Source organism: Schistocerca nitens, chromosome 4 (genome assembly GCF_023898315.1).
Source record: "Schistocerca nitens isolate TAMUIC-IGC-003100 chromosome 4, iqSchNite1.1, whole genome shotgun sequence".
Classification (NCBI taxonomy): domain Eukaryota; kingdom Metazoa; phylum Arthropoda; class Insecta; order Orthoptera; family Acrididae; genus Schistocerca; species Schistocerca nitens.
This window is the reverse complement of record NC_064617.1, coordinates 555,393,123-556,546,555: the sequence shown is the minus strand read 5'-3', so window position 1 is coordinate 556,546,555 and position 1,153,433 is coordinate 555,393,123. Positions and strand designations below refer to the sequence as shown.

General features: G+C 42.1%; 1 protein-coding gene, 2 non-coding genes and 1 pseudogene across 4 annotated transcripts; 1 reads left to right on the top strand and 3 right to left on the bottom strand.

The window, feature by feature from the left end:
* Nucleotides 1–58,180: 58,180 nt before the first annotated feature.
* Nucleotides 58,181–58,255, top strand: Trnas-cga (transfer RNA serine (anticodon CGA)). Its single transcript has one exon. It is a non-coding gene; the product is annotated as a tRNA-Ser (tRNA).
* Nucleotides 58,256–527,537: 469,282 nt separating this feature from the next.
* LOC126253205 (uncharacterized) lies at nt 527,538–1,127,252 on the bottom strand. 2 transcript variants are annotated; one of them, XM_049954381.1, is made up of 22 exons: nt 1,127,146–1,127,252; nt 1,116,872–1,117,483; nt 1,071,423–1,071,786; nt 1,015,085–1,017,412; nt 998,231–998,329; nt 980,166–980,363; nt 948,669–948,761; nt 915,075–915,272; nt 906,424–906,516; nt 851,332–851,529; nt 825,388–825,480; nt 817,847–818,044; nt 799,275–799,478; nt 757,201–757,398; nt 718,595–718,684; nt 703,602–703,901; nt 674,778–674,870; nt 646,386–646,583; nt 619,966–620,163; nt 584,298–584,396; nt 555,992–556,090; nt 527,538–528,075 (listed from the first exon to the last, which is right to left on the bottom strand). In XM_049954381.1, coding segments are annotated over exons 1-22 (6,276 nt in total). In that variant the 5' UTR covers nt 1,127,148–1,127,252; the 3' UTR covers nt 527,538–527,754. The 2 variants fall into 2 exon arrangements, with proteins under 2 accessions (XP_049810338.1, XP_049810339.1); XM_049954382.1 differs by lacking the exon at nt 646,386–646,583.
* A 3,069-nt stretch (nt 1,127,253–1,130,321) lies between these two features.
* Nucleotides 1,130,322–1,130,476, bottom strand: LOC126254328 (5.8S ribosomal RNA; annotated as a pseudogene).
* Nucleotides 1,130,477–1,133,794: 3,318 nt separating this feature from the next.
* On the bottom strand, nt 1,133,795–1,133,869 carry Trnat-ugu (transfer RNA threonine (anticodon UGU)). Its single transcript has one exon. It is a non-coding gene; the product is annotated as a tRNA-Thr (tRNA).
* Between the last annotated feature and the right edge of the window lie 19,564 nt (nt 1,133,870–1,153,433).

Here is a 1,153,433-nt window from a genome sequence, read left to right as displayed (position 1 = left end):
ACACCTAACACTATCACTGTTCTATTACTCAGTTGCGTGTCGCATTTCACTCCTGATTTCGAATATTTAAGAAACACATTCACCTTTACTCAGTTTCTTTCCAGGCCAATTGGCAACATATGTGGGGCGGCAGGTGGAATAAATGTTAATGTTCCTATTATTTATTTAATGCTGTTGTTTGCCGTTCTCAACACTGGCTCTCTAACTACAATATTGGCAACCAGAAAGTGATTAGCAAAACGTGAAGCCTGTAATTAGAATTCCTAGTGCCCACTTCATCTGAGAAAATACATTTATAGCTACAGCTTATAGCTATGAGGAATTTGGAGATTGTCTGGGATTCATAGTCAAAAACCATTCTCTCTAAAATGTTCACTATATTCTGAAATTCACAGACCAAAAAGATACACACAATCCAACTACCAGAGCAGTTCAGAGTCTAATGCGCTTATGCCACTATAACTGTTCAAATTAAATGTTTAAGTGAATGCTCGCCATAATTTGATGATAATATTCATCAAACACCACGCTAATAATGGTAGAATGTCTGTCCTGCGGCGGCACATGAAAATACGACTTACGCAAACTAAAGAGAGATCATCAACGTCATCCCAAAATCAGCACTTGACTCGAAAGTGATTTCATGGTTACGCGTATCCCGAGTAACTTATTACTGCATCCCAGGCTGTTTATATCAACAATACCGACGCGACGTGACTCCCGGCACAGGTGGTGCGCTAATCAGCGTCTGGAGAGAACTGGGACCTTCTTTTTCTCGCGCAGCGTTCTTACATATAAAGCCGCGGTGCGGACGGCTAAGGGAACGCCTGATCAAATCTGCTCTCCCGACTAGCCGCTGGGCTAGTAATGCACCACTTTAAGTTATTGAATATTTCCTGATGGCTGATGAAGCTTTCAATTTAATTGTGCAATCAGCACAAAAGTAAGTAATCATAATAAAAGTCTGACGTGGCTAAGTCAAATATCTTGGGCGAGAGAATTTATTTAATTACACTACACACAGTAGACGAGCTCTGAACTTGCTCTTTGGAGATACGCTACAGCTATAGTTTTATAGTTATTCTGTTGAAACTCCTCACGTTTTCATGATTATAGCGGATCTCCCTTCTACTTAAATTTTAACATCCTAGCTCTATTTATTCGCCTACTTAATCTATCTTGGTTCCTTAATTTTTAAGACAAAAACCAGAAAATCATGAATTTCAAATAAAATTTTAATTTGTGAGATCCAGAATACTGTTTCTACTAAATTATTATGCAAAAGGAATCTAAATATAAATTTTTAACTTTCTAGCTATTTTCTGTTGCGCCAATGATTTTTACAGAAGAACGTCCAAATTTCGAAATGGTTTAAGTTATTGAACTAATATTCAACACATATTGATTTAGTATTACTCCTGACATGCTAGAAACATTTCAGGTTATTTACTTGATTTTTAAAGTATTGCGCAACATTTATGACGTCAGAGCTAGTTACAGTGGACTGGCTGGCACACAATAGAAAGACTGATTTTAATTTTATAAGGCGTTAGTAGGCTGCTTCCCTACAGTACGACTCTAATGTTACTACATTTTAAACTCATTAGCGACTAGGAGAACGGCTTCTTAGAGTCTGTTAGAAAGGAAAAGAAAATAATAGTAGAATATAACCTCACAGTCGGTTTTATGTAAGGGTCTGCATAATCCACAGATCTATTATGAAGCGTTACTTTCCTATGTTAGCTGTTTGTTTTTTATTAGAAATAAACAGTTTATTACCTTTTCAGCATCTAGCTATTTGGCACCTTGCGTATTATCAACTGATATCACACTAAAATAGGTGCTATGCTTACAGTCTGCTTTCATCCACACAACAGTGTGCAAAAATCGTTGTGTTATGGTGTTTCAAGTAAGATTTCCGCACAACCAATCTGCATACGAAATTCAAATGTCTGACTCCTGTTCCTCCTCTTACTATAAATGAACTGCGGTAGTGTCATACGAAGAGTAGTGGTAAACGGAAGAGGCAGCTTGTTTGCTTCGGTGCTAGTTCTGAAAATGATACGTTCTCTCTACACATCTGCATGCTGTGGCGCGCTCTAGAAAACAGCAATTTTTACAACGTCTCAATAATAATTTTTTGTAGATGATCATTCCTCTTTACCTGAACTGACTACTGCCGTATTCATTATCGCAGTATCTTTAACTTCAGAGTCTTTTAAACGTGTCTTATCATTCAGTATATCACTTCTTAGGACACTTATACTTCGACTAGTTTCTACAACTTCAGCGTGCTATTTGTCACTGCTAAATTGCGATCCTAGTCTGTATCTGCCAACTGTTTTGTCGCAGAGGTACTAAAGGTTACCGTCAGATCACCGAAGTTAAGCGCCGTCGGGTTGGGCTACCACTTGGATGGCTGACCATTCGGTCTGCTGAGCGCTGTTGGCATGCAGGATGCCTCGTGTGACAGACTGAGGAGTTACTTGATTTAGAAGTAGATGCTCCAGTCTCGTAAACTGACATACGGCTGGGAGAGATATGTGCTGACCACATGCCCCTCCATATCCGCATCCAGTAACGCCTGTGGGCTGAGGATAGCACAGCGGCCGGTCGGTACGGATACTAACTGAGCTCAACTACACTTTCTGTCTTCTCGTTCCTACTAGCCCGCCTACTTTCCCCCTTAATGCGTTTAGCTACTCCATTCCTAGTTGCGCATTCTGTTGCCCATGGATGTTAGATGACCATATATTTTTATATGCGAAATTATCTGATCAGTATACTGATAAAATTCGTCTATCTCTTTATCTACTGCTTGTGATTCATCATGTACACCGACTCTGGTGAAAACAAACCCATCACTGAACTGTTCACAGCAACAGTAGGATCATTTTGTAGGTTCTGGCTCACTAACTCAATTTTATAAAAAATAATAAATACTCGTTAACACTCGTATTTTTCATTTTTCACAAAATTGATCTAGTTATCCAGAACATACAAAATGATCCTACTTCCCTTTTACCTAATAATTAATAATTTCAATATAATATAGTATAATAATATATTAATAATTAGAAAAAATTCACTTATTTTTCATACATATCCTAGGTGAACGTAAGAAATTAAGAAGTTATAGACTCATTTCTCTAGGTGAACATAATAAATTAAAAAGTTAATGACTCATTTCCCTAGGTGAATGTAAGAAAATAAATTTTACGATCTTGGTTCACCACTTGCACAAGAAAATGAATAAATCTATTCTTTCTTCTTTAGCAGCCACAAGATTTTTATGAGATAAGACTTATTTACATTTCACAAACTAACTCAATTTTTCTGAAGAAGTCAAAGATTACCTTTTTGATTCTTTTAAACTATCTGTTAAAAATACAAAATATTCCCTACCGAACACCATCCACTCAGCGACATGTATAGGCTAAGCTTCAGGCCTCTGCCTTCTGTACGTCAGCACATCACGGAGACTTGCCTCTGAGTTAACAGAGTGCTTCTTTAGTTTGAGCTGAAACATGCTACCCACTCTTTAGGACAGGCCTCAAGCCCACCCGTGGATAGCGATAAATCATACAGAAGCGAGGACAGAAAATGTTTTGTCAAATGGCTAGCTCTCCCCAACACCACTGATACTTTGTTGACTCCATGAGATTCTGGCCAAAACCCTGTAGTCTACGTACTCAGTCAAGAGGTTTGACATAGTATGAGAGCTTGGAGGTTGTATATATAGTTGGTATTCGATTGACAAAGTACATTCTAAAAAGCAGTATTTTCATCAGTTTATGTTGTGCATAAATAAGTGATTTTATTGAGATTATTATGCTTCATTTGAAGAGACGAATTGTAAACTAAATGTAACGATAATTACCATACTCAAATTAACAACAGAAAACAAGTTAATCTCATTTTTATTCAGGAAGGTTCCCCTATTGATTCAAATAAAACAAACATCAGTGCCATCTAGTGGGAGATACTCGAATCTAGTTAGTTCAGACTAATCCTCATAGATGTCCCTCACAGGTACAGTTTGATACATATAAAATGCATCTACCATGACTGAGCACTTTTGGACTTGTGATTTTCAGAAGCTAGTTCCAACTTTTGTCGCTTAATCTCAAGACTGTGTATATTCGTTTTTACCATAATTTTTTTTATTTTTAGAGATATTTGATTTCTGATAACATTTTTGGTTAGGCCCTTTTCCCCTAAAGGTTCGCTACCCGCAATACACGGAAGTAAGTTAGGTTGCATAACTACCAGGAGTTATTAATCTATTTTAAAAATTCAAAATGCTAACATAATCTACATAAAAAGAGCTATCTAGAAAAAATATAATGACATAAATCAGAAATCATTTAATAAGTAACATAATAAAATTTTCAGTTTTTATTTTTACTATGTTTCTTTAAATGTTTCAGAAATGTGTATTGAAACGTCCACTTAGAAAAATTAATTATAGATGACTGTGCTTGAACTGACACAATATTTTTAGCGCAACGCAATCTGACTTTCAAAAACCCCTACAAAAGAAAGGCCCTGACTAACATTAACCTAGACCTTTCACAAATCACTTACCCCACAAAAATCTTCGTTACTCGAACTACTGCAATACAGCGAGCGCCACTACTGCCAGCTAATTAAAAGATTCAAACTACAGAAGGCACTAACTACTGATAGGCATAGTTAGCAAATGAAAGATTTTGATAGAGAAGAAACAATGCATTTACCTTAATAGTCATCAAAAGTCATAATATATATAGCAGTTCATGACATCCAGTCTTACAAATTTCAAAACTCCGCCATTTCTCTCCCCACATCCACCCTGGCTGGCAGCTCACCTCAAACTGCCCAACACTACAATGGCAGACAACAATGCAAACCAGCTACAGACTGCACACAGCACAGCCAGTGATTTTCATACAGAGCGCTATGAGGCGTTACCAATAAGAAAACCTAAACAGCCTACTTAAATAGCCCCCATCCTCGCCACAAAAAAATTTACAAATTGTTTTGGGCAGTGGCCAATAATGATTTGATAAAATTTTTCATAATTACAATAACAAAGAAACCAAATGCACACACTTATTGATACAATTTTGGTCAAAAGCTAAAATTTTCTCACAGTCCATAAAGACAGTCCTGATCATTCATCACAGTAAAATTGCTGTGTTTTTCTCAAAGTCTGGGCAGTAAAAGAAAATGCACACGGAAGTAATGGATTTTCATGCAGTCTTGAAGAAGTAGTGTTGTCCTTCCAACGGAAAGACAGTGCTGACTCTCGACATGCAGACAGGTAATGGGCCACAGCAGAGCAAACCCACAGCAGAGTCATTCGAAGTTTTTAAGAATATTGGTAGGTAGGTCTTCACAGAGTAGACCCACTGTAGTCCTGGTAGGGATTACGGTATTGGTGGGCCACCAGAGGTGAAGACCCACTGCAGTCCTTGTAGAAATAATGGTAGTGGTGGGCCATCAAAGATGCAGACCCACTGTAGTCCTTGTAGAGATTGTGGTATTGGTGGGCCACCAGAGATGCAGACCCACTGCAGTCCTTGTAGAGATGGCCAGCAGTCATCTGTTGTGACTGTGCAGGTGCACAATCACCATTGAAGAGTCTTGCGGATAATATAGCAACTCCATAACCACCACTTGTGCACTCACAAAATTTTTGGAATTGTCCTTAGAACCAGTAATGCTGTTATCCAGTCCCTTGCTGAATTTTTAACACACGTGCAAAACTAACAGTCCCAACTTCTCACATATTGTCCATATGCTATGACCAACAGAAATGTATGCTGTGAAATGAATGCTTACAAGTTACTTAATTTGATGAACTGGTGTCAATTACAATATTGTAACATGAGAATACAATAACAAAGGTACAAAATACATCAATAAAGAACATAACAATACAGATAACATTTGTAGTAGTACAGGCTTTACAAAAGAATAGAAATAACATATACATCAGTGTTACAGGAATTATGACATGAGTACATACATAAAAGATCAGAATGACTTTGGAAACATCAACATGAGCATTAAAACAAAACAGAATTAATAATGTCTAAACATCTTAACGAAGAAAATAACATAGTATTGAAAAAATTCTACAACGTAAATCTTACTAGCTAAACACATAAAGACAGGAAAAACACAAATATACAAGAGTACACAAACACATTGCAGAGTAACACAGGGTGAGATGACAGGGTTTGTTTTCAGTGTAACATTTGGTACTGCAGTATTTTGCAAACAAAACCTTTTTTTTTCTTGGAGATCTCCCTTCATTCATCATTAGTCCCAAAAAGTCCTATCTATACCTGCTTTCTGTACTTTTTCGTATAACTTCTCAATGCATTTCTTCCAATTCGTCGCAACTCATTCTCTTATATAGCCTACCCCATCTTAAGCTAACTTAAATCTACTGAGCTCAGATGCTAAACTAAGGGACAAGGCAATGCAGCAGCATAAAACAATTAATACTAACAGCAATGAAAAAAAATTTAAATTGTCAAAGCAAGCGGCAGTAAATCTAAATTACCCAGCACAGCAACATTACACCTAATATAAGCCAATGTGCAGCAACAAGAAAAATAAATCAATAGTAAAACTAGCCTAACAGAGTAATACAAAGTGAAATTTAGTAGCACTATGCCTGACAAACAGCAGCAGCAAATGTAATAACTTATATCTAAACATGACAACGCTCAAGCAAAAATAATATTACACTAAAGATGGCCATGTCTAATACCTACGTCACATCTTAACACTAGAGTGATGCATCACTGTAACTTACTCCAGCAGACAAGTTACCAAGTCACTGACAAAAATTATGTATGCAATTCCTGTGAATTGGAAATGTCTTTTTGTGCTCCCTAATTTTTTTGGAGTACATCCATCATAAAGTTATTTTTTTACTCGATCTGTAGGTATAAAATATTTATATTAGTACATCTATAAAATTTTATTTTAACCAATGCTGCAGTGCAGCTAGAAACTAGATATTAAACAAAATGAGTTAATAAATACATAAAGCAAGCCATATGGCATTTATCTGAACTAGGAAGACAATAGCCGTGAAATGTTTCTCATCGTTTCATTAGGCATTTTAGTAAATATCATAAATTAAGAGCTCCACAGTATAATCATATGTTTTCAAGTTTGAGCATGTCATATTTGCGATGCTTTCGACAAAGAAATGTCAATACCGAGGATAATGGCCTCTTTTTTTTTCTACCACCTGTGCCTCTGAAAGGCACACACTAATGGCCTTTTTTCCAGACAGGTGGTACAGCTGGGCGTCCACGACGCATTTCGTACAGGTGGTCACTTAACATTCTTACCGAAATATTTACGACAGCAGTGACAGTCTCATACTGAAATTTCACAGGTCGAGAATTTGCGTTACAAATGTGTAGAAACAAAATCCTATGAATATAACAGTGTTCAAAAAGTTTTCGTCGGCATTGTGATACATTCACGCATATACACACATTTCATACCTCTTAAAGCACGATTCTCGGATTCCAACATCCTTTTTCACAAGTCAGAGTCCCTAACCACTATTCATTACTCCTTACCTTATTACACACACACACACACACACACACACACACACACACACACACACACACATATATATATATATATATATATATATATATATATATATATATATATATATATATTCGTCGACACGTCAATCTTGCGACTACACTTCAAAATTTCCTCATATAGCATCAGCTTATTGATCATAAACATACCTCAACAGCATAATACACATCGTCGTCGTAAAAATAACATCATAACACCTCAGTCAAATCTCAAAATTGTTGTAGCTTTCTGCAATAATTTCAAAACCTAGAAAAAATTCTCTGCTCATTTCAATAGTGTCATCTACCTCAGACGTACTTTAAAAATCATGATCTCATACCAAATACATCATTCAAAGCTCTCATAGTATCATAACAGTTCTGAAAAAATATGAACAGTTCACAAAGTACAGACCAAATACAGTTTCATAAGTAGTTGCATAAACATCTGTCATTGATGAAGTAAAAAAAATGTTTGTTTCTCTGTTAAATAATCAAATAGCTGTGTAATTCTGTGTTAGAGAAATATGGTACCGATGTGTAATGTTGTATAGGCAAATACCATATTACTAGGCCTCCTTGTGCTTGCCAAACACATGGTACACAAAATAATCGTGTACCCCCCTGAGGATTAATGTAATTATACCCTCAGGTGTTACAGATTACAACAATGGAATGAAATGTATCACGGAAAACCTTTGTATCACTGTACTTCAAATATCTTTAAAAATAAATGTTTTAAGTACAAAATTAATCGTCAAACACGTGTACTGCAGCGCTAAACTGTGCGTCTTGTTGTAAGACAATCTCTGTGGAAGTGTCGTAGTTATCGTCATCCGAAAGCTAAGTTCTGCAGAAGTCAATGTACTTACCTCATCATAAACGAAAGTGAAATTCTTTGCGTATAGATATCGTAGTTATTACGTACCTTACCATGATCCAGAAAGTACTATAATGTAACGTATTGTTGTGCTACGGAAAAGGCTGTCTCATTGTAGCTATACCACAAAAGTTACTACTAAAACATGTTTTACTTTCCAGAATAATACATAAAAACTGTGCAGATATAAAACAGAAACACTGAAAAAGCAACATTGTAAATTGTCACTCATTAGTAGCGTCGTGATAAAATCGTGTAGCTGTCACATAAACTAACCACTGTGTCATCTGGTACCTCACAGAAAGTACTTTAAATTCAGAATGTATTTTCAAGTAAACCAAAATGTTGCATTAAACTCTCATTAGCAGTACTGGTAAATGTTCAAGTAAGTGAGCCTTATAGTCGTTACGTAATCGTGCAACTAACAAGCAAGAATGTACACACACAATAACACTGTGTCGTCTGTTCACAACAACAATGCATTCGTAATTTCTGTTTAAATAAGTTCTCTTGGTTCTTGACTGGATATTTAACTTCAATCATTGTTGCACGTTAACAGATTCTAAGTCTGACAAAGCATACTAGTAATGTAAAGTGAAAAATTTTATGGCAAAGACTAAGTCAAAAAGCAGATTATCTCTCAATAAGCGGTTTTATATGTGAAGTGTGGTGAAATCCTTTACCCTTCATAGTACTCAGAGTTTGAACTTGAATGCAATTGTCATGCGGTATATGTTGGTAAAGAATACCTGAATTTTTCTCAAGGTTAGCGTCTATGTTACTTTTCTCTGAGCCAGCCGGCGCACGTGGCTGCCTGCGGTGCAGGTCATTGTCTGTTTCTTTGTTGGCGTACGTCGTTATTGGGATTAGGAGACCTAACTTCTACAAATTCACCTTGATGAGAAGGCCCTGCCCTGTTTGAAGCTCGCCAGTTCTGATGGAATTCAGGTTTGTCGTTTTGTCGGTAGTTTACATAGTTTCTTGTTTGTCGGTCATGTGGTGGAGAATTTCTACCGGAATAGTAACTGCATGGTGGATCGTTGCGTCTCACGTTATTCTGGCTCCCTTGATAATAATTATTTTGGTTCCCATATTGTCTGTTTCTCTGATGGTCTGTGTTATAGTTATTACCGCAGAGAGGTAATCTTTCCCTGTAATTATTACTACTGTGCCAACGGTTGTCATATGGGTGGTGTCTGTTTTGGTCACGATTTACGTTGTAAGAATAGCCTTGTCGTGTATTATGTCTGTCATCGCAGGATTGTGACAGATGTGAGCTGTAATTGTTGTGCTCCTGTTTTCGTGTTCTGCGATTGTCAGTGTCAATTTCTAATTTTTGTAAGAGTCCCTGAAAAGCTTCCATGTCGGCTTTGCAATGTCCTGCCAAAATAATATGTCGTAAATGTTCAGGCAATTTGATTAAGCAAATGCGGATGAATTCTGAGGGGCTGTATGGGTTTGAAAGATACTGATTCTTATGCAGCATGTCTTCAAAATATTTCATAAGACTGGAAAATTCAGATTGTTCGAAACGTTTCATCATTATGATGCTATGTTTTAATCGGTCTTGGGTAGCTTGAGACCAATATGCTGAGAGGAAGGCATGATAAAATTCTCCTTCACTGTGACAATCGTGAATGACTGATCGCATTCTTGCAGCTGGTTCATTCTCCAAGCAGCCACACATAAATTCTAACCTGTGCTCCAATAACCAGTTGGGAGGAAAACAATGAGAGAATTGATGAAGCCATGCTTGTGGATGAATGTCGTTGCCGGAATTCTTAAATGTTTTGAATTTACTTGTAGTAATAAACAGCTTATAGTCAAAATCATCATGTCGGCGAGTCACATGTCGGTAATTGTTACGTCGTTTCGGCAATTCCATTTAAAAATTCGGTGCACCTTGCCATTTTCTGTCATAATTTCCGAAATGTCCTGTATTATTATTTTGTGGTTTTTCTGTATTTCTGTGTCCCTCTTCCTGTACTGGAACGCGAGTGTCCTCTGAAATATGTAATTCTTGTAGTACTTGTGCCATATGATCTTGTACTTCCCGGATTTCGCTTTTGTACTGCGTACTGATTTGATTTTGATTTTGTTTGAATTTTCTAATTTGTTCGTACTCTTCAGTATCCGTGAAGGCTACAGGTCTTGTGTCATTCAGATCATCATCTACCTTTGTAGATAAGTTAGTGAACTGATCTGAAAGTTCACACAGTGAAATTATTTCCTCTGTGTGTTTTTCTGAACCAAGTTTCAGAGTGTCCATTTGTGTTGAAATCGTATCTACTGTGTCCTTTAAGTTTTCCTGAGTTTTTGGAAGTCTCGTAACCGAATCGGTAGATGCAACTGAGTCAGTTTTACCTTTCAAGGTGTCGTGATTTTCATGAATAATAGTTTACAGTTCTTTTATGGCTGCTTCGTGATTCTGTAATGCATTTTCATGACGCGAAAAAATAGGTTGGAAATGCTCAAAAATTTGTGTTTTTACGTCATTACAGACTTTTTGACAATTCGATTCGATTTTAAGTAACTCAGCAGTTAAACCTTCATGTGTTTTTTCAAGTGTGGTATCTACCTTTCGAAGATTTTCTTCCGTCATGTATAGCTTTTGAAGATTATGTTCCATTGTGTCTAACTGTGGCTCTGTGTGTCTCTGATTTTGTTTCATTTGTTGCATTAATTGCAATAATAATGTATTTGTGTCTGGAATCTGTTCCTCTATGCTTTTCGGCAGTGAATTTGCACCGGCAACCTTCACATTTTGACAAGCAAAAAATGTGTCTTGACTCATTTGAGAAAACGGTGAGAACCCAATACCTGAGTCTACAGTATTTGCAATATTGTGTTCTGTCATTCCTGATTCCTGAGGCGAGCTTTTGCCGACCGATCGATCGATAATGCTTCCCTGTTCACTACCTGTTTCACTGTCTACACCATTATTTGACGCCCACTCCATTTCCCTATGCACAGTTACCAAATTAATACTTTGAATATGTGTTAATTCATTACACAGTGGTGCTGGTAAGCTACGCTCGTCATCACTATAATTTCTCAGTTTACTTTGGAGCCTAGTGTTACGTTTTCCACACGCCATTATTGTTAAAATATTTCACACGACAACAAAGAAAAGCACAATTTGAAGAGCATAATAAGAAAACACATTAACACAGCATTGAAAATAATATCTAGTTAATTGCAAGCGCAGCTGCGAAATAATTGGTGCAAATTTACATGCGTGCCACACTTGTTTTACTGTACAACAATGAAAGACTGCAACTACAAAGGAGATCCTCTCTACAATTACGCGCTAGCAATAAACAAAATCTACACTAATCACACAAACTACAAAAAAAATAAGAAGATTCCAGTGAGGTATCCCCAACTAAGGGTCGACATATGAAACGTCCTCTTAGAAAAATTATACAAGTGACTGTGCTTAAACTGACACACAATATTTTGTTAGCGCAACGCAATCTGACTTTCAATAATCCCTACAAAAGAATAGCCCTGGCTAACATTTACCTATATCTTTCACAAATCACTTACCCCACAAAAATCTTCGTTACTCGAACTACTGCAATACAGTGAGCGCCACTACTGCCACCTAAATAAAAGATTCAAACTACGGAAGGCAGTAACTACTGACTGGCATATTTAGCAAATGAAAGATTTTATTAGAGAACAAACAATGTATTTACCTTGATAGTGTTGAAAAATCATAATATACATAGCAGTTCGTGACATCCAGTCTTACAAATTTCACAGCTCCGCCATCTCTCTCCCCACATCCACCACTGCTGGCAGCTCACCTCCAACTGTGCAACGCTACGCACTGTTAACAGCCAACAGACCAACACTGCAATGGCAGACAACAATGCAAACTAGCCACAGACTGCACTCAGCACAGCCAGTGATTTTTCATACAGAGCACTACGTGGCATTACCAATAAGAAAACCTAGTCAGCCTACTTACAGTATATGAATGAAGACAACACTTTTATAGATTTGTTAAGTTTCTCATTCATTTATATAGAAGCACATGTTAAAAATTAAAAATTTTCAGTAATCAATCTATGTTGTGCATCAAATGTAAGATTCTTTTTACCATACAAAACTACATAAGCAAGTGTATCATTTGGAATTTTATCATTAAAAATTCCACAAAGATTCATAGTAGTTTTCTGTGTAGTTACAACATTCTTTCTGCGTGTCATATTGATTACATAAATTGGATAATTATTTATAAAACTAAATGGACTAATATCAATGTCTGATTATAGTAAAGTAATTCATTTAAAATTAAGAAATGCATCATATGCTTTCAGAAAATTATTTGGCGCATTAATATTCCACATTTCTTGAGGAAAAACTTCATTTCTACCATTTTTAAATATATATCAACTAATTGATTATTTTTACGTTTTGTTTGAAATGTAACAAATACGAAGCGAAGTATGGCATATCCAACTCTGTAGAGTTATAGTAATTTGTAATATCTAGTTCAAAACTGTTTTTACCAGATAATCCAGCAACTTCTTGTGTCTAAAGTTCATAAAAAGAAATAGGAATTTTCGGATTTTTAAGAATAATTTCACATTTTTCAAGTTCATAATTTGGTTTATATTTATCAACTGGTACACGTATTTCCAAAGATTCTATAACTATTTTTCCTTCTTTAGGAAGTGAACCTTTTATTTCAATTCCATCATCATTTTTATCAGACCAATGTAAAATTGTGTCTCCAGAAGATAATGTATTTATAATCTTAAAGAAATCCACCAAGTAATAATAGTGGATAAAGAACTTCATTTCTTTTACTGTTTATTTTTCCTGTATTAATTATATGTCCTTCTAAACTTATTTTGTCAGCAACAGATAAAGTTAGGTGAAGTAAAACAGATGAAGAAATAAAGGGATGTTCAATTCTAGATAAAATATTATATCCTTTCTTTATCGTTATAAAATCAAACAGTTTTGCTACATAATTTTCAATTAATTTTTTGTTTGATTTTCCATCATAAGTTGGATAATCTGTACCATCATTTCCTATAATACCAAAATTCCTGTACAATTGTGCATGATTTGGATGAAGCCAACCATCACCAACATTTATTTCAATTTCTGTATCTTTGTTACGAACATTTTAATTATTTTTAGTTTTCTCATTCACAGGGAATGAATATAATTGATAACTTTCAATTTTATTCATGACACAGTCTAAGATTGTTTAAGCACTTATTTATTAAGGAAAATTTTTTTTAGGGTTAGCAAAGCAGACTTCAGTCTGCGAATAAGATACACTCCTGGAAATTGAAATAAGAACACCGTGAATTCATTGTCCCAGGAAGGGGAAACTTTATTGACACATTCCTGGGGTCAGATACATCACATGATCACACTGACAAAACCACAGGCACATAGACACAGGCAACAGAGCATGCACAATGTCGGCACTAGTAAAGTGTATATCCACCTTTCGCAGCAATGCAGGCTGCTATTCTCCCATGGAGACGATCGTAGAGATGCTGGATGTAGTCCTGTGGAATGGCTTGCCATGCCATTTCCACCTGGCGCCTCAGTTGGACCAGCGTTCGTGCTGGACGTGCAGGCCGCGTGAGACGACGCTTCATCCAGTCCCAAACATGCTCAATGGGGGACAGATCCGGAGATCTTGCTGGCCAGGGTAGTTGACTTACCCCTTCTAGAGCACGTTGGGTGGCACGGGATACATGCGGATGTGCATTGTCCTGTTGGAACAGCAAGTTCCCTTGCCGGTATAAGAATGGTAGAACGATGGGTTCGATGACGGTTTGGATGTACCGTGCACTGTTTAGTGTCCCCTCGACGATCACCAGTGGTGTACTGCCAGTGTAGGAGATCGCTCCCCACACCATGATGCCGGGTGCTGGCCCTGTGTGCCTCGGTCGTATGCAGTCCTGATTGTGGCGCTCACCTGCACGGCGCCTAACACGCATACGACCATCATTGGCACCAAGGCAGAAGCGACTCTCATCGCTGAAGACGACACGCCTCCATTCGTCCCTCCATTCACGCCTGTCGCGACACCACTGGAGGCGGGCAGCACGATGTTGGGGCGTGAGCGGAAGACGGCCTAACGGTGTGCGGGACCGTAGCCCAGCTTCATGGAGACGGTTGCGAATGGTCCTCGCCGATACCCCAGGAGCAACAGTGCCCCCAATTTGCTGGGAAGTGGCGGTGCGGTCCCCTACGGCACTGCGTAGGATCCTACGGTCTTGGCGTGCATCCGTGCGTCGCTGCAGTCCGGTCCCAGGTCGACGGGCACGTGCACCTTCCGCCGACCACTGGCGACAACATCGATGTACTGTGGAGACCTCACGCCCCACGTGTTGAGCAATTCGGCGGTACGTCCACCCGGCCTCCCGCATGCCCACTATACGCCCTCGCTCAAAGTCCGTCAACTGCACATACGGTTCACGTCCACGCTGTCGCGGCATGCTACCAGTGTTAAAGACTGCGATGGAGCTCCGTATGCCACGGCAAACTGGCTGACACTGACGGCGGCGGTGCACAAATGCTGCGCAGCTAGCGCCATTCGACGGCCAACACTGCAGTTCCTGGTGTGTCCGCTGTGCTGTGCGTGTGATCATTGCTTGTACAGCCCTCTCGCAGTGTCCGGAGCAAGTATGGTGGGTCTGACACACCGGTGTCAATGTGTTCTTTTTTCCACTTCCAGGAGTGTATTTCTAAAACAATTGTTACAGTAGCACCATTAAAGTCAATTAAATTATCATTTTCATCAGTTATAGTAACTTCTAAATCTTGAATTGTATTCAAATAGGAACATTTATAGGATATTTTGGTTCATAAATTATTGGTCCACCAAATTCTGCATTATGTTTAAATGAAGCAATAATATTAGTTTCTTTATGAAAATGGTCATTATGTTTCACATGCGTTCCATCAGCAAGAATAAAATTTATATTTCTTAATTCAAAAGGAATTATTTTAGGAACATCTTTAGCTACAGATTTGTTATTAGGTAAAACAACTTGATTATTAAACCCAAGGAAACTAACAATACTATCTTCTATATCCATATACAATTTTACATCACTTTCGATAACAATTCTGTTTAAAATTTTATCTGCTTCAAAATGTATATTAGGGTTTTTCGAATGAATTAATTTTTCTAAATTTTTAGAACTATATTGACCTACAGGAATTTCTATCGTTTCTCCATCACAATAAAGTTCATTATTTTTTGTTGTAACATTTGGTGTTAAGAAAGTTGAACAAAAACCAACTAGTGAAACATTAGTATAACTATCACATGTTGGAACAGTTAATCTTTTTCTAAGTATACTAGATTTATCACTAAGTTGAAATAGGCAAGAGCCAAAGCTGTCTTCAGACTGCATCAATCTACTCATTTACTACTGAAAAAAATTAGTAAATAAATGAATAAAACAGATTGGGAACTTAAAGTAAGAATTCCAGAAAATATGTTAAAAAACAAACATGGTAAACTTTTACCAAATTCTAATAGATGTGCGATAATTGGTCCTTGTGGTTGTGGAAAAACAACATTAATAATTGATAATTATATTTTAGCTCTAGGATGGTTTATTGGAATTAAAATTATCATTTATGTGTTTATTCAAAAAGCTTAGACCAGTCAAAGTATCAAAAATTTATAAAACAATGTAAAAAATTTATGAAAATATTGTTAGTTAAGTTTAAAATAACGAAGAAATTATTTCTTTAGATGAATGTGAAGATAATTCAGTTGTGCTATTCAATGATTTCATTTTATAAAATCAAGATATTGTAAGAGCATATTTTACTAGAGGCCGAAACAGAGGTATAGATTGCATTTATTTAGCTCAATAACTAAACAGTTAGTTAGAGACAAACTAATTTTTTAAAATATCTTTAGACAAGATGAAACAAATTTAAATCATATTTCTTATGAATTTGTTGGTGGAGATTTAAAGTTTGATAATTTTAAAGAAATGTGTAGAAAATTTTGGAATTGTGGGTTTTCATTTTTCATCATAGATATAAACATAAACGTAAAACATAAACATTAAACGTAACAAATTTTTGTTCCTCCTTAATAAATGTTTGCAAAGTATGATGAAAAAGTTGTTAAACAACTAAACAAAATAAAAAGAAAACTGAAGATTTAAAAAATCAGTGTAAGCTTTGGACAGAGCAACCAAGAACAGAATATGAAAAATATAAAGAGGAAAAAGCGTTCGACAATATAAAATGTTGCGTACTGTTCGAGATTCTGAAAAAAGTGGGGGTAAGCTATAGGGAGAGATGGGTCATATACAATATGTACAACAACCAAGAGGGAATAACAAGAGTGAACGATCAGGAACAAAGTGCTCGTATTAAGAAGGGTGTAAGACAAGGCTGTAGCCTTTCGCCCCTACTCTTCAGTCTGTACATTGAGGAAGCAGTGATGGAAATAAAAGAAAGGTTCAGGAGTGGAATTAAAATACAAGGTGAAAGGATATCAATGATACAATTCGCTGATGACATCGCTATCGCGAGTGAAAGTGAAGAAGAATCAAGTGATCTGCTGAACGGAATGAACGATCTAATGAGTACACAATACAGTTAGAGAGTATATCGGAGAAAGACGAGGGTAATGAGAAGTAGTAGAAATGAGAACAGCGATTAACTTACCAGGATTGATGGTCACAAAGTCAGTGAAGTTAAGGAATTCTGCTACCTAGGCAGTAAAATAACCAATGACGGACGGAGCAAGGCGGACATCAAAAGCATATTCGCTATGGCCAAAAAGTCATTTCTGGCCAAGAGAAGTCTACTAATATCAAATACCAGCCATAATTTGAGGAAGAAATTTCTGAGGATGTACGTTTGGAGTACAGCATTGTATGGTAGTGAAACATGGACTGTGGGAAAACCGGAACAGAAGAGAATCGAAGCATTTGAGATGTGGTGATACAGACGAATGTTGAAAATTATGTGGACTGCTAAGGTAAGGAATGAGGAGTTTCTATGCAGAATCGGAGAGGAAAGGAATATGTGGTATACACTGATAAGGAGAAGGGACAGGATGATAGGACATCTGCTAAGACATGAGGGAATGACTTCTGTGGTGTCACCGCTAGACACCACACTTGCTAGGTGGTAACTTAAATCGGCCGCGGTCCTGTAGTACATGTCGGACCCGCGTGTCGCCACTGTGTAATCGCAAACCTAGCGCCACCACATGGCAGGTCACAAGACACGGACATGACCTCGCCCCAGTTGTACGGACGACATAGCTTGCGACCAGACCTACCAAGTCTTCCTCTCATTTGCCGAGAGACTGATAGAATAGCCATCAGCTTATTCCATAGCTACTACCTAGCAAGGCGCCATTTGTATCAGTGCTTATAGCTTACTACTATTCAAGAGATGTATTCCAACAAGAGAATAAAGTTAAGTATATTATTCCAGCTACGTACTTTTCTTCTTATTCATTAATAAGTCTCATGTTCCAGTACTTCACGCCCGTCTGCGTTAGTTTAGCGTGCACTTTCAGCCACTTCGATCTACAAGGTGTTGGCCCCGCTGCCGACACATCAACTTCCATGGTACTAGAGGGAGCTCTAGAGGGCCAAAACTGTAGAGGAAGACACAGATTGGAATATGTCAAGCAAATAATGGAGGATGTAGGTTGCAAGTGCTACTCTGAAATGAAGAGGTTAGCACAGGAAAGGAATTCGTGGTGGACCGCATCAAACCAAGTCTACCTGATGACCAAAAAAAGTGTAAGAACCTGTAATTGACGCAATTGAACAAGTTAAACAAGGAATCGAAGGATTCGGAGATAATGTTCTAAAAGCAATTAAAGATAATAGAGAAGTAGAAAAACAAATGATTCCATATTGTTATCATATAGAAGATTTTGGAGATTTATCGCCAATTAAACCATTAACAGATTGGTCTAATGATATTCCTGGAAAATATGATTATACATTCAGTGAATCAGAAATTCAGGTGTACTGAATAAATATGGACCAGAGAGACAAACACAAAGTACTGTTAAAAACAGGATAATGCTAAAAAGATAAATGTTAGTGAAAGAACGATAAAAAATATTAATCATAGTGAAGATAAAGTATTTGGTTTAAAACCTGTTGGTATGTTTAAATATGTAAGTAATTTTCCTGTTGAATTCAGTGGTGATAAATTAAAAATTGCCGAAAAAACATATGAAGGTACAGATTGATTAATGTGACTTTTAACTGAAAAACAAATTACTGTAGATGTAAATGAAATGTTAGATGGTGTAGATTTATCAAATTATGCAGATATATTATATAATGCAGGACCATTGTATTCAGATATTAATCCGAATAAAATAAGATCAAGTAACGGTAATAAATATAATAACTTAATAAAAAATTGTTGATGACTATTATCCAAACACAAGAAGATAATCAACTATAGATTCTTCAGATTTTAGTTCACCTGAAAAAAGGATAAAAGTTTAATAAAAAAAAATATACAGATAAATCAATTGAATATGTTTGGATGAATGATGTTACACAATTAATTGATAGATTAGCAGTAATTCATGGTGAAGAACTAGGTAGAAATAAAAATTATCATAGTGACAAAGTTAGTATTGCACTAATGTTAACAAATAAATTTAGTGATTTTAGAATTGATAATCCAAAAGGGATTCCATATTTAATTAGATTTTTGAATAATCTTCCACATACATTTTGGAAAAGTGATAAGGATGGAAAAGGGTTTGTAAACATTTTGATTAACAAATCCCATTTGAAATGTATCTTCCAGGTTATAATTATTGTGGTCCAGGTAGAAAATTTTGAAGAAAGATTAGCTCAAGGTGATAAAGTTATAAATAATTTAGATGAAGCTAGTAAAAAATATGAATTTGCTTATAGAGATAATAAAAGTTTTGAAATAAGACATATAGCTGATAAAGAACTTCAATTAGCGGCAAAAGAAACAATGTATGCAAATGATGCTTCATTTGGTGAAAAAGAAGCAGCAACAGCAGTTAGAGGAATAATGTATAGAAAGCGAAAATTATGCATGGGAATTTATGTTGCGCCAGCTGAAGGAGGTTTTAAGCCTGTGGCTTGATGAAAATGATTGGGGTTATAAATATGAAAATCTTAATAAAATTTTTAACTATATAAATGAATAACTCTACAATTGATCATACTTTGCTACCTACTGTCAAAACAAAACCAAACACAATTACATTAAAGTTAAATAACGAAACAATTAAATGCAACTGAACCATTGCAACAGATGTTCAAAAAAGAAAGAAAGAAAAGAAAGTAGGTGGATATTTACTTATTACATTAGGTATTCATGTTAAACTAATTATAGAATATCTAACAAAAAAGATAGATGCTCAAGGATTAACACAACATGAACGCAAATTTTTACCATTATTATTAGCTGCATTTCCAAATTTAGCAACAATTGGTTCCTTAGCTGGTGGATCTGGAGGAATTGCAAATGCAGTTATAAACAAAAAGAAAGATGATAAAGAATTAGAAGAACAAAAAAGATGTAACTTAGAAATGGAAAAGAAAGCAGGAACTGAAATAAGGAAAACATACTAAACAATTAAAAATTTTACACTCTCGTGGTGTATATATAATTGATGAATTACCAAATAAGCCATTAAAAATTGAATGTCGTATAGTAAATTTAGATACATGTGATAAGCCTGGCACACACTGGATTTGTCATCGTAAAAATAAAGATAAAGAAGTTTGATTTTGATTCATTTGGCGGTATTATACCAAAACAATTAGTTAACTATTTAGGAAAAAGTGAATAAGATTACAATACAGAGAGAATACAAAATTTTGATGAAGTAATGTGTTGTCATTTATGTCAACTTGTTTCAAAATTGTTATGTGAAAATAATAATTTTAATGATATTCTAGATTTAACAAATGGATCTTTTTGGAAATAATATACATCTAATGAATCAAAATGAACAAGTCATTAATACAACTACATTAAATTTAGAAAATATTGAAAATATCGAAAATAGTTTTAAATAACTACAATCATCAATAGATAAACACAACTAATGCAATTAAACATTTTCATAAATAATTTGGTGTTTTTTTAAAGTAACTAAAGGATATATTGGTTTTTAATGTAGAAGATTTGATAATGTAAATGATCCAATTCATGCAAAAGATTTAGTTAACAAACATAATTTTGTTAATGAACTAGTAAATTTTGTTACAAAACCAGAATAATCAAGTATTTAATAGTAATTTAATAACTACCTTAATAAAGAAGAATATATAAGTTTCCTTTAGACTTAAGGGAAAGAAATGGCTTTATATATGGTATTATGGCACATAATAATAAAGAAATCAACGATATAAAAAGAAATCTTATTAATGCTTTAAATAGGATTGATTTGGTAGAAAGTTATGTTAAATCATTAGAATCCAGGACTAAAAAAGGCTTGGACAGGAAAGTAGGTAATGATCTATAAGTATTGGAAAAAATATATTAATTTAAATTTTAAGAAGTTTTTATCTATATAAATGAACAACCACACTTCACATGACTATCACTTTTATTGGCTGAAGTGTAAAAAACTTACTGATACACATAATCCATACAGGTAACAACAAAAAACGATTTAACAGAACAATTCAAGAAAGGATGAGGAAGAAATTTGCTTTACAAGGAAATTATAAATGGTTCAATCTAGTCAAAAATCTAATTGATGAATATAATAATACAAAACACTCTACAATATAAATGAAACCAATAGAAGTAAATGAAAAAAATTTGAAATAACTAATATTGTCTCAAGTCACAGACTAAAGTCTGCTTCAGCTGATGGTAATGAAGCTGATGCTAAATTTAAAAAAGGTGATAAAGTGAGAATTAGTAAACTGAAAGGCCTTTTTCAACAAGGATATTGAGCTAATTGGTCAACAGATATATTTGAAATTGAAGATGATATTCATTCTAATCCAGTTACATAAAAATTATAAGATATAAAAGGAAATTTTTATGAATTTTTACAGAAAACGAAATATCCAGATGTATAGTTTGTTGAAAAAGTTTTAAGAAAGAAAGGAGATAAACTTTATGTTGAAAGGTTAGGTTTTGATAATTTACACAATAGTTGGGTAAGTAAAGATAAAGTAGTCACAGACTAAAGTCTACTTCAGCTGACGCTAACTTTGTAGTGTTCAGTTTGGTGAAGCTTCATTATATCAATTATCAATTTTTCTTGTGTATAGTTATTCAAAACATGGAAATAGTTCTCATGACTGACAATCCTTAACTGTTCTCTCATTCTTTGATACAGATTTATTGAAGTAGGATTATAATTCAATCTTAACATATCTTCACAATTTGGATGGCTATCTTCGATTTTATATAGTTGTTTCATTAAATGTTTTTTGTGTTCTAATGACATAATCGTCATATTCAAATTCATCATCAAATAATTTTAAAAGAATGCTGGTCATAAACTGTCATCAACTGTTTATGGAACTACATGTCGTAATAGTGTATCTATTTCAATGTTTCTTGTGTCTATTACATCAAAGGCCTTATTAACTGTTTCTCTTCGATTTTCAATTTGTTTTTTATACAATTTACGTATTTCATGTAAAGGTTCTATTTGGTATTTATATGCAACAATCATCTTTTTTCTAATCTTATATTCACCATGTTTTCTAATTGATGGAAAAACATCATGAGTAATCCATCTTTTAAATCGTTTAGCTTCTTCTTTTTTTATTTTAAAATTAATGAATACAGGCCACCTCCATTGATAAAAATAGTTGATTTTTCATTGCATTTTAATACATCTAAATTGGAAGGGTTTAAATGTTCAAACAATTTTGTATCATCTTCATCAATAACATGCTTAAAAGCTTGATGTGTTTAACTGCATTCCAAAAGTATAGCAAGATCTTTGGCTTTAAACCATGGATTATTTTCTTCATCAATAATCATTAAAACATTTTTATTCTTGTATGTAAACTTGTTGTTGATGATGTCTACAATCGATTTCTTTTAAGACAAATATTTTTATTAGTTTTGCAGAAAATAAACCTTAGATGAAATGTGTAGTTTGTATTTATGATTAAATTAAATAGTAAATGAAGTAAATGTTATGTATTATATTATTTGTATTCTATTTAAATGAAGATACATCAGTTATTGCTGTTTGTGAAAGTAATAGCAGCTGCACCAGGCTTAGAACTGCAAGAGAATAAGGTAGCTAAATATTTAATTGATTTTGGTTACTTAGATATTTCACCAAAAACTGAAATAACGCAATATTCTGATGAATTATGAAGAGAATCATTAATGTTATTTCAACTAACATACAATCTTGAAGTTATAGGTGAACTAAATGAAGAAAAGTGACTTTTTATGAACAAACCAAGATGTGGTGTAAAAATTCATTTGATAGTTATAAAACAAGCACGTATAAATGGAATAAAAAGAATAAAAATGGGATTAAAAAGGAGCAAATAAAAGAGCATTGGAATTACCTAATGCAGCTTTTAAATTATGGCAGAAACATAATGGTATTCAATTTATTCATAATACAAATCATTCCAATAGTTTAATTACAGGTAAAAGTCGAACACATTTATATGAGTTGAATGGTCAACGTTGTCCAAAGGAGTTTGATGGAAAAGGAAATGTGTAAGGGCATTCTTTTTTCCAAATAGGAATAATGATCCATTAGAAATACATATCGATAAAGATGAAAAATGGTACTTTGAAAATGATAAAAAAAACATAAACACGTCAAACAAATCTATTTGAAGTATTAATACATGAAATTGGGCATGCATTAGGTTTACAACATTCAGATATATTTGAATCAATAATGTATCAATAATATAGTGGTTCACATTTAGAATTATCTCAAGATGGCATTGATGATATTCAAAGCTTATATGGAACACAAAATAATAAAGCAACAACAACAACTACTATATCACGAACACCAATTGAACCAATAGAGTCATTATGTGAATTTAAGAAGTTTGAGCTACTATTTGCAAATGGATTTTTGTATATTTTTCATAAAAATGGGTTTCCATAAATGAGAATAAACCTAAATTAATAACTAATTGATTAACATTTTTACCACAAGAATTACAAAAAGTAGAGGAAGTATATCAAAGACAAAATGGTGAAGTGTTAAAATTCGTTGACAATATGTTTTATATGGTAGATCTACATACATTACAACTAATATCAGGATATCCAAAGTCAATAACTACTATTGGATTACGTAAAAGTATTTCTTGAATAGTGTAGTAAACACTTATTCAGGAAGCACATTTTTATTCTTCAATGAATATTTCTATGTGGAAATAGATGAATGTACACTTACAAATTAATCATGGGGAACTATAACTAGAAAATTTCCAGGATTACCACCAAGTATGAATTTTGATTTTAAATACACAAATGGATTGTTTTATTTTTTAAAAGATAATATTTTGTATAAATACAGTGAATTTACAAAAGAAGTAGTTCGAGCTGGTACAACTGAATTATCTTTATTTGATATTGATTGTCATAAAACATCTGAATTAATTCCTAAAGTAATAAATATTTTGAAAGATACAGTACAAAAATTAGAGAATATTACTTTTTTGTAAATCTAATAAAAATTCTTTCTTATAAACGGAGAAGAAAACGAAAGGCAAACTAAACTAAAAGAAACTTATGTAGTAATTGATGTATGTGAAAAAGATATTGATTGTCGTATTTGTTTAAGTATGAAAATAATAATCAATTTGTTAAAACAAGCTGTAACCAAATTTTCATAAAGAATGTATTGATGAATCATTAAAGGAAAAACTAAATAGTCCGCTTTGTAGAAATATTATAAAAATAAAGTACCAGAAAGAAATTCATATTTATGCTATATTTGACTCTCAAGATGAAGCAGCTTATAATGAAATTATTATGATGAAGATGACGATTATTGCAGTTGATTAATTTTAAAATAATTGATATGAATAATTTAAAATTAAAAGAAATTTTACAATTCTAATAAAATTTTTTCTATATAAATGCATCACATTAAATTACAACAAGATTTTTCCCCAAAATCTAGGTTTTGTAAATATTGTAATACACAGATATCCATTGACAATTTCACTTTACAAAACTATATGGAAGATGGTTATAGAACTGTATGTAGACCATGTTTAAATATATACGCAGAAAATTATAACAAAAATCTAATTCCTTGCATATGTGGATAATGTGTTGCTAAATATTAATTTAAAGAACATTTAAGACGAAATTGAAGTGAAGAGCATACAAAAATGGAAAATGAATCTACAATGGATAAAGAAGAAGTTATAACTGAAGAAAAAACGAAATGCAAAATTTGTCAAGAAACCAACAATTTAAATTGTTTTTATATATAATACATCACATAAAGATAAACTATAATAAATGTGAGAAATTTACTTTAGAATATATTAAGAATAAGAAAGGTTTAACTTACAAATCTAATAAATTTTTTTTGTAATATATAGAAGTGGAAAATGGTTAGTAACATTGCTGTTCAACTACAACAATTTCTTGTTGTAAGACATCGTAAATGTTGTAAAATAAATAATCCATGAGGATATTCAAGTTTATGTAAAACTGATTTAATTAAATTTATTGTTAACAACATTCAATTATTATCAGTAATTACCCAAATAATGTGAGAAATAACACAAGTGTATGTAATATATATATTGTCCAAATTAATACAAATAATGTTGCTGAAGTTAGTAATAATTACATAACTAATGTAAGTAAAATTATAAAACTATTGTTATTATTTATGTACTGATCAACATAATACAAAAATCTTTGGAAAAAGTTACCATTTTATGATATTTATGATGTTTATCTAACTCAATAAGGTAAACCATGAAAAGGAATATTTTCATTTTCTACAAATATATTTGTAAAACTAATGGGTAGACAAACTATTAAAGATTACTTTGTAGAAAAAGCATTCAAGATGGTTTACAAACTATAAATTTAGAAAATAATATGGATATACTTGATCCTAATCATTTCTTAAATGCAGTAAAAACAAAAATTCTTCGATTGTTAAGGAATATTTGAAAGTACATAATGGTGTAAAGAAAAATTTTAATTTACGTTGTAAATGTAAACTACAAACAGGTGTAACAAATGAAAAACTTCAATAATAGGACAACAAACAACAAACTACATCGTTTTGACAGAAAAAGATTTTAATAAAAAATTCCAATATGGTAAAAGATTTGTTTTAGAAAAGATTTCTAATTTTTAAGCACAATTAACAGGATGGTCATTAAATAGCGTTCTAGGTTTACAGCTAGCAATTAACAAATATGTTCCTCTAAGAGGATAATCATATATTGATTTACAAGTTAATATTAAAAATAAAAAGGCGTGTGTTAATGTAAAAAATTATGGTCAAAAATGTTTTTTAAGGTCCATTACAGCAGCTTCGTTTCCTATAGATATAAATACTGAAAGAATAACAAAATATAAAGATAGTGGTCCTGATCTTCTTAAAAATTGAAAATGTCGAATTTCATATGCTACTTGATCATATTCCACAAATAGAAAAAATAATTGATGCATCTATTAATGTATTTTTCATTTGATATGAAGATGAAAAATATCAAGTGCTTCCATTAAAAATAACAAAATCTAAAAAAGAAAAACATGTAAATCTATTTTATTTCAAGTAAGGTAATAATTCACATTGTTGTTATATAAAAAATTTTATAAGACATGTATCAAGTCAAATTACTAAACAAGGAACAGTAAAATTTGTTTGTGATTTGTTTTTATTATTTTTTAATAGTATAGAAAAGATATATAATCATAAAACAAACTGGTTAACTAATACATCATTAAAAGTTGAAATGCCACGTGAAGGAGAATCTGTATATTTTAAAAATTATCAGTTTACACAAAAAGTTCCATTTGTTATCTATGCTGATTATGAAAGTTTACTTTCAAAAATGAACAATTGGAACCAAATCCAGAAACACCATGTACAATGAAATATCAAAAACATGAACAAAGTGGATTTTGTTATTATATAAAATATATATAGACATTATTAAGATCCTGTTGTTTATAAAGGATCAAAGAAATTGAAGAAATTGGAAGAATTTATTCTGAAATTGAAGAAATGAAACCACTTACACATGGTGAATACCGAAGGTTTCATGAAGTTACTGTTTGTACACTATGTAAATGTCCTTATGAAAAAAAGAGATAAAAAATACGTAATAATGTGTTTTAACTGGAAAATATATTGCTCCATTATGTAATATGTGTAATTTAAAACTAAAACAACCTGATTTTGTACCTATTAATTTACATAATTTATCTGGTTATGATTCACATCTTTTTGTAAAGGAACTTGGTTATGATGATAAAGAAATAGAACTAATACCAAATAATGATAATAAATATATTAGTTTTGGTAAATATAAAAAAAAATAAAAATGAAATTTGTTGATACTTTTAGATTTATGGCTTCTTCACTAGATAAACTTTCATCACATTAAAAAAAATTAATTAAAAAATATTAAAATGCATGTTTCTCCCAAATTATTTAACCTAATAATTAGTAAAAGGTGTGTATCCATAGGATTGCATGGATTCTTGATAAAAATTTGAAGAAATTCAATTACCTACAAAAGATAAATTTTATAGTGAATTAAATGATTGTGAGATAAGTGATGCAGATTTTGAATATCCAAAATTATTTCTGGAAAAATTCAGTATGAAAAATCTTGGTGAATATCACGACTTATATCTTAAAACTAATGTACTGTTGTTAATTGATGTATTTGAAAATTTTAGAAAAACATGTATAAACACATATAATCTAGATTCATCTTTGTATTTTACAGCATCATGTTTATCTTGGGATGTTAAAAATTACTGAACAAAAACTTGAATTATTACATGATTATGATATGCTTCTAATGGTCGAAAAAGGCAAAAGAGGTGGAATTTCAAATGTTGTAAAAGATAGGTAAAAAGAAATAATAAATATTTAAAAGATTATAATAATAAAGAAATATAAAATTATATAATGTATCTAGATGCAAATAATTTATATGGTTATGATATGAATCAATATCTACCATATGGTGGATTTAAAAGTGATGAACCAAATAATTTTAATTCTACAAAAATAAGTTAAATGTCAAACAATAGTTAGGATGGGTATATAATTGAAATAGATCTAGAATATCCAAAAGAATTACATGATTTTCATAAAGATTTACTACTAGCTCCTGAATCAAAACTTTTTCCAGGTGCAAATGAAAGTAAATTAATGACTACTTAGGTATAAAACATAATTATGGAGTACATCATAGAAATCTTAAACAATATTTAACTTAATTTATTTATTTATTTATTTATGCATTTATTTTACCTGGCAAGATTAGGGCCTTCAGGCCCTCTCTCACACCTAACCAGGCATACTCAGATTCAACAAATTTCAGTTTCTACAGAACATTAAGGACATATAACATGTTATACAGTATTTATGTTAAAGAAAAAATGGAGATTATAAACATAGTACAATGATAATTATAACCATCAAAAAATAATTATAACAATCAAGAATTATAATAATAATAATAATAATAGTAGTGACGATGTATATGAAAGTAAACATATTTTTCTTTTATGAATGTCAGTCCTATTGCTAGTTGGGAATTTTCTCATTATATTCTTGCAGCTTGTGAGTTATCCTCATCAAGCAGAGTCGTAAGACGATAGAATGGGGTGAAAGAGGTATAGAAGAGGTAGTTAGAGAAAGAGAAATTGAGTGGTAAAATTCGAAGCTATGATGGAGAGGAGAAAGAAAGAGGTGAGAGGGGCACAACAATGGTGGCTATACCGTCCCTAATATGTAAGTCTTGAGTTCCCTCTTGAATGTTGAGTGGTTCTGGATAAGACGCAGATCACAGGGGAGCGCGTTCAATAGTCGTATGGCTGGGATGGAGAATGACACGGAGAAAAATTTTATGTTATGTAAAGGTACAGCCAAGATGCTAGACCTATCCGATCTGGTATTGTGGTTGTGGAATGATGATAGGTATTTAATGTGAGAAGATAAGTACTGGTGGCACCAGTGGCTAAGAAATCGATGAAGTAAGCACATCGTGGGGAGATCGCGTGCCTTATGTGGGCATATCCAACCTAGCTGGGAGTATGAAGGATTAATATGATCATACAACCGTATATTTCATACGTATCTAACGCAAGCATTCATTACTAGCTCGAGGCATCTCGAATTTTCTCTATTTGTGCTGTGTTGAACTACATCACAGTAGTAAAAATTAGGCAAGACTAGTGTTTGGAGTAATTTTTGTTTAACATGGGTTGGAAATATTTTTCTAAATTTTTGAATTGCATGTAGGGAGGAGAGATATTTCTGGCACGGTGTGACTGTTTGTTCTTCCCAGTTTAGGTGTTCATCCAAGATTATTCCAAGGTCTTTTACTGTTTTTCGGTATCGTATTTGGGTACCATTGAGGAGCATTTGAGGGACTGTTTCGCGAAAGTACCGACTGATGAACTTTGGATGAGATATAAGTATGGCCTGGGATTTCTTGGGGTTTAGTTTCAGACCTAGGTTCTGTGCATATCGAGAAACACAACAAAGATCTGCGTTCATACTCGCTACTGCGTCAGCAATGTTCTTGGGGCTTGCACTTATGTACAGTTGGATGTCGTCAGCATATAGATGGTAGTTGCAGGAGTGAATCACTGAAGAAACATCATTAATGTACAGTGAGAAGAGTAATGGACCAAGGACAAAGCCTTGGGGAACTCCAGAGCGCACGTTTTTCCATGATAACTTTTCCAACCCACAGATGACTTGTTGATTTCTGTTTTTGAGGTAGATGTCGAACCAGTGTATTGCGCTGTTTGAGAAATTCAGCTGCTTCATTTTAATTAGTAATATATCAAAGTCAACTGTATCAAAAGCCTTGCTAAAGTCAAGCAGTGTTAGGATAGTAGCTTCACGTCTGTCCATAGCATGTTTAACGTCATCAGTTACTTTGATTAATGCAGTTGCTGTACTATAGTGTTTTCGAAAGCCTGACTGATATTTGTCGTGGATGTTATAAGTTTTGAGGTAAGCCGTCAGCTGTTCATGGACGATGTATTCTAGGGCTTTAGATATTGCAGGTAGCATGCTGATCGGCCTGTAGTCACCAGGCGACTTAGGGTTGTCAGTCTTGGGTATAGGTTGAATTAAACTTTCCTTCCACTCAGTGGGATATGTACTACTGACAAGAGACAGGTTGAAGATGTCTGTGATAACTGGAGTAATATTGTCTACGACGTTCTTAATCATGCCAATGCTCACTCCATCATTTCCTACTGCCTCGGAAGAGATTCTCATAATTACCTTGTGTACTGTGCCGGTAGTGACATGTTTTAGGGAAATCTTGTCTCTCGAGAGATTGATATCTTGGGGCTGGTAATTTGTCACTGCGTGGCAGTTTGCAGCTGTTGAGATGAAATCGTTTAATTCTTCTGCAGACACTTGATAAACAGTGTCAGCTCTTCACTTCCCTATACCGAAACTGCGCAGCTTTTTCCACAGTGCAGCAGGTTTTGATATGCGGCATATGACAGAGCGGGCATGTCTGATTTGGGCATTCCTCACACTTTGCTTGGTTCTATTCTGGAGTTTCCTATAAGCTTCGTACGCCTCAGGAGCTGGGTTACGTTTGAAGGCCCTATGTGCTGCATCACGTTTATTCATTAATTGGCGTAATGCAGTGGTGAGCCACAGAGCGGGAGCTCTCTTTACCTTGACAGTGCGTTGAGGAGCATGTTTATCATACAGTGCAATAATTTTGCGACATAATTCCCGAATTTTTCCGTCTAAAGTCGGTTCATTGCTTATATCATGCCAAGGGATGTTTGAGGAATCCTTTTGAAGAGCGTCATGGTTAACATTTTTTAGGTTTCTGTAGGTTACCAGGTGAGATTTTTCTCTGGTAGTATGCACTGAGTAATTTAAGAATATCACGTCATGAGCAGAGAGTTCCGGAGCGGATGTCTGATTGGCGCGAATTATTTTATCTGGTTGCTTTGTTGCTATTATATCTATGAGTGTATGGCTGTGTGGCATGTGATGACTTGGGTCCAGCGGTGTTAAACTCATATCACTGGAGTAGAAAAGTCTCCTTAGTTTTTCTGCAGAGGGAGATTTTAACTGTAAGTCGATGTTTGTGTCGCCCATAATGATTATGTGTTCATACAGTGTCATGATCTGCCCTTAGGAGAGAGTAACCAGTGATTCGGATAGCATCGGAAGAAATGTTTGGTTTCAACCAAGTTTCAGAGACGAGAATAATATGGAACAGCGATTGGCAGAATAGGTCACAAAACTCGTCGAAGTGAGCCGTTAGCGACTGAACGTTCACGTGGGCCACAAAGAGCCCGCCGCCGGAACCGGTCCGTCCCATTGTGGACGCCTGTAGGACCGAGCGCGCTCCGTTTACCTGCTGGCCGGAAGAGGGACAAAAGCTGGATTTCGCGGGGGAAGACATATTTACAGGTGTGTCCAAGGTCATGACTAACTGAAGCGTCCGTGGGCTAAAGGTGAAAGACAAGCTGGAGGTATTGGAGCAGGGAGCGAAAAGGAAGATGGAAAGTGGCAGTAGTGGTTACGAAAAAGATAATAGTAGTAGTAGTGGTAGTGACGCGGATGAAAATAACAGATATAGAAAGGTGGTTTTAAGGAGATTCCTGTTAATGGAGAATGTTAATTCCCGTTTTACTGACAATATGAATATACATGAGCACTTATGATAGACAAATAAAGAAGAAATATTTATGTGAAACAATTGACTGATTTTAAATTGACTACTTATGGTACTTATAGAAATAACGAAGCAATATTTACATAAAAAAATGAAAAGAAAGAATAAAAATTAACTTATATTAGACAGAGTACAATATGAGACTTTGCATCTCGCGAGATTTAGCTCAGTCTTTCAGTTCGGACATATTCGTCACCGTTTTCCTCCCTCCTTCTGTCTTGACTACCATCCTGCCATCCTGGGTCCATACATTTTGAAGGCCGAACTGTGTGATCGCAGTGTTCAAAACTTTTAGTGTTATGCGCGTCAGATCTTCCCTCAGGGTAACCCCACTCTTGGCGAGTTTTCTTTTCTGAGCAAACACTTCAGCTCTTTCCCGGTATGACATAAATTTAATTATTATGGGCCTGGGTTTCATGGCAATTGGTATCCTGCGCCCAACACGGTGGCTTCTGTCAATATCGGCCACGTCGATCTGCACGCCAAGTTTTTCACGCACGAGGCTAATGGCCAGGTCGTCGGTGTTTTCACGATCGTTTTCAGCTAACCCGAACTAGCGCAAGCTGTTCCTTCGCTGATACTGCTCAATTTCATTGGTGGCAGCAGACAGTTTAGCTTCTAGGTCGGCGGCTTTTTTCTCTTGTGCGGCCAGGGACTTTTTAAGAGACTGGATTTCGGTGCTGTTGCGCCCGACAGACTCTTGCAGTTTGTCCATTGCCGCGGCCGTCACAGAGTCCGTGATGGATTGCACGATTACGTCTAGCGTGTCTTTGCTGTGCAGCGCCGCACTCACCTGGGACCGGACGAGCTCCCCGATGTCGGGAAGCGAGGCCTCACCTGCCGCCGGAGACCGGGCGCCCGCGCCGCCTGCGCCCCTGTAGCCTCGCCTGCTGCCACTTACTCGTGCTCTTCCCATTTTTCACTCACTTATCACTTATCACTTGTGGTAATTAACGGAGAACAACACACCACGGCAAGTAACGCTTGTTTAGTCGGATGCACACGTTGTGGACTGCCGCACTTCTCTGTAACACCTTCAATGAACGGAAAAACTCGCGAGGCAAAGAAACGCGCGTCACTCAGTGACCGCCATCTTACTACTTCAGGAATGAAACTTACAAAAATATATAAAATTTTAAAATTTAAGCAGTCTGATTGGTTAAAGAAGTACATAGATTTAAACTCAGAGTTAAGAACTAAATCTACAAATGACTTTGAAAAAGTTTACTATAAATTAATGAATAATTATATATTTGGTAAAACAATAGAAAATATAAGAAACAGACCAGATTTAAAATTAGTTTCAAATAGTAAAGTATGTGATAAACTTGTAGATAAACCAAACTTTAAAAATAGAACTATATTCAGTGAAAATCTTTCGGCTATTCATATGAATAAAACTAAAATAATATTTCATATACCCATTTATGTTGGATTAAGTATACTTCATCTATCTAAAGAACTGATGTACAATTTTCACTATAGAGTCAAGAAACCTAAATATGAGGAAAATATTGAATTATGTTATCAAGATACCGGTAGTTATATTTATAATATTAAAACAGAAGATTTCTATGAAGATACGAAATCAATGATTGATTATTTTGATACAAGTGATTATCCAACAGATAATATATATGGTATTCCACAAGTAAACAAGAAAGTTTTTCTGAAAATGAAAGATGAATGTATTCGAAAAATAATGGAAGAATTTTGTGGTTTAAGAGCAAAGATGTATGCTTATAAAGTTGGTGCCAAATAGAAAAGAAATCTAAAGAAGTTAAGAAATGTGTAATTAAAAACAAAATAAGTTTAGAAGATTATAAAGGTTGTTTACTTAACAATACAGAACAATATAGAAAATTTAATTTAATTAAAATTGAAAAACATGAAATAGATGCAATTAAAGTGAACAAAAAAGCACTAATTCCTCATGATAATAAAAGACATGTTTTAGAAAATAGATGGGAATACATATGGTCACTATAAGTTATTAAATATGTAGTAAAATTATATATATATATATATATATATATATATATATATATATATATATATATATATATGTATGTATGTATGTAAAAATGGAGACTAATCAACAAGCTCAACAATTTAAATATCTCGAAAGAGATTAAAAAAATTTGTGAGTTAGAGATTAATGTTTTATATAACTTTAATGGATGTGAACATTTGAAAACTAGATATGGGGAAAAATTGTTATGGAGCTTAATAATGATTTTAGAATTTCTTTACCAGATAGATACTTGAAAATTATAAGTGTTTGGGATTTTGAAATAATTGGAGAAGGACAAATGAAGCTGAAATATAAAGGAATGAAGAAACTGAAAAATGAAAGTGGTGAATTTCATGACTTAGAATTCAATATGTTAAATTAAAAAAATATTTTTCTCATCGATTTTAATTTATTTAAATGGACAACACTGAGCGACAGCTAAAGCAGTCTTTAGGCTGTGCCAAGCCACAATTAAGACAGTGTAGTGAACGTATGATTAAAAAAAGTATTGAAGAATTTTGTAAAGATAAATATCGAACAGGTGGACATAGATATGTGTGAAAAGAATGCTGCAAAGAACATAGTAAAATTAAAGTTACTTGTGAATGTGGTAAAACTGTAAATAAGTATTGTCTCAAAAAACATTTGCAAACAACTATTCATAAAAATCTTATTGCTGCTCAGGAAGAAAAAATTAGGATAGTCTTGGGTAAAGAATAATTTTTCTTATATTCACCTTTTAATTTCTTACATTCACCTAGGGAAATGTATGAAAAATAAGTGATTTTTATTCTAATTATTAAAATATTATTATACTATATTATATTGGAATTATTAACTATTAGGTAATAGGGGTACTGGGATAATTTTGTATGTTCTGGATAACTAGATCATTATTGTGAAAAGTGAAAAATGCGAGTGTTAACGAGTATTTTTTATTTTTTATAAAATTGAGCTAGTGAGCCAGAACCCACTAAATGATCCTAGTAGTAACTCACACTATGCCCCACTTCATAATGAATCCTACACTCTCCATACAGTTTTCATCTGTTGTTGATATTACCCTATATTTGTCTGATCAGAAACTCTCGTCTTCTTTCCATTTCACTTCAAATAACTCCCCTGTATTTAGACTGAGAATTTGCATTTCTTTTTCCAGATTTTCCAACCTTCCTGTCACGTTCAAAGCTCCACATTTCACACTACGTTGTACGTTGCGTTTTAGTTGCTTCTTCAGTCTTCTTTCAGTGGTGACCTCCTCCTTGGTAATCCTCTCCCGTAAATCCGAGTGGGAGACTACCTGGGAATCTTTTGCGAATGGAGACTTCATCGTGATATTGTTTCAAATTACAGGCCACTTGTCCTGTTTCTGTATTTTATGTGACTGTGATGCAGTGGTTTGCATTGTCTTCTGTATCCTCATGCTGCTGATCATTGCTGATTCTTCCACCTTTTAGAGGCATATTCCCAACCCAAGAAGCAGAGCATTCCTTCAGTCTTTGTCCATTCCCCTGCCCTGTTTCACAAGGGCTTTGGCAGTGTCTGAATGACCTGTATATCAGGTGTCTAAAGCTACGATTGCCTGCACAATACTGTATATAGAAACAAATTTATGACGAGACGGGAAATAAAAGCATATAAAACAATAGTGTCTCCTTTATTATATATGCATATACTGTAGTTGATTCAGTACATCCACGCAATGAGGCTCAAAATTACGGGAAACCCTAGTCACCAGAAGGAGAAGCTTTGACATGTTCTGAGTAATGTCTCTCATGCTAGTCAAGAGACTATCAGTCTTCGCTCAAGCTCTTGTAATGCCTCTGCTATATTTCCATGAAGTCCTTCTAAAGGATTTCCGAACCACAGGTTGGCACAAGAGGAATGACTGATGTTGACCAACTGCTGACACTTTCTCATTTACCCCTGTGCAAAGTCACGGCAGAATAACAATCAACACCAGCATCAGACACCTACATCTTCCAAAGAATGAGCAGCATCTGTTACCAGGAGCCTTCCAATACCGCGACGAGTGCAGAGTCTACAGTGCTCATTGAATAGCAACATTCCCTGTTAAGAGCAATTTCCAAATTCCAAACAAGATGTCAATGCCCACGCCGAAGAGCCACACAGCAGTGTGCTGCCTTAACATGACACTGGTGACATCATGCGCGTCCACCCGCCACCGCAGCCAAGGTCTCTAAGTCATGCTTGTGCTGCAACGCTCGACCCGGCAGGTGTTGTTATGTTATCGTATGGCTAGGGCTCCCTGCAGCCAGACCGTTTGCCTAGTGCCGGTCTTTCGATTTGACGCCACGTCGGCGAGCTGCGGTCGATGATGAGGATAGCACAACATCCAGTGCCCAGGCGGAGGAAATTCCCCGACCCAGCTGGGAATCGAACCGGGGCCCAGAGGACTGACAAACCGTCACGCTAACCATTCAGCTACTGGGGGCGCACGACTCGGGAGTAAGCCATTTCAAATTTTGGTGGTGAAAAAAATTTCGTCTGTCAGCATTTAGTCAGCAAGGGGAATGGGTGTAACCTTCGTGATCATCAGAATTCGCGCCAATCTCCTGCTTCTCCTGGTTTCAATACCAAACTTCTCCCCAATGTCTCACGAAGTGAGAGCATGTGAAGATGGTGATCCGTCCGTAGTATGAGGACGTTAATGTCGGAGGCCACCTTCCGCACGAGTAGTAGTCTTTGTGCTGGCAACCCGTTTCACACTCTCGCTTCTCTCATCATCATCACGTTATACACTATATATATATATATATATATATATATATATATATATATATATATATATATGTGTGTGTGTGGGTGTGTGTGTGTGTGTGTGTGTGTGTGTGTGTGTGTGCGTGCGTGTGTATGTGTGTATCGCTTTACCATGCCTCGCCTGGGCCCATTACACCGACATTGGACTGTTGATGAGGGAAATAATGTCGCCTGGTCGGACTAGTCTCGTTTCAAATTGTATCGAGTGGATGAACGTGTATGGCTATGGAGACAACTTCATGAATGCATGGACCCTGCACGTCACCAGGGGACTGTTCAGGCTGGTGGATCTCTCTCTAATGGTATAGGGGATGTGCATTTGGGATGATATGAAACCCTAATACATCTACATACGACACTGACAATTATACGTATATAGGCATCCTGCCTGATTACCTGCATTCATTCATGTCCACTGTTCATTCTGACGGACTTTGGCAATTCCAGCAGGACTGTGCCACGCCGCCCACGTCCTGAATTGCTAGAGAGTGGCTCCACGAACACTCTTCTGTGTTTAAACACTTCCGCTGGCCATTAAACTCCCCGATATGAACATTATTGAGCATATCTGGAATGACTGCTGTTCAGAAGTGATATCCACCCCTTCGCACTTTTGCGGATTTAAGGACATCCCTGCAGGATTCATGGAGTCAGTTCCGCCAAGCGCTACTTCAAACATTAGTGGAGCCCACGCCACTTCGTGTTACGGCACTTCTGCGTGCTCGTGGGGGTCCTACTCGATATTAGGTAGGTGTACCAGTTTCTTCGGCTCTTCAGCGTAGCTCTGCCAATGCACTGCCCTTTCATACCTTACATATGCCTTACCACCACCATCTGTGTACGAGTATACCACTATCCCAAGACTTTCGTCTCTTTACTGTGTATGCAGAGCCAGCCGCAAGCTCCCGGGCCACAGAGCTGACTTCGTCCTTGCATCAGCATCATGCTCTACTTGAGCTTTTTCTAATACTACAATTATGTATATATATATATATATATATATATATATATATATATATATAGCGTATGTAAGGTATAAAAGGGCAGTGCATTGGCGGAGCTACGCTGAGGAGCCAAAGAAACTAGTACATCTGCCTAATATCGAGTAGGGCCCCCGCGAGCACGCAGAAGTGCCGCAACACGAAGTGGCGTGGGCTCGACTAATGTTTGAAGTAGTGCTGGACGGAACTGACTCCATGAGTCCTGCAGGGGTGTCCTTAAATCCGCCAGAGTGCGAAGGGGTGCACATCAGTTCTGAACAGCAGTCATTCCAGATATGCTCAATAGTGTTCATATCGGGGAGTTTGATGGCCAGCTGAGGTGTTTAAACAAAGAGGAGTGTTCGTGGAGCCACACTCTAGCAATTCTGGACGTGGGCGTCTTTGTACTGTCCTGCTGGAATTGCCAAAGTCCGTCGGAATGAACAATGGACATGAATGAATGCAGGTAATCAGGCAGGATGCCTATATACGTATCACTGACAGTGTCGTATCTAGATGTAACAGGGTTTCATATAATCCCAAATGCACACGCCCTATACCATTAGAGAGAGATCCACCAGCTTGAACAGTCCCCTGGTGACATGCAGGGTCCATGGATTCATGAGTTTGTCTCCATAGCCGTACACGTTCATCCGCTCGATACAATTAGAAACGAGACTAGTCCGACCAGGTGACATTTTTTCACTCATCAACAGTCCAATGTCGGTGTAATGGGCCCAGGCGAGGCGTAGTACGGCTCTGTGTCGTGCATCCATCAAGGGTACACGAGTGGGCCTTAGGATCCAAAAGCACATATCGATGATGATTTGTTTAATGGTTCACACGCAGACACTGATGAGTGCCCAGCATTGGAATATCCAGCAATTTTAGGGAGGGCTGCACTTTTGTCACATCGAACGATTCCTGCAGTCGTCGTTGGTCCTGTTGTTGGAGAATCTTTTCCCGACCGCAGCGATGTCGGGAACTTTATGGTTTTTTGGCTTCCTGGTATTCACGGTATACTCGTGAAATGGTCAGTCGGGAAAATTACACTCCATCGCTACCTCTGAGATGCTGTGCCCCATCGCTCGTGCGCCGATTATAACACCACGTTCAAACTCACTTAAATCTTGATAACCTAATACTGTAGCAGCAGTAACCGATCTAACACCGCGCCAGACACTTGTCTTATTTATATAGTCATTGCCGAGCGCAGCGTCGTATTCTGCCTGTTTACATATCTCATACTTGAATACGCTTGCCCATGCCAGTTTCTTTGGCGCTTCAGTGCTTTATTTATACTCAGGTGATTCATGTGAAAATGTTTCCGACGTGATTACCAGGTTCTGACGAGAATGTTGGTTGCAGCTAGACCCAAGGGTACTGCACTTCAGAAATAGTTAGGGAATTCAATATCCTGCGATCCGCAGTGTGAAGAATGTGTCAGGAAAGTGGCCGACGGCCTTCACTTATTGAGTGTGAGTAGTGGCGCTTGCATACAGTTGTCAGTGCTAACATGCAAGCAAAAATTCGTGACATAACGGCAGAAATCAACGTGGGAGGTATGACAAATGTTTCCGCCAAGACAGTGTGGTGAAATTTGGCGTTAATGGGCTATGGCAACAAACGACAGAGATGATTGCAGTATTGGAACAACAATGTTTCTACCCCAAAGTACCGTTACTCAAGATGGCGGCGATGACGTCATCCAAGATGGCGGATTTTGGTCACAAGTTAGAATTTTGGAGGAAAGTGCCACGCCCACCTCGTCCAGAAGAATGACGGGACGTTCAAATTCCAACAGGATAACGCGTCACACCAAGAAAAATGGCGGGAAAAATGGACTTGTCTTTATCATTTAATTAGTTTCAAGCATGTGTGTTCTCCACGAGATCTAGAGCCCAACTGTCTTAGTTGATATCGTTGCCACCAGAGAGCGCCAGCATGACGTCATCCCTGATGGCGCATTTTGGCGGGAAGTTTGAATTTTGGCGGAAAGAAGGTCAGTTGGGCTACCTCCACTAACCCAACCCTCCCCCCCCCCCCCCCCTAGGAAATGGCGGGAAGTTGAAATTCCAACATAGTAATTCGCCACACCTATGAAAATGGCACCAAAAAAGCACTTGTGTTTATTATTTAACCAGTTTCTAGCATGTGTGTTCGTCACTGAGTCTGGACTGCAACTGACTTAGTTCATATCCGGGCCATCAGATGTCGCCACCGTGACGCGGCGCTAGAGAGAAAGCTGACGATGTTGAGTCATCTCCTAATGTCATAGGCCCGCGAGCGACCGAGCGCTCCCTCATACACGTTCTGGATATAGTATTTCGTAAATATTCTAACACTCACTTCTACATCTAACATAATAATTACCCAAGTACATAATTCCATTTCAATATTAATGTACCACCTCGATATTCAATGAGCAACTGACATGTTTCACATTTTACAATTAGGGGCGCTGTGGTCCTTCATGACGTACCACTCTCCCCCTCCCCCCCCCTACCACCACGAGAATACTCCTCTCCTATTCGCTGCTGCACTAGTCACTTGATTCTACGTCATAGAACCTATATAAACCAGACCACAGCCCAACTAGCCCTCATTCTGCTCCTATACTTTGTTTGATACACGTGTGGACGAGATTTTGCATTCATTCATTATGAAGCGATGAGGTAGCGCGAAAGACTGCAGCAGCAGTAACAGCCAACGATCCCGCTTAGAGGAAGTTCCACTACCTGGTAAGTACATGTTTAGTGTTTCGATATCTGTACCATTTAACTCTGTGTATGAGTGCTACATCTATTTTATACCGCTCTCTATAAAGATTGTGCGTCCACGTCTTGCGTGCCTCTATGTTTAGTGTCTCTATGTGCGGTGTTATATCCGTTTTTGACCGCTCTCTTTAAAGACTGCTGTGTATTTTAACGAATTCTATGTTCGTGTGTCTATATGTTCAATATCTGTGTGTTATATCTGTTTTTGACCGCAATATATACAGAATGCTCTGTCATTAAACAGATTCTATGTTTGTAGTAAGTGTTATATTTATTTTCTAGTGCTCTCTATAAATATTTCATTTATTTAGTTTTTTGCCTATGTGTTCTGTTCTGTGCATTTCTGTATCATTTAAGTGACTGCACATTTTCCTCTCCATAATCGATATTATACTCAGTCTTTTCCATCTTTCTAGATTTCATCCCTCAAATGCTTGCTGCTCTAGACCAGTAGCTCGAGATGGAGAGGGCGCAAGTGCAGCCAAAATGTGTGTACATTTCTAATAAAAACGTAGTTCTTAGATCAAAATAATTTCATCTGCTCCAGGGGCACCAAGTTTTTAGACGAGGAGGAAGAGGAGCTCGACCTGCCCGACTGGTTTGAGGGCTTTGCTGAATGTGGCAATGAGTTGCTCAAGCAATGGAGCCATAACGGAGAAGGTGCATACTATTGAACAATAACATTACTGCAAACAATTACCATTATTTACTCGTATTATTATTTATCGCTCTTTTAAATCTAAATCATTAAACTTATTTTTTTTTCTTATTTATGTTACAGGTATATCACACAGTATAGTCCGTGTACCTAGAGTGGCGGCTGTGGGGCCGGGAATCCAGGGTACACAGCCGCAAAAGACACGCGGTGCCTTGTACAGCCCCGATCATGGCAGCGCGAGAAGCGGCAGAAGGCGTGCAAGCTCCGCCCCCAGCACTGCCGCAGCCTCTCTGGCGTCTGTGGCCGACTCAGCAGCTTGGCCGCGACCGAGAAGGAGAACAACAACAACGGCCACCCATGCCGCAGGCAGGTAGCGGCAGCAGCAACTCACACTGGCCGTCGGGTGCACCCCTAGCTGTAGTAGTAGTAGTAATAGTAATTATCCTGGGGCTAGTGGTAGTTCTCTACCCCGTCCTATCGATAATGAATTGTATCAGAATAACGGCGTGATGACCCCTTTACAATACTCAGCAGTAGCTAGGGCTTTCGAGGGGCGAATCTCATTCACCAGAATTGAGAATCCGGGCGGGAGGTATCGTGACCCTGTCGGTTTTTTACAAGCGTGCCTCCCTGTCTTGCAGACCGAGCTCCTAAAAGTCCTACAAGATCCGAGATTTAACGCCATTAAATGCAGTGCAGTGTTATGCTGCGAATTGTCACCCACCTAAACGTCAAGGTGAGACGGAGACAATCACTCTGCGCTATATATGGGGTGATAATGGCGTTATTTCTCGGAGCACATCGATTGCTGAGTGGTGCCGAGAATGCACCTTGAGCGCTATTATGGCCCGATTTTCCGAGATGGAAGTACGTGGGTCTGCTTAAGCGCTCAGCAGTATACCACATCTCGACATCCATATACATTTCTATGATCCAATGAATGGAGGATCACTGAGGATATTAAGAACAAAAACCCTTGTGTTTATGTTGAAAATAAGTACGATAATGCTTGTTTTGCATGGTCAGTCCCGGCTTGCGAGAGAAGGTATCAATATAGAGATCATCCTAAGCGTCCCGGCAGTAGCAAAGTCAAAGATATTAAGAGGTAGTATAGCTTTGATGGAATAGAGTTCCCTGTAAAGATCCAGGACATAAATAGGTTTGAGGCTCAGAATACCGGAATATCGGTTCACTTTTATGGCCTGGAGAAGAAACGCAAGTCAGATCAGGACAAACATACAGTAGTAGGCCCCCTCCATTTCTCAAAATTTGCATGTGAGCTAGAGTTGCATGTAAACATGCTGCTCTTTTCTGACAGTGATAATTACCACCACGTCTGGGTCAAAGACATGTCCCGACTGGTTTCCTCCCAACTAAATAAATATGTCCATAAACAGCATATTTGTTTAAGGTGTTTGAATTATTTTTCTTCTGAAGAGTTATTAGCGACAGCTCTATTAGATTGTGCTTCGAAGGACCCGGTACATGGGATTATGCCCACTGAGGAAAATAGCTTGATTAAATTTCAAAATGCTCACCACCAGCAGCGTTGTCATTTTGTTGTGTACTTGTACGCAGATTTTGAATGCTTGCTGCCTCCTCTTACTCGTTGTCAATGGAACCCCATAGCCTCACACAAAAATTTCACGCAAAAACACTTACATATGCGGCAGAGTTCCAAGTTGTATGTGGATATGATTCTAAACTTAACCGCTATCAGTCTTATGTAGGGAACGACCCAGCGGTTTGGCTTCTCACTGAGCTTGAAAAACTTTCATGGGACGTTGACAAGCTCTACAACACCAACATTCCCATGACCAAATCAAACGAAGATGATGAAATGTGTGAAAAGGCGGTTAATTGTCGTATTTGTGGGCTGACAGATAGAAAAGCGGAAACTCCTCGTAGAGACCACTGTCATCTTATGGGTAAGTTCCGCCGTGCAGCCCACAGAGCATGCAATTTGAAGTACCAGTTACCTAGACACATACCCGTCTCTTTTCATAATTTGAGCGGGTATGACGCTCATTTTGTCGTTGAGCACTTGGCTAAATTTGGTAAGAAGAATGATCAGGTCAGTGTCCTCCCTGAATGTGTTGAGAAGTACATTTCTTTTCCAAAACAAATGACGCCAAAAATTACGCTCCGCTTCCTTAACTCTTTACGCTTTATGCAGACTCCACTATAGAAAATGGTTGAGACTTTACCTCGTAATGATATGCATATCACTCGATTAGCATTTCCCGATGAGGAAAAGTTCCAACTTGTGATTAGGAAAGGAGTTTTCCCATACGAGTATGTTGATAATATGGCAAAAGTAAATGAAACCAGGCTGCCCGACATATCTGCTTTTACCAGGGCTCTCACAGGCGATGCCATAACCACTGCAGATTATGAGCATGCGTGAATGTCTGGCAGGATTTCAACATCCCCAATTTTGGAGAATATGCAAAGTTGTACATGGACACGAACGTGCGTTTGCTTGCAGATGTTTTCGAAATGTTCCAGAGCGTATGTATGATCACGTACTCTCTGGACCCTGCCTTTTATTACACGGCACCTGGGTTGTCCTGGTACGCTATGCTCAATAAAACAGGTCGCAGCATTGAACTATTAACTGATCCGGCAATGCTTCTATTTTTTGAGCGAGGGATCCGTGGGGGACTTTGTCAATGTGTTCACAGGCACGCTAAAGCAAATTACCCGGGGATGGGTGTCGAGTACCACGCATCCCTTTATTCTAGTTACATTTTGTACTTAGGTGTTAACAATTTATACGGGCACGCCATGCAGCAATCAATGCCAATTTGGGGGTTTCGCTGGCTGTCCGAAGAGGAATGCAAGGGATTAGGTGGACAAATAATGGGTCTTGCAGCTGATTGTGATGTAGGGTATGTGCTTGAGGCAAACTTGCATACCCTAATAATTTGCATGGAGAAACAAGCCACTTGCCGTTATGTCCAGAGCAACAAATTCCGCGAGGAAGCACCAACCCTAAACTGCTGGCTATTGCTGGGGATAAGCAGAGGTACATCATTAATTATCGTAACCTCCAGAAGTGCTTCAGATTAGGGATGAAGCTTGTCAGAGTCACCAGGGCAATCTCCTTCTAGCAATCCGCATGGCTGAAGGAGTATATTGAACTAAATACCGAAAAGAGGACAGTCGCGACTAATTATTTTCAAGAAGACTTTTATAAATTAATGAATAATTCCATTTTCAGGAAAACTATGGAGAATGTGGGAAATGAACGCGATATTGTGACTAGAACCGAATGGGATGGGCATTATGGCGTGAGAAAATGTATAGCCAGGCCAAATTTTAAGTCTGCCACCATCTTCAATGAAAACTTTGTTGCTTTGGAGACGTCGAAGACTGCAGTAGAGTTTATGAAGCCTATCTATTTGGGGATGTGCATACTGGATATCTGCAAATTCTGCATGTACCGATTCCACTATGAGTTTGCGAAACCTCATTTCGCAGAACCAAAGTTACTTTATATGGATACAGACAGCTTTTTCTACTGGATCAAGAACTGCGATCCATATGAAGTAGTTAGGTGCAGTGGTCAGTAATTCGACACGTCTTCTTATAAGGCCAATAATCTTTACGGTATTGTTCAACAGAACAAGAAGGTTATCGGTCTCATGAAAGATGAGTCGAATGGTTTACCAATTGCATAGTTTGTGGGCTTGAGGTCCAAAATGTATGCATATCGTGCAACAGACGGCGCAGGCAAAGGGTGTTAAACGCATGGCATCTCGTGTTCTTACGGTCAAGGACTATTTGCAATGCCTGTATGGTCGCAGCGTTGAAGGCGCTCGTCCACACATGGTTCAACAAACTAGCATTCGATTACGAGGTGTATACTGTGCTACAGTCTAAAGTCGTATCGTCTACTCATGACGATAAAAAAAGTCATTTGTGAGGATGCAGTGGAAACCATCTCATACTCACACTATTTACCTGAAACGAAAGTTGGGGTGGGGGACTGGTTGATTGATAGAGAGGGAATGAGCATGTGAATGCGATGAATGGAGGTTATGCGTGGAAATAGTATGGCTCCTTTATCATAGCGTAAATACTGGATGAGAGTGTTGTGTGGTGTGTATTACATTGCGTGCTTCCGTGTATGTCTGAGTCTGCGAATGAGTGTGGGAGCCTGTGTTACTTTTATGTGTCTGTATGTTTAAATATATTATTTTTTGAAAGAAAATGATAAAAATGAAGAAAAATTAAAAAAGTACAAAAAACTCTATTTATATAATATATGAAGAGAAGATAAATTTTCCTGCTTGACTTGTACTTTCTGTATGAAGAAAAGATAAATAAACTTTTCGCACTTCGTATGCGCTTCCTTGTGAGTGGGTATAGAGATTAGATTTTAGTTTGTGAGTTTTACCTTCCGTTAGCCATCCAGTCACAACTAGTTACAAGTATGTGAGTTCCACCATTTAAAATATTTATATATGTTCACTTGCTTGTTGTAGTGGAAAAATGTTTAAAGCCACTTACTTAGATGAAATATATTTTCAGTTGCTTGCCATAGTGGAAAATATTTATAGCCACCCTACTTCAAACAAATACATTCGCCTTTAGTTAAAAGTATTTTCTTTTTTCGGCTGGAACTTCACTAGCGATAGTATTTACCTTGTAAGATAGTGTAATTAGGTTGTAGTACCTCTGCATTAGTCATAAAATTATATATATTTATATCATTTATCAGAGCAGAATACTCATATTTCTGAATAATGTAAAGTCTGACGAAACGTATCTTCAAACAGCATAACACTGACATTTTTCGTCAAAAATAAATCCTATATCTGTAAACTCATATATAAATGTGAAAAGTGAATCATGTTACTGTAAACTGGAATTTGTCAAACACTGTTAAAAAATCTGAATTCAATAATAAATGCACTTATTTTATTGTAAAAATGTGGAATTTTGTTATTATTTCACCCTCAATCATGATCATTCATTTTTATTAAGAAAATATATGATAAATGTACTTTTTGTGTACAAAAACGTGGATACAGCCACATTGCACTGCATAGAGACCTATAAGGTTTTACTACTTTAAAGACACAAGTGAATTCTGAATGATGCGTGCTGGACTTAGTCCAATGGTCACAAACACGCAGCGCGCCTCAGCACTTTCTTTCAGTCTCTGACGCCGTCATCTGCGCGGCTGGTATCTGACACATCGCCACACATGTCAGGTGACAGCGGGTCTATTATTGACTCAGGTAACGTTACTCAGCGTATCAAGGCTGTGGTATGCACCTCAGACAGTTCCATTGGAATTCGTTTCATATACAATATCGGCCAATATACATTCTACAGACATTGGGTATCATAGAAAGAAAGAAAAAGAACAAATTTTATAAATCAGTATTTATTTGTAATGCAAGCTAAAAGGAATTCTGCCTTCTCATATGCAGATACAAAAGCACTTTTTTTCATAATGTTCTTGAGTTGATGGATAGATGAACATCTGTACAATTCCAGGTCTTGAATAGAAGCAAATTTAAATATTCGACGTGGACAGGTAATCTTTGCATCACCCTTGACGTAGATGCTTGTCTCCTTGCGATCAAATACTCGGATCACTCGCACCAAATCTTTATAAGACATGCCACGGTCATCCCAGTGAATTCCATGATTGAAGTGTGTTAACCATATTGCACTTCTGCATGTTTAAATGCACTTCACTTCCTTGAATGGTTACGGCGATGCAACTCTTGATGCAAATGTCCCTATTCTTCCATTACTTTGTGTGAATGCTATTAATGCACCGTCTTTAAATATGAATCGCCAGCTTTTGTCATAGTAAATTCCCTGTCCGTCAGCTACGATCCTCACACCTTGGGGTAACATCGATATCTGCCTTAGAGCTAGCAGAGCACCTACTAATGTATACAACTCGTTGCACTACACCAGTGAGTGGGCAGTAGTTAACAACACGATCATGCAGAACTAGAACATTTGATGCAGTGTGATCTGGGAAGTTTGTTGAAGATAGAGATTCAATCCGTACATCTAAAGGCCCTGTTTCAATTATCTCACTCTGTCTTGAACAATCAATCACGATTTTCAGTATTTTAAACATAGCTGCGCTACAGCAACGGTTCCACGTGATAAGATTAAAAGAAACCGACCAGTTGCAAAGGATAAAGTACTCTTTACCTAGGTTTCGATAGATTTAAATCTATCTTCTTCAGAAGACGGCCTGAGGACAATGAACATCGTAATTTATATTAAAGGTATGAAACATGAGTCAAGAATAAAGTTTAACATATATTAGGAGAATCTTGTATTACAAAATGTGAGAAGGATTCCTGGTACTTACAGTATTACATTAACATGGAGTGATATGTCCTTGTCGTTTTTACAAACATCTGCATAACTCCATTAGGGAAACAAAATATAGCCCTGAGAACAGGGTTTGTCAGACAAATAAAAATAAGAACATGGAAGTTGGAGAGCGCATAGGCGACTGAGTAAAATCGGCCAGCGTAGTAGCACTGCGGCCAGGGCAGGTGGCGCTCAGGTCGCGAACTATGTGCCGATTGGCGTACTGAAGTAACATGTAAAATATCAATATTAAATGCGTCCTTAGATAGAATGACAATAAATAAATGGAAAGCATTTATCACTCCCGTTATGACATTGTGGGAGCTATAGGAACAATAACGTAGATACATACATCAAAAAGGCAGGTGGCGCTTACGCCGTGAGTAACATGTAGTGGCATATACAGCCAGAATGTAAAAGTTATATTACCATAATAGTGAAGCACATAGAACGTATATAAGTCAAAACTTTAAGAAAAATCAATAATGGCTCTTAAGACATAATTACGAAATCTGGTCCACAATCCAGTTAATACACATTTTAGAAAAAGAGAAAATTACATGAGGGCCGATGTGGTGGCAGCCATACATCGTGAGAAAAACACATTATATAACAGGTAGTGAGCTGCAAGATTTGAAAGTGCATTATAGCTTCCTGAGGAAATAGACTACTGAGGTTACTCGCATTAATGTTATATATTAAATAGTACGGGTTTAAAGCCTTCGAAAAATTGTCTACAGGCAAGGTTCAGCTGATCATTCAGTATATTGCCGTCTTTGAGCTCTAGATGTTTAAAAATAAATAACTCTTCCCACAGATCTAGTCTCCGTCCTTTGACTTGTCTGTGTAGGATAACCGTGTCTTCTAACTGTTTAGGCGTATGGCCGGCTATCAAGAGGTGTTCAGCAAAAGTAGAGTTGTGAATATTCGTTCCTTTTTTACCTAATTGATGTTCTTTATATCGTGTTTTCACAGCTCTGCCTGTTTGACCAATATAGTATGAGGGGCAGTTATTACAGGTTAGTTTGTAAATACCTGAATTAGAAAACCAATCGCTGGCAATCTCTACTGACTGTATCAGATTTCTTTTTAAACTGTTATCTGTAGAGAAGGAGACGTTACAGTTATATTTTTTATTTAGAAGACGTTTAATCCTATACGATATGTTACCCAAGAAAGGGATGGTAATAAATTTTTTTTAGTTTCTGTGGTATCTGTGGGGAGGTTATTTCTCAAAGTCGAACAATTTTGGGAAATTTTCTTATTGAGCAGGTAATCGATCATATTCTGGTTGTACCCATTATTAACCGCAATTGCTTTGATGACATTCAATTCCTTTTTTTGATCCGCAGGTGATAAAGGAGTGGTTACCATTCGGTGAATGGCGGAATGAAAAAATGCCAGTTTATGAGCTTTTGGATGAGTGAAGTCAGCCGGAATGACATTATCTGAATATGTTTCCTTGCGGATGATTGAAATGGAAGGTATTATCTTGTATAGAAATTGTTAAATCGAGAAAATTAAGTTCAGTTTTATCATTTTGAAGTTGTTTTGTGAAGGAAATTTTTTCATGTAAACCGTTGAAAGTATTAAAGAGATGCTCTAACTCACGATCAGTGCCATCAAAAGCAATGAAAATGTCGTCAACATAACGTGCATAATAGCGGATTTTGTGGCGTAATTCTGAACTTGAATTAAAGAGCATTGTTTCCAGGGCGTTGATGAAAACCTCTGCTAGAATACCGGCGAGGAAGCTACCCATTGCTAGACCATCTGGCTGTACGTACATTTTCCCGTTAAATGTGAAATAATTGTATTTTAAAACGACCTTAAGCAAACCAATAAGTTCCGCAATTTGAGTCTCACTTAATTTTTTATGCTTAAGAAGATTCTCTTTTACAAGGTCTATGGTTTCATCAACCGGGACATTTGTGTAAAGGCTGACGATGTCAAAGGACACCAGTCTAGTATCAGGTGTACAACTTACAGATCGAATATTGTTAATTAATTCCTTACTGTTTTTTACAGAAAAGTTATTTTCAAATGTGAAAGCATCTTTAATTTTAAAATGGAGGCGCCTAGCAAGTGTGTGATGTGGACTGCCTATACCATTCACTACAGGGCGGATCGGGTGATTGTGTTTATGCAGTTTGAACTGACTTCTGAGCACGGGTGGTTTCGGGTTCATATTTATAAGCCCTTTCTTTTGAAACTTATTGAACAGGCTGACGGAATTAGTTAAATTACGCCGGATTTCATTTTGCAGTTCAGCAGTAGGATTTACAGTAACCCCAGTGATGTCGTTTTCCTCAAAAAACTTTACAGTCTTCTCTATATATTCATCTTTATAAGCCACGACCGCGGTGTTCCCTTTGTCACTCTTAGTGACTAAGGCATCGTGCTCTCTAAGTTTATGATTAATGCTTTTTACTATACTATATTCGCCCGATTGCCCATTAGGGGATAATTTAATTTCTTTTTCTATTACGTTGTTACATTCGTAGGCACATTTGACTTGCTCCGTTTTCTCTAATTTCAGAGATTCTAAACCGATTTTTAGATCTACAATTAGATTATAAATAACTGGATATTTATCGAGTTTAGCAGGCAAGTTATATTTAAGGCCTTTACACAACAAGTCATTTTCAGCCTGCGTAAAAGCAATATTGGTTTTATTTAATACTGTATCGTAAAATAGGTGCTTCACACTATTGTCTGTTGTATTATCACTTTTAATTGTGGTCCTATTACTAAACTTCAAAAGCTTTCTTTCATGTCTAGCCTTGATTACTTCTTTACGATTGAAGAGCCATTCATTAATACTATTCCACAGGTGGTCAATTTGAAAATTACAAAGATCTTTAAAGGCTTTAGTTAAAAATAGGCGAATACAGTAGGCTTCACTATTCAGAAAATCTTTTTTCTTGTACAAATTTACTGTGGTCTCCGAAATGACTAAATGCACTAGCTTCTTTTTAATAGAAGGAACTCTGTTACACTGTTTAAAGTTTACGTACGCCTTCACATAATCAGGGATAATGTCTCTCTCTAGGCACTGGTGATTAAAGTCAATAGCCATACCTTCTTTCACAATTTTTAATTTGATGTCCATATACCTGGATGCAGCTTTTAATACCTCGGCAGGCAAGAATTTCAGTATTTTAAACATAGCTGCGCTACAGCAACGGTTCCACGTGATAAGATTAAAAGCAGCCGACCAGTTGCAAAGGATAAAGTACTCTTTACCTAGGTTTCGATAGATTTAAATCTATCTTCTTCAGAAGACGGCCTGAGGACAATGAACATCGTAATTTATATTAAAGGTATGAAACATGAGTCAAGAATAAAGTTGAACATATATTAGGAGAATCTTGTATTACAAAATGTGAGAAGGATTCCTGGTACTTACAGTATTACATTAACTTGCCTGCTAAACTCGATAAATATCCAGGTATTTGTAATCTAATTGTAGATCTAAAAATCGGTTTAGAATCTCTGAAATTAGAGAAAACGGAGCAAGTCAAATGTGCCTACGAATGTAACAACATAATAGAAAAAGAAATTAAATTATCCCCTAATGGGCAATCGGGCGAATATAGTATAGTAAAAAGCATTAATCATAAACTTAGAGAGCACGATGCCTTAGTCACTAAGAGTGACAAAGGGAACACCGCTGTCGTGGCTTATAAAGATGAATATATAGAGAAGACTGTAAAGTTTTTTGAGGAAAACGACATCACTGGGGTTACTGTAAATCCTACTGCTGAACTGCAAAATGAAATCCGGCGTACTTTAACTAATTCCATCAGCCTGTTCAATAAGTTTCAAAAGAAAGGGCTTATAAATATGAACCCGAAACCACCCGTGCTCAGAAGTCAGTTCAAACTGCATAAACACAATCACCCGATCCGCCCTGTAGTGAATGGTATAGGCAGTCCACATCACACACTTGCTAGGCGCCTCCATTTTAAAATTAAAGATGCTTTCACATTTGAAAATAACTTTCTGTAAAAAACAGTAAGGAATTAATTAACAATATTCAATCTGTAAGTTGTACACCTGATACTAGACTGGTGTCCTTTGACATCGTCAGCCTTTACACAAATGTCCCGGTTGATGAAACCATAGACCTTGTAAAAGAGAATCTTCTTAAGCATAAAAAATTAAGTGAGACTCAAATTGCGGAACTTATTGGTTTGCTTAAGGTCGTTTTAAAATACAATTGTTTCACATTTAACGGGAAAATGTACGTACAGCCAGATGGTCTAGCAATGGGTAGCTTCCTCGCCGGTATTCTAGCAGAGGTTTTCATCAACGCCCTGGAAACAACGTTCTTTAATTCAAGTTCAGAATTACGCCACAAAATCCGCTATGCACGTTATGTTGACGACATTTTCATTGCTTTTGATGGCACTGATCGTGAGTTAGAGCATCTCTTTAATACTTTCAACGGTTTACATGAAAAAATTTCCTTCACAAAACAACTTCAAAATGATAAACGTGAACTTAATTTTCTCGATTTAACAATTTCTATACAAGATAATACCTTCCATTTCAATCATCCGCAAGGAAACATATTCAGATAATGTCATTCCGGCTGACTCAACTCATCCAAAAGCTCATAAACTGGCATTTTTTCATTCCGCCATTCACCGAATGGTAACCACTCCTTTATCACCTGCGGATCAAAAAAAGGAATTGAATGTCGTCAAAGCAATTGCGGTTAATAATGGGTACAACCAGAATATGATCGATTACCTGCACAATAAGAAAATTTCCCAAAATTGTTCGACTTTGAGAAATAACCTCCCCACAGATACCACAGAAACTAAAAAATTTATTACCATCCCTTTCTTGGGTAACATATCGTATAGGATTAAACGTCTTCTAAATAAAAAAAATATAACTGTAACGTCTCCTTCTCTACAGATAACAGTTTAAAAAGAAATCTGATACAGTCAGTAGAGATTGCCAGCGATTGGTTTTCTAATTCAGGTATTTACAAACTAACCTGTAATAACTGCCCCTCATATTATATTGGTCAAACAGGCAGAGCTGTGAAAACACGATATAAAGAACATCAATTAGGTAAAAAAGGAACGAATATTCACAACTCTACTTTTGCTGAACACCTCTTGATAGCCGGCCATACGCCTAAACAGTTAGAAGACACGGTTATCCTACACAGACAAGTCAAAGGACGGAGACTAGATCTGTGGGAAGAGTTATTTATTTTTAAACATCTAGAGCTCAAAGACGGCAATATACTGAATGATCAGCTGAACCTTGCCTGTAGACAATTTTTCGAAGGCTTTAAACCCGTACTATTTAATATATAACATTAATGCGAGTAACCTCAGTAGTCTATTTCCTCAGGAAGCTATAATGCACTTTCAAATCTTGCAGCTCACTACCTGTTATATAATGTGTTTTTCTCACGATGTATGGCTGCCACCACATCGGCCCTCATGTAATTTTCTCTTTTTCTAAAATGTGTATTAACTGGATTGTGGACCAGATTTCGTAATTATGTCTTAAGAGCCATTATTGATTTTTCTTAAAGTTTTGACTTATATACGTTCTATGTGCTTCACTATTATGGTAATATAACTTTTACATTCTGGCTGTATATGCCACTACATGTTACTCACGGCGTAAGCGCCACCTGCCTTTTTGATGTATGTATCTACGTTATTGTTCCTATAGCTCCCACAATGTCATAACGGGAGTGATAAATGCTTTCCATTTATTTATTGTCATTCTATCTAAGGACGCATTTAATATTGATATTTTACATGTTACTTCAGTACGCCAATCGGCACATAGTTCGCGACCTGAGCGCCACCTGCCCTGGCCGCAGTGCTACTACGCTGGCCGATTTTACTCAGTCGCCTATGCGCTCTCCAACTTCCATGTTCTTATTTTTATTTGTCTGACAAACCCTGTTCTCAGGGCTATATTTTATTTCACTAATGGAGTTATGCAGATGTTTGTAAAAACGACAAGGACATATCACTCCATGTTAATGTAATACTGTAAGTACCAGGAATCCTTCTCACATTTTGTAATACAAGATTCTCCTAATATATGTTAAACTTTATTCTTGACTCATGTTTCATACCTTTAATATAAATTACGATGTTCATTGTCCTCAGGCCGTCTTCTGAAGAAGATAGATTTAAATCTATCGAAACCTAGGTGAAGAGTACTTTATCCTTTTCAACTGGTCGGCTGCTTTTAATCTTATCAATCACGATTTTTGGTGCTAGCTTCTTGAAAGTCTGTGGACTAAGTAGGCATTCTTCATTTTCAACGCCTTCGTAATAAGATGCTCGGAATTTCGTATACATGTCAAGACTGTATACATTGCTGTCCCACTGTGGATGTAGATTTTCGTATGGGTAGAATTCGGAATTCAGGTAGACTCTGGCGTTAGTTAACTTGCAGTGGTCAAGTTCAGTTGAATCCTTAGATATATTCCCACGTCTTTCAGTCAGATATGCTATTATGATGAATCAAGGTGCTTCCAACTGCACTGATGTTTGAATAGCCAAAGTATGTGTGGATGCTGTTGGTAAGACTGGGTACTCAAAAAGCTCCCATCATAGGAAGGTTGTAGTAGATAGGTGCTGGCATTCAGAACTTTTAAGAGCTTCAAGCATTCCTCGTCAGCAACAATGATGTGAGGCATTTTCCGTACTATACTATTAATCTTTATTTGAACATTCTCTGCAGCTGTTTGAACAAATGAATTCGCATCACTTGCACTCCACAGCAAAATAAGTTCCTGTTTAACATTCATAGTAATTCGTTGCATGTCCTCAAAATAACCCATGAGCATTTTTAGTGTCACGCAAGCGGTAAATCGACTGTAACCCCCCTCACCATCCGGTGCATCTATGAACAATCCCACATTTTCCAATTAATTTCAATCAGAAGCTGAGGCTGAAACATGCGTCTTAAAGGTTGATTCTATGCCGACATTGTATGTGCGATCTATTTCTATACCGTTAAGTTCATAACGTATCTCTTGAAACAGGAATGCTAGAGCATTTCGCATGAGCTTCGGTAGCGTTACCACAGTGCTGTCAACTTTCTTACATTTACAGTCCAGATACAGGAAGCTCTTGCAAAGCAATGTTACAGCGTCCTGATGCTAGATAACAATCCTAATTTCATCATTTTTGTTAAATGTGCTTGAAGCATAGAGTTTGTGTGTGTGATATTTATGACGTATAATTCGATCATCATACTCTACACAATGCTTTACTGACTGAGTTACGTTGAGCGACATCATTTCGTGGTTTTAAACCTGCTGCAATAAGGAATTCGTAATTAAGGCATGTTATCACCTTGCCCTTCAGCGATACACTGACGGGTTGTGAGCTCGGTGTGCTAGCTTTATACCTTACTCCCATCTCGCCTTAGATGCAAGAGTACAATGATCTCTCCTCCTCTAAAGTTAACAAGCTGATTATTCTGGTCAACAATACGCAGTTCTAGGTAATCCAGTGTCTGAACTGTCACTGGGAGATATATAGCGTTTGTGGGGGCTTGAACTATTTTATACCCAGTACCGATAGTAGGGAAGAATCCGTAAATTGAGTGAATCAACTTATCGTTGACGTATGAGTTTGTGGCAATATCGCACTCAACGTGGATTGTGCTGACTGGTACTATATCTACAGCTTGATCTGATGCGTAAAATTTACTCGCGTCCTTCACCAAAACACGATACGTTGCAAAACCTAGCAGTGGATCTATTGAATCTCACTGTCTAAAGTCGATCGTAGTACTCTCTTCCGTATTTCAGATTTAAGGGTATAAATCTTTCCCCGTAGTTCAATACCTTTTCCTGACTGTTTTAAGACTTCGTTTAAATCATCAATATCGTAGGCACCACGTTCTATTTGTGGAACTTCCTTCCGACCATCAGTTTTCACATGAAGTTTATTGTTGCTCTTTGTGATAATTTGAATGCTGTTATATGTCTCCAGACCAATCAGCACAATACTTCAGTCCCCTGCAGTTAAATCAATCGGCGGAAAGTAATTTGCAAGTAATACTGATCCTCACTCTTTAAAGTCAGAGTGTACGACATTGCATCTTAACCTCAAGTGATGGATGTGCGTTCAATGATGGCTCTTTTATATGTGTGGATGTGAAAACGCGCATTCCAGACTTCTCAGCGCTCGGTCTAAATATAGTGCGAATTCCAGAGATTCGCTGATGCAGGCGAAGGCTAATTTGTCATGGCTGTGATGAGGAACATAACGCAGAGATGCCCGCGCAGGTATGTGTTAAAGTCCTGATATCGGCGGAAATTGTAGAAATCACGTCTTTTGCTGATGAAGTAGGGCTGTAATTTTTCAGGTGGCTGTAAATCCCCAAATGAATCAAAATATTTTAATGTATTTGCACTTTTCTTAATATACGCCACCCAATGGGTCCCTGGACCCCCAGCAACATCTAAATTTACAATTCGACACTCATTAGTGCACCACATGGTCTTCGGTAATGTATCCCGCATAAAGACACTACGAAATCCAGGAATTTGAAGTTTTTCTTCAACAATATGAACGAGATCTTTATTCGTGAGCTCTCGATCAGGTAGGATAACTAACGGACTTTTTTAATTTATGAAGACATATAGTCCTTTCTTGTATGGTTTCAAGTAGAGACCGTTTCCGATAACTGCTGCTTTCATGACGTGACTAGTTGCGCATGTGCATTTTGTGCGTTTTTGACCGTTTTGTCTACGGCCGCAGCCCCACGTGTAAGTGAACCTACCGCCGACAGAGCTGCAAGGGCTGCAACGAGGAACGGAATAATTCCACCTAATGTGTTTGGTAGTGGTACGACCCCAGGTGGTTTAATTGCAGTCTTCTTCTTCTTCTTCTTCTTCCGCCCCCCCCCCCCACCTCCCCTTCAACACACGTTTATCTGCACACATCGATGTGGGAATACAGTTTTTCAAACAACCTAGTTTATTTTTCTTCGCCCCCAAAGCTGTTCGCGCTGCATTCATAATTCGTTTGAAATTCATCAGCCCCAAGCCCAACTTAATTTTTCCACACATGGTTTTATCAATTACAAATGCAGCAACTTGCTGACCTATTACGAGATCTTATTTGCTTAGCTTTATCGGCTAATATTTGGTCGGCAACGTGGCGTTCTGGGAGATTTTTATTTGCAGCATATGCGAGGTCGTGTTCAAGGCGGGCTTCGTCTACTAGGTTAATACCTCTATCACCGCGTTTCTGAAGATTTGTTCCAGGCCCACAGAAATTATATCCCTGAATGTGCAATTCATGGTGTGCCTCCTATCATGCCTGGTACGCTACTGATGAGATAGAGGACTAGGCTCCCTGTTATATAATAACTCGCCAGCCTCAATCCAACTGTTTCCTGATTATGGAAATCCTAACCATTTAACTAGCGCTCTGTTCCCGCGACGTCTTATTACGCGCTCGATGAGAAATACATCTATCTCAGAACTCTTCTGCAGTTCCTCCGTGTAAAAGCATCCTGTAATTTCTTCACCCTTGCCACCATTTAAGATATATGTCCTAGTGTTCGTTCTCTGCTCTTTGGAAACTGTGAATATCTCCGCTGACAAGTTTGGTAAGTACAATTTCTGGAACACTGTCTTGTGTTTTGAAATACGTACTAAGTCGCCTACAATGAACCTCTGTTGGCTCGCGTACAGCATTTTAATGCGGAAATATACTGTGTCCATGAGTGAATAATAGCTACCATCTATCGGTCTCATTTTTATTGTACTATGTATGAAATCATGTTTGTGAGGGTATGTTTTGCGTGCTGGCTTGTGCAATTCTCGAACTACCGTCTCCATACTTATTCGATGATACCTCTCTCTCGAAGCTCTGAGGTTATCGATACAACCTCATTACATTGAGCTGTATTGCCCGCAGCAGCTGAAGCCATCAACAGTCGAAGGCGTCTATTAGTTCATCCGGTGCATCATAATATATATACTGCGGGAGTTGATTGCTCACGCCTTTATGCTGAAAGTCTAACACCCTCACCAATGCTTTTAGATTGCTCATTGAGTAAAGGTTGTATAATGATTGTGTATTTAGAGTTTTGCGGGTTTCTCAGTGTTCCATCAGGATTTTTATACAGTTCAGTCAATTGTAGTATTACACTATACACTTTGCTATCATTGGTAGAGCATTTTAAGATTTTTGAGGGCCTTAGGAAGATTATTTTCACTAAGCCAGGTGTTCTTTTAAACTCTGTATCACCGATGCGTATTGTGCTATCGGATAAACATATAGTTTAGGAACCTCCCAGCTGACACCAAATGTTCTATCTACCTTACCCGCCCCATACTGGTTGGTGGATTCTGCGACTGAATCATTATCACGCGAAGCCATCTTACTGATAGAATCGGTAACAGGTTTAAAAGTTTGCTCGCGATCCAGATGCCCCAACCTCAGCAAACGTAATTTCTCTAGAACTGCTTTGAGCGCCTGAATGACTTTATGCTTTGTCGATATCTCGGAGCATACTAATCAGAGCTCTGCATATCACGTGGTTTTATGTACGCTTTGTTCTTCTCCTTCTTGTTTCCTACACCTCCTTCTTCCATAACAACAACTTCAGCTTCTATCTTCCACTCAATTGTGCTAATTCTATTCTCTAGCCGATTTTGGTTAAGCGCAAGAAGTTTCTGAGTTTCCTTTAATTCCCTTACTAGCCTACCAAGTCTTCCCTCTAGTCCATGGTGTAGTGCCTACTGACGGACTCAGCCATTTTGTACGTTTATGTACGTAGAAACTCCTGGAAGTTCCGGCTATACCTACCGTCATTCAATATCCGACTTTCATCGATAACGAGAAACCCGTATTGTGAGTGGCTCCAACAATCTGAACATATCTTTACAAATTCGCTTTATGACTTGTCTGTTCCTACATGAGCCTGGTAAATGTGTTTTAAATCGAGATTGTCTTGAAACTTCCTGGCAGATTAAACTGTGTGCCGAACCGAGACTCGAACTCGGGACCTTTGCCTTTCGCGGGCAAGTGCTCTACCAACTGAGCTACCCAAGCACGACTCACGCCCCGTGCTCACAGCTTTACTTCTGCCAGTACCTCGTCTCCTACCTTCCAAATAAGTTTGAAGGTCTCCTGCTTCTTTTAAGTTTGGAAGGTAGGAGACGAGGTACTGGCAGAAGTAAAGCTGTGAGCACGGGGTGTGAGGCGTGCTTGGGTAGCTCAGTTGGTAGAGCACTTGCCCGCGAAAGGCAAAGGTCCCGAGTTCGAGTCTCGGCCCGGCACATAGTTTTAATCTGCCAGGAAGCTTCATATCAGCGCACACTCCGCTGCAGAGTGAAAATCTCATTCTGGAGATTGTCTTGTCTGAAGGCTATCCCTCGCCAACTGTTTTGGGATCCTGGAATATGTCTGACTCAGATAAAATACGTCAACACCCATATGACGACAAAAGCAGAAATATCTACGAATTTGAACCTGCTTTTCAACAGGAACATCGTCAAATATGAAGACAGTGTTATTCTTTACCTCTTCAGGTGGGAGGATGTCGTCGCTTTCACTGAATGCTCTGTACGTTACACCATCTACCTCATCTAATATTTTCTGATGTAACTGGTACTTGGATTGAAAGAGTGTTTTGGAGAAGACGGAAAGGTACTCGAAGCGGAATCCATGTATGTGCGTTAACAGAGGCATGAGGACATTTCACTTACCACAGTTGAAAGGGCCTACAATTATCGCTCGTATTCTGTCGGGAAGGAGTGCTCCATTCTTCTTCTTCTTCTTCTTGGTCTTCTGGTTTTAATCTACCAGGAAGCTTCATATCAGCGCACACTCCGCTGCAGAGTGAAAATCTCATTCTGGAGATTGTCTTGTCTGAAGGCTATCCCTCGCCAACTGTTTTGGGATCCTGGAATATGTCTGACTCAGATAAAATACGTCAACACCCATATGACGACAAAAGCAGAAATATCTACGAATTTGAACCTGCTTTTCAACAGGAACATCGTCAAATATGAAGACAGTGTTATTGTTTACCTCTTCAGGTGGGGGGATGTCGTCGCTTTCACTGAATGCTCTGTACGTTACACCATCTACCTCATCTAATATTTTCTGATGTAACTGGTACTTGGATTGAAAGAGTGTTTTGGAGAAGACGGAAAGGTACTCGAAGCGGACTCCATGTATGTGCGTTAACAGAGGCTTGAGGACATTTCACTTACCACAGTTGAAAGGGCCTACAATTATCGCTCGTATTCTGTCGGGAAGGAGTGCTCCATTCTTCTTCTTCTTCTTGGTCTTCTGGTTTTGGTCATCATCACAGGACCAGTCACCTACAACAAAGTCCTAGCGGCGAGGTGTTTCACCCAGCCTGTCATGATACCTACTGTGCTAGGTACTGGCGTGCAATAGGCTTTTGTATGATAAATAATATGTGTGTAGCCACTATAGCGCAGTCACCTTACCAACTAAGCTACAACCGCTACACGATAGAATGAGCTCCAAGTGGTATATTTAAAGGTAGGAGAGTCACATACATTAACGTATATAAACGTATACTAACGTGCATTAAAATATGTGACATTTTTGTCTAGAGACATAAAACAGAGACATAGAAATTTAATATTATAAATATATTTATTCATTCAAGATATACAATTATGATCAGCATGGAAAACAATAAGTTCATTCTTTTTTAAACGGTGCAGCAGAAGTACAGTATTTCGAAAATAGCTGTTCCTTATATCCTTCAAATTCAGCACGTATAGCTCATAATGTTATAGGCGCATTGCAATAGTCTGGTGTTCCATCAGTAAATCTGATTTCAAAATTTTTAATACCTATTCGAGGAATAGCACAAGAATTCGGCACTACAGCTACACAGGTACTAAAACAATGATCTATATCGTCTATGTGAATGCTACATATGTGAAGCCAGTTAATGATGTCACTGTATACAGCTTGAACATATGGGCGGCATCTATTTGCCATGTCTAGATTGAATATGTTATCAATAGTCGAGTGCTGCATGAAAATACTATGACCCTCAGCACTTTTAGTTGTTAGTGTAGCATCGTCATACATTGATAGAATACTCACAGTCAGACTGCCGCAGTACATGGCCTGGTAGGAGTGGGATGGAGCGTGTTCGGTAGTCATATGTTTCTTGATGTATGCTTTTAGACGACAGAGTTCATCCCACTCGTAGTCAGAAAAACTAACTCTAATATTTTTGGGTATATTTTCGAGCACTAACACAGTTGTCAGGCTACCGTCTTGTGAAACCTCACGCCCTACATGAAGACGCTTTGAACCACTAACTGTTAACACATAGCATGAGGCGAACAGTAAAGGCTGTGGTGCACTGGAGGTCGGTATCTTCTCATCCACAACGTCCACACAAGGGCAGTTAGCCTGCTGTTCGTGCACTGATGGTTGTACGCCTCTTCTGCAATGATCAATGGACGGCGCGTACGAAGGAGTCCAGTACTGCGGAGCCGCCTCAAACTCAGTCTCTGGCACTGACATTAGCACCTCGTTATCCTGCTCCAGCATGCTGAAAAGCTGCACTACAGGATCCTGCGTGGAAGAGTCCAAGGTCACCACATGTGCGGGCCCCGAATGGTTGGAACCTGCTGATGCTGATGTCACGCCTGAAGCCAGCGGACAAAGAAGAATATTCATAAGCATAGTATGCTGCTGTTACAGAAATAATAATAATAATAGTAATTTTGCGAAATAGATACATACTTTTCTGCTGCTTCGTTCTCCTATTCTGCCGCTGCTGTGGTGACTGACGCTTCATCTTGACTGACTGTCTGACTGACCTGAACAGAGATCGAGCAGCTGCTGAGTTCTCCTTATATACCATCCACGTACGTCATCATGATGCTGTGTTCATGTTGGCAGAATAGTGTGATCACATGACAAATACAAGCGCCCTCTAGCGGTGAGATCGTGAAATAGATCAGTTCTTTTGTCTGCTGGATCGAAGGCAGCCATCTCTTGTGGCTGGCAGTTTATATGGTGCTTTTAGAAAAGGCAGACAGTTCCAACAATAGCAGATGTTTCCATGAGATGGGTAATGCATCTTTAAAGCATCTCGCTGCAATTCATTTATTTACAGGACCGTATTCTTTCTCTTCATATGTTCTAGCATTAATGCGCGCTTCCATTCTGCATGTAGGAGACAATGCGGCAGTCCTAGACTGTATGCTCACGAACAACAGAGCTGTTAAACTCATCCCGCTCAAACACCAATAACTCATTGGTATAACAAATTCGACATGGCCATGAGGATGGGAGGGGGGGGGGGGGGGGTGAGCAGCTGATATTCACTGGTATATACGGGAGTATATTATATGCTTAGACCGTTAGACCGAACCGAATTGACACCAACTGGACGTCTCTTCCGTTTTGGGAGAGTGAATGTTTCATGATGAAAATCTCATCAGTTTTCAAATGCACATGAGCATGTGCTGGTTACGATATGCATCCTGGATCCATCCCTCTGCATTGCCGAAATCTGCTGAACAGAATTCTTTTACTTATTCCTCGTACACACCTCCTTTATCATACTCTTCCATACGTGATGTAGTGAACTGTGGCTGCAGTCTTCCCTCAAATGTCTACGTGTAATGCAGCTATAGAAAGCTGCTCCATCCTTCACATTCATCTGGGTGATCGAACACATGACGATGGTTTGACAATGACAGCTCAGCAAACACTGAATGTGCACTGCCAATTCCGGTCATCTGAGTGGCGAAAAAGAAAATGTCTCCATCTTGGATAATGGTACTCGCGTCATCAGCTGACGTCAAGACAGCGTCCTCTGTGTACTAAGCCACGTGGTGGATACACTGGGTGCAGCCATCTTGATTGACGTCACGGTCGCCTTCTTGGATGAAGTCACGGTGGCATTCTCTGGTGGCGACAATATGAACTAAGTCAGTTGGAGTCCAGGCCCAGCGGCGAATATATCTGCTGGAAACTGGTTAAATAATAAATACAAGTCCTTTTATCCAGTGATTTTCTTTGCTTAGTACAGATAACTGGGGTGTGATACATTATCCTATTGGAATTTGAACATCGAGCCATCTCTCTGGGCGAGGGGCGTGGCACTTTCACTGAAAAATTCAAACTTCAAACAAAAATCCACCATCTTTGATGGTGTCATCGCCACCATCTTGGATGACGTCATCGCCGCCATCTTGGATAACCGTACTTTTGGGTAGAATGAGTGTTGTTCCAATACTGATTGCATTTACTAACAGTACAACATCGCCTGCAGCGCGTCTCAAGACCTCATGTCCAGTTGGACGCTAGACGACTGGAAAACTATTGTCTGCTCAGATGAGTCCCGATTTCAACTGGTAAGCGCAGCCGGTAAAGTTAGAATATGGTGCGGACGCCAAAGGCCCTGGATCCAAGTTGTGAACAAGGCACTGTGCAAGCTGTTCGTCTCTGTGTTTACATAGAACCTGAACGGATAATTGACGAGGTGGATACGTTCGGCTACTTGGAGACCATTTGCAACCATTCATCAGGATCATGTCCCACAACAACGATCCAGTTTTTATGGCTGACAAAGCGCATTGTGCGCAAATCTTTGAAGGAGGTTCTACTCAATTCGAGCGAATGATTTGGCCATCCATGTCGCGCGATGTCACTCCCATCGAAAGTACGAGGGCTACCCACAAAGTACATTACGTTTTGGAATTAAAAATAAATAAAGTATCGGAAATTTTTTTATTATATACAGATGAAAGCCACACTTCAATACTACTCTTCTAGACAGTTGCCATTTAAATTAAGGCACTTATCGTAGCGATGGACGGGCTTGGAAATTCCTTCGTCGTAAAATTCGGCCGCCTGCGCCTTCAACCACGTGGTTACCTCTTCTTGAAGCTGTGCGTCGTCATCAAATCGCTGCATAGCCAACCACTTCTTCATTACTGTGAATAAGTGGAAGTCGCTCGGTGCCAGGTCGGGACTGTACGGCGGATGAGGAAACAACTCCCACTTAAAAGATTCGAGAACTTCACGAGTGGCATTTGCCGTGTGGGCCCGGGCGTTGTCGTGAATCAGCAAGATCTTTGAGACCAACTTTCCCCTGCGCTTGTTTTGTATTGCTCTTCTGAGGTTGTGCAGAGTTTGGCAATACCTTTGAGAGTTTATTGTAGTGCCTCTTTCCAGGAAATCCACAAAAATCGTATTTCTACCGGGTTACTGATTAACCATGTGGTTGATGGCGCAGGCGGCCGAATTTTACGACGAAGGAATTTCCAAGCTCGTCCATCGCTACGATAAGTGCCTTAATTTAAATGGCAACTATGTAGAAAAGTAGTATTGAAGTGTGGCTTTCATCTGTATATAATAAAAAATATCCAATACTTTATTTATTTTTAATTCCAAAACGTAATTTAGGTTGTGGATAGCCCTCGTATATTGGACGTAACCGAGACGCCAGTTGGTGCACAAAATCCTCCATTGGCAACACTTTCGCGCGCTCAGGTACTCCCTGCAAGGAACTTCCAACGACTTGTTGAATACATGCACGTCAAGATGCTGTACTACGCCAGGCAAATAAAGTCCGACACTGCCTGTACACCTAGAAGGCTGTGGGAGTAGCATCGCTACTACTGAATTAGTATTCTCTGGTTTATTGTGTTTGCTTACCAGTGATTGAAAACGAATGAAGTTTACGAAAGTTGTGAGTAGATCTATTATTAGAGTCTGCGGCGTGCCTTTTTCCAGTAACGTGTAATAAATACATTTCAATGAAACTTCCAAGAACATTAAAACTTGAACTCGACACTTTTGCATTTCACACACAAGTGCTCTACCAACTGAGCTACCCATGCACGACTCCGAGCCGCCCGCACAGCTATACTTCCGCCAGTACCTCGTCTCCTACCTTCCAAACTTCACAGAAGCTCTCCTGCTGCAGAGTGAAAATTTCACTCTGGGAACATTGAAAGGTGGCTACACTGAGCCACAGCGCCAGAGATCGCGCTAGAGAGTATTGTTCCGCCGCCTCCACTGGCAGTGATTATTGAGAACTCGTAGTGGGCAGTGCTTGGGGAGAGCTCGTGGTAGTCAGTGCTTGTTAAGAACTCGTAGCAGAGGGTGTTTGTTGAGATGTGCTAGTAGAGAGTGCTTGCTGAGATGTGATACTGAAAAGTTCTTGTTGAGATGTGGTAATAGCGAGTCGGTGTGGAGATATATTGTAATGATTAGAGTGATTTTGGTCAATATATGAAGGTAACGAAACTTGATTTATTTTTCATTATTTAATGTCGTGAATAATGCTTCATTACAGGTTCAGTCAACAAAGCATCTGGCTTGTGTTCTTGGATTAGAGTGCAATTCTGGTTTTCTTGAGTAATTATGGTATTTCTATTTTCTTTAATTAATTCAGTATAAATGTTATTTAAAATTTCTTGTGTTATTGAAGAAGAACCGTGCCAGATGCGTACGTTGAGTCATACTTCCACACACAGAACAGTTACACTTGTGCTTTGGTTTCGTAGGTTTTATAGTTGCTGGGGACTTAATTAATTAATTGTGTTAATGAAAATTTCCATTTCATTCTTTGTTATTGTTCTATGCAGTCAGATAGCGTAATAATACTAGTCAGGGCCAACCGTTACGAGACTTCGTAATCGGACAAAGAGCTACGAAAGCAAAAAATTAAAAAAGTATTTGCATTTTATTTTAATTAAGCCCCCATGCAACATCCCCCAGGTTGTGGCTAAGCCATGTCTCCGCAATATCCTTTCTTCCAGGGATCCTCGTTCTGCAAGGTTCGAGGGACAGCTTTTGTGAAGTTGGGAAGGTAGGAGACGAGGAACTGCGGAAGTATAGCTTTGAAGGGTGGCTGGGAGTCGTACTTGGGTAACTCAGTTGGTAGAGCACTTGCCCGCGAATGGCCAAGGTCGCGAGTTGGAGTCTCGGTCCAACACAAAGTTTCAATCTGCCAGTAACTTTCATAACAGGCATACTCCGCTGCAGAGTGAAAATTTCATTGCGGAAAGATTTTGATGACTTTGGAAGGCTACTAACTCGACGGAAACTATGATTTGATCAAGGAGTTTCTCCAGCTGACATTATTGCCCCCCAGTTTGGAAACCAAATAAATCAAAGAAGAAAAGCACAGAAAGACTGCTTGAAGATGAAAGGGAGTATGCATACGCTTTGCACTAATTCATCCACAGAAGGTAAGGCCTTGTACGAACACTGTCACATCTTTAATCCAGGTTTTCCGTAACTTACGTGTTGGAAAAGTTATGTGCCTTTTCCTCACAAACCACTGACATTAGGGTGCTTAAATTTGAGATGGAACTAGTCAGTACCATAGTGGCATATCTGTGGAAGGAAATTTTTGCTTGATAAAATAGTAAAAGCTTGGTGCAGTTTTTCACACATTTTTGGAAAACTGTAGAAATGCAGAAAGCGAAGGTAACAAAATGGTACTTCACAGGTATTTGTAATGACGAGACATCAAATACTATACAAAAATAGTTACTTTTCGTTCTGATGGATTTAAAAGAAAGTAACACTTGTATTCTGCTTCATGAAAAAGAGCGAGTGTTTATAATTAAAAATTTATGATAAAAATAACCATGAAAACTTATGAATTTATGCCTACTACAATTCTTAACAATATTGCAAAATTTAGTTACATAGTGTTGAAAATTCAGGAGTTCATAATACTTTTTTTTCGGAGTATTGCAGTTTCGCTTAAGTCCACACTTTAAGTAGTGCGTAAGAAAAAGAGCCCATTTTAAATATAAAATGTTAAATTTCAAGAGTCACAGTATGATTACGAAGTAATTCATAAATACATCAAATCACTAGGAAATCGTTTTAAGGAAGAACACTGCAAAATTGCTGCAGAAACAAATTTTCAGAATGATAATTTGTAGAGGAAACCAATAAACGAAATTTTGAAAGGGAGCAAGAAAATGAAACATCATAGGTTGAACATTTAACAGATTTGTTTGAAGACAAAATACTACCAGAAAACAGAAAGGAATGAGAGATCAATGGAAACGTTGTTAAACTGTTTCACAGGCAGAGGTAGAAGAAGTTGTAAGTCTGCTAAAATATAGTAATTCTCCAGGAAAAGATAGGATTCCCAATTAATGAAATTTGGCGGATGTCCACTAACTGCACAATCACTCAAATTAGTTAAAATTGTTGAATGAAATTCTTTTCGATCTTTGTACAACGTCATTGTATAAATGATTAAATTATAAACTGTGAAGCCTCACTGCTATACTGGAACTGTCAGGGAATATTCGTGTGCAGAAGGAATAAAACACGCTCACCAAATGCCAATAGCTGATTTACAGGCTGTCGCCAGTCAGTTCAAAAATGGTTCAAATGGCTCTGAGCTCTAAGCGACTTAACTTCTGAGGTCATCAGTCGCCTAGAACTTACAACTAATTAAACCTAACTAACCTAAGGACATCACACACATCCACGCCCGACGCAGAATTCGAACCTGCGACCGTAGCGGTCGCTCGGCTCCAGACTGTAGCGCCTAGAACCGCACGGCCACTCCGGCCGGCGCCAATCAGTGACAACCGTATAGTCCACGAATTGCTTCTTTCCTACCCTTCCCGTTTCGTCGTGACTACCGTATTATTTTCTACGGCTGATGAAGTTTCACTTATATGATGGATTGACACTGATCGTCTGTAATAAAAAGACCTACCTCCACTCCTCCAATCTTACTCTAAGGAAAGCCCATGTAATATGGTCGAAATGTCGGTTTTATAGTTTATTATTTAAGTATTTTATGCAGATACGCGTTACAACACGCAGAACAATTTTAAACACGACTCTGGCCGCAGAAGCCTACGTAATTATATTAGTTAACGATGTAATAGCTTCTAATAAAATTCAAAATGAATGAATAACTAGTAATACTATTCATATATACAAAAAGCAGAAGGAAAAGAGCTCGTCGAATTACAGGGAGATAAATCTGCTGAGTTCAGTTTTTTTAACTTATAAGAAAAATTATTAGTAAAATAAGGGAACAATGGAACCCGAGTAAAAGGGCAGTATGCTCATACAGGATGACAATTATTGCACTGTGTGAAAAAGGAAACGCAAATTAGTTACAAATGACAGCGTCCACACACATTATTCAAGATGTAAACGTCACTACAGATATAGTGATTTAGATTATGACACGTTCGATATGCCTGCCATCATTAGCGATGATGTGTCCCAGACGAATAGCGAAATTCTGCATGACCCGCTGAAATGTCGGAATATGGATACTGTCGTTAACCTCCTTGACGGGTATTTCCAGCTCAGCAATGGTTTTGCGGTTATTTCTGTGCACCTCGTCTTTATATAGTCGCTGAAAAAGGAGTCAAAGGTATTCAGATCCGGAGAACATGGCGGCCAATCAGGTCTCATGCTAGTGGCCTCTGGATACGCCAGAGACAGAAAGCGGTCACCAAAGTGCTGCGCCAGGACATCAAACACTCTCCTACTTTGATGTAATCGAGTTCCGTCTTGCATGAACCACATCTTGTCGAAATCAGGATCACTTTGGATAATGGAGATGAAATCATCTTCTAAAACCCTTACGTACCGACCGGTAGTCACCGAGCCATCAAGGAATATTGCACCGATTATTCCGTGACTCGATACTGCACACAACACAGTTACCCATTGAGGGTGAAGAGACTTCTCGATCGCGAAATGCGGATTCTCAGTCCCCCAAATGCGCTGTACCGTGACATTTTCACTTGCAAATGGCCGACAACAACAAGACGTATGCATATGCGCATTCTAATTCCCATTATACTTCGCGGCCAACCGTGCAGTGTCAACATCGTAACACGAACCATTCAGAAGTTATGACGATTTTATTTCATATACTACAATAATTGTCTCCCTGTGGGTCATGCACAGACGCAGTATTCATTATTAGTCAGGCGTAGAGAAGTCCACTGAATGCAAAGTACTATCTTTCTTTTTATTGGCTTACAGAAAGCTTTCTAGGGGATTCAGTTAAAAAATGTGTCAGACTTGCTCTATAGTTGGGGCATTCCTTCCACCTTACCAAAAACATCTAAGACATTTTTTCCAACAATTATATCCAGGCGAACAATGTTTCGAAATTAGATAGCTGTGTTAGAATTCATAGTTGTATTATACTACTTTTTTATATAGTCATGGACGGGGTGATAAAAAAGGTATTGGGTGGTAATGGTTACACAACGGAGGACGAAGAAATAAAAATCACTTGTTACTTGTTATATCGACGATGCAGCTCTGCTGGGAAATAATAAATATAACATGCACAAACGTTTACATATATTCAGTGTAACAGCCACAAACGTAAATACGGTCATATCTACTCCAAAAACCAAGTGTATGACCCTAACTATGGGACGAATTAGATGCAAACAGAAAGTAGGTGTAAAAATTGTTCAACCGGTAATGACTTTTAAAGCATTGTGAAAATCATAAGAAATAAATTACCAGCTCGTGAAAGAAACAGAGGTCGTCCAAGGAAACGTTGTAGTGGCAACCACATGGTAGACTGACCGGCATTAGATCAGAATGGAAGAAGGAGTAGAAGGAGGAGAACGAGACGAAAAAGCGGAAGAAATTTACGCAGCACTCTCCCACACACTGTGTCTGATGAATGGTAGATTCACATTATTCAAACCTTGTTGTCGACCCATTGCGTTGGTAGCAACGGAACTGGGATGTCATTTCAATAAAAAATACAATGAAGTTGAAGAAATGGCCCACACAGTGGACCAGTCAAATATCAGTCCCACATTACCCCTGTTAACTATATCGCATTTAATTTTGTCGATTTCATTTTTCAGCTGTTCCTCTTTCCCACTTTCATAGAGAATTATTATTCATCTTTTTCGACATAAATGATTCTGGTGCTGCACCAACTGAGATGAGTTTTGTAGTCTACTTGATTCAAGAATCTTTGGTCAATGGATCGTACACACGAATTAAGAAGAGCCTTCTTTGCCTTTACTGCTCCGGCCTTACAGATACCGCTACTTTTGATGGTGGTTGATTTTGTAACAAATGATGATAATTTTCAATGGCAGGACCACACAGGGTGCCCTGATCCTCTGCTCATTTCTTTGCATTCTTTTCTGAGTGGCCCTTGACTGAATGATTGGTAACATCAATTACAGCGGACGCTGAATGCGTGTGCATTAATTTGCAGTCAAAGACGCTACTGACATGCATGGCAAGTTTCCACGTCCATAAATAATGCCTACATTCGGTACTACCTTCATTGGGTAGCATGACTCCGATTATGCATCTACTCTTATGTGTCGATGCTCACTAATTCCTTCTTATCACTGATTGGACAGTAGGTAACACCATAATACAATGCGTGGCTTGATCTTTTATTTTTTTTATTTTCTTTCAGGATTATTAACACTTTTTTGACACCGATCCATAGTGGGTAGTCCCTTATCCTGCCATTAGTATTGCTTTATTCTCTTCACCAAATGTCCAACCAGCTAACGTATCGCAGGAGTGATCGAGAACGTGATCTAAGAAAGGAGCAATTGTGTTTGGAGCAATCTGCCAGTGAAACTCGAAGATTTAGTGCTCATGGTTTTCTTTTCACCGTTAGAGTGTTTCTGAAATGGAGATTCGGGAAGCAACTGGACTGGTGGAAACACTTAAAAACTTCATCCATATGGGAATGTTTACCAGATAAACGGGTTTGAAATCGGACAGTAGCTCCCGTGCCTGCAGCAGCATATCAGATAGGCTTTTGTTCCCACATGAACACTCTGTTACAGTTGTAGGGCTCTTTAGTAGGGTGGTAACTGCGGTTTGTGCAGCAGCTGCGCGTTTTTGCCCTCGGTTCCATGCTTTATTGACTGTCTTGTCGATAGTTCCGGTGTCTTTAGTAGGTAGCTGTTACTAATGAATTTTCCATCACTGTGGATGGCCAGAAGTGGTGATGCAATGTACGTCCAGCACGTCCGGCATATTTTCTGATCTGTCGATACCGTGGAAACCCGACCAATTGCCCGCATTAAGGGTAACCCGTAAGCCATAGAAGTGTGGCAGACCGTCTCAAGGTGTGGGCTGCAGCGTAAGACTGCCAGATGGGACCGGCAGAAAGGCCTCTGTGACGCCACGTGTGCCGGTTTTGAACTTCCCGCCGCGGCTGCCAGCTGACCTGACAAGGACGCACCGTCTGGAGACCAGCGGTTGGCGAAAGATGGCTCTGTGGTGGATGATGCGAGGCTGTTGGCTTCTCGGCAAGAAGGATCTGACTGTAATTCCGGTCTTCGTCCAGGATGGAATAAACGATCCCTAGACACTGAAGTGAGCCCAACTGAGGACGTGTGGCTGTGGGGGAAACGGGCTGTGGACATGTGATGGAAAATGGTCGGTACAGAGTATAGGACAGAGTCACGTTGGAGTTAATTGGAGTGAAAAATATCATTTGCTGCAGAATGTGTTCTCGCCCTCTGCCTTGGAAACTAAATATGTAACTGAACGTTTCTTCATAGGCGCTGACGGTTTTGTGAACGACGTGTATATTGACGAAATTGTTCTTACGGTAATTCAAGTGTTCTGAACTTGTAGTCCTTTCTTGCCGTTGGTGATATGTGGTACCTCTGTTTCTACCATGCACACACGGAAACGTTTTCGTCGGAATGACTGGACGATCAATCAACACCAGGATCAAAGCCACATTACAATTTGGGGCAGGTGGAGGAATTGGCCGTGGCAGAGCACGCATTGAGTGAGACCGACCACGTAAAAGTATTCGCCGACATGGAAGTTCTAGCTGTAGAGAACCACTATCTAACCCACATGTTCATAAAAGCTGTAGAAATACAAAAACAGGCTAACAGCTCCAACAAGAAAGAGGTTAGCCTTAAGGTAAACGGAGCCTGGCTTCCTGTACTGCAGCGTACGACCATCGCAGGTAGCAAGAGGAAAACCGCACCGGAAATGACCGCGGAGAAGCCCTCGGACTTTGGCACGCTAGGTCCATATAGTCTGAGGCCGCGAGATCGGCTCCAGTTCACCACCGGCAATGGAGGGTGAAGCTTTGACAATGCCAGCCACTCGCGCTGACGAAATGGCAGTAAAATCATCAGATGAACGTCGGCAGAACAACCCGAGACAGAAGCCAAAAGGCAGTTGGTCAATTCAAGAAATGTCATGATGATCACTCCATTGGCTAAATTTTCCGTAATAGTCCCCATTTGATTCTCTGGGAAGGGACTGCCCAAAGGGAGCTTGCCATGAGAAAAAGATTGAATACTCAAATGGATAGCGTTCTACGAGTCAATTCGTGGAATGTCAGAAGCTTGAACGTGGTAGGGAAACTAGAAAATCTGAAAAGGGAAACGCAAAGGTTCATTCTAGATATAGAAGTGGTCAGTTCATTGAAGTGGAAAGAAGACGGGAATTTCGGGTCAGATGAGTAAAACATTATATCAACAGCATCAGAAAATGGTATAACAGATGTTGGATTCATTATGAATAGGGAGGCAGGGCAGAGAGTGTGTTACTGTGAACAGTTCAGTGACAAGGTTGATCTTATCAGAATCTACAGCAAAGCAGCACTGAAACCAATAGTTCAGGTGTACATGCCGACATCGCAAGCAGAAGATGAAGAGATAGAGAAAGTGTATGAGGATATTGAAAGGGTAATACAGTATTTAAAGAGGGTTGAAAATCTAACAGTCATAGGAGACTGGAGTGCAGTTGTGAGGGAAGAGTAGAAAAAAAGGTTACAGGAGAATATGGGCCTGGGACAAAGAATGAGAGAGGAGAAAGACTAATTGAGTTCTGTAACAAGTTCCAGCTAGTAATAGTGAATTCTCTGTTCAAGAATCACAAGAGGAGGAGGTGTACTTGGAAATGGCCAGATGATATGGAAAGATTTCAGTTAGATTACATCATGGTCAGACAGAGATCCCTTACTGGATTGGAAGAGTATTGTGGCATACCGGTTCTAGACTGTTGCTGTTTGTATGTGAATAAGCACCAAGTCGTCCTTGGGCCGCGCATGTGCCTGTCCACTGCTGCTGACGTCATTCCTCTCTCTACCCCCAGTCCAGTGAAGGCCTATTTGCAGAGCGACTCACCCTTGCAGACGCTATAGAAAAACTGTTCCACCACTAGTGACATATGTGTGTGACGCGCATCCTGATGTCACTGATCATGCAGTAGAATTCCACTACACCACTCGTGATTCTAACGGTACTCATGTGACGTGTGTAGTCCCTACGCACATAGTGACATCACAGCGTCTAGCCTGCATGTGTAAACTGACGACCGCCGCCCCATGTCCACTAGACCACATAGCAGGCTACTGACAGCCCCGCAAAGTGATGCAACTGTCAGCTGTCAAACCACACACAGGTGCCCATTTGGGTCCCACACACTTGAGATAACATCACTTTCATACTTGGTACCTGAGATATTCCCCTCGAAATACGTGTTCACCTAGGGACTGTTGCTGACCCGACACGACAGAAAATAGAGCAAATGCTCTCCAAATGTGTAGGCGACTGGACACAATCGAGTACAGTGTTATACTACACTTCCCAATCAGTGCAACTGGCTAGGTGTTGGCATCTGTGCTACATTTACAAGCAATTTTAGAACACACAACGTGATCTTACGTCATGATCGCATGGATAGATCTGATGTAAAATTGATCGAATTGCGAAAAATGACGAGAAAATAGGTATACATTGACCAAATATAGACCAAAATGTGGGGAAATTGAGGAATCACTTGCGTATCTTCTGGTTGGCGCAAAAAAATTCGTACATGGTAACAAGTATGCAGCAGCAAGAGGAATGGCTCTGAGCACTATGGGACTCAACTGCTGAGGTCATTAGTCCCCTAGAACTTAGAACTAGTTAAACCTAACTAACCTAAGGACATCACAAACATCCATGCCCGAGGCAGGATTCGAGCCTGCGACCGTAGCGGTCTTGCGGTTCCAGACTGCAGCGCCTTTAACCGCACGGCCACTTCGGCCGGCCAGCAAGAGGAAACCGAGCAAACGTCGACATCGATGTGAAGGGTATCAGGGAAACAGTCAATTTTTCTCCATCGGGGCATTATTTTATACTGTCTGTTGAGGTACCAGTGATACAAGCGAGTTGATTACTGTATTCGTTGCTTTTCAGGAAGAGAGAGCTATCCCTGGCTAAACTTACTTACATCTGCATTAAAGGATAACATAGAGTGGATGGGGTGATCAGTTAAGATGGGTAGGTCAGTTTTTTCACTGTTCAGTCAGAATGCATCAGTTGCATGACGCAATGCTCTACTCATATACAGCCACATGTTCTGTATGTGGTTTAAAGCACTATCTACTTGCAGTCACCAATGTAAACCTGTTGTTCATCTGAGGACTTCCATCTCATGTGTGGTGAACCTTGATTTAAGCAATGTACTCCTTCCCCCTGTCGCCTCTTCGTTGTAAAATCAAGACTTCAGCGTCATAACTAAGTTAGCAATAGGTGGTTGTGAGGCAGTGCAATCAATGTGCACACATTTGTCTGACAGCTCTGCTGTTTACAGAGTTGGTGACGGAACTTTTGCGTGTGTTGAAAGCAGGAAGGGCAACACATGATGGACGCGATGATATGTTAGGACCATATTTTCCTTGTGCTTCTATCGATAGTGATGATGATTACAGTACACAATCCCACATTGGTGACGTCTTTCCAAGTATTATGTCTGTGGGTGTGGTATTCGTTATCACACATAGGGCCTGATGACTGTCCTTCAAAACATTTGTTTGAGAGAATCTTGGCAGGATGCAGCACCTTCCTGAAGCGCTGATTGTAAGACTTTGTCAGATAATTTCCTACAACTGAGGAGAATCAAGACATATAGATGGTGTGAGTGGAGGTATAGATAATTTTTTCAGGTGCTGTCAGATATAAAAGATAACTGCACTTTTTGTGTATAATGTGTATATATCACATTGTAAAGTTACTGTGGCTTATATTGTGGCATGACCATAGAAGATGAGTGCGTGTTCTATCGTGAGGGATGCATGGATTCAGCACATCGATAACTGGGAGGGTATGGGAGAGATTTATTACGTGGAAAATTATGTGCACAATAGATACTGAGATTCGTTCCAGATCCACAGCCATCAAGAGAAGACATTGCCTGTACATCGATCAGTGTCAGACTGTAGCAGCAATCGTAATATTTAATTGTAGTTACGTTGGTAAATATGTTCCTGGCTTCCAACATTCTTGTATGTATTTAATGATCCGTAGACAACTTCTGTGGGTTTAACTGTCAGTGCAACTTAGCGATCTGTGCAAAATAATTTTACCACTGAAAGTCTCATCTGCAGAAAACAATTGCGAATGGTACACTGACTGGACCCGCACTGCAGCTATGCGTCATTGCGACAGGAACGGTAAACTTTCACATGCCATCAGCATCAGTGAGAGAGAGATGGCTTACACTGGCTTGCGTCCAGCAGTGGCTCGAGGCTGTGTCTTCCCTACCATCCAGTTGAGTCAGTAATAGTGCCTAGGTGAACATATATTTTGAGAGGAATTTCTCAGGTACCAAGTATGAAAGGGATGTTGCACCTCATGCATGGGGGACCAGAAAAGGCACCTGGGTGTGGTTTGACATCTGACAGCGACGCCACTTCATGGGTCTGTCAGTAGCCTTCTGTGTGGTCTAGTGGACAAGGGGCAGCAGAAGTCTGCATAAGCATGTGGGCTAGACGCTGTGATGTCACTATGCGTGTGCAGGCTACACAAGTTGCTCGAGTACCATTACAATCATGAGCACTGTAGTGGGATTCTATTGCATGATGCATGAAATCAGTATGTGCATCACACAAATATGTCGCGAGTGGTGGAACAGTTTTTCTATAGTGTCTGCAAGGGTGGGTCTCTCTGCAAATAGGTCTTCGCTGAACTTCAGATAGTGGAATGACGTCAGCAGTGGTGAAAACGCATGCACACATCCCAGAGGACGACTTGGCGCTTAGTTAGATAGAGATTTAATGTCAGTATGTGAGGGTGAGCTACACACGTCGAACGAATATCATTAGAATCATGGGAGAGAGAAAGTAGTCGAAAAGATGAAAGGGATGATAGTGGTCTGTGGTGGTGGTAGTGTACAAAGTCAGTTGAAGTCCGAACCTTGTGGAGAACACACTGGATGTGTGTACTCCATCATATTGTTTAAATAAATAGTGCATGCAGAATAATAAAGACTTATCTCCAGAACAGGTTGACTCCTCTCCCCAACCATTCCCCACTAGGAGGAGAGGGTGGTTGGGTGACTTAGGTTAGTGGAACAGCGCTTTCATTCCCGCCATTTTCTTAGGTTAGTAGATGTAGCTCAAGTTACCTGTCTTTACCACCAGACTTCAAACTTCCCACCATTTCTTAGGACAAGATGGCGGCCAAGTGAGTTAGGATAGTGCAGGTAACCCAAGTGCCCTTTCTTTCCCTCCATTTTCTTATGTTAATAGAGATAGCCCAGTTGCTCTATTTCACAGCCAAAATTCAAACTTGGTGCCAGTTTATAGGATGAGGTGACGGTCGTAAGGCTTAGGTTAGTGGGGGTAGCCCAATTTAATTATTTTCCCGCCATTTTCTTAGGTTAGTAGAGGTAACTGTGGTGTGATGCATTGTCCTGATAGAATTTGAACTTCCTGCTTGGATGGGGGGGAGTGCCACTTTTCCGCCATCATGGATAATGGTACTTTGGGTCAGAACCAGCCTTGGGTTTGTGTGACATCATCGCCGCCATGTTGGATAATGGTACTTCTGTCTAGATCAAGCCTTGCCCCAATACTTGTAAGGTGTACCCAGGAGCAGGAATAGACTCAGATCACAATATAGTAGTGATGAAGAGTAGGCTGAAGTTTTAAGACATTAGTTGGGAAGAATCAATGCACAAAGAAGTGGTATACAGAAGTTTTAAGGAATGATGAGATATAGTTGCAGTTCTCTAAGGCTATAGGTATAGCAATAGGTAACAGCTATGTAGGCAGTACAGTTGAAGAGGAATGGACATCTCTAAAAGGGCCATCACAGAATTTGGAAAGGAAAACATAGGTACAAAGAGGGTAACTGCGAAGAAACCATGGGTAACAGACGAATTTGAACGACGAAAAGAGGACGTACAAAAATGCTCCTGGAAACTCAGGTATGCAGAAACACAAGTCACTGAGTAATGAAATGAATAGGAAGTGGAGGGAAGCTAAGACGAGATGACTGCAGGAAATATGTGAAGACACAAGAAGAGAAATGATTGTCGGAAGTACAGACTCAGCATACAGGAAAGTCAAAACAACATTCGGTGACATTAAAAGCAACGGTGATAACAAGAGTGCAACGGGAATTCCACACTTAAATGCAGAGGAGAGAGCGGATAGGTGGAAAGAATACATTGAAAGTCTCTTTGAGGGGGAAAATTTGTCTGATGTGATGGAAGAAGTAACAGAATTCGATTTAGAAGAGGTGGGGGATCCGGTATTTGAATGAGAATTTAAATGAGCTTTGGAGGACGTAAGATCAACCAAGGCTGAAGGGATAGATAACATTCCATCAGAAGTTCTAAAATCATTGAGGGAACTTGGAACTAAGCGACTATTTACGTTGGTGTGTAGAATGTATAGGTCTCGCCACATACCACCTGACTTTCGGAAAAGCATCATCCACGTATTTCCGAAGATGGCACGAGCTTACAAGTGCGAGAATTTTCGCACAGTCAGCTTAACAGCTCATGCATCCAAGTTGCTTACAAGAAGAATATACAGAAGAATGGAAACTAAAGTCTTGTATGCGCTAGGCGACCATTAGTTTGGCTTTAGGAAAGGTAAATGCACTAGAGAGGCAATTCTGACGTTGTGTTTAATTATTGGAGCTAGATTAAAGAAAAATCAAGACACTGTCATAGGACATGTCAACCTGCAAAAAGCCTTCGACAGTGTAAAATGGAGCACGATGTTCAAAATTGTGAAAAAGTAGAGATAGGACACAGGGAGAGATGGGTCATATGCAATATGTACAACAGCCAAGAGAGAATAATGAGAGAGGACGACGAAGCACGAAGTGCTCGTAAAAGGATGTAAGATAAGGATGTAGCCTTTCTCCCGTATTGTTCAGTCTGTACATCGAGGAAGCAATGATGGAAATAAAAGATATGTTCAGGAGTGGAATTAAAGTTCAAGGTGAAAGGATTTCAACTATACCATTCGCTGATGACATTGGTATCTTGAGTGAAGGTACAGAAAAACTAGAGAATCTGATGAACGGAATGAAAAGTCTAATGAGTACAGAGTATGGATTGAGAGTAAATCGAAGAAAGCCGAAGGTAATGAGACGTAGTAGAAATGAAAACAGCGAGAAACTGAGCATCAGGATTGATGCTCACGAAGTAGATGGAAATGGAAGTGCTGTGTGGCTAGGGCTTCCCGTCGGGTAGGCCGCTCGCCTGGTGCAAGTCTTTTGAGCTGACGCCACTGCGGCGACTTGAGTGCCGATGGGGATAAAATGATGGTGATAAGGACAACACCCAGTCCCTGAGCGGACATAATCTCCGACCCAGCCGGGAATCGAAACCGGGCCGTAAGGTATGAAATTCCGTCGCGCTTACTATTCATCTACCAGGGGCGGACACGAAGTAGAAGAAGTTAAGAAATTCTGCTACCTAGGCAGTAAAATAACCAATGACGGACGGAGCAAGGAGGACATCAAAAGCAGACTAGCAATGGCAAAAAGGGCTTTCCTGGCCAAGAGAAGTACACTAACATCAAATATCGGCATTGAGGAAGAAATTTCTGAGAACTTATGTTTGGAGTACAGCATTATATGGTAATGAAAGACGGACTGTGGGGAAACCGGAACAGAATGGAATCGAAGCATTTGAGATGTGGTGCTACAGGCTAACGTTGAAAATTGGGTGGACTGATAATGTGAGGAATGAGGAGGTTCTGCGCAGAATCGGAGAGTAGAGGGGCATGTGGAAAACACTGATAAGGAGAAGGGATAGGATGATAGGGCACTTGTTAAGACATGCGCGAATGCCTTCCATGGAACTAGAGCGAGCTGCAGAGGTCAAAAATGTAGAGGAAGACAGAGATTGGAATACACCCAGCAAATAATTGAGGACGAAGTTTGCAAGTGCTACTCTGAGATGAAGAGGTTAGCACAGGAGAGGAATTCGTGGCGGACTGCATCAAACCAGTAAGAAGACTAATGACAAGAACAAAAATGTTGGGTATTCTATCTGTGTCTCACGCCTTCCTGGGAGGCAAGGTTGTCAAAAGAATATATATGAAAATTGTGTGTGCATGTATTCTCCTCACAACCCTGCACCACCCACACCCACTGCAACCCTGTCCTTGCTAGAGCTTCCACAGTTGTTTAACGAACAGGTTTCGAGCGCTATCTGTGAGTGATAAAGGTCCTGAGCTACGTTCAGCCTCTTTCCTTGTTACAGAAGAAGCCTGTCGACTTCAATGTCTGGTCATTCACAGAGTGTAGGGTTACTGGTAATTGGGACCTTCAGTGTTAGGTGCGTAATGGGGTACCTCAGGGATATGACTGCCGAGGAGTGCAAAAAATCCAGTGTGCACTCTGTGCGCATTCTTTGGGACTCAACCTGGATGTCGAACGGGTGCTCCGTGATTCCGTGAAGAGCACTGGCTGCAGCCAACTAAATGTAGTGGCTTATGTCAGTGCTAAAATTCTATGTCAATATCCATTGGGAATGATTCTTATTTTGGGGCGACTATCTGAAGTGCAAAAAAACTGCCAGTCTTGCTGCTAACATTAATGCAGAACTCATCTGTACCATCGTCGACATGACCCATTGTGGAGAGCCGATTGGAGAGCCTGAATCACAGTCTGAGTTCCGGTGCAGTTCTCGCGGCCTACCGACCTCGTCCGCGCAGTGGGGCTTGCTGTTTCTTTTCAGCCAACTAATGTAGATTGTGACTAATTACTACGGTGTTACAGTTTTACACTTGACATGGCCAGACTTTGGCATGCAGTAGTTTAGTGTCACTTCTGAAGAAGGCCAAATTATTTGGGCTGAAACATGGGTAGGGTTTGATTTCTATTTGCAACTGACGCGGACGTGTTACAGTCTCAAACGGTTCTTCGAACGCCTAGACAGAATATTTCTTGACTTGCTGTATAGGGTGATGATGTTTCGGTTTCCCTTGGTAGACCACTGGTATAGAACTTTTAAGTCTTATAGGGTTTACGTTAGCATCTCACTTTTGTTGATCAGAAATGGTGAAAGTAGGAGTTGCCACATTCATCAGGAACTGTCATAAATTTAAGAACATAGACATTCATAAATTTTGCCTAGAACTGCATATGGAAGTTGTGCAACAGAATTAGAATTTCACAAAAAATCCTTCCTAATATTAAGTGTTATCGAGCACCTGCAGGTAACTTTAATCTCTTTGTAAACCACCTTGAAGCTGTACTGGCCCGTTTAACAACCATAAACAAAGAACTACTGGTTGCTGGTGATTTCAATGTAGATTTCCTTAAAGACTCTCCCAATTAGAACTTATTTGAGATAGTAACACTATCATTCAACTTAATTCCCACTGTAAAGTTCCCTACTAGGATAGCCACTTGCTCACAAACAGCCATTGATAATATCTTTATAGAAAAGTCCAATGAACAAAATTATATTACAAAACCATTAGTCAATGGCCTCTCAGACCATGACATGCAGTTCCTTCTGTTAAATGTTAATACTGAACAGGATATGAAATCTGTTAAATCTGAGCTCAAGAGGGTAATCAGTAAGCCAAAAATTGATTATTTTAGGACACTCCTCAGAGACATTCACTGGACTGATGTTTACAGTGCCCATGGCATGAATGAAAAATATAACATTTTTGCTAATAAAGTGCCTACCTTATTCGAACACTGCTTTCCCCCAAAACTTACCAAGGTTAGATCAAAGTCTACGAAGAAGTCATGAATTACTCGAGGAATAGGGGTATCTTGTAAAACAAAACGAAAACTGTATCTGTCAATCCGAAACATTTCCAATGTTGATGCTATAGCACATTATAAGAAATACTGCAAAATATTAAAGACTGTAATACGGATGTCAAAGCAAATATATTACAAGGAAAAGATAGTCATATCAGGTAACAAAATAAAGACAATATGGGATATAGTGAAGGAGGAGACCGGTAGAACCAGACATGAAGAGGAACAAATAGCATTAAGAGTAAATGATATATTGGTGACAGATGTTTATAGTGTTGCAGAACTTTTTAACAAACATTTTATAACTGTTACTGAAAAGATGGGGTTGTCAGGTTCGGTAGATGCTGCTATGGATTACCTTAGACCAGACATTTCAAGTAACTTCCATAATATGAATTTGACCCTCACTACCCCAACAGAGATAATGTCCATCATAAAATCTTTAAAATGAAAAACACCTAGTGGGTATGATGAAATATCAACAAAGTTAATTAAAGAATGTGATTCTGAGCTAAGTAACATATTAAGCTATCTGTGCAACCAGTCGTTTATCAGTGGAATATTTCCTGAATGGCTGAAATATGCTGAAGTTAAGCCACTGTTTAAGAAGGGAGATAAAGAAATAGCATCAAATTTCCGTCCAATTTCACTGTTGCCAGAATTCTCAAAAATTTTCGAAAAAGTAATGTACAGTCGTCTTTATAACCATCTTAACTCAAATAACATACTGTCACAGTCACAGTTTGGCTTTCTAAATGGTTCCGATATTGAGAAGGCTATCTACACTTACAGTGAAAATGTGCTTAATTCATTAGACAAAAAATTGCAGGCAACTGGTATATTTTGTGATATGTCAAAGGCATTTGACTGTGTAAATCACAATATCCTTTTAAGTAAACTAGAATATTATAGTGTAACAGGAAATGCTGCAAAATGGTTCAAATCTTATATCTCTGGCAGGAAACAAAGGGTGTTATTAGGAAAGAGACATGTATCAAGCTATCAGGCATCATCCAACTGGGAACTAATTACAAGTGGGGTCCCGCAAGGTTCCATTTTGGGGCCCCTACTTTTTCTTGTGTATATCAATGACCTTTCATCAGTAACATTACCAGATGCCAAGTTTGTTTTGTTTGCCGATGATACAAACATTCCTATAAATAGCAAATCAAGTGTAGTTTTAGAAAGATCAGCCAATAAAATATTTGTGGACATTAATCACTGGTTCCTAGCCAATTCTTTGACACTAAACTTAGAAAAAACACACTACATGCAGTTCGGAACTTGTAAGGGGTGTCCCAAGAGTATATGTCTAACATACGATGACGAGAAGATAGAAGAAGTGGACAGTTTAAATTCTTGGGATTACAGCTTGATAATAAATTCAACTGGGAGGAGCACACCACAGAACTGCTGAAGCGTCTTAACAAATCTCTGTTTGCAATGCGAATTTTGTCAGACATAGGGGATATAAAAACGAAAAAGCTGGCATACTATGCTTACTTTCATTCCATAATGTCATATGGGATTATTTTTTGGGGTAATTCATCAAGCCAAGCTAAAGTTACTGTGGCTTATATTGTGGCATGACCATAGAAGATGAGTGCGTGTTCTATCGTGAGGGATGCATGGATTCAGCACATCGATAACTGGGAGGGTATGGGAGAGATTTATTACGTGGAAAATTATGTGCACAATAGATACTGAGATTCGTTCCAGATCCACAACCATCAAGAGAAGACATTGCCTGTACATCGATCAGTGTCAGACTGTAGCAGCAATCGTAATATTTAATTGTAGTTACGTTGGTAAATATGTTCCTGGCTTCCAATATTCTTGTATGTATTTAATGATCCGTAGACAACTTCTGTGGGTTTAACTGTCAGTGCAACTTAGCGATCTGTGCAAAATAATTTTACCACTGAAAGTCTCATCTGCAGAAAACAATTGCGAATGGTACACTGACTGGACCCGCACTGCAGCTATGCGTCATTGCGACAGGAACGGTAAACTTTCACATGCCATCAGCATCAGTGAGAGAGAGATGGCTTACACTGGCTTGCGTCCAGCAGTGGCTCGAGGCTGTGTCTTCCCTACCATCCAGTTGAGTCAGTAATAGTGCCTAGGTGAACATATATTTTGAGAGGAATTTCTCAGGTACCAAGTATGAAAGGGATGTTGCACCTCATGCATGGGGGACCAGAAAAGGCACCTGGGTGTGGTTTGACATCTGACAGCGACGCCACTTCATGGGTCTGTTAGTAGCCTTCTGTGTGGTCTAGTGGACAAGGGGCAGCAGAAGTCAGCATAAGCATGTGGGCTAGACGCTGTGATGTCACTATGCGTGTGCAGGCTACACAAGTTGCACGAGTACCATTACAATCATGAGCACTGTAGTGGGATTCTATTGCATGATGCATGAAATCAGTATGTGCATCACACAAATATGTTGCGAGTGGTGGAACAGTTTTTCTATAGTGTCTGCAAGGGCACAAAAACGTGCAGTAAGAGTTATATGTGGTGTGAACTCAAGAACATCCTGCAGAAGCCTGTTTAGGAAACTAGGGATACTAACTACTGCTTCCCAATATAATTATTCCTTAATGAAATTTGTCATTAAAAATATGTCACTTTTTCAAACCAACAGCTCAATTCATGGAATCAATACTAGAAATAAGAATAATCTTCACAAGGATTTAAAGTCACTTAGTCTTGTACAAAAGGTTGTGCATTCTTCAGGAACACACATTTTCAATAACTTGCCAGCAGCCATAAAAAGCTTAACAACATTCGTATATATGTACAACATAACTTTTGCACAATTTCAGTGCAGTAATGTGTTCATTGAAAATTTGTGTGTGTGTGTGTGTAAGTATAATCTAACTTCTGCACCATTTCAGTGCAGTAATGTGTTCATTGTAAATAAGTATTACAGTAGTTGTATTACATGTTTATTACCTTATAAATAAATAAAAAACTTTTTTATTTTAAATTCAATGCATTATTATTTGTTAAATGACTCTTAGTGTTCATTAAAAAGTGACGATCATTCCACTTTGGACCTATGGAATGGTACATTAGCTTATTTGTTTTAGTTGTAAATATTTGTCATGTATTGTTGTTTTTCTGACATGTTCCACATCCTGGAGGACCTCCTCACTACGGATCAATTGGAATGAAAGTAAATCTAATCTAATCTAATCAGGGGCTCACTAAACTCAGGAAGCGGCTACAGGTGTAGCGGGGGCTCCGTGGTATCGAAAGCACAGAAATGGCTTAAATCTCAAAGGGTGGAAGAAAAAACAGTACGAGAGTGGACATAGCAAGTATTTAGTTGTAAACTGTCGTAGCCCTGGTAGAGAAGAATCGGGGCTCTAGGTGTCAATAGAAGCTCGCTGTAGTCGTAGATAAGATGAGGCAAAACTTTTTACAAATGACATAACGGTGTTTAGAAATAAATACTGTTGATGGTAGCTTGGCTTTGAACCTCGGTCCTTGCCTCCGCCATCGTTGACAAGACTGTTGGCTGATCGACAGTGAATTTTTATGCCGTAGGCCTTCGGCAGCCGTTGATGATAATTTTTAATTTCATTGTTTAATACTTAACTTTTTTTTACAGAGGACAGCTAGCCCTCTGACCGCACACGCTGAGATACACTGCCAGCTCTCCTGTACTACAGGTGCCCTTATAAGTAGTTTACCTTGTAGCGATGCTGAAACAGAAACTTCCTGTGAGCTGATATAGATTCAGACTATACTTACCAACCGGAATAAATAAATAATTGATTCCTCTTACGTACTGACCCCCAGAGACACATGACTCAATTGACGAAGAGTTCAAACAAAACTTGGGTATCATATCAAATATTGCCTCACTCTGTAGCTTATGGTGACTTCAATGTACTCTAGATACGTTGACAAAAATACGAGTTCAGAGCCGGTGGTAGGTACAAAAAATAGTCATAAACTGTACAAAATGCATTCTCCGAATTATTTTGAGGAATTATTTCAGTAGTGACCTAGACTTGGAAACGGTTGCGAAAAAATACTTGACCTCTTAGCAACAAATGATACTGAGCAAATAGGGAGCGTTAAGACGGATACAGCTCGTAGTGCTTGAAAGGTGGTTGTAGCGAAACTGATCGCTACACAACCTAATGCACCGAAGACAAATGCAGAATATATAATTTTAAAGAACCCAAGAAGCAAATAATAACTCGCGTCACGCCTTCCTGAAAGATAGTCTCCACTCCTTCCAAACTTCGTAATTGGCGACTTAAATCCAGAGAAACAGTATCGACAGCAACTGAGGCTTCCATCGAATAAAGTAGTAATAGATGGAACTGATTCCCGGTGGTAAAGAGAACAGGTTAAAACACTCCTACAGAAGCAACGAAATTAGCTTACCAAATTTAAAAGAACACAAAGTCTCGGACTGTAACGCGATATACAACCCTTCAGAAAACAGGTGCTTTTAATAGATTCCACAACGAAGCTCTGTTTCCAAACCGGTCTGAAAATGCATTGAAATTGTGGTAACGTGTAAAGCACAGCAACAGCAAGATACAGTGAATATCTTTACCGCTCGATAACGATGATAATATTGCCCATGACAGCGTCACTAAAGCAGAGTTACTTAACACGGCTTTGCTAAACTCCTTTACCAAAGAAAATGAAGTAAATATTCCAGAGGTAGAATCAAGAGCAGCTTCCACAGTGATTAGCCTAGAAGTTGTAACCTCCGTGGAGTCCAGATAGTATAGCAACTAGGTTCCTTTCAGAGTATACTGACACAATAGCTCGATACTTAGCAATCGTACAGAACTGTCAGTTCGATGAAAGATTCGTACCAAAACACCTGAAAGTTGCACAGGTTACACTTAAGTCCCAGAAACGAAATAGGAGTAATCCGATGAATTACAGACGCATATTACTGACGTCAGTTTTCAGGAGGATTTCGGAACATATGCTGTGTTGGAATACCATAATTACCGCGAGGGTAACGGTCTACGGCACGTAGTCAAAACGGATGAGAAAATGTTGTTTTTGTGAAACACAGCTAGGTTCAAAAATGGTTCAAATGGCTCTGAGCACTATGGGACTTACCTACTGTGGTCATCAGTCCCCTAGAACTTAGAACTACTTAAACCTAACTAACCTAAGGACAGCACACACATCCATGCCCGAGGCAGGATTCGAACCTGCGACCGTAGCACACAGCTAGATCTTCATAAGCATGAGGTAATGATTGTTATCGACAGGGGATCTCAAATTGTTTCCATATTTCTACATTGGCAAAAGACTTTCGAAAGGAGACAAAGGACTTCTAATCAAATTGAGTGCATATGGAAACACAGTTTCAGTTGTGCGTCTCGATTCGAGATTTCCTGTCAGCAAGTTCACGGTACGTGGCAGTCGATGGAAAGTCACCGAGTAAAACAGGATACATACCTGACGTTCCCTAACGAAGTGTTACAGGCCCTCTGCTGCTCCTAATCTTTAAAAAAGTTTTAGGAGCCAATCTGTCCAGCCCTCTTACATTGAGGTGACGCTGTCATTTACCACCTAAAAATGTCACCACAAGATGAAAACCAGTTTCAGAATCACTTAGACACGATATCTGTATAGTGCGCAAAGTGGCCATTGACTCTGAATAAGGAGATGCGCGAGGGCAACCTCATGATTACTAAACGAAATACGTTAAATTTTTGTTATATGATATATCACACAAATGTAAAGGCTGTCAATTGAACAAAATATCAATAACTTATAAATACGAGCAACTTAAAGTAGAATGATAGCATAAATAATGTTGTGGAGAAAGCAAACCAGAAACTGCGTGCTATTGGCAGAACACTTAGAAAATGCAACAGGTCTCCTAAACAGACTGCCTACACTATGTTTGGACCTCTTCTGCTATAGTCTTGCTGTAAGGTGTGTGTTTCTTACCAGACAGGATTGACGGATGATATCGAAAATATCCAGACAAGGACAGCTCGTGTTGTACTATCACGAAATAGAGGTGTGTCACGTATATGGCGAGCACGTTGCAGTGGAATCTTTCATTGCAGCGAGTTCTTCTTACACCATTTCAATCGCCAATTTTCTCCTCTGAGTGCGAAAATATTGTACTGACGCCAACGTACATGGGAAAAAAGAATCATCTTTATCAAATTAGGGAAATCAGACCTCGTAAGGAAAAAATTTACTGGTTCGTTTTTCCTACGCGCTGTTACAGAGTGGAACGGTTGAGAAAGAGTCTGAATGAAGTTCGAAGAACTGTCTGACAGGCACTTTACTGTGAACTGTAGATAAGTCAAGTAGTTGTAGATATATGACAACGGTGTTCGGATGATATATGATTTTCTAACACTGATCACCACAATGCATAACTGATAACATAAAATAATAAACAGACTGGAGCGTAGGCCAGTAATTAAGTGAACAGCAGACAAATCATATTGAGTTTAGTGATCGGCCCTTTCCTGGAAAAAAGCCATCAACATCACTGCGTTGTTCTTTGGTTGAAGTTATTGTTAAATGGGTAATTTTCTCGTCGTCACTCTCAATTTAAACACTACCACAACGTTATTTCTACTAGCTCCTATATAATGCAGCAATCCATCTCTCACGAAATATACCACAGTAGTCTGAGAAACACTTAGCAGACATGGCGTGGGGCTCTAGTTCACCTGTCTTCAATCTTACTGCGATAATTTGGGGCGCTTTGTGAGGTTACCGTTGCTGCGCTCCTTTAGTCATGAGGTCAAATACGAGAATAGTATCAGTGGGCTGCGACCACTTGCGATGAAACCTCTCTTGATACAATATCGGATATGACGTCACTCGTTTGGAGCGCCCAGTGCGACAGTGAACATGGTTGTGGTTCAGAGTTGGTCCAAGTTGTATAAATACCGTACATCATTAGCTGTAGATTTCATACACTACTTTATCACGGTACACACTTGAGGTGTGGTCTGCTAGAGACATAATTATTTTTTTTTTCATGATGTAATTTTTCTCTAAGACAAGAATGAAAATAAGAATAAACACTCTTTCAGTAGAGTTTTATTTACCTTAATATAAAGGCATGTTTCGTGTGGTTAATGTAACAAAATATTTATTTATTTTTCTAAAACACACTGAACGATAAATCTTGGAAAAAAGGTTCCCTACATCTGAAATATTTATTTTATTATTTTGAAAGACTTCATTCCAGAAAAAGTTCTGTTTTTGTATGTTATGTTCACAGGGAGCGATTGTTGCACTTCACTACAGAGGTTAAATGCTCACCACATACGTTTCTTATGCAGTTATCACAAACAATTTGCTTTCTTCCTCCTTCTTTTAGGGTTTATCATGTAATAACGCTTTTCTTTGGGCTAGTGTGCTTTTTTACTAGTGAGGTTCATGCAGAATACTTTTAATACAATTAAGAACAGATTTGTGAAGACATAGTTCTGGCTTTGTTTTGATATTTAGTTCATGAATAATGTCAGGGGCATCTTTTTTTCAGCAGGACTAACTATGCACCATCTGATCTAATAAGGACAGCCTGCCTTTAGTCTCACTGTAGTATTTCACTGCTTCGGTTCCAAAGCATCTATAGTAATTACATTTGATATATAATGCCTTGTAGAAAGTGGCGCTACCCTTTTATCCCTGTTTAGAATGTGTGACGGTAGAGCATGATCGCGAGTGAAGCGAAATTGTATAGTACACGCTTCCTGGATATTTTTTTGGTAAAAGTTCCCTAGGTGCGAATGTTTTAGTTTGTCGACTGGTTCCTAGAAGTGCCAACCCATGTTGTAGAAGAAAATCTACCAGATTCATCAATGGGAAGGAATTATCCAGAATGCAACATCAGTAACAACATTGAAACCAACATTTTCACCTCATTCGTTCTCTTGTTTTCCGAGATATGGCAGTCCTTTCAATGGATTGCAGTGGATTGCAGTTTTCAGAGTCACATATCCATAAAATTTTAATTCGATATAAGGTTTTGAACTTTTATACAGCTTACACGCACACCGCCCACGGAATGGAGCTAACTGTTTATTGTCATATTTTCGTCTGGTCGACAATATTTCCCACGATTGTGGTTAATGTACTCCAAAAATTTTATTCCTCACAAATCAGTTTCTTTTTCGATAAATACGGCACCAATACTTTCAGTGTTATTGGCTTCGTTTTCATATTTTAGGATCGGAACATTCGCAAATGAAGCATATCACATACTTCACTCCCCCCTTCTTTATCTTCATCATTTTGTATGTAGTCCGAAACCCCATCACTGACATCGCGACATCATAAAATTCTTACAAACTTGAACAATTTCTTCATCTATCAATTTCCATGCTGTACGACTAGCAGCTAATATTTTTTATTGCTACCAGGTATTATTCCACAACACAAAAGTACATTACATTAATGTACATTCAGCAATGAAATATATATGAAAGAAATAAAATAAAAGCGGATGAAATAATATTGAGAGTCTCGGCTCAGGTATTAATCTACATATATTTTAGGTATTACAGACAATATAAAATGTTACATTTTATCATGTATATGGACAAAACACGATGCTAGAGTAGCTAATTAACCAAACTGCAGCACAAATAGTTACTGCTAATAAAAAGAAAATGTAAAGAAATCAGTGTCGGAGTCTCGCCTTCGATGTTTCAGAGTTAAAAAGGTACTGTAGCGTGTGGTTAGTACTGTGCGCGAATAATGTTTAACGTTAGCACTAATGTCAGGAACACTGCTCCGCAATGAATCATTTCAGAACCCTAGGTGTTATTAGAATCTCGTGGCCTGAATCCACTGTTCTTATTTCATAGCTGTAATGAACAAAGACGTTAATAAATCTATAGTGGCCTCTTATTCTGTTATTCTTTCTGAACTTCATCCAACTGTAATTAAATATTATTAATTAGTCAGCAACCAATCGTCAACAAAGGAGAGCTGTTATTTTCAAGTAAGTGCGGCGAAAAAGATGGAGGAGTGTCAAAACATGGCGTAGAATTGCTTTATAGGAATGAGGAGTCTCTTAGCCTTCAAGCTGGGTGTGCCCGCGCTTGACCAATCTGAAAGTACTCCCTCAGGTTTTTAGGACTTTGGGTAGGAATTAAACGATCATGAATAACTGTGTCTCCAGTAAGCTTTCGATGTCTCGAGCGCCTCCTTCATCAGGACTGTATGCATTGTGTATGTAGGGCTCTAGATGTTACAGTTAGTGCTGAGGAACAACGAAATTGTGTACTCGTCAGTGTGAAACCAGGAACTACATACTGTGCTAAGCTATTTAATCTGTAGATACATAAATGTGGATATTGTCACTAATGTGTCAATAACTAATAATACAACCTGAGTTTATGTTGATAAGAATATTGAATATAATTCTTTGATGAAGGTTTAGGTAGAAGTATCCTAACTCGTTTTCGAAGCTTCTCATATTTGTGAAACAAGCAATAAACTAATTTTAAATATCACAGTGGTTTCTGGAAACATTTGAAAAAGTTACCATGTAATACTATTGTACTTATAGTAGGATAAAAAATACATTGCCGGTATGTCTTATTAGTTTTCAAAATAAAGATAATTACGCTTATTTAATTCAGAAAGAGAAGAAAGAAGAATCTTCTTCAACACAGTTCAGATATGAATTTTAGGTGTATCCGTTAGAACACCAAATTCCTGTGTCTTTCGTTGTTACTTAAACAATCAAAGCCGTGAAGAATTTTTTCATGTTATGCGACATTCCTTACATACTTCTTCCAGGAACGCTTTTCCTTTCCATCTGATCCTAAAGGGAACTATTTAATTGTGGTGGATGCAGACACACAGATGTCAATTGTGTCAAATAAATATCTATTTTAAAGTAGTAACAAGCTTTCATATCAAACATCTACGTCAGTGACTCTTTCTGTCTTTCTTGTTTCCTCAACTTCCAGAATCTTACTTTTGTAATAAGCCACAGTTCATGAAATAAATTTTCGTTTCAGTACTTTCTCGTGCTTTAAAGTACTATCCTTACTATCCTCCGTCACTTCTTCAGTTTCCAATAATGTTGCACTATATAACGGGTGTTTGGTTTGTATACTTATTTACGGATGATCACTAGTGAACGTCGTACAAAAATTTTTCAGTGATTCATTTCTTTGTTGGCTCACGTTCGGGGGGATTTCAGTTCTGCTTGTTCCAAACACACCATTAATCGTAACAACTGAAAAAAAATGAAATGTAATCTGCACTGTGGCACCAGATATTTGAAGAAAGGAGCCTTTAGTTCACATACTGTTCTGTAACTATTTCATCCGCTTTGAGCATATGTCTAGTTTTCTACTCAGGAAGTCTGTGTATTCAGTACGTTTTGATATAATTTTCTACAGTATAATCCAGATGTGAACTGTTGCTTCTTTCTTCAACATATTTTGAACTATCCTATCTAATTCTTAAAGTTCTCGTTTTACCTTTCACATTCTACGCCACCATGTTTACATTCAGAATAGTTTCAACAGTTATCTACGAACGTCATGAAGGCGACGTCTTTCATAGATTACTACACGACGGAAAACCGCTGGTTTATTATTACTTTCTGTTTCAGTCTGTTGAACTTTTCATTCCGTCTCTGTTTCTCACTTGCAAAAGTCTGGGTTGTTGTCTGGTGATGTCAAACATTGTAGTATTTGGTGTAATGGTTAGCCCTTCAAGTCCTGAAAATCCAAGTTGCATCGTGTGCTACATTCCATCGAAGCGGAGAAGGCCATGACCCCCAACTTCAAGCACTTAAGTGAAACTGAAGAAGACTTACTCTTGACGCGTTCTACGATTTCCTCCAAAGAGCCTGCCATTCGCTTTTAACCTGCGAGATTTCCCCTGGCTTGTTCGTATGACAACAGTTAAGCTGCTCGCTCAAACTTTTGGCTGTCTATTGAAAAATTTCAATTAAATTAATTTCGTTTGCTTAGTCACTTTTCGCAGCACGGATGTATACTGGAAACTTAATTTGAAAATGCGTTTTCCTTCTTCTGGTGACTGATATCGAGCTACGTTATACCAATAACATAATAACGTTTCTAATGTGGAAAAGTTTTCTCTCACATCCTTTCACTTACGTCGTCAGTGCCCCTTTAGAGCATACCTAGTTAAATCAAATATTGAGACTTATGTAAATTCGAGGAATGGTTCCTAATCTAACGCAATTAGTTAAATTTATTACTATTTCTAATAGGCTTTCGTGACACCAACAAAACTTCAGCAATCTTTACTAGATTAGTTCGTATTGTTAAATCACCACGGAGATCAACGTTAATATTTTATTTCAGTCTGTGTACCAAGTACGTAACGTAGAAGGAAATTTTTCCTAAGCCAACACTATGGTGTCCTAATGTCCGACGGAAGAAAGTGGTAGTCGTAAATGACATACGAATTACGAAACGTGCACAACTCTTCATGTGCTGTAATGTCTCTTGAGGGATGATAAAATTCTGGGTGACGTAAGTGGAAAGCCAAAAACTGACCTGCGCTGATTACTAAGAAACTCTCATCTCGCAAAGATGTAAGAGAAATGGTGGAAAGCTTGAACTAGTGGTTCCTATAGACGGACAGTATCCCGTCCAGATATATGTGCAGATCTGCTGACCATAACAAAAAGAATTTAACAGTAAGAAGAAGAAGCGGATAATCTTGCAGAAGAAACTATTTGCAGGGATACACCATACCATAGGACATTTTTCACTTATATTAGTTTGGACAATAGTTACAAAAGTTGTAGTATCCATAACTGTCTTCTTATGCACGATAGTGGTTGTCAGTTTCTAATAGCACAAAGTTAGTTTGACACACATACGTAGTAAAGTTGTTTTGTCTCTTATGAGAGTACATATCTTCATTCAGTCCTTTGTCGTACCGCACAAAAAGACATAAACCATAATAGCGAAAGGTGCTTGAAAGTGAAGTATGTAGATACTTCAGAAATAATCTATTGGTAACAGCAGTAAAAGATATCAATCACTTTGTGTACCTACTTCTACGTCTATAGGAAATTCACGTTTAAGTGCCTGTCAGAGAGTTCACAGAACCACTTTCAGACATTAAACAGCTACACTCGCGAATAGCTCGTGGGCATTAAATATTTCTTATGTCACTTCACTTGGAACATCGTGTATAGAGATAACTCCATGCAGGACCTATTTTCTAACTTTCCCATTTTCTTCTGATAAATCCCCAGAGAATTATTAGTGCTACATCACACATTGGTACGAAAAAAATTGTTAAATCTGACCACTTTTTTTCACATGCTTTTGTTATATCCAAACAATTTTCATGTCTTCAGATTCTTTAGTAGACATGAAGAACCTGTCAGTTTCTCTTAGGTGTTATCTTAAAGACTGATCTTTACTAAAACATTATTTTCTTTTCTTTCCTCTGGTGAATTTCGTTCTTCTTTTATACATTGATAATAAACATTTTCTTGTATGTATTACATACGTTTCAATATTTTATCTGAAATCTTGCTTAGACGTTAGAAATTAAGGCGAATGACACAGTTTGTCTTAGCACTGTTATTCAGTTCGTTAAATTCTATGTCAGTAAGTGTCTCGCATTTCAGTTCACTTCACTACAAAGATACACGAGACAACTTGTAACATCGGCGCGCATTGACAACCTTTTGTAATGATGGAACAGAGTGTGAAAAATACTACAATTACCAAACAACTCCTCCCACTAAGGTACCCGGATATTAAAGTCCATCTATCTTCTTATCTTTACAACTTAAAATTCTTCATAGAATTTCAGTTGCCTCATAGTTAGTCGTTAAAAATATGATTATTTGTGTGTTGTATTATCATTTTAAATATTTATGTAGACACTCATTCACGAAATTAGTGAAATACCAAATCATTGATCACGTAAGACATTTGTAAACAAGGCAAACGCACAAACAAAATAGTTCGAAAAAATCGCTACCATGAATATGTGTAAATGAATCTACAATATTATGTTGCACTTTTGTGTTAAATGCATGACACGATCACTACCTAAATAAACAGTAGACAAAAATACTTCTCTCTTTCTTTCAGTGGTAATATGTTGTTCTGCGATGCATATGCTACAATGGTGAAAGTGACCATACCCTTTTGTCAAACTCACGGCAAAGTGCCATTCAGTGTTATGCTAAGTATCGACTAGCATTTGCGGAAGTATCGCAGTGTCCTCCTTATCGATATTCTGCCTCACTCGTTCGAGTCTGCGAGGGTTCTTCTGATACACCAAACATTCGACATTCAGTATAAAGTGATCTCAGGAAATATGACAATATTTACCGCTTTCATTTCCACTCTAGCACATTGGTTTAACGGTAGCAGTTGTACTTTCCTTCTAAGAATACGCTCGCCCGTAAGAATGGGCCATCCACGTAATTGCTGCGTGAAGTATGCTGTTACACTGTTGGTTAGACGCGTACTGGTCCCTTCTGCGTAATCAATAAACTTTATGAGTAACAAATCGGTAGTGTTACGTTGCCTCAAATGCCTAACACATACTTCGTCACCAGAAAAAAGTATCTAATATAATGCAGTTACTAAAAGACTTGAAACACCACAAAAAAGATATACAAGATTACAAACAAATTTAAAAAAATGTTTTGACTTATCTGTGTGGTGTGAGTTCATTCCTGTTTGTAGAATTTATATAGATCTAAAGGTTGTTTCTTACTGAATGTAAGTAAGTCATCAACATAAGCTGTGATAGAAATTTAGTACAATCTGTGCTTTCGAGTTTGTTAGTAAGATATTTACACCTAAACAGTTGACCAAAAGTTGAACATTTTTATATCTTTCCCAAAAATCAGTTTAACTAAATTACGAAACATTTCGAAAAGAATGTTACTCTACGCATTAATCACATGACTATCGTTGTTAGTCAGTGAACCACCCATACAAGCGCAACTGCGGAAGGAAGTCACACATAGAAAGTAATGAAAGAGTGTATATCTGAATTCGTACTGTCATTTTGTGTTTTTATAAATTAAATATTCTTCGTAACTAAAGTTTACTGGGCACATTCACTAGACTCTTTGCTCACTGTTGCCTACTCCATATTGTAATTCGTCACCCCTGCTTGGCGTTTTCCTTATGCAGTGGGTGTGACAGTTTTAAACACACACACACACACACACACGCATACGCACAGAATGACACACATCGAAATGACACTCATCGAAACGTCGCGGATTTTCGACGCAGCTACCCGGATGGAAGCCTGAGGAGATTTCATCAGAGTGATGAAATATTGTCTGTCCATTGCCTCGCTCTGAACATGGAAATGTTTATGTCTTCGCAGCTGTTGATGCATTCTCCAGATTTACTTGGTTGATGACGCTAGAGCACCTATAGCCCAGGCAGGCGTGGACGCTGTCAGAAGTGTATCTGGAGTGTTTGGTCTTAGCCTGATGCTTGTATCTGATAATGCCATCGCTTTACATCCCAGGAGTTCATAAATTTTGGTTTACATGTGGATATGAAACACCACCTCACTATGCCACACCGTCTGAAAACATATTTTGCAGGAAGAGGCAATAGAAATTTATGGAAGCAGGGGAATAATGTTCATCCAGGTGTAGTCAGCATTGTTACCAAATGTTTTCGACATGGTAACTCTCCTTGGTTGATCCCCCACTTCCTCTCCAAGGGAGTAGATAGATGTGATATATCACTCTGATGATATCACCAACCTCACTCCTACGTCTCCTCCACTTCCCCCCCCCTACCACTTCCCTCTCCCCTCCCTCACTTCCCCTCGTCTCCCCACTTGTGAACTGGCGGAGAAAAGTCTCAGTCTGTGCTGAGGCGCTGGAGAGAAAGGACTTACGGTACTGTCTCATGAGTTGTGTTCATCCACTTACACAGGTATTATCCTGCTGAAGGAATTTCCTAAATTAGGATGGGGAAGGCAAACTGACAAGTACCCTACAGTCGTGCTACTTGAAATTCAATTATACACGACTGGTTAATACTGGCGGGACGATTTTCGTGAAAAAATAATCGTCTACACATAGAAAACCTTCAAAAATCAGTAACTGAAACAAAACTAATATCTAGCCTACACATCAAGAAACGCTTTGCGGTTTACTGAATATCATGAGAGACTTCGAGCTACACATAGAAAAGGTCCGAAAAACTTTAACAAAAAGAACACTATTTCCAATAACACACTGCTTGCTACAGATACGAGAACTTCATGCGTGCAGGTGTAAAAACCCATGCACACACATTGGAGAACATTGACGAAATGGTCACACAGTAAAACCGGATATTTTGAGAGAAATGTCGATTAAAGTTGTTCCAATTAGAGAGTGATAAAGAAATGGTAGTAAAACAAAACCATAAACTGATCTACACATACAAAACAGAATGCCATCAATTGTTTTATCATGAAAAACAGTGTTTTAATAACGTTGGTAAGCTCGCTCTAATGCAATATATGAAACAGCTGCCGCTTGTCAATCCAAGTCAATCACGTGCCACTGATGCTGGTGTCCCTACGCTCCCACCGCCGCCATGGCGTTTGTCATTCAACTGATGGTGCTGCGTCACCAGGCATACTGCCTGTACTGGGCTGAGGCGGCTCGCTCACTGCTAGGAACGACTGCATGATAGCATTTGTATCGCCCCATAATGTGGTACCTGCTTGAGTATTTTACCTTGTTAACTGCTTGTGTCGCAGACGGCCAGCATTGTCTCTACTTGGAAGCGTGTGTGTGTGTGTGTGTGTGTGTGTGTGTGTGTGTGTGTGTGCATGTATGTGTGTGTGTTAGTGTCCCATACCATCCTCGCTGCAGATGACTACCTATTACAAATTATCCCGCAAGTGCCTCATATCTCTTAACTACCTGCCTGGACTGTACCCATACATCTAGTTGGAAACAAACATGTCTAGTTGGAAACAGCCAGAATGGCTGGGGGTTCCTCTATAACGCACAACTCACTAGCAGTTTTCGTGGATACGTTTTCGATTATATCGTGAATTGGCAGTCGTAGTGTTGTCTGAAGCAGAACAAAATATCTCATTGTTACGCATGACAGCGATCCATTTCTAAGAAAGACTATGCAGCCAGGACCACGCTGCAGAAATTGACAGGCTCTTGTCTCCCTTGGGAATTTGAAGCTTTGCCTCAAACAAAGAAGTTTATCTCTTTGGCTGAGGTGATGGTGATCTACCAGCACCGCCTGTAGTGGCCGACCGGTTCTAGAAGCTACAGTCTATTTAGTTGGCTGAGCTTAAAAAGACCTTGAAACACATCATAAATCTTATTGTAATCCAAAATATGAAAGGCATCCACATCCGTGACATTGCTATATGCCTGTCTCCATCATGGCTTGCTGTCTCATTTGATCACTTCCTGTTGTAATTTCTCATAGTTTGACGACAGCTCACTCTTGAAATTAACACAATCAGGTACGCTCTGGTGCACTTCGTGCCTGGTGGTGACATGGAATAGTTACATTTTGTATTTCGTATAGTATGACTGATTAGTGTTTTACTGTTATCCATGGATCCATGGATCTGAGGAACCGAAATAGGTCGTTTTAAAAAAGTAACGTAACCAAGAGGTATAATAAATGTATTTCAAAACCCTTAATTTCACATATTTTCCACCAAGGATATTATGTTAAGTTTCGCATTGTCTCACTTCCCTTATAAGATAATGTACACTATAAGTACAGTGCATTGTTCCATATGTTGAAATTGACAGTTGCTTTCAAGACCACTAACACATAGGTCAATTACTTGAACATAATAATAAAATAACAAGAAATTTGCAATTGCAGGTATAGACTGGCTGACAACAAGTGAAGCACCCTGAAAATATGGTAACTTTGTTACGTACACACCGTCGGTGTGTTGTAATTCCTCTCTGACAGAGTGGCTCACGGAGGGCTTCAGTGTTTTTCTACCACCGTATCGTTATCAGATCTGGTGCAGTCAATGAGGGGTCAGAACAGTGTCATATATGCATTGATAACAGTGACAGACACAGACATGCAGAGTATTCGCTTTAGATGGCGTTATCAGCACCTGGCAAAATTTGAAAGAAATCTCATTGTGTGTCTCCACTTTTGCGGCTGGCCAGAACTTCTTGTATCCTGATCTGTTGTGAATTCTCATGAGACACTGGGCAGATGCTGGACTGCATGAGAAAGTGCGAGTGCACACAATGTCAAGGATCCAGTCGAACATATCGGATCCCCACAGTATGGGGACAAAACCAAAGCTGGCACTGTCTAGACGGTTTTCCAATTTATAAAAGATGGCTGTTCTTCCTGGGGTCCCCCCTACCCTCCCATTTCCTCTCTGCGCTATTAAAGTGGCAACAGTGCATGTTTGATATCACCAAACTCACTCCTCGACCTCCCCCAAATAACCATCCTCCCTCCTCCCACTGTGAAACTTGTACACCTTTCATGGCAAGAAGAGATTGGACAGCAAAATGTCACTGAAATGTAGCAAGAGTTCCCTCTTAATGATCTTCAAGTGTACAGCTGCTGAGGAACTTTTAGTCAGGTATAAGCTATGAAAGGATAGGGCAGAAAAGTGTCACAGAAATGTAGGAAGAGTTCCCTCCTTCCGATCTTCAACTGTGTCGTTGTTGAGGAGCTTGTACACTGATACACGGTAAGAAGGGCATGGAAAACAAAGTATCCATACCGATCTACAAGTGTGAAGCTGCTGAGGAACTTGTGCACTGATACTTGGTAAGAATGGACAAACTGTAAGTTAAGTGTAGAAAAAGTTGTCTTCTACCACTCTACAACTGTATAGCTGCTGAGAAACATGTATATTGATACACGGTAAGAAGGGATATGGCAGCAAACTACCACTGAAATGTAGGAAGGCCATTACGCACCACCACAAGTGACAGAAAATGCTCCACCACTCTAATCTCTCATAGAAATTATCTTGGGAAAACTACAACCCATAAACATCAGAACCAATTGCCACACACACACACACACACACACACACTGGCAGTTGAGAAAAATACCTGTAACAAAATAACTACTGCAAAAACCGGCCCCATAGAATCCCGCGAGGAGGGAGTGGTGGCAGCAGCGTGAGTTTTCACCTCGCTGTGTGGATACGGACTAAACGGCGTAGAACCAGTCTTACCCTTCCCCCAAGCCCCCCCCCCCCCCCGCTGCTTCTCCTCCCTTCACCATGTAGGTAGGGATACCTGTTTTTCAGGCCTGTTCTAACATGTCACCGACGGTTCACGAAGACATTCATCTGCTGGAAGTTATATACTGTTTTTCGTCTCCAGAAAGTCTCAGAATGACAAAGGAATCAAGAAAAGGATGCCATCTGCAAGAAGTTACTTGTTTCTACGAAAGACTGGCCCCCATTGAACACTAGCAAAATAGGCGTCCGTCAGGGATGAATAACTGAAGGGTCAACATATCCATTCTTTCAGATGTACTCGTTGTTCCAGCACTGAAAGTGATCCTCAAGTAAGTAAAATGAGTTTCATGTAGGAAAAGGATTGCTAGGTGTCTCACTGTGCGCTGATCTGCACGTTCTACCCCCTGTAGCTGGACAGCAGTATCTGCACCTAGCAGCCCCCACTGCTGCATGCAGTTAAAACCCATCATTGCTTGTGTCAATTCAACTTTTTCATGTAGACTATTCTAAGGCTGTTGTAGAGGTTTTATAATCTCCACTGTACTGTATAACAACTTTATGTGTGTGTTCTTGTATACTGTAGAAGGATGTGATATTCAGCTAGCCTCACAGAATGTCGTCTTTAACTCTGTTATTTATCTGTGTTATACACAAAAGTAAAATGCTTTCTTGGCTATACTCTATGTACAACGATGTGTGGCTGAAACCTCTTCCAGAAAGAATAGAAACGCACACTTCACCGATGGATGTTGGCGTTGAAATAGAGGCATTCCTGCTGTGCGGATGGTGTAAGAATAGATGGAGGGGGAATTTTACACGGGTCACTTGTTCCACGTTGAGTAACTCGCTGAGTGTCTGAGTGTTGCCGTTATTAACAGCTCAAGCGCCGTACTGTCTGTATAATTTATTTAGAAAAATTGGCTCAATAAACACGAACACTCATTTTCAGCATGAAGAATTACTCTCATGTTTCTTCGGATGTGAGTTTCATCCTTGCTACATCGAATATTGTACCGACAGACCTCATCTTACATAATGTAGTGGGACTAATCTTATGCCTTTAAAACGAATACTCTGACAGTATAGTGTAAAGTCACTCTCCAGATGTGATTCTTATTCTTGCTACATCGAATACTGTACCGACAGACCTCACCTCACATAGTATAAAGGGCGTAATTATACGCTTTTAAAACGAATACTGCGATGGCGACAGCGTCAACAGCCGATATACCATTAAAAGCAATGAAATCCTCATTTAAGTAAGTGTAAAATATCCCTTGTAGTATGAACTTACACTTGCTACAATGAATATTGAAATGAGAACATTGAATCTTGCGTTAAATATACCAGAAAAGAAGCACTTTACAGCATTCAGCAGTACTTCATCACACACTCAGCTAGCAAGTTCCACACACTGCGGCGAGTAGATGATTATGCCAATAACGTAATGCTGGTACTAAAATTGAACGAACATTCCAGGATGTATAGGCGTTTTTTTCTTGTGACGGATACCAGTGTCTCTTCGGAGGATGGAGATGTAATCCTCTTGAGCAACTATTCAAGAAAAAACCAAGATTGCAAAGGCTATGTTATGCTACAAGTGCATCCTGGCCTTGGTTCTAGTGAAACACTATAATAACTCCACGCTACTATGGAAATAAAACCCCTTCACAAGAAGCGAGCTTGTATCCTTACACTTATAGGTCGATACAGAAGTTTCAACTTGTTGGTGCTCTTCTCTGGTTCGTTTCGGATTGACAACGATATACTCATTCTGAACTGCAGCTGAATCTTCCTGTAGGTAGTGATTGTGCTCACCGAGGCCTGTTCTACCCTGTCGTTAATGGTACACAAAGAGCTCCATCATTTCGTGAAGCTCTGCTTTCATTGGTGTTGGGATGACAATTATATACTGTTTCACGTCTGCAGAAATCAGAAATACTTATAGAAAATGCCGACCCTGTAACAACAGCGAAATACTTGGCTATGAGTCTTGTATGGGGCAAAAACAGCACTTCAGGAGAAGGATGACCAGTGGCATGGTATGGCCTTCAGCTATGTCTCACGGTATGAAGAGGTAGGTTGAGGCGCTGCTCTTGCAAAAGCAGCTGGCTCTTTCAGCAGCCTCCTGTAGCCAGCGCGCTCTCCTAGACTCTGAAGACTCAAAAGTAATCTTTGAAAGTCTTGTAAATAAATTGTCATACATGTGAGAAATGCATACAGTTCAGGTGCTGAAACATCAATACAGATTAGCGAGCTTCGCGCTACCTATTCGCGTGTCGAGAAAGGAAAAACGGTCATCTTTACACACAACAGCAAGCTACGATTCGCATCCCGTTTCTCCTAGTTATTTCATACATCTAACTGAGTGAAAGCACAAACTCTGTCTACGATACTGCTTTCAATGACTTATGACCAAACTGCGTAGGACAGAGCTCTATAACAAAACACTTGATATACGTATTAACCTATGACACACCTCTGGCATATGTCGACTACGAATAAAACCGATAACTCAAGTTAAAAGAATGGAAATTTCTACTATTTTGGAAGTGACCTCCAAATCTTTGGACACTGCGTATTTCATTTTTACTCCCCAGGTGTCAGTGAATTGAGGTAGAGAGCGTGTGGGAGGTCCTAGGATGGCGATGCAACACACGAAATAGCGTAATTGCGCTTTGTTGTCTGTGTGTGTCTGTGTGTGTGTGTGTGTGTGTGTGTGTGTGTGTGTGCGTTCGTGTGCGTGTGTCTGTGTTTACAACACTATGCCTCATATCTGTAACCTATTTACGTGCATGTGTATTTTTGCGATAGTTTGTAGACACCGTGACTGAACTGGGGGCTTTGCAGTGGAGCTGGGTGGTACAAACATAAATAGCACGCCTCATCTGGTAAGCAATAAGTGAACATACATATGGATAAATATCTGAAGCATGGAAAAACGTCACAAAATCAGTAAAATTATGTTATGATATGTTACCTGTATTTACACATAGAGTTTGGTGGAAATGCGTAGGTTCACCAAATAACTAATTGGATTTTACTATTGCAGTTGGAGGTTGCACTTTTGGAAAGAGTTTATTGCCGTTTGTATGTATTTTGATATACATTTTGCTATGGTTTGGGATCGTTTGGGTTCAGTGTCAACCTCCCAGACACTGAAGACCGAGAAAAGTTTATAAATTGGGCTATGCCTGCTTTCAGTTTTAATTCTCCACACGTAAATAGCGTGGGGCTTCGTATCATCATCTAGAACAAATACGATGTAAGTATTAGACAGAAGCGCTATATTCATGTTGCTTAAACATACTTCCCCCAGTCCAGGACAGTGTCCTCCATCATACCACCGAATATATGTATTGTCGAACTGGAGCTGGTTCTTCCAAACAATGCGTGTCTCAGAAATATTAAGGAGAGGAGCTAAAATGTATCGAACAGACTGAAACTGTTCCCCATTAACCTATTAAGGAAGTTACTCCTCTAAGTAACGTTCACTATAGAGAAGCAGTGTCAAGACTAAACTGCCATATCCCTCTATATATGAGCAATACTATCTAACATCGGACCATGACTGCTGTCGTAGCGAGAGATTCCTCCTCATGCAGATACGCATTGTGAGAAGTAGAAAAGAAAGCACCCTGAAAGACACAGTGTGTTGTGGTAGTGTTGACGGTGTACAAATTTCTTTAGGTCAGGACACTCATGAGGCTATCATTTTTTGTCGTCCTGGGTGGCAGATCCTTTCAAAAGAGCCACCGAAGTCGTCTCTACATGTTTGCAAGCAAAGGCACGTTTGGGATGAAGTCTGACTTTCTGGTAAACGTGCATCTTTAGGATCACCACACAATGTTTCGGCGTTTAGCAGTTCTAGCACTTTATGTGTTACTTCAGTCGACTTCTTACACACACACCTAGGTGTATGAAAATCATTCCGTTCCCACACCAGTGTCATTGACAGCTTAAGGAACGTACTGTCTGCCCACTATGGGTTTAAGTCAGGCGGAAAACCCCTTGTTCCACATGCAGCTACACACTGTAAGCCATAGAAACTTCAGTAAATGCTTTGAAATTACGGAAAAAGTGGTAAAATTTCGGAAATTGGTGGAAAATAAATAAAATTGAGGAAAATACGACACAAATGAAAGTACTTTTCTGACAGCTTGAGTATCAAAATCATTCCATTCGTGCACCGTTGCGGTTGACAACTGATGGTGCTTACTATGCTTGCTCTGTGGGCTTAAGTTCTGCAGAATACGCCCAGTTTCATATGTGGTTATGCACTGATGCCATTAAAATGAAAGACGTATGTTGACCAACACCTAGCATAAAACTGGGTGCAATTTGAGAAATCAGTTCTCTTGGTGTCTTCGAAAACGAACATCGAGATATCTGCTTCCCTGTCACAGTGGAACATGAGATTAAATGTAGAAGACTGCTGTTTGGAAACGCTCTACAATGCTGCAAACTCTACCGGTTTCCATATTTTGTGATGTTTTCCAAATTTTTGTCCATAAGAAACACCGCCACTGTCTTTTATTACCACACCCATGCATGTTTTGTGGGAGCAGTGCACACTACACCACGTTATGTTCAGCCTGCTGTGAGAGCCAATGGATGAAACATGTTAATGTCGGTTTAGCACCTGGCATAGCCTCAAAGTCGTTGTATGAAAAGAGAATCTACGGCGGTATACAAAACTGTTGTCTTACACCAGTTGGATGTGTTACAGCAAGAAACAATGTATCAAACTGGATTCGGATCTACAACACAGGAACCCTCTATTGTGACTGATAGTAAGTGGTACGATCTTCTTCCACTACAGGACACTAGCATTTACGCAGCTCTGTGGAAGCGGCTTAGATCAACGGCCACCTCCTGCAATGGACCAATACATGTATAATTAATTGGATCGCCACATCTGCTCGCGGACAGTATTCGTCTTCAGTGTGTTGGAAGAGGAAGATGCGGTAAAAATATTATCGAATTCTCTAACAAGTGACATTAGCAGAGATTTTATAGTTCCTAGATTTACTCTTCCGCATGTTACCAGATAACGATGAGCATCAGAAAGAGACAGAGACGGAGACAGAGAGAGAGAGAGAGAGAGCACTGTGAAATGTGGCTTGCTGTTGAGTGTATAAAGCACTGTATTTTTTTCCAACATAGGAAAGGGTAGTGTGAAAGATACTGTTCTGTACAGGTATTTCATGCATCTGAAATCCATGTAATACCGCCGTGTACGACAATTTGTTTACAACACTTACAGACACACTAATACTGAATGTGGTGGACACTATCAACTATGTCAATTCGTCCTTCAGACTGAAGGAAATCACTTGTATTCGTTCTTCTGACCACGATAGCTTTATTATTAATGCAAATGTGATTTTTTAATACTAGCTAGTCGTTTAAAAGAGGCAAGGTGACTTTAGATACGACTGTTCAACTGAAAATTTCGATCTCACAACCGCCTATAACGTAGATGTTTTCGTAGATTGAAGGTTTCTGGATATCAACGTCCTCACTTTCACTCCGATGGACGTTTATAAATAAAAACGACATTCTACGGTGATTGGTAGTTTTCACACCAAAATAGTATATGATTTCTTTTATGGCTGCCCGGGCGTGGCAACCATAATTTGGATATGGAGTAGGACGTGACCAGGTTGTGACTTAAATCTGGTGGCAGGAAAACGATTAGTGACAAATAAGCGCCAGCCAGTATAAAACAGCTACTTAGCTTTATTGACAGCGAAGAGTGTACCGTACATACTGTTCCAATTAGTGTCCAAAGAATATTCCTGATGCGTGGACTAAGTCGTTATACAATACTGAATCACACAGCGAGCTAGCTAACCAGACAACGAACGACGGCACTGACTGTCTGCAAGACTCCCTGACTCGGGGCCAGCGCTCCTGTTATATCGTGTAGCCAGAGGACGCTGTAGGCCCCAGCTCAGCAATGGCGCGACGTCTTCGGTTGTCGGCAACGCCATGCGCCGCCCGACGTCGCGACGGGATACTGTGGCAAGCGACGCGGCGGCAGGGCGTGCGCGCAATTCGGTTGGTTCCGAAGGTACAACAATTTCAATTCACTTACGGTGTGTTGTCGATTTTATACATGGTGGAGATGTGCAAGGGATGTTTGATAGATTAATAACAGTATCAGATGTATTGTTATAGAACTCCGACGTCGGTAGCTTGCTCATAACACATTTTGTTGTTGTTGTTGTTGTTGTTGTTGTGGTCTTCAGTCCTGAGACTGGTTTGATGCAGCTCTCCATGCTACTCTATCCTGTGCAAGCTTCTTCATCTCCTAGTACTTACTGCAACCTACATCCTTCTGAATCTGCTGAGTGTATTCCTCTCTTGGTCTCCCTCTACGATTTTTACCCTCCACGCTGCCCACCAATGCTAAATTTGTGATCCCCTGATGCCGCAGAACATGTCCTACCAACCGGTCCCTTCTTTTTGTCAAGTTGTGCCACAAACTCCTCTTCTCCCTAATTCTGTTCAATACCTCCTTATTAGTTATGTGATCTACCCATCTAATCTTCAGTATTCTTCTGTAGCACCACATTTCGAAAGCTTATATTCTCTTCTTGTCCAAACTATTTATCGTCCATGTTTCACTTCCATACATGGCTACACTCCATACAAATACTTTCAGAAACGACTTCCTGAGACTTAAATCTATACTCGATGTTAACAAATTTCTCTTCTTCAGAAACGCTACCCTTGCCATTGCCAGTCTACATTTTACATCCTCTCTACTTCGACCATCATCAGTTATTTTGCTCCCCAAATAGCTAAACTCCTTTACTACTTTAAGTGTCTCATTTCCTACTCCAATTCTCTCAGCATCGCCGGATTTAATTCGACTGCATTCCATTATCCTCGTTTTGCTTTTGTTGATGTTCATCTTAAATCCTCCTTTCAAGACACTGTCCATTCCGTTCAGCTGCTCTTCCACGTCCTTTGCTGTCTCTGACAGAACTACAATGTCATCGGCGAACCTCAAAGTTTTTATTTCTTCTCCATGGATTTTAATACCTACTCCGATTTTTTTTTTCTTTACTGCGTGCTCAATATACAGATTGAATAACATCAGGGAGAGGCTACAACCCTGTCTCACTCCCTTCCCCACAACTGCTTCCCTTTCATGTCCCTCGACTATTATAACTGCCATCTGGTTTCTGTGCAAATTGTAAATAGCCTTTCACTCCCTGTATTTTACCCCTGCCACCTTCAGAATTTGAAAGAGAGTATTCCAGTCAACAATGTCAAAAGCTTTCTCTGAGTCTACAAATGCTAGAAACGTAGGTTTGCCTTTCCTTAATGTTTCTTTTAAGATAAGTCGTAGGGTAAGTATTGCCTCACGTGTTCCAACATTTCTACGGAATCCAAACTGATCTTCCCCGAGGTCGGCTTCCTCCAGTTTCTCTATTCGTCTGTAAAGAATTCGCGTTAGTATTTTGCAGCTGTGACTTATTAAACTGATAGTTTCACATCTATCAACGCCTGCTTTTTATGGGATTGGAATTATTATATTCTTCTTGCAGTCCGAGGGTATTTCGCCTGTCTCGTACATCTTGCTCACCAGATGGTAGAGTTTTGTTAGGACTGGCTCTCCCAAAGCTGTCAGTAGTTCTAATGGAATGTTGTCTACTCCCGGGTTCTTCTTTCGACTTTGGTCTTTCAGTGCTCTGTCAACTCATCACGCAGTATCCTGTTTCCCATTTCATCTTCATCTCCATCCTCATCCATTTCTATAATATTGATCTAAAGTACATCGCCTTTGTATGGACCCTCTATATAATCCTTCCACCTTTCTTCTTTCCCTTCTTTGCTTAGAATTGGGTTTCCATCTGAGCTCTTGATATTCATACAAGTGGTTCTCTTTTATTTCCAAAGGTCTCTCTCATTTTCCAGTAGGCAGTATGTATCTTACTCCGAGATAAGCCTGTACATCCTTACATTTGTCCTGTAGACATCCCGGTTTAGCCATTTTGCACTTCCTGTCCTCATTTTTGAGACGTTTGTATTCCCTTTTGCCTGCTTCATTTACTGCATTTTTAAATTTTCTCCTTTCATCTATTAAATTCAATATTTCTTCTGTTACCCAAGGATTTCTATTAGCCCTCGTCTTTTTACCTACTTGATCCTTTGCTGCCTTCACTACTTCATCCCTCAGAGCTAGTCATTCTTTTTCTACTGTACTTCTTTCCTCCATTCCTGTCAACTGTTCCCTTATGCTCTCCCTGAAACTCTGTACAACCCCTGGTTTAGTCAGTTTATCCACGTCCCATCTCCTTAAATTCCCACCTTTTTGTAATTTCTTCAGTTTTACTCTACAGTTCATATCAAATAGATTATGGTCAGAGGACACATCTGCCCTTGAAATGTCTTACAACTTAAAACCTGGTTCCTAAATCTCTGTCTTACCATTATATAATCTATCTGATACCTTGTAGTATCTCCAGGCTTCTTCTATGTATACAACCTTCTTTTCTGATTCTTGAACCAAGTGTTAGCTATGATTAAGTTATGCTCTGTTCAAAATTCTACCAGACGGCTTCCTCTTTTATTTCTTACCCCCAATCCATATTCACCTACTATGTTTCCTTCTCTTCCTTTTCCTACTCTCGAATTCCAGTCACCCATGACTATTAAATTTTCGTCTCCCTTCACTATGTGAATAATTTCTTTTATCTCATCATATATTTCATCAATTTCTTCATCACCTGCAGAGCTATTTGGCATATAAACTTGTTCTACTGTAGTAGGCATGGGCTGCGTGTCTATCTTGGCCACAATAATGCGTTCACTATGCTGTTTGTAGTAGCTTACCCGCACTCCTATTTCTTTATTCATTATTAAACCTACTCCTGCAATACCCCTATTTGATTTTGTATTTATAACCCTGTATTCACCTGACCAAAGGTCTTGTTTCTCCTGCCACCGAACTTCACTAATTCCCACTATATCTAACTTTAACCTATCCATTTCCCTTTTTAAATTTTCTAGCCTACCTGCCCGATTAAGGGATCTGACATTCCACGCCCCGATCCGTAGAATGCCAATTTTCTTTCTCCTGATAACGTCGTCTTCTTGAGTAATCCCCGCCCGGAGATCCGAATGGGGGACTATTTTACCTCCGGAATATTTTGCCCAAGAGAACGCCATCATCAGTTAACCATACAGTAAAGCTGCATGCCCTCGGGAAAAATTACGGCTGTAGTTTCCCCTTGCTTTTAGCCGTTCGCAGTACCAGCACAGGAAGGCCGTTTTGGTTTGTGTTACAAGGCCAGATCAGTCAATCATCCAGACTGTTGTCCCTGCCAACTACCCCTCTTCAGGAACCACACATTTGTCTGGCCTCTCAAGAGATAACCCTCCATTGTGGTTGCACCTACGGTATGGTCATCTATATCGCTGAGGTACGCAAGCCTCCCCACCAACGGCAAGGTCCATGGTTCATGGGTGACAGTAGTATGGTAGACTGAGTTTTGTAGTATTTCTCAGCTGAATGTTATGAAAAAACGAGGAGAGTTTGGATGCGAATTGTAGATACCTGTTGGGTATACAAATGACTGCACATTTTTCCCCTGCCAAATGAATAGATAGCGTGAAAGACGTTGTCCTGTATTAATGTTTCTATGTCTGAAAATTATATAATAACCACATGCATGGCAATTTATTTACAAGACTTCCACAGACACTAATTTTGAAAGCTGAAAGACTAGGAGTGTGCGTGAGCAACATTAGGCCCTTGGAAGCGGCTGGAAACAGTGAAGGTGATCAGCACTCGAATACTGATAACTGACATCTGCAGTGACCTCAATGTTTGCTGGTTCCGGCGCCGGGCTCTCTTGCAGGTGCATACCATGGAGGAGCCTCTTCCCACTGCAAGACTTAGTCGAGGGCCAATAACATGCTGTTGGTCATTCTTGTACTGGAATGTTGTCTGTGCTCCAGCTATGACTACTAGACAAGTATTACTGATTGGATGTTCTATGTGTGCAGACCTGAAACAGTATATCGTTCTCAACCTAACACCAATCAAAGCCGACCATCAGCAATGGATGGACTTCTTCGTGTACCAACAGTGACCTGTGGGAACTGACCTGGGAAACCAGTACCTTACAAAGGAAGGGAGGAGGAGATGTAAGACTGGTTCTCATCTGCTTAGTCTGTACCCACACATCAAGTTGACGATACATGCTCGCTTTTGGCGAAAGGCGTCATTCGATAGTTGTGTGAAGTTATTACAGTGTTTCATCTTCCTGTAGAACCAAGGCCTTGATGCACTTGTAGCATAACTTAATCACTGCTATCTTCGCTTTTTTTATAGCTGCTCGCTTATAAGTGGATTACATCTGCATCCTCTTAAGACACACTGGTACCGGTCACAAGGAAAAAACGCCCGTCCATCCTGGAATGTTCGTCCATTTCCTTACTCTGTTGTTGTTTGGTCCCACCAGCATAGCGTGTGAACTTGCTAGCTAAATGTGTGATAAGAACTGCTGGATAGTGTAAAGTGCTTATTTTGTAGTATATTGAAGTCAAGACTCAATGTCCCAATTTCAATATTCATTGTAGTAAAAGTGATTTTGCGTTTGTTTAGCTGAAGAGTTCATTGTGTTAGTAGTACTTCCGCTATTTGCATTGTTGCCATCGCAGTACTCGTTTTAGAGCAAAAAATTACGCCCTTTGTAAAATGTGAGGTGAGGTCTGTGTACAATATTCGTTGTAGCGAACATAAGAATTACACCTGGAGAATACATGATCGTAATACTTCATGCAGCAAATGAGTGTTCGTGTTTATTGAGCCATTTTTTTAAGTAAGTGATACTGACATTACAGCTGTTGAACTGTTAATAATGGCAGAATTTTAGACATACACTCAGTGTTTTCCTCAACTAGGAGGAATTTTACATATTCCTCCATCTATTCCTCCAATCTATTCCTCCAACGTCTCCATTCCAGGAATCCCACTCTTTCAGCAACAACAACCCTAAATGTCGTCTGTGTGTGTGTGTGTGTGTGTGTGTGTGTGTGTGTGTGTGAGTGAGAGACAGAGAGAGAGAGAGAGAGGGAGAGTGTATATTTTCTATAGCAGGTTTCAATCACCCACAGAATAGCCAACAATGCATTTCACCTAGGCGGATAACATAGATAAATAATAGGGATGAAGATGACATTCTGTGAGGCGAGTGGCATATCTCATCCTTCCACAATCTATGAGAAAATGCACACACACACACACACACACACACACACACACACACACACACACCTATTATCCAATATAGCGGAGCATCTGGAAACTTTACAACAGCCTCTAGACAGTTCACGTAAGAAAGTTGAATAGACACAAGCAGTGATGTGTAATAATGACATGCAGTGGCTGAAGCTGGCTGGAGCAGACACTGCTGGCCACCTATCGAGGCAAAGTGGGCAGATCGGCGCACAGTGAGACGACTTGGAATTTTTTCCTACATGACACTGATTTTATTAGCCTAGGACCTCTTTCAATGCTGGCAAATCGAGAGCACTGAAAACATGCTCACATTGACCCTTCATTTCTTCATCCATAGCGGATACTTATTTCACTATTGTTACACCGGTGGCAATCTTGATGAGAAAAATGTGTTTAACTTGTTGCAGGAAACGTCCTGTTCATGAATCCTTTGTCCATCTCTGCCAGTATATCACTACTATCATATGGATCTCATTGCAGACCATCAGTGACAGGTCAGAATAGGCCTGAAAACTTGATTTCCCCACCTACAGGGCGAATCGAGGGGAGGGAGGGAGAAGGGAAGATTCGAGGAAAGGTAAGACTAGTTCTAAGCTGTTTAGTCTGTATCCACACATCGAGGTGAACACAAATGGACATGCCCCTACTCTCTACTAGCGAGATCTTTTTGGATCAGGTTTCACAGTAGTTGTGTTATTATAGCGATGTTTCTCAGTCCTCAATGTGTGTGTTGCACTGTGGTCTGTTGTTTATGCGAGGTATTTTTTCCAAGACAATTTCGACGTGAAATTAAAGCGGCGTAGCATTTTCTGTTCAGTTAAGGAGGCATGTGTTGGTCTTCCTACGTTCCAGAAACAGTTTTCTCCTCTATCCCTCATTACCATGCATCGCTATATAAATTACTCAGCAAGTACACACTTGAAGATTCGAAAGAGGAAACTCTTCCTACATTTCAGTAATATTTTGTTGTCCTGTGCCATCTTACTGTGTATCTGTGTACATGTTCCACAGCACTTCAAGGTATATATGACTTAACTCTTCCTATAATTCAGTGATACTTCTTTGTCCTGTCCCTTAATACCATGCATTAGAGTAGAAGATCCTCACCAGCTATACACTTATCGATCAGTAGGAGGCAACACCTCCATCAGTGAATGTAGGACAGTTTCCTGTCGATATCGAGTGGTATTGTGGAGTAGGGCACAGAGCAAGGTGAAAGGGGATCAAAGCCCGTTTCAAGTGTCCTCTGGCGAACCCCATATATGAATACCAGCATCTCTGCGTGATCCAGTCTAGGGTAGTGGACAATATTGTCTGCTGCACTGTGGACAGACAGGCTAATTATATATATATATATAAAGAAAAACACCAGCATCTCCATCACAGGCATTAATCTCTATAACTGCGAGATGCATCCTCAGTCCATCATGCTGCGTCACTATTATTTGCTGAAAAGTATTCCCCTATTCTCATCTATTTATCACTTTCATTAGTTCCTAATGCAGGTGGCAATTGACAGAGTTGTCAGCTATTTTCTTAGGGGTAATATGGTCAGTAAAGTCGCCTCTCTCCCCAACACCAACATTTTATCAATTGAACAATTTACCACAACACATAAGGACAATACCTTCCACTCCAGCCTTTTCTCTCCAAATTCACACTCAGCAGAGCAGAGACAGCTGTACAACAGTCCAGTAGTAGAATAACACCCTCAAAAATGAATAAAGTAAATAATTAAAGATAGTGTGTTACATCCATCCTTTCCAGATTGATTAGAGGAAGGGAGGGGAGGGGAAGTGTGGAGGGGGGGATGTAGCACGAAGATTGGGACTTGGGGAAGGGGGAGGATTGATGTTGGTGACGGCAACAAGGTGATATTTCCACATTTGCTCTCCAGAAGGGATGTGGGGGTTCCGCAGGGAAAGCTGCCATATTTTACAAATATGGCCACAGCGATGATAGCCCCAGTTTCAGCTTTGTCCCCCTACTATGGTGGTCGAACATGGTCGACCGGATCCTTGACACCGAGTATGCTTTCACGTTTTCTTGCAGTCCAACATCTGGTCTATGTCTCATGAGAATGCATCACAAATCTGGGTACAGCCAGGTGCTGATACCACTGTCTGAAAAGATAATTCGGCGTTTGTGTGTCCCTCACAGTTATCACATTACATCTGATCCTTATTGACCGGACTATGTCCGTTAACAACACGAAAGTCGAACAACACTAAAGCAATCCGTAGGCGTCCTGTCCTTCACAGAGGAATTACAGCTCGCCGATCATAAGTATTTGTATGAAGTTAGTCTCACATACGATCATGTTATTTGTGAGCTATACTTTTTTCGTCACCCAGTGCATACCTGATCTTGCAAACTTGTTGTCATTTTATTGTTACGTACAGGTAATTGAGATAGGTGTTAGTGCTATTGAAAGCAACTGTGAATGTCAGCATTAGGAACAATCCAGTGAGCTTATAATGTACGTTACCTTAAAAGGGAAATTAAACATAGAAAAACTTAACATAATATCCTTGGAGGAGAAACTCTGTAATTACGGATTTAAAATGCATTTATTATCTGTCACTTTTTGAAAACGGCCTATTTCGGTTCGTCGTGAAACATCCTCAGATCTGTAGACATTAATAAAACAGTAATCAGTCGTACTCTACGAAATACAAAATGAATTTATTCTATGTCATCCGTGCGGTTCTAGGCGTTACAGTCTGGAACCACCTTACCGCTACGGTCGCAGGATCAAATCCTGCCTCGGGCATGGATGTGTGTGATGTCCTTAGGTAAGTTAGGTTTAAGTAGTTCTAAGTTCTAGGCGACTGATGACCGCAGAAGTTAAGTCTCATAGTGCTCAGAGCAATATGAACCATTTATTCCATGTCACCTTCAGACACGTAGTGCAGCAGAACGTACTTGATTGTGTTAATTTCAAAAGTCACCTGGCGTCAAACTATCAGCAAGTACATGACGAAACGATCAAATGTGACAGCCAGCCATGACGAAGACACGAATACAGTACGTCACGTATGTGGACGCCTTTCATCTTTTATATTACAATAAAATTGATAATCTGTTTCAAGGTCCTTTACGCTCAGCTAACTACACATTTCATTTTAGTACCCCCCCTCCCCGTGCCAACGAGCAATATTCCCACCAAACATACATAAGTTTTTATTCATTCAAATGTGGCAACGGTTCCAGAGGCCACCTGTTGACAATAGTCTTGTGGGGTATAATAACAGTTCAGATTCTACCAAACCACTATTTTCTTATACAGTATAATGTAGCTTGTAAATTTGATGATGGGATAGGTTACTCTTGCAACCCATATCAGTCAAGTATGTTCTGATGCATTTAATGTTAATCGATGGCTTGGTGTGACAGTATTTTGTACTTCATAGAGTTAAAGGACATTCTGAAGTATTCCACCTCTGCTGCTTAGTACTTGTAGAAAAAACAGCCTTGGTGGAAAACTTTATAAATGTCTTGTGGCAAAAATATGGCTGCCATGCCCCACATGAAGAAACTAGTCAACATGAGGAAACTCATCGACTTCGTATAATAGCTGACTACTTTTTCAGTTTTGTCTACATTTCTGAGTATGGAGCATTCAAACAGAAACCGGTCATTTAAAAAAGATGCAGTGAAGCCCGATAATAAATCTGTTGGGAACAACACAAATTTAAACTTTCTGCAGGATCAAATCTGAAGAACTTGCGATGTAGAACCATATATTTTATCAAGTACTGAGTATTGCAAGCCTTTTTTTAAAGCATTGTGATATGAAGTATTTAGTGCTTCTAGTATTTATCGACAATTTCCGTATTCTGCTTATAATTAGCTTAAAGAATACTTCCTGATGTTGCGCTGAAATTCATGAATTCTGACAGATGTTGAGATCTGTTGTAGTGTTCATATGATAACTGCCTAAAGAATGATTTTGATTGACATTAGTCATACGGCGATCCAAACAGTTACTCTACATATTTTTTTGCTATTCTAAATTAAAGTTAATATTAGGATAAAGTTCCTCCATCTTGAGAGCTAAGTGACCGATCATCCTGGGATGCTGGACGCAGCAACAGAATGTGATCTATAAATCATTTGTCATAAATTATTTTCCGTGAGTCTGGTTCACGTTCTTAAATTACTGTTTTTAACACAGTTAATACATATACGGGCAACAGGGTCAACCACGCGAAGAACCCAGTGTCATTACCTCATTTTTGAAAAATTATTGTTGACAGAAATGTGCCCTGGGTGCTTTTCTTACCTTAGCGTGCATTGTAGGTGACTACTCGTGAACCAGTCGCAGTAATACTTACTGGAAGCCCCAAGAAGACGTCTTTTAAGATCAGTGATAATGTGCGGGAAATTGCGCTACTCAGAGACTAACGAATGATTCAAATGCGTTTTACCGCAATACCAAATTGTGTATTTGATACCGTTACCTTGAATACAAGATTTCTGATTATATATTATATATATATTATATATCATATATATCAGTTCATGACATCCAGTCTTACAAATGTACTGTCTCTGTCCAGTTCATCCGCTCTCACAACTCCGCCATCTCACTCCTCACATTCAGCACTGCTGGCGGCTCACCTCCAACTGCGCAACGCTACGCACTGTTAACAGCCAACTGCCCAACACTACAATAGCCAACAACAATGCAAACCAGCCACAGACTGCACACAGCACAGCCAGTGATTTTCATACAGAGCGCTACGTGGCGTTATCAATATAAAAACCTAAACAGCCTACTTACATAGCCCATATGCACAGGTAATGGCCCACAACAGAGCAAACCCACAGCAGAGTAAGTCGAAGTTTTGAAGAATATTGGTAGGTAGGTCGTCACAGAGCAGACCCACTGTATTACTGGCAGAGGTTACGGTATAGGTGGGCTACCAGAGGTGCAGACCCACTGTAGTCCTTGTAGATATAATGGTATTGATGGGTCATCAAAGGTGCAGACCCACTGCAGTCCTTGTACGGACGGCCAGCAGCCATCTGTTGCGACTGTGCAGGTGCACAATCACCATCAAAGAGTCTTGCGGAGAACATAGCAATTCCATCAACCACCACTTGTGCACGCAGAAAGTTTTTGGAATTGTCCTTAGAACCAGCAGTGCTGTTAACCAGTCCCTTGCTGAATTATCAACACATGTGCAAACACTAACAGTCCCTACTTCTCACATATTGTCCATATACTATGACCAACAGAAACGTGTGCAGTGAAATGTAACTTACAAGTTACTTAATTTGATGAACTGGTGTCAATTACAATTTTCATAACATAAGAATACAATAACAAAGGTACAAAATACATCATTAAAGAACATAGCAATACAGATAACATTTGTAGTAAAACAGGCTTTACAAAAGAATAGAAATAAACATGCACATCAGTGTTACTAGAATTATGACATAAGTACATACATAAAGTTCAGAATAACTTTTGAAACATCAACTTCACATATGAGCAACAAAACAGAACAGATAAATAATGTCTAAATATCTTTACAAAGTAAATAACATAGTATCAGCTAAACACACAATGGCTGGAAAAACACAAGTACACAAGAGTACATAAACGCATATTAGAATAACACAAGAGGAAAGTGCAGGGCTTGTTTTCCCTGTAACATTTGGTACTGCAGTCCAACCCAAAATTTCATTCCATAGATCTTTCGTCTTCTTTCAACATTTGTTTCCACCAAAAAAATCCTATCAAAGCATGTTTTCTGTATTTATATGTTCACATATTTCTTACCTCATTATTTATTTCTTTTGTATTATCTTACCTCATCATTTATTTCCAAGAAAATCCTACCTAAACCTGTTGTCCCTAAACCCTACTTTTTTGTTCGTATCCTCTTTCAAAAATACTTTTTTCCCCAAACCATTTTCTTATAGTTTCTCTATGCATTTCTTCCACTTCATCACAACTCGTGCTCTCATATACCCTACGCCATCTTAAGCTAACTTAAATCTACTGAGCTCAGATGCTAAACTAAGGACGAGGTAACGCAGCAGCGCAAAACAATTATCACAAACAGCAATGATAAAAAATGCAAATTGGTAAAGCAAGCAGCATAAATTAGCCAAGCAAATGCAGTATTACAACTAATATAAGGCAATGCGCAGCAAACAAGAAAAATAGATCCGTAGTAAAACTGGCATAATAGAGTAATTGCCATGGAACTGAAGAAATTCTGTGATGATCATTGCATTGACAAGGGATTCCGGTTTGTTCAGAGTGTTCGTGTCTGTGGGGGCAGGGGAGAGGGGGGCCCAACCAATGACAAGGTGAGCATGAGGAAATGATGGAATAATAAACAACGGAATAATAGTCTGTGAGCCGAAGTATGGAATTTAAGATGATTGATCGTAGTAGGAAAGCTGGAAAATTTAAAAAGGAAATTTGAAGGCTCAATACAGATGAAGTGGGAGACAATGAAATGAAGAGCAAAAACGATAAAGACGAATATAGCGTAATATCAAAAACAGCAAATACGGTACAACGGTACCGGGACTTACTATTGCAGTGTCATCCAGTTCTGGACTACACTGAAAGCTGCCAATGATCCACATCATCGGGAAAATAAATGATGCAGGTGAACGAAGTACCCTCCGCTAGACATGAAAGCGAGTTAATATTTCATTGTCATCTAGTTTTACATTGAATGTTTCATGTCTGTAGCTCACCGGGAAATTGCAAAGTTTGTGCTGTACAGACAAAGAGGGAGACAAGAAAGAGACAAAATAAAACCCGTGGTATTTCATTTTACGTTAAAACACGGCAATAAAAGAAGTTCACAATAATTTACAATGAAGCAACGAAACTTTTTAAGTAATCAGTGGGCTGTCCGTAAATATTTTGAAGCTACACCTATAACTGATGTTACTGATGTACATGAGTGAAAAATAATCAGATTTTCCAATGTTGCCAATTATATGAACAACAGTCACATGTCTCCCAAAAACACCTAGCTTTTGCTGGTCTTATAATTTTCCCCATAACCATCATGTTTGCTGAAATTGTAAAGCAAGCAACATTAACATTCTCCACCATCAGAAATCTTGTATTCAAGGTAACGGTATCAAATACACAATTTGGTATTGCGGTAAAACGCATTTGAATCATTCGTTAGTCTCTGAGTAGCGCAATTTCCCGCACATTATCACTGATCTTAAAAGACGTCTTATTGGGGCTTCCAGTAAGTATTACTGCGACTGGTTCACGAGTAGTCACCTAAAATGCACGCTAAGGTAAGAAAAGCACCCAGGGCACATTTCTGTCAACAATAATTTTTCAAAAATGAGGTAATGACACTGGGTACTTCGCGTGGTTGACCCTGTTGCCCGTATATGTATTAATTGTGTTAAAAACAGTAATTTAAGAACGTGAACCAGACTCACGGAAAATAATTTATGACAAATGATTTATAGATCACATTCTGTTGCTGCGTCCAGCATCCCAGGATGATCGGTCACTTAGCTCTCAAGATGGAGGAACTTTATCCTAATATTAACTTTAATTTAGAATAGCAAAAAAATATGTAGAGTAACTGTTTGGATCGCCGTATGACTAATGTCAATCAAAATCATTCTTTAGGCAGTTATCATATGAACACTACAACAGATCTCAACATCTGTCAGAATTCATGAATTTCAGCGCAACATCAGGAAGTATTCTTTAAGCTAATTATAAGCAGAATACGGAAATTGTCGATAAATACTAGAAGCACTAAATACTTCATATCACAATGCTTTAAAAAAAGGCTTGCAATACTCAGTACTTGATAAAATATATGGTTCTACATCGCAAGTTCTTCAGATTTGATCCTGCAGAAAGTTTAAATTTGTGTTGTTCCCAACAGATTTATTATCGGGCTTCACTGCATCTTTTTTAAATGACCGGTTTCTGTTTGAATGCTCCATACTCAGAAATGTAGACAAAACTGAAAAAGTAGTCAGCTATTATACGAAGTCGATGAGTTTCTTCATGTTGACGAATTTCTTCATGTGGGGCATGGCGGCCATATTTTTGCCAAAAGACATTGTAAAGTTTTCCACCAAGGCTGTTTTTTCTACAAGTACTAAGCAGCAGAGGTGGAATACTTCAGAATGTCCTTTAACTCTATGAAGTACAAAATACTGTCACACCAAGCCATCGATTAACATTAAATGCATCAGAACATACCTGACTGATATGGGTTGCAAGAGTAACCTATCCCATCATCAAATTTACAAGCTACATTATACTGTATAAGAAAATAGTGGTTTGGTAGAATCTGAACTGTTATTATACCCCATAAGACCATTGTCAACAGGTGGCCTCTGGAACAGTTGTCACATTTGAATGAATAAAAACTTATGTATGTTTGGTGGGAATGTTGCTCGTGGGCACGGGGAGGGGGGTACTAAATTGAAATGTGTAGTTAGCTGAGCTTAAAGGACCTTGAAACAGATTATCAATTTTATTGTAATATAAAAGATGACAGGCGTCCACATACGCGACGTACTGTATTCGTGTCTTCCGCATGGCTGGCTGTCACATTTGATCGTTTCGTCATGTACTTGCTGATAGTTTGACGCCAGGTGACTTTTGAAATTAACACAATCAAGTACATTCTACTACACTTCGTGTCTGAAGGTGACATTGATAGCAGACAATGACTCACACCGCAGGCAGCCACGTGCGCTGGCTTGCTCAGAGAAAAATAACATAGACGCTAACCTTGAGAAAAATTCCAATATTTTTTTACCGACGTATACAACATTCTAATTGCTTTCAAGTTGAAACTGTGTGCACTAGAAAGGGTAAAAGATTGTACCACATTTCACATATAAAACCGTTTATTGAGAGATAATCTTTTTTTTTAACTTAGGTAGTCTTTACTGTAAAATTTTTCACTTTACTTTACTAGTATGCTTTGTCAGACTTAGAACCTGTTATCATGCAAGAATGTTTGAAGTTAAATATCCAGTCAAGAACCAAGGGAACTTATTTAAACAGATATTACGAATGCGTATTTATAGTAAACAGACGACACAGTACTGTTATTTGTACATTATTGCTTGTTAGTTGCACGATTACGTAACGAATATGCGGCTTACAGACTTAGAACATATGCTGCTAATGAGATTTTACTGCAACATTTTGGTTTACTTGAAAATACATTATGGATTTAAAGTGCTTTCTGAGAGATACCAGATGGCACAGTGGCTAGTTTATTTGACAGCTACACGATTATATCACGAAGCTACTAATATGTGACACAATTTACATTGTTGCTTTTGCGGTGTATCTGCTTTATAGGTGCACAGTTTTTCTGAATTCTCCTGGAAAGTAAAACATGTTTTAGTAGTAACTTTATGGTATAGCTACAGTGAGACAGCCTTTTCCGCAGCACAACAATACATTACAGTACAGTACTTTCTTCATCATGGCAATAAGCGTAATAACTATGATATCTATACGCAAAGCATTTGTTTATTATGAGGTAAGTACATTGACTTCTGCAGAACTTGGCTTGCAGAGGACGATATCTACGACACTTCGACAGAATTATCTTACAAGACGCAGTAATACAAAGTGAAATTCATTAGCACTATGCCTGGCAAACAACAGCAGCAAATGCTATAACTTATACCTAAATATGATAAAGCTCAACAATGCAGAAAAGGGAAATGTCTATTCACATCTTAATGTCTATGTCATTAAAGTGGTGCACCACAAGAAGTTATTCTACCAAAAAAATTACCAAGTAGTTGAAAAGAAAATTATGTATGCAGTTATTGTTTCTAGTCCCTTCTTATTGTTCTTTCCTTTCCAAGTGCTCCTTTTTTGAAGAATGTTCGTCATAAAATTATTATTTAATAGATCTGTTGACAGAAAGTGTTCACACTAGCAAATGCATTTAATTTTATTTTATGAAACCAATGCTGCAAGACAGCTGGAAACCAGATATCAAATGAAATAAGCAACTATGTACAAAGTAAAGCATAAAAATATCATTCAATAGTCATGTGTTATAAGTTAGTAGAAATTCTCTCAACTCTCGTAGAAAGATGTTTGTCATAATCAGGTGTGCAGATGTAAGTATTTTTCCAAGTAATGAGCATGTCGTATTTACGATGCTTTCTAGAAAGGAATGTCAATAGCGACGATTATGGCCTCCTTTTTTTCTCCACCTGTGCCTCTGAAAGAAACATACTAATGGCTTTTTTCCAGGCGACTGTCGTGCAGCTGGGTGCCCACAACGCATTACGCGAAGGTGGTCACTTAACACTGAAATATTCATGACACCAGTTTGCACTACAGCGACAGTTTCATATAAAATTTCACAGGTCGAGAATTTGCGTTATAAATGTGTAGATACAAAAGCCTATAAATATAACAGTGTCCAAAACATTTTCGTCGGCATTGTGAAACATTCACACATATACACACATTTCATAACTCTTGAAGTACGATTCTTGGTTTCCAACATCCGTTTTAACAAATCTGAGTCCGTAACCACTTCTAATTATTCATTACCTTATTACACATATACATATTCGTCGACACGTCAATCTTGCATCGACACTTCAATATTTCATCATAATACATATGAAGCATAATCAGATTCCTCATATAGCATCAGCTTATTGATCATAAACATACCTCAACAGCATAATACACATCGTAATCCTAACATCATAAAACCTCAGCCAAATCTCAAAATCGTCGTAGCTTCCTCCAATAATTTCAAAACCTAAAAAAAATTCTCTGCTCATGTGAAAAGTGTCATCTACCTCAAACGTACTTTAAAAATCATGATCCAATACCAAATACATCATTCAAACCTCTCATAGTATCACAATGGTTCCGAAAAAATACGAACATTTCACAAAGTACAGACAAAATACAATTTCATAAGTGTGAAGTTATCCAACTGTGTAATTACGTAAACATCTGTCACTGATGTAGTAAAAGAAATATTTGTCTCTCTCAGTTAAATGACCAGATAGCTGTGTAATTCTGTGTTAGAGAAATATGGTACCGATGTGTAAAGTTGTATAAGCAAATACCATATTAGCTAGGGCTCCTAGTGCTTGCTACAAACATGGTACACAAAGTAAGCGTATACCCCCCTGAGGATTAATGTAATTATACCCTCAGGTGTTACAGATTACAGCAATGGAATGAAATGTATCATGGAAAACTTTCTTTGTAATTCAAAAACCTTGAAAAATAAATGGTTTAAGTACAAAATTAATCACTCAAATACGTGTACGTTAACGTTAAACTGTGTGTCTTGTAAGATAATTCTGTCGAAGTGTCGTAGTTATCGTCCTCTGCAAGCCAAGTTCTCCAGAAGTCAATGTACTTATCTCGTAATAAACAAATGCTTTGCGTATAGATATCATAGTTATTACGCTTATTGCCATGATGAAGAAAGTACTGTACTGTAATGTATTGTTGTGCTGTGGAAAAGGCTGTCTCACTGTAGCTATACCACAAAGTTACTACTAAAACACGGTTTACTTTCCAGAAGAATTCAGAAAAACTGTGCACCCATAGAGCAGATACACCGCAAAAGCAACAATATAAATTGTGTCACATACTAGTAGCTTCGTGATATAATCGTGTAGCTGTCAAATAAACTAGCCACTGTGCCATCTGGTATCTCTCAGAAAGCACTTTAAATCCATAATGTATTTTCAAGTAAACCAAAATGTTGCAGTAAAATCTCATTAGTAGCATATGTTCTAAGTCTATAAGCCGTATATTCGTTACGTAATCGTGCAACTAACAAGCAAGAATGAACAAATATCAGTACTGTGTCGTCTGTTCACTATAACAATGCATTCGTAATTTCTGTTTAAATAAGTTCCCTTGGTTCTTGACTGGATATTTAACTTCAAACATTCTTGCATGGTAACAGATTCTAAGTCAGACAAAGCATACTAGTAAAGTAAAGTGAAAAATTTTACAGCAAAGACTAAGTTAAAAAACAGATTATCTCTCAATAATCGGTTTTACATGTGAAATGTGGTACAATCTTTTACCCTTTCTAGTGCACAGAGTTTCAGCTTCAAAGCAATTAGCATGTTGTATATGTCGGTAAAGAATTTTGGAATTTTTCTCAAGGTTAGCGTCTATGTTATTTTTCTCTGAGCCAGCCGGCGCACGTGGCTGCCTGCGGTGTGAGTCATGGTCTGCTATCTCTTTGTTGGCACGCATCGTTACTGGGATTAGGAGACCTAACTCCTACAAATTCACCTTGTCGAGAGTGCCCTGCTCTGTTTGAATCCCGCCAGTTCTGATGAAATTCAGGTCTGTCGTTATGATTATATTGTCTGTCGTCATATTGGTAGTTCCTGTAGTTTCTTTCTTGTTGGTTAAGTGGTGAAGAATTCCTTCCTGAATTATCACTGCGCAGTGGATCGTTCCGTCTGAAGTTATTCTGTCTCCCGTGATAATAATAGCTCTGATTGCCATATTGTCTGTTTCTATGATTGTCTCTGTCATATTCATTACTACGGAAATGCGATATTTCTCTGTAACTACTACTCTGCCAGTGGTTGTCATATGGGTGGTATCTGTTTTGTTCACGATTAGCGTTGTAAGAATAGCCTTGTTGTGTCCAGTTATTATTTCTTTCATCGCGGAATTGTAACGGATGTGACCTGTAATTGTTGTGCTCCTGTTTTCGCGTTCCGCGATTGTCAGTGTCAATTTCTAATTCTTGTAAGAGTCCCTGAAAAGCTTCAATGTCGTCTTTGCAACGTCCTGCCAAAATAATATGTCGTAATGTTCGGGTAATTTGATGAAGCAAATGCGGATGAGTTCTGAGGGGCTGTATGGGTTTGACAGGTACTGATTCTTGTGCAACATGTCTTCAAAATATTTCACAAGACTGGAAAATTGAGTTTGCTCGAAATGTTTCATCATTATGATGCCATGTTTTACTCGGTCTTGTGTAGCTTGACACCAATATGCTGAGAGGAAGGCTTGATAATATTCTCCTTCACCGTGGCAATCGTGAATGACCGATCGCATTCTTACAGCTGGTTCATTCTCTAAATAGCCACACATAAATTCTAATCTGTGCCCTAATGACCAGTTGGGAGGAAAACAATGAGAGAACTGATGAAGCCACGCTTGTGAACGAATGTCATGGCCGGAATTCTTAAATTTTTTGAATTTACGTGTAGTAATAAACAGCTTATAGTCAAATTATCATGTCGGCGAGTCACATGTCGTTCATTGTTACGTCGCTTCGGAGGTTCCGCCTCAAAATTCGGTGTACCTTGCCAATTTCTTGCATAATTTCCGAAGTACCCCGTGTTATTATTTTGTGGCTGTTCCGTATTTCTATGTCCCTCTTCCCGTATTGGAGAGCGAGTGTCTTCTGAAATACGTAATTCTTGTATTACCTGTGTCAGCTGATCTTGTACTTCCCGGATTTCTCTTTGGTGTTGCGTATTAATTTGATTCTGATTTTGTTTGAATTTCCGAATTTGTTCGCACTCTTCTGTGTCATTAATGACTACCGGTTTTGTGTCATTCATATTATCATCTACCTTCGTAGATAAATTATTTAGCCTATCCGAAAGTTCAACTACTTTCTCTGATAATGAACTAATTTCCTCCATGTGTCTTTCTGAACCAATGTTCAGAGAATCTACTGTGTCCTTTAAGTTTTCCTGAGTTTTTGCAAGTTACGTAAGCGATTCGGTAGATGCAACTGATTCATTTTTAACTTGCAAGGTCTCATGACTTTCATGAACAATAGTTTGCAGTTCTTTTATGGCTGCTTAGTGATTCTGTAATGCATTTTCATGCCGCGAAAAGATAGGTTGAAAATGCTCACAAATTTGTGTTTTTACGTCATTACAGACTTTTTGACATTTCGATTCAATGTTATGTAACTCAGTAGTTAAATCTTCACGTGTTTGTTCAAGCGTTGTGTCTAACTTTTGAAGCTTTTGCTGAGTTTGTCTCTGATTTTGTTCTATTATGTCTAACTTTTGAAGCTTTTGCTGTGTTTGTCTCTGATTTTGTTCCATTTGTTGCATTAATTGCAATAATAATATATTAGTGTCTGGAATCGGTTTCTCTATGCTTTTTGGCAGTGCATTATCACCGGCAACATTCACATTTTGACAAGCAGTAAATGTGTCTTGACTCATTTGAGAAAACGGTGAGGACCCAAAACCTGAGTCTACAGTATTTGCAATATTGTGTTCTGTCATTTCGGATTCCTGAGTCGAGCTGTTGCCGACCGATCGATCGATAATGCTTCCCTGTTCACTACTTGTTTCATTGTCTACACCATTATTTGCCGCCCGCTCCATTTCCATATGCACAATTACCAAATTAATACTTTGAATGTCTGTTAATTCATTACACAGTGGTGTTGATAAGCTACGCTCGTCGTCACTATTATTTCTCAGTTTACTTTGGAGCCTAGTGTTACGTTTTTCACACGCCATTATTGTCACAATATTTCACAAGATAACACAGAAAAGCACAATTTGAAGAGCAAAAATAAGAGAACACATTAACATAGCACTGAAAATAATATCTAGCTAATTGCAAGCGCAGCTGTGAAATACTTGGTGCAAATCTACATGCATGCCACAACTGTTTTACTGTACGACAATGAAAGACTGCAACTACAAAGGAGATTCTCTCTACAATTACGCGCTAGCAATAAACAAAAGCTACACTAATTACACAAACTACTAGAAAAAATCAGAAGAGGTATCCTCGGCTAAGGGTCGACATATGAAACGTCCTCTTAGAAAAATTAATGAATTGCTGTGCTGGTAAACCTCTTACATTATTTGCTTTTCAAACAGCTGAGCAAAACAGAACGTACTCAGACCTTACTCTCTTTACTTATTCTGATCAACGCTAAACTGACACACAATATTTTTCGCGCAACGGAATCTGATTTTCAATAATCCCTACAAAAGAGTGGCCCTGACTAACATTAACCTATACCTTTCACAAATCACTTACCTCACAAAAATCTTCGTTACTCGAACTACTGCAATACATCGAGCGCCACTACTGCCAGCTAAATAAAACATTCGAACTACGGAAGGCACTAACTACTGATAGGCATAGTTAGCAAATGAAAGATTTTGTTAGAGAAAAAACAATGTATTTACCTTAATATTGTACAAAAGTCATATTATATATATATATATCAGTTCATGACATCCAGTCTTACAAATGTACTGTTTCTGTCCAGTTCATCCGCTCTCACAACTCCGCCATGTCACTCCCCACATCCACCACTGCTGGCGGCTCACCTCCAACTGCGCAACGCTACGCGTTGTTAACAGCCAACTGCCCAACACTACAATAGCCAACAGCAATGCAAACCAGCCACAGACTGCACACAGCACAGCCAGTGATTTTCATACAGAGCGCTACGTGGCGTTACCAATATAAAAACCTAAACGGCCTACTTACATCTCATATGGCAGATAGGAGTGTTCCCCACCTCGTGGAGGGAGGCAATTCTCATCCCTGTCCTCAAACCAGGAAAGAACCGCACATGTCCCAGTAGTTATCGGAGTATCGCTTTGATGAGCTGTGGCGGTAAGACCCTGGAACGGATGATTAACCGTCGTCTGGTCTGGCTGTTAGAAACCACACAGCTCCTTAGCCGCTCTCAGTGTGGATTCCGAAAATGTCGGTCCACAGTCAACAACCTGACCCTCCTAGAGGCTGCTATTCAGCACGCTTTCCTCCGTCAGCATCACTGTATCGGTATCTTTCTTGATATCGCTTATGATACCTGTTCGAGACACTGTATTCTTGCACAACTGCATCAATGGGGCTTTCGTGGCCACACTCCCATTTTCATTCGCTGTTTCCTGTCTCAGTGGTTTTTTCTGACCCGAGTTAGTGACACAATGTCTGATCGCTTGGAGCAAGAGAACGGTGTCCCCCAGGGCAGTGTTTTAAACGTCACCCCCTTTGCCATAGCCATCAACAGTATAATGTCTACAGTGAGGAGTCCAGTACAGCGCTCCTTATTTGTGGACGACTTTGCTGTTTTCTGTTCCTCCTCCATTATTGCAACCGTGAGCCGTCAGTTGCAGCTATCAGTGCGGCGGTTAGAGGAGTGGGCTGCAAAGACGGGTTTTCGGTTTTCTGCCGATAAGTGTGTTTGTGTTCATTTTAATCGTCCTCGTTGTCATTTTACTTTGCCTGCCTTGCATATAGGGGATACTGCCCTACATTTTAGAGACACAGTGCGGTTTCTGGGCCTAATTTTTGACTCCAGGTTGTCATGGCTACCACACCTACGAGACTTGAAAGCCAGACCCCTGAAGGCACTGAACATCCTCATGTGCCTCAGCACAGGTCTTGGGGAGCGGACAGGGCGCGTCTCCTTCAGTTTTATTTGGCTTTTGTGCGTTCACGGCTGGACTACGAGTGCACAGTGTATGGGTCAGCGAGGCCGTCTTATTTGCATATCCTTGACGTTATCCACCATGCTTGGATTCCACTGGCTATGGGTGCTTATCGGACCAGTCCCATACTCAGCCTCTGTGCTGAGGCTGGGGAGCAGCCACTTACCATCCGGCGGCAGCTCTTGCTGGTGCGCCAGGCTTGTAAGTTTTTTGCAGCTCCAACCTCGCCTGCTCACCATATTGTTGCTCATCCACCTCTGGACCGCTTTTTTTCCCACCGTCCCTGGGCTACGTTGCCGTTTGGGATCCGTGTGCAACGTGTGGTTCAAATGGTTCTAATGGTTCTGAGCACTATGGGACTTAATTTCTGAGGTCATCAGTCCCCTAGAACTTAGAACTACTTAAACCTAACTAACCGAAGGAAATCACACACATCCATGCCCGAGGCAGGATACGAACCTGCGACCATAGCGGTCGCGCGGTTCCAGAATGTTGCGCCTAGAACCGCTCGGCCACTCCGGCCGGCTGCAACGTGTGCTAGAGTCCCTCGGTGTGGAATCTGTGCAACCCCAAATCCTGGGTTTTAACCACCTGCCGCCCTGGTTACTGAAGAGGCCCAGAATGATTTTAGATTTATTGCAGTACAAGAGAGATTACACTCCTGCCACAGTTTTTAATGCAGCATTTTCTGACATTTTGTCTGATCACAACGATTATGTAGCTGTTTTTACGGATGGTTCGAAACAAGGGGATTCCGTTGGTTCCTCTGTTGTTTTTCGTATCGTATGCTCAAGGTGCGACTGCCTCAGAGGGCACTGGAGCAGATCAGACATTCTTCCTGTCCTTTCTTGTCGGTTCCGATTGACTAAGTGCCCCTCACTCATTGCAACGTTTGTATCCAGCAGATCAAATAGTCCAGACCATCCACGATACCCTTCTCCAACTACAGCGACTGGGGAAGGTGGTGGCTTTCTGCTGGGTTCCGGGGCATGTCCTCATTGCTGGGAATGGAAGGGCAGATCTCGCAACGAAGGAGGCGTGTCTCTATCCACAAGTATCTCAGTGTGCTATCCCCCTACACGCACTCACCTCGCTATTGATCTCACGAGTCATGCGTCGGCGGGAGGGTTAGTGGCTGGAGGTAACTGACAATAAGGTCCGTATAGTCAAGCCCGCAACGCTTGTGTGGTGTACTTCCTTTCAGCCCCGTCGGATAGGCCACAGCCCTATGACGCATGGCTTCCTGCTCCGGCGAGAGGACCCTCCAATGTGAGGTGCTTGTGGCCTCCAGGTCACTGTACGCCACGTTTAATTGGATTGCGTTTTATTTTCTGACCAAAGGGCCGCGGTTGACTTGCCAGCGGACCTGCCATCTCTTTTAGGCAACACTCGGACGAATGTGATTAAAGTTTTAAATTCTATGCCATGTCAAATGTTTTAACAAAGATTTTAGGGAGAGGATATCAATTTGCTCACTGTGTGACAAGCTCGCCCATATTTTATGTAAGTGGCCAGCCAATGACAATTTCCTGTGGTATTCTTGTTCCTACGTTTTCCCTTTCCTTACGTTTTAATTTCTTATGTAGCATTTTCCTTTTTTTCCTGCCTTCTTTAGGTGTGTGCTTCAGTTTTATTAGGTCTGTCCCCATTCGTTCCTTTTGATGAGTGTCAGGCGCTGATGACCTCGAAGTTGAGCGCCCATAAGCCCCAAAACACTCACACATACACACACACGCACACACACACACACACACACACATACGTATCAAAGGAAATCTCGTGGACGGGATCAACATTAATATCGCTTATAACATAGTTACAACTGATTCGTGGGAAACAAATTTTGTGTAATTATTTCCTAGTCAGAAGGGTATAGTATTATTATGCGAAGTTCGGTTTCCATGGACTAGGAAAGGGAAAGCAAAAGTCGGCCGTTGTCGCCGAGTGGTTCTAGGCGCTTCAGTCCGGAACCACGCTGTTGCTACGGTCGCAGGTTCGAATCCTGTCTCGGACATAAATGTGTGTGATGTCCTTAGGTTAGTTAGGTTTAAGTAGTTCTACGTTTACGGGACTGATGACCTCAGATGTTAAGTCCCATAATGCTCAGAGCCATTTTAGGAAATGAAAGCTGCTTTTCTTCTAGAATTTCGGAGTAGTCTTGGTGGCCACACTGAACAAAAAAGTAGTGAGGTATGCCGAATTTGTTTCGGTCTTGAGCTAGACCCGAATTACGAAAGTCTGACATGGAAAGCGCATTTCTAGAACCCAGCGTCCAACCTATAGATTTCTACATTCACACAGGGCCGTATGGATATAGCTCTAGGCTGACAAGCATTGTGACTTTGTCTGCTTGATGCATCAGGCTGTAGTTTGAATACACCCTTAATGCAGGTACTGTAGGTGGCCAATTGCTTTTGTTGGAAATCTTTGTAATGGTTTACCATATCGCTGTTGAGTGCTACCGGCCGCTGTGGCCGAGCGGTTCTAGGCGCTTCAGTCCGGAACCGTTCTGCTACTACGGTCGCAGATTCGAATCCTGCCTCGGGCATGTATGTGTGTGATGTCCTTAGGTTAGTTAGGTTTACGTGGGTATAAGTCAAGGGGACTGATGACCTCAGATATTCAGTCCCATAGTGCTCAGAGCCATTGGAACCACTTGTTGAGAGCTGTAATATATCTCAAAACATAATTCTGGTTTCCTAGCTGCGTTTCGAGTCTCTAATGTCACTACTGGACAGTTCAAGGTCCTTCCCATTCGCTGTTTTAACGTTTGCAGACTGTCATGGTTGTCCCTGATCGCTGGAAGTCACTCTTCGATCCATGAAAGAACAGGGTATCAATATATCAAGCGTGAAGATTGTGGGATACCATTGTCGATCACACACTGAAAGTGATCTACCCACTCCAGAATGCACTGACAATTTGGAACTCATCAATTGACTGCAAAGTGTCCAATTTGCGTTGATAAGCGAGTGTTTCGGTTTTATGATCCGTTAGATATATATAACTGGGTCCAAGCAGGAATGGTCAATATGCAGAGATACTTCAGGAACGATAATTATAAGCAAAAATGTCTAGTACACATAGTTTCCAAAATGCATACCTCAAAAGCCATAACCACTTCATCTTTTATTCAGTGAAACCAGTCTCTTCTGCTACAAGCTCCTAGCTTGGGAGACAGTAGTACGGACTAAAACAAGAAAAAATTGTTCAATACTTATGGGATTTACAGTGACCTATGAGAATTTGTTCAGCAGAAGAGAAGTGTTCACAGTAGCTAAAATGAATAAGAGTTCATAGGTCTAGAGGTATTCACTTTAGAACCCATACTTCTTGGACTCCGGAGCACTGCTGAAACGCATTGTGAGGCTCGTTTTTTGTAGACAAAGTGTTGTCAAGACGTGACATTCGCTTCATCTTTACCTCGAGACATTTGCTGAGATGACAAAGGCATGGGGTAGCTATATTAACATATGGAGATGGCGGTATTATCGGGTACACAGGGTATAAAAACGTAGTGCATTGTTGGAGCTGTCATTAATACTCAGCTAATTCAAGTGAGATGGTTTCGGTGTTGATTGCGGCCGAACGACTGGAATTAACAGACCGTGAAGGCAAAGCGGTAGCAGGAGCTAGATGTGTGGAGCACTCCATTTCGGAAATCGTTGGAAAATTCAATATTCCGAGATCCTCATTGGCGAGGCGGTACCAATAATAGTAATATATGGCATTACTTCTCGCCACGGACAATGCACTGGCCGAGAGCCTACACTTAACGCCTGAGAAGAGCAGCGTTTGCTTAGAATTGCGTGTGTTAACAGACAAAAACACTATGAAATAACCGTAGAGGGCAACCTGTGAGATACTACCATCGTATTCATTAGGACAGCGCATCTAAATCTGGCATTAATGGGCTATGACAGCTTACGACCGCCACAAGTGTCTACGCTAACAGTACGACATCACCTGCAGCGCCTCTCCTGGGCTCGAGACCATATCGGCTGGACCGTAGACGACTGGAGACAGTGGCCTGGTCACATGAGTCCTGATTTCAGTTGGTAAGAGCTGGTGCTAGAAGTCGGTTGTAGCACAGAACTCACTAAACCACGGACCAAGCTTGTCAACAAGGCACTGTGGAAGCTGATGATGGCTCCATCTGGCCTGGGATGTGTATTCATGGAATGAATTGGATACTCTGTTCTACATCTACATCTACATTCATACTCCGCAAGCCACCCAACGGTGTGTGGCGGAGGGCACTTTACGTGCCACTGTCATTACCTCCCTTTCCTGTTCCAGTCGCGTATGGTTCGCGGGAAGAACGACTGTCTGAAAGCCTCCGTGCGCGCTCTAATCTCTCTAATTTTACATTCGTGATCTCCTCGGGAGGTATAAGTAGGGGGAAGCAATATACTCGATACCTCATCCAGAAACGCACCCTCTCGAAACCTGGCGAGCAAGCTACACCGCGATGCAGAGCGCCTCTCTTGCAGAGTCTGCCACTTGAGTTTATTAAACATCTCCGTAACGCTATCACGGTTACCAAATAACCCTGTGACGAAACGCGCCGCTCTTCTTTGGATCTTCTCTATCTCCTCCGTCAACCCGATCTGGTACGGATCCCACACTGATGAGCAATACTCAAGTATAGGTCGAACGAGTGTTTTGTAAGCCACCTCCTTTGTTGCTGGACTACATTTTCTAAGCACTCTCCCAATGAATCTCAACCTGGTACCCGCCTTACCAACAATTAATTTTATATGATCATTCCACTTCAAATCGTTCCGCACGCATACTCCCAGATATTTTACAGAAGTAACTGCTACCAGTGTTTGTTCCGCTATCATATAATCATACAATAAAGGATCCTTCTTTCTATGTATTCGCAATACATTACATTTGTCTATGTTAAGGGACAGTTGCCACTCCCTGCACCAAGTGCCTATCCGCTGCAGATCTTCCTGCATTTCGCTACAATTTTCTAACGCTGCAACTTCTCTGTATACTACAGCATCATCCACGAAAAGCCGCATGGAACTTCCGACACTATCTACTAGGTCATTTATATATATTGTGAAAAGCAATGGTCCCATAACACTCCCCTGTGGCACGCCAGAGGTTACCTTAACGTCTGTAGACGTCTCTCCATTGATAACAACATGCTGTGTTCTGTTTGCTAAAAAATCTTCAATCCAGCCACACAGCTGGTCTGATATTCCGTAGGCTCTTACTTTGTTTATCAGGCGACAGTGCGGAACTGTATCGAACGCCTTCCGGAAGTCAAGAAAAATAGCATCTACCTGGGAGCCTGTATCTAATATTTTCTGGGTCTCATGAACAAATAACGCGAGTTGGGTCTCACACGATCGCTGTTTCCGGAATCCATGCTGATTCCTACATAGTAGATTCTGGGTTTCCAAAAACGACATGATACTCGAGCAAAAAACATGTTCTAAAATTCTACAACAGATCGACGTCAGAGATATAGGTCTATAGTTTTGCGCATCTGCTCGACGACCCTTCTTGAAGACTGGGACTACCTGTGCTCTTTTCCAATCATTTGGAACCCTCCGTTCCTCTAGAGACTTGCGGTACACGGCTGTTAGAAGGGGGGCAAGTTCTTTCGCGTACTCTGTGTAGAATCGAATTGGTATCCCGTCAGGTCCAGTGGACTTTCCTCTGTTGAGTGATTCCAGTTGCTTTTCTATTCCTTGGACACTTATTTCGATGTCAGCCATTTTTTCGTTTGTGCGAGGATTTAGAGAAGGAACTGCAGTGCGGTCTTCCTCTGTGAAACAGCTTTGGAAAAAGGTGTTTAGTATTTCAGCTTTACGCGTGTCATCCTCTGTTTCAATGCCATCATCATCCCGGAGTGTCTGGATATGCTGTTTCGAGCCACTTACTGATTTAACGTAAGACCAGATCTTCCTAGGATTGTCTGTCAAGTCTGTACATAGAATTTTACTTTCGAATTCACTGAACGCTTCTCGCATAGCCCTCCTTACGCTAACTTTGACATCGCTTAGCTTCTGTTTGTCTGAGAGGTTTTGGCTGCGTTTAAACTTGGAGTGAAGCTCTCTTTGCTTTCGCAGTAGTTTCCTAACTTTGTTGTTGTACCACGTTGGGTTTTTCCCGTCCCTCACAGTTTTACTCGGCACGTACCTGTCTAAAACGCATTTTACGATTGCCTTGAACTTTTTCCATAAACACTCAACATTGTCAGTGTCGGAACAGAAATTTTCGTTTTGATCTGTTAGGTGGTCTGAAATCTGCCTTCTATTACTCTTGCTAAACAGATAAACCTTCCTCCCTTTTTTTATATTCCTATTAACTTCCATATTCAGGGATGCTACAACGGCCTTATGATCACTGATTCCCTGTTCTGCACTTACAGAGTCGAAAAGTTCGGGTCTGTTTGTTATCAGTAGGTCCAAGATGTTATCTCCATGAGTCGGTTCTCTGTTTAATTGCTCGAGGTAATTTTCGGATAGTGCACTCAGTATAATGTCACTCGATGCTCTGTCCCTACCACCCGTCCTAAACCTCTGAGTGTCCCAGTCTATATCTGGTAAATTGAAATCTCCACCTAAGACTATAACATGCTGAGGAAATTTATGCGAAATGTATTCCAAATTTTCTCTCAGTTGTTCTGCCACTAACACTGCTGAGTCGGGAGGTCGGTAAAAGGAGCCAATTATTAACCCAGCTCGGTTGTTGAGTGTAACCTCCACCCATAATAATTCACAGGAACTATCCACTTCTACTTCACTACAGGATAAACTACTACTAACAGCGACAAACACTCCACCACCGGTTGCATGCAATCTATCCTTCCTAAACACCGTCTGTACCTCTGTAAAAATTTCGGCAGAATTTATCTCTGGCTTAAGCCAGCTCTCTGTACCTATAACGATTTCAGCTTCGGTGCTTTCTATCAGCGCTTGAAGTTCCGGTACTTTACCAACGCAGCTTCGACAGTTTACAATTACAATACCGATTGCTGCTTGTTCCCCGCAACTGAAACGGTCATTCCCTGGAAATGGTTATGTACGTCTACTTGGAGACCATTTTTTTTTTAAATCTTTATTTACCATCAACAATAATATTTATACATCACAACCCACTACCTTATATGATTAGTGGGTCTTACTTGCTACTGTTAGTTACAAATTAGCAGCTAATTACAATATATATTAAGTTTTGAGCTACAGTTATATTCTAATTTCAATGGGCAGCTGTATACAACTATTTGTTTTTAACTCCTAAGATTTTTAACTAACACTACGTTCTACTTCCTGCAGCGTCACACATGTGTCAGCAATGTATAAACCTACTTTATTGCCTTGCCCATCGAGCTAATCCCGATGGGCGTGCCCCTGACACTGGGCAGGCCAGGATGTTAATTGCTGCAGGTTCCTAAATCTAGATTTCTAGTCTAATTCCTACTAACTAGTTCTAACCTAAGTCAACTCCAGTGTATTGTCAAATCCTGATTAGTTTATACCCCACTCCCCCTAATCCCGTACGTGGCGGATTCCAGACTAAGGGTCGGCCTATCCACGCACAGGCGGTATGGGAGTTGGGCACGTAATTGTCGTAATCTATGCTATTCATTGCTATTCATTGTTCCCTCATGTATTCTCTCAGCACTTTTTTTGATACCTCGTTGGCAAGTCTATTCAGTGTTTGGAAGGTGTCTTCTTGTCTGATCAGGTGGTATGTGTCATGGTCGGGTAGTTGGTCACGAAGTGTAGAAGCAACATCATTGAAGAGGGGGCACTCGTAAATCACATGATCGGGAGTGCCCTCCGGTTCACCACATTCACACGCGGGTGTGGCCCTTTTCCCGAACCGACATAAGTATGCTGGGTAAGGCCCATGTCCAGTGAGAAAATGGATTAGTCCTCTGGTGGGTTCAAAGTACTTCATTTTTAGCCGTTCCCTAATGCTTGGTATCAACTCATGTGTCCTGCGCCCTGTTTCATCCGCGTCCCACAGTTTCTGCCAGAGTTGTACTCCCCTTTGCCGAATCTCACCCTTGTCCCCTGCCCCAATGCCTAAGATCTCCTCTATTTTTGTTACATTACCCTTCTTAATCCAGAACCATGCAGCCTGCTCACCGATCTAAGTATCATATTCCTCTGAACCCTTCTCACTGTCATGGCGGGCACTACCCTCGTGAGCCTGTGTGCCCAGACTCCCGAACCGTAACCCACTATTGATGTTAATATACTATTATGATAAAGTCTTATGAGATGAGGTGGAAGATGAAATCTTTTATGTCCTATGGATATGAGGTTGTTCAGTGTTTGAAGGGCTTTCTGGGTTACGGTTTCGATGTGTTTCCCAAAATTCCACTTCTCATCAATGATGATGCCCAAGTATCGTGCGTCACGTCTCCGAAGAACCGGCGAGCGCTCGATTCATACAGTCGGGTTACCGATTAATTGTCCCTTCAGTAGTAAGTAGGTGGACTTACTTGGTGACACCGTCATTTTGGTGTTTTGGCACCATAGTTGTAACTTGTTTAGGGCACTCCCTTTTTTAGGTTCAATGTCTTCGCGGCTAAGGCCGCCGACCAGTTGGAGGAGGTCATCTGCATAGGCTATCTCCTAGCACTTCTTCACTTTGTTGTAGGGTGTCTAGTAAAGGCTCCATCCATGCGGATGTCCCAAAACAGGGGCCCGAGCGCAGAACCCTGAGGACAACCCTTTGTTATAGATTTTCCAATTTTCTTGCTAGAAGATGATAGCCAGACCTCCCGTTCCTCGCAATAGCTCCTCAGACAACCATATAGCGGTCCTGGGCACTCCTTCTCCCGCAAGCAGGAGAAGAGCGAAGGCCACCACAGGTTGTCGAAGGCGCCACTGATGTCAACCATGATGCCCACCACGTACTTATGTGGGGTAGAACCACAGACCTCAGCAGCCAGGGCGATTGCATCAGATGTCGATCGCCCAGGCCTGAAGCCAAACTGCCTGTCGCTCACCCCACGCAGCACTCGATATGCAGCCAGTCTGTCAGCTAGTAGCTTTTGTAGTATTTTCCCTAGTATGTTAATCAAGCAGATTGGTCTGTAGGATTTTATATTAGTTGGAACTTTATATAACCCTTTCCGAATAATGACTACATTTGCGGTCTTCCACACCCTTGGAATCTTTTGCTGTATCAGGCATTCGTTATATAAGTGAGTGAGTGGCGCAGTTAGCTGGGGAGCTAGGAACTTCACCACCTCGGCTACAATGCCGTCTGGCCCGGGAGCTTTACCCCTTTTAAGTGATTTTATGTGGGCAGCCACCTCTTCCTCCGAGAAAGTTAGACTGCCGTATTGTTGGTGTATTCATTGAGGTTGTCTTGCCTTAGTTGTTGTTGCTGATCAGATTCCCCATCCGCGCTATCATCAGGCAGCAGGGACCGGAGGAGGACCTCAGCAGTTTCCTGCCAGGATTCCGTCATCCTGTCCCCGTGCCTGACTGTTGATAATTCCAGTGGTGAGCGGATCTTCTCTCGTACTAATTTATACGGTGTACCCCAGGGGTCCAATGCCAATTGGCTCTGGACGAAATTTTCCCAACTTTGTACTCTAACAGCCTGGAGTTCCTTCTGGAAACGAAGTTAAGCCTCCTGATACTGCATCAGCCATCTTTGCCGTTCCGGCCAGACGACACTGCGCTGGTAATATCTTCTCAACCTTCTAACAGACCGGCGCATATCCTCAAGTTCGGGCGACCATGGTGATGGAGAGGCTGCTGTGGCCTTCCTCCTGGTCGGTACAGGAGCTTTCACCGCACTAGTTATTGCGATGGTCAGTTCCTCTGCTCGGTCGTTTACGTCTATGTCAAAGTCTGCGCCACCTTCTGGCAAGGCAGGAATGACGCACTCCCTCGCTAGTCGTTCCAAATCAGTCCTTCTGTAATTAAACTGCGTTTCCCACCCCTTGGCCCAGTGGGACACTCTTCCACCTACAATGAATGTGATTAGGTTGTGGTTACTTGTGGTGGCGTTTTCTTCTACCTTCCACTCTTGTATTGCGTTAATTGCATTGGGGATGGCTAGAGTTATATCAATGTTCGTGCCTGGTTCTCCTCCCCCAGCATAGGTTGGATGATTACCAGGCTTGTTAGCTATCACTAGTTGTTATGCCATGATGAAATCCTCTACTTTCTCTCCGTTGGTGTCCCTTGTGCCGCTGTGCCACAGGGGGGATTTTGCATTGATATCAGCAGTGATTATCATCCTTCGTCCTCGCAATGCCGTTGTTACTGTAGTTAGATGGTCAAGATGTGTTTCGATGTTATCCCCGTACTGAAAGTACATATTAATAAGTATTATTGTTCCATCGGGAGATAGCAGCTCCACGACATTGCAGTGACTACTAGTGAACTGTGATAGTGTAGTTACTTTCAGCGCTTAGTTCGTGATTATTATTGCCACTTTCGGATTATCTCCTTGGCTGATGACCTGCCACATCGCGGCTGCAAATGCAATTTTTCCAGCTAGGGAGTACGGCTCTTGCAGACAGAGCACATCCAGCCTCCTCTCCTCCACTTCCCTTCGCAGCTCCTGCATTACGACTGTTATGTGTGTGGAGTTGGCCAATGGTAATCTTTGTCATCTATCGAAAATGTGTGTGTATGTGGTCTTCTGGCCATGTCTTGTTCCAGTCATACGTAATACGTCCATTAGCCAGAACTGACTGTTCGTAAATGTCGTTTAGGTCAAATTTTTCTCCTCTTCTCTCGATCACTTTCTTAAGTAAGTCTCGCAGGGCTCCAAAGTCGGTGGGGAGATTCACTGACTTAAGCTGTATTCTGTCTACAGCCTCCATTACCGAGAAGGTGACTCTTCTTCCATATTCGTGTCCTACGCGGACCACATGTCGTAAGGTAGTGGTCAGGGTAGCCGGCTGCTCCAATCTCGCCAGTTGCATGATAAATTCTAAATTTGGATATATCCGAACCGGATCTACTGGCGGTAGTCTTACCACTGGGGTGTCTATAGAGCATGTTATTGTGCTCTCTTGCACAGGCTTTCGTTCTTTCCGGTTGCTTTCATCTATTGGGACCTCAGGCACAGGATGCCTTTGCCGTTGCTGGTGTCTTATCGGCTTCACTTCCCTGCTAAGAGAGGAGGGAGTAGCCATAGGGATAGTTTCCGCCTGGATACATTTATCGATTTTCGGCGGATCTGTTTGGATACTTTTGTCAGCTGTCTCAGTTATCGGATCTCTCGAAAGAGACTTTATAAATTCTTTGAACCTATTTGCCCTGATGGCATCCCTCCTCCTTTTGCTAGGGGATTCTCGCTTTGGCATGTTGTTCTGTTTGACGTACTCAGCCATAGTCCTTTCTGGATATCAGTCTCTGCTACAGCATGCGGTACGTAGGGCAATTTCGTCCTGAGGCTCCACAGCTTTTCATCCCACGTCTCTTGCATGGAATGCATAAACTTGCGGCTTTACATTCCTTCCGTGTGTGACCATCTTCGCGGCACCTGGAGCAAGCCGACCCCCTGGTGCAGTGCCTTAGAATGTGGTCCAAGTCTCCACAATTATGGCAGCGAGGTACCACGAGGTAATCCCTAATATTACATACAGTCTGCCCATTGTTATTATCTGCTTCCACATTTGTGCTGCGACCTCGGCGACGTGATGTACGACATCACGATCCCGAGGTCCTGTTTTAAATCTCAGTTTAAAAGAATCCTTAAACTCATTATCATTCATTTGGTCAAAGTTCTGGTCCTTTATGCTCTGGTACAGTTCTTCGTTTGTCATTGTTGCTGGTACATCGTATAGGATGACCAAAGGGTTCCTTTTTCTCGGCGGTTCACACTTGACCACCGAGTTCAGCTTGGGATTCTTTAACAATTTTTCTTTGTCTTCTTCTGTAGCCACCTCCACACTCACTGAGTTTCTACTAGGTTTAACTTTATTTATCTTGATTTTATCTTTTGCCGGATCAATACTTTTGGTCAGAAATTCTTGTATTTTTTTGACACTCGTGTCTTGGCCTGGTAGGGTTCTGAGGAAGACCGCCGTGTCTGACCGTTTGGTCACCTTGGCGATCGTTTCTTTAGTTGTTTGTGGCTTTGGCGGTGCTTGCGCGACCACTCCAGCCCAAGTCTTTGTTGGTTGCTTTCTTAATCTTTCATTCTCCTTTTCTAATTGCTCTACGCGGCCTTCGAGCTTGGCGTGGGCGATGGCCCATGCAGCCAGCTCGTTCTTAATAATAGACAAAGCCGCATGACATATTTTTCCGATTTTAATGTTCTGCTCCAAGAGCAGCGTGGCACGTGCATGTCTATGAGTGACGGTTTCGTCTTCTGCCAGTCCCATCTCGTCCTGAGGAGAGGGGTCAAGCATCGTAGATGCTCGCTTGAGCGCACTCGATTCATTCGTCTCTGTTGTAGCCATATTGATTGACGAGCGAAAAATGGTGTGGGAGCCCGTCTCTTACCCCGGACCGGCTCTTGTGGCATGGGGGGGGGGGGGGGACTTCTGCAGCTCGCCCACCGACCTCTCCCATAAGTCAAGGGCACTCCAGAGCCGCTGGGTTCAGCGCACCGTTTCCAGCGCACTGGTCCCCCTCGGTGACTCCGTCATCGGCGATTTCACGCGACGCACCCCGGCAACTGCACGCCGCACTCCGGAGAGGCGGATGCACCTCTCGCCCTTCGCCGCCTACTTGTCCGAGTTTCCACCTCTCGTCCAAGGACCCTCTCCTACTCAGGTGGCGGGCCGGTCCCCCAGACGTTCGGCGGTCTGGACCCATCTACCCTGGCCCAGGCGGTGTCACCACCACCTGGGTTTGGCAGAACACGCCCCGGTTACCCAGGGCCGCCGCGGAGCATCCTTGCCGACACGCGCCGCGATCCCACGCCGATAAACAAGATCGCCGGCATGCAGAGCACCTGTTGGTCTGTGCCCTGCGAATGGAAGGGACAGGTGTTCGGTCTCTCGACACAGCTCCCCCTGTGCCACGCACCCTTCGCTTTCGCATCGGGTTGGGTCGCAGACCATTTGCGCAATTTATGTTTTTTATGTTGCCTAACAACGACTGAATTTTTGCGGATGACAACGCACCATGTCACAATGCCAAAGTTGTTCGCGATTGGTTTGAAGAGCATTCTGGACGATTCGAGCTAATGGTTTGGATATCCAGATCGGGCGACATGAATTCCATTGAACATTTATGAGACATAATCAAGAGGTCATTTCGTGCACAAAATCCTTCAGCGGCAGCATTTTCGCAATGATGCTCGGCTTTAGAGGCAGTGCGGCTCAATGTCTTTGCAGGAGATTTCCAATGACTTGCTGAGTCCAACGTCAAGTTGTAATACGCAGGGCAAATGGAGGTTAGATACGATATTAGGAGGTACCAAACTACTTTTTTGCCTTCATTGTACAACACAGACCATGCGTTGAGGTCTCCAAGTTGTGTAACGCACAAAAGGACTTTGATATGGTAATTCAGAAGCTATAACGCAGCAAGCGCTGGTGGTCAAGAAAGTACATCCTCATTTTCCAGAAGTCACAACACTGTTTTGCCTCTTGCACTTCGATAGATTTAACGTATTTACTCATATGTATTACTATAATATCTGCGTGTTTGCAGCAAAAGGTGGCAATTACACAAAAACATACGTTAGAGCTCCAGCTGTCCTCTTTTTCTCCCTAACACTTCTGGAACCCCTAAACTCAGCCACAAAAGAACTACGATCCTGCCAACAAGGCAAGCACGCTGCCTTCAGCAACTTTCTCTCCCTATAGAACTGCCCGTCTATTGCCAGCTAGCTATCCGCTCGCAGCAGATACATTTCAATGGAAAAGTTTGTATGTTAAAGCGCTACTCCAGTTAAAACTTGATCTCTGGACACAGTTGACAGGACAGTAACGCTGAAAACCGATTCTCTACATAAAGGAAGTTGAGAACGTATGTAGGAGAATGAAAAAACCAAAACAATAAAACATACCATTAGTATCACTGAAAAATTTATCAGTTATGGCTCCAGCAATAAGGGACATCAGTGACATAATGAATCAAGCGAAAATACGATGTAGACCGAAATTACGACAGTGGCCTAGTATACGGATCCTCACTTTACTCTGCTTCTGTAGCAGCGAGAGATTTTGAAACGTGACATCACAATATTTAGTATGTTGTCTGATATGTTTGATATTGTGTTATCGTTTCTTGTATACGATGTAAAAAAAAAAAAAAAATGGTGCAAATGGCTCTGAGCACTATGGGACTCAACTGCTGAGGTCATTAGTCCCCTAGAACTTAGAACTAGTTAAACCTAACTAACCTAAGGACATCACAAACATCCATGCCCGAGGCAGGATTCGAACCTGCGACCGTAGCGGTCTTGCGGTTCCAGACTGCAGCGCCTTTAACCGCACGGCCACTTCGCCCGGCACGATGTAAAACCGTTTGGTAAAATAGCTGTTCAAATGATATTGTAATGTCATGAATTTACAATGCTTTTCCCAGGATAATGTTTGTGGTATTACACAGTAAAGGTATTCTCGCTTTGTTAAGCTTTAAAATTGTTAATGTAAATAACTGATTTATCCTGAGAGGCTTTTACACTATTTCTTGATCTGTTCCTATACCACGTAAGTGTGGAATGTACAGTAGCCGTTACTTGGTTTTGTTTTGGAGCAGAAGACACCAGCTGCTATCTACTTTTATTTTTAATTACCTCGACGGGTGTCAACCACCGTGGTCGTTTTCCAGTAGTTTTTTTTATTTACATAACTGAATAACAAAGTACTGTGAAATAAGTTATAGCATAAAGAGAGTAAAACCAAACATAACTGAAAGAAGCAAATTGAGGTAAGTAATGTTGTATAAGGACTCATCTATAAACATCACTGTGCGGCTGGTCCCGGCGGAGGTTCGAGTCGTCCCTCGGGCTTGGGTGTGCGTGTTTGTCCTTAGGATAATTTAGGCTAAGTAGTGTCTAAGCTTAGGGACTGATGACCTTAGCAGTTAAGTCCCATAAGATTTCACACACATTTGAACATTTTTTTTTTATAAACATCACCAGAATCGCATGGTAAAGCATATAATGTTATAAAAAAATTCGTCCACAGTTGAAGACAGTGACCACATGTAAGATGAACTTACTTAGATGTCGTAAAGAGTTATACAAGCATATACTAATGAGACATTTGAAGTGTTGCGCTTTGTATGAGGGGGGGGGGGGGGAAATTACTGGGAATGGCTGTAAAAGGCAGGACAGGTAGACATCAAAGAAACTAATAGTATTAATGATATAAAATCAACGATGTAGAAACTATAGGAAAATACACTCCTGGAAATGGAAAAAAGAACACATTGACTCCGGTGTGTCAGACCCACCATACTTGCTCCGGACACTGCGAGAGGGCTGTACAAGCAATGATCATACGCACGGCACAGCGGACACACCAGGACCCGCGGTGTTGGCCGTCGAATGGCGCTAGCTGCGCAGCATTTGTGCACCGCCGCCGTCAGTGTCAGCCAGTTTGCCGTGGCATACGGAGCTCCATCGCAGTATTTAACACTGGTAGCATGCCGCGACAGCGTGGACGTGAACCGTATGTGCAGTTGACGGACTTTGAGCGAGGGCGTATAGTGGGCATGCGGGAGGCCGGGTGGACGTACCGCCGAATTGCTCAACACGTGGGGCGGGAGGTCTCCACAGTACATCGATGTTGTCGCCAGTGGTCGGCGGAAGGGGCACGTGCCCGTCGACCTGGCACCGGCCCGCAGCGACGCACGGATGCACGCCAAGACCGTAGGATCCTACGCAGTGCCGTAGGGGACCGCACCGCCACTTCCCAGCAAATTAGGGACACTGTTGCTCCTGGGGTATCGGCGAGGACCATTCGCAACCGTCTCCATGAAGCTGGGCTACGGTCCCGCACATCGTTAGGCCGTCTTCCGCTCACGCCCCAACATCGTGCAGCCCGCCTCCAGTGGTGTCGCGACAGGCGTGAATGGAGGGACGAATGGAGACGTGTCGTCTTCAGCGATGAGAGTCGCTTCTGCCTTGGTGCCAATGATGGTCGTATGCGTGTTTGGCGCCGTGCAGGTGAGCGCCACAATCAGGACTGCATACGACCGAGGCACACAGGGCCAACACCCGGCATCATGGTGTGGGGAGCGATCTCCTATACTGGCCGTACACCACTGGTGATCGTCGAGGGGACACTGAATAGTGCACGGTGCATCCAAACCGTCATCGAACCCATCGTTCTACCATTCCTAGACCGGCAAGGGAACTTGCTGTTCCAACAGGACAATGCACGTCCGCATGTATCCCGTGCCACCCAACGTGCTCTAGAAGGTGTAAGTCAACTACCGTGGCCAGCAAGATCTCCGGATCTGTCCCCCATTGAGCATGTTTGGGACTGGATGAAGCGTCGTCTCACGCGGTCTGCACGTCCAGCACGAGCGCTGGTCCAACTGAGGCGCCAGGTGGAAATGGCATGGCAAGCCGTTCCACAGGACTACATCCAGCATCTCTACGATCGTCTCCATGGGAGAATAGCAGCCTGCATTGCTGCGAAAGGTGGATATACACTGTACTAGTGCCGACATTGTGCATGCTCTGTTGCCTGTGTCTATGTGCCTGTGGTTCTGTCAGTGTGATCATGTGATGTATCTGACCCCAGGAATGTGTCAATAAAGTTTCCCCTTCCTGGGACAATGAATTCACGGTGTTCTTATTTCAATTTCCAGGAGTGTATATAAATTCAAGACATTTAAAAAACGTACATATACACATAAGAGAAAGACACATAAAAAGTGGTAATATGAAAAAAGTAAATTCGGAAGTCCACACCGTGAACTACTGAAACGAACGAAGCTTGGAAAGCCAGTGACGATTAGTGGAATCAGCAAATGCATGCCTGCACGCAAGTAAGATGTTTACACGACATAAAGCATGAAGTAATGTGCGTAGTCTATTCATTGCACTGAATGAGACGTAATGTGTACTTCTATGTGGCGGCACTACCTTCAGTTACATTGCAAAGCATTCAATGCGTCTGAAAATCATGAAGAAAAACGGTGTTTTGTTTTAAACTTTTTCCGTGTGTGAAGGAGATTGATACTGCTGTGGCGCACATTGTTATAATTTTTCCAGGAAATCCATATGAGTAAGCGTTTTCCATTTTACGCAAATCGTAAGATTAATTACAATATTCGTACTAGAGTGGTTCTTCTTTGATTAGATGCGACTGTAGGGTTAATTTGTTGTCTGCGTATTTGCTCCTTGTTTCCGTATGTTGTTTCTACCTGGTTTTGAAGTCCCTTCCTGTTTATCACGTGAAACAGCTTCGTAGTGAGTACAGCTTCATGCAACTCCCTGAAGCAAACAGTGAAACACTGAAGCGATTGCAAAAACTAGAGAAATTAACAGGGACTTTTTGGCATGAGCCTATTTATCACTAAAAAGTTATGCCGCATCTGGGCTTGATGCATTCACTGATTCTGGCGGGCAGGGTATCATAAACCCTTTGTGGACACAACTCGTGAAGGCAGTCTCTGTCACAACTGTTGTAACTGATCCTATACGTACTATATATGGGTACTGAGACGAAGCTGAAGTCCGAGCTGGCGCCACACTTCTTTTTTTTTTTTTGGAATAGATATAGAAAGCCTCCCGGCCAAGTGTGGACCTCAACATTACGCAGAATGTCCATACCGATAATATTGTGCAGGATTTTGTACACGAAGCAACCTCCCGATTACGTCCCATAAAAGTTCGATGGGATTCATTCGGGGCGATCTGAGTGCCCAAAACATTTGCTCGAATTGTCCAGAACGCGCTTCAAACCAGTAGTGAGCAACTGTGGCCCGGTGACATGGCGCATTCTCATCCACAAAAATTCCACCGCTGTTACATGAAAGTCTATAAATGGCATATACGGTCTCCCAGTAGGCAAACTTAACCATTCCAAGTCAATGGACGTTTCAGTTGCACCAGACGATCCAGTTCATTCCATGTATACACTGTCCACACCAAATGGAGCCATTATTATATTGACAATGCCTTGTTGACAACTTGGGTGCATGGCTTCGTAGGATCTGTGCTTCAACAACTACCATCAGCTATTACTAACTGAAGTCTGGACTCATTTACATAGCCGTTGTTTTCCAGTTCTCTAGAGTCCAACCGATGTGGTCACGTGCCCAGGAGTGGCGTTTCAGGCGATGTCGTGCTTTTAGTAAAGGCACTCGCGTCGGTCTATGCTGCCACAGGCCATTAACGCAAAATTTTGCAGCACAGGCATAACGTGTACGTACTTACTATGCTCCACGTTGATTTCTACGGTTATTCCACGCAGTTTTGCTTGTCTCTTAGCACTGACAACTATAAACAAACACAGCTACTCTCGGGTGTTAAGTGAACGCCCTCGACCACTTCGTTGTTCGTGGTGAGAAGTAGTGCCAGATATTACTATCTGACACTGTTGTTCTCAGAATATTGAATTTTCGAACGATATCCGAAATGGATGTTCTATGCGTCTAGTTCCAACTACCACTTCGCGTTTAGTGTCTGTTAATTGCAGTCGTCCGGCCGTAATCATCACGGAAACCTCACATGACTCAGCTTTGTACTAATGATAGCTCCTATAAGTGATACACTGCCCTTTTATACCTTGTCTACGCGATAAGACCGCCATCTGCATGTCTGCATATAGCTATCCCACGACTCTGTCACCTCAGGTATGGAGGTAAAGATGTGGCGAATGTCATAACTTAACAGCGCTTTGTCTACAAAAAACCAGCCCCACCACGCATTTCAGCAGTGCTCCGGAGTCCAGCAAATATGTGCTCTTATGTGCATACCTCAAGAGCTATGAACACTTATTCATTTTCGCTACTGTGGAACACTTCCATTCTGCTGAACCAAATCTCATAGCTCATTGTAGATCCCATAATCACTGAACAATTTTATCTTCTTTTGGTCCAACTACCGTCTTCTAAAGTGTGGAAAGCTAAGAGCTTGTAATAGAAAATACTTGTTTAACAGTATAAAAGATGAAGTGGTCCTAGCGTTTAAGGTATGCCTTTTGGAGACCATGTGTGCTAGACATTTTTGCTTACAATTATCGCTTCTGTACCACACTTGAATATTGACCATTCCTGTTTGGGCGTCCTAAGATACATCTAATGGAGAATAAAACCGAAACTGTTGCTCGTCAATGCCAATTGGACACTTTACAGTCAACTGAGGAGTCTCAAATTATCAGAGCGTTCTGGAGTGGGTAGATCACTTTAAGTGTGTAATCAAAAATGCTACGAAGGCGTCTATCCCACATACTTAATATCTCGATTGATATCCCGTTCCCTGATGGATGGAGTACCGACATTCAGTGACCAGGGATAACCATGCACGTCTGCAAAGATTAAAACACCAACCGCAAAGAAACTTGATACTGTGGAGTAGTGACATTAAAGACCCAATACGCAGCTAAGGAAACCAGAATGACGTTGTGCGATATATTCCAGCGCTCGACTGAAATATGGTAAGCCATCTCAAAAATGTTCAACAAAATCAGTTAGCCACCTACAGTATCCGTATTAATGCTCGATTCATACTACAGCCTGAAACGTCAGCCACACAAGGTCAGAGCGATACTAGTACGGCGTTGTAGAAAGGTACAAATTCGACACTGAGTTCTAGAAATACCTTCTCCATGTGGGAACTGGTGTAATCACTGTCAGACATTCGTAATTCTGCTCACACTCAAGACCGAATTCAATTCAGTATGCCTCAGCTACTCTTTTCATCAAGTGTGGCAAACAAGACCACTCCCAAATTGGTGAAGAAAGGGAGCTTTTCTTTCTGTTTCCAATCTATAAACAACCGTACGTAGCCTGCTGATGCTATCTATACCCTTCTGACTAGGGTGTAATAATACAAAATGTGTTTGCCATGAGTCAGATGTGACGATGTTATACGCGATAGTAACGTTAATCTTAGCCATCGGATTTCTGTTACACTAGATTTTTCTGTCACCAACATTTCTTTTCTCTTCCATAGGTAAGTGCCGTTTTTCCTCACCGGTGGCGGTTGATATATAAGAAAGCCCCTGTAATCAATGTGCAACTATGTCATAATTTGACCACATAGTCTGCGCTCAGATTAACGACGGCTATTGAAACCACGAAATTTGACATGTTTCTTGTAGTTCACTACGATTTAATACTCAAATTAATCGTCATGTAGACATTGAAGTACATTATTCCTACAATCCACATCGAATACTGAGTGCCATGCACATCCATAGAAGCGTCCGGAGAGCTACTCAACCTCTTAATGAACGTAAACCCTGTTAACATTACCACCACAAAGTTATACATATTACGCAATATTACGTTAATTAATTCACGTATCTTAGCGTTATTTGTGACATTTCAAGTAACATCCGTGGTCTAGGGGTCTGTCGGTACGGTAGCTCAGCGTGTTCCGTCCGAGAACTGGCAGCTCTCCATAATTAAAAATGTAAAACAGTCAACGATCAACTTAAATAGATATCATGTTACGTCCACCCAGGCCGAATGCTGATAACAATACCGATCGAAATGAAGAGAAAACTGATTCCACACATGTCTTTTGGTGCAAGGGCGGCGCGACTCTACAGTTATAATCGCTTTGCAGACAAGTGGACTGTAGGTTCTTATCTGAAACGAAAAAGAATTAAAAGGTGGTGTCTTTCACAACGTGTGTCCCAGGTTCTAAATATACCACTGCTTAAATTTTGATTAAAAATCCTCAGCAATGTCGGCCGAGGACTTCCGGCATAAAAAGTCACCCTCCTTGTTCCAACGGCCTTATCAAAGAGGTGGGGAGCGAGCAGAGGTTCATGGCAGTCTTTTGCCCTTGAGATGGGAAACTGCACCTAAAAGATGGCAGAATCAGCACTGATCAACGACACTGGGGTGCAGAATGCAATGGATACCTCTGCGTTAAAGACATATACTGCCTACCCACAGGACATGTGGCCTGTAGTTTAAGTGTGATGATGATGTCTGTATTGACAAAAGATTGCAGTTTGGGCAGACAGTACGGATCTACGTGATGGGACTGCCAATGGGAACGCGACCATGAGGAGAAGACGGAATAATACACGATGGAATTACATTCTGCTGGTAGAAGTATCGAATTTAAGATGTTTTACTGTAGTAATAAACCTGGAGAATCTAAAATGGGAAATACAAAGGCTCAGTACAGATGTAGTAGAGGGCAGAGAACTGAAATGGAGAGAAGATGAAGATTAGTCGTCGGATGAATGCAGGGTAATATCAACAGCATCAGATATTGGTATCACGGTATTGGGATGTTTTGAATAGGAAAGTAGGACAGAGAGTGAGCTACTGTGAACAGACCAGTGATAGGCTAGTTCTTATAAGATTCGACAACAACATCCGCGTCTACCACTATTGTTTAGGTATACATGCCAACTTCGCAAGCAGTAGCCGAAGGGAGTAAGCAAGCATCTGAGGAGACAGAGGAAGTATATAAGAATACTGATGTTTAATTCAATGTGTAAATGGAGATGAAAATCTAATAGGCTTGGGGGATTCGAACGTGGTTGTATGATAAGAAATAGAAGAAAGTGTGCCGAATTCTACCAAGTCTATTTCAAGAGGAGTCGAGAAGATACTAGAACACACACACCAATTATTAGAGCATGGCAAATATTTAATTCTGAAACAATAATCGTACTCAGACAATATGTAATTGATACTGTTAGTGACAAATCTAAATTTCAGCATTTCTTTCGATGAAGAATCATAGTTTCGCATTAGAGTACAATTACCTAAAACTTGACATAAGTTTCTGAATAATTCTACCAGCACTCATACGGATCTTTGCTAAGACGATACTGTCATCTGCACGCGGACTTACTTTTCCGGCTGAGGTCGCTTAAGGGAACACATGTCTGCTGTCTACGCTGACATCTCCGGTTCGTTGACGCTCCTGGCAGCGACTGTCCTCATTTGTTGTGCCCTCCTGAGATACCAACTTCTACATGAGACCTCTTTCTGTACACGACACCTCGGCAATGGCTATGGGAGAATATGTGCTTGGCAGTAGATATGAGAGAGGACAAAGACTGAGTTCTCCAATAAATTACAGACGGTAATAGCGAATGCCCTCCTCCAGGAACGACAAGCTAAGGAGGCACACTTGGAAAAGACCCAGAAATGTGAAAGGTTTCAGCTGAATTACATCATGTTCAGACAAAGACCCTGCAATCGGACACTGGACTGTAAGGCGTACAGAGGTGCAGATGTAAACTCAGATCACAATTTGGTAATGATTAAAGGTAGACTGAAGGTTAAAGAATCGTCCGAAAGAGTCAACGTGGGAGACAGTGGGACAATGAACTACGGAGTAATTACGAGACGTGTTTGAAGATCGCAAAGAATGTGGATACTGCGATAAGCAACAGCATAGTAGGCTACTGAGTTGAAGGGGAGTGGACATCTCTAAAAACGACATTCACAGATGTTGGACAAACGAATATAAGGAAGGTAAATGCGAAGAAATCTTGGGTAACAGATGAGATATTTGAAATGATCGACGAAAGTGAGATATATAAAAATCTCGAGGAAAGGTCAGGAATACAGCAATTACGAATTAAATAAATTGCAAGGGCAGGGAAGCCAAGGTGAAGTGGCTGCAGGTAAGACGCGAAGAAACTGAAAAAGAAATGTTGGTCGCGAGGACTGACTCAGCGTACAGTAAAGTGAAAACAACCTTTGGTGCAATTAAAAGCAAGGGGGTAACGTCATGAGCGCAATGAGAATTCGACTGTTAGGCGTAGAGCTGAGACGGTAGGCGTAATGAGTTTATTAGAGGCTTCTACGGTCTCTATCAGGGGAGGACATGTGTGTTAACGTCACAGAAGAAGAAATTGGAGTCTATGCGGATGACGTAGGGGATCCAGTACTGGAACTTAAAAGACTCTGGTAAGTTTGGGATCAAGTAAGGAACAAGGGAGAGGTAACATTCCGTCGGAATTTCTAAAATCAATGAAGGAAATGGCTACCCAACGACTACTCCAGTTAGCGTAGCATGTACGTGAATGGCAACGTACCATCAGATCTTCGGAAAAATATCATCAGTACATTTTCGAAGATAGACAGGGCAGATACGTGCGAAAGCCATCGCACACTTAGTTTAACAGCTGATGCACCCAAACTACTGACAAGGATAATGTTCAGAAGAATGGAAAACAAAACTGAAGATCAGTTACATGACGATCAGTTTGGCATTTTGGTAAGGTAATGGTGCCAGAGGGACATTTCTCATGTGACGGTTGATAACGGAAGTAAGGCTGAACAAGATTCAGGGCACGCTTATAGGGTTGTACAAGAACCTAGAAGGAACAATCACACTGGGAGATGAAGAAAGAAGTGCAGGGATTAAAAATTGTGTCAGAAAGGTACACATTCTGTTCCTTCTGTTCAACCGTACATCGAAGAAGCAATGAGGGAAATAATGGAACGTTTTAAGAGCGGGATTAAAATTCGTCGTGAAAGGACATCAGTGATAAGATTCGCCGATAACATCGCTACCCTCTATGAAAGCGAAGAAGAATAATCTGTTAGAGGAAATGAACATTATAATGCGTGCAGAATGTGCAGCGAGAGTAAACCTGAAAAATACAACGTAATGACATTTATCAGAAAAGAGAACATCGAGAAACTTAACGTCCAAATTAATGATTACGAAGTAGAAGAAATTAAAGATTTCTCATAACTTGGAAGCAAAATTACTCATGACGAACGAAGTAAGGAGAAGGTATAAAGCAGGCTAGCAGTGGCAAAGAAGGCCAAGAGAAGTCTATTGATATCCAATACAGGCCTTAATTTGAGGAAGAAATTTCTTAGAATTTTCGGTTGGGGAACAGCATTGTTTGATGATGAATCACCGGCAGTGGGAAAACAGAAACTGAAGAGCATCGAGGCATTTGAGATGTCCTGCTTGAGCCATGCCACGACCATCGATAATCGTGTCATGACTGAAATGATATCTTTGCTTAAGCGAGGGGAAGATGGCGTGGCAGTCAGCGGATCCGGTGGGTCAGAATTCGTTCTTAGGAGGCTTGGAGGAAAGGGAATTGAGGCACGCTTAGGTACTGCGTGTTTGGTGAGTTGACTGTGTTGCTCCTGCAGTGGCGTCTCAGAAGTCCGTAACTGAGTCGAGACATGCGGACCACGCCTTGGGTATGTGAGGAACGCTACCTCTTTCGTCCTTGAATTTTTCATCTGCCTTCCGCTATGCCTTCCGAGAGCCTGTGTCCGTTACGACCGCTGCACGATCTGCCTTGACTTGTGTGACTGAACATTACAACACCATCTGATTATTTGGTGAGTTGATTTTAATGCACTGATTGGTGGATTGATAGCACATTAACCTTCTCAAAATTTAGGGAAACACGTCATGTGAACCTGCTTCCCAATTCGTTGCCGTTTGCAGTGGTGTTAGTGTCAATATCTTGCTCACTTTTGCCTGTTGTTATCCTGTGTTGTCTCGAAACTGACTGTCGAAGCCTGGTAGTATATTGAGCCTTTTGGTTTACACGTCTACACCTGCTTCTACATCTACACTCTGCAAACCACCGAAAGGTTCATGGCGTGGGGTACTTCCGATTGTACCAGATATTCGGGTTTCTTTCTGTTCCATTCAAGAACGGAGCACGGTAAGAATGATTGTTTGAATGCCTCTGTGCTATAGTAATTATTCTAATCTTATTCTCACGATCCCTGTGTGAGCGATACGTTGGGGGTTGTAGTATATCCCTAAAGTAATTATTTAAAGCCGGCTCTTGAAACTTTGTTAATAGACTTTCTCGGGCTAGTTTACGTCTGTCTTCAAGAGCCTGCCACTGCAGTTCCTTCAGTATCTCTATGACACTGTCCCATGGATTAAACAAACCTTTAACCATTCGTCCCTTCTCTGTATACGTTCAATATCTGGTACTGGCGCCACACACTTGAGCAACTTCTAGAATCGGTCGAAAGAATGATTTGTAAGCAACCTCTTTTATAGACTGATTGCACTTCCACAGTATTCTACCGAAGAACCACAGTCTACCACATGCTCTACCCACGACTGAACCTATGTGATAGTTCCATTTCACATCCCTACAATTTGTTATATCCATGTGTTTGTATGAGTTGGCCGATTCCAGCAGGGACTCACTGATATTACAATCATAGGATACAACGTTTTCAAGCTTTGTAAAGTGCCCAATTGTACATTTCTGAACATTTAGAGCAAGATGCCAGTCTCTGCACCAAGTTGAAATCTCATCAAGATCTGACTGAATATTTATGCAGCTTCTCTCAGTTAGTACTTCATTACAGATAACAGCATCATCTGCAAAAAGCCTGATCTTATTATTAACATTGTCTGCAAGGTCATTGACATACAATATGAACAGCAATAGTCCCAATACATTTCCCTCAGTCCAGCCACAAATTTCGCTTGAAATCCCATATTATAAGGAAATCGTGATCGAGACTGTTTTTAATAGCAAATTAATGGTTCTATCTCTGTCGCCTTTAAGATTATGGTAAGCCAAGCTGAAATGTGGTTGGGGTTGGGTTGTTTGGGGGAGGAGACCAGACACAAGCTGCTTCGAGCTTTCCTTGAAGTTATTTTTTAGTGATTTAACGAAATAAGAGACCACCAATTGTTTCCTTTCAATAATCGTTTATTATTTCTCAGTTTAATGTTTTGGCATTAATAATTGTCATAAAATCTCACCAAGGATTCTACCGCATTATTTCACTGCGTTTATCGCATTCGGGAGTTCAGCGGTTCAATCCCGCGTCCGGCCATCCTGATTTAGATTTTCCGTGATTTCCCTAAATCGCTCCAAGCAAATACCGCGATGGCTCCTTTGAAAAGGCACGGCCGACTTCCTTCCCCGTCCTTCCCTAATCCCATGAGACAGATGACCTCGCTGTTTGGTCTCTTCCCCCAAAAACCTCAACCCCCTCACTGCGTTTAGGACTTCGTAAAAATAAAACGTGCTCAATTATTATCTTATTTAATCAAAATATCCACGGGTGTACTGCCGGTCTGCAGTGTCCAACGGGCACAATATTTCGGCGATCCTACATGTCGCCATCATCAGGTGAACTGACGGACTGAGCTCCTGTGAACGAGCCGGCACTGAGATCTGTACGCTATGGCTGCTCAGAGGGAACTGGGTTCGGTCGCGGCGGCGGCCGATTTAAATACCCTCCACCCGCGGTGCGCTCCCTCCGCTGTCCGCGTCCCTCGTCACGGTCGCGCGGTGGAACATATTGTGACGGCGTCTGAGATGACGTCTGTGTGATGGCTCTGTCCGCCGTGGTAGTCACAACTATACGTTTGCTCGGTTTACTCTTCATTAACCCAATCAAGCGTTGCTAAGATTATAGCCACAGTCACGGTTTATGAGTTCGTCATTGGTGCGAATTTCGATGGCCTCTCTAACAACGTACTCCATAGCGTGATTTTCCGACAAACAATGTTCAGCGACCACCGACTTGCTCGGACACATCAGTCGAGTGTGCCTCTGGTGTTCACGGCATCGATCCTCGACGGTACGCATCGTCTGACCAATATACGACTCGCCACATTGACACGGAATCTGGTACACGCCGGCCTTCCTCAAACCAAGGTCATCTTTGGCGCTCCCCACCAGTGCACGAGTTTTATTCGGAGGACAAAACACAGTTCCAACCCGGTGTTTCTTCAAAATTCGTGCGATTTTCCCCGAGAGTGAGCCTGTATATGGAATAAACGCAGTGCCTACCTTTTCCCTCGTGATTTCATCCATCTCCACAGGTAGTGCTGTAGTGGTTGGGCGGAGAGCACGTTGAATCTGCCACTCCGAGTACCCATTTTTTCGAAATAAAGTTCTCACACGTTCCAGTTCCTGGGGTAGACTCTCTGCGTCAGAGATAATGCGCGCCCTATGTACTAGAGTTTTAAGTACCCCATTCCTCTGTGAAGGGTGGTGGCAGCTGTCTGCGTGCAAATGCAGATCAGTGTACGTTGTCTTCCGATACACCCATTCACAGGAGCTCAGTCCGTCAGTTCACCTGATGATGGCGACATGTATGATCGCCGAAATATTGTGCCCGTTGGACACTGTAGACAGGCAGTACACCCGTGGATATTTTGATTATCAAATACGCCGGGAGAAACTCAGGAATCACATTATCTTATTCAATCGTCATTCCTGTCCTGTGCCGTTTGAAACCCTTCCACAAGTTGTTAAATAGGCTATATCGGTATCTCCATATCACTCGAACGTTATTCGCTGCCCTCGTTGTCATAATCAAACTCTCTGATGCCTGCTCCCCTGCTCCCTTTGTTCCGCCTTGCTGTATTCTCCGTTCCGTTCTGCTGCCAACAGAGCTGCCTGGTTCGTCTGGTATTTCCGCTCCTCGCAGGGTTAGCGTCCGTGGAATGGCACCACATTTCTACTCCCGAAAACTACGCACGACGAGAAATCTTGAACCACAGGATACACTATTATTTTTAGTTATTATCTTTTCTTACAGCTCCTCTTTCTTAGCAAAGTTGTTCGTATGTGCGATTAAGTTTGTACAGTCATTAGGTTCCATAAAGTATTTCGATTATTCAGCAATTCGTAAGATCTGAGGTTACTTGGAGGTATCCAAAAACAACGCAGTCCTAAAATACAGCCTGACAGCTTTGTAACCTCGGGCTTTAGTCGACGTGTTCATCACGTTACAGAGTTCTAGAAACGCAAGGGCTTTGCAAAAAAGCGTAGAGAGTACGTCTTTCTAGTACTTTAGTTATAGTGAGATAGTCTGAAAAGAAACATTTTTGAATACTATCAATCTGCTCTACTGGCTGTATTTGGCTGTTTTAAAATAAAATTTAGTAGCAATGAAACTGCGGGGGAAGTGGTGCTTACAAAATAAAAATTATATTTTAAACGAATCATCGTTAGCTACTTTGCCGTGATTGCTTCATTGAGATTATTTGCTTTGGCTGTGAAACCGATAGCAACCATAATTTTCCACAATATACATGCTTGTTGCTGGAGAGAGAGAGAATCATTCAATGTTTGTTAAATTTGCTTGTGTGCTACAGATATCTGTTCCCCGCATCCCTTCATTCTTTTACTATTGATTCGGTTTTATATTCAGATGCCAGGACAGAGCGCAGCTTAAGTCAAGGGCTGCCTTTATTTAGAACTGATAATAATGAACTATAATTTTTAAGATTCTTTGAATTGCCTGATTAGCTCAAAAACTACGGGGAGGTGATTTTGATGTCCTACTGTGTGTCGTGTTGAATGCCACGGTCGGTTCTGCTTGCCTCCAGAGATTCCTTCCACGAGGACAGACATAGCAGCTCATATAATGAACGCGAGCGCCACCGCTGCAGAGCTTGGTTCAGGGTTGGATGGCAATTAACAGTCAGCTACGTTGATCAGAACTTGCAATACCTCCGTGAAGACAGTGCTGTGTCCACAGTCGGCACTCGTGGCACATCATTAGCAGTCGGTGGAGGAGCACAGACGGCTCTGACGGCGGCAAAGTTTCTTGACTCAGGCTGTGCTTGGAGGAGTGGACGGTTTGTTGTGTGGGCTGTTGCCGGAGTCAAACGAAGCAGGGACTCTTGGGCCGAGCCAAGTCTGACAGACCTCAGGAAATACTGTGCGTGAGACAGATGCAGAACGACGCAACAGGCAGCATTGATGGTGCTGTTGTGTAGACAACAACCTGGTGGAGCAGTTACTTTCTTTACACGGCAGGAAGCTCAACTATTCCAGACAAGTTAAAGAAACAGCTTCTGCTAATCTCAGAGAGCTCTATCTAAGTACCCTTGCGCTACTGGCGGTGGCAGACTAGTCATTTTGTAGTTGAAGCTGTGCATTGTGTTATGTGTGAATGTGCTCTGTGTGTAGCTATTTCTACAACAAAAATTCATGAACAGAAGCATGTGAGTCTATGTAACAGCTTATGTACTTATTGTACACCGGCTGTGCGGTAGCGTTGTAACCTCCCGCTCACTTATCGACCTTAATGACAGTGAAAAATTAACCCCCCCTGTACCTAATGGAAATTTAGGAAAAGCAATCGTCAACGAAGTTAATCTGTCGGTAAAGGGGGAGGAAAGGGTTACATCTAAATGAAAGGAAAAATGCAAATGAAATTGGTGGAAATTAATTTTAAAAAGCGGGAAAGTTAATAAAGGAAGTACATGTGCGGTCGTTACGTAAATAATTAACTGGCCTTAATTAGTTATTTGAGATTTGGGGAAAATTACGGTCGCCAGTCCTAAAGAAAACTACTATAATAACTGAAAAAGAAAGGTTATTGCACATATAATTAGCACTAAAAGCGTGGAAACTGAAGGTTTACAAATGTTGTGTGAAAACTGAATGTTTGTCAGAAGTAATAAATTTCGCAACACTCTGACTTAATTTAGCACAAGAATTAATAAAACCGGAAAATTGAAAGTTAATTTAGTGACTGAAATTAATAGTGAGCTTTGTTTCTGAACCACTACGAAATTCAAAAAGAAATCTACGCAATTTAGAATTAAGAGATTTAACTGTGAACTTGAATTAAATGATTCTGAACAATTAGCAATAGTAAAATTTGGTACGTACCAAGCTGAGCTGCAGTCACAGGTAAGCTAAAATATGGTAACAAAACTCGCACTCTTAATTTGTGCTTGTGTAATCTAAATATTGTAGCCAGCTATGAATACTTTAACTGAACTTTGAAATTAAAACAGTGAAATGGAATGATATTACTTTAATACTGGCGTTTGAATTTCAACGACACTCGGGTTCATTCCGGAAAAGGAGGGGACCCTGCTTGGTAATGCAATTGGGACAATGAGCAACAAAGGTTCATACTGCATTGCTGTAATTTTGTGAGACAAATTGAACAGTTTGAAAAGCTGAGGTCTGTCACACAGTTCTAAAACTTTACTTGCTTCCAGTCTTCCTTGTTGGTTGACTGAAGGTTTGAAGTCGTCGATCGAGGAGGTGGCGACAGTCACTCATTGTCGCCCGTCGCTGTTGCAGAAGCTGGATGTTGGCGCGCCTTCTTCTCGACACGGTCACCAGGCGACACGGGCTCTTGATGTGCGCCAGCTAATGCTTCCCGTCCGCGACACCGTGTCAAAAACTATCACAGCAAGTCGAGAGCAATTACATGCTGCCAAACCCCGAAAGCGCGGCAAATCGCGGGAGCGTCACTCAACACACCTGCTCCACCGCCCTACTCCAGCCAGACTCCCTCTGCCCGCGCTCCAGGCGGCGGAGTTAACACTACCAAAGATCCTGAACACTTTGGCTCTCCACACGACCTATCGATCGTTCGATAGCATAGTTTTCCCTAGACCAGACCCAGCGTAAAAGTACAAATAATATTTACAAAACAAACAAATTATACATCGACATAAATGCATATAAAATAAATACAATATGTAAAGACACAAAAATGTCATATCTTCAGGTAAGAAAATAAGGAAAAAATTTTATAGTACAATAGATGGAAATAGGAGGATATGCATTTCCGGCATTACAGGGCGTGCTGTGACAGAGAGCAAACTTAATTGTTTCAGTACACAGTGTGAGCGTTATTAATCAAATCAAACAGAAGTTGACTGTGTTCGCCATGAGCTTGAATAAATTATGCATTTGAGTTCTAGTGGTTCAAATATTGGTTCATTTCTGTGTATTAAGTTTCTGTTGCGTTACTGGCACTCTTTCTTTGTCTTTTCTTCTTTTTCTTTGTCATCTGCCTTCTGACTGATTCAATGTGGCCCACCACTCTCGTGTGCCAATCTTTTCATATCAGTGTAGCACTTGCACCCTTCCCAAATATTTTCTGGATGTATTACAATCACTGTATCCCTCTAATGCTATGGAAGTTATTCCCTGGTGTCTTAACAGATGTCCTACCATCCTCTTCCTTTTTCTTCTCAGTGTTTTCCATGTAGTCCTTTCCTAACCGTTTCTGTGGAGAACCTCCCGTTTCCTTATCAACCTGGCTTATATGAGAGGACTGTCGTTAATGAATTGTATTGTAACATTAGCTTTGTGCAACACATTATTCAGACAGAAGCAACGTAGTTTTGTTGGTAGCTGATGTCTTAGATGTTGGGTGGTGGTAGTGTAAGTAGGCTGTTTAGGTTTTTTTATTGGTAACGCCACCTCTGTATGAAAATCACTGGCTGTGCTGTGTGCAGTCTGTGGCTGCTTTCCATTGTTGTAAAACTCGCCATTGTAGTGCTAGGCAGCTGGCTGTGAACAGCGCGTAGCGTTGGGCAGTTGGAGGTGAGCCGCCAGCAGTGGTGGATGTGGGGAGAGAGATGGCGGAGTTTTGTAATTTGTCATGAACTGCTATATATATGATGATATCAAGGTAAATACATTCTTTGTTCTCTATTAATATCTTTCATTTGCTAACTATCCCTATCAGTAGTTAGTGCCTTCCATAGTTTGAATCTTTTATTTAGCTGGCAGTAGTGGCGCTCGCTGTATTGCAGTAGCTTGAGCAGCGAAGATTTTTGTGAGGTAAGTGATTTGTGAAAGGTATAGTTTAATGTTAGTCAGGGCCATTCTTTTGTAGGGAATTTTGAAAGTCAGATTGCGTTGCGCTAACAAAATATTGTGTGTCAGTATAAGCACAGTCCTGTAAAATTATTAAAAGGGGACGTTTCATATGTCGACCCTTAGCCTAGGATACATCACTGGAATCTTCTGATTTTTTCTTGTAGTTTGTGTAATTAGTGTAGATTTTGTTTATTGCTAGCGCGTAATTGTAGAGAGAATCTCCTTTGTAGTTGCAGTCTTTCATTGTTGTACAGTAAAACAGGTGTGGCACGCATGTAGATTTGCACCAAGTATTTCGCAGCTGCAATTAACTAGATATTATTTTCAGTGTTATGTTAATGTGTTTTCTTATTTTTGCTCTTCAAATTGTGCTTTTCTGTGTTGTCGTGTGAAATACTGTGGCAATAATGGCGTGTGAAAAACGTAATACAAGGCTCCAAGCTAAATTGAGAAATGACAGTGAAGACGAAAGCAGTGTGTTAGCGCCGCAGAGTAATGAATTAACTAATGTTCAAAGTAGTAATTTGGTAATTGCGCATAGGGAAATGGAGCGGGCGGCAAACAATGGTGTAGACAGTGAAACAATTAGAGAACAGGGAAGCATTATCGATCGATCGGTCGGCAACAGCTCGCCTCAGGAATCTGAAATGACAGGAAACAATCTCGCAAATATTGTAGACTCAGGTTTTGGGTCCTCACCGTTTTCTCAAATGAGTCAAGACACATTTTCTGCTTGTCAAAATGTGAATGTTGCCGGTGCAACTTCACTGCCGAATAGCACTGAGGAACATGTTTCAGACACCAGTGGACTGTTATTACAATTAATGCAACAAATGGGACAAAAGCTTCAAAAGTTAGACATAATGGAACAAAATCTTCAAAAGTTAGACACAGTGGAACAAAATCTTAAAAAGTTAGACACAACACTTGAACAAAATCAGAAACAAATAGGACAAAATCTTCAAAAGTTAGACGCAATGGAACAAAATCTTCAAAAGTTAGACTCATTGGAGCAAACTCTTGAACAAACACGTGAGGATTTAACTACTGAGTTACATCACATTGATTCGAAATGTCAAAAAGTCTGTAGTGACGTAAAAACACAAATTTGTGAGCATTTCCAACCTATTTTTTCGCGTCATGAAAATGCACTACAGAATCACGAAGCAGTCATAAAAGAACTGCAAACTACTGTTCATGAAAATCATGAGACCTTGCATGCTAAATTTGACTCAGTTGCATCTACCGATTCGGTTACGCAACTTGCAAAAACTCAGGAAAACTTGAAGGACACAGTAGATTCGATTTCAACACAAATGGACACTCTGAAACTTGGTTCAGAAAAACACACTGAGGAAATGTGTTCACTATCGGAGAAAGTAGCCGAACTTTCGGATCAGGTCACTAACTTATCTACAAAGGTAGATGATGATCTGAATGACACAAGACCTGTAGCCTTCACTGACACAGAAGAGTATGAACAAATTAGAAAATTCAAACAAAATCAAATCAGTACACAGTACAAAAGAGAAATCCGGGAAGTACAAGATCAGCTGACACAGGTAATACAAGAATTACGTATTTCAGAGGACACTCGCGCTCCAACACGGGAAGAGGGACTTAGAAATACGGAAAAGCCGCAAAATAATAACACAGGGCATTTCGGAAGTTATGAAAGAAATTGGCAATGTGCACCGAATTTTGAGATGGAACCGCCGACACGACGTAACAATGACCGGTATGCGACTCGCCGACATGATGATTTTGACTATAAGCTGTTCATTAAAAAAAAGGGAGACAGAATAACTTCAGACGCAACAGTTCGGCGCACAGTTACGATTCAGGGAGAAATTCTCCACCACATGACCGACAAACAAGAAACTATGTAAACTACCGACATGACGTAGGACGATATATTCGTAACGACAGACCTGAATTGCATCAAAACTGGCGGGATTTAAACAGAGCAGGGTACTTTCGACAACGTGAATTTGTAGAAGCTAGGTCTCCTAATCCCAATAACGACGCGCGCCAACAAGGGAACAGACAATGACTCGCACCGCAGGGAGCCGCGTGCGCCGGCTGGCTCAGAGAAAAATAACACAGACGCTAACCTTGAGAAAAATTTCAGTATTCTTTACCGTCGTATACCGCATGATAATTGCGTTGAAGTTGAAACTCTGCGTATTAGGAAGAGTAAAGGTTTACACCACATTTCACATGTAAAACCGTTTATTGAAAGATAATCTGCTTTTTAACTTTGTCTTTGCCATATAACCTTTCACTTTACATTGCTAGTAAGCTTTGTCAGACTTAGAATCTGTTAACATGCAACAATGTTTGAAGTTAAATATCCAGTCTACAACCTAGGGAACATTTTTAAACAGAAATTACGAATGCATTATTATAGTGAACAGATGACACAGTGTTGTATTTGTACATTCTTGCTTGTTAGTTGCACGATTACGTAACGACTATAAGGCTCACATACTTAGAACATTTACCAGTACTGCTAATGAGATTTTAATGCAACATTTTGGTTTATTTGAAAATACATTCTGAATTTAAAGTGCTTTCTGAGAGATACCAGATGACACAGAGGTTAGTTTATGTGACAGCTACACGATTTTTATCACGACGCTACTAATGAGTGACAATTTACAATGTTGCTTTTGCGGTGTATCTGTTTTATATCTGCACAGTTTTCTGAATTCTTTTGGAAAGAAAAACATGTTTTAGTAGTAACTTTTGTGGTATAGCAACAATGAGACAGCCTTTTTCGTGGCACAACAATACGTTACAGTACAGTACTTTCTTCATCACAACAATAAGCGTAATAACTACGATATCTATACGCAAAGCATTTCACTTTTTTGTATCATGAGGTAAGTACATTGACATCTGCAGAACTTAGCTTTCGGAGGACGATAACTACGAGACTTCCACAGAGATTATGTTGCGACATGACACACAGTTTAGCGCTACAGGACACGTATTTGAATGGTTAATTTTGTACTTAAAACATTTATTTTTAAAGATTTTTAAATTGCAAAGAAAGTTTTCCGTGATACATTTCATTCCATTGCTGTAATCTGTAACACCTGAGGGTATAATTACATTAATCCTCAGGGGGGTACACGCTTACTTTGTGTACCATGTGTGTGGCAACCACAAGGAACCCTAGCTAATATGGTATTTGCTTATACAACTTTACACATCGGTACCATATTTCTCCAACACATAAATTACACAGCTATCTGATTATTTGACAGAGAAATAAACATTCTTTTTACTACGTCAGTGACACATGTTTATGCAATTACACAGTTGGATATTTTCACACTTACGAAATTGTATGTTGTTTGTACTTTGTGAACTGTTCATATTTTTTCAGAACCATTGTGATACTATGAGAGCTTTGAATGATATATTTGGTAAGGGAGCATGATTTTAAAGTACGTTTGAGGTAGATGACACTTTTGACATGAGCAGAGAATTTTTTTTAAGTTTTGATATTATTGGAGGAAGCTACGACGATTTTGAGAGTTGACTGAGGTGTTATGATGTTATTTTTATGACGACTATGTGTATTATGTTGTTGTGGTATGTTTATGATCAATAAGCTGATGCTATATAAGGAATGTGATTACGTGTTTATGTGTATATGAATAATGAATAGAAGTTAGGGACTATGGTTTGTGAAAAAGGTTGTTGGAAACTAAGAATCGTACTTTAAGAGTTATGAAATGTGTGTATATGCGTGAATGTATCACAATGCTGGCGAAAATTTTTTGGACGCTGTTATATTTATAGGATTTTGTTTCTACAGATTTGTAACCCAGATTCTTGACCTGTGAAATATTTTTATATGAGACTGTCACTGTAGCGGAAACTGGTGTCGTAAATATTTCCGTACGAAAGTTAAGTGACCACCTGCACGTAATGCGTTGTGAGCGGCCAGGTGTGCCAGCCGCCTTGAGAAAAAGCCATTAGTGTGTGACGCAGGTGGTAGAAAAAAAAAGGGGAGGCCATTATCCTCACTATTGACATTCGTTTGTAGAAAGCATCGTAAATACGACACGCTAATAATAGCTTGGAAACATTCTTACATCTGCACACCCGATTAGGACAAGTGTCTATCTACGAGAATTGAGAGAAATGCCATATGGCTTGCTTTATGTATTTATTTACTCATTTTGTTTAATATCTAGTTTCTAGCTGCACTGCAGCACTGGTTAAAATAAAATTTTATAGATGTACTAATATAAATATTTTCTGTCTCCAGATCCAGTAAATAATAGTTTTGTGATATATTTCCAAAAAATGAGGGAGCATAAAAAGACATTTCCCTTCACAGGAATTGCATAAACAATTTCTTTACGATTTGGTAACGTATCTGCTAGTGTAAGTTCTCGTGATGCATCACTCTAGTGTTAAGATGTGACATAGGTATTAGACATGGCCATTTTTAGTGTAATATTTTTTCTGCTTGAGCTATGTCATGTTTAGGTATAAGTTGCTGCTGTTTGCCAGGCATAGTGTTATTGAATTTGACTTTGTATTATTCTGTTAAGCCAGTTTTACTAATGATTTATTTTTATTGTTTGCTGCACATTGCCTTAGATTAGTTGTAATATTACAATTGCTTTGCTAATTTCTTAATGCTGCTTGCTTCGCAAATCTGCGTTTTTTTCATTGCTGTTTATATTAATTGTTTTATGTGATGCTGCATTGCCTCGTCCCTTGGTATATATATCTGAGCTCAGTAGATTTAAGTCAGCTTAAGAGGGGGTAGACTATATAAGAAACTAACTATGATGAATTTATAAGAAATGCATTGAGAAGCTATCAGAAAATGGTTTGGCAAAAAAAGGATACTGTACAGTGGAGAAAAACTATTTTTGACAGAGGATGTGAACAGAATACAGAAAACAGGCTTAGATAGGACTTTTGGGAATAATGATGAACGAAGGGAGATCTCCATGCAAAATACTGCAGTAAAACAAACCCTGTCCTTTCCTTTTGTGTTATCCCACTATGTGTTTGTGTACCCTTGTGTATTTGTTTTCTTCCTGTCTCTGTGTAGTTTCATTGAATTTTTTCTTCTTCTAATACTAAGCTACATTCACTATGATGAGGAATACTGTTATCCTCAAATATAAATGACATTAATAATATGTTATTTACCTTGTAAATATGCTTAGACATTATTTATTTTGTTTTATTTTAATGCTCATGTGTGAAGTTGATGTTTCGAAAGTTATTCTGATCTTTTATGTATGTACTCGTGTCATAATTCCTGTAACACTGACGTATATGTCTATTTCTATTCTTTTGTAAAGTCCCTATTACCACAAATGTTATCTGTATTGTTATGTTCTTTACTGATGTGTTTTGTACCTTTGTTATTGTGTTCTTATGTTATAAAATTGTAATTGACACCAGTTCATCAAATTAAGCAACTTGTAAGTTACATTTCACTGCACACGTTTTTGTTGGTCATAGTATATGGACAATATGTGAGAAGTAGGGACTGATAGTGTTTGCACATGTGTTAATAATTCAGCAAGGGACTGGATAACAGCATTGCTGGTTCTAAGGACAATTCCAAAAACTTTGTGAGTGCACAAGTGGTGGTTATGGACTTGCTATATTATCCGCAAGACTCTTCAATGGTGATTGTGCACCTGCACAGTCACAACAGATGGCTGCTGGCCATCTCTACAAGGACTGCAGTGGGTCTGCACCTCTGGTGGCCCACTAGTATCGTAATCTCTACAAGGACTACGGTGGGTCTGCGTCTTTGCTGACTCACCAGTACCATTATTTCTACAAGGACTGCAGTGGGTCTGCGCCTCTGGTGGCCCACCAATGCCGTAGTCTCTACCCGGACTACAGTGGGTCTGCTCTGTGATGACCTACCCACCAATACTCTTCAAAATTTCGACTGACTCCGCTGTGGGTTTACTCTGTTGTGGCCCATTACCTGTCTGCATGTAGAGTCAGCACTGTCTTTTCGTTGGAAGGACAACAATACTTCTTCAAGATTGCATGGAAATCCACTACTTCCGTGTGCATTTTCTTTTACTGCTCAGACTTTGAGAAAAACACTGCAATGTGATGAATGATCAGGACTGTCTTTATGGACTGTGAGAAAATTTTTGCTTTTGACCAACATTGTATCAATAAGTGTGTGCATTTGATTTCTTTGTTATTGTAATTATGAAAATTTTTTTCAAATCTGTATTGGCCACTGCCCAAACCAATTTGTAAATTTTTTTTGTGGGGAGCATGGGGGCTATGTAAGTAGGCTGTTTAGGTTTTTTTATTGGTAACGCCACCTCTGTATGAAAATCACTGGCTGTGCTGTGTGCAGTCTGTGGCTGCTTTGCACTGTTGTAATACTCGCCATTGTAGTGCTAGGCAGCTGGCTGTGATCAGCGCGTAGCGTTGGGCAGTTGGAGGTGAGCCGCCAGCAGTGGTGGATGTGGGGAGAGAGATGGCGGAGTTTTGTAATTTGTCATGAACTGCTATATATATGATGATATTAAGGTAAATACATTCTTTGTTCTCTATTAATATCTTTCATTTGCTAACTATCCCTATCAGTAGTTAGTGCCTTCCATAGTTTGAATCTTTTATTTAGCTGGCAATAGTGGCGCTCGCTGTATTGCAGTAGCTCGAGCAGCGAAGATTTTTGTGAGGTAAGTGATTTGTGAAAGGTATAGTTTAATGTTAGTCAGTGCCATTCTTTTGTAGGGAATTTTGAAAGTCAGATTGCGTTGCGCTAACAAACTATTGTGTGTCAGTATAAGCACAGTCCTGTAAAATTATTAATAGGGGACGTTTCAGTAGTAGTAGTAGAATAAGTTGTAGTTAGTGGCTATATTGCTGATCGCAAGTAAGTTAGGTATTGTTTGGCACTGTAAAATTTATGCAGTCATTTCTGATTATGAGAGAGTACGAGACATTTCAGTATACGTATATGTTTGTGCTTAGTGGCCTGTTGTACGTCCAGACTGACCTTTTTCTATACTTTGCCTTATTCTGTAATTATCAAAACGCTATTTCATGCTTGATTATTTTAGACATGCTTAAGTGCTTTTGGGGTATGGAAATTTTATTCATTTTATTTCATGTGGTTAACTTTCTGTTAGTTTGAAATTTTGATATTAAATAAAATCTGTGTTCAATTTGCCCCCATGTCTTCACAACTCTCCAACCCAAGCCCCACACGACACCCACCCACGAGTGTCTTTGCATTGTCGACACACTAGGTGTTGCTCGGTTGCAATCCTAGTCGGCGTTCCTCAAGGTAGTGTTATAGGTCCTTGTTTTTCTTTATATATACAAACGATTCTGGAGACAGTCTGAGCATCCTTCTTAGGTTGTTTGCAGATGACGCTGTCGTTTATCGACCAATAAAGTCATCAGAAGATCAAAAGATACAGCAAAACGATTTAGAAAAGATATGTGAGTGGTGTTAAAATTGCCAATTGAGCCTAAATAACGAAGAGTGTGAGTTCATCCACGTGAGTCCTAAAAGAAATCCGTTAAACTTCGGTTACACGAAAAATCGGTCAAATAAAAAGATCCTAAATTCAACTTAATACTTAGGAATTACAATTACGAAGAACTTAATTTGGAAGGAACACATAGAAAATGTTGTGGGGAAGGCTAACCAAAGACTGCGTTTAATAAAACTTACACTTAGAAAATGTAACAGATCTACTAAGGAGACTGACTACACTACACTTGTCCTTTCTCTTTTAGAATCTACTGCGCGGTGTGGGATCCTTACCAAATAGGACTGACGGAGAACGGCGAAAGAGTTCAAAGAAGGGCAGCACGTTTTGTATTATCGCGACATATGGGAGAGAATGTCACTAAAATTGTACAGGATTTGGGCTGGACGTCATTAAAAGAAAGACGTTTTTCGTTGCGACGGAAACTTCTCACTAAATTCCAACTTTCTCCTCCGAGTGCGAAAACATTTTGTTGACACCGACCTATGTAGGGAAACTAGAGCTTGTTCGGAATGATATAGGTGTCCGTTATTTCCGCGCTCTATACGGGATTAGGATAATAAGGAATTATTAAGGTGGTTCGATGAACCCTCTGCCAGGCACTTAAATGTGATTTGCAAAGTATCGATGTACATTTAGATGTAGATTAGGGTAAGCATCACTGATTATAGTGACATAATGGATGAAAAAAATGTAAGAATGAGGACGGCGTGGATTAACAGAAAGTGAAAGCGTGGGGTGTATTTTTTCTTCCTTTCCTGTTGTTCTTTATTTTGTAAGATTTGTGGTGGGTCTTATACCAGCAATAGCGGGAAGTTGCGTCCCTGGTCGATATAACAGGGCAATATCTTGATGACCCCAATACACCGCCAGATGAAATTAGTATTACCTCTATCCTTTCTCAGAGTAGTTTTCCTTTTTTTGGTGGTCCGGATCCTTCCGTGCTTCCTCCCTGTCGATCCAACTGCGGTGAAGAGTCCTGGAATGCTTCCGCAAGTTCTCTCTACTGCGCTACTAAATAAATAACCACACTTCTCACAAACAGGGGTATATTTTGCCCAACATTTATTTTTAACAAAACAACTAACAGTTGCTGTGGTCATACCACTCTCTTGTGTACATTCAAAACTTCCATACATGCATACTGTAGAACCTAAGAGAGAAAACCAGAAAATCAACTACCGCTCTTCAATTGTTCATTACGCCCTCATTGGTGCGTCGCTTACTCCATGGCTCTCGGATCCAGGCACTTGCTGCACCATGGCACAAATGACTCCCGGACGACCAGTGGTTTTAATACCATTTTTACTGCTCCCCTTCTCACCGGATTTACCGCTGCTCCATACTTAATGCGTAGAAGAAAGGAAAACACAAAGTTTTCCTTTCCCACTATATTTATCCTTATTGAATTTACTCACGAGCATCTCTTGTCGACGGATTTCCGATGGTGGGTTGGGATGTTTGCAAATATCCGGCAACACTACAAGCAGTAATTGCGAGCGTATATGACACTTAAACACCTAAATCGGAGACGTTCAGTATATGAAGTCAGCTTTCAAAATCTTTCGATGAAGGAGAGGCGGAACGGTGAACTACCATATATTAAGATAATTTTTTCACCGGAAGAAAAGTGTACCGCGTCAGAACCCTTAAGGTTAGGAATACGTTTCTGCAACACAGCGTGTGAAAGACATCGCTGTGAGTAACCAGGGAAATCCAACGAGAGTGAACAGTCGTAGAGCGACGTAAGTGTTTGAGGTGGACAGGGTACGCAAAGTATTTAACGCAGTAGTCGAGATATTTTAATGTATAAAACAGAGCGTTGTGTACTGTGCTTGTAGCACGTATGTAGAGATGAAAGAGTAAGACAGCTTGTAGCAACAGGCGTTCTCAAAGTTACGGGTACCCAGCAGTACTTGTCTAATGTCGAAAGTCATTTGTTGTGAGGAGGGAAAGAATAGCCTCTCGGAATTACATGTAATGTAACTGAAGAATACTTGCAGCTGTGATAGAATTTCTCATGACAACAGATTTACTTACGCTTAGCCTTTAACGTTTATGATTTATAATCACTAATCTAAACGTTTATTTTCCCTGTGCCACCAGTACTTATGTTCGACGGGTACCACTAAGTGACTAATCCGGACTACTTAACCGGCGTAACGGCGATGAACTACACACGCAAACCTTTCTCATGAATTGATCTAGTTTTCTAGTGAGAATCGTATTTAGATCCTTACAACAGTTCCTGAGAATGGTTTTCTCATTTTGGCAGAAAAAAACCAGCGGGGTTTTTCCTAACCTGTACTGTTCCTGTACACGAATCCGGGGTTTGTCGCTAGTCTTACATAAAATGTTTCAACATACCACAAGCCTAAGATATATAAAAAAGCTTACCATTGCTTTATTCCGTTAATCACACGTTAAACGAGATTTCAGACCGCATTATAATATAGACTATTTATGTGAAAACATTCTTTCCATCATAGTCAATGTCAGTGGAGCCAAATTTATTTCGACTTTTGTTTACTATTAATGGAGCTCTGATTTTCTCGAAAACGAATGGATGGTAATACTGTGGCCTACTTTTAATATTTCTCTGAAGCATATTTGATGTTTTCTTCGATTACGCTACTTTTATTTTTGATCTGACCTAATAAGCACCACTTGATATAATTTATATATTCTTTATTTTCTCCTTCTTTCTTTCCATTAATTTTTCATTCTCTCCCTACATTTTTATTTTCTTTCCTCTGTGCATACTGCACCTATCTTTTTCTTTGTTTTCTCCTGAAGGCCCTTGAAACCTTTTTCTTTTGCTCTGAACCTTTCTCGTATTTCTTCTTCCATGATTCTCTAGGGTCTGCTTTAACTACTTTTATCCACGTCACTGATATTCTGGGGCTCCGATCAAAGAAGTTGAAAATTTTTTTGTTGTCCTGTTTTCATCTAGCCTTTTCCTGATTTTTTTCCTTTGCTCCTTTTCTGTTTCTCCTGATTGTTCGGCTGTATTTAGCGAAAGGCATTATGATGCATAAAGGAATTCTGGTTTAATGACAATACTGTAGAGGCTATGTTTTGCATTTTTGGGAATATAGTTCTTATTATGCATGCTTTTTTTAGGTTAAAACAGCCATGTCCTTGCTCTTGCTAGGATAGCTTCTTCGTCTAATACATTTGGTTGTAGCATTGCATCTAGATATTTAAATGTTGTGCCCTTTCTTATTCTGCTAAAATCAGTTTCCATATATTTCACAGCCTCCTTCACATCTGACATGTACTCAGGTTCTTCAAACGATATGTGTGGACCTGATTTTGAAGCTGTCTCTTGTAGGAGATTTATCTGCATTGTTGCATCTACTTTAGATACAGCGAAGATGACAATATTATTTGCAAAATCCAAAAAATCAAAACTCAGATTAACCTATTTCCAGACACTTGTGATTCTTCTAATTCCTTCTTCTTCTGTTCCTTTCCTCCATTCCCTGATTACCTTAACTAGCACACAACCGAACAACAGAGGAGACAGTCCATATTCCTGTCCTACACGAATTTTGATATCAAAAGCTTTGAATGTCTCGCCTAAAAATGTAATCTTGCGTCTTGTATTTGTTAGTGAGTCTTTTGTGATTACCACTGATTTGTTGCCAGCTACTGTCTCTCTTAAGATGTTGAACAATGTATTCTTGTCAACTGAATTACATATTTTTTTGAAATCTACAAATGTCATATAAATGATTTTAGATCTCGTTTCTTCTGTACCTAATTATGAATGTGAGATTTATATTTTTTTCCACACAGGCATCCTATATATATGGAGATGGTATGTGTTCTTGCAGACCGATGAGAATGTGTGCCCCGACCGGGAATTGAACCTGGGATCTCCTGCTTACACGGCAGATGTTCCATCCATTTGAGCCACTGAGGACACAGAACATAGTGTGACAGCAGGGGCTTATCTGTGGCACGCCTCTCGTCAGACCCACATTCCCAACTTATTGTCCCGCACTATATTCACAGTGCCCCTGAACATTACACTCATTACTTGCGGCTTCTTGCCGATTCCCTTAAGAGTTCGGGCACTGTTTGTGCAACCGCACAGAAGAAGATGGTTTGATATACCGGGTGATCAAAAGTCAGTATAAATTTGAAAACTTAATAAACCACGAAATAATGTAGATATAGAGGTAAAAATTGATACACATGCTTGGAATGACATGGGGTTTTATTAGAACCGAAAAAAAAGTTCACAAAATGTCCGACAGACGGCGCTGGACAGCAAAACTGCTACCGTGACGGGTGAGAGGTACGCCGATATGCTACAGAATCGCATCATCCCCAGCCTGGCTGATAAACATCTGCTGGAACGTACAATGTTTATGCAGGATGGTGCTCCACCCCATATTGCTAGATGCGTGAAAGATCTCTTGCGCGCTTCGTTTGTTGATGATCGTCAGCTCAGCCGCCATTTTCGTCATCCTTGGCCTCCAAGGTCCCCAGACCTCAGTCCGTGCAATTATTGGCTTTGGGGTTACATGAAGTCGCAAGTATATCGTGATCGACCGACATCTCTAGGGATGCTGAAAGACAACATCCGACGCCAATGCCTTACCATAACTCCGGACATGCTTTACAGTGCTTTTCACAACATTATTCCTCGGCTACAGCTATTGTTGAGGAATGATGGTGGACATATTGAGCATTTCCTGTAAAGAACATCATCTTTGCTTTGTCTTACTTTGTTATGCTAATTATTGCTTTTCTGATCAGATGAAGCGCCATCTATCGGACATTTTTTGAACTTTTGTATTTTTTTGGTTCTAATAAAACCCCATGTCATACCAAGCATGTGCGACGATTTGTACTTCTCTATCTACATTCTTCCGTGATTTATTCAGATTTTAAATTTATACCGACTTTCTGATCACCCGGTATGTCAACGGGGACAGTTGAAAATGTGTGGCCCGACCGTTACTCGAATCCGGGATCTCCTGCTTACAACCTTCTTCCTCTGTGCGGATGCACAGACAGTGCCCGAAGTCTTACGGCTATCGGCAAAAAGCAGCGAGTAATGAGTATAACGGGTAGAGGCACTATAAATATAGTGTGGGGCAATAAGTTGGGAATGTGGGTCTCATGGGAGATGGGACACAGATAAGTCCCTGCATTCGCACTAGTGTCCTTTGTGGCTCAGATGGCTGCAATAAAAAGTACTGAGTCAACGGCTCAACACAGAACTTGAACGGGTGTCATGGAGCATCCGCACCGAACAAATGTAACAAACAAAATTGAACAAAATGAGAACAACAAAAAAATAAAAAAAGTAGAAAAGATGGACAGAGCATCTGCCATGCAAGCAGGAGATCCCGGGTTCTACCGCGGTCAGAGCACACATTTTCAACTGTCCCCATTGACATATATCAACGCCTGTATGCAGCTGGGGGTATTCATTTCATTGTAATTTCAGGATCATCCTTTTCTAAAGCCTCCTTGATACTCTCCGAATTGCTGATCCATTTGGCTTTCCTACCTGTTTCCTAATGATTTTGGAAGAATTTTGTGAGCCACTGGAAGAATGGATATTCCTCTATAGTTTTTGGTGAGAGTTTCATGTCCTTTTTTGTGCATTTGGTGAAATAATGCTGTTTACCAGTTTTCTGATGTAGTTTCTGTTTCCCATATTTTTTGAAAGCGTAATTGTACCTCCTCGACCGTTCTCGCTTTATTGTAACCGAACAAAGTTCAGGAAATGTTAGCTTACACAGATTCAACTACGCAAAATTCACGAAATTATCATTTCTGAATTTTTTGCATCACTAGCCAGCTGCATCAAACCAGTATCAGGACTGAAGGCCACAACAACAACAACAAACAGCCATAAATAACATTCGGTTTCGGGAGAGGTATATACCCACAACCTGCAAACGAACGTTTGTTTCTATTTAAACTTTCTATAACGTCTTTTATAAAACTATAATTCGGCGTCTTCAATTTCTGCCACCCGTAATAGTGAACAAATAGGTTAACAAAGCAATAATGACCTGACACCGGCACGCTTATTATTTATCTGCACAGCACACACCAACAGTTTGATTGTGGTACTATTCCCTCGAATCGCGAATTTTTTAACAGGTGAACTTAGAGAAGGGCAAAGTGCGCCAGACTTTCTGTTTTATGTGTTGAACGTGTAGAGTGGTATGTTGTCTTATTCTTTCCGTAACGTCACTACAGCCATCTTAGTGACGGAAACAGTACGCATACGCCCAACAGTGAGGGTACTCCGAAGGTTACCTTTGATCTATGGCGTGTAGGTCACAGACCTGACGTAAGACTTGGGACAATGAGTCCTCAATGAAAGCATTCACTAGCAAAGGCTCCCATACTATAGATTGTAGGGTGAGGGGTGGCAGACCCACATTGACTCTTCAAGGAGAGCACCCAGTAACAAAGGCGGCCATACTGCTCTTTGGGGGTGTGGGGGGGGGGGGGTGGGGAGGGTGGGGGGGGCGGCGCTAGAGCTTGGGCTATGAAACATTTTAATATTTTCGAAGACGAGTGGGTACTTGTAAGTAGCCATAAAAAAGTTCCAGTTCTGATCCTCCTAAAATCCTATGTAATACGGACATATGGACTTTTTAATGTTCTGAGAGAGTGGGAGGACGGGGGTAGAGAGGGGAAAGGCGCTTCCCTCCCTTCGCCCCACCCCCCACCGTCGGTATTGCCGCTCTTGTCCAGTAGTCTTGCCTTGTCTCCGTTCAAGCCTATTCGCTTAACGACGAGGCAGTTGCGTGACGGTGAGCCATATATTTCGCTCCTGCCCCTTCGTTGATTGAAATGGATCTTTTCACTCGAAATCCCTTTTCGGTGCAGTGGTTTGACATACCTTTCTAACTGCAAAACCAAAAATTTTACTCAAATGACAGATTCACTTTCTAATTATCACTCACATGGTTGTTATTGTGATGCCGATTGCGATGCATAATGTTTGACTGCAGCTGTTACTTTCAAAGACTCTCAGTACTCTCCGCTAGTGGTACATGAGACTTATACCGATTCCTTAGTTTACCACGATGATCAGTTTCTAACGATTTACATCGTAATATGCAACGAAATCAAATAATTTCGTGTGAAGTAACACATAAAGAGCGATAACTATTGGGTAACGGAAGGGAAATACAAAAAAATTTACAGTACAATCTGAAAATACCCTGTAGGCAGATTACTGCTAGTAGAAACCTCCTTTCTTTGCCAATAATATTTCTTTTTGAAAATAATAATGGAATGTCTGCCAGTAACGACAGAAATTTGAGTGTCAGGCATACATATTTCTTTCAGCTTCACCGAGTGCTAAATGAATGCACATTAATCCAACTGTCCCAACCCGATGCTATTTGAGAATGGGTGCAAGTAGTCCCCAAAGCGCCTAATTTATTTTAGAATTTCATGTGGGCGGTGAACTTTTAATTTTTTTCATCCATATTGCTCAAATTTTGAAACTCTTAATTGCCACATAACTGCGTGAAACACAGCACGAAACTTTATGCTGATCACTTGCTACAAAATCCCGGATCGGTAAATTTAATAGCCGACGTAAAATAGAGATTGTAGATTGCTATAAACGATATCTATTAGAAAACACAGCACAGAAACTTCAGGATATTAGTCATCGCAGGCACGAAGAGCAGACAAGACTGGCACAATAGAGCAAGATGTTGGAGGGGATGGTGGTGTGTCCACTATTGTTATCCGGGGGAAGGGGACAGACATCAGACGGCTTTGGAAATGTCAGAACTGTAAAACAACAATTGAAGCTTTGATTCAACGAAGAATATCCTATAAAGAGTTACAGAAGTTTTTGTAGATCGAACGGTAAGGACCGTTAAACTGAGTATGTAGTGAACGAGGATTATGAAGTTTGTTTTAGAGGACTGAGATTTCATGAGTATGGGTCAATGCTTTCCCGTCGGTTATGCGTGAAAGATGCTTCGGCCGTGTCCCCTTGACCGATGTCCCTCCAGTATGAGGGAGGTCGAGAGAGGCTGCCGACCGCGTGAGTGAGCTGGTAGCGTAACTACAGAAGCGAACTTCTCAAATGTCGGCTTGGTGTTTGCATCTCATCCTTTGAATAGCAGCCCAGCTGTCCTTTGAAGGCTCGCTGAGGGCCGGTTGAATAGGGCTCGAGCAATGAACTGTCTCAACAGCCCGAGTTCCACCCCTTTCGTAGGGATCTGCCGTCCTTTGCCTTGTGAGGGTTGAGTTGGCTTGGCAGCAAAAGCATTCTGTGTGTGACCTCAAAGCTAAAAGTTTGCACTGCTAGTCAGATCAAACGTCTCAAGGTTTTCATCCATTAATGCTAATATTCTTTCGCCACTGCTAGAACGTCTGCTGCACAGTCCCATGATCTATGAAAGCTATTATCAAAAAGAAACAGATGATAGACGTGACGTATTACCAGGAAACAGATGAGAGACGTGACGTATTACCAGTATCGAAACAGTGGAACAACGTAGCTCTGACGCGATTGCAACAACCATTTGGGATATCAGTGGAAATGGGTTGGGAAAAACCCGCAGAAGCCGTACCACGGTGACCAGAAAGACATTAGAATCATGTGTATCCCGAATGTCCAATGTTAATAGCATCTCAGCCTTGCTCAGATGGAAAATGGTCTGTTTTTTCCTGTCATTCAAGTACAAGGAACAAGGACATAACATTACAGCGGACTTTGTTTTCAGAAACTTGCTATCTCTATTGAATTGCTTCGTGAACACTGTTTGCTGCATAAGATACCACAATGGTAGAAGCCTGAATCAAAATTCCAATTTTGTTATTCTTCATTGCTGCCCATAGCGTCCGTACTTGCTGTATAATAAAAGATATTTAAAATCCGTCTCTGCAACTGCTATGTTGTGCCTTCCATTTAATAATTCCAACAGAGTGCTCACAACATATAATTGATGAAAATGCTTTTCCTGGTGTATTTAGCTTTTATTGTCCGCCTAGCAACGTCACATAGATCCACAATTTTTCCTGGCAAGGGAATTTTGTTATGACAGGGAGATCTTACGAAGTCACGTCGATTAACATTCTGACTACAAAGTACCAGAGCCAACAGGAACTACCATGATGGATCATGCGAGGCCCCACGCAGTAAAAGTGATCATTGAAATGAAATTAATGCAAAATACAACAAAACAAATAACATAAATGAGAAATATACTTTATTTGTTAACATAACACATTTAAACAACTAATTAAGGTGGAAGTAAGCTGTTTAGGTTTCTATGTTGGTAACGCCATGTAGCACTCTGTTTAAAAATCACTGACTGTGCTGTGGGCAGTCTGTGGCTGGTTGGACTGATTGTTGGAATATTCGCATGTGTAGAGTTGGGCAGTTCGATGTGAACAGCGCGTAGCGTTGGGCAGTTGGAGGTGAGCAGCCAGCAGTGGTGGATGTGGAGAGAGAGATGCCACAGTTTTGAGAGGTTACTATAAGCAGACGATCTGGGCGTGTGTCCGCCAGAAAAAGGAAATTTGTAAAGATGGTTGTCATGAATTGATAGATATATATATGATGACTTTTGAACATTATTAGGGCAAATACATTGATCTCTATCAAAATCTTTCATTTCCATACTATGCCCATCCTTAGTTAGTGCCTTCAGTAGTTAGAATATTTTATTTACCTGGCAGTATTGGCGCTCGCTGTATTGCAGTTGTTCGAGTAACGAAGATTTTTGTGAGGTAAGTGATTCATGAAAACTATAGGTTACTGTTAGTCAGGGCCATTCTTTTGTAGGGATTTTTGAAAATCAGTTTGCGTTGCGCTAAAAATATTGTGTGTCACTTTAGTGATGATCAGAATAAGTAAAGAGAAAACTGTTTGAGTGCGTTGAGTTTTGCTCAGCTGTTTGAAAACCAAATAACATAAGAGGTTTAACAGCACAGTAATTCATATTTTTCCAAAGGGGACGTTTCATATGTCGACCCTTAGCCGAGGATACCTCACTGGAATTTTCTGATATAGTTTGAGTAATTAGTGTAGTTGTTGTTTATTTCTAGCTCGTAATTGCAGAGAGAATTTCCTTTGTAGTTGCAGTTTTTCATTGTTGTCCTGTAAAACATTTGTGACATGCATGTAGATTTGCACCAAGTATTTCGCAGCCTCGCTTCAAATTAATTGGATATTATTTTCAGTGCTATTTTAATGTGTTTCCTTATTTTGATCTTCTAATTGTGCTTTTCTGTGTTATCGTGTGAAATATTGTGTCAATTATGGCGTAAGAAAAACGTAATACTGGGCTCCAAAATAAACTGAGAAATGACAGTGAAGAAGAGAGTATTGTGTTAGCACCACAGTGTAATGAATTAACAGACATCCAAAGTAGTAATTTGGTAATTGTGCATAGGGAAATGGACCAGCCGGTAAATAATAGTGTAGACAGTGAAACAATTAGAGAACAGGAAGCATTGTCGATAGATCGGCCGGCAACAGTTCGCCTCAGGAATCCGAAGTGACAGGACACAATTTTACAAATACGGTAGATTCAAGTTTTGCGTCATTACCCGTTTCTCAGTCAAGTCAAGACACATTTTCTGGTTTTCAAAATACGAATGTTGCCTGTTATGCAGTGCCGATAAGTACAAAAGAACAAGTTCCAGACACTAATGCATTGTTATTGCAATTCAAGCAACGAATGGAACAAAATCAGGAACGAACACAGCAACAGCTACAAAAGTTAGACACAATGGAACAAAATCTTCAAAAGTGAATCACAATTGAGCCAACGCTTGAACAAACACGTGAAGATTTAACTGCTAAGTTACTTAAAAAGGAATCGAAATGTCAAAAAGTCTTTAATGACGCAAAACACAAATTTGTGAGCCTTTTACAACCAATTTTTTTTGCGCCATGAAAATGCATTACAGAATCACGAAGCAACCATAAAAGAACTGCAAAGTATTGGTCACGAAAATCACGACACCTTGCAAGCTAAAATTGACTCAGAAACTTAAAGGACATAGTAGATACGCTTTCAACACAAATGGACACTCTGAAACTTGCTTCAGAAAAACACACTGAGGAAATCAGTTCATTATCGGAGAAAGCAGCCGAACTTTCGGATCAGTTGACTAACTTATCTACAAAGGTAGATGATGATCTGAATGACACAACAGCAGAAGCTTTTACTGACACAGAAGAGTATGAACAAATTAGAAAATTCAGACAAAATCAGAATCAAATTAATATGCAACACAAAGGGAAATCCGGAAAGTACAAGATCATTGGCATCAGTTACATATTTCAGAGGATATTCGCGCTCCAATGTGGGAAGAGGGACTTGCATATACGGAAAATCCACAAAATAATAATACAGGGCATTTCGGAAATTATGAAAGAAATTGGCAAGGTGCACCGAATTCTGAGATGGAACCGCCGACACGACGTAACAATGACCGATATGTGACTCGCCCACATAATGATTTTGACTATAAGCTTTTTATTACTACACGTAAATTCAAAACATTTAAGAATTCCGGCAACGACATTCATCCACAACCATGGCTTCATCAATTCTCTCATTGTTTTCCTCCCAACTAGTCATCTGAGCACAGATTAGAGTTTATGTGTGGCGACTTAGAGAGTGACCCAGCTGTAAGAATGCGAGTGGTCATTCACGACTGTCACAGTGAAGAAGAATTTTTCGTGCCTTCCTCTCAGCGTATTGGTATCAAGCTACTCAAGATCGCGTAAAACATAGCATCATAATGATTAAACACTTTGAACAATCTGAATCCTCCAGTCTTAGGAAATATTTTGAAGACCTGTTGCACAAGAATCAGTACCTGTCAAACCCATACAGCCCCTCAGAATTCGTCTTCATTTGCTTAATCAAACTGCCTGAACACTTGAGATATATTGTTTTAGCAGGACGTTGCAAAGATGACATCGAAGCTTTTCAGGGACTCTTACAACAATTGGAAATTGACACTGACAATCGCGGGACAGGAAACCAGGAGAACAGCAGTTATAGGTCACGTCCGTCACAATTCCGTGACGACAGAAACAATAACTGGACACGACAAGGCTATTCTTACAACGCAAATCCTGACCAAAACAGACACCACACGTATGACAACCGTTGGCAGAGTAGTAATAATTACAGGGAAAGATCACCTCTCTTTGGTAATGACTATGATAGAGACAATCATAGAAACAGGCAATATGGGAACCAGAACTATTATTTTCAAGGGAGACAGAACAATCTCATGTGCAACAGCCCACCTCGCAGTTACAACTCAGGGAGAATTTCTACACCACGCGACCGACAAGAAAGGAACTACAGAAACTACTGACATGACGACAGACGATGTAATCATGACAACGGACCAGGATTCAACCAAAATTTTCGTGATTCCAACAGGGCAGGGGCCTCTCGAGAGGTGAATTTGTAGAAGTGACATCTCCAAATCCCAATAACAAAGTGCGACAACAAAGAGGTAACAGACCATGACTTGCACCGAGGAGGTCACGTGAATTTGTAGAAGTGACATCTCCAAATCCCAATAACAAAGTGCGACAACAAAGAGGTAACAGACCATGACTTGCACCGAGGAGGTCACGTGCAATAGCTGGGCTTGAGAAAAATAAGCTAAACTTGAGAAATATTCCAGAAATCTTTACCAACGTATGCCGCACGATAATTGCGTTCAAGTTGAAACTCTGTGTACCAGGAAAAGTAAAAGATTACACCACATTTAACATGTAAAACCGTTTATTGAGAAACAGTCTGCTTCTTAACTTAGTGTTTGCCATAAAAGTTTTCACTTCACGTTACTAGTACGCTTTGTCACACTTAGAAACTGTTAACCTGCAACAATGTTTTGAAGTAAAGTATCCAGTCAAGACACAGTAATTACGAATGCATTTTTGTAGTGAACAGACGAGACAGTGCTATTGTGTGTACATTCTTGGTTGCGTGTTGCAGGATTACGTAACGACTATAAGGCTTACATACTTAGAACATATACTGCTAATGAGATTTTAATACAACATTTTGGTTTACATGAAAAGACATTCTGGATTTGAAGCAATTTCTGAGGGGTAACAGATGACACAGTGGTTAGTTTATTTGACAGCTACACAATCATATCATGTCGCTATTAATGAGTAACACAATTTACATTATTGCTTTTGCGCTTTATCTGTTTTATATCTGCACAGTTTTTCTACATCCTTCTGGAAAGTAAAATATGTTTTAGCAGTAACCTTTTTGGCATAGCTACAATAAGTCAGCCTTTACGCAACAGAACAATACATTACAGTACAGTACTTTCTCGGTCACGGTAATGTACATAGTAACTAAGATATATATACACTTGGCATAACACTACCGTTTTTGACAAGGTAAGCACATTGACTTCTATAGAACTTTGCTTATGGACGACGATAACTGCGACACTTGGCACATTTTTACCTTTAAGTAATGTCAGATATTATCTTACAGCAAGACGCACAGCTTAGCGCTACAGGTCATGCATTTTAGTGATTAATTTTTGTACTTAAATATTTTAAAAAAATTTTGAGTTACAAAGATACAAAGAAGGTTTTAGGTTATACATTTCATTCCACTGCTGTAATCTGGAACACCTGAGGGTATAGTTACATTAATCCTCAGGGGGTACACACCTCCTTTGTATACTAAGCGTGTGGCTAGCGCTAGGAGCCCTAGCTAATGTGGTACTTGCTTACAGATCTTTACACATCGATACCATATTACTCTAACACAGAATTACACAGCTATCTTATCATTTAAGCGAGACAAACAATTTTCTTACTACGTCTGTGAATTCACAGTTACGAAATTGTATTTTGTCTGTACTTTGTGAACTGTTTATATTTTATCGGAACCATTGTGATACAATGAGAGCTTTGAATGATGTATTTTGTATGGGATCCTGATTTTTGAAGTACATTTTGAGGTAGATGACTTTATTGAAACGAGCCGAGATATCTTTTTTTAGATTTTGAAATCATTGGAGGAGGCTATGACGATTTTGAAATTTGATTGATGTGCTATGATGATATTATTACGACGACGCTGTGTATTATGTTGATGAGGTATGTTTATGATCAATAAGATGATGCTATATGAGGAATGTGATTACGTTTTTATATGTTTATGAATAACGAGAAAAGGTTAGGAACACTGTTTTGTGAAAACGATGTTGGAAACCAAGAATTGTACTTTAAGAGTTATGAATGTGTGTACATGCGTGAATGTACCACAATGCTGACGGAAATTTTTAGACACTGCTATGTTTATGGGATTTGGTTTCTACACATTTGTAACGCAAGTTTTCAAACTGTGAAATTTTTATATGAGACTGTCACAGTAGCAGAAACTGATGAGAACATTTCGGTAAGGAAGGTAAGTGACGTGATGTAATGCGTTGTGGGCGCCCAGCTACGTGACAGTCGCCTGAAAAAAACCATTAGGTGAACAAAAAAGACGCCATTAACCTCGCTACTGACATTTCTTTGTAGAAAGCATAGTAAATATGACATGCTCATAGTTGAATACATATGATTACACTTAGGAGCTCATACTTTTTAATATTTACTGAAATTTCTAATGAAATGATGAGAGACATTTTACGACTACAGTCTGTCGAATTGAGAGATATTTTTTTACCGTCTTATGAAATGCCATATATCTAGTGAATGACGTTTCATACCTTGGTTTATGCATATATTTGCTTATTTTGTTTTAATATCTATTTTCTAGCTGCACTGCAGCATTGGTTAAAATAAAATTTAATAATAATATTACTAACTACTTTCTTAAAAAAAGGGGGGAGCACAAACAGCCATTTCCCTTCACAGCAATTGCGTGCATAATTTTTTCAATGACATGGTAAAATGTTTCGTAGAGTAAGTTCTTGTAATGCATCACTCTAGGTTTATGATAGGACACTGATATTAAATATTTCCTATGTTTACTGTAATATTTTTTCTGCTTGAGCTTTGCCATGTTTATGTATAAGTTTTTGAATTTGCTGCTGCTGCTTGTCTGGCATTGTCCTACTGAATTTTACGTTGCATTAAGCCAGTTTTACAACTGATTTATTTTTCTTGTTGCCGCACATTGGCTCATATTAGTTGTAATGTTGCTAATTTATATTGATTGCTGCCTGCTTTTCCAATTTGCGTTGTTTGTCATTGCTGTTTGTGTTAATTGTTTTGTCCTGTTGCATTGCCTTGTTCTCTAGTATATGTATCTGTGTTCAGTAGATTTAAGTTAGTTTAAGGGAATGTGCTGTCAAGAATTGGAAGAAATGCATTAAGAAGCTATAAGTAAAAGGGTTGGCCAAACAAGTAGAGTACAGTGAAGAGTAATTATTTTGAAAGAGGGTATGAACAAAATGTAGGGTTTAGGGACAACAGGTTTTGGTAGAATTTCCTTGGAAACATATGATGAGGCATGATAATGGAAAATAAATAATAAGGCAAGAAATATGTAAGCATAAAAATACAGAAAGCATGCTTTGATAGGATTTTTTTGTGGGAACAAATGTTAAAATAAGAGGAAAGATCTATGGAATTAAGTTTTGGGTTGGACTGCAGTACCAAATGTTACACTGAAGCCGGCCGCTGGTGGCCGAGCAGTTCTGGCGCTACAGTCTGGAACCGCGCGACCGCTACGGTCGCAGGTTCGAATCCTGCCTCGGGCATGGATGTGTGTGTTGTCCGTAGGTTAGTTAGGTTTAAGTAGTTCTAAGTTCTAGGGGACTTATGACCTCAGCGGTTGAGTCCCATAGTGCTCAGAGCCATTTTTTTTTGTTACACTGAAAACAAACCCTGTCCTTTTCTTTTGTGTTACACCGCTTTGTGTTTTTGTACCCTTGTGTATCTGTATTCTTCCAGCCTTTATGTGTTTACCTGATAAGAGTTATGTTGTAGATTTTTCTAATACTGAGCTACATTCACTATGATGAGGAATACTGTTAGCCTCAAATATAATTTGGATTAATAATATGTTATTTAGTTTGTAAAGATGTTTAGACGTTATTTATTCAGTTTTAGTGCTCATGTGTGAAGTTAATGTTTCGAAAAACTATTCTCATTATTTTATTTATTTACTTATATCATAATTCCTGTAACACTAATGTATATGTTTATTTATATTCATTTGTAAAGCCTGTATTACTACAAATGTTATCTGTATTGTTATGTTCTGTAATGATGTTTTCTGTACCTTTGTAATTGTATTCTTATGTTCTAAATTTATAACTGTATAGACACCAGTTCTTCAATTTAAGTTTCATTTCACTGCACACGTTTCGGTTGGTCATAGTATATGCACAATATGTGAGAAGTTAAAGAAAGGGGGGTGACTGTTAGTGCTTGCACATGTGTTGATAATTCAGCAAGGGACTGGTTAACAGCACTGCTGGTTCTAAGGACATTCCAAAAAGTTTGTGAGTGCACAAGTGGTGATTTATGGACTTGCTGTATTGTCCGCAAGACTCTTAAATGGTATTTGTGCACCCACAGAGGCGCAAGAGATGGTTGCTGGCCATCTCTACAGTGCACATTTGATGGCCCACCAATGCCATTATTTCTACAAGGACTGCAGTGGGTCTGCTCCTCTGGTGGCCTATCAATACCAAAATCTCTACCAGGACTACATTGGGTCTCGTCTGTGATGATCTACCTACCAATATCCTTCAAAACTTCCAATGACTCTGCGATGGGTTTGCTTTGGTGTAGCACATTACCTGTCTGCACGTCAAGAGTTAGCACTGTCTTGTTGGAAGGACAACACTAATTCTTTAAGACTGCATTGAAATCCACTACTTCTGTGTGCATTTTCTTTTACTGATTAGATTTTGAGCTATGTAATTACTACTGTGATGAATCATCGGGACTGACTTTATAGACTGTTAGAAAATTTTTGCTTTTGAACAACAGTATATCAATAAGTCTGTGCATTTGATATATTTATTAGCGTTAATAATTAGCGAATTTGTCTTGGCCACTGCACAAAACAATTTGTAAAATTTTTTGTGGGGAGCATGTGGGCTATGTAAGTAGGCTGTTTAGGTTTTTATGTTGGTAACACCACTTAGCGTTCTGTATGAAAATCACTGACTGTGCTGTGTGCAGTCTATGGCTGGTTGGGCTCATTGTTGGAATATTCGCTTATGTAGTGGTGGGCAGTTGGATGTGAACAGTGTGTAGTATTGTGCAGTTGGAGGTGAGCAGCCAGCAGTGGTGGATATGGAGAGAGAGATGCCACAGTTTTGAGAGGTTACTATAAGCGGACGATCTGGATGTATGTCCGCCAGAAAAAGGAAATTTGTAAAGATGGTTGTCATGAATTCATATATTATTAAGGTAAATATATTGTTTGTTTATCAAAATCTTTCATTTGCTAACTATGCCTATCAGTAGTTAGTTCCTTCCGTAGTTAGAATCTGTTATTTAGCTGGCAGTATTGGCACTCGTTGTATAGCAGTAGTTCGAGTAACTAAGATTTTTGTGAGGTAAGTGATTCATGAAAGGTATAGGTTATTGTTAGTCAGGGCCATTATATTGTAGGGATTATTGAAAGTTAGATTGCGTTGTGCTAAAAATATTGTGTGTCAGTTTAGAGATGATCAGAATAAGTAAAGAGAAAACTGTTTGAGTGCATTGAGATTTGCTCAGCTGTTTGGAAACCAAATAATGTAAGAGGTTTACCAGCACAGTAATTCATAATTTTTCTAATCAGACGTTTCAAAGGTTACAACGCTGTGCCTGTGAATACAAAGTTTAAGGTAATACTTGTTTTCATTTTTATCCTCTGTCTCATACATACAATAAAAATTTACCATGCTGGTTAAACTTTTCCTAACGACACAAAACAAAATTGAAGAAATGATGACACAAACGAATAAAGATAAGCAGATATCATATTCCTAATCATTTGTCTACTTTATGCTGGCATTACATGGAACACAGAAATTCCAAAATTTTCTTGAAATGAGTTGTGCAACACATGTTTTGAAGATCTCACAGAATACAGTCCACATTCTGTCAAATTTTCACGAACACAGCTGACACTGGCTTCCATTAAATGCTACACTTTTCAGAAGGTTCACCATTTTCTCTTCCCATAGCCCCTGATTCTGGATCAAAGGTTTTTCGTTGGAGTCTTCATAAGATCTATTAGTCATTGAAGTCCTCGTTGGACTTGTAATTAATTCCTTGCTAATATTCAGTGGAAAATTTCTCCTCCAAGTAGACTTTATGTCTTCCATAATAAATAAGCTCTCAGACACCCCCCTGCCAGCAATTTTGAGGGGTAAGACGTAAGGCCATCTCATTGTGGATCTTTTCACAAAATATTCATTTATTATCTTATTCATTGTACCGACATTCTTTTTGTTGGTGTTATAAGGCAAAATGATGTCTGATATGTAACTTTCAGTATCAATTCCTACATTCATGTCGTAATGTTACAACAACGTTTCACCAGACAACGCCGGTCAACTGCTGTTTGTGTATGAGAAATCGGTTGGCAACTTTGCTCATGTCAGCACGTTGTAGGTGTCGCCACCGGCGCCAACTTTGTGTGAATCCTCTGAAAAGCTAATCATTTGCATATCACAGCATCTTTCTTCCTGTCGGTTAAATTTCGCGTCTGTAGCACGTCATCTTCGTGGTCTAGCAATTTTAATGGCCAGTTGTGTAACTTAAGAACTGTATCATAACTGGGGTCACCTCTAATCAATCAAAGCCTCATACTGAGATTTGATATTTTATTCACTAAGTGTTGTAAGTAACTGAAATTGTGATTTCAAAAGACATACCGGTTTCAGAGGTATTTATGTCAACAAGGAAGCAGCCAGAAATGACACAACATAGTACATGTGTCTTAACCTTTCCCCTTACATTCCTTTTTCCACGATTATAGGTTTCAAGTTGTATTAGTGATTGATTACGATGAAGTGACCACTGGGTTGTGGGATCAGTACGCTTCCAAGAAGGGGAACCGACATATTTTGTTGGTTGTTGGCGCGTTTTCCAGATTTGTATGGTTAATCCCTGGTTGTGTTGTCACGGCAGCCATTACCATTGCCCATCTCACCAACATCTTCAGCTGGTCTAGGTCCGCCAAAGCTCTTGTTGCCATTTATGCTCTGGCGTTTCTTTCAGAACAGTTTAAGCAGTTTTATTGATTGGCGACTCCATAGTGTCTTGTGCACTACGACCAGATAATGGGTATACTTGGAAGGAGAGACAGCATTGGTCGTATATTTTTGTTTATTATCGCAAAATCGATTTTCGGTCACTTCGTGACCATCTTCAGTGCTAGAAGTTAAAAATTTTTTCACATTACGTTCAGAGAGTATAAAACAGAAAATCACAATTACATCTGCATATGAACATAACACTTGTTAGGAACATACCTGTAATATATAACTTAAATTAGTAAGCACTGGTGTCAATAAGCATTACGGCGATCACATAGACTGAGGTCGCTGTTTACATGCACTTTTTCAGCAGACCTCGGTGTGACGGGGCTTGACACGCCCTCTGTTTTTTTTTACTCTCTGATCGTAATGTGAAAAATTTTTTAACTTCTAGCACTGAAGATGGTCACGAAGTGACCGAAAATCGATTTTGCGATAATAAACAAAAATATACGACCAATGCTGTCTCGCCTTCCAAATTAAGCAGTTTTGCTTTCGTATTGCTGTTGAGCACCTAACCACCACACAATATTAACAGCAAGCATCCATTGCCAGGAGTAATTCGAAACCTTGATTCAGCTTTGGTAATTTACCGCCATAAGTCTCAGAGTAAGTGCGATACCACCTTGGTCCATAGATTAAATGGGGTAGGGGGGCGGTTGAGCCGTGACGGAGTTGCTGGCGTCCCCTTTCGAATTCCTGGAGCCAGTAGCTTGATCTGTAGTGTGACGTCCCCCTGGTTTGAGGCCACTACGATCTTTGCTCGAAGTTATTGAGCTGTTTTCATGCATGGCAAGTTGGGAAGTGGTAACGGAGTGAGGAAGATGGTTTGAGAGCTCTGTTAAGTTTCTTCAGCATACAGTCCGGCGAGAGGTTGCTGGGCATATCTGTGGGTCGATTTGGTCCATCGCTGACTTAAGGTGCTGTCGTCATGTGTAGGCTGGCCAGCAAGCTCTGGGATGTGTCACACCAATAGAGAGTTGAAGCATTTTGCTGTACTAAATTCTCGGCCCTCTCTGAAACAGGGAAGTTTCCACTTCGATTCATGAATTTCAGTTAAGTTTTAGATTCTGAGATCTTAATTTTTATGTTCTTATTGATACCTATAAGTCCACCGCGATCATTGAAATTTCTTAGCTGATCTGTTCCACCATCAGTTGGTTCCTTGAGTTGTGGCCATTCATTGATTTTATTGAGTCGATACTGCGTGTGTTGTTTGTTACCAGAGCATCTTCAACTGTGTGAGCTAGTGGTGTTTCCTGATCCGGAGTGGTGAAGTGTTTCTTCTATGCTGTGGCTGGACCCTCCCTGCCGTCATGCCGCAGCTAGATGGTTCAATTTTAGGCAACCTCCTTGCCAAACGCTTTTGGACCTGTGTATTGTAATGTGGGAACTTCAACTGCACATGTCATACCTCCTATAATTATATGGCTTAGGAGGAGAGGGGACTAACAATTTGCAATTGCTGAGGGTTCATAGTTGGGTTTGGGTGTTTCGCCGTCATTGTAGATACAGCATCTTGCAGTGAAGTGTGTCTACCGTTTGGCTCGTTGTTCTTGCTTTCGTATAATTGACCTTGCTGTGTTATTTCTTTTGCCAGTCTATACCCAACGAAAAGTGCCTTTTAAGTCTGGTCCTCTTATTGTAACGTTTCTTGACTTTCCTATTTGGTGTATGTGCTCCCCTTATGAGGGGGCAGTTCAGACTCTTGATTACTTAAATGAAACAGTTATTCATGAAGGCCTACATGTTATCTGTTTGGTTCAAATGGTTCAAGTGGCTCTGAGCACTATGGGACTTAACTGCTGAGGTCATCAGTCCCCTTGAACTTAGAACTACTTAAACCTAACTAACCTAAGGACATCACACACATCCATGCCCAAGGCAGGATTCGAACCTGCGACAATAGTGGTCGCGCGGCTCCAGACTGTACCGCCTGGAACCGCACGGCCACTTGTAACGTTCACAATTTATTTGCCGATCTGGGCAAGTTATATATATATATATATATATATCTTAATATTACTGAATGTGGTATGAAATATGTTTGTTATTTTTATTATATTTTTTTGTAACATTTCTCTGTATTAGGATAGGAAATTTCTATATTTATTATGTGAATGTAAAAGTGTCAGTATTTGCGGTATCAGCGATATTTGCTAGAAATCGATTTACAAAGAAATGTTAATAATCGTAATAGTCGTGCCGTTGTTTATCTTTGGCATGTGGAGACTCTCTGTCGTTGTATGGACAGAGCAGCTAGTGTGTGGAAGAGCAGCTAGTGTGTGGACAGAGCAGCTAGTGTGTGGAAGAGTTAGTTGTGTGGACAGAGCCGCTAGAGTGAGGAAGGGTCAGTTGTGGACAGAGCAGATAGGTGTGTGGACAGAGCCGCTAGAGTGAGGAAGGGTCAGTTGTGGACAGAGCAGCTGAAGTGAGGAAGAAGTGAGGAAGTGTTAATCCTTGATCGCTCTAGCAGACGCGATGTGCAGCTACGCTCGCGCCCATTAGACGCGCCTGATTCATTAACCCGCATTGTGGGCACTAAAGGTTGTGTATGCATCGTGGTTATCCAGCAGAGTTAAGATGTACTTCTTTTGTATCTGTCGGGACTTTGCCGCCTTTAATCAAAGCGTACGAATTAATGTGAGTTGACTTGTTGTTTGGGCTAAATATATTAGTATTCATTAAAAGTGTGAATTATTTATGTAAATGAGCATGCCCACGTCATCTATAAATCACATGCGTAATGTAGTAGGTTTGATCAGTGATAAATGTCGGCTTGGCAATAATTAAGACATTTTCTGTTAATTAAAATATTCTTGTGTTCTATGGCTAGTGCCGGGATAAAAGTCAGTAAAAATATTTCACAAAAAGAAAAACCCACTGCATTCTGGAAAGTGTATGCCAAGGCCGAATGATTTAAGAGACTCAGTTCTTATCCAGATAGTACTATCCAATTAATATGAGTGCACGTAATAATTTCCTTTAAATGTACGTAATCCTTAAGAAAGTAAAATTTGTTTTTCTATTACCACACGTAATGAAGAGAGTGGTTCTACAACAAAGTTCGCACTAAGGCAAATTAACTTTTAAGCAAGAAATAAAATTATTATTTCCTTTTTTTATTTTTACGAAATTTCAAATCATTCATTCCAGGAATATCATTAAAATGGCGCCCAACGTGGGGCTCGATTCAAATTTTACGAGAATATCATTAAAATGGCGCCCAGCGTGGGGCTCGAATATGCAGTGGCCACGAAATACCCTTGAGATACCTAGGGAATTAATATAGTCGAACTTTGTTGCAGGACATTTAATAATTTTGTCATGTACTGTATGTATTGCTTAACCAATATTGTGTGGTAATACCTGTGTATGATTTTTTGCATGAGAACACTATGTATCCGGAGCTGAAGCAGAGAGCTCATTATTTTGAAAAATTAATAACCTTCCACAATATCAGGGGGCAGCAGCACCCAAGATAGATCACCAAAAGGTAAAGCTACAGTGTAGTTGTCCTGTAGGTAGTAAAGTAGCCTCCGTGCAGTGTCCTCGGATCATTAGTGGTGTGCTTGTTGTTAGTACTTTGTTTTAAAATAACAGGACATTTAAGTAGTTAGTCATTGTAGTATATAGTACGTATGTATTGGGTAATGTCCATTTCTTGTGTGCTTATGTGAGTGAAACCTGAAGTGTTAGGATACTTAGTTCAGATTTTATTTCTTTTGTTTACTATGGTTAGATTGCGTAGTCAGAAAGATATCAACATGGATAATGAGCAACAGTTAGTTAATAGTGATACCGAGTTAGAAAATGGGACACAAAGTAATGTTAGTGACGTAGCTCAGGAAGTACAATGTGAGAATCTGGGGGCAGATGGGCAAGAAATGTTGCCACTGCCACCCAGTGATTCAGTTGATAGCGTAAATAGTGAGCCATCCGCAAGCACTGGGCACGGACCAGAGAGTGGTGTGATGTCAGAAGTGCAATCATTAAAAGATATGTTTGAGCGCATGATCACTTTCCAAGCTGAATTTGTACAAATGCAAGTAGAACGTGATAAAGAACGTGATGCCGAACAAGCAAAGCGTGACCAGAGATTGGTAGCTGAATTTGCATGTAAACAAGCAGAGCGTGATAAAGAACGTGATGCCGAACAAGCAAAGCGTGACCAGAGATTGGTAGCTGAATTTGCATGTAAACAAGCAGAGCGTGATAAAGAACGTGATGCCAAACAAGCAGAGCGTGACCGACGCATGCATGAGAGGGACTTGCAGTTGATGCAAGCTTTAGAAGTTATGCAAAGTGACATTGTTAACTTGAAACAAAAATATGAAACCATGCCCAAAACGGTGCAAGCATTAAGCGAAGGACTAAATAGTATTCAAATGGCTAATGCCAATATCGTAGAGGAAGTCAGTGTCCTGACTAATAGGGTCGAACAACTAGAACTTAATACAACCCACGTAATTGAGAACAAAGTGATCGAACATGTGCACAAAGTAGAACGTAACTTCATAAAGGAATTAGATGAGAAAGTGCACGCCGCAATTGAGGCCAGAGAGATGGATTCTACTGCGGATGTGCAAGATCTTAAAAAGATAGTGCAAAAGGACATTCCGCTGTGGCAGCGGAGTGTGGACCGCCGTCTTGCCGAAATGGAGCTAAGTTTGCGGCAAGACGATGCGCTGGCGTATGTCACGCCAGCCAAGTCCAACAATGATAGGCATATAAATACAGCAGTACACAATTGTGACTGCAAGACAGGACAGGCAACCGATGTAAGCGGAACAAATAAATGTCATTCCAAAGTAGTGATTGAAGAAAGTCTGATTAGGAACCGACAGTTTCAGATCTTTACAACGGAGAAGAAATCTGTTCACCCTGTAGTGTTTATCAAGGGATTTAGAAACATTTTGCCTAGCGTTTGGAGTCATACCCAGAAAATACAGTTTGTTATGTCTTACATACAGGGAGATGCTGCGTTATGGGCAACCGAAGCAGCTGACAGTTGCAATACATATGAGCAATTCGAAAAGGCATTCTTGGCCAAATATTGGTCAACATGTATTCAGGAGAGATTACGGAAGGAAGTATATAATCCAGAGCCGTATTCTCCACGATTAGGCAATTTGCGAAAATATTTTGAGAAGTACATTAATAAGACCCGTTACTGGGACGAACAGATTTCATCTCGGGATTTGATCAGACTTTTGAAATCACACTTGCCGATAGATGTAAAGGAAAAGCTTATACACGTGCCCGAAAATGATATGGAACATTTCTTGTCTATTCTGGACGCAATTGACCTGATTCAGGAGGACATTAAGGCGGCCTCTGAACAGATTAGAAGTAACGGAAATAGTTATAGAAATGGTAGAAATAACACGCCTCTAACCAGTAATAGAAACGGCGGAGGTAATAATAGGAGACAAGGGTATACACAAAACGGAAATAGAGATAGAGACCGGAACGGAAATAGACCACCGGGGAATAATGATAGGAAAAGGAGGTTCGATGACCGGTATGAAACAGGCCCACCAAGCAGTCATAGATGGAAAAATGCCAGGGGGCCGTACAACACTAATACTTATAATGATGCAAACCGAACTTGGCCACAGAACCAGAGGCCCAGTCCGGACCGGCAAAACAGTGATAGATATGACAATAACCGACCGCCACCACAAAATGCGCCAATTGCGCAGCCGTGGCGGCCGACGCAACACAACGTGCACATAGTGGAGGTCAATGACACAGAGCAGCCACGCCCATCCACTAGCAATAATTCAACAAACTAGATGCGGCCGAGATACGCTCTCCATCGTCGGCTACGGTTTGGAGTGAGAGCAGCCCGACACAAAACAAAACACCGAAAACAATCTGTATCCTTAGGTATAATGACGGGGTACAGATGGGAGATGAATTAATAACCGAACCATCCACGTGCATAAAGGAACACAAGGACAATGTACAAGTGATAATAGAAGTTAAAATTAACAATATTGATGTGCAAGTGGTCATAGATACAGGTGCTACTGTTAGTGTTATGAGTATGGACTTATTCAAGGTACTGGGGAAGGAAAGGCGTATGCTGACTTTTCCCGTGAAAAATTGTAGAGTCACTGGAGCCATAAGTGCACAGCGACAAATAATTAAGCTCCAAGTGCGGGTAGAGATGTATATAGGGGAAGAAGCCATAACGAGCTCATTCCTGGTAGTAAAGGGTTTAAAGGTAGCCTGCATTTTGGGGGTAGATTTTTTGAGAGAGAGGGACGCAATAATAGACCTTTCTCGGGGAAAATTAAGTTTGATGAATGCTGGTAGGAGAATAGAATTTTCCATGCTTAGATCTGAAGAGGTACCTGTACCTAATTGTAACGCCATAAATATAAAATGTAGGAATCAATCGATACTACAATTAGACAATTATTGTCCAGGGCAGAATCTCTATTATCCTGACGTACAAGGTGATCAATCAAAGGCGAATATGGATATATTAGTGAACAAAGTATCACAGTCCGAAAATTTAAATTCAATTCAACAGAAGGAAATAGTACAGTTATTATCTAATTATGCAGATGTATTTTCTGAACGACCAGGAGTTGTTAAGGGATATCAATACAAGATCGAGGTAAAGCCTCACAAAACTTACTGTCGAGCCTCATACTCCATTCCTTGGTCCAAGAAGGAAATAGTAGCTAAGGAAATAAGAAAACTGATCGAGTGGGGAATAATAGAACCGTCTTTGTCCCCTTATAGTAGTCCATTGGTGGCGGTAGCAAAAGCTGACGGACAGGTACGGTTAGTACTGGATGCAAGAGACATAAATGAAATCATTGTACCTGTCAGGACTCATCCGGAAAACCTTGATGAGCAACTTCGAAAATTCCATGGAGTGCAATATTTGACATCTATTGATATGAGAAGTTCTTTCTGGCAAATTCTACTTACACCCGAGTCGAGACAATATACTGCATTTATATTTGGGGGAAGAAGCTACCAATTTAGGGTACTACCTTTCGGCCTAAATGTAAGTGCAGGAGTTTTCATAACAGCCCTTGACGCGGTTTTGGGTCCGGAGTTGCTGCAAAGGGTGACAGTATATGTAGACGATCTAGTGATTGCCACTGCCACCTGGGAGGAGCACGTAGAACTACTGAGTAAAGTCTTAGAAAGGTTTAAGCAAGCAGGGGTAACAGCGAATCTTGATAAATCCAAGTTTGGACGTAATCAGATTCAATTCCTAGGTCACATAATAACACCACAAGGCATCAAACCTGACAACAAAAAACTTGATGCAATTCGTGGGTTTCCTAGTCCTAGAACTAAGAAACAGCTCAAGGCATTTATAGGTCTAGCATCCTTTTTTAGACGATTTGTCCCGAACCAATTAATGAATAACGAGTCGTTATTGAGCCTGTTGCGTAAAAATGCGCACTGGGTGTGGACAGACGAATGTCAACGCGCATTTGACGCTATCAAAAACGCCTTGGTGAATGCAAACATATTGCGACACCCAGACATGACAAAAGATTTTTGTATAGCGACAGATTCGTGTTCATACGGTCTGGGTGCTTGTTTATTTCAGTGGGAAAGGAGCAACGACCCCACAACAGTAAAAATAATCGAGTTTGCCAGCCGCACACTAAGCAGCTGCGAGAGAGCATATTCTGCTACCGAATTAGAGGCTCTTGCAGTGGTCTGGGCGGTAAAGAAATTTAACTACTATATCTATGGTAAGGAAGTCAAAGTATTCAGTGACCACCAGGCTCTGAGCTATTTAATGACTTGCAAATTATACCATACCCGCTTGCTAAGATGGAGGTTAGCATTACAGGAATATAAAATTAAAATCATGTACCTAAAGGGACAAGATAATGTTGTGGCAGACGCTTTGTCGAGGCTTCCACTAGGGCAATCCTCAATGTCAAATATTTTAGAACAATCGGAGGAATATCGAATACTCTTGGTACAAGATAAAGTACATAGGAGGGACTTTTTACACATGTGTAAGAATATGTCTATATTGCAGGAAACTGATCCGATCTGGGGAGATATAATTAGCAAAATTAAAGAAGGAACCAATCTTAAAAGTGTTCAGAATTTCAAAATAGTAGATAATATTCTGTATTATAAAACAAGTGTGTCAAATGACCACGGAGTCGTGTGTATACCACAACAGGCTATCCCAGCTGTAGTGTGGCACACGCATTTAGCATGGGGTCACGCTGGGATAGGCAAAACAATAAGGATTTTATCCAAATTCTGTTATTTTAAAGGGATAAGCCAGCAGACTCGCACCATTATCAGGACTTGTCCTCTGTGCCAAAAGGCTAAGTTTCAAAATAAGTCCACAAGGTTTGAACTGCATCCTATTGTGCCTCATCGACCACTTCAATTAGTATCTATAGACATAGCAGGACCCTACCCACGAGCCAGGGGTGGATTGAAGTACATTTTAGCGGTGTATGACCTCTTTTCAAAATATTTAAAAATATACTGCCTTAAATCAGCCACTGCTCGTGGAATAGTGAAATGGTTAGGCAAAGAATATTTTATACAAGTAGGTAAGCCTGAAGCGATAATATCGGATAATGCTTCATATTTTACAGGCCATACCTGGAAAAACTATTTATATGAACAAGATATAAAGCGTATACTAATTTCCCGCTTTCACCCACAAGCAAGTTTAGTAGAGAGAGTATTTGGAGAGTTAAATAAATTTTGCAGGTTATACATTGCATATAAGCACACAAGGTGGCCAGATATGATACATAAGTTTGTCGAAATTCACAACGCAACCCCGCATGCTTCTACGGGGTATCCACCAAATGAGATATTAATGAATAATAATCGAGCTCTGAACGAGTGGCTGGCACCCTTGCCTAAGGTCCCAGTCATTCCTGAGCCTAAGGAAGAGAAGATAAGAAAAGCGGGATGCAACCTTACCAGGTGCGCCCAGAAAAGGACGGAAAAATATAATCGACATGTAACGAATAACCAAACATTTAATGTTGGGGACTTGGTGCTCTTACGCAATCATCCTAAGTCCTCGGCATCTTTGAAACAGAATAGCAAGTGGCAATTGGTGTATAATGGACCTTTTAGAGTAGTAAGTGTGCCACATGAGTGTAGCTATCTCTTAGCAGATCCCCACTCAGGGAGAGTACGGGGACTGTATCCGCGTAAGGATGTAAAAGCATTCCTACAGTAAAAGACTAATAGTCCTATGCGGACACCGTTCCTTTGTAAACAATGAACATTAATAAGGTGAACTAGTGTAGGAGTGTATAGTTATAAGAATATGATTGACCTTTTTCATGTGTGTGGATATTTGTGTTATGTACTCTTTTAATTTGTGTTTAATTTGAGATATTTCTTGGCACAATCCTTTATATTATGTGTATCTATGTGTAGCTGTCAGATTGACAGATCTGAACCCGGAACAATATTAGTAATATAAGGCCCTGAGAACTTTATTATCTCACTAGTGTTATCACAAAATAATGCACCCAGTAGTGACCCGAGAGCACCACGGGAGGCAACCTTGTTGTAAATTTATGTAGCGTAAAGAAACTCACAAAGAAGCTTCAATTGAAGCATGTGCAGATTCAATCAATAAGAAAGAGCTAGCCAGATACGGTCCAAGTAAATTTTCGCCTACAGAGACTTCACTGTGGTTACGTAGGACGTTGATTGTATGTACGTAAATCTTACACTCTGGTAAAAGGTTACGAATGTGCTGTTGCAAACAAATTCAGCAGCGGACATTGTAAATAGAAATAAATAAACTTTAACAAAAGTGTAGTATTGTGCGGCAGAAACAGACAGTGACAGTCACTGATAAAGAACTAGCACAACACGAACAGTGAACCGATAACGGACGGTGGATAAACCTAGTGTCAAATTTTAACTTTTTGTATGTAAAGGGACGCTAGGAAAGAGCGTGTGACTAATGACAAGTCATGACGGTGGAAAATATTGTGTGCCCATAAAAGTGTACTGTGACAATGAAACCTTGTGCGAACCAGACTAGTGAAGGCCTACTGAGTAATAACTACCACTAATTGTGTGTGTTCTTTCCCACAGCAGGAAATACGGATAGTATACTGTTTGTGAACTTGTTGCATGTTTCCTGGAGCACCGCAAGAAGGGGTCGCACGGGCGAGCTGGTATCCAACGCGTTCGGCTATAGCAGCTATGCAGCGGCCACAGCAGCCCGTAGCAGACCAGACAGCCACGCCCGTACGCGCCGTAGCTGTCAACGATGGGGCGGTGACCTACACGAAGTCAGCGCGCCGCGCCGAGCGCCGCACCCCACCGCTCATCAAATACATTATTGGCTTTTGAAATGTTTACATAAACTGAATAACATATTAATGACTTCATTTTGATAAACATTGAACATGTACTATGTACGTCCGTAATTGATATATCCTAGGACAAGTGACCTTGTAGTGTATCACAAGAAAAATAGTGATATTGTGTAATTGTGTAAACCCGTTTGTGACAAACTGCAAAAATACTTCAAATGAAAAACTGTTAATATGGACTATAAACCAACTGGGATGGCTGGGCTCCGGCACAGTTTTGCCCAGGTTTCCTGATTGCCTACGCCCAAATGGGGGAGCCATGTACTTATATAATCCTGGGGCTAATTACAAGAGCCATTCCATAAAACATACAGAGGTGTAAAGAACGTTACTGGCACCATTGTGTCAAAGTGTAAAACCTCTTTGCCAAATGCTGCCAGGGGGCAATGTAACGTTCCCTGGCATTTTCACAATTTATTTGCCGATCTGGGCAAGTTATATATATATATATATATATATCTTAATATTACTGAATGTGGTATGAAATATGTTTGTTATTTTTATTATATTTTTTTGTAACATTTCTCTGTATTAGGATAGGAAATTTCTATATTTATTATGTGAATGTAAAAGTGTCAGTATTTGCGGTATCAGCGATATTTTGCTGGAAATCGATTTACAAATGTTAATAATCGTAATAGTCGTGCCGTTGTTTATCTTTGGCATGTGGAGACTCTCTGTCGTTGTATGGACAGAGCAGTCAGTTGTGTGTGGAAGAGTTAGTTGTGTGGACAGAGCCGCTAGAGTGAGGAAGGGTCAGTTGTGGACAGAGCAGATAGGTGTGTGGACAGAGCCGCTAGAGTGAGGAAGGGTCAGTTGTGGACAGAGCAGCTGAAGTGAGGAAGAAGTGAGGAAGTGTTAATCCTTGATCGCTCTAGCAGACGCGATGTGCAGCTACGCTCGCGCCCATTAGACGCGCCTGATTCATTAACCCGCATTGTGGGCACTAAAGGTTGTGTATGCATCGTGGTTATCCAGCAGAGTTAAGATGTACTTCTTTTGTATCTGTCGGGACTTTGCCGCCTTTAATCAAAGCGTACGAATTAATGTGAGTTGACTTGTTGTTTGGGCTAAATATATTACTATTCATTAAAAGTGTGAATTATTTATGTAAATGAGCATGCCCACGTCATCTATAAATCACATGCGTAATGTAGTAGGTTTGATCAGTGATAAATGTCGGCTTGGCAATAATTAAGACATTTTCTGTTAATTAAAATATTCTTGTGTTCTATGGCTAGTGCCGGGATAAAAGTCAGTAAAAATATTTCACAAAAAGAAAAACCCACAGCATTCTGGAAAGTGTATGCCAAGGCCGAATGATTTAAGAGACTCAGTTCTTATCCAGATAGTACTATCCAATTAATATGAGTGCACGTAATAATTTCCTTTAAATGTACGTAATCCTTAAGAAAGTAAAATTTGTTTTTTTTTTATTACCACACGTAATGAAGAGAGTGGTTCTACAACAAAGTTCGCACTAAGGCAAATTAACTTTTAAGCAAGAAATAAAATTATTATTTCCTTTTTTATTTCTACGAAATTTCAAATCATTCATTTCAGTAATTTCATTAAAATGGCACCCAGCGTGAAGCTCGATTCAATTTTAAGAGAATATCATTAAAATGGCGTCCCTTGTGGGGAACGATTCAATTTTAAGGAATATCATTAAACACTTCAGCCGGAATCTGTTTGGTACCTTAGTCTTACATAACTGAAGCTGTTATTAAACAAGGTGATCCGTGTTGCGTCTTGCGTTGGTGCCGTTGGTAGGTTGTCATCTTGTAATAGGGATAGTGGCGTCTCGTTTTCTTGTTATGTTTGCTGGTGCCTCTACTTTTGCTAGTGTTGTCTGGCCGCGAATGGCACCAGGAGCAGTTACCGACATCTAGTATGGTGGTAGTATCTTTCGAGGCACGTCAAGTGTTTTCCGGGTCGGAGTATGTGAGCGAGTTTGGTTGGGATGGAGCTGGAGTGAGGGCCGGCAGCAAATGTGCATGCCGGGACTGCTGGTGGCAGGCAGGCACTGCCGGATCGAGGGGCTGTAACTGTGAGGGCCACAACCTCGTTGTCACTGGACCCAGGACGTTTGAGTTGAGTGAACATTAACCCAGTAGTGAAACCTCCACTATTTTGAGATCACGCCATTTGTTCGCGCGTTGCTGCTCTCAGGATCACTGAGAAGAGGAGCAACGAATGGAGAGTTTGGCGTTGTCTAAATTAATTAGCTGCCCTCCATTTCTTATTATTTATCATTGAATTCCTTTGTTAATATTGGTGACGTTCAACCAGCGGCATTTTCCTGCCTAGTGGCTGCTAACGCCCCAGTTACCTGTCCTGGAAGTTAGCGTATTTTCACGGCAGTGTACCTTTCCTCGCCTTGCTAGTGCTGTCCGTTTAGACGTGTAGTTCGACAGCTTCCTTGATTGTCGTTTGAATATTTTGTTTGTTTTGGACTACTTTGGGCATAGTGATTCCTTCTGCTTCTGGATGTTCTAAACACTGGATTCTGTAGGCGCAGTGCTGTCCGCCAGTTCCGCCTTGCCTGAATTGTTCCATCGTTGTATTGCTTATCAGACGTTAGGTAGATTTTGCAAGAGTGTTGGTCTGCATTTAAACTGTCACTAGTTTGAGTTGTCATCCGGTTAAGTGAATACAACTCTTGGCTGCCTGTCTCATCGTTTACGAATTTGAGCGACTTTACCAGGTCGATCCATGGAGCACTGACTCAGGCCCACTTCTCTTTTGATTTGGTCAGATCGTGATTTTTTTAAAATATTTTAATTTCTGTTTGGGCCTTCAGCCGACAAAGGGTTTGCATTTCTTGTTAATAAGGCCTTCAGCCATGATTGTAACTTGTTTTAAGAAATTTTAATTAGACAAAATATCTTAACACCGAAATGTTGATGACTGTTCTTTAAATACCTCTGGAAGAAGTTTAATTGCCTGTCAAAAATTTGCAATCCAGGCCTTCAGCCGTCCAACTGTTTTTTATTGGGGCCTTCAGTGTACGAAAAGATTTGAATTTCTTGTCAATTTGGCCTTCAGCCGTGAATGCAATTGATCTTACGAATTATTAATTAGATATGGTCTCTTAACAGTGAAATTATGATGATTGTATTTTTTAAAGATATTTTATTATCTCTTGGAAAAATTGTTTCTTGAGAATTTTCTATCTAATTATAATATCTGGTCAATAAGGCATTCAGCCATGAGTGCAACTTATTTAAGAATTTTTTTTAAATTAGACATTATGTCTTAACGGTCAAATTTGGCAATTGTTCCTTATTGTTAACTTTATTTGCAATTGTTTCCAAATAAAGTGTACATGATTAAAAAAACTGAGCAACCAACAGTAACTGATTACGGTCCCGTCCACACCGAATCCTCCCTTTCCCTAAGTGCCACGTCTCAGAAAGCCTACTTGCGTTGTGTTTGGTAATTTCACTTAGCTGAAGCTTATAACATTGACAGCCTGCCTGTTCTCCGTTTCGTAATTTTGCTAAACTGAAGTGGCTCTTTTCTATTTGGTAATTTTGCTTAGGTGAAACTGTTCGCAGTGAAGGTGTGTCTGTTTACTATTTGATAAACTTGCTTACCCTAAGCTGTTATTAAACAAGGCCTGCCTGTTTTCTATTTGGTAATTTTACTTAACTGAAGCTGTTAATATTGAAGGACTGTCTGTTCACTTTTAACTAAATTCATAGCTACTTTATAATTTTGTTCACATGAAACTCATAATAATCAAGCCCTCTTTGTTTTTATTGCCCTATTATTGATAACAGATATCTTACTTAGTTAGTGTTGCAAGTAACCCTAATAGTGGTTGCCAAAAGATTATCTGTTTCGGAAGTATTTATGTCAATAAGATAGTAACAGGAAATGACACATGATGGTCCGTGAGCCTGTGACGCTACAATACGATAGCTGGAGGCAGCCAGTGCGAGCCATCGAACGGCAAAAAGGTGAACCTAAGCGGTAGTATTAATATAAAATAATGTCTAGATAGGGCAGCAGGGAATGGAGACAGCCAGCGAGAGGCATCTAGTGCCTTAAAAGAGAAACGGTACAGCTAGCCTTACCCGGGGACAGTACCCCCCTTTGAAAATGTAAATAGTATGTAAGGAAAATAGATAATAAGTAAATGAGTAAAAATAATAATTAAGCCGTACTGATGGAAGAAGAATAGATAAAAGTAAATAGACTATAAGTAAATGAACCAGCAATTTTACAAGAATAACAAGGGGAGTTTCTCCCTCCCTAAGGTTACGTGGATGGAACATCGTAGCCGGGAGGCAAGAAAAAGAACAATGATCAGGAGTCAAGAGGAGGTGGCTCACGGCAGCAGAAGTTTCGCACGTGAGCTGGCGAGAAATAAGTACGCAGTGCACTAACTTTTGTTAATTATCTTAAAAGACAGCGCCGAAATGACGTCGTGGGGAGGAGAGCAGTGGCATATACATTTTAAAAGGGTTTCAGAACGAGGAGAAGTATATTTCACTGAAAAGGAGCCTTATTGTGCAATACGGCAATGACGATAGCAGCCAGATATACCCACGGCTTTCGACTGCGCCATGGGATATACAGAGGCAACGGTAAAGAAGAAAGTTGTCGGGTGCTCTTTTTTGGGCCAAGCTCGTGAATATAAGACGCTCCCAGCACCGTGAGTGATTGTATGAGGCCACGCCGTAGAACAAAGACCAAAAACAAACAGTAAAAAGTATTGGTTTTCCCAGTGTAAAAGAAGTACATGTATATATATCTATTGTGCTACGAGTGAAAGAGTATTAAATCAGTGTTTACCCCAAATAGTGGTCCCAGTGAATGTTATTTGAGAGTTAGCCTGAGTCTGGTATATGGCTTTGGTACAAGTCATGGGGTACACAAGAGGTCGAATGGAGCATCGGCAGTCGCCTTGAGGCAGAGAATTTCGCTGGTGATAGTTACTCAGATTTGACAACTGTGGATGTCAACAAGCTGGAGGGATCAGAAGACGTTACAAGGTACTGTACTTTCAAGTTCCGGATGCTACGCTGTGGGTGAAAATAAGTGAGCAGAGTAATTGCGTGAAAGTTTCAAGTGACCCAAATTGAATGATTAAGGATAATTGCCGTGATTAAATCCAGAAAGATCACCACAGCTTAATAGCCTCATCAGTCGTTATTGTAAAGATATTATTAGATTAGTAGATGTAATATTCTAGTAATAATCCTTATATTGTGTAGGGGAAAGGCGTGTGACGGAATAGAAAAAGCGAGGGCCCTTACTGAAGGATAGGTGTGTCTGGATAAGGGAAGATTAAATTAATTTGAATACCTCAAAGGGAATCAACCCAAGAGTTACTGCATGAAGTGTTGCCAATTATTCACCATTATAAAAATTTTCTATAACATAAACAGAGCGTGAGGAGTGTCAACCACAGGCGCCACGAAGTGGGTCGTGGTGGGCAATCTGTCAGGCAGGTGTGCAGTCGCGCCAAACGAAGTCTGATGTCAGAGAAACAACACAGCTACAAAAGCAATAAGACAGAACCGAACATGAAATCTTTATTAGCACTGTGCAAGAAATGTTACACAAATTCTTGCAAGACACCTAATAGTTAATTCCCTCAAGTGTTTAGAAGTAATAATTACATTTTCCAATAAATTAACGGAAGAACACTTCGATCAACTCCCAACGAGTATGGACGTTACGATTACTTGTGAGCCTACGAACAGCCATTAATGCTCTCATGAAGGGCAGTTTTATCAAATTAGCGAATTATCGTTACTGGATCAACTACTTCTCAGAATATATATCAACTATAATATACGCAGTTTGGTTATAGATTTCTAGAAATAGATTACGCCCACAATTCAAAGCTTTGCAAAGGAGTCTGATCTCCGATGTTCGCAACTGGAGTAATGTGGTAAGTGTATCCAGTGGGATTACAGTTGGGTATAGTTCGTTAAACACAACCCAAACATCATGGTAAGAGATTGAGAAGAGTCAAAGTGATATTGTACCTTCCTGTTGCTGGTCTACTTAAGCAAAATGTTGCTTAACGATACATCTTTATACGAGTATATGTACTAATTCCGTCTCTCATACGCCCATCTATAACCTCACTTTCCATTCCAATAACTACAATGCCTGCATAAGATACACTGTAGTGTCGGCGCTGTGAAACACTGTTCCACAAAGCCTTCTATAGCAAAAGTGCCGGCAGTTTCTTCATGGGGTCTGTAACGTTATTCAGGCTTTCGTCATTCACAGTTGACGTCTTGGATGCTAATTCTGCGACACTGCATATTAGTGGATGATCCTGCGATTATTTATAAACGAATGAACGACAGCTGACTGCCTCTAAAAGAAAAAAATGTAAAAAATGAGAAAGGGAAAACGACGAAGAAGATGGCAAGGTGAGAGCCGTAATGGCAAGAGCAGTGGAAGGGGTAGGGAGAGGTCTATGAACAATCGCGGGACTCTAAATGCTGGTAACAAACATGAAAAGAAACATAGATAATCAAACGAACACATCACTGAATGTCATTATTCATGTCTCGGCATAATTTCAAACAGTTGGCCACCAGTTAACTGTATTATGCTCGTGGCCCTGTTTGCGAATGGATGACTTTAACTGAACCATTGTCAAAGGGGCTTGTGATTTGTGTCATACCTAGCCTATTGATCTCATTTTGATTTCTCTCTCTTGTCATGCTGATGATGTGGAAAGTGTCTAAAGCAGTTTTCTACGAACATACGGCCTGTTCTCCAGTGTAAGCCCAGCTCTAATCGCACAAGACTCAACAAACATATGCGGCACGCAAATAAATTGACAGCTTGACTGTCACGTATCTGGCACATTTGTGAGTTTTTAGGCATCCTGAATCCTCACGACAACGATTAAGTGGCATTAGCATTTATTGTCAGAGACTAAAAGTGTCAACTCAAGGATGACTACAGGAATGGAACTCGGGAGTAAATATCCAGGATGGTTGGAGCCTCAGAATGTCAAGATTGTATTCCTGGACTCGAGCTTTGTACCCAAGGAATGCGTGCCTTTAGGGCAAACCGAAAAAAAGTCTGACCTGTATTACACACATGTCTGAAGTAGATATTTCCTGTACACATGATTCTTTTCCTTTTTGTTAATAAATTCTACGTTGGATAGATTACCTCCTCCCCAGGCATCAGTGTAAGGACGGCAAGCAGAAATCACATTGTGAACACTCAACAGCATTTACTCACAGAGAGCATTCAGTTCGAGACCGAGTGAGTGAAGGAGGCACGTTGTCAGCCAGAGGTGCCAGCAGGAGGTATATTGCACCACTTGCTACTGCAAAGAGATGTTGGAGGGATTATGATAAAAGAGGCACTACCTGGAGACCACGAACTGCTGATAAAGTGAATGAGCATTCACTTTCAGCATTCATTTAGCAGCAGCTGTCCAACATGGGCATCAACAGGATGAACTGTCCGTCACAGGCTGATCGTATGAGTACAATGGAGAACAAAAATGGTTCAAATGGCTCTACGCACTATGGGACTTAACATCTGAGGTCATCAGTCCCCTAGACTTAGAACTACTTAAACCTAACTAACCTAAGGACATCACACACATCCATGCCCGAGGCAGGATTCGAACTTGCGACCGTAGCAGCAGCGCGGTTGCGAACTGAAGCGCCTAGAATCGCTCGGCCACAGGCGGCCGGTACAATGGAGAACTTATAACTGAATCTGAGGGGGGTGCGATGGGGAGGTTCCCATGTCAGATACACTAATTGCAATTTGAATATCATAAATCATCAGGTGTCAGAATTTTAGCAGTTCCTTAAGCGTACTGAAAACTGAAAAGCTCAGTCAACAGACGTGATTCAGTCTTTAGCACTGACTACGGTGCTTGCAGTGTAAGCCTTAAGCGTATGTAACAAATCTTTTGATCTTTATAGATTTAAGAAAGATAGCTCTTGCGAACACTGTCCTTGGCACTAACCCAAAACAGAGGAGCACAGATGAGAAGACAATAGAGCACTGATTGAAAAACGCGAACATCTACAAAGAATTTCCGGAAGCTACAAGTAATATGAGGCCTCAAATCATTCGAGTGAAATGTGCAAAAAACAATGCTCAATTTGCACAATTGTGTATAAAGTACGACGGAAAGGCGTACAGAAATTAAAGTAGTTACTGTAAAAAGGATCTCAGTGCGCTGTCATTCAAACTTTAACATGTCATTCTGAAGTAAAAGTTGCTTATTCGAGACATGCTGTCACGCGGTGGTATGTCCGCAGTTATTCAGCACTGAGGAAATTGGAAAGTCTAGAACTCTAACAGCATGAGCTAAGTATATGTACCACTGTCTACATTGCATATATTCTTTCACGTTTGGATCAGATATAATTTGTTACGTAGTTTTAGTTGTTAATGACATGTAATATCGCGCTTAGGTAGCCACTTATAATTGAAATTGGATTCACATTGGGTGCATAAACAACAAGTGATTTATAATATTACTTGTATGTAGTAGCTAGCGCTACATATGTAAGAGGTTTATCTATTTGAGCGTGGGGCAGGCATTTACAAAGTAACGCCTCTGAGCCAGTGCTGTTTTCCCTTAAATTATTGGCTGATGGTCTGATATTTGCTTCTCTAGGTCATCACAATTTTTATATGATAGTTATCGCTGAGCAATTTCTAGAAGACACTTATGTTATCCAGAACTTTTCGAAATAAGGTACAGGTCATTGTTTGACTTCAGCCAATGAAGCGTTGACAATGTCCCAAAACCCGACAGGTCTGTATGTGTTTAATAACGCCTTGGAGACATTTTCTTGTCTGCAGAAGCAGCTTTCCAGCTCATCAGTTCTACTTTAACTGACAAATATTGTCTAGGCAACTAGGAAAAAGCCAGAACGACCAATAGACATGAAAACTACCAATCATTGGATAATTGTAAACTGGAACAGAAATATACATCGCGTAGACCCTAGTTAGAACGTGCAATCTTATCGGAACTGCCAGCAGAACAGAACATCGTTTCTTTCCTTTTTAACGAGCCTCATAAAGGCCATTAACTCCCTTTGCTACTTATCTGCTTACCGAAGCTGCATTCCCTTAACTATACCATCTTCTACTGTCTTCATACACCGCATTTTGAACAACAAATCTACTAATCATTTGAAGCTCCCACCATTAAGTGCTTCTGCGCTAAATCATGACAGATGTCAGATACAGGTGACGAAACTCAACACCCGCACCCAGAAACCGAACTTACTGTTGTAGTCTTCTCGTACGTGAAATGAGCCAGCCTGATCCTTGTGGATGCTAAACGTCGGTTGTGAGAAACCTGTATACTTCTGAAGAAAATCTGCCTCCATATGGCCGCTAGGATCTTTCTCCAATCTCCGACAACGGACAACAACCGACTCGTCGATTCCATCAGTTTCCTGCGGTCCCTGAATTTTTAAGAGCCATGCATTTTTGCTAGTCGCCTCTGTGACTACTGTTTGTTTGGAATCTTGACGGACTCATGGGCATTTACATTGGCCTAGCCGCCTTTGTGTCTGAAAGTACTATTCCACACCGTGAGTTCTGATCAAAGCTCAAGGAACTATCACCATTAACATCAGAACAGATGTCATGACGTCACGGGATACTGTCGCATCAAGTCCAGGAAAGATCACAAAAGTGGATTCCCATCATTAACGGCTATATACAAATTGAGGCATCCAGCTTCCTTACCAGTCCCAGCCCAGAGCTATTTAATGAGAAAACGAAGTTGGAGGGGAAGTTGAAAGTAAATAAATATCAGAACAAAACTTTTACTTACTTTTGGGAGGATACAGGAAGTAACAATAGAATGCAAGGGAGAGGTGATTTTGAAATAACAAAAAATAACGTTAAAAAATCCTTCATTATTTATTAATTTTTAAGTACACAGGCAAAGAGCAAACGAAATGGAAACATTATATTTAAAGAACATATTAGAAGTAAATTTAGTTCAATTAAAACAGTAACTTAAAAGAAAAATTACTCGTATTTTACTATCTCGTGTCCCTTCTGTGATCTTCCAAAGGCTCTCACTGAAGACAAATAAATCAAAAGAACAAGTAAAGAAAATAAAATGATTTCAGTGCTCTAATATCTTGTCCTGAAGCCTCCGTTATTCCAAACTTTAATCATATGTCTTGGCATAGAATCTGTGAGGAGTCGGACATAGATGCCAGAAGAGGCAACTACCCTAAAGGCTTCAGGAACACAGCTTCAGATGTAGCTCGTTGGTTTCGTGACCAATTGTCTGACAGCTGTAGTGTTACCTCAACTCAAATGGTCGATAGGCCTTTGTAAAACTGAACACAGATCAATCGAGAAAACAGGAAGAAATTGTGTGGAACTATGAAAAAATAAGCAAAATATACAAACTAAGCAGTCCATAGGAAACATAGGCAACATCAAGGACGATGTGAGCACAAGAGCGCCGTGGTCCCGTGGTTAGCGTCAGCAGCTGCGGATCGAGATGTCCTTGGTTCAAGTCTTCCCTCGGGTGAAAATTTTTTATTTTCAGACAATTATCAGAGTTCAGGCACTCACACATAATCAACTTCGCTGTGCAAAAATCCAGGATATGTTCAGATTTGCTTGGACATATGCAGGATTTGACGGTCTACACACGGAAAAATTTTAAAACCTTAAAAACATATGTTTTGACAGAGCACAGAGAAAACTGTGCGACTGTGAAACTGTTGCATTCATTTGTTGAAGTTTATGTGACACACTCTTATGTTTTCATCAATTTTTTGGAAGTGATTACCACATCCACAAGAAAACCTAAATCGGGCAAGGTAGAAGAATCTTTTTACCCATTCGCCAAGTGTGCAAGTTAGGTGGGTCGACAACATATTCCTGTCATGTGACGCACATGCCATCACCAGTGTCGGGTAGAATATATCAGACGTGTTTTCCTGTGGAGGAATCAGTTGACCTATGACCTTGCGATCAAATGTTTTCGGTTCCCATTGGAGAGGCACGTCCTTTCGTCTACTAGTCGCACGGTTTTGCGGTGCGGTCGCAAAACACAGACACTAAACTTATTACAGTGAACAGAGACGTCAATGAACGAACGGACAGATCATAACTTTGCGAAAGTAAAGAAAGTAAGATTTTCAATCGAGGGAAGACTTCAACCAAGGACCTCTCGCTACGCAGCTGTTCACGCTAACCACGGGACCACGGCGCACCTGTGCTCGTATCATCCTTGATGTTGCCTATGTTGCCCATGGACTACTCAGTTACTATATTTTGCTTATTTTTTCATAGTTCCACACAACTTCTTCCTGTTTTCTCGATTGATCTGTGTTCAGTTTTTCAAGGCCTATCCACTGTGCCAAATTATAACTAAATCTGAGAGGGGTGCGATGGGGAAGTTCCCTTGTGAGTGTTATTAGTAACCACGCCCTAGACCGTAAGCGTAGTTACAGAAATGGGAGTGAATGTTATTGTTGTTGATATTTCGGCCCTGGGTCATCTCGACAGTGCATCTTTGAGACACGAGTTACATTCTGTACTTCTACCTCACTCAAGAAAACCATATGCTGTGTAAACTGATTACTCCTGTGGCTAGTAAATTAAGGAACATCGCACAGTAAGTTTGACGACTCTGTAATGGTGAAGTTACTTCATTGAATGGCACAGAATTATCATGCTAAATTCTCTTAATACTCGTATTTTATTGTCAGCTGCTTTAAATAATGTGAGTGATTTGTGTAGAAGATGCAACAATGAACTTAAAATTTATGGTTTTTGAGTCGAGATTCATCGTTCTACGGAGAAAATAATACACTTTACTCCTTCACGTCGCAAATTATCTATGTTGAGTATCATGACATAAAATAGAAAAAAACATTGTATCGCTCGCTTAGTGGTACAGCAATCGCTATATGAAGTAATGGCTGTATAAGCTGTGGCTTCGAAACTCGCTGGTGGACTTACGTGACATCTTCGTGTTTTGCTCTTTTTTGAATTATCAGACCGAAAATCGGCAAGTATATCTCAAGAGAACCTCATACTCTCTATTCAGTACATTTTAGATATGAAAATGAAAAACTTATGAAACTCTTGAATTACATATTTCTTAACACCAGCAATTTTCTACTTCAGTCAACAACATTAAAATTTTTTTATGCATTCAAAATAGGAGTAAATGCTGAGTGCCACTGAAAAATTTGTTAAATCTATAGACAACGAAACTTCGTTCATAGCTGACTGACGCCTTGCTGCAGAGCGTTAACCAGTAGTTTCAGTTGACCAAGTCCAGCATGTGGATCAAACGTAAATTATCTTCCTGGACATAATCTAATGTTGTGATATGTAAATATCGTCCTCTGTTTCAGCTAAACTCTCCGACAGAAAGATGTAGCTGAAATCTTTAACGGTAGATAAATGAAATCGTTTCATTTTCACCTATATAGTGTTCGGCATGTCTTAAACCAGTGAAAATGATTGGAGGCCTTCGAAATAGGTGCGGGGAACTTCGACCTATCTTCTCACATTATTGCTCATCACCTCTTTTTTAAATGAAAAAGGAAAAAAAAGAAAACATGCAGTTCAATTATTTTGGTAGCAATCTGTAGATGTAATCTACATGTACACACAAACAAATGATAGTAACTGAAGGGGTCAGGAGAAGAAAGTGTTAACCCTCAACTTTGTGAAAATTGGTCTGGTCACATCACTTGTGGTTTCAATGCCCTACATGCTGAAAACATATAGTTCCATCTCTACTGCTAGAAAGGCCTGACTGCTATATGCACTGTTTTGTATCATCGTAGTTTTGTTCTTATACTGCTATGAAAACAACGCCATCCCACAGAGTAAACATGGCAGTCTCGTTGAAGTCTGATAATCAAATAAAAATATGGCTGTTTGAAGAGTATATTAAAGATGGCTGTGACCCATTTGTTGATGACACTGACGCAGACTGCGATTACACACACTGAGCGAGGTGGTGCAGTGGTTAGCACACTGGACTCGCATTCGGTAGTACGACGGTCCAAATGTGCGTCCGGTCATCCGGATTTGGGTACTCCGTGCTTCTGCTCACTAACAACACCTATTTTCCACGTGACTGAGAGTTAACATTGTTTTGGTTCTAACATAAAACACTGTAGGTTAGCAGAATTTTAATCCTGCCATAGTTCTCTAAAAACGTTTCTGGGAACTTCTTAGTTAACTTCTGAAGTGTGAAGAGAAACTGTTAAACGTGAACAATGATAATTTCAAATACTATGGCAATATGGCTGGCTTCAAAAAACAAAATTCAGATTTAGTTGTATTTCTTACAAAATCATGTCCTGCAAAAAAAGAAGTATGGTCAAACATCACCAAAATCTTCTCATAATCAAAAGTCCTATCATTTTAACATTAATATAGATGGGAAATTACAGAGTATGTGGAGAAAATCTTTTTTGGTGGTCCATGATTTTCAGAATAACGGAACGTATAAATATAAGTCGGAATGTACATCCAAAAATGATCGAACGGAAAAACTTGAAAATCATCAAAGTCATATTCCCGAAGACCGAATTAAAGCTTTCCACGAGTATGTCAGAAGCATACCTCCACGCCAGACACATTATAGACCACTGCAGAATCTAAATAAAGTGCATTTTAAGAGCGATCTGAAAGTTACAGCATTGTGTCGTAACTATCTTGTAAAGCACTAGGAAGAAAGATACGATAATTCTGTCACTGAAGACAAATATAGGCGGATAAGTTGTCAGTCGTGTTTTATCGGACTTCAGTTACCAAAATCAGGTAACTGTAACACTTATGATGAAATACACTTTATTCTCACCCAGTCTAGTGAGTACTACAGATGAGAAGAAAAAAGCCCTTAACATGAAAGGGCTGACTCTGAGAAGAGCTGAAGCATAGAGGAAAATCTTGCAGGACTTGGGTGCCGAAGGAAAATAAAACCCAGAAATTTAAATTTTTTTCTGATTGTGAATGTTTTAGGGTTCTTACTGTAATAGTTTCATTTTCTTTCTTAGTGTTTAGCAACTTTCATATATACTCTTCTGCCGTATGATAGTAAAAGTTACGTATTTGCTCTCAATAAGTATTATGTATGTTTTGATGAAGACAGTGTTAGCTCACAAAAGTAGGACTTATGTTACAAATATATTTATGAGACTTTCCAACGCTTTCTAATGCATATTAAACATTACACGGCTAAACAAATACTGGAAACATTCGTAGAAAAATTTACAAAATGTGTGTGAATTCCTAAGGGACCACACCGTTGAGGTCATCGGTCCCAAGACTTCACACTACTTAAACTAAGTTACACTAAGAACAACATATTCACCCATACCTGAGGGAGGACTCCAACCTCCGGCGGGAGGGGCCGCGCAAACCATGACATGATGCCTCAAGCCGCGGGGCCACTCTGCACCGCTGAGAAAAATTTACAATCAGGTCTGTTGCGATCTACGATTTACAGATTTCACCAAACATATAACACGCAATAGCTTTAAGCTATACTCCTGTGGGTTAGTACTTTCTTCAACAGACCCCGTCACAAACTGAACAAGTCAGTAACGCGTTGGTCCACCTACGGCCCTGATGCAAGGACTTATTCTTTTTGGCATTGATTGAAAGAGTTGGTGGATGTCCTCCTGAGAGCCATCGTGAGAAATTCTATATAATTGGTGCGTTAGATCGTGAAAAATCCAGAGATGGTTAGAGGGCCTGTCCATAATGAAACGGTCTTAACCGGCGAGAGATCTGGTGACGATACTGGCCAAGGTAGGGTTTGAAAAGTTAGAAGAGAAGTATAGAATCGCTCACCGTGAGCGGCTGGGCATTTTCTTGCTCAAGCATAAGTCCAGCATGGCCTGCTATCACGAAGGGCAAAAAAACATGACGTGAAATATCGTCGATGTACCACTGTACTGTAAGGGTGGTGCGGTCCTGCTACGATAAACAAAATGGCACCTCAGACCATCAGTCCTGGTTGTCGGGCCGTATGGCAGGCGACGGTCAGGTTAGTATCCCACCGCCGCCCAGGGGGCCTCCACACATGTCTTGGGCCTGGAATCTCATTTACTGGGATAGAACTGTATCAGTGATGAGCCCCGTTTCGAAGTGAGCCCCGATGACCGGTGATGTACCAGGGTGTGAAGGAATGCCAACGTGACTCTCACCCCCCTTATTGCCTGATAACAAGGAGTAATTGTCTGGGGTGCCATTTCCTTTCATAGTAGGATCCCTTTGGATGTCATCCGCGTACCCCTACAGTGCAGTGGTACGTCGACGATATTGTACTCAATGCTTTGTTCCCCTTCGTGGTAAGCCATCCACCTTACATTTCAGTAAGATAATTACCGCCCGCAAACGGTGAGAATTTCTGCTACTCGTCTTCGTGCTTGCCAGACCCTACCTCGGCCAGTGAGGTCTCCTGATCTGTCTCAAATTGAGAATATTTGGAGATTTATGGACAGGGCCGTCCGACCACCTCGGCGTATTGACGATCTAACGTTCCAATTAGAATTTGGCACGATATCTCACAGAGGGACATCCAACGACCTTGTCAATCAGTCCCAAGCCAAATAATTGCCACATTAGGGCCAGAGACGGAACAAAGCGCTGTTGATTTGCTTAATTTGGGAAGTTCTTTTCTTGAAAAAAAAATCATCTAGTTTTACAGCAGTTGTAGTCATTTCTTTGTCTGCACATGTACATTACATTCACAGATCTCCGTCTCATTCCGATAATTCCTTCTTGGTGCGTCTTTCTTTTCTAGTATTTAAAAATTATTTATTTATTTATTTTAGAGGGTATAAAAGAAATTAAAAAAACACTTTCGCCCAAAATACAAGGTTCGCACGTACTTTTCTCACTCTCGCTAACCTAAATCACCTTCTTCCCCACATAAAGGGACAACACAAGTCAAAATCGTAATACCGAGACATCAGTGTGCAAGACGAAGACTTTTATTTGATTCATCTTTCTACCACACATTCCTGTCGCCTACTGCACTGCATGAACACCTTTCCTGTGAGATTCGCTATTAATTAAATCCGCATCTGGTACGACTTTGTCATCTACACACATTCTGCACCTTTTAGTTATCGCGACACCTAGACCACCATCATAATCTGACAGTAGTGAACAGGAGAAGGGAACCCCTTGACAATTCCCTTGTTCTCTCTTGCCGGACAGTAGAGGCGCAAGACAATCCAATACGGCTATGAATCTTAGTCAGCATCGTAATGGACCAGTAAAGAAATCGCAAAGTAAATGCTGCGGTTTAGAACTAATGAGGCAGAAAAGCAAAACAGATCCCGGCAATAGAGGACGATAAGAATGAGGGAACACAAACTTACAGTTATGACCTAAACATTACATTCTACTCATTATGAATATTATATACGTTACAAAAACGTATTACTGTTTTATTCGTTTTCCTGTTTTATTTGATTTACCACTGTTTGCACCTTCACTCTGAACTCACTAGCGTCCACTTCCTTTCTAGCATTCTCCAACGTTCGTGTTTATCCCGAGATATTCGTCTCAGAACTCCATCATCTTGGCCTTCCTCTGTAATCTTGTTCACCAAATCGTTACAACCATATCGTCCCGGGTATGGCGAGGTCCACCTGCACTCATTCCTCCTCTCCTCTGATTGCTTCCAATCAGTATAGTCAGTACCCTTGCTCCGTATGCCCCTCCAATCTACTTCCTTGCACTTTATTTAGCATAACGCAGGACTTCCCATAATTCTTCGAGACTCTGATTGCACTGACCTATAAGGCCTCGTTTGTATTCAGCTGAAAATTTCTCACACAATATTCTAAAAGTAACCAATAATACCCATGGAGCAAAAATGTGTACCGAAAATTTTACTATTTAGGAATTTTACTTTAAATGAAACAACAAGTTTACTGTTACCAGTCACCGTTTTATTTATTTCCACGACGCGTTTAAAAGGTTTAAACCTCCATCATCTGGTGGATTTATATTAGTTAGTATGACATTTGTGTGTGTGTTGTGTTACGATTTTTTGGAGGAACTATCTGGCTCCAGCCCGACACGCTTCAACCTCTCCTTCACATATGTCCCGCGAAGTCAGTGATTGTATATAGTGGCTGAACATAAAGATAAAATAGAGTTTGTAGATACTGGCATGGATTTTCACATAATGTTTTTCATTACATTTGAAAGCTTTGATGTAGAATAGTTTGGCTATATACAGCAAAAAGGGAAAAGAGGGCACCACTCAAAGGCAAAAAACGTTGCTAACAAACAGTTCGACGGATAAATTGTGGAACCTGAGCATATGTCGAAGGTGAAATCTGAAGGACACAATGGGTGAGAAGAAAATAGAGAGAGAGACAGGGAGAGAAACCATCTGATGCCTGACTGTTCACCCTCAGCTGGCTGGTTGGTCATGTCTTTGTTTGTGGTCATAAACAAAGACCTTCAAAGGTAATGCTGCTAAGCACATGGTTCATTCCTATACGGCCACTATGAAGTGCCTAATAACCACTTACATAGCCAGCATGAATGCCTTGAACCCACTGACATCATAGCGCCACCGTGCAACAGCTTATAATGAAATGTACTATGCACTAAAACATCTCAGAAAAATATTCCATTCCCAGTGCTCCACTTATCTCAAATTAAAAACTAACACTCCAGGGAGTGACCCTAAGATCTTCATTGTCATATTATTATAATTTGGATCCTAATGAACCACAAAATGCACAAGTACATAATTTTTTGCCAGTGGGCGTGTTTCTTCTGCATGGTTGGGTCCGAGCCAGTATTTCCGCCGTCGTGTGTCTGGAAGTGAGTGGGAGACGCACCAGCCGTGCAGTCGCGACGGAGCAGCAGTCGCGGACGGACCAGTGGGCAGTCGGTCGGTTGGTGCGCACCAGGAAAGACGGGAGATCGGCGCGCCTTCCCGCGTCCGTTGAAGCGGCTGGCAGCGGACAATTCGGGAGAGTGATTTGCGGGTGCTGGCCAGGTCTTCTCCAGAAATCGCAGTTCATTAAAGGTTGATTGGTGATATGCTCTGTAATTTAGTCTCGTTAAATTCTACTTGTTTTCTTGGTCAGTTTCTCGTCCCCAGCTTGCTCGTGTGTCCCTCGTCCGCATTTGTTAGGCAATTAGTGTTTGTCTGTCGTTCGGAGCTGCCTCTGTCATGTTTGTCGGATTCGCTGTGTTAACGAATTTATTGTTTGAAGTGTAACGGCCTAATTCCTGAAATATGTTTTTATCTTGCCTACCATCTTGAGAGGCGGTATATGTGTACTGTAGAGCATGTTTGGCCAACCTTGTATAATTTTGTGCAAGATTGCATTTAATGGGCCTTTTTTTATATAGTCATTTTAGTATATAAAGTTGCCATCCTTCCACCGTAACACTTTTCTTAGAAGTTAAAATCAATTTGCACCTTCGGTGGCAAGTTAACCTTTTATTTTTAGTGTTTTGTGCCATTTCCATTCCTCCTACGGGGTGCATAGTTTGTGTGCTTTACTTTAAGGTAATCTGGTGTGTTGCATATTTGCACCTGTGTAGTCTTTCAGAGGTTGTTCTGAGCCGTCGTGACTACGGCCGAGTCAAAAGAAGCGGCATGGTTCTCAGCCCGAAAGCTCATACACTCAAAATTTTTTTTCTTTCTGCCTCTGAATAAATTGTAACTCGATATTTAGAGGGTGTTTTCTGCATATAATTTTAAATCTGTTTCTTAAAAAAAAGCTTTTAGCAATAAAATTTCCATTTGTTAAAAGCAATTTCATCTTGGTTTCGTTAGTTACTCCCTGGCAACTACTTCCACGCTCACATAGTGTGATTAAATGTGTTAGTGTTCTTGATGAATAGCTAGTAAGTAAAGTAAACTCTTAAGGAAGAGTTTTGGAAGTAAATTCAAGGTCCAAAAATGTTCAAATGTGTGTGAAATCTTGTGGGACTTAACTGCTAAGGCCAACAGTTCCTAAGCTTACACACTACTTAACCTAAACTATCCTAGGACAAACAAACACACCAATGCCCGAGGGAGGACTCGGACCTCCGCCGGGACCAGCCGCACAGTCCATTACTGCAGCGCCTTAAACCGCTCGACTAATCCCGCGCGGCTTCACGGTTCAGTTACCTTATCTCACTCTTGTTTGAATTTCAAAATCGATCGAAATTTCTTACTTGAATAGTACCTTAAATAGTATATCATTTGCTACGTTCTAATAATTCCGTCCTTTTTAGTTCTAGAATGTGTTCTTTCTTACTTAGAAGACCGTCCCACATTCCACTGAGTTCTATATATTTTTAAGTCTACAAAAGTACAAAACTTCTTTTATATAAATTATTTTGATTTCTCAAAATTTGTTTCAGAACTAAAATTTGTTCTAGGAGGTACCTGTTCCTACAAAAACCTCCTACATAATTGCCAATTTTGCAGTCATGTTGTTGTTGTTATAGATGACTGAGATAGAATTTTGAATGTAATAGAAAGAATGCATATCGCTTTATAACTGTTAACGTCAGTTATATCTCTTCTTGTGTAGTCGATATTTCAGTTAAGTTTCCCACTCACCCGGAATTTCCATGGTCAGCAAAATGTTTTGCATGTTCAACGTAATTTGTGCAAAGAGTTTGTTGCAGCTGATTTCAGGTGTTGTGCATCAAATCCGTCTTAACCAGCCGCTTTGTTACTTTATAAGCCTATAAATGTGTCTAGGAATTTGCTCCTCATTTGATGCTTCTGAATCTGCTTTCGTTTTTCGTCTAAATTCTGTTGGAGATATATTTGTTGGCTTGGGGCACCATTAAAATTTTGTAAAATTATTTGCAAAACTCTCTCCAGTTTTCTTCCTCGTTAAGTGTCAATTGTCCATCTTCCTCTTTGAAAGTAAAATTTTTGTGCTGGTGCCAATTTAACTTAATTTTTAATGTCTTACATAAGGTCTTTGTCTTTTCTTTTAAGAATTCTTCATTTTTTGAGATCTTAATGTTCTGATATTGTTTTTTACAATTTTTTCCGTTTTCAGGATCGTGTCATGTGTAACTTTTGGTTTGTACAATTTGAAGTTTTTAATGCGTTACGTCAAGAATTTACCGTATGTTCATATTCTTCGTTCCTCCCAGGGTGGTTTCTCCGCCTTTATGAAGAGATTCGTCTTGGAAAGGTTTGATAAATTTGTCTTTCAGCTATTCTCAATTCTCTGCCTTCGTTTTGGAGAGTCCTTTTGCAATAGTAATCGGTGAATATTACTGGAATGAGATTCAGGGGTTTCTGAACTGTTTTTGCTGAATTTTTATGTTTACTTGCACTTAGACTCCTTAGCGATTTGTCTCAGTAGTTCTTCAATTTACAACTTCGTTTTGATTTCCATATAATACTGCACTATAATCAATCTTAAGTTCACCATGTCCGTGCTGGGTGATCGCCTTGTCTGTTTCCAAGGATTTTAAAAAAAATAATTTTGAAAGAAAATCAGTTATGTAGTTCTTCAATTACATTACAGCAGCTAGTGCATCTCATTACATCTCCACTTGCGGCACATACCTAACTTAAATAATTTTTGTTAATGGATTTCAATGGACTTAGCCATCTCGATAATATAATAAATCCATAAATACAGAAAATTGGCTCCTTACAAGGCATATAACGAACTTCACTACATATTTAAATAACTTCTATGAAGAAATCCTAAATAATGGTATGGAACGGAAAGTTTTCTCTATTATCTAATATTGTCATACATTATGACGTAAAGCTGTGTCACAGTTCCAGTGTTTATGACATGGTGTAAACTATAACGGAGACCACCGAAAACAGAAGAATAATCCAAAGCATCTACTAAATAACAAGGAAAATGTTAATGGATGTACAGCGAAGGAAATACAAACACACGCTAGTTTTAAAATCTATTTGTGGCTCTAAAAGATAGATCATTCATAAAGACGATGAGAATAATCTATGATATCAGAAATTAGATTTTCAAAGAAGAGTCTGACATCCCTTGGATCGCATAACAAACATATGTGAAGGCTTTACAAAATCAGATCATAATGGCTACATTTGCAAACTGAAGTAGAAGAAGAGAATTACTAGCTTAATGACGATGGAGTGACTCATTAATCTGTCAGGTTTGATTCACAGTTTTGAATGGAAAACATTAATATTTTTCAATATACGATTCTAAAACGATTGTTATGGAGAGCGAAATGAACGACAGCTAAAAGCAATTCTGGATAAACGTAATGCGATTCGAAACAAAGTACATTTTGCACTTTCTTGTCCTTTAAAAAAAGTGAAGGACCACGAACACGTTCTACAAATCGCAAGGGTACCTAGAGCTCAAACATATTGCAGAATAAGTTCATTAATGATGAAAGAAATTATGTTGAAAATTTGTGGAAACTGCGTAGGTCTCTGTGTGTTCAAACACCATTGTTATGTCTATTTATATATGCTTATTACAATTACTTCTACTCTTAAACGTCAAAGCAAAAGCACCTTTCAAATAATCATCGTATTCCTATGTATGTTTGTTAAATAATGTGAAAATATTATTTTAAGTTGGTGCTATGTAACACTTTTTACTTTGTAAAATGGTTCCTTCGACAGCAATGTCTCACTCGAGAATATCAGAAAGCTTGAAATTTAAATTTGTAGGACAGCATGACGTTCTACAGTAAATTAAATACTTGTTGACCTAGTAACTATTGGGATAGCCTACCGTTCTTAATCAGTGGATAGGTGTATCATCAAACAACAAGCAGGCGTTCGCACTCCAAGTGAGTCGAGAACATTTCCAGTCGATTGTCTCCGGATGTAGACGAGCGAAGGGGCAGAGACAGTCTGTTCGCTGGACATTCGTTCTTAGTCCCTGTCCTCAACATCGATTCCCTCATTTGAAAGGGTAAGTGCCCCAGGTAATGGAATTTGCAGCACTACTGAGAAGATGAAGTCAATGAACATCCGTGCTGCAACAGAACATCCGATTACTTGTAACGTTTTCTTGCTTTAGAGAATGTTCATTGTACAGGCACTCCTTAACCAATCTCTGTATCTTCCCGTAAGTATTATAACGTTCTGCAGTGCTAGTCTACATCAGCTCATCACTTTCACAACTATGGAGTAGAGTCTCTTTCTAAGAATGCTAAGTGGTGAAGTCATAGATATCTGTAGGTATTTTTGCTGAAAGCTTACATGATAACACTGGAACGCACTAATCATGTGCTTACAAAATCTATATCTTTGTACGACGTAAGTATCGGGCTATTATTCTCTGTCTTAATGAATACTTAATGTAATTGTCAATGAAAGAAGTAAAGTAATGCTTTGAGAGATTCAGTGATAAAATCCCTATATTGCAGAACATTCCTTATGCAGTAAGTCTGCACTGGTAGCTAAGATCTTAAAAACAAAATTTCTGTTACCTCTGATAGTACATTACCAATTTCTCCCTGTGTTTCAATTCCTATTTGTGCATCTACATCTTGATTCCAGATGCCTGGTGTGAGACAGGAGGGACGTGGTGACCAGAAATGTTTCCCCCGTACTTCTCACAGATGTTGTTCTGGTAGAAAATTACCGTTTTCTGTGGGACCACATTTATCTAATTTTGTCTTCATGGTCATTATAAAAGATGTAACATGTTTCGGGACTTTCACTGCAACGTGGGTTCACGGAATCTTGAAACTAACGCTCTAGATGATGGATGGCGCTAGATTTTTAGCTCTCACTATCGTTTTTTGAGTATATCTGTGATGTTCTCGGTTTGTACATATAAACCGTTACTAAAGGTGGTACTCTTCGTTCACTCATAGAAATATATATCGTTAATCCAATTTGGTAAAGCTAAGTCGTGAGACATTGTTGAGTGGCAGACCCAGTGAGGTTATAGCAGCCTACATGTATCTGCCAATTACAGATGATAGTAGTGTGTGTAGAGTTCAGTGACATTCTGTTGTATCTAATGACGCTCAGAAGGAGGGACACCCGATACCAGCACAGAGTGTACTCCTCTTGAATGGCACAAGAGGGCGAGCGAGATTATACCCATTCGGTGGTCAAAATACCATCAAAACTGTCACACGATCTTACTTCATATGAGTTTATGGTCTTAACTTAGGCCGTTGGAACAAAGTAAATTGAACAGAGACGGTGCACTTCCTACTTTCCTTCATTTGGTAGTTAAACAGCTATGCTTTAAATTTCCACACCACCAAGATTCATAATAGCAGCTACCTCAGAGTCGAGAACCTTCTTACCAATGTGCAGCAGCGACTTCGAGTATGAACGCTGGTAGGTGTACATGGCGAGACGGTAATACTGACGTATTTTTTCTAAAAATTGTTCAAACGGGTAATCTTTAAACGGCCTCCGTTGTGAGTGAATTACTTCTATTTAGATAGCTCCTAGTAACATTTAGTACGAAGTCTTCAACCTCAAGTCATCTGTACCAATAACGTACGTCCGTAAGACGTCAGAAAACAGAATAAAAACCGAGACTCTACATATTTGTGGAAACAGTGGAGTAAATTTCCTTTCTGGACATACTGCATTACCAGTAAATTTGCAGTAGTTTTCTCAAACATTGTGAAGTGCAAAGCTTTGTACACTCTTCTCGTCACTGACAATAAGGATAGCGTTGCTGGAAATAGTTACCGCTAAAGCTACATCTTGCAAAAGCTGAAAGAAGATTACGAAGAATGTGGAGTAAATTGAACATGCTGACATCTGAATATTTGGCAGTAGGAAAAGGACGTGTAGGTGATCTAGACATTCATATGACAAAAATTAAATGATAAGGCGCTTTCAGATGCTTGTGAGTGTCGCTCTTACATAGTTGCAGAAGCACTGTTGATGTGAAAAACAAAATAGATCAAAGGAGAGAAAGTCATCGATAACATCGTTGTTAAAACTACTGTTGTGTTGTTGTTGTGGTCTTCAGTCCAGAGAATGGTTTGATGCAGCTCTCCATGCTACTCTATCCTATGCAAGCTTCTTCATCCTTCTGAATCTGCTTAGTGCATTCATCTCGTGGTCGCCCTCTACGATTTTTACCCTCCACGCTGCCCTCCAATACTAAATTGGTGATCCTTAGATGCCTCAGAACGTGTCCTACCAACCGATCACTTCTTCTAGTCATGTTTTACGACTTATTGATATTCTCCCCAATTCTATTCAGTACCTCCTCATTAGTTACATCATCTACCCATCTAATCTTCATCATTACTGTGGTGTATCGCAGCTTAATAAGAGTATGTGAGGGACAGACAGACAGACAGGGCGAGAGAGAGAGATAGAGAGAGAGAGAATCTACTAGCTCTGCCAAATTAGATTTCGGGAAGTTGTGAGATTTAGAAATTTTTCCATGTGAACAATAATAAGGTAATAGGGGTTACGAAAGACAGAAAGTCACCGATTAATGCATTTGAAACAACACCACTACTGAGGCTCCACTGTCCGGTAAGGATGTATGCCGACACCTCGTGAAAACGATTTTTGTAAATGGGCTCATCATGGGATGAGGAACAAGGTATGCCCATCACCTATAACACGGAAGGACCGGCCTTAGTGGCCGAGCGGTTCTAAGCGCTACAGTCTGAAACCGCGCGACCGCTACGGTCCCAGGTTCGAATACTGCCTCGGGCATGGATGTGGGTGATGTCCTTAGGTTAGTTAGGTTTAAGTAGTTCTAAGTTCTAGGGGATTGATGATCTCAGAAGTTAAGTCCCTTAGTGCTCAGAGCCATTTGAACCATTTATAACACGGAAGGAAGGTATCTCCCAGGTAATGGCGACAAGAGCACACAAAATGCAAACGGTCTCAATAAAAGGAAATGGGAAATGGCAGCGCTAATGGTGAAATGAGTACACTGATTTTTCTCCAAACATTGCGACAGAAGTTTTAATGTTTACTCTTTAATTGCTACGTTGCAGGTATCACTTTTTTCAAAATGTTCAAATCTGTGTGACATCTTATGGGACTTAACTGCTAAGGTCGTCAGTCCCTAAGCTTACACACTACTTAACCTAAAGTATCCTAAGGACAAACACACACACCCATGCCCGAGGGAGGACTCGAAGCTCCGCCGGATCCAGCCGCATCACTTTGTACCCATATAATCATTCATTTATTGTTGCCCCCTTTCCATACCTAGGCTGAATGAAAATTGTCTTTAAACCATTCGAAACACAAAATATTACTTTATTTATTAGTATATTTATTTGTTTATCGTATGGCTGACGGAAATATATTTTACAACTGCATACCTTAGGTTTCTGCAAGACTATATAAGATAATATGAATCAGTAGAAACAGGTAGATCTATATATATGTTTGTATTGGAAGCTGGAGAACCGGCTGTATCTAAAGGCAGTTGAAACATCCGTGTTCCATCATAACGGGATGTCGAAACACTCTATCCAGTTGAGTGCTGCAGATGTTGCGTGTACTCAGTCTTTCTGGCTAAACATGAATATTCTTCTTTTGGGAGTCGTTCAACATGTGCATCACTGTCCCGATGTTCTGCAGTCGCATTGGTCATCATTTATAATTCCCCAGATGGGTTATGATAGGGATGAGGGAGCTACTTATTTATCTCGGTTCCTTAATGCCCGGGAGTAGGATGGTCAGATCTATATGACCTAACTTATTACGACCGTGGAAGGACGTCCGCTTGATTTTAATCTGGTGCATCGTAAGTTGCTCAGTGTTCCATGAATTAGTAAATCTCTGAATTTATGAAGTTTCATACATATGTGTGTGTCTGTTTATTGTCTTCGGAGATTTGGAGGGGCAATATTGGTGTGAATTTAGGACTTCCTATCACGACCTTCTTCGAATCATTTAGAAGGATGTCTATAATTTTGAATTGGCTGCTTCTGCTCCAAACAGCAGAATCGTATTCGGTGACAGGATATACAAATGCTGTAGATCCTAAGGTGTTTGCGTAAGATCTCTAACTTCCACCATCCAGTTTTCTTAATACGTTATTACTAGAGTTTAGCTTCAGTCCTGTTATTTGTACGAGTTTTCTAAATGCCAGGCCGGCCGATGTGGCCGTGCGGTTCTAGGTGCTACAGTCTGGAGCCGGGCGACCGCTACAGCCGCAGGTTCGAATCCTGCCTCGGGCATGGATGTGTGTGATGTCCTTAGGTTAGTTAGGTTTCATTAGGTCTAAGTTCTAGGCGACTGATGACCTCAGAAGTTAAGTCGAATAGTGCTCAGAGCCATTTGAACCATTTTCTAGATGCCAGGGATCTGTCGAGGATGACAGCCAAGTATTAGGAGTGTCGTCAGAATTGTATCTCTTTTTTGTTGTGAAAATTGCTTTCAGTTCTCTGTTTGCCTTTTTGCTTAAGTGGAATGAGCTAACTTCTGTTTCATTAGTATACAATGCGTCAGAGCGGCAAACACCTGAAATGGCGGTTGGAAGCTTTAATGGAGCACGTTTATCACTATTTCAGCTGTTTGTAAAAAAAAATTTAGAATAATCGCTTAGTATGTGAAGTCTGTAATGATGCCCACAAAATACCAAAATAAAGCCAAATAACACACGCGAAATCACTTTAAATAGGCTTTGAATATCATGCTAATATTGGTAGGTAGGGTGTGAGATCTCTAGCGACGGTACGGAGACGAAGGGGACATTTTCTTTAAGACTAGTCGTCTTAGCCGGATATTAAAATCTTTTAAGAGGCTCGGATTCCGGGTGCAGTGAAAACCTGGCCGCGCCTGGGCCACTCTAGCTGTCGAGATCACGGCGAAGAAAGGTCGGCACGGCGAGGCCTCCCATTGGTCGGCAGCTCGTAAAAGGGAGGACCTCGCTGTTTTTTACCTTATCGCCACAGCCAGGGCCACAGAGACAAGCAGCGCGCTCCGGAAGCCTGACTATGGTGCACTTTGCCGAGGACACTCACGGGTCTCGCCGCGCTCTGCCCTGCGGGGAGCCCTCTCAGCGCAAACTCTTAATTCAGCCACAGGCGCATTCCAAGAATTACGGCTAGAAACCATAACAACAAAAACGCTCTCATCGGATTTATCATAAATTCATCGCAAAATCTGCTCTCACATCTAACAACCAAGTACAAATATATATGTATATGTAAAAGAGCGAAACAACGACAAATGTTGTCCATACACGTAGATGCCTTTGACTGTCGTAAATTTCTGCAGGAAAGCTCTTGCTCTGTGATTGCTCCATATTTACAATGAACTAAGATATCAGATGTTATTGGAACTCGTGTCATCAGTTTGTCATAGACCGATGTGACGGAAGTCATGAGACAGCAGCATGCACCTATACAAATGACGGTAGTATCGCGTACACAAAGTACAAAATGGCAGTGCATTGGCGGAGCTGTCAGTTGTACTCAAGTGACTCATGTGATAAGGTTTACTACGTGGGTACAGCCGCATGACGGGAAGTAACAGACTCGGCTTGAGACATTCCATTTTCGGAAATCGTTATGTAATTCAATAGTCCGAGATTTACAGTGTCAATAGCATGCCGAGAATACCAAATTTGAGGGATTGTCTCTCACCATGAACAACGCGGCGGTCGACTGTGTTCACTTAACGAGCGAGAGCAGCAGCATTCGCGTAGAGTTGTCAGTGCTAATAGACAAGCGACACTGCGTGATACAGCCGCAGAAATCAATGTGGGACGTACGGCGAACGTATCCGTTAGGACAATTCGACGGAAATCTGGTGTAACTGGCCTATGACAGCAGCCTACCAACGCGAGTGCCTTTGCTAACACCACGACGGCAAGAACTGACAGTAAGGTTTGAGTGTGGTGCAGGCCCCAGAGAGCCATAGACCACAGTTGTCAACAAGGCACTGTGCGAGCTTGTGGCTGCTCCATAACGGTGTGGGCTGTGTTTTCGTGGATGACTGCCTAGAAATGATTATGTTCGGCTACATTGTGACCCTTTGTGGTGAATCATGAACCCCATGTTTCCAGGCGATGGATTACAATTCGCTATTTCACTGGGCTACAACCGTTCGCGACTGGTATGAAGAACGTTCTGAACAATTCGATTGAACGATATGGCCACCCAGGTCACCCGACATGAATCCCATTGAACATTTACGGGACGAAGTCGAGTTGTCAGTTCATACACAAATCCTACAGACGAAGAGCTGACGCAATTATGGGCAGCTGTAGAGGGAGCATGACTCAGAATTTCTGCTGGGTACTTCCAACGACTTGCTGGGTTTATATTACGTCGAGTTGCTACACTTCGCCGGACACAAGGAGAGCCGACACGATATTAGGAGGCATCCCATGACTTTTGTTACCTTTTTGTGGTGTACCTCCATGCATATTAGTTACAGCGGTTTACCGAACTTGACCTGAGGGGTCTCCAACACGTGGAGGTTGATTTAATTAAATGTAAGGTCCGTTTTGTTGTAGACACTAGTAGTTGGTGTGCATACCGCAACGAGTGCGTGAGTCGTGTACCGTCATCCGTCGGGAACAACTGTACTCAGTTTCAGCCCTGTAGTTAACCTGTACGATTCTGTTCTGTGCTTTCAAAACGCTTAAGTCAATCAACTGCCCCCCCCCCCCCCCCCCCGCCTGTGAGGTTCTCTCAGTGATACGGTTTCTGTCGGCAAGGAACCTGTCTGCTCCAGAAATTCATCGACAGATTTGCGTACGGTGATATTGTTATGAGTGAAAGCAAAGTGTGTAAGTGGGTACGAGAATTCAAAGCTGGCCGTGGCAACGACCATGATGAGGACCGCTCCGGTCGCCCTTCTTTGATTACAGACGATTTGGTGGCTTCAGTTGAAACGAGGATTCGTGAGAACAGGCTTCACAATGACGTGTCGAGATCAGTGCTTTACAACACCTAAAGTTTAGGAAACTGTGCTCCCAGTGGGTTCCGAAACTCCTAACAGAGGACCACAGAAACCAAAGGTTTGAGACTGCGATGAAGTTCTTGACTCGTTATCATGAAGAGGGTGACTGCTTCTTGAGTCAGCTCGTAACTGGAGACGAAACATGGGTTCCGCATATCACGCCCGAACCGAAGCAACAGAGCATGGAATAGAGACACACGCACACTCGCCTGTAAAGATGAAGGCAAAACAGACTCTGTCCCAGAGAAAAATCTTGGCTTAGGTGTTTTGGGACAGGCATGGTGTTTTGTTGGTCGACTTCATGCAACGAGGAACCACTATCAGTGCAGAAGCATACTGCCAAACCCTGAGAAATATACCCAGAGCTATTCTAAACAACAGACGCGGCACGCTGACAAAGGAAATTGTCTTTCTCCATGACGATGCAAGACCTCACACTGCTGCTCAGACCCGTGATTTATTGGACAGTTTTGACTGGAATGTTTTAGACCACCTACCCTACAGTCCTGATATGGCGCCGAGCGATTACCATCTGATCCTCCACTTCCAACGACACCTCAGTGGCAACCGTTACAATTTTGACGACGGCGTGAAAACGGCAGTGAACTCATGGTTATCGAAGTAGTCGGCAAGTTTTTATGAAGAGGGTATTTTCAAATGGTTGAGAGGTATGACACGTGTTTGAACAAACCTGGCCACTATGTCGAAAAATAGAGTGAAGTATCTACTTTCTGAAAATAAATTTACTTTTCTGAAATAACCTGTCGTTGTGTACTTTTGTTCAAACACGCCTCATAAAACTGAGTGCAGCTAAGGGAGCATCGTGGCCTTACAGCCTGCAACAAAACAATCAGTTGCTACAGTGATTAATCGTAATCATGGGGACGAGGATGAACTGCCGAGACGAAATACAATCTTAAAACCGGGAGAGGCCAAATTTGATTTATAACTGCAGTTGAAATGCCTGCATTATACGCAATCGTTCTATTTGTTGTCAATTTTTTATCTCTTTTTCGACCCGGAGTCAGGTTGCTTATCTATAGGCGATGATCTAATATGTAGTTGCTGAAAGAATAAAGAATAACATATGCATATTGTTAACTCCAAATATTGAGCCATAGAGAAACAGTGTCAAATCTGCCAGCGTCTAATCCACTTCACTGGGCACTGCAATGTGGTGTAGTCATGGAAAAATGTTGTGCTTATTCATCTACTATTTACTGTGCAGTTCGGTTTTCTCATACTATGTTCCAATATTAGTGTGTCCGCATACGGAGCAGACACTTGAAACAGAATTTTAGTGTGAAAATATTTAAAGGTACTTCCTGGGACATAAACTATAGTGCTTTACTTTTTATCTTACTGAGGCTTAGGATGAACAAACATACAAATAAAATAAAGTTCTCTATTTGGAATAACAGGGTTAATACATCGATTCAGAATATCAGCATTCATATATTAGAACCTCTACCATCCATTTCATTGTGCAGCAGGCACTCGTTTGACAAGCAGCAGCAGCAGCAGTACTTACCCAAGATTAACTGTCATATCCTCTGGCTCATTTGTACGATTGATTATGATGATGTGGAACGAGTTACTTTACGTGTATAACAGACATTCGTATATAAGTATGGCCTTCTGCCGACCATTTTCATTTTTTTGAAATGGAGCTGGTAGTTAGTAGTTGCTACCAACCACCTTTCATACAGTACGAAAATAGAAATTCTCTAAGGAACAGAGTCAGGCATCAAAGAGAACAATTTTCAGTTTATTTTCAAGTTTAATTTAGTCGTCAGATATTTTATGTCGTTGCGTGAGAGATTAAAAATTTTTGTGCCATCATCGTGCACCCCTTTTTGTGCTGAAGTCAATGTTAATACACAGTAGCGAATTTTTGTATATTTATATACAGTAATTATTGTTTCTTTTGAACTGCAATAGGTTATTTATATCAATAGTCTTGATAAATAAATATACCGTGACGCAATAGCCAGAATACAGAACTTCTTTAAAGAGATGATCGTGGACGGGCAGCACATTTTATTGTCACAGCACGTTCTTGAGCAACGATCAGTTACTCCAAATTATTATACCAAATGATATTATTGAACGAAAATACGCAAAATATGTCACCTTACTGATTTTCCTGTCCTCTAGGTTTGCAATAATTCCAAGTGCAAACGTAGCTGAACTAAGTTGTTTCAGGAGATCCAAAATGTGTTCCTTCCAGCTTAAATATGCATCAATATGGTCGCAAAAAATTTTTGAAGTTTCCTCCACGGTTATTACTTCTTCACCGTGTGCTACCCTTATGCTACCCTTGCCCTTATATCTATAAATGTGCAGAACTGAATGTGTTGTATCTATTTTAAACTGAGTGATACTATTCGTAGAAAACCACTGCGTAATGCCTTTGAGAGTATTATTTACCATACCTTCTGTTACTTTAGTACGTTTGAATCTACTTAAAAACTAGTGTCATCGGAAAAGGGAACTAATTCTATTTGTTGTGTATTAGATGGAAGTTCGTTTTATACGAAAAACAATACTGAAGATAGCTTTGTGGAACCCTATATGTGATTCCTCCCCATTCAGAAGAATCTCTCCTTCCGATATTCAATGAATTATTAAGTACAATTTTCTGCTTTCTTTAGATTCTAAATGCATTTCTTGGATTCTGGTGAGCAACACCATCACTTCCATAATATCCAAGACGATATTTTGATTCACACAGTCAAATACCACATACAATAACAACTGATGCTTTATTTTTATACACTATCCACCAAAGGTTTACAAGTAATTAAGGAAACCAATATTTTTTATAGTCGGAGGCAAACAGTTCGTTAATATCGATGATCACAGTTTATGATTAACTAAAAACAACATAAATAAAGACGTTACTTTATTAATAGGAAGGTTCTCAAGATAAACCAATCTGTATTATAAAGGGCAGTCAAGTAAATGAAGCATGTCTAACTTACACACTAATCATTTAAGTGCAACTTGCTAATACTAACAACTCAAGTACAAGACTTCATATAACATCTGACTAAGATTGAATATTTAATGTAACTAAGGTTCAAATGTTTGAGTGCAACGCAAAATAAGTTTATCCCCAAAACCTAAATCAGAAAGTCTCACAAGACCACAAAAGACAAAATCATGGCTCGCAAAGGAACTGCTTTACGATCCTTTATCCAAATACGTGCTACAGTGACTGCATAGTAACAACCAAAACTATCTAATCTACTGGCCTCTACCTGAACCCATCTGAAACATCATCGCAGCACTTTGTGGCAAGAAAACGATTAGCAAGCTACCTGTAATATTTGCTGGCAAACTGTCCGCATCTCGTGGTCGTGTGGTAGCGTTCTCGCTTCCCACGCCCGGGTTCCCGGGTTCGATTCCCGGCGGGGTCAGGAATTTTCTTTGCCTCGACTGGGTGTTGTATGCTATCCTTAGGTTAGTTACGCGTAAGTAGTTCTAAGTTCTAGGGGACTGATGACCATAGATGTTACATCCCATAGTGCTCCGAGCCATTTGAACCATTTTTTTTTGCTGACAGACTGCTATACAACAGAAAAGAAAGCTCAAAGGAAAGTGATGCTCGCCTATGTCCTGCAAAAGTGACCATGCATTAGACTAGCATGGTCGTAAACTTAATGTAAATTTCATATTATTTTCTAATTCTGCTGGTAAATTTTTGACTTAATTTTGAAATAGAACGCTCGTATAATATGACGATTCGAACTGACGACAAATGCATTGTGTTGAACAAGTGCAAGGTAATAGATTTCGATGCAGATATTAAATGATTGTTCCACATTCCAGATTTATCCAGTGGGATCAGAAGCAGCCCCTGCAAAAGAGAGGCTCCACGACAACTTGAAGAATCTCAAAGGGTTCAACTCAGGGAAGTTCTTTAATGCTATAAGTGGTGAAAAGTTAACTGGCTTCTCTCTTGCAAACATACCGAATATACCCTGTTACTGGAGCCTCTTCATGTTTCCTGCGGTCATAGATTTAGCTCATTTCGACCGACTATTCCAGCCGTTAGCAAGACGCGGCATGATGGCCACTTTCGACCCCTGTGCCTTCTCCCAGCAGCTATTTCACAAATTTAATATCATGGCAAAACTAAAATCCCAGTAACAATGACGACTGTACGAAATGCGGCACGGGACGCAAATGTGGCCAGTGACACCCGACTGAGTGGAACGAGTTTTTATGCATCCACGGCACTGTACGAAACTAACAACAACTTTCTTTTGAATTTCGCTAAGTGTGAGAGATTTTTTTTTTTTTATTTGACGCACTTGAGTTCACGAAGTCAAATATATGCATGCAATACAATTATGCTTCTGTTTCAGTGTTTACTTCGTTTTGTTGGCTTAATAACTTTAACTGCTGGTTGTTGTTTTTGAAGGAAGTTAGTGGAAGAGGATAGTGTTCACCGTTGCGTGGACAGATGAATACTGTTTTAGTGATTGTGAAGGAAATACCAAATGTCAAGAAAACTGCCGCTGCTCAAAAAGAATATACTTTCTAAGGCCACTAACCTATCGAGTATAAAGCAAAATTTGAATGTATTGTTGGTGATTTCAATAGCTGGACTGAGTGGCCGTGCGGTTCTAGGCGCTACAGTATGGAACCGAGCGACCGCTACGGTCGCAGGTTCGAATCCTGCCTCGGTCATGGATATGTGTGATGTCCTTAGGTTAGTTAGGTTTGCTTAGTTCTAAGTCCTAGGCGACTGATGACCTCATAAGTTAAGTCACATAGTGCTCACAGCCATTTGAACCATTTGATTTCAATAAAAATAAAATTACGTCATCCAGATTGTGAGTAACGAATCAACATATGTTCTTTAAGGTTCAGGTTCAATGTAACATGTCAAGTGTACGTGCGAGTTCAAGGAGAGCCGAAAATCTTGGCGGGTGTGGCCCACCGTTTACTGACACCGAACTAATAAAACAATGTGATTTAACTAATGGCCGAGAAAATGTGTCAACGCAAAGAATAACTGGCGGCATTTGTCTGTCTGCCAGAACATGCTCCTGAAGTACTAAAGAGCTAAGCAACATCTTATTTAAGTAGGAGGAAGAGGAATGATTACTTGAATGCTTGCAGCGCAGCTACGACATTTTTTCCGCGAATTGATCAGTCTTAATGCTTTTGAGAAGCTATCACAGTTATGCAGTTTGAAATGAATGATAACATGGGAGGATTTATTTCATCACTTGGAACAACCTTTAGTATCAGTTGGTGACCCACGGGCTTGATTCACATGCTTATTTATCATAGCGGGCCAGCTCGTCACGACGCGACAGCAGCCCTCGTAGTTCATTAAGTCAAAACTGTAGCGTCCATGATGGTAATGTTTATGGGGTAACTTATCGACAATAAAGGCTCCCCTTTTTCGACAGGCCACGCACCTATTTTTGAAAGTTAATACTTTTATGTCCATCCGGAATTCATTCCGCAGGCAGGACTGAAACCAATGGTGGGTGCATGGTGCGTACCGTAGGCCGACCGTTGCCCACGTGTACTTCAAGGGTTCTGTTTCACCGACGGAGATACGGAACCCTAAAAGTGTGTCTTCCTGTATTCTGATATAAGTGAAACTTACCATACACCATAAAACATAAGAGTTCGTTACCTCAGTCGAAAAATTACGTTACAAATCAAGTGGAAGGCCAATAGTCAAACGTTCGAGACACAGCAATGGTCAGCTCGATGACAGCTGGAAAAGAGGGAGCAGTCCCATTCTGAAGCAGGGAATCAGGTGTATCCTAACACAGAGAATGCGGAATATATCTCATAGGTATGAATCAGACCGTGACTTTCTTTAATCGGACACCAAACCCTTCTTATTCATACCTAATGTACTGAGGTTGGTCTTGACTACTTGTATTGTTCGTCCAACTGGAGCACAAGCTCACGAACGTAGGTCTTCCTCGTTTAAACTTTAATCCACTGCCGTCTTAACCTTGTAACAGCAGGCGAAGCATCCACCCTGTATCGTTTTCGAGCCATTCATACTGACTCTGCTTTTTTTTTTTTTTTTTTTTTTTGCTGATAAAGTGTTGTTGCATTTCTGGAAAGGATTTCTACATATTAAATTGTTTCTCCTCCGTCTTTTTATTTGTTCTGTTAAAAACTAATATCTTAAAATTCTCTTGAAAGACATCTTACGTTAGTTTGCTTTTCTGATATCAAGTTGGCAGAATTGGTTAACCATCCAGCTGGTATGTTGAGCCTAATATGCTGCAAGAAGCTAATCCCAACAGTGCTTCCATCAGCATGATACAGCTATGAGAATCCTTATTTTCATTTTGTCAGTTTTTATTTAATAAAATGAATTCATCTCTAGAGACAATCAAAACTCTAAACGGTGTATTGATTCAGGCTTGCAACATTGTATCACGCCATCGTAGATACCTGGCTACAAGCGTCTGATGCGCAAGTCAGATAACTGCAAGCAGCTATACTTGAGTGCGTCATTGCACGGGCGCGCTGCCTGGATTCTTTTTAGGCCGTTGCTCAAGGAAGAGTAGCCCATGCGGAAGCGTCCACTAACGAGCAGCATTCTGTGTAATTTTGCCTTCCCAGCTCGAGGACGTCCCTCTTGGAATCATTACGTAGAATTCTGGAGTAGAGTCTCGGATTCACAGCACCCACCCAGACGTATTCTGAAGTGTACATCTACTATGAAATATAACACAGCTTCATAATGTACGGAGGCTGTGAATAACTGATCTCAAGTTACTTATCTCTTGAAATCCCAAAACTCAATGCAGTGTTAGCTTACCGAGGACGCAATAATATGAACGACAGTACTGAGGAACGTACATGCAATAAACCGCGTTTCTTATAAAAGCAGCCACAAACCCTAATAAAAAAGTAAGTGCTGTCGTACAGCGTGTATATAATAACCCACAATATCGCCATCCCTGATGCTGCTACGATTTCCGTGTAAGCAGCATACTAAGAACTACTTTGTGAGAAATATTGTAACGCGACCACAATCAATTCAAAGTCCAAAAGAAAGGTCAACAATAAATTACATCATGGGCCGCTGAAAGCACGTTGATCATGAACGTCATTGTACAGACACAACGGGACTTAATTCCTGGACGCGGAGTACTATAATTTATGCAGGCATCGAATGTTCCAAAATATACATACATCACAAATATAGGATGTAGGGAAGCTTCCACCGCCAATCGGTGCTGCAGTGAAGAGACGTCGTCAAGATAGGGGGTGGCGGGAAATTAGAAAATTGGTGGGAAATTTGAAAAGTGGCACAAAACGTATGTATCAAATACGTCAATTAGTGGTAAGTTTAAGAAACGTAAGCTTAAAAAAATTGCAAGATCTCGAAAAACTTTTACAACTAATGATAGCACAGTATTTCTTGCATTGTACTTACTTATGCTGCGTTTTATCCACAAGCTTCTCCCGGCCCCACGTTTAAAAAAATTGTCAACCATACTACGGTAATTAAAAAATGTAAGCTTCGCGATCTTAATTGTGTAAATTCGTGCTAATGAACACACACACACACACACAGAAACACGTTTATGTGAAGTACTGTAGTATCATCAGAAAGTTTCATGGACTTTATGTTTTACTCATTTTTGTATTTCATATTCATGTTAAATAAATACTATCTTGGCAGTAAATTTCATATCCGTCTTTGTTTCTCTCTCTTTCTTTCTATCTATTCGTACTCCACTACCATTTATAAATAAAAATAATACTGCAATACTTCACCATCAGATTCGTTATCATTATATTTCATATCTCTCGTTATATCAAATGCAGTACTCCTTAATCATCAGTGGATTTTGTGTCATTGTAATATACTATACAGGGAATGAGAAAGGAAAGAAAATCAAACAAAAAATCACTATATATAAAACTTATTGTAAGCTAATGTGCAGTGCTTTTTTCATTTAATATTCTTACAGTTCTTTTTCGCTGAGGGCTTCAACCTATTGACTCATATGTGACGACAAATTTCTAGAATTTACTGGGATATGTTTCTATCAACTTTACAGCTAATATACACAACAGACTTCATCGTTCCATGGAGGCTTTCGTAATAGGAGATAGAGCCACAGTACACTATTTGTGGTAACTGATTATCTTGCTAAAAAACGGCCACAGTTAAAGGCTTGTTCTGGAGGTCATTAGTATTTTGAATAATTTGATGAGGTCTGCCTCAAGTTTCTCCATTCTGTGCCACGTTCTCCAACACTGAGAAATACCTGTATGTAACGTCGTCACCTATTTTGTCTATGAACAGCAGTGTCTGCCTACTGCTACAAATTTAGCGCTCTGTGACTTAATGGATATAATACCCTGGTTTCTTAAAACGTATCATCCTGCCGCACATTTTAGCTAGTTATTATCATAAAATTGTTTATATACCCGATTATACGGGAAACCTGATAATGTCTTAACACCGTATGTATAAATTTTGCAGTAGATTCGAAACTTTAATGATGAAGTAACTTCACACTTTTAATATCCTGATGAATAGCTCCTCCCCACAATATTTCAGTCGTAAGTTATAGTCGGATTAAAATTATTGGATAGTTGATACTTCACGCGTTGGTGCTCGTTTCCTCCAATCAGTACGCTCAACGTCACGCCCGAACCGTCCACCGTTGCCAAACTGTCACAACAGTTGATCAGTTCACATCTAATTCCTTGTGCGGCATTCTTCCTTAATGTGTTTGACCCCGAATCATGGGTCTGGCACCTTTATTTTATATTCCGCCATACTTGACAACCACACTAAACTTTGCTAATGAGATACACATTTTCACACACATAACTAAACGCTCCTACATACTTCTACACAACTCGCGATTCAGGGTCACTTACGAGGTTATCATAGAGATTGGCTTACATTAGATCAGCTTCTAACGACATTACATGGAACAGAGTTCATGGAGGCTGGAATTCATCATAACCCTTGGTTGACTATAGCGTTGTTCTATAGCACTGTGGTTAGAGAATTAACACTCCGTAAAAAATTACATAGGTTCGAGTCGTGTCACGTGACACGTTAACTTTATTCTTCCTAAATCTAATCAAATTAGCTTGATTGTCATTTTTATTCAATTAATTGGTTTATATGTAAGATTTTAAACTCTAATGCCTTGCCATGTCATTTTCATCATCGTATTGACGTTTTATTTGATCTTATTTCCGTTTTTTCTTTCTAGAATCTGGCTGTGTCGCCTATAATCCCAACCAAATGACGACAAGGACTGCTTATCGGTTGATAACGCAGGAGTTTCTACTTCCACTACGAGGGTAGTATCAGGCAACCAACGGCAGCGATAAATTAGAGTTTGATTTTAGCGCTGAAATTGAACACTTTCTGTCTCGAATTTGCTCGTAGACGTTAGCTTTAATAGCAGTGAAGGAAATGATCGTGATTTTAGTTCTGCCGCAGATGGTTCACCACCTCTTTCTCGGATGCATTGCACATCACAAGGTTGGCAGGGCTACAAAACGTCTCCTGCTGGAGATCAGTCACTGGTCTCTTAAAATCAGCTGGCATCTCTGACATATCTCGCGGCGGGCACTTCCAACATTGTTCCGCGATACACATTGACAGTGTTTGTGAAGCGACTTGCATTGCTTCTGTGTTACCTACAGCCGAACGGTAGCTTGTAGCCGACGTGGCAACACTGTAGCGGCAAGTGACAGATGTCAATTATCAAGTAATTTTCAAACTGATTGTAGAAACTATTTCTGGTCAACATTGTCAAAATATATTTACATAAATGAAAATCTGATAGCTGTGAGATAAGTTTAATTGCAGACTCCTATTATGAAAATAAATGTAATGAATTGGGGAATATGGACTAGCAAAAAGCATTAACTATTTGGTACACACTTAAAAATAAACAGACTGCTTGGCAAACCAAATGAAACAACATGGGTTGAGAAGATATGTTATTTTATGTCAATGATTAAAAAATCAAATCAAATTTACAAACAACTTGACGCCACGAGATTATAGGTTTTTTTCTTTTTCTTTCCTTTTCGTACTGTGTATTGCTGTACTTACCTTTTGTAGTATCTGCATCTCTGCTTTTATTTCATTATCAAGTACAACGCTAAAAATTCTTCGACCATTATCACATCATAACAGTTAAAGCTCTCCAAAGGTTTTATCCTCTCAAAAAATATTGAATTACTTTGGCTCAGCCCCATCGAAAATTTTTCACTTATATGTATGACGTTGCAATCCACTCCTCCCACTCCCCCTCCCCTGATCGTGATGCATGCACTGAATCGGTTGGAAACTGTATTACGAAGTTTCTGTACCGCCTACAGAGGTAAACTGGCCCACAGCTGGCCACAGGCGCTTGAAATCCTGGATACTGGCACTCAGAAGGATTTTGGAGTTTACGTCGAAGCTGTTTCCACGACCGTTAGTGGCAGATCAGAGATATGGCTAGTCACAGGAGTACATTAGTTTATAGAGATGCATGCCATTTGGGGCAGAGTATTGTGTTGTTGAAAAATGGCACAATCATACTGTCGTGTGAGTGGATGTATGGTGTCTGTGGCTTATCATTGTGGTCAGGGTTCCCTCAACCACTGCAAGCTGTAACCTGAAGTCATGATTCTAGGGTTAACACAGCTGTAGCTTTCCAAAACTTCCTCAGGCTGCGTGTCTAGTTGCCAGCGGAGGTTAACTGCGCTTGTTCTGAACCATATCTCATCGCTGAAGACAATGTGACGTCATTCATTTCCAGCCTATACTTCCGAGCCACGAAACCAGTTCAAAAGCAGTCATTTGTGTTGTGGTGTTAAAAGCAGCCTAGTCATGCAACGGTGTTTGTTTGCGAGCAATGGTGCTGTGACTGAACAGGACGTGATATGCTTGGTGCACGTAACGGGATCCTCCCTGGTGGTGATCAGACACTTCGACAGGAAGCCTGGCAGAGAGTAGGCGTGCCCTCAGGTTCTCACGAAATTCGTAATTGAGTCACTGTCACAGCTGGATGACCCATAAACCTTGATATTTTGCGATTCGACCAACCGGCAAAACGGAGACGTACAGTGAAGCCCCTTCCAAACTGTCAGGTACTGATAACACTTACACGAGTACATGGCAACTCTGTCTCCTTCACAATAATTAATTAACATCTGAGGCTCTTCACGCTCCTTTAGAAGTGTGTGCTGAAAAGTAATGTCTCCAAATTCTCTATTCTGTTCTCAGTATCGGTAGAGCTATTACATCGTTTGAGCCTCACACTTCTCTCCTTAGTAAGATCCGAATTGTACGTGTAACATGGCGGTATGTAAGGCTACTACGTCAGTGCATGAGAAACTGTATGCTAGTATCAAGTTTCTGTAGGCAGAAAACATGCCTTCTATTGATATCCAATAGAGGAATGTAGGCTTTGTATGTTGATGGTCGTGTCGACGTTCGGCTGTTCGTGCTCTTTGTGAAAGAAACGGTATCCCTAACGTCAACTTGTGTAACAGCATTCGGAGTGGATGACCGCGTACTGCAACCAACGAGGTTCATCGGACTGGAGTTCATGAGGTCGTGACAGAAAATTGTCGAATACTACAGACGCAGATGATGAGTGATAGTGGCATATCACGGGAGCTTGTACAGGCTATCACTGAAAAACTGCCGTACAGAAAACTGTGTGCGTTGCGGGTGCCTCGAATGCTCACTCCTGACATGAAACAGAGGAGACTGGACATGTGTCAATAATTTCTTTTGTGTTTTGAGCGTGAGGATTCCTTAACAACAGTGTGACAAGTGGTAAAAGCTATGTTCACCATTTTGATCCCGAAAACAAGAGGCTTTAGTTGAGTTCAGCCACAATGGGTAACCGACGCCAAAAAATTTCAAGACCACGCCATCAGCAGGTAAAATCACGCTAACAGTGTTCTGGGATCATACAACGTAAACTTTCACGGCCGGTATTGTCTTCACTTAAAACTTCCGGGCTGATAGGCCGTGGTCGAAGTATAAAACTGTCTCCTGACGTTTCGTCTCCGACTGCGGGAGACATCCTCGGAGGTAAAGCGGCTAACTGGGAGTGTTCTGAGATGCTCAAGGTATAGTGCATTTCTGGGATGCTCAAAGTATAGTGCATTTGGGAATCATGCCTAAAGGGACAACCTGAAACTTTGTAACGTACTGTCAGACCACCCGAAAACTGGAACCTGCCTTCGAAGAGTTCGTTCACACGGCATGGCAATGCTGCCACACACAGCACTCCGACATCTACGAAGATCTGACACCATGGGTTCACTGTCATCGATCATCCTCCACACACTCTCGACTGGGCCCCATAAGATTTTCATGTTTCCCAAACCTATAAAACACGTTCGACAGCTTCGTTTGTATAGTGAAGAAGCGACGAGTGATGTTATTGCTCCGTCAACACAGTCAAACATACCACAGTGGCCGTGTAAACAAACTGGTCCCTCGTTGGAAAAAACGTTTTAGTCGCCAGAGTGAATGCGTTTGGAAAGAAGTATGTAGACATTAGAAGCATGGACACAGAATGTTAATAAAGTTTGTTTTATTTAAAAAGCTTTAACAGTTTCCGCATAAATTATTCGGATGCATTACTTTTCAACAAGATCTTGTATACTCTACCAGGTCTCGTAACAACACCAAACACGGACAACACTATACCACTGTAGTGGCAGTCCTATTTGTCACAGAGAATTGCAACTCGTAGATCGTTTACTCAACCGGCGATGATATGCGGGTGTATGAAGTTACATTCTATTCGAACTTTTCTTACGAGTGATTATTTTTTTTTCAAGCAGTGTATTATCTGTCACATGCATTATTTTTTATAAACAGCTTCTGGATACGCAGTCACAGTACATTGTGGTAAGTGCGAACAGAAGTTACCAATTCAACGATATTCCCTTTACGTCGTGCTTCCTATTATGATGAGCTTTATTATTATTATGCAAGCTGACTGGTTTTGCCAGTTTTACATGTTGTCTACCATTTTTTTTTTGTACACTGAAAGCCTTTTACCTTAAATTTCGATTTTATTTAAAAGCTATTGCGTGCGTTTTTATTTAGATCCGAGGATGTTTGAAATCGAATGTTTAACAACAATGTTTTCTGATAATTGACTACAAATATGGAAATAAATTGTCGAATTTAGATACAATTAGGCGAACTAGTAGCTGATTAACATTTAGTAATACAGAGCCACGTCGTTTATAAGTACTTTAAATGATATAATTTTCCAATTTTGACTGTCATTATTTTATTGTGCAGCAGAAAATTAGTAGCTTATAATAAAGAAAAGACACTTGAATGTAGTAGATACAAAGAGTCTAAGGGCAAAGTGGAAAAATCTGCGAATAACTGGTACATTAGTTTAGATGGTGAAAGAAGGTTACGTCTCTCAGAAATCAGTAGGAACTTTATAATAGGGAATCCGGAATACCAGAAACAAAAACGGGAAAATTACGAAAAAATATGTTTCGGAGAGAATCTGTGCTATGAAGTGAAATATTAATTTCATTTACGGATTAGTATGATTCGGCTGTGGAATACTGCACAGTCTGAACTGAAAAAAGACTATTATGATGGTTCCAGTATTAAGTTTTAGGTAACAAAAATGGATTGAAACATTTTTACCTTGTGAGTGGAACAGAGAAAACGTAAGGCAGTTCTTGACACTAATAATTACTATACGTAACTTACCTCGTATTACACACATGAAAGTTCTTGAGCTTTGAGTAAAGCTAAGATAAAACTTGTTCAGTAATTATGTGCTGTGTTGTTATACATTTTTGATAAAAATGGATGATTATGCTGCTGTATTTTGTACAGTAGTTAACATTTCTTTGTGAGGTTATTTAGTAGTTTCCTTCACGAAGGTAAAAGTTGAAACGCCCCTTGGAAAAATTATAAATGACTGTGCTTAAACTGACAGAATATTTTTTAACGCAACGCAATCTGACTTTCAAATATCCTTAGAAAAGAATGGCCCTAACTAACAATAACCTATACCTTTCATGAATCACTTACCTCACAAAAGTCTTCGTTACTCGAACTACTGCAATAGAGCGAGCGCCACTACTGCCAGCTAAATAAAAGATTCTAACTACTGAAGGGACTAACTACTGATAGGCATAGTTAGCAAATGAAAGATTTTGATAAAGAACAAAAAATGTATTTACATTAATAGTGTTCAAAAGTCATAATGTACGAGGGCGGTTCAGAAAGTAACCTCCGATTGGTCACAGTGCGGGTTGTGGGGGGAGTAGCGACGCCATCTGTGCGTTCACGCACTCAACAGGTCAGTCGGCATCAAGCCGTGTTCGAGTGAACGTCGTACCTGCGCTAGTTTAGAATTTTGTGGCAGTTTGAAATGTGTGCTGCAATAGAAAACCCCGCCAAATGTGAAGTGCGTGCTGTCATAAGGTTTTATACAGCGAAAGGATATTCTGCAGCAGCTATTCATCATTGTGCCATGTACGGACCAAGAGTTATGAGTGAAGGAGTTGTCCGTGAATGGGTACGTTTATTTAAAAGTGGACGAGAAAACGTTCATGATGAAGAGAGGAGTGGTAGACCATCATTGGTGACTGACGAACTCGTTCAGACAGTTGATGCAAAAGTTCGTGAAAATCGACGTTTCTCAATGTCGGAGTTGTCTACTGGTTTTCCACAGATTTCTAAGACTCTCTTGTACGAGATAGTGACAGCAAGATTGGGTTACCGTAAGTTCTGTGCACGATGGGTGCCCAAAATTCTTACCGACCACCACAAAACTCAAAGAATGGCCTCTGCATTAGACTTTGTGTCACGTTATGAGGACGAAGGAGAACCATTGTTAAACAGAATCGTGACCGGTGACGAAACCTGGATTAAGTACGTGAACCCTGAGACAAAAGAACAATCAAAGATGTGGGCACATTCAAATTCGCCTACCAAACCAAGAAAAGCCTCGCAAGATTTTTCTGCCAGAAAACTGATGGCAACGGTGTTTTGGGATGCCAAAGGGGTGTTGTTGGTTGAATTCATGGAACGTGGTACGACCATTAATCAAGACGTGTACTGTGAAACAATAAAAAAGTTACGACGGGCTATACAGAACAAACGCCGTGGTATGCTGACTTCCGCTATCGGTTTTTTGCACGATAACGCCCGTCCTAACTCTGCTCGCAGAACAACGGCCCTTCTTGTGTCCTTCAAGTGGGACGTTATCAACCATCCACCTTACAGTCCAGACCGGGCGTCAAGTGATTATCACCTCTTCATGCATTTGAAGAAATGGCTCGGGTCACAGCGGTTTGATGACGACGAAGAGCTCAAAGATGCGGTCACAGGCTGGCTCCAGGCACAAGCGGGTGATTTTTATGCAGAAGGAATTTCAAAGCTTGTGAAGAGATACGATAAGTGCCTCAATCGCTATGGAGACTATGTAGAAAAATAGTGCAAAGATGTAGTTGTAAGATGTATATATTAAAATATTTTTATTTAACTTGGTGTATTTTTTTAAATCAACCGGAGGTTACTTTCTGAACGGCCCTCGTATATAGCAGTTCATGACATCCAGTGTCACAAATTTACTGTGTCTGATGGACACACGTCCAGATCATCCACTCTCAAAACTCCGCCATTTCTCTCCCCACATACACCACTGCTGGCGGCTCACCTCCAACTGCGCAAAGCTACGCGCTGTTAACAGCCAACAGCCCAACACTACAATGGCGAATATTGCAACAATGCCGACCAGCCTCAGACTGCACACAGCACAGCCAGTGATTTTTATACAGAGCGCTACATGGCGGTGGCGTTACCAATAAAAAAACCTAAACAGCCTACTTACAAAGTGCTTACTTGTAAGAACTACGGTGGCATCGAAGTCAATGGTTAATGCTTCCTCAAGGCACACCTATGCAAGTAGTGTATAATTACTCAGCTATATGCGCAATTATGACTTACTATGCGTAAATAACCATTAGTACCGTTCACTCAGATTAATTAGTCACTGATAATAAGTGTAATTAATTAATAGTTGATATCTAATTAACACAATTTCTAAGCTTTGTTTTTAATTTTTTTTAGCTTTTCAACCAAATATAGCTTCTTAAGCATATTTTGTGTCAGAAGTTTTCATTTGGTATGGATATGTAAGCGTAAAGCACCTTTGCTTGTTTTGGTGTAATATAATTGCTGACGCGAAAAGCGCATATTAACAGGTTCGGCGAACAACAACCTTTTCGCGTCTTACTTAGATGAGCCACGGGCGGGCTTGAAAATGGAGGGTTCTTGCGTTTCATTTAGTGGCACACACTGTTAGCAACGAATATATGTTTGGGAAGTGTTTGTACGTGCGAGAGTATAGATCATTTTCCTCTACATTGGATGTTCGTTATGAATCATTCGATACCCTAGCGGGATAATTATGGCTTTTGCGAACAGTAAAGTTCCAAAAAGGGATACACTCACTATAATCACAGCAGGAAAGTCGTTAGACATGTATCCATCACAGAGTGGTGTGCCACCAAAATTTTAAGATAATTGCATGAATTACAGAGAAATCCAAATGCACGTGTGAAACTTTGTTTCATGAACTGGTTAGTAACTACAGTAATTAACGGAAGTTTTGAATTATTACTTTATATGTGTTGTCTAGAAGAAATCAGATAGTAATATACATTACACTAAGAAGTAGTTTAAGTCTATTTTAATTTTCATGTAACTCGTTTCGGTATCAATCGATTAATTTTCACCAAGGTGCCGGGGTATGCTGTTAGGTTTCACTGAATGAAGATGGCATAGAAGTAACGGCAAGCTGTCAGAAGGTAACCGGATGTTTTAGAGGAATGGCCCTAAAGGGTCCCAACAGAAAGTAGTGCCACCCATGACAATTGTTTGCTTTCTGGAACGGAATAAACAAACAAACTCCAGCATCATCACTCAGTCTCACTGTCTTCGTTTTTACGAAGCACCCCTCGTTATCCAGTTATTGCCTAACACAGTGGAGCTCGTGTTACTCGCCATGTTTTTGGCAGACTTGCACGTAGATTGGTTGGTTGGTTTGTGGGAGTAAAGGGACCAGACTGCTACGGTCATCGGTCCCTTGTTCCAAAACTTAAAAACACCCACACAGAGTGAAAACGAATAATGGAGACAACGGATGACACGGGACAAGACAAACTCAGACAAAACGAATTAAAATCAGAGTGTGACAGTGGTTCGCCGACCATAGAGACAAAAAAAGAAAAGCCAACCACCGAGAAAGAAAACACAATAAAAACTCAGACTAAAATCGTTGGCCAAAGGCAAGAATCAATACAAAAGGACAGACACGTAGATTGAGTGATAAAAGCCCCCTGCCAGAATAAAACGCAAAACTTTGCAGAGTCATCAGTTAAAAGGGTAGGGAGCGTGTCAGGCTGCGTGAACGTCTGCCTGAGCATAGCTAAAATGGTGCACCAAGACAAAATGTGGACTCCAGACAAAACGGATCCGCAGCGACAGATAGGGGCGTCCTCACGGCGCAATAAGTGGCCGTGCGTCAGCCGAGTGTGCCCAGTGCGCAACCGGCAGAGGACGACAGACTCCTTGCGAGAGACCCGCATGGATGACCGCCACACAGTCGTCGTCTCCTTCATAGCACGGAGTTTATTGGGTGTGGTCGGATCGCGCCATTCAGCGTCCCATAGCGCGAAAACTTTGCGTCGTAGAACTGCTCGAAAATCAGTCTCTGGGAGGCCAATGTCCAGAGTTGGTTCACTGATGGCCTGTTTGGCCAGGCGGTCAACATTTTCATTGCCGTGTATTCAAACATGGCCTGTGGTCGACATAAAGACCACAGATCGGCAGCAATGGGCAAGAGTGTGCAGGGACTCCTGGATAACCATCACGAGACGAAAACGAGGGAAACACTGGTCGATAGCTCGTAAACCACTCAGGGAGTCGCTACAGATAACGAAGGACTCACCTGAGCAGGAGCGGATATACTATAGGGAACGAAAGATGGTGACCAGCTCAGCAGTGAAAACGCTGCAGCCAGCTGGCAAGGATTGTTGTTCGTAATGGTCCCCTAGAGCATAACTGACCCGACCAGCAACCATCGAACCGCCAGTGTATACAAGGCCAGAGCCCTGATACGTGGCGAGGATGGAATAAAAGCGGCGGCGGAAGGCCTCCGGAGGGACTGAGTCCTTCGGGCCCTCTGCCAATTCGAGCCGAAGGCAAGGGCGAGGCACACACCACGGGAGTGCACGCAAAAGGGCCCGGAAAGGAGGTGGAACAGGGAAAACCCCATGCCCAGAGAGAAGCTCTCTGACGCGGACCGTGATCGTACACCCCGACCGGGGCCGACGTTCTGGCAGATGACGACCGATTGCGGGAGCAGAAGACGATAATTTGAATGCCCGGGCAAGCTAAAAACATGGGCAGCATATGCGGCCAGTAACTGTTGGCGCCGTAACTGCAGTGGAGGGACACCTGCCTCCACAAGTAAGCTGTTCACAGGGCTGGTCCAGAAAGCACCAGTGGCAAGGCGTATCCTGCTGTGAAGGATTGGGTCCTGCACCTGCAACGCCAAAGAGGATCCTGAACCGTAAGCCAGGCTCCCATAATCCAGACGAGACTGGATTAACGCCTGGTAGTGCCATAAGAGGGTTGATCGGTCGGCGCCCCAGCTGGTGTGGCTCAAGTATCGCATTTAGATGCCGCCAACACATCTGTTTAAGCTGCCGAATATGAGGCAGCCAAGTCAACCGGGCATCAGAAACCACACCCAAAAACCTATGTGAAGTTCGCCGTCAAGGTAAAGCCGTGGCTCTGGGTGAACAGTGCGTCGCCGGCAGAAATGCATAACGCAGGTCTTGGCAGCCGAAAATTGGAAGCCATGCGCTACAGCCCAAGACGGCGCCTTGCGGATAGGGCCCTGCAGCTGACGTTCAGCAGCGGCATTGCCGATGGAGCTATAGTAGAGGCAGAAGCCGTCAGCATACAACGAAGCGGAGACAGATGAGGCCGCGACTTGCACGCGGAAGGTACGATGCGACAGAAAATTGCGTATGAAAATCGGCAGCGGATCCCGAAGACCCCAATCATGAAGTGTAGAGAGGATGTGGTGGTGCCACGTCGTATCGTATGCCATCCGCATGTCAAAAAAGACATCGATGAGGTGCTGACGGCGGGCAAAGGCCGTACGGATGGCGGACTCCAGGCTCACGAGATTGTCGACGGCAGAGCGGCCTTTACGGAACCCATCCTGAGACGGAGCCAGGAGGCCCCGAGACTCGAGTACCCAACTCAATAGCCGGCTCACCATCCGTTCGAGCAACTTGCAAAGAACGTTGGTGAGGCTAATGGGGCGGTATCTGTCCACCTCCAAAGGGCTCTTGCCAGGTTTCAGGTCTTCCTTATGGGATCACTTTGTTGTCTTTCCGAGTATGAAGAAATTTTTTCTCGCGAATGGGTACACATATCTAGCTGCAGGTTATCTCACTGTCTAAGGTCTATAGTCCCTTGGCAATGTAGATTTAATCTTCTGAGTCAATACTGTAAAAAGATATGACCATTTATGTCTCATATTTTTGTCTGATATTTTGATATAATTTCAGTATCCGTACCGATAACAGGCAAAAATCGTCGAAGTTCTCCATTCCCGGGATGGATGAAGTGCCTGTATTCATAATTGAATTTGTACGGAACCCTCGGTGGATTAGTAATAATCGCTGTTATGCAATTTTATTTTATATGATCTCGCAAGAAACATGGGCAGCATCATCTCTTAGGTAGGTTTGCACATTGTCTTTATAGAAATATAAGTTCCAATCTGTCTTTACACAATACTGATGGGGCGAGTAACACATTTGCTGGGACTATATCACAGCACATCATGTAATTGCTCGTATTGTTTACACGATGTATGTGATCTGCTCTAGGTACTGAAGTGTGGGTAGTATCCGACAAGTTAACAACAAGATAATCACATTTATTATTCTTTCATAAACTACATGTAAGAAATAGGATGATAAAATTTAGCAGTGTTAGACTAAAATAGGAATTTACAATAATATGTGAAAGAATTTAGGAGTAATGAGTGTGAAAAAAGCTGCAATTTGCATGAATATGCTGTGTTATGAAGCGGCCATTTGAATGCAGTTTAATGTTATCTTTTCTGTCTTGACCATACTTTTATTTTTTCCAAATCACCTTACGCGTTTCGACTTTCGTCGTTTTCAAAGGCAGGTAATGTCAGTCATGTAATATTGTTCCTTGGATACGTTGTATCAGTCAATATTCTTAGTCACGAGACAACGACTAAAACATGAATAGTCTTCACTCCCTAAGTAATGCATATTCATGCAGAATGATTCGTTCACTCTGAACCTGACAGTGCGTTGACAGTTTATAACAACACGGGGAACTGGGATTCAAACATGTATCGCAGAACTAGTTTACTCATTACACCATGGGCATATTTAGTAGTGTGTCATGTCTTCATCAGGTTACTGGTGGTGGCCCTCAAAAATTTAATCATACTTGGTATTCAGAAATAAAAGTTCCGAGACTCTAGCTTGCTGACATGGCGGCAGTTACGAAAGCCGCAAATCTCAGAATATGAAAGCTTTAGGAATTACTGGATGACTTCTTAATCGTATACCCAATCCCTAAATTCCTACCTAGCGTTCGGCATTGCATGAATGTTCTGAAACGACATTCTTTATTTGGAAAGTGAACTTTCAGTCATCGTTTGGCACTTCGCGTGAGATTCTGATATAAATACTATTATTCCTCAATCCCCAAGTAATATACATTCAGGCAGCATCAACCATTCACTCTGAAGCAGACAGTGCCTTATAAGTTTAAAACAATATGCCGAACCGGGACTCAACTTTGGATCCTTGACTTTTGCGAGCAATGCAGCTGAGCTATCTTGGCAAGACACGCTACCTTCCCTCACAGCTTCATCCGTTTCACTGCCTTTGCTCTACGTTGCAATGGTCTCCATAATATTCTTCCTTCCACTGGTGCTAGTCCCACAAGGTACGCAAGGGAACTTCCGTGATGTTCTGAATTCTAAGAGGAGAGAGACTTTCGGTGGAAGGGAGGTAGTGAGTAGTGCCTAAATAATTAAGCTGGTAAGAGCTTTAGGCGCGAAGAGCTAGGTCCCGGGTTCGAGCTGTATTCAGTCTTGTGTGGCGCAGAATACGCTGGCAGTGCTAAGTGGCTGAGAATTGTGAGGGCTTAAATAATTCCCACCTTCGGTATTATATATTAATATCACAATGCAGGTAATCAGAGCACAAGAGCTCAAACAAAGGTAATAACGTTGAATAACTTGTGCATATATTTTACATTAAATTCTATTGCAGGAACATTCCTTATTCTTTAAATAAATGTTGAATTACCGTAAAAGAAGCGGACGAGGTAAATCAAAGACTTTAACAAATTAACTGTGCAAGCTGGGAAAAAACAATAATGAAATTAAGATTCTGGGCAGAAGCTCAGGACTCACTTAGCATATAAAATAGAAATTAGAGCTGAAAAAAGACTCCCAAACTTTCATTCCGCCTACCAACTGAAGGTAGCAAGACACAGACAATTTAAATAACACAAAAAAAGCCTAGATGATACTGCCATATCGCAAAGATGGATTCAAAACGCTAGGTCAGTCGATCAGATATATTAAACATAAAACCAGTTAAAAGTAGCTTAACAACAATGTGGGAGCGCGCGCTAAGGGTCTAAGTAATATCGAACCTTTGACAACTTAACGATTATCAGCCGAGCAGACTTACGCATTATAGTGGATATCCCATTCGAGTTATAATAAACTGGAAAAACCTGAACTCTTACGCTGTAGACACAGTTTAAAGATGAATCAGAAGCAGAAGTATTACACATGTAAGGATAAAGAACGAAAATAGCCCCAAACATACTGGATGTTATTTGTACACGAAAAATAACTTTTTTTCTCTGTGTCAATAAATGTGTAGAATGATATGCAACTTTTTGCAACCGGAAGATGTAATTGAATGGTGACGATTTATCTTTGAAAAACAATAATATGAAATTAAGTTTTGCTCTCTATGGAACACGAGAGCGCACTTCGATCTCTTGTCTTGAGTAAGAAGTGAATGTTACTCTCTCTCTCTCTCCCTCTCTCTCTCTCTCTCTCTCTCTCTCTCTCCCTCTCTCTCTTCCTAGCCATCGTAACAGAAGTATTTCGTAAGTGCCTCTCATATTCTTGTATTTTAATTGAATAGTTATGGTAGATTTATGTTAGTAACCGCCTCATTATTTCGGTAGCTTCTCCTAGTTCATCCTTGTCATATTGGAGTTTTGTTCTATGTTTTTTTTAAATTAACAAACACATCAAAAAACGTTTTCAATCACCACGGTTCCGATTCTGGTACGTGTACTGATTTTTGGAATAGTGTTAAACGTAATCATCATTTCCGACCTTTCTATGCCACATGAGAAACACATATTGCAATTCGTACCACAACACTGCGAGACCTTCAGAGGTCGTGGTCCAGACTGCTGTACACACAGGTACCTCTAATACCCAATAGCACGACCTCTTGCATGGATGCATGCCTTTATTCGTCCTGGCATACTATCCACAAGTAAATCAAGGCACTGTTGGTCCAAATTGTCCCACTCCTCAACGGCGATTCGGCGTAGATATCTCAGAGCGGTTGGAAGGTCACGTCGTCTATAAACAGCCCTTTTCAATCTATCCGAGGCATGTTCGGTAGGGATCACGTCTGGAAAACATGCTGGGCACTCTAGTCGAGCGATGTCGTTATTCTGAAGGAAGTCATTCACAAGATGTGCACGATGGAGGGTGAATTATGCTGCTGATATGGTTGCACTATTGGTCGGAGGATGGTATTCACGTATCGTAGAGCAGTTTCGGCGCCTTCCAGGACCACAAGCGGCGTACGTCGGCCCCACATAATGCCACCCCATCCAACTTTCGCACACGCTGGACAGTGTGTCTAAGGCGTTCAGTCTGACCGGGTAGCCTCCAAACATGTCTCCGACGATTGTCTGGTTGAAGGCATATGCGACACTCATCGTTGAAGAGAACGTGATGCCAATCCTGAGCGGTAAATTCGTCATTTTGTTGGGCCCATTCGTAGCGCGCTGCATGGCGTCGTGGTTGGAAAGATGGACCTCGCCGAGGACGACGGGAGTGAAGTTGCCAATCATGCAACCTATTACGCACCGTTTGAGTCGTAACACGACGTTCTGCGGCTGCACGAAATTCATTATTCAACATGGTGGCGTTGCTGTTAGGTTTGCTCCGAGCCATAAGCGGTAGGTAGCGGTCATCCACTGCAGTAGTAGCCTTTGAGCGGACTGGGCGAGTCGTGTCATCGAGAGTTCCTGTCTCTCTGTATCTCCTCCATGTCCGAACAACATAGCTCTGGTTCACTCCGAGACGCCTGGACATTCCCCTTATTGAGAGCCCTTCCTGGCACAAAGTAACAATGCGGACGCGATCGAAGGTATCGACCGTCTAGGCATGGTTGAAGTACAGACAAGACGAGCCGTGTACTTACTTCCTGGTGGAATGAGCGGAACTGATCGGCTGTCGGACCCTCACCGTCTAATAGGCGCTGCTCATGCATGGTTGTTTACATCTTTGGACGTGTTTAGTGACATCTCTGAACACTCATAAAGAATGTGTGATACTCTATCCATAGTCAACGTCTATCTTCAGGAGTTCTGGGAACCGTGGTGATGCGAATCTTTTATTGATGTGTGTATTTCAGGCCTCATTGAAGAGAAGAGAAGAAACATTGTCTGGCAGCCACGAACCAACACTGATAATGTTCATTCGGCACTTAATCCTTCATTTCTAGTCCATACGATCCTGAGAAACTTTTTCCGATATTTTCTATTTGCTATACGGGCTGTGTTTACACTCGAAATGTGTGAGGTTTCAGGTCGGTCTTACCCGCCTAATAATGTCGCAACAGAACAGTAACAAAAGTCCACAAAACGAACAACAATTTTGTCAAGGACCGCGTCGCAATAACAGCCGGTATCGTCTCGGGTATCAAGGTAACTGTAACGGGAATTCGAACGGGCATTGACAACAGAACAATAAGAACCATTGTCAACAGGGCCACAACAGCCAGTGATCGCAGAACGCGTGGGGTCAGGTACCTCCTGAAAATGACCGCTCCACAAACAATGACGTAACTCCACAGAGCTGGGCACAAAACACTAGCCGTGACGTACGGATAGTCGAGATTGGCGAAGTACAGTCCCCGTTACTTCCGGGTCATCAAACTAAGTGCGGCTAAATCTAGCTCCATGAAGTCAGTCACGGACGGAATGGGGGACAATATTTTTTAATGAGCAACTCTGCATGCTCATATATAACGACAGCATTGATATTAGACAAGAACTGTTTAACGAGGCAGATAACTGTGTACAAACTCCCACAGAGTTTATGCAGGAAGCTGTTAATGCAATAGTGCCACTTTTATACCAGACACAGGTGTGAGTGTGAATGTAATCGTTGCTAACTTTTTAAAAACGTTACTCAATCTGTCAAAATTCCAACGCTACCGCTTCAAAACTGGATGGTATCTGGTGCTATTGGTACCGGAGGCCAGACAGTGACGACACAAGAGTTTGAGAACGCAACCGACGTATGCACGTTTCTGATAGTGAGAAAGTTGACCGCGTTCTCTCTATGAGGCATTGAATTCATGCGTGAGAGGAACATAAAAGCCTACTTCCCGTGTAGAAAATGCTGTTTTAAACTAGAAGGGGAAGAATTAGTTTTCAACCTGAAAGGCGAAATATGGCACATTCTGTAAAAGAATACGGATAAAGATGGTAACGAATAGAGTGCTGAGCATGCACGATCACGCACCGTACGAAGACCTTGCACCTGAACCGCAGAGCAGCTGTTAGAAACAGATTAATTCTTGTATCATTCAAAACAAAACTGATGAAGAGAAGACTTTAACAGAAGTACAAAAAGAGTAATTACGTATATTAATTGTAAAGTATGTCAACCTCTTCTCATAAAAGCCTGAAGTAATAAAAGATAATGCCTACAGGATGGAAAATGTTATCTGCTTGTTTGCATATCCTGACTCGTTAAAAATTGAGGGACTGTATCACGAGATAGAGCTCAAGAAATACTCTCAGTAAGAGTATCTGCGTAAGACGCAAAAGTATTTTTATTCGTCTATGTTCTTATGTGTTGTTGTTATACGCGTAGTTGCACTAATTTTCAGTGTGGTCTGCCATGAAAATTGATTTACACTGTGAGGACTGTGCTCTTATCCACATAAACCTAAAAGGTCATTTAGAATATATATAGGGACTGGTGACCTCTCCGTATGGTCCCATATGCCCCGTCAATTAATCAGTCAATCAGAATATATATAACACAAGATGATGTCTAAGACTAATGATATTTACATCTGATAGCAGTAGCAATAGTGGTAATACTAGTGACTATTTTTACAAGGAAAAAAGACTAGTTTTATAAGTACTTAACGATTTACCGTTTTTTACTGAAATGTATTTATTTTGTGAAGCATGGGACAAAGTATGGTGAGAGAGTGCTTCACTGTGACAGAAGTGCAGGACAAAAATGAAGGCTGATACATTTCTGTGTAGAAGAGATGATTTTTCTAATTATCTAAGCTGAGTTACTGTTACTGGCCAGTAAATTTTTACTTATTCGTTTATTTATGTGTGTCACTTTAATGTAGAGTAAGTTCAGGGTGACAAATATGAATTCACATAAAGGGGAGGTCATGTTTGCGAAATCTAAAATTAATTGCAAGTAGCGACAGATTAACTGTTGCTAGCAGTGAAGTTACAATGTAAAGAAAAGATATTATTATTGTAAATAATTACTTTGTCGTAAATAATCAGAGATAATTTCTTTGCCTGTAAGAATATCTGACCTATTGATTTATATAATCAGTAGCAAACAAGGACACTGGATTGAATTTAGAAGCAACACACATGTGCGTAGGATGTAATGAGCAGTTCCACAAGTTCAATTGAAGAGAGATATACAATTTAAATGCTCATGTAGTCAGTGGAACTCATAGGCCATACAGTACTTGTATATGATTTGTAAATACCTGCATATAAATAATATGTAACAGACCACTCTTAGTTAACAGGTTAATAGGTTTTGCCTGACATTTTACTTTATACATGCACTGTATTTTCATAATGCTCTATTTAGTGCGCGTTTTAATGATATTTCCTGGAAGCAAAGGGTTCTGTCGGAACGTACAGTGACTGAATGAGAAGGAACATGATTCTTTACGTATGTGTAAACGTCAGACCATGAATTCGGCGAGCTACGATGCGATTTTCTACAGGTCAGATCTTTTTGCTCCATGGGATTTTCGTGCAAGTGTTTCTTTTCCGCTAACACGAGTTTTGTTTTGTTTGTTTGCTGCTTTTGATTATCCGATCCGTGTCTAGGGTAGAATATGTTTGTGTTCACGAGAGAAGGTGATGGAATCCCAGGTAGCGGCGATGAATACTATAAAATTTAAAGGAATGTAACTTATATGTAAGTATCAGACTATCTATCAAAACAGTTTGAAAGCGGCGACATACTACATGAGCCATACAATTATTTTTATAACCAACACCATCTTCTGTAAATTAAACCACTTATAAGTAATTTAAATGTAAGCAGCACTTTGTACAGTATAAAGAACCTTTAAAATGATCCAAGTGACACGTGAACTTTCAGTTCGCATAAAAAGCGTATTTAGTTGTGAGTGTTCATATAAATATGAGGAGCCGCATGAACTGGAGGACAGTCATCGCAAATGACACATCAGAACGCTCAAGTGAGTGGTGATGGGAAATTAGTGTCTGCAATCTGACTTAGCATATCTCCTGAAGCGAAAAAGTTGTGCTGGATTCCAAACGAAGCTGTGAAATTGTTCCATGGACGTCTGTTGTCTTCTGTGAGAACTCACACGTTGTAATATGCATATACTCTCACACACATGCATGTTGATGAACACACATGGAAAAACTGTGATGCTAGCGAGGGCACACCAGCTCAATAGCGACTTAGTCAGTAAACGAATATAAGGTGGCACCACGGAGAATTTTCGCCATGTACTGATTTATGTTTAATAAATCTAAACATTGTACGTAGTAGGCAATAATGCGATGTTTATTTAATGGCTCGGTTACCTAATTCCGACTAAACGGCATTGCCAAGCATCTGTAAAACCAACATGGAATAGCACTACATTGCAACTATCGCCATACACACACATCAAAACAAGTTTTGCATCACCTCGGTTCCGAGAGTTCCGGAAACTGTACAAAAAAATAGATTAGAAATCAACATAAACATCATATCCGCCCTTTTTATTGGTCATGAAATTTACAAAATGGTTCAAATGGCTCTGAGCACTATGGAACTTAACAGCTATGGTCATCAGTCCCCTAGAACTTAGAACTACTTAAACCTAACTAACCTAAGGACATCACACAACACCCAGTCATCACGAGGCAGAGAAAATCCCTGACCCCGCCGGGAATCGAACCCGAGAACTCGGGCGTGGGAAGCGAGAACGCTACCGCACGACAACGAGCTGCGGACATGAAATTTACACATAGCATGTTGTATCACCATACAGCGAGACCTTCAGAGGTGGTGGTCCAGACTGCTGTACACACCGGTACCCCTAACAACCACTAGCGTGCCCTCTTGCATTGATGCATGCCTGTATTCGTCGTGGCATACTAACCACAAGTTCATAGTGTCACAGTTGGTCCAAATTGTCTAACTCCCCTTTGGTGATTCGGCGTAGATCCCTCAGAGTGATTGGTGGGTCACGTCGTGCATAAACAGCACTTTTAAATCTATTCCAGGCATGTTCGATATGGTTCATGTCTGGAGAACATGCCGGCCACTCTAGTCGAGCGATAATGTTATCCTGAATGAAGTCATTCACATGATGTGCACGATGGGGACGCGAATTGTCGTCCATGAAGACGACTGCCTCGCCAATATGCTGCCGATATGTGGCACTATCGGTTGGAACATGGAAATCATGTCTCGTACAGCCGTTACTTCGCCTTCCATGACCACCAGCGGCGTACGTCGCCCCACATAATGCCTCCCCAAAACACCTTGCTGCACTCGCTGGACAGAGTGTCCGAGGCGTTCAGCCTGACCACGTAGCTTCCAGACATGTCTCCGACGATTGTCTGGTTGAAGGCGTATGCGACACTCACCGGTTAGGAAAACATGATGCCAGTCCTTAGCGGCCCATTCGGAATGTTGTTGGGCCCATTCGTCCCGCGCCGATGGTGTCGTGGTTGCAAAGATGGACCTCGCAAGGGACATCTGGAGTGAAGTTGCCTATCATGCAGTCTATTGCGCACAGTTTGAGTCGTAACACGACGTCCTGTGGCTGCACGAAAAGCGTTATTCAACATGGTGACGTTGCTGCCAGCGTTCCTCCGAGCCATAATCCGTAGGTAGCGGTCATTCACTGCAGTAGCAGCCCTTGGGCGGACTGAGCGAGGCATGTCATCGACAGTTCCTGTTTCTCTGTATCTCCTACATGTCCGCACAGCTTCGTTTTTGTTCACTTTGTGAGTTAACGAGCATCTCGCTCTCGTTTAAATATATGTCCGAATGAGTCAGCTTGCGTGAACTGTGAAACAAACCATATCGTCGAGTACCGTGTGCCACACAGGGCGTAGATTCACCACAAGATGGGGAAATTCACAGGCGTCTATTGTCTACAGAGGCCAAAGCGCTGCAGTGTGCGAGTAGACAGAAGAGAACCTACGATATAAGAAAACCCTGTAGAAGGCTTTTGTGGCCAAGGAGATGTAGCAGTATTAAATAGGGCGAACCTAAGATCGGCCATAAAGGGAAAGATTTATGAAAACTATTTTATTCTTTAGTAATGCAGGGAATCACGTAACAGTAATTTTAATCTCTCATCCTCCATAAAATGTCATTGCAGTCATGATAAAACTTGAATATTGATCATATTTATAATACTTTAGAATTTACTGGTAAAGTGAAACCAAGAAGTTTTGTAACAAAGTCCTGAATGCTAAAATCTGAACGCTTTGGTCAATCTTAACGATCGACATTTCATATAGCAGGGCATCATTAAAATGACAAATGTTGTAGATATCAACTGTGTAACCTTATTTGTTTGAAAGATATAATACATTCAAATTATCATTGTTTTCAGTTAAGCATCAGATCATCATTTCGTCCACACAACACACATTGAACGATGACAGCATGACGCCTTATTGAGTCATTAGGTAATAGAATATTTGTTGTAAAGTTAAGTGCATAATAGTTGCTTTTGTTCTGTAATTATTTATCAGAAAGCACATTGGTGCAAGGCTACTGGCCGTGACATTCAAAGTTAAGGAGGAACTGGTATTGGTTTTATGTAAAAGAATTTAACGTTTATTATGTAGTGGATATTATTGTTACTTTAATTAGAACGTGAAAGTGGTCAAGCTTTGACTATTTAAATATGTTAAAATGTAAAATAATTTGCAATAAGCTGAAGCCAATCAGATGGTCGGCTACAGGAAAGAGAACTGCCCTAGTCAGTTGAGTGACGATGTTCCGCTCGCCGGAAAACGCGGCCCGAGACGGGCAGAGAGGGTCAGTTCAGGTCGAGACACCAAAGGGGATATTTCAGATGCAGACGCGGAGACGGACGGTCGATCTTTAGGCAGCGAGGAAGTGAAACGACTAAGGAAGTTTCGCTTTGTATGGCACCACGGGACTTAGTCTCTGCTGAGGGGTGAGCAGCCGCACGCCTCGTGTGAACTCTAACTTTTCGCTTAGATGTATTTCGCGATGAGATTGTGAATGATCGAACTGTGTCAAATTGCTATGCGCTGGAGTGTAACAGTAACTCTAATAAATACGACCAGTTTGGTGATTAGTTTGCTTTCTGAATAAACATTATTCTAACCAAATCGCAACTGCGTGGCCAACATGTTTTATGCATGGGTGGTTAATTTAGTTCCCGATATTATTATCATTGTTATTATATGTTGTGTTAACTTTGTATTTCGCAAAACTGCCATCAGCCAGACATTTTAACCAAAGGGTCACAGGTGTCTAATTTAGGGCATGTAATGCGACACGTGCGGTTCAACTCCTAGACAAATTTGATCCAAGACATTTCGACAAAGAGGGACCGCATATGAGCCCGAACATCTATGGAATGTTAGCTCGCAACTCCGAGACACCTGGACACTTCCCTTTTTGAGAGCCCTTCCTGCAGCAATGTAACAATGCGTACACGATCGAACCTCGGTATTGACCGTCTACGCATGGCTGATCTACAGACAACACGAGCCGTGTACCTCCTTCCTGGTGGAATGACTGGAAATGTCGGACCCCCTCCGTCTAATAGGCGCTGCTCATACATGGTTGTTTACATCTTTCGGCAGTTTTAGTGATATCGCTGAACAATCAAGGGGGCTGTGTCTGTGATACATCATCCATAGTCAACGGGGTGATGCAAAACTTTTTTGATGTGTGTATAAATAACATTTTACACAACTCACTGTAGCATAAAACATTACTGTAAAATGGTTCAGATAAGTAGTAATGAGATTAAAAATGGTGAGAAGCTCAGAGATTCTAAATGTAATTTTAAATGATTTGACGGAGTTGTCAACTTGGCTAAAAATGGCTCTGAGCACTATGGGACTTATTTTCTGAGGTCATCTGTCCCCCATAACTTAGATTTACTTAAACCTAAGTAACCTAAAGTCATCACACACATCCATGCCCGAGACAGGATTTGAAACTGCGACCGTAGCGGTCGCGCGGTTCCAGACTGTAGCACCTAGAAAAGTTGTCAGCTTGTCGAATATAAAGTTCTCCATTGAGGAGATAAAGGTTTTATATACGGGGCTGAAGCTCAATTTCAAACGAAAGCTACGCATTAGTGAAATTAAAAATATAATTGGTAGTACCAAAGTGGCACTATATATGACTTAGGTGTCAGCGCCTGAGTAAAAGTGCATCACTTCTAAAGCACAGAAAGTTTCTGAAAGGCGGATGACGTGAAATAAAACTGACAGGTGCTCTAATACATTCGAGGGTAGAATTGTACAGGGAATAAACAAGTTAAAAGAAAATAAGGCCATTGCAGTCAAGGCAGATAAGATGGATATATCAGTTCTTTTGAACCAAGAGGATTATAACCGGAAAGTAGAGGAATTCTTTCCTAATAACAACATCGTGAAACTCACTTATCACACATCCATGCTTTGATTAAAAGGGCAGTTAAACGATGCAACTTCATACTGTCTGATGAAGACAGCAAAGAAGGCGTTGTTATGAATCCCAAGCCTCCAAGATTTAGAGCTCAACCAAAAATACATAAGAATAACATTCCTCTTCGTCCAATTGTAAATTCTATTGAAAGTCCAGCTTATAAGCAAGAAAGTAGATTCCATTATTAGAGAGGCTAACCGTTTGAGACAAAATATATTGTGAAAAATTCTGCTGATGTTGCTGAACATATTAAATATACACAGATACCGTAGGGAGAAAGTTAGTTTCCTTTGATAAAGCTAACTTGTATACCAATATGCCAATGGCAGATGTCATCGAGATAATTAGTAACAGTCGACGGAAGTTCAAGAAAATCATTTCAAAAGAGACAGATGAGATTATTGACGTAGTTTAGGTGATTCTGTCTTATCACTATCTAACATTTGATGGTTGAGTTTACTCGCAGCCTGAAGGCTTAGCAATGGGGAGCTGTCCTGCATGCACCCTAGCAGAAACATCTCTGCCAAGCATATTGAAAATTTGTCTTTTGAAAGGTATAAAGACACAGCAAATAAAATAATTTATTGGAAAAGGTACGTTGACGACATTCTGGTGCTCTTTAATGGTACAGTAAACGAAATTAATCAGATTCTTCTTCAACCGAATAGATTACGTCCCAATATGAATTTCACAAAGGAAGTAATAAACATAAACAATTAGTTTTCTGTATTTGAAAATAGTGAACGTTAGGGACACACATAGGTTTGACATCCACCGCGAACGACAACCGATATTATAATCAGTAACGGCTCTTGTCTTTCTGATTCACATAAACGTGCCTCTTCTCAAGCGATGATGGATAGGATGACAAACGTTCCTCTTGATAGTAAGGAAATGAGTAAAGAATTAGACACGTTGAAGGAAACAGCTTGTAGAAACGGTTATGATAGAATGGTTTCAGCTACGTATATTAAAAAACTTAATACCTCTGTAGGGAAGAATATCAATAGTATTAATTTAACAAGGCTGCTGCCTAAAGAAAAAATGAAATATGTTACGTTGTCATACTACGAGCGTGTTTCTGATGAGTTAGCTAAGGCTTTCCCTAGTAAGAAAGTACAGATAATAAACACAAAATTAAATTGGCAGATTTCTACGCCATAATATGCACAAGGCCTGAAGTAATGAAGCAATCTGAGTTCTATAAACTCAGTTGTGATGACTGTGAAAAATATCACGCGGAAGAGACAGGGAGTAGTTCTGGAACTAGACCGAGGGTACATAGAAGTATTAGTACTAGTAACCAGTCTTCGTTCGGAAATCACTTAGGAGCTGACAAACATACTGCGAGTGGCCCTAATGCAGTAGAGACTCTAAATTTACTAATAAATGTAGATTGATGAATATCCTTGAAAATATGGAAATTTATATCGCTTTCAATAAGCATCAAGAGCTTGTTCTAAATTAACAAACGGAATTGAAAAGCAGGAATATCCTGCAGAATTTTAAAAAGGTGTTATGTTAGGCCTCGTGCATGGTATTTCGATGTTGCTTTTTCATTTTAATGCAACCTCCGACCCTTTACTGTGTGTGTTAGTCATGCGTAACGGGTTTCATTTTTAACGGCTCTTGTCTTTCACAATTTGGATTTATATTGAACGGCTCCGCAAGGGTTTTGACAGTTGTTGTATAAGCTTATAACCAATGTTATAACGAGAGAAAATTATAAGTGTAATGTCTCTCTTGCATTGTGTGCACAGCAATTGCTCCTTCACTTCGTTTTGCAAGTGTTCTTTATTTGCTGACCCTCCCTGTATTCCCTCTATTCACACCGTGTTGATTCCTAATAAATAATTTGTATTAGCTCATACGTTGTTCGATGTGCATAAATAGTTTATGGCTGTTCCATCCTTATTTCTGCTATAAGTTACCATTTATCTCTCCACAAAGTATATGATGCGTTTTCACCTATTTGTTGAATATTAGAGGCATGTACATCATAGCGCGAAAATGTTGAATATGTATCGTCACCAAATGCTCTGCTTTAGGACTATGTTTTATATCTCAATGTTATGCACATTTTTACATGTCCTTGTAACCTTTCTAGTACTGAAAAATTCTTATTTTTGCCGTTACCTTCCCATTTCATTTTGCAGTATGATGTAGGCCTACTTTTGCTGAAATGATCAAAATTTTTTTGTAGGTATTTTAGAATTTCATAATAAAATTTACAGCGTGACAGCAGTATACCTGCTATATTGTGTACCCAATGGTGGTTCCTACACTTCTTGTTATAAATATTATGTGCTCGCTCCCTCTCTCCGCTTTTTGTTGCTGTTGACTCCTTTTTTATTCTTAATATTTTGCAATTGTTTTTAAAAATGTTTACGTTTTATAATTTTTCACACCCTACATTTTACAGTTGTTGACATCTTTTTTATTCATAACATTTTACAGTTGTTTTATGAATGTTAACATTTAACAATTGTTGACACCTTTTTTATTCTTGATAAGTAGTGCGTATTAGCCCATCTCTTTACTTGACATGCACCGCATAATAAATCATACTTGTTACCATCTTAATTCTGATATTGCTTACAATATGTATGTCCTTAAACAATGTGGTGTTTTACCATGTATCTATGCGATAATAGAGGCATATATGTGATTGTGAGAACACTGTTTTTTAATCCTTACATATCCAATATGTAGAAGCTTGCACAAGACAGAGTAGCATGGAGAGCTGCATCAAACCAGTCTCAGGAGTGAAGACCACCACAACAACATAACAAATAATGAATGATGCAGTGTATGTTCAATACATAATGTAACAAACTGCTCTTCCTTTAGGAGTATGATATTGACTTTTACACATTTCATATTTAGGTATTATGCTTACTTTATGCGGCCACATAACACTTCTTGTTTTGTAGCTCTTTCTCCGAATTTTATAGTTATTTCCCACGTTATTTCATTAAACTGATCCGGTAACATGGTTTTCTAAATGTATTTTATGATATTGTCATACACTTTAAGTCATGAAGTACTTGATGTTCCCAATACTGGCTGATACATTTTATAACGTAGGTGACATTTTCTTGCCACAATTTCATGCATTGCATATTGGTTGTTACTTTAAAAAGTTCCATGGGTTATCTTTCTCTGCAAATAGTCAGATCCGTACTCTGTGTATCTAGAAATAGCGTTCAGACAATGATAAGTTACGATATAAGGCAGTCGTTGTACCTGGCACCCCAGTAACTGATGGAGTATTCTATTTAAATTATTTGTGGAATTTTGTACGTATCATATTCATATTTTTGTGAATATGATGTTTAAAATAGAGTAGTTGGTCTGATGATAAGCCGTGTATTGTATACAGTATTTTACGTCAATTTGTGTGCGCTTAATGTGTTCTTTAGTCAAAAAAAAAAATGGTTCAAATGGCTCTGAGCACTATGGGACTTAACATCTATGGTCATCAGTCCCCTAGAACTTAGAACTACTTAAACCTAACTAACCTAAGGACATCACACAACACCCAGCCATCACGAGGCAGAGAAAATCCCTGACCCCGCCGGGAATCGAACCCGGGAACCCGGGCGTGGGAAGCGAGAACGCTACCGCACGACCACGAAATGCAGGCGTTCTTTAGTCAGTGCCTGTTTGTTACACATTACATCAACTAACTCTGGCACGTCAAAAATATATGCAACGTGCCTATCGAGAATATTAAGGTCTTGGGATGAATATGATTCTCTGACTAAAAATTACCACCTGCTGTCAGTTACCATGTTGTACAAAGACCAAAATTCAGGATAAGATTTTAAAAGCTGTCACTGTTGTGTGAATCATTTCGTAAAATGACTGAATATGGCTACTTTTTAGTTGTAATTAAGAGCGATTTGAAAATGACACGAATTATACTTGTTAAAAGTGCGTGTAATTAATTTGTACAGTAATGTTTTATCTTAATGTGAGGTGCGTAAAATGTTATTTACACCTGGAGATGTACGCAGACGATGTAGTGCTTTTCCATGTTGGTTTTACAGATGCTTGACAATGACGCTTACTCGAAATTAGCTAACCGCACGATTAAATACACATAACGTTACAGCCTACTACGGATCACATTCAGGTTTATTGAGAACCTAGAGGCTGTGGATCCCAACACACACAAAATTAAAAATTTTAAGGACTTTATATTTGTGTTCCAAGAGTGTTATTAATATAACCTTAATAAGTAGTGACTCTGCAATGCCATTATTCAAATCACTCTGATGGACAGTAATGTGCTTCACGAGTGTTGTGATGTTGAAGAGGACAGAGTGTAAAATCTCGAATCATGCGATTTGGAACCTGAACTGGTCTACAAACAGCAATGCCAACACAAATCTAGTGAGAAGCTAAAGCCCCAACTTACGTCTACCGCAAAAATATTTAAGCGTAATAAAATTATTGGTATGAAATTATGACTTATTAAACACGTCTTTCCCAAGGACACGTTTGTTTTGGCTAAATATTTTTGTGTTACTGTTACTGCCTTTTTGAATTTTGCATGTTTGCGAGGGAACGTGTACGCCAACATGTCAGACTGCACTAGCAACTGATTGTCACATGTTCACAACGAATGGAGAGAGAGGGCTCAGAAGCCGCCACCGCCACTGAGTCCAGCCACCCCCCCCCCAACTTTCCCCTCCCTTCACCCCTCCCTCCCCTCCACTAGAGCTGTCACCACCTATTCAGCCGTCCGAAGAGATCGCCAACCTGCCGAAAGGGACGGCCAAGCGAAGTCAGCTGCTTTTTATGCGTGATTACCTACAATAGTTCGGATGGATTTACATCATGCTGTGCCAAATGTGCCCTGTCCGTAGCAGATGCGTCTGATTTATTGGACGTACAATCGCCGACCACGTTTGTGAGGGCAATTAACCGTTCATTTATGAACACCAAAAGAACAAAAATACGAAATTTTTCAATCCAAGGAAAGAACTAATTTTTGTACTGATATTTAATATTCATTTTATAACAAGAATGAAACATAACTGCAACTTATGTGAAACTTGTAAAGCTAGTCATTCAGTTCGAAATTAATAAAGGTGAAGTGTAAAACACTTTTTCAACAGTGTCACGAAAGGACACGGACTAACATGAATTTCATTAATTTGTTTATATAAAGAAGTGGTGTCTCATTCCAGGACTCTTAACAAAATACTTCGCTAAATAGTCTACAGCTGAACACTTGTCAGGCATTTATGTGGACTAAATAAAGCCAAGTATTCAAGGGGACAGTCAAGTATTACCCATGTAAGGACAAAGAATGAAAATAGCATGAAACTTCGTGGAAATTTTTTGAGCATGAAAAATAATTTTTTCTCTGTGTCAATAAATGTGTCAAATGACATGAAACTCTTTGTAAACAAAATATTTAATTTGATGTTGACGTCTCATCTTGGAAAAGCATTGGTATGTAATTAATTGTTTCTATCTATGGAACAAGAGACCACACTTCCTTCTCTTGTCTTGAAAAAAAGTTAATGTTTATCTCTCTCTTCCTAGCCTTTGTAGAAGGTGTATTTCAAAGGGTCGCTCATGTTCTTCTATTTTAACTGATTAATTACGGTGGATTAATGTCAAGTACCCGTCTCATTATTCCGAAGCCTCTTGCTAGTCCAATGTTGTCATATTGGATTCTTAATATGTGTTTTTTGCTTTTTTCAAATAATGTTTCAGGCCTCATTGGAGAGAAGTTGCGGGAACATTGTTTTGTGGATACTGATAGTGTTCATTCATCGCTTAATCCATCATTTCAAACCCATACGTTCCTGAGAAAAATTTTTCGACATTTTCAATTTGCGATCCGGGCTATGTTTACACGCAAAAGCGTAACGTTTCGAATTGGTCTCAGCCTCCTAACAGTGTTGTCATGCAACAAAGTCGTTGATCTGATGCAATGATACAGCTTGTCATATTAGTAATTTTCGCCTCACAAACATTAATATACGCTCAATAGTAAACGACTGATGGCCTAAAGCTATCGAACAGTTGTAAAGTAAAAGAAATGAACCATCGCACAGCAGCGACAAATCTATTATTGTTTATCTTTGCTTTTCTTGCGCGGCGCCTGGAAATCTCTATGTACATGTATCGATTAATGATATAAAAAAGAATTCTGTTGTTTCAAGACAGATGAGGCATTGGGCGCCTCACCTTTTACTGTTTGTATTCCATGAAAGGTGGACGCGGACTTGCTGCGTTCCGCATCGGTATTTTATATTTCATGTGAAAATATTCAGTAAATATGATAATTGTTATTTTTCCAATCAGAGAACATGTAGTTTCTTGTAACTGACTACGAACAGACAGCATGAAGAGGACATTGTGACTGTTATGTATAAAGTATTTAACCACAATGGTCATCTATTGTAATTCAATATGAAAAGGTACGTAACATTAAAAAACGCGTGTTAAAGATACGTGTGCTATTTTTTGTAAATTAACCTTGATGTTTTCCATCTCCTCATTTACTTGAATGTTAATTATTTTGTGTTGGTTCATCACCAGAAATTACGATCATGCTGATGGGCCGAACGCAGCATGAGGCAAAAGGAACATTATCGTTTTTCTGTTATTTCTGAATCAGCTATTTTTTTAATTGTGTAGTGTTGCATTTCTTGTAAAGTCTATAAATCTTCTAGTCCCTTACTGTTGTTCCGGGTATGACTACATCGCGACTATAAAAATGCACAGAAACGATAATGTTCCTTACGAACGATCTCAAATAAATCAATCTGCTGGTCTTGTTCAAAATAATCCAACCAGGTATTTAATGCTCAATGTATATATATATATATATATATATATATATATATATATATATATATATATATATATATATATATATACACTTCACGCAACAAGTGAACGGACCTTCTGGAAGTCTGAAGCCTAAACGCCCGCATAATACGCAAATTTATCATGCGCAAGCGAATACGCCAGGTCAACAAGATCCATTTCCACCTGAGTTCGTACCACAAAACCAACACCAGTTCGAGATGGAAGAAACTTTAAGAAATATGAATCAGCAGGAAAGTAAGCGTCGAGTGGGAAATTAAAAGCAGCACCTTTGAGCCTCCTAGAGGATGCTGCAGGTTTGAATGGGGGCACTGTGTCCATTATCCCACACGAAATTAAAGCAACTAGGTATGACAAAGAGACAAACTTACGGGATGATCTAGTAGGAGACACTGAGATGAAAGACAATTATGACGCATGGGACGAACAGGTTCAAGCTTCCATAAGAGTATCAATTGCCAACATAATGTTCCTTACGAACGATCTCAAATAAATCAATCTGCTGGTCTTGTTCAAAATAATCCAACCAGGTATTTAATGCTCAATGTATCGTAGATACAGGAGCTAATATATATGTCTTATCTTTATGTTTATTTAAGCAAATATCCTCTGTACGCTAAGTTTTATCACTTCCAATTCAAGGTTGCACCGTTTCGGGAGCAATTGGTCCACTAATACAACGTGTAAATCTTTAGACTCAGCTTCAAATCCAGATAGAGTCTATTTCAGTAACATGCAATTTTCTTACTGTCAAAAGCCTATCAGTATGGAATTCTTGAGACAGACGAAAGCTAAAACTGACATCGAGTGTGGTATCTGTACTCTAGTAGCAGGTCAGCAACGAGTAACAGTAAACTTGTTAAGAAGTACGCGAAAGTACTTGCCCCCCTTCTAACAGCCGTGTACCGCAAGTCTCTAGAGGAACGGAAGGTTCCAAATGATTGGAAAAGGGCACAGGTAGTCCCAGTCTTCAAGAGGGGTCGTCGATCAGATGCGCAAAACTATAGACCTGACGTCGATCTGTTGTAGAATTTTAGAACACGTTTTTTGCTCGCGTATCATGTCGTTTTTGGAAACCCAGAATCTACTCTGTAGGAGTCAACATGGATTCCGGAAACAGCGATCGTGTGTGACTCAACTAGCTTTATTTGTTTATGAGACCCATAAAATATTAGATACAGGCTCCCGGATAGATGCTATTTTCTTTGACTTCCGGAAGGCGCTCGATACAGTTCCGAACTGTCGCTTGATAAACAAAGTAAGAGCCTACGGAATATCATACCAGCTGTCTGGCTGGATTGAAGAGTTTTTAGCAAACAGAACACAGCATGTTGTTATCAATGGAGAGACGTCTACAGACGTTAAAGTAACCTCTGGCGTGCCACAGGGGAGTGTTATGGGACCATTGCTTTTCACAATATATATAAATTACCTAGTAGATAGTGTCGGAAGTTCCATGCGGATTTTCGCGGATGATGCTGCAGTATACAGAAAAGTTGCAGCATTAGAAAATTGTAGCGAAATGCAGGAAGATCTGCAGCAGTTAGGCACTTGGTGCAGGGAGTGGCAACTGACCCTTAACATAGACAAATGTAGTTTTGCGAATACATAGAAAGAAGGATGCCTTACTGTATGATTATATGATAGCGGAACAAACACTGGTACCATTTACTTCTGTAAAATATCTGGGAGCATCCTTACGGAACGATTTGAAGTGGAATGATCATATAAAATTAATTGTTGGTAAGGCGGGTACCAGGTTGAGGTTCATTGGGAGAGTCCTTAGAAAATGTAGTCCATCAACAGAGGAGGTGGCTTACAAAACACTCGTTCGACCTATACTTGAGTATTGCTCATCAATGTGGGATCCATACCAGATCGGGTTGACGGAAGAGATAGAGAAGATCCAAAGAAAGCGGCGCGTTTCGTCACAGGGTTATTTGGTAACCGTGATTGCGCTACGGAGATGTTTAGCAAACTCAAGTGGCACACTCTGCAAGAGAGGCGCTCTGCATCGCGGTGTAGCTTGCTCGCCAGGTTTCGAGAGGGTGCGTTTCTGGATGAGGTATCGAGTATATTGCTTCCCCCTACTTATACCTCCCGAGGAGATCACGAATGTAAAATTAGAGAGATTCGAGAGCGCACGGAGGCTTTCCGACAGTCGTTCTTCCCGCGAACCATACGCGACTGGAACAGAAAAGGGAGCAGTGGCACGTAAAGTTCCCTCCGCCACACACCGTTGGGTGGCTTGCGGAGTATAAATGTAGATGTAGATGTAGATGAAGTAAGGTGAAGACAAACTTTGGTGTGCTTCAAACAGTAGTACGACCATGGACTTAAAAAGACAACAGTACAGTCAGACAGGAGACATGACAGATCTTGAAAGTGTTAATGACGATGAGTATAAAGACCTAATTCCCGGTCAGAATGAATCATACGTTAAAGCTAGTGAGTCCACTGGATTATCCAAACAACAGAAAAATAAGCTTTACAGATTACGTTCAAGTATTGTCTAAGAAACCTGGACTCATAAAAGGCTTTGAATATCGAATGGATGTCCTGCACTACTCAACCTACTGTAGAACAGGCTATTCCATTCCATATGCGAGACGCGAAGCTGTCAAGTGCGAGATCAGGAAAATGTCACGTTGGAATTTGATAGAAGTATCTGTAATACCATAGCTTAGACACTACATACCTTTTGTTGATTCATTTAGCTTTCTATTTTGTTCCACATCCCATCGTTGAACTTCTGTAATTAGTATACGATTAGTTCAATACTGTAATTAAGTGTAATCTCTGTAATATGCACAATATGAGCAAATGATCTGTTGTCTTTCTCATTTAATCTCTTTGGTTATCTTTAAAATTAAATAAATTTGTTTAAATAATTTTGTTTAGAACTACCTATATGTGCAAATGATATGTTTTGTTTAAAATGATTGTTTGCTGTTATGTAAACTGCTGACCTTCACTTAGGATTCTTCGTTATTCTGTATGTTAAATTAGTGTGGTTCCCCTCGGGAACGGAACTTAGTAGCGCGCGCCAGTAGTGGTTGGCCTAGGTAGAAAAGGTGGAACAAGAGTCAATCGGGGACGAGCTAGCAAACTTTGAACTGCCCATGTAAAAGCTGTATATTGTGCTAGTTCCAAGAGAGGCTTTTACTGACGTTTTACAATGCCTCGGATAGATGGACAAAGAGCTGGAATTATTTTGAAATTGGTATCTATCATCGCCACCAAGAAATGACAGAGTCCAGCAATTCGACCTACCAACATGTAATCGCCACCACATTGCGCAATCACTGTAACGGAACACTAGTGAAGGATTAGCTTCTTGGATGTGTTAGTGTGCTCAAATATAAGGTAATTTATAAATGAATTTATGTACCTACCTTGATTTCTTTTTCTTATGATAACACCTCTCAGGTTCCTCTCCGTTTGAAGTAAAGTGATTACCGAGTGTCCTTACTGAAAAACATTAAGGCCTAGTGTTTTACTAATGAATGCCTCTTGAACATAGTAAAAAGAAAGTTAAAGTTAATGTGGCAAGAGGGTCAGTTAAAGTAAATGATGCTTGCTGAAAATAATTTCCCTATTAAATCTGCTTATTAATATGATGTTGCCCACTTCAAAATTAAAAGGTCTTAAGACAGTGGCTTATAGAGTTTCGCTTAGTAAATGATCACATATCTGCCTGTTCTAAATCGCAGAAGATGAGTCAGTATCTTAAAAATATATTAATTTTGTGTCTCATTGTAGTTAAAGTGGAAAACTGCAGTTGTGGAAAGTTATGTACCCATGCTTGCTAAGCACTGGTTTATTTTGTGTATTAAAAGTGCATATTAATGTTGTACCAGGATCTATAGTTTGTCTATTGTGCTCATGCTAAATAAAAATTAATAGAACGACCACTGTCTATGGAAAGAGTAACTTCTTTTATTCAAAATGCAGTGAGAAATTTTTCTTTAGTTAAACACATTTAACTTTCATTCTAAATAGAGAAGTATTTAGCTGAGAGAGAGACTTAACTTATGGCCAGTTCATAGTTTTGCAATGAACTACATTTACAATTTTATGTCAGCTAGGAAAATTTTTTGAAAAGTAGTACTGAACCTATGTCCAATTTGTGATTCTACAGTGTGTATAAACAGTTATGTCATAAAGACCATGCAGTTTGAATAAGCCCTGAAAGTAATAGTGTACATTATTATCTGTTATATTTTTGCAAATAGTTTTTGCTGCTCTAGCTGACAGTATCAATCTTAACGTTAACATATGCAAGTGTCAGAGTTCATTGCACTCACGTGTGACAAAATATAGTTGTGTTTGTCCGTTAAAGTCACTCATACCTACTTTCGTAAACAAGAATGTTAATCATTCTCATGCCTAATTAGGTTGGCGACGGCTATTTTTCATTCTTTGAAGAGTGCCGCTAAGTAAATTATTGTTTTTTTTTGTTTTTTGTTTTTTTTTTTTTTTGTCGTCAGTCTACTGACTGGTTTGATGCGGCCCGCCACGAATTCCTTTCCTGTGCTAACCTCTTCATCTCAGAGTAGCACTTCCAACCTACATCCTCAATTATTTGCTTGACGTATTCCAATCTCTGTCTTCCTCTACAGTTTTTGCCCTCTACAGCTCCCTCTAGTACCATGGAAGTCATTCCCTCATGTCTTAGCAGATGTCCTGTCATCCTGTCCCTTCTCCTTATCAGTGTTTTCCACATATTCCTTTCCTCTCCGATTCTGCGTAGAGCCTCCTCATTCCTTACCTTATCAGTCCACCAAATTTTCAACATTCGTCTATAGCACCACATCTCAAATGCTTCGATTCTCTTCTGTTCCGGTTTTCCCACAGTCCATGTTTCACTACCATACAGTGCTGTACTCCAGACGTACATCCTCAGAAATTTCTTCCTCAAATTAAGGCCGGTATTTGATATTAGTAGACTTCTCTTGGCCAGAAATGCCTTTTTTGCCATAGCGAGTCTGCTTTTGATGTCCTCCTTACTCCGTCCGTCATTGGTTATTTTACTGCCTAGGTAGCAGAATTCCTTAACTTCATTGACTTCGAGACCATCAATCCTGATGTTAAGTTCTCGCTGTTCTCATTTCTACTACTTCTCATTACCTTCATCTTTCTCCGATTTACTCTCAAACCATACTGTGTACTCATTAGATTGTTCATTCCGTTCAGCAGATCATTTAATTCTTCTTCACTTTCACTCAGGATAGCAATGTCATCAGCGAATCGTATCATTGATATCCTTTCACCTTTCTTTTATTTCCATCATTGCTTCCTCGATGTACAGATTGAAGAGTAGGGGCGAAAGGCTACAGCCTTGTCTTACACCCTTCTTAATACGAGCACTTCGTTCTTGATCGTCCACTCTTATTATTCCCTCTTGGTTGTTGTACATATTGTATATGACCCGTCTCTCCCTATAGCTTACCCCTACATTTTTCAGAATCTCGAACCATTTTATATTGTCGAACGCTTTTTCCAGGTCGACAAATCCTATGAAAGTGTCTTGATTTTTCTTTAGCCTTGCTTCCATTATTAGCCATAACGTCAGAATTGCCTCTCGCGTCCCTTTACTTTTCCTAAAGTAAAACTGATCGTCACCTAGCGCATTCTCAATATTCTTTTCCATTCTTCTGTATATTATTCTTGTAAGCAGCTTCGATGCATGAGCTGTTAAGCTGATTGTGCGATAATTCTCGCACTTGTCAACTCTTGCCGTCTTCGGAATTGTGTGGATGATGCTTTTCCGAAAGTCAAATGGTATGTCGCCAGACTCATATATTCTACACACCAACGTGAATAGTCGTTTTGTTGCCACTTCCCCCAATGATTTTAGAAATTCTGATGGAATGTTATCTATCCCTTCTGCCTTATTTGACCGTAAGTCCTCCAAAGCTCTTTTAAATTCCGATTCTAATACTGGATCCCCTATCTCTTCTAAATGGTCTCCTGTTTCTTCTTCTATCACATCAGACAAATCTTCACCCTCATAGAGGCTTTCAATGTATTCTATCCACCTATCTGCTCTCTCCTCTGCATTTAACAGTGGACTTCCCGTTGCACTCTTAATGTTACCACCGTTGCTTTTAATGTCACCAAAGCTTGTTTGGACTTTCCTGTATGCTGAGTCTGTCCTTCCAACAATCATACCTTTTTCGATGTCTTCACATTTTTCCTGCAGCCATTTCGTCTTAGCTTCCCTGCACTTCCTATTTATTTCATTCCTCACCGACTTGTATTTCTGTATTCCTGATTTTCCCGGAACATATTTGTACCTCCCCCTTTCATCAATCAACTGAAGTATTTCTTCTGTTACCCATGGTTTCTTCGCAGCTACCTTCTTTGTACCTATGTTTTCCTTCCCAACTTCTGTGATGGCCCTTTTTAGAGATGTCCATTCCTCTTCAACTGTACTGCCTGCTGCGCTATTCCTTATTGCTGTATCTATAGCGTTAGAGAACTTCAAACGTATCTCGTCATTCCTTAGTACTTCCGTATCCCACTTCTTTGCGTATTGATTCTTCCTGACTAATGTCTTGAACTTCAGCCTACTCTTCATCACTACTATATTGGGATCTGAGTCTATATCTGCTCCTGGGTACGCCTTACCATCCAGTATCTGATTTCGGAATCTCTGTCTGACCATGATGTAATCTAATTAAAATCTTTCCGTATCTCCCGGCCTTTTCCAAGTATACCTCCTCATCTTGTGATTCATGAACAGGGTATTCGCTATTACTAGCAGAAACTTGTTACAGAATTCAATTAGTCTTTCTCCTCCTTCATTCCTTGTCCCAAGCCAATATTCTCCTGTAACCTTTTCTTCTACTCCTTCCCCTACAACTACATTCCAGTCGCCCATGACTATTAGATTTTCGTCCCCCTTTACATACTGAATTACCCTTTCAATATCCTCATACACTTTCTCTATCTGTTCATCTTCAGCTTGCGATGTCGGCATGTATACCTGAACTATAGTTGTCGGTGTTGGTCTGCTGTCGATTCTGATTAGAACAACCCGGTCACTGAACTGTTCACAGTAACACACCCTCTGCCCTACCTTCCTATTCATAACGAATCCTACACCTGTTATACCATTTTTTGCTGCTGTTGATATTACCCGAAACTCATCTGACCAGAAATCCTTGTCTTCTTTCCACTTCACTTCACTGATCCCTCCTATATCTAGATTGAGCCTTTGCATTTCCCATTTCAGATTTTCTAGTTTCCCTACCACGTTCAAGCTTCTGACATTCCACGCCCCGACTCGTAGAACTTTATCCTTTCGTTGATTATTCAATCTTTTTCTCATGGTAACCTCCCTCTTGGCAGTCCCCTCCCGTAGATCCGAATGGGAGACTATTCCGGAATCTTTTGCCAATGGAGAGATCATCATGACACTTCTTCAGTTACAGGCCACATGTCCTGTGGATACACGTTACGTGTCTTTAATTGTTTGTTGCTGTTAAAATATTTACGTCATTCTGACTTTCACTTCCGATAAGCCACCTCCGTTAGGTACAACATGGTCGACATAACAAAATTCCTCTCAGAGGGTAACACTGCTCTGTTGCTTTATACCATAATTACTTTAACAAGATAGTTTTTATTTCACGACCTGCCTCCAACTTTAAGGTTATGGTAAAGCAGTAGCGGACGGTAGTGTCATATATCTCATTCAACTTATTCGACTCCTTTATTGTCTGTACTAAGATGGTAGCGTAAGGCTAGTCTTCGATACAAGATTAATCAATAAAATTATAGTACCCAGAAGAACGAGATCGGAGGCTCTTGAAGAGCATCTGCAGAAGTTTCATGGAATTGAGTATTTGAGCACCTCCATTTGAAAAGCAGTTACTGGCAAGTGAAACTTGCGCAGGAGTCTAGGAAGTACACTGCGTTTATATTTGCAGGTGGATCTTACCATTTCAAAGTTGTGCCATTTCGACTAAATGTCAGTTCCGGAATTTTTATTTCAGCCCTTGAGTATGTACTAGGTCCTGAACTTTTGGATGAGGTAACAGTCTATGTGGATGACGTTCTTGTAGCATTGAGAAATTGGGAAGAACATGTGCTCCTTCTGCAAAAGGTGTTTCAACGATTCAGAGGGTATGGTGTTACAGCAAATCTTAAGAAATCCAAGTTTGGAAAAAGTGAAATTAAATTTTTAGGACACATCATCACCCATGAAGGAATTAAACCTGACCCGGAAAAATTGTCTGCTACAAAAAACTTTCCAACCCTTGTTACAAAAAGGCAACTGAGAGGATTTATCGGTCTTACGTCATTCTTCAGACGTTTCGTTTCCAATCAAGCATTGAACACTCCCGCTCTTCACAACCTTTTGAAAACGAATTCTCATTGGAATTGGATGCTGGAATGCCAAGACGCATTTCAGAAAATTAAAGACAGTTTGGTTAACATTAACATTCTCCATCATCTTCAGATGGATAAGGAATTTTGCACTACTGCAGACGATTGTCTTTTCCAGATTCAGTTAGATGTACACGAGCAAATCCAAGTGGTTAGCTTTGCGACTCGAGTGTTATCTGTGAAAAGTCTTATTCGGTTATGGAGTTGGAGGCACACGCCGTTGTATGGGATTTTAGGCGATTTAACTATGGAAGAAGGGGCGTGAGTCGTGCTCGGGTAGCTCAGTTGGTAGAGCACTTGCCCGCGAAAGGCAAAGGTCCCGAGTTCGAGTCTCGGTCCAGCACACAGTTTTAATCTGCCCGGAAGTTTCATATCAGCGCACACTCCGCTGTAGAGTGAAAATTTAATTCTAGAAACATCCCCCAGGCTGTGGCTAAGCCATGTCTCCGTAATATCCTTTCCTTCAGGAGTGCTAGTTCTGCAAGATTCGCAGGAGAGCTCCTGCAAAGTTTGGAAAGTAGGAGACGAGGTACTGGCAGAAGTAAAGCTGTGAGAACGGGCGTGAGTCGTGCTTGGGTAGCTCAGTTGAGCCGGCACGGTACCTCAGCGTGTTCGGACAGAGGGTTAGCTGCCCTCTGAAATAAATAAAAACTGAGTTAATGGATCAACGACGAACTGAAACGGGTGTCTTGCTACGTCCGCCCCTAGCAGATACAACGAACGAAAACGAACAAAATGAGATAAAAAATAAAAAGTTGGTAGAGCACTTTCCCGCGAAAGGCAAAGGTCCCGAGTTCGAGTCTCGGTCCGGCACACAGTTTTAATTTGTCCGATAATGCTTCAAATTTCACATTACGCCCGTGGCGTGCATTTCTTGCTCGCCATGGAATGAAACTAATTTTGATATCCCGGTTTCGGCCGCAATCTAACCCGACAGGAAGAATCTTAAAAGAATTTAACAGATTTATAAGAATGTACATTCCGAATAAGCAGTCTAAGTGGGTACACTTCGTAACACCTTTCGACCAGATTGTAAACCACCTTCCTCATCTGTCGACCGGATTCACGCCACATGCGTTAATGTCAAGATCAATAGAAAGGAATTAGCGGATAGACCCCCTTCCAAAGTTACAAGACAACGAATTGGACGTAGACTCAAAAATCAGGCAAGCTGTCATATCATTGACAATTTATGCTAACCTCCGAAAGAAGGCATTTGATGAGAAGGTAAACAGTTATCGATTTCAAAGAAGGAGAAAAGATATTAGTCAGGACTCACTTTAAACCATACATGTTGTTAAAGAAGAATCGTAAGTGGCAACACATTTATGAAAGTCCCTTTGTGATAATGAGGAAACCACACATTGGTAGCAATTTTTATCTGACCCTGCCACGAATAAAATCAAAGGATTGTTCCACCATCATGATTTAAGAAAATTTTATAACGCCAGGAATTAAGTTAATTTAAGCTGTAAGAAAATTCTAAGGTATTGGAGATCAGGATTAATCAAAGATTGACAAGAACTGAACTGAACCGACTACAGATGTTAACCGGTGCTAAAAGGAAATCTTATCTATTAAAACAACGTGTCTGGAAAATAAAATACAGAATAAGTTGTAGACAAGTATTTATATCAATAATTTTTATGTAAACAGGAGGACATGTCCTAAAGGCGATTTCCAATTTTAGTTATAGGTTGGCATGTAAGAAAAATGATGTACCCGAGAGCCATTAATTAGCCCTGAGGTTCTAAAATGAGGAAAGAGGAAGGAGCGAATAATGCACTTCTCTCGCTAAATAGTAATATGAAAATGAGGCGGAAGGAGCGAGTAATGCACTTCTCTCTCTAAATAGTAAATATAAAAATTACACAGCTCTACAAAATAAATTTTTTTTTCGTTGCCAGGGAAGTTTGAACGAAAATGGGATATTGTTATGATACTCATTCCGAGTATATTAGTACTTTTTCCAAATTGGCTCTGGTTTTTGAGATATAGGTTATTTGTGGAAATGAGAGTTTCATGTGGATAATATCGACTGCAGGGTCCATATATGGTGTAATGTATTTGCTACCTGTTTTTTAATTAGTGATATTGTGCTATCTTTATTAAACAATTGTGCTCAGGGAGTGCATCTGTGTGGTTGAGGATTACATCATGCAAACATCACACTGTCAGCATGTGTTCAGTCCTGTTGTGCGGTGCATGTGTTGAAGATATTGAGGGTTGTGCAGATTTGAATTCGGCGGCACTCGACATTCATTTGTTGGCCGAGGTAATCCCCGCAACAGCCGATAGGTAGCGTTCAGTGTAAACAAGAAAAATGGCGATGGTCGAAAGTCACAGACATGTGCAGTGCAGCTTCAAGGAGATAGAACCTTTTCATCGTGACGTAGCAAATAAGAGGTGAGTATTCATGTCACACAAAACAATTAATGATGTTTGTTGGATGTGATTGACATGCAAATACAAGAAAGTTCTGCATAATATGTAGTATTTGTGCAATTTTGTTTTAGGAAAACATGAGTTCTTCACGCCGTCTTTGCGTGAACCATCCAGATGAGTTCTGCTACATTTGTGGTGAATACGTTCTTCAAAAGAACAGGAAGAATATCACTCCTTTTGTGAAGGAAGCGTATCTGGCATATTTCGGAATTAAACTTGGAGATCAAGACAAGGCGTGGGCACCCTATAAAGTTTGTAAATGCTGTGTGGAGTGCTTACAGCAGTGGACAAAACGAAAAAGGAAAAGCTTAAACTTCGGAGTGCCTATGGTATGGCGAGAGCAGAAGAACCATACAGATGATTGCTATTTTTGCATTGTTAATGTGAAAGGTTTTAATAGGTTCAAAAAACGAAAGTGGGAATATCCCGATTTGGAGTCAGCAAGAAGACCGGTGGTACACAGCAACGATGTTCCTGTACCAACCTTCACAACATTACCCACGCTAACATCATCAGATGACGATGTGCACGGCGAGGAATGTACAAGTAGTGGTTCGGAATACGAAGGACGTGAGACACAACCCCAGCAGTTCGACCAGAAGGAGCTCAGTGACTTGATACGAGAACTCAATCTTTCAAAGCAAGCATCAGAACTCTTAGCATCCAGGCTTAAGGAAAAGAACTGTCTTCATCCAAGTGTTAAAATAACAGCTTACCGGACGAGAGAAGAAAACCTTCTTCCATACTTCAACCAAGAAGAGGTTATAGTGTATTGCAGCAATATACCTGGACTTTTACTTGAATTGGGGCTGCCGGAATATAGAGCAGAGGACTGGCGTCTCTTCATAGACACTTCCACTAGAAGTTTAAAATGTGTTCTCCTACACAATGGCAATCGTTACGCATCTATTCCAATTGCCCACTCAACAAAACTTTGTGAAGCATATGCTAACATCAAGATGGTTCTGCAGAAAATTCAGTATATGCAGCACCAGTGGTTGATTTGTGTTGATTTGAAAATGGTGAACTTCTTGCTTGGACAACAAAGTGGATACACAAAGCACCCATGTTTTATCTGCATGTGGGATAGTAGGGCAAAGCACGAACATTGGAAGCAGAAAACATGGCCTCCAAGGGAACATATGGCTGTTGGTGAAGCAAACATCATTAATGAACCTCTGGTTAGTAGGGACAAGATTGTTCTTCCACCATTACATATTAAGTTAGGACTAATGAAGCAATTCACCAAAGCTTTAGACAGAAATGGTAATTGCTTCACATACATCTGCAATACGTTCCCTGGACTCAGTAGTGAAGAACTTAAGGCAGGAATATTTGATGGTCCTCAAATTCGCAGGCTCATCAACGATACCAATTTTACAAGTGTCATGACTGTCACTGAAGCATCGGCCTGGAACAATTTTGTCGCTGTTGTAAAATGTTTTTTGGGCAATCATAAAGCTCCCAATTACGAGGAACTGGTCAAAAACGTGCTCACTAACTTTCAAAACTTAGGAGCTAACATGAGCATAAAATTGCACTTCCTTCACAGCCACTTGGATCGATTTCCTCGTAATCTAGGTGATTTCAGTGAGGAACAAGGAGAGCGGTTCCATCAAGATATGAAAGGAATAGAGGAAAGATATAAAGGAAGATGGGACAGGCATATGATGGCAGATTATTGCTGGAATCTGCAACGTGACTGTTCTGAAGAGACCTATAAAAGGAAAGCGTGCAGGAAGCGGTTCGTCATGGACGGAAAATGATATACTTATAGAGAAACTTTTCAATTATGTTTTACACGTGGACAAATGCCTATCAGGTTTTCATAGAAGCTATTTATAAAGATTTTTTTTTCATTGTAGTTTGTAGCGCTCGAGTTCAGTATTAGCAATTTTTTCTAATTTTTTGAATAAATCATGCATTATCTCAAAAACTAGAGCCAAACTGCATAAATGGTTGCTATATTCGTCCTCAGCACCACTAACCCATCCTAAAGCCACTCAAATATCCTTGGCAAGAAAATGAGTGTTGACCAGTGTTATGATTATATGCTCTTAGTATTAGTAAGTGAAATTTAATCGAAGACAAATTATTTATCTATTTTGAAAGAAAGTACTTAACGTCCAGACAAAGGAGGAAAGTTGTGTGAAAAAATTCGATTCCATGAGGTTATTCCCTAATTTCAAATGTGAAGTAAATAAGGCACCATCTGTTAGCGCAAAGCAGTCGGTAGATTTAACTTGTAAGTTCCAGCACAGCGCTGTGCCAGCGATAAAATAACATCTCTTTGAAGTAAACAGATACCTAGGATTAAGCACGAACAGATTGATAACGCAGCGCAATTGTTCTTATAAGACCTGACGTTAACCTTAAGTAAAAGCGTGACGGAATAAAAAGGAAGTTAATTATATAACGCATATTAAGATGAGTCCAGACTATAAACAAGCTGAGTAAAAGAACATATAAGTAACATGGTTTATTATGCCAACTTCTTGGTACTATAGAGCATTAGCGATACCGCAAACTCACAAGCTATCAGCAAATTGAATAAAAATCTGGCCCAAGCTTCACAGATCGCCACAGCAGCAAACAACAATACTCTAGTAAGATGCATATATATATATATATATATATATATATATATATATATATATATATACAAATGATAATTAATACCCAAATGCGTAATGCATAAACTTGACTTAGTCTAAGAAATGAACGAAGAGCAGTAATCAAGCTGCAGCAAGATACATATTAGATATACATGCTTGAAATGATACATTTTATTTTAAGTGCGCTCTGCAATATTTACTGTTTTCTCTGTAATTATGTGAATATTGAATCCCTTTCCAAAGTGCAAATCCTTTAAGATCCTTGATCCCATCCACACCCCAGGATCAACTTGTAAAGATGCACGTGTGCTTGTGAAGTGAGGCACTACGTATAAAAATAAGTAGGTTCGTGACGCGCAAATTGCTTTTGTATTGCTCAATGTAAATTAAATTTTCGACCTTGTTGAGGAGTAATTTCAATTCTGTCTACGATCCGCGAGTAGGCCCGCTTTGCCCACTATTCTTTTTAGACTGTTTGTATTTCTACACGAAATCCAGAGGCGAAATTGCTATTTTCAAATCTGTCCTAGAATTTTCTTTAAAGACAAGCACATATGAGAGAAACTTTGACATAAATGAAGCACCACTCACAAATCACTAAATACGATGAGTATTAAGAAATGTATTGGGTTCAAATTGAGTCAAATGGCTCTGAGCACTATGGGACTTAACATCGGAGGTCATCAGTCCCCTAGAACTTACAACTACTTAAACCTAACTAACCTAAGGATATCACACACATCCATGCCCGAGGCAGGATTAGAACCTGCGACCGTAGCAGTTGCGCGGTTCCGGACTGAAGCGCCTAGAACCACTGGGCCACCGCAGCCGGCAATTGTATTGGGCCTAAAAAATGAATAAGCAAGTGTGATAAAGATTACCATGAATGAAATTAATTTGTAAAGGAGATTGGAATGAATTTAGTCAAAGAAAAAGGACTTTTAATAGCTTACCTCTGACTGTAGGCATAAATGGTAAAATAAAAGACTAATTGAGAAACAATTTTTCTGATTCAAAGTGATAATTGGATTATTTCTCGATTTAAAAGAACTTTTGTAAATAGTAGTATGTAAATCAACACAGTGGGATGTTATGAAGTGAGAATTTCATCGAATACGACTTTCGCACAGACGCTCACCACAGTGAAAGTGAAGTAAAGTTCGACGATTTTCAGTGGCAGTATTCTACTGCACCCTATATGTGAAAAATTCATTGATGTGTGTGATGTGTCATTATCTGTATCAATCCACACATCCAGTTGCAGTGGTAGCTACCACTTAGCTGTGAATCCGTAACTGGACAGTGGACAGGAAGAGATGTGAGGCAGTTTCAGTGGCAGAAGCTCCCTCCAGCAATCTAAAAAGCACAAAGCCACGATCCGACGAACAAAAGCGACGAACGGCACCTCAAACGCGAAATCAAAGCTCTGCAAGTAAGCTCCGGTCACGTGCGCGCTCAGACTGAATTTCAAGACTACTCGCAACACTGGAGGCGGAGAGCCACCATGTGACGAAATAATGCAGACGCTCAACCGCCAACAGCAGTTGCTGTGCGCTACATCCTGTGGCAAAAACATTGACACCCAGTACTGAAAACATTTTTGTATGTATCATAAACCTTATGAGAGACTCGAAGATAGAGAAGTTAGCGTAATTAGTATAATGACTTATTATACACAGAGAAAAGTCGCAAGGACACCTCAGAACACTGTTGAAATGTAAACTTGAACGAGAGGTCACGATTCGAATGAAAATAGGCACACGAAAGAAAACCTCAAATGATCTGATCCTTCCTATACCCCATCCCATATGTACATGAGATTAGTTTTGTAAGCTACTCAAATATATTTTTTCTGTTTCATATGTGAAATAATTCAGGGAAGCACTCTGAAGCCATGAAGGTGAAAGATCGGGACTTCCTTGTCGAAGCCATCACCAGCGGCCGCTCTACAATCCAAGTCTACCATAAATAGTGTATGTGCGACGAAAATAAATGTATAATTAAGTGAGATAATGGACAAAGCAAGCAACTGACAACACTATGGCAATACAATGAATACGGTCAAAACAGAAAGTTGTGTACCAGTTGTGATAGTTAAATTACTTTTGCAACGATGAAAAATGAAATGTGCCTCTTTTTCCTTATAAATTTTGTAAATATGTGTACTTATAGCCTTAATTTTAAGAATCATCAAGAATGACTGAATCCATACAAAGACTGATAGAAACACAGAACAAATTGACGATGATCTGCCGTCAGTAATTACAAATTGAAACGTTAATTCTCTTATTATGGAATGAATTTGAAACTAAAACTTTAAATAACCTATATGTTACACCCGAAAATTACAAATATTCCAATGGGCATTAGGATGAAAGTAATACTCGGTTTTCCTTCCCTCCTCATGGGAGGCAATGTAACATTAGTAATTTTCGCCTCACAAATATTAATATACGCTCAATAGTAAAAGCCTGATGACCTAAAGTTATGGAACAATTCTAAAATAAAAGAAATGTACTATCGCATACCAGTGACAGATTCTATTTTTATTTATCTTTGCCGTTCTTGCGCGGTGCCTGTAAATCTCTATTTACATGTATCGAATAATGATATAAAAAAGAATTATGTTATTTCAAGACAAATGAGTCATTGGGCGCCTGACTTTTACTGTTTGTATTTCAAGAAAAGCGGACGCCGACTTTCTGCATTCCGCATCGGTATTTTATATTTTATGTGAAAATATTCAGTAAATATGCTAATTGTTATTTTTCCAATCAGAAAACATGTAGTTTCTTGTAATTGACTACGAACAGACAGCATGAAGAGGACATTTTGACTGTTATGTATAAAGTATTTAACCACAATTAACATTAAAAAACGTGTGTTAAAGATAAGTGTGCTTAATTTAGTAAATTAACCTTGGTGATCTCAATCCCCTCATTTACTTGAATGTTAATTATTTTGTGTTAGTTCATCACCAGAAATTACGATCACGCTGATGGGCCGAACGCAGCATGAGGCAGGAGGAACATCATCGTTTTCCTATTATTTCTGAATCAATCTTTTTTTTAAATGTTTAGTGTTGCATTTCATTTAATGTCTATAAATCTTTTGGTCCCTTAGTGTTGTTCCGGGTATGACTACATCGCGACTATAAAAATGCACAAAAATGATGTTTCTTCCGAAAGATGTCAAATAAATCAATCTTCTGCTCTTGTTCAAAATAATCCAACCAGGTATTTAATGCTAAACGTATGTTATTATGCAAGTGTAATCAATCCCTGATTCTGTTGCCAAGTGGCTCACCAAAATATTCACTTTTTCGACATTTTTCAAAAAAAAAATAACAATTCCTTTTCTTTTCGCCCCCCCCCCCTCCCCCCGAGAGCAACGCTATAATCTGGAGGACAGAAATCATGAAAATTACATAACGGAGTAACACAATCACGAAAATGTATCTGTTTCATATTTTATTCTACAGAAGTAAGGCTCCAGCGAAGCATTACATTAAATTGTGGTGTTTCATGTTCAGCCAGTCCTAATTCATACTAATGTTTAAAAAAAATATAAACTCTATTAAATCCGTCAGAAGGAACGATACTGACTGCACACCTACGTCTTCGTCGAGAAACCGGCAGGATTCTTTACTGTCTGTATCGCCGTTCGAAAATAGACGCCATGGTTAGTCTTCACTTCAGTAAAGTCAAGACAACCTTCCCTGGAGGCAAAACACCAGGCACCTTCAGCCCAGTTGCCGCTAGCCGCTAGCTTAGACAAGGAGGTCACGAAGCTGACGCTCTGCTGGCTAAGCGCGTCTGCAGCTCCGTCTGCACTGCTCATATCCGACCCTCTGGCTTCCTTCCCATCTCTCCCCGGAAGATTGCAATTGTGACAAAGTCCATTCACTCAACGACAGTTTCAAAGCAGACAAAACAATGGAAAATCCATCATTGAATAAGAAATTAAAGGGTGTCTAAACCGAAATTCCCTGTTTTAAATGTGTACCATATACAAATCTAAATGAAAGAACTTTATTTTTTCACAAAAATAGGTTGTACGTAAAGACAAGTTTTGAAAAAAAGGAAGTACAATAACCAATGAAATCATCTCCACGTGACATGAGGAATGTCGAATCTGCTTTCAGTGTCCATCCAGGTTCACTGCAACATTTCCGAAGGAATGGTGTCAGTGACTTCCATAGTCCGAGTACGGAGGTCTGTAGTGGCGAACACCTCGTCCTTTACGTAGCCCCATAGAAAAAAAGTCCAACGGTGTGATATCAGGAGAACGTGGAGGCCAATTCATGGGTGCACCTCGTCCAATCCAGCAACAAGAAAATGTTGCATTTAGAGCCTTCCGAACATCCAGCGACCACTGAGGTGGAGCACCATCTTGCTGAAACCATAGGTTTGGTTGCAAATCTTCAACCTGGGGAAGACAAAGATCTCCAGCATGTCTAAGTACGTCGTTCCTGTCACAGTTGTTTCAGCAAAGAAGAACAGCCCATTTATCTTGTCACCCTGAAGGCCACACCAAACGTTCACTTTCGGGCTGTCTCGTATCTTTGCCCTGACGCTATGTGGATTCTGCGACCCCCAGATTCACCTTATGCGTGTTCACAGTTCCAGAGGCTTGGAAAGTGGCCACGTCAGAAAACACTACACTTGACAGTAACGCAGGATGCCGGTCGATTCGGTTAAGCATTTCACATGCAGATTCACATCGTCATTGCTTGTCATCAGGCTTTATTTCCTGCAGTATCGGCACCTTGTATGAATAAAAACGCAAACGCATTCTGAGGACATTACGAACAGTTGCGCGAGGTATCTGGAGTTCTCGTGAAGCTTGAAGGAATGATATTCGTGAACTTCATTGGAACGTTTGGCAGATATTCTTGTTCTTCAGAGACCCGCCGACCTCCTCCATGCTGCACTGCATTATCTAATCCACAATCCGCTGGGTAATAGCAGTTTGATTTAACGTGCCTGAAATATTATTCTCTGGAAGAGGAAAGGAAATTTTTAATATTACTCACCCTTCTGTAGTCAACACCGAACACACCTCTCTGCAACAGGAGCTCATCTCGAGTGTTGCAGCCTGCCATGTCTAATCCTAGCCACCACTGCTGTTTCGGTACGTGCATAGCTCCGAACATCTCTTAGCTCTATTCCCCAAAACGCTCGTTTTACCAACACATTTGCACTTTTCGACATCCACCGTTAGCCTAGCCGCTCTTTCCATAATTCTTGCTGTGCACGCTCATTTCATTTTGCAACAACTGTGATACCTGCTGTTGTAAAGATGTCATTTACAGTGCGATCTCTTGCAGTTGTTTAGCGAAGTCTGATTGCCGAGTTTTCTGTATTCCTGCCACCACTTGTGCTACGTCTGCCTCCTTATTTATTGCCATGGATATTGCAGGTCAACTGGGCAGGTTCGCATGTACTCTTCAGCTGTCTTCAACACATTATGGGTGCTATCGTATCTGTAGACTAGAACCACTGTTTTTACCGTGACTGACAACTGAGCCAGTCAAATGTGACTGTCACACGTGGCAAATCCAATTTGTTGACGATCCGTCGAAGATGTCCCCAGTATTCAGACGGCGTCCTATCCCTTAGGTGTTCCTCCTTGAGCGCTTTCCATATGTTTGACTTAACGGTTTACGCATTCTGCTACTTAAGACGTTATTTAACGTTGCATATGGTGGTTCTGCTGGAGGTCGGAGCATCACATCCTCACCCGCCGGTGCAAATCTGGCATCAAGTGCATTAACAGTCACTGTGAACTTCATGTGCTCGTCGATGATCGCATTCTGTACGAAAGTGAGTTCGATCACCGAGAACTAGGGTTCTGATATTTGCGGTGTGTGCTGTGGTATCCATACGTTCATCTGTTGCTTACTTTTCATCGAGCTCCTGTTTTGTACTCAAGGAGGCGTGCTTGTCAATGGAGTAGTTTGCGTCGCTATCAAATTTAGCTCTTGTAGTTGCTTCTGTATATCGTCCTGAAGGCATGCTAATTGAACCTCCTGGATCTTTTGTAAAGCCTATGGACTTGATAATCTCAATAGCATGTACATACTACTTCTTGTTTACTGTTAGTTTTCGGGGTCACCTCTTTAGCCTATGCGTCACTTATATTAACTCAACTACAGGTAAAACTTCTGGTTGATCTGACTCCTTATTTCGCAAATCAAACTTCAAATTTCAAACACTAGTGAAGCAAATCGTAAAAAAAAAAAAAAAAAAAAAAATCCCTCAAGAAAACAAGGAACTAACATATTCTGGCGTGACATGTGCCATGGAGTAACCACCTATGTCCACTGTATGCTTCCACTATGACGCTGGTAGTTCCGACAAAACAAAGGAGCAGCTCAAACTGTTTTTCTTACAAATGTCAAGGTGAGAACCATTCGTCACAATCCACACGTCGAACCGATAGGCGAGTTCTTCCCAAATCTTGATCAGTCTATTTACTGTGTATCTGATAACTGACTACTGTTTCGTATACTGAAATTTATTCCTGAAGTTGAACGGGACTGTAGTAGCTATAGATGTGCAACGATAGTTTATGACTTGTCGTTGTCTTGATACTGAAACGTGTACTGGATCACGAGGTGTGTGAGTGTAGGTAAATGCATTAATAATCTATGAGACTAAATAGGTAAGCGTGTGACATGGATGTTTAGGTCGGTCTAGGGAGAGTGCTTGAATAGCTTAAGTGATCAGGCGACTGTTCGCAATAAGCGGGAAACCCGGTGTCGAGTCCCGATACGGCACAGTTTTTAGTATGTCGGCCTAAGTAGTGTGTTTATGCTTATTACAGATAAATTGAATATCAAAAATAAATTTATTTGTCAGTTTGTCTGAATTAATTGTTGCAACAACTCCTTCAGTTCAGTTTCGTAAGTCGGGTAGACTAACTGGAAGCGCCTTGTTGGCAACTTGGATCCAGAGCTCCGTTGGGTCAGCACCACAATCGAGCAGTACCATCAGCTCTTACCAACTGAAATTGGGACTCATCTGACCAGACCACTGTTTTCTAGTCGTCTAGGATCCAGCATATATGGTGACGATCCAAGCAGAGCCACTGCAGGCAACGGCGTGCTATTAGCACAGGAATTCGCGTCGATCGTCTGCTGCCACTGCCCATTAATGGCAAATTTCGGCGCACTCTCTTAACTGATACGTTCGTCGTATGCTCCACAATGAATTCTGCTGTTTTTTCATACAGTTTTGTTTTCCTGTTAGCACCGACCATCGGCCACTTCGTTTTCCGTGGTAATTTTGAGGTAATGTCTGAAATTTGGTATTCTCGGCACACTCTTGACGCTGTGGATGTCGGAAAATTGAAGTTCTTAACAATTTCCGAAACTGAATGTCAAATGAGTCGTGCTCCAACTACCACTCCGTGTTCTAAGACTTAATTTCCTTCGCACGGCCATTATCATGTCGGTATCCTTTTCACATGTATGACGTGAGTACAAATGACATCTCCGCTAATGTATTGCCATTTTATACATTGTGTACTCGATTCTACGGCCATCTGAATGTGTGCATATCCCACGACTTTTGTCATCTCAATGTAAGACGACACGGAGGGCCTCATTATTCCGTCATTTAAATGTTGATCGATAATTTTTTAATACTTTCTTCTTTGGTGATAAGATCCTATATGGAGACTGCTGAAGAAGAACTTCATCAGTTTCCAAGATCTTACATTTAATTTTACTTGTCACCAGTGGCGGCTCGTGACGAAAGAAGACGGTGGTGCACTTTGCTCATGAAGGAAAACATCAACAAAAAAGAGAAAATCAGTACACTGCTCATGTTTTTGTAATGCCTGATACAAACAGACCGTTCGCTCGTGTCACTACATCATCTATTCATAATAAAACAAAAAGGTGTACACAGAAAAAGTATTACTTTTTCCGAATAAAAGGAATTAAAATCAGCTTCAGTTCTATGTACTGAAAAAGTGGTAGGCACGCCTTACTAACCTTTTTCAGCAGGACTGATGTTAACGCCGTTCAATTTTATCTGAGAATTTGGATGTGGTGGTGATCGCTTGTACAGGAACTCTATTATTCTTTCCTTCATATTTGCAAATCTTTCAGTCACTCTTTGATTGAAGTCTGCAGTTCCAAAAACGAGGTCTCGTTCAATAGAGAGCATCGCGAGTGCTGATAGTCTTTCTTTGTCCATAGTGTTCCGCAAGAAGGTTTTCATGTGTTTCAGCGAAGAAAATGTTCTGCTTCTGATGTGGTCATTGAAATTGTAATTATCGCTTCCAGGAGCTTCACAGATTCGCTCAGTGTATCACAAAAATTATTGTCTGCTATGTAATCCAGAAAGCTCAAAGCTCCACACATGCTTTTCAACTCCTCTCTTCCATAAATAACAGAGAGATCTGTTGGAAGTTTCTTTGCTTGCAAAAAAGAGTAGCATTCAGTAGCAACTCTGAAAGTAGGTTCTAGAAAACTGGAAGATTAAGTATCGAATTTCTCTGGTAGAAAGAGAGAGGCTGCAACTAGGTGTCCAGTGAACTTGAATCTTTCTTTCGCCTCGTAACTCATGACATCATATATTTCTTTTGCCTCGCGCAGTAGATTACACATCGCTGCGCACATTCAGTTCTCCCTGTTTTATGGTACTCGTGTAAACATGTTGAATTTTCAATCACTCCTTCCCTAATGTTCGCAATTACACGCTCAACATCTGTCCCCTGATTTTGTGCATAAGTTGGGTCAATATTCCTTTTCTGTAGCTGGTTATAAAAATACCCAGATGGATCATGATTTTATGAAAAAATGAAAGCCAAAAATTAACTTTTCGTCCTTCAAAATTGTTACTAAGCCAAAGGTTTGCAGGATCGTGTTCTCATTAAACAATTTTTCCCCCTGGCTCATATTATTCATGCACATGGTAATATCTTCCTTATATTCGAAAACAGTATTGACGCTCCTTGACTGAAAATTCTAACGAGCAGGCACTGAACGTGGCAGTCGTTTTCGTACTGTCTCGTCGAGAACTGCTGTTCTTTGAGGAGATGCTGAAAAGAAGCTGCAAAGTTCATGAAGTTTAGTGAAGAATATTCGCACATTTTTATTAATGGAAGCGGTTTTACGCATAATGAGATTCAACTGGTGGGCATAATAATGAATGTATGAAGCATTGGGAAACTTTTCCTGAACAAGAGCCCCCACGTGGCCAACCATTCATGACTGCTGCACCATCATAAGTTGGCATTATTAGCTTATGTGGAGAATTCCAAAAATGATTATTTATCTGTTCGATGATGGACGTTGTCAAAGACTGGGCATCATGCTTTTCTGGTGCTATGAAGTATCAAAATCTTTCAACTGGTTTTCCGTTAATGATGTACCTATATACTATAACCATCTAGAAAACACAGGCTACGTCACTGCTTTCGTCAGCTATTACAGCCAAAAACGCAGCCCCCTTAATTTCCTTTCTAAATTCCTATTGGCAGACTTGGAGCGTGCACTGCAGTAGTTCATTCTGGTTCCTTTGAAAACTGTAGCGTTCTCGAAATGCGATTTTAATACAGAGTCTAATTCTGCACTAAAATTAATGAAGGAACGAAAAACACCATGACTGGAAGATGATTCAGTCTCATCAAGGGTAAGTGTAAGGGCAAGTTCCAACACATCACAGAAACGAATACAGTTAATAATTAGATTTAATATGCACCTATTATCGGTAATTTTTTTGTTGTGTAATGCCACGGGCATTCTGTACCTACTGTCCAATTGGGTAGCTATCTTTACATTGCCTAGACTTGCCATATTCAAAACGTTATTTACATGGACTGACGAAATGTCGTTCTTTCTAATTTTGTCATGCAGGTGTTGGATGTCACAGACTCCGTGTTTAGACCATGAAACAATAAACAAGGAAAACAAAAGTAAGTCGTTTTTCATGTCACAACCACACAGACATTCATACTTGTTGTACAATTCAGAGTTAAATTTTCTATTGAACTGGCGACTTTTCGTTTTAACGGTCTACGAAATAGTTAAAGCAGGAGTCGGCCTACCTAGCCTCTTGATTTCTAATTTTTCTTGAAACCTCCGTGAACTGAAGGGTTCAGAGTACAATGAAATTACCTGATTCATTATTTCATGTATTCACTTTTCACTTGAGCCTCAAAATTCACTGTAACACACGGTAAAATAACTAACACAACGCACAGGAAATAGTTCACTCGCAGCTACACCTGAACTGTAAGGTGGCAAGAGAATCCCGCTTTGCTCCAAGATCCGGTAGTTCCGTTTCCCTTTTGAAGAGTTCTGGCCCTCTTCCTGCGGTTGACAGGGTGACCCCGGTGAGGAATTTATACACAGAAAGCCTGCATATGAGTATGGTTCAAATGGCTCTGAGCACTATGGGACTCAACTGCTGAGGTCATTATTCCCCTAGAACTTAGAACTAGTTAAACCTAACTAACCTAAGGACATCACAAACATCCATGCCCGAGGCAGGATTCGAACCTGCGACCGTAGCGGTCTTGCGGTTCCAGACTGCAGCGCCTTTAACCGCACGGCCACTTCGGCCGGCTGCATATGAGTACCCTGTTGCCAAGCGTTGGCCCCGCACCCCGCACTCCCTCTGAGGCACCCAAGTCCGCGTTTGCAGCCAGAATGCAACCCGCTGTCGCCGTCGGTACATTTCGTCCAACTCCGGTGCGTTTGGCGTTTGGAGCCCGGGCATTTCAAAAGAGATAAACGGCGCGCTATTGCCCCACTAGTATAGAACGCTCAGAAGGCCAACACAGTTGAACATAATTAATCCTTGGGGGTAGCGCAAACCTGCAAACCTACACAGGAGCCGCCCCTGCTTGTCACCCCAAATTTATTGGTCAACAAATAGTGAAAATCTTGCAATACCTTCAACCAACATTTGTTCTAAATGATAGACCTTACAACCTGTGTCACTGGCACTAACGCTCAGAACTCGTTCCAATCCACCTTTCCTACACGCAAGAAACTTCTTACAGGGCAATAGCTTGAACATAAGACATTTGCTACTGTACTCTAAAACACCTTTAGTCTTTAACAAAAACTCATAACGCTATAAAACCGATGTTATTAAACCCTTCAAAACAACAAATTCAGCAAGCCATAACAATCCCTGAATACTATGATAATTTTCAACTTTCTCGTAACTCCTAATCTTTGTCCTTTGACTGAATGGCGCAAGGTTCGAACCTCCCTCCATCGAGGTAATTTGCTCATATTTATAAATTACTATACAACATGAAATCACATCACATGTTACTAACAGAATTCACTAGAACACATATTGATTTACGGCTGTCACACAGAAAAACGGCAAACAGATACTTGATTCTGTCTTAATATTCCTAAAACTCCTGATCACGCCTTTCAAGCTTCTAATTTAGCCATGTTCCTTCTGCCTTAATCTCGTTTTCCTAACCGGTTGTCACGGATTAAATAACCCTCTTGTTAATACCCGTGAAACCAACAATTTCCGTAAATTGTTTAATTAACTATTTTCTGTGACGAAACTTCTTTCTTCACAGGTGTTTCGAGATCACCCAGCCTAGCTGCATGCTGCCGCCACAAAACAGAATGTTCTCAGTTTTGGCAACAACATTATGTATATCCAAAAAGCTTCTTGGTCTTCCCACGAATAGCAGACGGGTCCGATCCTCGGGTATAATCATTCCAAAATATTGGTGATAATGTTTCCTTTCAATAATTCTATGCAAGGCGCTGACTCTTCTACACGCACACTTTTAATGTAATACACATGTGGCTCTTTCACCCCTGCACCAGATAACATTGCTGAGTAACTAAATACTTAAGCATCCTATTAGACAAATAACCTACTAATGATTTGTAAAATTCTAATAAGCAGTCACTATTAGGAGTTGCTTCACACACATCCCGCCGTAATGTGCCCTGCAGTAGAGAACACATTTCTTGAAAAACCACAGGATCTTCTAGTTACAAATCATTTGCTTGCTCCTCGAGCCCCACAGATAATGAAATGCCCATTGATTGTCATTGACCACAATACATTCGGCGATTTATTAAAACATGATGTAACCCCACGTTACATATCAGGTCTATTTTGAAACTAAAATTTATTCGAACTGGCTTTGAGCAATTTCCATAATTTATATAGAATCACGAATTCTAGTTTCAAATCAGAGGCAATTAAATAAAAGAATAATAAGAGACATTGGAACAGAGTATTATATCCAATGTAGCTAGGGGTTTTATTCAAAAGAGTTTCTAACGAACGTCCCTTTTGTTTCACAACTATTATGTAAGCCCAACGCACGTACTGTTAACTTCTTAAGCGTCGGGGATTTTTTAGCGCCTGAGTGACTTTGGCATCTTGGAGTCTTTTGCGTGTCAGATTTTAGTGCCTGAACTTTCAGCGTTTGAGCCTTGAGTAGTAGCGTGTCTCAAGCTCACGCGCCACTGCCTGAGACAAGTAACTTCGTTGGAAGCCGGGGTAGTTAAAAGTATATTTCAGTTCGTTTAATTTACTGTTAAAAATACGAAAACTGACAGAACTGAGATAACGCTAACATCCAGCGAACATATCAATCGATAAAAGCTTGATATCATTAATTTCAATTTCATAACTGCAGTTGCTGCCAAAATTACTATTCAAATATCGCGTCGCAATTTGACTTTCGATTATAGACTCTGTTTGGTCATTTACTATCGGGCTTAAGAGTAATCATTCATAACAGTGTATCATATCAAAGAAACTGTATCAATAAAACCGAGTTACAAAGAAGTGTAGTGTCCTATGATTTCGGACAGCGTCTATCTCAAGAAGTGAACCGTGTACTGAATTATCTCTGGACAGTAATAATAATTATTATTATTATCTTTATTCCATATTAATATTTAAGGGAATAGTTTTCAGCAGATAAAAAATTGTGCTGCGTTAAATAAACCATGCGATTGTTGAAGGGATTAATTCGGTATACATGTGCTACGCAAATCAAAGATATCAATTCATTTTGAAATGCGAATCGGTCGCTAAGTAACTGTCACTGCTCATCTTCGACAGCAATCGGTAAACAACTCAGCGGGACGATGGTAATAATTTGAACCTAAACTTATTGATCAACAAATATTTACTGCAGTGACTAATGTTAGTGTTTCATCATCTCACTTTCACATGACGAGGTGAAGGGCAGTTGCTGGGCACAGAAAAAAGACACCACACCCTCGCTGATCACGGGAGTGCCAGTAGACAGCAATACGAGGCGTCACGAAATCCACTTTATTCCCGGATTATCTTTCATGTATCCATGACTAGGATGTTCGAGAAGCAAACCCCCATCTGATCTGGGATGTCCTGACCTGACCTTCCTTGCTTTGTACAACAACTTCCAACTGTAATTTTACAGAGTATTCTTTTAATACTTCAGTTCGTGAAAGTTGCTCTGATGCATTACGAATTTTATTTAAATCCTGAGGACTGTTCCCTACACAAGCACCATCTGAGACTAAATCCTCAAAATTGGAGCATGGTTGGGAGCACGCTCTTGGAATAATTCGGTGTTAGTCTCCACACCGGACAAGGAACTGTCGCAAACAGTGCAGGCGTCACGTGTCGCACTGAGCGCTGCAGCGCTCAACACCAGCCGATGTTCCGACGTCCCATGTGTTCGCTGGGGTAAATCTGCCACACTTCCATCGGCTGAGACCTCTCGTACGGCCAACTCATTAACTGTGCCTCTGTTAGATACGAGATCCGCAGTACGCCCCTTTCGTCCGACACCGCTTCCACCGTAATAAAATCTGAAACAATTCAACAACAGAGCAGCAACAGAATCAGTCCTACTGGCCAAACCCACTCATTTAGATACCAAATTGGTCTCTTACTTTAGCAGATATTAGAGTTTAAATTATTCCACACAAAAAAAATTTTGGAAATTTTTCGAAAGGTCTTATGGGACCAAACTACTGAGGTCATTGGTCCCTAATATTACGCACTACTTAATCTAACTTAAACTAACTTACATTAAGGACAACACACACATCCATGCCCGAGGCAGGATTCGAAACTGGGACCGTAGCGGTCGTGCGGTTCCATACGGAAGTGCCTAGAACCGCTCGGCCACACTTCCACTTTAAAGCTTTAAATGTTTTCATCAGTTTCAAAATTAGATTATATAAACACTTCAATAAATTTTAAGAAAACAAATATTCACGATCATTAACTAATTAAACCAGTTGAAACTTGAGCAAGGGAATGGCAACCAGACCAATCTCTTTTCCAGTAAGTGAACATCAAGTGTCTCGATTCCAAAAGAGCTTCGTCTACGAAGCGGAATAACTTTACATTGGGCATTTGGCTGGTGCCACGTCTATGGTTGTTGGTTTGGTCTAACATTAACACAGTTTTTGCACGTAGTAATATTAGCTCCAGCAAGGCAACAACTATCAAGCTCTTACAACAGCCAGGCAACGTGATTAACATATGTTGGGCGTTAATAATATAAAAGCTTGGTGTAGTTAGCTGATTCGGAGAAGAAGCTTTTAACCTGTCAAGAATGCTACTTAACTAGGTAGGGAGCTGAACAAGTCAACTGGCAAACCTATCAAAAAATTTAAGCATTAAAAGAAACATAGGAACTTGGTTACTTAGTGCAATTTAAAGCAAGGAATTTAAACTATCAAAAAACTACTTAACAACAAAAACAGCTACGCAGACACAACTGACAAATTTAAATGTAAATGAACAGTACCATAACTGCTTGGTGTACTACACTCTTTAAATTTAAGGAGGACTTTCCGGGCACTGGAACTCATCTACGTCTGGCAACCAGTATGACGAATTTCGCACAGATTTGCTTCGGTACAGTTGTCTTAGACTGCGTATATAATTTAAACTTTCACTGTGTCCTTCGTAGCTAGTGCTGGAATATCATTCTCATGTACACCAGCCACACTCCGAGACCCATCTAAGAGTGAGCGCGTTGCACACACTAGGAACAATAGCTTGTTCCTCAAGCTATCTCTGAGACGGTGCCCTCAATTGGAAGTAAACAACAAGTGCTTCGCTGAAAGTGCGATCCAGTCGTGGAACTGAGCCAAGCTAACACGTGCCGCTTGCAGACCCTGCCGCGCTACGGACTCCACTCAGCTTGGCAGGACCCAACTGGCCCGCCCACACAGGACACCACACACCGCGGCTATCCGTACAGCTAGTTGCGCTATGGCTCCACCTCTTATTTACGCGAGCGAGCACTCAGTTTGCGGTCACTACTCTCTCTCTCTCTCTCTCTCTCTCTGTCAGTGTTCTCTCTAGCGCCACCGTGCTCGACCTCTTAGCACTACCCCGCGCCAGCGTTTCTTTAATATTCGAGCTGCGACTGAAGACGAGATATCGAACCACGCTCAGAGATGGAACAAAGTCGACCGTGCAACTGCTCAGAAATACTAGAAATAAATTAAGACTTTGAAATACCAATTACACTGACATTATTGTGTTTACCATAATTTCATTCATAGGTCGTTTGGCCTATCTAATTGGTGTTTACCTTTCTAACCCAACAATCGCTGCCAGGTTGAAAATTCGGGGAACATGAATTCTACAGTGTTTAAGATGAAAATAGAGAACTTTATCGTGCTGTATAGTCACGGAGGAAAAGAGTGCACTTGAATAGTTAATAAAAAGGCTGATGGGTAAGTGGGGAACGAAAGTGTAGGTATAGGCGGAAACTAAGTCACAGATAATTATTTTATGGATATTTACTAGTAGACAGATCACAATTCCACACCGTTACGAAGTACGTTTGACTCAGTGAACAAGAAAAATAATTAACAATGAACTTACAGAAGAATTAACTGGGCAGGAATTATTTTAACGCTAAAGAAGACGTCTCCAAGGAATAACATACCTAGTTTAGATGGTCTGGCTCTTTAGCTTATTTGATATTTCAAGTCATCTTTGGGGAAGAGGTCATTGCCACGTGTAGCAAATACACGGAGGCGCAAGCTGCCAGCAGCAGTTATCTGAGGCATAGTTGTCTGTAAGAGTAATCCACCCAAGTATATAACAAGCTATGAGCCAACCACGTTTAAACTTCGGGCTATAAAACACTATTACAGCTGATAAACCACAGAATCGAGTCACTTTTGACCACACTGTGCTTACCAAGAGCGTGGCGTCACAAACAAGAAAGTAAGTTGCCTCCACGACCAGTGCGGGGTTGAATGTTAGCTGAGCACAAACTCGCACATTATGGTCAATGTAAACTGGAGGGCTAAAATCAACCAAATGTGTCATCCAACAAGAGGATAGCAAGAATAGAACCTAAACAAGTTACAAAGAATTCCATCTTTAAGTGCCCATGTTGTGTTAGTGTTCCCCATCTCATCGCTTCTAGCTACTCGAATCCCAAATGGGTCACTGGCATCTAAGGTATGGCACCACTTTCAAGGCTCCTTTATAATGGCTTCCTTCTCAGTTTTGTCAGAAGTTTTTTTTGCTAAGACAGAGCTACATATTGCGCACAGCTATGTACACTGAGAAAACTTACCTCACCGTAAAAAGTTCTCCAACAACCGATATTTTCATCACAGACGTATCACAAAGACAATGTATGCGCCAAATAAGCATTGTACAAATACTTAAAACCTTTATGAAATTTTAATGAGGAGGTGACCAGGAAAGAAAGACACGGGATACTAATGCAGCAGCACGTAGAACATTAACAATTTTGTCTTACAATCGCACCTACAAGCAACTGGTTCAAAGAAGTTTAAAAAGTATCGCTAACAGTGAACAGTTGTTCATAACGCAAATAAGGAATAGATACCACTTGCCATGATTATTAGTTAACGGATTCTATAGAAACTGGATTTTTGAGCCGAGACAAAGCTACGTATCGGTCTGGCTGATAAAGATGTTAGCCCTAATAATGCGGTACATCGAGTCGGAACTCATATTGGTATGCGTGCTAACACCTGGTCTCGGTTCTCACATTTTTTGGTCCACAGTTTCAAGTTGATATTGGACATGACATAAATTACGTATCTTCTGCCTGTTTTGATGCGGCCAGCTACGAACTCCTCTACTGTGATAATCTTTTTGTCTCAAGAGTAGCCCTTGTAACCTGCGTCCTCAATAACTGTCCAACCACCCTGCCCCTCCTCCTTGACAGTGTTTTCCATATACTCCTTTCCTTGCCGATTCTGAAGAGAACTTCGTCATTCCTTACCTTATCAGACCACCTCATTTTCAAAATTATTCTGTAGCACCCCATCTCACATGTTTCGATCCTCTTCTGTTCCGGTTTTACCACAGTCCAAGTCTCTCTGTCATACAATCCTGTGCTCAAAACGTGCGTTCTCAGAAATTTATTTCTCTAGAGCTATGTTTGCTATCGTAGATTTCTCTTGGCCAGAAATGACGATTTTGCTAGTGTCGATGTGTTTTTTTTATGTCCTACTTGCACTCTAGATGCAATGAAACCATTTAATAATAATAGTTAATTCATTAACTACGCATTAGTCATCCATTCCTTCGTTTCTTTTTAAGAACACTGAAGCGTTTTTGGCATTTGCACTTGAAAATCGCTCAAATATTAAAAATCATCACTTTTTCTACTTCCGTAGCTGACGAAAACATATAATTCCAAATTGTTAAATGGACATGACCAAAAACAGACCAAAAGACTTACATAACAATCTACACACTCAACAAACCAGTGCGATAAACATATTAATTATTGATTACCCCACAGGTCACGAAATATGTTATGTACGAGGATTAATTCTTGTGCTCCAAAAAAATAAAACATTTCACAAATATGAATCAGTTTCTGTTTGACGACTAGTCTTAATTATATCATAGTTGTTCGCTCACATGTCTTCCTACGTATATTGTTACCCACCGCCTGAAAAATGATAAAAAATTTAAAATATTATTTCTGTTTTAGTATCTGTTTATGTAACACCGTTTCCATTATATTCATAACGTAATGAAAACAGTTGCAATTATTTGCTATATATGAGCACTGCAAAACCCTTTTAAAAACAGTGTTTTCAGTCTATTTTTCCGCTTCTGTAATTTCCTTTCTAAATGCGATGTTGGAGCGAAAGAGTTTAATTGGGAGCTTTATTTTCTTTATTTGCTCCATTGCGCATTCTACCTACTTTGTGTCTGCTAAATCGGTTTAACACGAGTTTCTCTAAACGGGACAATTGAATGAAGCAGTTTACTGCAGCATCAAATGTTGCACAAGTAGATCTCTATATAAATGAGAACTATTTCAGTACCTTTGTGGTGACGACCGAGTAAGCTGTACGTGAAAGGACAACAGCTAAACAACGTAGAGCTATGTCGATGGAAACTTCGAATTTATTTCTCAGATTCCGCTTGAGAAGAAAGCCTTTTTCGATGATAATGTTGCCACTAACAGTTCTTTATTTGACAGTACTTCGTAGTTATTTAAAAGACACTCAATCTCACGTTACCAGTAGTCATGAATTAAGAAAAAATCGTAAAGTAGACATAATTCGATAAATTATATACAAATAACGGAAAATAACGTTTTTTGCTGCCACAGTGATGTTGCACCAATCAAATTTTGCAAACCTGTACGACCTTCGTCCACTCGTGGCACTAGTACTTTCCAGGTAACTCCTTATTCGATAATACGAAAGCAGCTGGTGTCATGGGAGTTACAGAAGGCGACTGGAACAAATAGTATGTCCAGGACCCTTATTTTTATCCCCAATGGGCCCTAAACAGCACTCTGCGGCACGCCACATATGCTTCCCTCTGTGTGAATATTACAATACGGTGGAGATGGCTTTGATCCACGTTGCTTTCTGCCAAATATATGATGTCAATAAGACAAACATTATGTCAAGTTTTTAATTATATATTAACTTGTGTGTCATTGTATATTTACTGTAGTTCCATTATATTCCGAATGTGCTAAGTTTCAATGTATTGCGGTTTGTCAGTATAGTCTTTCCTCCTAGCACTTGTCAGTGGCCTGAACTATATACATATATATATTTTTTGCAAATTTTGGAAGGTAAGCAATCTACAATTGACTGCAGAAAAAGTGGCGGTGGAAAATCGCACCCACAGTACTGCACTGCACAGTCGCGAGTGAAATGCAGCACTCCTTTTTCTTTCAGATTTCACTGAGAGCACACGGAAGAGGAATTTTAATAGGTCTAATTGAAACATTACGCAAAAATGATCCTATATGTGTCAAACTATTCCTATAAAACACGAAATCCTTGCCGGTATAAGGATATGTTGTAACGAGCTATAGATACACTGCATAGAGTCTTAAGAGGGAAATATTTTGTTAGTAGTCACAGTGCCTGGATGGTAAGACCGACAGCTATCTTTGTTGGTTACTGACGCTAAATATCACGAGCGCGCAAGTAAGTCTATCATCGTCACCATCATCATCATCCTGTTTCATGTTAAGTTTCAGCAAGTGCTTTGCTTTCCTTATCGCAAGAGAAACGTATCATATAGAAAGCATCCCACTGTTCCGATGATGAGCAGCTACTTATCCACAGCAGATATAACAGTTCTTCACCTGACTGTAGCATTTTCTGTTATACGGACGTCAGGGACATCTAAAAAAGTTATTATAATAATAAGATGGTAACAATAAATAACCAATGGCGTCGATGACTTCCGTTATAAGTAGTCACCCTCTTCGGGCCATCTCAAATACGGTAGCCAAAGGTTCAGGCCTCGTAAGGAATAGGGTGCAAACTTCTGTTTAATGGGTTCCATCATCATTCGCATCCTATTTTTCCTGCTCACTCCAAGCTAGAAATTGGTCCAATAACAATGGCGTTACCTTATGCTAATGAGATTTAATTACGTACCACCTGCAAGGACGTACCCAGGATTTTGTCAAAGGAGGGTTCGATTTGTTAGAGAGGACCTAGTTCACTGGTTCTGAAAATTTTCATAACGGATAAACAATTATATTCGAGAACGATTTCGGAGTTTTCACCAAGCAGAGATACACCGAGATGACTAAAGTCATGGTATAGCGATATTCATGTATACAGGTAGCAGTAGTACCGAGTAAAGGTATAAAAGAGCAATGTATTGGCCGAGCGGTCACTTGTACTCAAATGATTCATGTGAAAAAGTTTCCGATGTAATTATGGTCGCACGAAGGGAACTAACTGACTCTGAACACAGAGTGGTAGTTGGAGCTAGACGTACGGGACATTCCAGTTCGTAAAACGTTATGGAAATAAATATTCCGAGATCAACAGTGTTCATACTGTGCCTAGAATACCAAAGGTCAGGCTTTACTTCTCACAACCGACAAGAAGTGGCCGATGGCCTTCACTTAACGACCTAGAGCAGTGGCGTTCGCGAAGAGTTGTCAGTGCTAAGAGACAAGCAACACTTTTAGAAATAACCGCAGTAGTCAATGTGGGACGTACGACGAAAATATCCTTTAGGACAGTGGGGCGAAATTTGCGTTAATGAGCAACGGTAGCAGAAGACTAGCACAGATGTCTTTCCTGATACCACGACATCGTCTGCAGCGCCTTTCCTGGGCTCGTGATCCTATCGGTTCGACCCTACACGACTGGAAAACAGTGGCCTGGTTAAATGAGTCCCGATTTTAAATGTTAAGAGCTAATGGTAGGTTCGAATGTAGCGCGACCTCACGGAGCCGTGTATCAAATTACCAACAACGCGCTTTGCAAGGTGATGGTGACTCCATAATGATGTGGATCGTTTTTGTATGGAACGAGCTGGGTCTTATGGTCCAGCTGAACCTATTACTGATGGATCTTAACCAAGTTCGTCTACTTGGATTCCATTTGCAGCCACTCATGAACTTCATGTTCCCAAACAACGATTAAATTTTTATTGACGACAGTGAGCCAGGTCAATGGGCCACAGTTGTTCTCGATTTGTTTGAAGGACATTCTGGAAAATTCGAGCAAATAATTTGGCCACTCGGATTGCCCGACACGAATCCCAAGGAACAACTTATGGGAAATAATCGATAGTTCAGTTTATACATAATATCCTCAACCGGCAACACTTTCGCATTATGGATGACTATAGAATCAGCATGGCTCAATACTTATGCAGGGAACTTCCTACGACTTGCTCAGTGCATGCCACGTCAGCTTGCTGCATTACGCAGGGCAAGAGCAAGTCCGACAGGATATTAGAAAATATCTCTTGACTTTTGTCACCTCAGTTACTTAAGAGTTCTGTAATTTGGGAAACAATAAGAAACCGCCATGTTCCTATTTTCATTTATCCTGCGAGGTCATTTTACATTCTTGTTCTCTCAGCTTGGATCTGAACTGAGGACGTGACCAGGAATGGACGACCGCTGAGTATTCGGGACGCAGCAGACGAATGCATAAGCGTAACTCACGAAATTTTTTATTATTATTTATTTATGATAAGGCTTTTAGTACCAAGAGTTTTCGATGCGATGCTCTGCTCATTTCCGATTCAGTTCTTTTCATTTAATCTGAGGAGCTGCATCTTTAAGGGAACTGGAATCTCTCAGGAAAGAAATGTATTCGGAAAGAAAGCACAGAAAACAGGATTTCCAATAGATGGATTCAAACCACCTCACCTCCCAAACCTATGGATTCCTACTTCAGCGGTTCAACTCGTAGAGCTACCCGAGGTCGGTGGAGAATTAGGAGAAACTAGTTCTTGTACACTGTTTTAAAATAAAATAACATGCATCAAACAAAAGACTGAAAACTGAAATGTCACGTTTTTCCTTTAATTGTGCATGTTTAGTCATTTGAAAGTGCATGAGCGCTACCAAATTTTAAGATTTAAATGCATATGGAATTGCTGGCTTCAGGCATTATAGAATCACAAGAGCGTAAATGGAATCTGGACGAAAGGGGCAGTCTCCTGGGACGAATTCAAGTAGCCTGATGAAAAACTCTTTTCGAAACTATCGAACTATAAAATGCATCATCAGCACAAACCCCTTCCGCTCTCCACAAATTCCTGCGCATCCTTCCGTTCCGTAGCGGAACTGGTTTTCATAAATAAACATCTCCTTGGATATTAGGCTGGTCGATTTTTGTCATTTAGGCTACTAATGATTGAATATTGGGACGTTTAGGTAAGAAATGCAACCATCGCCATTTGGGCGTTCCTTTTATTGATCAATGCGATTTTTAGGAGACAAAGACGAATACAGATGTGTTTTTTTACGCCGGTTTTAATTTAGTATTATATGTAACGATATTTACAAAAATGGCTTTGAGAACTATGGGACTTAACATCTGAGGTCATCAGTCCCCTAGAACTTAGAACTACTTAAACCTAACTAACCTAAGAAAATCACACACATCCATGGCCGAGGCAGGATTCGAACCTGCTACAGTAGCAGTCACGCGGTTCCGGACTGAAGCGCCTAGAACCGCTCGGCCACCACGGCCGGCCAGATATTTACACCTCCTCTACCATGTAAAATATTGAAATATTGCAAACCCAAATTTCTTTCAGTCTGCAAACAACGATACCAATGCTAACATCAAACTGCTGTAGATAGGTACACTGAAGCGCCAAGGAAACTGGTTTAGGGACGCGTATTCAAATACAGAGGTATGTAAACAGGAAGAATAAGGCGATGCGTTAGGCAACGCCTTTGAAAGACAAGTGTCCGGCGCAGTCGTTAGATCTGTTGCTGTTGCAACAATGGCAGGTTATCAAGAATTACGTGAATTTGAACGTGGTGTTATGGTCGGCGAACGAGCGATGGGCCGCATGATCTCCGAGGTAGCGATGAAAATGGGATTTTCCTGCACGATCGTTTCACGAGTGTGCCGTAAATATCAGGAACCCGGTAAAACATCAAATCTCCGACATCGCTGTGGTCGGAAGAAGATCCTGCACGAACGGGACCAATGACGACTGAAGAGAATCATTCAACGTGACGGAAGTACTGCCCTCCCGCAAATTGCTGCAGATTTCAATGCTGGGACATCAAAAAGTGTCAGCGCGAGAACCATTCAACGAAACATCTTCGATATGGGTTTTCGGAGCCGAAGGCCCATTCGTGTACCCTTGATGACTGCACGAGACACAGCTTTACGTCTCGCCTGAGCCCGTGAACACCGACATTGGACTGTTGATAACTGGAAACATGTTGCCTGGTCGGACGAGTCTCCTTTCAAATAGTATCGAGCGGCTGGACGTGTACGGGTATGGAGACAGCCTCATGAATCCATGGACCCTGCATGTCAACAGGGGACACTTCAAGCTGGTAGAGGCTCTGTAATAGTGTGGGGCGTGTGTAGTTCGAGTGATAAGGGACCACTGATATGTCTAGATACGACTCTTACAGGTGACACGTATGTAAGCATCCTGTCTGATCACCTGCATCCACTCATAGCCATTGTGCATTCCAACTGACTTAGGCAATTGCAACAGGACAATGCGACACCCCACACGTCCAAAATTGCTAGAGTGTGGCTCCAGGAACACTCTTCAGAGTTTAAACTCTTCCGCTGGCCACCAAACTCTCTAGACATGAGCACTATTGAGCATATCTGGGTTGCCATGAAACGTGCTGTTCAGAACAGATCTCCACACCCTCGTAATCTTACGGATTTATGTACGGCCCTGCAGGATTCATGGTGCCAGTTCCCTCCAGCACTACCTCAAACATTAGTCGAATCCATGCCACGTCGTGTTGCGGCACTTCTGCGTGCTCGCGGGGGCCCTACACGATATTAGGCAGATGTACCAGTTTCTTTGGCTCTTCGGTGTAATTAGGTTAATATAGTAATTTGTAAAAATTTTAACTGATCATAACCCTACCGGAAGAATGAAAATTGGTTTTCCTCTTCTTTGCTGTTAGAAACGTATTTGTAATTAGAAACTATCAAAGAGCATACAGCACGTATTGATGGCTAGTGTGTAATTTCGTTTAGTTGATAGGGCGGGGAAGGGGTCCGGACCCCTCTGGATCCTCCCTTTGCTTAATTCCTTGTGTACGGCCAAATAATGGACCCAGGTGGAAATTAATATCAGCCAGATATGAGAAACATTCTTACGAGCGTGCTATGCTGTTACATGTGTTTTTCTTTTAAGTGGCTGTAATCTGTAATGTTTTGTCCCCACATCCAATCCAAGCCAACGGAGGGAGGATTCTTCAAGTTGGGTAAACTGTACTATACACTTTGTAAATATTGCCTAACGATGCCAAGAATACCGCACTTACCCTTATGGCTGTACTCTTTGTTGTCCTTGTTTTCTTGGTGGAAGTAAAATGGCGTATTGTTCTATTCTGGATTGCCAATATTTTCCTATAGTGGACTACTTATTTCGAGTGGGCTAATTTAGGTAAATAAGCTGAGACTAAATTTGGTGTGTTACTAAATATTTTGGAAGTAAATTGTTATAAGAGAATTGAAGTGATAGCTATAGTTCAATAATCAGTGAAGTCTATAGTAATTACAATCTTTCTTGTTTTCAGAGATATTGTCAAAACGTACCCGAGAGGAAAAGATGATGGAAATAGCATTAGCTCCCTACAGAAGTGCCGATGGGGGTTCAGCTGTGCAGTCTGTACGTACAATATTCCTAAAGTCACTTTGAAAAGGCGTCTTGATTGAGTTAGTGTTAACACAGCAGAAAATAAAGAGTGTTTTGGAATACGTGTTGGTGTTCCTGAAGAAATGAAAAAAGACGTTGGAAGTCACCCTACTAACGCTGGTAGTAAGATTTATTTGGACTAAAGAGGTATGACCTTCGGCGCCTAGCGTTTGAAATAGGGGAAGTGAACAATTTGTCCCGCAGATTCAACCGGAAGTTGAAAACAGCTGGCAACAAATCGTAAAAAAAGTTATCTCTCGTCGCTCTGAAATATCACTACGCCAGCCTGAAACAACTTCTATGACTAGAGTTCATGGATTTTGCAACGGGAAATATTTTGAAGCAAACATTTTTTGAGCCGGCCGGTGTGGCCGTGCGGTTCTAGGCGCCTCAGTCTGGAACCGCGTGACCGCTACGGTCGCAGGTTCGAAACCTGCCTCGGGTGTGGATGCGTGTGATGTCCTTAGGTTAGTTAGGTTTAAGTAGTTCTAAGTTCTAGGTGACTGATGACCACAGCAGTTAAGTCTCATAGTGCTCAGAGCCATTTTTGAACCATTTTTGAAGAAAATAATTTAGACACTACACGAATGTTAAATGTAGATGAAACTGCTCTTTCCAACGTTCAGAAACCGCAGAAAATATTAGCACGGAACGAAAACCATCAAGCTGGTGTGATAACAAGTGGCGAAAGAGAAAGCAATGTTAAGGGAGTTTGGTGCATGAGTGCTACCTGGATGTTTGTTGTCACCCGTGGTTTTATTTTAAGAATCTCCGGTTTAAATTTGAGCTCCCAGCCAGAACATGTCCAGAAACTAAATTTTTATGGTAAGGATGTGGCTGGATCACAAGTGAGATTTTTCTGTAGTATCTCGAACCCTTTATACAAACCGACAGAAGATAAGGTTTGGTTTTGTTGGGTGGGCACACTACAAACTCTTAAGACCACTGTCGCAATTAACTTGGAACAAGATAACGGTGTCACTATGCCTTCGCTTCCTGCACATACTACCACCGACTGCAACCTTTGGATGAGGTCTTTTTAAGCCTCTCTCTCTTTGTTCAACGATCAGTCTTGTGACATCTCGATTGATAGAACATCCTACGCAGTCTGTTGCCCAATATTACATAAGTTAAGTACTCGACAGTTCATATAGGTGAGCTGCAACAGCAGCCAATGCTGTACACAGATTAAAAAATTCTGGAGCTTGGACTGTTAACAGAAAGGCTTTCTGATGACAGAGAATTTGATGCAACATATTCATCAACAGTTTCAGTGTAAACTTCAGCAGCTGTTTCAAAGAAAATTCTGTAGGAATTACTGCGGAAGTTGCAGCAATAGCAGTTGTATTGACGCAGAGAGTCTGCTGAAGGTAATGGCATTTCTCATTGATATGAAACAGGTCTGACTTTGTCCCCATATCAGATGAAGTGGAAAACACGGAAACCAAGAACGACTTACGTGTCAAAGTAGTTCGAAGAATGGCGTAGTCACTTGGTTTTGTAAACTGGAAGTCCAGTATAACACTGTGTATCCCAAAATTGGACTAAAATAAATATAAACCAAATATTTTCTGTGGTAGTTTGTAAGTATTCAGTTTAATTAATACGTGTGCGAGTTGTTGTTCATAAGAAATGTGTTTGCATGTACACCTTTTCATAATCTGCCACTCTAAAATATTTGGTTAAAATTCAAAGATTCCCAGGTGTTCAACAACATGCTGTCTTACCCTGTTAGTTCATATCATAATCAACTGTTTCGGAATAAGTGAGTGGAAGGGCTACTTTGAGCCGAGTGTGATTCTTTTGTTCAAAGTAGATTAAAGTTTTATTGGAAAACTCTCTCTGAAACAAAGCAATATTTTAAAAGAGTGAAATGTATATACTTCATCAATCTCCTCAAAAATTGCAAAGTGAATTTACAGTTTTTTTGCGAAAGACACGACAGTAAATGAGTTCAGTAAACAGATTTATAAAGTATTCATGTATGGAAAAGTATTGCCATGACATGAATGGCTTTAAGCCTCAATAAGGTAATAAAAGTAAGCATTTTGTTTTACATAAACAACCATCCCCAACTGGGAACACATCAATAAAATTTATAATAAATTATCCTCAAACTGAGCTCTGATTAATTACATCAACCGGTAAGGTCATGACAGCCAACCTGCCTTTGGCCAGCCAAGCCAAAGGCTTTCTGAATCACGGCCGGAGTCTTTCTGGATAACATGAAGCCACCCAGCACTTCCGCGCATGCAGTGAGGTACACCACTGTAAATAACTCCGAGTAGGCAACAACATTGGCGGAAAAAAGTCGCAACACGAAAAATACTTAATCTAAAGTAATGAGGTTTAGGGAATATATTTGTCTAGAAAACATATTTAAAATTCTTAAACCTTGAAAGATACTGGTTAATGTAAGCATGAGGTAAGCCACTGCAGACGTGAAATGCTGTTACCTTAATAACGAGTGTAACCTCCAGAATGTTGATTGCAACCATGAAAACGTACATGTACTGGGTTGCACAAGTCCTGGATATCAGTTTGGTCAGTCAATAGAGGGACGGTTAATGCTGGTTGTGAATGATGGTTGAGTTGCTTTTCGATGATATCTTATATGTTCTCGACCGTAGACAAATCTGATCACTGGGCAGGCCAAGGCAACAGGTCGACACTGTGTACAGCATGTTGGATTGCAACTATCCTGTGTGGGCGAGCGTTTCCTCTTGGAAAACACCCTCTGGAACCTTGTTCACGAATGGCATCATAAGAGGTCGAATCATTAGATTCACCCACAAATTTGTAGCCAGGCTGCTTCGGACAGTAACGAGAGTGCGTCTGCTGTCATACAAACTCGTACTCGAGATTATAAATCCAGGTGTAGGTCCAGTGTGTCTGGAACGCAGACAGGTTAGTTGCAGGCTCTCAACTGGCCTCGTTGTACCCAAGACACGGCAATAAATGGCACAGAAGCAGAACTAGCATACATCAGGAAACACAACAGACCTCCACCCTGTCTTCCAGTGAGCTCTCGCTTGCCACCACTGAAGTCGGAATTGACTATGGTTTGCGGTCAGTGGAACGCACACTACTGGGCCCCTCACTGGGTGCTGCCCTTGACGTAACTGATTTGTAACAGCTCGTTGTGTCAGTGCGGTGCCAGCTGCCGCTCAGTTTGCCGCTCCAGATCCTGTACGATGCCCTACAACCACATGCCAAACACGATGGTCTTCCCTTTCGGTAGTACCATGTGGCTGTCTGGAGCCCGGTGTTCTTGCGACTGTACTGTCCAACGACCATCGCCGCCAGCGTATGTACAGTAGCTACAACGCTGCCAAGTCTTTACGCAGCATCACAGACGGAACATCCATCTTCTCGTAACCCTATTACATGACCTAGTTCAAATTCAGGGAGGTGTTGATAATTTCGTCTTTGTCGCCATAAAGGCAATCTCGACTTAACATCAACTCACTAAGTCCAATCTCAAAGGTAACTAACAATCACGACCTGCATAGCGTGTATATAAAGCAAACCTGACTTTCATCCTAATAGTGGCGCTACTAGCGCCGCTTTTATGTGATTGGCGCGAAATCTGAACAGTCATCAACTTTCAAATGTAGGAACACACCTACCAAGTTTCGTTTATGTCGTACAACTCGTCCTGCATCTTGCGTTCTGTCTCTTTTATTTTCTATCAGTGTATAAGCACATTCGATAACCCGATGGTAGGTGTCTCCATTGACGATACTGAACGCCCAAAAAGAAACATGTCCAACTAAGGCTCCAGCGGGAAAGTTTCCGCCGATGATCAAGTCTCCAAGTGGTGGCGGAAAAGAATTCTTGTTGTCACTTCGCCGTATATGGCAGCCAGCTTCATCTATGAGACGCTATATTAACAGTGCCCATAGCGCCAAACAAAGCGCCAGCATGTGGGGCCGGTGCGACATTACAGATACATGGCAGGAGTGGAGACTTTCGTGTCGATCCAAAAATGTTCACCTGAAACGATTTATTATTAGCCCCATGTTAGAACATCAATTTAAATATACTTAAATAATAATTTCTACAGGGTTGAAGACTTTTACAAGCAACGAAAGCTTACAGCAGGTAACCTGTCCAGTAAATCAAAAACAAATAATACCAGTTTCCTTGGAACAAGAAGTACATTCATTTCAACTAAGCGAGGCCATAGCTACAAGAACATCAGATTGTAGTAGGTGATACATGCGCTACCTCTCTTGGTACGTGCCAAACACTGATGCTTGCTGTGCTTGTAGTACGGGTGCTTCTCCAATATGCATACCCACACTACTACAGCGAGTAACACATTCCAAACGCCAGGTCTGCACATCGACCGATAGGCCGTCCAGCTTCCTCCACTAGTGAGTACGTCGTCACTTGCGCTCCGCTGTCAGTACTACTTACACGGTCCTCAGCGTACTTTACTCGCTTTTCATAGATTCCAGAGAGTACGTTATTCAAAGATATCTGCTTTGTTCGTTTACCTAGTAACGATCCAATGCAGACCAAAACTAACAAGACTTAGTTATCGTAGTCACTAAAAACTATGGACCTTTAACAGTAGTCGAGGAGAGCCCCCAAAAATTTCGTGCATCGGTTCGATCCTGTTCACAACATTTCAACACAGAAAAGACTCCATCAAATGACGGAACAAGCGAACGACCGCGGCAGAAACGACGTCTAGATCAACATATCTCCCTCTCAGCATGTATCAATAGGGACAGACATGTGGAAGTCTTCTGGTGTCTATAATACTTCAATGTGACATGGCATTTCATAGATGATACGTGGACCTTGACAAAGTCTGTCAGTGAAAATTCCACTTTTTGTAGAAGCTCACACGTCCTCCTAAATCACAGCAAACTCGAGGACACTGTAAATAAATGGCATCTAAAAGCCGAAGTGGCAAATGTAGTAACCGATAGTCCTGGAAACATAGCAGCTGCTATCAGGGTCACCACACGCATTCAAAATTTCTCTTTATCTCCTGTCCCACAAATCTCCTGGCAAAGCTGGTTACATCCGATGTTCATGAAGTACAAAACAATCAGACAAACGCCGTCGAGCTGCAGGCTTTTTTCTAAATCTAATTGCTTGGCAAAGGAGAAACTAAGAGCAGTATAGCTGGAGTCAGAGAAACCACGTCACCAATTCCTTCAAGAAGTGGAAACGCATGGGAGAGCACATTCGCAGAGTTTACCCGCATATATGAGCGAACAGTGTGTGTCTCTGCTACTGCAGCTTGTTTACCGAAAGCCACAGACCCGTTCAGTCCTTCAGCATGTTAATTAGCACCGTGTATGGTTTTCTGTGTTGTTACTGTTTGAATCACTGACAGCAGTAATGTCGTCGGAGACGCATGTTTCCATATCCAAAGTATTCCGAGCGCTTTAAGCACTGCACACTGCCCTTAGTCTTCACGACAGTACTTCGTGTGGCAAGGTTGGAAGGTTGAGGCACAATCACGTTCAACAGGCCCAAGGAAGGTTTGTTGTAACACATAGCGTAAAATATATGGCGCTAGCGACGTTACTAGATTCATTAGAATGGAACAGATTTCCCAAACTGATTTATCATTTTCCTAATGAGAACATGAGCAAAATACTTCAACAATAGTGTCATCGTTATGAACGTCCAACATCATAACAACCAACATACAGCAACTACCTATGCACTCTGTACTATACGTGGCAGATTCTCCTTAGTATTTCAGCGAATACTTAAAGGAATAAATAAAAGTAGATATCCCGGGCTACCTCTGTCAGCAAGCAAACGTCTAACTGTGGCTATTTGTGTACCAGATGGACGAATATTTCCGAAGACCGCAGTCGTATTGAAAAAGTAGAGGAGCACGTTATCCGGAAATATCGTCTAAAAGGTTAGTTTTTTGAATGCTACTAATGTCTAATTGTAAACGTATGGCTCAAATTTAATTTTTTTTTGTTTAATTACGTTTGACATATTTTGCTTCCTTTACATTGTTGGAATACTGTGCACAAAGGCATACATGCTAAATGAGTGTGACAGTTTATATGTTCCTTATTCTCAGAGTATAGCGTAAATGTTTAATAATGTTTCATTAATTATTTTCTTCTAGAGGTTCTAAGGATACTCGAATGTGTCTCATTTGAAGGACAATATTTACACTGTTAACTGTATATTTTCACCATGGTTTCACACGGTAGTATTCTTACTTAGGTACGTGTCAAAAATTGTAATGATTCTTTGACATAAGAAAGAGTGGAATCTACTATTCTTAAATAATTGTGTGTTTTACTTAAAACTGTGTAAACTGAGCCTATCTAACATCATTATAAAATATGATCCAATGCTTAAGAAAACTTCAGCGTCTAGTAATATACCACTGCGTCAACATTTGTAGTGATTCTTGACAAAACTAACAAGGGCGAAAATGCTGTTCCTCAAAATGTATTACTAGACCCTGAACCCAACAGAAAAGAAAATCACGTTTTATTTGGTTTTTAGAAAACATATTTTATCAAAAATGATGTAATTGAGAATTTCTTTCCCTGCACATATATTAGATCAATGGGTATAAAAATTACTAGTTTTAATCGCATTCAAAACAAGATGGAAAAATCAGACGGAATTAGGAAGATTATTAATGACACAGGGTGACTTTTGCCACTGTGCACGAACTGTAGGCATTGATCGATGAGAGGATGCAGAACCAAGAAGGTCAAATGAAATTCTGTCCGGAAATAAATGGTTTCATTGCTAAGAGGTAATTTATTCAATCTACTTTGTTACAAAGACTGCGGTCTAATACTCGCTGTACCACGTAGCCACAGTTACAGTATGCATGTTTCCTAGAGAGTGGTGCTGTTACTCGTAAGTTGAGCCCTAGCGCCCTCTCCTGCCATAGTAACTGGTAATGTTGTGTCCTATTCAGTTCTCTTGCTGACTCATCTTCTGGTGTATGTGATACAGCATTGTACACAATGGTTCCGTATCCCAAACGAGAGCTTGCATATACTGTTTCTACGAACAAAAAGGCAAATGGCAACGGGCGGGGGACAGTAAGATTGTATCAGGAAACCTATCCCTGACGAAAACAATCACAACATTCAATGTTTGCTATAGTGTTCCGCCGATTGTCTGAGGCAGGTCGTTTCAGGAAGCAGGAATTCATGAAGGGTTTCTTCTTCAGGCAACCACGATTCAAGCATTTGTGTCATCCATCCTATTCACAGATGAGGCCACCTAGCGCGGACTGGCATGTTCAGCTTTTATAACAGTCATCCGAGGGATAGTGGTGAACCCACAATGGTGTGATGACAGCGAGTCATCAGCATCGGTGCGGCCGGAATGTATTAGCCGGCATTGTAGGAGAACGCATTTTGGGACCAGTCTTCTTTTCACGTCGCCTAACAGGCCTTAGCTATCGGCATTTCTTGCCGTAGACTTTTTCTCCCCTGCTGGAAGAACTGCTGTTGATGATTCGAAGGGTTATGTGGTTGCTACATGATGGTGCTCCAGCCCATTTCACCGTTAACGTCCGTAAGCAACTCAATTGCGTCTTCTCTGGTCAGTTGAATAAATGGTCTCTGTCATGGAAATCATGCATGTCAGGATATAAGTTTATTAGAACATTTTCGTTCCGTCTGCTCTCATTGATCAGTTCCTAGAGTTTGTTCGTGATGGAAGAAAAATCACCCTGTATACTACATTCCTAAGATATGAAATAGTTTATATAAAAATAAGCTGTAATTCTAATTGCCGGAAGGGAATGACAGGGGCAAGAAATTCGTGTATATGGTACCAAGAGATCGCGGGACTAGAAAACGCTCGAAGCTGAATTGCCATTGAGATCTTTTTAGCTGCTAGATGTTTTTCATTACGACCTGCACCTCAGAAGCTACTACCATCTTCAATTCATCGTTATTAAACCTCCATAGTACAATAATAAATCGTTTCTTTATTTTATAAATAGTTTACCGTACAGTACCGAAACGAACTGTAATGACGAGAGCATATTACAGCCATAATACACACAGTGGAGGTAGCGTCTACAGACGGCACTTGATCGAAAGATCCAGCAGAAACCCAGATTTCCAGAATGTGAAGTAAACTCTTCGAACACTACGAGTCGTGCTTAAGGACAGCCTTATTGACACATTACTCCCCACCACCTTTTGTATAGACGAGTTAGAAAGCCTATATAGGGTGAGAGGCCAATGTTTCTTAGACCTAGACAATATCCACAGACGGCATCCAAAACTTTGCCAGAATTCGTGTGACAAGTACTGTCCACCTTTAGACTACCATAACACTGATATCTGACACTCGCATCATAGTATAGATTCTATCTTGTTGTTTAGTACTCGGCTGCCAAACATTTAATTTGGAGTAAATTCAGATCTCGAGTACCCACTGTATTATCCATTTCTTACACCGTCCGGTACAATAAGGAAATCGATCAGGAAAATGATTCAAAAGGCTCTGAGCATTAACTGCTGAGGTCATCAGTCCCCTAGAACTTAGAACTACTTAAACCTAACTAACCTAAGGACATCACACACATCCATGCCCGATGCAGGATTCGAACCTGCGACCGTAGCGGTCGCGCGGTTCCGGACTGTAGCACCTAGAACCGCTCGGCCACCCCGGCCGGCGATCAGGAAATGATGGGTTTCATTATTACTAGCTAAAATGCGTTACCAGACTTTCTTGCTTGAATATTCGTTGTTCAAATTAGCAGCATTCAAGATTTATAAATTTTTTCCTACCCAACTTAATATACTTTAAATAGATCATTCAGGATTTAGTAACAATGTCTTATATTGTCAATGTTCGGGAAACACACTTCTTTGACGACGATTTGGAAATGGGTGAAGAATAAATGCATGGTACAACAATTTCACAATAGTTGATTTTCGAAAACGAATCCTGTTATTACACATTTACATGCAGTTAGTAACTAAAAATAAAAAAGATTACGATGTAGTATTTGTGAATAGATATTTCACATCCATAAATACAATTCAGATAAACGGAAAAATAAAGGTAATTTGGCTACAGAGAAAGTGGAGCTTCCGACAACACATTTGACAGTCTACAACGTTACTTACTGTGTTACACGTGACATAATGACAAATTTGCAGATATATTGCACGTAAAATAGCTCAAAAAATTTCAAAGTATATTTTTTTCCTTCCGGACAAAAGAAATCTGCAGATATGGTATGCTGTAAACGGAAACAGTTTGCCAAGACGATTTGCTCAATAAGTGGACATTGTTTTCGGCGAATACTGCCGAAGCATTCAAATTAAAATGTGAAAAAAATGTGATAAAAGTTTACATTATATTTGCTGTGTTATGCATTCGAAAAAGTCAAGTTTCAGACTACTCATATCGTCTTGTCTGGGCATTTCAGACTGCAGAAAGGTGGTAGATAAGTCAGATAAGAATGCCTTATCGAGAAATTTCTGTAGGTTTTTAGGAGAAATCATGGGCATACAGGCTCTTTGCCACAGAATATGAAACTTTAAGTACAAAAGCATAAGCATCAATGAAGAACTGCACATCCCAAATGACGTATGCAGTGAATACTTTGTGATGGCCTGAAATTTTTGTAATCTGTCTTCTTCATTACATTTCAACATAGTTTCCTCAATCTGTGATGTACAGGTAATTTCTTTGATTAGTAATCAAATCGTACTGCGTCCAGAGTTGTAGACCTACCACCGATTAAATTTCGAATAAAAGTTATTAGTATTGGTGTCCGAAGACTTCCAACATGAGAAGTCACCCTCATTCTGCTAATGACCTTGTTGAACATGGAGGATGACGGGTGAGGTTCTCTCTTGCCCTTGGAATGGGAAACTGCCGTTAGAAGGCGAGAGGATCAGTAGTGGTCAATGGTATGAGGATGCAGAAGAAGATGAGTTCTGCACTAAATTTCAAGTAGTAATAGTTTGGCCTCTGTTCATGAATCGCAAAAAGCCGAGGTATACTTGAAAAAGACCCAGAGACTCAGGAAAATTGCAAGGCGCTACAGTCTAGATCCGCGCGACCGCTACGGTCGCAGGTTCGAATCCTGCCTTGGGCATGGATGTGTGTGATGTCCTTAGGTTAGTTAGGATCAAATAGTTCTAAGTTCTAGGGGACAGATGACCTCAGAAGTTAAGTCCCATAGTGCTCAGAGGAATTTGAACCATTTTTTGAAAATTGCAAGTTTGATTACATCGTGGTCAGACAGAGACTGACAAAGCAATTAATGGATTTTAAGGTGTAGGGGAGATGTAAATATTGACACAAATCGTAATTTAGTAATGGTGAAGAGCAGACTGATGTTTAAGAGATTCGTTCTGAAGAATCAGTGTGGCAGAAGGTGGGATACTTATGGGGTAACGGATGAATTGTAGCCACTATTCACAAGAGCCTGAAACGTACTTTTGTCGTCAGCCTGAAAGCGATGACGACAGAGTTTGGAAAAGTTAGTTTAACTTTTAAGTTCATTCTTAGATTATGTTGCAATACTTTTCATGCCACATACAGCAGCATTATGATGACATAGAGGTAGTATTAGTGAAATGGGGTAAAGTCCCGGCACACTCGTTCACCTCTATATTTCTCACAATGATACAGTGCTTGTTTTGCCACATACTGACGTACTGAGAAGTGAAAAGTCTCGTTCGAAGGTCGCTAAAGATGTGGATACTGCAACAAGGAATACCATAGTATGTAGTTCAGTTCACGAGGAGTGGACTTGTCTAAACAGTACAATCACAGATGATGGTAACCGCGAAGAAACCTTGGGTAAGAGAAGAAATACTTCAACTGATAGACGAAAGAAGGAAGTACTAAAACTTTTCGTGGAAAGATAGAAATACAACAGCATAAATCCATTGAAAATGAAACAAACAGAACGTGCAGTGCAGTTAAAGCATAATGGCTGCAAGAAAAATGTGAAGAAGTGAAAAACGAAGTTCGTGGGAAGGGCATACTCAGAGTAAAGAAAAGTCGAAACACCATTTGGTGACATTAAATACATGGGTGCTAACATTAAAAGTCATATGGAAATTCCACTGCTGAATGCAGAGGAGTGATCGAATAGATGGAAAATGTAGACTGAGGTTCTCTATGAGTTTGACGAGTCATCTAATGATGTATTAGAACAAATGGTAGTCTGTGTGAAAGACATAGGGGAGCCGGTATTAGAGTCCGAACAAATAATGCACAGGAGGTCCATAAAATACCACTGGTATTTCCAAAACCGTTGGGAGAAAATGCAGCCAAAGAACTACTGAAGTTACTTTTGTATCCCTCCTGGAAGGCGGCGTGTAGATCTGCTCCTGTAAACTGCCAAGGAGGCCGAATGAAAGGAAGCGAGTAGGAGGAGGTGAGGTAAACACGTCGGTACTGCAAGGAAAGTAAAAGAAGTTTTTACTGGTGCTTGAATATATACAAATGAATATTATCTTTGGTACAGGTGAGCATGTAGGTGTGCAGCAGAAGTCCAGATAAGAAGTCTCAAACGCAAGCTAAGCTAAAGCGATGGTTCTCGGCCCTCTGCTCTTCATGAACTGGGCGAAAGTGGAGCAGCGCTCGTAGGCCTGCACAGCGTCGGCTAGAGGGCGCTGTGGTCGGCGAAGGTCTTCCGCTCTCGTAGTGCCAACCTACGCTGTGGCATCAGAACTATCGATACCACAGTTACGATACGAAATTGAATTGCCTGTGTTATTCCGAATTAGGATGCATACGTATCCGAAGGAACATTGCATCGTAATTCACATAAAACAGGCACTGTAATATCGTATTTATCCGGTGACACCGGGCAAGCGACTTTCAAATGAAATATCTACCCTGTACAGCAATATACGAGTGTAGGTTGTAGTAGGCACAGGGCTGACGACGTATGGAAGTTTGGGTCGGGCTGTGAGTCGTGCTTGGATAGCCAAACTGCCGCTCGCGATAAGCGAGAAATCCGGGTTCCACTCCCGGTAAGGCGCAAATTTACATTGTCGTCATTACAGTATACGGCTGATGGTTGTACATATTCGCAACTGCAGAATATTTCATTTATCTATTGTAGTTGGTGTGCTGAATCTTCGAGATTGGCACACTTACCGTCAGTGTTTCGGAAATATGTTATTCATACATTTCGGAAGATAGTAAGTGCTACCAGGTGCGAGAACTACGGCACAATCACCTTAACAGCTCCTGCTTACAAGCTGCTGACACGAATAATACACATAATGGAGATTAAAATTGAGGATCTGTTAGATAGCGATCAGTTTGCCTTTAGGAATGGTAAACTCAGCAGAGATGTATTTACGAGTAGTTCTACGTTCTGCTTGATAATGTAAGCAAGGTATGAAAATTCAAGACACGTCAATAGAATATGTCGACTAGCAAATGCGTTCGACTGTGTATGATGGTGCGAGATGTTCGAAATGCTAAGAAAAATAAGAGTAAGGTGTCAGAAAAAGACGAATAATATACATCGCATACACGAACCAAGGGGGAACAATATGTTTGGATGATACACTAATAAAGAGTTTTAGACAGGAATATAGTCTTTCACCGTTACTGTTCTATCTACACATCGAAGATCCTATGAAGTAAACAAAAGAGAAAGTATTAAGAATGCGATATAAATTTATGGTGTCAGCATTTACATTGATACAAGACATGGGGACAAGAGCCAAGAGGGGACAATGAGACTGCAAGAACAAGAACGAAGTGCCCGGAGTAAAGGAGGTGGAAGACAGAGATGTAGTCTTTCGCCCCTACTGTTCAGTCTCTACATCGAAGACGCAAATAAGGAAAGAAAAGTAAGGTTCAAATGGTTGAAATGGCTCTGAGCACTATGGGACTTAACAGCTATGGTCATCAGTCCCCTAGAACTTAGAACGACTTAAACCTAACTAACCTAAGGACAGCACACAACACCCAGCCATCACGAGGCAGAGAAAATCCCTGACCCCGCCGGGAATCGAACCCGGGAACCCGGGCGAAAAGTAAGGTTTAAAAACGGATTTAAAAGTCCAGGTGACATGAAAGCAGTGATGAGATTTGCTGATTACATTGCTTTCCTCAGCGAATGGGAATAAAACTTACACGATCTGTTGGATGGCATGAAAAGTCTTATGAGTACAGAAAATGGGTTGAAAGTAAACTGGGAGAATACCAGGGTAATTAATTGGAATAGAAAGGAAATTGCGAGAAACTTAATATAAAAATGGTGATCACGAAGTAAACTAATTTAAGTAATTCTGCTGCTTAGGTAGCTAAATTAACTTGTCGGATGAAACACGGTGCAGATAAAGGACTACCACACGCAAAGATCGATTTCTTGTCCAAGAGAAGTCTACTACAATCAAAAATTTTATTATGACTAAGAAGTTTCTGAGAATGTACTTCTGGATCAGAGCGTTGTACAATGGTAACTCTTAGACAGTCAGGGAAACGGTACAGAAGAGAATCGACGCCTTAGGATATAGTACTACAGAACATGTCTTAAGACATCAGCGAATAACCCATATGGTACTAAAGGAATACGTCCAACTAATAACTGAGGATGTATGTTGCGCTACAGTCTAGAATCGCGCGACCGCTACGGTCGCAGGTTCGATTCCTGCCTCGGGCATGGGTGTGTGTGATCTACTTAGGTTAGTTAGGTTTAAGTAGTTCTAAGTTCTAGGGGACTAATGACCTCAGAAGCTAAGTCCCATAGTGCTCAGAGCCATTTGAACCATGTATGTTGCAAATAATATTCTGAGCTGAAGAGATTAGCGCAGGAGACGAATTCGTGGCGAGTCGCATGAAGTCAGAAGACTGATGAAAATAAAAGAAAAAAATTGTTTCGTATCCTCGTGTCCTTTATTAACAGTCTTGATTTAGATTGATCCACAGTAAGGAAAAAGTGCAAAAAAATGGCTGTGAACACTATGGGACTTAACATCTGAGGTCATCAGTCCTCTAGACTTAGAACTACTTAAACCAAACTAACCTAATGACACCACACACATCCATGTCCGAGGCAGGATTCGAACCTGTGACCTTAGCAGCAGCGCGGTTCCGGACTCAAGCACCTACAACTGCTCGGCCACAACGAAAAAGTGCAGGTCACTGCTTTCCATGGAGGGGAAGTACTGAGGGGGAGACAGACTCACAAATGGGACTCTCTGAGAAGTGGTCTGCCTGCTGCCCAGCTCTGCTTTCTCTTAATGCAATTTTGTCATATGATGACATGTTGGAGACCGTGGCTGTTTTTGAAGACAAATGTTCATGTTTTTAGGGCAGCAACCAGCCACAAATTTACTTTGAGTTCCTTTATTCAAAGGAAACCGTTACCGGTTTCGAAACGTTGCGATTCATCATCAGACGGATTTACACGCTTTCTTTCTACATTTGGTGTGTTTTTATAGATAAATTGTCCTAAAATATAAATAAAACATAATTACAAACACGCCACACACAGATGGTTACATTGCAGATTTTCGTTGCATGTGACTTACGTGAAACGTCGGCTTCGAGTGATTGTTTCTATAACGTTCATCCAATCGATGTAAATGCATTTCACCTGCATCTTCGTTGTTGCACACGTAATAGTTCTCACTGTACACTTTACATTTGTCGCTGAGATCATTTCAACCACGCACCACATGTTTTGGTACATACAAAGAGCTTACAAACATATGGGTGTCACAGATGCTATGATATATCGTAACATTTGACGATGATGTCCTATGTTTGGAAAGGATCATATATTCTTTTACGAAACTGTAATGTCTTTTACATTAGTACACAGAGATTGAATTTTTTTTAATCTGTTATTGCTAATTTAATTATAAAGTTTTTTTATATATATTTAGAGATGCATAGGTAAAATAGTACATTATTTTATTACATTTGGCAGCATGAGAATTATAGTAACATATAAATTTTCTACTTGATCTGCAGATAGGTGTATTAATATTATTTGCTTTGGAGGCTGGAAAGTAATTTTTGGAAATTTTTCAGGAAAAGGGTGTTGGCCAACTCTGTTTGTTCGTTAAGGATATAGTCTGGGGTGGTGTTTTTGTGTGTGTGTATTTGCAATTCTTCTAATATATTCATAGTGGCCCCTTTTTCTGTTAGATGTAAAATTTTTAAGTTGTCCTCAATGTTACCTACTGAATGGTTTTCTTCAGCAATATGGGCTGCAAATGCTGATTTGTTCAAGTTACCAAGTCTCAGAGCGTCAATATGTTCTTTATATCTAATTTCAAAGCTTCTGCCTGTCTGTCCAATGTAGAATTTTGGGCATGTATCACATTTGAGTTTGTATATTCCTGATTTACGGTAGGGGCTCTTGGAGGTGTTTACATCATGGATCAATTTTTGTTGTAATTTATTATTTGTGGAAAAGCTGATTCTGATATTTTTCTTCTTTTTAAATAAGTTTGCTATTTGGTATGAAAGTGGGCCTATGTATGGGAGAGTAGCATATTTAGGTTTGGCTTCAGTGGCACACTGATTTGGCTTGAATTGACTGCTGTGAAGTGGATCTGTGGGTTTTGTCTACATTTTTTGTGGAGTTTTTCTATTATTGTGGGTTTATATTCATTATTATGAGAAACTGTTTTAATTATATTGATTTCATTTTGTTGGTCTGTGTCACTCATTGGTACTTTTTTAATTTGGTGTAGCATCGTTCTGAAATATGCAATTTTTTGTTGGCGGGGGTGGCAAGATGAGTTGCTACTACTGACATCTGTGGTGGTAGGTTTTCTGTAAATACTGAATTGATGTTTATTGTTACTATTGCAAACTTTCAGGTCAAGAAAGTTAATGCTTTTATTAGTTTCATGTTCAACTGTGAATTTAATATTTTTGTGCATTTTGCTAAGATCTGCTGCTAATGTATCTATTTCATTGCTTGTACCATCAAAAAGCAGTATTGTATCATCAACATATCTTCTGTAGTATATTATTTTGTTTGAGATGTGCTGGTTGGCAGAAAAGAATTTTTGTTCTATATGGTTGATGTAAATGTCAGCCAATATCCCAGCTAAGCTACTTCCCATTGCCAAACCATCATGTTGTTGGTACAGTTTGTTGTTGAAGCTAAAGTAATTATGCTCTAGAATAAGTGAAAGTATTTCTATGAGTTCACAGATCTCTGCAACACTAATTTTCTTGTATTTAAGCAGATTCTTTCTTATAATGTTAATAGTCTCTTTTACAGGGATGTTTGTGTACAGGTTGACTATGTCTAGTGTTGCTAATTTAGCTGTTGGTGGGATGTGGATGTCTTTAATTAAGCTTATGAGTTCATGTGTGTTATGTATGGTGTAGTTATTTTCAAATGTATAGTATTTGGTAATGAGGTCTTTTAATTTACGGCTTATGAAGTATGCAGGGCTGTTTCTTGAGTTAACAATCGGGCGAATGGGACAATTTTCTTTATGAACCTTTGGCTGTGCACGCAGTTTTGGTGCCGAGGGATTCATTGTTATGCAGTTACGTATTTCATATTTGTTCAGTAAAAAGTTACAGTTTTGTAGTAGCTTTCGGAGTTTAATTTGGAATTTTACTGTAGGATCTGTCTTTATTTCAGTAATATTGTTGCTATGGAAAAATTGCAAGGTTTTCTCTACATATTCTCTTTCATTCATTATGATTAAAGAATTTCCTTTGTCAGCTTTTACTATGAGTGCTTTACTTTCAGACAGTTTGCTGTTAATATTTTTCAAATCTTTAAGTTCAGTGTTTTTGCGGGTATTATTTGTTTGAAGTTGTTTCCTTATCAGTTTATTTGTCTTGTATGCAACTGCATTTTTCTCACATGTGTCTAGTTTTGCTGCGTCACAAGCAAGTTTTGTGCAGGCTATGAGGTTTTTAACACTTTGATTATTGAGATTTGTCCAATATTACGTTTCAGACCTTTATTTAACAAAGTGAGTTCACTGCTGCTAAATTGGATGTCAGTTGTATTAATGACTCTATCAAAAAATTTGTGTTGGCTTAGCTGTTTGTTATTATCAAACTCTGGATTGTTCATAGATTTTAAGGCTTCAATTTTCTTTTTGTGTTTGGATAGGATAATCTTTTGTTCTTTGTCTACTTTATCGTCTGTGTGCTGAAGGATGTGCGAGAATTGTAAAGGTGAGAGGCTATGTCATAGCTGCAGATGCAAGTTGTACATGACATTGTTTAAGTGTTCTTTTTTCTTGTATTGCATTTTAATCTCTGTTTTTAGCCATATATTTTCACATTTTTGCTTAGCAAATCTGGCAGCTTTAGTTTTGCAGTTAATTTTGACTTTGACATATTTTGGGACTATTTTAAGTGACATACACTCTTTGTTGAATTTAATGTTAAGAACCGTTTTCATTAGGTTAATTTTATGTTTCTTGAAAGCATGTATATTTCTCATTACCTGGCGAGATAAGCTTAATGCAATTTTGTCATATGATGACATGTTGGAGACCGTGGCTGTTTTTTTAAGACAAATGTTGATGTTTTTAGGGCAGCAACCAGCCACAAATTTACTTTGAGTTCCTTTATTCAAAGGAAATACACACACACAAAAACACCACCCCAGACTATATCCTTAACGAACAAACAGAGTTGGCTAACACTCCTTTCCTGAAAAATTCCCAAAAATTACTTTCCAGCCTCCAAAGCAAATAATATTAATACACTTATCTGCAGATCAAGTAGAAAATTTATATGTTACTATAATTCTCATGCTGCCAAATGTAATAAAATAATGTACTGTTTTACCTATACATCTCTAAATATATATAAAAAACTTTATAATTAAATTAGCAATAACAGATTTTAAAAAAATTCAATCTCTGTGTACTAATGTAAAAGACATTACAGTTTTGTAAAATAATATATGATCCTTTCCAAACATAGGACATCATCGTCAAATGTTACGATATATTCTAGCATCTGTGACACCCATATGTTTGTAAGCTCTTTGTATGTACCAAAACATGTGGTGCGTGGTTGAAATGATCTCAGCGACAAATCTAAAGTGTACAGTGAGAACTATTACGTGTGCAACAACGAAGATGCAGGTGAAATGCATTTACATCGATTGGATGAACGTTATAGAAACAATCACTCGAAGCCAACGTTTCACGTAAGTCACATGCAACGAAAATCTGCAACGTAACCATCTGTGTGATGCGTGTTTGTAATTATGTTTTATTTATATTTTAGGACAATTTATCTATAAAAACACACCAAATGTAGAAAGAAAGCGTGTAAATCCGTCTGATGATGAATCGTAACGATTCGAAACCGGTAACGGTTTCCTTTGAATAAAGGAACTCAAAGTAAATTTGTGGCTGGTTGCTGCCCTAAAAACATCAATATTTGTCTGCTTTCTCTGCCTGGTGAACAATGACCTGCCCTTTATTTTCATAATAGTGTTTATAATAAGGTGGAGCAGTCATAGTAGCATGCATTTCCTTATTTTATTCCTGTAACAGAATGTAGCATTGTGTATAGGCAGAAACACTTCCTCCAGCCACCTGAAGTTCTGTTTAGTCAATGACAGGAAGACGAGGGAGAAAAGTCCATGATTAGACATTAATGTAAAGATGTGGAAGTACATAACATTATTCAAACAAGAATCACAGGAAGCAACTGAAGACTAGAGATAAAACTGGCTGTTAAGTGCCATAATAAGGAATTTGGAACTTTTGTTTCAAATGGCACCTACATGCCAATCCCAATAGCATATAAAGGATCACAATTGAAAATTCATAACCAAATGCAATCAACTCATGGAACGCGTGTAACAGCCGCTGTTGTTAATTACACTCTAGGCGTTATTTTGTGTACGCTTAGTTGTCTGAGTTACGCAAAATAGCTGAGGCAGGAGATGTTTGTAACAGTTAGAGTGGGAGGAAACGACGAATTAAAGGAGATTGTATTCTGGCTGCATTGAGAAAAAGCTTAAAAATGGAGGGAATGAATACATAAGTTCAAGCGATTAACGTATTCCTGCGACAGCTCGTCCTGCATAGGAGTAAGTCTCCTTACAAGTCGCTAACCTATGTAATTCCAGGACATAAACTTTATTCTCTTTCTTTTTCGATGAAAGCAATAGTTAGGTGTAACTAAATTTTGTTGATTTACACAAAAAGGTCTTGAGATATAGTACACACTGCTCAGGGTTGTCCTTACTTTTAGAGTCGGTGTGCAGCTTCGAACACAAAGCCGGTCTGTTTGAAGATTTATATACCAACAAGATACTGAAATGCAAGGAATTACTTGATGGGGTTGATGTACGTTTCGCATATTAAAAACAGAATGTCATGGTACCTATGATGATTCTTGACAGATCAGGAGACACTGTTCCAGAGGGACAAGTTGACTAGTGGAAGTGTAACCTCACCACTGTATTTTTTTCTGTATAAAAATTTAGCCTAAATTTACCTCACGCTCCTCTACGTATTACCAAAAATATGTCCCCACAACTTGTATGACAGCCTTTGACTAAACAGAACCTAATTTGAACTGAACTGTTACTGACCTGAATACAACTTGTCTTTATATTAAAAATGTGCAACTGATGTAAAAGAATGATTTGGCCCCAATCAAAAGTTCTCTTATCTCTCGTCTGGACGACATTGTTGTAGTTTTCTTGAGAGCACAACAGCAAGCAGCAAGCAGGCAGTGGCAATGCTAGAATTCTATTTCTAAATAAAATTGCATAGCACATGTGGTAATGAGTAATGATAAACAGTGAGGTGGGGAAAGTAATTATTCCTATGAAATTATATTCCAAGACAACTATGTTAGAATGAAATATATATTAAAAAAGACAGAGGAAAACTTCTCGCGGTCTTCACGGATAATATGATTTTGAACAACACTGTGCTTAACGAAGCGAACAATGATTTAAAGAGCGTACAATGTTTACAGAAACTTTTTACAAAAACCAATCATATTAATCAATAAATACATTAAAGCATTACTCAGGGAAGTGGGGTGATCCTTCTCTCAGCTCTACGCAAGTGAACCAAATTAACTAGCTCCCAATAATCATTTCTACAAATTAGCTGCGCATCGCGGGCGTCTTATCTAAAACTTCTTCTCTCTAAAATTTAATAACATAATCCAAAATTTATATTCCTTTCACTTTCCAATATATACATCATATTCATCTTTGCTATCCTTTACAATCACAAGTGAACACAGCACTGCTGCCTCTGTCGGACGTTCTAGTCCTCCATCGGGCTTGGGTGTGTGTGTTGTTCTTAGCGTAAGTTAAAGTTAGGGTAATTACTGTGTAAGCCTAGTGATCGATGACCTTAACAGTTCGGTCCCATAGGAACTTACCACAGATTTCCAAATGTTCCAACACAGCGCTACAGAATCACCTACAACACTTCAAATAAGAATGTGATTGTTCAGAGACAAAGACTAAAGATGGTTTAACAGTAAGGTAACTTGCTCTCTCTATGACGTGCACATTGGTAACATACAAAAATCAAAATGACATGACCACCTTACACAAGTTTGCTGACTGAATGTTTGCTGAAATATTTTTCTTAAAAAGTCCTGGTACTTCCTGAAAAGAAAGGAAGTCTTGCCACGTACAAGGAGGTATAGAGGAGATAACGCTACATAGAAAACTCTGTGTATAAATGCAAAATCAAGCTATACACTATATATAATCGTTTCCACTAGATCGAAATTACTATAGCAGGCGCAAAACTCGAAAGTAATGTCTCAGACCTACTCATAAATGTACGTGGAATGTTCAGTACGCTCAAGAACATCACCGGTCATTCACAATTGAATAGAGTTTTCTTATGATATTTTTAAGAAGCGTTTCCCTAACCTCTCTTCTCAGCATCCTTCTTTAGATACATGTGGCATGTTTGATGAGCTATATGTACAGGTCATCTTCAACTGAGTGCGAACAAGGTATTGATAGCTTTTCTGGAGTTACATCAACGCAAAGCCTAAAGAACTACGACTGTGGTGAAGCAAGACGATAATGCATCCCAGAAACCAGCTACTGTTACCTGTACGGCATCCACTGGTTTGCAATAAGTGCTGTTCGTTTCAACTTTGATACATAATGAAATGTTTTATCTCAGACACCTTACAGTTTACAGCTTCGGTGTGCATGCTGCTGATGACAATGTACATATAAATTATGATTCTGTGGTAACATGGTTTAACATGTCATGGTAATAATGAAACTGCTTCATATTTGTTTAAAATGTTTGCAAATGGCATAGATTTAAAGGAAAAACGTAATCTGAAGAAATAACTGATGTGGCCAAAATCAAAACTAAGTTATTCTTTTTCTCGGCATGTACCCAGCTATAACATGTGTTTCAAGACTTAGCCATAAGTTCCTTTTACCCGGCCATTCCTTCTTAACTTGCGACAGGGAATTTTCCCTTTTTGAAGAAGAAACAGAATTACGAAATGCGTCATTACAGAAGATGTAAGGGACATCACACAGTAGTCAAGATAAATAAAGCCATTTGTCGTCAGTAACATGAATGCATCTGACTAGTTAGATTTTAACATAGCAGCTGCTTCTAATATAAACACAACATAACTAAAAAAATCCGAAGTACACTCGGTGCAGCTGGACAGACATAAGCCTCATATAGTTAAGACCAGGAGAAACGTAAGTGGAATTGAGACCTTGGAATGTATCTCTAGTTTGGAGAAGGTGTATTAGTACAGGACAGCAAGAAAATGCAACTACCTGCCTTGGATGTTACAAGCCACAACTCTAAAGAAAAGAAGAAAGATTTGACTGAAATGATGCAGCATCTCACAAATAATGAGCACATACACCTATAGAAAAGTAGCACAGAATTAACTTTTAGTGAATGAACAATTAACATTATTGCTTCATTCCTTTGTCCGCTTTCCCGTCTTTTTGCTTAGTAGTAAACAATGGCACTCGGAGATTTTCATTGCATTTAAACTCTAAATAAGCGTTTCATATTATTACAATATAAAGGTTTGTAATTCCCTGTGACAAATAGATTCATACTATGCTTAATATTCATATATAACACACCGATACTGCTGTTATGACAGTTAATTACCACGTACATAAAAAATTATTTTCCTTGAATTAATGGTTTTGTCCCTTTGAGCCATTATTTTAAGTCTTCAAGGAAATAACTGGATGAAAATGAGTGAGGTAACCACAGCAATTGAAAATCCTCACAACATTCCAAGTAGCTTACGCCCTTAAGAACATCCTGAATTACCCAAATTTCCTACTTTATTTTCAGATTAACAAACAGATGTATAGTGAAATGCATATCAGTACGAATGCAGCCAATAAAAGCAAGTAACTAAAAGAGAATGCAGCATATCTAGTTGCTGCTAGTTAACAATACACATTATCATCGTTTAAATTAAACAGCACAAATAAACTCCAACAAACAACTGCACGAACCGTATACACATACACACTTGCTGGATAAAATAACTGAAATAGTATTCCATTGTGCACGTGTGTCATTTAACAGCATGGAATAATTTACGGCAGAAAGCTCTTAACGAGAAAGTAAGGATAGCTGAACACAAAAATCCGAAAGAAATATAATGTGCTACTTAATCTTAAAAACTTGGCATATTTTGTAAACAAATGAGTTAACGATTGGGAAATTATGTGGTGCAGAATGTATGTTACGTAATTCTATGCTAGCAGCAGAGGCTATGCCATTGGCAAAAGAAGGCAGTCAGCAATACAGTGTACAACATTAAAAATAAATCGTCTATGAGGTTTAGAAAACGACAATGTACTTGCAAAGACAATTCATGAACAGGACTGGAGGGCCTTTAATGGACAATGGTAATACAACACTATTATCCAATTATAAGCTACTATATTTAAAAGACACAAAGGTTCCTCCTCTGTAAAAATTAGGTGACATTGAAAATGTAAGAAATTTCTCAACACTATCATCGTTCAGAGTGAAGAATAAATTGGCTTCAGACTTAGACATTAGACAATATTTGTGGTGGAACCATTTACAACAATAGTTATAAAAATAGCAGGCGAAGGGGAATATGTAACAGTATCTTCCCAGTCGCAACTAAAATCATTGAAACACTAAATCATGTAATTTTGTTAAAGAAACTTTATGTACATACAGTGATGGGGAGAGTAAGAAAATTTATACGGATTCAGATAAAATTTTCTCGGGCATCCAGCCGCGTCCAATGCCTTACAATCCACGAGCTTTCGGCTGAGTTCTCCTCGGCCTTTGTCATGTGGTGATTCTCGATTGATTGCTGCTTCCGTCCTGATACAGCCGCGCTGTCTTCATTGGCATTACTGGAGCTCGCTCCAGCGCCATATATAGTAATGCTTTCATTGCTAGCTTCCCGCGCTCGCTTCAACTTTCCGATGGCCGGGTTCCTAGGTGTGCTTAGGTGTAGATTGCCGTCTCCATTGTGGTGTTGTCAGAAATTTTTATCTCGATCGCTTCTTTTATAACACTGCTCCAAAAACTAGTGGTCCGCGTAACAACAGACGTCTTCGCAAATGGTGTCCGTTTTCTAAAGCATGTTCCGCGAAAGCTGTTTTCTGAGGATACCGTAGGCGAAAATATCTCTCGTGCTCCGCACGGAGCTGTTCAATAGTACCTACAATCTGTCTGATTTAGAGCTATCCCACCCAGACGGAATTGTACATATATATCCTTGGCGTTCTGAGTCCATTATCGTTTTTCATAGGCCTCATTAGCTGTCGAATTATGGCCGGTGCCCTAAAAACTGTATAGATTTATGCTTCTTTAGAATCCGATTAATCTTTCCTGTTATTGAGCCACAGTACTTCAACAACGCAAGCTTATTCATGCTCTCTTCGGAGGTCTTCTGCGTATGTTTCTTCGGCAAGATGGGTTGCAAAATCTGGCGGTTGCTGTAGCCGTTTTCTTTGAAGACTTTCGGTAAGTGGCTCAGTTCCTTCAGAAGGGTTTCAGCGTCTGAAACGGGTCCCGCTCTATGCTTCTAGAAAACTGAGTGGAAAAGATTAATATATTTCATCTTACTGAAACATTTAAGTATGTTGGGAAGGGCATGGAGGTTGCACAACATTCTGTAGAATACAACTCTAAATTTGCGTTGATAGTTACACATAATGCACCGCACAAGTAGAAACAGTACTATTCACTGGTGGTAGCAACTCTTGTAGTAACACTTTCATCTCTGGTTGTACATACATAGGCAGCTACTAACACAGTTACAAGGAAAACAGCAAAACATGGACTTCTGCACAACAAAGGAACCTGACCTTGCCAAACTGAATATAAAGTAGGAATTCATAATCTGATTCACAAAGATTAAATTTTTTGCTGGTCATGTTGACAAAGTCGTTCACCCCATAAAAAGTATCAAAACGTCTAGCATAATATATAATTCGCTGTAACTTGGAAACAATGTTCTGCTTGTTGTACTTGAACATAAACTTTTTGCTTACGTAATTTAACTGTATGTACACAACCTGCTGATGCACTTATGTCACTGTCTTACAAGCTATGCAGGTGATTTTCATCACACTTTTTCTAGCGTTCTGCAGCCGTGTCTGCTGCCGGATTACCTCATCTGTTTTCTTGACTGGGATAGCGACATCCCTTCGTTTAGCCTTTGGAAGCGTATGAGAAGAAACTGCTGGTGAGGCACTGGAGTTCAGTTTGCTCTTGTCATCGATCCTCACTTTCTCCCACTGGTCATCACTGAAATATCTCTGTTATAAAGAAGCAAAAGAAAAGCTTGTGATAACTTGATATCATAGCAGCAGCTATAGGTTCAACTGTACTAAAGAGAGAAAATAAAGACAAAAATGTCAAATAAGAAAGACTCTGGAGCTTTCTTCCCTGCAGCTAATACCGACAAACTAAGACACCCATAGTCAAATAATCTGGAATGACTAATTATGTAAGTCAATAGGTATTTGTGTGAACATTTAGGTACTGTTCAAAACAAGTCATAACAAAAAGAGGCGTAATTATGAGTGTTCGCAGCTTAGAAGAATCCGTCAACATTTGCTACATAGCTACACTCTTTTTTTCTTATTACAAATGGCCACTTACTTCTCATAGATAAGTGCACTCAGTCAGTTTCCACAAGGCGCCTTGTGTGATTTATGTCAGTCTTGTTCACTGAAAATGCCCACTGCTTTCTTTTTTCGTCATTCCGCCGAAATATGAGTATTCTAAATCCATTTTCGTCTCTGTTGGATCATCCGAAAGTAACACAACCTGGCATAGTTTCTAAATTATCTGCTTAAGGAATTACAGATGATCAAAGGCGCTTACCTCAAAATCGGCTTTACTAGGTGCATTCAAGTTCTAAGGCCTCCGATTTTTTTTCTAATTAACTACTCACCCTAAATAGATGAAACTGGCGTTACTTATCGACGTAATCGCCCTGCAGACGTACACATTTTTCACAACGCTGACTCCATGATTCCATGGCAGCGGCGAAGGCTTCTTTAGGAGTCTGTTTTGACCACTGGAAAATCGCTGAGGCAATAGCAGCACGGCTGGTGAATGTGCGGCCACGGAGAGTGTCTTTCATTGTTGGAAAAAGCCAAAAGTCACTAGGAGCCAGGTCAGGTGAGTAGGGAGCATGAGGAATCACTTCAAAGTTGTTATCACTAAGAAACTGTTGCGTAACGTTAGCTCGATGTGCGGGTGCGTTGTCTTGGTGAAACAGCACACGCGCAGCCCTTCCCGGACGTTTTTGTTGCAGTGCAGGAAGGAATTTGTTGTTCAAAACATTTTCGTAGGATGCACCTGTTACCGTAGTGCCAGTTGGAACGCAATGGGTAAGGATGACGCCCTCGCTGTCCCAGAACATGGACACCATCATGTTTTCAGCACTGGTGGTTACCCGAAATTTTTTTGGTGGCAGTGAATCTGTGTGCTTCCATTGAGCTGACTGGCGCTTTGTTTCTGGATTGAAAAATGGCATCCACGTCTCATCCATTGTCACAACCGACGAAAAGAAAGTCCCATTCATGCTGTCATTGCGCTTCAACATTGCTTGGCAACATGTCACACGGGCAGCCATGTGGTCGTCCGTCATCATTCGAGGCACCCACCTGGATGACACTTTTCCCATTTTCAGGTCGTCATGCAGGATTGTGTGCACAGAACCCACAGAAATGCCAACTCTGGAGGCGATCTGTTCAACAGTCATTCGGCGATCCCCCAAAACAATTCTCTCCACTTTCTCGGTCATGTCGTCAGACCGGCTTGTGCGAGCCCGAGGTTGTTTCGGTTTGTTGTCACACGATGTTCTGCCTTCATTAAACTGTCGCACCCACGAACGCACTTTCGACACATCCATAACTCCATCACCACATGTCTTCTTCAGCTGTCGATGAATTTCAATTGGTTTCACACCACGCAAATTCAGAAAACGAATGATTGCACGGTGTTCAAGTAGGGAAAACGTCACCATATTAAGTATTTAAAACAATTCTCATTCTCGCCGGTGGCGGTAAAATTCCATCTGCCGCACGGTGCTGCCATCTCTGGGATGTATTGACAATGAATGCGGCCTCATTTTAAAACAATGCACATGTTTCTCTTTCCGGTCCGGAGAAAAACAATCGGAGGCCTTAGAACTTGTATGCACCTCGTACTTGAACTCTTATTTCAGCTCGCACACATGCATTATATGCAAAAAGATGTCGGATTGAATTTCAAGTACTTACAAAGTGCATGACAAATCTGTAAGTAAATGTAATAACTTCTAACCGTTTCCAGAGTTTTCAAAGTAATGAGCCAATTTCGGTCCTTACTACCATTCAGTGTGTAATCTTTGTATCGCTCTCTTTTTCACTATCTCGTTTGGCGACACCGTCCCTGGCCTGTCGCTTGAGTTTGCGTGCTCAAAAGCATGATTCACTAACTTCAGTACTAAATAACTCGAAAACGTTACAACGTATAGATTTCTCTTTTCCCTTGTCACAACCTACCCTGCAACAGCGTTACATGTTTTCAGGCTGTTTCCGACCACCAAGTATATGTCCTCAATAGCGTGTCCGTTTGTCTTGACATCTAGTGGTCAATGTCGCATTACGTAGAGATCTTCAAAACTTTTGATCAAATAGTGTTTGACGAAACAAACGAGGAGGACACACAAAGAAGGCGTTCCTAACAAAAATAAGACCCTAATATCACACATCGGTCTTAATGTTAATAAAAGCATCTGAAAATGTACGTCTGAAACACAGCAGTGTCTCGAAGTGCATCTTGGATGGTGGGCAAAATCGAAAGGATCAACCCATTTGAGATGTAGTACAAAAGAAAGGTTTTGAAAAGTAGCTGGGTAAATAAGAAAAGAAACGAGGAGGTTCTATGCACAATGGGCGAGAAGAGGAATATGTGAAAAACACTAACGAGAGGAACGGCCAGATGATATGACATTTCGTATGACATCAGAGACTTAAATGAACTCCACAACAGTCTTGCAGAAGAGCAAGGGTGATGAAAAGCTGAAATTCCTTTTTAAGCTGAGCGTATGCTGAGGTTCTCTTATGATTATACTGCCGAATTCTGGCAAGGGGAAGGCAAATCGATGACGAGGCGCTTAAAGACACTAACTGAGAACAATTCAGACATCACTCACGTAAAAATGTTCAAGTGTTACGCCTTAGTTTTCGGAAAAACAGGTAATCTTAATTCATATTGTTTCGTATTAACCTCGATCAGCATCATCCAGATTAGCCTGGGAATGCTTCACGTGGCAAGATTCATAAAAGCACTCAGAGCATATAAAACTCCTGCGTCAAGCATACTTAATAAATGACTCTTGGCCACATGCATTACCTTTCTCCTTAGTTTGGCAACAGACACTGTGTTGTTGTTGTTGTGGTAGTCTTCAGTCCAAGGACTGATCTGATGTAGATCTCCGTGCTACTATATCCTGTGCACGCCTCTTCACCTCCTAGTAACCACTGTAACCTACATCCTTCTGAATCTGCTTACTCTATTCCGTTATTGCTCTCCCTCAACGATTTTTATCCCCCCACGAGTCCCTCCAGTAATAAACTGGTAATTCCTTGATGCCTCAGAATGTGTCCTCCCAACCGATACCTTCTTCTAGTCAGGTTGTACCACAGATTCCTCTTCTTTCCAATTCTGTACAGTACCTCCTCATTAGTTATGTAATCTTCAGCATTCTTCTTTAGCACCACATCTCAAAAGCTTCTAATCCTTTCTTGTCTAAACTCTTTATCGTCCATGTTCTTCTTCCGTACATGGCTACACTCCAAACAAATACTTTCAGAAAAAGCTTCTTCACACTTAGATCTATGCTCGATGTTAACAGATTTCCCTTCATCAGAAAGTCTTTTCTTGCCAAGGCCAGTCCATATCTTATATCCTCTACTTCGACCATCATCAGTTATTTTGCCGCCCATACAGCAAAAATCATCTACTGCTTTAACTGTCTCATTTCATAATCTAATTCCCTCAGCATCACTTGATTTAATTGGAGTACATCCCATTGTCTCGTTTTCCTTTTCTTGGTGTTCATCTTATATCCTTCTCTCAAGACACTGTGCATTCCGCTGAACTGCTCTTCCAAGTCCTTTGCCGTCTCTCACACAATTACAATGTCATCCTCAAACATCACATTTCTTATTTCTTCTCTCTGGGCTTTACTTTCTGCTCTAATTTTTCTTTTGTTTCCTTTACTGCTTGCTAGATATACAGATTGAATAACATTGTGGATGGCTACCACCCTGTCTCACTCCCTAGTCAACCACTGCATCCCTTTCATGCCTGTCGACCATTATAACTGCCGCCAGGTTTCTAAACAAGTTGTAAACAGCCTTTCGCTCCCTGTATTTTACCCCTGCCACCTTTGGAATTTGAAAGCCGATATTCCAGTCAACATTGTCAAAATATTTCTCTAAGACATAAAATTCTGTAAAAGTAGGTATACTTTTCCGTAATCTATCTTCTAAAATAAGTCGTAGGGTCAGTATTGCCTCACGTGTTCCTGTATTTCTCCGGAGTCCAAACTGATCTTCCCCAGGGTCGGCTTCTACCAGTTTATCAATTCTTCTGTAAATAAATCGTGTTAACGTTTTCCAGCCGTGACTTATTAAACTTACAATTCATTAATTCGCACACTTGTCAGCGCCTGCTTTCTGTAGAACGGGAACTACTATATTCATCTTGGAGTTTGAGGGTATTTCACGTATCCCATACACCTTGCGCACCAGGTGGAAGAATTTTGTTATGGCTGGCTCTCCCAAGGCTATCAATCATTCCAACGGGATGTTGTCTAATCCCGAGGCCTCGTCTCGACTTAGGTCTTTCAGTTCTCCGTAGAATTCATCACGCAGTATCATGTATCCCATCTCATCTTCATCTGAGTCCTGTTCCACTTCCGGGACATTGGTCTCGTCTGCCATGAATAGGCCTTCAGTATACTCCTTCCATTTTCCTGCTTTACCTCCTTTTGTTAGGACTGGTTTTCCATCTGATCTGTTGATATTCATACTGCTGGTTCTCTTTTCTCCAAAGGTCTCTTTAATTTTCCTATAGGGCGCATCCATTTTTCCCCTAGTGATATATGCCTCTAAATACTTACATTTGTCCTCTAGCCATTTTGCACTTCCTGTCAATTGCATTTTTTCCTCCTTGCTTTCAGCCGTTCACAGTACCAACACAGTAACGCCGTTTTGGTTTGTGTCGCAAGAACAGTTCAGTCAATCATCCAGACTGCTGCCCCTGCAACTACTGAAAAGGCTGCTGCCCCTCTTCAGAAACCACATGTTGGTCTGGCCTCTCAACAAACACAACTATCTGTAACACTGACGCACGTACGCAGGTCTTCCCACCAACGTTAAGGTCTATTGTTCGGGATTGGGCTTAGGTGAAATGTGTTAATACCATGAAAGTACACTTGTGTGCGAGGCAAGACTGCCTAAATGAGAGACATCGTTGGCAGAATGGTCGTGACCGCATTGTCGATCACGTGGAGGAAGGGAATTTGATGACGTCATGGGCTTGTGCACAGCATGCTGTTCCAGAGTGCATTGTGTGACTCTGGAGTAAACTGTATCGACACACTGTAGAATCCATTAGGCCTTTAGGAACTTACCGTTGTCGTGCCGCAGTACCAGCCCAAGATTATGAATTTCTGAAATTATCTTTTAAACGACGTGCAGTGGAATCTAGCTAGTGCCTTTTCCCGGTTGGGTAGGAAGGTTCGATTTGGTGTTCAGTACCCTCGATTGCAAAGAAAAACGTACTGCGGTCAAGGGGAAGCCCAGTAACCATCAGCAACTCCCCCAATTTTCTGATGAATATTTCTGTCGTGAATGGTGGAATATAGTTTTTTTTTATTATTTTGAAATTTCCACAATGAACGACGAACCAGTACGAGTAGATAGCCCACGTGGTGATCGACTCGACTCCAAATTTACCAAAGAGCCGTCTCGCAGTGGCGTTGTGTTTGTGGGTGTCTGAGGGCAGATGTGTTTCCGGTAATGTGTTACGTTTCACAAAATGGATAATGGATTTGATGCTGTCCCGTACACTCACGACTTGGATAATGTTAAGGTCCCATCAGTGTGAGTAGTGTTTCCTAAGGTATTAAGCTCTGTCCATCGGACATACTACCAACACACTGGTACACTATGGTACACTAGTGGTCTGCAGAAAAGAATAATGTGATTCCTCTACATTGGTCTACTTTTTCACCAGATTTTGATCCTTTTTAAACGTATGGGTGGAGGCGAAACAGACTGTGCAAGGAAACGGTCCTGGTTCTGCAGCAAGAACCCGAGATGGTCTTCGGAACTTCAACTTGGTGGACTGGTAGGAGATGATGTAAAACAAGAGATTTATTACTGCGAGAATCCCCTCCTTGCTGAAAAAAGACGAACATTGAACAGATCGGCTTTTTGGTTTCATATTAAGTGGTAAAGATATCACCTGGTGTGTCATTTTTGAACCAAAAATATCGTGTAGTTATCCTGTCATCCACTACATTGAGCTGCCATTCTTTTGTGTTACCAATCTTCCGACAGGTTTGTAGTAACCCACCACAAATTCCTGCATGGAAGTAAGAACTGCCCGATGGCTTATCACAGCACACGTCTTATCAACCCGCCCCTTCTCCTCGTCATTGTCATCGACTTGTTGCCCCCCTTTTCTCGACGATTCTGCCGAGGACTTACTTATTGCTTACCAATTCACCTGATCTTCAAACTTCTTCTTAATTACCACAACTTAACCCCTTAACGCCAGGGGTCGCGAACTCGCATCATACCAGTGCGACTGTAATAAGTGTAACGGGAGCTGTTCTCGAGCACCCGTGCGAGTAGGTTCAGATCATACACAAAGCTGCCATCGCTTTTCACATGTGCTGATATGTCCTGACTGTTTTCGGTACTTCTAGAGCGATATAATTTTGGATTTCTATTTTCCACGAAGAACTTTATTCAGGCATTAAAGTGTTAAAACGCTTCGATTTTTAAGTATAAGTTATTTATTGTCCTTAAATAAATTATATTACAACTTCTTGCGTTTGTTGATGCAAAAACCGAAGTGCTATCAACAAATCTTCCAAATTTCTTGCATCAATGAAATAATTAAGCAGTCCAGCAATGCCAATGTACTTATTCCCAAAACAATAAATATTTTTCAAACAGTATCAATATATTTCCATGCTTCTTTGGGTTTTAGATGTAAATTAGAGAAAGTAAACGAAAGAACTGTAACAACTGTCACATCATGCATCTTATCCTAACACAAGGATTTCACGTATATTACAAGAAGGTAAACAGGGCCTCGTCTTCGCCCTGAAAAAGGCCGCCGCAACTCGGTCGTAACGTCAGATAATTTTAACGTTATAAGTTTTTATAAGATGACGTGGCTGTGCATCCATTTGATTTTATTTGTGATATTTATGCTACTGATTTGAATGTCTTGTTGAAATAGGTTGCAGAAGAGACCGATTTGTGAATTTTTTAAATTGAACATTATACACAATGAAATAAACACGTGAAATACACCATATTATTTTTTCGGCTGCATTAAGAAAATGTCTTACGTTACAGCAAACAATACTTCGTCTCTGTTCTATTCTCATATGAGGTCTCAAACAGTCTGCATTTGAAGTCCAAGTCTTTTTCTGATTTTACAAGATTCTCCCAACTCAGTTGTTCCATCAGGTAGTTCTGTTAATGATGAATTCGAAACGTTCATTATTTTCACTTCATAACCAGCCTCGATGACCATACGTCGTTAACTGTGTGTGACGGTTCATGTCTAACTCCCGGAGGAGATTTCAAACTGCAATATTGCAATCATAAACTGTGAATGAATTCCTGTACGTCCGAGACCTTGAATATAGCGAGTAAAGAAACTACTAAGTTACAGATCAGCCGAAAAGGTATTGTCGCAAAACTGGGTTGCCATTTATGGTATTTATCGTGAATCTCTTGTGATAGAGAGTTTCTATATCACCCAATTCCGACTGGTAATCCTTATCTTGTATAGATATATGTGTGTCAAACTCGCTTCAACACTACACAATTCATTTAAATCTGATGAGGTATGTTTTACTTTATATTTTTTAGAAGTATTTGGATAGATTTCGTTGATGACGCATAGCAAAATACCATTAATACTTTTGGGAAGTGGAAAACAACTTGTAAGAGCTGCGATACTCAGTTATTACTTAATTTTGTTTTGCCCTTGACAGGACACTATAGCTCTAGTACGTCTAGAACGAAGGTAAACCTCAAACAGATCTTCTTCTGTGTCTTTAGAGAATGAGTGCTATGCTTGGTGTCAGGTGAAAATCCCTCAGTTGCACTCACAATTACAAGTGTCTCTTACAGCTTAGAGCAGCGCAGTTAACTTCGTGATTTGGAGATACATTTCAAATTTGAAGCACGGACACTTTTTCTGCTGTCTCCCCATCACAGTTCCTCTCAGGGATTCATCACTCAGTAAATAGCTACCCATGTTGCTGGAAAAAGAAATAATCTGTATAATATAAACTGAAAATGTCATGAAAATCGTATGATACAAAATGGTTCTTCGTGCTATGTACGGAGAAACTGAACTTACTATAGCGTTGCCATCGCACATGAACTCGCTTTAGTTTCTCACGTAAATCGTTCATTCCCCAACATTTTTTTATATACAAACACTAAATGAGTTTCTTCGAAAGATAGAAGAAAATTTAACAATTAATTTAATCGTCTGTGGAATTGTGGTTGCTGTTTGTTACATGTCCCACTCGCTTAGCAGTGTAGAGCAGTACTCGTTTGTATACGTTCCTAAACATCACTTTTGGCGAGAGTGAATGAACTCTTTCAGAAAATAAAATTTTATTACACAGAAAATAAATCACATGACAAATAATAACATCGACACGCAAGTTTTCATGAGCACACAGAGCGTACTGGACTACTAAGTGGTTATGTAAACAAGTGAAGTATATTGCAAATGGCAAACAGAAAAATTAATTTAATGTGGAATTTAATTTTACGTTACTTTCCCCTCAAAGAGTTACGGCTAGCGTTAGTAGCTAACAGATTTCGCAATGAGCATACAATGACTCTCTCAGAATTGACACTGTTGTTAGCCGCAAAATTTTGCACTGTCTACATTAACGGTGTTCTCCCGACCCAATATAACTGCCAAAAATCACAATCTCATACGCCTGCCTGAGAGCGGGAGGACCCATATTGGCCTATAGATAATTTTACGACTATGGCACCATTAGCTAAAGTAATTAAATATAATTAAACTGACCAGCTCACACAGCAGCACAGGTGTTTACGTAAAGGTGTTAAAACTTTTCAAATAAAGAACTGCGTGAAGAGTCCAATAGTCCCCTGTTGCTGTATTTATGTAAGTCGATTAGAGACTCCACAAGCAATTTACCAACTTTTAAATCGCATCTTCTGATGTGTATAAAAACTATGTAAAAATGAGTTACTACACATTGCTTTTCTTTAAAAAAAAAAAAAAGAAAGCCATCATCGGTGATGAATGATCGGTCTGTATTAAAATCACTAACTGTCATCACGACTAAAATATGTTCCTGTGGGCCTGTGCCAAGTAACACACAATGCCCCTCGTAAATGTTGTCCAGGAAAATATATGATCCGGAGGACGACATGCTTAAGTGTGTTTGTCACCAACGTAATAGTAATCGCAGCAGCTGACAACATAAGACACGGACCGACCTAGGTGATGCAGTGGTTACCATACTAGACTCGCATTCGGGAGGACGACGGTTCAAACATGCCTCCGACCATTCTGATTTAGGTTTTCCGTGATTTTCCTAAATCGCTTTAGGCAAATGTCACGATGGTTCCTTTGAAAAGGCACGACCGATTTCCTTCTCCATTCCTGTCTCATCCGATGTGACCGATAACCTCTCTGTTTGGTCTCCTCCCTCAAATCAACCAACCAACCACAAGCCATGGGGTGTCCAGTCTGTTGCTGGACAGTGAGCACTGTCTGCCGTCCGAGTAACAGCTAGGTAAATCTAACTGACACGGGCAATACAAGAGAAGCACACTGATTGTGCTCTGATGAGCAATTGCGCCCACCACGCGAGCAGTTAGACTCGACTATACGTACAGTATTACATAAAAATAGAACGTAGGTGATACTGATGTAATAATATTACTAAGCTGAAAAACTTTATAATTTATGTAACATTAAATGGATAAATAACCTACACGTGGACCGGTAATGGCAGTAAACTTGGATATTAATATTAAGAAAAAGGAGCTTAACAAGCTAACCAACTAGTTAGATGCTGAAACCGAAAATTCGAAGCCAAAATTGGCAAATAAATCTAGGGTTCTTTATCCGTTTGGTTCTTCAGAATATTGTCATGGGACATTGTTATTGATTCTATTACATATATCTCCTGGAACATATTTACCACTGCCATTTAACTTCTTATGTAGTATCCCCAAACCTATTGTGGACATCTTAAATAGATTGTTGATTATCATGCAAGTGAGCTGTTAATGAGGATTTGCTTGGTTGAGTTGGGGAGGTCATCGGCAGGGAAGGATTGGAAAGGAAGTCAGCCGTATACTTTCAAAGGAACAATCCCGGCATTTGCCTGAAGCGATTTAGGGAAATCGCGGAAAACGTAAATCAGGACAGCCGGTCGCGTGTTTGAGCCGTCGCCCAGTGTATTACTGCAGATTTCAAATTGCTCACATTGAGGTGTTCTTTAAAGCGAATATCGAAACGTCTACCATTTATCTCAAGGAACTTTCGAGACGGTCATGACAGGAAACTGAATAATTGCTAGCTGATTAACTGTTCCTTGTGTCTATATTTGGCACCTACATTCTGCGGCATGGAAAACACAGGATTTGTGTAATTCTTCTTTAAATGTTTTCCGGCTCTTTCTGAAAAGTCGTAGTGTGATGACAATCTGTTATTTTAACACAGTGTGGACATTCATCATTGATGATGATTTTTAAAAATTGAAGAATGCTGATAACTTTTCCTAGTCACGCCAACTGTTATTCTGCGTCCTTCTCTAATAACTTCTTCTACCATACGACGTGGTTTTGATATACACCAGAAGATCTAACTTAAAAGTTGCCAAACCGTTTGTGTCAGTCTCTAATCGACTTTATTAAATACAGCTACAGCGAACTTTTGGACTTTTCATGCAGTTTTGTATTTAATGTATTTAACAGTTGTATGTAAACACCTCTCATACGGTATAAAATGAAACTTCTTCATAAAATATTTAGTTAAACTGGTGAGTAAAATTCCCCTGGCAAAAAGAACTCAAACTTTTCGTGTTCATTAATTACTCTCAATATACAACGGTCACGCGATCTGACTGCTACCAGATTAACTCAAAACAATGGCCCTGACTAAAAAGAAACCTTAACAATAATCTATACATTTTATTATGCACTTACCTCACAAAAATCTTCATTACGCGAACTACAGCAATACAGCAAGCGTCAATACTGCCAGCTAAATAAAAGATTATAACTACTAAAGCCACTAACTACTAATAGGCATGTGGTTAGCTAAGGAAAGATTTTGTTGCAAACCAAATAATGTATTTTTTTGTACCTCAATAATGTGATATCCAGTTCAGACACGAATGTAAATCGTCATTGACATCCAGTCAATCTCCAAGTCGAACATGTACAGATCGTTAGCCTACGCTAACACTTCAGACCTCTACCGCCCGTCAATGCTAACTTCTCACATCTAACATCCATCACTGCTGGTTGTTCAAATGGTTCAAATGGCTCTAAGCACCATTGGACTTTCCAGCTGAGATCATCAGTCCCCTATGCTTAGAACTACTTAAACCTAACTAACCTAAGGACATCACACACACCCATGCCCGAGGCAAGATTCGAACCTGCGACCGTAGCAGCCTCGTGGTTCCCGACATAAGCACCTAGAACCGCTCGGCCACTCCGACCGGCTGCTGGATGTTCACCTGCAACTGCCCAACAGTACTTCCATCATTGCTGGCGACTAACTTCCAATTGCCCAACACTACTGGCGATTAACTTCCAACAACGAGTCCAACGAGCCACAGAGTCTCTTAGAAAGAAAGCGCAGTCAGTGATCTAATGCAAAGCCCTACACAGCGGTGCCAACACAGAAGCAGCCAACTTACAGAACTACTGAATCACGTAGAATAATGGTTGTTTGGGAACGTGGCCTTACAGTCCCGGATGATAAAATCGTTAGCTGAGTACGATACAGTTCCGGAACATAACCTCCGAGTATTAAAAACAAGCGTCTCGAATAACTCCTGCAGTATCGATTCTGTAGCAGCTTGGAAGTCTAGTAGCAGGTGCTGATTTTTCCGTACCGCCACCCGCGTCTGAGTGACCTGGTAGTGGGTCAGCCTTGAGGAGGCTTCGGCAGTCTCACTGAGTGTCTCTCTGACAACATCCGAATCCTTGTCATCGATCCCAGTTCCAGAAGTTTCTCGGCGACTCAGAAACATGGCCTCTTCCCCAAAGTCAGCGCTGGGGCCCCGTGTTAATGCACCCACACCCAGGCTGCCGTCATGCGCACAGCTGGGCGCTACTATGACATACAGCCCGTAGCAGCCATCGTGGTACTTACGACGCCGCTACGATTGCCATTTCCGATCCGTGAAGCAAGGACCGTTGACTAAGCCAGGTGCCGCCAGCATCCGCCGCCACGTCCTTGGACCAGGCCGAGCCCTCCAACCGCCCATCTGTGAGCAATCGCCCACTCAACATTTTTGTTTTCGCTCTCATTTCTAAAGCTGCGTGTCTAGAAATTACTCTGCTACCTAGAACGTGATAGGTGACTGCTCTCAGGTCGTTTATCCATTAGGGAAGACTGAGAAACGCAATGAAATTTTTAAATTATTTTTTAGATAAATTTTTCACCTTCTTCAATGGGTCACAAAGAAAGAGAGGAATTAATGGTGGGTGAAGCAATTAATATTTTGCTTCCGGATATGTTTTCTTTCACGGCAGTACTCTCAGATTACCATATTATTTACGCTGTTCAAGAGTTAGTGATGGAGCACATAATCTCTTATGCCTTGTACCTTTGTACAGTTTTCTGGGCTCAGCTGCAGTTCACTAGATCCCACTTCATTGCGAATAATCATGGTGCAAGAACAGTTCTACACATTGCATTTGACATGCCTACTGAATTAACTGCGAGATGGTGGGATCTGAAAATCGAATGTTCAATCCTAATTTTGGTCACATGGGTGAAGTTAATACTTCCTTCCGACTTACGGCCAGTATTTTTCATGAGTGACACAATTTGAGAACTTGTTGGCCAGTGGAATAGTGGAACACTCTCTCCATCGAGGTAGCCAACATATGATGGAGCAATACCTCCTTGAAAGATGCCACGAAGCCCTTGAAGATCAGAAACAGGTACCGTATTTAATAAGTCCGGAGATATAACTCTTGCTGTCCAATGTACCGTCTGCGTGATCTACAGCTGATATTTCTGTGTACGTAATGGTACTCAGTATCAACACACCATGTGCTGTGCCCATATGAGGATGACATAGACAGTCGCAGTATGTTCTTTCTGCTCAGAGCTTCTGCATAACGATACGTTCGTCATGATACCGTATGCACAACTGGAGAACTGGAACTCGTCTGAAACTACAATGTGGTTTGCCTCGTGTACCATCGTTTTATGCAACTATGTCGTCACGCCTCACTCTGCTTCCTCATCAGGACATGTAGCAAGTACGGTCGTTACGTAAGCAGTTCGCAGTGCTGCAGTCGCCGTCACACTATCGGCGTGGATACTTTTCTTGCTGTGGTTTGTTGGTGGTGATCGTGTTTGTGTGGCGGGGGGGGGGGGGTGGGGGGTGAGTGGGGCGGGGGGGGGGCAGGAGAATAGGCATCATCTGTCCTCTGACTTCCTTGATGTGCCCCTCCCACGACTTTGACTCCTATGTCAACCTCCTCATCTCAGAGTGGCACTTACACCCAACTTCCTTAATAATTATTATTTGATAGATGTATCCCGATCTCCATCTTCCCGTACACATTTCATACTTCACAGCTCCTTCAGATGCGAAGAAAGTTATTACCTAATGTCTTATCATATGTCCTACCATCCTGTCTCTTTTTCGCTTCTAACTATTCTGCATATTTTTGTCATTGTGGCTTCTACTGAGAACCTCCACCTTTATTAACTTGTCAGTCCACTTAATTATCAGCACCCACCTACAGTAACACATCTAAGAAGATTCCATCCTCTTCCAGTATCCCATGCAGTCAGTGATTCACTTCCCTACAATGCTGTGCTTCAGACGTTACATTTCAAAAACTTCTTCCTCAGATTAAGGCCAGTGTTCCATAGTAACTTCTTTTGGCGACGAGTGCCCTCTTTGTCGATACTGTGCGTTTCATGTCCTTCTAGCTCCCTCCGATGTATATTATTTTCCTTCCAAGGTAGCAGGATTCTTTCACTTCATGACACAAACATCCACTAAACTTCGAACCACCGAAACTCACAGAAATAAGCAGCACTTCGACACATGCTCCACAAACGCAACACAATGCCACTAAACAAAGAAAACTACCGAAACTAGCTCTATATATTTACAATTCAAACTTAGTCACAAAACTAAACAACAAAATTAAATGAACAGCTACAACATTAAAGGCAAACACATAAAGAACAACACAGCATAATCGGCGAGAACACACAGACTTAGTACCATGACAACAATAATCAACAATTGGGAAGACATAAGATGGTACTTGATGACATACAAAAACAGACCAAGTTCTCAAAAGACAAGCATAAACGTAGCTAAAACAACAGACAATTCCATCAAAGAAAATGTTCCACATCTGGCAACAGGTAGAGTTGTACGATAAAGCACATATGTGTTAATCGCAATGTAACACATGTTATGACAGGTACACTGAGGGAACAGGTATCGGAATTAAGGCCAGTTACAATGAACACATGAGAGCCAGGAAGTGTAGGACAAGTTACTCCACGTTAACTCTGTGTACAGAATCACAAGCCAACCTCTAGAGAAGAGGACATAAAAATAATAAGTACAGACAGTAAAAGACACCTTCTAACCCTGCAGGAGAATTATTAAATACAAAAACCCAAAGTAGAAAAGAAAACCGTTTTGAATTACCATGTGCACATGACCAACAGCTCACTGTTTAAATTAACATATGAGATAGTAGAGAAACACCCAAACAGATGATAATCATAATAACTCTACACCATCTTTTTTGCCTCACTTTACCATGATTTCCCCCGAATAACTCATAACAAAAAATCAAATCATCCTAACACCTATCTTCAAAGCTATAAGACCCGCATTCAGCTTTCTACAACGCACTTCCTGACTAATTTCAATCCACTCAATCCTCCTCCCCCAACTTTCATGTACATATAGGAACTAGCATACATACGTACACACACACAACGAGACAGAGAGAAAGAGACAGACAGACAAAGAGACCTGAAGTGGTTAGTCATTAGGTGTACTTAGCTGAGTTGGCAACACTTATATAAACAAATAAGTAAAAGGAGATCAAGTGAACAACAGAAAACACTTACCGTTCTCGTTAGAAAATCTTCCGTTAGAGTCAGACAAGTAATTATGTTCCTCAGTAGTTAGCTTACGAAGTACGAAAACTACCAAACAAATGATCGTGACTTGAAAATATGTAAATATTTTTAAACGAAGCGGCAGTGAGACCTCAGACCTTTACGTAGATGAGACGAGACGAAGATTTCCCCAAGAAAAACTAAAAACTGTGATTATCTGGGTGTCAGAGAATGTGGTGGAACGGGTATTATGACACACTTCAATATTTCTTTAACTGTGAGAGCTAGTGCCACCTGATCACTGCTCCCATCTGGTGCTCAGTTACACAAATAAGCACGCAGAACATAGTAACCGTTACTTTCCAGTTATCAGCGCAAAATAAAAGAGTCTATTTTGTGTTTTTTCCTTGTAATGTTTGATCTCGAGTTTCTAAGAGATACACCATTTCCTGTTGTGTTAAAATGTAAGTTTCTTTCGTTATGCATATCTCTGCAAATTAACCGGTATGGTTATATATGTATTATATTATTATTATTATTATTATTATTATTATTATTATTATTATGAGCCAAGCACGAGTGTGAAACTATACTTTTATATAAACCATTCTCGTTGTGGCAGTTCGACGCACACAGGCCGAGTGCGCCATTGTACCTCACTTGAGTTTTACACTAGCGATATTCGGTAGCTAAATGAACTACACTGATGTGTATTTAATGAAGGGCAAAATAACACAGTGAATACTAGAATGGGTTCCTCTGTTCAGATGTCGAGGACGTACACCCGTAAAATAGAGAGAGCTTCTTGCATGGCGCATGAATTAGGAAATATTGTTAATGCGATTCGTAATGAGGCTTCACCAAAACTTACAAGAGGAAACACTACGCAGAAAAATGATGCTAAGAATGGAAGCATCTATATCGACCTTGGGTTCTCCATCCATATATTCTCCCGGACCAGAATTAGCATTCACCAATTGTGCATTAAAACTACCTAAGGTATTTTATTGGCTAACACCTCATGATTTAAGAAATCTGGCATGTAATTATGCAGAATGTGGTAACGTTGGACACAATTTTAATCAAAGAGAAAACATAACTGGAAAAGACTGTTATTATTGGTTTCTTAAGCGTCTCCACAAATTACTTTGAGGAAACAAGAAGGAACTAATGTAAAATAAAAATTGCTTTCAGTAAAGAATCTTTAGAAATCTTGTAACACCGAAAATGCAGATAAAATACCTTCTGCGCCATCTAAAATTTTCGCCGTATAATATCTACTGATAACTTGCACTGTACTTTTGATTCTAAAGCTGTAAGACGTATTACAGAAATTATGTTTAATACGTAATCGATGTACTAATGTATTTATTTTTGTCTGTATGCAGTTGATTGAAAAATAATGAAAACACTGTAAATTGCTGCGTAATATCCGGGAACATTATTGAAATTTATCGATGGCAATGACTAAATGTTAGTAGCTGTGCCATTGTTTATCTTTGCGTATGGAGAATTTGTCGCGTTGCGAACAGAGAGAAGGCAGAGCGGCGTGAGTCAAGAAAGAGTGCGGAAGTGTTTGCTGGGCGCTCCCGACGCCGCAGCGTGCAGCTATGCTCGCAGCAGTGTAGACGCGCCTGATTTGTTAACCCGCGATTATTGAGAGCACTGTAGGATTGGGCAGGCGGAGGAAGCTACGATTCCAACTACTGCCTGTCTTATAACTATCCGTGGCTCTGGAGACGACTCAGGATTGTTCTCATCGAACAGCAGCAGCAGCAACAACGGCAACTCAGCATTGTCGTCGGCCACATTCTCCGTCGTCCGCGCAGCTACAACATCGTAAGACTGTTAACTAACAAATATAGTAATGTAGAGGCTTTTTCCAGCAACATTTCTTTCACAATGTATGCATAACTTGAATAATAACTTGCTATAATTAAAACTTGTAGGACAGATCTGTTGTCACTATCTTCAGACATTTAATACCAATCAGGGTCCCTTTCCTTCCATGAAATCACCGAGTGTCGTAAGAATACGAAAACTATTTACTGCCAACTTCAGTCTAAATTAACTGCCACTGTAACTGTTCATTCTAGTATTACATAACAGAGGCTACTTAAGATAAAGTAAAATTTCACTGGCAAAACTAATAATTAAAGATACAGTACAAATTAAGAGTGCCAAATTTCATTTATTCTGTATTTAGCTTAGCTAGTGCCTCCCGCTAGCTTAATATGTATTTTATTTATCTTATTTTGAAAATAAAATTATTTGCCCATTTGCTTAAAGTAAATTCAGTTTAATATTTCAATAATCAAACGTAAATTGCTTGCCTTTTTTCTAAATTTTGCATCACATTAAACTGAGGTTACTGAAAGTTACATTTTACGTAACAGAGTTTAAGTAAAGCCAGTCATTTATTTAACCAGTAATATCATTTAACGCTACTTTGAAAATTTTGTATTTCATTGCACTAGCAGGCTGTCCACCGTTCAATTGTCCCTTTTTTAGTGTTTTTTGTGTTATCAGTGAGTTTTTGAGTAAACATTACTTGGTAACCTTTCCGCCCTCCCCCTTGCGGTTCGTGAGCGGTAACATTATATTCCACTCATTTCAAAATTATCTTCTAAATTTAGTATAAATTTAGAATAGATTCTTCCTTTAGAAAAGTCTGTAGTACACTTTCATGTAACCTACCGGTGTTATTTTCCTTCGGTAACGATAGCCTTATTCACTGTAAAATTTCATTATGCATATGCAATAACGGCCAGTTACATCGGAATCTGTAGGCCGATGAGGAAGGGGGAGGTTACATGTGGCGACGCTGGTTACAGCACAATATCAATTTGGTATTGCTCTTGGCACTAATTTTCACTGTGCAGATTCGTAACGAATTAAAACCTTCCGTTACAAATAAAGTCGCCCACTCACGGTAGGAGTAAGTGCTGAAATAAGCCACAAAATTTTTTAATATTTCATTAATAGTAAAACAGGCAACATTATGGATACAATGGAAACTGATAATTTGATAGTACTTAACGGGAAACAATCGGCAGAACCAAGGGGAACGTTAGCAGTGGAACTCATTGTTGAGGAAACGGTGGCTAGCATCATAATCGCTACCGCTGAAACACTGGAACAGAGGAATGTGGAATTCCTGGCATTGACGAATGCTACGGAATTCGGAATAAAAATCAAACTCGAATCCACTGACGGTGAGTACGAGGAAACCCTTCAGAAAGAACCACAGTTACGAGTCAAAACCAGTAACAGCCGGAAACATAAAATATTTTTTGAGCTTGTTGATAAGTAAAATTAATGCTCCGTCCGAATCAATAAACGCTCAGTCCAAACCAATTACTGTTAAAGTTAATACTCTGCTCGAATCAATAGAAACTCAATCCGAATCAGTGAATGCTCAGTCTACAGCGATCAAGATTGTGAACAATAATATTGGAATTATTAACACGAAAGTAGAGGAAACCAAGAAAGAAATAACTGTAATGAATACCGAAATCGGCAATCTTAAGCAGGACATAGCAGAGGAACGGTCGAATATAGGAAGCATAAATAGTCTTCTTGAGACGGAAGTTCGGAGGACTGAATGGAAAGTGCAACGGACTGTTGATCCCGTTATTGAAAGTAAAGTAATTGAAAACGTAGAATTATCACGACAAGACGAAAGGAAAGGGTTATGAATTTGCTAACTTTAGTGTAAGATGTGGATGTTAGAGTGAAGAAACAGCTGACCACGTATGATGAGGAAAAGAGGAACGTGGGAACGTTAGCGACGACTACTTGCCAAAAAGTTACAAAAGTAATCGAACTAGGTAAGAGACTAGACCAGAAACAGAACTTACTGTCATGCTACACGCGTAACTCTGAAATGTTAGCGAAGTAGGAGCGTTTCTATCCCCTCAGGAAACAGGGTGGAATGCACACAACCGAATTCATTACAGATTACGAAAGGGTATTGCCTGATTCATGAATGGATGAGAGAAAAATTAACGCCGTAATCGATGTGCTAGCGGGCGATAATAAACAATGGGTCTTAAACCTCGATACTCTGAACATAAGCTTTCAAGAATTTAAGAACGAGTTCTTGAAAGAATATTGGTCCGAGCAGAAGCAGGAGAGTGAATGGCGCTATTTGATAGTGTCAAAACCCTACGACGCGAACACTCGCTGCTCGATGAAAGAATTTTCTGAAAATAGGATTTGCAAATTAGAATATTTGCGTGGTAGACGGATTAAATCGGTTATTGTGTGGGAGTTGTCAGGAATACTCCAGAGAAATGCAAGAGGTACATTGGCAGTAGTTACAGAACAATTACTGCATTCTTAGAAAAGATCTAAGATGAGATCCACTGGCTGAATAACGGCGAAAATTTGAAGAGTCGTGGTGATAACAACAATCACTGCAACGCCAACAACTTTAATAACAATAGCCATGGCAATAATGGTAATAATAACTCACACCACTATAACAAAAACTCTCATAATGAGAACAACAATAGTAGAAATGACAGAGGTCAGTATCATGTGAATATGGTATGTGGAGAATGGTTGCAAAATCAGCAGTTGCGATACCTGTATGGAAACAGACCTGTGGTATTTAATCATCGAAACAATTAACCACGCCGGTTTGAGGTCCACTGGACGTGGGAAGACCTTGGCGACCCAGTAGAAAGCCTAGTCAACGTCACTTTGGTAGATCCAGAGTGAGAAATCCGAGACTGGAGAATTTGCAAGAAGACAGAGCGAGTAACGCACCGGCAGTAACAATAACTGAGGGGGAAACGGTAGTCGACAAAGCGATCACTATCCGTCATAACGAAAAAAAATAGAGTACCGGTCAATGAGGAGGAGCCTGGAGACTACCGCTGTTAACACAACAATGGTACTACAGGCTTCAGTACAATTTGATCCACTGCGGGAATTAAAGAAGCCGATATTGGATAAAACTTCCGTTATCACGCAGGGCAACATGGAACGCAAGGAAGTGTGGCTAGGTCCATTTGGTCGAATATATGACGAACTGAAGAATTTCAGAGGATTACATGGTAGGTATGCAAATGGGGACAGCGAGCAATATTTGACGCTTCTCAACCCAAATGAAATGAACGTTTATGAAGAAACAGAAAGCTCTGTACCGAAGAGGCGGGCTTGTCCAAATGTTGTAGTAATGCAAGTAGCCAACCCCAACGACGCTGATCCTAAAGAAAAATGAGGCGAACTTTCTGAAGAGGGCAAGACGAGTATTGCAATGGTGACCGGGTACGACTAATTTACAGCCATGTAGATTACCACATTCATTAGGTTAAGGCTGACGTCATACAGTCAGACGACAGTGGTATGTTTTGCATCAGACAGGGAAAAGGGTTACAAGCAGAAACAGAGCACATTTCTCCAAACATTTTGGAAGATGATAGCCACCTTTCAGAAGAAAAAATACCTCGTTTGACAATTAGTGAATTGTTGGTAACATAAGGTCCGTTAATCGTAGGAATTGTTAAAAGGGCTTAAGTGTTGGGGTCAAGAGGGCTTCAAGTACGACAGATCAGGCAGATGGAGATTAAGAACGTCCAAAAACGGAAAAGTAAAAAATCACCAGATAAACACCTGTCGGTGTCCAAGCTGGAGGGAAATTTCTGGAATGACCTTGACGTGGATGAGGACTTGTTACGGGATAACGAATCTGAAAGTGTACTGAAATTTTTCTACTTTCAAGAGGTTAAAGGACGAAAGAAGATAGAGAGTATTTCTAAAAGTATGCACCATCATTAAAGCCAGGACGAATGCTTGAAAACTGTGAAGACCAAGTATGACGGAGAAAAGTTGAGAAAGTATTACAGAATGTACAAAAATATCCTATATACATGAAAAATTGAAAATAGTGACAAACTGGAAATTTGTCGTAAGGTCATATGGAACCAAACTGCTGAAGTCATCGGTCCCTAAACTTACACACTACTTAATCTAACTTAAACTAACTTATGCTATGGACAACACACACTCCGATGCCTGAGGAAGGACTCGAACCTCCGACTGGGGGAGCCGCACGGACCGTGACCAGGCGCCGAGACTGCGCGGCTACCCCGCGTTCAACAATAGTGTTGGCTCACAAAGGAATGTGCAGAGAAAATGGCTTCGGCAGTGAATTTTAACGTCATGCTAAAGAGGATAAGAGATGGAATAAAGACTTGCGATAAATGTCAGAGGGTGAAACTGAGGAACTGCACAGACGTGGCCTTATGCAGAGCGTAAGACTTGGCGTTGTACTAGTCTTAGTGTGTACCGACCTGAATGGCTCTCTGCCGAAACCTCAGGTAGTTTCGCTTACATATTAGTAGCGCTGAAAGCATTTTCGAAGTTACTATAAGTGAGGATACAGCTGCAGTGGTTTATAACAAACTTGCAAACGATTACTTTGTGCATATCGGCAACCAAAAATCGACTTTGTCCTATAATGGTGCACAGATTACTGTCAAACCATGGAATGAATGTAGGGTGGTATTTGGATTGTTCTTTACACGGTCCAATCTCACCACGTTCACGAATGATGATGAAATCATGAGGACACAAATGGCCAGTTGCCATACAGAGAAAATTCCAAACCGATCAGGAATCGAACCCGGGAGCCCGTGATCCAGAGGCAGCAACGCTAGCCACTAGAAAAATAGAGATTACAAGCGAGCTGCTGTGGCAAATGCAACAATGCCATGTCTGAGCTGAGCCACTGCCGGCTCTTAGAACGCGGCGGCGTTGAACACGACGTTTTTCTTTTCAGTACAACCAGTGTGAAGCTTTGTTGTAAACATTGAAGCTTTATCTGCACGCTTGCTTGAAATACGCCAACTTTCGTGACGAGTAATGCAACCTGTTAATGATTATGATATTTATGTAAAAAAAAGCTATCTGAAATAAACATTGTTACTAATGATTTCCTAACTCGCTTATTATTCTTTTACCCGTTTTTTGTATACCTTTAACTATGTTACTTAAGCTTTTAAGCTTTAACTAATAACTGCCAGTTTCGGTATAAATTTTCTGCCGCAGTAACTATTCATTCTTGTTTTGAATAACGGAGGCTACTTAAAGTAAAATAAAATTTTACTAGCAAAACTAATAACTAAGGATACAGCACAAATTAAGAGTGCCCAATTTCATTTATTCTGTATTTAGCTGAGCAAGTGCCTCCCGATGGCTTGGTTTGTTTTTTATTGATCTTATTTTGAAAGTAAAATGATTCCCTCATTTACTTAAAGTAAATTCAGATTAATCTTTCAATTATAAAAAGTAAATTGCTTGCCCTTTCCTAAATTTTGCTTTACATTACACTGAGGTTACTGTAAGACATTTTTTCACGTAACAAAGTTTAAGTTAAGCCAGTTATTTCTATAACCAGTAATGTCATTTGACGTTACTTTGAATATTTGGTATTTTTGAATGAGTAACTGCAAACTCAGTGCTTTTTGAGTCATTTATTTTCTCGTGAACAAATGTGCTGACTGAAAACCTGACAACCTCCAATTTCCACGCCAGTGATTATTTGCTTAAAATTATTTGCCATTACTTTTCTCAAGATTCATGGCTTTAGCTGGCTGTCGACCGTTTAATTACCCCTTTTTTGAACTAATCAGTGTTTTTTGTGTTATCATTGATTTTTGTAGTAAATATTTCGTGGCAACCTTCCCACTGCCCCCCCCCCCCCCCCCCCACGCCTTGAGCGATTCGTGAACGGTTGCTCTGTATTCCACTCATTGCAAAATTATCTTCTAAATTTTGCGTAAATTTTGAATAGATTCTTCCTTCAGAAGTGTCTGTTGTACACTTTCCCCCAACTAAACGGCGTTATATTCCTTTAGTAACTATAGCATTTGTCAGTGTAAAATTTCATTTGCCATATGCTGTCACGGTCAATTATATCGCTATCCAGTAGGCCTAGTAGAAAAAGGGAGGTTACAATCTATTTCTATAACTAGGAGAGATGTTTTGCAAAATAGACGGAAGTGGAGTAACTATAGTCCATAAACTACTCAACCAGCTTTATCCTAAAGGAACCAAGCAGAATTCATTGTGATTTTTCTTGGAAAGAGTTAAAAATGTGACAGATTTATGTGCGTTCAATGCTTCAGGAATTTATGTTCCTCTATTTTGTTTTCCCGAGGAAAAGAATTCCAGCCGCCTTGAGAAGAAACGGACCTGTTCCCGACACTTTACCATTGGACATAAAAATGTTCTGTGTATGGTACCGCGTCGTATTGTATAATACTACTGCTTGATGAAAACAACGTTTCGGCCACAGGTGCAGCGGCCTTTTCTAGGTCTATTGGTGTTCTCACAATGGCTCAAGCAAGAGAGATTTTCCGTGATCGCTTACAACTTTTCAAATGTTTCGTCATAGCATCAAAGAACGATCCTGTTTTAATTGTTATAGATAACACCTGACGTCACAGCTCTCTTCAGATTTTCAGTGTCTGCATGCCAAATGGAATGAAAATGTTAGCAGTTCCAACCACACATGACTCACGGACTCCAGCCGTTAAACTCAGCTTTCTTAGATCCCTGAAAAGCGCCTTAAATAGAGAAACGAATCTGTACACTAAATCACAAGGAAACATAAAAGTTACATCCTACGAACTGGCAGAATTATTCAGTAGGGCTTCTATGAAAATTGTGACAATGGAGAAGGCCCGATCTGGATTTAGAAGTGGAGGTATTTATCCACTAATCCGTGACAAATACTGTTTTGAGAAAACAGAAAACGATAAACTATCTTCTGCGTGATTAAATCTGTTGTCTACAGAAAATGTTGAAGATGAGAGTGAGTCTACACGATCCTCTGGTCATATTGCAGACTTGCAAATATATCATCTGTTTCCTAACATGGAGATAAGTCAGTAGGCCTACAAGTGACTGTGCAGGAGATGTCACGGATATCTTACCAGTCAAGTTCAAGTCGTGGATTTGTTCAGTAGTCAGGAATGGAGAGAAAGCAGCCTGCACTGTTGATGACAACGCCAAATATTAAAATAGGGGAAATGAAAATAGAAAAAGGTAGGCCTAAGATGCGAGAATGCAGAGTGAAAACTAAGGGTGGTAAAATTAGGCATTAGGAGACATCAGCACAGACGGAAAAGAAACAAAATGTTTGCAAGAGGGAGACGAAGCCTGGCCCGTGTGATTCTGATTCTAACAGCAGGTTTTCTTTTGTAGAAAAACCACAGCATCACACATATTCATAGGCGCTTGCAGAATATCTACGCAGACCTGGTAGTGTAGAAATGCACGGTCAGTCGTTCTGCTAGGCGTCATCGCAAAAGGTCGCGCAAACGTGACAGATCACCTACGTGCCGGCCGTCCGCATTGCTGGAACGTGCAGACCCCGTCATTCAAGGTGATAGACGGGTCACAATCAAACACCCCACTTCACACTCTCTCTTGATAGCGTTGCCACTCTCGTTCACCACTTGGGGCACCGGTGCTCCAATGTGTTCCTTGCCGCCTAACAGGAGACCATTAAGCACAATGAAGCACTATCTGTGCGGAATTGCTTGAACGTTACAAGGCTCAATGTGACATTTTTTGTAGAACTTCGTCACAGACGGTGAAGCAAAACGGCAATGCATGGAGTGGCGCCATACCACCTCTCCTCCGACGAAAGGCAGTAAAATTTGGCGTCAGTCTTCTGGGACTTTAAAGTTATTATGTTTGATGTCCTCCCTCACGACGCTACGATCTACTGTGAAATATGTTGTGCAATTCACAGGAAATCGAAGAAATGACTTCAGCGAGTTCGTCGCCACAGAAATGCAAATGAAACGCTCCTCCTCTTCCATGACAACGCATGGCGTCACACATGTCTGCGCACAAGAGAGGAGCTCATAAAATTTCAATGGGCTGTTATTTCTCATCCACCCTACAGCCTGGATATCACACCTTCTGACTTCCGTCTGTTTGGCTCAATGAAGGATGCACCACACGGGAAAAAGTACATGGATTATGGGGATGTTCTTTATGCAGCAAGACGTTGGCTCCGAGTGGTATCCTGGTGGCAAACAGACTCTCACAGCAAGATGACCATCGCTTTGAAGGAAGATTATATTGAAAGAAAGGATTTCGTTGCCAGATGAGTGCGGAATAGTATGATGCATAGGAATCGTGAATAGAATCAACGAGCTCTCAGAAAATAATGTGATACACATCTTACTGCGAGTCCCTCGTATGTCTGGTCTTAGGAAAATAGCGCCTCAGAGACTTATGTACCCAAACGAAATACAGTGGTGTTACACCTGTCTACGATGCATCACGATGGAAATATTGCTGAAAACATATGGGAATGATAAAAATACTGAAATTATTACATTCCGCAGTTTTGCTAAGGGCGGAGTTGATGTGACAGACTGCATGTGTCTAACATGTAGGCTATATATACAGGAAAATGGGCTCTACTTTTATTTTAAATCATCAGAAATATGCGATGATTGCCACTATTATTTTCAACACAAATGAGAAAGAACAACTGTGAAGAAGAGAATTCATGAGCCAGCTTTCCTTTACGTCTCTGCAAGACCATCTTCAGCAAAGGACAATGTCAAAATCTTTGTCAATAAAGTAAATGAGAGAAGTGGAGAGCTTTATGGTGAAAAGCTCTGAAATGGAATCAGCTGCAAGCTCACGAGGACGGTTTGTGGAATAGAAAAGCATAACCATAAAAGAAACAGATAGGTTTGTTAACACAGCATATGCGTTGAAGATTTTCTTACTGTGTACCAAGATGTTATCGACAAAATATCTCTACGGATATGAGTTTTGCTTTGATAGCAGATCATTTATATGTATCCCCAGGTCGTGTAAATCCTTTTCACCAAAACATAAAATTTTTCTCTTAAATATATAAATGAATGTGATTTCTAATGATATTACTTCAGTTACTAATACTTCTCACCATACTTCTCACTACTGTATATAGCAAGGCATTTAAAAGTGTTAGAAGCTGAAAGGGTTTGTGAGACCAGTTGTGGGTACTGATATTGCGATTCCAGAAGCGTGCACTGCTGACTTAAACACAGTGTATGGAAAATTCTGGATTTGCTTGGAGAATACAAAACTTGTGCATGTACCGAAAATACTGATAGAAGGTGGTCATACAGGAGAGTGCTGGCAGAAATCAACGGATCTATGGACTGAGGTGACAAACATCATGGGATAAATGTTAATATCGTGTCGGACTTCCTTTCTCTTGGTGTAGTGCTGCTACTCGATCTTGCATGGACTCAACAAGTCGTTGGAAGTCCCCTGTTGAAATACTGAACCATATTACCTCATTAGTCAGCAACATGTGCTAATGTGTTGCCAGTGCAGGGTGTTTTGTACCAAATGACCTCTCGATTATGTCCCATAAATGATCGATGGGATTCATGTAGGGAGATGAGGGTGGCTAAATCTTTTGCTCGAAATGTACAGATTGTTCTTCAAACCAATAGTCAACAATCATAGTTCAGTGACATGACACTGTTGTTTGGGAACGTGAAATCGATGAAAGGCTGCCAATGATCTCCAAGTACCTGAACATAAGTACTTCTAGTCAATGATCGCTTCAGCTGGATCAGAGGACCTAGTCCATTCCATGTAAACACAGCCCACACCATTATGGAGCCACCACCAGCTAGTAAATTGTCTTGTTGACAACTTGGATCCATAGGTTCTTTGGGTCTCCGCCACACTCAAACACTACCAGGCCACGTTTTACCACACGTCTAGAGTCCAATTGATATGATCATGGTCCCTAGAGAGGCGATACAGGTGACCTCGAGCTGTTAACAAAGGCACTCGCGTCGGTCGTCTGTTGCCATAGCACATAAACACAAAATTTCGCCGCACTGTCCTAACGGATACGTTATTCGTACGTCACACACTAATTTCTGATGTTATTTCAAGCACTGTTGCTTCTCTGACAGCTCTACTCAATCTCCGTTGCTCTTGGTCGTTAAGTGACGGCCGTGGCCATTGCGTTGTTTGTGGGGAGAGGTAATGCCTAAAACTAGGCATTTTCACCTTACTATTAACACCTTGGATCTCGAAATATTGAATTCCAAAGTGATTTCCGAAATAGAATGTCCAACGCACCCGACTCCAACTACCACAATCACGTCCGACGCTTTTCACATGAATCACCAGAGTACAAATGACAGCTCCACCGATGCACTGCCCGTTTGTACCTCATGCACGCGGTACTCCCAAAATCCGTGTATGTGCTTATTGCTGTCCCATGACTTTTGTCACCACAGTTTGTATTAAATGATACACATCTTTAATCATCATTTCCATATGTATCCACATCAAAAGGATAGTTACGTTCTATCTAAATGTGACTGATTAGACATTGTGTATCTTGCCACTGACGATCTGTCAACAGAGTTAAAAACTTATAGAATGACTAAATATAATCAGTATTCTCTTGCAAAAGCCGTATATTTAAAGTTTAATACAGAAATTCTGCAAACATGTGTGATGGAAGAGCTGCAACAAAACTCCTAGAAAGACGTGGTACGTTCCATTGGTTGCGTAATCGGAGACCAAATTAAAATTTCCAAATGCTCTCAGTTAGAAAAATGGTTAGAAGGAATTGAACTAATTGTTAAATGTGCGAAAGAGATACTTAACACAACAAAAATTACGTGTGTATTTGAATTCAAAGATGTGTGTTCTCTGTACTTCTTAAATGACAGGTTGCAGAAAAAGTTAGATGATATGAATGTAGATTTAAACTAAATGTGAAATTGAAAATTAAGCTCGATGTTATTAAAATTAAACCAAGTTTTCTATGGGTAAATGTGCAAGCATAAATTAATAAATATTTTGAACCGAAATATTTGTTTTCTTATTCGCTACCCTGCCAAAGAATCCCAAAAGTCTCCTGTTTACAATATTCTACATGAGTTATTTGCATGGTGATGTTGAAAAATATTGGAACGTCATTTAACAGACCCAGTTGCATTTGTTTGTCTTGTGTCTGTGCAACATGACGTTACAGTAGTTAGAGCATTTTACTACATGGAAAGGACAATATGTGACAGCGAGAGGATTCCTGGGAAGCAATGGAAAGAAGTTCGATGAGATGAAAGACTCCAGTTGTAGCTGATAAGAATATGTATGTGTTTGTACATTAAGAAAGACTGTGGTAACCTTGGTTGTAACATCTAACCTTGAGCTTCAAGTGCTGTAGGCCATACTATGCTTAAGCATATTAGAGGCATCCTCTTTATGTACACAAGAGAATATAACAGTACACGTGGTGTAGTACGTGACAAGCAGCGACCATCAGAAAATGATGAGCTTTAGTACATAGTAAAGCCAATATAAGAATTGCTGCTGTGCAGGTCTCTGCACGGAAAAATATAACAAGGTGGTGGAAGGTTAATAACACAGGTCATTTCAGGACATATCCACAACGAGTAATATGCGAGTTGTCTAAAATTATTACATTGTTGGCTTCCTGTCTGCTGGGAGTGGCTCGCTGCCCGACTTGTGAGTCGGCGACAGAGGCAAGAAGTGTAAAAGGTGAGTGTTAATTGTTTGCACCGCTACCCACACTTGTACATTCGTAGAGGCATGAACCATAACGACATTAGCCAACAATGGGCTGGAGGCTGCTATGCGCCTCTTCTGTGACGATATGACATGTAGTGGAGTCCGCAAGGACCACATCGCAGTGGAGCCAATGAGGGAACTGGTGTTTGCCGTGGGGTAGCATGGTTTGGTGTGAGACTCTTCAGCGTGCGTGGGTGCACTCGACTATGTAGTGCTCGTTTGAATAAAGATATTACAATTTCTACTATTCTATCCAAACAGTTATGACAGTTTTTGAATCGATCAATATGGGTATCAGTAGTCGTGTGACTAGGGCCTCCCGTCGTGTAGACCATTCGCCGGGTGCAAGTCTTTCGGTTTGAGCCCACTTCAGCGACTTGCGCGTCGATGGGGATGAAATGATGAAGACTAGGACAACACAACACCTAGTCCCTCAGCGGAGAAAATCTGCGACCCAGCCGGGAATCCAATTCGGGCCCTGAGGATTCACACCCTGTCGCGTTGACCAATCAGCTACCGGCGGCGGGCAGTATCACTAGTGCCGACTGCTGATAATGTTTTCTAGTGTGAGCACAATTTCTTTACATTAGCAATATTTTTAGAAAGCTGCTCTTTAATCGGTAAAAAGTACGTATATTTGAATTATACAGTATTTCAGTCTTATGACTGTACAAACATCTTTATTTTATATTAGTATCATTATATCATTATTTTAACTTAAGCTGTTATCAGTTACAACAACTTTGGGTATAATTATACTTTGTCAATTTAATTCATCATTAAGATCGAGAATATTACCAAAGAGTGAGTTGTTGGATGACCTTGAAAAATACTAAAAATTGGGTAACTGAAAGCAAAGCAACTCTGACATCTTACGTATGTGACTTCTGCTGATTCTGCTGCTGACAATGATGATTATGATGACGATACTTCACGCTGATCGACTGATGTACACAGCATGAATGATGAGCCTGTCATTCATAATGATGGGTACAGTAGCCGGACGAGTCATGGGGGAAATGGTGGAGGGAATGAAATTCCGCCAACTGGGTAACTTACCACAATTTTTTTAACAAATAGGAGAAGGAAGTTGGAAGATAGGAGACTAGGTACCGGCAGGATTGAAGCTGTGAGGACAGGGCGTGAGTCGTGTTTGAGTACCTCAGATGGTAGAGCACTTGACCGCGAAAGGCAAAGGTCCCGAGTTCGAGTCTCGGTCCGGCAGACAGTTATAATCTGAAAGTAAGTATCAAATATGAGAAGAGTAATGGAAGGAAGGTAGAGAGGGTGGGGGACAGAGAAAGCAGCTATTTCTTGGCTCAAAGATCAAAATTAAGATTGGGTTATAAAAAAGTCTTAAATTAGAGTTATGTAATCATAACATAAGAGCTACAGTGAGTTGTTTATTTACATTGTGGTTATAAATTATGCGTGCGCTAACATAGCATAATAACTCAAGTGGCTGGTTTATTTACTAGGGTCATAAATTCGGTCTTAAATATATATGGGAGATCTGGAAACCACATAGGCTGCACCCATATCTACAACCAATTGGATAACATACATTTCAATTTACCGCCACTTATAACTCATTCAGCTGTCCTGGAAAAGTGAGTGTAGGTGGAGGGTGGTGGAGAAGATGGAGGGGAGAGGGTTATCTTCAATGTGATGTGTGATATTTGTTTACATACGGTGATCTGGCAACAATGCTGGCTGCACCCAGATGCAATCAGCACTCCCACTGTGGTCTGCTATCAACATCCAGTCCACAACATGCAGTTTTAACTGTATGACAATGACCAACAATCATTGTCTACACAACGTTCAGCTTACAGTTTTCCAGCATACTGTGTAAATAAATGTGTTTTACAGAAACTGTTCTGGACTCCATATTTCCAGCAATCAGATAAGGGTGCGTTTATTGTGGAATCAACAACATTAACGTTTGATTATGAATGAATGAAGGATTGTGGTCTTCATTAACGACTCCCACTTCAATGTCAAGAACAATGTCACTCGTTTCTTCTTCTGCACCAAAAGTGAAAGGAATGACATTCAAAGGAACATCATGAATGTGTCCATTTTAGTAGTAGTGCTGGGAACTTCACATAGAAGTTAGTGGCACTGTTAACGATTAGAGTTGTAGAGATAAGATAATAAATCTTATAGACAATAGAGAATAACTGAGATCCATTACGATGACACCGTCACGTCATCTTGCGGGAATCAACATAAATGCTCCTCATGTACGAAATCAACTTCCAGTAGGCTTCTTCAATCATTTCATAGAGTGCATGTTAAAGCCTAGTCAAGAACGCATTGTGAACGAAACATGTTTCCGTTGTACTTGTTTCCGTGGAACTAGTTACTTCGAATTCAATTTTTTTTCTTATTTATTCTTAATCTTTGCGCGTCAAATGTCTCGTGATTTACCACCAGTCATTCCTTAGTCCACCCAACATCCTGTTCACAGAATATGTGGTAATTCCTTGATTATACAGTTTTACCTTATTGTATTTGTATTTACTTCGTCATGACGTGCTTCGATAACAGTATTAGTGGAAAAGGAAACAGTAACATAGTGGACATTATACAGAACAGAATGACACACATGCGTACAATTTACAAATGTATTACTGTAATTGTGAGAGTGTTAAACCATGCTGTCAATTTCAGTGATGCTAGTAAAATGTAAGGGAATACTAGTGTTACGCAGTAAAAGTGTTACTGTCAGATACCTCCTATTCCACCAGAAGAGCTAAACCGAATTTTTTTTTTTATTTCGGCCACTGTACTCAAATTTTTCCATACGCACCTAGCATTTGAAACTGTTAGTAGCCAATTAATGAAAAGTGATGTATCTGCGTTTAAAGAACCAATGGAGCCACTGACAGTATTAACAAACTGTGCAGTATCTCTAATGCTATTGATCCAATATAATTGCTTTGGAATAGCTTTTTCCAACTTTTTTGTATGGTATACATAAATTCGGGAATCAACAACTATCACTTAGCACTCACCCTTTTAACGACCTATGAAATTACGTCTCAGTTCAAGAATAATCTAAAAATTCGTAGCAAATAACATTAATTGTCGAGATAAATTAAAATTTTAGACATTTTAGTTACCTAACTCATGTGGGACACTTCATCAATTTTATTTATGCGACTACGTGAATAGTAAACGGCTGTGGAAACACACTTGACCTCTTAGCAACAAATAATCCTGAGCATCAAAACGGATACAGAGATTAGTGAACACAGGGTTGTCGTAGCATGACTGAATATTGCATCCCCCAAAATCCTTCAAAACTAAATGGTAAATATACCTATTCGAAAAACCAAATTAAAAATGCATTTGACGTCTTCCCGTGAGACGACCACCACTCCTTCCAAATCAACAAAATAAAAGTAGACTAGATGTGGCTTATATTCAAATCTATAGTAGCGACAGCAGTTGAGAGGTTTAAACTAAATAATTTAACAAACTATGGAGCTGATCCCCCATGGTGCACAAAACGGTTCAGAAGACAGTGGCTTAAACAAAGAAAAAAAACATGCCAAATTCAAAAGCGCCAAAAACTCCAAGAATGGCTATACTTCACATCGAAATTTAGCATGAACCCCAATGGAAGATGCTTATAATAGTTACCAAATTAATCTTTTTCTCGAAACCTGGCAGAAAATCCAAAGAGATCCTGGTTGTACGTAAAGTATGCTAGAGGCAACACACAATTAATGCTAGCTCTGCGCGATAGCAATGGAAATACTGCCAAAACAGGATTTATTAACACTGCCTTCCGAAATTCCTTCACCCAAGAAGACGAAGTAAACATTTCAGAATTTGAGCTAAGAGCAGCTTCCTACATGAAAACTTAGAAGTATAAATCCTCGAAGTAGCGAAGCAACTTAAATCAATTAGTAACGGCAAGTCTTCCGGTCCACATTTGTAAGTAGGCTGTTTAGGTTTTTTATTGGTAACGCCACCTCGGTATGAAAATCACTGGCTGTGCTGTGTGTAGTCTGTGGCCAGTTTGCACTGTTGTCTGCCATTGTAGTGTTGGGCAGCGGCAGCTGGATGTTAACAGCGCGTAGCGTTGCGCAGTTGGAGGTGAGCCGCCAACAGTTGTGGATGTGGGGAGAGAGATGGCGGAGTTTTGAAATTTGTCATGAACTGCTATATATATTATGACAATTGAGGTAAATACATTGGTTGTTCTCTATCAAAATCTTTTATTTGCTAACTATGCCTATCAGTAGTTAGTGCCTTCAGTACTTTGAATCTTTTATTTAGCTGGCAGTAGTGGCGCTCGCTGTATTGCAGTAGCTTGAGTAGCGAAGATTTTTGTGAGGTAAGTGATTTGTGAAAGGTATGGTTTAAGGTTAGTCAGGGCCATTCTTTTGTAGGAATTTTGAAAGTCAGATTGCGTTGCGCTAAAAAATATTGTGTGTCAGTTTAAGCACAGTCATGTATAATTGTTCAAAGGGGACGTTTCATATGTCGACCCTTAGCCGAGGATACCTCACTGGAATCTTCTGATTTTTTCTTGTAGTTTGTGTAGTTAGTGTAGCTTTTGTTTATTGCTAGCGCGTAATTGTAGAGAGAATCTCCTTTGTAGTTGTAGTTTTTCATTGTTGTACAGTAAAACAGTTGTGGCATGTATGTAGATTTGCAGCAAGTATTTCGCAGCAGCGCTTGCAATTAACTAGATATTATTTTCAGTGTTATGTTAATGTGTTCTCTTATTTTTGCTCTTCAAATTGTGCTTTTCTGTGTTGTTGTGTGAAATATTGTGACAATAATGGCGTGTGAAAAACGTAATACTAGGCTCCAAAGTAAACTGAGAAATGACAGTGAAAACGAAAGCAGTGTGTTAGCGCCACCGAGTAATGATTTAACTAATGATCAAAGTAGTAGTTTGGTAATTGTGCATAGGGAAATGGAGCGGGCGGCAGACAATGGCGTAGACAGTGAAACAATTAGTGAAGAGGGAAGCATTATCGATCGATCGGTCGGTAACAGCTCGCCTCAGGAATCGGGAATGACAGGACACAATTTTGCAAATATTGTAGACTCAGGTTTTGGGTTCTCACCGTTTTCTCAAATGAGTCAAGACACATTTTCCGCTTGTCAAAATGTGAATGTTGCCGGTGCAATTTCACTGCTGAAAAGCACTGAGGAACATGTTCCAGGCACCAGTGCATTGTTATTACAATTAATGCAACAAATGGGAGAAAACCTTGAAAAGTTAGACACAATGGAACAAAATCAGAGACAAACACAGAAACAGTTAGACACAATGGAACAAAATCAGAGACAAACACAGCAAAAGCTTCAAATGTTAGACACAATGGAACAACACCAGAGACAAACACAGCAACAATTAGACGCAATGGAACAAAAGCTTCAAAAGTTAGACTCAGTGGAACATAAGCTTGAACAAATACGTGAAGATTTAACTACTGAGTTACATAACATCGAATCGAAATGTCAAAAAGTCTGTAATGACGTAAAAACACAAATTTGTGAGCATTTTCAACCTATTTTTTCGCGGCATGAAAATACATTACAGAATCACGAAGCAGCCATAAAAGAACTGCAAACCATTGTTCATGAAAATCACGACACCTTGCAAGCTAAAATTGACTCAGTTGCATCTACCGATTCGGTTACGCAACTTGCAAAAACTCAGGAAAATTTAAAGGACACGGTAAATACTCTAAAACTTGGTTCAGAAAAACACACAGGAAATAAGTACACTATCAGAGAAAGTAGCCGAACTTTCGGATCAGTTCACTAACTTATCTACAAAGGTAGATGATGATCTCAATGACACAAGACCGGTAGTCTTTAATGAAACAGAGGAGTGCGAACAAATTAGGAAATTCAAACAAAATCAGAATCAAATAAATACGCAACACCAAAGAGAAATCCGGGAAGTACAAGATCAGCTGACACAGGTAATACAAGAGTTACGTATTTCAGAGGACACTCGCGCCCTAATACGGGAAGAGGGGCATAGAAATACGGAAAAGCCACAAAATAATAACACAGGGCATTTCGGAAACTATGAAAGAAATTGGCAAGGTGCACCGAATTTTGAAATGGAACCGCCGAAACGACGTAACAATGACCGATATGCTATTCGCCGACACGATGATTTTGACTATAAGCTGTTCATTACTACATGTACATTCAAAACGTTTAAGAATTCTGCCAACGACATTCATCCACAAGCGTGGCTCCATCAATTCTCTCATTGTTTTCCTCCCAACTTGTCATTGGAGCACAGGTTAGAATTTATGTGTGGCTACTTGGAGAATGAACCAGCTGTAAGAATGCGATCGGTCATTCACGATTGTCACAGTGAAGGAGATTTTTATCATGCCTTCCTCTCAGCATATTGGTCTCAAGCTACACAAGACCGAGTAAAACATGGCATCATAAAGATGAAATATTTCGAAGAATCTGAATTCTCCAGTCTTGTCAAATATTTTGAAGACATGTTGCATAAGAGTCAGTATCTTTCAAACCCATACAGCCCCTCAGAACTCATCCGCATTTGCTTACTCAAATTGCCTGAACATTTACGACATATTATTTTAGCAGGACGTGGCAAAGACGACATTGAAGCTTTTCTGGGACTCCTACAAGAATTAGAAATTGACACAGACAGTCGCCGGATGCAAAAACAGGAAAACAATCACTACAGGTCACATCCGTCACAATTCCGCGACGAAAGAAATAAAAACTGGACACGACAAGGCTATTCTCACAACACAAATCGTGACCAAAACAGACACCACCCGTATGACAACCGTTGGCAGAGTAGTAATAATTACAGGGAAAGATCACCTCTCCGCGGTAGTGACTATCACAGAGACAATCAGAGAAACAGACAATATGGCAACCAGAACTATTATTATCAAGGGAGACAGAATAACTTCAGACGCAACAGTTCGGCGCACAGTTACGATTCATGGAGAAATTCTCCACAACGTGACGGACAAGGAAGAAACTACGCAATCTACCGACATAACGACAGACGTGAATTTCATCAGAACTGGCGGGATTCAAACAGGGCAGGGCCTTCTCGTCAGAGTGAATTTGTGGAAGTTAGGTCTCCTAATCCCAATAACGGCGCGCGCCAACAAAGAGACAGACAATGACTCGCACAGCAGGCAGCCGCGTGCGCCCGCTGGCTCCGAGAAAAATAACATAAGACGCTCGCCTTGAGAAAAATTTTAGCATTCTTTACCGATGTATACAACATGATAATTGCTTTGAAGTTGAAACCCTGGGCACTAGGAAGTGTAAAGGATTGCACCACTTTTCACATGTGAAACTGTTTATTGAGAGATAATCAGTTTTTTTAACTTAATTTTTGCTACAAAATTTTTCACTTCACATTTCTAGTATGCTTTGTCAGACATAAGAAACTGTTAACATGCAATAATGTTTGAAGTTAAATATCCAGCCTAGAACCTAGGGAACATTTTTAAACAGAAATTACGAATGCATTGTTATAGTTAACAGACTACACAGTGTTGTATTTGTACATTCTTGCTTGTTAGTTGCACAATTACGTAACGACTATCAGGCTTACATACTTAGGACACATACTGGTACTGCTAATGAGATTTTAATGCAACATTTTGGTTTACTTGAAAATACATTCTGGATTTAAAGTACTTTCTGTGAGATACCAGATGACACAGTGGTTAGTTTATGTGACAGCTACACGAGTTTTATCACGACGCTACTAATGAGTGACAGTTTACAATGTTGCTTTTGCAGTGTTTCTGTTTTATATCTGCACAGTTTTCTGTTTTATTCTGGAAAGTAAAACATGTTTTAGTAGTAACTTTTGTGGTATAGCCACAATGAGACAGCCTCTCCCATAGCACAACAATATGTTACAGTACAGTACTTTCTTCATCACAACAATAAGCGTAATAACTACGATATCGATACACAAAGCATTTCACTTTTGTTTATCATGAGGTAAGTACATTGACTTCTGCAGAACTTAGCTTTCGGAGGATGATAACTACGACACTTCCACAGAGATTATCTTACAACAAGACGCACAGTTTAGCGCTACAGTACACGCATTTGAGTGATTACTTTTGTACTTAAAACATTTATTTTTAAAGATATGTGAAGTACAATGATACAAAGGTATTCCGTGATACATTTCATTCCATTGCTGTAATCTGTAACACCTGAGGGTATTATTCATCTATCCTCACGGGGGTACACGTTTACTTTGTGTACCATGTGTTTGGCAAGCACAAGGAGCCCTAGCTAATATGGTATTTGCTTATACAACTTTACACATCGGTACCATATATCTCTAACACACAAATTACACAGCTATCTGATCATTTAACTGAGAGAGACAAACGTTTTTACTACGGCAGTGACACATGTTTACACAATTACACAGTTGGGTAACTTCACACTTATGAAATTGTATTTTGTCTGTACTTTGTGAACTGTTCATATTTTTTCGGAACCATTGTGATACTATGAGAGCCTTGAATGATGTATTTGGTAAGGGAGCATGATCTTTAAAGTACGTTTGAGGTAGATGAAACTATTGAAATGAGCAGAGAATTTTTTTTAGGTTTTGACATTATTGCAGAAAGCTACGACGTTTTTGAGATTTGACTGAGGTGTTATGATGTTATTTTACGACGACGATGTGAATTATGCTGTTGAGGTATGTTTATGATCAATAAGCTGATGCTATATGAGGAATTTGATTATGCTACTTATTTATTATGATGAAAGATTGAAGAAGTGTCGACGAATATGTATATGTACAATAAAGTAAGAAATAATGAGTAGTGGTTAGGGACTCTCATTTGTGGAAAAGGTTGTTGGAAACCAAGAATCGTACTTCAAGAGTTATGAAATGTATGTAAATGCGTGAGTGTATTACAATGCCGACGAAAATTTTTTGGACACTATTATATTTAAAGGATTTTGTTTCTACACATTTTTAACGCAAATTCTCAACCTGTGAAATTTTTTTATCTGAGACTGCCACTGTAGCGGAAACTGCTGTCATAAATATTTCGGTAAGAAACTTAAGTGACCACCTGCACGTAATGCGTCGTGGGCACCCAGCTGGGCGACAGTCGGCTGGAAAAAAGCCATTAGTGTGTGCCAGAGGTGCAGGTGGAGAAGAAAAAACAAGGAGAGGCCATTAACCTCGCTTCTGACATTCCTTTGTAGAAAGCATCGCAAATACGACACTTTCATTACTTGGAAATATATTGTACTTTCTGATATTTACTGAAATCCCTAATCAAATGACAAGAAATAGTTTGTCTACAAACCTGATTATGACTACTGTCTTTCTAGATGAGCGATTATTTTACTACTTATGAAATGCCACATGGCTATTGAACGATGTTCTTATGCTTTGCTTTGTACATAGTTGCTTATTTCATTTGATATCTAGTTTCTAGCTGCACTGCAGCATTGGTAAAAATAAAATTTTATAGATGTATTAATATAAATATTTTCTGTCTGCAGATCGAGTAAATAATAATTTTTTTTCAAAAAAATGAGGAACCCCATAAGACATATACCTTCACAGGAACTGCATTCATAATTTTCTTTTCAAGTACTTGGTAATTTCTTTTCTAGAATAAATTGTGATGCATCACTCTAGTGTTAAGATGTGACATAGGTATTAGACATGGCCATTTTTAGTGTAATATTTTTTCTGCTTCAGCTACGTCATGTTTAGATATAAGTTTCTTTTATTTGCTGCTGCTGTTTGCCAGGCATAGTGCTACTGAATTTTAATTTGTGTTACTCTGTTAAGCCAGTTTACTACTGATTTATTTTTCTTGTTTGCTGCTCATTGCCTTATATTAGTCGTAATATAGCAATTGATTTGCCAATGTCCATTTTTTTGTCATTGCTGTTTGTGTTATTTGTTTTGTGCTGCTGCATTGCCTCGTCCCTTAGCTTAGCATCTGAGCTCAGTAGATTTAAGTTAGCTTAAGAGGGGGTAGACTATATAAGAAACTGACTATGGACAATAGGGAAAAAATGCATTGAGAAGTTGTATGAAAAAGATTTGGGCCAAAATTAGTATTGTACACTGAGAAATAATTATTTTGACAGAAATATGAATAGAATACAGAAAGCAGGTATAGATAGGACTTTTTGGGAATAATGACGAATGAAGGGAGATCTCCGAGAAGTAAAGAAAGTTTTGTTTGCAAAATACTGCAGTAAAAGAAACCCTGTATTTTCCGCATGTGTTATCCCACTATGTGTTTGTGTTCCCTTGTGTATTTGTGTTTTTCCTGTCTTTATGTGTTTAGCTAATAACATTTATGTTGTAGAATTTTTCAAATACTATGTTATTTTCTTCATAAAGGTGTTTAGACATTATTTATTCTGTTTTGTTTTAATGCTCATGTGTGAAGTTGATGTTTCAATAATTATTCTGATCTTTTATTTATTTACTAATGTCTTAATTCCTGTAACACTGATGTATATGTTATTTCGATTCTTTTGTAAAGCCTGTACTACAAATGTTATCTGTATTGTTATCTTCTTTAATGATGTACTTTGTACCTTTGTTATTGTATTCTTATGTTATAAAATTGTAATCAAATTAAGTAACTTGTAAGTTCCATTTCACTGCACACGTTTCTGTTGGTCATAGTATATGGACAATATGTGAGAAGTAGGGACTGTCAGTGTTTGCAGGTGTGTTAAAAATTCAGCAAGGGACTAGATAACAGCATTGCTGGTTCTAAGGACAATTCCAAAAACTTTGTGAGTGCACAAGTGGTGGTTATGGACTTTCTATATTATCTGCAAGACTCTTCAATGGTGATTGTGTACCTGCACAGTCACAACAGATGGCTGCTGGCCATCTCTACAAGGACTACAGTGGGTCTGCATCTTTGATGACCCACCAATACCATTATTTCTACAAGGATTACACTGGGTCTACACCTTTGCTGACTCACCAGTACCATTATTTCTACAAGGACTGCATTGGGTCTGCACCTCTGGTGGCCCACCAATACCGTAATCTCTACCAGGACTGCAGTGGGTCTGCTATGTGATGACCTACCAAACGATATTCTTCAAAACTTCGATTGACTCCGCTGTGGGTTTGCTCTGTTGTGGCCCATTACCTGTCAGCATGTCAAGAGTCAGCACTGTCTTTCCGTTGGAAGGACAACACTACTTCTTCAAGACTGCATGGAAATCCACTACTTCTGTGTGCAATTTCTTTTACTAATGAGACTTTGTGAAAAAAAAACTGTAATTACTATTATGATGAATGATCAGGACTATCTTTATGGACTGTGAGAAAATTTTAGCTTTTGCCAACATTGTATCAATAAGTGTGTGCATTTGATTTCTTTGTTATTGTAATTACGATTATGAAAAATTTTAACAAATATGTATTGCCCAGTGCCCAAAACAATTTGTAAAATTTTTTGTGGGGAGCATGGGGGCTATGCAAGTAGGCTGTTTAGGTTTTTTTATTGGTAACGCCATCTCTGTATGAAAATCACTGGCTGTGCTGTGTGTAGTCTGTGGCCAGTTTGCATTGTTGTCTGCCATTGTAGTGTTGGGCAGCGGCAGCTGGATGTTAACAGCGCGTAGCGTTGTGCAGTTGGAGGTGAGCCGCCAGCAGTGGTGGATGTGGGGAGAGAGATGGCAGAGTTTTGAAATTTGTCATGAACTGCTATACATATTATGACAATTGAGGTAAATACATTGGTTGTTCTCTATCAAAATCTTTCATTTGCTAACTATGCCTATCAGTAGTTAGTGCCTTCAGTACTTTGAATCTTTTATTTAGCTGGCAGTAACGGCGCTCGCTGTATTGCAGTAGCTTGAGTAGCGAAGATTTTTGTGAGGTAAGTGATTTGTGAAAGGTATAGTTTAATGTTAGTCAGGGCCATTCTTTTGTACGAATTTTGAAAGTCAGATAGCGTTGCGCTAAAAAATATTGTATGTCAGGATAAGCACAAGCACGTGTATAATTGTTCAAAGGGGACGTTTCACACTGTATACAAATTAGGTTCCTTTCAGATTAGGCTGACGCTCCATACCTAACAATCATATACAGCCGCTCCCTCTACAAAAGATCCAGACTCTGGGACTGTAAAGTTGCACAAATATTCAAGAAAGGTAGTAGGAGTAATCCACTAAATTGCGGGCACATATCATTAACGTCGATAAGCAGCAGGATTTTGGAGCATATATTGTGTTCGACCATTATGAATTGCCTTGAAGAAAACGACCTATTGACACAAAGTCAACACAGATTCAGAAACAATCGATTTCGTGAGACGCAACTAGCTCTTTACACACACGAAGTGTTGAGTGCTAATGACAAGTGATTTCAAATTATTTCCGTATTTCTAGATTTTCAGAAGGATTTTGACACTTCACCACACAAGCGACTTCTAGTGAAATTGCGTGCTTATGAAATACCCTCACGGTTATTTGACTGGATTCGTGATTTCCTGTCGGTCAGGTTACAGTTCGTAGTAATTGACGCGAAGTCATCGAGTAAAACAGAAGTGACATCTGGAGTTCCCCAAGGTAGTATTAGAGGCTCTCTGCAGTTCCTTATCTACATAAATGATTTAGGAGACAATCTGAGGAGCCGTCTGAGGTTGTTTTCAGATCATGCTGTCGTTTATCGCCTATTAAAATTACCAGAAAATAAACAAAATTGCAAAACGATTTATAAAAGATATCCGTATGGTAGTTGACCCCAAACCATCAAAATGGCGACTTCACCCACATGAGGGCTAAAAGGAATACGTTGAACATCGGTTACACGATAAATCAGTCAAATTTAAAGGCCTTAAATTCTACTAAATACCTAGGAACTACAATTTCAAACAACTCAAATTGAAAATAACATAAAAAATGCGGGGAAAGCAAGACATAGACTGCGTTTTGTTCGCAGCACACTTAGAAAATGTAACGCTTCTCCCTCGTCTTTTGGGGAACTGCTGCGCCACCTGGGATCCTTAACAGATAGGATTGCCGGAGTACATTGAGAAAGTTCAAAGAACAGAAGCTCGCTGCGCAGTATCGCGAAGTAAGGTAGAGTGTGTCACTGACATGATGCAGGATCTGGGGTGGACATCATTAAAACAAAGGCGTTTTTCCTTCCGGCGGAATCTTCTCACAAAATTTCAACACTCGAATTTCTTTTCCGAATGCGAAAATATTTCGTTGACGACGATCTACATAGGGAGAAACGATCCTCATAGTAAAATAAGGGAAACCAGAGCTCGCACTGAAAGATACAGTTGTTCGTTTCTTCCGCGCACTATCAGAGATTGGAACGATAGAGAATTATTGTGAAGGCCGGTTCAGTGAACCATCTGCCAGGCACCTGTGTGTGATTTTCGGAGTATCCATGTAGCTGTCCATGTAGACGAAGATTTTCGGATGTTTACGTCAATTTCATTAGCGCTTGTAATATAAGTTTTCAAATAATTTCGGAAATTTCATCAGCAGCATATAAGAACGTGGCAGTGTCAAAGACAGGAGAATGGAAATGGAGGAGCACTAAACAAACAAAATGTAAGAATGTTTTATTATTATTATCAATTTAGGTTGGAATGAAGGTCGAACATGCACATCTTCCTATGTGCACGCCTACAGAACTCAGGTGGTACTCACGTAGAAAAACCTATCTTCGAAAATAGAAAGAAAGGAAAATGAGCTTCTTTAGCTAAATATCTAGTTTACAAATTGAAAGAATTACACGCAACACCACGCGTTTAATTTTTCATCACCTGTACAAGTATGCTCAAACGGATATAGTTTGGGAAACAATTTGGTTTGTGTAACTACAATTTGTAAGTTGACGGCCCTTTCTTTTCTAGAGATACGGTTAAGAGGGAATGTGGGTAAAAAATTTAAATTGCACACTCATCACTTACTCCCATGCATCTATATTTTCAGACTATTACTCAAAGTATTTTCAGCAAGAAGAACCTTAAAATTATGACACATATCATTGTGTGCTTCGTTAATTATCTGCAGACAAATGTGATAGATCAGTCAAACTAATAAGTTATAGAAAGCACCTTGTTGCATATGTTTTGGAGGCAAGTTGGAAGTTTCAAAGTCATAAAATTTGTAAATCGTTCGTCAGGTAAAACAGAGGACAGATCTGTAGGTAAAACAGGCTCTAACGCCATGTCGGAAAATAAAACACAGTCAACGAAAATGTGGCGTTACTGTGATATGTTCTCAATAGGTACCACAAATTGGATAACCCTTTTGGTGGAGCATATAGTGTCCGATCCATGGTCGAGACTATTTTGTAGCATGTGTGGAAGGAGATAAGCGCTGGCCAAGTTGTTGATTTTTTCTTCTTCTTTCAGTCAGCTCTCTCTCTGCTGGGTCAACTTCATCTGTGAAAAGCATTTAAACTCAAAGTTATCCACTATTTGTTGAATACAGTCCAATATGTGCATCACCCATCAGGTTTTGTCCTCTGCAGCTCCCTGTACTGCCATAGAAGATAATATTACGACTTCTTAAGTTTTCCTTCTCACATCTTTCTTTCCACTCCGATATGAAAGAGGACTTCTTCATTTCCTACCTCATCATCGTCGGTATCGTTGTAAAAACCACACGTCAGTACGCTGGCGCTAACTATGCCGCGTTTCACAGTCCAGAATTCATTTCCATACAATTCTGTGCTGCAGACGTATTTTCTCACAAAATTATTCGTTGAATTAAGCCCAACGTTTGGTATTAACAGACTTCTTTTATCAAGAAATGATAATTTTCTTTTTTCTGTTCTACTTCTTACAACCTACTTACCACTTGTAACAAGCGTTATCTGATTTCAAGGTAGCACAGTACTTACAATTCGTCAACCACAGGGACCCGTGTTTAATAAAGTCAATTTAAAATCCAAATACTGCCATCTGACATTATATTTGTCGTCTTCGGTTTACATATTCCATGTTTATTAGACTGCTCGTTCCTCTGAATAAGATTCTCTAATACTTCCTCTCATTCACTTCGCTTACATTCTTTTTAATACAATTGTTCCTCTCTTCTCTTCTTCTTCAATTTATATTAATAGCAAACCAAACCGTAAAGTATAGAAGTTATCTTCCAGCGTTCGCCACTGGAGTTGGTTGATCAATACCGTGACGGTTTCTTGCCCAACAAACTGTCCTATAACGAAGCACGCGGCCATTTTTTGATCTCCTCTCTTACCTATATCGATATAGTCTGCTATGTATCTCAGACAGACGAGAAATATTCAAATGTTGATCGAATAAGGGTTTTGCAAGTTATCTCCACTGGGGGAAGGGGGGGGGTACTGTGAATTATATGTCTTTCCCTGCAGCTTATAACTGTTTCTCTGAGAAAAAGAAAATAGTGTTGTACCTTTTTACTTTGCTGAATCATTTTTCAAGATTGACAAAGTCTACTTTGTTATCATAACTTTTGTTAAGTGTTACCCTCATTACCAAGAGCAATCTCAAAACTGCCACTCTGATTTCACGATTGCTAGAGAACATACTAACAGTCATGTAACAGCTCCTTCGTTTTCTTTTCCGTTCTACTGTATATAACTCTTGTCAGCAACTAGAATCATGAAATGAAAATTTGGTGTGCGATAGTTCTGGTAATTCCGCCTTTGATATCTTTCTGAGTGTTTTGACGACATACTTACGAAAGTCCGAATATACAGTGAGATGACAAAAGTAATGGAATAGCAATATGTTGTGATACCTCCGCCCACGGCCACTTTCGCCAACTCGAGCGCCAGTGGCCGAGCAAGACGAGGGACCCGGACACTGCAACCATTCTGCAGGCACACTGAGCCGGAAGTCGGGCAGACACTCTCGCCTTGCTGAAGAAAGGAGACATTGTGAAGAGGAGAGGCTCGCTGAGAAGCGTACTGAGTAATGATGTACCCCTGCTGCTGTTAGGACGGAACGCGAAAGCATGTGGGTCCATCTGGTCTGGCAGCAGTAATTTTACGTGCCTCAAAAAGCAGGAATGTTCCGACAGTTATGCCACTCCATGGGCACAGGGAGGAGCTTACACAAAGCACGGAGAATTCGCGCATGGATGCGTGTGAGAGAAAGTCAGCGTTCTTATGAAGATATTTTTCTTGGCAGTAAGGAAGTTCCTTGTAAATCACGAACGCCAGCAGAATCTGAGATGAAAACCCAAACATGCGTTGGTCCAGGCCTCACTCAGAGGCAGCCGTCACAAGGAAGTGTTAATGTAGATGCTCTCACAACAGCCTCGGAACATCGAAAGAATGTGAAATCCTGGAACGGTGCCAATTCCCGAGACACACACCAGTCCAAGCAAGATGAAGTATTTCCACCCTCCTCTTGGAGAGGCCTGGGCACGAAACAACGCCTTCCATTGGCCTGTATTACAAATTGAGTCTTCCTATGACAACGGCGCGAGAGGAGAAAATTTCGAGGAAGAAGATGGATCAGAAGAGGCAGTCGGAGACGTCGCGGAATCGGGAGGACACGAGGTCTCTTCCATGAATCGCCAACATCTGCCTTCTGGCATAGTGATATCATAGCTTCGGCCACGCGTTAGAAAACCACACACCGCAGTTAACCCCTATGAGGAAGGAGAATAAAACACGATCTGAAAGACTGGAAACTGAGCTAAGACTTTGAATTCAAAAGCTTGATGGGCAGTTTGCTGAAGTTAGGCACGAATTGAAGAGTGAAAACGAAAAGACATGGTGGGAAGTCACTAACAACGTGGACGAAGCGAGAAAAGAGTGTGAAACGAAGGTTAACAGCTTAGAAAGGCAGGTACATGCGAAGATAAGATGACTGATATCTTTTTGAGTATAGATGAGGAAAGTAAATCAGCCAAGGAAACGAAACATTAGTGCCAGTCCTCCAGCAATAAATGTCTGCAACGTGACAAGTTATGTCCCTGTAAAGGAGGTCACACCAACAGGTATGCAGGCCGCTTTCCCAGTGCAGGGGCTGGACATACCACTGCCAAAATTCGGTAGAACGCGCAGTATCCACATGGAGGCATACCTAAAGGCCGACGCGCTGAGTGGCATCGCGGTTAGGGGCGCCATGTCCCGGATTGCGCGGCCCCTCCCTCAGGCATGGGTGTGTGTTGTTCTTATCATATGTCAGTTTAAGTTAGTTTAAGTAGTGTGTAAGTATAGGGACCGATGACCTCAGTAGTTTGGCCCCTTAGGAATTCACGGCCATTTGAAAATACCTAAAGAATTGAGACACGAATCTGCGTGCGAAAGGAGCAGCAGTATCTAATGCTTTATTCGTTGCACGGCAGACGTTCGATCAGGAGGAGGCTGCCTGGTTGGATGTTACAAATTGAGAACAATAGTTACAATAATTTTTGTTTCTGGCAATGTATTGGAACCTGGCCGCACAGGCAAATGTAAAGATGAACATATATAAGGACACTATGCGGCCAGTAACGCCCGTCTATGGCAACATACAATGTTCACTTTGACATTCTCGCGGAACACTTGGATGACAAAATGACAGATGAGGAATGATGTAGCGCGATGCGCTCACATTTTCCAGCTCACGTAGAACGTGCACTCATCGGAGCACTGTCAAGAGAACGGTTTTTCGATTTTTTAGGGTCCTCGAAGGAGCTGGAGAAGCGAAGGACGGCATTTGTTAACGCAATGAGGGCAGAGAATGGGGCACCGCAAGGGCTTGTGCAGCGTAATGAAAGGCAGAATTGGCTCAATAACGGACGAAGGAGAGAAGAATAAGTAGGCGAGAGCGAGATAGACGCCATGGTTCACACCAAGGATAGCAGGGCAGGAACGAAGTGCCAAACCACACACTTCACGAGAGCTGTGTGCAAGTGTCGCATAATGAGAGAGACAGTGAGAATAATGTTAATCAACTCTGGCGCCCTCGTGGTTAGACGAGAGTGAAATCAGACAAGTGAACGACCAAAGACAAAGAGATATCGCATGGAACGCCACAGTAGAGAAAGGCCATCGCAATGTTCGGTACTATCACAAGTGCAAGATGACAGTCGGCAGTAATGTGGTGTTCCAGAGTTACCGGAAAAACCAGATGATCGATGTCTCCTCATTGAGGTAACCGTGGAAGGAACTAAGTCGAAAGCATACCTCTATTGTGGGTCAGAAGTGACAGCACTTTCGATATCTCTTTATGAAAAACTGGTAGAAAGTGGTAGTAAATTAGCTGAGATACGCGTAAAAGGAATCTCAGTAACTTACTTTCGAAGTAAAAAGGAAGAAGGGAGAGAAGCAAGTCTTGGTGTCGCTAAGCAACGGAAGGAGTGTCTTGCAGGTGATGCAATTGTCCTCTGTACGTTGTTACTCGATTTTTTAGTCGGTAAAGACGTACTCTCCAGTACAGCAGCGATCATGGATTGGACCACTACATCCGTGGTCAGTTTGTTCAAAGAGCGGTCACATGGGGTGCAGAGAGTATGAAGGGCACAATTAATTAGAAAAATGTAAGGAGCACTACTATAGTTTCACAGGTGGGCCATGAGAGCTAAAAGATGATTTATTAGAGGGAAGAGGGGTTTCAGATGAAGTCAGTATGCCGTCCACAAGTCATGACGACAGTTCCATGCACACAGCCGACGAAGGAGAATCTGAAGGACATGATGCGACTGGGCGTGGCGTGGAGACCTTTGCGCGCAGGACATACTGGCCGATGCGCAGTGACCAGTTTTCGTACAAAGTGCTCGGAGAGTTCTTTCGTTTGTTCGGAAGGGGAGGCCGATACTGTTTTCCAACTTTCAACCAGTAAGCGATGACAGAACTGAGGTGTGCACCCTGCAATCTTTCTGAAATGATTTGCAGAAATTGCCCAGCATAAAAAATCATTTTTGCTTTACTTATAGCTTTGTACGTCAGGTTCATGATGATGTGCTCATCATTTCGATAATGGTCATAGTTATTGTGATATTTATGTGGAAGTAAGACACTGTTCGAAATTCGCGGAAGTGTGGAATGAAAAATAGAGGTCGCTATGATTTTGCGTGTGGTGCATATTGCATAATATGTCGTCGCATGTGAAATTCAGCTAACATATGGAATTTTTCTTTAGATTTGGGTAGAGGTGTCTATCTGTCACTAGTGTCGAGAAAATTGATTTGATGTAGCACATTCATTTGCGACCGCGCCGCGCCACCACTAAAGGCCGAGTGAAATATGCACAACTTGTCTCATATTTGCTAAATGCTGTCAGGTATCGAAATGAGATTTCGGCAACAGTTAGAATGCAAAGAGGACAGTATTTCACCATATCGTTATTATGCAGAACTTCATTATCTACCGTGTTATTCCAATAACTACTGACTCTTTCAGTGTAAATTTGTAACTTTTAAGGGCCATCGATAACTGATGAAACGAGAAATGCTGTGAGTTTTGGAACAGCATATATGAAGATGTAACACACGTTTTCTACCCAGGATGTTTTTTCCATGTGCTACTGACTTTCCATTCCCTCAGTTCGTCACTTAATAAACTTCATACAACACTCTTTCAGAATTTTCTCGCATTTGTGCCTGCACAACATGTCAGTGAGACGAGACAGTTTAAACAACGCTGTGTTTTGGCAAAAGAAGCAAAATTTGACCTGGAAACCGGAGAATTATGTAGGTTTTACTTCAAATTCGCCAATCATATCGTTCCTCTGAAAGTAACAAATGGTTAACAAGCCAGGCGAAAATAAATCGCTGTATTTTCTGCAGAATTTCTTGTAGATACTAACGAAAGCAGAGGTGACAGTAGATCTCTTTGAATGGTCACCATGCAAGTGTGAGCACAGAGAGGTAACACTTAACATTTAGAACGGCACTTCCCCTCTAGAACATGACATTTCCCCTACAGCGCTCTCAGGATACCTCACCACTGCAACTCTCACAATGCTGCCCCAGCCGACTGCGCATCCTGCGGCTACGGCGTTTCAAGCGCACTATACTGCTAGGAATCAGAGGGCCTGAGACCGCTAACGAGTACTCTCCCGTGAGGGCCCAAACCGTCCATGCGAGTACGGACGACACGCTCCAAAAAGAACATATTAATATGCATAGAGAGACCACAGTTAAATGCAGTGATGACAAGCGAGCCGAGACAATGAAAAAGGTTGAAGGAAAAGCTCATGTAGAGTGTAGAATGCGAAAACGATTGCAGAGTGGCAGAGGAACACAGCGAAAAGCACCACAGAATTACCAACGCCCACTCGCCTGCAGTAGAAGACAATATTGTTCCATCCACAGTAGCAAAATGTGATAGAGTAAAATGGTTTTCGGAGGACTGTAAGTGTTTTCATGCATCGAAGTGCCGAGATAAGTTGATCACATCGCACTGAGCTGAACAGGATGTTCCAGGCACCGGAAAAATCACACATAAGTGTTGTTCCAGTAAATTATATTGGTAGGCGGGGATACACTACATATGCCCTGCACCTGAATATGATGGGGAAAAATAAGTTAGCTTCACTATTAGCAGAAACTGCAAGTGGGTTCACGGTCACACAAGGGTTTATCCCTGTGGTTAGTGGGTCCTGGCAGACAGATTTTTTAGGTTAAAGCCAAAGTCCAGACAGATGACAATCAAGATAAATAGAATAAAAGAAATTTCATGTACAGTAAATAGGGGTAAAGCCAAGGGGAGTATCAACTTACTTCATCAAAATATCAGGGGAATAAAAAATAAAGTTGATGAGCCATTAGTGTGTTTAGATGATCTCAAAAATAAGAATGAGATTGATGTACTCTGTCTGTCTGAACACCATGTAACTGTGGGCATGGATAGTATCAGTATTAGTGGGTATAATTTAGCATCTTACGCTTGTAGATTTAGGATGGATAAAGGAACAGTTGTCATTTTCATAAAACAAGGGTATAAATGCAAAACTGTAAAAGAAAGCAAATTCTGTGTTGATCAGCACTTACAGGTTTGTGCATGTGAACTTAGCTAGATAATGTAGTACTGATATTAGCAACAGTGTACAGGTCCCCATTACAAAGATTGGGAGCTATTCATAAAAAAGTTTGACTGTCTGTCAGAAAAAAGAAGACGTTATTAAACTGTGGTGATTTCAATGTAAACTTTATAAATAACTCTGAGAGGAAAAGTGAACTAGAAGTGTTATTAACAACATATAACTTAGAATCATTAATTTCCCTACACGTATAGCTCAAGACAGTAGCACGCTAATAGATAATGTATTTGTACGGAAAGAGGATGTAAAACAAACACATGCTTTCCCTGTGGAAAATGGATTGTCAGACTATGATGCACAGCTGATTGACTTACAAAACCGAACAGGGTGTACGGTTCGGAAATCATTAAGTAGAAGTGTAAGGTCGCTCAACCTGGTATCTATTGAGCATTTCAAAGAAAGGTTAAGAAAGGTTAATTGGGGAGATGTGTATAATGAGCCAAATGCTAATGATAAATGTTACCTATTTCTTGATACATTTGTATCCCTTTTTGAACATTGTTTCCCAAACAAAATTGCTAAATGTAACACCACACACTTTTCAAAGATATCTTGGATTACTATAGGTATTAAAGTGTCTTCAGAAAGAAAAAGAAAACTTTATGAGATAGCAAGAACTAGTAAAGATCCAGAAGTAGGTTTACACTATAAACATTATTGTGACATACTGAGAAAAGTTGAAAGACAATCAAGAACTATGTATGTTAGATAAGAAATTAACAACTCTGGCAAAAAAATCTAATCAGTATGGAATGTTGTTAGAAGGGAGACAGGAATGGTAATCAGTGGGGTAGGTAGTATTACTATTAAGGAGAATGAGACCTTCCTAACCAACAACACACAAGTAGCTAATGTATTTAACAACCATTTCCTAAGTGTATTATAACCAACAATACACAAGTAGCTAATGTATTTAACAATGTAGGAGAAAAAATTGGTGAGAACAAAAGGAAAAGCCAGGCAGTACATGGGAGAGACTGTTTTTAAAAGATTTAGTCAGTTTAAATTTCACCTAACAACCTCTTGTGAAATAGATAAAAATATTAAATCTTTGAAAAATAAATGTTCTATTGGATTAGATGATATCTCTAAAAAGATATGAAAACAATGTGGAGCAATTACAGCTGATGTTTTGAGTCACATATGTAATGCATCTTAAGTGAAGGTATTTTCCCAGACACTTTAAAATATGCCATTGTCAGGCCGCGGGACAAAAAGGGGGACACCACAGATGTCAATAATTATCGCCCAGTATCCTTTCTTACAGCATTTTCAAAAATCTTTGAGAAAGTAATGTACTCAAGAGTGGTTAGCCATCTCAACAGTAATGGGATATTTAGTAAATCACAGTTCAGATTTCAAAAATGCTGTTCCACTGCGACAGCAATATACAATTTCACTGTCCTCATAATAGAGTCTTTAAATAATAAAATGTCACCAATAGGAATTTTCTGTGACTTGTCCAAAGCATTTGATTGTGTGAACCATGACATTGTTACAGAAATTATAGTTCTAAGGTATAAATGGAGTAGCATATGAGTGGTCGAAGTCGTACCTACAGAACAGGAAGCAAAAAGCTTCCTTATATGGGTCAAGCGATTTAAATAAGTTTGCCACTTCATCTAACTGGGGTGAAATTAGATTAGGTGTTCCACAGGGTTCAATCATGGGTCCCCTTCTGTTCTTGATATATGTGAACGACCTCCCTTCCTATCTGAAACAGGAAGCTGAACTGACACTGTTTGCTGATGATACAAGCATCGTTATTAATCTGGTAAAGGAAACTCCAATTGAAAATGATACAAATAAGGTCTTCAGAAGACGTTAATTGGTTTTCTGCAAATGGACTTACTCTAAACTTTGAAAAAACACAGTACATCCAATTTTCTGCTGCAAAAAGTACAGTTCCTTCAATAAATATAACATATCAACTGAAGTCAGTAGACTGGGCAGAGCATACTAAGTATTTGGGTGTACACACAGATGAGAATCTTAACTGGAAAATTCATAGTTTGGATTTTCTAAAGAGACTAGGTTCAGCACATTCGTGATTATAATACCAGAAAAATGGAAGTCTTACACTATCCTTTACTCAATCTATCTTTGGCACAGAAAGGGGTAAAATATGCTGCTATAAAAATTTTCGACAAATTACCAAATGAAATAAAATGTCTGACAGTCAGCAATAATAGCTTCGAAAGTTAATCTGAGTACTCCTTCTATACCATAGATGAATTGTTGAATAGGAATAAATAAATCTATAAATATAGTATATGCATTTTGTGCCATTTAAGGTAATGGGGTAAATAACAGAAATATTAATCCTTAATTCTGTATTGTAATATATACATATTAAGAAATCATGTTTCATACGTGCATTTCTTGTGCACTTGAAACGTTCCACATCATAATGGCTACCGTACCGTGAGACTGATCAATTGAACACGCAACCAACTAACTAACTAACAAGGGACATTATAGTGGTGCCTTGTGTACGGACGATCAGTCAGAAGTGCGCGTGGATAACACAGAGGCTGATCCGATGGGCATACTTAGAAAGGGTATTCAAGGAAACCCATGGTTGACCCTGAAGCTGAGACAGGAGGTGGAGGAAACAATCATGGAATTCAGGATACATTCCTGTCACTACCAGGAAGATTCAGGGAAGCGGTTTCGGTGTTTAGAGTAACGTGTGACCGGCCGCCGACAAAGGAAGCGTACTCAGTGGCCTGAGAGCACTGGAAAGCTATCAGGAAAGTAAAACAGGCGAGGGAGGCAGACGGATCCGTATCACGGGCCGAGTCGGAATATGTGAGTACACTTGCAATTGCCCATAAGAAAGACGGATGGGTCCGTTGTTGCCTCGATGCGAGGGTATACAGTTATCACACTGAGGTAGGCGGAAGAAGACCCAAACCTATTCAAGACATACTACGCCAGTTCTCCGGCTATCAAGTTTCACATTAAAGCTGGTTTCAATAAAGTTGAGTTCAATCCATCCTGCCCAAAATACACTGCCTTCCTATTCGAAGGGGAACAGTATGTGTACAATCGAGTACCATTCGCACTTAAGAACTCAAGTTCGACATTTTTTACGGCTCTGTATAATTACAGCAGAGGTGAGAGAGTTTTGTGTTGCCTACGATGAATATACAACATTTGAAGAATGCATGTGCCACAGAAATCAGCTGCTGGCGGGAAACAGGGTCATGCATATCGGGTTCGAGATCACGCCGGACGGTAGCCGTCCGGAAAAGTGCAAATTGGTGGTAATCACGAAAATGAAACGGCCATCCCGCATGCGAGAAGCAACTCAGTTCTTGAGGCTATTTCGTTTTACAGGGGCACAGTGTCAACTTCGCGCAGATATTAAGTTCTCTTCACGAGCTGGTGAAAAAGGGCAAGAAGTGGAAATGGAGAAAGAAGGGGGAAAATGCGTTCGAAATTGTAAGACCGTGTTAATGACAATATTTGTTTGGCGCATCCTGACTTCTCTGTACCTTTGCAGATTATCACAGACGCATATGCACGAAACACTGGGTGATGTCTACAACAGAAAGTCTATGATGGAAATGTCCGCACTGTGGCTACATGTAGCCGGGAGCTTTTGGACGCAGAGACACGGTGTTTTACTACAGAGCCAGAAATGCTGAACATTGTATGTGTATCAAAACAGTTCAGGAGTTACCTGGTCGAGAGGAAAACTCGTTTACGTACGGACTACCATTCTCGAACGTTCTTAAGAACTGTCAGATACCCGAGTAGCAAAGTTATGCGTTGGGCCCTGGCGGTTCAAGAATTCGATCTAGAAATTGCTTATTTCTGTGGTAGACACTATAAATTCGCCGGCTGGTTAAACTGAAATCCTTCGCGGGAGGACAGCGACGAAAACGTCGCGCGAGAAAATAATGAGGCTATAATGGCAATGTTACAACAATGGGACCATGCGTGCATCCGACAATACAGGAGAGAGTTGGCCACAGCACAAGACCAACAGCCAAAAAACCTGGAGTGTCAATGACTTTCTGAAACACGGCGTTAGTGGAGAGGATGTGCGGCTTAGGAATACTGTTTTATTTTGCACTATCGATCGGGGGGGTGGGGGGGGGGGCGTTTCCAGTGCAATGTGAAAGAACGAAGGCGAAAAATTTGACTCCCTGACGAACTTTCGGGAGATATGATCGAACGCTATCACGAGCACCTTAAGCACTGCGGAGTGACGAAGCTGTATGCGACAGTCGCCAAAGAAAGGGAACGTGCTGTTCTCAGACGGAAGGTTGCGGAGGTAGGAACAGAGATATGTGCAAGAGTATAAAACATCGGAATGTGATTGCGAGGTGAAATGCATACCATCACACAAGAAACACCAAATGACCTGGTGTGTGCGTATAATTACGACCCTCTGCCGAAGGGGCAGTTCGAGCAGCAGTTTATTTTCGTTGTCGTGGACGCATTTGCTAAACAAGTCAGGCTTTACGCCGCAAACCGCACCCCAACGAAAAGCTGTGTAAAAGTTTTGACGTAAGATTATGTGCACACTTGTGGTAGGCCTAAGAGGGTCCTCTGCTATTTCCAGAACTCAGAGGTGGAAGGCAGGGTCAGAAGAGGAAGGGATGAAAGTGACATTCTTCTTAATTAGAAACCCCCAATCCAACCCTGCAGAACGATCCATGCGCCAGCTGGGAGTGTTCTTTACAATATTAGTTTCTGAAAGGCTAAATGCCTGAGTCCAAGACCTACCGAAGATGGAGAGGTATTTCAATAAAGCCGTGCATTGCAGTGCGGGATACAGACCAACAGATCTACAGTTCCAAAACCCGGAGAAATCCGTGGCTGTCAAGATTGTCCAACCTCCGACTGGAGGAGAGACAGAGAGACACCAGAAACGCGTGAATCGAACTCGATAGTTGATATTGGAGAAGGCGACGAAAAGAATCTAAAGGGAGCAGGGAAAAGGATGAAGACTTACGAGATCGGGCACTGAGTCCTCGTAAGAATGCACAGGCTGTCGGATACTGAAAAAAAAAAAAGTTTTTCCACCTGTACGAAGGCCCATACTCGGTGGGACAGGTGGTAGCAATGAATGCATAAGTAATTTATGATGACGAGCGCGAGGTCGGAATTTTTATCGCCCGCAGCCTAAGAGGGTTGTGGTTCAATAGAGTATCGTACAGCGGTAGACGTTAAACCACGACATATTTTGTGAACAGATTTTCTGTTGTAGTATTCAGTTCTTACTTATTGCGCTTGGACAGTCATTTTTGTGTGTCTGGACTGCGAGACACTTGGTGTGAATGTGAAGAGGTGATATGACGGTTGCATGTGTGTATGTCAGGGTTCCGTGCGGCGACGCGACGGGCAGCGCAAGGCTGAGAGGAGACGCACGCATTCGACAGCATGATACTTCCCTTAGCGCGGGATTAACCGTGCAGCTCATGCGAGGGCATTGCCACTTCCATGTCCGTCACGTTTTGTTTGTTTGTTGTATATATTTCATTACGATGCAGTGTGATGGATCCATGTTTTATCGCATTACCATGTGAGGTGTTTAATGTAATGAATCTAGCGTGAAATTATTGTTGCAAAGTAGTGTATGAAACGTTGATTGAAGCATGGTAAGGTTATTTTACATGTCAGAATTCAAGGATTGGTAAAAATCTCGCGAATGTACAAAGTTAAATATACGAAAGAACTATTTTTAGATTATTGGTATTCGAGCTCGTTTGAATGGCTCGCACATCTGATACTACTCAGTTTATTAAAATTAAAAATTTTGCATGCTAAAGTGAAGGGTGTACAAAGTTAGATACAAGAACTTTCTATCTTTCTTTTTTTTTTGACATTTGAGTCATCCGTATTGGTTGCGCACTTGACACTACACAACCTATTAAATATTAAATCTATCTATCTATCTATCTATCTATCTATCTACCTATCTATCTCTATCCATACTCCGCAAACCATCTGACGGTTTGTGGCGGAGGGTACCTTGAGTACCTCTATCGGTTCTACCTTCTATTCCAGCCTCGTATTGTTCGTGGAAAGAAGGACTGTCGGTATGCTTCTGTGTGAGCTCTAATCTCTCTGACTTTATCGTCGTGGTCTCTTCGCGACATATACGTAAGAGGGAGCAATATACTGCTTGACTCTTCGGTGAAGGTATGTTCTCGAAACTTCAACAAAAGCCCGTACCGAGCTACTGAACGTCTCTCCTGCAGGGTCTTCCATTGGAGTTTATCTATCATCTCCGTAACGCTTTCGCGATTACTAAATGATCCTGTAACGAAGCGCGCTGCTCTCCGTTGGATCTTGTCTATCGCTTCTATCAACCCTATCTGGTACGGATCCCACACTGCTGAGCAGTATTCAAGCAGTGGGCGAACAAGCGTACTGTAACCTACTTCCTTCGTCTTCGGATTGCATTTCCTTAGGACTCTTCCAATGAATCTGAGTCTGGCATCTGCTTTACCAACGATCAACTTTATAAGATCATTCCACTTTAAATGACTCCTAATGCGTACTCCCAGATAATTTATGGAATTAACTGCTTCCAGTTGCTGACCTGCTATATTGCAGCTAAATGATAAGGGATCTATCTTTCTATGTATTCGCAGCACATTACACTTGTCTACATTGAGATTCAATTGCCATTCCCTGCACCATGCGTCAATTCGCTGCAGATCCTCCTGCATTTCAGAACAATTTTCCAATGTTACAACCTCTCGATATACCACAGCATCATCTGCAAAAAAGCCTCAATGAACTTCCGATGTCATCTACAAGATCATTTATGTATATTGTGAATAGCAACGGTCCTACGACACTCCCCTGCGGCACACCTGGAATCACTCTTACTTTGGAAGACGTCTCTCCATTGAGAATGACATGCTGCGTTTTGTTATCTAGGAACTCTACAATCCAATCACACAATTTGTCTAATAGTCCATATGCTCTTACTTTTTTCATTGAACGACTGTGGGGAACTGTATCGAACGCCTTGCGGAAGTCAAGAAACACGGCATCTACCTGTGAACCCGTGTCTATGGCCCTCTGAGTCTCGTGGGCGAATAACGCGAGCTGGGTTTCACACGACCGTCTCTTTCGAAACGCTTGCTGATTCCTACAAAGTAGATTTCTGGTCTCCAGAAAAGTCATTATACTCGAACATAATACGTGTTCCAAAATTCTACAACTGGTCGACTTTATAGATATAGGTCTATAGTTCTGCACATCTGTTCGACGTCCCTTCTTGAAAACGGGGACGACCTGTGCCCTTTTCCAATCCTTTGGAACGCTATGCTCTTCTAGAGACCTACGGTACACCGCTGCAAGAAGAGGGGCAAGTTCCTTCGCGTACTTTTTGTAAAATCGAACTGGTATCCCATCAGGTCCATGGGCCTTTCCACTTTTGGGCGATTTTAATTGTTTCTCTATCCCTCTGTCGTCTATTTCGATATCTACCATTTTGTCATCTGTGCGACAATCTAGAGAAGGAACTACAGTGCAGTATTCCTCTGTGAAACAACTTTGGAAAAAGACATGTAGTATTTCGGCCTTTAGTCTGTCATCCTCTGTTTCAGTACCATTTTGGTCACAGAGTGTCTGGACATTTTGTTTTGATCCACTTACCGCTTTGGCACAAGACCAAAATTTCTTAGGATTTTCTGCCAAGTCAGTACATAGAACTTTAGTTTCGAATTCATTGAACGCCTCTCACATAGCCCTCCTCACACTACATTTCGCTTCGCGTAATTTTTGTTTGTCTGCAAGACTTTGGCTATGTTTATGTTTGCTGTGAAGTTCCCTTTGCTTCCGCAGTAGTTTCCTAACGCGGTTGTTGTACCACGGTGGCTCTTTTCCATGTCTTACGATCTTGCTTGGCACATACTCATCTAACGCATGTTGTACGATGGTTTTGAACGTTGTCCACTGATCCTCAACACTATCTGTACTTGAGACAAAACTTTTGTGTTGAGCCGTCAGGTACCCTGTAATCTGCCTTTTCTCACTTTTGCTAAGCAGAAATATCTTCCGACCTCTTTCAATATTTCTATTTACGGCTGAAATCATCGATGCAGTAACCGGTTTATGATCGCTGATTCCCTGTTCTGCGTTAACTGCTTCAAATAGTTCAAATAGTTTGTCACCATAAGGTCTAACATATTATCGCCACGAGTCGGTTCTCTGTTTAACTGCTCAAGGTAATTTTCAGATAAAGCATTTAAAAAAATTTCACTGGATTCTTTGTCCCTGCCACCCGTTATGAATGTTTGAGTCTCCCAGTCTATATCGGGCAAATTAAAATCTCCACCCAGAACTATAACATGGTGGGGAAATCTACTCAAAATATTTTCCAAATTATCCTTCAGGTGCTCAGCCACAACAGCTGCTGAGCCAGGGGGCCTATAGAGACATCCAATTACCATTTCTGAGCGTGCTTTAACCGTGGCCTTCACCCAAATCGTTTCACATTTCGGATCTCCGTCAATTTCCTTCGATACTATTGCACTTCTTATCGCTATAAACGCGCCTCCCCCTTCACTGCCCAGCCTGTCTCTGCGGTATACATTCCAATCTGAGTTTAGGATTTCATTACTGTTTACGTCTGGTTTCAGCCAACTTTCTGTCCCTAGTACTATATCGGCATTGTGACCGTTTATTAATGAGAGCAATTCGGGGACCTTTCTATAGACGCTTCTGCAGTTTACTATTAGCACATTAGTATTAGCATATTAATATTTTGCCTACTCCTACAACGCCGCCTCTTAGGAGGCGTCTTGTCGGGCCTAGGGAGGGAATTCTCTAACCTAAAAAACCCACATGTGCACTCCACACGTACTCCGCTACCCTTGTAGCTGCTTCCGGCGTGTAGTGCACGTCTGACCTATTCAGGAGGACCCTACATTTCTCCACCCGATAGCGGAGGTCGAGAAATTTGCACCCCAGATCTCCGCAGAATCGTCTGAGCCTCTGGTTTAAGCCTTCTACTCGGCTCCAAACCGGACCGCGATCGGTTCTGGGAACGATACTACAAATAGTTAGCTCAGATTCCACCCCGCGAGGTAGGCTTTGCGCCTTCACCAATTCCAACAACCGTCTGTACGAACTGAGGATGACCTCTCAACCAAGACGGCAGGAGTCATTGGTGCTGACATCAGCAACAATTTGCAGTCGGGTGCACCCAGTGCTCTCTATCGCCGCCGGCAGGGCCTCCTCCACATCTCGGATGAGACCCCTCCGGCAAGCGGACAGAGCGAACACTGGCCTTCTTCCCAGACCTTTCCGCTATTTCCCTAAGGGGCTCCATCACCCGCCTAACGTTGGAGCTCCCAATAACTAATAAACCCCACCCCCGTGTGCCTGCTCGAACCTTGCTGAAGGAGCGGCCACATGTCCAGTCACTGGCAGAGCGGGCGATGAGAAGTAGGCCTCCCAAAGATCAGTGATGTGTAAATTATAGATATTGTAGGTTCTGTGGTAGAAGAGAAGGGACCAATATCATTATTGCATGTGTGATAAGATAAGATGCTACTGATCCCATCCTATCTGGCATGCCCCATTTAAGTCCAATACAATAAGTCATAAAAAAATTTATTGTTTTCTGTGTCCAGATGTTTGACCTGACACAAATCTTGTATAGATTTTATAGATCCCTTTGATGAATAATAGTCCTTAATTCTAAGTCTCTTGTGTGTTTTATAATTTGGCGTTTATGAGATATAAATCTTTTATAAACATTATTACTGTGTAAAGTTCACTTTTGTTTCTCGTGGCCGGCCGGGGTGGCCGGGCGGTTCTAGGCGCTACAGTCGGGAACCGCGCGACCGCTACGGTCGCAGGTTCGAATCCTGCCTCGGGCATGGATGTGAGTGACGTCTTATGTTAGTTAGGTTTAAGTAGTTCTAAGTTCTAGGGTACTGATGACCTCAGAAGTTAAGTCCCATTGTGCCATTTGAACCATTTATGTTTCTCGTGTCTTAATTGTATGTGTCATGAAGATGTATAGTATTCTTATCTGTACTGTGATGAACAGTGTAATTATGTACGGCTTGTTTTTCATTTCCACATATCTTGATTACATGTTTATTTTGCTTATGTCTTACCTACCTCTGTGACATTATCAACACATTTATTGCGATTTGTGTTTTTGTGTATTGTTTACTTGTTTTGGTCTTTATTTATTTGTGCATGTCTTGTATCTATATATTAAGGGCAAGCTATATGTAAATAATGGACTGGGATTGACGAACTAGGGCCCAACTGAAAGTGTTATATCCCTGCAATATCCCACTCAAAGTGTGAAGTGTTAGTGTTACTATTAGTTAGTGAACGTTTTCCTTTTTCTTTTCTTTTTCTTTTTAAGTGGATGTGTGACGGGCCAAATGAACACAGGTGGGCCACTTTGCCATTACTTTCAACCATTCGTATCAGAAGTTCAATAGTCATGACAACGAGCTGTGTGAAACCTTCACCCATGGTCGCTTTCGCCAGCTCGCAGCGGCAGGGGCCAACGAGGAGGAGTGAGCAGGATTCCCTGTGCCAAGCAGTGGAGAAGAGGGCACTGCAGGCATTCTGCAAGCGACTGCAGTAAGACGAGCCGACACGTTCGCCTCACTCAAGAATGGACACATTGCGAAGAGCCAGGGCTGACAATGAGAAGCTTGTGAAGAAGTGACTAACACCTGTGACCGTTAGATGGAACGTTAAGAATGTACTTACGAAGGCATGTGAGATCTTGTGGCGTGGCAGCAGTCCTTTTACCAGCCTTAGGAAGCAGCAATGTGCTGGCTATTCCAGCACAGGGAGGAAAGTACACAAAGCGCGGAGAATTCGTGCAGGGATGCTTCTGAAAAAAGTCAGGGTTGTTAAGAAGATGTTTTTCTCGTCAATCAGAATGTTACTTATAAATCACGAACGCCAGCAGAACCTGAGACGAAGACCAAACATGAATTTCTTCAGACCTCACGCAGAGACAAAAATGGTTCAAATGGCTCTCTGCACTATGGGACTTAACATCTTAGGTCATCAGTCCCCTAGAACTTAGAACTACTTAAGCCTAACTAACCTAAGGACATCACACACATCAATGCCCGAGGCAGGATTCGAACCTGCGAACGTAGCAGTCGCGCAGTTCCAGACTGAAGCGCCTAGAACGGCTCGGCCATACCGGCCGGCTCACGCGGAGACACCGTTTACAAAGAAGTGTTATGTAGCTGCTCTCACAACAGCCTCGGAATGCAGGAAAACATAGTAAGAATGTGAAATCCTGGAAAGATGCAAATTACCGAGGCACACGACAGCTCACGTAAGATGAAGTATTTTCACCGTCCACTAGGAGAGCATTGCATTGCTGGTTGAGTCCGCCAATGACAACGGCGCGAGGAAAGAGAATTTCGAGGAAGGGTCGAGTTGGAAGATGGATGAGGACAGGCAGTCGGTGAGACGGCGCTGATACGAGATGACATGAGGTCTCTCCTACGAATCGCCAACATCCGCCTTCCGACATCTTGATATCACAGCCGCGTGACCGACAACTGGCAGACATTGTGGAGGTGGTATCTGGGTCTTGCCTCAAAGCCGCGATTTCTGATGAGCACAACCGACTCGCACTGCACAGCCGCGAAGCGACGCGCGGTACCGACGCAGCGCCTGCCGCCGCCAGCACTACACGCTGAATGATCGAGAATCATGGTAAGACGATTCGTCCCCGACCCCCCCCCCCCCCCCCCTCCTTCCTGTTAATAACAAAGTCGTGTCCACACGTGCTCAAACTAGCCCTGAGATTTGTACTTTTGGTATGTGTAAATGATACTAAAATAAATATATTTATTTTCATGTTTTCATCATCTAAGCCATCTGTTCCATTCATACATCAATCCCTTTACCTCATAAACTTTTGCGTTTGATTTCAGTTAACTATTGAAATCAGTTAATTTTTGGCTCAAGCGTGGGGCTATCTTATTATTAGTAATTTTCGTGTTATGTGACGTCATGAACATTTTCTCGAGTTCATCACTAAATTTTGGCTCCCAGCATGAGGCAATCTCATTAATTATCTACTCGTCATTCCATATCCAACAGCAGAGAAGACTCCTCAAACCACCACAATATACGTATACAGATGGCGGTACTATCGCGTACAGAAGGTGTAAATGGATGGTACATTGACGGAACAGTCCTTTGTACTGAGATGATACATGGGCGAAGTTTCCGACGTGATTATGACCACACTCCGGGATTTAAGAGACTTTAAAAGCTGAATATTACTTTGAACTTGACGTACAGGACAATCCAGTTCGGAAATCGTTAGGGAATTCAATATTGCACAATCCACCAGTGTCAAGACTATGTTCATTTGAGGCATTACCTCTCACAAAGAACAACGCAGTGGCTGATGGCCTTCACTTAACGACCGAGACCAACTGCGTGTGCGTAGAGTTGTCAGTGGTAACAGATCATAAACACTGCACGAAATAACGCATAAATCAGTCTGGAACGTAGGACGAACTTATCTGGTAGGACAAAGCGGTGAAATTTGTTGTTAATGGTCTATGGCAACAGATGCCTTTGTAAGCTGCATGACATCACCAGCTGCGCCTCTCCTAGGCTTTTGAAAATTATGGTTGACCCTAGACAACTGGGAAGACGTGGGCTCATCGAGTAAATCCAAATTTCAGCTGGTAAGAGCTGATGGCAGGTTTCGAGTGTGGCGCAGATCCCACAAAACCATGACCCCAAGCATGTGAAAGTCGGTGGTGGCTCCATAATGGTGTGGTCTGTGTTCACTTGGAATGAACTGGGTCGTCTAGTCCAACTGAACCGATCATTGACTGGAAATTGTTATGTTCGGCTGCTTGGAGGCCGTTTGCAGCCACTCATGGACTTCATGTCCCCAAACAACGATGTTAGGTTACCGGGCCACAGTTGTTTGCGACTGGTTTCTAGAACACTCTCGAAAATTCCAGCGAGTGATTTGGCCGCCCAGATCGCTCGACATTTATGAGGCATAAATGGGAGGTCAGCTGGTGCCCAACATCCTGCACCAGTAAAACTTTCGCAATTATGTACGGGTACAGAGGCAGATGGCTCAATACTTCTGCAGGTGACTTCCAACGACGTGTTGAGTCCATGCCGCGCCGAGTTACTACCTTACACCGGGAAAAAGGTGGTCCGACATGATATTAGGAGGTATACAATCTCCGTGTATATCTCCAGTCTCATGAAATTCACACACTAACCTGAATAAACCTTCGTTTCCCTGTTTCTTCAACGATTTTAGACACTACAAGGGAAACTAATATGTCTTCTACCTGATTTGACCGTAAGTCTTTCATAGTAGAAAAAAATAGCGAATGAAGTACTTTCTCCCGTTCGACTCCCATGTTTCCTTGTATGACTTCCAAAGACACTTCTTTCTCCCTTGTAGGGCTTCTGAAAGTACTCATTACACAAATCTTTTCTCCCCTCTGTGATTATCAGTGCAATTCCTGTTGTACTCTAGCATACCAAAGGTTATAATTTCTCAAAAAATAAGTTTGGTTTTCTTTATGTTGAGGCCAACCTTCAACGGCCAAACAAAGAAATCCTCTCCGATAGAGATGGACTGAAGTGAGACGGACGACGTTTACCTACCTACTGACAGTAACTAGAGTTCCCTTGATATTGGTGACGGCGGCAACTGTTTTTCTCTGCAGACATCTGATAGATATTTAAATAGATGTACGACAAACTTGCCTGTTATAGTATGAGGTCGGTAATCTGAAGCAACGACTTTCATGATAAAGAAACTTTTTGGGGACTGCTTTTTTGTCCGGTGCTACCAGAACTAAAGATATTGCTTATATACATGTGTCTTCCATACCCTTTTTGTACAAACTACAAGTTATATTTACTTTGTTGCTGCAGATGATATTTTAATGTATTTATGGTAACGAAAGTTTAAGCACAGTATCATGAAGAGTAATCCGTGGTTCACAAAATGCACAATTAAATTTGTAATAAATTGCAGAAGAGCAATTTACTGAACGAGTACATATTATTCAAGATAAAGGTAATTTAATGACGTTGGAACGACGCGGTACGAGGAAGGGAGTTCGTGAGTCAGAGGCTGGTGTTGGAGCTGAGCCAGCAGAACACGGTTTGCTGACATGACGTGAGGTGACTCCCTGCCAGCGCCAAATACTGTAATTGGATGTCGTCCAAGTCTACAGACTTCTAGAGTAAGGACATGGGAACGAGGTAGGATTCTATACATCTTACGATCACATATTTCCAAAAGAAAATGTCGAGTTCTTTAATACCGTACTGCATTACAAAGTAGACTGCACAAATTTTTATTAGGTACAAAATAGTAATAATTGTAGTATAGGTAGCTTATTCTTCTACTCTTTCCGGGTAGCTACATTCCTCTCAAATTGATATAGATTATTTTAAAAATCCATTAATCAATAAACGAGCTATGGGGCTGCCCATAATGTGTCCAGCAATATTTATGTTGATGATCCAAAGGCATAATTCTCATTACCGCGACAAATACGTCTTTTATGTAAGGAATTACCGAAATATCCATTCCGATATCAATAAAAACAGTGCAAAATATGTCACCTTCATTATTTCGTGTCCCCAAATTTATTAGGAAAGAGAGATGAGGCTCAATATTTATAGAGTCTACAATGATACATTTTTCTTCGAGTTCCCGATTTCATAAATTTTCACATACGCTAATTATGAATTTTTGTTTTCCCACTAGGATGACTTGCAGGCAGTCAATATTTACACTAGAAAACGGTACACGTGGTGTACCGTATATTACTCTAAGTTTAAATCTAATCCTTTTTCGTTAAATTACTTTCCCAGTCAAAAAGGAGTAGTACATTTCATTATTAGAACAACAGTTTGCATTTGAGTTTATAGGTGTCAACGGAAGTATGGTACTAGTTTCAAGAGAATTTTATTGCAACGATCAGAATAAATATGATACCTACTTCCAAAAAAATTAAATCTTCATTTCCCAAATTTACTTAGTGTTTGAATGTGTGGTCTCAAACGTATTGGGGAAAATAAAACTACAAAAAGAATCTATATTAATGTAGCTCTAACCATATAGAGCTTATGCTTTCTGTAGAGAAAACATTCTTTAGCAATTGTTCAATCAACTATGAGTGCTTGAAACTGTATCGAAACGTATTTTTAGGTATTAACGAGTTTATGTTTAACTGTCCTACCTAGGGACAGTTGTACAACCTCCGGTTAGCAACCCGTTAAACTCTGTCCTCGGAATAGCTCGAGAAACGCGTTGTACGAACCCGGAATAACGCCTAACCTGAGAATAAACTTGAGGTAGCTTAACCGGCGATTTCTGGCCGGGTAGCGAGCTTAACTTGGGAACAACGTATCGAGCTGGCAGGGACAGTGAGAGTTGCAGCCAGCAATCACGAGATTTTAGCTCAACTGTTCATGAGAATGAGATAGGAAAAGAAAGAGTGATGATGCCGATTCAGAATTTATATCCAGATTTTGCTTCTCAAAGAAAGCCGCGCTTCGTCTTATCAGTCTTGTGCGTGAGAAACTGGAGGATATGACTCACAAGTGAGACTACTGCTCTGTTCTCTTATTTGTAGTAATATGCATTTGATTTCAGGGCTTTGTGAATTCCGTCGTGTTATTTATGTAAATCAGGCACATTAAAATGACAATTCTTAGAAAAATAGTCCTGTTTCTCTGGTGTGTGTTACAATTGCTACAGTAGCGAAAAGGACTTTCTCGTTTTATTTAGAAAAACTGACGATTCGCAGAAAACTAGTCTTACCTATCTGGTGTGGGATACAATTGCTGTAGTAGCGAAAAGGACTATTTCGTTTTGTTTAGCAGACAGTGCCATAATAGACTTAACCAAATCAAAAAACCACACTTATTTGTGTACAGTTTGCATTACCAGCTTCTTCTGTTTTGACAGAACATCAATTTCTCGTGTAGCAAAACGTTTTGACAAAAGAGTAGTGTCCCAATCTTATCAATGGCAGAAAATATTGTTCTGCTGTATGTAAACACCACAGCAGTGTCGAAACAAGTTTCCACCGCGTATTGAAAATGTTAGAATTACAGGCTCATTAATGCTTCAGAGCAAGAAGATTGTCTCCCACCTGCCATTATTGACTGAAGCCAGCGAACTATTTGTTGTTACTGGAAACTATGATGCTTCCGCAGCTTTAGAACGTAGCTGTTGTTTCTTTGTTATTAGTATTGTCCACATAAGTCCACCCATATTTATCATAAAACAATGGCTGTATTTGTATGCTATAAGAACAGAACGGACACCTAGTTATCTGCATAGTAGTAGTGCCTGGAATGCTATGTTTTTATATTCCTTGAATATGAAGTTATTTTCAGTGTTCTCCTTTATGTCAAACTGTAGCTAGGTAAAGGTAACTTACATTGAAATATCTTATATTGTGTGGATCATCATTTTTCTGAAACTGATGGCTCATTGTGATTATTTAATGAAACAAAAGTTTGATAATACACTAATGTCCCTAGTTCACACAGCCAAATCTATAGCAGGAAATATTGTTCACTCTTATATTCCATTGGGACAATACCTTTCCACCTTTTAATGAATGCTTCAGAGCATCAGAATAGTCCACCACCTAGCATTATTCCCACAAACATATAAATTATTTGTCTTTACTCAAGCAGTAAAATTTATAGGAAAGTAATTTTTATTTTAAAAAAGGGAGGCTGAAGCAGACAACTGTTATGTTTCTCAGTTATTAGTATAATCCATTTAACCACGTAAGTATTTATAATAATGTAATTATCTCTGTGGGACAAGAACATAGGTACTTTTCATTCAGGTAACAGGAATCTCTAGTTATTGGATCTACATAATCATAACAGTGGAAGAAGTGGCTGGAAATTATGTTTTTAAATTTCTCTTGAATTGTCTCATGTCATTCGTTTCTTTTTCTCAGAAATGACTCTGTTCTAGCAATGAATCAGCTACTACAGACACTCAGATATTTTGCCTCTGGTGATTTCTTTCTGTCCATTGGGGACTTTATTGGTATTAGCAAGGGGTCAGCCAGCATGATTATTAAAAGGATATGTATGACACTGGACAACATGCACAAGAGCCAGTTTTTTAATTATTTCGGTTCTCTTATGTAATTAAAAGTAAAGATAATAAACAAATGTTTATGGATAAATTACGTTGATTCTGAAACGTCATTTGTATTACTTTTTATTCTCTGATCCTAATTTTGAGCTTTATGACGCTTTTTTAATCAATACAGTTTTTTCTACCTTCTCTGGTTCTTGTCAAGGAATTTTTAAGCAGCTCCATATGCAACTCTGATAATTCTTTCACTTTTAAGAATAGGTATTATTATTGTGAAAACAAAACAGGCAATTCTAAGCTGAGATGACAAGAAAAGAAGGAAGAACAAAGTGAAGGTCCCAGGCCTCGGGTTACTTCCCCTTACCCTGCCTGATTACATACAGGTGCTAGATATGATTGCAGAAACCATAATCATGTATGAAGCAGTTTCTCGACCATTTACAGTGATATACAATACCAGCAGCCTTCAGTCTGGTATGTGTCATAGGTACACTTCCATCCCAAGATTATAGAATATAAATCCATTTCTGTAAACTGAACAGAGTCATACCGACAATTGACGTAGTATATGAACAAGGCTCAGTTAACAGGGTAGATTTCTCAAAATTTCTGGGTGTTCACATTGATGACAACTTGAACTGGAAGAAGCTTATTTCTGACCTTTCAAACAATTAAGTTCAGCTTCTTTCGCACTTCGTATAATCACTAGTCTTGGTAATAAACAGATCAGCCTTCTATCGTACTTTGCATATTTCCACTCGATAATGTCTTATGGAATAGTTTTCTGGGGTAACTCACCACTTAGACATAAGGTATTGATTGCACAAAAGTGAGCAGTGAGAATAATTAGTGATGTTCACGCAAGGACGTCATATAGGCACCTTTTGAAGGAGTTAGGTATTTTAACTGCACCATCAGAGTGCATACTTCCACTAATGAAATTCGTTATAAATAATCCATCTCAACTTGCGATGAACAGTGATGTTCATATGTACAACACCAGAGGGAAAAATGACCTTTCCTATCCGTTATTGAAGCTGTGAGTTGTACAAAAAGGAGTACACTATTCAGTAACAAAAATCTTTGACCATTTACCCAAGAACATAAAGTATCTAGCAGGTAACAGATTCAGTTTTGATTCTAGCTTAAAATCATTTCTTTTGGACTACTCCTTCTATTCCATGCACGACATCTTGTTTCAGAATTGGTAAAAAAAAAAAAAATATTGTACCTCTAAATGTAGTTGCATGTGTAGAACTAAAAATTTTAGTAATATTAATATTAGCACTATTCTTGTGTGTGTATATATATTTTGTAATTTGACTTGTTCCACATCGTATCAATAAAATAATCGTGAAAATGATCTACAGAACATCCATCCATTACCTTTTCTATTAGTTTATTTAGTGTAGTTTAGTTATGTCAACTACACTAAATTAAACTAATAGAAAAGCTAATGGATGCTTATTGTAAATGTTGGCATCTTATTCTATACACATATACCCTCAATATAATTAATAAACATCACATCACAATAACATGATTTATATATGCCCAAGAATAGCAAAAGTGGATACACAAATAGTATTCAATAATTTAGCAAGTTATTTTCTGCCTCTCCGGGGGACACCACCTTGACGAAGCACTGTCCCTGCGGGTAGAGAGGCTTGCGTATCTGCGGGAAGCTGAGGGCTATGCCGAAGGTAGAGGACCTACTGCCAGAAAGGCCTCATCCGATGGATCAGACTAAGAGTGTTCCACAACGTCCCATCTTCCCTATCCACTCCTAGTCCTACACAATTCCCTGATACAAACCAAGGTGTGATGTGATCCAAGCTGAGGGGTGCATGAAACATGGGAATATGTGTCGCAAACAGAGCCTCAGAGATAGCGGGCGACCTCCCTGAGTAATTAGCCTTACACAGCGTTGGGTACTCGTGGTGTGCGCCTTCTAGATCCCCAAATCTCGTGGGACCAACATGTACACGACTACAGAAAAAGAAAAGGAAACTGAGGGGCAAATTGAGGCCTCAGATTCCCAAAAATTGGGGACTGAACCGATGGAAGGCATTTCCACTACTGAATCAGGATCTAGACCTGAGCCAGAAGTGGGAACTGTAAGCGAGAAGCTAAACCAGATTAAGATCAAAGGCTTGTCTGTGGCCCAAAGGAGAAAGCTACACAGGGAACACAGGAAAAAGGAAGGAAAAGAATGGGTTCCTAAACACAAGTGGAGGGAAGTAAAGGGACTAGAACCCAAGACCCACAGGAAAAAACTATCTCAAGTTGAAGGGTACACGCACACCCCCACAACGTCAAAGACAGGTAGTAAGAGGATAAGGGAGGAAAAAAGACTCCCTCCTCTCTGGATAAGCGAGTCCAGAAAAAACCGATGCAAGGAATAGGGAAACAGACCTATAGTACTGCTGTCTCGGTTTTTAGGATGGCAGTTATCCAGGAAGGTTATCCACTGGTGACCATCATCTCACAGCAGGAGGAACTAGTACAGGTGGCCCTCTTTGAAAAGATTGGGGGGGACGCTGGCCCAGGTCCCAACTTCAGGAGGGTCCATCTAGATCGTGGTGCACTCATTTTTGTCTGTGAGGGGGTACACATAGTACAATGGCTGAAGGACAAGGTGGCGATGATATCCCCAAGGGAAGATGCGAAGTTGCTGGTCAAGACGGCAGCGGAGCTTCTTAAGACTACAAAAATATCATTATGGGTACCCAAGATCCTTATGGAAGTCTCTCCCAAGACTCTGTTCGGGAAAATTGGGGTCCAGAACCCAAGAGTCCCTACAGAAGACTGGAGAGTGATTAACCAGAAGGTTGCTCCGGAAGGATGAAGCCAGGTGGTGGAGGTTGGTGAGAGGTCCCTGAAGGCGATGTGGGAGCCGGAACTGAAACTGTTTTTAGGGTTCTCGCAGGTCACCATCAGGGTTCTCAAAGACCTCAAAGATGGCAGTAAGACGGATCCTGGAGGTGCTGCAGACTAATCTGCAGCACAGTAAAGGGGCCTCTGCTGCCCTGAACCGCTGCCTGGGGAGACACTAAGTGGATATGGCCCTGATACAAGAACCCTGTTTATAGAAAGGGGGCGTATCGGGCCTTGGAAGCTGATCTATGCTAGGAATCTAAGAAACTCCAGAACATACATGTATGTTGTTATTTCTCTCATGCCAATGACAGATTTATGCTCTAGGAACTTAGTGACCATCCAAATGTGAGGAAGGTATCACGAGGGAAATTATTTTTGCCTCAGCATACCTTCCTTATGAAGACAGTTCTCCCCCTCCCTTGGAGGTGACGAGACTGATAGAGACTTGCCATCAAAAGGTGACGAACTGCTGATGGGGTGTGATGCCAGCGCCCACAACCTAGTATGGGGCAGCAAGGATATCAACAGGAAAGGTGAGTACCTTTTCTTAACTAACAACTTAGAGGTCCTGAATAGAGGCAATGAACCTACATTCAGGAATAGCAGAAGGGAAGAAGTAATTGACATAACATTTGGTTCCATGATGATGGGTAGCTATGTCAAACAATGGCATGTGGTGTTGGAGCCATCCTCATCAGACCACATGTACATTAAATTCAAGGTTGAAATGGGAATTAGACATACCGTGATTTATAGAAATCCCAGGAAAACAGACTGGGAGACATATAGGAGGGACCTTGACTTAGGGCCGGCCGGAGTGGCCGAGCGGTTCTAGGCGCTATAGTCAGGAACCGCGAGACCGCTACAGTCATAGGTTCGAATCCTGCCTCGGGCATGGTTGCGTGTGATGTCCTTAGGTTAGTTGGGTTTAAGTAGTTCTACGTTCTAAGGGACTGATGACCTCAGCAGTTAAGTCCAATAGTGCTCAGAGCAAACCTTGACCTAGGCTTATCGGAAATTAAACCACAATAAGGAAGCCAGTAGAATTTGAGGAAGTAGCAGGGGTTGTTACCTCTGACGTGATATCAGGACAACTGCAGAATCACCAGGAAGTACACAAATAGCAGTGTTGCTTGGTGGAATAACAAATTGTAAACGCAAGGAAAACAGGTAGGGAGACTGTTTAATATTGCGAAACGTAAAGGACAATGGGCTAAATATCGTGAGGCCCTTGTCAATGACAATCTTGCAATAAGACAAGCAAAGGAGGCATCCTGGAAGGCATTCTATGAGGAAGTGGAAGGCATGGCTGCACGAGCCAGACTTCACAAGTTTCTCACTAGAGTACCAACTACTCCAGGAGGTACGTTGAGGAAGGAGGATGGGGAATATACAAAGCCAGCACATGAGACGCTGGAATTGCTCCTCACAACTCACTTTCCACAATATGCTCTGCCGGATAACACGGACCAGTATGTGACCCCACAGAGACAACGGTTCTCAGGCACTCGAAGAGAGCACTGGGTATCGGCCAAGGGGTGTGTGAAATTCAACAAAGTGCAGTGGGCTGTGGGAACATTCCCACCGTTCAGGCCACCTGGCCCAGAATGCAATTTTTCCAGCTCTCCTGCAACAGGCAGGAGGAAAGCTTATAAGAGACCTATGCAGGCTATTCAGGGTTAGCTTAGCAGTAGGAATCATTCCCAATGTTTGGATGGCATTCCAAAGCCAGATAGAATTGACCAGACCAATCAGTCTGTCCTCCTTCATTCTCAAACCATTAGAAAAACTGGTTAATGTATATGTTGGGGAGAGGAGGCTAAGTAGTGTCCCTCTACACCTGAACAAACATGCCTACCAACCAGGTAAATCATGTGAGACAGCTCTCCACCAACTCGTTGGGAATGTGGAAAAAGCACTTCACTTGCAATAAATAACCCTCTTCATCTTCCTAGATATCGAGGGGGCCTTTAGTAACACGACCTTCGATTCGATAGTAAGGGCAGCAGATGTGCATGACCCGCGGACAACTATATGTAGGTGGACCAGGGCCACGCTTGGTGGGAGGAAAGTAGAGGCTACCATGATGAATGAAAATATGGTAATTAAGACCACTAGAAGCTGCCCAGAAGGAGGAGTTTAGTCTCCTCTATTGTGGAATCTAATGGTGAACGAACTTACTGAGGAACTAATTTCCACACAGTGATTCTGCCAAGTATGCGCATATGACCTTCTCGTAGTAATACTTGGTAAATTCACCGACACAGTCAGGAATATGGCACAGGGAGGGTTGGACATTGTGCAAAACTGGTGTATGCAACAGGATATGAGAGTTAATCCTAAGAAGATTGTTGTGGTGCCATTTATGAAGAGACATATTCAGCATGCAAGTTGGAAACTAAAGCTCTACGATGAAACTCTACCTGTGAAGGAGACAGTGAAATATCTATGGTAACCTTGGATGAGAAGCTAATTTGGAGTCCTCATATTAAGAGTATCTGCTCCAAGGCAAAAAGTACTTTAGTGAGTACTAGGAGGGCTTGTGGGAAAAACTGGGGCCTAAGCCCCAGGGGTATGCACTGGATATACACCACAGTGGTTAGACCTAAGATTTCCTATGGGGCCGTAGTGTGGTGGAAGAAGGTAGAACAGCGGGTTGCTGCTAAAGAGCTTGCTAAGATGCAGAGATTGGCCTGTTTAGCCATAATGGGCGGAATTAGCAGCACACCAACCGCTGGAATGGAAGCCATGCTGGATATGCCTTCATTTCACCTTTGGGTTAAGATGGAGAAGCCGCAGCTGGGGCATACAGACTTAAAACTAGTCAAAACTGGGTCTCAATTCGGATATCCAGAGTTGCACACTAACATAGTGAGTGAGGTAAATATAGGTATGGCTGGGGAGATGCCTGCAGACTATATAATAACTCCCAACCGCTTCGACAAGCCTTACAACATAATAATTTGAAATAGGGAGCAGTGGGAGAAAACACTTCGACACCGTACGTGGGATATCGTTTGGTTCACTGATGGGTGGAAAACAGATCAAGGCGTTGGGGCAGGGTTGTACGGGGTTCAGCCAAGACTGGAGAGCAGCATCTCTCTAGGGAAACTGGCCTTTGTATTCGAAGCCGAAATTACTGCAATCAGGGCATGTGTGTGTGGAGGGGAATATGAGTAGGTGCTACAATGACCGTAGCATCTCCATCTATTCAGACAGCCAGGAAGCCCTGAAATCATTCGCAGCTCCTGCAACAAGATCTAAGATTGTTGCAGATTGCCACAGGGCTCTGGTGGAGCTAGGGGAAAGCAATAGGGATCCCTGGCCACTCAGGGATCTGTGGAGATGGACAAGCAGATAGATTGGCTATGATGGGGGCCACAACTCCATTTATTGGACCGGAACCTGTCTTGACAATCACCAAGGCTATGATCAAGTTAGAACTACGGAACTGGCTTAGGAAACAGTACATAGGATATTGGACCAAGGTCCATAAACAAAAACATGGTAAGGTAATGATGCCCAAGCTATGTTTTAACAGAAGCCTCTGTAATCCTGGGATTGAACAGGGCCGGCCGCAGTGGCCAAGTGGTTCTAGGCGCTTCAGTCTGGAATCACGCGACCGCTACGGTCACAGGTTCCAATCCTGCCTTGGGCATGGATGTGTGTGATGTCCTTAGGTTAGTTAGGTTTAAGTGGTTCTAAGTTATAGGGGACTGATGACCTCAGATGATAAGTCCCATAGTGCTCAGAGAGATTAGAACGATTTTTTTTTATTTGATTGAACAGGAAAGAGACCAAACTCATGACTGGACTGATGACCGCCCATGGGAACTTCAAAAAACACCTACACACAATGGGTATAATGGAAGCGGACCCTAAATGTTGGATCTGTGATGAAGGTGAAGAAACAGCATCACGCCTAAACTTTGAATGCATGGCATTGGCGAGTAAAAGATACAGAATCTTCGAGACAACTGGACCTGAAGAAATTGTCTCTAACAAATAACTGGTAGACGCACTCCTTGCACTATTTAAGGGCACTGGTTGGCTTTACTAGATATACAGGGAGCGACACCGCACAATAAAGCTAGTTTCGGTGCGGGCAGTTGTGGGTTAGACCTAAGCTGTTTTAGCTCTCCTGTTAAAATCAATCAATCCACCAAGGTATTTTCTGTACAACGCCCATTGCCTCTGTAATGAATGAACCATTCTAAGACGTAAATGCAACAGCAAGCTATCCGGTAACACCTTTCAGAATTTTCAGTCAAATCAATCTCAGTTTGTTGGAGTGGTTGAAAAGACCAACAATTTCACGAAGCAGACTTCAGTTCACAGTTGCTTCTATTTCTGTGCCTACTTACAGCTCAGTTCACTATCTACCCTACAGATACATTTGATGGAATACTATCGTATAGAAATGTTGCATCTGAATCGAACTGACTCTGGCGTCCTTCTGTGGCAACTATATCAAATCATGCAGCCTTGGAACTTACGTTACACATATGGGGGTCACCAATCTACAGCGTCTGCTACCTTTTCTGTACTTAATATTTACGTACTTCTTTCTTTAAATATTAATAATTAATAATAATAATAATAACCGTATGTCTATTGGAGCTGCTCTGTCGACCTATGTGAAGTTGTTTGTGAATAGAAAGTGTTGCATATTTTTTCGTATACTTTATTCGAAAATCTAGAAATGTCTGTTACTGGTCATATAACAAATACCTGATTATTTAACTAAATTCAAGACACGAAGTTATACATATATCTACCATACCAATTCAGTTAAATGTTTTGCACTAATATTTTTACTGAATTAGACTGCAACAGTTTTCTTGTATTCTACTGTACTCTAGAACTCATTCGCAGTATCTACCAGTCTCATGGTACCCTCAAGCGAAACGTTTTGCAATCTGGAATGTTTATCACTTATCTAAGGCTAGCTATTTCTGCGGACAACGTAAATATGAAATGACGTACACGAAATTATCCAGAGTGGTCTTCTGTTGTTGCCAACTTAACTCGTCATAATCGCTATTCCGGGAATAACTAACCGAGGAATAAAATGACGTCTTACAACGAGCACTCCAAGTTAACCAGTGGTTAGCCTGTTCCTTGGTTAGCTAGCCGTCGATTTATTGTAGAGATTGTACAACTGGCCCCTAATCCTAAAACAAGTGAAAAATACGGTCTAGGGATAAACCCTCAACTATTCACAACTTAAAAGTTAAATAAACTTAACTAATATGTCACTGACATTAAATTATTGCTTAACACTGAGTAACTTTCTAAAGAAAATATTATAATCGTATCTTCAATAACTTTGACGATTTCTACTTTTTTTAGTTTTTTTCAGTCTGTATCTCATTCCTTGTGTGTGGGTTTTCATACTAGTACATTTTTTTCTGATAGGCTACAGATAGTACGACCGAAACGCACAGGGGCCACTGTGGTTCTGACGGCAGATATGGAAGTCGTGTATTTTGTGTGTGTGTGTGTGTTTGTGTATTTGTAAGTGTGTGAAAATAACATGTGCGATGCCGTTCCGTAAACGACACTGCATAGGAGCAATGGTGAGGTGACAAAGGCTACATTTGCGTATCACAGAATAGCTTAAAAACTAATAACAAAAGATTGGGTGAAATTAGCAACGGAAGTAGCCTGTAACACGAGTTCCTTCATATTTTTATACTAATATGTTTCATACTGAACGGCAGTAGCGTATTGCTTCTAATTAAATTGGATGTTTAAAATAATATTTCCTATAATTTGGATAGCATTTTCTACACTGTTGGTAGTATTTTCTACAAAAGGGGTCAAAATCACTAATTGTATTCAATTTTATGTACTTTTTACTTCGGAGAGATATGTGGGTCTTTATGAGTTCTTTTGCAGCATTTTTTGCACTCATCATTTCGATAAGTGCATAATAGATTTCGCATCAGTACACATCACCTGGCTTTTGGTGAACTACGTAAATACCCCCAACATTTCATTCAGTAGATCGATATAGTTTTTCATTAACAGATGACTGATGACATGTGTGACCCCTAGCGATAGGGATCCAGACATACGGATGGCTAAAAACTGATGAGCTTTTCCGGAAACCCTACTGTGATAAAACTGTCGGTACCGTTTGAGAAAACTTGCAGGGTCCCCTTTAGTTTAAATTCTTATAAGTTGGAGTCTAGATCATTCTGTAAATCTAACCAGTGTTTCGGCTACTACTGCAAGTAACCATCATCAAATAACTCGGATGAAGGGGATTTGCAGTTGCTACAGAAACGTTTCTTTGTTGTAGGACCTAATTTTACTAACAGCCTACATCTGCATCCACATACGAGTACAAACTACAAGGCACCATACGGAGCATGACCTAGGGACCTTGTACTACTGTTAATCATTCCATTCCCTTATCCACACGTAAAAGGAGCGATGGAAAAGCGATTGTTTCCCCTATCTACGCGAGATGTATGGTACTGACACTGGAATCGTCCCTATGTCGCAAAGTCCGATTCTCTAACATTTCCCAATTGTGTTTCGTGGAAAGAACGTCGTCTTCCTTTTAGGAATTCCCCTGAGAGTTCACGCAGCATCTTCACACAACTCACGTGTTTATCGGATCAAGTGGTGAGAAATCTGTCTGCAAGTCTCTGAAAGGCTTCGAAGTCTTCCTTTAATCTAACCTGGTAGGGGTCCTAAACACTCTATCAGTGCTCATTATTGGTCACATTTGTGTTCTATACGCGGTCTCCTTTACAGTTACTTTCTATAGAACTCTTCCAATATACCGAAGTCGACAATTCGCCTGACTTACTACTGGCCTTACGCGCTCGCTTCATTTCACATCGCTTTGCAACATTACGACAAGACATTTAAACGACGCAACTGTCAAGCAGCACACTACTGATAGAGTATTCGATCATTAGAGGATTGTTCTTCCTATTCAACTGCGGGAACTTACCGTTTCCTAGATTTAGGACAAGCTGCTATGCGTCACCATGACTAGAAATTCTGTTTACGTCATCCTATGTCACACAACGATTATACTTCCCCGTACACTACAGCGTCATCAGCAAACAGTCAAAGATTGCTGCTCACTCCATTACTTAGATCGTCTTCATACACAGAGCAGTCTATCAACTTCCCTGGGACATTCCTGCCTCTCATGAAAATATGCCGTCCAGGACAACGTACTAAGTCCTATTACTTACGAAGTCTGCTAACTCTCACACATTACATAACCAGAATCCGTATGCTGAGATCTTCGTTAACAGTCTGCAGTTGGGCGCTATGTTTAACGATTTCCGGAAAGCTAGGAATGCGTAATCTGCTTGCTGCCCTTTATGTGTGGTTCGCTACATATCGTCCGAGAAAATGGGCAAGATGAGTTTCGCACCAGTGCTGCTCTCTAAATTCCAGCTAATTTGTGGACAGAAGGTTTTCTGTCTGAAGGAAATTTAGTGTAGACGAATCTAGAACGTATTCGCAGCTAAGCGAGATTAAGAATAATGGTCTTTAATTTCGTGGATCTGTTCTTTTACCCTTGTTATATACGGCAACCACCTTCACATTATCGTAGTCTCTTATAATTTTGGTCTGGGTGTGAAATTCGTAATAAATACAAGCTTACTAACAGGATCATGCCGAAGAGTACTCTATGTAAAACCGAACTGGGATTTGATCCGAACCTAACTACTTGTTCGTTTTCAACACTTTCGGTGCCGTATCAACGCCATTAATAGATATCTCTATATAATCTATCCGGACGTCTGTGTGATTGTGAACCATGGGAAGTCTGCACGGTCCTCCTGTTTGGATGATTTCTGAAACAAACAATTTAAAACTTTAGCAGTTGTTTTGCTGTCTTCTACTGCCACATAAGACTGATCGACCAGTGACTGAATAAAGGCCTTCGACTCGCTTAGCGATTTTCCGTCGGACGATAATTCTGTCGATTCGTCGGCAAAATCTTTCACTAATGTTTGACGATGGAAGTTTTATGCTACGCACATGGATGTTTTTAAAGATGCATGCAATACTGCTAACTTTTACGTGCGTTCTATTTTGTAACTGGAGTGTGACAAAATGTTTCCTCAGCACTTTCCGAAATCTGCTGTTGAACTAAAGTGGGTTTTTCCGCCGTTCCTGCAGTTATTAGAAGGTTGTCCACACTGCCATTTACAGACAGTACAATCTTTCTCCTTAAGTCCTGTATGTGACTCGTATTGGAATTAAATTCAGTCCATTTATTATCTAAATTGAATGCTACAAACAACAAGTTATCAGCTGTTTCCAGTAAAAAAACTCTCCTAGGACTCTTGTATGATTTACTAACCTTTGTAAGCATAGTCACTATGATAATTTCATGATCCTAAACACTGATACCGTCGATACGGTCTGAAACACTCACTTTGCATGTGACTCGTCGAACTAGCTGCTCCATAAATAAATGACTAATAATTAGAGACCGGATTATATGCATTACCATGTTGCATATGCATTTGCATATTTGACTCCTTTTCAGCGGTTTTTCCACATTTTAACTAAAACATAGTGATGATGCATAATTTTGCTCTACGTTTACAATATTTTAAAAATTTAGAAGGGCAGTCTCTAGCTCGATCTAGTTTTGATATCTCACAGGTTGACCCCGACCAAGGAATGCGTACAATCGCTAACCGAGAGGCCACTGCCAAAGATATCATTACAAAAGAGGAAAAGTAATAGGCAGACAAAGCCAATGCTCCTGCATCCGCGCCGTCCGTTAATTCCCCCGGCTGTCAAACCATCCGCGTCCGCAGCAATTAAATTAAACTGCGAAAGCCTTTAGCCTCACGTCCACTGTTTCAGTTTAGCTTTCTGTTTACTTGTACACGGTTGAACGCGTTTACGACGTGTAGTGTGTAACGAGTTGTGAGCCGTGCCACGCGTAAAAAGAAACGTCGTTTCGCAGATAGCTGACCATCCTGGAACATCTACGTATGACAGAATGTTTAATTTTGTCGAGTTTGTGACAAACGTTTCGTGCAAAAAATAGTTTCAAATAGACCAGCATGTCAAGACAAGTCTTAATATCGCAGGAATGCAGAAGAGAGGACCACGGCAACCACTTATGACAACAGCTAGCTGCAGTAGCAGGAATTTGCCCAAATGTAACCAAAAAGTCGGTTTAACATGGATCTATCTGAACCATTCATTGCAATCAACATTCTTCTTCGCAAATGTACAAACCTTATCGTCAAAGGCTTCCTGCGCAAATATTGCTTAAATCAAAGTATACCAGATGAATCAACATTGCGTAAGAATGACATAGAGACAATTTACGTAAATGATCTGGAAGAAATACGTGATGAACTCAAGGACAGCTTTTGTAAAGCGCATGTTTTTGCCGCCGATCGGCATGTGTGACCCGCATGCGCAGTACCGCCGCGGTGGAGCATATAAGGGCGAGCTTGGCATCTTGTCGTCAGTCTTGTGACGGACGATACGTAGCCGAAATATCAGTGGGGGCAATTTTATTTGCGCGGCTGCATGCCAGAAATTTAATGGACTAAGGACAGCATTATCTGGATTTCAGTTAAAGAAACTACAGACACTTGTGGCCGCTACATTGAAAATTTAATTGTTGGTGCTTTAAAAGAAGAGCCTTTTTCTTCCTATTCAGCGGCCTGCAAAAAACTTGAAAAAGTAAATCATTCTACGATCGCCATATTTGTCAATGAAGGTATTAGAAAAATATTTACAGAGTCTTCTGCAGATGAAAGGTTGTTTGTGTTTATTTGAGATGCTGCTCCCTATATGATCAAAGCAGGAAAGCCCTTCGAGTGTTTTATCCCTATTTGATTCATGTGACGTGCTTTGCTCATGCGACACATCGCCTAACTTAAGAAGTACTTTCCATCTGGCACCGAACTTCTGCTACGGTCTCAGGTTCGAATCCTGCCTCGGGCATGGATAAGTGTGTTGTCCCTAGGTTAGGTAGGTTTAAGTCTAGGGGACTGATGACCTCAGATGTTAAGTCCCATAGCGTTTATGGCCATTTGAACCATTTTTAAGAAGTACTTTCTTCGAATTTGAACGTAAATAAACTGATGTCATTCACAAAGGAAGTGTTTCTAAAGGCTCCGGCTCGCATCAAGGCCTAGAAAGAAAAATGGCAAATGTTCCTTTACCTTCCGAACCAACGGCAATTCATTGGGGAACGTGGGTCGAATCGGTGTTATTTTACAATGAACATTTAGAGGCAGTTAGAGGGATAGTAAACGAATTCGGTAGTGCAGAGGCTTTGGCAGTTTGCCAGTGCAAGGAAGCTTTTCATGATTCCGAATTAAAAAGACATTGCTCTGATCAGCACCTATTTTTCCCATATAGCTGCAAGGATTAGAAAGCTTAATCTCGAGGTTTGGCGTAAACAATATCCCAGGCTTTGAACTCTTGTGCGAAATTGATAGTTTTATTAATGAGACGGGTGAACTTTTACCAGAAACATAAAGTGCCAAAATAGTACACAAATTCAATTATTGCCCAGTTACCCCAGTTGATACAGAACGGTCCTTTTCTATTTATTTTGAGTAAGCGAAGACACAGTCCTACTACCGAACATTTGGAACAGTACTCGGTCGTTTATGCTTACAATAGTAGAAAAACGTAAGATAAATTGTAAATGATGCTTTGGTCCAATTGTATTAATTGATAGTTAATGTTGTTAAAAAAATTCATGATTGTGAGTTTTTGTTAAATAAAATATTACGGAGGTTTTCAGCGTGCCCCTCCATGTGCGATATATCTCGAAGTTGTTCCTGTACATACCGATTGTTTCTCTGCGACTCACTTTCATCGCATCAGCTTGTTACCGACAACAATAGCAAAGAAGGAACAATTCTTGAAACACGGTATGCGTCCAAATTTTGCAAATTTTTAGTAAATAATCCCAGAAAGACCCCCTTCCTAACCTTTATCAGAAAGTATTCAGAAAGTGGAATCAGCTTTCTAAATGTACCGATTTTTCTTGCGGCCGGCTGTCTTCCTCGTAACTTATTTGCACAGGTTGGACTTTGAGATATAATGCACGCTGTAACTACCGTGTTTTTTTATTGTTTGGTCTTGCATATTTTGATAGTTTTCATGCATTTTTAAAACATATTTCATTCATATTTGCGTGCATATTTTAAGGTTTTTATAATGCATATAATGCGGTCTCTACTAATAACATTTAGAACGACATGGATTAGCTTAGCATACATGAAGCCATGTTTTGTATTACCAGAAGTGTAATGGATACAGGAATAGGAGAAGACTGAAATGATAATGACAGTTGTTGCTGGGAAACAAAATAATATAAATAGGGAACTGCCGACTAGGAATAGTGAAAAGTTCTGGAGGATGGGGGGTTGATGAGAATGAACTACAAAGAATGTAGAAGAGGTGGCTGTTGTGATAGAAGGTGGACCATCAGCTGTCTTTTAAGTTAGGAAGGAACTGAATTTCTCTGATATTCAGAGAAAGATTGTTCCACAGTTGGGTACCTGACTGAGGACACGATGTAGGGAATATGGCAGTGTAGTGTGGTGGTACTGAGAGAATTTTACTTTGTTGAAAACGAGTACGTACGCTGAGTTGTTCTGATAGTAGACTTAGAGTTGAACACAAACAAGAGGAAGTATAATTGCTGAGAATGCGATAGAAGAAATGATATGATAGTATGTAAACTTATCGGCAAGTAGCTACGACAATTTTCCGTAGGCTGGTGTGATATGGTCGACAAAGCTTACATCACAAATGTGTCGTACACAAACATTTGTCGCCCTTTTCCTGCTTGCGTGAGCTCTTGAACGAAAGGCCCTCGAGAATTACATGATCGTAGTCAGTTTTGGGGAATCTTAGTGTCTCTATGAGCTTCATTTTAAGCTCTAAAGGAAGTTATTCTTTATTTTTCTGTAGTGAGTCAAGTGGCTTCGACAATTCTTATAGACTGCAGTTGTGTATTAAGTGTAGCGTAAATGATGGTCCACAACCATCCCCAAGTTCTATGCAGGAGGATAAAAGACGTAAACTTTACCCTCATGTCCAGAGAAAGTTGAATTGAAATGTCTATAAAAAGAGAATTAAAATGTAATAACCAGAAGTGGTCTTCACATTACGTTATTCTGACTAAATGGTCTAGGTCCAACAGAGATATCAAACTGTAATAGTTGACAAAACGGACCTAAATATACGAGATGTAAACAATACGCAACAAATATCTTCAGTTTGCAGTTTCATTACACAATTCAGTAAAAAAAAGTGAGGATGGTGACGTGGTACAAAGTAAGCGAGTCCTTCTTTCCTTCAGCAGACTATTGTGGAATAACTGGCAATACTGAAAGTTGTGTAATAACGAAATCGTCAACAGTTTTGCCTTTCTTTACGATGTTTACTGTTTCCCACTGTTCAGTGTAACTGAATGTCCTTTTGATTTACACTACTCCAGGTGTGCTGATTTTAATTCTAGCAGCAGAACTGATGTGTAGCTTTGTTGTGTTCGTGACATTATCTGCAGCAACCTTGAAGACAGTAAAGTCCTTTTCTTCAATTTTGAGTGTCTTGAATGGAAAAGAAGGGCGTGCTGAAGTAATTACTTTTGATAAAGCATGAGGTACTTAACACTTAACTACCTTCGTGCACTTTTCTGTTATGGAATTATTTCTATCACAAGATAGGAAACTGAGGCCTGACACCAGCCACTATACGTAGACGGTTTTTGTTTTGTCCACAGCAGTTGTCACCCCAAATCATAATTTTTCTTTTGTTATCAGTTACATTGACAGTATTTTTAGTGCAGTTCAGGACTTGGAGCAGACATGTGCTGTGTTGTTAGCTTCACGAGACCCTTCATCCTCATGCCCGAAACACATTATTACCTCACTGTCGTCATGAGCATGAAATCAGAAGTTGTAACACGAAAGCTGGCATAAGTAGAGCATATCTGAGTGTGTAAGAGTTATAACAAAGAATACTCGTTGCAGATCGATTGCTAATGTACACGTGTTACTTCCAGGCATAGTTGAAGACGTCGCATCATTCTTCATGTTTGTCATTGCACTTTCTGCCTTCCTGTGGTGCAGGTCTAGTACTTCTGAGCTTCTCTATTCTCTGATGAGTGTTCTTTCCCGTCAAGGTGCAACGAGTCATTTGTCATACAAGTATCTGACCTTGGTCTTACAAACGATAAATCTGGAAAATATTTAAGGACTATCCTTCTATACCGCATTTAACTTTGGTCTCTGGAAATTTGACCTTAAATGCTTTGTATAAGCGACTAATATTAAGAGGTAATTTTTAGAAGACTTCCTTCTACTGTAATGGGTCTCCTCTCTTCGAACTGACAGTATACCAGTTGCTTTATCAGTAGAATATCGTGATCAGTATATTTATAGTTGTATGCCCTATCTCTGTTATCATATTACGACACTTGACCCATCTCCAGTTTATTGGTTGATGTTGTAATCCTCCTCTTTGAAACACAAAATACGTCCACGAATGTTTTACGCAAACTCTGGAATGACCAGCTTTTCCATCAGGAACCATATACACTACACTTGATTGAAGACGGCTGCTCTCAAGTTCGAAAATTTATCACTGCACCGCTTTGATAGTATTTTCATTAAACCCATTAGAAATGTGCCTTGCGTAGTTTCATTGTGCTTATAGAACTCGTCAAATACAATTTGTTTTTGATTCATTCGACAAGGACATTTGCAGCTCAGCTGAAATTGTAAGGTTACTTACATTAGTTTCAATGTATTGAAAAGCAGTTTTTTATTACACTAGGTACATTTCCTTTACATGTGTTTCGCTAAAATAAATACTTAAATACATACATTGTACAATGTTTCCCCTTCACGTTACAGACAAACGTAGTTCCGAAAAGAACTGAACCACACAGTTTATAAACAAAATACCTACCTGCGTTTTTACATTTTTGCTGGTATTGTTCTCCCATAACTTGTAGAATATTCTGCACCTTTAACTCTTACTTTATGCCGTCGAACTTTCAAAGATAAACAATGTTTGGAGAATTATAGCAAGCTTTAGTTTTTCCATAGCAGAAACGTGCCCACAACGCAACACTACAACAACATGGCAACTATTAGGTACGCGCTTAAAAACTGTGTAATATAATTTACCGCTGATTATCGAGCACGTTCAGGAGGAAGAAGGCCCTGGAGTTAACACCAACACCATTTATGTTGGTCAGTGTTACAACTTCTCACCTTCGTCATATGATGAAGCGCTTCTAATATAACATACTGTACTCGCATGGATGCAGCTCTTTTAGAGCGAACGAAATCACTTTTGGATAAATGGCACTTAACACGTTTAGAATGTTGGCTCTTTAATTGTTTCAAGAGCTACTAAGATTACTTGCGTTTTAGATGGGTTAGGTATCAAAACTAGACTTGTTTGACTTGCACTTAGATGTAAGTGAATATCTTCAGCTATTGTAGTGCATGAGAATAGTTGACTCATAACTAGCATATAATAGGGAGAGTAACGGTCCCAATAACGATACTTGTGGGACCACTCATACTACATCCCTCCACTGTGCCATTTTTGGTCCAGTCATGGCAAAACGTAAGGCGTGGGTGGAACCACTGTACAGCCCTTCAAGAATAATTGTGAACTGTGAGTTTGCCAAGCATATGTCAAATTTGGCAGAGCCGAAAGCTTTGCAGAAATCCAAAAATCGCATTATAGACGCCTGTTACTACAGTTCGTCAGTCATTTCTACAACAACAGTCATTGTGCTGCGATTATGCCGGACTGGTATTCAACTACAAGTTTATCTGATGTTAAATAAATACTAAGCTGTTCATGCGCTATTTATACTAAAGCCTTGTACAGCACTCGTAGAATGCTAAATGGGTCTTTAATCGGAGAACTTTGTGACAAATTCCTTCTTGGTTAATGGCTTACGAATCCCTGTTTCCAGTCTGTTGGAAAGACGCTGGAGGTCAGAGAATAGTTAAAAATGTCCTTTGACGATCGAAGAGAAAACTTATCATTTAGCTCTGTTATATTACCGTACCCTGCAGCTGCCAACGAATTCGCACAGTTGATTTCCGAACCATGTTAAGGCTGCAGAAAAAATATTCTTTTCTACCAGCATTGATACTTTGAAGGAGTCGATGGTTGGCGCCGTTGTGCGTTGGTCATGTAAAGATACCGGCGTGGCAGAATACTCATGTAGATCCTCAGCAGTAACTAGAGGTTCAGCTGCAGATTTGGTTTTGCCAGTTCCTAGACCTTGTAGATTTTTCCACTGATCGTCACATGTGTGTGTAAGTCATTTGTTAGTGATTGGGTATACCTGAGCTTTGCATTGCTCGCACATTTACTAACTCGGTTGCGTAGTTGCTTGTAGCTGATATGATTATCAGAGGTCTGGCGTCTTTTTGTATGTCATCTGTGCTGCATCTCTGACATTCATTAGATGTTTCAGATAGTCTGTAGGCCATGGTAATGGTTTTCTCCGTAGACTTAGCGTTTCTAGAGGAGCGTGTGTCTTATAATTATTGAGTCTTAGTGAACCTGGAAAAGCCAATACTGATGCTGAAGCTTTTTCCTGCAGTTGTCAGACAGGCACACGTATACTCATGCGTCAAAATCTTTAAAAGTCTTCACACGTGGATGGTAGAACTGTTAGATTCCACTTGGTTTATTAGAGGAGGATCAATAGTTCGGACTGCGGAGGACTAGAAGAAGGAATTTCTTTAAAGGAGTTTTCACGTTCCACGTCCTAAAGACTCGGTGCAACAATGATGCCTTAACTCAGAAACTGACAGAACTATAGTGAATTAACTACGCTGTTAAGTGATCTATTCATATAATATGTGGAGTGCTCACCGCACTCGGCTCAGGATTCAACGAGCAGCAAATGCTCCATTCTGACGATTAATTTGGAATAGTGCTGTGACCTCAGTAAGAAGTTATGAGCCGATGTTCAAATCCGACTGTATATTACCGTAAAACACCAATGTGATGGAAGGTATACGTGATACAGCAGACTCTTTAAGAGGATGAAACTCACTGCAGACAGAAATAGCTTCCATTACACCTAGCAATGCGCACGTGGGCTCGTGCTGCCATCGTATGTTCATTTAAAACTCTAAGTGCGAGACTTCACCCTGTTGTGAAGTTCTTCATTCCTTCATGATGCTTCCTTCTCTGATTTTACAGGCGTATTTAAACAGTTTCAGTTTTCTTAGAGAGCCATCTTCCGATTATTTCGCTACCTTTGTGGTAACTGCCACCGAGAATTTCTAGAATATTTTCATGTGTCTTAATCTTTCAGTACTTTACGTCCTCTTATGTTACTTCGTTTTTCTACTTTTAAATATCTGCTTTCCATTTGTGACTAATGGGCTGTGAACAGCAAGTCCATGTGACCATCATTTTATTATTTCTACTATTTTTTCGAATGTTTCTCTATATAGTAGTATCACATGATCACGGGCTACCTTACAACGTCATCTGAAAAATGTCAGAGTAACGAATAAGAAAACAGTCATTAATTATTGGAAGTGTTACTTTCCGAATACAGAATCGGAATGCATCAATTTTAATAAATGAAATATCAGTCACACAGACAGACGGAAACACACACACACACACACACACACACACACACACACACATACACACACACACACACACACAGATATATATATATATATATATATATATATATATATATATATCCCTCAAGGTGTCTAAAACATTGCGAACATTGGAATACGGGTATGTGATATATTTATGCTGTGATATGGTTCGCCAATACCTGTTACTTATGTGATCTGGAATCTGTTAGCCATATATCATGCCTCCATATAGTCATTATAGACATGAATTTACAACAAAAAACCGGCAGGTGGCAATACATCTGAGAAACGTGTTGTATTACAATAGTTGAAGAAAACAGTGAACTGCTGAAATCGCTCAAATTTATCGATGAGACATCTTTACGCGTTTTCCATACTTTCTTAGGGGAATGTAATTCTTTATTGTTAAATTACTTATGGCTAGAAGCCATAGGCAGCGAAACGGTCCATTTCAAATGAAAGCTCTCTGCTTTATCGAAGGATAAATTGGATTAACTAGCTGTCCCATATAACGTTGCTTAAGTTAAATAATTCGTACCTCAGTTCGCTTCGCTGTGGCCGAGCGCTTCTAGACCCTTCACTCCGGAACCGCACTGCTGCTACGGTCGCAGGTTCGAATCCTGCCTCGGGCATGGGCGTGTGTGATGTCCTTAGGTCAGTTAGGTTTAAGTAGTTCTGAGTTCTAGGGGACTGATGACCTTAGATGTTAAGTCCCATAGTGCTCAGTGCTATTTGAACCATTTTTTCAGTTCGCTTATTTCATATTACAGGGAATATGAGTCAGATTACTTGTTGAAATTAGTTGCGTAACACATTACTGCGTCTTGTTTAATTTTATTTACAGAATTTTCGTAACTGTATATCTTAATACTACTCTCAATTCTTCTGTATAAGGGAATTGTGGATACATTCACTTCCGATTTCGTAGTAAAATTGTGTTACCTAAGAAAAGATTCTGATGCCCTCACAATTCGCTATGTACCAAACGCCACCACGGCCCCTTATGATACGGGAGACCTATCATTGGTTGCAGAGTGGCTGTGTATTTGCTTTAGATTAAGAAGAGTAGTAAGAATTTTTGTCTTTTCGCCTCTAGGGCATTGTTAGAGTTTTTCACAGGATTTTGGAACCAGCCTCCGGAGTTATGGTGTCCAAGCTGACCAAACAACTTTGATGAGTATTGGACGACTCAGTTTACTTCTAAGAGACGGTTTGATGTAAGTACTGCCGTCTCGGTGTTTCAGCTCTAGAGGCATAAGTATGGTGTGTCCCAATCGTGGACATAAAATTTATCGAAGTGTCTTCAGCAAATTCATCCTGAACATATGTCAAATGCACTATACCCCTCACTCAATAATTATTACACTTTGTTATCGGATTTTTTAAATTTACGCTCTGAAGAAATACATGAAATATCGTTAGCAACGTAAATTTTTCCTGGTTTTATGTATATTAATTATATATTTTTTGTCTTGAAAGACATTTGGGAAAGAAAATTTATGACACATGACAGCTATTAGCTTTTATGTTCACTCTTTTCACTATTTCTTACAGAACAGCACTATCTGTATAAGAAATATTAATAGGAAACTTGTTGAGTAACAGTTAGTAGTCTCAAAAGTTACGATTCAGATTTATATACCACTGCTCACTGAAACTACAATACTACGAAGTCAGTATGCAGCAAACATTGAATACACAAGTGGCCAACAACATGTTTGGATGTGCAAACCATTATCGTATAGTAGGTAGGAATAATGTACCCCACACTGCACATAAAGGGATAGATTATACAGTAAGGTCCTCGTTCCGCAATCCCATTTGAAGCTTTGTTTTTTCAGAGAAGATCATGTTATACCTCGTGTAAGATGGAGAAACATTTACCAGCATCTGCCCAAATATGGAATCATCGAGATGGTTACCTATCCATTTATCGTTCCGTCACATTGTTCTTCGCATTATTGAGAATCATATAACCATTACGTGAACATGGAATCAGTGGGTTCAGGATGGTCATACTCAAGGCAGGAGTTCAACAACCCAATGTGACTAGTGTCTGAGAGGGTAGAGATGTTTTTCGCTGGGCCGTACTGGACTGTACAACCTAGACATACCCTGAACCTAGAAAGGGGCATGTTTTCTGACGTCTGCAGCACCACAGATCTCACCACTTTGACCACCGTAGTGGCTTCCCTTGTCGTGCAAGCAAAGAGAGGCACGTCAACTGTGATGGACTGAACAACAACTATGGACACAGGAGTGTAAGCACACACAAGTCCTGCTCCATCATGGTAGTGTTCATGGGTAGAGGCTTCGATGAAAATAAGCCTTACCCAATGGCATTCGTCACCGTCAGTTAAGCCCAGAATATCATTTGATGCTATGGGGAACTGTCGAGTTTGCAGCACGAGAGCAAGGCTGCAATAATGAAGTGTGCACTGTCTTGAGGGTTTCGGTGCGATTGTCTTTCAACTACAACAGTAGTTTAATCTCCATTCCAAAGTATAACTGTGACACTTGTTTACTTGATAACTCGTGATAACAGATGACAGCTAGATGTAACACAGTTAGACACTTTACATCCGGCAATTCCCAACTACTTGTTAAACATTAACTGTTTTCTGTCTCTTTTAACTATCTGTATGAAACAATTAATGAAACAATGGTGTTTGTTTTGATGGTTTCTCGAATGTTTTAGCCAATTTGTCAATAAAATGCTTCATTTGCTGTAAAAGTTGATTGTTTAGTTTACGTACCCTTGTATAGTTGAGTAGTTTAGATCTTAAAAAAATATAATGTGTAATTACAAATGAGTCCTTTCTTGAAAGATATAATAGTTTATCCTTCACTAGCTTTGATTCTGAATCTCCTATGTACCTGTAAAGTTAATACTCATTGATAAATACAGACGTACGAGCTTGTAAAGGACTGCGCTGCGTTCTCTTGCTACTACCAAGTTCCGTTGAAGACGGGATAGAAGTCAGGGAAAATCTTCTTTGTAAGCAGCGGGAATCGAATCCGAATCTTCCGCATGGCAGTCAGCCTATCCAGAGCTGGATACAAGCAGGGTACAACACGATGAATACAGTCAGCAGCGGTGTATTCAGTAGCCACGTTGATGATAAGTTATCGACTTCTCTACATCGTTCCGGCAGATTTTCTTAGGATACTTCTGCGTCATCAGTCTTCTCACTGTTTAGATACGGCTGCCACGAATTTCTCTACTTTAACAGTCTTTTCATCTTGGAGCAGCAATTGCAACCAAGGTTCTCAGTTCTTTGCTTCATGTACACCAATCTCTGTATTCCTCTATGATTTGTACCATCTGTAGTCCCCTCTAGTTCTATGGGCGCTATTCCCTGATATCCTTGCAGGTGTTCTGTCATCCTGTTGCTTCTTCTTGTACTATTTTCCACACATCTCTTTCCTCGACGATTCTGCGAGAACTTCCTCATTCGTTACCTTATCAGTCCACATAACTACCAACATTCTTCTGTAGCACCACACCTCAAATATTTCAGTTCTCTTCTGTTAGCAATATTATCAGCAAATCTTAACACTGATAACGTTTCACCTTGAATTTTATTCCCACTCTTGAACCTTACTCTAATGTCCTTCATTGCTTGTTCGACGTATAGACTGAACAGCAATGCTGAATGACTACATTCCTGTTTCACTTCTATTTTAATCTGTGCACTTCTTTCTTGATCTTACACTCCCTCCTTCTTGGTTCTTGTACATATTTTACACTCATGTTCAGAAGAAACTGAACACCTTGAATGACTAGAGATAGGACGTTCATATTAGCAGGACATATACATTAGTATGTTCTGCAGAAATGATTAGCATTTGAACCATGTCGGCCCGCGGATTCAAGGTCAACATCAATATCGCAGCACAACACCATCAACCGGCAAAATGTGCCTGTGGCTCGCGTTGTCGCTATAAACTGAATGGAATGGGTCAGTGTGACTTAAGGAGACGCGCAGGAAGCCTTGCAGAGAAATGTGCGAACAGTACCATCAAATCATTATTGGTATGAGAGAATGTGATGCGTCCATCCGGGAAACTGCTGCTCGCGTAGGACCAAGTGTTTCGGCACTGCAACAGGTATGTGCAGAATGGTTCACGGAATAGCATACAATTCGACGAGATGGGTTACGTCGCACCATTCAGACAACCCCCCGAAAATATCGATACCTCATCCGAATGGTATTGCAGTACGTGTCCTCCTAGTCTTTCGTGACGGAATACATGAATAAAACGTTCTCGGTTGTCAAGCAGCGTCAATTAGAATAAAATCCTCGAATTTCGATGACGACGATGGCGGAGATGGTCATCGAAAGCTCGAGGATTTTATTCGAACTAACGCGGCTTGAAAACTGAAAATATTTTATTCATGCAGGACGTATGTGCATCCTCCTGGGCTCTAGTGCAATAATGGAAGCGCGTAACAGATCGTACACTATCAGAACTCACAGTCCGTCTTCATTTATAAAAGCACGTGTTACGTACGTGTGGTTCACTTCTCCGCCCACCTTTGACCATTGTGCAAAAACAATGCTATATGGCAATGGTGTATGGAACGATGTCACTGGGAACAGGAATGGCATCTGATAGTGTTTATGGACGAAAAGAGGTTCTGTTTCTTTGAAAATGATGGTGGCATTTTGGTTCGCTGCAAACAAGGTGATCGGCATCACAGTCACTGCATTCACAAAAGACATTCAGCGCCAACATGAGGCCTTATGGCGTGGGATGCTGTCGAGTAGAATCACAAGTCATAGCTGATGCGTGTCCAGGACACAGTGACCAGTTTGACCTACGTGAATGACGTCCTGCTACCTGTAGTCATACCCTTCCTGTACAAGACGCCAGACGCCATTTTACAGCAAGATGATGTTCGACCACATGTTGCTGCATGAACACGGGTCATCTTGCTGTCACTGAATGTCAACCATTAGTCCTGGCCCGCCAGATCACCAGACTTGTATTAAAACCCAAACTAAACTCAGTCCGAACAGGCCTTGGATGGTCCAACGGTACCGACCGGCCGACGTGTCGTCTTCAACACACAGAAGTCACTGAATGCGGGTATGGAGGGCATGTGGTCAGCACACCGCTCTCCCGGCCTTATGTCAGGTTACGAGGCCGGAGCTGCTACTTCTCAATCAAGTAGCTCCTCAGTTTGCCCCAGAACGGCTGAGTGTACCCCGCTTTCCAACAGCGTGCGGCAAATAGGAGGCTCTCCCATCCTACTGCTAGCCCACCCCGAAGCGCTTAACTTCGGTGACCTGACGGGTACCGTTGCTACCACAGCAGCAAGGCCGTTGGCAACCTGACTTGTCGCCAACCACCACAGATGAATGCAGCACGGATGGCTATACCACGGGACGCCATTCGCGCCTTGTACGTCTCGAAACCATCAAGCATAGAACAAATTAACAGGCCCCACGGCACTTGCTAAACCGAGGTGACTGAAATGCAAATCATTTCTGCAGAATATGCTAATATAGAGGTTCTGTGAATATGAACGTCCTATCTCTAGTCGTTCAAGGTGTTACGTTTCTTTTCTGAACATGAATGTACATTACCCTTCACTACAGACTACACCTAAGTTTTCACCAAATTTCGTACATCTTGCATTTCTCCAGGTCGACAAATCCTAAGAACGTGTCTTGATTTTTCTGCAGTCTTCATTTCTTATTAACCGCAACGTCATAACTGCCTCCGTGGTGCCTTTATCTTTCCTAAAGCCAAGTTAATAGTCATCTAACAGATCTTCAGTCTTCTTTTGCGTTCTTCTGGGTATTATTCTTGGGACCAACTTGAGTACATGATTGTTAAGTTGATTGTGCGATTATTCTCGCACTTGTCGAGCTCTTGCAACCTTGGAAGTTATGTGGATCATGTTTTTTTCGAAAATCTGAAGGTATATCGCTAGTCTCATACATTCTGCTCACAAAAGTGAATAATCGTTTTGTTGCTACTTCCCCCAATGGTTTTAGAAATTCGGATCGAATGTTATCTGTCCTATCTGCGTTAACTTATCTTAAGCCTTCTCTATATACTGATTATAATACTGGATCCCCTATCGCTTCCCTGTAGACTACTGTTTCTCTTCTATCACGCCATCAGATATTTAAGTGTTCCCCCTCATAAAGGCCCTCAGTGTACTCTTTCCATCTGTCTCCTCCCTCATCTCCTTCGCACGCGCAATGTTACCACTCTTGCTTTTAATTTCACCCAAGATTGTTTAGACTTTTCCAAGTCCTGATTCAATCCTTCCGACAATAATTACTTTTTCGAAAGCTTCACATTTTTGAAGTAGCCAATTCGCCTTACCTGTCCTGGACTGCCTAATTATTTCATTCGTAAATGAATTTTACTTCTGAATTCTTGTACCACACTCAACATTTTTGTACCTTCTTCTTTCGTCGATCATTTAAAGCATCTCTGCTGATATACGCGGTACATGATTTCTAGGTACTTACCTAGTCTCCGAGTTTTGTGATTGCTCTTTATGCAGATTTCCATTCTCATTCAAGTGAATTGGCTACTGCTACTCGTTATCGCAATATCTATAACCTCAGAGAACTTAAATCGCAACTTCCTTAGCTGTTCCATGTTCCACTACGGTGAGCATTGATTCTTCCTAAGCATTTTCTTTAATTTAAGCCTACTCTTCATCATTACCAAATTGTGATCTGAATCTATGTTTGCTCCTGGGTACGCCTTACAATCCAGTATCTGATTTTGAAATTTCTGTCTGAGCACGATGTAATCAAACTCAAATCTTTCCGTACTTCCCGGTCTTTTCCAGGTATTCCTCGTCCTCTCGCAATTCTTGAACAGAGTATTAGCTATTGCTATCTGAAATATATTGGAGACCTCAATTACCCTCTCACCTCTCTCATTCCTAGCACCAAGTCCATATCCTGCTGTAACCCTTTCTTCTGCTACTTCTCCTACAACTGCTTTCCAATCTCTCATGACTGTTAGATGTTTATCTCTCTTTACTTGCTGAATGCCTCGTTCAGTATCTTGCAGACTATCTCTTCATCTTATGGTTGCGACGTCGGCATGAGTACATGAATTACTGTTGTCTGTGTTGGTTTGCTGAAGGTTCAGATGAGAATAGCACTACCATTGAATCATTCACAGTAACTCACTCTTTATCCTCCCTTCCTGTCCAGAGTGAATCCTACTCCAGTTATTGTATTTTCTTCTGCTGTTGATATAACCTTCGGCGTCGATACAGAAAAAGTCAGCCCTAGTTCAAATACATTACCAAGGAGTCTTATGAACAAATCAAATTTCGTACATAGTGTAGCCACGAGGAATTAGCCGACCGGTATAGGCGCTGGACTGTGCGGCTGGTCCCGGCGGAGGTTCGAGTCCTCCCTCGAGCATGGGTGTGTGTGTTTGTTCTTAGGACAATTTAGGTTACGTAGTGTGTAAGCTTCGGGACTGATGACGTTAGCACTTAAGTCCCATAAGATTTCACACACACATGAACATTTTTTTCGTACATAGTGTGTCTTCATATATTTGCATGCCTCCTCCCGACATGGCAAATCACGTTTCTTTCAACCACCAAATCTCACTCATGATGTCATTCGACACTGATAAAAAATATACCTAACTGGGCCGTCGATATTATTTTCAGATAATATTATAATTACTGCCCAGACAATACAATTAGAAATGTGATCTGATATTTTCCCAGAGTATTCTTAACTTACCGACTTCTCGGGTGATGGCAAATTTCTCCAAGATACCTAAGCAAACAGATTCGTGGCCATCTTCAGGTGGTCCCTGATAGAGATCACCTGAAGATGGCAACGAGTCTCTCTGTGGAAACACCGCGGTTTAATTTAGACGTGAAACAGCATGACACAAGAGAATTCCGTTACGAGATACAGTTCTACAGTTTACAACAAGACATCTACATCTACATACAGTCTCCGCAAGCCACCGTCGTTGCCTAGTGGAGGTTACCCTGAACCATAACTTGTAATCTCCTGTCCTGTTCCACTAGCAAATTGAGGACGGGAAAACGACTGTCTGTATGCCTCCCTATTAGCCCGAATTTCTCGTATCTTATCTTCGTGGTTCTTAAGTGCAGTGTGTGTTGTTGGCAGTAGAATCGTTCGGCTGTCAGCTTCAAACGCTGATTCTATAAATTTTCTCAATAGTGTTTCTAGAAAAGAACATCGCCTTCCCTCCAAGGATTCCCATATGAATTCCCGAAGCATCTCCGTAACACTTACTTGTTTTTCAAACCTCCCAGTAACAAATCTAGCAGCCCGCCTCCGACATAGTACGGATCACAAACACTCGACCAAGAACAGGTGGCACCAGTGTTCTATATGCGGTCTCCTTTAGAAGTGAACCACTATTTTGTAAAATTCTCCGAATAAACCGAAGCGACCAGTTCTCACATGCTCGATCCACCTCATACCGCTTTGCAATGTTATGTCCAATATTTAATTCACAAACTCATACAGGAACAGGATTGTTACCTTATGAGGAGTTTAGCTCGTAATGCAGTCGGTCAGATGGACCTATAGTATACACTACGTTCTCACTTGATTCCCTTATTGCAGCAAAGTGACTTCTGGGACAAGGGCGTTGTAGATGTCCTGCGCACTATGGACAAAAACAGCCGCTACTGGGAGAGACGGCTACCTCGCCATTATCACCAGTCACAGAGTTCGACACCTCAGGCTGCCTCTGTCACAGACTGGAGGACTTGGAAGCCTTTTCGTCCGACCAGGATCAGGACACCAACGTTCCTAACATTCTGGGGCATACTGAATAGGGTCTACGTGGAGGGCTGACCAATATCGTCACACATCACAGCTAAACAGCAACTGTCATCATGGTACGACGGATGACGAAGAAGGGCCATGAGCAGGAGGGGACAGACCACCTCCCAAGTCCGGTACCCAGGCCGCTGTCACTCGCTGTGGCGGCATTGAGGTACAGCTGGAGCCTGCGCCACCGCAAGCTGAAAACTGCCAATGCAGCAACCGGCCGGAAAGAAGTGAGCCCTGTCAGCTGCCTTGAGCATGACACGAATTTTCTGTGAGCATTGACAGACGATGCCATCCATGAGTAAGACGCTATCCGTATTTTTATAGAAACAAATATTCTGAATCTTTTTTCACTGCACCGACCAGCACTTACAGGCCACTACCATCCTTAAGAGGAAAAAAGTGCCTCCTGACACGGAACCAACTCTGCTTAACCCCTCCCAATAGTCGCCTCTTGGAATGGTTTTCTGTTATTCCCCATCGACCTGAGAAAGCTCCTTTACATTTGGGTGCTAAAGTCCTTTAACTGTTCCTTCTGTTGACTGCAATATTATCAAAACTGTTCACATTCGTTACTAACTGGTCCATAATCCCTACATTATTCATTGCTGTACATCTAACAATAATCCGTGTACCATCCTGCGTCTAAATGTTGCGCTCAAATTCATTCAGTCTTAAACAGCGTACACTGGCTTTCACTCCAGGCACACCTGCATAAAATTTTATTCTCCTCAACTCATTTTTCCTGAACTCAATACACGTCCACACACAAGTGTGTTCTCGCTTTGTATTTGATTGACACATACGTAACTATAATAAATGCTTCCCATGAACCGTGGAACTTCCCCTGGGTGACATGTATGCATTAACGATACAAATGGCCATGTTGTAAGTCCCATCACAATGGGTATCTGTGCAGAGGCAGACTAATCCATTGTCCCTAAAGAGGGGCGGCATCCTTTTCAGTAGTTGCAGCGACAACAGTCTGGATGATTGAGTGGTCTGACCATGTAACATCCAACAGAAATTTTAATGTGAAGAAGTCTTTTCTGATAGAAAATGGCTTGTATTGACGTGAAACATGGATGATAAACAATTCAGACAAGAGGAGAATAGACGCTTTTGAAATTTGGTGCTACAGAAGAATGATGAAGATAGATCGTGTAACTGATGGGAAGGTACTGAATCAAATTGGGGAGAACAAAAATTTGTCGCACAACCTAACAGAAGGGATCAATTGATAGGACAGATGCTGAGACACCAAAGTATCGCCAGTTTAATGTTGGAAGGAAGTGTGTGATGGTAAAACTGGAAAGGGAGACCAAGAAATCCATGTAGTAAGCAGGCTTCAATGAATTAGTAGGTAGCAATAGGTAGCAGTCGTGTTTCGAAGATGAGCATCCGTGCAACAGACAGAGTAGCATGAAGAGCAGCATCTCAAATCAGTCTTCCGACTGAAGACTGCAACAACAATAGCAACTATATTAATATGTATAGGCAGTGCATGGTTACCAGCTTCATTAACGTTCCAGTGGCACTATAGATCCTTACTTTTCATGCGTGCATAGTGACCACCTTGACACTGCTAGCGATCATTGAAAAGAGAGAAAGAACGTGATCACGATACCGCTGTGAACTAAAGAAAATCCTCTATTTCCGTTTCATTGTATGTCTCTAAACGGCTGAACATCACCTTGACATTCTTATTTCTCCTCATCTTCCTCTAGTAGCCAAGCTTTCATTTCTTGTTGTGTGCACATGGCTTATTCATTCCACGTACTATTGTTCCCCTGTCTGTCTTAATCGTTTGTAACCACACTGCTTTTGTCACTATTCTGGAGCTCGTCATTTGGCTCATGATTAGTTCCGTCTCCTTCCATCTCCTTCCATTTCCTTCATCCTTTACAGCAGGACTGAGGAAATGCAGGCACACGCGTTCACAGAGGAACGCGGTGTTTGCACGCAGCTCCTAATACCTTATCACTGCTCCACCCATGGAACTTGTATTTCCTCCACCACCCCACTAACCATTAACCTACCGCTCATTAAAAACCGACACGCTCCCGGCAACATGGCCTGTTGATCTTTTGGTGCTGTCATTACCTATGATATGTTTTCGTTTGTTTTGGAAGACAAAACTAGTGTCAACAAAATGGCGGAGGAGTATTTCAAGTGCTCAAAACGAAATTCTAATGAATCCTTATGTTTCATCTTACAGTGAGAAGAATGTTACTTCCTAAACATAAAGCGATATTCAGTGGTTCTTTTTTAATATAAAATTATCGTCATCGAAGATGCATATTGTGAAGTGACATTTCTAACTCCTTCAAGACAAAGCAGTAATCAGCTAGAGGTCAAACGCCTCAGCAGAAAAAGACAAAAAAGTAAACATTTAGACAGATTTATGCCGTTTTTGTTAGTAATTTAATTAATATTAATGATGATGCAGTATGTCGTTCTACACTGGACTTGTACAGCCTAATTGTAACTAATCCATAGGCACAACATGACGTAGCATGTCATAATAACGCTACAATAAAACTGAGATGGCACATTACTCGTAAAATAGCGAAAACATGGCGACCTTTCATCAATGGAGAAATTGTGAGAAAATCTCTGTAAATAAAGAAACAATTTTTGGTCCACTTAATATTCCTCTTGAAGTGCAGTAGGACAATATTAAAGGATAAATTGTGATAAAATGTATTCCGGTGTGTAATGAGCTGAAAGCTGTGGAAGGAGATGGGGACGGAAGGAGAGGGGGGTAGGGGGAGGGTTGACGCATGAGGGAAGACACGTGGCCATGCATCTCCCTCCTTCATTGGTCAGCAAACTCAAGAGCGAGAAGGCGGTTCCCACCTCTCTGTATCCCACTACATTACGATAACAACTAAAGGATGCTAAGAGAACTTTTACCGATCTTGCTACAATTTGCCTTACGAACCACTGACGATGCAGTGTGCAGACACGTTTGGAAGGTGTTTACTTGCCATGAAGTGCGTTAAAACTACACGGAATATGAATTACTAATAATAGTAGAGACAAGTTCTACGTAAATCTCTGCACACTGTTGTACATTGCTACAGGGGAAGCTGATTGTCAGCTTGTAAGGCAGCTGTAACGTACTTGCAGGAAGACAACTTCCCCCACCACCAGTGCTGCATGCTTTTTAGTTTACGGACAAACTGTACCTCCCCAGCACGTCCTGTCAAGTTCTCTGTTGTGACTGCACAAATTAATTGCACTGAGATTGTGTTTCTTAGGTAGAGTTGACGTATCTGAGGTTGTCAAGTGAGCTTTTATGCAAAATACATTGCTGTTAACACTGGCTGAGAAGTGTTTGATTTTTATGTGTGATGTTGTAAGTGACTCGTCTAATACTGATGGGAGAGTGATTAGATTGACAAATGTACCGCTGCTATCTATCATTGCTACTGCATTGTAAAATCGTGAATTGTGCAGTGAATTAATGAATCATCACAAAGGTACTGCATTACCATCACCGTTAATTGTGTTGCTGGTACAATGCATAAATATCTTTCGTTGCTGGCAAATGTAGAGTAGGCTACACTGAGTGCTGTCACGTACCACACTTTCACAGTACGTCTCGTTACGTGGGTGTGAACTGTCTGCTGCATTGCGACTGAAAATGTTCTAGTCTAGAACAGTAATCTGCTCTAATGCATTACTTGAGATAGGCTGAAATACCTGATGTTCCAAAAAACTTATATGACCAACTTCTGATGCTGAGCGAGCAAATTTAAGACTCTGTGTTTCGTCAGATGTTGGAAGAGCTGAGTGAGGCCGGGGGGACGCATCTGATACACCTCATGCTGTTAAAAGTATTTCACCCATTAATAGTGGAAACAGTGAAATCGACATTGTCGAATACTTATTGACGGCATGTTACACTCAGAATGGCGCGATCCTAGCACTGTCATGGCTCTGTTGAAGTCCCTTATGCTGCCGCGACCGCGCCGAGTTTCTCTCGAGGCCGAGCAATAATCCAGGCCTTCTGAACCCGGTATGCGCCTGTGAGGTGCGCTTCCTGCGGCATCCGGCTGCTGTTGGAGCTGCATACTATCATGGCCATCCTCCAAAGAGGTGCTGCCGCCTGGTATCGCGTATGCCGTTCTGTTCCGTTACTTACGCCATGTAGTACATTCCTCGAGGAGGAAACTTCCCTCCGTTGTTTCTGTAGTAGTCCCAAAGCACGATTACACGCAGTAGTGACTTCATATCATGCTTCTCGGTTGATTAAATTCTCCACCATCTTGATTCAATCGATTCATTAACGACACTAGCCCAGAATCGCGGGTGTGCTCAAGGTCCAGGCAATGTTCTGCTACTGCAGATTTAGTTACCTGCCGTAGCCTGGTATGTCTCTGGTGTTCTAAGAACGGTAGTAGCAGACTTGTGTGATATCTGTTTAGGCGCCTTTTTGACTATCTCAGCTAGATAGCTGCTTCTGGTGGTAACTGCTTAGAACTTGAGTATCACTGAAGAAATGAAGTCCGATTGGCCTGTACGAATAAAATTAGCGCTCTTGAAACATCCCATAAGCCCATCTTTAGGTGCCGCAGATGTACTGTGGTCCCCGAGGGCCGCTTGTACCAGGCGCGGTGTACTGCATATGAGCTTAGATGTTGCGGATGTTCTTCCCACAGGATTGTTTGTTTAATTCCATCAATGAAATAGGAGAGTAGTGCCACACCAAAATATAAAGAGCCTATATGGTATGCAAGTACGTGAAGGAGCGAAGTTATGGCAACTGGGAATAATTAGAACGAAACTGTATATTTTTACTAATACGTCAGACTTATTTTCACCGACCAGTAAGTAAATGAGGGATACTATAGAATTCAACGTACGAGTCTGAAATAAATTGAGGTTCTTTCTATTTTATTTTTTCCGTAAACTCCATGATTAGAATTTTCATTTCCTTCTCCTTCGGTGAGACTGATTTCTACACCCATTTGGCTTATCATCATTTATTTCCCAGCTTAGCAAACTGTTGTATTTACCTTTCAGTAAAGTAATGGTTCAAATGGCTCTGAGCACTATGGGACTTAACTTCTGAGGTAGTCAGTCCCCTAGAACTTAGAACTACATAAACCTAACTAACCTAAGGACATCACACACATCCATGGCCGAGGCAGGATTCGAACCTGCCACCGTAGCGGTAGCGCGGTTCCGGACTGTAGAGCCTACAACCGCTCGGCCACCGCGGCCGACAGTAAAGTAATGAGTCTGATTCCTTTGCTAAGTGCGGTTGTTAAAAATACTATATGTATTAACTTGTGTTTCAATCTGAGAGGAAACGAGACACAAAATAGTACCACTCCGATCAATCGGATGGCCTCCCCGCAGAGAGGAAAAATGTTGTAGCTATACAAAAGTTTGTAAAGCAATGTAATACCATCAGGTGAATTCTTAGTTGAACAGTAATTAAAATACTCATGAGTGAGGCCCAAACATACAAATGTTCTGCAAGTAAGACGGGGAGGAAAGAATAATTGTATTTTATGTAGTCGAAGCAATTATATGTGATATGTACATCTAGAAATATTTGTGATGAATGAAGAGTGAAGCAGTGATAGGTGGTGATGCGAAATAACTGTGTTCCCCATTGAATAAACTAAGTAAAAATGAAATTCGTCTCGCTTACCACTATTGAGATGTTGCGGAGGTGGGCAGCAATTCCAGCCACAAAAGGAGTCGTTGTTTCATCCAGTGAATAGCGTCAAATGCTCGGGAAATCTATAGCCACATACAGGTCCAGAGCGTTCATTAAATCATCGCTATACATTTAAGCAACGGTTAGAGTGGAAGCATGGCGCGAATTCAACTGTAAGTTGCCCGATGTGTGGTGCTAAACTCAATCGTTGTCCGTTTGCTGCTACAGATGCCTGCATTCTTTACGTGTAGTCGATAAAGCATTTTAAAGTTGACAAAACGGTACATAGAGACACAGTATACTGTGTTTGTGTTTAGTTATTTCTAATGAGTGTCTAATAAAACCTATTTAAAAAACTGACCACAGTATAACAGAAGTAAAATGAGATAAAGCTGAGACTATTCTGGTCATATCATAATATTTCAGCCTCAAATAACACTCACGAGTGTTTCTTACTAATAAATGCTGACGCAAGTTATAACGATTGTTATTAGACGGAGAGAAACTAAATTAATAATTGTACACTAAAATAAGCCTTTCTTTCAGCACACACTGGCATCTCGTGTGCACAACTATTCTATTATGCGTCTATATACATTTTTTCAAGTGACTCGTGGACGTCGTCGTAATCTCCATGGGATCCTATCCTGAACGGCGTAGAGGTATCCTGTCCCCTAAGTGCGAATAACCTTCCTGGGTGGTTCAAGCTTCCGATGATAGATCCTGAGGCATGACCCTATCGCGTCTGTAATCCTACACACCTGGTCCATCGAGTATAGTGCCCATGTAACCGGTACTGTCCCGCTGAAACTCGCATTTAAAGTTAAATGAATGAAACTACTCACCAAACTTTATCCAAACTTCTTAAAGAAAAGACTATAAATGTAATCAAAGCACCGTTTTTTTGGTTTTACGTAGTGAATAATCAGAAGAAGTAAGGGTAGAGTACAACTACTAGTTGCGAAAAACATAATTGCTGGGATTCTACGTAACGTAAAACTGTTGCGCAAATTGAAGATTCACCATAATGCAAAATAGTATTACCTTTTATCTATCTGTATCTAACAATGTGTCGAACATGATAAAGGAAATACTGCAAAACTTAATTGCTGCCCACAGATAAATATTTATTTGAACTCTTGATCCATTTTAGATACTAAATGTTTCTCATTCATTGACACTTTGGTATCAACGAAAGATATTTGATTTAGATTTCATGACTTATTTATCATTATTTCCTTCCCTCAGTCCAGTGGATAATATTACGATATAACAATATCTTTTTTTTTATTTTAGCGAAATTACCTTTTTCAAAGGGCAAATATTACGGACTACTAGTGAGCTGTGGCACTGATGACGAGGAAAAGATTCTTACATGTAAAACGTTAAAGTATAGTGCTTTAAAGTTGGAGGAAGAAGCTTCATAACTACGTTATATTTGTACACTAGTTTTCCTTTCAGCATTGTCTCATGTTCTTTTATTTGATTTGAAATTTGCGGTAAGGTCTTATGGGATCAAACTGCTGAGGTCATCGGTCCCTAAGCTTACAAACTATTTAATCTAACTTAAACTGACTTACGCTAAGGACGACACACACACACACCAATGCCCGAGGGAGGATTCGAACCTCCAACAGGGGGATCAGCGCGGACCGAGACAAGACGCCTCAGGCCGCACGGCTACCCCGCGCGGCATTTATTTGATGGCAATAATCTTACTAATATCTTAGTGACAGCTTAAATAGTGGAAATTGTAACCTCACCCTTCACCCTTCCTAATTGGCCTACTGGATTGCGATGTAACTAACAATGATCCCATATTCCCAATAAAATTTGACAGTGAATAAGGCTACCGTTATGGAAGAAGAAAGGTGTACGACATACCATTCTGAAGCAGTAATCTATTCTAAATTTAAGCTAAATGTAGATGAAATGGGTGGAATATACTGAAATCGCTCACGAACCGCTCAGAGAGGGTGGGCGGGGGGGGGGGGGGAGGGGGGATGGAGGAGGTTAGGAGTGTACCAGGTAATGTATACTACAAAAATCACTGATAACACAAAGAAAATACTGATTAGCTGAAAAAAGGACAATTAAACGGTCGGCCGCCACCTAGGGCAATGATTCTCCAGAATCTTGAGAAAGTTAATAGGAAAGAAATTTAAGCAAATAATTACTATCGTGGCAACAAAAGGTTTTCACGCTTTGCCACAGCAGAACATTCGACGAGAAAATAATTGAATCAGAAAGCACTGAGTCTGCCATTACTTGTTCTGAAATTCAAAATTTTGAAAGAAACGTCAAATGAAATTACTGGTTAAATAAATGACTGATCTTACTTAAACTTTGTTCTGTAAAAAAATAAGTTTCAGTTACCTTTATGTAACATAATGCAAAATTTAGAAAATGCAAGCAATTTACTTTTGATTTCTGAAAGTTTCAACTAAATTTAGTTTTAGCAAATGAAGATTGATTTCACTTTAAAAATAAGAACAACAAAATACATACCATGGTAGCAGCAGCTGCTGTTATGCAGTACAAGAAATGAACAGTTACTGTGGCGGAAAATTTAGACTAAAATCGGACTTTAGCAAACACACTAACTAGCAGTAAATAGTTAATCACTTTTCATATTCTAACGACACTCGATGATTGCATGGAGTGGAAAAGGACCCTGGTTTCTAATAATGCCTGTGGACAGTGACAACACAGGTGCCTTCCAAGTGTCAACTATTGCAAGTGAAGGGATGGGTGAGAAGGGGCGGGGATTGGAGGATACAGGATGGAGAGGAGTTCGGGAGGGGAGGTAATGAGGGAGGAAGTTGGGGAGGAGAGAGGCGGTTGGGGAGAGGGGAGGGGATGGGTGGCTGGGGAGGGTAATTTGGGGAGAGGAGTGGCGAGGAAAGGTGTGGGGTTCAGAGAGTGGGTGTGGGAAGTGGAGGGGAGCGGGGGGGGGGGGGGCTGGGTAACATGTAATACCCACATCAGCATTTTCTTATCCCAACAGCCATTCTCGGAATCATGACATCAGCATCATTGCATCTGGATATATGCCAACAGCATACAAAAGAGTTAAGCCTGCCACAGGCACCTGGCCCAATGCCCCCATGCCCCCATGCCCCATGCCACCATGACCCAATGCCCCATGCCCCCATACCCTATGCTCCCACGCCCGGAGGCTCCCATGCCGCCATGCCCCCACATCCAGCAGCCAACTATAATAGAGTGCCTGTTTTACTGAAAATGTTGTCAACTATATCTGTATAGCTGACTTCCAAAAATTCATTTAAACACTGGCTCACCAGTCACACTGGCAATTTTTTCCCTTATTGTAATTTCATGCCCCTGCCTCATATGGGCAGGAGAGAGCAGGCAGCAGTGTAGTCCACCACTCTTCAGCTGAGTGGCTTTACAAACACATAAAAAGGAGGAACTCATATATAAAAAGGCGAAAGAAAGTGGATATTGAAATACAGAAACAGAGATAATGGAAGTTAAAATATACACTAACATGGATCATGGACTGTTAAAAAGTAGACATAAAATTAGAACACAGCTGGCAATTTGTGGCCCACTTAAAATACACTGGAGTCAAACTCAAGTTCAAAGTTGGCCACAGTATAAAAATCACCTAGAGCAAGACACTTAAAAAACCACTGAAAACGACAGAGTACTCATAAAGAATAAAAACCACTGCTAGGGACCTGCTGACGGATTGGAGGCTGGAGAGGAGGGAGGAAGAGGGGAGGCAGATGTGGTGTGGGGTGGGCTGGGGAGGGCGGGAGGAAGAGTAAAGAAGGGGGCAGGGGGAACAACAAGAGGCAGAAGACAGGCAGGGGAGAGTGCACAGGCACATAAAGGGGCCACAGGATAGGGAGGGGTGTAGGAGGGAGGAAAATTACTCAGGGGAAGGGAAGGGGAGAGGGAGCCCTGAGGAGGAGGGTGGAGGAAGGTGGGGTTAGTGTTGGTAGGAGGGGTACACGTCAGGGTGAAGCTCATCATCTGGGAGGGGTAGGTGATGGAAGTTGGAAGTTGCATTGGGAAAGGAGGTGAAGGGTGTTGAGATGGAGAGAAGGCAAGACACAACGGTAAAGGCACGGCAACGTTCTGGGTGTGTAAAGGAATGTGGACACTAGGGGGTGACGGGGATCTAGTCAGCATACGATACACAGGGTGTGGATGTGTCTGAGGGAGAGAAGAAGGTGGGGGAAGGGGATGAGGTTGTAGAGGATGTGCATGGGGATGGAAGGCAGATAGAGCATGCGAGGTGTGGCGTATATCGCTCTAGGATTTGGAGGGCTGTATAGAATCTGGACGTGGAGGAAATCCATGCAAGGCTGGCATAACAAAGGAGGGGTGGATCTAGGATTCGTAAGTGTGAATAATGATGGAAGGATGCAATTCCCATATCTGGCCAGACAGGAGTTTCAGGAGGCAGAGTCAATTGTGGGCTTTGTGTTGGATCTTAAGGAGATGGGGAGTCCAGGTGAGGTGGTGGTCAAGTATGAGGTCAAGGTATTTTAGGGTAGGAGTGAGGTGGGTAGGGTGACCATAAATGGTTAGATAGAAATAATGTAGACGAAAGGAGTGGGTGGTGCAGCTTATGGTGCAGCTTATGATGATTGTCTGGGTCTTGGAGGGGCTAATATGAAGCACATTGTCGGATTTCATCTGTAGCTATAAATTATTCCTTATGGAACACTGAATCGAGTAGACAGCATTTTCCTCAATAAATTACTAAAAACCAACATTGCTTATCAAGTATAAATAACGATTTAGGAATTCATATTTGTTCAAAGTGGGTTTTAACTTAGGTACTATCCCAAAAACCCTTAAAGTATGAAACAAAAGCAAATCCTGTTTCATATCCCAATTACTCCTGTCACCCGCAGATGGTTGCAATGTAGAAATCAAGTGCACCTGCCTACAGCAGGTGGTTGCACTGTAGAAAACGAACGCTCCTGTCATTTGCACTGTAGGAATGAACAAAATTTTTTTCTTTCAACAATGAGTAGTTGTTCTCAATCTCTTCAACAAAGGAATTGATTGTTACAGAATGTAACAGAACCGCAAATTAGTTATTTCCCTCATCTTAAATGTACAAAAATTCTAACATGTCTGCAAAATCCATGGGGAGCACAAATGTAGCGATGTTTACACCAACTATCCACGACCTAGTTGAATTTATTTTATGAATAAAACGTTGTGTTACTCCAGTTAATGAGATGTCACAATGTTGGAAAAATATGTCAGATATGTAAAAGAAAGCATCAGTTAATTTCCACAAATACACTTACTCACCAAATTAATGGCCAAAATTCTAAAGTATGTATCCCTATGCTGGATTTCCGTGTCTAATAACATTTGACATTTGAAGGAGCATTCCGAATTATTTGATGTCATAAAAATAACATGATGGGGCTTGTAACTGCAGATAAATACCTGTTAGCTAAAGCAGTACTGCAATAAGCAGTCTGCATTTAAATTGTTCTCAAGCACCATTTTAGGAAGGACAATGATAATGATTATGTTATTCACAAGCAAAAGTATAAACGATGCTACTGATTGCCAGTAATCGCTATTATTACAAATGACACAGGCCTATTGAATGCTATGTAAATAACAGCAGTTTTGAAATCAAAAGGCTCCTCTTTTTCCAGCACTTATGTTTAGTGGAAACATTGTGGCAGAGGAGGGTGTTTGTGTTCTAAAACGTCAGTGTGTACTAGACATTGGATATATTTACTGCTACCATCTATTTTTGCATGTCATATTTTCAAAAGTTTAAAATATGTTTTCTTATGAAGAAGGATCATTCTACGGTGCAGATGATGTTTCAAGCGATCTATTTGACTCCATAAATTGTTAAATAATTAATTTGACAGTGCAGTGCAAGTGGATTATTTCACTCTATTTTTGATACCAAAATTGCGTCAGGAATATAGTATGCTGAGGAGAGATGAAACCCTCCATCTTCGTATTTACTATTAAAAACAGTCTTGATCATGATTTATTCATCAAGGTGACCGGTTTCGACCACTACTGTGGTCATCTTCAGACCTACAAGTTGTATACAAAGCTGTAATTAGAGGGCTACATACATTAAGGAAAATAAATAAAGTTATAAAGCTATAAAACGATGAATTACCATTGAGTAGCAACCTCTTTCTGTTGGAGAATCACTACTGGAGAAATTAGTGCAAGTCTTGCTATATATAATGGAGGCTCCACCCACTTCAAACGGCATGATGTCATTACTAACCAATGATTTATAAGTCGAATGACATTGTAAAATTTCTTAGTTCAAAGAACATTGTCAAGAATTAAAAATAAATACACAGAAACTTAGCTTATTAAACAGCTATGGTCAATTAAGAAGCGTTAAAAATATTTAAATATGTAGGATAAATGAACTTTGGTTTGGCAGTACATGGGTTGCCCTCTCAAGACCTGTTAGTGAACCATTTGGAACCACTGGTTGCCATGGTGAAGTTGGACGTCATTCCAAAGATGAGGCAGCAGGCTTCTTTCCACTGGAGTTGTTGTAAAGTCGATAGGCGAACTAGTGGTTGCCATGGTGAGGAGAAACGCCAGTACAAAGATGTGGCAGCAGGCTTCTTTCTAACGAAGTTGTGGCGAAACTGGAATGGTGAAGACTGTGACGTCAGACGATGTATTATTGAGCAGCAACATGTCCTTATTGAAACGATTTTTTATTAGGCTGCAGTAATCTTTAGCTGAATGTATACTACATGGTGCACAAATAGGATAGGAAGTAGTTGTCCATATTTATGAAATATTGTCTATGAAGTTCGTATGTAAATTACATGTGACAATTTTTAAAAGTCATTGCTATTCCTTAAGTTGTATGCCAGTCTCATAACCAAATAAAAATAATGAAAATGGAAAGACTTTAAACTTATAATACTATGAACCATAGTGTCAAAAATAAGAGGATCTGAATTAGCAATATGAAGTCTGAAAGGATATAAGCAAAAATTCTAAAACAAATAGCCAGTCATAAAACAATGTTTGGTGCAATAAAATTACAATCCAAAGATAAAATATTTCCTAAAAGTCTTAATAATTTAAAAAAAAGACAGAAGAGTGAACATTCTACAGCAGATAATCGAAAAGCTCAAAGAAATGTTTGATGTTTGTCTTTGAACTGAAGTTGTCCGTTTAAAACAGATAATGGATTACTTTTGTGAAGTGAAAAGATTTCAATTCCTTCCAAAGTATTTAGCAGTAGTCCTTTTGGCACAGTATGCAATATTTTCAAATTGTTAGAAATGCAACCTGCAGAATGACTGTATCCATCAACATGTTGACCAAATATTGGTTTGGTACGTGAAGTACCAGTAGTATGTTCTTTAAAACGTGTTAGAAAGTTACGGCCAGTTTGGCCAATATACTATTTCTCACATTACATATTATTTTGTAAACGCCAGATTTTGGTATATATTTGAGTCACCAATTGTGTGTTTCAGTTTCATCTGCAGGGGGTTATTGTTTTTAAATGCTATTGTCACCCTTGTATTCTTAAATAATTTATTTATTTTATATTAAATAGGTCACATGTATGTGATTTTTGTAAATCTCTTCTTGGAATTTGTAACAGCAACATTTGTTTCTTGTAATTTTTGATATAACAGATTAACCTGATAGGAATTATAATTCTTAGCAACTGCTATCTGCTTTAATGTATCAATTTTTTTGTACCCTTCTAATTACTGGCTAGAGAAAGGATTAGAACAGTCTAATACACAACAAAGAAAGTTTTGCGTCACCCTGGTTCCCAGAACTCCTGCAGATAGACGTTTACTGTGGATTTTGTATCACAGTCACAGTCCCTTTGACTGTTCAGAGATGTTACTAAAACCGACTAAAGATGTAAACGACCATGCTTGAGCAGCGCCTATTAGACGGATCGGGTCCGACAGCTGATCCGTTCCAGTCTTCCACCAGAAAGGAAGTACACGGCCCCTGTTATCTGTAGTTCAGTCGTGTCTACATGATCAATACCGCGGTTCGATCGCGTCCGCTTTGTTACTTTCTGCCAGGAAGGGCTCTCAACAAGGGAAGTGTCCATGCGCGTCAGAGTGGATCAAACGATGTTGTTCGGACACGGAGGAGATACACAGAGACAGGAACTGTCGATGACATGCTTCGCTCAGGCCGCCCAAGGGCTACTACTGCATGGTATGACTGCTACCTACGGATTATGGCTCGGAGGAACCCTGACACCAACGCCATCATTTTGAACAATGCTTTACCTGCAGTCACGGGACGTCGTGTTACGACTAAAGCTGTGCGCAATAGGCTGCATGATGCGCAACTTCACTCTCGACGTCCATGCCGAGGTCCATCTTTGCAACCAAGACACTATACAGCGCGGTACACTTGGGCCCAACAACATGCCGAATGGACAGCTCATAATTGGCGTGACGTTCGCTTCACCGATGAGTGTCGCATAGCCTTCATCCAGACAATCGTCGGAGACGTGTTTTGAGGCAAACTGGTCAGGTTGAACGCCTTAGACACATTGTCTGGCGAGTGCAGCAAGGTTTATGTTCCCTGCTGTTTTGGGGTGGCATTATGTGGGGCCGACGTACGCTGTTGGTGGTCATGGAAGGCGCCGTTACTGCTGTATGATACGTGAATACCCTCCTCCGACCAATAGTGCTACCATATCGCAGCATACTGGCGAGGCATTCTTCATGGACGACAATTCACGCCCCCATCGTGCACGTCTTGTGAATGACTTTATTCAGGATAACGACATCGCTCGACTAGAGTGGCCAGTATATTCTCCACACATGATCCGTATCGAACATGCAAGGGATAGATTGAAAAGGGCTGTTTATGGACTATGTGACCCACCAACCACTCTGAGATATCTACGCCGAATCGCTGTTGAGGTGTGGGACAATCTCGACCAACATTGCCTAGATGAACTTGTTGATAGTATGCCACGATGAATACAACATCAATGCAAGAGGACGTGCTAGTGGGTATTAGAAGTACCGATGTGTACAGGAGTCTGGACCACAACCTCTGATTGCCTCGCTGTATGCTGGTACAACATGCCATGAGTGGTTTTCAAGAGTAGTAAAAAGGGCTGAAATGATGTTTATGTTAATCTCTATTCCAGATTTCTGTACAGGCTCCGGAATTCTCGAAAGCGAGGTGATGCAAAACATTTTTTATGTGTGTATATTTAAATTATATGTCAAAAATTAATATCAGTGTTATTAAAACTGCACAAAATAAGAATAAAGAAAGACTTGCTTTTTCTTTGTGAATATGCATGCAAGAATAAATGAGGTATGAGAGTATATTATGCTTTCTCATTTGATATCCTTCCAAAAATCTTAAGACTATCCCATATATGATGGTCTATGTGTGCGGATGTGACTAGCTGTATGACCTTGAAAATTAGCAGAAAGTAGGTAATGGAGAGCGTATCGAGCCCCTACATGTCTCTGAGGTCCCACATACCCGATTTCCTTTCTTTAATATACGTAACACAGTAACTGCACTTAGGCCAATTACACCAGTGTACAAACTGTGGAACACTACATGTGGACTCATATGTTTTCTGTATGCAGAGCGGTTAACATTGGAATATAACAGCAGACTCCTCTGAAGGGCTGTTGAATTACCACTGCAAGCTGAATCAGTTGTAAACTCTGTAAACTAATGTTAGGTAGTTATTGGCAGAACTTGACTTGCAGCTTGTATGTGATAGGACAGACTATCATTTTCTACTTATTGAAATAAGGAGTACATTAGAATCTCAAATCTGGTAGAAAAGAAGGATTACTTGGTTTGACCATGTGCAAGACTCTTTAAATGAGTTGTCATCTCACAGTATTTATGATATGCTCCAGTCTACTCCCGATTGGTTCCATTTGATGCTAGTTAACGAATACCTCACAGAATTGTCACGGTGTGGTGTTTAACAACCTATCTACTGTTTGTCTACTGGCGTACAGGTAGGCCATTAACTATTTTCTATCTGTGTACGCCTATAATAACCTACTTTAACTCTGACAGAGGTGCTATATTAAAAAATGGAGTGAAACATTTTTCTCTAGTATACGGTTCGCTGTGAATTCTCTCAACCGCGATTTAGTACTGTGTCACAAATAAATCACAGAATGTATAATTAAAGTTGTGATGCCATAGTTACACAAGAATTTTTCATTTTTTAAATTTTGCTGTTTTTTTTTTTTTTTACAACATTGAAGTATCGATATAGTGTCCTTAAGATTAGTGTAAGTGGTATCTGAATGAGAAAGTAGAAAATTTTTCGAATACGTTTTTTCAACATAGAAATAGAAATTACCAAAGAGTTAATAATTACTGGAAGTAAATGTTATGGTAACAAAATGTAATAGTTGTACAGACTGTAACAACCTCAGGTTTATTTGAATTATAATTCCTTTAAACAAACTTCGGGTTATGTAAAACCCCACTTATGAGGATGACCTCTACGAGAGCTGCGCCAATGGGAAAAAAAAGGTTACCAGTTTAGTTACGGCGGGGCCTTCACAGTGTGTACGTCGTGCTGTCTCACGTCAGATGATGTATGGCTCAAACAGTACTAATAATGTGTAAACGAGTGCAACTAGTATTCCTGCAACAGCGGTATGTCTGTTCTAAAGCCTTCTCCTGAACTTTAAGTTCGGAAAACAAGAGTGTCTGACTGTTTTACATGATAGAATCCAGCCGAGGCATCACCAAGTAAAGATGGCTATCTCTAGTTTAGTGTTATCATACATTAATTCCATCACAGGAAAGTTGTTCAAGACAAGAAACATTTAATTAACTTTTCCATCTCAGAGTTTATTCGGGATGTCACAGTCACAGTTTTGATCTGAAACGCAATGGATTCTTGTTAAACGCAGTTATGAAAATCTTAACCCTCCAAGTCATCACTATTTTCATGTTTCCTTTTCATTTTTGTGTAAAAGTCACTTGTGTGTTAAAGTAAATTGATTTGTTTCAGAAAATGTACAGAACGTGTTACGACTGCTTCACAGTTCATAAGAAAGTAATGTTCGAAAGTGTTGGTTAGTTAAGTGTAACTAAGAATCTTTGATGGCATTGCTAAAGTCACTTAATTTCAAATTTGATGAAGTTTTGCTGTTTCAAATCTAAATTTTCATTACTTAAAAATGTGCACTTATCGTAAACTTTGCTGAAAGTAAAGATGGCTGCCTCCTGTTGCCCAAAGAAGTTCTCAGTTTGCTACCATATTGTTTCAGAGTAAATTCCCTTTAATTAAAAGTAATAAAGGAAAGATTCAAAACTGCTCTTTCAGAGCTGGCCACCAGCAGTATTTCTTTAGGAATAGTTTTTCTTTCAGTGGGCCTCAACCTAGGTAAGGTTTCGGGTCTAACGTGGTGTGGTAAGGCGGTCTGGGTGGGCCTGATGCCAGACAGGCCGCACTGAGTGTGAAAGCTATGTGTCCCACCAACAGTGGAAGATCAAGCCCCTTCTTCCACATTGCTGTTTGGAAAGAAGCCCAAAGTAAAGGATAGCCTTGAAAATTCCTTTAGGTAACGTCGAGTGAGTAAGTTAGCTACAGTATTTTGTGATTGGGAAGGGAACAGCAGCGAGGCAAGGTAGGTATGGTTTTGCCCCAGGCTGGCAGCTCTCACTCCAAAGTAAATCTCGCTTTCGTTGGCATGGCGTCAGCTGTAACTTTCACCTCTCAGAAGAATACGAGCGTTATTTTTGAGACTATAAATTCATTTATTTAAACAAATTCTGTTGTTTTACGGCTGTAGGGTGAAGCCTGTATAGTTAAAAAGCATTTTCTTCCCCAACTACCTAACGAAAAACAGCACGCTTGCGCGTGGTTCGTACACTCTTAATTACTATTATGAATCGTCACACGTGGAATCGGCGGGTTCGGTTACAAAGTATCCTGTTATGTTACTATTCACCGTCATTTCTTTGTGGAATATGCGATTACATTATATACTATAAATCTGAATTAGCAGAACCGGCCTGCTTCTGTGGCTCTGTAATTTTTTTCCAATGTGGTGCATAATGTTCACCTGGAAGTGACACGTCGCATATACAGCGACAGCTAGAGTTATAGCATGCGATAAGAAGGTTCCGGTTGATTGTTTAAGGCAAGTGGCCTCCAATCGTATACTACAACTTATTTATTATGTTCAGAAAACACACAGCACCTTGAACGACTAGAGATAGGAAGTTCATATTCACAGAGCATGTACATCAGGGTCTTCTGCAGAAATGATTAGTATTTTAACCGTGTCGGCCTGCAGGTTCAATGCCAAAGTTGACAGCGTGGAGCAACACCACCTACCTGTAAAATGTGCCTGCGGCTCGCGTTTTCTCTGTTAACTGAAGGTAATGGATCATGGGCTTAGGCACATGTGAAGGACGCCTCGCAGACATATATGCGATCCGTACTGTCAAAACAGTGAGTTGGAAAGAAACCACATTATTGACATGAGAGAATGTAATGTATCCATCTGACAACTGAGACATTGCTGCTCATGTTGGACCAAGTGTTTCGGGTGTGCATCAGATGGATATGTACAGAGTGGTTCATGAAAAGCCGTGGCAACGATCAGGTGGGTCAGGGTGCATCATCCAGACTACTCCCCGAGATGATCGACATGTCACCCTGGCATTGCAAGACATATAGGCGTCCTCTTCGGCTCTGGTGCAACAGTGGAACAGTGGAAACTATTGTACACTGTCAGGTGTGACAGTCCACCGCCAATCTTTGTGGCATGGGTTGCGTGCACAACGCCCACTTCTCTGCTATTTTTGACGAATGTGCAGAAACGTGGTAGAAGGCACGATGGCATCAGATTGTGTTTTTGGACGAATCCAGGATCTGTTAATTTGATAATGTTTGCTGCATTTTTCTTCATCTCAGACAGGGGGATTGGCGTCACAGTGACACAGAGACTGCATTCGCACAATACATAGAGCGCCAACTCCAAGCCTTATGGTGTGGGGTGCTATTGGGTACAACTACAAATCACAGCTGGTGCGTGTCCAATGCACTGAAACAATTGTAACCTACACGAATCGCGCCCTGCGACCGACAGCCATACCCTTTCTGCACAACACCCCAGACGCTATTTTTTCGGCAAGTCAATGCACAGCTACATGTTGTTGCATGAATTTGTGCTTTCTTAGTGTCACAGGATGTCAGCCCTGTACCCTGGACCACCACATCACCAGACTTGTCACCAATCGAAAATGTGTGTGTTATGGTGAAATAACTGCAGTGCTGTGACCTAAGGCCGACCACCACAAATGATCTTTAGAGGCAGGTGAATGCAGCGTGGATGGCTATACCATCGAATGCCATTCATGCCTTATACGTGTCGATCCCATCACACGTGAAACAAGTTATTAGGGCCCATGGTAGACCCTGTGCCTGCTGCGCAAGAAGACACATGCTGAATCGAAGTGACTGAAATATTAATCGTTTCTGCAGAACATACTAATGCACTTGTTTTGTGAACATGAATGTCTTAACTCTAGTCGTTCAAGGTGTTATATTTTTTTCTGAACATGAATGTATTGTCAAATCACAAGCCCAGGAGCGAGCAACATTATTGGCGAACACCGTAGTTTTTATAGTGTTAAGATATGCGTCTACAGATATATTTTACTTCTTCCTTGGTTAAAGAACGTGGTATTAAAAGGCTGGAGACCGCTACAGAACGGATCGTGTGTTTGATCCCTGCGCAAGACTGTTTAGGTATGTACACAATGGAATGGATCTTTATCTTCAATTACTCTGTTATGAAATATAATTACATCACTCAGGCAATTGTTGGTCATTCCTCACCAATATTGATGTTGTAATCACGTAATTTCTTCTCTCTTTCCGTCGTCGGTATCTTCGTCTCTGCAGTCATGGACTGTGTGGCTGGTCCCGGCGGAGGTTCGAGTCCTCCCTCGGGCATGGTTGTGTGTGTTTGTCCTTAGGATAATTTAGGTTAAGTAGTGTGTAAGCTTAGGGACTGATGACCTTAGCAGTTAAGTCCCATAGGATTTCACACACATTTGAAAATTCTTCGTCTCTACAAACCGGTGCGTTCATGCTGTCACAGTGCAATGTTGAGGTATCTTACCTCGTAATATTTAGAACCATTTTGTTTGAGTAATGCTTATTGGAATTCCTAAATTGAAGGTGTGATTGAGGGCATTACGTTGAGCGTATATTTGAACTGAGGCAGCATCACAGGTTGATAGAATATCTAACGCCTTTTCTGGTTGAGACCCACGAAATTTCAGAACACAGTATCTTCCTCTTCTGCTTCTACATATCTGTACGTGAAAGAGAGAACATCCATTTAAGACGTGTTGTGGCATCTGTTTAGTGTTTCTAGGAATGGAGAGTGGCTGGCTGACTCTGAGCACTATGGGACTTAACATCTATGGTCATCAGTCCCCTAGAACTTAGAATTACGTAAGCCTAACTAACCTAAGGACATCACACAACACCCAGCCATCACGAGGCAGAGAAAATCCCTGACCCCGCCGGGAATCGAACCCGGGAACCCGGGCGTGGGAAGCGAGAACGCTACCGCACGACCACGAGCTGCGGGCGAATGGAGAGTGGTCCTGCTTTGTTTTGCGTTAGGTGCTTTTGATTCCTCATTGTACTTGCAAGGCGAGTGAAGTTGAATTTTTGCGGAGTTCTTGCTTATATTACGATAAAGCGTGTATTTTAAGGAGTTGTACAAACAATACACTCTGATTAGCGAAAACACGACCACTGCCCATCGCAGCGTTGGATGCCACCTGGTGGCACTGCAGGCACATGACGTGCTAACAGAAGTATGTAAACGGAGCAGACACGGAGGTGCGATCACCCTAGCGAATATATGGAATGCAAATGGTGAGATCCATTTGGATAAGCGACTTTGACAAAGGACAGTTTATTATTACGCAGAGCCTGTGAAAGAGGATCTCGAAAACGGTGAAAGTGGTCGAATGTTCACGTACAACTGTCCTGAGCATTTATGGAAAGAGGTAGATGGACAGTGAAACTATCACCAGGCGCTAAATGGTTGGATATCCACGACTCGTCCCAGAACGGAGGGGTTCGGAGGTTTGTCTGCTCTGTAATGAAGGTGGTGATCCGTGGCGTCTTCGTCGAAATAGAAGAATGTTGGTGCATGCACAACTGTTTCGGAGCACACCGTTCATTATACATTGTTGAACATGGAGATCCGCAGCAGAGCACCCCTACGTAATCAAAGTTGACCGAACGACATTGTCAATTACGATTTCAGTGGGCATGGGACCATGGGAATTTGGCCGTCGACCACTGGAAACGTGTCGGCTCTTCAGGTGAATCACATTTATGCTACGCTATACCCATGGTCATCTCCACAAACGCCGTTAGTGATATGAATGGCGGCTCGAAACGTGCAGAGCGCCATATATGTAGGCTGGTGCGATCAGTACTATGCCATGGGAGACATTCTCCTGCACTTGCATAAGACCTGTGGTAGAAATCGAAGACACGCTGACAGCGGAAAACCACCTGCATTCCTTCTTGCTTGCGGTCTTCCCCGATGGCGATGTCATCTTTCAGCAGTATAAGTGCGCATGTCTTGGAGCTAGAGCCGTGTCGTATTGGTTTGAGGACCGTCATAGTGAGCTCACGTTGATCTTTCAGCGACCAAATTCGCCTGATTTAAATCCTATGGAACTGATCTGGATGACTATCGACCGCCACCACCGTATCCGAAAATCAACAGCCCGTTATTTACTCGAATTGCAAGACCTCCACAGATCCCTGACAGGAAGAATCAGTGATGTACTTCGTTCCAAATACGGACAAACAAGCAGTTAAGCATGTGGCCATAATATTTTGGCTATTTCAAGTAGATGCAAGAGTATTTAATTTCTTCTTGCAAACTGGCAGAAATCTAAAAATGTGTAATAAGTATACATAGATTTCTGATGGAGTGAGGCTTTGCAGCTGTCAAATATTTGTGAAACTTCTCAGTAGGTGACTATCAGCGGTTCGGTTTAATGCTCATTTCATTGAGCATGAAAATAAACCGCAGATGGTCATCTACATTGATGTTTCACTTTTGGTGAGTAGTTGTATTTGTTTTAGAGATATCGACAAAGACATTGTTTTGGGAATATCACAACTCTCACATTTATCTTCTTCGGTAGCATTTTTTTAAATAGTCTATTCTGAAGCTCTGATATTTTCTTGTTTTTTCGCCATTTCCTTCAATCCTACCTTGTTTCAGCCTATCTTCCTCAGATACTTTAGCCTCCACTTGATAAGTGACTTGCGAGGTTTCCTTTCCCTTCGCCATTCTTTGTTCCTCTATATCGTTTTCATCTTCCACTATAGTGTTTTCAGCCCTTTCTTTCATTTCTTCTTGTACATATTCTACACTGCTTTAACTAGTTTTCATTGCTGCTAATGTGGAATTTTTATATGTTACTGCTGCCTCTAATCAAAACTGACTGGCATTAATTTTGTTTTACAAGTTGTTCAGTCCAGTTTACGGCAGCTTTAATTTCCATTGTCGCTCCTTCCAGCCAGTTTCCTGTTCCATATTTCATTTCTCCTATTATACCAAATAACAGACTGAACATTAACTCTGGCATTATTTCCACTCTCCAACTTGGTTGTATTGTGTTTGCTGTGGCTAATTAAAACGGTGCACCTACACCCACTTCTTAGTCTACAGCAATTCCGCTAATTTCTCGCTCTAGTGAGTCTTCTGCCGATTGAATATTGATTCCTTGTAACTTAGTTCGTACTCTATTAGAAATTTTTGCTCAGTAATTGCTTCTATTCCGAAGAATACCAGTCTGGTCTAATACAACAGTTGTTTGTGTTATGATAATAACAGCATGCTGTTCCGTGGTCGACATGTGAAACAGTGGCTCATTGTATGCCTTGCTGTACTAGCTTATTTGTATTGCGGACTGAGGTGAGGTCTAGTCCAACTAGATTGTTTTGCTATAAGATGAACGGCACAGAACGGCACCACCTGAAACGACGTTGCCTCCACTCTGTAGATATTCCACAAAAATACTGAATTTTGTATCTGGCAGAGGTATCCATAACTTGCAAACACACAACGGATACATCCTCTCAGTCGAACTACAGAATAAGGAATTCATATAATGTTCTACAGTTATAAAGCAATACATGTACGAAGATTACTTATATATTATGTTCAGATGAATATATAGACGAAAATAACATCAAACGATCATTTGACATCGCTTCAATGCAGCGCAATTTTCAGATTCACTGAAAGATAACTTCCAATTAAAAACGGAAACCGTTAGTCAGCCAAATTAATTATATTTTAGCAACTGTAGTGGCTATTCACTGATAAAATGCGCAGCTGTGAAACACCGATAATGTCCAATTACTGAGAAACTAATAACGGTGTACCCCCAGCCCAGATTATATGTGTTGCCAAGTTTCTTTTTGCAGAGCCAGTCCAACAGTCCTTTGGTCTTCTCTTGGGGTTGTCTTTCTGGAAGGACACGAGCCTATTCTTCTTCCCTCCTTGTTGCCCTGAGTTCAGCTCGTCACCTCTAATTTTTCGGTCATTGCACTAAGCGGAAATAAATAACATTTACGTTTTATAAAACACTTGAAGCACTAAACGATAGTCCAAATTTTTTCTGCTGATAAATAAGGAACGTAGATTAAAACTGAAGAAACCGCAAAAAGGTGGGAATTTAAGGAGATGGGACCTGGATAAACTGACTAAACCAAAGGTTGTACAGAGTTTCAGGGAGAGAGTAAGGGAACAAATGGCAGGAATGGGGGAAAGAAATATAGTAGAAGACGAATGGGTAGCTTTGAGGGATGAAGTAGTGAAGGCAGCAGAGGATCAAGTAGGTAAAAAGACGAGGGCTAGTAGAAATCCTTGGGTAAGAGAAGAAATATTGAATTTAATTGATGAAAGGAGAAAATATAAAAATGCAGTAAATGAAGCAGGCACAAAGGAATACAAACGTCTCAAAAATGAGATCGACAGGAAGTGCAAAATGGCTAAGCAGAGGTGGCTAGCGGATAAATGTAAGGACGTAGAGGCTTTCTCAGTAGGGGTAAGATAGATACTGCCTACAGAAAAATTAATGAGACCTTTGGAGAAAAGAAAACCACTTGTATGAATATCAAGAGCTCAGATGAAAACCCAGTCCTAAGCAAAGAAGGGAAAGCAGAAAGGTGGAAGGAGTATATAGAGGGTCTATACAAGGGCGATGTACTTGAGGACAATATTATGGAAATGGAAGACGATGTAGATGAAGATGAAATGGGAGACATAATACTGCGTGAAGAGTTTGACAGAGCACTGAAAGACCTGAGTAGAAACAAGGCCCCGTGAGTAGACAACATTCCATTAGAACTACTGACGGGCTTGGGAGAGCCTGTCCTGACAAAACTCTACCATCTGGTGAGCAAGATGTATGAGACAGGCGAAATACCCTCAAACTTCAAGAAGATTTTAATAATTCCACTCACAAAGAAAGCAGGTGTTGACAGATGTGAAAATTACCCAACTGTCAGTTTAATAAGTCACGGCTGCAAAATACTAACGCGAATTCTTTACAGACGAATGGAAAAACTAGTAGAAGCCGACCTTGGGGAAGATGAGTTTGGATTCCGTAGAAATATTGGAACACGTGAGGCAAAACTGACACTACGACTTATCTTAGAAGCTAGATTAAGGAAAGGTAAACCTACGTTTCTAGCATTTGTAGAGAAAGCTTTTGACAATGTTGACTGCAATACTTTCTTTCAAATTCTAAAGGTGGCAGGGGTAAAATATAGGGAGCGAAAGGCTATTTACAATTTGTATAGAAACCAAATGACAGTTATAAGAGTTGAGGGGCATGTAAGGGGAGCAGTGGTTGGGAATGGAGTGAGACAGGGTTGTAGCCTCTCCCCGATGTTATTCTATCTGTATATTGAGCAAGCAGTGAAGGAAATAAAAGAAAAATTCGGAGTAGGTATTAAAATCCCTGGAGAAGAAATAAAAACTTTGAGGTTCGCTGAAGACATTGTAATTCTGTCAGAGACAGCAAAGGACTTGGAAGAGCAGTTGAACGGAATGGATAGTGTCTTGAAGGAAGGATATAAGATGAACATCAACAAAATCAAAACATGGATAATGGAATGTAGTCGAATTAAGTCGGGTGATGTTGAGGGTATTATATTAGGAAATGAGACACTTAAAGTAGTAAAGGAGTTTTGTTATTTGGGGAACAAAATAACTGATGATGGTCGAAGTAGAGAGGAATTAAAATGTAGACTGGCAATTGGAAGGAAAGCGTTTCTGTAGAAGAGAAATTTGTTGACATCGAGTATAGATTTAAGTGTCAGGATGTCGTTTCTGAAAGTATTTGTATGGAGTGTAGCCACGTATGGAAGTGAAACATGGACGATAAATAGTTTAGACAAGAAGAGAATAGAAGCTTTCGAAATGTGGTGCTACAAGGAATGCTGAAGATTAGATGGGTAGATCACATAACTAACGAGGAGGTGTTGAATAGGATTGGGGAGAAGAGAAGTTTGTGGCACAACTTGACTAGAAGAATGGATCGGTTGGTAGGAAACGTTCTGAGGCATCAATGGATCACCAATTTAGCATTGGAGGGCAGTGTGGAGGGTAAAATTCGTAGAGGGAGACCAAGAGATGAATACACCAAGCAGATTCAGAAGGATGTAGGTTGCAGTAGGTACGGGGAGATGAAGAAGCTTGCACAGGATAGAGTAGCATGGAGAGCTGCATCAAACCAGTCTCAGGACTGAAGACCACAACAACAACAAATAAGGAACATTGATGTAGTGTGAGCGTGTCAAGTGATTTAACTCTGTCTTTAAGCTTGTAATCTGTCTTGCAATGCGAGATATGTGTGGATGTTGGTGTAGGATAGTCAAAGAGGGAGTGGTATGTGTAGACTGTGGTACGGAATTTCACTTGGGTGATTGTAGTGGGGAAATGAATGGGGAATTCAATGAGCGTCTCCCATGGAAGGGCTGTGCAAAAAAGACAGGACTAATCAACGTTACGATAGTGTTTTGCTACCCTCAGCTACCTGTCGAAAGATTTACACAGACACCTGTAGTCGATTATTAATTAATAAAGGTTGTAGAGATGGATGCCGATTACGATATTCCTAGCCCATCGGGGTGTCGTACATTTTCGACACCGTGAAGAGTTAGGAAAAAAAGCCATGAAGCAACCTGGGTCACAGAGCAAGGTGTTTTGCGGTATCGGCCGCCACACTTTAAAGTACACGCGCCGCCAGTCGTCCCGCCGCATTTCATACAGACGCCACCATGAGTGAGGGCGCTGCCAACGATACGCGAGCATCCTCTCTCCGGAGATCCTGCGGCGGGTCTACATAAGCTCAAACATAGCTGCAGAGAAATTTTGTGTGCGTGCCGTTTAATAAGCTTTACAAACTTTCATAGCGGGCAGGGCTTGTCATTTACGGAATAGTCAATGTTTTGAAGACTGACTGAATTGTTCACATTTGTATTTGTATATATTTCAATAATCAAATCTATTATTACCACTGACGCTGGAACTACAGCAAACTAAGCTATATATTACTTTTACTATTTGACATTACATGTACTGTCCCCTAACAGCATGCGTTCGTCGCTCCTGTATCCACTTTATAACCACAATACTTGTCAAGAAAGTTACAACACTTCAGTAAATGCCTTAGATGTCTTTTCCCTTCTACTCACTAAGTTGTTTTATGACTGAACTGAACTAAGTTGGTGACTACAAACAGGCAATACATCAGTACGTGAACATCACTGTATTACTGTAACCATTCTAACGTTCATTGTTACAGCACAGCGGCAGATTACGTTGGTAATTAATGCACGTGTACTACTTTAAGTCTCTGGTGTCGACTTTCTCCAGTGAGTTAAAAAAAAGAAAATCCCTTGGAGGCACCGGGACGCCATTCCGGCCCATTCCGGCTAAAATTAAGCCCTGAAATTCAGAAGCCCTCGGAGTGCCAGTTGCCGTCCAACGCACATTTCATTTTACCTGTATGAACAATCCGTCGGTATCTGCTTCCGTTTTCCCGCCGTTTTCCCCGCCGTTTCCCATACGAACGCATATACATGGAACTCAGTTATATTTCACTCCTGTTCTTCCGTTGGTTGAACCTCTTGAATACTGCTTTATCACTCAGTTCGATTGTTTTAATTATCGACGATAAACGGAATAGGATGATGAGCTTCTTGAATTGCGTGTTCCGAAACTCGAAACAGATAAAATTACAGACCAGTGCCTCGACATTCGTCGAAGGTACACTATTTTGTAACACTATTTTCAACAGTCTCAGGTGAAAATGAGTTTAAGACAATATATATATTAATAAAATATTGCATGCCGCTCTAAAACGTTCGGAAAACAAGCTGTCATATTAAACATAGACGCGGTTGGCTCCGAACATAGTAGACCACACACTATTTAATTCAGATTACATTTCAACAATTTAAACTGAATTACAACGCAGAGTTCTTCAATTAGATAAAGAATATTTCGAAACCATTATACAACCATGCGGCCATCAAGTCGGTATACTCTAGCGTTGATAGTGGAAACTTTTACCCTTTTATTAATGTGTGGCGTTGAACTTGTGTAACACCTTCCACGGCAGAGAAAAACACAGCAGTAAGTGAAATACAGTAGTTCCCATTTTCAGGAAAGAACCTTCAGAGACAGAGTGCGGACTTGCATGCTGGTGATCATTATCGAAACGACTGTGTTTCCTGTTCTCCAATTGAATGCTTAAAGAAGTTTTCAACAAGATTTTTGTCCATTTTGTTTCAGTTGCATGTTAAGCCCTAAACAGTTTTGGCTTTACAGATCCCTTGTTTTGAAAGCATAGTAAAAAATGAAGTGAATGGTAAATATACAAAAAGCAAAACGTTTCAGACAATTTTAATTAACAGCGCTCTGAAACGTGGGCGTCCGACACGTATTGTATGGCTTTTATTTCGGCTGTGATGAACGGCACCAGCTCGAATAATGCTGTCCCTGCGGATCGCTAACGGCTGCCACGATCGGAGTGCCATTCATCACTCGACCGACAGCTCGACCTCGGGGCCACTTGCCCCTTGTGTATTCCTGGCAAACGAGGTGTCGTCTTCCTAGGCACGTACTACTCACCTCTGTAAAGCGATACACATCACATCTCTGTCAAGGAAAGAACGTTAGCCAACTTCGAGAAGATACAACGTGCCCAGCAGTTGTGCAGTAATTTGCGCTTGATTGCTTTTCATTCAAAGATACGTATCCTGCTGATAAGGAATGACTTTTTTGAATCGTTCTCCTATCTGATTTGCGATTAATTTATAATGTGATCCCATTATTTCTTCTAAAAGTAACATAATGAAACGTTAAACATGTTTGCAGGGAAACCATCGTCATTTATCGTACCATAGAACGAAATTGCCTAACAAGTGCACTCAGTGATCTAGAAACTGACATTGTGATAAAAACAGGAGGGAAACAGACTTAAATGTCTAGTGTTTAATTTTTCGTGGTGCTCTCCTATTCTGAGTAGGGAAACTGCTTGATATGAAAAAAATAAATTAATCCTTTTTGAATCAAGTGTCCAGGATTCACCTGACATAGTTCAGGAATGTTTATGAAAAATTAACTACGAGATTAGTACCTATATTCTCTCGAATTCGAGTTAAGCGGTCTATCCGTCAAACTATACTACTCTTCACAGTTTTTAAATGTATTTTTATTTCATTTGTAATTTGTGTTTCGTACCGATAAATTTTTAGTGGTCATTTGTAAATATTTAATCTTCCGTTCTTTATAACCAGTTATTTCTCTCGTACCTCTGTTGGAACTCCGAATGTGAAGCGTATGATTTCTTGAGAAATTTAACATGTCAATATGATAGTTCTTAAACACTCATTTTCACATGTCACGTTCCTGTGAAAAGCTACGAATACGAACGAATCAACGCATTATGCGCACTAAAAATGTTAATTTGAAGATCATCTTGCCACAAAGAAGTTTATTTATCCCATAAATTATTTAAATAATGTTCCTGCAAAGATTTTAAAGACCTTAATATCTTCTCTACTACTTTGGCGCTTCATGTATTCAGTCTTTCTCACTTTATTTCAAATACGTAAAAGTAACTCGACTGAAAGTTTCAATATACCCAAGACATTATTAACAAGGGTCTTCGAGTCAGTTTTTAATGAACATATTACAAATTTAAAACTATCCCTATTTATCATCAGACAGAGTGTTAATATATTAGTTGCTTATTTGAGGATGAAATCAATGACTGCACTTCACATTACTATTCACTTTGTCTAATTACGTAGGGTATATAGATACGTTGACATTAAATTCGTATGTATTCCCATGTACTTCAGAAGCGTGCTTCATTACTCCACGATAAATTGCTGCGTTACTAGTAAGTACTATAGCACATACGTGTTTCAAAACTGTGTGAAATGTTGAAAATTTGTATTGACAGGTTATAATTCATAAAGAGCCATATGTATTGTAGTGCACTTGTGCATCTGCTACATACTGTCACAAGTACCTCACTGAATAATTATATTTGAGTGAGCGAAAGGAGCAAATGTGTTCAGTGACCATATGAATGCAACACAAAACGATGCCCACGATAAAACAGAGCGTGTCCGTTGTCGAGTGTTACTCGAAACATAATTCGTAGGAAACGTGTGTGAAACTTCTTGTGCAAGAGTGGCATGGCTAAACATCCAGCAAATTCTGCAGTGCAAAACTTAGTGGTGAAAACGACGGCAACGGGGCCGATTTCCAGCTTCTTCCCGTGATACTGAGTAGCAAGTGACAATCCTGCGTCAGTCATATTGTAAATATCTTGCGGATCGGCTTTATTTTGCCCTCATACTAATTATACTTCCAGGGAATTACAAAAGAATTTTTCCCGCTAAGGCCCGTTTCCACTATTTAGAGTTCCTCGAATTATTGCAGCAACAAGCTGCACCTTGTGAAAATAAAAAACTCTGTGATTACTGGTTACTCTTTCATGTGATATGTTACGAGAATTGAAATATTAATGAACCTCTAGGACCTGTATAGTGTATCATACTATTGCGACACTTTTAAGAAAGTTTTAGTACAGTACCGATAATAAGCAACTCCATGAGAGTTTCTCAATAGAAAAATAAACGGGACGACGTAATTAGCATTGATGAAGTTACTAGTAGATTCTACTGTGCTCCACTGGGTGTATGTACAAATATGAAGTTCATATCATACGTTGTCGCGATCTGACTAGTCACTGATTTGAGGGCAGCACGTTCTTCTGGAGAAAACTCAGACTTCAAGAAGTCAGTACTGAAAGGAGTAAATATATCGGAATACGCTGAGCATGGAGTACTCAAGATACAAAAAGGAAGTTAGGTAAACTTACTGCATCAAAAGATTGGAGGATTAAGAAATTTAATCTAAAAACCTCAGCCTAAGGGAAAAACGCTTTGTCAACTTCGGTGTAATATTCTAATCAGTGTCTTCAGAATATTATCAGTCATTTATTGACAAGATAAAGTAAGCTCAACCCATAGTACAAGAACTATTTGGAGCATCGGGGTCATTTGGTTTGGAGCCGAGTGGAGGGTCTCAACCAGAGGCTTCGTGAACTCTGTGACGGTCTTGGCTGCAGATTTATAGACTTGCGCTGTTGGGTGGGGAATTGTAGGACGCCCCTAGATAGGTCAGGGATGCACTACACAATGGAATCGGGTACTAGGGTAGCAGAGTACTTGTGGCGTGCACATGGGGGTTTTCCAGGCTAGGCAGTAGCGCGAGGTGTCCCCATGAACACTCACCAGTCGACGTGTAGGCAGGGAAGTTAGGACGCGCTCAGTGTAAATACACTTCAGCTATCAAGATATCAGCAGTAAATTTTCAGAGTGTTCGGAATAAAGATCCTGAATTTACTGCCCTCCAGGAAGCGTGTGGTGCGAAAATTATTCTCGGGACTGAGACGTGGCTGAACCCTGAGATAGGAAGTTCTGAAATATTTAGTGAGGGTTGTAACGTGTATCGGAAAGACTGATTATACACCGTAGGAGGTGGTGTCTTCATTGCAGTTGTCAAAAACATTCTGTCTACTGAGGTCGAAGTAGAGTGTGACTGTGAAGTTATCTGGACACGTTTTACAGGGCTAGGGGTGTTATTACCGGCCACCAGATTCCACCGTGACAGTTTTAGAATCATTCAAAGGGAGTCTACATTCTGTATCGCAGAAGTACCCGGGTAATGCTATATTAGTCGGAGGCGACTTCAACCTACCTATTATAGACTGGGGTGTCTATGGATTCATTACAGGTGGTACAGACAAGCCGTCGTGTGAATTACTTTTGAACACAATATCCGAATCCTGTCTTGAGCAGCTAAATCGACAGCCAACGCGTAATGGAAATAATTTAGATCTAGTAGCCACGAACAGACCAGACCTCATCGACGGCGTCAGGGATTAGTGATCATGATGTTGTCATTACGACTATGGTTACGAAAGTTAAAAAGTCGGTTAAGAAGGCTTGGAGAGTATTTTTACTAGAAAGAGCAGATAAGTAGTTGTTAGCATCCCACTTAGTAAATGAATCGACTTCATTTACTTCCGGTACGATGGACTGGAAGAATTATGTGCAAATTTTAAACACATTGTAAATCACGCATTGGACAAGTATGTGCCGAAAAAGTGGGTTACGGACGGAAAAACCCCACCGTGGTTTAACAGCGCAATTCGGAGAATGCTCTGGAAGCAAAGGCAGTTGCACTCGCGGTACATGAAAGATCGGGAGAATGAGGACAGGCAAAATTTAGTAGAGATTCGTTGTTGTTGTTGTTGGTTGGGGTTAAAGGGACCAAACAGCAAGGTCATAAGTCCCTTATTTCAAATGTGTTCCATTCCGGCAGTGTGACATCTCAGAAAAGTCAGAACGACAAAAGGGAAAAGGCTACAAAATGTAAAAGGGTAGTCACGTTGTCAATGGTAAAAACAAAATGAGCTAAGTCAGCAAGAGAGCGAACCAAACGCTATTCAAGAGGCAGGATACATCCCACCTCGGAAGCTGCAGAGGCAAGACCTCCTGCGACTTAAAAGGTGCAACCGCTAAAATGGAGAAGTGCGTATGGGAAAAGGAGACGAATCAACCCTAAAAAATGATAAAAACAGAGTAAAAGGGGAAGAAAAGAGGATCTCGGCCAGGGAGGGAAGTCGGGAATCTCCAAACACGGCTTACAGTGGGAGACACCCCAACACTCACCGCCCTGCCCCAACACCAGAGAGAGATTAAAAATCTAGGAACTGAGAATAAAAACCACTTTCCCGGAGGAAACCGAGAACCTGGTCGACCATCTGGAAATCGTCAGCCAACATCAAAGGTAAAAGCCAAAAGAAGTGGGCACTCAACCAAAATGTGGGCTACTGACTGGAAGGCTCTACAGCCACAAAGTGGGGGTGGCTCAGCACGCAAAAGAAAATCATGGGGCAGCCTGGTATGGCCAATGCGGAGACGACACAGTGTGGTCGATTCCTTCCGGAGAGGCGAAAGGACCTTTTTATCAGACAGGGAAGTAGCCTCCCAAGAGTTGGCCCATGATTGCGCGAAGTGGGATTTATGTGAAGCCGTAAATCCACTGCAGGAGGGGTTACAGAAAACGGGGGTTAGTGACTGCTCCCCCAGCCAAACGATCAGCGAGCTCATTACCCGGGCTACCCACATGGCCAGGGACGCAAAGGAAGTCAACGGAACAAGCAGCACGGTGAATATCAGCGAGATGGTCATGGATGGCAGAGACCTAGGGATGGCGCGAAAAACACCGATCAGTAGCCAGAAGGCCACTCATTGAGTCCGTATATAACAAAACGCGGTTGTGTTGGGACTGTCTAATAAAGGGCCCGGGATATTGCCATCAATTCCGCAGTAAACACCCCACATGTAGGTGGCAGCAGATGATTTTCCGTTCCAACCGAGGACGCGAAAGCATATCCCACATGATCAGCAGATTTAGAGCCATCAGTGTAAAAACAACAGCATCCCGAAACTCCCATAAAATTAGGCGGAAAAAGGAACGGAACACCATCGGGGGGATGGAATCTTTCGGAGCTCGGCGGAGATCCATCCGAAATCGAGGCCGAGGAACTAACCAAGGGGGGGGGGGGTGTAGGGGAGGGAGCGAGGAAGACAGGACAAAGAAGGAAGCTAAAAATCACGGCAAAGAGCCTCAAGGCGGAGCCCAACCGGCAAACCCACCCGAGGGCGGGAATCAGGTGGGCGACGTCCATAGTCTTGGAACAGGATAGAATAGGAACGATGAGTGGGAGAGGAATGGACAGCGAGTGCATAAAACACCAGAAGCTGGGACCGCCGAACCGAAAGGTGGAGGGGGGGGGGGGATCCCAGCTTCAACCAGGAGACTATCAACAGGGCTAGTAGAGAAGGCAACGGTGACCAAACGGATACCACGATGGTGGAGTGGATCCAGCACGTGCAGTGCGGAAGGAGCAGCCGAACGATAAACTTGACAACCGTAGTCCAAGCGAGACAGAACTAGAGCACGATAAAGACGGAGAAGGAGGGAGCGGTCCGCACGCCAAGAGGAGTGAGCAAGGAAGCGAAGGACATTGAGTTTACGGAAACATCCTACCTTCAGAAGTCTGATATGGGGCAGCCAAGTGAGCTTGTTGGCGAAAAGAAGACCCAGGAAACAAAACTGTGGGACCACAGGCAGTCGTTGTGCATCGAGAAAGAGCTCTGGATCAGGGTGGATCGTAGTGCAGCGACAGAAGTGAACCACCCGCGATTTTAAAGGAGAGAATTGAAACCCATGTGAAAAGGTCCATGCAGAGGCACGCCGTATAGCTCCCTGGAGCTGCCGCTCTGCAGAGGCCATCGAAGAGCAACTAATCCAAATGCAGAAATCATCCACATACAGGGTAGGGGTGACCAAATGACCGACAGAGGCCACACGTCCATCGATAACAATGAGGAAAAGAAGTACACTCAAGACAGAACCCTGCGGGATGCCCGTCTCCTGGGTCCGTGGAGAACTAAAATCAGTACCAACCGGAACCCTGAATGACCGATGGAACAGGGACTGGCGGATAAAAATCGGGAGTGGTCCCCGAAGACCCCACTGATGAAGTGTAAGTAAGATGTAATGGCGCCAGGCCGTGTCATAGGCCTTGAGAAGGTCAAAAAATACTGCAACCAAATGGCGGCGCTGGGAAAAAGCCTGCCGAACTGAGGATTCGAAGCGAAGTAAATGATCGATCAGAGACCGTCCCTCTCGGAAGCCACACTGGTAAGGGGACAATAGATCCCGAGATTCGAGCACACAATAAGGCTGGCAACGGATGGGTGCCTCTTAAGGTGTCGCAAAGCTCGACGGCGATCGCGGATGGCAATGGCAATGGCCGTACTCCACCACGGGACTTGCCGGCGACGAAATGGTCCAGATGAGCACGGTACAGCAAGGCTAGCAGCGCGAACAATCGCGTCAGACACGTCACCTAGGACGTCATCAATACAACCCGATAAAGAGGGAGAAAACACGACATGTGCAGTGTATAGTGGCCAACCGCCGCGTTGGAAAGATAAACGAGGTAACCTGTCGATCTGGGAGCAGGAAGGGAGAGAGAGAATCAACGGGAAATGGTCACTATCACAAAGGTCGTCGTGTGGCGACCAGTGTAATGAGTAGAGATTCGTGCGGCTGTAAAAAGAGCGATGCGCGAAGCAATCAACCACTACCACCATCATACCTTAGCAAAAGATCTTGCTGAAAACCCAAAGAAATTCTGGTCTTACGTAAAATCGGTAAGCGGGTCGAAGGCTTCCATCCAGTCACTCACTGATCAGTCTGACCTGGCAACGGAAGACAGCAAAACGAAAGCTGAAATTTTAAATTTAGCATTTGAGAAATCTTTCACGCAAGAGGATCGTACAAACATACCGCCGTTTGAGTCTCGTACAGATTCCCGTATGGAGGACATAGTGATAGACATCCCAGGGGTTGTGAAGCAGCTGAATGGGTTGAAAATAAATAAATCGCCAGGTCCTGATGGGATTACAGTTCGGTTTTACAGAGAGTACTCTACTGCATTGGCTCCTTACTTAGCTTGCATTTATCGCGAATCTCTTGCCCAACGTAAAGTCCCTAGCTTCTGGAAAAAAGCGCAGGTGACGCCTGTATATAAGAAGGGTACAAGGACGGATCCTCAAAATTACAAACCAATATCCTAACATCGGTTTGTTGCAGGACTCTCGAACATAAGTTGCTGTCCATGCATCAGCACGGCTTTAGAAAGCATCGCTCCTGCGAAACGCAACTCTCCCTTTTTTCACATGATGTCTTGCGAACCATGGATGAAGGATATCAGACGGATGCCATATTCCTTGACTTACGGAAAGCCTTTGACTCGGTGCCCCACTGTAGACTCCCAACTAAGGTACGAGCATACGGGATTGGTTCCCAAGTATGTGAGTGGCTCGAAGACTTCTTAAGGAATAGAACCCAGTACGTTGTCATCGATGGTGAGTGTCCATCGGAGGTGAGGGTATCATCTGGAGTGCCCCAGGGAAGTGTGGTAGGTCCGCTGTTGTTTTCTATCTACATAAATGACCTTTAGGATACGGTGGACAGCAATGTGCGGCTGTTTGCTGATGATGCTGTGGTGTATGGGAAGGTGTCGTCGTTCAGTGACTGTAGGAGGATACAAGATAACTTGGACAGGATTTGTGATTGGTGTAAAGAATGGCAGCTAACTCTAAATATAGATAAATGTAAATTAATGCAGATGAATAGGAAAAAGAATTCTATAATTTTTGAATACTCCATTAGTAGTGTAGCGCTTGACACAGTCACGTCGATTAAATATTTTGGCGTAACATTGCAGAGTGATATGAAGTGGGACATGTAATGGCAGTTGTGGGGAAGGCGTATAGTCGTCTTCGGTTCATTGGTAGAATTTTGGGAAGATGTGGTTCATCTGTAAAGGGGACCGCTTATAGAACGCTGGTGCGACCTGTTCTTGAGTACTGCTCGAGCGTTTGGGATCCCTATCAGGTCGGATTGAGGGAGGACATACAAGCAATTCAGAGGCGGGCTACTGGATTTGTTAGTGGTAGGTTTGATCATCACGCGAGTGTTGCGGAAATTCTTCAGGAACTCGGGTGGGAGTCTCTAGAGGAAAGGAGGCGTTCTTTTCGTGAATCACTACTGAGGAAATTTAGAGAACCAGCATTTGCAGCTGACTGCCCTACGATTTTACTGCCTACAACATACATTTCGCGGAAAGACCACAAAGATAAGAAAAGAGAGATTAGGGCTCATACCGATGCTTATAGGCAGTCATTTTTCCCTCGTTCTGTTTGGGAGTGGAACAGGGATGCTAATTGTGGTATGAGGTACCCTCTTCCACGCACCGTATGGTGGATTGCGGAGTATGTATGTAGATGTAGTTTGTCGTGATTCTAACCTACCGAGCATAGACTGGGACGTGTATGGATTCATTGGAGGGGACTATACAGACCGTCTTGTGAAATACATTTGAACACTTTTTCCCAAAACTGTCTTCACCAGCTAGTTCGGCAGCCCACATGCAATGGAAGTAACTAGTAACTTGGACTTTGTAGCTACAAGCAGGCCGGACCTTATAGACGGTGTCAGTATAGACATGGAGATTAGTGATCACGATGTCATCATAGCGACTGTGGTTACTAAACTTAATAAATTAGTCAAGAGGGCTAGGAGAGTGTTTCTGATACAAAAAGCAGATAAGATGTTGTTGTCGTTCCATGCCATCATGAGGAGAAATGAGACTGGCGTTCGAAAGATCTGAGTGAGGAATGTTAGGTCCCTTGATCGGGCTGGTAAGTTAGAAAATCTGAAAAGGGAAATTGATAAGTTAGATATAGTAGAAATTAGTGGAGTGTGGTGTCAGGAGGAACAGGACTTCCTCTCAGGTAAAAAAGTGTTATAAGTACAAAATAAGATAGGGGTAATGCAGGAGCGAGTTTAATAGTGAATAAGAAAATACGAGTGTGGGTAAGCTACTATGAACAGCATAGTGAATGTAGTATTGTAGCCAAGGCAGACAAGATGCCTACACCCACAACAAGCTTATATACCAACTAGCTCCGCAGATGATGAAGAGATTGTAGAAATGTATGGCGAAATAAAATAAATTGTACAGATAGTTAAGGGAAGACGAAAATTTAATAGTGATGTGGGAACGGAATTTGAAAGTAGAAAAAGGAAGAGCAGGAAAATATTAGGTATGGACTGCGGGAAAAGAATGAAAGAGGAAGCCGCCTGGTAGAGTTTTGCACAAAGCGTAATTTAATCATCGGTGGCACTCGATTTAAGAAACAAAAAAGAAAGTTGATTAGGCGGAAAATGCCAAGAGATATTGGAAGATTTCAGATTGATTACATAATGGTAAGACAGAGACTTAGAAACGAGGTTTTATACTGTAAAACATTTCCACGTGCTGATGTGGAATCTTATCACAACTTACTGATAATGAACCGTCGATTATAAGCGAGGAAATTGGGAAAAGGTAGGAAATTAAAGAGAGGGACCCAGGATAACCTGAAAGAACCAGAAATTAGCGAGGGCTTCAGAAGTAGCATTAGGCAACGGCTGACCAGAGCAGGAAAATGGAGTAAAATAAAAAATTAAAGGGTAGCTCTAAAAAGCGAAATATTGAATGCAGCAGAGGAGCAAATAGGTAAAAAGACAAAGCCTAGTAGGAATCTGTGGATATCACAAAAGGAACTGAGATAAATTAATGAAGGGATAAAATGTAAAAATGCAGCAAGTGAAGTAACCGAAAGGGAATACGAAAGTTTAAGAAATGAGATTCACAGGAAGCCCCAAATGGCTAAGCAGCAACGGCTAGAGGACAAATGCTAGGATTTAGATGCATATTTCATCAGGGGAAAGATAGATACCGCCTGCAGGAAAGTTAAAGAAGTCCTCGGGGAAAAGAGGAGCAGCTGTATGAATATCAAGAGCTCAGATTGGAAACCAGTCGTAAGCAAAGAAGGAAAAACTGAAAGATGGAAGACGTATATAGAGGGTACATACACAAGTGACATTACAGAAATATAAGAGGACGTAGATGAAGATAAGATGTGAGACACGATACTGTGAGAAGAATTTGACAGACCTCTGAGAGACCTGACTCAAAATAAGGCCGCTGGAGTAGACGATATCCCGTCAGAACAACTGATAACCTTGGGATTGCAAGCCATGACAGAATTCTTTCATCTGGTATGGAAGATGTATGATACACGCGGAATACCTTCAGATTTCAAGAAGAATTAATAATAGCAATGTCAAAGAAAGCAGTTGCTGACAGGCGCGAAAATTACCATCCTACCAGTTAAATAAATCGTGGCTGAAAATTACTGACACGAATTCATTACAGACGAATGGAAAAATTGATAGACCCGAACTTCGGGAGGATCAGTCTTGATTCCGGGGAAATGTAGGAAGACAAGAGGCGATACTGACCCTCCGACGTATCTTAAAAGATAGGTTCAGGAGAAACAAACCTACATTTATAGCATTTGTATTCTTAGAGGAAGCTTTTTACGATTTTGACAGGAATACTCTCTTTGAAATGCGGAAGGTAGCAGGGGTAAAACAGAGGGAGCAAAAGGCTTTTTACGTCTTGTACAGAAACCAGAAGGCAGTAATAAGAGTTGAAGGGCATGAAAGGGAAGCTGTGGTTCAGAAGGAGGTGAGACAGGCTTGTAGCCTATCACCGATGTTATTCAATCAGCACAATGAATAAGCAGTAAAGGAGACTAAAGAAAAATTTTGAGTGGGATTTAAAATTGAGGGAAGAGAAAGCAAAACTTAGATGTCTGCCAATGACACTATTATTCTGCTAGAAACAGCAAGGGACTTGGAAGAGCAGTAGAAAGAAATGGACACTGTTTAGAAAGGAAGGATGTAAGATAAACATCAGCAAGAGCAAAACAAGGATAATGGGATGTGGTCGATTTAAATCAGGCGCTGCTGAGGAAATTAGATTGGGAAATGAGGCATTTAAAGTAGTAAATTAGTTTTGGGCAGCAAAATAACTATGATGGCCAAAGTAGAGAGGATATATAGTGTAGACTGGCAATCCCAAGGAAAGAAAAATTTGAGAAAGAAAAATTTATTTGTTTCGAGTATAAATTTGAGTGTCAGTAAGTCTTTCCCGGAAGTATTTGTCTGGAGTGTAGCCAAGTGTGTAAGTGAAACATGAATGATTCACATATTAGACAATAAGTGAATAGAAGCTTTTAAAATGTAGTGCTACAGAACAATGATGAAGATTAAATGGGCAGATCACGTAACTAATGAGGAGGTACTGAATGGAATAGGTAATCTGGAAATTTGTAGTAAGGTTCTATGGGACCAAGCTGCTGAGGTTATCGGTGCCTAGGCTTACACACTAATTAATGTAACTTAAAGTAACTTACACTAAGGACAACACACACACCAATGCCAGAGAGAGGACTCGAAACTCCGACGGGCGGAAGCCGCGCAACCGTGACGAGGCGCCGCAGACCACACGGCTACCCAGGGCGGCAACGGAATGGGGGAGACATCAAATTTGTAGCACAGCTTGAATAAGGGAAGGCAGTGGTTTATGGGACACATTCAGAGACATGAAGGGATCACCAGTTCAGTATTGGAGGAAAGTGTGCGCGGGGTAAACTGTAGAGGGAGACCAGGAGATGAGTACAGTAATCAGATTCAGAAGGATGTAGTTTGCAATAGTTATTCGAAAATGAAGAGGCTCACACAGGATGCAGCAGCATGGAGAGTTGCATCAAATCAGTCTGTGGTCTGAAGACCACAACAACAACAACAACAATTACAACAACACCCCACTAAGACAATGTACTGCCGTCATTTAGTTCAAAAGTGATATACCTAGAGGAACTATGAGTAAAGTTTAAACTGATTGTAAATCGTGCTCTGGACAAGTATGTGCGTAGTTTGTGGAATAAAGAAGTAAAAGACCCATTATGGATTAATGACAATATTGTGAAAATGCTAAGGAAGCTAAGACTGTTGCACTCTCGGTTCAAATGAGGACGAGCCGAAGTCGACAGGCAAGGTTAGTTGAGATTCCTGCGTCTGTCTATGTGCGAAGCATACAATAACTACCAGCGTTATACCATAGCTAAAGATCTGGTGTAGAACCTATGTAAAAGCGGTAAGTGAGTGTAAGGCTTCCATCCTGTCACTCGATGAGTAGTAGTCTGACTTGGCAGTAGAAGATAGCAAAAGAAAGGCAAAACTTTTAAATTCAACTATTGAGAAATCGTTCACACAGCAGCATCGTATAAACGTACTGCTGTTTGTTCATCGCACTGAGTCCCGTATGGATGACATAGTAGTAAGCATCCCTGGAGCAGATAAAAGTTAAAGAGTTGAAAACAAGTAAGTTGTCAGATCCGTATGGAATCCCAAATCGATTTTACAAAGAATACGTCACTGGCCTTTCACATACATAACATTTATCGCGAAACTCTCTACCAGCCCAAGGAGCCAAGCGAGTGGAAAAAAGTGCAGGTGACTCTTGTATATAACAAAAAGAACGGACCCACAGTATTACAGACCGATAAGTTGAGACAAGGCCCCGGGAGTAGACAACATTCCATTAGAACTACTGACAGCCTTGGAAGAGCCAGTCCTGACAAAACTCTACCATCTGGTGAGCAAGATATATGAGACAGGCGAAATACCCTCAGACTTCAAGAAGAATATAATAATTCCAATCCCAAAGAAAGCAGGTGTTGACAGATGTGAAAATTACCCAACTGTCAGTTTAATAAGTCACGGCTGCAAAATACTAACGCGAATTCTTTACAGACGAATGGAAAAACTAGTAGAAGCCGACCTTGGGGAAGATCAGTTTGGATTCCGTAAAAATGTTGGAACATGTGAGTGAATACTGACCCTACGACTTATCTTAGAAGCTAGATTAAGGAAAGGCAAACCTACGTTTCTAGCATTTGTAGACTTAGAGAAAGCTTTTGACAATGTTGACTGGAATACTCTCTTTCAAATACTGAAGGTGGCAGGGGTAAAATACAGGGAGCGAAAAGCTGTTTACATTTTGTACAGAAACCAAACAGTCGAGGGACATGAAAGGGAAGCAGTGGTTGGGAAGGAAGTGAGACAGGGTTGTTGCCTCTCCCCGATGTTATTCAATCTCTATATTGAGCAAGCAGTAAAGGAAACAAAAGAAAAATTCGGAGTTTGAATTAAAATCCATGGAGAAAACATAAAAACTTTGAGGTTCGCCGATGACATTGAAATTCTGTCAGAGACAGCAAAGGACCTGGAAGAGCAGCTGAATGGAATGGACGGTGTCTTGGAAGGAGGATATAAGAAGAACGACAACAAAAGCAAAACGAGAATAATGGAATGTTCTCGAATTAAATCGGGTGAAGCTGTGGGAATTAGATTAGGAAATGAGACACTTCAAGTAGTAAATGAATTTTGCTATTTGGGGAGCAAAATAACTGATGTTGGTAGAAGTAGAGAGGATATAAAATGTAGACTGGCAATGGCAAGGAAAGCATTTCTGAAGAAGAGAAATTTGTTAACATCGAGTATAGATATAAGTGTCAGGTAGTCGTTTCTGAAAGTATTTGTATGGAGTGTAGCTATGTATGGAAGTGAAACTTGAACGATAAGAAGAGAATAGAAGCTTTCGAAATGTGGTGCTACAGAAGACTGCTTAAGATTAGATGTGTAGATCACATAACTAATGAGGAAGTACTGAATAGGATTGGGGAGAAGAGAAGTTTGTGGCACAACTTGACTAGAAGAAGGGATCGGTTGGTAGGACATGTTCTGAGGCATCAAGGGATCACCAATTTAGTATTGGAGGGCAGCGTGGAAGGTAAAAATCGTAGAGGGAGACCAAGAGATGAATAAACTAAGCAGATTCAGAAGGATGTAGGTTGCAGTAGGTACTGGGAGATGAAGAAGCTGGCACAGGATAGAGTAGCATGGAGAGCTGCATCAAACTAGTCTCAGGACTGAAGACCACAACAACCACAACATTCTTAGGATCGGTGTGCTGCACAATAGTAGAGCATATTCTGATTTCGAATATATTACATTTGCTAGAGACCGAAAAGTTTATGTCCACAATTCAGCACAGCTGAAGAAAACATCGCTCAACTTGTTCTTTTCTGACATGACGTACTGTTAACTACAGATGAAGGGCAACTGGCAGATTCCATATTTCTGGATTTCCAAAAAGCATTCGACGCAATACTCCACTGCAGACTTTTACGAAAGTACGTGGATAGGGGAAAGACTGTAACATATGTGACTGGCTCGAAAACTTCTTAAGTGATAGAACCCAGTGTGCTGCCTGCGACGGCGAGTGTTCATCGTACACAGGGGTAAAATCAGTAGGGTCCCAGAGAAGTGCGATAGCTCTGTTGCTGACTACAGAACGATCCAACTGCCGTAAACATTCATTTTGCGTAGGGACCATGAAGATAAGATACATACTGTGGCATATAGACAGTTGTTTTTTTTTCTCGCTCTGTCTATGAGTGGAACAGAAAAGGAAACGGCTAGTTGTGGTACAGTGTACCCTCCTCCACGCACCCTACGGTGGGTTGCGGAGTACGTAGGTAGATGCAGGTTACAGGAACGACAGGAAGAAAACTAATCAAGGCAAACAAGAAACTTCTTTTAATACAAACAGTGAACTGATCAAAGATACCTAAAAAGTTATAGACATTTTTCTGTTATTATCAGAGTATTCAGGTTTGAACAGTTCGATATTAGTTTGCATAAAGTTACAAGAAAGGAACCCGTAAATTCCAGCTACGTGCCACACCCACCAACGATACTGATATCAGTGGTCACGAGAAAATTCTCACACCCGTGGACGAGGTTCAGGACGTTGACGAAGCCTGGACGCCAGTCATGATCGTCGTTTTGTAATGGCAGCAGTGGCAAATCGTACAGTTATCACATCACACAAAACAGGGCTTGTGGAGCCGATTATGACCAGTGGGACTACGGGCACGCGCACTTCTAGTCCATCTTCCCTTCGCGGCCCGCCATCAACACGCACGGCTCGACTGGTGCCACTACGCGTCGTGGTCTTCGCAATGTAAGTACATTCTGCCGGCATGCAAGTGATGTCGTCTGCACGTATGACGTAGACCTGCTGAGCGCTGTCTAGTAGACTGCATTCCTGCAAGACGCTCTGGCTCCACCCCAGGCCTTATGGCGTGGGATACGATAAGCTACATCTCTCGTTCACCTTTGGTGTTTCCGGAGGAGATGTTAACTAGCACGCGCTAAGTGCAGGATGTTGTTACATCTGTCCTTTTGCCGTTCTTGAAACAGGAAGGTGATGTTAAAAACCATTCAACAGCCAAGATTGCATAAAATATTTCTTTATTTAAGACATCCTGTTTCAACAAATTACGCTGTCGTCTTCACGTCTTAAGATCTTTTTGTTGTAAAAGATGTTCATTTTACGCTGACCTCCCGCACAAGACGTAAGGTGGATAAAAATAGCACATTATAAAAGGTTTGACATCACTGAAACATTTAAAAACGTAACGCATCTTGTGCAAATTGCCATGTACATACACATATTGCTCGCCGTGACTTGTTACATCGTACAAACAAGGTACACAATAGGACTTTTTACATATTATGGACATATTCTAAAGCGTCCGATTCCACTTTACATGGCGTATAAGGTACAACTCATGTGTTGTTAGGACGGGATAATGCTCACCCACACATTGCCTGTAAAACTCAACATGCTCCGTAAGATAAGCAGAATCTACTCTGGCCAGCACAGTCTCTGGACTTGAGTCCAGTCTAGCACTTACTGGATAAGATGGGACGAGAAGTGACTCGTGTGGTCATAAACCAACAATTCTTGCAAAACTACTTGAACAGGTCGAGCAGGCGTGGGAGAACTTACCCAGATTAGCTGCAGGATCGACTGGATGCCAGCGGCTGCACTGCTGCTGGCAGAGGCTACACCACGTAGTAATTATGAGCGTATCAGCATAGGTCGATACCCCATACCTCACAACCACTTTTGCTATTCATCTGTAAATATTCTCATTTCATATACCCCATTGCATTGTTGCAACAATAAATCTTCAGTGAATTGGAAACCTCTAAAAGGGTGTCCTATTCTTTTCCGGCAGTGTAGTTTGTGTGAGATTTCCTGTTGAAATTAGAGGCATGACACAACGGGTTATTTTTTCTATCTGAAATTTTGGCTTGAACGTATTTTACTTTTTTTAGTATTATTATTTCGTAATAAAAGAACCATTTCTTAATTAGACGCGTATTTTCGCTATAGTTCAGTTTCATTTGCTTATTAAATTTGTGTTACCTGGGAAAAGATTGTTATACCCTCACATTTTCCATTGCTTCGTTTCCCCACCCTCAGTTCTGCCAAAACCCTGTCAGTGGCAGTAGAGCATGGTTGTGTGTTTCCGAGGATAGTCTGACGATAGAGTGAGACAAAAGATTTTCACAATTTTTGTCTTTCTGCTTCTGGGCTGTTGCATACATGATTGTCAGAGTGGCTTGGGAGTGAGTGGCTTCAGTAGGACGTATTATCCAAAGAAAGGCATCATTCATGGACAGGTTTCTGAAACTAAAGTGCCCAGATTGATCCGAAACTTCACCATTTATTGAGAGAACTATTTCACTACGAGACAACATGAAGTAAGCACAGCCGTTGCAGACGTTCGCTCTACTGATAGGCAGACGTAATTAAATTTGTCAAAATGCTTAAATCTTGCGCCTCCCAAAGACATGTGCAGTAGGTTATGCACTATGATCCCTCTGTCAATACTTATCACTGTTGAATATCTGGTTATTTACGAGATATACTGCATTTATCGCTCAATTGTAAAATGTTTGTCCAAGCCCACTTTCATTTTTTTCTTTGTGATTTATCTGGCATAGTACTGTATGTGCAGACAGATGGTTGTTCTGTGTGTTGTTGCCACGTCAATATTTATTATGTGAATTTACCAGCGTACTTTTCTCATCCACTCCAAAACTCCCAGTAATCTCTGCAAAACATGAATGTTTGGTTATATATGTTCAAATCCGGTGATGATAGAAACAGATTCTCTTGTGATATACGGTGGAACAGTGGCAACTTTGTTAAGCTTCTACAGAGAGGTCTATCAAAGTGCTTATTTTCGAGTCAAAGCATTCCCCTCTCTGAAACACTGACAATGAGAAATTTCTTCTCTCAATTTCGCTAAAAAGTCTTTGCTATCACTACTGTTAGCTGGCCTCCCTAAAAGGTGGAAATAGTCAAATTTTCTGCGAATCACAGCATTTCCTGTTTTGCCCTCACTAAACCCCATTGGACAGCTATCCAAACTCCCTTAAAGAAAACAGCGAGTCTCCATGGCAATACCTGTGACCAGCACCTCAGGGCACTAACTCTTGGTCCAGACACTGGTGTGGTAAACATGATCGTCTGGTATACCTTCCTGTTTCTGTTAATAAGGACAGATACTAATTATGGTTAGAAACCTACTTGATTTGTTTCGTCAAGCATTCCATAATGGTTTTATTTCATATAGTGATGTTCTTTTTTATCACTCCTCGTGGGTAATATCAGAATTAGATTTCTCTTTTTATTCATGCCGACATGGACTACATGTCATCAACACTGCTGTTCCTTCACTTGGCAATTACTGCGAATCTGTTCAAATGCAGACGTTTTCTAACTTTGCAATCTTAATAACGATATTAAAAATCCGCTTCCTTGGTATAAAAAGGTTGACGAGTTTGAGTAATGTGCCTCGCTCATAACCTGGTAAAGTTTTCTTCTGCTCGGTCTGAATTTTAGCCTTCGGCAATTAACTTACAATTTTGAAGTAAGCTACATATTTCAGTTTCGAGATTTGAATTTCGTTACTTTATTCCTGAAGGAGGTATTTTAACATGGCTTTACCATCATGTCAGCACAGAGCAGAGAGACTGTGTATGTGTTGGTGCTTAAACCCAATCAACATACCATTCAAGTTGTTCAAGGTGAGAGAGTACCCTCATACACGATTATCACTGACAAGTGATTTTAAATGATAACAACTCAGGTCGTATGTGCTAACGACTTCATGGTGTTGCGATACATGGTACATGAGGTTCCGTGAAGAAGGTACAAGAGGCTGTTGTGTAACCCTCTTGCAAATTCAGGAAAAGGAAGTAATTTTCTGCTGGGCTCCAGGGCATCTAGAGATGTGGGTATAGCTACTCACTGCCAAAGAGACTTTCTCACTTCCAACTCCTACTGACTCTTCAGTTCCCCTGGGGCATGCAGTGGGACTTGGTCCAGTGACAAATGGCTTTCTCTTATTCCGAGAGAAGTTCCCAGGTAGTTTCAGATATGAAGCACAGGTGTTGATATAACATACTTTTATTAGTGCGTTTTGTATGATATGCTGAGTTCAGATCTTAGTCTCCAACAGGAACCACTTCCAATTTTAACTGATAATAGGGCGAGTGTAGTTCATGTTTTAAGATTTTGTGTGATATCTGTACTTCTTTCCGAGAATATTCAGTGAAAGATTTTAATGTGTCTGAGAGTGGCTCAGTTACTCTGCAAAGGGTTGGTATTCTTAAAGTTCAAGATTTTACTTTTTTCAGTAGGAATTCCAGCACATAACGTTTCCTGGATACAGGAGTACATCAGATATTTTGCTAAGCACTCGCTTGCAGTAAATCGATTTAGACATCTAGGACAGAAAGTATGTTTTGACAACTGGGAGGAAAAAAAAGCATGGATGTATTTTTGATCCAGCAGTATTGTTGATTCACCCCCTGGGAGAACAGAAGCAAATCCACTTGCAGGGTACACTGACCAACGAAATCAGAAATATGAAGAGGTCCAAAAACTTTGCTTGTGAATTTGCTATCATCCTTTGCCTTGCTTTTTTCCAGACCATAAACAATAAGGGATATACCAGTATACTCTCTGTAAAATTTAAGTACGTACTGAAGTTTAATATGGAAATTCAGACTAGCACAGCTATAACATCCATGAATATTATTGCCCACATATTATTTACCTGGATGCTCAGAATGATTTGAGTAATTTCTTTCGCTAGCCAGGTGTGACCATGCTAATCAAAACTCGTCAGCAATGTTTTGGACATTAATAATGACTTTGTAGCTATCTATACCCTTAGAAAGTTGGATACAGCTGGATCCTCCATTTAATGGATCAGAAACATGTGAGTGGATATTGAGATGGAAAACTCAGTTGGATGCCTTACTACTCTCTCTTGCCTGCATCTCTGAAATATGGCCTTTTATGGCACTCAAGACCGAAGCCACTCAGTTTCTGAGGCGCCCTGTGATATTACGTCATCCCCCTCCCCCCCACCCACAAAAATATAGATAAACAGATAATGGTATTCTCTTCAGTACCACTAACATGTTCTAGGAGGTGGATTTCACAGCTTGGGACTGATGACTATGCTGTTTGGTCCCCTCCCCCAAAACAAACAACCAAACACCCCCCCCCCCCCAAACCACTTCACAGCTGAACACTGGAACACACTTAATAGTAAGACACTGGACACTGCTGATTGCTAACGATTTTGGACAGCTCTCTTTCCAGAACAGGTAGACCTGGATCAGACCTTGCTATCATGTAGTAGATTTTTCTATGTGAGCAAATGAGATGTTGTCGTTATACAAACTTGAAACCACTAATTCAAAGATGGCATACAACTATCATTGTGCTTATATAAATTATTAGTAGGAAGGGAGAGAAAACTGCTGCTAGCTGTAATATTATTATATATAGCGACTGTGAGGCTGATGGCTGTCAGATTTTAGACAAACCAGGATGCTGGCAGCCTGTCATTGGACACTGGTATTAGACTGATGTAGGAAGCATGATGTTGAATTGAGGGAGGCCAGACCAGACACACTCATGACGCTGGACCAGACCACGGCGACTGCAGTGCCCCAAATCCCAGTCCCAAGTATTTAAACAAGCTTGTGTGAAAAAGTAAAGAAATATATATTACTTTCCAAAATCCATGGTGGACATATATGTGTGTGTAAATAATAATAAATTTCTTTTGTGGTTACCAAAAGCATCATGGATGTCAGTAGCCCCATCGACAGCTCACCTCCTCATCTAGTATTTGATAGAAGCCATTCATTACATTCTCCATCCACTCAGATATGTTACAGTCACAAGCCTCTTGTGACTTGGGTACATCAACATCATCATTTTCATCACCACTGTAAATGGGAACTGAACAGTCTTCATATAGCAACCCACATTAAAGCACATTTCTCCCTCTTGTGTGCTTAAAGATGAGTAACACCTTGGCATTTTTGAAAACGATGACACTGTAGACGTAACAAGTATACATACACACTCTTCCTACAAACTCACTCACATATGAATAGAAATCTTAAATACCCACACTATCTACACTTCATTAAATGAATTCACAACTGCGAATAAGGACAACCATCAGCTGTAGAATGGAAAGACGAGAATGAATATCTGTGCCGGACCAGGACTCGAGGCCGAATTTCCCGCTTATTGCAAGACATATGACGTCAAGCATGCGCCTACGACATGCAAGCACGTCCAAAAGAACTTTCCATTATAATCAGAATAATACAGGCACTGTAATATCGTATCTATGCTTTTCTCCATGGAGCACATTGTGTTAGGAGACAAATATGGTACATTGACTGCTGCATTATCTGCCTGCTCACAATCTGTAATTATCGCATCCAAATCCCTAAGAAATAACAAAACATCTACATGAGTATTATGTGAATGTGTAAATTATTGTAGAAACACTTTCAATGTGAATTAATATATAGGCTCTTCCATCGATGGCAGATTCCACAACACATGAACTCTGGGTGGAGAATGTCATTAGAAAATCATTGTTGGTTACTTTGTTGATGAGCAGCGCACCATGACGTATTTGGTCGAGTGTTTTAGATAATGCTATGGATGATATTTTCTCATTGATAAATTCCGACATATAAGCATCTTACTGCTGCAGACTACCTTCTGTAACAACTCGGAATTAAAACGATTACATCCATGTACATGGAAATGACAAAGAAGTACATGTAATGTCTTCCTTGCACACAGAATGTATTGGCGCAAGCTGGAGCCAGCGCACAGGTCAGCAAAGACGTAGCAAGAAGATAGGCAGTAGGTGCTGGATCAAGTGTACCTATCAGGAGGCAGACCGAAGACAGCGCCCTCTCGACCGCAAGTATTTAGATCGCCGCTGCTGACCGGAGTGCCTCAATCTCAGGCACTAGCAAAGTCCCACTCAGTCTCAGTCTCAGTCTCAGTCGTTACTGCAATCGCTCAGTCACTAGGTCAGTCACTAAAGCACCAGCTCCCACTCCAAGTTGGCGTCTGTCAGTGCTTTGCGACCTGAGTAGTGTTTATAGTGGGACTTGCACTTCACCAGCACTGAGGTTAATGTGGAATAGTACTGAAGAGCTTGTATCACAACACATGGACTCTCTTACAGATACGTAGCTTCCTACTCATATAAATAAAGAAGCGTGCTAACCCTTGTGTGTAGCCTGTGTTGTAGAAAAAGGATGCCAGCCACCAAACAACATCCTCTCCCTTGACTCCTATGGTACAAGACTCTACAGTGGCGATGAGAATACAGCACAGTACTGTAACATCATATGCCTGATGAGGCTGCTTGGCGTGCTCAGCTCTTTCAGACTAACTGTGGGTGTGTTACTTCATTGATGGTGCTGGTAAAATGTAAAGCAAGGGAATCAAGACAGGGAAGTGAGTCCTGCCTTTTATAAATTGGAAGAGTAGTTTGTAATTTGTTTAAATGGGAAGACATGTGGTGCCACTTGATATGTGAGGACATGCACCATGATATCTGCAAGTGGGCGTATTACAGAGGCCCTTAATATGTGAAAAATAGATGACGTCGCACTCGGCAAGTGTGGGCGCAGAACGCTGATAAACTACTGGGTCCTGCTTGTCTGTTGATGATGGTGGGTGCTGCGTACAAGAAATAATAACTTATTTTTACAAGGAGTGCTGCTTCTAAATCTTGTTATTATAATTTATGGAGTCTGTTGCATGACTCCTGACATCGAGTGTTAGGTAGGTGTGGGTCTTCTGCAGTAAGAATGGGACAGCATAGTGATTGACAGGTGTGCTAACATGTGCACTACAGTTGTTATCAATAGACCAACACAAACATGTTTTCCCCTCCAACAGAAATAGCAAATCACGCTAACTGAATTAAAATTTATGCCTTGATCTTCTTCCTAATGTTGCAATCGGCAGATCCTTCTGTACCCTGTGGAACATATCTTCCTATACATGAATTGGACTGCTTAATGCATTTGTTGACTGGGTACGGGAGCTTCTCGGTGCAGCTGCTATTCAGTGCAGGCACGGTCTGGAGGTGACGGCATTGAGATGGAAGCTGCCAACTAAGCGTCCAAGGTTCACTCCAGACGCACATACAGCGGCTGTCATAGCACATGGCCGAATTTGTAATACTGGTGGCTGTTGTGCTAGCTGGCTCTATGTTTGATGGTAGCAAAAGCATCGTCTCTTATCGTCTCAATCCTTCTAATTACATTTGATGGGATAAACAACGGCTGTTAGCGATGTCTCATCTATGTTGCATTGCAAAGGTGACATAAGTATACAGACATTTCTTTTTTGGGCTATCTAGCATTTGGAGTATGCAGGCTAAGTGGACAGAATCGTACTAAGTGAACGCTATGTCTACATACAGAGAGTGACCATTACATAACATAAGTGCACGCATCTGTAGTCCAGAGATAGGGTCCTAGGTTATTAATCAAAATGTCCTTAGTCCTGGGGTCGAACCTTGATGGTGTTTAAATTTTGAATAAAAATCAGCAGTAATGGTGGCCGGAGATTTCGTGCCATTGCAGTTATCCTCCTTCTGCAAACGGCATTGTCAAAGAGGGCACAGGAACAGACAGAGATTCAGGGCACTCTCTTGTCCCTGGAGTAGGAAACTGCGCCTAACACGCGGAAGAATATACAATCGACTGCGTGCGTATACAGTAGGCAATGAAAATCGCTGCGTTAAACACGCATAATGTACTCTTATGTCCACAGGACATGTGACCTGTAACAGCATTACGGAGATCTTTCCATCGGCAAAAGTCTCTCTTCTAGTCCCCCAGTCGGATCACTGTGAGAAGACTGGCAAGCGGGAGGTGACCTCTAGAAGAAGATTGAATAACCAACGAAAGGGTAACGTTCTAACGTTCTACGAATGTGGGAAGGGTATATCTGAAGTATGAGACTGGTAGCAGCCGGCCAGAGTGGCCGAGCGGTTTTAGGTGCTACAGTCTGGAACCGCGCGACCGCTACGGTCGCAGGTTCGAATCCTGCCTCGGGCATGGATGTGTGTGGCGTCCTTAGGTTAGTTAGGTTTAAGTAGTTCTAAGTTCTAGGGGACTGATGACCTCAGCAGTTAAGTCCCATAGTGCTCAGAGCCATTTGAACCATTTGACTGGTAACAAAGCTGAGATATCTGAAAAGAGAAATGCTACAGTTTAATCAACATACAGTGGGATCAGTGAGGTGAAATGGACAGAAGAGAATTATTTATGGTTAGACGCATTTAGGGTAATATCGACAGCAGCAGAAAACGGTATAAAAGGTATAAACAAGAAGGTAGGGCAGGGAGTGAGTTACTGTGAATAGTTCACTGATTGGGTTGTTATCATGAGAATCAAAAATGGGTCTGAGCACTATGGGACTTAACATCTATGGTCATCAGTCCCCTAGAACTTAGAACTACTTAAACCCAACTAACCTAAGGACACCACACAGCACCCAGTCATCACGAGGCAAAGAAAATCCCTGACCCCGCCGGGAATCGAACCCGGGAAACCGGGCGCGGGAAGCGAGAATCGGCACCAAACAAATTCATTATGGAAACGGTGGTGTAGATTTAATAATCATGGATTATCGGAATGCGGTTGTAGGTGAAGGAGCAGAAGAAAGTATTATTGGACGGTACGGGCTTGGTAGTAGATATAGGGAGGAAGAAGAGTAACTGAGCTCTGCAATAAATTTCAGCTAGTAATAGCGAACATGTTCAAGAATCACAAGAGGAGTAGGGATAGTTTGATAAGGCTGGAAGATATGGGAAGCTTCCAGTTAAATTAAATCATGGTCACGCAGATGCCAAATCAGATATTGGATTGTACGTCACGCAGAACGACAGATATAGACTCTCATCACAATTTGGTAATGATGAATAGTAGACTGAAGTTTAAGAGATAAGTCAGGAAGAATCAGGGCGCGACGAAGTTGGATATGGGAGTACTCAGGAATGACTAGTTATGCTTCAATTTCTCTGGGGCTATAGATACTGCGAGAGTGAATAACTCAGTAGGCAGTTCAGTTGAAGGAAAAGGACATCTCTAAAAAGGACAATCACAGAAGTTGTGACGAAAACCATAGGTACGAGGACGGTAACTCCGAAGAAACTGTAGGTAACAGGACGATTACTTCTGTTGATTGACTGTAAAAGGAGGTAAAAACTGTTCAGTAATGTTCAGAACTATAGATATAAACATCACTTACGAGTGACATAAATAGGACGTACTGGGAGGCTAAGGCGAAATGGCTCTATGAAAATTTTGAGGAAATCGAAAAAGAAATGATCGTCAGAAAGACTGGCTCAGTATTTAAAAAAGTCAAAACAACCTTTGGTGAAACTTGAAGCAAAGGTGATAACATTATAAGCAGAATGGAAATTCCACTGGTAAATGCAAAGGAGAGATCTAAAGGGTGGAAACAGTACACTAGCCGTCACTGTGACAGGAAGAACTTGTCTGTTGAGGTGATAGAAGAAGGAACAGGAGTCGGTGTAGAGATATCGGACAGAAGATTTGCCCCAGAAACAACATCAGAAATAAACTGAAAACCGCAACATGGTGAGCGCAGCCCAGCGTGTTCTGCACATCTGCACTTGTTCTGTGTTTCTCTGCTACGGAGTATATTTCACCAGTCTGGAGGAACTCTTTATATGATAACCAAGATAATGTGGCTCTTCACGGAAAAGGTTACATAGTCATAGGGTGCCTAAGACCAACCCCAGTCAAAAAGATCTTTCAACTCATGGTAATGTCACGTCTAGATACAAGAAGAAAGCAGCAGAAAATGAAATGAAGAAACAAGAAACACATCCAAGGCATCTACTGTTTGTAACTCACGCTTGTCCATCACGACTGAAATCCAGAGAACTTCCTTCTGACAGCAGTACCGGGTCTAACTTCAAGGTAAGCCCAACGAACTGACCTGTGGAAGTCTCCTGGAGAACTACAGCAGAAAAAGTAAAGATACCATCAAGCTGACATCTCCAGTAAGGGACGTGGAAGACTCCCAATAGTTTGAGAAGAGGGGTGATCAGGTACAATACTAATCTGAAGAAATAGAATATCAATGAAGATGAATTTTGTGAACGTGGGGGAAGACAGACTTCTGATCCTTTTTTCTTTTGCATTAACCTGGGCGAATCCCGTTTCCTTAAAAGACTTGTTTGCAGAAAATGGCCGTGCCTTTCTGGCTGGACTAATAAACTGTGAAATTCCCTCAGTCATTAATATTACATCGTAATTATACTGTCCGTTATCGTTTTTTTATTGACGCGGATAAACAAAAGTATGATAAATGATTTTTCTTGGAACTTCGTGAGAATCAATAGTATTCCTAAGTACTTGTATTGCGTTTACTTTAGTCTGATATGTTGCTAGCAGAGATCTGTCAGTCAGTGATATACTGGTATTGTATACTGAAGACCAAGGTATGACAGAAGTGTTCTGTCTTATGAACAGCGTAGTATCGATAGCTTCCACGTAGATAATCATTACGTTAGCGAACGGGTTTCCTCGCCAGGCAAGAGTGTCTCGTAAACTTTGCATTACCCACCTTCTGCGTGGGAAGTGGAACCTGTAACTTGCCAATGGTACGGTAGCTCTGGATGTTCAGAAGTGGAGGAAACTTTGTTAATAGGAAGTTGAGAAACGAGATTCCAATCACAAGTAACAAGATCTATTCTCGTAGTTCTACGTATTTATTGCAAATTCCAGTAGCGAAAGACGCCAGCAACTAGGAAGCACTACGCTTTTGTTTTCGGAGTAACTTGATATTGCTTGCATTCATAAGTAGCTAACTCGGCGAAGTCTATGAGACATTTTTGACATCGATTTAGTTCAAAATTAAGGACTGAAGTTCAGCGAATTCGAAACTTTGTCTTGGTTAAAGGCTTTCCATGTATAGATTGCACCGTTGTGTCAAAGTTATTTTTGGGTACAGGAAAGTGTGCGTTGGTAGTAAGCCAAAAGGAAAAATGTCGTAGAAGACCTAATTTAATCAGCAGTATTTCCCTGTTTCACCCCGTTTCATATACTTGGAGTCCCTGAGGTAGATATGGCTAGTACGCTAAAAGCTCTATAGAGGAAAGCAATAAAACTGATTGCTATGCTCATACACTAAGGTACAAAATTCTGTAGGTTTTAGAGCAGAAACTTCGACCTATGAGAATTCCTTAAGGAAATTGTGAAATCAGTAATAATATCATAGAATGGATCGCATTTGAATAGAAACAACGCAAGAAGTCAAAGCGAATCTGTTTCTCCTAATGATTTAGAACAGTGGCTTTTTACGCGCGTATACACCGAATAGAACGTGGAAGCAATTACAGTAGATGCACAAGTAGACATAGTGAAAAGAAAAACAGTTAAGTAGAAAAAAGTAACGAAAATTTCCGATAACAGGGGGCAATTCATTCTGACGATATTTGTGACTAATATGTAGCACTGAAAATTACTTATATCATCATGACACACACTTAACTTACATGATTTAATGGTACATAGTTTCACGACCGAGATGAGGTACACCAACGCATAGTGTTATGCATTTGTTATTTTGCGATGAATAAAAAGAAAGAGAAAAAGTATCACGAAATTAACTCGGTAAACATAAAGAAAAGTAAGAGTACATTTCACTAGTTAATAGACAATTACTTATTAATTCCTGACAGTAAATATAGAGGGAATTCAAATCACTTCTGCCGCTAACGCGTGAAGCATGTAGGAAAATACTAGGTGAACTTAATTGTAAATCGTTGGAGGAAGGCGACGTTTTCCCCAACACATACTTGCAGGATCTATACTCCGGAATTCCAAACCGTGAGGATGACATACTGCAAGGTAATATTCTAACAGAGGGCTGACATGTGTGCTGTGGGCAGTCTCTTCGCGTTTTATGTTCTATCAATAAAACGCACTCTCTATCTATGTGAACGTTCCCATTTAAGCTCGTAATTGTAATTCCTACGTAGCGTGTAAAACTGACAGCCTTTTCGTTAATGTGATTTATTATCTAACAGAAATTTAACGAATGCCACTTAGTACTCATTTCCATTATTTAGGGTCAATTGCGTCTTTTCGCACCCTACACACATCTTGCGTAAATCATTTCGCGATAGGTTTTGATCTTAGACTTTGCTAGAGGAGCATCAATACAAGCTTACAACGGAATTAAAGGAACAGCACCTTAGCAAAGCTGGGTGGTGTGTTAGGAGTGAATACGTTAAAATCAACACAACACTTAAGGTGGAGGGGTGAAGGGGGGGGGGGTGATAGACCACTTAAGTTCGTAGAATTCGATAAAAATATTGCCGAACGTTAATCAGAAAGGAAAGAAGGAACTACAGAAAGAATCATGCATGCACCCGCTGTCTTCGTAACACATGTTGAATTCGAAATTACAAATTATTATACCTGAACCAGAAACGTAAAAGCCTTAAAGACAATCCGAAAACTGCATTTAGGAACTGTCACTTGGAGGACCGTGAAGCCCCAACGGATGTCTACTGGCCACGATGCCATCCTCAGCCTTAAGGCGTCACAAATACTCAATATTGTGGGGCATATGGTCAACACACCACTCTACGGCTATTTCACAGACTTTCCAGACAGCGAGTCCTCTATTAATCGGTCAAGTAGCTCTTCTTTTGGCATCACGAGACTGAGAACATCCCGTACCAATCTTTTCTTCAAGATAAAGTCCTTGGCTGTACTACTTCTTCCTCCAAGGTAAAGTCCTCCCACATGGCAGCCATCTATGCTGACCACTTAGTGTCGCTGCATGAATCAGTTCATCCGTGACAGTGCACTGTACCAATATGTACTAAAAATGACATGTGGGAGAATGAGTTTCCTGTGGGGGTCATACCTCAAATTTCATTCATGAGGGGTGGGGGGGGGGGGGCATATATTTTTCGCAGCCTTTGGCCTAGCGATCATCTGTGAAGTAACTGGAAGAAAGGGCAATCTGTAGCTATCCTACTGTATAGGGTCAAAAGTTAAACATTACACACTTCCTCCAGCTCAGGCAAATTGAGCAATTCGCTTGGTTCCTTTGCATTAGGTGTGGTCTATAGTGGGCCTCAGCCACCTTACAAAAGCAGCATTTCTGCAGGAGCGGTTCTTGAGAAAACCCCACAAAATCATGATTTTTGGGTACCAAGAGTACCAGCTATGGACATGGCTACTTCTTTAACGTATATTCGTGGCAAATTGTCGAAGTTTGTAACGCATGTTCTCAAAATTATGTTTTCCGGGAACTTCGAAACTTTTTTAGACATCATTATCCGTTACCGAGATCCGGAAACTCAGAGTTAACACACTTTTGCTGAAACTCGCAAAATCAGGTCTTTTTCTATTTTTTGCATTGAAGGTCGCAATCATGTAAATAACAAACCATACAAAATCGCTCAAATTTCAACTGTAAGTTCTTTATACATTTATCTAGATACAATACTTCACTGCTTTTTAAAATCTTTCTTCCTTATCAAGACACACCCGAAAAACATGATTTTTGAGTACCAGATGTAACTATTATGGGGATAGCCACTTCTGTAATTGCTGTTCCTCGCAAATCGTCAAATATTTAACCATATGTTCTTAAGATGATGTTCTCGTGAAACGTAGATACTTTCTTCTATATGGGTATCAGTTAACCATATTCTGAGGTTCAAATTTAGCATATTATGCACATAAAATATGCACTTAATGTCGGTCTGAGGCGTAAATGTTTAACTGAATTAGTGGACACACAGCTTGGGGGCCATGGTAAGGATCGTAAGGTCACCAAACTACGTTTTTAGTCGCCATCTTTTACTAATAATACTTTCTTTCATGTTATCCCTATACAATGAGCGCTTCAAGGCCATATAGACTGTTTTTACTTAGAAACTATTTTTGCTGCCCTCTGACAGGGTAAGCACGTAACAAACAAATATTTTTGCACACGAAATTCTTGTACGTTTGTTTTGGTATGCTGTAGGTCTAACCAAAAGTATTACGCATTTTTATGTAAAGTGTAGTGCAACTTGATGTTAACCTTATATTACTGGTGCTTACTTGTTTATATGTGTCAAAGCATTTCAATATGTCGAAGTACATAATAAACTTTCGAAACCTTAATGACCTGTAGAACTCGATTTATGTAAGCAACACATCCTGGTGGAACAGGGAGAAAAAGAAATCAGCCAAAAAATGTTCCTATCGGAGCACAAAAAAGGGCATATATTCCTCATTGAAAGACTCTGACAGAAAAATGGGGACCAACTGGCCCTATATTTATTACGTTTTCTCACCAAAAATTTGATGTGCGAACTTATTCGAGCTTCTTTTAGGGTTCAAGAGAGTAATACAGAGTTGCTGACGATGGAAGAGAGAGGAGACAGTGCCAGATGGTGAGACAGACAAGTAAGGCAGTGATGGTGGTAACGGACAGTAAAAGAGAATGAGAGATGGACACACACACAATATTAGTGGGAGGCAAAAATAGAGCAGGTATTAACGGTCAGTGAAAGACGGTGACAGTGAAACAGAAGGAGAGATGTATGGAGATAGTAACAGTGGGCCCAAATGAGAGACAGTGGAAATGAAAAACAGGGACTAGGGGAGAACCTACATGGACTTGTGGGGGAGTCGTGACCAACGACACAAATGTAATTCAAAAAATTTGCCCACTTTTCCTCATGCAAAATACCCACGAATTAAATTTTCCTGGTCTATGGCTCAGATCCAGAAGCAAATCATCCCCGAGTACGTGACGAAGAGGATGCAATGGTGATTGAAGAGAAAGACAGAAATCTGTAAGTGCCATAGAAAGATACAAAATGACAGGAACAAAGCAAATGACAGAGAGACAGTGAAACTGGAAGAGAAGGCGACAGTGGTAAGGAACAGCGAGAAAAAGGGATGAAGACTGTGGCAGTGGGAGAGACAGGCAGTTAAAGGAAAAGGAAACAGTGGCAGCGAGATGTACGCAGACAGTGGCGGTGAGGTGGAGATGCTGAGTATGGTGGCTTCACTACTGTTACGACTACTGCACAACTTGTTAGCAGCAGACACAGTGGCTGCGCCAAAGACTCAGATGGCGTGGAGTTTTACAAATATTTATTGAACATTCTCTACAATTTCTCCCTCGTCATCGCTGCTAGCCATGCGGATCCCTCCTCCTGGCTGCTGCTGTGTAGATTCTCCGATAATGCGCGAAACGTGCGCCGTTGATCGCAGTCGGGAGCCTCAGGCCACCAGTGCCCCACTGAAGCCAGGATGCCCTGCGGTTGAGATGAACTCGTCGCCACTGTGAAGCCAACTACCGACGCCTGCTGCACCGGCGGCTGGGAAGCCGTCAGTCGCGATGTCTGCGAGGTCCCATCATGGACGGACCAGGCGCCGTGGTGCCGGGTTGCCGTGAAGTCCTCGCGTCAGTCCCCCGCGGTGCCTGTGACCAACATGGCACTGCGGCCGGTACTGCTGGAAGTTCTCGCTGTAGTTAGTCAGCCAGGGTGCCGATCGAACTGAGGCCGACCTCCAGAGCTGAAGTTGACATCTGGCGACGAACGGATGACGCCTGCGAGCTGGAACAGACTTCTGGAATCGTCACCTACGAAGGTTGAACATTCGGACATGGACCATGTCTGTCCTCAGATCCAAACTGCTTCCCAATGGCTTCTGTCTGCTGCTGCCTGCGCTCCACTATTTACATCTGGCAGTAGGACGTTTTTTACCCTCGGTGGTAGCTTTTTGTAATTACTCCCACAGTATATTGCAGCGTAACTTAGCGTGCTGGCCTCACTTCTCCTTACTCAGCACTCTCCATGCTTCGCTCGGCGCTCGGTCTGTGTGCGTCCTTGTGTCAGCCTGTTGGTAGACTGCTGCTGTCAGCAAGGCTATCTGTGCATGCTTATTTCGCAAAGCCTCGGTCGACGGCGTGCTTCTGTTTTGTCATTCTCCACTGCATGAAGAAACGCTTACTACATGTGGCCGTAACACTGCCTGCGCCTAAAAATTAAATTCGTCCCCAAATTTACCCTATACGTTTAGTTCTATCCTATATTCTACTTCTTCCCTATGTACATCCAGGTTGCCCTGACTCATGCCCTACTGGTAATCCATTCTACAGGAATCTCATGGTGGAGTCTTGCATTAACACGCTGAATCCTCCGTTTTAATTAGACATATACCACACTGATAAATACAGTCAACACAGTAATAGTACTGGTTGAAATACCAATGGTCACTATGCTACGTTTCGGCCTGGTATCGTACTCCTCCACATGCCTTAATAATTGCTGCATTGAAATTTGACCTTTCTCCAAACCTAGTAGTTTATCAATCGTTTGCAATAGTGTAGCATCCTAGGTGTTGTTAATATACGTCAAAGTTTCTCCTGGAGCGATGCTGAATGACGCATCTGGCCAGTACAACGTCAGATGAGTATCTGTAACCTTTGTGACTCCCGGGACTGTCGCTGGTAAGCTGAAACGATCCCCTACTATTTCACAATTTGTCCTGTTGATTAGCAAACCACTGTCCTGTAATTCCATCTCCGTGGTTGCTGTCCAATTCCCAATGTAATAACACTTGGCTGATATCCTCTCCGTAGTGAATATTGAATACAACCAATATCTCCCAACTTGCTGAAAATGTGGCGTAGGCTTCACTATTATTCTCCGACACTCTGAAGCTTCTGCTTCTGCCCTAAATAACTGGATCCCACACGACCCCTTGCCCGTGAAAACAGCCCGTGATAGACAAATGGAAACTGTCTCCGTTAGACATCTACTCCACTCTAAACTCGACACAGTAGCATGAGTATCCCCCTCCTTAGAAATTAATAAAACCTCCTGTGTCCTGAACTGTACGCCCTTCCCCATCCGCTCCCATCTGACCGGATAAGGATGCACTGTGTAACTGTGATACTGTCTCCCCGCACTAGTTACTGGAAATCTAATCTCTATTTACATCTTAACTAGATCCGTTGTTACCTTAATCCTAGACATATGATAAAAATGTGACCCCTCGCTTCAATTATCGGCACTACATGCTCTACCCCCTCTGGAAACTTTGCCTGTTTCAGACTCTGTCTAAATTTTTATGGTGACATCAACGTCACACTCACCTGCCCATGCAATGCGTGACGTGCTGCCTCTTGCAATTTACCATCCTCACTCGTGCATCACCAATGCTGTTAACCAGTTCCCGCAGCAATTTAGCCATTTCCAGCTTCCTATCCACTATATCCAATCGCGATTGTACCTGTTCCAGATCCGTATTCAATAATTTCTGTGTTTGTTCTACATATGCTCGTAACCCTGTAGCAGTCCCACGCACCACACGTGTCACATTCAACAACTCTGTATCTAATCCCCGTATCTCTGTGGTGTGTATATCCAATAACCTCCTTATGCATTCCTCCCTGTCGCGAATAACTGTTAAAGAATTGTTCAAATCCTCAATATCGTCTCTATCCACTGGACCAAAAAAAATTGTTTTCAGTAACTTCCCGTCTGCATTCAACCAACCCAACTATTTTTCTCCTCCCTGGAATCATGCTCACCACTTGGCCCAGTTGTTCCGTTGTTTCCTTACATGACCTATCCAAAGCCTCGTAAGCCGGCCGCGGTGGCCGAGCGGTTCTAGGCGCCTCAGTCCTGAACCGCACGACTGCTACGGTCGCAGGTTAGAAACCTGCCTCGGGCATGGATGTGTGTGATGTCCTTAGGTTAGTTAGGTTTAAGTACTTCTGAGTTCTAGGGGACTGATGACCTCAAAAGTTAAGTCCCATAGTGCTCAGAGCCATCTGAACCAATTTCATCGTGCGATGCACTCTCTCCATTCGTCCGTTTGCTTGCGGATGGAATGGACTAGTCCGTAGTTTCTTTACCTTCAGTAACTTATACGGTTGTTTCATCAGATCAGACGTGAAATTAGTACCTTGATCCGAGACTAAGGACTGAGGTATCCCATACCTGAGTAACCAGTTATTAACAAAGCTTGTGCCACCGTACTTGCGTTCTGATCTGGTAATGCGACCATGACTAAACACCTAGAAAAGTTATCAATCACTGTTAACACATACTTATTCCCTGCTACACTCCTATTACATAGGCCTAATACATCAATTGCGATTTGTTGGAAAGATCTGTCTGCCTGTGGTAATCTTTGAAGCTGAATCTTTTGATGGCTCAGGTCCGCATGCTGTGCGCATGGCACACAATTCCTGACGTACTCGTCCACGTCTTGACGTCGTGTCCTCCAGCAAAACTTCTCTGATATCCACCTATCCGTAGCTCTTCTCCTGCCGTGTCCTGAAAGAAAATGGTCATGCGCCTGTTGCAGAACCTCAGATCTTAACGCTGCTGGTACGACGACGCACGGGCCGCATTTCGACGACCTGCAAAGTAACCCGTCCTGTACTAGGAACTGCGGTTGCTTTCTGAACAATTGGCAGTCACTATCCATGGCTTGTGCCCTTTTCCACTCATCTTCAGTCACCCCTGTTACCTGTAATACTGCTACTTTCCTGCTCAATGCGTCAGCATTGGCATGTTTCACAGCAGGCTTGTGTATTACCTCATAATCGAACTCAATGAGTTTCAACGCCCATTTCACTAGACTACTCGCTGGGTCTTTCAGACCTAATAACCATTTCAGAGCTGAATGATCCGTCACAACCTTAAACCTTCTACCGTACAAATAACATCGAAAGTACGAAATCCCTTATATTACCGCTAACAATTCCTTCTCCGTCGTGGAGTAATTTTGTTCCGCCTTGTTAAGTTGACGAGACGCGAACGCAATCGGATGTTCTTTGCCATCAATTTCTTGCCAAAGTACAACCCCAAGAGCGTGATTAGATGCGTCACATTGTAGTATAAACTCCTTCGAAAAGTCTGGAAACTTCAAAAGTGGATCTGATGTCAGTATCCGTTTCAACTCTCGAAATGCTTTCTCGCACTCTGACGTCCACTGGAAGGTAACACCTTTTCTTAGCAACTCAGTATGTGGCCTTGCTATTTCTGCGAACCCCTGTACGAATTTTCGATAATAGCTCGCAAGACCAATATACGATTGCTGTTATTTAACCGTTTGCGGAACCGGAAAATCTCGTACTGCAGAAGTGAGACGAGGATCTGTCCGTACCCCATCCTGACTGATAACATGCCCAAGATAGTTTACTTGTGCTTCCGCAAAATGGCATTTGTCCAAACTCAATGTTAGCCGTGCTGCATCTAATCTTTTAAACACCTCCTCTAACCGTTCCACATGCTGCTCTGTAGCTCTTGAAAAAACTATAATGTCATCCAGATACACCATGCAATTTTTCGGTTTCAACCCGCGAAGGACTCCATCCAACAACCTCTGAAATGTTGCTGGAGTGTTTTTTAGTCCAAACGGCATTCTTTTATACTCGAAGTGACCACAATGCGTCGTAAATGTTGTTTTTTGGTCTGTCCTCCGGACATACTTCAATCTGGTGATAACCGCTTCGCAAATCCATAGTGGAGAAAAATTTACACTGCCCTAGGTTGTCTAACGTTTCTATGATATTCGGAATCGGATATACGTCCGTCAGTGTCCGTTCATTCAAATGTCTGTAATTGCAACAAAAGCGAAATTTTTTGGACCCGTCCAGTGTCTTCTTCGGAACTATGACCACGCTACTAAACCAGGGACTATTACTGGGCTGGATTATCCCATCTTCCAGTTGTTGCTCTATTAATTGCTGTACTGCTTTTTGTAATTGTTTCGGTAGTCTGTATGACTTACGTTACACCGGAGCGTGATTCCCTGCCGGAATACGATGCTGTGTTATCGGTGTAGCAGGTAACGTACACTGTGCTTCAAACAATGCTTTATACTTTAGTAATAATGCTTCCATACCCGAACGATCATTTCCTCTCAAATGATTTACCTTGTCACGAAGTGCAGACTTGCTGACGGTTTACTGTACATCATAGTCGAGCCTCGAACTATCGATGTCTTCTTCAACCATTAACTCTACTGTGGCTATTACTAATCCATTCGGTAGATCGACACCATCCCGCCTGAAGTTATTTAAACTTACCGGAACCCTAAACTGCCCACTTATGTCCGTTACCCGTGATACACTCCTACGAATAAAGCAATGCTTTTCGTCTAAAACCTCATTACTCGGTAGTGGCTCTACCAAGAATAACTCCTGCTGTGGCACATCGACATCCACCGGGACCCAGATCAACTTCCCTGTACCTCAATACTTCAAGAACAGTCTTAAACGCATTTATTATTGTTATAATACTGCCAACCGGTTCAACCCGACGTGGGGGTCATCTTCTGGACGTGCACACTGAGAAATTACAGATATCCGTCAGAAAGGCTCTATTATACAACAGCTAAAATTACGTAAATTTAAAATATGTTACCCATTGGTCGACTGCTGGTGGTGTCACTCCTGTCTACATGACGGCAGGAAACTATGCGAGACTAACCCTTCGTATGGGCTTAAATAGCGTACTGAGTTCACGTGAATAGACGGCAACACCCCCAGCGGCGATTTATTGATACAGTTTGTTATATGTAATTACTAGTCACCTTGGTTTAATATAAATTTAAGTGACAATAGATAACAGAAAACGGAACCATTCCATTTAAAAAGAGTTACAATTATAGTGTTAATTTTAAAATAATAATAAATGTTCCATACTCAACTCGTAAAATTCTTAAAAGTATGTTACATTATGTGTCATAATACAAACTAAAACAATCTGTGACCCACAAAAAGTGGTGTCGTCTTGTATTACAATGTACATTTACGTAGAAAACATTTCAGTCAATTTAGTGAAACGGTTAATATGGAAGGACTACAACGTCATGTAGTCCTTGTGGTGAGGACGCCGTTGCCATGGATTACAAAGCGTATATCAGGCGCCCTTTATTTAGTCTGTGTAGCGAGGACGCCGTCGTCATGGTAGCAGCTGGTGTGTTCATATGGTGTTATCTTTGCCCTGGCCACGGCGTCCGTTGCCGTGGTAACGGTATGTCATGGCTCTTCATCCACAGAGGAATTGTCACTTATTTGAGGTTGCGGAAACATCGACAATCAAGAATAACCTAAAAATCTAAAGATAAGATAAAAGTTTACGATACGTTTGTAGTACTCATTAAAGGAATTAAAGTATTACAATAATAAAAGGAAAAGTAGCATCATTGTCTACAAATAATATTTTCGAATAGATCGAAAAAGTTTTTATCGTGATTCTCTATTTGTTCATTCAGCATGGATTCCGGATTCCGTTTATTATGTATAAAAATTTCCAGGCTCTACAGAATATCCATCGTAGGTCCTTGTTGGGTTACATGCCGTATCTTCAGATTTTCCCTTATACTGATTTCTGCATGTTTTTCCATATCTAAATGCTGTCCGAAGAGTGATTTATTCTGTGCTGTTCCAGTAGTATGTTCTTGAAATATGGTATTAAAACTTCTCCCTGTTTGCCCGATGTAAATTTTGCTACAATCTATAAAGGCACATTTGCATGCCGTGCGTGAGTTTCCTCGGAAACGCGAAATCTTAATTAAATAAAGCCTATGGCACAGAACTGCAGCGCTATGTCGCTGATAAAACAAAAAAGGAATTACGATACTCTTAAGTTTGTTTAAGAGAAGAGAGAGCTCAGGTAGAAGTGGTGCGAGAAGCACGTATTTTATTTTATTGTCTGGCACACCGCCATATTTTCATGTTATAGAAGAATACTGCGAGTTGCAACCACACTAGGCACTCGATTCTGTAATGAATTTATATTTATAAAAGTAAGTAGGATTATGAACTGTAGGCTATTTCATTGAATATATCTGATTTAACTAACTGTGTAACTTTTTATGTTTAGTAGACAATCACCTCTGTACGACGTATTGACATGGCTGGCAAATTATTCTAATATTGAGATTTAGATTTGAGTCCGCACCTACCGCAGCAGTCTTTGGAAACGATTTTGATACGAAGTCCGATTATTTGAGTTTTATTTCACGGTCAACTACGAATAACATTACATTTACGAAAAAGCCATTGTCAAGCGTCTGATACCGAATAATTAAAAGTCCACGCTCCAGATAAGGCAACGTTTATTACAACCAATCACTATCACTATTATACATACATAATATTTTATTTTATTTTATTTTATTTTATTTATTTTATATTGGCGACCGTGACAGGACTTGTTATTTTGTCATTTGTTACATTGTTCTCTTTGTTTCATGTGAAAAATCAACTTTCTGGACCTGGACTTGACTATATGAGAAATAACAAAAATCTGAAGATATTTGCCAATTATAAAATTTTGCGGGAAGACGCAATGAAGCTTCCAGCAAAATAAGGTAAGACCCAGCATCTTTGCATTGGCAGGCTTGACCAGACGCATAATTCAATGTATTAGCTCTTCAGTAGATTCTGTAGTATTTCTTTCGCGCGTAGCAGTTTTCAGTGATAAATTTCATTCTCAGTACTTTTCCTTAAACAATAACTCCTGCAACAATACCAATACACGAGTGTACAATATGGCCGACTTCTGTACGATACGTTGTAACATGGCCAGCAGCCATTAAGAATAATCCGATATACAGTCTACATTTTTAAATTTAACAAACAGCCATTGTTGCTACGAGCGATTCATGCTCAACTGCATTTTATTTTAAAACCAGTGTCAAACATTATTTTCTTGAAACATATATCACGTGTGGCATGGTCATAACTAGAAAACAATACGCAAAGATGGAACAGCAAAGACATACTATTCAGACGCAATCCGACTCGGACGAGAGACAAATGTTAGAAAATGACTTTACGACAGCAACCGGTAGTGACGATTCATCAAATATTGACGCAAGTGTTAACGGAAATTTTGACAATAGGCCGTCCACCACAAAAATTTCAAAGTCTCAGTCAGAGCCCATGCTAATACATGACGTCACGTCTAATGACGCGGCGGGGGCAGAGACCTTGCAAACAGTAAACATTGCCAACATGTTACAAATGCTAATGAAACAGAACGCGGAAAACATGGCAACCTTAAGGATGCAGAACGCGGAAAACATGGCAACCTTAAAGACACAAAATGAACAGTTAAAGACACAAAATGACGAAATTAAATCTGACCTCATAGCACTCAAGACAGGTAGTGACACTTTGTGTAAACGTGTGGAACTTATAGACGCCACACTGACCAAACAGATGACTGAACTCAGTACGAAATTTTCCAAGCTTAATACGAGACAAGAAAAGACTACAAATGACGTAGCACTTTTACAGACACAAGTAAAAAACCTTAATGTCACGTGTGAAGCTCTTACTGAACAAATTCAAACATATCCATCAGTACACGACAACCTTGAAAAACGAATTACTGACGTGCAGAATAAATTTGACGATGTTGAACAACACCTGACTGACATCTTACAATCTGATGCCACAGCTCATTTTCAAAATATTAATAAAGAATTTCATGATTGGGTAGAGAACAAAGACAAACATTTTGATAGATGCATACGTGAAAATTTACCAACAATTGTGCACGACTCCGTAGCGGAATACATCACTAATAACAAACAGCTGATTAGTGACGCAGTACAGTCTGTCACTGCACCAGTGACGCAATTCACCGATCAACCACAGTCTGAATGTAACGAAAATATCAGTCAAAATGTACAGTTCAGAAACCAATATACATTCGAGTATGACACACACATACCGCACACGACAAACACACAAGAACAAAACACACCACGACTACAACACATACCACGATGTACAAACACAAACACAAGCTGTTATCATGGTAAACCACAGCAACATTATTGTAATTACTCGCCAGCTGAACATTGCAGTAATTACAGTGGAACAAATCCATATCACAATGCGAAGGAAGAAGAAAGCTTAATGAAACACAGGCAATTTCAGATTTTTATCCCAGAAAAACGAACCATTCATCCGGTGATTTTTCTTAAATCTTTTAGTAACGCATTTCCACGTACTTGGAGTGACCGGAAAAAGATTTCATATATTGTCGGTTACATCCAAGGCGATGCAGCTGTCTGGGCATACAGTCAAGCTGACGTATGTACCACGTACAGTGAGTTTGAGCGTGCCTTTCTGAACAAATTCTGGTCGCAATACGTCCAGGAGCGACTCAGAAGACAAATTTTAGAACCTGAAACTTTTAACAGTAAAAATGGTAACTTACGCAGATATTTTGAAAAATACTTGAACATGGGACATTTTTTAGACGAACCAGTCGCAACACGTGATATACTCCGTGCGTTGAAGGCCAAATTGCCTTTCAACATTAAAGAAAAACTCCTACATATCCCGGATGACGATTCAGATTATTTTTTAACAGCTTTAGATTCGGTCGACATGTTACTAGAAGATCAGCGCTTCGCGCGGCAAAACAGCAGCCACAATGTTTACACTAGTGGAATGCAAAACATGCAGGCTTGCCAACTCAATTCTGGCGCGCCCACAGTTGGATACGCGGTACAACAAAAACAGCAAACTCACATGCCGTCTCAATACGGAAATCAAAATCAACACGCGTATTCCAATACAAACAATAGTTACAACAGTAATAACACTTCATGCGGCAATCCATACAAAAGGCACCGCGGTAATAACTACAACGGTAACAACGGATACATAGGCAACAACAAAAACACAAACAGAAATAGAAATAATAATAACTACGAGCCAAGACAGCGTCAAGGCTGGACTCGTAACGATCAGTACTTTCATTCAAACACTGCTTTACCACAGCAGCCACCAGGACAAAATTGGAGCATACCTTACGACCGACAGGTAAGTTATAATGCGCAACAGCAACAACAACCGCAAAAGTTTGGAGATCACAATAGGCAATATCCGAATGTGAATATAACAGAAATGACACCTGATACACAACCTCAATCTGTGTCAGTACCTAGTACAAATGCTAATCCAACAAACTAGAAACAGTCACTTCTATGCCCCTGGTCGTGGCTGAAGAATTCTTGGGGGGCGACTTCAATGTTAATCAGTTATTTGACACCACAATTGAACAACAAAATAATGATATGCCTAATAATTCTAAACAAAAACTACCTGTTTTATTTATAAGATACAACCACAATGACAATATATCAGATGAACTTTTGCAAGACAGTACACAATGTCGTTCAAACACAAATGAAATTGTTTTAGCATCTACTACTGGTGTAGTAGGTGGGATTCCAACTACTATTATCTTAGATACAGGTGCAGCTGTGAGCGTTTTGTCTTTTAATTTCTATAAAAAGATGTGTGAATTGGAGCCTGTGCCTGAGTTTCCTGCTCAAAACTGTAAAATAACTACTGCTCTCGGTAATAAGTCATGTAGGGTTACGAAGCAAGTTTTTGTAAACATTAAAATAGGGAATGGAACCGTACAATGGCCATTCCTGGTTGTACAAAACCTTGTGACAAATTGCATATTAGGAATAGATATTATGAGCGAGAAGGACTGCATTATAGACTTCTCCAAAGGTAAATGCATTTTAAATGATAAAGGCAGTGTAATTATTATTGATTTGGACAGGAGAACTCTAAAGCATGACAAACACTGTACAGGGTACAAGGTTCAGTTAGTACTTGACAATGACATTCAAGACACGCAAACACACTCATCTCACACAGAGCTAATGGACTTGAAAACATTGCTTGATCACAAGATAAATGAAGCTACAGCTCTCAGTGCACATGAACGTATAAAACTACAGGAAGTGTTATCCAGGTATTTACAAGTTTTTGCCAAACGAATAGGTGTTATCAACACGTATGCGTACAAGATTGAAGTTAAGCCTCACAAGATCTTCTACCACAAAACATAAAACGTACCGTTATCTCAACGACCTGCTGTGTGGCAAGAACTAAAACAAATCACAACATAGATAATAAGTAGTATAGAAATTTTTATTTCAGCGGTTCCAGTGACGCAGTTGAAGACAGAAGAACTTTTCTTTCAACGCCGCGGCACCACCGAGAAGACTGAATATTAAAGTAAAATTTATGATTACGTAGCAGTGAATGATACATAAATTTTTCACGGAACATTTGTGACTGTAGGTACCACTGACTTGGTGTGACACCTGACGAACCGACAGACGTCATCTGTGAAGCGAACTTTTACTTTGAGAAATAGATTAGACGCACATCTCTCAGCAAGAAAAGCATCTACCAGTAGCCAAGGCCACACAGACACTATACACACACGCACAAAACGCGAGGAATCGAACAGTTTTCCGTCTCTTATTATTTTGAATATTTATTGAGTAGTGAAAATGCCTGGTCTTGCCTACTGATGTAATGAATGTTGTGTCTAACCTATCTTAATTTCAGATGACATCACAAAATAAACATCGATAAAATCCCAGCAAAACCCTTAAAGAGGACGTAATTATCTGCAATTCATGTAATCAAATGTGACACAATGTAATAACCCATAGCTATGTAATAATGATGTAAACATGTTTATGTGCAACTGTATTATGTTTATGCTATGAAAATATGTGACGTGTGTATGTATGATTACTTATATTTTTTTTTTCTTTTTCTCTTTCAATGATGTATAATGTAACTGTTACTATGTAAAAGAAATTTGAACAAAACGAGTGCCAAAAGGACATTGCATAGTGAACCATTGTTCACGGACATTAATGAACATTACTAACTCTGCAACTATGCAGAAACCTATGTGAAAGAAACTGTTAATAACATTCATTATGCATCGTACCTATGTAAACGCGATGAACCATTTCTTTGATTAATAACTACGAACATTTAGGTGAGCTATATTCAGCAAAAAACTGAAAATGTGAAGCGCATAATTCGTGCATCGTCTAGTGACAATACTACAGTACCTAACTTCAAGATGTTAACTGGATTAAACGGACACAAAGTGCCTGTCCGGAAAACAACACGACGGGTGGAAGAATTTTGGTTGGAACTTCAGGGAATGAAATGTTCTCGAAATGTGACAGACACTCTTACCTGGACTGTCCAAGGATCCACGCCAGCTATGTGCCGTCCGAGGTTCTGCAGCCAAGCTTCCACGGAATGTAAAAAACGAACTGCACGTGGACCAATTACTAACGGGTCACGTCAGATCTGTAATAAACAATGTTTTTTAGTCACAACGAACTGCATCACAACGACTATAATGGAAATGGAAATGGACACGCTTATGTTTTAATCACGTTGTTATACAACAATGATACTAACCTGTGAAAAACTTATTGTGCAGCACATGAATATGAACTGTAATAACGACACGATGCGAATAGGTCGACGCACCTGAAACATACGGACATTTTTCTTTGAAGTATTTCAAAACAATACTATGTAACTAAGAACATTCAACAATCTGAGTTGTATTGTGATATAACAAATATTGTAAATTTAAAACTAAGTTACCTGTTATAGAATGTAGTCTTCATATGTAATCTTGGTGGAATATTTTTTTTGTGCAACGACTAAGAAATGCGCGCGCACACGAACAATATGAACTGCAATACTGTGCCGCGTGATCTAAATTTACGATATAACGGCAGTGCCAGAGTCACACTGACGCTTCTGCGCATGCGCGCCCTCTATTTTGCCAACATAAGAACTTTCACGGCGCACGCGCGTCATTCAAATTTTGTATATAATATACAGTATAATGTAAGTCATGTAAATAGTTGTAGATAACTTAGATTTTCTTGTGCCTTTAGGTGAATTGCTCGCCTGCAGGTGTGTCCTTTCGCCTCGCAATTCAGGGGCCAATATAAAGGCACATTTGCATGCCGTGCGTGAGTTTCATCGGAAACGCGAAATCTTAATTAAATAAAGCCTATGGCACAGAACTGCAGCGCTATGTCGCTGATAAAACAAAAAAGGAATTACGATACTCTTATGTTTGTTTAAGAGAAGAGAGAGCTCAGGTAGAAGTGGTGCGAGAAGCACGTATTTTATTTTATTGTCTGGCACACCGCCATATTTTCATGTTATAGAAGAATACTGCGAGTTGCAACCACACTAGGCACTCGATTCTGTAATGAATTTATATTTATAAAAGTAAGTAGGATTATGAACTGTAGGCTATTTCATTGAATATATCTGATTTAACTAACTGTGTAACTTTTTATGTTTAGTAGACAATCACCTCTGTATGACATATTGACATGGCTGGCAAATTATTCTAATATTGAGATTTAGATTTGAGTCCGCACCTATCGCAGCAGTCTTTGGAAACGATTTTGATACGAAGTCCGATTATTTGAGTTTTATTTCACGGTCAACTACGAATAACATTACATTTACGAAAAAGCCATTGTCAAGCGTCTGATACCGAATAATTAAAAGTCCACGCTCCAGATAAGGCAACGTTTATTACAACCAATCACTATCACTATTATACATACATAATATTTTATTTTATTTTATTTATTTTATAAATCTTTACAAGTCAATATATAAATACCTGATTTAGCAAGCATCTAGCTTTTAACATCTCCTTTACTATGCCTAAGACTATTAGCTATGGTATTTTTAGAGAAAGCAATCGCAACATCCGAATTCTTGAACAGTTTGTTTATCATATCTGATATAGTCCCCATACACAGCATCTTCGCAAAAGTTCTCTTTTCGGGTATTTTCGGCTGTCTAACGTGTATTTTCTGTTGTATCGTCTCTACTATATTTGCGTTATATGCATTAGATATCGCAGTTTGCTTTAATATGTTAATCTCTTTCTGTCTCTGTTCTGGTGTTAGTGGTATTCTATTCAACCTATGTATCATTGTGAAGAAGAAAGATTTTTTGTATCTATTTGGATGGCATTACTTTGCAGGGATATTGGTATCTGTAGTGGTAGGTTTCTGATAGATACCAAAATTGTGGTGTCCATTGTCGTTAAAATAGTTAGGTCTAAATAATTTATAGATTTATGTTGCTCATGTTCAACCGTGAAAGTAAGTTTTCGGTGTATGCTGTTCAACATTTCCGTCAAATTATTTATCTCCTCTATTGCACCGTCAAATAGTATTAGAACGTCATCAACATATCGCTTATGTTATATAATTTTCTGGCGTATGCACGGATGATCTTTCAAAAGCAGGTCTTCTTTATTATTGATGAAAATGTCGGCTATCGTTCCTGCCAGTGAACTGCCCGTAATGATCAGATATATCAACAGAAAGAAGGCCTAACTTCACCCCGTGAAAATGGCTGCCATTCCCATGAAACCTACTGGAATGTGTGTTCTTATAGGACAACTATCCAAGGATTTCCACCCAATCCAATCCAAACAGCAGGCTCTGTACACAATTTATAAACTGCCAATACCAAACTGTTCTAAATAACAACAAATTCACATAACTTCCAGAACTTAACAAATGGTTAGATGAATGAGCTTCAAAACAATAACGGCGGCTTGCCACCATAAAATCATAGAACCTTTTACAATAGTGCTTTTAGAGTTCACGCAAGAGACAAAATGCAGTAATAAGTTAACTTGGCAGTACAACTTAAGATCATTTACAAAAAACTTTTAAGAACGATAATGACACTTGGCACCATAAAATCGGAAAACATTAAGAGCAGTAACAAACAAAAAAATTAATAATAATGGCAACTTGGCACCATAAAATAAGAAATTACAATGGTGCTTTAAAAGATTTTACTCCACAGACCAAGATCCAAAAATAAGTTAACTTGGTACCAGAACAGCGAACTATAATCGATTATAGCGCGCGCTCTTAACAAGATCACAGGATAGCGGCGCGCGCCATATCACCTACCAGCAGCTGATTGAACGTATGCCTGCGAGAGTTGAAGGTGTCAGCAAGGCTAAGGGTGCACCAACTCCTTATTGAATACCGCATTACCGATGGAGGTCGCCACGAAATTGTAAGTCATTTTCAATAAGGTGTCCGGATACTTTTGATCATATAGTGTATGTTGATGAAAATACATGTTTAAATCCGGAGGTACGCATAAAACGTCATCCGAAACTGTGCTAAACCCATCCTCTTAAATTTATTTTGAGCAGTTATTTCATGAGCCCACGTGAAAAATATACGGTTGTGAAAAACACACTTCACCTCTTAGCAACAAATAACCTTGAGCAAATAACGAGCATCAAAACGAATACAGTGGTTAGTGAACATAGGGTTGTCGTAGCGAGACAGAATATTGTAAGCCCCAAATCCTCCAAAAATAAACGAAAAATATACCTACTCAAAAAGCAGATAAAAATGCGCTTGACGTATTTCCGCGGGACAATCTCTGCTCCTTCCAAATTAACGATGTATGTGTAGACCAGATGTGGCTTGAATTCAGAGAAATAGTTTCGACAGCAATTGAGAGATTTATACCAACTAAATTAACAAACGACAGAGCTGATCTTCCTTGGTACACAAAACGTGTCCGAACACTGTCGCAGAAACAATGAAAAAAGCATTCCTAATTCAAAAGAATGCAAAATCACCAAGATTGGCGATCTTTTACAAAAGCTCGAAATTTAGCGCGGACGTCAGTGCGAGACGCTTATAATAGTTTCCACAACGAAACTTTATCTCGAAACTTGGCAGAAAATCCAAAGAGATTCTGGTCGTATGTCAAGATGCTAGTGGCAAAACACAATTAATGCCTTCTGTGCGAGATAGCAATGGCAGTTCTATGGGCGACAGTGCTGCGGAAGCATACTTTCGAAATTCCTTCACCAAAGAAGTCGAAGTAAATATTCCAGAATTCGAATCAACAACAGCTGCCAACATGAGTAACGTATAAGTAGATATCCTCTGAGCAGTGAAGCAACTTAAATCATTTAATAAAAGCAAGTCTTCCTGTCCAGACTGTACTTTCAAAATATGCTGATGCAATAGCTGCTTACTTAACAATCATGTACAACCGCTCGTTAGACGAAAGGACCGTACCCAGAGACTGAAAATTTGCAGAGGTCACACCAATATTCAAGAACGGTAGTGGAAGTAATATACTACATTAATGGCCTATATCATGAACGTCGATATGGAGCAGGATTTTGGAACATATATTGTGTTTAAACATTATGAATTACCTCGAAGTGTTGACTGCTGTTGGTCAGGGATTTCAAATTGATTCCGAATTTTTACATTTCCAGAAGGCTTTTGACACTCTACCATACAAGCGGCTTGTAGTGAAACTGCGTGATAAAGGAATATCCTCTTAGTTATCTGACTGGATTCGTGATTTCCTTTCAGAGAGGTCAAAGCTCGTAGTGACTGACGGAAAGTCATCGAGTAAAATAAAATTTATTTCTGGCGTTCCCCAAGTTAGTGTTATACGCCCACCGCTGTTCCTTATCTATATAAACGGGGTTTATAAGACAATCTGAGCAGCCATTTTATGTGGTTTTCAGATGATGCTGCCATTTTTCTTCGAGTTAACACATGAGAAGATCAAAACAAATTTGAAAACGATTCAGAAAAGATATTTGAATGGTGTGAAAACTGGTAATTGACCCTCAATAACGAAAAGTGTGACGAAATCCACATGAGTGTTAAAATGAATTTTTTGTTCCCTTGCTGCCCTTGTTTTACGATCCACCACCTGATTTCTTACGGTGGGTCTTCATTGACCGCTTGGCCGCTGCCGCCGGTGCACGGGCCTTGAAGTGGCGTCTACCTCTACCACACCAGTTCCCGCGCCCTGCCGCACCGTTGGCCGTGTCCCGCCACGTGGAGGCGGGTCTTAGCTGTTCATATTTATTTGGTCTCCGGTAGTTTTAATTTCTTTTCATTTTGTTATCTGTTGTTTGTTTTCTTTTCGGTAGCTTATCCCAAAAACTGTTTAACATAAATTTTAACATGTGTTCGAAATACAAATAAATAGGTGAGAATGAAGAAGAGGAAAGAAGATAGGAAAGGAAGTGAATTGTAATCCCGCCACCCTGGGACCTTAGGATGAAGCCTTGGAATTGATCATCAAGCCGCTGATCCTCAGGCTCCAATGACTTTAGTTTTAACCCTTAAACAGAGAAGATATATGCTATATTAGAGCTACTACTAAACTAGTCACTAGAGCTGCTACCAAACTAATTACACTATTTACAGGTTTAAAGTGCCGTGTTTGCACATGGCAACAGCGACGGTGCGTCGACACTGTTCAACTTTGGATCTAGTCTAGTGTTATCTATTATTGTGGCTATAATTATGTTAGATGTTGGACGCTACATCTGGGTTTTAAGATATTTCTGTAGGGTCTTTTGTTTTGTCTTAGTTTTCATTCTTCACACTGTGGTGTCCGTCTAGGTGTTGCATACAGGTTTCTTGAAAGAAATCATGTTTACGACCTCTCACGTCTGTATTCTTTGTGGCATTCGTCTGATATTTTTTCTGTTATTACGTTCAATTCGTCCCATAATTCTGGTGCTCTGACTGCGTCTGTATTCCCGCAAAATAGTATTGTGTGTTCGGGGGTTCCCATTTCTCCGCATCTACCTGTAGATGTTTCTCTTAGACTCAAGCGGTTCAAGTGCGTGGGATAAGGTCCGCGCGCAGTCAAGAAATGCACCTTGCCGCAGCTAGCGTCGGCATGCCTCATACTTAACCTTTCCGTTATATCCGGAAGAAATGTGTGTACTCTCCATCCCTTATCACTTGTGCCCCATTCTTCCTGCCATGTGTCAATTTTCCATTTCCTGAGGTCCCGGTTGTTGTTCAGTGGTGAACCAGTTATTATCTTACCCTGGTGCAGTCTAACCATCTTTAACTAGTACAGAGCGGCCCGATATCTGATTGCAACATCTATCGCGAAGAATCCAAGCACAACACACAGTGCTTCGACTGATGTCGTGCCGAAGGCTCCAGATAGTTTCAATAGGACGCTTCTATGTCTCCCGCCTAACTGCTGTTCTGTTAGTGACGGGGTTGAGCCTGTGCGCCCATGTACTGGGCGCTAAGCTTAGTACTGATTCGAAGAGTACGCAGTGGTAGGTTCGTGTGACTGACAGAGGAAGTCTGTATTGTCTTGAATTTATCTTTGCCACTTTGTGCAGTATTTTTTCTACCTTGTCTGTTGTTATTCTAATATGTTCAAGGAAGTTCAGTTTTTCATCTATGCATACTCGCAAGTAGAGGGTTACCTTAGTTCTTTTTATATTGCTTTCCCCTATTTTAATTAATGGGTTACATCTTAAAAAATGGCTCTGAGCACTATGCGACTTAGCTTCTGAGGTCATCAGTCGCCTAGAACTTAGAACTAATTAAACGTAACTAACCTAAGGACATCTTACACATCTATGCCCGAGGCAGGATTCGAACCTGCGACCGAAGCGGTCGCTCGGCTCCCGACTGTAGCGCCTAGAACCTCACGGTTACATCTTAATTGACCTTTGGAAAACGTGTATGTTGTCTTGTTACCCGCTGTCTTGAGTTTGTTTATGTCACACCACTGTGCTATTGTTTGCAGTGTACCACTCGTCTTCTCCTCTAGCTGGGCTCTTGTATTTGCTGTAATGACCACAAGTAGGTCATCTGCACATGCGACAACTCCATCTGTCCTATCGTTCCCATCCAGCAGTTGCAGGAGGGGTTCAATAATTATGTCCCAGAAGATGGGCCCACAGATCGAACCCTGGGAACAACGTTTGCTAATATTCCTTATTACCTTCCGATTGCCCACATGCAACTCCACTATTCTATCCCTGCAGTAGTCTAGTAGACTATTGTATAAGTCTGTTAAAAGGAATCCGGCAAACTTCGGTTACACGAAAAATCAGTCGAATCTAAAGGCCAAAAATTCAATTAAATATCTTGGAATTACTATTACGACCCGCCAGGTTAGCCGAGAGCGCTAATGCGCTGGTTCCTGGACTCGACTAGGAGCGCCAGCCAAGGATCGAATATGCTCGACGTATTAACGATGTGGGCCGGTGTGCCAGCCAGCTTGGATGTGGTTTTTAGGCGGTTCTCCACATCCCTCTAGGACAATTCCGGACTGGTCCCCACATTCCGCCTCAGTTACACGACTCACAGACATTTTACTCACGTTCGTACTAATTCATGGTTTACATTTGTCGCAGACGGCTGGGGTACACTGATTCCATCCCAGGGCGTATGGGTTGGCGGCAGGAAGGGCATCCGGCCACCTCTTTAAATTAACCATGCCAAATCCGTTAAAAAGGCCGATCCTATGGAAGCTGCGGGACAAAGGCGCAAGGGAAAGAAAGAAAAAAATTACAATTACGAACAACTTAAATCAGAATGAACACGTAGAAAATGTTTTGTGGAGGGCGAACCAGCTGTGTTTTACTGGCATAATACTTAGAAGATGCCACAGATCTGCTAAAGAGACTGCCTACACCACACTTGTCGATCCAGTTTTCGAGTACTGCTGCGTGGTCTGGAATACTTAACAGATAGGATCAACGGAGTACATCGATAAAGTTCAACGAAGGGCAGCACGTTTTGTATTATCGCGAAATAGTGTCACGGACATGATACAGGATTTGGGATCGACTGCAGTAAAACAAAAGCGTTTGTTGTTGCCGCGGAGTCTTGTAAGAAAATTTCAATCACCAACTTTCTCATCCAAATGCGAAAAATAAGTGGTTGACGCCGACCGACATAGGGAGAAACTATTATAACAACAAAATATGGGAAATCAGAGCTCGCACAGAACGATATATGTGTTCGTTTTTTCCACTAGGTGTTCGAGAGCGGAATAATAGAGAATTATTGTGAAGGTCGTTCGATGAACCCTCTGCCATTTACTTAAATGTCATTAGCAAAGTGTCTATGTAGATGTAGATACACAATATGATGTCGTCCGAAGAATGAGGTCCTGTGTTAAAGTTGTTACCTCACTGCGGAACTACAAGAAAGGACAGTCGCTACCTTACGCAGCGATGAACGAGAAACATCAGTGTAGACGCGCGCTGAAGAGGTTCCATATGCTACAGCAGCTGGAAGAGTACTAATATCAATGTACAGTCCTACTCTGCCCAATCCGCTGGCATCACTTACGATGACAGCATCGTCGTACTTTTGATCCAGCAGGGCTAGTTGTATCAGAAATCAGAACCGTGTCGACGAACATAGTTGGACACAGGGATGAGACCATCATTCGGTATTGACTCAAGAGATAAGTGATCAAGTACAGTAACAGCAACAAATGCATAGACATTCTATGGACATGGATTGTTTCCAAGTTAAGTATTTCAGATAGTTCAAGTTCTAACCTTTTCGCTATGACAAACATGCTCTAGAAATGACTCACTGCATAATCTGGTATGTCAATATTGTTTCACACCTAAGAATCATATCTTTCCTGGAGCTTTTAGGAGGATGGTTGAAGCCTATGACGAAGCACAAAGTGTCATCTCAGTAACTTAATGTTCGGTAATAGTTACTCTTCCATAAACCCACTTCCTTTATATATTCACAACTGTAATAACTCAATGTAAGGTTGACTCTATCATTGATAGAGCTCTCATACATTGGCAGTCGTTGGGAAAGACAGTAATAACTTTTTTCGCATCAAGTTTCTTGATACTGAATTCTCAGGAACCCCGTTGATCGGACATGCAGACCGCTACTGAAATACTTTTCATCCGATTTTAAGAAAACTATATGGCGAAAAAATTTGATTATTTCACATGTTAAGATATTTTCAGAGGTAAAAGCACATTGCGTAAACTTTGCATATGGTCCTTTATAGGACATTGACCTCGATGTATGAAATGTAGCTAACATTGAAATTGAATTAAAGGTGAGAGCAGAACGAGCTATATATATTACCAGTCTCAAGATATTGCTTTTTATGTCTATAGGAGACCTGTGTGCATTGCACCTAGTATTCTGCCAGCACAACGTGAATCATTTTGTCATAACGCCCGTCATATTTTATAAATGATTCAATCTATCAAAACGAGTTTATTTCAAATGACGGCACGCAAATAGGTGCGTATGTTGCCATATGATTAATAATCGAAACTTTTTTATCTATCGAGATGTGGACGTAATTATAATTTTTTCGATTGAAACATTCACTTCTTTTTAAAGCATTTAACATTTTGTCAAAAAAGAATATTTTGGCAGGGTACACATTATAATTTACAATATTTAATGTGGGATACTCAGATGCTATCGGGAACTGTCTCTTGTTATGTCACAATATGTAATCCCTAAGTAACTAAATGTTTCGTTATTTCAGTGTTCATCGACCTTATGAACGCATTATAGGTACATGTAATGATATCAGTTTGCCAACAAGACCTTCCAGCAGCCCCACGGCAATGGTATTTATATGGGAACATCTGTTATTCTACCTCCGTGTCTTTTGTCATGTGACGCCAAGTACTAGTTGTAACTGCATGTCACCAGGCCCAGGATTTCTTCCTGTGCGCAACCAAAACAACGTGCCACTTTTTTAGTCACAAACGAAGATGAAAAAAGCAACACAAGTAAGATCGCAGTAGCAAAGGCATAGGCCGAACGATGGAAAGCTGCTGAGAACTCAGGTCGGAAATATGGATCCTTGGCCGCTGTACCTGGCCGCAAAATGCCTCGCGCGTAGAAACCACGGCAGGCAGCCGTATTAACACCTCGGCAGCACAAAGACGGCGGCAAGGTGGTGCGCGTATACACGCCTAAATCACCTGACGCAAGCACCAAAGGCGTGCGTAAAAGTGTCCAGAGCAGTCAAAAGACTGATAAACTGATCCAGTATTTTTTGTGTGTTGCCGTCCCTACCTGGCAACCTCCAAAAGTAAAACTCGGTTTTCTAGGACCCACTGCAGTGCCCATACTAATGTCTCAAATGATAGTCTGCCGCTACACACAACGAAGAAAAAAATAATAATATTCAAGAAAAAGAATTAAATTTGTCAGTAGGATCGCTGTGTTACGGTGTCACACACTGTCAAGGGTATATTCTACACACAAAAAATTGTTAGTAACTATAAAATATGTGAGCTGCTTCACGTTTTGTATAATCACTTTCAAATTTAGTAATTGTTCGACGACACATTTTCAGACTCACTTACTGAGTTGTATCATACAGGTAAGTGGCAACTTCAAAATCTTGCCCTGTCTCTTGTACAACTTTCCGTGGATACCCTTCAGAGTGTCTCCAAAAACTGCATCTTCCTTCGTGGTTTCTTCTTCAACTTGTAACAAAAGTTTCTTACCTTAACTCGTATGCTGATTGTTCCTCCTGTCCACTTCTCAGGAAACTAACGAGAGGGCAACTCGGAACTCGGATTTTAGTATTTTTTTTTTTTTATATTTCTGGTGCGTGAAGTATAGAACTCAGATATCAATCCAACGAAGGCCTTAGACACATCTCTTAAAAGTTCTCAAGAAAATCGAGTTTCAAGTTTTCGGAGTGTCTTTGTGGCTCAAGTAAGATTGGTTTGCCCATGAACCAGTATGGTTCTTTCATAGATTGTTTGCCTGCCAAGCAGACGCCATAGGTACGATTCCAGTCAATGGAGACAGCTAAACAAAGGTATACGTTCTGCAAGCACTTCTGCGAAGCATAAAATGCATAAATTTCGGTAGCAGCCAAGACTGGAAATCACTGGATCGTTGCTGCGAGTCTCATTTAGGTCATTACTTTTTTCGTGTTTTATCGTTTACTTTGAATACATGTAAATAAAATTTCACATATATATGATAATTAACCCATACCTAATTTTATGGGGAAAACACGACTTCTCATTTGTAATTACGTATCACTCACAAAAATATATATTTCATTCAAATATATGTTCTTAATTAACGCTCTTTTACAAAAAAGATGTTAAGAAAGATTGTTTTGGTGAAAAAGATAACAACCAATATTTTTCATCTTTATGTAGTTCAGTCTTTACTCGAATGCTCAGAGAAAGTGCAGTTCACAGCCAGGACTCAAATCTGTGACACACACGTCACGTCACACACACGTGACTGTACTGCAGAGTCAAGCTGCCTGTCTTAGAAATGATATTACGTTAGGATATTAACGAATCTCTGGAAAGTTCACGATAAATTTTCTCGAGTACTTTTGAGAGTCGCATTGATGGCCTCTTGGGACTGATGTGTCAGCTCTAAGGTTCTCGTACTACCAATTCAAAAAATTACCAAATTCCAAGTGTCCTGTGGCCTCCTTGCGAGTAGTTTGCGCTTTCCCCACGGTTGGCAGGATGCAACTGGACATTCATGCACAATATGGCACTTTACACACACCAGAACGAGGTCTGTATTCAAAATGCCTAGTTCGTCTCTTTCCATCTGTGAAGGAAGGCTAGAACTCACATTTCTTATTGTACGAGCGCATGCTTAGAATGCTGGTGATCTGCAGCTGAGTGCCTCTTTGTAGCGAGAGCACTACATTAATAAGATTGCCCGTTGCACACATACAAGACGGCACCAAGAACACTACTATGGAGCAGTCAGTTTTGTTGTGCCAAACATGTGGTTTTCTTTTTCTTTTTTTTTCTTCTTTTTCCAAGAAGACTGACAAAGGATCTCTTTTTCTAGAGAAATATCTAGGCAAGGCAAGCTGGAAATCCTTTGTTACTATCATTTCAGCTGCGGTACTTTGAGACTGACTGTACCTCAGCATAAACGCATATTGACGAAAATAGCACCAATAATTATCCTCAAAGTCAAACTGCTTGCATTGCACGAACATGAAAAGGCCGCAAATACAGAACCTGTACTCGGCAGTAAGCCCAACACACGTGTGTGGACAGAACCTCACTTGGTAATGATGCGCACTGAAGCACGCCTTTCACACAACTGTCAGAGTTCCGCACGTCTCGGTGTAACAATAATTAAACCCAGGAAAATGACCCTGAGAACATTCATTAATGTAATGGAATTTTATGATGGCCTTACATCAGTCATTGTCATTGTTTTGTAAATGAAATGTTTATTACGGAAAGGCGGTAGTTCCAGTCTTCCAAGTTCTCACTTAGACATAAATTTAAAAACGATCATAATTTTTGGTCGAATACTAATTAACGTTCCTTCATTTTCACTCAAAAATATCTTCCACACTCGTGACACATTTCTCGTTGTTGGAGCTATACATTTTTTGTCACAAAGCTGGCGTCCTGTCTACTTACAGGCAACTGATTTCATAAAAAAATTACAATCATAATGTTCTACGCTGTCAAGTGTTCAAACGTATTTTTAAAAATTCGTTCCATTTTTATCACCACTGAGATCAAATGTTCGTTTTATTGAGATTGCCATGGACTGACCCTTCTCATCGTCTCTCACTTCCTTTGAATTTTATTGATACTATTGAAGGCTCCTAAATGACCAAAGTTTATTAAAAGAATCTAGCAGACGCACTTTCTGATGGCCGATAGGCTTAACGAATCATCGATCTTTTCCATTGCTGGTTTTGTACATATTGCTCCAAATGAAAATTTATAGTTTCGTTTCAGCTTCGTACGTTTCAAAACTTTCCTCTTTTTCTGAATGGGAATGCTGTAGCTATTAGCACCATTTCGGTAGAAGTGATTTCTTCCTCTTTAGTGAGATAGTATGAATTGATAGACTCAAACAGGTTTTCCTCTTTCATATCAGGAATGTACACTGTTATTGCTTATTAAAAAAATGAAAAAGCAGACATGACAGACACCCACCTTTCATAACACTGTGGCCTGATATTCGTGTAAGCAAACCCCATCCGTCGTTTGACGTGACGATGAGTTAATGTCAGGACTTACTGCTTTCTTGCTATCCGTCGTGTAACAAGGGAGCTAATGACTGTTACATCTTTCTTGACATAACGAAAAAGTTTATAATTACCACAACACAGTACATGAAACTGTAAGCTCCCTCAGAACGGAGCTACTTCGTTCTGCAGCGAACAGTTGATTGAGATTTCTAGAAGATACTGAAATTACCTTACTGTGGTAAAAAGTAGAATATTTTATAAAACTGTTATAATGCACGCAATTATCTTTCTGCGTCTAGTGCCACTAATTCCTTTATTTACTAAAATAACTGCGCTTCTACACTCAAAAGTAAAAACATCATTATTAATAAATGAAATCAACATTAGTCTGACTTCATCAGTATTGAGCCTTAAAGGAAGCCGTCGCTACATTATAAAGGCTGCAGAAGAAGACAAGCCGATCAACAAATTGCAATTACGGGTGTTTTGTATGTGTTGATCGTGTGCTGCAACTAATAAAAGTCTCACACATGAAGTGTGTGAAGGTAAGTCGTGTGATGTGTGACTGTCACCATATTCTTGAATAATGTTTTGTTTCTCTCTGTCTATAAGATTCTGTACTTTGTTGTTTAGAAATCAGGAAATATATAAAAGCAAATGAACAGTTGTGAGTGCAAGGAGAAGACATCTACACGTCACCGCATGTCACTAATGTTTTTGTTTATCACTGTTGAACAATCAGAGCTGAAGTCCCAACCACAGAGACTCCACGTACGTATTATTGATTGGGAAATGCACAATCGTAAATGCCGACAGCTGTATCGAACTAGAGCGCTATCACACGCCAAACAGCTTGCAACAGTTAAACGGTGTTCGACAATACTCACTAATACTGTCCTCTGGCCAGTATTTATTCACAGTTTATTACTTGAATTTTCGTCTTGTCTAATGAAACAAAAACGTATTTGAATTCTAATGCTGCGTTTCTAATTAAACTATCACTTAATATGCTTCCTTTGCAGCTGCGACTCATTGTTCACCCACGATAATTCGTTGAATCTGCGACCTGTTACAGCCAAATCTCCTGGGTAGAACATTTTATCCCAAAATTTGTTACCAAAGGCGCCCGTACGACTATTTGTAGGGCGGCGGCCTAGACTTCAGGGTATGCAGGATTTTCAGTTTTTTGCAAGACGAATGGCGAGATGTAAGTATCCATAAAAAGGTTCCAATTCCGATCCTGTTAAAAACCAGCGTAATGCCGACTTAACTGGCTACACTATACTTTTTGCTTTCCCTGCGAGCTAAGAAGGGCCTTTGCTTCCCGATTATTGGCGCCCTTCTTTATTATCCAATGGATAAACGCAATGTCGAGTACTGTGAAGCAAGAAGATGTGGAAAATACTGCTTAGCCAGCCAGATGCACGACTGATGTCGTCGGATACGAAAATGTGGTTTGTGAGTCAAGCAGTGAGGTTGAAAGCCACCGGAACAACTATTTAACTACTTCAGTCACGTGGAACTGGATGTAGTACCACTCTCCAATGCGACAGATATCTGGTCTTTGGTCGTGTAGCCTTTTGAGAGCCATTGTATGAATACTTCGACGTTGGAAAATCTCTTGACGCTCCAAGTAATTTTACAGTTCGCCGTAAAAATGAAAACCGCATGGTGCTAAATCTTCCTTCTTTTCGAATTGGCGTCACTTACATCTGTGTGACCTTAGTCATATTGAAGGCATTTCATTGTGGCTGCACGCTACATCCTTTACCCATACACCACCAGAATTTCAAGGTGTATGTGCGTGCAAGTTAGACCTTCTGCCCAGAAGACGCGTACTGCCCCCAGTGCGTCGGCTTTGGAGTTCATTTCCAGTTTCCTCGCCAATTCACTCGCACACTGTGATTCACCTGTTATCCGTGCCCCAGAAGAACTGTGTCTGCAGAACACCCAGACAGTGTACTCTCTTCTCACAATGTTCCACTCTAATTGCGAAATGGCCTTAGCGTGGAACGACAGGTAACTGACCTTCTAAAGTTCCTACATGCATTCCAGAGTAACTGCATTTGCCTTTCCACACACTCTCATTAAACAATATCACCTGTAGACTATGTATTGCTGTTTCCACAAGTTAATGCATGCCTAGATCTCAAATAATTTAAAGAAACACGAGTACAATATGTATGGTTATGTTGTGAAGCGTGGCACGTTACATGGCATCGTGGGAAATTGATTATGACTCGTGTATAGCACTATGTGCGGCGGTCCTCAGTCTCTGGTATACGTAACTTCAATACGAGGCGTGATGCCCTTGCAAGGCAATAAACGATAAACAACGGATATCCATGCTTTGGATCAGTAAATCCACCGTTTCTCTACTAGAGAATCATACTTGGTACCAGTTTTAGGGTTTTACTGTTTCAGCCTACAGACCCTATGCAAGTTTTCAATTCAACACACGTGTTTTACCCGTGCTGCAAGTGATCGCTCACCATCCCAGTATAGTGAGGCTTCATCATCCATCATATGTCACTCAAACGCACAATAATCACAAAACCAGTGCACATACCATTTCAGAACGTCAGCGTTATTCAAGACAGACATCATAATATTAAAATATACATACATTCAGTGGCGTATACGGTTCTAACATGATGCTGTCTCACTTAACTTCACTGACTTCACCATATCGGCACCTTTAGACAACATCTGCAAAATTATAGCGAGTGACAGGGCCACCGACTCATGTATGTGCAGTACACCCGGCCACCATTTCTGAGTAAAATTATTGTGGGAAAGACACCACACTCTCTGAGACTCTAGTTTATTGGTGAGAGCTGATTGTATCTGGTAGATTACCGAGCGTACAGAACAATCTTTTGAAGGCAATGATATGCAGCCCGCCAGTAGCTGTTGACCCAAACGGTATTTTGCGCACTTTACCAAGGACAGGTGCTGTTTCGACGTCTTTGAGGATTAAAAGAAATATAACCTTGCATTAGGTTGCAGCAATCGTTCACTTCCGCTATACTGCCTTTCTATGTCCTCCGTCCTGAAATCTTCTACAGAGCTGTAAACGGATAGTACAGGAAACGATGAACCCCCAGAGCTGCTCGAGTTAACGGTGGCTGGCCTCTCATCTGCCAAAGTGAAGCCACGCAAAAGGGTAGTCACACCTTCCAGCTGCTATTTGCCTCATACATTATAAACCGTGTGTTGGGGTACTTCACGTTGAGAGAACCATTATAAGAAGTTCTCCGCTCGTACACACAGCTAGGGACACATAAGTAGATGTCTAGTCAAGTGGGTGTAAGAAAATCCCAGATCGTTGCAGCGCACTGAGCGCGCCAACCACAACCAATCACGTGAGTTCATCTTGCAAACCTCTCTTTGGTAACGCCTCAGTGTTATAACAGCTATATAGACGACTGCTGTTTTCGACTGCTGTAGCCTCCACCGCTGTCGTCAATAAATCCGCGCGTTTCCACGAATAAACCGAGTCATAAATTACTTTTACCCTAAAAACCGACGTAATAGTATCAACTCGCAGTCAACTGTTGGCAAATTCTTCACACAATTTATTCGCGTCAAAGCCTACACTCGATCGCTTCCTACTCAACGGAAACAACGAATCTTTCCAACTCACTAGGCACCACAAATGAATTATCCAAATGGGATGTAAATTGGTATATCTGATGTACATGTACAGATAAATATGTGATTACCATTGGAGAAGAAATGGATGAGTTATTCAAGACAAAGAGCATCACAGAATTCAGCAAGTCAGTATTTCGTTGGTCCACATCTGGCCCTTACTCCCACAGCTGTTCCGCTTGACATGGATTGATAGAGTTGTTGGATGGCCTCCTGACGGGTATCGTGCTAGGTTCTTCCTAATTGGTGTGTTAGATCATAAAAATCCAGAGCTAGTAGTAGGGCGCTGCACATAATGCTGCAAACGTTGTCGATTGTGAAGATATCCGGTGACTTCACTGGCCAAGTTAGGATCTGGCAAGTTCGAAGACAAGCTGTGTGCGGGCGACCAATATCTTGCTGGAATGTAAACCTCAGGGCGGCTTGCCGTGTAGGACAGAAAAACGTTGTTAGAATGTAGTGGAGGCACAGAGGGTGCCGCAGATGACAACAAAAAGAGTCCTGCTATGAAAAGAAGTAGCACCCCAGGCGACCACTCATGGTCGTTGGGCCGTATGGCAGACGACATTCAGGTTGACATCCCACTGCTGTTCGGAGCATCTCCAACACGTCTTCGCAAGTCGTCGGGGCTCACTTCGAAGCGCGATCCGTCACTGAAGACAATTATATTCCAGTCACTGAGTTTCCAGGTCGAAGACGTCACGTACTAGCTTCTAAGGCTTTATCTCAGTGCGTTAGATGTCGGTATAACAACAAAATGGTGTATATTTACTCCCTTAGGTACATTTCATTAATTATAAAAGAAGGCTTAGGAAAAAAATTTTGTTGTTTGAAGTACTGTATTTCATTTTCTGAAACTGCTCTCATATAATGTTTACAAAATACATTTCACTTATCATCCTAACCGACAACAGAGGTATCGGTATTGACAACATTTTGTACAGATAATGACCGCCACACTGCTTGCCTTTTAATGACGTTATATTTTATTATTGACTAAAATGTTTGGATAGTGGTTGCAGGACAGAGGATATAGCGAGACAGGTCACTATCAACGACGCAGGCACAGAGAGGGCGCAAAGCTTACTGGAAGAAAAACAGAAAATAAAGATGGCTAAAGAACTAACGAAGAAAGAATGACTCTCCTTACCTATATTGTTAACTTTTCCCTACGAATAGAAGACTTTCAATCGGTTGGCGATGTAAACACTCACAGTGTCATTTCTACAGTCTCACTTAGTCCAAGTAGTATCATAAAGGTACTATTACTGCAAAGCAGACATCTATCGGTGACTTGGTTTATGTGGCAACTGTGTGCTTGCTTCACACAGCTGCCGCCTAAGCACCTCGCTCAACGATAGTTCTTGATGGTACCGGTACTTCGCTACGGTGTTGTAGGATCTCAAACGCCCAATATGAGATATTGTAGCAATTTCGCTACTTCACGGAAGGCGTCCTCAAGGAGTGTTCTGGTACAGTCTCATCATTAATCACAAAACTCTCTTCAAGTTCTAACAATCATTCTTTGTTACTCCACTTAACTCCAGATTTAGCGTTGGCGACCGCGACGGCAAATAAATCTTGGACTTTGGTAGATACCACTTTGTTCACGAGTATTTATCTTCAATCTTTGGTTTCTTTTCTCTTCTGCAGTCAATATGAATGGAAGCCTGTAGAGAGCCACGCAAAAATTAAGCCTTCAATCTCTTCTATCGCTTCCTCGTTCAACCCTTAACTAGCTGCATGAAGGAGATGTTCGAACACCCTGGCGCGCAGATTGCGTCAGCAGTTCTCAAAACGTCCCAAACGTGGCTACAGTGCACGTTCCAGTCGTCTGTCCCCAATTATTACACTTCGCTTGCTGCATAATACAACTGTATTTTACCATTTGTCTGTGAACAGGGAAACCTCACCAAAGCTTGCTGATTATACATCCTGTTTTAGACGACAAACCTATGGACCTGCAATCGGAAGAGCACAACCGTAGATTTCTATATTCATATTTAATCTGCAGACCCATATGTAACGGTAGCATAAGGAAAATACCACCTCTATGAGCAGAAGGGTGACAATAAGTGTGAAATTTCAACCACGAGAAAATGTCCTTTCCACGACTGGGAACTTCTGAATGTTTGTGGAAGCTACACCGCTCCATATGCAGTGATTGACCGACGAATTCTGCATTCATACCAGTGTGCTGCACAACGATATGACAAACACTATAAGACAAGAAAAAACGAAGTACCACGAAGGAGTTACGCAAATTGGTCAGAAACTGATATTCGCACAGCTATCGAAGGACAATGCTAATTTGTAAACTTCTTAGACGTTGCAGCGCCATTTCACTGCGCTGCTGGCAAGGATAGTAAACACCGGATACGACCATACCACGGCATAAATTATTTTCGATTATCATTTCGTGTACGCAATTGGATAGTAACCATGCCTCGCAGACAGGTGCATGAACAATGTACGCAAATGTCAGCAGTTGAGAAAGGACGTGTAGTTGGGCTCAAATAAACCTGTTGGAGTAATAAGAAAATCGCTCAACATTGACCCACTGCTATTATTCGACGATGCTTGCAGGAATGGGTGAACCATGTCTGAACAAAATTTCAAAAAGGAAGCAGTTGACCTACAGACAAGACAACAAGTCAGGGACGAGTAGCCGTCAGAAAGGTACTCAACGCCCTTAATACATCATTGTAATCGATCCGACATGCAATTGGTGTGCTTCAGTGACGACAACAACGATTAATAGGCGCGCCACAGAGAGGAGTATGAGGTCACGACTTCCCTTGCGCTCACTATTATTGACCACTTAGCACAAAAAAGCCCGTTTGCAGCGGTGGCGGGAACTTCCGGTCTGGAATTTTATTGATTGGAGTAGGATTTTCCGCAGTGATGAGTCCCGCCTCTTACTGATGCCCGATTACAAGCAGAGATGTGTCTGGAAACGTCCTAGGCAGCAGTGGGATACCAAACGAGTTGTCGTCCGCCTTACGGCCCCACAGTCATGCGTGGCGGTCTGGGGTGGCATTGCTTTTCGTAGCAGGAACCCTTTGGTTTTCGTCCGCGGCACCCTTACAGCACTGTGGTAAGTCAACTATACTCCACGCCACGTTTTGTTGCCCTTCGTGGCAAGCCGTTCTGGCTTACATGTCACAAAGATACTGCCCGCCCCCCTCAAGGCGACAGTTTCTATTGCTTGTCTTCGTGCTTGTGAAACACAACCTTTGCCAGAAAGATCACGGAAACTTTGCCAAATCGAGAACGCCAACATCTTACTTAAGCAACTCAAAAAAAATTGCTTTCAAAACTCATTTCATTCAACTTCAGATATGCCAGTCAACACTTAAAAACAGAAAATATGAATGTAATGCAACAAATACACTAACATAAGCAGATCACAAATTTTATAGGCGAACCAAGTCTAGTACATGGGATCAAAGATAAATAAGCCGTTTCCTTTTATTCTTGAAACTTCCTGGCAGATTAAAACTGTGTGCCGGACCGAGACTAGAACTCGGGACCTTTGCCTTTCGCGGGCAAGTGCTCCACCGACTGAGCTACCCAAGCACGACTCACGCCCCGTCCACACAGCTCTAATTCCGCCAGTACCTCGTCTCGTCTCCAGGCAGGAGTTCTCATTTGTGCTGAATTTCTTCTAATTTCTTTTCATTTCACGCTAAGATTGTGGGAATACGAATAATATTCTTTTGCGAATATTTTCTACCTATATTTCAAAACTTGCTGGATACCATGTATTTTGTCTGATAAGGATTTAATCTGAGGTCTTTCAATTACTACGAGGCGATTCATATTTAATGACAGGAAAAACATTTATTTTACACATACCATTGAAATATACCTACCCATTAAGTGTCAAAGTAATGTACTATCATCCGATTGACCTGATTTATGATCCGCCTGATTTGCATGCAACCAGCATAACGTAGCTCTCTAGCGGGTCCTCTAATCGCTTTCCGGTACAGTCGTTCGACAATACAAAATGGATACCACGAGAGACCACTAGACAACACAGTTGTTTAAGGCAATCAGTGCCATGTAACAGCATGATGCTGCAAAAACTAGAAAAACACGTAATTAGAGTTGAATTAGTCCCTAGCGCTTGTACAGGTAACAATCATTTTCAAAAGCGTTACCATCTCAATATAATCTGACACGACTGCCGGCCGGGGTGGCCAAGGGGTTCTAGGCGCTACAGTCTGGAACCGCTCGACCACTACGGTCGCAGGTTCGAATCCTGCCTCAGACATGCATGTGTGTGACGTCCTTAGGTTAGTTAGGTTTAAGTAGTTCTAAGTTCTAGGGGACTGATGACCTCAGATGTTAAGTCCCATAGTGCTCAGAGCCAATTGAACCATTCTTTTACACGACTACCTATAGCACAAAAACTATGTAGCAATACTTAAACAAAGTAAATGTTAGCATGAACAAGATATTCTGAGACAATGTCTGGACTAATAAAGGTCTATGACAGTTCGGAGTATTTTTCTTCTGTATAAGGTTTCCCCACACCTGCTAAATGTCACAAAGACGATTGATTTTTGTGTGTTCGTGATTTTTGCATAAACTGATCGTTAAAGAAACTCGGTACAAAAAACGCGATAAACAGCGGTAAACGCTCTATACAAACCGAAATATTAATGGAGTATAATCAGTAACGTCACTGTACTAATTATTCAAGAAGAATTATTGGCCCACATGTTTGAACTATAAGTGACATGACGAAATTTTTTTTCTGGATCAGGAGAGAAACCCAGCAGACGAAGCCATTACTAACTTAACTACACTTTTGCACCAAACCGGGACTTGATCTAGGCAACGATCATAAATGCTGAGTAGCCGTAAAGAGACGTGTAATATAAAGGTTTTCACCAGTATTAGTTAACACATCTAAACATCAAACGAAATCGCAAAATTAGTTCTACTACACCAAAACCATTATCGCCCTGTTAACTAACCACGAAAGATGTTTAATATACTCTCCTTCACAAGTATTCAAGTATGCATGTGCTGAAAATTGGAATGCTATGATTTAAAATGTTGTGACGGGATTTTCTACACAGCACCTTATCGGATTGCTAACTAAGTAAAATCAGATGATAGAAATTGAATTTGCTTACCAGAAGCGAGCAGTATCCATATGACATGAAGGTACGATTTGTTTTGCTAGCGCGGGTATCGAACCCGGTGCGTACTATCGCTGTCTCACTTCCATAAATACACGTTAAACATCAACTGCTAGCTCACCAGTAGTGAGATGCTCGCATATTTCACTAGAAATAACGGTACCTATCGTTATTGGTTCAAATGGCTCTGAGCACTATGGGACTTAACATCTGTGGTCATCAGTCCCCTACAACTTAGAACTACTTACACCTAACTAACCTAAGGACATCACACACATCCAAGCCCGAGGCAGGATTCGAACCTGCGACCGTAGAATATCGTTATTATTGAGTATTCGTGAACAGAAATTGAATATGCAAACAATTTTTCGGTGGTAGGTCAGTGTGCAAATGCTAGGGGCGAAAAATTAAACTATGAATTTGTTTCTGCTGCACCAGGATTGCAACCCAGATACGTTCCATTACTAGAGATTCGAATTCGAATTCAGTCGAGGACCAAAAATAGCAACGTCTCAAGTTCAAATTAAATATGAACACTGCGAACGAAATAACCATTCCTAAATTAAATGAAATAACTTTTATAATGCTAGTTTACTGGCGACAGAGTTTGTGCCTTCGGCAGCTGACGCCTTTGTTATGGCTCCGTTTAAACAGGCTCTGACGCTGTTGGTAGTGAAGGGATATTATGTTTAATGCGGATTCTGAACCACTGTGCGACCTAACATTCTGGACTTCGGGTTACCATAGATGAATTAGACCTTTTCGTGAATGTTAAAAGTGGACGCCCTGATTGAGAATCGAAACTATACCCCGCAATCATCAAACTACGATCCACCCAGCAGACCACTGAAACTCGCAGTTGGCAGTGTCTTGATGGTATTGTTGAGTCCGACGATGCGCCTAGACGCTGTGAAAAAATCCGGATCTCTCAATTAACTGGTTAATTACCTTATAGTTTCTAATGCAGGTATTATTCTAATCTCATGACTGATGTAAGGACCATTCTAGTCTTCATAGCTCCAATTTGAGGCCAATATGAAATTATTTGTATGACAACTAATGTTTTATTTCGAGCAAAGCATTTGCAGCGTGTGAGGTGATCAGATAAATCTATGATTACTGTCATGATTGCTATTATTATCCTCATTACGCTGCTACACACATGTCATTGAAGGGAAGGTATATGATCTTTGATCATTTTTAGAACCATCTGCCGAAATCTAGTGATTATGTAGTTCCTTCCATGTATAGGGAATACTTTTCGATTGAATGTCGGAAATCTCCAATTTTTCGTTAATCACACTAAAATTAAAGTAATTTCTAAAACCTTTATTTGAGAGTAGAAATCGTGTTACTTTTCTTTATTTACTTGCGCTTGGCAACGACGCTTGTAAAATGCGAAATCAGGAGGTAAAACACTATTCAAAACGCAGGTATGTTAATTTCTGCTGTTAAATGTCAAGTGTATGCTTTACAGACGACTTGGTCAAACTGTTATGGAAGTTACATTGCTACTGATTAATATCTCCCTCATTTTTGTGTGCCGTGTTTAATAAACTACCGAAAAGACCATATACAGTATGCAATATAGTAATAAAAATTGATTACAACTTATCATTATAACGGTACAAAAATGTCTGCCGTCTTAAGGCAAAATACCCCAAATCATTACGAATTAGCAAATTCAAGTTGCAGTAGGTGGCTAATTGGCCTTTACGTTTCTTAATTCAGGTTCCCGTGAAAGTGATAGCAACCGGCGCTAACGCCTACGCAGGCCCTGTCACGTCTGTGTTGAGCGAGCTTGTCCTATGGTTACAAGCTGAAGAGACTTTTCGCGTTAGCAGGCGTCTTCCTGCCTGTCACCAGTCTAATGGAGAATTGGCAACACTGCAGCATGCATTTCCATTTGGCAGCAATGTGGCATTCGAATTACTTCCTGGACTGGTGAAAAAGTATCCTGCTAAATTCACTCACTAATATCTTATCATTCTCATTAAATATCCTAAATGATTCTCCCTTAGAGGATGATATAGAAGGTGTCAAATGAATAATTTTGATTCCAGGAATCTCGTTTCAACAGAAACTGCAGCTGGTTTCGCTATTTACGGTGCTGTTTATCTCACGAATCCACAATTGAGGCGACAAGGAGGCCAGACTTGTCGCAGATGGCTGCTAGCGTAGGGGTGAAGTGTGTGGACATGAAATTGTAACCTGCACTTGCTGTCGGTTCAAATACTGGCGGCGACAATTGGTTTTCCTCTTCGGTAAAATAGAATCTCGAAAGCAGATTAACAAACAGTAAAGACATCGAATGAAAGACTCTCCGCCATTATATCGCTAACCCCATTCTGTACTCCGTGGTTGTATAGACACAGCAATTACAGAATTGCACACATGTTAATCACTTTTTTTCTGTGTCTGTCAATAATATTGACTGAAGTGTGGCACTAAAGGACTTTTTAACTTTCTCTTGCTAATTCGTAATGATTTGGGGTATTTTGCCTTAAGACGGCAGACATTTTTGTACCGTTATAATGATAAGGTGTAATCAATTTTTATTACTATATTGCATACTGTATATGGTCTTTTCGGTAGTTTATTAAACACGACACAAAAAATGAGGGAGATATTAATCAGCAGCAATGTAACTCCCATAACAGTTTGACCAAGTCGTCTGTAAAGCATACACTTGACATTTAACGGCAGAAATTAACATACCTGCGTTTTGAATAGTGTTTTACCTCCTGATTTCGCAATTTACAAGCGTCGTTGCTAAGCGCAAATGCATAAAGAAAAGCAACACGATTTCTACTCTCAAGTAACGGTTTTAGCAATTACTTTAATTTAAATGTGATTAACGAAAAATAGAAGATTTCCGACATTCAATCGAAAAGTATTCCCTATACGTTGAAGGAACTACATAATTACTATATTTTGGCAGATGGTTCTAAAAATGATCAAAGAGCATATACCTTACCTTCAATGTGTAGTAGCAGTATAATGAAGATAATAATAGCAATCATGACAGTAATCATAGATTTATCTGGTCACCTCACACGCTGCAATTGCATTGCTCGAAATGAACATTAGTGGTTATAGAAATATTTTCATATTGGCATCAAATTGGAGCTATGGAAACTAGAATGGTCCTTATATCACGCAGTCATGATTTTAGAATAACACCCGCATTAGAAACTATCAGGTAATTAACCAGTTAATTGAGAGAGCCGGATTTTTTCACAGCTTCTAGGCGCATCGTCGGACTCAACAATACCATCAGGACACTGCCAACTGCGAGATTCAGTGGTCTGCTGGGTGGATCGTAGTATGATAATTGCGGGGTATAGTTTCGATTCTCACTTATGGCGTCCACTTTTAACATTCACGAAAACATCTAATTCATCTATGGTAACCCGAAATCCAGAATGTTAGGTAGCACAGTGGTTCAGAACCCGCAATAAACATAATATCCCTTCACTACCAACAGTGTTAGAGCCTGTTTAAACGGAGCCATAACAAAGGCGTCAGCTGCCGAAGGCACAAACTCTGTCGCCAGTAAACTAGCATTATAAAAGTTATTTCATTTAATTTAGGAATGGTTATTTCGTTCGCAGTGTTCATATTTAATTTGAACTTGAGATGTTGCAATTTTTGGTCCTCAACTGGAATTCGAATTCGGATCTCTAGGAATAGAACGTATCTGGGTTGCAATCCGGGTCCAGCAGAAACAAATTCATAGTTTAATTTTACGCCCTAGCATGTGCAAACTGACCTACCACCGTAAAATAATTTTCTTATTTAATGTATGTTCAGGAATAGTCAACAATATCGATAGGTACCGTTATTTCTAGTGAAACATGCGAGCATCTCACTACTGGTGAGCAAGCAGTTGATACTTAACGTCTATTTATGGATGGGAAACAGCGACAGTACGCGCCGGGTTCGATTCCCGGGCAAGCAAAGCAAATTGTATCCTGAAACTTTGTGGCATATTATAACTGTGTGCCGGGCCGAGACTCGAACTCGGGACCTCTGTCTTTTGCGGGCAATTGCTCTACCAACTGAGCTATCCAAGCACGACTCCCGGCCCGCCCTCACAGTTTTACTTCTGCCAGTATGTCGTCTGCTACCTTCCACACTTTACGGAAGCTCTCCTGCGTACCTTGCAGAACAAGCACTCCTGACAGAAAGGATATTGCACGCCGTGAGTCGTGCTTGGGTAGCTCAGTTGGTAGAACACTTGCCCGTGAAAGGCAAAATGCAAAGGTCCCGAGTTCGAGTCTCGGTCCGGCACACAGTTTTAATCTGCCAGCAAGTTTCAACCCATGTCTTATTCTGAAATTGTACCCTCATCTCATACTGATACATCTCTCTGCTGGTAAACAAATTCGATTTCTAACATCTGATTTGATTAGTTAACAATCTCATAAGGTGCTGGTTAGAAAATCCTGTCACAACATTTTAAAACATAGAATTCCAGTTTTTAGCACATGCATACTTGAATACTTGTGAAGGAGAGTATATTAAACGTCTTTCGTGGTTAGTTAACAGAGCGATAATGGTTTCGATGTATTAGAAATAATTTCGACATTTCGTTTCAAGTTGAGATGTGTTAACTAATACTGGTGAAAACCTTTATATTACACGTCTCTTTACGGCTACTCAGCATTGATGATCGTTGCCTAGATCAAGTCACGGTTTGGTGCGAAAGTGTAGTTTAGTTAGTAATGGCTTCGTCTGCTGGGTTTCTGTCCAGATCCAGAAAAAAATTTCGTCATGTCACTTATAGTTCAAACATGTGGGCCAATAATTCTTCTTGAATAATTAGTACAGTGACGTTACTGATTATACTCCATTAATATTTCGGTTTCTATAGAGCTTTTGCCGCTGTTTATCGCGTTTTCTGTAATTAGTTTCTTTAACGATCAGTTACATCTCACTGATTGCCTTAAACAACTGTGTTGTCTAGTGGTCTCTCGTGGTATCCATTTTGTATAGTCGAACGACTGCACCGCAAAGCGATTAGAGGACACTCTACACAGCTACGTTATGTTGGCTGCGTGCAAATCAGGCGGATCACAATTCACGTCATTCGGATACTTCTGCGCATGATAGTACTTCCAAAGGCTAAGTCGGTACCTGTCCATCTTTTGATATACAATTAGTCTTGTGTGCTTCTTGGGAAATTTGGTTCTTCGGACGTGACGTTTTCCACCTCATCTACCATTGTATCAAAACTGACAATTCTGCAAACTTGTCCTCTCTAGAATAATGTCGTGTGACGAGGGCCTCCCGTCAGGTAGACCGTTCGCCTGGTCCAAGTCTTTCGTTTTGACGCCACTTCGGCGACTTGCGCGTCGATGGGAATGAAATGATGATGATTAGAACAACACAACACCCAGTCCCTGAGCGGAGAAAATCTCCGACCCAGCCGGGGATCGAACCCGGGCCCTTTGGATTGACAGTCTGTCGCACTGACCACTCAGCTACCGGGGGCGGACGTCCTCTCTATAAAAAATTTATACCAACGCCCATGCCTCAGATTTCAGCAGATTTTTGGCGACTGAAGATTGAAAAGTTACTCAACAACGGAGCAAGCAGGCAGAAACGGTTAAGGTTATATGTAACATTCTTGCCCCATTAGCCAGTTCCTTTGGTGCTCCAAAGTTTCGGTTAGTACAAATAGCTATGTAAAAAGAATGCCACACTAGTCTCTCTTAAAAAATAAAAAAAATCCAAATCAAAATAGAAAAAAATTAGAAAAGTATATTTAAAAGAGAAAGTAAAGGTTGTTTGTTGTTGTGGTCTTCAGTCCTGAGACTGGTTTGATGCAGCTCTCCATGCTACTCTATCCTGTGCAAGTTTCTTCATCTCCCAGTACCTACTGCAACCTACATCCTTCTGAATCTGCTTAGTGTATGCATCTCTTGGTCTCCCCCTACGATTTTTACCCTCCACGCTGCCCTCCAATACTAAATTGGTGATCCCTTGATGCCTCAAAATATGTCCTACCAACCGATCCCTTCTTCTGGTCAAGTTGTGCCACAAACTCCTCTTCTCCCCAATCCGATTCAGTACCTCCTCATTAGTTATGTGATCTACCCATCTAATCTTCAGCATTCTTCTGTAGCACCACATTTCGAAAGCTTCTATTCTCTTCTTGTCCAAACTATTTATCGTCCATGTTTCACTTCCATACATGGCTACACTCCATACAAATACTTTCAGAAACGACTTCCTGACACTTAAATCTATACTCGATGTTAACAAATTTCTCTTCTTCAGAAACGCTTTCCTTGCCATTGCCAGTCTACATTTTATATCCTCTCTACTTCGACCATCATCGGTTATTTTGCTCCCCAAATAGCAAAACTCCTTTACTACTTTAAGTGTCTCATTTCCTAATCTAATACCCTCAACATCACCCGACTTACTTCGACTACATTCCATTATCCTCGTTTTGCTTTTGTTGATGTTCATCTTATATCCTCCCTTCAAGACACCATCCATTCCGTTCAACTGCTCTTCCAAGTCCTTTGCTGTCTCTGACAGAATTACAATGTCATCGGCGAACCTCAAAGTTTTTATTTCTTCTCCATGGATTTTAATACCTACTCCGAATTTTTCTTTTGTTTCCTTCACTGCTTGCTCAATATACAGATTGAATAACATCGGGGAGAGGCTACAACCCTGTCTTACTCCCTTCCCAACCACTGCTTCCCTTTCGTGTCCCTCGACTCTTATAACTGCCATCTGGTTTCTGTACAAATTGTAAATAGCCTTTCGCTCCCTGTATTTTACCCCTGCCACCTTTAGAATTTGAAAGAGAGTATTCCAGTCAACATTGTCAAAAGCTTTCTCTAAGTCTACAAATGCTAGAAACGTAGGTTTGCCTTTCCTTAATCTTTCTTCTAAGATAAGTCGTAAGGTCAGTATTGCCTCACGTGTTCCAGTATTTCTACGGAATCCAAACTGATCTTCCCCGAGGTCGGCTTCTACCAGTTTTTCCATTCGTCTGTAAAGAATTCGTGTTAGTATTTTGCAGCTGTGGCTTATTAAACTGATTGTTCGGTAATTTTCACATCTGTCAACACCTGCTTTCTTTGGGATTGGAATTATTATATTCTTCTTGAAGTCTGAGGGTATTTCGCCTGTTTCATACATCTTGCTCACCAGATGGTAGAGTTTTGTCAGGACTGGCTCTCCCAAGGCCGTCAGTAGTTCCAATGGAATGTTGTCTACTCCGGGGGCCTTGTTTCGACTCAGGTCTTTCAGTGCTCTGTCAAACTCTTCACGCAGTATAGTATCTCCCATTTGATCTGCATCTACATCCTCTTCTATTTCCAAAATATTGTCCTCAAGTACATCGCCCTTGTATAGACCCTCTATATACTCCTTCCACCTTTCTGCTTTCCCTTCTTTGCTTAGAACTGGGTTTCCATCTGAGCTCTTGATGTTCATACAAGTGGTTCTCTTATCTCCAAAGGTCTCTTTAATTTTCCTGTAGGCAGTATCAATCTTACCCCTAGTGAGATAAGCCTCTACATCCTTACATTTGTCCTCTAGCCATCCCTGCTTAGCCATTTTGCACTTCCTGTCAATCTCATTTTTGAGACGTTTGTATTCCTTTTTGCCTGCTTCATTTACTGCATTTTGATATTTTCTCCTTTCATCAATTAAACTCAATATTTCTTCTGTTACCCAAGGATTTCTACTAGCCCTCGTCTTTTTACCTACTTTATCCTCTGCTGCCTTCACTACTTCATCCCTCAAAGCTACCCATTCTTCTTCTACTGTATTTCTTTCCCCCATTCCTGTCAATTGTTCCCTTATGCTCTCCCTGAAACTCTGTACAACCTCTGGTTCTTTCAGTTTATCCAGGTCCCATCTCCTTAAATTCCCACCTTTTTGCAGTTTCTTCAGTTTTAATCTACAGGTCATAACCAATAGATTGTGGTCAGAGTCCACATCTGCCCCTGGAAATGTCTTACAATTTAAAACCTGGTTCCTAAATCTCTGTCTTACCATTATATAATCTATCTGATACCTTTTAGTATCTCCAGGGTTCTTCCATGTATACAACCTTCTATCATGATTCTTAAACCAAGTGTTAGCTATGATTAAGTTGTGCTCTGTGCAAAATTCTACCAGGCGGCTTCCTCTTTCATTTCTTAGCCCCAATCCATATTCACCTACTACGTTTCCTTCTCTCCCTTTTCCTACACTCGAATTCCAGTCACCCATGACTATTAAATTTTCGTCTCCCTTCACTATCTGAATAATTTCTTTTATTTCATCATACATTTCTTCAATTTCTTCGTCATCTGCAGAGCTAGTTGGCATATAAACTTGTACTACTGTAGTAGGTGTGGGCTTCGTATCTATCTTGGCCACAATAATGCGTTCACTAAGCTGTTTGTAGTAGCTTACCCGCGTTGCTATTTTCCTATTCATTATTAAACCTACTCCTGCATTACCCCTATTTGACTTTGTGTTTATAACCCTGTAGTCACCTGACCAGAAGTCTTGTTCCTCCCGCCACCGAACTTCACTAATTCCCACTATATCTAACTTTAACCTATCCATTTCCCTTTTCAAATTTTCTAACCTACCTGCCCGATTAAGGGACCTGACATTCCACGCTCCGATCCGTAGAACGCCAGTTTTCTTTCTCCTTATAACGACATCCTCTTGAGTAGTCCCCGCCCGGAGATCCGAATGGGGGACTATTTTACCTCCGGAATATTTTACCCAAGAGGACGCCATCATCATTTAATCATACAGTAAAGCTGCATGCCCTCGGGAAAAATTACGGCCGTAGTTTCCCCTTGCTTTCAGCCGTTCGCAGTACCAGCACAGCAAGGCCGTTTTGGTTATTGTTACAAGGCCAGATCAGTCAATCATCCAGACTGTTGCCCTTGCAACTACTGAAAAGGCTGCTGCCCCTCTTCAGGAACCACACGTTTGTCTGGCCTCTCAACAGATACCCCTCCGTTGTGGTTGTACCTACGGTACGGCTATCTGTATCGCTGAGGCACGCAAGCCTCCCCACCAACGGCAAGGTCCATGGTTCATGGGGGGGAAAGTAAAGGTAGCCAAATGAAATTTTTAACTACATCTTCGGTGAAAAGAATAAACTAACTACGTAATGAAGACCAAGTCTGCCAACGGACAGTGCAGAAGTGGTTCATATCTGTAAGAATAAAAGCAATTCTTTCTGAATTAAAATAAGCACTGACATGGTATTTGCTATGTTACAGGATGTCACATATGCAAATCTAGAAACTTGTTACTCCAAAAAATAGTTCTGTTCCTTTAACTATCTAAACTCAAACTACATAGGGCCAATACTTAACGCCATCTATTGCAAATTCCTAACAGCATGGCTGCAGTCATGCTGGATTCTGCCATTTTAATTGCTTCTTTTCCTTTATTATATATGTAAGGGTCGTGTATTGGGCCTCTGTTGGTAATGTGAACTACAGGCATACCTAATAAGCAAAGCCGTTCATTCTAGTGATGAACGTGTTAATAACAGGTACTAGTTCATAGTTATGCCTGTAGAGCACCCTGCCGCAGTAGCTAGTTTTACAGAGAGAAATGGAGTTCCTTTCCTTTCACTGCTGGCATATACTTACAGGTAGATGATTGTGCCAATATTAATACAGCTATGTCTGTGTTAATACATTTTATCAAGTCTTAAGTTCCATTATTAATTTAGCATTTTATACTTGACCGTAGACGTGGATAAATTTTAGTCTAGAAAAATATTGATGTTAGTATCATGATCCCATTTTGTACTGGCAATATCAACCCTCAATATTAAAGGACACACATTATAATCACTTCAAAATTTCTCTTCAGTGTTGTGTTGCAGATGCCTCGTGAAGAGTTAGCGCCTAGGAGAAAAGAAGAAGAAACGCTGGGGATAAACAAGAGATGATAAGTCTGTAATACAGCACCGTCACAGAAACGAATGGGCGTAAAGAAGACGCCGAGATGTGAGGACGACCTTCAAGAAGATTTCTATATTGTTCATTCTAACAATTATATTTAGTTTAATAAATGGTTCTTTCTTCTCATGTTTTAAATAGCTTTTCTTTACTTTTCTTCCCATGGGACTAGTATAACAAGCACAATTTTTTTCCATTTTCTGTAAGGGTCTTTAAAGCAGATTATATTATTTTTATCATGCATAATACCTCCAAAATCGTATGACAAATGAGTGAAACACATGCCATAAAATGTGCTCAGCAAGTACGAAGGACACAGAAAAGAGATAAAGACAATAAAGATTCAAGAAAACTGATGGGTTCCCCATTACACTACTATGCAAATACGTATTATATTGTTATTTTGCACAAAGCCTGCTGTTGATGCACATACCACAAAAACTGACCTCATTGCAAAATAGTTCGTCCTATAAGTGTTTCATACGAATGTTTGGAGAGAGCACCACCGTCGCCCATATTTGTAGTCCAGGATGCTTGTAGATGACAGATGAAGTACATAACGCATCTCGATCAACTGACAAGTAGTGGCAACCCTTTGCGACTTTAGGATTGCTCCTAGAATGAAATTTCCACTTTGCAGTGGAATGTGTGCTGATATGAATCTTGATGGCAGGTTAGAACTGTTTACCTGACCGATACTCGAATGAAGGTAGGAGACGAGGTACCAGCAGTAATAAAACAGTGAGGAGGGGGTCTTAGTCGTGCTTGGGTTGCTCAGTCAGCACAACACTTGTCTGCGAAAGGCCAAGATCCAGAGTTCGAGTCTCAGTCCAGCATACACTTTTGATCTTCCAGGAAATTTCTTAAGGACTGTTGTTAAACGTATCGTTATCTTAATTGTAGTGTTGTCAGTAAGGGCCTCGGTAATGCAGTGCTAAATTCTTGTGCAGCGTTTGGCTACACCGAACGGTGTACGGAAGGAAGATAAATCTGCTTTCAAAACGAGAAGAAAATTGGTAACGTAATTTTCCAGACTGGGTCACTGAATTAAAGGTTGGAACTACGACCTTTTGTTTCAGAGTATTTCTTTTTGTGTAAATGTTACGAATACGGTCATTATACAATGCATCGATTTTCAGATCTAAAACTCTATGAACGTCGAAAATTTTGAGACGACAGAATGTTAATATCAAACTCACTACAAGAGTTTTCTTTAAGGACAAGGTTCTCTAATGTATTGCATTCCTTATCTTCATATTGTTTCAGTAGTTGCAGTAGATTAAGCAAAAGCCATAAAACATGGATATTCATTTTGTGTAAAAACTGAACATCATGGATCGAAGCGGATGTTGTTATAAAAGTATAATAAATAACTTTACATACTGTTGAGAAATCGTGAGGTATCCAAATGCCTTCCGTCAGCTGGATATTTTGTCATCTGCTTCCGTGTAAATGTTGAACTAAATGGCTCGTAGTGCAATAAACACAAGAGTCCACCGATGACACGTAATTATGTCGCTTTCTGTTGTATTACTTGTGGAATGCTTATGAAAGAAGCCGTTCAACTGTTAAAATCAATTCATGATATTAGCTTTAAATGAGAATAACTGTAAATGTCAGCTTCACTTCGTATAATAGTGCCACGTGGTAGTTTACGCCCAAAATTGCACATAACGTATTCTATAATTTAATATGTAGGTCCCTATAGACGGTAAAATAAAATATTTTACGCTACATGAAAAGTGCAAGAAATATTCTTTACTCCCAGTGATTGCACTCCTAATTATTTCTACTCCTCCTTTCCTATTGCTACAGTGAGGGAATCACGATATGTCGGTACCCTTGCGAGGGATTTTGGGGAAGAGGAGGGAACAGGAGAGCCATAAGATTGTTTGGCATTGAAAGCAGCCTGCCAAGTCTACTCAGGTCCAATGTCCAGGAGGCTGGGCAGCTCACCATAAAATCTGAATTGTGCGAGATGTAAAAATGTATCTTTTTAGCTAGATACAAATCTGAAGGCCAGGTAAAACATGAGACTTCGTTGCGTGGGAGCAGCCATTGAGCTGTGACCCAGCTTTCTGGAACGTTTGTTTAAATTCTAGTAAGGCATTTTCTGATTGATTCATAGTAATTATATCGGAAGTAAGGGCGAATTTTCTCGCGTGCAGACCTGCATGGCTTTTGTTTGACCATGACTTAAAATCTGTCATGTAGTGGTAGGGATTTTCTACCTTCTTCAGATCGCCATACCTTATTGGTTAAGCGGGGCAAAATCCAGAACAGCAGGAAATTGTTAAGCTTGTATATGAAATAATCATTGGTCGAAACTCACAAGGTCTGCAAGAACCCGACGTGGGCAGAAGCAGCTAAGTTTCACAGAATAAATTCACAAAAAAGTATGCCTAGGGGCGTGGCTGGGAGAAACACGCTTGCTCCAGGCCGTTGCAGAGGAAGATGTTTCTAACTGACAGCGAAGTACTGAGGCTGGGCTGAACTGCAGCCGTCTTCTACAGTCACACAGCTTGAGAGTTGTACCCGTGCACTGTCGTCGCAGCTACCATGATAAGGAAAATGCGAAGTTCGTTGATTTTCATTACGTTTTCATTTTTCAGATCTAATTTTCATAGCCAGCTTATTGGACCCATTGTGCACTTTGGCGGAAGTATTGGTGCTCATTTATGCTTTTCTGGGCCTTTTTCTAGAAATCACTAACGTTTTTCACTTTCGTTGGCCGTATTTGGGAAATTGTTAATTCCATTATTTTAAAGGCGGTGCAGTCTGGAACCACAAGACCGCTACGGTCGCAGGTTCGAATCCTGCCTCGGGCATGGATGTTTGTGATGTCCTTAGGTTAGTTAGGTTTAACTAGTTCTAAGTTCTTGGGGACTAATGACCTCAGCAGTTGAGTCCCATAGTGCTCAGAGCCATTTGAACAACCCATTATTTTACACTCCAGTCAATACCTGGAAAGTCCGTACTTCAAATTTACAATCAGTTGTCCACTTAGCCTACTAAATGCGAGATTCACCTGGTGTTTGATTTCTGATGTCAATAAACCAAATTATTCAAAAAATGGTTCAAATGGCTCTGAGCACTAAACTTCTGAGGTCATCAGTCCCCTAGAACGTAAAACTACTTAAACCTAACTAACCTAAGGACAGCACACACATCCATTCCCGAGGCAGGATTCGAACCTGCGAGCGTAGCAGGCGCGCGGTTCCAGACTGTAGCGCCTAGAACCGCTCGGCCACTCCGGCCGGCAAACCAAATTGTTACTGTGTCATTACTTTCTTTACAATTTAATGGTTCCCTTCATTAATACGTCCATGTTAGGTGCTGTACCAGTAGATTCTTGCTTAATTGTGCTTAATTGGGCCATCCGCAGTAGAGCTCACTTAGAAAGTTGTTATCCGTTGCTGACCACGTTCGTTTTAAATTTGCATGATCTTACTGGGATCTTCCCTTCCCTGTAGGTAGCCGGGGATGGGATCTGTAGCATGTTATCAGTAAGCTAAATAGCTCAACCGCTACCTCACAGTGGATAATGATAGAAACTCATCTTCTAGCTCTCCATTATCTGACCAAGTTGTTGGTTTCAAGCATTAACACTATAGAAATAGAGAATGCTTGTTCTATTTGTACCTGTTGGAGTAGATCCAAAAATGGGGGTACATGTTCTCAGGGGACTTCCACTAATTAAGTGAGCTCAAAATGAGGAGGGGGGGGGGGAGGTTGGCAGGAGGGGTCTACCAAAATCTCATCATATCTCGTTTAATGGGCGGACACTTTATTTCGAAGAATGTACGGTATTGAAATGAACAAAATGTTATCTTATATAATTAATCCTGAGCATAGACAATATTGAAGTGTTCACCGCCTTTATGGCCTCTCTGAACTGAACTGAATGTCTTGCATGTGTGAATGCCCGAGATTATCCCATTTGGAACAAGTGCCGTACAAGTGTGAGATCTCATTTGGGGAGTCCTTTACCGCACTGGTCGAAATACCTGCGTGCCACCAGTAAGCCAGTCGTGACATTCTGCGACACATACAGAGGCTATGTTACTGTGATCAACATGAATTAGTACGACAATATAAATAATGTGTCCATTATGCGGTATGCCGACAAGTCGTAACACATCTGCGAGAAAGCGGTTAATCGTTTGTGGAAGGACGTTATGCCGAATTTCACCAACAAGAACTTCTTTTAGTGTTGATATGTATCAAGAGATTGAAAAGCTACATAATCGTACAGTTCAAAGGAAGGTTCAAACAATACTGTCTTTCATCTGAAATGTAAGTAAGGGTTCAATAAAATTTAATGTATATATACCAATAAAAGATTAGCTTTTTACATACCAATCAATTTCTTCCGCGGAGCCTTTTTCTCCCCCTCCCTGTCTCTCTTAATATTACTCTGGATTGGCAGCTTTAAAATAGAGTTTTAATCATGTATTAAAAACGCTGTTTTATATAAAACATGGTTTTATTAAAGTATTTTTATCAGTGTTTCAAACAAGACGTCATTTTTCCTTATTTTCACCCGACTGAAAAAGAGGGGGGGGGGATGGAGTGGCGTTTGCACCACAGCTCACCAAATCTCAGATCTCAGCAAGGGGAAAGGGGGGTCCAAGTTTTAAAAAAAACCCATCACATAATTAATGGACGCCCCTTAATGCTAAAAGTAAATTGTATTCCGAGAACATGCTGTAATATTGTAATACTCAATATATAAATTGCCAGTGATTAATTTTTTATTTATTTATTTATTTTCAGTTAGTCGGATGATGTGGTGGAACTTACAAATTGCGAAATGAACAATACTTTCTTTACACAGTCCACCCAGTGCGTAGGCACTTCGCCCTCGTCCGATGCATCTGTCGCATAAGGTGAGATGTATGTGTTACATATATGTTACACATGCTTAATTATCCTATGGAAATACCTTCTCCGACCTGTAGGTAGTTCCCCTAATGACGCCGAAATTGCTTTATTCTTCACTTTCTAACAGAAAAACGAATATGTTGACAAGAGAAAACAACTGTGTAATTGCTACTAGACTGTTGTAGTGCCTAACTGATTATTATTGTTGCTATTACTCTTATTATTTGTGACAGTGGTCAGACTGAAGAACTTCATTTCTGTAGTTCAGAAGTGAGCAACCCAGCAATTCAGGGATCTGCAAACAATAATACGGTGCACGTATTTTAACCCGGTTAATTTTAAATGTGGGTGCTAGGTGCAGGTGATGTAAGTGTTGCAGGGAGGGCGGGGGGGGGGGGGGGTGGAGATGTTGGGGGCTGGGAGTGAAAGGGGGAGTGCTACAGGGGAAGCATCATTCATAACAAGTTACTTTCCTCATGAAGTAGATTGATTCTAGGTATCTCTCGTAATACACTGAGATTATATGTGCGGTGCTGTTCTTTAGAACGTGTCTGAATGAACAGACACCCCTCATTCATACAACTGTTTCTCCTCGATGGGCAACGAATCTACAACCTTCAGTGTGGACTCACATTCGGGCTCCAGAGGAAATCTAAAATTCTAATGGACGGTGGACATGGATGGGGACTATGGACAGTGGCGCTAGATGAGAATGTGAGTCGGCCGAGGAGGTGCCGAGATAGTCCGTGAGTCTGCGACAGATATTTTGTCCAGATGGCGCATTGGTTAGCGCAATTCCTACTAAGCAGGAAATCTCGGATTCGATTCCCTGTGCGGTATACATTTTCTCTCGTCGCCGCTGATTAAACATAACGTTCTGATGCAGTTTGTACCGTCAGTTCCTTACCTTTTCTTTCTCCCCAATCCACCTTCAATTTACACCATATACACTGCGATTTGTTTCATCATTTTAAAAAATAATGTTATTACAAATAAGTAGCATCAATTGGTCTCTCTGACTCATTAGTTCATGGTTTAATAACATACTTACAAAAAGTAAATATCATTTATCTTACATAGCCTTAACATTAAAAGTATTCAAAGAACATTGTTTCATTCTAACTTTGTGTTAGGTACTAATGTTGATTATGGTAGGAGCGGGGCGGTAGTAGCTAATACGTGACTGGACTCAGGCGTAACGCTGTCAGGAACTTTGGGAGCCACCGATCGACGGTCTGAGCCGTGGCGTCAGCGGGCAGCCGCCTCTATGGTAGCGGCGAGGAGCGCGAACCCGCGCTTGCGCGCCTCCTGCGCGGTGGCAGGGTCGGCGCGCGCGCCAGCAGCCAGCAGGATGCGCGCCACCTCGGGCCTGGCCGCGTCGTCGACGTCGTTGCAGTCGTCGCTGGTGGCCAGCGCCAGCAGGCAGCCGTCGGCGGGCCCGGCGCCCGCGGCGAGCAGCCGGGTCAAGGACCGCGGCTGCGCCGCCACCACCGCCAGTCTCAGCGGCGACGCTACGTGGGGCAGCGTCTCCGTGCGGTCAGCCCCACCACTCAAAAGGGCAGCGACCACCTGAACCAGAGGTCACACATACTGCTAGCAACGCGCAGCAACTCGACCATCTAACGTTAGTCAAATTGCAGCACCGTGTATCTCAAACCAATCTCTAATAGAATAACCTCATTCTAGCCAACACATAAGGAGTCATTCGAAACCTGGTTACAATTTTATCACGTCATATTCTGAAAGTCATGGTTGAAAGTAATCACGTAGATTTTTTCTGTCCGGAAAACATTCCGCCAAACACAGCTTGTTAGTACACAGTCCAGACACTTTAACATGACCACCACCATTTGAACCACGCCGGAAAGAAACAAACTGCAAGTACTGTCACTCTCTCCAACTCGAGTTGCGGTGCTGGAATCTAAGTTCCTGCCTTATTCGCCTAAGTACAGGAGTCAGCACGAGTACACGCCCCAGGCGCCTGCTGCGGTGACCAACACGCAGCAGCGTCCGCGAAACGGTCGTTGAGGAGACACTGTTGATACATGCTTGGGAGGTCAGTTGGTCCACAGTTGCACTTCTACTCGCCCGTACACATTTTCGCAGCAGTCATTCAGCCCTGTCATCTATGGCACCACAGTTGCCTCGGCGTCATACCTTCGTGTACTTAAACCACTGCGGCACACATACGTTTAAGAAAATTAAGCGTGTCGGAAATGCTTCCATCTCTGGCCTGAAAGCCACTGACTCTGTCAGTGCACACCCGACAAACTGCCGGTTTCGTCACGTGCGTTCTCCTCAGTACTGTACAGAGATTAAAACCAACAAAACTGAACATTTTTGATACTACTCAGATTGGAATGAATTGGCTGACGCCGGTGTCAGCAAACGTATACAGGTGTGGCTAACTGCTATTAAACAAATTTAGAACACGGTAACAGTATTCACTATATTACTATTCCTCTGACATATGGGTCTTATATGAGAGGAACAAAACTTAAATTCATGTCTTTAACGGTTGAGTGGAAGCTCTTCACAAATGTATGTATACTGAAATAGTTTCATATTCATAAAGCTCACATCTATGACCATTAACACAAATTACTAAGTCAATCTTGTGAAAAGACTTAATGTTCAAAGGTATTCTTCAGATTTGGTTCTCAAAATTTCTTTCAACAATTTACAGCCTCATTAAACAAAATTTGAAATAAGAAAATAAAATGCACTGGCTCCCCTTGTGATTGGAAGTGACAACTCTCACCCCCATTGCATCGCAACATATGTACGATACCACTTTTTTTTCTTAAGAATCTCATTTGGTTCGTTATCGTTTGTTACATTTTTTCGAGGTGAACGTCCCATCACATCCGTTGAAGTTCATCGTTGATCCTATCACTGAGTTTTTTATTACAGAGGGCAGCTAACCCCCCGTCCTGGCACACTGTGCTACCGTGCTGGTGAACCACTGAGTTGATGAGGCTCCGTCAGCAGCAGCTCTCTCTCTCTCTCACTGCTGTGTCGTATGTTGAGCCTCATAACGCTACGTTTAAGATTAGAAGAGTTGTTAATTACGTGAAGAACAGCTATCCCCGTAAAATTAAATTTTGTGTTTCAGTTTTCGTGTTACATGAGGATTATGTAGCATAAGTCGTCGAAGAGCAAAGGGAATGCAACTTAGGGAAACAACTTTCAGAACGACGCACGAAAGCAAATGGGTTATCACTGGGTTGCCATATATTTGCAACGAACTTGTTGTTTTCTTTTGTGCTAACGACAGCTACACCAACGTTTGGAGAAAATGGAATACCAACACCGAAAGAGGCTATCACAATGAAATTTATTCCACCGATTAGGGACATGAACTGCACAAATTATTAATATTAGAGACCTGTACATGCACTGTGACTCTCAAAATTGAGTATGGTGCAGCGCCACCATGTGCTGCAATCGGAGCAGCTGGACGTGGTCTCAAGGAATCGAAGATCGCCTAAGTATGTTACTGGGGAATAATCTGCGACGTGGTTAGTAGGCGCGTCTAAATCGACTGTGGCAGTAGGAGGACCAGAACAAACAAGTTTCTGACTGACCTTGTCCCAGACATGTTCGATGGGTAACATTTTAGGCGAACAGGCAGACCAGGGAAACAGTGTTACCTGGCGTCTTTCGAAGAAGGATTGCACACTCGTCTTCACTTGAGGCCGAGCGCTGTCCTGCTGAAATATTGCATATGGCAGAATGGTTAGTCAGTGCTTCGGGCTTTAAAACCACCCTGATGTGCCGGTAGCTGTTCAGATTGCCCTCAAACCGTGTGTTATGGACAATGGCACCCCAAACGTTCGTACTTGGTGTTTGTGCACTATGCCTCTCAACAATAGAGTCTGCCTGATAGTGTTCACCACGGCGGCGTCGGATGCGTATGCAGCCATCACTGTAGGACAATACGAAGCGGGACTCGTCCAAAAACCCTACATTTTACCAATCAGCACGCCAGTGTCGGGATTCAGCTGCCCATTTCAGATTGCACCGTTTGTGGGTTGTGGTCTACAGACGCTTGCCACCAGTCTAGCCCGCAGAAGACGGCGTCGAACCGTCGACGCAGACATCTCCCGTACCCGTTGCAGCGCTCCAACGTCGCACCTACACTTTGGACGAAGCCGTTCTGTCCGTTAAGGCCAAGAGGACAAGATGGCTGGCATTTCGCTCAGTGGGCACACTGTGTTGTCCAGTACCATGTTTGCGCTGTGTACGGCCCTCATAGAGCGAGGTGGTGCAATGGACTCGCATTCGGGAGGACGACGGTTAAAATTAGCGTCAGGTCATTCTGATTTTGGTTTTCCGTAATTTCGCTAAATCGCTCCAGGCAGATGGCGGGATGATTCCTTTCAAAGGGCACGACCGACTTCCTTCCCCATCCTTGGCTCAATCCGAGCTTGTGCTCCACCCCTAATGACCTCGATGTCCACGAGAAGTTAATCCCTAAAATTCCTTCTTTTTCTTGTTTTTGCACGGTCTTCTTCTCTCGACCGGTTCCACATAGCCCTCACTGTTAAAGCAGCGCGCCATGTACGAGCCGCAGTGTCACAGAACGGCAGACCCGCCTCCAGGAGACCAATCATTCTGCCCCGTTAGAATGCTCTCACTTGTCCAATTCCACCCTGTGATGTTGGCGAGGCATAACGGAACTTGGTTATGTTTCCACTTCGTATGACGGCTCCACACCAACTGCATATTACGGAATATTGAATCGTCCGCTCACACAAATTAGGGCGCTGTTAGCCATACGTGCACATCTCCCCTCTGCTACCTAAATCACTTATTGGTACACTGTTCTATAGGTTCTCCTATCGTGGCGCGTTACAGACAATTTGTTCTGAGTGTTCCACTTTTTACAAACAATAGTATATGTAGTCAAAGGCTTGTCCTGCTCGTCTCATATAGGCCTTCAACGGGGAGGCATGAGCTCTTTCGGTTTTTGTGCAGCGTTATCTCCTGTTACTTTTCAACGTCACTTTTAAGGCTACCTATATTTAAGACACTCAATTAGATTTTATCTACAATTCCTCTTTTTTTTAAGCTTTCGTGCTTCAATAGGACTATTAACGACGGTGTTACGTATCATAGTGCAGGGATACCGAAGCTCTGAAATTATTGAGGTATACATCTTCCATCATGATTGTAAATTTCCCGAAAATACAATCTATCGGCCCACATAAAGCTCTAACTGCCTGTTAATTACTTTCATAATATTCCCCTCTAGTTTGATGCCTAAATTAGAAACAGAATACAAATGCACGTCAAGGATGGTTCCTTCGAATCTTTCCCCAGACTTTATTTCTATGTTGTTGCTTGGTATACGTAAATCTGCTCCCACAAGGTACTGGATCAGGGTTGCCAGACTGTTTACGAATTGTATTCGAAATCGAATGTCATAAGCAGAACAGGCACTTCGTTTACCGCCGGCTGGAGTGGCCGAGCGGTTCTAGGCGCTTCAATCTGGAACCGCGCAACCGCTACGGTCGCAGGTTCGAATCCTGCCTCGGGCATGGATGTGTGTGATGTCCTTAGGTTAGTTAGGTTTAGGTAGTTCTAAGTTCTAGGGTACTGATGGCCTCAGATGTTAAGTCCCATAGTGCTCAGAGCCATTTGAACCATTTTGAACTTGTTTTACCTGGAATTTCCGTGTTATGTTACGCAGCTGTGTAAATAACCCGAATTTATCCATTTCCACAACTCATTCGAGCAGCAGGAGAAAAAAATTATCGAACATAGTCTTCTACCTTTTTCTTTTTTGAGTCATCAGTCTTCCCCCTGGTTTGATGCGGCCCGCCACGAATTCATCACTCATGCAACTTCTTCGTCTCAGAGTAGCACTTGCAATCTACGTCATCGATTATTTGCTGGATGTATTCCAATCTATGTCTTGCTCTACGGTTTGTCCCGTCTACAGCTCCCTCTAGTAGCATGGAAGTCATTCCCTGACATCTTAGCAGATATCCTATCATCCTGCCCCTTCACCTTGGCATTGTTTTCCACACTCCTATCCTCTCCGACTCTGCGCAGAACCTCCTCATTCCTTACGATATCAGCCCACATTCGTCTGTAACCTAACATCTCAAATGCTTCGATTCTCTTCTGTTCCGGTTTTCCCATAGTCCGTATTTCAGTACCATACAATGCTGTGCTCCAAACATATATTCTCAGAAATTTCTGCCTCAAATTACGGCCTATGTTTGATACTAGTAAACTTGTCTTGGCCAGGAGTGCTCTTTTTGCCAGTGCTAATGTGCTTTTTATGTCCTTGCTCCGTCCGTCATTAGTTATTTTGTTGGCTAGGTGGCAGACTTCCTTAACTTCATCTGCTACGTGAACACCAATCCTAAGTTTTTCGGCGTTCACATTTCTGCTCTGCTACTTCTCATTACTTTCGACTTTCTTCAATTTGCTCTCAATCCGTATTCTGTACTCATTAGACTGTTCATTTGATTCAGAAGAACATGTCACTTTTCTTCATTTTCACTCAGCATAGGAATGTCATCAATGAATTATATTCACGTAGAAGAAGGTGTAACTAGATGAATGACGAACACTAACTCCACGTAACGAAGGTTTATTCAGCACTTGCACATACAAGAGCGCGGAGCGAACTGCCTCCGGCCGGAACACGTACAGTATATATACAGCTACAGAACATTCCAGTACAATGATTCTTGACGTTTGTGGATACTTCTAGAATGTACGCGAACCGAATATACAAATTACAACTGTACAGTCGAGTTTTGAACTCACGACCCCCATGCAACTGTTTAGTATCATAACTACCACACCACGGTTTTACTCAGCTTCTTCTGCGACATTGCTCCCTCCTTAACTGAACAGCGACTCGGTGTTGCGTCCTCCTAGTCCGGGAACGAGTCATCGGTCCTGCATACTCCGACTTCCGATAACTGATGCTCGCCCTGGCGGTGATCTTCTTAGAACTTATTTGCCGCTACGCTCTTCGTCACCTTTCCGCTTGTTGCCTGTCGCTGGAGCTTCGAATTTACCCTGGTTTGGTGGATCGTTATAGGGTTTGATTCGAAGAACGGTGACTGTATCTCTGATCTTTCGTCGTCTTGTGTCGGGGTCGAAATCTTCAACTTCATAAGTAACATCAGACAACTGTCTTACAACTTTATATAAGGTCCAAAGTAGCGCCTGATGAGCTTCTCAGAGAGACCAACCTTCCCAACAGGAGTGAAGATCTAGACGAGGTCACCTGGCTGGCAGAGAACAGGGCGGTGGCTTGCGTCATACCTTCGGCGATCGTTTTCTTGAGCCTGCAGTGTGCGGAGTGGAGCTAACTGCCGGGCTTCCTCAGCTCTGGTTAACACCTGGCCGATGTAGTCGTCGTCCACGTCATCAGGATGTAACGGAAACACAGCGGCCATCGTCGTAGTTGCCTCAAGCCCATGCACCAGGAAAAATGGCGTAAATCTTGTGCTGTCTTGTTTGACGGTGTAGTAGGAAAACCTCACGAGAGGTACCACCTCATCCCACTTGCTCTGCTCAACATTGACGAACATTGATAGCATATCGGCCAAGGTCTTATTAAGGCGTTCAGTGCTCCCGTTAGTTTGCGGATGGTAGGCAGTCGTCATGTGATGAGTAATATTGCACCGACGGTTTATCTCTGTCACAAGATTCGATTGAAAAACTTTCCCTCGATCCGTGATTAACGACCTTGGGACACCGTGTTTTAATACAATGTCTACACGATGAATGTGGCTACCTCTGATGCTTCGGCTGTTTTCACGGCCTTTGTAGTGGCGTAGCGTTTCAGATAATCAGTGCAAACAATATCCCATCTAATGCCACTAGCAGACGTTGGAAATCGTCCGATGAGGTCAATCCCAAGACGCTGGAAAGGCGTTTCGGCTGGTGGAATTGGTATGAGTCGGCCTGGCGACTTCTGAGGAACTGCCTTTCTCCTCTGGCACTGTCGACAGTTCAACACACAGTGACGGACACTACTAAATAAACCTGCCCAGAAAAATCTCTTTGCAGATCCTATCGTATGTCTTAATAAATCCTAAATGTTCGGCCTCAGGTATGTCATGGAATTTCTGTAGAACATCTAAGCGCATGTGTTTAAGAATCACTGCTAGCCACCTCTTTCCAAACGGATCAAAGTTTTTCTTGCAAAGTAATCCGTTAACTACCTTAAATTGTCCTTTCACATTCTCTGACCAATTTAAGGCAATCATAATTTGAGATATCTTGGTGTCCTTCTTCAGCATAGAGATCCTGGAGTGCAGCGAGACAGCCACTATCTTCATCAAAGTCTTGATGGTCTGGCACAGGGTTTCTTGAGAGACAGTCGGCATCTTGGTGTTTCTTCCACTTTTGTACACTATGGTAATGTATTACTCTTGAAGACGTAGGGCCCACCTGGCGAGTCGTCCTGTTGGACTCTTAAGACCTGTCAACCAACAAAATGAATGATGGTCTGTAACAACTGTGATTGGCCTTCCATAGAGATACCGTCGAAATTTGTACATGGCCCAGATCATAGCAAGACATTCTCTTTCTGTAGTTGAGTATTTTCTCTCGGCTTTTGAAAGTGTCCTAGAAGCATAGGCTATAACCTTCTCTTTTCTATTCGAAATTTGCACCAAAACAGCACTGATTCCATACGGCTGGCATCTGTGTATAGTTCTGTAGGTGCTCTCTCATCATACAGACCAAGTACAGAGTCAGTCGTCAGAGCTTATGGCAGCACATCGAAAGAATGTTGTTGAGCACCACCCCAGATAAATTTGGCATCGGCTCTTAACAACTCTTGGAGTTGCCTGTCTTTGATACAAAAGTCTTTGATAAAACGATATAATCCGAGGAAGCTTCTCACATCGCTAATACTTTTAAGAATAGGAAATTCCGTTATAGATCTCACCTTTTCTGGGTCTGGCCGCACACCTTCGTTTGACACAAGGTGTCCAAGTATTTTGATCTCTTTTGCTCCAAAGAGACACTTTCTTGGATTAAGTTTCAGTTCGCCTTGTTGGAGACACTTCAGAATGGCCCTCAGCTTTTTTACGTGTTCATCAAATGTCTCCGAGAACACTATAATATCATCTAAATAACAAAGACACATTGTCCAGGTGACGTAGAAGATTATCCATCATCCGTTCAAAAGTTGTTGGTGCATTACACAAATCAAACGGCATTACCTTAAACTCATACAGGCCCTCGGGGATGATGAATTCAGTTTTCTCACGATCAGCCTCATCTACTTCGATTTGCCAGTATCACAAGTACATGTAGATGGTTGAAAAAAACTTAGCCCCCTTCAGACAGTCTAGTGGATTGACAATTCGTGGTAGAGGGTAGACGTCGTTTTTAGTTATATTATGAAGTTTCCTGCAACTAACACAAAAGCGGTAACTGCCATCCTTGTTCCTGACGAGATCTCTTGGTGACAACCATGAGCTCTGTGAAGGCCGAATGACGTCATTCTTCATCATTTTCTCTACCTCGTCGCGAATTATTCGACTTTCCGTTGCTGACACACGTTATGTTCTCTGGCTTATTGGTTGACGGTCTCCACTGCTAATCCGGTGCTTCACCGCCGATTTGTCTAATTTTCTCTCCACCTGTAGACTGTAGCATTCAGAGAACTCTTGAAGAATGGCAAGTAGCTTCTTCTGTTGTTCCTTAGTTACATCTGGTAATAGTTGAGCTAGAATATTTTTCTCGTAGTAGTAGCGCTAACTTCGCCCACAGACTCGGCATGGGAGGTTTCTATGACGCTCAGCTGTTCTTCAATTAACGGCTCAGCGTTTGCTACGCACATGGGTGCTGAAAGGATCTGCGGTTCTCGGCGACAGTTAACTATCCACAATTCACCGCATCCGTTCTCAAATGAGACGACAGAGGCTGGGATGACAAAGTTAATCTTCAGTGGTATGCTTCTCTTACATTCCACTATAAGAGCCATGTATTAAGGCATGGCATGACACGTGCCAGTTACCTCTCTAGCGCTGACTGCACGAATGATCACTTCATACAGCACACATAGTCCCCACACAATCGGGTGCGCATCTTCCTGTCCACAGTATCTCATCTGGTCCAGCATAATTTTCGAGCGACCACAATCTATAATTGCCTGAGAAGCTTTTAAAAGCTCCCATACGAGAATGACGTCATGAGTACACTTTTGTAAGGCGGTGAAATCTAAGGGCTATGTAAGGCCACTTATACCCACACTAATGGTACATCTTCCTGTAGGTTTTACATATTTCCCATTAGCCACCTTCAGCAGAGATGTTTTGCTGTCGACGAATACGGTTTTCTGCAACTGTTGAGGGTACTTCTCCGAAATGGTTGAATGTGATGCTCCAGAGTCCACAAGAGCTTGGGCTAGTCGGCCATCCATGAGGATATCAACGTAGTTTCCTATCATTTTTGTAGGGATCGACGGCGGAGGAGTTTTCTCTTCGGCGGCCTCACCTCCATGGAAGGTCGCACAGTTTGGTTTTCCAGGTTGAGGCTAGTAGGTGATCGGTTGTAGCTTTTTAACGGCGATGGAGACCTTGATCGGCGTGTTGGGGAGCGTCCTCTCCAGCGGCTAACTTGCGGCGATGGTGACCTACGTCGTCCTGCACCCACATCTTCTTGTTCATCCTCATTGTCCCGGAGTTGGCGTTGGCTAAGATCGGTCTGCTGTCTTGTGGAGCGGGCGTCATCAAATATCCGCCGCCTTTCTCGACAATAGCGCACTACAAGTCCCGGTCGTCCGCAGTGGAAACATACTGGTAGGTTATCCTGGGTCATCCAGACATCAGTCTTCCTTGGTTCCCAAACAGATTCCTCATGCGGCATTCTAGGAACGTAATTCCGCCTGGGTCTCGACTTTTTCACCGTTCTGAAGGGAAATGAAGGCCGAGAGATTGGGTTCAACGTCTGTTCCACTTCCTCCCTTATGACGTCTTGGAGCGTCTCGGCTTTTGGTCGCCATGCAATCCAAGTGCCTTCTGAACTTCCTCTCTATCTCACGAAGAACACTTGTGAAATCAGTTTCTTCCTCCATCACAGACATTGATAAAACGTTTGGAAGCCGTTAACTACTTCCGTGTAATTCTTTTTTGATTCACTGCCTCCATATACTGGCACCATTTTATGAAGTCGCCTGCTATCGACACCTTCTTCAGGAGTATGGCTTCATTCATATCCTCAGCAACATCCTTAATGAGATATGCAACCTTATCTTCCTGCTTCATTCTTGGATCCACTATTTTACACAGCTGCAAGACATCTTGAATGTAGGATGCTGTAGTGGCTCCTGGACGCTGTGCCGTGCACTGTAATTTATCTTCAGCCATGCACTTCCGTCGTTGTGTGACGCCGAAATACTTGCGCAGTGCCTCCTGGAATACTTCCCAGCTTGTGAACTTCTCCTCGTTGGTCTCATACCACTGCTTGGCAGTGCCCTCGAAGTAAAAAAAATACACTCCTGGAAATGGAAAAAAGAACACATTGACACCGGTGTGTCAGACCCACCATACTTGCTCCGGACACTGCGAGAGGGCTGTACAAGCAATGATCACACGCACGGCACAGCGGACACACCAGGAACGGCGGTGTTGGCCGTCGAATGGCGCTAGCTGCGCAGCATTTGTGCACCGCCGCCGTCAGTGTCAGCCAGTTTGCCGTGGCATACGGAGCTCCATCGCAGTCTTTAACACTGGTAGCATGCCGCGACAGCGTGGACGTGAACCGTATGTGCAGTTGACGGACTTTGAGCGAGGGCGTATAGTGGGCATGCGGGAGGCCGGGTGGACGTACCGCCGAATTGATCAACACGTGGGGCGTGAGGTCTCCACAGTACATCGGTGTTGTCGCCAGTGGTCGTCGGAAGGTGCACGTGCACGTCGACCTGGGACCGGACCGCAGCGACGCACGGATGCACGCCAAGACCGTAGGATCCTACGCAGTGCCGTAGGGGACCGCACCGGCACTTCCCAGCAAATTAGGGACACTGTTGCTCCTGGGGTATCGGCGAGGACCATTCGCAACCGTCTCCATGAAGCTGGGCTACGGGTCCCGCACACCGTTAGGCCGTCTTCCGCTCACGCCCCAACATCGTGCAGCCCGCCTCCAGTGGTGTCGCGACAGGCGTGAATGGAGGGACGAATGGAGACGTGTCGTCTTCAGCGATGAGAGTCGCTTCTGCCTTGGTGCCAATGATGGTCGTATGAGTGTTTGGCGCCGTGCAGGTGAGCGCCACAATCAGGACTGCATACGACCGAGGCACACAGGGCCAACACCCGGCATCATGGTGTGGGGAGCGATCTCCTACACTGGCCGTACACCACTGGTGATCGTCGAGGGGACACTGAATAGTGCACGGTACATCCAAACCGTCATCGAATCCATCGTTCTACCATTCCTAGACCGGCAAGGGAACTTGCTGTTCCAACAGGACAATGCACGTCCGCATGTATCCCGTGCCACCCAACGTGCTCTAGAAGGTGTAAGTCAACTACCCTGGCCAGCAAGATCTCCGGATCTGTCCCCCATTGAGCATGTTTGGGACTGGATGAAGCGTCGTCTCACGCGGTCTGCACGTCCAGCACGAACGCTGGTCCAACTGAGGCGCCAGGTGGAAATGGCATGGCAAGCCGTTCCACAGGACTACATCCAGCATCTCTACGATCGTCTCCATGGGAGAATAGCAGCCTGCATTGCTGCGAAAGGTGGATATACACTGTACTAGTGCCGACATTGTGCATGCTCTGTTGCCTGTGTCTATGTGCCTGTGGTTCTGTCAGTGTGATCATGTGATGTATCTGACCCCAGGAATGTGTCAATAATGTTTCCCCTTCCTGGGACAATGAATTCACGGTGTTCTTATTTCAATTTCCAGGAGTGTACATTAGCCAAAGACAGGGTGTCATCCCATTTGTTAAATTTGGCTATACGCTCATATACCTTCTGCCACTTGTCTGGATCTTGGCCATCGCCAGCAGAGAACCAGGAAGGATGTCTAATGTGGTGGCACACCGTTGTTGTCATCGTACCGTCCTCCTCCTCTTCTGTCTCCGATAGATTGCGATCTGTTGAATATGGCTCGAACACTGGTTTGTCGCCACGTAAACATCGGCTTTGTCACGGCCTGATGGAAGCCACCATGTAGTCGATTATGTGCGCTATCACAAGTTCCAAAACCCAGCGTCTCCACCAGAATAATGTCACGTAGAAGAAGGTGTAACTAGATGAATGACGAACACTAACTCGACGTAACGAAGGTTTATTCAGCACTTGCACATACAAGAGCGCGGAGCGAACTGCCTCCGGTCGGAACGCATACAGTATATATACAGCTACAGAACATTCCAGTACAATGATTCTTGACGTTTGTGGATACTTCTAGAATGTACTCGAACCGAATATAGAAATTAAAACCGTGCAGTCGAGGTGAGTTTTGAACTCAAGACCCCCATGCAAAAGTTTAGTATCATAACTACTCCACCACGGTGTTACTCAGTTTATTCTCCGACATTATCCATTCACCTTGAATTTCAATCTAACTCCTGAATCTTTCTTTTCTTTCCATCATTGCTTCTTCTACGTACGGGTTGAACAGTAGGAGCGAAAGGCTACATTCCTGTCTTACATCTCTTTTAATATGGGCACTTTGTTCTTGATCGTCCATTCCTAGTATTTTCTCCTGGCTCTTGTACATATTGTACACTTGCCCTACAGATTACCTTTGTTTGTCTCATAATTTCGAACATCTTGCACTATTTCACATTATCGAACGCTTTTTCCGGGTCTACAGATCCTATGAACGAGTCTTGATTTTCCTTTAGTCTTGCTTCTATTATTAACTGCAACACCAAAACTGCCTCTCTAGTGTCTGTACCTTTCCTAAAGCCAAACTGATCGTCATCTAACACATCCTCAATTTTCTTTTCCAGTCTTCTGTATATTATTTTTATTAGCAACTTGGATGCATGAGCTAATAATCTGGTTATGCGATAACTCTCTCACTTGTCAGCTCTTGCAGTCTTCGGAATTGCTTGAATGATATTTCTCCGACAAAAAAAAAATGGCTCTGAGCACTATGCGACTTAACTTCTGAGGTCATCAGTCGCCTAGAACTTAGAACTAATTAAACCTAACTAACCTAAGGACATCACACACATCGATGCCCGAGGCAGGATTCGAACCTGCGACCGTAGCGGTCACGAGGTTCCAGACTGAAGCGCCTTTAACCGCACGGCCACACCGGCCGGCATTTCTCCGACAGCCAGATGTTATGTCGCCCGGCTCATAATTCTGCACACCAACTTCAATAGTCGTTTTATTGCTACTTCACCCAATGATTTTAAAAATTCTAATTGAATGTTACTTACCCCTATTGCCTTATTTGATCTTAAGTACTCCAAGGCTCACTTAAATTCTGATCCTAATATTGGATCCCCTACCTCTGCTAAATTGACTCCTTCTTCTACCACAAAGGACATATCTTCTCCCTCATAGAGGCCTTGAATGCACCCTTTCCACTCAACCGCTATCTCCTCTGCATTTAACACTGGAATCCCCGTTGTACTCTTGGTGTTACCACCCTTGCTTTTTAATTTACAGAAGGTTATTTTGACTGAGTCAGTCCTTTCGAGAATCATTTAGTTTTCGATTTCTTCACATTTATCATGCAGTCATGTCCTCTGCTCCTTCTATTTATTTCATTCCCAAGCGCCTTGTATTTCTGTATTCATGAATTTCCCTGATCATTTTTGTACTTCCTTCTGTCATCGATAGACAGCAGTATTTCTTCTGATACCTATGGTTTCTTCGTAGTTACCTTCTTTACACCTATGTTCTTCTTTCTAGCTCCTCTGATTGCCCTTTTTAGACACGCCATTCCTCTCCAACTGTACTGCCTACTGAGCTATTTATTACTGCTGTATCTATAGCCTCAGAAAACTTCAAACGTATCTCTTCATTCTATAGTACTTCCGTGCTCCACTTCTTTGCGTATTGAATCGTCCTGACTGATCTCTTAAATTCAGCCTTCTCTTCATCACTGATAAATTGTGATTTGAGTCCGTATCTGCTTCTCGGTACGCCTTGCAGTTCAGTATCTGATTTCTGAATCTCTGTCTGACCATGACGTAATCTAACTGAAATCTTCCCTAATCACCCTACGTCTTGTGATTCTTGAACAGAATATTCGCTGTTACTAGCTTAGTCAGTGGTAAACCATGGCCCAGGCCATAAATTCGTAGCTATCTGTTGCAGGGGTATAGTCCATACCACATACTCCTTTGTTGAGTAATATACTGCGACACGAGTATCTGGCATCACGGCGTTAGATTAACAGAAATTGCTGTCTCCGTCACCGGACTCCATTGTCGTTCCTTCTTGTGGGCTCTTAGTATTGCCCTAATAACAAGCAGCAAAGATTTTTGTGTATACTAGCTGAATACCCAGTGTTACCCAGGCGTGTACACATTTCAATTGCCTATTCATCCATCCCCTACTTCTCAATCTCTCTGTCTACTAGCTCGTATCACCTCTGTCGATCTGCTCTTACCCACTTTAATTCCATCTCCTCCTCTTCTTCTCTTTGTCCCACCCCTCCTCCTACTACTTCTGTTTATATTCACTTCCCCCTCTCCCTGTCGACCCCCTCTATCCATCCTCTGTCAATCTCCTCCTCTCCCCTCTCTCTTTTTCCTCTCTTCCCCCCTTTCTCTCTACCTATCTCTTCCTCTCCCTCGCTCTGTCCGTCTCCTCCTCTTTCCCTTCTGTGTCTTGTTCATTTACCTTCCTAATTTCTGTATTTTCTTCCCCCTCTGTGTCCATCTCCTTCTTCCTCCTCTGTATCCTTCCACCTTCTCCTGCACCCTTCTCCTCCAGATTGTAATTAGGAGACTTTTTTATCATTGGCTTTGCCCATGTAAGCACATATCAAATGTTGTTGTTGTTGTTGTGGTCTTCAGTCCTGAGACTGGTTTGATGCAGCTCTCCATGCTACTCTATCCTGTGCAAGCTTCTTCATCTCCCAGTAACTACTGCAACCTACATCCTTCTGAATCTGCTTAGTGTATTCATCTCTTGGTCTCCCTCGACGATTTTTACCGTCCACGCTGCTCTCCAATACTAAATTGGTGATCCCTTAATGCCTCAGAACATGTCCTACCAACCGATCCCATCTTCTAGTCAGGTTGTGCCACAAGCTTCTCTTCTCCCCAATCCTATTCAATACCTCCTCATTAGTTATATGATCTACCCATCTAAACTTCAGCATTCTTCTGTAGCATCGCATTTCAAAAGCTTCCATTCTCTTCTTGTCCAAACTATTTATCGCCCATGTTTCACTTCCATACATGGCTACACTCCATAAAAATACTTTCAGAAACGACTTCCTGACACTTAAATCTAAGCTCGATGTTAACAAATTTCTGTTCTTCAAAAACGCTTTCCTTGCCATTGCCAGCCTACATTTTACATCCTCTCTACCTCGACCATTATCTGTTACCTTGCTCCCCAAATAGCAAAACTCCTTTACTACTTTAAGTGTCTCATTTCCTAATCTAATTCCCTCTGCATACCCTGACTTAATTCGACTACATTCCATTATCTTCGTTTTCCTTTTGTTGATGTTCATCTTATATCCGCCTTTCAAGACACTATCCATTCCGTTCAACTGCTCTTCCAAGTCCTTTGCTGTCTCTGAAAGAATTACAATGTTATCAGTGAACCACAAAGTTTTTATTTCTTCTCCATGAATTTTAATACCTACTCGAAATTTTTCTTTTGTTTCCTTCACTGCTTGCTCAATATACAGATTGAATAACATTGGGGAGAGGCTACAACCCTGTCACACTCCCTTTCCAACCCTTTCTTGTCCCTCGACTCTTATAACTGCCATCTGGTTTCTGTTCAAATTGTAAAAAGACTTTCGCTCCCTGTATTTTACCCCTGCCACCTTCAGAATTTAAAAGCGAGTGTTCCAGTCAACATTGTCAAAGGCTTTCTCTAAGTCTACAAATGCTAGAAACGTAGGTTTGCCTTTCCTTAATCTAGCTTCTAAGATAAGTCGTAGGGTGAGTATTGCCTCACGTGTTCCAATATTTCTACGGAATCCAAACTGATCTTCCCCGAGGTCGGCTTCTACTAGTTTTTCCATTCGTCTGAAAAGAATTCGTGTTAGTATTTTGCAGCTGTGACTTATTAAACTGATAGTTCGGTAATTTTCGCATCTGTCAACACCTGCTTTCTTTGGGATTGGAATTATTATATTCTTCTTGAAATCTGAGGGTATTTCGCCTGTCTCATATATCTTACTCACTAGATGGTAGAGTTTTGTTAGGACTGGCTCTCCCAAGGCTGTCAGTAGTTCTAATGGAATGTTGTTTACTCCCGGGGTCTTGTTTCGACTCAGGTCTTTCAGTGCTCTGTCAAACACTTCACGCAGTATCACATCTGCCATTTCATCTTCATCTACATCCTCTTCCATTTCCATAATATTGTCCTCAAGTACATCGCCCTAGTATAGACCCTCTATATACTCCTTCCACCTCTCTCCTTTCCCTTCGTTGCTTAGAACTGGGTTCCCATCTGAGCTCTTGATATTCATACATGTGGTTCTCTTTGTTCCACAGGTCTCTTTAATTTTCCAGTAGGTAGTTTCTGGCTTACCCCTGGTGAGATAAGCCTCTACATCCTTACATTTGTCCTCTTGCCATCCCTGCTTAGCCATTTTGCACTTCCTGTCGATCTCATTTTTGAGACGTTTGTATTCCTTTTTACCTGCTTCATTTACTGCATTTTTATATTTTCTCCTTTCATCCATCAATATTTCTTTTGCTACCCAAGGATTTTTAGTAGGCCTCATCTTTTTATCTACTTTATCCTCCGCTGCCTTCACTACTTCATCCTTTAAAGCTACCCATTCCTCTTCTACTGTATTTCTTTCCCCCATTCCTGTCAATTGTTCCCTTATGCTCTCCCTGAAACTCTGTACAACCTCTGGTGTAGTCAATTTATCCAGGTCTCATCTCCTTAAATTCCCACCTTTTTGCAGTTTCTTCAGTTTCAACATGTCAAATATATTTCGCGTATATCTGATTCCACACGTGTTATTACACATATTTCACCGGTGTCTCATCCAACAGTTTCATTATTCATGCAGTTCAAAGTCTGTAAGTCGTAACTGCTGAGCTATGTATCCCATATTTCTTTCTGAGTACAGTTAGCAGCGTATGTGGATATTGTATGGGAAATTCGTTGCGAATAAATTTAGCAGTAAATGAGTAATAAATTACAGCGTCATACGTGATGCCGCTGCTTTTCACGCATCTCAGTATTTAACGTGATGTCTCCCGAACTATGTGTCGTACACTGATATGTTTTGGCTGGTACATTCAGTTGAATATATGAACACCGTTTGCAAAATGTGTCGTGCATACAGTAAGCATTAAAGAAGTCATAAAGTGAAACGTCATACTTCATGCGGCAGTTTTAACGCATCAACAGCGAAAATGTAGTATTCGATAAATCTTTTTCCTTTGATCATTTTATGGAAAAGCCTTGTAAAGATCTGAATTATGCGTAAAGTTTGTTGTAAGTCACTAAGTGCTCTCATTCTCAAATACTGAATTACTGAAATATGTTTATTCGCACATCGGGTTCTGCGCTGCTTTTCTGCCACCACACGTTTGATCAGTAGGTGGTTCTTACCCCAACAGCGCTTCGCGATACTAAGTTTGGTTGAAACCTTTCCAGCGATTTAAGATGGAATGTGTAAGATACATATATACATACATCCAGTTTATAATATATATGAACGCTCCAGGGCGAAATATCCAGTATTCCATTCTTCCAAATTCACTGGTCATGTGCATCAGTACCAAATATAGACAGGAAAGTGAGGCTATGCACATCAGTATCCCAATGAGATCGTAACCAGCCACTTCCCTTGAGCATGGGGCCACAGAACTAACATGACTTTGCTTCGTTTAGGATTCTACCATTGACGTGGTGGTATTATTGCAGACAATTTACAAGAAGAAAAACGAAACTAATTAAAGATTTAGCATGGAATTACCTTCCTAAGGCCAAAAACTTAAATGAATGGTCTCGATGTCGTATGAATGCAATTACTGTTCAGATTACTTCATAAGTGTGAAAAGAGAATATTATGAGTATTTAGCAGGATCACTCAGCACCAATCCTGACAGTGAGTGAACGATCACGAGCAATACTGCCTGGTGTCATCTGCACCAGCAGTATTAAGACCTTCATGGACAGCTCACAACGTCCTCACTGCTATCCACGGCCTGTTCCAGCCAGCTATCAGTCGAGCTCCACTACCCGATGTCGACCTAAGGGTAGCTTCAAACCGACAGTGGATACGTCATTTAAAAATACAAATGAGTTGCCCACTGATACTGTTCACTTTGCGGCGAAAGAGTATTTTAACAAAATTAAAGTGTGCAAAACGACCTTGTCCAAAACATCAAGAAACAGTAACATACGACGTAATGTTGACGTTAAACGGATTGTATCATACACAACTAAAGTATCAGGAATATCACAAAAACATGGAGATTTTATGGATAAGATACTAACACATCGGTGGTACAGAGTATTAAAGCAAACTGTGGATTCAGAAACAAATCAGAAGATATAAAAGAATGTGCAGTTGCGCACTTTCATACGTTCTTCCCCCACAGACCAACGGTAGGTAACTAACAAGTTTGTTAATGCTTCCTTAACTTTTTCACTTTTCATAATAAGATGATTAACATAACACAGATGAGTGTCACTTCCTGTGGCCTCGTATCTGTTCACAGACTTACCTTTGCTTTTTAGTGATGAAACTTGATATTCCTGAATCAGATTGCTATGTCTACTCCTGCGAAGTTGTCGGGAGACATGTCACAGAGAATAAAGACTCATCACTAACTTGTTAGCCGCTCAGTGAAAGGAGTAGTAAAGGGATGTGATAAGATGATGATTTTGCAGTAAAATTAGGACTGATTTCGAAAGTATCTTACATTTCAGAAAGCGAGCACTTCACATTACGTTTTACTTACGCCATTATCAGGTATTTTGCAGGCTACTTCACAAAACTCCCTCTACATTGACTTAATTCGACTACAGTTTATTGCCCTTTAGTTCATGTCTAGACATTAAAAGAATGAAAAGGGTCGTCAACACATAATAGTTGCTGTGTGGTCACTCAGGGAGCCATTCCAGTACATGTGAACGGCATCTGGTGCACGAGATACACAATTTGCGGTACACTTTAAGCCGAAAGGAACAAGATAGTAATAAGATCAGCAGGTTTATCACAATGAGCGTGGTACTGTTTCGTCCCAATGTACTACCTGTCAGCACCTAAGGGTGTTGTTAATACAAACATATCGAAATGTTCATATGGGAACTACTACCAAGATGTAAACGTAATGTACCTGACTATGTTAGATGGCATTCAGTTTTTTGCTAATCTTAATTTCAGCCCATCTCATGATGATGTACTAAATGGACTGCCAATTTCTCTCACCGTTGCCTGCCTCACTGATCTCGTAAAGCGTTACAATGCACGACAGTCGAACTTAATGGAGACATGCACAAAGTGATTCACTGTTTATAGCGTCAAATAGTTTTAGCTGCAAGTTGCTTCTTACAGTGATTCCAAAATAAAGAATATGTAAAATTTAGCAGAGCAAGTGGTCCCACGCTTGTCTGAATGTTCGATTCTGATTATGCAGGAGTCCAGCTACAACAAAACATTCTTCTTGCCACTAGCGTAGTCAAGACTTCGCAGCGTTTTAGGGATTATTTGGCAACTCTGCTGTAATAAAAGTGGTTTATGGCTGTGGGAATGATTTACCCTGTTAAATTCGCTTGACTTTCTCTTGCCATCTAGATGAAATATTCTGAATATTTTCCACTTAAGATGTCGGACTGAGTAAAGTTATCTTTTTGCTTGCAAGAAGCTCGTTTTATGCAAAACCTTTGCGACCTATCTTCCTCAGCTACAACAAAGGCAATGAAAGAGAGTTTACTGCAGCAACTTCTCTGAGGAGTTGAAAAGTGTTCACCTTGTAAAGCGGCCGCTGCTTTTGGAGATCAGTACCTATTTTGATGAAAAGCTGTACCTTATCACATCTTTTCGCTGCTACTTTAGTTGAGCTGTTAACTACCACAAGTAAGTTGCGAATGTTAACGCACCATGTCATATGTCTTCTGGAAACCTTTGCGAATACCAGGTTATATCACCAACAAAATGAGAGAAACTCTGAACAGATTCGAAGCAACTGTCAGTAGCACGAATCTATGTTTCGTTCGTCATCCCATTATGAAACAAGATGGGAGAAGCTAGAAAAGTATGAAAAAACTTATTAATGTGCATTCCTGTTGCATGTCTGGAGCAGAAAAACGTATGAAAGTGCACAACAGGACAGTTGCTTATTTCTTCTGTTTTGTTTCTGCTTCAACTGTCATATATTATTTTTTTCTTGTGAATCCACAATTTGGTTTATCAATACGAGGCGTCTTTGTATTAGTCTATTATGCATCAAATCTCCATGTTTTATGGTATTCCCGATATTGTAGTTGTGTATGAGACAAGACCGGATGCAGATATAGCCCGTTTGAGCCAAACGAAGCAGTGTCATGTTTGATCCATGGCTCCATGCTTCTTTCTTCCGCTGAAAATAGCTTTAACGGAATTAAGTAACAGAATGAATGGGAAACCTTTCCATTGTGCCATCTGAACGACCCACTGACTTTTATTTCTGTTCATTTTTAAACCTCAACTTTCCTCTGTAAAGCAGTTCATTGTTAATGTTACTATTAATGTTGTTATTTGTTCTCTTGAAATCAACTTTCTTATTGTTATTTGGTGTAATGCATACGAGCAGTGAATATAAAAGAATGGAATATTGGATGCTGCGACACGCGAAATACACACAGTTGCCTTGTTTGCAGGGCAATAAGAAGCTCAGAAAGAAAAGATGACGATGGGAGGCCAGTGACACAGACAGAACTCTGCGTCAATTTCTGTTGATTTAACACCGTGACGAGAGACAAATTCATGTCATGGTATATCACAATCGAATGTGTAATATGGACTCAAATGGTTCAAATGGCTCTGAGCACTATGCGACTTAACTTCTGAGGTCATCAGTCGCCTAGAACTTAGAACTAATTAAACCTAACTAACCTAAGGACATCACACACACATCCATGCCCGAGGCAGGATTCGAACCTGCGACCGTAGCGGTCGCTCGGTTCCAGACTGTAGTGCCTAGAACCGCACGGCCACTCCGGCCGGCTAATATGGACTCAGCCACTGCTACATGGAGCTATGAATTTGTGGCCAGGACCATGGTTTATCAAAGGTTCGGTTACTGATTACACTGTAACAACTGGAAACGGAACTCTGTGTTTGATAACTTTGTTCTGCTGCTGTTCGAGTGAATTATGTCAATGGATAAATCAGGGTTTCTTCTCGCTTTTATTTACACGGCTCCGTACACTGACATGGAAATTCAAGGTAATCGAGCGCATTTTTCACTTAGACATTCAATTTCGAAGACAGTTCGTAGTTATCCTGGCAGCCTCGATCCTATACCTCTTGGGAGCACACATAGTGGTTACTTTGCAAATGCCAAGCATACCATACAAAAAAGTCGTTGGAACAATTAGAGGTAAATGTCAGTAACTTGGACTGCATTCTTCTTATCCTTTAGGGCACAAAGAAGAGGGGAGCAGCAGGAAAGCAATGAACAGGCTAGTTACTATCCGTTGAGTAGATCGCAATGCGAATAACCTACAAAGGCAAAAAATTGCACACTGCCAACATCTATAGTTTACTTTGCTTATCAATACATAATTTTCAATTTCTTCTCTTCTGAATCCTCAAATGAATGATTATTGTGTGGCATGAAAGAATTAGTTCACTGTGTTCCTTCTTGATTTCATCCCCACTAACGTATTTCTGCCTTTCGTGGCAATCGTGAAGTTCTGTTTGTAAGTAGTAGATTGCACATAGACAAAGTCGAAGTCGTAATACAGAGTGATTGGTATCTTACTGTTCCGTGAGATGTGGTAGAACGTCAATTTTCTGTTTTTTTTTTATTTCACTGGAATAAACTTTCGTTGCAAACAATCAAAATAAGTGATTTATTCGTTTGTATTTTGGGGAATTACAATCATGATGGAAAATCATATACCTCTACATTTGACAAGTCGTATGCTACGTAAGTGGAGACTAATATCACTAGCTTTACTATACCCTAGCTGTAATTATACACCACTGGCGTTAAAGGCCCTCTTCAGGTAGGAAAGATTTAGAAAGATGGGTATTCTAGATTAAATGTAACGGTAAGCCTTCAGTATAGATTGCCGGAAGGGTGACTTCAGAATGTATCAAGAGAGAACGCTGCAAATAAATGAAACGCGTTCGCCCCTCACTATTGGGATCCCGCATATGTAACGTAACGTAACGTACATACACTAAAGAGCAAAAGAAACTGGTACACCTGTCTAATATCATGTACGGCTCTCGCGAATATGCAGAAGTGCCGCAACACGAAGTGGCATGGACTCGATTAATGTCTGAAGTAGCACTGGAGAGAATTGACACCGTGTATCGTGCAGGGCTGCCCATAAATCCGTAAGAGTACGAGGGGGTGCAGATCTCTTCTACACAGCACGTTACAAAGCATCCCACATATATGCAATAATGTTAACGTCTGGGGAGTTTAGTGGCCGGCTGAAGTGTTCAAACTCAGAAGAGTTTTCCTGGAGCCACTCTGTAGCAATTCTGGACGAGTGTGGTGTCGCATTGTCCTGCTGGAATTGCCCAGGTCCGTCCGAACGCACAGTGGGCTAGAATGGATGAATGTGATCATACAGGATGCTTACCTATTTGTCACCTGTCGGGGTCGTATCTAGACGTATTAGAGGTCCCATATTACTCCAACTGCACACACCCCACACCATTACAGAGCCTCCACTAGCCTGAACAGTCCCCTGCTGACATACAAGTTCCATGGATTCATGAAGTTGTCTTCATTCGCGTAGAGGAGTATCCGCTCGATAGAAATTGAAACGAGACTCGTCGACCAGGCAACATTTTTCCAGTCATCAACAGTCCAATGTCGATGCTGACTGGCCCAGATCAGGCGTAAAGCTTTGAGTCGTGCAGTTGTCAAGCGTACACGAGTGGGCCTTGTGCTCCGAAAGCCCATATGGATGATGTTTCCTTGAATGGTTCGCACGTTGACTCTTGTCGATGGCCCAACATTGAAATCTGCAGTAGTTTTCGGAATGGTTGCACTTCTGTCACGTTGAGTAATTCTCTTCAGTCGTCGTGTGTCCCGTTCTCGCAAGATCTTCTTCCGGCCGCAGTGATGTCGTAGATTTGATGTTTTACCGGATTCCTGATATTCACGGTACCCTCATGAAATGATCGTATGGGAAACTCCCAACTTCATCGTTACCTCGGAGATGATGTGTCCCATAGCTCATGCACTGACTATAACACCACGTTTAAACTCACATCTTGATAACCTTACATTGTAGCAGCATTAACCGATCTAGCAATGCACCAGACAGTTGTCTTATATAGGCGTTGCCGACCGAAGCACCATATTCTACCTGTTTACTAATCTCTGTATTTGAATATGTATGCCTATACCAGTTTATTTGGTGCTTCAGTGTATAGAACATAGCATACATATATAACACAGCAGCTCGAACAAACATCAAGACTTGCTCAACAAACTACCTCGGCCTACACTGTTCCCAGTTTGTGCAGGCATCTGGACTTATCGGTGTGCCTATGTTATTTGTCCTATGCCCCATTGGGGCAAAATTTGTGGCGGCCGGCAGCCGGTCAGGTTTTATGTCAATGTGTGTACATGATGTACAGACAGAACTAGTGATAAAAATTATGCTGTACATAGAAACGCAATTTATGTTTTAGTTGACAGCAATTTTTGAATATGACCAAATCGAACTGTCGCTTCGCTGAAGCTACTATCGGCCAGACAAAGTAAACGCCTTATAATCCACCACACTCTGTCCCTCCACAATCTTTCCTTTCCCACCATACGTTGTCTGAAAGGCAAGGAAGGTCTCGTAAAATGTGGCGCTTTTTATGTTACCTGTGACTGTTTTATGAAGAAAAGAGCGAATGTGTTATCTGCTATCACAACGTTAGAACTAACCGTGTAGTGAGCAACAGAGGACCACAGCGAAAAGCGGCTTTTGTTTAAGAACGGTTCTATAACAGGAATGAAAACTGCATAAAAGTTCAAAATATTCGAGAAAAGTCTCTCTAATCCAGTCAGAGACCAAAGACGATTAACCTCACAGAACTACGCGATGTAGTTTACACAGCTATTGAAATGTTAGGACTACGTGAAGAACTGGTCATATCTCTACAGGCTACAAGTTTTAAGCCAGCGGGAATGCAACGTTATGCTGAAGTTCCACAGGGAGCACATGCGAATCTTAGGACTGTGGAAGCACTTGATACTCTGTCGGAGAACTTAAGTATGAATGAACACAATATCCCACGTCCTAGAAAAATACCAGTCAGATTGAATATACGGAACATAGCATTTTCCTGAAAAATCAAGAAAATCTAATGCAACTTCGCTATCTTCAAGAGATGTTTAATACGTTCTCCCAAACAAGTCGTCCATCTACGCGTTTGCAAGACTTCCTTGCAGTACAGAGAGCAGATTTTTAACCAGGAAAGGCCCGATGCACAGCTAGAAGTACTGGAAACCATTCAGAATGGTATATCTTCACGCAATGTTCCCTCTACTGAATGGCAGATAATTAACGAACATAGCAGCGGTAAGTAACTGCTCCAGGACTTTATTCGACAGATCCAGTTTACAAAACTGTTGGGACTTCCGTGGCTATTTGTTGACATATTGCCTGCTTTGTGTCGCCTCGTGATCTTCAGCTGCCCTTCGCTCAACGATTTTTCTGGCGTTTCGCCAGCACAAATGGCTGGCATTGACAGTGATTTACCGTCCCCCTACAATGGAGAAAAATCATTTAGGAAAAGTCGACCGAAGATCCCGACACGGAAGCAGATAGGCAACACGTGGGTTCCTGTATCGTCGCATCCTCTGACAGGTCTTTCAGCACTAAAACATGCCTGACATCAACTGTGACATAGTCGAGACTCCCTCGTCTACTTCGCCTTCGTGGCCAAAAACACACGGCTGGGTAAATTAAAGTTATAGGTATCGCGATAGTATTTGTATCCCGAACTGGGGAGTGGAAAATTCTATCGGAAGCAGAATGTAATATTTTTAGAGTCAAGTAAATATATTTTGTTAAGTGAGTCATATTTTCTTATCTCATTAAGATGCGATGCACAGTTTTTGTAAATCATTAATAATAATAATAATAATAATAATAATAATAATAATAAGAGGTTAATCTACGGTTGACTGACATTGTACTAAATTTAATCTTAAGTCTTATTCGTAAGTGATCTGATAGGAACCAGACGTAATGTCTTTCGAGCTATATGATTTCTATTTCAAAATTAAAATAAATAAATTGTGTCCAAGTGACTGGACATATATTAGGCCATACTCTATTACTTTTAATATTTATGGCTTGTTTACATATAGCACTGCCTGCCTAACACACATTTCTTCACTATAGGCATACGTGTGCAGAATGACTATTTTTCTAAGAAATTTAAGTGTAGTTCACAATACACGAAATCGGTGAATAGGTTTGCTTTCTCCACAAAAGTCATTATATAGGTTTGGCTGCCGACCGTTAAAATAAAAGCAGAGCGCCTCTAAAACCACTCTGTTGTCCTTGCTGCCTGCCAGCGGTACGTTTTCCTCTCCTAGCTTAAACTATTGTACATACAGGGTATAAAAACCTGCGTATACAAAAGATAAAAACTAACACCGTTTTACTTGTCAAACGAGTTACATGTGTGCTTTTTTCCTGTAGGATTCATGAAGGTTTCGACGCTGGTGATATTCAGAGGCGACGTTTAAACTGCCGCGCAATGAATATTGTTTTAAAAATGGTAATGAAAATATCGTCCTTTCACAGTTGGCATCTACGTGCTAATGATTATCTAATACGCTCATAACAATGAGGTTTTTCACGAATAGCAGCTGTAGGTTCAGCCAAACAGCAGCCAGCTCTTATGAAGTCTCCAGTGTCTCGGACTCCAAACGCTTCATCTCCCCCCACAAAATTAAATTCATAAGAAAGAGGTGGCTATGGTACTCGTCCACTTCTCCCAGTCCAACAATTCGGGAAAAAACATTGTCTTAATGTTCTCCAACATGGATGGCAAAGTGCGGTGAGGCCCCCTCATGCAGGAACCATAATGGTTGCATGACTGCTAGTGGGACAAAGCTTTGTTAGTATGTCAGGGACAAAGTCACGGTAATATCTTCCGTCGATGGTGTTAGCCTGAAGATGCTCTTTCTCAATACTAGCCCACATATTTATGATAAATCTCTGTTAAAAGTGGAACACGTTAGTTTCTTTAAGAGTTCCTAACCCCCAGACATATTGTGGCAGTTGAATATCGTTCTATTGTGAAGGCAGCCTCGTCAGTAAACGAAACACACGTTTGCGAGTCATGGAAGTTTACAAACTTGGTGTATTACATTGTCAGAGGTCTTCGATGTGTTAAAATTCATTAGCTGATAGGTCTTGTATGTTCTGAAACTTCAGTGGGTGCATGCCTGTCTCAAGCAACCTCCTAAATGTTGGCTTTTGAGATTTGGTTTTTTTGCTATGGCTACTGTGCTGGTGCTGGAGCTATTCTCAATTCATTTTGAGACAACTTCCTCAGACTGATAGTTTGTGCGGTGCGAGGTCTACTTGTTTCCCATAGTGCTGGTATAAGGGATCTTGTTTCATGAAGAAGCCCGTCAAGTCTTTGCAGTGTGACATTGTTCAGTAACTTTCTCCTTCGTAATTGTCCTTGGTGCTCTATTGTTGCATCGTGTCTTCCCAGAAATCAGATGCGTGTCAGAATAACTAGGTTACAGTGTCATTGGCCTTGAATAACCTGTAAAAGCAGTAGGAACTCTAATGTAACTGTTTATCCAGGGACCTGGATAGTGTTAGCAGTAATGGAAACTTAACGTCGTTAGCAGTAAGGTATAACTGTCTTAAAGAAAATCCAGTGTCAGCGTGTAGCATAGGAAGCAGCCAAAATAACTGTAAACGTTGGCCAAGGGAAAGTCCAATGTCAAACCTATCAAAGACACGTGGCGGGCGAAAGGTGACAGTGGCATCAGGGAAGGAAAGTTCTTCCTTTTATCGCCTCTAATAGTTCTACAACATCGTATACGTAGCTTTTTTACACCAGTTATGGGAACTTGTTCTCGAAAGTTGGCAGCGTGAATACTGCCAGAGGAAAAAAGCCATTCTTAAGAGTCAGTGTCCAGGAGGAACCTTCTAACTGGTTGGCTGCAGTTGTAATGATGTCGCAGCATAGATTCAACAACAATACGCTATTACGGTTTCAAAACCGTCGGAATTAGCTGAGGCCATTTTCGGAACATGTGACACTGTAAATTGCGCTCATCCGACCAATTCTATTAAGTTCAGCTTTGGATATGGAGTTTTTCAGGAATTCAACCACCCGCCGTAGGGCAAGGTACACGTAATACAGATCAGAGGAGGAAGACACTGAATTAAACTGATAATGTGAGCCTTAAAATCTCCTGCTATCAGCCACTTCGAATGAATTTGAGCCCTCATTAGCTGAACGAAGCGAAAGCTTAGCGTGAGCAAACATGGCCTCGTTATGCGGAAGAATAACTAACATTCACTTCCAGTCACTTACAGGGCTTGAGACTCCACGTCATAACGAAATGCTGGATTTCAACTTGTGAGTGTATTTCCATGTGTGTGGGCATTACGTTCTGGTCAACTTGTGGAATTAATTGCTACCATTTTCCAGTACAGATAATGATAGTTTACAGTTACTAAGTGATTCATTTGTTGCACACATTCATGATCACTAAAGCTAGTTGTCTGAAGTTAACATATTCCTAGAGCACTGCTGACTACGTTTAGCCAGTACTATCCCGGTTCTGGTTCGTGCTCAAACAATCCCTCTAATTATTGGCTTATTTCTGACAGCCCGGTTACTCAGTTCTGTTTCTAAGGAAGTAGAGCAAGATTCACATTTGAAATAAACTCTACCTCTTTTCCTTACTTCTTATTTGTACTCGAAAAAGAATTTTTATTTATAGCTGATAAAACATGATAAGCACTGTGAATTTGTAACTTATTCACTTAGCTCTAATTACTCGCTCTCTCAGGAAAGACCATCCCTGAAATTTAACAGTATTCGAATGTATGGAAAAGTGTGAGAGTAGTCCGTCCTGTGAGGGCGAGCAGATAGGAGAACCCCTGTGAAACACCTGTAGTTACTATTAACACTCTGTATGGTAACTGATACCTCATCATCTGAATAACGAGCTGCCACGTGTATTGGTTTCCAGCCGTTCAAGTCTCGAACATTAACGTCTGCTCCTTGGTCTATAAGGTACTTCACCACCTGCAACATAAAAACATACATTAACGTCTGCTCCTTGGTCTATAAGGTACTTCACCACCTGCAACATAAAAACATAACATTATCATGATGTAATGATCTACATCTACATCTACATCCATACTCCGCAAGCCACCTGACGGTGTGTGGCGGACGGTACCTTGAGTACATCTATCGGTTCTCCCTTCTATTCCAGTCTCGTGTTGTTCGTGGAAAGAAGGATTGTCGGTATGCTTCTGTGTGGGCTCTAATCTCTCTGATTTTATCCTCATGATCTCTTCGCGAGATATACGTAGGAGGGAGCAATATACTGCTTGACTCCTCGGTGAAGGTATGTTCTCGAAACTTTAACAAAAGCCCGTACCGAGCTACTGAGCGTCTCCCCTGCAGAGTCTTCCACTGGAGTTTATCTATCACATCCGTAACGCTTTCGCGATTACTAAATGATCCTGTAACGAAGCGCGCTGCTCTCCGTTGGATCTTCTCTATCTCTTCTATCAATCCTATCTGGTACGGATCCCACACTGCTGAGCAGTATTCAAGCAGTGGGTGAACAAGCGTACTGTAACCTACTTCCTTTGTTTCCGGATTGCATTTCCTTAGGACTCTCCCAATGAATCTCAGTCTGGCATCTGCTTTATCGACGATCAACTTTATATGATCATTCCATTTTAAATCACTCCTAATGCGCAATCCCAGATAATTTATGGAATTAACTGCTTCCAGTTGCCGACCTGCTATTTTGTAGCTAAATGATAAGGGTTCTATCTTTCTATGTATCCGCAGCACATTACACTTGTCTACATTGAGATTCAATTGCCATTCCCTGCACCATGCGTCAATTCGCTGCAGATCCTCCAGCATTTCAGTGCAATTTTCCATTGTTACAACCTCTCGATACACCACAGCATCATCTGCAAAAATCTTATTGAACTTCCGATGTCATCCACAAGGTCATTTATGTATGTTGTGAATAGCAACGGTCCTATGACACTCCCCTTGTGGCACACCTGAAATCACTTTTACTTCGGAAGACGTCTCTCCATTGAGAATGACACGCTGCGTTCTGTTATCTAGGAACTCTTCAATCCAATCACACAATTGGTCTGATAGTCCATATGCTCTTACTTTGTGCATCAAACGACTGTGGGGAACTGTATCCAACGCCTTGCGGAAGTCAAGAAACACGGCATCTACCAGTGAACCCGTGTCTATGGCCCTGTGAGTCTCGTGGACGAATAGCGCGAGCTGGGTTTCACACGACCGTCTTTTTCGAAACCCATGCTCATTCCTACAGAGTAGATTTCTATTCTCCAGAAAAGTCATTATACTCGAAAATAATACGTGTTCCAAAATTCTACAACTGATCGACGTTAGAGATATAGGTCCTGCACACGTGTTCGACGTCCCTTCTTGAAAACGGGGATGACCTGTGCCCTTTTCCAATCCTTCGGAACGCTACGCTCTTCTAGAGACCTACGGTACACCGCTGCAAGAAGGGGGGTAGGTTCCTTCGCGTACTCTGTAAAATCGAACTGGTATCCATTCAGGTCCAGCGGCCTTTCCTCTTTTGAGCGATTTTAATTGTTTCTCTATCCCTCTGTCGTCTATTTCGATATCTACCATTTTGTCATCTGTGCGACAATCTAGAGAAGGAACTACAGAGCAGTCTTCCTCTGTGAAACAGCTTTGGAAAAAGACATTTGGTATTTCGGCCTTTAGTCTGTCATCCTCTGTTTCAGTAGCATTTTGGTCACAGAGTGTTTGGACATTTTGTTTTGATCCACCTACTGCTTTGACATAAGATTAAAATTTCTTAGGATTTTCTGCCAAGTCAGTACATAGAACTTTACTTTGTGTCGATATGAGTCTAAGAGGACTGTTATTAACATCTTCACGGTTTCACTCGTGGATGGTTGCACTTAACTAATGGAGGAATGACTAACACAGGAAGATATATTTTACAAAGACACATGGAATAAAAATACAGATACTACAGCAGCAAGGAACCATATTGTATAGAAAACCGTTAACAAATTCTTTATGAAAAATACATAAACAATATCGATCGTCACCAAACGTGAGGATATTCCTGTTATGTTTTGTCGTATATCATTAATATGTTCTTACAGTATATAATGTACGTATCAGCTCTCGGTCATATCTATTTAACGTTTCTGTCTGTCCCCAAGCAAAGTAGTTTTGACCCATTTACGTGAAAGAACATGCTTAAAACGTCGAATTTTGTGTGTATGCTTTTTAAAGTGGGCTTGTGGTTTCTTAAATATCCAGTCACGGACCAGTGAAGTTTAGCAATCAGTGATCCATGACGGGATTTATAATGAAATAAATATTTCGTAGCTAGCTGTGATGCCTTATTGCGAATATGTGGCAACTCGTATAGTGTTTCTTTCAATGTAATAACTGGAATACCGCGCCATTAAATATCCTTTGCTCTGAATGGTTTACACCAATGGATATTCATCCGTAATTGCTGATGGTGGTGGTGGTGGTTAGTGTTTAACGTCCCGTCGACAACTAGGTCATTAGAGACAGAGTGCAAGCTCGTGTTAGGGAAGGATTGGGAAGGAAATCGGCCGTGCCCTTTCAAAGGAACCATCCCGGCATTTGCCTGAAACGATTTAGGGAAATCACGGAAAACCTAAATCAGGATGGTTCGAGACGGGATTGAACCGTCGTCCTCCCGAATGCGAGGATATGATAAGGGTTCTATCTTTCTATGTATTCGCAGCACATTACACTTGTCTACACTGAGATTCAATTGCCATTCCCTGCACAATGCGTCAATTCGCTGTAGATCCTCCAGCATTTCAGTACATTGCTGAAGGCTTATAAAGAGCATACTCCTTGATGTTAAACATTCAGCAAGTGGTACCCAACCTCAAATTATGAACAGCTGGTTTCCAGTGGTAAGCATCGATTATTAACAAGTTTTTTGGTATGGTCGTTTTCATCAGAAACTACAGAAATACTGTTTTTATAAATTGAAACTACTTTTTCTTGCAGCAGTTCTATTTATCCCTCAAATTAAAGCCAAAGTTTGATTCTAGCAGAGTTACTTTGATAGGAATTCCCTCTTTGCCTGTACTACTCTGCTTTCATGTCCTTATTTCGTTCGCCGCGTGTAGCTTTGCGTACAAGTAGCACCTCGTCTACCGAACCATGTAATAATGGTATGCAGCAAGAAAAAATCTTTTAAATTTATAAAACTAATATTAATTAGAAAGTTTGTAATGTGGATAAAATCAGCCTTTTTCAAATTTCTGTGACAAAGTGGTAACTTTACCCCTTTTTGAAATTTAGTAATGTATTCTTGCCATCCGAAATAGGTCAATAATAAATCTTAATGTGTACTTGATGGACAGTGCTACATTCTGATCACTTGTTAATGCTCTGTGCCACTACTGCAAAGTATCACCAACTTATGAACTTGTTTTCCAATATACCTTTCTCTCAACTGGTCAATAAACACTTCAGAATCGTCAAATTGGCATGACATTCTCGGATTTGCAAATGACTAACATTTAAGCGAAACTGGATAAAGTATTTAGGACCAGTGATATCGACATTCTGTAAAAAGAAAGGATTACGCAGAGAATTCCTCAATCAGAAATCGCTTCTAAAAATCGGCTGCTTGTGAAAAGATCGTAATATAGTTCGTTTAAGAAGGTCAGTTAGTACATGGCGGAATTTCACAGCGTCCTGTCAGGACTGTGGTTTACTGTTCGGAGATATTCCTGCCCGCAATGTCCAGAATCCCACAACAGTCATACAAAGATAATATCGATGAGTTCAGGTAGCGACATGGGCAATGCCATGCAGGATCTCAGCAGTACCTAGCGACAAGCACCACGGAGGAGAAGATCGGACAGTCACGTTACGCGCTGTGAGTCAGAAAATGCGATTGTTCCCACCAAGATGAACACATCCGCAGCGGCAGTGTGACGACTGTGAAGTTTCACAAACCGTCAGCATACTGACTATGATTGCAGCTTCTTCTGACGCAGAGAAAGCCAGGCCGACACTGTTGCGCAACAACCACTGGACGCAGGAATAGCACCACATCGATTGCTCAGACGAAATGTCTCTTCACGATAACTTCCAACAGCATGATGCAGAACTGTGTTTGCCCATGCTGCACTGACCTACGTCTACACGACTGGTGTTACACTGCTGCCTCTTACAGCACTTTCTGGCACATCCGCACATTCTTCTGCCCCCCCCCCCCCCCCCAATTGTTCACAATCTCTGTCTTTGTCTCTCTGTGGTTCTCCTTTTGGTCATTTTATAACAATTATTTTGTGTATATCTTCCAATATCTGTCCACCCCTGCAGTTTTTAACCTCTACTGCTCCCTCTAATAGTGATGATTAACTGTGTTTGGAAGAAATTGAATAGCTCTTCATTCTCGTAATGAACGAGCCACTAAAAAAATTTTGCGAGTAACGTAGTCGGGTCAAGAGCTGTGACGCTAGTTTAAGATGTGAGTTACCCGTAGCGCTAAGTTAGCGGTACAATTATCCCAAAAGTAACTACTAAAATGAGTTACCTTAAAGCAAGTGCTAAACTTCACATTCCTATAGGAAGCTTAAAACGCGAGCTGCTTTCTTTGCATTGCCAACTAAGATTTGTTGGAATGACTAGTTAAGTTGCAATCTGCAATGTAACTCAAGTGAATCTGCATTCACCACAAGGGCGTGGTGGAAAATCGGAGTCGGTCTGTAGACGTGCTGAGGAGGGTTGTCTCAGTGTAGTAGGTAGCTGTGGGTAAGGCGAGTACGACCGATATGGCTGTGACCTAAGACTACAGCTTCTCTATCGAGATGGATAATGTGACATTCTGTACTTATAGCCATTTACAATACTTGTTTATAAACAAATTTTTTAATTTTGTTATCCAGGCAATATATGTCGTCATGATTATGTCCAAACTAAAGTGTGATATTTATGTCTAACGAAGAACAGTTATCAAATCGTGCGCTGAGTGCATATCTGACTACGTGTATCTATATGTTTACCTGACCCTGTTCTAAACAATCTGTCTACTAGCAAGAAAACAATATGAAAGTACATTCAGATCCACTCGATCTTCCTGCGGCCCTGTAAATCTGCATAAGTACAAATGTGATTCCTGTGCGAAATAAATTTCTTAGCCCTTAGTGGTGTCGCCTTGTTCTGCTCTCAGCACTACTAAACTAATCACACTTGCAAAAGCCGAAATGCAAGTTGTTTGACTGAGATACATTTACTATTTGTTTAAATAACAGCGACTGGGAACTGTGAGGCGGAACATGACTGAGAATGACTGTAATATCTTTCTTGCAAATATGAGGGTTGGAACTTAAATAGTGGCAACTATTTATTCACAACCGATACAAAAGAGTTACATGTTTGCACCTGTTACTGTCCTTTAAAGTAGTCATCAGCGTTGTGTAGAACCCGTTTCCAGGGATGTGGAAGTCCTTGTGACTTTGATTTGAATTCGAAGATGAAGGAACCACATCGTGGCATTCGCTTTAGAACTGTTCCAGAGATTCGACACATAGTAGACCTCTCCATTCGCACCATCAACAGAACAGGGTCTCCTAACGGTATACTACGCCTTCCACATTGCTGGCAACGGGTTCTACACAACGCTGGTGACTGCTTTGAAGGACAGAAACAGGTGCACACTTCGGATAGAATGGAGTCGTGGTTTAACTCTTTAAGGGGCAGTGGCTATCACCAGGCATTCTCTCTTTCAAGGGCGGTGGTTATCAGTGTTAACCACCTATTTTACGACACCTGGTGACCGAATGGGGCAGCAGTTGTCACTGCGAGCCACACAGTTAATTGAGGAAGTTCTCCCTAGATGGCATGGCATTGGATATCATGCATTTTGCTTTCCTATTGTTGGTACAGCACAATTCGTTTGTTGCCTTGCAGCAGTTTTGTGCTGCTTAGTTGGTGTACTTTTTGAATAAAAAATATGGCCCATATATACTACTTTCGTTTCCAAGTAAGTATTTTCATATGTAAATTTAGTTCATGCTAATGACCTCCAGTGCAATAGTTACGTGGAACAAGTCTACTTATTTCATATTTTTGTTACTTTAATCTAGGTTAGCGCTGCTAACCACTGCGCAACTGGGATACAGCTTTCATTCAGTATGGCTAGGAGCTGTCTTAGTGATGATGAAATACGAAAACTACTTTTCGAGGACCTTCCATCAGACTAAGATAGTGAAATAAGTTTCTTAGAACACTCTGTCATTGATCCTACATATGAACCTGACTGTGAAAATATTGTGTTATCATGTTCTGAAGAGAGTAGCAATGAAGCAGATGATAATTTACCAGAAAGTAATCATCACTTGTGCGATAATTAACAACCTTAAATGGCTACAATTCCACCAAATGATGATTCGTCTGCCTCTGAATCAGTTTCTCTGTCCATGCCTAGACGTTCGAGATCACCACTGGCTAAAGCAACGATATCTGTGACAGTTAATTCTTCACATATACAGCCAAACATCCCAAATCATTCTGGTACCTCAGGTGGATCTGGAAGTGTACCCATTGTTCAGGATGATCCTCCACAATGGAGCCAAAATTTTAGAGTTGAAGCACTGCCTAATTTTGTGGAAAAAATTGGCCCTACAGCTGTTTTTACAGAGATGTCAAATCCATCGCCACATAAAATATTTTGTGAATTTTTTACTGATGAAATGGTAAAACATATTACATTTCACACCAATTTGCACGCCACACAAAAAGGAAAGCCTTTCATCCCACCTACTGAAGATAAGGGTTTTCTTAGGCATCAATTTATTTATGAGTGCCCAAAAAATTACCAGGTTATCGAAATTATTGGTCTTCATCTCCAGATTTAAATGAGTCATTTATATGTCACTTAATGACTGTAAAACGATTCAGTTTTCTCCTCAGTCATATCCATTCAAATGACAACTCGATGCCTAAAAGGGAACAGGCCAATTTTGACAAGCTTTTTAAAATAAGACCTCTTGTTGCAACGTTGAATAAAAGGTTTGCACAGTGCTATCAGCCTCATCAAAAAGTAGCAATTGGTGAGTCAATGGTGAAATTTAAAGGCAGAAGCTCAATGAAGCAATACATGAGGGAAACGCCTGTGAAAAGAGGCTATAAAATACGGATGCTGTGTGATGAATCTGCATATAATTTGAAGTTCCAAATTTATACTGGAAGATTAGCTACAGAGAAGTCTGAACTGGGACTAGGTGCACGGGTAGTAACAGATATATGTGAAGAACTTATGGCAAAAATCGTATTGTTTTCACAGATAATTTCTTCACATCTTATAATCTTTTTGTCCTACCAAAAGCACAGGAAGCATTTGCAGTTGGAACTGTGAACCCTACTCGTAAATTCCTCCAAAAACTGAAGGAAGATAAAAAAAATGAAAGGAGGGGACTTCGACAGCAAAGTCAGCAATCATGGGGTAGCATTTTACAAGTGGATGGACAAACGAGCTGTGAATTTGATCTCTACTGTGCATGATCCTAGTGACACCACAAGTGTAAATAGGAAGGAAAAAGATGGATCAACTACTGTAGTGGCATGTCCCCGTGTATTGAGTGACTATAACAGGAGTATGAATTCTGTTGACAAATTCGATAGTCTAAAAGGAGACTATGGCTGTGATCGCAAAAGTAAAACATGGTGGTATAGGCTTTCTTTTCACTTTATTGTTATGTGTGTAGTGAATGCGTTTATCATACACAAAGAAATTGAAATGGAACAATTAACGAATAAAGACTTCCGAAGAAAAGTGTACGAAGGACTGGTTGCCAAGGCAGTTGTCCATTGCAGTGGCCTAAGTCAAAAAGGGAAAGGCGTAAATCTCAGTAAACATAAAACACACGTGGACAAACAAATGAGATTGGAAGGCAGTGCACATCAGCCAAAACAGGCCACCTCAAGAAGATGTGCAGGAAGCAGCACACGTGCTGTTCCTGTTACAACAGTGTGGATGTGTTCTTCATGTAATGTACCTCTTCGTCTACGAAAAGGCAAAACTTGCCTTCAAACATTTCATTCTCAATAATAATGTACTTTTGAGTTGTTTGTGTAAATAATTTCCTAAAAAAACTGTTCAAAATTTTACCTCTCAAAATTTCTCAACAAATAAGTAACTAATGAATATTATGGGCGGTGGTTAACAGAGGTAACCACAATTTAATTGACTGTATTTAGAAAAGTAAGCTAAATATTGTAAAATTGCATTAAAATAAATTGTTTTGTTTGGTAAGAAGTTTTATAATTTTCACAAATCACGTGTTTTCATTTATAAAAAAATTCCTGCAACTCAAAGAGTCAAAAAAGTTGTGGTTAACACTGATAACCACTGCCCCTGAAAGAGTGAGTCTGATTTCATGCACTCTGCAGATTAAGTATCCATAAACAGTGACTGTACCACATCATCAGAATTGTAACTACAATAACTCATTTCACTCGAGGTTAATTACATAAAGTCGATTAATGTTGTATGTCGTGTTCTTGAGCATCTGCAATCATGTCTGTGGGAAACCATTGTAGCTCAACCATCTGACACACCAAAAAGTCTCTTAGGTCCAGCTCTGGATGCATCATCGTAGATCATGGTTTATTGAAGAATATCGTCCATAGCATGCCATTGGTCTCGTCACACATCGTTACAGGTGTGTGCATAAGTTGAAGATTCCATGACGTTTTGAATGGACAGGATTACAGTCGAATGATTAACTGGTAATGATAGGTGTTAAGATTTGGAAGTATGATGTAAAAGGTGCAACTGATAGTGTGGTATACCTCATGCTCAAATCATAGCTGTGTCAATATGAAACACAGACAATTGCTGTGTTGCAAATAATTAATGGCCAAAAATACATACATAAGTAACGGTACATAGTACAAAATGTTGGCAAACTCCTAGTTAGGTAAAGCCTAAATATTTATCGTGGAAATCAAAGGAAATTTTTATCGTTAAGCTAGTAATCTATGAGTGAGAACTTGCCTCTATGCTCGAAGTCTATTCTACAGTATTTACAGAATTATATCGTATAGTATCTACTATCTAATTATACATGTATACAGTGAATTGCTGAAGGAGATTCGAAAACATTCTTGAAGTGACAAAATGAGGCTGTCATACATAGCACAACATAATGATAACATACATTAGTGATAAATAATATGTGTAAAGCTAAGGCCTAGAATGAATAGCAAGTCATAGCAACAAAGTTCATGGAATAGTACACTAAATGGCAGCTCATGGCAATAATGAAACATGACTATAAGGTGTGAAAGATTTCATTGGTAAGTGGGAACATAGGACCTAACATACATAGTAAACACTAACAATAAAATACATGAGTGATAAATAATAAGTGGCAAGCTAAGGCCAACAATGCATAGTTGCTCTTCCATGGATAAATATTTGAAGCCTAAATCATCAGGTATGAGGGAGCGCCCATGTCAACTGGGATACAGATAATATTATTTTAAGGAAAAGTGCACTTTATAACTGGAAAATGTAAATTGTAAGCGTCCATAGTCATGAATCATTAGTCAAGACAATCTAACACAGATGAAAATTTGTGATCACATTGCTAAGCTAAAATAGTGGTAAAAAGACATGCAAAAAGGCGTATTAACTAGGAGAATATTATACTAGTGCACTAAAGTAAATCATACAAGGATGAGAATGAATAATGAAGATTGTTGTACCTCTAATGTGCAATGAGATACAAGGCTGTAAATGCGAATGGCACATATTAGAAGTACAAAAAATATTACCATCTACAGATCATAAGAAAAAAAGCAATGTAAGAAGTTCATTATATCCAGTCACTTTCCTCAAAATCAGTCCTAACCAGTGTCCACAAGTTAAACAAATGAACCTTGAAATACTATACATACACACACATTATAAACCAGCATCACATAACAGTGTCATCATTATACAGGGTGAAGCGAAATTCGCGCACTCGAGATTCGCAGCGCGACTCCTCACATGCCAGCGGAAAAAAAAAACAAAAAAAAACTCTGTCGCATCTTAATCGTCAACAATGATTGTAGAGGGTCCTCTAGAAAGCATCTGCGTTTACATACTACACTCGTAGAAATGGGAGACTGTTCAGCTTTGAAAGAAGCCCTTTCCACGTCATGGGCGTGAATTTATTCGCACCACTTCATCTAGTACATGTTTTCTCTCTACCCTTTTCCAGTGGTCCCATAGGTTAGTACCAACTATTATTCTTGCACCATTCAGGTCCATTACATTTCGTCAAGGCCTTACGTTGCAAATAATATCTCAGTTCGGTTACAATTTGTTTGTATTATTACCACTGTCCCACAAATTATACCCTTCAACATTGAGTCTAGTAAATGCATGCTGTTTAGTACGTATCTCAATACATTATTATTGTTATTATTATTATATCGATGGTATTGTGGAAACATGACGTCTATAACCGTTAGGGAAACTGTAATTCGAAACGGAACATTCCACAATTAGCTGTGTCTGGATGAATCATGTAGAACAACATCTGTCAGAGGGGTAATGCACGTTAGGTGGAACAGCGCGTAGGACTAATGTAGTGTTTATATTCTATGTGCTGTCCACTAGACAGGGTCTAGTTGTGATCGGAGTTACGCGCCCATGACAGACTCCAATGTACATGCGTACATGCATCCAATTTTCTCATTATAAACCTCTACACCAGTGTGGCAGACATATGGTATACACAAGCGATGAATATTTGGATAGGCTTCAGTTCCTTGGTGCATCTGATAACTGGGCTTGTGTTGCCACTTGTGAATATGCTCCTAGATATCTTCGTCGACGCCATCCATATAAAAATGTCTTTCATCATCTGGAGCTGCGCCTTTAGAAGTCAGGTTCTCCCCTAGAAACATCGTGTGATAGAGGTCGTCCTCAGAATCGCCATCTTCAGCTACTGAGGAAGCTATTCTGGAGTTTTGCAGCAAGAACCTCATCGAAGTACAGATAGCATAGAAAAGGCAGCTGCTTGCACACTCGTTAACATGCTGCACGAGCATGGACTGCACCCCTACCTTTATGCTTTCACGCAACACCTGCATCCTGCAGATGTCCATTAGCGGCTGCCATTCTTTCAATGGTTCCAATAACAACAGGAAGCCAACAATGGCTTCGTGGACACCGTAATATGGTCGGATGAAGCAACATTCACTCGTGAGGGGTCTTCAGTAATCACAGTGCCCAGCACTGGTGTGAGGTTAACCCACACGTCATTTGTGACAGTGGATATAAATTTCAATTTGGGCCAGAATATTGGGCCACAGGTGTTATGGTGTTATAGCCCCTACACGTTGTCTGACCGGTTGACTGCACGAAGGTCTCATGCATTCCTCTCAAAATATCTGACTGACATGCTGGAAGACGTTCAACTACATGTTCGGCAGAGGATATGGTTCCAAAATGATGGTGCACCTCTACAGTCTGGAATTAATGTGCGACAGTATCTGTACAAAACATTTCAAGGAAATGACTCCGACGTAGAGGTCAAGTTGTATGGCGACCGCGTTCAGCTGACCTAAATCCCCCGGATTTCTTTCTGTGGGAACACCTGAAGGAGCATATGTACTCTACTACACCGACGAATGTGGTAGAGTTGGTAGCACGTGTTCATACTGCTGTTGTTACTGTGTATGCAGCTTTGCTGTGAAGGGTCAAGAGCTGTATGATCTGGCAGGTTGTGCAATGTCTGGACATGCAGGTAGGTCACTTTCAGCATCTGTTGATCTGAGGACAGCATATTCTGTTGTGAAGGTCATGTAGCCATTAATAAGGGCATTATTATGGTCACTGGTTGCCAATGTGCGACATCTGAGCAATCATATTACTTGTAGTATAAATGAGGGTAGATATTGTGTTACTGTGCTGTGCTATCATCTTTAGCATCTCGAAACTGACATTGTTTATGTAATTATTCTGTCCTGACAGGTTACTTGTGACAAGTGTCTCCTTCTTATTTGTCAAACTACGTATTTGTTACGTTTAGCGTTACAAAATGTTGTAAATTTAGGATACATGTGACTTAAGAAACCTTGTATATTACAGTATGAAATATCAGAATGAAATTAGCAGATAAAAAAAAGTGTCCCAACCGAGGATCGAACCACCCTGCATGCTAACCTAAAACTCTAAACCACTGCACCAACTGTACAGCACTATGAGTACGTGCTAAAAGAGGTAGTTACCATGCACGTGGTTACAGTGTTGCCAGATTGCCACTCTTTAACGTCCTTCTTCTGCCGAATGTACTCGCCAGAAAAATTTTGTGACAGAATTTTTTTTATCGCTGGCATGTGAGGAGTCGCGCTGCAAAGCTCGAGTGCGTGAATTTCGCTTCACTCTGTATATCTCATGGAGATGTAATCATTTATTTCATAAAATTTAATAGTATCAGCATGTAGCATGATATTGGCATCATTTGATAAATATCCTCATGGCAAAACATAATAAACATAATCAGCACCCTTAAATTTGATTATTAATAACACATGTCTGCGGCATAAAACTTGTTTCAAATTTATTAAGAGATTTTTGTAGTGTTTTTAACGCTGATTGCTGGAAAAACAGTGACAAAATTCCATCACGTACAGTTATTTCACAAACTGCTTGTCTAGTTTTAGCTTATTCGATATTTCATCACTCTAGTCAGTTTGAATTTTGGTTTTTAGGATCTCCATAAACTGTTATTTATCCTTTTTTACACTAGATGTACATAAAATAAAGAGTAATTAGGAGAAACGAGCAGGATTTTCATGTCAGTGCCTGTCTGTCTCGCTTCCCCTTCACCTGCCATCACTAAGCAGTGATCTTCTGCTATTGTCCTTCAGTTCACAGTACCTCTCACTCCGTGCTGTTCACGTGATGTTGTTACTAGTGCTTTAAAGTAGTGACTGTTTTCTTGTGTTGTGTAGTTGTTTTATGGACAATGGCTACCAGAGGATGTATAAACTCGCCACATTGCTTCTGCTACATAACTATAACGTTAAAAAGCAACGAAGAAACATTTCCGATTTCGTTGAAAAAGTATATGTCGCCTATTTTGATATAAAGCTAGGCGATCAAGATAAGCCTTGGGCCCCACGCAAAGCTTGTTCACTATGTGTTGAAGAACTGAGACAATGGTTTCAACGCAAAAAGCAGTCCTTACGTTTTGGAATACCAATGGTTTGGAGGGAGCCCAAAAATCATAGTAATGACTGCTATTTTTGTTCCTGCAACTTACGAGGTTTCAATCTGAAAGCCAGCCGAAGTGGCTGAACGGTTCTAGGCGCTAGAGTCTGGAACCACGCGACCGCTACGGTCGCAGGTTCGAACCCTGCCTCGGGCATGGATGTGTGTGATGTCCTTAGGTTAGTTAGGTTTAATTAGTTATAAGTTCTAGGGGACCTCAGAAGTTAAGTCTCATAGTGCTCAGATCCATTTGAACCATTTTTCAATCTGAAAAACTAAAATAATATTTATTACCCTAAGATTCAATCAGCTATTCTCCCTGTTCCTCACGTACCTGAAGTACCAATCCGCTCTCTTCCAGATTCTTTGGATGATATAGATTATCACGAGCCATGCGCTCACCGAGGTGATAGTGCAGAAGACAGAGATTGCTACGATCCTGGCACAACCGATCCCATTCCATTCTCACAATCTGAACTGAACGATTTAGTGAGAGACCTAAGCCTTTCCAAACAATCGGCAGAGGTTTTAGGATCTAGATTGGAGATAAACATATGTTGGTCCGGGTACATCCTTTTCTTGGTATCGATCGATGGAAAAAGGAGTTTGTATCTTTCTTCTCTCAAGAAGGTGACCTGGTGTTCTGCAGTGATACTCCTGGACTTATGGCACATTTTAAAATATAATATGCTCCTGATGAGTGGAGATTTTTTATTCATTCTTCAAAAAGAAGCCTTAAAGCACTACTTCTACACAATGAAGTATGCTTTTATATCAGTTGGACACTCGGTTCACTTAACAGGAATTTTACGAAAACATTGAAGTGGTTTTAAGCGAACTCTGCTATTCAGACCACAAATGGACACTATGTGGTGACTTAAAAGTGATTTCAATACTGCTTGGTCAACAAAGTGGCTATACAATGTTCCCTTGCTTTCTCTATCTGGAGCATTAGAGACAGAAAGCAACACTACATAAAAAAGCTTGTCCCTAGAGAAAAACCTTACAGGTAGGGGTTAAAAATGTTGAGAGGAAAAGCCTTGTGGATCCCAAAAAGGTGTTACTTCCACCACTTCACATTAAGTTGGGGCTGTTGAAACAATTTGTTAAGGCATTGCAAGGGGAGTGTTTCAGTATCTTTGTGGACCGTTTCCTGGTTTATCCGAGGCAAAGCTAAAGGAAGGAATCTTTGTCGGACTAGACATTAGAAAACTAATGACCGATTCCAACTTTCTGGACAAAATGGAAACAAAGAAAAGGCAGCACGGATATCTTTTAAATTAGTTGTTACCGGTTCCTAGGAAACAAAAGAGATCCAAACTACAGGACAATCTCCGCAGACATGCTCGACATCTTTATGAAGCTGGGCTGTAACATGAGCATTAAAGTTCATTTTCTCCAGTCACATCTTGACTACTTGGTCATGTAAGTGAAGAATACGGCGAAAGATTCCACCAAGACATCAAAGAAATGGGAAGAAGATATCAAGGAAGATGAAACGTCAACATGATACCGAACTACTGCTGGGAAAGCAATAAAAGAAGCTTCGACAGAAAGCGAAAGCGTTTTTGTAAGGACTTATGAGCTTAAGAAGAAATGGAAGTATACTGGAAATGTAGTTTAGAACGTGATTTATAAATAAAATAAAATTTTATAACGTTGGAAAAAAAGTGATAAATTGCTTAAATTTTGTTATTATACCCTAAAATACTCCCTATTTTGTGAGAAAACCTGACGTGATCGAAAAAAATGGATTGCATTTTTGAAATTAGCGCTGAAAAGTACATAAAAGTCAGTCATCAAATTTTAAACAACTTTCAAAAAATATCTTTTTGCAGATCTATGTAATCTTAACCCAAGTATATCATGACAAATTGCTTAGTTACTGTGGGCTGCTGAAAGAAATGGGTAATAAGCAAAGGAAAATGTGTGTAGTGAGTAGTGTTTTATCTTTGCATTTTTTTTCTCCAAGACCTGAAGAAAGTATATTAGTTCGGGAAAGGAATTATTTGTGCACCATTTTGTTTGTTTTATATTCGTACGTTTCTGTCATAATGACTTACTTTCAATGGCAGTGCTATCCATGCGCAAATTTACCGCTTATTAATGGTATATCATCTCAGTTGGTATAATTACATGGCAAATCAAAGTCTTATTGCATATCGATGAAACAATATGTAGAGTGGTTTCTGCATCAAAATTTCATAATAATATTTGTAGCATTTTTTAATTAATTTTATTTCAAATCTTGTTTCTTCCATAATCATTAATACACAAAACTGAAATTATTACACTGAGTATTTAATACTAAGCGACTGCTCACTCAGGAGCATCGTGACGGACACTGCCAGCCACTGGTGCGCTACTCCTGCTCCTCCTAAGCAACAACTGTCTACCACAGCGCGAACTAACGATAGTCGACTCGCAGCGTTCTTTCAGACGTACGTCTTGCTAATCGACATATCGGTTATGCTCTTCGACGTTAAAATTTACAATTTTCAGTAGATGTACCTATTTCAGTATATAAATTTTTCGAATTTCCTAGTCGAGAGCAAGATACGTACAGTTGAAGTGAGATAAGCAGTAGTCTTTGAGGGTGATGCCACAATATTTTAAAGTTTATCCTTCCACCTTGTTAATTCTAAAACTGTAGAGTAATTTGATAGGAAATTGCAGTCTTTGAAATTGGAATGGCATTTCAGTAGAGATCAGTGGTATTTTGAGGATAAATAGTGTGTTTCATTTGTAGTTTCCAGTCATAAATTCGTCTCCGATGATGTTATTCTACAGCGTATTGACTATCATCCTTGTTCCATTACATAGTTCTGATGATTTGAGGTTTCTGGGTAGTATGATCGGAGATATAATTTGAATTCGAAGGCAGTGTAATAGCGTTCCTGACACTTGCAAAGAGTTTAGAAATCATGCAGTGAAGTTCACACTTTCATAAACGTTTACTATCTTGTCAATCAATTTGTATCTTCTGTCTTCTCCTGGAATTTTCGTTTGAATATTTAAGTTGAGGTTGTCGACAATATTTTTAGTTACCAAAAGTGCTCTTTCAAATAGCCAGTCCAGACAGGGATAGTTGTGAACAACGTTGGCATAAATATGGTCGATGAGTTCGTTTGCAGCAGTGACTACGTTGAATAAATCCCTCCTGAGTTCAATGAGACCGGTCGCCAGGTCAGCAGGATATGCGGCTTCGCCTGTTTGTAGAAACTGTTGAGCAAAATGTGCTCTTTTTTTGTCTTTCGATAGGGAAACTCTCATATTTTTTGTTATTCGCGGAATTTGTATGCGTGGCCAAAGATGTGACTACTTCACTGTTTGCTTTTGTTCACTCAGTGCATTAGTTTTTCAGTTCCTCCCTTCAGCACTGGTAAGAAACTACCGTCCGAACCCACGAAGGATCTTGCTTTATATACCCCTACCAATGGGTAGCCAAGCCAGTGGCGAAATCCGGGACATACCATAAAGGTTCGAATGACTCACAATGTTTCAAAACATTCCACAACATTCGGCAGTGTTCTGGAATGTTCCACGACGATATGAGATATTCTGGGATGTTTCCGAACATTCTGGAATATTCCCGAATGTTCCAGACTTTTCGCGAACATTCCAGAACATTTCAAATAATTGTGGAACATTCCGAAATATTCTGGAATGTTGTATAATGCTCTTGAACACCCTAGAACGATCTGTAAAGTTGTAAAAATTTCTAGAGGGCGAAACATCCGAGGCCTCATTTCCTCAAAAGCACGCCCTTCGGGCAAAAACGGGAACCTTCTTCATGGAAGGGGGATAGACACCTACAACACCATATAATTCCCTTGGTCGTACCAGGACTCGTTTCTGAGTTTGAGCCGCACGCACAGTGTATACTTACTTTTATGATATACTTTGATGATGATGTAATACTCGTAGGCGCCTAGGTAAATCAGTATTTGGAATTTTTATTGGCAGCAGGTGCGTTTTTAAGGTTTTCTTAGCTTATGTATCGTTCGTGCCAACTTCGTGGCTCAGTGTCCAGGGTAATTCCACGGCATCCTGTAAATGCTGTTGAGGTCATATACAAGTTTATTAATGACGGCTGCACCCTCTAGTAGTTTGGAAGCTATTGCTTCATGTCTTAGCACCTGTCATCTCACTCTGTCCCTTCTTTTGCACCTTCTTATCTATAATCCTTTCGCCGCTAGTTCTGCTAGACAGCTACTCATTTCTTACCAATTAACTTAAGTCTCAAATACATCTGCTAAATCTCAAACGTTTCGATTATCTCATTTTCCCCTTTTCTCACAGGGCATGATTCGCTTTCATACAGTGCTGTGGTCCAGGCGTATATTCTCAGATATTACAATCTGCTTTCTCGAATGTAAAAGTAAACTGTCCAATACATTCTGTGAACGTATTAGTTTAAAAAAACGCTAGAAAATGTCAGGTTTGAAAAGGAGATCATTTTTATTGAAATAATACTCTATGACCCAGTTGTGCCTTGGCAATGGGAGTTCTTGAGAATAAATTGTTGCCTTCCCCAGCCTATTCACCATATGTGACATCCTCTTCCACCTTTTTTCACAAATACATAAATTTGGTTTCAGTGCACTGGAGAAATTATAGCAATCACAGAGATGAATGCTATTGAAAACACTCAGTATCGCATGTCAAGGACAGAACTTACTCATTGAAATTTCTTTGTCTAAAAGGCATTGAACACAAAAGACTATTTTCATCCAAGACAATCGTTCATTTCCAGACCTGGAGTCTTTCATCTTGTCCTTTCGTAAAAGAAATAAAACTTGTAACCTGCACACGTATAAAAAAGCCAGTCTCAATAAAAAAAATTCAATTTCAGAGACGTAGAAGTATTGGTCGGGATCTGTTGTGCCACTAAACTTCATTCTCCTCCAACATTGTAGCACCCTGAAGTACACGATCACGAACTGGAATTCGGATTTCCCAGCTTGATGAATGCAGTAGAGCGAATGCTAGAGTTCCGCGACAGATGGAAAGTGAAATGTGTGTTTTACAGCTCAATAAATTAGTAATTAATAGGATAATATTATCTCCATCTCGAAAAAAATTGTTCTCCACGGGGAGTTACGCCCATTTGGTATGGTGGGGTGGAGTTGGAACAGCATTAGAATCGCTGTAGGTTGGGGCTGAGCGGCAGACTTACGGAAAAACTAAGGAAGGAAAATAGATTATTGCACATCTCTGAAGGTACAAATACTGCGATAATAAATAGCTTAATAGGCAGATCAGCCGAAAATCAATCAAAATCTCTAAAAAGGGCATCAGAGAAGTTGGGAAGAAAAACATATGAACAAGGAAGGTAACCTTGAATAAACCAAGGGGAACAGAAGCAATTCTTCATTTGAATCACTGCAAGAAGGAAGCACAAGTATCTTCAGGTAATTTTAGCAACACCGAAATATATGCAAAACAGAAATGAAATAAAAAGGAAGTTAAGCAAAACTACGGTAGAGGATTTGTAAAAGAAATTTTGTCAGAAGGACTGACTCAGCATACAGAACAGTCAAAACAGCCTTTGATTAAATTAAAAGCACGGGCGGTAATTTATAGAGTACAATGTGAATTCCAATGGTAAATTCAGAGGAGAAAGTGGGTTGTAGGAAAGAGTACACTGAAAGCCTCTAGGAAGGGGAGGAGTTGGAAGAGTTGTCTGATAACGTGATAGAAGAGTGAACCATGTCGTTTGCCACGGTTCCTGTTTTTCCCTTGGTTGACTCCTATTTGGAGTTTCCGCGCTTTCCTAGAGGGCGCTGCGGAGCCTCCGCGAGCGCGTTGCTAGCGCGCCCGCTGGGAGGAGGCGCTGTAGGCCGTGCCGAGGGCAGAGGAGGCATTTGAGAGGAGTGTTTGGCCCTGGACGACCGTTCAGCAGCGGCACCCTCGGTCCCTGTATGCTAAGTCTGTATGGGCCCGAAAACCCGTGGCGTGAGGACCCAAGACGTCGTAAATCTGTGGACAACGTTTGGTTTCCGTTCATGGGCTGGGGAAGCTATGAAGTCCGTCTGCGGCTGCCAGTAACCTTCGGAAGGTGGTGTCGTCACTGAAAATAATATTTGTTATCTAGATAGTGCAACGGTCGTCGTCTGGCGGGGCCAGTCTCCCTGTTTCGTGGGAGCTATTAATAACTGTGTGGCAACGTTTCTCTGCTTCGAGTTTGTGATCAGAATTGCCATGCGTGTGTGTTACTGCCCCATTGCGTGATCGTGCGTTTGTGCGCCATACTGACATACGGCGGGCGTTGTAAAGAAACAAAAAAAAAAAAAAAGAAATTTTTTCGATGTGGACCTACGGCAAACCGTTATTTTCCCATGGACGGCGTAGGGCACTGTTTGGATAAGCACGTTGTAAAATGTTAAGTAACGTTGTACTGTCTGGCAGAGAGATAGAGCCAATTTTATGGATGTCTGAAATGCGAGATTATGTTAATGTTCGCCAATATCTCCTGTTTTTTAGAACGTGGACATATTTAGCTTTAGTCGTTATTGTGTATATGTTGTGTTGAGCTTAGTTCCCATGGTATTTATTTGTTTATTTATATTTAAGGTAGTGCTAGAGTTTCTATTTGGTAATCCGCCTAGCCACGACTGATGTCGGTTGCTCTCGGTTGCTCGGTCTGTCTGAAATGTTGGGCCTACTGGGTATAGACAGTTGCTGACTTGCTCTCCTCAGCTCCGAAGTCCCGTATTGATACTACGCCGGCAGTTCTGCTGAAATCTCATTTCCAAAAGTTATCAATTCTTACGAGCACAAATAAAGCTACCTTTGCCTCTGTAATTTTCGTCCGCTGGCCAGCAAGCTTTGGTGGAGCCATCCTCTTTCCGGAGCCACGCTGGGGTAAGAGTTGCCAGAGTGTCTATTGCATCTCAGTGTTCCAAGAGAATGAAATAAGAGATTAATTATCTACTCCAATGTTATGCCCAAGAAAGGCGAATTACAGTAGTTCTGGATAACCCAAGTATTGTGCAATATTAAGACAGTTCTAGGCTTGGAGAAATTGCTGTTTGGTAAAATTTAGCCTTCTGTGTCGGTAATCCGGCGTATTCCACGATCCATCATCGTTATATAACTGAAAGAATTGGTTCTGATGAATCTGCAGAGACATGCCTTAATTATTCGCTATTGATGTTAATTGCTTTAAATGAGTCTTCTTCAATTTGTGGTCATAATTCTTAATGAGTGACCGTCCTTAATGGTGTAACATTTAACGTTCGCCTGATTTTCCCCTATTTCACCTACTGACTTCATTCAGAGACTGAAAATGTGATCTTTGCTAAAGTTTGTGTGACTTTATTAACCGTTTATCTTTATTGTCTATGGTCTTAAAAATTTTGTTAAAAAGGACTAATTTTAGATTCCTATTGTTTGTTAAGTAATTTAAGGTGAAAGGTTATTTGCGATAATATTTGCTGGTGACATTGTTAACCTAAGGAATTAGACCTGTTCTAAACAATATGAACTGAGAGTAAATCGAATAAAGACCAAAGTAATGAGCGGTATCAAAAATGACACCAGCGAGAAACTAAAGACCAAGATTGGCGATCACAAAGTAGGTGAAGTAAAGGAATTCTGCTGCCCAGGCGGTAAAATAAGCCGTGAGACGGAAAAAGGTGGAAGAAAAACCAGAACAGGACTCGTAGCATTTGAGATGTGACGCTAGAGAATAACGCTCCAATTTAGGTGGGCTGATAAGGTAAGAAACGAGGAACTGCTCTGCAGAATCCGAGAGGAAAGGAGTATGTGGAAAACATTGACCAGAAGAATGGACATCAGAACATAATTTCCGTGGTACCAGAGGGAGCAATAGAGGGTAAAAGCTGTAGAGGAAGATAGAGATTGGAATATATCCAAAAAGAACTCAGGACGTACTTATTTGCAAGTTCTGCTGTAGATGAAGAAGTTGCCACAGGAGTAGAGTTTACGGCGGACTGCATTAAACCAGTCAGACGACTGATGACTAAAAAAAAAGAAAGCGGTAACAGAGAACTATTATATACACTGTCGATATGGGCAGCTAATTAATCAGTCAGGGTTTTTATATAGTACATAAGTATAATTGTAGATCTGTATCATTTCTACGGCAGGTAGCCTGTGTGAGGTGGCCAGTTCAAGCGAAATTTAGATGTATGGTGATCTGATTGAGTTGCATATACATAATGTCTCACGACCATTTAAGTTCAAGGCCATTGAGGGGCTGCCATTTCAGTTATTTTGTCCTTTATGTCTGGTTGGTGCGTAACAGGTTCAAGAAACGGTTTGCGTTGATTTTGCTCTACGAAAGGATTTTAAACTTTTTAGGTACGTTGGTAATTTGGATGTTCATTCTGCGTTTATTGAAATGGTTCTCGGATGTCATCTCCTTATGAGTTGAGTCCTTTGGAACCAGGGCCTCGTGTACAGCTGCAGAACTTGTGTGAATAAATTACAGAAGTTACCACTAATCGTCGAGGAGTTGGAGGGTGCGGGTAGTCCAAAGAGAGCTACCTCACACCGTTCCACAACATCCTGCCTCCCCCCGTGAGTGAAAGGAAAGTCGCAGTTGATGAGATGGCGCGAAAAGTCTCTCCATGTCTCCGTATTCTTCAACTGTTTGTCTGTTACCAAAACCACACGTTCATCTGTCTCCTTTTCAAGTGACCGTCTCTTGTATATAGATTACGTACGTCACTTTCCACGTCCAGAGAATGGACCCGATTTGCAGTAGTTTGCGTGGGCGTGCGAACGTGTTCTTGTGGGTTAATCCCCTCTAGCAACGTCACAGCGCCGGCAGTGAAGTTCTCAGAGGAAATTATTGATATCTTTGAACTGTGTCGATCCTTAGTATCAGATAATTCCACAGTCGTCTCATAGGCTGAATTTAGGAATATTTGTTTGGAACTAAGTGTAGCTCGTACCACCCTAAACCAGAATTACACACGTATCTCCTTGCAGATCTTGTGAACAGGACGTTATGTGCAGCGCTGCTTGCTTTTCACCACAACAACAATAACTGGAATAATACGCTTTCTTTGCTGAGCTATGCGTTGAACACCACTGTTCTGTGGCACACAAAAATACTCCAGGGAACTTCATGTTTTCGTTTAAAGCCAATTCGCCTCTCTCCCTGAATGGTTTGGATCAGAAAAGGTCGACGTTGCGCAAATCCACGAGATGTGAATACAAGCAAAGAGGAATCTGAAACTAAATCATGAAATATTGCATGCCTTTAGAATGTTGAGGGATCGCCAGATATTAAAGAAAAAACTGCTGCTGTAGGTAATGGGGCAGATAAGGTTATGGGCAAGCATTTATCACTTTTAACACCTGCAATTCATGACAATGTTCTTCTCGGGTGTGCAGTCGGATCATAACATCATCTTGACACAATATTTCCGCGGTCCACCTGGCCGCGATCTTCAGGTGAGAGTGCTGGTATACGATCTCCCCCGAACTGACTTCTCAGCGCTTTTTTTTTACTTTATTGTTATTTTAACACCTGAACAATCAGGTAGGCTGGCAGCGGCATGTTACGCCGCTCTTCAGCCAGAGAGTTGACAATTACAGTACAAAAGATGGAGAATGAAAATGAACATAGTGACGGGCAAAAAATAGTGGTCACAGTCACACAAAAAACACGGAGCCATTCACACTCGACGAGAAAGACACTGAAAACACGTTGACACGGCGCACATAACAGTGATGAATCCGATGGCACAAGTGAACGGAGAAGCATGACGGCGGACACTAAAAACACTAAATGATGTCACACACACGAGACACAGATGGCGATGACCTCCGACGCGCGAAAGTCCACGTAGCGTGTGCGAGTCCGGGGACCTGCCAAGAGGGGAAGAAGGGTGAGGGCGGGTGGAGAGGGTGGAGAGGGGAGAACAGAGATGCCAATGGCTGAGGAGAGGGGAGGAGGAGTAGAAGGACAGGGGAGGGGAGGCCCGGGGGAGAAGTGGGGAGAAGGGTGGGGGGAGGGATGGAGGGTGCCCAAAGGAACAGATACAGGAAGAGGGAGGGAGGATCAAAGTTGGTAGGAGGGGTAGATGGAGGGGATGAGGACCTCATCAGGGAGGGGGAGCTGGCGGAAGCCACCTTGGGAGAGGGTAAGGAGGGTGGAGAGATGGAGACCGGGTGGGACGTGGGAATACAGGCGCGGCAGCGGGCGGGGGTGGGAGAGGAGCGGGGAGACGAGCGGGTGAGGAGGATCGAGTTTGCGAGAGGTGTACAGGATCTGGATCCTTTCAAGGAAAAGGAGGAGGTAGGGGAAGGGGATGAGATCGTACAGGATCTGCGTGGGGGAGGGGAGACGGATGCGATAGGCGAGGCGGAGAGCATGACGTTCAAGGATTTGGAGGGATTTATAAAAGGTATGGGGGGCGGAGATCCAAGCCGGATGGGCATAACAAAGGATAGGGCGAATGAGGGACTTAGAGGTGTGGAGGATGGTGGAGGGGTCCAGACCCCACGTACGGCCGGAGAGGAGCTTGAGGAGACTGAGTCGGGAGCGTGCCTTGGCTTGGATTGTCCGGAGGTGGGGAGTCCAGGAGAGGCGACGGTCGAGGGTTACGCCAAGGTACTTAAGGGTGGGAGTGAGGGTGATAGGACGGCCATAGATGGTGAGATAGAAATCAAGGAGGCGAAAGGAAGGGTTGGTTTTGCCTACAATGATCGCCTGGGTTTTTGAGGGATTGACCTTGAGCAACCACTGGTTGCACCAAGCGGTGGACCGGTCAAGATGGGATTGGAGAAGGTGTTGGGAGCGCTGCAGGGTGGGGGCAAGGGCAATGAAGGCGGTGTCATCGGCAAACTGGAGAAGGTGGACGGGGGCTGACGGCGGCGGCATGTCCGCCGTGTACAAAAGGTACAGATGGGGGGAGAGGACGGAGCCTTGGGGCACACCGGCAGAGGGGAAAAATGTGTAGGAATCTGTGTTATGGACGGTGACATAGGAAGGACGGCGGGAGAGAAAGGAGCCGATCAGACGGACGCAGTTAATGGGAAGGGCGAAGGTTTGGAGCTTGAAGAGGAGGCCGGAATGCCATACGCAGTCATAGGCACGTTCGAGGTCCAGGGAGAGGAAGATTGCGGAGCGACGGGAATTAAGCTGTTCGGAAAGGAGATGAGTGAGGTGAAGGAGAAGGTCGTCGGAAGAGAAGGACGGCTGAAAGCCACACTGGGTAACGGGAAGGAGGCGGTGCTGGCGGAGATGTTGGTGGATGCGTCGGGTGAGGATAGATTCCAGGACCTTGCTGAAGACCGAGGTAAGGCTGATGGGACGGTAGGAGGAGATGGCGGACTGCGGTTTGCCAGGTTTGAGGAACATGAGGATACGGGAGGTTTTCCACAGGTCGGGGTAGTAACCGGTGGACAGGACTACATTGTAGAGCCTGGCCAGGGTGGAGAGGAAAGAGACAGGAGCTTCACGAAGGTGACGGTAGGTGACACGATCGTGACCAGGAGCGTTGTTGCGTTTTGTGCGGAGTGTATCAATGAGATCCTGTGTAGTGATAGGGGCATTGAGTTCCGTGTGTGTAATGTTGTCCAAGTACTGGAAACCAGGAGCGAGGGGAGGGACAGAGGTGTCAGTTCGATCGCGGATATCCGGGAAGAGGGAGTAATCGAACTGGGGATCATCGGGGATGGAAAATACCCTTACTAAGGGTGTCACGGAAGGGGTGATCATCATGGAGAATAGGATAGTAGGGGGAGGGTTTAGTTCCGGTAAGGCGACGGAAGGCTGACCAGAACTTGGACGAGTTGATTGGTAGGGTAGCACTTCTCAGCGCATGCGGCGGACCCTATATAGGCCGCTTGCGAGAAGGTGCCGTAACTGCACTAGTAGCGCAAGGAAACATACCGCGCCGCCAGTGGTTGAAACAGGCGAAATCGAGATGTCGCTATCAAAAACTAAAACTTTGATTTCGACGATTGAAACACAGACCGTTGTTTCTTAATGTCTGATAACACCGGGTTCCAAGTCTTACTTAAAAGACAACCCTTGTCTCTATTAATAAGATTATCAGATAAACGAATATCAATGGATTCTTTTAAAACACAGTCCCAATAGCGATATGCAGGGGCAACCATTTGTGTCTCGTCATACAGCATTCTATGTCCCTCGGTGAGACAGTGCTCCGCCACTGCAGATATCTCAGGCTGAAGCAACCGTGTGTGCCGCTGGTGCTGAACACATCGGTCCTGAATGGCCCGGGTTATCGGACCAATATAAGCCGTCCCACAGTAGCAAGGGATCTTGTACACACCGGGCTTCCTCAAACCCAAGTCAACAGAGCCAAGAAGCGCTCTAATAGTGGCTGGCGGACGAAAAATACTTTTGATATGATATCTTTTTAGAATTCCTCCTATCTTCGAGGAAATGCTCCCAGCAAAAGGCAGAAAAGCCACCGATTTGCAGTTATCTTCTGGTGGTTCAGGCGAAGGTCCAAACTGGAAAGCACGACGGATCTGTTTATCTGTATAGCCATTCTGCTTGAACACATCCTTAAGATGGTCCAATTCTTGTGTCAAGTTTTCTCCATGTGAAACGGCATAAGCTCTTCTTGCCAACGTCCGCAGGATCCCCGTACGCTGGAACGATGGATGACAGGTAGAAGCATGCACGTAATGGACCGTGTGGATAGTCTTTCGATAAACACTGTGTCCCAGTGTCCCTTCATCATTTCTGTACACCCGAACATCCAGAAACGGAAGCTTTCCATCACTTTCCATCTCCATGGTAGACTTGATGCTAGGATGCAGGGAATTAAAATAATCTAGGAGGCGGTCAAGAGCTTCTCTCCCATGAGGCCACACTATAAACTTGTCGTCGACGTACCTCCAGAAACAGGTTGGTTTTCAGGACTCCGTTTTCAGCGCCATGTCCTCTAAATCTTCAAAAAATGTTCAAATGTGTGTGAGATCTTATGGTACTTAACTGCTAAGTTCATCAGTCCCTAAGCTTACACACTAGTTAACGTAAATTATCCTTCACCTAAATGAAATGAAATTTCATTACGTGGGTTCCTGACTGCAAGATCCGCCCTGAATTGCAGTGTAATTTACTATCATTGGATGTGGTTTATAACTGCAGTGGGCTAAGTACAAGAAATGGCACCTTCTATCCTTCTTCTGAACGGCACAGCTGAATAAAATTAAGGCACATGATATAATGAATTGTGCAGGGTGATTGTGCAGCTTATTAGTAATGTATAAACCAGAGAACAGGATTAAAATATAGTAGCGTAGTTTTGCTAACTATGTCAACTAGGTAAATTAAGCGTTGTGTGATTTTAGGCATCGTGAAAGAAGTACTGCCACTTCCGTAGCTGTTGTCAGCTGTATTAATCTATAACGAACCAAGTCAAGCAAATTAACACACGCATTTATATTTTAAAAAATCTAGTTCATTTTCCAATAATTCTATAATTATTGCATGACCGGTTTCGATGCCCAAACCTTCATTCTCAGGTACCACCAAATAATTAAGGAAACATAAATGTGTGAAGTTCACGCCAATAAGCCATGGTGGGGAGGGGGGGGGGCGGAAGCTCACACCGACATAAAACAAACATGGCAGCAGATAACCGCAACCGCGGCGCCCGCCTCGGTAGCACAAATTGAAAGGTATGGAAGTTGTGCAGGTTTCTGAAATATTAATAGCCCTCTGTAGGATTTCAGCCAGACTTTCTGTGCCTTTGTTTCATATGGCAGGAAGGATACGTAGTCACGGGACGTCACACATCCGCAGCAATTTAAAGACCACGAAAAGGCGATATGTACAACGTGAGGGGACGATGGTTCGATGGACACAACATGATGTTGACAGTCTGTAGGAGTCTGAACACTTGGAATTATTGTACCATCTGGATAATACGAGTATATGTATGGTCGGCCTCTGTTGATCAGTCGAAAGACTCTTCTAAGAAATCGAGATGAAGCAGTGCTTAGCACACTGAACTCGCATTCTGGAGGACGACGGTTCAAACCCGCATCCGGCCATCCTCATTTAGGTTTCTGTGATTTCCCTATATGGTTCCAGGCATTTGCCGAGATGATTCCTTTGAAAGGGCACGGCCGATTTTCTTCCCCATCCTCGACACAATCCGAGCTTGTGCTCCGTCTCTAACGACCTCGATGTCACAGAAACGTTAACTCCAACTTTCCTCCCTTCTTCTATGTGATGTTTAAGAATACCGATTAGTGTGTCTACCTGGAGCCTACATTTAGCGCTGAAGATGTTAACAACTAATGTCACTGTGGTGGTTGCGAAGAGAACCTACATACACTTTCTCCATGTTGGTGACACAGGGTTGCTTTGATTTTCATTTTGATGCTTATGATCCATAATTGTTTCCTGCTGTGTTCCCTGCTATGCCCAATGGCATTTCATCTGTTGTATTAAAACTGTGGCTGGTGGATCCTTATTTGAGTAACAGATTAACAAATTTTATTGATTGCACTGAACTTATAATTTTAAATAACCTTAATAGTTGTTAATGCAGAATCCTAGAACGAGGGATTGCCAAATTAATAACGAGTTATTCTATTTTGTTAGTGATCAGCTGAAGAATATCAAGGGTTAATGTGTTTTATCTATGTTATTATGGATATCTACAGGAAGTGCATCTTAAATCAATTGAAGCTGGATGAGTTTTGAAGAATAATGTCATATAGATCTTTGACATTCGACGATGAAATTCCATTCATGATCCTTGGACAGTGAATGTTCTTGTGATTGGTGTTACTTTTCCTGATGTATGACATTTTTGTGCAGTAAAGTGCTGCTCGACTAAACACTTGTTGCTACTGTTCTACAACATCAAGATTTTTTGGCGTGAACGAAGCCTGTATTCTTCGCTTAGTTTAAAGAGGTGCTGTCAGAATCCCTAATTTGTCTCTACTTATGATCGGTAGCAAGTAAAACAGAAAGTTTATATTACTTACCTCTGGTGGTCCATTACGGGCTGCATAATGTAATGCCGTCCAACTAATGAAATTAGTTTCCTTAAGATCTGGTTTATGACCCATTAGGCACTTTACCATCTGTAAAAACAGTAAAAAAAATATTAAAACTTACAGAATCCTACGGACATAATATTATCTGTATTAACATTCTACATTATTACAGATCTCTAAACTACTGTTTCTATCAGATGCTTTAAACTGTGGCATTAAGGATGGTAACCTCGTTTGAAACAACATGTACTGACTACACATCAAGCGTGTGAATTTGACAGCATCAGGAGGAATAAATTTTTAACTGGTTTCGAAGGTTATATATTCACAACAAAGTGCACAAAACTCAAAGCACACATTAATACCACCACCTGTAATTCTCTGTAGAATATACTAATGAGTCGAAACATTAAGACACCTGAATATTAGTACGTAGGTCAAATCAATAGCGTGTGAATTTTGCAGGCTTTGGGTTTTGTAATTCTTTATTCCGTTTCCAGAGATATGTGGTATCAAATGTGTATGCATAGGATATGCAGTTGCCTCAAATTATGGGCTTTTGATGTATGAGAGCGGAACTGGGTCAAAATACTGCACACATGTGTTATATTGAGTTCAGGCCAGGTGAATATGGTGGCCAAGAACACAACTCGAGTTCACTGTCGTCCTCCTTAAACCACAACAGCACGATTTTGACCTCGCCACACTGACAGTTATTGTACCGTAAAATGCCATCGGCATCAGAGAAGACAACAAACATCAAGGGATGCTGATGCTCCGCAAAAACGTTCATGTATCCCACAATTGTTACACTGTCTTTCATTACCACCACAGGTCCAACGACAGCCCATGTGACTTTCCTCCATAGAATAATACTGTCTCTTTTAGCCTGCCCCCACGGTGCAGTGCATGTTTCAAAGCACCCATTCGCCTCGTTGCCAGAGTATGTGGTCAGTACCATCGATAGGCTGTTAGAAGGAATGTAACAAGTAACATGATTTATTCAGTCACGTGGGTGTTGAATCAAATAGGTAGCTGGCTTTGTGTCGTGATAAAGTGCATGGTTACCATGTTACAGGCTATCTCTTGGTGTGCTAATCCTTAAATGGACTCATCACTCATGTTCTGTCTATGGCTCAGCAATTGCTTATCCGCTCGTAAGACTAGCTGTAAGCAAACTCTTAAGTGTCTAAAACTGTGTTATCTAAAATATGTGGGTACACCAATCAACTATCGATCAAAGTGTCACAACAGTTATGAAGAAAACAATTATTGCTGAGGAAAGGCACGATTATCGAGACAGAGAAAGAGAAACATAAAAGTAAGCAGGTGACATCAACAATGAAGGAAATGTTTTTAGAATTAACTCTTTTCTTTCATTAGTAGGTATCATCTCATAGTGAACAACTGTGTCATCCTGACTCAACTGGTCGTGCAGGGTAGTGCGGGAATTTATTTCTTGAAAATGATTTATGTTCTATGTGTTCCAATATAATTTAGAGTTTTCACTAGTAGAATACAAAATAATTTGTATTTTTACTTATCAAATTGTGTGTAAGGTGTGGTTCTGTGCCCACCCTCTTCATAAATATCAGATTGTCACTCGAGATATTTCTCATGTGGTTTCACAAAACTGAAAATTCAAGTATTATATCTGTCTCCTGATTCTATTGCTCTGACAATCTTTGATCGTAATTCGTCTTCTGAAAGAAATGAGAATGATCAATACGTTGTATCTTGAGACCACGTTATTAAAAGGATTCAAGTAAGATTCTGTCAGACCCATAGCATTTCCGAAATTGAACTGAACTGCTTGTTTCTTTTTTTCTCCGCCAAGTTTAACTTCAACGACGGATGAAAATTTCGTTGCCTCTATATGGACAACTACTAAAATGAAACTTGGAAATCACCCAGCTGAGAGAGACGTCAGTCTCATGAAAGACCACCGTACATTATTTGTAGAAGAAAGAGAATAGCACTTGTATGTATGTTACATTGTACCTACATATCGCATTTGCTTTCCAGAGTATACATCGATATTTTAGCAAAAAATAAAAATTTGAAACAGAAATGTAATTTTTTCATTATATTTATCCCACACGTCAGAAACTTGATCATTGATCAGATAATTATACAAATATGAGGAGTCTTCTATCGAAATAATCCACCGGTTTGGACAGTCGGAACAAGATTATAGAGGCGAAGACACCGTTCGGACACAGTGGGGTCTCACATAGAAGACTAAGCCGAGACGGAGCGCCTAGCAATGCACTAAATAAACAAATAAGTGTGCAACATAGTCAGACAAAAACAAGCTACAATTTTACAAACCAGAAAGGTTTTTGTATTTTGCAACAGTAAATATCAGTTCTGTAAGGGAAGTCGGTAAGTTGAAACATCTAACAAATAGATTAATACAAGGTAGTTGTCATAGCACTTCAGGAGTTACATAATAAAGACTAGGACTCGATCCAAGCAGGAGGATATCTGCTTTATAAAGGACTACCAGGAGCAAGGACAATAGAAGATGTTCCCCAGTTCGGAGTGAATTTTTGGAACATAGTAGAATATTGGAGTTCACTGAGGATTTATCTTCTAATTTCTCACGAATGGCATTGTTAACAATGAAGGTGGGAAACAAAATCTACACACCGATAAATGACCAAGGCTCAACAAATGTTAAAAATATAATTAACGAGTATCGAGCAGAAGATGGGATGAACCAAAGCGATTGGTAACTACCATACCGGATACTAATATTTAAATTCTACTTGAAGGCTTTAATCCTAAGACAGGACGACAGATGAAATTTCGACGTGTGGTTGGGCCATGGTCAGCGCGTAAACTTACAAACAGGTATAGAGAAGGCTTAACTAAATCTTGTAGTACACAAGGACGTTAAGGGCTTTGAAATGTCCCAATGTCAAGCTAGCAGAGTTTTAGATAAGTCATGTGAATAATGAATCGGAAATATCATAAGGAAATGAATATGTTAAAGTACTCTGTGCCGTCCATACTGATTCAGATTACTATATGTCCAAAATTAAAATCAAACTGTCACCTGAAAGGAAAAATAAACCACAAAAGTTGTACAGAAAGAGAATTTACAATTCTAGTTACATTATTAATAATCCGAGTTATGACGAGAGATGTAGAACACCTTTAAGTGACAACTTAGCACCAATGGCCGCTGGATTGAAAGCGCCAGCTGAAGAAGTTGCTCCCTTGGGGAAACGGAAGAAACATGCTTGGTGGAATGAGGAATACGATATGGCGTTTCTGTGCAGGCATAAATCTTGGTTAAGTGACCAACCAAGGAAAACTGAAAGTTCAGGGAGAAATTAATTAGTGTTAGACGAATGGACAGCTAAAGAAATTAGAAGAATCAAAAGGAGGTTTCATCAGGACTCACTAAAATCTATCGAGTAGGTTTTCAGTCGCCATTAGACGGGAGATCTACTATCAGACATTTAAGCAGTACCAATCTAAACATGCTCCACCTACTCTTAAGGATATGAACAGAAAGGTAATGCATGACAGTTATCACAATTCAGTGATTTTAGCTGAATAATTCAAACAGTAAATAGAGCGGAAACAACATTATTTGGAATTTGACCCTTATGCGAGAAATAAAACGCATCCAGATAAAGTTACTGCACCTTATAGAGACGAAGTACAAGCAGCGACCAATTCGCTTCGGAATTATAAGGCAGCATGTGAGAGTCTACAAGTGCCAGAACTTTGGAAGTATGCAAATATAGAAACTGTTCGGAATTTACATAAATGTATTTTTGAAATTCGGAAAACTGAGAAATTGCCAGAGGATTGCAAATTTTCTATAACACAGGCCAAAGATGGAAAAACATTTCTGCTGAAAATACCTTATTCTTATGTTTTTAAGGTTTGGAAATTCAAATATGATACTTAAAAAACTGTCTCACCCATTATTTCTTCACGTTTTACAACTAAATTTATTAAATTAAACGAGTTTTAAAAAATTTAACAGCTTTTATATAGTTAAAATAATTTAAAAAGAAGGTGTAATGAGTGCAGATGACGTAGGCAGCACTGCTGAAAAACATTTGCTGGCAAAAAATAGTCGATTCTATTTTTGTGTTAACTGATTGTTTACTGTCAACCTAACCTCACTTTCCCATTATCTGTACATGTGCTCAGTACAATGTCTAATCGCGGTCGTAGAAACTCAGCTGAAAGTATCTGTTAAATCTGTGGTGAATTTGTGATTAAAAACTACAGATTTTGTGAAAAAGGATTATCTATCATACTTTGTATCTAAACTTGGTGATCAAGATAAATCTTTGGCGCCACATGAGGTATGTTAAGTGTGTGTTGAAGATCTGAGAAAATGGTCCAAAAAGGAGGAAAAAAGCCCTTAGATTTGCTGTTCCTATTATACGGAGGGAGCCCAGAATCATTCCGATTATTGCTACTTTGGCAATGTTGGTATTAGTGGTCATAATTAGAAAGACAAGAAGATAATAAGCTACCATAACTTTCCGTCCGCCATCCGACTAGTATGGCTTGGTGTACATTTGCCGGTTCCTGAACCACCAAATGATTTGCATTCTATTCCAACACAAGTATTCTCTGATGTACAATCTGATTTAGATGAACCAGATGATGATGAATTCCACTGTAATACAGAAAGTCTCGAGCCCAAATTGTTTACTCAGACCGAGCTCAACGACTTGGTATGGGATCTTGACATAACGAAACAAAAAGCTGAATTTCTTGACTAGATTGAAAGAAAATAACTTATTGGCAGCTGGAACTAGCATATACATGTATAGAAAGAGAGAGCAGCAATTTTCCAAGTTTTTTCAACAAGAAGGTGATTTAGTGTACCGCTCAGACATTCCTAGTTTGATGAATGAGTTTGGTATTGAATACAAAAAGAAAGACCTGAGGCTGTTTATTGATTCATCCAAAACTAGTTCAAAGGCTGTTTTATGACACAATGATAACATGTATGCATCTATACCTGTTGGAAATTGTGTACATCTGAAAGAAACCTATGAAAACCTAGAAATAGTGCTAAATAAAATAGGCTATTCTGCTCATGGCTGGATGATATGTGGCGATCTGAAAGTAACATGCATGCTCCTTGGTCAGCAAAGTTTTACCAAATTTCCTTATTTCTTGGGTGAATGGGACACTAGGGCTAGGGATGAAACTGGTGCAGAAAGAAGTGGCCTGCGAGGGAGTCTTTAAAACTTAATGAGAAGAACATTCTACGCAAAAACATAGTAGATCCAAAAAACGTACTCCTACCACCCTTATCTATAAAGTTATGTCTAATGAAACAGTTTATAAAGGCTTTGCCTAAAGATGGGCAATGTTTTAAGTATCTCTTCCAAAAGTTTCCACACTTCTCAGAAGCTAAACTAAAAGAAGGCGCCTTTGTCGGACCTGACATTAGAAAATTGAAGTTTGATGTTAACTTTGAATCCACAATGACCTTAAATGAGAAATAAACATGGATATCACCCACGAAAGTCGTTACAAAGTCCTTAGGACATGAAAAAGACCCAGAATATGTTTCTATTATAGCTACAATTTTAAAGAAATTAAAAACTTTAGGATGTTTAATGGGCCTGAAAGAACAGTCACCTTGATTTCTTCCTGGAGAATATAGAAGATGTTAGTGAGGAGCTAGGAGAACGCTTTCACTAGGACATTAAAATGATGGAAAAACGCTACCAAGGGCGCTGGAGCACCAACATGTTGGGGGACTACTGTTGGTCATTTCACCGAGAAGTTCACCACGCGACTCATCGTAGTAAAACCTACAAAAGAAGCTTCAAAGAGAAAAGAGGAAGAAAATACAAACCAATTCCAGCTGACAAGTGAAACCTCCATTAACACATGTCATTTTTTCAAGTAGCTTACTATAAATACAAACCATGCTTATGTTGTAACAAAGCGTTTCACTAATTTCCCCTTTTACCGAATAGCATAGGATTTTTATACAATATAGTAAAAAGAATATTGCTCGAAAACTATGGGTGATACGACACACTATAGCTAGGTTTGTATTCAGCTCATAAAAATCTATAGAGCTATATCTTTTCTGGATACCACTTACAAAATTTTCTCTAAGGTTCTGTATTTCAGAATTCATGAACAGATTGATGGTGAATTAGGTGAATAGGAAGGTGGTTTTCGTTCAGGCTGAAGCTGTCCTGATGGATTATCCTGATGGATAATGAAACAAACGGCCTTGCCGCAGTGGTAAAACCGGTTCCCATCAGATCACCGAAGTTAAGAACTGTCGGGTTTGGCTAGCATTTGGACGCGTGACCCTCCGGTCTGCCAAGTGCTGTTGGCAAGAGCGGTGCACTAAGCCCTTGTGAGGCAAATTAAGAAGCTTCTTCACTGAGAAGTAGCGGCTCCGGTCACGAAAACTGACAACGGTGGGGAGAGAGGGTGAGCCGGCCGAAGTGGCCGCGCTCTTCTGGCGCTGCAGTCTGGAACCGCGAGACCGCTACGGTCGCAGGTTCGAATCCTGCCTCGGGCATGGATGTGTGTGATGTCCTTAGGTTAGTTAGGTTTAACTAGTTCTAAGTTATAGGGGACTAATGACCTCAGCAGTTGAGTCCCATAGTGCTCAGAGCCATTTTTTTTAGAGAGGGTGAGCTGACCTCTCTCTCCTGCATATACGTAGTCAGTGATGCCTAAAGCCTGAGAGTGACACGGCAGTCGGTCAGTACCGTTATATCTTCAGACACCTGTTCGGATGGAGTAAATAGATAATGAAACACCAAAGCGTCATGACCAAGACGCTAGTGATCAGCTTCGTCGATTTTACAAAAGCCTATGACGGTATGTATCGTGAATCTCTGCTATCTATTCTTACGCAATGTGGTTTACATCAGAAACGTGTCAACCCCATTGCAGTCACTCATTGAAATACTAACTCTGGAGTAAGATTTAAATATGTATTCTCTAAACCTTTTGAAATTCGATCTGGCTTTTGACAAGGTGATGGATTGTCTCCATTACAGTTTGTGTGCTGGAGACAATCATGCGCAAAAGGAATAAGATATGTCCACCATCTGTTAAGATTGGAAGAAAGATCCGAATTAACTGTCTTGCATTTGCAGATGATATGGCGTTGTTAGCAAACATTATCTATGAAGCAAAGTTTCAGACAGAAGAACTATAACAATTAGTGGTGAAGGATGGATTCGAAATTTCTTTTGAGGAAACAGAAATGATGTTCACCTTCCAAGTTGACACGTCCCATTTACTCCAATACGCTCAAAAAATGAAGGTGGTATGAAAGTTTAAATATCTCGGAGAGATTATTACTGCCGGCCGGTGTGACCGTGCGGTTCTAGGCGCTTCAGTTTGGAACCGCGTGACCGCTACGGTCGCAGGTTCGAATCCTGCCTCGGGCAAGGATGTGTGTAATGTCCTTAGGTTAGTTAGGTTTAAGTAGTTCTAAGTTCTAGGGGACTGATGACCACAGCTGTTAAGTCCCATAGTGCTCAGAGCCATTTGAACTATTTTTTTAGATTATTACTTGGAATGCCAATAAAAGAGCATCAGTAGATAGTAGATAACTAAAGCTACTAGAAACACAGAGAGCTTCGTGGCCAACTTACAAAAAGCCATCTCTTTCGATAAGTGCTAAGCTTTGGCATTATTCCTCCATTGTTAAACCCGAGGCAACATATGGATGTTAAACATTAAACTAAACACTCTAGCAACAGATGAAAAATTGCAGAATACTTCGAACGATTATCAATGAAAGACACCAAGTTAATGGTCAGTCGAGACTCTTACCCAATTCGGTGGTTTACCAAGAAAGTAAATCCAATGTTAATACAATGCGAAAAGAATTGCTTGCATTTTTTGGCCACGTTTCTCGCTAACAGAATACTAGGGTCAGAAAACAACTTTATCTACTTTTGGAACCGGAAGACAAAAAGAAATGATTTATAGAAGTACAAATTGATGTCAAAGAAATGAACATTAACAAACATCATATTGAACATAGGGAAAAGAAGTTGCTGCTTAAGAGCAAACTCATACAACTGTCATTCAAACCGTCACAACGAAATTATTGCGTTATATCTGCACAAGAAGGAGCCGCCAGATCATTTCGAATGAAGAGGTTTTGGGAAATGAAGGAATTTTTGACTGATATTATGTAAACTTCTAAATTGTAGAATCTGTTGCGTAATGTTTGATTTTAGTGCTCCAATGTTGGCGTAAACTGTGTCCGTAAATAAATAAATATTTAACAGGAGTTGACATAATAATGTTACAGTTATCAAAGTCTTATACCCACACGTCAAAAATGTCTGTTAGTGACAGTTATTTTAGAAAAACAAGAAAAATGAAATTTTTATTGAAGTATTTGTTTTTTTCCGAACTTAGAGGCGAAGAAGCACCAACCAACTCCTTCCCCTACAAACCTCCAAAATTACACAACCAATTCTTCCATGCAATGCTGCCAAACTGGAAGGGGGGGGGGACGCTGGTGGGGGGTAGAGCACAGAGAAACAAGTACACTTGACTAATGAGTCACCTTCCCCAAAGTCCAACAATTATTTTGTTTGTTTCAAGAACTTCAGTTCAAAAATTTCCCTTGTTGATTGAAAAGTTGACTACGTGTAATATAAGACCATGCCTTGTTTAAACACGAAGCTACTGACCGTTTGTGTGCAATTCTACTTAAGTCAGACTCATTGTAATGCTTCCCAGAGTGTTGCCGGCTGTTGATGATAGTTTCGCATGTGCCAAAAAGGGGTAAGAACTTCATAAATATTATGTATATCTTATTCAGCATTATTATGATTAATTTGATGCTGCATGCCATGAATTCCTCTTCTGAGTCACGCTCTTCACCTGACAGTAGCATTTGTAATCAACGTCCTCAATTATTTATTGGGTATATTTCAATCTCTGTTTTCCCCTACATATTTTTCACTTAACGGTTCTCTTACGTGGTAGGGAAGCTGTTCCTTGATGTCTTAACATATTACCTATTGTCTTGCCTCTTCTTATTTTCAGTTTTACCACACATTCCTCGCCTCGTCGTTTCTGCGGAGGAAGTCATTTCTTATTAGTCCACGTAATTTTCAACATCTTCCTAGAGCACCACATCTTTGTTGCTCAATTCTCTTTTCTTCTAGTTGTTCCCATAGACTATGATAGACTCCCACACAAAATTGAGTTCCAAAATTACATTTTAAGAAAATTTTCCTGAAACTACGTGCAAAGTATGATAGTACCAGACAGCATTAAGCCAATTGAACCAGGTGGCTTCAATTGCTTCATCCGCGATGTTTTATTTTGTTTCCAGAGTAACCGAATGCGTTCATTTCTTCATTTCACCGTCCCTGTAATGATTTTTTCTGTTATTTCTCACTGCTTTCGTCTTTAACGTATTCTCAAGTCGTAGTTCGCATTCATTAGTCTGTTCATTCCAACCTATCTAGCAATATTAATCACTTTACCGAAAGTTAAGATTGTTATCAGGTAATCTTATAGTTGACATTCTTTCAGTCTCAGTCTTGAATTTTTCTTATATCTCCTTCATTCTTTTTTCCACATACACTGGTGACCAAAATGAAAGCAACAAATGGAAATTTTGCCAGGTTGCGTTTATTTTACCACAAAACCATGTACACAGGTGATATTAAAATAGAAACAATGTAAAGAATACAGAACGTAAACAGCTACAACGTGCATAACGAAAGGCAAAAACGTTCGTTGTCTTTGCCCACACACTGTGACGACTGGTTAAAGTGCTCAATATGAGGTATGACTACCTCTAGCAGTAACGATGTGGAATGATGTGAATGATGTCATCAATCTTATGCTGACGCAATAACGCCCGTTCCTCCTGCAGATCTGCTGACAAGTCTTGGATAGTGGCTGGTGGGTGATGAAGTGATGGAAACTCTCTCCCCGTGCATCCAAGGTATGATCTCTGGGATTCAAATTGGGAGATCGAGCAGGCCACGCCATGAGTGCATTAGCTTCCGTTTCCAAGAAAACATCAACCTCCTGTGCTCTATAAGGTCGACTGTTATCGTTCATCAATACGAAGTCGCAGCAGCTCGCAACAACCGCACATGAGGTCCCACGATCTCGTCACGATACCTGACTGAAGTTAAACCTCGCCGATTCACCCGTATAATTTCATGAAGCAGCGTTTGTGTGGTTAACATAATCCCTGACCACACCATTAGGGATCCTCCTCGATATCGGTCTCTTTCACAGTGTTTGGTTCCTAAAAATGAGTTCCATGTACCCTCCAGATGTGAATCCGTCGAGAATCACTTTCCAGACCAATTCGGCACACATCTTTCAAAAGAACCGTGGTTCACTGTTCGACTGTTCAGGTGACGTGTTGATGACTCCACTCTAGATGCTCCCTTCGGTGAAAACGAGTCAGAGGTACAAGTACAGCAAAATATCATGTGAGAAAAGGGCAAGCTGAGTTTCGTATGAGCGACACTTTGTAAAACAGTGTTGACTCATGGCCATACGGTTTTCAGTCTCTTGTAATTTATTATCTGGAACTGGAAAATGTTCTAAAATACTGCAGCACACGGATATTGTGATGTTTTTGTTGTGGTCTTCAATCAAGAGACTGGTATGATTCAGCTCTCCACGCTACTCAATCCTGTGCCAGCTTCATCTCCCAGTACCTACTGTAACATCCATCCTTCTCAATCTGCTTAGTGTATTCATGTCTTGGTCTCCCTCTACGATTTTTACCCTCCACGATTCCCTCCAATACTAAATTTCATATCTCTTGATGCCTCGGAACATGTTCTGCCAACAGATCCCTTCTTCTAGTCAAGTTGTGCCACAAATTTCTCCCCAATTCTATTCAGTACCTTCTCATTAGTTATGTGGTCTACCCATCTAATCTCCAGCATTCATCTGTAGCACCACATGTCGCAAGCTTCTATTCTCTTCTTGTCTAAACTATTTATCGTCCATGTTTCACTTCCATACATGACTACACTCCACACAAGTGATTTCAGAAACGACTTATTGGCTCTAAAATCTATACTCCGTGTTAACAAATTTCTCTTCCTCAAAAACTTTTTCCTTGCCAGAACCAGTCTACATTTAGCATCCTCACTTCATCCACCATCATCAGTTATTTAGCTCCCCAAATAGCAAAACTCATTAACTACTTTAAGTGTCTCATTTCCTAATCTAATTCCCTCAGCATCGCCCGATTTAATTCGACTCGTTTTACTTTTGTTGATCATGTTATATCCTCCTTTCAAGACACTGTTCATTCCGTTCAACTGCTCTTCCAGGTCTTTTGCGGTCAAAGACAGAATTACAGTGTCATCGGCGAACCTCGAAGTTTTTATTTCTTCTGCATGGATTTTAATTCCTACTCCGAATTTTTCTTTTGTTTCCCTTACTGCTTGTTCAATATACAGATTGAATAACATCGGCGATAGGCTTTAACCCTGTCTCAATCCCTTCCCACCCACTGCTTCCCTTTCATGCCCCTCGACTCTTATAACTGGCGTCTGATTTCTGTACAAATTGTAAATAGCCTTTCGCTCCCTGTATTTTACTCCTGCCATCTTCAGAATTTGAGAGAAAGATTTCCAGTCAACATTGTCAAAAGCTTTCTCTTAGTCTACAAATGGTAGAAACGTAAGTTTGCCTTTCCTTAATCTATCTACTAAGACAAGTCGTAGCGTCAATATTGCCTCACGTGTTCAAACATTTCTACGGAATCCAAACTGATCTTCCCCGAGGTCGGCTTCTACCAGTTTTCCATTGGTCTGTAAAGAATTCGTGTTAGTATTTTGCATCCGCCACTTATTAAACAGATAGTTCGGTTATTTTCGCATCTGTCAACACCTGCTTTCTTTGGGACTGGAATTATTATATTCTGCTAGAAGTCTGAGGTAATTTCGCCTGTCTCACACATCTTGTCCACCAGATGGTAGAGTTTAGTTACGCCCGGCTCTCCCAAGGCTATAAGTAGTTCTAATGGAATGCTGTCTACCCCCGAGGCCTTGTTTCAACTTAGATCTTTCAGTGCTCTGTCAGACTCTTCACGCAGTATCATATCTGTCATTTCATCTTCATCTACATGCTCTTCCATTTCCGTAACAGTGACCTCAAGTACATCGCCCCTTATATTACGATATTGGTCTGAAATTTTGCATGTCTGTTCTCTTACCCTTCTTATATACAGGAGTCACCTGCACTCATTTCCAGTCGCTTTGAACTGTGAGCTGGGTGAGAGATTCGTGATAAATGCAAGTACGTAAGGGGGCAGAGTCATAGAATATTCTTTGTAAAACCGAACCTGGTGACGTATTATCCATCCGCGACTCTGTGCAATGGTCAAACAACGGTGTGTTTTTAGGATTCAACTGCGTGAACGATTTCTTAAATGCAAAATTTAAAGCTTCTGTTTTCTTTTTGCTGTCTTCAGCTGCCACACTCGACTTGTCAAAAAGTGTCTGGCTGGAAGTTTTAGTTTAGCGATTTCAGCTTGGACCGCAATTTCCTCGCGTTCTAGGCCAGATGTTTTGCTAAGGTATGACGATGATAGTTGTTGCATGCTTCGCACATAAATCTTTTCACAGACGCTCGAATCTCTACTAACCTTTGTCTGTCATCAGTGCAACAGCTTTTGCTTCGTTAGCATTTTCTGAATTTCGGTCCTGAAACACGCTAGGTTTTTTGCCGTCCTTAATCCACTTGCTAAGCACACATTCGTCGAGTGCACACTTACAGTTTGTTTAAACTTTGCCCATAATTCTCTATGTTCATCATACTGACACTAGAAGCTTGATTAAGTGAGATGAACTGCTTATCTGCTCCTTCTAGCAGAAACACTCCCCTAGCCTTGTTGACTGACTTATTAGCTTTCGTATTCATAGTCGCTATGATGACATCATGACCACTAATCTCATTCTCAATGCTGGCCCTTCGATGACATCTGGCCTGTTTGTAGCTACAAATTGCATTTGCAGTAAATACCCAACCATAAGGTCTTAAAACAATATTTTAATTAGCTGCAGCCATTCTGCATCAGTGACATGAATTAATGAAATTCTGCTAGCACTATGCACACATTTCTCTCCCCAACTGGATACCATTTATTCTGGGCGACACATCAGTGTTAGCTAGTGTTCTGATATGGACACGATGTTAGTACAGTGTCAACACTAAATACATACATGTGATGTGATTGTAGCGAAGTGCCGCTAAATATTTATTTCTTTCGCACTTCCTCACATCTCACTCAACACATGAAATTTGTTGTCTGACACGCTGTATCGTTAGAATTTGAGTAAAACATGCGATGATATACAGCTATGGTAACCTGAAAAGGTCCATTCTACCACTGGTTTCCTACCACACTCAACTTCTGATGAGTCGTAGCCGCCATATGGGGTGCAGTGTGACTCATAACAGCACAACTCTCTATCTTGGTCATCTGCTAACTTTGCCAGCAAGACGCTTTCCACACAAGCGCCATTTTAAAGGGACCACACATTTATTAATCAGAAACGATCTAAAAACATTGTGGAAACACTGTAAATTGTAAAGGATAAAGCTATATTAGGACTTGGAGCCAGCGCTGGAGTGCCAGGACTGAATCAGGCGACAGCCGAAGTCAGTCGGAGGACGGTTAGTAGGCTCGGAATCGCCTCCATGACGACAGACCACACGTGCCGATACCGCGGCAGCCTGCAGGGGTCCTATTCTGTATCGTTCATACCGATCTGTGCAGTAGGTTAGTCTCGGTAGTGATGTCATTTTCGGCTCTTTACCCAAATTTCCTATTCAGTAAGCTTCTGCGACCTGTTACTGAACGGTCCTCCCGCCGATTTTTCGACAACTGTACCGAGAGGTTTTGGAGTTCGGTATGGCCCTGTTGTCGGTTAGCTGTGGTTTATTTACCCCTATAATGTGTTATTTTAAACGTATTGAGCGGTTTTGGCTTTGGATTAAGTGATTGTGTTACTAAAGGATCACCACAGGACGCGCCCAGTTGGAAATTGAGTTCTTAATACACTATTATCCTTTGTTATATGGTTAGGATAGGTAGTTATTATGAATATTTACAACAAAAAAAACAGTTTAGGTCAAAATTCTCTCAAAATAAATGTTATATTTATGCAATTAAGAGTTTAAAGATCATTAAATATCACGACACTAGCTCTGCAGCTATGGTTACGTATATTATATGAGTGTTAGCTGAAATTACTAGTGACTTCACGTATTATTTTCCGGAAATTGTTTACTTATTATTATTTTAAGTAACAATGCAAAGGAATGTTGTGAAGTCTGATAGAGGAACTCTTCCAAATTTTCATACATAATAACAGCTTACGCTCCCATCATTCGGCAACGAAGTCAGCCTGCGTCTCTGTTAAATGGAATTACATTAAGAAAAGCAACCACAGCATGTGAGTTGTAGTAGCGAAGTAGGTAAGGCGACGAACTGCCGTCACAAAGTGCATACGTTTTTTATACAACTGGATGCGCTAAAATTTTTTTACTCTTCGTGTTTGTAACACATTCTCTGACTTCGTTAATCGTCAAAGTTAAGCATTTTTCTGGAATATTCGTTGTAATTCACACGTAAGAGCGCACTTTCTCAGTAAAAAAGTATCTCCGATTTCGTGACTTCTATGTGTTTAGGAAATGAAAGATGTAATTGCTGTGCGTGAAACAATGACAGTGTCATTTATAGCACTTCTTGTCACAAACAATCCACCATTTTTTTGGAATACGTAGCGATTTCCTAGAGTGTGGTCTCACAGGTATCTAAAAGCAGAATGTAAATTACTGCGAATGAAACTAGCAGCAATCGTCTTTATACTCAAGTTTTTCACAAGTATTTATCTGTGATCAAAATCTTAACAACAGTTGACAGAGATGAAAGGTTCCCACCACAATATTTTGAGACTATAACACCAAATATGAAAAATTTTGATTCATCATTTATAAGCTACAACGAACTTACAAAGCTGCACTCTCCACACGTTCTCGAAAAGGCGATTTTTTTAATTTTGATTTTATGAACCAAATAGTGGATGTACCCTATAGGGAACTAGGATACTTCATCATTTGGAGCTCTAGGAGCGAGCTATAATAACATTCTATGCTTCTTCTTATACTTTGACACTCTGTTAAACAATTTTTCGAGTTCGTGGAGATGTGTTCCGTCAATGCAACTAATCGAAGGCATTTAAATCCCATACACGTTTCGCTTCTTTTATTTGTGAAACATCATCACGAATAAAGGAATCGAAACGCGTGTGACAATAAACAAGCTGCTTACAATTAGTTGCATAGACGGAACGTACCGCCATGAATTTTGAAGCAACTAAGTAACGACGCAAAACAGAAAAAAATGACGAATTTTTCGGGTGTTTCTATATTGTATTTGTACAGTGTGGTACTACACTCCATTCCTAACTCATATTCCGAAACGTAAAATCCAAAACAAGACGTCAATGTGAATGAGAATAAAACGACGTGATGTGACATTTACGATAGGTTCCAGAACACAGTCAGTATTCTATCGTTACCATGGCATTCACAGAAGCCTGTGGTCAGCGAAATTTGAACAGTATCATTCACTCTAACCACTCTTTTCGTTACTGCGAAGAATGACATGCCTGTGTCGGCTGCTAGCCGCTTCGAGTTTGTGCCGCTGTGTCGCTGCAGCACGCATGCGCGGATCTGAGGCAAATTGATTTTCATTGGTTGCCGCGAGGAGAACTGACAACAGCGTTTCAGTTCGCTAGGACCGTTTGGCATCGCTTTCGAAATGCTTGCTGAACAATGCTGGTGCTCTGTTTCGAAAACAAGACCGTTCGGTGTGCTCGCGTACCGAACCGATCGGCAAAATGGCAGAAAGGTACAGAATAGGGCCCCAGTGCGGTATTACAGCCCGATTACAACTGCGACAGTCCCTGGCCCAGAATATTCGACGCAAACTGTAAGCACCACCTTTACCGGGAAATGAGCGTTGAGAAGTAATATTTAAACGTGGCCGAACCAGCTCGCCATGGTGTCGCATAGTTGGACCAGCCTTGTGATGTCGAGGTTGTCGACGTCAGTGCCGCGCAGTTGCCGTGGACACATTTACCACCGCTGGGGCATGAAATGCTGTCAGCTGCCCAAGCATATGCCTGTTGGGGTAGCCCCACACTTAACCATTATCCCGAGAGTACGAAGTGGTGGTCCGGCTATCTGTGCCCCTGATGGGTATCTAGTCGCTGGCCAGCGCCGGAGGCTTCTGCAGTGGAGGAATGGCTAGTCGCCGCCCCGTGTCCGCAGCTGTGGCCACACCATGCAGTCTCAGCTCAGTGTTCCGTCGATGGCAGCTCAACGCGTTGCCTCCCGAGCAGTGTGAGCATACCGTTCGTGGTACACTATCGCCAACCACCATAGCCGCGCGCTTAGAGGACAGTCTAAACTGAATAAACTAACAAAGAACTGCTGTATGGTCACTGTTAGCTTTTCTGCAGCTTCTGCACACGTCGCACCTGTCTACCAAACCCTACAAAGTCCACAAAAAGCTAACACATGCGAATTCTTTACAGACGAATGGAAAAGCTGGTAGAAGTGGACCTCGGGGAAGATCAGTTTGGATTCCGTAGAAATGTTGGAACACGTGAGGCAATACTAACCTTACGACTTATCTTAGAAGAAAGATCAAGAAAAGGCAAACCTACGTTTCTAGCATTTGTAGACTTAGAGAAAGCTTTTGACAACGTTAACTGGAATACTCTCTTTCAAATTCTGAAGGTGGCAGGGGTAAAATACAGGGAGCGAAAGGCTATTTACAATTTGTACAGAAACCAGATGGCAGTTATAAGAGTCGAGGGGCATGAAAGGGAAGCAGTGGTTGGGAAAGGAGTGAGACAGGGTCGTAGCCTCTCCCCGATGTTATTCAATCTGTATATTGAGCAAGCAGTAAAGGAAACAAAAGAAATATTCGGAGTAGGTATTAAAATTCATGGAGAAGAAGTAAAAACTTTGAGGTTCGCCGATGACATTGTAATTCTGTCAGAGACAGCAAAAGACTTGGAAGAGCAGTTGAACGGAATGAACAGTGTCTTGAAAGGAGGATATAAGATGAACATCAACAAAAGCAAAACGAGGATAAAGGAATGTAGTCAAATTAAATCGGGTGATGCTGAGGGGATTAGATTAGGAAATGAGACACTTAAAGTAGTAAAGGAGTTTTGCTATTTAGGGAGCAAAGTAACTGATGATGGTCGAAGTAGAGAGGATATAAAATGTAGACTGGCAATGGCAAGGAAATCGTTTCTGAAGAAGAGAAATTTGTTAACATCGAGTATAGATTTAAGTGTCAGGACGTCGTTTCTGAAAGTATTTGTATGGAGTGTAGCCATGTATGGATGTGAAACATGGACGATAACCAGTTTGGACAAGAAGAGAAGCTTTCGAAATGTGGTGCTACAGAAGAATGCTGAAGATAAGGTGGGTAGATCACGTAACTAATGAGGAGGTATTGAGTAGGATTGGGGAGAAGAGAAGTTTGTGGCACAACTTGACTAGAAGAAGGGATCGGTTGGTAGGACATGTTTTGAGGCATCAAGGGATCACAAATTTAGCATTGGATGGCAGCTTGGAGGGTAAAAATCGTAGAGGGAGACCAAGAGATCAATACACTAAGCAGATTCAGAAGGATGTAGGCTGCAGTAGGTACTGGGAGATGAAGAAGCTTGCACAGGATAGAGTAGCATGGAGAGCTGCATCAAACCAGTCTCAGGACTGAAGACCACAACAACAACAACATGCTGACGAACAAGAACTATTCATGTTTCACTCATTTACCGCTATAATACCAACTTTTAACATCCTAAACCAGCTAGGACTAGTGAACGACAGTAATATAAATGGAACTTTCAGCTTCGTAGCTGTCACGGTTTTGACTCTGTGGTAGAAATGGAAACTCCTTCATCGAGCTACTGCGCCATCTCAGAGCTATAACTGTTCTACTATTCTGAGACGATCTGTAAGGAAAACATTAACTGCCGTCCATTCTCCAACTTTTCAAGATTACAATGCATTCTGTCTGAATGATGAAGAACATCACAACTACAGAACCGGTATCGGACGTGAATTACGTATACAACTGATGTTACATATCTTTGGAAACCTAGCATACAGATTGAGAGCTGTTATATTATTTCGTACAACTTTAGCCGATTTTTTCACAAAATAGACCAATTTCGACTTATAATTCTGTGATTTTGTCGCTGATTTCGAACAAAGTTAGTTGCAAAACTATGGAAAATCTGAGTCAGTGATAGGATGTGGAACATTTCTTATCGTCATGTCGGAACAGAGAAATGATAACAGATTTATGCGCTCGTCAAACAGTCCTGGAAGTGTTTAATTTTCATCTTCCAAGTAAGCAGTATACCTAGCCATCAAATGTAAATCATATATCCGTCAAAACTGTTATAATCACGAACACCGTAGGCCAAAAAAGTCTCACGAAATTTTTACGATGATGAATTGGAGCTAATACTAAGGTCTAACTGGACACGTGTTTTTGCACACACACACACACACACACACACACACACACACACACACACATACCGTAAGGTAGCATACGTCTAATAACATCGTCTGCTTCATGTGCGACCGAAGACAAAACATAAAATTAGGCTTTCCCTTCATTTTTATGGTCATAAATCTCCGAGATGACATGACAGGTTATAGAATTAGTGTAACAGTTGTTGTAAATCATAAATGTAACCCACTTGGTGGGTCAATTGGACCCTCCATTCCCTGCAGTATATATGCCAGCTTGAGTAATAGTATACACGTGTGTATATGCGGTTTTTTTAATGAGATACTGGTATATAAACGATGTGATATGTTACATGGTTTCAGAATTCTTGAATAGGTAGGTCGGCTGGAGCAGATTTCCGGCTAGAATCAACGTAATTGTGGAGCCTATTAGGTAAATTGGACTAGTCTGCCACTAACCGTAAGCCATTTTCTGTCATAAATCATAATAATTATCAGCTTATTCATTTCAAAAATGAATGTGTAATAAAATGTAGGATGAACCCTCAGTTCACTTTTTCTCTTATTATGTCTTAGGATGGTGGCTGGCCGGCCGGTGTGGCCGTGCGGTTAAAGGCGCTTCAGTCTGGAACCGCGTGACCGCTACGGTCGCAGGTTCGAATCCTGCCTCGGGCATGGATGTGTGTGATGTCCTTAGGTTAGTTAAGTTTAAGTAGTTCTAAGTTCTAGGGGACTGATGACCTCAGATGTCAAGTCCCATAGTGCTCAGAGCCAGGATGGTGGCTGACGCTTCCAATAAGGTGCACAGAGCACAAGTGACGAGTCCAGCGTGCCTGGATAAGTAGCGACTGCAGCTTTCTCGCCATTTTTAATTCGTCCAATTGGCTACAGAATTAGGGGTGGGGAGTAGGGTGTGGGTAAGCAACAGTGCATGATGTAAGGGATGAGGTACGAGCGCAGTGCACAAAGCGACAGGGTGCGTAAGTCCCATGACTGATAAGCATAACGTGAATGAACATGCTTTTCTTGTTCATCAAAGCGTAATGTTTCCTACTAAAACACATGAAACAGCTTAGTGCTATTTCTGTGCAGCTAGTTGCAATATTCCTAATGACAGTAAACAAAGAGTCTCACAGGGAGAGCAGAAATGTGTCTTCTTCTACTATGTATTAAAGCAGGATTCACCCAGTTATCAGCCAGTGAATACCGAAGGGCTAATTCTAGACTGCAGCACGAAAGAAACTGGTAAAGGACGGAGTATTCAAATACAGAGATATGTAAACAGGCAGAATACGGCACTGCACTCGAAAATTCCTAAATAAAACACCAAGTGTCTGGCGCAGTTCTTAGATCGGTTACTGCTGCTACAATGGCAGGTTATCAATATCTAAGTGAGCCTAACATGGTGTTATAATCGGCGCACTAGCGATGGGACGCAGCATCTCCGAGGTGGCGATGAAGTGGGGATTTTCCCGTACGATCATTTCACGTGTTTGCCGTGAATATCAGAAATCCGGTGAAACATCAAATCTCCGACACAGCTGTGGCCGGAAAAAGATCCTGTAAGAACGGGGCCAACGACGGTTGAAGAGCATCGTTCAACGTGACAGAAGTGCAATCCTTCACAAATTGTCGCACTAGACTTGAAAGCAGGCGGGATGCAGATTTGTTACCGATAGGTTTGAATAATACGCTAGTATTAGGGAGATGTTTCGGGAACTCAGAAGGGAATCGCTGGAGGGATCGGGACAAAACGCCGGTATCTACTGGACACAGCATCTGCCATGTAAGCAGGACACCTCCGGTTCTAGTTTCGGTCGGGGCACACATTTTCAACTGTCCCCGTTGATATTTATCAACGCCTGTAAGCAGCTAATAGTCTGGATTTCATTATAATTTCATTATCCCTAAATTGGTAGTAATAATGCTTCCTAAGGACCACTAAAGACAGATTAATTTTGTGGTAAATACACTTACCAAGCGCCCTTCAGGAACTTCCTTGGTGGTAGGCATACTTTCAAGAACCCTAACAACCACGTTCTTTGGTAGGACATATACTTCCCATGGCCGTAAAAGATATATTTCACAACAAATAAAAACTACAGCTGGTGCAGCGGAGTACCACTAGATGCTAGGAGCATACAGAAGTGGGAACACTTTTAGTCAGATAATCAAGACGAAGAATCCGGTCACAGCTTCTACAGTTCGTTACAGATGGAGCCCAATTGTAAACACCTAGCGTAACTGCACGATTTTTTGCCACGGGTGTGTACAGACGCTACCTCAGACATAACCCGTATCGACCCACCTCTGGGCACTGCAATTACATTTAAGACGCACAGTGCGCTAGATGTTGTCAATTTTTCTTTGGTTGTCGAGTGGCTATGTGTACTTGTTGTAAGCAAAATCATTGTTCACAATTAACTGACTGCTGCTAACATACTATTGATTACACAGTATCAAGATATGCCCTACGTTTATGGTTCATTATGGATTTTAAACACTTAGGATGACGTCAGTCACCCCGTACGCTGACCATAATTTTCCACTAACCATCGTTGTCCGCTGACAAGTGTTCTCAATTTTCATTAATTCACTAGAAATCTCGAGTGATCATTATTATCCATTGACAATCGTTATCTACTGACTGTTAGCACCAACTGTCCATCATTACCCATTGAATATCATTATCTACTGGCCATCATTGTTAACATTGTTCAATTTTCACGTTTCAGATGGCTAGAAAATATGCTGAAGACGATTGGAAAATGCAGAAACGAACTGTTGGTGAAGGTTTATCGATTATAAAGGCTTCCAGAAATTTTAAAGTACTTTTTAGCGCCATGTAAATCAAATTAAAGAGCAGAAATGAATCAGGCCTGAGCTTAGGGAGTAAATGTGCTCATGATGTTAAAATGCCTGAAGTTACAGTATGTTTGAAGAGGCAATTCAGGAACTGTTCGCTTCCAGTCAGATCCGTTTCCCAACCTCTACAGAGACTGGAACAATTATTTCAGAGGATAAAGGCCCTGCAGTAAATCACGTCCGGCCTGCGACCTCGACCTGGGGCGTCGAGGCCGCATCCTTGAAACACGTATCATTGCATGGTGTCGGTCACACAAAGGGCGGCTTTGACGCAGCAGCCACGGGCAAGCCGCCGCGGACAGCGCCAGGTTGGATCAAAATACAAACTTTTCGCCACCGCTGGCAGCTGTGCACCGCTTGTAGGGGATTTTTTTGCTGTGTTCTCACACTGACAACGACGCAAGGCACATCTGTTGCGTCATTCAGCGAGCAGTGCACTGTGGAAATGACTAAAACAAAAAAACTTGGCGAGCAGGAGAGAAAGTACGACCTCTTGTGCAATACAGACAATGCAGATTATAAGAATATTTTGAAGAATCCCGGAGCATGGAGGGATACTGCCGCTGAACTGAATCAAAATGGTAAGTATTCTTGCAAAAATTTTAATAGTCACACATACAACATATTACATAAAATGTAGAAAAGTACAGTCCAGTACGAAGTACTGAAAATCAATTAGTATAAATAACATCTTAAAGCATATCGAAGATATACTCCAAACACACATGCGACTGACAAGAACACATACAAATTCGAAAGAGAAAGAATTACCACCTTCGTTAACATTATGTTCTCATTTACACGAAAACTAATTCTATAGCCTCACATGCTACTTCTGATGTCGAAGAAAATTTTTCCATGCTGTGTTGTAACACTAAAAACTGAAGATGTTAATCCCTGAAGTTTTTTCATAATACAGCTTGCACAGTGCCTTACGTTCCTCAGGTATCTATTTATTCCAATCTTCTGTTAGTCCATCTCCTCTGCTCCACTCTCGCTGTCCATTTCATCCTTCATGCCCTCTCTGTCGGTCCTCTCCTCTCACTTCTCACTGTCCATCTCCTTCTCCTCCCTTTCCCTGTTGATTTCCTCCTCTATCAGTTCTCTGTGCATCTCCTCTTCCCCCTTTCGGTCCATCTCCTCCTATTCCTTTACTCTGTTCATTTCCTCCTCTCTCTCTCTCTCTCTCGCTATGATCACCTCGTCCTCCCCACTCTCTCTACCTATATCTTCCTCTCCCTGTCTCTGTCCATTTCCTGTTTCCTTTCTCTGTCCATCCCTTCCTCTCTCCTCTGTCGGTCCACTCTCCCCAATTTCCCTGTGCCCATGTCCTCCACCACGGTATTCGTGTCCTTCTTCCCCCATACTGTCTATTCATGGCACTCCCTCCTACCAATATACAATTGACGACCGCACAAAATTATTTCCCACATGGCCCTTTTTTGGTCCTCAATGCATGGTATTATTACACCGCTGGCCTAGTCAAGCACTTACAAGTTGTGAAACAGACGATGCTGTAAGTATTGCCTAATAAATTTTGTAAAGTTTAACAGCATACTTTTTGGGCACGTTTAAAAATGGTTCTGAGCACTATGGGACTTAACATCTGTGGTCATCAGTCCCCTAGAACTTAGAACTACTTATACCTAACATTGTCCTGTTGGTGAGTAAGCAATTGATACTTAAGCTATATTCGTGGACGATAAAGAAGGGCGGTAGGTGTGCGGTTTGACTGTTGCTTAGGCACAAAAATTTCCATCCTTATTTTAGATTCAATCACCTTGCAGCTGGTAAGAAAAACCGATACGTAACTTTTCACTTTGCTTAGTTAACAATCCGATTACGTGTTTGGTTCGTATCTCGGTCACAGTACTTCACATCATTAACTTTATCTTTAAATGCATGCACACTTTCTTACTTCTGAATGGAGGTGTATCAGACATCTTTCGTGGTTAGTTAACAGGGATGAAAGAGTCTTGATAGGATTCCCGGTTTATTACCAAAACTGTCGTCTTTTATTTTCATGTTTACATTTGTTTACTGATATTGGCGAAAATTTCGGCAATTCATATGTCTTCATGGCTACTCAGCAATATGATATAACTATATTAGACTAGGTTTGATTAGATTAATACTTGTTCCATAGAGCATGAATGTGATATTTCGTAATGATGTGGAACGTGTCATTTTAATGAAATATTTCTTTACGTACCATGATTCAATTTCTTTACATCAATTTTTTACTCTCTCTGTCATTCCAAACACACAACCACATTCTTTTTATTTTTATTTGTTTGTTGTGCTCGACTGTCGGTGAAGCACGGAAACGTCCGTGAATGAGTTTCTTAGGTTTGAGTACACTTACGGAAGGAATATAAAAACAACTATTAGAGTTACTGATTTATGATGCTTAGTTTGCAGTCAGATCTGAGTATTATTAGTAACTACGCTCCAGTCCCTAAACCTAGTTACAGAAATACGAGTCAGACCCATTACGTAATCCAGGGAGTAGCAGCCGCGTCTTTGAGACGCCAGCTATGGTGAATTCCCAGCCCACTGTAGGATCACATCGGTTCGTCTTCTTCCTGCTGGAACTGTAACTGAGGTTTGGCAACAACGCAAGGTATGTTTAGCAATTACTTCCTGGTGTGCACGGAAATAAGCCACTAAGTTCATATGATTTTTCCTGTTATTTCCATTGAATAATCTGAGTTATTATCGCTTGAGGTGTAACAAAAGATTGTCAATTTACGTTTTTTATCCCAGAAAAGACGTTGAACGTGGAAATCGCAACTAATCTCTTCCTTTAAATAGCGGTTTACGGGTTCTAGGTACTTCTGACCTCGTAAAGGTAACCAAAGACCCACATCTATTCGCTAGCTCTGTGGAAACGCGCCACAATAAAGTCAGGAGTGGCGACATGTAGAAACTCTGTCACCAGTAACCTTTCTTATACCACTTACTTATTTCTAGTGAAACAAGTGCTATGTAGGGTCACAGGACACTTATTCTGTCTCTAATTTGAGCTTCTGTATGTCGATAAAATTGGTTCTGAACTGGGAATTCAACACACACTGCCCTTATCGAAGAATTTGATCCCTTCGTGACAATACAGCTCGAGTACAATTTGTTGTTAGTACAAAACTGCAGATTCCTCAAAATCTACACGTATTGTGCGTGAAGGAGTTAGAATCCTGTCACGGCACTAAAGTTTTCGTTATGTATTATCAAGATCTAGCATGAGAACACCTATCTGCTGGTGGATAATAATTTTGATTTTTAATGTACTTTCCCCTCCATGAGCCATGGACCTTGCAGTCGGTGGGGAGGCTTGCGTGCCTCAGTGATACAGATAGCCGTACCGTAGGTGCAACCACAACGGAGGGGTATCTGTTGAGAGGCCAGACGTGTGATTCCTGAAGAGGGGCAGCAGCCTTTCCAATAGTTGCAGGGGCAACAGTCTGAATGATTGATTGATCTGGCCTTGTAATACTAACCAAAACGGTCTTGCTGTGCTGGTACTGTAAACGGCTGAAAGCAAGGGGAAATTACGGCCGTAATTTTTCCCGAGGGCATACAGCTTTACTGTATGGATAAATGATGATGACGTCCTCTTCGATAAAATTTTCCGGATGTAAAATAGACCTCCATTCAGATCTCTGGGTGGGGACTACTCAGGAGGACGTCATTATCAGGAGAAAGAAAACTGGCTTTCTACAGATCGGAGCGTGGAATGTCAGATCCATTAATCGAACAGGTTGGTTAGAAAATTTCAAAAGGGAAATGGATAGGTTAAAGTTAGATGTAGTGGGAATTAGTGATGTTCGGTGACAGGAGGAACAAGACTTATGGTCAGGTGAATACAGGGTTATAAATACAAAATCAAATATGGGTCATGCAGGAGTAGGTTTAATGATGAATAGGAAAATTGGAATGCGGGTAAGCTACTATAAACAGCATAGTGAATGCATTATTCTGGCCACGATGGATACGAAGCCCACGCGTACTACAGTAGTACAAGTTTATATGCCAACTAGCTCCGCAGACGACGAAGAGATTGATGAAATGTTTGATGAGATAAAAGAAATTATTCAGATAGTGAAGGAAGACTAAAATTTAGTAGTCATGGGTGACTGGAACTGGACAGTAGGAAAAGGAAGAGAAGGAAACGTAGTAGGTGAATACGGAATGGGAGTAAGGAATGAAACAGGAAGCCGCCTGGTAGAATTTTGTACTGAGCTTAACTTAATTATAACTAACACTTGGTTCAAGAATCATGAAAGAAGGTTGTATACATGGAAGAAGCCTGGAGATACTAGAAGGTATCAGATAGAATATATAATGGTAAGACAGAGAATCAGGAACCAGGCTTTAAATTGTAAGACATTTCCAGGGGCACATGTGGACTCTCACCACAATCTATTGGTTATGAACTGTAGATTAAAACTGAAGAAACTGCAAAAAAGGTGGGAAATTGAGGAGATGGGACCTGTACAAACGAAAAGAACCAGAGGTTGTAGAGAGCTTCAGGGAGAGCATTTGGGAACGATTGACAAGGGGGGAAAGAAATACAGTAGAAGAAGAATAGGTTGCTTTCAGAAACGAAATAGTGAAGGTATCAGAGGATCAAGTTAGTAAAAAGACAAGGGCTAATAGAAATCCTTGGGTCACAGAAGATATATTGAATTTAATTCATGAAAGAAGAAAAAACAAAAACGGAGTTAATGAAGCAGGCAGAAAGGAAAACAAACGTCTCAAAAATGAGATCGACAGGAAGTGCAAAATGGCTAAGCAGGGAAGATTAGAGGACAAATGTAAGGACTGAGAGGCGCATACCACTAGGGGTAAGATAGATACTGCCTACAGGAAAATTAAAGAGACTTTTGGAGAAAAGAGAACGGCTTCCATGAATATCAAGAGCTCAGATGGAAACCCAGTACTAAGCAAAGAAGGAAAGCAGAAAGATGTAAGGAGTATATACAGGATCTATAAAAGGGCGATGTTCTTGAGGACAATATTATAGAAATGAAAGAGAATGTAGATGAAGATGAAATACGAGATATGATACTCCGTGAAGCGTTTGACAGAGCACAGAAAGACCTAAGTCGAAACAAGGCCCCGGGAGTATACAACATCCCATTAGAACTAATGACAGATGTATGAGACAGGCGAAATATCCTCAGACTTCAAGAAGAGTATAATATCCCAATCCCGAAGAAAGCAGGTGTTCACAGATGTGAAAATTACCTAACTATCAGGTTAATAAGCCACTGCTGCAGTAAATACTAACACGAATTCTTTACAAACGAATGCAAAACTGGTAGAAGCCGACCTCGGGGAAGATCAGTTTGGATTCCGTAGAAATGTTTGAACACGTGAGGCAATACTGACGCTACGACGTTAGGTTAAGGGAAAGCAAACTTAGGTTTCTAGCATTTGTAGACTAAGAGAAAGCTTTTGACAGTGTTTACTGGAACACTTTCTTTCAAATTCTGATGGTGGCACAAGTAAAACACAGGGAGCGAAAGGCTATTTACAATTTGTACAGAAATCAGACGGCAGTTAGAAGAGTCGGGAGCATGAAAGGGAAGCAGTGGTTGGGAAGGGAGTGAGACATGGTTTTAACCTATCCCCGATGTTATTCAATCTGTATATTGAGCAATCAGTAAAGGAAACACAAGAAAAATTCGTAGTAGGTATTAAAATCCATGGAGAAGAAATAAAAACTTTGAGGTTCGCCGATGACATTGTAATTCCTTTAGAGACAGCAAAGGACCTGGCAGAGCAGTTGAACGGAATGGACAGTGTCTTGAAAGGAGAATATAAGATGAACATAAACAAAAGCAAAACGAGGATAAGGGAATGTAGTCGAATTAAATCGGGTGATGCTGCCGGAATTAGATTAGGAAATGAGACACTTAAAGTAGTAAAGGAGTTTTGCTATTTAGGGAGCAAAATAACTGATGATGGTCGAAGTAGAGAGGTTATAAAATGTAGACTGGCAATGGCAAGGAAAGCGTTTCTGAAGAAGAGAAATTTGTTAACATCGAGCATAAACTTAAGTGTCAGGAAGCCGTTTCTGAAAGTATTTGTATGGAGTGTAACAATGTATGGAAGTGAAACGTGGACGATAATAATCAAGGGATCACCAATTTAGTACTGGAGCGCAGCGTAAAGGGTAAAAATCGTAGAGGGAGACCAAGAGATGAATACACAAAAGAGATTCAGAAGGATGTAGGTTGCAGTAGGTACTGTGAGATGAAGAAGCTTGCGCAGGATAGAATAGCATGGAGAGCTCTGGACTGAAGATCACAACAACAACAACAACAATGTACTTTCATTCATTGTCAACACTAACGATACCTGACGATTTTGCCTCCCAGTGAGACACATAACTACTTGCTAGATCACTGTAAGTTCAAGGATGTTATTCCGAACCGCTGGTGGAGAAAAATTCGGTTGCTGACGTCTCTTTGTCTGTAGTCAACAACGTTATGAGTGGTGTTCGATTCCCAGTCAGCACTGAACTCTTGGTCATATTATCTTTAGTTCAAACGTGCTCACATGTCACTGCTGGTATAACAAACCCATATTTAACGTTCGTAAAATCCGATGTATCACAGATGATTGTGCTTCGATATCAATCCGATTAGATTCTAGGTTTGAATCCCTGTCAACACAAAGCTTTACCTCACGGCATTTCAAGTAAGTTACTTGTGAAGAAGCAATATTTAATCTCTTGTAGTCCCTTAACGAGGACAATAGATGCTCGGTAGGAATTCCCTTCCGTTAATGTTTACTTTATGTAATTTAAAGTTGATATTTGCTTACACATACTGTCACATATCGAGGTATATCACTCTCTGTATGCCTAGTCAGGAATGACTGTTAGTTTCCGTCACTCACGAAATCTTTGCTTAGTCTGCATGACCTGGGTTTGAATCCATATGCAGAACGAGTCGGTTCGTCGTGTCATTTGAAGTTCATACATACTCTCAACTAGCTGCTCGTGAATAACTTAAATTTTTAATGTCAGTTTGTGTTAAATAATAAGTACGGTATGTTACTTAGAAGAGGCGATCTGAATACGACGAACTTACTACTTTAATTACCTATTTGACGTAATAATGAGAGTGGTGACATTTAAGTCTCGTGAAACAAACGCTATGAGGACTGATACTAATCTGTGGATTTATCCGGACCACACCTCACATACAAACCGTATCGTTTGGGATATGAAATCCCACAGAATAGCACTTTCTAAGTCCTATAACAATAAACCGGTTCATTTGTGTTCTCCCCTCTATTGACCCATCAACCCTATATGATGGGGATTCAGTACATTACCAGCAGTAGGATGCCAATGCCCTGGTAGTATAATGCCTGGGTGATATGTGTATATGAAGGTGTCTCGTTTCTGCATGTGTCGTTTGTCGCTACTTCACATCGCAGATTGTAAATTGCGACTTTCGTGATTCAGTCTCGGCAATGTAGGGTGACTTGATGCAGTGGCACTGGTAGGGGGAATACTAAGCTCATGGGGGTGTTAAGAAGGTCGGTGCCTGTTTTAAGACCTTAAGAGAGGAGCAGTAAATTACAGATGTAAATTATCATCTGGGAGTTTCAATCCTATTTCAGTAGTTAATTTCCCAGGTTGTACATGGAACCGAAGTACTCCATTGATTGATAAAATTTTTATCGGTAGTTCTCATGCTGAAACAATTAACGTGTACCCAGTTCCTAATGGACTATCTGATCATGATGCATAATTAATGTGGAAACTTACAACTTTTAAGCAGGTTCATGCAATGCAGTAAGGCTTATTAATGATAACAGAAAACATTGTTTTAAGTGTAACTTAAAGTGGATGGTGTGAGATGAAATGTATGGAGAAAGAGATGCTAATCTAAGATTCAACTTATTACTTGGTAAATTTGTCTATATTTGAAAGTTACCTTCCAAAACATAAACCAGAAGATCCACTAAAAATGAAGTAAGCTGCAGATAACTAAGGGAATTAAATTCTCATGTAAGAGGCAGATTGAGGTTATGTAAAGACAGGAGTAAGTCAAGATCCAACATTACTTGCAACTACCAAAAGTACCGTTGCATATTAAGAAAATAGGATGAAAACTATATTGAACTCTGTCACACGAGAGACAAGACAGCCAGTCACCGTACAGGGTCCTGTAACAATTAAACTAAATGAGAATGTTGTGACTTATAAGCCACAAGTGTCTAACCGACTCATATGATATAATAGCTGAGCCGTTGGGGGCAAAGAAAACTTGAATCTCATTAAAAATACGTACCCCACTCACAAAGTTTTAATTGATGAAGACTTCAATCTACTCTCGATTCTGAAATTGTACTAAATGTTTCCTCTGAGAATTACTTTGAACAATCAGTTCATTAGCCCACACGCATTGTAAATGATTGTGAAAACACACTTGACCCCTTAGCCACAAATAATCCTGATCTAATGGAGAGCGTCATGACGGATACAGGGATTAGTGAACACAAGGTCATTGTAGTGAGGCTCAAAAACATTCAACCAAAATCACTAAAAATAAACGCAAAAAATCTGTTTAAAACAGCTGATAAAAATTCGCTTGACGCCTTCCTAAGAGAGGGTCTCCATTCCTTCCAAGCTAATTATGTAAGTGTAGACCAGATTTGGCTCAAATTCAGAGATACAGTATCGACAGCAGTAAATAGATTCATATCGCATAAGTTAATAAGAGATGGGACTGATCCACCATGATACACAAGACACGTGTAAGTAGGCTGTTTAGGTTTTTTTATTGGTAACGCCACCTCTGTATGAAAATCACTGGCTGTGCTGTGTGCAGTCTGTGGCTGCTTTGCATTGTTGTAATACTCGCCATTGTAGTGTTCGGCAGCTGGCTGTGAACAGCGCGTAGCGTTGCGCAGTTGGAGGTGAGCCGCCAGCAGTGATGGATGTGGGGAGAGAGATGGCGGAGTTTGGAAATTTGTAAGATATACAATGATCTGTCATGTATATTATGAGTTTTCAACATTATTAAGGTAAATACATTGTTTGTTCTCTATTAATATCTTTCATTTGCTAACTATCCCTATCAGTAGTTAGTGCCTTCCATAGTTTGAATCTTTTATTTTGCTGGCAGTAATGGCGCCCGCTGGATTTCAGTAGTTCGAGTAACCAAGATTTTTGTGAGGTAAGCGACTTGTGAAATGCATAGGTTAATGTTAGTCAGGGCCCATTCTTTTGTAGGGATTATTGAAAGTCAGATTGCGTTGCGCTAACAAAAAATATTGTGTCAGTTTAAGCACAGTCATGTATAAAATGTTCTAAGGGGACGTTTCATATGTCGACCCTTAGCCGAGGATACCTCACTGGAATCTTCTGATTTTTTCCTTGTAGTTTGTGTAATTAGTGTAGCTTTTGTTTATTGCTAGCGCGTAATTGTAGAGAAAATCTCCTTTGTAGTTGCAGTCTTTCATTGTTGTACAGTAAAACAGTTGTGGCATGCATGTAGATTTGCACCAAGTATTTCGCAGCTGCAATTAACTAGATATTATTTTCAGTGTTATGTTAATGTGTTCTCTTATTTTTGCTCTTCAAATTGTGTTTTTTCTGTGTTGTCGTGTGAAATACTGTGACAATAATGGCGTGTGAAAAACGTAATACTAGGCTCCAAAGTAAACTGAGAAATGACAGTGAAAACGAAAGCAGTGTGTTAGCGCCACCGAGTAATGACTTAACTGATGTTCAAAGTAGTAATTTGGTAATTGTGCATAGGGAAATGGAGCGGGCGGCAAACAATGGCGTGGACAGTGAAACAATTAGTGAAGAGGGAAGCATTATCGATCGATCGGTCGGCAACAGCTCGCCTCAGGAATCGGGAATGACAGGACACAATTTTGCAAATATTGTAGACTCAGGTTTTGGGTTCTCACCGTTTTCTCAAATGAGTCAAGACACATTTTCCACTTGTCAAAATGTGAATGTTACCGGTGCAAATTCACTGCCGAAAAGCACTGAGGAACATGTTTCAGACACCAGTGCATTGTTATTACAATTAATGCAACAAATGGGACAAAAGCTTAAAAAATTAGACACAATGGAACAAAATCAGAGACAAACACAACAAAAGCTAGGAAAGTTAGACACAATGGAACAACACCAGAGACAAACACAGCAACAGTTAGACACAGTGGAACAAAATCTCAAAAAGTTAGACAAAGTGGAACAAAATCTCAAAAAGTTAGACACAGTGGAACAAAATCTTAAAAAGTTAGACACCACACTTGAACAAACATGTGAAGATTTAACTACTGAGTTACATAACATTGAATCGAAATGTCAAAAAGTCTGTAATGACGTAAAAACACAAATTTGTGAGCATTTTCAACCTATTTTTTCGCGGCATGAAAATGCATTACAGAATCACGAAGCAGCCATAGAAGAACTGCAAACTACTGTTCATCAAAATCATGAGACCCTGCAAACTAAAATTGACTCAGTTGCATCTACCGATTCGGTTATGCAACTTGCAAAAACTCAAGAAAACGTAAAGGACACAGTAGAAACTCTGAAAATTGGTTCGGAAAGACACATTGAGGAAATTAGTTCATTATCAGAGAAAGTAGTTGAACTTTCGGATCAGCTAAACAATTTATCTACGAAGGTAGATGATAATCTGAATGACACAAAACCGGTAGTCTTTAATGACACAGAAGAGAGCGAACAAATCAGAAAACTAAAACAAAATCTGAATCAAATTAATACGCAACACCAAAGAGAAATCGGGGAAGTACATGATCAGCTGACACAGGTAATACAAGAATTACGTATTTCAAAGGACACTCGCGCTCCAACACGGGAAGAGGGACTTAGAAATACGGAAAAGCCGCAAAATAATAACACAGGGCATTTCGGAAGTTATGAAAGAAATTGGCAATGTGCACCGAATTTTGAGATGGAACGGCCGACACGACCTAACAATGACCGATATGCGACTCGCCGACATGATGATTTTGACTATAAGCTGTTCATTACTACACGTAAATTCAAAACATTTAAGAATTCTGGCAACGACATTCATCCACAAGCATGGCTCCATCAATACTCTCATTGTTTTCCTCCCAACTGGTCATTAGAGCACAGATTAGAATTTATGTGTGGCTATTTAGAGAATGAACCAGCTGTAAGAATGCGATCGGTCATTCACGATTGTCACAATGAAGGAGAATTTTATCATGCCTTCCTCTCAGCATATTGGTCTCAAGCTACACAAGACCGAGTAAAACATAGCATCATAATGATGAAACATTTCGAACAATCTGAATTTTCCAGTCTTGTCAAACATTTTGAAGACATGTTGCATAAGAATCAGTATCTTTCAAACCCATACAGCCCTTCAGAACTCATCCGCATTTGCTTAATGAAATTGCCTGAACATTTAAGAAATATTATTTTGGCAGGACGTTGCAAAGACGACATTGAATCTTTTCAGGGACTCCTACAAGAATTAGAAATTGACACAGACAGTCGCCGGATGCGAAAACAGGAATACAACAATTACAGGTCACATCCGTCGCAATTCCGCGATGAAAGAAATAATAACTGGACACGACAAGGCTATTCTTACAACATAAATCGTGACCAAAACAGACACCACCCGTATGACAACCACTGGCAGAGTAATAGTTACAGAGAAAGATCGTGCTTCCATAATTATGAATATGACAGAGATAACCAGAGAAACATACAATATAGGAAACAAAATAAATATTATCAGGGGAGACAGAATAACTTTAGACGCAACGGTCCAGCGCGCAGTTACGATTCAGATTTGTGAAATGCATAGGTTAATGTTAGTCAGGGCCATTCTTTTGTAGGGATTTCTGAAAGTCAGATTGCGTTGCGCTAAAAATATTGTGTGTCAGTAAAAGCTCAGTCTCGTATAATTGTTCTAAGGGGACTTTTCACACGTCAGAAAACTCAAAATACCCAAGACTGGCTAAGTTTCACGGTAGCTCTTTGTTTAGTGCGGACGTCAATGCGAGATGCTTTTATTAGTTTCCACAATGAAATACTGTCTCAAAATATGGTAGAAAACCAAAAGAGATTCTGGTCGTATGTTAAGTACACCAGTGGCAAAAAAACAGTCAATACCGTCACTGCGCGATAGCGATGGAAATGTTACTGATGATAATACCACTAAAGCCGAGTTACTAAGTACAGTTTTACGTAATTTCTTCACGAAAGAAGACTAAGTAAATATTCCAGAATTCGAAACAAGAACAGCTGTTAGCATGAGTGACATAAAATTAGATATCTTAGGTGTTGCGAAATAACTCAAATGACTTAAGAATGGCAAGTCTTCCGGTCCATATTTTATACCAATCATATTCCTTTCCGAGTATGCAGACCCAATAGCGTTTTTGTTAGCAGTCATATACAGCCGCTCACTTGACGAAGATCTGTTCTTAAAGACTGGAAAGTAGCACAGGTCACACCAATATTCAAGAAAGGAAATAGCAGTAACCCATTGAATTACAGACCCATACCGCAGATCTCAATTTGCAGTAGGATTTTGGAGCATATACTGTACTCGAACATTATGAATCACCTCGATGAAAGTGACTTATTGGTACATAACCAACACGGATTCAGAAAACATGACTCTTGTGCATTCCATATTCCTAGATTTCCAGAAAGCTTTTGATACCGTTCCTCACATGCTACTATTAATCAAATAGATAGATGATAAATCATCGAGTAGAACACAAATGATATCTGGCGATCCGCAGGGTAGTGTCATAGGCCCTCTTCTGTTCCTGGTTTACGTAAATGATCCTTGTGATAATCTGAGCAGATGACGCTATAATTTACCGTCTAGTAAAATCATCAGACGACCAGTTCCAATTACAAAATGATCTAGAGAGGATTTCTGTATAGTGAGAAAAGTGGCAATTGGCACTAAACAAAGAAATGTGCGAGGTCATTCACATGGGTACTTAAAAAAATCCGATAAATTTTGGGTATACGATAAATTGCACAAATCTAAGGGCTATCAATTCAACTAAATACCTAAGAATTACAATCAAGAGCAACTTAAACTGGAAAGACCACATAGATAAAATTGTGGGAAAGGCGTATCAAAGACTGCGCCTTGCTGGCAGTACACTAAGATGATGCGACAAGCCCACTGCAGAGACAGCCTACTTCATACTTGTCCGTGCTCTGCTGGAATACTGCTGCGCGGTATGGAATTCTTACCAGGTATGATTAATGGAGGACATCGGAAAAGTGCGAAGAAGGGCAGCTCGTTTCGTGTTATCGCGCAATAATAGTAAGAGTGTCACTGATATGATATGCGAGTTCGATGGCAGTCACTGAAACAAAGGCGGTTTTCTTCGCGGCAAAATTTCAATCACCAGCTTTCTCTTCGGAATGCGAAAATATTTTGTTGACACCCGCCTACATAGGGAGAAATGATCATCATACGAAAATAAGAGAGATCAGAGCTCGAACGGAAAGATTTGGTGTTGCTTTTTCCCACGCGCCATTCGAGTGTGGAATGAAAGAGAAGTAGTACGAAAATGGTTCGATGAACCCTCTGCCAGGTACTTAAGTGTGAATTGAAAAGTAACCATGTAGATGTAGTAGGACTGTCATGTCCTTGTGTCCTGAGAGGCATAATACCGTTACTTGGTTGGGAAGTCGTTCGATTTTAAGATTTAGTAGAATTTCGGGTTAGTTCTGCAGGTAGTAACGAATATGTTTTCGGAATCACTGTGTTTACAACCGCTGGTCACTTTGTTTTATTTGTGGTACCATTGCAGTCGTTTGAACTTTAATTTACGATACCGTAACACAGACGAAAGTTGAATTCATTGCTAAAAGTAATGCACGAGCACTAGTAACTTACAGAGACTATTGAAATTCGTTGAAGTATTAAGAAATCATCCACCACACCAAACATTCATTTACATATTTTGGACAATAAATTAATCTTATTGAAACTGTTACTACCTCAAAAATATTATGAACGTCAAATTTCTATTAACTGTTATTGAAACTCCTTTTGGTTCTTGTGAAACTACCTCTCGTCGAACTAGGCTACTCAGTTCTCGCGGTGCTGTGGTCGAGTATCGTTTGTGGATGATGTCTGACATGAATCTGTCTTAGAAAGTCACAGCCTTGGGGAATAGCATCTTGACAACTGTAACTTACCTTGAGGTTTCGAATACATGCCGCTATCATCATTGGTGTAAAGCCCTGTTCGGTCGTATCGTTGATATTTAAGCCCTTCTTCAAAAGAGATTTCACTTGTTTTTCATCTCCAGTGAGTACTGCAGTGTGAAGTGGCTTATAGCCGAGCACTGATACCGCAGACGGATCAGCACCAGCATCCAGAAGAAACAGCATCATCTGAAACGAAATATTTGAGACTGAAGTCGACATCAACGTGATCTGGTTCATACAAAAAATTTTATCTCTATGTTTCAATGAAATTACAAAACAATCAGTGCAGCATAGAAGTCTGTTTTTATTTAAATGGCGAACAGTATCAGACTTTTGTCACTTATCAAGCCATTCACGTATGTCTTAAAACAGCACCATAATGAAACTTCCTGGCAGATTAAAACTGTGTGCCCGACCGAGACTCGAACTCGGGACCTTTGCCTTTCGCGGGCAAGCGCTCTACCATCTGAGCTACCGAAGCACGACTCACGCCCGGTCTCACAGCTTTACTTCTGCCAGTATCTCGTCTCCTACCTCCCAAATCTTACAGAAGCTCTCCTGCGAACCTAGCAGGACTAGCACTCCTGAAAGAAAGGATATTGCGGAGACATGGCTCAGCCACAGCCTGGGGGATGTTTCCAGAATGAGATTTTCACTCTGCAGCGGAGTGTGCGCTGATATGAAACTTCCTGGCAGATTAAAACTGTGTGCCCGACCAACACTCGAACTCGGGACCTTTACCTTTCGCGGGCAAGCGCTCTACCATCTGAGCTACCGAAGCACGACTCACGCCCGGTCTCACAGCTTTACTTCTGCCAGTATCTCGTCTCCTACCTTCCAAACTTTACAGAAGCTCTCCTGCGAACCTAGCAGGACTAGCACTCCTGAAAGAAAGGATATTGCGGAGACATGGCTTAGCCACAGCCTGGGGGATATTTCCAGAATGAGATTTTCACTCTGCAGCGGAGTGTGCGCTGATATGAAACTTCCTTGCAGATTAAAACTGTGTGCCCGACCAAGACTCGAACTCAGGACCTTTGCCTTTCGCGGGCAAGCGCTCTACCATCTGAGCTACCGAAGCACGACTCACGCCCGGTCTCACAGCTTTACTTATGCCAGTATCTCGTCTCCTACCTTCCAAACTTTACAGAAGCTCTCCTGCGAACCTAGCAGGACTAGCACTCCTGAAAGAAAGGATATTGCGGAGACATGGCTTAGCCACAGCCTGGGGGATGTTTCCAGAATGAGATTTTCACTCTGCAGCGGAGTGTGCGCTGATATGAAACTTCCTGGCAGATTAAAACTGTGTGCCCGACCGAGACTCGAACTTGGGACCTTTGCCTTTCGCGGACAAGCGCTCTACCATCTGAGCTGCAGAGTGAAAATCTCATTCTGGAAACATCCCCCAGGCTGTGGCTAAGCCATGTCTCCGCAATATCCTTTCTTTCAGGAGTGCTAGTCCTGCTAGGTTCGCAGGAGAGCTTCTGTAAAGTTTGGAAGGTAGGAGACGAGATACTGGCAGAAGTAAAGCTGTGAGACCGGGCGTGAGTCGTGCTTCGGTAGCTCAGATGGTAGAGCGCTTGCCCGTGAAAGGCAAAGGTCCCGAGTTCGAGTCTCGGTCGGGCACACAGTTTTAATCTGCCAGGAACTTTCATATCAGCGCACACTCCGCTGCAGAGTGAAAATCTCATTCTGGCAGCACCATAATGTTTCTATGCTTGCCACTTTGCTTGTATGAATGGCTAAGTGCAAAGAACTGTTTTCATACGACTGTCCGCTTCTGAGTGCCGCAAACTGTTCCTTACCCCTCTATTTGTCCATCTCATCCGCCTCGTCTTTTCATTCTGCTCCTCCTCTTCCTTTTCCACCTACCCATTACCCCTCTGCTACTACCACCTGACTCCTGCATCTACCTCTCCTTCGCCTCCTCCACCTGCCCATCTCGTCCTGAACCCTCTTTCTGTCCAACTCTTCTGCAGCCTATCTTTGTCTGCCTCCTCCGACTTCACATTCTGTATGTAAATCTCCTATCCCCCTCTCACTGTTGTCTCCTTCCTCCCACCTCTCTGTGCCCATGCCTTTCTTGCCCCCCTCTCCTTGCCCATTCCCTCCTTCCACCTTCCTCTTCTTGCCTTCACCTTGCCCATCCCCTCTGGACAACTCTCTCGTTATCCATCCCCTAATAGCTCCTCTTTCTGTCCATTCCCTCCTCTATCCACTTCAGCCTTACACTGGCCATGCCTTTCCGTAAGTGTAGCCACTGTAACACAAGTTAACGAAGCAGGCCAATACGACTCCCTTACACGTTGGAGACTGGAGAACTGCATCTTGCCCTTAACTGGCAGGCTGAACCGCAAAACAGGTTATAAGGAAGACCAATATCAGTCCCACATAACAAGCCCGTTATGCAGTGCACCCTATATAACAGTAAGTTAAAATACAGTGCTCACACTAGTGCAGTTTCCTGTGTGTGTGTGTGTGTGTATCAAATTTGGTGGAAATCGGTTGAGAGCTTTAGGCCAAAGACACTGGACATAAATAAATCTACACTGTTTTATAAGCAGTATACAGTGGATGTAAGTGCAGATACTCTTATACATGGTATCTTGATAGGTACATACATCAGCATGTAAGTTGCCTTTTCGCTGCACCTAACTCTCTTCCCAGAAACACATCACATAACTTACTGCTGATTTTTTCGTCATGGTTGTAACTGCACAACTAAGTGAACTTTGCCTGTCAGTATATACTAACCATTTTTCATCTATATGTCCACACTTCAGTGTCTGACCAGCTGTCCAGGAGAAAATAGCTGTTAATGGCTTGCTCTTGCCCCATTTACTAAAAGGAACCAACCATCCTAAAAAAGCACTATTCCTAATGGCTATAGCTAGTTGTCTGCAGCTGAAGTAAATACTAAATTAATGTTATTCGGTATATTGTTCTCCATCACCAATAAAAACATCTGCACTTACACCCATCACACACTGTATACAGACCATTCCTTTCGCTGCAGCTTCTGTTATGTAATATTCCACATATACTGCATATATCTTCTTGTCTCCTCTCACTGTCTATCGTCCTGTCCCTCTGTGCACTTAAGGCTCCCTGCTCTACCTGTCCATCTCCTCATCTGTACTCTTCCAATCAATTCAGCTCCTCCTTCTGTCTATGTGCACCTCCTCAATCTCTTCTCTTTGGCTGTCTTTCTCCTTTTCATATCTACCTTCCCCTCTCTCTCTGTCCTTCTACATCATGAAATTGTTCTCTCTTTTCAAACTGCTCACTCCCCATCTGCTTGTTCCATCTGCCTAATATATCTCCTCCTCCTCCCACTTCTCTTGGTCCACCTCCTTTCCCTACCTCTTCTATCTCCTCCTCCCTCCATTCCCTATAGATCTCCCATTCTCTCTTCTGTTCCTCACTTATTCCTCTCTCTGATTATCTTTCTAGCCCTCAGCTCTCTATCTAATCTTCCAACACAGTCTTCCCACATCCTCATCTTCTCTCTCTCTCTCTCTCTCTCTCTCATATATATATAATCTCTGTCTTCCACCTCTCCATCCATCCTCCTGTCCTCTCTCTCTGTTCATTTTCTCATTCCACTTTTTCTGTTGACTTCATCCTCCCTCCTCTCGAACTACCCATCTCTGCTCAGCCAAGCCCATACACACCTGTATCTCTGGCAAAAGGGATCGGTTTAAGAAGACCAATACTAGTCCCAAAAAGTACTAGTTGTTTGAGACAGCCTAGTTTTATGGGCATTGAAACTATTTTTTTCACCCAAGGTGTAGGCTGCCCTGCAAAGCAGGTAAGTAAGACAGCCCAATACTTTCCCCTCGCAACACATGCAGTGTGAAGGGCAGCCTACAGAGTAGGTGCTGGAAAACTGTTTCTTACACCTGACCCCTAGGTTGCCCTGCATAGAGGTCGATGAGGTAGGCTGATAGTACTCTCATACAATATGACTATCATGCATGGCAGTGGCTGCTGATGAACGTTTTAGCCCATATATCCACTTCTGTGGGAGCTAGGAGGTTCTAGCTTCCAAAGAGCTGATACCACTGAAATTTGTTGTCTGTGTATCCATTGTTCTCTTGTCATCATTCCAGGGATTTGAATATAGACGCTGGAAATAAACTCAAACATACTGCTTTATACACTGCTAAGTCACATTAACGTGAACACCTATCTAAAGCCTGAATAACCACTTTTTTTGGTCCAGACCACTGCGAGACATGCAGCAAGAGACACTGAAGTTATAGAATGTTTCAATAGGGATGTAGAGCCATGTCGACTAAAGTGGTGTGACCAGACTGCTCTAGGTTTTTTGGTTGAGTATCCATAGCATACACAACTCAGCTGAGGCTGCACTACAGATTCTCTATTAGGTTTAAATCCGGGAAGTCTTGTGGCCAAGGTAAATTCATTACAGTGCTCTTCAAACCATTTACGTACGTTATTGGCTGTGTAGCATCTCGTGTTGTTCTTCTGTTAGATGCCATTGTGCCAAGAAAAAATCAAATATCTGTAGGGTGAACATGGTCGCCAAAGGATAGTTGCATGCATGTGTAGATTCACTGTGCCTTCCAGAATGACGGTAGTACCCAGCGAATGCAAAGAAAACAACCCCCAGAAAATAATGTTCCCTCCTCCAGCTTCGACGCTAGCTGGGCGTTCGCTTTCAGATGTTTGAGGCTATGCATGCCAACAGCCATGGGTACTATGGAGCATTGAGAATGCCACTTGCTGCAACTATTAGATGTCCAGTTGCAGTACTGGCGAGTAAACTCCAGCCTTCTTTACTGATGCACAGCAGTCAGCATGGGTGCATCATCCAGGCACCTGCTGTGGAGACCATATGCACCAACATTCACTGTAGAGCCACTGGGGAAACAATGATGGTACCCTCTTGGCTCTTCTGGATGGTCAGTTGCTCAACAGTAGCTCCTGTATTCATCTATACACATCTCTGCAACCACTGTCAGCTGTAGCCCATGGTGCTACACAGTTGTCTTGGTCCAGTTCTGGATAGTGCTATTTTGCTGTGACCAGTGGATATCAACAAGGTAGCTCACAAACTATTTACAAACTTAGCCATTTCAGAAATGCTTCTACACTTTGCCCAAAAGCCAGTGATCATGTCATTTTGGACGCCAGATAGGTCGCTCGGTTTCCACATTACAACAAAGGGTGCAGTATTTTCTGTGTTGCTCTGACATGCTTTTTATACCCTCCTCTAGTGATGTGGCCACCTGCCATCTGCAAATAGATCCTCCTTCCCCTTTTGCAGTCTAACTCTTCAGTCCCACTGACTCTTTGTGTACCTCACCCCCCCCCCTCCACCACTACGGGTCCATCCCTTCCTTCACACTCTCTTTCACTGCAGCTCCTCCTCTCTTTGCCCATACAACCCACACTCTGTCTATGACGATCTTTCAATCCCCTCACTCATTATCCACAGGCTGGTCCTGGCGGAGGTTCGACTCCTCCCTCGAGCATGGGTGTGTGTGTTTGTCCTTAGGATAATTTAGGTTAAGTAGTGTGTAAGCATAGGGACTGATGACCTTAGCAGTTAAGTCCCACAAGATTTCACACACATTTGATCATACTTTATCCACATCCTTTCCTCCTCCTTCGCTGTGCATCCCGTAGCCCCTTCCTTGCTCCATCCACTCTGCTCTCCACTTTATCTCATCCCAGTTCACACTCTCTCTATCCATCTCCTCCTGCTTTGTTCATCCCACCCAACCCTCCTCTCTGCCTATCTGATACATCTTCACACATTGCACCCCCTTCCCTCTCTCTCCTGTAATACATATTCAGCTTGTAATATATACTCACATATAATCAATACATAATTATATTTATACGCTGATGATATTTTAATGTTGTCACAAAGAGTGACACTGTCCTGAATAAAACCGTGATACAGAGAAACTGGGATAAAACTCCTTGGTCTCCATGACCACAACATATTTTTGCTCTCAGAGATCTCATTTTGGAGGTGATGACATCTTTAGATCAGCTTAAAATAGAGAAAAATCACCTGCAACTAATGGGGGGGGGGTGCATATCTGAAACAATTAAATTTCGCTATATTGAAAAATATGCATGCAGGTGAAATACTGTGTTTAAGATAAGGTGCCGCATACCTGTTTTAAAACAAATCCTAAAGTAATGAAGCCATAGAGGCATAGGAGAGAAAGGGAATGACAGAGAGATAATTATTTGTCATCATACACAAAAATAGAATGTAATGTTAATGACAAACTAAAGTAAGACACAGTTGCCTCTAAATATATACTTGTATTAAATACGATACTGCAAACATAGGCACTCGCTTTCAGTATGCTGTACAGCAATAGGTAGCAACTTACTGAGATCCATTAAAATCACAAAACCGTAAAAGTTGCACAGAAATTTGTTTTATTGAATCTGCGATCAATATCGGACTTCGGTGCGCAGGGGAAGGACGAGCAGGACTCAGCCAGAGACAGAATTAGCGAAATGGACAGAAAAAAGAGGCGGTAGAGAGAGAGAGGTAGGAGGAAGGGTAATTGCAGGAGGTGGGTGGAACATGTAGTGGGGTAATGGGCATATGCAAAAGAAGGAAGGGGAGTTGAACGCAGAGATGGGGCAGACGAGGTGGACAAAGAGAAGGGGAAGGACATATGAAGAGATAGTTGGAGTGCGCACGAGGAGAGAGACATACAGATGTGAGATAATTAAATGGACCTAGAGACAGAGAGATGAAGAGGTGGATACAGAAACTGGAGAGGAGGAGGTGTATGCATTATATGTGTTGTACTTGAGTGAAGCCACAGAGAAAACGCTAATTTATATACACAAAGCAGTATGCGAGTATTTAGAGTCAGTTTCTCCTCCCAAACCCCTGTGGAACGCAAACTGCAAACTTCAGCACGGTGGGGATTGCTAGCTCTAACAGAAGTAGAGGCACCTGTTTTATAGGCTGACATCAGGACAGGAGTGTTGTGTGCTAAACGTATCAGTCAGCCTTATCGACCTCCTGTGGAGGATAGCCTACTTCAAGGGCATACAGTACTTCTTAAATCCTTGCCTTATGGGAGTAATATCGGCTTGCTGTGCTGATCTCCTTTGCAGCCCTAAATATGCAGATCGATACACTTGAGCAGAGACAGGAGGGACAAAATGAGTAGTGAGAGGGACGATGATGAAATGGGATGAGGAACGGGGAGACCGATGGTCAGAGAATGGGACAGAGGAGATGGACAGAGAAAGAGCTGAGGAGGAGATTTACAAAGTTATGCCAGAGGCATGTGACGAGAAAGATTTCTATGAATACGATGGCCTCAGAAATGTACAGAGGCGAGATTTAGAATTTTAAACTTTAGATTCATTTGCTACTTAATAGGGATAGATGTAGAGAGTGTAATGATCTCATACATGTAAGAAAAATGACTAAATACTGCATTAATGAGGTACAGGAAGATTTAAATAAGACTGAAAAATCACAACCTGCATTAGCAGTTTTATTTTTTCTTTGAGTCTTCAGTTATCTGAAGGCCAACCACAAATTCCTCTCCTGCACCAATGACTTCATTTCAGAGTAGCACCTGCTCAATACTTTCTCAACCATTTGCTAGGTGTATTCATAACTCTGTCTACCCCTATAATTTTTAACTTTTACAGCTCCCTCCAGTACCAAGGTGGTCAAACCCTGATGCTTAACAAATGTCCTGTCTTTCTGTCCCTTCTGCTTTTCAGTGTTTTCCATACGTTCCTTTCTTCGACAATTCTGTAGAGTACCTCCTAACTCCTTATTTTATCAGTCCACATCATTTTCAACACTCTTCTGTTGTACCACATCTCAAGTGCTTCGATTCTCATCTGCCCCAATTTCCCCGCACTCCATGATTTACTACCGTAAAATGCTTTGTTTCAGACGTATATTGGCAGTAATTTCGTCTTCAGACTAGGGTTATATTTAATACCAGTAGACTTCTCTAGGCTAGGAATGCCTCTGAAAGTCTGCTTTTTTTTTGTTCTCCTTCCTTCGTCTATCACGGGTCATTTTACTTCCGAGATAGTACAATTCTTTAACTTCATCTATGTCGGGACTACCAATTCTGAAATTAGGCTACTCGCTATTCTCATTTCTACTTCTCCTCATTATTTTTTCTTTCTTCGACTTGCTCTCTATATTCTGTAATCATAAAATTTTTCATCACATTCAAAAGATTCTGTAACTCTTCACTTCCATTGAGGACAGCAATGTCAACACCGATATCCGTTCACCCTGGATTTAATCCTTCTCTTGAAACTTTCTTTTATTTCCGTCTTTTCTTCCTGAATATACAAATAAACAGTGTGGACGAAAGGCTGTATCCCTGTGTTACACCCTTCTTGATCAGAACAGTTGGTTCTTGTACATATTGTGTATCACCCATCTCTCCTAGCTGGTAAATCTATGATTCTCAGAGTTTCGAACATCTTTCAGTCTCGCACTGCCGAAGTTTTTTTTCTAGCATGTCTTGCTCTTTTGCAGTCGTGTTTCCTTCAACTAGTAAAACGCCAGGTCTGCGTTTCTGGTGTCTTCGCTTCTTCTAAAAGTCAAACTGGTAGTCATCTTACAGATGCTGAATTTTCTTCTGTACATTAGACTTATCAGCAGGTTGGATGCATGAGGTGTTAAGTTGATTGTGAACTAGTTTCCACCCTTGTTTTATTTGGAAATGTGTGGATGATAAAGTTCCGAAAGTCTAATGGTACGTCGTCAATAGCATGGTTTCTGTACACCAACTTGATAAGTAGTCTGGTTACCATTTTAGACATTCCGACGGAATGTTATGCATACCTTCCACTGATATCAAGTCCCCCAGAGTTATTCCATATTTTGACTCAAATATTAGAACCCTTCCTTCCTTCTCGACTCCTGCTTCTTTTTCTATCAAGTAACTGGTAAAGTCCACTCCCTCATGAAGGCCTTCAATATAGTCCTTCCATATACTTGCTCTTCCTTCTGCGTTTGATTGTAGAATTCCAACTGAACTCTTCATTTTATCATCCTTGATTTTCTTCACATCTTTCCAGAAGCCTTTCGCCTTGGCTGCCCAGTACTTCATATTTCATTTCTATGTGATTTATATTGCTGTATTCTTGTCTCTCTCCGAACGTTTTAGTATTTCCTCCTTTTGTCGATCAGCTTAATTATTTCTTCTTTTAAACAATATTTCTTATCTGTTACCTTCGTTGTTCGTATTTCTGACTGGCCAACGGCTATGAATGCCCTTCTTGGAGATGTCCACTAATCCTGAACTGAACTGTCTCCTGTGATGTTCCTCATCTCAGTACCCATATCGTGAGCGAATTTAAGAGACGTCTCATCATTCGTTTCTATTCCAGTATCTCAATTATTTCAACACTAATTTTTCTGTCGATTCGCTTGAACTTCAATGTACTCTGCAGCATAATTAAAATCTGATCCGAGTCTATTTACGCTTTGGTATTCAATATCTGATTTCGGAATTTCTTTCTGACGGTGATGTAATCCAACTGGAGTCTTCCCATGTGTCTGAGTCCTTTCCAAGCATAACTCCTCTTCTTGTAATCCTTGCAGAACTAAATGAGTCCTTCCCTCTCTCATTCCTACTGCTTAATCCATATTCTCCTGTAATACTTTCTCCTTTTGATTCCCCTACAACTGCGTTCCAGTACCCAACGATTATTACATTTGCAACTCATTTTACATTATTCTGTAGCACTGCATTTCAAAAGCTTCTATTGTTTTCTTTCCTGAACTGTTTACTGTTCATGTTTACTTCAATACATTGCTACACTTCACATAAATACCTTGAGAAAAGACTTCCTAACACTTAAATGTTTATTCGATGTTAATAGATTCCTCTTCTTCAGAGACACTTTTCTTACTGTTGCCAGTCTACATTTTATACCATCTCTACTTCGGTCATCATCAGTTATTTTACTTCCCTAAATGAAAAAAAAAACTTGTATTACCGTACGTGTCTCGTTTCCTAATCTAATTCCCTCAGCATCACCTGATTTAATTCGGCTACATTCCATTATCTTTGTTTGCTTTGGTTGATACTCGTCTTGTATTGTACTTTCTAGGCCGTCCATTCTGTTCAACTGCTGCTCGAAGTCGTTTGCTATCTCTGACTGAATTGCCGTGTCATCGGCAACCATCAAGGATTTTATTTCTTCTTCAACTTTAATTCCTACTTCAAATTTTTCTTTGGTATCCGTTACTGCCCGCTAATATTGAATAACACTGGAGGTAGGCTACAACCCTATCTCACTCCATTCTCAACCACTGATTTCCTTTCGTGTCCATCGATTCTTATAACTCTCGTATGATCTCTCTACATGGTGTAATTAGCTTTCCGCTTCCTGCATTTTACAACTGCTACTACCATCATAATTTCTAAGAATGTATTCACATCAGCATTGCTAAAAGGATTCTCCGCATCTACAAGCGCTATAAACGTAGGTTTGCCTTTTCTTAATCTGTCTTACAAGATATGAACGCTATTGCTACACATGTAAAAGCCACGAACGTCCCTCCATACGGAGTTGTAGAAGTGCAGGAATCTTAATGTAGTTGTTCAGAGGCTCCCTGGAGCTGCAGAACTTCACATCAGGTTCTTCAATGCCCATAACGCGCGGTGGAATAGCGGGGAGACTACAGCTAGAGAGAATCAGGAAGCTACATCAATCCCTTAAAAACAATTGATTCTTGTATGGAAGTGATTTCTTAGTCAGACTGTTGGCACGTAAACTTTCTGAAGCGCGGACTAAGTGTGTGTTTCTCACTTCTAGTGCTTTCCCCAGTGTTGTACTTCACTACTCTGCTAGTAATTGCTGCTTCTGTTATCTCTCACACCAGGGACTCAGTCTCCTGTTACGCACCCCGTTGCAACCTTTGCTATTTCAGTGCTCAGTACTAGCCAGCAATATAGAAGTTACTCTCAAGGAAACAATGCAATTGATTCAGATTCTTGAGTCCCCTCAGTCACCTGCGAGCATCCTTTGTAATACCGAAATTTGCGACTCTCTTAGGTGCTCTGTGACATCATTTGGCGTTCGCCCAAGCAGTCAACGAGCTTGATAGGAAGTTTTTCTTCGGAAATTACAGAGTGACGTGTAACTTCTTTTCTCGTCTATCCTACGCTAGCACACGTTAGCCGACTCCTCACTGATCGTTTTTGTATATTTGTGTACTCATCTTTCATTCCCTCGTGGAATCGAAATGGAGTGAGGTTCCGTAGAAATTGGTTATTTTGAGCCACTCCAGCCAAGCTGGAGTTGGGGCAGGGGTATCTCAAATCAGAATAATAACTTGTTTCATGGCTTACTGCTCATTTGTGAAGTTGCACACTCGAACAATGCAGTCCCTATAACAATAGCTGCAATTGGACCTCCAGGAAACAGCATTGTTCAGTCTTAGTGAATTGTGCACCAACCTTGCGCCAGTGAGCTTCATTACCTTATACATTAGTGCGTTGAAGTTTTGGGACGAAGGTAAGTAATAGTTTTAATACTTTCTGTGAATATGTAAACGTTTACTTCAACAGTAAATAGCAATAAAAGTGTAAAATTTCAATAAAGGGAACATTTGAAAAGCAAATGATGTGAACTAACGATTTGTTTTGGGCTACCCGTACTTAGTAAATTTGAGGGATTTCAGGCCAACGGTACTAGCAAGTCTGTGCACACCGATGTAATGTTGGTATATCATTGTGTTCCATAGGAAGTTCAAACATGATGTTTATGTGTATATGACTTCTGTATTTATTATGATTTGTGCATTATGAGGAGACTCATCTTTTAAAGAGTTGTGGACAGAAATATACACAGAGTGAACCAAAACTTCATCGACAAGGTATGGACTTTTTTTTTATTGTTTTCGTGTGAGGGCCCTTCAGTTTTGCATTCAGTACTGCTCTGTTGTGCCTCATGTTTATTTCTCCTAGTTGGAAAGGATAACAGGTGAAGAATAGGTTTACGGATACCCCCATTACAGGTTCACTGAATGAAATGCTAGACACTAGGCTGAGCTGTTCCTGCAGTGACGCCAACCTTGTCACAGAATCTTTACAACTGTGTGTTACTCTGTGTTTTGCGTTGATATATACGGGATGAACATTAATAAAACCGAAAAACTACAAGGACGAATTCCTGACTGGAAATTGAGGAAAAACTGTTCTGCGGACGTGTGTCCGGAAACGCGTCGTTGTCTCTGTAGCCGGCGCTGAGGAATGACAGTTCCTATGACAACGTACCGTGTGTTCCTTGTGTGCTGTATGCTCTGTGAATGACTCAGCGTATTTTAAACAGCAGAATGGTCAGGTATTCATGTCGGGAACAAGCCTAGATGCTGTTTGCTTACAGACAACGGGATGGAAACGGTGCAATTGTGTGATCGTTGGTCCTTTCAGACAGACAAAAATGCAGGGATGCGACGGGCTGTGCGTACACCCGATGTGGAGGACCTGGTTGTACAGGACATTGAGACGGACCCTAGCACAGGTTCCAGTTCAGGTGTATGCACAATTCACCACGTTCCTGCACGTTTGTCTGTCTGGGAGGACCCATGGCCACCCGAACGCCCAAAAACGCTTCAAATGGACTGTGATGTGCTTGGTGTCTGTGAGGGTATTTGTTTAGACGTAGCTGTGCTGCCTCCCGACCGTTCCTGTCTGCTTGGCCTACACAAACACCATCTCGGCTCGCTTCCGACGCTAATACCGGACCACTGTGTTACTTACAATACGCTTCGTCAACCACAAAGCCTGCAGCACAAAACGAAAACACAGCACGTGGTCAGAGGAACTGCTGGGAACTGTTAGGACTTTCCTCCTCCAATTTCAGTCATGAATCCGTCCCTGCAGTTTGTCGCTTTTATTAATGTTCACCCTGACAGAAGAAGAAATCGTGTTTGTGGATAACACTGCTGCAAGATCACAGGTTAATATAAGTACTATATATATACACTGACGGGAAAAATCGCAAACTGATGTGAAAAAAAAATGTAGCTTACCGTTTTAGTCAAGTTTAGTGTTGTCTCCTTCAAAGTAGTTCCCTTCTGATTGTACACACTTCTTGCAGCGCTTCTGCCGTTGATGGTAACATTTCTGGAACTCACCTTCTGTAATATCCTCCAAGACCCTCGTCACTGCTTTGTGTTGCTTGAAAATGGTTTCCATTGACCGCCATTGTAACTCTTGGAAATTGAAAAAAGTCGCACGGAGCGGTATCTGGTAAGTAAGGTGGCTGTTTTAGTACTGAAATTTGTTTTGATGTTAAAAATTGCTGTACTGACAGAGCAGTATGGGATGGCTCATTATCTTGATGCAGAATCCAATTATCAGCAATGTTGGCACGCACACGAAGAACTGTTTTGTGAAGTCTTTCTAAAATTTATTTGTAGTAATATTGTTTAACTGTTTGTCCAGGAGGCAACCCACTCTTTATGAACAATTCCCTTGGAATCCACACAAGCATGCATTTCTCTTTCGACTTTGACATGCGAGCTTTTTATGGTCTGGGTGATCCCATTGAGCGTCATTGCGAACTTTGGCGTTTTATCTCTGGACCTTACTGAAAAAACCAACATTCATCACCAGTGATAACACGGCTCAATAATTCTGGATTGATTTCCATTTGCTCTGACAGATCGGGTTCCACATTTTTCCGTGTCTTTCGCTGTTTTGGTGTGAAATTTTTGGGGACCATTTTTACACAAATCTTTCTCATACCAAAATCTCCACTTATTATTAGACGAACCGTTTCTCGATTTATGTTCAGTTCTTATGTAATCATTTTCTTCGATCAGATCGTACGAGTCCACGAACCCTGGCCAAGTTGACATCCGTCCGTGAGGTTCATGGTCGTCCACGGCGCTCTTCATCTTCAATATGCGTTCTGCCTTCACTAAACATTTTATGCCAACGAAAAACTTTAGCTCTTGACATAACCTCCTCTCCAAAAGCCTTCTGAAGCTTACCGTAAGTCTCGTTCGTTTTCACCCAATTTAACGCAAAAAGAAATGGCGTACCGTTGCACAATACTATGTGGTTTTATTTCCGTGACGAGAGACACAAGCACATGTTAACTTATTACAGCACAACTCACGACTGAGCCGTTGCATGGATGCGCCACTTGGACTAGAAGCAGCTTGTAGACCAAATTCAAAGATATTGTGCCTACGCAAGCCTGTAGGGTTGCCACATCTTGCAAAGAAAATCAGTCTCAATACTTTATTGTCACACCTCGTAAATATATATATATATATATATAATGTGTGTGGGACACAGAAAAGTAGAGGCGTTTTCCAACAAAGATTTTATCAGTTTGCAAAATAGATAAACAGTCGTAATCACAAATAAATGAAAAGAGGTAATAAAGCATGCTTGATTCATGTAACTAATTAGTAAAGATCTGGAAGGTCCTTATGAGCTTAAAAACCTGTGTGAATTAGACTTATTTGAAATTCAAATCGTCGAAATAGGGCAAGAGCCCTTAGAGCAGAAGGTAAATAAATACTTGCTGAAGTGCAGAATAATAAAAAAAACGAAGGACAATGGTTTGTTTGTGGGCAGTATCCGTGTCATGAATGGTGAATTGTGAGATGATGTGGAAAACCAGGGAGGAAGAAATGTTAAAACTAAAGATACTTCGCCACTGTAAAGCAGTCGGGGAGATCACCGTAGACCAATGGGAAACTAACAAGGCTTAAGCGGATATCAGTGTAAATCAGAGGGGATGTAGAGGTAGACTTAATATACAAAGTCTGAAATTGATTGAAATTTGCGGCTGGTCCGAGGATTTTCGCCTTTAAGTTGGCAGAGGTCACACAAATAGTTCCTGTCTCTGATCCTCAATGTAAATCGTACATAGTTTGTTTCTGATAACTTATGAAGGCATTTAACCTACTTCAACGTGATTTATGATTCATCTTTTAGAAGATAGTAAGTTGCAATGGCGATTGGTAAATGTATAGAGATTTCAATCATATGAGAACCTTAAGAGTCATCATGGACCTAGAAATTCTTAAGGCTACAGCATACAGCCATTAAGACGAAATTATAATGAATCATTCGGTGGACATGGGAATTTTGTAGAGCGCCATATAACTCAAGTCAAATATCTGAATCACCGAACGGTTGAATAACATCTGATATGGAGAGCTACAGAAAAATACGTAAAACTTGGGAGAAAGACCGGGTGTTATTGGAATTTATAGATCTGATTGTTTACGTAAAGTGTTCTGAGAAAGGGAGCGAGAGTAAGCGGAATACAAGTAACGGTAATATGAAGAGACAGAGAACAGATGGTGGAGTTAAATAACTGTTAAATAATGCATACTACATATCCAGATTTTAACGAGAGATTTAGAGGTATGACAGACGAGATAGTTAAAACAGGAAAAATGGGAAAGGAGATGGGTATAAGGGACCCAGATGTTCTTGGCAAAGTCCATGATCATTGTGCAAACAATAATGCGAAAAGTATGAGGTAGTGCCAGTAGGGGAGAACTAAATTATGGTCTCTAATCCAGAAAATCATGTGGAATACTGTAGGAGGAAAGAAACAGTTTATTATTATGCATTTATAAGATGCCAGGGGCAAGAGTTGTTGAAGGACACGTTTTTGGAAACAAAACCAGGTCATCAGCACCCTTACACATTCCCAAACTGTACACAGTCGAATCTAGGCACTTTAATGAATGATGATGGAATAATTACAATAACACAAACACCCACTCCTCGGGCAGAGAAAATCCTGAACTCGGCCAGAAATCGAACCCAGAACCCCGTGACCCAGAGGTAGCAACGCTAGCCACTTAACAAAAAAATATTTAAGGAATAATGTTACACATTCCAAATACATACTCAGTACATGCACTAAACATGCACCAATGTTATACATGAAATGATTTAAACAAAAACAGTTTGGGCATTGAAATTATGCTGATGTGAAAGAAATACAACAGAAGATTGTATTACAAACAAAAGTACCCAAAAGACTTAATTTGAACAACAAGAATAGTTTTTTAAAGATATCCAAACTTCTTCAAACATGAATAAATAAAAAACTGCAGTTTGAATTAAATGTGCTATAAATGTCCTTAAGGTAACTACAATACATTTCTTTTTTTAATTAACTAATGCCCATTATTTCAAATATAATTTTTACCATATTAGGGATCTTTTTCTTGTGATTAGAATACCTTCCAATTTTGTTATGTTCACACAGCATGTGCACCTTGATCTCTGTCGTGCTGTCGGATCCTAGTTTGTTAATGACGTAATTAAAAAAAATTCCCAGCAACCAGTATACAGCGTTATTTTTTACCTCTGGGAAATAGTGTGCTTCAGGTCTGGGTATCAATGACAGCGATATACTCTCAGGGGATGTCCTTGTAATCAGAGCTATTTGCTATCGGATCCACTTCCAACTATTCACGTGACTGTTGCTAGTGTATCTATGAATTCCTCTCAACTAGTTAGCATTGTTGATATAAATTTGTTTCACAGAGTCCGATTGCGTACAGTCTTTCATTTGTGCTAATTAAGCTGTTAAATGACTTGTACAGTGACGTTTTTATATTAGACGTGACCACATTAGAACTAATGTTTCTCCAAATCTCAGGTCAATCAATGTTTAGAAACTGTCGTTCTAGTTTGTTCCTTCCTTCACTTTCCTTTCTTTCCCGCGTTATGGCTCTTGATGTTAAGTGTCATTACTGTCTGATTTCGGCACCTACATAACAGAACTCAACGTAGAAAACCCTCACATGCTGTAAACGACTGTTGATATTCTACACATCAATCGGGGGAAGCAGACTTCAAGGTTTAATTATCTCGATAAGTTTGCTAGTTATGCTTTCTGGAGAGTCTCTTAGTAAATTAACTTGACTTTTGATAAATAGAGCAGAGGCTTTATCAGTTATATCAGTTAGTCCTAGTCCACCATTTTTAAGATCTAAAGTGGCTGCTTTAGCAGGTACTCTGAACGATTCACGTTTCCACAAAACGTTTGTGATTTTGGACATTATTCTCCTCGCTATCATTCTCGGTATTGGAAACAGATGGGCAATATACTAAGCTTTATCGAGGATGCATGAGTTGATATACTTTGTTCTTTGAACTTGGTAAATATAAGGAGTTAAATTCTCTATAATGTCTCCTTGCACCTTATCTGCTGCAGCTTTCCAATATAAAGCCGCCATTTTCATGGGGCCTGCTTTCAGCGTGGACCGAAGTGTTTTATGTTGTCTGACTAATTTTGCCCACTCGACGTTGATATTATCAGAACTTCTGAAATTTAACATCTTACGTTTTTTCCGTTAGCACTGGCTCCAGATGCTCTATAGTACGTATCAATCACTGTTGTTAGCGTGGTTACCTCTTCATTATTCTTTATAATAACCCCTATATCGCCAGCGTAGGCTCTCCTAATTGTTTAATTTCCTGATAACGTTAAGCCTTTTAATCTAGCTTGGACATGTCGGAGGATAGGTTCCAGTGAAGTGGAGAAGAGCGAGATGGACAGAGGACTACCTTGAGGAACACCTCGTTTTCTTTGTATCGGCCTGGATTTTTGATAATCCACCGCTATTTTCGCTTTTATTCCAGTTGCTATGTTCTTTAAGAACTGTATGACGCTACAACTGAAACCTATTTTCTTCAACGTCTGTAGAAGATATTCATGACTGACGACATCAAATGCTTTATAAAAATCTAAAAAAAAATAAAGCACACTTTCGGATTGTTACAGAAGTTATTGCAATGATATCCCTGAATTGTGCTAAATTTTGAGAAATGGTTTTGCCTTGCGTGCATTTCTGATGTTGACTATAACTTTATCTGTTAGGCATGAAATTCTCTTGTTTATTACTCTAGATATTAATTTATAATCAGAATTCAGCAGTGAAATTGGACTAAAATTATTTTAATCCTTGTTTCCATTATTTTTTGGCACAAGAAAAATTTTACTCTCCTTAAGCTCAGCCGGAATCATGCTACCCTGAATAAGCTGATTTACGATGTCCGTGATTTTCACACCCACTATTGGCCAGTAACGGATATAAAACTGTGTTAGCAGACCATCCGGTCGTGGGGATTTTCGGTGGTGAGGCGCACAGTCTCATACACGTCTTCTTCACTGAATGCCTCGAGAAAATTTTCGTTGTCATCATCTGCCAGCTGTGGGGCTAGGGTGTGAAGGAATTCTTCCAAGGATGCATCACTACTTTGATTTATAGAATACAGCTGGCAATAATAGCGATAAATCTCGTCCGTGACATCCTCTTGGGTTCTGAGAATCGTACCGATTTTTGTTCGAATTTCATCAATAAAAGTCCTCCTTCCGTTTTTGGTATGCTTCACTAAATGAAACATGGAAGTATTTTCTTCTTCTTACACCGAATTTGCCTTCGATTTTATTTTCAACCATTCCTTTCACTTTCTCTTGATATTAAGTAACTTGGCTTTGACATTTTTATCCCGTCTGCTATCAGAAGTGAGGAACCAGCTGAAACCTGATCATATAGATCTCTCAAAACGGAATAGTAATTTTCTATAGCGCATTTCATTTCTCTTGCGCTCTTGGCCCTGTATTGAATAAGAACCTTCCTAAACTTTGGCTTCACCATTTTAACCCACCAGTCGATAGCAGTGGTATATCTACGAGTACTTAGGGCACGTAGGCATATTGCCCATGTTTCTTTAATAAGGTCTTCCAAATCAGAATTTACTAACAAGGAACGTTCAAATTCCACTGACTCTTGAATCGGCGAACTGACTGTCTTGTTAGATTTATGCAATCTAAGACACATGAATGGTCTGAAAAGTACGTAGGAATGGTTTCAACTTTTGTCATGGAAGTTTCAAGATTTTTAGGAATATAGAATCTATCAATCCTGCAACGAGATGTTTCCGTGACATAAGTGAACTCAACAGTGGAGGGGTATTTGATTTCCCATATATCCCTTAATTCTAAGCCAGTAACTAGTTGTTTTATTTCACTTGAGAAATTAAAATTAGGTAACTGATCTTTTTGATTGAAAACACAATTAAAATCACATCCAAGTAATAACTGTCTTGGTTTTTCCTTACCAAGTATATCAGTTCATCTTTGAAGAAACGTCACCTGTCAGCTCGGTGAGAACTTCCTGAAGGGTCATACAAGTTGATGATATTCACGTCATAGATATTTAGTCCTATACACCTTCCGGATTCCAGTAGTTCCACCTCACTTACTGGTATCCCTTCCCTCACCAAAACAGCTGTTCCAACACTTGATTCGTAAAACACATTTATGTAACTGACATAATCGGGAATTATTAATCCGACATTAGAAGTTTTTGTAACAGGTCAATATCAATCATAGATTCGTACAAAAATTCCTTAAGTGCCGACAATTTCAAAACGGACGTAATTTCATTTATGTTCATAGTGGTGTCAGAATAAGATTGCGTCATTGCGCTGTCACTACGTAGCTGTATTGATGAACGAATTTGGTTTCCTGTGGTTCGGGATTCAGTTAAACTATTAACAGTTTTCTCGGAAGGCTAAACATGGAACAACAGTTCAATTAGTTTATTAGTTAGTGTCCCGTTTTCTTCTACTTCTGAGGTTTTCTCTTGGACCGCTAGCAGACTGTTTTCCTTGTAAACGTCCTGATTTTTCCTCCGATGATTAGTGTAGCACCGCTTCGTACCGAACATTCTTTGGGCTTGGGTCGCCCTTTCCCTTGGTTACGAGCTATATTCACATTTGACTGCGTTTTTATTTTACTTTGCGGCTCATCTGGAGCAGCAGCAGATGCTTTCACAATTTCTGTTGCTGCCGCCTGCTTTACAGTGTTGACCGTGATTTAATTTTGGCCACCACTTTTTTTTTTTAATATCACTTACTTCCTGATCGAGGGAAATGGAGACGACAGTTTTGCAATCTCTCCCTGAATTTGTTCACTAACAGATAGCTGCTGATCTTTGCAATCAGCTACTTCACCTGTTGTTTCTTGCAAATTAATACTGACTACACCCCCTTCATTTTCTGGTACCGTATATTTATTATCTTTCTGTTCATCAGTTTCCATTCGCATTCTGCCTTCTGGCTCCTCTGACTCCTCATCGCACTGTTTTTGCTTGCGAACTGACGGAGTTGTACAGGTCAGCTCGTCCTCAGAATAGCTATCAGTTGTCTGCAGAGGTCGTTTTGCCGGTTGCATTTCAGTTCCACGAGTAGTGGTAACAGGGTTTTCCTTTGTTGTTAACTGGGAAAATTGACTGTTATCGTGAAGGGGGACATCTGCTTGGCCCGCAGTGTTAACATCCTCAACCAACTGATCCGGCCTATTCTTTGGTAACAGATCATTTGAAGTAAGTTTCTGACGCTGTATCAAATTACTTTTAAGAACAACAGTTCGCCGCGGACATACCTGTCTGTAGCGGTCGGTTTCGTTACATATATGACATGTAACTTCCTGACCTGTATAAACATTTTGTGCCTTATACTCACAAACAGTTATGTGAGACGGAATATTTGTCTTAATGTCCATCACTACACAGCGGACCCCGTTGAAACATGGCAATTTAAAGCGAGACGACCATATTTCATTTGCAATTGATTTAACGTCCCCTCAGTTTGAAAGAGCTTCATTTTAAGATTGAAGGCACCAACGGTTTTGTAATCAATGTCAGCTCTATAGATGAAAACATTACTTTTATAAAAATTTCTATGCACAAAATCTACTTCATAGCCTCACTTTCGTAACACTTTATCAACAGTCGCAGCATTGAACAACTTTACTCAAACAACGAAAATTCTAATTAGTAGCAGCACGACCAAAAGAAAAGATCAGATCACAAGGAATATGAACGAACACGGAGATTAAGGAACGGACAGCACTCGGCGAAGCACGAGTACAGGAATATAAAAACGGAAGTGCAGTGCAACAGTAGTAAACAACGTCTACTCGCTACCGCGGCTGAAACGGAACTGAACTCCTGCTATCTTACACCACGAGCTGCAGACTTAACTGATACAGGATGTGGTTGTGTTCATACGGATCGTTAGGTGAAAACGAAAGTGGATTGGTGGTCTACTGAAGAGTGTACAAAGAAGTTTGAAAAGATAAAAGACTTATTACAAATTACAATAAAGTTAAACCACCCTGACCTCACTGAGAATTTTCACGTAACCATGAATGCTTTCGGATATTGAATATTATCAAAGATTTATGAAGTAAAAGGGTGGGTGGACGAATAGTGAGGGAGACTACTGCTTTTTTTCTGATTTTAAACATAATTCGAAAATTAACCTTTACAGAGAGTTTATAAGCACGTAGCTAGATGTGTACAGGAAAGAACTGCAAACTTTTAAATGGCAAAGTAAAATGTATTCCTATGACGCTGAGAAACAGTCATCACAACTATAATTATAGAAGAAATCAGTCTTTTGTTGGAAAGGGTCACATACTGTAATATTCACAGGTGTCGTGATACAATTTGTGTAAGTAGGGTGTGTTGGGAGATGAGCAGTGAAACTGCTGCATTGTTTTCCTTGGAGAGATTCAGCAAGTTTTCTATGTTATGGGGCTTAGAAATATTCCGGCTGGTGTTGACATCTTAAATGCTACCGAAAGTCATCGGCCTTTGGAATATTACCAAAATCGTTATACCCTAAAATATCTCCTACAGTCGCTGGACTTTTGAAATATTTCTGAAAGTCGTTGGTTATAGTCAGTCAAGGCCATGGATAACTGTGGACTTTGAGGTAATTAGAAGACATACGGCTGTTGAGTGTTTCGTGTGAAGTAGGAATATGACGAAATTTTACATTCGCGCAATGGTTGGTAGCAAAGTGAATTAGTAGCCAAGTAAACTACCTTCCGATTTCTATGTGTTGTTTCTGTTGAGAGGTCAATAAATTCTGTAAATTTTTGATAAATTGTTTTGATCAAAGTATATCCACATCGCTGTATTGTATTAAGAAAATGCATCGATGTTCCAAGGACCAGATGACTTTCACTGATTACGGTGGGCATAAAATTAAACGCAAGCGCCTGGTCTGTAGGCCCCATAGATGACAATGAACGTTACAGGCGTAATAACACACACATCTTAAACTCATAGCAGGAGGTAGAGATGCAATCGATGAAATTCTTAGAAAAGTTGGGCAACGTACTACTTTCTATCACATTCGTCACGCGGAAGAAACACAGCGAGAAAAACGGAGAACGCAGAATGATGAACTCATACGAACGATTACTGGCTGTTGTTCTTCCCACATGCCATACTCGAATGGAACAGGCAAAATATAAAAGCTAGTGTAATGATAAGTACGCTATTCGACAAAGGATGGCTTGCAGAGAGTAGATGTAGATCTTGATAAGACTACGTTATGGTGTGTTGGTGTGATTTTGAATGTAACTGGCTGCTAAAACGACATCGGAACGACATAGTACACTCAAACTCCACAAATTTCACACGATGCTCTCCACATGTAGTGTCTAAACATATGGGGTTTCCGTTTTATATTTCAGATAACATACGCATCACCCACGAAAGGAAAATCCAAACCTGTTCATTAAATGATTTGCCACTCTAATCTCGAAAGCCGCCTTTATTACAGTGTCCCAGAAGTTCGTACTACTCTATTCCATGATTACAGATGAGGCAGTGTTGAGCGATAGTTAATCTAGATGTCTACTCGAGGTGGGTGTAACGTTCGTGTTCTTTACACATTGTTCAATAAATCTTAAAGCCTAAGATGCAACAGACCCCATTCGCATGGTATGAGCTCTACATCCGAAAACAGGCAAAAGTGGCAGATAATTTCATCAACAGGGACAAGTACCTGTGCCGGCCGGTGTGGCCCTGCAGTTGTAGGCGCTTCAGTCTGGAACCGCGTGACCACTGCGGTCGCAGGTTCGAATCCTGCCTCGGGCATGGATGTGTGTGATGCCCTTAGGTTAGTTAGGTTTAAGTAGTTCTAAGTTCTAGGGGACTGATGACGACCGATGTTAAGTCCCATAGTGCTCAGAGCCATTTGAACCATTTGACAAGTACCTTAGCTGCTGTAAAAACGTGGTATTGTAATACTTCACTATCGATTATCGAAGCAAAATCGATATCGGTACCATTACAGGAAATTCTTTGACCCTAAATAAATTGTGTTTCAAGTGAGTTACACGTTTGACATAGTTATGACAGCAGAAAAACATTGCTGATTTCCTGCTGATTCCTTCCGAAATATATTTCAGACTTCCCGCAAGATATCCGCATTTCGTAATTTGAAATCAGTTGAATACTTCATTCCATATTCTGATACGATGCACTGAGTATATGTAGTAACTGAAGGCCGTAATAAGTTCATAGGTTTCACGGGGGACGAACTAAATTGACTAATTTCACTTTCTTGTAACACATTTAAAAAGGAAGCTGTTCTATAATATTCAGATTAAATTGAAAGACTATTTGGAAAAATAACATTTACTCAGCTAGCGCTGGAGAACAGAAAAATCCATTGTTTACACCTACTACTATAATCTAAACGCATTAGCGGAATTAATATTACAAAAATATAAATCATATTATTAAGTTCTCCGTAACTTCGGAACTACAAGAATCTCGCAAAATTTAAGACTAGTTTTGAAATAAACAGGACAGTTACTTTATGATGAGACACAAATTCCCGGATGTTTTAAATTTCGAAAAAAAGTCTGTTGTCTTATTTTGCTAAGACTGCAGACACTTTTGTGGTAATAATAGACTCAACTATGGATGCCGCCACTACATTAATATACATACCAATAAGTTTAATATGTAACAAAACAACTCTTAAGTAAATGCTGGTGTAAATTAAAATAACCTTAGCCTTCAAGAACTTTAGCTCTATTTCCAAATAGAACTTTAGGATTCATTTTGTGACACTACATTCCGCAAACTGGGAAGCACGAGGTTGTCTTTATACTTCAGAGACATCAAGCGATACTTCAGAGCGATTTGATGTGTGCCAAGTTGTCTACAGTACCTTATCATCTCCGATGTCGTCATAAGTGAGTTATTTACGAAAAAAATACTGATCTAGAAGAGGTGTTTTGATTTATCATTATTAACATTTCTCACAGATGCAAAAAAGTGATAGTGCAAGTGAACGTCGGGGCCAGACACCTGATGTCGACCGAAGTCGTTACCTTCTTCACATCCTTCTCCTTCTTCTTGTTCTTCTTTTTCCTCGTCTTCTCATGACATTAGAACCGTGTGTGGGTCTTAGCCTTTTCAACAAGTATCATCCAGTCTGTCCTCTCCAGTGCAGTTCTCCGCCATCCTCTTACACATCACCTGACACTGATGATACCGAAAACTGGATTTGTGGCATGTTACATTGAATGAGTGGTCAGACGTTACTTGTATCGACCTTAAACATAGTAACAGTCCGTATACAGCACTCAGTTTATCTAAATCACGTCAGATATAACTCAATGTACTGTCTTTGCTTACAGGCAAAGTCTTATTAAAATCTTTTCCTTTGTTATGACTTCTCAGAATGCGCGGTATACCTGCGAGATGTTGGAAAGACGGCGTCAACGAAGCAATGGCGGCGAGAGGTCATAATGCAGGAGACTGGAGTGACCGTGAACGATGGAGATTGGGATGTGATAGGCGGCGGCAGCCGTAGAAACGTCGCTCATATACATATGACTTTTCACGTTTTGCAATAGCGTGTCAGTCGTTTCTGCAGCTCTGTAGATTGTTTAATTGTTTCACTGCTCCGGAATAAATTCGCTACTGCAACGCGCAGCTCATACCGTTGCATCATGGAGATGCTCATGCAACTGCAGTAGCAGACTCTACAAGAGATTTCTGCAACATCCATTGAGCCAGAACGACATTTCAGTCGACTGCACGGGTGGACCAGTGTAGCATCTCGTCTGCTCGTAGCTGCACCGGTGTTGTTAATGCACTGAGGTGACAAGTCATAGGATACCTGCTAATATCGCGCCGGACCTTCTTTTGCCAGGCGTAACGACGCAACTCGACGTGGCATGAACTTAACAAGTAGTTGGAGGTTCCGTACAGAAATATTGATCCATGCTGCCACTATAGCCGTCCATAATTGCGGAAGTGCAGCCGGTGTTGGATGTTGTGCACAGACTGACCTCTCGATTATATCACATAAATGTTCGATGGGTAGTCAAATCATTCACTCAAATTGTCCAGAATATTCTTAAAACCAATAGCGAACAATTTCGGCCCAGTGAGATGGCGCAATGTCACTCATAAAAAATTCCATCGTTGTTTGGTAATATGAAGTCCAGGAATGGCAGTAAATGGTCTCCACGTAGACGAACATAAGCATTTACAGTCAATGATCGCATCACTTTGACCAGAGAACAGCCCACAACATTATGGATCCACCGACAGTGGCACAGAGCTTTGTTGACAGCTTGGGTCCATGGCTCAGGGTTTGAGAGTGGCACTGACCCCCCCCCCCCCCTACCACCACCATTAGCTCTTTACACAACAAATCGGGACGCGTCGGAACAGTCCACGGTTTCCCAGTCGCCTAGGATCGTCGTGCTGTTCGCAAAGGCACTTCCGTCAGCAGCCACACCCCATTAACGCCAAATTTCGCTGCACCGCCTTCTGGATACGTTCGTCGTACGTCCCACCTTGATTTCTGATGTCATTTCACGCTGTGTAGGTTGTCTGTTAACACTGAAAACTGTACGTAAACGCCGCTGCTCTCAGTCATTAAGTGAAGGCTGTCAGCCACTGCGATGTACTTGGTGAGAAGTAGTGCCTGAAAGATGGTATTCTCGGAGCACTCCTGATACTGTGGATCTCGGAATACAGAATTCCCTAATGATTTCCGAAATGTAAAGTCACATGCGTCTAGCTCCAACTACCGTTCCGCGTTCAAAGTCTGTTAATTCCCGTCGTGAGGCCCACAATCACGTCGAAATCTTTTCACATGAATCACCCGAGTACAAATGATAGTTCCTCCAATGCACTGTCTTTGGTGCCTTGTTTACGCGATGATACCGCTATCCCATGACTTTAGTCAGCTCAGTATACTTCCACCAGGGCGAGCGATTTGCCTATATGCTGAAGAAGTTATCTACAGCACCATACGGGTGTATACAGCGTTGTGTCGGTTAAACTCGATAGGCGGTACGTCTTTCCTACAAAAACTTAGAGAACACGCGTGTACGTGAAGAGAAATTCAAGAACTGCTATTCAGATGTGTGCAAATGCTGGACATTTTACTTATATTGCGATCATGTGGAGTGGATTATATAATTCTAAATATAGCTACAGCAAAGCTGTGCAAACTTTGCAGTTCCAACATTTTCTTTCACATGAATTTTAAACACAGAAATGTACGAACCTCTCCCTGCCCTCTATGCGCAGCAAGTACGAGCGCCGTGTGACCCGATTGGTCCTTTTTTTCGATTTTGGCTCCAGCTTCCAGCAAGATACGCGCACCTTCTACATAGAATTCTTCTGCTGCGAGGTGCAGAGCTGTCGAGCCCTGTTTGTCTTTGATCGACACCTTGTGGCCAGCGGCGATCAGCGCTTTGATTACCTAGAAACGAATAATGAACAAAAACATGTTAACATTATCATACTTATTGTAAAACTTACAAGTGTACAGTATCCTCATATTGGCAATGACTGAAATTCATACTCATACTGGCGATGACTGAAATACGATATATAACTGAAAGCTGAACGTTGATATAGTCTGTACAGTCGAAACAATAAGCTCCCACATTTTCCCGTGAACATGGTAGCAGTTGCTGGCCACTATTAAGAAATGTCTTCCATTGTCGTTACAAGTAGGAAATTCACTGTGACAAAGACGGCACAGCTGTGCGACAAGCACATGGTCACAGCGGAAGTGAAGGACGCGGAGACAAGTAGTAAGCATGTACACGAAGTATTCTCATCCCACCGCACATTATGTAGATATACTCAGGGCGGTTACTAGATAGGGGCAAGGTGCGTGTCTCCTCGTGGCCACAGACGCGAATGCAAAACCCTCTGTGTGGCACAGTGGGTATACTAACTAGCAAAGTGAGATACCAGAGGATGCAGTACAGGAAATGGACTTCATTGTTTTAAATATAGGAAGGCAGCAGAGTATATTGACGGACGAGCGGGTGTAGCTACCAACATAGATGCCACTTTAGCAAATCGCATAGCAGCAGCTACGATTAATAGTTTGCAAGTGCTTCAGTACCTAACATCTAGTGACCATAATGAAATTGTCATCAAAATGGGAAAAGACAATAACACAGGAAGCCAAGCATAGGAAACCAGAACTGGGACAGTCATCAGGAACCGGATGGGGCAGGCTTAGTTATCAACTTTGCAGCATTTCCAATCGAGCCCTTTCCGATACATATAGACTTGGGTGCGCAGCTACTAACTGAACTCTTGAAAAGAGCACAGGACATTTACATTCCTATGAAAAACGTAAATAGTCAAGCTACAATCACTTGGAGCCCAGCAGTGTCCACGCTCAAGAGAACGGTAAGATAGAGAAGAACAGCTTACCACTGTTCTCTAGGGCAATCAGATTGCCTTGCTAGATTCCATGAATACAGATCAATTAAGATGCGCTACGAAACTTTGTTTCGGGAAACTAAAAGCATACACTGGGAGAAATTTCTGCAAAGGCAACTACAGTTTCACATATGGTGAATTTATTGACGGAAATGGTTAAGGGACGTACTATCATATCTAGAATTCCTGTGGAGGAAAGCTCAGTGACGGCTGGATGGAGGGAATCAGCAGAACATCTGCCAACCGCCCTACTTCCTGATGATAACAGACACAGACGCTGAAATACAGGTTGTTCTCGTTGTGGTCTTCAGTCCTGAGAGTGGTTTGATGCAGGTCTCCATGCTACCCTATCCTGTGCAAGGTTCTTCCAGTACCTACTGCAACCTACATCCTTCAGAATCTGTTTAGTGTATTCCTCTCTTGGTCTCCCTCTACGATTTTTATCCTCCACGCTTCCCTCCAGTACCAAATTGGTGATCCCTTGTTTCCTTATGCTCTCCCTGAAACTCTTTACAACCTCTGGTTCTTTCAGTTTATCCAGGTCCCATCTCCTTAAATTCCCACCTTTTTGCATTTTCTTCAGTTTTAATCTACAGTTCATAACCAATAAATTGTGGTCAGAGTCCACATCTGCCCTGAAAATGTCTTAAAATTTAAAATCTGGTTCCTAAATCTCTGTCTTACCAGTAAATAATCTATCTGAAACCTTTTAGTATCTCCAGGGTTCTTCCATGCATACAACCTTCTTTCATGTACAACTTACAAATGAACTAGGTAAATAATATGACAGTCAGGCACTGGTGATACCTTTCCTCAAGAAGAAGTTACTGTCGCAATTTTCAAGCTCAAAACTGGAAGGGCACCTGGCCCGGAAGGCGTCTACCCAGAGGTCGTGCGGATGGTAGGTCCACTGATAGTGCCATATCTGACAGCATTACTCAACGAGGCGCTGCTGATAGGTGGGATCCCAGTGATTTGGAAACACCTTTGCCTACTTTTCCTAAGTTGGCACAATTTCTTGTGATTTGCCGCTGTACTGCGTGGTGTGGCTCGCTGGTGGCTCAGTGTTTATCTGCCAGTGCAGAGGACTGTGAGAGGAGACACAAGCCTTGATGGTGCTGGTTGGTTGCCAGTAGTAGTTGTTGTTCTTGTCTTCAGTCCAGAGACTGGTTTGATGCAGCTGTCCATACTACTCTATCCTGTGCAAGCTTCTTCATCTCCCAGTACTTACTGCAACCTACATCCTTCTGAATCTGCTTAGTGTATTCATCTCTTGGTCTCCCTCAACGATTTTTACCCTCCACGCTGCCCTCCAATTTGTGATCCCTTGATGCCTCAGAACATGTCCTACCAACTGGTCCCTTCTTCTAGTCAAGTTGTGTCACAAACTCCTCTTCTCCCGAATTCTATTCAATTCCTCCTCATTAGTTACGTGATCTACCCATCTATTCTTCAGCATTCTTCTGTAGCACCACATTTCGAAAGCTTCTATTCTCTTCCTGTCAAAACTATTGATCGTCCATGTTTCACTTCCATACATTCTTAAACTCCATACAAATACTTTCAGAAACGACTTCCAGAAACTTAAATCTAAGCTCGATGTTAATAAATTTCTCTTCTTCAGAAACGCTTTCCTTGCCATTGCCAGTCTTCATTTTATATCCTCTCTACTTCGACCATCATCAGTTATTTTGCTCCCCAAATAGCAAAATTCATTTACTACTTTAAGTGTCTCATTTCCTAATCTAATTCCCTCAGCTTCACCCGACTTAATTCGGCTACATTCCATTATCCTCGCTTTGCTTTTGTTGATGTTCATCTTATATCCTCCTTTCAAGACAATGTCCATTCCGTTCAACTGCTCTACCAAGTCCTTTGTTGTCTCTGACAGAATTACAATGTCATCGGCGAACCTCAAAGTTTTTATTTCTTCTCCATGGACATTAATACCTACTCCGAATTTTTCTTTCGTTTCATTTACTGCTTGCTCAATATACACATTCAAAGCATCGGGGAGAGGCTACAACCCTGTCTCACTCCCTTCCCAACCACTGCTTCCGTTTCATGTCCCTCGACTCTTATAACTGCCATCTGGTTTCTGTACAAATTGTAAATAGCCTTTCGCTCCCTGTATTTTACCCCTGCCACTTTTAGAATTTGAAAAAGAGTATTCCAGTCAACATTGTCAAAAGCTTTCTCTAAGTCTACAAATACTAGAAATGTAGGTTTGCCTTTCCTTAATCTATTTTGTAAGATACGTCGTAGGGTCAGTATTGCCTCACGTGTTCTCACATTTCTGCGGAATCCAAACTGATCTTCGCCGAGGTCGGCTTCTACCAGTTTTTCCATTCGTCTGTAAAGAATTCGCGTTAGTATTTTGCAGCTGTGACTTATTACACTGGTAGTTCCGTAATTTTCACATCTGTCAACACCTGCTTTCTTCGGGATTTGAATTATTATGTTCTTATTGAAGTCTGAGAGTATTTCGCCTGTCTCATACATCTTGCTCACCAGATGGTAGAGTTTTGTCAGGACTGGCTCTCACAAGGCCGTCAGTAGTTCCAATGGAATGTTGTCTACTCCCGGGGCCTTGTTTCAACTCAGGTCTTTCAGTGCTCTGTCAAACTCTTCACGCAGCATCGTATCTCCCACCTCATCCTCATCCACATCCTCCTCCATTTCCACAATATTGTCCTCAAGTACATCGTCCTTGTATAGACCCTCTATATACCCCTTCCACCTTTCTGCTTTCCCTTCTTTGCTTAGAACTGGGTTTCCATCTGAGCTCTTGATATTCATACAAGTGGCTCTCATTTCTCCAAATGTCTCTTTAATTTTCCTGTAGGCAGTATCTATCTTACCCCTAGTGAGATAAGCCTCTACATCCTTACATTTGTCCTCTAGTTCATCCCTGCTTAGCCATTTTGCACTTCCTGTCGATCTCATTTTTGAGACGTTTGTATTCCCTTTTGCCTGCTTCATTTACTGCGTTTTTATATTTTCTCCTTTCATCAATTAAATTTAATATTTCTTCTGTTACCCGAGGATTTCTACTAGCTCTCGTCTTTTTACCTACTTGGTACTTTGCTGCCTTCACTACTTCATTCCTCAGAGCTACTCATTCTTCTTCTACTGTACTTCTTTCCCCCATTCCTGTCAATTGTTCCCTTGTGCTCTCCCTGAAACTCTCTGCAACCTCTGGTTCTTTCAGTTTATCCAGGTTCCATCTCCTTAAATTTCCACCTTTTTGCAGTTTCTTCAGTTTTAATCTACAGTTCATAACCAATAGATTGTGGTCAGAGTCCACATCTGCCCATGAAAATGTCTTACAATTTAAAACCTGGTTCCTAAATCTTTGTCCTACCACTATATAATCTATCTGATACCTTGTAGTATCTCCTTCTTTTATGATTCTTGAACCAAGTGTTAGCTATGATTAAGTTATGCTCTGTGCAAAATTCTACCAGAGGGCTTCCTCTTTCATTTCTCTCCCCCAATCCATATTCACCCACTATATTTCCTTCTCCCCCTTTCCCTACTGTCGAATTCCAGCCACCCATGACTATAAAATTTTCGTCTCCCTTCCACTACCTGAATAATTTCTTTTATCTCATCATACATTGCATCAATTTCTTCATGATCTGCAGAGCTAGTTGGCATACAAACTAGTACTACTGTAGTAGGCATGGGCTTCGTGTCTATCTTGGCCACAATAATGCGTTCACTATGCTGTTGGTTGTAGCTTACCCGCACTCCTATTTTTTTATTCATTATTAAACCTACTCCTGCATTACCCCTATTTGATTTTGTATTTGTAACCCTGTATTCACCTGACCATAAGTCTTGTTCCTCCTGCCACCGAACTTCACTAATTCCCACTATATCTAACTTTAACCTATCCATTTCCCTTTTTAAACTTTCTAACCTACCTGCCCGATTAAGGGATCTGACATTCCACGCTCCGATCCGTAGAATGCCAGTTTTCTTTCTCCTGATAACGACGTGCTCTTGAGTAGTCCCCACCCGGAGATCCGAATGGGGGACTATTTTACCTCCGGAATATTTTACCCAAGAGGACGCCATACAGTAAAGCTGCATTCCCTCGGGAAAAATTACGGCTGTAGTTTCCCCTTGCTTTCAGCCGTTCGCAGTACCAGCACAGCAAGGCCGTTTTGGTTGGTGTTGCAAGGCCAGATCAGTCAATCATCCAGACTGTTGCCCCTGCAACTACTGAAAAGGCTGCTGCCCCTCTTCAGGAACCACACGTTTGTCTGGCCTCATAACAGATACCCCTCCGTTGTGGTTGCACCTACGGTACGGCCATCTGTATCGCTGAGGCACGCAAGCCTCCCTACCAACGGCAAGTTCCATGGTTCATGGGAGGTGCCAGTAGTAGTATGGCTATAAGACGAGAGCGCGTATGTTTGTGTGAAGTCGCCCGCACGCAGGGCAGTTATTGTCAACCTGCTAAGCTGAGTAGTTCCTTACAAGTCAGACACACAGACTTACACTATCTCAATGATGTATATAAGCCAAGACTATGCCAAGCTGCGTTATATTTTTAACAGATACTGTAATCTGGGATTTGCTGAACTGACATTATCTAACAGCTACCCACAGACAGTCTAACATTAGATTGTATGTAACTGATGGTGTGAGGTGCGTTCCCAGCATATGTTAGATTTGCTGCTTAGGATGCAGATGTTTATTACCAGTTGGAATGTTGATATGCTAACCGTTTTTATTTCTAAGATGGACGATGCTGTTATACTGGTTGTACGCACCATAAGTAGCTTACTTTATTGATAGAGTGACACTTCTCTGTTTCTATTACTGAGATGTTTCATATTAGATTTTGTGGTATTTTCTTGTGGCTTGCTCGTACACGTGCGGATGTGGACAATGGTTTCTATACCAGGGTGCTTTTTTATGGCAGTTTTCAAAAGGTAGACACCATTTGTTCCTCAACAGCGAAGCTAACGTTCTTAATTGTTACAGTACTTGCTTTTTTAGACTGAAAATATTTCTAAATTTGCTTCACATGGACTAGTTTGCTAATGCTGTTGCAGTTTTAATTATGATGTAAGTTGATTTAATTTTTAAAGAAAATTTCAGACCCAAGATCGCATTGTGTAATTTATTCCCAATGTCCGGTTTCAACAGTTCTAATAGCCATTTCCTGATCTTTAAAAAACGTCCTGTTCCATGATTATGTCACACACACTATATTGACATGATAGTGGGTATTATGTAGCACGTTCTACAGGTTCGTTAAACATAAAAATAAAAACCGATTTGTTACAAAAATGATTTCTTTTTTCTTTTGTGGCAAATCGCTTTTTACGTTATGAGCAAGCCTGTGTGGGATGTGCTACAGAATATACCCTTTAATTTCAACGTGGTATGTGGGATACACGTATAACAACAAGATTTTTAACGATCAGAAGATGTCCGATTTAACTGTTGAAACAGGTCGTTGGAAACAAATGAATGTGATCCTGGTTATTAAATTTTCTTCAGAGTATTTACAGATCTCTCCTTCCTATTTCAAATTATGGGAAATTTTAATCGATTTAATTTTTATTTAAACTGATTCTTTTAATAATAATAATTAATTGCTGCGTTAATATTTGATCTCGGAAAAATTCTGTTTGTGAATCCGTTGGTTGTATTCGGTTAGTCTGATGAAGTCAGCTCTGCATTTGTATCACACTATTCATTCATATTATCAATAAATGTGTGGATAGTGTACTGGTAACTCAAACCCAATCTGTCGATTCCACCCTTCCCTTCTGAGAACCCAACTGCACTTAACAAAGTGTACTAGATTGTACTACATTGATTGAGGAACGGTGGATATTTTCTGGGTTAAGATAGTTTTCGGCGTTGTTTTTTCTAGTTAGATGTTTTTTCAGAGCGTCTGGTGATGCAAAGCATCCGTATTCCCTGAGAAGGGAAGAGAGAATATCTGGATTACAGAGAAGAGTATAATTGAAAGGTACTGTCCGGGAGTTGGTTGAAAAGGTAAGCCAAAATAGTCGCTGCCAGCTACTCATCGGATCACGAACCTAGTGAGGCGATATTGGCGGCAGCCGCAATTTATGCTGCGTTTGAAGGAATATAAGAATTTATGGATTGTGAGGATAATATACTCCCAGTCAGCTACCAAAAAAGCAGGTCCGTTTTAACCATTACATTGGTCGAATGAGTGGTCTGTTTGATGTGAACAAGAAACGGGAACAATTCTTAGGAACTTAGTGTAGCATTGTCACCGAATGGTTCCAGAACCGTAATAGAATAGCGAATGATTTTAGTAGTGAACAGAAAGATCGTAATAGTGAGGCTGGACGGAGGGTCTTTGTTGCTCTGTTTACAAAGCGGGCAACTCATTACAGAATTTTCTGAATAGATGTTTTCGTTTATGTTCCAACTCAAGTGACCATGCGGTTGCAATTAAGTATTTTACGGCTGAGTTTCAGAATATATAACTGGCCATTAAAATGAATGATTTAGAAGAGTTACCATTAATTCTTGTAAACGTCAACGATGATTTACTTGGAAAAGAATTGCAGGTCATACTGGAAGAAAACAGCTGGAAATAATTTCGGCCAAGAATTTACCGAATGATTCCTCCAAGAACTATGCAGGAGTTAATCTATTGGCAGTATGATAGTGATCAGGTGATCCGCAAATCATAAATTATGCGGAGCGAGCTACATCTACATACACACTCTGTAAGTCACTGTGCAAGCCGTTGCTTACTTTAATCATAAATATGTATAAATATGTGTTGGAGTGATGCTAAATGTTATTATTTTTACGAAAAAGATAATTTAATCTCGAAGTGCGTTAGTGTGGGCACAAACATAAGCTGCCGCATATCAACAGACATGCACCAAATGTCACTGTCAGGGAACTGAGAAGAGCTGACGTCACTCTTCAGAAGGCTCTGTGCCATCTCGGCCTTCTTATTGTGAATCTCTAAATGCACCTGTGACTGCGGTCAACCTGCTTTTGCTTCAGTGTTCAGTAGGTAACACGTCTTGCTGGTATCTTTCCTAGGTCTGTGGAAGGAAAGGTTGGGAAATTCTTTCAGAAAGACTAAGATAAAAATAGGAACATATGGTGCTTACCGGAAACAAGTTTCTAAAGTGGGAGTACATTCTTGAAATATTCAGGTTATGACTGGGGTATTCTTTGCTTGATCTTGCTCGGCTATAGTAGCTAACTTCTTGGGGAAAGAAATTTATGTGCTGTTTTATATACATTTTGTCTTTGTTGCTGTATTGTGATTGTGCGTGTCTTGTTCTGCGGTCGATTAATGTTCTCTCTCCAAGATTTTTCTTCTTAGTAACTATGTCCCGTCTTTTCTTTCCAACAGCAAAAATGTTCATAAAATTGGTTTAGGAAACTGCAACTAAATTCCCTGCGTCATTTGAAACAGAATATCGAATTGTACCCTGCCGGCGACTTCCAGCGGAATTATCATAGGTTCCATGCCGACGACGCCGTACTGGTGTGACACTAAGATGGCCCATCAAGAAGGTTCCTTGTGTTGAGTAGTCTTGCTTAGAAATTAGAAAACAAATCTATTTTCAATGCAGGCGTCAGCTCACTTCACCTTATCTACATTTGTATAGTATCTAAAAGAAAAGAAACGTTATGTTTTCTGTAGCGGACACTGGAAATAAGTAGACATTCAACAGCAATCATTCCTTAGGTAGATTTCACAGCCAGTGAAGGGCTTAAAATCGTACCTGTCGTGAGGGACGCTTCTTAGTTGGTATACCTGTCTTTTGTGTGTGTGTTTCATACTTTAAACCTTTCGTCTGTAATTTCTTCTATTCATCTCTGAATGATCCACTACCATTTTTCCTCCGTCTTCTGCTGATGTGGCTTTCATCGGCCGTTACTTAATAGATGGAGGTCACATCTGAACAAAATGATTCAAAGATAACAAGTAGGTCCCCCGCTCCCCCCCCCCCCCCCCTCGCTCTATGTGACACGGTACAATCCAGCATCACCAGTCTTTAGCGGTCTAACTCTGATGGTGAGGCAATAAATTTATCCACAGGACAATGACACTGCGTCACTGTAATACACTTTGGAGGTGTGACGGTTGGACTTGGAGTCCCCGTACCACCCTCCACCGGTGACAGTACGACGTCAGGCAGAAAAAAGTAGCCCGACTTGGGCACGTAGGGTGAGAAAGCATTGGATGTAGAGTGGGGGGCTAGTCTCGCTGAAGGATGTAGCCGCGGTGGGCGCGCCATGTCTGTCGCTAGCCAAGATCTGTATCTCAGTCATGATGGTTAAAGGAACCGGATGTCGATGCCAGCGGCGTGGAAGTGTGGTCCCAACGTGGCGTAACCCATGGACTGTGTCCTGCATGACTTCCACTTTCTCATAGAGCCGCCGCTCGTTATTGCGTATGATCGTCTTTAGGGGGACGATATTCGCTTCCTCATAGAGAGTCACAATTCTCATGAGTGCTGGGGCGTGCAGCCTCCTACGGAGAACCTTGCTCTGTAGGCGCTTCAACGTTCCCATCCTGGTGACACTAATCGTGGCCCATGCAGCGGAGCCATACGTAAGGGAAGGGAGGATAACTGCTTGGTAGATGCGGAGTTTGATATGTAGGTGAAGTTCCTTACTGCGGAAGCCGGGGTACAAATCCCAGGTCAGCTTTTGCTGCTTGGTGGCGACATACTCTGCATGACAGTGGAATAGCAACTTGCGGTCCATCCGGACCACTAAATAGGGGGTCGTTGTGCACCAGGGCACCTGCACACCTGCAATCGAAATATTGCGGCGGAGGACCTGGCGCCGTTTCGTGATATAGACTGCCGTAGTTTTGGCGGCATAAAGAGCAATTTCGTTTTTCCGGCCCCAAGTGATGGTCACGTCCACCTGTCGATGGAGGCGGGCGACGTCGGCGTCAGTGATACGCCCAGTGGTGTATAGTGCTGTGTCGTCAGCATATTCTGCCAGGTGGCACTCCGGGAAGACCGGCATATCATTAACATGGATATTAAAAGAACAGGAGACAACACCGAGCCTTGCTGAGTGCCCGCCGAAAATTGTCGAATGCCGGAACGTATTCCCCATTGAGCCACAAGGAAAGTCCTAGCGCAAAGGAAGTCATCCACAATCTTGAGACAGATATCCGGTATAGGGGTCTGTGTCATCATCTTGTGCACTAGGTTGTCGTGCCAGATCTTATCGTAGGCATTCTGCAAGTCCACAAAAACGGCAGCTGTCGACTTGGCGGTGTTGAAGGCTTTGCTGACGTGTTCAGTGGTTCGTAGGACCTGAAGTTCAGAATGGAGATGCGTAGTAAATCCCAACTGTTGAAGTCGGATCATCCCAGCAGCCGCCAGAGGTTGGGAAAGTAGGTGGGGGATTAGAGATTCAAGGATCTTCGTCATGGTGTTTAAGAGGTTGATAGGCCTGCTGTTGGTGGGGACCGCAGGGTCCTTGAACCGCTTGGAGATTACCATCAGCTTGGCTTGCTTCCACACGGTGGGAACGGGGGGGGGGGGCGGGGGGGGGGGTGAGGAACCAGACGTGAGGCAACAATTTAAAATCTTAATGAACAAAAGGAGAGGCGTAAGCAGAAGGTGGCAAAATTTAAAATTCTATCCAATCTATGGGCTGACTGGCCACGTTTCCATGGTATGATCCGTTGGACTTCTGCCATGGAAGTAAGGTGGCGGCCACACAGAGGTGGACGGTTGAGGGAGCGGCAACAGCTGTCAGGACATGGTGTTCGTCCTGTAGTTCGTCCAGGGAAAGGTCTTGGACAAGGGGATGGGTTTGGGCCTCGAACACGTCCACCAACGTTTCCACAATTTGGAGGATATCATACGGCAAGCCCGCTACCATGAGAATAGGATGGGCAGTCGCCAGCATAGAACGTCGCAGGGCGCGAATGACAGTCCAATCAGACTTAAGGTGTAGGAGGAAAGCGGACATCCTGTCCTTCCATTGTTCGGACCTCCAGTCAGTGAGCCGACGGCTGAATTGACGTTGGAGGTGCCTCATTTGGTGTTTGTCCTGAGGATCGTGAAACTGCTTCCACCACCGGCAGTAGCAGTTCTTTTGCACCTTCAGCTCCTGTAACAGAGGAGGCAAATCGTTCTGGGGGTTAAAGGCCGAGGTGCAGTGGAGGTGGAGAGTTTCACTGTTTTCTGTATTTTGGCGGTCAGGTAATCCATGGCATGGACTACATTGGTGCTGTCCAGTCCACGCCGCGCTTAGTTGTGTTATTAAGTACCCTGGCGAACTTGCCCCAGTCGGTAACAGTGGAACGAATATCAGATGAAAGAGCAGTATCAGTGCGAAGCTGGAGAACTGGGTCATGGTCGGAGGTCAGTTCATGGAGAATTTCCAGTGAAAACTGAGTGGTCAGGTCACATTTTTGAATATGGCCACATCCAGAACGTCTGGCTGACAGTTGTAATGAATTGGTATGTGGGTAGGTTCATGGGGGCCATAGAATTACAACGCTAAAGTTTCCTCCAAGTCAACGAGGAGTCAGCCTTTCGGGTTAGAGACCCGAGAATGCCAAGCCAGGTGCTTGGCACTGAGATCTGCCCCTGCGATGAGCCTGTCGAAGGCGGTCAACGTGTGAAGGTCTGCTTCAAGCCATTACTTGTTTGGGCTCGAGTATGCTGCTGCAATGGCAATGGTAAAGGCACCATGGTGTGTGGAGATGGTAACCGCTGTTGCCTGTATGTGTTTCAGTGGGTGGAGAATCTCTTGGGTTTGAACAAGATCATTATTGAGGAACACAGCTGTACCTCCACCATGGCAGTCAAGATGGTCAGCGCAGTAACACACCATGTTGCCAAGGTGGAAAACGTCCACCAGTTTGAGGTGTGCTTGTGACCAGTAAAATATCCACACATGGTCATGGAGGAAGGCGTTCAACTCCATCTTCAACTGTTTTATGCCATTGGCATTAAAGATGCAAATCAGAAGATACTGAGGGGGCTTGTGGGGATGAGGTGCCAACTATTTGACTATGCCCTTCCACTAAGGTGATGGATGGCCTTGGAGAGCCCGTCCTCGGACCGACGGATTTTGCGGGCAGTGTCACGAATAACAGCCCAGATGAGGCGTTTCATGACAAAGGAGATGACCTGGAGGATTTCGCGCATGTCCTCCGGAAATGACGTATCAGCCTTCGCCACTGAGGGAGGGTCCCAGGTGGGCTGCTTGCCCTGGGATAGTAGTAGGCAGAGTGTGGGTAGGGGCAGAGGGCTGAGATACGACCGCACGTGTGCTAGAGGGGGCTGCAGCTGACTCCTGTAGTTGGTGAGCAGTAGAAGCCATCATGGAATATGGACAGTGAGGAGGAGACCGGGCTGCAGCAGCACAGGATTCCGTGGTAGTCTGAGCAGAAGAGGGGCACATGTGACACAGAAACGTCAGTGTCCTTAGTGGCTGGTACCACAGCAGCTGCTGACGGAGGTGCACCAGGCTGGCCCCGCAAAACAGGAAAGTTCGTTGTATCATGTTGCAGTGGGGGAGGTCTATTTGTTCTTGGTTTCCTTTTGGGAGGACATGAACATTTCAGTGCCTTCTGATAGACAGGGTACTCCCTTCAGGATCTCATGTTGTGGGGATCATAGGTCATGCACAAATACCTGGCGCATGTAGGTTCCTCCGAGGTGGGAAGCGTGCAGTTCTCCACTAAATGTGGGCCAGCACACTTAACACACCGCACTGGTAGGGAGCAATAATTCGCTGTATGTCATAGACGTTGCATCTGCACCGATGACAGGCCCATTTAGACCCTCATACGTTCAGTATGGACCTTCGTGTACAGAAGGTACCAGTTTCGGTAAATCCGCTCTATGTCCTCCCTCTGGGAAAGGGAGATGACATGACTAGGGCAGGGGATCAGCGCCTGGGTCTCAGAATCTCTCTTGCTACACTGGTGGACCAATGGGTCCTCGAAACTGAGCCAAAGCAGTTCCTCTTTGACCTCCCCTGTTGTAACTTCTTGTAGCAAATCCTTGATGACGATTTTGATTCGGCGATTTTCCGACGTCTGATAGATAAAATAAGATTGGTTGGTTGGTTGGTTTGGGGAAGGAGACCAGACAGCGTGGTCATCGGTCTCATCAGATTAGGGAAGGATTGGGAAGGAAGTCGGCCGTGCCCTTTCAGAGGAACCATCCCGGCATTTGCCTGGAGTGACTTAGGGAAATCACGGAAAACCTAAATCAGGATGGCCGGACGCGGGATTGAACCGTCGTCCTCCCGAATGCGAGTCCAGTGTCTAACCACTGCGCCACCCCGCTCGGTGATAAAATAAGACATCGCCCTTGAGTTGACAAATTCAAGAATGGTAAGATAGTCGTCCATACTCTCGACCAGGTATTTCACATGATCTTTTTGGTAAACAGCCCTCAATGGGTCCTGAAGCTCAGTGTTCAGTTTTTTTATAATTAGTGACATTATACACCACAATAGGGGGTATCTTCTCTTTCTTCAGAGGGCATGATGGGGTCCATTGAGAAAGAGGGTCGGGAGCAGGAGCCATTTTCTCATCCACAGGATCATTCGGTGCGGTGTCCCTCAGTAGCGAGGTATCGGAGCTCTACCCGCTGTCATCACGGCCCGCGTGGATGGAGAAGCTTCCGGAGCGACGGTCAAACGACTTTCCGACTGGGTCAAGGTGCACAGAAGACTCGTCACAGTGGCAGGACAACGTAGGAAGAGGTGCACACATAGGTTCAGCTGGGTGGTGGTCATACACATTGAGGCGTTCGCCGCCTCACTACGAGAAAGATGTTACTAAGTGGTCAGATGAGTCGTCGGACGACGACGACACGGAAGAGCGGTCCCTGGTATTCGACAGTGGTCAGTCGTCACCGTCATCACGTTGATCTGTTTCAGTGCCGGTGGTATCCACTGGCGATTTGTGGCGATGCAAGAGATCCTTCGACCGCTGCGAGGTGGGAGGAGCATCAGGCGCGATTGGAAGCCGCGGTGGGCGGCGTCTCCTACGCGATTCACCACGAGGGGCAGCAGTGGAAGTGTCAGAGAGCCGCGAAGGTTGCTCAGCGGACTTCTCCATGGTAGACAAGGGTCCTCCTGACGTAGCCAGGGGCCCAGCAGCAGAGGACTACGCACACCAAAGCTTCCCAGCTAATCTGGGGCAAAAAGTACGAAATACCAACGCTGAGAAGGCACGTAAACAACGCTGAAACAAGGTGAAAAGTACAACGAAATGACACGGAAACGCACTCGTAAGAGAAAACATTTCCAGAGATCCAACCTGTAAGATAATAAAATGTAGGTATATACTATTTCATTTGTATGACTGTGTTATACAACTGTATATTAGCGTAATATTATGCAATGTTTATACATATACCTTATAAGTTGAAGGGCAACGACTACCAAAAAAGGAAAGAATATAAGTCTATGCATACTGTTATCACGGCATAAAAGTGAAACAAACACAAATTAATGCCACATTGCATCATTTGTATGAAATCAGCAGGCAACTAAGCACCAAATTCTATCTACTGGTGTTAAGTGTAACCACTTGGAAGTCTCAGTGGACATAGCACTTTTCATATGTAATCTCCCTCGGTATTCTGCTCCTTACAAACCACTTACCACATTTTTCATAAATTTGGCACTTAGCATCTTCCTACAGTTAAGTATCTAATTCGATGAATATATTCTCTAAATGTATTCTTCCCCCTTCGGGACGGCGCAACCATCTGTTGCTGCATAACTGAATGGCTATGTCTTCAGAAAGCAGGCATGTAAGTCATAGAAACTGTTCACTCATCAGAATTCTCTCCTTCAGGAACATGGTATTCCCTAAAATTATCATCAGCTAAAGTAAAAAAAAACTGATTTTCTTCAGGCAAAAAGAAAAGAAACAAATACACATACAAGCTAACCTGAATTATGTGTATGATATTTACGTACGATACATGCGATACTGCAGTGCTTGTGTCATTGAGAAGTACGACACATGTTCCTTCGGACACGTAACCAAAATTCTGAACAACACAGGGACTGCTATAATGTACTTATCCACCGCCACTGCGCTAGCTACTTTAATTAAAATGTATATCCTGTAAGGGAATATATATAGCAGATTGTTGCGAATCTCAATCAGCGACGAGTACAAATTAAGTGTGTTAGGACTTATTCATCGGGAGAGGCAGCTATACATACTCTCCGGCACGGAAGCATTGAGACAGTATTTGTCGATGAAACGGGCCAGCGCAGACGAAGCGGCGCCAGGAGACAAATAGCGTTACGTGACTAGCTGGACGCTGTAGCCGAATGCATTACAGGGATCAAAGTAGCTTTCTCACATGATATGATGATGGAAAAATATCAAGTACGTGGTCAGCCTCCAGGGAGGAGGTATAGAACATTCTAGAAGCTTTCCGTGACGCACCAAGGCAGTATAAATAGGGGGTCAGGAGCACCCTATAGTGAGTCGAGATCTGCTGAGTATAACGATGCAAGTTCCGTGTCGTTCAACGGCAGATGTGGGAACTTAGTACGATTCGCTAGCCTCGGCTTTGAGACAGCCAGGGAGATATATTCCAGAGTAAGACATTCAACAGACAGAAAGTAGTGCGAGATAGTGCCAGTAGAGATTCTTAGTTATCAAACTATAAGGGCTCTTATGAATTCTATCCTGCAGCAGTAATTACTCCTCACCAAGCTCCGTATCCTGCACCTTAGCATTAGCTTGCTCCTTATATGTAGCTTGTGGTTAGCACACTGGACTCGCATTCGGCAGGACGACTGTTCAATCCCGCGTCCGGCCGTCCTCATTTAGGTTTTCCGTGATTTTCTTAGATCGCTCGAGGCAAATGCTGTGATGGTTCCTTTGAAAGGGCACGGCCGACTTTCTTCCCCGTCCTTCCCTAATCCGATGAGACCGATGACCTCGCAGTTTGGTTTCTTCCCTCAAACTACCCAACCCAACCCTTATAGCTGTCGAAGAAGCTGCCCAGGCCTACTTCTACTCTTCGAGAAGATCGATCGAGGTAAGACCCCAGAATCCAATTTGTATCAATCTCAATCCCTCCTGGGACACGACATGATCTACTAATACAGGTTGTAGACACATGGTTGACGACATATGGAAGTCTGGTTCTGGCCTGAGTCGTGGTCGGTTAGCCAAATGGTAAGGCGACCGCACGCTATATGGAGGAAATCCGGGTTCGAGTCCCAGTCTGGCACTAATTTTCACTGTAGTCTGATGATTGTCCATATTCGTAACTGCAGTCGTCGCAGTGCCTGTTCCTTCGAAGATGCATGCATGTATGTTCAAAGGAACTTTTCATCTTAATACGGAATACCAGGCATTGTAATACCGTGTAATAATACACTACATTTTGAGAGAGGAAATTATACGTCATTGTATGACGTAAGTCGGGTGGAGGTAGTTGTTCCCAAGTAACTGGTTTTGTAGCTGCCCCGGTATCTCCTTGAATCACCTGTAGCGAGGCGTCTAGGAGTGATTAAGAAACCTGAGAAAATCGGCTCCAGTTCATACGGTTAGGCATGGGTAAGTAAATTCATTAAAGAGTATCCAGATATTTGTGTGCCGTCAGTAAACCATCCCAGATTAGAAAGATAGGATATTTGACCTCCGAGCTATTAGAGAAAACCTTTCAAAGATTTTGTCGGTTCATTGTCTAGGTCGAAGATAGACCGTTATATTTTGGCTTCGACTGATGCATTTACGCGTTTCGTCTGGTTATTACCCGACAAGGTGAAGATTGGTCAAGTGCAGGGGATCTTTGGCACCTTTGAGCCGTCGCAAATTTTAGTGAGTTTAGTAATCATGTTTAATCGATTAAAAGATTATGTTCAGAGCGGGGAACATAAAGAAATTATTGATGATGAGGGATATGAGATGAAAATAGAAATTTGTTTCAAGTGAATGTATACATGGTGCCAAGATAACTTAACTGGAAGTGGAATTTTAATTTTTTTTTAGGAATTTGTCCAGTATGTATTGTGTCTAGTAGTACCTTATAATACTTACTTTAGTCTTGCAACAGGTTTATCATTTTGCGGAGTGGGATAACTGGGTTATCGATTTGTAGTCCGGTAAAGGCGTGACAAAAATTGCCCTCTTCTCGCATACAATGACGTAGAAGACTTTATTTTTTATCATGCATATAGTTGAGAGTATGTTGTCGACCTCAAAACTCCTGGGGACAAACTTTATGGCCAAAAACCACGAAATTTTGGCACTTTTTTCAGGTTTTCGTCTATTACTCGGAAACAATGCACCCTACTGAAAATTTTAGCATTGCCAGAATGAAAGAGCATTAAATTTTGCTAGGAATGATCAACTTAAATGTCAAACCCAGTCCAGTTGTTTGGTCCCTCTCAGTTGTCAAAGTTCGTTCAATTTTACGATATTGGCTAAAACATCTTCTCCAACGCATGTAACTCAAAAATGTCTACTCGAAATAAAAAATTTCAGTTTATCGAGGGTGAAGAACACGAAATTTCATTTTACAAAAGCATCTAGTTTTTCAGTTTTAGGCACTATTAAGCGTTCATATAACTTGAAAGCCAAAGTAATTCCAATTTGTTGTTTTTCGTAAGTCAAAGTTATACAATGAAATGAAATTTCCAGTGGAACTAAGGCTATCTAATGTGCACATACGTTTATTCTATGTAAGTCGTTTTAATTCATTTTAATCTATTTTTATCCATGCCTTAATTTGTAAGAGTCGGTTGCTAAAATGAAAACCAAGAACACTGTAATTGCCAATATATATTTACGTATGAGTAATATAAAAATTTGTGCAAATGAACAAATAAAAGGGAAAGAAGATATTAAAAAGCACAATTCGAATACAAGAGATTCATGTGTTATAAAATTTCAGTTCTATGGTGGTCGTTTGAGAGACTGCGGCATGTCCCGGTCGAGCATCCGATCTTCAGGATCCATTGCGACCGTCCTGGAACATATTTTCGATATCTTCCTCATCCTCTTCGAGCTCAATTTCTGGGGCGTTCTCGCTAGATAAGCCACAACAGTGTTTGGTCAGTTCCGTCCATGTTGGCTACAACCACATACTGCTGTGCATCCTGTTTTGCAAGCGCATGAAACCGTCTTCAGTAGCGTGTGTGGTGCTGCGTCTTTCGTTATCGTCACAGGAAACAAGCCTGATAAGTTTATTATCCAATCCCACTAGCATGGATAAGTTTTCTCCCCCTGCCAAGATTGTACTTGATGGTAGGATCTCAACAAATTCGACCTTACTGAGTCAGATGTTGGCGGTAGCCATTCAAGTCTGAAAGATTTTCTCGGGGCAGACTTCATATAAAGCTCGTACCTGAGCTTGTCCGAAGTCGCACAGTAGGAATTCCCATACAGTGCTAACATGAGCTCCTGCCTGTGCTATTATGTCTCGAGAGACTACACTTTGAGGTGTTTCCTCTTCCTTGGCCAAAAAAAGGACGATGTAGTAGCACCTTGATAAGCCTTGGTATAGAAGGGCAAATGTAGGACCGAAGTTGAATGAATTACTGGAGCACCACTTTGCTGCTGTTACCCTCTTCCTGATTTGTGGAAGTACAATTTGTTGTATTTGTTTTTTCGAAACAACGTTTTCGATCACGACTGTCACTCTGTCAGACTCAGCATCTTGGCAAATAGCTATTTCTACAATTAATGAACCCGGATTTTCTTCTGTCTTTAGCACTTGAATACCTCCACTCTAAAATTTCCAAATGAGATTCACAATAAAGCGGTTCTTGTTCCTCTCATTTGCTAGAAACTTCTCCTGTGCAACTGTAGCATTTTTCTCTTCATCTAAAATGATACCTGATAAAGTAACGAGGGGGGGGGGGGTGGTCTGTAAATGACGTGATCTTTCAGAAGACTTGGGTAGCCATCGAATGTAACTGTGATTAGGGATGTGTTTTGCTTTCTGAAACAGATTTCATATTTCATATACCGAGCCAGCTGGCGCAATGGTTAGCACACTGGACTCACATTCGGGAGGACGACGGTTCAAACCTACATCCGGCCATCGCGATTTAGGTTTCCGTAATTTCCCTAAATCACTTATGGCAAGTGTGGAGATGGTTCCTTTGAAAGGGCACGGCTTATTCCCTTCCCCATCCTTCCCTAATCCGAGCTTGCGCTCCGTCTCTAATGACCTCTTTGTCGACGGGACGTTAAACACCAATCTCCTCTTCCTCCTCCTCCTTCTCATATTTCATAGAGATGCCTCCAAATTTATCTTTGGTGTACCAAACAACCTTATATAGGAGGTGAGCAGCTGCTTCATAGCTTGTCCGCCCGTTTTTTGAACGAAATACAGAACTGAATCGCTTATCAGGAATCCGTCAAGTTGTTGGTAGGTTGTGGAGGTATGTCGCATTAATTATCTGAGTAGAGGACAAGCATTTCGCGTTAACAATGGGCCACTGTCTTGCGTACGCGGTGATGGCGCCGGATAGCGACCTAAATGGGTTCCATACGATTTACACTGGGCGAATTTGGTCACCGAGACATCAACATGAGTTCACTAGAATGTTCTCAAACCAATGCAGTACGAGTCTAGTTCCGAGGCACGGGCAATTATACTGCTGGAAGATGACATCGCCGTCATGGAGACACCAAGCATGAAGAAATGCAGATGTTTCGCATTAATCAGCGTGACTTTGCTTACTACCACAGGCCCCACGCAAGCGCAGGAGAATGTCTCCCACAGCACAATACTGCTCCCACCAGCCTGCGTCCGTGGCGCGCTTCATGTTTCGAGCAGCCGTTCACCTCGATGACGGCGTTCGAGGAGACGACCATGGATCAAGTGTTGCAAAAATGTGATTCACCCAGACAATTGACACGTTTCCGTTGATCGATGATCGAATCCCAATGATACCGTGCTTACTGCAGTCGTAAATGACCACATCGTTGGGTCAACATGTGAACATGTAGGAGTGGTCTATAGCAGAGCTCCGTTTTCAACAATCTACAATGAGCGGTTTGCTCAAAAACACTTTTGCGTGCTCCTGCATTGTGCTCTTTTGGCAGAGATGCCGCAGGTCACCATCTGTCCTGCTGTACATAGCAGACAAGTTTCCAAACCCCACCATCTGTGCAGTGTCGGCAATGCCCAACAATATAGCGCCAGGTGATAGTTTCACTGGCAGGTGATAGTTTCACTGGGACTTCTCCCTCTTTCAGTAGATGTTCACGACAGCAGCACTGGAAAATTCAAACAGCTTCGGCGGTTTCGAGATGTCTTTCGCTTGCTCTGTTTAATAATAATCTGCCCTTTGTCAAAGTCGCTTATCTCAATGGCTTTTCCAATTTGCAGCTCATATCTTGGCCAGGGTGATCACCCGTCCTTGTCTGCTCCTCCTACATACTTTTGTTACCGCTTCCCTCGCACAACAAAAAAAGATTTGGTGTGGCTACCAATGGAAACAATATCAAAGGAACGGAGGGAATGGCGGCCTCAGCTGTTTTAGGACATGTCAATCGATGGGAGATCTACAGATATCTCTACATCTGAAGGTGGAACAGATCTATGTCTTTCCATTAGAAATTTCGTTTCATTGAATAACTTTGCCTTACGAGGAAAACAAAACAAAAAATGGAAGTACTTCGGCTTTCAAGGTATATAGACGCTTAATAGAGTATAAAACCAGAAAAGTAGATGCTTTTGTAACATGAAATTTCGTGCTGTACTAAATTGATAAATTGACATTTTTAATTTGGGGTAGCCGTTTTTTAGTTACAGGCAATGGGGCTGAAGTTTGTAAAAATGAACGAACTTTGACAACAGATTGCGGCCAAACGGCTGCAGCGATTTTAACTTTTAAGCAAATCATGTGTAGCAAAATTTAATGCTTTTTCATTTTTCTAATGGTAAAATTTTCAATAGGGCCCCAGTTCCCGAGTAATAGCCGAAAACCTGAAACAACTGCCAAAATTTCGTTGTTTTTTTTGGACACAAGAAATTGTCTCGAGGGTTTTGGGGGTAGAAAACTTGGATTCAATATACTCTCGGTATATGCACAAGACAAAAAAAGAGTCTTCTACCTTCATTTTGCAAGCAGAAAGTACCCTCTTACTGGAGTATTATACTTTCTATGGTCAAGTGCAATAGCACTTAAGGAAGAACGGGTACATATTTTTGTAATGCGATAGGATGTCTCAGGGGTACAAATGAACGTCGTGGACTGTAAGTGTTTTATGAAGTAACTTCCCCTAGAGTCTCAGTGGGACAGCATAGAAAATTGTGCACGAAATAGTGAGGTGAGCGTGAATGATGTGACAAAAGTCAAGTGTAGTAACATATATCACGTATACATTCTTGAAACTGAGAAGCTTATGTCAACGAATAAGCATGGTTTTAGAACGCATCGCTCAGGCAAAGCTTAGCTTGCCCTTTTCTCAGATGATATACTGCGAACTATTGATGAAGGGTAAGAGGGAGATTCCATACGTCTAGATTTCCGGGAAGTATTTCACACGGTGCCCCATTGAAAGCTGTTGATGAAGGTACGAGCACAGGAAATAAGTCGACAGATATGTGACAGGGGCGTACACATTGGGTCCTCACCTCATGCGAGTGGTTCGACGACTTCTTAAGTAATAGAACCCAGTATGTTGTCCACGACTGCGAGTGTTCATCGGAGACAAGGGTATCGTCAGGACTGTCCCACGGAAGTGTGACAGAGCCGTCGCTGTTCTATAAATACGATACATACCTGAACTGGCGGGCAGTAAAGGGAGGAATATGCTGTTGTTTGCTAGTGATGCCGTTGTGTACAGAAAGGTGTCGAAGTTGAATGTAGGATGATACAAGATGACTTGGGTAAATGTTCCGATTGGTGAGATGAATGGCAGATATCCCTAAATGTGGAAAAATGTACGTTAATGCGGATGAGCAGGAAGAAAAAACCTGTAATATTCAGGTACAGTATTACTAGTGTCAAGCTTGACACAGTCAAGTAGTTTAAAATATATGGTCGTAACGTTGCAAAACGAAACGATATGAAACGAGCGTGTGAGAACAATGGTAGGGAGGGCGAATAATCAACTTAGGTTTATTGGGAGAAAGGAAAGAGTGGTTCACCTGCAAAGAGACCACATATAGGATGCTAGTGGGACCTGTTCTTCACTAATGCTCGAGTGTCTGGGATCCGTACAAAGTCGGATTGAATGAAGACATCGGAGCAATTCAGAGGCGGGCTGCGAAATTTGTTACCGGGTGTTTCGAACAACACGTAAGTCTTACGGAGATGCTTCGAGGACTCAAATGGAAATCCCTGGAGGGAAGGCGACGTTCTTTTCGAGAAACTCTGTTGAGAAAACTTAGAAAACTGGCATGAAGCAGACTGCCGAACGATTCTCCTACCACCAACATACATTGCGCGTAAAGACAACGAAGATAAAGAAACGAGAAATTAGGGCTCATACGAAGGCATGCCGGCAGTCGTTTTCCCTCGTTCTGTTTGCGAGTGGAACAGGAAAGGAAACGACTAGTAGTGCTACAGGGTACCCTTCGCCATGCACCGTACGTTGGCCTGCGAAGTGTCTATGTAGATGTAGATACTACTGTCTGTACACAGAAATTTTGCTTAGTTCACAGAACCAGCAACTGACACATGAACTACAGAGAGACTGTGTCAATGTCTGAGTCGAAGAAGGTGGAACTGTTAGAACAGTGTAAATATGAATACGGAACGAACTGGACAGACGTACGGGAACTAAGTTTCAAATTGTGCTTCAAACCACTGTTTTGCAAAACGTGAAATGAAGAAACAGCTCCTTTCTTGCTTCCAGACTTCAGCTGCCCAAGAAATCGATGGGCCGAATTATTTCTTGAATAGGGGAGTGTAGTGATACTGCCATAAGCCTCTGCCCGATGCCGAAATCCGAACTCTTCCGGACTTCTGAAAGTCCAGCACTTACGCCAGGCCAGCAGCTCCGTCATTTTCTGGGGCAATAAGCACCGTTTCGAGGCATTATGATGCTGCTTGGCATGGCCCCTGTGTCGCCACAGCTGCAACAAGACCTGCTTTCTCTTGTATAAAAACTGGCTAACTGGCTAGGCTGGGTATGGCAACACAACCAGTTTGGAATCGATGTCGGTCATGTGTTGGTTGCCAGCCCGAAGCCGCCGTTCTTCCTGCCCAAATATGCCTTTGAATGAGGCTGCCTGTAGTTACTGGGGCACTGGGCACTTGCCAGCTCCACAAACCCTCTTCATCTGGGCGGGATGCAGCCGCCCTGCCAGCAGCGTAACGTCATTAAGGTCACCACATCTGACGCAGCACTGCCGAGATATGCCGACCATGCAAGGCAGTGGCAGTACTGGGGCCAAAGTAAACACTGTAGTTGCGAGACTGCTTCCCGTCACCGTGAGCATAAAGTTCGACGCCCGACGACGCCTGTGGAACTTCAACGCACTGAGTCACGCAGAGCCACACAGCTGGACGAAGGTGTGCGCCTGTAATTGCTATAGTTTGTTGGAGTAATAAAGAATTTACATGCAAGCCATTACTCTTGCTGGAACCATCTTCACCTCAGACGGATTCCCGTAGCACTTGACAACTCTTCGAACGCACAGTGCTCCGGTGGGAAAGCCATCACTGTACTGCTCACTAGAAGAGCGGTCTCCTCCAAACTTCCGTAGGGTCACTTTAGCCCCAGTCCTCAATATTTTGAAGCCTAGAGGGGCACATGCGAGCGTTTGCGTTGCTGCACAGCTAGGGTAAAAGCAAAATTAGGCCAAAAGCAACACAAAAAATAGAAAGAGAATGTATGAGCACGTGACGATACAGCCCCCAAAAAGGTGCCCTGAAACTACACTCCTGGTAATGGAAAAAAGAACACATTGACACCGGTGTGTCAGACCCACCATACTTGCTCCGGACACTGCGAGAGGGCTGTACAAGCAATGATCACACGCACGGCACAGCGGACACACCAGGAACCGCGGTGTTGGCCGTCGAATGGCGCTAGCTGCGCAGCATTTGTGCACCGCCGCCGTCAGTGTCAGCCAGTTTGCCGTGGCATACGGAGCTCCATCGCAGTCTTTAACACTGGTAGCATGCCGCGACAGCGTGGACGTGAACCGTATGTGCAGTTGACGGACTTTGAGCGAGGGCGTATAGTGGGCATGCGGGAGGCCGGGTGGACGTACCGCCGAATTGCTCAACACGTGGGGCGTGAGGTCTCCACAGTACATCGATGTTGTCGCCAGTGGTCGGCGGAAGGTGCACGTGCCCGTCGACCTGGGATCGGACCGCAGCGACGCACGGATGCACGCCAAGGCTGTAGGATCCTACGCAGTGCCGTAGGGGACCGCACCGCCACTTCCCAGCAAATTAGGGACACTGTTGCTCCTGGGGTATCGGCGAGGACCATTCGCAACCGTCTCCATGAAGATGGCCTACGGTCCCGCACACCGTTAGGCCGTCTTCCGCTCACGCCCCAACTTCGTGCAGCCCGCCTCCAGTGGTGTCGCGACAGGTGTGAATGGAGGGACGAATGGAGACGTGTCGTCTTCAGCGATGAGAGTCGCTTCTGCCTTGGTGCCAATGATGGTCGTATGCGTGTTTGGCGCCGTGCAGGTGAGCGCCACAATCAGGACTGCATACGACCGAGGCACACAGGGCCAACACCCGGCATCATGGTGTGGGGGGCGATCTCCTACACTGGCCGTACACCACTGGTGATCGTCGAGGGGACACTGAATAGTGCACGGTACATCCAAACCGTCATCGAACCCATCGTTCTACCATTCCTAGACCGGCAAGGGAACTTGCTGTTCCAACAGGACAATGCACGTCCGCATGTATCCCGTGCCACCCAACGTGCTCTAGAAGGTGTAAGTCAACTACCCTGGCCAGCAAGATCTCCAGATCTGTCCCCCATTGAGCATGTTTGGGACTGGATGAAGCGTCGTCTCATGCGGTCTGCACGTCCAGCACGAACGCTGGTCCAACTGAGGCGCCAGGTGGAAATGGCATGGCAATCCGTTCCACAGGACTACATCCAGCATCTCTACGATCGTCTCCATGGGAGAATAGCAGCCTGCATTGCTGCGAAAGGTGGATATACACTGTACTAGTGCCGACATTGTGCATGCTCTGTTGCCTGTGTCTATGTGCCTGTGGTTCTGTCAGTATGATCATGTGATGTATCTGACCCCAGGAATGTGTCAATAAAGTTTCCCCTTCCTGGGACAATGAATTCACGGTGTTCTTATTTCAATTTCCAGGAGTGTATGTGCGCGGACGCGGCAGTGCATGCACGGTTTGTTGCGGGCAGAATGAAAGACGTAACCGCGTAAGCGCGTGTATGAAAGTATAAGAGGGCGGAAATGTGACACCTGGAAACCGTGCTGAGCTGCCCACACCGGCACCAGATCTGAAGTTTCACCGCTCGATGTCGGCGCTCTTTGACACTCTCCTATTGGGTCGTTCTGGAAGTATGAAGATTCTTGGTGACTAGCAGGCGTTCAGAATGCTCTGAAAACACTTAGTCGGAATTTCTCGTGATCACTGGCCTTTGGGGTCAAAGAACGGCGGGAGAGTTGGCCACTAATGGCCAGAGGTACCAGCAAAAACGCTGAATATAAGATAACTCAATAATAAAGTTAACCCATTAAGATACTGGGGATCCAGTCCACCAATAAAAGGAGAAAATGAATCCGAGGTTTGAGACGCGCGCTCGGTACAATGTCAAGTTCCCAGGTTATTTTGTGTCAAATATTTTGTGAACAGTATAGCCTTTAAAATGACCAATTTTTACAAAAGCTGTATGTATGACTAGCTCTAGTAGAGAAGAATTAAAAAATGGTTCTTATAAACATTACCAGTTCGAAATAGACACTGGGATGTATATTCCAAGAGGGAAAACAGCGAATTTTAGTCATAAGATTAATTAATTAATTAATTAATTGATCCGTTTCTTGCTTGACTGACTGTTCTTCGATACAAGAAGCAATGCGTAACTAAAAACGACATAATTAAAAAGAAATCTGGCATGTTTCAGATTCTGCTCAAGAGTTCTAGTGATACTCGTTAGTAATCCACAAATATGGCATTGAAACTTCTTCACAGTCTGAATAGAACTTCATGTTGATACTGTGCCAATTGATGTCCACAAGGCATATTGGAACACAGCTTCCACGTTTCCATTTCCCGCGGCGTCTTTTTACTCTGTGATCTTGGAGTAGCACCCGCATTTCATGCCACGAGAGGGCCGATGTGCAAGGCGACGGCCAACGATCTAATATTTTGTTGTTACCTTTTTCTACACACCCTATGCGTTTGGATTCAACCGAGACATTCCATATTTTTAGATTTCCAGAAGGCTTTTGACAACGTTCCTCAAATGCGATTTCAAGTTGCATGTCTATGAAGCATCGTCCCGGCGATGCTACTGTATTCGTCACTCCCTGTCAGAAAGGTCGCAGTTCGTAGTAATTGACGGAAAGTCTTCGTGTAAAACAGAAGTAATATCTGGCGTTCTCCAAGGACGTGTTTTAGGCACTGTGCTGTCCCTGATCTACATAAACGGTTTAGGACACAATCTGATCAACCTCTTAGATTGTTAGCAAATGACGCTGTCATTTGCCGTCTAATAAAGTAACAGCTGATCAAAACAACTTGTAAAACGATTTAGGCAAGATATCTGTTGGTGCGAAAAGTGGTAACTAATTCTAAATAATAAAAAATGTGAAGTCATCCACATGATTACTAAAAGGAATCCACTAAATTTCAGGCACAGGATAAAACACACACATCTGGAGCCTGTATATTCAACTATACTCTTAGGGACTACAATTACGGATAAATTAAATTGTACGATCACATAGATAATGTTGTGGGAAAAGCAAACCAAATACTGAGATTTATTGGCAGAATACTTACAACTGTAACATGTCTACCACAGAGATTGCATACACTACTCTTGTCCGCCATCTTCTGGAGAACTGGTGTGTGGTGTGGGACCTTAATCACATAGGCGGGGGAATTCCATGATTAAGATACGCGAATTGGAGTGGCAATTATTAAAGCAAAGGGATTTTCTTTCCAGTGGGCGACGCAAAGTACCTAGAACGGCGCACAAAGTACACTATCATATCAAGGTATATATCGTAGCAAGTGGCAACAAATGAATATATATATATATATATATATATATATATATATATATGTGTGTGTGTGTGTGTGTGTGTGTGTGTGTGTGTGTAAAATCAAAGATGGGAGCACAGCTAGCTCCCCCCCCCCCTCTGGCATGGTTCCCCCCTCTGAGATGAGGAAGATAATGTAGCTACTACTACGAATTTTACACTTACTAATGCTGATGCTAGTGCACCTGGTAATGGGTGGGTTACTGTGGCTCTAGTACGTGGTGGTAAAGTGGAGAATAAGGAAAGGACAGGTGCTTTATTTCAGTTTCTATAATAATGCTTGGCACCAACGACAACGTTAATCTTTGCGCAATTCAGTTCACCTTTAAGCCATTCTGACACACTCTGATTCATTTACTTTACGACGATTTCTTGTCCTAAGAACCAACGGCATTGTACACTTATAGCAAGATGGAACACGATCTCTGTTATACACCTCACTTATCTGAAATGTTCGATAAGCAATAACTTCTCAGCTGTTAAGTCTCCACCCATGATACACTCTCCAGTTTACCACCACGTACTAGGGCCACAGTAACTCAACCAATACCATGGTACACGTGCGACTGCCCGGCGACTGACGCCGTCTTACCTGAAACGTCACTTTATTCTTCTCATGAAATGTCCATCAGCAACTTTATCTTCAGAGTGTGAAACTATTTCGTTAGCGCCCACGTACATAAGGAGGGATGATCATTATAATAAATTGAGAGAAATCTAAGCCGACACTGAAAAATTTAATTATTCGTTTTTACCGCAAACTGTCCGAGAGTGGAACGATAGAGAAACAGCTTGTAAGGGATTCGATGAAACCTCTGCCAGGCACTTAATTGTGAAGTGCCGAGTAATCATGTGGATATAGATGTTTCAAAATTCAGAGTAGTTACTGTATAAAAAATAATGGGGCCTTCTTGACAAACTATTGCTCACAGCTACGCTACTTTCAAAAGTTAACTGTGGCATTCATAAAAACAGTGTTAGTAACTTTTCCCACAGTACGGATCAGACGCTTAAATTACCTGGACGTTTCTGGAGTGGATGGCCCAGTGTAAGTAGGTCCAGCCATTCTGAGGCTTGTACAGCAACATTGGCTCGGCGAGATCTATCACCACCTGTAAGAACGTTAATCCAATTAACGATCAGTTATTGTGCACAACTAAGTTATTAGATCTGCAAAAAGAACAAAGACCGTTGATTTAGTGACAAACCTAGCCTGCGGATCCCAAGTTTGTGCCACAGAGTACAACCTTGCATGGACCCCTCAATGACGGTGGAAAAAAGAGAACTTAACGAAAGCATCCTTAATGTCTGAGCAATAATACATAGCATGAAATTCTAGAAGTTACAATTTGATTTGGTCATTGGGCTCCACACATATCTGTAGAAGTAACTGAAAAATTCAGAAAAAACTACACCACACTACAAATAATTTTAACTTTTTGGAGATAATAGTGAACAGTGTCGTTGGCACGGTTCCTGTTTTTCCCTTGGTTTACTGCTGTTTCAAGTTTCCGTGCTTTCTTCTAGGGCGTTGCGAAGCCTCGCGAGCGTGCTGCTAGCGAGCCCGCTGGGAGGAGGCGCTGTGTGCCGTGCCGTGCCGAGGGCGGACGAGGCAGCTAAGGAGTGTTTAGCCCCGGACGACCGTTCTGCAGCGGGACGCTCGGTCCCTCTATGCTAAGTCTGGATGGGCCCAAAAACCCGGGGCGTGAGGACACAAGAGGCCGTAAATCTGTGGACAACGTTTGGTTTCCCTTCATGGGCTGGGGAAGCTATGAAGTCCGTCTGCGGCTGCCAATAACCTCCAGAAGTAAGATTTTTCATCTGGTTAGTGCAACGGTCGTCGTCTGGCAGGGTCAGTGTCCCGGTGTTGTGGGAGCTATTAATAACTGTGTGGCAACGTTTGTCTGCTTTGAGTTTGTGATCGGAAATTGCCTTGCGTGTGTGTTACTGCCCCCTTCCGTGATCGTGCATTTGAACGCCATGCTGACTTACTTAAGGCGCGTGTCGTAAAGAAAAGAAACAAAATGAAGAAAAAATTTTTGACTGTGGACCTTCTGCAAGCCATTGTTTTCCCATGGACGGTGTAGGTCACTGTTAGATAAGCACGTTGTAAAATGTTTAAATAACCCTGAACTGTCTGACGGAGAGATAGAGCCAATTAATTTTATGGATGTCTGAAATACGAGATTATGTTAATGTTCGCTAATATCTGTTGTGTTTTAGTACATAGGCATATTTAACTTTAGTCACTGTTACTGTGTACATATTCCTGTGTTAAGGAGTTTGGTCCCCGTGGCATTTCAGTGCTCTATTTAGTTATGTGTAAGGTAGTGCTAGAGTTTCTATTTGGTAACCCTCCTAGCCACGACTGATGTCGGTTGCTCGGTCTCTCTGAAATGTTGGGTCTATTGGGTAGAGACCGTTGTTGACTTGCTCTCCTCAAAAATGTTCAAATGTATGTGAAATCTCATGGGACTTAACTGCTACGGTCATCAGTCCCTAAGCTTACACACTACTCAACCTAAATTATCGCAAGGACAAACACACACACCCATGCCCGAGGGAGGACTCGAACTTAGGCCGGGACCAGCCGCACAGTCCATAACTGTAGCGCCTGAGACCGGTCGGCTAATCGCAAGCTCTCCTCAGTCCCGAATGCCCGTATTGATACCACGGCGGTAGTTCTGCCGGAATCTCATTTGCAGAAGTTATCAGTTCTTGTGAGCACAAATAAAGCTACCTTTGTCTCTGTCGAAGTGGCCGAGCGGTTAAAGGCGCTACAGTCTGAAACCGCACGACCGCTACGGTCGCAGGTTCGAATCCTGCCTCGGGCATGGATGTGTGTGATGTCCTTAGGTTAGTTAGGTTTAAGTAGTTCTAAGTTCTAGGGGACTTATGACCACAGTAGTTGAGTCCCATAGTGCTCAGAGCCATTTGAACCATTTTTTTTGTCTCTGTAATTTTCGTCCGCTGGCCAACAAGCTTTGGGTAATAATTAAAAATCGCCAAATGGTCTTCGTCCAAATTAGTCGCTCGTGTTAGACGATTTCCCTTTCCAGTTCGGATAAATGTTTGCTCCTCCTGGTGGACCCACCCTCTTCCCCGAGCCACGCTGGAGTAAGAATTGCCCGAGCGTCTACTGCCGCTCAGTGTTCCAGGAGAATGAAATAAGAGGTTAATCATCTACTCCACCGTTATGCCCAAGAAGGGCGAATTGCAGTAGTTCTGCATAACCTAAGTATTGTACACTATTAAGATAGTTCTAGGCTTGGAGAAATTGCTGTCTGGTACAATTTAGCATTGTGTGTCGGTAGTCCGGCGTATTCGACGATCCAACATCGTTATAGAACTGAAAGACTTGGTTTTGATGCATTTGCTGAGACGTGACTTAATTATTTGCTATTGATGTTAATTGCCTTTGAAGAATTTTCTTTAATCTCTGGTTATAATTCTTAATGATTGACCGTCCTTAACGGTGTAACACTTAATGTACATCTGATTGTCCCTTATGTCACCTAACCCCAACGCTTCGCTTTCTATTTGCATTTATTGTCACACCCTTCAGTGCAAACCACAGAACACGAAAGTGTAACGATGAGAGAATATTTGCACTCGTAATATTTGGTATATAGCTTAAGAATTACTTAACAAAGAATAAGAATCTGTGAGTACTCCTTTAAACAAACGCATATTTAAGACCATAAACGATACGGATCAACGGTTAATGAAGTCCCATAGAACTAGAGCAAGGATCACCTTTTCAGTCTCTGAAGACGATACTTTTGTTGTTTGGCCACATGGTGGTGTGAATTTAAACCGGTTTTCGGAACACCTGAATTCAGCACACCCGAATTTTCAGTTCACTATGGAGGTGGAGAAGAATGGACGCCTTCCCTTCCTTGATGTGTTGGTCACAAGGAAGACTGATGGTACGTTGGGACATTCTGTTTATAGGAAGCCTACTCACACTGACTTGTATCTGTGAGCTGACAGTTGTCACCACCATTCAGCTCAGCATGTACTTCGTACCTTGGTTCACAGGGTCCACGTTATCTCAGACCCTGAAAGTTTGGCAGCTGAGCTATCACATTTCGAAGACACCTTTCGTCCGAATGGTTATAGTGACAGGCATATCAAAGGTGCGTTGCGCTATCAGCCTTCTGTGTAACGGGTGAGTGACGATAGCAACGAAGTGGTACCTAAGTCTATTGCCTTTTTGCATTATGCAGGAAGCATTTCCAACAGAATGGCCGTATTTTGCGGATATATGATGTGAAATGTGTTTTCGACCTCCTTCTAAGATTAAGGCCCTACTGGCGTCCGTAAAAGATGATTTTGGTTTGCGTAAGGCTTGTGTGTCTCGTATTCCTTGCAGTTGTGGCATGTCGTATATTGGTCAGACAATCAGGACTGTGCAAGACCGGTGTATTGAACATAAGCGTCACACACGCTTACAACAGCCGAGCAAATCCGCTATTAAAGAACGTTGCCTTGACACCGGTCATCCTATGGAATACAACAACACGGAGATTCTGGCTTGTGCGTCCAGCTATTGGGATAGTGTTATTAAGGAAGCTGTTGAAATCAAACTATCAAGCAACTTTATAAACAGAGATGGTGGATTTTGTTTAAATGCTGCTTGGAATCCGGCTCTGCCTCTCAACAAAAAACAGAGGGACAGAATTAGTGCTACCTCACCTGTTGATTAATAGTCACTAACGATATTTCTGATGTTGGTTAGCTTTGGTTGTGTGTTGACTCTGCGGTTACTTGTTCTGTGTGTGGTATCTTCCTTGTTTCTCATCTGTGAACCACGGTATTTAATTCCCTTGCACATTGCTTCCTCCTTGCAGTTGTGCCTTGAGAATGAGAGAGTGTGCTCCTGTCGAAATATCGGCGATGGTCGACGACGTCACCCGGCAGCAAACCCGTAAGTTATTTGAATTGCAGGATACTTTTAATTGTATGAACAGTCTATTGAGTACAGAATACGGGCAGAAAGTAAATCGAAGAAAGATGAAACGAAAGGAAAGCTGCAGACATGAGAAGAATGAGGAACTTAATATCAGCACTGGAGATCGTAACGTAGATGAAGTTAAGGATTTCTGATACCTTGCCAGCAAAGTAAACCATCAATAACGGAACAAGGAAGAGATAAAGAACTGACTGGCAAAAGGAGATTCCTGGCCAAACGAAGTCTGCTACTATCAAACTTAGGTCTAAATTTGAGAAAGAAATTTCTGAGGATATGCGTTTGGAGCACAGCATTCTATGGTAGTGGGACATGGAGTGTAAAAAAACGGGAAAAGAAAAGAATCGAAGCATTGAGGATGTAGTCCTAAAGAAGAATGTTGAAAATTAGGTGGAATGATAAGCAATGAGGAGTTTCTCCTCAAAATAGACGAGGTAAGGGCCATATGAAAAATAACGCGTAGAAAAAGGGATACGATGATAGGACATACGTTAAGACATCAGGGAATAACTTCCATGGAGCTAGGTGGAGCTGTTGAGAGTAAAAACTGTAGAAGATCACATGGATTTGAATAAATCCAGGTTCAAAGTTTTTCTATTAAATACGATTAATGAGATACACCTGGTTTCTGTCACATTATATTATTGCTACAGTTCATTTGTTTTGAGCTGTGCTTGGTTAAAAAAATGGCTCTGAGCACTATGGTACTTAACATCTGAGGTCATCAGTCCCCTAGAACTTAGAACTACTTAAACCTAACTAACCTAAGGACATCACACACATCCTTCCCCGATGCAGGATTCGAACCTGCGACCGTAGCAGTCGCGCGGTTCCGGACTGAAGCGCCTAGAACCGCTCGCCACCGCGGCCAGCTGTGCTTGGTTAGTATTTAACCACTAAATGAACTGTTGTTTCGTTTCTATGTTTAAAGCTAGCTGTAGCCGTCAATAACATGAAGTGACATTTAGTTTTGGAAACTGTCCGGTGCGATACGTTATTCAGCGATACGTTTTTAGCGTCAAATGTGGCTGACACCAGATTGTTTACCTGAATAAATGGTGTTCAGGTTATTTCCCAGGAAAAAAAGTCCATGTAAAAATTCCCTTAACACCCTGCGTTTCAGGAAACGTTGTGTATCTTGTAACCTGTGGCTGACTTTTTTTGACAGGGACAGGGCACACATAGTGCAGAGAAGGTGAAGTTTTACTGGTACGTGTGATGTCAAGTGTAATTAAGAAACTCTGACGTCTAGATATTAGTATTCCAAAACCATATAAAATTATGGATGTGTATCTCGAGAAAGCAATAAAAGGAAAATGCACTGAAGACACCTATAAACTGGTCAACATGTCTGGAGATTATTGCAAAATATGTCTAAAAACTTGCCTTTTTTTATAAATGTATCTCTTGCAATTGCCAGTTTACATTCTGTATCTTCTGTACTTCGATCCTCATCAGTTAATACGCTGCGAAATAGCACAACTGCTACTATTTGTAGTAACTCAATTCGTAATCTAATTTCTTCAGCACCGGCTGATTCAGTTCGGCTACATTCCATTACCCTTACCTTGCGTATTGTGTATTGAATCAGGGACCTAGAAACGAAGGAGAGGCGTAGTCTTGCCGTAGGTCTCAGTGGTTCACAAACCCACAATAGGCCACAGCAGTCCACCCGACTCACCGCCGCCCCACACCGAACGCAGATTTATTGTGAAGTTCGGCCCCCAGTGGACCCCCTCCCCGGAAACGTCTCATACCAGACAAGTGTACCCCAAATGTTGGCGTGGTATAGTAACTATGGTGTACTAGTACGTGGAGATAGTGTTTGTGCAGCAATTGCCGACATGGTGTAACTGAGGAGGAATAAGGGGAAAAAGCCCACATTCATCGAGGCAGATGGAAAATCACCTAAAAACCATCCGCAAGTTGGTCAGCTCAACGGACCTCGAAACTAATCCGTCGGGCGGTTTCGTGCCGGTGACTGGCAGACTGGCACGCCTTCCCGCTCGGGAAGCAGCGCCTTCGACCGCGCGGCTAGCTGGGAGAGCTTACTCATGCCTTACTTTTGTTGATTTTAATCTTTTAATTTCTTTTTAAGACACTATCTATTCCGTTTAAATGCTGTTCTAAATCCTTTATTTGTTTCTGACAGAATAGCAGTGATATCAGCAGCCCTAATAGTTTTTATCTCTTCTCTCTGAACTTTAATTCCGTTCCCAAATTTCTCGTCGATAATTCGCATTATCAAGTGAAGGATTCCGCTACTGTTCGGTTGCACTATTGGTAACAAATCACTAACATGAAACACTTACGACTTACCATCTGAATCGAACTGAAGTGGGATGATCATTTAAAAGTAGTTGTAGGAAGGGAAGATGCCAGGATGAAATTCAGTGGAAGATCATAAAGAAACGTAATTCATCCGCTAAGGAAGTGGCTTACAAACATTTCTTCGTTCGATTCCCGTGTGTGGCTCAAGGGTGCGGAACTTTTACCAAGTTCATAGAAGGAGAAGAGACGGAACAATGAAGTGCGTTGCGTTTCTTCACGGGATCGTTTAGTTCGTGCGAGATCTTTACTGAGATGCTTAGTAACTCCACTGCCAGGAACTACAACAGCGGTGATGTGCATCACGTAAGGATTTACTGTTCGTTTTCGAGAGCGTACGTTCTGGGCAGAGCTGGATGACATATTACATCGTCGAAAACGTCCTATAAAATTACCACGAGAACTTCAGAGAAATTAGAGCTCAAATGGAGGCTTACCGTAAATCATTCCTATTACGGGCCATTCACGGATCTAACAGGGAAGACTGGAAAAAGATAGTGGTACCACAACTACACTTCGCAGAAAACTGTTTCTTGTCATGGCGCAAGCCTAACGTACCTCCCGTCGCGGTTGGTTTTTTGATGTGCCTCGTCACTAATTCTATTCCTCTGCCAACTTCTTCGGCTCAGAGTAACACTTGCAACATAGGTCCTGAAGTATTTGCTGGATGTATTCAAATCCCTTTTCCATGGAAGTTACTCCCTGATATCTCAACAAATGTCCTATCATCCTGACCCTTCTTCTGCCAATTGTTTTCCATATATTCCTTTCCTCATCTATTCTGCGGAAAAGCTCCTTATTACTTACCAATCCACCTAATTTTCAAGATTCTTCTGTAGCACCATGTCTCAAATTCTTCGATTCTCTTCTTTTCCTTTTTTCCCACACTCCATATTCCATACCATACAAACGTACATACTTAGAAATTTCTTCCTCAAACTAAGGGCTACGTTTTAAATTGGTAGACGTCCTTCGTCGAGGTACAGCCTCTCTGCCAATGCTAGTCTGCCTGTCGTGTCCTCATTGATTCATTCGTAATGGGTCATTTTGCTATCTACTTTGTGCTCACCAGTTACGATGCCAAGTTTCCAACTTTTCTCATCTCTGCTACGTCTCATTGGTTTTGTCTTTCTTAGATTTACTCTTAATCCATATTCCATGCTCCTTAGACAGTTCATTCAGTTAAATATATACAGTAAATTATTCATCGCTTTCACTCAAGACAGCATTGTCATCACCTAATGTTATCATTCTTGAATTTTAATTTCACTCTTGAAGATTCCTTTCATTTCCGTCATTGGCTCTTCGATGTATAGACTGGACTGCATGTGCAAAAGACTACAGCACTGTCTACCACCCTTCTGAATGCGAGCAATTCGTTCTTCGTCTTCCAATATTATTTTTCCCCCCAGGCACTTGTAAACGCTGTATATTACCTTCCCTTCCCTACAGTTTACCTTCATGTATAAAGGAATTTCGAACATCTTTACGCTGATGAATATTTTTTCCAGACCTGTAAATACCTAAGAACGCGTCGTGATTTTTTTTAGTCTTGCTTCCTTTATAAACCGCAAAGTCAGAATTGTCCCTCTGGTATCTTTACCCATCCCAAAGCCCAACTAAATTGGATACATGTGCTGTTAAGCTGATTGTGTGATAATTCTTGCGATTGTCGGCTCTTGCAATCTTTGAAATTTTGTGTCTGATAGTTTTCTATACACCATCATGAGTAGTAGTATTCACTTCCCCAATGACTTTAGAAAAAAAATTTTTTTTTCTGTCATCAGCCTTCTGACTGGTTTGATGGGGCCCACCTCTCCTATTCCTCTCCTGTGCCAACCTCTTCATCTCGAAGTAACACTTGCAACCTACATCCTCAATTATTTGCTGAATGTATTCCAATCTTTGTCTCACTCTACAGTTTTTACGCACTATAGCTCCCTCCACTACCATGGAAGTAATTCCCTGATGTCTTAACAGATGCCCTATCATCCTGCCACTTCTCCTTGTCGTTGTTTTCCATATAGTCCTTTCCGCTCCGATTCTGTGCAGAACTTTCTCATTCCTTACCTTAACAGTCCAACCAATTTTCAATATTATTCTGTTGCACTACACCTCAAATACTTCAATTCTCTTCTGTCCCGATTATCCCACAGTTCATGTTCCACTACCATACAATGCTGGACTCCAAACGTACTTTCTCATAAATTTCTTCCTCAAATTAACGCCTTGGTTTGATACTAGCAGACTTCTCTCGGCCAGGAATGTCCTTTTTACCAGTGCTAGTTTACTTTTTACGTCCTCCTTGATCCGTCCGTCATTGGGTTTTTGCATCAACTTCGTGAAAAACGATCCCGATATTAAGTTTCTCGCTGTTCTCATTTATGCTACTTCTCATTACTTTCGTCTTTCTTCGGCTTACTCTCAATCTATATTCTGTACTCAGACTGTTAATTCCATTCAGCGGATAGCGACGTCATTAGCGAATCGTATCATTCACATCATATCACCTTGAATTTATTTACACTCCTTAACCTTTCTTTTATTTCCATCATTGCTTCTTCGATGTATTGATACAACAGTAGGGGCAAAGCACTACATGCCTGTCTTACAAAATTTTTAATCCGGTCGCGCGGTTCCAGACTGTAGCGCCTAGAACCGCTCGGCCACCCTGGCCGGCTGATTTTAATTTGAGCAAAGGTTGTTTCCTATATGCTGAGTCAGGCATTTCGAAAATCATTTCATTTTCGATTTCTTCACGTTTTTCCTCTTAGCTTCCCTGCACTTCCTGTTTATTTCATTTCTTAGCTATTTACACACATCAAAAAAAGTTTGGCATCGCCTAGGTTCTGAGAGTTTCGGAACCGGTACAGAAAATTGGAATAGAGATCAACATAAACATCATTTCCGCCCTTTTCACTGCTCATGAAAACCACACATTGCATGTTGTACCACCACACAGCGAGGTCTTCAGATTGCTATACACAACCGGCCGGTGTGGCCGTGCGGTTTTGGGCGCTTCAGTCTGGAACCGCGTGACCGCTACGGTCGCAGGTTCGAATCCTGCCTCGGGCATGGATGTGTGTGATGTCCTTAGGTTAGTTATGTTTAAATAGTTCTAAGTTCTAGGGGACTGATGACCACAGATGTTAAGTCCCATAGTGCTCAGAGCCATTTGAACCATTTTGCTATACACACCGGTACCTCTAATTCCCACTAGCAAGTCCTGTTTCATCTATGCATGCCTTTATTCGTCGTGGCATACTATCCACCCGTTCATCAAGGCACTGGTGGTCCAGATTGATCGAGTCCTCAGCGGCGATTCTGCGTAGATTCCTCAGAGTGGTTGGTGGGTCACGTCGTCCATAAACAGCACTTTTCGATCTGTCATAGGCATGTTTGATAGGGTTCAAGTCTGGAGAACATGCTGGCCACTCTATTTGAGCGATGTCATTGTGGAGGAAGTCATTCACAAAATGTGCAGGATGGGAGCACGAATTCTCTCTATCGGTCGGAGGGTGGCATTCAAGTATCGCACAGCTGTTATGGCGCCTTCCATGACCACCAGCGTTGTACGACGGCACCACATAATGCCAGCCCAAAACAGCAGGGAACCTCCAACTTGATGCACTATCTGGAAAGTGTCTACGGCTTTCAGCCTGACCGGATTGCCTCCAGACACGTCTCCGACGATTGTCTGTTTGAAGGCATAGGCGGCACTCATCGGTGAAGAGAACGTGATGCCAATCCTGAGCGGTCGACTTGGCACGTTGTTGGACCCGTCTGTGCCACGCTGCATGGTGTCGTGGTTGGAAAGATGGTTCTCACCATCGATGTCGGGAGTGAAGTTGCGCACCGTGCGGGGTATTGCGCACAGTTTTATTCGTAACATGACGTCCTGTGGCTGCACGAAAAGCATTATTCAACAAGGTGGTTTTGCTGCCAGGGTTCTTCCGAACCATAATCCGTATGTGGCGGCCATCCACTGCAGTAGTAGCCCTTGGGCGGCCTGTGCGAGGCATGTCAAGGACAGTTCCTGTCTCCCTGTATCTCCTACAAGTCCGAACAACATCGCTTTGGTTCACTCCGAGACGCCTGGACACTTTCCTTGTTGAGAGCCGTTCCTGGTACAAAGTAACAATGTGGACGCGATCGGACCGCGGTGTTGACCGTCTATGCATGGTTGAACTTCATACAATACGAGCCGTGTACCACCTCCTGGAGGAATGACTGGAACTGACCGGTTGTCGGAACCCCTCCGTCAAATAGGCGCTGCTCATGTATGGTTGTTAACATCGTTGGGCGGATTTAGTGACATCTCTGAACAGTCAAAGGGACTTTGTCTGTGATTCAATATCCATAGGCAACGTCTATCTTTGGAGTTCTGGGAACTGGGGTGATACAAACCTTTTTTTGATGTGTTTATATGTCTGTATTCCTGAACTTCGCTGAACTCTTTTGTACTTCCTTCTTTCGTTGATCACCTGAAGTATTTCTTGTGTTACTCATGGTTTCTCTTCAGTTACTTTCTTTGTTCGTATGTTTTTCTATCCAATTCCTGTCTTGCCCATCTTAGAGATGGCAACTCCTTCTCAACTGTACTGTCTACTGAGATATTCCTTACTGCTGTATCGATAGCCTTAGAGAACGTAAAGCATATCTCGTCATTCCTATGTACTTCTTTGCGTTTTGATTCTTCTCAACTAATCACTTACATTTTAGCCTTCTGTTCATCACTACTAAATTGAGACCTGAGTATGTCTGCTGCTGGGTACGTCTTACAATCCAATGTCTACATTACTCTTTCAATATATTCATATACTTTCTCAATCTCTTCGTTTTCAGCTTGCGTATTGAACTTCCTGACTAATCTCTTGAACTTCAGCCTACTCTTCTTCATTGTGACATGAGTCTGCATCTGTTCCTGGGTACTGCTGATTTCAGAATCTCTGTCTGTCTATAGTGTAATCTAACTGAAATCTTCCCGTATCACCTGGTCCTTTCAAAGTACACCGCCTCCTCTTGGTATTCTTGAACAGAGTATCCGCTACTACTTGCTGAAATTTATTACAGAATTCAATTAGTCTTCCCCCTCCCTCGTTCCTCATGCCAAGCCCATATTCTCCTACAACCTTTTCTTTTACTGCTTCCGCTACAACTGCATTCCAGTCTCTCATGACTTTATGTACTGTATTACCCTTTCAATATCCTCATATGCTTTCTCTATCTCTTCATCTTCAGCTTGCGACGTCGGCATGTATACCTGAACTATCGTTGTTGTTGTTGACTTACTGTCGATTCTGGTTAAACAACCTTACCACTGAACTGTTCACAGTAACACGCTCTCTGCCCTACCTTCCTATTCATACTGAATCTCACTCCCGTTATACCGTTTTCTTCTGCTGTCATCTGGCCAGAAATCCACGTGTTCTTTCAATTTCACGTCACTGACATGTACTGTATCTAGATTGGCCCTTTGCATTTCCCTTTGCAGATTTTCTAGCTCCCTACCAGGTCAAGGTTTTGACGTTCGCCGCCACGACTCCTAGAACGTTATCCTCTCTTTGGTTATTTAGTCTCCTTCTCGTGGTCACCTCACCCTTGGCAGTCCCCTCAGAGAGGTCCGAATGGGGAACTAGTCCGTAATCTTTTGCCAGTGCAGAGACCATAATTTAACTTTCCCAGTTATAAACCACTTGTTCTATGGATACACTTTATGTGTCTTTAATGCATCAATTTCTATAGCCTTCTGCATCCTCATGCCGTTGATAATTGTTGATCGTTCCTCCTTCTTCCTTATTCGATCTTAAGTCCTTCAAAGCTCTCTTAACGTTAAAAGTAGCACGTGGGTTATTTTTGACCTATGAGTGTTTGTCTTGGGGTATATGCCCTCATAATCATAATAAATACCACACGTTTGAATGTTTATGGGATTGTACAACTCACCAAAAGTTTATCACACTACTCCTTATGAATGTATGAGAAATTTACCTGTTATACCTAAAGTATGACGTGGACCATTCTTGATCAACACGCAGTTTAACGCAGTTTGTCACCAATAACACTGGTTTTCAGACTCTAATTATCTCCTGGGAGTGCCTCTAAGCTATTCAGGTGGTGTTTGAGTACGACTGTTTTGGACAAAAGTAACCTGAAATACGACGAATGGACAAAAATAACCTGAAATACGAAGAATTTGAATGTGTGTTTCTTTACCCCACAGACTTGCGACATTCCGACCGACGATGTGATATGGGGAAGCCACAGAATAACTTGTACATGGGGGAAGACCCCTCCCTCCTTCCTGCACCCCTTATCCTGGGCTATGCTCGTAGCTCCAGTAAATGACAGCAGATGTCAGGCGGGTCGCCCTTATAGATGTTTCCTGTCTGTATATACACTCCTGGAAATGGAAAAAAGAACACATTGACACCGGTGTGTCAGACCCACCATACTTGCTCCGGACACTGCGAGAGGGCTGTGCAAGCAATGATCACACGCACGGCACAGCGGACACACCAGGAACCGCGGTGTTGGCCGTCGAATGGCGCTAGCTAGCGCAGCATTTGTGCACCACCGCCGTCAGTGTCAGCCGGTTTGCCGTGGCATACGGAGCTCCATCGCAGTCTTTAACACTGGTAGCATGCCGCGACAACGTAGACGTGAACCGTATGTGCAGTTGACGGACTTTGAGCGAGGGCGTATAGTCGGCATGCGGGAGGCCGGGTGGACGTACCGCCGAATTGCTCAACACGTGGGGCGTGAGGTCTCCACAGTACATCGATGTTGTCGCCAGTGGTCGGCGGAAGGTGCACGTGCCCGTCGACCGGGGACCGGACGCAGCGACGCACGGATGCACGCCAAGACCGTAGGATCCTACGCAGTGCCGTAGGGGACCGCACCGCCACTTCCCAGCAAATTAGGGACACTGTTGCTCCTGGGTTATCGGCGAGGACCATTCACAACCGTCTCCATGAAGCTGGGCTACGGTCCCGCACACCGTTACGCCGTCTTCGGCTCACGCCTCAACATCGTGCAGCCCGCCTCCAGTGATGTCGCGACAGGTGTGAATGGAGGGACGAATGGAGACGTGTCGTCTTCAGCGATGAGAGTCGCTTCTGCCTTGGTGCCAATGATGGTCGTATGCGTGTTTGGCGCCGTGCAGGTGAGCGCCACAATCAGGACTGCATACGACCGAGGCACACAGGGCCAACACCCGGCATCATGGTGTGGGGAGCGATCTCCTACACTGGCCGTACACCAATGGTGATCGTCGAGGGGACACTGGATAGTGCACGGTACATCCAAACCGTCATCGAACCCATCGTTCTACCATTCCTAGACCGGCAAGGGAACTTGCTGTTCCAACAGGACAATGCACGTCCGCATGTATCCCGTGCCACCCAACGTGCTCTAGAAGGTGTAAGTCAACTACCCTGGCCAGCAAGATCTCCAGATCTGTCCCCCATTGAGCATGTTTGGGACTGGATGAAGCGTCGTCTCATGCGGTCTGCACGTCCAGCACGAACGCTGGTCCAACTGAGGCGCCAGGTGGAAATGGCATGGCAAGCCGTTCCACAGGACTACATCCAGCATCTCTACGATCGTCTCCATGGGAGAATAGCAGCCTGCATTGCTGCGAAAGGTGGATATACACTGTACTAGTGCCGACATTGTGCATGCTCTGTTGCCTGTGTCTATGTGCCTGTGGTTCTGTCAGTGTGATCATGTGATGTATCTGACCCCAGGAATGTGTCAATAAAGTTTCCCCTTCCTGGGACAATGAATTCACGGTGTTCTTATTTCAATTTCCAGGAGTGTATTTGTCTGCAGTCACGCCTAACGGACTGAGGCTGTCCAGACGTCAGCCACTTGGTGTAGAGGGATTTCCCCTCCCTGTATGTTATTCTGCGGCTTCACTGGTCACTTTGTCAGTTTGCATGTTGCCAGTCCGTAGCGAAACAAAAGCCGCACTGATGTAGAGCATCTTCAAGGCTTGTCGCTTGGGACATTCCGTCAGGTCTCGGACTTGCAGTCTATTTTTGCGAGTTCACGCCATTGAAACAAGATTACGCGGCTTTACGTTGGCTGATATTTTCTACCATCTGGAGAACATTTCACAGACAAAGTCGAGTGACTAAAGTGATATTGAGGCGAAGGCAGAGATGGACGACAATTTCTTTAAAGTGCCAGTTGATGACTCGGGTGATTCCAATGCTTCAGATGAACAGCAAGCAGAATCTGATCCATCTGATGATGACCTACCTCTTGCACAAAGATAGCATTGTACATTCTAGCTAAGTTTTTAAACCGACGAGATAACTGACCACTGTACAGCTTTCCTACTTTTTCGTTTAGGCGTCGGTTCCATGGATTCTGCCTGAGTACATGGACGTCCTTCCCAACGACGAGCCACCGTATTCACAATGCGGGAAGCGGCCTTGAATGAGGACGACAACGGCGGGACGGAGGATTTGTCAGTGAGCTATCACATGAAGTTGGTAGGTCATTGACATATAAATCTTTAATCAAAACTCAAACGCATTATCACTGAAATGAAATGATCGTATGGCATTGTTGGCCGGGAGGCCCCATGCGGGGAAGTTCGGCAGCCGTATTTCCAGTCCTTTTTAGTTGACGCCACTTCGGATACTTGCGAGTCAATGATGATGAAATGATGGTGAAAGACACACAACACCCAGTCATTACGAGGCACAAATAATCCCTGACCCCGCTGGGAACCGAACCCGGGACCCCGTGAGTAGGAAGCGAGAACGCTACCGCAATACCACGAGCTGCGGACATTATCAGTGCTTATCTGACATAAGGACGAAAGGCAAATTTTGTTGTGGCTTTTCTGTAGCTGTCGTTCCCTATCTCTAGTAGGTTACGAAGAACTTTTACATTCACATAAGATTCAATTTTCAGCTGAAAATGGGTGATAATCTGGGTGTTGCGGACGACTCTCAAGACCGCGACATCGGTGGAGGTGGTCGCAGTGCATTTGCTGCCCGTCGTGGAGCTGCAGCATTTCGTGGACGAGGAAGAGGGAGCGCCGGGCGGCATTCAGTCTCTGGCAAGGAAGTTGAAAGTTCTGATGGCACCAATGGGACATGGACTGAGCCATGCAACACAGCAGGGAGGCACAGTTCCGAGAATGTGTTGCGGGAGACACCCGGGGCGACAGGACACGCCAAACGACACGCTGTAGATGACTCGCAACTCCCTGCGTTGCGGTTATTTGACAGCGTCCCTATCATGAAACTGATAAAAAAAGTGCACTGAAGGAAACGCGAACAGCACACTTGGTAGTAATGAGTGGTCTCTAATCCTAAAAGACTGAAAGGCTTTCATTCGATTACTTTACGCTCGTGGAGCATATCGTGCTCAAGGTATTTCGTGCAAAGACATATGGAGCAATACATGTGGACCTCCTTTTTTTCAAAGCACCATGTCAAGGAACAGATTTACTGAAATATACAATCGCCTTAGGTTTGATTCTATATCATCAAAGATACAACGCAAGGAAAATGATAAATTTTGCCTTGCTTCAGAAATATGGAACCTGTGTGTGTGTGAAATCATATGGGACTTAACTGCTAAGGTCATCAGTCCCTAAGCTTACACGCTACTTAACCCATGCCCGAGGGAGGACTCGAACCTCCGCGCAGGACCAGCCGCACGGTCCATGACTGTAGCGCCTGAGATCGCTCGGCTAATCCCGCGCGGCCTAATATGGAACCTATTTACTGATAGTTGCAGTACCTGCTACAAGCCAGGGGAGAACATGACTGTCGACGAGCAGTGTATCCTTATTACTTCAGGTGTCCATTCATAAGTGTAGTGTTATGGAGTCAGCTTTTCCGACAATAATTTATTTTTGATATTTTTCCTGTGACGATTTCACCTTCGCTTACATGCACTTTCTATTTATCTGGTTTCTAAGAAACTTGTATTTCATTATTACTCAATTAGGGCGAACATTTTTGTACTTCCTTCTTTCATCCATCAGCTGAAGTATTTCTTCTGTTGCCAGATGTTTCTTCGCAGTTACCTTCTTTGTAGCTAGGTATTTCTTTCCGCTTCCGCGACCGCCCCAAATGTCAATTCCTGTTTAACTGACCTGCCTCCTGAGCTATTCCCTGTCGCAGTTTATATAGCCTCAGAGAACTTCAAGTGTCTCTCTTTATTCATTAGTATTCTGTATCTCACTTCTTTGCCCATTGATTCTTCCTGACCAGTCTTTTAAATTCAGCCTGCTATTCATCACTACTAAATTACGATCTGAGTCTATATCTGTCCCTTGGTACATGTTACACTCCAAGGTCATCTAACGGAAATCCTCCCTATCTCTCAGCCTTTTCCAAGTAAAGCTCCTCCTCTTGTGTTTCTTGAACAGAGTATTCGCTATTACTGGCTGAAAGTTATTGCAGAACTCAATTAGTCTCTCTCCTCTCTCAATCCTAGTGCCAAACCTGTATTCTACTTCCAGTAATAATTCTTCTACTCCATCCCCTGTATCCTCATTCCGGTCCACCATAGCTATTAAAATTTTATCTTCCTTTTTTTTTGTGGTAAGTTCCTATGGGACCAAACTACTGAGGTCATCGGTACCTAGGCTAACACACAACGTTATCTAACTTAAACTAACCACGCTAAGGAAGACACACACACCTATGCTCCAGAGAGGACAGGAACCTTCGACGAGGAGAGCCACGCGAACTGTGGCAAGGCGCCTAGACCACGCGGCTACCCCGCATGGTATCTTCCGTCATGTACTGAATTACACGTTCAATATTCTCATACACTTCCCCTATCACTTTGGCTTCAGCTTGCGACATCGGCACGTATATCTGACCTATCGTTGTCGGTGTTAGTTTGCTGTTGATTCTGACGAGAACAATCACTGAACTGTTCACAGTAACTCACTGTCTGCCATACCTTCCTATTCATAGCGAATCCTACTTCCTTTATACCATTTTCTGCTGCTGTTGATATTATCCTATGCTCATGTGAACAGAAATTCTTGTATTCTTTCCACTTCACGTAACTGACCACCACTATATCTAACTTGAGCTTCAACATTTCCCTTTTCAGAGTTTCTAACTTCCCTACGTGTCCAAACGTCTAACAGTCCAAGTCCTTCCTCATAGAAAGTTACAATTTTTTTTGGTTATTCAGTCATTTTTCCATGGTCACCTACACTTTTTCAGTCCCCTCTCGGAGATCTGAAGTGGGGGACTAGTCTAGAATCTTTTTGCCAGTGGAGAGATGATCATGACACTTTTTCAGTTGCAGGCCACATGTCATTTGGATAAACGTGATGTATTTTTAATGCAGTGGTTTCCATTGCATTCTGCGTCCTCACACCTTTGATCATTTCTGATTCTTCCTTCTTTAGGGGCTGCTACCAACTCCAAAGGCCACAGAGTGCCAAACCCTGTGTCCGCTCCTCCGCCTGACAAGGCTGTTGTCTTAAGGAGGGTGGCTTATTATGCCGGAAGTCATTAGACGCCATTGTTTATGATTTTTATTCAAAATTTAAGCTGTGGGAAGGTTCAAACCTGGGACCTACGACTTTACTAGTCAAAAACGCTGCCTGTGGTATATACGTGCCAAATTGGCTATATTAAAATGCACATATGCTTCCTTGTCAATACGTGGTCCATGTTGTTCAGCCTGTGGCATACATTAAGAGAAAATGTAATAGCTATGATCATTATAGAGGGCAAAAGACAGAGAGTCAAGACAGTAAGGACACGAGCTTTCAAAACTTCCTTTAATACTAGTGTGACACAAATTTACGACTGTGTTCCATGTAAGAAAAATTTTATTTCTTCACTCTGCCAGTCAGTGAAACCCATAGGAAATTCTTGCCAGGTCACTGTTGATATGCAGTGAGAGAATTTTTAAAACATGTAAAATACAAGAGACTGACACAGAAAAATCGTAAGTCTCCCACCGCAAATAGCGCAATGTCTCTTGTACATCATGGTAAACAATTTATGTACGACAGTATTACTGCTATATCCTCTGTGCTTTGTGTATACAAAATCTGGGATGTCCAGCAACATTGTGAAAAGGACAAATTGCTACACACGATAAAGATCACACATTAATTACAAATTCACGAGACAAAGAAGTAGGTACACATTTCAGTTTTTCTCCAAAACCTTATTCAGAAAGGGAAAACACACATTCATACAAGTAACCACACACCACATGCACATGAACACTTTCTCCATCAGCTTTGGCGAGAATGCGACTGTGTGTGTCGCACAGAGGCAGCAATCTTGAGTGAGGAGGCAAAGAGGGATGGGTAGTGTGGTAAAGATAATGGGAAAAAGGTCAGCACTGCTTGAGGGAGCATCCAGGTCTAGATGATGGCAGGAGAAGACTTCCAGGCAGAGTGTCAAGAGGGTATGTGGCAGGGAAGGTGAAGGGGCATGGGGTGTTCAAAAGGAGAGAAACAGAGAAGGGGAAAAGACTAATGAGTGTGTCAGTAGAGAGTAGTGCACAGCTACAGCGAGGGGATGTAAACTGAGAGGAAGGGGGGGGGGGGGGTGAACCATTGGATGGATGTGTGGGGACATTAGTATAGTGCTGTTTCCCAGTCTTTGGACAGAAAATTATAAGTCTGTATTAAAAGTGAGATAAGTAGCGTCGAAGTTGCTGCAGAACACTGGATTAAGGGTGGAGTGATTTGGGGTCCACTGGTCCAATTGCATTAGGGAAGGATGGGTAAGGAAGTTGGCCATGCACTTTCAAAGGGACCATCCTGGTATTTGCCTGAAACTATTGAAAGAAATCATGGAGTATCTAAATCAGAATGGCCAGACATGGATCTGAACAGTCGTCCTCATGAATGTGAGTAGTGTGCTAACCACTGGGCCACACTGCTCGAATGAGTTAAGGGGAGGGTCAGTAGCCACCTCTGTAGTGACGTGTGTGTCACAATAAAAGACTCCAATGGACTGCAAAGCAACGATACTTGAGCATAGCACTATATACCACCACACCGCACAGCAGCTACTTGCAACAAAGGGTCGATGTCAATACACAAGGGCGGAACTTGTTATGGCGATGACTAGGCACCAGTTTTAGAGCAGCAATTGGGCATTGGAGGCATCCTGCCACTGGAAACTAGTACTGCAATCACAAAAGCGGAGCTATGTTGGGTAGTCTGTCACAAATGGGTTCTACCAAAAATAGTGATGGGTTCAAGACTTGGCTACGCCTTCTGCCAGCACTACGTACCTCATGGGACTTGGTGCCACAGGTCTGCCACCACCCATGCTTAGTGGGGATAGAGAGAGAGTGCATGTGTGTCAACAGAAATTTCTGATGTATTTATATCAAATAGTTTGCTGCGACCTAAGGCTTTCTTACAGGAAGTAACCAGAGTGGCAAGGGAGGTCAGAGGAGGGGATTGGAGGGATTGGAGGGATTGGAGGGAGGAAGGATGGGAAGGCTGCTTCTCCAATCATCCTCTGTCAGTGGTATTGTGAACTACCTCAGTCAGTATCTGCACAGCAGGGTGAGCACATAGAGCAGCTGCTTCTACTGACCTGGTATAGAAGGTGTGCGTTTGCGAGAAAATCAGAAAAGATTCTGGTATTAAAGGGGTCCTGGCCACTGATGCTTTGTTTGGGGCTTAAGTAGCAGGCAACTTCTGTTTGAAGTGTTTTACAAGACCTGCATCTTCCAAAAGAGCAGAGAATGAGAGCTTTTCCCACCAAATGGAAACTCCTGCAAATTGAACATTATAAATAAACAATATGTTGTTACACCCTCTGCAATGTAGCTGAATTTCCTGTCGTGGGATCCCTGCAGTCTACCAGCTCAGTGGTAATACCAGACTACTTTCTCTGGGAGGAGTAGGGAGGAAAGTGGCGATAGGCAGAACATCCTCAGGTGGTGGCATTGTGCAGTAGCTCAGTTGATATCTACATGTGAAGGGATGCACACATTCATAAATTTTCCAGGAAGACGACACCTGTAATATGCAGGAGTGTGATCACATAATTAGGATTGTATTTGCTGGACAGAGTAATACTTCCATTTCCACACCAATAGCTCTGCACACATTGACCGATTTTGCCTCCAACATTTTTTAGGTGGAAGGGGGAAGTCGAGGAGACAGGCTAGGGCTGGTGGACTTCCCAGGAGGGGAGGAAGTAATTAATTGAGGGGTTAGTTAATTAGTCAAAGAAGTACTGCCTATCCCCAGGGCCTCATAATTATCCCTTAAAAATTGTAAATCAATTAGTATAACAGTAGCTTAAGGGCAGATGTAGGGTTTCCTAAGTCAATCAAGTTTTCCCCTGAATATATGTGACCTACACAAACAAAATTTGCCACAATAGACACTGCCCTACCACTTCCATACACTGCTATCACGGCTGGCTGCAGAGCTGAGGAGCAGTTCCCCAAGTTGGACAGCATCAGAGCATAACACATAGTGCTGCCAATGTCAACAGCCATGGCCTCCAAAGGCTGCCAACCTCAGCAACACATCGCAACATCTCAGTAGCTACAGGTGGAAACTGCTGTCTATTCAGCTCTATGTCTATAAAATCTGAATACTCATATCTTTAGTACCATTGTCATACAATTGTTTTACTCATAATTATTGACTCTACTGAATCATGAAGTAAATGCAGTAGAGATAATGAGGTCAAGCAATAAAAATTAGAGTACTGTCAACAATGTTACATCTGGGCCCACCAGTCTTCCACCACCACTCATTCATCCCCCTGCACAGCACTAACTATAGATTGAGGATGGGATGATTACAGGTTTGGAGAAAGTTTTTCAAAGATAACTCCCATCGGTGCAACTCAGAAAGGATGGTGCTAGAGGGGAGGATCCAGATGTCCCAGGCTGTGAAGTAACCATTGACATCAAGCATATTGTGTTCAGCTGCATGTTGTGCTACAGGATGGTCCACTCTGCTCCTGATCACAGTATGGTGGTGACCATTCATCCTGGTGAGCAGCTGATGGTAGTCAAGCCAACATACAAACCTGTGCATGGCTGCTTCCACAGGTCTCCTGGCCTGTGATGTGGTAGGACAAGTCTGTGGAAGCAGGCATGTCATGTATCACCTCTGTTGCAACCTCTGAACAGGTTTTCATGTTAGTACAACCATCTTTCCACCAAGATGAATGGCCTCACCAAACTGTGACCAAGAGCAAAGTGAACCACTCTGTGGGACAATATAGACTTGAATATAACATGCTTGATACATATAGCTGCTTGATGGCCCAGGCCATCTGGCTTCTCCCCTCCATTACAAGCTTTTCTGAATTGCACAGGTGCAGTTATCCTCATAATTGCTTCTCCCTACTGAAATCATTCTAACCTCAACCCAAGGTAACCTACACCCTCGTTAACCCAATGATTTCGGTCCCTGCTGTACTGTCATCGCATATCAGTTTGCATTGCTTCATCCACACAGTGTGCCACTCTCTGTCAACACACTCACTCGTATTTCCCCCTTCACTGCTCCCCTCCTTTTCTGCTCCCCTTTCCACTTCGAATCCCCCTTCAGATGCTGCACCTGGAAATCTTGTCGTGTCACAAACCAGCTGCTGCGTGGTCTGCAGGCAGCGCTGCCCTCTCACCCCGACCCCCCCATCCCCCCCATCCCCCCGCCTAGTACTCTGCTGTCGCTGCCTCTACCCCACTGCATTCTGGAAGAAAGAAGACCATGAAAATTTGTCAGATTGGGACTCGAGCCCGGGTTTCCAAATGAGGGTCTGTTTTTATTTGTGAGAAGTTCTCTGGCTGGAAGCTTAAGTGTGTTAAGGGTCGATTCATGGTGCCTGTCTGCAACTTAGCATGTCATCTCTATGATGAGTAGCAGTCTATCCTTTTCGTAATACACACACACACACACACACACACACACACACACACACACACACCTGTCTCTCTCTCTCTGTGTGTGTGTGTGTGTGTGTGTGTGTGTGTGTGTGTGTGTGCTTGTACGTGTGCATGTGCGCGTACGTGTACAGTGTCTAGAAAGGAGGATGTGAAGTTGCAACATTTAAAATTGCACTCTGCTCTGCTGTTTATTACTTCACAGTTGGCACACATTAATTTAGTTCTGTGTCTTTGAGCTCACCTGACATGAAGGCCTTATCTGCTGATATGTCACTCGCCGACAGTTAATAACAACAATTCGTACCAAACAAAATTTTTTTGACAAATGTTGGATACACCGGTATCTTGAAATTGCATACTTCCGTAGCACTCCAACTATAATACGAAAAGCATGGAAGACGATAAACACTTAACCTTCAAACACTTAACCTTAACAACGATTCTAGTCGTTTCATTGTAAAGAATCGTACAAAACCGATTTGGAGAGGTCTTCAGCGTGACAGCGTATCGGTGCATTCACACATATAAGTTATAATCAAAACACTGTCTTCGACTTTACACCATGTAACCCAGTAATATCTTATTTTGACATAAGAAGAGGCGTTTTATGTGATTGACTACGTTCCTCTCCACGAAGCAAAGTTCTGATATTTCTTATTTTACATTCCATGCTGCACAGTGCTTCGCAGCGCCACAAAACTCGACCAGCTTGCGTCCGCTTTCCTGGTCCTATGAAAATTGCTTCAGATGACTTGTGGAGCGTCGATGTAGATGGTATTGCTCAACCACAATATTACTACAGCTGGGAGTGGGGGCGCTTCGTACGGCTTATCGTCGATTTTTGTCGTGATATTTCCCGAGGACCTGCTGAAACACTTGGTAGGATATGCACGGTCTTTGAAACCTTTCCAACTGCGATGCGTTTACCTTAATCAAAATTGAACTGGTTTGCTATAACGTCACAACGTGTTTCTAATAACGGCCACGGAAGTCCTGGTGAAATAATGTCGTGGTAGTGACAGAAATCATGGGATACATTCTAATGTCGTGTCGGACCTCCTTTTCAACAGCGAACTGCAGATACTCGACGTGGCATGGAGTCAACACGTCATTTGAATTACCCTGCAGAAACATCGAGCCATGATGCCTCTATAGCCGTTCATGAATGCGAAAGTGTCACCAGTTCAAAGTTTTGTGCACGGACTGGCCTCTCGATTATGCCCCATAAATGGTCGATAAGATTCATATAGGGCGGCCTGAGTGGGCAGACCATTCTATCGAATTGCACAGAATGTTCTTCAAACTAAATCCGAACAATTATGGCCTGATGTATAGCATTGTCATCCATAAAAATTCCATCGTTGTTGTGGCCACGAAGTCGATGAATGGCTGCAAATGAATTCCACGTAGCCGAATATAACCATTTGCAGTCAGTGATCGTTCTGCTGTACCAGATACACAATCCATTCAATCTGAACAAAGCCCACACCATTAAGAATCCACCACGAGTTTGCACAGTGACTTCTCGACTACTTGGATCCATGCCTTCGTGGGGTCTGTGCCACACTAGATCCCGACCATCGCCGGCCGCGGTGGTCTAGCGGTTCTAGGCGCTGCAGTCCGGAACCGCGGGACTGCTACGGTCGCAGTTTCGAATCCTGCTTCGGGCATGGGTGTGTGTGTGATGTCCTTAGGTTAGTTAGGTTTAAGTAGTTCTAAGTTCTAGGGGACTAATGACCACAGCAGTTGAGTCCCATAGTGCTCAGAGCCATTTTTGACCCGACCATCTGCCTTTTTTTTGTGTCATCATTCTTCTGGCTGGTTTTATGAGGCCCGCCAAGAATTCTTCTCCTGCGCTAACCTCTTTATCTCAGAGTAGCACTTGCAACCTATGTCCTCAATTATTTGCTTGATATGTTACAATCTCTGTCTTGCTCTACAATTTTTACCCTCTACAGCTCTTTCTAGTACCATGGAAGTCATTCCCTCATGTCTTAACAGATGTCCTATCAACGTGTCACTTCACCTTATCAGAGTTTTCCACATGTTCGATTCTGCGCAGAACCTCCTCATTCCTTACCTAATCAGTTCACTTATTTTTCAACATTCTTCTGTAGCACCACATCTTAAATGCTTCGATTCTCTTCTGTTCCAGTTTTCCACACAGTCGATGTACCACTACCATACAATGCTCTGCTCCAGACGTACATTCTCAGATATTTCTTTCTCAAATTATTACCTATGTTTAGTACTGGTAGACTTGTCTTGGCCAGGAATGCCCTTTTTTCCAGTGCTAGTCGGCTTTTTATGTCCTCCTTGTTCCGTTCGTCATTGATTATTATTTAGCAGCCTAGGTAGCAGAATTCTTCAACTCCATCTACTTCGTGACCATCAGCCCTGATGTTAAGTCTCTCGCTGCTCTCATTTCTGCTACTTCTCATTACTTTCGTCTTTCTCCGATTTACTCTCAATCCATATTCTGTGCAGATTAGATTGGTCATCCCATTCAGCATATCATGTAATTCTTCTTCACTTTCACTCAACATGTCTTTGTCATCAGCTAATCGTATCAATGTTATCCTTTCACCTTAAATTTTTATTCCGGTCCTGAAATTTTTCTTTTATTTCCATCATTGCTTCTTCGATATACAGATTGAACAGTTGACTTGCATCCTTTTTGATCCGAGCACTTCATTCTTCGTCATTCAGTCTTTCTTGGTTCTTCTGCATGCCGTGTATTATCTGCCTTTCCTTATAGGTTTCCCTTAAATATCTCAGAATTTCGAACATCTTGCACGATTTTACTTTGTCGAACGCTTTCTCCAGGTCGACAAATCCTAACATATCCTCAATTTTCTTTTACATTCTTCTGCATATTATTCTTGTCAGTAACGTGGATTCATGAGCTGTTAAGCTGATTGTGCGATAACTTTCGCAAATGTCAGCTCTTTCAGTCTTCGGACTTGTATGGACGATATTTTTACGAAAGTTAGATGGTATACAGCCAGACTCTTACATTATACACACCAACGTGAATAGTAGTTTTGTTGCAACTTCCCCCAATGAATTTAGAAATTTTGATGGAAGGTTAACCATCCCTTCTGCCTTATTTGACCGTAAGCCCTCCTAAGCTCCCTTAAATTCTGATTCTAATATTGGATCCTCTATCAGTTCTAAATCGAATTCTGTTTCTTCTTCTATCACATGAGACAAATCTTCTCCCTCATAGAGGCCTTTAATATTCTCTTTCCACCTATCCGCTGCCTCCTCTACATTTAACAGGGGAATTCCCGTTGCACTCTTAATACTACCACTCTCGCTTTTAATGTCACCTTCTAACAACCATTTCTTTTTCGATTTCATCACATTTTTCATGCAGCCATTTCGTCTTAGCTTCCCTGCACTTCCTATTTATTTCATTCTTCATCGACTTGAATTTCTGTATTCCTGAGTTTCCCTATTGTACTTCTTTCTTTCACCGATAGACCTAAGTATTTCTTCGGTTACCCATGATTTCTTAGCAGCTACCTTCTTTGTACCTATGTTTTTCTTCCCAAATTCCGTGATTTCCCTTTTTAGATATGTCCATTCGTCTTCAACTGTACTGCCTTATGAGCTATTCGTTATTCACGATAAAGGATGACAGCCAAAAACAGTTGCAGGATAAAAATTTATTAAAATTTCTTGACCAAGGTTTCGGTACATATAAATATACCTTCATCAGAAGTAAAAAATCTGAAATTATATCATGTAATGGAGATTAATAAAACAATTGTGCCAATGGCGTCGTCAATAATTGAGACATCTTCTCCATTTGTACAACATGACTATGGGCACAGGGTCAAAGCGAACAGTTTAGCACCATTACTTCGCCTATGAACTATCGAGACAAGAGTGTGTCACACTGAAATCTTCCCGTATCACCCGGTCTTTCCCAAGTATACCGCGTCTCTTGAACAGAGTACTCGCTATTACTTGCTGAAATTTATTACAGAACTCAGTTAGTCTTGCCCCTTTCTCATTCCTTGTCTCAAGCCGATATTCTCCTGTAACCTTCTTTTCTACTCCTTCCGCTACAGCTGCGTTCCAGTCTCCCATGACTATTAGATTTTGATCTCGCTTTATGTGCTGTGTTACCCTTTCAATATCCCCATATACAGTGTGTGACACACTGTTGTCTCGATAGTTCATAGGCGAAGTAATGGTGCTAAACTGTTCGCTTTGACCCTGTGCCCATAGTCATGTTGTACAAATGGAGAAGATGTCTCAATTATTGACGACGCCTTTGGCACAATTGTTTTATTAATCTCCATTGCATGATGTAATTTCAGATTTTTTACTTCTGATGAAGGTATATTTATATGTACCGAAACCTTGGTCAAGATATTTTAATAAATTTTTATCCTGCAACTATTTTTGGCTGTCATCCTTTATCGTGAAGAATTTCAACAGTTGCTGTTGCAGCCATGTTTAAAATCTATTCGTTATTGCTCTATCCATTGCGTTAGAGAACTTCAAGCATTTCTCCTCATCCCTTAAAGTTTCCGTATCCCACCTCTCTGCGTATTGACACTTTCTGATTAATCTCTTGAGCTGTAGCCGACTCTTCTTCATTGTGATCTGAGTCTATACCTGCCCCTGGGTACGCCGTACAATCCAGTATCTGATTTTGGAATATCTGTCTGTCCATGGTATAGTCTAACTGAAATCTTCCTGTATCACCCGGTCTTTCCCAAGTATACCGCGTCCTCTTGTGATTCTTGAACAGAGTACTCGCTATTACTTGCTGAAATTTATTACAGAACTCAGTTAGTCTTGCCCCTTTCTCATTCCTTGTCTCAAGCCGATATTCTCCTGTAACCTTCTTTTCTACTCCTTCCGCTACAGCTGCGTTCCAGTCTCCCATGACTATTAGATTTTGATCTCGCTTTATGTGCTGTGTTACCCTTTCAATATCCCCATATACTTTGTCTATCCCATCATCTTCAGCTTGTGACGTCGGCATTTAACCTGGACTATCGTTGTCGTTGTTGGTTTGCCCTCATATCCGATAACAGCAAACCTATGACTCAACTGTTCACTGTAACAGACTCTTTGCCCTTCATTTATATTCATAGCGAATTCTACTCCCGTTATACCATTTTCTGCTGCTTTTGATATTACCATATAGTCATCTGACCAGAAATCCTTGTGTTCTTTCCATTCGACTTCACTGACACCTAATATATCTAGATTGAGTCTTACCATGTCCCTTTTCAGATTATCTAGCTACCCTACCACATTCAAGCTTCCGACATTCCACAAACAGACTTGTAGAAGGTTTCCATTTCGTTGATTATTCAATCTTTTTGTCATTGTCACCTTCCCTTGGCTGCCCCCTCCCAGAGATCCGAATGGGCGACTATTCCAGAATCTTTTGCAAATGGAGAGATCATTATTATACTTTTTCGTCCGCAGCTCGTGGTCGTGCGGTAGCGTTCTCGCTTCCCACGCCCGGGTTCCCGGGTTCGATTCCCGGCGGGGTCAGGGATTTTCTCTGCCTCGTGATGACAGGGTGTTGTGTGATGTCCTTAGGTTAGTTAGGTTTAAGTAGTTCTAAGTTCTAGGGGACTGATGACCATAGATGTTAAGTCCCATAGTGCTCAGAGCCATTTGATCCATTACACTTTTACAGTTACAATTCACATGTCGTGTGGATACACGTGGTAAGTCTTTAATGCAGTGGTGTCCATTACCTGCTCAATCCACATGCCGTTGATCATTGCTGATTGTTCCGCCTTTAGGGGCAGTGTCCCATCCCAAGGACAAGAGAGTGCTCTGAACCTCTGCCCGCTCCACAGCCCTGTTTGACAAGGCCGTTGACAGAATGAGATTGACTTCTTATACCGGAAGTCTTCGGCTACCAGTGCTGATTATTGATCAATATTTAAGCGATGGCGGGTTTAGAACCCGGGACCAAGAACGTTTTGTTTACTAATCAAAGATGCCAACCATAGACCACAGGTGCATCAGCTCTCATTACCTGTAACTGGTACTCATCCGACCAGGCATTGGTTTTCCAGTCATCCTGGGGCCATCACTATGATCACAAGCCCAGGAGAGGCGCTGAAGGTGATCTCATTCTGGTTAAAAATGAAAGAGATTTCACCGCACTGTCCTAATGGATACGTCCGTCGTACATCCTACGTAGATTTCTGCAGTTATTTCATGCAATGTTGCTTGTCAACTCTTAGGAAACGCTGCTGTTCTCGACGTTGGCCTTGGTATTCTCGGCCCACAAGTGACAGTGTGGATCATAGAATACTGAGTTCTCTAACGATTTTCGAAATGGAGTAATCCTCGAATCTCGCTACAGCTGCCATTCTGCGTTCAAAGTCTCTTAATTCCGATCTTGCAATCCTGCTCACGTCGGAAAACTTTTTCCTCACCTGAGTTCAAATGACGGCTCTGCCAATTCCTAGCCCGCGATTTTCCGCCATTTGTATGTAAGCATATTGGTATCCTATGATTTTTGTCACCTCACTGTATGTGTAGATGGAGGTAGTTTCGTGTTTTTGTTTGATCTCTTTTGTCTATTTAGTGTGCTACATTTTCTACGGCCTTCCATATGCTAAATGAAGAGACCTGCAAGAGAACAGGCACTGTCCGTACTCACGTCCAGACGCCGGGCCAGCGCCGCGAGGGAGAGCGCCGAGTCGCCAGAGGGCGCCTCGTAGCCGGCGTCGGCGCCCGCTGCCAGCAGCGCCAGCACCGTGGGCCGGCGGCGGCCGGCATCCGCGCAGGCGGCGGCGTAGAGCAGCGGCGTCCAGCCGCAGGCGTCGTGGCCGTGCACCGCGAGGCCCCGGCTGAGCAGCTGCACCACCTCGGGGTGCCCCACAGCCGCCGCCACGTGCAGCGCCGACAGACCTCCCGGCGCTCTCGCTTCTCTTTGTTCCGCCAGTACCGACTCCACCCACTGCAGAAAATATAGGGCTAGTGTAAGGAACACGGTTCTAACTGCACGTGGTCACTGAATAAGTACAGTGACGGAAAAAGTCCCAACACTCAGAAATAATTAATGTCCAGTAATTGAGTTTCAGGAATATGTTTGTCTAGGTGACTTATTTATATGATTAACATTGCAAGATCGCAGATTAGTTTAAACCCCACTACAAATGTGAGAAGCCAGTGCATTAGTAACTGGTTGAATGCAAGCACCCAGACGTGCACGCATTGTGTTGTTAAGGTTCCGGATGTTGGTTTGCCTGCTGGAGTTGCCTGCCTGTTGTACAAGGTTGACCAATGCAGGGTCGCTAAGTGCTGGTTGGGGATGCCGCTGGGGTTGTCCTCCGATGATGTCCCATATGTGATCGATTAGAGACAACTCTGCTGACTGAGCAGGCCAAGGCGACATGTGGACACCCTGTGGAACATGTTGGATTACAACAGTGGTATGTCGGCGAGCTTAACCTTTTGGAAACAACCACTGGAATGCTGTTCATGAATGGCAGCGTAACAGGTCGAATCACCAGATTTAAGCACAAATTGGCAGTCAGGATGCATGGGATACCCAAGAGAGTGTTCCTGCTGTCATACGAAGTGGCACCCCAGACCTAACTCCAGGTGTACGTCCAGTGTATCAAGCATGCAGACAGATTAGTTGCAGTCTCTCAACTGGCCTCCTTCTACACACACACAAAGCCATCACTGGCACCGGGGCACAGCCTGCTTTCAAGAAAACACAACAGACCTCCATCCTGCCCTCCAGTGATCTCTCGCTTGACACCACTCAAGACGCAGATGGCGGTGGTTTGCGGTCGGTGAAATGCACGCTACGTAGCATGTCGCTCAGAGCAGTCCTTGAAGTAAGCGATTTGTAACGGTTCTTTTCCCCACTGTGGTGCCAACTGCTCCTCAAGTTGCACCTGCAGATCCAGTGCGATGCACCAGAGCCATTTGCCAATCACGATGGTCTTCACTGTCGGTAGTGCCCAGTGGCCGTTCGGAGTTCGATCTTCTTGCAACTGTACATTCTCCTGGCCACCGCTGGTAACAGTAGTGTACAGTAGTTACTTCTCTGCCTAATCTTGCTGCAGTATTGCAGAAGGAACATCAAGCGTCTTTAAGCCCTGTTACATGACCTCATTCAATCTCGGTGTGGTATTGAGAATGGCGTCTTTGTCGCCTTAAAGGCACTGTTCACTAGCATCAACTCATCAAGTCCGATCTCAAAGGTAAATAAAGCTCAAGACCATTACAGCGTGTGTTTAAAGCAAATCTGCTCTGCATTCTCATAGCGGCGCTACTAGCGCCACTCCTGCGCTACGGGCGTAAAATTTGAATAATAATTTTCTTTCGGGTGCACAAGCACGTCCACCAACTTTCGTTTATCAGCATCAGCGCATCAGGGATTCCATGCGACGGAGGGTGGATGAATGTATCCTCGCTAACGGAGGACATTTTGAACATTTCGTGTAACAAAGTGTTTGAAGTCACACTGGTACGTACTGTTGCTGTGTGTTTCCACCCCATGATTAATGTGATTTGAAGAGAAGTAATAAAATGAGCTCTAACATGCAAAGTAAGCGTTTCCGGACACACGTCCACATAACATATTTTCTTTCTTTGTGTGTGAGGAATGTTTCCTGAAAGTTTGGCCGTACCTTTTTGTAACACCCTGTATATACAACCTGCCACCTTCCGAGCATGGAGAATGGCGTATTGTATCACAGCCGTCCACAATACGAACACGAAGAGTCTCTATATTTGGTACCGGGGTTGCGTAGACAAGAGCTTTCAAATGCCCCCATAAATGAAAGTCAAGAGGGTTGAGGTCAGGAGAGCGTGGAGGCCATGGAATTGGTCCGCCTCTACCAATCCATCTGTTGTTGAGAAGCGTACGAACACTTCGACTGAAATGTGCAGGAGCTCCATCGTGCATGAACCACATGTTGTGTCGTACTTGTAAAGGCACATGTTCTAGCAGCACAGGTAGAGTATCCCGTATGAAATCATGATAACGTGCTCCATTGAGCGTAGGTGGAAGAACATGGGGCCCAATCAAGACATCACCAACAATGCCTGCCCAACGTTCACAGAAAATCTGTGTTGATGACGTGATTGCACAATTGCGTGCGGATTGTCGTCAGCCAACAAATGTTGATTGTGAACATTCACAATTTGATCGCGTTGGAATGAAGCCTTATCCGTAAAGAGGACATTTGCATTGAAATGAGGATTGACACATTGTTGGATGAACCATTCGCAGAAGAGTACCCGTGGAGGCCAATCAGCTGCTGATAGTGCCTGCACACGCTGTATATGGTACGGAAACAACTGATTCTCCCGTAGCACTCTCCATACAGTGACGTGGTCAACGTTACCTTGTACAGCAGCAACTTCTCTGACGCTGAAATTAGGGTTATCGTCAACTGCACGAAGAATTGACTAGTGCATTGCAGGTGTGCTCGTCGTTCTAGGTCTTCCCCAGTCACGAGTCATAGGCTGGAATGTTCCGTGCTCCCTAAGACGACGATCAATTGCTTCGAACGTCTTCCTGTCGGGACACCTTCGTTCTGGAAATTTGTCTCGATACAAACGTACCACACCACGGCTATTGCCCCGTGCTAATCCATACATCAAATGGGCATCTGCCAATTCCGCATTTGTAAACATTGTACTGACTGTAAAACCACGTTCGTGAGGAACACTAACCTGTTGATGCCACGTACTGATGTACTTGATGCTAGTATTGTAGAGCAATGAGTCGCATGTCAACACAAGCACCGAAGTCAACATTACCTTCCTTCAATTGGGCCAACTGGCGGTGAATCGAGGAAGTACACTACATACTGACGAAACTAAAATGAGCTCTAACATGTCCACATAACGTCTTTTCTTTATTTGTGTGTGAGGAATGTTTCCTGAAAGTTTGGCCGTACCATTTTGTAACACCCTGTATGTTTCTCTGTATGAATTTCTATTAGGTTGGTACACTTCGCAGCGTGTTTGTTTTGCATGTTAGCATTCTTGTTGCTATGGATTTATTTATCGATTGACATTATCTATTTATAGTTCACTGCTCCTACTTAATTTTACATATTCTCATTTTGTTATTTGGAAATAGTGACTGGAGCTGCGGATGCCAGAAAATCGAGTGCCAGTTGGAAAAATCGGAACATTTTTTATGCATTCTTCTATTTGAGTTAAATAGTGGGGTAACAACAGCGAAGGCAGCCAGAAGCAGTAGCCCCGTATGTGGGGATAAGGCCAATGCACAGAGCAACGCAAATAGACGGTTTTCTTGTTTTAAGGAGGATCTTTTTGGCATTAGTGACTCCCCACGTTCTGGAAAACTTTCGCGTTATGATAAAGATCGTTTAAATACATTAATCCACAATGATTCACATCACTGTACTCACATACTGCCCAATGCGATGAACTGTGATCTTCCAACCATCATGCGAGATTTAGATGCAATGGAGAAGGTTAAAAAAAAAATTTATATGTACCACATGCTCCGTGCCAAAATCACAAAAATCAGACGGTGGCCATATGTGTATCTCTGCTTGCTCGTCATCAGTTGGCTTGTGAACAACACCGACCATTCCTATCCCGTGACTTTCCAGGTGACAAGGACTTGTTTATTTACGCTAACTTAGGGAAAATATAATGTATGGCTGAGCCCAAAGAAAGAAGCAATTCCTAGTACAAAGATATATGCGCATGCACAAATGATAATGTTATGCGTCTGGTAGAACAGCGACTGTGTGGTGTACTATGAATTGCTTCTCCTAGGTGTAACTATCACTGCTCACATTTATTGTCAAAATTTAAGATTTCTTGCAGAAGCTATCCAAGAACAACGACCATGAAGACTGGGTGAAATGGTGCTTCTCCACGATAACGCCCGCTCCCCTTCTGTTAGAGGTCCGCAGCTCGTGGTCGTGCGGTAGCGTTCTCGCTTCCCGCGCCCGGGTTCGATTCCCAGCGGGGTCAGGGATTTTCTCTGTCTCGTGATGACTGGGTGTTGCATGATGTCCTTAGGTTAGTTAGGTTTAAGTAGTTCTAAGTTTTAGGGGACTGATGACCATATATCATAAGTCCCGCAATGCTCAGAGCCATTTGAACCATTTTGAACCTTCTGTTAGAGTGACAAGAAGCACTGAACAGAAGTAGGGTTGGAACTGATTCAGCAGCCACCTTACGCATCTGATTTTGCGTCCTCAGATTTTCACCTTTCCTCCTATCTATCGAGAAAGTTTCAAGGAATTATATACTTGCCGGCCGCGGTGGTCTCGCGGTTCTAGGCGCGCAGTCCGGAACCGTGCGACTGCTACGGTCGCAGGTTCGAATCCTGCCTCGGGCATGGATGTGTATGATGTCCTTAGGTTGGTTAGGTTTAAGTAGTTCTAAGTTCTAGGGGACTAATGACCACAGCAGTTGAGTCCCATAGTGCTCAGAGCCATTTGAACCATTTGAATTATATACTTATATGGATGTGGTGTCTGTTATTTCGGACATGTCCGAAACAACAGACATCATTGATGACCCGCAGCCATCTAGAAAGAAATTAGAATTATATATTAATACCTTTCGCTGCTGACGGGCGTTGATATATTTATCAACGGGACTGGTGAAAATGTGTGCCCCGACTGGGACTCTAACAAAATGCGCAAAACTATAGACCTATATCTCTGACGTCGATCTGTTGTAGAATTTTAGAACATGTTTTTTGCTCGCGTATCCTGTCGTTTTTGGAAACTCAGAACCTACTGTGTAGGAATCAACATGGATTCCGGAAACAGCGATCGTGTGAGACCCAACTCGCTTTATTTGTTCATGAGACCCAGAAAATATTAGATACAGGTTCCCAGGTAGATGCTATTTTCTTTGACTTCCGCAAGGCGTTCGATACAGTTCCGCACTGTCTCCTGATAAACAAAGTAAGAGCCTACGGAATATCAGACCAGCTGTGTGGCTGGATTGAAGAGTTTTTAGCAAACGGAACACAGCATGTTGTTATTAATGGAGAGACGTCTACAGACGTTAAAGTAACCTCTGGCGTGCCACAGGGGAGTTTTATGGGACCATTGCTTTTCACAATATATATAAATGACATGGTAGATGGTGTCGGAAGTTCCATGCGGCTTTTCGCGGATGATGCTGTAGTTTACAGAGAAGTTGCAACATCAGAAAATTGTAGCGAAATGCAGGAAGATCTGCAGCAGACAGTCACTTGGTGCAGGGAGTGGCAACTAACCCTTAACATAGACAAATGTAATGTATTGTGAATACGTAGAAGGAAGGATCCTTTTTTTATGATTATATGATAGCGGAACAAACATTGGTAGCAGTTACTTCTGTAAAATATCTGGGAGTATGCGTATGGAATGATTTGAAGTGGAATGATCATATAAAATTAATTGTTGGTAGTGCGGGTACCAGGTTGAGATTCATTGGGAGACTCCTTAGAAAATGTAGTCCATCAACAAAGGAGATGGCTTTCAAAACACTCGTTCGACCTATACTTGAGTATTGCTCATCAGTGTGGGATCCGTACCAGATCGGGTTGACGGAGGAGGTAGAGAAGATCCAAAGAAGAGCGGCGCGTTTCGTCACAGGGTTATTTGGTTGGCTCTGAGCACTATGGGACTCAACTGCTGAGGTCATTAGTCCCCTAGAACTTAGAACTAGTTAAACCTAACTAACCTAAGGACATCACAAACATCCATGCCCGGGGCAGGATTCGAACCTGCGACCGTAGCGGTCTTGCGGCTCCAGACTGCAGCGCCTTTAACCGCACGGCCACTTCGACCGGCTAGGTTATTTGGTAACCGTGATAGCGTTACGGAGAAGTTTAACAAATTGAAGTGGCAGACTCTGCAAGAGAGGCGCTCTGCATCGCGGTGTAGCTTGCTCGTCAGGTTTCGAGAGGGTGCGTTTCTGGATGAGGTATCGAATATATTGCTTCCCCCTACTTATACCTCCCGAGGAGATCACGAATATAAAATTAGAGAGATTCGAGCGCGCACGGAGGCTTTCCGACAGTCGTTCTTCCCGCGAACCATACGCGACTGGAACAGAAAAGGGAGGTAATGACACTGGCACGTAAGGTGCCCTCCGCCACACACCATTGAGTGGCTTGCGAAGTATAAATGTAGATGTAGATGTAGATCTCCTGCATACATGGCAGACGCTCTATCGATCCGTGCCTCCGAGGGCACAGAGGACAGGGAGTATCTGGCGACCGCCTCCCGTGAGACCCACATTCTCACCTTATATGTCCACACACTACATTCGTAGTCTCCCTACCCAACACACTCATAACACCTGGAAGACATTCTTACCAAGTCCCGTAAGAGTTCAGGTAATATCTGTGCATCCGCACTAAAGATGAAGGTCATGGCCGGTATTGCCAGAACTATATATTTGTATGTATATGGTGTCTGTTGTTTCGGATGTGCCCTAAAGAACCGACATCATTGATGACCTGAAGCCGTCTAGAACGAAATTAGAATTATATATTTATACCTCCAGCTGTTGACGGGCGTTGATATATATCAACGGGGACAGGTGAAAAAGTGTGCCCCGACCGAGACTCGAACCCGGAATCTGCTGCTTACGTGGCAGACGGTCTATCCATCGTAGTCGCCGAGGGCACAGAGGATAGGGCGACTGTAGGGACTATCTTTCGCCCGCGTCCCACGAGATCCACATTCTCACATTGTATGTCCACACACTACATTCTTAGTGTCCCTACCCAACACACTCATTACTCGTAGAAGACGTTCTTACTAAGTCCCACAAGAGTTCGGGTAATATGTGTACATCCGGACATGTCCGAAAGAACAGACACCATATCCGTGTAAGTATATAGTTCTGGCAATACCGGCCACGATCTTCTTCTGTGCGGATGCTCACATATTACCCGAACTCTTACGGGACTTGGTGAGAACGTCTTCCACAAGTAATGAGTGTGTTCGGTAGGGACACTACGAATGTAGTGTGTGGACATATAAAGTGAGTCTCGCGAGAGGCGTGCGCGAGATAGTCCCAGCAGTCGCACTGTCCTGTGTGCCCTCTGTGGCTCAGATGGGTAGAGCGTATGCCATGTAAGCAGGAGATCCCGGGTTCGAGTCCCGGACGGGGCACACATTTTCACCTGTCCCCGTTGATACCTATCGACGCCCGCCAACGGCTGAAGGTATTAATATATAATTCTAGTTTCAAGGAACCGGCTCGACCAGCTCTTCACCTCAAAACCACGTGATTTCTACAGTCGCAGAATCAAAAATTTACCCAGTGTTGGCAGTCTCTTTGTAAATAGTGTAGGAGAAAATACAGGTTGTATGAAAAAGGATTGCTCAAACTTACACGGCTGAAAGTACATGGTAATAGAAGAATAAATGCCAAGTATACATGGGCTCAAACCCCCATGCCTTAAGAGCTATTAGATACTCTTGATGTTCAATATTGTGAAACAAATCTCTTCTACTGCATTATCTTTGCTTTCCATGTTTTGGGAAGTGACAGTATCGACCAAAACGAGAAAAAAATGTCTTGTAAACATGTGCTCTAAACTGCATACCTTAACAGCTATGAGCACCTGTTCATCTTCGGTACTTTGTATGTTTTAAGGTATGCATTTTAGAGCACATTTTTACAGTTTTGGTCCATACTACCACTTTCCAAAATATGTAAAGCAAAGAGCTTGCAGTATAAGACATTTGTTTCATAATATTGAGAATAAAGAATATCTCACAGCTCTTAAGTTATGCGTTTTAGAGCCCATGTTTATTTGACATTTGTGCTTCTATTATCGTGTACTTTCAGGCGTGTAAGTTTGAGCCACCTTTTTGATACACCCTGTATTATTGATGACTAAAGTCCCTGTTGAGGAAAAACGCTACGAACTTATGCACCAACCCACTAGTTTACTTCTTAAGAAACTCATGATGCGCTGGATAAGATGTGTGCGGACACAAGAGGAAATGGCCACAATTCACACTTTTTGCTACGGTCGTAAACTACTGCCTTTCGGTGTAGCGTTGACGGAAAATCTGACGAATTTCACGAGACATCTCAGGTGGCGCGTGATTCACACACGGGCTCTGCTGCCGAGGCACCTCCCAATGTAAACAACTCGGTGGATCTGCTCTCATTGCAAGGTGTCACAGGCGACTGGTAACACATTCACGTCGCTCCAGACGGAGGAGCAGTGTGGAGTCTGGTCGTCCGGCCTCACCCATTGAACATGTACGTGGAAAGGTGACCACTCCTTCAGCAGGGTCCGAGCAGGCATGCATGGGGAGGGGTTGCTAGTTATTGGCTTCAGTGTTAGGCGCATTGTGGAGTCCCTTAATGAACTACCGTTCAGCACCGAGAAAATATCCAATGTGCACTCCGTATGTATGTTGGGGGCCTCATGAAGGATGTGGAACAGGCGCTGCTTGCCGCTTTCTGTGTACAGGGTGCAATCGTCTGGGAAGTCGTGGCTCACATCGGCACCATCTTCAACTGTCGCTTGCGTTCTGGGGCTATCCTTAGTTCGTACTGGCGGCTGACGGAAGTGGTGAAGGCTGCTGGCATCACGTCCAATGTGCAAGCAGATATCGGAACTTGCAGCATTGCCACCATAGTTGATCGGGATTCTCTGGTTCGTCTGTGACGGTCTTGCCTGCAGATTTCTGCATCTGCGTTGTTGAGTGGAGAATTGTAGGACTCTCCCTGATTAGTCTGTGGTGCACTACACGAAGAAAGCACCTACCCAGGCAGCACACGAGATAATTTTTAGGATAGACGATAGCTAGAAATTCTCTCTAGAATATTCTTAAGTCATTATGAGGATAGCGAAATCAGGCTGCGTTCTGTGTAAGGACATTTCATAGTAATTTTATCAGTAAATCTGTTGAAGTGTTCGAAGCAGGTTTTCCACATTTACTGCCCACCAGGAAATTTTTAACACTTAAATTATTACCGGGACCGAGACCTGGGTGAAGTCCGAAGTACAAAGCTCCAAAACGTCAGAGATTCATGGAACATATACTACATACAGAAAAGACAGATTAGGTGCCATGAGAAGGGAAATATTCATTGTAGTGGACAAAAACATTACTTCTACAGAGGTCGAATTTGACTCTAACTTTGAAGGTGTCTATATGCATATAACATGTCTAGATGTAATCAATTTAACTGTTGGAAGTTTTACCGGCCAATCGATTCCACTGTGACAGTGTTACAGTCTTTCAAAGAAAGTCTACGCTCTGTAGCGCGAAAATAGATCACGCTATATTTGGAGGCGGATTTCAATTACCTATCGGAGGCTAACACGTCTAAGGATTCATTTAAGGTGTATCTACAGGCAGTCTTGTGAAGTACTTTGACACACGTTTCCCAAAAACTGTCCTGAGCTGTTAGTTCGAGAGGCCACATGCTATGGAAATATTTTAGACCTTGTAGGTACAAGGAGGCCTGAACTTATGGACGGCGTCACTACAGAGACAGGGATTAGTGATCATAATGTCTTCATAGCCACGACGGTTACGAAAGTTATTCAATCAATCAAGAAGGCTAGGAGAGTATTTTTGCTAGAAATAGCACATAAGCGGTTGTTCCACGATGGTATTGTTTTACTCCCACAAAAACTTCAGTCACATCGTCTCACAGCCGGATATTGCTGTAGAGGTAAGATTTTTACTCCGTCTGAACGACGGATATTTCCCTACGCGAGTACGTTTTTTGTGCTATACTCCTTACTTTTCAAATATATCATTACTCGGAGATAGCTACTAATGCAGGGATACCTTGTGTGTCACAAAGAAGCAAAAGAATGGTGCAGATGGCTTTAGAGCAGTTTGAAGAAAGCGATATTGATTATCATTCAGACGATTCTTATGTTCCTGAGGAGACCATGACAGATTCTGAAATAGATGTGAATGATATTCTCTGCACGTCCGAGAATGAACAAGGTTTTGATGACTCTCTTCAGAACAGGGAAAATGATGACACCAAAACTGACAATTTATCGTGGCAAGATGAACTGTTTCAGTTGGAGTTCCAGAGCGCCGAACAGCGGTACTAAGACACCAAACAAAAACGTAATAAAAATTAGATTTTCATCGATGTTAGACCCTGCCAACCAGTTAGGTATCGACCCAGACCCACAAGAAATATGGCGTCTCTTTTTTAACACTGAGATATTGGATGAGAGAGTAGTACATACCAACTCAAAACTACAAGTGATAAGGAATAAATTACAAAATCCTTCGTCTTCCAGTTATAAAGATACAGACAAAACTGAAATTGATGCAATGATTGGTTTGATGGTGCTATGTTCCATTTTTAAGTCCGGACGTGAAGACTTGGCAAATGACTGTACCGGACGTCCCATTCTTCGAGCAGTCATGTCTCTAAAACGATGTGAAGTTTTACTGGTGGCTCTCAGATTTGATGATGCTTCTACTCGCGAACAAAGGATAAGAGGTGATCCTGCAGTAGCTTTATTTCTAACTGTCAGAAGGTATATTCGATTGGGGCTCATGCACGTGTTGAAGAGAGTCTAATCCTATTTAGATGCCGACTCAAAATATTTATGCCCAAGAAACCTGCTAAATATGGCGTAAAAGCCATGTGCCTCACATATGCACATTCGTCATATCTGTATAATGCTTACATTTATATGGGGAAAGATATGATGGAACAACACTATCTGAGGAAGGGAAAAAGTTCCGAAACCCAACACAGTCTGTGATTGATGTTTCCAAAAGTATATACGGGACAAACAGAAATATCACAGCAGAAAATTGGTTTTCCTCCATTGAATTGTGCAAGGAGCTGCTGAAAAACTGATTGACATATATTGGAAGTCTAAAATCCAACAAAATAGAGGTTAGAAAAGAGTTTCTTCCCAGCCCAAAGAAAAAAGTGGGCTCAAGTATTTACCAGGTTTTACTAAGGATCTTACACAATTGTCTTTTTTTCCAAAAAAATGTAAGGCAGTTTTAGCTCTTTCTTCAATGCACCACACTGCATACACTGATGAAAGTAGCAACAAACCAGCTTCTATAATGCCACAAAATCTGGCGTATACGCCCTAGACATGAAGTGCAGCAACCACTCAGGTAACCAGAGAACAAGGAGATGGCCACTGGCAGTATTTTACATCCTAATATCTGTGAGCTGCGCAAATGCCTATGTCATGTATCTTCATAAAGTTACGATGTCAAGATTTGAGTTCATTAAGAGGATAGGAATGAAATTAATCAGACGTCACATGCAGAGAAGGCACCATATTCCAAACTTACTGGATAACATCAGAAAAATTATTTCAGGGGTTTTGGGTGAAAAGCAAAGACGTGGCTTCAAATGGTTCAAATGGCTCTGAGCATTACGGGACTTAACATCTTAGGTCATCAGTCCCCTATAACTTAGAACTACTTAAACCTAACTAATCTAAGGACATCACACACATCCATGCCCGAGGCAGGATTCGAACCTGCGACCGTAGCAATCGCGCGGTTCCAGACTGAAGCGCCTAGAACTGCTCGGCCACTTCGGCCGACTCTGAGAACTATGGGACTTAACTTCTGAGGTCATCAGTCCCCTAGAACTTAGAACTACTTAAACCTAACTAACCTAATGACATCACACACTTCCATGTCACAGGCAGGGGTCGAATCAGCGACCGTAGCGACATGGGAATCCAACAAAAAGAAAAATAAGCGACAAGACAGAAAAGAGAAAAAAGTGTCATTTTCCCTATAAATTGAACAGAATACGGCATACACGTGTGTGAAATGTCATAAACCCAGTTGCTTACAGAGCTTCATGAAAATATGTAAAATGTGTGTAGAAAGTTTGTGATTTTTTTTCCGTTTCTTTGCATGTATATCAAGACATTTGAGAAAACACATGTAGAGTTTAGAAACTATTTCATTTAAAACAGTAATATTAGATTTTGTGAACTTTACAAAGGAATAATATACGTTATAATATACTTTATAAACTATTTCATGTCAAAACTAGTACCTAATTTTATAATTGTTTTCGTATTGAAATGCAAAATGTGATTGGAAGGCAATAAAAATATTGATATTAATTTTTCTTCAAGCTTTTAAGTTGTTAAATATTTTCCATATTCACTATGGTGGAAATTCTTCGAAAAATCTGGTCACTGAGTCTCCAAGACGGAGGTTACTGTAAACGCCAATTTTTTCACATTTTACGAACTAAGGGTTAATCTAAGGCAGCAGCCATCACATTTCTGGTGCATTAAGGTAGCTGTTTGTACTCTACCTTTGAAGTATCAGTGACGTTATCTTTCGAGAAGATAATGCAAGGTTAAATTTTGTCCATTGCTGTACTGACATATCCCGATACCGAGGGCATTTACGACTAGCATTTTTCCTAATCTCTCGCCTACTATAAATATATGGGCATGGGCTTCCAATATATCGGCATATCATCACTCGCCAGAAACTATGTCCAGCTCTGATACAGAGTTAAGGAATAATAGAATGACATACACAGATCTGTCATCCAAGTAAATGTCAACTTGATAACAGACTCAATGCGAAACCATTGTTGCAACGATTTTTTGTTTAATCACATTCCTGAATTATCACCACAATTTTCAAATTTTTCTCCAAGGGCCAAATATCAACATTGACAACTGTTCAGTAATAAAGTAAATCAGTGACTACCGCATGCATAGAAGTATAAATGCCTTCCCAGCAGCCTTTCAGTAATAAAAACCTTTAAGTTAATAACAAAAGTGCAACACAAAGATGAACGTTAACACTTCAGATGGCAAATCAGTAGTAAGAAAAGGAAGGAAGGCTGGGAAGTGGAAGGAATGAATGGAATTACCGCATATATAAAAGTAACTTGAGGACTACATTGCGATAAGCGATGAGGAAGAGTACGAAGATGAGATGGAGAGGCGATAACGTGTGAGGGATTTGCCAGAGCATCGAAACACCACTCTAAAGAAGGCACATAGAACAGACTACATTTAGTAAGAATTATTAAGATTCTTGGGAGTATAACACTGTTTGAGTTGATATGACATACGAGACAGAAGAAACATCTTCCTACTTCAAGAAGAACGAAATACTCACAATACCAAACAAGGCCGAGCGTGAAAGGTGCAAGTATTACTGAACCATCAGTTTAGTTAGTCGTGGCTGCAAAATAATCATACAAATTACTGACAAAAGACTGGAAACACTGATATGGCTCATCTTCGAAGACAGATTCAAGAAAGATATACCAACATTTGTATCATTCATACATTTAGAAAACCTCTCTTGACACTGTAGACTGGAATTCACTGTATAAATTTCCGTAGTCGTAAGGAATAAAAAACGGAACGCGTTAAATGTTATCACAAGTTGTATATAGACCGTATGGTAGTTCTAAGAGTCGAAAGACGTGAAAGGGGGCAGCAACTACGGCAGAGGAGAGACGGGATTGAATCCTATCCTCCACGTAATTCAATCTGTACATACAGCAAGTGGTAAAGAAAACGGCAGAGAAATTAAAAAAAAGGAACTTGAAGTTCAAGGTGATGAAACAAAAACATTAAAAGTTTGTTGATGAGAAGGCAAAATATTTACAAGTAGAACAGAATGAATACGACGGAAAATAGGTTATGAAATTTCATCAGTAAAGGTAAAACAACGGTAACTGAATTTAGTTGAATTAAATTAGGCGATATTGAAGGATTTAGGTTAGGAAACGAGACAGAGTTGAAGATGAGTTTTACTATTTTGGCAGGAAAATAGCTGACACAAGATGTGAAGCAAGAATCTTTACTGAAGAAGAGAAATATGATATTATTGAAGACAATTTTAAGTGTAGGCAAGTACTTTTCAAAAGGATTTATCCAAAACATAGCCGTTTACGAAATTTAAAAATGAACCATAAACGGTACAGAGAAGAGGTCAATAGAAACTTATCGGAGGTGATGTTACAGAAGAACGCTGATGATGACATGGATAGGCCTGGTAATTAACAAAAAGCATTGAACTGAATTGGGGAGAAAGGAGCTTCATGTTACAAATGGAATTGAATTAGGAAGAATGGAGATTCTGAAGAGGGGAAACTAAGGCTTAAATACAGTAAGCGGATGCAGATGAAATCATGCTGCTGTACTAATAGAAATATGAAAAGGCTTGCTTAAAGTAGACTAACTTGGAGAGATGCACCAAACGAGAATTTAGGCTGCAAGAGTCTAAAACATGAAAAAAGATTATGTAATGTCCTTTTTTCAATATAAGACACTTGAAAAATTAACTGTTTCTGTTTCCAACAATACTTCCCAAAGCTGAATTTGAGGAAAGAAGGAAGTTTCGACGGTCTTTCAGTATATACGAAAAGGGTGTCACTTACTTTCTTAAAAGAAGGCAGCCAACATCCTTGACAGTGAAACAATATGTTGGTGAAAAATGAGATGTCACTTAGATAAACACAAATCTTTTGAGTTTCGTTACTCACTAGTGGAAAGGGAAGTGCATCGGATTTTCTTAGCTACATTTTACTGAAGGCCTTACACAACCCCTGTGACCTTTACGTAATGGAACTTCTGCAGTATTCGCTAAGGCAACACCAGCATGCACTTAGTCACAAAGATAAGTATATTTCAAAGAATTCGGGACAACAATTTACCTTGTGATCCCCAACGTAGGCTGCCCAGTGAATTGTGCTCCAGTTTTGTCCCCGCGGAGCTAACACACTTCCAAGTAGCTCGTTTATTATCTGCAACAATTTGGATGCGACAGTAATTATTAATCGTCAAAGTCAGGTCGAGGCAATGAAAAAGACAATGTCATAGTAAAATACTTTGTTATTCAGTTTGTATTGGAATGTTGAATAAGTAAAGAAATCTCATAAATTAATATACATCCCCTGTTCCTCGTGTGACATGTGAGGCGCATTTTTCTCTGCAAATATTGAAAAATTTTGTTCTTTGAATGCGCAGTTGGATCAGCTCAAGCCAATACTGTTGGTCACATCTTTCCTGCAACGCCCAGTGATAAAAGAAAAGTCTTTTTTTTGTTAGAAAGAAAATGATTTTTAAAATATAATTTCACATATGCATTCGATAGATTCCACATTAGTCTAGAGCGATATGGGATTCAGAAACATGTATTGACAGGGCCGTAGAACAAACTATAACTTTTATTCGGCACATAATATTTGTCCAACTTAACCGGTCTCGTATACCGCCTTGATCAGTCCTTCCCTATAACACGATGCAGCACCGCTACTCAGTCGTTCCTGGAGTACTGGTAACTATTCGTGTTTGTCTGTCACTAATAACACATATCACTAAACCGGATATCGCATTAGACTAATTTGGGACCGTTATATCGATTTGATATGAGACATTCTGCTTAAAAAATTATTTTCTTTGAAACTGTAAACAAACCGACACGTTACATTGAGTCTGGACGTCACATGTAACTTGCTGACCATAGAGCAGTATTTCTTTGGACTGATAATTATTTCTACTGGTGATCGAGGAAGGTGTACTGAACAACATTAACCCTAGCATTACCAACGGGGGGGCCTCGTAGGCCCACTGACTCAGTTTTTCTATGTTGTATCCACATCCTTTGATACATGAACTTGAAATCAAAGGTAATTGTTCGTTATTGAATGTACTATTGAGTCATTACAGAATTTCGGAATAAAAATGTAATTAAAATTCATTTACTTGATTTAATTCTCTGTGGGCCTTAGAAGCCCACCCGTTGGTAATAGCAAGGAAAGATTTACGAGGTTGAGTCTCTCGTTTCAAATTCTTACCATGAAACGAATTTTGGCATTATTGCCTTCAGACATATTATTATGAAGCGGACCATTGTTATTTTCAGTGTTTCTGCTGCTGTTGAACCAGCAACATGAGTAGACATCGTTTACGTGATAGTTCCATTGAAAGAGTGCTAGAAGAAGTTTTGAACGAATCATATTTAGAGGAAAGTGAAGTGGATGATGATGTGGAAGAAATTAGAACTGATTCATCGTCTGAGAATGAAGATGAGGTTGAAGCCAATCCACCAGATGATAATGATACGGAATGTGATAAATTCATTGCAAAAAGTGGACGAGAGTATATTTCGAAGCCATCTCGACAATATCGGCGTTCTGTACAAAATATAGTGCGAGAAAGAATGGGGCTAGGACAAAAAGGAAGAATTGCGTCTCCGAAAGAGGCTATAGAGCTCTTTTTTACACCTCAAATTATGAATCTAATAAAACTACACTCAAATGAAGAGGCTTCTCGACTAGGTATTCAGCACACAGATGAAGATGAGTTATTTTGTTATATAGGACTCTTGCTAATCATGGGTTCAAATCATGACAATAAGATACCTGTCCAAGATTTATGGTCTTTGCTTCAGGGCCGACAAGTGTACTATGGATCAATGAGTCGGACCCGATTTTTCGAATTGACTAAAATATTGAGGTTTGATGATAAGAACACAAGAGAAATTCGTCGCCAGACTGACAAGTTTGCTCCAATGAGGGAAATTTTTGAAAGCTTCAATTCTTCACTTCCATTGTATTTCATTCCTGGTCTACATACAACAGTGGATGAGATGTTGTCTTTGTTCCGTGGTCGCTGTCCATTCAAGGTGTTTCTAAAAGAAAAACCTGGAAATACGGCATTCTAATTCGAATGCTGTCTGATTCTGAGACTAGATATGTGATCAGCATGGACATCTATACAGGCAAGTCAGGAAATACACAGCATTCAAATGGACCGATGGAAATTGTAAAGAGACTAATAAAACCTATTGAAAAATCAGGCCGTAATGTTACCACAGATCGGTACTATACTTCAGTGGAGCTTGCTGAGACTCTATGGAATGATTTTCACCTCACACTTATTGGCACCCTACAGTCTAACAGACGACACATACCTGAAGAGCTGAAGACTACAACTGGCCGCAGTTTACACTCTTCCATCTTTGCTTATACTGACCCTCAGACACAGAGGCCACCAGTTACTCTTGCATCAACGCTAGTCCGCGAGAAGCCAAAACGACTGCTGTTGATGCTTTCAACTTATCACTCAGAAGGGGTGTTGAATGAAGACTCAAAAAAGACTAACATAAATCTTTTTTTAATTCTACAAAGGGAGGCGTGGACACCATAGACCAGATGGCAAGACACTACAGCACAAAGAGAGGAACAAGAAGATGGCCTTTGTCCCTCTTCTACACACTCATTGACATAGCAGCAATAAATGCATATTCACTCTTCCTCCTCAACTTTCCGAATTGGAAAAAGAATTTGCTAAACTGCAGAAGAGTTTTTATCACTAACTTAGGTCTCGAACTAATAAGATCTCAAGTAGATAAACGGGCACAAAATTTGTATGGACTTCAGAAGCCAGTAATAATGGCAATGGAAAGCATCACACAACGGAAGCTCAGCTGCTCTGTAGAACCATCATCCTCAACAGCAGAACCAGGAACACGTGGACGGTGCCACCTATGCTGCCAAGAAGCTGCATCTAAAAAGATCAAGTACAACAAGCTGGGAAAGTCAACTGTTACCTGCTCTCAGTGCCACAAACACGTTTGTGGGAAACACTGCAGGAAGACAGTGTTGTGTGAAAAATGCGTTGCAGAATGAGACAGTAAATTTTGTTTGCTTCATGTAGTGTATCGAATTAAAAAAGTCGTTTTTATAAGAAAACACTATTTTGAAACATTATTCCAAAAAATATATAAACTGAATCTCGTGATTTGTTCATTTTATTCCTATTATAATAACATCTTTTATTATCCAGTATACAAAAACAATGTCTAAGCATTTTGAATTGTTATTAGAGGTATCAGAAGTAAATAAACTTGATTTATGATAAAATAAATTGTGGTATTCTTTATGGGCCTTTGAGGCCCCCCCGTTGGTATTACATGTAACAAAAAATACGTTGGTAATGCTAGGGTTAAATCAGTATTTACTTCATTTGCAGGCTAATATTTACAGCTAATAGGCATAGTATACTTTTAAGTTGGGTGCTACATGCGACAAAAGTAAGCCATTAATGTTTATTCTCCCAGGGCAGCAGGAAAGGGGGTGAAGAGTGGACACTTGGCTTCAAAAAAAGCTGTTCTATACTGACAGCCGAAATTCACTTGCAAGTGCAGTTACGACCACGCAGTAAACATCTGGTCGTAAAATTTGTGACATGCTTGTGGGAAGATGGTTTGATGCAGAGAAGAACAACGAATACACTGATGTGTGTACGTATTAAGGTCCACGTATAAAAATATCTGCACACAGACACACACACACACGGGCTTTTATTTCTGTTGCTGTCCTTGGCGATCTCGTTTTACACTGGAGTGGCTGTGCGGTAGTAGCTGTTGTGGTTGGCGAGATATAAATGTCTGAAGTAGTCGCCATCATATCGTGCTTGTCAGAATGTGTCTGCTGTGTCTTTCACATCGATGTATCTTCGAAGGGAAAAAGTTCGAGATCTATAATGTTTTTGAGGTTTTACGAAATTTCACTAATGTTAACGAATGTTTCCAGTTTTGAAGACTAATCTCGAATAAACCACCATGACAAACGTGGCAACGTTGCTGTTTGAATTTAAAATAATTGTGTCCTTATCAGAACGGCCCAAGATCCCTTCAGTGCTGGTGCATACCAAGTTCACACTCCAAAGAGATGCCACGAATAATGAGGAGAAAGGGCTAGGGGTACTGCATTAGTAGTAGTGTGTGGAAAAGTTGAGGATCTGGGTCTGACACGAGGCGTGCTCGGCTAGTCAATGCAGTTACGATCACCGCTGTATCCGGATGGTGCAGTGGTCAGAGCATTTGCCTAGAAAGCGGAAGACGCGGGTTCGAATCCCGGAATGGCAAACATTTTCAATTTTCCCTATTGATTTAAATCAATTTCCACAGGCAGCTAGTGTCTTTAATTCCCTTGTGTCTTGGTTCATAGCAGCTATTCCTTCAGACAACCGAAAGAACAGGTACTGAAGTTTGAGAACAGTAGCGTCACAATTTCTTCAGATGGTTAGGTTATCCTGATAGATTGTGCAGCCCACTTGCCATCAGTGTAATGTAGGCGCAGTGACTGCGCTTGCTGAAAGCTCAGTTTATTGCATGGGTGGTAAAACTTATCAGAGGATTTGATTAACAAATGGTTTGGGGTCCAATATGAAGTTGGAAGTAGGTGGTGATTTCAATTCTTATACCCTATAACAGCAATAGGTTATATTTGGCGATTCTAAAGTCGGTCAATATTATTGCAAGTTAACCTACCTGAGGGCAGGGTATCGGTTGAAAAGCAAACACTCGTTATCTCACACACAAACTGAGATGGAACGGAGTACTATTCTAATCCGTGTAGAATGGGACAAATGCATTTGTAATCATGAGGATGGATATGGCGTCGATTACAGGGGCAGTGCTAACCTTCGTTTCTTTATCTTTTTTGTCAGGAATTTCACATCTTGAGCTGTGGACGTGGATGGTGTGCCATGTGGGGTGGGGAGTGCAGGGCAGTTCGGGACCGCCACAGGGGCCATCTCCTTGGCACATCGGCACTGGTGTCCTTTCGCTAAATGGACGGCAGGACGGATGAGGGCGAACAGATTTGTGCGGGAGGCTGGACAGGCACCGGGCCACAGACCGCACGGGCCTAGAACAATACAGCAGGATGGAATGGTGGCTATAAAAATTCAACCTTCAATGTTTCTCACAGTACAGAACATCCGCAGGTTGACGAGAAAATCAGCCGGTAGTGTGAGGAAATTCAGAGAAACGCTGTTCTGGGCATGCAGAAGCGCAGGCTCCAGTCGTAGAAAATAACTTTAGACAGCGTACCAATAAACGGCACAAATTGTCACTTTATTGTGTGGCTGGTGGCCCTAGAAGCCAACACCGAGTGTTTCTTTTTATCTCCATTCTGACTAGCTTGATGCGGACCACCACAATTTTATCTCCCGTGCCAATCTCTTCATCTTAGAGAACCACCTCTAACCTACGCCCTCAATTATTTACTGGATGTATTCCAGTCTCTACCGTCCTATACAGTTTTTACCCTCTGCAGCTCCCTCTAGTACCACTGAAGTTACTCCCTGATATCGTAACAGATGCCCTACGTGTGCTACCATCCTGTGGCTCTTTCTTGTCAGTGGTTTCCATACATTCTTTTCCCTGCCGATTCTCTGAAGAATCTCCTCAGTGTTTAACAGCCAACCTACTCTAAAACATTCTGCTGTAGCACCACATTCCTTTATGTTCCCTGTTTCAGTTTTCCCACAGTCCATATTTCACTACCATACACTGCTATGCGTCAGACGTATATTCTCAGAAATTATTAATCAGTTTTAGGCTTACGTGTGACACTAGTAGACTTCTCTTGACCAGTAAATCCCTTTTTGAATCCATATTCTGTACTCTTTAGACTGTTCGCTACATTCCACAGAGACTGTAATTTTTCTTCGCCCTCTCTGACGACAGCAATGTCATCGGCGAATCCTGTCATTGATATCCTTTCACCCCGAATTTTAATCCTCATCTTGAATGTTTCATTTATTTCCGCCATTGCGTCTTCGATGTGTAGATTGAAAAGTAGGAGTGAAAGACTAAATCCCTGACTCACATCCTTTTTAATTCAAGCACTTCATTCTTCGTCATTCAGTCTTTCTTGGTTCTTCTGCATTGTGTGTATTATCTACCTTCGTCTACAACTTATCCCCAATTTTCACAGAATTTCGAACATCTTGCACCATTCTACATTATCGAAAGGTTTTTCCCGGACGACAGTTCCTACGGACGTGTATTGATTTTTCTTCAGCATTTCTGCCAGTATCAACCACAATGTCAGAACTGCCTCTGTGGTACCTTAACCTTTCCTAAAGCCAGACTGATCGTCATCTAACATATCCTCAGTTTCCATTTCCAGTCTTCTGTATATAATTCTTGTCAGCAATCACGGATGCATGAACTGTTAAGCCGACAGTGCAATAATTCTCAGACTTGTCGGCTCTTGCTATCTTCGAGACCGTCCAGATGATATTTTTAAGCAAAGTCAGATGGTATATCACAAGTTTCAAACATTCTGCTGCGCGGTCTCGGGCAGCAGAATGTTTGAATTAATTAAGTGAATGAGTGCCTGCAGCTATGACAATTGACTGTGAGCAATTATTAACAAGGGCTAAACGGCGATGACATTCAAAAATACCACTCTAAGATTAGTATTATGATTTCCCCATCCTCAGTTAGATTGTTACATTGCCCAAACTTTAACTCGAACATTTTGAAGACGTAGGATCATTCCACAGAAATTATCAGATCAGTGAGACAAATTCAGTGAGGTACCGCACAGCAAAAATTCAGAAGTTTATAACGAGCTGCGTAAATCAGTGTTTATAATATATATGTAGTAAAGTAAATAGCATGCAAATGCACATAGGCACGATAAAAAGCGAGGTGTCAGGAAACAGCTGATGAGTCATTTCTCAAACGTGTAGCGTTCCGCAGCCACGATCTGTGCCTCTCTTGTAAAGTCCTACTCCATCATTGGCCGTTATTGAGCTGCGGGCATTCCAAAGTCACGTCGACGGCGCTGTGGCCACGGCTGAGCGGCTCTTTGGGGGGCGCCGCGGACTGGCACGCCACAGCGTGGGCGCGCCGCCGGGAAGAACCGAGAGAGGCCAGCTGCCAAAGGTCTGAGAAGAGCGATGGAGTCACCCGAATGAGAAATATCAAGAAGGAACCTGGGGACGTCGCCAGAGAAGTGGGCCATATCTATTTCGTTGCGCACTTGTGCATACGTGGCATTTAGAAGAGTGGATTGGCCGAACGGATGGCGTATGCAAAATCGGGCGCTGTTTGATTTAGGGCTGTCTGTCCGTCCTGTCCCTCCAAGCATCATCGGAGACAACGACCTAGCTTGTGCGTGTCTGTGATCATACAGCCCTAGTCTCACTTTCCATGACGAATAGTGGCTAGCTCTCTCCCATATTAAATAGTACTGTGTTGGATTGGAGAGATCGGAGTGATTTCTAACTGCAGTTTTTCTTGCCATTACTAGGTTACTGTCTAACCACTGTTTGTTCAGCAGATTGCTTATGAGATCAGGTCACCCCTGCGCAAGATATATTTCTCAGTTAGTGCAGGAGAGCAGTAGTATTCGACACACTACAAGGTCTGTAAATGCTATCTCAGCGTGTGAGCACACGTAGTGGCAACGTACCCACAGTAGATTTGTTTTATAGTCGGACTGCCTTGATCGGGTTCCTTTTCACTCCCAAGATCGTTATTTTTCCTTAATGTGTTCAAGAGGACCCACTCAAAATATAAATTTTAAGTTAGATGAGGAGTATTAAAATTTCTACTCCAGTTGTGGTACAGTGGCGTATCTGGTCAGACGATCTGCTGGCTGAAGTTGCTTCTGTGGATAGACTGTGTATTCATTTTCTGAAATAGTTCCAACTAAGAGTAATTACCATCAACGTTGAGCTCAACACTACAGTATTTGCACAGTTGAGTAACTGAAGTTTAATTGCGTTTCAAATTACTAGAGCGAGGGGTAGGTGCCTAATACTACAGCTCTACTGCACTGACGAATAAGTATATCTTGTGCAGGGGTAGGGTAATGTGAATTCATAACTAATCTGCATAACAAACAGTAACTGTATTTTTGCTGGCTGCTGCTGGGCAATCTTCATCATTTAAGAACTCGTGGAACTAGTCAACTAATTTGCTGCTTTTACCTTTTTAAGATTGTTATGAGATGCCAAGGTTTATTACTACTTTTTCTTTTCTTTAGTAGTGAAGTTTGATAGTGACTCTCCTCATTGTTGAACTGTTAATGACATTACATTTTATAAGTTTAAACTGTTCTGCTAATTTAAACTGTGCACATAAATTTGCTGAATAGTTATTGCTAAACTGAATTCGTGAATCTGTTGAATAAAAATTTTAAGGGTAACATATTCACAGGTCGACCCACTCCTATCACTTCCCCTATCGGCATAGTAGTCGGGCGTGGTTATGTGTTTGGCGAGCTGTGGGTGGTAAATAGGATAGTTTAATATCTTTGTGTTTCAGTGTTTTATAGTTTTGTTGTGGGTTCATTACTATGGCAAATACTACTCTGTTTACTGTACTGGGTTAGTATGACCTCATGACAGGTGACCAGAGTGGTGGATTTGCACAGGCCCGAGTTAAAGTGTCCACTAGAAATCAGTAGCCTGGATACAGTGGGAAGTGCAGCTGCAGCGTGTCTGCGTCTTCGCGAGCTGCTCGACTGTCCAGTGGCCAAGCCGGGCATGCAGCTAAAACAGGTGATTGAGGCTATCGCTAATGTGCACTCTGCTTTGTCTGAGGTAGGTTCAGTGTTAGGTGTATTAGAAGTGAGAGATCCCTCACATTTTCAAGTTGACTGAGATCTATGGCAAGAATCTGCACAGTTTCAAGGCTGTAGAACAGTTTCACAAGTCTTTTACCCCATGACAGAGGCCAGTGAAATGTTATTTTAATAAGATCGAACCAAGGCATTTTTACATAACATTACCGTACGTTTCGATAGTGAAAGGGATTATGGTTGTAAGGTACAAAATAGAGACAAAATGGTATTTGGACAACTGCAGTGTATATTATTTATCAAACTGCTTAACCCTTAGTAAGATGCCATGATAAAGTGGGGTTCTATCAGTTCAAAGTAGCAAGGATATTAACATAAATTGAAGTCCTTTTAGATTTACAGGATATGGGAGGGATGCTGGGATTGAAGGATTTTCAGTTTTGTTAATTATTGGTTTCTGGCCACTTAGAAATGCTACAATTGGAAGCAATGGAGAGTGCACCATGAGCTAATAGGTAAATTATATTACGTTGGTGTGCAGCTTTGTGACCTATCAGAAGTTAACGTTAATAGAATGATAAGGGGTGCTAGATGTATGTTCTCCCCTCTTCTGAAGAACAGGTTGTTAATAAGTTCATAGAAAGTGTGTGGCCTGAGGACAGGATGCGACAAGGAATTTTGTACAGTTGGAACAACTCTACGCAGGTTCAGGCTGTTAGGGAGGCTAACAGGAACGGTTTCGGTGAAACTAACATAGGACTGCAATGGAAGAAGTGTAAACAGTGTGTAGTTGGGGCATATAAGAGGTAGGAAGTGATGGATGACGTATGTGACAGCCTCGGGCATTTGGGCAGCACCGCGGCTAGTCTGAAGCTATAATGGGGTATCTGTGGCACCTGCAACTCGAGTTCCTTTTCAATGCACGTAAATTAACGGAGGACTTGAAGTGCTGGATACGGGCAGATACAGGACGTTGATTAGTAAGGAATTATATAACACACATAAAGACATCCGTAAGTCTGGATCCGTATCAGGGGAGAAGGAAGTGTGCAAGGGGCCAAATTTACGTGAAATGCTTTTATTGGAAGAGTTTGGGGTAAGGTTACTCATTAACAAATTTACATTGCCCTTTCAGGTCAAGGTGGTGGAAGGATTATCGGTACCAATGGTTCTGAGGGCGGATTTTGCTTACCGCGTGGGGCGTGGCTGGAAGATTTTATTTCATTTTGAACGACATTCAGTTTCGAATTTTGTAGCTTGCTGTACAAGTTGGTGAGCACATTATAGTCAACAGTAGTGAAACTAGTCCGTGGTCCGTCTTCGAATTGAGCCATTTTAGCCATGAACAACGTTAGCAGTCGGAGCAGTTATGTTGGAAATAATGCGTGGTGGCAAGTATAAAGCAGAATCGAGTGATAACATTCCCGTGAAACATCCCTCCATACCGGCTGCCTCTCTGTGCCTGGATCAATTAAAGATGACAGTGGATGAAATGTTCAGAGACGGTGTGATCAGACCATGAAAGTGGCTGTACTCGTCTCCCATTTTCTTAGTCCCGGAACCAGGGGTCAGGGCTACGCCACTGGTTGATATCGCACCTTCATAACAAAATAGTATGGAAATCCATTCCCGCCTCGGATTTGCACTCTTGCTCTTCGTGGTTCCAGAAAACTAATTTGTTTACATGATTTGACCTTAACAAGGAATAATAATTTCAGCTGTCATTAGCGGAAGAATCTAAGCCAGTCACTGCCTTTGCGACCGACTGGATTCTATAAAACTAAAATCGGTTTTCGTTCGGCGTCTCAAATGGGTCAGCGGTGTCATCGCACATTTTGGATAATTTTTTCTCTCATTAGAAGTTTAGAGGCATGTACATTGACTTGGATGCTTTACTCCTTTTAAACAGGATTTTCAAGAACAACTAGAAAATGTCAGATAAGTACTTAAGCGTTGGCAAAAGGTCAGATTTACGGTCAGACATTTACGCAGCCAGAGAGTTTCTTTCTCAGCCATACCCTATCCTCTGGAGGTATCAGACTTGATCAAACTAACTCTAACAGAAGCAGTTCACACCTGCCCTTCAAATGGTTCCAAAGGCTCCGAGCACTATGGGACTTAACAGATGAGATCATCAGTCCCCTACAACTTAGAACTACTTAAACCTAACTAAACTAAGGACTTCACACACATCCAAGCCCGAGGCAAGTTTCGAACCTGCGACCGTAGCGCCTGTCCCCCGTCTAAAATGTAAGAGAGGTCCCAAGTTTTGTAGACATGATGAATTCATTCCATAAATTCGTCCCCAATTATGCACAATTAACTACTCCCCTTCAGGAGTTAGAGCGAAAATGAAAAAGTATTTGAGTGGGGTCTCTCCCAGAAGGCGTCTTTTGGACGGCTAAAGGCAGCGCCGTTACTGGTGAAGTCAGATTTTGAAAGAGAATTCATTGTTCAGGGGGACTGAGCGACATCGGGAGTGGCCCCCGTTTTGTTACACAAATTTCCTGGTGAGAAGTGGCCAATGGAGCACGCCTCTCGGAATATTTCAACAAGTTAAGTAATCACTCTTTCAACTGGAGGCTTTGACCCTTTTATTTTCTTTGGAGAAATTTAAAACAGGTATAGATCACAGGAAGTTTCAGTTAGAGACTGCAGATCAAGCTCTCAGCTGGGTGCTCTCACGGCCGAGGCGGGTGCTGAGGATACCCGCTTTTCAGTTTCGCCCTTTGAGCGCCAGTGGTCTGTCTAAAGCCACCCTCTTATAGTACCAGTGTCCGCCCCAGTAGCTGAGTGGTCAGCGTGACGGATTGCCGTCCTCTGGGCCCGGGTTCGATTCCCGGCTGGGTCGGAGATTTTCTCCGCTCAGGGACTGGGTGTTGTGTTGTGTTCATCATCATTTCATCCCCATCCGGCGTGCAGGTCGCCCAATGTGGCGCCGAATGTAATAAGACCTGCGCTATGGCGGCCGGACCTGCCCCGCGAGGGGCCTCCCGGCCAATGACGCCAAACGCTCATCATCATCATAGTACCAGTGCCATTGGCATGATTCATTGCGTTGTAGAAGATACTTATAGCGTTCAAAGCGACAGTCAGAACGGAAATTGTGACACTTTATTGTAGGAGATCTGACTGGCGGTGTATCTTTATAGTGGGCTTATTGAACAGATCATTTGCAATGAAGGTAAATGTATCCAGGTTACTGTATCGTAAATTTATGTTTGCACTATTGTCTTTACGGGTATTATTGAAATGAGACCACCTCGACAGTATGCAGTTGTCATAAAAAATACATTAAATTTAGGTCCATTTTCGCTTGTTTATGTAAAACTGTAATTTGTTCTAAGCATTATGACTTCATGAAAGTTTGAAGATGCGGGATTTTGTCTGGGAAGAATGCGAATTTAGTTTCAGATATAACACATGAAATAATGGGTGCTTCAAAGCTCTGTCCCCAAGTAGTTCCAAAGAAAAACCACATCCATAAAACTACACTCCTGGAAATGGAAAAAAGAACACATTGACACCGGTGTGTCAGACCCACCATACTTGCTCCGGACACTGCGAGAGGGCTGTACAAGCAATGATCACACGCACGGCACAGCGGACACACCAGGAACCGCGGTGTTGGCCGTCGAATGGCGCTAGCTGCGCAGCATTTGTGCACCGCCGCCGTCAGTGTCAGCCAGTTTGCCGTGGCATACGGAGCTCCATCGCAGTCTTTAACACTGGTAGCATGCCGCGACAGCGTGGACGTGAACCGTATGTGCAGTTGACGGACTTTGAGCGAGGGCGTATAGTGGGCATGCGGGAGGCCGGGTGGACGTACCGCCGAATTGCTCAACACGTGGGGCGTGAGGTCTCCACAGTACATCGATGTTGTCGCCAGTGGTCGGCGGAAGGTGCACGTGCCCGTCGACCTGGGACCGGACCGCAGCGACGCACGGATGCACGCCAAGACCGTAGGATCCTACGCAGTGCCGTAGGGGACCGCACCGCCACTTCCCAGCGAATTAGGGACACTGTTGCTCCTGGGGTATCGGCGAGGACCATTCGCAACCGTCTCCATGAAGCTGGGCTACGGTCCCGCACACCGTTAGGCCGTCTTCCGCTCACGCCCCAACATCGTGCAGCCCGCCTCCAGTGGTGTCGCGACAGGCATGAATGGAGGGACGAATGGAGACGTGTCGTCTTCAGCGATGAGAGTCGCTTCTGCCTTGGTGCCAATGATGGTCATATGCGTGTTTGGCGCCGTGCAGGTGAGCGCGACAATCAGGACTGCATACGACCGAGGCACACAGGGCCAACACCCGGCATCATGGTGTGGGGAGCGATCTCCCACACTGGCCGTACACCACTGGTGATCGTCGAGGGGACACTGAATAGTGCACAGTACATCCAAACCGTCATCGAACCCATCGTTCTACCATTCCTAGACCGGCAAGGGAACTTGCTGTTCCAACAGGACAATGCACGTCCGCATGTATCCCGTGCCACCCAACGTGCTCTAGAAGGTGTAAGTCAACTACCCTGGCCAGCAAGATCTCCGGATCTGTCCCCCATTGAGCATGTTTGGGACTGGATGAAGCGTCGTCTCACGCGGTCTGCACGTCCAGCACGAACGCTCGTCCAACTGAGGCGCCAGGTGGAAATGGCATGGCAAGCCGTTCCACAGGACTACATCCAGCATCTCTACGATAGTCTCCATGGGAGAATAGCAGCCTGCATTGCTGCGAAAGGTGGATATACACTGTACTAGTGCCGACATTGTGCATGCTCTGTTGCCTGTGTCTATGTGCCTGTGGTTCTGTCAGTGTGATCATGTGATGTATCTGACCCCAGGAATGTGTCAATAAAGTTTCCCCTTCCTGGGACAATGAATTCACGGTGTTCTTATTTCAATTTCCAAGAGTGTATTTATTGTTTACATTTTCTAATTTCTTCATGTATTTGTTGCTTACTACGATAATAAAGGTTAATCATGGGAATAATTTAAAAATTATATATTTCTTTATCTTCTCCAATGAACCATGGACCTTGCCGTTGGTGGGAAGGCTTGCGTGCCTCAGCGATACAGATGGCCGTACCGTAGGTGCAACCACCACGGAGGGGTATCTGTTGAGAGGCCAGACAAACATGTGGTTCCTGAAGAGGGGAAACAGCCTTCTCAGTAGTTGCAGGGGCAACAGTCTGGATGATTGACTGACCTGGCCTTGTAACATTAACCAAAACGGCCTTGCTGTGCTGGTACTGCGAACGGCTGAAAGCAAGGGGAAACTACAGCCGTAATTTTTCCCGAGGACGTGCAGCTTTTCTGTATGATTAAATGATGATGGCGTCCTCTTGGGTAAAATATTCCGGAGGTAAAATAGTCCCCCATTCGGATCTCCGGGCGGGGACTACTCAAGAGGACGTCGTTACCAGGAGAAAGAAAACTGGCATTCTACGGATCGGAGCGTGGAATGTCAGATCCCTTAATCGGGCAGGTAGGTTAGAAAATTTAAAAAGGGAAATGGATAGGTTAAAGTTAGATATAGTGGGAATTAGTGAAGTTTGGTGGCAGGAGGAACAAGACTTTTGGTCAGGTGATTACAGGGTTATAAATACAAAATCAAATAGGGGTAATGCAGGAGTAGGTTTAATAATGAATAAAAAAATAGAAGTGCGGGTTAGCTACTACAGCACAGTGAACGCATTATTGTGGCCAAGATACACACAAAGCCCATGCCTACTACAGTAGTACAAGTTTATATGCCAACTAGCTCTGCAGATGATGAAGAAATTGATGAACTGTATGACGAGATAAAAGAAATTATTCAGGTAGTGAAGGAAGACGAAAATTTAATAGTCATGGGTGACTGGAATTCGTCAGTAGGAAAAGGGGAGAAGGAAACATAGTAGGTGAATATGATTGGGGGGAAGAAATGAAAGAGGAAGTCGCCTTGTAGAATTTTGTACAGAGCATAACTTAATCATAGCTAACACTTGGTTCAAGAATCATGAAAGAAGGTTGTATACCTGGAAGAATCCTGGAGATACTAAAAGGTATCAGATAGATTATATAATGGTAAGACAGAGATTTAGGAACCAGGTTTTAAATTGTAAGACATTTCCAGGGGCAGATGTGGATTCTGACCACAATCTATTGGTTATGAACTGCAGATTGAAACTGAAGAAACTGCAAAAAGGTGGGAATTTAAGCAGATGGGACCTGGATAAACTGAAAGAACCAGAGGTTGTAGAGAGTTTCAGGGAGAGCATAAGGGAACAACTGACAGGAATGGGGTAAAGAAATACAGTAGAAGAAGAATGGGCAGCTCTGGGGGATGAAGTAGTGAAGGCAGCAGACGATCAAGTAGGTAAAAAGACGATGGCTAATAGAAATCCTTGTGTAACAGAAGAAATATTGAATTTAATTGATGAAAGGAGAAAATATAAAAATGCAGTAAATGAAGCAGGCAAAAAGGAATACAAACGTCTCAAAAATGAGATCGACAGGAAGTGCAAAATGGCTAAGTAGGGTTGGATAGAGGACAAATGTAAGGATGTAGAGGCTTGTCACACTAGGGGTAAGATAAATACTGCCTACAGGAAAATTAAAGAGACCTTTGGAGAGAAGAGAACCACTTGTATGAATATCAAGAGCTCAGATGGCAACCCAGTTCTAAGCAAAGAAGGGAAGGGAGAAAGGTGGAAGGAGTATATAGAGGGTTTATACAAGGGCGATGTACTTGAGGACAATATTATGGAAATGGAAGAGGATGTAGATGAAGATGAAATGGGAAATAAGATACTGCGTGAAGATGACCTCCAAGATGACCTCATTAGCAACGGAACATTCCAAGGTGTAAATAAAATATACTGATGAAACTTAGTAGCGGTTTAAAACTAACACAATATTTATTTTTTCGTGTTCGCCTAATTTCACATTTAAGGGATACAACGCACACCACATGGTAACTTGACATGATATATAAAAAAATGTGTTCCTATTAAAGTTGAAATGTAATTACCGTTCTTGAAAACTGTATAAACAACTTTTTTAAACGTGAAATTTTTCAAAATACCCCACCACCATTAATTAATTTTGAAAAATGAAACTTTTTGCTACAACATAAATTAATGGAGCTTTTACGCCACATCTCTCCTGATGTAATAAAGCTAGTTTTTAAACAACCATTTTTAGAAAATAAGCTGTACACAACATGCTGTCAGAGAATTTTCAACATACCTAATTATAATATCTAAACATTCAATATCATTCTAATTATTTATTTCACTTATTTTTATTAAATGTTTTGAATTGTTATTGTGCATTTTAAATTCGTGTTCTTTTTCATTTTTTTAGTTTCCCATGTCACATTATTAAGTATATTTCTTTAACTGAATAATCTGAAAACAAATGCTGAAAATTTAATTTTTTACACCATGAACATAAAATATACGAAACGTCTTCACATAATTCACACTATAGAAAACAAAATTTAAAACAAAGTTCAGCGTTATTTTCAAATTGTGGTGGGCATTAAGAGATAAAAGACGATAGACATTGTCACATACATAAGTACACACTACAGCTCTGGTTCCAGCTTATTAAAATTAGAATCAATCTCACTTTCATAAATATTTGTCTGCGAAATACAAACTCTATAAATACATCAGTTCTTTGGGTCCCTCAACAACAGGTTAACCAGAGTGATGAACGTCACATTTTCAGCAAGCCCCTTAAAGCGAGGTAACAGTTGACTGAATGAGTTTCTGGGTGCCTTTATTTAGAACCAGAAAATTCTTGTCAAATATTTGATCCCTTGCTATCAAGGAAATGGACGCTCTCCTCGCGTTATGAAGCTGAGCAAGCCTCTCGTGACTAATTTTTTAGGTTTTTCCATGCTCTTTCCATGTTTAGGGAGTGGCGCAGTTTCAGCTCTCTCTAGTCATACATCATTTAAGGCCCACAGATTGGAGAGAGATGAATAAGGCTTGAAGGCTAACATAAGGGTTGCTGGTGTTTTCTTGTGTGCATCATGAATAGTGGCATAACTTAACCAATACAAAGACATGTTCCACTTTATGGTGGTGAGACTCGAAGTCGAGACACAAGTTTCAATCTTGGTCCGTCGCACAGTTTTAATCTGCCAGGAAGCACTTCCATCAACAGTGCCCGAAACAAGTCGCTCGCCACTGGCCACAGCGCCATCGGAGCGGTTTTTGAATAGCTACGGCACAGTAAGGTCTCCCCCACATTTATATTTAAAGATTGGGGGTCAATTTTGGCTGAAGAACTCAAGCACCCCTTTACGTAACATGTAGAACACCTTGGAGTTCAGCATATACACATCGCCGTTCTCTGCACCAAGCACACGGTAGCCCCTTCACATCTGTGCTGGCCATACCAGAACCAATAATTCACCTACTCAAACATTCTGTGTCACCCAACACCAACGGTCGGAGACTAACAACAAACAGAACAAGGAATTACACTATGTGATCAAAAGTGTCCGGACACCCCCAAAAACACGCGTTTTTCATATTAGGTGAATTGTGTTGCCATCTACTGCTAGGTACTCCATATCTGCGACCTCAGTAGTCATTAGACATGATGAGAGAGCTGAATGGTGCGAGCCGCGGACCTGGTCACGTGACTGGGAGTCACTTGTGTCATACGTGTGTACGCGAGATTTCCACACTCCTAAGCATACCTAGGTCCACTGTTTCGGGTGTGATAGTGAAGTGGAAACGTGAAGGGACACGTACAGCACAAAAGCGTACAGGCCGACCTCGTATGTTGACTGACAGACCGCCGACAGTTGTAGAAATGGTTCAAATGGCTCTGAGCACTATGGGACTTAACATCTATGGTCATCAGTCCCCTAGAACTACTTAAACCTAACTAACCTAAGGACATCACACAACACCCAGTCATCACGAGGCAGAGAACAGTTGTAGAGGGTCGTAATGTGTAATAGGCAGACGTCCACCTAAACAAGAACACAGGAATTTGCGTCAGGATCCACTACAAGTTCTATGACAGTTAGGCGGGAGATGAGAAAACTTGGATTTCATGGTCCAGCGGCTGCTCATAAGCCACACATCACGCCGGTAAAAGCCAAACGACGCCTCGCTTCGTGTAAGGAGCGTAAATATTGGACGATTGAACATTGGAAAAACGTTGTGTGGAGTAACGAATCACGGTACACAATATGGCGATCCGATGGCAGAGTGTGGGTATGGCTCAAGTGGCTCTAAGTACTATGGAACATCTGGTCATCAGTCCTCTAGACTTAGAACTACTTAAAGCTAACTAACCTATCACACACATACATGCCAGAGGTAGGATTCGAACCTGCGACCTAGCAGCAGCGCGTTTCCGGATTGAGGAGCCTAGAACCGCTCGGCCACAGTGGCTGGCGTGTGCAGGGTGAATGAACCGCGAACATCATCTGCCAGCGTGTGTAGTGCCTACAGTACAATTCGGAGGTGGTGGTGTCATGGTGTGGTCGTGTTTTTCATGGAGGGGGCTTGCACCCCTTGTTGTTTTGCGTGGCACTATCACAACAGGCCTACATTTATGTTTTAAGCACGTCCGAGCTTCACACAGTAGAAAAGAGCAATTCAGGGATGGCGATTACATCTTTCAAAACGATCGAGCGCCAGTTTATAATGCACAACCTGTGGTGGAGTGGTTACACGATAATAACATCCCTGTATGGACTAGCCTGCACAGTGTCCAGACCTGAATCCTATAAAACACCTTTGGGATGTTTTAGAACGCCGATTTCATGCCAGTCCTCACCGACCGACATCGATACCTTTCCTCAATGCTGCACTCTGTGAAGAATGGGCTGCCATTCCCCACGAGACCTTCCAGCACCTGAGTGAACGTATACTTGCGACAGCATAAGCTGTCATCAAGGCTAACGGTGGGCCAACACCATATTGGATTCCAGCATTACCGATGGGGTGTGCCACGAACTTGTGATTCATTTTCAGCCTGGTGTCCGGATACTTTTGATTACATGGTGTACCGTCCCCTGCGTAGGCTGCCGTTAATACCTTAAGACAAACGGCCACATTTTGCACTACTACGAATGACTTTTGTCGGGGGGTTCTGCGACTACCTGCGCAGACGTCTCACTCTTCCAATCTCCGCCACAATGATCTTATCCTAGCATTATGGTGTCGGGAGCCATGGCGTATGGCTTCACGTCATGGTTGGTAGTGACTGACGGAACATTTATGGCTCAGCGGTGCGTCACGTAGTTCTGCGTCCTCGTGTGTTACCTGTCTTGTGACAGTATCGTATACTAGTTTTCAACAGGACAATACTAGTCCACACATGGAACGTGGCTCTGTGACATGTTATCGCGATGCTGAAGTACTCCTGTGGCCGGCAAGAACCATCCCAGATAGAACATGTGTTTCTAATAATCTCCATCGTCAATCCCGTCCCCGTGCTCATAACCACGGTATCAAGGCCATTTACAAGACTTGCGGTCTAGCTTGCTTCTGCAGAGAATACAACAATTTTCACAACCTTTCTAGCCGAATCAGCGCATATATCGAAGGAGAGGGGTGCAACGCCCTATTGAAAAGTGGGCTCATGCTACCAGTTTTTCGTAAATTTGACTCTACATTGTAGTCACTGAAATATCACATACCCTCTCATCCCATGGAGTTTCCTCCTCCTCTTCTGAGTATTTCACCTTTTTTGTTTTGTTAGGCAATGTACGTTTGCGCCGACGTCAGTTTAAAACGACTGCATTTATAAGTTTTTAAAAGTGTGTGTTGAGTATGCGAGCGAATACAACTTACTGTAGTAGCCAAAAATCTTGGATAGTCCATACAAGCAATTTGTTTGGGGCATGATCAGAAAGCCGAGAATTTGATGAATCTTTACTACAAGATAAAGAAACCATTTAAATTTCACACAGATGTTTTGTCAAGCGATATTGGTATTAATGTGATATTCTCAAACAGTACTGTGTGGATAATGTGAAAATGTCAATAGTAGAATTCCGAACTAATGTATACCTAGGTCAGATCATGAAGAAGTGACTCATGTTCCTTCATTGTCAGTCAGGTATCTCTCCGAGGAATTCACGAATCGCGAAACAAAGGCTTAAGTAAATACCGAGAAAGATATGCGTCAAAGTATTGTAAATAAAATAACATGACAGATGTTCCAAACTGAATTTTTGTGTCACCGGATCCGAAATTTCTACTTCGTGATTGACACCGTCAAAGAATTCTAAAGAATTATGATCCGAGGCTAAGTAATTAGTGTTACTCTCTTATGCACGGGCAATAGATTGAACATCATCGGATGACTCTAATGTTACCTCCATAGAACGAATGATTTTTGTTACTTCAGTGCTTGTAAATGGCGTATAACGTTTTAAACAAGGAATTAAAAAATATAATTTTTTTCAAATAAGCTACAAAAAATAATAATTTTCAAGTTCTTTATGAACTTTTCCCTCATATAAATGTATTTTATGATTGAAAATTCCAACATTTTTCATTATCCCTGTTCTATCGAACAGCGAATAAAAATTATTATGAAACTTAACAACCTACCAATTGTTTGACCTTCGGTTTCTCGAGTGCATGGATTGTTTCATAAAACAGCCAGCCATTTTTGACCTGCGATTTAGAATGTTGTGAAAATAAAATAAAATTAATAAACAACAAACGTCAGGAACCTTGAGAACCAGTTTGTATTTCAATTCGAACCTTATTTTGTCCACGTATTCCGTGAAGTGGGACACACTGCTCCGTTTAGCGCATCACACTCTCACAATGGACAGCGACAGCGAGATGATACTCATGTTTCTTTCTCATTCCCTTTGATCATTATTTATGACACTAATTTTAAAGCACAGAGATAAGTACTGAAAATTACTTGTAATAAACATGTTGTACTAATGAGCTGCCGTCTGTATCTCTTACTAGAAGTTTGACCCGTTATGACGTACTGGGAAATCTAATAACGTTGGCCCCGACGCCGACAAATTCGAAGCCCAGCAAAAATGAAGTTACGTATTTTATTCTGGCAAGTGAAAATAAACAACTTTGTTCGAAGAAGCTACTTGACAACAGTGAAACGATAGAACGTAAAAGGAAGATATTTCTATAAATTTTTGAGGTTAGTCATTCTATGTAGGAGATAACTGTCTACATATTACGGAATTATTTGAAGTACGAGGGTGAGTCAAATGAAAACCGTAAATATATTTTAAATATTATTTATTGTGCAGAAGTGGTACAAAGCTGTATCACTTTTCAACATAATCTCCCCCCAATCTCTCCCCCAGTACAAGTCCTCCAGCGCTTACAAAGTGCATAAATTCCTTTAGAAAAAATTCTCTTCATCAGAACGGAACGTCCTTCCTCCCATTGCGTCTTCGAGTGCTCCAAACATACGGAAATCACTTGGGGCAAGGTCTGGTGAATATGGTGAATGAGGAAAACACTCAAAATGCAGATCTGTGATAGTTACAACTGTTGTACTTGCAGTGTGGGGCCTTGCATTGTCGTGTTGCAAAAGGACACCTGCTCACAGCAATTCACGTCCCTTTGATTTGATTGCAGGCCGCACATGATTTTTTAGGAGATCTGTGTATGATGCACTGGTGACAGTGGTCCCTCTAGGCATGCAATGTTCCTAAATGACGCCTCTTTCGTCCCAAAAGAGTCAGCACTACCTACCCTGTTGACGATTCTGTTAGAAACCTCTTTGGCTTTGGTGATGAGGAATGGCGCCATTCCTTGCTCGCTCTCTTCGTCTCCGGTTGGTGGAAGTGAACCCAGGTTTCGTCTCCAGTAACAATTATTGCAAGGAAGCCATCACCTTCTCATTCAAAGCACCGAAGAAGTTATTCACAAGCATCAACACGTCGTTCTCTCATTTCAGGAGTCAGCTGCCGTGGCACCCATCTTGCAGACACTTTGTGAAACTGGAGCACATCATGCACAATGTGGTGTGCTGACCCATGACTAATCTGTAAACATGCTGCAATGTCATTCAGTGTCACTCGGTGGTTTTCCTTCTCTATGGCTTCAACTGTTGCAATATTCTGTGGAGTCACAACTCGTTGTGCCTGACCTGGACGAGAAGCATCTTACACTGAAGTCACACCATGTGCGAACTTCCTACTCCATTCGTAAACTTGCTGCTGTGACAAACATGCATCACCGTACTGAACCTTCATTCGTCGATGAATTCCAATAGGTTGCACACCTTCACTACGCAAAAACCGAATAACAGAGCGCTTTTCTTCCCTGGTGCAAGTCGCAAGTGGGGAGGCCATATTTATACTGATACTGCGACGGTATGTGTGCATCTACACTATTCTGCCACCTACAGGCCATTCTGCGCACTGTTTGTAGTACGCTTACCAACTTACAAGATAACAGCGCAAAATTTCGATTTCTTATTACAAATTTAAAGTTTTTATTCACCCTCGTACACTACTCTGACAATTTTTTAAATATTAGGAGTTTGTTTAAGGACAAGAGAAGTTAATACTACTGCTGAAGATACCACGGGCTATAAAAATATTTAATTCTATAACTTTTTGTATTTTCACAAAATGTCAGGTTTCTGTACACAGCAGAACGCTATTTATTGCTACACAACGAATTATGAAAAGCTATCCCTCGTCGCCGTTTAAATTGTCGCATTCTGTCGACACACTTTGAAAGTTTAGCGTGCAGCATCCACTAAATAAAAGAATTAAATGTGTTTGCCATACAAACAAAGTAATTATTCATTCCAGCATTAACAAAGATGAACGTCGTTTTAAGCATACTTAACAATTTTAATTACATGTCTTTTATTTAAGGCAATGAGCACGGTAGCGCAAAACGCATTTTCTTACTGTTTAATAGTGAAACAGTAAACTTACAACGGCTTGTGAGTTCGGAAAACGACCGGTGAAGTGAGTAGCCCCTATCAACAAATTAACTATAAGCTTCAGTGACTACAGATTGTATTGGCGGGCCCTTTTTTGTGGTTACTTTGGAGTTTTGTGCGTTTTCACGGCATTTAAGGTCGCGATTTGGTTCGGTGATATCTCGTGTCGAGGTAGATCAATGTCGATTTGTGTGAAATTCAGGCAATTAATTGTTTGTCGGTTGTGGCAATTTAAAACACTGGGAGTGACGTTCTCACATTATCTCGGGATGCAGAGTAGTCTGCTGTCGTTTTATTGGAGGAATTTGCTGAGAGTTAGTTGTAGCACTGATATAATGTGCTGTCTAGCCACTGAACCCGTGTTGGCGAAGTAGTAACCAGTCCAGCCCTATGTCAAAGGGAGAGTGCCCTAATAAAATTAAATCAAAAATTTTGACAGCAGAGTTAGCTTCGTCTTTAGATCACGAGTCAATTGATACAAGCCACGGGTTGACTGGTGGTTTAGAAGTGAAGTTCATTAAATGCCAATTAGATCATATGAAATGAGTTTTACCCGGCAATTGGGGGCCTCCGTAGGCTTGCCAAAAAGCATGACCCCCGGCTCGTGAAGGGATTATAATTTTAGTTTAATTAATAAAGAAATGGTACAATATGTAGTTGCTGAAAGGCTATAGTAGACGTTAATTCGAATCTCAGTTCTTCTCCGCTGGCGGTGGAGGGACACAGGCCCCACCCCGCCTCGTTCCCGCTATTCCAGGTGTCCCAGCTGTGAGAATGCCGACACTGCCTGCTATAGCCGGAACGAATGCGCGAGAGACGCTTCTGTTAAGTTGGTCACACAGCTTCTCTTCCTGTCGGCGGAGGTAGTCGTGTCTTGGCACGCAAATGTCATGAAAGACGCTCTCGATGACCCAGTCAAAGCGAGCTCTTAGTAGATGCAGCGCTTCGTAACCATCGTCCGTGAGTGGGTTGCCGCCATTACACACAAACTTGTGTGCTGGTCACATCGGTAGCGGCCATTGATCGCGCAACACAAAACAGCATGGCCAGTAATCTGTTTCCGTCTGTTAATCGGTAGTAATACTGACGGGACGCGATAACTGTTACGCCAACGGGTTGAAGAGGGAATCATATCATATTTCCATGAAAGTAATTTCAGCCGCCCCTGAATGGGCTGCTCTCCTGAATTCTCATGACCCTTTAGTAATTCAGCTACCTCTCGGGAGACACTCACAGGTTGCACGATTCAAAATTAAGTCTGTAATTTGTGCTATTTGATTATTAGTGTTCTCTTTCCTTATCGGTCAATCACTGAAACCCAACTACACGTGATGGAGCCTGATGCCACCCCGGTCGGCACACCAGAAGAACCACAGGTGATATGTAATATCGCCAGTTCTTAGGTGTACAAGAGAAACGGACAGCCAAATTAAATATTCATTCATTCTTCATTCAGCTTCGTAAACCTCCTCCATCAGTCACAGATAGTATTTAATTTCGTGAGTATTTTAATAGCAGTTGGGCCTCGAGTTGAGTGAAACTTAGGTACTTTATGACTCTACATTCATGTACCAGCTAACTAAGTAAAGATTTCAGGATTGCAGGTAATCGAATATGTACCCATTCTTCTTTGGTTTCGCTACCATCATTCATTCTTGTAGAATACGGCTGTAAAGCTATCATTTATAACACGAGTTAGACTTGTTTCGACCACATGTAAGACTGTGCGATTCACTGTTACGACGAGGTATACGAGCTACTGTAATTCAATGTCATGCACAATCCCAATCTGCATGAGGGTAGATTTTCTCTGCCTCGTGATGACTGGGTGTTGTGTGATGTCCTTAGGTTAGTTAGGTTTAAGTAGTTCTAAGTTCTAGGGGACTGATGACCATAGATGTTAAGTCCCATAGTGCTCAGAGCCATTTGAACCATTTTTTTGCATGAGGGTATGCTGTCGGAAGTAAGGAGCGACCAGGCAGCAAAAGTAAACTCACTGCCGTCATTAAGAATTCACGACGACAAAAACATGCATGACAGGGGACATCAGTACAAAAGCGTAATTACTTTGAATTGACCTCCTTTTAGAACCATTACTGGCCAAATCATTTAAAACCCACGCAAGGTAATACTACGTTAGCTGTCATACTCGTCGTGGTTTAGATGCGGCTTGCGTGACTCTTAAGGATAAACAGAAAGTTTTCCAATGTCAAACAAACAAACTTGGATGGTTTTATTTTGCTGCTTGAGAAGCTGTAAATATACGATATGATCAAAAGTATACGGACACCCCTAAAAACACACGTTTGTTGTATTAGGTGCAGTGTGCTGACATATAATTCCAGGTGCTCCGTATCAGCAGCCTCAATAGGTATCATCATGAGATAGAAGAATGGGGCGCTCCGCGGAACTCACGGACTTCGAACGTGATCAGGTGACTGGGAGTCACTTACGTCATACGTATGTACGTGAGATTTCCACACTCTTAAACGTCCCTATCTCCATTGTTTTCGATGTGATAGTTAACTGGAAACGTGAAGGGATACGTACAACACAAAATCGTACAGGCCGACTTCGTATGTTGACTGACAGAGACCGCCGACAGTTGAAGAGGGTCGTGATGTGTAACAGGCAGACATCTATCTAGACAAGCACACAGGAATTACAAACTGCGTCAGGATCCACTACAAGTACTATGACAGTTAGGCGGGAGGTGAAAAAACTTGGATTTCATGGTCCAGCGGCCACATATCACACCGGTAAATGCCAAACGACGCCTCGCTTGGCGTAAGGAGGGTAAACAGTGGACAATTTAACAGTGGAAAAACGTTGTGTGGAGTGATGAATCACGGTGCACAATGTGGCGATCCGATGGTAGGGTGTGGATATGTCGAATGCCCTGTGAACGCCATCTGCCACCGTGTTTAGTGCCAACAATAAAGTTCGGAGGCACTGGTGTTATGGTGTGGTCGCGTTTTTCATGGATAGGGCGTGCACCCCTTGTTGTTTTGCGTGGCACTATCACAACAAGCCTACATTTATATTTTAAGCACATCCTTGCTTCACACTGTAGAAAAGAGCAATTCAGGGATAGCCATTACCTCTTTCAACACGATCTAGTACCTGTTCATATTGCACGGCCTGTGGCGGACTGGTTACACGACAGTACCATCCCTGTAAAGGACTGCCCTGCACAGTGTCCAGACCTGAATCATATAGAACACCATTGGGATGTTTTGGAACACTGACTTCGTGCCAGGACTCACTGACCGACATCGATACCTCTCCTCAGTGCAGCACTCCGTGAAGAATAGGCTGCCATTCCCCAAGAAACCTTCCAGCACCTGACTGAACGTACGCCTGCGAGAGTGTAAGCTGTCATCAAGGCTAAGGGTGGGCTAACACCATACTGAATTCCAGCGTTACCGATGGAGGCACTACGAACTTGTAAGTCATTTTCAACCAGGTGTCCGGATACTTTTGATCACATAGTGTATATATTATAAACAATGCACCGGCTAAATCAGTATAACAAGCAGTCATTTAAATCACATAATGGCTAAATCAGTGTAGTAGCCTAAGCATTTCATTAGAATCTAATGTTAAACATACAACACCTGAGTAATATTAAATACCAGGGTAAATTTGATATCCTATCCATCCTTATCGACAGCAGTCGTATGTAATGAAATAATAAGAAACCAGCTGCATAAAATAAATTTAATTTCTTTACCGCGTTAGGGCACTTAGTGCTCTTTTTCAGGTGGTTATACCTATCGTATTATTTGCGAGTGTCAACAATAAAGCGTATACAGCAAAATGCCATGGTCCTTAAAAATACGCAGGAGCAATAAGTAATACGATACCGAATCCATTAATACAATAAGAGCTCTTAGATGCCTGCAGGCAGTTTATAGTGTCTGTAGTGTTTCTGTGCACTTTATTGTAAGTACGCACTTTATTGTTGACACTCCCAAAGAATGCGACAGGTATAACCTTCTGAAGAAGGGCACTACATGCCCCTAACAGGTAAAGAAATTAAATTTCTTTTATGTAACTGGTTGCTAATTATTTCATTCGACGCAAATATACACAATGGTTCTTTAAACATCGTTATTATCCAGGTGCTTAAGTGTTTAAGTATTGAGAAGTAACTGTACAACAAAACTATATTCATGGCTAATCAACTATGCCTTACCATTTATTGTATATACTCGTACAAGGTGGTCAGAAACAGTCTGAAGAGTTTATAAGGGAAATGCAGGGTAGGTTGTGCAGGAAATAAATGTTAAGAAAAAATTCGATACGTTGTACCATTTCCGAGTTAATTAGCATTGAAGTTTACCAATCTGACCATGGCGTAGTCAGATGCAAGTGGCCCGCCAGAGACGGTGTCACCAAACGTGTTCTTCGTTTGGTTTCGTAAAACCGAAAAAGAGAGCGACACAAATATTGGACATGGGACGGTAGTAAGTATCGAACACTAGCCAAAGGCTAAGCAGTGTCGGCGCTGTCATCTACGCTATGGGATAACCGTCACTTATTTTATCTGTCGGACCACTTTAATTTGCGTGCAAGGGCCTGGTTCACTGATTTCAATTCTAGTTAACTCATAAATAGCACCGAAACGTACTGAACTCTTTTTCTAGCAGTTATTTCTCAGCAAAACGTATCTTGTAATACTTGTACCATTTTTTCAGACTATTTTATGACTGACCATCTTGTTATTTCCAACAAGAGTTTCCTTGATGAGGTAAACTGCCACAGTCGTATCAGTTGGTCTTGAGTCCAAATCTCGGTGAATATTAAGACTCCGACAAAACTTTCTGACTGTGAGTGTGAGAGTTTTAGCGATTATTTATGTATAGTCAGTTACTAAAAGTTGAGGGTGAAGGGCTGCGGTACTGTAGCACACGAAGCGGAGCTACGCGAAGATGTAATTTCAACCGCATTTGTTCTTTTTCGACATAAATGATTTTATGACTGTAGTAAACCCATAAATTTGAACCGGCAGGAAGATTTTGCTTGTAAATAATCTTTGGAATATAAAGCATAAAAGAGTTACGTGCAGACGTGTGGTTGTTAACGCTCAGAAATAAGTGCACCAAAATTCTTGTCAACAACTCGTTTAGCAGAGAAGAGTGTTATACATACTTGGAGGATAGTGTAGCTAGGAACACATGATGCTTTATGGTCGTTGTTTCAATCTGGTGCTTATTTTAGAATCTCATGAAAGAATGACATCGGCATTTTCTACTGTTTTTGTTTCTGTGTAATATGAAGTTGTGTTTCTGCAGTATTTGTAAGTTTTACGAGTTCTATACATTAAGTGCTGTATATTATACTAAATCTATTTGTAGTTGGGAGTCCTTCAGTCAGGATGTTTTAAGGTGATTAAAATTCTGCGTATTTTTAAAACTTGTTGCATAATGTGTGGACATTTAAGCCATAATTGGTCGGTCCTACACTATCTTGTACCTTGAAAAGGGAGAATTTATTCTACTCTCTAAGTCGCGATATTTGCAAATGAACTCAGTTCCTTTCATGTCACCCCAGGTTTTCCTATCTTGAAAACTGAAATTTTTGATAGTTGCCAACAACATCTACATGAAGTTGACAAAAATGTGGAAACACACAATCACATTACCCACAACACATAACCCAGTGTAAGAATACCGGTCGCATTCAAATAAGCTTCCAGTTGTCGCGGAATGGATAACTACAGTTACAAGAGTCTCATACACCAGTCCTCCTGCAAAATAATGGTAAGTTCAGGTAACGATGACGCAAGTGCGTAGCGATCACGTATCCTGTTCCCCAAGTAGACCAAAAAGGCAAAATAATACTGAGATATGGTGATTGTGGTGGCCAGGAAGACCACGAACATTCATTACCGCCCCACAAAACCAGTCCTGGACGATGCGAACTGTATGATCAGGGGTTCTCTCGTCAAGCAACACAGAACCACCAACGGGGAACGTACTTTGTATCATGTGATGCACCTAATGATCACATAATGCTTTCCAGCAATGAGTCCTTGCACAGCCGTAATGGGACCCATGGAGGACCACGACATGGCTGCCCAAATCATCACCGAACCCCCCACCAAGTTTCATTCCTGAGGCGTAAACTTGGCCAGAAGTTGGTGTGAAACAAGACTGATCCGACCAAATGATTTACACCGAGCGAGATGGCGCAGTGGTTAGCGCACTGGACTCGCATTCGGAATGACGACGGCTCAAACCCGCGTCCGGCCATCCTGATTTAGGTTTTCTGTGATTACCCTAAAATCGCTTCAGGCAAATTCCGGGGTGATTCATTCGAAAGGGCACGGCAAATTTCCTTCCCGATCCTTCCCTAATCCGAGCTTGTGTTCCGCCTCTAATGACCTCGTTGTCGGTGGGACGTTAAACACTAGTCTTTTCCTCCAATTGACTTACTTCCACTGCACCCCTGTCCTGGTTTTATGACTTCAGCTACGCGTCATCCCCCTTTTTTTGCGCTTACTCGGTTAGCGAGTTGACATTCAGTTCTGCAGTGACTGTTGCAATTGTCGTCCTCTTATTTCTTATCACAATCCCCTTCAATGGCCGTCTGTCACGATCGCTCAGGAGATGCTTTCGTGCGCATTGAGACTTAACATACGATGTTTCTCCACTTTTGCTGTCTGTGGTATAAATATTCGGTGTGTTGCCTCTTGAAGCACCAAGTACTATGGCTCTTTTGGTTACCGATGCACTCATCCTACGACCATCAACAATTCACTCAGGCATAATGCACTTACAACTACACAGTACACTGTTCTGATCGTAACTGACACGTTAACGTATTGAGAGCATTTCACAGGTGCCATTCACGGTCAAATGCAGTAGTGCAACCTGCAGGAATAGCTGCGTTTTTGTTAAAACATGCATTTCTGGTGATACTTCCATATTTCTGTTCAAATCCTATATTCAAAATTGTTTTTAACTTGTAACTGGTTATTGACAATTCTTCTTAATTTAATTTCAATTACTGGTAATTGGTGTGTACTAGAGCAATAATGTAACATATAGACCATTAAATACGGTATTTACAAGCTTTTCTCGATTGCAGTACTTTTAAATTTGACCAGATGACCATGTTGTACCTCGGAACAATTTTTCACGAGTGGGAAAAGATCTTTCCAGAGAATTTTTTTGTTATTTACAAAAGAGGACTGCAGTACACATAAAGTAAGTGCTGTCGTTTCAACAGACGATAAGAATGGTTTGATGAGCCCCCACGAATCCCTCTCGTTTGCTAACCTCTTCATCTCAGAGTAGCACTTGCAACCTACGTACTCAAATATTTTCTTGGTGTATTCCAATCTCTATATTCCAACCTGTACAGTTTTTGCCCTCTACAGCTCCCTCTAGTACCATGCAAATCATTCCCTCATGTCTTAACAGATGTTTTGTCATCCTGTCCTTTCTCCTTATCAGTGTCTTCCACATATTCCCTTCCTCTCTGATTCTGCGTAGAACTTCCTCATTCGTTTCCTTATCAGTCTACTTAATTTTGAACATTCGTTTGGAGCTTCGATTCTCTTCTGTTCCGGTTTTCGATCAGTCCATGTTTCACTATCATACAATGCTGTACTCCAAGCCGTACATCTTCAGAAATTTCTTCCTCAGGTTAAGGCTGACATTTGATATTAGTAGACTTCTCTTGGCCAGGAATGCCTTTTTTGCCATAGATAATCTGCTTTTGGTGTCCTCCTTGCTCCGTCCGTTACTGCTTATTTTACTGCCTAGGTAGTAGAGTTCCTTAGCTTCATCTACTTCGTGACCACCAATCCTGATGTCAGGTTTCTCGCTGTTCTCATTTCTAATAATTCTCATTACCTTCGTCTTCCTTCGATTTACTCTCATTCCGGACTGTGTACTCATTAGACTGTTCATTCCGTTCAGGAGATCACGTAATTCTTCTTCAGTTTCACTCAGGATAGCAACGTCATCAGCGAATGTATCATTGACATCCTTTCACCTTGAATTTTAATTCCACTCCTGAACGTTCCTTTTATTTACGTCATTGCTTCCTCGATGTACAGATTGAATAGTAGAGGAGAAAGGCTACATCCTTGTCTTACACCCTTTTTAATACGAGCACTTCGTTCTTTGTCGTCCACTCTTATTATTCAAAAAAATGGTTCGAATGGCTCTGAGCACTATGGGACTTAACAGCTGTGGTCATCAGTCCCCTAGAACTTAGAACTACTTAAACCTAACTAACCTAAGGACATCACACATATCCATGCCAGAGGCAGGATTCGAACCTACGACCGTAGCGGTCGCGCGGTTCCGGACTGAGCGCCTAGAACCGCCAGACCACCGCGGCCGGCTCTTATTATACCCTCTTGGCTATAGCTTACCTCTACTTTTTCCAGAATTTCGAACATCGTGCATCATTTTACACTGTCAAATGCTTTTTCCAGTTATATTTTTCTGTAGTCTTGCTTCCATTACTAACCGCAACATCAGAATGGCCTCTCTCGTACCAAACTGGTCGTCGTCTAGCGCATCCTCAGTTTTCTTTTCCATTCTTATGTTTATTATTCTTGTAAGCAACTTGGAAGCATGAGCTGTTAAGCTGCTTGTGCGACAATTCTCGCACCTATCAGCTCTTGCCGTCTTCGGAATTGTGTGGATGATGCATTTCCGAAAGTCAGATATTATGTCACCAGACTCATACATTCTACACACCAACGTGAATAGCCGTTTTGTTGCCACTTCTCCCAATAATTTTAGAAATTCTGATGGAATGTTATCTAATCCGTCTGCCTTATTTCACCATAAGTCCTCCAAAGCTTTTTTAAATTCTGATTCCAATATTGGATCCCCTATCTCTTCTAAATCGAATCATATTTCTTCTTCTATCACATCAGACAAATCTTCCCCCTCATAGAGACTTTCTTTCCACCTATCCGCTCTCTGCTCTGCATTTAACAGTGGAATTCCTGTAGCACTCTTAATCTTACCCCCTTGCTTTTCATGTCACCGAAGGTTGTTTTGACTTTCCTGTATGCTGAGTTTATCCTTCCGACAATCATTTCTTTTTCGATGTCTCCACATTTTTCCTGCGGCCATTTCGCCTTAGCTTCCCTGCACTTCCTATTTATTTCATTCTCAACGGCTTGAATTACTGTATTCTTGACGTTCCCGCAATATTTTTGAACTTCCTTCTTTCATCAATCAACTGAAGTGTTTCTTTTCATACCCATGGTTTCTTCGCAGTTACCTACTGCCTACTGAGCTATTCCTTATTGCTGTATCTATAGCCTTAGAGATCTTCAACCGTATCTCGTCATTCCTTAGTACTTCCGTATCCCACTTCCTTGGTTATTGATTCTTCCTGACTACTGTCTTAAACTGTAGCCTCCTCTTCATCACTACTATATTGTGATCTGAGTCTATATCTGCTCCTGGGTACGCCTTACAATCAAGTATCTGAATTCGGAATCTCTGTCTGATCATGGTGTAATCTAACTGAAATCTTCCCGTATCACTCAGCCTTTTCCAAGTATACCTCCACCTCTTGTGGTTCTTTAAAGAGTATTCGCTATTATTAGCTAAAACGTGTTACAGAACTCATTTGATCTTTCTCCTCACTCATTCCTTGTCCCAAGCTCATATTCTCCTGTAACATTTTCTTCTACTCCTTCCCCTTCAACTGCATTCGAGTCCCCGAAGACTATTAGATTTTCATCCCCCTTTACATACTGTATTACCCTTTTAATATCCTCATACACTTTCTCTATCTCTTCATCTTCAGCTTGCGAGGTCGGTAGGTATACCTGAACTATCGTCGTTGGTGTTGGTTTGCTGTCGATTCTAATAAGAACGACCCTGTCAGTGAACTGTTCACAGAAACACACTCTCTCCTAGTCATAACGAATCCTACTCCTGTTATACCATTTTCTGCTGCTGTTGATATTACCCTATAATCATCTGACGATAAATCCTTGTCTTCTTTCCATTTCACTTCACTGATCTCTACTATATCTAGATTGAGTCATTGCATTTTCCTTTTCGGATTGTTTAGTTTCCCTACCACGTATAAGCTACAGATATTCCACGCCCCGACTCATAGGTCGTTTTCCTTCTGTTGATTATTCAATCTTTTTCTCGTGGTAACCTCCCCCTTGGCAGTCCCCTCCCGGAGATCCGAATAGGGGACTATTCCGGAATCTTTTCCCAATGGGGAGTTCATCATGACCCTTTTTCAATTACAGGCTATATGTCCTGTGGTTACACGTTACGTGTCCTTAATGCAGTGGTTTCCGTAGCCTTCTGCATCCTCCTGCCGTTGATCACCACTGCTAATTCTTCCGTCTTTAGGGGCAGTTTCCCACCCCTCTATGCCCTCTTTGACAAGGCCGTTGGCAGAATGAGGATGACTTCTTATGGCGGAAGTCTTCGGCCGCCAATGCTGATTATTAATCAAAATTTAAGCAGAGGCATGATTCTAATTCGGGACCGAAGACGTTTTCATTATGAATCAAAGACGCTACCCGTTTCTTTTTCTTTATTTTGTTCGGTGTAGTTCGTTGCGTTAGGTCTGGGCGGTCGTTAAATGACAAGTTCATCGTTGATTCCTTTACTCAGGTTATTTTTTTTTATTATTACATAGGGTCACTGCCCCTCTGACCGAAAACGCTGAGCTACCGTGCCGGCTCTTTTTATTCTCATTTTGTTCGTTACTGTTCGTTGTATTTGTTCGGGGCGGACGTCCGATGACACTAATTCATGTTCATCATTGATCCGTTCACTCAGGTTTTTTATTAGAGAGGGCACCCAACACTCTGCCGGTTTCCAGCACTCGTACAGCTATTCCCCGAGGTGCATCGCCATCGATGGGGAAGGACAGTACTTACTGTTTTAAGTAAGTCAATAATCCATTCTCATTATAGACACATTCATTACACTCTCTGGACTGAGGCTGTATAGGATGTCCCTTTTATCTTGCCCACCCTAAATAACTTTTTCCCCAGAAACAAAATAAAACAATACCTATCAGAATTGTCTAGTTACCAGTGACACATTAACGAATATGAGTGCCTTTATTGCAACGTTTTTATTTATGAAGATATGATAGCGGTAGATATTTTCATAACTACACCACTGTACATTTGTATTCCGTAATCCACTTCCTCTTCTCATGACCTGTTCAAAAAACTATGACGGTGTACTATTCACGAACTCATGACATACTAAAAACATTAAACAAAACTGTTCCATTCTCCTGTACTACCTCACAGTTCATGTACCAGGGAACGTAACTCGTCCACTTGCTGGAGATGTCAGTAAGCAACTGGAAACACAAGAAAATGTACTACATATAGCACTATTGTTATTAAGAAAACATTATTGGAACATATGTTCTGTTAAATTACCTTCTCCGCAGCTGAGTAGCACTTCCACCTTCTGCTCCTATTTGTTGTACGGCCATTCATTCCAACTTTCGTTGTTGACTGTTCCGCCCGCCAAGCATTAACAAATTATTTGGGGGTATCCGATGATGGAGATTTATGCTTCTGAATCTAGTGGTGCAATAGATCCCTTCAGTTGTGGATATTATAAAAATAATTTTATATAAAAAATTAAGTTACGAGAAAGGTATTCATGCTGAATTATGCCCCCCCCCCCCCCCCCGATTGCAAAGCAACATCTGGTGTGGTCTTAATAAGTGATGCACACTACATATACAGAGACTGACGATGGGAGGGCAGTCAGTTTCCAACAAGCGAGCTCGTGTGACGTAATTACTGTGTCAACTCGGAAATTAGTGCTATTCACAAAATGTTTTTGGTTGGAACTTTGGCTACTTAGAGGATTCATGGAACCTCTTACGTGTAATGGCAACAGTTGAATAGGCCCACGAACTGTCTGAAGAACATTAATTTTCATGAAATATCCAAGGAAGTGAATGAGTGTTTATCTTAAATGCGCTCCAGACAAAGGAATGGCAATTATCATTTAATGGAGTTATTCTGTTTCGAACTATCATCACGTGACGGACTTGGAATATTCACTCACAGAAGACTGGTAAATATTCCGTGGTTTTATGGACAGTGTATCCGAAAATGTGAATGAATTGCGAGTTTTTGGGCGAGGTAAATTTATTACTAGAATAGTGCCAGGGGACATGAAAAGCATCAGTGCATGAACATACAGAGTATTCTCACATTAGTCCTCCTGCCAAATTCTGGCTGGGTGGAGACGTGTGACCTACAGTACAAACAGTTCATTGTACTTGGTTGCCACTCATTTCCTAGCGGAAATAGCCACAGCAAGGTTTTAAACCAAACTTTACACCTTTAGCTAGCTAGCCTTCTCCCAATTTCAGGAAGAAAGGTGAGTAGTTCCGAGACATGGTCTAGTAGAAACCAACGTGTCCTCAATGCAGATGAGAGTAAATAGAGTGAACATTTTCGCCAGCACTTGTATTCTGTACCACTGGCGAGCAGTAATAACGTCCCAGAGAAGGACTGATATTCTCTAGGGTAGCGCTTCCCGAGAAGGTGTACAGAAATAAGAGTTAGCAACAATAAAGATTTGTGTCCAGGCAAGGCTGAATACCAACATCATGTGTGCTCACACGTGCTGTTTGAAAGATATTGCTGTAGTCTTTATCCCTTTTATCGTAGTAAGAGAATCACTAAATGGTGAAAAAATATTAGTTACAATTTAGTTAATCTTTTGTGGAAGTGCTGATCCCCGTGGTCTCGGTGGCTCAGTAGTAAAGTGCAAGAATATAAATCCAAAGGTCTCGAGTAAAATCCTGAGTACGTCCTAGGATTTTTACCTGTCACATATTATTTCTTTCACCTCTGGCAATGTTTCTTGATGTGGGAAGTACCTGAAGCGTGGTTCGGACTCTACATAAACTGTTGATCCCCGTATTAAATTTCCTCCAACAGGAGCATACCTAGTCAAGCACTGTGATGATCAAACCCATCATCGAATTGATAACAGGTTTTCTTTAATGATGCCTGAGATCCCAGCATTTTAGTTTAGCGCGAACAATTTATTGTCTCTCTGTTACGAGTCACCAACGGCGAAGGTGGCTATTGCGTAACCATCAGTTCCGACTGTATACTGCTCCAATTTTTACTTAGTTTGTTTCATGTTTCGTGGATCATCTGCATGACGGATGATAATGATGTAGAACCAGTCATTTTACGTTCACACCACAAATTAATTTGAATATTTGGTTACATACTCAACATATGTAAGTCCTTTTATTTTTTAAATACACTTTTTATTACTACGTATACAGACGTGAGTTAGTAATTCTTACAAGTCACCTTCTACACATTAGAATTATAGAAATTCTCTTAGAGAATAGAAGGAGTTCTCAAGAAGAAACTTCTTCGGTTTGTTTTCAAATTTTACTTGGCTGTCTATGAGACATTTTACATCACTGGTAAGCTACCAAAATCTTTTGTTACGACATTGTGCATCACTTTTTGTGATAAAGACAACCTTAACGTGGAGTAGTGAATGTCATTTTTCCTTTTGGCACTGTAATTATGTAAACCATTGTCCCTTTTGAAGTGCAGAGGATTATTTACAACAAAACTTCACGAGGGAATAAATACATAGTGAAGCTGTAGTCACATTGCTAAATTCCTCTAACAAATATGTACAATATGATCGTGGGTAACTACCACATATTACTTTTATAGGCCGTTTTTGACCAATTAAGACGTTCTTTCTCAAAGACGTTATTCAATGAAAATATGCTAAATTTGTCGATTTATGGATCTGTCTCTCCCCAAGATTTTCACGGATGCTAAGTGCAAGCGTGGCTGAACAAAGTAGTGAACGGATTTCAAAAAGCGCTTTCTCCATTTTACATTCTCATCAAAATGGACACCCTGGTTATTGTTTCGTCACTATCTGTTACACTTACGCCGGCCGCGGTGGTCTAGCGGTTCAGGCGCTCAGTCCGGAACCGCGGGACTGCTACGCTCGCAGGTTCGAATCCTGCCTCGCGCATGGATGTGTGTGATATCCTTAGGTTAGTTAGGTTTAAGTAGTTCTAAGTTCTAGGGGACTGATGACCACAGATGTTAAGTCCCATAGTGCTCAGAGCCATTTGAACCATTTTTGTTACACTTACCACTAGTGCAGTACTCTTAGTTTAGCAATCAGTAAGTGAAAACTATTGTCAGCCATGTAATGCAGACATAGTATGATTGCTGTCGCACATCACTGACTACATATTACGATTTTTTGATAAAACATTTGAATTGTACTTGTGTTTTAGGTTGCCCTCAAAGTGGGTTCCCTTCATAATAGATTTCTCTTTCTGCTACCTCCACCAACAACCATTTGAGAATGTCCTCCATATTATACAAACTTGAACTCAGCACCGCCAGATTATCACATCTCTTTCTTACCTAAGAACCAACTGGACAGTAAAATGTTTGGTTCTGATGAATATTTAGAAAGTTGCGTGTTAAACTGCACCATTTTACCCGCAGTTTATGATTTTCTGTAATCGCGAAACAGTCTTTGTTATATTCAACAAGAACGTCCAGTTATCAGCATCGAATAGTCGTGACAACTCTTTGTCTTCTCTTTTTGTTGAGTCGCTGTAGCGTGTTTATCATCTTTGGTGAGATGCTCTGTGTCACAGCCAATCAGCGATTTGACTGGTCATCTGGGCCATTTGAACTAATGTATTTGGAAGCTGGATGTATTCTGGGACCGTAGCAGTTCGGTGACGACGACTGCAGTCCTGGTGATTATGGTAAGACCTATTCATTTAAGTTGCATTCGTTTTCCTTACACAACTTTTAAATCATTGCATCCGTATGATGCTGATATTAGCACAATTATTTTCCGACCATCCTGCGTGCAGAGCTTGCAGTGAAATGAAATGTGGTTTAGTATGCACACACGTATCTCCTCAAAGGTTCACACACCGTTCGTTCTTTGTAATCTTGAACCTGATTATGAGATCGAGGTGTATTTTTAAAATCCGATGCTTTATGCACACAATGGTGTCTTTTTTTCCTGCACATTAAACAGCGTATTACTTTACTGGACGACGTGTAATTCTAAGCTTTACTAATCTTCGATTCACGTCACACGTACCGAGAAAACCAGGCAATTTATATAATTTGTTTGACCAGTTTTTGTTCAATATAGTTTCTTAGTTCAGTGTTACTGCTACTATTATTGCTTTCCTTGTGCCATTTATCGTATCCTGATCGCATGATAGATATATGGTTGTAGTGACGTCCTCTGATTGACACCCGCTGCCAAGGCCCTCCTTTTGTCTTTTCAGTTGTTGATCAGTATATGAAAAAAGAAACAGTTCAGTCATATACAGCTGTTCACTGTATTTAGCGACAGATATTCCGCTATGTGCAAGTGTAACTGAAAGGTACACAAATACAAGTCAGGACGTAATGTCCGGAATGCTGACTGCTGTGTCGGATTTTGCAATGTGTATATTCACATAATGGGGCATCTTGTGAAGTACGTGGTAGTGATACCATACCATGACTGTGGATCATTAACATTAATAAAAAAGAGCATAGCTTCATAGAAAAGGGCTTTGCCTATTTACTATTGATAGTAGATCAGTTCTTCTAGAGTGGCGATACATCCCGATAAAATACTTTTCGCGTATCACAATCAGCTATAGCTTTTAGTATTGTCGCCAAGAATGAATTTATTTGTGATTCTTCCACAGCGTACTTCGTGTCGAAATAGTTCACGGGAGAACTGCCGGATGGCAGTATCCAACGGGTACACTGTTTCGGAGAGTGAGCATGCTGCCATCGTCAGGTGCACTAATGAACTGAATCAACGCTGCTGATGATGTCAACGTGGTCGTTTGCCGAAATAGAGTGCCAGTTGGACAGTGACATTTGTTGTTCACTCGTAAATTATTCCTACATGAATTTATTTGTTGAAATATTGTCATAATTGTCTGTAGAGAGCACTGAATAAACAGAAATTTGTTTGGTACTCACTTTTGGTTGACATTGTTTGGCCGCTAGCACAATGGCCGTGAGTCCCGCGGCGTCTTTCTCTTCAGCTTTAGCCCCCTCCTCCAAAAGGACTTTGGCACAGTCCACATGGCCCTTGGCGACAGCGATATGTAGGGCCGGCGAGCCCTCTGCATCCCTCGCTGACAAGTTGCAGCCACCTTTGCACAGTTCTAGCAACACCTGTTACATAAGACACGATGCTCAAGTTTCGGCAATGACAACATCCAGAGGCTTGCTAGTATAATAGCACAGTGCAATGCAGTGTAGCGATATTTCCCGAGAATTAATTTTATAGAGAAAAAAGAACAACACCAAGAAATTATTCGAAGGGTTCGGATGTCAATAGATTTGTTGTATATGTGAAGCTCGCGTCCCACCGATTTCTGGGGCGTCTCCAGACACGTCTTCGGTCTATATTGGTTCAAATGGCTCTGAGCACTATGGGACTCAACATCTTAGGTCACAAGTCCCCTAGAACTTAGAACTACTTAAACCTAACTAACCTAAGGACATCACACACATCCATGCCCGAGACAGGATTCAAACCTGCGACTGTAGCGCCTAGAACCGCTCGGCGAACCCCGGCCGGCTGTCCCATTGTGTTGCCGTTCATGGCAACCATACTGGATTTACTTCGCACCAATCCAGAGAAACTCTACTGCTTGTCTTTATACTTGCCAAACATTAATTTAGCCAGCAAGGTCACCGGACTCTCCCCATTTGAGAACGTTTGGGGCATTATGGGCAACGCCCACCAATCAATTCGAGACTTTGACGATCTATCGCGCCAGTTTGACAGATTTTGGCATGATGTCCCTCACGAGGACATCCACCAACTCTAGCAGTCATGGCCAAGCCAAATAACTGCTGGCGTAAGAGCCAGAGCTGGATCGAAGGCTTACTGAGTTGCCCAATTTGTGAATGTCTTTCTGTTTAATAAATCATCCAGCATTTCTGAAATGGTAATCACTTGTTTGCCTGTACATGTACATCACATTTACCGATTTCCGTCCCATTCGAGTATTTTCTTTGTGGTGCGTCTTTTTATATATTCTTCTGGCTGAGCCAAATCGCTGGTCGATCAGCAGCGATCGGCTTGTTATCTTTGGCGCGTCCCCGAGCATGAGCATCTTTGCGTTTTCGGCTGGGGCGCGCGGGACGGCGAGAGGCAGTCGGTTTGAGGCGGCCGGAATGTCTACAGTTTGTGGTGAGCATAGTGTGAACAAGTTCTCGTAGGATGTGCTCCCAGCCTGACTCTTAGCCTGTGTTATTTGTGGGTGCCGACCCCTTGTCTGTTACTGCTTCCGGGTATCCTGTAAGATTTCATAGCAAAACTGTGTTTTGTGGCATTCTGTGCTTCTGGCTCAGCCTCTGCCTGGAAACGGGAAGGATTTGTGCCTCAACTGAAAGGGGGGGGGGGGGGGTTGGATTGGACATCTTTTGGAATTCCTTAATGATCTAATTTAAACATATAAAAAATTGTTCTTTCAGAATAAGCACCTGTTTCTTTGGAACACTGCAGTTCAAACAGGGGTGGCGCAATATTAATGAGTATTTTTTATTCGTCAAATGAAGTGTATTTAATGTCTTGCTGTTTTCTGGGGCACGCAGCTGTGTTATTGAACTCATTCTGAAGCCTTCTGTCGGGTGAATGACTGCTCCCCGCCGCAGTGTATACTTTTGAGTAGTATTGTTCTTTGGATATTTGTCAGTGGCGTGTATTGATTCAATTTTGTTTTTCTCTTTCTTTTGAATTACGGTGAATTGTTTAGTTTTTCTGGTTATTGGCTTAACTCGCGCTTCACACACTAAATCAGCTGATATTGAAATTTTTTTATTCCCGTTTAATGTTTATTTGAAATAAATGTGTTGGATTGACCGTAATGAATTATGTGCAATCCAAGTAAGGGACCCAGTCCTTCATTAGTGCTTAACAGTGGCGTGTGGTTCGGGTTGTGAGCCCCGTGCTCGTACCACTGATGTCTTTGTGAATGATAAAAGAATGATAGCTCTAATAATCACTCCCTTACAAGCCTGCCATCTAGAGTTGTATTAGTTCCAGTTCCATTATCCTTCAAAGCTTATGTCATGCAGTAGAAACTGGATAACATTTCATTAAGATTTGTAAGTTTCTTCAGTCAGCTAACACCATCACAGCAAAAGCATAAAGTTCCTTTTTGGACGGGGGGGGGGGGGGGGGGGGGAAGAGGCGCTGGATATCAGAATGAGACCAGTTAGTTAAACAGGATCGGACAATAACTAAAGATGAACGGTTTTGGGAAATTAGATGATCAGGAAAGTGATATTCAACAAGGAACTGAACCTGAAATAAGATCGTACGTTTCAGTATGCAGTAGAGGCCGCTTCAACTAGAAATAACGTTACAAACACACTTTCGAGTACCAAAGCAAGGACACAGCATGGCACGAATATTTACTATTATTGCTGCGACAACACATAAGGATGCGAAGATCGTTAAGCAAGTTAATTTCCTATTCTCAGATAGTGCGATGACTACAGCAAGGCCACCCTGCAGTACCGCGGCCAGTGCAGACGCATTAACACCAAAATGTCGAACTCTAATGCAACACCTCAACTGCCACCGAGAACTGATTGTGCCCAGGAAGGTGAACGATTTGGTCTACGACAGCTCGAGCAGGGTGTGGAGTCCAAGGCGCAGGGACCAGTTTTCGTCCACAGCGCTGGGTGAGTTCCTTCGTTTGTTCGGAAGGTGAGGCCGATAAGAGTTTTCCACCTTTCGAGGCGGGCACCCTGAAACTCTCATATGATTTTAAGGAAACTCTTAGGTAAAAAAATTCATTTTTGCTTTACTAATTTTTTATACACTCCTGGAAATGGAAAAAAGAACACATTGACACCGGTGTGTCAGACCCACCATACTTGCTCCGGACACTGCGAGAGGGCTGTACAAGCAATGATCACACGCACGGCACAGCGGACACACCAGGAACCGCGGTGTTGGCCGTCGAATGGCGCTAGCTGCGCAGCATTTGTGCACCGCCGCCGTCAGTGTCAGCCAGTTTGCCGTGGCATACGGAGCTCCATCGCAGTCTTTAACACTGGTAGCATGCCGCGACAGCGTGGACGTGAACCGTATGTGCAGTTGACGGACTTTGAGCGAGGGCGTATAGTGGGCATGCGGGAGGCCGGGTGGACGTACCGCCGAATTGCTCAACACGTGGGGCGAGAGGTCTCCACAGTACATCGATGTTGTCGCCAGTGGTCGGCGGAAGGTGCACGTGCCCGTCGACCTGGGACCGGACCGCAGCGACGCACGGATGCACGCCAAGACCGTAGGATCCTACGCAGTGCCGTAGGGGACCGCACCGCCACTTCCCAGCAAATTAGGGACACTGTTGCTCCTGGGGTATCGGCGAGGACCATTCGCAACCGTCTCCATGAAGCTGGGCTACGGTCCCACACACCGTTAGGCCGTCTTCCGGTCATGCCCCAACATCGTGCAGCCCGCCTCCAGTGGTGTCGCGACAGGCGTGAATGGAGGGACGAATGGAGACGTGTCGTCTTCAGCGATGAGAGTCGCTTCTGCCTTGGTGCCAATGATGGTCGTATGCGTGTTTGGCGCCGTGCAGGTGAGCGCCACAATCAGGACTGCATACGACCGAGGCACACAGGGCCAACACCCGGCATCATGGTGTGGGGAGCGATCTCCTACACTGGCCGTACACCACTGGTGATCGTCGAGGGGACACTGAATAGTGCACGGTACATCCAAACCGTCATCGAACCCATCGTTCTACCATTCCTAGACCGGCAAGGGAACTTGCTGTTCCAACAGGACAATGCACGTCCGCATGTATCCCGTGCCACCCAACGTGCTCTAGAAGGTGTAAGGCAACTACCCTGGCCAGCAAGATCTCCGGATCTGTCCCCCATTGAGCATGTTTGGGACTGGATGAAGCGTCGTCTCACGCGGTCTGCACGTCCAGCACGAACGCTCGTCCAACTGAGGCGCCAGGTGGAAATGGCATGGCAAGCCGTTCCACAGGACTACATCCAGCATCTCTACGATCGTCTCCATGGGAGAATAGCAGCCTGCATTGCTGCGAAAGGTGGATATACACTGTACTAGTGCCGACATTGTGCATGCTCTGATGCCTGTGTCTATGTGCCTGTGGTTCTGTCAGTGTGATGATGTGATGTATCTGACCCCAGGAATGTGTCAATAAAGTTTCCCCTTCCTGGGACAATGAATTCACGGTGTTCTTATTTCAATTTCCAGGAGTGTATGTTAGGTTCATTGTGATGCGCAAATCGTTTCGTTAATGGTCCTAGTTATTGTGATATTCACGTGAAAATAAGACGGTGCGAGATTAGGAAAAATGTGCAGAGAAAAACAGAAGTCGCTGTGATTTTGCGTCTGGTGCATATTAAGTAATATGTTGTTGCGTATGAAATTTAACTAAAACATTGAATTTTTCTTTACTGTCATCAATTCCGAGAAAACTGATCTGATGTAGTACACTCATTTCAGATCGCGCCGCGCCAGCAATAAAACCAGAGCGAAATATGCACAACATTCCTCATATTTCGTAAACAGTTTCAGATATCTGAATGAGATTTTGGCGAATGATATCACACAAAGAGGGGAGTGTTGTACTATATCGTTATTACATAAAACTTGATTATTTACAGTGTTATTCCAATAACTGCAGCCTTTTGCGGTGAAAGATTGTAATTATTAATGGCCAGCGACAGGTGATGAAACGAGAAATGCTATAGGTTTTGGAACAACATATGTGAAGACATCACACGGTTTTTTGTACCGCGTATGCGCTTTTTCGTAAGCTGCTGACTTCACCTTTCTTCAGTTCCTCACTTAATAAACTTAATAAACCACTGTTCCAAAATTCTCTCGCAATTGTCTTCACAGCATGATAATAAGGTGAGAAAGTCTAAACTCCGCAGTGTTTTGGCAAAAGAAGCATGTCAGCCAGAGAAAAGTTAGGTGTTACTTAAAATTTGCTAGTCATTCTTCTGAAATTTGCAAATGGTTAACAAGCCAGGTGGAAATAAATCACTCTATTTTCGGCGGAATTCTTTTTAGATACTAACGAAAGCAGAGGTGACATTAGATCTTTTGAAATGGTCACCATGCAAGTGTGGGCATGGAGGAGCCCCACTTAATATTTACAAAAAAATTGAGCGTAAGCTGCAGTTTATAAAGGCACTTCCCCTCCAGACCCCGGCGTTTCCCTTCCAGTGCTCTGAGCGATTCCCCCCATCACACAACCACTACTGCTCTCCCCCACGCTTCCGCATCTATTGTGCATCTAGCGGCCGTGGCATTTTGCGCGCACTATAAATGTTTGGCGGTGGAGATTGAAGTGTATAAACAGAGCGTATTTAACGTTTCTACAGTCTCGGAACCAGGGTATAAAGTCGGCAGTGCAGTAGACAACTATAGACATAAGAACTCATCGTTCAGTCACAGTACCCATTGAGACGTATATTGCTGGCGTCAACCCAAGAAAACTAGGGAAATTATCGAATCAAGAAATCGCCGAATACAGTGGTCATAATGCCAACATAAAATTGATATAGATGGTAATAAATATTTCAAACAAGAACAGCAACAACAGCTAATGTTACAATATTTGCATATGTGTAGGAGGAGACAAAACCTGAAGCCTACATTCCAAATCATTTAGTTCATAGACAGGACGTCATATGTTAGGTCGGTAATGACACAACGTTTAACGTAAATAGTCTCTCCGATGGAAGACAGAGGCGCTAGAAGATCAGTAAAACAGCATTCATGGTAATGTTAGGTCTAAAGTTAGAGTGCAGACGTTTAATCTAAATCTTGATGTGCGGCAGCTTTCCCATTGCACCTATCTGCATAAGACACGATGAGACGTGCTTCTGTATGCGTTATTGGATAAAATCTGCTACAGTTGTTCCAGGATCGGCATACAAGCAAACAATTCACAGCTCTCTATTTTCACAGTGCCTCAACTATTTTAGATGTGACTTTATGCTGAGGTGACTCGCAACCATCTTGATTTTGATGTTATTACGTTAAGGAACATAGCGTGGTATTTTATTTGTTTTGGTGTCATGTCTAATTATCCATTTACAGATGGTGTTACACTCTGCTGACTTCATCGGAAGTATTTCAGATTTCTCTCCACCTTCTTCAGAAAGCAGCCCAATAAAACAACTAAAACTTCGACCTAGTGATTTAGCAGTTGTTAGACATGCTATATCGTCAACACGATGTGATAGAATTATTCTTAAGGTCTTTCATGGCTATAAGTTCATCAGCAGCGGGATGAGCTACTCAGAGGATGGCGAGTTCGACAACTTCGCCAGAAGCTTGGTTCTCTGATGACCAGTTCCTGTACGTGACATATTCCATCTCACCAACTTAACAACAGAAAATCCTCAATTTCCTTATTCCTTCACTCCGAGCCTATATCCATGTACATAAAGTATTCCCGCCACCTCTCAAAACTCTAAACTTACGTAATTAACTAAGTAAAAAAATCTAAATGAACATCCGTTATCAAAAAATCTAAATGAGCATCCATTGTTACTGTTAACACCCCAATTCCCATACTTTCTATACTGCTGAAAATGTGTCCCAAAGCTCCAACGTCTCTGCCCTCCTTTGTACATTGTACAATGAACCCTCCAATTCACCTCATGGTTTTTTGTAGCCCTCAACCCAACACTCCAGAAATATCAATGTTATCTCCATCTTACCAGTTTTCCTACTGATTTAACTAGTGGGTTAGAGGATAAATCTTTCCAAAGCACAGTCACTAATTATGGGACAAACTACCTCTAACTTCCGCATCCATGAATTTTACCTAACCATTTTCACTTTTCCTTTCCAGTTCACCAATATATTAAAATGTATCGGAATAGCGCTCGACCAGCAACTAATTTGGAAAACTCACAGTAGACTAAAACCATCCGATCATGGGGATTACAACCCTCCACTGTAACTCTACTTACAGAAACTTGACCTGTGCTGTCTTCTCCTATGCCAGTGTTGCCTGGATAGCCTCTGCAGCCTAGTTTCACCACACCCTCAAATTCCTTGAGCACCATGCAATATGGCTTCGTTTTTGCATTTGTTTGTCTTCCCCCATACGTATCCTTTACTATCTGGTCACATTTTCACTTCTACTCACCCACAACGAACAACTCTACTTGTCCTACACTTTTCGCAAATTTTATAATCACCAGTCCTGGGTTGCTGCCAAGCCTGCATGAACATATGCCACAGTCCCTACATTTACGCACACTCTGCAACCTATCCCAACGCAACTTCCACTTGCTTCCCCGCCCGACAAAAACATCCACTCAGCTATTACATTTCCCCACCTATCCCACTCCAAAATAGAATCTCCATTTCCCTCTTCCCTCTCCAAACCTACGTATTACCTCTCCTCTTCATACCACTGTCCTGGCCACACATGAAGCTCGTCCTTCCTTTGTCTTCGCATCATCAACTCCAACACCTACCTTCCTTTCCATAGTTACTACACAACGGACGCCTGTTTTATACACAAGCCGTTCACACTACAGATCACCCATCCTCTCCGACCCCCACCAAAAAAATAAATAAATAAAAACACTTTTCTCCCATGCAGGAAACTTTTACTAAAAAGAGCAGAGATTACGGTACAAAAACAGCATTACATGAAATAATGTACGTTTTTATAAACACATCAAAAAAAGTTTTGCAGCATCTCAGTTCCGAGAGTTCCAGAACCTGTACAGAAAATTCGAATAGAGATCAACATAAGCATCATTTATGCCCTTTCTATTGCTCATGAAAACAACACATTGATTGTTGTACCACAATACAGCAAGAACTTCACAGGTGGTGGTCAAGATTGCAGTACACTCCGGTACCTCTAGCACCCAGTAGCAAATCCTCTTGCATTAATGCATGCCTGTATTCGTCGGGGCATACTATCCACAAATTCATCAAGGCACTGTTGGTCCAGATTGTCCCACGCCTCAACGGCGATTAGGCGTGCATCCCTCAGAGTCGCTGATGGGTCACGTCGTCCATAATCAGCCATTTTCAATCTATCCCAGGCGTGTTCGATAGGGTTCTTGTCTGGAGAACATGCCAGCCACTGTAGTCGAGTGATGTCATTATTTTGAAAGAAGTCATTCACAAAAGGTGCTCGATGGGTGCGCGAATTGTCGTCCATGAAGACGAATGCCTCCCCCATATGCTGCCGATATGGTTGCAATATCGGTCGGAGGAAGGCATTCACGTATCGTACAGTCGTTACAGCGCCTTCCATGACCGCTAGCGGCGTACGTCGGCCTCTCATAATGCCACCCCAAAACAGCAGGGAACCTCCACCTTGCTGCACTTGCTGGAAAGTCTGTCTAAGGCTTTCAGCCTGACCGGATTGCCTCCAACTACCTCTCCGACGATTGTCTGGTTGAAGCCATATGCGACACTTATATGTGAAGAGAACGTGATGCCATTCCTGAGCGGTCCATTCGGCATGTTGTTGGGCCCATCTGCACCGCGCTGCATGGTGTCGTGATTGCAAAGATGGACCTCGCCATGGACGTCGGGAATGAAATTGCGCATCATACAGCATATTGCGCACAGTTTGAGTCGTAACACGAAGTCCTGTGGCTACAGGAAAAGTATTATTCAACATTGTGGTGTTGCTGTCAGGATTCCTCCGAGCCATAATCCGTAGGTAGCGGTCTTCCACTGCAGTAGTAGCCCTTGGGCGGCCTGAGCGAGGCATGTCATCGACGGATCCTGTCTCTCTGTATCTCTTCCATGTCCGAACAACATCGCTTTGGTTCACTCCGAGACGTCTGGACACTTCCCTTGTGTAGAGCACTTCCTGGCACAAAGTAACAATGCGGACGCGACCGAACCGCGGTTTTGAGCGTCTAGGCATGGTTGAACTACAGACAACATCAGCCGAGTTCCTCCTTCCTGGTGGAATCACTGGAACTGTCAGACCCCCTCCGTGTATTAGGCGCTGCTCATGCATGGATTTTACATCTTTGAGGGGTTTATTGACATACCTGATCAAAGGGACTGTCTGTGATACAATGTCCACAGTCTACGTCTATCTTCAGGAGTTCTGGGAACCGGGGTGATGCAAATTTTTTTTTATGTGTGCGTATTTTGTAAGCAATTGTGAAATTTTTTGCCTTTTCGTCACATTTTTTTTCGTCTTTATGTATGTTTAAAGACATTATTGAACTGCTTGTGTTTGTAAGAAGCAAGATGCTGTGCCCGTTTTACATACATTTTTGTCCGAAGCAACAGGCAATGCGGCGACCACACCTGTTATGAAACACTGGAAATTTGTTCGCAGTTGCGAATGATGTCAACTGTCAACTGTAAGATGAAACGATAACACTGAAAATTTGTGCTGGACTGTTACTCGAAAGCGGATTTCGCGCTAGTCGCAAGAAGTTGCCTTAACTCTTTCGGCTTTCAGTGCATTCTTCATGGCCATACCCGAATTTCCATATTTTGATGGCCATATTCCATTAACCTGCGCTCGTACACTCACTGCAATCCCTGTACAGGGGAAACTTAATCGAAATGCATGCATGTCTGAAACAACATAAGCACCGTACTTATTAATACATCCTCTTTGCGATTGTCGATCATCAGCATCGCACGCTCAGGTTGGTAATTTTGCTGGTAGCGAGAGGGCGCGCGCGACCTTCGATAAGTTCTTGAGCAGTGCGCAAATGCTGGCACGCGGTTGTATCTTGTGGTTGCTGCCAGGAGGGACGTAGCACGCGCAGTGTTGGAATTTGGTGACCTTCCTGGACGCCGGGACACGTGATGGTCGCTGCGACAGCACGGCGCGAGCAGGAAGCACTGGTGGAGGAGGAACCAGGGCTGTTGTCGCCTCGGAACATGTTGGTGAAAATTTTGGTATACATGATTGCGTCATACGATATGTAAGCTGTGTTCCTTTCTCTGTTACTGATGTATGTTTGTACAATGTATATATTAAGGTGGTTTGACACAAGGCGTGGCACATGAGCTTATTTTATTTTGATGCAGATTACGAAGGTGGATTTCAGCCTGATACAAAGGGTGCTACGTCACCTTTGCGAGTAAGTTCCACGCGATGCTTGTCTGCCCGTCTGAGTAACGGGGCAGTTGTCTTCTGATCTATTCTTTTCTTAATAGTTATTTAATGCACTGTTGTGCGTGAAGCCTGAGATTTTTGTTAGCGAAAGGTCTCGCCATATTGCTAAAAGCTATTTGCTGAGTAACTTAGGGAGTGGCGTGATCCTTAAGGTTTGTTATTAAGGTTTCATAAATATCGCTCGTTATCATTTTAAGTACATGAATCCTTTTACAATCTCACGGTTTTGCAAACGGTTGAAGTTTTATTCTGATGTAACTGAATCGGGGTTACTAAAAATTGGAGCAGTGACTAGTTACTTGATATTCTGGAGTTCAGAAGTTTCTTTAAAATTTTAGATACCACTTGCCACTAACTGATACCAGCTGAGGATTGTGATTTGTTTTAAGCGTTCTTTGTCAATCTACGTATTTCTTTAAATTAGTTTTTTTATTATTGCAAAGACTAAATGGGAAAGGGAGGAGGCCCATTCATTTTAAGGGATTTGTCAATTTCTACTATAAACTGGACTTAAGATGTTCAGATACTATTGACGCAGATATTTAGATCATGTAATCCAAATAACGGTTGTAAGCAAGAATTCTAAAGCAAACGCTCAGTGCCTTACCATCTACGGATCCTTGCATCCAAACTCTCAAACCACTTTTTGCAAATTTCTGTTTTCAAACACGGGCATTGCTAGTTCATACTTGTCCGCCGACCTTCCGACAGCTGGAAAGCGATTTTCGACTTAATGTCTCCCCTGTACGATAATTACAGTAAGTGTACGTTTGCATGGTAATGACACATGGACGAAGACATATGGAAATTTAGATCTGGCTGTGCAGTGTGCACGGACAACCGAAATTAAGTCGACGATTTCCAACAAGCAGGATATCCAGGTTCGATTCCCAGTCCGGCACAAATTTTCAATGTCATCATTCTGTTCTACGGTCGGAATCTGTCAGCATCCGGAGCTGTAAATACATTTCTGTACGATTTACAGGTTTTGGCTGAAAAATTACTTGTTATTCCCCTATTAGCCCATTCTCCGCCCATGTACTATGGGGAGGGGAGGGGGTGAAGCGGAATGATAATAAAGAAAAAATACCGTTACACAGAAGTTGAATTATTCACATTGTGTTACTGGCAGGATGTACCGAACGTGGAGTAGATATGGTTCCATGACATCTGTGAAACAAAGCAAAACTTCATTTACTGGAATTAAGGAACTGTAGGTCACAATAAATGATTGAGATAATGCGTTGGAACTCTTAAGGTTGTTCGTAACCAATGAACTAGTTCATATACAGCTAGGGGAAAAAAAAAGATATGCGGCCCAGCAAGTTATCTTCAAAGTGCTACAGAAATTTTCGTGACTTTGTTAGAAACACACATAATTTTTGTTTATTGTCCGAAGGTATTATATGGACAACTGAACTCACAGCTCATTATCCAAAAATTTCAACATTTTAAACTCTAAGAATTACGAGAGTGAAGTTGTAATAGGGCATAGTGCCACTGCTAAACGTCTTGAATTCCTTTTAACAAAAATGATGTTTCTGGCAATATAATAAAATGTTAAATAAAGTGCAAGCAATTATTGACTACATCAACAAATGATTTAGTGGTGAGTATACCCCCGTTATTGAATCAGAGTGTAGTACTCTGTACATGATATTCATCAGTGTACCCCTATAAAACGAGCAATATCTGGCACAAAAGGGAGTGTTATCCAAATTTTGTTAAGGTTAAATATAAGACATAAGTGATTTATACACGGAGCAAGTAAACGAAATAAAGTTATATTGGAAAAGAATGGGACTGATATGAACTTCAATATCATGTTACGTTTTGTGTTTATTGAACATCATCACTTTGCAAATACAAAGTTGAACAGGATATTCTGGAGAGAACAAGCACACAGCGCACTGTTGATGGATTTCTCTCTTCCCTATGACATCAGCGATGACGTCATGCATTGTTGTCAGATTTCCCCTATTAAGCCCATTGCCCTCAGTGAGCAATTCAGAATTTGGTGGGAAATTCAAAATATTACAGTTGTGCTAAAAGGGTTTTTCCCTCACTCTTAACCGAGCAAGGTGGCGCAGTGGTTAGCACACTGGACTCGCATTCGGGAGGATGACAGTTCAGTCCCGTCTCCAGTCGTCCTGATTTAGGTTTTCCGTGATTTCCCTAAATCGTTTCAGGAAAATGCCGGGATGGTTCCTTTGAAAGGGCACGGCCGATTTCCTTCCCAATCCTTCCCTAACCCGAGCTTGCACTCCGTCTCTAATGACCTCGTTGTCGACGGGACGTTAAACACTAACCACCACCACCACCTCACTCTTATGGTGTCGATGTGGAAGGAGGTCTGATGTCGTCTATTCAAAATTGTGGAACATGGAAAAGTCTAACGTGGGGCACTGTTCTGTTGATGGAAGTAGCTCACTAGCGCTAAATACAGAATTCAAGATTGACACTGGGCCTATTCTCTGATGCCACTGTGACTGATGTCCTATTTGGTGGGATATTAAAAAAATCCAAGCTGCTGCAATGAGGTGAAATTCGAAAATGCTAAGTGACAATCCAAGGCGGCCAAGTTTATGATTACCAGACAGGTCGGAAGTCTGTCATCACCCCATCCATAGACGTAATCCTTAGTATGCCAAGATTCGAGTCACTGCCCACCACTGTCAACACCGGAAAGCCTGGTAGGGGCAAGAGGAACAGTCAGCCACTAGGCCACGAAGTCAACCAACAGTTAGCAGATGTCAGCTCTGTGCAACTGTATCCAAAGCCTGCGCCATTGATCGAAGCTCAGATAAGTCATTACAGGTTGCTGTTGTTCAACACTACTTATCAATTGACTGCCAACAGATCGAATCCTGTTAATGTTGATTTAACATCTGACATGGACCGTCCAGGAGGTGCCAGGTGCAGTTCACTGATGCAGAGTGGGATCAACAGTGCAGCAAGCTGAAATATATCGAGGAGTCTTGATAATGGAGTGCTGTCCATTCCCTCAAGACATCAGTATATTCGACAGCAACAGGGTATCCATCATCGACATGTTGGAAGTGATCCAGTGAAATTAACATCTCAAGACCCCACAAAGTGTGTGTATTTTAATCGTTTAAGTATCGCAATCCTGCGTGACTTCTATAGTCAAAAATGTATCACAATTGAGACACTGTCAGTGACGAGGGTATGTTAAACCCTCTTCGATAATTTTGTAAGGAGTCACATGTGTGTATTCGTATGTATATGTGTTTTATACCCAAGTCCACAAGTGCTACTCCTATAAACAGAAATTCTTTACAAATAGAGTTTACGTATGATATTCAGAAGTCTATTAGTGACACCCCCCCTTGATGGGGTGTGGTGTAACCTTGAAATCTAAAATATTAACTTCCCATTTTTGTTGTAGAATCTCATTCTACAGGTAAATATACCTAATTTTGAATGTAGCACTTTGTTATTGGGCAATAGATGGCGCTGTAATCGACAAATAAGTTCCAAAACCGTTATATATCGAGAAAAAAGCAATAGGCTCAAAAACATAAAAACAGACGTATGCGGCAAGCAACTCACTGATTTACAGTTTTTTCCCTGGAGCTTTTTTGAAACATTCATTCATTATTTGACTTGATCCCATTGTTTGTATGTCGTTCCTCATTTCTCAGCTGCATGCTAGTATGTTCAAATGGTTCAAATGGTTCTGAGCACTATGCGACGTAACTTCTGAGGTCACCAGTCGCCTAGAACTTAGAACTAATTAAACCTAACCAACATAAGGACATCACACCGGAGCGGTCGCTCGGTTCCAGACTGTAGCGCCTAGAACCGCTGGCCACATGCTGGTATGATAGAGAACAAATTTGAAAGGGTTTACATTTCTGGAGGAAGTGGCCGGAAAGTCAACAATGTTTTAATCTATTATGTTCAACGTTTTCTAAGTGGATGTGATAACGTGCTTGTTTTTGTCGGATTATTGGACAATTCTCCACCGAGGTAACTGCACAACCTCTAAAAACGAACCGTCGAAGACCAGTCGTTGTGGAGAATAATGGAACTCTGATATTAACTGTAATGAAACAGCCCCCAGATTAGCTCCCACTAATTCTTGAATTGTAAATTAGTCAGACTCCTGTCTGATGAATTTTTAAAGGTAAAAAACAACATTCCTTCCCTATTTCGCTTCATCAGGAACTTTGTGGCAATGGTTTCGCGAACAGAACAACACTTTTCTAGTAGTCACTTCAGAAAATACAGAGGGAGACCCAAATTTCTTTGCTCGAGTATAGTTATCTGGCGAGTCATTCTTCACGTACCCCGGTACAATAAATCGACTCGACATGCATTACTCGAATGTGGAAAACCAACATTGGTTACACCAAGTTGGACATGAACGTTTGTGGAAAGTTAATGTTTAGTATGGAATGACTGTACCAAACTCATTCATCTATTCTTTATCGATGGCTCCTTAAATGCTGATAAATATCAATCATCCTTGGAGGACTATCTTCCAATATTGCTTGCACATCTTCCCTTGGACTTGCAACAAACAATGCAGTTCCAACATGATTATCTGGGACATTATGCTGCAGCAGCACGGGAAGTATTAGAACGCGTCCACAATCGTCGGTGGATCGGAAGAGGAGGTCCAGTGTCTTGGCCTCCAAGATCGCCAGATGTAGCATCGCCTTCCTTTTTTGTGGGGTTACTTGAAGAGTCAGCTATTTTAATGAAATACCAAAAATATATAACATGATTCAGAGTATCACTAGTGTATTTCAGCAGATTACTTCGGTAACAGTTCTCAGTTGTGTCAAATCATTTCATGTGCAGATATACGTGTGGATTAAACTGGGCGGCGACATTTTTCAACATTTACTGTGAAACAGTTCTTACAAACAAGTAGCACCCTGTTGCTGAGAAGAGTGGGGACACAACTTAAACAAGTTTTTCTCACGGTTACGAAACACGTAATGTTTTCTTTTTGATTACCTGCCTTCTTCCGCACATATTACCATTCTGGAACGCGAAACTGTTATGTAGCGATTACAGCGCCATCTACTGCACAACGACAAAATTGTTACATGCAATAATTAAGTATTTTCTTCCATACATTCCGAATCTGCAGTAAAATTCGGATGTTCTAATTTAATATTTCATAGTTGCCCTGCACCTCACACCTTGCGCGCGGGGTGGGGGTGGCGGAGAGGTGTTCTAATCCGCTGGTGGTTTTTGACATACTTCTTTGTCTTAAGAAAAAAATCGCGCCCTATGTAATGGAAATGAAGTCTCATGCTTCTCTACAGAGCGTAGGGGAACGATGCGGAAGATCCGCACCGCCGTACTAGGCAAGGTCCTGGTGGAGGCTGTTTGGCGTTGCCTTCCTCCGACCGTAGTGGAGATGAATGATGATAATGATGATGACACAACTACTCCCAGTCATCTCGGGGCAGCTGAAAATCCCTGACCCCGCCGGGAATCGAACCCGAGACCCCGTGCTCGGGAAGCGAGAACGCTACCACGAGACCACGAGCTGCTGACTCCCTATACAATAAATAATATTTTTCAAGTTTCTGTGTGTTTTTATTCTGTCATACATATATCCTACGAGAGTTAACTATTCAGCTATTTGAAATATAGTCTTAGTAGTTCGTACATTTACAATGTGACAGAGAATTTAGTGTCGAGTTGTTGCTTTGTCGAAGAGACATAGCACTTTTCTTTTTACATGAAAAGAAACGTCAGAGGTTGAAATGTCAGGGAGTGAGGAAGAGACTTCACAGCTGTTGTGAAAAATACTGTGTCTCAGAAAAGTTGTTGCAAAATAATCCACATCACATCACAGATTGTCACAAAACATCTCTCAATATACATAAATGTATTGCATTATGTAAAGAACTCTCAAAACAGTACGAACAAATGACCCACACAAGTTGTTTAGATGAATGAGAGAAACTGCCCTCAGGTGCATCGACCTTACGTATGGGATAGTACAGTGCAATTACCAGAAAGTACAGTGGAGTGCTGTACCTGAACATTATTTCGGATGGGGTAGTAGAGCCATTAATCGGATGGTACAGTATAGTGCTGTACTCGAAAGTGACTTGGAAGTAGGACGTACAGACCACTAGGTGAATGGTTGTAAGGGATCTACGGTCCCTTACTCAAAGATAACCATATTTTACTCACATAGATCGAGTAGAGGCCAATAATTGATAGTCAAGCACCAGCCTCGTGAGTTCTGTCAAATGTAGTTGAGTCAGTGGGTATGAAGCGGTTGATGCAGACACAGCGTGAGCGGGAATATTGTGCAAGCTGATTGTGTGTCCCCTCAGCAAACCGTAAGAAATACATAGAATTGGGACAAATTCTTTTTTTATTAAAGTGATTATAAAAACGGACTACCAACATTACACATTCCCGTCTACTGCGCCGGCCAGTGGACTGGAGTGAGGATAGCGTGTGCAGATTATTACAATAGTGTGCGATGATATTTCAGTATATTATATTTAACCTGTCTCGAGCTTAGCCGTGGAGAGTAATACATGACGACGGAAGTGACTGTCTCCATTTGTATTTAACTGTAATATACAGTTACATTAAAAACTATGAGCATTTATGGGAAACGGGGAGTACTCAGCCCTTGTGAGGCAGACTTAGGAGCCACTTGACAGAGAAGTAGCGGCTCCGGTCTCGTAAACTGACATACGGCCGGGAGAGCGGTGTGCTGACCACATCCCCTCCACATCCGCATCCAGTGACGCCTGTGGACTGAGGATGACGCTGTGACCGGTCGGTACCATTGGGCTTTCATGGCATGTTCGAGCGGAGTTTCGTTAAGTTTTATTTATTGAAAAACTCAAGTGATATTATTTTCAGCTTCGATGTACTAACCCTGTGTACTATGGTTCCTGTAAACGAAGCTGTTTAATATATAACAGATATTTTTCAAGTTGTCATGGTATCTTGATTTAGGAATTTCATAAATGGTTGGAACAGCAACCGTAAAATAAAATATTTTTGTAGGAATAGTAAAACAGCCAGTCAGTTGCCAATTTGAAGGTTTATTAAAACCCCTTTACCATAGTTTCAACGTTTATAGAAACGTCATCTTCAGAAGGAAAATGTGGGCAACTATATTACGTATTATGACTGGCGTACGTTAAAATATGGCCGAAAGGTGACGTCAGACGCATAAATTTCACTTCTATATTAAACTAAAACATGCAAAACATGGTTATTGCCATCTGGTACTTCAACAATGAACAGCTAGTGCAGTACTGTATTTAGACACTGCCTTACCACAACTTATTTCATACAAGAACGAATATTACTACCCAATCGACGGGGTGGCTATGGACAACCCTATTAGTCAAACAGTTGCCAATTTATTTAGAGAGTTCTTCGAATAGCAGGCGCTTCAGACGGCCAGTGAAAGACCAGCTAAGAGGTAGCACTATGTGTAGTATGTGTGTAGTATGGACTCACGGTGAAGAGGAGCTGGACGTCTTCTTGGTGCATACCAATAGTATTAACCCAAAGATTCAGTTCACGATGGAGAAAGAGAGAAATGGTGAACTTAATTTTCTGTATGTACCCGTAATTAAACGGGTGGGTGGGGCTCTGGACCATAAGATATACTGAACGGGCATGTACGCTGATCCGTACCTCCACAAGGAACGAGACCATCATCCTAGCCAAAAAAGAGCTGTCATTAAAACCTTGGTGGACAGAGCCAACTAAATCTTCTAGCTGGTTTATTTGGAGGATGAATTAAACACTAATTGCTAGCCTTCATGCAAAATGGATATGCTGGTAAGGAGATTGATCGAGCACCTCTTCAAGAAAGACAAGAAACCGAGAGTACTGAGCAACAACGGCCGTCAGCTGAAAATGTTTTTCGCCGGTTTATTTATAAAATAATGAAGTGTGGGATCGAAACGATCCTTAGACACACCAAGATTAATGAATATCTGAGAATGGGAAAACATGCACGACAGCCCATAGCAGCACCTGACGTATATGAAATTCCGTGCAGGTGCGGACAAGTGTCGAAAAGTAGTGTCAACACCCACGTAGCTTAACACAAAAGGGACTGGGACATACCAAATTATCGGCCTTAGCAAAACATTTTTTTCGAGATGGGGAGCAAGACATAATTTTCAAAAGGACGAACTTCTCAGTAATGACATCACACCATTAGGCGCGCATGTACAAAGAAGCAAAAGAGATTCACAAGCACCAAAATTTCAGTAGAAAAAAAGATTTGAAGTTAGATAAATTATATATACGAAGACAGTAACTTGTTCTCGAAAGAACAGTTACTGTTGACCGTGCAGCTTTTTCCTGGAATAAATAACTGACAACCTCAGCTGCCGACAGGTGTTGTTATACCTCGATGTGGGCAGCTGAAAATGTGTGCCCCGACCGGGACTCGAACCCGGGATCTCCTGCTGGCAGACGCTCTATCCATCTGAGCCACCGAGGGCATAGATGAATAGGGCGACTGCAGGGACTCATCCCTTGCATGCTTCCCATGAGACTCACATTCCCAACTGTCCACAATTCTACATACGTATTGTACCTTATAGACATTTGCCCATCCACTCATTACTCGCGCACGCTTTGGCGATTCCCGTAAGAGTTTGGGCAACCTGTGCGCATACGCACAGACGAAGGTCAATGGCTGAGGTTGTCAGTTAGTTATCATTTATTCCAGGAAAAAGCTGCACGGTCATCAACAGTAACTGTTCTTTCGAGAACAAGTTACTGTGTTCGTATATATATAGTTAAAGGCTACCCAGCCATTGACCTTCGTCTGTGCGGGTTAGAGTCCCGGTCGGGGCACACATTTTCAGCTGTCCACATCGAGGTATAACAACACCTGTCGGCAGCTGAGGTTGTCTGTTATCATTTATTCCAGATAAATTATAATGTCGACTTTGCACCAACAGAATGACAATCGATTATTTTAAGAGAATGATGAAGCAGTCCAGAGAGTCGTACAGCCGGCATCACGTGATGTATGGTGATTCTCTCTATTCGCTCTATAAATTCAAGGTCTCATTGGCCTTTATCTACCCATGTGAGTAAAATATGGTTATGGAATTTCGACGCTACAGACGAACCACTCCATGACATGTGACTGTAGCAACTTCAAATGAAAGGACTGAGCACACCGTGGGATGTTCTCGACGTTTGTGGCAGAACTCCGTCACCTGACTGCCGACACGCGAAGTAGAGCCGTCCACAGCTCCACTGAGTGGCTGACCACCGGACTGTAACAACGGCAGTGCTCGCTCCAGTGCGGTGCAACCAACTTGGCGTAAACAGAGACGCGCCAGCGTCCGCACGGTCGTAAAACATCACGACTTGTTCTAGCGTCTGTGAGTGAGTGAAGGCGATTTGCTGACTGTGTAGCAATCAATATTATGCGATCTTCAGAGCATATGAGTGGTTTCAAATTGTTTTGAATTAAGGCAGAGGCCTGTGAACAGTATTTTCAATTTGTTTTATTTCCCTGAAGTAGTCATGCTTACGTTCACATATTTGCGCAAACACGCAGTGACGTAGCAAGCAACAGAAACTTAGATGCACTATTTATTGTGAATTACAGGATCTTATTTTTATTAATTTATGATGTAATTTTTATTTCAGTTGTCGCACCCCGCCATAGGTGGTGCCTTTCACCAATCTTGCGTCGATGTTACCTGTGTGGTGCAATCAGGGAGTCGGCGACATCGGGGTCCTCTTCTAAAATAGGATTCACCTCCACAACTTTCTTAACGGAGATGAGGCAGAAAGACTCTCTTTGAGTGATTGCGATATGGTAATGTTAATATTGTCGACTACAAAGGAGTGTTGCTGCAGATAGATACTGCACAAGTGGTAGGTTTCTACTTTGATATAACTCTTTCATTGAGCTGTTAGATCCAAGTGAGATTACAGGGAATTAGTCGGTGAGGTGTCAGATTTATTACTGTTTACTATGCAGTTATTAAAGTACCGGAATGAATCAGACAAGAGTGGTCTTCGATGCACACATTCTGCTAGCTACTGGGCCCCTAAGCCTGTTTCAGTGTTACCATATGATCACTCGGCTTTGCAGCACAGGAAACAAGTCGTCAGTTAAAACTTGGTCCTGTCATTTACTGAAATTTTGAAGTATTACTCGTTGAGACAGACAGGCATTCTCCGTTCAATACTGTTCCAAGAACTGTGCAGTAGCTGCTCATCTCGCAGTTTTGCGTACCCAGAGTCTTCCCACCGGCTTCACGTGGCTGAAGTGGCTGTCTTCATCTGGTGCTTCGGCGGCGTAGCCATTCCGTACGCTGAATGCTCAGAGCTGAAACTGATTAGCCATCCTCCTCTTTACTGATAAACGGCCCCTTTTATACCTGGTTGCGCACTGCCTTTCCGCATGACCTCAATAATGTCCATTAAGAAAATTCCAGCATTGATGCTGTATTGACCAGTTGGCCGTTTCTTTGGGAGAATTCCACCAGTAAGTGACTGCCTTAGTGCTAGATTAATCTGTTGTCGCACGTTATGTGTGTCAGTGGAATATTTGTTCTGCCTTATTTTACCTTGCCTTCTCAGTATCTAGGGGCTTGCTCTAGTGTCTCTGTGCTGACTGGTTGACTAAACGACGAGTGACCTCCTGTTCAAAGTGGCGTTATTTTCTCCAGATATCCTGTTAGCTGTCCTCTTTTTCATGTACTCTTGCGCGTCAGAGCACTTAACACCATCCTCAAGCAATTCTCTTTCTGATGTAACAGTTACTTAAATTTTTAAATTGTCTCGGATGCCATGTTCAGTATAGTGAGTATTGAGATAAGTGTTTGGTTTTCGTAGGCTTGTGAAGATTATTGTATTCAGTGGTGATAGCTACGTTGTTAGTTTGGGGTAACTGAAGTGGAGCTCTGAATACTTACTTAATTGATTGTTAATTAGGAGAATTATCTCCGTTATCATTGGTTCTGTAATAGTTCTTGCAAAAGGATTGTGAATATTTAGTCTTCTGAGCTAAACAAGAGGTTGACGGTAAAGATCTGGAAAAATGGAGGTAGGATCGAAAGAGATGACTCAGGGATCGTTGGTTGTGGATTATCAATTTACAGCCGTTAGGGTCAGTCAACTGGGTACACTGACACATCAGCAAAGGTAAAAGAAAGAAAACTGGTATGGATGGGGATAGTTAAACTTAATATTTGGAGAGATAGCAAAAGAAAATGAAGAGCCAACAGAACTAATTCACACAGTAAATGAAAAATGTATAAGCCCATACATGCAAACTAATTCTAGCCGCAGTCGGAGACGAAAACACGGAGAGGTACAACAGTACATAGACCAACAGTCTCAGATAGCTGTAAACATAAAATCCATTTAAGAACATCTGCAGAAAAGAAATTTCTAATCAGATAAAAATGGTAACACAGATTAAACAGGTGAACACAGATATAGTAGAAGACACGAAAATCCGAGGGGTCAATAACGCAATGACACAAAGCAGCAGGAATAAACTGAATCCTACCAGAATACCTAGAACCAATAGGAGGAAAATGAGTAACGAAACTCTTCTTAGTGCATCAAGCAGAACAAAATGTCTGTTGTAGGGAACTAAGGTAGTCCCCGTCCTGAAATCGAGGACAACAGGGGACGACTCCAAACATTTCAAATCAGTTTCCCTGTTATGCATTGCTTATAAACTATTTGAAAGAATAACTACTTTTGAATACATTTTCGGAGCAACCAGTGATGAGTGCTATTACTAATATTTACCATCAAAAACAGCCTTGATCACATATTATTTATTCCGGTGACCGGTTTAGACCAAAACTGTAGTCATCTTCAGACCTACAAGTTAAATACAAAGTTCGATCAGAGGGCTACATACATTAAAGAAAAGTATATAAAGCTACAAAGGTGTGAAACGATGATAACGAATGAGCAAGACCATCCTTCTGGTGGTAAATCACTATTGGAGAAACCAGTGCACGTCTTACTATATATACTGGAGGCTCTGCCCTCCTCTGACAGAATGATCTCATCCCTAACCAATGGGTTATAGGTCGAAAAACAACGTAAAATTTCTTAGTTAAAAGAACATTGACAAAAAGAAAACTAAACACTTAGGTTATTCAACAGCTATTGTCAGTTAAGAAGCGTTAAAATATCTAAACATTTAGGATAAATGAACAGTACATGACTTGCCCTCTGTAGGCCTCTTAGTGAACCATTTGGAACCACTGGTCGCCACGGTGAGGTTATACGCCGTCGCAAAGATGGGGCAGAAGACTTCTTTCGACAGAAGCTGTTGTAGAGACGATAGGTAAATTAGTGGTAGCCATGGTGAGGATGGACGCCAATCCAAAGACGTAATATCAGACGGCTTTCCACTGAAGTTATTGTAAAGTCGATAGGCAAACTAGTGGTTTCCATAGTGACGATAGATGCTATTCCAAAGATATTGCAGCAGGCTTCTTTCCAACGAAGTTGTTGTGAAAGTCGAATGACAAATACTGTCAGATCAGACGACGTACTACTGAACAGCAACATGTTTTTATTGAAACGATAGACGCTCTATCAGTGCTCTTTCTAATGAGGAGGCTGCAAAAATCGTTAACAGACGTGTTGTAGTACATGCTGCACCGATACAGTTTCATGCTGTAATAAGAGACTTCCATTTATATAGATTACTCGATAGATAATAATTAATCGTTACAGATCAATATTAAGAAAGAAAGTAATCGAGAGGGCATAATACTTGTGCATATTTATGAAATATTGTCTACGAAGTTCCTATGTAGATTGCAATTTTTACATGTGACAATTTTTAAGGCATCTAAGAATGATCAGGGCGTCGACCAAATATTGATTTGGTACGTGTAGTACTATTAGTATGTTCCTTAAAACGTGTTAGAAAGTTACGGCCGGTTTGGCCAGTGTACTGTTTCTCACAGTCGTTACATTGCATTTTTTAAACGCCTGACTTTTGGTACATATTTGATTCCCCAATTGTGTTGTTCAATTTCATCTGTAGAGGGTTATCGGCTTTGAATGCTATTGTCACACTTGTAGTATTAAATAATTTATTTTATCTGAAATAGGTCCCATATGTCATTTGGAATTAATAACAGCATCATTAGTTGGCTGTAATATTTCGTATAGCAGAACAACTTGATGGGCATCATAATTGTTAGCAACTGCTATTTGTTTTTAGGGTATCAGTTTCCTTCTGGATTGAATCAGGTTGAAGAGGTAATTTCAATATCCTATATATCATTGTTTAAAAATGCTGTTTTGTATTTTAGTGGATGGCATGATGTAGCGTTTATTATTACGTCAGTTGTTGTAGGTGGAGCCGTTAAATTATTGTGTTGTGTGGCCTTCAGCGGAGTTTTAATATCTCTTAAATTAATATTATTGTCTTGCCATTAAAACATAAGATCGTGATGCTTACGTATGGGTCTTCAGCCGAATATCGCATTCAGTGTTTTAAGATAAGGCCTTCTGCCTTCTGCCTTTTGATGGAAACTCTTCTTAATGCTCAATATGGGACCTCCAGCCAAGTTCCATTAAATTTAAATTACTAAGGCCGTCAGCCCATTAGATTGAAAATTTAAAAAATATTCTTCGGTGAAACTTCGAGAAGAACCTTGTATTTCAATTTTTCATTAGATCTTTTGTCTTCCATTTTAAGTGTGGCCTACAGCTGATCAGAAGTTACCCAAGGAGGTCGATTGAAGTTTTGAGTGGATTGCATTCTTGTTATAGTATTGTGTGTTGATAAATTAAGTTCGTATGTTCAGTGCAACTGACAGGAACTTAGTTTTGGGGTCCGAGCGAGCGTTTCGCTTGCAGCTAATTAGCCATTGTCCTTGTTATCGTTTGGTGACCTGCCAGTCTATTTCATTTTGGCATGTCACCACTGGGTTGATGATTGAGGGGGGGGGGAGTTTGAGCCATGCGTGGCTCATCTTCATGCCATCCTTATTTAACATCTTGTTTTTACCATACCACTCCCTTGTTCTTTTAATTTCAATTACTGGTGTCACTGAATTACTGTCTTACCTGCCCATGAGCGGCAGCACCAGCGCGTATCGATAAGTGCACTGCTTTACTATCTCTGGGAGACCGATAGTATTTCTGGGTCATCGTGTGTCTGCCAGTGATTGGGAGATTGGACCTGGAGTCGTTGAGTTGGAACGTGGCAGAAGTGCAGTCATGATGTAGCAGTAGTCAGGGACGGAGCGCTAGGGAGGCGCAGACAACCAGTACTCTCCAACCGCTCGTGACACAGGATGAACTGTCCAATGGATGGAGATGACAGTGGGATCAACCATTGGTCGGTCGTTCAGTTAGTCTCCTCTTTACACGACATGTTTGGTCTTTTGACCATTTCTGGGCCTTGTCACTGGATCATCTTGTTGGTTGTGGCTTTGTTCCTTCTTGTTCGGAGACATCTTTGCCAATGGGCAATATTTATCACTGCATGATTGGGTGCGAGCCAGTGTGCCCAGACCGCTGTGTCTCCAAGTTCCAGACGGACATCGGGTTGAGTCAGGTTGGAGCTGCAGTGAGCTCCAGATAGTCAAGACTCGGTTGACCGTTGTTGACACACATGGTTTTAGTGGCAACAACTGTTGGTTGGTAGTTCGGTGGGATGTCTCATCATCACGTATTTGGGTCGGTTCCTTCCTGTGCAGAGATGTCGATTGTGTTCCCTCTGCATGGTTGGGTCCGAGCCAGTGTTTCCGGGGCGTCGTCCATCCGAAGGAAGTCAGTGAGTGGGAGACGCACCAGCAGTGCAGTCGCGATGGAGCAGCAGTCGCGGATGGACCAGCAGTCCAGTCGGCCAGTTGGCGTGGAGCAGCAAGCAAGCCCCGTCGTGCAGAGTCGGGCTGGAGCCGCTGGCGGCGTGCATGCATGGCTGGAGTGTGAGGTGCTGCTTGCGAGAGCTACAAAGTCCGTCGCCCACCGATCCTGGACCTGAAAGTTCAGTCCTCACTCAACTTACTATCGAGCCTCAACTGTTTACATTTCTTCGTTTGATCCTCGTTGGTGCTTTTGGGACATTCCCGCGAGCAACAACGTGTGTGCATTTAAGTTGCCTAAGATTCCAGCCGTCTTCCTGTGGAATTTAACTTACTTTATTCCCTGTTATTTGAAGTTCACCAGCGGTATCTTCTGCCTTATGGCCGTTGATGTTCCGGTTACCTGCAATGGTCGTTGACGTAATTTTAGGCAGTGTATTTTCCTCGTCGCGTTGTTGCTTTGCAGCACAGCGTGTAGTTAGACAGCTGAGGTGTTATTGGTCGTCGTGGGCACCAATATTCTGTGTGTTTTTGTATTGCAAGCTTGTGGTCGTTTTGCTGGTTGCGTGGAGCGGAACTGATTTGGTTGATTGGTTAGTCGACTGTCTGTCGGTTGGGTTGCCTCCAGATTAAGAAGTCGTTGGACAGGCTGCCACTCTGACCTAAATGTGCGTTAGTGTCACAATCCCAGGCCAACCCCCTGGAAACTGGCGAGCGCTGTTGCGTGCCTGTTACATACTAACGTCCCTGCCTGAGTTTATTTGGTTGATGTGTGGCCATCAGCCGAGTAATTATATATCCTCTTGCCCTTTAGGCATAAGACTGTTGTTCCTTATATGGGCTTTTAGCCGAATTTTATACCAAATCATTTAAGGCCTTAAGTCGTTAAATGATTGTGTTGATGTGTGGTCTTCAGCCGAGTTTTAATATCTCTTAAATTAATGCTCTTGTCTTGCTCTTAAGGGATAAGATTGTGATGCTTTTGTATGGGGCCTTCAGCCGAATTTTGCATCCAATGTTTGAAGATAAGGCCTTCTGCCTTTTGATTGAAACTCATCTTATTGTTTAATATGTGACCTCCAGCCAAGTTCCATTAAAATTAAATTGCTAAGGCCGTCAGCACCTTACATTGAAGATTTAGAAAGTATTCTGGAGTGAAATCTCCGGAAGATCCTTGTATTTCAATTTTTGCTTAGGTCTTTTGTCTTCCATTTTAAGTGTGGCCTTTAGCCGATCTTAAGTTACCCAAGGAGGTCGATTAAAGTTTTGAGTGTTTTGCATTCTTGTTCTAATATTGTGTGGTGATAAATAAAGTTCGTATGTTGAGTGCAACTGACAGGAACTTAATTTTGGCCTCTTTACACAACCTAATCATTTCTGGCCTGCTAGGCCAGGCATTTCACTGGTAGAAGAGAACATACAGAGAAACGGAATAGGCTCATTTTGAATGAACTGCTCATGCAAATGCCAACTTGGTGGTATTGATCCCTTTGGTGTGTATGATTATCGAATTTCAATATTAGCATGTTGATGAATGCTGTTGCTTTTTCCAGAGCCGGAATATACAAGCCTTTTCACCCAACTTATTAGAAGCGATATACTTAAATTCTTTTCCGTCACTTACTCCTCCTTGTGGCCACACATACAAGATTATGAAATTTTGAGTCTCTAATTCCAAAGGATTTTGGATTGTGTTTTTTCACATTCATGTACCAACTCTGTGTAATCTTATGACATTCAGTTGATCGAGTAAGAAGTAATGAATAGTATAAATCAAAATAAAACAATGCTTTAAGTCCTATACATTATGCACCAAGATGACAAAAGTCACAGGATAGCTCCTAATATCGTGTCAGATCTTTTACCTAGCCTAGTGCAGCTACTCGTCATTGTAAGTCCCCAGGAGAAATAGTGCCTCAATAGCCGCCTATAATTGCAAAAGTGTTGACTGTGCAGGATTTTGTGCACGAATTGACCTACCATTATGTCCCATAAATATGCGGTGGAAGCGTATCGCGAGATCTGAAGGGCCAAATCATCCGTTCCAGCTGTCCAGAATATTCTTCAAACCAATCGTGAACAACTGCGGTCTGGCGACAGAGCGCATTGTCACCCATAAAAATTGCATCGCTGTTTCGGAACATGAAGTCCATGAATGGCTGCAGCCAGATTCCAGGGAAGTGAACATAACCATTTCCAGTCAACGATCGGTTCAGCTGGACCAGAGAACCCAGTCAGTTCCATGTAAACAGAGTCGACACCCTTATGGAGTCACCACTAGCTTTCACAGTGCCTTGTTGACAAAAGGGGTCCATGTCTTCGTAGGGCCTGCACCGTACTCGAACGCTAACCATCAGCTCTCACCAACTGAAATTGGGACTCACATGACCAGGCCAGGTCGTCTAGGGTCCGACCGATGTTATCTCGAGGCCAGGAGAGGTGCTGCAGGCGATGTGTGCTTTTAGCAAAGACACTGGCATCGCTAGTCGGCATCCATAACCAAGTCATGAGATCCTTGTTGATCCTGTGGCTGTCTCCAACGCCTTTGGCCGCTTTTTCGCGGAGGTTTCAAGCTCCGCCCATTACCACCCTGCCTTCCTTCCCAGGAAAGAGGCAGAAGAGGCTCGGCGACCTTCCTTCCACTCGCTGAATCTGGAAACTTATAATGCCCCCTTTACTATGCGGGAACTCTAACGTGCGCTTGCACTGTCCCGGTCCTCTGCTCCGGGGCCAGATGCCATTCATGTTCAGATGCTGGCACACCTTTCTCCGGCGGGCAAAAGCTTCCTTCTTCGTACCTACAATCGCGTCTGGACCGAAGGTCAGGTCCCCATGCGTTGGCGTGACGCCGTCATTGTTCCTATACCCAAACCCGGGAAGGATAGACACCTTCCTTCTAGTTACCGCCCCATTTCTCTTACAAGCTGTGTCTGTAAGGTGATGGAGCGCATGGTTAATGCTCGGTTAGTCTGGATTCTTGAATCTCGACGGCTACTTACTAATGTCCAATGCGGCTTTCGTCGCCGCCGCTCTGCTGTTGACCACCTTGTGACCTTGTCGACATTCATCATGAACAACTTTTTGCGAAGGCGCCAAACGGTAGCCGTGTTCTTCGACTTGGAAGAGGCTTATGATACCTGTTCGAGAGGAGGTATCCTCCGCACTATGCACGGGTGGGGCCTACGCGGTCGTCTGCCCCTTTTTATTGATTCCTTTTTAACGGATCGAAAGTTTAGGGTACGTGTGGGTTCCGTATTGTCTGACGTCTTCCTCCAGGAGAACGGAGTGCCTCAGGGCTCCGTCTTGAGCGTAGCCCTTTTTGCCATCGCGATCAATCCAATTATGGATTGTATTCCACCTAATGTCTCAGGCTCTCTCTTTGTCGATGACTTCGCGATCTACTGCAGTGCCCAGAGAACATGCCTCCTGGAGCGCTGCCTTCAGCGTTGTCTAGACAGCCTCTACTCATGGAGCGTGGCAAATGGCTTCCGGCTCTCCGAAGAGAAGACGGTTTGTATCAACTTTTGGCGATATAAAGCGTTCCTTCCGCCATCCTTACATCTCGGTCCCGTTGTTCTCCCATTCGTGGAAACAACTAAGTTTCTAGGGCTCACGTTGGACAGGAAACTGTGTTGGTCTCCACATGTCTCTTATTTGGCGGCCCGTTGTACACGTTCCCTTAATGTCCTCAGAGTTCTTAGCGCTTCATCTTGGGGAGCGGATCGCACTGTCCTGCTTCGCTTGTATCGGTCCATTGTCCGATCGAAGCTGGACTATGGGAGCTTCGTCTACTCGTCCGCTCGGCCATCCCTCTTACGCCGGCTCAACTCCATCCGCCATCGGGGGATACGTCTTGCGACCGGAGCCTTCTACACTAGTCCTGTCGAGAGTCTTCATGCTGAAGCTGCCGAATTACCATTGGCCTACCGGTGCGACGTACTGCTGTGTCGGTATGCCTGCCGGCTGTTGTCTATGCCCGACCACCCCTCTTACCAGTCCTTCTTCGCTGATTCTCTCGACCGTCAGTACGGGCTGTATGTGTCTGCCCTGCTGCCCCCCGGAGTCCGCTTCCGTCGACTGCTTCGACAATTGGATTTTGCCCTCCCTACCACCTTCAGAGAGGGTGAGAGCCCGACACCACCTTGGCTCCAGGCTCCGGTTCATATTTATCTCGACCTCAGCTCACTCCCGAAGGAGGGTATTTCGGCTGCAGTGTATTGCTCACGGTTTGTGGAACTTCGTGCTCGACTTTCCGGTCACACCTTTATTTACACCGATGGCTCCAAAACTGACGATGGTGTCGGCTGTGCCTTTGTCGTTGGGGCCGCCACCTTTAAATACCGGCTCCTCGACCAATGTTCGAGCTTTACGGCCGAGCTTTTTGCTCTCCATCAGGCCGTTCAGTATGCCCGCCGCCACCGCCATTCATCGTATGTAGTCTGCTCTGACTCACTCAGTGCTCTTCAGAGCCTTGGAGCTCCCTATCCGGTCCATCCCTTGATTCACCGGATACAGCAGTCCCTCCATTCTTTCGCTGATATGTCAGCTTTCTGTGGGTTCCCGGACATGTCGGAGTGCCTGGGAATGAGGCTGCGGATGCTGCAGCCAAGGCTGCAGTCCTCCTGCCTCGGCCAGCCTCCCATTGTGTCCCGTCATCTGACGTTCGTGGGGGTGTATGTAAGAGGCTTGTGGCGTTGTGGTGGGATGCTTGGTCATCCCTCCAAGGAAACAAGCTCCGGGCAGTAAAACCGCTCCCAACTGCTTGGACAACCTCCTCCCGCCCCCCAGGGGATTCACAACTCTTTTGTGGATACGTGCGTAGTGAGCACGGGACCCCGAGCTGATGTGGCCTTCCTTCCTTTCCGGGCTGCATACCTTCCCTTTCCGCATCCTTCCCCATCCCCCATCTTCGCCCCCCCCCCTCACCTCTGGCTCTTTCCTTCCTTTTCTCCCCCTCTGGGGGAATGGTTTGTGCCTCCGTCCGGAGACGGACGCTTGTAAATGTACCACATTCTTCGCCTTCCTTACTTGTAAGTCTTCGTTCTTCCTTTGTCCTTCTCTTTTCCTTACCTCTTCTCTCTACCCTTTTCTCCGCTGCGGCGTTTGAGACCTCTTTTTTCCTTTCCCTTTCCCTTTCCCTTTCTCTCTCTTCCTCCCTGTGCGTGTCTGAAGGCCGACCCACGCACTTCCATGCGTAGCCGGTGACGGGGTAACGCGTAATTCCCCGCCCCGGGTAGACAGGTAGGACACGTACGTACCCCCTGGTAACGGCCAGGCCCAGGGAGGGGTGATTACCCGAGCTGATACCTTCCGAAAGTGCCGATTGGTCCCTCCGTCCGTTTGTTGGGAGGTGTGACCTGAGGTGTGAACAATCACCTAAGGCGGGAGTGCCCTCAGAGAGGGCCCACACAAGGGAGGAGCGCGCCATCGGAGACGCCGGTAATCATGGGGGATTCTTCCGCAATGGTTTCCTCACCTTCCACTATGTCTGCTCACAAACGTAAGTTCACTGAGTCTCAACCACAGTCAGTTCTTCCATCGTTGCCACAGTTCCTTGTTGTTTCTCGGTCTGACGAAGGTCACGACTTCTCCACAGTCAACCCTTTCATTATTCAGAAAGGTGTCGACGCAATTGCTGGTCCTGTAAAGTCTTGTTCCAGATTACGGAATGGCACCCTGTTGTTAGAAACACACAGTGCCCTCCAGGCACAAAAATTGCTGCGTACCTCACTACTACACACTTTCCCTGTCCGGGTGGAACCGCACCGTACCTTAAATTCCTCACGTGGAGTAGTTTATACACGCTCCCTCGATGGACTGTCTGACGAAGAAATTCAGCACTACCTGTCAGACCAGGGCGTAACGGCTGTTCATAGGGTTATGAAAAGGGTTGACACGAAGATCATTCCAACCCGCACTGTCTTTTTGACATTTGACAAAGTGCAACTCCCATCGAAAATCAAAGCAGGCTATGAGATAATTTCCGTTCGTCCTTACGTCCCAAACCCTACGCGTTGCTATCGGTGCCAGCGATTCAATCACACTAGCCAGTCCTGTTCTAATCCGGCCAAATGTGTTACGTGTGGCAGGGATGCCCATGAGGGTGCTTGTCCACCTCCATCCCCTCGCTGCATCAACTGTATGGGTGACCACGCTGCTTCCTCTAGAGATTGCCCAGTTTTTAAGGACGAAAAGCTCATCCAGGAAATAAGAGTGAAGGAAAAGGTGTCGACCTTTGCTGCTCGGAAATTATTCGCCAGTCGACAGCCCACCGTGCCTCAGACAGGCAAATACAGCACTGTCCTTGCTTCTCCTCGGCCAACAAAGGAGGCGGCCACGCAGACTTGCGACCTCACCTTTAGTGCCACGGTCGTCCGATCGGCCAGCGCAAAGATCGCCCGTTCAACTTCACCACTTTCGCCTGCCCACTCTTTGGCTCACCCTTCGTCGGGTTCTGCTAAATCTCGAGCCCAAAAGTCAGACCCCAAGTCTTCGAAGAAAGAGCATACTCGTGAAGAGTTTTTACGTACGGCAACTTCACCACCATCGGTTCCTCCTTCCTCTAAACCTCATACTTCCAAGAAGGCTACAAAGAAACCCAGTTCCTCTCCTTCTCCGCCAAGGCGTGTCCCATCCACAGCGCCACCTGGCGGAAATCGCCCGCGGCCGTCTTCTGTGTCGCCGAGGCGCACTGCTGGTGGCCGGTCAACCGGCCGATCGCTGGTGGCAGGAGCTGCTCCTGACCAACCTATGGATCAGGATCTTCTGCCTTCGGCTGAATGCCATTCCATGCTGTCGGTCGCAAGCTCTGAGCAGTCGTTGAGTTGACAGCACCCTTGGTCACATTCCTCCATTTTCTGTTCACCCTATGTCCATTATCCACTGGAATATCCGCGGCATTCGAGCCAATCGGGATGAATTGTCGATCCTCTTACGATCCTACTCGCCGGTCATCTTCTGTCTTCAGGAAACAAAGCTGCGTCCTAATGACCACTTTGTTCTCCCTCATTTTCAGTCCGTCCGATATGACCTCCCCTCTGTGGAAGGCACTCCAGTCCATGGAGGACTCATGATTCTTCTCCATGATACTCTCCATTATCATCCAATCCCCTTAGACAGTTCCTTCCAAGCTGTCGCCGTCCGTCTTTCCCTTTCTGGATACACGTTCTCTCTTTGTACTGTATACATTCCATCATCCACACCGATGGCACGAGCTGATCTCCTTCATCTTCTTGGTCAGCTTCCACCCCCCTATTTGCTGGTTGGGGACTTCAATGCCCACCACCCGCTTTTGGGATCTCCACATCCTTGTCCACGTGGCTCCCTATTGCTAGACGTCTTCCACCAAGCGGATCTAGTTTGCCTCAACACTGGGGTCCCCACGTTTTTGTCTGCCTCCACGACAAATTTATCTCATTTGGACCTTGCTATCGGTACTGTTCCGCTTGCTCGGCGCTTCGAATGGTTCGCCCTTGATGATACACACTCGAGTGACCACTTTCCATGTGTCCTTAGGCTGCAGCCTCAACTGCCGTATATGCGCCCGCGACGCTGGAAGTTTGCCCAAGCTGATTGGACACTTTTTTCGTCTCTCGCGACATTCGATGACCGTCGCTTTCCCAGCGTCGACGATGAGGTCGCACATATTACCGACGTTATTCTTACAGCTGCGGAACGTTCAATACCACGCACCTCCGAATTGCCCCGGCGCCCCCCAGTTCCTTGGTGGACCGAGGCATGCCGTGACGCAATCCGTGAGCGGCGACGTGCTCTTCGCATTTTCCGTCACCATCCTACTTTGGCAAACTGTATCCGCTACAAGCAACTCCGTGCGCGATGCCGTCGCGTCATCCGCGATAGCAAGAAGGCAAGCTGGCAATTCTTTATTAGCTCCTTTAACACCTTCACTCCCTCCTCGGAAGCTTGGAGTCGGCTTCGACGGTTCTCAGGCGCGCCTAGTTTCTCCCCGGTCTCTGGGCTCACTGTCGCGCATGATACCTTAGTGGACCCCGTCGCAATTTCTAACTCATTGGGTCAGCACTTTGCTGAGATTTCGAGCTCTTCACATTACCCGCCAGCGTTTCTCCCGAAGAAACGTGCAGCGGAAGTGCGACCTCTTGCTTTCTCCTCTCAAAATCGCGAAAGCTACAATACTGTTTTCTCCATGCGGGAACTCCAACATGCCCTCTCTTCTTCTCGCTCCTCCGCCCCTGGATCGGATGGTATCCATGTCCAAATGTTGCTGCATTTATCAACCCATAGTCTGCGTTACCTCCTTCGCCTTTATAATCGAATTTGGACCGACAGTACCTTTCCCAGACGATGGCGGGAAGCTATCGTCGTTCCCATTCCGAAACCTGGAAAGGACAAACATCTCCCCTCTAGCTATCGCCCCATTTCTCTCACGAGTAGTGTCTGTAAGATTTTGGAGCGTATGGTGAATTACCGTTTAGCTTGGTGGCTGGAATCACGCAGTCTTTTAACACCTGCCCAATGCGGATTCCGAAAGCATCGCTCTGCAGTTGACCATCTTGTTGCTCTCTCCACTTATATCATGAACAATTTTCTCCGGAAACGCCAAACGGTAGCAATATTTTTTGATCTGGAGAGAGCATACGATACCTGTTGGAGGACAGGCATCCTCCGCACACTGTTCTCTTGGGGCTTTCGAGGCCGGCTGCCCCTTTTTCTTCGCGAATTTATGGCAGAGCGAACATTTAGGGTGCGGGTGAACACTACTCTCTCCCGTACTTTCTCTCAAGAAAACGGGGTACCCCAGGGCTCCGTGCTGAGTGTTGTACTGTTTGCCATCGCTATAAATCCAATTATGGATTGTCTCCTTCCTGACGTCTCGGGCTCCCTCTTTGTGGACGATTTTGCGATCTACTACAGCTCTCAACGGACCAGCCTTCTTGAACGCCGTCTTCAAGGATGTCTCGATCGCCTCCACTCTTGGAGCCTCGAAACCAGCTTCCGTTTTTCTCCCAGTAAGACCGTTTGTATTAATTTTTGGCGACGTAAGGAGTTTCTTCCGCCCTCCTTACATCTAGGTCCTGTCAACCTTCCGTTTTCAGACGTCACTAAATTCTTGGGTCTTATGTTTGACAGAAAACTGTGCTGGTCCTCCCACGTTTCCTATCTTTCGGCTCGCTGTCTGCGAACGCTCAACACCCTCCGTGTCCTGAATGGTACCTCCTGGGGAGCGGACCGAGTGGTCCTTCTCCGCCTCTATCGCGCCTTAGTGCGCTCGAAATTGGATTATGGAAGCATAGTCTACTCCTCTGCTCGGCCGTCTATTCTTCGGCGTCTCGACTCTATCCACCACCGTGGATTACGTTTAGCGTCTGGAGCTTTTTACACTAGCCCTGTGGAAAGCCTTTATGCTGAGACTGCTGAACCTCCGCTGTCCAATCGGCGAGCGGTCCTTCTGAGCCGTTATGCTAGCCATCTGTCTTCCATGCCTGCTAATCCAGCCCATGACCCTTTTTTCGACGCCTCCTTTGATGTAGGGTATGCAGGCCGCTCCTCCTCCCTACTACCCCCGGGAGTCCGCTTCCGTCAACTGCTCCATTCTCTTTCCTTCCACTTTCCTAAAACCTTCTTGACAACTTGGGGTACAGCACCGCCTTGGCTCCGTCCCCGGATCTGTCTACTCCGTGATCTTTGTCAATTTCCCAAGGAAGGTACACCTTCACTTGTTTATCGTCGGGCATTTGCTGCTCTATGTGCACAAATGACGGACGCCACCTTTATTTACACCGACGGCTCGAAAACATCGTTGGGTGTAGGGAGTGCCTATATTGTTGGCGACGCCCCAAATCACTTTCGGCTTCCCGACCAGTGTTCGGTTTCTACTGCGGAGCTTTTCGCTGTTCTCCAGGCTGTCCACTACATCCGCCGCCATCAGTGTATACAGTACGTAATCTGCTCGGATTCTCTCAGCTCTCTCCTCAGTCTCCAAGCTCTTTATCCTGTGCACCCTCTGGTCCACCGGATTCAGGACTGTCTGCGCTCGCTCCACCTGGGGGGCGTCTCGGTGGCGTTCCTCTGGCTCCCGGGACACGCTGGTATCTGTGGGAATGAGGCGGCCGATATAGCGGCCAAGGCTGCAGTCTCTCTTCCTCGGCCAGCTATTCAGTCGCTTCCCTTCACCGATCTACAGAGCGGTTTATGTCGCCAAGTTGCTCATTTGTGGCTTGAACATTGGTCAACACTTCCCCGAAATAAATTGCGGGAAGTGAAAGCCCTTCCTTGCGCTTGGACCTCTTCCTCCCGAACGCGTCGTCGGGAGGAGGTGATTTTAGCTAGACTCCGGATAGGGCACTGTCTTTTTAGCCATCGAGATCTTTTAAGCGGCGATCCTCCCCCACTCTGTCCCCACTGCTCTCAGCTGTGGACGGTAAGACACCTTTTAATTGAATGCCCCTATTTTAATCCGTTACGCTCCCGTCTCCAGCTATCGCCTGATTTATCGTCGATTTTAGCAGATGACACGCGCTCAGCCGACCGCATTCTCCAGTTTATTAGTGACAGTGAAATGACGTCAGTCATTTGAAGTTTTATCGGGGACCATCAACCCCTCTCTGTAGTGGACTTTTAAGCCTTGTTTCTGCCTTTAGTGTCTCCAATTATTTGAATTTCGTTCCCATTTTTGCTGTTTTCCATTTTCAGTTTTTATTATTTCCTCAGTCACGGACCGGGCGCTAATGACCATAGCAGTTTTGCGCCCTAAAACCACAAAAAAAAAAAAAAACCTCCTCCCGACCATCTCGGCGAGAGGAGGTCCTTCTGACCAGGTTGCGGATTGGGCATTGCCGGTTTAGCCACCGCTACCTGCTCTCCGGTGACCCAGCCCCGCAGTGCCCTTGTGGTCAGGCATTAACAGTGCGCCATGTTTTATTGTCGTGTCCCCATGTTAGTCAATTTCGTGTTGTCCTGTCCCTGCCATCTACTTTACCGGATATTTTAGCTGATGATGCTCGAGCAGCTGCTCGTGTTCTGCGTTTTATAACTTTGACTGGCTTGTCCAAAGACATCTAACCTTTTTACTTATTTTATCTGCATCTTTGTCAGGTCTTTCTGGTGTCCCCCCCTCCCCTTGAGTTTTACTAGATTCCATGTGCTCTAACAACAGTGACTGGGCGCTAATGTCCTCAGTAGTTGAGCGCCCTTAAACCCCACAAAAAAAAATAGATCCATAACCAAATAACGCCAAATTTCGTCACACTGTCTTAATGAATACGTTCATTGTAGGTCTGGTTTGATTTCACGCAGTGTTGCTGGTCTGTTTGCAATGACAACTTTATGCAATCACTGCTGCTCTCGGTCGTTAAGTGAAGGTCGCCGGCCACTCCGTTGGCCGTGGTGAGAGGTAGAGGCTGAAATGTGGCATTCTAGGCTCACCCTTGATACTGTGAACCTCAGAATAAATTCCCTAACGATTTCCGAAATGGACTGTCCGTTGTATCTAGCTCCAATTACCATTCCACGTTCAGAGTTTATTATTTTCTGTTCTGTGGCCATAACAAAGTCAGAAATCTTTCCGCATCAATCACGTGAGAACAATGAGAGATCCGCCGACGAACTGCTCTTTTATACCTTCTGTACGTGATACTACCGAGATCTGTATACAGGGTGATACACGTGAAGGTGGTAAAGAGGAAATGAGAAAGAATGTGAAAGGAGACGTGATGGACCATTACGATACCTACGTGGACGCAATAAAGTGATTTAGAAACGGCTGGCATAGACTACTCCCTCTCCACAGGTTTGTTCGCCGTGACCTGCCATACAGACGGTTCTCAGAAAGGAAATCATTATCCATCCTGAACTCTTGGCACCGATTAGATTTTCTGCTACGTCACTGCTATTGTGATGCTTCATGCTTATGTTCAATTGTCCGTGCCATCAGAAGCCTGAATGTCATGTAGTGCACCATTTCAGCAAACACAATTTACCACCCTATCCTGTACGTGGCCGAGCCAACAGTCCAGACGTATCAAGCGAATGACCTCGTAGATTAATTCTCATTCAGTGAAAGGTTCCATCATGTTACATTATGTCAAAAACACTGGCTTACAATCATTTTGAAAAACTTAAAAGCACTTACTGTCGACATCTGTTCTTCCAGTCATCAATTAGTCAATATCGTTAACAGAAAGCCGTCATATATATTTCTGTACGTATTAACTATGGTGACATTCCATAAGCGTAAAAATTGTAAAAATGTAAGTATGTATTTATGTTCTACACCTCCTCGTAAAACAATGAGCGGATTTCAAAATAAATTGGTACACATATCATTTACTGTCTGGAAAGATTCACTGTGTGGGTAACAACCACCCACATCTCAAAGGAGTGAGGGTGAAAAAGTAGTATAGCCCACAGGTGGGCTAGAACCCATACTTCTATCATCCAGTACTCGAGAATGAGAGCACTAAGAGACTTGCAATATACTTTACACATGATTTCAAACCTTCACTAAACTGTGTCGCGTTGACGACCCACGCAGAATAATGAAAGGAAAAAGTTTATCGGTTACTACATTTTTGTTGTTCATGCGGTAAAACTGCCACATGAAGGACGATGTTCTAATTTATTACTTCTTTACTACTAAAAGTATAGGCGACATATTATGCGAACAGTATTCACATGTACCAGAAAAATATTCACATATACCTGAAAAATTATATCATTGTATGATAGTTCAGGTGATATGACATCATAAACATTAAGATACATGAAAAGCTATCATGTCAATCAAGACGTTTAAGTTTATTACTTCTTTGCGTTTAACTCTATTCGCAACACTATTCGAAGGCAGTATCGACATCACCGCTGAATTTATCTACAAAAATGTCATTGAATGATACACAGTTCTGGAGATAAGGCGTCAAATACTGAGATGTGAGAAGGAACTGCTGCATCATGCATGACGTTTTAATTTGTTACTTCGTGACTACTTACTCTGTTCGCAACACATTTTGCAGACAGTATTCACATATACTGCTGAAAGCAAGTACAAAAATATACAGAGTGAGTCGCTAAGCACTGCCAGTAAGAAGAACTCCGAAAGTATTATAGGAGCTGAAAGGTTTGTGGGACATAAGTTGCATGGGACAACGGGGGCCATAATATGACGTTGGTTTTTTGTTGCTAGGTGGGGTAGCTTCAGAGATATGAAGGTCAACTTTGTTTTGTTAAATGGGATGCTATAGTTTGGTACTTATTTTCTGATACCGGCTATCGAGACGAATCCAGTGATGTGTAACAGTGACGTCTTTGAAGGTCAACGAAGGTTAAAAATGTGGAATGAGCATTCAATTACAGAAGGTGTTTGATGTTCAAATGCTTCAAATAGCTCTGGGCACTATGGGACTTACCATCTGAAGTCATCAGTCTCCTCGACTTAGAACTATTTAAACCTAACTAATCTGTCACACACAACCATTGCCGAGGCAGGATTCCAACCTGCGACCGTAGCAGCAGCGCGGTTCCGGACTGAAGCGCCTAGGACCGCTCGGCCACAGTGGCCGGCAAAGGTGATTGAAGTGACGACCACTGGTATCAATGCAGCGCTGCAATATTCTTACCACGAATTCAGTGCTATTCCTAATCACATCGGCTCTTATCGAAGCACATGCTCTGACAATTCTCTCTCGCATCTGTTCAGGTGTGGTTGGAACGTCTTTATAAACAATGACATTTACGAATCCCCACAATAAAAAATCCAGAGCGGTCAAGTCATCCCAGGACACATCTCCTCCGCGTCCAATCTAACGATTTGGGAATTGTCTCTGCCCTCAGCGGAAACTATGCCGGACGCCCATCGTATTGATACCACATTCTTTTCCTTGTTCGTAAAGGTATTTCTTCCAATAACAGACCTGATGTTTCTTGCAGGAATGCGTTGTACTTCCTACCATTAAGACTTTCGCCGATGAAATAGAGGCCTATAATTCTGTCCTATAGAATTCCCACCATACACTCACTGATCACGGTTTTTGGTGTGGAGCTTGCCGCAGCCAACATGGATTTCCAGTTTTCCAATATTGCATGTTATGCTGATTCACATTTCCATGGGTCGTGAATGTAGCCTCGTCAGTAAATATAATCAAATTAATAAATGTGTCATCCCTCTGAATCTGAAGTTGAGCCCATCGGCAGAATTCAAAGCGACGTATACAATCCGTCCCAGGTAATTCTTTGTGGATGCTGATATGGTAAGGATGATATTTATGGCGATGCAGAACACGAACAGCACTACTCTGGCTCATATCCGATTTCCTTGCAATTTGACGCGAACCAACACAAGGATCTCTAACCACACTGGCGAGAGTACGAATAAAGATGCAGTTGTTCTCAATTTATTATAAACATATATAAATGTACGACGCGTATGGTGAGTACGTTGAGGATATCTTTCAGCGGATAAGTCACTGAATTTCGTTGGAATTCTCCATAAGTGAGAAGCATATGGACATGTTCTTCGAAGGAGTACATCATTCACATTCGCTTGATTCGACGATACTAGCTTACCGTTCCTATTAGTGTCGTTGTGCGAAACCGTCGAATGGTGTTAACATGTCAATGGCACGTTAGATGGATACGCCGTAATCGGCGAATATTTACTATTTGCACAATACACGAGAGAATTGTCACAGCATGTGCTTCGATAAGTGCCGAAGTGATACGGAATACCACTCAATCCATCATAAGAAGATTGCAGCACTGCCTTGATATCAGTGGTCACCACTTCGAACATCATTATATGAACTTCATGCCACCTTTGAGACCTTCGTTGACCTTCAAAGACCTTACTGTTACACATCACTGGTTTCGTCTCGATATCCGCTATCAGAAAGTAAGTACCAGACTATAGCATTCCATTTAGAGAAACAAAGTTGACCTTCATACCTCTGACGCGACCCCACCTAGCAATACAAAACCAACGTGTTAATGTGGCCTCCGTTGCCCAATGCAACTTTTGTCCCACAAACATCCCAGCTACTAATATAATTTCGGAGGTATTCAAGGTGGAAATAGTTAGTGACTCGCCCTGTATATTGTACGACACATAGTTCGGGAAATATGACTGCACGGAGACATGACGTCATAGACACTGAGATGCGATGTGAAACTGCTGCATCGTGCATGAAGTTTTCATACATTTCTTGTTTATTACTAACACTATTGACAATACATTTCGGAGACAATGGTACCTATAGGAAAACAGGTTGTATGTAACATACAACATACACTCCTGGAAATGGAAAAAAGAACACATTGACACCGGTGTGTCAGACCCACCATACTTGCTCCGGACACTGCGAGAGGGCTGTACAAGCAATGATCACACGCACGGCACAGCGGACACACCAGGAACCGCGGTGTTGGCCGGCGAATGGCGCTAGCTGCGCAGCATTTGTGCACCGCCGCCGTCAGTGTCAGCCAGTTTGCCGTGGCATACGGAGCTCCATCGCAGTCTTCAACACTGGTAGCATGCCGCGACAGCGTGGACGTGACCCGTATGTGCAGTTGACGGACTTTGAGCGAGGGCGTATAGTGGGCATGCGGGAGGCCGGGTGGACGTACCGCCGAATTGCTCAACACGTGGGGCGTGAGGTCTCCACAGTACATCGATGTTGTCGCCAGTGGTCGGCGGAAGGTGCACGTGCCCATCGACCTGGGACCGGACCGCAGCGACGCACGGATGCACGCCAAGACCGTAGGATCCTACGCAGTGCCGTAGGGGACCGCACCGCCACTTCCCAGCAAATTAGGGACACTGTTGCTCCTGGGGTATCGGCGAGGACCATTCGCAACCGTCTCCATGAAGCTGGGCTACGGTCCCGCACACCGTTAGGCCGTCTTCCGCTCACGCCCCAACATCGTGCAGCCCGCCTCCAGTGGTGTCGCGACAGGCGTGAATGGAGGGACGAATGGAGACGTGTCGTCTTCAGCGATGAGAGTCGCTTCTGCCTTGGTGCCAATGATGGTCGTATGCGTGTTTGGCGCCGTGCAGGTGAGCGCCACAATCAGGACTGCATACGACCGAGGCACACAGGGCCAACACCCGGCATCATGGTGTGGGGAGCGATCTCCTACACTGGCCGTACACCACTGGTGATCGTCGAGGGGACACTGAATAGTGCACGGTACATCCAAACCGTCATCGAACTCATCGTTCTACCATTCCTAGACCGGCAAGGGAACTTGCTGTTCCAACAGGACAATGCACGTCCGCATGTATCCCGTGCCACCCAACGTGCTCTAGAAGGTGTAAGTCAACTACCCTGGCCAGCAAGATCTCCGGATGTGTCCCCCATTGAGCATGTTTGGGACTGGATGAAGCGTCGTCTCACGCGGTCTGCACGTCCAGCACGAACGCTGGTCCAACTGAGGCGCCAAGTGGAAATGGCATGGCAAGCCGTTCCACAGGACTACATCCAGCATTTCTACGATCGTCTCCATGGGAGAATAGCAGCCTGCATTGCTGCGAAAGGTGGATATACACTGTACTAGTGCCGACATTGTGCATGCTCTGTTGCCTGTGTCTGTGCCTGTGGTTCTGTCAGTGTGATCATGTGATGTATCTGACCCCAGGAATGTGTCAATAAAGTTTCCCCTTCCTGGGACAATGAATTCACGGTGTTCTTATTTCAATTTCCAGGAGTGTATATAAGAGCAAAGAGGGAACAATGAGAGTGGAAAACCAAGAACGAAGTGCTCGGTTTGAAAAGCGTGTAAAACAGGGACGTAGTCTTTCGCCTTACACGTCGAAGAGTCAATGATAAAGCAGGTTCAAGAGTGGAATTAAGTTCCAAGTGAAAGGATGGTGGAAACTGACAGAAGGAGGGTGAAGGATGCGAAGGACTAAGAGAAGACTGGAATAAACACACATCCGGGCAATTCTGAGTACTAAGCTACTTTACACTGTAAAGTCCAGACAGCAGATAAAGCGAGGTCTACCCCGTGATCAGACCTTCACCGGCTGTGTCCAGCAGTACATGGTTACCTAGACGCTAACTGCACAGTGTGCTGTGCAGCGCAGAGCAGCAGTGCGCAGCAGGTGGGGAGGACTCACCGCGCGGTTGCCGGCCGCCGCCGCCGCCAGCAGGGCGGTCGCGCCCCCCTGGGTGGCGCGCTCGCGGTCGCCCCTCTTCAGCACCTCTAGCAGCGCCCTGGCGCACTCCGCGTGGTTCCCCTCGGCCGCCAGGTGCAGCGCCGTCCTCCCGTAGCTGTCCGACGCCGTCGCATCCGCTCCCCGAGCGAGGAGCTCCCTCAGCACCTAACATGAACAAAAGTCACTCTTAAGGACCTGCCAGTGTGGCTTTGCAAGCGGATACTCAAGTCAGTCGTCGTCAATATCAATGCACATTATTTCCACAGATTATGTGCCAGTCATCCTCAGGTTACTCACAGAATACTAACGAAGACTTTATCCTTACCACTCTTGATTAGAATGCTGAGTGTATTTTGTATCTGTGAAAGGGCTGGTACATTACCAGACTACTTGGTGGGCAGCGCCAACTGTCTAAGATTGCAGCCCTTCTGGATTCAATGACAGATGATCTGTTACACATACGGTTGGAACTTGCAAAATACTATACCAATACGGTATAAGTTGAATAAGATTGAACGCTGTGACTATTAAACATCTTTATTCAAAGTCATAGACGAATTTCCAAACGAAACTCAAGTTTTAAATTTCGCATTTAAGATATCGTCCATGTAGGAGGATGGCGCAAACATAAAAATGTTTGACCATCAGACAGACTCCCGTATGGAGAACGTAGTAATAAGCACATCTGGTGTAGCGAAACAAATGCGATAGTTGAAAGCAAAAGAGTTGTAATGTCCTGATGGAAACCCAGTTTGGCTTTACGAAGAGTATCCTTACTTAGCTTGCGTTTATCATGGATCTCTCACCCAGTGCAAAGTCCCAAGCCAATGGAAAAAAATTTGCAGATGACTTCTATGTATAAGAAAGGTAAAAGAATGGTCCTGAAAAATTACAGTCCAATATCTTTAACATCGCTTTGCTCGCCAGTTCGAAACTAATAAATTTCTGGACGCGCAGTTAGAGGCGCCATGTCACGAGTAGCGCAACCGCTCCCGCCGGTCGTTAGTCCTCCCTCGGGTGTGTGTGTGTGTGTGTGTGTGTGTGTGTGTGTGTGTGTGTGTGTGTGTGTGTTTTGTCCTTAGCGAAAGTTAAAGTTGGTTTCAGTAGTGTGTAACTCTATGGACCGATGACGTCAGCAGTTTGGTGCCTTAGGAATTCACACATTTGAACATTTTTAATAGATTTCATTGAGAGCGAAAAGCTTCTGTCCAAAAGTAAGGTTTCAGAAAGCATCGCTCGTGCGAAACGCAGTTTGCCCTTTTCTTGTGTGATATCCTGTCAACCAAGCATGAAGGGCAAAAGGCGAATTCCATATGCGTAGATTTCCGTAAAATGTTTGGCACAGTGCAACACTGCCAACTATTAATGAAGGTGGAATCATAGAGAATAAGTTTCCAGGTATGTGAGTGATTCGAAGATTTCTACGTTTCCACGGGGGTGAGTGTTCACCATAGATAAAGATATCGTCAGGAGTGCCCTGGGAAGTGTGAAAGGACCAACGGTTATTTTCGTTATACGCAAATGATCTAATGGGCAGGGTAAGCACCAGTCTGCCGCTGTTTGGTGACCTATGGGAAGGCTTGTAGCTGAGTGACTTGACTGTAGAAGGATACAAGACGACAGACAATATTTGTAGTTGTTACGATGAATGGCAGCTAGCTCTAAATGTAGAAAAAATGTAAGAATGCAGATAAGGAGGCAACACAAACCCATAATGTTGACGTAGAGCATTAGTAACTTGCTGACTGACGTAATGACGTCGATTAAACATCCACGCATAACGTTGCAAGCCAGTATGAAATGCAATGAGCATGTAAGGATTCTAGAAGGGAAGGCGAATAGTTGACTACCGTTTATTGGGAGAATTTGAGAAAGTGTAGTTCATCTGTAAAGGATTCAGCTTATAGGTCACTAGTGCGATCCACTGTTGCGTACTGTTAAAGTGTTTGGGTTTCGCACCAGGTTGAATTAAAGGAATCCTTCAAAGCTTGATTTGCTGTTGGTAAGTTTGAACAGCACGCAGGTATTATGAAGATGCTTCAGGAACTCAAATGGGAATGATTGCAGGGAGGGCGACATCCTTGTCAAGGAACACTATCGAGAAAATTTAGTTATGGGATGTGAGTCTGACAGATGAACAATTCTAGTACTGCCAGTTCACATTCCACGTAACGACCATGAAGGTAAGATTACAGAGATAGGGGTCGTATGGAGGAGCACAGACGTTTTTTCCTTTTCAGTTTGTGCGTAGAACAGGAGAGTAAACGACTAGTACTAATACAGGGTACCCACCGACACGCACAATATGGTGGCTTCCCTGTTGTGTATGTATACGTATATTTTCATCATAAAGTGTTCATAGTCAACCCACAGAAACGATCTCTTTCAATGATGGGAGACTCTAATTTCCTAATATTCTCATAAAGGAAATGAAAATTTCTAACTCATGAATGTGCGAATGTCCATAAATAGAAAAAGGGTCTAACCGCCAGAACGTTGAATGCAAGTTTTCAAACGTGCATGCATTGTGTCATACAAGTACCGGATGTCATTTTGTGAGATGGAGTTCCGTGCCTGTTGTACTTGGTGTGTCAACAGAGGGACGGTTAAAGCTGGTTGTGGATGTCCGTGGAGCTGTCCTCCACTGATGCCCCAAACATGCTCGATTGGAGACAGATCTTGTGATCAAGCAGGCCGCAGACAGATTGCAGGCCCTCACCTGGGCTCCTTCTAACCACAACCATCATTATCACCGTTATAGAAGCAGCTTTCATCAGAAGACACAACAGACCTCCATTATTTCTTCCAATGAGCTCTCAATTGACACTCTGAAGTCTCAAACGGCAGTGGTTTGGGGTAAGTGGAATGTACGCTATGGAACATCTGGCTCAGAGCTTTCTGAGCCGTGATCACTCCGAACTATGCGTTTTCTTGAACTTGTTTGATTTCTCGCTGTTGTAGCAGTTGTTCCATGGTTCTTCCTCCTACGTGTGGTAGCAGTGATGTGTATCGATATTTGCACCGTGTACCATCTTTGGTCTTCTGCGTATAGTTTCCGGCTAGGGGGTCTGCGGGCATTCGGTCAGTTGGTGCGGACCAGGGAGCATATCTCCGCGCGGTGCCGACAGCTGGGTCTGCTGGCGGTCCCTGCGCAGTGTCAGAGCATGTGTGGAGCTGTCCAATCGCTACGAGCTTCGTAGCCTACCGACCCAGGACGTCAAAGTTGAGTGGTGTGTTAAGTACTCAAGCCATGTCTGTTCATGTTGTGTCATTCTTTTCATTGCTTCGCTGTTGGGGAGCTTTTCCTGTGAGACACACTGTGTGTTCGTAGTGGTAAAATTTAGTCGCCATGCGGTGGAATTAACTATATTGGTTGACTACAATTAAAGTGCACCAGCGGAATTTTCTGCCTTGTGGCCGTTAGTGTTCCGGTTACCTGCCCTGGCCACTAACGCAGCTTCAGGCAGTGTCCTTTTCCCACCTGTCGTTCCTGTCCAACACGTTGCGTAGTTTAATAGATATACATATTTGATTGTGGATAATTACGTCCGTAACATTTTGTGTTTGAGTTCTTATGTACCGATTGGTGGCAAGCAAGTCGTTTTGTCGCTCGGTCCGCGGCTGTCCCTTGGTTGGGCTACCGACGGATCAAGTGTAGTTTGGCGCACTGCCTGACTCACCTAAGTGAACGAGGGCAGACCGACCCCCTGGAGGATTCTGAGTTCCGCTGTCTTTACTGTATTTCTCACCAGTGTTTAATTGTCTGTTTATAATCTATCATAGTCAATGATTAAAAAAAAATTCTTGGTTTTACTGCTTTTTACGTAAGTTAAAGGTCCTCGCCTTCGTATAAGTAAGTTTGAATTCCGGCAAGTGGATATTTGCTAGAAGGTTATTAGCGTTGCGTCGTCTTTTCTTTTAGTGTAGTTTCAGCTACTTAAATTTTACCGCTTATTGTTATATTTTTTTTTTAAATGTAGGAAAATTAATGGTGGGCCTTCAGGCTTGGAACCTTATTCTTAAAGTTACCTGTAATGCTTAAACATTGCGGCCCTCTGCCTTTGAAAGCTTAAGGTAATTTATTTTAAAATAATGAAAATTTTACTGTGGGCCTTCAGCCGTTTGTATGGCATCTTGTTTATGTTTGTCTGTCCAGCCTTGCCTTGAGGCTTCCAGCCTAGCTGTGATATATGTATATTTTAGTTATTTATTCATAATTTTAACTGCGTGTTTTCAGTCACTTGAAATTTACCTTGTTGATTCTTAAGATTTCTTGTTTTGAGGCCTTCAGCCGTGAAAGATTTGGAGTTTGAAACTCGTAGTTGTAAAAGTTCGGGTATGTGCCGCTATGGTTGTAAATGTGTTATTAAATTATAATAATTTACAATTTTTGAGTGAAACCGAGCGACACCTTATTTGGACCCTTTCAACGATCCTAATCACCTGTTCTGCCCAGCGGGTTTAGCGGGCGTCTCACTGTCCTTGAAGTAACCGATCTGTATCGTTTTATCGCTGTGGTTCCAACTGCTGTTCGAGCTGTTACTGCAGGCGCAGTACGATGCCCCACAGCTACTGGCTTAACACAACGGCCTTTCCTCTCAGTAGTGCCATGTGGCCGACCTGAGCCTGGACTAGCTCCGACCATACGTCACCGTGACAACCGCATAACGGTTATATTCCTGCCATGACCTACAGTATCACAAACGGCACATCCAGCTTCTCATTGCCCTCTTAGTCAGCCTCGTCAAACTACATGAGCTCTTAGAAATGGCGACTTTGTCGTCTGAGAGATATTCTTGACTAGCATCAACTCAGTACGTCCAATCTGAAAGGTAACTAAATGTCCAATTTGAAAGGTAACTAACGCTCACGACCGTCGCAGCGTGTATTAAAGCAAACCTGATATTCATTTTTATAGCGGTGCTACCAGCGTTACTCTTGTGCGACTGGAGCGAAGTCTGAATAGATGTCATCTTTCACATGTTGGTACACGCCTAGCAACATTCGTTTATCTAGCACAAGTCCTCCTTAGTTTCGAGATAATTTTTCCGTCAGTCTACGTTCATGAGATTGTTTGCGAACCCTCTGTTTCCGGTTTAAAAAAATTGCTTCCATGGCTTGGCGATAAACACATGATGATGCAAATATAGTTTGCGAAATCGGTCTTGTCTTTAAAGAAAGACTTTCTACAGTCGCAGCGGTCTTCCTAATTCAACTTGGAATATTTCGGCTGTTGATACCCTACATACAATATGCTACGTTCAATGTTGCATACGTTAGATATGTCATACTAAGTGCACCATCGAGTAATGCTCCCTCAAACATCAAAGCTGCACTCACATTCTGTAACTAATTAAGACTGCTATTGCCAAACATTGTATCTCTACTGGACGACTACGATACAACAAAATTGTGGCCACAACAACATCTTTTTGTGGCTGACAAATCATTAAAGAACGTGCATGGTGGTAAATGTGATGAACCGTGATAGTAGATTCCAGCTGGATAGTGGGTGGAACCCTGTTATTGCCGCAAAATATTCTAAGAGATGTTAGTGTACGCTAATATGTACGGTGAGAAGCAACGCAGAAGACAGTTAATTCCACCAGTGATTTCGCTGCCAACCCTGTAGTGTAGACAGCCGGTCTCCTTCATCCTCGCCCATGTGAGGAATATACACAGCATACTAATAAATTATCGTTTGGAGGAAGTCTGTCAGGCCTCAATGACTCAGCAGAGAGTAACTAGCAGGGTCTCAGTCTAAATATTGTTCAGTCTTAGCGACCTACCACTGGCTGCGAAATCTGAAACCTATTTGAATATTCGGTTCACCATAAAAATTTTCAAAACCGAGAAACAAGTCCTGTCACAGGCATTGTTCTATCTTTTTTCGTCAGATCACAAATTCATGAAATCTGTTATTTAATACTATTTGCTAACAAGATCTTAATTTGCATCATCGGCATGGGATCTGTAATGGAGTAGTGCACATATCTACGGAAATAAGTTCAATTTCAGGTGCTGTGGGTATGCTTAAAAATAAAGTGTTGGTGCAGAAGTGGAAAGTAGAGAATCCGAAGATATGGAGATCATGATTTGCTGTTCATGAGTGGCTGGACAGAATGCAGTCCCGATGAGACACGTGACGAGCCGAGACCAGGCAACATCCTTGATCGTTCTAGGAGAGAGTCGACGGGCCAGCCTAAAATATACTAGGTCCGCCAAAAGCTGAGCCGACTAATAACACCCAGAGTCGGTCTCCCGCCAAGCCATCGGAAGAGATTAATTACATTTTCAAAAGTACTGTTTATCTAAAATGGCTTTATAAAACAGGATACCACTTTGGAAAGCACTTCATCCTGGGACTCGAGAGCGCTGGACGCGTAATACTTCTTCTTCCACACGCGCCAGCTGGCAGTTAGGTTTGACTATAGTGAAGCCTACAATGGTGAGACTTTTTTATCAACTGCCTTGTGTTATTGACGCTGGTTTCTCATATCTGGAACGAATTCCCAGTCTAACAATTTGGTGCATATAATTGTAATTAATGGTATAAACACTCCTTCCACAGAGTTAACTAAAATGTATTGTAGGTGGTGTCTTACAATTGTAATAAATTGACATAGTTTTGTTATTTCTGGGTTGGGAACTCAGTGGTGACCTTGAAATTTTCATTAGTTTTTGCTGATGTTGCTTCACACGTTGGCTGTAGAATGTTGGGTGCATCAGTTGTGTGACAGGGCACACAGGTGGAGATATACGTGGGGGCCAATTGAGTGTGACCAGTACCATACAGATTTCAGTCCGCTGGTTTCTGCAGGTTACGGAATCCACTCGTATAAGCAGAATACAGCAATTCTAGTACGTACGGTGGGTGCGAATAATCTGTCATATTGATTTTCATATATTCCACTTTTCTCGCCATCAGCTCCTCATAGTGAGCGTAAAACGATAGCACTTGCTATTGAAGGTCAAATCAGAAGCCACGAATTTATTACGAAGAACTGAATGAAAATTTGTAAAAAATATAACGAAGGACACTTTCACTGAGACGACTGCTGCTTTGTTTCACCTTTGTAGCCAGAAACCAAATTTTCATCCCCAATGACAGCCTTTGAAATCCAGCTCTTGTGTAAATCGGTATGCACTCGACAGCAAGCCCTGCTAATATGTTCCAAAACGCCGCTTTTAAAAATAGGATTTTTCGGGTGCTCATAACTCGGGTTTTATTGGCGATAGAAAGGTAGGCCCAAGTTTTCTGGACGTCCGTCAGGCTAGGAACCATTTTTACTCCCAAAAGAAGGATCCTCTTACTGTAACTATCCTATAGTGCAGGATCAAAGTTCGAATATTACATAGTTCGTCCAGTTTAGGCAAATTGAGAAAATCGGTTGCTTCTTTTTGCATTAGACATTGTTTACGGTGCACTTTAGGGGGCTTACAGAAACACAATTTTGTTCATGGTCGGTTGCTTAGAAAAGACGAAAAATGTGTTTTTCACCGTTACTTCGCCATCAGTAGCGGGTATCTGAACAACTAGCTGCAGCAAAGTGCTCAAATTTCAACGGTGTGCTCTCTAGGCATTTATCTAGAAGTACTATCTTCCCGTTCCCAAAAATATTTATCATTTATTGAGAAAACACTAAAAGATAGTTCTCGGTACCAAAACCTAGCCGTGGGCTCCTAGACGGCTGCACAGTGAATGGCTGCAATTCATACGATATATTCGTAAGACGACGATTCGAACAACCTTGAAAGTTTGTTTGATATCCGTACACGTTTCGGAGATGAAGAGTTGCAAACTACTCTTACACGTAAAATAATCTAATGTGGGGCGAAAACGTAGTTTGTAAAGTGACGTAGCACGGAAAATACGTTGTAAAGTGTCTCCTTTATTATCCGAAAGGTTCTGGAAACCTATGCTGTAGTGATGGTGCAGATGTATCACTTTTTTGTACGTAAGATCCGGTCTGATGTGTAAAATTAGTTTTGCATTATTTTTGTTTCACACAAGTAAACTATCAAAACTTTATTTACCTTTTTTAAACTTCGATAGGAGCATTTTTGCGCTGGCAGTCTTATACGTGATGGAGCTTCTGATCGACTTGAAGCTGTCTTTGGAAACTCCGCTGCAATCTTTCTCGTGTTCAGTTTTTCCGACAGAATGCATTCTTACGTACAATCTCTACTATCTTGTAGGATCAGAATCCTCCCTTTCTCAACATATCTGGTGTATTTCCAGTCACTTTTCAACCGGAATGGTCGTCGTCATCAGTCAAAAACTAGCCATTTTTTAAACGCATATACCAGTCGTATGTTTGTGACCTGAACAGTTGTCTCCGAAAGATTACTTGAGCATGTGAAACAACCCCGTGTACTAACATACTGATGTTTCAGATCAGCTACTAAAAAACGGCAAATTAACGGAAACACGAGACTTTAAGTATATTGACCAATAACTTGAAAGGATGCCAAAATTTTTAGACGTAACATCCGGAATGTGCGTGAAAGATATCACGATAAAATTTATGCTCCCTCAATATCGTGTATGAATGAGTAAACATGCCGTTTCCTGGTGTTATTTTGGTATTGATTATTGTTATATAAGATGTTATTCTGCAAATCCACATTTTGTCTATTGCATACTACATTTGTGTCTGTTTGTATTTATGTGTATTTTGTTTGAGGTATTCACTAGGCTGCAGGCGGTGTTGCGTTCGAGGCAGCCGATGGTAGCACATAGGCGTAGCTGAGGCAGGGATTCGCCATCGCCAACTGTAGCTTCAAGGAATACGACACATGGAAGATTTCTTGAACCCCAACTAACAAGGGAGAAGAAGAAAACACAAATTTTAAAGTAATAGCTCCTCAGTCTCATATCTGAAGACCTTAGATAAACGTCTACACCAGCATGCTATGAGACATCATTCTCTGTGTACGTAATTCTCGGAATAAATTAATTTGTCAACGCTAACTTCTAGTCTACTAATTTAAATGGACTGAATAATCAAATACGCAGTAGTAACTGCAGTTCGAGAACTGTACATGGGTCCTGCACGACCGGCCATGCTCACAGTTCAACTACTACAAATTGGTGTGACACCATCAAGCGTGTAGACCGTCATTTAGAAGGAAACTGCAAGGCGAAGTAGTCGGAACCACGCGGTAAATTGCAGGATCTGAATTTCTAATGATTCGCGAATGCCAAGAAATTCTACTTAAATGTTAATACGAGAACAAATCGTTGTCACCAAGAAATAATACACTATGTGATCAAACATATCCGGATACCTGGCTGAAAATGTCTTAAAAGTTCGTGGTGCCCTCCATCGGTAATTCTCGAATTCACTATGGTGTTGGTCCACACTTAGCTTCGATGACAGCTTCCACTCTCGCAGACATCTGTTCCATCGGTTGCTGAAAGGTTTCTTGCAGAATGGCAGCACATTCTTCACGGAGTGCTACACTGAGGAGAGGTATCCTGTCGGTCGTTGAGGCCTGGCGCGTTTTAGAGGATTCAGTTCATGACTCTGTCCAGGCCATTCCATTACAGGGATGGTATTGTAGTCTAACCACTACGCCACAGGCCGTGCATCATGAACGGGTGCTCGATCGTATTGAAAGAAGCATTCGCCATCCCCGAATTGCTCTTCAAAAGTGGAGAGCAAGATGGTGCTTACAACATCAGTGTAGGCCTGTGCTGTGATAGTTCCACGCAAAACTACATGGGGTGCAAGCCCCCTTCATGAAAAACACGACCAAATCGCTACACCACCGTCTCTGAATTTTACTGTTGGCACTACACACGCTGGCAGATGACGTTCACCGGGCGTACCCACACCCTGCCGTAGGATCACCACATTGTGTACAGTCATTCGTCACTGCACAAAAAGTTTTTCCACTGTTCAGTCGACACTGTTTACGCTCCTTACACCAAGCGAGGTGTCGTTTGGCATTTACCGGCGTGATGTGTGGCGTATGAGCAGCCCCTCGACCATGAAATCCAGGTTTTCTCACCTCCTGCCTAACTGTCATAGTACTTGCAGTGGATCCTGATGCAGTTTGGAATTCCTGAGTAATGCTCTGGATAGATGTCTGCCTATTACGCATTACGACCCGCTTCAACTGTCGGCGGTCTGTCATTCAACAGACGATGTCGGCCTCTACGCTTTTGCGCTGTACGTGTCCCTTCACGTTTCCACTTGACTATCGCATCTGGAACAGTGGACCTAGGGATGTTCAGGAGTGTGGAATTCTCGCAAACAGATGTATGACACAAGTGGCACCCAATCACCTGACCACCGTTCGAAGTCCGTGTGTTCCGCTGATGTAAAAAATGTATAAATTGTACTTGGTGTCCTGACAATTACTATCACTCCATCCAAAGAATTCAGTGAATCTTTCAGCGATATCCTGGCGCTGGCTGACTGGACTGAACGACAAGCTAAGTTTCGTCAAATGACTAAATACGATCGACTCGAAGACCGAACGCAAGAAGACATGCCAAGGTGACGTACCATTTTTAATCTCACTGAGAAGATTTTGGAAGACCCTGCAGTTTCGGTGCTAGAGAAGAGTTGAATTTTGCACCAAAACCAGGGACAATTCCCATCCGAGATGTTATTAGTGGAATAGAACAGGCTGTTTCGAAACTTCTTAAGGATTTTGCCGAAGAAATTAGGCGTGACACATGCTGCAACTTAAGCTTCACCTAAGAGGTCCAACTTCACCTCAGCTGAAAGGAATGCTCTACGAGAACTGAGAGAAGACGAAGACATCGTCATCTTACCTGCTGACGAAGGAAAGCTACTGTGCTTCTCCCACACAAAGAAATAACAGCAAGATATACAAACTGCTCGACGACCCTTATACAGTAAATTAAAAAGTGATCCGACGGTTAGGACCCAGAGAAAGACTCTGGAACTAATCAGGAAGAGCTCGATTCCAGCGCAAGTCTCTAAGGGTTTGCGTTAACAGGCTGCAGTTCCTCCTAGACTCTACGGCCTACCCAAGATTCATAAGACTGAGGGTGCCCTTCCGTCCCGTTGTAAGTAACACAGGAGCACCTACTTATTTCGTAGCCAAATATCTGACATAACTATTTGGACCTTTCATAGATAAGTGCGACCATCATATTCGAAACTCTGAAGATTTCATAGATCGCCTGAAAACAAATTGCAATCGTCGGATCCCTTAGTAAGTTTAGATGTTGTCTTTATTTATAAAGGCGCCCTTGCAGGTCTATTTGGAGCTCATTAGCAACAAGTTTGAGGAGGACATAGTAGTATTATTTAAACATGTGCTTACTTCAACATATTTCTTATTTCATGACCAATATTTTAAACAACTGGACAGTGTCACCATGGGAAGCCCTCTCTCCCGTGGTGGCCAATTACTTTATGGAGGACTTTGAAGAGAAAGCATTAGCGTCAGCCACTCTAAAACCCTCATGTTTTCTGCGGTGTGTGGATGATACTTTTGTGGTGTGGTCACAGCCCGCATCTCGTGGTCGTGCGGTAGCGTTCTCGCTTCCCACGCCCGGGTTCCCGGGTTCGATTCCCGGCGGGGTCAGGGATTTTCTCTGCCTCGTGATGGCTGGGTGTTGTGTGCTGTCCTTAGGTTAGTTACGTTTAAGTAGTTCTAAGGTCTAGGGGACTTATGACCACAGCAGTTGAGTCTCATAGTGTTCAGAGCCATTTTTTTGGTGTGGTCACATGGACTTGATACTCTACAAAAAATACGTTTCCTCAGCATCTGAAATCGCTCCGTCCGATTATAAACTTCACAATGGAAGTGGAGAAAGATTGTACTTTACATTTTCTTGAAGTTTTGGTACGAAGGAAACCAGATGGAACCTTGCGTCTATCGCAAGCCAACGCATACAGATCTATATCTGCAGGTCACAAGCTGCCACCATCCTGCACAGTGAAGTAGTGCATTCATAAAGCACTTGCAGTATCTGATCCTAAAAGCCTTTCGAGTTATATACACTCCTGGAAATTGAAATAAGAACACCGTGAATTCATTGTCCCAGGAAGGGGAAACTTTATTGACACATTCCTGGGGTCAGATACATCACATGATCACACTGACAGAGCCACAGGCACATAGACACAGGCAACAGAGCATGCACAATGTCGGCACTAGTACAGTGTATATCAACCTTTCGCAGCAATGCAGGCTGCTATTCTCCCATGGAGACGATCGTAGAGATGCTGGATGTAGTCCTGTGGAACGGCTTGCCATGCCATTTCCACCTGGCGCCTCAGTTGGACCAGTGTTCGTGCTGGACGTGCAGACCGCGTGAGACGACGCTTCATCCAGTCCCAAACATGCTCAATGGGGGACACATCCGGAGATCTTGCTGGCCAGGGTAGTTGACTTACACCTTCTAGAGCACGTTGGGTGGCACGGGATACATGCGGACGTGCATTGTCCTGTTGGAACAACAAGTTCCCTTGCCGGTCTAGGAATGGTAGAACGATGGGTTCGATGACGGTTTGGATGTACCGTGCACTATTCAGTGTCCCCTCGACGATCACCAGTGGTGTACGGCCAGTGTAGGAGATCGCTCCCCACACCATGATGCCGGGTGTTGGCCCTGTGTGCCTCGGTCGTATGCAGTCCTGATTGTGGCGCTCACCTGCACGGCGCCAAACACGCATACAACCATCATTGGCACCAAGGCAGAAGCGACTCTCATCGCTGAAGACGACACGTCTCCATTCGTCCCTCCATTCACGCCTGTCGCGACACCACTGGAGGCGGGCTGCACGGTGTCGGGGCGTGAGCGGAAGACGGCCTAACGGTGTGCGGGACCGTAGCCCAGCTTCATGGAGACGGTTGCGAATGGTCCTCGCCGATACCCCAGGAGCAACAGTGTCCCTAATTTGCTGGGAAGTGGCGGTGCGGTCCCCTACGGCACTGCGTAGGACCCTACGGTCTTGGCGTGCACCCGTGCGTCGCTGCGGTCCGGTCCCAGGTCGACGGGCACGTGCACCTTCCGCCGACCACTGGCGACAACATCGATGTACTGTGGAGACCTCACGCCCCACGTGTTGAGCAATTCGGCGGTACGTCCACCCGGCCTCCCGCATGCCCACTATACGCCCTCGCTCAAAGTCCGTCAACTGCACATACGGTTCACGTCCACGCTGTCGCGGCATGCTACCAGTGTTCAAGACTGCGATGGAGCTCCGTATGCCACGGCAAACTGGCTGACACTGACGGCGGCGGTGCACAAATGCTGCGCAGCTAGCGCCATTCGACGGCCAACACCGCGGTTCCTGGTGTGTCCGCTGTGCCGTGCGTGTGATCATTGCTTGTACAGCCCTCTCGCAGTGTCCGGAGCAAGTATGGTGGGTCTGACACACCGGTGTCAATGTGTTCTTTTTTCCATTTCCAGGAGTGTACAATATTTGAAGACAGTGTTCCGACAAAATGGTTATTCTGACAGACAGATATGTAATGCATTCAGGCCCAGGCGAGTTCAATCCATGGAGCAAAATGAAGATACGAAGACACCCACCACTTTGGCCTTCTTTCCGTATTTTGGTGCCATGTCGTCAAGAATCGGAAGAGTTCTAGGAAAATAGAGAATCAAGTGTGTTTTTCATCCACCGAAAAACTGGAGAAACCTGTTGGGTTCGGTTAAGGATGATCTTGGCCTGATGAAATGTGTGCACACAATTCCTTGTCTGTGTGGGGCAGCATATATAGGCCAGACATGTCGTACAGTACAAGAACGCTACGATGATCATCAGCCTTTGTCAACTGGAAAGGTCGGCAATTTCGGAACACTGTCTGAATACAGGACATTGCATGATTTATGAAAAGACGAAAGTTTTATCCGCGGCATCATCTTTCTCGGTGTGCGTCTTTAAGGAATCAATACATATCCGTACAGCCGATAATCTCATCAACAGGGATGCGGGATTTCAACTGAGCACAGCCTGGAAACCTGCATTGGCGCAAATGGTTCAAATGGCTCTGAGCACTATGGGACTCAACTGCTGTGGTTATCAGTCCCCTAGAACTTAGAACTACTTAAACCTAACTAGCCTAAGGACATCACACACATCCATGCCCGAGGCAGGGGAAACCTGCATTGGCTGCTATTAAATCATGACGCGAAAATCATAACATTGGTCTAGTACGATCTTTCGTGAGTAACGTCTGGCCGCACTATTGGTAAACACAGAGGACAGAGCACGCGCAGGAGAATTAAATCGAGATGAGATTTCGTTTACCAGCATAATAAACGACAACTTTACTAAGCGAATAATCAAAAAGACTGTCACGAAATGTTAACATATCACAACGGTTTATTAAAAGAAGTTGAACGTAAAAGCAGAACTGAGACCTTTCGACACTAATCTGAGTCGTTAAAAGATGAAAATAAGTTACCCAGCACGTTACAAAAGAGCTAGTGCTACCCCACAAATAGTATGTACAATCAAACCATAAATCAACATCACTACGATGCAACACAGCGTGTATTCCGAACAACTGATCACAAGTTGCCAATGGGAAGCACAGTTGCAGTTCAACTAATTAGTATGCGGAGACGCTTCCAGTACGCAGCGACTTCAGCTACGAGAGTTACCGCTAACACCACTATGCATCTATCACCTGCCTATAGCACTCCAACACACATACAGTGAAGCGAGGTATCCGAATTACTGCTGACATCACTACAAAGCCAACATCCGCCAATGGCAATACAATCGAGTGGGTGCAAATAAAATTTGACTAAGAAAGTGATGTGTTGAGATTCTGTGGTCATGCACCCGTTTGTGTATGAGAGAGAAATTTTCAATCAATTATTGTGATGAAGTCAGTTCAAAAACCTCCGTGTCACAATAACACACAGGCAGATAGTTACCAGCTACTTATATATGACAATACAATTGACCAGCCAAATCGTACAACATGTATTTCAAGGGCTGCCATCTCTCCCGCACCAAAAAGTCCCGCCTGTACAGCCCAACCACCTATGGATGACAGGCCTGCAGTGACGAGAACTCCCATGCCTAATACGCAGAAGGCATCACAAGGGACTTCACAGACACGAAATACACCCCTCCTCCGAAAACGTAGTCCACAAACAAGTTTCCCATGCTGTATCTTCACATACCCCCCTCCTCCCACCACCTCCAAGAATAAGATACCAAGGCAACGCCACTCTTCACTAAATATCACCCTGGTCCGAGACAACTGAACCATGTCCTTCGCCAGGGCTTTGATAATCTCTCATATTTCCGTGAGGGGCACCCTATACAAGATCCATCCCAGCCCTCCTAAAGTGTTGTTCGTATGTCCACCCAAAATACATAACATCCTAGTCCATCCCTAGGCCACCCCCACTCACAGCGCCTTGCCACAGAGCGTGAGGCCTGCCAAGTCAACCCACCCAGTACCTCCTATCCAGGCTTATCCTATCCAAACAGAGGCTGTACCACCTGTGAAAATAGCCATGTCATATACCAACTCTGCTGCAAACACAGCAGAGCCTTTTATGTTGGTATGACTGAAGGGTCTCTGTATGAGCCTCTTCATGGTTTTGTCATACCATACAGCTTCATTTGTTTGTCTCTGGGACCTCAGTTGGTGGTGCAAATGGTCTATTACCCTAGATGTAAAGACGAAAATGGAAAGGACTCAGCAACTGAGTGTGTTTGTGGTGGCCACAGCATACTATCCATATTTCGTTTTAATACACTCCTGGAAATGGAAAAATGAACACATTGACACCGGTGTGTCAGACCCACCATACTTGCTCCGGACACTGCGAGAGGGCTGTACAAGCAATGATCACACGCACGGCACAGCGGACACACCAGGAACCGCGGTGTTGGCCGTCGAATGGCGCTAGCTGCGCAGCATTTGTGCACCGCCGCCGTCAGTGTCAGCCAGTTTGCCGTGGCATACGGAGCTCCATCGCAGTCTTGAACACTGGTAGCATGCCGCGACAGCGTGGACGTGAACCGTATGTGCAGTTGACGGACTTTGAGCGAGGGCGTATAGTGGGCATGCGGGAGGCCGGGTGGACGTACCGCCGAATTGCTCAACACGTGGGGCGTGAGGTCTCCACAGTACATCGATGTTGTCGCCAGTGGTCGGCGGAAGGTGCACGTGCCCGTCGACCTGGGACCGGACCGCAGCGACGCACGGGTGCACGCCAAGACCGTAGGGTCCTACGCAGTGCCGTAGGGGACCGCACCGCCACTTCCCAGCAAATTAGGGACACTGTTGCTCCTGGGGTATCGGCGAGGACCATTCGCAACCGTCTCCATGAAGCTGGGCTACGGTCCCGCACACCGTTAGGCCGTCTTCCGCTCACGCCCCAACACCGTGCAGCCCGCCTCCAGTGGTGTCGCGACAGGCGTGAATGGAGGGACGAATGGAGACGTGTCGTCTTCAGCGATGAGAGTCGCTTCTGCCTTGGTGCCAATGATGGTTGTATGCGTGTTTGGCGCCGTGCAGGTGAGCGCCACAATCAGGACTGCATACGACCGAGGCACACAGGGCCAACACCCGGCATCATGGTGTGGGGAGCGATCTCCTACACTGGCCGTACACCACTGGTGATCGTCGAGGGGACACTGAATAGTGCACGGTACATCCAAACCGTCATCGAACCCATCGTTCTACCATTCCTAGACCGGCAGGGGAACTTGTTGTTCCAACAGGACAATGCACGTCCGCATGTATCCCGTGCCACCCAACGTGCTCTAGAAGGTGTAAGTCAACTACCCTGGCCAGCAAGATCTCCGGATGTGTCCCCCATTGAGCATGTTTGGGAGTGGATGAAGCGTCGTCTCACGCGGTCTGCACGTCCAGCACGAACGCTGGTCCAACTGAGGCGCCAGGTGGAAATGGCATGGCAAGCCGTTCCACAGGACTACATCCAGCATTTCTACGATCGTCTCCATGGGAGAATAGCAGCCTGCATTGCTGCGAAAGGTTGATATACACTGTACTAGTGCCGACATTGTGCATGCTCTGTTGCCTGTGTCTATGTGCCTGTGGCTCTGTCAGTGTGATCATGTGATGTATCTGACCCCAGGAATGTGTCAATAAAGTTTCCCCTTCCTGGGACAATGAATTCACGGTGTTCTTATTTCAATTTCCAGGAGTGTATTTCATTAGGTTCTTGGTGCTTGTCGGGGCCCCACTCGCATGTTTGATACATTTAAGTGCCATACTTAAGTGTATCTTTTCTTTCCTCTTCTTGTCGGATCAGTTGACTGTATGAAACAGATTGTGCAAGGATTTCAGTGTGTAGATCTGTGGGATTGTAGTACTCTGCCACTGTGTCAGTGGTTGGAGAGCGAAAGTTTGCAGTGTGTTCCGTGGGACGCGAGACGGGTGAGACCTACTGGCTGTAAGTGTGCTTTTTTGATGAGAAGTTAATGTTGTGTTTAATATAAGTTTTTCAAAGTTAGACAAAGTAAATGATTCCTTTCATCGCTCATAGTTTATTAACGTGTGTGACAAATTTTACTTGCTAATTTGCGAGTGTTAAATGCGTTAAAATCCAAGGACGATGTAGGCTATTGTTCAGTTGAACTGAATTACTGTGAAAATGAAGCATAAATAAGAATCACAAGTAATTCAAATATTCTACAGCGGAAGATTACTGTAGTCTTGGCACTATAGACTTTCTCATTATATCATGACCACGTGGTCCTCACAAACAAAAGCGTGCCCAAAGAAAGTTATCAAGTGCGACGAATTGCACAAAATTCAGTCATAAAACCATGGAAATCATACGCAATATACATGCTCCCGCGAAAGGGATACTATACAAAATGGAATCACAATAAGCTCAACACCGCTCCAAGTGTTTGAGTAAATTCACTATAACAGAAATTTTATTCAGTTATCCCGCATGTTCGAATCAAGGGAACAGTCCCTCTTTCTACCCTTTTGCTGCGGTGAAGGTATTTAGCTCTTTTCTTTCGTGTTAATCTCTCAAGTTCGTGTGACTGTAAGTGTTCGTGATAAAACCATCATTTGATCATTCCTCTTCCACAGAACATAGACCTTGCAGGGGACTCCGAAGTAAAGTTCGAGGGTCGATTAATATGCGACATAATATATTGCAGGTAACAGCAACCATCATATTACTCACTACAAACGTTCATGTGCCCAATTAAATTTACCGACATAATAAATGTTGTTTTGCCAGAATTTTTGTGTACTCCATGCTTCACCCAGCACTGATGTACGGCACATTCTACTGCATTCCGCTTGCGCGACAGCTGTATTAAGGCCACGCTTTGCTACCCATATTCAGTTTACTTTCAAAGATACCCCTTAATTGTAAAGATATCTTTCACTAGCGCCAACCAGCTGTCCACTAGGATAAGTAGGCACGAAAAAAGCAACTCCAACAGAAAATCCTACAAATTTCAATGTGATCACCATTTCCCTCTTAGTATAGAACAGGCATTAGGTGAGTCATTTTCATATTTTGATGAACGTGTATGAAGATCACTTTTGTGTGTTACTTAATTCTTCGGGCTTACCGTGTCCCTTCCTTGAGTGGCTGCCATGAGCAGTGGCGTCCCGCCTTGGTTGTTCCTTGCCTCGAGGCTTGCCCCGGCGTCCACCAGCAGAGCAGCGCACTCCAGCTGCCCCGTGGCCGCCGCCGTGTGGAGCGGGCTGCAGCCACAGTCGTCCGTGGCAGTCGGGTCCGCAAAGCCGCACAGCAGGTCTCTCAGCACCTGCGAACCATACACCGCTGATACCCAACATTCTTCCAGCAAGATCACTCGGCTTGAGCTGCTAATGACTCTTATCACTGGTAGCTAAATGGCTTTTTTTATTCTTCACAATATTCTGGTTTTGCATTATAAATACAATCGTAATTGTATTAAGGGGAAAGGGATGATGAGGTGACAGCTGGAGACGTTGCGCAGGTAAAGTTATCCCTTGGACACGCAATTTGTATTTCTTTTCCTTCTTCCATCATAATTGCGTCTTCTGCAGTTTTATTCATGGTGACTGTGTCTGGCAAGGAATAAGGAACTCCTTCTAATGCTGTTACTGAACACAACAATAGAATAAATTTGTCCTTGATACATATGAACCGAAACCTTATTACTGAGTTTAGCGGAACATATCGTTGGACTGTCAGACCGTTGTTCACGATTTTCAAATTAACACCTAGCTCTGGATAAAGGTTGCCTTAGCCGGTCTGTGTGGCCGTGCGGTTCTAGGCGCTACAGTCTGGAGCCGAGCGACCGATAAGGTCGCAGGTTCGGATCCTGCGTCGGGCATGGATGTGTGTGATGTCCCTAGGTTAGTTAGGTTTAATTAGTTCTAAGTTCTAGGCGACTGATGACCTCAGAAGTTAAGTCGCATAGTGCTCAGAGCCATTTTTTTAAAGGTTGCCTTGAATTTACATGAAACAATACCAAGGAGCACACACGCTCACATTATACAGCAAACGTAGATGCAGCACATTGATCTACTGCAGCTAGTCTCCAAAGGAACCAGAATAAAGACCTAACCCTGGGATTGATGCTGCAATGTGCCACAATGGCGATTAATGATAGAACGGCTATCATGTGGGAGCACCTGTAAAGTCGATGCGCCAGCAGTCTGAAACATGAAGCACAGACTATCATGTGATTTAACTAGCGACTGCATAAAACTGGGAAAAGGTGAGAAAGAAGTACGGATGCTGATGGTTTTATAGACTCGCAGTTTCAAATTATCCTTTGACAGAGACCCCCACCACCTGGCTCCACATACAAACTCTACCGGAAATGGCCTGAAAAAATGAATCTGGGCACCTCCCTAGCCTAAACCAAGGGTGATCATCCCCGACACTGGGAAAAATGTGGTTATGTAGTGTCAAAAGCAGCAGAGCAGTATTTTCCTTAGGGTCCTGGCGCCGGACTGTCAGGATTGAACAGCGTACCTCCAGTTAATGCACAAAACTGTCACGCTTTTTATTGGCCTAATGTCTCGATGCAGTTTTCTCATTCTAATTTGCTACATCATGGTTTACTCAATCAAATGTGTTCTCTACATCACAGTAGGGGATAGTTTTGTGAGGTGACTAGCTGCTACAACACACTAATTTTGACATGTAACCTGTAACTATTCAAAAGAGGAAAGCAGGTGTTCTTTTGCGGCCTTTCTCAAAATGAGGTGCTAAATACTGAGCGCTACAACAATAATAACGAGATATCATTAGCGTCAGATGCAGGAGAAATTCAGCACCACAATGAAATAACACGTAAAAACTACTGTGCGTCCTTAAGCTTCCATGTCTAGTGTCATCTTGAATAAAATAATTCAGGATATTGGGCCGCATCATTATTGAGATGGTCGTTGTCGATTACAGATAGTTTACCGCTTGTGTGCAAGGTGTGCTTGCATTAGGTGACAGGGATAGCGCTCGCAGGCTTGAAGCGAAGAGACATGAAACGTCTCGAAACAGTCAGTGTTTAGACGGGACAGTGAGACTGATGGAACTCGCCAGGCAGATTGCCCAGTGATATCCTTGAGGTATTGTGGGCAACTCCACGTGTAATGAAATTTCTGCTCTGCAAGTGAACTTACATTGAATTACTGCAGTGCGGTCTACATAGTGAGAAGCGTGTTCACCTGCTAGCTTAGAGTTTGTATTTAAGTTCGTGGCACTGTGTGGAAGTAAGTATTATATTCCACCTCATTAGTTCTGCCTTTTCATCATGTTGTTCTGTACCAGTATCAGCCTGAAGATAGATGAGGCACTTGAGAGGCTAGTGTTCTGTTTCGGTTTCCCATGGCTTCATGAAAGGCAGAGAACCAATATCCGTCCACTGTGGCCGAGACGTTCTAGGCTCTTCAGTCCGGACACGCGCTGCTGCTACGGTCGCAGGTTCGAATCCTGCCTCGCGCATGGATGTGTGTGACGTCCTTAGATTAGTTAGGTTTAAGAGATTCTATGTCTAGGGGACTGATGACCTCAGATGTTGAGACTCATATTGCTTGAGCCATTTCAACCATTTTGGGAAAGTTTTGGCCCCCTGATTATGGTCCTAGTGCTCCTGATTTCGAACGTAAATTGTCCTTCCCCTGTTTTGATAATTACTTGATGAAGTGCCTTTTAACTGTGTGAGTTATTGTTAGCCTATTTCAAAGTTTTTTAAGTCCTTCGGTTATTAAAGAGGGGGATTGTTCAATTATAAACTGATAAAGCACTAACTTGCCAACATTTCGACAGACTTGCAGCAGTGTTCTTCAGATCGATTCACTGCTGTGTTCTGGTGAAAGTCTTCCCTTATATACTTTCTGTTTCGTTTATCTGTTGGCTACCGACGTTACATATCTTGCATGTCATTCCACAATTTGAAGACAGGATGTTATTCAGGGGGTGGCGTACGATGGGCTGTTTACTGGTGACTGATTGGAAGGATACCCTAGTAGGTAATTGGTAGGAAGTAGCGTATCGACTAGCTCTTGCCTGTGCCACTCTGGTGATTGGTAGGCAGTCTCTCCTTGGTGAATGTCAGTCAGTACCGTATCTGCAGCAGGAATGTAGCGGCCGTTCTGGTGATCTCGATACGTTATTCTGTCTGGCATTTGTTCGAGAAAAGTCGGGAAATTTCTACTGTTTTGTGATTAAAAAGAGACTAGTGGGAGAGATTCTTCAATACAAGCAAACGAGAATAAACGCGCTTAATGATCGTGATTCTGTTATGCAAGCGTTGTCTGTTGGACCTAGATCTAATGTTATTTTTAATCCGTCTTGATTGCTAAATTTTTTATTCGTATGACCGGTTTCGGTTCATTCAGATCCATCTTCAGATCTGATATTTCTGTTACAGGAGTTCATTCAGAACCATCTTCAGATCTGATATTTCAGTTACAGGAGTAACTCCTGAAATATCAGATCTGAAGATGGTTCTGAATGAACCGAAACCGGTCTTCTGATTAAAAAAATTTTGCAATCAAGATGGATTATAAATAACATCATACAATCACTGATTGCTGCTATCCCATCAGACATTATGTCTGTTTTTGCAAATGACCTAGATCTGACTGTCCAACTTTGCACACACTGTACAAAATATTTGCTTGTCTACCTGCATCTATTGCTACAGTAGAAAGAAATTTTCAAAGTTGCGGCGTACAAACACATGGCTGATGTCAACAATGAAGGACGATCGACTTAACTGCTAGCTCTGAACACTAATCCTGACACTGATTGTCCTGTTGACGATGTAATTAACCAATCTTCCAGGAAGAACAGGCGCGTAGAATTCATCATTTAAGGAAGAGAACTACAATTGTAACTTTTTTATAAGATGGCATTGTCTTGTATATGTGTATAATCAGTTTAAATAAAACTTTCTTAAACTTTGCATGTGACTTGATTATTTTTTATTACGGTAAAAGTAAAGGTAGCTCAAGATATCCTTAGCGCCCCTTCCTTGAGGTTCTTCTGTATACACCACTGGTTCATACCCATCCATTTCCACTTTCCCATTTCTTCATTCATTGCGCCCAACTCATTTCGGCTCTCTGTCTCTTTCTAATCACTGTCTCCTCTCTCACAGCCACAGTCTTCTTCGTGCTGTCCTCCAATTAGTATCTCCACTAATTATCACCATCTCCCTCTGCTCTCCGTTACTCCGACTATCTTACTGATTCCTTCCCACTGCCACTGTCTCCTTTTCCCTGAGCATAAAAAAGCGCGAATATTTTCGCATGTAAAATTTTTCTGGAAAGTAGAATGAGGCAGCTGGTACCACATTTTCTAGTCTCTCTTTTAAATAGGACTAATTTGCCATTTCTAGCTCCGATGGGAGTATTTTTTGATAATTCTGTTCATTGCCTTGTTACAGCATGGCATTTCATTCATATGAAGTGAACTTCAGTAAAATTTTGATAGTTTAGTTAAGTACAATTAAAATAATCCGTAGCTAATTTTATATCTCAGACCGAATTTTTCGTGCACTAAAATTTTACAAGTGCTTCAGTACTTCAACAACATGGTGTTCACAGCAATCTTCTGATGACAGAGGAGATACTTAACAGCTGCGTCACTTTATAAACTACACTCTCGCCTCACACTAGATTTTACGTGCGTATTATACGTGAACACATGGGGTAACTTTGAAACTTTATATCTGGGGAACGGCTAAAGATACCCAGGAAATGTTCACGATTGTCAGAGATGTGGATCTTAGGAACATGTACAAATTACAGCCACTTGCTGTAAGTAGCCGTGTCGAAATCAACTGCTCGATTTTGGTATCCAACAACTAGGTTCCTGGGGTGTTTCAGGACAGCAGATAGTTTTGAAAACCACAAGATGGCTCCCCTAGATAAATGCCTAGAGAATATACCATTACAAATTAAGCAATGATCTGCGGTTAGTTATTTCGATAACTAAGGCTGTAAGCGAAAAACTGGCGGAGACTGCTTTTTTCGGGTTTTTTCAAGAACCGTCCCTGAAATAGTGCCTCCACAAGCCTCTTAATGCGCAATGCAAAATGAACCAACCGATTCGCTCAATTTACCTAAGCTGGGGGAAATGTGTGATATTCAAACTTGGATCCTGCATCGTAGGATAGATGCAATAAGACGTCCCTAATCCGAGGGCTACCAAAAACACTTGACCCAATCCGTGTTATGGGCCCTGGAAAACTCCCGTTTTTACGACCGGCGTTTTGAAACATCTTGTTGAAACTGCACATTACCTCATGCAATACGGTATCAAGCGATCTACCGGGTGATCAGAAAGTCAGTATAAATTTGAAAACCACGGAATAATGTAGATAGAGAGGTGAAAATTGGCACACATGTTTGGAATGACATGGGGTTTTATTAGAACAAAAAAAAAAAACAAAGTTCACAAAATGTCCGACAGATGGCGCCGGACAGAAAAACGTCAGTGACTGCGCATGACAATCGTGTATAAAAGGAGCGGTAATGAGAGAGAGAAAATCAGATGCGCCAGCAGTCGCAGCATGTTGACGTTATCTGAAAAGGAGCTTATAGTGAAGCTGTATTATCAGAATGGGGAATATACTAGTTCAGCGTTACGATCCTACCGCCATAGGAAGGGGATTCGAACGGGTAAATGTCCGTTGACAAATGCAGCTGTGGCGAGAATGATTTCGAAGTTCGAAGCCACGGGTTGTTTAGACAATAGACACCGTAGTGGCCGACAGAGCACAAGGCGTAATGCTGCTGAGACATCATGAAGAAATGGAGACTGTAGCGGGTTCGTCTATGCACGCGGAAGTCAGCGCTCGTGCAGTCGCACGTCGCACCGGCATTCCATACACTGTTTGGTTGGCATATAGGTGTACCCTCCGATGCTATCCGTACGAAATCGGTTGGCATCATTATCTGTTACCTGGCGATTAACTGAAGCGGAGGGCATTTGCGGTGTGGGCGTTTCAAAAGTTGGCGGAAGATGACGATTGGTTGAGTAACGTGTTGTGGACCGACGATGCTCATTTCACGCTCCGAGGGTTTGTCCACGCCCACAACTGCAGAATTTGGGCTACCGAAAATCGTAGAACTGTCGTGGAAACTCCATTGCACGACGAGAAAGTCATGTATGGGTTGGATTTACCACATCTACCGTTATCTGGACTTTTTCTTCGAGGAAACGCATGATTCTGGTTTTGTGACTGCTACCGTGACGGGTGACAGGTACGGCGATATGTTAGAGTCGCATCATCCCCAGCCTGGCTGATAGACACCTGCTGGAACGTACGATGTTTATGCAGGATGGCGCTCCACTCTATATTGCTAGACGCGTGAAAGATCTCTTGCGCGCGTCGTTTGGTGGTGATCGTGTGCTCAGCTGCCACTTTCGTCACGCCTGGCCTCCCAGGTCCCCAGATCTCATTCCGTGCGATTATTGGCTTTGGGGTTACCTGAAGTCGCAAGTGTATCGTGATCGACCGACATCTCTAGCGAAGCTGAAAGACAATATCCGACGCGTGCCTCACCATAACACCGGACATGCTTTACAGTGCTGTTCACAACATTATTCCTTGACTACAGCTATTGTTAAGTAATGATGGTGGAAATATTGAGCATTTCCTGTAAAGAACATCATCTTTGCTTTGTCTTACTTTTTATGCTAATTATTGCTATGCTGATCAGATGAAGCGCCATCTGTCGGACATTTTGTGAACTTTTGTATTTTTTTTCGTTCTAAAAAAACCTCATATTATTCCAAGCATCTGTGTCAATTTGTACCTCTATATGTACATTATTCCGCGATTTATTAAGTTTTCAAATTTATACAGACTTTTTTGATCACCCGGTACATCTGCAGCTACGTCGATACTCTGGAGTCCGCCTTAAGGCGCGTGGCGGAGGATACCTCGTATCACTACTAGTCATTTTCTTTCCTGTTCCACTTGCAAACAGAACGAGGCAAAACGACTGTCCGTATGCCTTCGTATGAACCCTAATTTCTCGCATCTTATCTTCGCGGTCCTTAGGCGCAGTGTATGTTGGAGGCAATAGAATCCTTCTGCTGTCAGCTTCAGTTGCGGATCCTCTCAATTTTCTCAGTATTGTTCCTCGAAAATAACGTCACCTTCCCTTCACGGATTCCCATTTGAGCTCTAGAAGCATCCCAGTAACGCTAGCGTGTTGTTCGAATCTACCAGTAACAAATTTAGCGACCAGCCTCTGAATTGCTTCGAAGTCTTCCTTTAATACGACTTGGTGCGGATCCCAAACATTGAAGCAGTACTAAAGAACAGGTCGCTTTAACGTGCTATATGCTATCTCCTTCACAGAGGAATTACACTTTTCTATAATTCTTCCAATAGAACGAAGTCAACCATTCGCCCTCCCTACCACAACCCTCACGTCCTCGTTCCATCGCACATCACTTTCCACCGTTACGCCAAAATATTTAGAAGACGCAGAATAGGTGTGGCAAAAGGAAAAATCGTTTCAGATGACCTATTATCAAGTAATAAACTTTTAGTTTACATCTGGTAGCTTTCGCTACGATTCTTCATGTATTAGATGAGAGAATACCCTTTCTGCTCTAGCATGTGACAACTACTGAATTTATAACCGATATTACCTGCTTGTCTCCTGACTCAGCGGCGAGATGCAGGTAACTCCATCCATCGTGAAGGGATTTGCGCAATGCTGCTTCTGCCAGACAGTTCACCACCTGCAACAAGGCGATTTAATTAATTTTAGGCAGTACGTATGGGGAGTCGATTATGAGACATTCGATTGAAGGCGTAATCTTTCCCACGAAATGTGTTATTTAACCAATGGCTGATGTGAGGTGAATTAATAAAAGATACTTTATGCTAATGTAGGTATATTTGCACTCTGCTGTAGAATAACACTTTAGTTTTGTTCTAAATTTAATCTCCAAAGTACTTGTTATTTGTGTATTTGTACTGTAAGTTCAGTTACTGGGTGTCAAACTTAGTCTTACTTCAGGATTTAAGGAAGCCTTACATTATTTTCCTACCTATTTCTAGATTAGATATATTTTCTGTGCGTGTTGTTATATCATCAATTTATTTTAATATTTCAAAGTCATGTTTCCTTCAACTTGTTTGGTACCGTGCTCCATCTACTGTGTAGTCTGCTTAGTGTATTTTAGCCCTCCTCCATTAGTACGAACATTTCCCGTCTACAGATCTTCCAGCCCCAGGGCAAGCAACCTTTGGTGCCGTAGCAGTTATCTCATTAACCAGTCACACCTTCTCGCAGAGCAACAGGTCTCTTATTCGTGACCTTCCAGCCAACGCACTAACAAGAGTTTCTTCATCAATTCATTACAGACTTTCTCCATTATGTACTATTTGTCGTCGAGGTCTTCATTCTGAAGACTGCTCTGATGCTGCTGTCTATGCTAGTCTGTTCTGGATAAGAAACTTCATCTCCGAATGAACGTAAGTTTTCCCATTAATATTTAAGTTTCTTGTGTTTCTGGTTGCTTTTTGGCTAAGGTCCACGTTTCTCTTCCATTCACCTCTATGCTCAGAAGGTATATGGTTCAAATGGCTCTGAGCACTATGGGACTCAACTGCTGAGGTCATCAGTCCCCTAGAACTTAGAACTACTTAAACCTAACTAACCTAAGGGCATCACACAAAAAATGGTTCAAATGGCTCTGAGCACTATGGGACTCAACTGCTGAGGTCATTAGTCCCCTAGAACTTAGAACTAGTTAAACCTAACTAACCTAAGGACATCACACACATCCATGCCCGAGGCAGGATTCGAACCTGCGACCGCAGCGGTCGGGCGGTTCCAGACTGTAGCGCCTAGAACCGCTCAGCCACTCCGGCCGGCTCAGAACGTATACTTCCATTTCCAACATTTTGCAATTTTAGAGCTCTTCTGTTAAGAAGTCATTTTTCGTTTATGGCAGTCTGAGCCGTGCATCGCTCACCGAGCCACCAATTGGTATTTTACACCCTGTTTTAACGTATTTCCATCTCACAACGTTGATTTAAATTACTGGCGTTACTGATTTACTGTTTTGCCGGGCCGTCATCGGCGCTAGTAGCACGTATCAATATATCCCCTCTCCTAAGATCTTTGCTAGGCTGCTATGACTTCCCGGTTGTCATCTGTCGTGGAGTGAGTCGAAACGTGCGAGGAGGAGAGTTCACGGAGGCAGTTTGGGTCGTGAGTTGGGCCCTGCCAGGAAGTTGCAAAGCGTTTGGTGCGCAGCCTGGGCCAGGCAGTCGCTCGCTTGCAGCAGCAGTGAACGCTGCGTGGACAAAGCCCGCCCGACCGTTGCCGCCAAGCATCACTTCAGCCGGGCCTGACCTTTGGTGGGTTGTTGGTCGGTCGGTCGCTCGCCGACACAGGACGGGAAGGTTAAGTGGTTTTGATATTTACGTTGCTGGTTCCTGCGTTGCTGCTGTGAGCAACGACGACTGAAGTGTTCGAGATAGCCGCCGTCAGGTATACTTCATTAAATTACTATACCCATAGTTAAGTTCACCTGCGGAATTTTCTGCCTTGTGGCAGTTAGTGTACTGGTTACCAGCCCTGGCCGCTAACGTAATTTTAGGCAGTGTCTTTTCCTGAGTATTGTTCCCTTAATTATTCTTTGGCTGTCTTAATGTTTTTGTAATTTATTTAAAAGGTTTTTTGGGGCTATACTGTATTTTATATTTTCAACTGGGCAAGGTCATTCGAGAGTCTTCAGCCCTGGAAACATGTTCTCAGAGTTTCCTTCAAGTCCATACATTACTGCCTTCTGCTCTTGAAAGATTATTGTAATTTCTTCTGAAACATTTTAAAAGTTATTGTGGGCCTTCCGCCGTTGGTGTTGCAAAAGGAAATTTGTAAACCTAATGTATTGTTTTACCGATTGTTGCATGTACATATTTCCTTAATTTTCAGAATTTAACTTTGAGCCTTCAACCATCTTATTGCGTCTATCTCTTTCTGTGCTCCTTGTGCGCTATCAGCCCTTTAGCATCTTAAAACAACGTGTCCTTCTGCTTTCAGTAATCATTATAGTATATTTGGAATTTTGAAGATTTAATCCGGCGGCCTTCAACCGCTCCGTATGCTGATGTCATATATGTATATGATTTATCGTAGTCGTAAATTTAACTGTGTGTTATGTCTTTTCAAATTTGAACTTATTCTAAAACATCTGTTTGGAGGCCTTCAGCAGCGACTTCTAATTCTTTCAAAAGTGTATTTGTGAACTAAATGATAATGAATTACAATTGTGAAATGAATCCGACCGCAACTCCCTTAGTCCCTTCCACAATCCTTATTACCAGTTAGCCATGCGTGATTTAGCTGGCCTTTCACTGGTACTTACCACCCTAGTTGCTGTCGGCTTCACTTTTGTTTCGATTGTGTCTGTGGTGCGGTATTGTTTTAGTTATTGTTTTAGGTTTTAATGCTGAGAAAGTGCCACTTTGTTTAGCCGGCCGGGGTGGCCGAGCGGTTCTAGGCGCTTCAGTCTGGAACCGCACGACCGCTACTGTCTCAGGTTCGAATCCTGCCTCGGGCCGGGTTCGATTCCCGGCGGGGTCAGGGATTTTCTCTGCCTCGTGATGGCTGGGTGTTGTGTGCTGTCCTTAGGTTAGTTAGGTTTAAGTAGTTCTAAGTTCTAAGGGACTGATGACCACAGATGTTAAGTCCCGTAGTGCTCAGAGCCTGCCTCGGGCATGGATGTGTGTGATGTCCTTAGTTTAGTTAGGTTTAAGTAATTCTTAGTTGTAGGGGACTGATGACCTCAGATGTTAAGTCCTATAGTGCTCAGAGCCATTTGAACCATTTTTGAACCACCTTGTTTACGAGTTGACAATAAGGCACGAATTGGTTGAGGGCAGTGTTCCAGAATTGGCAACCTGTTTGCGCGCTGCCGTTCATGAGCTGGTTGACGTCACGCCGGCGGTGGTGGGTGAGAGAGGAGCGGCAATTGAATTTTTGTTTGAGGCTATTAAAGGCCTTGAGGACACTATTTGTCTTTTGGAGGGAACCCAACCTAGTGACAGTCAGCTGGATAGGGTGCGGGCACAGTTAATGCATTTAACTAATGGGATAGCGGATTTGAGGACGTTAGATTTGGAAGATCATCACAAAAAATTAACCATTGATTTGGGAACTTTGATGAGCGCATTACAGTTTAAGCTTACGTATTTGGAGTTGGATGGGAGGAAGGTTGAAGATTGGGACTTGCACTGTCAGGGAAAGAGTGAGAGCCAGTACGTGGGTGGTACTCTTACATCCTCTGTCAAGTTAGATGCTGTTTGCCATGTCGCCTAATCCTCTGGTCTATTTCTTCCGAGATATTACTGAATTGGTTGTAGAGCGACTTGATAAAGTGGAAAAATTGCGGTTATTGTTTCGCCTAGAACAACACGCGGCCGCCTTTCGTGTTCCGCACCAACTTTCTCGTTAAGGGTCTTCCTTGCAGCAATTAAGGGAGCTCGTAATTCGGCAGAGGTTGACCACCGGGATTCGTAAACAGCTTGAGTGTCCAACGAACTTACGGGTCTCCTGCCGGGTGACGTCGTCGGACACCGCCGATATTTCGACAGTAGCCCACCCTGCCATTCTCAAGGCACAAATGAAGGAAGAAAAAATGTGCAAACAAATTTAATACCTCGGTTCATAGAGAAGAAACAAGGAAGATACCACACACAGAACAAGTGTCAACACAACCAAAGATAACCAACATCAGAAATATCGATGGTTACTATTAATCAACAGGTGAGGTAGCACTAATTTTGTCCCTCTGTTTTTTGAGGAGAGACTGAGCCGGATTGCAAGCAGCATTTAAACAAAATCCACCATCTCTGTTAATAAGGTTGCTTGATAGTCTAATTTGAACAGCTTCCTTGATAACACTATCCCAATAGTTTGACGTGCAAGCCAGAATCTCCGTGTTGCTGTATTCCATAGAATGACCGGTGTCAAGGCAATGTTCTGCAATAGCGGATTTTCTCGGCAGTTGTAAGCGTGTGTGACGCTTATGTTCAATATCCCGGTCTTCCACAGTCCTGATTGTCTGTGACCAATATATGACATGCCACTACTGCAAGGAATACGATAGACCCCAGCCTTACGCAAACCAAGATCATCTTATACGGACGCCAACAGGGCCTTAATCTTGGAAGGTGGTCGAAAAACACATTTCACATCACATTTCCGTAAAATACGGCCAATCCTGTTGGAAATGCTTCATGCGTAAGGCAAAAGGGCCGTAGACGTAGGTACTATTTCGTTGCTATCGTCACTCACCCGTTGCACAGATGGCTGATGGTGCAACGCACGTTTGATCTCAATATCAATATAGCCATTCTGACGAAAGGTGACTTCGAGATGTGCTAGCTCAGCTGCCAAACTTTCAGGGTCTGAGATAACGTGGGCTCTGTGAACCTAGGTGCGAAGTACTCCTTCACGCTGAGCTGGATGGTGGCAACTATCAGCTCGCAGATACAAGTCAGTGTGGGTGGGCATCCTATAAACAGTATGCCCCAACGTACCATCAGTCTTCCTTTTGACCAACACGTCAAGGAAGGAAAGGCATCCATTCTTTTCCACCTCCATAGTGAACTGAATATTCGGGTGGATTGAATTCAGATGTTCCCAAAACCGGTTTAAATTCTCACTACCACGAGGCCACACAACAAATGTATCTACATATCTGAAAAAACACGCAGGTTTCAAGGTCGCTGACTGCAATGCACGTTCCTCAAAGTCCTCCATGAACAAATTGGCCACAATAGGTGACAACGGGCTTCCCATTGCAACTCCATCAGTCTGTTCATAGTACTGACCATTGAATAAAAAGTAAGTGGAAGTCAGCACATGTCGAATCAAATTTGTTAATTCGACACCAAACTTAACCTCAATTAGCTGCAACGAATCAGAGAGAGGAATGCGAGTGAAAAGAAAAACAACATCAAAACTGACTAAAATATCAGAGTCATTCAAACGCAATCCCTGCAATCGACGTAAGAAATCTGCAGAGTTCTTAATGTGGTGTTCACACCTACCTACTAGTGGGCTCAACAAACTAGCAAGATGTTTAGCTACACGATATGTCGGAGCACCAATATTAGAAACAATAGTCCGCAACGGGACGGCCTCTTTTTTTCCATACTCCGCAAGCCACCTGACGGTGTATGGCGGAAGAGGTTAGGAGGGAAGCTTGTCGTGTGTTGACTGGGGCCCGTCCACCCAAGTGTAACATTACAGCAGCTGAGGACCTTAGGGAGGCTATATAATCTAGGTGGTACAGCACAGTAAGAATTAAGACTTTATAGTCTCCTGTGACAAACAACTTTTCTTCAGGAGGCTATTTGTCTTTCTCTCAACACACTTAGTAGGGTCAGCACCGATTTTGCGATACGCCGAATCAGAAAGTAGACACTGCATCTTTTGAATGTAGTCGTGCTTGTTCAACAAAACGGTGGCGTTACCCTTGTCCGCAGGTAAAATATCAGGATCCATTCTAAGTGAACGTAAAGCAGCCGCCTCAGCTGCTGTAATGTTACACTTGGGTGGACGGGCCCCAGTCAACACACGACAAGCTTCCCTCCTAACCTATTCCGCAGCCTCGGAAGGTAGTTTATAAGCAACCTGTTCGATAGAACTAATAAAATCAACGACTGGCAAACTCTTAGGCGTCGGTGCGAAGTTCAAACCTTTCCCCAGCACAGACAAAGTTGCGTCGTCAAACGTTTTCTCCGTGAGATTGATCACAGAATGTCGAGAATTAGAATTAGACACTGAGCCAAGGAAACGTTACAGTCAGACTGCGACCAAGAGGCACCGTCCACCCAATCCCATGAAAATTCAGAAACAATAGACGCCATCATTAAATGAAGCTGAAATAATTCCTTAGAAAGAAAATCTAATTGACGGCGAGTACGGTGGATCCTTTCACGAACAAGAGCTAAACCAGCACATTGCTTGATGCGATTGGCGGCAGGAGAATTAATATGATGCACAACCTTAGCAAACGTTGGAACCACACTATGATTTCGACACTTCAATAAAAACGATAATGCACATTCCAACCTTACTCTACTGCTGCGAAGTTTATCCAAACTCCGCAGGCAACGATACATTCCGTCCCCGTAGAGGTAAACAATGTGAGACCTTAACTGTGGAAGACCGGTGTATTGAACATAAACGTCACACATGATAGTGTTATTAAGGAAGTTGTTGAAATCAGACTATCAAGCAACCTTATTAACAGAGATGGTGGATTTTGTTTAAATGCTGCTTGCAATCCGGCTCTCTCTCCTCAAAAAAACAGAGGGACAAAATTAGTGCTACCTCACCTGTTGATTAATAGTAACCATCGATATTTCTGATGCTGGTTATCTTTGGTTGTGTTGACACTTGTTCTGTGTGTGGTATCGTCCTTGTTTCTCCTCTATGAACCGAGTTATTAAATTTGTTTGCACATTTTTTTCTTCCTTGCATTTGTGACTTGAGAATGGCAGGGTGTACTCCTGTCGAAATATCGGCGGTGTCCGACGACGTCACCCGGCAGCAGACCCGTAAGTTATTTGAACATTCGATTCGCCGGGAAAAGTTAAGGTCTCAGCTTGAGTGTCGTTAAATTTGGGAGGTGCAGCGGGTAGAGGATCAGTTACATCAGTATGTTGATAGAGATCAGACAGCCCCTTTGGCCTTGCTCCATCGTTCTTATGGGAATGCGTGCGGCGGATAAGTAGCATTTTGTCTTCCATAAGTAGCCTTCAACCTGGGAAGAGCTCCATGTCGTGGTCGTAGCAGTATCCGCATTACCACTTGAGAACCATGTACGTAACGAGGTTAAGTGGTGGGACGTCGTCGCTGATTCCGCAGTATCCACATCCGCTGAAGTTATCAAAAGGGAACCCCGGCTTGGTTTCAGGTGTAACAGTACAGCTTATTTGGTGCGCTCTTGAGTTCAGCCTCGGGGCACCCAGAGCTAATAGATGACGCTGGGCTGGGCAGCAAACTCGGGTTCGAGCTTTCAGACATTGGCGTACTCGAGTGGTCGCTCCCACATTACCCCCCTTGCCTTACGTTTGTTCTCGGGTAGGTGGCGAGCCGCTTTGTGCTCTTTTGGATTCTCGTAGTTCCTTTTCATTGTTGCGCTTCGAGTGATTTTTGGAATTTGAGCATCTCACGAAACTTCGGTCGGTTCCTTCGCCGGTGCAGAGATGCCGGGTGGCCAATGGCCAAGTGTTGCCTCTGTATGGTTAGGTCCGGGGGAGCATATCTGTCGGCGATTTTTCCTGGCCTATGTCTTTAGCCTTGGTTAAGAAAATGCCAATTAATGTAATTTTGGGATGTGATTTCATTAATAAAACTGGATTGGTCTTGGATTATTCCGGACATACCCTTTACTTTAAATTCGCTCCTGGAGAGAAGTTTGGCCTTTGCGAGTGCGCTAAACCTAGTGTTCATCGAACTGCTGGATCGTCGGCCGTTGATGCCATAACTAACGAGTTTGATCTGGCCCATCTCTTGCCCCATCATGCTTTTCAGTTACTCGATTAGTTGCACAGTTTTCCCCAGCTCCTTAGTGATAACCTGGGTGTTACTAACGTTCTTGATTATCATATCCGTCTGTCCGTCAATATTACCGCTAGGCAGTCCCCATACCGCCTCTCACCTGCTAAGCTGAAGATACTCAAGGCAAAGATATCTCAGATGCTCCAACAAGGAGTGATTAGGCCTTCTATATCTGCTTATGCGTCCCCAATATTTCTTGTACCTAAAAGTCATGGGCGTGGTTTCAGACCTGTGGTTAACTACCGCCGTTTAAACGCTAAAGTTGTCCTTGAATCGGTACCCCTACCTGATCTGCATAATTCTCTTATTTGGTTTGCCGGTGATAATTGGTTTACGGTCCCTGATTTGAATCAGGCATATTATCAGATCCCGTTGGCTGAAGAATGTAAACATGTTATAGCATTTTGTACTGATTGGAACTTGATTGAGTCAACAGAGTTCCTTTTGGACTAGCAACTGGAGAGTCTGTGCTTACTCGTTTGTTGGATAATATTCTTGGCATCTTGAGGTTAGTCTGTGTGTGTAATTATCTGGACGACTTGGTTATCTACAGTCGTTCGTTTGAGGATCATTTGGAGCATATTCAGCAAGTTCTTTTGAGATTACAGGGAGCCGGGCTGACTGTTAAGCCTAGTAAGATGACGCTAGTCAAGCAGCAGGTATCCTTCTAAGGTCATATAGTGTGGGGTCAGAGTATTCGCATTGACCAAGAGCGAAATAAAGCCTTATGGGCTTTGTCTCCACCTACTGATAAGTGGGGAATTCCTAAATTCATAGGCATGGCAAATTATTTTAAGCATTTCGTTCAGTTTTGCTCAATTGGCGGAACCCTTAGTTCAGTTACGCTGGAAGGGCGCGACCCGACCAGGAGGCTGCCCTAGAGCGTATTAAGGCAGCGATAGCCATACCTCCGGTTCTTGGAGTGCCCAATTTTAAAAAAAAATGTTTCTTGTTCAAACTGACGCTTCTAATGCTGGTATTTCAGCTGTCTTCCTCAAGGAGTTTGATGGTCAGAGACAGCCATTAGCCTACGCATCTCGTTGGTTCACTGATGCCGAACTCAAGTACTCCATCTACGAGTGCGAGGCTCTGGCCGTTTCATTTGCATTAGAGAAGTACCACTTGTACCTTGAACATCGGGTTTTCCAATTAGAAACCGACAATCAGGCTTTGAGCTGGGTGTTGGCTAGGCCGCGTAAAAATGGACTTATTTCCAGGTGGGCAGTACGCATTGCGGCATTTCAGTTTGAAGCTAAACATGTGAATGGCTCTGAAAATATCCTCGCGGATGTCCACAGCCGGATGTTCGCCGAAACTACACCTAGTGAGAAAAGCCAGCAGGTGGAGGGAGACAGTCTTAATTGTATGGTGTTGGATGAAATTCCTCTCTTGATTGAAGATGTGGTTCAGTATCAGGATCAGGACGCTGTTTGGGCCCCCATTAAGCAACTTGTGTTGGAAGAACTGTCGGATGAGTATGTTGTTAAGAGTGGTATTCTCTGAAAGAGGGTGGGCGAGGCTAAGCAGTGCAAGATCTGTTGGCCTGTAACTTTGATGCACCCGGTTTTTCGTTATTATCATGATTCGTTGGTGGGTGGCCATTTGGGTACTTACAAGACTCTCCTAAAAATCAAAGAGCATTTAACTTGGATCTCCATGGACCTGAATGTGAGAGAGATGATGTCCCAATTCGGTATGTGTAATGTAGCCAAACTCAAGGATGCTCTTCAGCAGGGTTTGTTGAGTTCTGAACGAGAGTGCTGTCCTGTGCACATGCTCTGTATCGATTATTTACGGCCGTTAACTCTTACTAAGAAGGGCAATCGCTATGTACTAGTTGTTATCGATGCGTTCTCCAGATTTACTTGGTTCCTCCCGAGTCGTAACATTACCGCTGCTACTACTATTTATCATTTAACTAATGTCTTCGGTGTCTTTGGCCAACCCAAGTAGCTTGTTAGCGATAATGCTCCTGCTTTTCTTTCGGCTCATTTCTAGGCCTTCTGTTTTCAGAATGGTGTCATGCATATCACGACCACCCGAGGGGTCCTTCTCGGAGAGATTTTTTATCATGATAAAACCCTTTAGTAAATGGGACTCGAGTCTTCCCTGGCTTAGTTTCGCCTTTAATACCGCCAGTCACGAAGCCTTGCGAGCTACGCCCGCCTCCTTGATCCCTTCCTATCCGGGTAATTCATTCTTTCGAGCTTCTGGGGAATTCAAGATCTTATTCCAGCCGATATTAATCCTCATGTTAAAAAAATTGGAACCCGGCAATGTTTAATATACTTAGAGCCCGTAATAAACAAGCTGAGCGTTATAATCGTAATCGAGAAACCTTTAACGGCAGGCCAGGGATCAAGTGTGTGTCCGCAATTTCCCGGGGAGGCAGTTGCGTGGCGGCAATTTTAATAAATTTACTACTCGTTTTCTGGGGCGTTGCACTATCGTGCGTATTTTAGGACGGTAAATCAGTTGGTGAAGGAGAACAGTTCAGGTAAGCAGTATCGGGTTCAACTTAGCCAAGTTCACTTCAGTTGACTCAGGGGTTGACTCACCCCCTCCCTGAGTTTAGTTTGAAGGGGTAAGATTGAGCCGTGGCTGGCTGGCTCATGCTATGAATTGGATTAAACCTTGGTCGCTATTCTGTGTTTAGTCTCTCGCGGTTATCACGATTATGCTGTTATCCTCTCCATACCGTGGGTGGCAGCAGCGGTGTGCATCGGTATTCGCACCTTGAACTATCATTGGCGTGGCTGGGCTGTGTGCGGGCAGTTGGTCAGTTGGCGTGGAGAAGCGAGGAAATCTCCACGGCACTTAGTTTGGCCGCGCCTGTTGGCGGCCTCTATGCGGTGTCAGAGTGTATGGTGCTGTTCCCATTGCCACGAGGTTCGTGGCTCACCGATCCTGGACATGAAAGTTGAGTTTTGACTTAATCTACCAGCAAGTCAGGACGGTTCACATTGTATCGTCTGGAGTTCGTTGTCGGCCGTTGGGATATTCCTACGAGCAACAACGTGTGTTTTCAAGTTGGAAAATCTTAGCCACCCTCCGGTGGAGTTTAACTATACTTGGTTACTTGAATTGAAGTGCACCAGCGGAATCTTCTGCCTTGTGGCCGTTAACGTTCCGGTTACCTGCCCTGGCCGTTGACGTAAATTCAGGCAGGGTATTTTCTTCATCGTGTTGTCGCTGTCCAGCACGGTGTGTAGTTTGACAGCTCAATGTATAATTGGTTGGGGGGTGGGGGGGGGGGGGGCAATACCTTCTACGTTGGTCCATTGAACTCCCTGCTGTGTGCTGGTCAGGTGAAGTGGAGGTTATTTTGTCGGTGGGTCCGTTGACTGTCTGTCGGTTGGGTTGTCGTCGGATCTACAGTGGGTGGGCCGACTGCCTGTCTCACCTAAGCAGGCCGACCCTCGGAACTTCTGAGCGCCGTTGGGTGAAATGCCATTTCTTGTTCTTGTTGTTTGTACTTGTATGGTTTCCAGCCGATTTTTAGATGAAGGTTGTTTTGCCCTTAAGGCTTCAGATGGTTTGGGCCTTCAGCCTAAATTATGAACTGTTTTACGTAAAGCATTTGGCATTTTTAAAATTAATATTTTTGAGTCTTAAGTGTTGGGCCTTCAGCCGGTTTTGAATTTAAGTTGTTTTACTCTTAAAGTGTCAGATTTTTTGGGTCTTCAGCCGATTTTGAATTAACGTTGTTGTGCTCTTAATCTGTCAGATTCTTTGGGCCTTCAGCCTAATTAAGGAACTGTTTTAAGATAAGGCCTTGCCTTTTATGTTTCTGATTTTCGTTGAGTTTTAAGTTATTGGCTTTCAGTCGTTTTTAAATTAAAGTGGTCTTGCCCTTAAAGCACGAGATTGTACGGCGCATTCAGCCGCTAATTCCAAAACTAAAAACAAACACAGTTCTTGTAATGTTTGATCAAATAAAAGGTTGTATGTTCGAGAGTAACTGACAGCCGCTTACTGTAGCCCCTTTCTACAACTTAAACTACCTGTGCTGTCAGTTTGGCAAGGGCGTCTCAGGTGAGAATGACATCATTTTAAACATGTGCACGTTAAAGGCGTGGGCAAACTGCTTGTCTTCACGTCTGGAGGATGCATGGAACGGCACTTTTGTAACGGAAAACAGAAGTCGTGAAATATACTACATGACAGCTGAGAGCCATTATCCGAAACTATTTTTCCGGGAGCTCCTTAATTCTGCAAGGCGTTTACTTTTTCCCTTGCTGTGGAGTTCGGCATTCGAAAGGCAAATAGAAATTTTGTGTAAGTGTTTACAACGACGACCCACATCGCTTGTAGTAATGGACAGGAAAAGTCCACTTATATGAGCAGCGAACGCCCACGGGCGACGCAGCGTTGGTTCACATGGCTCTGAGCACTATGGAACTTAAAATCTGAGGCCGTCTGTCCCCCAGAACTTAGAACTACTTTAACCTAACTAACCTAAGGACATCACACACATCCATGCCTGAGGCAGGATTCGAACCTGCGACCGTAGCGGTCGCACAGTTCCAGACTGAAGCGCCTAGCACCGCCTAGCACCGCTCGGCCACACCAGCCGGCGATGCAGCGTTGGCCAGGCGTGAAACTGGTGCAGGGGTGCTAACTGGTTTAATGTAAAAGTTGTACAGGTCGCACAGCAGCGAGCTGTCCGTTGTGAGTACTGTGTGATGCTTGTTCAGTAGTTAAAATTGCCTTCAGCACTGCTTTCTATGTTTCATCCCCAGTGGTCAGCATGCAAGAGGTTTGACACGCTGATGAAGTGGGATTGGGATGACCAGTGGGCATTCATTGTTGTCTGTTGTCAGCATTAGTACTCCCTGTTCTTGGGGATCCTATTTTTGAGACAGCTGTATGTGAAGAGCCATGGAAGATGGTAGGATGGGAGGCATTCTGGCAAACCTTTTCTAATTTGTCTCGTAACTTGCCTGTAAGAGGGTCCCCAGATATGTCGTTTCCACTTACACATCCTGTGAGGAGATAATACTGTAGGCAATTTTGTGGGGAGTAATCGATTTGAAAAAAATGTTTCCTGGCAGACAAATTTTAAGTACTGAATACATTGTATAGATACAGCATCAATGTTAGCGTGTTGTTCTGTTTGTTAGTAGGGAACTATAATTGGTTACGATGATATAGCCTTGGAAGATTTTGGTCTTTCATTCAGGAAGCCAGATTTAGGTCCGAAAACGGAATTAAATTTTCAATAGTGAGAAATGAGACGAAATAAGAGTTCCGTAGTTACATGTATGAAATTTCACAATGCTAAATATGATTAGAAGGGATTCTTGTTGAATTTCAGAATTTATTTGGGTTAAAGTTAGCGTTTTAGATGTGTATGCAACATGTTGCTCATGCCAATCGTAGTTTTTAGGAGAAACAATTACCCCGATGCCACGTTCAGGCGCGTTAGTGGCTATCAGAAGACCTATTAACGTGTCATAGGTCGGCAGTTGCTCCGTGGGCGATAGATATTGCTTTAACTTTTGAAAACCAAATGGACAATGCAGAGAGCGTATTTTGTGCCTACCTTACGTAAATTATTAACACGTCTGGCGACTGGTATGAGTTTTCGTATAGTAAATGTTTTTGCCGGTAGATGACACTAGGCTGTTTTTCAGTTTAACAGACACTTGAAGCTAGACAGTTCGCTAAATTAGTTGCAGCCCTTGACGGCTCAATATGTGGCCCAAATGTACCACTTGCTCTTGAATGAACTCAGACTTTTGTAGATTGGACTTCAGTGCAATTTGTTGTAGCGTCTGCAACATTTAGATGTATTTGTGTAAGATACTCGTGTTTTGTAGCGTTATTCACTAATGTACCGTTTATATAGGATTCAGATTACTTTGGAGCAGGTGCTCCAGGAAACGACTGAAGGGACCTACCCTTGCACTTATGACTTAGCTGACTGCAGAAAAGTACGCCGGTTGTGTAGTCACCTGGAAGCGGAGCATCAGATGTTTGTTGCATGAGTACTAGTCCTCCTTTCATGGCTTAAATGGTGAAATTGGAGGTGGTGGATTTTGTTCTGGCGTGATGAGCTGCAGTGGCGTAAACCTCTGCTTTTTATTAATTTGCAGATACTGCCTTTGTTGTTGTTCTTGTTGTGCTGTTTTTACATTTGAAGTTATAGCTGTTGCTGCGACAGTTTTATCATTTATGGATCCATTATCAATTGACTTACTCTGTCGAAACATACACGCACTTTTCGACTCCTTATTATTACGTCGTCTAATGTGAAGGAATGAGTCTTTATCGGACAGTGAAGATGAATACAAAATTATCGATTGACAGTTCACAAAACCAGTACGTGCAGAGTCGTCGTACAAGTACACATACACAAAATGGAATGATCCAGACCATCTGTGGTCAAGCAAGTCCATAAGCACCAATATACATGGTGGTCCAATGATAGTTACCGGGCCAAATATACTCCTGGAAATTGAAATAAGAACACAGTGAATTCATTGTCCCAGGAAGGGGAAACTTTATTGACACATTCCTGGGGTCAGATACATCCCATGATCACACTGACAGAACCACAGGCACATAGACACAGGCAACAGAGCATGCACAATGTCGGCACTAGTACAGTGTATATCCACCTTTCGCAGCAATGCAGGCTGCTATTCTCCCATGGAGACGATCGTAGAGATGCTGGATGTAGTCCTGTGGAACGGCTTGCCATGCCATTTCCACCTGGCGCCTCAGTTGGACCAGCGTTCGTGCTGGACGTGCACACCGCGTGAGACGACGCTTCATCCAGTCCCAAACATGCTCAATGGGGGACAGATCCGGAGATCTTGCTGGCCAGGGTAGTTGACTTACACCTTCTAGAGCACGTTGGGTGGCACGGGATACATGCGGACGTGCATTGTCCTGTTGGAACAGCAAGTTCCCTTGCCGGTCTAGGAATGGTAGAACGATGGGTTCGATGACGGTTTGGATGTACCGTGCACTATTCAGTGTCCCCTCGACGATCACCAGTGGTGTACGGCCAGTGTAGGAGATCGCTCCCCACACCATGATGCCGGGTGTTGGCCCTGTGTGCCTCGGTCGTATGCAGTCCTGATTGTGGCGCTCACCTGCACGGCGCCAAACACGCATACAACCATCATTGGCACCAAGGCAGAAGCGACTCTCATCGCTGAAGACGACACGTCTCCATTCGTCCCTCCATTCACGCCTGTCGCGACACCACTGGAGGCGGGCTGCACGATGTTGGGGCGTGAGCGGAAGACGGCCTAACGGTGTGCGGGACCGTAGCCCAGCTTCATGGAGACGGTTGCGAATGGTCCTCGCCGATACCCCAGGAGCAACAGTGTCCCTAATTTGCTGGGAAGTGGCGGTGCGGTCCCCTACGGCACTGCGTAGGATCCTACGGTCTTGGCGTGCACCCGTGCGTCGCTGCGGTCCGGTCCCAGGTCGACGGGCACGTGCACCTTCCGCCGACCACTGGCGACAACATCGATGTACTGTGGAGACCTCACGCCCCACGTGTTGAGCAATTCGGCGGTACGTCCACCCGGCCTCCCGCATGCCCACTATACGCCCTCGCTCAAAGTCCGTCAACTGCACATACGGTTCACGTCCACGCTGTCGCGGCATGCTACCAGTGTTAAAGACTGCGATGGAGCTCCGTATGCCACGGCAAACTGGCTGACACTGACGGCGGCGGTGCACAAATGCTGCGCAGCTAGCGCCATTCGACGGCCAACACCGCGGTTCCTGGTGTGTCCGCTGTGCCGTGCGTGTGATCATTGCTTGTACAGCCCTCTCGCAGTGTCCGGAGCAAGTATGGTGGGTCTGACACACCGGTGTCAATGTGTTCTTTTTTCCATTTCCAGGAGTGTATCTCACGAAATAAGCATCAAACGAAAAAACTAAAAAGAACGAAACCTTGTCCAGCTTGAAGGGGGAAACCAGATGACGCTATGGTTGGCCCGCTAGATGGCGCTGCCATAGGTCAAACGGATATCAACTGCGTTTTTTTAAAACGAACCCCCATTTTTATTACATATTCGTATAGTACGTAAAGAAATATTAATGTTGTAGTTGGACCACTTGTTTCGCTTTGTAATAGATAGCGTTGTAATAGTCACAAACGTATAAGTACGTGGTATCACGAAACATTCCGCCAGTGCGGACGTATTTGCTTCGTGATACATTACCCGTGTTAAAATGGACCGTTCAACAATTTCAGAAAAGGTCGATATCGTGTTGATGTATGGCTATTGTGATCAATATGCCCAACGGGCGTGTGCTATGTATGCTGCTCGGTATCCTGGACGACATCATCCAAGTGTCCGGACCGTTCGCCGGATAGTTACGTTATTAAAGGAAACAGTAAGCGTTCAGCCACATGTGAAACGTCAACCACAGCCTGCAACAAATGATGCCCAAGTAGGTGTTCAAGCTGCTGTCGCGGCTAATCCGCACATCTCTAGCAGACAAACTGCGCGAGAATCGGGAATCTCAAAAACGTCGGTGTTGAGAATGCTACATCAACATCGATTGCACCCATACCTTATTTCTATGCACCAGGAATTGCATGGCAGATGACTCTGAACGTCGTGTACTGTTCTGCCACTGGGCACAAGAGAAATTACGGGACGATGGCAGGTTTTTTGTACGCGTTATATTTAGCGACGAAGCGTCATTCACCAACAGTGGCAACGTAAAGTGACATAATATGCACTATTGGGCAACGGAAAATCCACGATGGCTGCGACAAGTGGAACATCAGTGACCTTGGCGGGTTAATGTATGGTGCGGCATTATGTGAGGAAGGACAATTGACCCCCATTTTATCGATGGCAATCTAAATGGTGCAATGTATGCTGATTTCCTACGTAATGTTCTACCGATGTTACTACAAGATGTTTCACTGCATCACAGAATGGCGATGTACTTCCAACAGGATGGAAGTCCGGCACGTAGTTCACGTGCGGTTGAAGCGGTATTGAACAGGACATTTCATGACAGGTGGATTGTCGTGGAAGCACCTACAATGGCCCGCACGTTCACCGGATCTGACGTCCCCGGATTTCTCTCTGTGGGGAAAGTGGAAGGATATTTACTATTTTGATCCACCGATAACGCCTGATAACATGCGTCAGCGCATTGTCAATGCCTGTGCGAACAATACGGAAGGCGAACTACTCGCTGTTTAGAGCAATGTCGTTACACGTATTTCCAAAGGCATTGAGGTTAACGGGCATCATTTTCATCGTGGTATTTACAGGTAATCACGCTGTAACAGCATGCGTTCTCAGAAATGATAAGTTCACAAAGGTACATGTATCACATTGGAACAACCGGAATAAAATGTTCAAACGTACCTGCGTTCTGTATTTTAATTTTAAAAAACCTACTTGTTATCAACTGTTCGTCTAAAATTGTGAGCCATATGTTTGTGACTATTACGGCGCCATCTATCACAAAGCGATAAAAGTCGTCCAACTAAAACATTCATATCTCTTAACGTATTACACGAATATGTAATAAAAGTGGGGGTTCCTATATAAAGAAACGGAGTTGATATCCGTTTGACCTGTGGCAGTGCCATCTAGCGGGCGAATCATAGCACCATCTGGTTTCCTCCTTCAAGCTAGACAAGTTCGTTGTAGATTTTTCGTTTGACGCTTATTTCGTGAGATATTTGGCCCGGCCACGATCAATGGACCAACTAGTATTTACAATCCAAAGATTTCTTCAGGAGACATCCAACAAGTAGCACAGCCATGTATGCAGACTATCAACAACATACACTAGAGCAAAGCATGAGACAAAGTGAATTCAAGCTGGTACGGAAGACGTTTTATTTGCTGCATGACATCAGCGGCCAGGCACATGCGATATCTCGGGGCACAGCTTACCGGCCGCAAGTGCACTTTCATAGCGTAAATTGCAGTCCATGGGCTTCGTATCCTGAAGACACAATAAAGCAGGTAACATCCCACTTTAATGATTAAGATCGCTTCTAGATACTCGAAGCTTTCCGGAACGCAGCGGGTTGGTTTGCTATGTTAAATTCGGGCCCGCAGGACGTACATGGCCCGAGAGTGCGCTAACATGAGCTGAGACGAGACTAGCGAAACGAGCGAAATGAGAAAAATGAGAGAAGAGGTAAATAAGCCAAATAAGTCAAAATAGGGAGAATTAAATTACATTAGTCCTTTCAATACCTCTATCTCGGAGGAGTCACGTAAGTAACCCTCTCGTCTATCGTGTCCGATTCTGAAACAACTGCCGAACAGCAGGAAATTGCACATCTATTCCTTTATATAGATGTGGTACGGGTGATTCTCCTTTATAAAGATATGAAACACAAAAGTAGATATAGTGATTGCGGATTAGTTAGGGTGCCTCACATCACCTCTTTTTATCGGAAATCTGCCAGGAGATCCTTCGCTCAAAAATAAGTTTGGTCGTGTTCTGGTGTGTCCAAGAGAGACAAGAGTTTTCACATGAGCTCTCTGCCATCTTACTTAATGCATTAAATACGTGATAGTGGTTTGAGAGCACTGCAGCTACCTATAAAAGGGTTCTGTTATTTAATTGCATACTGGTACTGGCTGGTAAAATTTTTATCGTTTCGATTGCCAAGATATTAGCAAATTAATATCTATGAATGTTCAGTGGAACACTTAATTAAAATTAATACAGGTGATCTCTTCTGCATACAAATGTTAATCCCTCCTTACAATTTGGAACAGCCGTTCACGCTTCGTTCTATATGTTTCTCAAAAAATTCAGGCTTCAACAGACTGTTGCTACTGGGCAATGCATGTGTGATGTGATGGCTACAAATCTTCCCTAAGAGATGGAATGCGGTCATGTGCTTTCCGAAATGTCGCGCACTCACATTGTTTTGACGTGGGAAGAATCTGAGACGATTTATTTTACCGACTTTAAGGAATTTGCATGTGATACATAAATACTCGTGATCCATGAACAAAGCCGAAGTTGTCGTGAGCGAAGCATGGGATAAGCACTAAAACGTAAGCCGGAAATTCAAAGTATAAGGTGAGGTCGACATCCGGGAACAGCTAGGCGAAACAAGTGTTTACTTATGCAGCGTAATAGGCAAGACTAACCGCTGCAGCTAGTTGACCCCTTAACCATCAATGGGTCAGACCATTTGTCTCAGCAACCGTGCCCCTGGTGGTCGATTGCTGAGTTTAACTGTAGTGCCTAGGAGCGACTATCGGTAAATGTCCGGGCAAGAATATTGCAGCTCTCACCCAGAAACCAGCATATCGGGAAAAAACAGGTGGTGCGACTGAAATGAGAGCAGAAGGCGGGAGAGGTATGTTCCGCCGCCAGCAGACAAGAACCATTAGCTCGAGGTCAACTGCAGCAGGAGACCCTGTCGACAGCTGTGGGGGCATAATAGGCAACGATGCGTCTGCAGCTTGAGACAGATGAGCTACAATCATGGTGGGGAACAGTTGGGGTACAGGGAGCATCTACATCTCCAAAAGTTCTAAAAATGTGATCCGTCACCCACCCACAAGCGAGTGGGACTGCAGGGGCAAAAGTCATACCATAGTGCAGCAGGCGTGAGAGAGTAGGCGTGAGAGATTGTTACGGGACCTGGCAGGAGGTGATCCAGTTGTCCGTTCTGTGGGATGGAAGAGGAGGCAAGGACATGGTCGCCTATGATGTCCGCAGTAGCAGCCAGAGCTGGTTGCGGCGGTGGAGCAGCAAGTAGCCCAGGCCTTGATGTAGAATATCTGTGCCCAAGACGACCACGCTGCACAGCACACAGAAGATCTAATACGATGTGATGCATGTGCCTGTTTGGCCGAAAAAACCTCATTGACCGGGATGGATCGATAAGATACAGGGAAGTTGTGGAAGGCATTCTCAATTGATTATACTTCTAAGGACTTTTGCATCTGAGTCTTGAAGATGTAGACCATCCGTTCAGTAAACACCTTAGAGGTGGGGTGGAAAAGTGCGTTGATCAGATGGTCGATGCTGTTTTGGCGACAGAAAATCTTGAATTGAATTGGCGTTAGTTGGGGCCCATTGTCACATAACAGGGTGCGAGGTACTCACTCATTGGCGAAAATCCTCTTAATGGCACGGATGGTGGGGAGGATGATTGTGGACATCACGAGCACCAAGCCCAGGGTAACTGGAAAAGGCATCCACAACAAACATCCATATAGCTTCCTGAAATGGCCCACAGAAATCGATGTGAACCCTCTCCTATTGGAGGTCAGCCTGGGACACTGCAAAAAAAGTTACACTGGGGTTTACGCATTGAGAGAGGAGACATGGCAGAAGCAGCACATGTTTTCAATGTAGACATCGATGCTGGGACATTAGACGTGTCGCCTGGCCAATGCCTCCATGTGCATCATCCTCCAATGGAACACATGAAGTAGCTGGGAAGATATATTGCGAAAACAGGGGCAAAACGACTCTCCAGTAGTCAGAAATCTCTGTGGCTGAAGTCAAGATGAGCTGAGAGGTACTGAGCCAGTAAAACAGCGCGAAAAAGTTTCGAGAAACCGCTTAGACCTCTTGGGGAACATGCTCTGGACATCTTGTATAGACTAACGACAACTCTCACAGGACGTGGTTGTACGACATCGCCATGGCGGCCTTGCATTCCGTCAGTAGGAATTCGTCCAAGATGGTTTGCTGTTGTTGATCCAGTGAAAACTGACAGCTTCATGGCAATAGAACTACATATTTGAACCATGAGGGAGATGGAACGGAGTATCTATGTTGGCATGTTTGGTAATTGAGCAAAAACGGACATCGTAATGATATCTACATAAAAACCATGCCCAGTGCTGCAGACGCTGTACCATCTTATCTGGGAGCGTACACTGTCGTACAGTTAATCAAATCAGGGGTTTGTGGTCAGTCAACAGGTGACTTTTGCTGCCATACAAATATATATATATATATATATATATATATATATATATATATATATATATATATATATATATATATATATATGAAACTTTTTGATACCAAAGGGTACTAGGAAAGCTTTGCAATTCAGTTTCATTTATTTAATTTTTTCAAAGTAATTTCCACTACATTGAATATACCTTTACATACCAAACCACTTCTCCCAAGTTTCTGAAGGGAGTAAGGCTCACTCATTGTCCCAAGCCCTCAGGAGGTCCTCATCACTTGAAAACTGCACTACTTTCAGCTTCATTTTCACATGCAATAACAGCATAAAGTCAGAAGGAGCAAAGACTGGACTGTAAGGATGGTACTCAAGAAGTTTCAGTCCTGTACCCCACCAATATTGGGTGCATGTTTTGGCACAGTGAGCTGGAGCGTTGTCGTGATGGAGGAATCAAATGCCCATTCTTGACTTCAGTCGTAGGTTCTTCAAAGATTGGATGAGTTTGGCAGGCACTGCTCAGTGTACCACTTAAGTGTAACTGTTTTATGTGTGTCCAAAACAATATGCTCCACAATTCCACTCCATTTGAAGAAAAAACTATCATTTTCCTCTTTACTGATCTGGACTTTATGACAGCTACGGGTGTGTCGTCATATTCAAAGACACAAACTTTGTTTTGAGTTTTAGTCGGCAAGTCAAAATAGTACAGCCTAGTCTCGTCACCGGTCACGATGATATTCACATACTGCTATTGTCGCTTAGAACAATTATTTAACATTTCCTGGCATCAAGTCACACGTCATGTCATCTGATCTCCCATCAGTCTGTGTGGCACCCGGAGACAACAAAATTTCTTTACTTGCAAATTATCATGCAGAATCGAATGAATTGCTGACGCATTTAGCACTAAGGTATCCTCTATCTGCTAATAGGTTACTCGCCTGTCTTTGTCTAGCATTTTCCTCACAGCATCAACGTTTTCCTCCGTAACTGATGATCATGGCCTTCCCGTACTCTAAGCACTCTACCCAATGAAATGCCCTCTTGAGAATTCTCTGAATATAGTGTTACGGAGTGGACACCGTTAAACTGTATTCAGAGAATTCTAAATCGAATTCAACAGTCATTTCTTCAAAGCACTGGTCTGTGTTTAGAACACTCGCGAAGTTGTACCGCAAAACTGCCCTAACCACACTTCGTGACCACGATGCCATCGCAAGGTCTTCAACCTAAACCTGCTACTGAACGACTGTGCCATAAATTTGGCTCAGAGGCTAAAATTCAAGTATGAAGTATTTTGAGAACACAGCAACAATCAGCCTCCTACGACTTATTGTTGCATTGTAGCGCAAAACTATCCTAATACCCTAACGTGGCCCAGTTACTTGACTCTGGGACCCAGTGATAAGTCGCCGAGCGCGGAAATAGCCCTGCGACAGTAGTACAGTAAGTTGCGCAGGGCCACTTGTAGCAGAGTCGATTCGAGTAGGCAATATGCGTCCTTGATTATTAAACAGCATTTTTCTGACTGTGAAATCCATTTTGCCGGATATGCTTAAAACAGGACTCATGATTATTGTAAGGGTCAGCATGAGTCACCCCCGTAATAGTAATTTCATCCAACTTACACAGTGTGGAACATCCTGAATCAATTGCCGTAAGTACTTTTGGAAAATGGCAGATGCATTCGTAATCCTAAATACTAAACCATTGTACCTCATTGAGACGAAAGGTATATTTCAAACCAACAACTGATGGGAAGACTCATCAAGCGGCAGTTGGAGGTACACGTCCTTTAAATCAATCTTCCAGCCAGCTTCAAAACAGCTCCTTGGGACGAGGAAGTGGATATAAATTAATATTAGATTGTGAGTTAACAATGGAGTTACAATCACCACAATTATCAAGTGGATCATGACTGACACGAGTCGCCCATTTACTGATGGAAAATGTGAAAATAACGCCTTGGCCCTGAAGCCACATAATTTCCTCATGAACCACAAAGGTAAGCAGGGGAGCTCAACAAATTTTAAGCACCACAGAAGTCCTCGGGGAAATCTGACCAGAAAAGTCACGGGCAGACCTAAGAGTTTGTTCCAAAAGCTCCTTATGAGACGTTCACTGTGCGTCAGGAGCATAAAAAGGCGCTGAAGCCGTAACAGAATTAACATGGTCCTCCAGGTGAACCAAAAACTAGTAAATACATCTAAGACGAAAATGTTTGTCGCAGTAAGTGCACATCTAACAAGATTAATATATGTTCGATGTTTTTGTATTTACCGACAGTGACAGTTCACCGAGCTGAGGAATAGTCCTGCGACAGGAGGACATTACGTAGTACAGGGCCATTTGCAGCAGAGTCCAATCGAGTTGGCAGTATGTCTCGTTGTTTTGTAAGGACACGGTGGAGCAGGTGTGTAGCAGAGATTCACTGACAGGCCGAGTAGTGTTAAGACTGAAGTGAGCACCCGTGAGGGTAGAGCAACTGCTGATCCCGAAGCAGTGATGGAGTGAACGGCTACGTTGTCCACTTGTCGCAGTAGAGTACGCGAATGGCGGACCCCATGTTGGCACATGACAGCCAAATGATCACTCTTACCACAAGCCCAGCCTCCACAGAAATAGCGAAAATCAATTTGTGCTATGTCCGCTGCCCCATTCAGGACAAGACTAACAACTGTGAAGTGCGTTACTGACTATGCGACAGCGAGGAGTGAGGGCGTTTCTGACCCGTCCCGTTAGCGTTACAATGAAGGTACACGACGCTGATTTGGGGGGGTGGGGAGGGGGGGGGGGTGGCGGACATAATGAGCGTGAACTTCGGAGGCAGAGTATTGTGAGGAAGAGTCATCAGACTGCAGCTTACGATAGTGACAAACAAGCTGAAAAACGTGGAAGTCATTAATTGTAAAAACGTGCTGAGGCATAGTTGTGTCGTAGGGACCCCTAATTCCTAGAGGGCCCGCGGAACAGACACGCATGATAGGTTGCTAACTCCCTTTCAGCAGCGCGGACCAACAGTAAGAGACTTTCCAAATAAACACGGAACTACTTTGCCATACAACATGTGACAGTGTTCCACCAATCGGAACACATACGACTGCGACAGCACTCCGTCGACCTGGCTTTATTAGCACCGTCAGACCAGCAGTGTTTACCATCCGCTAGGAACAACTCAAGCCAGTACTTACGCCGGCCCTAGCCTTATATTCACTCAACATGGTCTTGTAGTAGCACGTTGTATTTTTAGAGTAGTTTTGGTCAGTATTTTCTTCCATTGTCTTGTTTTCTTCAGTGCTTTGGGGTTTTCTTTGTTTGTTCTGCGTTTAAAACTGTGTACGCCAAGAAGGCGTTTTTTTCCTTAATTGTAATAACGTGTGTTTAAATTCATTGATAGGTCTTTCCTGCCGATCACAGGACACTAAAAGTTGCAGCCTGGAAGTATTGGACAGGCATAAGAAGTTCAGCAAGACTAGGTTCCGATTGGGCCAAAGCTTTATCTCTGATCACCCTGTTAGGGGAAGACGCGTAATCACATCATAAATCAATGATTTCTCATATGAAACTCACAGCTGTGGCACCCAAAACCATACTTGCGTGCCGGCCGCGGTGGCCGAGCGGTTCTAGGCGCTTCAGTCCGGAACCACGTGACTACTACGGTCGCAGGTTCGAATCCTGCCTCGGGAATCCGTGTGCGTGATGTCCTTAGTTGGGTTTAAGTAGTTATAAGTTCCAGGGGACTGATGACCTGAGATGTTAAGTCCCATAGTGCTCAGAGCCATTTGAATCATTTATACTTGCGTGCGGGACCCTACAGGTCAACCACCCAAGCAGCGTACCCTTCTCCATGCTGCCTAACTGAAGCCTAGGGGCAGTGTGCTTCAGCAGACCGTAGTAGTCGGTTAACAGAATAGAGATTACAGAAAGACAGTTCCCAAGAGTGGCTGCAGTTTCCTCATAAGTTAATGTAAACAGCTACATGAGTAAATCGCGTTTCCACTCACTGCACGTATCGTACGCAAGACAATGCAAGTCAAACTTAAGAAGTAGGCGCCCCAGCTCTCCAAGCGTCGTCGAAAGAAACGAACGTCGATGGTGGTGCCGCTGCGACATCGGTCTGCCGTGGTTGTTGCTGTTGCTGTTGATACACAAGCTGCAGAAGAGCGGAATGTCTTTCCTGCTGAGCCATAAACTATTGCTTTTGTAGCTGCTCTTGTGTCTGCTGATTGCTGAGCCACTAACTGTTGCTGTTGAAGTGACAGCTGTTGCTCTCACTATTCCATAACTTTCGGGTCCTTAACACAGGAAACGAAGGTGAACACAACGTAGTAAACACAATAGGGTAAGAACTCCGCGCCACTTATGATCAGTGAACGAAGCCAAGGTTGTCTCGACAACGGAGCACTGGATAAGCACCAAAAATGTGAGCCAGGAAGTCAGTGTCGTAGGCAGGCTGAAAACCCGAATAACAGTCAGTTGTAATAGGTACTTACTTGTGAAGTGTGCTAGACAAGATCGAGCCGCGGCGACAAGCTTGACTGGTGGCTGTCGTTGGGTCAGCCGTGCCCCTAGTGGTGCTTAGCTGAACCTAACTGTTGTAACACGGTGACAGTACAGCTAACGCCCGCCTGTGGGAATAAAGTCTTATCGCGGAAACCTTCATTTATATCTCGTTCTGATGCTGTAGCTAGATCCTGTGGCTGATAAGATGTTAACAGTGGCAACAAACATGTCATGTTGACCGCGAATATCCTCAGACATATGTTTGTTACACACAATCCTTGTGTGGCTAGATGGACAGGAGAGGAAATGCATGCAATGATGCAGATACAGGACACCAATGGATAAGTAGTCACTTAAATACATTAAATCCAAGGTAGTTTACCTGTTAAGAACGTGATTTATTAAGGGTACTCTGACTCATTTCTGGTACGAGAATGTCAATAACTCCACCTAGCTATCGTCGAAAAGCTTTCAGATGTTCAACTAACGTTACAGAAGTTCGAAAACGTGTGTATGTCCTATCTCAAATTTAACTCTAGAGACAAAATCTGTGGAGTATGTGTCAGTACTCTATTGCTAGTGTCTCTCCCTCACCTTTTCGTGTTTTGCCATGCAAGCTAGAGCGAGAGAAGTATGTCCGTGGCAGTCCTCGAGTCGCACTTCGGCCCCAAGTTGAAGCAGCAGCTTCACGGCCTCTTCGTGGCCATTCTTGGCAGCAAGATGGAGAGGCGTGCAGCCTTCGACATCCGCTGTAAATATGTCGCCGCCGGTTGACGCCAGCACTTTCAGCATCTGAAATACAATGAATGCCATCGTAAACATGACACGAGAAGCGATTAATCGTCCAACGCGATATCACTTCACTTTTCTTTACCAGAATAGATTGATATACACGAAACTGAGCTGTAGGAAAAACATGTCTTGGTGATCATCCCTTCCCATCCAGTTCGACAGTGTGGTGCTCATGTTATTTGGTTGAATGAATCTAAAATTTTTATTGAACCATACACCATCAAGGCATTAAGATCACTGTATGCACAATCTCCTCTGGCAAAGATTTTACCACTCAATGATAAATAATAGTGACAGTGATCAATAATGCAGTACTGAAAAGAAATTACCGAAAAAACGTCGACGTCTCGATGTGAAAAACTAATCATTCCACTTGGTGAAAATCACCAATATTAAATAACTAATCCTCACAGTGCTTGCTACCAAACATTTACACGCTGAATCATTGAGTGCACATAGTTGTGATTTTAGCGTCCCAAAGAAGAGAATCCATACTGATTTGACTTGGACAGACGCACTACACAAGGAGTAAAGGCTGTAAAATTTCAAGGCAACAGTCCACAAAATATTGCCCCCCCCCCCCCCCCCCCGGACCACCAGTTGACAGGACAGCACCAACAGCAAAGGACGAGGCAGGTGAAATCGATGCTAGAGGGTTCAATAAGTATTTCCTACATTATATCAGAAGCAAAATATCTGAGTCCTTTGTGAGAATACTCTCGGCTTCTAAATACACAACCGGCCATTAAAATTGCTACTCCACGAAGATGACGTGCTACAGGCGCGAAATTTAACCGACAGAAAGAAGATGCTGTGATATGCAAATGATTAGCTATTCAGACCATTCACACAGCAGTTGACCGGCGTTGCCAGGTGAAACGTTGTTGTGATGCCTCGTGTAAGGAGAAGAAATGCGTACCATCACGTTTCCGACTTTGATAAAGGTCGGATTGTAGCCTATCGCGTTTGCTGTTTATCGTATCGCGACATTGCTGCTCGCGTTGGTCGAGACCCAATGACTGTTTGCAGAATATGGAGTCGGTGGGTTCAGAAGGGTAATACGGAATGCCGTGCTGGATCCCAACGATCACGTATCACTAGCAGTCGAGATTACAGGCATCTTATCCGCATGGCTGTAACGGATCGTGCAGCCACGTCTCGATCCCTGAATCAACAGATGGGGACGTTTGCAAGACAACAACCATCTGCACGAACAGTTCGACGACACTTGCAGCAGCATGGACTACCAGCTCGGAGATCATGGCTGCGAATACCCTCACGCTTCATCAGACAGGAGCGCCTGCGATGGTGTACTCAATGACGAACATGGGTGCACGTCATTTTTTCGGATGAATCCAGGTTCTGTTTACAGCATCATGATGGTCGCATCCGTGTTTGGCGACATAGCGGTGAACGCACATCGCCCATTGGAAGCGTGTATTCGTCATCGCCATACTGGCGTATCACCAGGCGTGATGGTATGGTGTGCCATTAGTTACACGTCTCGGTCGCCTCTTGTTCGCATTGACGGCACTTTGAATAGTGGACGTTACATTTCAGATGTGTTACGACCCGTGCCTCTACTCTTCATTCAATCCCTGCGAAACCCTAAATTTCAGCAGGATAATGCACGACCGCATGTTGCAGGTCCTGTACGGGCCTTTCTGGATGCAGAAAATGTTAGACTGCTGCCCTGGCCAGCACATTCTCTAGATCTCTCACCAATTAAAAACGTCTGGCCGAGCAACTGGCTCGTCACAATACGCTAGTCACTACTCTTGATGAACTGTGGTATCGTGTTGAAGCTGCATGTGCACCTGTACCTGTACACGCCATCCAAGCTCTGTTTGACTCAATGCCCAGACGTATCAAGGCCGTTATTACGGCCAGAGGTTGTTGTTCTGGGTACTGATTTCTCAGGATCTATGCACCCAAATTGCGTGAAAATGTAATCACATGTCAGTCCTACTATAATATATTTGTCCAATGAATACCCGTTTATCATCTGCATTTCTTCTTGGTGTAGCAATTTTAATGGCCAGTAGTGTATGAAGAGAAAGGTTAAACATTTATAATTCATATTTGAGGAGTCACTTGGTTGCCACTTTCTCATAATTATTTTATAAATTTCGAAGGAATGTTATCTATCCCTTCTGCTATATTCGATCACAACTCTCCCAAAACTTTAGTAAAGTCTGACTGTAATATTGGACCCACTATGTCTTCCATATTGACTTCCATTGCTTCCACAATCACATCTTTACACAAGTACTCCCCTTCTGATAGGCGTTCACAGTACTCCTTCCACCTATCTGCTCTCTCTTTGCGCTTGAGAAATTTACATTCACTCTTAATTTCGGCATCCTTGCTTTTAATTTAGCTGGATGTTTTGATTTTTGTACGCTGAACCTGTCCTTCCCACCACCATTTCTTTTTCAATTTCATCAGATTTTTCCTGCAGCTACTTTCCCTTAGCTTCTCTGCAATTTCTATTTATTTCATCCTTAAGTGATTTACATTTCTGTACTCCTGACTTTATTTTTTTTATTTCCTTTGTTCGTCCCTCAATTTATTATGTTACCAAATATTTCTATGCAGTTACCTTCTTTGTGCCCATACTTGTCTTTCCAACCTCTCTGGTTGCCGATTTTAGAGATGTATACTACTCTTTGACTGAACTGCTCACTGTGCTATTCATCACCGCAATACCTATATCCGAAGAGAGCTACAAACACATCTCATCATTTCTCAGCAGTTCAGTATCCTAGTTCCTTATACATTGATTCTTCTGGACAGTCTCTTAAATTTCAGCCTACACTTCATCTTTAGTAACTTCTAATCTGAGACTATCTACTCCCGGATATGACTTACAATTTAATATCTCATTTCTGAATGTCTCACCATGATGTAATTCAGCTGGAATCCTCTCATATCACAAGGCATTCTCTAAGTACCATGTTTGAACAAAGTATTCTCTATTACCAGCTGGAGTTTACTGCAGAATTCTACTAATATTTCTTCTCCCTCATTCCCACTATCAAGCCCATATTCTCCCATAACTTGTTTTTGTATTCCTTCCCCTCCTTCCGTTCGAATACCCCAGGATTATTAGATTGTCACCTAACTTTAGATACTGATCTACCCGTTCAGTATATCTGTCTTCTTTCTCAAGGTCGAATCGCCGTCAATCAGTGGAAATGTGGTGACCTGACCCAATGCCCTTCCATACCACCTCCGATGTTGAATTACTGAAGAAGGCACGGTGATCGGTCCACAATTGCGTGGTCTTCTAGGACTGGTCGAACGATTCCTTTCCTTTTACCTCTTCATGTAACATGCTTGTAACATCGTCCTGTATACCCAAATTATTGCTGATGGAAATGGTTTCCTTTAATTCACGTCTATGGTCACAAACTGTTTGATGACAGGTTACCGGTTTCGGTCATTAATGACCATCATCAGATCTGTTTCATAAAAACAAAGTACTTATGTACTGCAGCCATAGTGGCATTGTCAAATGTTAAATGCCACTATGGCTGCAGTACATTAGGACTTTGTTTTCATGAAACAGATCTGATGATGGTCATTAAAACAGAAACTGGTAATCTGTCATCAGTTTGTGACCATAGACGTAAATTAAAGGAAACTTATTACATATACGGTCAGTTTTTTCGCGACGATGTCGCAGCCTGTGAAGCTGATGGAATTGGTTTGCTGTCAGTTCTAATGAAAACAACCCTATGACAGAACTTTGCAGTAACTCGCTCGCAGCACTACTTTCCTGTTCATAACGTATCCTACTCGTGTTACGCCATTTTCCTGCTTCTGTTGATATTACCCAACATTCGGATAGCCAGAAATCTTTGTCTTCTTTCTATTTCACTTCACTGTCAATATCTAAACTGAAATTTTGCATCTGCCTTTTCAGGCTTTTTTGCTTGCTTACCACATCCAGACATCTGACATTCCATGCTCATAGTCTTAGTATGTTTCTCTTCATTTTAGTTACTCAAATTTTTCTCTCATTATTGCTTCGACACTTTTAGTTTCCTCATAGACGTCCAAATGGGTAACTAATCTACAATCGTTTGTCAATGGAGAGATCATCCTGATAATTTTTCGATTACAAATCACATGTCCAATGGATACACGTTATGTGTCATTACTGCAGTGGTTTCCATTTCCTCCTGAATCCTTAGGCCATTGATTGTTGCTGATTCTTCCACCTTTTAGGGGCATTTTCCGAAAGGTAAGTGGGTACCCTCAAACTCTCTCCACTCTACTGCCCTCTGTGACAATGCGGCCATTGGTAGAAGGAGGATGACTACTAAGCTGGGAGTCTTTAGCTACCATTACGGCGAATTTTATTCAGAATTTAATAGTGGCTGAGTTAGAATGCAGGGCTCAGGAAGATTTCATTGCATTTCCAAGACCCTATCCGAAGGCCACAGGTCTTATTTGAGTGTTTAACACTGTCTAACGAAGTAATGATATACGTTCTAAAATTACATTTACATACTTACTAAAATGTTTTGGGCTATCACGCTGTGGTCAAATGAGTTCATGGGAGAAACCTAACGTTCTGTCCCCAGTCTGACTAGGACATGCAGCTTGTATGACTGATTTTTCACATTATGTTTCGCTACTGATTGAAGTAAAATATTTTTATCTGGGTGCTCCCGCCCAGAGGCATAATGCTTCATGCTTTAAAAACTCGAGCACCTTTGCCTGCTTCTGTAGTCTGCTATTGCTATTAACCCATGCTGAAAGTCTGAACTCTTCTGCACAGGTATCTAGATATTTTACAAATTCCTCCTTCAGATTAAAATTACTGGCGTGTTTAGTAATGTCTGCCCTCTCTATGCAAAGCTTACTATAGTATAGGCTCGTTGCAGCTGGGACCTGAGTCTTATAAAACTGTCTTCGATTTCGATTTCATGGCTGCAAAGCACGTTCCGCAGCAGCTGGTGTGTCGGTCTTTGCCCTTCAAACGTTAACCACATTTTCTTCTGTTTGATTTTTCGTAATAAATAGCCCCACAGCTCTCCAGCTACGTACGATCCTATAAATTCTCGACCATCTGCGGGTTCGGGGGTTATAATAGGCCCGCGGTATTCTTGCCTGTCGTAAGATGCGACTAAAAGGAGTCTCAAATGTTTCGGCCTTATGTGATGGCCCCCGCTCGGGTTTGACCTCCATCTTTCTAAATTATTCCGAAGAGCGAGCCAATTGGGGAAGGGCGCCTTACATGGTGCACTGTATCCGTCGTGCATTAAGACCTTTAGCCGGCTTTTTCGTCGTTGCAATGGTGTCCCGCTCGTTTTCCATCTCTTGGGCGAGGATACATCCCTGGGTGCGATTACCACGCTGCACTCTGCAGTGTTGCTTTTAACTGCGACGACGACCTTGGACATTTTTGCACCTAAGATCCAGCACGGTAGCCAGTCCGTTGTGGTGGGGCCGCCGTGTACCCTGTTGGTTTTAGCCCCCTGACAACACAGGGATCGCTCTACTGATGCCTGCGCCGTTAACTCCCCACGTATGCCAAGGAGTAGATGCCCATCTCCCTGGGGCATCAGGACTCCCGGCAACGGCCATCCTGCCAGGTGGCTATTGCTGCGGCTGGGTGGTGCCCGTGGGGAGGGCCCTTGGTCGGAGTAGGTGGCATCAGGGCGTATGACCCGCAATGAAGCGTGGTACATCATCTCTCGCTGGCGGCCAGCCACCAGCAGTCTCTAAGCGTTCGAGGGCTCATTTTAAAGCTAACGTTTATAACCCCAAATCGTTCCCATCCCTGGCCACACCATGGGAGGAACGAAAGGCAATGAATGACAGTGATGTGTATTCGCCCAGGTATCTCGTCTGTACCAGAGCTGATGGTGACTCGTTTCTATCCGTGAAGCCTCAGTTCTTTGTAGAGCATTTAGAGGACAAGTTTGTGGAGGTGGAGGGCTTGTCCAAAATGCGCTCTGGGTCAGTTTTGATAAAAACGGCATCCTCTGCCCAGTCACGCAGGTTACTTGCTTGTGACAAGTTGAGGGGATGTTCACGTTACCATCACCCCACATAAGAGTTTAAATATGGTCCAGGGTGTTATTTTCCATAGGGACCTCCTTTTGCAGTCTGATGACGAGCTGCGCGCCAATTTAGAGCGCCGAGGTGTACATTTCGTCCGGCGTGTTCATCGGGGTCCGAGGGACAATCAGGTAGCTACCGGTGCCTTCATCTTGGCCTTCGAAGGTGATACCATACCAGAGGAGGTCAAGGTGATGGTCTACCGGTGTGACGTCAAACCCTATATCCCTCCCCTGATGCGGTGCTGTAAGTGCTGGAAGTTCGGTCACATGTCCTCTCGCTGTACTTCTAGCCTCACATGTCGAGATTGTGGACGCCCATCTCATCCCGATACTCAATGTGCTCCGCCTCCCGCCTGTGTCAACTGTGGAGAGCCTCATTCCCCTTGCTCGCCGGACTGCAGTATCTTACAGAAAGAACGCAAAATCATGGAATATAAGACCCAGGACCGACTGACTTACACTGAGGCTCAGCGGAAATTTGAACGGCTACATCCCGTGCGCATGATGTCATCTTATGCCTCCACTGTCACTCCTGCTCCAGCTCCTTCAGCTGCAAGATATACAGTCAGCTCTCAGAGTCAGACGACCTCACCTGCCCCCATGACGATGGGGGCCCCTTCTCTCGCTGTTGCTCCCACGCCATCTACCTCGGGAGCAGCACCTACTAAACCACCGGGGACACCAGTCCCCACTTCTAAGCCGGAGAAGCGTAAGTCTTCTTCGGCTTCTCTCGCTCGGAAGGGACCCCTTGGGTCACTCCCATCCCAGGTTCCTACCAGAGGCACAGCAGACACCAACCAGTGGCTGAAGAAGCCACAGGTCGCTGGTCGACGGGCTTCGCGATCCTCTTTGGTCCCAGAGACTGACTCCAATAAGCCCTCTCAACAACGGCAACCAAAGGAACAGCGAGAGAAAACGACTTCGAAGACCTGTAAGTCCAAGACACCTGCGGTGGCACCTACTCCACCGCTACCTAAAAGCTCTGCATCTGAGGATGAGGTGGAGATCCTTGCGTCCGCTGAGGACCTCGATATCGCCGATCCCTCAGACGCAATGCATAGCACTTGAACGGGTGCTCCATCGGAGGCAGCAGGCGACCCAGCGGCGTAATCTGCCTTCCCAGTCCCGTCACGCCTTTCTCCGCAATGGACAACACCATCCTCCAGTGGAACTGCAGCGGTTTCTTCCACCATCTAGCTGAGCTCCGCCAACTTATCAGCCTTCACCCTTTCTTCTGCATTTCTCTTTCGGAAACTTGGTTTCCAGCAATTCGAAGCCCCGCCTTCCGTGGCTATCGGGATTATTATCAGAACCGGGCAGCATATGAAAGGGTGTCTGTCCTTCACACTCTGCAAAGCGAGTCTGTCTCTCTCCAAACACCTTTAGACGCTGTCGCTGTTCGGGACGCCACAGGCTGTTACCGTCTGCAGTCTTTACCTTCCACCGGATGGTGATGTCTCGCAGCATGTCCTGGCTGCGCTGATAGCCAATTGCCGTCACCTTTCTTGCTATTGGGTGACTTCAACGCCGATAACCCTCTGTGGGGTGGGGCAGTGGCGACAGGTCGAGGCGCCACCGTTGAGCATTTATTGTCGCAGCTCGATCTCTCGATTTTAAATGATGGAGCCTTCACACACTTCAGTGTGGCGCACGGCACATACTCCGCCATTGACCTTTCAATCTGTAGCCCTAGCCTCTTACCGATGGTCCAGTGGAGTGTGCATGACGACCTGTGTGGTAGTGACCACTTTCCTATCTACCTGTCACTCCCACAGCGTCACTCCTCTGGGCGCCCTAGCAGATGGGCTATGAATAAGGCTGACTGGGACTTGTTCTCCTCCACTGCCGCTATTGAGCCTCTCTCTAATGATGACATTGATGCTGTGGTTCAATCGGTCACCACCGGCATAGTTACTGCCGCCGAATCTGCCATTCCCACGTTCCTCTGGGTCCCCTCGGCGGCGGACTGTGCCTTGGTGGTCGCCTGAGATCGCTGCAGCGATTAAAGATCGCCGGCGGGCGCTACAGCGTCACAAGCTACATCCCTGCATTGAACACCTCATCACCTTCAAACGGCTGCGTGCGTGGGCCCACCGCCTTAACCACCAAAGCAAGCAGGAGTGCTGGGAGCGGTATGTGTCCACCATTGGCCTCCATGTCTCTCCATCGCAGGTCTGGGCCAAGATCCGACGCCGCTATGGCTATCGGACCCCTGTCAGCGACCCTGCGCTCTCACTGAATGGAGCAGTTTGTACAGACTCCGGCGAAATTGCCAACAGCTTGGCAGAGCATTTTGCTCTTAGTTCCGCTCCTTCAAATCACCCACTGGCCTTCCGCTCCATTAAAAAGCGGAAGGAACGTCGGAGCCTTTCGTTTCGCACCCACCACCCAGAATCTTACAATGCTCCATTCAGTGAGTGGGAATTTCGCAGTGCCCTAGCCGCTTGCCCTGATACCGCTCCTGGGCCAGATGGCATCCACTGTCAGATACTGAAACACCTTTCAGTGGACTGCCGGCGGCGCCTCTTCGATCTTTACAAACGTCTTTGGGTCGAGGGGGAGTTTCCGTCGCAACGGCGGGAAAGCATTGTCATCCCCATTTTTAAACCTGGAAAGAACCCTCTGGAGGTGGACAGCTACCGTCCCATTAGCCTCACCAACGTTCTTTGCAAGTTGCTTGAACAGATGGTGAGCCATCGCTTGAATTGGGTACTGGAGTCTCAGGGACTTCTGGCTCCGTCTCAGGGTGGGTTCCGTAAAGGCCGCTCGCCACGGCCACTCTGGTGAGCCTGGAGTCGGCCATCCGTACAGCCTTCGCCCGCCGTCAGCACCTGGTCGCTGTCTTTTTCGACATGCGGAAGGCGTACGATACGACATGGCGTCATCACATCCTTTCCACGCTTCATGGATGGGGTCTTCGGGGTCCTCTGCCGATTTTTATCAGCAATTTTCTGTCGTATCGTACCTTCCGCGTGCAAGTCGTGGCCTCGTATAGTTCCTCCCACGTCCAGGAGAACGGTGTGCCACAGGGTTCTGTTTTAAGTGTCTGCCTGTTTTTAATAGCCATTAACGGGCTCCCTGCGGCCGTGGGAAATTCTCTCTCCGCTTCCCTGTATGCTGACGACTTCTGCCTTTACTACAGCTCTACTAGCATTGCAGCTGTTGAACGTCAGCTACAGGGCGCTATCCGCAAGGCGCAGTCTTGGGCTGTAGCGCATGGTTTTCAGTTTTCGGCGCCGAACAGTCCATCCTGATCCGCGGCTTTATCTTGCCGACGAACTCCTTGCTGTGGTGGAGACCCACAGGTTTTTGGGTGTAGTTTTTGATGCCCGGCTGACTTGGCTGCCTCAGATTCGGTAGCTTAAACAGGCGTGTTGGCGGCATCTAAATGCTCAGAGATGCTTGACCCACATCTGCTGGGGCGCCGACCGATCCACCCTTATACGGCTCTACCAGGCGTTAATTCAGTCTCGTCTGGATTATGGGAGCCTGGCTTATGGCTCAGCATCCCCATCTGCGCTGCGGGTACTGAACCCAATCCTACACAGCGGCATACGGCTTGCCACTGGTGCCTTCCGCACCAGCCCTGTGGACAGCATACTAGTGGAGGCAGGTGTCCCTCCCCTGCGGTTCCGGCGCCAACGTTTGCTGGCCGCTTATGCTGCCCATGTTTTAAGCTTGCCCGGGCATCCAAACTATCGTCTCCTGTTCCCGCGATCGGTCGTCCATCTGCCAGAACGTCGGCCCCAGTCTGGTTGTACAATCGCAGTCCGCATCAAAGAGCTTCTCTCCGGGCTTCGGGTTTTCACTGTTCCACCTCCTTTCCGGGCCACTTCGCATACACCCCCATGGTGTGATCCTCGCCCTTGCCTTCGGCTCGACTTGGCACAGGGCCCGAAGGACTCAGTCCCTCCAGAGGCCTTCCGCCGCCTCTTTTATTCCATCCTGGCCATGTATCAGGGCTCTGGCATTTTTTACACTGACGGTTCGATGGTCGTGTCGGGTATGCGCTCACTCTAGGGGACCATTCCGAACAACGTTCCTTGCAGGATGGCTGCAGCATTGACACTGCTGAGCTGGTCGCCCTCTTTCGTGCCCTAGAGTATATCCGCTCCTGCTCAGGTGAGTCCTTCGTTATCTGTAGCGATTCCCTGAGCGGTTTACGAGCTCTCGACCAGTGTTTCCCTCGTTCTCGTCTGGTGATAGCTATCCAAGAGTCCCTGCATACTCTTGCCCGTTGCGGCCGCTCTGTGGTCTTTGTGTGGACGCCTGGTCATGTCGGTATCCCGGGCAATGAACATGTTGACCGCCTGGCGAAAGAGGCCACGAGTAAACCATCTCTGGATGTTGGCCTGCCAGACACTGATTTGCGGGCAGTCCTCTGTGCGATCGGATCATGCCCAATAAACTCCGTGCCATTAAGGAGATGACGACTGTGTGGCGGTCATACATGCAAGCCAACCGCAGGGACTCAGTCGTCTTTTGTCGGCTCCCCATTGGCCACTCCCGGCTGACACACAGTTATTTACTGCGCCGGGAGGACCCTCCTCTATGTCGCTGTGGGGCGCCTTTGACAGTGGCCCACATTGTGTTGGCCTGCCTCCTTTTAGCTGTGGTCAGGCAAACATTTGCGCTGCCTGATACGCTCCCTGCCCTTTTATCTGATGACCCTGTTATGGCTGGCTTAGTTTTACGTTTTATTCGGGCAGGGGGTTTTTATCGTTTACTCTGTTTGTTCTATTCTTTTGTGGTGATTCTGGCCATTGGCCTACGATTTTACGCTGAGTTTTTTAATGTGTTCTCGGTGGTTAGCTTTTCCTTTTTATCTCTATGGTCGGCCAACCACCGTCACACTCTGTGTGATTTTAATTTGTTTTGTCTGATCTCTGTAGGAGTATTTCTTGTCCTGTGTCGTCTGACGTCTTTCCTGCTGTTCGTTCTTATTCTCTTTGGGTGGTTTTAATTTTTTTGGAAAAGGGACCGATGACCGTCGCATTCTGGTTCCTTTAATCCCCCAAACCAACCAACCTAGAAATTATCGTTTTTTCCAGATATTTCTGACCATCCTTGGCCGACTGAATGTTGTAGTGGCTATAACACAGTGAGATAACAGGATACAGTTTAGCACTTCTTATACTGACACCAATATTACCATCAGACGGTACTAGTAATCCAACGGCAGAAAATCCAAAGCAGAGCCCAGCTAAAGGTGCGGCAAGTTTGTGCGCAGAGTAGTAGTAACGGTGCAACAGACGAAACTAAATGTAGCTTGGGCAGCGGCCCAATCAACCCACCGCAGGTTGTATAGGCGCCGATCGTGCTTTGTGTGTATAGGCGCACGCAACCTGTGTAGAAGACTGACGACAGGGGAGCTGGTGCTGTTCCATGGATTCGTGGGCGAGCCTCGATGACGTAGCACGCTGTGGCGAAGGCAGAAACAGTGCTGCGCTGTCTGTGCGGCTTCCTCCGCTGGAGAAACCGCTGCTGGAGACTGAGGCCGACGTAGTAACGTGCAGGCGTTAACGCTAAGGTGAGTTGGGTTTGTGTGCTATGGCGATATTTAGATTTGTCAAGGGCTTTCATATGCGCATAGCGTCTCTACTAAACAACTGAGAAATGTTGTATTTCGCGAATGGTTGTGCATCACTATGAACTCTGTGTCTGTGTCAATACTCTTTTCATTCCAACGAACAAATACCCTTTCTCCGGAAGGACATTAATGAAATACCCCAAAAGTAGGCCGTGGTGGCAGAGCGGTTTTAGGGGCTTCACTCCGGATCCATACAGCTGCTACGGTCGCAAGTACGAATCCTGCGATTATGGGTGTGTGTGATGTCCTTAGGTTAGTTAGGTATACGTAGTTCTCTAAGTCTAGGGGACTGATGACCTCAGATGTTAAGTCCTATAGTACTTAGAGCCTTTTGAAGCAGACAGATATCCCAAAGTCCAGTTCACAGATGTTTCCGACTACGTCAGCTAACATTTTTATGACAACGCATTGTTGCCGTAGATGGGATTTGAATCCTGGTGTTGGTAACGGCCCCCGTGGATTCTGTTCCTGACATTGATTAGGGTACAGTACAAAACTCCAAAACAGAATTTCAGGTTAAAGGTCTGCACGATTATTTCATTGTATCAAAATGACTGAAAATCAATAGTTTTTACATCAAAATGTTCGAGAATCGTTAATGAAAAAGTTAATTACACATTATGTAACTGTTTTTCCTTTGTGATATAATACACAAAGTGCGCAAGTCACGCTAAATACATCAGGTGACTGATAAATATTCCAAAAGTCTGTTTTTAGGTAAGCTGAAATTTACGAATCTTGCTAATTCATTACTAGTTTAATTAAAATACAGATATTTCTCCTAACATTTCTATGGGAATGTAATAACGCAATCACGACATAAAATTATACGTTTTTCTGAAATTAGTGAAATTACGAGTATGTTAATTCACAACACCAAGTTTTCTAAGTAATTATAACTTCCTGTTAACTGTAGGTAAATGATCTGAATAATGTTAATGATGTTGATTCGGTATATAAGTGAACCATACCGTCTAATTTCCTGACAGAAATTAAGCAAAACAATACTTCCTAACCTCTGTCCATTAAGTAAATAAACACCGTTTTTTGCCTTGTTTGACAAATATTATTCTTAATGTTTCTGCACAACTTAGGTTTCGTGTCATAAGTCCATTTTCAGGTACATTACTAATTCCCAAAGATGATAATACACAGACAATCATGATGATAAGGCAAAGATAGTCATCTCAACTTCTGAAAATATCGATCTATGGCTTAATGCAAAATTACTTCAATGTCCTTTTTTTTAACAAATTATATACGAAATTACGCAGTTCAGCAATTACACTAACATGGCAGGACTATAGTTATGCATCAGCCAGGAACGTTTTATCCACTGATGGACTGAGTCCTAAAGTTTTGCTTCTATCTTGGAGTTGAGATTTGTCTAAAAGAGGTGAATAATTGAATTGGGTTTCCTTGTTTAATAATAGGTGTGGGGATATTGGTCTTAATTTATAAAATTAATTGGTTTAGTTCATCCCCCTTTTCCTCTGAGTGTTAGGTTGTATATCTATTATGTATTTGTGGTTATTGTTCAGGCAATGTTCCGCAAAAGCTGAATCAGGCTTCTTCAATCCCTAGCTTCTATGATGTTGTTTAAGCCTGGTGCAGATTGACCTCCCCGTCTGCCCAATATAGCAAGATCGACACTAATGCCATGTGATTTTATAAATCCAGTTTTTTGTGGTGGCTGGTTGTTCGTCTTTTGTATCGAACAAGAAGCAACATATTGTCCGAAGGACATGGAAAAATACAGAGAAACCTTTTCCCTTCAAAAAGTTACTTATCCTATTTGATGTTTTCCCTATAAAAGGGAATCTGCACAATTTTCTTTCCTGTTTGCCTATGTTTTTCATTGGGGACAGTAGGGATCTGGTGTGCTTCATCATCTTTTTATTTAGAATTTTATCAGTGATGTTGGGGTTAAATTCATTATTTATGGCTGTTGTTTTTTTAGTATTAAGTTCCTGGTCAGTCTTCTCGGGACATAGGGATGGAAAGGAGACGGTGGATCATGTGGTGGAATGGGGCTGCAGGATGTTGGGAGGAAGCCGGGTGGAATGTGGTGGTGAAGGAGTGTTTTCGATAAATTTTAAATTCGTGCTTGTATTGTAGTGTATTGTACTGTAATGAACTGGAGACCTAGAAACTACGGAGAAGCTTCGTCCTCGACATAGCCTCAGTGATACACAACCTCATATCAGGCTACAGCAGTCCACTCACCCCACCGCCGCCCCACACCGAACCCAGGGTTATTGTATGACCCCCAGTGGATCCTCCTGGGAACGCCTAACACCAGACGAGTGTAACCCCAATGTTAGCGCGGTAGAGTAATAATGGTGTACGCGTACGTGGAGAAAGTGCCTGCGCAGCAACCGCCGACAAAGGGTAACTGAGGCGGACTAAGGGGAACCATCCCGCATTGGCCGAGGCAGATGGGAAACCGCCTTAAAAACCATCCACAGGGTGGCCGGCACATCGGACCTAGTCATCAATCCACCAGGAGCATTCGTGCCGGGGACCAGCACGCCTTCCAGCTCAGAAAGCAGTGCGTTAGACCGTACGGCTAACTGGGTGGGAAAAATTTATGGTCACTCTTTCCTTAGTTTAATGTCCAGGAAATTTGTGTTGCCCGCCCCCACCCCCCACCCCCCCCCCTCAACTGGAGCTGACCTTTATGGGACGGCCGGTGTGGCTGTGAGGTTCTTAGCGCTTCAGTCTGGAACCGCGTGACCACTACGGTCACAGTTTAGAATCCTGCTTCGGGCATGGATGTGTGTGATGTCCTTAGGATAGTTAGGTTTAAGTAGTTCCAAGTTTTAGGGGACTGATGACCACAGATGTGAATTCCCATAGTGCTCAGAGCCATTTGAACCATTTTTTGACCTTTATGTTAGTGTGCCCCTTGACCCCCGGGGCAGCATAAATATCTCGTTTCTTAGTCTCATTCCCTCAGCGTCGTCTAATTTAATTCAGCGACATTTCATTTATCTTGTTTTCGGTCTGTAGATACTCATCTTGTACCCTCTTTTCAAGACACTGTCCATTCCGTTCAATTGCTCTTAAAAGTCCTTTGCTATCTCTAACAGAATTTCCGAGTCATCGGAGAACCTGGTAGTTTCTATCTCTTACCTAGCGATGTGGCGCAGTGATTAGCATACTGGACTCGATTCGGAAGGATGACGGTTCAACCCCTCGTCCGGTCTCCAGATTTACGTTTTGCGTGATTTCCCTAAATCGCTCCAGAGATATGGTTCCTTCGAAACGGCACGGCCAATTTCCTTCCAATCCTTGATACCATCTTAGCTTGCGCTCTAATGACCTCGACGTCGACTGGACGTTAAACCCAATCATCCTTCCTTCTGTTTCCGTTTATTCTACCTGGACATTAATTTCCACTGTAAAGCCTTTTTTTGCTCCTTTTACTGCTTGCTCAAGGTACAGATTAAATAACATCGGGGATAGGCTACAAACCGGTCTCCCTCCCTTTTCAACCACTGCTTCCCCCTCATGCCCTTCGACCCTTATTACTGCCATCTGGTTTCTGTAGAAATTGTTAATAGCCTTTCGATCCCTGTATTTTAGCCTTGGTGCCCTCAGAATTTCAGGGTATTCCACTCAACGTTGTCAAAACCTTTCTCTATATCTACAAATTCTACAAATGTAGGTTTGTTTTTCCTTAACCTATCTTACAAGTCATAGGGCCAGTAATGCCTCGTGTGTCCCTTCCTTTTTTTGGAATCCAAACTGATCTTCCCAGAGGTCAACTTCCACCAGTGTTTCCATTCTTCTGTAACGAATTCGTGTTAGTATTTTGCTACCATGACTTATTAAACTGATAGTTCGGTAATGTTGTGCCAAAACAAATTATCCAACACTTGTATTATAGCATCTTAGGTTGGAAAAAGCTATTAAACGAAAAGTCATGCTCTGTTGTTGAGTTTTTAGATAAGTTTCTCACACAATATTCATAGCGCTAACGGCTTTATCGTAACACTGAGTGAGTAATATATTTAATAAAATGTTTTTCGTCCAGCTGAAGGATACTTCGGCGGTACTTTCTTTCGATGCTAGTAAAAGATAACATAAAGTGCACTGCAATGAGTCGGTCTGAGTGGTAAATATCCCTCAATAACAAGCAGGGATGTAATGCGTACAATTAGGTGCGCGTCATATATTCGCAGTCCCTCGTAAGTCAGGCAACACGTTTTGAAAATACCTGCGTCAAAGAGAAACTATGGCACGCTCGCAGGCTTAAGAGTAAAGCTATAACCGCCAGCTACTACTAACACTTACTCTGTTTCTACTCCACGTAGATGTAATTGGTCAAAGACTAAGAGAGTCGAGTGTGCTTAATGAGACATGCGTAACGAGGACCTCAAAGCGCATCAGATGACTTTTTGGCAGATCGCTGTGTCACACAGAAGCAGCGGCTGAACACAGCAGCACTGATTTCTCCTACAGACAAACGTGAAGTTGGACCCGTCATACGGGGTTGGAGAACACAGAGCGTAGCGCTGATCGAAATTCGCCATCAGCTCACTCCTTGTCTTTTTCCATTCAAAGACTAGACTCTGACCCCCATCAGATGGTTCATTATTAGGGCAGACACTCGCATCGGAGACCGCAGAAGGAAGCATCGATGACGAGCACACTGAGCGCGAGCGATCTACGTTTTACAGTTACTGATCTCAGCAGCGGAGTCTGAAAAAATCCCTATCACATAATGCAGGCTTCCACAGCCGATACTTTTCATTCTTGAGTTTTATGTTTTATGGGCATTAAGCTGTGCTGTAAGGCACGCTTCTCTGCTTGATGTTTCGTCCCGTAATGCTGAACACACCCACAGAGACCATAACGACGAAGTTAATTAATTTTCAAACTTCAAGCTCTGCAGGGCGACAGTATCGAATTTTCAACCTTCGAGTTGTAAGGGCATCAAAACTGCTGCGAAATATAGCATAGTTGCGCCAATGTCTGCTGCTGAAATTGTGCAGGAAAAGATCTGGTGCAGTTAACATTGTTTAGAGCTAAGGCCAACAACCCACCTGATTACAGTCCTGTTCTCGTCTATTAATGGTATTTTTGTGTTAGTGAATTTCTATGACCCCGGTGTCCATCCTAGTATAGTAATGATAGGACTTTAACTATGTTACGCAGTAGAGAGACAGAGAGACATAAAGTTTCAAAAAGAACTCTAGCCGAATAGATGAAGAACTGAAGTTCACTAGTTATAGATCTCAGTGCCACGCAAAACAAACAAAGCTACCCGTTCTGTTGTACGAGCTCCACAGCATGATTCGGCACCACTTTGTGATCGTTGGTAGCGGGAGCATGGCGATCCGACCGCTGCGCCGTTACGCATCGACAGTTTGGCATTATCAGCTTGGAAGCTGGTTTAAGTTTGGAAGTTGCGTTCGATAATTGTGTGCCAGGTAGTTGCGAGTAGAGCGGTAAACCAAGAAATTATGAGCAACATCGACGCTCCTGTATTGCACCTCAAAGATGACAAGTTCTTGGTGAGGAAGTTCAAAGGTAATGTAATTTGCGCACTTTATGCTGGCAATTAAAAAAAGGTATTTACTCTCGATTCAGGGTAGAATTCCATGAAAATCAAAGTGCAAGGAGGCTACAGTGGTACAGAGATCCATGTGCACGGTGTGGTAGTCTGAACGAGCGTTTTGCCCTTTGACCTCCTGCCCAGGAACGAAACAATGATAGCTGACCGCTGCTTGATTCTAAGATTTATAACGTCTTAAATGCTCACGTACGATAATACCACACGATGGCTCCCACCACTGCGTGCCATTCCCTCAGTACTCACATGTGTCCATGTGAATTCCGATGCTCAGCAGCATCTTCATTTCTGTGACTTCTTTTCCTAATAACAAAGAATAGCGCATTTTGACAATTAGTTCACTAATATTTGTGATTATTACTACTATTCTTGGTATTTATTCATTTGGCATTTACAAATCAAATATTAAAAGAAAGATCTTACAACTAAAATAAGACATTTTCAGCATATTGCATCCATCCATGTGCCTGAAGGAGATGAAATATTTCACCTTTCTTTGTGTGTACGTACCGACTGATCACTTTCCTGTGATTGTTTGCAACGATGACTAAAGCAGAATTATTGCAGGTAAGTCAGTCTTTCAAACGCTACCTTGTTCTCCATACTTTTTCTGGTGCTTCTGTCACTTCAGTGCCATCTCTTATCCTCAATCCAGCAAGCCATCTGTATTAAAAGTTTGTTTCTAACGTGTGTGTGTTTGTACTATGATTATTTACTTATTTTTTCAGTTATCGGAAACGTTTTGCATACTATTCTCATCATTTTCTATGCTTATGTGTAGCCTGCATGTTATCCTTATGCCAGCAAATAGCTTTTTGAACTTACCAACGACAACGTGTGTGTCATTTCTTACTCACTGATTTTATTGCCATTAAGTATCATGATTATGCACGTACCATGTATTACCCTTTTCTGAAGTTAACTGCATGAATGTAGCTGAGGGTTTATGTGGACACACTTTCTGGTGTAACTGGACTCAGTATGTGCAAATATCTTGATAAAATACACACCATTCGACTACGTGTCGCAACGAAAAATTTGTTAACCAGGAAGAGGATATTATTTTATGCAGTCACATCACCAATAATATCAACAAACTATTGACTATTTTTTTCATTTTTATAATCAATTAAACATTTAGGTCATTCTTAATACACGAAACAATTACCATATCACAGTGAAAAATTTGTAGATTAAGTGTGAACGACCATATTACACTCAATTCAATTATCCTTATTGAACCGTATTTCCCTTTTGATCTGAATTATTCTCATGATGACTTATATTCAAAATGGCAAGAAGATGACATTCGTACCCATTTTTTGAGGAGTAAAATTTGAGAATTCTTTGAAAAAAATTGGACACAAATTGGAGATCGAAATAAATATGCAATATGTGTCACTTACAAAATTAGAGAACACTCCAAACATGAGATATATTTATCATAGTACCGAATATGAACAACTAAGGATCATCACTCCACTATAAGCCGTTATCTGACCTTAAATGCACAACAAAGTCCTTTATAATATTCTGAGCCGATTGTCCAGCTGTATCATGAGTTTTAGTTGGGTGCCGAACGTGCCCAAGTTGGTCGTGTTGGTATTATGTTAGACATGCGACAGTGCATGAGCCAGTCACAGAAGTGTTGAGGGATCTATGTACTCGTATTTTGTGATGATGAACGAACTGGTGCATCCCGCTTCAGTTTGCGTACTTATTCTCGTCACTAATCCGTCTAGACAAAAGTGATAACTGCTATGTGTGAATGACTTTGCGAGACGTTGAGGAGCATGACACTCACTGAAAACTCGCTGTATCTCGACACTGCCACTAGGCAAGAAACCCAACACTTTTTCATCTCTCGTAACGACATGTACAGAGATCAGTTTGGTAAGGTGAGGACGCATCATAGCTGGTGGGGATACAGACTTTCAATCAACAATGATACTGTGTGAATGCATAGTAACGCAGCGATATGAATTAATAAAATCCAAGAATTCCTCCCTCGTCAGCTTGCTAAAATCCCACGAGCATTCCACGGAGCTCTGCTCCGCCATTGTCAAGCGATAAATGACTGCCGGGGCCGCGTTTTTACGGCCTGCTGGCTGGGACATCGCCTTTCATCTGAAAATGGCAACGAGTCTCTTCGGCGAAATAGCATGGCAGACAATTACTAACATCAGGCAGTTCACCCGACATTTCATGGATCTTATTCTGCGGTCATTGTAAGCGAGTCAACTGAACATTTTCTGTGTGCGTTTAGTAACGGCAGTGAATTCAATAGAAGTACTCCTTCGTTTTCCGGTACTATTTAGCTTTAACTGCTCGCTACAGCAAGTGCCAATTACTGCCAGACTTGATTGCTACTCGCTACTGCTTGCGTGTATCGTTGAAACTGTTCACTGCAGCTCTGATACAACCCTGTTCGTGAAAGAAACATACGCACAAGTTCACAACATAGTTTATAATGTCATTCTAGATTTCGTTGGAGAAGGAAGGAGAAGGTATCATTGTTATGCTAATTAGATAAAGCTCTAACACTATACTCCAAGACCGTAAAATTGAAAAGTTTTATTAAAAAATGCTACTTATCTATGTATCTTTAACTAGGTTAGTCTAAATTTGTTTCAGTAGATGGCTCACAAGGGAAACAGGCAGACAGTGGCATATTTAATAAGTCGTTAAAGGAGAGAATGATACTGAGCAGCAACTTATCTATATCTACATCTACATACACATTCCGCAAGCCACTCATATGGTATATGGCAGAGGGCACCTTATACCACTACTGATGATTTCCTTTCCTGTTCGAATCGCAAGTAGAGTGAGGGAAAAACGACTCGTATACGCCTCCCTATGCGCCCTAACTTCCATTACCTTCGTGGTCCTTAAGCGAAATGTACATTGGTAGCGGTACTGTTGCGAAAAGAGTTCTGCTGTCCCTCCAGAGACTCCCAACTGAGTTAACGTAATACCCGCAAATTGATCGACGCTAACCGTAACAAATCTTGCAGCCTGCCTCTGAATTGCTTCGATGTCTTCCTTCAGTCCGACTTGGTGGGGATCCCAAACACTCGAGCAGTAGCCAAGAACTGGGTCCCACTACTGCTCTGTATGCGGCCTATGTATGGTCTAACCACACTTTCCTAATATTTTCCTAATAAACTGAAGTCGATCATTCGCCTTCTCTATTACCGTCCTTAAGTACTCGTTTGATTTCATATTGCTTTGTAGCGTTAAGCCTACATATTTCATTGAATTGACTGTCTCTTGCAGCACACTACTAATGCTACAGTCCATTCAAACATTGCGGGATTTTCCTGCTCGCCACTATTGATTTACGTTTTTTCTATATTTAGAGAAAACTGCCATTCTTTGCAACAACTAGAAATTTTTTTCCATGTCACTTTGTATCGACCTACAGTCTATCAGCTTCCCGTGCACCACAACGTCATCAGCCAACAACTTCACTTTGCTGCTCACCCTCTCCATCAGACCATCATGTATTTAGAAAATAACAGCGATCCTGTCACACTACTGACGATACGATACTCGCCGTGAAGGACAACGCACCGGGTCCTGTTAATTTTTGTGTCACGCTTATCGCGCATTTTACGTAGCAGTGAATCTAGAACTCCACACTTACGATAAATTCGCTGCAGCTTTTTACATCTACACAGTTTTGTCACAGGCACCTATGTGGAGAAATGAAAACAACCGTTTTATTAACTTGATCCAGATACCAACTAACACCGAAACACTGCTCCGTGGTATCGAAGAGAAGGCATCTCCGAAGCTGAAGGGTTTTAAGTGTGAGGTACATACAAGAATTATGTCATTGGTCATACAAACCAATGATTACAACCGGGAAAGCAACTAACTCAAAGTTTAGCAATGGAACAGTAACAACGTATTGTTATTTCCATTAACAGCTATTGAAACCTGAAGACTGAGAAACAATGTATCGCAGTATCATAATTTGAGTGCCTGTAAATAAATTTACTACTATTTTATATTGCATCTTGGACCTTTTCTTCGTAACGCTGCGATTTGTGTCGCATGAAACGTGGCATCAAGTTTAATCATACTGGATGGCATGCTCCGTCTCGCTCATACAAACCAGCAATTGTGGGTTATTTAGTGTTTACCATTTCCGGAAGATTATTGAAATATAGTATTTTTGTAATGTTCGTATATTCTGGAATATTCGATGTTTGTCTATAGGCCTGCCTCCTGGAGTACTCGATACTCGTATAATTAAGCTGCACTCTGTGTCTAGGAGGTCAGTTCGAAATAAACGACCTTTCAAAGACATGTATATTATTGCATCTACGATCTTGCTTTTCTACGTGGACACGATTCTGGTTATGAGGTGACATTGTTTGAAGGAGCGCCGCGTACTTCATAACAAATGCATCGCCGAGGCTTCAATTAAGCAAAGTAAAGCCTAACGCTTACCCGGACAGGAATCACAATACAAGTAGTCCATGGTTCCAGGTGTCTATATGGATTCCAAGCCAGCAGCAAGTCAGCTGCACATTAGGCACCCATCAGTGTTTTCCAGGGACTCAGGTCAGACAAGACTAATGGCCGAAACGATTCGATTGATTATCCAAATACAACAGGTGAGCCGACATGACGTGCTTGACAAATATGTACTTGGATGGCACAGCCCAACAATGGTTCCAGAACAAGGCAGAGAAGTTCAATAACTGAAACAAATTCCACACTGAACTGAAGGAAACATTTACTAACAACAAGTAGCAAGACCGCTTATTAGGACACTTAAACAAAAAATGTTCTGACCCTTTGTAACATTGTGAATCTGAATATGATAGAAGTCGACAGTCTCATATTTCGTATGCCATTTTAACAGAACGTAGTCAGGCTGTTAACTTAGATGGGATTTTTGGCAGTCACCACAAACAGTCATATACTATAAATCATCGGAGCTCCAGACTGACGGAACTACTCGAACAAAGAACTCACGGCGGTTAGATGCTCTTGAAGACGTTATCATCTCGTCATCATCAACGAGCTGAACACTGAACAGCCAAGGAAACTGGTACACCTGCCTAATATCGTCTAGGGCCCTCGCGAGCACGCAGAAGTGCTGCACACGACGTGGCGTTCACTCGACTAATGTCTGAAGTAGTGCTGGAGGGAACTGACACTATGAATGCTGCAAGGCTGACCATAAATCCGTAAGAGAATGGGGGGCGGGTGGAGATCTCTCCTGAACAGCAAGTTTCAAGGCATCCCACATACGCTCAATAAGGTTAATTTCTAGGGAATTAATTTCTGGTGGCCAGCGAAGTGTTTAAACTCGGAAGAGGTTTCCTGGAGCCACTCTGTAGCACTCTGGATGTGTGGGGTGTCGTATCGTCCTGCTCGAAGTGACCAAGTCGGTCGGAACGCACAATGGACATGAATGGATGCAGGTGATAAGACAGGATGCTCACGTACGTGTCATCTGTCAGAGTCGTATCAAGGGTCCCACATCACTCCAATTGCACACGCCCCAAACAGTTACAGAGCCTCCACCAGCTTTAACAGTCCCCTGCTGACATGCAGGGTCCATGGATTCATGAGGTTGTCTCCATCCCCATACACGGCCATCCACTCCATGCAACTTGAAACGAGGCTCGTCCTGCCAGACATGTTTCCATTCATCAACAGTACTGGCGAGGCATAAATCATCGTGTCGTGCATTTATCAAAGGTATACGAGTGTGCCTTCGACTCCGAAAGGATATATCGATGAGGTTTCGTTGAATGGTTCTCGCACTGACACTTGTTGATGGCCTAGCATTGAAATCTGCCGCAAATTGCAGAAGGGTTGCACTTATGTCATGTTGAGCGATTCTCTTCAGTCGCCGTTGGTCCAACTCTTGCTGGATCTTTTCACGGCTGCAATGATGTCGGAGACATGAAGTTTTACCGGATTCCTGATATTAACGATACTTTCGTGAAATGGTTCTACGGGAAAATCCCCACGTCATCGCTACCTAGCAGATGTTAAGTCTCGCCGTTCGTGCGCTGAATATAACACCACGTCCAAACTCACTTAAATCCTGATAACGTTCTATTGTAACAACAGTAACTGAGCTAAGAACTAAGCCAGACACTTGTCTTATATAGGCGTTTCCGACCGCAGCGCCGTATTCCGCCTGTTTACATATCTCTGGATTTGAATACGCATGCCTATGCCAGTTTATGTGGGCCTTCAGCGTTGATGCTCACTGAAGTGTGAATTCTCATCGATTGCAAAGTGCTACTCACGTTCACAAAAGAAATGTACACGACAGTGAAGATTATAACCCCTGTAGATGGTCAAGCAGATCTTTGGATCACTAACTGCCTAGAGCAGCTACAACTCATCCCCCTAAAGCTATGTGCGGAGGAGCGGCCGAACCAGTCAAGGAAGGGCAGTTTTATTATCATTGGCTGAAGAACTGTGCTCCGCTACCACTAGAGATAACGCAGGGGAAGAAGCTACTATCGGATTGAGAACAGGAGCTGGCCTTATCGAGGACAATGTCGGTGAGTACTAACAATTCAGGGTCAATTTTCTGATACTTTTAGATCTGTAGGGGAGAAAAGATAGACCTCATATGGAAAAAATCGTGCCAATGTGTAGACCATTCACCAATTAGACAGCGCTCCCTTAGATTGTCACTAACTCAACGAACGGTAATCTGGCAGTAAGTGGAGAACATGTTGCAAGGTGACAGCATTGAAACTTTAAAGGGTCGTGTGGACCTCACGAAGGAGGATGATGAACATGTCATTTCTATGTCGACTACCGACGACTCAACGGAATCATAAAGATCATTTTGATGACAGCCTAGACTGCGTGACAGCAGCAAAGTATTTCTCAGCTATGGACATGAGACAGGCTACTGGCAAATTCTGCACGAAGAGGATGACTGATAAAAAAGTGCCTCTTTTAAATTCCAATACTGGATCCCCTATCCTTTTTATTCTGCAATCATATCAAAGAAGTCTTCCTCCTCATAGAGCCCTTCAGTGTACTCTTTCCACCTATCTGCATTGAACAGGGCAGTCTAATTGTGCTCTTAATGGTAACAGTTGCTTTTAATGTCACCGAAGATTATCATGTCCTCTGAGTCTAAGGCGATGTTGTCTGGAGTGTGTATTTCTCCAGTAATCTTCGAATGTGTGATAGACAACTTGCTCCAATACCTTACATGGACGATATGTCTTTGCTATCTGTATGACATCGGCGACTTTTTTTGTAGACAATGGAAGAACGTCTGTGCTGTTCGACAACAATGTTGAAGTGTGTTCAGATTGTAGACCTTCACCTGAATCAACGTAAACCTAACTGACCTAAGGACATTACACACATCCATGCCCGAGGCAGGATTCGAACCTGCGACCGAAGCGGTCACGCGGTTCGACTGAAGCGCCTAGAACCGCACGGCCACACCGGCCGGCTCGTATTTGGACCTAGAGAAAATAATACGTCACAGATTTCCCAACTCCTTGGCTCATGTGATGTGAGACATTTTCTCGGAATGTGCTAGTAGCACTGGCGATTCATAAAGCACTTGTGTACCAGGACATGCAGATTGCAAGACTACAGCAGAGATGCATCAAATTTCCCGGGAATAACGTGTAAGGAAATTATGTCCACGTCCTTAAAGAGGCGATAACAACTTCTCCAATTCTAGCATTGTAGAACAAGGCGCGTAATGTCATAAACTTGAACGTGGTAGGGAAGCTATAAAATCTGAAAAGGAAAATGCAAAAGCTCAGTTTAGATACAGTGGGGTCCGTGAAGTGAAATGGAAAGAAAAGGATGTCTGGTCAGGTGAAAATATTGTAGTATCAACAGTTGCAGAAAATGGTATAGCAGGAGTAGGATTCGCTATGAATACGAAAGTAGGACAGAGTGTATTTCTGTGAAAGATTCAGTGATAGTTTGGTTCTCATCAGAATAGACAGGAAACCAGCATCGACAACCATAGTTCAGGTATAAATGCCGTCATCACAAGCTGAGGATGAGGAGATAGAGAAAGTATATAAGAATATTGAGCGGGTAATTAAATACATAAAGCGAGATGAAAATCTAATAGTGTGAGGGATTGGAATGCGGTTGTAGGGGAAGGAGTATCAGAAAGGTTTACAAGAGAAATAAGAGAGGAGAAAGACTAATTGGTTCTTCAACAAATGTCAGTTCGTAATAGCGAATACTCTAGTCAAGAATCACAAGAGGAGGGGGTATAAGTGGAAAAGGCCGAGAGATACGGGGAGATGTCAGTTAAATTACATAACGGTCAGAGATTTCGAAATCAGGTACTGGATTGTAAGACATACCCAGGGGCATAAACAAACTAAGATCACAGTTTAGTAGCAACGAAGAGTTAGCTGACACTTAAGAGAGTAGTCAGGATGAAGCGATACGCAAAAAAGTGTAATATGGAAGTACTAAGGTATGAAGAAGTACACTAGAAATTCCGTAAGGCTGAAGAATAGATAAGGAATAGCTTCGTCGGAAAGAAAAGCGTAGGTACAAAGAAGGTAACCGCGAAGAAACCATGGCCAACAGAGGAAATTCTTGAGTTGATAGATGAAAGAAGTAAGTACAAAAATCTTTAGGGAAATTCAGGAATGCAAAACTACATGTCACTTAGGAACGAAATAAATAGGGGATGCAGGGAAGAGAAAATGGCTGCACGGGAAATGTAAATAAATCGAAAACGATACGGTTATCGGAAGGACTGACATGATAATCTTCGGTGACATTAAAAGCAACTGTTACCATTAAGAGCACAATGAGACTACCCTGTTCAATGCAGATAGGTGGAAAGAGTACATTGAAGGGCTCTATGAGGAGGAAGACTTCTTTGATATGATTGCAGAATACAAAGCATAGGGGATCCAGTATTGGAATTTAAAAGAGCATTGGAAGACTTTAGATCAAATAAGGCAAAAGGGACACGTAACATTCCATCAGAAATTCTAGAATCAGTGGTGCAAGTGGCACTCTATCCACGTTCACTCAGCAGTGGTGTGTGTGCTTTCACGTTGGTGAGTAACCGAGCGAGGTGGCGCAGTGGTTAGCACACTGGACTCGCATTCGGGAGGACGACGGTTCAATCCCGCGTCCGGCCATCCTGATTTAGGTTTTCCGTGATTTCCCTAAATCGCTCCAGGCAAATGCCGGGATGGTTCCTCTGAAAGGGCACGGCCGTCTTCCTTCCCTAATCCGATGAGACCGATGACCTCGCTGTTTGGCCTCTTCCCCCAAAAACCAACCAACCAACGTTGGTGAGTAGAAGGTATGAGTTTAGCTGTATACCATCTGACTTCCAGAAGAATATCATCCATACAATTCCGAAGACTGCAAGAGCTGACAAGTGCAAGAACTGTCGTACAATCAGCTTAACAGCTCATGCATCCAGGTTGCTGACAAAAATTATATTCAGATTAATTGAAAAGAAAATTGAGGATCTGCTAGATGACGATCAGTCTGACTTTCGGAATAGTAAAGGCACCAGAGAGGCAGCTCTGACGTTGCGGTTGACAATGGAAGCAAGACTGAAGAAAGTTAAAGACTCGTTCATAGCATTTATCGATCTGGAAAAAGCGTGCAAGGCGTTCGAAATTCTGATGGAAATAGGAGTAAGCTATAGGGAGAAACGGGTAATTCACAACATGTACAAGAGCCAGGAGGGAATAAAGAGTGGACGACAAAGAATGAAGTGCTAGTATTAAAAAGGGTGTAAGACAAGTATGTAGCCTTTCTCCCCTACTCTTCAACCTGTATATCGAGGAAGCAATGATGGAAATAAAAGGAAAGTTCGGGAGTGAAATTAAAATTCAAGGTGAAAAGATATAAATGATAAGATTCGCTGATGACATTGCTCTCCTGAGTGAGAGTGAAGAAAAATTACATGATCTGCTGAACGGAATGAACAGTCTAATGAGTACACAGTATAGATTGAGAGTAAATCGAAGGAAAACGAACGGAAGGAGAAGTAGCAGAAACGAGAACATTGAGAAACTTAACGTCAAGATTTATGGTCACGAGGTGGATGAAGTTAAGGCTAACAGATGGAGCAAGGAAGACATCAAAAACACGATAGCACTGGCAAAAAAGGCATTCTTGGCCAAGAGAAGTCTACTACTATCAAACACAGACCTTAATTTAAGGAAGAAATTTATGAGAATGTACGTTTTGAGCATAGCATTGTATGGTAGTGAAACGTAGGCTTTGGGAAAACAGTTACAGAAGAGAACAAAACATTTGAGATTGGTGCTACAGACGAATGTTGAAAATTAGGTGGACTGATAAGGTAAGGAATGAGGAGATTCTGCCCAAAATTGGAGAGAAACGAATATATGGAAAAAACTGACAAGAAGGGACCGAATGGTAGTACACCTGTTAAGACATCGGGGAATAACTTCTGTGGTACTAGAAGGAAATGTACAGGATATAAACCGTAGGGGAAGAAAGTGATTGAAATGCAGGAAGCAAATAACTGAGGATTTAGATTGCAAGTGCTACTCGTAGATGAAGAGGTTGGTAGGGGAGAGGAATTCGAGGCGGACCGTATCAAACCAATCCGAAAATTGATGACTCAAAAAGAAAAGAAAAATTTAAAAGGATAAGAATGCCGAGACAGAACTTCACTCCAGCGCCAGTGGTTTTGGGATAGAGGCTGTTCCAGAACAAACGTGCAGCAAAACTCTACAACCGAGAAAGAGTGCTTTGAAGTTGTTTCGATCTTCAACAATTTCAGGCAGTATTAAGTTCGCAGACCAATCACTGTAGTGATGGACACCATCGTCTCAACTGGTTGACTTGCCTGAAGAATCTGTCGGGTCTACTGGCGAGATGGAGGACTGAGGCTTAATGAGAAATACGTCAAAATGGCACACAATAACGGATGCAAGCCGAAGGTCGTTGACTGTCTTTGAAGGAAAGTTGGAAATTTGTGGTAAGTTTCTATGGGACCAAACTGCTGAAGTCACTGGACCCTAGGCTTACACACTACTTAATCTAACTTTAACTTACGCCAAGGACAACATACACGCCCATGGCCGAGGGAGGACGCGAACCTGCGATCTCCGACGGGGGGAGCCGAGCGAACCGTGGCAAAGCGCCCTAGACCGCACGGCTACCCCACGCGGTTGCCTCTCAAGGAATCCTTTGATGGAACAGAGAAGCGAGATCTGAATCTCACTCATTGTTGCATTAACTGACATTGCTACTGAAGCGGAGAAAGATGCAGCATTGCTGGCAACCGTAGAAGCCTTGAAGAATGAGGAAATGATCAAAGAGGGATTCCAGTTAACAAACGGAACAATGTGTCTGAGGAAATACATGATGGGGCGGAAATGACCACTTGACATCCCAGCCTATATTCGAGGGAAGGGGCTACACGTGATGTTCATCATAGTGGATGTTAAAACACGTTCAGAACGTGAGGATTCGCCAGGGAAGCCATAAACAGGGCCACCGACAAAACAGATTTGGAGAACAAAAAAACTCCTCTATAAAAATCAACCTGGATTCTGCAAACAGATTTTGTGAAACTCGGCTCGCTCTGTTCCTCCATGAGATCCACAGTGCTGGAGGTAACAGCGCCCGCATCTCGTGGTCGTGCGGTAGCGTTCTCGCTTCCCACGCCCGGGTTCCCGGGTTCGATTCCCGGCGGGGTCAGGGATTTTCTCTGCCTCGTGATGGCTGGCTGTTGTGTGCTGTCCTTAGGTTAGTTAGGTTTAAATAGTTCTAAGTTCTAGGGGACTTATGACCACAGCAGTTGAGTCCCATAGTGCTCAGAGCCATTTGAACCATTTGAGGTAACAGCGCTCAGGTAGACGCAGTGTTCCTCGACTTCACGGCGGCATTTGACACCGTCCCGCAAAGCCGTTTAGTGAAAAAATACGAGCTCACCAGGTATCGGACCAGATGTGCGACTCGATTCAAGACTTTCCTGCAGATAGGACTCAACATGTTGCTCTTAGAGGAACAAAATCGACAGGTGTAACAGTAATTTACGGAGCACCTCAGGAGGTGTGATAGAGCCTTTACTGTTTACAGTGTACACAGATGATACAGTAGACAGGACATTCGCAGATGATGCGGTTGTCTATAAGGAAGTAGCAAAGCCAAAAGATAGTACAGATTTGCAGAATGACCTGCGGAGAATTGATGAATGGTGCAAGCTCCGGCAGTTGACCCTGAAGGTAAATAAATGTGAAATGTTGCACATACATGAGCAAAGCTATCCGCTACTCTACAACTATACTAATGATGAGAGATCTCTGGAAAGAGTATGTACCGTAAAATATATAGGACTTATTACCCAGTTATCTTCGTCTTGTACAAATAGTTCTGCTGTCGGAACATCCGTAATTGAGTGTTACATTAGAAAGGAAAATTACCGCTTCAGGGGAAAAAGGGAAATGTGCTAAAAATGTAATACACAGGATAATCACCACTTCAGGAAAACAAGGGAAAAATCTGTTAAAAATATTCTTTTACCTACGCTTGTGTGCCTAAATTTTGAAAACTGTAAGGACTGTCGTATATAATTCCAACGCGGTCGAGCTATATATGATGAAGTGTGACACTGGAATAAGAAGCAATATTCGACGACAGTTAATAATAAAACGAAAGAAACCGCCTACGTGGAGTGGCAGCGTATATCATAAGAAACAGAAGACTGACACCGTGTGCTGCGTCGCCATGTGCCGTGACATACCCTTGACAGCTTTAAGCGGAGGCGACCACCACAAGCGAGTGCAGAGCATCCAGTGCCACACTCAAAGCAGGGAAGTAAATTGATAAAATTCGGTGCGAAAGTACTATGGTTATCTGTTTGGATGAATGGAAGTGAGTGACATGAGACCGACCGAGACAGACTGGTTCTTAACTTACACCATGCCTCTTCAAGGACACGGTTTCTTTGTTTTTATTATTAGTTGCCGCCATGGTATTGCGAATTATTCCCCTCTCACTTTTCGCCTTATCTAGCCTGACCGCTTTTAGAATTTTATACATGATAGTCCTCATCAGTTTTCAATGTTTTATGGCTTCAAGTGTATGTAAAAATTATTTTTAGCACACTTCAGTATTAGAGTAATAGGGCTCCTACTCCAATTTCTATTTCAAATTAATATGCAAATTAATTAAATTCATCAATTAATTACCTCTAACCCCACCACCAATCCACGCTCACCCCACCCTCACCCCACATGTCATATATTTTCCTCAGCCTGCACATGGGTTCCCTTCCCCTTCCCCTTCCCTCACCCATCCTATTGGCGGAAATTTCGAATTTCGGCGGCAATCTAGAATTTTCGCTGTACAATTCAATGGTCAGTGCAGAGGATGTAATATTAATTGAATATGTTGAAAAAAATTCTTTTAAAACCGGTGTAGGTGAAAGAAATGAAAAAAAAAATTCAGATAACAGAAAATGGGTGAGTTGTGCTCTAAGAAGAACATAATTTGCAGTGCGTAGGATAGGGTTACTTTTGTTTAATTTCTTATCGCTGCAAAACTGCGATAAGCAAAGTCATTAAGATTCTTTGTGGTGCGACTGCACTACTGGTGTGCCTGGTTCCGTGTCGCCTCCCCCTCCCCTCCCCACTTCATAATGCAGCCCCCATAGGATAACTTTGGGGGCTCGGTCTGCCCCGACCAGACCGTATTGATGATGGCTGCTGTAGCTGCCTCTCCTCAGCGGACTTTACCACACTTGCCTAAAACTCCCTGCTCTGCTCTGGGAGCTTCAGATGACAGGGCGCTGTGCCACACGAGCTCATAACTCGGGTAGCTGGAGATGACACACCCCACTCCCCACTTGACTGCATGTCTGGCAGTCCGCACGGAGACCATTTGCCGATGTCCCCCGAGCTAGTGGCTTCCAGCACTCAGCTTCCATACCACATGGGGCAGCAGCCAGCAGTTGGAAATTGGCAGATGATTAGAGTGTAAAATGCCACCAGTCCCATAGTATACAGTGGTGGGCATCGACCACAAACAACAGATTCCTTTTCAAAAGATTAGTGTCTTCCTCCCACAGCTGTGCCCTAACGAAAACATGTATTTTGAGGAATGTAGCTGATGTCAGAAGTGTCAAGCTATCTGTTTCACTCAAAATAGTGTTTTTTAAAGCTAGGAGCTGCATTCAATTTTCTAGCCATTAGCCAGCAAACAAAGGATGTTAGTCTCAGAATTTTCTTCTGCTTCACAGCTGTATTCTGTTCCTCAGACACCTACACCAAGCTTGCTTGAAGGAAAAGAAGGCAAGTTATAACTTGCTGGTATGACATTCTGTGGTGTCTAGTTGTGTCCATGTGACTATTGCAATATGAAACCGTCAGCCATTAGTGATGCCAGCAGCAGTGGTGATGGGAAACGACCAAATTTGGGAAAATGGCCATGAATGTGTTCATAAAAAAAATATCAGTTCAAATAGCGACAGTTACAAAATTTCATATCAAAGTATTCAGATTTTTGGAGATTGTGATACATTATCGTAACATGTGGTTATAAATGTTTTACAAGCTGCGACATGGTCGCGAATAAAACTGTGACCCGAATGTAGAATAAATTTCCTTTATGTTGTGGTCACAAATTGTTTGCCACTACATAACCATCTTCAGATCTGACCACCATCAAATGTTCTATAAATCTTGTTCTATAAATCATCTCTGAATATGGTCATTGTAGACCAAAACCTGTAGTCTGATGACAAAAAATTTGTGACCACAGACGCAAGCCAAAGGAAATGTTTTTAAGTTATACAAGTTTTTTTTTTCCCCTACTGCAGCACTCATTCATTCATTCACGAAATGTTGGCAGAATTACAACATCCGTTGGAAGCCGAAAGTCGCCAGCTATCCAAAGAGGTTCTTCTGTCATGATGTACTTACATCTCCAAATTATTTTGATAGTTTACATGTTCGGAAAACAGCTCTTGATGTATTCAGATGGTAACAAGGGTTTATAAAATTTTTGATATCACTGTTGTAGCATTAGAGCGGCAGCTGATGGACATTGAGCAGCTGTTGGAGGCCGAAATGCAGCAACGACATAAGTTCATTTGTAATATATTGCCGTTAGGCTTTTTTTATCATATGTAGTTGTGTGAGGCATACATTCTTCGTTGTTGTAGATGTTGCTAATGATCAAGAGGATGATGAGAATTTAGTAGCATTGTCCATCGAGAATGATGACCAGCAGTCATTTCCAACTAGTACGAATTTTTGTTTTTTCATAGTTATGTGTAGTCAGTATCTCACTGTAGGTAAATTCAGTACACATTCCTTTCTATTATTGTTTCTTATAATCATCTGGTTACAGACGACTTACGTGAGATGGATCAGTGGCTCCATAATAGCAACAATTCCAGCGAGGGTGAAATACCAGAGTGGAAATGTGAGATGGTGCCTGCTGAAGGGCAGTGTGATTTCGCCCTTCTGCAAGTGGAGTTGAAGATAGTTGACTGGGTGGGAGAACTAGTAGAAAGATCGACTGAACTGCTCAATCCTGGGACCCAGAGTGTAAAACGTGATCATAATGAAACTGTCATTGTTACATTGCATAATCATTAATTTGGGCTGCTGACGTAATTGTTTTTGTTCCATGTGAATACTTAAAAATAGTCCTTAATTTTTTCCATTATTAGTAGGTTAGAGAGGTGTCCCCAACCCCACCTTAACAACAGCTTGCTGTGGCACTTGCAGTGGTTGTGGAGGTAGGCATCAAACATGCACCCGAGTGATGAGCAGTGCCATGCAAAACGCCACCCATTACCACGCAAGAGGTGGCCGAAGCAGGCGCAGCTGCTGCAGTGCCAGCCCCCTCACCATCACATAACCCCTGGTGTCTGTGGGCGGTTCAGTCAGAGCAGTGATCTGCCATCCCCCAGGCTGGCGATGTTGGCCTCCAACATGCAGCAACATCTAGCTCACCATCGCCACCTCCTCCAATTCCGATTATGGCTGCTCGCCCTTACAGGCAGCAAGGAGTATGTGTGCCTTGAAGTATACCCTACCCCCTAAAGGCGCCTCCTCTCCAACAGATCATCCACTTGATGAATACAATCGACTACTAGTTACAGTGTTAATGATAATGAACCTGTGGCTAGCGGTAGTGCTCTACCTGTCCTGATAGTGAAGGACATCAGATCAGAGGCATCAGAGCCTTTGAAGGGGGTTTCTTGTTTACTGGAACTGAGAATCTGTCCAGGGGGTGTCATGACCCAGCCAAGTTTCTAGGAGCATGCCTCCCAGTGCTGGAGACAGAGCTCCTCAAAGCCCTAGATGATCTGAGATGTATTTCCATTAAATGTAATGCTGCACTCTGCTGCCAGTTGTCTCAGCCCCACCAAACAGCAGGGTGCTGTTGAGGAGAAAAGCCTCCACCATCTGGGGTGATAATGGCGCTATATCTCGAAGTACATTAATCGCCGAGTAGTATCGTAAGTCCACATTGGGTGCCATACTGGCTCTGTTTCTCGAAATGGAAATAAGAGGGTCAGCTACAGCACTCAGCCAAATACTGCACCTCGACATTCATATTCATGTGTATATTCAGTTAAGTGGAGGATCAATTTACATCAAACTCCCTAAGCATAAGCTGGCTAAAAAGGCATGTACTAATTGCAGAAATGAGAAAGATAATGCTTGTTTTGCATGGTCAGTCGTGACTTCTGAGAGAAATTATCATTACAGATATCATTACGAGCGCACGACAACATACTATGTACCAAAGAATAAAATCCCCAGAGGGTATGATTTTGATGGTATCGATTCAGAAAATACCAAAATGTGAAGCACAAATTCCTAGAATGTCGGTTCACATTTATGACCTGAAGAAGCAGAAAAGCACGCCAGATGATCAGGACAAGCATACTGTAGTTGCACCACTTTGTTTGCTGGTGAACATGATTTTCAAGTAAACATGCTACTCTTTCCTGAAGGTGATAATCAGTATTATGTTTGATCAAAGACATGTCCCACCTCTGTAACTCCCAACTCAATGAACACAAATGTAAATGGCAAATATGTTTCATGTGTCTAAATACCTCCTCACAAACAAGTATTTAAAGACATTTGACAGACTGTGAATCAAAGGAACCGGTAAATGTTGTATGCACACACAAGAAAACCAGCTTGTTAAATTCAATTATGCTCACTTCCAGGAACGATATCCATTTGTTGTACACACAGGCTTCGAATGTCTACTTGCGTCTATCACCTGCTGTGAAGGAAACCCTTTAGTGTCAGATACCACATTCATGCAAAAACATGTATCATATGCGGCAGTGTACCAAATTGCAAATTCTTATGATTCATGTCTTAACCGCTAAAAAGTGATGTCGGGGATAGTTGTGAGATTTGACTGCTCCCTGAGTTTGAAAAACTCTCATGGGATGTTGAAGGCTTTGCCATACCAACGTCCCCATGACCAACCCGGAGGAGGATAACAAATTATACAATGATGCAGTTAGCTGTAATATCTTTAGGCTGTCGCTAGACAGAAAAGCTGAAACTCCCTGTAGAGATCATAGTCATCTTACAGGGAAGCTCTGTGGTGAAACTCAGAACACATGGAATTTGAAGTAGCAGTTACCGAGGCACATACCCGTATTCTTCCATTATTTAAGTGAGTATGACACTCATTTTCTCGGTAACCAATTGATTAATTTCGGTGGCGAGAAAGATCAAGTAAGTATCCCGCCCTATAGTGGAGAATAAATTTCATTCCCCGAACTAATGAGGCAAAAAGTTATGCTCTGCTTCCTTGAAACCCTATGTTTTATGCAGACGCCACTTCAGAAACTAGTTAAAACTCTGGAGGATATGCGTATCACCCAGTCTGCATACCATGATGAGGAAAAGTTTCAGATTTTTACTAGGAAAGACGTTTTCCCTTATGAGTATCTGGATAGTAAGGCGAAACTCGACGAAATCAGGCTACCCGACATATCTGCATTTGCCAGTACTCTCACAGGCGATGCCACAACTACTGCAGATTACGAGCATGCCTTGAAAGACTGCCGGGAATTAAACATTCCCAATTTGGACGAATACACAAGTCTATACACACACTGACGTCTGCTTACCTGCAGATGTTTTTTAAAAGTTTCGGAGTGTATGCATGACCACGTAGTTTCTGGAACCTGTCTTTTGTCACACAGCACCTGGATTGTTCTGAGACGCAATGCTCAAGAAAACGAGGTACAGCATCTAAATTTTGACTGATGCTGATATATTTTTTTTCTTTGAGCACGGGATCCATGGAGGACTTTGCCAATGTGTCTATAGACACGCCAAGGCAAATAATTCACATTTGGGTGTGTAGTTCACTGCATCCGTTGATTCAAGTAATATTCCATACTTGGATGTAAATAGGTTATACAGGCACGCCATGATGCGGCCACAATCGTGGCTGGGTTTCAGTGGGTGCCCGAAAATAAATTAGAGATATTAGGTGGAAAAATATGGATCATGTGGCTGATTCTGATGTAGGGTATGTGGTGGATGCAGACGTTCTATACGCTGCTATTATGCATGAAATGACAGGGCACTTGCCATTATGTCCAGAGCAACAAGTTCGGTGAGGAAGCACTATCCCTAAACAGGTGACCACTATTGGACACAAGTAAAAATTATCATAATCTCCAGCAGTGTCACAGCTTAGGGAGGGAGCTAGGCATAATCTCCAATGTCTCAGCTTAGGGAAGGAGCTAGGCAGAAACACCCAGGCTATCTCTTTCAATTGAAACGTCCCCTTTGAACAATTATACATGACTGTGCTTAAACTGACACACAATATTTTTTAGCGCAACGCAATCTGACTTTCAATAATCCCTACAAGAGAATGACCCTGACTAAATTAACCTATACGTTTCACAAGTCACTTACCTCACAAAAATCTTCATTACTCGAACTACTGCAGTACAGCGAGCGCCAATACTTCCAGCTAAATACAAGATTTTAACTACTGAAGTCACTAACTACTGATAGGCATAGTTAGCAAATGAAAGATTTTATTAAAGAACAATCAATGTATTTACCTTAATATTGTTCAAAAGTCATAAAAAATATATATAATCAGTTCATGACATCCAGTCTTCCAAATTTACTGTCTCTGTCCAGATCATCCGCTCTCAAAACTCCATCTCTCCCCCCACATCCACCACTGCTGGCGGCTCGCCTCAAACTGCGCACCGCTACGCGCTGTTAACAGCCAACTGCCCAACACTACAATAGCCAACAACAATGCAAACCAGCCACAGACTGCACACAGCACAGCCAGTGATTTTCATACAGAGCGCTACGTGGCGTTACCAATAAAATACCTAAACAGCCTACTTACACAATCAGTCCCGTTAGTTGAAGGATCCATTTACAGAAGATGTTCGATGTGATGACTATTGGTATCAATATAGTGCTGCAATCTTATCATCATGGATTGAGTAGTATTCCTTATCACATCGGCACTTATCGAAACACATGTTCTGACAAGTCTCTCTCGCATATCGTCAGTTGTAGTTGGAATGTCTTTATAAACAATATCTTTTGCAAATCCCCACAAGAAGAAATGCATAGGCTTCAAGTCTGGCAAACGAGTTGGCCACAACACATCTCCTCCGCGTCCAGTCCAATGATTTGGGAACTGTCTCTGCAACTCATTTCTAGCCATCAGCAAAAAATGTGCCGGGCACCCATAGCGTTGATATCACATTCTGTTCCTTGTTTCTAAAGGTATTTCTTTCAATAACATAACCTAATGTTTCTTGCAGAAATGTGATGTACTTCCTACCATTAAGATTTACTTCCATGACATAGGGGTCTATAATTCTGTCCTCCAGAATCCCTCACCATACACTGACCGAACACAGTTTTTGGTGTGCAACTTGTTGCAGCCAGCATGGATATTCAGTTGCACAATAATGCATGTTATGCAAATTAACATTTCCATGGTTCGTGAATGTAGCCTTGTCAGTAAATAAAATCAAATTAATAGATGTCATCCCTCTGAATCTGAAGTTGAGCCCATTGGCAGAATTCAATGCGGTGCATACAATCCGTACCAGTTAATTCTTTGTGGAGACTGATATGGTAAGGGTGACGTTTACAGCGATGCCGAACAAGAACAACACTAATCTGGCTCATGCCACATTCCCTTGAGATTTGACGTGAACTAACACAAGGATCTCTAACCACAGTGGCAAGAGTACCAATTTCCGTTTCCTCGTTAGTAACTTTCCTTTGCAGGATATGTTTCCAATGCGTTAATCATCCAGTTGTTCTCAATTTATCATACACATATATAAATGTATGGCGTGTAGTGTGAGTACATCGAGGATATCTTTCAGCGTATAAGTCTCTGAATTTCGTTGGCATTCTCTGTAAATGAGAAGCATATCAACTTGTTCCTCGAAGGAATACACCATTCACATTCGTCTGATTCGACGATACTAGTCTTAACGTTCCTATTAGTGTTGTATTGCAAAACCATCGAATGGTGTTTACATGTCAATGGCATGTTAGATGGATATTCGGCAAATATTTACTATTTGCATAATATACGAGGGAGCATTGTCAGAGCATGTGCTTCGATAAGTGCTGAAGTGATAAGGAATACCACTCAGTCCATATTCAGGACATTGCAGCACTGCTTTGATACCACTCATCACTTCGAACACCTTCCGTAAATGGACGTTCATGCCACCTTTTTTATCTTCATAGACCTTCAAAGACCTCACTGTTACACATCATTGGATTCGTCTCGATAGTCGCTATCAGAAAACAAGGACCAAACTATAGCATCTTATTTAAAAAAAATCAGTTGACCGTGATATATCTGACGTGACCCCACCTAGCAACAAGAAACCAACGTCATATTATGGTCCCAGGTGTCCCATGCAACATTTGTCCCACAAACTTCCCAACTACTATCATACTTTCAGAGTTATTCTAGGTGGGAGTAGTTAGTGACTCAGCCTGTATATTCTGACCCCCACTGCAGCAGTAAATTGTCGTATGTATAGAATTCTGAATTCAAGTAGGCTCTGGTGTTAGTTAAATTAGTTATCAAATACGGTAAATTCATTTGATAAATTCCTGCTGTTGGCCAGAAATGCGAGTATGATGTAATTTGGTGTTTCCAGCTGCACGGAGGTTTTAATAGTCCATGTTTGTTTGCTCATTGTCTGTAGCACCAGAGACTCAAAAAATCTCCCATGAGCGGAAAGTTAATGGCACATATGTACAAGTATTCAGAACTTTTAAATGTTTCAAATGCTCTCGTGTGCCACAGTGATGTGTGGCATTTTCCATATAATTTAATTTATAATGACCTGATTCTCCTCTTGAGCTCCTTGAATGCATAAGTTGTTATCCGTTGCACAGCATAGCAGAATAATCTATTTATCATTGATATTAATTCGCTGCAAGTCGTCAAAGTACCCCATAAGATATTTTAGAGCTATTCATGCCGTAAGTTTGGGGTACTCATCTGCTGTTTAGCCCAAAGGCTCGTCTATGGACCATCCTGCATTAACTAAGCCATTCAGATCCGAGTGTGAAGATGAGACGTATGTTTTAACGGTTGATGCTATGCCAACGTTACGTGTACGATCAATATCTACCCCATTAAGTTCATATGGTATTTGCTGGAACAGGAATGCCGGAGCATTATGTGTAAGCTTGGATCCCACTGTATTACTACCATCATTTTTTCTTCAGTGATACATGAAACTCGTGCTGGATGACGATCCTAATTTCATCGTTCTTGTTAAATATCGCTGAAGCATAAAGTTTATGCGAGAAGTATTCCTGACGTATTATTCGCTCATCATAATCCACTGGGCGAGGTATACTGAGCGACGACGTCATTGCGAGGTCTCAGGCCTACTGATTTAAGAAACTTTTCGTTCGAACGTGTTATCACCTTGCGCTTTCTCTGAGAAGTGCTGTGCCGTGCGCTGTGTGCCCTGGTTTTATATCTTACACCCATGCGGTCTTAGATGTAGTCGTACAATGATTTCCTCACCACGAAAGTCAAAAAGTTGGTTTTTATTGTCCACAATACGCAGCTCCAGATAACTAATGCTTGAACTGTCACTGGAAGGTATATAGCGTTGGTAGGTGTCTCAACAATCTTATGCCCCGTTTCAACTGACGAAGAATCCATAAATTGAATGAATCAATCTATCATTGAGATATGACTTCATTGCTAAGTTGCCCTCAACACCGATTTTACTGACAGAGAGAATATCCACTGATCCGATTTGTAAAATTTACTGGGATCCGTCTTCAAAACCTGTTCCTTTTTTAAACCCAGAAGTGGGCATATTGAACCTCAGATTTGAGAGTACTAATATTCGTACACAGCTAAATCTCTTTTTCAGACTGTTTTAGGTCTTCGTTCAAATCGCCAATATCTTATGCACCAGGTTCAATTTCTTCAGTTTCGTTTTTACAGTTAATTTCCAGATGTTGTTTACTGTTAGCGTCTATGATATTTGGGATGGTGTTTTATGTGCCCATTCCAATCAGCGCGATCAATCTCCAGTGCTTAAATCAGTTGGTCAGAAGGAATCCGCACGTAATACAGGAGATCATTCTTTTAAAGTCAGAGTGAACGAATTGCATGGAAACATCAGCTGTTGAATAGACGCTTAATACCCGTCCTTACATATCATTCGTAAACGTCAGGAGGAACGTGATGCACAGATGACCACACAGGAGTGTATTAAAGTCTTGGCAGCATCGAAAGAAGTATAACACATGTCTTTTGCCTATGAAGTATCGTTGTAATAATTCTGTGTGTTGCAGATCGCCGAATGATTAAATTAGTAGACGTTATTTGCATTTCTTTTTTTAGTATATGAATTCCAGATACTCCCGTTGCATCCAGATTCAAAATTCCGTATTCATGATATCCATATAGTCTTCTATAATGCATTCTGTGTAAACACACCTCAGAATCTCCGAATGTTGAATTTCTTCTTAACAAACTGAAGCAGATCTGTATTTCTAAGCGCCTGTCTGGTAAGACTGCTAGGGAGCTTTTCTCTTTTGTTTATCAGGAGACCTAGTCCTCTCTTGTATGGTTTAGCCCTTTTCCGATGGCTGCTGCCTCCATCATGTGGTTATGTGTTGGTGCCTCGTGCCGTTGCTTCTGCGAGTTTTGTGCATTCTTGACTGCCCTGGCAATAACCGCAGCATTCCGTGCCAGAGTACCCACTGCTAAGAGACCGGCTAGAGAAGGAATGAGGAAGGGGATAATTCCAACCGACGTCTTAGGTGTTGGTAGAACCACGGGTGGTTTAATCGATCTTTTTTTTCCTTTCTCCTTCAGGGCGCTTTTAGGTGCCTACAACGTTGTGAGAATACGGATTTTTATGCACCCTTTGGTTGTCATCTCCTTCCTTACTGCCCTAGCTGCAGCGCTCATAACTTGGCTGAGTTTCTTCACACCCAGTCCAAGCTTAACTTTACCACGCATACTTTTTTCAGCTGCAAATGCTGCAATGCGTTAACCTATACCAATATCCCTTATCACACGTATTGCCTTAGCTTTTTTCAGCTAAAATTCTATCGGCAGTGTGATGATCTTTATTTGCTGTGTATGAAATGTCCTGTTCAAAAAAAATGGTTCAAATGGCTCTGAGCACTATGGGACTGGACATCTTAGGTCATAAGTCCCCTAGAACTTAGAACTACTTAAACCTAACTAACCTAAGGACATCACACACACCCATGCCCGAGGCAGGATTTGAACCTGCGACCGTAGCAGTCCCGCGGTTCCGGACTGCAGCGCCAGAACCGCTAGACCACCGCGGCCGGCAAATGTCCTGCTCCATACACGCTTCGTCGACAATATTTACCCATTACCACCGGGCGCCAATCGTTTCTCAGGTTTTATTCCAGACCCACAGCAGTTATATACAGGAATGCGTAATTCTACTAGTAGTTTTCACCACCTCTCTTTCTATTGCGTGTTATGCTACTCAGGCGGTTATGGTCTGCGTACCCGGTTATGTAGCAAATCATCGTCGACCCAGCTGTTTTTTGATGCGGGAAAACCAGGCCATTTAAGTAAACCTCTATTACCTCGATGCCGTATGATCCTCCCTACACAGCAGGTATCTGTTTCCGAGATCTTTTGTAACGCTGCTGTGTAAAAGCACCCTGCAATTTCAGTACTACTACTGCTGTGCTTTAAGAGGAAGGTTTCGGGATTCGTTCTCTGTACAACTGAAACTTTGAATATCTCGGTTGACCTGTTTGGCATGTATGACTTCTCAAATCCTGTCTTGTGTTTTGAAATACGTAGTAAATCTCCTTCATTAAATTACAGTTTGCGTGGATCTAGCATTTAAATATGATTGTTTACTGTATCTAGACGCCTATTATCACGAACATCGATTGGACTCATTTTTATTGTGCGATGTTTGGTTCGATTACACTATGCAGTTATTTCCGAAGAGATATCGGTCCATTTGTGTGAGCCATGAAGACTGAACTGCATCTACATTATGGATTTCACTGTTCTGTTCAGGCGTTCCATGATACTCGCCTTCAGGTGGGCGAATATCGAGTAGTGATGTATTCCACACCGCTCTATCAGTCTTGAAATACCTATCGTAAAACTAACCACTGCGATCTGTTTGAAGGTTTTCTGGGCTTTGATTCGTCCCCGTCTGCAGCAGACGCTCACACATGCGTGACATTCTTCCCTGTTTTCGCTTTCACGGGTAATATCCAGGGAAATTTAGAATGAAAAGTAATGACCATTAAAATATATTTGAATCCGTTTTCACGCGTGAATAATCCCTCATGTCGTCGAGATTCTCCTGTCACAGATTTTCGGGGGTATGTTGTGCATGCTGGTTTGTGCAGTTCTCCAACTTCAGTCTCCATACTTACGCGACGACACCTGTCTCTCTAAGCTCAGAAATTATTGAAACAACTTTATTCAAAAAAAAAAATGGTTCAAATGGCTCTGAGCACTATGGGACTCAACTGCTGAGGTTATTAGTCCCCTAGAACTTAGAACTAGTTAAACCTAACTAACCTAAGAACATCACAAACATCCATGCCCGAGGCAGGATTCGAACCTGCGACCGTAGCGGTCTTGCGGTTCCAGACTGCAGCGCCTTTAACCGCACGGCCACTTCGGCCGGCAAACTTTATTCAAATGAGCTGTATTACCAGTGACAGCTGATGCCATGAGTAGTCATAGCCAGTCTGTTAACTCATTGGGGTCATCGTAATTTATAGACTCTGGGAGTCAATTGCTCATTCTTTTATTGTGAATGTCAATACCATCACTACTGCTATGTTTTTCATCATCCAATATAGGTTTTATAATGGATTTGTATTTCACATTGCTTCGCCTTTTTGCATTCTTATACAGATGAGTCAAAAGCAATATTTTACGATAAACTTCCAGATCTGTAGGCGAATAATTTACAGTTTTTGTGGGTCTTATATAAAGAAGGTTCAGTAGACAGGGTATTCTTTGAAACTGTCGATCACCGATCTTTATTGTCTTTTCATTTAAAAGTTATAGATAGGTTGTGTGCCCAATATCTATACTTTCTTACCACCGACACCGAATGTATGTCTATCTTAGCGTCGATGAGATGGTAATGAAATCAGCAATAGCGTCTTCGTCGTTGTTGTGGAATGTCGCTGAGAGGTCATCGGAGGATTCAGTAACTTCAGTGTCTGCTCCTGCTTCACATGCCCTGACCTCAGCAACTGTAACTTCTCTCGAACGACCTTGCGTGCCTCGTTGACCTTATGCTTAGTCGACGTCGCGTTGTACACTAATCGGACTTCTGCGCAGCTTGAGGTTTTATATATCCGCTTTTCTTCTTCTAATATCACTCCCCCTCCTCAAAAAACAGCTACTTTCCCTCCATTTAAGCAACCTACTTACTTTTTAATTGCGTTAACCCGTTCATACAACGTCCCCTTCTCAATAACAGGTATTTTCCCCATTCGTTAAGTCGTTTACTTTCTTCTCAATTGCGTTAACCCGATCATTCAATGTATTGTTCAGTCTCAGAAGAGTGTAACAATACGTCTCCAGTTCCTTGCGTTCGCCTCCAACTATACGTTCCAGAGTTTGAACTTTCGCGTCCATGTATAAGCGAGTGTTTTGTCTATGCACACCCATCGTATCATTCTAAGCTTCCAGCATGCAAGCAAATTGATACAGGGTGATGCCTACACTGATTTACTCACCTCTTTCCATGGCCATATGTACAGGAACTCCTGGAAACTCTGCCTGCACCTGCAGTCATTCACTTTTCTTGTTTTATCAATAAAGAGATACCCATACTTCGAGTGATTCCAGCAATCTGCACACGTCTTTACAAAACCATATCGACATATCGGTTCCTACATGAGCCTGGTTAATGTGTTTTAAAATCAGATTGTCCTGTTTGAATACTATAATTAGGTTTGCATTGCCCCTCACCGGCTATTTTGCAATTCTGGGATATGTCTGACTCAGATAAAATACGTCAACAGCCCGGTACAGAAATATCGTCGAATTTGAGCTTTGTTTTCCGCAGCAGCATCGCCAAATATGAACAGTTTGTTTGGCTTTACTTTTTCTGTGGAGGAATATCACTGCTATCATCGAATGTCGTCTATGTCACACCATCAGCATACTGCAATAGCTCCGGTAATAGGTGGGCTGAAGCAGCATTTTTGAAAATACACATACATGCTCAAAGCAGACCCCATCCGCATGTGTTAGCAGCGACATGAGAACATTTGTCTTGCTGCTGCTGGATGGACCTACAATTATTGCACGTATGTGTTTGGGAAGGAGTACGCCATTCTTCTTACGGTCCTCTTGCACGCCTTCACAGCTCCAGTCGCTTAAACAAAGTCTTCATGCTTCACCCTCCCTGCCACGATACATACTACGTCAGGTACAGGTGATCAGTGGGGTTTTATATAAAATAGTGAACACTACGCCCCGCCATGATACTGATACGTCAGGTACTTGTGGGTAATGTTTTTTTCGGAGAATTAAGTTAAATAACATAATTATCTGTTGTTACATGTTTGTAGTGATAATACTGGTGGCAGTAGCTTTCGTACTTCCACTATATTGAGAGGTAAGAAATAAAAACCCATACATTGTTACATACATTTTTATTCAATAATCATAGATTGGATGCACTACAGCAACAGACTCTTTCCTGAACTTGTCACCAGTACAGAATACAGAAAATAAGGCCTTCTTGTGAGCACAAACTTCAGCACTTACTGTTCTCAACCTTTTTGGCAGTACATTAGTTTTCGTTGGCACCATACTGACCCACTGTTAGAAGTCGCCTACATGCATACTGTTCATACTTAGATACTCTGAAATGTCTCTACACACAGTTTTAACACAAGGCAGGCATCTGTTCAATCTTTCCAACAGGGTGAATAGCACCATCTGTAGACCGAACAAGTAAGTAAAGGTGGAGCACTGTAGATGAAGGGATATGTCATCCAATTTCATACACAGTGCAGAGTCATTGTACACTGTTGCCATGGATAGAGTTAGGGCAGCACAGTAAATGTCCGGAGGAGGACAGCTCAGTTGACACCCAGCTATCACCTGCTGCTTGATGAAAGCTTTTGCCCAACACGGTTCAACCCATCCAACCTCCATAAAACGCAGTTTAACACTTTCAGATGCATTCTCGATCTCTATCAGAACATGAGTCTCTGTTTGTGGTTGCTTCTATACCAGTATGTAAACGCTTACAACCACTAGCAGTTAAATCATACACAAACGTGAACATCACTGCTGCACAGGGCTTAATTGGTATCTTCTCTTCCACTGCATCATTACTTGCCCATGCAGTATCAATGGAATATTCTGCGATGGCGCGTATAATGGCGTCCAGTACCGACCTCCCCCTGCGGGTTCGGGGGTTAGAATAGGCCCGCGGTATTCCTGCCTGTCGTAAGAGGCGACTAAAAGGAGTCTCAAACGTTTCGGCCTTATGTGATGGTCCCCTGTTGGGTTTCACCTCCACTTCTCAAAATTTTTTCTGAAGAGCGAGCATATTGGGGAAGGGCGCCTTACTTGGTTCATTGTGTCCATCTTGCGTTGAGAACTTTCGCCAGCTTATTTATCGTTGCATTGCAGTCCTGCCCGCTCTCCATCTCTTGGGCATGGATCCGTTCCTGCGTGCACTTTCTGCCATGCGATGAGCAGTGCCAGTTTCTGCACAGATGAAAACCGTGGACGACATGTCACCTAAAATCCAGCACGGTAGCCAGTCCGTTGTGGTGGGGCTGCCATGTACCCTCTTGGTTGTAGCCCCCTGGCAACACAGTGATCGCTCTGCTGATGCCTGCGCCGTTAACTCCCCACGTATGCCAAGGAGTAGATGCCCATCTCCCTGGGGCATTGGGACTCCTGGCAATGGCCATCCTGCCAGGTGGCCTTTGCTGTGGCTGGGTGGCGCCCGTGGGGAGGGCCCTTGGTCGGAGTAGGTGGCATCAGGGCGGATGACCCGCAATGAAGCGTGGTACATCATCTCTCGCTGGCGGCCAGCCGTCAGCAGTCTCTAACCGTTCCAAAGCTCACTTTAAGGCTAATGTGTGTGATCCCAAATCGTTCCCATCCCTGGCCACACCATGGGAGGAACGGAAGGCTATGAATGAGAGCTAAAGGTATTCGCCCCGGTATCTCGTCTGTACTAGAGCTGACGGGGAATCGTTTGTGTCTGTGAATCCTCAGTTCTTCGTAAAACATTTAGAGGACAAGTTCGGGGAGGTGGAGGGCTTGTCCAAAATGCGGTCAGGGTCAGTCTTAATAAAAACAGCATCCTCTGCCCAGTCACGAGCCTTGCTCGCTTGTACGCAGCTGGGGGATGTTTCTGTTAATATCATCCCACATAAAAGCTTAAATATGGTCCAGGGAATTATTTTTCACAGAGATCTCCTTTTACAGTCCGATGACGAGCTGCGCGCGAACTTAGAGCGATGAGGGGTCCATTTCGTCCGGCGCGTCCACCGGGGTCCGAGGGATCACAAAGTTGCCACCGGTGCCTTCATCTTGGCCTTCGAGCGTGACACCTTACCTGAGAAGGTCAAGGTGATGGTATACCGTTGTGATGTGAAGCCCTATATCCCTCCCCCGATGCGGTGCTTCAAGTTCGGCTGTATGTCTTCTCGCTGTGCTTCCAGCCTCATATGTCGCGATTGTGGTCGACCGTCCCATCCTGATACTCCATGTGCCCCGCCTCCCATCTGTGTCAACTGCGGGGAGCACCATCCCCCTTGCTCGCCGGACTGTAAGATTCTCCAGAAGGAGCGGAAAATAATGGAATACAAGACCCTGGATAGGCTGACCTACACTGAGGCTAAGCGTAAGTTTGAACGACTGCATCCAGTACGAATGACGTCCACTTATGCCGCCACTGTCGCTCCTGTTACAGTTCCTATAACTGCACCACACGCCGTTAGCTCTCAGAGCCAGAGAACCACACCTGCCCCCTTGATGTCGGAGGGCACTACACTCCCTGTTGCTCCTGCTCCATCTACTTCAGGAGCAACACCACCCAAACCATCGGGGACATCAGTTCCCCCTTCCCAGCCGGAGAAGCGTAAGACTTCTTCAGCTTCTCTCACCAGGGAGGGGTCCCTTTGGGACCTCCCCTTGCAAGTTCCGACCGGTTTGAAAGCGGACACACGCAAATGGCTCAAACAATCACCGGTCGCTGGTCGTAGGGCGTCACGGTCGTCGTCCGTCCCTGAGACTGAACCAGGGAAGCCCTCCCAGCCTGAACCACCGAAGGCACAGAGAGAGACACAGAAAAAGAAAAAGGTTCGTAAAAATCACGATAGTGCGGTGGCACCTGTCCCACTGCTTCCTACAAGCTCAGCTCTGCGTCTGAGAACGAGGTGGAGAGTCTGGCGTCCGCTGAGGACCTCGATCTCGCCGGTCCCTCAGACGCCATGGATAGCGCTAGCACCGGTGCTCAATTGGAGGCAGCAGGTGACCCAGCGGTGTAATCTGCCTTCCAAGTCCCGTCACGCCTTTCTCCGCAATGGACAATTGCATCCTCCAGTGGAACTGTAGCCGTTTCTTCCACCATCTAGCTGAGCTCAGACTATCAGCCTTCACCCTTTCTTCTGCATTGCTATTCAGGAAACTTGGTTTCCAGCAATGCGAACCCCCCGCCCTCCGTGGCTATCGGGGTTATTATAAGAACTGGGCAGCTTATGAAAGGGTGTCTGGTGGCGTCTGCATATATGTCCTTAACTCTCTTCACAGCGAGTCTGCACCTCTACAAACAGCTTTAGAGGCTGTCGCTGTTCGGGTGTGGACACCACAAGCTGTTACCGTCTGCAGTCTTTACCTTCCACCGGATGGTGATGTCCCACAGCATGTCCTGGCTGCTCTGATAGCCCAATTGCCGCCACATTTCTTGTTACTGGGCGACTTCAACGCCCATAACCCTCTGTGGGGTGCGTCAGTGGCGACAGGTCTAGGCGTCACCATTGGGCATTTATTGGCACAGCTCGATCTTTCGCTTTTAAATGATGGTTCCTTCACACACTTCAGCGTGGCGCATGGCACGTACTCCGCCATCGACCTTTCCGTCTGCAGCCCTAGCCTCTTACCGTCTGTCCAATGGAGAGTGCATGACGACCTGTGTGGTAGTGACCACTTTCCTATCTTCCTGTCACTGCCACAGCGTCAGTCTTCTCTGCGCCCTTGCAGGTGGGCTATGAATAAGGCTGGGACTTGTTCTCCTCCACTGCCGCTATTGAGCGTCTCTCTAGTGCTGACATTGATGCGGTGGTTCAATCGGTCACCACCGGCATCGTTACTGCCGCCGAATCTGCCATTCCCCGTTCTTTTGGGTCTCCTCGGCGGCGGACTGTGCCTTGGTGGACGCCTGAGATCGCTGAAGCGATTAAAGATCGCCGGCGGGCGCTCCAGCGTCACAAGCGACATCCCTGCATTGAACACCTCATCACCTTCAAACGGCTGCGTGTGCGAGCCCGCCGCCTTATCCGCCAAAGCAAGCGGGAGTGCTGGGAGCGGTATGTGTCCACCATTGGCCTCCACGTCTCTCCATCACAGGTCTGGGTCAAGATCCGACGCCTCTATGGCTATCGGACCCCTGTCAGCGTCCCTGCGCTCTCACTGAATGGAGCAGTTTGTACGGACTCCGACGAAATTGCCGACAGCTTGGCAGAGCATTTTGCTAGGAGTTCCGCTTCTGCGAATTACCCGCTGGCCTTCCGCTCCATTAAAGAGCGGATGGAACGTCGAAGCCTTTCGTTTCGCACCCACCATCCAGAATCTTACAATGTTCCATTCAGTGAGTGGAAATTTCGCAGTGCCCTAGCCGCTTGCCCTGATACTGCTCCTGGGCCTGATGGCATCCACTGTCAGATGCTGAAACGTCTTTCAGTGGACTGCCAGCGACGGCTCCTCGACCTTTACAACCGTATTTCGGTCGAGGATGCGTTTCCGTCGCAATGGCGGGAAAGTATTGTTATCCCCATTCTGAAGCCAGGCAAGAACCCTTTATAGGTGGACAGCTACCGTCCCATTAGCCTCACCAACTTCTTTGCAAGTTGCTTGAATGCATGGTAAGCCGGCGCTTGAATTGGTTATTGGAGTCTCGGGGCCTTCTGGCTCCATCTCAGGGTGGGTTCCGTAAAGGCCGCTCCGCCGCCGACAATCTGGTGAGCCTGGAGTCGGCCATCCGTACTGCCTTTGCCCGCCGTCAGCACCTGGTCGCTGTCTTTTTCGACATGCGGAAGGCGTACGATACGACATGGCGTCATCACATCCTTTCTACGCTTCATGGATGGGGTCTTCGAGGCCCTCTGCCGATCTTTATCCGCAATTTTCTGTCGTATCGTACCTTCCGCGTGCAAGTCGCGACCTCATATAGTTCCTCCCACGTCCAGGAGAACCGTGTGCCACAGGGTTATGTTTTAACTGTCTGCCTGTTTTTAATAGCCATTAATTGGCTCGCTGCGGCCGTGGGAAATTCTGTCTCCGCTTCCCTGTATGCTGACTACTTCTGCCTTTACTACAACTCTATTGGCATTGCTGCTGCTGAACGTCAGCTACAGGGCGCAATCCGCAAGGCGCAGTATTGGGCTGTAGCGCATGATTTTCAGTTTTCGGCTACCAAGACCCGCGTTATGCATTTCTGCCGGCGCCGAACGATCCTTCCTGAGCCGCGGCTTTATCTTGACAACGAACTTCTTGCTGGGGTGGAGACCCACTGGTTTTTGGGTGTAGTTTTTGATGCCCGGTTGACTTGGCTGCCTCATATTCGGCAGCTTAAACAGGCGTGTTGGCGGCATATAAATGCTCTGAGATGCTTGAGCCACACCCGCTGGGGCGCCGACCGATCTACCCTGTTACGGCTCTACCAGGCGTTAATCCAGTCTCGTCTGGATTATGAGAGCCTGGCTTATGGCTCAGCATCCCCATCTGCGTTGCGGGTGCTGGACCCAATCCTCTACCGCGGGATACGCCTTGCCACTGGTGCCTTCCGGACCAGCCCTGTGGACAGCATACTTGTGGAGGCAGGTGTCCCTCCACTGCGGTTACGACGCCAACAATTTCTGGCTACTTATGCTGCCCATGTTTCTAGCTTGCCCGGGCATCCAAATTATCGTGTCCTGTTCCCACAGTCAGTCGTCCATCTGCCAGAACGTCGGCCCCGGTCGTGTTGTCCGATCGCCGTATGCGTCAAAGAGCTTCTTTCCGGGCTTGGGTTTTTCCCTGTTCCACCTCCTTTCCGGGCACCTCTGCGTACACCCCCGTTGTGTGTGCCTCGCCCTTGCCTTCGGCTTGCATTGGCACAGGGCTTGAAGGACTCAGTCCCTCCAGAGGCCTTCCGACGCCGCATTTATTCCATCCTGGCCATGTATCAGGGCTCTGGCGTTGCTTACACTGACGGCTCGATGGTTGCTGGTCGTGTCGGTTATGCGCTAACTCTAGGGGACCACTATGAACAACATTCATTGCCAGCTGGCTGCAACGTTTCTACTGCTGAGCTGGTCGCCATCTTTCGTGCCCTAGAGTATATCCGCTCCTGCTCAGGTGAGTCCTTGGTCATCTGTAGCGATTCCCTGAGCGGTTTACGAGCTCTCGGCCAGTGTTTCCCTCGTTCTCGTCTGGTGATGGCTATCCAAGAGTCCCTGCATACTCTTGCCCGTTGCGGCCACTCTGTGGTCTTTGTGTGGACCCCCGGTCATGTCGATATCCCGGGCAATGAACATGTTGACCGCCTGGCCAAACAGGCCACCAGTGAACCCATCCTGGACATTGGCCTCCCGGAGACTGATTTGCGGGCAGTCTTACGCCGCGAAGTTCTCTCGCTTTGGGACACTGAATGTCGCAGTCTGCCCACGCCAAACAAACTCTGTTCTCTCAAGGCGACGACGCGTGTGTGGCAGTCATCCATGCGAGCCACTCGCAGAGATTCAGTTGTTCTTTGTCGGCTCCGCATTGGCCACACCCGACTGACACACAGTTATTTATTGCGTCGTGAGGACCCGCCTCTCTGTCGCTGCAGGGCGGTTTTGACAGTGGTGCACATTTTATTAACTTGTCCCCGTTTAGCTGTGCTCAGGCAGACATTTGCGCTGCCTGATACGCTCCCTGCCCTTTTAACTGATGACCCTGCTATGGCTGGCTTAGTTTTACGTTTTATTCGGGCAGGGGTTTTTTATCATTTATTGTTTTGTGTTGATTCTGGCCTTTGGCCTACGATTTTAAGCTGAGTTTTTAATGTGTTCTCGGTGGTTGGCTTTTCCTATTTATCTCTATGGTCGGCCAACCACCATCACACTGTGTGATTTTAATTTGTTTTGTCTCATCTGTGTCTGAGTATTTCTTGTCCTGTGTCGTCTGCCGTCTTTCCTGTTGTCCGTTTTTTCACCTCTTTGGGTGTTTTTAGTTTTATTTTGGAAAAAGGGACCGATGACCGTCGCAGTCTGGTCCCTTTAATCCCCTAAAACAACCAAGTACCGACCTATGTCATGCTGTTTAGGACCCCCAGTGAACTTCAGCGAGTCAGGGGCTAGCTGGGTGTCTTCAACCGACAAAAACAGCTGATTGTCCTGTTCCATCAAGCTGACCAGGTGCGCGACGGGATCAAAGCTGCTGCTGTGAGTGTCAACTGGCTGGGACACGTCGCTATTTCATACCCTGACAGGCTGGAAGACGTCGCATCCACTGAAGAGCAAATAATAGAAATGTCACAAGCGATAATAGCAGCACAAAGACTTCATCTTCCTCACACAGACATTAATCAAGAGGTACATAAGCTTACGCGGTTTCGTGATGTTCTCCTGCTGTTGTGGCTGGGGAGCACAGGACGATCTTGGCTGTAGCTTCATGCTGATTACAACTGAGGCTGCAGAGCTGCAGGGCCGCCTTGTATCCCAAATGTGATCAGTTGCTGCGTTCCTATTGGTTACTGCCAATTTCAAGGGCCTCTGGTAGCATAATTGTGAACTGGATCAGTCGCTTGGTCCTCTGGACCAGAGGGAGACGTCTCTTGTGAGGTGCAAAACTGACTGTGAATTTAAAAACTGACAGGCAGTTACAACAGCAGCAACGGTCTGTCCAACTTGCAGAATGCATCTTGATACCATTCTGTTGTATAACCATTATCTGCTGAAGAGTAATCCTCTTCTTTTACATGCACTCATCCAGTGTAACTCTTTCCACTCTGCATGTAGCAGGTTATGGGCGCAGTCCTCGGCTGTTTGCTTACGGGCAACATATCTGGTAAAGTCCTCCCAGTCGGACACCAACAGCTCCTCAATAGAACACATTCCGCACAGAAGCGAGGATGGGCTGCTAGAGGAGGAACTGGATAGGGATGAGCGGTTGGAGCTCTTCAATGGTATATACGAGGGTTGCCCAGTAAATAATGCCCCATATTTTTTTTCTCCAGAAGTATTTATTCCACAACAATCAAATTTACATATGTGAAAGACTGATGTTTTGTCTACTTGCTTTATTTTTCCACATAATCTCCTTCAAGTTCGACGGCCTTTTTCCAGCGAGACACAAGAGCGTGTATTCCCTGCCGGTAAAAATCTTTACTCTGCCTACGGAGCCAGGTTGTCACTTCGTGAATCACTTCTTCGTCATCGGCAAAACGTCTTCCACGAATGAAATTCTTCATTGGCCCAAACAAGTGAAAGTCTGAAGGAGCCAAATCGGGGCTGTAGGGTGGATGGGGTAACACTATCCAACCCAGTTTCGCGATGTGTTCACAAGTCCTCAAACTTGTGTGAGGACGAGCGTTATCATGCTGAATCAAAACATCCTGTGGGTTAACATGACGCCCAAGGCGCCGGAAGCGCTGCTTAAGTTTGTCTAATGTTTTGACATAAGCCTCTGAATTAATGGTACTGCCTTTTGGCATCACATCAATGAGAATTACGCCCTCGCAATCCCAAAACACAGTCATCATGACTTTTCCGGCTGAAGGATCTGTTTTGAATTTTTTCTTCTGTGGAGAATAAGCATGACGCCATTCCATCGATTGTCTTTTTGTTTCGGGCTCAAAATGATGCACCCAAGTTTCATCACCTGTCACAATCCGTGACAAAAAGGCCTCCCCGTCAACGTGAAAGCGTCGCAACAAATCGAAAGAAATGTCTTTTCTTTGGGATTTGTGATCGACAGTAAGACACCGAGGAACCCATCTTGCACACACTTTTGAGTATCCAAGCTGATTGATAATCACATCCACACTTCCTTTGCTTACTGACAACTCCAGTGCCAATTGTCGAGTCGTAATGCGTCGATCCCGTCGAATGAGAACATCAGCCCGCTGCAACATGTCAGGCGTGACAGCCGTGGGAGGCCTTCCCGACCGCGGCAAATCTCGGAGCTCCGCAGCACCGCCCTCTGATGCTTTCACCCTCTGTGCCCAGCGACCAACAGTACTCCTATCGACTGCAGATGTTCCGTAGACGTTGCACAAGCGTTTATGGATATTGCCCACGGTTTCTTCCTCTGCTACGAGAAATTCAATCACTGCACGTTGTTTCTGACGGATGTCACTTGCAGACGCCATTTTAGAACATTCCTACACCACCGCTCTCTGTCGGAGGAAATTGAAACTTTGCGTACACACACGGGAAACTTCAAATAACTCGCACCTAAAGTTTCACATTTCTAATATTTTTTATTTCGGAGAAAAAAAATATGGGGCATTATTTACTGGGCAACCCTCGTATCATGTATACAAATATGCATCCACTGAGGCGAATTAGCATCAATTGCGCACCTCTTCCATTTTGGAAGAATGAAAGCTTCATGTGGAATATCTCGGGAGTCTGCACATGCACAGAAGCATTCATAGGTTGCAATATGCATCTTGGCTCCATCCCTCTGCATTGTCAGAATATGCTGAATACTTCTTCCATCCCCTAGTAGACAGTCCTCCTTCAAATGCGTACGGGTAGTACAGCTACCGAAAGCTGCTCTATTCCTCACACTCATCTCACTGCTCTAACACATCGCAATGCTTCCACAACAGCAGCACAGCATAGAACCTCTGCCGCCAATTCTGGTTACGTGAGCGGAGGAAAAAAATTGCCACTGAAATTTCAATTTCCCGACAATTCCCAGTTGTGGGGGGAGGCGGGGGAAGGAGGTGACGGGACATCAACACAGCCCTGGGACAAAGAAATCCCCACCAAAATTCGAAATTTCCGCCACTAGAATAGGTGGAGGAGGGGGAGGGATAGGGGTGGGGGGAAAAGGGAGCGGGCGCCCACGTACCATCTAAGGGAAACACACGATGTCATCGGGGGTGGGAGTAGGGGTGAGGGGGTAATTAATTAATCAATTTAATTAATTAGCATATCAATTTGATAACAAAATTGTGGTGGGACTCCCCATACCTACAACTCACTTTCATTATTTCTTTCACTAATTGCACCTGGTGATGGGGATTTTTTAACACGAATCCGGTCGTGAATTAAAAAGTAAAAAGCCCTATAGCTGAAGTGGTGATTTTTATGTCTATTTGGCATTGTATTTCAAATACGCTATAACGCTGACAATATTTTATTGCACCGGTAAGTCGCCACGTTTGCTAGACAGCACCTTCAGCGGTCGAGTAGTAGCAGTTGTGAGAGTGAACCAAAGACTTCACGACTGTTGACTGCCTAATTTCTAGAGAGACAGTGTTTCCGTTGCTTTGCCTGACTATAAAATTTAACTGCCAACTCTCACAGCCAGCCGCTGTGACGGGCAGTTCAAGTGAAATAGTAAATTTCGTGATATCCACTGAAAAATGAAGTTGAAGCGCATTTATAGTTAACTACCATCTACTCGGACTCATACTTCCAGATCCTTATATCGCATACTTGTTCAAATCCTACTCCCTATCCGGGGACGAAATGACGGGATGACTAAACACATCCAAGCCCTGTTATCTCTAGGGCAATATTGTCATCATCCTCTTATTCAGCCGCGTCCGAACGCGATAGGTTGTTATGTAGTAAGAAAATTACCGAAAATATAAATCGGAAGTAGGACGCAGCCTCTCAAGAAATCCTGTCTAGAGTGGTAGGCAGTGGGCGAAGCCGACTTACCTTGGTACTTCCACAGGCAGCAGCCCACTGCAGACATGTCCAGCCGTCATTCCGCGGACTTCGCAGGTTTGATGCGGCCATTGCTTCCACAATCTACAAGAGAAAGAGCTATACTAGAAAAAGACATCCGGCTGAATTTCTCGTATGCCAGAATAACAATAACACTCGCAACTGTGACAGACTAATTGTGACACCCCGAAGCTCTTGAGTAAGTCACTTGATTGAGCTTTGCAATTTTTTTTAACTCTTTCAGACCTGAATTTTTCTGGAGGAAGAAAATTTTTCTAACATGCTGTAATTGCCTTAGGTGTGTTTTTTTGATGATTTTAGATGCAAGATTTATACAAAAATATGTAATGGTTCTCAAACTATGCTTGCACGCTTGGCTTCTTTTTATGGACTAAATATAACTTATTTTGAAATATTCATTGTTTTAATAAATAAACTGTTCATTATCATGCACTACAGCAATAATAATATTCATTCATACAGTGAAATATAGCTAACCAACCACTCCTGTATATTCTGCCGTTTAAAATCTGATGTGTGCTGCTACACTGACTAGCAGATATTTTTCTACTGAAGGCCAACAGTTGGCAGCACTTGTACATGATGAAATTACTGAACATTCAGAAATATGTACACGGGATTTCCACTGGGGAGAAATGTCTCTCTTCCAACAAAGTGAAAGGAAAATTTAATGTACATAATTGTAATCAGTGGGTCTGAAAGGGTGAAAGGTATGTCACAGGAAAGTTACAATAACGCAATGTTATTTTACAGTATTCTGTGTGAAAATACTAACACCTTTGTTGATATTTTGTTGTAGTAAGGGTAAATGTTACGGGATGAGAAGTGGAAGTCTGAATACATCACATATATCGGGTTTTGTAATGGTACCACGTCAGAGCCATCTGTTGGGGCTGGTCGGTAACAACAACCAAGTACTGAGAACTTATTAAACTTCCAAGCTGAAAAGAAAGGAACTATTTGGGACAAAGCCGTGGAACCTAGGCTTTTTTCTCCGAAGACTGAAGCCAATTGACATAGGTTTTAGGGAATTTGTTGCTACTCAAAGATCGGTCATTGTATCATTCCTCTGATTTTAATTTAGTACGTGAAATGGACTTCATGTTGTTCGTTGTTAAAACCATTATTTAATCGTAGTTTTTGTGAATTAAAAGTTACGTATAATTCAAAGTTTTCGACTTGATAGTTAAACCTTTGACTGTACCTTCACGTATGTGTTTTGAAATGGAACTCTCAGCTTTTCTCTCTTGTACCATAAAGACGCGCTATATTTTGAGTTTCCTTGTAGATTTTGCAAGTACTTAAACTGTTTATTTAATTATTATTCAGTTTCTGCCTACGTTTGTTACCTATAAATAAGATACTACCAGTGTTTTTCAGTTAGTCTGGGATGAGCGAGTCTGGTCTACGTGTATCGGCTTTAGACCGCTGACTGGCTGTTTGCATGCCTCTCAAGTGGATTGACAAAGAACTTGCAGACTCTGGACGTGGTCTGTTACAGTTTGAGAGTGAAGGTACGTCAGGACAGTTTCATGGTGAAAGTTAGAATAAATGGATGTGACGTCACTGACAGTGCTCATTTTTTACTTTCGTCTGTTACTGCAACGGGTGCTACGAAAACCAACATTTTGGAGTTAAAATGTTGCTGACTATGAAACACTAACGTCGTCTGTAGAAAGAGATTTAGGGCACTTTTAACAGCAGGTTATTTTCATCGTTGTACTACGGTGTGGTTATAAACACATCAAAGAAGTTTTCGATTACCTCGGTTCAGAGAGTTGAGGAACCCGTATAGAATATTGGACTAGAGATCAACATAAACGTGATTCCGCCCCTTCCAGTGCTCATGAAAATCACACATTGCATGTTGTACCACCACATAGTGACACCTTCTGAGGTGGTGGTCCAGATTGCTGTACACACCAGTTCCTCAAATAACCAGTAGCACGTCCTCTTTTATTGATGCATGTATTCGTCGTGGCATACTATCCACAAGTTCATCAAGGCACTGTTTGTCCAGTTTGCCCCACTCCTGAACGGCGATTCGGAGTTGATGTCTCAGAGGGGTTGGTGGGTCAAAATGGTTCAAATGACTCTGAGCACTATGGGACTTAACATGTGAGGTCATCAGTCCCCTAGAACTTAGAGCTACTTAAACCTAAGTAACCTAAGGACATTACACACATCCATGCCCGAGGCAGGATTCGAACCTGTGACTGTAGCGCCTAGAACCGCTCGGCTACTCCGGCCGGCTTGGTGGGTCACGTCGTCCTTAAACAGTCGTTTTCAATCTATCCAAGGCATGTTCGATAGGGTTCATGTCTGGAGTACATGCTGGCCACTCCAGTGGAGCGATGTTATTATCCTGAAGAAAGTCATTCACAAGATGTACATGATAGGTGTGCTAATTGTCGTCCGTGAAGAGAAATGCCCCGTCAATATGCTGCCGATATGATTGCACTATCAGTCGGAGGATGGCATTCACGTGTCGAACAGCCGTTACGGTGCCTTCCATGACCACCAGCGGCGTACGTTGGCCCCACATAATGCCACCTCAAAACAGCAGGAAACCTCCACCTTACTGTACTCGCTGGACAGTGTGTCTAAGGCGTTTAGCCTGACCAGATTGCCTCCAAACGCGTCTCAGACGATTGTCTGGTTGAAGGCATATGCGACACACATCGGTGGAGATAACGTGATGCCAATCCTGCGCGGTCCATTCAGCATGTTGTTGGGTCTACCTGTACCGCGCTGCATGGTGTCGTGGTTGGAAAGATGGACCTCGCGATGGACTTCGGGAGTTAAGTTGCGCATCATGCAGCCTATTGCGAACACTTTGAGTCGTAACACGATGTCCTGAGGCTGCACGAAAAGCATTGTTCAACATGGTGGCGTTGCTGTCAGTGTTCCTCCGACCCATAACCAGTAGGTAGCGGTCGTCCACTGCTGTGCTAGCCCTTGGGGGGGCTGAGCGAGACATTTCATCGACAGTTCCTATCTCTCTGTATGTCCTCCATGTCCGAATAACATCGGTTTGGTTCACTCAGAGATGCCTGGCACTTCCCTTGTTGAGAGCCCTTACTGGCACAAAGTAACAATGCGGACGCGATCGAACTGCAGTATTGACCGTATGGTTGAACTACTGACAACACGAGTAGTGTACATACTTCCTGGTGGAATGACTGGAACTGATCGGCTGTCGGACTCCTCCGTCTAATAGGCGCTACTCATCTACGGTTGTTTACATCAGTGTTTGGGTTTAGTGACATCTCTGAACAGTCAAAGGGACTGTGTCTGTGATACAATATCCACAGTCAACATCTATCTGCAGGAGTTCTGGAAGCCGGGGTGATGCAAAACTTTTTTGATGCGTGTCATTAAACTACCCCTATTTAACACATTATAACACGTAAACGAATTACGAGTACCAGGTTTGATAGCGTTAATGTCCAGAGTATGGGGTCCATGATGCCCATGCATCACAGCGCCACTGCTAAGTTCCAACTATGGCCACCAGGTGCCGTGATCAGTAATCGTGATTCATAGTCTCACACATCTGACCAGTTGCAGTGCGCTTGTTGATGTATCAACATTAGCTTCGACAAAAGGAGCAGGGCATTATTGGTAAAATTCCATTATCAAAACAACAGTAACGTTGCAGCTGCACTTAGAGAATATCCCTAGATGAAAGAATTACGGAAGGGTCCTCTCTCTCCACCTGCTGTGCGAAGCATGATGATGAAGTTCGAATCAATTGTAGAACGGGGCGTCGCCACGGGAAGAGGCCGACTACCGGTTGCACCACAGACGATTGATGAAATCACTGTTACTACGGCAGACAACGCTGCGCGCAATTCCCGATCGTCAGGCAGTGCGCTGCTGTGTCACAACAGTTGAACATACCGTGCTCCACTGTACAGGAGGTGCTTCGAACTATTCTGAAATGGTATTTGTACATGATCCATATCGTACTGTACAACGAAGTGTTGACTTCGCTGTCCAGTTTCTCCCAAGGATTGGAGTTGACGAGGGCTGGCCCTGGTCCATCCTACGGTCAGACGGAGCTCATTTTCCTATGACGGGTGAGGTGAACGCACAGAATGGCCAAGAGTGGGAATCATCACAGCCAGTCACTGTGCACGAAGTTCCTCTGTATGGTGAACGTGTCACCGTACGGTGTGACTGCACGGCTACATTCATCATTGACCCATTCTTTTTTTTGAACAGGTTGGAGCTCAGGGACCAAAGACGTCCAGTGTGACTGGCCAACGTTACCGCAATATGCGTTGGCACACGTTATACCCACCCTGCAGGAGAGAGACGCATTGAACTCGTCAGTTTTCATGCAAGGTGAGCCCCACCGCACATCGCTCGAGAAGTTCACCTGCTTCTCCGAAACACATTTCGAAACGATCGAATTATCTGCCGATCGTTTCGAAATGCTTGGCAGGCACCATAACCTGCTCTCACTCTCTGTGATTTCTGTTTGTGCGACTATCTGAAGGACAGGGTTTACCTGAGGAACATTCACACATGTGCTGGTCTGAAGCACAACATATCAAGAGAGGTAGCCAGCATACCTACAGACATGCGTCCCTTCGCTCTGCAGAATGCAAACCTGCGCTTTCAGACCTTCCGAGCACTGATGTGCGCAATATTGAGCCCATTTTTGTAGCACTAATGGTACCGGTATGTAATGGTATGATGTACTGTAGCAGCACATTAAAGGTACTTCAATCTAATTGATTGTGCGTTATTTCTCTTCTTAGTGTCCTTGAAATTAATGCTACCATGTTTGGTCCTCATACAGTAATTACCTTCTGTGTTCTAACATGTTAAATTGGAAAAGTTTAATTATAACAAGCAAGCAGATAGGATTTTAGATATAAACTCTATAGATTGCAAGAGTAGGTGGATGATGATGATGATGATGATGATGATGATGATGATGATGATGATGATGATGATGATGATGATAATGATTGGTTCGTGGGGCGCTCAACTGCGCGGTCATCAGCGTCTGTGGACATTTCCTACCTATACACAGTCCAGTGCAGCCACACTCATGAGTGATGATACGATGATAACAGGAACACCCAGTCCCCAGGTAGAGAAAATCCTCAACCCAGCCGGAAATCGACCCTGTGACTCCATGATTCGGAGGTAGCAACGAGAATGAGGAGTACAGCTAGAGCGGAAGAATGATAGAATGGAAGGGTGGATGAATGTTTATGTACCTTCAAAACCCCACCGCAAATCCTTAGATTTTGTCTCGTCCTGGTCTTGGTGCTTCCTTTGTACAGTGCAGTGATTATGCTGTCGTAGGTGTTCTGTCTATGATGGTACGATTGTTTGATATGGTTGGCAGTACACCGTACAGGTCACCAGGACATTTTCTGTCTCTTTCGAATCAATGTAAGAGAGACGTTCGATAAGTAATGCAACATGCTTTTTTCCACCAGTTTCGATTGAAAAAATCCGGTATTTGTTATGGGACATCGTGTAATATTCCCATCTTAGCCCTTATAGCATCATTTCCGGTAAGGGGTGGCGCTATATGTCGCCTTCAAAATGGCGTCTGTAATGTAGGTTTCTTTCCAGGCAGAGAGGTGTTATTTTCTGTCGTCAGTTTCTTTTGGCGGAAAACTGGAATGTCACAGATATTCATAGGCGCCTGTAGTCAGTCAACAAAAGCACGGTCAGTCCTTGGGAGAGGCGTCTGTCATCAAGGCATCAAGGTCGCGCAAACCACTCCGATCGACGCGCGTACCGGCCGGCGCGAAGAATTGCGACACGTGCAGTGTTGGACCGTGCAGACACACTTAATCGACCTGAACGACGGATCACAGTCATAAACTTCGCAGCTCAGCCGGACATCTCTGTTGGCAGTGCTGACACACTCGTCCACCAGTCGGGGTTCTCAGAGGTGTGTGCCCACTGGGCTCCCAGCAGCCTAATTGAAGAACGCGGAGAGCAACGGAGGACCACCTGTGCGGAATTGCTTGTGCGCTCCGAAGCAGATCGTGACATTGTTTGTAGAATGGGTTCATCGCTTTGAACCGGAAACAAAATAGCAATGCATGGAGTGGAGCCACATCATCTCTCCACCAAGTAAACGCTCAAAGTCACACGCTCAGCCGCTATAGTGCCTCGTCGATGTGTTTATCGTCAACGTCGCCACCGCATGCCTGTCTACAAACACATAATAAGCCTCGAAAATAAACTTGGCACAAATGGAACCGCACAAAGTGTTATACGGAATGGACAAATTTTTTTCCGTGGATGTCGAGTTAATTTCAGTCTCGACTCTGGCACAGGGAGTACTGGAAGTGGACGGTTTACTCTAGCTATCGTACGATGTGAGAATGCGTCTCTACCTGGACTCGAATCTTTCGCCGACCGAGATGTCATCGCTTACAAGACCAATCATTGTGGAATAGATGCTAAACCCCAGTCTAGACCTACTTACGTATATAGTAATATACCTTTTACATTGTATACCCGCTCCTGTCGTAAAGTTGGTAATGATGGAAAATACGTATATGTATGAAAGGACTTGGTGTACTTGCTGAGAATGTAGCTCTAACTGGTGATGTAACCTTGTACTATAATTATTAATAAAGTGAGATCTGTAGCGTCAGCCATCAACCGGTGAGCGTAAATCGCGAAACGGGGGCTCAAGGATGCAACAGTTTGAAAAAAATCTCCCTCCCAGTAATGAGACGTAAGGCCATCGCATGAAATAAGATTATGTTGAAACATAGTCATAAGAGAGACAATTATTATGGTGTACTGGAATCCTGAATAAAACTAACCTACTTTTAAAAAAACGTGGTGTATTACTTGTTGAGCGCTCCTCATACGTTTCACGGGAAAAAATTTAGATTTTCCTATAACGTTCCCGAGATTTTACGAATATTTTCGAATGTCATCGAATGTTTTCGAATATTCTACAATTTACTGAAACTTTGTAGTCTACAATTCGGAGACAGCAGATGTCGTACTGATCAGCATTCCAGCGAAATCGTCTTCATATGTGGGTTGCGCAACAGAGTAAATACGGAAAGTCATATAGAGACAAGCTACATAAATATAGAACTGTTATGTGAGCGAAAGAGTTTAGAAATAAATATTGGCGTAAGTCAACAAACAAATCGGCAAATACAGATTTTCATACCAGACGAATAAAAATGTTCAAATATATTGGTACAACGTTGACCCAAAAAGAAGGCGTGAACTTCACAACAGAATTCCAAAATTCACTCAATGTTACTGGTATGCCCTCGCAGAAAGACTGCTAAACAACATCACAAAAAAAATGGTTCAAATGGCTCTGAGCACTATGGGACGTAACATCTGAGGTCATCAGTCCCTAGAACTTAGAACTACTCAAACCTAACTAACCTAAGGACATCACACACATCCATGTCCGAGGCAGGTTTCAAACCTGCGACTGTAGCGGTCGCGCGGTTCCAGACTGAAGCGGCTAGAACCGCTCGGCCACACCGGTCGGCAACTACTTCCACGAAGTTAGTGCGGTTCTAATGTACTTATATGGAAATCAGTAGTACGTTATGGAAATGGCAGTTACTGCTGTGGGAGTGTGAGACGAAAGATAGAGGCAACACCACTTCTGGGCACCATATAACCCTACAGGGCCCACAGCGTGGACACCCTTTAGGATACTGCAAACTGATCGAATTCGAACAGAGATGCCCGGAGGGTTATGTTCGTTCTTCACATGACCTTATCTTTAGGCAACAGATACATGTTGCGTCTATCTTACCCTTGCTGTTCATAGCTAGTTGTGTCCGCCCATAATTGTAAAATCCCAAGTGACACAGCGCCAATCACCACGGTTCTTTTGCATGGGTCCTAATGTATATCACTTTTCATATATACCGTGCTGGTTGCTTTTTAAATTGTTACCAATCACTCTCTAGTGCGCTCGCAGTTTTTATGTCACCAGCTTTGGACGGATACTTTAACATTTGTAAAACATTCGTTATTAAAGATACAAAAATACTCACATGTCGCACACATATTTTCATCTCTGCAGATGCTTGCTGAAATGATAGTACGAAATAGATACCATCTGCAGACGTGGACTTTCCTTTAGAGGATTTTTAGAGGGTTTCACCACAAAATCAGGCAGAAGATACATCCTCTAAATGTATCAAACAGGAAATATCATTAAATACAGGCGAGTCCTTTCAGCGTACCATTTCATAATATAAAGACGTGTGACAGTCGAGTAAGAACTGTGAACACATTGCATAGGACTGTGGACGTGCCGGTCGGAGTGCCCCAGCGGTTCTAGGCGCTACAGTCTGGAACCGCGCGACCACTACGGTCGCAGGTTCGCATCCTGCCTCGGGCATGGATGTGTGTGATGTCCTTAGGTTAGTTAGGTTTAAGTAGTTCTAAGTTCTAGGGGACTGATGACCTCAGAAGTTAAGTCCCATAGTGTTCAGAGCCATTTGAACCATTTTTGAACTGTGGACGTATAAGTAAAGAAACAAGCCAAACCAGTTGGTAAGTAAACTAGGGAATTTGTATGTGCTTCCAGTTTTTTCTCATTCTATACAAAACTTCCTGGATTACTGTGACAGGGAACTCACTTCGAAATGCTTCTCTCTGGCGGCTACAGCAAGTGGTGTATCTCCTCTGTAATCTTCGATATCCGCATTGCAGCCATGTTGCAGTAGTAGCCTCACAGCTTCAACTTTGTTGTAGGCTGCAGCAACATGCAGTGCTGTTGACTCTTCTGTGTCCTGCGCATCAACTTCTGCTCCAGCATCCAACAGTGCACGTAGGACCTGAAACATAAAATTATAAGTGTTGGTAAATCATTTGATAACTAAAAAGAACTTGTTGTTCTCGTACCGACAGGCAACAAATACAGAGTGTATGAAATACTTGTAAAAGCAATACAGCCTACAAATTACATGAGTGTTTCAGGGGTTTGTATCAACACCGTGATAAATGGTACGTCTAGCATCCCGTGTGAAGTAACACAGTTCAGTGTTCATATATTAGGAATAAATGATATGTCCTAGAATTGTGATAATTGGATTTCGACATAAAAAGATATCAAAGAAATTTGCTCACCATCCTCTTTCATAAGTAATGTAACATGAAGAATAAAACAAAAAATTTGAGACTATGAAAATTATATCAATCTGGTGCAAATATGGGCTTTAAATATTCATAAATGTAAAACTATGCACTTTACAGACCCAAAAATCCTGGTTTAATGTGAATATATCCGTGAGTGTCGAATGGAATCAGTAAACTCATGCCTACGCCAGGGCGAAACAGTTTGCAGGGATATGATAAGCAATGTTCACATATGCTAAGTCGTAGACGATGCTTTGGTAGCATACTGGGAAAGTGTGATCAGTCTACACGGGAGATTGCTTACAAGGCACTAATCTGACCAATCTTATATTATGCGACTTGTACCAGATAGCACTAACAGGGGATATTAAATATATGGTTTATAGAGAAGAGCAGCTACATAAATATCTTGTTTTGTGTTTTCTGAAGGTCAAAACTATAATTTGAGAGTGGAGATCCTCCAAAACCTACATCGTATTACTGTGTGTTTCTCCCAACACATGAGCGTATAGATGAGTACAGATACTGAGTACAGTTATTGCAAACATGACAGTAGAAAAATCCAAAATATAGTCACCAAATCATTCCGAGCAACAAAATAGCATTTATAGATAAACTGGTTTATTAATTCGCCATTCAAATCCCCAATAACATAATCTATCTGCATATTGCAAGCTATCAGTATCCACATGTAAAAACATTCCTACACAGCCTAACATTCTAGGAAGTATCATAATAATCACAACAAACAAACATTTTTCAATGCTACTTTTGTTAGAATAATGATTACTTAAAACATGTTGTATATTTCACACCTGAATATAAGTGCTCACTGAAGATGGCACAATGATGTTGGAACATGTTTGAGTGTTTAAAAAGAGCAGTTGTTTCCATAAGAGACGGACCAAAATTCATTGTTGCTTCTGTGACCCGTCTTGACGATACTGAATTTCCGGATCTTGGTCTGATTATGGTAATACAGGGCGACAAAGTTTCTCTCTGAGGGCGCTACCGCAGCTTATATGCAAACCAACGCGACTCCAGTGCCGCGCGGAGTGGCCGCGTGGTTTGAGGCGTCATGTCATAGAGTGCGCTGCCTCTCCCGCCGGAGGTTAGTCCTCCCTTGGGCATAGGTGTGTGTGTGTGTGTGTGTGTGTGTGTGTGTGTGTGTGTGTGGTGTTCTTAGCATAAGTTACTTTTAGTTTAAGTAGCGTGTAAGTCTAGGGACCGATGACCTCAGCAGTTCGGTCCCATAGGAGTTCACACACATTTGAAGATTTCTGCGATTCCAGTGCGGGTATGCGCGTACATAAGCACTGTCGTGTACACTAGGGATTAGAGTGGCTTTGGAACGGAAATTTTTTGGTCACCCCTTATAGAACCTTGTCGAACGAAAATAAATGAGTATTTAGAATTGTTGCTCTTTATTTCCATACCCAGTACGATCGGTGAGGTTCCAGTATGATGGCAAAAGTTTAAAGTATACGTGGTGTGGCTTAATAACTGGGAGAATGTTCTTTCCGACAAGTTCGAAAGAACAAGCTCCACGTAGAATCCGCAGCAGTGATACGCATTATGTTAATTGAAAGTGGCGGGGGGGGGGGGGGGGGGGGGGAGAAAGGAAAGAAAACGGAAGGAACTTTTGATGTCAGCAGCATTAGGACCGTACGTAGATTCAGCACCGACGTTTGACAGTGTGGCAACCGGGTTTTTCTCATATGTAGGAAAAAGACTCACTCTCTGCTGGACAAGAAAAATCTCACAACACGAAATTCAAACCAAAGTCGAAAATGTATTGATACATATTATTTGTTTACTCATTTTGTAGGAGGCAGGGTTATACCACTTGGGTAGATATCGCTACTGCACTTACTACCCGTGCTTCCTCTAAGTATTCTTTGGTTTGGTTCCAATGGCTCTGAGCACTATGGGACTTCACAGTTGAGGTCATCAGTCCCCTAGAACTTAGAACTACTTAAACCTAACTAACCTAAGGACATCACACACATCCATGCCCGAGGCATGATTCGAACCTGCGACCGTAGCCGTCGCGCGGTTCCAGACTGAAGCGCCTAGAACCGCTCGGCCACAGCGGCCGGCTAAGTATTCTTTCATCAGGTAGAAAAACATCTTCCATTCTCTGTCATGTCGTGCATCACAAGACTAGAACGTTAAACTCTTGTTTGGCTCATAACAGGACGCCCTCTCACTTTGGAACTCTCTCTTAAGGTAACCAAATGTCTCGCCCAATACGAAGTCTCTTAAGGTAACAGCACAGAGAATTTGTAAATATAAGGTGGATTTGCTGCACCTTATATCCAGAGCAGTGTTCAGAGGCGGATCCACAATACGTCTCATCTCGGATAGGGCTCGAAGGTGGAACAACCACGTGTTACGTCCAGAGATGTGTTCTGTGTTCGAAGTTGGAGCCTCCAGTAGGGGGACTGCCATCGAGCCATCCGTAACACATACATGCAGAAAACAGAGCAATGCACTGTAACTGTAGAATATGTGGCTGAAGATGATTGGTTGCATGCGAGTACTGTGATATACTATGCCACCCCACCCAAAAAATAGTGCATTTGTGCTAAGTGTTGGTAACTGTACTACATTTACAAGCAATTTCATAATAAGGAACGACAAGAAAGGTGATCGTAACATGCGCAGAAGTGACATCGATAAAAGTTGGAAAAATGACGAAAAATACGTTTAAATTGAGGGAAAATAAGTCGAAATGCATGTAAATTGAGGGAGTACTTGCATGTCTTCTGACTGGTGCTGAATAATTCTTGTACATGGGAACGAGTATGCAACAGCAAGAGGAACCCAATATGAGAAAACGTTGACATGTGACGTGGAAACACCGGGAACCAGAGAAATAGTCATTTTGCCCCTTAGGCAACATTCTACTGTATGTCTAGTGAGGTAATATGATACACACGAGCTGACTGCTGTCTTTGATGCTTTCCTGGAAAATCAGAGAACCACCTGCCTCTAAACTTACTTGCATCTGCATTCACGGATGACAGAGAGAGGATGTAGTGATCATTTGAGATGGAGTTTTAGCGAGGTATGATTTAATGGTAGACTGATGACGCATTCGAGAGAGAGAGAGAGAGAGAGAGAGAGAGAGAGAGAGAGAGAGAGAGTTGTTGCGGCCGGCCATTTGACCATTTTTTTTTCAGTTCTGTGGGAATTTATCAGTTGTGACATAAACTGCAGTTATATAAACTACGTGATCTGTGTGTGACTTAGAGCACTGCCTATTTACGATCATTAACAGCAGATCTGTCATCAGAGTACTTCCATCTTATGTGTGATGAAACATGTCCATCATGTTTAGACAAATTCCTCTTGACAAACGAAGATTTATGTGACGTACTACACTTCCCTGCCACTTCTTTGGCATAAAATATAAAATCATGTGTTCAGTTTCATAACTACAGTGATTTTAAGGTAGTATCAGGTGTTTGTGAGGTACTGCAATCCCTGTGTATACATCTGCTTACAGATGTCCTGTTTACAGAGTTAGTGGCGACGTGACGTGTAGTTTCACATGTCACACGCCGCTGTTATGCGTTTGTCTCTTTCTTTGTAAGAGGCATTATCCGTTACTCACGATATTTTTATGTAGGACTGATGCGAACATACTATAATTTCAGAACCGTGATCGGATGTGAACAGCGTGCGCTATTCACCTCTGGAAAGCTATATTGTGCATGTATCACAAAGAATTGATGTTTTAAGGAAGTAGTTTTTTCATTTTACAGTTGTCACCATAGTTTACCGTCGAGAAACCTCCAATGTGAATGTATGCCATGCGCTGGAGATATATTTCTTACATCGGGACGGTAACAGCGTTGCATATGACAATGTTTCTAGTCAATGGCTACAGCCATAAGTCGAGCCACACATCCTTGTCGACGAACACAAGTAAGCAAGATAAGTAAGAAAGAGACAAACTGCTGCCACCAGTGCGCTTACCTAAAGTGAAAAATGTCACTGACCGAATAGGCAAACACCTTCTCCGGTTTGGGGTGCAGCCAGTCTTCTATAGTGGTCGCAGAATCCAGGACGTGCTAGGCTCCAGTCAGGACAAGGTGGATGCATTACACGCTGCAGGCGTGTACAAGGTGAAATACGAATGTGGAGAGGTATACATTGGCGAGACTGGCAAGCCAATAGCGACGCGCATTGGGGAACACGAGCGCTATATTAGTCTAGGGCAACACAACACACCTGCTGTGGCAGAACGTCAGCATGATTGCGGAAAAGAAATAGCTGTGTTGGCCAAGCAGCCGGTTATGACGAAACGCAAAATCAGAGATGCTATCGAAATGCTTAAACACCCTAAGAAAATGAATAGAGAGGACGGACTCAGGCTTGCACGATCTTGGCTGCCAGCAATCAGAATACAACAGACCGCACTGTCAACACGAGGCGCAAGCACTACCGGCGAGTAACTGCCGCCGCGCACCCAACGTCGAGCACTTGGTAAACAGGAGCCAGCTTCTCGTTCGCCAGTGTCCACCAATCATGTCACATACAACAAGAGCCAATAGACAACAGAGGTTACGCTCTCCCTCCACTGCAGTAGCTTATTAAAATAAATTTCCCTCTCCTTCTTCCTTACGTGACCAATGAAATGGACTACCTTTCCAAAATTATGACGCAGTGGCATGCGCAGTGAACAATAATAACAAAATATAAGGGACACTGCATAGCTAGAACGCAGCAGTAGACCCAGAAGAAGGCCCCTGCAACCTGTCTTTGATGCTTTCCTGGAAAGTCGAAGTAACGATACTTTAGTGACGTGAAAATATTTTATTGTCCGATTTCTTCTATCTTAGAAAATAACCCGTATAAACGGGATGAATCTACATTTCGCGGCGAGAAATTCGAGGGGTATGGTCGACAACGTCGTTGCCTCGGATTGGTTGTTATTGTTTAGAACGGAGACGTCCAAGCAGCTTCTGCTTGTTTCGTAGTGCACTGCGGCAAATGGAAGTAACGAATTAGCTCAGCCTTTGACGCGTACAAAGAATGCGCCTACCTGCCTGATCTTAGCCGTGGCAGTGAGGGCTGGCGAAGTGACCAGTGTTCTGGGTGAGTGAGACGGGAAGGGATGTGTGCGTGTTGCATGAGATAAGATTCGAAATGATTGACATTTGTGCTGGATTTACTGATGAAATCCGAATTCCTACCACTCCAATCATCTTCTGATGCCCTCCAGGGACGGAGTGGTGCACTCTGGCATAAGTGCGCGTGCACGACTGCGACTGTGACCGCGGCAGAAGCTTTCACTGGCCCACTGCTGGCGGTGTACACGGGGGCAGGCGCACTGCGTCTGGACCTCGGGACAGGAGTGTGTGAGGTGTGCGAGTGTTTTCAGGTCTCTCCAGCATCTAGCCGTGACAGATTATGGCTACGGGCTGGATCGTGGCTTAAGTATGTCATGTTTAGTGCTTCTCAATGCATTGCAGTGGTATTTTCTGTTAGTTCTATTCTATCACGCAGTAGAAACTTCCTCCCTCCTTCCAAATGTAATGTAGAGCATCAGTTTAGGAAGTCTGTAACACTTAAAAAGTGACGTCAAATGACCGATTGCTTGCCGATAGTTGTATAGCGTGCACGCATGCGTTCTTGTATGGGTCTCTCTCTCTCTCTCTCTCTCTCTCTCTCTCTCGCTCCCAGCCGGAGCGGACAGGGCTACTCCAGTCAGCAGTGTGTGGTGTGCTTCGTGATAGCAAGTTTATGTTATCGTCAGGATTTTTTTCACCTGATATGTTTACTGAAACGTTGCGTTGGAAGAGGGTGCATACGGGACCCCGTAAATATTTAGCGTTAGGTCAGTTTCATGCGGAAATTTCATTACTTGCTTTACATAATGTTTACGTGTGATAATCCAAGGTTGAAAATGTTTTATTTTAATAAGGATCATTGTAGGTGGAAGTTAGTGTTTTAAGGGATCTATTTGACTCCTGTGAAACGTTAAACAATTAATCTGACAGGGTAGTGCAAATAGATTACCTCACTATTTATGATATCGATATTGCATCGGCTTTCCCTTTGTCTCCAGCATTAGCCAGTAGGAATAGTATATTCTCAGGAGAGATGAAAGCCTCCATCTACGTGTTTGGAGACTTTGGTTCACACAGACAAGCATGGAGTGGCTTCTTGAGAGCGACAGAGACATGAAGCGAGCCTGGAATTTGCCGATCAACGGAATGATACCACTTGATGCTTTGTTTGGGGCCACGAGATCAAAGGAGGCCAATATCCGGTCCATGGTGGGTGGTATTTAGTAATGTGATCTGTAACTAAGACATTGGGCTGTTTCGACTTTCATGGCGGCACCCTGACGATAGACACACAAACGAGAGACACTGAATGGTGGCTACTATATTGCATTTCATTCCATTCCGTTGTGATTGCAGTTACTGTGTCATGGGGAGCAAGGGTGATGGGTGCAGTCTTGTCTACCCAAGTGGGGGAACCCTGCCTCCCACAAATTGATTTAACAAAGAATGTGACGACCGTTGTGACCGAGCGGTTCGAGGCACTTCAGTCTGGAACCGCGCGACAGCTACGGTTGCAGGTTCGAATCCTGCCTCGGGCATGGATACGTGTGATGTCCTTAGGTTAGTTAGGTTTAAGTAGTTCTAAGTTCTAGGGGACTGATGACCTCAGATGTTAAGTCCCATAGTGCTCAGACCATTTGTACAAAGAACATGTACCAATACATTACTGACTTTGCTTTGAATTTCTTGTTGTGAGATCCTTGAACTCCAGCATAGGGTGAGTCTTTGAGTCTTTTTGATATCTATTTTTTCTCGGAGGGGAGCAGGAGGGAGGGGGCGAGGGGTACGGGAGGTGGGACATACTCTGGTGGTGGCTCAGTCCATCCCTGCTGGTCAAGGTGAGTGCACACAGGAACTTTTTCCAATAAGAAAACACCTTCAATCTGCAGCAGTGTAATTACATAATCAGGACCTGTAGTTGTTGGGTGTGAGCTTTTCCCACCAAATAAAAGTGAGATCCGGACTCTGAAAATTGAATTTTATAAATAAATAGTATATCCTATGCTATATAATTGATTTTCTTGTCCTGAGATCCTTTATCTCCACCACAGATGGCAGGTTAGAGCCCATGGCGGATTCCAGTGATGAATTTGCCTTCGAAGGAAGGCGTCGTGTATGTGTCGGTATTCCACAGGCATTTACTGGGTAACGCTGCTTTGTTTGTGCTTGGGTCTGACTGACTTACAGCACGTGCTCATCTTCGCTACTTGGAAACACAACTCTTATAATGAACAAATGGTCATCACTCTTAAGGTATGCATTTTAGAGCAAATGTTTACTGAAAAATTGCCTGTATCTCTTAAGGTATGCATTTTAGAGCAAATGTTTACTGAAAAATTGCCTGTATCTCTTAAGGTATGCATTTCGACCCTGAGGTGTTGACGGAGGCTGCAGACGAGCGTTTCCAGTACCAGGGCCTAGAGTAAAGTCGACATGGTGCAGTCTTGACCCACCGATATGGAAATCAGAAGGGACTGCCTGAGACGCCCGTTGACGAATACCTCGGAGGCCGCCCCTCGGAGGAGCATGAATTGCTGTGGGTAGTAAATGTGTTGGAGGACGGATGTCAGGTACACGTGATCAACCCGATTAAAAGCGTGGCTAAAATCTACTGACGCCAGTGCTCGTGGGCTACGGCGTGTCCTCACTAGGGCTATATGTCACGGTATCGACATAGTGCTCTGTGCATATTTCTGATGCCCTCTAGCGAAGCCTGAACTAGTGAGATGACGTGAGGCAGAGTCGGCCGTGTAAGTGTCGCTAACCGTCTGTAAATATCTTCATGTAGCAGCTGCGAAGTGTCTGTTGGCTATCATGACGTACTTGAGCGCCACTTGTCGGTTTGTGGACGGTATAATCATTCCTTCTGTGAAGGCTGCGGGAAGCGGATCCATGAGGGACATGGATGTCTGTCAACTTGGGAGGCAATAATTACTGAAAAAAGTTCTGTAAAACCACACAGGGACGTCGACGGGGACTTGTTCGACGCTCCTTTACCTATAGCGTTGATAACTTCTCCAATTTCGTACAATAATCCAGTTTATAAGCCTGTGGAGCAGACGTTGAGAGATGAGGCGCCGACCTTCCGCGGTATCGATGGCCTGTATCAGTGTCCTTACTTGTAATTAAAGTTCTCGAACGACGTGATCTGGTTCCGTTGCTATTGTCATGTTTTAACGCTCAGACAATCGTCTCTACGAGATGACGGTTGTAACGGAACATATTAAAGGCTTTACTTTAATGAAGTATGCGATCCCTTCCAAATTCAACCAGTTTAATGAGTATTTATGATTATATTTATGATTATAGAAAAGTTATTGTGTATGTTAACAATGATTGCATAACATGTCTCCATAAACAGTCAACCCATTAAATTATACTGAATAACTGACCCACACAAAAGTTAATATCACTTGATCACTGATACAGCAAATGTCATCATGTAAAAACACTAAGTTCATCTTAAATAATTAATATGAAGTACGAAAAATAGTGGCCAACATAGGTATTTTGGATCTCCTTAAATAAAAATCACCCAGTGAAACCTATTTGTTCACTAGGAGCGTTTTCACTCAGTATTCACGTAATCAATCCTATTTTAGACGAAAACCAATGTAATTCTTCATAATTCATGTTACTTACTTATTTATGCAAATTAGAGAAGTCAATTGACAAACTTCTGTAAAACGGCCTTTTTGTAACAAAGAATTATTCTGTCAAGTCAACAAATCTGTCTGTCATTTTAATAACATGTTAAATTATGTCACTCGATGCAAATTAATAACTTTTCTGCACAAATTATAACAACAGATGTACATGTGACTTATAAACTATATCTCTTTTTAGTAGTTCTTTGACAATGTTATAAATACAAGCAGCGAGAAGGGTCGACAGAACAGTCGGAGGCAGTCAGGGGGCAGTCGGAATGTCACTTTGGTGAAGTGTGTTTCTGTGTTATTGTTTGGGATGGAAAAACAATGCAAAGAACATGTAAAGGAAGAACTACTTTGTGATGTGTTATGGTCTTTGGTGGACAGTGGAATTAAGATGGCCACCAAAGTAATAAATATTTGATGTTTACATATGTGTTGGTTTCGTTTGTTCTTTATCATCAAAAGCACATGAGAAACACGGGACCTCATGTTTTTAACCCTAGACAACCAGATTTAGAGCCAGCATCAGCATCGAGACACAGCAGCGATCCAGCAAGCAGCAGCGATTACTACAATGCATTGTAATGGCGCCAACCTAACATCAAGTGCTAACAAGCTCCGTAAATGGGAGTGAAATAGTGCGATTACAGCAACTAGAGATATCAACGACTAGGCGGACCATTTACAAAAGTGGGGGCTCAGCCGGGATCTTTAAGTGCATCGATGATAATAGTGCAGCGATAAATTTCATAAGTGCTTAGTATTTCAAAAAAGTTTATTTGTACAGTGTGGCAACAGTGAAAATATGTAAAAAATAAATAAATAAATAAAGTGTGTTTGTGCGACTACGAAAAACTCATCACACCACTCGGAAGATTAACGTCTGGATTATGTCAATGGAATTCATCAATCAAGACTTCAGCTTCGATAAAACCGAATATAAGTGAAGAAAGCCAACAAGAACACCGATCACGACATCATAGCATAGCTACATAAAGCAAGGTATTTTGTTGTTGTCATTTAAAATAATTAATTGTTAACATGTCTCTACCTGAGAGTGATGAGATCGTAGGAAATGTGAAAATTGAACCAGGGGATGGTGAACAATTAAACTTAACAGAGTGGCTAGCAGGGTTTGCAACTCAAATAAGCTCGCAACTTAAACAATCAAGTGAACAAGTACGTTTGGATTTTAAACATTCAAGTGAACAAGTAAGTTTGAAACTTAAAGAAAACACAGATAGACTGGATAAGTTAAGTTTGGATTTTGATCTATTAAGTACTCATCTCAATGAGAAGTGTGAGGAAATTAAAACTACCCTCAGTAAGGACACTAGGGAGCAGCTGATATACTTCAGAAAAGAATTTCAAGATAAAGTTGAAAGCTTAAATGAAAACATACAAGCTAACACAGACAGCATTGCTGTCATCTACAACAGAGTAGATACTGAAGCTAAAAGATTAGATCAGAGAATAGACAAAACATCAGAAAACCTTAAACAAGAATACAACCTGTATACCACTAATGTAGATACAAAAGTATGAAATATACACACTAAATATACACAATTGGAAGATGCATTGATGTCAAAACAAATGTTTTACAATCAAAATACAATGTATGGACACATCCAAGTGAAATGCTTTCCTGGTGAAAATCTGCACCCTATTGACTTTATTCACCAATGTAAAGATATGTTTGTTGTAGGAATGTCAGATAACATAAAAATTAAGTTAGTTAAACGGTTTCTAGAAGGGGAGGCCCTATCCTGGGCAAATGAGAATAATGATTCTTGGAATACTTTTGAAGAGTTTGAAGCTAAATTTATTTGCAAATTTTGGTCACAATCCATACAAGCCAGATTAAAGTCAGAATTTCTAAATGGACCAGTGTATAGAGGGAAAGTAGGGGGAATGCAAAAATTTTGCAGAGATCAATTGAAAAAACTTGCTCACTTGAATAACTCTTTTGATATTATGACACAAATTGATGTTTTAAAAAGAAGATTACCAGAGAGACTGCAGTGGGAATTGGTCCATGGACCAGATGATTCAATGGAAGAGTTCCTGAAATTTGTAGATAGATTTGATAGGGCCTTGGAAAGAGAAAATAACCAAAGTTTTGGCTCTGGCAACAACCAGTATGGGGGGTGGAACAGGAATGTAAATAGAGATTATTATTATGGGAGGAGAGACTTTGAAAATTCTGGAAATAATGCTCCAAATAGGGGAGATAGGAGATATGAAAATGATTTCAAAAACAATACACAGGAGGGAGGATGGAGGAGAGATAACAGGAATGATAGAAATAGGTATTGGGGAAGAGAACAAGATAGAAGGGGGTTTGTTGAAACTAGTGAATAAAACAACTTCAAACGGACAGACCGAGGAAACCAGCCGGGAAACGGTGGACAGTCCCACTAGATGTCCGTAGTTTTGGGGCTAGACAATATTATGACAGGACAACACATAACCGAAACTGGAAAAGGATAGGATACAATGTAAAGAGTAAATACCATGAAAATACTGATGTTGTTAGAATGAATAAATTAGAATTTAATAAAAGGTTTTGGGATACTATGAGTAAAAGTGATACAGTTAATAAAAACAGTGTTCAAGCACAGGTAGTTAGTGAAATTGCAGAAGTTGAAGGTATTGCAGAGTTCCATAGTTGGGCTGAAAAAGATACTGGTGTTAATAACAAGTCAGACACACCACAAGTAGAATCTATTTTGGGGGGTTTATTTGATACGAAGGGGGATGACGAAGTGTTTAATGGAGCCAAAGACTCAATTGCTGAGATTCAGATACATAGGGGGGAAACTGAAGATGGGGTTGTTGTTGAGGAGGAGGAAGAAGTAATAGAGGGACATTTAAATAATGATCCTAAATCAAGTGATGTTATTGATGAGAGTGTGGAGGAAGAAATAAAAGTATTTGTAGAATTGAAAAGTGATGATGAGATAAAGATAAGTGATGTGACAAACATGGGTAATAATGAGGTAAATTTAAGTGAAATGCAGACTAGGGAATGTGTATCTGAGGACAAGCTATTGCCTATTGGGAACTATGAAACACTAATCTATGAGAATGGTAATAATAACAATATTAAAGAAAATATAAAGGGATGGAATGTAAATGTGTGTTTTCAAGTAAAAGGGGAAAAGTTTTTAGAAGTTTTGTGGAACAACTATGGAGACTGTATAAACAAAGATGCCTTTTGGAAAGAATTAGCAAAGGTAAGTGCAACCTTGTATCCTATATGGTGGATAAGAATCCGTAGTGGACTTTATAAAAAATGGGGTGAAAACAATAATTTGTTAAGTAGCAACACAGTGTTAAGAGGAACAGATGAAAACAAAGGTTTATGTTTAAATATCAATGCTTTGCAAACAGAGAGGGATGTGTCTAAGTGTAGCAAAGAGACATTAGACTTAGGAACTAAAGAAATTGAAAATGATGTATTATATGTTAAAGTAAACATTCACATTTGTCCATTTGAAATAAAAGAAAGCCCACATCCTAATGCATATAGACTTATCTTTCCCAGATCAAGAAGGTTGTTTGGATTAAGAAACATCACTGAATTGAAACCATATAAACATGATTAAGCACATTTCCCTGTTTGAATACAGTTACTTACCCAGTTTCCATAAAGCATGTTATCAGCAAAGTTTTTACTGGGTGTGTCAAATAGCAACTACCACTCATGCTACAGACCCTGGAAAAGTTCCAGATCTCTGAGAGAATGTTTTTATATTTTTATTGTCACTATTGAATATTAAATTTTGAGACATCTTCTTTACTTGCAACGGGCAAGAAGGTGACACACATTTATTACTTTCTTTTTGTATTGTTGAATATGGGACATACTTGCACCAAATAAAAGACAATGTAAAAAAAATTGTTGTGCAAGACTCATCATTTTGTTACTATTCTTTTCTTAGGCTTAAGATTTGTGTACAATTTTCTACAGCTAATCAGATGTTCAGCAAGTTTGATGTTTGTGTTATGTTGTGACCAATTTAAGTGTCCAATTTTAGTATTCATATGTTCTTGTACTATCTTGACTATGTGTCTCAATGGGAGACAAGTTTTTTAAATATTTTCTTTTTTTAAATGCATATTATATTCATACATGTGACTTCTCTAGTGTTTGTGTTTATATATATCATATCCATACTTATAATTATGTTCTTTGTTTTCATTTCCTTTATGTGGCTCAAAACGAGCAGACAGTTGCAAAATTTTCCTATGGACATCTGACCTGTCCATCTATGTAATATATTTATGTTCCTTCTATTATCTTGATTAATCTGTGACTCAATGAGAACTGACTTTGAAATAATTTACATATATTTTTTTATATATCTTAAAATCACAGGTCATATATTTGTGTCTGTTTTTGATCATTTTACATGTGGCTCACTGGGAGCAAAGATTAACATTTTTTTTACTTTCATATATTACTAAATATTTTTATGATGCTGTCATACTGAGAGCCATAACACAAAGTGCATTTGAAACAACACAACTAAAATATTTGCAGGAAAAAGTCATTTTGAAACAGTGTAATGGCCGTTGTATACATACACATTATGCATAGTAATTGACACATTTGTCCTAGTCGGCTAATATCATTAACATTCTGTAAATGATATTACCCGAGGGGGGTATTGTAACGGAACATATTAAAGGCTTTACTTTAATAAAGTATGCGATCCCTTCCAAATTCAACCAGTTTAATGAGTATTTATGATTATAGAAAAGTTATTGTGTATGTTAACAATGATTGCATAACATGTCTCCATAAACAGTCAACCCATTAAATTATACTGAATAACTGACCCACACAAAAGTTAATATCACTTGATCACTGATACAGCAAATGTCATCATGTAAAAACACTAAGTTCATCTTAAATAATTAATATGAAGTACGAAAAATAGTGGCCAACATAGGTATTTTGGATCTCCTTAAATAAAAATCACCCAGTGAAACCTATTTGTTCACTAGGAGCGTTTTCACTCAGTATTCACGTAATCAATCCTATTTTAGACGAAAACCAATGTAATTCTTCATAATTCATGTTACTTACTTATTTATGCAAATTAGAGAAGTCAATTGACAAACTTCTAAAAAACGGCCTTTTTGTAACAAAGAATTATTCTGTCAAGCAACAAATCTGTCTGTCATTTTAATAACATGTTAAATTATGTCACTCGATGCAAATTAATAACTTTTCTGCACAAATTATAACAACAGATGTACATGTGACTTATAAACTATATCTCTTTTTAGTAGTTCTTTGACAATGTTATAAACACAAGCAGCGAGAAGGGTCGACAGAACAGTTGGAGGCAGTCAGGGGGCAGTCGGAATGTCACTTTGGTGAAGTGTGTTTCTGTGTTATTGTTTGGGATGGAAAAACAATGCAAAGAACATGTAAAGGAAGTACTACTTTGTGTTGTGTTATGGTCTTTGGTGGACAGTGGAATTAAGATGGCCACCAAAGTAATAAATATTTGATGTATACATATGTGTTGGTTTCGTTTGTTCTTTATCATCAAAAGCACATGAGAAACACGGGACCTCATGTTTTTAACCCTAGACAACCAGATTTAGAGCCAGCATCAGCATCGAGACACAGCAGCGATCCAGCAAGCAGCAGCGATTACTACAATGCATTGTAATGGCGCCAACCTAACATCAAGTGCTAACAAGCTCCGTAAATGGGAGTGAAATAGTGCGATTACAGCAACTAGAGATATCAACGACTAGGCGGACCATTTACACGGTGCATGTGGACTAAGATGTGTGTCACCGTATGGTGTATGTCAGTCCGGCGTGGGTGGCAGGGACGCACATTCGCGATGGACGGTGAAGTAAAAATCTAGGGTGCGCCAGCTCCAAGTAGCTGTCTCGTGACCTTACATAATCAAGGTTTTTCGTACTGCCAGTCTGGCGCAGTTTATCCATCAAATGATCGCTGTAGGATACGTTGGCAGGCGGTTCCATGTGTGGTTGATGGCGCCCCAACAACCGTGATAAACGAGATGATCGAGGTTTAATTTCCAGGGATGTCGGCTGCGCCACACCTGTTGGCAGCGATGGTGAGGGCACATATATAGGCTTCGTGATTCTAGAAGGCTACAGGCTACACCTCCGCTCCACTCACTGTTGCCACGAGAGAATGGAAGGCTTAAATCCTATCAGTGCGACTAGATGAGTGACTCGTAAAATGGATGAATCCCAGCCAATACTCATGGACTTGTTCCCATGTATCTACCACCAATCAGGTTAGCCGAGAGCGCTAATGCGCTACTTCCTGGACATGGGTAGGCGCGCCGCCCCGGATCGAATCCGCCAGGCGGATTAACGACGTTGGCTGGTGTGCCGGCCAGCCTGGATGTGGTTTTTAGGCTGTTTTCCACATCCCGCTAGGTGAATACCAGACTGGTCCCCACGTTCCGCCTCATTTAAACGACTCACAGACATTTCAACACGTTCGCACTATTCCATAGATTACACAAGATGCAGCCAGCTGGAGTACACTAATTCTGTCACGGGTCATATGGGGTGGTGGCAGGAAGGACATCTGGCCATCCCTTCAAATGAACCTTGTTAAATCCGTCCTAACCATGCCGACCCTGCGAAACTGCAGGACAAGGCACCAGTAAAAGAAGAATGTCCCATGTACCTAACAGAGAGAGATCGCTGAAGAGTGCCCCAAGTTTGGGACACAGTGAATGGCGCTGTAGCTGATATTTATGCGCCTAGGCGCTATTGAAATAGTCCCCTAACATCAAGTCATAGTGCTTCCCCTGAAAGAGTAAGCTATCGTTAGCAATGTCTATATTTTCTAGCATAGTCATGCTCATTCATAAACTGGACATGTAGTACCACTATGGTAATTCCTCTAGCGGCAGGGAGATAATGTGCCTTACCCGCCTCGAGGTCCTCGCTGAGGTGTACTGCAACATCTGTGTTAGCTTGCAACGGGTGGGACACATGAGCTGTATAACCGGACATACCCGAGAAATCGTCGAGTTGATCTCATGGAGGAAGACAATGTCGATGGTTGCTGTAATAGGTTTGTCTTGGAGTAGCAACGACATCGTACGTGTCCGAATGCTGTTAATGTTGACGTTTTGTAAGCTAAGTGATAGGTCTGTACATCATCTGCTGCAATGGTGACCACCGTCAGCGTCGCCGTAAACGTCGTGGCCTGATATCTGGAGGCTGTGTCGGCGCCGTTTTCCGCTGCTTCTCGATGATGATGATGATGATGATGATGATGATGATGATGATGATGTTTGGATTGTGGGGCGCTCAACTGCGAGGTTATCAGCGCCCGTACAAATTATCAACCGTTTCTCAGTCCAATCTGTGAATCTGTGAATCGAACCCGGGACCCCGTGCTCGGGAAGCGAGAACGCCACCGCGAGACCACGAGCTGCGGACTGCTGCTACTCTAGACGGAAAGAGCTGTATGAGAAAACACTCCTCCCATCCTCCACCACAGAGAGTGTAAAATCTTCTTCACTATCGCCCTCCTAAGGTCCATAAAGTATCCGTGACTATGGTGGAGCACTTGCAAGCTGGGTGATGAAAGTTGCATCCGTAGGCATTTCCTGCTTTGTATTGGTGACGAGCATATTACCATGATTCGTTTGCAAGGAACCAGAAAGGGCTGTGTCGAAGTCAGAGTAAGCAACAGATGAGATAGAGGATGTGTCATCCATGTTTCCTGTGTCGCCGGCCGTCCAGTCGTCAACTGAGGAAGATGTTCAAAGGAGGCAATCGTCTGAGGGTGTACAGAGTCGTTTTCTGTTTCTTCGGTGACTGCTTGCGAACGTTAGTTTCTGTGTCCGAAAGAGTGTGTGGCTCCCTCACCGCATCCCACGCAGGGAGAAAAGCTGAGGTCGGTCGAGCTCCATTCTCTAGTTAGGATGACATCCCAAAGCTGGAAGTTCTCTGTCATGGTGTTGGTCAGTCCTAAACTTGCTACAGGTGTGCATCTGACGTTCCTTGTCTTCCAAGTAATCTTCCGTCTGCCATGTTGCTCGACCATATCACCCCTACGTAACGGAGAGGGGATGCCGTTATCGCAGATGGTGTTGCCTATTCAACGATCGGCTGACACACATCCTTGACTAGACAGGACGGCACATGTTTTGTTAATTCAGTTTTTACTTGTCGGACGCCGTTGAGAGCCGGGTACATCTCGAAGGTGTTCCATTTTTCTGTTAGTCGGTAATTACCGCCCTCTACGGTCGGAAATCAACGGCGACTACTTCCACTGCAACTCCGGACGAGAGTTCGAGGACTCTCAGAATGTGTAACCCTAGTTCTGCATGTTCATCTGTAACCACCTCAATGTGGCCATCATAGTGGATATGAACTTGAGAGTTTTCACACATCTACTCACGAAAGTTTTACATACCTCGTCACTGACCACCTTGACGTAGATGACACAACTTGTGATGGATAGGTCTTGTGTGGTCCGATTGGAAGGGTGTCTTGATGGCGGCTTTTCTGTGAGAATGAGGCGTAGGGACTCAATGTCAACGGACTCTAATACTAGAGACGGTGAAGAAGTAAACAAACTACACATTCTCGTGACTCTGTAGACGGGATGCAAACAAGAAGTCCTCACCGCTCACCTACCGAAGGAGTCTGGGTTCGAAACCAGGATCTCCTGCTTACTAGGCAGCTACCTTAACAACTGCGCCATCCGGACACAGTGTTTATCGCAAATGCGCTGACTGTGCCGCAAGAGGTCGCACGTAACTGTGCAGCCGCCCAGCGGCAACCGGCCGAGTGCCGAAGGCTTGAGCTCGCTCCCCTACGACACAAAGCCGCGCAACCAGTTGCGGACTGCCGCGAAAGAGCTTCGGCTCACAGCTCCCGGTAGCCTCCGGTTACCCAACGCCCCCAACGTGATTCTCACGTTCTTTTAGGGACTCTGAGGCAGAACCAGGGCTCCTTCACGGGACCACGCCCGCGTGCTGCAGGCCATTCTTCTTCCGCACCTCCTTTAGGTGCCGCGCTTGCACCAACAGCGCATCTTAGTATAACGTAGGGAACACCCACTTCAATAGGGAACAAGAGACACTTTTCTCGCCTATCGAGAAAATTAAATTTGTCATTTCCCCCTCCCCACCTAATAAATAATCCTAAGTGCGAGACGGCGGACGCTGCTAGCACTTTCCCTGCTGTTACCCGTAGCAAGACTGCAACACACGAGGCGCGAGGATCGACTGCACCCGCCGAAACTCGCGCCTCGCCCGCTACAGAAGGCAAGGGAGCGTTTGGCGACGTTCGACAGCTTGGCGCGAAAGCGCAAAAGCAGCTCGAGTCGCGCCGGCTAATCACCCAACTATTCGGGGCGGACATCTCACCCACCGAAACAGCAACACTGAACATAACATTACACTCCCCTGAAACTTCGTGGCAGATTGAAACTGTGTGCCTGACCGAGACTCGAACTCGGGACCTTTGTTTTTCGCGGGCAAGTGCTCTACCAGGTAGAGCACTTGCCCGCGAAAGGCAAAGGTCCCGAGTTCGAGTCTCGGTCGGGCGCACAGTTTTAATCTGCCAGGAAGTTTCATATCAGCGCACACTCCGCTGCAGAGTGAAAATCTCATTATGGATTACACTCCCCTGTTACTGGACAGTCATGCACCATTGTCCCACCGACACCGCAGCCTCAAGGGATCGAGGCAGCGGCGGCGAAAGCGGACCCAGAAAACCACTACACAGAGCCCCGGCAGGTGGAGAACCCTAGACGCAAACCCAGAAAAACAACACAGACAAGCGAGCAACCAAACTCGCTAGGCGACCGAAAGGCGCTGTTGCCTACACCTACTAGCTCATCTCAGGCTAGCAACAATAATAACACGAAACAAAACGCAAACACGGCTGTGGCGAACAACAACAAAGTACACAAAGCCACAGCGGTGCCCACACAACACAAGACTGGTGTCCCCCCCCCCCCCCAGTCGTTATACAAAACTATAGGAATCTTAGTGCCCTTAACACTGCATTAGCGGAAAGGCACATTAACAGTAGACTACACGCAAAGTACTCGGGGGATAGAGCTTCACTGTACGTTGTCACCGACAACGAATATAATGATCTTCTGACCTTCCTCAAAGATCGGAAGATCGAACACTACACTTACAGAACGCTGGACGAGAGAACCCAGCAGTACGTGATCAAGGGAGTGGATCCCAGTACCCCCAACGAGACAATACAGGAGGCGCTCTGTTATCTGGGATTCGACTGTAAAAGTGCCTCCCGGATGACAGGGTTCCGCACATACGCACCGCTGCCACACTACATGGTTGAGTTAGCCGATACGGCTGATTCCCGCGCCATCCTGCAGATAAAGAGGTTGTTGCGGATGGACGTACGTGTAGAACATTGCGAACCACCCAACGTACCCCAACAATCTAACAACTGCCAGCAATTCGGCCACTCGAACCTCCACTGTGGCCTGGCAGCTCGTTGCCGCGGATGTGCTGGCAATCACAGATCCAACACCTGCACACAAACACAGCCAAACCAGCGACGCTGTGCCAACTGCAGTGGGCCCCATGCGGCCAACTTCAGGCAGTGCAGTGCATACAAACAGGCGCTGAAGCGTAAACAAGACAAGAACAGGGTACAGTACGACATTCCATGCCCAAGGCCAGCGCCGAACCCAGTAAGGAAGGGCGTAACGTTTGCCATGGTTGCACCACCTGGCGGAACGGCATAGGCCGCGGAACCTCAGCGCCCTTCACACACACGCGAAACAACCGCTGCAAGAGCTACACAACAGCCACAGACAACACCTGAAAACCAACAAGCATCGGTACCAACACCTATGCCCCCAAACAACACGACCCCACTCCCGGAAGTCACGTGCTGCAAGAAACGCACGCTATACAGGAAAACACACCCACACAAGAACCCCCAGAACCCCAAGCCCAGAGGAGGAATAGATATACACGTAAACACAGGGCGGGGAACACGAAATCACCACAACAGGCCACCCAGCAACAACAGACCAATAACACACAGGAAAACAGTCAACAAGGCATCGAGACTGTAACCCACACTACCATCCCCCTCACCATAAAAGTAACACAAGCGCCACAACCTCTGTCACAGAACATAAACACAAATGCCACTCCTAACAACACACCAATACCCGCACAAGCGGCCGCTAACTCTACAAAAGCACCTCAGGCTGCCACACCCAACACCAACACATCACCTGGGGGAATACTGGAAACACTATTCCCTCGATACACGACCGTTCAAATCCTTACCAAGGTGCTGACGGCCGTCACTACCCTCATCACCCAGCTCATGAGCGCCGAACCCGGGAAATACTGGGCTGTCATACACACTGCCATCACAACACTCTTTCACACTCTTACATGAATAATATACCACACCCGGCGCGTAACGCAAACCCGCACACACTATCACAGATCCTGTTCTGGAATGCAGACTCGATCCACAGCAAAAGGGCAGAATACTTGAAAAAAGAGACAGCACTGGTCGTATATTTTTTACTATGGCAAAATCGATTTTCTGTCACTGAGTGACCATCGTCAGTGCTATATTGTATAACTTAAATTGGGATGCACTGTTGTCACTAAGCTTACGGCGATCACATAGATCGCCGTAAGCTTAGTGACAACGGTGCATCCCAGTTTAAGTTATACAATATAGCACTGAAGATGGTCACTCAGTGACAGAAAATCGATTTTGCAATAGTTATCTGGTCGTTGTGCACAAGACAACATGGAGTCGCCAATCAATAAAAGGGCAGAATTTGCCGCGTTCATGGAGCGCAAGGGAATCCTTGTCGCGCTACTGAGCGAGACTAAGCTTAAACCGCCAATTAAACTTTCCTGGCTACTGCGTCTATCGTACCGACCGACCGGGCGACGCCGTGGCAGGTGGAACTGCAATCGTCATACACAAAGATATTGAGCACACTTAGAGCTCCCTGAACTGGAAAAAATCGAGGCTACGGCCGTCAGAGTCAAGTTCAACGGAGCCTACACCACACTGACATCGGTATACAACAGTCCTGTAGGCATTTCAACACGCGATATCAGCACACTACTCAACATATCACCGCGAGTAATAGTCGCTGGAGATCTGAACGCAAAACACCCAGAATGGAATTCACGCATACGAAATCCCAACGGCAAAAAACTGTATGAACATTCACTAGGCAGAAACTACATTATACTAGCGCCGACTGAACCGACGCACATTCCCTATCAGAGGGGACACATGCCAGACGTGTTAGACGTGGCCCTCATCGAGGGCATTACATCGACACTCAACGTTGCCGTTGAAAACGATCTGCCCTCAAGCCATCAACCTGTAATACTGTACATTGAGGAAATACTGCAGCACATGGAACTACGCAAGATGTTGGACTACGGGTGTGCGAATTTGACATTGTTCAAGTAAACGCTCGATAGCCACATCCCACCCATACACGAAATTAACGAAACAGCACAAATTGACGAGGCAGTAGAAACCCTCACTAACGCCGTCCAGGACGCAATGGCAGGCACCATACCTGATCGCACCTCACAACAACACAGTGCGGCCCTGCCCCAGGAAATCCTGGGCCTAATCTCAATGAGGAATCGCCTCAGGAGACAATGGCAGCGCACCAGGCGTCAGTACTTCAAACGGCACATTAACAAGCTGCAGGGCATAACAGACATAACGAATGCCATACTAAAACACCAACACTTCCCCGCCTTTGGAAGACGGCCAAGGTCCTGATGTTCAGGAAGCCTGGGAAAGACCACAGCCTCCCATAAAATTAACGACCCATCAGCCTTCTGAGCTCGCTCAGTAAGACTGTTGAGAAGTGATTCTCAAACGCATCACTAGGCACTGCATAATAAATGACATCCTGAGAGCGGAGCAATTCGACTTCAGGAATCACCACTCCACAACACAACAGCTCTTACGGGTCGTTGAACATATAACACATGGCTTCAACATAAACAAAGCTACAGGGGCGGTGTTCCTGGACATCGAAAAGGCTTTCGACCGTCTATGGCACAACGGCCTCATTCGCAAACTCAGCGACGCGGGATTCCCAGACGGGCTGGTGCGTCTAATACACTCATACCTCACGAGTTTCAACACTGACGTGTAGGGAAAACAATCAACACGACATGGTATATACGCGGGAGTACCCCAGGGAAGCATCATAGGGTCCCTACTGTTTAACCTCTACATAAACGATCTCCCAACCACACACAACACAACGATGGCAATCTACGCGGAGGACACAGCCATCCTCGCCCAAGATTGGAAACCATCAAACATTACGTCACGCTTACAGACTGCGCTCAGAGTGGCTGAGCCTTGGTTGGAGAAATGGCGCGTTAGAGTAAACGTCGACAAGTGCGAGCCTTTCTGTTCACTAGAAGACCGAAGCAACTGCGCAAACACCGATACTGCAGACCAGTAACTCTACATGCACGCGCAATACGTTTCCGTGACAAAGTCAAATACCTCGGTGTCCGGCTAGACCGGAAATTACTCTGGGAGGACCACATACAAAACATGACCAACCGAACTAGCACGATGCTCAAACAGCTCTACCCTATGCTCAACAGGCGTAGCACTCTGAACAGAAGGGTGTTGAGGTCCATGTACATGACACTTATTCGACCCATAATGACGTACGCAGCTCCTGTCTGGGGATACGCTGCGCCTACACGCCAGCCGGCCGCGGTGGTCTAGCGGTTCTAGGCGCTCAGTCCGGAGCCGCGCGACTGCTACGGTCGCAGGTTCGAATCCTGCCTCGGGCATGGCTGTGTGTGATGTCAGGTTAGTTAGGTTTAAGTAGTTCTAAGTTCTAGGGGACTGATGACCATAGATGTTAAGTCCCATAGTGCTCAGAGCCATTTTTTGAGCCTACACGCCTGCGCCGTCTGCAGCTCTTACAAAACAAAGTACTCAAAATCATAAGCAATGCTCCACGATACACACGCATCGCGGACCTTCACCGGGCATACCGACTTGAGACTCTCACGGAGGTAATCCACAAACTCACCACGAGACTATACAGGAACTCCAGACATTCGCAGAACCCCCTTTATTCTGAATCTGGGGAACTACGGCCACAACCATAGATGGAAACATAAAAGACCAAAAGACATAATTGTAAGGACCTAACATCTATGGCCAAGCACACGCAAACACAACGGTACAGGTGATCCTCTGTTAATCAGACGCCATTACTGGATATCCAACTGGAATACACTGCCGACTAACTGGTACCACGCAGGGAAGCCGTACCGTACACTGCATGCAGACAAGCTCCACACAGTGAGATGATCTATGGCCGATCTCCCACTACTATATAACGATCTTGATTGTTCCAGGAATGTAGCGGCTGCAGCAACTGGGATACATCGCCATCGCTTGCGACGGTAATGATGCATGATACCCATACTAACAAATCCAACCTTACATGAACTATCGCAGCTAGTAAGCCACAACTGCTCTTACTACCCATCCGACTGTCGCAGAGGTTTTTTTCCCACGGCACGAGCCTTGGCACTTTTTTCCCCTCTGCTCTTCAATTCGCTACCCTCACTCACGTTCCGTCCACTATCTATCACCTGATGGACCGTGTTAATGCGTAGTCTTACTCAGACGCACGGGTAACATCACAGCCCAGCGTTCTGTGATCCACTTACTAGATAACTAACATGTTGACGGAGGTGACAGTAGAACTTTTGGTTTGGTCACCACGTTGGTGCGGGCGTGGAGGGGCCCCATCTCTGCAACTGTGCATGCACACTGAAGTTGGTGGGTTCATTACTGATCGAGGGGAATCTGTTATACGAATGAGTGGGGCCTATTCTTTCAAACATGTCCAAAATAAGACACCACACGGAATCCAAAGCTGTGATACATAATGTAAATTGAAGGTGGAGGGGGGGGGGGGAAGAAAACAAAGGAAACGGAATGAATTATTGATGTCAGACTCTTGGGGTCTCTACATGGAATGAGCAACAATGAGTGAAAATGTGTGCTGGTACAGGCTTCGAACCCGGGATCTTGTGGCACTAGGTGGGAACGTTGGTCGGCCGAGAGGCATGCCAAGATAGGTCTGGCAATTGCGATAAATGTGTCCGGATGGCGTAGTGGTTAATCAAACTACCTAGTAAGCAGGAGATCCCAGGTTCTAATCGCAGTCTGAAACAAAGGTCCTAAAATCAAACGATCTTGGCTTTCACAAAAAATAAAAAAATACACGTTTTCACTGTTCGCTGCTGATTCCACAAAAAGTCCTAATGCGGCTCGTACCAATAGTTCCTTCCCTTTCCTTTCTCCCCATTCTACCTTTAATTTACACAATATGAGATGATATTATTTGCCCATTAAACATATCTCATCCGCTCGAATGCTTCACAATCACATAACGACTGTGTTGTTTGCGATACATTCGCTTTCGTTACCAAACACATAGATAATACGGCGCTGCTTGTCTAAAATATTATAAAAACATCACTAAACCATTTGATGTGAATTTCAATATAATTAATCAAGGTAATTGCTGCATCATACAGTAAAGTACTTAAAGCTCTCATATACTAAACAGTTTTCAGCATTTTGTGCTTTCATACGGTGGTGCACCTAGAAACGGTTTGACGAAACACACAAAAGACACAGAAACTTCAATATCTCTACACTTAGAGATATTGCTTTTTAAAATAAAAAAATAACGCTGAGCCTCGTCAGAAGTGACCCTCATCAAACACGACACAGTATGCTCATATCATTCACTCCAATTTGCAAGAGACAGTTTACACGAATCATAATATATCATTGCGTGATGTCTGTTCTTTCAGACATGTCCAAAAGAACACACTACACTTCATATAACTGATCCCTGCGATGGACAGTGAATCCACAACCTTCAGTGCAGACCTCCTGTGGGAATGTTAGAATAGCGAGCATGGTGGACATGGACGAGGACTGAAGACATGGGGCGCTAGGTAAGAATGTAGGTCAGCCGGGCGAGGCATGTCAAGAAAAGTCCACTGCTATAAACATTGTCCGTTGATGGCGCAGTGCTTAACACAACTCCCGAGATAGTCCGCGCAATTGCGGTGAGCACTGTGTCCGGATGGCGAAATGGTTAAAGCAGCTGCTCAGAAACCGGGTTCGAATCACAGTCCAGCACACATTTTCACTCGTTGCCAGACATTCCGCATAAAGTTTCGATGCAGCTCTGACATGCCGACATCATTAATTATTTCCCTTTCCTTTCCTTTCTCCCCTCCTTCAATTTACGTAATAAGAATTTCACTGTGCCTCATTCCACGCAAATAATTATGAAAATGCAGTTCCACAGGCGGGCGGGTAATGTTATGAGGTGAATGTGCCAGACATTTCTTGTTCGTCGCACCATGTGGAGGTGCTGATTGTTGGTAAGTTAAGGCTATCGGAGTGCAGATAAAAGCGATGGGACTGGTACTCAATGCCCCCTACTCCCTCATGCTGATCTGCATCAACAGCCTTCACAGGGGATAACCGTACGGACCCGTACGTCATTCAACGACAATCTAGCGAAAGCTGTACAAAGGCACAATAAAGTTATAGGAGAAGCGTACGTTTTGCCTCCCACATCTGGCGGATAATATACTTTGAAATGTGGAGTGCTGTAAGGGAGTCAGTTTTCAGATCTCTCAGAAGTGCATCTATGTAAGTATATCATGAAAAGTTCGGGGAAAACAGACCGATGCTTTGAAAGTGGTGCCTCTTGATGAAATGTCATTAAAATAAAATAAATGGGCTCTGAAACAAATTTTCAGATCATCAGGGAATTACTTTGTATCACTGCATTTCTTCCTCTGCAAACAAGTCGACATGGATGTTCTTATCTTTCAATCAAATATCACATCTCATTTCATTAAGAATCTCTCTCTCCTATAGTTCTACCCCATACACCTCCCTCTTTATTACAAAGGTTATTCCCTGGTGTCTTGATATACATCCCTTCATCCAGCCCCTCCTTGTCATTATTTTCCACATGCGCCTTTTTCGCTTTTTCTGTAGAGAACCTCGTGATTTATCTTATCAGGCCACCTAATTTACAACATTCTTCTGTAGCACCACATTAACTTCTGTTCCGGTTCTCCCACAGCCCATGATTCACAACCATACAGTGATATGCTTCAAACGTGCATTCTTAGAAAAACCTTCTGGAAATTACGACCAAAGTTTGAAACCAGTACATTTCTCTTTGGCAGGAATGCCCTCTTTAGCTGTGCTTGTCTGCTTTTTGTCACTTCGTCTGCCCTGTGTTATTTTGCTTCCAATTTAGCACAGTTCCATAACTTGGTCTGATTTGTGACCACAAGTTTTGATGTTAAGTTACTCGATATTCTCATTTTTGCTACTTCTTATTACTTTTTTCATTTCACTCTCAATCCGTATTCTGTAGTCATTAGATTGTTCATTCTACTTAACCGGTCCTGTAATTCTTCATCACTTTCACTGAAAATGGTAACGTCATCAGCGAATGTTACCACTGATATCTTTTCACCTTGAATTTTAATCCAACTCGAACTTTTATTTCCGTCATAGCTTCTTCAAAGTAAAGATTGAAGAGCAGAGGTGAAAAGCAACAACTTTCTGTTATATCCTTTTCAATCCGAGCACTTCACTCTTGATCTTTTGCTCTTATCCAAATTTTTTGCTAAAACATGACAATTTTATTTTCAGACATTTTAACGCAGTTTACGTTATTAATAAACATTAATGTAATATGTTACTAGACTTTAATTCTCTCATTTCTCTGGCATTCTCTTGTGCATGGTAGGCCAACAGACTGAATGAGAGAAGCTTTATGTTTTCAGCAAACTCTTTACTTTTTCAATTGTCATTCTCTTCACGGAGTACCTACGTTTCACTGTAGAGCAGTGGCCAGGCTTGTACAGGTATGGCACCAGATAAAATTTTATATCACTGCTAACCCACGTCTTGTTCACGCGCACACCGTTCTCACAGCCAGTGACACTTCGGTGAATGATCGCTGAATGTAGTACACTTCTCAAGTATCTCAAGCAACCAATTAAATGGGTGTCAACGGTCACGTGCTTCCTCAGACCCGGAGTGGCGAGAGCGAGCTGGAACAGGCCTTGGCCTTCCTTAGCACAGAACCCTCAACCAAGGTGTGCCTTCCCTTCCTTCTCTGAGGCAACTTTCACTTCAGTCTGTTGGTGGTCTCCTTGGTGCCTCACTTTGTATCCCCTATCGATAGGTTTCCGTAATAAAGCTAGTACACCGGCTAGTTTGAGAAAAGTGCCCAACTGTTGTTTTTCGTAGACACCCTGATGCTCACTTCCAGCAGTGGCCTAACCCTAACTGGCCTGAACAATCGTTGTTAGTTTTGGGATGCGAATGAACGGTTCAATCTGGTATAAGAATGTCTTTCCTTCGTGGACTGTTCCTGTGCTACAAACTCCATGCCAGAAAGCTGGCTGCACATCGTTTAGCCCTGAGATCCCCCTACTTGGCATAGATACTTTGGTGACTTGGGCGCCTGTATATAGCTTGCAGCATGAAGATGCGAGTAGGATGCAACGCCGCTGCACTTCGGCCACGGAGGGCCGTTTTGCAGCGCCGGTATTTTCTTCACAATCTGCCAGAAGCTGCCAAGCCGTGAGTGCGAGTTCTCCCCGAGGCACTGCCACTCCTGAAGTCTATCAATGTTGGAGCCTTTCGCAGGAGGTCGACGCCAGAGGGCGTGTTGCAGGCAGAGCTACGAGGATCCTGGTCATCATAGATCCCGTCAACGTGCCGTCATTACTGGCTGACACCCACGCATCGCTCCGTGCGCCGCCCCTGTTCTCTACATAGTCTTGATAACCATTTGTATTTGCACTCTGAGACCACTTCATTGTGAGCAGTCATTTGAAATCTTTGTGATTAGCCTCTAACTTTTATTTCAGTACCATGACTCCTTTCGGTAAAGTTTTGTGGTCCTGAAGTAACTGTTTCTCCATATTCTCTAATCATGCCTGGTAAATGTTCTGGAGTGAATCAGGAGGAAGCCACTGAAAGTGTTAGCAACAATCCTGTCGCTACTTTGAATGAACCAAATAATAAACTTACCCTTCAGCAGATGCACTTAAAGGAAGAGTGTGATAAACTGGCGAAAATGCGTGAAAATAAACAAAAGCCTGGAAAAACTATTGCAAGTTCCTCAGAGACCTCAGCAGTTAGTTCTGCGACATTTATACCAACCACTGCAAGCAACGCCTTGCTGTAACGTTTATTTCCACTTTTTCAGGAAAACCGAACGAAAATGTCACTACAGAGTGCTCATAATGGCGGGAATACTTTTACTTGGCTGGACAAATTTCTACTAAACGTAGTGAGGTTAAACTTACCATATGACCCACCCACGTATGTACACCCTGTCAATGGATCAACAGAAGCAATAGCATTTCGAGCCCTGACACTCAGTTTAGCAGGGCGCATTTGAGACGAAAAAGGAGTCACTTATTACAGAGACCGTTTATCTACGTTACGGCAAAAGCGCAATGAAGATTTTAAAGTTTTTGGTTATCGAATACGAACTGTGTCATGTCTTACATACATCCTCGGGAGGGAGGTTACACGTAATGAGCTGCTAATTGAGGAAGATAATGGCCGAGCGGTTCTAGGTGCTTCAGTCTGGAACCGCGCGACCGCTACGGTCGCAGGTTCGAATCCTGCCTCGGGCATGGATATGTGTGATGTCCTTCGGTTTAAGTAGTTCTAAGTTCTAGGAGACTGATGACCTCAAATGTTAAATCCCACAGTGCTCAGGCCCATTTGAGGAAGAAGTTTTAATTTGCGGAATAAACCCACAGGTAGGTAGCTAAGTCACAGTGGCCTCATATATTTCATTACATGAAGCTGTAAGATCAACTTCGTTTTGCACAGAGGCAGGCTGGTTTGTTTCGACTCCATTGCGAAACAATGACCCATGCTGTGTTTCTGTAAACGACGTACACTACAACCGTTGTGAGAAGCCTGACTGAAACGCGCTGGCTAGCCTCGATTCATATCACGACCTGCCGGCGTGACCTTTCGCGCCTGCGCTCCGCTAGGTGGCGAGCGGAGCAGCGGCAGGGAGAGGGAGGGGTAAGTGTGGGCCGGAAGCAGAGGCGGAGCGCGGATGTACGCTACCGGCGTTCAGCACGTGATGCCTTTTGTCTCTTGGCCTGTTTGCTATTTCCTATTTGGTGGCACCTGGTGGGTTAATCGGCTGTGTGCATTTCGAGGGCTGATGTGACCTGTTCTTGCTGGCTTGCTTCTATCGCCGATGCACGGCGTTGGTCAGTAAACCTTGTGACTGTTGGTTCTGTGAGCCTCCCTGTCTCTACGCAATCGACTGCTACTCTTGCCTCCATTACTCTGCGTTTGCCTACTCCCTTGTTAGCGGCTTACTGTGTAGTTTTTCTGGTGTCTCATTAAAGTGTAACTGATACTTGTAACAAATTTTGAGCGCAGCCTAGCTTCCAGGGTGTGTTGTGCAAGAGCTTGCTCATCTTACCTACTCGGTTAAATACTTTATTAAATTGTTCTTCTACATACGTTTAAGAGGCTTACTTTTTTTCAAAATTCTCTAATTTATGTTGGACATTGCCTATTTTCAATCAAGAGTGTTATTGAACTATGTTTTAAGTGTCCTGGTGCGCACCGGCTACCCACATTTGTACACAAGTCGATAGGGTTACTGTACTTGTAGTATTTAAAGTAATCTCGACGCTGTGGGCTCTTCGCCCACGCCGCTGCCACAGTTATCTGTTTACGTATTCTTATTCGAGTTTATTACCTTCAGGTACACCTTTATGTAAATTAATGAGGTCATTTTGGCTGCTTATTGTATTGTTTGTTATTTCCCTAAAGAATCTCTGGTCATGTGACGCTACTAGTGATTGTAGAGATATAATCAGGGTCCTTTCACAGGATATTTTGGGTCGTATCCCCCCCCCCCCCCCCCCGCACCACGCCTATTGCTGAACGTAGATACTTTTGGGTCAAGTGATTTCACTTTACGTACCTTTGATATTTATATTTATTCTTAAGGTGGAAGTCCTTGTGGCTTACCGTCTCTTGCGGCGGTGCTGGTTGTTGTCTAATTCTGCGAGTCGGGAGCCGAGAGAGAGCGATAGTGAAGTGCAGCTTGTGTTGGCTCGCTGTGGCATGGCTCGGGCGCGTGTTATATTCACTAATCTGGTTGTTTGAATCCAGCTTCCCTTCCCGTATTTTGGCAAGTTTTCTGCCGAAATACACTATGTAATCAAAAGTATCCGCATACCTAGCAGAAAATGACTTACAACTTCGTGGCGCCCTCCATCCGTAACGCTGGAATTCAGTATGGTGTTGGCCCACCCTTGATGACAGTCTCCACTCTCGCAGGCATACGTTCAATCAGGTGCTGGAAGGTTTCTTGGGGAATGGCAGTCCATTCTGCACGCAGTACTGTAATGAGGAGACGTATCGATGTTATTGTCATGTAACAACTCCGCCACATGCCGTGCATTATGAACATGTGCTCGATAGGGTGGAAAGATGCAATCGCCATCTCCGAATTGCTCTTCAACAGTGGGAAGCAAGAAGGTGCTTCAAACATCAGTGTAGGCGTGTGCTGTGATAATGCCACGCAAAACAACAAGGGATGCAAGCTCCCTCCATGAAAACCACGACCACTCCATGACACCACCGCCTCCGAATTTTACTGTTGGCACTACAAACGCTGGTAGATGACGTTCACCTGGCATTCACCATACCCTCACCGTGCCATCGGAGCACCACGTCGTGTACCGTTATTCGTCACTACACACAAAGTTTCTCCATTGTTCAATCGTCCAATTCTCCAATGTTTACGCTCCTTACACCAAGCGAGGCGTCGTTTGGCATTTACCAACGTGATGTGTGGGTTATGAGCAGCCGCTCGACCATGAAATACAATTTTTCTTACCTCCCGCCTAACTGTCATAGTACTTACACTTGATCCTGATGCAGCTGGAATTCCTGTGTGATGGTCTGGATAGATGTCTGCCTATTACACATTACGACCCTTTTCAACTGTCGGCGGTCTCTGTTAGTCAACAGACGAGGTCGGCCTGTACGCTTTCCACCATCATATCGGAAACAGTGGACCTAGGGATGTTTGGGAATGTAGAAATCTCGCATACAGACGTGTGACACAAGTGACCCCTAATCATCCGACCACCTGCAAAGTCCGTGAGTTCCGCGGACCGCAACATTCTGTTCTCTCACGATGTCTGATGACCACTGAGGCCGCTTATGGAGTATCTGGCAGTAGGTGCCAGCGAAGTGCATCTAATATGAAAAACGTATGTTTTTGGAGATGTCCGGATACTTTTGATCACATAGTGTATGTAAGCTGAATTTCTCGCTTTATTCCAGCTTAAATTGGTGATCGCTAAATTATTTTCGCGTGCGATCATTATTTCAGTTAATTCGGGCCCGGAGAGTGCCTCTTCCTTTCTGAGCAGTTCCGTAACTGCCATCAGAGAAAGACTGGGTTTTAAGGGTGAATGTTTCATGCCCATGTTTTTAAAGGATCTTAATTTACTAACATTGTAGTTGTTTTTCTACTGTCAACAAGGTTAACTTGGTAATTTATTGTAATTGATAGTGTTTCATTGTCAGTTGTTTCATTGTTAGGATAAAGTAAATTATTCACTCCAGTTCTTGTAATTGTAAGTAATTGCTTTGTATAATTGTTCCGTATATGTTTTAGGGACTTATCCACCTACTGCCAACGATATTTTTTAAAGGCACCTTACTCGCCATTTCGTAAAACCATCGCGGTTCCGCAACTCGTGGTCTAGTGGCTAGCGTTGCTACCTCTAGATCACGGGGTCTCGGATTTGGTTCCTGGACGGGTTGGGAATTTTCTCTTCCCGGGGACTGGGTGTTTGTGTTGTCCTGATCATTTCATCATCATCATCCTCATTATTTGTGACAGTGGCTAGATTGGAGCGGTGAAAAATTTGGAATGTGAAAAAATTGGGACTTTGTATGGGCGCAGATGACCGCGCAGCTAAGCGCCCCACAAACCAAACACCAACCAAATATCAAAACCCTAGCGCACTTTAATTACTGTTAACTAGAGCTACTTGCTAGTCCTATCGTCCTGTTGTTCTGGAAGGTCTACACATGTCGTTATATTGCTCTGTAACAAGTTTTATGAATTCTATTTGCTGGTTGGTTAAAGGCTGTTCCTTTAACTTAAAGCAAGCTTGCAGAAGTGTGTGAATAAGTTGTCGTATCAGACTGTTAACATTCTTGTAATCGATAGTAAATGCAATTAATGTTGTTGATGGGATGGATGATATCTCATTGGGCCCAGCCATTTCATGCTTACCCAGTATCCTTGTGGTTCTGTATTCTGTGGCATTTCACTAATCATATAGCTGAGCAGTGGTAGGCACCATTTTGTCTCAGATGCTTTCTTCTCTCTCTTGAAATAATACTGAGAGGTTGTATTTGAAGGTATTTCAACCTATTCAGGATGAAATATATTCCCCTTCAAGTCCAGATCGTTTCTGGATATATTGAAGTTCCTAAGTGTATACATCAGATAATCTTTCACAGTATTGAGCACTACTCACTTAACATTGGTAGTTTCTGTGGAAACCCAGTTTACCGTGTTTCCTGATACACGGTGTCTAGCTAAATATAATTACTGGGGGACATGCTCAGACTGTGTTCATTAGGACTACTCAGGAACATCATGAGTAATGGGATCTATTCAGACTGCTGTGGAATGCATCACTATGTAGTCCAGTATAGAGGAAACATTTTCTCCCTTCATAACAAGCCTTCCAATAACACAATAGTTGGCATCACGTATTCTTTAACTTCGTGACACAGTAGCAAGTGTGGTATCTCGACTTGTAAAATGAGGTAAGAAAGATGATTTCTTTCTATTGGTCGCGTCGTTGACAGAATGTTAAATCCTAAACTTTTTCCTTTTATTGTGGTGTTAGTGTTTAGCAACTTCGCCGTATATGTAGCGCTTATAATTTAGGAAGCCTTCTCATTATTGTAAGTATTTTTATTACGCAGCCCTTACGTGTACCCACTTCTTTCGTACATTATCGTTCCAAGATTTGAGGCAAACTGTAGCATCATATTATGTTCTTATTATGCCTCCCCTTTACGAAAAAGCGGCACTTCGCAGAGAAAGCGTGGGGCAGAGTCATCATGTATACACTGCGACTACCATGACAGGTTCCACCAAGTGACAAGCACTGGCGGAGGCTGGACTTACCAAGATGTCCTCAGAAGCTGCGGCCCAGTGGAGGTACGTCCACCCTGAGCGCCGTGGACCTTGTAGCTTCGCTGCTGCTAGACGTTCGACTACCTGTAACAGAGCAATGTACTGTCAAAATTGCACATTTTCTCTATTAAGGTTTCTTCCTCACTTGCTACGTCAATGCTCTTATCCTCTAGATAAAATGTTACTTGGGTTCTGAAAATTCATTTTTCTATTCATCTGAACATAGTTCATCTAATTGTTTTAGGCCTCTTAAGTCATTTACTAATAAAAGGAACAATGAATTCCTTATTAAACTATAAAGATTTTGTTAAATAGTAAATAGTGTTCTGTGCAAGCATTTTAGCTTAAAACATTTTATGCATTAACTCTCCTTTTGTTGGTCTGTCTCTGCATAAAACGGTGGGCTACTATATGGGTCTGCCTAAAATAAATAAATAAATCGTTAACAAACTACTTCTAAAAATCCACAAACCCAACTTTCCAATAACATCAATTGTAAATTCCGGAAAGCTCCATCATATTTACTAAGAAGACAAATACGTACATTCCTACAAAGAGCCTACAGGTACACAAATAATAGCCGCCTTACAAACACAGCAGGCATACTAGAGAATCTTAAGAATATCAATGATCCTCAAACCTAACTGATCTATCTTTTGAGACTGCATCCATGTACCCACAGGAGAAAGTATAATAATGATTGAACAACAAAACAAATATACAAAAGCCCCAGCCAAGGAAAAAATGAACTGTCACTCAACCTAAAAGTAATCACAGAACAGCTATTTGCAACAAGAGGAGCCACAAACGTAGGCCCCCCTCAGTGGAACCGTGGTTTTCTTGGATCATATAGAAAAATGGTTCAAATGGCTCTGAGCACTATGGAACTTACCTTCTAAGGTCATCAGTACCCTAGAACGTAGAACTAATTAAACCTAACTAACCTAAGGACATCACACACATCCATGCCCGAGGCAGGGTTCGAACCTGCGACCGTAGCGGTCGCGCGAGTCCAGACTGTAGCGCCTAGAACCTTTCGGCCACCCCGGCAGGCGATCATATAGAGATTTTAATATTCAACAACTGTGAAATAGAAGAATTATAAAATATGCAGGTACCAATAAGCAGGTGACATAGTTTGTCTCACAGATGAAAAACAAAGCAGGATAGAAGAACTATACAAATAAACTTTACAACGAAAACAAGAAATTAAATTTCCCGAACCTCACAGTCACAAGAAAACAAAACAAGAATCTTCTGTCTAAGAGATCACCCTCAGGTACCAGCGCTGTCATCCATAACACTCTGACTCACCAAATAATAGATAAATATGGCGCTTTCAGACGATGGTCCACAGATTCAACAGAACACCTCTCAAACCCGAAAATCTCAAAATTACCAAGCAAATTAAATACGTATAATCTAACAAACTGTTATTGAAAACTATACAAACCAGACATCATAAACAAGCTCAGCCGGTATCCACATATACCACTGGATGTAACTACATCATTGTACAACACACAGTTCAGGATACATGGCGTCAAATCACTGAGTTACCTGAAAACGAAACTGCGTGGCGAAATTCGCTAGAGATACAGGATAAATATGTGTACAAATAAGTGTGCAATATGTTAAATGTATGTGAAATTCTTGTGACATGTGCATGCACGGATAAAGCGCAGGAAAAGCCTCCTACATTCCTGAACCGATATCAGCCAAACTTGGTAACTTATCAGTATCTTGAAAGAAATACTGCAGGAGTAAGACTAAGCAAATTGCTTTTGGGATGGTGGTGATAACTTACAAAGTGAAGGGGTGATGAGGAGATGGACAGATAGTGCGGAGGGGAAAATGGTCATCACCTACACTTTGAGATGGCTTCGCCATCTGCATCCGAAGGGAAGAGGAGTGCAGGGTACGGCTGGTGCCTGATTATCAAGCTACACGCCCCACAAGATGGTGCTGCGGGTGGCCCTCGTGGCAGACTTCTGCAGCTCCGCCTCACTGCCTCATCAACTGCAGCAACCAGGGCGCCACGATCACCAGGCACAGCCGGCGTACCTTGAGTCAGCGAGCCATGTGGTTCCGACCAACTTCCTAGCATTCATACACTGGGAGGCCTTTACCGGACCACCGCCTGCAGCTCTTGACGAGAGCCAACCCAGCCTATACTATTACGTGTCGCCCAGTACAGCACATCACAACCAAGGCGACAGTGCAACAGATTCCGACTTTGTCTACGGCAGTTCTACCAATTAAGATAGACTGCATGATTTCTCGCATCTACACGGATCTGTAGTATATAAGTGACATTTCTTCTAATACATAAAAACGATTTTCAACTTCCGTTCACTGAGAAACAGTTTGTTGTTCATGTTCCTGTAGGCTTATTTGTAGAAATAAAGTTCTGCTGTATTATTCTTACTCGTAAACCAGGAAACAAGCAAAAGCAACTTATATTGACCAGCTGTTGGCCAAAAGCAGAGCTCTTACAATATGCGTAGTTCTCTTACACCTATTTTCCCACTCTCGCTTGCTATGACGGAGATATTCGCTGCTGTCCTTGCAAGATCACGCACACGAGAATGAATCGTAGGGACAGAGCACCTCCAACTTATCGCAGCGCAATAAATAACTTTCAAGTCAGTTAACTGTCTAGATTAGAGGGCGGAATAATTGTATACGAATGCGTTAAAGCACTGATGTTAAACGATATTGATACAACTCTCTTTCTGCCTCTAATTTCCATGGTTCCATTCATTTGCATTTCCTCTTCAAATCCCGATTGGTCGGAGTGGGAAAGAAATTCCTTACTGAACGGTGGGTAAGTTCATCCGATCTACAAATTTTCGGACCGATTCCGCAGAGTGCTGTGCTTCATCATGTTAACGCTTCGTTTGAAATTTCGTCATCTAACCTCTTCTAATTCTTTAGCAGTGTTTCAAGTTAGGCAACCACCGACTGCTTTTTTTGAAATCACTGTAATTTATGTCACGCGCAGTTTGATGTGCATAACGTAGGAGGCCACTATTATTCACCTCCTGTAAATTGTATCGATCATCCTTGAGACGAGAAAACCAGTTTTTGCAACAAGTGCCCCTTGTCCTTCCTTGCATATCCGTAGTTTTTCTTATGCACTGTGCGGTCATATTATTGTGGACTTAATCGAAATCAGTTCATAACTGCTTTTACTATGTGTGGATTATCTTACATGTACGTAATTATATTTAGTACAACGACTGTCCTTCACTACATTTCACTGGAGACAGGATTTGTGGCTCCCTGTCAGACAAGGATGATGGACTACATGGCTACTCATCTATGTCAGTATCAATTTCACATGTTAAGCACGTATCGTTAAAGGGTTTATTAATGGCTGTGTTAATAGTTGCAGTATTTATTAGGTTTAGAACCTCACAGGTTCATTTCCAAGCCTGGCCGACTGAGGCTGCTCTGACAGTGCCTGATCCTAATAATAAACACTAAGTCAGAACACATGGTCTATAAATATTTTCAAGATGTATGTCGCAATCCATACATGTCTTTTACCAAGTCAAAAGTGAGTTTGAATTGGACTTGTTACTAAGTCAGAAATGAGTTTTGTTTTCACTTGGTAACAAGTCAGAAGTGAGATTGATATTGACTTGTTACCAAGTCAGAAGTGAGTTTGATTTTGACTTGGTAACAGGCATGTGTTGATTGTGGCATTCATCCTGCAAACATTTATAGAGCATCTCTTCCCATTCATTGTTTATTATTATGATCAGGCACTGTCAGTGCAGCCTCAGTAGGCCAGGCTTCAAAATGAACCTATGAGGTTCGAATCTAGTCGCCTAATAAATACTGCAACTGTTGACAGAACCATTAGTAATCCCTTTAAGGAATGTTTCATAAAATAGTCGAAAATATAATTTCAGGTTTATCAGCAAAGTAGTATTGTTATACTTCAGTGATTTAGGCATTGTCAGTTTGCATCACCCAATTTTAAGAATTTTATCCAGCATGGCAGGTACACAGCACAATATGTAAAACAACGGCCATGACCATATCTTACACCAAATCAAATCTGTCAAACCATAACTAGCAGATACTGTGAAGTGCCTGAATTCATTAATTTTTGCTTTATCGACTATGCCTCTTGTAAGGAAAATATTTGTTTTCATCCAACACACATTTCCCAGTTTTGTGATGACTATCGGTAATAAACAAGGAACTGTTTCATTGTTTGTAGGATATACATCATCAAAAATTATTAACCAACTTGTGCTGCAGAAATTGTTACAAACTATTTCATGTCAACAAATTAAAGTCCTAACTGATGGAATTCGTCTGTAATGTAACGTCATATAACAGGCCTGATTTTTTTTCTCTGGTAGTTCCTTGTGTAACAATTGCATTTGCAACACTTCAGATGTAGATATGAACTGTATGTTATTCAAAAAATTTGTTGAGCCTTTTTTGGTATGGTTTAACCCTTGCCCCATTAGGTGATATTTTGTAACTTTTACTACTAGGTGTGATCTCTTGGACCCCTATGTTTAAACCAATATTTAAGATATAGCTCATATGAAAATGTATGTTATATAACATCTATTTCTATATTTATTTAAGTGTTGTTTAAATGTTTCCTGTTGATTTGGTTGCATTAACTGAAGCATGCTTATTCTGTACTTTTTATTACACAAAAACACATATTTCTGTGCAGTTTTTTAAATAGTAATTACAAAAGAAGTTAGAAAGCTGAAAATTACGATACCGATATTTCCAGTATGTCTTTAGCAAGTAAATTTTCACAAAATTAAATTCAGGGTTTTAATTTGAACATAAACATTGTTCTCTGTAATGACAAAAAGGAAGCCTGTGAAGTCGATATTCAGTACATCGATCTACATTTTACTTCACTACCAATCAGAAGGCATTTGATTTTCATTAAAACTTTGAGTATGGTATTGGAGAAGTAGAGATCCCCATTGCCATTAAGTTCCTCCCCTAGATGATCATCTTGTTCGCTAGCAGAATTTTGATCACTGGCTATTACAAAATCGTCGTTTTTTTCGTGTATTTCTTGATTTATATCACTAACATTTTTCTCCATCCACTGACTAACAATTTCATCAAACTTGGGCTTGTTAAAACTGACACATTCCCGTGTGAACATATTTTCTACTACACTGAAGAAAACAGGTAGTAAGTCAAGACACACAGTCTAGCAAACCCCCAAATAACTATCACAAACATGTGTGAATAACAATAACTGTCAGTAAAAGATTGCAGAGGTATCGAGTAAAGGAGGGCAGAGAGTGTATAGAAGCATTATGTCGGAAATTACGAAAAATAATATCCTAAGAGAAGCCAATCAGCGACCCAAAATATCTCTTGTCTGGAAAAAAGAATGATTTTAGACTAGGGAGGCGTCGTTCGCATGGTAAGCATGACCCTGTTTCAGCAAAAAAGTCTGCCTAAATGGGACTTGACTCCCTCATTTATAGAGAGATCTAATCTTTCCAAGCCAACCATTTCCATTTTCAGAAAGAAGGCTGTTAAGCACCCTAGACAGTTTCGCCCATGAAATACGTGTTTTTACGACTCACTAAATGATTGGCGGCGTCTTGGCTCCATTAAGTACATGCACCAACCACTCTGTCCGTATCGTCCTGGCTTCTAACATCAGAATGCTTGTAGTTTTATGACCTTCCCACTGTTTGCACAGAAGCTCAGATTACAGCAGTCTCTCTTAAATGGATTCCTCCACCTACTTTCCACCAATCTGCCTCCTTCATGATGGACCGTCGCCTGACCCAGGTAAAATGTTTTGTGAACCGGCACCCTCCTGGTCCGACCCCAACATCATTTCATAGGAATCGTCCCAGCATTTTCTTTTGGCTATTTGGGGGAATCATGGGAACGTAAATGTAGATGACTGGCTGAGGATTTGAACCATTATTCTCATGAATATCAGTCCATTGCGCTAACCACGCAGTCCGCTAAAGGGAACACAGCAAAAAGAAACATCTAGTAATCCAAGTTCCAGTCCCAATGGTACCTATACCAAGCCTTTAGAATGCAAAAAAGTTTAAATAAAAACATCGTAGAGGGAGACCAAGAGATGAATACACTAAGCATATTCAGAAATATGTAGGTTGCAGTAGTTACTGGGAGATCAAGAAGCTTGCACAGGATAGAGTAGCATGGAGAGCTGCATCAAACTAGTCTCAGGACTGAAGACCACAACAACAACATCATTAACTTCATTCGAGGAACTGTGTACAGTACTGAAACCATTCTTTCGCTTGGTGGACACCAACATGAGGAAGCCTATAACAGTGGAAGAGTGGGTGGCTGTGATTCTCAGGTGGGTGCAAAACCAGCTTCTTTGTTGTAAAAGCATGCACATGTTATCAAAATTTTAACAAGTTGATCATTCGCCTGGTGCAAGGCATTTGAGTCGACGCCACTTCGGCGATTTGCGTGTCGATGGGGATAAGGTGATGACGATGAGGACAACACAGCATCCAGTCTCTGAGAGATGAAAATCTCCGACCCCGGCGGGAATCGAACCCGGGCCCCTTCGCATGACATTCCGTCTCGCTGACCACTTTTTTCTTTTTTTATAAACAGATTGACTTGGTATTTTCATGAAAATCAGACAACCATAGTCAAGTCATCATCTGATATCAGCAGGAAATCAACAAATTAGTTCAAGTACAAACAATTACACTCCTGGAAATGGAAAAAAGAACACATTGACACCGGTGTGTCAGACCCACCATACTTGCTCCGGACACTGCGAGAGGGCTGTACAAGCAATGATCACACGCACGGCACAGCGGACACACCAGGAACCGCGGTGTTGGCCGTCGAATGGCGCTAGCTGCGCAGCATTTGTGCACCGCCGCCGTCAGTGTCAGCCAGTTTGCCGTGGCATACGGAGCTCCATCGCAGTCTTTAACACTGGTACCATGCCGCGACAGCGTGGACGTGAACCGTATGTGCAGTTGACGGACTTTGAGCGAGGGCGTATAGTGGGCATGCGGGAGGCCGGGTGGACGTACCGCCGAATTGCTCAACACGTGGGGCGTGAGGTCTCCACAGTACATCGATGTTGTCGCCAGTGGTCGGCGGAAGGTGCACGTGCCCGTCGACCTGGGACCGGACCGCAGCGACGCACGGATGCACGCCAAGACCGTAGGATCCTACGCAGTGCCGTAGGGGACCGCACCGCCACTTCCCAGCAAATTAGGGACACTGTTGCTCCTGGGGTATCGGCGAGGACCATTCGCAACCGTCTCCATGAAGCTGGGCTACGGTCCCGCACACCGTTAGGCCGTCTTCCGCTCACGCCCCAACATCGTGCAGCCCGCCTCCAGTGGTGTCGCGACAGGCGTGAATGGAGGGACGAATGGAGACGTGTCGTCTTCAGCGATGAGAGTCGCTTCTGCCTTGGTGCCAATGATGGTCGTATGCGTGTTTGGCGCCGTGCAGGTGAGCGCCACAATCAGGACTGCATACGACCGAGGCACACAGGGCCAACACCCGGCATCATGGTGTGGGGAGCGATCTCCTACACTGGCCGTACACCACTGGTGATCGTCGAGGGGACACTGAATAGTGCACGGTACATCCAAACCGTCATCGAACCCATCGTTCTACCATTCCTAGACCGGCAAGGGAACTTGCTGTTCCAACAGGACAATGCACGTCCGCATGTATCCCGTGCCACCCAACGTGCTCTAGAAGGTGTACGTCAACTACCCTGGCCAGCAAGATCTCCGGATCTGTCCCCCATTGAGCATGTTTGGGACTGGATGAAGCGTCGTCTCACGCGGTCTGCACGTCCAGCACGAACGCTGGTCCAACTGAGGCGCCAGGTGGAAATGGCATGGCAAGCCGTTCCACAGGACTACATCCAGCATCTCTAAGATCGTCTCCATGGGAGAATAGCAGCCTGCATTGCTGCGAAAGGTGGATATACACTGTACTAGTGCCGACATTGTGCATGCTCTGTTGCCTGTCTCTATGTGCCTGTGGTTCTGTCAGTGTGATCATGTGATGTATCTGACCCCAGGAATGTGTCAATAAAGTTTCCCCTTCCTGGGACAATGAATTCACGGTGTTCTTATTTCATTTTCCAGGAGCGTATTAAAATCTGAACAGGAAGACTAACCCACTATCCCACCATTCTTGTTAACTTTTTATATACATGAGGAAGAGAAAAAGTGACAATACAAAGGTACAAGGGAGGGGACTCAAGCTCAGGGAAGAAACAGGGATCACAGGGTAGCTTAACCACGTTGACGGTTAAACACAAGAAAAAGCATATTCGCATAAAGCATTTGGTATCGTGGCAACAGCTGCCATTTCCAATGCGCAGTTGTCAGATAATGGTGACAAACGCGGGGATTTCGGTCATTCCAGCCTTCAACGATATAGTGAACATAGTAACCCAAGAGCCAGACAATCGTGTTCGATTTCGTTTGAGGAAAAATGGATATGTCCGGATGCAGGAGAATGTCGTCTAGGAAAGCGGTTTCAGGCGCTCGAGTAAGGAAAGCTAATGGACGGCGGACCCAGAGCCAATGATCCCGTCCTCAAGCAACAAGCCTGTGAAGTAAGCTGTCAGTTTGATGACATTTCTAACAGTGATCAGTCGGACGAAGGCCAATACGGAAAAAACGATCACCAGTAGGTATCAGACGGTGGATGACCTTATACCATCAGCAATATAGGAAGACTAAGACGAGACCAGACCGTTTTCAAAGACGTTGACGGGGAAACAAAGTTCAACAGAAGAAAGGGAACATGGTGCACCCCAACGGGGTGGTAACATGTTGGTATTAATATTCGTCATAGAAAGTGTATCAGCACCTAGGACATCGATAAATAGAAAGTATTCACGAATGTGCCGCAATTTAGGATTAATCCGTCCAACATCAACAGCAGCGGTCAGACAGACCGGCCGGAGGCAGGAAAGTAAACGAGAGGTAACTGAATGTGGAGCCCGCGTACAGGTTAAAACATTGCGGCGGACAAAGAAGATGTATGTCTTCATTTTGATATCGTAAAGACCCAACCTCAAAGTTTTCGAGGTTGGCCACTACTTCATACCGGACACGAAAGATGTCGCGGCGCCACAGGAATCGACCAGACAGTTGTTTCAGTCTGCGCGCCATTATCGCGGAAAGAGGGAAGGCCTGCGCCACGCAATAAACTTTAACGAAGACAGGTTTCTAAAACCGGTACCTTGTGAGGGAGGCTAAGGGAACGGCGTTCATGTTTAAGGATCGCCCCGTGAACACGACTCGTAACCTCACGCCAATTTAGTGTCTCCATTTTGATCGGACTGCGATCCACTAAGATCCTTAAGGTCATATGGCGATTGACGACCGTCGCCCAAGGAATGGCGACATGATCGAAGCCTCTCAACGGTAGGTACGATCATTAAAGCGAGCACCAGCAAGACGACATAATAAAATCTAATGTCATGGAACTTTTTCAGAATTTTACGTCAAATGAAGTACTGTATGTATTAATGATGTAAGAATAGCTTTCAAAAGGCTCAGAATTCAGATAGATTTTCGATTTATGGAGTGGGCTCAAAGGAACGTTGTGTGTAAGTGTTGATTACCACGACTAAGAATGATTAGAGGGGGAGCTGGGCGACTTATTTCAAAGGCATTTTATGAAAACTGCAACTGGGGGAACATCACATTGTTGTGGCATGTGTGCTGCGAAGTTTGCACAACCTGGCTGATACAAAGTCGTAAAAGTCTGTAGCTTATATTTAGAACTCACTTGCATTATTTCACATTTTGCCTGAATCTTGCCATGCTCTGGAATAGCTGCCAAGTCTTTTACCAAAAACCACAAAAAAAGTTTATCCTCATCAGACGATGATGTCCTGTTTTCTTCTCTACTTTCAGTGCTTCGGTGCAAAACATTACACAATTTGTCTGTGTCTGATTTTGGAACTTGCTTTCTAATTCTTCTTGTTTTTGAAGGTATCTGTTCTCCTTCATTGACACTAGCTCGAAATTCATTGCTGCCCTCTCCAGCTTCGCCGATTCTAATTGTGTCATCTTCTTCACATAAGAGAGAATGTTCTGGAAAGAATTAGGTATAGGACAGCATTAAAAAAGAAAGCAATCTGAATGCGTTCAATTATACAGGGTAAGATGATCGCGAGTAGCATGTATTCTGTTCACTTATATTTTGTGTTGAATAACAGGTGGTAAATATATCAGGTCAGAATACATTTATTTAGTTTTGTCAGTTGCTACAGAACCACTTAACCTCTCGAGATCTTTTAATATCCGTCACGCATGATAACCTGAGATTCTTCCACTTCTTTTGCATATCATTCCCTAAAAATATGAATTTGTCATTAGTATATTTATCTAAAACTATTCTTCTTACAGGTACTGATGCACCCTGTGCATCCCATACTCATTTTCATTACATTTTCCGAATTGGAATTTCAACCTTGTCTGGAATAATACAAGATATGGGATCACATAAGACAAATGACTATACCGAACAAGGAAATGAGAAAAGCATAGCTAACGGATTTTTCAAAGTAGCGGGTTTCTCGAACTTCATTGGCGCAATAGATGGAAAGCATATGAGGATTATTCACCCACAAGACAGTGTCTCAGTTTTATAATTACAAGCATTATTTTTCAATCGTACTTATAGCTGTTTGCGATCATAACTATTGCTTCACTGCTGTTGACATTGGAGTGTACGGAAAAAGTTCTGATTCTTCTCTCTTCAGCAACTCGACTTTCGGAAACAAAATTATAAATAAAATATTTGATTTACCTAGCCCACGCCCATTGCCAGGGACCACAAAGCCAGATATGCCATTTGTGTTTGTTGCAGATGAAGCATTCGGGTTGTCCATGAACGTTATGCGTCCTTTTGCTGGAAGATTCTGTCTTTGAAAACCTACGCTCTGTCTAGAGCAAGACGCCTTATTGAATATACATTAGGAATAATGTCGAATACGTGGCGAATTTTTCACCAATCATTGACTGTCCCGCTCTAGTTTGCCGAAGACTTTATAAAATGTTGCTTTGTGCTTCACAATTTTGTCCGCACCAGAGATGGAATAAAATTTGAAGATAGTTTGCAGTCAGATGGTTTTAAAGCTACAGAATGTGGCTCAGTTACTAACTACAGATCGATTGCAGAGAAACGTATTCGCAATAATTTTGCAGACTACTTCGCCAACAGTACTGGAGAACGGGAATGGCAGTATTCTCGAATATAAGCGTTACGTAAACATTGAGGATGTGTTGTCGCTTCTAACAAAACAAACTGCGATACAGTATACCAATTTCCTATGTTCGTACAGAAAATACCTAATTACAGATTAATAAAAATATTTACACTTACTTTCCTATAATTTTCTTCTCTAGTGGCGGCAAGGTGTCAAAATCCTTGTTATACATTCTACAGATCTCATTCCAAGCTTCGGCTTTTTACACTTTGTTCGAATAATCAGGTGCGGAACAGTCCCACAGCACTGACCAACGTTGCACTTCCGCAATGAAAGTCTCTTCGTCGAACACACTCACTGTTTTCTTTATGGTTTTAGATACTCGCGCATGCCTTTACTAGTGGTGTGCACTGGTCAACAGACAGAAACAATAGAGTCGCTGAGCCAACAATTTGCGCCGAAACTGCGCGCGGACGGTGACGAGCGGCTCGTTGCATGCGGTGTGGAAGCTCCCAGAAGGCTGTGTGTGAAGCGAATTGCAGGCGATTCGCTTGACAAGCTATAATGCGGCTCAGTGAGCCGAAGTCCAAGCTCTAACTCTCTTGTGTGAAAGGAAGCATATGGTCCAATGTAACGCGAACCGCTCTAGCTGGATGCACGGTCTCCATTGTGAAAGGGGCCTTAGTGAGCTCTCTGTTTGTCAGAGTTTCTCGGTCTCCATTATTACTGAAGAGCGCGGAAGCACGCTGGAATATTGTTGTACAACTACGGGCACTATGCTGCAATTTGCGCAGTGAAAGAGGAGGGTGTTGTTCCCTTAAACAGTGTTTTACGAGGCAAGATCAGGCATCCGAAGAGATGCACTACGTGCATCATTTTCTGGCAGTTGCAGTTGACTAGTAGCACTGTAAGTAATAACGTGATGTTGAAGAAAAAGTATGTGTACTTTATTAAGGTAATCGAGGAGAACGGGAAAGACAAATTCTGTGTGCGCGAAGTAATGTTACGTTTCAATTAAGGTAAAACACTAATTTTTTGATACACATGGATAAGATGCAGGATTAATGGATGAAAGGGAACCGGCAAATGAAAATAAAAACGAGATATTGTGGGAACGGTTCGTACGAATGTGGACAAAAAAACTTATCTTTTTCTGGGCCCATGATACAGAGTGAGACCCTGCAAGTTGCGGACATGTCCTAAAGAACATACACTATCTTCATATAGTTAAGACTAACCAGCCATTGACCTTCTTCCGTGCGGATGCACACGCATTGCGCGAACTCTTACGGGACTCGATTCTCTGCCGCGAGTAATGAGTGTAACGGGCAAGGCACTACAAATGTAGTGTGTGGACATTAAGTTGGGAATGTGGGTCTCACGGCGAGCGTGCAAGGGATAAATTCTTGCAGTCGTATTGTCCTCTGAGACCTCGGTAGCTCAGATGGATAGACCGTCTGCCATGTAGGCAGGAGATCCCATGTTCGAGTCCCGGCCGGGGCACACATTTTGAACTGTCCCCGTTGATGTGTATCAACGCCTGTCGGCAGCTGTTCTCGATTTAATTATAATTTCATTCTAGAGAGCCGGATGGTCACCGGTTCGGACATGTCCGAAAGAACAGATACAATCTTCATATAGATACGCCTTTGTTATAATGATGTCCACCCCAAATTCTGTATCATGTGCGTGACACTCTCTCCACTATTTCTCGACAATACAAAACGTGCTAACCTTCTTTCAACTTTCTCGGTGTACTCCTTTATACTATCTGGTAAGTATCCCACACCGCGATGGAGTACTCCAAAAGAGGACGGACATCCGTAGTGTAGGTAGTTTCTTTAGAACATATGTTTTTCCTAAGTGTTCTGCCAGTAAAACGCAGTCCTTGGTTCGTCTTGCCCACAACGTTTTCTACATTTTCTTCCCAATCTAATTTGTTTGTGATTTCAGTTTCTAGGTGTCTAGTTGAATTTAGGGCCTTTAGATTTGACCGATTTATCGTGTACACGATGTTTAACGGATTCCTTTTAGCACTCACGCGGGTGACACTTCCCATTGCTTAGGGTCAACTGCCAATTTTTGCACAATACTGATACCTTTTCTAAATCGTGTTGCAATTTTTATTGATATTTTGATACCTTTACTAGAAAATAAACGAAAACATCATCTGCAAACAACCCAAGCTGGCTACTCAGATTGTCTCTTATATAGTTTATATAGATAAGGAGCAACAGAAGGCCTATAACACTGCCTTGGGGAACGCCAGAAATCTCTTCTGTTTTACTCGATAACTTTCCTTCAGTTACTTCGAACTGTGACTTCTCTGACAGGAAATCACGATTCCAGTCGCTGAACTGAGACGATCTTCCATAATAACGCAACTTGGTTACAAGCCGCCTGTGAGGTACTGTGTCAAAATTCTTCTGGAAGTCTAGAAATACGGAATCCATTAGAAATCCTTCGTCGATAGCATTCAACACTTTGTGTGAATAAAGAGCTACTGTAGCTGTGTTTCACATGAACGATATTTTCTAAATTCGTGCTGACTGTGTGTCAATAGACCGTTCTCTCCGAGGTAATTTCTAATGTTCCAACACAATATATGTTACAAAATCCCTTTGCATAAAGACGTTAATGATACGGCCCTGTAATTTAGTGGAATACTCGTATTACCGTCCTTGAATATTGGTGTGACTTGTGCAACTTTCCAGTCTTTTGGTACGGGCCTTTCGCCAAGAGAGGAATTGTATATGACTTGCTTTTACTCAGCGATTTAAGTTGCTTCACTACCCGGAGGATACCTACCAAGTTGCTCATGCTGGTAGCTGTTCTTGCTTAGAATTTTGCAACATTTACTTCGTCGTCTTTGGTGAAGCAATTTCAGAAGGCTGTGTTTAGTAACTGTGCTTTGGCAGCACCTTCATCGATAGTACTTCCATTGCTATCTCGCAGAGAGGGCATTGATTGTGTCTTGCCTCTAGCATACTTTATATGCGACCAGAATCTTTATGGATTTTCTATAAGGCTTCCAAATAAAATTTTCGTTGTGGAAACTATTAGAGCATCTCACATTGAAGTCCGCAATAAATTTCGAGATTCTGTGAACGATCGCAAATCTTGGGGATTTGCGTTACTTTAAATTTGGCATGCTGTTTTCGTTGTTCCTGCAGTAGTGTTATGATCTGTTTTGTTTACCATGGGTAATCAGCTCCGTCGTTTGCTAATTTATTTGGTATAAATTTCTCAATTGCTGTCGATACAAGTCATGGAGGGAGTGCTTACCTCGGATCGGTTGATACATTTGACTTCTGTCCGACCTCCCTGACATCATTCTTCTGAATGGCAAAGTTCAAAATAATGGAAGAGCCGCTCGTTGTCTTTATCAAGGACGTCATCCACAACGTCCGAGTCCATCGCATTCTCTTTTCGCCAGAGTTATGCAGCGGCTTCCAGGAAGGAGTACCTTCTCCATCAGCAAGCCTGAGTGTGATACTCCAAGCAGATGCCGCGCAGCATAACTGTAAGAGACCGTACTACGTGACGGTGAAGAGAGCAGTCAGTGAGTACAGGAACGATTGCACGTGCAGTGGATGTTGCTCCCAGCACCGCCTGCTGTCTTGTGCATACATCGTCCACCTCGGCAGCTGCGCTGTCAGCGAGGCGGAGTGATGAGCGAAGGGGTCAGGGTGTGATTCCCAGTGAGGTCGGAGACTTTCTCGTCTCTGGGACTGGGTGTTGGGCTGTCTTTACCTTCACACTGTCATAACTGACATTACGAACTACTGAGATGGCTGAATGGGCACTGCCCGAAACCCAATACATCGAAAAATATCTACATCCATACCACCTCCAAAACATACTATTTAACTGTAAACAACAGTGTTTGTGAAAAATGATAGTTTCCTTCTTGTTTCTTTGGTTATTAACGACTGTAATTGTAAAACAAGCGATGTATTCGCTCACGCCTCATATTTTACTTGTAAAAGTGGTCGCGTTGCCAACATGTTTGCAAATGATCGTAGCACAGAAGCGGTACGCTTCCGCTTACGTCTTTATGTTCAAAATATTATATACAGTCCCCTCCACAAGTCTTAGAAGTTTGTAACGGGAATTTTCGAGTATCCTGTATATAGGGAGAACATTAATAAAACCGGCAGACTGCAGGGACGTATACCAGACTGGACATGGAGGAGAAGAGGTGTTACGAAGATGTGTCTGGAAATGAACGGTGAGCGTACCACGACAACAAATCGCCGCGGAACACAGTGCAGAGCTGCATCGCATCCATGTCACAGCAGATGTTCAAAGTGGCCTCCATGGGATGCAATGCAGGCGTTCACACGTCGCATCATGGACTGCTGCACTCCTTTCCACATTCCGTTAAAAAAAACCTTCGGCCAAATTCTTTCCGTTGATGCTCACGTTACGATGCGCTACTCACACAGCCTATAACACACAAGGAACACGCGACACGTGGTCAGAGGATCTGTCATTCGTCAGCGCCATCTATCATGGTAACGACGAATTTCCGGACACATGTTGGTAGGACCTTTTCTCCCACATTTCCATTCAGGAATCCGTCCCTACAGTTTGTCGGTTTTATTAATGTTCGCCCTGTAAACAGGAACTTCCAGAACTATTCGTCCAAATTAATTCAGGAGGCAGAGAACGTCTAGAAAAATATATGTCGATAAGAAACATGTGGTCTTTGTAGCCAGCTTGTATTGTTGGAGAACAATTTGTTAGTAGTGCTGACGTGAGCCGTTGTATCGGTGTCACTGACCAGCAGTCTGTACTAACATTCAAATCAGCTCTGTCTACGAACGGTTGGTTCTGAGGTCTGCTTGGAAACTCATTCAGTCGCAAGCATCACGGGTTTATGAAATCAAAGATGACTTCTTTTTCAACACAACGATACAGTCGTAATCATTACCGCCTTATGTCAACAACGCTAGACTTGGAGCTGAACGTATGCTGCAATGGCTGGCATGTATCTGGCATAGACTGGACGGATACCACAACACGAAACATTCAGACGTCTGTATCGCCTTGTATGTGAAACAGCCACATTCCATGCAAGTGTGCATTATACAGGTCGGAATCGAACACTGCGAACTCCCAAAGACGAGATTCTGAGAAATGGCTGACTGGAGCATACATTCTTCCATTTCTCTTTAACAGATAGAAATATCGCATCTTTGTGAAACATGTGTTGCCAGATCTGCTGGAGGATGTACGCCTGAATGTTAGTTTTACATCCAGCACGACGGAATTGCTGCGAGAAATCATCTGAGCCACCTTCGGGAGTCGACGGATCGGCCGGGGTGGCCCTGTAGCCGGGCCACGAATGTCACCTGATCTCAAGTGTCGGTATCTTCCTCTAGGGGCACGTGAAGCAGTTGGTGTATGGAATCGTTGTGGAAACAGAAGAAGACCTCGTCGCTAGTAATGCTGTCGCTGCGGGTACCACTGCGGACATATCAGCAATGTTCGAATGGACACGACACTCAGTGATCGGGCAGTGTACTGCATGCATGGTGGCACATTCGATCAGTTCCTGTTGATGCCACACTGTAATTAGCATGCTAAACTACCTTCCGTCCACAGCATCAGAAATTTTCGTCACGGATCATATGTACCGTAGCTAAATATATTTTTGTGGTATTTTGTACTTCCAGGGTTAATTTGAACGAATAGTTTCGGAACACCCTATATGTGTTGTCAAGGCACGACAGGCCGGCTTTCGACTGCAGTGTGTTATTTACCTCACGACCTCGCAGCCGAAATACTAATTGCTGCACCATACGTGGAGAGCAAGCTGCACCACCACTGCATAAGCATCCCCTGTAATCTTCAATCTTGAGTGTCTGTGATGTCACACGGTGCACAGCCTTAGCCCACCTTTGGGTGGCATCTGAATCTATGCAGTACGCATACAACTTGGATCTCCCTAGAAACTCCATAATTTGCGAGCCATTCGCCTCGTCTTTCATCATGATTATATCCTTCTTGCTCTGAGGAGTTACGCCATGAGGATTATTAACCGCCTAACCATTCACGTAAAATTCCTCAGATCGATCGCAGCCTTTTACCCAGTAGACGAAACTCTCTGTATCCATGTAAACTAACTGGGATCAGTGAAGTTTGGGTTTGCAGACTCGTAGTAGAATCGGTACATGTGGAGTAGAATCGGTACATGTGGAGGTGCAGAATACACATACCGACACAGACAAGCATCGTGAACTTCACTGAAACCTTAGCCATCTCTACAGGATCTAGTACTTCATTGAAGATTGTAGCCAATTTAAATTTTGGCTTGGTGATGTATTCTCTTGCACCATCAAAACCACCTCAATGGTAAAAATAAATTAATTTCGCGGCACCTGCCCACATTCTTAATGGTTTCGGCAAAAATAGATTATTCAGTGATTCATAAAAAAAATAACCTTTTCACTGTCACATGTCGCGATAATCCTGTTTTCAGTATTAACATCAGTGTCCTCCTCACACTAAACACAGGCATTGATACAGGTTGTAATATTATTGGGCGTCGGATGCTCTGTATATAAAATATTTGTCATAAAAGAGAAGAAGAGCCATCGAGCTGTAGTTGGTAAGATGATACGCATCACAGCGAAAATGTTAGGAAAAGAAATATTTTTGTAATTTGCGTCCACACAAAGGCGCGAGTCCAGCATTAACTGCTTCAAATAAACACTATGACCCGCCGAGCGCAGATACGCAATTAATTGCCGCAGCGCTCGATCCTAATAAGATACGAAACATATGAATCATAAAAATATTGTCTTTTGTTATAAATAGTTCTAGAGACTTGGTTACCTTTTTCTGTTTCGATACTGACGTGTTACGAAATGCAGTGTAGCATCGCCACAAGTTTTATATAATATTTTTGTACCAGTAACGTAAATTTATTTAACTAACGCTTCGATAAACAGTGCGACGCTACGAAATATTCACGTGCACGCAAGGACAATTAATTTTGAGAAAATATTGGACATACAAGAAAGGACATTGTCGTAGGACGGAATGTGTGTTGGAAGTGCAAAACGTAAGTTTTGTATTCCATGCTGATTTGTTCATGCTTAGTGGTATGGGTTATTTCAGAATATACTGATGTGTTATAATGAATCCCTTTTTTTATTCTTTTCTTTGAGTAACCTCAGAGTTTTTTCATTGTATGCAGACTATGTTACAGGGAAGCTCTTTAGAGCGGTATCTTGGTTATTTTCGGGAGGCTACTAATATATTCAATCCCAGATTTGATAACCATTACCATAACCCACTTTCCATCATCCATTTCCCTTTCAGTACTCAGTTAGGTCCCTTAGGCAAAATCGGTTAAGAAATTACCGTCAGTGCAAGATCTAGTATAATTACTATCGTCATACCACATTACGTACAACTTATATATATATAATACTAGAAGGTGTCTGTAGTACAGAATATGTCTCTGCTTATTCCCCAGCATTGTCATCGGATTGGGAACGTAACCATTTCGGGGGACTATGTGGTTCAGACACAGTGGCAAGTCGCTGTTTGCGTCATACAAAGACATATCCATCACCAGCAGCCACAGTCACATCTTGGATCACTTTTTCCAGTCTGGTGATTCGCTCTTTGGACATCCACCGAAAGACTTCTATCTGCAGAGATTGTTGCACACCGCGCCCGTAAAGATTGTTAACGTCCACATGTAACTCAGTCATATTGTCTTTACTCCTCCTCATACATTCACGAGTTATTCGCCTTGGTGTACCTACGCATGCAAAACTCCCCTGAAAACAGGGCATTCGAAGAAAAGCAAAAGCTGGATTATAGACTAGATGTTAAAGCGCAAGAGCTGACAGTGGCTATACATAGAGCAATGGAGGTATCGATACCCGTCAGGATAAATCATTTAAAAGGAGTACCTTGCGTCTGGGCCGAGACGCCACAGAAATTAAGATGTGTAACAAGAATCAGGAGCTATATCAGAGTAGCCTGACTCATTAAGGAAGAGTTACGGAAAACAAAATTGAACAATAGATGCATAACGTGGAGGGTAACTTAGACACCGATCCCTGGAGTATACCGTATAAAATAGGCTCCAAGAAAATACGATTACCAACTGCCTTCGCCACGCTCAAAAGGAATGCCGGGACGATAGCAAAAAGTTGCAAATATCAGCTGCCCTGCTAATGGGCACACTACTTTCTGATGACGAACAAGAGCCGAGACAGAAGATCAGCTTAAGTTATAAAATATGTTACGGGAAGAATAGAAGAAATAAATGTGTTTATCCCTTGGTACAATAAGAAATTGGATAAGTAATTTTAAGACTGAAAAAGAAAAACTCTCCAGGACTGTGTGGGATCCCTGTCAAAGTAATACAAGCCCCATACGACCATTTCTGCATGTACATTGATACTATGCAAGCCACTGTGCGGTGCGTGGCGGAGGGTACCACGTGTCGCTAGCCGGCCGAAGTGGCCGTGCGGTTAAAGGCGCTGCAGTCTGGAACCGCAAGACCGCTACGGTCGCAGGTTCGAATCCTGCCTCGGGCATGGATGTTTGTGATGTCCTTAGGTTAGTTAGGTTTAACTAGTTCTAAGTTCTAGGGGACTAATGACCTCAGCAGTTGAGTCTCATAGTGCTCAGAGCCATTTGAACCATTTTTGAACGTGTCGCTACTTGTCATTTTCTTTCCTGTTCCACTCGCAAATAGAGGGAAAAATGACTGTAGGCATGCCTCCTTATGAGCCCTTGCACAAGCAGTACAATGAGTGTCTCTTGTAAGGAGAGGTCTCTATACCATGGAAAAATGCTGACGTGATTAAATGGCGAGATAAGGAGCCAATGATAGGCGAATCCGGCAAATCAATTTGTCTTTTTAATGTTCTCAGCAAGATATTTGAAAAAGTATTGTGCGAGACATTAGAAGATCATAGACTCTTATAAGGGATGAGCCCTTACCAGCACAGGTTTATAAGAGGTAGGTCAAATGAAGACGCAATAAATAAAGTAGTTTCGCTAGCGACAGGTGCTCATTCCCCGTAGACTTTACCGATGATGATCGATATTGTTGGCGCTTTCGATAACCTATGACGGCCTCCTTTCTTTGGTCGCCTTAGGGAATTGTAGTGCCCAGAAGCTTTGTTCAACAATAACAATAAGCTGTGCACAGGGATCAGTGTGTGGTCCAGAGTTTGGAATGTAGCACTAGAGCCCATATACTATTTAAGTTACATGACAGCGGGAACAGAAGCTGACTGGTAGCATCTGCAGATGACGCGCTGTTCGTTGCAAGTGGTGACTCTAGAAGAATTATGGAAGACGAGTGTAATGATGCGCTCCACGAACTTGAGGGCTGGTGCCGAAGTGTTAATTTGTCACTATCACATTACAAAACAATGTACCCCCTGCTGAAAGGAAACCTAGCAATAAACCTTAAAGTAAATTGAAATGATGGAACGATTATGAGGAGTACAGTAACGAGATATATATATTTCTAGACGAACGTCATAAGTTTCCACATCATATAGAGGAAGAAGGCAGGAAACATACAAACATCATGAATAAAATTACAACCATTGCAGATAGTCAATTTCGACGCCAAATCTATATTAGCATCAAGCCCCATTCGTAGGATATGGTGCAAGCGTTTTGGCTCATAAATTGCAGTGAGTGAAGCCAGCCTGATTAGTGAGAAGAGTCCAACGAAGAGTCCTACTTAGATTAAAGGTCGCCTGCTGCACTACCTCGAATGATGTTTCGTTAGTCATTCTAGAAATATGGCTACTAGACTTGGAAATTAAGAAAAGGGGGGCAGTTTCTGGTAAAGAAAGACAATCCAATGGAAATACGAGGGATGCTCGGAACTCAGGATCAGTGTTGAAAACTTAATAAAAGGTCGCACATTACAAATGTGTCAAAATGAATGGGACACTTCAGGCACCGGCAGAATAACATACGAATTTCTCCCTAACATCAGAGGGGACTAAAAATGGAATTTCTTAACCCGTCGAGTGAACTGATACATACCTGACTGGCCATGGCCCGTATGCTATGTATCTCTACAAAATCAGGCGACAAATGAATGGTAGCTGCGCCTGCGGCAATGTGGACACACCAGAACGCACATTACGGACTGCGCTCTCTAAGAAAATGAGGCGGGTAGTGGCCGTTAGGCTTCAAGGGCGTTGAATTCCAAAGCAGCACTAAGGAACGGGGGTCGGCCGAGCGGTTCTTGGCGCTTCAATCTGGAACCGCGCGACCTCTGCGGTCGCAGGTTCGAATCCTGCCTCGGGCATGTCGGGCATGGATGTGTGTGATATCCTTAGGCTGGTTAGGTTTAAGTAGTTCTAAGTTTTAGGGGACTGATGACCTCAGATGTTAAGTCCCATAGTGCTCAGAGCCATTTGAATCATAAGGAGCGGGGCGCATCTAGGATGACCCTGCAGCCGCAGTATCCAGGAAGTCCAAGGAAGACCTCATGAAGCTTTCAGCCACATGTCAGCATGCTGCCATCCCAGGTGGTCCACAAAATCTGTAGATGGAGAGAAGACAATTGAGGTTTCTAAAGGATTTGCGTTGCTTTGGTGCAAGTGACCATGGAAGTATGAACTTTCAGACGTAATAGTGATCGGTGGAATGGCTTGTTATAGTGGAAACGCTGCTGACGTGCCGCCTGACGTCCAAGGAATCCAGCAGGCAATGGCTGTTGACTGAGGTAGTTTGATGGCAGGTCTAGTAACGGAAACAACCATCTACAAGTTAAATGCACCAAAATAAATGAAAAAAACACATAACTGATTCTGTACCTCTTGTAGGAGTATTAGTAGTTGGGTAACTGGAAAGGGTTTTATTGTAGTTTTGTAGTACTAGAAATAGTTGTAGTATAGGGAAGTTAACTTTCAGAAGAAAATAGTTGGTATGTAAATTTAGTATTATGTACGAAAATGTGATGTGCATGCCCTACCTTAGCTTTTCAGATAACGGAATATTATTGTTAAGCACTAATAAAAAAATAAAAGCAACATATCGAAATAGGTACAGTTAGATATCGATACGTGCATTTTTTTTAACACTGTATCCCGCAAAAGTCCTGGTGCAGTAATAGAAGGCAGGATCCAAAGTGTAAGTGTCCACACATACCCACGTACTATCTCGAAAATGTCCCTGGGCAGGTGTAAACCTGTGTCAATGTACAATTTAGCTTATCCTCCTAAATCAGAAATGTTGAACTCCTCCTAATCATTCATATACGTACCAAAAGCAGGTTATTATACTTTTAGCTACATAGTTTCGGTTATTTTTCAAGGTCACTTGACTATCCACTCCCCCAATCCACAAGACAGATGACAGTAGACTGAGGCACTTTTTAGCAGGGTAGCGAATAAGGAAACAATCTTGTACAGGAACAGTATTAATTGCCGCACATACTACCACTGGAAACAACTCATTGGTTATGTTTGTTTGGTGTTGTTCCGATAATATCCGATTTGGTTTTTATCTCATAATTTAAATCTACACTAGATTTATCTACTTCCCAAGTTATTAATTTAATTAGTATAAAAAAGGTATGTTCTCAAATTCTAGTATGTATCTAACTTCTTTCCCTGTACAATACCTCTCTTGTGGCTTCAACAATTTACTTTGTACCTGCCTGCAATTCTTATATCAGAGAACATTCAAGGATTTTAATTTCACCTCTTCTTTTCTTCGCTGCATTGCTGGTAAAACACTTAACATCTCTGTTCTATACTTTTGTGGAATTTCCAATTGACCTTTAAGTTTACAAATTTAGCAAACTAGTGTCAATAAAATGTATTTATTAAATCAGTTTCAAACTCTACAGAGAACTGCTCTTTTCCTAGGTGCCCAACATACAGGTCCCCACATTTAGATAGAGCATAGGCTGCCTTTACTGTAGTAAAATTTCCTGATTTCATAAATCTGAGCCAGTACTCCAACAAATGAACAGTTTACTTTGCTGTTTCATATAAATGAAGATATTTGATGTTCTCCAGTCATAATCATATTTCTCCATACACTGTGTTTAAAGTAATATATAAGAAAACCTTGCTAGCCCCTCTGCGACAGCTTCTTCATTTTTCAATTGCACTTAATACACTGAAGAGGCAAAGAACAAAGAAACTAGTACACCTGCTTAATATCGTGTAGGGCCCCCGCCGGTACGCAGAACTGCCGCAACGCGACGTTGCATGGACTCGAATAATGTCTGAAGCAGTGCTGGGGGAGGGGAGGGGGAATTGACACTATGGATCCCACAGGGCTCCCCATAAATCCGTTAGAGGGGATGAGGATCGCTTCTGAACATCCCGTCGCAAGGCATCCCAGGTATACTCAATAATGTTCATGTCGGGGGAGTTTGATGGCCAGCGGAAGTTTTTAAGCTCAGAACAGTGTTCCTGGACCCACTACGTAGCAATTCTGGACGTGTGGGGTGTCGCATTGTCCTGCTGGATTGGCCCAAGTCCGTCGGAATGCACAATGGATATTAATGGGTGCAGGTGATCACACAGGATGCTTAAGTGCATGTCACCTGTCAGAGTCGTATATAGACGTATCAGAGGTCCCATATCACTCCCACTGCACGCGCCCCACACCATTACAGAGCCTCCACCAGCTTGAACAGTCCCCTGCTGACGCGTAGGGTGCATGGATTCAAGAGGTTGTCTACATACCGTACACGTCCATCTGCTCGATAAAATTTGAAACGAGACTCGTCCAACAGGGCAACAGGTTTCCAGTCATCAACAATTCAACGTTAGTGTTGATGGGCCCAGGCCAGGCGTAAAGCTTTGTGTCATGCAGTTATCAAGGGTACACGAGTCAGCCTTCGGCTTCGAAAGCTCATATCGATGATGTTTCGTTGAATGCTTCTATGGCCCAGCATTGAAATCAGCACCAATGTGGGAGGGCTGCACTTCTGTCACGTAGAACGATTCTCTTCAGTCGTCGTTCGTCCCGTTCTTGCAGGATCTTTTTCCGGCCTCAGCGATGTCAGAGCTTGGGGTTTACCAGATTTCTGATACTCACGGTACACTTGTGAAATGGTCGTACGTGAAAATCCCCACTTTATCGCTACCTCGCAGATGCTGTGTCCCATTGCTCGTGTGCCAACTACAAGACCACGTTCAGACTGACTTAAATCTTGAACCTGCCATTGTAGCAGCAGTAACCGATCTAACAATTGCGCCAGACAATTTTTGTGTTATATAGGTGTTGCCGACCGTAGCGCCGTATACTTCCTGTTTAGATACCTCTGTATTTGAATACGCATGCCTCTACCATTTTCTTTGGCGCTTCAGTGTAATAAATAATATATAATTGTTTATAACAGTCATATCGTCTATGTTGGAGTCAGTGTTAAGAATCTCAACGTAGTTTGTACGTAGGTAGCTAAAACTGTACACAGACAAAGCATAGTTTATATGCTTTTCTCAGTCTTGATTGGCTGGAAGGCTTACTTGTACATCATTCAATGTTTAGGTATTCTTGTTGCCACAGTAAACAAACTGCAGACTGTTGTTGAACACCGCAGAACAGCTGTTCTCTACGTTATTCGTTAACTGACACTAAACATAAGTTACTGGCGTGGAAAACATTGTAATTAGTGTTAAATAGTGTTTCTTGGTGTTAAAAATACATATACAGTCTTGCACAAGGTCAAACACACGAGCTAGTCTTTAGTTGTGTATTGTAGCCTCTAGTTTCCTGATATAATGTATTTTAGGCAAGGAAAGTGTAAGTGTTTCCTATTGTCGCATGTCTGGTCAATTTAGAAGGGCTCGGTTGGTAGGACATGTTCTGAGGCATCAAGGGATCACCAGTTTAGTATTGGAGGGCACCGTGGAGGGTAAAAAACGTAGAGGGAGTCCAAGAGATGAGTACACTAAGCAGATTCAGAAGGATGTAGGTTGCAGTAGGTACTGGGAGATGAAGAAGCTTGCACAGGATAGAGTAGCATGGAGAGCTGCATCAGTCCCAGGACTGACGACCACAACAACATCAAGGTGGTTACCGACAACTTTGTTAACTCCTGGGTTTGTGATTTAAAATATAAATTTGTTATACTTATTTATACTGCAATTGGACTTCATCCATGTTAAACAGTGATCCCCAACTGTTTTACGGTTTTTCACTATCAGGCAGCTGTTTCCCTGGCGGTCTCCTTCCAAGCAGAAGTAATGGTTTGAAATTAGTCACACATCTCCACCTTGTTAAAAATCTCTACAAAATCCTTTCATACATCAAAATAAAATAGGTAGCTCTCGTCTACAAGAAGCTGATACAATATTCCAATTATCTCTTCCGTTAGAACACTCATTCTAACTTCAGCTAATACAGTTTTATGTAGTACAGCCACAGGACTCTTATATTTCTTCGAAATGGTTTCCAGTGGGTCTTTGTCGATTATTTCCATTATGCCTCTTGCTACCAGATTGTCGTTCATGTGTAAGAGAAAGGTAGCTTCGCCTTGACACCATATCGCTCAGTGACGAACTTGGAGAATTTATTACATAGATAGCTGTTAAATCACTCACAAATTCCTGTCTTTAAAATTACAAACCCTCTGGGTTTTCGAATTATTCTAGACCAGGTCTTCCCAACGCGTTGTTCGCGGACCCCTTCGGGGCTCTTTCTAGGGGGTCCGCGGCCACCTTTCACCAAATCGTATAAAATAATAAAATTATTGAATAAAAATGTGAAAATCGAATTCATCACTATTTTTCTTTTCGTGTGAAAAACATGTGTACTTTTACTTCAGGTCGTATCCCCAAGCAGCCTTTGCGGTTCCTAAGTGAGAACGCATACACAGTTTAGTGCCGGAGAATGCGGCTTCTCTGATCGACTGTTTCGCAACCATACGGAGGTCGTTTGTGCGCCGGCTCACGGCGCTAGATGCGCTGAAACCTTTTACGCATGCGCGGAGCGAGCTTTGTCGACCAATCACAGCGCTCGCTGGCACGTATGTGGCCCCAGGCATCATTAAATGTTAAACTTGCTTTGTCAGTGCACTACTTATTTCATATGTCGATTTTTGACCAGTTCATTACTTCTAACATGAATCGGTGGCTGAAGTCAGGATCATTGAAGAAGGATGCAGTTTCTCCATTGCCTTCACAACAAGGAAAGTTTTCAGTTGAAATGAATGAGGAGGGAAGACGACCAAAGGAAGAACAATCACAAGAAGCTCCACAGCCGGATTTATTATGGGAAAACGCTGCATGTACTCCATTGGTTACAATAGCCTGTGGAAGTGGAATAACTAAGAAGCGTAAGTACAACGAAAGCTATTTAGAAATGGGCTTTATGGAGACAAAGGAGGGTAAAACTTAGTGTGTAATTTGTGCGCGAGTGTTTCCAAACAGTTCAATGGTTCCAGTTAAATTGCGCCGTCATTTTGAAGGTACTCACCTGGATTTTCAGGCTAAAGACATCGATTTTTTCAAAAGGAAGAGTGCTGAACTAGCTGCTTCTCAGCATTGCATGAAAACTCATGCAAAACAATTAATGAAAACTCATTAAAAGCTTCTTTCTTGGTTAGTTATCGAGTGGCAGAATCAGGCAAAGCTCATACCATTGCAGGAAATCTCGTAGAGCCGTGTGTTAATGATATTTTTTCTTGCATGCTAGACGAAAAGGCAGTAAAGTTTGTATCTTCGGTACCATTATCAAACAATACTGTCAAGAGACGCATTGTTGACATGTCTAACGATGTAAAAGGCGCTATTGTTTCTAGCATCCAACACAATTCATTTTCTCTGCAGATAGATGAATCCACTGATGTTGCAGGATTACCGATTTTATTGGCTTTTGTCCGTTATGAATATTCCGGATGTTTTGAGGAGGTCCTCTTATTGTGCAGACCACTACCTGTTAACACAACAGGTGCTGAAATATTCAGTCTATTGGATGATTTTTTTAAGGACTAACGAAGTTTCATGGTCTAATTGGATAGATGTGTGCACACATGGTGAAAAACCTATGACGGGTCCTACAGTCGGAGTAATAACGAAAATAAAACAAAACGCCAAGAATTTCAGCAGTAGTCATTGTGCTCTCCACAGATACGCTTTAGCTACGAAACAAATGCCTGTTTCGTTCAAGAATGTTTTACACGAATCCATTCAAAATATTAACTACATAAAATCAAGGCCGTTGAAGTCAAGACTTTTCACAATACTGTGTGAAGGTATATCGTTTCCTGCTTCTCCACACAGAAGTGAGGTGGCTCTCACGTGGGAATGCACTCTCTCGGTTGTACGAATTAAGATTGTAAGTCTTAGCTTTCCTTTTGGAGCATGACACCAAATTAGCAGACCTTATTAATGACGAAAATTGTCAGTGTATACTTGCCCATTGGTCAGATATTTTCTCCAAAATGAACGAAATGAATATTTCACTAGGGCAAAGTGAAACAAAGGTCACTGCTATCGACAAAGTTCGAGCATTCAAGAGGAAAATCAATTTTTGTGCTGAGAGTGTCGAGGAGGGGGAGGTCAAGTGTTTTCCTCTTCTCAAGGAGTTTTTGAAATACACAACATTGGCGCTTGGGAAGAAATTGTTTCATCAAATCCTGGAACATCTCCGAATCTATGATGTAATTGTTGGAGCATTATATCCCAACAGCTGAAGATGAGAAGCTGCATAAATAGGAATGGGTGGTCAACCAATTCACTGTATCCAAAAAGCCGAACATTCTGTCATCAAATGAATGTCAGTTGTTGATAGAAATTGCCACAGACCCTACCTTGAAATCAAGTATTGACATTGAAGGTTACTCACACTTTTGGATCCGTTTGGATAACAAGAAATACAACCCTCTTGTTGAAAAGGCAAAACGTGTACTTCTGTTTGCCACAACATACATATGTGAATCTGGATTCTCGATCTATGCTGCCCACAAAACTAAGTACCGAAGCTGTCTAGATGCGGAACCAGGCATCCGTCTCCAGTTGTCAAGAATTGAACCCAACTTTTCAAAATTGTGTCAGCAGAAGCACCCTCAACCATCACATTAGGATTCCATTATTATTCCTACAGACACGTCTATAGTAAAGAAGAAAGCATTTTTCTTCGTAGATGCTCAGTGAACGTGCCTGAACTATAACTCTGTAGGATTTTGTTTCTGTCTTTTATTATTTACAAAATAATTATTAATTGAATTCTGTTGGCATTGATATTTTTGTTACGAAAATTAAAAAGATCTCGAAAGCTAATTTCTTTTCTTTATAATATATTCCGTCCTCTCAGTTAAAAATATGGCCTGCCTGTACTTCAATTATAATTACTTGCTATTACTCTGACACTATATTGTGGCAACTGGCTGCGAGCGTAAATAAATGAGGACTTTTCACGTGCCACCTTGTAAAAGGTAAACCTCCTCTGCCCTAATTGTTTCCTTTGAGAAAAGAAGTTTTACGTTCTGTGAAATGATTTGTCTTCTTGTATAGAAATAGGAGAGTCTGTTTGTTTGTTTTCCTAATTTGTTTACAGTCGAGGCTGACTGCCACGATATAGTGTCCAAGTAGTAGTTGACGTTGTCAGCTGTGGCTAAACTGTTGCCACGCCACCTGGCAGTTGCCAGCTACCAACTGACAGTACACTGTTGCAACGCCACCTCTTAGCTGTCGGCTATGGACTGACAGCTGCCGTTCAGTAGATACGCAAAGACTTAAAAATAACTAGACTTTCCGAGCTGTTTACAAGGGCACGAAAATCGATCGTGGAACTGGAAAATGGCTTTATAAAAGCAGATTTCCAGAATCGATTTTGAAGTGTTTACCTGACCAACCAAAAGCGGAACTGGGACATCGGCTTACGAAATCCGGTTTTGGAAACGCATGTAAACTGGGTGAATGTATTCCCACACATCGCACAACAGATGTCGCAATAGTCCTATAAAGGTAATTCCTTGGCCTCTTTTCTTTCGTGATGTGTTTGTATCCCAAATCATGGGTCAGCCTCTTTCCTTCACAACTGCGCGGAATGGCCGCGCAGTCAAAGGCGCTGTGCCGTCGTGGATTGCGTGGCCGCTCCCGCCGGAGATGTGAGTCCACCCCCGGGCATGTGTGTGTGTGTGTGTGTGTGTGTGTGTGTGTTTTGTCATTATAGGTTAATAGTGTGTAAGACTAGGGACTGATGACCTCAGCAGTTAAGTCACATATACTTTACATACATTTGAACATTTTTCTTCGGATTTCACGAAAAACCACACACACACATGCGACTGTTACGAAATATGCATGCTCCTTACACAACAGTAGTCAAACAGTGGAAGTGAACAGACCACAAGCGGCAGCTTGTCAAAAGCGAACAGTCTGGACGTGATGTTGATTGCTCTTGGAGGAAGGCAGCTCCAACGTGTGAAATGTCAATTACCAAGTAATTTTAATCAGGCTATAGTGTGTTGAACAAAGGGTGTGTGTGGATACAGTGGGAATTAAAACTGTATCGTTAATTTCAAGTTAACACGGCACTTGCATTAAGAAGCTTTCAGTTCCCATGGGTTTAGCTCTGAAATTTAAAGTTACTGTGCTCTTGACTGACTAGGGGTCCGCCATGGATTTTCGACTGAAGAAGGGGTCTGACAGCTGAGAAGGTTGCGAAGCCCTGTTCCAGACAGTTTACTTCATCGCAGGTTTTAACGATAATGTTGATATCGCAATACGGTCCTGTAACACACATAAGTACATTTGAATTCTTCTTGGCAAGGAACATACGATTTTAGGTGTAATTTATGTTATCAATGTCAGTCGCAAGATTAACCAAGTTCTCCAGTAAGAAACACAAAAAACCATTCGTCAGTTCCTCTAGGCCTCCTCCCTAATAGCTGAGGGACTTTTAGCTCTTTGGAAGAATCCATGTTGACTCTTCCCTCTACCACAGCAACCTACTTTTATGCTCTAAAGATCCAAGATGGCGGCACTGTTTTGTGTGTGTGTGTGTGTGTGTGTGTGTGTGTGTGTGTGTGTGTGTGTGTGTGCGTGTGTGTGTGTACACACACATGAACGTGTGGTTTGGCTGATTTTGCATGTCATTGGTCAAGATGTCAGTGCCTTGGGGCCCCACAGTGATCAACAGACAGCAGAATAACATTGACATAGACATCTAATGGCTTTGACCATGGGGGACGGATTTCCAGGAAATAGGGATGGGGGGAGGGGATGGGGGGGAAATTTCAGGATCGACTCTGTCCAGAACCAGCAGTGTTATGCTAATAATAGCTTAAAACTGGCATGCCTTTATTCCTACCCCGACTCGTCCAGCAGTTTGTGCCTGTGGGAGTCATGCAATCCATTTGAGGTTAGCTGTGGTGGCGCAGCAGGGTAGAAGGCAGTTTCTGGTACGCCAAGGCAGCAGCAACAGCATGGCCGCTGTGGATATTAGCGGCCGATAGGCTCTGGTGTGCGGGACTGGGACGTGTGTGCCGTGCCATCTGGATTTGCTTACCTCCCGGTGTCTCTGGTTCTGGGAGTGCGCTGAAAAGCAGCAGCGCCGGGACATGTGGGCGGATTTCGGTTACAGGTTCAAATGGTTCAAATGGCTCTGAGCACTATGGGACTTAACTTCTGTGGTCACCAGTCCGTTAATCGCACTATTAGTACTGTTAGTTCAAATGGCTCTGAGCACTATGGAATTTAACAGCTGAGGTTATCAGTCCCCTAGAACTTAGAACTAGTTAAACCTAACTAACCTAAGGACATCACACACATCCATGCCCGAGGCAGGATTCGAACCTGCGACCGCAGTGGTAGCGCGGTTCCAGACTATAGCGCCTAGAACCGCTCGGCTACCCTGGCCGGCAGTACTGTTAGTGAAATTGAATTAAAGTTGATTATGAGTCCATGCTTTTACATCCCCCAGCCGATTTCCACTCCCACCAAGTGTGACGATATGACGATAAAAACTTGTTCCGGTTTACGTCCATTTCAATTTCTTGAAGCTGGTGCTCCTTAATCACATTTTTGTAAAACTGCTTTCGCTTTACTCGAATATAGATTCTGAATAGGAATGGCTCTCTGATTAATTATTCAGTTGGTTTTGAGTTTGCTCTTTAGAAAGTACTACTTAGTTCAACCACAATTTTAGTGTCTTCTATAAATTTAAGTAAGATGGGAAAAATGCTATAATCAGAGTAATAATGATTATTGTTATTATTGGAATATGCTACCTGATTGTGAATAACGCCTTCTGCCATATAACGCCACGGCAGGCAGATGGCTGGTACGCACCCGGAGGTGTTGCTTGTCGGCCGCCCTGCGGAGCAGCGCCTGCCAGTCCAGGTCGACGTCGTCGCGTCCAGCGGCCACCTCCAGCAGCAGTGCGACGAGGGCCGCGTCCCCCTTCTCCACTGCGACGTGCAGCGCGGTGCGCCCATCGCTGTCGGTCGCCATAGCGTCAGCTCCACCGATCACCAAGGTCCTCACTACCTGCAAACAACGACAAGTGCTATGTTACTGCTTCCTATCTCCAGCATTGAGACTCAATCCTCCTTTGTTACTGAAACTGCAACTTCAGGCATTCCCTGATGGTTCATTCATATGGGTAAATTGCACCTCTCCTGCAGTCTTGAATCCATAGGTGAACCTCTGTAACGTGGATTGCAAATGGCCAAGCTAAAGAAGAATAATAGACACCATTCTCAACTTTTCACTTGTTTGATCCTCCTTAAGCGCATTTAGCAGTTACATGAGCCTATTCTGCGTAATTAATTCAGTGATATACATTTACGCTCATTGCTATTGATTTGAAAATGTGAAAATTTGGTTTTATACGATATTTTTAAACACTGTTCATCAGATTGTTTTTCACTATCTACCAAAAACCTTAATAACAACTTACGGTTTCCAACAGTATATTTTGATTGCCAATGTGCTTCGAAATCTGCCGATTCCCTTAACTAAAATATGTTGATTTTCAGTATTTTCATACATTTATCTCAAGAGGTAATATGAGGACTCCTCAGTCGCAACGAAAACAAGCACAGCCGAGATTCGTATAAACATTCTTCGTCTTCAGTTTGTCATCCCATTCTGCTGGCATCCAGCTATGAGGAGGGAACTATGATGGTCTATAGCCTTTCCGTTCATCCATATACGATTTACATGGGTCTACACGTCTTCTTCTGTCGCCTTATAAACAGCTAGTCTCGGAACTGTGCTCTTGTGAGTCCAATGCTGTGGAATTGACGCTCTGAAACCAGAGGATCTCTTGGTGGCCACTAGTCCAGGGACATGCTTGTGCTGGCAACTTCCTGATGTCTACACTGCCCATGACTCTACACGTAGTCTACATCGTGGTCATATTCGCCCTGACGCCTACTCTCGAGGCTGTTAGCGGCCGCTGCTTAGCGTGGGTAACGCAGCTTGCCGACTCTTTGGGGACAGTGGTCTCACGGTGTCTCTGGTGCTGGCACCACTGCTTCTCCAGCTGTCAACTGCGTGCGGCTGTGCGCTACGTACTAGTCAGTGATTACACTATGTGATCAAAAGTATCTTGGTACCTGACTGAAAATGACACCATCAGTAATGCTGGAATTCAATATGGTTTTGGCCAACCATTAGCCTTGATGACAGCTTACACTCTCGCAGGCATAAATTTAATGAGATGCTGGAAGGATTCTTCGGCAATGCAGCCCATTCTTCACGTTGTGCTGCACTGGGGAGAGTTATCGATGTCGGTCGGTGAGGCCTGGCACTACATCGGCGTTCCAGAACATCACAAAGGTGTTCTATAGAATTCAGATCAGGACTCACTGCAGGCCAGTCTATTACAGAGGTGTTATTCTCATATAACCACTCCGCCACGGGACATGCATTATGAACAGGTGCTCGACCGTGTTGAAACATGCAATCGCCATCCCCGAATTGGTCTTCAACAGTGGGAAACAAGAAGGTGCTTAAAACATCAGTGTAGTCCTGTGCTGTGATAGTGCCACGTAAAACAACAAGGGGTGCAAGCCTCCTCCATGAATAACAAGACCACGCCATAATACCATAGCCTTCGAATTTTACTGTTGGCACTACACACACTGGCAGATGACGTACACCGGGCATTCGCCATACCCACACCCTGCCATCGGATCGCCACATTGTGTACCGTGATTTGTCACTTCAAGCAACGTTTTTCCACTTTTCAATCGTCCAATGTTTACGCTCCTTACACCAAGCGAGGCGTCGTTTGGCATTTACCGGCGCGATGTGTGGCTTATGAGTAGACGCTCGACCATGAAATCCAAGTTTTCTCACCTCCCTCATAAATGTCATAGTACTTGCAGTGGATCCTGATGCAGTGTGATGGTCTGGATAGATGTCTGCCTATTACACATTACGACCCTCTTCAACTGTCGGTCGTCTCTATCAGTCAACAGACAAGGTCGGCCTGTACGCTTTTGAGCTGTACCTGTCCCTTCACATTTCCACAGCCTGCAAATCAACATTACCATCTTCGGCCACACTGCATAAGAGCCTTAAATTAAACTTAGTAAAACCAGATAAACCTGAGACTTAATCACAATTTAGGGGAAATCCTAATGAATATTATTGAAACCTCCCCTTAGAAAAATTTATGAATGGTTGTGCTGATAAACCCCTTACGTTATTTGATTTTCAAACAGCTGAGCAAAACTGAACGTGCACAGACATTTCTCTCTTTACTTATTCAGATCATCAATAAACTGACACACAATATTTTTAACGCAACGCAATCTGACTTTTATTAATCTCTACAAAAGAATGGCCCTGGCTAACAATAACCTATACCTTTCATGAATCACTTACCTCACAAAAATCTTCGTTACTCAAACTACTGCAACACAGTGAGCGCCAACACTGCCAGCTAAATAAAAGATTCTAACTACTGAAGTCACTAACTACTGATGGGCATAGTTAGCAAATGAAAGATTTTGATAGAGAACAAACAATGTATGTACCTTAATAGTGTTCAAAAGTCATAATACATATATCAGTTCATAACATCCAGTCTCACAAATTTACTGTCTCTGATGGACACACGTCCAGATCATCCGCTCTCAAAACTTCGCCATCTCTCTCCCCACATCCACCACTGCTGGCGGCTCACTCCAACTGCGCAACGCTACGCGCTGTTCACATCCAACTGCCCAACACTACGATAGCTAATATTACAACAATGCCCACCAGCCACAGACTGCACACAGCACAGCCAGTGATTTTCATACAGAGCACTACGTAGCGTTACCAATATAATACCTACATAGCCTACTTACATAGCCCCATGCTCCCCACAAAAAATTTTACAAATTGTTTTGGTTTCCATATTGTGTGTTTCTATGGTTCTCTCTGTCATATCATTACTACGGAAATGCGATACTTCTCTGTAACTATTTTTACTCTGCCAACGGTTGTCATAAGGGTGGTGTCTGTTTTGGTCACGATTTACGTTGTAAGAATAGCCTTGTCGTGTCCAGTTATTGTTTCTGCCATCACAGAATTGCGACGGATGTGACCTGTAATGATTGTTTTCCTGTTTTCGCATCCCGCGACTGTCTGTGTCAATTTCCAATTCTTGTAAGAGTCCTTGAAAAGCTTCAATGTCGTCTTTACAACGTCCTGCCAAAATAATATGTCGTAAATGTGCAGGAAATTTGATTAAGCAAATGCGATTGGTCCTGGGGGCTGTATCGGTTTGACAGATACTGATTCTTGTGCAACATGTCTTCAAAATATTTCACAAGATTGGAAAATTCAGATTGTTCGAAATGTTTCATCATTATGATGCTATGTTTTACTCGGTCTTGTGTAGCTTGAGACCACTATGCTGAGAGGAAGGCATGATAAAATTCTCCTTCTCTGTGACAATCGTGAATGACCGATCGCATTCTTACAGTTAGTTCATTCTCTAAATAACCACACATAAATTCTAATCTGTGCTCTAATGACCAGTTGGGAGGGAAAAAATGAGAGAATTGATGAAGCCACGCTTGTGGATGAATGTCGTGGCCATAATTCTTAAATGTTTTGAATTTACGTGTAGTAATGAACAGCTTATAGTCAAAATCATCATGTCGGCGAGTCGCATATCGGTCATTGTTTCTTCGTTTCGGCGGTTCCATCTCAAAATTCGCTGTACTTTGCCAATTTCTTTCATAATTTCCGAAGTACCCTGTGTTATTATTTTGTGTCTGTTCCGTATTTCTATGTCCCTCTTCCCATATTGGAGCGCGAGTGTCCTCTGAAATATGTAATTCTTGTATTACCTGTGTCAACTGATCTTGTACTTCCCGGATTTCTGTTTTGTACTGTGTATTGATTTGATTTTGATTTTGTTTGAATTTTCTAATTTCTTCATACTCTTCTGTGTCAGTGAAGGCTACCGGTCTTGTGTCACTCAGAACATCATCTACCGTTGTAGATAAGTTAGTGAACTGATCCGAAAGTTCGGCTACTTTCTTCGATAATGAACTGATTTCCTCAGTGTGTTTTTCTCGACCAAGTTTCAGAGTGTCCATTTGTGTTGAAAGCGTATCTATCTCGTCCTTTAAGTTTCCTTGACTTTTTGCAAGTTGCGTAACTGAATCAGTAGATGCAACTGAGACAATTTTAGCGTGCAAAGTGTCGTGATTTTCATGAACAACAATTTACAGTTCTTTTATGGCTGCTTGGTGATTCTGTAATTCATTTTCATGACTCGAAAAAATAGGTTGAAAATGCTCCCAAATTTGTGTTTTTACGTCATTACAGACTTTTTGACATTTCGATTCGATTTTAAGTAACTCAGCATTTAAATCTTTAAGAGTTTCTTCAAGCGTTTGCTCATTTGTGTTTTACTTTTGAAGAATTTGTTCCATTGTGTCTAACTTGTGTAGATGTTGCTGCGTTCATTCCTGATTTTGTTCCATTCCTTGCAAGAATTGCAATAACAATGTATTAGTGTCTGGAACGTGTTCCTTTGTGCTTATCGGCAGTGCATAACAGACAACATTCGCATTTTTAAAGGCAGAAAATGTGTCTTGACTTGATTGAGAAACGGGAAATGTTGCAAAATCAGAATCGGCAATATTTGCAAAATTTTGTCCTGTCATTTCGGATTCCTGAGGCGACCTGTTGCCGACCGATCGATCGACAATGTTTCCCTGTTCACTAATTGTTTCACTGTCTACACCATTATTTGCCGCCTGGTCCATTTCCCTATGCACAATTACCAAATTACTACTTTGAAGGTCTGTTAATTCATAACACGGTGGTGCTGATAAGCTACGCTCGTCGTGACTATCATTTCTCAGTTTACTTTGGAGCCTAGTGTTACGTTTTTCACACGCCATAATTATCACATATATCACACGACAACAAGAAAAGCACAATTCGAAGAGCAAAAATAAGAAAACACATTAACATAGCACTGAAAATAATATCTAGTTAACTGCAAGCGCAGCTGCGAAATACTTGGTGCATATCTACATGCTTGCCACAACTGTTTTACTGTGAAACAATGAAAAACTACAACTACAAAGGAAATTCTCTCTACAGTTACGCTCTAGCAATAAACAATAGCTACACTAACTACACAAACTACAAGAAAAATTCAGAAGATTCCAGTGAGGTATCCTCGGCTGTCGACATATGAAACCTCCCCTTAGAAAAATTTATGAATGATTTTGCTGATAAACCCCTTACGATATTTGATTTTCAAACAGCTGAGCAAAACTGAACGTGCACAGACATTTCTCTCTTTACTTATTCAGATCATCAATAAACTGACACGCAATATTTTTAGCACAACGCAATCTGACTTTCAATAATCCCTACAAAAGAATGGCCCTGGCTAACAATAACCTATACCTTTCGTGAATCACTTACCTCAAAAAAATCTTCGTTACTCGAACAAATGCAGTACAGCGAGCGCCAATACTGCCAGATAAATAAAAGATTCTAACTACCTATATATATATATATATATATATCAGTTCATGACATCCAGTCTTACAAATTTACTGTCTCTGACGGACACAAGTCCAGATCATCCGCTCTCAAAACTCCATCTCTCTCCCCACATCCACCACTGCTGGCGGCTCACTCCAACTGCGCAACGCTACGCGCTGTTCACATCCAACTGCCTAACACTACAATAACGAATATTACAACAATGCCAACCAGCCACTGACTGCACACAGCACAGCCAGTGATTTTCATACAGAGCGCTACGTGGCGTTACCAATAAACAAACCCACACAGCCTACTTACATTATTTACGTCCAATAAGGTATCAGCATTGCATCTTGGCACGGCATGAGTTACTGAGTATGTAGGCAATGCCTGGTATGGGTACCACAGGCCTAAGATACGGCCGTAAAGTGCTTCACTGTTCTGTATCACATTCGGCTATTATCTTGCATAGGGAACAGTGTAAACTTTTCCTTTCTCCCTGTCTGTGCTTTTATAGTTGTCCTTGCTTTATATTTTGTTGTTAGATAGAGGTTGCACAAATGCCAGCAATGACGATGCAGGAAACGGCTGAATTTTTGGCGACGCAATGCAGAAAAATGAAGCATTACAAAAGAAGGTAGACACTTTAAAAGCAGTTGATGAGCGAAGACAAGCCGAGTTACTGGAAGCATAAGCTTTAGTTGATGTTACTGTCCCTTCTTTAGACGTTATTGCTGCTAATTTAGTAACTAATTTTTAGATAAATCAACTGAAGGTGTGTCAGTGTTTATTAGTAGTTTTCATTCTCCACTAAGCTGGATCATATGAGATGCAAGTGTACATGTCTAAGACACAAAAACTTATGCATAAAGACAGATTAAATAAGGCACAGACATTTGAGCAACTTAAGGAAGGGATTTATCAATGTTATTGCAAACAAAATTACGCAAGGAATTGTAGGGAACAACTTACTAGATTACCTCAGAGAATTAACAAATTAGTAGAGACATTAAGGCAAATAATTAGAAAAATTAATCCTCAGACCTACGAGTTGACCCGGAACGTGGTAGCAGGTCGAATTCGTCTGCAGGAAGCAGAGCATATGGGTATTTTGAGGAGACATTCAGCTGTGTGCCTATGAGTGGCACATCTGCGAATTATCCCCTCCTTGACTCGCACTGGTGGCACTATCGAATGTCGTAAAGGGAATGAGTGCCCAGGCAGCGCTATTGGTGGAGACTGGTGCGGCAACACAGTGATGTCGCGATATACCCGTGGTGCTGGCTTGTTAAAGTAATTGTCTGGCGAATAGCAATGATATGAGTTTTCGACTATGACAGTGCTTACCTGGATCGGTGCCTCAACCTGCGTGTAAAGATGTCCTTAGTTGCGAACTGAGACGGAGAAGGTTGATGATTAATGAGTTACAGGAGTAATGCGATATTACATTCGCAGCCACGTTAACTCGAACACTCCCACATCCAATACTTGTTCTGTGTTGGTAAACGTCTGGCATCGGCTGGCTTAAGTTACTGGTGTATTAGACGTGCACAAATTATCCTCTCTATGAATCTTAACGCCGATGGGAGTAGTGTTACCGAGTAACTGACAGTATGCGATGTTATTCTGTGCCGCCTAATATTGTTCTCGTGTCACCACAGTCTTCCTGAATTTCACAATATTGCCTACACATGTTGGTCTGATATGGCATATTCTATTGTATTGTGTGTGGGAGAAGATGTTGTCAGTCCGAAATTTCTAAAGGACTGCTGTAGTACCCGAGGGGGTCTGATTTAATACTGTACGTTACGCACGTATGAGCTTGCCTATAGGTACTTATATGGTTTAGCACCGTTCTGTGATTATTATGACCAATGAAATCACGAATGAGGAAATACTTGTTTATGCTGTCCTTGTAATTATCTTGTAACTTGGGACACGCGGTGGCTATCAGTTGTAATCCTTTTGCTTTCCAAGTGCTAATTATTGTTCTATTCAGATTATGTAAAGAAGTGTCTGACTAATAAGATGTTCGATGGGTGGTGGAGGTCCAGCAAATGTTTGGCTATTAAATGATCCGAAGTCAATTGGCAACGACTGGGGAGCCACAGCTGTAAGCAATACGGGACCCGCAAGGGACTGGGGCTACTTGACCGTGTTGACTGAGCTTTGATCATAGGAAACTGCCTTACTTGGGCAGAACCTTCAGGTTGATAATAGTTTAAACCATTGCCATTTCATTTGATTATAGGTTTTTAATCTTTACTTACTTTGAAGGTGCATGATTGGTCTCTTAAAAATATGTTGGTTAATACTTATGGAGTACTAATGAAGTTTCGTTTAAATGATTAGCCTATGACTGAAACGGGGAAAAACAAAGGTAATTTGGCCATCAATTCTTCAGAAGCTGGACTCGATATAAATTGACATGGTGTCCCAAAATAATGTATATACTCTTTTAACCTGAAACTCTCTTTAATTAAAGTAGGTAGACTTTTTGTAGATAATAAGTCGGAATGATGTGAAAAATTTAGTAATGCCTCCATTTGTAGCAGTATTGGAAGTAACCATGGCGTTATCATTTGAATAACGGAAGAAAGTGCTCGATTGTTATTGGGATACACTGAATGTGAGTGAGACTCAACTGCGTTGTGGAGCTGAATTTAGAGCGTCCGCACCTTCATGGTTAACAGTAACAAGTATCAGAGATAAGTTTGAAGACGATGGAACGGAGCAGGATATGCAGAACGGACGTAGCGATGAGAGAGACGTTTAAGAAACAACAGAAGTATTGCTACAGTGATTCAGTTGTATATGTATTCACCGAAAACTTCTGCGAAGTAATGCTCTCCAGAACCAATATTCAGAGAATTTTGTGGACTCCGATATGGGAACCCTTCTATCCGACAGTTTTCCATACTCCGAACGATAATGTTCTCTGTTGTGGAATTTAATTTTGTGAGTGGTTCATCAATATGTGTGAAGAAAGTGAACATTTCAACGATCTAATTCTTTGGTCGGATGAAGCGATATTTAAATTTAACGGAACAATTAACCACCATAGCTGCGTTTACTGGGACTGACGAAAATCCTACAAAAGGAAGGCACATTTATCTACCAGGTAAAACTGTCTAGTCTGTTTTCGAGGGTTAATCGGATCGTACCCCGGCCACGGGTGACTCTTGCTTAGAAATGTTGCCAATGGTAACTCTAGATGTAAACGACATATTTGACAGTGTAGATGACCACTTTCAACAGAATGGGGCGCACCTACTTTCCTCTTTATTTGTTGGAATTTCTTAATCAGATTATCTTAGAGATGGATAGGACGTAGAGGAGGGGTTACAGTGTGTCCATATCGATCACCACAGTTTACTAAACACTTCAGCCTTCTATCTTCGGAGGTTGGTCAAAACCACAAAGAATGAATGGTATAAGAATATAAATTGAACAATCCTTTGATACTGTTCCGTTAAAAATAATCCAGCTGGCATGTCTCTCTGCTCCAAGACGTTGTTGACAATGAACTGCGTTGGGAGGTGATCATTTTGGGCATATATTACCTTCCGTTACATCTTGACGTATATGTCACCAATAATTTTTTTCTTTATATTGAAATGAAAGAGATATTCAGTTTCAAAGAGTGTATGTATTACTTGGCACATCCTGCATGTTGGGCTGAGAGTGCATGTAGTTTTTAAATCAGTGCAAATACGCATGGGCTCATTTTATTTTCTATCATCGGTGTAACCCACTGATTTAGAGATTTTAGGGTGGTGACACCTATTTCTTACAGTGTGTCAAGTTTTGTTTCAACCGCCCTGCATATCACGACAGTTAACTGGCGCTCCCGTCAGAAACAAGCCTGGGCTGAATGTTTCTGTTACACATGAGCATAAAATTGTTAGCCCTGCCCAGTACGAGTTCAAACGTCTATTCATAGTTGTGGCATAGCGTATGCAGATTTTTAAAGTATCTGTTCTGTTTATTTACTTGTTTCTAAATCTGTACACTGGCAATAGAATGCGTCCAGCACGAAAATATTTGTAAATTCAGGTAAAGCTATGATTAATAAAGTTTGTGATCTACACACACTGATGTACATAGCTGTTGCGCTGATTTGGTCTTTGAGTGGTATTACACATTTACTAAGCGCAACCTCTCGCCGCTGTGAGACTGAGCGACGGCGAGCCCAGACGCTGGTACACATCCATATTGTCGAGATACATTGCTCCACCTGTATCAAGTAGAAGCTCCACATTCCAGGCGCTTATTTCCACCGTGATCATCGGCTTGCCAGGAGTTGCGGCAGGTGCCGTTGACACTGCCTCTCGTTTGCGCAGAGGCACGTCGTATCGCAGCGAGAACGCCGGCTGAAATAGCTACTCTTCATCGTCTCGTGTCCTTTTTTGTTGCAGACATACCTCATCACGACGTACACATGCAGAACAAAGCGACGAATGAAAACTCGTACCAAGGTCAGGATTCGAACCCGGGTCTTCTGCTCAGTAGGCAGATACCAGATGTTTGAGACTTGAAAGGTATCTGGAACCACATAGTTTGTTTTGATACCACACTCTTGCTGTGGGAATACTGCGTGTGATCGCTGAAGCGTGAAGGGCACGATTTGCCTAATTTCTTAGATGAGATAGAACGATAAGGTGGGAGAGATCTATTCTTGGAGTCGCTTGCATCGAAAGGGAACGAGAGCCGTAGCCCCGCCCCGAGCCGCGGGCAGGTACCAACATTCTGGAGTGCTTAGCAACAGCTACTGACTATTAACTACGTTACGGCACTTCACTGTGGTCTGTCTAGATGACAGATAGCAAACACTTTCGGACAACGTCCTACCAACGCCTTATGATTGATACACTTATTGTTGGTAAGCCTATCTACTTCTGCTTCGTCATCGAACGCTAGTTATATTTGTAATGCTACTTGAAATTGTGACACCACGGTGAGAGCCATATATGAAGCAATTAATAGGGTGAAGATTCAGAAGTGAGTACGACTAGGCTGCTCATTGTCACCATATTTATTTGATCTGTGTGCAGAGCACATTATGACTAGCTGAAGCAGAAACCGGAACTAAAATAGCTGAGATAAATATAAATAACCTTAGAATTGCAGATGATACCATACTGATGGTAGAAAGTGAAGAACTGAAGAACCTGTCGCTGAAGATGAAAGAAGAAAGTGCAAAGGCTGGTCTAAAGCCGAATGTCAAGAAAACGAAAATTATGACAACTAAACCTATCACTCCAGGGCATGCAGGAAGAGAAAAAATGAAGGCAGTTTCTGCATTCAATTATCTCGTCTCCGAGATTTCTGCTGATAGTGTCTGCAGCCCCGAAATCAACAGGTGCTTGTTACTTGGCAGAAAGGCAATGTTTAAGCAGTACGGGTATATAGTAACAGCTATGATCTTTCCACTTGTGATGTACGGCTGTGAAACCTGGACCATAAGAAAGGCTGAACGGCGTAGAAGAGATTCACTATGTGATCAAAAGTACACGGACATCCCCAAAAACATACATTTTTCATATTAGGTGCATTGTGCTGCCACCTACTGCCAGGTAATCAGTGATCTCAGTAAATATCGTGAGAGAGCAGAATGAGGCGCTCCACGGATCTCACGGACTTCGAACGTGGACAGGTGATAGGATGTCGCTTGTGACATACATCTGTACGCGAGATTTCCAGATTCCTAAACATCCCTAGGTCCACTTTTTCCGATGTGATAGTAAATGGAAACGTGAAGGGACACGTACAGCACACAAGCGTAGAGGCCGACCTCGTCTGTTGATTGACAGAGACCGCCGACAGTTGAAGAGGTACGTAATGTGTAATAGGCAGACATCTATCCAGACCATCACACAGGAATTCTAAACAGCTTCAGGATCCACTGCCAGTACTATGACAGTTAGGTGGGTGGTGAGAAAACTTGGGTTTCATGGTCGAGCTGCTGCTCATAAACCACATATCACGCCGGTAAATGCCCAACCAAACCTCGCCAGGTGTAAGGAGCGTAAACATTGGACGATTGAACAGTGGAAAAACGTTTCTTGGAGTGACTAATAATGGTACCCAACGTCGCAATCCGATGGCAGGGTGTGGGTATAGCCAATGCCCTGTGAACGTCATCTGCTAGCGTGTGCTGTGCCAACAGTAAAATTCGGAAGCTATGGCGTTATGGTACGTACGTGCTTTTCATGGAGGGGGCATGCACCCCTTGTTGTTTTGCGTGGCACTATCACAGCACAGGCCTACATTGATGCACTACCTTGGACACGTTATGGGAAGATGAGATTGTCTGGAAAATTCGTTAATGCTAGGGAAGATCGAAAGCACAAGGAGAACAGGGGGGCAGAGTACGAGATGGATCGATGGCATAGCAGAAATAATGGATTCCAAACTGGGAAGTCTGCCAGGGAAAGGAAAGAAGAAACTGTTGTCCTTTATTTCATGACGTTGTTAGCTATCAAGAAGAGTCCAAACATATACCAAGAGAGACATACAGATATAACAGCGAAGTCAAAACTGCAAACTAATCTCTCAGCTTAATAGACGACTACGAAGAGTCTTCACCAAAAGCTGCACAGGGCTTTGTGCCAGTCTGAATTCTGTGGTATAGATTACTAGAAAATTTAGGGGTACTGTATGATCTGTGTTTAGTGTTACTGCAAGTGAAATTTGTAAATATGTGTCATTCTGTTAGGTATTGGGCGAGGGTCATCATTAGTCTTTATGAAGTGAATTTGTGGGTTCTTGGCCTAATGAAGTTTTGAGATTATGGACCATACCTTTTTTTTCTTTTGGATGGATTTCCTCTGAATAATGTGGCTGAGTGATGGTTGCTCTAAATGTTGCCTTATGTGAGTGTTCATAATAATACTTTGGTGTGAAGAGATTGCAGTCGTCGTAGGTGAGTATTGGCGGCCATTGACTAACTTCAAACCATACAAGATTAGCGGTAATATCACTGCAGCTAGGTTGTCAGTTTTGCGTTATGTGTGACCTGACCGGCGGCTAACGCAGCTCAGCCCAACTCATATCACGTGGCTCTCACATACTGCGATCTCGGCAAGCATAGCGCAAACTTCTGTTGGTACGAGTGGAGTCCATTTAGCTACTCTGGTGATCAACGTGTTCATTTCCTTGTCACTAGTCGCGGTAAATACAAAACACCAAATGTAATGAATTTATGCTTGACTTGTAAGCATATAAATACTAAATATAGCGACGAGATAAAATGTTATCTGTTAGACTTATCCAAACTTCACTTTTCAAGTCTTAGTTAAAGTTGGAAAATAGCCTAAGCCGACAGGCACCTTGTACTGTGGTGACAGTATTATTTGTAGTTGTTGGCTATTGTACAGTGTATTTGGTTCAAATAAATGGCTTATAACAATCGGCGAATGAAGCTGTTTTAAGTATCTGATGCAACAGAAATATTAAGAGAAACATAAGATGCTATTTTTGGCAAGGTCTGATTCCCAAATCAAGAATCTGAGAATTTTAGCTATGTTTTAGAAAATACCCGAATGATTTTATGCAGCGATTTAGTACTATGGGGACAAGTACCCATGCTTCAAACCAGTGAACGCAACAGCAATTAAACAGTGCACCTATTAAAGTGGTACATGAAAAGCAGTGACCCTGCACAGAGAAAAGCGAAGTTGATTTGACCAACTGTAGAGATATCGGTCAGATACCATTTCCACATTCCAGACGGTTTCTTTTTATTTATTACCACTGACAAAACGTTAGAATATATCCGAGAAAGCCTTCTGCTTCTGAGAAAAGGGGGTAGGAAGGAGACAGCACCACATCTTGTCAACAGATGCTTTGTAAAAGCGAAGGATTTCAATTTTTTAGAAATACGTCTTTTCTTATTTACCGGACTCATCACTCTTTGATTACAGTCCACTCCTGCATCAAAAGAAGAGATACCAGGAAGTGATACCTAATGCCTGTTGCCTTATCGTGTTAAGTCACAGTAAGCAGATCCAAGGTTTCGATTGTTAAAAGTTCAGTTACACATCGAAAGTGTGAGATATGTCATCAACAAAAAATATAAATTACAAGTTTTTGTAGGTTGTGGGATTCTGCACGATGGTGTAGCAGCTTATACAGCTTCTTTTCCAGTAAAACAGGCGAGTTTCGGTTTTTGATGGGTCGTGAAGTACTGCGCGCCTACCGTCGATATAGTTTTATATTCAAATACTGGTTGCTCGGAAATTCCCGTTACAGACCTCTAGGACTTGTCGAGGGGAGTGAGTACATATTATTTTGAATGGGAACCCATGCCCAGAACTTATCGTTACTGTGCCACAAACGTTTGGAAACATGTTTGCTAGGTAGGTACACAAGAGGGTAGTCATGGTGTGTGTGTGGGGGGGGGGGGGCGGGGGGGGGTTATGTCGGATTGGCTGATGTCGTTTAACCCCTGTGCTACCTCTCTGACCTCGTTCGAGTCTCATTCACGTCTGTGAGTGTTAGAGCAGTATGGTTGCGTACGCGTTTGCAGACTACACCGACATGATCCTTCTGAATGGCGAAATTCACAGTGGTGGAAGAGCTGCTGGTCGACATGATGAAAACGTGCTACTCCTTGACACACCATTTTCGCCACAACTTCTCAGCGGCTTCGAGGAAGATTATCTTCACCGTCAGCAGAAGTGACTGTGGTGCTCGAGGGGACGCCGCTGCCCCAAACTGCAAGATGCCACACTGCATCGAGTTGGAGAGAACCCGTCAACGAGTCAAGGAGCCATTTCTTTGGCAGTTAGTGAGTGGAAATGTAAAACAAGCGATTTACTGAGTCAGTCCTAATCAGTTACTTGTGAAAATGGTCTCGTTACCACCATGCCTTCAAATGGTTGTAGCACGGAAAGGGCACGTTTCCGGTCATGGGTACCACTTTAAAATATTATCCACCCACTCACCTCTACAAGTCCTAGAAGTCTGTAACGGGATTTTCCCAACACGCTCTATGGTACTTGCACAGTATGGTAATAATATCTACTGTTCACTAGTAGCAAATTTGTCATTTAGGTATTTTACAGATTAATTATATAACCATATAAATTTCTTCCTGATTGGTCTATTTAACGGAAGAACGTTTTAAAATAATGTTATCTATTTAATGCATGTTGCTATTGCTAATATCTATTTACGCAAAGTGCAGTAGGCCTAACCTCAGAATGGAATGTATGAACAGACCACCATGTGACATAACCAGTTCCAGTGTTCTCGAAGAGGATTTTTGGTGGCAGACATTGCAGTAGAGAAAAATTCTCAAGTTCTGAAATCCACTTATTCAGTTAACGTAACGGAAGAAGTGTACTACGTTATCACTAACTATAAAAATAAGTAAATGAGCAATATTTAAACATTCCGTTTTCTATACAATTTAAGTTTTGGTTTCTGTGAATTATGGTTTCTATTTTAACTGCGAGACAACATCTAAATAAAAAAGAAGAAAGTGTGACCAATCATGCTGGCACAGGAACAAACAATGGAAGAATTGTAGAGAAGAAAAGAAATACATTGACTACAAAGGGTGTAGTCGAGGATGCACTTCACTTAACACACACACACACACACACACACACACACACACACACACGTAGAGAGAGAGAGAGAGAGGAGGGGGGCAGGGAGGGACTGAGATGTCTCCGACTTTGAGCAGGTTACCAAGGTCGAGTTAGAATTTCCAGCTGCCACAACAGCCGCACACTCATTCTGTCTAACAGTGGTCGGCGTGAGCTGGCGATGAAATCACCGAGCCTAGAGGGATAAAAAGCTATTTAACGTTCATCATGCAGTTTTAACATTCACAACCAGCTAGTCTCACACATCATTCACTTTTACGAATTTGTTCGTGTTCGTATTTGCCTTACCGGAGTTCTTTCGTGAAATCACTAAACATTTTCATAGTCTTTGGCCGCATCCACGATATAGTTTCACATTATGCTTTCATGTATCCACCCACCTATGCTAAGGCTATAGTTCACCATTATAGTATTTTGTCCATTTGTTAACTTTTTATATGCATGGTTCAGTGACCATGCGACAATGCATAATCCACAATGTAATCTACCGCTGCCTGTGGACTGTGCATACACCAGGTACGACTCTTGGAACCCAATATATTTTTATAATGAGTGCTAGTTTCTTTTGGTAGATAGACGAGTTGTGTACCCGTAATTTGATGCTTAATTGAGCCAGCACTAGTAGTTTTCATTTCATAAGACGTTATCCGATGCAAAGCATTGTTTCTCTTGAATTTGCACGATCTTATAAGAAGTTTTGCCTGCCCATACGTCACCGAGGATCGGACTTAACATCATCTTGGAGGAATGCTGAAACAACAGCTCACTTTTTCAGAACAGAGTTTTCGCATGAAACACTAATGCGTATGTGGGTATGGATGGAGAATCTGCGTTGGAGACAGACTGCATAAGGACGACAGGGAAAGAGAAGCGAGATTAACAGCAAGTCTTTTTTGTGGTCTTTGGTACAACACAGCTCTCCACATTAGTCTGTCCTACGCTAGCAGAGCTCTGTGTACTCGGGAACTATAAAGGTTGCATTCCCCTTGCTTTCAACCGATCGCAGTGGCAATATAGCAAGGCCATATTGGCTAAGGCTACAAAGCCAGATCAGAGAACCATCCAGACTGTTTACACTGCATCTACTGAATACACTGCAGCTCGTTTTCAGTAGACACACGTTATGTCCAGGCTTAACACAAGTACCCCTCCGCAATTGTTTCACCTCTCCACAAGAGAGAGTGACTCAATGTACACTACTGGCCATTAAAATTGCTACACCACGAAGATGACGTGCCACAGACGCGAAATTTAACCGACGGGAAGAAGATGCTGTGATATGCAAATGATTAGCTTTTCAGAGCATTCACACAAGGTTGGCGCCGGTGGCGACACCTACAACGTGCTTATACGAGGAAAGTTTCCAACCGATTTCTCAAACAGCAGTCGACCGGTGTTGCCTGGTGAAACGTTGTTGTGGTGCCTCGTGTACGGAGGAGAAATGCGTACCATCACGTTTCCGACTTTGATAAAGGTCGGATTGTAGCCTATCGCAATTGCAGTTTATCGTATCGCGACATTGCTGCTCGCGTTGGTCGAGATCCAATGACTGTTAGCAGAATATGGAATCGGTGGATTCAGGAGGGTAATACGGAACGTCGTGATGGATCCCAACGGCCTCGTATCACTAACAGTCGAGATGACAGGTATCTTATCCGCATGGCTGTAACGGATCGTACAACCACGTCTCGATCCCTGAGTCAACAGATGGGGACGTTTGCAAGACAACAGCCATCTGCACGAACAGTTCGACGACGTTTGAAGCACCATGGACTATCAGCTCGGAGACCATGGCTGCGGTTACCCCTGACGCTGCATCACAGACAGCAGCGCCTGCGATGGTGTACTCAACGACGAACATGGGTGCACGAATGGCAAAACGTCATTTTTTCGGAAGAATCCAGGTTCTGTTTACAGCATCATGAAGGTCGCATGCGTGTTCGGTGACATCGCGGTGAACGCACATTGGAAGCGTGTATTCGTCATCGCCATACTGGCGTTTCAGCCGGCGTGATGGTATGGGGTGCCACTGGTTACACGGCTCGGTCACCTCTTGTTCGCATTGACGGCACTTTGAACAGTGGACGTTACATTTCAGATGTGTTACGACCCATGCCTCTACCTTTCATTCGATCCCTGCGGAACCCTACATTTCAGCAGAATAATGCACGACCGCATGTTGCAGGTCCTGTAAGGGCCTTTCTGGATACAGAAAATGTTCGACTGCTGCGCTGGCCAGCACATTCTCCAGATCTCTCACCAATTGAAAACGTCTGGTCAATGGTGGCCGAGCAACTGGCTCGTCACAATACGTCAGTCACTACTCTTGATGAACTGTGGTATGGTGCTGAATCTGCATGGGCAGCTCTACCTGTACACGCCATCCAAGCTCTAATTGACTCAATGCCCAGGCGTATCAAGGCCTTTATTACGGCCAGAGGTGGTTGTTCTGGGTATTGATTGCTCAGAATCTATGCACACAAATTGCGTAAAAATGTAATCACATGTCAGTTCTAGTATAATACATTTGTGCAATGAATACCGGAGAGTCATCTGCATTTCTTCTTGGTGTAGCAATTTTAATGGCCAGTAGTGTATGATCCATTCTGAAATGTGCTGTGGCTTGTGCACTATACATACGCAAGAGACGACTCTTGGATCCCAATATACTCGATTTAAGAAATATTTTTATAATTTACCTATTTCATGGTTTATAACGGTGAAATGATTGCGAGTATGTACCAATCTCTGTGGATGAAACAATATCAATATACTTACCTCTCTGTGATCATGCTCCAGCGCACATTGTAAAAGCGTTCTTCCGTTTGGACTGTGGCAGCTAGTTTGGAACTGGACAGTGATGAGGGAAACTGCCACCTGCAACAAAACCACAACGCGACTGTGACGTCAGCACTAGGTGGTCGTGAGTGATACTGTTTGATGACCACTACATTTTTTCTCTGGAAAGTGGTTAGCAATGTGATAATGTTTTAATTTATTAACTGTTTCTGGGTGAGCACCACAACTTATATGAATTTAGAGTGACATTTTTTCAGCAGCCTGTTATTGTACTTTATTAAGCACTACTAACTATTTCAGATTTCTTCTTATTCTCAAGCACTTCTACAAACATAACAGCACACCAGAATTAAATGGAAGTCAAAGTATAAAAGGCTCTATAACTGCACTGATGGAGCGTTTCCTCAAAGATGATATGATTACTTATAACAAATATGGATACCTCATGTGTAGCATGATCGTCATTACAGAGACCCTCAATAAAATATTCATGGAATAATGGTAAGTCTAGAACACTAATAAGCCATGTAATGTAACATATTTTGAGGTGTATGACCCACCGCCAGTAACTAATACATGCCCAAGGGTACTGGCGAGAGAGGTCTTTCAGATACCCGTTTTTGCCAAAGGAGTGCTGAACGATCTTAATTTTATTTGTGTCACTCCCAGGATTCTCTATGTGCCACTTGTGAACTGTTGCTGGCTATGAAAGCTTGAATATATTGTTTCATTTGAATTTTCGCGGTCCTATATTAACTTTCTGTGCTCAACGGACGTCTCATGAACATTATCACTTCGACCTACAAACAGAAGAGCGCTCCAAACTTTATGTATAATTTTCTTAGGGTAGTGATTTAATTTGGTCTTCAATTGAAAAAGAGAACAGTAAAGGATTTGCACTTAAGAAATATAATTGTGAAAACTGTCTTTTGCATTTTTCTGGTGGTAAGTTCCTATGGGACCAAACTGTTGAGGTCATCGGTCCCTAGTCTTAAACACTACTTAATCTAACTGGAACTAACTTACGCTAAGAACAACATACACACCTTTGCCGGAAGGAGGACTCGAACCTTCGACGGGGCTGTCTTTAGCATTACGTGCTCTGTTTTTTTCTTTTTTTAACTGACATATTCCTAGTTGGAAGTAGGAGACCTATGTAATGTTTATGTAACAGTTTATTACTTCACAGATCGCTTAGTTATATAGAAAAAATATTCACAGTATCCGTTTCGGCAAATATTTGCCATCTTCAGATGTGCTTAATCCGCAAAAAGATTCGTACAGATAAATACATGCAGTTACGCACTTTGAAAATCAAAAAATCATTAAACATTTCAATGAATAATCATCATACCTAGCCTAGTCCATTGCCGTCCCTAACACAAACTTCAATTCATGTGTTCAGCTTGTGTTCCCCTTCTTAGTTCGTCACTATTGCCGTGGCTCTCCGATATTCGAATAGCACCTCAGCGTTCGACGTAAGTGGCGAAATCCTGCCTGTACCTCAAGCCTTTGACCTACAGATCTGATATAATTAAATTTTTCTTGAGACATTTGAGTCTCATCTTTATCTATGCTAATGATGGAAGATTCCATATCGTAGATATCTACACTCCTGGAAATTGAAATAAGAACACCGTGAATTCATTGTCCCAGGAAGGGGAAACTTTATTGACACATTCCTGGGGTCAGATACATCACATGATCACACTGACAGAACCACAGGCACATAGACACAGGCAACAGAGCATGCACAATGTCGGCACTAGTACAATGTATATCCACCTTTCGCAGCAATGCAGGCTGCTATTCTCCCATGGAGACGATCGTAGAGATGCTGGATGTAGTCCTGTGGAACGGCTTGCCATGCCATTTCCACCTGGTGCCTCAGTTGGACCAGGGTTCGTGCTGGACGTGCAGACCACGTGAGACGACGCTTCATCCAGTCCCAAACATGCTCAATGGGGGACAGATCCGGAGATGTTGCTGGCCAGGGTAGTTGACTTACACCTTCTAGAGCACGTTGGGTGGCACGGGATACATGCGGACGTGCATTGTCCTGTTGGAACAGCAAGTTCCCTTGCCGGTCTAGGAATGGTAGAACGATGGGTTCGATGACGGTTTGGATGTACCGTGCACTATTCAGTGTCCCCTCGACGATCACCAGTGGTGTACGGCCAGTGTAGGAGATCGCTCCCCACACCATGATGCCGGGTGTTGGCCCTGTGTGCCTCGGTCGTATGCAGTCCTGATTGTGGCGCTCACCTGCACGGCGCCAAACACGCATACGACCATCATTGGCACCAAGGCAGAAGCGACTCTCATCGCTGAAAACGACACGTCTCCATTCGTCCCTCCATTCACGCCTGTCGCGACACCACTGGAGGCGGGCTGCACGATGTTGGGGCGTGAGCGGAAGACGGCCTAACGGTGTGCGGGACCGTAGCCCAGCTTCATGGAGACGGTTGCGAATGGTCCTCGCCGATACCCTAGGAGCAACAGTGTCCCTAATTTGCTGGGAAGTGGCGGTGCAGCCCCCTACGGCACTGCGTAGGATCCTACGGTCTTGGCGTGCATCCGTGCGTCGCTGCGGTCCGGTCCCAGGTCGAGGGGCACGTGCACCTTCCGCCGACCACTGGCGACAACATCGATGTACTGTGGAGACCTTACGCCCCACGTGTTGAGCAATTCGGCGGTACGTCCACCCGGCCTCCCGCATGCCCACTATACGCCCTCGCTCAAAGTCCGTCAACTGCACATACGGTTCACGTTCACGCTGTCGCGGCATGCTACCAGTGTTAAAGACTGCGATGGAGATCCGTATGCCACGGCAAACTGGCTGACACTGACGGCGGCGGTGCACAAATGCTGCGCAGCTAGCGCCATTCGGCGGCCAACACCGCGGTTCCTGGTGTGTCCGCTGTGCCGTGCGTGTGATCATTGCTTGTACAGCCCTCTCGCAGTGTCCGGAGCAAGTATGGTGGGTCTGACACACCGGTGTCAATGTGTTCTTTTTTCCATTTCCTACATCCAGCATCTCTACGATCGTCTCCATGGGAGAATAGCAGCCTGCATTGCTGCGAAAGGTGGATATACACTGTACTAGTGCCGGCATTGTGCATGCTCTGTTGCCTGTGTCTATGTGCCTGTGGTTCTGTCAGTGTGATCATGTGATGTATCTGACCCCAGGAATGTGTCAATAAAGTTTCCCCTTCCTGGGATAATGAATTCACGGTGTTCTTATTTCAATTTCCAGGAGTGTATTTACTCTGTGAGCTTGGTACTCGTGCTGTGAGTGGACAGCTACTAATTTCCTCACGGATGGGAGTGGACCTGAAGTGTCGGCAGTGCACTGTTTGGTCATCAGAATGCTTTCTCAGAAGCAGGGAACAGCAGCCTCCGAGAGGGTGGCACTTTTCAAGGAAAGGTCCTGTTTCTCAAAGTATTGTTATGGCCAGTTCGTGGCCCTAGTGTGTTGCAACTTGTGTCGTGACACATGCATCCATAGGATTCCCCTGTGTGCATGTGAATAAGAAATTTGCCTTCCTCTCTGCACATCAAAAGGAGCCTCTCACTGACGCTACTCTGGCAGAACGAGAATGTGCGTTGCTTTCCCTTCAATTCACGGATTGTCCGATCCGATATATTATCGCCATTAAAGATTTGGCGCGAACGATGCTAACCAGTGGAGAGAGACTCCTCAGTACTAGCATCAGCCTAATGAATCGTAATATGTGAATGAATGGGAAGTTTCTGAAGTACTCCCCTGTTTTTCAGGTACACTCTCGTTCGTCGTGCCGGCCGCTGTGGCCGAGCGGTTCTACGCGCTTCAGTCCGGAACCACGCTGCTGCTACGGTCGCAGGTTCGAATCCTGCCTCTGGCATGGATGTGTGTGATGTCCTTAGGTTAGTTAGGTTTAAGTAGTTCTAAGTCTGGGGACTGATGACCTCAGATGTTAAGTCACATAGCGCTTGGAGCCATTTTTTTCGTTCGTCGTATTGGTAGCAATATTCACTCAATCCCTAAAGTGGATTTGCAGAATGTTGGGATTTCAGGAGAGATAACTTACATTTTGTATTCTATTCACATCGCAGCTCTCGTCTCATCCTGAATGGCGCCCACTCGCTGTACTTGGAAAATATTATAAGTGTTGCTCAAGCTGTAGCACAGTCCATCTTCTGATCAGCTTGCAGTTAACTAAATCTGTTAAGCATCTTATGTGCTCAATTCTTGTACTGGATATTTTTCTCGTTTATCTCCAACTTGCGAGCTGCCCAGATGAGGAAGACTTACGTCTTTTTCTTCCTGCAGTCGTCCAATAAAATGCGAGTATCACATGGCTAAACGTCATTTTACTTCAGATTACTCCGTTTTCAATCATTCTCTTGGCTAGAGCAAACGGAAAAGTTTTGTATTTACAATCTTCATTTTCATTTTCAGATTCCTATGTTTAGGCGACCTTTACATAATAAACTTAACCAGCTGCATTTTTAGGATGTTACTTCAGTGCGACAAGTATATGTTGTGTGCAGAGACCAATTATTGGATTCAAATATATGAGCAATGCATAGACGGTGAATACTGTTCTCCAGTTTTATAGCGGTATTAATTTATGCAAAACTTATTGATCCTTGTTTCGACCTCTTCCAGTTCCGTTATTTGCTAATGTTCATGTTAACTGAGGAATGCGATCTGTGAAGAGCAGTTACGACACTCCATTTAATTTCTGTGTGACTTGATCATAGCTAATAATATCTTTTGTTTCGTTAGTGACAGTCCTGTGTAACTTGTTTCACTTAATGACAAGCGCTTAATCTTTCATTCGAAGTTCTTCCCATGAACTATTTGTAGGTCTGTTACCGGGATAAACTTTGAGGCAAACATTTAATTTTCTCTATATAAATATAAATGTTAATTCGTCAGTGCAGTTTGCATTCATATAAAACTCACCTAATGGCGATGAAACTTTTGTGAGTTGTGTACACGCCTGCGAAGATTTCTGAATTAATACTACCATTTAACAATGGGCAGTGTTCAGAATGTTTCAATATATATGTGCACCTGATGTAGTTTAGAGGCAGTTCGTGTAGTTTCGCCGTATTATACCATCGCTTCTTGAAAAAAGGAATATATAATCTAGTAATAGATATTCATCGACAATGAAAGCGCTATATGCGCTCTTAGGATTGTAGCAAGCATGATCTTTGTCTCGTAGTATATAAGAAAAGAACTTTTGTTTCTTAGTGCCCTGCTTTTCTTTCGTCTTCTTGGTTCTGACGTCCTAGCTGAAGGTCGCATATGGATCACGGTCTGTAATTAATTTAACTATATGTAGTGTAATTGAAAATTTTGCTAAATATATATGTAACCAATGTAGCATTTGTTTTTGTTAGTAGCTAGAAAGTACCTTCCCTGCCCCTTATTTAATTACGTAACAATTAAATGTTGCCCTGGCCATTTTGTGTAAGTGCATTGTTGAAGCGACGGCATTGGTGTTAAAATAATAAATCCTTTCTTAATAGTCATTTCATTCTGAAAGTATTGAAAGAATTTAATCTCAACAAATAGAAAACGGGGTTTTATAATATTTTCCATTTTATTTTAGGCCAGAAGTACAGTTTTATTAAACACAATTATTTCAATTGTATACGCTGCCATTGCACATAGGCGGCTATACTGGAGCATCGAGTCTCACACATAAAAATAAATAATTAATTAAATATTGTATTTAATTTGCTTACCACGTAACATTAAAGGAAGATATTTGTTTTTATATCCATTGTGAGCAAGATGGATGTCTTCACGTTGGAATACGAGTGATACTTCTAGCTATAGCCCCCTGAGAAAAATTAGTCGTGCCTTTCAACGAACATAAAAGAGATTTTTTAACAAAACATTTCATTAGAAATGTAACAGAATATTTTATTTCATTCACTTTTCAAAAAGTCACGCGATAACTGGAGCCCAACGTGGGGCTCGATGTTCCAGAAAATTTATCTATATGTAAAGAACATATTTTTAAGATAAGAAAATTAATGCTTGTATATGTAATTTGTTTCATGTGTACAAGCATTATTAATTTAGATGTAAAGAGAAAACTGAAGACCTGGAACCTACCACAGATCTGAATCATGAGAATAAAGCGGACAATAAGAACGATGGTAAGGGCTTCTGAAGATATCTCTTGCTTTCGTGTGCCATGTTGTGTGCCAGTATTCATGGTTTGTACTGCGTGGTGGTGTTTGGCACATAGTAATTCTTGTAGGCAAGGAAATTTATATTTGTTATAGATTTTATGTAGAATTAGAAATTGTAGATTGTATTATTATTATTTTTGTGGTGATTACCGTGTGAAGATAGTCCTGCTAAAATAACGTCTCGTTCAGAATCTATGAGATTACGTAGCAAGACTAGGAGAGAGATCGATATAGAAGCAGATTTACGAGAGGACAGTGATAACGAATTAGAGGAAATCCCCATGGGATCTACCTCGCATACAAATATGCAAGACAATATTACTAATCATGAAACAGAAACTGCCCATCAGCACTCAGAGATACAGCGTAGAGCTGATGGCAGTGTGTTGCCAACTGTTGCGAGTGAAACTGCCGCGCCCGCAACTAAGCATCCAGTTACGTGCGCCCCACAGGATTACGACGCCGTAACTGCTATTTTGATGAAACTAGATCAATTCCAAAAGGAGCGGGAAGAAAGGGAAAAGCTAAGCGAGAATACAGTTAGAGAGAGAGAGACAGCAGGAGGAAAGAGAAGAGAGAGGGAAAGAATACAGAAATTTGGAGCCAGCATGAAGTAAGGGAAAAAGAGAGGGAATACAGAATGTGCGAACAACTGAAAAGTTTTTAAGTCATGAAAGCACACGTAACCAGATTAAAACAAGCATACCAAGAATTGCCAAATTTGGTAGCCAGTCTAACGACGTCATACAAAATCTGCAAAATAATATGAAGGAAGATATCCAAAACATAGCCGAAAGGGCAGAAAACATAGAAATAGGAAATGAAGATAAAATACAGAACTGCTTAGTGGAACACAGTAAAAAGGTCGTAGAAAAAGTAGAAAAATGGATAGATGACAAAGAGAAACAAATAGACGAGAAAATAGACAGAAGTGATAAGCGCTATTTGCGCAGTTCACTCAACCAGTCCAACCAATCAGACACAACAGGAAAGGGTAAACAACATGAAAATGGAGGACAGTTATATACCTGCTTCTCATGTTTCACATGATAATCCGCCATTCGCTGCCATCTATAACACACTTTGTGGGGTACAGGCAGGAACGTGTAGCCCTAACAGTGAATGGTGCGGGGGCTGTGCCTACTACCGCCAGTTTCAAACCTTCTTCACCAATAAGAAAAACATTCACGCTGCAGTATTTATAAAGAGTTTTCGAAATATACTGCCCAGAGCAGAGACCTAGAAACAAAAGATACAGTTTATTGTTTCGCAAATAGTAGTGGATGCTGCTCTATAGGCAACAGATGCAGCTGATACTAGCTACACCTGTGAACAGTCTGAGAAAGCATTTCTAAACAAATAGTGGTCACCCTGTATCCAAGAAAAACTTAGGAAAGAAGTAGGCAGTCCAAAGGCATATAGTCCTAAACAGGGAAGCTTAAGAAAGTATTTCGAGAAATATATTAACAAAACGCGATACTGGGACAAACCGATCTCAAATTGTGATGTGATCAGACTGTTAAAATCAAGACTTCCACCCAATTTTAGAGAAAAACTAATCCATATATTAGACAATGATTTGGATAACTACTTCTCTGTCTTGGATTCAATAGTTGCAAAGTAGCAATGGAAATGGTTAAGAGAATAAAGAAAAGAATAATAATAGGCAAAATAGTTGGAATAATTATGGTAATTGTTCTAATGGGCGAAACCACAATGTAAACCTATGAATGGAAATCAGTCATTTCACAGCCATCCGAATGATGACAAAGCTAATAACAACAGACAAACTTGGGAAAACAGTTCACCTCAATACAGACGAAAACGATGGTATGAGGAACGGTTTGGCCCAGGAGGTGTCAATCAACAGCCAATGCGAGAGGCAGGGCCACAGGGAAAGAATAGGTTTGCAATGCCATTATATCCAAGACAGTATAATCAGAATGAACCCGAAAGATACTCAAAACAATGATAATAATAGGAACGAACGCGGTCCAGCAGGTTCTTCAAACAACCCAGCTTGGCAGAACCAGAATAAAAGTGTGAGAATAGTTGATGTAACGAATGACAATCGTCCTACATCAACTGATTCGATAAACTCAAGACGGCCGCAGTTAGCTCTCCGTTGTTGGGCGTGGGACGGGGGGAGATTTTACAAAAAAGTAAGGAGAAACAGGATATAGTCAATATGTTGAGATATAACGATGATGTCGGAAAGAAGGAGGAACTTTTAACAGAGAATAAGAGATGTAACCAAGTAGATAGTTAGTTGAGACAGGCTGTGCTTCAAGCTAAAGTTCTTAGTATACCAGTCAATATCTTAACTGATACAGGAGCTACAGTTAATGTGATGAGTTATGGTTTCTATAAGAAGTTGTGACAGTTGCATAAAGTGCCATTGCTGCCAGTTCAGAATTACAAAGTGTGGGGTGCCATTGGTGCAGAAACACAGGTAGTTAAGAGCCAGGTACAGGTGGATTTATTTATGGGAAATGGAGCATTTAATTGCACGTTCCTAGTTGTAAAGGGATTGAGAGTCGCCTGTATTCTGGGTTGTGAGTTTTTGACACAAAGGAATGCCTATGAGGACCTCTCTCGAGGTATTTGCAGTTTATAGTTTCCTCCACTGCTTCGCGATTTTCATATTGGCAAATCCCCTTGACAGAACAGTCGAGAAAATACACAGCTTTTATTTTCGCTGGTCGGAGATACAGGTTTTAATTATTTCCATTCGGTTTAAATACTAGTTCTGGAGTATTTATAGCAGCTCTTGATTCGGTGTTAAGCCCTGAGCTGCTAATAGTCACCGTATATGTGGATGACATCTTAATTTGCAGCTCCAACATAGGAAGCGCACGTGGAAATAATAATAAACAAAATATAGAGCAATTTCGAATGGGCTGGAGTCACTGCCAACCTAAGCCAATCAAAATTCGGGAGAGGAAAAATTAAATTCCAGGAAATGTCATTTCACTTTTAAGCGTTGTCCCAGATGAGAGGAGGAGCCATGGGGAGCCATGGGGAGCTTTCCCTCGACCCGCTCAAGGGTGCAATACAGGATGTTCTTGGGATTAGTGTCTTGCTTTCGGCGAGGGGCGTTCCATCGCCCCATTCTATGGCGCAATAAATGGCGTTCATAGTGTCTTCCTTTCGTCGAGAGAGCATTCCAGCGCCCCACAATAGTGCAATAGAGGGCGTTCATTGGCCTAATTTAAGGTTTTTCTTTTGACTCGCTGTCGGGCGTGGTCGGCACTTGGATGAGTGACCATCCAGGCCGCCATACGGTGTTGCCATTTTTCGGGGTGCACTCAGCCTCGTGATGCCAATTGAGGAGCTACTCGACCGAATAATAGCGGCTTTGGTCAAGAATACCATCATAACGACTGGGAGAGCGGTGTTCCGACCCCACGGTCCTCCTATCCGCATCCTCCACTGAGGATGACCCGGCGGTCGGATGGTCCCGGTAGGCCACTCGTGGCCTGAAGACGGAGTGCTTAGTAAAGAAGCAGTCACTGAACTGCGATGTGTTATTGTGTTAAAGAATATAGTTTCGCAGTGGAATTCCGCCTGCGATAGCAGTTCAACAGAATCAAACAAGCGTTAATCAACGCAGGTATTCTGTACCACCCCGACATGGAGAAAGATTTTTCCATTTCTGCTGATGCAGTTTTTACATGACTAGGAGCTTGTCCGTTCAAGTGGATGAAACATACGGCAAACAACAGATTAAAGTGAATAGTTTTGCGAGTCGTGTTCTAACAGAATGTGAACGATCATGCTCAGTAACAGAACCTGAAGCCTTAGCTGTGGTTTGGGCTTTAAGGAAATTTCATTTTCACGTTTATGGTAAAAAGACAAAAGCGTACTGTGACCATCATTCATTAAGTTTCTTTTTAACATGTAAACTGTTATACGCACGCTTAGCAAGATGGGCTTTAGCGCTGCAAGAATATCGCTTTCAAATTGTGTATATTAACGGGAAGGATAATATTGCTGTAGCCCTATCCAGATTGCTACAGGGTATGTCAGAAAATGCAGAACTTATTAAACAGGTATCAGAGTACAAAGTACTGTTAGTTAAAGATCAGACATACAGACGAAATTTTCTTGACATGTGCAAACGTGTGTCTGAATTGCAAGCTGCTGACTGTAAGTGGAAATACATAGTGCAACTGGTCACCGAGAATCCGAATTCGGAATTAGCCAGACAATTCAAAATGGAATTTTATGCCATAAACCAAAGAAAGAAGAAGAACGTTGGTGTGCGTGTGTATTCTGGAAACTTGTTTACACGACTTTATCTTGTATACCTATAAAACTTGGGGGCACTTTGGCATAAACAAAACTATTGCTAAAATCGATTGGTTTTGCTATTACACAAATTTAGGCAGCTATGTCCACCGAATTTTGAGAACATGTCTCATATGTCAAAAGACAAAACCAAACAAACGTTCAGCGAGAAACGAATTACATACATCTGTACTGACACAACCATTGCAACTAGTTTCTTTGGATTTCGCTGGACCTCTCCCCACGGCTCGAGGAAAGGGTGCAAGTATATATTGGCAGTTTACGATGTGTTTTCTAAGTACCTAAAGATGTATCCGCTTAAATGGTACACAGCTACAGCCATTGTTAACAGAATAGAAAAACAGTATATACCTATAATAGGTGAACCGGAAGCCGTCATTTCAGATCATGCTTAATATTTTACAGGTTACATGTGGAAAAATTTTCTGAAAAACCATAGTATAAAACAGATACTGATAGCTAGGTTTCGTTCAGGAGCCAGTCCGGTGGAATGCATATTGAAAGAGTTTAATAGGTTTATGCAGACATATGCACCGAATTAGCATACAAAATGGATTGAATATGTAAACATCTCTGAAACATTTAACCATTTACCGCATTCTGGCCGGCCAGAGTGGCCGTGCGGTTCTAGGCGCTACATTCAGGAGCCGAGCGACCGCTACGGTCGCAGGTTCCAATCCTGCCTCAGGCATGGATGTGTGTGATGTCCTTAGGTTAGTTAGGTTTAATTAGTTCTATGTTCTAGGCTACTGATGACCTCAGAAGTTAAGTCGCATAGTGCTCAGAGCCATTTTTGAACCGCATTCTGGCACCCAACACATGCCAGCAGAATCGATGTTGTCTGAAGATGAAAATGACGAGTAGTAACTTCATTACCAATGTTAGACTGTTGGCAGCTGAATAGAGAAGAGAAAATCAACAAAGGTTTGACCTCTCTCAAAAAATGTGCAGAAACGAGAAAACAGAAGTATGACAAGCAGCTAAGGGAAGTACAAGAGATTGAAGTAGGAGAGTAAGTACTGCTAAAGAACCACCTGAAGGCTCTCTGGTAAATAAAAGAAATAACAAGTTGCAATTGTTGTATAGTCATCGGCAAAGTACGTTATGGATGTAGTTATTTTCTGATTAATTCTGAGAACAAGAAACCAGTGGGTTTATACCCATATAAGGACTTGAAAATTATTTATGAACAATGTGATATATCGAATAGATGTAAGTTTAAGTTTAAGAATTTTTCATTTCATTAATGAAATTTCACTTTACTTATGATCAAAATGAAAGTTTTTTCCCTAGTATCTATATAGCAAAAGTTTCATGCACTTAATGTCATAATAGTATTTAATAGAAATGTGTGTGCTAATATGTAACAAACTGAGTTATTGTAAAAACCAGACCATTGTAGAAAAGTCCAAGAAATGGACTAATTGACCAAGCAAATGTAATATGAAGGTACTTATGCCAACAATACCTAATGTGCATTGTAATGAGTTATAATGTGCACACGAATACATTGTGTGTGTATTTTGTCATGTAAACAAAGTATTAAAGTTTTCATGAACAGTTTAATTTACCACAAAAGACTGTAAAAAGCAATGACTGCCGGGCGAATTAGCCGAACGGTCCCAGGCGCTGCAGTCGTGGACTGTGCGGCTGGTCCCGGCGGAGGTTCGAGTCCTCCATCGGGCATGGGTGTGTGTGTTTGTCCTTAGGATAATTTAGGTTAAGTAGTGTGTAAGCGTAGGGACTGATGACCTTAGCATTTAAGTCCCATAGGATTTCACACACATTTGAACAATCGAACAGTGACTGCGTGCAGAGACCCGAATGAACATTGTGTCAATAAAACGTATTCAGTGTGACCAAAAATAACGTCATTCATGGGAACTATAGTGATGAACAGTGTTCATGAAACAATACTATAGTGTATAAAGTTTAAATGGAATGAATAGCTTATAGACCGTGGCGAACTAAAAAGTGTGTTCCGGATGAGGACGTTATTTAACGCAGTCGAGACACAGCTCATTTAAACGGATGTGAGCAAATCAATGAAGTGACTGGAGGAAGTCAACACTGGGAATCCGCCCACTCAAGTGAACAGAACAGCTGATCTGTGCAAGCGTGTCCGGAAAGACCTGTTTGTGACTTTAGAAGCAGTGTGGTGCGTAACTGAAGTAGTGAGACTGTATAAGCAGCTTACTCTGGGGCACAACAACTGTGTGAAGGTAAGGTTAACGTGTGACAAACTGTGCATTTGAACAGTATCATATAGCAACACGAAACTGAAATGTAAACTTCAACAAAAAGTGTGACGAACTATACTTTAACAGTGTCATACGGTGTACTTCGTATGTATTAATAAATGAACGATTAATTCATAAGCAAACCGACATAAACTGGTGCTGGATGACACAATAAAAAAGTATGAATAATCATTTGTTTTTCGCATCAACACGAATAAACATCTATTGATTTGTAATGAACTGATGCTGCTGTTGTTCTTGGATTTGATGAAATTTTTCTGTGGAGTGGTGGCGGAGAACAACTGGACGGAGGGTAGAAGAGAACGCACGTCCGGTACGTGGCTGAGTACAGCTCGTCGCTGTCGCGCGTCAGCTGATCGCTCGTCTTGGTGATGTCGCTACCTGCAGTACGCGCTGTCGGAGGCGCAATCCGGCGCCCATGCCATCACCACCTCACCAAAATGGTTCAAATGGCTCTGAGCACAATGGGACTTAACTTCTGAGGTCATCAGTCCCCTAGAACTTAGTACTACTTAAACCTAACTAACCTAAGGACATCACACACATCCATCCCCAAGGCAGGAGTCGAACCTGTGACCGTTGCGGTCGCGCGGTTCCAGACTGTAGCGCCTAGAACCGCTCGGCCACCCCGGCCGGCCCACCTCACCAGCTCACCATGGAAGGAACGCCCTAACCACCTCACCAGCTCACCACGGAAGGAGAGTAACAGTGAATATTCTGATTTTGTAAACCCATTAATGAACAGAATTTGACCATGTAAATAATAATGTCTTTAAATGTTTGATCAGAGTACAGTCTTATAGCTCAGTCCTGATTTTCCCTCGGTTTCCCAGTGGCTTTAACCCAAATGGGGAAACATAAAATGCACCATTCCGAGGAAAGATAGTAAAAAGTCTGCACTCAACTTCAATGAAAAATCATTTATGTACAAGAACTGCAACTGTAAGAAAGTACCTGTATTACCACAACTATTGAAATCTCATAAATCTGTCGTCACCTGTTTGGACGCCGGTATACTTCAAACTTATGAATATAATAATCAATATGTCGGCAGCTGTTTGGACGCAGACGAATTCAGTCACTCAATAATAATAAAAAATGAATCAACTAAATCTGTCGTCCCCTGTTTCGACGCAGAGAAACTTAAAATCTATTGATACCCTGACTAAATCAAATATGTCTACTGTCACCTGTTTGGATGTGAACCTTAGATACAGAATTATGCTGTCGTGGAATGCCATTTACAAGACTGTATGTAACTATGCAAATGGCATTCCAGGGGACTTTTATAGTATCGCTTCTTGAAAAAAGAAATATAAAATCTAGCAATCGATGTTCAGCGACAGTGAAAGCGCTATATGCGCTCTTAGGATTGTAATAAGCATTATCTTCGTCTCGTAGTACATAAGAAAAGAACTTCTGTTTCTTTGTGCTCTGCTTCTTTTTCGTCTTCATGGTTCTGACGTCCTCTCTGAAGGTCGCACATAGATCACGGTCTGCAATTATATATATATATATATATATATATATATATATATATATATATATATATATATATGTGTGTGTGTGTGTGTGTGTGTGTGTGTGTGTGTGTGTCAGTCAGTATCCAATGTAGCATGTGTTTTTGTTAGTAGCTACAAAGTACCTTCCCTGCCCCGTATTTAATTATGTAACAATTAAATGTTGCCCGGCCATTTTGTGTAAGTGCATTGTTGAAGCGACGCCATTGGTGTTAAAAGTGCATTGTTGATGCGACGCCATTGGTCTTAAAATAATAAAAACTTCCTTAATAGTCATATAATTCTGAAAGTATTGAAAGGATTTAAGCTCAATAAATAGAAAACGGCGTCTTTTAATGGTTTCCATTTCATTTTAGGCCAGAGGTATAGTTTTATTAAAAACAATTATTTAAATTGTACACACTGCCATTGCACATAGGCGGCTACACCGGAGCATCGAAACTCACAGAGAAAAATAAATAATTATTTGAGTATTGTATTTAATTTGCTTATCGTGTAACATTAAAGAAAGATATTTGTTTTTATATCCATCATGAGTAAGACGGATGTCTTCACATTGGAATACGTATGATATTTCTAGCGATAGCGCCCTGAGAAAAATTAGCCATGGCTTTTAACGATCATAAAAGAGATTTTTTAACAAAACATTTCATTCCAAATTTAACAGACTATTTTATTTCATTCACTTTTCAAAAGTTACGCAATAGTATGAGCGTACATACATGACATAACTGAACTGAACAAAACACAAACAATGACATTTCATTTCGTGTGTGACATAAAAGTGGTGTTGATCGTGAAATTCGAATTGCCAGTCGACATTAGAAACAGATATCATACACATTTAGTTTTATTTTCCCGACTGAATTTCCAATAGTCATAAAGTGTTACTTTCGATGTCAAATCAGTTATACCACCCAACCGACAAGCAATTAGTTTATCTACACCTGAAGCGGTAAAGGAAAAGGCATCCCGAGCTTTGGAAACAAAAGAGCATCGTCTTGCTGAGATGTGGTAGACGAAAAGACAGCACATGATACGTTATATGGCAGTTATTTTTACTTATGGACCAAACGACATTAAGACTGCTGGTCACTAATATTATACCATCAAGGTAGTCTGCAACAGTTGCAGAACTGCAATGAATTGTTGTCCATGCGGGCGATATGCAAATGGTTATCATTTCTGTGCAACCAAGCAAAATAGTTAGCAGATCGCAGACAATTACAACAACCATCTGCTGCTCTGTGTACATGTTTTATTAGCACTGGAAACCAGATATGTCAATGGCATAATTTTCAGCATTCAAAAGTGAGTAATAAACGAAGTAACAACATATCACTCCATCGATAGTGTAATGAATTAAGACTATCTTGTCAATTATTCAACAGTGAATTCATGATTTCCATTGATTTGCTAGGTTTAGCATTGAAAATGGGCGCGCCTATCATTCTTCTCCGAAACATAAATCCATCGCATGTTTGCCGAAGTACCAGGCTTTCAGTGGGAAAGACGATGAACAATATCATCGAAGCAACAGTGTTAGAGGAGACAACATTCTGCTGCCACATATCCCAGTGATTCCAACAAATATGGTATTCTGATTCAAACATTTGCAGTTTTCGGCGAGACTCGCAATTGCAGTAACCACCAACAAAGCACAGGGACAATCGCTACAATTGTTTGGACTGAATTTGGAAAGTCCATGCTTAACACATTGGACGGCTGAATGTAACCTGCAAGGGCATCAGAAAAGCATCTGATTTGTTCGTGTACGTAACTTATGGAAAAAAGCAAAAAGCGTTATGTATCCAAAACAACTTCAATAAACAGAATTTAAAGACACACTTGCCCTCTTTGAGTTATGGTGCAATGTGTGCTAGGTACTCGTTAGCAGACAATAAAAGTACTACATATAACTGCAAATAATACGAAGACAAACCAATTTATAGGATTTGATAATGAGCTCTGATAACGAAACCGTTCATCAATTAAGTAAAAAGAACCTATTTTCACAACTTCGACTGTTTCCTATATCATACTGGTTTGCACAAGCTGCTGTCCTATTATTAACCTAACTCGCTTGAAATACAAGAAAATTTCAGAGTCCTTGTTGTAGTCAGGCAACCAGTTTTAGTAAATAAGGTAGAATATTGATGAGGAGAGGACATTTTATGCCAAAATCATCTTTATTCTTTAATCATAACCTTTAACCCACAGACCCCAGTGGCGCAGAGTTAGCAGATTTTCATCTACAGGAGAGGACAACTGAAAGATTAAAATAATCAATCGGTCCATAAAGCTAATTCGTTGTCTAAAATCTTTAACTTTGTCTCGGGAGGCAAAGATAGGAACTCGAGTGTCACTGATGCTGGATGCTTCGGATACAAATAATAGTGGACTAAATAATAGCTCCTGGCAAATGGAAGCATAAATTCAGTTTTCAGCGATTTTGATACTGATGTGAAGCTACTAAGAAATAGAAAAAGAAGGCAGTTTTAACCTACAAAATGAAAGACAATTGAGCAAAGTAGTCGTAATACCTTGAATTGTGCTTCAGGAGTTGCCGACGTAGCCCCATCGAGTATTGCGTCCAGGAGTGCAGGATAGCCCGAGGTACGGAAAATGTGCTCCAGTTGGGAGGTGTCGCGAGTGCTGAACTTCACTTCACCCTGGGCGAGATCTTCAGATGGAACCCCAGCTTGCAGCAGTATTCCAACGATGCCCCAGCGCTGCGCAGCTTGCGCGTACTCCAGTGGCGTCCAGCGTAGTACACGATCTTTCACCATCAGCAGACCGACGCCTGTACCTGCAATTAATCGCGCAATTTTCCATCTGTCATGTATAACAGCCAAGTGTAAGGCATTTCGGCCCGTGACGTCTGCTTCTGTCTGTAATGTATCAGCAGAAGATAATAATTCTGTTACGGTTTCCTTGTTGTTGTTGATGACAGCTTCGTGGAGCATCTTTCCCCGGCACGCCATTCGACTAAAACACTCTACAAAGAACTCCAGCTTGTAATCCAGAAATGAAACTCGGAATACTGTTCCACAACTGTCAATGTTGTTGACACACCATTTGGCCAGGAAGAACTCGGCGAACGTCCTGTGAAGAAAGACCGGTTTCTCGTTTACAAAATCAAATACAATTCCAGGTTTAAGAAAGTAGTTCAGCCTGACTCTGAATGTTGGCACGCTGGGATCACCTGATAGATCATTAAGAAGTGAAATCAGTGCCAACTGCATTAACTCGTTCATGTAGACGCCACGGTTGTATTCCATTTCAGCGGTTGCACCCGGGACCGAGAGGTTAGCTGAATATTTCTCCTCGAACAGTCGTTGGTACTTCATCTCGAAAAACTCCTCAAAGAGTGTCACTGGGTCGTGTCTTTCTTGTTTACCCCTCGCAATGAGATCTGCAAATACTTTGGCGAATAATGGTATTCTCAAGATGCTCCTGAGTTGTTCATTCAGTTCCGCTGCAGAGAGGAAGTCCTTCACAAATCCCATTTTTTTGTAGTTCAAGAAGAATGTCTGGAGCTCCTGATCAGAATACTCCTCCAATGTGTACGCCACGACTCCTAGCACATCCTCGAGTTCCTTCGCCATTGTCGGCCGGGTGGTCACACAAAGAAGTCTGCACCGAGAAATTAGCGACTGAATAATAGCGAAGCATTTCTCCGTGTAATCGGGTGAGATTTCGTCAAATCCATCAACGAGAATGACGACGTTCGATGTATGCTTGAGGCATTGTTTTAGGATTGCCAGCTCTAGATGGCTTTGTTGTTGAATTATTTCAGGTGATGTTAAGGGGGCTTCAGAGAGAGCATCCTTCACCAATGCTGCAACGGCTTCTGTACTGTTCTGAGACTGCTTCAGGAGGCTAGCGTACCTCAGAAGGTTGAACCTGAGAACCCATGTTTTAGGATCTTTTTCTTTAATCTCTATCGCGATGCTACTTAGTAGTGACGACTTTCCCACTCCAGGTTTACCTTCAATAATAACCACCTTGTCTGCTATATCCATAAAGTTCAGTAGTATTTTTCTGTGGGTTTCCTCGCCTACTTCCAACTTCTCTTCGTTTACGAGGTAATTCCTAATGACCGAAATTCCCTTACTGCTGTGTAGTAACTCCCAGCCAACTGATGTATGTACTAACTCATATACATTACAGCCAAAGAACTTCTCTGAAACAGTACGTGAATTGCCACCGATAAGTATCAGAGGCCACTCGGTGTATGGTGCAACGTCTGTAGCATCCTGGAAGCGAATAGGATGACAGTGAGGAAGGATACGACAAATTTGGTCTGCCGACGAGTCGTTAGTTAGGCAGATGTCAGACTGACCCAGGGACCGGAGAAATGTCTCCCCACCGAGGAGTCTGTTAGAGACTAGCGACCTGCGGACGTACCAGTCATCCACAGGCGGGATTGGGAGGCCGAGGCGTAGTGGCTCACGGCGGAGAGCGCATGCCACTAGCCACATCAGCCGCTGGCCATGTCCCTCCAGTACCTCGCCGAGCGAGGCAGTGTCAGGCAGCAGGTCACCCAGCGTGGCACAGTACTCGTTGCCCTGAAGCCGCACCGCGATCTGTGGCAGCTCCTGTAGCGTGCGCGGCGCCAGGTCGGCAGCCACGCAACTGTCGACAATGGCGCCCTGCAGCCGACGCTCCGTCACCAGCACCACCACCAGGGAGCAGTCCTCTGCGAGCTCCAACAGCCGGTCCAGCAGCGGGCGCGCGTCCTGTCCAGGCTCCTCCACGACCACAATCCAGTTGCAGACCCAGCGACACAACTGGACGACCGTCACCTGGTGGCTCTGCAGTGTCGCCACGCTTCCGATGATGTGCGGATGGCGCAAAGCTGACAGCGCCTGTTCCGACAGTGGAAACAGCGCGAATTGTTATTCACAATTAATTACTTATGGAAGAAATGGAAGAGGACAATGACATTGACCAGTTTTAGTTCTGGTGAAATAAAAAAAATTGGAAAAATGTGAGAGCTTCTGTGACTTTCCTTGATGTAATAACAAACAGTAGCAAGGTCGCCACAGCCGGAGAGAGGACTTCACGAACTCATCTTATTGTACTGCACTGCCAGCCAATTTTCCTGTCGCAGATGTACTTTTCATTTACACACCACTGAGAGTACGACCTGAAATGGGATGACACATTCTGTCAGGTAGTGTTACCTACAGGTTCTCAGTAGGTGCACTGTACCAGCTTGAGTTACTGCCATATTTCCTAGGTTGTCCCCTGGCATCACTTACCTGACAAAAACGAGGTTTTTTTCCCTTCAGGTCCAAGCCTGACCCTTGGAAAAAAGAATTTTTCTACTGCCAGTCTCATCGCATGGTTCTGGACATGTCCCAAAGCTACCCCTTTCCCCTGCACCAGTTCTTGGACAAACGGCATTGTTTCAACGGAGACGCCTTTTCCTATTCCGCTCCAAGCCTACCTGCTACTCAAAGGCCGGACCGCAGGACTTTTAGGAGTCTGAACCTGTTGGCTACATAAAGATGTTTTTCACCAAGCAAGTATGGTGATGATCTAGTTCCATAACATGAAGTACCACTTGACATGTTTCCCCTAGGCTGTTAATTACTCACAACTGAGTAATTTGTAGCAGTAAGATCACTTGTAGATTTCAAGATGGCCTCTAAATTTTTCCCTATGTCACACATATTGCTTGTTTTAGTTAAAGTCTAATTCCCCAATGTACCGATCAGTCCACTTGTGCTATGCTGGGGAAAGATAGGGATGATTTTTCTTTATTTTTAAGAAAATTCCACCTCTGCAACCGCTCTGCAGCCGCCATCTATGCTAAGCGTATCTGACTTTACATGTAGGTGTTCACATTTCAGCACACTTTCAACGAAGTACAAATATATCTCTTCAAGGTGTGTAACGCAGATGTGTCTGTTTACTGTGAAACTGAACATTTTACGCAGATGTATATCTGCCTACTGTAAAAAAAGTGTAAATGCACCAATTCTTGTTGAAGGTCATGTGTGCAATGCACATGTAACTGCACATTGTTAAAAATTACGTTTACGGTAGGGTGTAATGAAAGAAAATGGATGACCACAGTTTTAAAACCTAAATTTATTAGTTTCATTTCCTTTTTTTAGAGAGACTGTTTTCATACGGACCTTCCACTATTTTTTCATCACACTGGAAAAAGTAACTAAAACCTATATATACAATATTTACAAAGATAATTTAATATTTTACATAAATATGTAATAAAATATATCACATAGATTATTTTTCTTCTACAGTTGATATATTTATCTTGCATGTCATTCTTCCAAGAGCTGAGAAACATTGTAGCACTTTCAATAATGTTGTCGTTGGAGAGTTGATGAATTTACACATTAATGCACTTGAACTACGGTTGACACCTTGTAAGAGGTCCGAGCAGATGTAATTTCGATGTATTGCTCATGCGCTGCCTGCGATATGCAAGGTATAAGAAAATCTCTGACCAGAGAGCAGTGTTGACTGCAGTAGGAACTGTGTAGCTGTAGCAGTAAGTTGTTGCTAGTCTGGAGTCTGCTCTGGTCTGGTCTGGTGTATCGTGTTGGCTGGCCCGGTCGCGGTGCAGCGATGTCGGAGCCTGAGTATTAATGTATAAGGTAAAAAGCAGACTCGCGCATATGTAGTAATGTTATCTCAAGTCGCATGTAAATGTTTTAAAAATCTCGTAATAATAATCTTCCTCATAAAAAGTAACTTTTAACGACCATTCATTTCAATTTAAAGAATTTACTAATTTCTCCCATCCATGATCATCCCGACTGTTGCAAAAAAAAAAAAAAAAAAATCAGTTGCTTCCTTTCATAAATGAGAGATATATCGGCCAGCATTGCACAGAGCTGTGCCGGAAAAATTTATTGTAAGAGCAAATATATCCGGCGACTTCATCGAGGTAAGAGTTATTCCTTTTTTTATTCAGAATGATCTTTGGTTGGTTGGTTGGTTGTTTTGGGGAAGGAGACCAGACAGCGAGGTCATCGGTCTCATCGGATTAGGGAAGGACGGGGAAGGAAGTCGGCCGTGCCCTTTGAAAGGAACCATCCCGGCATTTGCCTGGAGCGATTTAGGGAAATCACGGAAAACCTAAATCAGGATGGCCGGACGCGGGATTGAACCGTCGTCCTCCCGAATGCGAGTCCAGTGTCTAACCACTGCGCCACCTCGCTCGGTGAATGATCTTTCAGGGCCATGATGCAGCACTGCTGTCGTCCAAAATTTACCAGGTTAAATTCACAGTGAATTATTGAAAAGTCATAATTGAGCGACAGTTTAATTGAGAGGTTAGTTACATTATATTATTACCAGGTTACTGAATTAATTTTTTTTATTGGGACGTTACACTGAATGTGAACGACGTAATTATAATTTTATTGTTGAGAGGTTTAGGAATTTTTCTGTTTTGAGCTAACACTAAACGTGAATATTATTTATGTTAATATTTTCTTTTTTGAGGTTACACTAATTTAGAATCATATTCATATTATTGAAATATATTTTGTGGGGATGTTACACTTGGCGACAACCGGCCAGGATCGTATTTCTTTGTGAATTTCTGAGAAGTAGTCATATATCTGCTCTTATTTACTTAAATGTAGTTTGCATCTGGCGCAACGCATTTACTAATTTGTCACTCTTTCTTTCATAGATTATCGGCAATTTATTGCTCTTTGTTTTAATTGTGTTTGTTCCATTTTTGCTTTGTCTTTGTTTCATTTTGTGCTTAATTTTGATTAGTGAAAATTCCGCGAAAAACTGTTAACAGCACATCGCGATGTGCAATAAGTGAAACAGCCGACTCTAATAATTTGACCGATAATTCTTGCGACACTCAGTGTAATAGTGATAATCCTCTAATTACAGATAATCAGTGCCTGCCGATCAGCAGTAATGATTTTAATTCTAATGATGGGCAAACAAATTCAATTATGTCCACAGTAAATTTAACAATTGATGACGCGGCACGTTCCGATTCAATGAACGCTGCCCAGTTTGACACACCCGGTTTGCAAAATTTGCATTGTGAACAGATAAATTTTTCTCACGAAGATGAACAATGTAGTCAGAATACGTCAGATTCAAAATGGTTCAAATGGCTCTGAGCACTATGGGACTCAACTGCTGTGGTCATAAGTCCCCTAGAACTTAGAACTACTTAAACCTAACTAACCTAAGGACATCACACACATCCATGCCCGAGGCAGGATTCGAACCTGCGACCGTAGCAGTCGCACGGTTCCGGACTGCGCGCCTAGAACCGCGAGACCACCGCGGCCGGCTAATACATCAGATTTATTTGATTTCGGTGTAGTGACCAACAGTGCACATCCAATTGGCGAACTTTTTCAAGAATCAGAAAATGACCAAATGGTTACACAAAACGCGACAAATGCAGATACATCATCACACAGCACAGAGAATAGAGTAGGTAATATTGGCATGGATCATGTTATGGCATTATTGCTACAAATTAATCAATCGTACAAACAACTTAATGAAAAACTAGACAACAATTCCAAACATTCGAATGAAAAACAAGACAACCTAAGTGAACAGAACAAACAACTTAGTGAACAGATTACAGCCGTTGCCGTGCAATGTCACGATACTAGAGAACAATTACGTGAGGAAATTCAGACTTGTGCTAGGAACAGTACTAAAGAAATTAGATCTGTTGCACAAGAATTAAGTAATACACATGCAGCCACAACGAAATTAGTGCAGTCGCTAAACAATGTTCTGAAAACGCAACGCAGCTACGCGACGAGTTTAAATTAATGTCATCAGAACTTTCACACACACTGGATGCGAAAATAGATACGAAATTTGAACAACAAAACAGTCCAATTGACGAACGTTTTAATCACCACCTACAAAACAGTGAAACGCGTTACAGTAAATTTATACAGGAAAAGAATAAAGTAAAGCAACAAGTCATGGAAACAATTACTGCACAGAGACAGGAAGATAAGCGTAAATTGTTTACGAAAGCAAAAACAATCGTAGACAACATTATTGCTACAGTATCGGACGAAATCAAACAGCTGAACACCGAATTGCATGATAAAATCTCCGATCTTAAAACAAACACAGACACACACACACATTAGACTTTCAGACAATGACCAACAGACTTGAAAAGTTGGAACTAATACAGGATCCCGATGCCATCAAAGCAGACGTTAAAAAATTGAACAAAACCACACGTAAAATACAAAAACAAATTAATGCTTGTGATACTAAAAACGATGATCAGGTAAAAGTAGGGACTGAAAAATATGATGAATTGGCCAGTCGTATTGACGTTATCGAAAGTAATAATGACACCAAATCAGACGATACGTCACCTGTTTCGTTTAATCAAGCACCCGAATTTCAAAATTTACAGCAGACGATCAGTGAGATAGGTTCGTTCAATAATACATTACGTAGAAAATTGTCAACTTTACAGCACGAGTTGACGGAGATGAAAAATATTTCAGCCTCTGACACGGCACAGCACACGCCATTTTCGGAACATTTCTCACACTCACACAGCCAGTATAATTTAGGTACTTTACAGAGACTTCGTGACTTAGATTCCGAACAGTCACAGACAAACAGACTAGCATACAATCCTGAACCTGTCCAGACATTCAGAGACGAAATTTTTGATTACAAGCACTTTCTATCCGTTAGGAAATTTAAAGTATTTAAAAATGACAGAACACAGATTCACCCCTTGGATTGGACACAACAATTCAGCTTTGCTTTTCCACCAACTTGGCCCGTAGCACACAAACTTGAATTTATTTGCAGTTTTTTGGAAGGCGAACCGGCAACTCGTATGAGACCGATCGCGAGACAATGCTATTCGGTAGAAGAATTTCAGAATGCTTTTCTGTCAGCGTATTGGTCGAAGACGACACAGCGCGGAATCAAGGATCAATTAATTAGTTTACCGAATTTTTCCACTGTCACGCAATTTTTTGAACACATGGTCCAACAAAACCAGTACTTAAGTGAGCCATACAGTGAATCTGCACTTATCCAATTATGTATTTCTAAATTACCACGATCGTTAAGAGTATCACTTTTAACGGGTCAGCAGAAAGAAAATATTTCGGCATTCAGAGATCTGTTACAGCTTTTGGAAGTTCAGCAATCAGATTATTCCTTCATAAACTAAAATTTTTCACATCATAACCAAGGCCAACCAATATACAGTAATTACGATCAGCCACGCTATTTCAATAGCAAAGGTAATAAACGCTCCAGGAACGACAACCACCAGAACTTAAATAACAGAATATTTTAATCATCAGTATCGTCAAAATTTTCAGCAACCGCAGACACATTTTGGTAACAATAGAGGTTTTTCCCAACAACAGCAACAAAACCAGCCGGTTAGCATACCTAACTAACAATGTAATGTGCAAGGTCAACCAAGCTTTAATGTTTCGCCGCCTACACGTATAGCGTCGGCTCCGCCAAATAGTAACGCACAGCAAGAAGGAAATCAGTACGTACAGAAAACACACCATTTCAACTCATATCGCAATGCGCCATATAGCAATGATTATCGTGACAGACGTAAAAGTAATGAGCACAATTTTCAGCGTACGTTTAATAACAGTCGGTCTTACCTGCAGCAAAATCATCCGCAACAACAGATTATCATGAATGAACCAGACAGTCGGCATCATCCCGAACGTAATACGTCAGGACGAAATAACAGAACAGTACAAATAGTCGAAATGCCACAGCATCCTCCCGCAAATAATAGCACGTCAGAAAGAATTTGACTACATACAATACAGGTTGCATCTTCCAACAACGCAAGCAATACTTTTGTCACACAGAACCTTGTTCACGAAAATGTTATTAATTTTGGCGACATTCGAGACACTCTTTTGCAGGAAAAACCAGTTATTCGAGAAAACATTTCACACCCTGTCATTGAAGTAAAGATTGGATCATCCAAATTTTCAGCAGTAATCGATTCTGGATCACCTATGTCAGTCATAAATGAAGAAACTTTCAACGAATGTAACAAAGAGAATACCTATCCTACGTTACCATTAGGCAAAACTAAAGTAAAAGGAGCAGTATCTGGTAAAGGAGTAGATGTAAAGTTGCAGACACACTTATCATTTTGTATTGCAGGTCATACGTTTCACTCAAATTTTTGGAATGTTCCCTTATTGACAACAGACGTTATTTTAGGTACGAATTTTTTGGTACAACACGACGCAATTATTGAAGTTCAAAATTCCTATTTAATGTTAAAGGATGAAAATGTACAACTGGCATTAGAATTTCAGCACTCTTTATCTGCAGAAGAACAAACAATTAACGTTCTAAGGGACTGATGACCACAGATGTTAAGTCCCATAGTACTCAGAGCCATTTGAACCACTTTTTTTTATGAGCACGAGTGTAGTTATATTAATATTGTCGTCCCATAGTGCTCAGAGCCATTTGAATCACTTTTGTAGCACATGTGTTTCGGGGCAGTTTTCTCAACTTATCACCAATACCGTGGACTTATAGATGTGTGTCGTGTGTGTTCCCTATGTGCCTATGCAATTAGCGCCAGTTTTCTGCAGTGCCACGTTGTGTGGGACCACATTATGTAATTATCTTTGATTTATGAGCACAAAGCCGGCCGGTGTGGCCGTGCGGTTCTAGGCGCTTCAGTCTGGAACCGCGTGACCGCTACGGTCGCAGTTTCGAATCCTGCCTCGCGCGTCGATGTGTGTGATGTCCTTAGGTTAGTTGGGTTTAAGTAGCTCTAAGTTCTAGGGTACTGATGACCACAGACGTGCTCAGAGCCATTTGAACCATTTTTTTATGAGCACGAGTGTAGTTATATTATACTGGCGTACGAATATAAACCTGTAAGTGCCATACTCAGTCCCATTCCTTAGTTCGATTGGTGATAAGTAATTCACACTTAACACTGCCGATTGAAAATTTGAAGTCAAAATGTGTGATATCATTCCTCAAGTTCAGCTGACGAACTGAGGTGCTGAATTACTGTTTGTATATCATCTTTGTAGCCACCACGATGAACACAAGACATAGGTGTCTGTAGAGGTATGTATTCAACTTTTGGTAGCGAAGAAACTTGTAAACTATAAAGTTACAGATAAAGTGGAGGCATAATTCTTCTGGAGGCTGTAACTCGCCGAGTCCGCAGCTCGTGGTCGTGCGGTAGCATTCTCGCTTCCCACGCCCGGGTTCCCGGGTTCGATTCCCGGCGGGGTCAGGGATTTTCTCTGCCTCTGGTTTGACTGTGTGTTGTGTGCTGTCCTTTGGTTAGTTAGGTTTAAGTAGTTCTAAGTTCTAGGGGACTGATGACCGTAGATGTTAAGTCCCATAGTGCTCAGAGCCATTTGTAACTCGCCGAGAGGATCAAACTAATAGACACCATTTTAGGTTTTTATTCTACTACATAAAATCCAGTGAGCCCCAGGTCCTCCCACAACGTTCAAATTTACAATTCAACATGCATTACATTACCTCATAGTCTAAGGTAGTGTATACCACAAAAACAATTTACAAGATGTTGCGATAGGGAACGTTCTGATGAATTTGTAGAGGTCAGTATTTATGAGTGGTCTGTTTGACTCTTTCTCGTGAGGTTCTAAAAATTGTCATTTCCCGATAGCCTCGGGTTATATGTATCTATTATGTCTTTTGACCTCGTTAAGCTGGTGCTGCGCGTTTTCCGCAATTTTCACTGTTCTAGTGATAGCTGCCTCATTGCTGGCTACAGAATTAATTGCTGAAAGGGTGGAGGGTACCCTGTACCACTACCTGTCATTTCCTCTCCTGTTGCACTTGCAAATAGATCGAGGGAAAAATAACAGTCTCTACGTCTCCGTATGAGCCCTAATTTCTCGGCTCTTACCTTCGTGATCCTCACGCGTGATGTATCTTGGCGGCAGTAGGATCGTCCGGCATTCAGCTTCAAATGCCGGTTCTCTAAACCAGCATCTGTGCAACTGCCTTCCCCATCTTTGTTTTCATTTGCAGAATCCAGGGAAATTTCGAGTACGGTTCAACAATCATAAAGTGTATTTGAAACACATGTTCTGCCTCGAATATTGCCTCGCATCTGTAAGATCTACTTGCCATACGTCATTCAAACCTCGCATTATAGCCTGCCTATGTGGGAATGTTTTGCGTGTTGGTTTATGGAGCTCCCAAACATCTGCCTCCATAATTACTCAGTGATACATCTTTCTCGAAGATTTTAAACTCTTGGAATAATATCATTCTAATGCGCTGTATTCCGAACTGCCGTTTCTATGAGCACCGGTACTCGTTCAACCATTTCGTTTGGGTCGTCATAATAAATGTATTGGGGAGAGCTGTCATTAACTTTATTATTTTGAATGTCTGCTAACGCATTTTTAATAATAATATTTTGTTTTTAGGACTGCTGAGGAAATTCGCTCCTACTCCTCTGTTATATGTAATAGATGACAATAATTCTCTATATCTTACCATGATTTGCTATATCTTACAATGAATGGCTATCGACTCTTCCAAGTTTTTAGAATATTAGATTAAGTTAAGCAGGTATTCTTCCAAATTTTCTGTCTCCGATCTGTACTGCATCCTTGGTTAGATTTATAGGTTGAGTATCCGGGGAATATTGTTTTTCTTTTCTTAAGCGGTAAGTTCTTTCTATTTGACTACCACTACCACTGTAAAGTTTAATGAAATCACCAACAACATCTTCTTCCTCATATTCTGCATCCTTAAAGAGTCGTTCGAGAGATTGTGCGACGGGCCTTAAACTGTCTCTGAATTACTGGTCTCTTCACAAGAGCCTTAACCTGAGCAATCTCGGTTTCTCTCAGATAGCCTTACACGTTCCAACCACTTTATCTTCTGATGACATATTGTTGTACACTAAGCAGACTTGGGAAACAGTGTACGACTTATACACCCTCGAGTTTGCCTTCTTTTGAATTATGTCAGCCCATACCGTTAAGTTGTTTGTCTCCTTTTCAGTTACATCAGCTCACTGATTAATCTCAAAATAGTCTGAGAATAAGTATTTAATTATTTGATTATATTACTGAGGGCTTCAACTATAGGTGTATGAAGTTTAATACTACCTCTGAGCGTCTCAATTCTCGCGTCAACATACAGACTACTGAAACTTCCTGGCAGATTAAAACTGTGTGCCGGACCGAGACTCGAACTCGAGACCTTTGCCTTTCGCGGGCAAGTGCTCTACCAACTGAGCTACCCAAGCACGACTCACGACCCGTCCTCATAGCTTTAATTCCGCCAGTAACTCGTCTCCTACCTTCCAAACTTCACAGAAGCTCTCCTGCGAACCTTGCAGAACTAGCACTAATGGTTCAAATGGCTCTTAGCACTATGGGACTTAACTTCAAAATGGTTCAAATGGCTCTGAGCACTTTGGGACTTAACATCTATGGTCATCCGTCCCCTAGAACTTAGAACTACTTAAACCTAACTAACCTAAGGACATCACACACATCCATGCCCGAGGCAGGATTCGAACTTGCGACGGTATTCGTCGCGCGGTTCCAGACTGTAGCGCCTAGAACCGCTCGGTCATCCCGGCCGGCTGTAAGCTTAGGGACTGATGACCTTAGCAGTTAAGTCCGATAAGATTTCACACACATTTGAACATTTTTTAGGCAGAAGATATGTCACCTCTATGGCGGCGGAAACGGAAGTGTTTGTGTATTTAATATTGGTATTCCTTTCCGACATCATCGAATGTGAACACTATATTAGGCTTCACCCTTTCAGTTGGCAGGACTGGTCGCTTTGGGTGTCGAATACTGTCAACACCTGAAAGTATATCCTTAAGTAGCTGCTATTTAGGCAGTAATCGTGTTTTTGAAAATAGATGAACGTTCTTGAAGTGGAGGCCGTTTGGCTGCATTAGCATGGATATGAGAACATTTATCTTCCTGCAGTCAGATGAACGAGTAGCAACCGACCTCATACTGTCCAGCAGCTGTGATGCATTCTTCCTAATCTGTTTCTCTGAAGAATTCTCAGGCCAATCATTTGAACACAGTCTTTCTGAAGAAACTGTTTCATCCATCTGCACATGTTAACTACTGTGTGATATACTGACATACACTGGTGAGCCAAAACATTATGCCCACATGCTTAATGGCTTGGCCGGCCGGAGTGACCGAGCGGTTCTAGGCGCTACAGTGTGGAACCGCGCGATCGCTACGGTCGCAGGTTCGAATCGTGCCTCGGGCATGGGTGTGTGTGGTGTCCTTAGGTTAGTTACGTTTAAGTAGTTCTAAGTTCTAGGTGACTGATGACCTCAGCAGTTAAGTCCCATAGTGCTCAAAGCCATTTGAACCATTTAATGGCTTGTTTGTCCGTCTTTGGAATGAAATACATCACTGATTCTGCGTATGAGGGATCCGATAGTACGTTGGTAGGTTAGTGGAGATATGTGGCATGAGATGCCTACGCAAAGGTCATGTAATTCGGGTAAATAACGGGTCGCTGATTTGTGTACGCGATGACGGCGCTCGACAGCGACCCGGATGGGTTCCACGGGATTTACATGAGGCGAATTTGGTCACTGTGATATAAACGTAGTTCACTATCATTCTCCTAAAACTACTGCAGCACGGTGCTGGCTCCGAGACACGGACAAATATACTGCTGAAAAATGGCATCGCTGTCGGGGAAGATATCAACCATGAAGTGATACAAATGGTCCGCAGCTGTCAGCATGTCTTCGGCTATTACCACAGGTATCATTGAAGCGCAGGAGAATGTCTCCCATAGCACAATACTGCTCCCACCAGCTTGTGTCACAGACGCACTGCACGTTTCGAGCCGCCGTTCACCTTGGCCACGGCGTTTGTGGAGACCACCAACTACCTAGTGTAGCAAAAAATGTGATTCACCCGAAGAAACGACACGTTTCCATTGAGCGGCGTTCGATCCCGATTATCCCGGGCCCGCTGCAGTCGTAATCGACCATGTCGATGGGTCGACATGTGATCACGTAGGCTCCATATTCAACAATGTACAATGAACGGTGTGCTCCGAAACACTTGTACGTGCACCAGCATCGTGCTGTTCCGGCAGAGATGCCATTATTCTTCTACCTTCTATACTGCTTTACAGAGCCGACAAGCCTTCGAAGCCCACATTCTGTGAAGAGTCGTGTACGACCAACCATTTAGCACCTGTCGGTAGTTTCACTATCCTTCTACCTCTTTGCGTAGGTACTGACGACAGTACCACGTAAACATTCGACCACTTCCGTGCCGAGCGAGGTGGCTCAGTGGTTAGCACACTGAACTCGCATTCGGGAGGACGTCGATTCAAACCCTCGTCCGGCCATCCTGATTTAGGTTTTCTGTGATTTCCCTGAATCGCTTCAGGCAAATGCCGGGATGGTTCCTTTGAAAGGACTCGCCGACTTCCTTCCCCTCCTTCCCTAATCCGATAGGACCGATGACCTCGCCGTTTGGTCCCCTCCACCTAAATCAACCAACCAACCAGCTCCGTCGTTTCAGAGATATTCTTTCATAGGCTCCTGGAAATAATAATTTACCATTTGTCAAAGTCGTTTATCTCAATGGATTCCCTCCTTTACAGCCCATATCTTCGATAGGGTGATCCCCCTTCCGTGTCTGCTCCGCTTACATATTTTTGTTACCGCTTCACGTGCCCGCAACGCCACCAAGGGGCATCCAACATCGCGGTGGACAGTGGCCATAATGTTTTGGCTTATAAGTGCATACGGGGTTTTATAGGGAAAAGAAGACTTGATTTTATTAATGCAGGGAGACAAAAACAAGAGTGGTCTTAGCCCACTGTCGTCCACAACAAAATTGAGTTTATTGTGTTGTTTCACTTCCAGTGATTGTACGAGTAGTAAAGCCAACTTGTACCCTTAAGGAATGGCAGTAGAACATTTACTAATTCCACATTAGACATGATTTATTGAGGCTATGCCGACCCGAATATTGTATCTTTTTTGCTCATCAAAGCTTCACAGTGGAAGATTAAATGTAGTGTGATTTCATCCTCCGAGCCAAATAGTCTACACTTGGGGGCTTCTTCCTTTATACGTAAAAGTTTCCATGGACACTCATGAGTCCCACCAAAAGTTTAGTTCTTTTTCTCTTGAAACTTGGCTTCTACATCTACGCATATTTTGCACAAGCTACCATACACTGCATAACATAGTGTACCTATTAGTCAATTTCTTTCGTGTTCCTCTCGCAAACTGTCTTAATAACTATATGGCAAGAATAGATTCAGATTCTACGAAAGGTAACTAGCTGTGTGCATGCCAAGTGCTTTTAGGTCGCGTTTCAGTGAGCTTGCAGCGCATGCAGATAGTTATAGATTTGTGTTAAGATTTCACAAACAGTTTACGCTGCAATTGCGTCTCGATATCAGTTGCTACATAGTTCGCAGCTGTTAGGAGCAATTTTCTGCTGGCAACTGAACAGTTTTTCTGTACATTTGTGTGTCCTTAGATTTAAGTTTTGCAACGCTGTGTGAGCATGTGTACCGTGTTACTTAAGTACAACTAAATGATTTGACCAAAAACGAAGGATAAAGCTGATGTGGACGAAATTGCAATACGGAATCCCATGGCAGTATATCAGAATCTGATAGTTATATAATGAGTGAGAGGCTGACCTCTAAATTCAATATGCAATGAACAGAAGATCATACAACACATACAATACCTTTAGCCACAATGAATTCTGAGCAATGTTCAGTTGACAGTAAAAGTGCACCTACAGTGGTTGGTTGCAGTAATGTGGTAAACCTTACGGGGCAGGGTCCAGCAACAACAGATCCCTTGTCAATAATAAAACCAGAAAATGATTTAATCGACATGCTGTTAGAAAATCTGGAATTGCGAGGCAAGGAACGAGAGAAAAAAAGAGTTTCAAACAAAGAACGGGAGGAAAAACAAGGAGTGATAGACAAGGAACGAGAGGAAAGACCGACCATTAGGAAAAGGCAACTTCTCGCCGATTTTGAAACACTGCGGGAAGAAAATAAAGAATTTTAGAGGAGGAGCGATAGCAAAAACAAATTAGTAGGGAGACAGAGGTCACAACACAGCTAAAGAGCTAGTCTTCACGGGAAATAGTCGCGAGGTTAAATCATGTACTTGATGCTCGCGAAAAAGCTCTTTCTGAAAGTACGAGGGAAGATTTAGCTGGTATTCAAAGTGAGATCAGCACTTTGCCAACTAGTTGCAAGGATGTGTCACCGATCATGAATCAGCTGAGCGCAGATGTGGCAAATACGCATTTAAACCAAAACGATTTAGAGGAATAGATTAAGCAGTTAACCATATCTGTGGATGAGAGTAGTAAAGATATGAGAGAAATTAAGGAGGTTACAATAGGAGTGGAGTATGTAGCTTTGGAAGCAGCCATTGGCAAAGGGGAGACCTTCCAAGGTTTGCAAAAACAGTTAGAGGGTATAAGGAGTATAGTTCAATCCACGTTTTCAGCGGGACAAAAACAGGATAGAAGTCAGGTCAGAGCGTCTGAAGAGGACGTAAAAAGTAATAATATGTATGAGAAAAAGAACGTGTATGATCCTGTATAATAGTAGGGGAACCCACCTTTGCCACAATCAGTCACGTTAGCTCACGTTTTCCAAAAGTGAACAAGAGTGTGACGCATACAGGTAGAATCAGACATGCAGGAAGAAAGCTTAATAAAGCATCTGCAGTTCCAGACGTTTAACGAGGATAAGAAAAAACTCGCCGTTGGTTTTTGTTAATAACTTCAGTAGTGTTTTGCTTCGGTCGTGGACGGAGCGGCAAAAGATTCAGTTTGTAATTTCATACATAAAGGGGGATTGCGCCTTGTGGACGTTCCACGTTGCTGAAATTTGCAAGACTTTCGCGAGATTTGTGAAGTATTTCTAGAGCATTTCTCGTCAAGACCTGCGTAAGAACGGCTGGGAAAACTTGCGTATAGCACAGAGATATATAACCCTAAGCAGAAGAATCGTAGAAAATGTATAGGGAAATGCTTGAAAATGACACGACAATGCCACCAGCCGATATCACATAGGGATGTTTTACGAATAATGTAGGCACGTTTACCAATATCGATTAGACAGAAACTAGTTCATGTGACCAATACTGATTTGGAAAATTTTCTTTTTGCTCTCCATTCCTTAGGCCTTGTGCAGCAGTACACGAAGAATTCGAGTGCGAATAAAGTGGCGAGCCATAGTTATGGAAAAGGTCGCTGGAACCACAACAACCACCGAAGTGATGGTAATCAAAGGGGAAGTGGTTACTGACCGAGGAACAATGGTAACGCAAATAATGCCTACCAGGATTCAAATAGCAGTGTAAACAGTGATAACGTTAGGACACATTCTGTAGTTCCTACAATGGCAGCTACCAGAATAACTATGACAATTCTAATCATAGGCGAAATGACAACGAGTTTAATTCAGAGAGAAATAAAAACATGAGAACTTCTACTGGGTCATGGCAGGACCCCGGACCCAGTGGCTGGAATTCTAATTCAGAGCAACAACCACAGCAATCTCAGAATGTACCAATACATCACGTTACTGCGATTCCTATGCCTGATGCAGGACATCAGTAACACTGGCAGCCTTCGCAGTGAAATACTCAAAATGAAACACCACAAAATAGTGTGCACATTGTGGCGGTGACTGATGATAATGAGGTGAACCTTCACACGTGTCAAGCTGTGCGCGACTCCTGTAAGCCTTCGGCTGGCGGTTGCGGTACGTTGTGAAGGCATGCAGTTCAATGTTCTAAATATGCTAAGCTATTATGACGGGCAAGGCCTCAGACCGTTAACTGTCTGAAGGAAAATGTTCAATTTACAGTAAAAAGTAGCATAAATGGCATTCAGGTGCAATTGGTATACCGTTTTCGGTTGTCGATAGGATTTTCTTTAGACTTGTGCATCAGATTAAAATGCAACTCATGTTGCCAGTTCAAAATTTTAATGTAATTGGAGCCATTGGTGCCAAAGATCAGATAAGTAAGTACCAGGTGCAGGCCGAAGTGATATTAGGAAAAGGAACAAGAGCTTGCACTTTTCTATTGAATAATTCATCGATCTCTGTTCTCCTGGGATGGGACGCACAGGTCGACCTCTCACGTGGACTTAATATCTTGATGGACCAGGGAAACAAATTAGCACTCAAGATCGTTAAAACCATTGATATTCACGGCAAGTTTTGCTCTGCTATTCGAGTACTGGTATCTCTTCGAACGTATTATTATTATGCAATAATGAATCAAAAGAGGGTTATTGTCAGATTGAAACGAATCGCACGTAAGCAACACAGCAAATTGTCATTCTGAATTGATTCAAAGCAGTTGAACCTGATTACCTAGCTCCGGCACAGCAGGGAGAACTCTCACAGCAAAGGACTAGTGAATAAAAGCACGTGTTTCCCACACAAAGACATTTATAAGGAGACTTTTATATCACCAGATGGGTTGACGAGAAATCAAATAGAACATGTTCTGATAGATGGACGGCATGCCTCAGATATTTTGCACGTGATTACGGCCGAGAAGCCGATATTGCCTCAGACCATATTTTGATAAGAATCAAAACCTTAGAAAGGACTGCAGTTAAAGCCATAAGGGCTGGGTTAGAGAAAAGTAAGGTCTACAATGTGGAGAGGCTCAAAAATCAGAAGAAAAAGGAAGAATATAGGAACAAAGTGCAAGAGAAGTTGCAAAAGATCAGCGGAAGGAAAGGATATCAACATACTATGGGAGGAAACTAAGGTAGCTTTAAATACAACAGCTCAAAAGGTACTTGGAGAAAGAGGAAAACAAAATAGAAACGGATGGTTTGATGAGGAGATGTCAAAGGCGCTAGATGATAGAAATCAAGATCGACAAAGAATGTTACAGAGACCTACACGAAATAATATGACTTTCTTTAAAGAGAAGAGAATGGTAGCCAAGAATTAAGTGCGGATTAAAAAGAGAGTAGGGGAAAGGAAAAGTTTGGATGAAATACAGAAGAACTTTGGAAATAAGCAAGGGAGGAAATTATATTACGGGGTGGGACAAATAAGGAGAAGATATGAGCCAAAGATGGACATGTTGAAAGATGAGACAGTCAGTTTGATAGTTGGAAAGGAAAAAAATAATAGAAAGATGGGCACAACATTTTGAAGTGTTACTGTCGAACAGTCACATCGTAAGTGAAGAGAGAAATGGAGGGGCTAGAGAAGAAACTGATGAAGAACATGACGTGAATGGAGATGGTGAAGCAGTGGACACAGAACCACCGTCGATTGAAGAGCTAAGAGTAATTATAAAACAACTTGGGAATAACAAAGCTGCTGGACACGACCTGGTAACAGCGAAAATGATAAAACACGGCGGTGAAATATTAGTACAGAGGATACATAAAATAATTATAATCGCCTGGGAAACAGAGAAAATGCCAGAGGACTGGATGGTAGCAACCATCTGCCATATACATAAGAAAGGATCACGCATGCAGTGTAAGAACTACTGAGGAATATCTGTGCTTAGTATCATCTACAAAATCCTTTCTACAGCTATAACAAGGAGAGTAAGTAGAAGAGCAGAAAAGATTCTAAGCGATTACCGGACAGGTTTTAGAGCTGGAAGGTCTACAGCTGACCATATCTTTACAGCACGTATGATGCTGGAGAAGACTTATGAATATAATGTAACATTAGAATATCTCTTTATAGACTTTAAACAGACCTATGATAAAGTTAAAAGATCAGCACTGTGGTAAAAAATACAGACATTCAAAATTCCTAAGAAGCTAATAAAATTAACTAAGATTACCCTGGGGAACAGCAAAAGCCAGGGTAAAGTACAGTCTGTCTGTCTGTCGAGATCGTTCCCATTGGAAGAAGTACTAAGACAGGGAGACCCATTATCCCCAGTACTATTCAACCTGGTATTAGAGAATGCAGTAAGATAAATAACCACATACACAGGAGACAATATTTCCAATAGACTTCTGCAAATCTTAACCTATGCAGATGATGTAGTAATAAGTGCTAGAAGGACAGAGGCACTCACATCAGTCTTTAAAGAGTTTAAAGCCGCTGCCAAGAACCTTGGTTTAGAAATTGTTGTTGTTGTGGTCTTCAGTCCTGAGACTGGTTTGATGCAGCTCTCCATGCTACTCAATCCTGTGCAAGCTTCTTCATCTCCCAGTACGTACTGCAACCTACATCCTTCTGAATCTGCTTAGTGTATTCATCTCTTGGTCTCCCTCTACGATTTTTACCCTCCACGCTGCCCTCCAATACTAAATTGGTGATCCCTTGATGCCTCACAAGGGAACCACCCCATCGCACCCCCCTCAGATTATTTATAAATTGTCACAGTGGATAGGCCTTGAAAAACTGAACACAGATCAATCGAGAAACCAGGTAGAAGTTGTGTGGAACTATGAAAAAAAATAAGCGAAATATACAAACTGAGTAGTTCATGTGCAAGATAGGCAACATTAAGGGTATTGTGTGCACAGGAGCCCCGTGGTCCCGTGGTTAGCGAGCGCAGCTACCGAACGAGAGGTCCTAGGTTCAAGACTTCCCTCGAGTGAAAATTTTACTTTCTTTATTTTCGCAAAGTTATGCTCTGTCCGTTCGTTCATTTACGTCTGTGTTCACTAAGTTTAGTGTCTGTGTTTTGCAACCGCACCGCAAAACTGTGCGATTAGTATGGAGGCATTGGAGAGGCACGTCCTTTCGTCTACTATTCGCACGGTTTTGCGGTGCGGTTGCAAAACACAGACACTAATTTTCTTACAGTGAACACAGACGTCAATGAACGAACGGACAGATCATAACTTTGCGAAAATAAAGAAAGTAAAATTTTCACTCGAGGGAAGACTTGAACCAAGGACTTCTCATTCCGCAGCTGCTCACGCTAACCACGGGACCACGACGCACCTGAGCTCACATTCTCATTGATGTTGCATATCTTGCACATGGACTACTCAGTTTGTATATTTCGCTTATTTTTTTCATAGTTCCACACATCTTCCTGTTTTCTCGATTGATTTGTGTTCAGTTTTTCAAGGCCTATCCACTGTGCCAACTTATAACTAAATTTGAGGGGGGTGCGATGGGGAGGTTCCCTTGTCAGAACATGTCCTACCAACCGATCCCTTCTTCTGGTCAAGTTGTGCCACAAACTTCTCTTCTCCCAATCCTATTCAATACTTCCTCATTAGTTATGTGATCTACCCATCTAATCTTCAGCATTCTTCTGTAGCACCACATTTCGAAAGCTTCTATTCTCTTCTTGTCCAAACTGTTTATCGTCCATGTTTCACATCCATACATGGCTACACTCCATACAAATACTTTCAGAGATGACTTCCTGACACTTAAATCTATACTTGATGTTAACAAATTTCTCTTCTTCAGAAACGCTTTCCTTGCCATTGCCAGTCTACATTTTATATCCTCTCTACTTCGACCATCATCAGTTATTTTGCTCCCCAAATAGCAAAACTCCTTTACTACTTTAAGTGTCTCATTTCCTAATCTAATTCCCTCAGCATCACCCGACTTAATTCGACTACATTCCATTATCTTCGTTTTGCTTTTGTTGATGTTCATCTTATATCCTCCTTTCAAGACGCTATCCATTCCATTCAACTGCTCTTCCAAGTCCCTTGCTGTCTCTGACAGAATTACAATGTCATCGGCGAACCTCAATGTTTTTATTTCTTCTCCATGGATTTTAATACCTACTCCGAATTTTTCTTTTGTTTCCTTTACTGCTTGCTCAACATACAGATTGAGTAACATCGGGGAGAGGCTACAACCCTATCTCACTCCCTTCCCAACCACTGCTTCCCTTTCATACCCCTGGACTGTTATAACTGCCACCTGGTTTCTGTACAAATTGTAAATAGCCTTTCGCTCCCTGTATTTTACCCCTGCCACCTTCAGAATTTGAAAGAGAGTATTCCAGTCAACATTGTCAAAAGCTTTCTCTGAGTCTACAAATGCTAGAAACGTAGGTTTGCCTTTCCTTAATTTCTTCTAAGATAAGTCGTAAGGTCATTATTGCCTCACGTGTTCCAGTATTTCTACGGAATCCAAACTGATCTTCCCCGAGCTCGGCTTCTACTAGTTTTTCCATTCGTCTGTAAAGAATTCGTGTTAGTATTTTGCAGCTGTGGCTTATTAAACTGATTGTTCGGTAATTTTCACATCTGTCTACACCTGCTTTCTTTGGGATTGGAATTAGTGAGACAAAATCTTAAGTATATGGTAACTGAGAGAGATAGAAGAAACAAAGATAATCTACAGTTAGAAGGGTACAGCTTTGAAAGAGTAGGTAGCTTTAATTGTCTTGGCTCAGTAATAACTCCTGGAAACAAAGTGGAGGCATATATAACAAACCGAATTAAGGCTGCCGACAGTTCATATAGAGCACTATTCCATGCGCGGAAGCAAGAACCTAAGTAGGAAATTAAAGCTGGCTCTCTACAAAACAGTGATCAAACCAGTTCTTATGTATGGCAGCCAGGCATGGGTACTGGCAGAGGCTTTGGAGAAGAAACTAAATATATTGGAAAGTGCTGAGGAAGGTTTTTGGTCCTGTTAAAGAAGGTGATACATGGAAAATTAGGACTAATGAAGAAATAAGGGCTCTGTAAAAAGAACCTGATTTGGCAATAGCAGTCAATATGGGAAGGCTACGACGGTTAGGACGTGCCCAGCTATGACAGAAGAAAGCTTCCCAAAGAAGATGATGATGGGACATCCTGGTGGTAGAAGAAGGAGAGGACGACCGCGTGTGAGATGATTGGAAGATGTGGAAGCCGACATGAGAGCTGTGGGAATGAGGAGGTGGCGCAGGCGTGCTGAAGACCGAGACGACTGGATATCTGTGAATGAGGAGGGCAAGTTGGAAATCTGTGATTGAGGAGGCCAAGGTCCTCAGAGGACCACAGTGTCATGGAGTTAGTCATTCTACAAACAGCCACGTTTTTGAGGAAGGTAAACCACACACAGATCTACGTCCCAGTTTGAACAGACTTATTCTTCTGCAACTTTAGTTGTTGACAGAATGACCAGCTCCAGTAACGCTACATGATAGCCCGACCAGTTAGCCTTGGGGTCTAACACACTGCTTTCCGGGCGGGAAGGCGTGCCGGCCCCCGGCATAGTTTTTAAGGCGGTTTTTCCATCTGCCTCGGCGAATGCGGGCTGGTTCCCTTATTCCGCCTCAGTTACACTATGTTGGCAATTGCTGCGCAAACACTTTCTCCGCGTATGCATACACCATAATTATTCTACCACGCAAACATTGGGGTTACACTCGTCTGGTGTCAGACATTCCCAGGCGGCGGGAGGGGGTGGGGGGTCCACTGGGGGTCGAACCGTACAATAATCTTGTGTTCGGTGTGGGGCGGCTGTGGGTGAGTGGATTGCTGTAGCCTGTGGTGTACCACTGCGGGCTACAGTGGGGACGAAGCCTCTCTGTCGTTTTAGGTCCCCAGCTCAATACAATACAATGCAAACACAATATGATTATACAGAACCTGTAATAATGTATCAGCTGGAATACTTCTACAGAGACAGGTATATGTTTTACTCACAAAATCCCACCAGAGTGGCACAGCATTGTGTAACTGCGGCTGCATACCGTGGCTTACCATCACTTCCAGCTCGCAACTGCTGACGCTGCTTTGCATTTAAGTACTGCCGTGAGATAACTGCCTGGAAAGTATCTGACCAATTACATCGTCTATATTTACACAAATACTGCACAGAACAGTGGCCCCTTAACGACAAGCGAAACAATAACTTTCTGTACTCCACACAGTGATTCTCATTGCACTGAGGGAGAGTCTAAGCCATTGCTGCACCACTGCGCTCATGTCCACTGATTGGCCAGAACGTTATGTCCACGTACCTAATAGCCAGAATGTCCACCTAGGCACAGATAACGGCAGCAACGCGTCTTGGTAAGGAAGTAATGAGGCCTTGGCAGCTCGCTGGAGGGAGTTGACACCACATCTGCACACACATGTCACATAATTCCTGTAAGTACCGGGGAAGGGGCAATGAACTCTGACGCCACGCAATGTGCAATCATATCCCAGATGTATTCCATAGGGTTCAGATCTGGCGAGTTGGGGGGAGGGAGGGGGGGGTGGCAGCATATATATTCGAACTCACCACTGTGTTCCTCAAACCACTCCATCACACTCCTCGCGTTGTGACATGATGCATTATATAGTTGATAAATTCAACTGCCATCGAGAAACGTTTCGTCATTGAGGGGTGTACATGGTTTGCAAACATTGTACAATATTGCTTGGCCATCATGGTGGCTTGCACATTCCACTGTACCTATGAATGCACACGTGAACGTTCTCCAGAGCGTGATGGAGCTGCCGCCTACTTGTGTCTGGTCCGCAGTACAGATGTCAAAGAGCTGTTCCGCTGGAAGCAACGGATTCTCGTCCTCTCGTCGGCGCGATGAAGAAGGTATCATGATTCATCAGACCTTGCAACGCTCTACCACTGCAAAAACGTCCAGTACCAATGGTCAGGTGCACATTTCAGTCATTTTTGCCGATGTTGTGATGTCAACATGGAACATCCATGAGTCGTCAGATACGGAGGCCCATCACTAGTTAGTGTTTCGTGTATTGTGTGTTCAGATACACTTGTATTCTGCTCAGAATTAAACTTTGACATTAGTTCTATCCCAGCTCACTGCCTGGCCCCTTATACCAGTCTGCCCAGCCTATAACGTTTGACATCTATAATGAGAGGTGTCTGCCCAACCCCACATTGTATCGATGTGATTTCATCTTGGTTTCGCCACATGTTGAAGACACTCATCACAGCACTCAAACACCTGACAAGTCGTGCAGTTTCCGAAATTTTAGTACACAGCCTTCGGGCCGTGACAATCTGCCCTCAGTCAAACTCACATAGACGGGGTGCCTTCCCCATTCTACAAACGTACAACACACTCACTGATACTACATGCACCATGCGAGTGTCTCTAAAAAATGGTTCAAATGACTCTGAACACTATGCGACTTAACTTCTGAGGTCATCAGTCGCCTTGAACTTAGAACTAATTAAACCTAACTAACCTAAGAACAACACACACAGCCATGCCCGAGGCAGGATTCGAACCTGCGACTGTAGCGGTCGCTCGGTTCCATACTGTAGCACCTAGAACCGCACGGCCACTCCGGCAGGCGCGAGTGTTTCTCTAGCAGTCATTCCTCACCAGGTGACAATGCTATCCCCTGGACGGGCTTATATCGAGAGTTAGGTCAGTAGTCATAACGTGCTGGTTGATCAGTGCGTATGAGCAGCCTATGGCTGCCCTCGCAAGAAGCAATGTAAACAATGCCCTCCAATCTCGCCCCACGTACACAGTGGCACGTGAAGACTGAGGCACTTCGTGTTACCTGTTGCAGCTGGTCACTTGTGGATGCTCTGCCCTCCACCTCAACGTGCAAGGACTCTATCATGATTAATAATATGCTCTGACCACGTCCTTACCCCTATATATTCGACCAGAAAATATGCCCGAATTTCCATCCCTTATGAAAGTTTTTATACGTTGGCAATATATTTCATCTGTTTCACGAAAATTCGCGTTCAGTTCTGGTTTGACATTTCTAAAATTTTTCCGGCATTACAACAGAATCAGCTTTGATTGATGTATCGATATTGCAAATTCGGCAGATGGGTCTCCACTTGTTTTAAAATACACTATCGTAATGATGAAACTCGTGTCATCCCTTTATTCACAGGACTACTTCAGCAAAGTCAATAATAAGGTGATTGCAAATAGAGAAAAGGCAGAGGCTCCCTCACCACCAACTGATTGTGCTAAATCAGTCACACACGTTACACGAAAATTTAAAAAAATGTATAAAAAGTCATATATTTTAATTCGACACTGAGCCGTGACAGCTTTATTTCGTCTTTTCTTCCCCTTCATTTACTGGCGTCCCGCTAGGTATATAATGAATTATCCTTAGCTTCAGGTGAGTTATCGCGGCGCAGAGGCTTGAAAACGCGCGAGAGCGTGTGGAGATCGGAAGCGTCTGGTTATGTGGCGAGAGGGCAACGCGGACAGTGGTCAGCCAGTCGGCTGTGAGGCCCGTTGCCTCTATTTATGCGGGAACTGATCAATTACGAGTGTACCGTTAGTAGCTGCATCGAAGTTTACACAACCCCCGTCAGTGTACTTCAGCTGAATTGTCTTCCCCATGTCCATGCTGTGCACTTTTGGTTGCTGGAGTTTTGCATTGAGCTAAAATTGTGGAATAACGACTTCTTGATATAGCAGTGGCTGATATCGCTCACGCTGTGATATCCCCGCCTCTGTGACTCTCGCTTTATAGATCTTAAAAAAAAATTCATGTGTTGTAATTATTGTCAACCACAAGTTAGAACTTATTCTGCAAATGTAACGGTGGCTGCTTGCCATTGTAGGTGCCCGTCAGACCGTGTGTTGTTACTTTCATCTTTAACGAAATTGGCTATTTAGTGCTGTTAAATTGCTCATAAGCTCTATGGTAATTTTGGTTTATTAAGTGCTTGTTTTAACCACCTTGGGATATTTTCTTGGATTTATTATTTCATCTTTTAATTATTTTAACGAAATTTGTCGAACTAATGTATGCTGTTGAAATTGTGTTTTAGATCATTCTGAAATCTAGGTGCCATGGAAGACAGCCTTACTTGTAAATGCTAACAATTAAGTACTACCTCCCAGAGGTAAGCTTGTGTTTATCGCAGAAATTACAGTTTGTTGGGAACAAGTTTCTGGCTGTGAAGCCTAGGTGTCTTATTGACTGTTTTTCTGTTTGAAGGAGCTTTCTGAGATTAATGATTTCACACTATTCGGTTAATTTGTTTCAGGGCAGACGTTTATTACGCCATCATTTTATCGTTTTATGTTGTTAGGCGGCCGGCTACGTTCATTCAACCGCCAGCCCCAACACAGTTCTTCCTTGTAGACAACTCCATCACCTGCGAACATCCGACATCCAAAACAAATACTCTGCAAGCCTTGTACAGTGCATGGTGGACTGTACATGGTAAAAGTATTATTGATTACTCTTTCATCCCATTCACAAGCACTAATCGAGTGAGAAATGATTGCATATATAGCTCCATCCGTACCTTAATCCACCGTAATTAATGAGATCTTTTTACCCATCATATATTGAAATGGACTATGCCAACTTTTACGATCCTAGCAGCATTAACATTATGCAGTTGCCTCTCAGATCGGCCACATAACACGATCAGAAGTGAATTCACATGACTGGCAGACAACAACTATGTAGTATTGAGCTCTCGAATAGATGTTACTGTTCACCAGGATGTATCATTCAACCACCAATAGATGTACGCATGACATTGTAAGGATAGAAGCTGACAATGGCCGCCCACTTATAGCAGAAATTAAGAATGTATGATGAGACACGATGGTGGGTCTCATTCAAATACACTGAGAGAAGCTGGTGGCAAACTGACATATAACAAGGGGCATTTGACAGCTAAGCACGGTACACATTGTCTCGGAATTGTGTTTGGTGCAGCTACATTAAAATTAACAGTATCAGAACGATGACAAAGCATATTTCTAAAAAACCAAAGTGTCGTGAACATACACTCCTGGAAATTGAAATAAGAACACCGTGAATTCATTGTCCCAGGAAGGGGAAACTTTATTGACACATTCATGGGGTCAGATACATCACATGATCACACTGACAGAACCACAGGCACATAGACACAGGCAACAGAGCATGCACAATGTCGGCACTAGTACAGTGTATATCCACGTTTCGCAGCAATGCAGGCTGCTATTCTCCCATGGAGACGATCGTAGAGATGCTGGATGTAGTCCTGTGGAACGGCTTGCCATGCCATTTCCACCTGGCGCCTCAGTTGGACCAGCGTTCGTGCTGGACGTGCAGACCGGGTGAGACAACGCTTCATCCAGTCCCAAACATGCTCAATGGGGGACAGATCCGGAGATCTTGCTGGCCAGGGTAGTTGACTTACACCTTCTAGAGCACGTTGGGTGGCACGGGATACATGCGGACGTGCATTGTCCTGTTGCAACAGCAAGTTCCCTTGCCGGTCTAGGAATGGTAGAACGATGGGTTCGATGACGGTTTGGATGTACCGTGCACTATTCAGTGTCCCCTCGACGATCACCAGTGGTGTACGGCCAGTGTAGGAGATCGCTCCCCACACCATGATGCCGGGTGTTGGCCCTGTGTGCCTCGGTCGTATGCAGTCCTGATTGTGGCGCTCACCTGCACGGCGCCAAACACGCATACGACCATCATTGGCACCAAGGCAGAAGCGAATCTCATCGCTGAAGACGACACGTCTCCATTCGTCCCTCCATTCACGCCTGTCGCGACACCACTGGAGGCGGGCTGCACGATGTTGGGGCGTGAGCGGAAGACAGCCTAACGGTGTGCGGGACCGTAGCCCAGCTTCATGGAGACGGTTGCGAATGGTCCTCGCCGATACCCCAGGAGCAACAGTGTCCCTAATTTGCTGGGAAGTGGCGGTGCGGTCCCCTACGGCACAGCGTAGGATCCTACGGTCTTGGCGTGCATCCGTGCGTCGCTGCGGTCCGGTCCCAGGTCGACGGGCACGTGCACCTTCCGCCGACCACTGGCGACAACATCGATGTACTGTGGAGACCTCACGCCCCACGTGTTGAGCAATTCGGCGGTACGTCCACCCGGCCTCCCGCATGCCCACTATACGCCCTCGCTCAAAGTCCGTCAACTGCACATACGGTTCACGTCCACGCTGTCGCGGCATGCTACCAGTGTTAAAGACTGCGATGGAGCTCCGTATGCCACGGCAAACTGGCTGACTCTGACGGCGGCGGTGCACAAATGCTGCGCAGCTAGCGCCATTCGACGGCCAACACCGCGGTTCCTGGTGTGTCCGCTGTGCCGTGCGTGTGATCATTGCTTGTACAGCCCTCTCGCAGTGTCCGGAGCAAGTATGGTGGGTCTGACACACGGGTGTCAATGTGTTCTTTTTTCCATTTCAAGGAGTGTAAATGGTCTGCAGGGAGCGGTATGTGCTGCAGTTGAGCGTGAGTACGACCTTTTTATTGTTTTGCTTAAGATAGTGGAAGGATTGATATGGCAGACATGCTTCTTTTGATTCCGATCACACTATCATTCCAATATCAAAGAAAGTCCATTGCAAGACGGTATATCTATTCCAACAGGTATTGGATTCCACTGACCCCAAACCACCGCCATTTGCGGCTTCAGTGGTGTCAAGCGAGAGCTCATTGGAGGGCAGCGTGGAGGTCAGATGTATTTCCTAACAAAAAATGATTCTGCCTCGGTGCCGGTGATGGCTGTGTATTGGTTAGATAGAAGCCAGCTGGGGGTCTGCAGCAAACCTGTCTGCATGCTACACGCACTGAAACTGGAGTTACGGTCTGGGATGTGGCTCCATATAACTGCAGGAGTGCTGTCTTGGTTATCCCACGCACCCTGACCACAGAATTTTACATGAGTCTGGCGATTCGACCAGTTGTGGTGCCATACATGAACAACATTCCAAGGGGTGTTTTCCAACCGGACAGCACTCGCCCACGTTTCTTCTTTTTTAATCAGTAGTCTCCTTACTGGCTTGATGCGGCCCGCCATGAATTCATCTCCTGTGCCGATCTCTTAGAGTAGCTCTTGCAACCTATGTTCTCATTTATTTGCAGAAAGTATTCCAATCTCTGGTTTCCTCTTTAGCTTTGGCCCTCTACAGCTCCCTCTAGTAACACGGATGTCATTCCCTGATGTCTTAGAGTTGTCCTATCATCCTGTCCCTTCGTCTTGTCAGTGTTTTCCACACATTCCTTTCCTGTACGATTCTGCGCAGAACCTCCTCATTCCTTATCTTATCAGTCCACCTAATTTTCAACAGGCGCCTGTAGCACCACATCTCTAATGCTTCGATACTGTTCTGTTTCGGTTCCCCCACAGGCTATGTTTCACTGCCACACAATATCATTTTCCAAACACACATTCTCATAAATTTCTTCCACAAATAAAGGCCTATATTTGATACTATTAGATTTCTCTTAGCCAAAAATCCCGTGTTTGTCCCCCTCGCTACACCCGTCATTAATTATTTTGCTGACTAGGTAGTAGAATTCCTTAGCTTCATCTACTTCGTGACCATAAATCCTGATGTTAAGTTTCTCGCTTTTCTCCTTTCTGCTACTTCTCATTGCTCTTGTCTTTCTGAGATTTGCTCTCAGTCCATATTCTGTACTTATTAGACTGTTCATTCCATTTAGCTGGTCATGTAATTCTTCTTCACTTTCACTCAGGATAGCAATGTCATCAGCGAACCGTATTATTGACATCCTTTCACCTTGACATAGTCGGTGTCACCCTTTCGTCAGAATCAGTTGCATAACGATTGAGATTCATGGTTCCAATTTTGTGGCACCATACGATTAGCTTGTTGGTACGTAAAAAGCGTATGGGTCCTGAAGATGGCAAAATGAATTGCTGAAACTGGTAACGATCGATATAAAACAAAAGAACCTAAAGTATACGGCTGTTGATAAACTTTATTGAATTGAGAAACGGATACAAGTCGTCCACGTAACTCTGTTGCAATCGTATATTCTCTGTAGTGTGTTGACATGTTACCATGGCCTGTTCGATCACCAAATTTGTCTCCAGTGGAGCACATATGGGACATCACCTGACGACAGCTCCATCGTCATCCACAGCCAGCATTAACTGTCCTTGTATTGACCGACCAAATGCAACAGGCATGGAATTCCATCTGTCAGACTGACACCCGGATCCTGCAAAACATAATGCACGCACGTTTGCATGCTTTCATTCAATATTCTGGAGGTTACACCAGTTATTAATGTACCAGCGGTTCACATTTGCACTGGCTTATCTCGCACTTACATTAACCTTCGAGAGGGCGCACTTATGTATAAAGTGCGCCAGTCACACAAACAATGTCTTTCCCCATTCCATTGTTGTTTCACAACTGCGAGCCCCTTAGCTATTCCTTCATTACTGCTTCAACTAACACAGTGACGTCCGATTTAGTAACAGTGACAAAAAATAGACAGCGAGCTAGATGAGAAAAAAATTACGATAGTACGAGAAAATGATGCAAATGTAAAGCTAATACCATAATCTCACATTGAGGCGTTTATCCACGAAATCACTAGTAATAAAATAAGCGGTTGGCAGGAATCTGAGAGAAGTGAACCGGACACAACATTACCGGTTACTATAGCAGGAGAGGGCGCTAGAGCATGACGTTTGAGGAACAGTACCACACTCTAGGAGGAAACCATGCATACTGTAACTGTAGCTCCATAGTACAGCGCCTATTAGACCGCACTCTCTGTAACAATGTATCACTGAATAAATGGGCTCTAGCATGGAAACCATGCATTTACGGACATAAGTTCATCCATTTTTGTTCCGTATCCTCTCATCCATCAATCCCTACAACATGTACACCGTGGAAGAAATCACCCTGTATTAAAGGTGGCTGGTTGCCCACCCACTACTACGGCACGCTGTGAAAGTACCGACAAAAAAATGGTTTTTCAAATCATCTTTTTAGTTTCATTCAAAATGTGTGACTGATTTAGCTCAGCCAGTTGGTGATGAGAGGGCCACTGCCTTTTCTCTATCTGTAATCACTTTATTGACTGTGCTAGAGCATACCGTGTCTTTAGAAACATTCAATTAAAAGCAATCCCCCATGAACCATAGACATTCCCGTTGGTGGGGAGGCTTGCGTGCCTCAGCGACACAGACAGCCGTACCCTAGGTGCAACCACAACGGAGGGGTATCTCTTGAGAGGCCAGACAAACGTGTGGTTCCTGAAGAGGGACAGCAGGCTTTTCAGTAGTTGCAGGGGCAACAGTCTGGATGATTCACTGATCTGGCCTTGTAACACTAACCGAAACGGCCTTGCTGTGCTGGTACTGCGAATGGCTGAAAGCAAGGGGAAATTACGGCCGTAAATTTTTCCCGAGGGGATGCAGCTTTACTGTATGGATAAATGATGATGGCGTCCTCTTGGATAAAATATACCGGAGGTAAAATAGGTGAATATGGATTGGGGCTAAGAAACGAAAGAGGAAGCCGCCTGGTAGAGTTTTGCACAGAGCATAACTTAACCATAGCTAACACTTGGTTCAAGAATCATGAAAGAAGGTTGTATACATGAAAGAATCCTGGAGATACTAGAAGGTATCAGATAGATTATATAATGGTAAGACAGAGATTTAGGAACCAGGTTTTAAATTGTAAGACATTTCCAGGGGCAGATGTGGACTCTGACCACAATCTATTGGTTATGAACTGTAGATTAAAACTGAAGAAACTGCAAAAAGGTGGGACTATAAGCAGATGGGACCTGAATAAACTGACTAAACCAGAGGTTGCACAAAGTTTCAGGGAGAGCATAAGGGAACAATTGACAAGAATGGGGGAGCGATATACAGTAGAAGAAGATTGGGTAGCTTTGCGGGAGACAGTAGTGAAGGCAGCAGAGGATCAAGTAGGTAAAAAGACGAGGGCTAGCAGAAATCCTTGGGCAACAGAAGAAATATTGAACTTAATCGATGAAAGGAGAAAGTATAAAAATGCAGTAAATGAAGTAGGCAGAAAGAGATTCAAACGTCTCAAAAATGAGATCGACAGGAAGTGCAAAATGGCTAAGCAGGCATTGCTAGAGGACAAATGTAAGGATGTAGAGGCTTATCTCACTAGGGGTAAGATAGATACTGCCTACAGGAAAATTAAAGAGACCTTTGGAGAAAAGAGAACTACTTGTATGCATATCAAGAGCTCAGATGGAAACCCAGTTCTAAGCAAAGAAGGGAAAGCAGAAATGTGGAAGGAGTATATAGAGGGTCTATACAAGGGCGATGTACTTGAGGGCAATGTTATAGAAATGGAAGAGGATGTAGATGAAGATGAAATGGGAGATATCATACTGCGTGAAGAGTTTGATAGAGCACTGAAAGGCCTAAATCGAAACAAGGCCCCGGGAGTAGGCAACATTCCATTAGAACTACTGACAGCCTTAGGAGAGCCAGTCCTGACAAAACACTACCATCTGGCGAGCAAAATGTATGATGCCGGCGAAATACCCTCAGACTTCAAGAAGAATATAATAATTCCAATCCCAAAGAAAGCAGGCGTTGACAGATGAGAAAATTACCGAACTATCAGTTTAATAAGTCACGGCTGCAAAATACTAATGCGAATTCTTTACAGACGAATGGAAGAAATGGAAGAAGCTGTCCTCGAGGAAGATCAGTTTGGATTCCGTAGAAATATGGGAACACGTGAGGCAATCCTACCCTACGACTTATTTTAGAAGCTAGGTTAAGAAAAGGCCAAGCTACGTTTCTAGCATTTGTAGACTTAGAGAAAGCTTTTGACAATGTTGACTGGAATACTCTCTTTCAAATTCTGAAGGTGGAAGGTGTAAAATACAGGGAGCGAAAGGCTATTTTCAATTTGTACAGAAACCAGATGGCAGTTATAAGAGTCGAGGGACATGAAAGGGAAGCAGTGGTTGGGAAGGGAGTGAGACAGGATTTTAGCGTCTCCCTGATGTTCAATCTGTATATTGAGCAAGCAGTGAAAGAATCAAAAGAAATATTCGGAGTAGGTATTAAAATCCATGGAGCAGAAATAAAAACAATAAGGTTCGCTGATGACAATGTAATTCTGTCGGAGACAGCAAAGGTCTTGGAAGAGCAGTTGAATGGAATGGACAGTGTCTTGAAAGGAGGATATAAGATGAACATCAACAAAAGCAAAGCGAGGATAATGGAATGTAGTCGAATTAAGTCGGGTGATGCTGAGGGAATTAAATTGGGAAATGAGACACTTAAAGTAGTAAGGGAGTTTTGCTATTTGGGGAGCAAAATAACTGATGATGGTCGAAGTAGAGAGGATATAAAATGTATACTGGCAATGGCAAGGAAAGCGTTTCTGAAGAAGAGAAATATGTTAACATCAAGTATAGATTTAAGAGTCAGGAAGACGTTTCTGATAGTATTTGTATGGAGTGTAGCCATGTATGGAAGCAAAACATGGACGATAAATAGTTTGGACAAGAAGAGAATAGAAGCTTTCGAAATGTGGTGCTACACAAGAATGCTGAAGATTAGATGGATAGATCACATAACTAATGAGGAAGTACTGACTTGAATTGGGGAGAAGAGGAGTTTGTGGCACAACTTGACTAGAAGAAGGGATCGGTTGGTAGGACATGTTCTGAGGCTTCCAGGGATCACCAATTTAGCATTGGAGGGCAGCGTGGAAGGTAAAAATCATAGTGGGAGACCAAGAGATGAATACACTAAGCAGATTCAGAAGGATGTAGGCTGCAGTACGTACTGGGAGATGAAGAATCTTGCACAGGATAGAGTAGCATGGAGGGCTGCATCAAACCAGTCTGAGGGCTGAAGACCACAACAACAACAACAACAATGCCCCAAAAGACAACATTCTTCCATCAGTTTTGTGTGCCTGTCAGTGGGTGAACTGACATCTTAGATAGATAAAAATTACATTATTGACTCATAGATGAAGTCTTGTGAATAAAGATATGGTACTGCTCTCCAGGTGAAAAATTTTGACCGATAGTCAGACGTTCTTCTCACCCACCAAAAAAGACCGAATGAATGTACCAACAGCATTACATCTAAATGATTATCATCTGATAAGTGACGATGTACAACTATCGTGAAGCAACTTTTAGCATCGACGTAAATTGACAACGGTTTTCAAGGTTTTCGATGACTTGTGGAAAAAATATTAAACGTCACAAACACAGAGTTTACTTGTAATTTAGCTTTTTCTTTCAACCTTCATTTAGGGAATATAGTTACGTTAGTGCGACATTTATTAGCAATCTTCTGCTAAATTGCAGTAGAATAAATAAAGTGCCATTAACCCCGGAAGTGACTGAGAACACCGGGTGTATAGTGTGCATTCTACAGGGATTTGTGTCTGTCTATGTTTGGCCTGATGTATTAAAAGGCAGACAAATTTACATTGTTGACTCATGGATAAAATCCAGTGAATAAGGTTGTGGGATAAATCTGCAGCACAAAAATTTAGACAGACAATTAGACATTCATTCCGCACGTAATTCACGAATGGTATTAGTGATGACTGCTAGGAGTGACAGAGTGTATAACTGATGAATACGAAACTGAAACTTACAACGAAGGGAGAGCCAACTGTCGGATTTGGAACGTTGATACATTCGTTAACAATCACTCTGTCACAGTGACGGAAAAAAGTTCTAGAATTGTCAAACAGTAACTGTAAGTAAATTTTCTTGAAACAACCCCTGGAAATGTACACAAGCTTTCTGGAGGGTTGCAAATAGCGAATACACTCTGCTTTAATATACTGGGGAAAGGAAGCGGTGGAAGCGAATTTTTAATCGTGGTAAGTATGGGAGGCTTACAGAGAGTCGGACAGAGGCCTCGCACACTGAGGCGAAGGAAAGAGCACCCAAACGAAAGCATTCGCAATAGGGCACACAAAGCGCCTCTGTCTTTTTATTGTCCACTGTAGGCATGGGGAGAGGTGGGAATGGGTTGCTTATGTCGCTTCATGCAGGGGCAACCATTGGCCTGTTCATTTACGCGAACACTGTGGTACAGTAAAGACGTGCAGTCTGCCGTTGTGTGCAGTGAATCACTGTGCAGAGTACAGTAAATTATTGTTACGCTTGTACATTTAGAGGGCAACTGCTCTGTGCGGTATTTGTTTAAGTGTAAGTGATGGTTACGTACGCAGGTGGCCGCAGGAAAACAACACTTCACCAGTGTAATGAGGGCTTCACAAGTGGAACTCTTTGTAGAAGCGTTGGAGCCATTATTTGTTTTACAAGTCCAGTATAATCATATAATGTTATGGGAGCTAATCATTACGCCAGACACTAAAACTGCCGTAAGATAATTTCGTTTAAAGCGGAACGTAGGCCTGTTCAGTATTTCTTGTTGTGGTGTGTCTTCCTGTAAAAAGTGGTTAATTGTGGAATATTCGCGGAAAGTCAACAAAAATTTAACCAATCATCTAACAACTGCTAATATTGTCATTTTATGGTGTGCTCGCAGGGTATGCAACTGTGGTGTTAGTTGTTATACATTTAAAGTTCCGTATTGAAGTATGTCTCCTTCCAAAAGTATTTGCAGAATACAAAGCGGTGGCTGGAGGAGAGGGGCAATCGATAAAATTTAAATAACTGCCTAAAAGCTGTGAACAGTGTCATATGGTGATGGCTGTTAATCATTTGAAGCCACGTATTTTACGTGTGTTTCCTGAAAATCCATAAAACAGCAGCGAAACCCTTATTTATGTGCATCGTCTACAAAAATCAGTAAAATGTCTCACGAAACACATATTTAGGTATATCTTCTTAAAAATGATGTAAAATCGCAGCAAAACCCAGGTAATTTTGTATCTTCGACGAAAGGGGGGAAATTAAATGTTGTCTTCTTAAAAAACGCTGATCTCATTTCATGTAGCTATAATGCATTCTAAAATCTGTTAAATAAACAAAATATCTCAGCGGAAATTTAAATAATTAAAACACTTAGTTACTTAGCGGCTACATGTTGTGACATAACATCAAACAGGTCCTAAACAGAATATCGTGAACGTTAATGTGTACAACGCCATAATATTCTCTTTTGCCTAGATATTAAATCTTTCTATCGAAAAAATTATAGTTACGTCTATAGCTCGATAGACAAAAATGTTTCAAGTATTAACCAAACGGCAGTACACAAACGTCTTAGCGTGCTATCATTTGCAATAAACCTCGCTTCGTTATCCTGAACCGTTTATGAAATACGTCGGGAGTTACGACCACATGATTCACATTTCGCAAGAAAAGAACGCTATCGCAATTACCGCAATGCTCCCGTCCATATAAGAAGCATTATCTTGAGAACGGGGATATATATCGGACTGCTCTCAGCTCTACATACGATTTCCCTGTGTCAACTACGTTTCGTACACTGAAATGAATGATGTAAAACAAACCATGGGTGTGTGTGTTGTTCTTAGCATAAGTTAGTTTGAGAAGTGTGTAAGACTAGTGACAGATAACCTCAGCAGTTTGGCCCCTTTGGAATTCACACACATTTGAACATTTTTGAGCAGGTTTATGGAAGAGAAACTATGAAAGAATACTAGGATACATTTCACTTTCGTCATGGGTTTCTAACATCCTGCTAGAAACTTCAGGACAGATGTAATTCTTAGGCGTGAAATAATATTGACATACATGTGTGCTTGTCTTTGCAGTGATTATTTCTAGATGCCTTTTAAAGTCAAGAACTTGTTATAGTAACTGGATTTACTGTAGACTTTTGACTATCCTGCTCGTTGCTGTCTGACCCCGTACTATCCGGCCTACTTAATTAATATCGTAATAATTATACGTCTTTTGTTCTTCTAGCACATCTGTAGTCACAATTACAGGATGGGGCAAATAATAGTGGCCTGAACGCAGCATGTCATTCTCAATGGTGAGAAGTCTTCCGAAGTAAGAGTGATTTCAGGTGTGCCGCAGCAGAGTGTCGTAGGACCGTTGCTGTTCACAATATACATAAATGACCTTGTGGATGACATCGGAAGTTCACTGACGCTTTTTGCGGATGATGCTGTCGTATATCGAGAGGTTGTAACAATGGAAAATTGTACTGAAATGCAGGAGGATCTGCAGAGAATTGACGCATGGTGCAGGGAATGGCAGTTCAATCTCAATGTAGACAAGTGTAATGTGCTGCGAATACATAGAAAGAAATATCCCTTATCATTTACCTACAATATAGCAGGTCAGCAATTGGAAGCAGTTAATGTCATCAATTATCTGGGAGTACGCATTAGGAGTGATTTAAAATGGAATGATCATATAAAGTTTTCGTCGGTAAAGCAGATGCCAGACTGAGATTCATTGGAAGAATCCTAAGGAAATGCAATCCGAAAACAAAGTAAGTAGGTTACAGTACGCTTGTTGGCCCGATGCTTGAATACCAGATAGGGTTGATAGAAGAGATAGAGAAGATCCTACGGAGAGCAGAGCGCTTCGTTACAGGTTCATTTAGTAATCGCGAAAGCGTTACGGAGATGATAGATAAACTCCAGTGGAAGACTCTGCAGGAGAGACGCTCAGTTGCTCGGTACGGGCTTTTGTTGAAGTTTCGTGAACATACCTTCACCGAGGAGTCAAGCAGTATATTGCTCCCTCCTACGTACATCTCGCGAAGAGACCATGAGGATAAAATCAGAGAGATTAGAGCCTACACAGAGGCATACCGACAATCCTTCTTTCCACGAACAATACGAGACTGGAATAGAAGGGAAAACCGATAGAGGTACTCAAGGTACCCTCCGCCACGCACCGTCAGGTGGCTTGCGGAGTTTGGATGTAGATGTAGATTAACGGATTAGAAAAAGGCCGGCAGTTACCCCCAACAGGATGGAGCAACTACCCATACAACCGGTCGAAGCATGGAGCTCATTTACACAATCTTCATGCCTGACAGAGTTGTTGGCAGAGGTCAGTCTGGTCATGGCTCTCTGAACACCCAGGTCACCTGTCGGTGTGCGATTACTTACCGCAACCATCCTCATAGCCTTCAAGAGCTATCGCAGAACATTTCGAGTGAGACTGCAGCAATTCCAGCAGTCCAGCTTCGATCCGCCTTTAGTAACTTGTCTACCAGGGCCCAAAAGTACCAACGGATGAATGGTGGTGACTTTCAACATGTGCTGTAGTCGGGTAAATACCGTATTTCTTTTCCTCTGCTGCGTTTCTTCGTATCCTGGAACTCTGTTCTGGAGGCCAATTTTATTTGCCCCCAACCTGTCTAAGGTATATACTTAACGTTAATCGATGAACTGTTCTTAGAAGTCCTCTTCCAATGCTCACAAACAACAACGAACACACGTAGAGAGCAGCACTGTTGGCAACGTTGTATTCTTTGTTTATTTAGCTGCATATCAGATGTCCAAACTGTGTGCATTGTTAATTTATTGTTTTGTGCGGTCCTTTTATGATTAATTCGAGAGCCTGAAACGGATGAAATGTATACGTTAGGAGTCATAAATTGTTTATAAAATCCCACTTTCTGTTATTCGGCTTGACCGACCACCACATTAGGCTGGTTAGTCAAGAGTCTACCGTATTCTGTATTTTATGAACCATCCTACAATTTATAAATCATTCAAGTCTGAACTGTATGCAGAATCTATTTTGGCGGATTGATGTGATTCCATCATTTCATGTGTGATAAACTGCAAAGGCATTGAGTTCGTATCTCATTTCTTGAAACAAAAAGGCGAACGCGTTAGGTGTAAGTTGCGATGTTGATGTCGAATCTTTACGTCATCATTGTTGTTATTAAATCTACATCTACATCTACATGGATACTCTGCAAATCACATTTAAGTGCCTGGCAGAGGGTTCGTCGAACCATCTCCACAAGTCTATATTATTCCAATCTCGTATAGCGCGCGGAAACAATGAACACCTATATCTTTCCGTACGAGCTCTTATTTCCCTTATATTTTCGTGGTGATCGTTCGTTCCTATGTAGGTCGGTGGCAACAAAATATTTTCGCATTCTGAGGAGAAAGTTGGTGACTGGAATTTCGTGAGAAGGTTCCGTTGCAACGAAAAACGCCTTTCTTTTAGCGATTTCCAGCCCAAATCCTGTATCATTTCTGTGGCACTCTCTCCCATATTTCGCGATAATACAAAACGTGCTGCCTTTCTTTGAACTTTTTCGATGTACTCCGTCAGCCCTGTCTGGTAAGGATCCCACACCACGCAGCCGTATTCTAAAAGAGGTAGTCTCCTTAGTAGGTCTGTTACATTTTCTAAGTGTCCTGCCAATAAAACGCAGTCTTTGGTTAGCCTTCCTCACAACATTTTCTATGCGTTCCTTCCAATTTCAGTTGTTACTAATTGTAATACCTAGGTATTTAGTTGAATTAACTGCTTTTAGATTAGATTGATTTATCATGTAACCGAAGTTTAATGAGTTCCTTTTAGCACTCATGTGGATGACCTCACACTTTTCGTAATTCAGGGTCAACTGCCACTTTTCGCACCATTCATATATTTTTCCTAAATGGCTTAGCAGTTTGTTTTGATCTTCTGATGACTTAATTAGTCGATAAACGACAGCGTCATCTGCAAACAACCTAAGACGGCTGCTCAGATTGTCTCCCAAATCGTTTATATAAATAAGGAACAGCAAATGGTTTATAACACTACCTTGCGGAACGCCAGAAATCACTTCTGTTTTATTCGATGACTTTCCGTCAATTACTACGAACTGTGACCTCTCTGAAAGGGAAATCACAAGTCCAGTCACATAACTAAGACGATATTCCATAAGCACGCAATTTCACTACAATCCGCTTGTATGGTACAGTGTCGAAAGCCTTCTGGAAATCCAGAAATACGGAATAGATCTAAAATCCCTTGTCAGTAGCACTCAACACTCCATGTGAATAAAGAGCTCGTCGTGTTTCACAGGAACGATGTTTTCTAAACCCAAGCTAACTGTGTGTCAATAGACAGTTTTCTTCGAGGTAATTCATAATGTTTATACACAATATATGTTCCCAAATCCTGCTGCATGTCGACGTTAACGATATGGGCCTGTAATTTAGTGGATTACTCCTACTACCTTTCTTGAATATTGGTGTGACCTGTGCAATTTTCCAGTCTTTGTGTACTGATCTTTCGTCGAGCGAACGGTTGTATATGATTGTTAAGTATGGAGCTATTGCATCAGCATACTCCGAAAGGAACCTAATTGGTATACAGTCTGGACCAGACGACTTTCTTTTATTAAGTGATTTAAGTTGCTTCACTACTCCGAGGATATTTACTTCTACGTTACTCATGTTGGCAGCTGTTCTCGATTCGAATTCTGGAATATTTACTTCGTCTTCTTTTGTGAAGGCATTTCGGAAGACTGTGTTTAGTAACTCTAGTTTGGCAACACTGTCTTCGATAGATCTCCATTGCTATCGAGCGGGGAAGGCATTGATTGTTTCTTGCCGCTAACATACGTCACATACGACCAGAATCTCTGGATTTTCTGCCAGGTTTCGAGACAACGTTTCATTGTGGGAACTGTTGTAGGCATCTCGCATTGAAGTCCGCGCTAAATTTCGAGCTTTTGTAAAAGATCGCCAATCTTGGGAATTTTACGTCTGTTTAAATTTGGCATGTTTATTTCGCTGTTTCTGCAACAGTGTTCTAGCCCGTTTTGTGTACCAAGGAGGATCAGCTCTGTCGTTTGTTAATTTATTTGGCATAAATCTCTCAATTGGTGCCGATACTATTTCTTTGAATTCAAGCCACATCTGGTCTACACTTATATTATTAATTTGGAATGAGTGGAGATTGTCTTTCAGGAAGGCGTCAAGTGAATTTTTATCTACTTTTTTGAATAGGTATATTTTTCGCTTATTTTTCGGGGGTTTGGGGATTACAATATTTAATCTCGCTACGACATCCCTGTGTTCACTAATCCCTGAATCGGTTTTGATGCTCGTTATTAACTCAGGATTATTTGTTTCTAAGAGGTCAAGTGTGTTTCCACAACCGTTAACTGTTCGCGTGGGCTCATGAACTAACTGCTCGAAATAATGTTACCAAAGCAAATATGTTGTGAGTGAATTACTACAGGTGGAAGATCCGCTCATCATATTGGACTGAAGCTATTATAATGAGTGACCTCATTGGGTCATATCAAGCCTATTGATATCAGGGACATCGAATTCGCCCATGTTATCATGTTCTACTTCTGCTACAAAGTGGCGGACCCAAGGTTGTGTGTATCAGTATAATACGTTACCCAATTGGGTTAATCAAGAGTAAATCGAGCAAATGTATAGTTGTGACGACCACGGCGGACAGAGCCATCACACCGACGTCATCTCAGACGCCGTCGCAATCTGTTCCACCGCGCGACCGTGGCGCGGGGCGCGGACGGCGGAGGGAGCGCGCCGCGGGCGGAGGGTATTTAAATCGGCCGCCGCCGCGACCGAACCCAGTTCTCTCTGAGCAGCCATAGCGTACGGATCTCCGTGCCGGCACGTTCACAGGAGCTCAGTCCGTCAGTTCACCTGATGATGTCGACATGTATGATCGCCGAAATATTGTGCCCGTTTGACACTATAGACCGGCAGCACACCTGTGGATATTTTGATTATCAAATACGCTGGGAGAAACTCAAGAATCACAGTCATGAGATAGTCATAGTTGTAGGGGAAGAACCAGGAGAAAAGGTTAGGGGAGGTTATGGGCTATCTAGTAGGAATGAGAGAAGAGAAAGACTAATTGAGCTCTGCAATAAAGTTCAGCTAGTAATAGTGCATACTCGGTTCAAGCATCACAAAACGGGAGATATACCTGGGGAAGGCTTGGAAATACGAGATTTCAGTCAGAACACATCATGGTCAGGCAGAGATTCCGAAATCAGATAATCGATTGTACGGCTTACCCAGGAGCAGTTGTAGACTCAGATCACAATTTAGTAACAATGAAGAGCAGACTGAATTTTAAGACACTAGTCAGGAAAAATCAATGAGCAGAGAAGTGGAATACGGACAAACTAAGGAATGAAGACACATGCTTGAAGTTATCTGAGGCTAGCTCAGCAGGCAGTTCATTTGAAGAGGAATGGACATCTCTAAAATCATGTAATTTGAAAAGAAAAACATAAATACAAGGAAGAAAACTACGAAGAAACCGTGGACAGTGCAAGAAGTCCTTCAGTTAATCGACGAAAGAAGGAAGTACAACAATGTACACTGAGATTTAAGAATGCAGAAATACAAGTCATTTAAGGACGAAATAAAAAGGGAGTGCAGGAAAGATACGACGAAATGGCTGTATGAAATATCTGAAGAAATTGGAAGAACTCACTCAGTATATAGAACAGTCAAAACTACCTTCAGAGAAGTTAACAGCAAGGGTGATAACATTAAGACTCCAATGGCAATTCCACTTTTAAATGGAGAGGAGAGAATGGATAGGTAGACAGAGTACACTGGAAGCCCCTGTGAGGGGAGATACTTATCTGATGACGTGACAGAAGCAGAAACAGTAGTCGACTGAGAAAAGATCGAGTATTAGAATCAGAATTTAAAAAAGCATGGAACACTTAAGATCAGATGAGGCAGAAGGCGTAGACAAAACTCCATCCCTGTTTCTAAAATCATTAGGGGAAATGGCAACAAAGCGACAATTCGCTTTAGCTTGTGAAATGTATGAGATTGCTGATACATCAGATTTTCGGGAAAACATCAACCACACATTTCCGAAGATTGTAAGGGTTTACATCTGCGAGACTTAATGTACAATCAAATTAACAGCTCATGCAACCAAGATAACGACAAGAGTAATATACAGAAAAATTGAAAAGAAAATTGAGGATCAGTTTGGTGTTAGGAAAGATAGTAGCGGTTCACAGTGGAAGCAGGACTGGAGAAAAATCGTGACACATAGGATTTGTTGATCGGGAACAAGCATTAGACAATGTCAAATGGTGCAATATGTTTAAAATTCTGAGAAAAACAGGGGTAAGCTATAGGGAAGAAAGGATAATATACAATATGCGCAAGAACCAAGAGGGAACGATAAGGCTGAAGCACGAAGTGTTCAGATTAAAATGGATGTAAGACAGGGATGTACTCTTTCGCCCCTGCTATTTAATCTATACATCAAAAAAGCAATTATGAAAATAAAATAAAGGTTCAAGAGTGCGATTAAAATTCAAGCTGAAAGGATATCAGTGATAAGATTCGCTAATGAAGTTGCTATCCCAACTGAAAGTGAAGAAGAATTTCAGGATCAGTTGAAGGGAATGAACAGTTTAATAAACACAGAATACGGATTGAGAATAAAGCGAAGAAAGCCAGAAGTAATGAAAAGTAGCACAAATGAGAACAGTGAGAAACCTAACAGCAGAAACCGTGATCATGAAGTAGATAAAATTAAGGAATACTGCTATCAAGTCAGCAAACTAATCGATGCTAGCTGGAGCAAGAAGGACATAGAAAGCAGAGTAGCACAGGCAAAAAGGGCATTCCTGGCCAAGAGAAGTCTACTTGTATCAAATAAAGGCCTTAATTTGAGGATGAAATTTCTGAGAATGTACATTTGGAGCACAACATTGTATGGTGGTGAAAAATGGACTGTTATAAAACTGGAGGAGAAGAGAATCGAGGCATTGGGGACGTGGTACTGCAGAAGAATGTTGAAAATTACATGGACTGAAGAATTGAGTAGGAAAGCAGTATATGGAAAACAATGACTAGAAGAAGGAACAGTATTATTAGTCACATGTTAGGACGTCAAAGAATAACGTTCATGGCACTAGAGGGAGCTGTAGAGGGTAAAAACCGCATTGAAAGAGAGAAATTGGAATATATCTAAGACATAATTGAGGAAGTAGGTAGCAAGTGCTACTATGAGATGGAAAGTTTGGCACTGGAGAGGAACTCATGGTAGTCATATCAAACCACTCAGAAGACTGATGAATAAAATATAAAAAAAGCTATACATTGAAAATCTTTGAATTGCTCATGAATATTGCCCCATATCTACAAGATCTGCATTCCGCAAGTCATTCCCACCCTGTATCATAACGCTTCAATGCCATAATGTTTTGCATAAACTGTTTATGGAGTCCATGGCCCACTGTCTCCATAATTATTCAGTAATACGTCGTTCTCAGAGCTATGAAATAATTGATATGATTTTGTTCACATATATCCTGCAGTCGTCAATGTTCTGAGTAGTCATAATCATTCTATTATTTAGTTGGTATCATCATAATATATGTATTCCAGAGGTCATGTATTCATTCCTTTGTGCTGAATGTCAGTACCTTCACAGTGGCTAACAGAGATCTAATAATATTTTGTTGTTTTTCCTATGTGTTTTAGTCATATGTAGTAATATTGCATACATTCGTGTCTCTCTTGGCAAATACTTGTTTGGTTTCGATATTTTTGAGAATGTTATGTCCACTAACCCATGTGTTCTTCCAAATTCCTCACCCCCAACCAGTAGTGCATGCTTTCCCACCATATACTGTTTATTCCTGCGGACCCAGTATGTCACTTTAATTTCACTAACAGTGTGGTGATTAATGTAATCGTTAACAATATATCATTCTTCTTCTTCCCCTCCTCCTCCTCCTCCTCCTCGTCCTCCTCTTCCTCCATCTTCGTCTGTAATGTGTAAGATCCATTTCATACTTTCTGTTAGTGACTTAAAAATTTTCAAGAAGAATGATCTCATTCCCAGTGTCATACTTTTAGCAATCATAATTTCCAACGAATAGTTATCTGTTTCTAGATGGCTGCATTTTGTCAACATAGTATTGCATACCAAACTGATTTCAAGAGAGTAGACAACTTATATATTCCCACTGTTAGGGCATGGTTTCTTTCCATATGTTTAAAACTTGTTCAGTCTAATGAACCTTCGCGTTTACTATATTAACATCAAATCTTTCTTCCTACGCATCTTTATGTACTAATGTTTTATGGTTCTTTACAGTTACCACACCGACAGTATTTCCCAATGTTGGCATGTACATAGTATGATATTTAAAAGTTTTTTTGATATTTTTAATTTACGTAGTACAGCTTTTAAGACTTTCCTTTATTGCTTTAATTTTTGTATTAACATATAAAAGGTGGTTTAGCCTGTGCATCATTCCCTCAGAGTCAGGGTATGACATGTGTGCAAATTTATCCATAGTATACAATATACTCACTCAGTTATGTACTGCTACACTGCCTTTTAAAAGGAAACTCCTGCAGGTTTCTTTAATACAGACTGTCATTCAATTTACTGATTTTATCAATAACCAGAAACCTGTATTGTGTGTGGTTCCAGTAGTCATTACGTATGGTTAGGAATTCATTCAGTCTCATGCCAGTTCCTACATGTGCCTCATAAATGTGTTTTGTATTCACACACAAACTTCTTCCGACTCCTAGAGTACGTCTGGCTCAGATAAGAAATGTCAGCTCCCATATGACGGCCAAAACCCAAATATTTTTTGTATTTCATCCTGGCTTTTCACCGATACATCGTCAAATATATGCGCAATGTTTGGCTTTTCTGTCTCCAGTCGCAGGATATCACTGCTTTCACTGAATGTCATTGATGTTACACCACCAATATTTGACGGTAACTACTGTAACAGCTGTTAGTTTGGCTGCAATAATATTTTTGAAAATACACGTATATGCTAGAAGAGAATCCCATCACCAACGACAAAATAATATTGGTCTTGCTACAGTTCAGTGAGCTAATTAGTCTGTCTTGTAGATTATCAGGAAGGAATGATCCATTTATCTTCTTCTTCTTCCTCTTCTTGTTTTTAGTATCACTGCAGGACTAGTCAGTTCTTCCAAAGTCCTTGTGATGAAGAAGTTTCGTTCGCTCAGCCATGGTGGTGACTACAGGTTTTCATTAACATGCAGCGGACTTTTTAGAGAGAAAGAAGACATAAGCAGCTCTTTCACTTCTCCTTTATTTACACATTCTTACTTATAGCTATACATATTTACACACTTACATAGCAATGTAGTTCAGTACCCGTATCGGGCGTGGCTAGTTAATACTTGTTTCCATGTACTGATGTGCAGCAAGCGTCAGAGTTGAGCGATGATTTCTCCTCATGGGTTGAGAGTTTGGAATGCTTACTCCAATAAACTGGTACTCATTTTCTCATAGAATTGCTGCCAGCTTAACCGCTTGTGTAGAACATTCTGAATCACGTAACTTGCGTACATTAAAGTTTTAAGTGTTCTGTCTTGTAGACGTGTGCACTCTCTTTTGCCAAAAAAATTTTAATCTTTCATGATAGGTCCGTGCTGCGATTGTGTGCTCACCTAGGATCAATGAGAGTGTTTTCGGAATTTCATTCCACATGGCAGCAGCTTTCATCGAAGTATCACATAATTGAATTTACTCATATAGGGATAATAAGACTTTTCTACCACTATATCGAGGATTTTCAAAGGCCACCGCTGGGTGTAGCCCATGATCTGAGATCTTTCCCCACATGGAAACATTTGCTATCACAGCTGTTAAAACTGTGCATTCATGTAACATCACACTATTGTCGCTACATGTGACTGGTTGCTTCAACTCATCTACAAGAAAAAGCTGAGTTAGGCTTACATGTATGATCACATTCTTGTTATTGTTCCTCTTCCTCTATTAACACCACTAGCTCTAACACTTCCACGCTGCATGCATTGAAGAGGAGAGATGCCTTTGTGCTGCACATTTCAACGTGTTCACCCTTTGAAAGTTTTGCTCGATTGGGATAGTTCATTTTCCATCACTATTAATACATATTAGTATCATTAGTGTACGCAGTGTTAAAACACGAACAAATAATGTATGGAATATTTGCTTTTGGGTATATAATGAAGCATTCATGGAGCCCCACAGTAAGTTTATTATTATCATTTGCAAAGATACTGGCAGAAAAAATTAATAAGGTTATACTACGAGACGCTAAATGTGATAACAAGAGGTTGACAGTATTGGTCGTTAATTTAAGCTTAGGCAACGAGTGTGTACTACAAGTTCTGAGTACAGAAGAAAACTCTTTGGAGTTGCCCATTACGTCATTGCAATGATGACTGCAGGAAATTGACGTTTTCAGGAAAACTACTAACTCCCAGTATCCTAAATACTCTGGAGCATAATATGCCAGTATATGTCATGGTGCTGTAGCTGGAGCGCTATGGAATTCTGCAAGACTGGGAGTCCTGACGCATATTAGAAACAGTAGATAGTACGAGTACATATACATAGTATCCAACCATGTATGTAAGGTGATTCTTGAATTAAAAAAAAAAAAGAAAAAAAAAACCTTATGCACAAGATTTATCACTTCAATGCAATTGACTATTGTTTGTTTCCCGAACAACTGAGGCCAGTTTACACGCAGATTTGACAAGTTATCACCTATGTTTCAGAGTGATGAGTTTATTTCCTAACTTGGCTATTGCAATAAGCATTTTTAGTCTTATAGAAGTTCATGTCCATTATAATTATCCGGGCTGTTATGCCGTGGTCGGTTGATGAATTTTGTGTCAATTCCCAACGTTTTGTCTCCGACTGCGGAAGACATCTTGCAGGGGGTCCGTAGGTCGATGGAAGGTTCAACACACCCACTGGCTCGCTACTGACTTATAATGGACATGATATTTCCGGCCGTGAAAGTCTACATTAGCTTATGGAAGTTGTTAGCTTGATGGACTGCCACCTATTAAATTTTTCTGTGAAGGCAACGTTGTACTTTTGATGATCATCTGGGCGTCGAGTTGCCACTACTGGCTCATTTCTCCCCCGCTCCTGCATGTTGTACAGTGTAAATGAGTGATGTTCTTTGAGGTAAGGCAAGAATTCTTGATCTTGTATCATACCTCACAAATTATCCTTCACCCTCTATTGCGGACTGTATGTGCATTATGTTAGTGCTTTTGCTACGCCCGTGTTCGTGACTTCACCTACTCATAGACAAGATTTGGTTGACGAGGTACTGCTTGCGCCCCTAGCACTGATTGCCCAATGCTACCATGTCGAGTTCACACATCCACCGACAAGTCGTTATTGCGAGAAACTCGCTACTCCCATGAGGGTGTACCCAACGCTACAGTGGCGTGGTATTGCAAGGTGGGCCCCTTAGCATCGTACATGAGCGAAATTCCCTTGAAATTTGATACAATGCACTCAGTGGCGTGCCGATGCTCCAGCGAAAAATAGGGGAGAAGCTTCCCAACTGTATCCGTGTCACAAAATCGTCCAATTTTCGATCCACACACACACGAGAAACTTCTCCCATAACTCGAGTTTCCGATGGATAATATTGCTCCCCCCGCAACAGCAATGAGTTGTTTTGAGTAGTTTGTTGTTAATGAAAAGGAACTCACATTTCATTCACACTCAGTGAGGACGCACAAGATAACATCGCCCGTCTGGTTTAATTTATCGATGTATACAACAATGAATCACTTGATCAAACATTACTCTACACACTCCTACATCTACTTTAAGTACATTTCTGCCCCGAATACTTAAGCCTAAACTTACTCCACAGGATTTTGTTGTTAAAATGTCCTGCATTTCGCTCTAGAGCGGCTTGTTTGTCGAATATCTGCTCATTTACCAACTAGGGCTTGCTGGTAATCACTTGGTAGTGCGGCGTGTCTAATTGGTTCTTTTTTATTAGTCCTTCGAGTAATTTCGTAGAGCTCTTATGCCCTAATGATTCGTGATCTGAGTACAGGATAATTTCTTGTTTTATTCAAAAAATGTTGTAGCAAGATAGGAAAATGGAAGAGAACAAGCCGTGAGAGCTTGCCATCTTACGACTAAATGCCCAAATGCTTTTAGCCTAATCTTGTAACTGAGGACTTAGGACTCACACTCTGTATATCATTTATTCAAAACCCTCAGATTCATGTGACATTTAGGGTTCCAAAGGCACATAGTAATATTGAACAACTACCACTACAGTGCATACGCTACTTTAACAATTAGCGTATTGCCACAAATATGCTCATGCTACTTTGTCACTAATTCTGAGTTAAAAACATTACCTATCCTGACACTGAAAAACTATAGTAAATAATGGTGGTATGTTCCTAAACTGAGATAGGAGAGCTATGCACTTTATTAGAAATACCTTCTTCCCTGTCTACGCCAGCATTGCAGTCATCTGGGGTAGGGGTAGCTCCATCATCTGTACCACTACCGTGATAACTGACGCAGGCAGCGGCCTGGGAGCTGTGCATGCAATGCACTAATTATCCATATTATGTAAGGAAATGCTGTCGCTGCAGCTCTGTTAGTAACGTACATGTACTAAAAAGTAGAGTCGTAACACTATGAACCAGCCGCACTATAAGGACTGCACGTTGTTATGTATGAAAGAAAAAAGAACACATATGAACCACTTATTTCATTTGTTTCCTTTTACAGCCTTCACAGAAAAAATTAATAGGTGGCAGTCCATCAAGCTAACAACTTCCATAAGACTAAAAATGCTTAATGCAATAGCCATGTTAGAAAATAACCTCATCACTCAGAAACATAGGTGGTAACTTGTCAAATCAATGTGTAATGTTACATAAAACTGGCATCAGTTGTTCGGGAAACAAGCAATAGTCAATTGCATTCAAGTTATAAATCTTTTCCATAAGTTTTTTTTTATAATTTCAAGAATCACCTTATATACATGGTTGGATACTTGTACATGTAATATGCATCAGTACTCTCAATCTTGCAGAATTACGTAGCGCTCCAGCAATAGCATCAGCCCGCGAGGAAAAGTGTCATGGTAATGGCAACTGTATCGGCCTGTCTAATATCTTGGTATTTTTCAAAATGTTTTTATTGTTACTACTTCAAAGTTCTCCATTACGATCACTAAGGTCTTTATTATTCAAGGATGATTACTTGTGTTCTTTTTTGTGGTATTTACTATGTTCTACCTTCACATGTGGTTTTCTGAAGTAACAGGAGTCGCCATCGATGACCTTTTCGCAACAAGGCATAGATCTGTAGTTAGTCATTCAGTAGTTACTATAATGGACAGTTAGTCATGTGGTGATCGGTACATAATAACTGGATTTCATTGTGTTATAGAATAAAGTATGCTGAGAATAGGGTTAAGTATAGCATCATGAGCTTCCATCTATTTATTGTATTGGGTGAAGGTTTTCTAGGCCATAATGACCTTGTTTTTGTACCAGTAAGTAGTTGGGCCCTATAGGATTATGTTGCACAACATCAGTGTTAGTACATAAGATGGCCAAAGTCTTGAAAATAAGTGTAATTTACTGTAAGCTATTCTGTCACGAATTTTCCAGATATTGTAAGTTAATATTACACATTGAATTGAACACCTGCGATTAATACTGTCAGGGTAAAGACTGTCTTTAATTTTGTTTCTATGTAATGTATGTGTAAAATCTTATTGTTAATAGATCATTGGGAATTGATCATTATCGTGCAAGCTGCACGACGTAAGCTGGACCCAACTCCGGAATCGCCAGGCTCGAGGCAAAAGCCTCGGCCTTGGTCAACATACTGACAGGCATCCCGCCGAGCAAACATCGGGGCCTTTCCAAATTCAAGAGTGGTTTACCGGCGCGTGGCAGAATAAAGCATGAGCTATAACTGCACCATAGTGCTGTACCTGGGCATATGCTGCTATCGATGGTGGCGGAATGTGTGGTGCCTGACCAGAAGAGGGCTTCCCCGAGACTCCCCTTCCCAGCAATGGAAGACACACTTTTGTGGTGACAATGGCATCGAGCTGTGGAATCAGTATCTCCAGTGAAAGCTGATGACGCGCACTGACGACGGTACGCTCTTTTCATGTTTCAGTGTCCCATGCAATCGGCTGGACTTCAAGCACAATGCAGTTTGTGTCAACGAGTGTCGACACCAGTATAATAATTCAATTTGTCCTCTCCTGGAGAGAGTAAAACATGAGTGATCAATGACAAATGACCCGATCTTCAAGCTAGTTTTCAAGTCGTTGTCGCAGTGGTACCACCCTATACAAGCCGCACTATTTCTTGCTCAGCCCTGCATTAACCAATTTCTTTACTTTCATCAGACAGCTGTCTGATAATCCTGTCACTAGCCCATATGAGGTGGGGTCCACAGAGGGAATGAGACATGTGCTGTATTTCAGTCATGACTTATACATCTATGGAGACTTCCTGCAACAGCTCACGCAATCTTCTGTAGGGCAACCTACCTGTTATGAGCTACATTACGTGACGTGACCCAACTAGTCCGACTGCCACTACTGCTATCAACGTGAAAGGATGTTTGGCGCGGCCTACAGGTATCCATCCCAGTTACGTCTTCCGACGGTCGTCTGGCTGATGACCCTTGGCACTAACCGCACGTTCTCCTGAGAGGGCGACCACACCATTGCCTACTCACAGCGCTGGACCACTGTCCCGGAGGAAAACGACCCGCGTAAATTAAGTGGAAGGGTGAATTGTAAGCGTGTAGTGCCTCCTTTATTTTGGGTCTGCCAATGGCAGGACTTCGTCATGCAAAACATAGCCCTCATCCCCCGTCCCTTTCCATATAAGTTGATCGTTCCCCAATCTTGAGATCTTAATTAACTGGGTGTTGTAATATTTGACAGTCTTGGTATTGCCAGGCTTATCAGAGTCTTGTGGCTTATCCCTTTTTTCATTTATATGTAACACAAGGCCTTGGACACACGATATCTTTCCATCAGTCTGAAGCATCTAAACACTATTGTTTTAAATTTTTAATTTGAAATGTTTTCTTAAATAATTCATCACGATAACTCTATTTATTTTTAAAATCTTTTTTTTTTGTGCGGTTCATTCCGGAAGTTTAAATTTCTTATGTATATTGATGCCTGTGTGGCAACATATTTCGTTCTGTTGGATATTTTGTTGTGATGTTGTTGTTTTGATCTTCAGAATTGTCTCGTATAATGTGATATACAATTATGTTTGCTTATCACCACCTACAAAATGTCACACTGTGTAGATGCCACATAAACAGTGATAATGTTTCGTTTCACTGTCAGGTGTATGAGTGCTGAATATTTGTTACAGATAACCTGGATTAAGCGTTGAATTCCAGCTGAAAGGACCATCAGATTGAATGTACAATCCTCACTTGGTAAGGGAGACTGTATGTGTGTGAGTCAACAGACCAACTCTGAAGGTCAAACTATCTTAACAAGGACACTTGCCTTGTTGGAGGATGACGAATGTGTTTGTATGGCCATCTGCCAAGCGCCAACTTTTATTTGTGTGGATGACTTGATCGTTGTTTGGGAGTGGTATCCCTGAGAAGAAATATGTGCTGGGTGAGGTGCTGCGGTTAGTGGAAAAGACAGGTTGGCTGCATTATTAACTCTTCCACCTACCTTCTTGGCCCTACTGACTTTCTCCAATTTAATTAAGGCATAATGCTTGCTCCAACTTCCCAGACTTTTTTTGTGTGAATGACACACTACCCTAACGCTAAATGAGCAATTCACTATAAAACTTTTGTGGGTGAAGGGCTATGAAGGACGGCAATGTCTTGTGGTTTGTCACCTTCGACTTTTTTGCCTTGAGTCAGGTTTTTCTTGTTAAGTTCCCGAGTACTGATAGGCATTAAGGTCTTTGGGTAATGAAATCTGGAATGCGAGCTTTGTTTTTCTTTAGGTAGTAACTCTGCTATAGGGCTGTTGGTTAATATCTCTGTTGATCCACCATTGGCGTGGGATATCAGCTGGTTAAGTAATTGTCAGTATCAATGAAATTCACCAACAGCAGTGTAGCTAAGATATTATTTTATTTTGACTACAATCAGTTTCGACATTCCACTATGCCATCTTCAGGCCCCATATGCATCTCTCAAAATAAACGGTATGCCATCCAGTGCCGTATGTCCATGGGTTTCGTGAATTCAAAACGTTTCGCTAGTGCTTCATTCTAAGACTTGGTAGTAACTCTGAGTTGCTACCAAGTCTTAGAATGAAGCACTTGTGAAACGGTTTGAATTCACGAAATCCAGAGATATATGATAATGTATCGCATTATCGTTTATCTTTGAGAGATGCATATGGGATCTGAAAATGGCCTAGTGGAATGCCTAAACTGGTTGTCGTCAAAATAAAATAAAATAACATCTTAGTTACATGGCTGTTGGAGAATTTCATTGACAACGGCAAGAGCAGAGTATGGCCCGCTCGTCGCATTACAGATGATGCCTAGCGCCTTCGCCTTTTGCAGCGAGGCGAGAAGGGTGCCTGGGATGTGGCAAGCATCGGGACCAGGGACTCTAAAATCATTTTAGTGAACTGTGGTCTACCACTCGCCTACCAGACGACGCCGGAGGGTTTCATTGTCTGTCGGTTCAGAGAATTTTAACAGTAAAGCGCCCATGTAAACCACTGAAGTCCAATGGCCAGAGGCAGTTTCAGGCCTGATTTTCCCACGCATAGAACAAAAAACGCCATCTCATTGGTGGATCGGTATGATATGCGCTGATTAAAAAAAATTAACTCCGAATTTGGCGGGACGACCAATGATAGGAGAAAAATTTGTTGTAACGGTTTGGTGGAGAAAGGAGCAGCAGAATCCAAGAGTATGATTGACAGCTGCTTCTGTATCTTCCCATGATTGGAGATTTTCCTTTGTAGTGGGGGACAAGACGCTAATCTTTTGGTGTGAAGGCGTAGTGTGGAGTTCAGGGATTCGCTTCTGGATGACTGGAGAGATCAGTTATGTTTCGGTTTTGGACCAGCAGATCAAAACGTTGGATTTCTTCACTTCTGGTCAGCCGGAGTGAACGTGATCACAAGAGTCAGAAGTATTACTGTCACGGTAGTTCTGGCAGAACTTGTCTGTTACCACTTGGTGACTACAGTATGATTTGTTTGTCATTTTGCACTCTCACTGTCTTGGTCGGCTCTTTATCCACGGGTGCGAACCGCCACTGAGAACAGCTGCAATATCATCCCTGTGCCCTGAGCTGTTGGCACGCGGCCAGTCTTGTAGGTTGTAATGTATCTGCAGCACCCGAGCAATAATCTGATTATTTTGACCCGTCCTAGCGTATGCTGTCGCCATACACAGCCATGGCTTCCAAGTGTGATTTGTATCAAGGGCTCTCGTTCCCTATCAACATTGCTCGTAATAGTCAAGGGTAACGCGTTAAGGTGCACTCATACTCACAAAATTTGTAGGCTGTATAATGTGATAGCTGATATCACTCCTGTACGCTAATTCAGCCAACGTCTCATTACCCAAGTTACATTGTTCTTATTTATACTGCATTCATTACTTGTATCTGGTAATACCCTTGGAATTCTCGCAATAAATCACTTTGTGATACCAAAATCTTTGTATTATTTAGTAGTTCCATTTCACCTTAATTATCAGGACCCTTTGACAGATATGAGTGGTCAGCTATTAAATTTTCGCAAATAGAATTAAGTCGAAGGAGCCACACGACCAGAAACATGACCATATTACTATTTCCCCACAAATTTTCTCTTGCGTGATAGGCACTGTGGTGGTTAAAGCAGGGGTGGAGTGTATTAGCCCAACTAATATGGATTTCTTTAATGGATCTGGGTGACATGGCCACCTCTCAACCCCAGCACCTCGCATAGTAACACTTTTGTAGAAAAAAGAAAGGGCACACATGAGCAGTTTGTTTACTATAAGCACATAAATTACACCAGTTTGTTTACATAGGGTCATGGAGCCAAGTGTCTGGTTTGTTTACGTAAGCAGAACAAAGGACCATTTGTTCCAGAACTGGCATTGCCCAATTATGTATGACCACTGCCAGCCACAGTGTTGAGTCTACCTGGTTTCATAGCGGGTACATAAGCAGAGCAAAGTTGAATGGACATTAGTCGACAGCATTTCCATTCGTTGCCATTTCACGCCTTTGTTTGGAATTAAAATAACAATAACGAAAACAAAAAGAATGGGCAACCACACTTGAGACTATACAGAATGTAAATGGAAAAAGTCAGAGATATAAGTGACTGCGACAAGGGCATATTGTCATCGTCCGGCAAGTGGCAAGAAACATCTTGCAATCTGTGCTTGAACGACAGTGAAACCACAAGTAGACAGGCTGCTGGAAGTCCTCGTCTCATTATAGAAAGCAGACACGTTCGCAATGGAAGTGGTGGAGCAGGACGTGTGACAGTGCTATATAGTTTGTGAAGCATTGATTCAGATGTAGATGCACATTCCATCCAGTTTACGTTTTCAATAACCCACTGTTTTCCTTGCGGTCCATCACTGAAACGTATTATATGTACGTGTAATTTGATTCAAGACATTGACGTGGGGTAGACGTAATTGGTTGAGTTTATTACAGAATGGAGTGAATACCTATAACAACGGCACTCGCAACACCTAAAGAAGATGACTATATCTCCAAAATAACGTGCAAAAATGACGTTTTATAAAAATATCATTGCCTTCGAATTTATCGCATTTATATAAATATTCCACTCTTATCGTAGGAAGATAGTAAAACCTGCAATTATTAATAATTATAATAATTATAATGAAATAAAATAACAACAGTAGAAATATTTAAACTGAGAAGTAACAGAAGTGTACAAAATATAAAAAATTACAGATAAAACTAGGAAGAGAAAATATTTGTGTACACATTCAAAGAACAACCCCTAACAACGTAAAAATTACTTCCGCAGGTAGAAAAAGTTGAAGGGATATGTAAATAGTACACGACTGTTGATGGTATCTAGAAGAAACCAAGACAAATGACGAAGATATTTAAGACATAACAAAATTGACGAACAATATTAAAAAGAGGGAAAAGCTCCAACTAAAAACCACACCAAGAAGTCAGGAATAAAATGGAAAGCGGAGAAAAGAATAAAAAAATTGGACATATGAAGGAGTGTAGGAGAAAACATAAAATAACTCAATAGCTAAGAAATGGTCCTTATGTCGTATGTAAATAAAGAACGATAACAAGAAATAATCTTCATTATTTCAATGTGTAAGTCATGTATTAAGAAAGTCTGATTAATATAAGAGCGGGTCACAAAACTCCGATGTTACTACTTAAAACAAACACAAAAAGAGAAGATTCAGTGTCACCTTCATATATTAATTCCTCACCTGGTGTACTTTGAACGCAGTTAGAGCGGAAGCTCCTTCATCGGCGAAGAATGTCATCTGCTCCACACAGCCCTTCAATTGTTTGCGGCATTTTTCAATGCATTCCTCGCTGAAGGCCACCCACGAGGCGCTGCAGTGACGCAAATAGTCATCGCATGTGGCGCGTAAGATATGTTCACAGATTTTTCCCATAGGGCCGCAGGACCAGGTAAGAAATTCCACATTTTTTTCCCTGCAACTCCACCAAGTCCTGATACTCTGTTTTAAGTCGGAGAACAGAGGACGGGCATCGGGGCCGAAAAGCTGTTCCAGTTGATCTGCAGACTGCTTGTCGAAGTCTTCTGCCGAGCGTCCATGGAAAAACCTGGTCACAATTTAAAACTACGGAGAGCTACAAATTAAAAATTGAGACAGTAGATCTGTCTCGTTCATTTTAGAGAAAGCTTTTACCTGAGTTTTACAAAGCATTATTAAGTTACTAAACAATCGAAGCTTATCCTCTGTTATGTCGTATGAAGTAGGGTCAAGAGAAAACACGTTTTGGTATTTTAGCTCAACAGCTATCTTGGAGGGCATTGTAATGGTTACAAATGAAGCATTCAAGGGACATTAAGTATAAAATTTCCGCTGAACGACTCAACGTAAATATTGAAACACCCTGCTGTAATAACATTGTTGATGTTACTGCAGTCGTTGCATTGATTTTGTGTATGTGCTTTATCTGTTTCGTATCTGTCATGAGGGCCGACAAGGTGTTCCAGCCGGCTAATAGGCGTCGCTGTGTCAGAGGTAGCTGGCGGATGCTGACTCCGATTGGCGGCCAGCCGAGTTCCTACGAATTTGGAATACATTGTCGTGCTATTCCTTTGTTTACAGTAAAACAAAATGAAATGTAAAAATGTTGTTAATACTGTTCTATTCTAGAAAGCAGGTCATTAAAAAGGTGGTCTCTGTAAAAAAATCTATGTCTTCTGACTAAAAGTGGTTAGAGAAATTATGTGGATATTCGAAGTGCTGAGTTAATACATGAAAAAAATAATTAGTTTTAAAAGATATTGACAGTTAATTCGCACAAGACAGACGGACAGCTTGAAGTGTTAAGAGAAGATTCTTATACTGACATTCTACTAGAAATACGAACATTCCTAGGTGCGAGTTATTACGTTATAAAGCAATGACTTCACCGAATTCTACTATTCTGGAGTGTATGTAACTCGTTACGTAGTTTTGGAGATTTGTCTGATCATAAATAGTTTTGGTGACGTGTTACAGGGACAGTGGTTCAACGCCAGTGATTATACAGGATGTTCGGGATTTACCAATACTAGGACTTATAGAGGGGTGTAAGTACATCATATTTTGAATATGAACCAATGTCCGCAAACGCCATCCAACGAGCTACATAGCGTCACAGTAATAGGCGTCGGTGACTGTAAACGTATGAATATACAGAGTGATTAAGTAATGACGTTACAAACTGCCAAGGATGATGGAGAAGGATTAGTGTATCAATTTGATGTAACGGTCCCAGTGCCTGAAACGAATTAATCGAAAGTTAGAGCAAAAAATAATCTGATACGTCTGAGAAGCCCATGTTTACGAGACATTTTTTTTCTTGTTTTGCCGGTCGGAGTGGCCGAGCCCTTCTAGGCGCTACAGTCTGGAACCGCGCGACCGCTACGGTCGCAGGTTCGAATCCTGCCTTGGGCATGGATGTGTGTTGTCCTTAGGTTAGTTAGGTTTAAGTAGTTATAAGTTCTAGGGGACTGAAGACCTCAGCAGTTAAGTCCCACAGTGCTCAGAGTCATTTGAAAAATTTTAACAAACAACTCCAAAGACATCCACAACCAGCATTAGCCGTCCCTGTATTGACCGATCAAGAGCAACAGGCATCGAACTCCATCCCAATAAGTGACATACAGCACCTGGACAACACAGTCCATGCATGGTTCCACTCTTGCGTTCATTATTCTGACTGTTAAACCGGTTATTAATGTACCAGAATTTCACATTTCCAATGGCTTATTTCGCGCTTACATTAACCTTTGACCTTGAAGTCTTAATCATATATGCTACTACACACACGTGTTCCCAAAATTTCATTACTACACATTAATTATTTTTTGATGTTACGATTTGTTTTCTGCCAGTGTACATTTTGAATCGGCTATGAGGAGCTTTAAGGCAAACTTGTGCTTCACTTTACGTTTAAAAGACAGCGCTAGTGTGTGGTTAATAGACTGAACTGGTACGATACCCCTAAATGAAGGTTATTTTATGTGTCAATAGAAACAACAGAATAAACAGAAAGACTATAACCGATTCACAACAACTTCTATTGATTCACAAACACTAGCAATTACAGTACACAAGTTTGAACAAGCATTTAACTTCCAAGGCTTTTTGTTACAGCTTCTGGTTCGCAGAATGAAACGGCAGCCCACGGGTTTAAGGAAGACATGGTTATGAAGCGCAGGACATTTTCCTGTTTGCGCTGAAAGCACGAATTCCGGTGTTGCAAGCGCACTTAACTGCTGGTGACAACACTGTCATAACATTGCGAGATAAAGGAATCATTACACGTCCCTATCCATCAGCCAAATTTGTCGCAAGTAGGAAGGAACAGGAGACTATACATGGAAATGTGAATCTGGCAACATGACGGCGAAGCGTGTCATGAGTGTCCTACTAGGCGGTGTTTACAATGCAATAGCTTATACTGCCCTCCTTGCCCTGCTGTTTTGGCACGTATCCTTGATATTTTATGCGAAAACTTTCAACGGGTAACATTAACAAGCGTCATGTCACTGATCTATGTACACGACTTTCCAAGAGTTTCCCAAAAAAAAAAACGTTACCTAAAATAAAGCATAGAAGAAAATTTGTATAAACATCGCAGTTGATACGCTATAGTTGATCAACAATTATAGTAGCATAAAGTATTACCTTGCTTATACTTTAGGAGTTTTACTGTGTTTTGCGAGACAGAAAGGCGACTGTTTACGTGGCACTCATTTTCCAGACACTGAATCTAGTTTACCACGTATCACAACAAGTGTGTTTACAATAATCGATTCGAAACTGCATTAGCCACTTCAGATAAATCGATACAACTTATGTAGGAATGTCATTAGGTGGTCACTGTGACGACCTTGAACCCCCCCCCCCCCTTACAAGCACATCAATTTATCAGTCGACCGACCGACCTACCGACCAATTTTTTGGCAGCCTACACACGTACCGACCGACTGCACTCAGCGATTACAGCGCCGCCTTGTCGTTGTGATTTGTTTATCTTATTTGTTTATTGAATTTATATTCTACGATTCTTAGTTTCATACAGAAACTAGTTTTTGCCTTGGGTGCTTCTAGCTAACAAGACCAAAGAAGCCGAGAGAAAACTGTGGGTAATGAAGTGGCTTATGCAATGGCTGAAATTCACCCATGTTCTGTTACTTGAGCAGCTGTGAGCCAATTATTTTCATAATTAACGAAGAATAGATGAAACATGCATTTAGGAGCTGCTGAACATCATCAAACCATTTTTAACGAAGAAGATTGCAGTAATAAGAGAGGATATATGCTGCGAGGAGAAGCTGTTAGCTACGTTACTATTTCTAGCCACTGTCAGATATTAAAATGATCTCAAATTTAGTGGTATTGTAAAAGAAGGAAGACTGAGTTTAACGTCTATTCAACATCTAGGTCATTAGAGACGGAGCACAAGCTCAAAATGTGGCAAGGATGGGGAAGGAAATCGGCCGTGCCATTTGAAAGGACCTACCCTGGCATTTGCCCAGATCGATTTAGGGAAACGACGGAAAACCTACATCTCTATGACCAGGTGCAGGTCTGAATGCGAACCCAGCGTGCTAACCACTTCACCACCTAGATCGGAGCAGTTCTGCTGTGTCCCCAGAATTATTAGCTAAAATGATTTCTGAAACATGTAACGTGATTTGTAGTTGACTGAGGAAATACATTACGGTTAATAAGAATAAATAAAACAAAAGAAGTTCTTATAAACGTTATTAGTTTGGTTACGTGTGTAGCGTAAAAGGTGCTCCTATAAGATTAAGAAACTCGTTTCCAGTTCGAAAAAGAAAGACTACACATGCTGGTGGTGTACATCTGATAAATAAAACACATGCTTGTGCACGAGAAAGGAATCATTTAGTAACAGAACAGAATAAAAAAAATTATAGTCCCACACTTTTCTCCTCATTGCAGAGGGTTTGATATAGGCTAGACTTTAGCACATGTAACAGTGAAGCAAATATATTTTATGAATTTTTGGCCACTGAAGGTGAATAATTTAGTTTTTAGATTTCACTTCCGGTATCAGAAATAAAAGAACAACAGTACTAATAATATCGGCAGCTACATTAACGACCCACAAATGATGTAGGCACACAGTTGCGATTTAGTTAGAATAATGTTTATTCAGAAAGCAAACTAATAGCGAAAGTGGTCGTATTTAGAATTACTATTACACTCGAGCGCCTCTCCATATGACACAGTTCGATCATTCACAATCTCATAGTGAATTACAAGTCCACTACTCCACCTCGTTAACTACGCGAAAAAGAGTTCATAACAAGCGCGCAGCTGCTCACTGCTCAGAGACTAAGTCCGGCGATATCACACAACTCTTTTGCAAAAAATACTTTCTTCTCTATTTAATTATTTTATTTGTTTTTTTTACGTCCTTTGCGATTTATGAGTAAATTCATAACTAATACGAGGGGAAGGAATTAAAGATTTAATTTTTTAAACGCAAAATGAGTTTTTGTAACTTCACCCATTTATTACCCACAACATGCCACATTACACAAGAAGTATGTAAACTATTCAAAATAACTTTCATGAATAAGCTCATAATACACAACAAAGTAATCACAGAAGATATGTACAATAAGAAATCACGTACAATTCTTACAAACAACGCTAGTTGTCGAATGTTCAACACATGTCCATTCGTTACATTTTGCACACATGATTTATTTCTTTATATGCCACCTATTTTTTTTAATTTAGCAATTTCGTTTTTTTCTTCTGAGTCCTCTCCTAACAGCAAAAGTACTCGAATATTTAGTTGTCTAGGTATCAAGGACTGTTTCATGCGTTCATGAATCTGAGGTTTCACCATTTTCCAACTACATACGTCAAGTAAATCAGCTCGTTTCATTTTGACATAGTTCTTCTTTGCTAAATAAAAGCATAAAGCATTGATAACGGTGATACTTAAAATATCGTAAAAAATTTGTTTGCCATCTTTTAGTTCGTTCTTGCTGTATCAGAATTTGAACAAAGTTGATCGAGTACGTCAACTCCAATTTCTGTGCGATTGTAGAATGTAACAATCTCTGGTTTGTTTTTTGACCTGCTCGACTCGTCAATCGCTGCATCATTGTGCATAATTGAAAGTAAAATTACTGCTTTCTTTTTCCTTTCGCTGTAGGTTACAAGTGTTGCGTTATGTCTAAAGCTAAAAACAGAAGTGTTTATTTCTCGGGATTCTCTGGGTAAAAATTCCTGTGATATTTGTTTTTCGTTAGGTCTGATTGTTCCAACATAAGTTGTCTTATTCTCAAGCAGTTCTTGACGCAGAGGATAGCTAGTAAACCAATTATCCCCCTTGATGTTACGTACTGTACATAAAATCAGTTCTGCAATTCTCATGACGACCTCCTTTCCTGCATTGCTTACATCAAAAGGCCCCACCGGCTGTTTTCCACAGTAAATTTACATGTTCACAATACACATTATTCTACAATCCACTAATGTAAACACATTCAGGTCATAACGAGCAGGTTTACTAAGTATAAACTGTCTGAATGCACATCTTCCACGAAAACCAACCAGCTGCTCATCAGTTACGAGGTACTCCCCAGGAGTATAGTAGTTCTGAAAGTTTTCGAACACCAAATCCAAAAGTTCTCCTATTGGTGCCAATTTTTCGAGCTTTTTTCTCTCATTTCTGGTGTTTACGTCATCAAATGTGAGGCAACGAAGCAAGAAATGAAATCTATTCCTCGACATAGTCAAACAGGTTCTTTCAATACCACTGTCTTTCTCATTCTCCTATAATTTGCAAGTATTCAACTTGGAAGACTTAAGCATACCAGTGAAAAAAGTATACAAAGAAGGACATGTACTTCACATTGTTCTGTAAATTTTTCATCTCATTCTCTAGAAAATTTGTGCCTGATTGTTTCTATATAAATACTGGTACTTTTCACGATCTATTATATTATTCTGCATCAATAATCAAATTAATGCAATCGATTTCAGATTTTGCATTTTTTGCCTCTGTTTTTGGACCAGGAATACGAAGATCGATATTGCTGGACGTTGTTTTAACATTAGGATTAGGCGGTAATTTATTCCATTATATTTTATCTTTTCCAAAATAAAAATCAGATTCTTCACTTGCCTTGTTGAAGTTCTCTTCCTTGTCGACTTTATCTTCTTCCGATTTTTCTTCATTTTCCTTGTTGAAGCTCTCTTCCATGTCCACATTGTGTTCTTCCGATTCTTCCACGACGTTGTTTCCAGTTTGCTCGTCTGGTCGATCATCATCCTCGCTTGTATATCCATCGCACAGATCAGAATCACAATCCGAAGACTAATCAGTTTGCACTTCTTCCTCTAGCCATTTAATCCAAATCCTTTCATCAGAAGAGCGATCTGCCATTATACCTAAATGATAACGATAAATTAATACTAAAATAGCAATCCAAACATATTTTAAATATGATGGAAATTAAAATTAATACTTACCATATAAAATATGTGCTGTTATTCCGATACTCGCGTGGAGTACACGTGAGCGCCAAACACAACAGGGAACTCTCAAGACTTTCCTATGAGAAGATCCGTGCAGGCCGGCAAACGCCACTTTCTGTAGGTACAGGTTAGAACAAGAACGCCAGACTCTCAGAATTTTAGCCCCACCACTATTGCCAACAATAAGAAATTAACGTTTAGAAGAACAATGGACTGCATTTGCACTCCGTGCGAGTAACCAAGGGTTATGCACTAAACTTTACAGCAAATATTCTATTACCTAATGATTCAATAAGGTGTCATGCTGTCATCGTTCAATGAGTTTTGTGTGGAGGAAATGATCTGATTCTTAACAGAAAAGGCTGATAAATGAAATTTACTGTACCTTTTAAACAAATAAAGTTACAGAGTTGATATTTATAACATTTGTCGTTTTAATGATGCGCTTCTATATGAAATGTCGACCGTTAAGATCGACTAAAGCGTTCAGATTTTAGCATTCAGGTCTTTGTTACAAAACTTGTTAATTTCACTTTAACAGTAAATCCTAAACTATTATAGATATGATTAATATTCAAGTTGTATTGGGATCACCATGAAAATTTATGAATGATGGTAGATTAAAATTACTGTAGCTTCATTCCCTGAATTACTACAGAATTAAATAGTTTTCATAAATGTTTCCCTTTATGGCCAATCTTAGTTCCGCCATATTTAACACTGGTACGTCTACCTGGCAACAAACAGCTTCTACGGGGTTTCCCTATGACGTAGGTTCTCGTCTGTCTCACTGGTACACTACGACGCTTAAGCCTCATGCAGCACAATAGACGCCTGTGAATTTCCCCATCTCATGGCGAATCTGCGCTCTTTGTGGCACACGGTCCTGGATGAGAGGGCTCGTTTCACAATTCCTGAAGGCTGTCTCTTTCGGCCATGTACTTAAACGAGAAAAAAAAATTTTCGTCAACTTACAATTTCAGTAGCAATTAAACAACTGGTGCAGTGGTTAGCACACTGGACTCGCATTCAGGAGGACGACGGTTCAATCCCGCGTTCGGCCATCCTGATTTAGGTCTTCCGTGATTTCCCTAAATCGCTCCAGGCAAATGACGGGATGGTTCCTTTGAAAGGGCACGGCCGACTCCTTTCCCATCCTTCCCTAATCCGATGAGACCGATGACCTCGCTGTTTGGTCTCTTCCCCCAAACAACCCAACCCAATTAAATAACTTCTGAAAGAACGAAGTTAAATTGCTTCTTCAGAGCAGGCGATCACAAATCATTGTGGTATCGGTATCTTTTTCAGGGGTACTGCCGCCCAGTAAGATTACACCAGTCTGCAATCTGTTCACTGCTGTGGTGCGGATGAAACTACCAAGTAGGTAGTGTAGTGGATTCAGTATAATATTCTTTGGTGTGTACCGAAAGTATTGCCAATCGAGTGCTTCGAGTGAAGTCCAAAAGAAATTAGTTACTAAAATAAACAATATTCCATTACGCAAAACCAAAAAATCGAAACTACAGGTAGGAATATAAACAATGTAGGAAAAGCCAGATTGCAACTTACTGTCAAGATAAGGCTCTAAGTTGGAGACAGGCAAAATTAAAAGACACTTAAACATATGCTTTCAGACACAGCCTTCGTCGGAAAAACAGAACACACACCAATCATTCACACAAGTAAACATTCTGGCTCGAGCTGCCGAATTTGGCGGTCATATTTGCGTGAAGCGTGCTTGCTTGTGTGGATGAATGTTATGTGTTTCTCTTTTTCCGACGAAGGCTGTGGTCGAAAGCTTATGTGTAAGCGTCTTTTAACTGAGCCTGTCTGCAACTTAGCGTATTATCTTTAGGGTAAGTTGCAATCTATCTCTTCCTACATTGTTCAATATTCCGTGAGGTTACGCTTAGTCATTATTCAGTAATTAAATACTTTTGAGAATCAGCAAAAGTAGCAACAGTGATATCGTGCAGGTTTAACACTAATGATTAACTGAGCAGATGAAGGATTGTATTTTTCGAGGGAGAAACTTGTTGCCTAGGGAAGCCTTTTTCTTTATTTGTGACGATATGCGAGACAAAGGCCGAGTCGTGGGCTACACTTCCATAAAAGCGAGCGGTGTAATGTCTCGTTTTTCGTAGGTCCGTAGGCATAGGATCTTCTTCTTTCTAGTAACTGGAAATATTATTCTGATCCACACTGAACATCATTTATAGTAAACATCCTTATTGCAATAGCTAAAAATTGCTGCTTCCCAACCGCTACGGTCGCAAGTTCCAATCCTGCCTCGGGCATGGATGTGTGTGATGTCCTTAGGTTAGTTAGGTTTAAGTAGTTCTAGGGGACTGATGACCTGAGCTGTTAAGTCCCACAGTGCTCAGAGCCATTTTGCTGCTTCCCCAGTGAAATGTAATTACTTTTCCTGTTACGAAAGCATCCAAAAATTCGATTACACACGACAAATGTACTTTGAAATAAAACGCGAATCGGTCAGACTTGCAATAGCGGGTTCATATACAGACTGAAATGGTGTGTCGCGTGCGGTCATCAGCACTTTCCGGCGAGACTAGAGCCCTATTGCCCGCCGTCGCTGCTGGCTGCAGTAAACGAAGTCAGAGTGGCTTTTGGAACTGTAACAGCTTTTTTGTTAATGATGTTTCGCTAGCGTCTTTGGGCACAGTGCGGGCTACCTCACACAGCAACAGTTCACCCATGTCTGAGGTGTGACGGTCTGGTCTGATCCTGACCTCAGTGGCCCTTTGAACCGGCCAGTTTCCAGACGGTTACAATGCTGCTGGGAGTGAGGGAGCGCCAAAGGAAAAATGGTGACCTCCTGGGTGTCCAGCCGAGTTGTCGTTTCCGTTTTCTGCACAATAGTTCGACGACCACGCCTGAAGAAGATGCTTGGGTCCGTCGTCGACTCAGGCATCTTTTTCAGGAGCTGTGAGTTTTGTTTTTAGCTGTACTCGCTGCCTGGACTCCAACCAGACTGTGAGCTGTTGTTGATGTCATGCCGCTATTTATAGGTGAGTTCGTTTCCTGAAGTCCACTGCATCCTTCTATGCTCTTTTTTTTTTACAGACTACCCACAGATATTCAGTGAAAATCAAATTCCCTCAGCGTTTCCCACCTCTGATGGATGTGATGGCCAGCGAGAGTTTAGATTAATTTAAATTGAAATCTCCATCCATCATTATTAGGTTTTCTGACACATTTATTTCGGTACACTCTTTCATGATGGTGTCCTAAAAACCTGGAGTTTGCACCGCGATACTGGTCACACAGTATTTCATTTCATGATTATATCCCAGAAAGTTCTCAGTGACAGCTGACTTGGTTGGTTGTTTTGCTTGTTGGTGTTCCTTTCATCTCTCCTCATTCTGCTGCTCAGCCCGACGTAAGACATGCTACATTCGCAAGCAGATGATACACGGTTTCTGAGGACTTAGACCGTCTTTAACATTACAAAAAATACTTCTCTCTATCTTAGTTGAACGGGGTGAGATACAGTGGATGCCATGTTTCGTTGGGAATCTACCGATATTTGTAGATACTAGGCCAGCACAAAGGATATACGAGTAAGTGATTTTTTGCTTTTCTTACTTGGTCTCAGTCCCAACCTCTCTCAGGTGTTCTTGATTCTGAGAGCAGCGCTCGTCCAATTTGATGCTTTGGAACACTAGTCGTACTTGTAAATTCTCCGGCGAGGCTGTCCTTGTCTGAATGTGTTCAAGCTCTATAGTTCAGTCTCTAGCGCCGAATTTCTTTGCGACGGATGGCGATGGAAATGTGGAAATTCGTGGTAAGATCTTATGGGACCAAAGTGCTGAGGTCATCGGCCCCTAAGCTTACGCACTACTTAATCTAACTCAAACTAACTTAGGCTAAGGACAACACACACACTCATGCCCGAGGGAGGACTCGAACCTCCGACGGGGGAGCCACACGGACCGTGACAAGACGCCTCAGATCGAACGGATACCCCACTCGGCCATGGCGATGGCTCGAGGATTGGAGTCAGGGAGTAGCGTGTGTAGGTTTTCTCTGTATACTGTGACCCAAAGATCCGTCCTGTCTTCTCTTAATTAACACGTCGAGGAAAGGCAGTTGGGCCTCTTTTTTTAAGTTACATCTTGAATTTTGTATTACGATGGATGGAGTTTAAATGTTCCAGGAACTCTTGAACTTTTTCTGCACAATGTGGCCACACTATAAACGTGTTGTCCACGTACCGAATAGAAACACGTGGGTTTCAACTTGGAAGCCAGTGTGTATTCGTGATTTGTGTTATCTGGTCACGCTAAGCGTTAAGTCGGTGCTTTCATGGTTGAATGGTGAAACTTTTAAGTTGATGAAGTAAGGTGAGGCCACTATTGGACCTGTAACTGTGAAGCACTACTCTGTGTGATTAAATTACATATTGTTGAAACACTACCAAGTTGTTGTCAGGTCTGACAATTGTACACCTGTGCTTTATCTGTATAACTGCATTTTAGGGATAAGTTTTCTATTGATTGATGTCTCTTTTCCTGTGTCTCTGCTATGGGTGGCACATTAACAAAATACGTCACCGCCGAATGACTCTGTCGGACTGTGTTGCAAGTCTAGTATTTGCTTAAGATGACGGTCTTAGTTGGGTGTCCTTGTGTTCCCCTCTTAGTAAGTGCACGTCTACCATAAAATGATCTCAGTGGATCGAAATAATGATATTTATCCAATGTATTAGGCTAAGATTTTCTGTTTTGTTATATTCATTTGTCAACCTTTCGAACAGTTGTATTGTTTTGGAGCAAGAGTTTATTTTACTGAAACGTAATTTATTACAGTAGGTGTCAAAAACCTATTTTATAGATTAAGTGAAAACTGTTGGTTTGTACTTTTCCATGGATGCACTCTGATCATCATAATGTTCATATTGTTGAATAAAATTAAACTGCGTTTGGTCACACAACCACAGCCAAGTATCACACCCAAACTACTCCTGCGCCATACGACGAAGCGTCGAGGGAAGCTGCCCAAAGGAAATTTCTGCTTGACGACAAGGACCCAGTTTATTTAGTGCAGGACACTGTCCACATGCTGCTCCTTTTGGCTACGAAGTTTTGATTCAATTCTGGTGTTCATCTGACATCTCACGCTGTGCCTTCTTTCTCTTTCCTCATATGATGAGATCATTGCACAGCAATCATTTCCAAAATGACTTCCGCAACAGCCAGCTACAGATTTCTTCAAGCAAGGTCTCCAGCAAGCTATCCATTGTTGACAAAAAAGTGTAGAATCAGAGGGTGCATATGAAGAGAGGGAATGATGTTTTGACCAGTTTTAATGGTGACAGCTTTGGTTTTCGCGATGATAACCTTCGTACAGTGTGCAGCTTCACACAAACAGAGATGCAACATATGAGAGCGAATTGTCCTCTCCAGTGTGCTGGCTTCAGCCACAGATGGCCGTCGCAATAAGCTAAGGGGTATGTGAGCCAGCCACTGATGTAATTCTGTAGCTGGGTGCTGCATTAGTGCTGGTGTAGAATTCTCCAAAGTGGCGTTCTACCATCAGTGGTGGACGAGATTGCTACCTGAGGTGCCAACAAGCTGCATATCCATAGCTGACAACGTGATAGGAACCTAGCCTCTATAATAACACCTCCAGCCGGAACGAATACACTGACGGAAAAAAATCACAAAACCAAGGACTTGTGCCACATAAACAAAAGTTGGTAGATGTGTATCTGCATCTGAAATATGATGTCTATTCAAATTTCGCGCCAATAGCATTAGAGTGGCGCAAGTAGCACCACTGTCAAGGTGAAAATCAGATTTGCTTAAAATAACGGTCGTGAGAGTTATCTTTGAGATTGGACGTGGTGAGTTGATGTTAGTCATGAATGCCTTTAAGTCGAGGAAGACGCCATTATCAACACCTCAATGAGTTTTGATGATGTCCTGTAATAGGGCTATGAGAAGCTGAATGTTGCTTCTGCGATACTGCAGACAGACTCGGCACGAATGTAGCCGCTGTATATGACTGCTGGCAGCGGTGGTCACGAGAACGTACAGACGCATGAAGACAAGGCTGCACAAGGCCATGTGACAGTACCGAGAGAGAAGACCATCGCGTTTGGAGTACTGCTCTGGCGCATCATCCTTAATCCGCAGCAGAAGTCTGCGCAGCACTTGCCACCACAGTGACACAACGAACTGTTAAAAATCGGTTACTTCAGGGGCACCTCCGAACTAGACGCCCTGCAGGGTGCATTCCACTGAGCGCAAATACCATCGCCATTTTGCGATTTCAGTGGTGTCAACCGAGAACCCACTGGAGGACGGAGTTCAGGTCTGTTGTGCTTTCAAATAAAAGCAGGATCTACCTCTGTGTTAATGGCTACCATGCGTTGATTAGAAGCAGGGCAGTTGAGGGCCTGCAACGAACCTGCCTGCGTGCTGCAACACTGGACCTACACGTGGAGCTATGGTCTGTAGTGAGTTTTTGTATGACAGCAGGAGCACTCTCGTGGTTATTCCACACATCATAACTATAAATTTGTACGTCAGTGTTGTGCTGCCATTCATAAAGAGCAATCCAGGGGGGTTTTCCAGCAGTATAACGCTCGCGTCACATACCACTGTTGTAACATAACATGCTGTACGGAGTGTCAATATGTTGCCTTGGCCCACTCGTTCCCAAGATCTGTCTCCATTCGAGTTCATATGGGCCATTATTGGACAACTCCAGCATCATCGTCAAATGGTATTAAGCATCAATATATTGACAGACCAAGTTCTACAGGAGTGGAACTCCATCCCACAAACTGACATCTGCCACTTTTACAACAACATCCGTGCACGTTTGTATGCTTACATTCAACATTCTGGCGGTTACACCAGTCATTAGTGAAGCAGCATTTAACATTTGTAATAGCTTAATTCGCACTTACATTAACATGTGATCTTGGAATGTTGTTGTTGTTGTTGTGGTCTTCAGTCCTGAGACTGGTTTGATGCAGCTCTCCATGCTACCCTATCCTGTGCAAGCTTCTTCATCTCCCAGTACTTACTGCAACCCACATCATTCTGAATCTGCTTAGTGTATTCATCTCTTGGTCTCCCTCTACGATTTTCACCCTCCACGCTGCCCTCCAATGCTAAATTTGTCAGCCCTTGATGCCTCAGAACATGTCCTACTAACCGGTCATTTCTTTTTGTCAAGTTGTGCCACATACTCCTCTTCTCCCGAATTCTATTCGATACTTCATCATTAGTTATGTGATCTACCCATCTAATCTTCAGCATTCTTCTGTAGCACCACATTTCGAAAGCTTCCATTCTCTTCTTGTCCAAACTATTTATCGTCCATATTTCACTTCCATACATGGCTACACTCCATACAAATACTTTCAGAAACGACTTCAAAATGGTTCAAATGGCTCTGAGCACTATGGGACTCAACTGCCGAGGTCATTAGTCCCCTAGAACTTAGAACTAGTTAAACCTAACTAACCTAAGGACATCACAAACATCCATGCCCGAGGCAGGATTCGAACCTGCGACCGTAGGGGTCTTGCGGTTCCAGACTGCAGCGCCTTTAACCGCACGGCCACTTCGGCCGGCCAGAAACGACTTCCTCACACTTAAATCTATACTCGATGATAACAAATTTCTCTTCTTCAGTAACGCTTTCCTTGCCATTGCCAATCTACATTTTATATCTTCTCTACTTCGACCATCATCAGTTATTTTGCTCCCCAAATAGCAAAACACCTTTACTACTTTAAGTGTCTCATTTCCTAATCTAATTCCCTCAGCATCACCTGATTTAATTCGACCACATTCCATTATCCTCGATTTGCTTTTGTTGATATTCATCTTATATCCTCCTTTCAAGACACTGACCATTCCGTTCAACTGCTCTTCCAAGTCCTCTCCTGTCTCTGAAAGAATTACAGTGTAATCGGCGAACCTCAAAGTTTTTATTTCTTCTCCATGGATTTTAATACTATGAAACGTCCCCTTTTGAACAATTATACGTGACTGCTTAACCTGACACACAATATTTTTAGCGCAACGCAATCTGACTTTCAGAAATCCTCACAAAAATCTTCATTACTCGAACTACTGCAATACAGCGAGCGACACTACTGCCAGCTAAATAAAAGATTCAAACTACGGAAGGCACTAACTACTGATTGGGATAGTTAGTAAATGAAAGATATTAATAGAGAACAAACAATGTATTTACCTTAATATTCATAATATATATAGCAGTTCATGACAAATTACAAAACTCCGCCATCTCTCTCCCCACATCCACCACTGCTGGCGGCTCACCTCCAACTGCGCAACGCTACGCGCTGTTCACAGCCAGCTGCCTAACACTACAATGGCGAGTATTACAACAATGCAAATCAGCCACAGACTGTACACAGCACACCCAGTGATTTTCATACAGAGGTGGCGTTACCAATAAAAAAACCTAAACAGCCTACTTACATAGCCCCCATGCTCCCCACAAAAAATTTTACAAATTGTTTTGGGCACTGGGCAATACATATTTGTTAAAATTTTTCATAATCGTAATTACAATAACAAAGAAATCAAATGCACACACTTATTGATACAATGTTGGTCAAAAGCTAAAATTTTCTCACAGTCCATAAAGATAGTCCTGATCATTCATCATAATAGTAATTACAGTTTTCTTTCACAAAGTCTCATTAGTAAAAGGAATTGCACACAGAAGTAGTGGATTTCCATGCAGTCTTGAAGAAGTAGTGTTGTCCTTCCAACGGAAAGACAGTGCTGACTCTTGACATGCTGACAGGTAATGGGCCACAACAGAGCAAACCCACAGCAGAGTCATTCGACGTTTTGAAGAATATTGGTAGGTAGGTCATCACAGAGCAGACCCACTGTAGTCCTGGTAGAGCGTATGGTATTGGTGGGCCACCATAGGTGCAGACCCACTGCAGTCCTTGTAGAAATAATGGTATTGGTGAGTCAGCAAAGGTGTAGACCCACTGTAGTCCTTGTAGAAATAATGGTATTGGTGGGCCATCAAAGATGCAGACCCACTGTAGTCCTTGTAGAGATGGCTAGCAGCCATCCGTTGTGACTATGCAGGTGCACAATCACCATTGAAGAGTCTTGCGGACAATATAGCAAGTCCATAAACCGCCACTTGTGCACTCACAATTTTTTTTTAAATGTCCTTAGAACCAGCAATGCTGTTATCCAGTCCCTTGCTGAATTATTAACACACGTGCAAACACTAAGAGTCCCTACTTCTCACATATTGTCCATATACTATGACCAACAGAAACGTGTGCAGTGAAATGGAACTTACAAGTTAATAATTTGATGACCTGGTGTCAATTACAATTTTATAACATAAGAATACAATTACAAAGGTACAAAATACATCATTAAAGAACATAACAATACAGATAACATTTGTAGTACAGGCTTTACAAAAGAATCGAAATAACATATACATCAGTGTTACACAATATTTCACACGGCAACACAGAAAAACACAATTTGAAGAGCAAAAATAGGGGAACACATTAACATAGCACTGAAAATAATATCTAGTTAATTGCAAGCGCAGCTGCGAAATACTTGCTGCAAATCTACATGCATGCCACAACTGCTTTACTGTACAACAATGAAAAACTACAACTACAAAGGAAATTCTCTCTATAATTACGCGCTAGCAATAAACAAAAGCTACACTAATTACACAGACTACAGGAAAAAGATCAGAAGATTCCAGTGAGATATCCTCGGCTAAGGGTCAACATATGAAACGTCCCCTCTTGAACAATTTATACATGACTGTGCTTAACCTGACACACAATATTTTTAGCGCAACGCAATCTGACTTTCAGAAATCCCTACAAAAGAATGGCCCTGAGTAACATTAAACTACACCTTTCACAAATCACTTACCTCACAAAAATCTTCATTACTCGAACTACTGCAATACAGCGAGCGACACTACTGCCAGCTAAATAAAAGATTCAAACTACGGAAGGCACTAACTACTGATAGGGATAGTTAGTAAATGAAAGATATTAATAGAGAACAAACAATGTATTTAACTTAATATTCATAATATATATAGCAGTTCATGACAAATTACAAAACTCCGCCATCTCTCTCCCCACATCCACCACTGCTGGCGGCTCACCTCCAACTGCGCAACGCTACGCGCTGTTCACAGCCAGCTGCCTAACACTACAATGGCGAGTATTACAACAATGCAAATCAGCCACAGACTGTACACAGCACAGCCAGTGATTTTCATACAGAGGTGGCGTTACCAATAAAAAAACCTAAACAGCCTACTTACAATACCTACTCCGAATTTTTCTTTTGTTTCCTTTACTGCTTGCTCAATATACAGATTTAATAACATCGGGGAGAGGCTACAACCCTGTTTCACTCCCTTCCCAACCACTGCTTCCCTTTCATGCCCCTCGACTCTTATAACTGCCATCTGGTTTCTGTACAAACTGTAAATACCCTTTAGCTCCCTGTATTTTACCCCTGCCACCTTCAGAATCTGAAAGAGAGTATTCCAGTCAACATTGTCAAAAGCTTTCTCTAAGTCTACAAATGCTAGAAACGTAGGTTTGCCTTTCCTTAATCTTTCTTCTAAAATAAGTCGTAAGGTCAGTATTGCCTCATGTGTTCCAACATTTCTACAGAATCCAAACTCATCTTCCCTGAGGTCAGCTTCCACTAGCTTTTCCATTTGACTGTAAAGAATTCACGTTAGTATTTTGTAGTTGTGACATATTAAACTGATAGTTCGGTAATTTTCACATCTGTCAACACCTGCTTTCATGGGATTGGAATAATTATATTCTTCTTGTCTGAGGGTATTTCGCCTGTCTCATACATCTTGCTCATTAGATGGTAGAGTTTTTTCAGGACTGGCTCTCCCAAGGCTATCAGTAGTTCTAATGGAATGTTGTCTACTCCCAGGGCCTTGTTTCGACTCAGGTCTTTCAGTGCTCTGTCAAACTCTTCACGAAGTATCGTATCTCCAATTTCATCTTCATCTACAACCTCTTCCATTTCCATTGTCCTCAAGTACATCGCCCTTGTATAGACCCTCTATATACTCCTTCCACTTTTCTGCTTTCCCTTCTTTGCTTAGAACTGGGTTTCCATCTGAGCTCTTGATATTCATACAAGTGGTTCTCTTTTCTCCGAAGGTCTCTTTAATTTTCCTGTAGGCAGTATCTATCTTACCCCTAGTGAGATAAGCCTCTACATCCTTACATTTGTCCTCTAGCCATCCCTGCTTAGCCATTTTGCACTTCCTGTCGATCTCATTTTTGAGACGTTTGTATTGTATTTTGCCTGCTTCATTTACTGCATTTTTATACTTTCTCCTTTCATCCATTAAGTTCAATATTTCTTCTGTTACCCAAGGAGCTCTACTAGCCCTCGTCTTTTTACCTATTTGATCCTCTGGTGCCTTCACTACTTCATCCCTCAGAGTTACCCATTCTTCTTCTACCGTATTTCTTTCCCCCATTCCTGTCAATTGTTCCCTTATGCTGTCCCTGAAACTCTGTACAACCTCTGGTTTAGTCAGTTTATCCAGGTCCCATCTCCTTAAATTCCCACCTTTTTGCAGTTTCTTCAGTTTTAATCTATAGTTCATAACCAATAGATTGTGGTCAGAGTCCACATCTGCCCCTGGAAATGTCTTTCAATTTAAAACCTGGTTCCTAAATCTCTGTCTTACCATTATAAAATCTATCTGATACCTTCTAGTATCTCCAGGGTTCTTTCATGTATACAACCTTCTTTCATGATTCTTGAACCAAGTGTTAGCAATGGTTAAGTTATGCTCTGTGCAAAACTCTACCAGGCGGCTTCCTCTTTCGTTTCTTAGCCCCAATCCATATTCACCTACTATGTTTCCTTCTCTCCCTTTTCCTACTCTCGAATTCCAGTCACCCATCACTATGAAATTTTCGTCTCCCTTCGCTACCTGAATACTTTGTTTTATCTCATCATACATTTCTTCAATTTCTTCATCATCTGCAGAGCTAGTTGGCATATAAACTTGTACTACTGTAGTAGGCGTTGGCTTCGTGTGTATCTCGGCCACAACAATGCGTTCTCTGTGCTGTTTGTAGTAGCTTACCGGCAATCCTTTTTTTTATTCATTATTAAACCTACTCCTGCATTACCCCTATTTGAATTTGTGTTTTTAACCCAGTATTCCCCTGACCAAAAGTCTTGTTCCTCCTGCCACCGAACTTCACTAATTCCCACTATATCTAACTTTAACCTATCCATTTCCCTTTTTAAATTTTCTAATCTACCTGCCCGGTTAAGGGATCTGACGTTCCACGCTCCGATCCGTAGAACGCCAGTTTTCTTTTTCCTGATAACGACGTCCTTTTGAGTAGTCCCCGCCTTAAATCCGAATGGGGACCTATTTTACCTCCGGAATATTTTACCCAAGAGGACGCCATCATCATTTATCTATACAATAAAGCTGCATGCCCTCGGGAAAAATTACGGCCGTAGTTTCCACTTGCTTTCATCCGTTCGCAGTACCAGCACTGCAAGGCCGTTTTGGTTAATGTTGCAAGGCCATGTCAGTCAATCATCCAGACTGTTGCCCCTGCAACTACTGAAAAGGCTGCTGCCCCTCTTCAGGAAAAGCCTCCCCACCAACGGCAAGGCCCATGGTTCATGGGGAAGGCTTGGAACGTTAATCACTTAAATATGTTAACTCCATGAACGTTTTCCCGAAATTTCACTATTTTTTATGTTGCGGTTTTTTTCCGTCAGTGTAATAATATATGCTCCCGGGTCGGCGATACCAGTATTCTATTGACACAATGCATTTACCTGGCGCCGTCTCCATGTCAGCGATTGGTCGATTGTGCAGCGAAGCTACTGCACTCTTCTTGAGCAGTGTCATCAGCTTGGCGAAGCCGCTGATCTACACTTGTTGATTATTGGCTCTGAACTGAGTCTGCTGAGCCGAGACTTCCCAGTGGTCACCATGATCTACATCTACTTCTACATCCACACTCTGCAAGCCACCCGACGGTGTGTGGCGGAGGGTACCTTGAATACCCCTATCGGTTCTCCCGTCTATTCCAGTCTCGTATTGTTCGTGGAAAGAAAGATTGTCGTTATGACTCTTTGTGGGCTCTAATCTCTCTGATTTTATCCTCATGGTCTCTTCGAGAGAGATACGTAGGAGGGAGAAATTTACTGCTTGACCCTCGGTGAAGGTATGTTCTAGAAACTTCAACAAAAGCCCGGACCGAGCTACAGAGCGTCTCTCTTGCAGAGTTAATCTATCATCTCCGTAACGCTTTCGCGATTACTAAACGATCCTGTAACGTAGCGCGCTGCTCTCCGTTGGATCTTCTCTATCTCTTCTATCAACCCTATCTGGTACGGATCCCACACCGGTGAGCAGTATTCAAGTAGTTGGCGAACAAGTGTACTGTAATCTACTTCCTTTGTTTTCGGACTGCATTTCCTTAGGATTCTTCCAATGAATCTCACTGCTGGAATCATCTGACACTCCATGCCATCTCAGAGGGTCCTGGATTAAACTCGAGACACCTGCAGCCTCCTATCAGCTGCCATAGGCCGCTGTTATTTTATGCCAGTCAGCCTCGAGACTTGCTGCAGAGCTGACACCCTTCTTGTCTCACCAACACCAGCCACTCTTAGGCTACCACAGCATTCCGCTGCCTTAGCGTACCCATTCACCGCCTGCTAGCTAGGAGTAGCGCCTGGACTGTATCCATCGACTTCCTCTACTGAAGCGTGTAATAATAAAGAATGCTGTTGTTCAGTAAGCGTTCTTTACTTCACACCTGCCGCAGTACTGGAGTTACTAGATAGTGGAAACACATGCACACGTAAGCTCACAATAATCCACATTAGTGTACATTAACGGTACCTGATCTAGATGTAGGATCTCGCTATTTGAGGGCGACTGGCAGAAAGTATTGCTGAATTCCCCGCCCTCAGGTGGCGAGTAGTAGCAGATCGTGTGGTGGCTATCTGGACCGAGAGGCTCAATGTCTCTCTGAGGTTCTTCCTCCTGGGCAGCTTCCTATTTTCTTATTTTCTAATTCCTTAATACATAAATTGTTCACTTTGAACATTCCCATTTCTTAATTAATTTTTAGTTTACAAGTATTTAGAATTGCAAATCGTTTTAATTTTGGTAGAATAACAAGAAATTCTTGTTATGTATGTGTACAATTTAGTATTTTATAAAAACGACCTGTCTTAGTCAATAGATGACAAGTTATTTGTAAATGGCAGCAAATAAAACAAAAGCTAAATAAATATTACTGGAGATCCAAATGCACAGTTTTGTTTACACACCGCTCTGGGGTCAGAAGTGGTCTTCCTGCATCAGTGCCGCTCTGGTGCAGCTATCTGGCAACAGCCAACTGTGTCACTTGTGCCAATAGAACCAGTACCTGTAAGTAAATTCTTAGTGCGGTATTCTATCCCATTACTTTAACCTTGTGAGTGAAAATTAACTGACCGGCTGGAGAGGCCGAGCGGTTCTAGGTGGTACAGTCCGGAACCGCGCTGCTTATACTGTCGCTGGTTCGAATCCTGCCTCGGGCATGGATGTGTGTGATGTCATTAAGTTAGTTAGGTTTAAGTAGTTCTAAGTTCTACGGGACTGATGACCTCAGAAGTTAAGTCCCATAGTGCTCAGAGACATTTGAACCATTTGAAAATTAACTGTTTTGCATGTGACATGGTTAGCACATAGCGTCTACTCGCCTGAACAGGAAAACTGTACATTACACCTGGGAACGCAGAGAATACATGGTTAGCATTCAGCTGAGTTCAGTGTCAGGAGATATGATTCAGGTGTTTCTGTTGTTTTTCCCCTATTACTCGTTTTCTTGTGGGTGCAAGTTATGAAATGAACGAACCAGAGGCTGAAGTGATTCGGACCTTATCGAATCAGATGCAGACAATAGGGAGCTGTGCAAACAGTTGGATACACTGGCCGACGATAAGAGGGATCAGTCCTCATCCAGTAAGTCGGTAGCCATCCTAGAAATTAGCATCGCCACCCCACTCACTCCTTCATTTGGTAGACCAGGAGAGACCACGTTAGCGTTCATAAACACTCTTAACAGTCGCAAAGCTGGGTTGTTGACAGTTCGAAAAGCTTTTACATATGGCTAAATCACGTTTGGTGAGAGACACTGAAGTGTACTCAATGTATCAAGAGGAGTTGATGGGTGTGACGATATTTTAAATTTGGAGTGCATTCTTAGTGCAGCGACGCAGATGAAACAATAGTTATAGGTATTACAGAGAACGATTGATCAATGTGCCGCAGAAACACATGGAGTCCACCGAAAATTCTTTAAGGAGGGTCGGGAAGATAAATGTAAACATGTAAGAGTTGACAGACATCGGCTATACTAACAGAGCCCTTTTTCAAGAGTCATAACCTAGGATTCTGGTTACATTTTTGCTGTGGTTTCCGCCCAGCGTCTCAAGTAAAGTGCGACCAGAGTTCCATAATATTTTAGCTGAGCCTCATAGTGACTGCAACGGCATTAGAAGAGAGAGACATGGCGACTCACGTTCGAGGTAGATAGGGGATATCCAGTGCACGAGTTACATGACATAAATGTTCGTGAAAGGGCCACATATGACGGAAATGCCACGAGCTACATTGCAAGGATTTCGGGTGAATGGGCATCGAGAGCAGAATTGCAAAAAATCGTTTAACGGGGGATATGATATCTAGACAAGGGGTAGAAAAAACAATGGGAGTTCCAGAACCGAAGCTTGGCACAGCTAGTGAATATAACTGTAGTGGTTGAATTTTGTTTAAATAGCTTAGTGGATGGAAGAAAGTACACGTTTTTATTCGACGTGGCTTCGTAGGTGTCCATGGCATATTTGGACCTTACGAGCAATAGCAAGTTGAGCCCATCACAATATAGGTTAAATAGAGTTAGTGGAAATGTCTTGCATTCGCTTTTTCAGTCATACTGAAGTTTTGGGTTCAGACAAGTAATCTATGGGTCTAAACTGACGTTTTTTCTCATACAGGAGATGGTTACTGCCCAATCCTAGGTTTAGATTTCTTCGTTAAATACAACGCTATAGCCGATGTAGGATAGTGTACAGCAGAACTTGATGGCATGTTGTTCCATTCAGATATTATGCCAGGAAAACCAAACTGCCACAAGGCACACCCTAGACATCATGAAAGCCACCTAAATTGCATGTACAGTCCTTTAGAATCGAGACAGAATACTATAGGAGTCTGGGAAACTACTGTGGATAAGTTCAGGAAACATATTGGGTGTAATAGGTTCATAACAGTGAAACAAAGAATCGGATAAAGCATTTTGTTTCTCACACAGGGGTGTTGTACGCATGTAGGAGTTGGGTGGCGACCAGGTAGTGCCCGCAGTGTAAATAATTTTGGGATTGCATATGTGGATTTGTCCAGTGGATTGACAATCAGCAATTTGGAGATCTTGCAAGCAGATGATTTAGGTAGAGAAAATTTGGATTCTAATCTTAAGCAAGCCGCCTGTTTAGCAGCATTACAGAGGAAAGTAGTATACTAGGAAGGAGTGGAAGAGATAGTGACAGAACGGCTGTTGGCACAGTACGAGAATCTCTTTAATCCTTATGATGAGTTGTTGCAAGGGACGCCAGTGACACAGCGTAGAAAAACAACCAGGAATGAACTATCTTGGTGCCATAGATTATACTACATGTCATATCACCTGCCACCAATTGTGGAAAAGTTCACTAACAAACAGCTATGAGATGTTACGATCAAGAAGAATACTAATCCCTGAGGAGCACTGGTGTTTACCTTACAAAAGAAAAGTGTGGATAGGACAAACGCATATGAGGATTGCATTTGCTGTGACTGCCAGTACTTAGCAAGCATTTCCTTACAGATGCTTATCCAATCCTGAATATATCAGGAAAATTGGCTGATCTGGGGCAATGCAGATATTTTCCTACCAAGGATCAGAGGAGTGTTTATCTCTAGTTAAACATCAAAGGATCGCCCAAGGATATCATTTACATACCAATCACGACATTGTCAGTATCAGCGTATGCCACTTAGATTGAAAAATGCGTTGCACACATTTCATCACCTCTTAGCCAGAGCTCTGGGGGCATTTGAAATCCAAACAATGTATTTATCTTTATCTTTGCAAAGAACATGGAATAAAATATATTGCAGAGAAGAGAAGTGTTGCATGACTTAGCATGGTATATCTAACACTCACTTCAGAAAAGTGTCACTTCAAGCTAGAAGTACAGAATTTAGGGCATTTAAACAGTCACAAGAAAGTCCAGATCGACCCCAAGATAATATACAGGATTTTTTGTCCCCACATATGAATAAAGAGTAGCATCTTTCTTAGGTCCAGTGAATTATTATAGCAAGTTACTACTGAAGTTTGCAGATGTAGCACTCCTGCTCACCCATCTATTGAGAAAAGGGTGAAGTTCACTGTCTGATGGAGTGCAGACATACTTTCAGTCAGTTGAAACAAATGGTTCACAATTAAGTCACTATCATTTTTCCCAAATTATTATAAATAATGTGTGATGTCATGTGACATAAGCAGTACACTACTCGGCTGTGGGTTAAGTCAGTAAGTGGAAGAGGTATAACGTCTTGTGCCTATAGCTAACAACAGTTGCACAGAGTGCCAAAGAACTACTCTAGAACATTGAGTCTCGTATACCACATCATATATTTTTGATGACATTTGAATAGGAGAACAAAACCCATTGAGTAGGTTAACGCACTTTGTGTCAAAATGGAGCGAATTTCATTTTGAGGTGATTCATCGCTCCAGCAAATCACTCAAAATGACAATGGCTTGAGTCAGGAAGTATATGTGATACAATGAGCGGATTGCACAAATGCACAGCTGATGAAGATTGCAAGCCACAAATCATCGTGCATGAGTGTTTTGTAATAAAACAAAACTTGGACGTTGTATTGTGATATGCTACAAAATGAAGCCTTAAAGCAGGCATATGATTACATACTTGCAGGGCATGGAGGTCACAGAACAATAGAATGTGTGAAGCTGAGCAATACTGGCAGTGATCACATAAGCAGATTCTGGAGCATCATGTAAGATACTTTGTACCATGCATGACCGCATTCCACGTAGTGCATTTACACTCAGAAGCACATAACGAACTGGAATGCGTTCAGGGGTGGTAAAGAAGATACGTCACTATGCCAACAGTCATCTTAATAACTGGAATTGTCTGTTATCTTGCACAGCAAAAAACAGAGCTCTGCATTCTGGTCCTAATGGGCAAATCAGGACTGACCAACTTCTGTGTCACCCTCTGCCACTCACATCATGGGATTCAGCATGTAAGCATATCGGGTCAGCATACCACTCTCCTGGAAGTTGTCACTTTCTTGACCTCTGAGTCACTGTTTGTCATTCAAATACCATCCGTTGGCATCATGAGGCTGAGTGCACTCTGTTGCTGTACTCTGGACAGGTAAAAACCCTGGGCAGTACTGGGAGTTGAACGCAGGTCCTCCACATAGCCATGAGTGGACACTTTACTTAGTAGCAGCTAGCAGCCTACAATTCGTAAGTTTATCAACGTGTGGGTCTATCACTGTCTCATGTTGTGTATTATCAGAAGATGCCAACATCATCTGAGACAGTGATACCCTGAATAGCGGAAAACGTGCAACAGTGCGGAATTTTGCAGAAACCTTACAGACAGTACGGATCCAAGCGCAAAAAAGCGAATACGAAAGCCTTAGAGCGACAGACGCGAATGTGACAAATGAATACCAAGTGTCGGTGAAAGGTTGATCTTGACAAGCTCTTACACCCTGACAGAAAAACTAAGAGATATTATGCTTCTCAGCAAGCTCTATACCAAGTAGTAGAGAGGACTTCGCTGATAAAACTTGAAGTCAAAACTCCCTACTTGAACATCAGCAGTCCACATTTGATGCATTCAACACTTTTTAATGATGTACTGTAAAGGGGGAGGGAGGGTAATAATGAAAAGCTGGCTTGATGAAGTGAGCAAGCTGCTGCCACACAGTTCTGACACATCTTGGTGTATGTACTAATATCAAGAGGTAATCCGACACAGAGAAGATAGGAGGGTGACTAGAGTAACAACATGTATGACAAATATGAATGTTTTGTTGTTTGGAGGAACTGTGAAAAAAGTTGTACATTTCATGACAAAGTAGATCCTGTTAATTACACCAGGTAGAAAGACTCGCACCCTGATGGCAGTTCAAATGGCTCTGAGCACTATGGGACTTAACTTCTGACGTCATCAGTCCCCTAGGACTTAGAACTACGCCGGCCGCGGTGGTCTCGCGGTTCTAGGCGCGCAGTCCGGAACCGTGGGACTGCTACGGTCGCAGGTTCGAATCCTGCCTTGGGCATGGATGTGTGTGATGTCCTTAGGTTAGTTAGGTTTAAGTAGTTCTAAGTTCTAGGGGACTGATAACCACAGCAGTTGAGTCCCATAGTGCTCAGAGCTATTTGAACTTAGAACTACTTAAACCTAACTAACCGAAGGACATCACACACACCCATGTCCAAGGCAGGATTCGAAACTGCGACCGTAGCGGTCGCGCGGTTCCATCCAGACTGCAGCGCCTAGAACCGCTCGGCCACACCGGCCGGCAGATGACAGAAAATGAAGGAGCAGGTTACAGTACGCTCATTCATGTTGGTGCAAAATGAAACTATTGTTCATGGAAACAGACCAGGGCAAATGTTCATGGGACATCCATACAAATTCCCCACATTTTCAGAAAGTAGACCTCACTGGGTGGACTCAGTATATGACTCAATCGTAGAAGCGAGGAGGACCAATGGTAACAGAATGACTGGAATTACGGGACAGCAACGTATTTCTTATGAGACTCAACACAGCACCTCAGAACCAAATTTTTGACTTCCAGTGACAATAACAGAGACTATAGCTCTGAAACTAACGTTTTCTCTTGTGTGTCTGATCAAAAACAGTTTTAAAACTATCTTAATACTGTCCTTGATTCCAGCATTCTTAGTTCCTTTGACAAGCTGTTAGCAGCACGGAATGAACATATTAGCGCAGAACACATTATTCCGGTATATTCAGCAATACCACAGAAGGTACTAGCACCAAGTCATGATGATTGAGTTTTGTCCTTGAGAATTTTCTTAATCGTGCGTGGTCTATACCCATCATTGGCAAAAAGCCATCTGCTCATCTGTATCACATTCCATGACCTACAAAACCATTGGATCGATTACATTGTTTAACCAAACTCACACATTTTGGATGTACCAGTGATCATACACTGCGTGACAGGGTGTGTGCGGAAGAAGAACAGAAAATGTGTAATGGGCAAATAGTGGAGTGAGAGAAACTGCACCATAGGGGAATAGGAAAAATATAGACGCACTAGTGCCATGTTGTGTAATAGATCACAAGTTCAGTAACAGCAGCAGCCTGTAATTCGGTGGACCGGTTTCTCTCAAAACGTATCAAGCAGGCCATTGAAATCAGCTAAAGTGTATGCAAGCCATCCAACATCGAAATTCTGAAGCTGGGAGCTACAAATGGTGCTCGCACAGCAGTCTACAGAGCTGCAAACTACCACCATTGTTGGACGAAGTTGTTACATGCTGTGGCACAACCACTACCATAGTTGTTACAGGGACCTAGCTCCTGTCATAACACCACTGGCCAGAGTGAGCACATATGCTCACATTTCAGCTGTAATGGTGTTTCATTGGCGCCATGCATTTCACCGGTGCCATCTCCATGCCACTTATTGGTGAATGTGTAGCTAAGCTAGTACAGCCTCCTTTAGCAGCGTTATCAACGAGACAAAGCCGCTGGTTCTGGGTTTCAAAATGGATCTGGAAATGTTGGGCCATCACTTGATACTCCATCCAGTCTTTGAGGGTCCTGGGTTGAACTTTAAGCACCTGCACATTCCTGCCAACTGTTTTAGGCCGTTTTCAGTGTATGTCAGGCAGCTACAAGATCTTACTGCAAGGCTGACAATTGTCTTTCGTCAGCAAGAGCTCTGTCAGCGCTAGCCGCTGCTATGCTGACACAGTATTCCGCTGTCTCAGTTGTACCACCGTTGCTCCCCCACGGCCCGCACCCCTTCCAGCTGTAACACCAGGAATTGTCAGACAAGGTCGTGTTTTAATAACAGATTCCATATAGTATACGCATTTCACAAAACGTAAGTTGCTAAGGTTCGCTTTCGTATCTACTGTAGGCAGAAAAGCGCATACCTAACTCAGATTCTCTCATCGTATGCCCGTTAGAGAATTATCATTTATTGGTTGACGATTACGAGTGCCCCTATGACAACTGTTTTTGGTTTCATACATGAGTACCTCAGCTACATCGCGAAGTACTTCAGTGTAACTGGTAACGTAACTGACGCTGAGATTCTAGGGAGATTAACCAGAAGGATACTGATAAATGGAAATTAACATGCGTTACGTAGACCTCGACCATAATGAACTAATAAGTTTGTTGACTTCCTACAAGTTACTTTGAAAATAATAAAATTATATGTATCTGCATCTTTTTTCAAATGAAAATGAAGTAAGAAAGCGTAAAGAATACTTGACCACATAACCTAAGAGACAGTAAACTACATTATCGCCTAAGTGTTTTTACTGCTTTACTGGCAGGTCATTAATAACGTATAACGGGAGTAATTTTCACACCAAACAACGGCGACCGATGAGGCAAGGTGGTAATCGTTTTCGATAGCTCTCTTAAGCAATGTCCACATGCAATGCTTGTGTTGCTATAGGTCAATAAATTCTACAGGTAAGACTAAATTTGATTGAAACTCTAAATGAAGAAATTTCACAATGTTTTAAAATACAGTCTAAGACAAAAAAAAAGACGAACCACGAAGGGATTATACGAAAGGGACGGAAATCGGCAGATGTGACGTAAATGTACAGACAAATAAATGATAATAATTTCAGAAAAACAGGATTTTTTATTCATGAGAAAGAGCTTCGCAAGTCACTAACGCATTTAACCTCTAGCACTTATGCAAGCATTTCTTCGGCTTGGCATTGATTGATAGAGCTGTTATATGTCTTCCTGAGGTATATCGTTCTTCTGTCCAATTTCCCAGTGTTGGTTGCAGGGCCCTGCCACTGTGTTGCAAATGTTCTCAAGTAGGGAAAGATCCGGCGACCTGGTATTGCGAAGGTGGGGATGGGCACGCCAAAAACAAGCAGTAGAAGCTCTCTCAGTGTTCAAGCGGGCACTACCTTGCTGAAATGTAAGCCCAGCAAGGACAACAAAACCGGACGTAGAATATCGGCGACGTACTGTTGTGCTGTAAGGGTCCAGCAGATAACAACCAAAGGGCTCCTGCTATAAAAAGAAATGGCATCCCAGACCATAACTCCTGGTTGTCAGGCCGTGCGGCAGGCGACAATAAGGTTGGTATACCACGCTGTAAGCGGTTTCTCCAGACACGTCTTTTTTGGTCGGCGCTCAATTCGAAACCGGACTCATCAATGAAAACAATTCTACTCAGTTTAGTGACGTCTCTGGAGATTCCCTGGACTGCTGTGGGATACCAACCCAAATATCACCCACCACGCTGCCTGAAAACCTGGAGTGATGGTCTGGGATGCCATATCTTTTACTAGCAGGATTCCATTGGTTGTCATCCGCAGCATCCTTCCAGCACAGCATTATGTTTACGATATTCTACATTCCGTTTTGTTGCCCTTCAAGGCAAACCACTCTGGACTCAAATTTCAGCAAGATTTGCTGCTTGACTTTGTGCTTGCCAAATCCTACCTTGGCTAGCAAGGTCGCAGGATATATCCCCAGCTGAAAACGTTGGGAGCATCATGGGCATGTCCGCCAATCAGCTGGGGAAGTTGACTATCTAATGCGCCAACTGGACAGAACCTGGCACTATATCCCTCAAGAGGACATCCAATAGCTCTGTCTATTAACGCCAAGCCGAATAACTGCTTACTTATTGCCCAGATGTGAATCAACAAGTTTTCGACTTGCTCTGTTTGTGGAGCTCTTTCTCTTGAATAAATCATCCAAATTTTCTGAAACTTTAATAATTTATTTATCTGTGTGTATTTCTGTGCAGCTTCTGACAGGAAATTTGCTGAATAATAATTCTCTTTCCACTTGGAAGAAATGAAATACTCAGCAATACTTAACTAGAAAGGAGATCAGGATGTCGTTATCTAGGCACTCTCTCCTGCACATAAACATGCTCCACGTTTCCGAAGCGCCGCCACCGACCTCTGCTGTAAACTTCATACACCTTGTATCTAGAGTGAAAACTTACGTAAAGTTTGCCAGATTGGAGAGACGTACTGGCAGAAGTAAAGCTGCGAGTTGTGCTTGAATGATTACCCTCGGTAAGAGCAGTCTAGCGAAAGCAACATTCGGGGTCCGTATTGTGGCCCAACATGCAGGTTTAATCTGCCAGGATGTTTCACACCATTTCTATAGCCCCACATCTTGAATTTATAAGTGCTCTTCAAGAGACTAAACTCTGTCCCTCATAAGTCAGGTGTGACAGAGAGTAATACCACATTAAAACACCTTGTTCCAACACTCTCGGTTGGTAGCATTTGTCTCCCGCCACAGTAACGGTGAAGATTGTAGTGGTCTACTTAGGAGACGATGTTCCAGGGGCTCACCACTACGACTTACAGAACGGAAGTATTAATTCGGGACTAGAGAAAAACTCAGAGAACAACAGTAACAAAATGAATATATATACTTTATGCACCAGGAAAGTTATGTGTAGGCATGAATGTTGCGTGTTCCATATTGAACTGAAGTTTCATGACAACTCACAGCAACGATGGGAGCACATTCTGATGTAAGTAATACATTTAGTACCAGTGTAAATATTACATACGGATCGTAGGTGAGATTATGTGTGTGCGTTTCTGTGTGTGTGTGTGTGTGTGTGTGTGTGTGTGTGTGTGTGTGTGATTCAATACGTATCGGACACTGACTGGGTGGCGCAAATGTAAGAAATAATAAGGAGAAGCAGGCATGATCCACATGTTTAGATCGTATAGCAGCACTCCTCTTGTGATGTTTAGTACACACTAGCATGCACTCTTGAGGCTCATCGCCGCAGTTCTTTGTCGTAGACTCTCTATGGCAGAAATCTTCGCCATGCCACGCTATTAATCGTGTCCACGTTTACATTTCATTCAAGCAAAGCAGGAAGTTGAGCCATCTGCTGTGCTGCTTAAAGAATGTATTGGATCCAAACGAAGTAAAGTTGCTGAAGTATTCTTTGGAAAATGTATTATTTGTAGCATACGAAATAAAACACCACATATTCTGGATTCACATGTTGTCCCCCCCACTCATTTGCAACTCTTCTCAAGTGATTGCAGGGAAACTATCGGTTAAAAACCTTTCATTACTTCGCTTTGTAAGCCTCACATCTGATGAGGTGCTTATCTTTTCGTCATTGGTCATTCTTACTACGTTACTTCCAAGTTGAGTAACTCGATGCCCATTATTCGAATTACGACTGGTAATCTGAGGAAGGAAGGAATTCTCAATCTAAAATTGTAGTAATGTTTCTAAAAGTCTAACTCAACCATCTGTAGAACTATTTTGAAATCTGGTGTAAACTGCCTAAATCTCTTCGCGGCAGTGGAGATTCGTTTATCAGTCTTCTGCACGAAGTGAAAGTGTCGAAACAAATAATGTCTCTCGCCTCATAATGCAGATAATCGTGTCTGCATTTTTGTTTGACTCAAGGAAAGTAGAAACTGAAAATTGAGTCATCTGCTCCGCTGCTGTAAAACGTTTTTTGTATAAACGAAGTAAAGTTGGATCCCATGCTGTGTTTCACTCCATGCATAAATAATTGAAAACTTCAGGCTTTGGTTATAATTGTGTTTTCGCTGTGCAGTTGTACTGCAAGGCGTCTTACATGTCCCTAACTAATAATGTAACTGGGGAAACAGGAGATACAGTGTAACGCGTACTCCCGAGTCACGTTTCGTTTCTGACGAATCTCCGCGTCATTGAGAGACGAATTCTACGTTAAAAGGCAGAGTTAAAAAAAGTGAGGCTGCCCGGATTCGATCCTAATAACATGTCCGTTTGTGGCCAAACACTACCAAAAGACAGTCACACTAGAATTTGGTTACGCTATTTGATACCTCAACGTACTATTCCTCTCTCGGCTTAAGGCAGCTGTTCACTAGCTGACAGTCGCATCGTTTTCACAACTTAATTATAACTCATTATAATAATTCACACCATGTGTACGAAATATTTATATATTATGTACAAAAACCTTATGCATGACTCAGAGTATCTATCCTGTGATTAGTCTGCACATACAGATTGAGGGAGCGACTTGAATTTATGGGTATAGAGAAGAGGAGAGATAATTAACTTCCGCTGTATCTCAAGAACAAACAACTTTTGTTGGGTTGTCCATTCAGATACCGAAAGAAGCTAACGAGTAAAACAGGTTTACATATTTGTAAATGATAGAATGATGATTTTAAAACCTAGAGAATAAGCTTAATATTACCCCCTATGCTACAAAAGAAGGCTGAAGTATTTTATCCGCGGTTTATAGCAATGATAGATGCAAATAATGATAAAAATTGTTTGTTCACATTAGGTAATTTAAATGACGGAGACCGTAAATAGCCAACGAAAATACAGAAGAATAGAAGGTGAAATTATCATAAAAACTATGGAGACAAGATTATAAAATTTGATACGCATAATAAAAGTATTCTCATCATCTTTTCCACGTATCACAACAGCAAACCATTTAAATGTGTAAGTAGTCTGTTTAGGTTTTTTAGTTGGTAATGTCACGTAGCGCTCTGTACTGTGTGCAGTCTGTGGCTGGTTGGCATCGCTGTATTGCAGTAGTTCGAGTAACGAAGATTTTTGTGAGGTAAGAATTCATGAAAGGTATAGGTTATTGTTAGTCACAGCCATTTTTTTTGTAGGGATTACTGAAACTCAGATTGCACTGCGCTAAAAATATTGTGTGTCAGTTTAGTGAATGTCTGAATACGTTCAGTTTTGCTCAGCTGTTTGAAAATCAAATAAGATGTTTATCAGCACAATATTCATTCATTTTTCTAAGGGGACGTTTCATATGGCGACCCTGCCAGGATTCGAACCTGTATAGACACCAGTTCTTCAAATTAAGTTAAATTTCACTGCACACGTTTCTGTTGGTCATAGTATATGCACAATAAATGAGAAGTTGGGACTGTTAGTGTTTGCATGTGCGTTGATAATTCAGCAAGGGACTGGTTAACAGCATTTCTGGTTCTAAGGACAATTCCAAAAACTTTGTGAGTGCACCAGTCATGGTTTATGGACTTGCTATATTCTCCGCAAGACTCTTCGATGGCGATTGTGCATCTGCACAGTGGCAACAGGTGGCTGCTGGCCATCTCTACAAGGACTACAGTGGGTCTGCATCTTTGATGGCCCACCAATACCATTATCTCTACAAAGACTGTGGTGGGTCTGCACCTCTGGTGGCCCACCAATACCATAATGTCTTCCAGGAGTACAGGGGGTCTGCTCTGTGATGACCTACCTACCAATATTCTTCGAAACTTCGACTAACTCTGCTCTGGGTTTGCTCTGTTGTGGCCCATTACCTGTCTGCATGTCAAGAGTCAGCACTGTCTTTCCATTGGAAGGACAACACTACTTCTTCAAGACTGCATGGAAATCCACTACTTCCGTGTGCATTTTCTTTTACTGCTCAGACCTTGAAAAAAAAAAAACCACTGCAAATTTACTGTGATGAATGATCAGGACTGTCTTTATGGACTGTGAGAAAATTTTAGTTTTTGACCAACATTATATCAATAAATGTTTGCATTTGATTTCTTTGTTATTGTAATTATGAAATTTTTTTCAAATCAGTATTGGCCACTGTCCAAAACAATTTGTAAAATTTTTTGTGGGGAGCATGGGGGCTATGTAAGTGGGCTGTTTTCGTTTCGTTATTGGTAACGAAACGTAGCGCTCAGTATGAAAATCACTGCCTGTGCTGTGTGCAGTCTGTGGCTGGTTGGCATTGTAACATTCGCTATTGTAGTGTTGGGCAGTTGGCTGTTAACAGCGCGTAGCGTTGTGCAGTTGGAGGTGAGCCGCCAGCAGTGGTGGATGTGGGGAGAGAAATGGCGGAGTTTTGAGAGCGGATGATCTGGGCGTGTGTCCATCAGAGACAGTAAATTTGTAAGACTGGATGTCATGAACTGCTTTATATATATTATGACTTTTGAACACTATTAAGGTAAATACATTGTTTGTCCTCTATCAAAATCTTTCATTTGCTAACTATGCCTTCAGTAGTTAGTGCCTTCAGTAGTTAGAATCTTTTATTTAGCTGGCAGTATTGGCGCTCGCTGTATTGCAGTAGTTCGAGTAACGAAGAGTTTTGTGAGGTAAGAATTAATCAGGGCCATTCTTTTGTAGGGATTACTGAAAGTCAGATTGCGTTGCGCTAAAAATATTGTGTGTCAGTTTAGTGAATGTCTGAATACGTTCAGTTTTGCTCAGCTGTTTGAAAATCAGACAACGTAAGACGTTTATCAGCACAATCATTCATTAATTTTTTTAAAGGGACGTTTCAAAACGTACAGTATTTACCATGAACTCTTAGCAAGGCCTCGACGTCTGATGAGCTGGCTAACAGCTTCGTCCAGTGCTATCGTAAGTAGAATATCGCAAGGTATTTCGGAGAGAAACTCCTTGGACTGTCGCAGCAGAGTAGAAAACTAATAGAATCTTTCCCTGAGAAGGTTTTGTTCACGTAGAAATATTTTTAGTCTACAATGTTGTGCTTCACACTAATATCACTTGCGATTTATTAAAATGTTAACTGTAATCTGAACAGCAGCAGCTTTAACAAATTGAGTTGAACAATAATATGGTAAAAACTAAATGTCAAGCTGCCATGATGGAAACGTCAAATACTTAAACTGTATCATACCAAGTAGCCAAAAGCGAATTACATGGTGAAAATGTTGATAAGCTTTCCATTTCAGCAAGTTAAGTAACGGCACCTGCTGTGGACGAAACTACTGCTGAATATATTGGTACGATTTTAGATCCTATTGCTCTAGTGCTCCAAAGACTAGAAACTATGATAAGTATTTCGACGAATGAACAAAAAATACTTCAAAAACGAGACAGTTGGACTATAAAGCAAGATAATGTGGCTAGTCAGGTTGCACGCGTAACTGAACAGGCTAAAAATCAGAGCAGTTGAAAACTGAAGTTTCCAGTCACGTAACTGAGTTGTTAGACAATTCGAATTTCAGGATTCCAAGATGCTATTGAAGGTATCCCTGAATCGTTACAAAGATTAACTGCTCTACAATTGGAACAAGGTACTCCTAAATCTATACTTCAGCAAGTAGTAACAGAAGTAGAGAATATTTCCAACAAATACGAAAGAAATCAAGATGAGTTTTTTTTTAAAAAGAAAGGCATCAGTTTACAGAAACATTAAAGGCAGAGTTAAAGATGGTGGTAGAGCAGACCATTACTGTGGTATAAAGAGAGCCCAACACTTCTGTGTAGACGGTCAAGAATGAGTTAAGACAATTACAGAAGACATCGACACAAAAATTGCCCACAAATCTACAAGTAGCTTACTGGGCCAACAACCTCAAACTAAAATTTCTATCTTATAACACAAAATCACCAATGGATGCTAGCCCTGGTAAATCCAAATTCATATGTAATAATTTCTACGTAGACTAGACCAGGAGAAACTTTCTCACATGACTTACGAAACAAGTTCGATACAACAATAACAACCCATCCATATTTTTTCTCCACCTAAAAGACCGTCAATACATGGTAGATAAAATTGAACACGCATTGCAGGTACTCCATAAAATTTCGAAGGCTCCTACCATTAATAATCTCGAGGAACTTTAAATTTATACACTCATAGAAATTAAACCACAAGAGATACTGAAAGAACAGGCGCCTTTTAGACATCAAAGAATTTCATTGAAATACCCGAAAAAGAAAACGGATAAATTCAATGTGCAATGCTTTCCATGATGATACTTACCAAAATAAAACATTATACCGTTGTTCATAAATATACTCTTGAAAAATATATGTCAGAGCAACGATAAATACCAAGAAGTCATATTTTACGAATAATAATCGAAAATATAAGTAAACAGAAGTATACAGGTCAAATAGTAAATGTAAATTAATAGAAACAACGATTGCTACAATTCATAGACTACTACAAACATACAGCAACCATAGACACACATGCAGCCAAATAATGTCTATATCATCTGTATAACAGTGCTTATTCGTTGAAAACATGTGACATCTTAGTTCCAAAAGTGTCAAACTACTCTCATAACAAATTAATTACTATCTCAATTCAAGAAACAGAGAACGACTTTCAAAATTCGGTTGTCAACGATGCTATAAGTTTGTAAATCTATGTATAAAATATAAACGTAAGTAGCAATCCAAGCTCATTGTTCTACTATAACATAAATATGTGCAATGAAAATAATGTCCGCCACATTGTACTGCAGTTGACTCGATAAAAGCAGTTTAGCTGAAATAGATCAGTACTGAAAGTTAAAGAAATAAAAATGAATATAACAAAGCATCGAGTCTGGACACTCATAAAAACGTCACTTGCTGACTTACAGCCGGCCGGAGTGGCCGTGCGGTTCTAGGCGCTGCAGTCTGGAGCCGAGCGACCGCTGCGGTCGCAGGTTCGAATCCTGCCTCGGGCATGGATGTGTGTGATGTCCTTAGGCTAGTTAGGTTTAATTAGTTCTAAGTTCTAGGCGACTGATGACCTCAGAAGTTAAGTCGCATAGTGCTCAGAGCCATTTGAACCATTTTTGCTGACTTACAATATGCTGCAGGCCCTTTGGAACCTAAAACGTATATTATTTATTGGGAAGGAAGATAAGAGTCTACATCGGTTACAAAGTACTGTTATTCACCAACAATAGACGACTGAAGTATGGATACCTTACCAGATGGATGCCAACATGGAAGAATTTAACTTGAAAATAAATTGCTATCCACGTAAAAGGGAACGTTGTTTAGGCAGTATAAAGCCTCTGAAACAAATGACACCAGAATGTATGAAACAAATTTAAATTTTCTTAATGGAAGACTAGCACAGAGGTTAAATACAGAGTGTGTTCATAACATTAGAAGAGTTTAGCTCTAATATATGAGAAGGTTAATGCAAAAAACGTCGTCTCTTATATATTATGGGACTGAAACGATTCGTTCTAGGTCTATGGTAACACGAGGTTAAAAGCTTATTGGTATACACACATTTGAGCTATGATCACGCAGCACAGAGAAAGTATCGAGTTACGTTGATGCAGACAAACGTTTTTAATAACTCGATGAAAAAGAAATGATTGATTCCTGAAGAAAATAAAAGGAAAAAAACATGACATCAACAGTAAATCAAGCGTGAACAGTGCATAACACACTGTTCAAAAGTATTAGAGGAACATGAGTGTCAACGTCCAGTATGTGAAATCTGTTTTGATACAGGCGTTCCTGTGGTCTTATTGTATAGCTCGAAATCTTCTCATACAGTGTATGCAACAACTAAACTCATTCGAAATCTATCGGCTGTGTTACGCATTACAGTAGCATATGACCACTCGGAGCGGTATCCCTCTGGTGAAGTACACAAATAGCAATTGCTATTTGTGAGAGTTGTATTCAACCAAGCATATGAAGCGTGACTTCTTAATGTAATGCTAGCTGCAAGGACAGTCTGTTTGATCACAGAAGGATGAACTTGTCGCCGTGTTCTTGCTGATTCCAATGAGTCTCCATCAGTCGTCCATGGGTTGTGGACAAGCTACAAAGCTTCAGGGAGACAGGGCAGTAAATAAGGCAAGTTGGGCAAGGGCGGCGACACATTATAACCCCACGTGAAGACCGATACCTGGCCATCTCTGCGTCGCAGCGCCATATACATACCACCAGAGCACTGCAAGGCGATCTCAGAAGGGCCAATGGAGACACTGTTTCAGATCAGACTGTGAGGAACAGGTTACGAGAAAGGATCTTACAACGTAGACGACTTTATATTTCCTCTGACGCAACAATGATGATCGTGCTCGTGTGTGGAGACGCTGTGGCGAGCAGTACCTGCCAAATATTGTCCAGGGAGTCGACAAATTCGGCCAACGTTCTGCGATGGTGTGGGGAGGCAGCTGTACGGATCTTGTCCTTGTCCTTGTTCGCCTTATCGCCAGGCAGTACATCGAACAGATCGTTTATTGGCTCAAATGGCTCTGAGCACTATGGGACTCAACATCTGTGGTCATAAGTCCCCTAGAACTTAGAACTACTTAAACCTAACTAACCTAAGGACATCACACACATCCATGCCCGAGGCAGGATTCGAACCTGCGACCGTAGCGGTCACGCGGTTCCAGACTGAAGTGCCTGTAACCGCACGGCCACATCGGCCGGCGATCGTTTATTAACACGTGGAGTCCGCTGCATACAGTGGTGACGCTGAATTCCTTCTCTTGCACGATAATGCCAGAACTCAAGTGATGGGCGTCACCAGGGACGTCCGGTGAAACCTGGTTACTGACGTAATGGAATGGCCAGCAGTGAATCCCGACCTAAACAGCATCAAATATGAGTGGAATGTGCTTGAAAGACGTGGTGGTGGTCGTTCTGTTTCACAATGGTTCTCATTGAAGAGTGGGAAGGATACCACCGGGTGACCTCTGTGAACGTATACGCATCACGCCACGTAAGGGTTAGACGATAGTATATGCTTAACGAGGGCATACACGTTATTGAAACTCACAATGAAAAGCTCCCAGGATGGCGAAATGAATGGTTGTTTCCATTTTGTTTTCGACACCTGTAGAACATTTCACTTCTTGCAAATAAATGTAGATATAATGATGTCTTCTTTTATACTTAATTGGTGAAAAAAATATAATTTGGTAGCATAGCTAGTCCTCAATTATTGCTCGATGCGGTATGGCATCTGTCAGAAGTCATGTTACCTTAATTATTTTGAGCAGTGTTTTATATACAGCTGATGATGATGATTATGAGTCCCATACTCCTTTACAGAGCGTAGGGGGGCGACGCGGGGGACCCGCGCCGCCTTACTAGGCAAGGTTCTAGTGGAGGCGGTTAGCCATTGCCTTCCTCCGACCGTAATGGGGATGAATGATGATGATGAAGACAACAACACCCAGTCATCTCGAGGCAGGAAAAATTCCTGACCCCGCCGGAAATCTACCGTGAGACCACGAGCTGGGTACCAGCAAAAAAGAAGGTTTCACATTCGTACAGCTCCTAAAGTTCTGTCCGCTAAGAGAGAACATAAATAAAACAATAATTTTTCATCAACAAAAATGAATTTTCGTTCAGTAGGGGCACCGAAGGAAATAATCAGTGACAATGTGCAGAAACATGCTTCAAAACACAGGAAACAAATGATACAACAACACTGCTTTAAGGAATAACGTATTCTGATGCATCATGCCACTTTAAATGAAGTGGAAGAAACGTTTAGGACACCAAAAGCTTATACGAAAGTAAGTCGATGTTTCCACTCTGAATATATTCTACGAGTCTCCTGTAAAATATATAACTGTTTAAATGACATTTTACTGAATCAGTTCTGCTGCTTCTTTTTTATTCAGTTAGTCTAATAGCTCTGTAAAATAACTGAGGAAGAATTTTCTCCTCAAAGGAAAGAGCAGTCTCACTTGCACATTGAAATGATTTAGATTCTATAAGAGACTAGATTCCATAAGAGACTAGATCATTTGAACGTCACCATCGATTCTGTATCGTTCACATAATTAATTTGTAAATATCTTATTTTTATAACGCATCTCAAGCGACCGACAAACACACAGTATAGTCTGGTCGTATCGGTCATTTCAGAATTATTTGCACTAGTTGATACATGGAGAACAGTTCTGTCACTCTCCCCAACAAGAGCTGCCCTACATCGTGGATTTAAATCGATCCCTACTTCATTGTAAGATCTCTGAAGGTGGAGTCATTTGACTCTAAAACAGGTAACATTTAAATCTGAAATCAATATATATAGATGACAGGGTCCACAAAAATAAAAATCGAAGGGAGTAAAATTATGTTTATTTATCTCTTGTGAAATAAATTTTCTTCGCAGTTCAAGAGCTCGATGGAGTGGTAAAGCCACGGAGGAGGAATAGACTAACCGACATTCAGATATATCAGTTATGTGAGACTGGGAGCGCCTCGTATAGCGCTTAGTTGGTTACTGTGTTTAGTATTCATGTCCGGTCAGTTAATAATGTAAGTAGTTTTAGTGTGTTGCGTTCTTTCATCTAGGTACGTTATTATACTGATATTCAATACTTTTATATTTGTTTAGCCTAAGATATTTCACAATTTTAGTAGAGTCAAATGGACTGTTGTGGTGTGTACACTTGCAGCCCAAAGAAAAAAGACTTGAAATAAACAACAATCGAATCATAGTGAAGCAAGGGGAGGAGATAAGATGATATGGAGGTATGTGGCACTAGCTGGAGATGTTGGAATTACATCTTTGACAATGGTGTAACTGAAGAATTAATATCATTGTATTTACACAATAAATTTTACGCTAGCTTTCTGTCTGAATTCTAGCGTTTCAAAAACGTGAAATATAGAGGGCAATACCTTATGCCTGGCGTTACTTTTGAAATTTTTTGCAGCTACTGTAGCAGTTCCACCATCTGTGTCTCTATGCCGCATCGAAACTGTAATCGAGCAAGTAGAACAACGAGAAGGATGTTTTCATGAAAAGGAAAACTATAGAAAAGCCTGATGGAGGAATGTATCGCTTAACAATACATCAGAAGACGTAAGAGACACTAATGAGTATTTCTGAGAAACTAAGACAAAGAAAAAACGAGTTGTCGAAAAGTTACATTGCAAGTAATACAGCTAGGATCAAAGCTGGAAAAATCACCTCAACAATAGTACGACGAAAGTCTGGACTGAGAAAAACATTGCATCTGCCCACAAACGACCTCCGACATTTTAAAAACAGCAGCTTTTAGTAAGAACCGTTAAAATAATCACGCTATTCAACGGATTTGGCACCATATGGTTATCCCCCCTCCGGCAATGTAAAGAAATTTGGTGATGGTAAACAAGAGTGGAATAACAATATATTTACCTGACATAAAGTAAAATTGTTAAAAATGTCAACCACGTACTGGCGTTTTCTTCACGTTCGACTCTTCTTGACCAGCTCAAATTTCTTTATCAGTAGGTAATAAAAACTTCGAGGTTTTAGGATGACATAATTCTGCAGAAACCGCTAAAGACTTGGAAGAGTAATTGACTGGAATAGATAGTGTCTTAAACGGAGATTATAATATAAACGACAACAAAAATTATGGAAGGGTAACGGAACGTTGTAGAATGAAACCGGATATGAAACACTAAAACCAGCAGATGAATTTTTCTATTTGGGTGACCAAACAACTGATAATGGCTGAAGTAGAGGGGATATAAAATGCAATCTGGAAACAGCACGAAGAATATTTATGAAAAAGATGAATTTGTTAGCATCCAGTATCAATCTAACAAGGAAACGTCACCAACTTGATCTCGTATTTTAGCGAGATGAAGAGCACTAGCGAGGCATCAGCCCCCAAAATCAGTCGCACACGAGAACTGAGCTACAGTTGCGATAGTAGGCAGTTATGACTACTTGAACAGACAGCTTTTTAATTGGTTGTTTGTCACCCGCTCCGCCCCTCTACTGCCGCCTAATGCCCGAGAGCGATGCGATGACAACCGGAGCTCTCCGAGGAGTTTTGGTGGCAAGGAAAGATGAGTATGGAGGAGGTCAAGTGTTTTGAAACCTTGTTCGAGAACGCGCCGTTTTACGTGGAAATAGTACGTAATATTTCAAGTTCACTCACATATACACTGACGGAAAAAATCACAACACCAAGAAAAAGTTGTGCGACATAAACGAAAGTTAATAGGAAAGTATGTTCTTCTGAAAGATGACGCCTGTCCAGATTTCGAGCCAGTCGTATAATAAAGGCGGTAGCAGCGCACTATGAGGATACAAACGAGGTTTGTTTTAAATATACGCTCTAGCGGTCGTGAGCGTAAGTTACCTTTCCAGTAGTTCGATGTTTCTTCTGTGATACTGCAGGAAGACTTGACAGGAATATAGCCACAGTACATGACTGCTGGCAGCGTTGGTCACGAGACTGTGCGGTCGCAAGGGGACGGGGTCCGGACGGAAGTGGGACTACCAAGGGGAAAGACCATCGCCTTTGGCATATGACCCTGGTGCATCGTACTGCATCCGCAGCAGCAATTAGAGCAGAGCTGGTACCACAGTGACACAACGAACTGTCAAAAATCGATTATTGGTTAAAATGGCTCTGAGCACTATGGGACTCAACATCTTAGGACATAAGTCCCCTAGAACTTAGAGCTACTTAAACCTAAGTAACCTAAGGACATCACACACACCCATGCCCGAGGCAGGATTCGAACCTGCGACCGTAGCAGTCCCGCGGTTCCGGACTGCAGCGCCAGAACCGCTAGACCATCGCGGCCGGCAAAAATCGATTATTCCATGGGAATCTCCAAGCCAGATGCCCTGTAGCGTCCATTCCAATGACTCCAATCCACAACCATTTCTGACTTCAGTGATTTCAAGCGAGAGCTCGTTGGAGAGCAGGATGGCTGTGTATTGTATTTTCTGATGAAAGCCGGTTCTGCCTCGGTGGCAGCAATGGCCGTGTGTTGGTCAGAAAGAGGCCAATTGAGGACCTGCAACCAACCTGCGTGCGCGCAAGACGCACGGAACCTGCACTTGGAGTTTTGGTGTGCAGTGCGACTTCGTATGGCAGCAGGAGCACTCTAGTGGTTATCCCACGCACCCTCTTTGCAGTCAGTCTGGTGACTCGATCTGTTGTGCCGTCATTCACGAACAGCATTCCACGGGAGGGGGGCACGATCGGATGACGGCTCCAGCGCCATCAACAAACAGCGCTAAACATTCTTGTGTTCACCGGTCAGGCAAAGGTCATAGAACTGCATCCCACAAACTGATATCCAACGCCTCTCCAACACAACGTTTCCATAATTGCATTCAACATTCTGGCGGTAAGCCGATTATTGATGAACCAATAATCCAATTGTTCAATAGCTTATCTCGCGCGTGAATTAACTTGTGATCTTGCAATCATAATCACTTAAATATATAGACGAATGTCTTCACGAAATTTCATTACTCTATAGTCTACGTTAATTTCTTTTTTGGTGTTGCGATGTTTTTACGTCAGTGTATGTTCAACGTCATGCCTGAAAATCGCAATGAATAAACCTAAGCAATCGAATTAATATGAAACGGAGCTAATGCATTCGATTTACAATTTAATCATGCCAATCACGTTCAAGACTAACGCAACTCCTTAGCTTTAACGAGATCAGCTTTTCAGTCCAAGGAAAACAAACCCGATGTTAATAATTTGTCAGCGCCAGGCTACTTATTCATACGTTAATTTACACTTATCAGCCATAACATTATGACCACCTGCCTAATAGCTGTCATGTCCACCTTTGGCACGGATAACAACACTGGAAGCAGTGAGGCCTCGGTAGTTCGTTGCAGCGAGTTGGCACCACATCTGCACACACAAGTCACGTTATTCGAGTAAATACCGAGGAGGGCGACGATGAGCTCTTACTCGACGTCCCGTCGCATCCCAGATGTATTCGATTGGTTTCAGATCTGGCGAGTTGGGGGCCAACACATCAATGGAAACTCGCCACAGTGATCCTCGAACTATCCCATCACATTTCTGGCCTTGTAACATGGCGCATTATCTTGTAGAAAAGTACCACTGCCGTCGGGAGACATGATCGTCACGAAGGGTTGTATGTGGTCTGCAACCAGTGTACGATACTCCTGGGCCGTCATGGTGCCTTGCACAAGCTCCACTGGAGCCATGGATGCCCATGTGAATGTTCCCCAAAGCATAATGGAACCGCCGCCAGCTTATCTCCGTTCCGCAATTCAGGTGACAAGGAGTTGTTCCCCTGGAAGATGACGAATACGCGCCCTCCCTTCGGCATGGTGAAGAAGGTATCCGGATTTATCAGACCAAGCAACGTTTTGCCAATGCCATGGTCATGTGGCCATTTCAGCTGTAGTTGCCTATGTCATGGTTGTTAACATTGGTACATGCCTGGGTCGTCGGCTGCGGAGTCCCATCGTTAGGAGTGTTCCGTGCACTGTACGTTCAGCCACACTTGTACTGTCCAGCATTAAAATCTTATGTTAGTTCCACCAGAGTTCGCCGCCCAGACTTCGACGTCCGATACCTGCAATGAGGGGTGGCCGCCCAACTCCACGACGTCTGGACATGGTTTCACCTGGGTTTCGTCACATGTTGAAGACACTCACCACAGCAGTCCTCTTAACACCCGACAAGTCGCGCAGTTTCCCAAATGCTAGTGCCGAACCTCCTGGCCATCACAATCTGCCCACGGTCAAACGCAGATAGATCACGCGCCTCCCCCAATCCGCACACGGACAGCACGCTCCCTGTACTACATATACCGCGTGTGTGTCTGTCTAGCAGTCATTTCCCACCAAATGAGGCTGCTATCGCCTAGACGGCTTTACACAAATAGTAGGTCGGTGTTCATAATGTTCTGGATGATCAGTGTACACTGCATTCGTAAATCGTAACATAAAATTGTTCAAAGCAAAGAAGACATTTAGCACCAGCCACAGGTTGGAAACCGCGGCCTCTGCCACAATGAACAAGTAACTATCACTTGTTGTTTCACTGACGTTATGAACACATCCGTCTTACTGACTCCACTGTGTAGTACTTAGCGCTCTGACGTTAGGCGGCTGTAGTAGGACGGAGAGGGCTGAGCAACCGGTGTGACGCGTAGGAAGTTCTAAAGCTGTACATTCAGAAAGTCATAACTGCGTACAATCAGAATTATGGTCAAAATTTTCGCGTGAGAACGATGTTTGGCGCTTATATCTTGCTAGTATTTTTTTTTTCAGCTTAAAATATGAGGTCAAGTGGGTTGTGTTTCCTTTTAGGTGTTATAAAGTCTTTTCTGATGGTATTTATTTGGAGAGTAGCTGTGTATGGAAGTTTCACTAAGATCATGCCAAGTCAGACAAGAAGAGAAGAATGCCGAGGATAAGATCGAATTAAAAATGAGGGAGTACTTCATCGAAATAGTGAAACAATTAATTTGTGACAGAACTTGACTAACATAAGGGTCTCATTGATAAGTCACATCCTCAGTCATGAAGAAATCATCGTTTTGGCAACGGAAGGGAGAGTGGAGGCGAAACTTGTAGAGTGAGACGAAGACTGACTACAGCCACCTGATTCAAAGGGATGTAGGTTACGGTAGTTATGTAGAAACTGGCACGTGAAGACTAGCATGAAAAGCTGCATCAAATCACTCTTAGGACTAAGGACCACATCAACAACATAAGTGAAGTAAGTCATTTGGCGAACGTACCTGAAACTTTGGAGGAATTTCTGCGCCTTCTGACTCTTCATCCAGTCCAGTCGATCTTTTTCAGGCGTTAAGTCAGTGTCGTCGATTGAAAACGCTTCTGACGAGCCCAGTTGTTGGGAGAGATCGTTCGGTATTATTTTCTGTGATGATCCTAAGACATGCCCATCCAGTGACGAGTTAGTGCATAGCCCAAACAGAATATTCAAATCTTTATCTGTTTCTCCTAATTCTGCTTTGACTTTGTTCAGATCCATTTTCGAATACGATTCAAAGCAGTTCTTCACCGCCAGTTTATCGTTAGGCCTCCTAGGCCCAATGCCCAACATGTCCGATCGGGTGGGCCTGTAGTTCCGCTTGTATGTCATCTGCAGCAGCAGAAGTGCGCTTTTGGTCCTCGGGTAGTCGTCGCTGTTCCAGGCATCTTCTCTTCCGTTGTACAGAAGCAGAACTATGTCGTCAAACGGGACTGCGTGCTGGAGGTTTGTGGCTAGGCGGAATTTCAGTTGGTGATTGAAACACCACACATAGACGAATGTAAGGGCAGCAACTTCGTAGTCTTGTCCTTCAGTACCTATTGCTTCACTGAGCTTCGTATACGTTTCTTCTTGGCTCCTGCAGAATAATACAAGTATTTGTTAGAACTGTTGATGGTGCTACATTGCCTAAACTGGAAGTTATTCAGGTAGAATAGCAAAATCATTATAGGACTCAGGTACCTACTAAACTTTCACGTCTCCAGGAATACTTCAGTAACCTATAATTGTGCAACTTTTTTAGATGAAATTACACTTTATTCACGAATGCATTTAATTTTTGTTATATATATATGTTGTTGCCAAAACTATGTGTGACCTCGATAGCATGTAACCATCATCCCTTACAGACGTGACTACCAAACTAAAGGAATGTTTCGCTACTGTAGTTACAAAACCGAACAAAGTAAAATTATAATCTATGATTTGTTGTCTAATCTGAACGTAATTAATAAATTTTTTGTTAGGACATGGTCAAAATTGCAAAATAAGTAAAATAATATAGAAGGTAAGTAAAAAATAAAAATCCATAAGAATGAAAATACCATTTTCCAAATAAAACTATAATTAAATATGCTCTATGACCAAGTAATTTGTACAACAACGTAATTCATGAGGGATGAAAGATGGTAGTTTCATATTTTAGTGAAAGTAGTGAGTGTTATGGAGCTGGGAAGACATCAGATCTAATCATAAAGGGAGTCACAAAGAACTAACGAGGATCATGTGTAGGGTCATAGCATGCCTAATAAGGAACACATCGACACCTACGAAACATTATTTCGTCAGTTCGCCTCTGGTGGTTTTACACTGTTGTCACTTATATCTGCTAGTTTTGCTTCATGTAAATTTTAACTTGTTGTGGAAAACAACACTTCCCCATATAAATATTCCGTATGTTTACTGAACGTAGTGCATCCTTAAACCAATGTATCATAATAATAAATATGTGAAACTTAATTGCATTTTCATACTTTCTAAGGAAATACGAGTGACAGGATCAGCATGACGACTCAGTCTTTATTAAGGATCGCAGCAGTAGCGACATGTCCCACTGACGTGTACTGTGTGCAACTATAAACTACAGTTCATGTACGAGAAAAAAGTTTTTTGGAGACCTAGCTATGGGAATTTGCACGATTCTGCAGGCAGTCCTGGGTTGACTCTCGCAAAGTTTCGATATTTTCTGGCAGTGACGCCTAGTACACAAAATATGCGTTTATGGAGAGTAACCACAGCTAGGAGTTTGGAAAGTAAGACTTCCTAGCAAGCAGAGCCTAGTATTTACACTGATAAGCCAAAAAATTATGACCACTTCCCGCAGTGACACTGGATACGCCTGGTGGCGTTGCGGGCACGTAATGCCGTATCAAAAGTATGTAGGCGGAGCAGACACAGACGCGGGTCACCCTAGCAAATATATGGGCTGCTAATGGGGAAATATATTGATATAACCGACTTTGACAAAGGGCGGACTATTATTACACAGAGCCCCTGAATCAGTATCACGAAAACGGCAAAGCTGGTAGCATGTTCGTGTGCTGCTGTCGTGACCATCTGCAGAAAGAGATAGAAGGACAGTGAAATTACCACTAGGAGCTAAATGGTTTTACGTCCACAATTCTTCACAGGTCCTGGGAGTCGGAGGATTGTCTGCTCTGTAAAGCAGGATAGACGGTGATCTGTGGCATCTCTGCCGAAAGAGCACAATGCTGGTGCGCGCACAAATGTTTTGGAACACACCGCTAATCGTACATCGCTGAACAGGGAGCTCCGCAACAGACCACCCCTACATGTTCACATGTTGACCTAACGAGATCGTCAGTCACTGTTGGAGTGGGCACTGGACCGTTAGGATTTGACCGTCGATCAATGGAAACATGTCGGTTCTTCGGGTGAATCATACTTTTACTACACTAGATCGATGGCAATCTCCACAAACGCCGTCATCGATATGAACAGCGGCTCGAAATGTGCAGCGCGCCTCAGACGCGGACTTGTGGGCGCTATATTATCCATGCGAGCCATTCTCCTGCGCTTGCATGGGACGTGTGGCAATAATCGAAGACACGCTGACAGCTGTGAGCCACCTGCATCCCTTCGTGTTTGATGTCTTCACGAAGCCGACGTCATTTTTCAGCAGTGTAATTTTCCCTGACTCGGAGCCATAAACGTCCTACAGTATTTTGAGGAGTATTATGGTGAACTCTTGTTGATGTCTAGGAGACCAACTTCGCCTGATGTAAATCTTATGCAACCCATCTGGGTCGCTATCGGGCGCCGTCACCTCTTACGCAAATCAGCGGCCCATTATTTATGGGAATTGCATCATCTGTGCGTAGACATCTAATGCACATACCTCCACAAATCTACAAAAATACTGTGGGATCCCTGATACGCAGAATCAGCGATGTGTTTCGTTCCAACGACGGACAAACAAGCTATTAAGCAAGTGGTCAGAAAGTTTTAGCTCATCTGTGTACTTTGTAGTGGAGGCACACCTTCAGCAGTAAAAGGACTATCAGCACTACCTCACTTAAGCTGCTCCTTGTTAAGGGCTCTGTTGAGACCAAACATGTGAGATCACCAGTCGCTTCTTCAACTTCCATGGCGGGCTCTCTGCACCACATGTGTCTGTGGCTATAGTTAATCCTACGTGCAAATGCATAATGTGTATCTGAGGTGGGACGTGGCTACAGGGGCGGTATCCACGCTGTGTGATGTGGGAAACTGCTGTAAAACCATATCTGGGTTTGCCGGTTCAGCAGCCCTCGTCTTTAATCCACGAAGCGCATTAGATCGGCTCAGGCTCACTCGCGAACCTTGGACGCGACGCACGTCAGGCTATCCGTGCAAATACCTCAGTTAAGTGTGAAGGAACTGTAGCTGATCACAATACACGTCAACATTATAACAGAAAATAATTTTAGCTCCCTTAGTTGATTTCCTATTGTCATTGCAGTCACTAACATGCGTTGATAACAACATTGAAGACGTTCTAGAGGAGTGCGGCGTTTCACTACTTGCGCAGCATTCTGAGTTGTCTTCAATTCGGTACAACGAGAGCCAGCTGTCGGACGCAGGGTCGGTGAAAGCTGGTGGGGTCCTGCTGGCTGACAACGTGGAGCCTGGCCGGTACAAGGCAAAGTGCTCTGTACGGCCACGACATGCCAGACTCCACTTTTCAGGTAATCACCGAATAATTGAAGAGAGGAGTCACTGATCAACTCCAGCAGACGATCGTATGTAATGGTGCCGAAGTGTTTCGCTGAGTACGAGAAGATGTCTGTCTATGTAAGAAATAAACTTCTCGCAGCCACCCACTAACTATAGAGACACCAGAGAAGGAATAACTTGCGCTTCTTCAGAGTAGACGAAAGTGATCTGTAGAACATGACGAATTCTTTATCACTATCGCGCGTAAGAAACTTGAAGTGCAGGTAGACGTGACCGATATTGACTGAAGGCACTGTGTAGGACAGGTACTGTGAGTAGTCACGAAATCATACCCAAAATAATGACACTTTTGTCATCCTGAGAAAGATCGAAAACTCGATTTGCAGGAAAACTCTTAAAGACAAAACACACACACACACACTTATTGTAAACACTAGCATCGCCACAAACCAAAGGAGACAGACGTTAGAAGTTATCGATAGTGAAATTATTAGCCGACCTGGGTGGCCGAGCGGTTCTAGGCGCTACAGTCTGGAACCGCGCGACCGCTACGGCCGCAGCTTCGAATCCTGCCTCGGGCATGGATGTGTGTGATGTCCTTAAGTCAGTTAGGTTAAAGTCGTTCTAAGTTCTAGGGGACTGATGACCTCAGAAGTTAAGTCCCATAGTGCTCAGAGCCATTTGCACCATTTTTTGAAATTGTTAATCAACATTGTGGTACCTGACCATCTGTCACTTGACAAGGGAGAGAGTAGCATTCCATCCAGACTTGAAACAAAAACCATCATCTCTATTTATTTAAGGTTACTTGCTAATTTAATTTCAACCTCTTCCTTAATAACAATCAATAACGTTGTTAATATGTGAGTTAATGCTGCCTCACCTGTTAATTATTAATTTCACTATCGATTACTGCTGACGTTAGTCATCTTTGGTTTGAGATGACTCTAGTGTTTACTTTGTGCGTGTGTGTATGTAAGTCTGTGTGTGTGTGTGTGTGTGTGTGTGTGTGTGAGAGAGAGAGAGAGAGAAAGAGAGAGAGAGAGAGAGGGAGGGAGAGAGAGAGAGAGAGAGAGAGAAAGAGAGTGAGTGAGTGTCTTATCTTTCCGGAATTTCTTTCTCTAGCACGGTGCTTACTTGTTGCAGTTTTTCCTTGAAAATGGCTGGATGTGCTCGTGTCGAAATATTGGCAGGTATCGACGACGTCACCCGGCTGCATTCCTGTAAGTTACCTGAATACTGCTGTCGCACATTTGCTGGATATATTCCAATCTCTGTCTTCCCCTGTTTTTTTACCCTCTATAACTCCCTCTGGAACCATGGAAGTTATTCCCTGATGTCTTAATAGATATCCTGTCATCCATTCCCTTCTTCATGTCAGTATTTTTCAAATCATCCTTTCCTCACCCACCTCCGGAGAGCCTCCTCATTTATTACCTTGCCAGTTCAACTAATTTTCAACACTCGTGTTTAGGACCACATCTCAAGTGCTTTGATTCTCTTCCGTTTGATTTCCCCACTGGTCATGTTTCACTGCCACACAAACGTAAATTCTCAGAAATTATTTCCACAACTTAAGGCCTATGTTTCATATTAGTAGAATTCTCTTACCCAGTAATGCCCTTTTCGCCAGTGCTAGTTTGCTTTTTATGTACTTCTTACTCCATCCATTGGGGTTATTTGGCTGCCTAGGCAGCAATATTCCTTGACTTCGTCTATTTTCTGATCCACATTTCTGATGTTAAGTTGCTCGCTGTTCTCGTTTCTGCTACTTCTCATTACTTCCGTCTTTCTTCGATTTACTCTCATTACACATTTTGTACTCATTAGACAGATCATTCATTTCAACAGTTCCTGTAATTCTTCTTCATAACAGCAATCTCATCAGCGAATTTCATCACTGATATTCCTTCACCTTCTTGAACCTTTCTTTTATTTCCGACATTACTTCTTCGAGTTAGATATTGAACAGTAGGGGTGAAAGACTACATCCATGTCTTACACCCTTTTTAATCCGAGCACTTCGTTCTTGGTCTTCCTGTCTTATTGTTTCCTAGTGGTATTACCGGTTTTTCTCTGTAGCTAACTAAAATTGTTAAATGTCTTCATCTTGCAGTTTAGTTTACAAAATTTGTGGTCTTAGCAGGATCGAGCTGAAGAGGGCAGAAAGAAAAAAATATTAATAATGAACTTATCTGAACTGAAAGACTCGAAAGGAATTCTCTGTGACCAAGTGCTTAACACCTTTGTTTTTGACTCATAAGAGGTTCATATTGACAAGACATGTCGATTAGTATGTTCTGCAGAAATGGTTAGCATTTCAGTCGCCTCGTTTCAGCATGTGTCCCGTTGCCTAGTAGGCACAGAGTCCGCCATGGGCCATGATGACTTGTTCCATGAGTGATGGCATCGACGCGTATCAGACATAAATGGCGTCCTCGAGTATAGCCACCCATGTAGCGTTCACTTGGTTCAAAGTTCTTCTGCAGTGGTTGGGACTGGGTCACAGCACTGCACCTGTCATTTGACCATATCCCAAACACTTTCGATTGGCGACAAGTCTGGTGATCTGGCGGGCCAGGGCTAAAGGTTGACATCCTATGACACCAAGAAAGAGCGTGGTCGTGCAGCAACATGCGGTCGTGCATTTCCTGTAGAAAAATGGCGTCTGGTGTGCTGTGCAGAAAGGGTACGACTACGTGTCGCAGGATGTCGTTCACGTAGTTCACACTGGTCACAGTGCCTTGGACATGCACCACCCATGAATTGTGGTGGTACCCAAAAGCACCCCACTGCGCTGTATGTCTTGTGCGAATGTAGTCACTGTGATGCCGCTCATCCTGTCTGTGGCGAGCATCTGGTCATCATTTTCAAACAGACTGATACTGTATTCGTCTGAAAACACTATCTGATGCCATTCCTGTCCCCAGTGATTTCGTTCCATACGTAATTGCCGTCTAGCATGCTTCTGCAAATTCGTCAAAGGCAGGTGGAGATGTGGACGACTTGCACGTAACCCATGCCGTAATAAACGTCGAAAGAATGTCACTCCTCATAACGTATGATGTACTACACTGTTCCACTCCTCCGGCAGAGTCGAAGAGGAAGCAGATCTGTGCTGCAGTGCCTTTCGTATTAGGTGCTGACCTTCTCGTGAGAGGGTCTGGGCACTGCAGTGGGACCTATCTTGTCATGTACCACGGCCTTCCCTGAACCAGGTTGCACATACCCGAAACACTTCGTCCCAAGCGAGCAGCAATTTTCCGGATGGATGCACCTCATTTCCTCACACTAATAATGTGCTCTCTTTCAAACTCACTGTTTTGACAGCACGGTTTGTGCATACGTCTGGAAGGCATCCTGCACTTCTGCTCAAGTCACACTGATCCATTACCTTCGATTTATAGCGACAACGAGAGCCACAGGCATATTTTATCGATAGGTGGAGTTGCGCCGTGATATCGATGTTGACCTTGAACCCGAGGGCTGACGTGGTTCAAATGCTAATCATTTCTGCATAACATACGAATGTACATGTCCTGTGAGTATGAACGTCCTATCTCTAGTCGTCCAATGTGTTCTTTAAACATTCCCCTAAACCCTCTGTCTAAACTCCTGCTCCATGGCTGACTATAGAACTACGCCAGGTAGTGAATAAACGAGATTCTGCACATACACTATTCAAATAAGATCCAACACTTGAACTATTTGAAGTAAGCAGGAAGCTTCAGATGAGCCCGAAGGAGTACGTGGGCAACGCTAGAATTAGGTAAGCCCGTTCTGTTGCACGCAGCATGTAGAATCCTGAAGCACTGTAAACGAAACTGAGAAGTCTGATGCAGTTTCTGAAGCCCCTGTAGACTAATTAAATGATTTTTTCGCCACAGCAGCCGGATTCTGAGTTCGGCAAGATATCGGACAAAGGAAAGTACATTCTCAGCAGACAAGTTTCTCTCAAAAAACGGAAAGCAATCATGAGAAACTCTTCTGATGCAGCAGGCACTCATGGAGTAGCCAAGAATACTCAGACGATCGAAACGGATGCAATCAAAATGTCTGATGAAGAAACGGCTTTTCTCTGGTGGCACACCCGAAATTTGAAGATGACACTTCCATATTGTGATTTGAGAACTACCTATAGAACAGATGCGAACGAATCGTCAATGGAAGCATGTGCTGACTGTACTCTCCCTGAATCAGTCCTTGGCCCAATGCTTTTCTAGCTGTACATCAATGATATTTTATCTGTGCTTATTTCTCGTAACAACATCTTACATGTTAAGGACATCCGGTTGTATACAAGAACATTAATGCTTCCTTATCATTTATGAAAGGCTATTATGGTCACTGTCACTATGTGCTCAAAACCTTAAAGTAAGCGCTAAGAAATAACTGGTAATCATTATGTGGGGTTGAAAGTTAATCAGCCAACATTTTCGTGAAACACTTTCCTGCTTTATTTCCTTACGGTATCCAGTAACCGGATAAAGAAATCCTAAAAAGCTTCATAGTAAACTTTCATGAGAAACTAAATTGGGAAGAATACATCTCGCAGCAGGTAGTGATCTCTTTGGTTCATTCATTCTTCCGCACATAGTTGTCCATATATATCGTCACTAAGAAAACCCCGCAGGGAATATGTCTCCTTCTTCTTACATGCAATTTAAAAATTTAGAAAAATATTTCCACTTGAAATTAAACAAAAATATTCCTGTCTTTAGTTCTTCAGATATCTTTCCTATTTGTGACGCAGATCAGCACGACACAAATGTGAAGACTCTATACAACAAGGTAGCTTTGAATGCTAGCGTAAGACATGTGTGTAACACTGGACTGTTTGATCACATCAGTCCTCACTATGTTCAGTTAGGCTGAAAGCAACTGGATATGGGCTACGATTTTCACCCGTTCTGTTTACTGCAGAGGTGTCTTCGTCAACGGTGTCCTCAACACCTATTCTCACGTCAGATACCTACCATCATTCCGTAACAGACCGGTGTCATGGGTGTACTTTTGCAAACCTTTAAATCGTTGTACAGCTCCTGTTCCATTTCACCCAAACAACTATGGAACAAACTATCCTGCAATCAGCATCATATGCAAAACCATCTTGCATTCAAAAGAAGATTAAAGCTCTGTCTTTTATCACAGGCACAGCTTCCCTCTCTGCACACCCCAGCTATTTTCTTCCTGTCCAACAAGGTAGCACATTCTGTGTCCATCTTTAAACCAGGGGTGTACAGTCTTGTTAGTACCATGGTCGCAAACCCCTCGCTGTGACTATGTAAGGGCCGTAAGCTCAAAAATAACGTGCCTTGAGACAAGTTATTGTTCCGAATTGGTATCCTCTTGTCGCAATGCCAGATAGACGCGATTCAAAAGAACCAATTTCTACGAGAGTCTGATCTCTTCTCGGTAGAAAATAAAAATGTTCAATTTGTGTCAAATCGTATGGGATTTAACTGCTAAGGTCATCAGTCCCTAAGCTTACACACTACTAAACTATACTAATGACAAACACACACACCCATGACCGAGGGAGGACTCGAACCTCCACCAGGACCATCCGCACAGTACATGACTGCAGCGCCTGGGACCGCTCGGCTAATCCCGAGAGGCAGAAAATAAAAGATGACTAAATAAATCAAAAGATCGAACGATGTTGGACGGGCCACCATCAGATCAATTTCCCTCTATTTCGTCTACTAATCTTATCCCCTTCTCTCTCATATTCTTCTCCACATTTCTTTCTGCTGTCATACGTTTCTATTAGATGACGTTACTCGCATTCAACAAGAACACAACAAGAAAATTGCTTAATACAATGTGCTTAAATCGACACATCTTAAATTCCATATATTCATTATTACATGTATTGACATTATGCAAGGTGATTACGTGATGAACCTAACAAACTTTCAGGGGTAATGGAGGAGAGTAAGTGTATAAATTTGCGATAAACAATTCGTTATAATCCTTCTGAAACTGGAACTCGTCTGCTGCAGGGTATTTGCATTCCGTGTTTTGTAAGGAGATATTATTGACTAACACAAGCAAAAAAGTCCAGTAAACATGGGCTCTGAAATGCGAATTTTAAGAGCCGCGACCACCTGTTTATCTTTGACACAGTGAAACACATCTGTCCTAATGAACAAGTGCTCTTAGCTCTTAAGGTAAGCATTTCAGAGCCCATGTCTGACTGATAATTTTTTTCTTTTTTTGGTCCATACTACCTCCTCCGAAAATATAGAAAGCAGAGAGCACGCAGTAGAAGAGGTCCTCCGTCAGAGGTATCAGAACGACTTTTGCTTATAGCTTTCGACTTGGGCGTTTCCGGACCAGGGTGCTTGCTTCAAGTGCATTTATTCTTTCTCCAGTATTGCTGATAGTTTTTATCATTACCAGGCAATCATCCCTTATATTGCACATATACTATATTCATTGCAATGCTGCCTCGCTAAATATCTCGGTAGATGGTAGACAAGAGCCTGGTGGCCTTAATCTTGTCAGGTGAAATAATTGCTTACAGCTATAAACAAAATACGTCTGTAAATTAACACTTACATTGTACAGTGTTTCTGTGACGAACCACATATCACGACGTACGGATAAGATCCCGCATTCAGTTATTGAAGAGGAGTGCGGACGACTACGGGAATACGACTAAAGACGGGAACACGACTGTCAGAGATAGCCATTTGCGCAGCTCTTTATCTGTGGTTATCGCTACCAGGAAATGATAAACTGTAAGGTACATTTTGTCGGTAGCAAAAGTCACATCGAAGGGACATGAATCCATGTCGTTATATCTCTACCCTACGCTATCAATTCGAGCTTTAGAGGGCTACAGATGCCGGAAAATATGCACTGCTTGACAAAGGAAGTTCAGCACCAAGAAGACATGATCCGATGTTAATGTTACTTCGTACATGTACACGTACAGACCATCAGCGGATTCGTAAATTATTAGAGTTGCAGTTCTCTTCGATACGTCGAACGTCAACCAGAGTGCGTTAGTGTTCGTGTTTAGCATTTGTACCAGCCCTTTCAGGATACGTAAAGAGTGCGAACAGCGTCAGATATGAAGTGATCGCTGAGGACTCGGAGATGCATCGTACTTGCATGAGACAACGTTGTCAGCACCTGACATAATTTAAAAGATGTCTCGTTGTGAATCTTCGTTTGGTCGAATTGTACAATTCACAGATTTCTGAAGCTTTCGGATCTGACAATGGTGTAATATATAGGTCGAAAAAACAGTTACTGTGAAAGGCAATGGTGAAAATTCAGTCCTCCAAAAGCTTATTGTTCGGAGTCGGAACGCATCACAGCAGGAGTACATTAAAGAAGTATGTATCATTAGAATACTAACATCACACCTCCTACTTGGGAAAACGTCTGTTACTTGCTGTTATGATTTTTTTTTAATTGCAGTCAGGTGCCAAGTCGTCATTGGCGAGGAGAAATTTTAGTTCAAATGGCTCTGAGCACTAGAGGACTTAACAGCTGTGGTCATCAGTCCCCTAGAACTTAGAACTACTTAAACCGAACTAACCTAAGGACATCACACACATCCATGCCCGAGGCAGGATTCGAACCTGCGACTGGGCACCTAGAACCACGTGGCCACCGCGGCCGGCCGAAATTTTGGTGAAGGCAAACCGCGATAATATGACGTATAATGCAACCGAATATTTTACATATCACAAAGACACTAACTGAAATTCTGACAGGTAATTTAGATTGCAAGGTTCGATCTATAATGAATACAGATCTGCACATAATGACGTGCGGAAGGCGCGTCATCGACATGTCACTAAATCCATCGCTTCCCAAACTTATTGAAATGCTGAAATATAGACAAAGGACAAAGGGTTTACATACTGTTAGTAGTTAATATTGGAACTTTTTCCAGGAAAAAATTAATCTTATTATTATACCAAAATTACAGGAGAAATGACATGCTTACATAACGCAATACGTACGAAAAGTGGGAAGAGCACGAGGCGTTTCATGCCTCGGTTATTCAAGAAATGAGAAACGAAATTACTTAAACGATGATATACGAATTAGCAGTTAGGATGCAATTTGTTCTCTGATTTGGGAGAGAGAAGTCAATTTGTTACAAGGCCCCGTTAAACGTCTGTGACAACGTTTGTAAAGAATGCTGGAATAGCCGTTCAACTACATTATTCAGAGGCTTTTATTCGAATGCATTATTGGTACATAATAACAATAGTTACATACTTTACACTGAATTTGAATTTCCTGTATCAACAAGTATTTGGGATGCTTTGTTAATAGACAATTAAGTCAGATGATGTGCTCTTCTTACTACGATATATCACTAGGCAGCATAATTGTTACAAATTATTTAGCATTAGGTAACTTAACATGAGGTGTCATGGCTTAATATGAATGTCTCTAATTTGGATTGACACCCCCTATCTGGCTTCAGTTTCTCGAACAATGGACGATACAGCTCATGAGAGGCTGTGTTATAGGAATGATTGGATGTCCAAGTGTGATGGACCCAAGAATAGGATTTGGGCGGCGTCATCGGTTGTGTTAGGATCCATCTGAATGATCAGGTTCTTGATAGGAATGTCATCAGCCTGAACAGTAGGCAGGTGGCATCTGGTCAGTTCTCCTTGCATCTTAAGCTTGCCTCCGACCGTTCAGTGTTACCATTTACATGAAACCGTAATACACTGAAATTACTACTACATACATACAGTCTAAACTGAAATAAGTTCTTCTTAGGACATAAGTAAAAAGTTTTTACACAAATATGAAAAACAAAACATTTCTTTAAGATGTTAGATGGATCCATGTTTGACAAGGGGGAATCTTTTCGTGTTCTACTTACAAAGCGTTACACATTGTCCAGTATTGTGTTCTAAACTACTTAAGTTTGTGCTAAATGAGTTCATAGAGTCAAAATAACTTATGGAATGTGTGTACATAACATGCACAACATGCGCATTGTGAGTGTCTCTACTGGGCAAGTTTTGTTGTTTTTAAACACATAGTTCAGTTCAGTAATGACAGCGCGCCGAGTCTTCGCAGCGACAATCACGACTGTCGTCCGGCGACGCAGAACGGTTGGAACACCCCAGTGCCCCAGTGACTCTTGGGCGCCGAACCTGTGAGTTCTTTAGTGTTGTTGAGTGTTTGTGGAGTGTGCAAATGGGCGTTGCATCTCCGGCGTTGGATAACATCATCTCTTGCACTACCCTAGGAGTGGACGCCCTTTTGCTGAGTTCTTCCCCGGCAAATTACATATTTGGTCATAGAGCGTGCTCCCGAATTTTATTTTATTTTATTTTATTTGTATTCCACATCAACACGTCTTAACTCAGTGCTAGCTTGACTGTCCCGTAACTATCGTCGATGTGTTTTCATCACTGTCTCGTGTTCTTCTCACAGACTCGCTAACACAGTAACCTTTTCTTTAGAAACTGAGTTCATACTGTCACAGTTCTATTATTTACAGTACACGCTCCTGTGTCGTCCCCATGGATCTCAAGTACTCGTGTTCAATCACAGTTAGGTAACATATTTACAAAACAATTGTTCAGATGGTTCAAATTTCTCTGAGCACTATGGGACTTAACGTCTGAGTTCATCAGTCCCCTAGAACTTAGAACTACTTAAACCTAACTAACCTAAGGACATCACACACATCCATGCCCGAGGCAGGATTCGTACCTGCAACCGCGCGCTTCAGCATACGTAGCCGACCCTCAGCCAGACGTGGCCCGGGAACGGAATCCATGGACCGCTATGTGCGTTCGAAACGTCGATGTTCATGCGTCCTGCAGTTCACATGTCGACGCGCAATTTGCTGCGTTCTTCATCGACCCACGAGCCGTGTGATCCACCGTCCTGGGTGACCTTTTTTAGTTTCCACTGTCTAGGTTTTCAGAAATTACTGCAACCAGTCGCCTTTTATGTAGATGTATTTTATTTAACCATGACCGGTTTCGAGCTGCCTAGCAACTCATCATCAGATGGGTACAAAAAAGCACTAAATGTATACACCATCTGATGATGAGTTGCTAGGCAGCTCGAAACCGGTCATGGTTAAATAAAATACATCTACATAAAAGGCGACTGGTTGCAGTAATTTCTGAAAACCTGTTCACACCACAGTCGCAGTGCTCCACATCCACAATGGATAAAAGTCTTATTCCACTGTCTGTTTCAAAACAGTTGCATAGGCGGGACTGAGGCGTTCGACAGCCCCTGTTCCAGTGTTTTGTGTCCAACGGCCTCACGGCCGATGGGCGTCGTACGGCTCCACACCGGAGCGGACAGGCACTCGGGCGAACGTCATTCAAAACCAGCGCGAGGCGCCAGGTGCCGCAGGCCAGCCGCTCCAGAGCTTCAGCGCTCGTACCACACAACATTTTCCGTTAGTTTTGAGAAGCACGCGTGGTTTCGCACGCGGCGCACGGCTACTGCGAGCCGTACAGGTAGCGTGTTGCACGACACGGCACGCACATCGAAAGACATGCAGTCTAGTCAGTAATGATCCTTCCGCAGGTTCACCTACGGAAACCTTGTTACGACTTTTACTTCCTCTAAATGATCAAGTTTGGTCATCTTTCCGGTAGCATCGGCAACGACGGAGTCGATGCCGCGTACCAGTCCGAAGACCTCACTAAATCATTCAATCGGTAGTAGCGACGGGCGGTGTGTACAAAGGGCAGGGACGTAATCAACGCGAGCTTATGACTCGCGCTTACTGGGAATTCCTCGTTCATGGGGAACAATTGCAAGCCCCAATCCCTAGCACGAAGGAGGTTCAGCGGGTTACCCCGACCTTTCGGCCTAGGAAGACACGCTGATTCCTTCAGTGTAGCGCGCGTGCGGCCCAGAACATCTAAGGGCATCACAGACCTGTTATTGCTCAATCTGGTGCGGCTTGAAGCCGCCTGTCTCTCTAAGAAGAAAAGTAATCGCTGACAGCACGAAGGATGTCACGCGACTAGTTGGCAGGCTAGAGTCTCGTTCGTTATCGGAATTAACCAGACAAATCGCTCCACCAACTAAGAACGGCCATGCACCACCACCCACCGAATCAATAAAGAGCTATCAATCTGTCAATCCTTCCGGTGTCCGGGCCTGGTGAGGTTTCCCGTGTTGAGTCAAATTAAGCCGCAGGCTCCACTCCTGGTGGTGCCCTTCCGTCAATTCCTTTAAGTTCCAGCTTTGCAACCATACTTCCCCCGGAACCCAAAAGCTTTGGTTTCCCGGAGGCTGCCCGCCGAGTCATCGGAGGAACTGCGGCGGATCGCTGGCTGGCATCGTTTATGGTTAGAACTAGGGCGGTATCTGATCGCCTTCGAACCTCTAACTTTCGTTCTTTATTAATGAAAACATACTTGGCAAATGCTTTCGCTTCTGTTCGTCTTGCGACGATCCGAGAATTTCACCTCTAACGTCGCAATACGAATGCCCCCGCCTGTCCCTATTAATCATTACCTCGGGTTTCGAAAATCAACAAAATAGAACCGAGGTTCTATTCCATTATTCCATGCACACAGTATTCAGGCGGGCTTGCCTGCTTTAAGCACTCTAATTTGTTCAAAGTAAACGTGCCGGCCCACCGAGACACTCAATAAAGAGCACCCTGGTAGGATTTCAACGGGGTCCGCCTCGGGACGCACGAGCACGCACGAGGCGGTCGCACGCCTTCGGCTCACCCCACCGGCAGGACGTCCCACGATACATGCCAGTTAAACACCGACGGGCGGTGAACCAACAGCGTGGGACACAAATCCAACTACGAGCTTTTTAACCGCAACAACTTTAATATACGCTATTGGAGCTGGAATTACCGCGGCTGCTGGCACCAGACTTGCCCTCCAATAGATACTCGTTAAAGGATTTAGTGTGTATTCATTCCGATTACGGGGCCTCGGATGAGTCCCGTATCGTTATTTTTCGTCACTACCTCCCCGTGCTGGGAGTGGGTAATTTGCGCGCCTGCTGCCTTCCTTGGATGTGGTAGCCGTTTCTCAGGCTACCTCTCCGGAATCGAACCCTGGTTCCCCGTTACCCGTTACAACCATGGTAGGCGCAGAACCTACCATCGACAGTTGATAAGGCAGACATTTGAAAGATGCGTCGCCGGTACGAGGATCATCCGATCGGCCCAAAGTTATTCAGAGTCACCAAGGCAAACGGACCGGACGAGCCGACCGATTGGTTTTGATCTAATAAAAGCGTTCCCTCCGTCTCTGGTCGGGACTCTGTTTTTTTTTTAAATCTTTATTTCCACAACAATACTAATTATACATATTAACCCACCATCTAACATGATTAGTGGGTAATAAATTGATACATGAAATTGGGTTATAATGCAGCTTAATATTACAGTTATGTTAGTGAATTACAGTTTAAACTACTACAGTGTGTTAGTTTTCTACGACAATGGGCAGTTTAATTTAACGTACTTGTTAATTATCTAACCTAGAATGACTACTAACTGCAGCGTCACAGGTGTGCCAGTAAAGTACAAACCTACTTAGAATAGCCAGGCGCCACGAGCTAACCCCGAGGGGCATGCCCCTGGCACGGGGTTGGCCAAGATTAGTATTCGCTGCAGCTTCCTAAATTAATGTCCTAAATCTGAGTCCTACAAAATACTAAACCTACGTCATAATCGGTGCTTTAGTCATAATCGGTGGTATTGACCCCACCCCTCCTAGTCCCGTACGTGGCGGTTTCCAACTGATGGAAGTCGACCAATCCACGCACAGGCGGTATGGGCATTGGATCTGGTCTCAATCGGTTGGTCTATGAATTGGTACCTATTCTTGGTCCCTCAGGTATTCTGTTAACACTTTCCGTGATACCTCATCTGCCAGGGCAGTCAAAGTGTGGAAAGTGTCTTCTTGTCTGAGTAGGTGGTCTGTGTCATTGTTCAGAAGTCTGTCTCGGAGTGTTGTCGCGACATCATTGAGGAGAGGGCACTCGAAAACCACATGGTCGGGAGTTCCCTCTGCCGCGCCACAGTCACACTCTGGGGTTGCCCTTTTCCCAAACCGACATAGATATATACGAAGACAGTAACTTGTTCTCGAAAGAACAGTTACTGTTGATGACCGTGCAGCTTTTCCCTGAAATAAATGATGACTAACTGACAACCTCAGCTGCCGACAGGTGTTGTTGTTATACCTCGATGTGGACAGCTGAAAATGTGTGCCCCGACCGGGACTCGAACCCGGGATCTCCTGCTTACAAGGCAGACGCTCTATCCATCTGAGCCAGCGAGGGCACAGATGAATAGCGCGACTGCAGGGACTTATCCCTTGCACGCCTCCCGTGAGACTCACATTCCCAACTGTCCACAATTCTACATATGTATTGTACCTTATACACGGGAGGCGTGCAAGGGATAAGTCCCTGCAGTCGCGCTATTCATCTGTGTCCTCGCTGGCTCAGATGGATAGAGCGTCTGCCATGTAAGCAGGAGATCCCGGGTTCGAGTCCCAGTCAGGGCACACATTTTCAGCTGTCCACATCGAGGTATAACAACAACACCTGTCGGCAGCTGAGGTTGTCAGTTAGTCATCATTTACGACATAGATATGTCGGATAGGGTCCATGACCAGTGAGAAAGTGAATAAGTCCTCGTGTAGGCTCAAAGTATTTCATACCCCCACGCTCTTTTACCACAGGTAAGAACTGGAAGGTTCTTCTCCCCGTTTCTTCTTCCTCCCAAGCCCTCTGCCAAAGTTCCTCCCCTCTGTTTCGTATTTCTCTCTTATCTTCCTACCTCTCACCCATGATCTCCTTTTAGTCCCAGTATCGTGGCGCTTGCTCACGTGTCTTGATATCTGGCGGGCAAAGCCACATTATGACTAACAGAGCTCCCCCCGGTGATGTTCTGTAGGCCCCCACAGATCTCAGAATCATGCTTCTTTGGACTCTTCTCACTGTCATGGCGGGCACGACCCGCGTGAGCCTGTTCGCCCAGACTCCCGAGCCGTAACCCACTACTGAGGTTAGAATACTATTGTGATAAAGTTTTATGAGATGAGGAGGGAGATGAAATCTTGTATGTCCGATGGAGATGAGATTGTTTAGTAGTTGGAGAGCTCTCTGGGTTACGGTGTCTATGTGTTTCCGAAGTTCCATCTCTCGTCAATTATGACTCCCAAGTATCGCGTCTCCCGTCGCCGAAGAACTGGTGAGCCATCGATTCTAACAGTGGGATTCCTGATTAGCTGACCTTTTAGGAGTAAGTATGTAGATTTACTCGGAGATATTTTCATCTTTGCATTTTGACACCATTGGTGCAGTTTCTCTATGGCCCTCTCGATCTTGGGTTTGATGTCTTCTCGGCTGCGACCGCCGACCAGCAGGAGGAGGTCATCTGCATAGGCTATCACCTCTAGCACTTCTTCACTTTGCTGCAGTCTGTCTAGCAACGGTTCCATATGGATGTCCCAGAAAAGGGGTCCCAGAACAAAGCCTTGGGGACACCCTTTGGTAATTACTTTCCCAATTCTCCCGCTAGGGGATGATAGCCATACCACCCGATCCTTACAATAGCTCCTCAGACACCCATATAGCGGCCCTGGACACTCTTTCTCCCGCAGACAGGAGAAGAGCGAAGGCCACCACAGGTTGTCGAAGGCGCCACTAGCCCGCATCTCGTGGTCGTGCGGTCGCGTTCTCGCTTCCCACGCCCGGGTTCCCGGGTTCGATTCCCGGCGGGGTCAGGGATGTTCTCTGCCTCGTGATGGCTGGGTGTTGTGTGATCTCCTTAGGTTAGTTAGGTTTAAGTAGTTCTAAGTTCTAGGGGACTGATGACCATAGATGTTAAGTCCCATAGTGCTGAGAGCCATTTGAACCATTTGAAGGCGCCACTGATATCCACCATGATGCCAACCACGTACTTATGCGGGGTTGAGCTACAGACCTCAGCCGCCAGAGCGATAGCATCAGATGCCGACCACCCCAGCCTGAAGCCGAACTGCCTGTCGCACATCCCGCACAGCACCCGGTGAGCCGTCAATCTGTCAGCCAGCAGTTTTTCCAAAAGCTTCCCGAACAAGTCCAATAAGCAAATTGGCCTGTATGATTTGACTTTGGCAGGGTCTTTTTCTGGTCCCTTTTTAAATTATGACCACGTTTGCGGTTTTCCACCTCTTGGGGAACTTCCTTTGTCTGAGGCACTCGTTAAAGAGGTGAGTTAGCCGCGCGATTAACTGGGGTGCCAGAAATTGCACCACCTCAGCTACAATGCCGTCTGGTCCTGGAGCATTCCCTCTTTTTAGGGATCTTATTTGTGCAGCCACCTCCTCTTCTGAGAAGGGTAGACTGCCGTGCCGTTGTTGTATTCTTCTAGGTCTGTATCTCGCAGTTGCTGCTGGCTTACGGTTTCTCCATCCGCATTGTCGTCAGGCAGCAGGGACCGGAGGAGGACCTCTGCAGTCTCCTGCCAAGATTCCGTCATCCTGTCCCCCTGCCTGACTGTTGATAGCTCCAGGGGAGAGCGGATTTTTTCCCTCACTAATTTATAGGGGAGACCCCGTGGGTCTAAGGCCAACTGGTTCAACACGTAGCTCCCCCAGATACGCATTCTTACTTCGTGTAGTTCCTTCTGAAATCTCTGCTTGGCCTTCCTATATTGCAACTGCCATCTTTGCCTTTCCAGTAGTTCCTCCTTAGCCTCCTGACAGATTGACGTAATTCCTCTAATTCGGCCGACCATGGTGACGGTGAGGCCGCCATATCCTTCCTCCTGGTTGGTACAACGGCCCTCACCGCTCTGTGTACTGCGCCTACCAGTTCCTCAGCCCTTTCGTCCACGTCTATGTCTTGACGTACGTCACCGTCCGGTAAGGCAGGAATGTCGCACTCCCTTGCTAGGCGTTCCCAATCTGCTTTGTTGTAATTGAATTGTACTTCCCACCCCATGGTCCAGAGGCACTCCCTTTCACCTACTAGAGTGAAAGTTATTAAATTATGGTCACTAGTCCGTGCGGTTAAAGGCGCTGCAGTCTGGAACCGCAAGACCGCTACGGTCGCAGGTTCGAATCCTGCCTCGGGCATGGATGTTTGTGATGTCCTTAGGTTAGTTAGGTTTAACTAGTTCTAAGTTCTAGGGGACTAATGACCTCAGCAGTTGAGTCCCATAGTGCTCAGAGCCATTTTTTGGTCACTAGTGGTGGCAGTGCTCACGGCTTTCCAGCTCTGTATGAGATTTGCTGCGATCGGAGACATTAGGGTTACGTCTATGTTCGTGCCCTGTCCTCCTCCTGCTGCATAGGTAGGAGGATTGCCCAGCTTGTTGGCCACCACGAGCTGCGAAGCCATGATAAACTCTTTCACTTTGTCTCCGTTTGTATATTTGGTGCCGCTGTACCACAGGGGGGATTTTGCATTAATGTCCGTCCCCGCAAGGCCGTGGTAACTCTTGCCAGATGTTCTAAATGCTGCTCAATCTCGTCTCCGATTGTAAGTACGTGTTTATGAGAATAATTACTCCCACTGGGGACTGAAGCTCCACGACGTTGCAGTGACTAGTTGTGAATTGTGAAAGCGTGGTGACCCTCAGAAGTTTATTTGTAACTGCTATCGCCGATGATCTTGGGTCCTCTCCTCTGCTGACAATGTGCCATGTTGCGGCAGCAAAAGGTATTTTTCCAGTTTGGGAGTACGGCTCCTGTAGGCAGAGCACATCCAGTCTCCTCTCCTCCACCTCTTTACGGAGCTCCTGCATCAGAAGTCGGATATTGTGCGTGTTTAATTGTCAATTGTTATTTCAGTCGTCATGGGAAGTATGTGTGCATGTGGTCGTCTGGCCAGGTCTTACTCCAGTCGAAAGCAATTCGTCCGTTTGCCAGTACAGCCTGTTCGTAGATGTCATTGAGGTCAAACTTCTCACCACGTCTCTGAAAGACTTTCTTCAGCAGGTCCCGCAGGGCTCCAAAATCAATGGGGAGATTCACTTACTTTAGCTGAATTCGGTCTACAGCCTCCATTACCGAGAAGGTTACCTTCCTACCCTCTTCATGTCCTACACGGACCACATGCCGTAAGGCAGTAACCAGGGTAATCGGCTCTTCCAGCCTAGCCAGTTCCATCGTGTACTCGATATTGGGGTACACCCTTACCGGGTCCACAGGTGGCAACGTGACTACTGGAGTGCTCTGTGTTGTAGACTTCACACTTGTACTTGTGACTGCGTTGTCTTGAATAGGTTGGGTTTCTTTAAGTTGCTTTCCTGTTGGGTTTGTTACAGTCATAGGATGCCCTTGCCGCTTCAGATGGACTGTCGGCTTCGTTCCCCGGCGTTGAGGGGCAAGATCTATGCCCATTGCGGAGAGATCTGCCTGTATACTGCTGTCAATCATGTAGGGCTCTGTTTGGATGGCCTTGTCTCGTGATTCTGTCTTAGTGGCGCCCGAGAGCGCCATCAAGAAATTTTTAAATCTGGTTGCCCTCATAGCATCCCGCCTCCTCTTGCTCGGGGATTTGCGCTTTGGCATCCTGTTTTGTGGGCTGTGATCAGCCATAATCGATTCTAGAAATCAATCGTTGCTCTAGCATCCAATATGTTGGGCAATTACGCCCCGTTGCTCCACATGACTTTTTTCCGGAGCTTTTGCAGGGAATCCAGACCACTGCTGCTTTGCAGTCTTTGCGGTTGTATCCGTTTGTGGTACACTTCGTACAAGCCGACTCCCTGGTACAAAGGCTTCGAATGTGGTCCAGGTCGCCACAGTTGTGCAGCGAGGTACCACGATGTAATCTTTCTCCTCATTGGTGCCGTGACCTCGCAACATGATGAACTACATCACGCCCCCGAGGCCCCGTCTTCAATCTTAATTTGAAACTGTTTTTAAATTCTTCCTCATTTACGTCATCAAAGTTTTGCTCCCTTATTGTGTCTGTCAGTTCCTCATCAGTCATTATGGTGGGTACATCATAGAGGACTACTAGGGGATTTCTCTTCTTTGGAGGTTCACACTTGACTACTGATTTAATTTTTGGTTGTTCAGTAACTTATCTTTGTCCTCCTCCGAAGTAATATCCACAATTGCCGAGTTTTCACTTGGTTTAATCCTCTTTATTCTGATTTTGACTTTTGCTGGATTGCTGGTTTTTTGTAAATAACTCCTGAATTTTCTTCACACTGGTGTCTTTCCCAGGCGGAGTCCTGAGAAAGACCGCAGTGTCTGTTCTCTTGGCTACTTTGTCTATTGTCTCTTTAGTTGTGTTTGGCTCGGTTGGCGCTTACACAGCCACCGCCGTCCTGGTCTTGACCGGTTGGTTCCGCAATCTGCTGTTTTCCTTCTCTAACTCTTCCACCCGGCCTTCAAATTTTGCATGAGCAATGGCCCATGCTGTGAGTTCATTTTTGATGATAGACAGAGCCGCTTGGCTTATCTTGCCATTTTTCACATTTTGCTCTAAGAGCATCGAAATTCTGGCGTGCCTCTGTGTCACTGTTTCACCCTCTGCCGGTCCCGGCTCGTCCTGGGGAGAGGGATCAGGCGCAGTAGAAGCGTGTTTCGACGCACACGAATCACTCGTTTCAATTGTCGCCAGCATGAATAAATGAGTGAGAAAAGATAGGAGCCCGTCTCTTACCCCGGACCGGCTCCTCTGGCATGGGGGGGGGGGGGGGGGGGGACAAAAAAGGCAGCTCGCCCCAAGGCCAAGGGCACTCTTCGAACTGCAGGGTTCAGCGCGCCATTGCCAGCGCACTGGTCCCCGTCGGTGACAAACGAGGCCTCCGGCATGCAGAGCACCTGTTGGTCTGTGCCCTGCGAACAGAGGGAATGATGTTCGGTCCCTTGACACAGCTCCCCCTGTGCCACGCACCCTTCGCTTTCGCAATGGGTTGGGTCGCAGCTCTCCCTTTTGTCGCAAGGCAGAATGCCGAGCTTAACATCTGGCACCACGGGAAGGCAGAAAGAGCCACTTGGGAAGGAGAGGCTATAAGAGACGCATCACTTCCCCGTGTGAGGACTGCCGCGGCACGCCCGACTGGAAGCGATACGCCCCAGTGCGAGTCTCCGTGCCTTACGGCGCGCCGGCAACGGGCGGGCCCGCGCCGAACGCGCCGTCAAGCGACCGACCTCACGCCAGACTCGAGACACTGTTCTTTTTTTTTTTTTTAAAAAAAATCTTTATTGATAACATGTATAATATTTATACAAAATGAATCCACCATCTTAGTGATTAGTGGGTCATAATAATACTACAGTGTTATATATTCAGCAGCTATTTTTATTGTTATTACAATGGTACTATGTTTATTATTGTGAGCTACAGACAGGATACAATACAGGGTAATAGGCAGACTACAGTTATTGATCTACACTACTAGCTAATTGTTAGTTTCCTTACCTACTTGTTAAGTCCTAACTGCCTGCAGCGTTACAGGAGTGTCAGCTTAGATATAAACCTACTACTTTAGGCCCTGCTCATCGAGCTAATCCCGATGAGCGTGCCCCTGACACTGGGCAGGCCAAGAGTGTTTGTCGCTGCAGGTTCCCAACTTTATATCTATATCTAATGCTACAACTACTGTACTAACCTACGTCAATTCCGGTGCTATTTGGTGTAGATTAGTGTACCCTGGTCCCCCTAGTCCTGCACGTGGCGGATTGCAACTAAAAGTCGACCTGTCCACGCACAGGCGGTACAGGATCAGGGTAATTGGACGCGTTCAGTATTTGTCTTTAGTCATGAAAGTCCCTCAAATATGCTGTCAGTACTTTCTATGATACCTCGTTTGCCAAACTATTTAGAGTTTCAAAAGTCTCTTCATGTCTTAATAGGTCGTATGTATTGTTATGTGGAAGTTGTTGTCTTAATGTCACTGCTACAGCATCGAAAAGGGGGCACTCGTAAACCACATGGTCGGGAGTGCTCTCCGAAGCGCCACAGTCACACTCGGGTGTAGCCTTTTTCCCAAACCGATACAAGTATGTCGGGTAGGGCCCATGACCAGCGAGAAAGTGTATTAGACCCCGTGTTGGCTAGAAATACTTCATCCCTAACCTTTCTTTTACATTTGACAGGAACCCAAAGGTTCTTCTACCAGTTTCATCCGTTTCCCAAGACTCCTGCCATAAGTCCTCTCCCCTTCTGCGTATTTCTTCCTTGTCCCTCATCAGAGTTCCCAGGATATTCTCTATTTTCATGTTGTTCCCCTTCTTAACCCAATACCATGCTGCTTGCTCTCGTATTTTTATATCTAAAGGACAGAGCCCCATTATTATTAATAGGGCACTTCCTGGGGACGTTCTGTACGCCCCTATAGATCTTAACAGCATGTTTCTCTGTACTCTTCTCACTGCCATGGCAGGCACCACCCTTGTGAGCCTGCGTGCCCAGACTCCCGATCCGTAACCCACTATTGAAGTTAGTATACTATTGTGATATAGCTTGATTAGGTGTGGTGGAAGGTGGAATCGTTTGTGCCCTATGGAAGAAAGGTTGTTAAGTACTTGTAGTGCTTTTTGTGTTACGGACTCAATGTGCCTTCCAAAGTTCCACCTTTCATCGATGATGACGCCCAAGTAGCGAGTTTCTTGTCGTCTTATAACTGGTGAGCCTCCGATTCTGACTGTAGGGTTCCTTACTAGCTGTCCCTTCAGCAATAAGTACGTTGATTTTGTTGGTGAGATCGTCATCTTATTTTTTGTACAACACAGTTGTAATTTGGTCATAGCTCTGTCTATTTTTGGCCCAATGTCTTCGCGGCTCCGGCCGCCGACCAGCAGAAGGAGGTCATCTGCGTAGGCTATCACCTCTAGCACTTCTTCACTCTGCTGCAAACTATCTAAAAGTAGTTCCATATGGATGTCCCAGAACAGGGGACCTAAGACGGAACCCTGAGGACATCCCTTAGTTATAGTTTTTCCTACTCTGCCGCTAGGGGATGATAGCCAGACCTCCTGCCCTTCACAATAGCTCCTCAGGCAACCATATAGCGACCCTGCAAGCAGGAGAAGAGCGAAGGCCACCACAGGTTGTCAAAGGCGCCACTGACGGCAACCATGATGCCAACAACGTACTTGTATGGGGTAGAGCCGCAGACCTCAGCCGCCAGAGCGATCGCGTCGGTTGCCGATCGCCCCGGCCTGAAGCCGAACTGCCTGCCACTCATCCCGCACAGCACTCGGTGTGCAGTCAGTCTGTCAGCTATCAATTTCTCGAGTAATTTCCCAAAGATGTCCAGTAGGCAGATCGGTCTATAGGACTTGACATCCGCTGGGTCCTTGTCGGGTCCCTTTTTGATGATCACAACGTTTGCCTCTTTCCAAATTTTTGGGAATTTTCCCTGTCTTAGGCACTCATTGTATAGCTGGGTTAGTGGCGCCACCAGTTGGGGTGCCAGGAACTGCACCACCTCCTCCACAATGCCGTCTGGGCCGGGGGCTTTCCCTGTTTTTAATGCTTTGATGTGGCCAGCCACTTCCTCTTCAGAGGAGGGGTAGACTGCCCTATCGTTTGCTACTCTGTCTGGATCTTCATTTCGTAGCTAGGACTGGCCTTCAGTGTCGCTAGCCTCATCGTCATCAGGTGGCAGGGACTGGAGAAGGACCTCGGCAGTCTCCTGCCAGGAATCTGTCATACCATCCCCATGCCTGACCGTTGATAGCATCATTGGGGATCGGATCTTTCCCTAACAAATCTGTAGGGTACTCCTCATGGGTCCAAGGCCAACTGGTCCAGTACAAATCTTTCCCAACTTCGTATTCTAACTTCTTTTAGTTCTTTTTTAAATTTCTCTTTTGCCTCCCGGTATTGTAGTAACCATCTTTGCTTTTCCCACCCGACGACACTGCACTGGTAGTGCCTCCTCAGCCTTCTGACAGACTGACGCATTTCCTCAAGTTCAGCTGACCATGGTGACGGGGAGGCCGCCATGGCACTCCTCCTGGTTGGAACAGCTGCCTTTACCACTCTGGTAACTGCGCCCACCAGTTCTTCGGCCCGCTTGTGTATGTCCAGGTCCTGTTGTGCGTCACCTTCTGGCAGTGGAGGAATGTCGCACTCTCTCGCTAGTCTCTCCCAGTCAGCTCTCTTGAAATTCAGTTGCAGCTCCCACCCCATGGCCCAGTGGCACCTTCTATTTCCTAGGCTAAACGTAATAAGATTATGGTCACTTGATGTAGCGTTCTCTTTAACTTCCCAGTTCTGGATGTTGTTGGCTGTATTTGGTGTAACTAGCATTATTTCTATGTTGCTGCTAACCCCCCCCCCCGCCGCATAGGTGGGAGGGTTGCCAGGTCTATTTGCCACTACAAGTTGTAACGCCATGATCATATCCTACACTTTTTCGCCATTTTCATCTCTTGTGCCACTGTACCATAGGGGGGATTTTGCAATTATGTCAGCTGTTATAACCAGTTTGCATCCCCACAACGCCGTGGCTACTCTTGTTAGGTGATCCAGATGTTGTTCTATATTGTCTCCATATTGGAAGTACATATTTATGAAGGTTATAATTCCCATGGGAGCCTATATCTCCATGACGTTGCAGTGACTGGTGGAAAATTGCGCGAGTGTTGTTACTCGTAGAGACTGGTTCGTAATGACAATTGCCGCTTTGGGGGCATCCCCACAACTAGCTATTTGCCATGTAGCGGCTGCAAATGAAAGTTTCCCAGCTTGAGAATACGGCTCTTGTAGGCAGAGTACGTCAAGCTTCCTCTCCTACACCTCCCTTCGAAGCTCCTGCATCACAAGTCTGCTGTTATGCGTGTTTAGTTGTCCGACAGTTAGTTTAGTCATTATGGGAAGTAAGTATGCATTCTATCGTCAGGCCAAGTCTTACTCCAGTCAAAGGCGATTCGACCCTGAGCTAGGACTGACGGGGTGTAGATGTCGTCTAAGTCAAATTTCTCCCCATGTCTTTCAAACACTTTCTTGAGTAAGTCTCGCAGGGCTCCGAAGCCAGTGGGAAGGTACACTGACTTTAGTTGTATTCTATCTACAGCCTCCATTACCGAGAAGGTGACCTTTCTTCCATTCTCATGTCCTACCCGGACCACATGTCGTAAGGTAGTGGTCAGGATAGTCGGCTGCTCCAATCTTGCCAATTCCATTGTATATTCAATGTTAGGATTCACCCTAACTGGGTCTACAGGCGGTAGCCTGACTACCGGGGTATCTGCCACAGTTGGATGTGCACTGGTGCTAGTAACTATGCTTTCTTGGAGTGGCTGTCGTTCAGTATGTTTAGGTTCTTGGGTAGAGGCCAGGGAGGCCGCCCCCACCACAGGATGCTTCTGCCGCTGTAGGTCTTTAGTCGGCCTTACTCCCCGGTTTTGGGAAGGGGGAGCTGTGATCTTTTCCGAGAAATCAGTTTGTATACATCTGTCCACCATAGGGGGATCTGTTTGAATTTATTTCTCTACTGTCGTAACTTTTACGGTGCCCGAAAGCGACCTTAAAAATTCTCTAAATCTATTGGCCCTCACAGCATCCCTCCTCCTTTTACTCGGGGACTTGCGTTTAAGCATACTGTTAACTGAGCCCTGCTCAGCCATAGTCAATTCTAGAAATGAGGCGTTGTTCTAGCATCCGGTAAGTGGGGCAGTTCTGTTCCATGGCACCACAGGATTTCTTCCCACGACTTTTACAGGGAATGCAGACCCCTGTTGCTTTACATTCTTTACAGTTATGTCCACTCTCGCCGCACCTGGAGCAAGCCGATCCCCTGGTGCAGTGCCTCAGAATGTGGTCCAGGTCGCCCCAGTTGTGCCAACGAGGTACCACGATGTAATCTCTGGTGTTAATGGCATGAAAGCCTACATATAGTCTGCCCATTGATCTGATTCTTTTCCACAATTGCGCAGAGACCTCGGCCACGTGGTGTACCACATCACGATCTCGAGGCCCTGTTTTGAATTTTAACTTGAAAGAGTTTTTATATTCCTGTTCGTCCAAGTCATCGAAATTTTGTGTTCTAATTGTCTCGTGTAGCTCCTCATTCGTCATTACTGTTGGCACATCATAGTATTATTAGTGGGTTACTCTTTCTGGGTGGTTCACATTTCACAACTGAATTTAGTTTTTGGTTATTTAATAGTTTCTCTTTGTCCTCCTCACTAGCGACTTACACAATTACAGAGTTTCTAGTGGGCTTAACTCTCTTAATCTTAATTTTATCCTTAACTGGGTCAATTGTTGATGTTAGCAGCTCCTGTATTCATTTAACACTAGTATCTTGGCCAGGCAGGGTGCTTAAGAAGACTGCCGTGTCTGACCGTTTTACAACTCCTTCAATAGTGTCTTTGGTTGTGATTTGTTTTGTTGGTGCCTGTGCAGCCGCAGCCACCCAAGTCTTTGTAGGTTGCTTCCTTAGCCCTCCGTTTTCTTTTTCTAACTCTATAACGCGGCCTTCAAGTCTTGCATGAGCTATGGCCCAAGCCGATAGCTCATTCTTGATTGTATTTAGAGCCGCTTGACAGATTTTCCGTTTTTAACATTTTGCTCTAAGAGCATGGTAATCCTAGCATGTCTCTGCACGACACTCTCATCCTCTGCCTATCCCGTCCCGTCCTGTGGAGAGGGAGCAGACATCGTAGATGCCCGTAAAGGCGCACTCTAATCACTCGTTTTGTTTTCAACCATCATAGGTAACGAGTGATAAAAGGTGTGGGAGCCCGTCTCTTGCCCCGGACCGGCTCCTCTGACATGGGGGGGGGGGGGGGGGAACTCCCGCAGCTCGCCCACCGACCTTGCCCCTAGGTCAAGGGCATTCCCCAGCTGCCGGGTTCAGCGCGCCATTGCCAGCGCACTGGTCCCCCTCGTTGGCCCCGTCATCGACGATTTCACGCGATACTCCTCGGCAAGTGCACCCCACACTCTGGAAAGGCGGATGCACCTCTCGTCCTTCGCCGTCTACTTGCCCGAGTTTCCACCTCTCAGCCGAGGACCCACTCCTACTCAGGTGGCGGGTCGGTCCCCAGTCGTTCGGCGGTCTAGACCCATCTAACCTAGCCCAGGCGATGTCACCACCTCCTGGGTTTGGCAGAACACGCCCCGGTTACCCAGGGGCGCGGCGAAGCACCCTTGCCGACTCGCGCCGCGATCCCACGCCGACAAACGAATTAGCCGGCATGCAGAGCACCTGTTGATCTGTGCCCTGCGAACAGAGGGACTGATGTTCGGTCCCTCGACACAGCTCCCCCTGTGCCACGCACCCTTCGCTTTCGCATCGGGTTGGCACGCCCGACTAGAAGCGATACGCCCCAGTGCGAGATTCCGTGCCTTACGGCGCGCCGGCAACGGGCGGGCCCGCGCCGAACGCGCCTTGAAGCAACCGACCTCACGCCAGACTCGGGACTCTGTTTTTTTTTTGTGGGCCATTAATTGTTACATAAAAACTAAGTTATTGCAGCTTAATATTACAATTATGTTAGTGAACTACAATTTAAGTTACTAAAGTATGGTTAGATTCCTACAACAACAATTGGCAGTTTAGTTTTACCTACTTCTAACCTAGAAATGACTACTAACTGCAGCGTCACAGGAGCTGGACAGCTCCATTATGCACCGCCACACTGGTCTTGCACCGGGTATTATGGTATGGGGCGGTATTGGATATTACTCTCGCACGCCTCTAGTACGCATTGCCGGTACTTTAAATAGCCGGCGCTACATATCCGAGGTGCTGAAGCCAGTTGTCCTTCCTTACCTTCAGGGCTCGGCCACAGCCATATTTCAACAGTATAATGCGCGACCACACGTGGTACGCATTGTCCAAAGGTTCTTCGTCAATAACCAGATTGAATTGCTTCCCTGGCCGGCTCGCTCTCCGAATCTTTCGCCGATAGAAAACATGTGGTCCATGGTTGCTCAACGAGTGACCCAGATTACATCCCCAGCTGCCACACCAGATGATCTTTGGCAACGTGTGGAAGCTGCTTGGGCTGCTGTACCCCAGGAACACATCCAACGTCTCTTTGACTCAATTCCGAGACGTGTGGCAGCGGTGATCTCCAACAATGGCAGCTACCCTGGCTACTGATTCTGGCAGGAACCACATGTCACAGACGTCTGTAAACGTAATCGTTTGATACTTGGTCAACATGTTATCTACAAAATAAATTTTGTTGTGCTACCTCTTGTCTTTCTTGGTGTTGCATTTACGGTGGCCAGCAGTGTATATATACAAAATTTTAAAATAATGGTCATGTATGCTGACACGACCCCTTTACTTCCGTTACACAAACCAGTATTATTTCGAAAAGAACTGTGAACTATCTGTTTCCAGTGATTGAACGTATGATACATTGTATATGTTGGTAACAGTGCAAATTTCTAGTGTCTGTAAATGATTATCTTTGCTAGTATTTTCTTTTGCTTCGCTGAAGCAGTTTGTTCACGTGTTACTGAATGTTTGTTGCCCAAGTGCTACATATATTTGTGGAAGTATATATTCTATAATGTACAATAAATACGAACTATGCCACTATCAAGAAATTCAATGAAAGGAAATTCCGTGGTAACCAGTTCACAAACAAAATAAGGCACACTATTGAAAGTAACCTTTGTATCAGTTCTTCAGGGAAGAAACTCCCACATGTCACGCCTCCTGGTGATTCAAATTTTTGTGTTAACAATGACGCTGTTTGTTGTGGATTTGTTGTTGATGATGTGGGCATCTTATCTTCTTGGTAAAGGAAGTGGCGAAATGTAAACAATGTGACAGTGTAGGCTGTTTGGAAATAACTGAACAACAAGGTAGCAGCAAAGGTTTAGTGTCATAATTAGTTGTTCTGTGTAGATCCTGCAATTAAGCTACCTTGACAATGACTTCTAACATTGTGCATAATTCATATTATGTGAATTTGAAGTTAGTGTATACAATGCGTGCAATAGGAAAAGGAAAAAAGGCTGCTCAAACGTTTTATGGTTTTATGGAGCTTCCTTCCCCCTCCAAGTAGGTGCCTTGACGGTTGTGTCTAAAGCATCTATGAAACGTACAGCAAAAGAAACTGTAAATATTAGTGGAATTAGAGACATTGCTGTTGCACATGATGGGATATGGCAACGTCGAGGACATCGTTTTCCTGTGGTGTTGTAAGTGCTACTTCTCTGGAGAATGGAAAAGTTGCGGATGTTGAGTGTCTATCTAAGTACTGCCACACCTGCCATGGTAACACTGAAGGACATATTGAATATCAGTGTTCTAAGAATAATGATGGTTGCAGTGGAGGTATGGAGTGTGATGGAGGTCTAAAAATATATCAGAGATTGGTGCCAGTTTATAATGTAAGATATACGAAGTACCTAGCCGATGGGAACTCTAAAGCTATAGATAAAATTAATGAGTTCATTGCTTATGGTGATACCTTGGTGACAAAAATGGAGTGTTGTGGACATGTGCAAAAGAGGATAGGTGCTAGTCTGAGGAAGCTACAAAGAGAAATGAAAGGAAAGCTGCTATCTGATGGAAAATCTCTGATGATGCAGATTGACAGAACCTGAAATAGATCTTCTTCAAAGTTATTATGGACTGGCCATTAGACGAAATTCACCTCTGAATGATGTTACAATAATGAGAAAAGTTGTATGGACCACCTACTTTCACAAGTTGTCCACAGATGGGCAACCTGTTCACAGACTTTGCCTATAGGAGTAGATTCTTGGTGTGCTTACCAAAAAGCAGAAGAAAGTTGTCAAATATAGCATCATAAGGATTCTCTTACTGAGACTGTAATGAATCAAATAAGACCAATTTTTCAGACCTCAGTGACCATGCTTTGCATAGCAAATGTCTTCTTGGGGCGACTCAGAATACAAATGAAAGTTTCTGTCATTGCATATGGGGAATGTATTTGCAGGACTAAATTGATTAAAAGTTGGTTTACTAAATGGAAATGCTTTGTCGCTAGGGCCTCCTGTCACGTAGACCGTTTGCCTGGTGCAAGTCTTTCGAGTTGACGCCACTTCAGAGACTTGCGTGTCTATGGGAATGAAATGCTGATAAGGATAACACAACAACCAGTCCCTGAGAAGAGAAAATCTCCGATCCAGCCAGGAATCGAACCCGAGCCGTTAGGTATGACATTCCGTCGCGCTGACCACTCAGTTACTAGGGGCGGACAAAAATAAATGTGTGACTAGGGCCTCCCATCAGGTAGATTGTCTGCCAGGTGCAAGTCTTCCTATTTGACGCCACTTCGGTGATTTGCGGGTCGATGAGTATGAAATTATGATGTTTAGAACAGCACAACGTCCAGTCCCTGAGTAGAGAAAATCTCCGACCCAGGCAGGAATCGAACCTGGGCCCTTAGGATTGACATTCTGTCGCGCTGACCACTCAGCTACCGTGGGCGGACCGGTGTACTAGACGCAGTGATATGTTTCAATGATGTGGTGATAGGAAGGTTGGAAGTCTTGAGAAACTTAGGCATAAAATGTGGCTCTAATATGAAAGATCAATTGCTTGCCTGTGACAGACAATGAGCGAATGAAGCTGAAAGATTCGCTCTTCAAGTTACCAACTAAGCAAGAAGTGCTAAAACGAATGCCAAGAGGAAGCTGGAAGGTGAAGAATTGTTGTAGGATGAAAACTATGCTTCAGGAACGTTCTGAGGCACAGTTTAATTGGTCTCACCTCTTCATTTGCAATTTCCCACAAGTTGTATTTTTCAGAATTCAGGTACAAATATTTCGTAAACTTTATAAAGCATTACTCTAATTTATTTCTGTAACGTGCAATATTCCATACTTATGTAGTAGACCTAATCTTTATTGGAGAATCAAATAAATTATAGAAAAAATTATATTTTTATTAGGAAAAAAATTATAAAAATGAAAATGTACGATGTGATATTTTTTATCCTTGTAAGATATATAATAGGTGAAATTAAATAGGTCTAGTACCTCAGCCATTATATCATGTATATCTGGTAAAAACGTGGTCTCCTTCAAATGTATAACATTGTATTAAATAGTACCTCAATTTGAGCAATCATTTTGAGGAAAAAAATTGCTTGAATTTCTTTGTAATTTTTTTAACAACCATGAGCAGGTTCAAAAACATTCCAATTACTTGTAATTGGTTCAGAAAGTGTGCTGCATTGCCTGATATCAACAAAAAATCTGTAAAACATACATTATAAACACTACCTAAAAGCAATAGGTGTTCATTTTTACATAATATTTAGTTGGAAAAGTACCCTGCATCCTTAAAAGAATGTGCTATATAAAAGCTGATTTAGCACCAATCTTCATAAAAATGATAATAAGCCAAAAATATTTTAAACTACTGAGATAAGGAAAATTCCTTATGGCACCGATTTTGTCCAATTTTGGTGTTATTCTCTTAGATGAGATTATGTGTCCAAGAAACTTAATTTTGTCTCTCACCAATTTCGACTTATGTACATTTGCTAGCACCCCTACCACAGAAAATTTGTCTTTGCTAACAAATCTTTATGATCTTCCGAGATGTGGGTGGCCATTAATAAATCTCCAACATACACACATAAAAAAAAGTTCTACATCGGCCTTGGTTCCCAGAACTCCTGAAGATAGATGTTGTCTGTAGCTATTGTATCACAGACACAGTCCGTTTGACTGTTCAGAGATGTCACTAAAACCGCCCAAAGATATAAACAACCATGCATGAGCAGCACCTATTAGACGGAGGGGGTCTGACAGCCGATCTGTTCCAGTCATTCCACCTGGAAGAAGGTACATGGCTTGTGTTGTCTCTAGTTCAACCGTGCCTAGACAGTCAATACCGCGGTTCGATTGCGTCCACATTGTTAGTCTGTGCCAGGAAGGGCTCTCGACAAGGGAAGTGTCCAGGCATCTTGGATGAACCAAAGTGATGTTGTTCAGACAAGGAGGAGATGCAGAGAGACAGGAACTGTCGATGGCATGTCTTGCTCAGACCGCCCAAGGGCCATTACTACAGTGAATGACCGCTGCCTACGGATTATGGCTCGGAGGAGCCCTTACGGCAACGCCACCATGTTGAATAATGCTTATCTTGCAGCTACAGGACATCGTCTTATGACTCAAACTGTGTGCAATAAGCTGCATGATGCGCAACTTCAGTCCCGACGACAATGGCGTTCCATCTTTGCAACCACGACACCATGCAGAGTAGTACAGATGGCCCCAATAATATGCCGAATGGATCGCTCAGGATTGGCATCATGTTCTTTTCAGCAGTGAGTGTCACATATGCCTTCTACCAGACAATCGTTGGAGACGTGTTTGGAGGCTACCCGGTCAGGCTCAACGCCTTAGACACATTTTCCAGCGAGTGCAGCAAGATGGAGGTTCCTGCTGTTTTGGTGTGCCATTATATGGGACCGACGCACGCCACTGGTGGTCATGCAAGGCGCCGACTGATAGCGCAACCATATCGGCAGCATATTGGCGAGGCATTCGTCTTCATGCAGGACAATTCGCGCCTCCATCGTGCTTATCTTGTCAATGACGTCCTTCAGGATAATGACATTGCTCGACTAGAGTGGCCAGCATGTTTTCCAGACATGATCCCTACCGAACATGCTTGGGATAGACTGAAAAATGGCTGTTTATGGATGACGTAACCCATCAACCACTTTGAGGGATCTATGTCCAATCGCCATTGAGGAGAAGGACAGTCTGGACCAACAGTGCTTTGATGAACTTGTGGATAGTACGCCACAAAGAATTCAGGCATGCGTCGATACCTGAGAACGTGCTACTGGGTATTAGAGGTACTGGTGTGTACAGTAGTTTGGACCACCACCTCTGAACGTCTCGCTGTATGATGGTACAACATGTAATGTGTGGTTTTCATGAGCAATAAAAAGGGCAGAAATGAAGTATATGTCGATCTCTATTCCAATTTTCTATACAGGTACTGGAACTCTCGGAACCGAGGTGATGCAAAACTATTTTTGATATGTGTGTAACTTATCTCTGTCTAATAGTTCACTCCTTAATACACTATCTAGTACAGTAATGAAGATGTCCCAACTCACGTTTAGACTAAATGGTAGTACACAAAAATAGTGACTTCTTCCTCCAAAGATAAAAATGTATACTTCCTAAATTCCTTAGTGACACTTACCTGCCAGTACAAGTATCTCGAATCTACGCTGGTAAAATATTTAGCTACATGAAATCTCTGTACTTTATCGTTTAAGGCTTCATGTTAGTTTCTTACAGGACTAACGATCTTATTAATGGCCTTACATGTAAACTTAAGAGAATACTTCCACCAGGCTTTTTCACAGGTAACAGTGAACAGGATGCCATACACACTTCAATTATTCTTCATTCAAAAATACGCTACTGCCCATTAAAATTGCTTCACTATGAAGATGACGTGCTACAGACGCCAAATTTGACCGACACGAAGAAGATGCTGTGATATGCAAATGATTAGCTTTTCAGATCATTCACACAAGGCTGGCGCCGGTGGCGACACCTACAACGTGCTCACATGAGGAACGTTTCCAACCGATTTCTCATACACAAACAGCAGTTGACCGGCGTTGCCTGGTGAAACGTTGTTGTGATGCCTCGTGTAAGGAGGAGAAATGCGTACCATCACGTTTCCGACTTTGATAAAGATCGGATGCGGTTTATCGTATCGCGACATTGATGCTCGCGTTGGTCGAGATCCAATGACTGGTAGCAGAATACGGAATCGGTGGGTTCAGGAGTGTAATACGGAACGCCGTGCTGGATCCCAACGGCCTCGTATCACTAGCAGTCGAGATGACAGGCATCTTATCCGCATGGCTGTAACGGATCGTGCAGCCACGTCTCGATCCCTGAGTCAACAGATGGGGACGTTTGCAAGACAACAACCATCTGCACGACCAGTTCGACAACGTTTGCAGCAGCATGGACTATCATCTTGGAGACCATGATTGCAGTTACCCTTGACATTGCATCTCTGACAGGAGCGTCTGCGATGGTGTACACAACGAAGAACCTGGGTGCACGAATGGCAAAACGTCATTTTTTCGGATCCAGGTTCTGTTTACGGCATCATGATGGTCGCATCCGTGTTTGGCGACATCGCGGTGAACGCACAGTGGAAGCGTGTATTCGTCATCGCCATACTGGCGTATCACCAGGCGTGATGGTGTGGAGTGCCATTGGTTACACGTCTCGGTTACCTCTTGTTCGCATTGACGCCATTTTGAACAGTGGACGTTACATTTCAGATCGGTTACGCCCCGTGGCTGTATCCTTCATTCCATTCCTGCGAAACCCTAGATTTCAGGAGGATAATCCACGACCGCACATTCTTCAGATCTCTCACCAATTGAAAACGTCTGGCCAATGGTGGCCGAGCAACTGGCTCGTAACAATACGCCAGTCACTACTCCTGATGAACTGTGGTATCGTGTTGAAGCTGCATGGGCAGCTGTAGCTGTACATGCCATCAAAGCCGTTATTAGGGCCAGAGGTGGTTGTCCTGGGTATTGATTTCTGAGGATCTATGCACCCAAATTGCGTGAAAATGTAATCACTCGTCAGTTCTAGTATAATGTATTTGTCCAATGAATACCCCTTTATCATCTGCATTTCTTCTTGGTGTAGCAATTTTAATAGCCAGTAGTGTACATTTTATACATGCTATATAACATCTCGTAAGAGTAGTATGTGGGTATGTTGAGCACAGTAGTAATACTACTGTGAAATGAAATGAGCGTTTGGCATCGTTGGCCAGGAGGCCCCATCCGGGGTAGTCGGCCACCAGTACACGTCTTATTTCAGTCAGCGCCACACTGGGCGACTTGCGCGCCGGGGATGAGGATGAAATGATGGGGAGGACAACACAACACCCAGTGCCCGAGCGGAGAAAATCTTCAACCTGGCCAGGTGGA

Excerpts from the sequence above, each read along its gene's own strand:
- LOC126253205 (XM_049954381.1), bottom strand. Across the intron at positions 906,517-915,074 it reads CCAGAGAGAAGCATTTCGAA|ATTGTGGAAGCAATGGCCGC; the intron begins GTGAGTTCCCTG and ends TTTCTCTTGTAG. Across the intron at positions 620,164-646,385 it reads CGCATAGAGGGCAGGGAGAG|ATGATGCTGTTTCTTCTGGA; the intron begins GTTCGTACATTT and ends ATTTCGTTTCAG.